At 46.5% G+C, this 1,153,433-nt stretch overlaps 1 protein-coding gene across 2 annotated transcripts; it reads left to right on the forward strand.

Moving 5' to 3' along the window:
• Nucleotides 1-6,605: 6,605 nt before the first annotated feature.
• Nucleotides 6,606-971,129, forward strand: SPTBN1 (spectrin beta, non-erythrocytic 1). 2 transcript variants are annotated; one of them, XM_069608234.1, is made up of 36 exons: nucleotides 6,606-6,772; nucleotides 182,629-182,819; nucleotides 381,491-381,642; nucleotides 471,371-471,544; nucleotides 487,749-487,840; nucleotides 488,887-488,967; nucleotides 489,857-489,972; nucleotides 515,213-515,325; nucleotides 536,918-537,105; nucleotides 546,135-546,252; nucleotides 551,795-551,953; nucleotides 552,268-552,570; nucleotides 557,889-558,042; nucleotides 619,037-619,907; nucleotides 620,636-620,773; nucleotides 621,796-622,552; nucleotides 643,791-643,993; nucleotides 645,951-646,041; nucleotides 669,444-669,590; nucleotides 692,595-692,858; nucleotides 704,866-705,090; nucleotides 705,445-705,534; nucleotides 718,432-718,710; nucleotides 719,001-719,131; nucleotides 739,771-739,975; nucleotides 751,001-751,375; nucleotides 763,737-763,981; nucleotides 791,607-791,745; nucleotides 832,025-832,109; nucleotides 855,077-855,273; nucleotides 881,553-881,665; nucleotides 902,011-902,077; nucleotides 910,029-910,264; nucleotides 911,224-911,397; nucleotides 968,797-968,839; nucleotides 969,818-971,129. In XM_069608234.1, exons 2-36 carry the CDS (start codon nucleotides 182,678-182,680, stop codon nucleotides 970,031-970,033), a joined length of 7,083 nt encoding a protein of 2,360 aa, XP_069464335.1. In that variant the 5' UTR covers nucleotides 6,606-6,772; nucleotides 182,629-182,677; the 3' UTR covers nucleotides 970,034-971,129. The 2 variants fall into 2 exon arrangements, with proteins under 2 accessions (XP_069464335.1, XP_069464336.1); XM_069608235.1 differs by lacking the exons at nucleotides 6,606-6,772; nucleotides 182,629-182,819 and adding an exon at nucleotides 259,001-259,417.
• The last annotated feature ends 182,304 nt before the right edge of the window (nucleotides 971,130-1,153,433 follow it).

The following is a 1,153,433-nucleotide window of genomic DNA, read 5'->3' on the forward strand; positions in this document are numbered from 1 at the left end:
GGTATACTCTGAATTTTATTCTCATGACCGTATGGCAAAAAAAGAGGTAATGTCCCTAACCCCCGAGATGCCATCTATTATGGGATGAGAAAGCAAGCAAGTAACCTCTGCAAAAACGAGCCTAAATCGCTCTGCAATGCTGAAGGCTTTCCAAGAAATCCCAGCTTTACGTACTATCAGAAGCAATGATATTGACTGGGTTCATTTGGCACACAATAATCCCACGCAGATGATATGCGGCTATCAGTCACATATCATCACAAGATTGATTTGGGCACAATGAGAAGATCTGGAATTATTGGGATTACATCCTTGTCTCTTTAATACCGGCGAACTTGCAGAAATTTTCATTGCGATTGTTCTGGAACCCGCGCAGATCTCTAACTTAGCAGGTACTCAACCTCTGATTAATGAGGAGGTTTTGAAGCAATTTATGAACTTGGCAGCCTCCCTAACAGGTATGATGGGTATGGGGGCGTTGATTCCATCTGCCCTGCATACAAAAATGGGAGGAAAATAGGATGAAAATCCGGGTAATTAATGTATTTTCTTGGAACTCATGTGGAAGCTCTAATTTGAGGTCATGGAATGCGTCATTAGTTAGCGACAGCCGCCCAGGGATCTGTTTGATACAGGAAACTATGATCATGGGCGATGTAGTCTTAGAAGGGTTCGATTCATATCACCAGCCCGTGGTAAGAGGAGATCAAGGCCGCCCTGCTGGAGGCCTTGCTATTTTGATTGATAAGCAGCTAAGATTAGAATCCTCTATTTTGTGGGCTGATGATGCTTTATTGGTGGTGGAAATTGTATGCAGAGATCTAGTGTGTCGAGATTTTTTGATCGTTAATCTATACTGGAATGAGGTCACAGTGTCTTTTGAAACAATTACCAATCGATTGAACCTTATCTTTGAACAGGTACTGATGCATAAATTAACTTTGAATGTAATAATTGGTGGTGATTTTAATTCCACATGTGTGGTGATAGATAAGAATGGGAAATATTCCACGCATGATCGGAAAAAAAAATCTCATGTTAATGGTTTAAAATGGTTGGAATTCCTTATCTCATGGGACATACAAAGTGTCCCTTTTGAAATGGGAACCTACAAGTATACTTGGGCAAGAGGGAACTGTTCGTCACTCATAGACTACATTTTTGTATCAACAGGGCTGTTACAACTAATTGATCCAATAGTAATTCACAATCTACGGAGGGAGGATCATTTAGCTTTGAATTCTAAGCTTAGATTGAACATCACAAATTTTGGTAGTATTCCTATGCTGACTGCTATTGAATTTGATTGCGTAGGAGCATCGATTAAGTGGACCTCTAGTAGGTGTAATGAAGTTACCACTAAAATTCAAAATGATACCTTGATTACTGTGAGTTATGTGTCTAGTGGAATCTCGTGTGTTATCGCTGAGATTCAGAACTCCATAAGAGTTGCACTCCATATGGCACTTTTGATGAAATCAAAGCCCGCTAAGCCTACGATCTCGCATCGCCATCAGTTTAATTCAAAAGTAGTACCATTAAGGAAAGAGAAACGCCAATTGCTCAGACAATTTAGCAAGGGTAATCCTACTACCATTGAATTTTATGAGAGCAAAGCTCATATCATCACGACCTACAAAAGACAACTACAATTGATGAGGCATGAACTGATTAATATGGATAATCAGAATTTAATCACTCTATTTTTAAAGAATAATACCAGACAGGTGTGGGCTACTAGGCGTACCCTGTTTGATAATGCTGAGTCGATTGGAGAATCGGCAATATCTGCAGTAGTCTGGACGGCGTACATCAGAGCTAAATTTACCAAGCCAATTGCTTTTGGTGTCTATGGGGATAGTTTAATATTTAGGCCTACTGTTTGGGGCTGTCCATGGACGATGGAATATATAACTACAATCATTAGGAAATGCAAAGAGTCTCGAGCACCAGGTCCTGATGGTATTCCTCCTTGCCTGATTAAACTTAACCCGGATTTGTGGGCAAGAATCTTCAAAATAAAATTTGATGCTATTTATTCCTTGGGCTACATTCCGAATTCTTGGTGTACGGCCAATATCATCCCAATTTATAAAAAGGGTCCAATGAATGAACCGGTGTCATGATGCCCACTCCCGGGGAGCCGGTTCAAGCCCTGCGTCCCCGAAAGCGGACATCCAGTCCCCAAGGAAGGACCCAGCAACCCCATATAGGGGCCCTTTGGACAGTGTCCTGGCGCCTATGGCGTCAGGCTCATAAAAGACATCAGTCCTGGCGCTATAGGCGCCAGGCTCATTATGGAAGAGCTTGGGTGCACTTACCTGATGCAGACCATGCTGCAGGATCCCGGCCTCCTTGAGGCCTGAAAGGAACTACTTTACCTGTGGGACTAATTTACCATCCGGGCCTGGTCGGGGAAGGATACATACCTGATTGGAGGAAGGATACATACCTGGAACTTCTTCCAAGGTTAAACCCCACCCGAACAGCCACACGTGCTTCGCGTTGTTCTGCATCTAGCAGCTGGACGCTCACCGTGTCTGCTCCTGCATCCTGACTTCTGCCACGCCAGCCAGCATCCTGGATCACCTGCAAAGGAAGAGAAGAAGAGAACAGAAGAAGGAAAAGTCCTTACCTGCTAAAACCGCATCCCGGAGACATCTCGCCGACAATCCTGAAAAGGAAGACTTTTATTTAAAAGCTCATCGCGTCGATCGCTGCAGCGCCGCATTCCACTCACCTTTACAAGGCGCCTCCATGTTCAGCAGCGATCATCCGGATTCGCAGTCACGCCCCAGCGCCTAGGGAGAAAAAGACCAGAACAAAAGGTGAGAGAGAGAAGGGAATAAGGAAAGCTAAATCTCCATGTTAAGACTTACCTGTTGATGCATTCCCTCTCCATTTCGGGTCCGCGCCGCATCCTGGCATTTCCGGACCCCGGCCCCTAAGGGGAAAAAGAGACATCAGCGTTAATGAGCGAATGAAAAGACATTACCAAAAAACGCTCATTAAAGGCTTACCTGATTTCTACAAGGATTTCACCTCTCATCTCGGGTCGGTGCCTGTTCCCCGGCATTCCGTACCCCGGCCCCTATGGGGAAAAAGACACTAGCATTAGTACATTAATGCATGGACACAAGGGGAACCTTTTATCAAAAAACTTACCTGGAAGCCAAGCAAGTTTGGTTCTCACCAATGCGAAAATCCAGTGAAGTAACTGGATACCAACTACCCCTGCATCAGAAGCAGGATGGAGAGCTTGTCCTTCCAGACCCTAAGGTGAGACGCTACTCGAGGAGAGTGAGAGGGGAAAGTGGGAGGCTGATTGCATTACCCCACAGACAGTTAATCCCCTATTTTCGCCTACAGAAGGATACTTCTGCGAGCCAGACAAGCCAGATTTGGGGGCCCGGTCCAGTCCATCTTCCGAACCCTGCGCATGACCTTAGAAGAGGTCAAAGCAGCGCAAACCAGGCCAGCGCCTCCGTGGGAGTCAGGTGAGCTTTACAACCGGCGAACTATAGGCCAATAGCGCTGATGGATGCTTCAGCTAAGATCTTTACTAGTCTACTACTCCAACATATCAATCAGCATATCATAAAGTTTAACCTTTTATCGAAATATCAGACTGGTTTTCGCCGTCATATGGGCTGTCAACTCAATGCAACTATCATTGCTCATGTATACCAGCAGACTAGATCTTATAAGGCAGGGCCGGTATATATGGCGACCCTGGATCTTACTGCTGCATTCGATTCTGTAATCAGACAATTACTATGGACAAAATTGATTAAATATGGTTTCCCGGTTCAGCTCATTTCAATCATTGCTGCTCTCCATAAACAAGCCACCTATCGAATTTGTTTGACAAAAAATGGGGCATTTACCGATATTATTCCCACCGAAATCGGCCTCAAACAGGGATGCAATCTTGCTGCGGTCCTATTTAATGTATACTTATTAGATTTGGACGAGCAATGGAATGATGCCATTATTTTTCCTGTCAAACAGGGGGCAATTGTGATTAATTGGCTGAGTTTTGCAGATGATTTGTTATTTTTTGATATGACCCCTTTTGGGTTACAGACTAAACTGCCATTGTTTCATTCTTTTGCCAGTAACCACAATCTAGAGATTAATCTCAAAAAATCCTTCATAGTCACGTTCATTGAAGGTCGAAAAAAAGCTATTAAATTCTCATGGGGTCTGAATGGTATTGCTATTCCTAGGTCCACTGCCATCCGCTATTTAGGCTATCATCTTGCAAGCTCATATTCCAGTGAGGGGTGGAAGACAATTTTGTCTAATAAAGCAAAAATGCTGACAATGCAGATGAAAATGATTTACCATCGATTGGGGAAATACTCAATGATTCCTACTATGAAATTTTACGCACAAAAGATCGAACCAATTCTATTGTATTCCCTAGATATATGCTTGTATGATGTGGAACAAACTCTTGACGTGATCCAAGGTAAAATGTTGAAAACTGTATTGGGCTTGGCTTATTCCACCCCGAATGCTATTGTGTGTCATGAGCTGGGCTTATTACCATTATCGGTGAAGTGGCATTGGCGACTACTTATGCATTATGGGAAAACGCTAGCTCCCCCTAACGATTCCCTTTATGAAGATCTTGCAAATATGATAAAGAAAGGAGACCCTCCCTCCTTTCTAAAATTTAGGAACAAGATGGAGGAGTTGTTATCTAGCGCTATGATCACTCAGTATGATCTGGTACTGGGTTTGCCTTCATGCAAACTTAAATATTGTAGATACCATTGGTGCCTGTTGATCGAGAAAATTAATGATGAATACCAATCCTTTCGTGAATTTGCTAAATTTACGAGGCAGTGGGACTATCGACCTAAGTACCAGGTCATCTTTCCTTGTGATCAAGCGAGGAAGACTTATTTGAGATTTAGCTTGAATCAGTTACTTAATAAAGAGAAATTGATGTCGTGGAAACGGTATAATAATAAACCAAATAATGGTCAATGCAGATTCTGTAATAGGAATAGCACCATTGAAACACTGAAACATCTCACAGTCTACTGTTCTTATTTTGAATCCACCAGAACTCATATATTTGGTAAACAGCTCTACACAGTATCTAGCCTAAGCAGAGAGTCTCTTTGGCAAAGATGTATGGCAGGTACAAATCAAAGCCTCATCATTTGTCTAACACATTTTTTACTAATTCTTGAAAGAAAATTGTCTGAAAAGCTACTAATTTTATCTGATGAAGAATCTAGATGTTCAGAGTAAGATCGATTCATATAAGAGTGTTGTGACCCATACAAACTTCATGCCAGCTTGGGTAGCGTTTCTCAAGGTTAGAATTCTTATATGATTTTTGGGCTTATGTTATTGGTTTTAGTAAAAGTGATTAGACTAAAGGAAATATGAAATGAACTGTCGATTTTATATGACTGTCAAGTTGCACGGATGGAATTTTAAGTGTTTTTTATTTATTTATGATATAGTGATTTGTAAGTATCGATTAAGATATGTTTTCTGTTATCTGTGATGTTGATGTTTAATTTATAGTTCTGTATTTTGAAAAACTATATTATGTTGAGATGTTATTTTGGCTTTACTATGTGCATATTGTTTTTGTTGATGATTTAAGTGTATTATGCGAGATATTGTTTTTGTTCTGTATGATTTGAAAGAATAATTGTAAAGGTTGTAAAACCATAAACAATAAAAAATTTAAAACATTAATAGGCATGATACTGAAAGCCAATGATGTCTGAAGGCCGGGCATGGGAGTGAGATCGATGTTACCAGGAGGGGGACCCCTAGGGTACTAATCTGTGCCACATCTCAACTGGGGAGGAACAGAATTGGCCAAGCTGGAACCTTTGCTGGTGGTTGTGAAGGAATGACCAAAACCACTGGAAAAACAAGGGATCCCCTCTATTCCGTCCACTGAGCTAAGGCGTTCAAGCAACACACCGTGGTCTGGGGTACGGCTGAGAGTTGGGTTGTCATCTGGGCAACTTAAGTCACACAGTATTAAGGGGGTGGACACTGTGTAGAGCAGAAATTAAGGTTAGACTTACATAGTATATGTAGGATTGTTTGGTGACTTAATTCAATGGTTTAGTGGAATGTTGGTTAATAGCCGGATTCAAGTGTTGGCGGGGTTGTGGTCTGCGGGTATATGCGTTTTTGTTCTGTATCTTGTGTTTACAGAGGGGGGTGCGCTGTAATCTAATGGATTGATGGTGGTCTGAAGTAATGTCTTGTGGAAATTACCTCAGGGAAGCTTTCTATGGGTGAGAATGCCTTATTGTGAGCTCGCACACAATGGTTTAGAAGTGAAGAGCAAGTATGTTACTTCATAACTGAGGCTCACTGGCAAGGAGAGGCTGTTGGGTGGGCTGCGTCTCTGTGGTGCATCCATGGGCTGGCCCAAAAACTGATAGGGTGTGTGCGTCGCTCTTATCTGTCCGGGGCTAAAGGAAACTGTACAGCCGCTGTCCCTCGGTGTGGGGGCTGCTCAGGTTCATGCCGTCTCTGGCACTAGGCGCAGCGACGCGCTCGGCCTGTAGGCGCCGCTGCGGAGCCTCCTCCGCCCTCCCCTGCCCTCCCCTCCTCCTGCAGGAATCAGTGCAGCTGTTGCTGGAGAGCGGGCGGCGGCAGGCTGCGGATTCCTCCTCCATCCAAGGCTCATTCTCATCTCTACCCGGAGCCGAGCGGCCGCCCTCCTGCGAGCTCCGGCAGCAATCCCTCCCTCCAGCCCGCACGGGGACCCACTGGCAAGGTAAGGGAAAGCGAAGAGGCCCGAAGAGCTGCTCTCCCCATCACGGCCATCCGTGGAGGAGGCCGCTCCCAACAACACGCTGGAGGAGGCCCCTTGGAATGGAGGGGTGGATGGGTCTCCTCTGTGGGGGTCGCTCCGTCCATAGGGCGGGTTGTGGTTTGGAGGAAGGACCCCCACATAGCGGGGGGATTGCTCGGGGTTATCACAGGGGGCTCCTGCACGCTCCTGTGTGGGAGGGGGCCTGGGGAGCTGGCTTCAGCAAGCAGGCAGGATGAGACTCACTCCCTCGTGCGCCCCCATGGATAGTGCTCTGCAGGGGGGGGGGGTATTTTTTCTGCTGTCCATCTGCATGCCTTTCTGCGCCTGGGTATAAAATGGGCGATACAGTCCGCAGATAGACCCACCCTGCCTCCCCCGCTCGGGTGAGTTGGCTGTGAGGAGGGTTAGTTGGGGTTTGCTGATGTGACGGGGTGAGATCACGGCCGTGGAATGGATGTAACGGTGCAGCAGAGATGCACACAGGCGTGGTCCTGCTGCATCCTCCCTCCTCCGCAGCCTGCTATTTTGCTGCCAATGCACTCCTGCATTGGTGCCCCCTCCCCCGCCTTTAGTAGCGCGCAGCCTACAAACGTGATTGTGCTGGTGGAGTGTTTTTGGCGAGGGTCTGAAAAGCGACCGCTCAACAGGTTTGTGTAGAAAAACACCATCGCGTCCTAGCGATAAACAGGTGCTGCTAGTGTGTGTGTCCCCGTTGCACGGCGGGGTAGGGAAGTACCTGGGCTCTTACACGGCCATGTCTGGCATTGAGGCGGAGTGCAGCCACTGTCGTATTAAATACGGATGCAGTACCAGGCACAATGCAGGGGACGATGCAGCAGCACAATGCACCAGCATGGCCTGCAGACCCCCAGCGCCCCCATTGGCTTACCCTCAGCCCAGGGCCTGCTGGGGAGAGTGCGGTGGGCGATGAGGGCTGGGCAGTGGGCACCGATGGCTCTATGTTTCAGTAATAAGGGGTGGGGTGGCAGTGGCTGAACGACGCCCTGTCTGTGCTGTTGTCAGTGTTGGTGGGCGGATGTGAGAGGGGCTCTGCTGCATGGCCGGGCAAACTACCTACCAGCGCAGCTGTAATTCACGGCACTGTCACAGTGGGCACGTTTCCAGTGATGGGGAGTGGGAACTGTGGTTGGCGCCCTGCCAACGATGCGCTGGGGGCTTAGTGTCTGGGTGCCATCCAACCTGTAATGCTGTGGAGCGATGCGATCAGGCAGTCCCGCACTCTTCTCATGCGGTGAGGGAGTGCAGCCTGCGGCGGTGCAATGCCCACCAGGGAGGGGCACGTAGTGAAGTGCATGGGCGTGGGTGGGGGGCGGCGCTTATTTGCATGCAGACACCCCAAATAACCCATTCTCCGCAGTCAGGTTTTACTGCATTTCATACGTGCAGTGTAGGCACATGACACGAACCACAATTTCCCGAACTTGTCTGCAGCATTTGAAGGTACAGTGTGCGGCACGGGTGCACCAAGCCTAACGTTTCGGGGGATGGGTGGAGGTTGGGAGTGCTAACGCTAACCCTTCAAATGCTGGGAGAGGCAATAAGGGAGGGGCACATTTGTGTGTGTGGGGGGCATCTAACTTCTTTACGCATTCTTTTGAAACATTTCTACTGCAGCTTCAATGTTACAAGCAGTTAACTCTCATGTCTGAAACCACACACTTAAGGACTGCTGTGAGAATGAGCTGTCTTCCCCACCCTTCTAATCACTCCCCTGACATGCAAGTGCTAAGCCCCATCACGATTTCAATTACCTAAAATGTGCATACGAATGCAGTTGCTAACAATTGCGTCTTTACGCTAGTAATTGCCAGGCCTCTGTTAACTGTACTGCCGTGGTTACGGGCCTGTAGGTCAGCCAGGTCAAGTCAACATAGACCAACATTTTGGGAGGAGGGAGGGGGGGGGGGGGGAGGGGGGGGGGGGGGGGGGGGGGCTTAAGACCGATCGGCCCTGTGGTCACCTTCAGGCGTTCGTTGAATGTATTGGGCCCTTGAAGCGTGTGGAGCCCGGCCGGCTGCAGTCTGCCCTTGCAATGTCAGCTGTGCCGAAGTGTCAGCCTCGGAACTGCCCGCCTTCCACCAGGTGCAGCACAGTTGTGTGAAGCGTCGTTGGGTCTGCAGTCCCCGCTATGCCATGGCAGGCCCTGAGAAAACGCACACACATCTCCACATTTTTTGTAGCAATGCAACTTCAAGGCCGAGACTCCAGGCGGGCATGTGCCTGCGACATGGAAGGGACCGGTCTAACTTTTTAGGGAATTAGAGAATGCACATAACGGAAAACTGGCGTCTCCAAATGTTGTTTAGGCATAGTAAATGCGTAACTTCTGTCAGCAGAGGGGTCACCTTTAACGCTGGGAGCCGAGTCCGACGGGTACTTGCAGCGTCAGCCTCGGTGATGCTATGCTAACTTTGTTCGAGCCGTCATTGCCTCCCAAGGAGGCACATGCCTGACTCTATCTTGCCAAAACTGCATTGAAATACAATGGTCAGAAGCTGTGAACTGCAACACTCTCCTCTTCTCGCGTGGTTGGAACAATCGGGGTATTGATTGCCAGCTGTGAGGCTTGGGGATATCGGTGTCCATTACATCTGCAGTGATTTTGCTCCCTGGCTGCCCAGTGCATTCTATGGCATAGTTGGAGTAAGGGCGGTGCTGTGCAGGTCTGTTTCGTCTCGCCCCTCGCGTGTCTTGTGTTGGATTAGCCGCTGCGCCATGCTTGCTGGTTGGTTTGTAAGTTCATCTCGCTGCCAAGTTCTGGCTGGAAGCCAGGGTACTAGTTCAGGAGCCACCCTCTCACATTCATACTGGTGATGTCTTAATAGGTTGTCCAGATGACTTCATGGACATCCTAGTGCTAGGCCTGGGCTTCCATCTAACAAATAACACACCCTGGGTTCAGATACATAGAACACATTGGACGTCTAATAATTTGCATTAATTCTATATCATATTCAGGGATGAATGAATGCTCTCTGAAAAATTGACACCAAGAAAGCATGGGACTGGAAACGTAGTGTTCCAGTAACACTGAGTCGTGTGTGGGTGTGGTTTCATTGAGTGGGTGGTCCTAGCGCTTGTGGGATGCTGTATGGGAAGTTCTTCATACACGTGTGTCCTTGTGTCTGCTGGCGAGTGGCAGCAGTAGTAGTGCAGCCATATCCCGACCAGTTCTTGAAGGACACGAGTTAAGGTGGTGAAGGCCAATGTTGTGGATCACGATGGTTGGATTTGAATAACATCTCAAACCTTTCTGATGGTTGACAAAATGTTTTCAAACTACAAGCACTTGTTCACCTGGTTATTTCCAGAATGCAACATTTTAAGGGCACACTTCACTCTTGGAATTGTATTGCGATCTTTTTGAAGCAAGTGCACCTCTCTAGTATGGAAACTAGAGGACTATGGAGTCAGAACTTATTTCAAGGACTTTTTGGAAGTTTTGTATGGTGCAAATGATGAACTTGGCTGAGACCAAAAACGGCATTTGAACGGGAAGTAACCGGCTCAGAGAAGGAAAACAGACAAGAGTTGACAAAAGGGTTGGGTTAAGGTTACATACCCAAATAGTCATCCTAGGCAAAACAAGGATGTGAGACAGTAAATACAATGCAAGGGGTCATGTTGGTTAAAATTAGAGGTTAAGAAAGGGTGATGAGACAAAAGTGTGCAGTGAATATGCTAAGTGATCACTTGTAATTGGGGAGTGTGCATAACTTAGGGGGGGTGGGTAGGTCGAAGGAGTTTCTGATGGTCGTGTAGATTTAAAAGGCCTGTGTCAGCGAGCCAAAGCTTCAGCCTTCAGTATCAGGTTGGTTGGGAGGCTGTTCTTGAGTATGGCTCCAAAGTTTGCGATGGATCTATATCAGTGCTTCAATCTGGGTGTTGAGAGGTTGTGGTTTAGAGAAGATCTTGAGCCTTTTTGGACAGTACTTGTTCTACTGGTGCATGGAGATAACTTGCTTTCCAACATGTCCTCCCAAGGCGCATCTTTCAGCAACTGATTCATAACGGATGAACCATCAGTGCTACCTCCTCTGAATGGATTGTTACAACTGGAGGTCCTCTTCCCGTTATTTGAAGCAAAGCTGGGTATTGGGAACACGATGGATATACATGGATACTCAATTTGTGGCCATCCAGATTTTTGGGGACTTCAATTTCCATTAGTCCATTGTGAGGGATGTTGTGTAAAATATATCAGGGTCACACATTGAGTACTCATGATCTGCAAGAATGTGCTGAATGTCAGTCGACACAATTCCAATTGTCAAACTGCAGTTCACCGGCCCATTGAGCCTTTACCGGGATGAAGGAATGTGGTGTCAAAGGGAAATGGGCCTCTTAAAAAATAGCTTGTCGATGTTGAGAATGCCCTTACCGTAATTTATCTGTACTTGGGGAAATGGAGGTGGTTTTTTAAAATGGCTGCAAAAGTGGATCAAGGTGGCTGGTACATGTAGACTATGCTAATGGAACTGTTGGCTAACTAACAAGTCTTACTACTTTTCATGGGGAAGGCAGAGTAAAAAAGAAAATTCTCTGTTGTGGTAACCAGCTTTAACATTTTGCAGTTATGAAGATTTGGAGCATAAAGGAGCACTGGGTGGTAAAAAAGCTCTTGTTTCTCTGAAACCTTTGCCAAAATGGCAGAATCCCCAAATGCCCGTTCATGTCGGGGTGCCTGGGCCACATTTACACATCGAAGTGGTCTTCTATAGGAAAGTGATGTTCCTGTGCCTCTCTACTGATACATGCCTGCTCTTTCGATCCTCTAACCTCCTCACATTTATTCTTTCAATCTAAAGCAGGATCAGGAGGATAGCTCAGGGCAACGCATTTTTCTTGGGAGCAAGCCAACACGAAGCAACACCGGTTCGAATCCCGTTTCCGGCCTTTGAGACTGGTCTTTGGTATTAAGTGCGTAATAATAGAGTAATTAATGAATAGATTTCTTTTTCTTTTTTTAACACCCGTTTTTGTGAGTCACTTGTTTGTGGCACTTAAGTGGATCAATTTAGAAATTGTACCCATGGTATTGGCTTATATTTGTGATTCCTTTTCTCAATGACGCCTTGTCCCTGTTACCTCGGTGATGATGCCCAGGCCTGTAGCAGCTCGTTCTGGATGCTTTTTCGATAATGAAAAATTGAGTGTCGATAAGCCCAGCAATGTTATCATTCCCCATGCGTTTTGTTCTATATCTATGAAAAGTTATGTTCTTGATCGTAGTCTGGAGGCCCATCGACCGGTGTCTGGAATGACGGCGCTGACTCACTTCTCAGAGAGCACTGAACATATCCAAGGGGACGGCTTTGATCACGTTATACCTTAGCTGAATGTGCATCAGGTTGAAGAGAGAACCCCCTTTTTGTCCCCATGAGTAATGTCTGCTGAATGACCTAATACTTGACATGTTTGCATCTTTTTATTTTTATCATTGGTCTCCGCCAGGAGTCTTAGATAATGGCCTCCCCAGGGACGTGGGATTTAATACTCCAGGGAGAGTATTTTGGCCAAAGGAGTAACTGGTGGTTGGCCTTTATTCCGGTTTCTTGCCGTGGATTGAAGCCTGTTAGTTTCTATACGTTGTCTATACTGCTGAACTGCCAGTGTGGCGGCTGGTGTCATTAGCCCACGTGCATTGGGCAGCGAGAGACCTATCAAGCCACCATCTTCGATTCCTTCACAAGAAGTGGCATCACACACTCTGGCCTTGGTGAAATTGCAGGAAACGACAGTAGTAGGATCACAATGGACCGGTAAATGGAATGCGTTTGGCATTACGAATAGTTCTGCACAACAATATTTCAGGTGCAGCGTTCTTCTCTTCTGCAAATACTGCTTTTATGAGCGTTTTTTTGGGGGGGGGGGGGTGTCTGGTGTCCTATGAAGAGGTGGTGTACACCACATTGTGTGAAAAGTAAGAAAAAGCCACACTTTATTTTAGAATGTAGCTACATTTTATGGCAAGCGCTGGAAATGTTTCATTTTTCTCTTAAAAAGTCAATACTGTTTATAAACATGCAAGCAGCCACGCCCATGGCAGGATTTTACGGCTTTATACAATCGCATATTGACTGCCACCAATTGTAGCTAGGGTGGGCAGCTACACAAATGTTATGGAGTAACCTTTTTCTCACTTTCCCTCAGAGGCTCAATGTGACTGAAGCCCTGGTTCCCTCTAGACTTGACTACTGTAACAGCCTCCTCCCGAATCTTCCTTCTTCCACTCTGCGACCCATCCAGCTTATTCAGAATAGGACAGTGAGACTTATCCTTGGCCTTGAGTCCAGGGACCGCATCTCTCCTGCACTAACACTGGCTCCCGGTTGCTGCACAGATTAAATTCAAATCCCTCTGCATCATCCACAAGGCTTTCTGGGCCTGGGGACCACACTATCTTCAACTTTATCCCACTAAATACTCTCCCTCTAGACCACTTCGCTCCTCTGGCACCAACTCTTTGTGTGTAAAGCATTTTGCTAAACAGAGGGCAGGGGGTCGCTCACTTTTCCCTGCAGGCGCACTCCCTTGGAATATCCTCCCCCTCCGCCTTGAGAAGGATCTTCTCAAATTCCAGAAGTTCCTTGAGACTTTCCTCTTTTTCTCCTCCTTCCCTCCTCTCTCCTCTGCTAATCCCACAGTTGCTGAACCGGTGTCCTTGGCTCTTATGCATACTCGGGGCCTTGACTTCCCATATCAATTCTTCCCTGCTCCTGTCTATCTTCAGCACTTTGCATTTGCACACTCTCCACTCTGGATGCTCGCACTTACACCTTCCATGTCCCAGGCTGTGTAGCACTCAACATTCCTAGCACTTCGTCTAGGGCTCACCCACAAGCTCGGACCCCCGCTCACTTCAGCACTTACCCTCTCTTCCTTTTCAGCACTTGCATGTTTGGAATACTCACAACGGATAGTAGGTCCGTCCCTCTCCCCGCACCCCCGCTCTTAAATATTGGGTTTTAATGTATTTCCCACCTTCGCTCCCTCCCTGCCCTGTGGGCGCTTTGAAACAGTATTTTCTTATTGTATAAGCGCCTAACAAGTAACCAATAAATAAATGATCCTGCACTGATTTTAGAGACCATCCTAGAAACCTGAGGACCATAGTGCTCGAAGGCTTGCCAATTGGCTTTGACGTGGTCCATGAAATGGTTCATGCTTGTTTTTGTTTAACCTTTCAATTCTGGCAATTCATTTTCTTTCTGGGGTTGTGTATTCTGTTTGACGGCCCCTGGTTCCAGCACATTTTCTAGCATTTGTGTTGAGCATTATGACTCTGTTAAGCAAATCCTTCTGAGCTTTTATGATTTTGGGAGAAGTAAGAATTTGGAGCTGAAGCAGCTGACCTAAGCATCAAATGAAGAACATGGGCAGCAGTCCCTACAAGAACTTCCCATACTTTACTCCACACCTGCTGTCCTGGAGAGCGAGATATACATCAAAGACAATCCAGGGAATTTAAGTAGAACAGCAGCTTAGTTTGATCATTTGTGAAAATGCAGCACATTGGGTTTTTCTCTTAATAGTGCATTCCTGCTGGCTTTAGTACTCCTAGAGCTAGGTCCTGCAGAGTTTTGATTGATATTTTATTTCTATTGCGCTCGTACACAAGTGTTTCAGAGCGCGACCAGCCAAGGGAGGGGAACAGGGGAGAACAAAACAGTGATCTTACTAGGCCCAGTGACATTGAGAACGCGCAAGTGCATGGGAGAGGGGGGAGCGGAAAAGTGCATGGAAGGGGGAGAGGTGGAAAGTGCGAAGCAGAGGAGAAACCGATAAATAACAATAAATAAATAAATAATAAAGGCAACAAACAGTGGTAATGCCGCCAGCAATTTGCAAGTGCTAGGTTTAAGGCAGCAGACAGGGTAGGTCTGATAAGTGCAGGAAGAAAAAGGGGGGGCTGTATGGGTACAGATACAAACCCCAGTGCAAGGGGTGGCCCGGAGGCAGTGCGGGAGGGTGGCAGTATGAGCAGGTACCTGGGCCCAAAGGACAGAGGGTGGCCAGGTGCATGGTGCCAAGAGAGAACAGATCCGCAGGGGAGAGGGGGAGCGAAGGCAGAAGAAAAGAGGAAGGTCTTGAGGTGCTTCCAGAACCGGAGATGGTTCTCCTCAAGTTTAAGAGTGGCAGGGAGGCTGTTCCAGAGGGAGGCCCCAGCCGAAGACTGAGATCTACCCCCAGCACGTTTCTTAGAAAAACGACTGACCCTGAGGGAGTTGGAGGTAGAGGAGCGAAGAGCTCGAGAGGGGAGGTATTTGCGGAGGGATAGCTGAAGGTATTTTGGACCCAGGCCCCAGAAAGCCTTGTGGACAATGCAGAGGGTTTTGAATTTAATCCGTGCATCCACTGGGAGCCAGTGGAGAGATTTCAGAGCTGGAGAGATACGATCCCAGGGCTTGAGGCCAAAGACAAGTCTCGCAGTCCTGTTCTGGATTAGTTGCAGAGGGCGGAGAGTAGAGGCAGATAGATTTAGAAAGAGTCTGTTACAATAGACCAAGCTAGAGAGAACCAGATCTTGGGATACCATGAGCTTCTGGGGGAAGGAGAGGAAAGGCAGAGTACCTCTGAGGAGGTGCAGTCGGAAATTTGACTTTTTAGAGACCTCAGAGATATGGGCAGAGAAGGAATGGGAGGAGTCAAATTTGACCCCGAGGTTCTTTTTCTCCATTTCCACTGCTGTATATCTTTGGACAGCTCTCCTGCAAAAGTTGCCACCCCCTCCTGTTGGCTTCAATCGTCTCTAGCAGAGTTGTGGTGCACTCTTCATTTACCCTGTCTGCCTCTCCCCTTATAAGGTAACCAATAAGTGTAATGAAAAGTAGTAGAACCTTAATGTCTGAAGGAGGTGCAGCAGGACAAGGAACGAACAGCACATGTTTTATGGGGCAGTGGGTGGGAAGGGCAAACAGGAATTGGCTCCCCTAGACCGTTTTTTAGCAAATTGTCGAAATTCTATAAAATGTGCAATGGAGGATGCCTTTTAGATGTTCCTTTCGTTGACTTGATATGTAGTTTTATATGTTGTACAACTGTTCCACCCTCGTTTAAATGATAGTGTTGAGAAAATTGGTGGTCAATTTGATCTGTTTTCCGAAATAGTTCAATGTAAAAGTTGGAGGAAATGACCTTACTTGTTAATGTAGCACAATCGCTTTGTAATGCCGGCCCCTATTCCTGTGTACAGACTCTGGAAGATGCTACTAATTGCCACACAGTGCTCGAGGGGGTACTTGAGGCACAGGGACGAATGGAGAAATGGGTGGCTGCATTAAGCAGCCCCTGCAGACTGGCAGAGCGTGTGGTAACACGCCCTCGGCCAGAACAATGTAGAAAGCCACAGGGGCCTCGGCAAAGGCTCTGTTAAAAAGGGCCAGGGGAGTGGGGAAAGAGCAGCAGCTCTTCCACTCTGCAATCATAACTCTGCCGAGGATCTCCAGGACCTTGTGCTCTGCCTGGCGCCACCGCCTGGGGAACCTCTGCCGCGCTCCTCTTCAAGTCCACCACTACGAATTTAACTACTAGACCAGGTGTCAGAGTGGGACAAAATGAGGCCGAATGGCCATGATGGGGGTCTGCAACCTTTTGGCTTTCCAACTAGTTTGGACAGCAAGTTCTATCAGCACTAGCTAGTGTAGTCAATGTTGAGATCTCATGGAACATGTAGTACAGAAGGAGAGTTGCAGGTTGAACACCCCTGCTCTAGACTTTGTGTCCCCTTCATGAATACAGGAGGCACATTGGAATGCCTAGAAATACCCTCTCACACCGCAGGAATTGTGCACATAGTTAACAAGGGAATTGAACTGGATAGAGACATAATGTGGCCCAAAGAAATAATACCATGACAATTTATTTGGTGGCAAACTTAAGGCAGGAGGCTTTATTGTTATTACAACATCCAAATTCAGATCGCAGGTGCTTTTGGGCACGCGTGGCCAGGAAGAGTAAGCCCACCAGCTGCTTATCATTTCAATACCCAGAGCTCTAATTCAGTCCATACCGGTATTTTCAAAACCGGTTGAAGCTCTGGTTAACTCGCCCATGCCCCCTTTAGCGTTCAGCAAGCGGGACCTGGTCTTCCATGAGTCTTATCATTTATTTCGTTCATGGCAGGCAATGCATTCTTCCCATGTGGGCTTCCTCTGCCCTGACCTGTGCCGCCACTCTTGGAACGCCTCTTGCCCGCGACAGTTCATTTCTTGCTCATTCTGTTCCTTTGATTTCTACTTCGAGCTGTTTGCTCTTCTGATCTTATCACGTCTACCTTACTATTGATGTAGTAACTCTTACGTTTTACAATTTCGCTTAACCGCCTCCTTCTGCTTAATTTTACTTAGTGCATAACCTGACCTCCGTGAGGATCACGGTTGCAGCTCACTTAGAGACGGTTCTTTATGGTCCTTTGCGCTCCCCCACACCCTGACTGTTGCTGCTGGAGTACAGGGTAGGGTGGGCGGGAAAAGAGCTTTGTGTGCAGCACAACTTCTTTCCCCGTGAGGGGCACAGTTGATCATTGACCAGTCGCGTATAGCTTGGCTGGCTTTTGAGCTCCACACCAACGCCTGAGCCAAAACCTTTTGGGTGCAAATGTCTCTTGGTGAGCACCAGCCCCCGACGTGCCGGCATTGCCCCCTACTGCATGCCAGCTTCCCACCCCAAGATGTCTCTTTCAATACCTTTTTGATCTGCCGTTTGCTGTCTGAATCCCTTTGAAGTGGTCCTGAGGTGCGGGGCCCGGTGCCCCACGGCTGTGACACCTTGATGTCACAACACATAAGCTGTAGAAACGCTAACATTAGGGAACCATGACATCATATATTCTATACAATAAACAATACCTGCATTCCTGTTTGTGTTGAGAATAAAAAGGCTGTGGCTTTTTATTAAACATAATACTAATAAACCAAAACCAGGGTATTGTGTTTATTTACCAACGAACGGGTGTGCAGTGTTATCATAGTTCTGTATTATTGGGCACTTGGGCCGGGAAATGAAAGTTGCCCTTCTTTGGTCACCGGGTGCCCCCACTGTGGGCTCCCAGGTCCGTGTGGACCTGTACATTGTCTGGTCAGCACTCCTGTGCCTGATGGCAGCTTCCTTCCGGGCCCATGCCGCTTTCCTGTTCTTCTGCGCCACGACTTTCCAACAACAACCGTTGTCTTTTGTTTGCCCAAATATACCTCCTTCTGGGGTGGGTGGTATCTGGGAAAACCAGAAGCTTGGTCTGCGAACACAGAGTCCAGTACACTCCGGCACAGTGCTTCATCTGAAGGACTGTTCCAGCAGCCCTGTTTATAGGGCAAGTATGCCCTTGGGCCATCACATGCCTGTGGCCCCTGTGCGCCAGGCAGGTCAGCATGCCGACAGCCACTTGGCCCCTAGGTGAGTGGCCCCAAGGTGCGTGGCCCTCTGCTTTCCCCTCACCGATTTTCTTATTGTTCTCTCACCCGTTGAAAACAAGGGGGGAGAGAACACTTGCTGCCAGGTTGCCGGCGCATGCTATTAACACTCTGGCTGTCTGGGTCCCTTCTATGTTGGGCTTCCTTTCAGGATGCCTTTCTGAGTGTCACTAAACACCTAGTGGGGGGGGGGAGAAAACCGAAGGGGAGGCGCGCCTTCTGGCTGCCTTTCATTCGCTTCTGTCTCCCCCTCCCCACTCCTTGTTCCCTGTGGCCGCTCCCAAGCTTAAGGGCTCGTGCCCTTTTGCTGTATGGGGGGGGTCGTGCCCTTTTGCTGTATGGGGGCCCACCCTCATTCCGTGGCACCAGACATTTGTTTGCTGGCATTCTACTGATAGTGGCCCTCCCTGTCTCACTCACTTCATGCCTTGGACCTCAACCTACATGGTCTCGTGCCATGCCGGGTTCAAGGACAAATGGAGTGTGCACATTCTGATGCCCTTTGTGAATAGTTCACAACTTTATTTTTCTCGCAAGTCAAACTGTTGCACTACCACATTGCTCAATTTGTGGATGAAAATCGTTTTTGGATGCCCTTCCCTCTACCCCACTCATAGTTTTGAGCTACCCATTAAGCGGTTGTAAAAGTGAGGAATTAATGGAGATTCTACCCAATAGTCACACTTCAAATTAGTAGGTACATTCTGCATATGCCCTTACCCGTTATGTTGAGTGCAAAGTACCAGATAACTCCTTAAAATCGTACCCATGCTCCCGTCGAAGACAAATGAAGAGTAATAGTCTGACCCTCTATGCCACGTGCAATGCTCAGGTGACTATGAGCAGCACCTTGCACACACAGGACCTTTGCAGGTGCTCAACCTTAAGTGGAGAAGGCCTATATGATGATAAAGCCTTTTTATTTATGGGTACTAACTTTTAGATTAAAAGATAAACAAACAAAACACATTTTGTAAAAAAACAACAACAAACATAAAATGCCTTTTCACTGGCCTAAAATACTCCAACCTTGAAAAAGAACAACGCTTTTACTCCCAATTTCTCCAAATAGTAAGTGATACTTTTCTCGACTCAAATTCATATCTAGAGTCCTGGGCGTGTACCAATAAAAGCATGAGTTAAAATATGTTGCATGATACAACCCAACTCCTATTGCAGCCCTTTGTAGAAAATGTCTTGTAAACCACAATAGACGGTAACAGCGTCTTTAACCTGGTAGTGTCAAAGACAAGATCAGGTTGAGGGCCAGTTAGCACACTATCCAATGTTCCATAACACCCCTCTTAGGTGTGCTAGCATACTTTGCAAGTTTCCATTCTGCACCAGCAAGCAAGTACACTTACCAAGTTTCCAAAAAATTACAGTTGGCTGTTTTTTTTTCCTTAAGTGTGCCACCTCAATTACCCTCTTAATCCCTGGGACATATAACCCACTCAATCCCTGGGATGAGTAATGGAATACTTTGAAGGGATCTGTTCTTGGTGCATTGCAGTGTCCCAAGGAAGCCGCAATGGCAGTCCCTTGAAGCCAGGTGTGACCGCTTGCCAGTGCCGTCTCAAAGCCTGACTTGTAGGTCCCGAGGAGTTCCACTCCGTGTGGACTCCAGTATTAAAAATGTCCTGTATCCTTCACTGTGGGGGAGCAGGTGGCTTCCCCCCTCCCCAAAGCCCCCTGTACATTTGCACTGCCAAATAGTAAATATAGTGTCTAGTTCAGAGCCCCTTCATGTCGTTATGTTAGATGGTCCATGTACACATGACCGGACGCGACGTGTGTAAGACAGGAAATAAGGTAGTAAGAAGTTACCTGCATTGTCCTTCAATTATTGCATGTGTGTTGTGGTGGAGGAGAACGCTAAAGAAAATATAGCCACTTCTTTCTTCTGCTGCTAGAGGCAGACCTTGTACCCCTGCCCGTTGTACCCATGTCATGTGCCTCTTTAAACTGAACCAAGCATTTTAGTGAATAGCCCCTTGGGTACTACAAGTTTCCTGTTAGCCTTCGCCAACTTAGACCTAAAGTGCCAGCATGCAAAGTGCCACTGACTGAAGTTGTCACGCATGACAAAGCCTAGCAGGCAACTCGTTGAAACCTCCCCCGCCTCCCTTTTGAGCAGCACCATCGTTAAGCAGCTGTTAGCATCCAGACCAAACTGTGAACCAAACGTGGCCCTGGAAAAAGTTTCGAGTTGCCCTGTATTACACTGCCCTGTATTACACTGTGTAAGTGAATGCAGTGTTAACACTGGGATCATGCCCTCTAATATAGGGCCGCAAAAGGAGGACGCAGAGACAGGTCTTCACACAAAAATCTGTATACCATTATTGCCTTGGCTGCTCCTCCTCCTCTTACATTGGGTCGACTCTTAAAGGGACCGTTACATTAATTTGCACATAACACATTCCCCCTCACATATCTCCTTACGTCCCTCTCACAGTTCCTCAATGAGTCTAATCGGTTTCTTAACGCTCCTTGACGGTCCTCCAATGTCCCTCCTTCGACTGCTCATGTTTTTTCCAGCCCATCTCATCCTTTCTTTACACCGGCTGCTCCCTGCATCCTTTTCTTCTTCCTCTGTCTCCTTTAACAAGGTGTTTGATAAAAGAGGCATCCCAGGCTACTACTTTCTTCTCATTCTGGGCAGTACTCATTGTCCCTTTAATCTCGGTTACTCATAGTGGGGTCTCCTCATACCAATAATCAGTTTTCCTCTGCACTCTGTTTTACCAGTACTTCATCCCCCTCATTGAACACTTTCAGTTTCGCCCCTCATTTCCAATCGGTCCACTTTTTGGCTCTTTCTTTTGCTCTAGCATCACATTCTCTAAGGCCAGACTCCTCTGAGTCCTGGACTTCTTCCCCTTGATGTAGTGCTACTCTCGTCTTGGCTTGATACGTCACCATAAGTTCCCCTGGAGCTTTCCCTATCGCACTGTGCGGCGTGTTTCTATAGTGCTGCAGCATCCTGCACAACGTGTGTGTCTATGGGCATCCTCTGAATCATGGCCTTTTGAGTCGTTTTCTTAAATGACGCCATGAACCGCTCAGCCATACCATTGGCCTGCGTCCATAAGGGGGTGACTTTCTGGTGACTGAGTCCCAAGTGGTTTGCGAATCGGTGATCTTGGCCATTAAATGGAGGTCCATTGTCTGTCTTCACCATGTGAGAAATGCCCCACTCACTGAAAACATCGTCAATCGCTCCTGCGACCTGGGCAAAAGCTGTGGTGTGTGTGTGTTCTCTTCAGTGTTGGAAATCTTGAAAACGCGCCCACTATCACCAGCAAATGGACACCTGTTTCCATCGATCCATAGACATACATGGCAACTCTGTGCTACACTTTTTAGGGGATCATCGTCTCCTGCAGTGGTAGGGGGGGTTCCCCTTGCCGTGCACTGACATGGGAAGCATCTCCTCACCAGCTCATCCATGAATGGGAATCTCACATTCTGTCGCTGTAATTTCTTCGTGGCATCCACCCTTCTATGCCCTTTATGGGCTGTTTGTACCAGGTTTCGCCTGAGCGCTGCTGGGATCACTAGTCGGCACCACTGTAGTAAGATCTGCTTGGTCGGACCCCAATTTTGGCGTGGCTGTCACTGCATCTCACCACCTCATTGTCTTGGTAGTGAACATCATTCAACCCCAGTTCCTTTGCAGTCTGGTAACTGAGCAGACATCTTCCGCTGACAGGGCTTCTGAGGATGTGTATGGTGATGGTTGTTGACCTTCCCCTGTGCGGCAACATGCGCTGGAACTGACCAATGTATGGTAACTGTGTGCTAGGGCCCCGTTGAAATATGCGCACTGTTGACTGTGACAAACTGCTTCTCACTCCTGTCTATAGCAATTCTTGCTCCCCCGTTATGTTGACGGCAGAGCCCGTGTCGATCAGGAAAAAGTGTGCTGCTCCTCCCATCTCGACCATGACATTTAGTGTTTCTACTGCCTCCTGGTCCCCATGGATTAGGTTTATAAACTCGTCTGTATATTCCGGGTATATTTCCTGTCCAACATCTTCGTATTCTTGGAAGAGAGCCAAAGGGTGTTCATGTTGCTTTGGATAGTACATGTGTTGTTTGGGCTTCATTGCATTTTTCCATATTCCAGGCTTTGTTCCATTCCCCTGACCATCCTTCGTGGCATCTGCGTATACATCTGTGGGGGTCTCCATGTCACCTGCAGTGGTTGTCCAGCTGGTGTTCTCCATGGTGGTTGCACGGGCAATCTTGTGGCCGGGAAGGGCCTCCCTTCTCTGAATATGGTGTGCTAGTGTCCTTCTTCCTCACACTTGGAGCACCTCTAGTTTATCGCGGGGCATAACCCTGAGTGGGGAAACGCTAAACCACATCTGAAACACATTCTTTGGGGCCTGGGTCCCGACCTCATCTGCTGGTACCCTTCTCTGAACGATCTTCTCGTCGTTACCAGGGGAGGGAGGCTCGGCAGTCCTCTCGTCATGTCACTGGTCGATGTGATGGCTGCCACAGTCTTCTTTTTCTACCTTCTTCTTTGGCGTTTCCACCAATGTTGCTTGATCTCCACTCTCTCGTGAACTCTCAGCAGCTCAATCACCTCAATCAGGAGTTGTCTTTTCAACATCCATTTACGAAAAGCAGAGAACGTGTACCCGGATGGCTTCATCATCTGAAAATTGCGCGAATTGGCAATGTACTAGGTTCTGTCTGAGCCTGGTGCCGCTTCATCGATAGTCTTGTGTGGCAGTTGTGAGCACTGCTTGAATGCATATTTCATAGTCTCTGTTGGGCTATCACCAGTGTCTTATTCAGTGTTTCAACAAGGTCCTCGGATGATGTCTTGTCCTCATCTGGGATTGTTTTAATGATCCCTTCAACTTCTTTTCCTGCCAGATTAGTAAAGATGTCGCTGATGGCAGGCGATTTATCCTCTCCGACGGCCCTGAATTCTTCCACGCACTGACCCACCAAAGTGCTTTGTCATGTTGGGGCTGCAGGGTGAATTTCTGAGGAATAAGGCCCTTGAACTCTTGTACCCAGGCATCTGCTGGTCTGTCACTTGATCCCTTGTTACAGCTTCCCAGGTGTGCTTGGCCCTGGGTCTGCTGGGTGCACCTCGGGCAAAACTCGTGTCACCAAACTCGCGTCTCTTTCTGACCCCTCTCCTCCCCGTAATGTGGGGCCTGGCCCTCAGCAAATGCAAGTCTGCCCAGGAGTGTGGCCGTACCAGGGTGTTGTCAGGACTTCTCTTGCCATGCCAAGCCTAACGTGTGGGCCCTGTAGTGTTAGGCCAACTTTGAAGCTTGCAGGTCAGCAAGGCATGGTGAGTAAGTGCCTTGGATTTCAGGCATCTGTCAGCGTAAAGATCGCAGGGATGATCCTTGTCGGGTCGCCTGTGTTCTACAGTATGGCTGGCTGAATTTGTAGGGGCACATGATGTAGCCCCTTGTGGCAGGCAAATAGTGTCACGGATTGTGGCGGGAAAGCGGGACGCTGCCCGTCGAAATGTGTAGATCTGGTTGCCTGCGGAGATCAGTGATCACGTTCACAGAGCGGGATGGGCACGCGAAGTGGCAATACCGTCCTCAGGATGTACTTGCATGCTGTGGAGGGCAGCAGGACCTTGGATGCTGTACTACCTGGTGGGAGGAGCGTGCTGCAGAGTGCAGCCACAGGAGACACTCGCGCTATGGAGTGCAGCGGTCCAGATGCTACAAATTGTAGGGGGACCCAGGACGCTGTACAACACGGTGGGGGATGAACGAGCTGCGGAGTGCAGCCAGCAACGGCAACCTCGCACTGCAGAATGCAGCGATCCGGACGCTATGGATTGTAGCGGGATGCAAGAACGCTGTAACAAAACAGCGGGCCTGCCCACAACGTGATCAGTTTCCCCTCATCGCATGACCAACCCCTCTAAATGGGATCTAGGAGGAGGGCTCCCCGCCACCCAAAAATAAATGTTTGGACAAATGGATCCAACTATTGAATTTCAAAGCACATTTGGCCCTGTATAAAGATCGAAAAGTACTTAAACTTAACAAAAAACGGGCTTATAAGGGGAATAACACACTGGAAGTTTTATAACTAATTCTTTCCTTCAAATGCTTTTTGGGGGAATCGAGAGATGAAGGAAGGGGCGGTAAGAAGAGCGGAACACCAGGGTGGCTAGGCCCATGGGGAACTCTTCAGGGATCCCTGTAGGCCAGTCCACACCTGATCCAGACTGGATGGCAACAGGAGGCCTGGCTGGTCTGCTCTTGAGAGGAGCTGGTCCGAGGACATCGTTTTGGAACCAAATGTGTTCACCGAGGAACGAACATTGCATGGTAATTAAATGTGGTATTTTTCCAGGGGCGCTGCGTTGGCACGGGTCGCTGTGTTCCTGAGGGGTCGGTGCCATTCACCTGTTAAAGGAAATATCCTAGAGCACCGCGAACATCTGGACAACACGAGGGCGGAAGAAAGATTCTCCCCGTGTTTTGTTCAGGGCTAGCAGACCTCACTTAAAATGAAGTGGGAGAGCATGGGGGCAATTTTGTCTGTCGAGAGACTATAGTTGTGGAATTCTCTCCAAATCCAGTTTCCCATGTGTCTGCTGTGGCTGACATGTGATCCGAAGGCCTGGCTGATTAGGCACGCTGTGTTGCTGCAGTCAAATAATTATAGGGTCTTTGTTTCTGGGATTATGCAGTCCTTTTCGTGTTAGATTTTGTTCCCTTTTCATCTTATTTAGGATGTTTCCGGGTAAAAGCAGTCTCCACAAATACAGGCCTGAAACCGTAAACATGCAGTCCATACCAGTCGTGCAAAAGCACGTTTTTTGGCTTAAAAATCAACATGCGCCTGCCTCCCTGCCCCACCCGCCACCCTCCACGCCACTGTCTCACAGTGCAGTGCTTAAGCCTATTTTGCAACCACGACCTCCCCAAGTATATGGTGTGTTGATTTCAAAATGTTGTAAGTGTGGCTCGAAACCCAAACATATTGTGCCACGTTTTGGAAAAGGTAGCCACTACATTTGCCTATTTTCATTGCTGGGGCTCTCATGGTGCCCCCCCCCCCTCGTTGGAACGGAGCTTTTAAAGATGGAGCATCTGCGGATAAAGGATGCTTTCGTCTTGATGACCTGACCCTGGTGCTGTGACCACCCTATATTGACCATGATGTCTCCCGTCTTTCATGTGAGTGGCAGATTTGTATAGTAAAACATTTTGCAATTTTATTATTGTTTTCATTTATAAACTATGTAAAGTTTGAATATGGTGTGTGTGATTTTTGCGAGTGCAACATTGCTATCTATATTCTAGTTCTCAGGGTGGTGAAATGCATGGGATAACGTAAAGTAATTGAATGCATTTCCCACTACATCATATTTGATGTACATGTAATTAATCGCAGATTAGCGTAAATGTAAGATCCAGTATAAATCTCTATATTTGTGTATAGATGGTGTACACCGTTTTTTATGTCTTCCAATGCAAGCTGGCAGTTTTTCTGCTCATGGATCCCCAGCATTGCACTGGCCCTGACCCTGGGAGCATGTTCCTTCCATGCTATGCAGTCCGCATTGCCAGAACCCTCTGGGCCAGTCATTTCCATGCTTCACTGGCTGCAGAGCTTGACCTCGTTGAATCGCTTCTCTGTTGCACTGGCTTCCGGGTCTGGGACACCTGGTTTTCATTTATTGAAGTGTATTTTTGGGGTATTTTCCTGGCGAAAACTGTCAGCAACGTTTTGAATGCGAAAATCAAAAAATAAATGTCCAAATGTATTCCAAAAATGTGCCTCATGGTAGTGGGGCAAGAAATTGGTGCAACGAGCCCCCATGGAATGGGGCCACATGCAGAGTTGTTGCATCTTTGGCTATGGTCCAAGCTATAAAGTTCCCACCTGATCACACTAGTGTAAGCAAATTCACACAGCTATGTACAGCAGAGAGAAGGTGTATTTTAATTTTGTATCTTGAGTATCAAGTAAAGAGCATAACTTGTTCCCAGAGGCGTAGCGTAGCCAGGATTGTTTAACAAGTGGGGCCTGAAGCTAATGTAGTTGGGCCCACCACAGTGAAAGTAATATTGGTAAACGCCCACAGAGTGCTGCCGAGTGGTCACTTTCAGATTTTGGGTGGGCCTTGCCCTTTCAGGCCCTACCCGGTCTTCGCCTCTGCTTGTGCCAAAGCCAGGCCCACTAACGAGGAGCAATCTCTGGATGGCTCAAAACCAAACGTTATTTAAAGAAGATAAGCTGAAGAATGACCATGCCAGACCAACAGAGGTTCGGATCATGGTACTGCGCCTAGAGACTGGTCTCTGGTATGAACCACGTTATAAAAGATTAATCAATCAGTTGGTGATGGGAGATTAGGCCTTCTTGGATGCTTTAGTTATCAGACAAAAATGGGCTTCACTAAAAAAAAAAAATGATGTTCTTTCTTCCATTGCATAACGGTGTTGCCTCGTAGAACATTCAGAACCCAGCAAAAAGAAAGCCAAGCCCCTCGCAAAGGAAAAACTTAGAATATTCAGAAAAGATATTGTTCAAACAATTATTCTTTAGGGTAAAATAAGGGGCTTATAGCCCAAGTGGTTATGGTCTCTTCAAATGTCTATAAGGCCCCCGTCTACTCATTCCTTACGCCTTGGGCAGGTGTGGCCCTCACTGGAATATGACCCTGTATTCTCGCCTTATATTAGTGTTGTGCCCCAGATATTTAGGGGCTTTAGTTGCCATCACAGAGAGATATTTTTTTCCAAATTAAAGTCCACACAGTCTAACAAAAATCTTACTTAACTAGGATTAAAGGCTGCATCCTTGCAACTCTTTAGACACCAATATTTTGTAACCGTTCCAAAGATGGAGAGGAGAGAAGAGTAAAACATGTCTTTTTTTTAATTTGAGCATTTTTTGGGTGTAGTCATTTTATTATTCTTTTTAATTCCCTTTTGCTCTGTGCGCATTTTTACTTTGGTGTCATCTAGGTAACCAAATGAAACCAACAAAACCACAAACAGATCGTAAAATAGGACTAAAGTATGTGCAGGCGTGGAATTATGTGGTAGCCAGTGATTTCCTCGCTGGAAACAAACATCGAGGGAGAAACAATATTTTGTTAAGCCACTTTCCAACACTTCTATTGTAGGACTGGAGTTTGTTTTTATATAATTGCACCACTTCTAAAATATGTTGGGAAGGGTGTTAAGTGGGTTAAAAAATATATCGTTTACCCCTCGATGTTTATTACCAGCGATGAAATCACATATAACCGAATATGTGTGTGAGGGTGGTAGCTGGAGATGTCCCCCAGTTTAAAAAACCAAACAAATAAAAGTCGAATCTGGACAGTTGAAAATCCATTGTGGGGAAGGGGCGAAGAGACCCAACGTTGACATATTGAAAAAGTGTCGAGGATAGGAACTTGGATTAACAGCAGATTTCTACCCCCAAAACGCAAGGCAGGGAAACCTCTAAAGCAACGTTTATCTTGTATTCATTGGTCTTCAAGAAGGAGGCCTGATTCGAGCAGATACGTATGTCATTATAGGTGCAACTGCAAATATGGCCGAATTCAATAAAGCATTGTCGCAAGTATTGCATCCTGGGCTAAAATGTGTTTTGAAATTGCAGAGACTAGTGCGCAGCTGTTGTTGGATACGGACATTAAAATGTGGCTCCAAGATTAAGGCAAACCTAACAAAAATACAACTTTGTTTCGTTTATAGTGTGTACACGTGTCAGATCCAATATTGTCAGCATGCACATACGTTTGATCTCCTATTAAAGACACCAATTTCGGGAAATCTTTCCATCGCTGTGACGCTTTGCTCAGTTGTTGCACAGGAGGAGACAAGCCAGTAAAAGTTGAATTCAGACGAGAGGAAAATGGTTATTGTGGTTCTGAAAGGCTTGCGAGTTTGGGGTCAAGGAGAGTGTGAGCTGTTGATCAGTGGCAGCATGCAACCAACGCACCCTTTTATCCAAGTGGGTAAGCGTCGTGTCCTGCTCGACTACATGTTATGAGTGCCGTTTGCCACCGTGGTTGTCTGGATAGCTCCATCTCTGCACAGTACGAGGTTTGCCTCCACTTGTGTTGTCCACAGTCCTAGAATTACTAATCCATGCTATTGTGCCGACACATTTTCAATAATGAAATGCAAAGGTGATGTGTCTAAAATGGAAACTACAGCTGATCCAGAACTCTGCTTAAATGTTGACACGTTTTTCGTACCAAACGCATTACTTACACTGTTTCGGCATACATGGTGGTCCTTTTAATGGCCTTCTGTGTTCCCCAGGGAGCTGGGCCTCTCAATATGCAGTTTTATTTGATACACTGGAGTGCTACTTTGCACAACAAAATGTCCATGAAGGAGATGCACCTCCTTGTGCAATGGATGTTTCAGCAATTGCTGGGCTGTTGCGTCTTCTCTTTCCCGGTTGCAGAAGTTCAGAATCCCATTCACACCATTCTTTCACTTACGGACTCTTTGCAAAGCCCATTTTTTTTCCATTTGGCTTTTTAAAAAGTTATTATTATAGTATTTATTGAGCGCAAACCTAGCTTAGAGAAGCAACGGAGCACTTTACAGAGGTATCCAACAATACAGATACACAACAGAGCGCTTTAGAGAGGTATCCAACAGTAAAGATGCATAACGGAGCGCTTTTCAAACGTAACCGAACAGATATACAGTGAAGGGAGAATAAGCGGAGAGCTACAGCTGTACGTGGTGGCATGGAGCAGAGGGGCATACGGCGTCTAGCGAGTTGGGTTGCGTGGGGGCGACGTGACAGCCTAGGTTTTCTCGGAGTGAATATTGTGTCCTAATGTTTTTAAACTATAGATATGTAGTGTTTCTCCCTTAAGTGTAGGTTGTATACCACTTAACATTCAAGGCAAACAACTTTTTTTGGTAGCCATTCTCTATGTAGTTTAATCCATGAATTCGAAGCTCCCATCCTAGTCTATTGAATATTATCCTGCTGGCTACCTAGTGAAGAGAAGGGTGAGTAGAGCTGGATACATTTTTCCATGCATATGTATTTTATATAGGTCGGTATGTTTTGGGACTTATTGTGAATTAGAGATCAACCCATTTAACAGGTGTGTTCTAAACATAACCTAATACAAACAGTCTCCCATTGGTTGTTTGAAACGCTCAAAAAGTCTTCTAGCACAGCCAAAGTCTGACACACGAGAGGATCAGCTGTTGAGAAATAAGTTGCATATATAGCGCATTACACTTGTTTGAGAACACAACACTTTCCTCGTATTTCCAACTTTTGGTAGTGTGTACTCAAAGCACCACTTGTTTTTAACCTGTTTGGAAGATGGTATGGGAAAATATTACTTGTATCTGAAATTGTAGTGTACTGCTTAGCTGGTCTGCCGTCCTTATGGACAGGCAATTATATAGTTCCGTTGGTCTTTCTGTGATATTCTGCTTGTTAAATGTACTGCTAGCCATTGTCATCAAAATGACAAATTTAAACTATTCAGACTACTCCTAATTGTAGATTCTGCTTTGAAATTGACTTAACTGTCACACTCGGAGATCCGTCTATGCAGTACTGAAAAACCAACACTTAACAATATCTGTAAATCGCTAGACAATGTTTTTGAGAAAGGGCACAAGATAAAAATGTTTTTAGAAAACTATTTTGGGAAACTTGACAGTGCCTTCTTTCTTTGCGTTAAGACTTCCTCTTCCACCACAGAAAAAGCCCATACACCCTGAGGCAGTTAAACTAGACTTTGTTTTATGAGGACATCTCCCTAGAAGGAAAGGGTGCTACCCAATTAGCTAAAATCTCTTAATCTATAATTCGACTTATAAGCACTCCAGCTTTTAAAACCAATCTTGAGCTGTCTATACAAGAAAGGGAGTCCTGGAAAGCCTTCTCACCTCTGGCACCCATTAATTGCAGAGTTCCTCGGGCCAGTTTGTCCCCCTAACTTTTCAATCTGTATCTTGGATCACTCTGCACAGCTCTTGATAACACTGAAGTATTCTTCACGATTACTCGGATGATACTCAGTTGGTGATGGAGCTGAGTGGTGGAGCTGAGTTGTAACTATGAGATATATGCTTGCAATCTGGAGACAGTTTATAACATCAGAGGCCTGGATGACAGCCAATTGGATGTGTCTCAATGGGAGTAAGACAGAGTTATTGATTTTTGGTTTGCGACCGGCTCGTGCCAAATTAGGCAAGGAATATAAGACCTTTCAGATCAGGAACTCTACCATGCAGGTCCAAGAAAAGGTGAAGACCCTGGGTATCTTTCTAGTGATGTCACTGAACGCTGAATCTCGGGTGAGCAACATGAACAGAAGTTGGTAATGCTATTTGTCTGCTTAAACACATTAGACCTTTTGTGAATGAAAAAAACAGTGCCACTATAGCCAGGGCCGCTATTCTAGCTAGGCTAGATTATAGAAATGCACTAATGTTAGGAGCAAACAAAGGGCGCGTTGCTAGATGTCAGATTATCCAGAATAGTGCAGTGAGAATTGACGGGAAGAAAACTAGAAGGGAACATAACACCTCGGGTAGAAAAGGCATGCACTTGCTGACATTTGAAGAAGGGATCACGTTCAAGGCCATGACCATAGTTCACCGATATCTCCATGGTCAGTCCCCTGCCTACCTGAGGGAACAGATATCTCGCTACACACCCAGCCGCCCGTTGAGATCTGAGTCTATTGGGCAGATTGCCTGCTCATCTTTTAAACGCTCAAACGGGCTAGGAGCATCCTCTCCAGTAAAAGCCGCCTAAACATGGAAAGGACTACCAAAGGCAATCAGACTAGAGAGCAACTATTTAGCCTTTAGGAAAGTCTTGAAGACAGCTATCTTTAGATAGTTATAGCAGGTCCTTAGGACAATCAAATAGCACCTAGCTGTCTCGTTTTTCGCTATGTCGTTCCCTGTCTAAATGTATGCGCCCCGATGCCTGCGGGCTTCAGGGCAATATACATTTTTTTAAAAAAGCATCTTGAGTTCTCAAACAAGCCTTGTGGTTGAATGACTGGGCTTTCCTTTTGAAAGATAGGCAATCTCTACTTGCAGAGTGTTCCACAAGATTGTTTAATCCTTTTTTTAGGGTGGCAAAGTCGCACCACAAATCTGTTATAACCTTTTGTGCCTCCAATTTGTCAATAACGCCACTCGGCTTTCTTTGCCGCTCATAACTGTTATATTCTGTTAAAAGTGCCATTGAGGTTCCCCCCCCAGTGCCAATGGCTTTTTTTTAAAATCGCGGTATTCACCGCCCAAACCCGCCAACATTTCCCCCCCTCATTAACCCCTTAAGTGCCACCAACGAGCCGGCTCGTCGGTGGCAACCTAGAGCGGCTTTTACCGACGAGCCGGCTCGTCGCTGGCATTTAAAGGGTTAATGTAAGAATTCAAATGTGTAACATTGGGAGGTGATTCCAACCCAACTGATGCCCGACTTTGCTTCTGAGGCAGTAAAAGCATTCGATCACGTAGATTGGGAACATGTGGGAAAGTGGTTTTGGTTTATTACCATGTAAACTATCACAGCGACACCGTTGCCATTGATGGCCACACTTTTATAAAGCAACTCTAAATTGCTACATTTGGACTGATTTAGCAAAATGGAAAGCTTACTTTGTTCATTGGCTTGCAAAGGGTGCTGGCTTAATAATAAACACCCAATTTAAGTTATTTTACATATTTCTGGTCCTCACAATCTGCCTTGATATTATTTAGTCCACGATTTATATCTTAATGTGGCTGAGTGAGATTCGGTAAAAAATTATCCATAGATTGATACAATATAGTTACCTGTGATACTGGTAACTGCAGCAGTATTGTAACTGTTAAGATGGATTTCTGAACTGTGACCTGGTGGGCAGAAGTTCAGAAGGCCAGCCTAGTTTCTTGGAACAGGGTAACCTTCTGGACAAGCCAGACCAATCAAGGTAGCATTGGCGGCGGTCAAGACTGGGTCTTAGGATGGGTGAGGGTGAGGGTGACTGAAAGACCTCAATGAGCACACAGAGTAAAGGACACTTACAAATCACACAGTCGGGTGTGTACATACATATATATGAAAAATACAAGGCCTTTGCAATTCAAACACACAGTAAGAAAATCACAGCAATACTATTAAACCAACACAATCCTATCTATACACATCTATACAAGACCAATGGGGTCTAAAGGATGAATGTACCAATGGGTTCACAACTTAAACAGGAAAAGAAGCAGGCAGTTCAAATAGCCTTTAGGCCCTTCTGCATCAAACAAAGTCCTAACTGAAAGGCAGTCCAATCCCTAAAATGAGGGGAGCCTAACGCTAAATAAGCCCATTTAAAAAGTGGGGAGTAACAGATGAGCAACTGTCGGACTGCTGTTGCATGTGCACGCACCGCTGTGCTGAGACCAGAAGCATCAGCAGTGCAAACCACACAGAGGAGCGCTACTTATCCGATCAGAAGAGGGACTATACGATTTTGTTTTTAAGTGAAACATTTATTGTATGGAATGAGCACAAAGAAAGTATATTTTACAACAAAATGCCAGTTTATTCCCTTTAAATTCAAAATGGTTTTACTTGCCTAACAAAAATCCTCTTTTACTCCCTGAAAAAATACTCTCCCTTCCAAAAGTAGTAAGTCAAATGCTCCCACCTCACAATCTTATCTGGATTTTACCTGATGCATGCGGTTATAGCGCTGCTGTGTCTTTTAAAAATGTTTTTATTATTTTAAACAACACACCAAACATTACAACTTTTAAGACGTTCATAATCGATGTCGGGCCAGCACATTATACATTTCCCATCCTCCCCCCCTCCCTCCCCACAAACTCAAGCTGTTTCATCAGTGTCATCTACTTGAGTATTTTTGGGAATCTCCGTGCTTATTGACTCATCTGAGTCTTCTGTTTCATGACTGACCGGGTGAGGGGCAGCCATTGAGGTCACCAGCTGCCTCCAAGCCATCAGGGGGCCCACCTCCTCTTCTCCCCCCCCCCCTGGTGGCAGCTTCAAACCAAACTGCAGTTTCTGCTTCTGCCCATCTCAGGAGGTCCGGCCACCATGTCTCCACTCTAGGCCTATGGGCCGCCTTCCAACACATAGCAATCCTGCGCTTGGCCAGGACATATACCAGGTCCTTCATTTTACTAATATGCTTTAAAGTACGTGGCCTGGGGAAATTCCCAAGCATGCATGCTCCAGCGGACCCCACATCCAGCGCCACACCCCCTTCAGCCATTTTCGTCTTTATTTCTTCCCAGAATTTATGCACCTCTGGGCAAGCCCAGAACATGTGTTGCAACCCTGCTGCCTCCTCTCCACACCTGGGGCATTTCTGTATGGCTGAGCCTCCAAACCTGGCAATTCTTCCAGGGGTCAGATAGGCTCTGTGGGTGACATGCAACTGGATCTGCTGGAGTCTCGCATTCCGAGACACCTTTTTGTGGTACCTCTGAGCCCTTTCCCATTGTCCATCTGTCATAGGTTCTCCAATCTCCTCCTTCCAGTCATGGCTCAGCTGGAGTGGCTCCCTCTCTGCCTTTGCTCTTAAGAGCTCATGTATCCTAGAAATTTCATGTCCACCCTCCGAGACATCATACGTCATTTCCAGGGTTGCGTCAGGTTCTTCCGCCAGTGCCGTCTCAGGCCACCTTCCCCTTAACCGTTTCAAGGGCCTGACTTATGTAATGTATTGGCCACTATGCACCCCTGTCTCCTCCTGCAACCTCTGGAATACCAGTACCTCCCCGTCTTGCCATATATCTCCGAGGGTGACTAGACTCACTGGTTCCCAGGGTCATCCCTGCATAGAGCCACCAGCGGGCCCTGCTGAGAGAGCGGGTCTGGGTCGCCCACCGTTTTCCATGCTCTGCGCCAAATTTCCCAGCCCAGCTCCAATAGTCTCCCCCTCCCCACCATCTTAGTTTTATGCATCCACACTGTCTCTCTTAGAAAGTATGGGGCTGAGTCACCCTGCAAAAGCCTGGCTTCCGCCGAGTCCTCCGCAGACAACCACCTGGCCACATACGTCAGCTGAGCCGCCAAGTAATACAGCTCAAAGTTTGGTAAGTTTATGCCCCCATTATCACAAGTATTCTGTAGCTTCCACAGGGCTACCCTATTCCTGGAGTTGCCCCATATGAAGCCCCTGCACATGCCATGGAGTCTCACAAAAAAGCGTCTGGGGAGCAGGTATGGGACATTCACAAAAAAATGCAAGAGTCTGGGCAGAACAACCATTTTGAGCAGAGCTCCTCTTCCCATCATGGCCAGGGGTAGCCTAGACCAGAACGCCATGCTATTCCTAATACCCTCAATCGCTTTCTCTGTATTATGTGTGTGCTCTGTCTCTATCTTATGGTAAATATTCACACCCAGCTACCTGAATGTCACGGTCTGCCAGGGTATCTGCAGGACGGGTAGCCTCGCCGATGGGGTGCTCCTATACCTACCCAGGGGGAACAAGCTAGACTTCCCGGGGTTCACCGATATGCCCGAGAGGGTGGCATAACGGTCCATCACCTCCAGCACATATTGCAGGTTTTCTTCCGGGTAGCGCAAGTAGAGAAGCACATCAACTGCATACAGTGATATCCGGTGTGTGCCCCCTGTCGTAAGAATCCCCACCTCCCTGTATTGTTGTCGTAGGCATATTGCTAGCGGCTCTAATGCCAGGATGAATAACATGGGTGACCAGGGGCAACCCTGCCTGGGCCCCCTGCTGAGTTGCCATTTATCTGAAATTGTGGGTGCAGTTTTAACTCTCGCGATCGGGGAGCTGTATAGCAACTGGACCCATCTAGTGTAACCTGGTCCCATTCTGTGTCTTTTCAGGGTCGCTTTTAGCCACGGCCACTGCACTGAATCAAAGGCTTTCACCGCGTTCAGCGACACGATAGCCATCTCGCCCGAGTCTTCCTCAGTTTGATCAATGATATAGTGCAGCCTCCTGCGGTTATCTGTGATATTTCTGCCGGGACATAACCCGTTTGGTCTAGGTGTATCAACTTGCCGATTACCCGCTTTAGCCTATTGACTAGCACTGCCCTAAGTATTTTGCTAACTTGGTTCAGCATGGACAAGGGCCTATTGGACCTGCATTCCACGTCGGGCTTGCCTGGTTTCAGGAGCGGGACGATCACTGCCTCGCGGAGGGACGCCGGCAGTTCCTGCTCATAGGCTTCGTTAAACATGGCCAGCAGCGGCTGGAGTAGCTCCTGCTTGTATGTTTTGTAAAATTCACTGGTTAACCCATCCGACCCAGGCGCTTTACATGTGGGGAGGTGTTGGATCACTGCCTCCAATTCGTCCATGGTAATGGGGGCATCTAAGTCGGCGTGTTCTAGGTCATCTAAGGTGGGCAGCCCCATGTCCTCTATTGTGTCCTGTATTTCCTGGCTCATATCCTCTCCTGTATCCTCATATAATCGTCTATAGTACTTGAGGAACTCCCCGTTTACCCCCTCCTGGGTGTTGTGAATTCGACCTTCCGCATCCCTGACCTCTCTGATCACCGAACATGGGGGGGGGGGTCTCATTTTTGTATAGCCAGGCCAATAGTCTGCCCGGCTTATCCCCCCCTGCATGTAACCTCTCCGTGTATTTCTTATAATTTAATTTACATATTCTGTCCCAGAGGTCGCTACAGGCTAACTGTAAGTCTTTTATCTTGACACTGTTTTCTCGGGCGGTCCCCTCGCTTTGAATAAGGCCCTCCAGCTGTTTTTCTGTTTCTAGCAGTTCCCGTTCAATGCCCCCTTGGAGCCCCTTAGATTTTGATATGGCTACCCCACGCATCACCACCTTAAACGCCTCCCATATTGTTCTCACGGAGCGTACACTGCCCATTTTAATTTCAAAGTATTCCTCGATGGCCTCCCTCAGATCCCCTCAAAATTCCGCGTCCTGTAGAGCCTCGGTTCTGAGCCTCCATGTCGGGATACGCGCTCTGGGGGGTTGATGTTGCCACCCTACAATCAAAGGCAAATGGTCGGATAATAGTCTGGCCTTGTATTCGGCCTCCACCATTTCTCCCGCTATCTCCACCGCTACAAACACGTAATCCAACCTTGTGTGCAGGTCATGTGGTGCTGCATAGTGTAAATACTGCCTATCCATCGGGTGTAGCCTTCTCCACACATCCTCCAGGCCGAGGTCTAACAGTGTCCTCAATGTTTTAGCCGCTGGCACCGGCTTACCTGAATTATCGTCTGACCTGTCTATCCTGGGGTTCAGGGTGCAATTGAAATCCCCTCCCCACACCACCGCGCCACCCACCAGGGGGCTGATTTTACTGTATAGGGACCTAAAGTACGTTGCTGTATCGTGGTTGGGGGCATACAGATTTATAAAATTCACCTCCCTATTTTCCAGGAGTCCCGCCACAACCACCATTCTTCCCTCTGGGTCTATTGTAGAGCTGAGCAATTGGAACGGCACGTGCAGTGCCACCCAAGTGATCACCCCCCTTGCGTATGCCATGTATGCGGCCTCTATGACATTACCTTCCATTTTCTTCTGACCACCTCCAACTTCTCCTTGGTGAGGTGGGTCTCCTGAAGCAAGGCTATGTCAATGCGCTTCCTCTTTAAATACATCATCACTTTGTTGCGTTTTAGATGGCTATTGAGGCCCCACACATTCCAGGTCACTATTCTGAGGTTACCCGATGCCATCTGCTTGAACTCCTCCTCCACCTTCCCTTCCGATATCTACCCTGATGACCTGTTGTCCGACTCTTACCCCAACTACAACAAACCACTGCATACAACCCCTTCCCACCCCCTCTCCACCCTACCCCAACCCCAACAAATGCCCAGCTCCATCCCTGGATCTCAGGCTCTCCCGCTTTTGGGTCTACCCCGGATTCCCAGGTTAAGACCCCAGCAGGGTGTCACCGCTGTAACGGCGACCTAAATAAACTCTAAATGGGGGTATGAAGATTAGCCCTGTAGGGCTCCCTAACAAAGCCATAGTCATAGCGCTCATGAATCATGTTTCCCCTCAACCTGGCAATACCAGTCAGTGAGCTGCTTCAGCTATTATAATCAAGTCCCACAGTTTTAAGTCCTGACGCCCCCCGTTGCCCGCCAATCTCGTTACTTATCTTCTCCACTTCCTTCTCCCTTCTGAAATTCCGACTCCTGGGGGCAGCCCTGCGTGTCGAGCCATCCCATAGCATCTTCCGGAGTTTAAAAAAACAAAGTTCTGTGTTTGTGGAAAACCTTTAGCTTTGGCGGATATAGCAACATGTATTTATGTCCCGCTTCTCGCAATCTTCTCTTGACGGCCCCAAAGTTCATTCGGCTCTGCTGCACCATCAGGGTATAATCCGGATAAACTGTTATGTTTGCCTTCCCTCTCTGTATCGTCCCACCTTTACGGAAGTGTTCCAGGATCCTTTCTTGGTCTCTGTAGTTAAGGATCTTGGCAATCACCGGCCTAGGTGGATTGCCTGGTGGTGGCTTCCTCATTAGGGCTCTATGCACCCTTTCCACCGCAAACCTCTGAGACAGCACTCCTCCGGTAATCTCCTTTAACAACGTATTTTCAACGTACTCCGTGGGGTTGTGGCCTTCTTCTCCTTCTGGCAGGCCAACAATGCGGATATTATTTCTCCGGGCTCGCCCTTCCGCCTCCTCCGCCCTGTTCTCTAAGTTACCCACACGATGTACCAAGGCATGAAGTTCCGACCTGTGGGAAGCACAATCCGCCGAGGGTTTCAGTGCGCTCCACCAGTAGCCTAACATCTTGCCGGAGTAGGTTCATGTCCTCTTGCACCGCCCCAACCTTGAGCTCCAGCGCTGTTTTCAGTTCGGTCACTGCCAGTTGAAGCTTGGTCTCCCAGGCCACCTTTAGATCAGCAATCGCTGCAAGGACCTCCTGATTCGTGCTCATGACGGCAACACTCCCACCGGGTGCCCTGTCTTTGCTCCTGGTCCCTTCCGGGCCGGGCGACGTCTTAGTATATTTGTCTAGTGTGGGCTGATTACCCTTCAGTCTCAGCGGTTTGTTGGACATGGCGCTATGACCCCAAGTCGCAGGTCAGCCCTGTCACCTCTAGGTTCCAGTCCCAGCGTGAACGGGTTCCTGCTGCCACCTAAGCCTCGGGGGGCAGAGGGGCTGCCCCAGGAGCGTCTCCAGGCTTTTAGTCACAGAAATGGAGTGTGCCCTCCCGGGTAGCCACGTGGATCCTCTCTCCAATTCGGCTATGCATCCAAGGGGGCGCCCTGGGATATGTGCCTGGTTTGCCTAGGCAATTGCTGCAATTTCAGGTCCCTGGTATATGATGTCCGACTGCATCCGTGGTCTCCTTAGCATGCCCCTCTGTCTAGACTCTGCCTCTCACAGGGCACTCACGCAGGTCAGCGCGCTTTTCTCCTCGCTCCTGGGTGGGGTAGCACACACTCAGTTCTGATGCCACCAGCGCCGCTCAGACACCGGGCCGCCGGCAGCTCACAGTCCTGTCTGGCCTCCCCTTAGTCTCATCAGGGGCTGTCTGTACCAGCCAGCTGGTCTGCTTTCTGTTTCTTCCTCGTCTTTTCAATTATTAGGGTAGTGCCAGGATGCCATAGCCATTTCTGGAATTTGCCAAAGCAGTGACATGTACTTCCATTATTGCGCCTTATGATGTGCCGTAGGGTACTGTAATGTTTTCATTCCAGGCCTTTTACCCACGTTGCCTGGTGTCTTTGTTGTGTACTAGCTCCCCTCTCCCCCGGAGCTTCTTTCCTCACTTTCGGGCTGCTCATCAGCTTCAACTTGGCCCTGTGCTTTTATTCAGCCGCTCCAGCCCCGCAGCTCGCGGCAACAATGTTAAGTGAAAAGCCTTGTTCGTGGGCTTTTTGATACTTTGTATCAGCGATCTCTCGCCGCCTCTGAAAGTCCTGCGCTCCCGTATTCAAACTAACGGGGCCGGCGACTTCAAGCCGAGATCTTTTCAAAGGTGCGCGGCCCCCCGCACAGCCCGCACCGTGGCCGCTCACCTCAGGGGCGCCTCTGCCACTCTCCGTACTCTTCCTCTCTTAGACGTTGCGGCCGCCATTTTTCCTCCTCGGATCCACGATCTCAGGATCTCCGCTTGCTTCAATCCACCGTTTCCAGTATCAGTAAGGTACCGGCTTGGCAGCAACTGCTCTGCCCTAGTTCATAACCAAGTGGCCATGTTTCTGGCATGAACAGGCCATTGCAACTGCACTATTTCACAGGATGTGTGCCGGATCACCAGGAGCTCCTCCAAGAGCACCTCCTCTCACATGGCCTCCACGCCACGCCCCCAGCGCTGCTGTGTCATTTCTGGGAACGCCATTAATTATTTTGGTATTAAGGTAACATGCCCAAGGTTCTAACGAGTCCAGTTATCTGAACTTGTTTTTGTCCACATTAGCTTGTTATTGCAGTCGTTATATTGTTTTCTCCCAAACGTTTTATGTATATATTGCATCAGAACTTTCATATGAAAACAGGTTTCTTTAAACAGCCTTTTGTATTTCATTACATCATTATAAGATCTGGTTGTTGGCCTGAGACTACAAAGATTGCACATAGTACACCAGCTTTAATGCGAAACAAAACAAATACCGTGTACGTCTGCGGTTGCCGCACAACTATCTATTGGGGTCTTGCATAGCTCTCAACTCACCCGCTTTTGGCGGGTGTCACCCGCCTTGTAAAAGGCTGACTCACCCGCCAAGCCTCCAGCACTCCCATTCATTTCAATGGGCGTCTCACCCGCCAAAAACAAAATCGGGTGATTTCACCCGCCTTTGCAACACAAATGGTTGAGAGCTATGGGTCTTGTTTGTTTCCCTCCCAGAGTCTTCAAAGGCTGGGCGAAAGTTCGCTGGGCCCAGAACAAGTATCGTCCATTTTCGCCTGCTAGTTTCACTAGTGCGCGTCACGTGCTGCTGCTCTGCGTGACGTGATTACCCGGCACGTTTCCCTGTGAAAGACCCACGTTCGCGAGCGCCCGGCTGTTGCGTGAATCTGCTTTACGCCAACAGGCGACTCGCACATGCCCGGCGGCCGTGATTTATGGTGGACGGATAATTCAGGGCTGTTACTACAGCTGTTGTGGAGGAGCCGAGCGACTGTGGTTCCCCACTTGAGGTGTGCGGTGTCGGCGCGCCCAGAGTTCAAGGAGTCAGTGGGTTATGCGAATTCCTAGCAAGACTCCGAGCTTGGAGGGCTCCAGTGCGATCAACGCTCGTGGTGTAAAGCTCGATAGATAGATGGATGACTCCGTACAGCTGTTTTCATTTCTAACTCCAAGCAAGGATGGACGTTCTGGCGAGAATAACCACGCGCATTACCATCAAAGATGTGTTTCGGCTAAATGCACCATTTTGAATCATTCTAGTAAGTGCTGAAATATGTTCAAGATGTTGGTGACCTGTTAAAGTTTTCAATGTGTTGGAACTGCATTGAAGAATTTCATTGCTTTTGTTTCGGTTCAGTGAACTGGTTTCATTTAGGTTGCAGATGTGACGCTCTGTCTGTGGATTGATGTGGAGCCGTGTGATTTCTTTTCTTTACCACTTGTCTAGTGCCAGATTTCCCGTTCCTTACCATTGATCTCACCTAACTTTGCACACCTTTTTTTGTTTGCAGGGACACTGATTTTGCAATGAACTTCCCTTAGAACAAGCGATGGGTCGGTCGTGTGCATGTAACAGTTGTCATAACCATGTTGTAGGTAGGCGGTTTCAGTTGTGGCGCCCGATGTCCCCAACCTCTCTGCAGTCTGGTAAACTGTGGCCCCCTGTAATGAATGGGACCAGTTAAGCAAACCTTAGAATGCAAATGCTTATTGTGACAAAATAACTGCTGCTCTGAAGGCATATAGGGATGAGTAGTAGCCGAAACACCTACTCTGCCCCACACTACTTATAAACCAGCAGCAATCCCAATCGTAAAGGTGAACAAGGCCCACCCTGAATGGTATACCTGCTTTGCCTCTTTGGTTAGCGTAGGCAGATGGCAGGCTGTATTTTTCAGAAGAGGATGTGAGACGGTAACGAAGACTAAACAATCGCATTTCTATAAATATAGGATGTTTAAACTAAAAGTGCACACAACTAATAAAAACACCAACACCCCATCCCTGTTTGAGAGAACACAGAGAATTCCGTCTTTTGCAGTGAATGGACACTGGATCTTGAAGATGGGAAACAAGCAATTGGTTCAGGCTGCGTCTGAATGAAGACTGTCTTTGGAAAAAGCTTGACAGCGGGGTCTTACAAGTCTCAAAACCCTTCAAAGGCTGCAGAGGGACCGGACCACTGCAGATTACGAGTGTCACGGTATTTGTTTTATGACGGTACGATAACCTTCTTGCCAAATGACGGTATATCATGGTTATCGCGGTATAGCAGGTGGAGTTGACTAATCTTAAGAAATATTTTCTAAAAGGTCATAAATTGTCAGATTTATCATCACAAACAAAACCAGACATCCAGGACCAGAATTGGGGTTTTCAACATACTTTCCACTGAAATGCCACCCCTTGCTTCCACCAAACAAACACACGTGTGGAGAGGAGGAGGGGGGGAGCCCTGCGGCGACTGGCAAAGCAAACTGAATAGCTTTTCTTAAGTGGTCATTTAGGCTTGGTCCAAAAGGTGTTAAGTAATCACGGACATGTTACCCTTTGGTATGGCAGCAGGGAATACCCACAGAGATTAGTGAATTTCGCAGTGTGACTTATTATATGTAAATTCAATGATCGAACCGGGGAAATCCCCCATTGTCATATGTTTAGAGAACATTATCCATTATAAATATATAAACCCCAAAGCCGCCAACCCAAAGTAAACCCTTTTGCTTCTTGACACTGTATCTATTTTTCCTATTGCTAACATATTGATTTTGTGTCAGGCACGTGTGGTTGATGGAATGGCACTAAAAACTGCTCCAACTGAAACTACTTGGCAGACGGCACATCCAACAGTGCAAGACCAAGACTGTGCAGCCTTGCGCACTGCAGCCTTTCCAAATCAGATTCAAAAGCACACTTAACGGTATAAACGGTATAACGGTATAAACAATGTGACGGTTATTATTGTTCAATTAAGTGGTTCACGCTATCTTTAACGGTATACCGTTACATCCCTACTGCAGATACCTTTTTAGTCTTGATCTTGTAGCGGAACAGCATCAGGCAAGCCTTAGAGGTGCATTCTGTGGTGATTGTGTATTAGGTTGGTGAGCTGGGCAACTGGGGTTTTACACAGTGTGGTTCACAAACTGCTAGGGCATCTGGCACTAAGCTTGAGATAGGCAGCTGATGTCTAGGTTGGTGTAGCTTTTAAGCGGTTCAATGCGAGAAGCTGGGCCCATAGCTGTTGCTTAGCTTCTGGGTTGCTGGGAGGCCCTGCACGGGGTCTCCAGGGACAAGAGTAGACCTTGTTCTTCACATCCATTCCAGGAAGGTTACCAGAGAGCACCTCCTTCCAGTGAGCAGGATCCTGGTTCCAGTGTTCAGGCGGCAGGCAAGGCCTTGATCTACACAGCAGATTCTTCCGCAAGAGCTTGCCGCTTGCTTGGAACTCGCTGGTCTTCACCTCTCTGGCAGAGCACTTAACATTGGGAGATGGTACTCCCATTCAAGTTCAAGATTCATTTTATTAATTGGGTATTTATAATGCAACTATACACAAGGTGTTTCAAGGCACAATAAATTAATCTTCTTCAGTAGTCCAAAGATTAATCCACCATGGGCGGGGAGGGTCCCCCTCTTATACAGGCAAAATGCCACAGCTGACTGGGCCCTTATAGAAGGCAATCAATCAGACCTACTTGGCTACATGCACTTTGCCCTGTGATGTCATTCCCAGAGTGTCTGCAGGAAGTTTAAGAATCCCCAGGAAGAACCAAGATGATGGAACCCTTTAGTGCATTGTATCTCTGTCCCAGGCTGCTCTAACTCCACCACCTCTACCTACTTCAAAAGGACTCCAGTAATCAACACTGTATTGTATGCTGTCAAGCAGGTCCTTGAAAACCTGTTCCCAGCATATACCCCCTGTGACAAATCAATTTCTGGGGCACAAGTGGTCATGGATGAATCTGTTTCTAAACCACCAATCAGCCCCGCACCTCGTACACCAGAAGGTATCCAAACGGATTGAAAACACAAGTACACTATCAACCTCCTTGTCCAATTTGGTAACATGGACGGAACGGCAGGCTTCTCTTCGCAAGGTCGTGGATCGTTGGTTAGTTGCAATACAGCAAAAAAGCAATTAATTTCAATAGTTCAAGGATATTTGGTTTCAGCACAAAGGGAGCAATGGGTCGTAGAAATGTCACTAGGGGCCTTCAGAGAAGGACCAGGGAGACAGAACCACCATGTACCTTGTTCTTGTAGAATTTCTTGGTGCTCGACAGGGTCGAGTCGGTTTCAGGGCAGTTTGCAGCTCCTGTGACAGAGTTCAAGATGGGAGACAGCTGCGTGTATCAGGCACTCCTCCTAGCTTCTTCACTGGCCCAACGCTGAGAAGAGTGTTGCAGGCCACAGCCTTTTCCTTGGTTTGGTTCAGGGGCTTTCTGGCATGTCCCAACTAGGAAGCTTGGTTGCAGAGCCTAGCAGGGCACGCTGTGGGCTGGCTGGGTGCCGGTTCTGGAGCTGCTGGAGGCTCCTCTGGATTCAGTATCTCCCTCAGCTCCCTGGGACATGTTTAGGGGAGGGGTTTTGCTTCCCTCCTGGAGGTCTTGGTCTTCCTTCGCTAGCGGAAGATGTAAGGCAGACTGTACCTTCAGCCAGGGTCCAATGCCGAGTTCTTGTTACTCCTTGCAAAGTCTTCAGATGATCTGCTGTCTACCCAGAGTTCACAGGTACATGTGTATGTCATGCAGTCAGCATAGTAAAATGTGTGCGGATTAGCTCCACTCATTTTCCAGAGGTTGATCTTAATAAAAAATAAAAAAATTAAAAAGGCCAGGCGACCGCACACCCATCATACGGATGGTCGAATTCCTCACACGCGCACAAGTCAAACCCTGACTTTTAGCATCCGTCAAACACATAACTTCCAATGCCCTGAAGAGGCTGTGAGCACACTCGTTTGGCCCTTAATTAAACCGTAAAATATGTGACACTGGGCTACAGAAGACGAACTGTGCGAACCAGAGACATTCTTCAGGTTAATACAAATACTTTGCAAGCCAATGCACCCTATTGAAAATCGAAAAACCCTGTTGGGTATTTTTTTGTTGATTTTAATTCCAAGGTAGCATTTCCTCCAACAGGCCAAGGACAGGCTTGTATGGTCTATTATTGGTACGTACCTTCTACTGCACTTAACAACAAATACATCGATCATAAAGAGGAAGAAACCAGGCGAGTTTAGATTGAAAAAATGGGTTTGAATGGCCTCTTTTTAATGTGATCTTGCGCAACCTGCTTCCGCTTTAAAGGGACACCTTCCACCTGCTGATGTGAACCATGTGTGTGCAACCACCCGCCACAATTCTGGCAGGCCAAACACATTCAATTTGCTTGAGGTGGTAAAGTACACGATTAGTCACTGAGCTGTGGTGTGTGAGGCTTTTTCTTCCACGTGTCCAGGTCTATTTTCATGACAGTTTTACAGCTCCAAAAGGCTGGGAATTTTATCATAACTGACAACTCTGCTGTGTTGGAATTCTCTTTGCTAGAAGAGGAGCAGAGAGGCTGCAGGCAGTGTGAGGAATCGTATCCTCAGGGAAAGGCATTCCCTCCTGCCTTCTACCCTGGCTCCAAAATGTTGTGGAAGGAATCCCTCTGGAACACTGTCCCGCAGATGATGAAGCCCATTGCATCAAAGGGAATAGCACATCAGGATTTGTTGCATTGGGGAAAAAACATAGAAAATGACTATTCATCTGCCTTTGCCTCAAAGAAGTCTGCACACATACTTTGTGGACTGTTTGTTTACATGCCTACGAGCGCAATTCCTTGCATGTTAACGTATATGAATTTATTTTCTCCAGACACTGGAAAAGAGCTACTACAGGGTGATGTTTAGAAAAATACATTCTCCAGTCCGACTACGTCATGGCAGTGAGACCACCACACTGTAGGAATCGGAGCTTCATTGCTTGATTATTTTTAAATGCACCTAAATTCCGAACTCTGCTTATGCTTTAGTGGTCAAGTTTGGCACACACACAGGGGTCATGTCCTACCTAAAAAGGAAACAAGTGGGGGGGACTCATTGACATAAGGGGATGTGACATCACCAGAAATTAGCATATGAAGGTGCAATATGCAAATGTTCTTCCATTGGCTTTGCAAACCCATACAAATTGCGCATGACGAATGGCATTTGCCTTTCATAAAATGGGTTTACACCAAAATAGAGGGAAAAAAGGTTGAATGCACACTTAGTGCGCAATCGGCCTGGTACCTGGGTATCACTGATCAGGCTCTGGCCTGGCTGACTTCCTTCCTCTGACTGACCCTCCCATGTCCAACTTGGGTCCTTCCTCTCCTCTAGCTCTCTCTCCACCTTTGATGTTCGCCAGGGGTCTAACCTTTCTCCCTGGTTGTTCAACCAATATATGGCACCTCTCGCCTAGCGCATTGCTGCTCTCTGCTTCAACTTCCAGTGTTATGCGGATGACACCCAGCTCACTTTCAGGCTCCCCTCTGCCGCCTCTTCTCCTTCTCTCATCCAGGAATGTCTGTCTGCGATCCAGGAGTGGTGTGCCGCCAATGATCTCTGCCTGAATCCCAGTAAGACAGAGATCCTCATCAGCACACCTGCACCCCTCTTTCCTGCCACTCTCTGGCTGGCCTCCCTTGCCCCTCTTCCTGCTCTCACCTGTGAGGCTAAGAACCTCAGGCTTATTTTCGACTCCACACTCTCCTTCGTTCCTCACATTTCCGACTTCTCTAAAAAGTCAAACTACCAACTGCACCTCATCAGCGGTATTCTTCCTTTCCTCTCCTTCCCCCAGAAGCTCTGTGTCTCTAGAGTTCTGGTTCTCTCTAGACTTGACTACTGTAACAGCTTCTTTTTAAATCTGCCTGCCTCTACTCTCCGTCCTCCAACTCGTCCAGAACGGGACTGCGAGATTTGTCCTTGGTCTCAAGCCCAGGGATCGTATCTTTCCAGCACAGGAATCTCTCAATTGGCTCCCAGTGGCTGCAAGGATCAAGTTCAAGACCCTTTGCATTGTCCACAGGGCCTTCTGGGGCCTGGGACCAAAATATCTCCAACTTTCTCTTCTGAGGTATCTTCCTACTCGAGCTCTTCGCTCCTCCAGCTCCTTGAGGGTCAGTCGCTTTTCCAAGTAACGAGTTGGGGACAGATCTCTCTTCTGCTGCCTCCCCCCGCCCCCCAGGACAGCCTCTCTGAAACCTGAGCAGAACAACCTCTGGTTCTGGAAGCAGCTCAAGACTTTCTCTCTTCCTATTCCCTGTGGATCTCTTGTCTGATACTGCACTGGTTACCTGGCTACCCTCTGAACCACGGGCCCAGGTACCTGTCCTCCTAGTTGCACACCTACACTGACTCCTGGCAACCCTGCACTTGGGGCTGTATATGCAACCCTACAGCCCCCCTACCTGCACTTATCTAACACTTGTTATCTGCACTGAACCCCTGCACTGCCACCTGCTGGCCGCACCTTTTGTTGTTCGATGTTTTGATCCTAAATCGTGCACTTGCTTCTCCTCCCCTTCCCCTGGCACTTCTCCCATTCCCTCTTCCCTGCACTTGCGCAATCTGAATGACACAAGGCCTAGTAAGATGTTATTTTGTCCTCCCTTGGTTTCCCCCTCCTTATCTTGTCATGCCTAGAAACACCTGTGTACAGATGTGTTATAAATGCCACATCATATATATCTTATCTCTTGTCCGAATCCTAACCAACTAACTGACCCTACCACTTTAGAAAATACCAAAATAAGAGGAAAGGAGGAGGCTAACGCAACAGCCTTGTTTTGAGCTTCTGCCTGGCCAACTTGTAATCACCTTGCATCTAGTCCCAAATCTTTGTATCGAGTTCTTTATGTAAAATTATAATTTCTGTATGGGTTTCCCCTCTCCTCCTGATAAAAGAAAACCAGTTTCTGATCTTTAAGTTATAATCCCTCCAGGATTACTTGAAAATACACTTATTTCTTTCTCACCTTGGTGGCATTGGGACTACAAAGGCCTGTGGTCTGTGGTAAATATTTATTTATTGCCTCGCCACTATTTCTCTTAAGGTCTGCCCACTTGAGTAACACAGCTTCCCGTGATTTCATGCAGCAGTTTGGTATCCGTGCTGTAAAGCCTTCACCTTTCTTTTGCTCGAGCACTGCGTAGGACTTGTATCTGTCCTTCTTTCACACTCTTGTTGGCTATTCCAGCCTTGATACACAATGTTTATATCTTTTCCTATTTGATTTAGTAGGTCTGTGTGCCAGTTACATTCTCTTAAGCTCATATCTTTTGCGGCTATTCCAGCCTTGAATTACAGTGTTCGTATTTAATTCATATTTAGTGGGGCTGTGTGCCCCTTACTCTCCCTTGAGTTCCCGTACCTTTTGGGGGCTATTACAGTGTTAGCATTTCTTTCATTCAGGTTTAGTGGGGCCATGCGCCGGTTACATTCTTCTTAAGTTCTCGTACCTGTGGCGGTTTCGGTATTCGTGGAAACCAGCAGTCTTAAAGACTTGTTCGCCTGTACAAGTTGGCAACGCCAGCTTCCCGATCGGTACCTCTCCTGGCAATAAAGGCAGTTGCTGAGTGGCGCTCGTGACCTCGGGTTCCATTCCTCTCTGGTCTTGGCGTTGTTGAGCCCCTGTCCCACCACTGCCTCTCAGTGGTTACACCAACCGAGAAGACGGTTCTCCTCTCTGCATCTTTGCTCCTGACCAGAGCCTCCATCTCGATCAAGGTACCTGCCATCCAGCCTCCAGCTAGCAAGGTCTTGCTTCTCTCAAGTCACGGCTGGCTCGATGTGTCTCCACCTCTCCAGGACGTCCGTGCTACAGAGGCTTGCCTCTGCATAGCACTTGCTTGCTCTCCTCCGTAGGAGTCTCTCTCCTTTATACACGTGAGTGGAACACCAGGGATTGTGTCCAGTCCAGTCCAGTCCTTGACCATGGCATCTATGCGTCGTTCAGCATTACCTTCAGCTAATAGAGAGACAGAAGGATCTTTATAGAATATAGTCACTCCAGGAGATGAGTATTTCCAACATCCACATAGGGAGAAAGGATGTTTTGGACATGGAGTTTCCTGGTGGAATGGGACTCGCTGTCCCCAAGAGGGGTGTCACTCCCAGTGAGATCCCACTTGCCGAGACCCCAAGGGAAGGTCTTGTGTAGTGGGATCACCTCTCTAGCATCAAAGGTGGTAGCTCCCCTCCTGGAGAGAAGAGACGAATTGTTCAGATTTGTTCACGTCCCATTACTTTTAAATAGTACTCCTCTTTAGTTTGAGGCACTTCTCCTTTAGGTTAATGTTACCTTTTTGTAAGTCACATGTTCTCTTATGTTTTTTTCTGTTTGTTTTGTCCCTGTGATATGTCATTTTTTTTTTACACCCTCATCACTGGTTTTTATCTTTGTGCTATTGTACATGCAGGATTTGTGTGAATGCCTCTGCCATCAGTACATTTGTTGTAAATAATTTCTGATCAAAATTGACATTCCTCGTATTCAGATAAATACAAATACTTCTCCGTTCCCTGACCTGTATTGTCACAACCAGCCTCTGGAGGAATGCAGTGCTCCTTGTAGCCACAAATAACGGGGAAACGAGAATGTAATTTTCAAAAGGGCAAAACCTGTTTATTTTTGTTCTCATGAAAAAGTTTTGTTTTGCTTGAACAACAAAAAAAGTACATTGCTTATTTTTAAGAAAGGGTCGTCACTGCGTCCTTTGGGGTTTCAGTTGTGTTTAGGAGTCGAGGCAAGCCTTAACTATTGTATTGTGCTATATGACTTTGTCCGGATCGGAAGCATTGCAGTTACTCAAAAGGTTTCGGCGTTGGCTAATTTACAATGGCGCTGGCAGTGCAAGCCTTCTGACTGTGAGCAGGTAATGTCCAGTCCTGAAAGTCCCCTGGCGTAGAAGGCTTCGACCCATGCCACATTCCAGCGCTGCTTTCCTGTTTAGTCTCTGTTGTTAAGGACTGGAATATGCTGGTATTTTAGTTCTGCTTCATCATTGGAATTCTGTCGGCAGTCAACCTGAAGGACACGCCACCCCTGGGGACAGGGTCACTGCAGCATTCTGGTAACGCAGGGCCTGCTCTGGGTGTGCTGCCCTCCAAAAGATGTGCCAGGAAAATAGAGAATCATGCCCGTAAAATGAGCAGCAGTGCTCACCCTGGCTTATAAGAGTCCCTGTTGATGCGTGATAATATGACCATACAAGGATAGCTGCTCCTTTTTAAAATTTCACGTAGAAAGCTTAAAAGCAGTTTACATTAAAAAAGAATCCTTTAACAATCAGTAATTTAGGTCGGCTATTTTATTCAGTAAACCGTTTGGCCCGTCTGTCATGTGTTTTTTTTTTTTTTTTTTTTTTTTTTTTTTTTTTATAAATGTTCTCTTCATTTTGAGATTTAAATGTTGCTGTTGCTTTAAAAAAAAACGTAAGTGTTTGGCATTTAACGCACATCAATCTGCCGTGTTAGTGTCTTATATAATGCTTATGGCACTGTGTGTCAAAGCAGTGTGGGAAATGATATAAAGGGATTGAGGTGGCTGGCAAGCAATGCAATAGGAGACTGGAAACGGGAAGACGCTATGAAATAAAGATTTGATGAGTGGGAGCTAAAAGCAGTGTCTGGGTATCGGGCAGCCGCTACAGCTCTAACTTCCACATGAGATGCAAACTATATGTTTATTTCGATTTGATATGTGACTGTTTATGATCACTTAAATGTCTTCTGGCAGCGTCATGGGTAGGAACAATGTCACAGAGGTACATTCTTCTATGGCCCAAGTCTGTCTGGGAACTAGCCCCTGGTAGCTATTGTGTCAAGCTAACTAGGATGTACTAAGCTAGAAGTTGGAGCTAAGTGGCTCTCGGCGGTTTCGATCCCTGCTGCCTCAAGGCCTCTTTGATGCACTGAGGAGGAACTGGACAGAAAGAAGAGGGTAGCAGCATTAGGAGAAGAAAGTATTGGATGTTCTTTTGGGGGCTTACAGGCAGGTTTTTAGGTAGGAATGTAATTATCTATTGAAGTGAGTTTAGGGACGGTGTGTGTGGGTCTGCTGGGGAGGTGCTTGGGTTGTGCTGGTGTGGCAGTGAGTGGGGGGTCTGCTGGGGCAGAAAGTGGGGTCTGGTCGAGTTGTGCCTTGGGATGGTGTGGCAATATCTGTGGCTGCTGGTGGGGCTGGTGTGTCAGAGTGGTTGGTAGGGTGGTGCATGGGGGATGTAAGTGGGGCAGGGACAGCGGCTAGATGGAGCTCTTTCTTGTTACGTGCTCATTATGAAATGCATCTTCTCTTGGTGTTGCCTTCAGGAGGAGGCGCAATGGGAGGAGGGTTATAGATCATGGGGGAGTTTTGAAGAACAAGGGGATTACCTTGAAGCTGCTTGCAGTACTTACAATGCAAGCTTTTTAACTGAGCTGGAACGAGATCAGACGTTACTATTTCCCTGATTTAGCAAGAACCCACAGAAAAGGTGAAATTCACTACTGCGTCTTCCATGGGGATTCATTTGAGTAGTTCAGCAAACTAATGTTATGGATAATTTAGAACCTTCTCTAACAGTATCACATTTTGTTTTAGCTTCAAATTAAAGTGAACATTCCAAGTACGCATGCCTTAATGAAACCTTCACAGTATAGGGTTTAAAGTTTTTTTGTGACAAAGCAATCCAGTCCCGTTTGTGCTTGGAATAATGTGAATTTTAGGTTTTATACATTTAAAATGAAAAACTACAAATCCCAAGACTCGAAGGAAAAAATACTGGACTGATGGCCTTGGCCATGGCAAATTTTAGAGCTCTGTACTGTATATCTGCTGATTAGTTGGATGCACACTTTTCATTACGTTTGTTTGATGAACTTAATACTATAAACTGCAAAAATATTTCAGAACTGTGACCTCGCTGAAAAAAGGGATATTCACAGCCCTGCAGCACTGTTACACCTGCATCCCGGGTGTACCACTAAGAACAGCCAACCCTTCTGGTTAGGCATTGCAACATTAGACACTACAACCCCCCCGCCCCACCCCGCTTCATCTGCAGGCGAAACTGGCATCTACTGAAGACTAAAAATAACAAATTCAACTATAGAAGGGAACGTTAATACACTGCCATGGTGCATTTAGAGAAGGTCCTCGCCGCTGCACCTTCCCATGTGCCACGTTGTTGAGGAGTCGTTCACAGCTAAACTGAGCTCCTCAGAAGACCACAGCGGCAGGTCCGGAGTTTGAAGAGGATGGATATGACCACTTAAGATCTTGGGGGCAGTGCTCGGGCCCTATCGGTGCAGCAGGGATCTCACCTTGTGGTAGAAGTGGCTTGAGGCTTTTTTCTTTTTTTTTGGACACGTTAAGTATACCTGCTTCCTCATCTGGTCTCTAGGAACACTTCTTGGGTCCACTTGGAAGGTCCACTCTCACAAAGCACGGTGGCCGTGAAGCAGATGTCTAGAATAGACTGTAATCTTGACCTTGTCTCTTGTGGATATGCACCCTCTCAAGTTGCAGACTGTTAAATTTTCCTAATGTATGGATCCCTGCCCAAACGATAGAGCATTTGAGAATTTGTAAAACCTTCTATTTTTATCCTCTGCTGCTCCTTGGTGCATGCTCCTTCAAACCAACCCACATGCCCTATGAAAGCCTCCTCCAACACGGTTGAATTTGGGGGCCCACCAATGGAGAAGGATGATCTGGGGAGGGCCAGAACCTTAGAGGAGGATGAGGTTTGTGTGGAGCCATTGTGATTGCCGAAATGAGATTTCCCTTGGAAAGTAGGGTCTTCGCGACCTTTCTGAAGCTTAGGTTAAAGGGCAAAAATCGTATTTGTGCTAGTAACATGTTCAAAAGACAGGGTGCTTAGCAGGCAAAGGCTAGTTGCCTAGTTTTTTTCATATTGCGCTTCTTGGTGCAAGAGTGAATGAAGAAAATCTCCAATACCGTACACAAAATGAGACTTCCAAGCCAATGATTAAGGAATGGTGGGGATAATGTATGTGTGTTTGAGTAACTTTAGCACAGGCATCTCGTGACGATTTTGTGCCATTATCCACCCACTATGGACGCACCAAGCCATCCCAGTGAAAACAATGTGCACTCGCTCAGCTGCAGCAAGAAGCTGAAGGAGCGCTCCTGGGCTGGCTTTAACTGTACAGGGAATCGAGGTTTCCCTTTTGATAATGAAGTGCTCCAGTATACAAGGCCAGGAGTGGTTTGCTTCCCCAGCCCCGCCTTCCGTTGCCCATTGGAGATGCAGGCTGGGGTACTGCAGGGTCGATTGTGGGTAGGAGAGCTCCTACACCTTCCACCTCCACGAGAAGCCCAGAGGCGTTGAACTGAAGGCCAGTCACCTAAGTTGCTTATCTGCAGGAACCAGGAAGCTCTCTTCACTCCCTGTTAAGTGCTGTGTGGGATCTATGAACCCTGTTGGTCCTCCATTTGCATCAAATGCTAAATTGCACAGGATATATAAACCGCAGTTCTGCCATTTACAAGGCCAGTTGACACTGAGAACTACATTGGTTGCCAACAAAAAGCTTTCTTCGATGTGAAACTGGTATAGGACTAGGTCTAGTGGCCTTCAACACCTTTGTGCACCAGATATTCAGGGTAGGGTCTTGCAATATACCCAAATTCTACATCTGTGCAGTGTCATTTGGCTGTGCTGGACTGGGAAAGACGGTTCATGAATTGGGAGCTGAGGGAGGAGATCCTTGCTGGCTCTTGTGGGTTGTGCTGGATTTCTGCATGGGGTGGCTGTGAGTGAGGTCTGGAAGAGTCCCTGCTGTCATTGAGTGTATTTGGTTGATTGTCTGTATGGTGTCCACGCAACCTTGTGCTTGCAACATGCTAGTACTGTCATAATCCGAGTCGTCGAATTTGTGACTCACCTGTTTGATTCTTGTGGATATCTTCCTGGAGTTCGCGGGTTTCTTTTTCCTGGACGAGCGTGCCTTGTAGAGGTAAGGTCTAGAATCCTCTGAATCCAGTCTGCTGGGCTTAAGAAGAGATCGCGCAGGTCTATGACTCACGGTCGCGGCGGTGTCAGGGCTCGGGAGATGTTCAATGTTCCAGGAAGGGTCCGGGACGGAACCAGGATAGGAAGGACAGGGTAACGAGGTTCCTAATTGAGGATGCAAAAGGGATGGGAAGGGAGACCAGTAAGAAAGGAAAGCTGAGCACCAGGATTCACGAAGAAAAGGGGCTAGAAACTAGAACACAACTTGCCGGGCGAGGCGCAGGCAAGCAAAGCGTTGAGACGCGCGGAAACGTGTCTGTTTTCAAGGAAGCATGTGATCAACATGGAAGACTAGACCGCGCTGAATCATGGCATCGGCCATGTTGAAAGTGAACGGAGTAGTGGTTATTGACTGAGGGACCAGGCAGAGCAGAAGGGTCGATATTACCGATTAATGACAGCTACTGTACCATAATTGCGATTTCAGAGGGTCATATTTTCTTGTGTGTGCATGGCGTTTGGGATGAGGTAATGCATGAAGGTCTGATGGTTGTTGTAGACCCTCTAATTACCCCGAAAGTTGCATCTTGTGCCCTTACCCTCTGCCCAGATGTGTAGAATAATATGTTTGCAGTTAGTGAAACATTCTTATTGCGTTGGAGAACTGGAGGTGTGTTTTTAAAAAAAGAAAATGCTGTCAGTGTTTGCTGTTCTCTGCATCTTGCTGCAAGGCATACAGGAAGACCGCTCTCAACGTTCCCAGCCCTTCAGGTGGGAGGAGGGATGCACGTGCATGGCCTTTCTGTAATAGCCGCCCCCTTCACTGGAGTCCTCATGGGTCGTTGTGTTGGGCTGCTTGCCATTTGGGGGAGGGGTAGGAAAAAACCTCACTTCTCTTTAGGGCTTTTACAATATTTGAAGCCTGGGGATTCCCAACCGTTGTTTGCTGATCCCATCTAGCACGAGACCAAGTGCACGGCAATATCCAATGAAATGCTCATCAAATGGGTAGTTTAACACAGGCGCAAAGGCGGGAGTGTCGATTCGGGCAGCGACCACTGCAGCTATAAACTGGAGGTGACAATTTGGAACCAGGCAACAAATGCAAATATCCACTAGCAAAGTGCAGAGAAATGCAGGAAAACTGGAAAAAATGTTTAGCCAAACATTTCACCAGCCCCTCTCAAAAGCAGGGTGGCAGAAGGTGGTGGCCTGCGGTCCAAGGAAAATACCACGAACGGCATGTAAAATGGCGCAATCATGCACCCCTTTTAAACACATGCCCCCTTTGGCGTCCTATAGGAAATGCAGCACATTGAATTACATTTTATGATATTGAATATGCCGATTTGGAGTTCCAGCGATGTTTTCCAGCGTTGAATTACACGTTTTCAATGTAAGGCTTAACCAGTGCAGCCATGAAGCCTTTAAAAGGAAATGACTTGGTGGGTTGCAGAGAGAGGTGTGGGCGTACAGATAAGCCTGGCTTCTATAGACATTCCAGAAGTAGGGGAAGCTTCGGGTTATCTTATCTCCCACATTACTGATAGCCGTTGTAGAATGTTCTAATCTTTGGGATGGAGTGCAGAAAGTGTTATTGGCTTCACAGGACCAAGAATTCCCTCAATGTCAACAAAAGCCCGGAGTTCGATGTTCAGCGCGCTGATCTGCATTTTAGAAAAGCTCCTACCGTTATGTCCCTGGAACTTAAGCGTGTACACATCTACAATTCAAGAAATAATGTGTTAACCACAAAGCACACGGGTCCTATCTATTCTTTATATTTCTGCTGTGTGATGAAATGACTACTGCTCTGCAGGAGCAAAAGGATGATCAATTGGTAAAAGTCCTACTTTGCCCCAAACTCCTACTAAACCAGCAGTGATCCCAGTCATTTGGGTGAAAGAGCCACAGCCCAACAGTTATACCTCCTTCGTGCCTCATGGTAACATGGGCCAAGGGTAGGCTATACGCTTCAGTTGTTTAGGAAGGATGTGAGATAGCATAGTAAACACAACGCCCTGCCCCCGTAATGGAGAACGTAGCATATGCAGTCTTTATAATGAAAAGTGGAACACTGGGTCTGGCACATGGGTGCACAGGGAATAATTTCCACAGCAAAGACAAATGTACTGAGAGTTTCTTTTAAAAAAGTAGAGGGTGGGTATTACCAGTCACTAAGGCCTTTTATGGCAGGTACCCTTTTCCCTAAATCCTTATGGCGGCGGGCATATTGTGTTTTTGTTTTTTCTCTTGGAGATTGGTGATGCTTTTGACAGCCAATGTTCGGAGGAAAAAAAAGGCCATTTGCACTCCGGATAAATCCCGGGCTGCGAATGGCTTTCACGCCCCGGCAGGGGCTGGTCGGTGAGGGAGAGCAGACATGACTTGTAACAGGCTACAGCCCTCGCCAAGGCCCTTGAGGCCATGGCTCAGCCCCACCCCCCTCTTTGCCGGGGAGTGACAGCCATATTCTTTGTGTTGTGATCCTTAGAAGTGACATGACCAACACTGACCGAGAACAATGAAGATTTGATTGGAGCTGGTGTTTCAGAACTGTACATTTTGTGGTTTAAATGGTTGGCAAATGTGTTTGAGGCAAGGACTGTCTGTGGGAATAACACTTCTTGGAAATAAGGACTTGGCAGCAATAAATGTTTGACTTGGACGACTGTACACCAATCGAGGTAGATCCAAGTACTAACGTGAATTGTATGGGTCTGTAAGCAGTTAGCGTTTGAGACCACAGTCATCAGAGGCCGGTATTGTGAACAGGCACAGGTGACCTGTGAGAAGGAGACAGACATGACCAGCCCATCAAAGCAAGTGCATCAGCGTCTTACATTGAAAGCAGGGTGCCTGGGAGGATTTTGGGAAATACTTTGTTTCAAGGATGAGCAAAAATCACGAGTCATAGGCTGCAAATCGAAGCCCTGATTTGGATAACATCATCCATGTAATATTAGTAGTCGGGGAGTCTAGGTAGGGGATTGAGTTACCAAGTGAGAGTTAATTAATGAAGTGTCATGTTAAGGTATTTATACTGCGCCAGTCACCACATTAGCGGTCCAAATGCACCAAGACTTGTCCGGAAAGTGGTGTATGGAGTCCTCTCGACCCACCCCTAGAATAATTCAGAACTTAGTATGTGGAGAAATGGAAAAGGGACTCAGTGTAGAGATAGAATGAAGGGGGGGAGCAGAATTAGACAAACACAGAAGATGTGTACAGGTAAGAGAGGGCAAGGACGATAAGTGTCCTTAAGTGTGTATATATTAGAGAGAGATAGTAAGGGGGGGGTCTCCTCGTGAAATAGAACCAGCGGTCGACATGAGGGTGTGCTCGATGGTGTTCTTCCTTATGTAAATCGTGTCTTACAGTTCCTGTGCTAGTCTATTTTTTGTTTTTCTGAAAACATATTTTTATTGCATAATTTTTCACAAGAGACAGTTTAAACCAACGTAAATTGTCAGAACCCGCCATAAGATTTTTCCATAAAAATATTAGCCAAGCATCCCAACAAAGCCTTGGCTTCTTTTATCCATGAATACATGCAGTTCCCTTTCTGGGCCTGAACCTTATCTCAATGTATTAACCATAAACCAACTCTGAATTCCCCTTCCCTCCTCCCTCCCGTCCTCTTTCCCCTCCACCCAAACCTCCCACCCCCTTTTAGAGAGTGCAGAGAAGCAATATTTCAGGAAATAAGTGTCTGCCGGTGTGGTCGTGGGAGTCGAGAGGCGGTCTGTCACTGGGTATGTCAAGACATCTTCTGTTCAAGGGCATTGTGGTGCAGATTGGGATTTAATATCAAAGGGCCACTATTTGGGTATCATTCTTCTTGCGTAGTCAGTAATATTCCAATAAAGGTGTCCATGCTATATCTATGTTGGCTTGAAATTCGTGCAAAGAGGCTGTGAGACTCTCCATGATGTATATTTTGTGCGCCCTGGACAGCCACTCCTGACGGAGCGAAGGGTTGCGTCTTTTCCAATAAAGGGTGACACATGCCTTAGCTGCTAATGGGAGATTTCCCTGGAGGTGTGATAGAAGCTTATATTCCCCCCTCGTTTCCTTCTATCCCAAATAGGACCAAAAGCAAGGTCGGCTCCCTAGTTATTCCATCTACTTCCCTGATCCACCCCAGCACTTCCTTCCAGAACTGCAATGTTATTGGGCATTCCCACCACATATGCCAGTATGTGCTTATAACGCTGCAGTTCCTCCAGCATTGGGGACTGCCGCTTTGGTACTTTTTGGAAAGCCTATATGGGGTTAGGTGCCATCTATGAAGGTGCCTGCCATTGTGCATTATGTATTGCATTGTGATGGTAGAAGGCCATAACGCTCTGTAAATGGTGACCATGTATCTGTATCTTCTGGTAGGGACAAGTCGGCAGACCAGAGCTTTTGTGTGTTTGGGGTGGGCAGGTGTCCTCTGGTCAGTGGAGACATATATATTGCAGAGATGAGGCCTTTTGTAATAGTAGATGAGTTAAGGATTTGCTCAAATGGAGTTAACGGACGACTTGGATTATTAGCTTGGTTCTGTTCTAGTAATACCCCTTTTAACTGGAGGAATATCAGGGGCCTGGGGTGGGGGGGCGGGAGCGGTCACAATGCCTGTGGCTTCTTCGAATTCTATCTTAATTAGGTAGATTTATTTTTTCCATAACTGGCCTGCTCTGATTAGTCTGGCCTCGTAGTATGCCTGAAACCTTAAGGGTTCCGCAATCTGATCTCTTATGGAGGGGGCGGCCCCATGCAACTAACTGGGGACGGCCATGACCTAACCCCTCTCATATGTTTGCTGGGTTTCCAGAGATGCCAAAGGACCAGAGGACTGGGTGTGGTCGAATTCTTGTCAGCAATTTCCTATATGATGCCCAAAGCCATTCCACCAGGGTTACTGGGGCAAATAGGTTGTTGTCCATTGCGATACACTTTTTGTCCCCATCTTCTTGCAGGTGGTCCACTACCACCGGAGCTAGGCTGCTCTATAGTACTCATAAACATCTGGAAAGCCTTTCCCTCCTTTCTCTTTGGGCAGGATCAGGGTACTGTAAGCGATATGAGATTTTTTTTTTCCCTGCCCACAAAAACGCCAAAGTTGCCAGTGCCAAGTTTTCCTGAAAGTTGAGATGTGTGTGCGACGCGAGAGTTTAAATCTGGTGCTCACAGCATTTTTCTGTTTGACTTAAAGGGCTTGGATGTTGACGGCTGTGGTACCAGTCAACAGACTATTACAGTAGTCCAGCCTGGAATTTATTAGTGCTGTCGACAGCAAGGCGCAGTTGTCATTGGTTATAAAAGGTTGAATGTATTCTATACGTTTGTTGATGAATCCACAGACTGACCGAATGTTGGATACATGGGGCCTCATTGTCAGTTCGTCATCCAGAATAACACCCAGTGTTTTCACTTTTTTTTTTAGACTGTTCTAATATGATCTGCAATCAAGAAGTTGGAGTAGTCTGGTGTGAGCTTGCTCCGAGTGTTCTTGGTAGTAACAATCGTAAGCTCTGTTTTTTGGTTATTTAGAGCTAATGAGTTACAGGCCATCCCGTTCTGGATGGCACTGTAGATGTTAAGGGTTGCAGAGTCTTTCTTATATTGACCACTAAGCTGAATGACAACCTGGGTGTCATCAGCGTAGTTTGTATATTGGACGCCCAGGCTGTTTAGTAGGTCTAATATTGGCCTAATAAATATGTTAAAAGAATCAGTTAGCTGTGAGAAAAGCACAACCATAAGAACCGTGTTCAACTTGCAGTATATAATGACTTTAAATGCAAGGCGATTGGCAGCTGAAATGACGCAGCAGCGAAGGTCCTCCTAAACCCTCCAGAAGGAAGGGGGTTCTACAGGGCCACTTTTATGCCGATGATCTCAAACGAAACTGTGGAAACTTCAACTGTGCCCTTCGACTTCTACCAAAAATAATGTTCCCCAGAGCGATAGGTTGTGGAGGGGAAATTGAGTGTCCCATTACGCCTATAGTACATTTGTCTTTCATGATGTAAGATTGCACAGCTAAGATGTTTGATTCTTGAGCTAATGATAGATTTTTAATGAGACCAGGTGGGTTTCATTTCTTTCAGACAGCACAGGCTAGGCCACTGAGCGCTATAACACTTAATGCTACTTTTGATGTGTTCTTGTCTGGGATCTGGTGTGAAGGATGTTGCTGCCACTGGGCTCTGCATCCCTGAAATGCACCATGCCGTTGTAGGATTGGAATAAATGCCTTTGTCAACCAATTGCGTAGCAAGTCAAGATGGTGGAGAGGGTAGGAGGTGAAGGAAGGAGCTCCTTGGCGAACCTCTCATTGAGCATAATTAAAACACAGTGCCGCACCCCTCTGCTGAGCAGGCCTGGAAGCGAAACGGACACAGTTTGACAATTATCATCAGAGTTGGATGTGAACTCTACATGGGAGGGATCCAGCTTGGGGAGAAAGGTGGAGCTAATTTGCTTATAGGCAGACAATGGACTCCCAACACCCACCCGCTGATGGACAACTCCCCAGCACGTGCTTAAGAACCCATTCATTATTGAGGCCATTTAAAGACAATCTTCAGCCCACCTACATCTATGTTGCTTGCACCACGTACCTTCCCACAGTCCCTAGCTGCCTTTGTAAAAGTAAAGTCTGAGTCCAGCACCCAATGCCACCACCAGACTGGTTAGCCAACATGCTTGCTCACGACCTGGCTTGCCTGCCTACATTACTCATGTGAATGACCAGTGTGGTGCTGGATAAGCACCCCCTGAGCCCTAGATTGCCCCTCTCTCTGGTCTTCAACAGCCAATTTAGCAGCCGGAGCCAGCAGTGTTTACTAGTGGTGCCTCCGACTGCTCTGGAACTCTGCTAGAAAACATAGTGGACATTGATCACAATTATCTGCCTCAGCAAGTTTTGCTCGGCAGTGGTGTAACACAAATTGAGGTGGCCCCCTGCTGAGGCATCCCTCCCAAGCTCTTTGTAAAGCGTATAACGCGCCACACACACTCGGGCCTGGCCATCACTATTATGCTGCCACAGCAGCGTGATGTGGGGTGCACCAGGTTGAAAGATCTCAGGTTTTGAATCACCTCTTCCATCTAACATAGAAACAAGGTGGGTGGCATCCAGCCCTTGGCACCCAAATGTTGCAGCCTCCATTGTGTGTGGCCAGCAACATTATTATGCAGTTGGCAGCGGCAGAGGCAGATTTGGAGACAGGAGTTTAGTCGGCTCCTCGGGGGTGGGGGGCATTGTAAACAATTCAAGGTCAGTGGTGGCAGGTGAATAACTTTAGTGCAGGGGCAATAACAGCTTCCACAAATTAGCACAAGCAAGCATCACAAAAGAGCCCTAAGTAATAAATGTAAAATCGGGTGTTTCTCAGGGGAACATTTTTAAAATAATGTGTTCAGGTGGTGCATTTCACGAGACTGAGGCTATAATAAATGCTAGCGTTCCGATTGTAAAGCACTTGGATTTCAAGGCCACAATCTTTGCCATTATGGTCAATGTAAATAACTTTCATGAAGCTGTGAAGACACGCCAGGCTTTTATGGTCACTGTATTCATGTTGATGAAGCTGCTGCTACAATCTATTCCAAAATCCTCTATATAGCAAATTCGGTGATGGGGACCATGCTGGCTTTAATGTTTGTGCAATATAAATAACTGCCCTAATGTAGACCCCTTCTGCCAAACACATGGATGCTTTTTTCACACCCACACGTCACCACTGCCACCCCCATACACAAAACGCTCCCACAATACATCTGAAGCATGAAGCAAGGACATGTGCAGACTTCAACTCCTTTGGCGCAGGAAAGAAAGTACCAGAAGACAGACCACCTTTGTCTATGCCCCCAGACTCTGAAACCTCCTCCCCTTCAACACCAAACATGCCCCCTCACTTTTACATTTCAGGATGTAGCTCAAAACCCCCCTCTTCAAGGAATGGCTTTACCCCAACGCTTGGGTTCGCACACCTTCCACTCTACCTAGCCTGGCACTGGCCGATCTACTCCCCCATGTTTCCTCCCTTGGTTACTTATAGATCCCTTGGTGCCAAATTGCCCACCATCCCTGGTAGCTCCCCTCTCCCTTGTAGTGATAACATGCAATCTGCTTTCCTCATTGTGTAGTTCCCCATATGACCTGTAAACGTCTGTTGTTTCCCCAATCTACATCGACACTCAATAAATACCCTCATAATAACAAATACTAAATGAAATCACAAGACACTGCAAACTTATTTTGGTTTACTCTGCATGATCTCTAATGGTCGTGTTTGCATCCAGCCTGCACAGTGCAAATATATTTCTCTGGCTCGGTTTGTAAATCACTGTTATTAAATTGTTTATATACAGGCTGAGATAATATTTTATTTATTAAGTGTGTAAATCTCCCTCCATCTGTAAATGACTCCAAGAGAAAGGGTATGGGGATGAATAAGTTCCCGGCTGCTTTGCATAAAATCAAAGTGCATTTTGGGAAGCTAAAAATGGGCATAGATTTTTATATTAACACATGTCTGTGATAATGATCTAAGCATGCAACTGTTTTGAGCACACAATGCACAGGCGGCGTGGTATTCATGTGTCGCAGTATTCGCCCTAACAGTAAAATGTCTGCAAAGTCAGAGTCCTATATTTCAAGTTGGACCTACTTTTGTTTGTGAGACTTGACTGAAAAATACTTCTTGCACAGAAATAATGTCTGATGACAATCATTTAGGGAAATCGGCTTGTGACTGTGGTCTATTTTAGCCCCCCATCCACACTATTTTAGGGTCCCCTGCTACTCCAGTACCTGTACGTAAACCAGAGTACTATCGCCACTTATCTTTTTCACTCGATCAGGACAACAATTTGGATGTAGCAATTAACTTCAAAGGTAGAACTTTCTAGTCGTGTGCCGCAAGATTTTGTGTGGTTCAACAGAAATGGAGGTAGAATTCACCAGATAATGAACTAGCATGTTTGTTCAGAACAAGGTGCACCCAGTTCTGAAAATTCACAGCAGCCATGTTGTTATAAGAAAATATTATTCTGTGGCCACACTGAGTGAAAGCAGAATATGGCGTCAATCCCCCGTTCCAATGACTGGAACGGGGGAAAACAACCTGGTAGGCCAAGTTATCGGCCTGAGCAAAGCAAGGGCATATAACGAGGGCTCCGGGTGGGGGAACATGGCGGCAGGGGGAGCCGGCTGCCAGGCGGCATAGAACTCGGGCTTCCACTGGCGGTTCAAGCCCAGGTTCCCAGACATCTGATTGGCTGGCTCTACCGCCAGGGTGCTAATTATCTTTAGCGCGTGCCTGTCGCATTCAATAAGGAAATACTGACAATATTGGATAACGTACCCTAAAAGCAGCTAGCTGCATTGAAATCAAAATTAATGTGATTTGAGTACATTGCCCAATCCAAACCTAACCACTGCATGACATAACTTGTTCTGTCTTCATATCCTGTACCATTAGCGGAACAGGACTCGTCCATACTAAAAACGTCAGCAAGCACACTGCAACTTAGAGATGGACCCAGGCCTTCTGCAAAACTATTGTGCAACTGTTCAACTTTTAAAATGCCTGTGCCCCTCGCTCAAGAAATTCCAAAAGAGCAGTCAGTGGATATTAAAGAACGAAAGAAGATGCATCAATACCAACCTCTTAATTCTCTGCTTGGGCACATTGTCGTGGAAGATGGGCCTTGCTCCTGATCGTAGTCTCTGCAGGAATTCACGATGGTCAGTGGACCCTAGCTAGGCATGTGGAAGTCATAACTCTCTTACAGTATGTACAATAATGTTAAACTGTTCTGTGGAAATCACAAAAATGTTTAAATCGCGCTTCGAAAAATGTCAATAGTTGCAAGTGGCCACAGACCACATCCAAAACAAATGCATATGTGCGTTGCTGCAAAGACTAACTCCCCTTGCCTCACACTGGCTGCACATCTCATTCCAACACTGGTTATTTAGTTTTCCTTGCATCAGGAATCTTGTTTTCTGTCTAATGACTCTTTAAACTCGCCTCCTTCATGCCTACTCACCTAATCGCCTTGCCTCTTCTAAGCTCGAGCAATAGCCACCCTTGTCATTCATGATCACTGCTCATGACGTTGTTAATTTGGGAAACTGCTCACTGACTCTGAGCTCAGCCTCTACTCCCAAGAGCACAGCCAATGAAGCCTAGCCCTCTAGTCCACATACAACCGATCAGTGAGAGAAAATCACTCCACAAACGTGCCTCTACCCCACAGCCCAGAACTGAAGAACCAATGGAATGGCTTTTCCCAGACAATTCCTGTGCATTGGTTTGGTAGGACTTTAATTTGTTTCCATTACTTTGACCGGATGCATCTCCAGCCCCTATACCTTAATTTGGTCCCTATTCTATAACTTTCTCTCCCAAAAATGATCTCACCAATACCATCTGATTTTATGAGCTCTATTCCACCGCTCCATTTCCAAAAGAATCCTCCTTCCGGATGACTTCAATTCATGTGCTCAAGATATCCCAGCAGAGATGAGTAATTTGGGTTACGACCAACAAGTTGAACAATCCTCAACTAATGGAAGGCACACCTTGGCCTTTAAGTCTCAGAAATTCCCACCCTTCATATCAGCAGTGTTGTCTTGTGTCTCCATTGGTCCGATCATGTCCTCCTTCCTCTCCACCCTGATAGCGAGTGCCGACTCAATCCAGCCGTGGCCTTACACGCTACATAAAGACTTTGAATTGTTCAACCCACATCCCATCAAGAACTACTCCAGTCCATCTTGGTCTCCCCATTCCTTCCAACCACAGCTTCACGCGGCCACACGAAAAAGCAGCATACCTTCCACTTTTACTCCCTAAAAGTAGACAAATACCCGCATCAGAGAGCATTAAACGCCCCAAACATAAAATGGGAAACCGACCGTGATTGCTGCCACTGCTTCCACTCACACAGGTGCACAGAAATATTTGGCTCCGTGGTACCAGCAGAACGGGGTCACAGGTAGGAGATCTGATGGTATTGAAGAGGAACACGGATGAAAAATTCATCTTTGAATTTGCATGAACTAGAAGATGTGATATCATTAATTCTTCCAAAATACAAATTAGTGATGTCCTATATAAAACATAATTTCACATAAGGCGCACACATTTTACAAATATAAAAAGATCAAAAAATATATATATATGTATATAATCGCTCCATATATACACAAAATGAAACTCCAAATAATTGTCAGCAGAACCAAATCATGTTCCTTAAATTGTATATCGATGTTCAACAAAACTGGTTTAATATTGGGATAAATCTAGACAATATGATCCAAATACTGGGCCACATTATATAGATGAAAACAAAAAAATGATGCTTAAATGAAAGTAAAGTCTGCCAACTGTTGGGTCATATTAGCTAAGCATCATTCAGTTCTTTTTTTTTAACTATATAATATGGCTGAGCATTTTATTTTAATATTGGGATAAATTAAACCAAACGCTGGGCTGACACTTCAGGCACTGTGGGTGGAGTTTGTTGCCAGTGGTCTCAAAGAGCTAAAGGGTTTTATCTTTACTGAGATGCACCGTATGTAGCAGAACCTCATGCATGCCCTCTTATCCTATTTTACCCTTTACCCGACATCCTAATATGGCATTAATTAAAATGGGGTTTCCTTGAAACCACTTGCACAGGCAGACATACAACCCCACAGGTGTCTTGTATGGGCAGGGTGCAATGGCTGTGCCGCCCGGTATCCGGTGAACTTGAACCAATTGCTGTGTGAAGTCGGTATGTTAAAAGTTCTTATACCGTGCACTTTTGCCACCTGCGTGGTTTCTTGGCGCTCTAGCGGGACTGTAAAGCAAGGTGGCAGGAGGGGAAGTTGGTAAGACTGAGTAGGGGAAAAGAGCAAGAGAACTCCAATTTGCTGTTGGCAGCTTCAGTTTGGTTGACTCTGTTCACTGAGCGTAGGTGTGGTTTTCGGTTGGTAGCTGCCATGTTCTGTTGGGCGAGGATATGTGTGGTTTGTTTCTTTGTTTTGATGTGGTGAAGTGTGTGTGTGGTTTGTTGTACTGTAGAGGTATGGGTGTGTTTAGTTCAGAGTTTGAGAGATGTATGCAGAATGGTGAGTTGTTAGTAGATTCTCCGCAGAAGTCTCTGTATTCAAAGCACAGCAGTGGTGATGAAGCACCCGAAATTGGAGCCCCATACTAGTGGGAAACCTAGTTGTGGAGCACTTTGACTTGGAGCACAGCTGTAATGCGAGAGACAGCCCGGAACCGAAACCCAGCAGTAGGGGGGAGCACTTAGAACTGGAACACTGTGCTAGAGGGGGGAAACGCCTTAAATCGAAAAAATAACAGCAACTGGAGAAACACCCAGAAGTGGAACAAAGCAGATAAGGGATGAACACCCATACTTGAAACACAGCAGCAGCATGAAAAGCACCTGCATTAAGACAAGGCAGCAAGTAGAAAACACCTAGTATTGAGGTACCTAGCAAGTGGGGGAAAAACACCTAAAAGCTGTTAGTAGTAAAGACTTAGAATTGAGATACCCAGTGAGCGCGAAATAACGCCCAAATGTGAGAGACAGCAGCGAGCAGAAAACACCCAGAATGGAGATACCTGGTGAGTGGGAAGAAACGCCCAAGTGTTTTCTATCCTCTGCTGCATCCCAAAGTCAAGCTCCCACTCGCATGGTATCTCAACTCCAAACTTTGAGATGCAGCAGTAAATGGAGAACCACCTACAATTGAGACAGAACCATCTACAATTGAGACCCACAGGTGAATGTAAAATTACTTGCTCGCCGGCTAACATCGGTGTGCTATGTTACATAAGGTAGTAAGAGTGATAGGGCTTTACTGGAATACAGTAATTGCTGTACTCCCCACCCAGACCACACTTCACTTATCATAGCAGTAAAAAGGATTTATTTGTTTAACGACCCCTTGTTATTGCATCAAAAGACTTTTTAGTGATATCAAAATAGATCACGATGGTTTTTCAGAAGTGAAGCCGCCATCTTGGTGCCTGCACAGTTGTGTGTCCTAGCATCATCAAATGTGTGGCACATTAAGTCACTTTTTGTTTTGAATGTAGTGGTTCTTCATTTTCAACAAGTTTGTGAAGAATAGTTTTAGCTGCCAGTCAGTGTTTTAAATCTCTGACAACCTCATACTAAGCAAGCATTGCCAACATTTGTGGCTTTTGTGTAGGCATGGGAAAGACATTTGCCAGGCACTGCCATAGTGGTATTAATTGGTAGTGGCTGCAAAATGTTGCGAGTACCTAGGCATACAATATCAGTGCCTGGCAAATGCCTAATATTTATAGACAAGCCAAAACTGTTGACTTTGCCAATGCTTGCTTTTAACAGGACTTCAGTGAAGTACACACACAGTGCTTATAAATAGTGGCTAAAGGCAGACCTGGTTGACATGTTCTTGCACCCATAGCTCGTCTACAGCTCCAATTAAGCCATCAACTATCAGAAGACTGCTTTGAAAAAACACTGGCAGTCACTTTGAACACAAAATACGATGGTATGGCTTGATGAAGCTAGCTCCGAGATCCCGTGAGGGTATGTTTTGGGCTGAGAGGGGCAGGAAGTGGGTGCGAATGGCCATAGGGGATCAGCATGGCCATGGGCAGGTAAATAAACAAACACTTGCAACCTTTGTGTCCCTACTCGTATGCCATTTCTCTCTAGCTGTACTCTAATGCAATAGTTTGGGCTTATAGGTGGTGCTTTAGTGCCACCTAATAGTCAAAACTAAAAATGGTTGACAAAATAATTGCAGTGTGCTCATGATTAAATATTCTTCTAAACTCTGCCCTTCCCTACGCAATCACAAATAAATGGTGCACAATGTCATGAGGCAGAGATGTGATCATTGTATGACTGTTCTGCAGATGTGTGGTTCAAAACCTAATCTTCTTGTCCTAATGCGTTTGTGAAAAGGGAAAGTTATTTTTGGCAGTGCTCGGTATGATCTTTGCATTTACTGTGAGACTAATGAACTGCATCCCTTACGATACACAGTTACTTTATTTGAAAAAAAGGACACTTAATAAAACCAAATTGATTTTTGTATTTGCTCACCACTTGCTAATATAATCATAAATCCAGCACCTGTTGGTATAAAGAGTGATCAATTTTCAAATTTGTGTTCAGCAAGGAAAGTAAACCATTTTGGACATGTCCTCTTTTTCCGCCCCCATCCAGTTACAGAATCTGATCATAGGCTCAATACATCTTAGAGGGAGACCAAGGGGCAGAGGCAGGCGTGGGAGAAACGCTCCCTGATAAAATGAGTGAGATTGAGCTACCTACTACTAAAAATGGAGAGACCACAGACTTTTGCAGGATCTTGCCTGAACCCCAAGTGTAAACATTTTTTAGCAGAGTGTTGCAGCTCTCTTGGATTTGCCTCTATCCCAGTGGGACAGAAAAGTACAGTACGGAAAGCCCCCAAGTTTATTTAAGTAATAAACCCTGAGCTGGGGAGAGGGAGGCATTTCCGCGTCGGGTAATGCCCCAGGCCCCCAGTTTTACTCTGGCCTTAACGTAGGACCTGGGGGCATTACCTGATTCAGTAATGGCTCGCAGCAAGGGGTTTATTGCTATTGGTATCCCGGGTGCATTTCCTGGGATACTAATGGGGACGGAGAGGCGGGCAGGCTCTGTCTCGATAAAGCATGGGAGGATGCTGACTTCGTCAGTAACATGGCCGCAGTGTGAAAAGACTGGACGGGTGATTTAATTTGAAGCGCAGCTAGTGTCTGACGGCCATGTTGGAATGGTGCGAGTAAACATTACTATATATTGGTTAGCAGCGGGCTGAAAGAAGTAAAACGGAAAGGGAAGGAACCCAGTTGTTCGAGGCACACAGGGGGAGGCGGGATTGTAGGGCTGGTAAAGCCTGCTACGCGATCAATCAGCGAACTACAGTAAGGGAATAAAATGGCGGCGGGGTACCAATATTCTTTCTTTACTGGGCATTTATAATGTGCATATACACAATGTGTTTCGAGGCACAACAAGACAAGAGGGGGGGACAGGGATGACAAAAATGGTCCTACTAGGCTTTGTGCCATTCAGATTGTGCAAGTACAGTAACAGGAAGTGCAGGGGGTGGGAGTGGGGGGGGGCGCGAGTGCCGGTCCGGGCGGAACGCCCTGTGAGAAAGCGATTGCCAGGGGAGGCCAGGTGGAAAGAGCCAGGGGAAAGCAGAGTGCAGGGGAAGGAAGGTCTAAGAGTAAAGTGCAAGATAAGGGTCTGGAAGGGCTCATGGGTGCAGGCGCAGTCAAGGTTACAAGGCTAGTGCGGGGGGGACTGGACCCAGAAAGGCAAGTGCAGGTTGAGGGACGGGGGAGGGGGGGTGTTAAGAGAGACCACGTGCAGGGGTCGACTGGACGAGGGGGGCGGAATTGGTACCCTGTAAGAATCTGAAGGAACCAGGCAGTCAGTCAAGCGGCAGAAAGGGACTTTAGCAGAGGGTTTTGGGGACTGAGAAGGAGGAAGGTCTTGGGGGAACTTCCGGAACGTAAGGAGATCTGCCTCAAGTCTGAGAGGGACAGGGAGGCCATTCCAGAAGGAAGCACCTGCGGATAAGAGAGATCTACCCCAACACTCTACTTGGAAAAGCATCTGAACTGCAGAGAGTTAGAGCTAGAAGACCGAAGGGTTCTAGCAGGAAGGTATTTAGGCAGAGAGAGTTGGATGTAGCAGGGTCCCAGTTCCGAGAAAGCCTTGTGGATGATGCACAGCATCTTGAACTTGATCCTCACAGCAGCTGGGAGCCAGTGGAGAGAATTTAGGGCTGGAGAGACGCGGTCCCTGGGCTTGAGGCCAAGGATCAGTCTTGCAGGCCTGTTCTGGATTAGGTAAAGGGGGCAGAGGTAGGAGATGGGCAGATTGAGGAAGCAGCAGCAGCAGTTGCAGTAATCCAGCCTCGTGAGGACCAGAGATCTGGAGATATTGAGTTTCTGGGGGAAGGTGAGGAAAGGGAGTATCCCTCTGAGAAGGTGCAGCTGAAAGTGGGCCTTCTTGGCAAGGTCTGTGATGTGAGGGGGGGGAGGAGTATGTTTTTTGCCTCACAGGAGGGTGAGGGGAGTGGGCCAATTGAGGGCGGCATGGCATGAGTGTGGGACGGAAAGAAGGGTATTCAACCCAGAACATAACCCAAAGGCCAGAGTGATGCTCCATGTGCCACTGGTGGCCTGAGGATCTGTTTGGTTGCCCATGGACAACCATCTAGGTCAATTTGGCCACTAGGCCTTTCCACAGGCCTCTGGGGTGGCCACTTGAAAGGCACTGGGTGTTGGCGAAATAGCCACTGGTCATAGCCGCAGACCAGGGCCAGTGGTGGTGTTTGGTAAAACGGAGTGCACCAGGGAAAGAAGAACTGGGGCAGGCCATGGTCCAGGCCCATTGGGCCTATTGGTTGGTTGATCAGTCTTGCCACAGTCAAAGTAGCCACTGGTCTGTCGGGTGGTTTGGGGTGGATCAACCAAACTGCCCAGTGGGAATTGTGCCTATGGCATTGGATGATGGTCTCCATTGTACATTAAAGATTGTGTACATGTCTTAGCGGACTACTAGGGTTTCTTATTCTATTTTTACAGTTTCACTTTAAGGATGTGTTGGTTTTCTATTTCTTAAGTGTGTGTGCTTAAAAGCAGACTTTGCAGTTTCCATGTCCGCGAAAGGGTTTAGTGCAGAATTGTTTTGAGCATTGTTTTCTACTATATTACAAACCGATTGTGCGCTGTGTCTCTCCTGTTTTTCTAACCGGAAACGCTTTGGTTTTGGCACTTTTACCTACACTTAAATAAGATGGCACACATTGTGCCATAAGTGCAGCAAATACTTTAGTTTTTCTGCAGTGTCTCAGATACCAAGATCTTTTTGTGGGTTTTTGTAATTATTTTTTACGTCCCTAGGTCTTGTGTGCAATTTCTGCCTTTTTGGTAGCCTTTAGTGTTCTGGACCTCCTGGTGCTGCTGCAGACGAAACGGATATAGGGCCATTGCTGGAGCAGGAGCGAGCACTGAACAGAGAAGAGAGGAGGGGCAAGATTGTGGGGTGACGGTGGGGACATCATTTTGGTGGGGGGTCGCAGCTGCAGTCTCCTGTAGTCTCCCTCGCTACCCTTGCAGTCTCCTATGATACTGCTATATTAAAAAATAAATCTATATTAAAAAATGTAATATATACATTTTTGTTTAAAAAAACAGATGCTCCTGGGCACTGAAGTAGCAGGGGTCCCTGCAGCCCTCACGGTATAGGAGGCCCTGCCACACCATGTCGGGGGGGGGGCTCTCACCAGACCTCTCCGATCAGGGTGAAGGCTGGGCCGGGGCTTCCCGCGCAAGAAAGAAGCGCTTTGTAGTGGTTGGAGCTGCCCATGGCATGTGACACGTCACATGCCACGTTCAGGTCCAACTCCCCTTCTCCTCCGACTCCCTCGCGGCTCATATACAGGAACCAGAAAGCTCTCCCAGTTTCCTGGTTCCTGTTTGTGAGCAGCATGGAGGAGCCGAGGGTGGCCTGGAGTGATGGACTGAAGCTGGAAAAACAGGTAAGAAGGCTTTATTTATTTGTGTGGTGATGTGATGTGTATTTGTGCATGTCAGATGTATGTTTGTGCCTATGGGTCATTGAGTGGTGGGTAAATGAGAAGAGAGAGAGAGAGAGAGGGGGGGGGGGGGGGGGGTGTGTGTGTGTGTGTGTGTGTGTGTGTGTGTGTGTGTGTGTGTGTGTGTTTTCTCCTATGTGGAGAATGCAGTGCAAGTGGAGGTTTGAGTGAGTGAAATGAGAGCGCATGGAAACACTGATGCAGACGCATCAGAAGGTTGTGTGCCATCACTTCCAGTGATGGGGTGGGGTTAAATGGCATCACTTCCTGTGATGTCATCAGAGGTCATGGGTTGTGTGTTGTCACTTCCACTACCCCTGGCATTTTGATGAAATGATGTCGCTGTGTGAGAGTCGGCTTCCTTTCTAGTTTTTTTACTTCTGATTGATGGAGAACGAATAATGTATTCGATTATCGTTTCTTTTTTTATGTAATCTTTTTTTTTTCTTCTTTCTGACTTTGCAGAAATGCATTTCCCTTGGTGTTCTCTTCAGTTCACACGACCCTGTTTAAAAACCCTGCATCTGTTTCCGTAACAGTGTTTTTTAAACCAAATCAGTATGTGCATTTATCAATGTTATACATATGGAAAATATTCTCAGAAACATGATGGGATGTGTTTTTTTATTATTGTTTTTTTGGGCTCGATTCAGGAGTCAGCAGAAGTGTCATTTTTGCATTCATTAAATGTTTTCATTGGGTTCAGGATATAACAATCCTTTGATTGGCGGGTCTTGCATTTAAAACTTGTGTTTTTGTATTCATTTTTCATTGTTCTGCCCTTTTCTACTGTAGCTGCCTTTAAATGGTCTTGATGGAAGGTGGTTGATGGGGTTGGGGTAGTTCCCTTTTTCACTTGTATTTGTAGTTTCCGATATAACATTTGGTAAACGTACATTGATCTGTCTCTTTATGAATGCGCTTTTTTTTTATTAACGGTATGTAGGCGAATATGATTGACTGTTGGGTCCATGTAGGATGCGACTTCCCCGAAAGGTGTGGGTGTGGCAAACAAGTATTATCTTCAGTGTGCCCCGGGGTCCCTATTTCTGAGCGCACACACTTCAATGCACAGAAGTGTACTCAGAAAAATTCCCAGGGGTCCCCATTGAATAGAAGAGGAAGCTACAGGATGCTTAGGTGGAATAAATGTACAAATTAGGACAGTTCTTCATCAGATATTTGACCCAGTAAGGAATATTTTTCACCCATAGTTAAGTCGGGGATCTGGAATCATTGGCTCTCCAGATGTTTGGGCCTACAAGTTCCACCAGCCCTAGCTAGTACAGTCACTGCTGAGGGATCAAGGGACCTGTAATCTAAAATATCTGGAGAACCGCAGGTTGCAGACTCCTGCACCAAGGTAGGCCTCTTGTGGTGGGTCGAAGTTATTCTTGTAGTCCAGGGCGCTTTGATGGAAAGTTTGTATTTATTTATTTATATAGCACACCAGGCCCGAGGGCATCCGGGCGCATCATCATTTAGGTTACAACATAGTATAGGCATAGCAGAGTAGGAAAGTAAGCAATACGAGAAACAAGAGAACATTGACAAAATGATATACAGATTCAAATTATAAGGACAGCTAATTACATATTTACACCCAGAGTTAGGCCGTGGGCAGGAGCATGAGAGGTATCTAGCGAGCGGTCTGATTCAGGGTCCAGTCTTGGGCAGACAGCCAGGGTTTGCCCTTACTCTTTAATGCCAGGAAGGAGGGTTCTGCTCTAAGAGGATTCGGTACGCGAGTTCCAGAGTTTTGCCGCCATGACTGGGAAACTGATCCCACCAGATCTCTGAAGGTAGAAGCGGGGTATGGATAGGCAATTAGTTTGGGTACTTCTGAGGGGTCTTTTGGTAGTATGGACAGTGAATCTACTGGCCAGATAGCCAGGCGCTTGGTTGGCGAGGCATTTATATGTTAGAGTGAGAGCTTTTAGAGAGACTCTTTGTGTTACTTAGAGCCATCAGATGCTCCGTCTAGTGTCAGAAATGTGATGGTTCCTGGGGATGTTTAGTGCAGCGCTAACGCCATTGTTTTGGATGACCTGTAACTTATTGATATTGCATTGGTTAATGCCAAGATAGAGGGTGTTGAAATAGTCAATTTTGGACATAACCAGGGTCCTAGCTAGTGTGGTGCAGTTGGCTGGGGATAGGAAAGAGCGACGAGCTGTAATGAGCTTACATGTATATGCTGCAGCGGAAGATACTGCGTTAGTTTGTCTGGCAAGAGAGAGGGTGGAGCCAATATAGATGCGTAACGTTTTAGTATCCTTAATGATGTTAACATCAATGACGAAGGATTTAAACAAAGGGTCTAGTTTATTGAGTCTTTGGTGAGAGCCTAGGATGAGAAGCTCTGTCTTTTCGTCATTCAAACAAAGTTCATGTTGCGCCATCCAGGAGTGGATGACTTGGTAGATGGAGTTGACGGCAAGAGTATCAGTTATGTGCTCACCTGGGTGTCATCCGAATAATTGGTGTAGGTGACACCCAGATAGTCCAGGATATCGAATAGTGGCTTCGTAAACACGTTGTAGAGTGCAGGGGAAACACACGATCCTTGTGTCGGTTCAACAGCCAGGGCACCCGCAGGTGTAATTTTGTACGGTCCCTTTCTTTTGTAAGAGAGAGCGTCACTTGTGATCTGTTTATTGGATTCAGAAACACAGAAAAAATGAAACTGAGCTTTTGAACCTCATAGTACATTTGTAATTGGTCTAGTTGCAGTCTGCTGGTATCTCTTTTTAGTGTTCAATGCAGAGCCTTTGCGTCTCCCATCGACATCCACATGAATAACCTGCTGCCGGTCACTAGCTGCTAAAGTGGAACTTGAATGGGAAATTGTTCTTCGATAACCTTCTAGTCTAAAAGTAAATCTTTATAGAGACCAACAAAGCTTTTCCCTTCCTGCAAAGGGACTCTGTTGAAGGAAGGAGCGCGCCATGAGGCAACATCCACATTATATAAACCATGCATCCAGTTGTAGCCCCTCCTCCCCCCAATCCCATCGCTTCTATTCGGTTAGTCCTGCTGAATCTGCTTTCCTGGTGCTTTGTCGAGTTTCAATGGCATCACCCAGTTTCTAAATGCTTTAGATGAGCTGGTAGATTTACATGCTTACAAGTGCTTGAGCAAGAGTAGACTGTTTTCATGCCTAGAAACCGAATCAATTTTTGAAGAAAGCTGTGTTTTTCTGAAGTTATTCAAATGATGTAGTGCCTTGCTCCTATCAAGACCCCCCCAAACTATTGCATGATAATTGCATTTCTGTGCTGATAATACTAAAAGGTCCGTCACTTTTCTCCAGCGTAGGAGGGGATATCCTTTATGAGGCCCTACATTTTGCAGAAAGTTAACCCAGGAAGGCCCTTCCACCTGATGGTGTACCCAAGTGTTCCTTCCCTCAATGTCCACCTTCGAAGACTTTATGTAACTTCAACAGTGGGAATCCATAATCAAAAACTTTCCCCACATTTTTAGGAATGTAGTTGGAATTGAGCATCTCCTCCTAGAGTGTATCGGGGGATAGAACTAACCACGCTCCAGCCTTTTTGATGTACTCTTTTCAGTTTAGAAACCTGTTTCAAATTCATTTGTTCGGTGGGTACGGAGTCACCTATTGGCACTAGTACGGGAATAGCCACTGTACTTTTATTTTCACTGAACGGCCATGTTTGTGCCATCTAAAGAAATATATTGATAAAATTTAGCATGTTTTGTACATGCTGATGGATGCTCAAAGTTTTCCACTGGGCCGTCTACTAACCTTCCCGCCGCACTAACATTCTAAACCACTACTCTCCAACCCATGAAATGTAGACCAGCTAAGCCACTCGTACACATCCAACATACAATCAACGTGCATATCTTGGTCCTGGCTAGCGCTGCCTAGCACCACAGTCTCACAAGGCTCCCTCTGCACACAAATTTGTCTCTGCTCTTGACATGACACGTGCTGATCTCGGAGTACATTCAGTCTGCATGCATCAACACAACAGCAAAGCTAGCTTTCATCTTATCTACATCCCTTTAACATCCACCGCAGCCAATTGAGACCATGCAGGTTTCAGCGGTGCACAGTACAAATCCCAATAACATAACCCGTATGTGCAAGGAGAGGGGTCTGGCTCAAGGGCCAGGTGAGTTCAAGGCCTCTGAAGTGCAGTCAGCAAAGTAAGCCTTACCAGCGCCTCCAAAATTGGTCTTACTGGGGTACTTGGGGTGTTGACACTCATGTACTCTGATAGCACTTCCTTCAGAACCAGGTCTTGAATAGTTCATAGTGCACGTGCAACAGCCCTGCCCTCCAATAGTGCGCGTGCAACAGCCCTGCCCTCCAAAGACAGAGAAATATTTTTTATTTACAAATTATATAAACAAAAGGTCAAATTCCTACAAAAAATCCACAGTGAAGCCACAAACAAGAGAAACAAAACATTGCATCAAGATATTTTAGGTTGAAAATCAAGTTGCTACTTTTTAAAGCTTTTTCAGACCACTAGTTAGTATTAGTATGATATAATATGTGTCATTTATAACGCACCTGTACACAAGTGTTTCTAGGCTTAACAAGAAAAGGTAGGGAGACACAGGGAGGACGAAACAAACGATTTTACTAGGCCTTGTGTCATTCAGATCATGGAAGTGCAGGGGGGATAGTAGATTTTCGACGAGAACCGAGAATTGAAATTAGGTGGTTTGTTGTAGGCCTGTACAGAGTTGCTGTGGTTCCTAAATACACGCTTCAATATCCTCCCTAGAAACACTTGTGTACAGGCGCGTTATAAATGCCATATCCTATCATATCCCTCGACCATACATTTCAAACATGCACTCTAAAGTGCTTTTTCCATATTTCTTTGCTGCATTTTCTAGTTTGGGTCAGAGGTGTCGACACAATTAATGGTATAGAAGAACTTTGTATAGTAGGGAGGCACTCTTTCAAGATCTTTGAGGCAGGGTGCAATGTTTATCCTTGTGTGTCCAGCCTATATTATGCCCTCACTTGTCTCGTTGTAATTGTGGTTATCTCCATGGCTTATTATAAAGGCTGAAAATGTTGAGTCATTTCTGCCTGCAAAACCATATGTCGAAAGGTAATGGGTTGATTGCACCTGCTCGTTTAATATAACTCGTGAGCAAGTGTCCCTTCAGCCCCTTGGTTGCTAAGCAATGTAGCATCCTAGTACACCTCCCTGAATTATAGGATCTCGCTTGACTCTTTAAAAAGAAAAACGATGTCATAGAAAATTTGGAGTCTGTTGGTAACTGGTATTGTTTTAGTTTTATAAAGACCAGTTGCAACTTGATTTTATTTGTATAATTTGTAGAAAATGGCTAAATATTAAAGTTTTGATAAACTGAATGGTTGGGTGGGGAGAAACAGGTCTGCTAGTGCCATTTGTGCATCAGTCGTTTTTTATAGGGATTCGTCACAGTGAACACTATTGTTTCTGTTCGGCTCCATGCTCCCGTTGCATTTCCTCAACTCTTGCTCAAAAAAGGATTTAAATCTGCAATTGCCGCCCTCCCCTGACCTTTCCACAGTAATGATTGGGGGTGAAGAGAGCATAAGACGTTGTGCCAAGACAAATAGCTGCACTATGTATGCACGGATGGACTAAATGCCCCTTTTGCATCATTGTGTAATACTAACTTGTGTGTAACGAGTTGCAGAATATTAAGGTGAGACTAGCAAGGGTAAAAAAAATCCCCTTGTTTCTGCAAATTGAAAAATGCACACAATGCACATTCTCACACCAACCAATATGAAGCGTGCCTCTCCCATCTTCATGTTCAAATATGTTTGCCATGCCAATTGTAAACAGAGTGATCATTAGGCCTTGCCCTTTTTAGAGATGTAGTAGATTATGGGCAGTCCAAAATCCATGCTTGCTACTTTAGAGACTAGAAGCGCCAATCTCGGTACACTAACATGAATATTTAGGTAGCAAGTCTGTAAAGGTTGTGGGTCACAGGCTCTATCGCCAAATGACTAGTTTTCTTCACAATTTGGTTCACACTGCGTGTGCCTAACAGTGAGCGCTGTGATTTCCTCTGTCATGCGTCGCAGTGCAATTGGTTTCCTACTCCAGGGCACCTGCCGTGTGTTGCTGCCACCCCAGCACAGTGTGACAATTTCCGCTGCTCCCAAGCATTTAACATGATTGGTTCTATTCGCCATTGCACTCTGGCTATGTTCACCAGAGCCCACTGAGTTACAAAGTTCCTAGTGTAATTCGTACCACTCTTCAAGACCCCACGTCATTGGGTCAGTTTACCCCTCCATATCAGGATGGACACGGTTTGCGCAGACATGGTGTGATGGGCCTCAATTAATCGAGGCACGTTTTGTAGCCTTGTCTATTCCGGTTACTTCTTGGTTGGCGTCTTCCGCTCCAAACAAGGGCAAAAAGCAGATGATTGTGTCCTACAAATGGGACTATTGCACTCTTGCTAAAGAATACATATACATGGTTGAAACGTATTAAGATATACGGCAGGGTAGACTAACGTAGCACTTATATGCAGCATTCTAGAGGTCTAGCACCAATTTACATAATGGCTTGTCTTGTGCACATAGAAGCTGTTCTGCTCATAGTTCAGGGATTTCCACGCTTCCACGTTTCCGCTTTTAACTTTTGCAGCTGTTTTAGCATGGGAGAAAGGGAGGGCAGTGTTGCGCCGTTTTTGTGGTCACAGAGGGCACGTGCAAGCAGCTGCACAGGTAGGGACGAGTGTGGGGTAAGGGCACATACAGAAGGTTCACAGTTATGGAGAAGGCTCTACGTCAGAGCGTAGTTCAGTACATTACAGGCATTTCATTTATTCATACTATCGCTTACTACTTGGAAATGCATGGGTGTGATTCAGTGCAACCTGTGTATAGAAGTTCATTTGTTCACAAACCTAGAATGCTAGTGTCTTATAAAGACCTCCAGGCGCATCTAGCCTGTCGGGTTGGCTGTCTGATCAGTGCCAAGGTTGGCTCAACTGTTTTTGTGACACTGCACAACTGAGGGGCTTGGCATGCATTCGCAAGTCCTGCTGCTCACAAAAATCCATTCTCCCCTGACCTCTAATCCTCCAATCTGGCTTCCACTGCAGTGGAGTCTATCCTTCATCCACCATTCAAGGACTTTGGAAAAACGGGGTAAGCAGATGGACAAGACGCCCTGTTGGTTCCAGAGCCAAGGTCATTTTGAGACAGGGCACCCAATCTCTTCACGCCAAGTACAGTTTAGCACTGGGGGTGTTGTGAAAATGTCTGCATGCCGACCTTGAGCTGCCCATAACTAGAATGAGAGAAGCAAAGTTGCACGGGTTAGCTGTTTAAGGCTGTGGAGAACACGCTGATCAGAGCTAGCCAACATTAAAATGAAGCTGGCTAGTTGTGTCGCTTGCATCTGATCTTTCCTAGAGCCATTTTCTAGCCTGATCTGACCACGGGCATTCAAAGAGGAAGTGGTTTGCCAAGAATCGTGCAGATTTGGCTTGCTGGTCAAGCTAGTGTTCGGCCTCCTGCTTCCACAGCTAACCACTTCTTTCCACGGGGAACTTGACGAGTTGTGCGTTGTTCCTGTGCTTGCGTGTGTATATTTGTGCTGCCAGCAGCTGAGGAATCGTAATGTGGCAGCTTGGGGATGATGAGTTGGCACAAGCGAACCTGGGAATCGCTCTGCAGTCTGACAGCGTTGCAGCAAACTTCGCTTTGAGGTAGACTGGTGAGGGCATTCGAATCCATTTTAAACTATGCTTCTCAGAAGCTGGTTTTAAGTGCATCAGAAAATCAATTGTTTATTCACTATTGGTCCCCAGTAGCCTTTCCATCGATTGCTGCTCACTCACCAATGGATAGTGCAGCGACCTGAGTGGCCGCCCATGGTTTCTTAGAGGGAAGGCCTTTTAGAGGCTCCTGTCTGTAACGTGTTTTCCCCTCAATATGAAACTGGCAGTTGAATGTTTGTGTAGGAAAGGGGATGGGTGACCAATGCTTACCGTCCCTCTTGCTCTAGAAGGCACCCCTCATCGGTTTGTAACTGAAAGTTTAGGAAAGAAAGAGGTCCAATAAACAGAAAAGGCTGCCCATCGTAGCGTCAGTAATCTCTGGCATCTGTAACGAATGGCTAGGCCGCGGTGGGTTTGCATTCCCCTTGGTTCTGTGTTAATAGTTCATAACACTAACACTTTGGATGAGCGCCAGTGCGAGTAAAGGTTTGGCAAGCACCATGCGTTTGAGGAAGAAAGGCGATGCAGCTGTTGGGCTGGCTGGGTACGTTTCCAAGCTCAGCCCGAGGGAGCCTAGCTGTAATGAGCAGGCCCGAGCCTGGCCACAGTTTCAGAACGGGCAGCCAGGTCCTCTGACGACGCAGAGAAGAAGCGTATGCGTGTTGCCTCCCTGCGGCCCGGCCCGGCCCCGCCCGCCCCGCCCCAAACACGAAGCCCACGCTTGTTCTGGGCCCTGCACTGGACGGTTTGACTGTACTGCCAGTGCTTTTCACGCGTTTCTCTGCAGTTTTTTAACCAAAGCTCTATTAGAAGGGCTAACCTTTGAGAAGCTAATAAAGTACAGCGTTGATTGAGTCCTGACAATGTTTTAATTACATTACTCGGCTTTAATGGCCAGTTTAACCTTTGGGCAGCGAACGGAAAGTGCTCTTTTTGCTTCCCCCAATCCCAAAGACTTTTTCTTATAGCTTGAACGTTGAGCGGAACCTCCTCCACCCTCACAAGTGCTTGGCTCCCTCCCTTGCTTCTAGGAACTGCAAGTGGACGCCGCAGCATCTTTCGCTGCATGCCACCATTGGAGGGGCCAGCTTCAGAGAGATCAGTGGTGTTGCATACCCCTTAGTATTGTGTTCTTCCATTTCATTCCCTTTTCATGTGAAGGTACAGGGTGGTGGAGATGTGAGCAGCAAAGGGCCTTCTACAGACCCCAAAGGCATGGGTAGGCTGTAGATGGTGTTTCTGGCAGGGTTTTCTTTCATAAAGATACATTTATGCTCCAGGAGGCAATACATGGGAAGATACTGGGCGTGCTTAGGTGCTTGAGGGGATAGCATCATTAGAGGTAAGTCCTTGCTTAAATAAGGAAGGCTATCCTCTCACCACCCATCCTGTCTGACTGTACTTCCAGCTGTGCTGTCCTCTAGTGTAAGTATTGCATGCAGCCATTTCCCACAGGCATCCTCGTTGCACCTTAAATGCAAATGATGCTCTGGACTCTGGGGGGGAAACCTTGGACATGCCTCTAAACCTGCCCTCATTTTGAGGGTGTCACCTGCCCCAGACTCAGTTCACCCTCTCTGCAATCCCCATATCTCTTCACGGGCTCCATTGTGCTCCCACCTGCCCAAAAGAAAAACATCTAATTTGATTGAGTTTTAACCCGCCTTTGCGACTGGGCAGTTTGAGAGGTGTGTCTTGCGGGGCCCAAGCTTGATTAAGTCTGGCCCAGTATGTCCGTTCTGATGCAGGGCATTAGTTTCCCTGATTTTAGATGAAGGTGCATGATGTGTATTTTTGTATCTGGGTTGTTGCATCTCCTCACAAGTTATGTCCATGCCTGGGACGCTTGGGCAGGTCTGCAAGATTTAGGCTGAGTGCTGGCCAGTAAAAGTCCTCGGAGCATTTTTTTTTTTGTTTGTTTGATCCTGTACAATTATCCCAGTAGTCCAAGAGCTGCAGCATGGTTCTCAGTTTACTTTACTTGAAATGCCCCCCTCTGATTACCCTCGCAACTCTCTTGGTTCCCGATGCATAATACCTTACATAACGATATGAAGAATACACCGGAAATGTCTGGAAATGAAAACAACTCAACTTGCCGCCTGTAACTTGTGGCCATCACATTTTTCTATAGTTTAATGTAGCCCACTTTGAACAAGTGTTTGTTTTTTAGTCTTCAGATTTTCTGCTGCCTTTATCCCCAGCCAACCATTAAATTAATGCAGGCTATCAATGTAACCTTATCAGACACTGGATGAAATGTCAGAGTAGGAACGTTCATATCCAAGGAATCGGAAAAAGATCTCTCATGTCAAAGGCGGTGATGGTTACTTTATTTACGGCAGACGTATATGACCCCCAGCAGAGCTGGTATGGCACAATCCTGCAGGATGCGTCTGGTGTCGCCTACAACCGGATACAAGTTCTAGATTTATGAAGTTCAGGATACATATTTAGAATTATAGTTGGCAAGGGGAATACAGGGTGTATATTTGCCAGGGTTCCCATTGTCTGATATCATTACGAATTCCCAGGTGCAAGGCGCTAATTGAAAGCTGTCTCTAATTGTACGTTTTCTGGATGGCCTGGGGGAAGGGGAGGGTCCAATTGCCACCACACCCAGCGCTGTCACCCAGCACGGTCACCGTAGACCATCATTACAAAGGGTAGACTTGAGGGGGGAACTATGTAAAAAAAAGTTTTAAAAAAAAGTTTCTCACCTCACTCCACTCCATAGCAACCCAAAGATGAAAAGAAACAAATAAGCGACAGAGAAAATACCGTATCCTCCTGCTTTGCTGTCATAGCAGTTAATGATGAATTCCACAATCTTCTGCTATAATGTCCCAGTAAGACGATGCCGCATTCAGAAAGGAAAATAATTTGCAATGTTTGCCATAAACTCCAATAAAATCCTACATTAATTTGTATACAGCGCCTCAGACCAATTTCTCCAGCATCTAAGCGCTGCACAAAAGATGACATTATTTCCCCACTCGCATGGTACTCCATTTATTGACTATGGAAGGATGATGGCTGCATACTCCCTGTTCTGACACCTTGATGGGCAGGCGAAAGGGGCATTTGCCCAGTGACTCGCATGGCTGACTGGTACAAAGAAGTAGTTTCTTACTTATATAAAATCATAAATAACACGTCGTGTTATTTTTGTAGTGCCTTGGTGAGGCTATAAACCTGCCACTTAGCTGTTGCTGGAAAGTACATTTCATTCAGATCAATTAATCGTGCAATGCTTCCTGTGCACACTATAGTACATTCAGATTGTGTTCACTATAGTACATCTCCTATAGCATTCACGTTTTTTAGTGTATTATTTTTTTTTGGGCACGTTGTTCATTTGCAAATCCAAAGTTAAAATGCATATGGATAATGTTGATGCGAGTTAAGCATTTGTTAGAGACCTTTGTTCATCTGTCCGATCACAGCACCAAATAGGGTGACTCTACCATTCCTGTGTCTGAGGTTGATACATGAAAGTGTATGTATACTTTGGAGATAGTAAGACCTGCTGTGTTAGAAAACAACATGCACGCCCACACTAGCTATAATGGTACACTCCTAGAGCTGTGTTCCTTATGAAGATGGCGACATACATTTGGCGGCAAACCCCAATGAAAAGCATAAAATGGTAGTGTGGGTGTGGGGGGGAGGGGAGGGGGGCCTGATTAGTATCCAAATTCACAAGTCTGTAACCAAAGTGTTGTCGCACTTTCCGGCTTTACCCGCAGACGATACAGTGATCCTGCACAAATCATCCTATCTCATTGTATAGCACTGTTGTCTTCTGTGAAAATGTTAGCGCTCTCACATTCTGGTGAAATTGTTTAGGCAATTGCCTGCTCTTTCCTTTTATGTAGGCCATTTGATTGGAAGGCGTCTTAAACCTAAAAGAGCTGACCCAATGTCAGAGGCCTGTGCCAAGCTTATTTTCAGGTCTGCTTATTTGTCACAAAAAGGTTTCGCTTTTTTGCACAATTTCAAATGTTGTGCACATCATGAATAACAATTCACATGCCTGTGCTTGCTGCCGTGAGCGCTTTACAATGTAATGTAAAAACAGATTTTTTTTGGTGTTTTTTTATTTTTTTTAGACTTGCATCAAGAATAATTCTGGCACTAAAATCATTCACCTTTAGCATAACATGCTTCTAAATTCTTTTTTTATTTTACATGTTTGGTTATGTGTTTTGCGCACTTATCAAGTCCGATCTACAAAATGGGTTATTTTCGTTCCTGGAAGTTAAACATTCATAAATATTTGCCCCTTGTTATGACAAGAACTGGAAAACCGTTTGGTCAAGTGCAGAAATTGCACACTGGCCCCAAAATACATGAACTCTTAAAGTGGGTGATCCGATGCAACTCAATTAAACTAATTGAGCAGTCCCTAAATATTTCAAAATTGACGGCCTCGAAGAGTGATTTAGTTCTCAGGGTACTCTTCGAAATACCTCACTACTTGTATAACTGGCTGTAGGGTTTCTTCATGTATAATCATAATGACCATTGATATGTCGCACACCAAAGTCATTTGTTTCTTTTCTCGCTAACAGCAGTACCACTTGAAGGTTCCATGTGTTAAAATCGCAGCAAATATGGCTGTGGACACACAATATTGTGGCAAAAAGGCTGTGGTTTAGCTGCCACAATCCATGTAAAGGATGCGGGTGACACCCCGCTCCCCTTAAATGGTATAATAGGGTACATCTTTACCGGGTCAAACCATTTTTTGTACAGGCAACATTTTTGCCGCGATTTTTATCACTGCATACCCTTGAAAACCATGGCCCTCTGCTAATCCCAACCTACACTCTGATCTGAGCACCTCTGTATCCAGCATCTATGCTGTGGTAGGTGAACCTTTCTCGTTGCTTCCGGTTTCCTGTATCCATGTTTTGGGCACTTTTATATGCTGGGAGGATGCTTATCCGAGTTCGTGGACTATGCTGGGACATGCCTTGCTTTTTCATATAGCTGCTGACCTGTGTCCTGCATGTGTAATACGGCGGTATACCTGCCTCGTGACTGTTATTGTTAAAAAGTGTCATGTTCCTGTGCTGGTCGTGAACTGCTGTGTCCCTTAAAAAGCCACTTGTTTATTATTCTTGTTTCACGAAGGATGGAGGGCAAGTACCCTTGTATATTGGTGACCAAAGCTTTGGAAGGAGGGCTAAAATGTCTGTACCCTGTGCCCAACATTCTTTAAAGTGCCTCTCTCTCACTGAGCCATAGTAACGACTTGGCTTGCTACATATGTACATTTTCTGTGTTTACCGCTGCTCACTTTTGAGTCGGTTCATTCAGTCTTCGTCGTCGTCACCCCCTGCCACCTCCCGTCGTCTTCATCCCCCTGCCTTCGTCGTCGTCACCCCCCTGCCACCTCCCGTCGTCTTCATCCCCCTGCCACCCCCACACTTAGATTTGGCAGCCCAATAACGGCAAATGCGGGGGTTAATAGAGGCTTGAACAAGCGGCCGAGGATTCTTCCTGGGAGCGCCCAGAATGCTACGGTCAGGCTGCCTTGGGCCCGGCAGGAATGCCGCGCATGCAAGCTTGCGCCAGCTGGTGTGAGGTGGGTATTGGGAGTATGGCAGGGCATGGCCCTCTGAGCCGTGGGTTTGATTTTCCCAGCTGATGGCCTCATTGGCACAACTGGCCTAGCATGGAGCTTGGATTCCTGCTTTCCATCTCTTCTGCCTCCAGTGAGCGAGACACTTGAATGCCTGATCCGTTCGTGTGGGAGGATGCTGGCAAGGAAAGGGCGTGGTTTTTGGGTGTGCACTAAATTGTTAAAATGCACATTCTCTTTTAAAGTCTGATCTGTGGATTCTGCTTAAGGGATGTGCTTAAAAGGAGGTACACGTAACTACACAAAATGAAGGCCTTTGAAGGGAATTGGCACGTTTCATATAGTGCTTTAATATGTGATTCTTCCCACTTAGGAGCGCTGCAATAACAGTGGTTGTTATGACCCAATTAATAATCCATGAGACAACATCATCAAAGCTTTTCGCTTCAGCTTCTATAGTGATTGCGTTCAAGAAATGAGCTGTTGGTAAGAATCTGCGTTTAACACAGAAGCGCTTTTATAACTAGACACACTTTTTATCATCGGAAGACCACTATCAAGTGGTTCCTGTGTTTAAACGTGCAGGCGGGACAAGTATTTATTATAATAATTATTTCACTTACATTTTTAAAGCGGTCACACAGCCCGCTGTTACAGGAATTTTGTTGTTTTTAGTTACTTAGTTGTTTTTGTCTTAGTTGCGTATTTATAACGTGCTTAAATACCCAGAGGTTTCTAAGCGCGGACCGGGGATCGAACCTGTGTTGCTTGTGTCGTCCTCCCGGGTACTATCCTCCCAGGCTACTATGACCAGTAGCCTGGTTTTAGAAAAAATTGAAAGCACGTGAAATACTGCAGCACGTTTGAGGTTGATTGTGATCACACATGGCTTGTCTTTAAAGATTTGCCATGGATCCACATTGTCCAAGTTCTCCTCACAGTTCCAGCCTTTTGTAGAAAGCCCTCCTTCTCTGGATACCTTTTAGTCTAGCTTCCGTTCGGACATGGCGCTGAAACTTCCTTGTTTCTATGTGTGGGATGATAGTTTGCAGAACACCGACAAGGTATCCTGTCATATTGAATATTCTTGATCTCTGTGTGGCATGCCACACTGTCGACCACAACATATTAGTAACCAGTTTAATCTCCACGAGTGGTGTCTCTGAACAACCTTCTACAGGGTTTCTATCTTTTTCTTAGGAAATTGTTTTCACAGGGTCAAACTGAGACCTGTTTTCCTCTCCTGTTCTCATCAGTTGTGGAGTGCCACATGCATCTCTACTTTAACCCTCGATTAGATGTATATATATTCATCCTTCATATTTGTATTAAATACGACCCTATTTGCCGCAACTTTTGCCTCTCCTGTTGTTTTGGACTACAAGGCCCAACAGCCATAGTCCATATACTCCATTGTGAGGGATCAGGGGGTCCAAAACATCTGGCAAGCCTCTGCAGACACCAGGACTCTGCCAGTGCCAGGCATGGACTTGCTGCCTACCAGCTTTAGTAGATACAATTGCTTCAGAATGCAGCAGTGTGGTTCATTTTTTCACAATAGAGAACCCGTAGCTCCCAGTGCTTCGCAGGGAGTGGGGGAGGTGGGGTGGTCTTTTAGTCTTTTAAGATAATTTTTGAGCTTCAAGTGTACATAGTCTTGAAAAAGCTGTTTCGCTGTATGGGTCAGACTGGAACATTAAATGAGCCTGGGCACTAATTAGAAAGTTGCTTACAGTTACAAATGTCCATTCCTTATTCTCGTGACAAAGTGTTGGAGTACTACCCAAAGAAGTGTTCATCTAATGTGTAGTGTATTTTAAAGGACACTTGGTCAGTAGCATTGATCAAAACTACCAGCTGCACAGTACATTAACTATCCAAATTGACCACTGTGACACCAAAAACAGCCCCCTAACCCCCCCTTCCCAAACGCTCTAGCATGTTGGGCTAGCCCTTTGGGCCCTGCTTTCTTACCTACTGCCTGCAGGCCAGTCCATACTTGTTCGCTATAAACCAACTTGATTTCTGTGCCCAGAGTATCACTTACTTCTGAATGTTCCCAAATTTCTTTCTAATTCCAAGGGTGACCGTAGATTCTCAGTGGTTGCATCAAAACTGTGGAATGCCTTATGCTTTGGGATCGCTAATGCCTTGAAGACCCATTTTTCTAAATTCTCGTCCCCCCCTTTATGGTTCCATTGTGCGTTAGCCTGACTGCGTTGGCACCTAGATGCAACATGGTCTGCCATTGCACGGTGTAAAATTGCAGCATGAATAATTAAACTGATGGTGCAGTGTTCAGGGAATGTGGGCTGTTAAAGTGCATCATACAGAATGGTGCTGATGTAGGTGCATTCGTTGCCTGTGGTGGTGAATCCAATATTTGCAATCGGGGTACCCTTGCCACGTATTACAGGCAAAGGACGGGACTTAAAGGGGTCGTGCAAAACGTATCCTCTTTATGGGCAGTGACGCCTCTCGTCTCCTCATCACAATGCACAGGGAGGTCACCCCTGCTGCCAATTCCTCCCCTTTGGCCAGTGCTTAATTTGTGGGGGTGTTTTCCAGGGCTCAGCCCTGGCACTCCTTTCACGCCTTGAAACACTTTCTGCTGTGTAGGCACCATAGAAATGCTCAATAAATAAAACTATTCACTTATTGTCTCAGACTCAGTTTGATTACGTGATGTTTTGTCAACTTTATTATTTTAACTGCCAGACTGTAAATGGTTGTGTTTAAAGACCCACTGGTCTTGATCAGCATTGATCAAAACTACCAGCTGCACAGTACATTAACTATCCAAATTGACCACTGTGACACCAAAAACAGCCCCCTAACCCCCCCCTCCCAAACGCTCTAGCATGTTGGGCTAGCCCTTTGGGCCCTGCTTTCTTACCTACTGCCTGCAGGCCAGTCCATACTTGTTCGCTATAAACCAACTTGATTTCTATGCACATTTGTCTCATGTACAGACATGACGAGCATGTTATTTTATATGTATGTTGATTAGTATTTGTAAATCACACATCTGCCATAGTGAGTACATCCGTCAACCACATTAAGTCGGTGGGAGTTCAGCTTTAACCCCATATAATTTGACAGCAAGGGGAGTGGCCATGTGTGGTGGCTACTGTGGGCAGAGCTGCCCATCCTACTAGTGTAATGGGAGTGTTAGAAAGTATTTGAGCACCAGGACTTTTTTTGTTTTACAATTTTAAACCCCGCCTTTGGCACCACCTTCATTTTCGAACAACCTCTGGCTTTACCAGTTATTTAAACCTGCAATATTTCGTCTTGCAAAATGTATTTTGTCTAGCATTCTTCTGTGCACATCCTCACTTTGGGACTGCTAGTCTCACGTTGGAGGGTCGAAACGGTCCCGAGACCCTAAAATGAATTAGCTTGGGAGGCAGAGGTAAAACTTGGTGTAGAATTCTGCTATTCCGTACACCGGGATCGGGTTGTTGCCTGGGGTAGGGTGTTCTAGCTCACACACGCAAGTGTGGTAGCACCTACTCTTGGTCCGAGATTGATGCTGCTTACTTGGCCCAATCCTGCTTTCTTTCCCTGTGGTTTGCATGGAAGTGGGCTCTGGGAGGAACATTTAGATAAAGCTGCGTGGCTGTTTTTTGTCTGGCTGAATCAAACGGTTGAGTATTGCCTGTCTCTTGCTTTTAACCCTCATGCAGATTATAGGGAGAAATACCATTTTGTGTGTTGAGCGAACGTCTTGTGATGCCAGAGCGAGAGTGAGGATCTCGCAGCAGGAGAGAAAGAGTGACTGATCTAAACTAGAATTGAACGGTCAAGTGCTTGTTAGTGCTGATTTCTTTGCTCATAGATCACACAGAGAAGAGAAACTCCCCAACACCAGTGTTTTCTGGATGGAGCGCTAGGGTGCCTCACTCCAAGCCCAGGTTGGGCCATGTCTGTTAATATATCTACAGGGAAGACACTAGTTTCTTCCTGAGGCACAGGATGGAGTAGAACCTGGAAGGGATGCTTAAATGATGCTGTGGGGTGGAGCAGAGCACGCACTAGAAGAGCATTGAGCACTGACAATCTGGACCAGTGGAGTGGGTCTATTGGAACACCTGATGAGGCCCAATGCTTGACCCTCCGGGAAAATATCCACCTTAGGCATGGGGCAAGAGCCTGCACAGCCCAGGGTTCTGGGCTACTAGGAGTCTAGATGTCCCTTTTTTCAAATCCTACAGCTATCAATCTTCCCCTTCAGGACGCCAGCATGTAGGGGGATTGCATAGGTGGTATGCCTGTTTAGGGACATTAGAGTTGAGCCCTGGGTTCAACACTGTGGCCTTTTGGCCTCAACGCAGAAGTAATTGAAGGGGGAAGGATAAGGGATTGAGTGCCCCTTTCCACAAGTTGACACCCACACAGAAAATGGTGAGCGCAGAGGTATGGCCTTGGGTAAACATGGTTATCCCAAAAATATCATCCTTAGGGATGGGGCTAGTGGACGGATAAGGTCCAGATCTACAATTAGGCTCCAGGCTTATCAGTACTGTTTAGTGCTTAACTTATTTGCAGCTGAGGTTGTTTGTATGCTAGGTTTCAGTTTTAATGTTTTTGCTACTCCAGAGTAACCAGAGCATTCTTCTTGGTTTCTCGGTTTCAAGAGAGGTTTTACAAGGGAATGGTGGAGGAGGACACACTTCCACGGTTACCCTATAGATAACTAAGACTGGCTAACTTGTATAGCCAACAAGAGCCATGGATAAAACCACATTGACTAAAGGTATAGCTCGAAGGTTGTTATGGGGCCTGACCATGAGTGGTTGATACACAGGGTAGAGGCCTACACATTTTTAGTGTAAAGCAACTGATGTTGGCTTTCTGTAAAAGCAAATGGATGGCCTCCCCCCAGTCACTGTGCTATTCGTAACTCTCCCATTCCCTACGGGTCTTCCTGGGGCAGTGGTTAGCTCTGCATCCTTTTGATATAACCTCCCAGTCTGTTCTCTGGTTTTAGCTTGTTCTGAAGTGCAGGATTGCGTCGGCTCCTAATGGGTTTAAACTAAACTCAAGGGGTGAGCTTAGTATAATGGCATTGGGATACTGGTAGCACACAATGGGTGCAAGGACCTACTCAAAAAGGACCTAATGTCCGATTGCCCACTCTACTATTCACAGTTCCAAGGATCTAGTTCCCTTCTGATTTCCTACAAAACTAGTGCATGCATATAGAACAGCAGGGCTTCTTGAGCCAATTGGTTTATGCTGTTCTTTCTGTTCCTGCCATTTTTGAACTTTGGTAGTTTGCCCGGTCTCCTCCCCTTAACAATTCCTTACCAGCAAGAGCGTACGATTCCCTCTGGCCTTGCAGGTTACTTTACAAGCCGGAAGGTTGATGCAGTTTACAACGTTACAACCTTGTATTTTACCAGCAATAATGTCTTTCCTCTTGCCAGGTGGAAGTTATCCTCATCTGCCAGCCAGGGATTGGCGATAACAGGCCCAATCTCCTCTCTCTCTCTGGCTCTCCCTGGGAACTGGGATATCGACCCCAGTAGTCTTGCAGCAATCGGAAACCCTTGCCCTGTGACATTGTTTATGGTCTGAGGTATACTCTTCAGCATGCACATGCCGTCTCCTCCTTATGATGTTGTTTTTCCACTGCATCTGGATGGCGCCCCTCAGTAGGTTTTCAAGTTTTTCTCGCCTCTCCTGTTCTCCCTGGAACTGGCTCGCTACAAATGTTCTCACTCTGAAAGGGATAAGGTGCCCTTCATATAAGATTAATGGTGCCCTGGTTTCTGCAGTCTCGTGAGGTCCCTGGCCCTTCGTATTCTTTCCAGCTCTGCCACCTGGATTTGCTCTCGCTGCTCTGCACAAGGCAGTGCTGCGCTCCTTTCTTCCCCTCACCCAGGCTGTCTTCTTGCTGATAGGTTTTATCCATCAGCTGTGATTTATTTTTTTTATTTGTATTTTTATTCTTTTTTTGGATACCGAGGCTTGAGCCTCATTACCCCATCTTCTCGGGTTGAGTATGTAGTCGTGGGTTAGGATTCTTCTTGGTCTGTGTGGACGTGTCACAGTAGGGCTGGTTTTACAGGGTCTTCACTGTACAGAGCAAATGGTGCCTTTTTAAGGACCGCATGGACCTGGCCTCTACTTCCTAATTGGCTGGGGTAGTCTGGTGGTTCTTTACAGGGATCTGATTGGAAGTGAGGCTTCGTAGTCGGTAAGCCACAAAGGGCAGGGTACATTGAAAGGGCTGATAGTCATTGAGAATCCATTCCATGTGCTTTTTAAGTGTGTCCGGTGAGCAGCACGTCACCTCCCCACCCCCCACTCCCTGGATTACTGCCCTCTTTGCAGGTAAAGGGGTTTAGGCCTGGAGAACTTTACATTTCTTGGGCCTGCTTGCTTCCCTTTTCCTAATGAGTATGAAATTCGTGATTTCGGTGTGGTTCAAAGTCTAGATCAGTATTTAACATGTTCAAGCCCTGCTGCTAAATAAGGTGGGGAGATTTTCCTCTCCTCTCCTCTGAACTGTTCTTAATTAGTGAGTTGGGGGTAAGGCCTGTGCATAATGGGTGAGTTTGGATGTATTTTTCTTCCCCCATGCCTGATGTTTTTAACTCGCCTCTGTTCTCTAGGGAGTGTGGCCAGCACTTCGGTTTAAAGCGACAGCATTGACCCCTGCTGAAATTTGAATTGTGTACAGGGGCCTACTCCTGCTCCCTGACTGGGTTTTGGGAAGTCTGGCAATGAGCCTGGTTGGTCCAAGGCAAAGGGGCCCTGGTTTAGTTGGGTGAAGGGAAATCCTTTGACGTTTTTCAGGTGAGTTGCAACCTACTACCCTGCTCCCTAAGGCATAATCGAGCAGGCCTTTGGGATAGGCTGTGGGGAATATCCCAAATACCTCCTCCGGCGTTCTCCTGGCTTAAAGAAGTTTCTCCAATCCCTCTTCCTTCCTCCTAGGTCCTAGCGAAGGGTTGTTGCTTAATGTGACTTCGTCGCAGGTCAAAAAAGCTGATCAGGTGCTACAATATAAGAGTTCAACTATCAGATTAACATTACTTGCTTCAGCCAAGAAAGTGTCAACGTCGAGAGCTTCTCAAATTGCCCTGCTTGTGCATGAAGAGTTTGATAAGGCCACAGCTCTTCCCTCTTTAACAAACCTTTACTAGCGCCTTTTTCTGTTGCTGTTGCCTGTTTCTAAGCTTTATTTTTTGTGTTGGGGGTTGTAGCTAATTTATAAATGCATTAGAATACAGAGGGCACAAATTCAAGTTGCAAGCTACTAGTCGCCCACAAAGTCACTTGCCACTTCATTTCTATACATAAACACAGCACAACATTTCTTACACGCAACTAATAAAATATTACTAGCTAGTGAACATTTTGCACCCTGCAAAACAGGTACTTTTCTATAGCAGACGCCACTTTCTAAATTGTATATTGCTGCTTGAATAAGTGTTCTCCTTTCCCAGTTAATTTCTGTCAGCAGTGTCGGCCTTGTTGGGAGTGTGTGCTTGTGAACTTGAGGCTACCTTGACTGGCTGAGGCTCCCGGCCCGACTATGTACTGTTCTGGAGAAGGCCACCAGTGATTCTGGTTTGTGGGCATCTCCAGTGCTGCAATGTTATCTTTTTGACACGCTGTCAGTGAATGGTTTTGTCTGCCCACTAATTCACCTGCAGAGAAACCAAGTCTACCAAGACTGCAGTACAAGACTTTAACGTACATCCTCCACCCCTTGTGCGCTCTTTTTGGCATTCTTTTGGATCCATATATACAGAGCATTGATGGAAGAACTTGTTTCAGGACAAGTGGATATGGTGCCATTGGACGTGGTTTAAAAGTTGAAATGTGACCCACGTAAAGTAGGAGACAGCTGACTGTATTGGCCTGTTAGTTCTTATTCACAGTCTAGTTCTTGTTGAAACATTAAAGTTGTAAGTCAAGCAAAATAATGTTTTATTTTATAGCTTTCTATAATCTGGTCAAGGCCCCAAACGGCAGAGACTGTTGCCCAAAAGATGCTGGAGCGAAATATTATTGACATAAAATGTCTAGAGGCATCCTGGCCAGAATGTTTGTGGATATCGGAGTAGGAGCAAGTCAAATACACATTTTCAGAGAATTGTTGCATATCTGTATTCTCGATTTACTCAAAAGAAGCCTCAAATGGAACCTTTTTTTTTTTTTTTTTAATTTTTTTAAAAAACTTTATTTTTGGTATTTAAATCACGATACAACTTCACACCCATATTAGGGTGGACTTACACTTTGCGCCTGGACCCAGAACCCTCCCATTGCCCCCCCCCCCACCCCCATTAGCTCCGTCCCCCTGAACCAGCGTCCTCTTTATTTGAGATAGTGCCCCCTCCAGCAGTCACTTCGAGTGTGTGGAAATAACCTGGGCCAGACTTCACCGGGGGGAGTCCTCCGAGTCTGAAGATGCAGCAGTGTGCTCAGCCGCTTCGGCCATCAAGAACAGGGTTAATGGCACCCAGATGTCTGGAGGTCGGGCGTGCAGAGGGAGTAATTTAATGAAATCCGTTTCCACATCCTGGTAATATAGCAAGTCTTTGCGCCAGGCGAGGGCCGACGGGGGGGGCCTCTGCCCCATGCCATGGCCACCCTCCTGCGGGCCAGAGTCAACATTACCCCCGCCAGTTTCCTTATTGGTGCGGAGAGCAGCCTAGTCATGCCCAACAGGGCCGCTGTATGGCTTGGTTGTATTGGTTCTCCCACAACAGCCGCTGTCGTCTGTAGAACCTGCTTCCAGAAAGGCGAGAGTTCGGGGCACTCCCAAGCTAGATGAGTAAAGTTTGCAGAGATTAACCCGCATCTGCTGCATTTCGCTTCTGTGTCTGGGTGGTACTTGTTTGTTTTCGCCGGTGTGTGATATGTTTGATGGAGAAAGTTGAAGTGGATGAGTTTAAGGCGTGAGTTTAGCGCCACTTTTTGAGTTTGTTTCAGGCTATAGAGCCAGTCTTCATCTGAAATCTTAATCTGTAATGACTTCTCCCATCTAGCCTTTGCACCTGATTTGGCGACGGATGTGTGGGGGGTGAGGGCCTTGTAGATCTGTGATACCAGCCTGCCCTCGCCTTGTGCTTTGGTGACGTTGTGTAGTAATTGCCACGTTGGTGGCTGACTAGGGAAGTCTGGCAGTAGAGTCTGCATGGCATAGCGAGTTCTGAAGTAGATGAATACGTCCAGGGCCGTGTTTCCTCCTTTACTTTTTGCCTGCTGTGGCGTTAGAAACCCCTCCTCTGTGAAGAGATCCCCCAGTGTTTGTATGTTCAATTTGTCGACCCACTTGTGAAACACCGTCTCCGAGGTCAGCGGGACTCCGGGAATAAACTTGATGGGTAGGAGTGGGGGGAGTACCGTGACTGCACCTCCAGTTTCTGGGCCAGCGTCTTCCAGACTTTGTACGTTATGAGCATCACATTCATCGTGGCGCTGGGAACAGGCAATTGACTAAGGACGATTGCAGTTAGGAAGTTAGGTGTTGCAAGGGCTCGCTCCACTTGTACATGAGGTCGGATCGCTGGGGAGGCGTACCAATGGCTGAGGAACTGTGCTTGGGCCGCCCAATAGTATCTTTCCAAGTCCGGCAGAGCCAATCCCCCCATGGTGACTGGAAGTGTTAGCGTGGAGTATGCCACTCTCGCTGGTTTACCCGCCCAGATTAATTCAAGGACCAGGCTTTTCAATTTTTTCCAGAAGGATTGTTGCAGCAACATTGGGATGTTGTTGAAGAGATATAATAGTTTGGGTAAAATCACCATCTTCACCAGGGAGATCCTGCCCCAGAGGGTCAACCGAAGAGATTTCCAACGAGAGATTTTGTCCTGAAGTGATTTGACCACCACTTCATAGTTATCCCGGAACACTTCCTGCCGTTTTAGAGATAGCTGTATCCCGAGGTACCTAACTCCGGAGCACTTCCATGTGAGGTTGAAGTCGTCTGGGGACTGTTTTGTGGCTGGTGTTAGGGGGAATACAATGGATTTTGAGTGGTTGATTTTCAATCCTGACGCTGCTCCGAATTTGATGACTTCCCTCATGACTGGGTTGAGATTTTCTTCCGGATTTCGGATGAATAGTGCTACGTCATCGGCGTAGAGCGAGATGATGAGCTTGTGAGGGCCTATAATGAGTCCCCTCTGCTGTCTCTGTTCCCGCAGGTTGGAGGCCAGAGGTTCCATCACCAGGGCGAACACCAGGGCCGACAGAGGGCAGCCTTGTCTCGTACCTCGTTGCAGAACTATTGGGGCTGACTTGGCTGTACCAACAATAATGTTGGCACAGGGCTTGGTATATAGGAGAGAGACCAGGTTAATAAATCGGGCACCCAGGCCCATTCTAGACAGCACCGTGAACAGAAAGGGCCACTCGACCGAGTCAAATGCCTTTTCGGCGTCGAGAAGCACCGCCACAGCTTGCAGTGACGGATCTAGAGCGGCCATGACTCCGAACATTCTCCTAAGGCCAACGTCGTGTTGCGGCCTGGAATGAAGCCGGCTTGGTCTGCCAGAACAAGGGCAGGCATTAATGGCATCAACCTCCTGGCCAGCACCTTGGCAAGTATTTTATTGTCTAGATTGAGGAGAGATATTGGTCGGTATGAAGAGCAGTCTTCTGGTGGTTTGCCAGGCTTGTGTAGTAAAATAACATTTGCTTCACAGGTGGTCGGGGGCAGATGTCCTTTTTCCAGCGCCTCCGCATATACTGCCTCTAGGAGGGGGGCCAAGGTTCCCGCGAAGGACTTGTAGAATTCACCCGTCAGTCCGTCGGGTCCTGGCGCTTTGGAGCTGGGGAGGGACTTTATGGCCTCTAAGATCTCTCCTTGCGTGATCATTTCGTTTAGAGGTTCTCGGAGGGAATGCTCGACCCAGTAGAGTTCCGTGTCCTCCAGGTACTCCAGTGGAACCGCCGAAGACTTGTCGAGTTTAGCACTATACAGTTCTTGATAGAAGACTCTGAACTCCTCCGCTATCTGTTCATCGGTATAGACTGTCTCGCCCGTAGCGGTCCGAATCGACTCAATGTGAGCAAGTCTGTTGTCGGCTCTGAGTAAGTTTGCTAGAAGGGCCCCGGGCTTTTGGCCTTCTCCGTACTGACGAGCTTGGCTATTACGATTCAGGAATTTGACCTCACGGTCAGCTGCGAGGTTGAATTTTGTCAGTTCCTCCTTCAGAGCTGCTGATATTTTGGGATCCGCCCCGTTAATGGCTTGGCGCTCAAGGTTCTTTAGTTGCCCTTCGCTGTTTGTGAGCTCGCGTTTGATGAGCTTGTGGATGCCATTTTCCTTGGCGTGGCAGACTCCTCTAACAAAGCATTTTAGTGACTCCCAGATTGTGCCTGCGGATGGGACTGAGCCAGCGTTGGCATCAAGAAACTCCATGATCTCGTCTCTTAGTTCGGAAGCAAACACTTCATCCCTTAGCGCGCCGTTCTTGAAGCGCCATCTCTGCAACGGTGGTGTCGGAGTGGATGGTTTTAAGTTGAGGACGATAGGGTAATGATCAGAGAGAGTTCTCGGATGTATACAGCATCGATCACCTGTCAGGGGGCCGTTTGCAGAGACGAAGAGATAGTCGATACGTGAGCTCGAGTTGTGTACAGGTGAATGAAATGTGAATTCCCGTGAGTCGCCATTGGAGACCCTCCAGATGTCTATCAGGCTGAAAGTGTTGCAGATCTCTTTTATTTGTAGGCCGGCTTTGGTGGGAGGCAGTGGTGAAGCTTTTGATCTGTCCTTTAGTGGGTCAAGTACAGTGTTCATGTCTCCCCCCCAGATTATGGTCGCAGGGTCCTGCTTGGAGAGTTGGGTGAGTACCCATCCAAAATTGTCAGGGCCGTCTGTGTTTGGAGCGTAGGAGTTGACAAAGGTCACCTTCTGTCCGGTTACGATCCCGCTCACCATGATGGCTCTTCCCTCCGTGTCTTTTGCCATGCGTATCAGGCGGAAGCTCATCCTTCTGTGTATAAGTATGGCGACTCCTCTGGAGTAGGTTGAATAAGAGGAGTAGTATCTGTGACAGCCCCAGCTTTTGGCCCACTGGTGCTCACTCTCCGGTAGAAGGTGGGTCTCTTGGATCATAGCCACGTCAATGTCGTGCCGCCTAAGGTATTGGAGAATTTTCCTGGTTTTGGCTGGAATATTGCCGCCTCTAATGTTCCATGTTAAAACGTTGAATGGTTCGGGTAAGGCATTCTAATTGTCTGCTTTTCGTTTACTGCAGTTGGTTGTGGAGAGGCACCGTGGAGAGGCTTGTTGGCTCTGTTGCTGATAGCATTGTAACTTGCTTGAATAGGCGACACTGGAATCTGCCCAGGAGACGGAGCGCGCGGGGGGGGTTGAGAGCTGGTGGCGCAGAACTTTCCTGATGAACCTTGAGGGTGCCGTCCGTGGACAGTCCCCCACACACCCCTGGTGTTTCCCTCTTTCGGGTGGGCAACCCCCAACTGGCCCACAGAGAGAACCCACCTAAACCCTTTAAACCCAACAGCGTAACATTTGGAAACCATTCCGCTGTATAAACTGTACCCCCGAGGGACTCAGCCTAGGGACCTACTGGTAGCTGAGTGCACCCTGGGGGGTAAACTGGAGCTGTGCTAGGGGCGCCTGGGGCCTACCAAGCCTCCCTGCCCCGCATTAAATCACTATGTGGAGAGCCTGTTTCCGACGTATCTACTTGCGAGTTTTCACTTCGCCCCCGGTCACTCCGAGTTACGGCGGATTCCTGTTGTTTCTGTCTCTTTGGGGCCTGGGACGGTTGGGATTCAGGTCCGGGCAGCCCATCTGATCTAGGAACAAGCGTGCCTCCTCGGGTGATTGGAAAAAGTGGACCCTCTCCCCATGCTGCACTCTGAGCCGTGCGGGAAAGAGCATCGAGTATGGTAATTGACTGGCCCGGAGCCTTTGTTTGATGGCGGTGAATGATTTCCTCTGGGTTTGTACCGTGGGCGAAAAATCTGGATAGACATGGATTTTGTCCCCATCATGAAGCAGCTCGCCTTTCTCCCTTGCCAGACGGAGGATAGTGTCTCGGTCTTTGTAATTGAGCAGCCTGGCAATAATAGGTCTAGGCGGTACACCGGGGGCCGGCCGGATCGATGGGATCCTGTGCGCTCTCTCTACTATGAACATTGGAGACAGTGCATCTCTACCGAAGAGTGATGAGCAGAGCGACTCCACGAACTCCTCCATTCTACCTTGCAGCTGTTGTTCCCTCACCCCGACGATTCTTATGTTATTCCTCCTTGAACGACCTTCAAGGTCCTCGCATTTAGCTATTGTTGCCTTCATTTGGGCTTCGAGTTGCGAAACTTTGGTTGAGAGGGATGATGTGCCATCATCTAGATTTGACACACTTTGCTCGACCTCGGTTAGACGTTCTGCGTGAGTATCGATGCAGTGTTGAAGTAGGTCTACCTTGGAGGCGAGACCATCCATTTTGTTGTTCAGGTTACCAATGCCTGCCTTCAGGTCTAAGAGGAGTTCTTTTATTTCACATGGATTACCCTCTGGCTCTGTCGGGGGAGAACCACTGGGAGCGGGCATTTGGTCTTCCCGTTGGACGTGGGATCTTGGAGTCGCGCCACCCTCAAAGGTTAATTTCCTCTGTGACTTGTCGCTTTTCCCCATTTCTGCTGTGGAGCCTGTGCACTTTAAGCGAGAGCCGCTGTATTTGTAATGTCTGGGGTGGGTAGGAGTGCTGCTTGGTGCTGGGCGGATTGTAATTCAAAAAACAAAAGGAGCCCCGCTTTTTGGATTGGGTTCTGTGAGCTCTCGGGGGCTGATCTGGTTTGATGTGGGTGAGGGGTTGGCGACTAGTTGTGGCGGCTGGTCCAGCCACTGGTGAACCCCCCCCCCCCCCGAGATAGTTCTGACACTGTGGTGGGGAGACAGAGGGTGAGGAGCCTTGTCAGGCTTGCTGTTGTAGCCTCCGTAGGTGGGTGAAATAACTCTCCCGACTGGCAGTATGGTGGTTGACTGGGTGCCGGGGTGCCGGAGGGGTGCAGGGAAGTAGCGCCACAGGAGTATTGGACAGTCCGCCAGAACTGCAGCACCGGATCGTGGCCTCCCGTGGCCGGGGCTAACTAGGCGAGGGGGTGGGACGGGCCGGCTCGGAGCCAACTTCAGCGCGGCGCGCGATCCCCCCCCTCATACCTGGTGTCTCTGCTGGTCTCCGGCCCCTCTCCTCCGAACTCCGGTGGAACGTCGGGGGGCTCCGCTGGGTGGTGGGCGGGTGCCGGTGTAGGCCACACGCCTGGAAGGCGGCTGATGGCCCGTTCCTCTGAGCCCCCGTCGCTCATCCCCGCGCGGGGGTGCCGCGCTCCGGACCCAGCCCTCCTGCAGGGCTCGGTCCGCGCTTGGATGTGGTCTGCGGCGTCGTCTGCCTCGGTGGTTCAGCTGTGTAGGGCTCCCCGCCTCGCACCCGGAGCCCCCGCTGGTCCTCCGGCCTCTCTTCCCCGAGCTCCGGCGGAACGCCGGGGGGTTCCTCCGGGTTGGGGGGCGGGCGCCGATGTAGGCCGCGTGCCTGGGAGGCGGCTGTCGGACCCGCTCCGTTGAGCCTCCGTTGCTCGCCGACGCCCGGGGGGCACCGCGCTGCGGATCCGCCTCTCCCACGGGGGCGCGGCGCAGGCACCCACGGGCCGCCGGCTGGACGTGGGCTGCGGCGTCTCCTGCTCCGGCGGGCTAGCTGTGTGGGGCACGGACCCAAGGCCCCATGGGTCCCGAACAGGTCCAGAGAGGCCGATTCTCGTCGGGAAACCACTGGCCGGCAGCTGGGTAGATCAGAGGGTCAGGCGACGAGGGGTTGGGGCTGTGCAGTGCAGGAAACAGCAGGATTGTTAAGGATTGATGCGGGACATATGCGGGAGCTCAGGCCATGGCGGCCATCTTGGATGGCCCTCTAGCGCCCTAAATGGAACCATTTTAATGGAGTAACTGCAGTTGGATCAAGGAGAAGATTGAGAGAGAAGCAGAGGATGTGGGACTGAACTCCAGGTAAAATAGGTTAGGAAAAGGTCTGAGCGAGAGTGGGAGGAGCAGTCGGATGAAGTGTTAGCAGGCAGGCTGAGCACATTTCATATGTAATATGGGTCACGTGGGATAGGGGACCATGGAATGGAGAGCAGAGACCATGAGATTTTAAATCCTAGGATGTGGTGTGGACATTCATGTCAACATGCCCCATTCCAAATCGGGAGATGGTTGTCCAATCATGATTTTAACTCTGCATTCTTGGGCCTCCGTCTTGGATAGTCCCATTATCAACCCAGGATTACAAGTACCAGAATGCAAAGTTATCCAGTACTGGATTTGATTGGATTCTCCCGACTGGGGCATATTGGCATGTATGCATGGATAAACTACAAAGTATAAATAAGCTTTAAAAATGTATTGGCAGAGTTTGCAAATTCAAGTTTCTTGATTATCAAACAAACTTGATTAGCAATTGTGTACTGATATTTTTAATGTCACCAGAAGTTATTTGTACCCAAGATATCATATGAGCAACAATACAGCATTTTTGTGTACCACTGAAATAAACCATTAGAGAGATGAGCATTTGTAAAATGTAAAGGTTAGCTGCATGAATGGACACAAATAGATAGGATAAAGCCTCTGAAAACAGTTTTCGGTGCAAGAGTCTGTGCTAACCCATACTTTTCTGTGTAAGGGGAAGTTCAGAAGTTTCACAACTCAAAATGTTAATGGCAAAACATAGCCTGAGACTAAGTGCGTAGTACAGAGTTGCGGCAGGCTGGATAATTGTCAATTTAAGGTGGACAAGATGGCCCTTGGTTTTCAATATAGCGCTAAATACCACTTTCAGGGCGGTTAACGATACTCCTGCCAGAGCCAGGTAGGCCCAAACGCAGCATTCCAGCCCTGCCCACCCATGAAAGAGCACCCATGAAAGCCGTCATTTATCGCTATTAGCACTCAGAGCTGCCATCTGGGGTTCTGATACTTTTGTTTTTAAGGGAACCAGTCTTTGCTCAATTCCTGCTTCCCTCTTAAAGAAATTACACACATGTCTGCCATCGGAACTATTTCCAGGAGGTGTAGGTTCACGGGGGGGGGGAGGAGGTGGGGTGTTGCGGTGTGCAAATCAAGTGGTGATTCAGCCTGGGGCCTCCAAGGATAGGGTGAAGGCTGGGCAGAGGTGCAGTGGTCCTGGCAGGAAATGTGGGTGGCTACTTGCAGATTCTGCTTGTGTGCCCGGCCTACGGCTTGGTTGGCTCTCTCCCGCAGGTGCTGATACATAATGCAATTATAAATCATAGAGCAAAGGGAGCTCTGGAGGCTAACTACAGAGTATGGCATTGCAGTAGATCTGTAGATGTACAGACAGATGGAACGATCAGTCATTACATTCTGCAGACATCTAGTTATCTTTGGGAATTCATTATGTAAGAGGAAAGAAAGTAAGAGACTAAGCTGAGTGGATGCCATAACAGGCAGAGAAATGGTCAAACGAGTTAGAATATTGCAATTTGTGTCAATCTCACTTTCAGGGTAGCTGGCATAAGGCAAAAGGGGATGTCCAGGAGTTTCGGATCAGCTCATGGATTGAGCACCAGTTGCACAGATGAATGCAACCAGTAAGTCACAGAAGTAGGTTTGCCATCAAAAGCATTTGGCTATGTGATCATTTACATTTTCAAAAGTGTTCACTCGTCAATGAACCTTCCACAATAAAATGAAAAATAGTTGACACTATAAGGTTTAGATACAATAAACTTTACTGAAAAACATGGAGAAGGCAGTGTTTTACAGTAGCAATACTGTAATTATGCATTATTTAACAACTTGCACATTTAGGAATGGTATTGCAGGACTGTCTTTAAAAAAAATAAAAATAAAAAAATACATTTTTAACACATATTGGTCTTTGCCAAACAGGACATAGTTGGCATAATAAAGGTATCATCCGGATTAATTTGCGTTTGCAATTATTTGAAAAAGAGAGACCTTTTCTTGCCTAGCACTCTCACACAGGCCTTTCACACAGAGTGGAGGAGATGGTTACTGCTGCACTCTATCTCCATTCGCCCCTTTGAACTTGCAGTGAACAGAGAAAAGAGGGTGGAGAGAGCCCTGAGGGCAAGAGAGGAGTGCACAGCGATACATGCTTTCATTGAAAAGGGTTCTTTAAATAGCGAGCTGTGCTAAACAAGTATCAAATTAGCAAACCTACAGAATTGCACAGGAAATTGCTATGCCACACTGCTTATTTTAGGCCTTGAACTACATCTCCTCATTGGCCACCTTCCTCTGAATTCCATTCTCCTTGAACATTTGTACTCTGACAAAAAATGCTGGATTTGCACAGACTCTTCACAACCGATGCACAGGACACCTACCCTTTCACGCTTAGCAAAGTGGTGCTTAAGGATTTCTAAATGGTGCATTGAAAGTTGTGCCATATCATAATGGCTACCGCATGTCGGTCCATCATGATCTGAATAGCTGTGTAGCCTGAAGTGCAGGCACCCTTTAACTGGAGCAATCCATTGTTCCAGAATCCCTGTAGGACGCCGCCATTTCCTGGCAAATGCGCCCATCAATGATCTTGCTATTTCCAACATCTTGTATACAATTCAACATGAAATCTTGCCGTTTAGCTCAGCAAAAGACAAAATCTGTGAATTTTAAAGGGCTATAAGTGTGTGTGCAAGGTTAAAATTAACTTGAACCGAGAAATACCCTTGGAGCGCTGATCTTTGTCCAGCCCCCACATGGAAATCGTTACTATAGTATGCAAGGTCCTGTACTTCGCAGGCTTTTGGACAAACAACGTGCAAAGATATTGGGTGTTTGGTTCTCTAAGGCGCAAAAGGTGGTGCGGGGAAATGGAAGAATCATCTCATAGCCCTTGAAAGCCAGAAATCAAAGGCCTGATTAGCATGTTAGCAGGTGAAAACACATCTAATTATTGTGTTTGGCATTTAGAACACTGCCAACTGTATCCTAGGGTAAAAGGCTAAAACAGAAAGAATACCTCACTTGGCTTGTCATTCTTTGCTCCTGATCAAAACATAATTATTTTACTGTTTTTTTTTTTCCCCCTATGAATCATTCCATGTCACCAGATGATTCGTACATGAGGTGTCCATCCAAGGAAACCTTCCCAATGTAGCTAGTCACCTTTTTTTGCTGCTATACCAGTGACTAAGGGCATTAGCAATGTAGCAATATTTCTGAGATTTAGCTGAATGCATGGATTGCTTCCAGGAAGCAAATGTTTATCCCCCTTTCAACAAAAGAAAGGGCAAGATTCTGTTGGACGTACCATTACATGGGAAGCGTACACTTACATTTTATTCTTACTAATAATGTTTTACCTTCTGTTCATTTCCTTCCCTAAACCTCCTTCAAACGAGCTTATTTATTTTGTTTACTTTTTGTACAAGGTTTTTCTTGCTTGGATCCAAAGTCTTGCAATCACATAGTGACATTTAGTTTCTGCAATGGGCATCTGGGTACGTTCCCAAGGGTGTGGACGATCCTACCCCGGTCTAATGCGTGACGACTTTCCTAGAATATTAGATGGCAAGTTCTGTTGGTGCTGCTGGTGTACTCACTTGGAATGCTCTCCCATTAAAATGGGAACATAGACAGAGAGCACTTGGGTCATAGTCTGGTCCAGTGTAACATCGGTTTCTGCTGGATGTGTGGATGGTGTCCTACTTAACTTGGCTGCGCCAGTCTGACTAAAGCTGTGATTCCATGTATGTGACTTATTCGAATGTAACTTTGCTGTTGCTCAAAGGGTGGCTGGCTGTTGATCAATTGCCTGGGTGGTGGAACATTCTTGGGTTGCTTCTCGATCTACTGGGAGATTTACTTGTGTACTCTGTCAATAAAATAATTTGCCTTAAGTCTTGCACACAGCTGGTCCTTGGATCTACTGTGTTACCTCGTTGTAACATCTTGCTTTTCTTTTCTCATACCTTGGTTGTCCGTCCATTTTGTAATTTGCCCTCAAACCCGTGCACCAGACGTGACAACAGAGGAGTAGATGGTGTTGTCTATAAAGGTCAAGAGATAAATCTGCTTCGATCAATTCGATCTCACTAACTGAGGTAGTACCGTATTTGGAAAAGAGCAATGCCTGCAAATGTTCTTCTGTTGCTTCATACATGTTCTGAATGTTTTTGCAAGAAGACCCACAGATCCTCTTATGTGCTTTATGTTCACAATTAAATGGCTGCACCTCAAACTTTGAGAAAAATCCTATGAGCCATGTACAGTTTGTTATGAGGTAAGCCGGAGTCCTTGTCGGGAACCAATACCGAGCCTTGTTCCATCCAATACTAACAGGACATTTGTATTCCTTTTTCTTGGGGAAGGAAGTCCTAAGGGTTTATTTGAAGGAACCCACTAACACCGGGAGCATTCAGTTCCATCTGGGTTGTAAGCTTTCACTTGGGAGGCGATCATTGCCTTTTGTGAAGTGATCGTAAAGTATGTGTGTAGGTAAGAGGGGGGGGCATAATCTGCCCAGCCCCGGTTTGTGAACCCATTTATTATCGGTGACCACATGCACCACTCGCAGACGCCGACGCAACACAGGTGTTCAAAGATTATCAAAGCATTGAGGCATGAATCCTTCTTCTTTTTTTTAATTTATTTTTTTAATCCTTGGGCACTTGTGGACAAATAAGTAATATCGGTCATGTGATGAGGCAGAAAGAAAACGCAAGTTCAGCCAATGAAGAACACTTGTGTCCAAGAGGGCCCTTAGTATGACCGTATAGTGAAGGAGGTGACATTTGGCCTGCAGTATGAATTGACTCAAATTGCATTTTATGATGTATAAAAAAGAACACATCGTAAAGTGCAGTCCGATTGCCTGCATACTCGAAAAAACAAGGGGTTCTGCTTTTCAGTGTTAACCTAACTCATAATTACAATTCACTCCATACAATGTGCCATCGGGCTGCTTCTGTGTATAATCTGTTTCAGTCGTTCTAAAACTGCTCGATAAAGGGACCTGTTTAGTCTCTCTAAACTAGCAGCCGTTCCTTTCCTCTGGCTGAGGTACCTTTACTCAGCACACAACTGTGGCAGTTTCCTGCATGTTTAGCCCTTCTAATTAAACGCTGCTGGGTTTGAGAAGAAATTCACACTTAATCTCTGCAAGTTCCCAGCAGAGGCAGAAACGCCCCCCCTGCGCTCCCCGCACCCCGTATGTTTTATTGTCTGGAGCGAAACGTGAAAGAACAGGCCTTGGGCGTTACTTGTATTCTTTTTTTTTTCTTACCTTCCATTCGCAGTGGGTTATTTGGACATTGGGAAGAAGGTGGACCTGTTGCCGCTGTGAGGTGGTCTTGTAGAGTCTGGGCATTCGTGTGAACGCATCGCTGGCCTTTAAGCAATCTCAGCAATGTTGTGAATGTGACCTATGTTGTTGGGTGCTAACTAGTGCCCTCCTGTCCCCGACAGCTGTGCCCCTCTGCTGACACGATGCCAGCGTTTCCATTGAGGGGGCAACATGCCTCCGCGCCATGCCTGTGATTGTGTTAGCACATGTTCGCATTCCATGACTTCACTTGGCATCTGGCCTTACTTTAGTTCTCCTTAAAGTTTCACGTTCGCCCTGGCCAGAATTGTAGATCAATTAAACTGTGGCCATATGCAGCTTTGCACCCCACGCCCCCCGCTGCTTGGAAATATGTCACTAAAACGCTATATCAAAGACAAGCTAAAATAGTTTCCCATTCGCCCATTAGGCCTCGAAGAAGCATCCAGTTTGAGTGAATGTGAAAGGCTGGTGGCTGATTGGATAGCCTCCCTCTGCTAATGCACAACTATTTGCTATGTTTTTGCATTGTCAATATGTAATGTACATTTTTTTTTAAAAGGGCAGAAGAGTGGGATGGTATGAATAACATTGAACATTTAGCCAAGAAAACGACTTCTACAAATATACAATGCAAGTATTTACAAAGGGTTCCCCTTTGGAATATATATATATATATATATATATATATATATATATATATACAAAGTTCGGAATAGTAAGGTAGAACGATTTCTTAGGAAATTACGTTTCGATCAGTTGCCCACTCTTGAAAGACTAGGTGCCTGGGCTAACATTCCACACGAGGACCGACCGTGTGAAATATGTAATAAGGTGGAATCTGCACAACGTTTACTTACAATGTGCCCACAACTAGGTGAGATATACCGAAAAGGGTATAGTGACCTTGTTCCAGATTTAGATAACATGATAACTGATCCGTTTTGACCACAATTGTTTTCAGCTACTAACTCAAAACTGAATCAGACAGCCTATTAAGTTTGCCAGCTGGTAACAGGAAAGTATCTTAAAATATCAGAGTCAACCCTTTATCAGAGAATGTTTGATTTTTATGGGCCTCATTAAGAGCATGGTGCCAATACCGCCAAACTAAATTACCATCAGGCACTGGCAATGGTAATTCACTGCCGGAGTGCTCCATTCTAAAGTCCCGAATAACTTAGTTGGTGAGTGGCGGTATTAGCACATGCAGTAATACCGCTTGGACCATTTCCGCCGTTGCGACTGGAGCGGCACCTCCACTCACAAGCAGACGTATTGTTTTGCTAGGGGTTTCAAAAGCCATAATGTGGAGTAGTAAAACTGACAATATTTTAAAATATCGCCAGGATAGTATTGAGGGCCTATGTGTTAATCCTTGAACAGGATAGCTTATCTTTATAAAAAGCTTCCATTCATGTCCTCCTAACACAGAATTCATGATAACTGTATCCCAACAGGAAGAGCATAGCAACATTGATATATGCATCCCCAAATTGGGCCTGGCTAGACGCGACTACATGCTTGGCCCCTAAGGGAAATATAGAAATAAAGACAGACACCAGGGTGTAGAAAATAAAGTATTTTATTTAGTGTTTGTGTTTCACTGTAGTTAATTATGCGGACTAAACCATTGAGCCCACCAGGGGGCTTGTTGGAATGTTGAATGAATAAAGAAAAAAAACAAAGGAAAGTGCTCCCCTTCCTGGGAATGGGCTGGGCAGGGGAGGCTAAACATTCCACAAGAAAAGGGGGGGGGAAATCGAAAAAACAGCAAGGATAGAAGAAAAAAAAAGGAGGAAAGAGCCCGAAGCTGACTGGGAACCCGTGGCCTTAAGCACCCCACCCCCACCCCCCCCCCCCTCGGATGGACTAAAGACTTCGGAAAATCCGGCCACATGTGGGGAATGAATTGCCTGGCATAATTACTGTGGGCTCAGCTGCGTGCCTGGAGCAGCCCTGGTACTTACATGGCTGTGATTGCTCTTGACCCAACCTGTGCCATACTAGAATGGGCCCATCCTTAAAGGCCCTGCACCATGTGCACAAGGTAGTCCAGGACGAACCAAGAACAGCTGCCCATTCCAGACCATGTGCGTGTGGTAGCCTGAACGGGGTGTCCCGGCCATGTCCCTTGCCAACCCAACCCCAAGGCCAGACAGGGTAGGCACTGAAGAGAGGTCCTCCTGGGCTACGTCTGCCTGGGTGGCTGAGGAGGTGAAGAGGAAGCGAGTGGAAGTCCACCTGGCCTTCAGCGGGCAGAGCAGTGAGGTCCCAGGCCGTCACGTTGTACCACCCATGTGAAGAGAGGAGCAGGAGCCCAAGTCCGCCTACCAAAGATCAAGTCCCAGGCAACACAGTAATCGTGACCTGGGTGAAGACAAGTCCCAGGGTGTCTATGTTGCCGACAGCTGGGGTGACGATCAGGGCTCCTGTGCACTGGCCGGACTCCTTGCGAGTACAACACCCACACCCTGCACCACACAGGCACAATAAAGACTGGGGTGAGCCTTGGGCCGCTACGGACCACACACTGGGGGCTCCGGCAGTGATGTGGGAAGCATGGGGCCACCCAACAAGTTGAGACAAGGTTGTGGCGGTGACAGCGGGTGGCTCCCATGAAGATAGTGCTGCAACTCTGTGGTGACAGTGGGTGGGCCCCAAGGTACAGGGGCTGATAAAGCTGTAGTGCTGTGACAGTGAATAAGTGAGTGAATAGGCGGCCATACCTGACTTGCAGGGCCACATGGAACCAATTTGAAGGGCACAGGGTTATTGGTAGCCCCATGTGTTGGACGGAGCCACCCAGAAGAGCATCAGACGCAACAGCCTGGTGGGGCAAGGGGACAGCTCCCATATTTCATCAGGGGGCAGACTCCAACGACCAACCAAATACATCATCCAAGGACAAGAGTACTGAAAAGGGGTGGCTGACTACAGCAGCCACCCCAGTGTTCCTATGTTGTTGTTGGTTTATGTTTATTTATATATGTTGTGGGGAATTATGGCACAGAGTGCCAGTCCCCTAAAATAAACAAACCGGAAAGCCTTTCTGAAAGAGCGAGAGAGAGGTGCGATTCAGAAAAGAAACCTTCTTATTGGATTATGCATCATACTCGCTGCCATGAGAAGAGGGTTCCTCTGTAACATGCAAAATGTTAATGCCTGGGTGTCCAAGTACATTTTTTAGCAGAGTAAAAGGGAATTTCAAAAGACTGCAACCATTGCTAAGGCTTTTAATTGAGTTTAGAGACTGGTTTATCGGTGCTGAAGTTGAGGCCCAGAACTTTGGAGTGCATTTACATCCAAAGGAATTCAGCAGGATCAGAAGGTTTTTGGAGAACATTACACACACATAAGTCTGGGATTTCATCACAATGATGTATTGGGTTCCAAGCACCTTAAAGAAATTGCTTTAAACAAAATAGTGTGAAATGTAATGTAAAAGAAATGGAACACTATTTGAATTCGGTTGCCAGGCTTGACTTCACTCTGAAGAACACTAGGTAGTATCTAAACTCAAAATGAACCTGCCCAAACATGTGACTGGATGTAGCTTTTAGTAACTTTAAAATTACTGAAAATGTACCTTCCTAAAAATCCAAACCCAGCTCAGGAACTTGCATCAAAGATTTGAAGCCACGCAGCACTATGAAGTTAATCGTGTTGAAACTGGTTCTGAAGATCAAACAAATAAAGCATTGCCATATGGCCACCGATTCAAAGAGACCTCTCACATATAATCAAACCCTAGACCTCTTGTAAAACCCATTGACCCAGGACACAAGAGTCAGTTTATTGATTTGTCAACAAAAGGAACCTTGCCTTGACATATTTTCATATCGGGAAGGAGAATGTTACATCTGCAGGCCATAATCTGCATTTCTTCACTTTCAAGCTGAATAGGAAAAAGTGGTGCTTTAAACCCAAAACTTTAATTTGAAAATCACAACTTTAGAATGAAAGTTTTTAAAAACATGGGACTTATTGTATATTGCAGATAGAAAATATATCCCCCTACCCATGTAACATTAGCCTGGGCGTAATGGAAACATGTTGCGTTAATTGAGGAAAATCTCAGGAAGTATTTAACACCCTGCGATCTTTCACACTTGTGCTTGTGCACACTGATCTACAATTACAGTAATATTGATTTTATTACATATACATCCAAAGATATGCGAAAGTTAGCTCATGGGACTGGGGAAGCCATACCTCTATCACAAGCACAGGGGAGAGGTCTGGTGTGTGTGTATATATAATAGCAGTCACACAGAAAAAAGGGAACATTGGGGAGAGCGATATGGAAGAATATTTTCTAGAAGGAGGTGGCCACAGAGTGCAGAACTTGAACCCATCTGGATGACTCCTCCCCCGTGGAAAGGGGGGGGTGACCAGCCCATGTTGGGAACTGGTTTCCAGACAGCCAGCTGAAAAGAGAGCTTGCTTTTTGAGTAATTCCAAACTGACTGGGCCCCTGCTGATTCTCCATAAAATGAGAAGCCACATTTGAAATGGAAGTGCAATTCCAAATTGCCTCTATACACTGTCCATGGTAAATCTGGGAAATGGAGGGTTGGCATCAAGGGAAATGCTAATTTGGCAAAGACTCTGGTCCAGTGTTATTTAAAATATCCTGTGTTTCCCATGTGATGTGAGTCCCGAGGAAATGTCATTTCCTTAACATCCAATGCATTTTTGTATTGAGAGCTGCAATTTTAAACATACAGCATTTTGGTGCAACTTAAATGCATAGCACTTTTGTACAATTAAGCACCAGTAGATGGAATCCTTGGCTTATGTCAACACAGATGTGATGTCATGCAAAAATTGAAGCCAGTGTGAGTCTAGACATAAATTAGATGTGGCGAAACTGAAATTAGCACAGGGAATTCATTCTATCCTTAGAAAATTGTGCTAAGTGTTAAACCTTTGCAGTCCCTGGTCTTGAAATGCACAGGCAGACCTATGTGTAACGTGAAAGTGCAGGGATGTTTTAACATGGTATTTCTTACTGGAGAATAGTAAATCTCCAGCTCAAAACACATGTAGACTGAAAACAAGCAATCCCATTGTAAGCTGTGTACGCATATGTGGATTGACAGTTTCACACACATATAGATTACAAGTGGCACCCACGTGTTTATTGAAAATTGCCCACACCTGTTCATTGGGAACTGCACATACATATTCCGAGGAGAGTGCACACATGTGCTCGGAGCAGAGTGAATAATCTCTGAACATTTTTCCATGCATACAATTGGAATGTTAGCAATATTAATGTGCATTTTCATTCAAAGCTCCATTTAGTTCGTTTTTGAATTAATTTGATATCTCGTGTCCATCAATTAGAAACATTTGCTAACAGGAGGTTATATGAGCAACTGTGTTAAAGAAGGATGAAATATATTGCAATCGGTGCTAGATTAGAATGTTCAAAATGTCCCCCAAGTTTAAAGGCCTTACCACAGTCACTTTAAATCATGTGCTCTTTATAAGGGAACAGGCAAACAAGGGTTATGTTTTCTATATAATATAGAGCCAAAATTACTATTGTGAACTAGCCTGATGAAGTCCTGTGTTGGGACCGAATGAGTGGTTTTTTAAAAAAAAACGATGTTCTTGTTTTTTTCTCTGTCCATGGCTGATTATGGACTGTGACATGAACAATCTTTTGAATTGATGGATTAATAAAATCTACACTTTTTGCAAACACTTTGTGAAACGAGTGCCAGGTGTTTTGCTTCAGCTGTCCATGGTGACATGGACCATGTACGCCATGTTACAACCAGAATGGTTTTCAAAGATTAAAGATTTGCTTTCAGCCTAGCCCTGCAGCATCAACTGTGGTTTAGGCAGTGTGCCACTGGAGGCATCTGTTGTCTGTAAATATATGGGATTGGAAATTAATGCTTTATTTAAATGTATTTCTTTAAATGCATTTTTCATTTTGAGCAATCACTATCTGTTTACTGGCCAGCATTGTGGGGTGGGATTGTACGTAGGGAACATTGCATTGGTTGTGCTGCACCTTCTGAACCTATAAACACACATATGTATAGTGTGTTTATGTAGTTCTTTATAATTCTAGTTGTTAACAGGATAGTGAATGTTAATGGTTAATTAGCGGGCTGTAAATAGTGTTGGGTAGTTTTGTAGATAAGGGGGAAGAGATAGGAAAAATAGTGTTATGCACTCTGGGGTGAGGTAGGTAAGAGATGTGGCGGCCTGGCAGAGGCTGGCTAGGAGTTTGGACCACCAACTTGGGCCATCTGCTGGCCCCCTCTACAGCGTGTGGTGCCAGGTAGAGGTTGGGGATATGTTCCATCCGGTCCACCCAATGTATCTGCCTCTGACCCTTCTAAAGGAGTGTGGGCTAACTGGGCAGATCCCTCCAGAAAGGAATCATCCCAAGGGAACAGACAATGGAGGTATGAATGGGAATGTTTAGGACAAGTTTGATAAGAAATGTTCTTTTTATAAATAAAAAGGGGTCCCCATTGGGATCCATAAACTTTTTTTAATTTTAAATCCAACTTGGTGTCTGTGTCCCATTGGCGTGGAATGAGATAAGGACTTGGTGCATTTCCCATATTCTGGTTAACAACTTTATTTGCAGGTTACAGTGCACACCTTCATTTTCAGCTGGTAGGAATGGGTTGCTCCTTTGGGGACTGCCCCTGGCCTGGGCTGAGGGAGAGGCACACCCTTACTCCAGACCAGGGCCAGAAATCAGGGGCTACGTGTGTGTTAATAAAGTGTGGATGCATGGGTGTAATGTCTGCCCAAATCTCCTACATCTGAGAGGTAGGAAAGGTTGAGACGGTAGTCGGAAGTACACCATCGACTAATTTGCTGCGCCACATGATTTTGAGTTCCAAAAGGTTCAGCTGTGCAACATTGCAGTTTGTTGAACCCATAAGCAAGGAAGGTACTTTTTCTGTAACTTTGTTAGAGGTCACAAGTCGGTGGAAAGATGCATAAAAATAGTGTCCTCAACTGAAAGTAACTTTTTTAGAATTCTTCTGTAAAAATGTTTTGCCTGTTTTAAAAATGGCTTGTGTATTGAGGGGGAATAGCGAGTGTATGCCAATTATGTTGCTTCTATTTCTTCCATTAATAAAAAACCAGGATATTACTCTTGCTAAAAACTGTTTTAAATGACGACGATCACTTGCTGTGACCTATTTCTGATTGGTTGGATATAATGTTAAGGTGATGTGTTTCCAGATCTTTCTATTGTGACAGGGCTTTTACACCTGTATATTGACCTCGTATCCTTTTGATTTGGGAATTGAATGTCTGCATTGGTGTATGGCACTCTTGCCGGGGAGTGTGTGTTGTGTGGGCACAAGTTCAAGAACAACCGCACTGCTAATGACTGGGCAACAGGGCATTAGGTGGGGTTCGGTGCTGGAATGCAGTACAGCTGGACGCGACCCGAGGAATGCTTTTCAGTTGTCCACTGTTGGAGTGAAGCAAGAAAGCCTCTTCCTTTTGGAGCCAGTCCCAGCCTATTGATGGGCAGGGGAAGGCCAGATGTACTCTCCGATCCAAATGAGACTACTGCAGAGCCCTCTCGAATTTTTCACAGTCCGATGGTCCCTGGTTTTAAATGTTTCTTCTTTTGTTACACAAACTTGCATCTGAGAGCACCCCAGCAGTTGAAGGGTGACGTGGCTTCGTTCATGTGACTCCGATATTGATCACAGCTCCCAGGGTGAAACTGCTTCTAGGGTGGAAACCAGAGAGGAGGTTCTTGGCATTTACCTGGAACATTTCTGGCCAGCGCAACGAGCCCCATCTTCTGAGCACTCTTAAGATTTCTAGGCCTGTTCCTGTCAGTGTACTAAATCTTCTGCCGCACCCTCTAAGGACGCCGTAGGGTAGGGTGGGGTTTGTTTGAGCGCAGTCTCCAGATCTGTTTTGCTCTCAGTTCACTCGCTTCTAATTTGGTGAATGCGATTCTCAATGAGCGGCTTTGCTGTATCTCACGAATCCTCCTCCGGTCCCAGACCCTACCCTTCCACCCCTTTGGTGCTTTTACCCCATACACCTGAGCAGCGATCACTTCAGAGTGTCAAGGTAATAGGGGATTAAAAGTAGGAGAGTGAGCAATATCTAGCCATCCTTTTAAAGCCCCATATTCAAAAGTAGGGTGAGTCTTTATTCTTGGAGGGACGTAATTCTATTGTACACTTGTGTGCCGTGGGCTCGCCCTTACGCTGTGCTTGTGCCGTGGACGGCTTACAGGTCACTTTCCAGTACCGGATAGGAAACCTCACCCAAGTGCTTCTTCATCTCCCTGGATATGATTCATTCAACATGAATTCCGGAGTTCTTCCCTTTATGCGTTGCCACTTTACACCGACTCACCAATGCACCATTTGCAAAGTCAACGTGCCTTTTAGCAGATGCACAGCTGTCATAACGGATCCTGATTTCCCCCAGCCAGATCCGTGTTTTGCATGTGCACAGGGCCACATACGGGAGCTGGTAACGATGAGCGTTGCCTTTTTCTCAGATGGTCACGGTCCTGTTATTGTAGACTAATGTTAAAAATAGTTCCTTATGACAGCTTGATTTAAGCGCTTTCATAAGCGCCTGCTTAATGCAGTCATCCTGCTTCTATATTCTGGAATGCTGTCGTAACAGCTGTGAAGTAACTTCCTGGGCTTTATCTTAGAAACAGACCCTAGTGTCCTTGTTTGATCCTCCATTCCTTATTATCATGTCATATTAAAAGTTTATATGGACTGCAAATAAAGCAATGAAGTGCATACCAATATAACTTTATAAAACCACCGGACTCCACGACTACCAAAGACATCAAGAGAAATAAACGCTGCTGTGCGGAATTAGACTGCACGTGAGTCCTCAAAAGTAAATTGTAGCACCAGATTAACTAAACCCTGTAGAAGAGTCATTGACGCACAACAACCAATCGAGAAGATAAACTGCTACTAACTTTACAGAGGAAACTGTCGCTTAATCCCTCTTAAAAGTCCTGTTCATTTTCACACTATAGCCAACCACCTATTGGAGTCGAGGTTTGTTAAATGATGTTCAGCGTCCATTGACTTAATTAGAATCCCATGTTATCCTGGAATCCTTTCTTGCGGGCGCACATTGTGCCTTCAGTATGCAGTTGGCACTCTCCTGCATTAAGATTAATGCACCCTTTATACTCTGGTGCAGCACACCAGTTGTTAAACTTCGCATCTTTTAGTTGGAGGCCAATTGATTGTGGTTTGTGTCAAGGGTTGACTCGAGCAGTGTGTGCTTTATTAAGATGGCGATTGAGCTAAAACACAAGACCAGGCTCTGTGCACTGGTACTCGCATATAGGTAATTTTCAGGATACAACGGGTATATTCGCCCCTGTTCTGGCACTACAAATGGCAAGAACTGATAGTACAACATTTTTAGTTGTGAGCTACTGTTCTTGAAAACTGTTTTGGCGCGGATCTAAACTGGGGTTTCCAAAATGGGATCCTATAGTACTTTCCCCAGTTGTGAGTGCCTTCTAGCCTTTGCTCCTTACTGTGTGTGATCATACCTTGTTTCTACTTGATCTCTGCTGGGGGAATTCGCCCTTTCGAAGGGCGCTTGTGATTCCTGAAAATTCTCCAAGAAGTCTCAGTGATTTTCTCTAAGAAGTCTCAGGGTGAGGTTGTGGCCAGGGAAGGCTGTTTTTTATCGATTTTGTATCAAAAAATAAAATCCATTTTAATGCTAGAGCTTTTCAATCAATGATCCTCTTTGTGTGTGTGTGTGTGTGTGTGTGTGTGTATATATATATGTGTATATATATATATATATATATTGGAATAGCATCAGAGAGGTGCATCGGTTGCAGATGTCCGTTCCGTACCCTATGCAGTTTTGGCTATCTAGACCCAGATGGGGATAAGGATATTGTAATAGTACTCCAGCATGGGGTCTGGCATGGATTCACATGCTCATGAATATTCCCTGTCATCAGGCTGGGAATCCTCGGTAAAAGAATAGTTTCACTTTCACTTGAAAACTGTATTCCTCCTCTAAACAAGTCACTGTCTTCTGGGGCCTACTGCCCCTATCCAATGACAGTCCTCTCCCTTAGCTCCACCCCTGGTGGTCGTCTTCAGATTTTTACCACACGCTTCAGTGTTGGGAGTCCTCAAGTTGCTCTGCAAGCTAATTTAGTTTCTTTTCATTTTTATCCGAAACAGTTCATTTTTGACTGATTTTTGCTTAATTATCTTCGATGAAGGACAGAGGCCGGCAGCGGGGACCCGCTACCGGCGAAGATCTTTATCCACCGTCAGATTGTCATCAAAGTTTCGAGAAGACCTGGCATTGGGCCTACTCCGTGCCTTTCAGCCATGAGTGAAGAGAAGGAGGAAAGTCAAGCCTCACTATATGCCTAAAGTGTGGATTAAGAAATGTCTATGTGGAAGATCGGCATAATAAATGCTTATATTGCCTACATCCGAACCACGATGAGGAGAGTTGCAAGGTGTGCCGTGGCTTCTTGAAGAAAGCCAAAAAAGACTGCTACAGCAGACCATCGGTGTGGCTCAAGTTGAGCAAGGCCTCTGACTCAGCCGCAGGGCAGAGTCGAGCATCATCTAGGACCAGCCGATCTGAGGTGTGAACTCCCTCCGGGAGGAGGTCAAGATCTGAGGCTGCCCCGCTCGTGGGGGTCCAAGAAAAGGCAAGCTCTGCACCGCTGGGTTTGCTGCTGATGCGGATACTGAGTCAGGCAAAGGTAATCGCCATCACCATCGGCCTCTACGGTGAGCCTGCCAACAAAAGGGTCCTCTTCAAAGAGGAAGTCCCCATTCCAGGGTCAGGGAAGGACCTGGTGACCGCACAGACCCAGCAGCCTCCGGAGAAGGGGGCGAGGGGGAGGGGGGGTAGAGGGAGGGAGGGAGAGGGAGAGGGAAAAGACCGACCTTCCAGTACGTGGACCAGCAGGCTGTTCCAGATAGGCCGGAGCAGATCTACTTGACAGTGATCTGCAGGAAGATTGCTGCATGGATCACGAGGGGTCTCCTGCTCACAAGAGGATGCGTGTCAGCCCAGACCCTACACCGCTGGCTCTGTTCACCCCTAGACCTTGGTAAGTGCCGCTGGATAGTTGAACGACCCTGCACACAATGGTCAAAGGAATCCAACAGAGGATGCCTCCAGGGCCTACACCTTCACGGGACACGCAGGAGCATCCGAGACTAAACTTGCCCTGCGAAAGAAGGGCCAAAGGGTGCGCTGGTCCTCGCCATCATCCGATGACTCCACCACCCACCCCTCGTGAAAAGATCCCATCCAGAGCCCTGAACCCGCACACGGGCACGGGTACGGACACCGCTGCCACAGCTACGGGCACCGACAAGGACGACTACTTCATTGCAGCTGACGGGGAGACGGTGCACTTGGATGAGCCCCATAGTGCCTCTCCACCCAACATGTACTGCTGTGTAATCGTTATTCATGAATATGTGAACCCATGCCAGACCCCATGTTAGAAGGTTAAGTTACCTACCTGTAACTATTGTTCTCCAGCATGGGTCTGGCATGGATTCACATATGAAACTGCTGCCTTCCTCTCTTTGGCGCTTCTTGGTTCTGCTTCTTTTCGTGCTTACCAAATCTGAAGATGGCCACCAGGGATGGAGCTAAGTGAGAGGACTGTCATTGGATGGGGGTAGTATCACCCAGAGGACAGGGATTGGTTTGGAGGAGAAATAGTTTTAAAGTGAATTTTACCGAGGATTCCCAGCATGACTGCAGGGAATATTCATGAGCATGTGAATCCATGCCAGACCCCATGCTGGAGAACAACAGTTACAAGTGGGTAACTTAACCATATCATGAGGCACCAAAGGCAGGTGGGGCAGTGGGGGAGAGGGAGTGTAGGGATGCTGTGCTCCAATCCTGCGGTGGTGATCTTTCAGCCATACAGGAGTGCTCTTCTTTGCTTTGTCTATGCTTAATTAATGTTGTGCAACTTGCCAGGCAATGCCCTGCGTTGAAGATCCGGATATTGTTCTCATTTTCAATATATTTTAAAACTGGAGAGCCACGATTGTTCTGATCTTCTTGGAAACGTCCCTTCCACCATCTATCCCGATGAGATATTTTACCCACGGCCATGCAGAGAATCCGCAAGTGGTCCAAAAATGGTCTGTCTTAGTCTATAGCCTCCTGCAAGCAGTGTTGGTGAGAGATATTCTACAACTGGATCGGAGCTAGATGCGCTTTTGTTCACTGTAAGCAGTGTGTGAGGTGAGCATTACCAACTCCATTCTGGCCATTTCTGGTACCCAGGCCAGGCCAGGAAGGGCGGCGTTGTGATTTCAGTGTTTGCGATATACCTATCAAACCAGGCTGCTGACATGTTTCTAGATGTTGGATTTATTATTATGGAAGGACAACATGGAACAGGTTATTTAATGTAACATTTTTCGGAGTTTGAAAGTCGGACACTGGTCGAAAATATGGAAACATGAAAAGTACCGCCCGAGACCACCCCCCTCCCCAACACCTCCCATCGCACTAACAAAATGTATGTGGTTCGAATGAGCCAAGTGTGTTTGCTGGTTCAGGAACTTTGCATGTCTGTCGTCCATCAAATAGGTTGTGCTGCAACCAACTCTTTTTTTTCCATTTGGTACTTAATCATTGTGACTAATTCATCATATTTGAATATGACCGGACCGTAAACTGGATCGCCTCACCTGCTGGGAGATCCAGAGTTGACTAGTGTAATCTCCTACCCGAGGCTGAGTTTCCTACACTTGCATCATGGAGACCTCCGACATGGCCCTAGAAGGGTCCGCCCCAATATTGAGTGTAGGACGCAGGGGAAACTTGCAGCGTTTTAAGTGGGGATTCCTCGAGTGACTTATGTTTGCACTTTAAGGGCGTGTTGATTCCTCCGCTGAGTCCACAGAAGACTTTCTAGAAGGGTTCAAGAGCAGCTGTCTGTTCCCTGTGGCACAGGCCTCCGCAATAGTGTCGCTGCCGCACAACATGGAGCCATTCAGCCAATCTGTCCTGACGCCTCCATCTCCTGTTCCCGGAAACCCATTTCCAAACAGCCCTAGGTACGAGCCTGTTTTGTGTACAACTTTGGAAAGTGTAAACCCCCGCCCAAGATGGTGTTTTTTAAAATGGGAAATCTCATTTCTTGTTCTACTTTCATCTTTGCTCCGTCTTCACTATGTTTTGTTAAATGCTATCCAGAAAATGAATAGGTATGTTCTACCCTTAACTACATGGGTTCCATGTAAATTATGCAATTTCTAGATATACTGATGACATGTTTGTATTGCCATTATTTTATTATAGGGCATCGCCTCAAAGCTCATTCTTCGGCTACCATTTCAGACGCAGTCAGATTCAAAGGAACAGTCTAGTCCTTCTGTCGCATTCTGCTAGTGTTTGGGTTGGGATACTTTGTTCAATAGGTTTCTTTTTATCATGGTGATCTTGCTAGGGGCCTGATTGAAACCTACGGGTTACCAAGGCCAATATGAACGCCTTGGTATGTCGCCAAGGACTGCCAGGCAGCACTTTCAATGCGTCTTCAAAGGATTGTTTTCAGGCGTTGCTCATTTCCTAACATACAGGAGTTCATTTTATATAAATCGCCACACCGCAACAACACAAGCCACACCAACAGCACGCACGGACTGACAGTGATCCAATGGTACTTGCACCAAAGCTCAGCACCCGGTGTCCACTGAGTTGAAGCTGCCAACAGTATACCACTCCTCTCACTATCCTACTCCCTCTTCACCTTACTAACCCATCCCACCTTCTCGTTTACAGATCCGCCAGAGTGCCTGGGGACCAATTCCGTTGGTGACGGTGCACTATATAAATACCATTAACATAACGTAACATAAACCGTAAACTGCCCGGATGGGACCAAATACATTTGCACTCGCGTTCAAATTGGTGCCTTCTGGCCAATTTTCATCACACCGCAGTACAAAAGGAAAGTGTAAAGTGACGCTGCAAGTGTCTTTAAGCCTCTCTTTTGCACTTCACAGTGCAAATGGAGTAAAGGCTACCTGTGATGTAACCATGGCAGGAGGTGTTTACAATGATTTCCTATGGAATCCGCCTAATGCAAAAAGCATGAAAATCTCATGCTGGCGTCAAAGCAAGTGGTTTTTATAGGTGGACTGTAAAAGGGAGTTGGAAACATAACCCCCCCCCCCCCGTCCTCCATTTTCAAGAAGAATGAAAATTCCCCAGAGCGTGAATGGAGACATTAAGACTGGCGTTGCACTTGTCTTTAACGTCTCAGTTTACATTCAATTGAACTCGAAAATTGAGTTCCTCAGTGTTGTGATATAGAAGAGGAGGTGACCTGGTGGAGCCGGTGAACCGCTAATGGAGGTACAGGGATCCCATCTGTGGCGACGCACAGTTTGGGTATTTATGGTGCCTTGAAGCACCCTCTGCATCTACACTGGCCACCAAGAGCACGGTGACCACTTTTGGCTATGTTCCAACATCTGGGACAGTGCCCTTCTCTCTCCCTAGAGACTGCAAAATAGATTCCCACGTCTTTGTCTCTGGACGTGCTAAATCTTCCAAGTAATATCCGTAGGAGTATTTTGACTTCCAAACAGCGGGACATTGTTTTGGTCCTAGCAGTCCGACCAGACATTGACTGGCAGCCATGCCCTAAAAAACGGAGGTTATTGGGTAATGGCTCCGCTTATTGGCTGTACATTCAGGCTAAAATGCTTCAATCATCTCCGCCTTTATTGGAGCATTGGGTTTGGGTTTTGGAGCCGGTGTTACAGATCCGTCCGTTTCTCGATGGCTTTTTGCTCTTAAATATTTTAGTGCTTCTGAATATCCTGCGAGTGATTGAAGATGTGAGCTGACTAATGTCTCACTCGCTTCCCGTTGTCCTGGTTACAAATGCTGCCATCGCATATTTCCGACCTGCGTATTGCCGGGAATGCATTAGGTCGGGTTTTAAAAGCCGGTCGATTCCTGTTCATTTGCCTGACCTTTAGTTTGCCATTAGAGGGTAATGGTGCTCGTCAAAGGCATGGCCGCTGACATTATTTTTAGTTTTGGCCCTTCGTTGGCAGATGCGGACTAGAGTAGAAAAATCGTTATGTTTGCATACACGGATTCCAGCAGGTGTGTGTAACGCAATTAAATCCAGCGAGGCTGTGGTAGGCCCAGGGCACAAGCCCACCCACTCCCCCTTCCACCCCCCCCCCCCCCCCCCACCCCCAAAGAGGTCAGACGCCGTTCCCCTTGCAGGTTTTGAGGCCAGGAATTAAAAAAAAACTGATTAGTAGTGTACCCTAATCAGTTGTTCCGCGGGAACTCGAACCGAAGTCGTCCATTTTCCAAGCCCGAAACTTTGCCAGGAGACCACATGAAGCAGCAGCAAAACCGTCCCTGAAATGTCTCATGTTGGGAGTTTGTTTTCAGAGTACATGCTTTCCCCATTTAGCCACTATACAGGACTATTACAAGACAAGAAACCGTTTGCATTTTAGAAAATGTCGACGTTTTCGTTGGCGTCGTTTTTCTTTCTAAAATGCAAATGGTTTCTGGTTTTGTGCACTTTATTCAGCTTGAAAAGGCCACTTGCATGTACTTCTCAAAGTTCACTTTAAAAACTTACTTTCCTGTGACGTTCTTTTTGAGTTTTGAGTACCTCCCACTAACTGTATTCTGGTTTTTAGGACTTGTGTGCGGGTAGCACAGCGATCCAGTGTCCGTCTAGCATGTTGGGTGTGGCATCCGTGAGGTACACCGCTCGTCCTCCTCGCTCCTCCGGCCTCTCTATTTCCTGTGGTGCCCCCTCGTCCTCGCCCTCCTCTTTCTGCGCTTTCTGTCCGACGCCAAGGGATGAAGATGTGGGTGGGGAAGGGGAGCACGCGTGTGCCGTACTCCAGCACCATTGCCGTGCAGGGGCGGGGGGTGGGGGGGGGGGGCAATATCCCGCTCAGTGGAAGTAGCTAACACGTGATGGATGATTACTGCATGGGCAGTAGTTACCCGACAAATGATATGGGTATCTATTGTATGTCACAGGTGTGAGTACCTGGGCATTTGTAGCGAAACCCTGCCTTTTAGCCCAAGTACGATGGCTTTTCAGGGAAGCACCTGGCAATGGTGTGGGTATGCCCCCTTGTCATGGCAATGTCTAGTAAACGATCCCAGTGCTTGCACATGATGCAAGTACCCGAGGATGCCACTCCCTGCCGAAGGATGGAAGCGCATAAAATGCCAATGCTGGTAAATGAGGTGAGTGCCTAGGCTTACGATAGCCGTGCCTAGAATGCCAAAATACAAAGCAAAACTATTGGCCTTGTCAGTGCTCGCTTCTAAGTGCTCACATGAATAGCTTTTTACGATTATCACGTGTTTAGTAGTGTGTGCTGCCGGAACGCTTTATTGTAGGTTTTCCCCCAACTGATCTCTCCTGTGACTTTCAAAAATCTATTGAGGAGATTTCATAATGTACTGCTTTCCATTTCAAGCTCCCACCTTCCATGTGCTTTAGAAGGGATGCAAAGTTGACCAAAAATTAAGCGAACAGCGGCGCCTGCTGTTAACAGGGGGAAGTGGTCCTGTGCGAGTCTGCCATACGTGCAGTTTTCAATGCAAGCCGAAGAACAAAGCCCGTGTGCATATTAATATTACCTCCATTTGGGCACCAGGGGCTCGGAGTGCCCAGAGGAGGCAAGCAACGGCAGAGTGCGGCCTACGTGCTGAAGGCCTGAAGCATGCATCAACACTGCTGCGTCCAGTGATGAGCAGCCTTTGACCCTCAAAGTGTAGGACTACAACTCCCTACACCTCTAGCCAGCTAAATCAACGGTGAAGGATTATGGGAGGAGTCATGGTTCAAAACATCTGGCTTGTCAATGGTTGCAGATTGTTGTTTCTAGTTATGGAATTTGCATCATGCCGGCCAGTGTACTGGGCTACAACCGCCCCGTCCTTACATTTGTAAACGAGTTAATTTCAGTATTTCTGGACAGCGTTTTCTTTTTTTGTTTTCACCCTGGCATGATTAGCGGTACACTTAATCTGAGTTCACTCTGCAACTTGTATGCGTGCAGTGGAAATGAGGTTGGTCATGTCTTGCTTCCACAGTTCAGCTTTTATTACGGCAAAGGGCCTGCCCCCCCCCCCCTCTTTCCCCCCTCGCCGTTAGCCGTTTGGGGAAAAGTTAGCACTTCACACAATAAAGAATAATCCGATGTGCACGCTCTACGCATATTTTCAGATTTTTTTTATTCTTATTTTTATTCGTTATTCCCTGGATGCTATATAAAGAAACTGATCAATTATTTCACTTCAATTTGCATAACGGAACCAAAGTAAGGCTAAATATGAAAATGGTCCACTCTTAACTAAATCTCACCAACCGCTTCATGGCACAAAGACAAGGGGAGGCAGGCAGCGGGGGCGGTCTTTGAATAATGTGGTTTGCTAACCTGCGCTACAGCTTGCTTTTTGCAGGGCATATATTTTCCTTGCATATTTGCTTGTTTCGCGGTCACCTAGCAAGTGCAGCCCTTCTTCCCATGGGTTAGTTATATCACCCACGTATACGCTGGTCTTCGCCTTGATGCCACCGGCCTGGGCTGCTTTCAGCAGCTACCTTTTGGGAAGCTGGCTCAAAATGACAAGGCACACGCCAGGTTATTGACAAAAGGTTGCTTTATTTAAGGTGGGGTTGTAGCATTTCAAATACTTAATTACACCATATTCCAATTTCCAAGCCCTGTAGATGCCCTATGTCTTTACGCACCCCCAAACGTAACTTTTCATGTTTTCCCTTTCTTTTTTCTTCCTTTTTCTCTACTCCACTCAGACTTTTCTGCCTGAACTTTATCTTCTTTCATACCCTCCCCTCCTTTTATTTTTCAAAGGAGGGACTTTTTCCCCCCACCTGCTTCTTGGCTTATCTGGTCCAAGAACAGGCAGGTAGACCTGCTACTCACTTTCGCCTTAACTTGGTAGCGTCTTGCTGTCTTACCTCGTTACTCAAAGGAGCCCTTCCCAGGTGGTGTTCCCCCCCACACCTCTTATGCACCTCGACCTTTTCGCACGAAAACGTCACCTCTTCCTTTACCCTCATGAGCTACGTTTCCGTCCATAGGAACGACTGGTAGCGCTGATGCACCCCATCCTACCTAAAATATGCCAGTCTCTTAAACAAAATACTTAGGGTTTCACTCGCCCATGTGTTCCATAACCCTGACACCTCCCAATGAACCTACTTCCTTGCCCTGTTCACTGCCACTGGATTCTTGGCCACCCCCTGACCCCAGAAACAGCTGTGCGCACACTACTCACATGGCTGGCCATATTCTTCAGGGCTTTCCTATTCCTATCTGCATGAGAGCACCCCACTGTCTTACATATGGCCTCTGCTCTGCCTGGTTCCTGGACTATTTGACAATCAAATATCTGCAAACCCAACCCTACTTCTCTTGCACCAAGTCCATTGGCATTGCTGACAATAGATGAACATAAACTCCACAATAACGGGCAATGACCTACATTGCACAACTGAATGGCCTAAACCACCTAGCCAATCTTTTCAGCACCTTGGATTCCACGGCCAACTGTGCTGCCTCGGACACTGCTCCTATGCAAACAGATTGTGTACCAAAATCTCGCAGTTTCGCCAACAACTTCAGTAGGTATTAACTCATAACAGCCAAATTTCGCCCGCCCAGCACCCTGTAACCATGCTCATGACAAAAATACTACCCCGCCACCAACTGAGACCTGAAGCCTTATACTAGGCAAATTTCCACCCAAGGACGGTCAGCGTCTGGGCTTTTGAAGTTATTCAGTTGAACAGGACCCCAGCTGCGCCCATGTTGGCAGTTTGCAGTCATATCAAACTGCAACATACTGCTTTAATTCGGGGCTTTAAAATGTGCACTTTGCAGTGAGCATGTTACAGACTGCATTTACTCTGGTTTCATCTCCATACTCTTACCTCCTGTCCCCTTTACTCCGCACTGCATGGGCGTCCCTTCCAAGGGACGGGAGACGGAACCCTTTTCACCAGAAAAAACCTTCCCCTTTAAATTTAGAGGTGCGCAGTGTTATGTCCCTGGGAGCATGCGCTGCCCTGACTCGGCCCTCTGGCGCCACACCTCAGTCCCCTTTTCCGCGCCGACTGGAATGGGCCAAATTCATCGGCGCTCCTGGGTTTGGCTTTGGCCATGTAATTCCAAGAGGGGATACTTCTCTTCTGTCTTTTTGCCTTTTTATCATTCAGGTACTCGGTCCTCGGGCATCACTCTCCTCCCGTTGCAGGTCGACTTCTACAGGTTCAGCAGGTGTCCATCCTGCGACAGACTCTTTCCAACTTCAGACCCCCACGCCCTCTGCCTACGTTGCCTCAGCCCAGACCACGGCTGGCAATTTTGTACAGCGTGCAACGCGCTGTCCTCGGTCTCTGAAGAACAGAATCGCAAGGTGGAGGGAGCTCTTCCAGAGATCGCCTTCAGAGGACCTGAAGGACTTTGTCAATCATCGATCCAGGCGCAAGGTATGGCCATTCATTTCCAGTGCACCCCGCAAGGGAGACTCTTTTCCAGGGACTCATACCAGCACGAGTACCGAGGCTACATCAGCAACCGGCTGGCAGAACGAGGGGTCAGTTGATCCTCCCGGTGACAGTGCTAAGGTACCGGAAGGTTCTTTTACCGGGTCTTCACCCGAGGGGCCACCCCCTAGTACCGGCAACATGTCAGAGGGGGTGCCTATATGCCATTCTACCAGGAGAATCTCCCGGGGGCGAAACGCCTACCAGGCCTCGGCATGAGGAACAGGGTAGGCCTCATGATCCACACTCAAGAGTCCTGGACGGGGCTGGGCCCAGTGAGCCAAGCAACACGACGTAGGCATGTGGAAGGCAGCTCGATAATATGGCTGCTGTGCCAGACATTTCTGACAACCGCCCGATACAGCACCAAGGTGGTACTCGTGTCAACTAGGTATGTGGCCTACAGCCTACCCTTCATTTGCGCAGGGCAGGTTTCCGCTACCTCTGTATGGGCAGAGTAGGCAACTGCTCCAGCAGCCGCCCGCTTTTATCACTTAACACCCCTCTGGCCTGTGAGAACAGATTTTTTTGAAAGATTCCTCGGGCTCATGAAATCTCCTTGGATGGGGTCATCCTCCGGGACGTGCAGTACAGGTGCTCCGGTTCAGTCTCTGTCATCCCCTACGGCCCCCCAACCGATAGTGCAGGCCGTTCTGTATCGGCCTCCGCTGCAACCTCCGGCTCCAGTCTCCACACCCCAGCCTTCGGCTCCCAGCACCTCTCCACCGATGCTGGGGCCAACCGGACCCTCATGTGGACACAGATGAGGAGGACCCTGACACACCGTCCTCAGCCAAGGCCGTCCATGAACGTCTTGCAGGGTTGGCAGAGTACTTGGGCCTTCCTCAACCCGAGGTCGAGCAGCATTGGCCAAAAAGGGCTAGCTCAAGCCCCACTTGGTCCAGATGGTCAATTGACGCCTGGACGCCAAGTGCAGGCAGATAGTGGATACACTCTTGCTATCGGCCCACCCTCAGCCGCACTCTTCAGTGATCGCTGCGGCATCACTATACTCCAAGCCATAGTCGTCCTCGGCCTCTTCCTTGGTGGTGCTGCTATGCAAGCAGGATAAGATCTGGAGGTGCACGGGAAGAAGCTGTATTCCAAGGCGTCCCTGCATCTTCGTCAAGCCAACGCTGATGCCATGCAGGCAGCTGTTAACCAGAGGCTTTGGCAGGAAATTGTCTCTGTGCCGGAAGCTCTGGGAAGAAATCGGCAATCGCGATTCAAGGCGGGACTGGCAGAGGCCAACATGGTGGCACAAGACATTATGGAGTCCACAGTGGCCTTGACACCTCTGGCTGGGCCATCTGCATTGCCACGGACATTTGAAGAACAGCCTGGCTCTGTGCTAGTAAAATCAACCTGGATATCCAGGAACGCATATTAGACCTTCCGTTCGAAGTGGGGTGACCTCTCCCACTCCACTACTGAGGAGCTGGACAACAAGAAAAACAGCTCCCAAATGGCCAAGTTTTATCCATCCTTACAAAGACCATGCCCAAAACGTACACCCAGTCACATCAGCGTTCGGACAAGGGCCGTACATACAGAGGGTTCCGCGGTTTCCAAGAGCGGAGGTCCAGGCAGCGTGACGTTTGCCGACCCAACATCGGCGCAAACAACAAAAGGGGGTGGCGGGGGAGGGAAGGGCTTTTTCCAGTCCCCCTCCTCCACAACAGTTTCAAAGGCACGACGCGCCCCTCCGGGTCCACGTGTTTCCAGTGGGGGGCAGGCTTGCTCTCCATGCACAGTTCTGGTGCCAGAATTTTGTGGACCCCTGGATCCTCTCTGTAGTATCCACGGGGTATTGCCTACCTATCCCAGCCTCTCCTCCTTCCCCTCCACTTCCACAGGTTGGGACAGCAACTCTTTTGGCGGAGATCCGGTCGCTCGTCGAGTCGGGCAGTGGAGGCAGTCCCAGCGAGGCTTGGGCTTCTACTCCCAGGATTTTCGCCATTCAGAAAAAGAACCAGGCTGGCCTGAGAGTTGTGCTGGACCTTTCCACTCTCAACCTCTCCCTACCTCTACAAAAATTCAAGATCGTTACGCCAGCTTTAATAGCGGAGACATTGTGCAGGGGAGACTGGATATGCTCCCTGGATCTGATGGACGCGTACTTACACGTCCCGATTTGGAAGCCTAATATTTCTTTTCTACGATTCAGGATCATGGGCTACCATTTCCAATCAAAAGATTCCTGAGGGCAGACCCATTGTGAGTGGCATCGGATGGGCCACAGAACCGATTGCATAGTATATAGACAATATACTCAAACCCAAGGTGATCCAGGTACAAACCTATCTAAAAGATACTACCTCAATTATTAATACGCTGACTCAAATCGACTGAAAAGATCATTTTTTACTGGCAACATGGGACATCAAAGCTTTATATACTTCAATTGGATATAACCTAGCATTGCAAACCATAGATTACACTTTCAAGGACAAATCTTCATCACATTTCAGTTATGTTTGCATGGTTAAAGAAATGTTAGTAACTACTTTAGAAAACAACATTTTTATTTTGGATCACAGCTTTTATAAACAGACATGTGGAGTTGCAATGGGCGCTAAATTTGCCCCTGCCCTTGCTAATTTAGTAATGGGCATGTTTGAAGACCTCTTTATCTATCAACTACCAGCATAAAAAAACAATATTGTCAAATGGACGCGCTATATAGATGATGTGTTTCTGATATGGAACGGAACTCAAACTGCTCTTATGGACTTTTTGGAACAAGCAAACAACACCACCTTTGGTTTACAATTCACAGGGATTTCCAGCAACTCTCAGATTAACTTTTTAGACTTAACAATTTTCGTTTCCGGAAATAAATTACTGACCAGAACCTATAGGAAAGAAACGGAGGTCAATTCAACTCTTTACGCTACCAGCTGCCAGTATAAACCAGTTATCAAAAACATTCTGAAAGGAGAATTCATCAGGGCAAAAAGAAATTGCACCAATACTTCATTTTTTCAATCCGAATGTGAACTTCTATCCAGGAGATTTCTCGCCAGGGGGTACCCCAAAAATGATATAAATGCCAGAACTAAGGCTAAAAAATGACCAGGACAACGACACTGACTCCGCAAACAAAGTTACAACATCAGCAAGAGGTGGTACAATTCATCACTACATACTGTGAAAATACAAAAGTAATCAGGAAAGTACTAAAGAAAAACTGGTATCTCATAAAACTAGATCCTCATATTTCCAAAAAATATCAAAGACACGCCAACTCTAGTTTTCAAAAAGGCCAAAACTCTTAAAATATGTATCAGCCCATCTTTCTTACCGGAACAAGAAGAAACTACAAAGGCAAATCGGCTCAAGCGACCAACAGGGTTCAGAAAATGTGGCTTCTGCAGTATGTGTAAACACGCTTTCTCACCGACAACCACATTCACAGACTCCAAAGGGATCAAAACCAAGACCAAACAACAAATTAACTGCTGTTCAAAATCTGCTGTTTATGCCATCCAATGCACATGTAAATTGATTTATATCGGATCCACCATACGTGAACTAAGAACTCGTATAAGGGAACACCTCTCAGTAATTGGCAGTCAGGACAGCAACTTGCCCCTCTCACAACATTGGCAACTGATTCATGAAATGGATATTAAATTTATTGGCTTGCAGAAAATTCAGACGAACATAAGAGGAGGCAACCAGGAACCTTTTCTTAGACAAGCGGAAGCAAGATTGATCTGGCATCACCGATCAGTAGATTGGGGTTTGAATTCTGATAATGAAATGGTCAATTTTCTTTAATTCATCCACGTTTTCTTTTCTCTAATTTTGCTGAATGTTTATTTATTTATTTGTAATGTGTTACAGTTTATATTTAAACTTTACACATGCTGATAAATTATATAAGTTCATCATATTACTTATTACATATTAGTTCTAGTCAGCTAGTCAACTGATCAATTATAAAAACAGAAATATAATATAATATAAAAAAAAAAAAAGAGAGAATATTTAAAATACCATTAAACACAAACATAGTTTGGACTTATTACACTTACAATTCTTCGGATCATTCAAACTTAATAATGATTGCACATACTAAGAATACTAAAACTCATATGACAGAGATCATGAACCCACTACCGTAATCATCAACCTGCTGTTTAGGTAATTCATATAGAGATCTTCAAGGTTCTTTCGATTTCTAACCATACTCTAAAGGTGGCGATCTGCAACTGCGTACTCTGAGTGTTCATGAGGCGTTGCCAAAACGCAGGATCCCTTATGTACTCCGTGTCATGTACAAAGTTGCTGCAATTTACTAAATAAGTATCCATCATATTTGCACATCTGGAGAGAACATGATAAGCTGTTTCTTTACATCCTTTATTCTTACAAAGTCTGCAGTATCTCTCTGTAGAGATTAAACCATTATATTTGCTTTTATTAGTCAGCAGCGGTAGATTATCAACCCTCAGTAAAAGTAGAAATCGTCTAAGTCTACTAGAGGGGGAGAGAGATAAATATGGCTGCATTTGTTTAAATGTTTATTTGGACAGTATTTCAAACACATGTCTGTTTTTTGTGTTGTTCTATCTCTATGTACCCGTGTAAGGCATTTTTTGTTGTTTCTAGGTACACCTGTTTTTTCTGCAAATGCGTGGAAAATACTCTTGCTCTTCCCATACACAATAGCTGTTTCATTTTAAGAAATGTGGAAACCAACATTTCACTAATTTTTTGTAAAGGGCCAAACTCTATTCTAAACTAATATGACCACCTTCATATTTTGCTTATTGCTATATTCTGCATAACCTATCATTCTCTAGGCTCATTTCCCATTTCTCCTCCTACCCAGGCGTCGGAGAAAAACTACATTACCCAGAATGCTGTGTTTCAGTCGCATTAAACCTTAATAGGATTAGCCGCCTATGCGCGCTAATATATTCACACTCAGACACTTTTCTGAGGTTGACAGTTCAGTAAACAATGACATGTGATAAGCCAAGTTAATTCATTAATCAATTAACTATCAAGCCTAATTCGGCTTCTCCTGTACTTTCGTTTTTTCCAACCCTGTGGACAGCACATGATGGGATAGGCATTCTGCTATTGTGTTTAGTCAATGTACGATTTCTTTTCCCAAAATATGGCCGCCAACAATTGCAACTAACAAGGGACTTATCTTTTTAACGTATTGCATCCACTGCCGTAAAAGTGGACAACCAGACACACGGAGGACTATTCTACACAAGGTTGGACCCTCTTATGCCTGCCGCCCACAACGGGGGGGATTCTCATCCACTCGGTGCTAACTAAGATCGTACACGTGTAAACGCTAGTAGCGCACGTGTACACTAACCATATTGAAAATTTGTGTTCGGGTGTCTGTTTCACTTTCACCCGGATAAATGGGCAGTTGCTTTCTCTAAAACAATAGTCTGACGGCTGACACCTTATTGACTTGTACTCGCATTTCATTTTATATCAACTCATACTTTAGCCATCACGCACGGCTTTCTCTTAGCACCATTGCCACTTTTTTCACAAGATTCATCAACCTTTGAAACACTGTCTTGAAAAATTAATCTCAAATGTCAATGATGTCAATTCATTTTCTTAAATACGTTTCACAAACTCGTTTTTCGCCTGACTAATCATAAATTTGCAACTCCTTACAAAACAAAACACAAGAAACCTATAGGTATATATCTTTATTCGCTTCATACAGGTGGGATTCAACCCCATGAACCACTGCACTTCTATGCATTATGCTGTTAATTGATCTGAAAGAATATAAGGGTAAGGACCTGAGCTTTTATCCATTTTGCCTCTGTCTCGACTTTTTTAGTCTGTTTTTACCTCACTTACCTTTTACTACATGGCAAAATTAGCAATCATTTCCCATATTACTCACTTCCGTTTTTCCGCACTTACCTCATCCCAATTTGCTTAGGCATCACATTTTGAAATAAATGTTATTCTATTATATTTATTTTTGTTCTTTTGCTTTGACACGCTTATTTTCACAAATCAAAGGATGTGTGTTCGTACAATATGCCAAAAATAATTATTTTTCATTCTGTTCTGTTTTTTGTTTATATGTATCAATATCTGAAAGCTATTTTCTTTTTCTTTTTTCTTTTCCATTATGTATTATTCAAATTAGCCTGGATTTGAAAAATGCAATCTCTGCCGAAACACGTGTCATCCTCAAAGGCTATGAATTAAACTTAAAATAAAAGGAACACACAACTCCTATTGAAACTACTTGTCCATCTTGTCATTTTCTGGCGCATTGTCAGGTGTAAGCTCACCCAAACCAGAACTAATTGTAACAAACGGAGTGGAGGGTCTCGATGTCTCCGTAGCAGCTCGCACAAATGCGACGCATGATCTAAATATCTATTCAACCCACAACCAATCACTACAATACTTTTTCAGTTTAATTTGTTATCAGGGCGCGAAGGTTCCATTGGAAAGGTGTCGTCCAAAAAAGTCCCTCACCAGCTATGCATCATTTCCAATACAAGGTACTTCCCTTTGGCCTCAACTCGGCCCCCAGGGTCTTTACCAGGCTGATGAATGCAGTTGCGGCCCTCCTCAGGGCCACCACATCTAATCCGGCTTAATCTCCGGAAGCTGTGCACTGCACCTCTCATGCCCTCATGAACACACTTCACGATTTGGGCTTTTCACTCGATCTTATGAAGTCGCAGCTGCAGCCTACGCGCAGACTCTGACCTTCTTGGGGCTCATCTGGTATACAGGCTCTGAGAGTTTTTCCCTTCGGAGGACAAGATCACGGCCATCAAGAGGGCCGCTGCGCACTTCCTCAGCAGAGAAGTGACATTGGCCTGTGGTACCAACACCTACTGGGTCTCATGGCAGCGGTCCTATTGGTCGTCCCCCAAACGAGACTCAGAATGAGGAGGATACAGCTGCATTCGGCGGCATCATGGAACCAGGAACGGGGCTCTCGGGCAAAGATGATCCTCGTTCCTGCTTCTCTTCACCCAGACCTCTCATGGTGGTCCAGGGACTGCAACCTGTGGACATCCAAGCCCTTCCCGGCAAGCTACTCCGCAGGTCACCATCTCTATGGACTCCTCTCTGAGGTATGGGGAGCCACTCTGGACAACCATTGCATCATGGCACCTGGACCCAGCAGGAGCAGGAGTACCACATCAATTGGCTGGAACTGAAGGCCATCTGGCTAGCGCTCAGAGCCTTCCTTACGGTTCTCAAGGGCAAAGTCGTGCTCATTCAGACTCACCACTTGACCAGCATGTTCTATGTCAACAAGCAGGGAGATACCAGGTCCCCTCCACTGTGCGCTGTGAGAATGGGCCCTGGATAACATCTACCTCACGGCCGTCCACCTTACGTGGGATGTCCAACCGGGAGGCGGACAGGCACAGCAGATTGGGAGTGGACAATTAGGATGGGCAGCTAAACAACCGCGTACTACAGGAGATCTTTCCCAGGCTAATCTAGAGATCATACAGGACGCTAGGAGCAAAGCTACCAGGGCCCAGTATAAGAGCAAGTGGACCAGGTTCTGCTACTGGGCAGACTCTAAGGATATAAACCCCCTTGCATGTACATTGGACGATGAGCTCTCCTTCTCAGCGCACCTTGCCCACTCGGTGTGCAGGTAGACACTTGCTGCACTTACTTGGCAGCAATTGGGGCCTACAGAAACGCAGAGGAGGAGGTCTTCTCCTTTTCCAACCCCATTGTCAAGAAGCATCCGACGGGACTCGCCAGACTCTACCTGCCCATCAAGAGGCCACACCCCATGTGGGACCTCAATATAGTGTTGGGTGCCCTGACGCACAAACCATTTGAGCCAATGGCGTCCGCAGACATCAGGCTGGTCACCATTAAGACGGCCTTGCTAGTCGGCCTCGGCTTGCAGGATAAGCGAAATTCAGGTGCTTGTCACCTCGGAGCCCTACACTATGTTTCACCGAGATAAAGTAGTCCTGCGGACACACCCAGCGTTCCTACCTAAGGTTCCTTCCGCATTCCATCTAAACGAAGAAATGGTGCTGCCTATGTTTTTTGCTGAGCCCAAAGACGAGGTACAGAGTTTTGTACTGCCTGGACGTCAGGCGTGCCCTGAAATTCTACTTGGACAGGACCAAGGGCTTCTGCAAGTCGGACGCACTTTTCGTCACCTTCGGCTGATCAAGACCGAGATATCAAACCTGCTAGGCCTCCGTAGTCCGTTGGATGGTCCAGGCCATCAAGGAAGCTTACAAGGGACAGCATAAGCCACTGCTGGCCAACCTGCACGCCCACGTGGTCCGAGCCAAGGCAACGATCATCGCTTTCCAGCGGCATGTTCCCTGGCAAGTCATAAGCAGGGCGGCCACATGGGCCACCCCTTCGGCTTTCTGCAAGAACTACTGTTTGGATGTTGGCTCTAGATCAGATGCGGCTTTCGGACAGGCAGTTCTTAGAAACCTGTTTGCTTAAGGAGGGTCTCCTCTCCACCCTGGGGCTACACTCAGTTGTAATCGCCTATGCAGTATGGAGGAAAGAGGACGGGACGTAAGAGAAGTTATTCACTGTAGTGAGTAACATACTCTTAATCCTTAGTGCCCTTTCCTCCATACGTCCCACTATTCCCCCCCCCCCTAATAAAACTGGTGTCATTAGGCAATGTTAATCCATTGTCGACGCGTCTATGGAGACTGAGGTGTGGCGCCGTAGCGCGGAGTCAGGGCAGTGCATGCTCCCAGGGCCGCACCCTGTGTGCCTCTAAATTTAAAGGAGAGGTTTTTTTCTGGTGAAAAAGGTTCTGTCTCCCGTCCCTTGGAAGGGACGCCCATGCAGTATGGAGGAAAAGGGACTAGTCACTATGGTGAGTAACTTATAATTTTGCCCCTTGCTGACAAAGGATGATTAAGCACTTTCTAAGACACTCAGCTCTGGCCCACTTCTAGCTCTGGCAATATCCCTCTCCCCACCATTGCAGTCCTCTGAAATGATTGAAAAACATGGTGGTGAAAATCCCCTGGAACAATCCATGTTAGCACGCATTGCACACTAAAGCTCCCAATTCCCTGCAGGATCAGCGCATACTGACCCCCTCCCATCAGGTACCACATCTCCACCACTCATGTGAAACTTGATCAAAAAGGTGATCAACTGAGTACCCAAATTGTTCATTAATGCCAGAGCCACCATACCAGCACCACGTAAATAAACTATGACCGAGCACTCTCCTACCAGAACTCGGAAGTTTCCCATGGCCATGCATGGGGGGAAGGCAATCCATGTCGTTTATTTTCCCATTTTTATTCTGGGACTTGTAATATTAGTACATTTGAAATCGGGAAGAAAAAACAGAGTCCCAGAATTCCTAGCAAAACAGGACTTGATTGTCTTCCCAAACATGGCTACTGTAAACTTGAGAGCTCTGTACTAAAGAATATAGGGTGAAATCAACAGCCCAGTGTAATTGATCCGCCTGGATCTAAGGACATTAATTGGCCACCTCGCCAGTCCTGTTTTTGCTTTGAATTCTTCTAAATGTCAATGGGAAATTAAGCCTTCTAATTGAGCCGGCTGCTCTTGACTGGTCTCTGGCTCTCCTCACCATCTACCTGAGCACGCTATGGAACAGGCCGTTTCTTTTCAGTAACCAACTTTCTGCAGGGAAGCCCGTGCAGGCATTATGTCTCACTGTGCTTCTGATTATGCCATCATCTACCTGAGCACGCTTTCGTCCTGGTGGGAGCATTCACCCACCTTCTGCAGAAAAGCCTATGCAGGCTGTTTGTTACAGCGTTTTTCAATCTCGGAGAAAATGGGAGCTGCCAGCTGCCTGAGCGTTGCCCTTGAGCCCGCCCAACATCGATCCTACTTGGGGCCAATCCAGGAGCCGGCCCCCAGCACAAAGGCACATGACTAAGGCCCCTGTCCAGCTGTGGTCTCCAGGCCACTCCGCCAATATGCTCCCCTGGCCCTAATTGCAGTCAAACACCTTGAGGCCTGCTGTTTTTCAAGTTCCAGTTTGAAGGTAAGCACTCTTTAAACAAGCGTACCTCACTCGGCACCACCGGCCTGCTAATGGAACCCGATCTGCCAGCGAGCAAGCAGTGCCCTGTCCTACCTGACTGCCCTTGAGCCTCCACGCTCTCTTACATTCAGCGATCACCCACCTCTTGCAATTTACTTACACTCAGTGTTCTTCAGCATGTTGGCCCCCATCAATTTGGTTCAGCCACCATCTAAAGGCTGATCTAATCTGCTGTCTACCTTTTGCTATTGGTGCATTATTTTTCAGGCGTAACATTTTAAATGCATTGCGGGCTGAGGAGCCTCTTCCCCAAGTGATTATCCTCACCAAATGCTCAACCTTTTTCCCCAAATTGTCTCTGGGTGCACCTGCTTTGCGCTGCTTTACACTGACCCACACTAGATTACCTCCTACCTCTACCAGGCCTGCTGATCATGACTTTTTCAGCCCACCTGTTTCTTTTTTACAATTCTATTTGCATTAACCTATTACCACATCAGCCTTACTCCTGCCTGTATCCTATTATTGTGTCTACTCTTACTTTACTGCGTTCAGTTGTGCATACAATAACTGCTTGCTCTAATGTTATGTTGCACATAACTTCTACTGCCCATAGTCATGATGGCTTACTCTAAATCCACCTGCTTTACTTCAAATGCGTGCTATTTTCCCAGTAATCCTGAAAATCGAATCAGGGTATTTTGGAATATGCTGTGCTCACTCCATCTTTAGGCATTTTATCTGTAATTTTGGAAACTGTGTCCTTCTGCCCTAAGCCCTCAAGCTGTGCCGTTTGCTCGCCTTTTCTTCTCCGATTTAGAAAATCTAATCACAGTTATCTGTAAATCGGCTATGCCATTTGCTATGCCCTATACCTTTACCCTGATGCATTTTTGGAGACTGCACCTCAGCATTTGAATGCTGAATTGTTCATGTTTGCCACTGCATCTTTTAACCTCAACCCTATCCCCGTTTACCATTTTCCGACTGTCTCATCTGCTGCATTAAGCCCTTCGTGACTTGACCTCCCACTAGGTTGCCTGGTGAGTTCCTCCGGTATTGTGCAGTCCCTTGTTCTGCTCCACCGCCACAGCCCTTGCAACTATGATACTCCATCTCCATCTCTCCTGTCTACTCTAATTGCTACTCTATACCTTTTCCTACACCTCTCTTGAAGCCTGAAAGGAAACAATTTAAAAAAACACTCCTTGCCTTCAATCCAGGATTGCCCATTGCTGACACCTACATCAATGCCCCAGGCAGACTATTACTGACATCTTCTTTACTGTCCACTCTCCTGACCTACGGACTCCCCATATGGTCTCTATCCTCTCCCCTTTTTCCTCCACGCCCATTAATGGTGGAACCAGGTGCAAAGTTCTCTTAGCGTACTTCCTATCTTCTAGGTGCATCATTAATGTTTAAGAAAATGGCACTATCGTGGTCCAGGGCTCTCAGCCCAACCTCCTCCTTCTTGACAGGTGTCTTCCGTCTCTCATTAACTTCCTCCCTTCTCTTGCCATTCCTCTGGCTGCCACCCCTCTGGCCCCACTGTCGGGTGCACCCTGGCTTGGAAAACCTTTATAGGTGGCATGCAGATTCACCTAGTTACCCTCAATTCGTTTTCTGCTGTCAAACATTCCTCTGATATGTCATCTCCTCGAAGACTTTGACATCCTCGTTCTCATTGCGACGTGGTTCAATGCCAGCTCTGTCACTGCTTTTCACACCCTCCTTTTTGAGGGTTACAAGATCCTTGCCAAACCCATATCTAACCGGTCTGGAGGCGAAGTAGGCCTTGTCTACCCCGAATGGGTCCCTGCTTCCATCATACCCACTCAATCATAGTCCTCCTTTGAATGTCTTGTCTGCAAGCTTTGCGTCTCTCCTACCCTCTCGCTCACTCTTGCTACAATCTACAGGCCCCATGGGCCGATCTCCCCCTTCCTTTGAGTGGGCTGACCTTGCCTCCTCACTTCTTCCTCCAAGCTTCTCTTGGAGACCTCAATATCCATCTGGATTCCCCCGATTCTGCCACTGTACTCTTTCGCAACCTTTGACTTTCTCTCTCACCATCATTCCATCTGGCCCAACCAACTCAGCTGGGCACACCATGGATGCACTAATCTCAGCTGATATCTCCCTCTCCAAACCTCTCACTACTCCCCTCTCCTGGTCTGACCATGCTCTCCTCTCCTCCCATCAGGAGCTCCTGGGCACCGCGGCTAAGCCTCTGCCCGCACTGCAAGTCTCATTCTGTCATTCTACCGATGAAGCGAGTGTCAGTTGCTGCTTCACTTTCACACTGACTCAGCTCTGGCTAGCCTTCACCTCCATCTCCACACCCTTGACATCCTTGCCCCTGCCATGAGGCTGTGTTTGAAGCCTGCTTCAAAGTGTGATCGTGTCACACACACACCTGTGAATCTGCAGGAGCGATGGATGCGCCTCCTTTGACCCAGAGTTCTCACTTCCCCTGTTTCACCCGGAGGAACACCTGTCACAAATAAGATGCACACTCGGACCTGGGTTCACCTGATTCCCCTGGGCCCCTTCCCTTCTCTCTACTATGTGCTGTGATGTCCCTTAAGGGCTTACCTTGGTTTCTAGTGAGGTGTGCAGTCGATCCTGCATTCGCAGGGGCGCAATTCTATGGGAGATTCACAGCCCTACACTCGTAGGGCTGATGCCAATGTCTGTTTGCCGAGTTCTGATGCCACACGCTGTTATATTCCTTCACAGCGAGGCATAGTGTTCAATGTGCTAGTGTCTTCACTAGCAAGAAAGTCCTTTCCCAAAAGGTGAACGTTGCGCGGTGGATTTTGAGAGTCCGGTATTGTCCGAATTGTCTTTATTTTGCCAAAGGTATCTTGGGTGAGTAGCGCTGCGTGTAGAACTTAGAACCGTGGGTAGGTATGCGCGGCGTTATAGGTTCAAGCGCACCTAGTAATTTCTCTCCTTTCCCTTGCAGGAGCGGATTTTGGAGTGCTTGCGCCACGAGTCTGGATTCAGCGCTGCTGGAGAGCCTCGGATGTCCGGTAAGTATGTACAGAGGCTTCGGTAAGTATGCATAGCGTTACTGGAGCGAGCGCAGTAAGTAATGTCTCTCCTTTCTTTTGCAGGAATTTCAGTAAGTATGCACAGCGTTACTGGAGCGAGCGCAGTAAGTAATGTCTCTCCTTTCTTTTGCAGGCATTTGGGTGCTCGGACTACGAACCTGGATTCCAGCGTAGCTGGAAGATTCAGTGAGTATGCGCAGCGTTAGTGGAGCGAGCGCACTGAGTTCTTCTTTGTGCTTACAGGTGCCGGTGTAGGTTTCCCCTCATGACCGGGGAAAGCTGCGGTGTGAAGAAAGCACAGAGGTTGATCCGGAGAAGGTAAGCTGAAGCAGTTTGATCCAGAGCAGGTAAGCAGGAGCACGGTGAGTGTGTTGCTGATGCAGCTTACAGAAAGCAACACGAAGCACTGGAAGATTCTTGGGTGTGGCTTATATAGCCAGCTACACGCGAACACTAGAGAGCTCATGGACTGTCATGCACTGTTTGCCAATAGGAAGTGGTAACCAGGAAGTTGCTACGAACACCAGGAAGGAATTAAAAGAAGGTATCTGCTATGGGTTTTTTTTTGTGTGCCTATGCCAGGCCTGCCAAGCCTCCACCCAGCTTGCCCCGACTACATGCCTGGTACCAATGACAGTCTTCCCACTCAAGACCACTCCCAATGGTGAGTGTGGGTTTTGGCTTATCAGGATTGTCCCGATGGAATCTTTGCACCAATCGGGGGGGGCATGCGCATGTGTGCTGGGTTCCCATGATCTTTCCTGGGGTCCGTACCCCTTCCAGTCAGTCAGGTAATACAGAGTCTTTCGTACTAGTTTGGAATCTAATATGTTCTTTACCTCATATTCTGGTGCTTCTTCACCCACTTGTATGGGTGCGGGAGGTGTGGAGGTTCGGGTTCCTGGGTGTACTGGTTTTAATAGCGACACCTGAAATACGGGATGTATACGCATATGTTGAGGTAACGCCAGTCTCTTGGCTGCTGGATTAATCACTGATTCAATCGTATATGGGCCAATGTATCTAGGCTGCAATTTTTTGGGACCTTTTAAAGCAATGTGTCTAGATGCCAGCCAGACAGAGTCTCCCACTTGATAATCTGGGGCTTTTCGTCAATGGCGATCAGTGTTTCTTTTTTTTGTTTCTTTGGATTTCTGTAGGTTCTTGCTGGCCTCTCTGGCTGCTTTAATGATGCTGGTGTGCAGATTCTTTACTGCGGGCATCTCAATGTTTTCTGGCGGATCGAAGACAGATGTTCTGGGGTTTCGACCATGTATAGTAAAACAAAAGGTGTTGCTTGGGTTGATGAGTGTGTTGAATTGTTGTAGGCACACTCTGCCATCCATAGTATTTCTGTCCAGCTTTGACTTGTTTGGTGTAATAGACAGTGCAAATACTGTTCCATGGTGTCGCGACCCGTGACCCAAAACCCCACTGGCATGGTCACATGCCAGTTAGGGTTAGGACTCAGGGTTCACTTGGGGTCCCTAGGGCCTTGCATTATCATAGACTCTCCTGGAGTCAGTCCTGGCGCCTTTGGCGCCAGGCTCATGTTCAGATTGGGACATTGTCTTGAAGGGACTACCTTTTCTGTGAAGGCCTGCAGCCAACATGGAGGCACCCACACAGTCTAGTTCCTAAGAACCATACTGTGCGGTGCAGTGTTTTAGGGTGTGGTAGCCCGGACTACTTTACCTGGACTACTTTACAGAGGGCTATATAAACCACACCCAAGCTACAGAACGTGCTTTGCGTTATTCTGCAGCCTGCAGCGTGACGCTCATCGTGTTCAGAGACCAGCACCCGGCAATACTTGAATAGTGGTCCTGCAGAGGAGACAAAAGAACATCATTAGCAGTCTCTACTTACCTGCAACCTTCCATCCGTCGATTCCTGCTGCTCGCGGTCTTCCATCCAGTCGGCAGCATCATCAGGACACCACGCACGCACCAGAAGGGAGAGAGAAAGAAGGACAACGTTAAAAACAGGTTACTCGCGGCATTCACGGCAGTAATCACAAAATCCTCACCTGGCTGGGCATTTCTTGACCCGGTCCGCTCCGGAAATCTTCACACGACCAGAAAGACCATTGCGATCTGAAAAGGAATAAAGAATACAGGTTAGCAAGAAAAGACATTACTGCGCCGCACTTCGCGCTTAACCTACCATCCATCATCCTGGCAGGAGCCTGATACAGGTAGCGCACCCACCGAACCTCCGTGCACCTAACGGGGAAACAAACAAAGAAAAGACATTAATAGCAAGAATGGAAAGTAAGGACATTTTAAGACTGCTATAACCAGACTTACCTCCTTAAAGACACTTGAATGGGTTAGCACCAGTGAAGTTAACTCGGTCACTTCAACCCGCAGAAATCTACGCGCCCCTGCACAGAAGGCAGGACGGAGAGCACGCCAGACATCATAACAAGGTGAGGAGTGGGCCATCGGGTCGACTCCGGGGGGCTGGTGGGAGGAAGCAAAATCTGTTTCCAAGTCCAGTCCTCCTGTGTTTTCAGGCCGAACCGCCATAGAAGGCATCGTCTAGAATCTGGAAGGTCCAGGGGGAATCCGCCAACCAGGGCATAAGGGCATCCCCGTGGATACCAGGTGAGCGTAACAGATGGTCTGGTTCGTGCGCTCGGTTTGACCGTCCGTTTGAGGATGATGACTAGAGGGCAGACGGATTTCTACTCTTGCCAGGGCACAACTTTTCTTCCAAAAATGAGATACAAATTGGCTGCCTCTGTCAGAAACGATTACGGTGGGGAATCCGTGTAACTTGACGATTCAGTCTAGAAAAACTTGCGCAAGAGTCAGAGCTGAAGGAATACCTTTCAGAGCTATGAAATGGGCCATTTTGGAGAAGAGGTCCACTACTACGAGGATGGTATTATAACCTGAGCTGGGAGGTAACTCAGTGACAAAGTCCATTGATACTGTGTGCCAAGGCGCTGGTGGAATGGTGATTGGCTGAAGGAGGCCGGCTGGTTTTTGCCTGGATGTCTTGTATTGTGCACACACCTCACAGGTGTCTATTTAGGTAGCAATATCATCTTGCCAAGTTGGCCACCAATAAGATTTGCTTGCTTACTTCATGGTTTTAGCTACACCTGGATGAGCTTCCAACAGCGAGTCATGGTAGTCGGACATAATTGCTTGTTGCAGATCCTTAGTTGGAACGTAGAGATACTTTTGGTAATATGGTAGTTTGTCTTGAATGGTGAACTGTTCTCCCTTCTTCTCCCATGCCAGTAGGTCTCTTTCAGACATACTTTTTTTGCATTGCTTCCTGCAGTGTGTTTAAAGGAGATGGGCCAATGCAGAAGCCGAGAATTTTATGGCTAGGTATGATCTCCACCAGGTTAGGGGCATTATAGACTTCGTCTCCTGTGCCAATGCGGGATAACGCATCCGCTTTCCCGTTCTTAACTCCGGGGCGGTAGGTGATCACAAAGTCATATTCCATTAAGGATGGGGCCCAACGGAGCTGTCTTGAAGACTGAGCTTTTGCTGAGCATAAGTATTGCAAGTTCCGATGATCTGTTATTATTGTGATGGTGTGTTTTGCTCCAAGTAAGTAATGTCGCTATTCGCACAGTGCGCTCTTGATTGCTAGGAGTTCTTTCTCAGAAATCGCATAATTCAATTCTGCTGGGAAAAATGTTCTCGACCAAAAGGCAATGGGAGGAAGGCATCCGGTTTTGGGATTCTGTTGGGACAATACGGCCCCCATGGCAATGCTTGAAGCGTCCGTTTCCACGATCTACAGTAAATCGGGCTGCGGGTGTTGTAGTATTGGGGCTGAGGTGAATTTTTCCTTGAGGGCTCGGAAGGCTTCTTCCGCCGCTGGTGTCCATTCGAATTTTCGCCGTTTAAGCAGCAAGGACGTAATTGGGTGTACTAAATGTGAGAATCCTGGTATAAAGCGTTGATAGAAATTTACAAAACCTAAAACTCTGTGCTCCTTTTACAGACGTGGGTGAGGACCAAGTGAGGATTGCCTCCACTTTTCTATTGTCCATCTTGATTCCCTGCGGTGTCAGTACATATCCCAGAAACTCCACCTCGGTGCCGTGGAAGGAACATTTTTCAAGTTTTGCATACAGTTGGTTTTCACGCAGTTTGCGGAGGACTGCTCGCACATGGGTTACGTGTTCCTGGGGAGTGGTGGAGTAAATCGGAATGTCATCGATGTAGACAACTGCGCAGACATCGAGGAGTTCCCGTAACACATTGTTCATAAATGTCAGGATCCCATGGCACATTTCCAGATTTTCAATGAGACATTACAGTAGAAAACATTTATTAAGAAGATTTAAGTAAAAATTAATTTTTAGTCTTCCCTATCATATAATAAGTAGGAGATTGGTTGCGTGATGTTTAGGTTTTGATTCAGTATTTTAACATGCCAATATCTTAATAAGTTTTCTTAATGATATATATATACAGGAAGTGCCAAGTTCCCCAAACCAAGTTGGAGGGTCAGTTCAACACTAATGATTGGAGGAGAAGTATTGTGAGGTAGTTTGGAACATTTACCAACATTCTAAACTGCCTTTCATTCCAGTTTCAATTGAGGAAGGGTGCAGTTTAAACGGCTCTGAGTAAATTTAGCATATGTAGTCTTAGAAATATATTTAAGAAGGAAAATCTACAGAGAAGAATATTTACAGAGAGATCCTGGAAGAAGTCCTCATCTTTAAATATAAGAACTTAAAACAGATGAAGCAAGCTAAGTTTTTTCATCTTTGTTCATTTGTCAAAGGAATTGAAATAATCTGCTAACTCCGACTTCAAGAAGTTTTTTTTTTTTAAAGAACAAAGAACTGTTTATTTTGTCTTTTTAAGGAACGTTATTTATGCCAAGTGCATTCTGACTAAAGGAAGTGAACGTTACATTTTCTTGTGGCTGTATGAACATTTTAATTCTGAAGAGTGTTACATTTGTACTTGGTTTCTCTTAACTGTCAGTTATTTAGCGTGTGGTAGTTTTCTTGATTTAGTATACGTCTCTCTAATATACTAACTTGGTTATATTTAATTCGTATTGTTTTAGCACGTGTGCCTCATCCGTTATTATTATTAAGTTAGAGAAATGGACCCGCGTGTGTGTTAGCGTGCGTTCAGTATTTAGCGTGCTTATTTCCGGGTTGTGTAGGGCTTAGCGCGAGTAGTATTCTTGTCAGCGCGTGTGGATCTTCGAGCGTCGTGATTACAATTCAAACATTTTTCGGTACGCACGGTTTGTTTTGGTGTGCATCGCGTCTTCAAGTCAGCTGTACCAGTGCGCGCGGTCCCGTCTTCAGTCGGAAGGCGTTTCATCTTCGAGTCAGCTGTTCCTGTGCGCACGCTCCCGTCTTATTTCGGTAAGCGTCGTCTCTTCAACTCCAATCTGACCGCGTGTGGAGGCGAACTCATAATCAGCTGTTATGCTGAAACATCAAGTACAGTTAAACTGTATAGTTCATTATTTTATGTTTCAGTAATCTTTTGAAAGTCATCTATATATTTATGCAGATTAATATTTTTTTTCTCCAAGAAGTTTTGTAGGAAGTATCCTATCGAAGAACTCAAAAAATATTTTTGTGATACTTCATATATTTTTATTTCTTTATTATTATTCATATTTTTAAAGCTGCAAGAGAAATAAAACGGTGAAAGACTTTAAAAGGACTATAATTTTATCTACAAGAATTTTCCTCAAAGTTTATGAATTTAGATCTACAAGCAAGTAAAATAAATTATACAACTTGAATACAGAATCAATTGAATTCAAAGAAGATTTCAAGAACATCTGAAAAGAAATGTTAAAGAAAAATAAGAAGATTACTCTTCAGTAAATTATACCTATCAGCAATCAAGCATAGGCAGCAGGTATGAGAACATTAGTGATAAAAGTTATCAACAATAAAAGTAGACATTTAGAGCAGAAATATATTAACTTAAGTATTCTTGTGCTTAGGTTTTCACAGACACATTACACAGATGAATCATCTATCAATCCAGTTCCAGAGAGTTAACCATCTTGCTGAGTCAACCTACCTTGAAAGTCTGAAGATCTGCTTTTGTTATTTTATCCTAAATTCCCCTTTCCCCTTGGGTTTGCCAGCTTGGTAGTTATATCTGCTAAGAAATTATTAGGCAGGCATACTTGGGGGGATGGGGGGAAGGAGCAGGTCTGGTGGGGCAGCATAACTCCTGCAAGAAGATTTTTCAAGACTGGACCTGACATAAAATGCTGGAATGCAGCCATGGCATTGCAAAGCCCAAAGGGCAAGACCTGGTATTCGTACAGACCATAGCGCGTACGGAACGCAGTCTTCCACTCGTCCCCTTTCTTCATGCGTACCAGGTGATATGCGCCACGTAAGTCTAGTTTTGTGAAAATCTTTGGTTGTCTCACCTGGTCTATGAGTACTGTTATCAGAGGTAATGGGTACTTGTTATTTAGGGTGACTTGATTTAGGGCCCGGTAATCAATACACGTTCTTAAATCCCCCTCTTTCTTAGGTACAAAGAAAAGTGGGGAGGCGGCTGGTGACTTAGATGGTGTAATTAAACCGTTGGCCAGGTATTGGTCTAATTAAGTCCGTAGATGAGTGTTTTCTTCCTCGGTTAACGCATAAATACGGCTGCACGGTACTTGTGCCCCTGGTAGCAGATCGATCTGGCAGTCATAAACTCGATGTGGTGGTAACGTAGTAGCTTGCTCCTTCGCGAACATGTCCTGGAACTCCTGGTATTCTGTTGGTAAGGTCCCCACCAAACCTAAACCTGCTATCTTTTCCTGTGAAGCTAACAATGGGCTTCTCTGGGTCCCTTTGTTGTCATAGCAAGAGACACATTCCATGAGAAAGAGTAAGGTTCTAGCTCGCCAATCTATCCTTGGGTTGTGCGTCTCTAGCCACAGTATCCCAAGAATCAGCTGGAATTGGGGTGCTGCGATAAGGTCGAATCTAACACCTTCCCTATGACCATCTTGGCAGATTAAGGTGAGATTGGAAGTACACTGTGTTACTGGTCCCGAAAGGAGTTGTGTGCCATCCACAGGTGTCATACTTTCAGCTGTGTCCTTACGGTGAAATGCCAATCCAAAGGCCTTAGCAGTGTTTACGTCCAAGTAGTTCCCGATAGCCCCACTGTCTATGAAAGCCTTGAGGGCATGGATTCGGGTGGGTTGTGAAGGATCTACCAGAACCACAGGAATATTGAAATGTGATATCTGAGTGCTTGGTTCTTGGCTCGACAGACCGACCTCTACATCTGCCGGGAGTTGGAGTTTTCTGCTTCTGTGTCTTCCCTTGTGTTATCCAGGACCCCCATTGTCTTCCGTGGGGGTTTAACCGTGCAGTTCCGGAGGAAGTGACCAGATTGGCCTCAATATAAACAAAGTTTTTCCTGACGCCTCTGTTCTTTCTCTGCTTTGGTGAGTGGTCCTCTGAGGACACCCAATTGCATGGGCTCTGAGTGTGCTTCAGAAGCCTGTCGATTGGACGCTTCTTTCGATCGGACATACACTGGTCTATGTTCTGATCTGGTTCGGTCGGCCTTGCGATCCTGTAACCGATGGTCTAGTTGCATAGTCAGGTCGATGTATTTGCTACAATCTTCAGGAGGATGAATTACTTGTGCCAAGACATCTTTTAATTCTCCTCTCAGTCCTCGATGAAATAATGTTATTTGTTTCTCCTCTGGCCAACCTGATTCGGCTATTAGACGATTGAATGTGGCGACATACGAAATAAGATCCTGACCACGCCGTCGCAGAGAGAGCAGCTCATCATCCAAGGCCTGACCACGAGTCCGATGGGCGAATAGTTTTTCCAGTTCACGTTGAAAACCTGGGTAATTTCTCGACAAGGGGTCGTCCCTAAGCACTAACGGGACAGACCAGTCCACTGCGTGTCCTCCCAAATAGGAGAGGACGAAGGCTACTTTAGCACGGTCATTCAGAAAAAAGTCTGGTTTGCATATGAAGTGTAGGCGGCATTGATTCATGAACGCTCCAAATTTCTTGGGATCCCCAGAGAAACGTTCTGGGGGTGCTAAAGGGATATTGCCTGGAAGCAATACCTGAACGGGTGTGACTACAGGTGCCGCGGTAGGCTGCCCCTGAGGGGCTCCATCTGGTAGGGGTGCTAGACTGGCTTGCGTCTGTAAGAGCTGTCTTGCCAAGTCTGTTTTGTCCCTGTCGACTACCAGTTCGTGCCTTTAAGGCATTAGTCTCTGAGCGGGCTGCATGCACCTTGGCCCGTAGTTCGCCTAACAATAGGAAAAGCTGGTCTACCTCAGAGGTTTCCATCGCTCGGGCAGAGTTACTGAGGATGGCTTCGTGTTCTGTCACACTCACCTGTGCCTCTGGAGGAGCGATGGATGCGCCTCCTTTGACCCAGAGTTCTCACTTCCCCTGTTTCACCCAGAGGAACACCTGTCAAATATAAGATGCGCACTAAGACCTGGGTTCACCTGATTCCCCTGGGCCCCTTCCCTCTACTGTGTGCTGTGATGTCCCCTAAGGGCTTACCTTGGTTTTTAGTGGGGTGTGCACTCCATCCTTCATTCGCAGGGGCACGATTCTATGGGAGATTCACAGCCCTACAACACTCGTAGGGCTGATGCCAATGTCTGTTTGCCGAGTTCTGATGCCACACAATGTTATATGCCTTCACAGCGAGGCATAGTGTTCAATGTGCTAGTTTCTTCACTCGCAAGAAAGTCCTTTCCACAAGGCAAACGTTGCGCGGTGGATTTTGAGAGTCCGGTATTGTCCAAATTGTCTTTTGTCAAAGGTATCTTGGGTGAGTAGCGCTGCGTGTAGAACTCAGAACCGCCGGTAGGTATGCGCGGCGTTATAGGTTCGAGCGCACCATGTGTCTCCTTTCCCTTGCAGGAGTGGATTATGGAATGCTTGCGCCACAAGTCTGGGTTCAGCACTGCTGGAGAGCCTCAGAGGTCCGGTAAGTATGCACAGAGGCTTCGGTAAGTATGCACAGCCTTACTGGAGCGAGCGCAGTAAGTAATGTCTCTCCTTTCTTTTGCAGGAATTTGGGCGCTCGGACTACGAACCTGGATTCTAGCGTAGCGGGAAGTTTCGGTGAGTATGCGCAGCGTTACTGGAGCGAGCGCACTAATGAAAGTTCTTCTTTTGTTCTTACAGGTGCCGGTGTAGGTTCCCCCTCGTGACCGGGGAAAGCTGTGGCATGGAGAAAGCACAGAGGTTGATCCAGAGCAGGTAAGCAGAAGCAGGTTGATCCGGAGCAGGTAAACTGAAGCAGGATGATCCAGAGCAGGTAAGCAGGAGCACGGTGAGTGTGTTGCTGATGTAGCTTACAGAAAGCCACACGAAGCACTGGAAGAATCTTGGGTGTGGCTTATATGGCCAGCCACACCGAACACTACAGAACTCATGGCCTGTCATGCACTGTCATGCACTTCCTGTTTGGCAACAGGAAGTGGTAATCAGGAAGTTACTACAAACACCAGGAAGGAATTAAAAGAAGGTATCTGCTATGGGTTTTTTTTGTGTGCCTATGCCAGGCCTGCCGAGCCTCCACCCAGCTTGCCCCGACTACATGCCTGGTACCCATGACAGATGGTTGGTCTAATTCCGACTTAACCTTTTTGAAACGCAAGTGCAAAGCTGTGGAATGGAAACAAACTGACAAATGGAAACCAACTGACAAACTGGCTTGTCGCCTGCTCCAAAGACAATATAGACTTTATCTGCTCCAAGAAACGGGCCCATATCCAATCCTGCATCTCTGGAGCCAAAAACAACACAGCTGAACTTTTCAAAATCTGCAAGGAACTTGCCAATCCTACTGCAGTCTACACTTCTCATCTTCCTTCTTAGGCCCTCTGCACAGCGTAGGCCACCCACTTCACAACCAAAACTCAGGACATCCTTCTATCTCTCTATCTCTCTATCTTTCTTTCTGTTTTTCTCTTTCTCTTTTTCAATGGCACTCCCTCCCCATTCCCCCCTCTCCCGTCCCCCTAATCATCCATAGCACCCGACAAGATTACCAAGACAGTCTGCTCTATGAAAGTCTCCTCCAAAATGGTGCTCCCCTGCTCCTTTAGAACCATCCAGGCCAACATTACCTCTCTCTCTTGTTTCCTCCTTGGTTGAGTTCAGTAACCACCCTTTTGCCTGGCTGCTTCCCTTCTTCCCTCAAGAACTCCCTTGTGTACCCCCTCCTTAAAAGGCTGTCTGCGGATCTTTCATGCCTGGCCAACTACCTATCTCCACTACCCTTTTCTTGGGCAAACTGATGGAGAAGCTGGTTATCTAATCCTTCATACCGAATCCGTTGGATGCCTTCACAACCACCAGTCTGGCTTCACAGCATTCAGAGGTACGGAAACTGCTCTCCTGAACACCTGTGATGACCTGCTCTCAAACCTTGATTCTAACTCTCCTGCCCTTCTTCTCGATCTGTACTCTACCTTTGACACAATAAATCATTCTATCCTTATAAATACCCTGAGCATCATGGACCGGGCGGTTAACCTCTTTCCTCTCGAATCGTACTCACAAGATCAACTGGCCTCCTTTCTCCTACTTCACTTTCGACTTGCGACATCCCTCAGGGCTCTAACATCTTGCTGTGGCTTTTCAACATTTACCTTGCCCACTTGATCTCCACCTTCTCTCCTCATTCCCAGTATTAGGCTGATGACAGACCACTTTCCTCTTTCTCCTCTCCTTTCTCTCTCATTCCCGACTGTCTGGATGCTATTCAGGCATGGTGTGCTGCTAATAATCTCTGCCTTAATTCCAGTAAGACTGCGATCCTTCTCATTGGGACGCCTGCTCCCTTGTTCCCGCTCTCTTTGGGTACCCTCCCTTCACCTTTGTGTGAAGCTAAAAACGTGGGTGTCATCTATGACTCCTCTCATTCCGTTTGACCTCATATCGCTGACCTAGCCAAGGAGGCCCACTATTGGCTTCATCTCCTCGGAGGTATTCTCCCTTTCCTCGCATTCTGCCAGAAACTCAACGTCTCCAGAGCTCTGGTTTTCTGAAGGCTTCATTATTGCAACAGCCTCTTCCTTAATCTGCCTCTTTCCTCACTGTGCCCTCTTCAAATAATCCAGAATCGGGCTGCAAGATTTATGCTTGATCTCAAGCCAAGAGACCGCAAATCTCCATCCCTAAAATCTCTCCACGTTGCAAGGATCAAATCCAAGACTCGCTGCATAATCCACAAGGCTTTCTGGGACCTGGGACCACGCCACATTCAACTCTCTCCCTAAACACCTCCCTGGTAGAATCCTTCGTCATCTAGCTCGAACTTTCTGCAGGTCCGACGTTTCTCCAAGCAGTGAGTGGGGGTAGACTTCTCTTCGGCTGGAGCCTCCCTCTGGAGCGGTCTCCCTGCCCCTCTCCGACTTGAGCCGGATCTCCTTAAGTTCCGGAAGCTTTTCTCCTCCTCCTCCTTCTCTCTCCTCCTCCCCTGCTAGTCTCCTCCCGCCACTACAACTGGATGCCTGGATCCCTTATGAGTCGTCTGGGGCCAGGTCCTCATCCATCCAGTCCCCCCCTCCCCCTCCCCCCTTCTCACTCCTTCCTACCAGCACTTGCCCTCGGGCACCCTTACCTGATCAGCCTTCCAAGGCTACAATTCCCCCCCCCCCCCCCATGCACGATTACCCTGTCCCTGGCTTCCCCTGGCTCTAGTCCTCCTGGGCACCCCTTAGCACTTGCCTAGCCACTTAGGCCCCCTCCTTACAGCACTGCTCCCTCTTCCCACTCCCCTTCTCATCCCTGGCCTGCCCCCTCCCCAAGCACTTCTTCATACTGCACTTGCACGATCCAAATGTCACACGGCCTAGTAGGACCATTATAGTTGTTTTCTCCTATATCCCCTTCCGCCCTCTGTCTTGTGGAGCCTGGAAACACTTTCTGCTGTGTAGACGACATTCACATGTCCAATAAATAAATAACAAATAGAAAATACAAGTCCCAGAATACAAAAGGGGGGGGCAGTACTGGATGGTCTTCTTCTCCATGGCCACAGTAAGCTTGAGAGCTTTGATAGCACATCACCTTGAGATTTAAGGGATCTCCTCCCCGCCCGACTGTCTCCTTGCATCTATTGAAGAAAACATGTATTTTCTTGTAGAAAATGTGCGCGCTGCTGGTGTGTATGCTTTGTGTCTGACGGGAAAGCTGCATTGTGTAGGAATGTTCTACTTCAGTTAGTTGAAATAAACCAGTGTGCCTTTTTTTCTATTAGTGCAAAGTATTGGCAGTTTGCTAATTACGTATGACATAACCGATTTCACATTCTCTCATGTGCTGGGTTTAAGACTGAAGTTCTCGTGATAAGCAAAATTGTTCTATAGTTTATAAGAGGGCGCCACCTGGAGGCTGTAGCGTCGAATGTCTTGCGGGTGTGGCAGACCGAGACGCCCTCTCGTGGTGTTCGGTGTTTGATGCAACAAAATGTGATCACAGAACACTTTGCTTTTTGCAATTTATGAAGCCCAGCCAATATCAACATGTTATTTTTTTTTTCGGAATGCGTTGAAAAATAATGCTGTTGAGAAATGTACTTAGACCTGTTTTCGAAAACCTGTCACCCGTTTCAGAGTAATTCCTTTTAAGAAAAAAGATACTTCACAGGGTTCGACTCTTCAATGTTGTTGTCGTGCTGGTTTTTAAAAAAAAATGTTTTTATTGTGTTCCAATGAAAAAACGGATGTACAGACTGCTGGAAAGTCACTGATTAGTTGAATTGGATTTAAACTATATTTTTCGTGCTTTATTGTACACCTGTTGTGTGATAGAAAGGCATATAACTATCAATGGGAAGCCAGCATTTCTGGGTTATTAATAGGCAGACTCCTTCTCCGATTTAGATATTTTCTTACATTACAAATATCGTTTCTTTAAATGCTCATTATTTCAACAAATGGTCAACTTATTGCTACTGGTCTTTACCATTTCTTTACAAAACACTAACCGGTTCAGATGAATTTTGAGGCAGCAGTGTTCTGGGAGTAAAAATATCACGTTGTCAGCTAGTTTTTAGGCAAGGATGAATACATTTTTATCAAACGAGTTTTGTCATGAAACTTTTTGCGACCAATATTTAACATTAATAAAAATGTCTTTTTAATTGTGTAGCTCCTTTGCGGATGACAACTCAAAAGCAGAGATTCTCTTTTTAGCATGCATTGCTGAGGCCGAGTGCACATCGATCACTCCAGCTCTGAAATCTCTCCCTTGGCTCCCAGTGGCTGCAAGGATTAAATTCAAAACCCTCTGCATTGTCCACTAGGCTTTCTGTGGCCTGGGTCCAAAATACCTTCAGCTATCCCTGCGCAAATACCTCCCCTCTCGAAGTCTTCGCTCCTCTACCTCTAACTCCCTCTGGGTCAATCGTTTTTCAAAGAAACAAGCTGGGGGTAGATCTCTATCTTCGACTGGGGCCTCCCTCTGCAACAGCCTCCCTGCCACTCTAAAACTTGAGGAGAACCATCTCCGGTTCCGGAAGCGCCTCAAGACCTTCCTCTTGGCTTCTGCCTTCGCTCCCCCTCTCCCCTGCTGATCTGCTCTCTCTTGGCACTGTGCACCTGGCCTCCCTCTGTCACCTGGGCCCAGGTACCTGCTCACCCTGGCACCCTCCTGTACTGCCTCCTGGCCACCCCTTGCACTGGGGACGGTATCTGTACCCATACAGCTCCCACCCCCATTTTCTCCTTTTTCTGCACTTATCAGACTTCCTCAGTCTGCTGCCTTAAACACAGCACTTGCCACTTGCTTGTCTGCACTACCACTGTTTATTGCCTTCATTTTCTTTTTATTTTATATTTATTATGTATCTGCTCTCCTCTGCTCTGCACTTTCCACCCTCCCCCTTCCATGCACTTTCCCACTTTTTTCCTTTCCCATGCACTTGCGCGTTCTCAATGTCACTGGGCCTAGTAAGATCATTTTTGTTCTCCCATGTTCCCCTCCTTTGCCTAGTCGCGCTCTGAAACACCTGTGTACGAGCGCGATACAAATAAAATATCATATATCATATCAGGTGCTCTGGGATTGCTTGTAAGCCCAGACACAGACAGCGGATTTGCATGCTTCCCTAAAACTCACATTGCACACCCTGGTTTTGCAATAAAGGCACTGCTCAGCATAGAAATCCGCCATAATCCATGTAATATGATGGACCATAACATACCTGCTGAATATAACATGGCACAATGAGGACAGAGCAGCCCATCATCAAATGCTTAACAGAATATATGTAGCATAACATACAAGCTTAGTACTACATGATCTAGTCTAGAATTGTAAACACAGTAGCATAACAAAATGAGCATAACGTAGCTTTAACAACATGCTTCAAAAATTGCCCAAGCCGATCACCCCCACAGCGGCGCAGAGTCTGCACTGTGGAAGACACCTGTAGGAATGCCAGCCCAGTGCTTCTTTGCACAAGAAGCAAGTCTTCAGTGTTTGGGGCCAACGGGCAAACAGCCAGCAAAATAAGCAGGGGCAGCCTCTCGGAGGTCGCTCTGGAAACTGCGCCTAGCTGCCTCTACCTCTCACTCCAGAGTGTGTGCAGGGCATGTGCGGTTTAGGTTCCACAGTGCCAGGCCCTCATGCGCAGGTGCAGCCCAGTTGCCCAGCCCTAAGTAATAGAATATGGCTGATTTCCCCAAAAAGAAGAGGAACGGCGTACCCATTAGTTCCCACCCACTTCGAACTTGGCATCCACACATCGGATCATAACATTTCTGCATATCAAGGGTATTGTTTATTCATGGCCTTGGAGGAGCATGCCATGGGCGTGAGCTCTCCATAGTGCGAACGCTTACGCTGAGGAATTGCTGCCAATTGCAGCCTCATTCAATACTTTGAATCATTCATTTGAGGTGCGTTCTCAGCCGTGCATGAAGGCATTAAGAAAAGAGACACAAAAATGTGCAAAGTACATAATTACAAAGATTGCAAGCAGCTATTATGTTAAAAAGTGCACTGGCACTCTGCTTTGTTGTCGAATGATGGTAAATTGTACACCAACAAACCTATTAACGTGGTGGGAAAAATGAAAGTACGTGCGTTATGTAGCACTATATTTACTACAGCACTCTTGGTTTTGCTGCTGCAGTGAATCTGCGTCACATTTGCCCGCATCGAAAGTAATTGGTGTATCCATCTAGACTCTTAATTTACCGAGGTATGAGGTTGTGAGTTGCAGTTTTCACCAGTTTCTGCAACAGGTGCATTAAGGGCCTTTTAAAGATGTTCGCATATTGGCTAATCATTTATCTGTCAATTGCTTCTGAGCTCAATGTTTTTTTTACATTCTGGAATGTAAAATTGGATGAAAATGTGCAACTCAGTCTACAAAACCGCCAATGAAGTAACCGTGGGGCCAGAGACTGCACATGTGAATTGCTTTGCTGCACAACTAGCAGAGCTCTCAGAGCTCAACTTACCGTCTCAAGCATTGGCAAGTGCGTGGAGGGTGGATCTCCGATCTGAGAATGCGTCCTTCAGGCTAGTGTGATGACTCGCACACGCGTTGCCTCTTCGCTCCTATCTCCGAACCTTTGCGGATCACTTTGACACAGACCTTCCTGGCTCTGGCTTCTTCCTTCCTGTATCTGTCTGCTCCCTGACTCCTTAATAAGTGCCATCTTCCTAAGGGTGGTTCCAGAACCTTCTATTTTGTCCAGCTTTCACATCTGCTCTGAAAATCGTACTCCCCACCCCAACTCTGCAGCAGAAAATATTTTAGTTCTCTATTCTGGTTGGCTTCGTTTCTCCCGCATCATATAATAACATATTAATCCACTTTTGATATTTATTAATTCTTTCTTTCTCTCGTTCTTTCTCTCTCCCTGTTCCCCTTAGCGTTGTCTTCCTGCAGTCGCTTTTTCATGTTTGGCCCGAGTTTCTTGCGCTCCGATGCCACTCGTCTTCTCAGAGTTTTATTGGCGTCACTTAGGCTGGTCACAGCAGACTTCCTCTGAAACCACTTCAGTGTTTACTTATTTGCCATGGACCCCAACTCATTAGCACGAATTGCAATGATTGGCCAGGCTGAGATGAACAGGATAAGCGACCAATTAACCAGTTCCTGTCCCTGCTGCCGCACAGAGTTCCTGGACGGCCTCGCCTTTGCATGCTACTTTTGAGGGACTCGCCCTTAAAACAAATGCGCAAGTAAACGTCAGGTCAGCGTACCATCAGTGCTGGCAGGCAGCCAATTTCAGCAAACCACCCAGGCTGATTGACGTGACGCATGTATCCCTCCGCAACAGAGGCCCTAGGCCCAGAGGCCTACCGAGGGATGTGTCGGTGGGCCAGTCCAGCCCTGCCCATGTCAAACTAGTTTGTTTGGTTGGTTTGGTTAAGTTTGCTCGATTTGTAGGTATTAAAACGAACCGATGCACAGCTGCTGGAGGGCTGGTTGCTACTGTTTTTTGTATATTTTTTTTTTCAAAAAGAAACAAAAATGGGAGCAGCTAAGTACTTTAATTTAGGTTTGTGTGTTTGGGTAATGTTTTGCTTGGAAATCAAGTGGGCCAAGGCACATTTTCTTAACTGTTATTAAACCAGAAGCTGCTTGATCGGTGCAATGAATCCATTTCCTTTCAGGCACCCCCCTTAGGAGGTAGAAATAGCTGTTTTAATCACTGGACTGTGACGAGAGCTGCGAGGGTCTGCTGTATGGCTACAACTAACAGTCATTTCTGCCTGCCAAAACAGTTGTTTTTGAAACGTTTTAAATCGCCTAAACGTGATATTTATCAACAATGTTCTCTTGGTCAGTGTACTGGTTTATAGGTATTTCTGTACAAATGCCATAAGTGACAAGCTCGCATGTACTATACTAATAGTTCTCTAACATTGCAATTTTTATAGAGTCACATTCGCAGAATATTTTCCAATTTTGAGGCTGGGAATCCTTTTTACAGCATAAATGCACAGCAGTAATATGATAACTTTAACTGTACAGACCATCAACTTCATTATGACCGCTTTCTCCCCCTGTGCCAATGAGGGCGAGAAGCTGAGGGTCCTCTGGTGTGTGACATTTTCAGATTCTTGCTGCACATCATCTGTAGGGGAGCCTTCGCTCTCGTCTCCTCTGTTTTACTAGACCTTGCTTTTATAGCTTTCATTTTTTTTCAAATAGAAACCGTTCTATCTCTATGTACACTCTGGTGTGTTTTGTTTGAGCAGCTCTTAGCAGTTTTTCACATCGGGCAGATAGATGAGGACTGACTTTACACAAAGGCATGACACTGAACCTCTGAAGACTGGAAAAAGACACTTTTCAAAGAGTTTTCCAATTGCCACAAAGTTCTTTTCCTAAAGGATTCCCATGACCGGTGTATACAATGTTTGCACCCAGGCCATGTCCCTGGGGAATGTGCTGTATGACAAAGCTTTTCTCAAAAACTCTGAAGACACCTGCTCCTATACTTGAGTGAAAATAATATCCTTTTCAAGCCATCAATCTAATCGTACATGATAGGTTACTATAACCCTGCCAGCAAACATCTAATGGAATGCTATACCCTACACTCGACTTATGTTCCCGGACAATGCATCCTAGCGCCATGGATGCACAAGGCCCCACTGCCCCCCAGACACACATGCCTCTATGCTCTTGTCACATGATACCCAGAAACATACCTGCAAGCAGAGCTCAGGGTACTTCTGATAATAAAACAGCAATCAAACTAAGATCGCTCATCATTACACACAAATGCCTCTCACTGACGGCACCCCGGTACTTATCTGACAAATTCTCCAGGCACACTTCTTCCAGGCCTACTAGAACCCCTTACATGCACCAACTGAAAAATCCCCAAATTCAATCTGAAAACGGCAGGTGGATCTAGTTTCCCTGTGCTAGCAGCGAAATGCTGGAACGCACTCCCCATGATAATCGGGGCCGAAGAATCATTCTGGTTATTCAGAGCTAAGGTGAAAACTTGGCTCTCATCGCAGTAAGAATAAAATTCCTACATACATGTAATGTATTGTGTACTGCACTCTGCAACCTTTGTCAAGGACCACACTGTAACCCAGCCCTCCTGCTACCTACTGTATTATCTTCCTTTGTATTTCGTATGTGCAACATTTCTGTAACTTTTGTTGTTCCACGAGACTAGTGCGCCCAGTTACCCTAGAGTTTGGCTGCGCTTTATAAATAAACTAAACCTATAGATAACTTGCATTTTCCTTCTCCCATTAACCTAACCCACACCTTTCTCCTTTAGATCCGACCAGCACCTGGAGACCATGCAAATAGCAGCAATGTGTGGTATAAATTATAATAACGTAACATACAGACAGTGGGGTGCTCTAGCACTTCCAATTCACTTCTAAAAACAGGGTCATTCAGAGAACCTATTTATTTAGGCGACAAGGGGTGAAAGGCTCGGCCCTGACAATGGAGTTCTAGTGGAACATCAAAGCCCTTCCTCACACATTCCAATGCTAAAACTGTTTGTGAGCCTGAGAAAGTGTCTCGAAACATGGATCTTCCTCTATTAAGAACATCCCATCCTCAGAGTAACGGTCAATAATAAAACTCCATTGCCTTCGGCGGACTCTGCTGAGATTGCAGTCATTGGGTTCTCTGTCAACCCACAAGCAGCTCCTATCCTCCATGATGTCCATTAGTGATCAGGCCTCTGTCAACTGTGCTCTCGGTTAAGGACTTTTCCATGGCTCCACTGTCTACAACAAAATCCCAGTTGACGGGAACTTTGGTACGTGGAGAGTTATCCGTCCGTGATGTCCCCATCTATGGCTGTGGACTCTGCATCTAGACTGATGATCACCCTCTCATCCATGGACCCACTTCACTATTCACACTCTTGCTTTAGCGATAGCATGGGCCTTACAGAGCTTATTCTCACCAGGGAACATGGCATACTCTCAGCTGAAGACTCGACCATGGAGGGAAACTGGGAGAATATCCTCCCCTTATACACATATGGCTTCTAATGTGGTGCCTGTAAATATCCTGATAATCAGCACCCTGGCCAGATCTTTCTTCATAGCACTGCAACACTGTGGAGATTTTTAACGAGTGCATTAATTAGCAATTGATTTCGTCACTCCGTAGGAGCAATCTACAATAACCTCTTTTTTGAGTGCAAGTTCACTTGGCTCTCATTTTATCAATTTCGTGGGAAAATGAAGAGTCTTGGGTTACAGGCAGTAGTACAACCAGGAATAAAGCTTGCCTGATCTGAAGGATACGTTTTTAGCATGTATATGTATATGTATTAAATAGTGTGACCGGAACCATTAATGTTGACTAGTTTATCAAGTTTTAAAGGCAAATTCATTAGGTCTCCCTTGTGGAATCTGGTGACCGTCCTGCTGTAAAGACTTTAATATTACCAACGGATAAGGGGCCTATAGGTCAAGGAAAAACGTACTGAAAGGTGCAAGAGCCTCTAGGCCCACCGGATCGCTGTATTTACCCCCAGCAGCTCTATCAATGGCAAGCTGAATCACAGTGTCATCAGTAAGGCTTTTCACTGCTTCCCACTCATATGACTACATAACTGATAACCAAAGCAATGACGTCTCATCTACAAAGGTTCTAGTGTACTCCTGAGGCAGTGGGTCTAGAAGAGCAAAGGGTCGTATAAAAGGAAAGGACCGCATATTCTGGCAGGAATATTCACTGCTTACATTTCTAAACCTTTGCATATCTGTCAGCTCACTGATGCTCTAGAGACCTCTATAAAATCCCGCAGCCTGACCAACCACCTTCCCATACCGTCTCGGTGGTTTTCCTGCTCAGAAAATCCTCTTCTTTTATCCACAATCCGAAAGTCCTCCAATAAGCTCTGACGGTTGCCGTACGCACCTTGGTCTTGAAATGACTCAAACAGTTCAAGCCCTTTAAAAGGCCATCTAATGTATCTTAAGGGAGTACAGAGCAATCATACTGACAAATAAGGGGAGGATTCACACGCATTAGGATGAAGATCTTGGTAAACATCCCATAAACCCAGCAACTCTAATAACCAAGCTGCATGCATTTGTGATGGATGTGAACTAAGACGAATTAAGGGGTCCATTAAAATCGCCTCCACAGATAATTTTGGGGACCAGAAAATTCAAGTGTGACTGACAACCTAGTCATAGAAATCCGAGACATCGAACTTGGAACTGTAGTATAATCTAACATCCCCAATGTACCAGCAACTATTAAACCTAAGAAAGTATGAGACCTTCCTGACTCTTGCCGTTCCATGAAAGAAGTTTGAGGGTTGATGTACCCAGACTGCCGCTCTGTGGTAATAAAGAAAGCGGCAATGGGAGAAAGCGCAACAATAAAGGAGTCAATTTATGGAACCACCGTACCTGGTATAAAAACAAAGCACATCCTCCCAACCAGTCCTAGCCACACCGACCCATAATCCAGACCGTGACCCATAGTTCACCCCAAACAATACTGCAAACCATTAAACGCCAATGCAGAACGTCAGAAATTAATGTATTACTGCACTAGCCCACACATCGAATCCAGCGCACGAAGAGTTGAAATAAACATTTGTTTTCCACTGTTTGAGACCGCGAAGGCAATGATGCAACGCCCAAGCCAGGCGGACTCGGGAGACCTAAGCTTTATTTTGGAGATGTCTAGTCAGGAAAACTGTTGCCTCTTTGGGAGTAGTAAACAAGTACAGTTTCCGTCAAATTGCCAGTGAAAGCTTGCCAGATAGAGCACGGAATACTGAAGCTTCACCCATGCAACAGGTTCCTCTCGCCATTGAAGGACCTGAGCGGCTTGGGCTGTAGCTGTAAAGTACAGATAAATGGCAGTCAGCACTCCCTCATATGGTAAGGTGCCCTTCCCCCTGGCTATCCGAAAAAATGTGTCCTTGTACGAAACGTAGGATTTTCATCATAATTGAGTACGCTGTTGTACCCATGACAAGCTTAGGACCAAGCAAGCAATTGCTCACTGTTTGAAGAGCGAGGAATTAGATGTTGATTACAGGTGTTTCAGGGTCAGTGACATGGAGTTCTGGTGGTCCTCAAGGTGTAATACTCTTCTCTCCACCCCCCCCATTCTCGGGCAGGAATTTCGTTTCTCGAGCCTTGACTGCAGCAAGTCATCCATACAAGTTAATGAGTCCAGCTTGGCTCTCAAGCCAAGCTGGCTCGCAGTCTCCCACTTTAGGAATGCCTGTGCCCAACTTTGAAAACATCTTACATTTAACAGTTATATGTGAAAGATTTGTCTTCTTAAAATACAACTCTCACCTAGAAATTTGAACTGTTTTAAACTGTTATTTGTGTTCCCTGCTTCCAGGAGTTTTTATGGTCTTTTAGATGAGTAATTCCATACCTGCTTTCAATGCATAATATACTGTTCCTTCACCCAATGACGTTTAAAATGCTTTTTTTCCCTTCAGCTTGAGAATGAGCTGTCCTGTAGGTTTTTGTTTACAAATCATCTGTCTGCGCCATCTGAAGTCTGTGGGACTTCGAGAGCTGGGGCATTGTTCCATGTCTGCATAGCATTTTAAGTTTGTCTAATAAAAGGTGTCAAAACATGCATCCTGGGTGTCGGAGAACTTAGCTTTGATCTCCTCTGTTGCTGCTGAGGGCAGTGCACCAGATGCTGATGGCAAAGTGGATGCAGGAGGATATTTGCATGTGTTCCCGTTATCAAAACTGAGGTGAACGTGTTTTATTCTGCTTCCCCATGGGGAGAGCTGGAGAAGTCACTCCCCACTCAGAAGTACACCATGTGCATTGTGCAGATGTTAATGTTAAAGGATATTTGTGCAGCGCACTATCCCCACCAGAATGGTCCCCTGGTTCTCTGGCGGCTCTGAAAAAAGGGAAGGGGGGCGGGGTGAGTTAGTGGGAATTAAGCTGGAAAAGTGCAAGAGAGCAGTGGTGTGCTGTTGGCAGCCTCAGCCCGGTGGGTCAGTTGGCTGGGCTTGGGGTCTTTTACGGTCGATAGCTGGCATATGTGTTGTGTCGAGTCTGTGTGGTTTGTTTTGTTGCTGCAGTGTAGTACAGTTTGTGCGGATTGTTGTGCTATAGCCTTGTGGTTGTGTTTGCTTAGTTTGAGAGGGGTATGTAGAGGGGTGAAATTGTTAGTGGATTGGTAATTGGCATTGCTGTCCTTGCAGTTATTTCTAGGTGTGATGTTATCATTCACTATTCCATCTGAGTGTGGCCCATGCTAACATTCATATTTCTATCTAGATGTGAGGCAGGTTAAGGTTAAGAATTCCATCTGATTGTGGCACATGCTAACTTTCACATTTCTATCTAGATGTGAGGCAGGCTAAAGTTAAGAATTCCATCTGACTGTGGCGCATGCTAACATTCGCATTTCTATCTAGATGGGATGCAGGCCAAAGTTAAGAGTTCCATCCAAGTGTGGCACATGTTAACATTCATATTTCTATCTAGATGCGGCTTTTAAAACAAAAACCATGGTTGGGCAGAGGGCCTGAAAATATGGTAGAGTGAGCGGAGCCTATTATCAAAGGACTAAGGCCCCGGGGGATTGGAAGCGAGGCACTTTTGCACCTAAACACTCTGCGATGGAATTAGCCTCCCTGTAGGTCTTATCTTATCGAAACTTATAAAGTGCAGTGTACGCCCGAAGGCAGCATGGCGCTGAAGAGATGAGGGCCTGTCAGGGTACCAGGAACTAGAAGATGTTTTCAGAGCCCGACAAAAAGGCAAATGATCCTCAATGATACGCAGAGGAAGAAGATTCCAAGCCTTAGCTGCTGCCACCGAGAAGGCACGGCCACCAAACCGAGCAAGTCTAGCCCTAGGCGGCTGAATGATTTTCGAGGATTGGGAGCGAAGTGACCTGCTGGGTATGTAGAGGCAGAACTTTGCTTGAAGTAATTCAGCTCCAATTTTATGAAAGGCTTTATGGACCAAACACAAAGACATCAATCGGACTTGGCGCAATAATGGTGTCATGTGGGGCATCAAACGGGGGGTGGAGTACGGCTCTAGCTGCCATGTTCTGCAATCACTGAAGACTCTGCAGCAAATGGCGGGCGGCTAAATAAAGGGCATTGCAGTAATCAATGTTGCTGATGACCAAGGAGGACGCCACCCGAGCATGAAATTTCAAGGGAATTCAACAAATCACTTTGCGAAGGGTCCACAACTTTAAAGTGAGCATTCTGGCAGACCAGGGAACCCCGATCAGCCATAGATAGTGAGGCAGAGATTTTAACGTTGCATTAAGCAACTAGGGCAGAGAGCTTCAAGTTCATGCCCCCTCCAACTCCCGCCTGGGGAAGCAGTTACCTGGCTGAGTAGGAAATGGGGGAGCCAGGTAGAGGGGCTGCAATGCCATCAGCCGGGCACTGATGGTCTGGGTGCGACTCATTAATCAACCTGCCACCATACGTGCCCCATGCTTCACCTGCAGATATGGCACAGAGGATGGTCCCAAGAGGACCATCTCCAGCACTGCTGCTACAGAGCACTGCCCAGGCAGCTCTGCAGGCTCACTGACAGCCCTTGGTGCTCAAGCTGACCATGCACCCACGCTTAGTAGGCCTCGTCCCTGCCCGCGCCATACAAGCGTAAGTCAGCAGTGCAGAGTATATTGAGTGCCCAAGACTATGGAAAAATTCAAGTGCTGGAACAGAATTCAAACAGTCAAGTACTGGGCCCAGTGGTGCTTGTTCAAATCCACCTGTTACAAGCATCATGGAGGTGGCCCTGTAGCGTCCTCCACCAATCCAAATGCCATTGATGCTGTCAGGTAAGATGTGCTTCTAAATACCCAATTTGTCGAATAAATTGGTGGTGAAACTGTTGAAATGGAAAACCGCTGTTCCAAATAATATACCGAACATTTTCCATTTGCCAAAATGTCTCTTAAAAATTCTTGCAGGGGAATCGCTAATCTCCCTGTAAAGTGCTTTTTGACTTTACTTTTCAGACAAATGTAAGTAGCCCAATATGGTTTGCAATTGAACATTTTAGTATGGTTCCAAAAAATTCTTGGGAGTCCCGTCAGGTCTTTAGCCAAAACCTCCATCTGAAACTGCTTCTGCCCTCCAGTAAATAGTTGCAGAATCCAAATTAATGTTAACCTGTGATTAAGGTCCACTGTGGCCGAAAAAGTTTCATTTTCAATGCATTTTGGTGGGTGGGTTCAAACCTACTCAACCACCTTATAAGGGTCTTTTAAATCCTATCCACGCGTGTACAATATTATTGGTGGTTTAAAATGCAACATTTGTCACAGCCCTTACTAAAATGTGTATATATAACCCAAGGGAAGCCCCAGTCTGATGTTATTGCCAAGGGTACTTTAAAATGGGATGCACATTGTGCATTTTAAAGCATATTTATCCAGCAACACTTGTCAAAACTACGAGCCACATAGTGAAGTAACTCCTCAAACTGGCCCACATTGGCCAGAAAACGTGGCCCACTTTGACCCAAAAAACTGGCCACACTAGCATTTTGCATTATTGGTTCGGGTATTGCCCTATAGGCCAGTCCGAGCCTGGCACGCACATTGGAGAATTAACTTTTTTGCCAGGAGCTTGGTATGTTTTACTGGCATTTTTGGACAAAGCAAAGCCAACTTTATCATGTGAAGGAGTGGTTGCAGTAGGGGAAGGGTACTGCAATGGGGCTGGCTGGGTCCTACTGTGGCATTGAATTTTGAACTCTTATTAAGGATGAAGCCAGCTTTGTGAGTGTTTCCTTGCTGTGGCATGGCATTGTTTTACTGGTGTTAAAGTCAACATAAGTGTTCTTACATCGCTTGGGGGGGGGGGACTTTGTACAGCCCGTAAAGCAATGGCTTCTTACTGTTGCATGACAATTTCTACTGGCATTAGGGGGCCAATATAACATAAGTGTTCTTATATGGGAGATTTGTGTAATGATGATTTGTTATTTTTATAGTGCTTCCGCCAAAGCACTGTACAGAGAACATATTTATATAAAACGATCACCCAACCGAAGTTGGTACTCATTGATCTCAGATGGATGAAAAGCTGAGTGAGCCTTCATGAGATTTGAACCTGTGTCCTGCAGATCACACTGATTGCAGCAGCAAGGGCTCAACCCGCTGAGCTATTGTACTAGCTAACCAGCAAAGGCATGGTTTCTAAATGTTACATTATTTCATTCAAGGGTTGCCCCACACTATGGTGATAATCCCTCCTACCAAGTGAGGATATAATGTATGTATTTCTAACTGTGGTATGGCTTTTTTTTTTACTGGCATGAAGGCAGAGCCAGCATGAACACGTTTTGTTATAGTATCCTGGGCAAAGCAAACGTGAGTATTTTTTCTGACGTGTGAATGCTGCCATATATAGGAGCACCAAAGTGGATGTGTTTGGGCACAATCAGTATGAAAATGTGTGTTTACACTTGCAGGGTTCTGGCATGCAGTGTGCAAAGGCATTGTGAAAATGTGTTTAAAAATGCTCCTGTGCATTGTTGATGGCTTGGCATCTAATGGACCTTTTTCATGTCCCTACAAAAAAACTATTGTAAACTGTGACATTTTACCTAATCTATCACCGAAAGTGTATTGTAAAATTCACCATTTCAACCTCTTATTTAAAATATTTTCTCTGGGAGAGAACCCACCTGAGTTGGTTCACTCTCCCTCACTACGCTTGCCAGCTCCTACAGATTTGGTTGGTGGCAGAACAACCCCAGTTCCCTCTTTGGGCTCCCCTTATGGTGAGCCCTAATAAGTTAGCTCAAGGCCCCACTTGTTAAACATTCTTGATACACCTCTGCTGATTTGGGGTGAGAGAGGCATCTAATGGGCCATATGAAAGCCTAATATCTATTCAACCTACTGGGCTCCAGGTGGGGATCAACAGCAAAATAGGTTTAATGACCTCACTCATCACCAGCTTTCAAAATTGCCATCCAGCCCCTCTCCCCCCCACCAAAATGTTGTGGCGGGCTGCAATGCCATCAGCCGGGCACTGATGGTCTGGGTGCGACTCATTAATCAACCTGCCACCACACGTGCCCCATGCTTCACCTGCAGATATGGCACAGAGGATGGTCCCAAGAGGACCATCTCCAGCACTGCTGCTACAGAGCATTGCCCAGGCAGCTCTGCAGGCTGTACCCAGGTGCATTTTATTATTATTTTCTTTATTTTCCCAGCCTTGATTTGCACGATTGATGGATATGGGTTTTGGACGAGAGTTCAGAACTGAGGGAAGGGCGTGCTGAGGGGAAGGGGTGAGTAAAGGCAGCAATGAAGTCACCACAGGGTGTTTTGGGGATTCATGGAGATGCCATGTGAGCTAGGTTGGTGGTGTGGTTTATGGGGGGGGGGAGGGTTAGGGGAATCAGGGCTTGGCTTTGGTTTTTTTTAAAATAGAGATTTAAACAATGAAGGAATTAAAAAGGCACCAAACCATTGCTCGTAGGCCAGTTGAGGTGTTTGGGTTCGGCACTGGGTGCCTCTGAATTGTAAAATCCAGTGAGCTTTGCGTTTCAGAATGACTACAAATATGGAGATGATCCTTGCTGAAATTAATTTATTACATATTTTTAAATTTATTCCAGCATATTCACTGTGGATTTCGTGAAAACAGGACTGGATTTTACTGTCTGTTCAGTTATCGGTCTTGGCTGAGCAGGAACTGAAACTCTCGCGGCTGGAACGGCTTTGGCAAGTTAAAGGTGTTGGTGGTCTTCCATAGCAGCTTGTTCTTTTGCTTTTTGCCTTACTGCTGTGGCCTAATGTAGCAGCTGTTCAGGAATGCTGTTGGGTTTAGCAGGTGAAGACTCCAGTGATGGACAAATGGAAGGCGTGCTTAAGTCAAATCGATACTTTCAGCCATCTCCGAGCAATGGGTCGGGTCACACTGGTTGTTGTGGGATTAAGCGATTGGGGATCATTCCTGTTTCATATAGAACGGAGATGGTCGCTAATGAAACATTTGCTTTGGCTTTTGGGGGCATTCATTTTAGTGGCCATTGGCCACTAGGTTATGTGGATGGTGGCTCCCAGCTGAGATGGACAACTTGCTTTATCGCCTACGGGAACGTGGGCCTAACTGTCTGGAATGACCACACTACCCGCCTTACGCGTCGCACCAGGGCTATAACTTTACTAGAAAGGACCTCCCTCCGCTCGCCCCCCTCCCCCTTCCCCCCTTGCTCATAACCATAGTGGCACAGCATAACTGGGAGGAATCCTCCTAACAGAATTTTCGAGGGAATGGTGTATCTCATGGTTATGCGACCTGTGTGCTGACCCACAGATCTTACAAAACGCTTCAATTTGCTACACTCGGGGATATTCTGGGACGGTTGTTGGCATGGTGGAATTCCCTACATCTGCGACCAAATTGGGGATGGATAACTTTCAGACAGCTGTGTCAATTGCATAATCTGAGAGACTACTCTTATTCTGAAAATAAACCTCTATGGGGATCTCCGGTGAGGTGCATGTGGGAAGAGGCCCTTTTATGCCTTAAACACGAAGCTTGGCTTCAAGTGAAGCAGACTGCTGCTTGCGCACAGGGGCATCCAGTATGTGTAGAGCTCTGCTGCGGTGAACGAGGAACTCCAGACTTGGCACAGAGGTGGACAAAGATGTGGGACGAGATGGAGCTTGGGAAAGGTACAAAAACACTATTCACATGACATCACTTGACTGGCGCGTGAGAGCTTGCCAGGTCAAGCCCCTGAACAGAGCCTATTGGGCTCCCGAATGAATGCACACGAGAAACCTGATCAACAGCGTTCCTTCTTGATAATGAAAAAACTCCAGTAATACCACTGGCTGCTGTATTTTTGTACTTCTCAGTGCTGGAAATGTAAACAATTTACTCTGGGAACCGTTTCCTCCTTTGGGTGTGGGGCTGAGGGGTATGGCTCCAGGCCAAGTGACAACACACAGTATCTCTTCATGGTAATTTGCATACAATCAAAGAGCGTTTTGGGAACATAAGAATGCCTACAATTTTAAATTTGAAACCTGATAGTGATACAGCGACATCGGGTGCCTCTCTTTCTTAGAGATGTACATCTGAACTTTGGTAATGGGCCACGCCTGGAAGCCCTGTATGTGGCTGGCATGTGGGTATGATCTCAACAAGACTCGGCACCACCTCTCTGTAGCATTCTCCCACCCTTCACTGCTCCTTCTCTTTGCCCCCCCTGAACCCTTAATCCCCTGCATTTCTTGCTCCATGTTATGGGGCAGTGGGTGGGGACCACTGATGTCTGGCTCTCCCTACTAGACTTGAGCCGCACTGACAACCCTGATTGGGATGACATGATGTGTCCGTGATTAGCAGCAACCTTCCCCTTTATATGACTTCAGTCTACTTATGAATATAGATGTTTCTATCTTTAAAATGCCTTCAGCAAATGTTTGAATGTACCTGTTGGCTGAACCTTGTTCTCGATAAACTGTAAAAATGGGTGTTTGGATAGCCCAGCAATCGTCTATCGTAAGCTTTATGCATCCGGCACTCGCGTTTGGATCCCAGAAGCACCGACTCGGAAATTCATACTTACAAAGTTGATCAGATCTGTGCCATTGAGATGGATATTGCCTGTTTAGTGTTAAAGGACATTTCGGGTTGTCTTGTGCGCGCTAGATAGTGTTAACTATCATGTTACTCATTTGGATACAGGTAGGTAGGTGCTCAGAGCTGTCAAAAAGTGCTATGCATTACATTACCACCTCAATTCAGCAGGGGGCACCAAATAGCTAAATGTGATTGTTGCAGATTTGGTTCTAAAGTTGAAGTATTTTCATTGCAGCGTTTTGAAATATGTTGAACACGTATGAATAAAACCGAACTGATGAAGGTTTTCTAAACTACCGGAGAGCGTGTCTTTTTTAATGTCAAATGTAAGTGAATGTTTGGCTCGGGGTTGTGGTGGTATTGAAAATGTTTCTGTACGGTAAGCCTGGAAGTGTTTTTGTGCTGGGGGAGTGGCAGGGGAGTTGCTAGGTCTGGAAAAGACCCGGGGCTAAGCTGATGTCATAACTGTTGGGACTGGGGGCTAGCTAGTCTTTTGGCTGTAGCTCCTGAGATTCTATCCGGGGCTACAACCAAAAGGTCAGGGGCTATAGCCCCCTTATCCCCCCCTAGCAACGCCCCTGGGGAGTGGCGTGCGGGTGACGGGTGTCATGGATGACAAGTAGGACATGACAGGAAAGACAGTAATGACAGTTGAAGGAATGAGGAGACTGAAACCAGGATATGAGGTGGAAACACTTTGGCCACAAGCTTTATTTTAGTACCAGCCATGGTGCAAAAGAAAAACCAACCATCATATAAGAAGGATAACAATAATATATTTTGTAGACGGAGGGATCAGGTGAGCAGGGGGCCCTACTCGCAATTAGGGCCCGCTTGAGGCTCATCCCCGCCGCCATTCATATGAAAGCTTGTGACAATTGTTTGGCCCCAGCGTGTGAGCTGTGACTTGTTCATAATTTGCTTGTCTTTTGGCGCAGTTTCTGGTTGCTCTCTTGTCCTTTCCATGTGAGGTGGGGAGGTATGCGCTTATGTGCCTTTTCATTGCTGTCCAACCTGACCAGGTTTAGCACTTGCACCCTCGCTTGCTCACAGGGTGATTTTCACTGAAGTTTTGGCTCTTGATCCGCTTTTCATGACAAAACAACCCCCCGTTGTGAAAACTTTCATTTGATACTCCTCGGAGTGGGTTTTTAGAGCCATTTGAGTTTTTGGTCATGTGTTTTGTAGTTTTCCATGGATGAAGGTGTTTTAGCCTTGTGGTGTAATCTTTGGAGATGAATTTGGCATTCTCTACTCGCATTATCCACTTGAATTTTTGAAGCCCCCACGCTCTGTCTGTGGGATAGTTATTTCTTCGGGGGTGGGTTCTAGGAGCCTTACTAGGGTCTTCCCTGCTCCTGATCCACTTGTGCTATGAGACCCCCTCTGCGCTTTAGGTTGTTTATTTTTCAGCCGGGGTGGGTTCAAAGAGCCTTACTAGGTTTTTTTACCCTGCTCCCGATCCACTTGTGTTGTGAGACCCCTTCAGCACTTGTGTTGTACTATTTCACCACTGGGGTGGGTTCTAAGGGCTTTACTGGGAACTTCCCCTGCCCACGATCCACTTGTGTACCCCAGTGCGCTTATCTTGGATATAAAATGCGAGGGGGGGGGGTCCAGAGCCTTGCAAGGAACTTGCCCTGCTCCTGATCCACTTGCGGTGAGACCTCCCTATGCATGCATGGAGGTGGGCACTTGAAGCTTACTCATACATGTTTCTGCTCAAGATCCTCCCTCCTTTTCTGTTTTGTAAGATCCTTAGAGCTCTAACCTGTATAGATTTTATCTAAAATGGGTTCTCGGAGACTTGATCAGGATCCTTCTGTCTCGTGATCCACTTTTGTTGGTGGATTCTGAGTGCCTGGGTCTTAATATCTGTATTTTATAGAAAAATGTAATCGATTAAAAAAAAAAAAAACGTGTCTTTTAAAGCCCTTCTTGGAGTTGAATTTTATTTTTAGAGTGAGGCGTTTTTAGCCTCCCCTTGTATTTGTGTATGTTCCATATTGTTGCAGCCGTCTTGCTGCTGTCACCGGGAAAGGCGGGGGAAAGAATGAGAGGGGCTACCTTGCCCCCGCCAGATATAGGTGGAATTCCACCTGGGGGCAAGGCGGCCCGGCCCCTCTTTGAACTTTAAAGGTCCCCACTCCGCATCCACCAGGATGGGAAGGGTGGACCTTTGAAGTTGGAGCGAGGTCACAGGGGGCAGGGACTACCTGTGGTCACCTGCCCCCCTCACCTCGCTTTCCTGCACTGGTGACGCGCAGACTGGGTCCCCTTTGTCTCGGGGAACCAGCTGCCCGCCCCTGCCGTGTGATTGCCAAGTGTGGCAGCACCTTGCACAAACCTCCCAGTTTACGGCCCCGGGCCTCCCATCAGGGGGGGACCCCGGGTGTATAAGCTTTGGGCCCTTTGACAAGGCGTTCATTTCTGTAGGTGCCCTCTTGTGAAAAGTTGGATATCTCTCGCGAAGACCTATTCCGCTAGCTCATAAAAGTTGGAAAACATGTACACTGCACATTTCAGGAAGGTATTGCCTGCAGTAGCTTTTTGTGCACGCGAATGAACAACAATGCTAGTTTGGGGGCAGTCAGTTGTGCTGCAGCAGCAGCGTGGGTGCAGTCATTCGGAGTAGAACGTAATCTAAAGAGCGACATGGCAGAGGCCACGCCTCTGCAGCGGCTGCACCACCGCAGACCCCGCATTTGCCCTCCAACGCAGCAGCCCCCTAAACCTGCTGGTAGTACTCCCAGGACAGAGCAAGTGCAATGCTGTCCTGCAGAGGGCTTGCCCTGCCTGGCCTCCAAACCAGAGGTCGCGTTTGTCAAGGGATTGTGGGGCGCTCTTGATCACTGTTAATAAGTAACATATTTGTAAAGTTGGAAAACCCAAGTGCAATGGCAACTGCCAGGGGGGCAGGTTATCTAACATTTCCACTGATGCAAAAAAAATGGGCAAATGCTTAGATAATACGGGATGGCGCACACGGCTAAACACGTTTGCTGAAGGGCACAAAAAGGTTGCACTGTTTTGTGTGCTACGTTTGCTACATTACATAAAAAGAAATGCGTTTAGCATACTTCAATTTTGCCATGTGTAAAACGTTTGTAAATACTGCAGATTCTAAACCGGTTTGTTCCATTCCAGCTGAAAAATTGTTGCAAATTCCATTGCACCATTTTTTTTTCTTGCAAAAGGGCCGAGTTTTGATAATCTGGTTAGGTGTCCAAGCTCTACCATGTTTTTGTTGAAGTGGGAGTGCAACACGTGCTATCCTTGATTTATGAGGAATGTGACCATGACGATATATTCTATGCAACACCAGCGTCTTATACGAGAGAGAGCGCAACAGCAGTAGTTGCTGAGCGATTATGTGAAGCCTGTTAGAATGTTCAGCTTCCTGTGAAGAATGTCTTGTGGCAATCTTAGGAGTGGTTTCAGTAATAACGCCTATTCATGGAACTTTATTGGTGGTTTGTATCACGCTATGTGCAGAGCAAAGCGCGTTAAAGAACTGGGTGAATGAACAAAGTGGGTGCGGGGGTGGTATTATAAAGGAGGGCCGAGGTCATATTGCAGTGTCGGCGTGTACGGTTGGGCAAGTAATTGCTGCCCTTAAAAGACTTTAGGGATCATTCCAGTCATCACAGTGGGGCCTAATATGGTTGCAGTGGTTGATCTACGGCCTAGCCGTCTTAGTTTCCCGATTCCTGGCTCCATGGTATGGGAAGGCTTACAGGAGTTAACAGAGTTTTAGTGCCTTTTTTAAGACCACAGTGGTTGTTTTTTTGCCTTGGGTTCTGAGGGAGTGTATTGCACATCCTGGGGTTTGGGTGGGCCATAGACCACCCTCAACGTTCGCTTTAAAAAACATTTTTTTTATAAGCTTTTATTTTAAAGTGCACCAATAATTTACCCCAACATGACATATTGGTGCCCAATATCTCCCCCACCTGCCCCCTCTCTCTCCCTCCCCGACCCTCCCAGCACCCAACCAAACTTTAACATTTGTGCTACGTTTACAAGCCATTTGTCCTAAATTCTCACATTGCGCTTTAGGGGTCCGGCATGGTCTATTGTTCATCCGTCCAAGGATTCTCACACTGATGTCGGATTCTGCCTTTTCCCAAATTCAGAGAACCAAGACTTTTCTTAGTATGACTGGTTTGTGAAATTGATTCTCTGTCTGCCACGAACTCATGAAATGGGAGCCATATTTTAACAATGGACTATTTGCCCATTGCCAACGTGCACATTTTTTCCATGGCCAAGAGCCCCCACATTCTCACCCACCACATTGCTAATATCGGTCCATGCTCCGATTTTCCAATTATGTGCTAATGTTATCCGTGCTGCTGCTAGCATATGGGTAATCAATGTGGCCCTTGCTCCACTTGCATCATACAGGCCCTCTGCCACTGCTCCCAGCAATATCACCTTTGGACACATTGGTAGCTGCATCTCCCTGATGTGACTCAAAATCTCTTTCCAAAAGGATTTTGCCTTTCGACATGTCCACCACATGTGCCCCATGTCCCCCACCTGCCTGCATCCCCTCCAGCAGTCTCTCGACATATGTAACTTCTGTGGGGTCATGTACCATCGCATGAATAACTTATATGCCGACTCCTTTATCATAGAGCATCTAGAGCTTTTCAGCGCCCGCCTCCAAATGTGTCCCCATTTCTCTTCCGAGATGGTTATTCCCAGATCCTGTTCCCATCTCCCCATGTACTGTAGTTTATCCTCTACCTCGGCCCTATCAAGGAGCCGGTACAGTCTTGAGATGCCCCTCGCTGGGACCCCCTCCTTCATTGTGAGTTCCAGACCCCCTGCGATTCTACTGGCTGCCTCTCTGCACTCTTTAGATGTCACCCAGTGCCTAATTTGCACATAATGGAATCTTTCACTTTCCTGGAGCGAAAATTTAGCTTGGCACGCTTCAAACCACAAAGGTGTCCCGCACTGAAAAAAATATTAAGGTCAGAGTAGTACCCCCCCTCCTAACTTGTCCAAAAGCCCGGAGCTGTTCCCATTGTGAACTCTTTATTATAGCTCATTGGAGCGAAGGGTCCTCCCCCTCCGTCTCGGGTGGATAGCTCAGGGGCAACGTGCTCGCCTTGGGTGCAAGACGACGCAGAGCAACACAGGTTCGATCCCCTGGTCCGCGCTTAGAAACCTCCGGGTATTAAGCGTGTTATAAATAACCTATCATATCGTATCACCGGACAAAGTTTTCTAACCCATAGCACTTTATGCCAGTAGCAGAGAGTGGTTCTTGTGGATTCTTGCAGACACCCCAGCCTCTCTTGATTTAGCTTTTAGAAACCCCAAACACTGCAGTGGAATGTCTGTGGCCTGTTTCACCCGCCCCTCTGTTCCTCAGTGTCCTGTGAGGACCAGTGTAGCATTGGTGCTAATTGATCTGCCGTCAGGTAGCGGGACATCTCCAGGACCTCCAGCCCCCCATTCTTGGACTCATAAACAAGATTATGTTAGCTACCTAGGGTATTTTAGCTGCCCAAGTAAACTGTGATTTCTCTTTCTGTAGTCGTGCCATCAGTTTGGAGGGGGGGGGTGCCCACCATATATCAAAATATAGGTAAAAGAGTAATTTTGACCGCCATAATTCTTGTGAACCAGGAGAACTCCTGCAGATCCCCTCTCTTTAAGTCTCCTCTGAGGCTTCCCAGGAGGCGTGGGACGTTGGCATTAAAGTTCCCTTTGTGCGTGGGGGTCAGTTGCACCCCCAGATATTCTAGATGATCTCGCTCCCAAATCAGTGGGTAGGACCCCTGCCACTTCAGCATCTGTTTGATCCTCTGTGACATTAACGGCCCGGACTTCGCAAAATTAACGAGGAACCCAGATATCTCTGCAAATTTCTCCATGAAGGCCAGCACCTTCGGTAGGGTATTCCCAGTCTCTCTCAGGAACATTAATATGTTGTTGGCATATGATTCCACTTTGTGTTCTCTCCCTTTCACCATTACTCCCTTTATTGTTGGGTCCTCCCTAATCGCCTGTACCAGAGGCTCCATAGCCATGGCGAAAACCAGGGGGGAGAGCGGGCACACCTGTCTGGTGCCCCTTCAAATAGGTATGGGTTCTGTGCTTCTCCCATTCACTTCGAATTTCATGGAGGGGGGGGGGGGTCTGAAAGTTGGCCAGAACCATCCGCATAAAGGTTTGCCAAACCCCAGCTGCGCCCAGCATGAGCTTAAGGTAATTCCTATTAATGCTGTCAAATGCTCTTGTAGCATACAGCACCAGGATTGAGAACTTCTGATCTGATCTCCTTCCCCATTGTACCACATTCACTGCCCTACGGTGTTTTGTGTCTGCCCATTATAAACCCCACCTGGGCTGGGTGGATGATTTTAGGAAGTATCCTCATCAATCGGAGGGAGATAGTTTTTGGATACAATTTAGCATCTCCATTCAGCAAAGAGATTGGGCGGTAACTGGTGCACAGAGTTGGATCCTTTCCTTGTTTTAGCAGTAATATTGTCGTGTAGGGGCCCATATACCCTGACACTCCCCCAGCGCCCCTTTATATGGTTAAACAGTCTTATGAAGGGCCCTGTTAGGATGGTCTGAAAAATGTTATAATATTAATTCCCAAACCCATCTAGATCCTGGGCCTTGTTTCTGACTAACAAGCTTATTGCTTTACTCATTTCCTCCACCATAAAGGGGGCCTCTAGTGACTATCTGTCTTCCTCCATCAGTTGCGGCAAATTGGGGCCCTCCAAAATTTCCCTCTGATTCACTTTCTGTAGTCCCTCCCCCGCTAAAGCCCTGAAATATCAGATGATTTCCAGCTTTTCCCCTTCCTCTCTAATCAATTTCTCTTCCTTGTTCGTCAACTGTAAGATGACATTTCTCACCTGTTGTTTCATGAGCTTTGCCGCCAAGAATCTGTTCGCTTTGTCCCCCTTTATATAGTATGCCGGTTTAGTCTGAATCATTAATTGCACTGATCTATCTGCCAAGTGCGCTTCTAATTTGGCTCTGACCTTCATCATGGACCTCCACGCCTCCTTCGACCCCTTAACCTTATGTAGTCCCTTCACCTCTTTGACCTACTTTTCAAGAGCCAGCCTCTCCTGTTCTTTCCCTCTCATGCATACCTCCGTCTGCGCAATAAATTCTCCCCTCATCGCGTCCCATAACATTCCCCAGTTCGCTCCCTCTGTATCATTTTCCCTAAAGTAATGTCTCGGGGTGTCCTTCATGTGAGCCCTCACCACTGGGTCTCTAAGTATGAGGGGATTTAACCGCCCCGGTTTCCTCCCTTCTGGTGCCTTGGGACAGAGGCTCCAGATGTAGAACCACCAGAGCATGACCGGAAAGGTACGCAATTCTAATCTCTGTCTGTCACCCGAGGAATTAGTGTTTCAGAAACCTGCATCATATCCATGCGGGAAAAACGCTTTTGAACTGCCGAATAATGTGTGTAAACCTTTGTTTGGGGTTGGAAGAATCGCTAGGTCTCGAGGTGTAGTTCTCGAAGAAATTGCACCAATGCCCGCCTGTCTGCCATCCGCTTGTGATGGAGGAAGGGTCTTATCCAGCTATGGGTCCATCACACAATTGATATCCCCGCCTACCAGTACCTTACCCACACACCACTCTGAGATCTTCTGCCACATTTGGGTCAGGAACTGATCTTGTTATTCATTAGGGCCATTGAGTTCTACCAGCGTTACTATTTGACCCCGTAATGATCCCCCACCATCAGGTATCTACCCTCTGGGTCTTTATGTAATAAATGTTTAGAGAAACCCACCTCTTTCACGATAAGAATCGCCTCCCCCCTCTTTTTAGCACCACTAGAGGTGGGAAAAATGTGTGTCTGAGACGTGCTTCATCCTTCTTCAATAAATGCATTTCCTGTAACCAGTCTACCATGGTGTGCAACTCTACCAACCGCCTCAGGATGGAACGCCGTTTAACCAGGGAATTTAGGCCTTGGACATTAAATGATATGATATATGTAAATCGGTCGCTATCCAATCCCCGTTAGTTTCCCTCCTTTGACTTCTTTCCTTACCCCTTTCCCCTGAGTACCTGCATGTGATTTTTGTACCACCATCCCCCCCAACATAACCAAGAAATCCCCCCCCCCATTCCCCTAAACTACCCCATACCCACCTAATCATCATCCGCTGGGATCTACCACCACCCAGGGTGATGAGGGCTTATCCCATTCTAAATTCCCATCCCCCCTTGGATTCCCCATTCTTCTACTTAACTTATAATAGTGACGCGCCCCTCCTTCATAGCGACACTCTTCACTTGGCCCATCTATTACCAGAGATTGCAGCACCTGTACAAGGTTCTAGTTCATGGTGGTCCCCCCACCCCCACCAACCCTTCTGCAGTTTTGTGTCTGTTTCTCCCTTTTGGCTGAGGTCAGGCTGATTTACAATGTTCTTTACTTCCATTCAGAGCAGTGTCCTCTTTGTCCTCCGGGCTTCTTTTCGGGTCCTTGGGCCTCCCTTCTTCCCCCTCTTCCATCATTGCGGCCATTTCCTCTTCCTTGGAAATCGAGGACTGTTGCCCTTGCCACTCAAAGCATAAGGCGCATGGAAACGACCAGCGATATCTGATTTTGTTTGTGCGAAGGCAGTTGGTTACCACTCGCAGCTGCTTTCGTTTGACCAATGACACCTGTGCCAAATCTTGAAACTGAACCAGTGGGGGGTGTCTCTAAACCTCACCGGTTCCTGTTTATGTGCCTCTTTCATTATTTCTTCTTACACTTGGTATAAGTGTACCATAGTCAGAACATCCGGTGTGAGGTTCCTACTCGTGAGTATACTCGATGGGTATGATACAACACTATTTCTCGGTCATCTTCTGTGCCAAGAATGACGAACAGACTTTGCACATGATATTGCCCTAGCAACCCCTCTAATTCTAATGTTGTTCCGTCTCTTGTTTATCCAGGATGACCTACATCTGACGCTCCATCCCCTCCAACCGTTGCCCCAGCACCTCGTGCTCTTGACCTTGTTCACATGTTACCGTCTCCATCTCGTCCACTCGCCTCTCCACCACCATAACGTTCTTATTAATGTCTGAGATAGCTTTTGTTAGGTCTACGGTGCTCTCTCTAATGTCCTTTTTCAACTCCTGCAGCATGGCTTGCAGGTCCTATCTCCTGAGCGGAGGATCCTCCCCTTCCTGATGGACAGTTTTGGGCGAGTGAATTTGCGCATTAGTCTGATGTTGGCCCCACTTCGGCGCCTCTGCGCCCATCATAAATTAAATGAGATTTTATTTATATCGTGCTTGTAGACAATTATTTCAGAGCGCGACCAGACAAAAGGGAAGGGAACAAGGGAGAACAAAAAAACTGTGATCTTACTAGGCCCAGTGACATTTTAAGAAAGCGCAAGTGCATGGAAAAGGGGGAAAGAGGCTGTTCCAGAGGGAGGCCCCAGCCGATGAAAGAGATCTACCCCAGCTCGTTTTTTTGCAAAACTACTAACCTTGAGGGAGTTAGAGGCAGAGGAGTGAAGGGTTGAGAGGGGAGATATTTACGGAGGGATAGTTGAAGGTATCTTGGACCCAGGCCCCAGAAATCCTTGTGGACAATGCAGAGGGTTTTAAATGTAATCCTTGCATCCACTGTGAGCCAGTGAAGGGATTTCAGGGCTGGAGAGATACGATCCCAGGGCTTGAGGCCAAGGCCAAGTCTCGCAGTCCTGTTCTAAATTAGTTGTAGAGGGCAGAGAGTGGAGGCAGGTAGATTCAGAAAGCGGCTGTTCCAGTAATCAAGTCTGGAAAGAACCAAAGGTTGGGAGACCGTCCGTTTTTGAGGAAGGAGAGGAAAGGCTCTGAGGCCGTGCATTAAGAAGTTTGACTTTTTGGAGATGTCAGAGATGTGTGAGGAGAAGGAAAGTGTGGAGTCAAATATAACCCTGAAGTACTTAGCCACGCAAGTGGGGGTAGGAGGAGGGCCAAGGAAGGCCGGCCAGAGAGTGAGAGCGAAGGATGGAGATGGTGTACCAATAAGGAGGATCTCGGTCTTGTTGGCATTTAGGCAAAGATTGTTGGCGGCACACCAATTTTGAATGGCGAGTAGACAATTGGAGATGAGGGAAGGAGAGGAGGAGGCTGAAGGAAGCCTGAAAATGAGTTGGGTGTCATCAGCATAGCACTGGAAAATTGAACAGACAATGGAGATGCAGTAGGCGAGAGTTGCCAGGTCTTGGTTGAAAAGCCAGGGCGAGAGGTTAGACCCCTGGGGTACGCCACAGCTGGAGAGGGAGATAGAAGATGGAAGGACCCAAGTTGTACCTGGGAGGGTTGATCTGAAAGAAAAGAGGCCAGCCAGGCCAGAGCCTGATCGGTGATACCCAGGTGGTCACAGAGGCGATTGAGCAGGGTGGTATGGTTGACCGTGTCGAAGGCAGAGGAGAGATTAAGTAGGATGAGGACAGAGGTAATGTTAGAGTTAAGATTGGAGAGCAGGTCTTCACGGATGTTCAGCAGAGCAGTTTTCGTGCTTCTGGCAGCTCTGAAGCCAGATTGGCGGTCATGGAGGGAGCCAACAGAGTTGGAATGAAGATTTAGCTGGGAGATGTCCAGCTTTTCTAGTAGCTTACCCAAAAAGGGAGTAATGGAAATTGGGCGATAGTTTGCCCGACATGAAGGCTCAGCAGTGGATTTCTTGAGGTGAAATCCACTGAGTGCTTAAGAGGGGAGGGGAAAGATCCAGAGGCAAAGGAGAAGTTACAGAAATCTGCAAGGGTGTCGATGTGGTCCTTGATAGTTTTGGAAGAACAGGGGTGGACCTGTTTTGATGAGGTTTTCATAGATCAGACTTGTCTAGCTACTTCTTCGGGGAGGAAAGGAGGAGAAAGGGGGACGGCGGGAGCTTGGGGGTGGGGGGGTTCAGCCAGCCGAGAAGGAGAGGAGGGGGGAGGAGAGAGAGGACAGGATGTCCTGGGTTTTAGAGATAAAGTGAGAGGCAAGGGCATTGCAAAGAGGCGAGAGGAGGGGTGGAGACTGCAGCAGGGTTGGCCACCTGCTTGCAGATTTTGGAGTTCAGCCGAATTGTTAGATGCTGCCGAGACGCGGGCTTGTATGTGGGCTCGCTTCTTAGTGCGGACAGCGAGTATCTATTGCCTTTGGAGCAGGCGGCAGGCCAGTTTGTCAGAGGATGAGCAAGAAGCCCTCATTTCTGCTCTGCCGCCCTACACTTAAGTTTAAGTGTAGCTAGGTTTGCACTTGGCTTTGGACTTCAAACGGATCCTCATGACAGGGGCCAGAGTGTCGAGAGTAGCAGAAAAAGAGGAGTAGAGCAGAGAGAAGGCTGTGTCAGGGTGTGCGTCAGCCAGGGGTGGAGGAGGGGGGGGGGAGGTTTCAGCGAAGGCCTCACTGGCACACGCTTCATTGTCCGGATATCCGAAAAGGTCGGTGACGGTCTTGGAGAGGGCTTGGCTTGGGGGAAGTAGATGGAGAGATGAGAGGAGAGGAGGCAGTGATCACTCGAGGATAGAAGAGTGGTAAAGGGTTAAGAGAGGGGGAGGCCTGAGGAGATCAAGACATCAAGTGTGTGTGACCAGCAGAGTGGGTCAGGCTGGAGGGAAGGATAGAGACGGAGAGTGAATCGCAGAGGTTGCGAAAGAGTGCAGATGAGGGACAGGTAGAATCAAGATGGATGTTGAGGTCACCTAGGAGGAGGAGTTGAGTGGTTGAGGCCAAAGGGGGGAGGAGGAGAGGTCAGCCCACTCAGAGGGAAAATAGGTGATTTTACCAGGAGGCCAGTAAAGAGTAGCTACAGTAAGAGAGTTGCTAGGGGAGAGAGAGCCTGCAGAGACTAGGCATTCAAAAGAGGAGTAAGGCTGAGTGGGGAATGAGAGAGGCAGGAATCCATTCCGGGGAACATCCGCCTACACCCTCTCAAGGTCGGTTTGATCTGGGGGCTGAGAGGATGTTGTAGCCGTCGGGGAGGAGAGTGTCAAGACTTGTGACAGAACTGCTCGTGAACCAGTCTTGGTGAGACCGAGGGCATCCAGGTCCAGTTCTTCAGACAGATGTCCGAGGAGTGTTTAACAGCTGAGCGAGAGTTGACAGTGGTAAAATGGAGAAGGTTGCCAGCCTTAAAGACCTTCCGGGGAGGGGTACAAAACGGAGGTACGCCCTGCGGAGATGTGGAAGGAGCTTGAGATGGGAAAGGCGGAAGTGGAGGAGGGCATGGTAGCCAGGGGAAGAGAGTAGGGGACAGATGGAGATAATAGGAAGTTGATGAGGCGAGGGAACCGCCTATCGAAGAGGAGATTGGACTGAGGTCCTTGCACCATGACCGTACCATTTAGATAGACATTAATGAAGACTCGGGAGGAGTCAGAGATCCATAAGGACTTCCGAACGGGTGCCACCATTTATGGGATAGGAGGAGACCGGACAGAGCAAAGAGATCATGAGGGGGGTCTAGAGATCTGGTGAGGGAACAAAAAAGAACATCATTGAGGGTTTGTCTGGCAGAGGCGCTGGAATAGGTATCCGCGATGGGAGACCTGGGTTGCAAAGAAAGATATCCTTTTTTAATTTCTTCTTACCAGACTTGGTGGGAAGGGAAGGGTAGTTGATAGAGAAACAGTTGGAGTAGATAAAAGAGACGGGTAACGCCATGGGCAAATAGAGCGAGGAGGCAGTAGGAGAAATATAAAGAACAAAGGTATGGAGCAGTCACTGGGCTAGCAAGTTACAATTGAGGGGCAAGTAAAATGGTAAAACACAGCCAAAAATGAATTGCATAGACTCACCCAAATGAGACTTCCAAAAACTCACCCAAATGTGCCTTTCCCCAACACATCCAAATAAGTGCCTTGATGTCGCCTGATTGTGGGCCATTCTGCTTTGACTGTTTAGCCGCCATTGTGCCTCGACGGGTGATAACTTGTCTTGGCCCTTCGTACCCAGTTCTTCTGTCTAGGTGCGGAAGGAATGGGAGGAGCCCCTTCCGCACATGCCGCGTCTTCGTCTCTGCTAATGCTTTTTTTCTTTTTCGCTGCACTGGGTTTACTGTTCCTCCCCTGCAATTTGAGGGGAGATTGTGCTTTATGGCAGCGCCAAAGGAGTTATCTGGCACAGGGTCAATATCACTACTGCATGCCTGCATGCCACATTCTTGGCCCACTTGGCACCTCAACCCAAGCTTGCCATATATGTCTTGCTGTGTTCCGATTATGCTTTGGGAGGCTTACCTCCACGTTTCTTGGTTACACATGAGGGGGGAGGTGGGTGGTCCGCCCCCATATGCCCCTCCTTTGTGTTTCACCTCTAAGGGCCCGGATCCTTCCTCCTTCACTCAGCACCTTTGGTTTCCACATCTATTTAGGGAGCCCCCTACCCCCTTGACTCTGCTGTCACGTTGGCGTCCGCTTCACTCCACCTGCCTTCTTATCTCCATGAACGTCTCCAGCAGGAACCTTTCTCTTCCTGGAGAAGCTGCTGTCCTGCCCGGGTCCACCGGCGCTTCCTGAACTGCAGCTCTTATTCTCGGTTGGCTGCCATCTGTGCCTCCGTTGCTGCCGCGGCGGACTCCCTCTTGGAGCCATGCCGCGGTACTCTTCGTCTTCGCCCCGTGCCTCTTGCCGATTTCACACGCTCACCGCTCACACAGCGAGGAGCCATCACTCTACCTGCATGGTTTGTTTGCTTCCTCACTCCCAGCAACCCCACTCGTGCCGCAGGGAGCAGGGGACCACCGCTCCACAGGCCAGACTCATACACAATCTCGCTCCCACTACGTTGCATGCACCACGAGGAGCCGGGGCCTGCCTCTCCTCGGGTCCGATCAGCACACCCATGGCGCCTTGCTGCTTGTTCTTTTTGGTCAGGGCTGTGCCGCCATCTGGCTTATGCTGCTGTGCCCACCATTTTGTCCTTTCTCCACCGGCTTCTAGATTTTGGAGCGCTTCTTTAGATACTCCGACTTCACAATGTCATGAAATTCCACCAGCTGTGCCCCCTAAGTTAAGGTTTCTTCATCTTCGTTTCCAGGGCTTTTGGTCGCCATATGGGGGTTAGAAATGGTTGGGAACGGGACCCGGGGATCAGGAGCTCAGCAGGGACTCATCCACTGGCATCCCCGGCTAGCCACGCCACCCCTCTCCCCCGCCCATGTTCACTTTTCTAAGGTTTGGCGGTATGAATGGGACCTATTGTCACTGACCCAATGTTTCTCTCCAGATTGTCATATTGGAGTAGGTCAGGCAGGTGTTTTCTCTTGTGTCCTAGTAGGGCTGGAGTATGATGCATGGAATTTTGATGGCCACTTGCTCTTCAAACTGGAGCCATTACAGGGATTTCTGTGCCAGTGTAATGTGTTGCAATGTCTCCAGGCCAGTGATTACCCCAGCTCTGCTGGTCTAGATTTGCTGAAGTCGATTTTTAGATTTTACAGATAGACGATCGCATAACCTGTTGCAGTTTTTTGAGACTGAGGAGTATCATGGCTCTGATCAACACCAGCCTTTTGTTGGAAGTCGAGCATAGGTAGTATTTTCCTCAAGCAACGGAGTTGATAATAGGCTGATACCTTCACAGCGTCTATCTGAGGGATGAAGGTCAGCTTAGCTTCCATGTTTAGACCCAAGTAGCCCCTGGCGCCCCAAGGACTGCCCTTCAAAACTGGATGTTATCTTAAGCTTGGCAATCCATAAACTACCTTACAAGAAAATATAAGTTGCTTTAATGGTCTTTCACAATGGGCTTGGATGAAAACAAACACATTAGTGCATTAGCTAATGTCTGATAAACCACCCCATTGCAGTTTAAGAGGTCTCTCCAAGTGCATCACTTTTGTCGTAGGCGTTGTGTGTTGGTCGCTGACTTCATTTTTGGAAATCATGAATGGAAGTCCATATCGTATGCACTGTGGCCTAAGCAAAGAGCACCTGGATCCTGTGAAAGCAGGCCTACTACTGGGGAGCCTTCCAAGAAAACACCTGCACAGTTGCTACATTGGAAAAGCCCATTCAACGCGCCCAGCTTCTTCAAGCTCCCTTTAGGTTGATTCCAAGGCATTTCAAGCAGTTTCTTAAAAGATCGCCCTTTGTCCCCAGGTCATGCAGTGATGGGGTAGTCTTCATATTCTTGTTTTTTACTGTTCCCGCTATAAATACAGGACGGGTGAACTGCTAGTGCCAGATGCCCTGGCCCAGACTCTGCCGCATCTGGTGCTTCATATGAAACATACAGACCCATCTACTCAACAACAATGGCGTCGGGCAGCAACCATGCTCCCTCTAAAATGCACAGATATAAAGACATGCCAGCTGATGGGTTCACTGCAAAGCCTGCAAATTGACATGTTGGCCTGTGCCCTGAGGGCAGTCTGCGACGTTACAGATCCAGAGTGAGACTGGGCAGAGAACAGAGGCGCGTGCACTCGCTGACCCTGCAGGACTACACTGTGCTTCTGCTGTGGAAGCAGAGGTGCAGTTCCTTCATGCATTGCTTCATATGGGAGAAGGGGGGGCACAAAATGTTGGGGCAAACCCTGTGACGTTATCTTTGGGGTGGGACCCTGTGACTGTGTTTTGGAAACCTGGCATGGCAGAGATTTCGTGGAGCAAGGCAAATAGTACCAGGATTGCTTCAGAGGGATATCCTGATTGTGTAGGCCATATGGTGGTTGTGATGAGATTCTCTGGCTTGCATGCCTCGCCCCAGTGTTTCTGATTCCTAGTGTTTGTAGCCTGTCTAGTAGGATGGTGTGATCGATGGTATCGAAGGCTGCGGAGAGGTCCAGCAGTATGAGTTCAGCGCAGCCTTCTGTGTCGGCTGTTCTTTTTAGGTCCTCCCAGATTACGACTAGGGAAGATTCTGTTCTCCTGAGTGGCCTGAAGCATGATTGTGCAGGGTCTAGGAGGTTGTTGGCTTTGGCAAAATTGCCAAGTTGTTTGTATGCCGTGCAGTCCATGAGTTTGGCGATGAAACGTGTGTTGGAGATAGGCCGGTAGTTCTAGGGGAAGGAGTGGGTTGAGTGTCCGTTTTTTGAGGATGGGTTTCGGGAAAGATCCTGATGTGAGTAGTTGAGGATTGTGCGTGCGACAATGCCTGCTCAGGTGGAGGCTAGGGTGTTTTTGAGGAGTGAGGGTGGACGGGGGTGGGGTCCTCTGGGGGAGCCTGAAAGGCGGCTGGCTATCTGCTACGAGTGAGAGGAACTCTAGGTGTGTAATGGATGGTTTTCCACAGCTCCGTAGTTTCTGCACTGCTAGGACTTGGTTTACAGTAAATCCATAATATTCTGAATAGGAGAGATTGTAATTGATGGACCCACTAGTGTAAATCCGGCCATCCTTTTCCCAGTTGCTTTGTGGCTTCTGGGTTATCTTGTGTTTTGGCTTTACTGGTCCTCAATGATTGGTGTTGGATTGTTTCGAATACTCGATTCATCAACCCCGAATCGTTTGAGGGTGCTGTAATGTGCTGGTGTGATCAAAAGTAGTCCAATGAACTTAAATTTTCAGCTGTATCGTTTCAGATTTGTCAATACTTTTCCATACTGTGCATTAAGAATAATTAATTACGCATTCGAGCAAAGAAACCCGCTCCATTTTGCTGCAAACATGAAATGTGTCCTTTGGCTCAGATTCATGTTTTTCCATCCTGGAAATGGTTTTGTGTGCTTAACCGAGCGATGAGTGTGCACATGCGGATCTGCTTTTTGCAGCCGCCATACATCTGAATCCATTTGCAACTGCTGTTTTTTTTTTTTTCTTCTTTTCTGAACAGATCTTTGGAAGAGTAAACTGATGACGAGAAGTGCTTAGAAGAGGCCAAGATGACGGCAGTCGCAACAGATTACGACCACATTGAAATCCAGCAACAGTACAGCGACGTGAACAACCGCTGGGATGAGGAGTGGGACAACGAGAACAGCTCTGCGCGCTTGTTTGAGCGATCACGCATTAAGGCCCTAGCAGGTAGGTGGCTCGTAACAGCTGGTTTTTGGTATAATCTATTCGAAGTAGAATTATGGCACAACTTGTCCTACTATTTATAATGTTTCCTAACAAAAACCCACATGCTGAAAGATATTTAAAAATGTTTAAGCCACAATTACCTGTGCAATTCAAGAGGAAGAAAACCCACAAAGAGTACTTGAAGATTTGACTCAACATGTACTTTCTCAAAGAGCAATCCAAATTAATTAGACACTCCTTCACATTCCTTCAAATCATTAGTCTCACAATCATACCATTTCAAATGTCATGCATTATAATCACAATGTATTTCTTGAATTGTGTAATATATATTACAAAAATGAAATCTATTAGTATACTGAAAAATATCCTCAGAATTGGCAAACAAATTTGCATTCAAAAGTGCAGGCTAATAATTTGATTTTTGTCAGTTCCCACTTCAATCCCCAACATCTAATTTCTTTCGGCTCTGTTTCATTAGTCTTCTTCAGGGTGAACGTCGATGAAAAGGAACTTCCGTCTTGTACAAGACAGTACAAAATCTGCTTGAAAAAACACAAAACGACATTACTCTAACTAGAATTGAAACATGGTTTGAAAAGAGGGACAAAAAGGTCCCGAATATCTGAGTTAGGTCCCTCGGAGAATGTTTTTGATGGCCATCCTGGAGTCCAGCTCACTTTTGTCCGTGTTTTTCTTGCTGCAAATGAATTCTCCCACACGTTTTAGAAATGCACACTATAACCCAATTGCAGCTGTATGTGAATCTAGAATGGCTGCCATATGAGACCTTATCAGTTTGAATTGTTTGTTCATATTTTTTGTAGGTCCTTCTTTTGCTTTATTACTAATACTGTGACCTTAACCCTCAATGTCAAATGGACAACCGATTTCTACTAGCGCATTCTCTGTAGTAAAGGCACTGTATTATGGCCCGCTGTACATTTCTGTTTATATGCACTCTTAAAAACACAATTCTTCAATGTTGAGCACTACACTAAACTTCGACTGGTTATAATGCAAGCTTTCTTCATGTTAAGGATGGTTCCAGTGTGTGAAATTAGCAACTGTTTGGGAGTTTGTGAGTGCCTGCAATTTGTTTCATTTCAAGCACTGCCTTGGAGGTACAACAATGCGTTAAAAGTTCATGCCAGTTTACCTCTACCTGGTGCAGTCCTTCCAAGCAATTTGTCAATTGTAAGGGGGTGCACGGGAATGGAGTTCTAATAAGAGGAACCGGAACTGAGCCCTTGGCATGCTGCTCCCAGTGGCAAATTACACATTAAATTAGCTGTATATTGTGATGGCCTGAGGATTTGCTGCAGGGGCACATCGAAGGTTAGAGCTTCTCCAAACCAAGCAAAGTATCTCATTGGAATAGTATGCATGCCCTCTGCAGTAATGCCTTGCATTGTCGTGTTTGGCGTCTGAACACTCGTTTTTCAAGACGAGTTTTTCCTTTGTGGAGGGCATTCCAGGCAAGCCAATACCCTTCTTGCCATGGGTCATTTATTGCACAGCTTTGTTGGCAGAGTGGATGTCTGCTGGCTGCCTGGCTCTCTGCTGCAGCTTCACTCGAAAGCCTTGTTCCTTTCAGTCTGTAACCATTTTCACAAAGTATGTTATATCTGAACAATGCGGCCCCCCTCGGAACCTCCGATATCTAACCCTACCTGGCAATTTCTGCTTAGCTCTTGGCTAGCCATTCACTCACGCGGGCTTGTACCTGAGGTGCAGTGGCTTAAAAGGCGCGAGCCTGAGAGATGGAGGAGAAAGGGCTCTGGTGCTCCTGGGGTATGGAATCCTGAATCTAGTTCTTGCTTCCCAGCAGAGTTTCACATGGATCTGGGAACCCAGGAATGCTGCATGTCGATGCAACCTATCACTCAGATAACCAAGCTGTGCCATAGTTTAATTGAACTTGGTGAATCTACATACACTAAGCTTTGCTTGTGTGCCATTAATAGTCACCCAGTACGTGTTTTGGAACGGCATGCTAATGGTGGGGCTGCCAACACCAAAATAACATAGATGCATGTAAAAACGAGCATTAGCAAAGCCAACCGTTTTGTTTTTTTAAGGCATGGGATGAAGCTAGACACAAGCCAACACTTTTTGTTTTATGAACACTTGTTTTAAACAGGACTTCAGTGCAACGAACATACAGAAATCAAGTGTCTGAAGATATTTTTCAAACAATAGTAGCATATTTACTGCTGTCATCAACTCTCACCAGACTTCATAAAAATAACACTGGCAGGCCAAAGTTTGATGCTAGCTCAGAGTTCCCAGGAGGGTCTGAGCATTGAAGGGCAAGTAGTGGGTGGGAATGGCCAAACACCTACAAGCTGTGTGCTTCTCCTCGCATGCCATCTCCCCCCTGGCTGTACTCCAATGTAATTGTTTTGGCAGATAGGTGGTGCTCAAACGTCACATAATAGCCAAAGCTAAATGATACGTAGAACAAAAAATAGAACATTCTCTGGTGGTGTGCTAACATGTTAATACAAAATTCCCAATTGGGTCTGGAATTATCCATATGAATGTTCCAAACTCACTATACCTGCCTATCGCATCCTCATGCCTGCTGTGCAGTCTCTCCTGGAACCCAATGCATCACACTCTTCCATGCACACTACCTACTTTTGAAGGTGCTTAGAGTACAATGTTCTTTATAAAATGCTCCAGTGCTCCATTAGGCTAGATGCCCGTTGTGTAAAATACCTTCAAAATACATGTTAAACACCAAACATGACGCAAGTTTTTCCTCCAAAACACCACCTGTATTGGGATCCTTATTAAATTTATGAAATTGTTTTGGATCCTATACTGGAATGCATATTACGTTATGTAGTTTGGGGCACTATATTGATATGCTTATTAAATCATTAGATGGATTGGGACCCCATCTTGGGCTCCTTATTATAGAATAGCGTTTGTGACGCTGTTTAGCACTACATTTCAGAATTAACTGATTTGGGACTCTATACTGGTCTGCTCATTAAATGAGCTTTTTTGCGGCACTGTTGGGATACTGAATAGAAAATCAGGTGGTTTGGAGCACAATATTGTTATCCACCTTCCATAATGAGATGACTTTGAATGCTGTATTGGGATCCACATTAAATCATTTGATGTTTTTTTTACTCTATATTGGCACCCTACATTAAATGTGATTGTTTGGGATACACTATGTTTCTCCTAATAAAAAAACAAGCTACATTTGGATATTATACTGGGCTCACTGTTAAATAGTTTGGCACACTACATTGGGATACTCCTTAACTGAGTTGGGTGAGGGACCCAATTGGATTCCTCATTAAATGATGGTTTGTGCTGCTACATTGGGCTTGTCATTAATTGATGACATGGTTTGAATCACCTGCTGAATAGATTTGGAAGGTTACGTTCCCAAATCATAGGGACCGTACAGTGGTCTTTACACTAAAACCAACGTATGAAGAAATGTCGAGGTAGGTGGCCAGACACCTGTCTGTCGGTCTGCAGGAGCCTACGAAACCTAGTGGACATGTGTGGTACTTTGTCACACCAACTATGAGCTCATCGAGTTTAGACCTGGGCATGGAAAATGTAACCTGCTGGTGCATGGAGAATGTGCTATTATATTCATGGCCTTGTGATCAATTATATTTTGAGTTTGACCCATCCACAAATACTAATGTCCATACAGGAAAACTGCACACCTTTCGTTGCAAGTAGTTTCTGGCCAGGACACTGCCTCGATTGTGAAGAGGTGTTTATGGGTAGATTGCTAGGGAACCCAATGGCAATTTTCATGTTTTCATGGGTGTTTGTTTCAGCCATTAGTTGATGGCACTGAGTGGTGAGGGAGGCCGATTGTGGCTTCACCGACCCACTTAATAGTCAGACCCGGCTGGCATTTACAATTACAATCTAACTGCACCCTTGTAGCCAGTCATATTGTCGGAGGACAGCGCTCCGAGAGGTGATTTCCTGCCTTCTTTTATTAGCTGAATGGTTCACAGGCCTAGTCCTAACTTGGAAATTGTTCAGAAGAGGACTTGTTGAAGAGGTTTAACCTTCTATGTGCAAGAGTAACTTAAAATGTGCCCCTTCAAAGGGTAATCTACTTTGTCGACCTTGATCCCTCATGTGGTCAAGCATGTATTTAATGGTGGTGTGGGGGGAAAGGGGACGTATGGTTGAAGGCTAAAACACAAAAGGTCCAAAACACTAATTTCCACAGCAATCACTTCAATATTGTGCTATCCTGGTCAATTTATTTCAAGCTTAAATCATTGATTTATCAGCACTTGAAAATTGTCCACCCTTTTTTTTATATTGGGATTTAAGAAGTTACGCTCCGGATATAAACCAATATATAAAAAAATCCTCATGTAGGAAAAAGAACACCTACCTGGATAATGGACTTCAGATTGTTTGACCCGTGGCAAAATCTAAACTTTGACAAATAACCGGATAGGCCATTGGATTGCCCAGTCAAGGCACAAGTCAGTAGCAGGACGCGCCTGACCGGTGGTGGGTTACCGAGAGTGAATCATAGTCCTGGAATAAGAGAATTGATTCCCATTGTGTCTGAGGTAATGCTACCTGATGATAAGACTATTACATCCTCTTTTTACAAAGTACAAATCCTGTGGAGCCAATAGCACTTCTCTAATTGTTCATGGTGGAGTCCCCGTGGTGTGCATTAGTGACTGAAAGACCTGTGTTGGCTCCAATTCTCCACATTGTACCAAGGGTGACCAAACATGGATCCCTCCATGGTATTTGCCCTCATGCCAGCCATAGATTTCTTACATCACAATACCTTTCAGGATGCCCCATCTGCATGGACTGTGTCCATTTTCAATCTGTTGGGCACATGCCAGCTTTCCAATGACTTTTGGAACAGGTATCCAGAAATTCATGCAGCGTGCTTGTTACATGTTGATCTATATATGACCCATAAGGAGTGTGGGCCCAAAAGCTGGCGGGTGGAAAGCAACTCGCTAGTGTGCCCCTGTGTGCCACGCAGTGGAGGGAGACACCACTGTTGGTGTAGCCCACGCTCCCAGAGTGTTGAAGGGGAGCCTACCAGGTTTTGTTCACAATCGCGTAATTATGTGGGGAGAAGGTGTTGGGTGGAAGGAAGGCTACGGCGGGGGCGGGGGGGGGGGGTGGATTGAAGGTTGAAAGGAAGCAGGGCATGCTTTATTGTGCCTGAATCTCGAAGTGTGGGTAAGAGATGCATTGATGGCTAACGTGGAAGCGGTTGGGAGAGGCTGTGCAATAGGAGTGAAGCTATATTTTATTTGGGGCGTGGAGGCAGTGGGCTGCAAAGTAGATTTTATGCACTCTGTCAATGATTGTGAGATTCCACTAGTCCCATGCCCACATTCCTGACCTCTGAGCTACATGCCTCAGCAGCGTGGCACATACTGTGCTGCTGCCAGCACTTGCCTATTGGTTTCAAAATGTCCTTCACATTGTCTGTGCTTTTTATGCTAGTTTATGTCTAGGCTTTGTTCTGACTTAAAACATGTAGAAACCTACAGTTTGAAGCCGAATCAGTACTCACAATGTGCCTTTAGCATTAGTTCCGCTTTAGAAAGTGCTCACTTTTTTCTTTCTTCAAGGCGTTACCTCTTGAGCAATAAATAATACAGACACAATAATCACTTGTAGGATATTTAATACTACCAATGTTTCTAAATTATTTACGTTGCTTAAAAATAAACTGGTGCCAGTTTCATGTGGAGGCTCGCGCAGCTATGTGTTTGAAGCAAGGCGATGATGGCCTTCACGCAGTATTTAAAACCTTTTTTTTTTTTTATTAAGGATTTCTTTTTTAAAATTCAACAAGCATTATTTTACGTATTCAGATGTTCTAGATGACGCCCTGTGCACGTTTATGTCAATTCCCGGGTTGAGGAGAGCCCATCTGGCAGTAGTACTGTAACCTATGCACGCGCCATACCTCGGTGCATATGATCCATTCCAGCTTGCGGTGTCACTGATATGCGCAGGCATGGTGGCTGCAGGGACGTCGGTGAAACCCTGGTCTTCAGCGCCTGGGAATCTGAGATGGAGTATAGTTGCATATGAGCCTCTTCAGCAACTTCCTGGAAAGGAGCGAGCATCTGCAGGCGTGCAAAGAGTGGCCACTGCACTAATGGGGGCGTGGTGGGGCAGAGGGCAGATTGGCAACCGGACAGCCAGGCGTAGGGCCATCATTCTTAAAAGATGGGAAAGGAAAATGGTTGCAAAAGCAATGGTTTCAGCAGTTATTGCAGCTATTTATTCTTTAAAATGCACAATTTGCATCCCATTTTATAATAAAAACTCCCCCTTGGGTACTATTCAAACAGGGTGATTTCTGTTTACCATAAGCAAAGTTTTCCGCTGTTAGGCAGAATTGCATGCAGTACCCTCTGGGCCACCACATACAATTAGGTCTACAGGTGTAAGCAAAAACCAACCTTTGGCATAAGTCTGTACTACACAGTTTGTGGTAGTGAGCTGAGCAGCCAGGCTCATCTCAAGAGGGAATGTGAGCAGTACAAGAGTTACACAGGGGTCTTACAATCACAGTGGTTCAAGTAGACACTTGCACTGAAGGTCTCTTGGTAAAACACTTTTAATTTATTACACAATCATTTAGAAAACATTCACTAGAAGGAGGCAACTTCATATTATACACAAGCACACTTCAAAATCAAACCAATATGTTTCTGAAAAAATGAGGCTCCCCTGAAATGGGAGCAAAATTGAATTTGTTACTTTCAATGGGAGTAAAAAGGCACAAGTTAGCAGAATAGATCACAAATACTTTCTTAGGCATTGCAAATAGTGTTAGTTCACTAGAGGACTCGATTCAGTTGAATAGGCCTAGGCCAAAGTCAATGGACTAGTGTCTTGGATAGGAAAGAGCAGTTCTTGAAGTAAACAGTAAAGTCTTTAGAAAAGTTCTCAGAAGTAGTTTGTACGAAAAAGAATCTTATGTTGGGGTCACAAGCTGATTAGGCCTGCAAGTTGGGAAAGTTCCACAAACTTTCACTGCGAGAGAGTCGTTCTCTCAATCGGGTTGGCACAGTACCTTAATATGAAGCAAAAGATGCAGCTGAAGACATTGGTTCCTGGCAGTTCTGCAGATCTCACTGTTCCTGAGCCTCAGTCGTGGGGACAAGAGGGAGGACGTCAGGGGACTCCTACACTGCACAGGATCGTCGGGAAACGTGACAAAGTGGAGTCACTTCAGTTTGAGTAGCTGTAATTCAAGCACACAAGCTGGTATCCTTCCCCCTTGTTAATCCTAACCAGCTCTAAGAATGGTATCCAGGTGGCTTACGAGTTGATTGGTCCCACCAACTCAAAGGAAGAAGTCGTCCTTGAAGGGGCTTCTCTGTCGAGATGAACGTGGCAATTCGGACCTGCAGCAGGGCTTCACCGGGCAAACCAATGGTCCAGGAGTTGCAGCAGCCGTCCTCTTCCAGCTCGTCTTCGATTCCTTTGTTCCAGTGGTCGACTCTGCTTTCCAGTCCAGGAGATTCACCTTTTAAACAGTTTTCTCCCATTCATTCCAGCCTAGCTGCCACTCACCCAGCAGGGTGGCTGTCCTTGCCGGACAGTCAGCCAGCCAATCAAGCCAGAGTGCATTTGGGTCTCCTAGGAGACCAAGCACTGGGAGTTTCGGGTACCTCCCTCACTTCCTGCCCAGCCCAGACACTCAGACGCCAGAGGCGGTCTTCAGTCCTGAAGCCCGCCAAAGGCATAGAAACAAAGGGACCAAACCTGGTTTGGCGCACATAGACAAACACTAGAAGGACCTTTCCAAAAAGAGATGGCAAAGAAAGAAGACGGGGACCTGTTTAAACAAAGGTGCTTAAGGCACCATCTTTAAAAACATGGCTCCCCCGATTTTTAGCAACCCATGTTCGCGGTCGGGAACAATCTTGGTAGTTCGTTGTAAAACCAGTGCCATCAGCCATTTTGATAGGAAAGGGTAGCATTTGACTCCTACATGAGTTTCTAGACATAGGGGATACTAGGTAACCCCTCCAGCACTCTATAGGAAGATAGTATGTGCTGGGTCTAGGAATTTAAAAAAACTAGTAAAGTCAATTTAACCTTAGATTTTCTGGGAAATAGTAGTTTATCCCAGAGAAGGTATTTAAACCTTTGGGAAGTCTAAAGACATCCCTGTGTCACTGCACTGAGGGTGCTAGGTGACGCACATAAAAAATGATGATGCCAATGGAGTTGTCTAAAACTCCATAACCAAAAGAAATAAACACAGAAAACAAACAGAATTAAAAAGTACAGAGCCCCAAAGTTCAGCAAAAGAGCCGGGGGTCTCTAAGGTAGAGAGCACATTTTGAGAATTCTCCCTAACATCCGCCATAAGCAACGTTTTCTTTTACTTGAACCACACCCGGCACAGCTCCTGTAGCTCCCCTCTGAAAGCAGTTGGGTGGCTGCATTGTGTGTGATAGTTTCAATGTTAATAGGGGTATTTATTTATTCATGTAATGTTTGTTGGATACCTGTATGTATATTTATTCAGGCAATGTTTGTGGGGTACATGTATCCGAAAAACATTGCATAAATAAATCCGGTTGTGGCTGAGGACTGTATCTTCCTCTGGTGACCCCTTGCACAGGGTCACCAGAGGAAGTTGGTTTGCTCCCGGGTGCTTTTTTTTTCTTTTCCCCCAGCACTGACTCTGGCCGGATCCCGAGATCCGGCTACACATCTGGTGCCAGATCTCGGATCCGGGGAGAGTCGGCTCAATCGCCAGCGCTGGAGATTAGAAGACAAAGTTGTGGCAGCCTAGTAGAATTGAAGCCGCTTTGCTTCATGACCAGGGAAATGGGTCCATGCCAGGAACTATAGCTCTCCCCAGATAGCCAGCGCTAGCTTAAAAAATGGGCCCCCATACACTGTTTCTGGATGATGTTGGTATTCGTAGTATCCACAGGAGTCTTGTGGTTTGATAACATGCTATCATGTCAGGTCATTCCAGGCACACGCTGGTCACAAGTCTAGCTCACGGAACACATTCTTCTCTTTTGTGATTAACCGGCAGGCTTCCGCTTCAGTGCCGGACAAATACACCTTGAACCACCAGGCCTCCAGATTGGAAAGCCTGCCTGCTTTATTTGGTTTTATGCCCTGAAATGTGGCAACTAGGCCCCAACATAAAGTGACACATAAGTAGGTGTCTCACCCGCACTGCTATGTTTTAACCAAAAGTATCAACTGCTCATGCTAGAAAGGCAGTTTTGATTTCAAAAGGACCAAAATATATTTTTTTTAAATACATGTTTTCATTTATGGTAATTTGTGGGTGCAAAGAAAGTACATGTTTACAACAAAATTACCTGTTTTTTTTTTTAATGAACTTTGTATTGTTACTTGCCTAGAAAGAACAGTCGACAATGAGAGCTACTTCTTTCCTCCCTGAAAAATTATTGTACTCCCTATCAAGCATAGAGTAAACTACTAGCTCTTCAAAGCCTGGTCTGTAGCTCTGTGTGCCACTGTTATTGGGCAACCTGTCCTGCAGCCCATATTTCCCTAGCCTCATTGACTGAAATGTAAGCCCAGACTTGAACTGTCTCTCCGATGGGCCTTCATGAAACTAATGATAGAAAATGTGGGGGAACAAACCCCTTTTCACCTGCATTTGCCAAAAATGCTTAATTTAAGCACATTATCCAGAAACAGGAGGCGAAACCCCTTTTCGTAGCTGCACCATCTCCTGGCAAGCACAAATTGATTAACCAAACGTGAGCTGTGGCATGCAAATGTGAACCATCTACTGATCTAATCAATGAAGTGCAGTCTGTGAACTGGGCCACTTGGCGCTTATGTTATCCAGTATTTATACTGTGTCCATCGCCACGGCACTGTTCTTACGGCACCTGGCCTTGTCCGAAAGGTGGCATAATGCGACCCTGCCAGGGTGTCGCCAGACCTCAGTCTTTGGAAACGAAGAGGAGGGTTGGGGAGCAGGTGATGGGAATAGAAAAACTAGAGAAGAGAATGACCAAAATCGGAGAGGAAAACCAATTGGGATGAGTGGGAGGGATGTTGTTAAAGTAATGTGTGTAGGACTCCGGATAGTACAGCTCCAGGAAGCATGGTAGTGCTGTAGCTTGATAGTGAGTGATGGCTTATGTGAATTTGTGTTTGTGAAATGCGAGTCAGGTGACCGCTAAAACCTTGCGTACACAGCTGGGTGGCACAGCAAAACCTTTACTGTCTTAGAGTTAACCTTCGTTGTTTGTGGACTACTTATCTTCTGAAGATTGTTGGGAAATTTCGTTTGAGATGATGAGTTTAGTTTTGATACTGGGGGCCGCTTAATGCAAAAGATTTTCTTTGCATACACCAGTTTCGGGAGGGTGCAGTTTTGTAAAACAAGGCTTTACATGCCACCTCGTTGAGCACGGCTCGGCGCATTTGTTATCTAGCATTTGTACTGCAGCCCTCACAATAGTAGTGGTCTTATAGCGCCTGGCCTTTTTGAAAAACGTGGCATATTGCGACCTTTTTCCCCGCTTCAGACCCTTTTCCTCAGTCTCTTTTAATCAAAGCGCTAGCGAGGCTACTTCCTCAGTGACCATCCTAAAATTGGAAGACTTCCCTTTGCACGTATTTCCCAGGCCTGGCTATGGGCCCTATCGGATAAACAGGAAGCCTGCATAGCCCCACCCGAGAGTGGACACTCGCAGCAAAACGTCCTTCCTATTGGCATACAAATGACCTTAAAATGGACTCCGGATATTTCCACAGCGAAAAATAGGGTCTTCAAATTACTTAGTGCAAAAACGAGTAGTCTCGGGTATTTTTGCCACTGGACTGCCAACGTGGTGGCAGTCCACGTCTTCGGTATGTCCTCTGTTGTATCCTTTGCACACGCTGCCTAACTGCTGGTGCAGCAACTTACGGGGTTAAGATCAGACAAAGTAAAGAAAATTGCGTCAAGTAGCACACTAAGCCGTTGCCAACACTACCTTTTTATGGTTGTGATCTTAGCCCAAGCAATTAGAGTGGTACATTTAATGGTGGACAAAACGCTGAAAAACATAGAATTTATTTGTTTTTTAATTTGCATCCCCCAATCCCCGTTTTTTTAAACATTTTAATGCCACCCTAACCCCATCCAGATCCCGTTTAACCCCTTAACCCACTACCCTTTATTTAATTAATGTTTGCACTGTTTTTCGGTGGTGGTGTCCGTTCTAAAATTGACCACTCTGTTTTGTATGCAGTAAAATGACTTGCCAACTTGCGCTATTTTTGCTTCTTGTTGTGGTGTGCAGATCATGGGTGCCTTATAAGCAGAGCATGAGATCTTTACTCTGGCCGTGACTGTGTCGATACTGGTCATGCAACGGGAAAACTGGCTCTTTTCGCTCTTCCCAAAATGTGTGGCCTCGCTGTACTCTCCTCTTTTGCTTAGTAACAACATGTTGCTGGGGTGCTAATAACCATCATTTAAGGGTGGACCATAATGCCACCGCAACCCTCTATCAATGGTCCTAGCTTCCTTTTGGCCATTACCTTGGGCTAGCAGGGCTTCACCAGCTAGAGCGGCCCCAGGTAATTTTTGCCTCAGTGGCACAATGATCCAGCAAAGTGAACTGTGCACTCGTGTTTGGAGTTTGCCTTTGACTTTTCAATGGAGGCCTATACGGCCTTCTCGAACTATTTTGGGGTAAGAGGAGCCCAGTTGCTTGTAGGGCGGGGGGTGGAAGGAAAAAATGGACAATAAGCAGGATCTTCCATTCAGCTTTGAGGGAAGAGTATTGCTCTGCCATCGTATCCCATAAGGCTATCCGGAGACTCCCATCCTTCATAAATGACATTTCTGCTGTTCGTACACTTAAGCGGGAGTCACTCTTCCTAATTACTCTTGCAGCTCGAATTACCCGTGGAGAATGTTCTCCACAGTGCCTATGGGATGTCTGGTTTCGGTTTTCTCTCTTCTGTAGCAAAGCTTTGCACTTGAGCCAGAGGAACTTTTAAGGAGCAACGTGAAACCAAAGTCCACTTGATGGTCTCTGCGCAATAAACATGAAGCAGTTTGGTGTGCTTGGCAAGTGCAGAGAAGCGGGCACACCGTGTCACCTAAAGATGCCCACGGTTTCACACCTTGAGTGTGCTCTGATTCAGCAGAAAAGCCTCCCAGAGAGGGAACTGAAGCTCGAGAGAGGTTTATGAATCATTTAGCAGAATCCAGGACTTCTGAGCACGCTCCTGAATGGAGGTCTGAGAGGAAGGACCGCCAAAGTGTTCACTTGATACACCGGAGAAACCTAAAACCAGTTGCACTACGTGAGCAGCAACTATTCCCTGGCTGGCGACCGCGCTATTTCATCTTTGAGATGTGTGCTAGTGAACCAATAAGGTGTCTGACACTTGCCCAACAATACATTTAGGCATGAAAATGGAAAAATGGAAAATGTTTAACTTGATGCGGACGTGTGGTTTTGGTTTTATTCCTTCCCTATTTGGAGCAATGCTTGCACACGGTAGAACCGAGGTTGGGCCCAGAGAGTGGAGTGACCTCTACCCCCAAGCCCTGGCACCTCCGGGGTCACAGTCCTTTTTGCACCTCTGCATCTGCTGGGGGGGGGGGAATAATCTGTGGACAGGGCATACTAAAGGTAGAGCTGTGCAGGGCTGCCTGCATGACCGAAAGGGCACTCTTTCAAACAATGCCTTCAAAGTTTAACTTGCCCAAGGCCCAAACATACTTTTTTGTTTTAGTTCATAAAGTTGGTGATGGCTAACCATTTTAACCCTTTAATTGCTGTCACCACTTTGCCCCCGAGCTGCCCTCGGTGACCAGACTACAGCAGTCAAACAATTCTGGACTGGGGAAGCAGACATATCTCCCACCCCCAGTTTAGGACATGTGTATGTACATTTTAAGGGCAAAGCTGGACTGTTTAATTCAGACAAGTTAATACACATCTTAATAGCAATCAAAGCTTGAAGACATTACATGTCCTACACTCTGGCAGGGCCAACTTAGGGTGGTTTCCTTTGAATTCTAATGTCTGGATCACTTCATCAAAAACGAAACCAAGTACAAATGCAGTGCTCCACTTGCATCTTTGGAGGGTAGCCAGGCCAAAATCTGGGCTGTCTCCTCTCAATAATCTATCATCAGGGTCTGCAAAGGGATGTAATATTCAGGGTGGCTGGTATTTGAAAGTGCCTGCGTTCTGTAGTGCTGGAAATGGATACAATGTATTCTGGGAACTCGCCCAGAATGCAGGGGAGAGGTGGTGGAGGTTGGGTAGAGTGTTATGCGGGCAGGGTTGGGGAGCAGAGCTCGAGCCAAGGTCGAGCAGTACCCAATCTCTTTAAGGAATCCATTCCTGGAGATTTACATAAAAGCAAAGAGCATTCTGGGAACATAGGAGTAATCGCATAATGTTCTATTTGAAATATGCCTCTACTAGTGATTTAGCAAGAAACTTCTGAGCAAGTTATGCAAGATGGGCTCTGCTCTACATTTGTCTCCAAACTCGGCCTAACAGAAAAATGTCTGTAAATTGCAAGACATATAAAGCTATTGGGACCGTATGTGCACAGCATGCGTGGCTTTGGTGTTTCTGCATGGAGCTCATACCTTAAACATTCACTTTAGCTAGTTTTCTGAAGTGCTGATGTGGCTGAGAGGCCCCGGCTTGGGAGGAGATCTTGGGGACTGCTGGGCTAACCTAGACCAGGGGTTTTGGGCCTTGGGGCGGAACGATGCTCTGGCAAAACCAGCTTTGCCAGCACACAGCTCTTTCTTGTTTCAGACCCTTCCCTCCCAGCTTTCTTTGGAATAGTTTGTCTTTTGTGGAAGATTTTGCTAAAATAGGTGCTATTGATCGACTGTAAGGGCTACTTTCCCGTGACAGCATATTAAAAAGGGGGGTCATCGGAGCAAACAATATTTTTTAGGGCCCAATTGTCATTCAAAGCAACATTTGTGCCATTGTTGAGCCGTTACCTTCCCCTCAAGTGTTTCAGAATGTTTTCGGCCCCTGAACCCACTTTCTGCATCTCCCTGTGTTTTCCACTTTGCTCTGCTAGCTATTATTTTTCTTTTCATCTGTCTTGAAGGCCTATCCCTTTGCTGCAGCTTTCCTGCGAACCTTCTGCTGATATTGACTCCCTCTCTGCTCCAGCACAAAGAAATCCATTGGTGAGTGAGTATGTGTGTACTCTATAAATCGTCCTAGCATAGCATAACCTATCCTCATCTACTGGTACCATCCTCGCAGTAGGTAGCCACAGATCTGAAGAGTCCAGCCTTCCATTGAGTTATTCTGTGGCTCAGTGCAACAAACTCTCTGTCCGCACGTGCATCTCCTAGAGCACTTTGCGAGCTCTGGGATTGCCCATACACACGATCACTGTGACGGTTTATGATTTGCACATCAATGCAGACGTTTTTGGTCTTTACTTCTTGGCCACGTTCAGCCATTTCTTTGCTTCTGCGCACCAGGAGCTCATCCTGTTTGAGATTGCCTCTTTTGGGGTGGATTTCCTGGTTGCACATCCCTCCTGTGCTTCTGCAGGTTGCTGTAAACTTGTTGTTGAAAGATCCAAGCTTGGATAGGCCTGCAGAGAGAAGAGCATGCTTTATCAGACCAGATAATGTTTGCAGTGTCTGGAAGGCCTGTACCCTTCAGGGAATTCGGCATGGTTTCATCCTGGCCTGCTCTTCATGTTGTGTGCAAATATTCCTCCAAAGTAAATGCCAGCTCTCCTGTGAAACCGGTTTCCTTGACGGTGTGCCCAGTCCCATGCTACATTCATCTCACAATGCTCGTGTGTTTGCAAATGCCGTCACGTTTTCTTGGTTATCTGAAGGAGTCTGGGTGAAGGAGATGCAGTAGCTACCAAGAGGCTGTTCTGTGTTCTCCCTCATTTCCAGTGCCCATGTGCCCATGCCCTGCTAATCTTTGGGACTGGTGGAGCCTACTTTGAGTTGCACCCAAGGTGATCACCTAGGTCTGCAATCGAGGACCTCCGAGGCACGCTAAACTTGTCCCAGTTTCATCAGCGATCACCACAAACCGTTGCAGTTCTCTCCTCTTGCATGGTTGCTGTTACCCTGGTCATTTGTGGTTGGATGAATTCAAACAGTGGAGAGGGAACTCGTTGGAAAACCGCCTAATGCGTCTTGTTTGGATGGCTGTTTAAAGTTTTCAGCAATTCATTGCTTTTCCACAAGCAAAATGGATGAAAACGGAAAGCGGTACAAGCAGGTTAGAGGCCACCGTGGAGGGATTCACAGTTCATGGTCGAGATAGGGGCGTGGAAAGACTGAGATCAGGTGAATGGTGAAGTGGGATGCTATTTAGGAAGTTTCTAATGAGTTCTGTAATGAGTTGTCTTTTAAATGCAAGACTGGGTTGCGCACGTTTTTAGAGTGAACTTGTTGGGGTGTTTGTAAGAGGTGAAGGAAGACACACTGACCCGAGTGGATTTCAGCATGTGTACACCTCGGCTCCCTGGCCCTTTTTCTCAGTCATGTCTATTAATAGGCGCGATAAAAATGGAATTGCTCTCATAGGCAAGGTCTTGGAAAGGGAACATTTACACAATAGGAGAGGCTGATAAAAAGTCGGATAAATCAATTCGCTGGCAGTGGGAGTCTGCAACATTCTATGCAGAGCCCTGAGAGGGCAGCCGCCCGTGTGAGGAACTAGCGTTGATGAGCGGTCAAAAAAGTAACTAATTGAAAGAATTGCTGCAAAGCCAGCAGAAGGCGCTTACAAAAAGATATATATTGGCTAATAAATAATCGTTCAAGCTGCATAAGCTAAAATAGAGTACCCGGGCCCTGGGTGTAATCAAGTGCTGGACGTCTAGTACACCTAAGCGTTGCATCGGTAGGCAAGAAATGTCTCGAACCACGGGATGGTGTGGCTTGGATGCTACCCGTCTCTAGCCTTCTGATCTTGGCCACTCTGCTGATATTGGCACAAAGGCTAGGCCGCCATTCTTATTGAGGGTGTGTTTAGCCCACCAATCAAAATGGATATGGATACAGAGACGCAATGTTGTGTGATTTGGGGAAGTGAGCATGTACATTGTACATTGGAATCTACATCCGTTGCTAAGGTAATTTGAAAATTGGCATTCGGGTTTAAGCACTGATCAAAAGTGAGGGAGCCAGGGACAGCTTGTATGTCTGCCTCTGCCCCGTGCGTTCTGCTGTAGGAATTATTATTTTTTTTTAAATGTTTGCCTGCATTGGGTGGTTGAGGGTAATGGTCTTGGACTTAATGGTGGTTTTATGCACACTGGAGAGGAATACCTGTTTGTATGTCATCTTTCTGGCTTTCTATATAGTCCGGTAAGACTTCTACATTGAGTAAAGAGGATGCCAGTTAGTAGCCTATCATGCCCTCCAACCAATACTAATTTTCCCCATAGTTATGTTATTTGGCATTTATATAGCACTCTATATATCAATGTTATAACCTCAAAGCGCTGGTAGGTTGACCGCCCTCGGGGACCGCAGTCTAGGTCAGTTGAAAGAGTAGGGTGTCGAAAGGTGCTTTGGTACACCGGTTAGGCATGCAGCTGATGTAGGTGCTTGATGGTAGCTGCATTCTGGCATTAGGTGTGGTGGTATTGGTATTGGTTCAATGTGTGCAGTCTGACGGGTGGACACCAAGACCGCGTTCTGGCTGCGTTGGGCCTGTGGGACGCTTAAGTGTGCAGCTAGGCCGGTTTTCCGTGGGATATATCTGCGTTTTATTAGAATTAGGAGGTGTCCCTGGGATAGTGTGGTCGTATGTGAGCAGCTAGGCTGAATTGATAGAGGGCTATAGCCGCACACGAATTGTGTGATGGTGTAGAGAGTAGGTATAGTGATATGATATATGATTCTTCATCCACACAGCGCCCACACATGATGCGCTTCAAAAGCACTTGACAACAAGGGAGGGAACAAGGGAAATGCAAAGACACTCCCACAGGCCATGAACAGGAAGAATGTGAGGACTAGCCAGTGCACTTGGCCTTTTGACACCCATACAGTGCAAGCGCCAAGACACAGAGAGGCGGGAACGGTACACGAGCACAGGAGGGGCTGGGCACACAGCGATATCGCAGGGTACTAGGGGGCTTGGGGGCATACAGAAACGGCATCGAAGGGCTAGAGGGTGCTGGGCACAGAGACCTCACAGGATCAGAGGGGGTGGGGGTACACAGCAACATCAAGGGGGACCGGAGGGGCTGGGGGCAGTGGTGTGCTGTCCTTAAAGTCCTGCATATCTAGGGTGAGGGGGACAGAATAAGAGGCTAGACCGATTTAGACTACCAATGCTTGGGTCAAATCATGGGCTCCACATCAAGGGGACACTGGTGTGTTTTTGATAACACCCCAGACAAAAAAGACCGTGAGTATCTGGATCAGGAGTCTTAACAGGAGAAATATAGTATTTTATTACACTGGTTTTAAAACTTAAAACGCTGAATTAAAACCACAAACACACATAACTTGTTAGGGGTGACTAGTTCTTAGTTAATCACCTCTCTAGTATCTGGTTGACCAGTTTCAGTGGCTAGGCTGGATGGTGCCACTTTCTTCAGGACCGTTTGTGGTTCTTACTGTTGAGAAGAGGCAAGTGTGAAACGGTTTCATGTATGGATACATACGACCGTGTCCACTGCTATCGCAAGGTTTTATGCGTCAGTGTCCCCTTAATGTGGAGCCCATGATTTGAGCTTAGCACTGGTAGCTTAAATAGGGCTAGCCTCTTATTCTGTTCTCTCACCCTAGATAGGTGGCACACCCCCACAATCTAGGACAGATCCCCACTACGGGGACAGTTAGTATTGGTTGGAGGGCATGATGGGCTACTGACCAGTATCCTCTTTACTCAATCTGGAAGTCTTAACTGTACTTTTTTGTGTGAATATATACTTGGGAGTACATACAGGGCTGAAGACCCTCTTTTTGTTCCTCTATTGTGTACCCTTCTCTTTATAGTCGCTCTGTTTTTCCTCTATTTCTTGGAGAGAGCAAGCAGACTTAATATCTGGTATGAAGCACATTGTAAGTCAGGCAGTTAGTGTGGCAATAACTGCGTCATGTGCTGGGGCTTGTGTGTAGCACCTGTTTCCCGGCCCTGGTCCATGCAAGGGTGTATTCTTGCCTTCCCCTAGAGCAGGGACAGTTCCCATGGATACCACCCGCCCTCTGGGTAGGGAGGGGGCGCTGCACCTGCAAATTAAATTGCAGACAACAGGAGATGGGCAACACCCCAAGTGCTTAGATCATTGATGGACACAGACACAAGAGTGAATTTTTAGGGATCCCAACAGGGACCCCTCTTTATAGAAAACACTTTTACTTTTATTTATCGTACCCTTTCGGTTTCCCTAGGATTCCCCTGGTGTGAGCTTTAACTAAATGGTGACCTGCTACGTCCGCTCACTCTTCCTCGGATGGGTCTTGGAGACCCTTAGGGAGAGTTTGACACAACGGACCCCTTATGTACACTCTTATCACCCACATGGAGTGCAAGGCCAGAGGATGGCATCTGTGGGTGGTCCCATCTCATTAGGCTGCCTCAGGCAGGCCGCCACACTATCCCGCTATCTCATGCAACGGTACCTACCCTCTACTCCCTTTTTTCGTAGCTAAAATCATTGCTCATCCTAAGCGTCCTACTGCCTTTTATACCACATATAAACATTGTTACAATGGGGTGACTGCTGCATCCAGTTCCTCCTTCACAGTCCATTCATGGGTCTGTCCTTGGTGTTGGTACACTGATCAGGTGGCTGAAAAGCTGGTGGATGGAGCTGGCTGTGCAGGGCTGGAGGATGAAGCTGGTGTCAAGCTGGTTGGGACTCCAGTGGGTAAATGATGGGGCCTTGCCCCTCTTCTTTCTTCAGGGTGGCCCCGTCCACCACATGGGGCTCACAGCACGCACAGCCTGTGCTCTTCTTAATTGGCCTGTCCAGCTCAACACGTTTCCATATACACCCTTCATCAGGAGCGGATACTGATGAACTTCTTATTGCTCTACGTAAGTAAATAAATGGAAAAATATGTATCCATTTTAGGGCAATCTAAATTTGCCTAAAGGCCATGCAAGCATAGAACCGTCTAAGCTAATGTCTTTAGGTATGCATTTATTTTCTTTTCCAAAATAATTGAGCTGAGTGAGTTTATTTAATAAAATGACAAGATGCATGTAACAATCGAAATTGCAAAAGCTACTGAAATGGAGTTCTTTATTACTTCGTTATCCTGGAATAGTTTCCTGGGTAAAACCAATATTAGGAGAACTCCAGTTCTGTCGTCTTTTTCCAATCATTATTTTTACATGACCTTTATGGAAATCTTCAGACCGAACCTGCGAGGTGAGTGCAAGTAGAGTTTTGCATGTATCGCGTATAAATTGATTGGAATGCATATTCATAATGGACCAATACACTATTTGCTTTTTACAAAAAAAGGGTATTTTTTGACACACGGGTACCAATTTGATGAAGGGGTTGGTACATCTTAATAACCCAACCCACAGAAGGTTTTTCCTCCACATTCTGAGGGATCAGTTAATTAATTATCAAGCTATATACTCCACACGTTTTCAAGAAAATCGAATCCTGTTTAACGACTTACTGAATCGGACTATACCGTCAATGATTGTTATTTTACAGACACAAAACTGGCAATGACAGGCTACTTAAGGGAAGATGCGCATTCTTGTAATAAGCACTAGACCCTAACATCGAATCCTGAAAGGCTATTAGGCGAGCATCTCATCTGATGTTTTATAGGTTACAGAATAAGAGTTTTAGGTAGGCCTAGGTATTTCGAATGGTGGGAGAAGTGTGGGAGAGGGGGAATGGTTTCGACCGGGTCTCTCCCAACCACATTTTTTGGAATAAAATGTGGTTTTAAAAAAGTTGACTAAATGGCCTTTGAGTAACTTGGTATGAGGAAACCTAGATCTGTGAGAATGCACAGAGCTGCATCCTCTGCCTTATATCATGGGCAAAGCAAAGTGGGCTTTCTGAGGGGACCACTTTCATAGGCAGTGCATATTTTCTGCAGTTCACTATTGTGCTGAAATAGTTGAAGTCACAAAATGATTAAATTACAAATCCGATTTTGAAATAGACGAGCAATGTCCCTCAACAAATGATACACCAGATCATTATGAATTTCTGCATGAATTCATTTGTGCAGCTTGGTAAACCTGCTCATGGCTGTTTTGTAGCGCATCACTCCATTTCTTGAGCATAGCAAGTTTCCATGCATCGCTCATAATGCAGCGCGTCCAATGCGGAATGCTCTATGCATCCCTGGAACTAGCTCACGCGGATTCTAACAGTCGAGCGCATGCAGTCATGAGGGCGATCTTCTTGAATGGTCTAAGCCTCAAATTCAACAAGGAATGCTGGGTCTGGCCAGTACGTGTTATTTAAAGACCACGTTAAACTAGGTTTGAAGCTAAAGCCTGCATGCAGTGAAGCGTGTAACTTGTAGCTGTTTATCATTCCCAGGTCGATTATGAGGAGAACCACAGAGTTGGAATTGAGAGGGAGAAAGAGAAAGGAGGGAGGGGTTAATAGGAGCGCCTGTTATCTACATAGCCATAAAAAAGAAAAACCGTAGTAGAATGCATACCATGAATGTCAATTTGCTAGTCATATATAATGTGAAAGGTTATTTATAACGCGCTTCATACCCAGAGGTTTTTAAGCGCGGACCGAACCTGTGTTACTCTGTGTTGTCTTGCTTCCAAGGCAAGCATGTTGCCGCTGGGCTATCCTCCCGAGACGTGTAAGTATATTGTAACTGGAAAGCTGGCCATTGGACTTACCTAAGGACCACACCAGTGTGTGATAGAATTTAAAATGGGCTGCCCAATGTTAAACACTGAATCATGTAACTTTACAGGGGGGGTCGATATATTGTCTCCTACCTGCCTCTGAGGCCCATTGTTAACGCCTGCTGTCCTTCTCCAACAGGGGTCAGCTAAGCAGGATCCCCCTACGGTTTGGGCTGAAGATTCTGTTCCCTTCATGTTTGCTTTTGAACAGTGTGCAGAGAAGAAGGCAATCCTGTTTATTGGTCACGTTTATCCAACTGAGAGTGAAAGGGTGTGTAGAAATTTGGGAATCAAAGTAGGAGGAGAAAGGGGAGAAGGAGCAACTGGGTGGGGTGATGTGGAATGACACCTGACAGAGGAGCAAGTGCAGTTTCGACGTGAGGAGACGTGGTACAAATCAGGAGGAGGGAGAACTAAAGGAGTAGTATAAGGTATGAGGAGCAAGGATTAAGGATGATGTATGAGTAGGATGAAGAATAATGTGATCAAATGTATATAGTGTGCGACAAGTGAGGAGGAGGGTTGAGGTGTGAGAATGACAAATGAGTAAGGCGTAGGAGTTAGCAGGAGAACATTAGAATGTCCTAAAATGGGTACTGTAACTCAGTCTCCAACACGTTATTCACTCCATCAAAAGGATGCTTGCCAAACTTTGAGGTTTAATTGTTAGGTGGCTTTTGTTTGGTTATTAATCACATTTTTCAGGTGTGTGCCTGACATTTTATTTGCACTCCTCCCCTTTTTGACCTAACCTTGCTCTCTACCTGTTTCTTTCCTATTTTGGCAAACGACAGTGAAAGACTTATATGGCCTACGTTCAGTACCTAACTTGAGTTCATTTATGATCAGTGTACAGTGGCGTGTTTGGGGAAAAGAGACAGGGTGGTGAACAGTGGAAGGGCAGGAAAATGATCTTTCCAGGAGCTTGATGGATATGTTGTTTTTCAGGATCGTTAGGTTTTAACTTATTTTTCCCAGTCAGGCAGGGGCTGTTGATGCATCATATGATGGTTTTCTAGGAAACACCACTGTTTGGTGCCCATGTTTGGATCATGGATGGATTGTTTGTATCCTTGATGCTACATGTGCTGTACCTTACCCTGGAAAGAGCCCACAGACCTTCCACACATCATTAAACCCCAAAACGGAACTATTCTTCAATGCCAAATATGCCCTGCTGACCAGACCGAAGGACCCACAACATCTTAGGTTGTGTTCCCCTTGATCTATATATACTAACACTGTCTGAATACATTCTGGCGAGAAACAGTCCAAACAAAACTTCTGAAGAGAGGCCAGGGCTTTTTAAAAGCCATTCTGGAGAAAGGTCTCTCCTTATAGCAATATTTTAGTTTACGCTATTAGTTGGCCCTCAAGTGCTAAGAAGATATGTGAGGAGGGGACACACAACCTTTGTGCGTTTTGGTTATTTACCCACCCATTGACTGCCCATGGCCATGCTCATCAGTATGGCCATTTCCACACACTGTCTGTCCCCCTCCACACCCACAGCACACCCTGCTGGAATCTCCTTGAGCCAGCTCTCTCAAGCAGCAACATCAAACGCTAGCCTGCAGCGTTATATATAAGCAATCTGCCGAATAAATGGCTTAATTGCAGCTGTACATTTTCTGCTGGTGTAATCAAATGTCTTAAACAGGGTTGCCTTCAGCCAACTTGCTTTATATCGGTTCCTTGCACTGAATTCCTATTACCAACGAGCATTGAAAAATCCAAACGTGTTGGCTTGTGTATAGGCATTAATTAGGAACGTTCCAGGCACTGCTATCATATGCCCAGGTAATCGTGCCATTTTCCGAATGTTGCCATCTTGGGACCACATTGGCAGTGACTGGCAAAGCCAATCACATGCTTACACAAAAGCCTAAACTCTTCTCTTCGACAATGCTTGTTTTCTAATGTAATGGCTTCAGTTTAAGCAGATGCATTTTGAAGGTGGTATGCAGCATGAACACAAACCACAATGGCGAATACAACATCTGGCTCCTAGAACTAAAATTCAATATGTATGCGACTTCGCATAATGCCACAGATCAGTGGGAGGCAATGTTGCTGCACTGGCGCTGGTTCATAAAACGCATTTGTTAAGGATTCTTTGCATCACATAGTCTGAACAGCTCTGAATTCATGCACTGTTCACAAATAGCTGAGGGCATTGCACATGGAAACCTTGTGATTAGTGGTAAGGCATAGCTTCTGCACATCACAGTCCTGTAAACAAAATACCGCAGCAATGTTGTCACTAGAAAGTACATTGGTTAGGGTTTCCTTGCAGAGATTTCAAAAAAGGAAACTGCAAGGATTGCCTCCGCCGAACGGCCGGTCAGATGAAAGTCTCGTGGGTAGGCAAGACTGGGGAAAACATGCTTTTGTCTTTATTCCAGTTTTTTTCTTCCAGTATCAAAAACAAGTACCATCCTTGGTATTCATGCTATTGTGAATGTTAAGGGCCAGTTTGAGGATGTATGCTGCCTCGGGCAGTTATTTTGCCCCTTCTGCTCCCCCACTCAGTTTTGTAATGAGGCCCCGATGAGGAATAATTCCCATCCACGGAGGTTATTGGTAATGGCAGGTTACTGTGCAGCAGATTTGCTCGAATGATATATACCTTTTCCCACAAATATATGTGGGAGGGGTAGGTTTAGGTTAATAATTAATCTGGGAGGGGGACTAAGCGGGTGACAGAGGCGGTCCTCCTCGCATATATTTGCAGCAAATGCAAAAAAAAGAAAATTCGATCGTTTCCTTCGAGTTTTTTTTGTTGCTTTTGCATGTCTTTTTTTCTAGTTTGGAATTGTATTAGTTTACATATTTCTCACAGAGCTCCTTTGGGCAGCGTGTCAGATTCTTATTCCACTTGACTTCAATCCTCATTCCCACGTTACTGTGTTGTTTCTTGGTAACATACTAATGCAGCCTGTTGCATTTCATGTAACCCAGACAGTTAAGTATCCTTCCTGATCATCTGATTGGTGTGTAATTGTCTTAAAGTGCATAGGCTGCCATGCACGTTGCATGGCAGCCTTCTGGTGTGTCGATGCTGGCCTGAATTCCTGGGCCTGTGCAGGGCACAATCTTCCCTTGGTATTCCAACACTTATGTGATACTGTTAATTGTATTTCAATATTGTGAGATTGTCTCTACTAGAGCTTACTTTTGAGAGTTTATTTTACAAGGGTGGCAGTCCAGAAGTAAAGGTGTGGGTAGCAACATACCAGCACTCTTTCCAGACCGCTAAACTATGAGTTTGCTGGTAGTGGCACGAAAGGTCGGGCCCCTACCGATAGGCTTTTCACTGAAGCACCGCCACTGTTACTAAAGGTGTCGCTGCTTCAGGTTTCCCATTTCCATTCAGTCCTATGGGACTCCATGGAATTTCGAAATACCCGCACCGCCGCCTGTGATATTCTGGGCTAGGCTAGGTAGCACTGGGATGTCAGGCGGCGGTAACAGTGTTATAGGATTGGCTACTGGTGGGTTTTACCGCCGACCCTGTAATGAGGGCCATTATCGCAACACAATATCCTGTACATGAACCCTGAGCTATGCAGCAACTGCACTTTCAGAAAGGGGGTCAGGGGTAGCGCTGTAAAGTCAAACCAATGACACCTGTGCACTATGCAAAATACCTTTGACACTGACTGTACATTTTTTGTTGCTCTGCTACTGCCGTCCCCTTCAGTCTTTTGAGACCGCCTCCAAGTCATGGGAGTGATACGCAAGTAACCAGCATAACAGTATGTTCCTCTATTACCCTGCTTTCTTTTTGCTTTTCTGTCATTCTTCTTTCTGTTTAGCATGTTCAACTGGCCGGCCGTGGGGCAAATTGACCGGCACCCTCGTGCATGTTACACTGCCAATACAAACTGACAGTGCAATATGTGCAGCCACAAAATTGATTGAATGGGGTCATGCTAATTTGCGACTGCCTCACTCTTCCAAACCACATAACCTGAATAGATGCAGTACACAGACCATCCTGACCAGGCACGTAATACATTGAATGTACTATCTCTGCCACCCAAGGATTGTTGCCTTTAATATCGGAAGAACTGGTCAGCCGTGCATTCCATGAAGTTGAATACATACAGTAAAATGTGGTGTGTGTGTGATCTTGCATAACTTGGCAAAAGTGGCTTAGGAACAGGGTGTGGAGCAGTGTATGAGTAACGAGAAAATATTATGATATGTGGTACCTTTTACCAGGGCGTTGCTGGGAAGGTTCTATGATGTTTGCTCGAGATAATTAGTTGTGTGTGTGTGTGTATATATAATGAGCCATTTGATGGTATTTTTACCATTGTTTTTGGGTGGGGCGGGGGTTCAACATCTGCTGCGACATGGCCCTTGTCGGCACATCTACTTCATCAGTTAGTCATGTTTAGTCATGGTTTTTGCACTCAAGATTCATCCTGGGTGTATACGTGTTTTTAAAATATTTGTGTTTTCTGTCTACCCACTAACTTGTCCCAAAGATGGCTTTTGGTACGTGAATTGTTTGATTCGTTTTTTTTCAGGGTCTTTTGTCCTGTGGTGAAAACCACCTCTCCTTTCCAGCTTCTCTCAAATGTCATGGTCTTGGAAAGCTTTTAAACATTTTTGAGATTTCACGGGCAACTCGCCATGTAGTCATGCCAGGGCCTAGCTTAACGCGATGCAGGTCTACGTCCCCCTTTGGTGTGGCCTGCTTTGCTGTTCTTGAACGAGCAGAACCCAACTACACAGGAATAGGTCATTGTTGTGAAGGACTTGCCATTCCCATGGCCCCACCTGGAGGTGTGTAAAGTCTGCAATGCACTGTTTTGCACGGGGATCAGCTGGGAGGTACAGATAAATCCGTTTTGGTTGACTGAAGAGTTAACGGAACATTGATTTTTCTCTGCATGTACCCTGCCTTTCCACAACGCACAACTTTATGGAATAAACTCTTAAGAAGTTGGAGCGTGTGTCTGTGCGGGGATCTTCTTAACGAATACAAGATTTGTCTGTGGATCTGCAGGACATCTGGATAAAAATGTTCTGAAGGCTCTGGAATATTATTTTCTTTTCCAAAACGTATGCAAAAAATGTTTAGTGGTAGTTCTTGGTTCCTTTTACACAGCAGTCCAGGGTTCAATTTAACAGGCCTCTTCCCTTACTGTCTAGCTGAGGAACTAAAAGCTACAGACTGTAACATTCAGATGGCCATGATTTAGCATTAGCATCATAAAAGAAATGGCACTTTGTCAACCAGGATTATTTAAGAAATGCTATTTCATCGATATGTAGGTTTACAGTCTGTGCTTTTCAAATGATAAAAATAGAGTTAAGAAAATAAAAGGTACACTATTTAAAAAATATATGGTTCTGTCTCATCGCTTTGTAGCAGTTTTAATTCTTGGGCTGTTTCTCACCTCTTCAATTTTGCTGGAAAATGTCCGGTTTGTGAATCCCTTTTTGTGAGCCTGACATGTTTGTGTCCTGTGTCTAATCTCATCTTTACCAGGGAGATATGAACCCCATCCACCCCCCCCCCTCTTCACAGCAACCTCACCACATCCCGTGCCCCTCAATACAGGATAATTTCAAAGAGAAAACTACAAGGAGGATGAACTGTAAGATCACCTGTGCTAGGTCTACTAGTATTCGTGTTTCATATGAGAAAGCCTCCCTCACCATCAGAGACGTCTTTATGGGAGGGCAAAAAGGGCACTTGCCCCGGGCCCCCACCTTGGAGGGGGCCCCACAAAGCTGACTACTTTAAATAAATCAGTTCACATTGTCTATACGACTTAAATAGAACATTTCAGGATATTTAAAGGCTTGCTGCTGAGACTCCAATCCTATTGCCTTATTGTTGTTGAAAATAGAATTCTGCTTTGATCCATTAATCATGTAATACTTTGTGTTTCCTTTGATATTCATAGTTTGAGTGTTCGCTAAGACACAATTCTTCTACCATTCTCACATTTCTCTTGTGATTATATTGATCATGTGCAATAGCCAAAGTTCAAATGCTTATTAATACATGTGAATGCTCCAATAGTTCAGAAATAGCCCAGTGTGTTAAGCATCCATTGCAGAGGTCTGTGTTCATATGCAAGATTACTGTAACAAATCCCAGCAAGGTCAACTCAGCATTTACTATATCTGAATCTGATAACATCTGTGTATATGTAGTTTGATTTTTAGCACAACAGGTGCTATTATTAGCAATGTACCTGCACCACGTAGTGGTTGCTGTAAAAGGAAACAAAGCATCAATATGGTGAAGGTCTAGAAATTGGTTTGTTCAGTTGGGCTTTTGTAAAACCTAGGCAGCCACCCCAAAAGATGAACATAAAGTGTTAGTTTCAAGAGGTGATAAGCTATCCATATTCAAAATTGTGGAACCAAATTGTGCATGCTTGTATCCTGGCTATTCCAGCAGACGTTAGTGATCCTGGACAAATCATTTATATCACTGACATTACTGTGGTGTCTTCTGTGAAAAGGAATGCCTTTTCAAGTGCTGGTGGCATTGTTTAGCCCATTACCTGATCATCATTCTTTTATGTAGGCCACTTGTGTGGAAGGGTTTCTACACACAAGTGAGAGGACCAGATATTGAAGGCTTCTGGCAAGCATATTTTAAAGTCTGCTTCTTTGACATAAAAACGGTTGGCTTTTTTGTACAACTCAAATGTGTGTCTGCTTATTTATGAATAACAATTTCACAAGCCTGTGTTTTGGGTGAATTTAAAGCTTTAAAATAGAAAGGAGAAACCCAGAAAAAAGTATTTTAAGATCATATCAATTACTTCCCTTGTTGATGGAGACAATGAAGCAACAATCATTACCCTTTAGCATAATACGCTTCTATATCATTTTGTTTTTCAAATTTGATGTGTTGGATTATACAGTTTGTCTACTTTCCAAGTCGGTTCTATACAATGTGATTATTTTAGTTCATTGTAAGTGCTAAAAAAGAAAGTGATGAAGTGCAGAGATTGCAGAGTGGGTAAAAATCACAGCTTCATATCTTAACCAATGTGTGATTCTAGGCATCCCATTCAATTTTGTATTGCCTAACTTATCAGAATTGCCCGTCTCTCGGCATCTAGAGTTATTTTGTTTCACTGGCTATAGTGCTGCTTACTCTATAAAAATAGTAGGCATTAATACTGCACACCAAATCCACGTGTTTCTTTGCTATACAATGGTAACTCTGCTTGAAAACCATGTCCCTCTTATAATCTGTCTGGATAAGGACACCTCTCTCTAGTAGCTTCTAATCTCCATCCATTATCTATTTGGTATGTGTAGCTTACTCCTTGCATCCAATGTGTCTCCTGTAGCCATGTCTGAGCACTTTAGCATTCTGTGAGGCAGCTAATCTGAGTCATCTGTCTATTCTGGATTATGTGCTCATTTTTCATATGATCTGTCTCGCATTTATACTATGGCAGGTATACCTTCCTCGTGGCAGCTATTGATGAAAAGTGTACTGTACTTATGATAGACCATAAGTACACTCATGATGGACAGCTAATGTTGGCCTTGAAATGCTACTTGTTCATCACTCTGATTACAGCAAGCATGACGAGGGTAAGAGGACTGAAAGGGTACCCTTGCTTATTTGGTCGCTGTGAGGCAGCATAGCAACCTATGTGTTGTGATTGCGATGTTGCGGGCACGACCAGGTACTCTGCACCCCTTAATTTCTTGGGTTCAGGGAGGGGGCCCCCAAAGGTGTCTGTGCCCCGGGCTCCAAAAGTGCTTAAGATGGCCCTGCATGTGTCTGGGTAAAGGACCTCCACACTAAGAGCCTAAAGCAAACGATGAAAAGTGAGAGCATTTGCTTGTGTGCCCCTATAGGCATCTTTTCGTGCCGTCCTCATTTTGCTTCGTGGATATGTGGGGCTTCTACTGTCAGTCAAGGTACCTGTGGCTTTTTCCTCTGGGCCCTGGCAGAAGTGTTTGTACAGTGGCATTCACTCTCCAGGCACACACTAGAGGACTAGAATTAGAAAGGAGTATTTCTATATTTGGAAATGGAAATTGGATTTGCTTCTGTATGATTTTGCCATTTCTTTTGTCTTGAACATTTTTTTTGAATTTTCGCAAGGCTTCTTTTTTCATTAAGGGTGATCTGCATGTTGTCTTCATCACAGTGAAGGAAGAAGAAAATAAAACAGCAAGTTATGTAACCTTATCAGATGATGACGGATTGAAAGACTGAATCTGCAATACAAATTTCTGTCTACTGAAAACATTTGTAAAACAAATTGTCGGAACCAAACATGTGGTATTTTGGACGGTTTTATCAAGAAAAGGGATTAGTGGGTTGATTAAGTCCATTGTGATTCCGGATCTGGGACTGTTCTGCATCTCTGAAAACATTGAGCAAATGTGACTTTCTTTTAGAAGGACTGAAGATGCACAAGAATCCGATAAATCATGGTTTACTCCAATTGAAAGGATTTTCGGGGGAGGTTTAAGATTGAACTAGGTTTTCGCTCCATATTTACCAGCACGCTGAATGAAGGCTCAGGCTAGAAAGTTTGGGTTCTGTGGAAGTGGGAGGCAGCCCAAAATGAGGGATGCCTTGAGGGAGACCCCAGACAGGGCCACAGTTTTGGACCAGGGAGTCAACAGATCCGGCGGGGGGGTGTTGTGTACGCAGACAGACTGGGTCTCTCCTCTCCCAATAACAGGCAGGCTGCACTGGCAGTAAATGGAAAGAGGAGAGGAGTTCAGGCCACAGAGCAGGGGTGAGCTTAGTTTGAGAAGGTGCAGAGTTTAAGGTGCTATTCAGGTGATCATGCCCCTAGACCTGGTTCTGGATACGAATCAGAGGCACCACAAAACTGTGGAAGTGGGAGGCAGGCCAAAATGGGGGAAGACCATGAGGGAGACCCCAGACAGTGGGTAGTGGAGGAGGGTCTCAGGAAAGGGGAGTAAAGATTCAGCCCTAGGCGGCAGATTACACAGAAGATGGTTACTGGCTCAAGGGGGGCTGAACAGGTTTTCTGACAAGGGGCGTTGGCCAGGCCTTTAGGAGGAATGTGATCCCAGTGTTACTGCCTGTAAGCTGGTTGCCTAGGCTGGGGACAGGTACAGCTGGTTTTCGTGGAGTCCCCACAGAGGGCAATGTCCACTGTGCCAGAAACAAGCAACTATAGGGATTATTAAGGTAGACAATATAGTGATCAAGCAATGTTGGGAACATGCAAGCACTTGACAGAAATAAACAGCGCAGAAACTGTAGTCCGGGGTAAATCTACAGTCCTATGCAGTGTGTTGGGATTGATTTTCTATACTCTGGTGGACAGATGTATAGATGGCCAACCTATATTGTCACAGGGACAACTCTGGGAGCTGTAGCCAAACCAGTTCAAGGGGTTATATGTGATCGTATTGCAAACAATTAGAGTGCTAAATTTCATTGTGACAAAACACTGAAAAACACCTAATGGTTTTTTGTTTTTTAATTTGAGGGTTCCCCACCAACCCCTCCTGTTTTTATTTTAACCTTTTAATGCCTCCCTAACCCCATCCTGACCCATTTTAACCCCTTACCCCACTACCCTTTATTTATTTTAATTTTTATTTTTAATTAATGTTTGCACTGTTTTTCTGTCTGTGTTATTGTCCGCTCTGAAACTTACCACTCTGTTTTGTTTGCAATAAAATGACTGGATACCGTTCAAGGTAGCAAGTCGAGTGGTCTAGGCTAAGTCTTAAGAGGTGGTAAGCTTGTAAGGGATCCACAATGAGCACACAGTGAAATAGTCAAGGAACACACTTCAACAAACGGGTACAAAAATACTTCTTTACTTATAGCCAAATAACACAGTGAAAAATGACTACTAACAGGTAATATATCACTCAAAAATTAGATACATATATACAATTAATGGAGTAGGGCAAAATACATATCAAACCCCTGAAAAGGGAGGTACAGATTAGTTTAGTATTATCACTACTAGTCCAGACATTCAATCCTAACTTCGGAAGTCCATCCCTAAAATGTATGGGCCCTTGTGCCCTAAAATTCAGCAAAGTTCTATACAGTTTTGTGAATCTGGAAAAATGAAGGTAGGGTCTCTGGGGTCCAGTGAACAGTTCCAAGTGTAAGGTGACAAGGTAAACTAGCAAATAAACATGTTCCCAACTTTCGGAGTGCTTGTGTGAGCAAGCAATGGCCAGGCCAAAGTAATCTAAAAGTTTCTAAAAGTTACCAAACGTTAAAAGGGAGTAAAGAGGTTCAGGCAAGTATTGCTACAACTCACCCACTGTACTCCAATTCTTCAAAGGACTTGGCAGGTTGATTGGAGAAGGTCCTAGGTTGCCTTTCCTGCTGTTAGCCTCAGCCCTTGATTCCCAGGACTTGCAGGTTCGAGCAATTCTCCAGTCATGGACCATTGCTGGTGCAAGGTCTTCCAGTGATGAAATGCAAAAGAACCCGATGTAGGGCCCCTCGTATGGCCAGGAATGGGTGCAGGTAAGCACGATGCCACTGATGCACAGAGGCGCAAAGGGATTCACTTGCCAAGGTCAGACTTTCCCTCCCTTCTTTGGTCCTCTGGATGCTGGTACCACGAACTTCCGCAGAGGTAAGTCTTGTTGCACAGGCTGAAGACCCCCCAAGTTCGGGCCACAACTCGCAACAGCAACGTCTTTGTAGGACTCAGAGCTGACATCAAGATTTTATGTTCCCTCCGCTCCAAGGGTTGCAGCTCCTTCCCAGGGCTGCTGGAGATCTTCCACAGGACAGGACTCTACCAGGGTAAGATCAGAAGTTGGTCACCAAACCTTATTCCGATGGGTCCACGGTCTCCTCGCAAGTCTTTTAGCTAGACCGGAGTCTTGGCTCCTTCAGTTTCTTCCAGGATCTCTATAGAGTGGGTGCAGGGGTCCTCTTCTTATCCTGAAAGCCAGAGCAGCAGCTCCCACTGGCCAATGATGGATTGGCCCCCCCCGCCCACACACACACCCCAGCAATGGTCCAATCGGGACCACTGGCGGCAGAACTCATGCATACCACTCACACACTGGCACCAGTTTGTGGATTTCGGCCAGACCGTCCTAGCCCACCTCCTGGCAGCAAACACACCAAGCCCCCCAGTAGCCTGCCAAACGCCTCTATTTTCCCGGTCACTGGAAGTCCACAGAAGAATTTTCCTGGCCTTGCAGGCCAGGAACAAGGCTAAAAGACAAGATGGCATTAGGACAAGCGAAAAGTCTTGTGGCATAGCCATGTTTGACCACTAGCCACACTTGCTAGCCAAATGGAATAAATGCTGTAAGGCTAACATGAAATGCACCAAAAACTGGTAAAGTCACTGCTAAAGTGGTAAATATGCATGGTACAATGATCAAGGTTACCACAAGTGATATGTTACTAGAAGTAATAACAAGACTAAGGGAAACAATGTTTCCCAGTATTGACAGCCTGGAGGACATGTCAGTTCCCCCATTACAGATTAGCAAAAGCCAGTGTAGTGAAGCTTCAGCCTTCACTGCACTGTAAAAAGGTCAAACAAAATTTAAAGCAAAAGGTTTGGGGGTCCATAGAAACGGAAAGAAAGGTGCAGTAAAGAGGAATCTTTCCTAACACAGTGCAAGATAGAAAATACATTTGGGAAACATGACCGTCGCACACAGCCATTCCCACAGTTCTGTCTTTTCAGAGGCACATCCCAGGCCTTGACAAACCATGCGCAGAAGAAGGAGAAAAGATGCACTTTGTATAAATCAGTCTCATAAATAAGTTACAATTATGGTTAAAATGGTAACAAAATGTTTGATTCTAGGTTTACTGCAATTGAACCTTGCAGGTTTTATTGTAACACAATCAAGTAAAATCAATGTTTGCCGGATTCATGTCCTCAAAAGTGCAGGCCAATTAAATTATCAGCATTTTTCTCATTGAGTGTATACAAATTTTCATTTTTTGAAAACGAAATACGTATATAAGAGTTTAAATATAACAAGCATTAGATGTCCCTTTTTTAGTTCATATGGTTATTTACACTGATTTAAATCTAAAGGGCTAAACAAGTAGTCTCTAAGTTGTTGCATAAATAGCCACCATCACAGAGCCTTTGTTTCTTTGCAGTGAACTTATCGATTTGGATAGAAGTTGAAATAGTGGGTAAGAACCAGGTGGGAGAAGCAATGGGGATGATCGAATTATATGGATAGGAGTCTGATTTGTGAATTGTACTCCACAATTGAAATGAACTGGAAGTAATACAATACCCTAAATAATTCTCCTGAACTCCTTTGCTTCTGATTGGAGCAGTGCTCCTGCAAGCACTTAGGAATGAAGTTACCCCTGTTAATTGCGCATGGAGTATTGATTCTATTAAAGACTAGGAGGCGAGCATTATGCTTCAACTTATTTATTACTCTTCAGCAGTTTCAACAAAGCATAAGAAAAACTGAAAAAGCTTCATTTTTTCTTGTTTAATTTTCTTATGAACTACAAGCCCCCTGTCTTTGTAATCCTATTGCAGTCAGCCCAGTCCATGACCCACTTCCTGTTCCTGAAGTCCTCCTCTCCTTGACTGCTCTGAACGGCTTATCTTGTAACTGTCCAACTTTGCCCAATCCAACCAGGCAAACTATTCCAACTGTCGCAGGCTTCCAACTTGCCTCGTTCCAACAGTCAACTTCTTCCTATTCAAGCTCCGCTGTCCATGACCCCTCGACCATCAGTTATTCTTCTGGTCTTCTACTAAGGGTCATACAAACAAATATTAGTGTAGGGTCTTCGTACTCTCACACCAATCGTCAAAAATGTACATCACATGATATACAGTACATGTAGACTGGGTGGGAAATTAATGCTTGCCTCCTAGTCTTTAATAGAATCAAGACTCCCTGCGCAATTCATAAGGGGTAATCTTCATTCTATGTCAAGACTGTAGGCGAGGATTATGCTTGTTCAAAGTTTCCCTAATACAGCTGTAGCCAAACCTTCAATGGGCTTAAAATAAAACTCCTTAAAAGTGGCATCACTCGCCCAATCAGCTGCTTGCATAATATCATGCAATGTTGCGCCTGCTGTGAATGCCCTGGATGCCATTGCTCCTCTCACAGAATGTGCTCCATACTCATTCAAGTCGATGCCTGCTAGTTGCATCACCTCTCGCACCCACCTGGCTATGGTGGCTGTTGCTAATGTTTGGAATGGTTTCCTGCGCGCTATCAACAATTGCGTAGCACCTGTTGGTCTACACACTGCCGTTCTAGTCTCGTATTCTTTAATACATCTAGCTACGCACCACTTCGTATTGTTAGGGAAGTAGGGATAATGCACTGAGGTGGACATGGTCTTTGTCGTCCTAACTATGGAAAAGGTCACTCCTTCAGGGGCGGAAGCATCTACTGTGCACATCTAGGCCATTGACATCTGCCACTCGCTTGCAGGACACTAAGCATAATAGCATGGCCAACTTGCCTGACAATTGCTTCAGCGACAGATATCTGTCTGCTGGCCAGCTTGCCAATAGTCTCAGCACCACTGTAACGTCCCACAATTGCTTGAATTACGGCTCCGGGGGTGCTTTATACCGAGCTACTTTTATGAGCCTGGCCACTGCTGGGTGTTCCCCTGCTGGCACTCCATCGATGAGCAGGTGTCCTGCAGAGATCGCTGACCTATTCACTCCTATGGTCCTGAATGCTTTCCCATTTTGCAAAAGGTGAGCCTGGAAATTCAATATTGTTACTATAGGGGTTGAAATGGGATGAAAATGTCTCCCTTTGAACCAGGTCGACCACCGGGCCTAAGCCGAGTCGTACCTCCTCTTTGTGGAAGGGTCCTATGACTCGGCGATGAGCTCTGCAGTTGGTTTCGAAATGCCTGGCAGCTGCCAGCGTCTCCTGATATCCTGCATGTGAGCAGTGGGAGAGTCCCTCTCACTCTCAGAGGGTGAAACGATCGAGCTGGGTCTGTGAGCAACTGCTCCCCTTCGGGGAGGACTCGCGGTAGGTCTATTGACCGTACCATCAGCGTCGGGAACCACACCTGCGATCTCCATATCAGAGCTATCCGAATCAACTCTGCCTTCTCCCATCGGCATTTCACCAGCATTCTGCTCAACATTATGAAGGGGAGGAAAGGCATAGTGCAGATCTCCTGACCATACCTGCAGAAAGGCGTCTGTGCCTCGGGTGGAATGGTCCAGCTTTCAGCTGAAATACGTGGGCGTCTGTGTTGAGACGAGACGCGAATAGCTTGGTGTTCACCGGACCCCACAGCTCATTTAGTCAATGAAATACTTCTACGTTCAGCCTGCAGTCTGTCAGATAACGGGAGTTTCAGTCGGCTACTACATTGAGTGTCCTTGGAAGGTACTCCGTCTCTGACCGAAGGCAAAAATGCCATAAATCCTTTGCTAGCTCTGCTAGCAATTTGGGCCTCGTTCCCCCTAGGTGATTTATGTATCTGACCGCTGATATGTTGTCCATTTTGAGACGGACACAGCAGCTCACTCTCCCTTTCGCTAGGAGTTTCCAGACAATATGTGGAGGCGAAGTTCTTTGCTCAATTTCCCTCCGGCCGCCTCGGCTGGTGTCCCATTTGATAATTCCAGTTGATCTCTGAATATGCCAAGTCCATTCCAGGCATCCATATTTTTTAACCACCATTCTAGCTCTGTGATGGATTCTTGATCTAAGGGAATTATCTGATATTTCAGAACTTACTGTAGGTGTCTGATCTTTAATCTGTGTAAGGCGCGGTAGTGTAGTGACCCTGGGAAGATCGCCTGGATCGATGCTGCTAGCAGCCCCATTATCCTGGCTAGGGTTCTGATAGATATTCTCTGCTGTTGAAGACAGTCTCTGATCTCTTTCTTGATATCCTTGCCGGGCTGGCAGCTCTAGTGTCGCTTTGCAGGTATATGGAACAAATCCCAAGAAGTGTAACCTCTGCGCTGGGTTAGTGTCTGACTTCTCTATATTCACTAGGAATCCCAGAGATGTCAGGAGATTTCGCACCAACTGGGCCTGGTATATAGTAGTGTGTTCCAATTGTCCGCTAGGAGTAGGTCATCCAGATATATAATCATTAGGATCCCCTTCTCCCAGATCGCTGCTGCTATCGGTCTCCTAAGCTTGTTAAAAGCCCAAGGCGCTGAGACTAGCCCAAAGGGCATTGTTTTGAATTGCCACAGTTGGCTGTTCCAGCCAAAAGCTAGGTAATACTTAAATTCTGCTTGCACTGGCACGGTGAGGTACGCATCTTTCAGATCAATCCTCTCTTAAGGTGTCCCTCAGTTGGTGTATCCCCTCCATCTCGAAGTGAGGGTATACGATCCAACCGTTCAGCTCCATCAGGTTTATAACTGGCCACACCTTATCTTTTCTGTGCACCAGAAACCTAGAACTGACGAACTTTGGGGTCGCTCTGCACCTTTCTATGGCTCGTTTTAGCTCTAGCTGGCAAAGCTTGTGATGTAAACTTTCTCGCTCCTCTTACGCTAACTGTAATTCCCTGGCCCAGTTGTCTTGCACTGGCTCCTGTATAAATTCCAGTTGCAGACTTCTGACAGTTTGCAAAACCCAAGCATCGTCGGAAAGCGTGCACCAGTTTCCACAGAAATGCTCCCCCCCCACTGTAGGATACTTTGGTGTTCTGACCTGGGGTAAAGTTTTGGCTGCTGTCAGATCCTCTTCCTCTGCACCCTCTTGGAAATAGTCCTCTGGCTGGGAAGGTGGAGTCCTGTTGCTTATTCTCCCAGTACTGGGCTCTATTGTGCTGGGGTCTTCTGGCTCTGTGAAATCGACCGGGTGCTTGACCCCGATAGCGGCCGGTTCCAGCAAAAACGCTGCTGGGGAAAATCGTACGTATCGACGCCTGGGCTTTCTCTAGTGAGGCGTAGGTACCGACAAATCTGCCCATCTCTTTTCCAAAGTTCTCTCCAAAGAGAAGGCCTTGGGCCGCTTCTCCAGCCTCATATGAGGCTAGGTCGCTCAGTTTGGCATAGATCTTGAGCAGTAGCCCTCTCCTCCTTTCCAGTTTGCATTACCTAAGAGGCATACTGCCCTCTGCGCCCAATTAGCTAGCGCGTCTGGGTCGATCTCCTCCCCGGTATCTCTGGCTCTCGGCTAAACCTATTGTCTTAGCCAGAGGTCCGGAAATATCTAGTACCTTCTTCTGGCAGCTCCTCCCGGATCTGTCGATCCCTTTTTGGGGATCTTTCTGGTCTTTGACACAAATGCTAGCATTTTTTGCATCCAGTTCCGGCGTTTCTGCCACTTTGCCTGGGAGATCTGGCTGGCTCTTAAGCACTGCCTCACCTCCTTGTCTAGTGCTTTTCTCAGCCTTAGGGCCACGTACTTTGTCACTCTGGGGGAGGGCTACCAATCCGAGGATCTCGGATTCCGAATACTGTCTGGATCAAACAGGTCTATCACTTCTTCCACCTCCTCTTCAGGTGTTTCTCTTTGCATGCTTCCTTTCCTCCGCTGGGTCTAGCCCATTTTTCTTCTCTTTTCCTCCTCCTGGGAGGACAGGTTACCTTCAGCTGCCTCCTCTTCCGAGCCCGAGTCATCCTTGCCCAAATTATCTTCCCTTTGGTAGGAGGTTGTGAGGCCTGGCACTACCGATCTTTACAAGAAGGCATCTCTCAGCTTGGCAAAAGCGTCAGCTGCTTCTGGGGTCTTCTCTTCCACCCCGCAGAGGCTTTCCTCTTGCGGGTCTGGTTACTCCCCTTCATGCCTCCGCGTGGAGGCTCTGTAGGTGTGCTGACTGGTTCTTCAGTGCTTTCTTGGGGCTGACTAAGGATGGACTCTAGGGTCACCAGCCTATCCTGTAGGGGCTTCACCCCTTGCGCCGCAACATCCACCAATGAGCTTCCCAGCACTACTTTGAAGCTGGAGCCTGGGTCTAGTGATTGTTCCTCATTTCACTCAAATTCTGACATGTCAATGGGTGCTGTGTAACAAATGAAAGTACAGCCTTAAATAACAACTGATGGCGAGTGTACTTAGTATTAAAAGTTGTAATGCCGAAATCCTGAGGAGCTGCATGCATTTATGTTTGTAGCTCTGAGGCTGCCCAGGGCTATAAATCAGAAGTTTACACAAAATACAAATGCCGTAATGCTTGCGCTCCAAAATTAAAGTTTTATTCTTATTAGCATCTTCTTTACTTTGCTTTAGTGCGCTTTAAATTTGAATACATTTGAAAATTATTGACCCCCGACACGCATTTCCCCATTAATCAAAATGGTTCATCAGGAGGGTGAAAGCATTATTGAGTGACCATTCTGTAAACCTAGTGGAACAAGAAATAAAATATATTTTAGTCATGCTGACTGAGTAACGTTCCAATTAGACAAAACAATTTGCTTTTTCGAATAGGTCATGTAATTTGTTTTCAAAGTAATATTCGCACTTACTTCGGGTTTCTTGTAATTATAATTAATGTGACAATAGGTATTCTCAAGATGCTTTAAAATAATTTGTGCTTTTTTTGCTAAGTTTGCCAAATCTTTCCGTGATTTTATTCTTTCGATTATTTAATGGGTGCTGTGTGCACGCCCACTGCTGCGTTGGATTTCGATGCTTAAGACTTCAATAAGAATTCTATTACATGACCGGAGGCGAGCATTATGCTCAACTCTTTATTGCTACTTCCAACAGCAGCCACCTTTTCTTCAAACTTATTAGTTTTATTTTTTTTATTTTTTTTCCAAAACATATGAAACCAAAAAACACCATTTAACTGTCCCCAAAACTACCTTGACCTGGGACTACCACTTCCCACAAGTCCCCAGTGTTCTGGTAGTTTCAAGCACAGTACTTCAAACCAATCCCTTGCAGGCAATGTCTATGCCTCACTTCCTGTCTGTTCCTCTTCCTCTTTTATTGCTGCTCCTTCAGCAGATAAGTCACCTTATTTGTTGGCTCCTATAGGGAATGTGTGTGAGTGGCGGCGCATGCACGAGGCGCTGGAATTATTTGGATACAAGTCGTTTATAGACATTACAGGTGTTTGGTGTGAATGAGCATATTGAAAAAAAAATTATAATAATAAATATAATTAAGGAGGAAAGCGCGCGCCGGTGTCAAGTTGCTGCGAGGGGGCCGTGGCGGTGTGTGGATCGCAGAAGAAGGTAGTGTAGGAGGAGCCCGGGGCCGCGAGTTATCTTGCTCGCATTAGGCGACCGGAGCTCTCCTACGCGGACGAGCCGCAGTTAGAGTAAAGTACCCATAATTGTTACGTGTCACGTGACGAGCGTGACGTTAGGCGCATGCGCAGTGCACTTTTTCGGTATTACGAGTTTGTTCTCATTGCCAAGCAGAGTTTTCAGTCCACGAGCCTCCTACAGGGGTTTTTACTGTGCATTGAACATCTCGCACAGCTTGCCCTCTGCTAGGCATTGGCAATTGAGGCACTACTGATATACTATACAAAAAAAATAAAAATAATATATACTAGGCCTGCAGTATTATCATTTGGCAGAGGGACCCCAGGACTGATTTTCTTCCCTAGCACAAATGGAGGAGGGAAGTACCACTCCCGAATACAGTGTGGAGGAGTGGGAAGGGGACAGAGACCTGTCCCTTAGTTTCAAAAGAGTTCTGGGGGATTCACTGACTGTCGCAGTGTCGCAAGGGGTTAAACCCATTGAAGAGCGTCTAAACGCACTGGAATTCCTCTTTGCAAAAAAGGCAGTTCATAAGAGGACAAGAGAGCTCAGCCCCGGAGAGGGCACATCTCAGGGCCCGCAAGGAAAGCGAGGACCAGCGCAGAAGGGGGTGGACAAGACTCAGAAGAGCCCCCACTCTTCTACCCCCCCCCCCAGGTCAAAAGTTAGGGGCCCAGACCAAGCCTGTGAGGTTTTAGGTCCTTTCGATAAACTGAAGGCAGCTTTTTTGGGAAGGACTGCAGTGCTGAACCTCGGACCCCCTGCCCTAGGGGAGTTAAATACAGGGGACGCCGAAGAAGGCGGGGAGTCTTCACCTGAAGACGAAGACGAGTTTGAGGAAGGCCTCATGGAGGAGGAGAGAGTGGATGAGGAATGCAAGGATCCGTCGGACGACTTGGGATGCATGTTTGATCCTGATAGTATCAGACACCCGAGATCTTCAGAGTGTCTGCCGTCACCCAGGGTAGCTCACTACATGACGCAAAGGATGCGTAAACCCCTGGAAAGAGAAGTAAGGTTTGGGATGAGGGCGGAGTGTCCCAGGCCAGAGCTGCCGGGGAAGGTGATGGAGACCCCGCAGCTGGACGCCAAAATGGTCACTTTCGTGACCAAGGCCACGAAGGACGTCCGAAGAGGGGTGGACAGAGCTTGGCCTGTCAAGATAAGGTATTGAATATGGCGGGTCCCCTTGCAAAAATAATGGACTTGGCGGAAAGAGCCAGGGATACCGGGGATACTTGCCGGCGGGGCACAGAGAGCGATTTGTTTCTTGGGGAATGCCAGCTGTGTACTGTCAGTGGAAAGACGACGCAGTTTACTGTTGAAGATTGACAGTAAATTAGGGGATTTAGCCAATTACGAAGCAGGAGGGGCATCTAGTGGAATGCTGTTCGGCGAAGCTTTCGCCAAAGAGATGTCCTGATTTGTGGGAACTTATGCAGCTTTGGAGAAGGTGCAATCTTCAATTCGTAAAATATTCCCAGGTCGGGTTTTTGCCCGGACCGGTCGCTAGAGAGGTCGAGCAACCGGTCGCACCTTTGCAAGGCGACCTCGGGGACCCAGAGCAGTGTACTGGGAGAATCGGCAGCAAGACTTTCTTCCCAGCCAGGGGGAGAGGATTCCGTGGCAGAAGAGGTCGAGGGCAGCAAAATGCCTCTGCCGGTAAGTGCACTGGGCGAGAGTTACCCCAGAGTTGGGGGGAGGACAGCGCTGTTTAAGTGCATGGCGCGCAATATCAGGCGATGCTTGGGTATTACAGGCGGTAGTAGGACTAGGTCTAGATTTCATAGATATTCCCCAACAGCGTCAGATGCCAGTAATGCTGAAGATGACGTCGGAAGAAGTTTCGCTCCTTGAGAAGGAGCTTCTGCGCTTGTGAGGAAAGGGGTGATAGAACAGTGTCCACAAGGAAGCACAGGTTTCTACAGCAATATGTTCCTGGTACACAGGAAAGGGAAATCAAGGCCAGTTATCAATTTGAAAGAATTGAACGGATGGTTGGTTTACAGGCATTTCAAGATGGAGGGCATCCATCTTCTGAGAGATTTGGTGCGCAAAGGAGATAGGCTAGCGAGGTTGGATTTAAAAGATGCTTACCTGACCATTCCAATAGCGCAGGAATTCAGAGATTATCTCAGGTTTTATTGGGAAGGACAGAGCTGGCGTTTTGCGTGTTGGACTTTCGGGCTAGCTTCAGCTCCCTGGGCGTTTACAAAAATGAGACCAGTAGCAGAGGCTATCAGGAGCAGGGGGATAAGGATTATCGTGTACTTGGACTACATATTAGTCCTGGCACAGTCCAAATTGGTTTTACAATCTCAAGTGGTCTGGGTGAGCAGTTTGATTTCTTCCCTCGGGTTACTGATCAATAGAGAGAAATCGGAATTCAGCCCGAGGCAGAGGATAGAGTTCCTGGGGTTTGTAGAAGACACCAGCAAGGCATCTCTAGAACTACCACAGCAGAAGGTGAAGAGTATAAAGAAGGAGTTGAGTTGTTGGGGGAAGTCTCATATTTCACTTCGGAATCTAGCGCGGATCGTAGGATTGTTAGCAGCGATTGTTAGCAGCATTCAGGCTATCTTCCCGGGGCCTTTGCACTACAGAGTGCTCCACAGATTGAAGATCAGACACCTGCAAGGCAGAGTGCGGTACAATCGGTTAGTACCGCTGGACGAGGAAGGGAGGTTGGAGTTGATCTGGTGGCTTCACAATATGGAACAAAGAGTGATTCTAGGGTAATTCTAGGGTGAGTCTAGGGTTATTTCATATCCGTATTTTCCAGGAGAGCCCAAATTGTGTTTGGCACGATGCATTAAAGGGAATGAGAGAGTGCCAGAGAGTGAGAGACCCCCAGGCATACATCAGTTGTTAATTGCACGCAGGAAGCCTTTTCATGCTATTTCAACAGCTACCATAGCTAGATGGGTTAGAGAAGTAATGAATTGGGCAGGTATAGATCTGAATAGTAATTTTGGAGCTCACTCAGTAAGAGGGGCAATGGCATCCAAAGCGTTTGCGGCTGGAGCTACATTGCAAGATATTCTAAAAGCCGAAGATTGGGCCTCAGAATCCACATTTAGGACTTTCTATTTTAAACCTGTGGTTTCTGTGGCTAACATGGTTTTAGAAAGCTTTGAACAAGCATAATGCTCGCCTCCTGTCTTGTCATAGATTGAAGATTATCCAGGCTATTTGCGCTGGTAGTCTTGATTCTATTAAAGACACGGAGGCGAGCATTATCCTGCCCTTGTATGCAAGGAAGAATTTAAATTGGATATTTAAATTGGACATTTAATGTTACTGTTTTATTTGTCTTGCTTTCTGTTGTCATAGTGATTTGCGTACTCCCTCCCTGATGCTATGTTTTCTCTCTGGTTTGGGTTGTAGGGGAAGAGCCTAAGAGCGTTGAGAAGGATAAGACCCAGTCCTGAGGAAGGCGACGATTAAGATTTGGTGGGGAGTTTTGTCCTTTTGGATTTGGGAATCTGCAGTTCCAGTTCGGAAATTACAAGGCTTTCGATTGTTTTGGTCATCTGAGCATCAAAGAAAAGAGGAAGAGGAAGAGGAACAGACAGGAAGTGAGGCATAGACATTGCCTGCAAGGGATGGGTTTGAAGTACTGTGCTTGAAACTACCAGAACACTGGGGACTTGTGGGAAGTGGTAGTCCCAGGTCAAGGTAGTTTTGTGGACTGTTAAATGGTGTTTTTTGGTTTCATATGTTTTGAAAACAAAAAAGAAAACGATGAATACGTTTGAAGAAAAGGTGGCTGCTATTGGGAGCAGCAATAAAGAGTTAAGCATAATGCTCGCCTCTCTCTGTGTCTTTAACAGAATCAAGACTACCAGCGCAAATAGCCTGGGTAATCTTCATTCTTGCCTTGTGTGTAGTAAGAGGCTCTTTTAATCGTTATATATATTTTCTTTTTACGTGGCTAGCACCTCTTTGCACATATGAGCCTCGTGGGCCCTTTCGTGTTTAACGGCCATGTAGGCTTCATAATGCTACTTGACGGTTTGATCCGACTTTTGTGTTTTCTACGAGCAGATGTGCGCTCGGCTGGGTCTGAAGACCTCGTGCTCCAAATCGCTTCTCGTGCTGAACATCTGCTTTGTAATGCGAGCTGTTAATGTATCTCTTTGAATTGGAGTGTTAGAATATTTTCGCCGCCGGCCCGGCTTCTTATTCCTTTGCTGTCTCACATGCAATGCAGCTATGCAACGCAGTGGGACTACACCTTTCCAAAGGAGGGGGTCGCTGTGTCCGCCCTCGCGAGGGTGGGGGCTACGGTACTCCTGCTGGCTGCAAGGGAGGGCGAGCCCCCGGGCGTGCCTGCAATATGACATGGGGCTCGGTTCCCTCTCGCCGGTGTTCCGCCCTTATGAATATGAACACTCTGTTCCTATTCTGTGCCGTAACTCGCGCTTCTATCGATCACAATCGTAATACGACCGATGTGGCTCGTGGCTTCCACCTAGTCTGCGCTTACCTCAGGATCATACTATCAAGTCCCTTCTCATTCTCGCAATAATTCTGCTTTCCTGGTTGACCGAAAACACTCAAACCAGTCACATTATTCGCCTAAGGAGCATTAAAACATGAATTTATTCGCATCATAAGGCATAGAGGACAAAGTGTACTTATCTGCTTGAAGAGCACGAAAAGAAGGGTAGTTGTTCAGGAAGTGGAATAAGAAGTTGAAGCATAATGCTTGCCTCCAGTCTTGACATAGAATGTATGAGGATTAGTTTGTTTTGTGTTGCAGGGAAACGTAGGGAGACATTTGAGGGACATGTGTACATCTAAATAATATTTATAAAACTAACGGAACGCCCCTGCCAAGATGTTTCTGTTTTCGAAAACATTCTTTTGGGAGTTGGCATTGCATGAATGATTAATTAAAGTAATTATTACTTTTATATTGTGAAATTGCCTTGCACTGGTTTGATTAAATTTGAGAACTACATAAACTTGAGGAGATATTTAATGGTGACATGTTCAGCGGTGCACACACCTTGGAGGATATTAAAGATGCCCTGTACTGTTGGATGTAGAGAAGGCCTCAAGACATTCTCAATTGGCTCTTTCTCATAAGTGCTCATTGAAATTGGATCTTAGCTTTGCTTTTGTGGACGTAATGAACACATTTTATAGAGGTGATCAAATAATAACTAATCGGTAAACCTATGGAAATATGGACTAGACGGGGATGTCCTTGGCCTATTAAGTTTATTTCGGGTAATTGAGTGTGAACCTTGATTTGGGAAGCAACAGCGTCCTGTGCATTATAATTATGGACTGCTAGCTATGGCAAATTCATGCAGATAATATTGCTAGAATCACTCGTGAGGGGAAAGAACTAACCTGATTTTATATGCAGGTGATCCACTGTTTAATCCAGATTTCTTTTTTGGACAGGTTTTGACTTTTCTTGAAAAATGTTGTATGGTTTCTCGACATGAGTTAAATACACAAACTGGATTACCTAATGCACAAACTTCTTTTGAAGCTAGCTTTAACAAAGCTGGGCATCAGCTGGTTTGTAACCGTGTTACGCATCAGTATGATGATGGGGTTAAGATAAACTTCAATTAACTACTTTCCAAAATTAAAGATTATTTTGTTAGATTCTGGTGTTACTCTGGACCTTGTGGGAACATGCTTATGATCAAAATGACCTCCCTGCCCAAAATCCTCTGTATATGTTTAAATATGCCAGATAAGATGGCCAAACTCTATTTGAAGCTTACAAACTCTCTTCCTTTGGGGAACTGGCAAAACCAACAGGTTTGAAGAGAAAATGCGGACAAGACAGGTTTAGTTTCCCTGATCTAGAAGCATATCGAAAAGTGTTTGCTCTAGTGCAATTGGGGCGATGGGCATGTGGATTGTGATTTTCCATTCTGGATGGGAATAGGAGATCAAGGACTAGGGCCCTTTCTGGGTTGCCTGGCTCCATCCATCTCCCAAAATGTGAGTCGGAAAAGGTTCTCAAAATCAATGCTTTATCTTTTTCATGCATTAGCAACTTTTGGGGAAAAACTAGACCTCAAAGATGAGCTATCTGAAACTTCCAAAGTACAGTACAACAAGTACCAAATTTTAAGTAATACATGCCTTTAAATTGAATGTCTGAAAAGAGTCAAATCTAGTGCATAAAACAGGGTGCATAATAGGCACTCGTCACTAGCTATTATCTAGTGATATTTGACTCTTGGCGAATAAAAAATGATGTGTTGTGTGGATGTGTAGAAAGAGGTGTCAAGTGTTTTTTTTTTTTTTTTTGTGATTGGCTAGTAGCTTGTAACTTGTTTTTTTGCCCCGTGCATAAAAAAAGTGTGGCTCTAGGATAAAATGAAATCTTTTTTGACAATTAAAGATTTTGTGATGAAAGAAAGGCAAAAGGATCTGAAATTGAAGGTTTTTGCTCATTGATGCTCTTCTAAGGAGTGTAATGTGTTTGTTTTTAGCCAGATTAGTGTACAGGTTTTCTCGCTACACTGACAGTTATTGATTTTTTTTTTTAAATGTGCATGCACCAGGGTTGTTTGGCAGGGGTGCAGCCCCTAGGTTAGCAAGCAAGTTTTGTGAGGGGTCTGGTAACGCCTGGCACGACATGCGTGTTAAGCTCTTTCGGGGTGCGCCAAAGCTGCTTGAACTGCTTCCTGCGACCTGCTTCCACCCATGCTCCCAGAAGACTTTAGAGAAGACCTGCAGGTACGTTATGTGTTTTTACTGAAGGCATGCATGTTTGAATGTAAACCATATTGTGTGTGTTTACAAGATTTGAGTGAGCCTGTGCTTGCAGTATGTCTGTCGAAGTGTGTGTGTGTGTGTGTGTTTGTGTGATTATCTGTCTGAGGTATGTGTGCCTGGCGTGAATGGATTATGTGCATGCGTTAGCTGCCTACGTCCCACCATACCTAAGTAGCAAATTCAGATAGAGGACTAGTTTGTTCAAGTCATTTACGTGACCATTACTAGATTGTGGCTGCAGCTTGAATCGGGCACCTCATTTACAAGTATGATACTGGCAAAGACTATTTTGTAGCTAATGAAAGTGATTGTTTCTAGTGAACATTACCGGCATAAAGAGTGTGTGCGCAGCATCATGAAGTGATTTACCGTGACCATTACTGGCATAGGGAGATTGTGGCCACAGCCTCCTGAAAGCGGTTTACAGTGATACTTACTGGTATAGATTGTGGCCGAAACCCCATGAACAGTTTGTTTTTTAATGCTGCTGTGTACTGTTGGTGACATTGCATTTACAGGATTTTGTCATGTTACCCCACAGAATGGATTATAAATTGTTGTTTTTTTTTATCAAAATGTTTTCAAACATTGTGAAAGCTAATTCCGGTCGTCCTAGCTAGTTTGGGAAAATATTTAGGGCCATCCACTGAAAATATTCTTCAGCCGTGACTGACACTGAATCATTTAGCATCTGTCCCTCTGAGAGCCACCTCTTTGTCCTCCCCACCAAAATGCCGCCTCTGCATGCAAAGGAACATGTGATGTCCTTTCATAGGGGTGTAGTTGCATGGAAGCAGCCAGGAATTCAGAAGGTTGTGGTATTTATTCCCTTGAAGTACAGACTAGGACAGACGCCGGATTACCAGTAGATGACACAAACTAAGGCCAGGAGAACCGGTGCCCCACCACCCAGGCTGCACCAAGGTCGGCTCTTCTCTAACTGACACTGGGCCCACTCCAAAGAGGCACAGTAACATTCCATGAATGACACAAGCATTAGACCATTGGCATTTAGTCCACCACATAATAGATTGATGCTGAATTAAAAACCATTCCTGAATGTTTTATTTTAAAATAAAATGTCGTCCCGTTCGTTCGTAAGCGAGGTTGGACTAGCCATCCACATAAAACGTCGAGTAAACCTTTTTTGGTGCTCATGTTTTCATGTTGGGTGAGGTTATGTTGTCCATTTTCAGCCGCTGGAGTTTTCGTTATGTCAGTGCTTTTTTTAAAATGCAAATTGGAAAAAGCTTTAAACTTTCTCTCATTAAAAGCACTATTTGTTTAACCTTCCTAAAACACATGCAATTAATGACGCGAGTTTTGACCCCAGCAAGCCTTTCTGATAAGGAGCACCAGTCCTCTCTCCTTATCGCTGGCTACACCGCGTGCGTGCTCGGCAGCCATAGTAACACCTGTTTGCGGAGGGCAGGGATTCTGTCTCATTGAGTTCATAAAGATGTGGGCGGAACTATGCACTTTTGTTATCGCGTTACAGATGAAGTGGTAGTTTTCCCCTTTTAGTAACTGCGTGAGGGGAGCTGCAGCTTGTAGCAAAAGTGAGAGGGCTCAGAATTGCAGCTTGCTGTTCGCACAATTGCATGCAACACGTACTGGAATGTGTGTGTTTATTGAGAAAGCCGGGCATGTCTCTTGCGTCTCGTGTACCCTGAACATATCCAACACTGGTGCGGTATTTGTGGACACTAGTAAAGATGCTGATTTACACACTGGAAAAACATGCGATGTTTATGTTTTTATATTACAAAAAAGACCAATTCCAAGCCTTGGCTAGATTGTTCGCTCTTGTTTCCGGTAATTGGAATGTATGCATACCATTTGGCACAGTTGGAAATGTCTTTAAACCCACCCCGTTGCGTCCAGTGTCTAAATTGCAGGGCATTGTATTGGTGCCCTAGATTTGAGTAATGATGGACCCTGTTATTTATTTTCCAGGTGACCGGTTTGAGGTGCTGTGGCCAATTATCCCATTGGTAGCAGCACATTTAGAAATTCATATAATAAAGCATTCCACTGTTCAGCACATGGCCCTGAATGCGCGTATTGTGCAATGGTACCCTTGCACTCCTAAACTTGAAAGGAGGCACATGGAAATAGCGACGTTTGCCCATCATGTGAAATGCTAAGGTACACTTGTTCTAGCCGCCAAGTGTCTTATCTAGTGTTATGCAATAATTGTTGGACTCTGGGAAAGGAAATATTTTCAATCTGTCCCTCTCCCCTGCTAATGATGATAAATAATATATTTTTGAAGATGCTGCTAAATGTTAGATTCCTCCGTTTCTAAGCGCTGTAATAACAGCTGTTATTACTCGTTTTATCAGACTCTGAATGATGATGGGCCAAATTGGGATTTCTACTTGTGAAGTACTGATTTTACCTGCATGCATGAGGCAAGCGCTTTAGCCGCCTGGAAACAGAGCCATGTTTGCTATGGGGATCAAGTTAATTTGATGCCACATCGTCATATCTGCCTATCACATCTGCCTTGTACGCACTGGATAAAGATCGATGCAGCCAGACAACATTGAAGCCTACGGTACATATACATTACACCACATCTGTGGACACGGGCACGGCCAAACATCCATGCACCATAGAATGTAGCTATGGCTATACTCTTCCTGTCTAGCAGCACATATAGCCGTACAAACTGAAACACCGGACATACCTCAACACCTCTGCCACTAGCATATAGAGTCTGCCAACGAAAAGAAATCCGGTATAGCTGGCCACACATGACTTCAACAATAGCACTCGATCGCAAACCTCTAACAGCCCCCACCCACGTACCTGACCTTTCTTGGGCTGCTTAGACGAGCCTAGCCAGCCACCTTTCTTAAACCGGTAAAAAATGCACACATGCATCACCTAATCTAAAATTCTTAACCTCCAGCACACTGACTACGGTCACCGAGGGAGTTCCAACTACAAAGCGTATTGAGGCCATACAAATGGGAAAGAGCGCCATATAAATAATCAGAATACAATATTTAGCGTCCTAAGCAAATGCTTTATATTGCCTTAACTACATCTGGCCCTGGCTTTTACCATCGGATCTCTTTCACTGTTTATCTTCTGTCCCTGTAGGTAATGCTACTTCTTATGACGATCACTTAAACTTAGTATGAACATATCTGGTCCAGCCTGCCACCTCCATTTTGCTTTACAATCCTCATCATTGTTGTTTTTTCTAATTGAAGAATAAGACCAAAGATGATGATGCAGGTGAAGCTCCTAAAAATAAATTGCTAATTGTTGTATTGTGTAACGAGCGTAGAGTTTGTTTTTTATTATTTATAATGCGCGAGCGTACCCGGGGGTATCAGGGCGCAGCATTTAAGAAATTTCAAAGCTTGGTTACAATACACAGAGAAAATACATGATACAAAAATAGGTACATAGTGTTATATACAAATCAGCAGTCCTATTATAGGACTGTAAAAACAAGTAAGCAAGAAAGGCACACATGGTTACAATGTGTGCGGGTAACGCCGGGCATTTCATTGTCTTAATGGACTCCAATTTCAGCCAGGAGACAACCTTGGATCGGAGAGTGCCATGATCCCTCCCGCACTTACTCCCTTCTGAGAAATATTGACATCTGTGTTCCTCAAGTGCTTGTCCCACCTCATATTCACATCTGTGTTCCTCAAGTGCTTGTCCCACCTCTCTATTCTCTCCTTGAGGTCTGTCCTCTTCATCATTGTGTTTTTAGACATCGTTTCAGCGATGTGTGCTGCTGAGGCTGCTTCACAGCACTGGAGTACATGAAAAGCAAACTAGAATGTGCATTTGCTACAAAAGGACAGGGCAGTAGCTTGAGAATTACAAAGCATGTCAGATGGAGTGAAAACTTGGACATATTGAAGTGACTTAGGAGAGGAGGGAGCAATGGCACTTAATATACAAATGGTGCATTTCTGGCTTGCCTTAAAGTGTCCGTGACGAGCATCAATAGTGGAAGCTTGCAGTGTGTACAGGCAATCTGTTTAAAAATCTTTTTCTGAATGAAGATTGACCTGCTCTAAGGGCAGCCCGAGGACGTGAGGTTTGTACAGAAGAGTCTTATAGATTGCACAGCTTTCCACCCAAATCTTTGAAGGTTTCTCTTGAGCGTTGAAAACTGCTTTGGTTCCAGGTCCATAGCGGGTGCAGAATATTTGGAGATGCTTTGGGTTGGTGCCCAATGATTCATGCGGCACTTTTTGTTCCCACTCGCATGGTTTGGTTTCTTTAGGTTCCAGACCAACTAAGGGCATGATTTTGTGAGGTTTGCAGCATTTGTTATTTTTGATGCTAGGCCTGTGTAAACAATGTTACAAGGGATATATGAGATTGAACTGTGGACAGGAGCATTTCATCCATGTGATGTTAGGATGTGGTATATCTTCCCGGGCATGTTTGGTTAGTTTATCCCATTCACTTCTGTTTTGGTTTACAATTTTCCCAGGATGAGCCTCTGTCTCAGCAGCAGGCTAGTTAGTGTGCGCAGAGTCTTGAAGCACCCAACAAATGAGCTGTGCCTTGTGGACATACAGCTCCTTGCCGTTGTACCACTGATTGGATATAAATTGGTAGGGAACCTTCTAGGTAGGCTTACATTTATTTTTTGCGATTTTCCTTATGTACTCTTTCAATAAGAAAAGGCCTATTCGAGATCCTGGTGCCTTTTTGGTGTTTCTAAAATGGGCGCGCCTACCACCCCTTTCACTGGTGAAAGAACGCTTGCATAACAAACCAAGGCACCTGTGATTTCTGCCGTGGCTGGTTGGAGTCTATCAGTGCAAACCCTAATCAGTTCTGATCTGCAGGAGGGGTCCAGGACTAGGACCAATTTATAAACGTTGTCAATGGTCGGTCCCGATAGGTACATTTTTAATGGCTGCTGAAATAAGGCGATGGATACCTCACAGGGAGTTTTTTTTTAAAGGAACTACTCGTAGCTGTCTTCAGATAGGTTGGACAGTTTCCTGGCATCAAGTCTTCCACTGTGGCATGGGGAGGCAAACTGCAGGTCCACAGTTATTTGGCCTGCAACTCCCATCAGCGCTAGCCAGTGCATTCAGTGTTGAGGGATCATGGACGTCCTAGTCCATAATATCTGGAGAGCCTCCGTTTACTTATGCCTGCCTTAAGGTTGTCTGTCCTTACCCGTTTGGGATACTGCCCTCGTTTCCACATTAGAGCTGTGTGTGGAATCTACTCCCTTGTTCTTGGCTTCTTTTTGTGGAATTATGTCTAGTCTATTGGCTGTGGATGCTTTCTCTAATGTCAGCCTTCCTTCCTGTGGGAACAGTAGAAGAAATGCTATCAAAATGATCTCTTCATCGCATTGAATCGTGTCTTTGGGTTTCTATAGGAAACGGGAGTGTAATCCTGAACTTGCCTTTCCTGTGTTGACACCTTTCCTTTTTTTAGTGTGTGCTAGTAACCCCCCACTTTACTGTGTCTCTTAATAGGTCCATGCCTCTAATGGATACCTCCCGATTTAATTTTTCGTAAAGGAACTTCAAAGAGCTGCTGACATCTTAGGTTCTTTCTTGGTACTGGTAAGTCAGTATGCAGGGTGTCTGGTAGGAGAATGCATCTTTATTCATGCATGAAACCATACAGGGAACATTTCACTAACATCTTCTGTCTCTGCACAGACTCTCAATAGTTAGGCCATTAGTGTGTTTTAGGTGCCTTTTTTGGGGGATGCACATGCAAAACAATGTCTGGAGTGACCCGTTGTCTGTGCTGGTTCTCCACCCACTTTGTCCATGATTGCAGCTCCATGATGCTGCTCCTCTTCAGTATTATGGTTCATTGTTCCAGTCTGTTATCCTGGAGCATGCCTCACCAGTGCCTTGGTTGCCCCCTTGGCTTTTCCCCCCAGTTTTTTGTCTTCATGCTGTAGTGCCCCAAAGCAGATCTGCTTGGCGGGGGTGTTAGAGCTCTAGACCCCACAACATTCCACCCACCTAACTGGTTTGGCTTGTGTTTAAAGCTCCAGGATGTTCATCCTGCATCAGGCAGATTTGGAGATTTGGCACACCATCCCTTTTGCAAGAAACGTTTTTGAACTAGGGATGCCACCTATGATCTGCTGCAAGTCCCCAAACATCTGCACACTATAAGTTCCTGATCAAAATCCTCCATGAAGGAACCTGTTGGACTACTGGTGTAAAAAATGTCTGCGATTGTTGGAGATTTCAGTTTGTTCACTTAGCCACACTCGAATAGATTTTCTGTTGGAGATTTACCTTCCCTACTAAAGTGCCCCAAGCAGGGAAGGGGCTTCAGTGAGAGGGATTGTGGGCATCTTGCCCATTAAAATTAGAGTTACTTATTGATAAAATCTGCATTGATCCTTCTCAAGGATGCACTTAGTTGCTCTTTCTACAGGGTTAACCATGATTTAATAATGTAGAATGTCTTGGCTTGATGCAGGGCCACGCGGCCCTCTGCGTAAAGGAGCGATGTGTGGGAGTTAGTCAAGGCTAGTGGCAATACATCCTTTGAAAAGGACATGGATTCCACCTGAACGCAGCTGTCCAAGAACGACACTCCCCTTTTGTTTGTGATGACATAAATAAAACCACAAGCATCTTTAAATGGAGGAGAGCGACTCCTACGCAGAGGTGAGCCTCTGATGAGACGACATTCTGGAAGGGTGGGGCCATGCTAGGCTGCAGATCCAGGAGTAGCGTGGAGAGCAAACAAATCGCTCGCAGGAATGCTGGTGTCCTGACGGAGAAGCCCTGGTCGGGAAAGAGACTGAGTCGAAAAAGCAACTGTATCGTCTGGTAGTGCGAACATACAGAGGTAGTGGTGGGCCTGGGGCCTGTAACCCAACACTGAGATCAGACTGCAGTGGAGAGCCTGGATCCCCGAGCTACACCTGAGAAGTGCATTAGCTGCCTAGCCAACCAGCGGGAAAGGAAGCGAACACTTCTGAGGGGTAAAGCCGTTGAGTGGGGTGAATGGTGACATTCGAGGCTGGGAAGGCCAAAGGGGCTACGGGAGTCTGATGAACTCTAGTGGGCAGACGCCCTATCTAAGTAGAGTTGAAACAAGCCTATTGGAGAGGCCTGAGAAACCGAGAGACATTCATCTTCAAGGCTGGAGAAGCCATAAGGTAACGGGGGCAAAGAAAACCTGAGTGGGCAGACTCCCTACTGGAGTCGAGTAAGAGAAAGTCTATTGGAGGGCCACATGTGGTTTGAGAGCCCTAATAAACCGAGAGACATTAACATTAGAGTCTGGTATACCCACAAGGGTTTGAATATATTTGAGAGACAGAGCTCAAAGACAGGTTGTACATCAAATTCGGGAAGTAAAAAGGCTTTTAAATCTTTAATTTAGTACACATAAAAAGGTTCTAAATCACTCGACTAATAACAAACACTGGTTCCTACATATAATGTCTAGTATAGAGCAACAACTAAAAAAATAAGGATTTCGTTGATTTCCATCAAATGGTCAGGTGGCACATGCATATACAGTACATTCAACAGACAAATGACAATGTACATCGGTTTCTGGTTAGTATTTGATAACATCGGTTATTCTAATCCTGTACACATCCAGGACATTGTCTCGACGTGTTTTTTTTGTTCTTGGAGGGTTTACTCGGAGAACTTTCATCAGGAGAGTTTATCAAGATTACGAAAATCCAACTTAAAATCATCAACTGTTATGTCGACAGAACAGTTTGACGTACATGTACAACCTGTAGATACAAAGGGAGAGGGGAACAGATGAGGAGCTATGTAATAGCTAAGATATATCTGTCTATACCCCTAAAAAACCAGAAACCGATGTACATTGTCATGTCTGTTGAATGTACTGTACATTTATGTGCCACCTGACAATTTGATGGAAATCAACAAAATCCTTATTTTTTAGTTGTTGTTCTATACTAGACATATGTAGGAACCAGTGTTTGTTATTAGTTGAGTGATTTAGAACCTTTTTATGTGTACTAAATTAAAGATTTAAAAGCCTTTTTACTCCTGAATTTGATGTACAACCTGTCTTTGAGCTCTGTCTCTTAAATATATTCACGCTCTTTCCTCCCGGGTATAGACAGAGTAGTTTGTAGGGTTCCACGCTAGCACTGGACCACTAACTACCGGGATTCCCTTTGAATTAATAATACCCATAAGGGTTACAGGAGCCAAGAAATTCTGATCGAGCAGACGCCTGACCGAGACCACAGATGGCCAGAGGAGTTTGGCAAGTCCAACAACCACACAATTTAATAAAGCGAGCTGGAGAGGGGGAGAGTGAGAGAACTGGGTCGGTTCAAGTCCGTAAGTGTAAAGCAAGAATAGTGTCAAAGTTGGAAATAGTGGAATTGTATTAGGAAAACCCTTTCTTCCCGGAGAGCGAAAATCGTAAAACCCTTTCTTCCCGGAGAGCGAAAATCGTATGGAATTGAGATTTGACAAACAGAACCTGCAGAGAGGCTGTGAACTGTGTTGTAGGACATTGACAAACGGTTTAAACCAATGGAAAAGAGATCCAAGTGATTGGGCCAGCCAAAAGCCGAAGAGCGAGGCTGTTGCTCTAGCCTTCTTCTTTTTGTTATACGTTTTTCTAAGTGGTAGTGCCAGTTAGCTGTTAGGATTTGGACTAAGGACATTTATTTTGAACTTTGACAAGCACCCTTCCTTTTGGTTGGTTAGGTAGGGTACCTCGCTCATAGCAGTAGAGCTAGCCAGGCGTTTTTATTTAAATAAACATCTAATTAATCTCAGACATATTAGTCTGAGTCCTTCTGGTTTGCCACACCCACCCGTCTCTCACTTTTTCTTGAAATATTGCAAACTGCTTTCTGAGTGCTGGATTGCCCATGTGGTTGGGACACAGACTGATATGCAAATGGATATTTCCCATCTGTGAAAGAACAGTGAGCAAAAAGCGTGTGCTGCAAACTCTCATCTCAGAACAGGTTATCATGCCATGTTCTTTCTGGAGAGGCGCGCCTGGTACCTTTTTTGAAATGCTTTGAGTAGCCATGAGCACTTTCGAAATAAAGCGCTCGCAACAAACAGCCGAAACTCTGCAGGCCCAAATCCTGGTAGGGCTGACTCAGCCCTTCAACCATCCGAGGTTGATAAAACGAGACCTATTACATTGGGTAAATGGGACACTTGTTGTTACAGCGCTTGGAAGTGATCCTTGGTATTGCAGTTGTTCAAAATGGGAAATGGTATTGAGCATGCATGCCATGAATATGGCGTGGTCACACTTGCCTCATCAATATAATTGGATAACAGTTGAAAAACATGTTTGGGCCCTTTACCTTTTTGGGCTGTTTACCCAGATTGGTTTGTTAGGGGGTGTTTTGGCAACTAACTCTATTAACACTGATTGTTTGCCCATATCTGTGCTATTCCAATTTCTAAGTGCCTTCGTTAAGGTGACTATGAAGTATCACCCCAAATTATGAATACTTGTTACACTCATGGTTTGATCTCCTTACTTTGATTCTTTTGAGGTTGTCCGGGCTGACTCAGACTTTTTTTGGATGATGGATTAACGCTTGTCAAACTCAATTAAAGGAACACCTGTAATAACAGTGCTATATAATGACACAAAATGTTTTTATGTATTGCCATGTATTTGGTGCTGGTCTTCATATAGACTAGGTCATTGATTGTTTTCTTTGTGATTTTCTTGATCCTCCATTAACAAACCATTTCAAGATTCGTTTCTTAAGGGGTGTTTTGGCATCCTATTTCATCTATTTACATTGATTTTACCCAAATATGCTTTATTCCAATTGTTAATTGCCAATTTTAATGAGACAAGGAAGTATCTCCTAAAATGCTGTATGCTCGTTCTGCACTTGGTTTTATCTCTGTACATTGATTCTTTTGAGGTTCCCGTTTGTTTAGTAAAAAAATTGTAAATGTCTTTTCTGAAGGAAGGGTAGTGTGATGAATCTGGACTATTCATTCCTTGTCCTCAGAGGGGGAGTACATTGTCTGCCTTCATGGGAATCCGAAGACTGTTGATAACCCGGTTTTGGATTCACCAAATAGTGCCATTTCTTCAATCTCTTTGGCTTCAGGTAATGCTGGATTCCACCTGCACTCCACAGTCGGAGAGGAAAGACGCACCCCTTTTGTTTGTGATGTACATAAAACCTCGAGGAAGTTTAAATCTGTGAGAGAATCCTACGCAGAGGAGAACCTCTGACTGGAGGACATCCTGGACCGAGCCACGCTAGACCGTGGAGACGAGCTGATCGCTAGCAAGATGCCAGAACGCTAGTATCCTGAGCGGCAAAGAAGTCCAAGCATAGAGAGAGAGACAGAGACCTAAAGAGACAGTTTCGTCTGATAGCATGACCACTCAGAATCTGTAGTGAGCCTGGGGCTTGTTAACCGACGCCAAGACCAAACAGCAGTGGAGAGGTCGCATCACAGATCTCTGCATGAGAAGTGCAACAACTGCCGGGGAGAATAAGGGAAGCAACTGCTCCCGAAGAGGTAACGCGGCTGAGGCAGGTGAACCATTGTGTATGAGGTTGGAGAAGCCTAGCAGAGGGCAAAAGGGCTTTGGAGAGCCCAGGAGATTCAAGAGACATTGTTAATGGAGGCCAGGAAACCCAAAAGGATTAAGGGGGGGGCTAAGAAAACTCGAATGCTGGATACGGCAGACGCCCAATTGAGGCCCCGCTAAAGCAAGCCTAGTCGAAGGCCAAAGGGCTTTGGAGAGCCCGGGAGAGTCGAGAGACATTGATGGTAGAAGCTGGGAAAGACAACAAGGTTATGTGAGGCAGAAAAACCGAACGCCAGACCCAAGCTAATGCCCCACCAAGGCCCCGCTGTAGTAAGCTGACCAGAGGGCAAAAGGGCTTTGGAGAGCCCTAGAAAAGCAAGAGACCATAATATCTTAGGCTGGCGAAGCTGGAGGGGTTACTAAGCCAGAGAAACCCGAATGCTGATGTGGGCAGGCGCCAAAGCAAGACCCTGCCCAAGTGTCTGTGTATACATTTTCTAAGGCTTGTGGATCTGCTTAGTCACGTGCTAAGCATAGGCTACAATCTAGTAGTTCCGAATATTGCATGGCTTGTTTTTGAAATTCGAACAGGGATGTCGACTGGACGTGTTTGTTATACTATCCCTTGTATGACGTGTACTGTACCCATGGTCCTTTGTGTCGAGGTCCCTCAGATTGTTTTTTTCTGCCATCGTAGTCGGTCACTATTTCTGGAGTTTCCTTGCTAGCGCCATTTATTATAAAAAGTTGTAAAATTATTTTGGCCGTTGGAGCCTTCGCTTGTCTCTTTTCGACCACTGTTCTTCAGCGGCTTTTCGACAGATGGCTCCAGTTCTGAACCTTCGGCGGGATATCATTGCCTCTCGACCGTTGGTTTCGGCCTACACCAGGCCCCAACCTGTTACAGGAGTGAGTTGGGATGGTCATTTACTCTTGCACACAGAGCATGTAGTTTCCTCTTTTTCCACTTTCCATTTATCGTTGTGCTGCCTTTTGCATTTATAATGGCAAACCCTCCATTTAAATTTTGCCCATCCTGCAATCGTAAATACCCCTAGAAGGACACTCGCTGAGTGTGCAATCGTTGCCTCCCTAAAGATCACTCTGAGAAACCCTGCAAATCATGTAAACTCTTTAAGCCTAAATCATTGAAGGCCCGGCATACTAAACCTTGGGCGGCCCATGCTATGCAGGCTGAGGCGTCCATTGATGTAGCAGGCGCTGAAGAGTCCGAAGACAAAGGCAGCTACGGCACACATAGTGCAGCCGAAGATGATATGGGTTAATCGGAATCCCAAGTGCCAGTCCCCGCCTCCGATAAGCAGGCAAGCGGTTCTGTGGTGGAGACCACACTCTGGTATAAAGGCATACATGCCTATCACACTAAACACACCACCCCTAGCCACTCGTTGACTAAATCGACGGACAAGCACGGCCATGTGGCGTCAAAAGAAAGCAGGGGGAAAACCCTTCCTGCTTCAAAGCGTCCTTTGTCCTCTGGGACCTCTCCTTTGCCGCATGACAAGTGATCTAAACAGATGCTGAGCATACCAAACTGACACTGCGCCTAAAATATATAATTTCTTTTGTGTGCCAAAAGAAAAGCGGTGAAATCTAAACACTCAAAACATATCCGCAGTATCACACAAATCTAACCACTAGGTTTAAAACATGTTTAAAAAGCAAAATCTGTAAATCTTTCCATGCCTGTTGGGTCACCTCAAAAGACGCTCATTATACAACTTCGACTTTAACAGAAGCTCTACACGCTCAGGGCAAGGATCCCACAGATCCTTTTCAGTTTCAAGATGTCCCCAGCTCTAGTTGGTGGACTAGAGAAGTTTGAAAGTACCATGAAGCGAGTTGCGTGCTTTGTGGACTTTATGGACAGGCACCCTGACCAATTTTCAGACCCATAGGGGCAGAGGGAACCTCCTGTTAAAATGCAAAGATAACACTCTACACTCCCCGGACACATCCTCATCTCAGTCTGCCCCTACACATGGTCAGGACACATCAGATGACTTGTACATCATTGATACACAAGGAGATCAATATTCCCAAGATGACCAATTCACCCAGGATCAATATTATGACTTTGACCCAGACATGGATGTCCTACCATTGCCAGAAGACCAACCCATTGCTGATTTCCCCTATAGATATACGGCAACAGTACAATAAGCTTCTTATTAAAGCAGCAGAGCATTTTAAAATTAACACTCAAGAAGCCCTGCAGGGCACAGACTTCGTGGATGACATTTTAGGGGATAAAAAATCAGTTAGTTTATATCCTTCCATCAATACAAATACTGATTCAACAATCTTTGCTCGCCCCATCATTAACAAGGGCTGTTAATCCTAGAATTGAAAAAACATTTAAGCCTGTTCCTACAATTCCCATATTACGGGACAACTCAAACTTTATTCCTTGGTGGTAACAACCACAAGAAAGAGGGCAGGTACCCAGCTAGCTACCGCAGAGGCAGCCCCCTGAAAAAGAAAGTAATACTTTTTAAACTTTAGGCAGAAAAGTAGCTACAAAAGCAGCGTACCAGTCATATATTGCAAATATACCACATTATTAGCAAGTTATAACTGCCACCAATGGGACACTATACAACAACTTGATGCAGTCCCTGAGCCCGTAAAATCACACATTTTAAAGTCTGTGTACACTTTCAAAATGTCACTCTTGGCTGCGTCAATTGGGGGTTCAAACTAGAGACTCAAGCCACAGTGTTATATATGCCCAATGTTCTCTTCAGAAAAGCCATTTATGATGAACCCAGGAGTTCAATGGAGGAACATGAGACCCTAAAGTCTTATGGTTACAAAAAAAAAACCTATACACAACAAGGAGTGTTTAATACATGCCGCTTCTTTCGTGGGCAGGGATACCCCTCTCACATGGTTGGAATTGGGCACAGTCCTCTTCTTGGCTCAGCCCTCAAAGCCAATCCATCCCTTACCAGTTGAACTTTCAAAAGGGTTATAGAAGGGCTCGAGGTAGAGCCACCACTGCTAGAGGCGCCTACGCCTCTAAGCAATGACATTCTAGACCAGGTTCCCTCCCATGCCTCTCCAGTAGGAGGTTGCATTTGACAATTCATCCACACATGTGAGGGTATTGCATTCGATCAGTGACTGCTATCTACAGGGGCTGGGGGGTTACTCAATCGAGTTTCTAGAGATACCCCAACATCCTCCACCAAGACATCAGAAGATGACTCCACACCATCAAAAAAATCCTACAAGAAGAATTCAAATCTCTTCTACAAAAAGGCACAATAGAGCTAGTTCAGCTCACCAGGTAAACCAGGGTATCTATTCATTGTACTTTATAGTGTCCAAGAAAGACTTGACTAATGCGCCCCAATTTAGACCTGCATCCAGCCAAAACGTCTGTGAAACCACAAATGTTTCAAATTACATCACGGCAAGAAGCAATCGCCTTCTTAAAAAAGGGTTCTTGTATGGCAACATTGGACATGAAATATGCATACTTTCATATTTCAATGCTGGCAGCGCACCAAAGGTACCTGTGCTTCCAGCTAGGGAAATACCCACTATCAGTTGAAGATGCTCCCCTTTGGCATTTCATCAGCACCAAGAGTGTTCACTAAGTACTAGCGGTTGTAGCTAAGGGAATCCACCTGCAAAGGGAATCCATCCGAGTGTACCCTTATTTAGATGATTGGCTCATAACAGGAGAAACGCCACAAACGTGTCAAAATAACACTCCAGCAACTATCAATCTATTTTTCCAGTTGGGGTTCTCATCAATGAGAAAGTCAATTTCATCCCTTGTCAAGTAAATCAATTAGTGGGAACAATAATAAAAAAATACAAAGGCTTATTATTTCCCTCAAACGAGAGTCCAGTACATGCTGTTGGTACATCATTATGTGGCCGGTTGTCAAATAACTGTGCATGGCAGTGCGCCTGCTCAGGATGATCTCTTGCATATATCTAGTGCCACACGCGCATTTGCCCATGCACCCCGGTGCAAGAGTGGCTAGGCAAACAATGGTCTCAGGCAAGCAGTCAGTTGGACGATCTAGTGATTGTTTTGCAAACCTTAGTACGGGGTCTACGCTGGTGGACCAAAGAGAATGTTAAAAGGGAAACCATTTAGCAACTCACCAGTGCAGTCCACTCTCATAACCGACGCCTCACTCTCAGGGTAGGGAGCACATTACCTTCAACACACAGTGCATGGACACAGTCAACGACAAGAAAACAGATCAACCTACTAGAATTGCTAGCGGTCCTCGAAGCCCTACAAGCATTTCAACAACACTTAGCGTGTCAAACAGATCTAGACCTCACAGATGGTACCACTGGCATGTTCTCTCTCTACAAACAGGGCGAAACACACTGTCCAGGTTAGCACTAAAGATTTGAAAATGATTTCTCAGACGCACCATTTTCCTATTGTTCCAAATTGTTCCAGGGGAACACAGTTCATTAGCAGACACTTTAAGCAGGAATCAGCACCTTCCCGCAGAACACGAGTAGGAAATGTATGCAAATATTTGGCACATTTTCGACCAATGCGGGCTTCCACATCTAGACCTGCTTGCAACAAGGCAAGACGCACAATGCCCAGACTTTGCATCCAGGTTTCCCCAAGTAGGGTCCAAGGGGAGCACCTTGTGGATGAGCTGGTGAGGGAAATTCGCTTGTGTATTTCCACTGACGGCCCCCCCTCAAGATACAAGCTAGTGCACAAGATGCACCAGGAACAAGTCGCTCGAATCCTAATAGCTCCAATGTTGGCTCGACAACCATGGTTTCCACGCCTACTCAGACTAGTGATGTGCAAATCAATCAACATTTTGTGTCCGTACAACACGCTGTCCCAGCACCAAGGGGTCAACATTTCATCCATACCCTCAAACTCTGCACTTGGCTCCTGAACTCCTGAAGTCAGATATTGAACATTTAAACCTTCCTCAACGGTGTATGGTCATCCTAAAAGAGGCACAGAAACCAAATACAAGACACTGTTATTTCAACAAATGGAAGAAAATTGGTAATTTGGTGCAAATCACGAAACATCAATCTAATTGGCGGTTCCCCTTCGCATATAGTACACTATATGCTTTACCTCCTAGACTCAGGTCTAGTCTTCAATTCCCTCAAAGTGCATTTAGCAGCACTCTCTGCTTACACTACATCACAAAACAAAGTGTCATGGTGGAATGTTCCATTAATCGACGCTTTCATGGAAAGAGTTAAAAGACTATAACCTCCAATTTCAAATCCACCTCCTGGGTGGGACCTAAATGATGTACTTGCAAGACTCATGGGTCCACCTTTTGAACCAATGCACAAAACTAGTTTTAAGCATCTGACTTAAACAGCTTTTCTTGTGGCATTCACTTCAATAAGAAGGGTTAGTCCTCTCAGTTCAAGATCCCTTCATTACAATTCACGAAGACAGAGTGGTTCTTAGAACCCGACCTCGTTTTTTACCTAAGATCATCTCCAATTTCCATGTTAATCAATCCATTGAACTTCCAACTTTTTTCCAGATCTCAACTAATTAAGCTGAAGTGTCTCCATACTCTAGATGTAAGGCGAACAGTCATGTACTACCTAAACGAGACTAAACCACTACGGAAAACAGATCAATTTTGTTTCCATAGCAGCTGATAGAGAAGGAGATCATGCCTCGAAGACCACTATCTCAAAATGGATAGTCTAATGCATCCAATTTGCTACTCGCTATCAAAAAGATCCTTACCTTTCACACACTGGGCCCACTCTACTTGTGACACAGGGGCTACTCTAGCCTTCATTGTATTATGGGGGTAGGAAATGTGTTGCTACTAACTAACCACAATAAAAATTCATCTGCATACTCACCCTCAAACTCTGAACTAAACGCAACCATACCTCTACCGCACCACAAACCGCACCCACTTCACAACACCCAACATGAAACCAAGCCATACACATTCTCACCTCAACACCACATGACGGCTACTGACTGAAAACGCACTAACGCTTATTGACCGGTGTCTCCAAACTGAAGCTACTAACAGCACATCAAAGTTCTCTTGCTCTTTTTCCCGCTCAATCCCACTAACAAAACCAACCACCCCCCTTGCATTGTAGGTCCGCAAGAGCGCCAAGAGACCACGCAGGTGGTAATGGTGCGCGGTACAAGAACCTTTAACATAACCTAAGATACCACACTTACCTTTGCTTTGTAAACTATTAACCTATGTTTAATTGAGCAATGGTTTGTTTGTCGCTAAACTTATGATTCCCTTTATGCATTTTCAACCCTGTCTTTTCAATAGCGACTCTGTGACGGAGCATCGCTAATTCATACCCTAAATAGTTGTAGTTTATATATTTTGCAAAAGCTCTTCCATCTGATTGAATGACGATCCCCACTTTGTGCCTTTTGTCCCATTCATAACGTTCGATTTCTGCGAGTTCGTGTTTAGACCTTGACTATTCATAGGTCTATAACAATTCATCCTTTTGTAATCCCAGGGAGGTACGCACGATCAACAGAGCGTCCTAAGCCTACAGGAGTGGTTGTCTTCTAGTACCAATCTGTTGAATATCAGGTGAAATGTTCTCAAGATATTTTGTTTTAGTGTTCTAATACAAACTAAAGAGAGGATGGGTGAGGTTGCGCTCTTGCTTGACCCCTGTCTCCATTCTAAAGGGGTCCCTCAGTTCCCTGATTTACCTTGATACAGACGGTTGAGTCTTCATATAACAGTCCGACCAACACAGATATAATCCATTATTCTGGATCCCTACCCCTCTAAAGGTAGCTCAAAGAAGACACCAATAATCCTGGTCAAAAGCCAAGGGCAGGTAGATAAAAGCAAAGTGAATCTGTTTTCTATGTCATAAGACAGATTTAATCATAACCATGTATACATTCAAACAGTGCCACTCACTACCAACTCCCTCCCTAAAACCCTACTAGACCTCCATTAGGATCCCTTTAGTTTCAAGCCAATCTATTAACCTAGCATGGACAATGTTGTGAATAAAAAGCTTCTAGCGGCTCATACCACTCTGTGAGGAAGTAACCCTCCCCTTCCTGCTAACTGCTATATTTTAAGCACCCAGGCAACACAACCTATAGGAGCTCACACCACACCATGAGCCTTCATACGTGTAGACAATAGCCTCCCATTCCCTATGGCACCCACACACATCCATACGTGTAGCCCTTAGGCCTCACCCACTCCCTTCCTAGAAACAAGAGACACCTGCAGGAAGTTCAAGGTCTAAGGCCACAGCCTGGGAAGACACCCACTAGCAAAACATAGGAGCAAAGTCTAGAACAAGATGATTAACCCTGGGCCAAAATCAGGGAAGGGACACCCACCAAGAATACAGCTACAGGGTCTATACAAGAATAAGGGTGGCTGGGCCCGCTAATGCTACAAAATAAGACGTGCAGCTCAATTGATAGACGGGAGCAAAAGCAGTGTCTAGAAAACGAACCACACATTTCACCCAAGTTGACTGAGGGGGGGGGGGTCGGTCTGGGAAAGTCTCCCTCATGGACATGCTGCTCTTCCCCGATGCCTGGGACATAGGCATCATGGAAGAGCAGCAGCTAATGATGGAAGATCAACAACACAAGAATTTAACTCCTAGTAATTTATTTTGAGGTGAGGGGTTTACATTTATAGCGGTGCACAAAGCCCTTGGGCATCTAGGCGCTAGTTACAATAAGAAAGTGGTTACAGGTCATAGTTACAATTACAAAGGTAATGTTAGGGAAACCTAAGTAGTTCACGCAGTTACGGTAAAGTGAATTTTGACATATGTTAGCTTTAGAGAAACATACCCCCTTGCTTGGTTCAAGTAGGCACTGTGCACATGCATGAGCACATCAGCCAAGATGGGGAGTGATTACAAGTTATAGTTACAGGTGATGTTAAAGACACATAGGTGGTTCATGCAACTATGGTAAAGTACGAGATTTGACAAAATGAGCTTTAAAGAAACATACCTCGCTCGCTGTATTCAGAGGCGTGGTGCGTGTGGGAACAGATTAGGCAGGATGTAGAACAGTAATGCACACCGGGAAAGCCTCAAGTTTTACAGCGGGCTACATCGGATGTGCAGGGCATTGGCGAACAGAGTCAGAGAGCTACAAATGTCAGGGTTGATGGCTATAACAAGGTCTGCCAATACAGCCATTTAGCAGGTACTCAAGGAACGTAGGAGTTTTGGACAATCCCTGTATGGGCCGTACGGGTATATGGGGCGTGTGGGTGTTCAAGCCAGAATATTTAGTTGGATGTTTGTGAACGGTATAAGGCAATGTAACCAAGGAAACTGGGGATGGTACGTGCCTAGGTGTATGGTCTGTCCGTCCGCTTGCCAGGCCGGACAGGGTCCAGCCTTTGCCAGCGGGCTTCCCCAGTGATGCAGGCTTCGTCTGGCGGCTTAGAGGAGGTTCAGGAAATGGGTTAAGAGCTGGCCAATGGAGGTGCTGGTCGGAGGGGGCACTCCTGAGCCCACGAGGCAGCACTGATTGTAGGAGATGGCGGTGGCCATCTTCGACGGGGTCTTCATCCTCCGGTCGGAATAGGTACAAGTGTCTTCAAGCTGTAGAATGCAGCCCCTTTCTTAACGGAGGAGAGGCTGCGGGGTGTGCCAGTATGCTGGGCAAAGACCGTCTCAAGCCTTTCCCGGCAGCCTTCCCTGGTGGTAAATTACTGAGACCAAACATGCTTCACTATACCAATGGGTACATGCCAGCAGTTTAAAATTAAAATATAATACCTTGAAGATGGGAATGCTTTAACCACCCCAGTACATGCAGGTAGGCTAGTATAAAATACTGGAAAGTTAACCAACCAGTCACAGCAAGGAAACTGAAAAAAACGATAAGTAAGTTCAACCCCAATGGTGGCCTTTCCAACTCTTAAACAGGGCCACAGTCAACAACTCCACCATGGCTGCAACAGACATGTCAACTGAGGTATCGATAAGCTCCACATCAGGTGAACATCGCCTCACCAGCACGCCCACCATCTGTGCTACAAACAAGCTTCAGATTCTCCCTCATCTCATCACTAAAACTTGATGCAGCTAATATATGTATCAGCTGAGGTACAATAAACCTAAGGTTGGGTGTAACGTCTCCACACTAGCACGCACAACGCCTGTGCCCTAATCCAGCTACAGAAAATACATAAAAATGATAATAAACACTTAACCTGCTAAAAACCAAGTGTTGTTGCCGATCTGCATGCACACCATTTGTGTAGCAATAGCCACATATTTCCATTTGTGAAGGATTCTAACCGGGCGTCGTACACCGGATCAGGACTCTTGCCCTTAGCCTAAAATGTAGCGCTCAATTAGAATACTTTCTCTTTATTTTCTATGAATTTTGAATTGAGCCGATACCCAACCCGTCTCACACCAACTTTTACAAATACCCTGGGTCACAATGGACCATGAACCAGGCCGGTTGGTGGTAATACAATATTTATTTTAGTTTCAAAGAAAATCGTACTTTTTATATGGGGCAGCAATTACCACTGGGGTGATAATTACAATAAAAAACACTGAAATACACTTGGTCAACCTTCTGGTCAAGGATAGATGGCACCCACGTTAAGGTTTCCCCTGCAGTGTTCCCTCAACCCACAATTACATCACAGGGACAATATGAATGTGACAAGTGACTATAGCTGGAGACTTGAAAGAGATTTTAAATGTGGAATGAGGTTAGTTTTTAGGAAAATAGAGCAGTTAAAAGCAGAAAATCGTTTTTTAAAAGGAAAGGCAAGTTTTACTTAAGATAGATTATCAATAAGGTAACGCTGCCCATGAAACGGGTTAAGCGGCCGCATTAACCCCCTCATGCCACGTGTCTCTTTGTGTGGAAATTAGTTAAATTATTCCAAATATGACTAAGTATCTATGCAAGACGAGAAGAACTGGAAGAATTGTGCAAATACTAGAAAATCAAGGACAGGGTGCACACATAATTCTAACAGTCTTAACAAGTTACCAAGGCAGGGATAGGATAGGAGTAGAACAAAGAAAAAGTATCAAGATTGGGTAGACTGCGTGGCTAAGGGATCGGGAAATACACACTCACAATCTGCTCTTGAGTTTGGGGATTTGGGCAGCAAACCGGATTCGGGACTCAAAGGTTCTAGTCACAGGAAGGCGGCTCTCCTAACAGCAAACAGCTGGGCAAGTCTGGTCACTGTATAAGGATAAAGCGGGCATGCAGGTAGTGGGCAAAAAGCCGGCTGGGCGCAGGATGCTCCACAAGGTACCAAGGTACCACAGCTTTTCCCCTTTGTTATTTGGGATTTTAGTGGGGTTTTCTGGAGAATTGGTCTTGCTGTGATAGGGTCAGCTATGCTTTGGCCTTGCAGTAGAGTCTGGAATCTTGCAAAGATGGATCTGGAATGTATGGATACGCAGGCGCTGGAAATTCAGGAGAGTGCCCCGTCCCTGTGAGCTCCCACCCCTTTTATAAAGCGGGTTACATCACCTGGTATATTGTTGGGCAGAACTAAGCTAGACCTACCCCCAAGAAACGGATACAGCAGCCCATGTTGGTTGCCTCCTCTACGAGGGGACTCAGTTTATGGGGTTGTGTTTTTATTAGGTGCAAAGCCTTCCCACAGTCCTTTTTGCCAAAAATCAATCTTAACATAAATTACACATTTGTACAGTTGTGGCACTTTATCAAATTACATAGGCTGATTACATATTTCACGCAGAACATGGCAGTCCAATTCTCACGTTTCTAGGACTTTGTTTCGTTCGTCTAATAATTTTTCGTCCTTTTCAGTGAGAAATGTCGTACCTAAAATTCTATAACTTTATACTTGTGTACATATTATCATAAGGCATGTAAGTGTTGAATTACAAAGTGGCATCATATACACTTTCCTCAGAATATTCCATTCTCTGCCATTTCTGTCCACAATATGCTAGTGAAGGCTACCACATCTTGTTTAAAAGCCACAAAAATTACATTTAAGCGGTTAACTTTTTACATTCCTGCGAAGTCCTGTTGCAGAGAAGTCTTAAAAGTCTATTAATAAAATGGTCTTTTCAGCCAAATGGGGCTGTCCTTTGTTCTTCAACTAGGCCCACTTTTTCCAGGCTACCACCAAATGTCAGTTCAGCCCAGGGTGTCCATGTGGTGTGCGAGTTTGATTGAATGTTTATTGCCACTTCCCCCACAGGTGTCCCAGATCCATCGTCTCAAGCTGAAGCCCAGACAAATGTCGGACAAACGTGTAATATCTCTTTCTCTGTGCCCCAGAACGTTATGGTAGCTCCTTTTGGGGGAAGGCCTCAGTTTAGCAAGCAGACAAACCTGTTCTGGATGCTCCACAATCGAGCCACTGCATTTAATTCTTTTATTTTGTTCTGAATCAGAATCAAGCCTATTGAAAGAAAACATCCCAAATATGTTTCCCAGCAAAACCCCCTTTACATTTCTAGGCCAAGACGGGGCCTTCTTTCAACATTACACTTTTTTAATGCAAGCATTTTTCCTTATGTGCAAAAGCACATTTTAACCCATGGTGAAGTCTGCTTGGCTGACTATTTCAAAAGGTTTTCTCTTCCTTCTGACTTTCAAACATTATTTTGCCCTGGTCAGTTTCACTTATACAGCAGTCTAAGACACAGGTCCACTGAAATTGACATATGCCCTTCCAGCTAGGGTTTCCTTTGAAGCAGTGATTTTTTGACATTTTGTAGCCCAAAAGTCAAGCGTTTTTCCGTGCAGCTGAAAGTAAATCTTCTGTTGCTTCCCAGATCAGGCCTGACACAGCCTGTCATTCAAGGATAATGCTTTCTCCTGCTGGGGCACAATCTGAATATGGATGGGTATGGCAGGGCCTCCCTGATCAGAGTACTGTAGAACAGATGAAGAGCATCAGAGCGGCATCATTTTAAATGTAAAATCTTTCTCTTTTTCACAGGGAAACTTTGGGCTAGCAGAAAAGCAGCGCAGCTTCTCATTTTGCTCCTTTAGTACACTCAAGAACACACCCTGGCAGCCTTTCTCGGGGTGCTCCCTGTTCCAACTTGCCCAATGGTGTTTGGCAAAACAGTGCAGCCATATTTTTGTAGCTGCAAAACAGTTTTGATGCGAGGCAGTGGTGCTCAAAGGAGCCAGCACAGCCATTTTGCTGGTTCTGCTGAAGTGCAGTTTGGTTATAGATGGGAATTCTGCTGAGTGGGTCAATGTATCCCACACATACAAGTTGGCACATAGCTTAATAATATTGGCACCATATGCATGGCAAAGTCTACCCAACCTCAAACATGAATCTACTAAAACAGATCACATTCATCAAAACGTATTAACTCTCGTAAATACACTTTGCCATCCTCATTAACACTACTCGAATGGTCTAGAAGCACCACATAATATAAATGATCATTAGGAACATGAACATAGTTGGGTGTGGGGGGTGGGTAGTAAAGTAGGACACTTTACATATTAGAACTTTCCAAGATAAAGTGAAAGTTATCAAGCATTGGAACATTGAACACACTACACACACAATACGAGAATTATCTTTACACTGGCACATGTAAATGCAGCAACTCGCTGCAACCATGACAGCTAAAAGGATATGCTATCGACACAGAACATGTGAAAGTCAAAAAGACTTTCCTTTCCGTTTGCTCGAAGCAAACCTATCTCGAACAGCAATGTCAGGAGGCCCGGCTCAAAGAGAGCAGACTGCGCTGCTTCCAGTTTCCCAAGCAACATAACACCACAAGTTGAACCCCTGCTTTTGGATTCATTCACAGTACTGCCAAGTTTGAATGCTTGTTATTCACATGTTCATCACACAACTCTTTTCTTAGAAGAATGGGGTTCAATTTCTTGCTCTGAGTGATTCCCTCCTGTAGCTTCTCCAGATCCAGAGGGCGTGCTATTTCGCAAGCCACTGTTATGCCCCGACCAGTTCACTGCCTCTGGTCCATATGCCAAAATCATGGTTCCCAGCTGGTACTGTCCAGGCTCCACCTCTCAATTTTTAGAAGTCTCTTCAGCACGTCACTCTCTGTGCTCCGAGTGCGCTGTTGATGCTCTGGCCTCTTGGAGCGTGTGGCGATTCCCCCACCATTGTAGAAAAGGAAACCTAGGCTAGCTAGCCTTCGGTGTGGGCCCAACAGCCATTACTTAATTATCACGTTTTTTCAAATACAAGTGTTCACGACTAATCTGAGGGATTGGCATATAGCGCACCCTACACTAGGTACCCTACTAGCACTACCATTATGCATCTTTTTATGTTGTGTGTTTCTCCCTTGTGGGTACCCTGTCAATATTTTGCAACGTTATAATGTTGACCAATGAAATACTAATTGTTACCATGTTGCATAATATGTACAGTGGAAAACGGGGATTAGACAAGGCCCTGACGAAGGATAACTATCCGAAATGCATTTGCCAATTAATCACAGGTTTGCTTCAAATAGCGTTGGCGCAAATTAGAACTTGGGTGAAAGCACCCAAGTTCAAAGATTAAAACTTTATGATCTAAAAACAGCATTAAAGGCTTGATTGATTTATTTAATGAACTTTAAGCAACTAAATAACCCTCAATGGGAATTAAGGGTGTGCGGCCCACACCGAAGGCTATCTAGCCTAGTTCTCCTTTTCTCCAATGTGGGGGAGGAGCCACATGCTCCAAGAGGACAGAGCGTCAACAGCGCACTCTCGAAGCACACAGTGATGTGCTGAAGAGACTTCTAAAAATTGAGCGGTGGAGCCTGCACAGTACCAGATGGGCACCATGATTTTGGCATATGGACCAGAGGGATTGAACTGGTCAGGGCATAAGTGGCTTGCAAAATAGCACGCCCTCTGGATCTGGAGAAGCTACAAGAGGGAATCACTCGGAGCAAGAAATTGAATCCCATTCGTCTAAGACAAGAGTTGCGAGATGAACATGTGAATAACGAGCATTCAAACTTTGGTTGTAGTGTGAATGAATCCAAAAGCAGGGGATCAACCTGTGGTGTTATGTTGCTTGAAGAACTGGAAGCAGCGCCCCACACAAAAGCTATCTAGCCTAAGTCTCCTTTTCTCCAGTTAGTTTGGGCCCGACATGGTGGAACACAACAGTGGGCTGCACCACATGAATTCTACCTAACTCGAAACTTATAGTTGTTTGGAACCAACACAAAATACTTTAACAAAGCAGTGCCCGCTCATCTTGCATTAACTCTGTACTTCCTCTCCCACCATTGACATCACTTCTCGTTGGCTGCTGCGGAGAGAGGCGCAGCGCTGGCTGTCACTGTTCTCTATCCATGGGGCTCTGGCCGCCGCCCCTTATGACGGCTCTGTCACTGCGCCTATGAGCTCAGAGGCCTGTCTGTTTTTCCACCACTGGGTTGCGCGTGCTGCTAGGCCTATCCAATTGGAACTTTGGGTCTGTATGGTGGACTGAGGCGGCCTGCAACTGCGCTCTACCAATGCGAATGGCAGGCTGGCTTTGCTCCACATCTGCTTCAGTTGCATATATTCCAAGTAGGGAGATTCCTTCTTGGGGACTGGTGGGTCATCTCTTCTATGCAGGCTGTCTTCGCCTCCTACTTTTTTTTAAAGGGGCTATTAAATGGGCAGAAATATTTTGAAAGGGAGTTGAGGTTACTTCGTAAAAGGTTATAGTATAATGCATCACAACATTTTAGATCTCTGGAAAAGATTTTTGAGACAAAGTGGGAAATGTACTTCGTCCATTGACTTGCATTGGGGAGAGGGCTACTGTACTACTTTATTTCTATAGTGCTGGAGACCAGGGCCATGAGGCATAGGAGCGATGCAACAAGACAGAAAACAAATAAAACGAAAACAAGAGCAGAGAATGACGGGGATAAACTAGGTGCAGCAGTGGGTCAAGCACCTCATGAATTATTGAAAAGGGATCGTTTTCAATTTTCGTTTAAAGATGGAGAGGTTCGGGCAGAGATGGAGGCCGGGCGGAAGGGTATTCCACAAATGCAAGGTAGAGAATGGGAAACAGCCATTTTGTACCAGTAACAGTTTGACTTTTGGGACCCATAGTAGCCCCAAGTTGTTTGACCTAAGACAGCGTCTGCCAGGGAGCCATTTCAGCGATCAGTGTGCTATACAGAATGTACGAAACTGGATTCTCTTGGCGTTGAGCAACCAGTGCAACTTCCTCCGTGCAGATGACACATGATCAAATCTGCATAGTCCCATTACCGCTCTTACTGCATTGTTTTGCACCACCTGCAGACGATTAAGTTTGCCTTTGCCCACACCCAACAAACTACTACCACAGTAGTCCAGAGGGCTACCAATAATGGCCCTGGCCAACGTGGCACATCTCGATGTGTCTAGGAAAGGCCTAATCTGTGTCAGGAGTTTGATGTAGTAAGAGCTGTTGGAGACCAGCCAGTCAATGTGATGTTTCATATAGAGCGCTTGGTCAAGAGTGACTTCTAGAGTTTTTACTTTGTCCTTTCCCCACCTTAAAAAAAAAAAATCTTCAATTTGGACATGTGCATAGGCTGTGTCTAAAAGACTTAGTTTGGGGCCTGTGCCCAGAATCATAATCTCAGTCTTGGCATTATTCAGGGCTAGCCCGTTCAGTGCCATCCAATGAAAAATTAGATAAAAAATGTAATTGATGGCTCCAGAGTCTTATATAGTCACCTGAAAGCAGGAACAAACACTGGGTGTCGTCAGCGTAGTTTGCGTAACAGCTACCCTCTGCGTCCAAGAGATCAAACTGGTTAGGCCAAAATGACCGATGTTAAAAGGTCCGAGCACCCCGTGTGTTCGCATAGATATATGTGGGAGGTGGGGGCGGGGGGGGTAAGGGTAATGGAAAATGTATAGGCGTAAGGCGGGGGCTTTGGGGTGTCTCCCCCACATATATGCGTACATAGGGGGGGGATTCGGACTTTTGGTGGTCGGACTTTTAAACGGTCATTTCACGCAGATCCAACAGGGAGAGCGTAGTTTAAGTTCTTTCTCATAGTCTAAAAAACGATCAATGGTATTGCTCCTCAGTACCTGTCTCAGTGTGTCTTAGTTTACTCCTCATCTATCTTGTTTCCTTTCTCTCAACCTAACCATCGCATACCCTTCCTGTGCCTCCGCTTGTGTCCGCTTTCTCTACCTACTCTCCCCGCTCCACTGGAACCCACTGCCCAAAACATTCAAATTCAGCCCAAATGTGGATCTCTTCAAAGCTCTGCTTAAACCTCTTACTTGCTAAAGAGGGAGCTCCCCATGCCCTCTTCCCCCATCCCTCCTACCGGACCCCACCACTGCCTCCAGTGACGGTTAAACATGTAATTTTGTACATTTAATTAGTACTTCTCCTAAGTTAGGAGCACTTACCTGCGGCCATTCAGATGTTTTGGACAAATTTATGAGCCCTCACAAGTGACTTTGCTGGCTAAGGCTGATGGGAGTTGTAGTCTAAAACATCTGAAGAGCCAAAGGTTGCAGAGCCCTGGCTTATTTATTCAGATTTGTAGAGTGCACGTCAGCCCGGGGGCATTGTGGCGCTTGTTGCAGACAATATCTTAGTTACGTAGGATACAATATTTACATACAAATAAAATATTTACAGAAGACATGTACACATTAGCAATGCAGTATATTTACAAGGATTCCTGATGGTTTCCTATTATTTTGCAAGGAATGAGGTTTTCAGTTTCCTGCGAAAAATAGGGAGTGATTTTTCCGCTCTAATGTCTGCAGGGAGAGCGTTCCAGGTCTTGGCTGCGATGTAGGGGAAACTTAGACCTCCGGCTTTGGCTTTTTTGATGCGTGAGATGCAGAGTAGGTTGAAGTATTGCGTCCTGGTGGGACGGGAGGAGGATGGTTTGAAGATGGTTTCTGATAGATAGGACGGGGCGGAGAGAGAGGCATTTTTGTGTGAGTGTGAGGATTTTGAGAGTGATCCGCTCTTTGACCGGGAGCCATTGGGCTGAGTGCCTGGCATGGGTGATAGGCTCTCTTCTTGAGATACTAAGAGCGGCCCGGAGAGCATTGTTCTGCGTAACTTGTAGTCTGTTTAGGTTTTTGGCTGATGTTCCTGCTAGGAGTGCATTACAGTAGTCCAGTTTGGCTCCAATGGTTGCTCTCGCTATAGAGAGGCAGTTAGGTTTGGAGAGATGAGGCTTGATGGCGTTTGAGTTTGGTGGTGTGCGCAGATGAGGAAGTGATTGCACTGACTTGTCTAGTCATAGATAGTGAGGAGTCAAAGTATACTCCCAGTGTCTTTACGGCAGTGGATACGGGGATGATGGAGTTGTCAATGGAGAAGTTTGTCTACGGTGTTCTGTTGACCTAATATCATAATTTCAGTCTTGTCTCCATTAAGGCAAAGGCCATTAACTGTCATCCATGCCTTGATGGTGGAGTAGATTGTGTGGAGAGCCGTGGCGTCTTCGTTGTATGATCCTGAAAGGGGTAGAAGTACTTGTGTGTCGTCTGCGTAGTTCGTGTATGTGATGCCGTATGATTCGAGTTTGTCAAAGAGGGGCTTGGTGAAGAAGTTGTAGAGTGTGGGTGCAGTGCATGATCCTTGAGGGACCCCGCAGTAGATTGTCGTGGGGGGGGCGTTGGCGATATCCGAGAAGACTTTCATGGCTCTTCCCTCTAGGAAAGAGGTGATCCAGAGAGCTGACTCTTTAGCGAAGTTGGCTGAGTGTGTGAGGTGTGAAGTGAGGGTCTTATGATCAACCAGATCGAAAGCGGCTGAGAGATCTAGAAGGAGCAGAAGAGCAGGCTTGCCTGTGTCCATGATTTGGGTGATCTGACTCTTCAGATCCACCAGGGCTGTTACTGTGCCATGTCCTTTCCGGAAGCCTGATTGCCTAGTCCCGAGGATGGAGTGGGTTGCCAGAAAGTGTTGGATTTGGCAATGTGCGGCTTTGTCCAGTAATTTCAGGAAGAATGGCACCGTGGTTATTGGTCTGTAGTTGTTTGGTTGTAAGGGGTCGAGAGTAGGTTTTTTTTAGGAGAGGCCGGACCCAGGCCTCTTTGAGGTTAGCTGGGATGATGCTGGTTTTAAAGGACGCATTGATGAATGCCGTAAAGAGCGGCGCAAAACAGTCTGCGCAGTCTTTGATGGGTTTTGGTGGGCAAATGTCGCCTTTACAGGGGGAAGGTTTGAGATTTTTCAGTAGCTTGATGACTTCTGATACAGTGACGTCTCTGAAGGAGAAGTCGGGTATGGTGGGCTTGGACGAGATGGGTGGGGTGTTGGTGGGTTTGGTTCTTGTCTGTTGAGGAAGTGCTTTGCAGTGGTCTTTGATTTTCTTTTGGAGAAGTTCAATTTTGTGTAGCATGGCAGCTTGAATGCTGGTACACCAAGCTTCATCTTTGGTTATTTCGTCTGGAGTATTGGGGGGGCGGGGTAGATAACATCATTAAAAATGGCGAAGATCTCTTTAGAGTGTGAATTGGCATTAGAGATTCGGGTGTTGAAAGCGTTGGCTTTGGCATCGGTGATAGCTGTCTTGTATTGGTGGGAGATTAGATTGAAATTGTTTTTGGTGCTGGTGCAGGGGTCAGATTGCCCGTTTTTTAGTGCTGCTCTTTTGTTGGATGGCATTGAGTGCAGTTCTTCAGTAAACCAAGAGTTGGCGTATAGAGATTTCTTCTCTTTTTTTCCATTCGAGTGGTGCTATTTCATTGATGGCTTTGGTGATGACATCTTTGTAGATGTCTGCTAGGACATTGGGGTCATTAGCGAATCGGGGAGCGCCTAGGTTAATGTAACCTTTGTATATCACCTTATACATTGTTTTTTCTCCCTGGTATGTTTTGAAATGTTTTAGTCATATACTGACACACTACTTGTTCTCATCTTTATGCTATTGCCCTGGAACCCTTTGTGTGAATGCTTCAGACATCAGTAAATGTTATTAGAAGTAATTTTTGCTCGAAATTGTCCTCCCTGTAATTCAAATAAATACAAATACCATAGGAAGGAGAACTTTCTTGTTTTAATTGGTTTAATTAGATCAACATTGTTGTCTTAAAAAATGAAGTCTCTCCCCAAAATAGGGATGCTTAACATGTAAAAAGTCTACAAATTTTAGGAATTCTAACGTTGATATCGTTTCTAAAAACTCACCCTGCCCGTACTAATTGCTGCATATAAACAAAGTTCGACGCACATGTAGATCTTGTTCTAGTCTCCTCAAGGCTGACTTTTCCGACGTTCGTAGACTACGATTGTTGAGGTAGAACTAAAGGTATGCCAGGGCTGGAGGGAGGAGGGGTGCTCCTCTCCCTGGCCCCAGAGACGTGTGGCCACCCTTCACTGGCATCGTACACCGGATTAAACATTTAAACGTCTAGTTTACATGCCGCCAACTGCGGCCAGCATGTTAAAATGATGAACGGCCCATCTACGCCCGTTCCTGCTCAAATGTAAATTTCTCTGAAAGGTAATTGAAGGAAAAAGTGTTCTCGTTTGGTGGTAATCGGAGTCTTTTCCGTTACATGAGGCTTTTAACAAAAGAGTGTAATTCCACCAGCTTCCCCCTGGAGCATACTACTTTACACCGTTAGCACACTGATGTGCGTTTTATTGGGCGTCAGGACAAGCATTACTATTGTTAAGTCTCATGGTTAAACGCTGAGAAATGGCAACCGCGTAAAAGTGCACGTTTAGCCGTTTGTCTTGAATCTCTGTTACTTGTGTGCCATCTCTTTCCCCCTTCTCGTTCTTCGACTTGGTACAGTCTGGGCTTCCTCTACAATGCCTTATGTTAATAGGAGTGACATCACCACTAAATACACAGCGAGTGGCTGCTGCTTGAGCTACACCCCAGCAGGAAGGGCTGGGGAGGTGTGCACTGGGAGCCTGAAAGGAGAGCGCCGGTCCCAGGCTGCAGTGCATCTCCACAGCATGCTCCAGGACATTTGTATATATTTATTTATTTTAGTAATTTTTTCTTTTTTTTGCAACTCCCTTCCCCCAACCTGGAGTATGAAGTGCATGCTGCTATCTCATTGATTTATTTGCACAAAGGTTGCCCCCCCAGTGTTCCATTTTTAACTGAGGACTGTTTGCTGGAGGCTGTGCTGAACGTTTTCCTTGGTGAAGGGGAGAGCGCTTGGGATCTGGAGTGCTGTGTGCAGGGAAAGCACCTTTTGTGTGCATGCCACCGCGGCGGCATCTGTCATAAATGGAATTACAACGGGCCACCAGCGTGCCCGGGCCCTTGTCCCCAGCCTACACCGCCCAGGTGCCGTACAACTACAACCAGCTGGAGGGGAGGTTCAAGCAGCTACAAGGTGAGTGTCGGCATTAGCTGCTTTGTTGGCGGGGTTGCCATGGCACAGACAGAGGTCGACTCTGCGTTTCCTTTCTTTGCAAGTGCATTAGCTGGGACTGCATTGCCTTGCATGTGATGGAAACTGCATAAACACGCATGTCAGGTTAACAATGCAAAAAAGTAAAGGATGCGTGCATGTCATAATGTGCGTGTGCTCATTGCATTCATTGGTATGTGTGTGTGTAACGTTGAAGATGGGCTTGGAATACATACTTGGCAAGCCTACACCGCTGCCCGCGAGTTGCCGCCAGCCCGCAAGCACAGAGCCAGGAATGGCTATTGCCGCCTGTAGGGGTGCGGCGAAGGAGGAGTGGTCCCTTACTGCAGTTGCCCCGACGTGATGTCCCGGGGCTGCAGCGGTGCATCTGCTTGCGGGCATTACATGCTTCCTCAAATGTCCTTTTGTAAAACGTGAGGCCGCAGGAGATGTTTTGCGGTGATGGAGCAGACCGGTTGCATTGGATAACCGTTCCTTCCGCTGCATAGATGGGTCGACTTGTATATTTGGGTGAGAGGACCACTCACTTGAACCCTCTCGTAGTCTCCAAAACATTAGTGTGGATGTTTCTGGAGGGGGTTTTAACACATTTATTGTCCTCTAAAGAAAGCCCCCTGACCTATAGCCATGTTTGGAGTAGTGTATTGCAGGAGGTGTCCGATACCTGTATGCTGTGCTTTTTAACACGTCATTGCCGTGTATGTAAATGTCTTATGTAAAGTGCTTTAGATTAAAGCGCTAGATAAAAAACTGCAGCAGGACGCAGTGTAGCAGTTGTTTATCCTTGGGGTTGAATGCAATGGTAAATCACTGGTATCTGGTAGTCCTTTTTTACTCCCACCACTATCGCCGCAAGCGCGCCCCGGTCCTGGGAGCAGGGTTAATGACATTGGAGAGGTTGTGCTTTCATGTTTTTAATTCTGCAAACTTCCTACTTATCCTGTCCAACGATAGCAAGCCTTTGTTTATGCATGGCTTGAGAAAATGCTGCTTGTGTTTTGACCAGGGTATTTTGCAATGGGGTTTTCCCTGGCAAACACTCAAATTGCCCACTCACAAAAGGGTTTGGCTTGATCCAGTTGCTGGCATATGGGATTTTGTTAATTTACTGTATTGTATGTATGGGACGTGTAAAGCACAGACCAAGCTGGGAAGCAATAGTGCTGTAGATGGGGGAGGGGGGCGCACGAAGTTACCGCAGGGTGTGGTGTAGTAGCAGAGGGTGGCTAGAGGCGCTCTAGAGCTGAAGAACTCGGGTTGAGTGAAGTGTTGTGGTCTTCTATTCTGCATGGGTGATATCAGTACGACAGAGAGAATGTTGTGGCAGGTTGAGAGTAAGCATTCTGTAGGGACAGTGAGATTCAGACCTAGAAGGCTTGAGGACCTGCCTGTGTGGTGGTGATGTTTGCCAATCTACTTACCAACCTAACCACATGCTTGCATGTCTACACAGCGAACTGTACCTACTACAATGAAGATGACTTGCCGTACCACTGTTGTCCCTCTTGGCACATCCTAACACTGGCGATGAGTTGGCGATGCGGTTTGAATGAGCAATCGCCATTGGGTGCATATTTTCTGCCACTGTAGTATGGTTATCAGTTGAGGAGCCGAGCAGTTGGTTGATGCATGTGTTGAAAGTTCAATTTGGCTTGCTAATGGAGTTGAGTTTTTAGTTTAAGGACAAATTTGGTATGTTATCTTTGCCATTTGTTTTTGTTGGCATTTTTAACTTGTGGCAGGGCTGATGCTTGGGGTGGCAGTCCCAGGTGGAAGGTGTGTAGTATGTCTGATGTGTAAGTTGCTTAATGGTGAGCTGGTTTGTGCCCGGTCGTTGCATGGCTGAGGCCTCGGGAGTGGCAGTCACAGGCAAAAGGCAATTTGTTTTCTGTGGTGGTTCGGGGCTGTTACTGTGTGCGTGTGTTCATCAGGGAGAGCTGGTTGTATGTTCGTGTAACAGCTGTTTGGGGGGGGTATGAACTGTATGCACCTCATGCATCCTTTCCTTTTAGGATGATTGTCCAGTATCCATGCCTGTGTTTTTTCTGCAAGTTCTGCAGTGGGTATAAAATATTTTGGTGGGGGGGGGGGGGGACTTCATCCTGTAGTGTAGTTGGTGGATGTCTTGAAGGATTTTCTGTTGGATACATCCTTTTCATTGCTTGTTGTGGAGTGTTGGATTTTGTCTCTTCTTGTGTTTGAGGTTGTGACAATAACAGATGGTCACACACTGTAGATCCCACAGGTGTGATGCGGTGTGTTGTGGAAGTGTTGTGTTCAGTATGTGTTTTCTCCGCTTGTGCTGTCATTGTACTTGTGTGCTCTCTTACAGGCCTTCGTATTAGCGGGCAGCGAGGCAGACTGTTCCTGCTGTTTGTCACTGTGGGAGGAGGCTCCCACACCTGCTGCTGCTTATATTCACTCCTTGAACGAGGCAGGCTGTTCCTGCTGTTCTCTGGGGCGGGGGGGTCCCAGAGAGTTTGATCTGGCTGAGTAAGCTGCAGTGAACTGCTGGGGGGCCGGGCCGCTGTGAGCCGCTCAGAACTGCCTGGGAGCCTTTGGTGCGTGGTTTGGGGGCAGTATCTACGAGTGAGCTATCGAGTGAACTATGGCGTGAACTGCCGCAATAGCTCAGAGGTGAGCCGCATGAGAGTCTGTGTATAGTAAGTGCTGTGCAGTGTTGTGAGTGAGTACAATGTCCCATGGTTTGCGTTTCCGCGTCATTCTTCCAGTGGCTGCAAGGATGAAGTTCAAGACCCTCTGCATAATCCACAAGGCTTTTTGGGGCATGGGGCAGCTCTACCTCCAACTTTCTCTTCCAAAACCTCTTCCTTCTCGAGCTCTGGCTTGAAGTCTGGGAGAAAAAAAAAGCTTTTGAGCCATTCAAACCAACTTTCAATTGATCTCCAAAACAAACGTTTCCAGAACTACCGTAGCCTGCAGCCTAGCTTATCAAAGTTGATCAGTGAATTGGATCTATTGGTTTACCAGGCTGCTATTTCAGCTTACGTTGTCCTTTTTTAACTGACCGACATTAACTGGCATTAAATTAGCTGGTATTTAACCATTGTTATTGGCTGTTCTTTGCCACAGACCCTGTAATTGACTGCTGTCCGTCACTACAAACTCCACTTCTTTCGGGATTCCCTCCGCTAGTGCCGCAACTTTGGTGCCAATATGAGGGGTCTGATTTGTGAAGTGGGGAAGATTAAGGAACTAGTGATCAAATTGATCAATGTAACTATCATTCAGGAGGAACAACTATCTAGGTTGCATAGTGTAAGTACCCCATATACCCCAAGCCTCCAAGTGCTTATCAGTTTGGTAGGTTGAGTTATGCATCCAGTAGGGGTTGTGAAAGCTCCCTCTCCCTGTCAACACAAGGTATCTGGCATTGTTGGAAGAGGAGTGCAGAGCGGGGTGGGGCCTAGGGAGGGGGGGGGATGCAGCTGATTGAGTTAAACCCATAATTGAAGTAATTCATTGGGATGAGTTTAATCACCCCCCCCTGTAAGTATAGGTAATGGTAGACAAAACTATCCCCACCAGTGACTGGACCTGCGGCAGCGACCGTGAGGTCCAGTTTGGGAAGAATGGACAGGGAGCCTCTAATTATATGTGCAATGTCCCAAAATTAAAGTCTTTGCTATATGAAACTAGGATGTTGATTAACAAGAGTATCCACTGGGTGCGCCACGTTAGAGGGTGCATCTCAGTGATAAGGGAGGAAATTGTCATGTGTAACAGAGGGTCCACGCCTTACGGCTTGAATGACTTCATCCAGTTGACATGTCTGGTTGAAGGCCTTCTGGCTATTGAAGCAAGATCTTATAACCCCTCTGGAACCACGATTTCCCTCTGGCCCCCTCCCAATATTGGAAGTTGCTCTGGACTCCATCAGCAACAGGAAAATAAGTTGGTGTGTAACTCCCTGCACAGGCGTGGTGAGATTGAGGAAGTTGACTGACATGTCACTTACCCTAGCCCTGTGACCCTGGTTCAACCTAAAGTAGCCAGGGTCCAGTCATGGAATGCTGCTGGGATTGACAGGCACATGAGGGATCAGGACTGGTTGGATTTTATATTCACCAGTACGATCGCCTGTATTCAGGAAACCTGGGCCCTATCAGAGATTGAGGTTCCAGGATTTAAGGCATTTAATACTGTGGCAAAACAGCGTGCTAGGGGAAGGCCATGGATGGGGATGGGGTGGGAGGGTTATTAACCCTAATTGCTAATGGTTCTGGTTGGGTGACTGAGTTGAGCGAGGAGAGCAGCCCAGACCTGAAATTGGTTTATTGGTAGACGTGAGCACGGGCGTGCTCTGCTCATGTTTAACCTATACAATAGGGCGTGTGGTTTTAATTTATTATGATTTTTTTCAATCGTTTTTTTTTTTTCAACCAAACATAAACATGAAAGGAGTCCAATTCCACGCGCCGCCCACCCAGCATAATATTGTACACATCAGCAATACATGAGACATTGGTTTGGCCACTGTTCCACCCAACGGTATCAGTAAGCTGTTGTAATCAAATCTTGAACGTATGGACCCCAAACCTCCGGCAGCCGGGCATGTAGTGGCAACGTTCGCATGAAAGCCGTCGCCACATCATGACAATATGCAACATCCACTAGCCCTCCTTTGTACACTGGGGGAGCGCACTTCCCCAGACCATGGCCACCCTCCTGCGAGCTACCAAAAGCAGCAGCCCCGCTAATCGCCTAATCCCTGGGAAGTTTTCTGACAGCAAGCGTTTCCTCATATGCCCGCAGGAGCAATCGAGCCAAGATGGTGGCATGCGCGTTATAAAATTCCCTGGGTAGACCGTCAGGCCCCGGAGCTTCTTGATCCGAGGAGCTCCTCGATTACTGTCAGGATCTCTTCCAATGAGCCCTCCCGATTGAGAGGCTCAGAGTTGCGACTCCACCCAATACAGCTCCACCTCCTCTAGAAAATGTTGCAGGGTATCGGAGTCCTGTAAGTACCTGGATCCGTACAGGTTCTTGTAGAATGCGCAAAATTCCACAGCAGTACCCTCTTCCGTTTGCACAGACCCACTCGGTGGTCTCTAATGCACTCCACCTGCGGAGGCTGCTTGTCAGCCGCTAATCACCGGGCCAACAAGGCGCCTGGTTTCTGCCCTTCCCCGTATTGATGTATCTGATGGCCTCGACCCAGAAACCGGATCTCCTGATCAGCATTTGTCTTGAACCTGTCGAGCTTCTCGCAGGGCTTTGCCAGGGTCTGAGGGTCTGCTGTGGCCTCATGGTATTCACCCCCTAAGAACCCTGACTCTCCAGCAGGATCTGATTTCTAGCCATGTACTTTCGGCCAATGTTCCACTGCATATTATTGTGGTGGGAGATTCTAACCTGCAGTTTGAACTTTTAAGGGAACTGAAAGGCCTGTGGGATGAAGTTAACAAGGCATGGGATATCCCGGATCTGGAGGCAGGTTACCTGTTAAGGGAACATAAATATACCCTAGACTCTGCACATATTTTGTCTGGGCTTAATCTCAGGACCTGTAATGGAAGATGTGGTGGGGATCGTCCGACCAGGAATACTTTTTTTGGCCCCACAAGCTCTTCGAGGATTGATTTTGTTCTTATAGCGGCTGGTGATTGGGAACTGGTAGAGAAGTTCTCTATCCTTGAAAGTAGAGACAGTGACCACAAACCACTTCTCTTGGAATTGAGATTAAGTGATGGACAAAACTGAGGAAGCTGGAATTAAGCCTGCAGTTTACTTTGGAGCATTGTCTGGTATTGAGAATATTTCGGGAGGGGTGGGAGGTGATGATCGAGTGTGATCGCCTGGCTACTATTGGCCTGAACCAGATGTTTTGTCATCTCTTTTGACCAAACTTTTTCAATCTATCGTCCAGCTAAATAAAGTCCACAATTCCTGGAGAACCGCTGAAATAGTGCCGGTATATAAGAAAGGGGGGCAGAGTTGGTCAGAATAATGAGAGAATTGTACACAAGTAACTGCGTTGTAAGATGGGGGCTTGGAGGAGAAACCACAAGTACATTTAGGGTGGACAGGGGTGTGAGACAGGGCTGTGTCCTTGCTCCACTCCTGTTCTGCCTGTATATTAATGAGGTTATCGTAGAGCTGCTGATGCAGTGTCGAGTTAAGTTTGATCCCCCCGAAATTGGCCTGCGTTGTGTACCTGGCATTGTTTTTTTTGCCTGTGATGCTGTTTTGCTAGCTACATCTCCCATGGGGATCAGATTCTATATGTGGCCTTTTTCTAATCGATGCACTGCTATTGGGTTGACCCTAAACAAAAGTAAGACAACAGTTCTAGTTTTAAGGCCGAGGCGATGGTTGACGGTTCATACCTTAAACAGGTTTATCATTTCGATTACCTCACTGTTCGATTCACTGACATCGGGACATGGCTTGCCCAGTTAGATAAAGCTCAGGTTATTCTGGGGAAAAATAGTGGTGGGTTGAGGAAGTTATTTCTGGATCACGGTGGAAGTTCTGTGTCCCCTGCGATCAAGATCTACAGAACACAGTCTGCTTCTGCAGCCCTCTATGGTGCAGAGTTGTTGGGGTATGTTAATTGCCAGAAATTGGGGGCCGTAGAGAACCCATTTTTGAAAATGCTTTTGAGGCTCCCGCAAGGTTTTCCAAATGCCCCTTTGTTTGTGGAATGTGACATAAGCCAATAAACTCACGGGTAGGTTGGAAACTGGTTCTTTATTGGATCAGGTTATGGGTGGTGCCAGTGCTTGTAAAGTTTTGTGAGGCTTTCATTATCTATTAAATTACCCTGGATGCCCTTAATTCCTCTGGGTGGTTTATGTAAAAGGGCAGTTGGAAGCATTGGGTTTTGGCAATATGTGTCAGAATCCTGCAGACTATTACCCTGCTCCAAGGAAAAGGTGAACTCCGCTGTTAAACAACTTTGGTATGAGTCACTTATTAGCAATTGTTTATGGTCCAAAAATGGGTCTGATTTTCCTGGATTTGAAATATGCTAGTACTCTCTTCATGGAGTTCAGAACCGGAACTCTCAGGACAGCGGAATGTACCCGTGTCTGGAAACCAGGGAATTCATAACTATGAATCCATCGAGCCTGGTTACGGAAGATTCTTTTTTTATTAAACACTTGCGCATTGTCTGACGTGCTAGGGTCTTCTTTTTTTATTCATCTTTTTTAAGTCTGTGTTTTGGTATTGTACTTTATATCCTGCGCTGATGGCATAATGCCGAATAAAGCATATGACTTAGTATTAGGGTGTGGGAAATATTTAGGTTCCCCATTTTGTTAAAGGGGGGCAAGCTTTTTTTTCCTTGTTACAATTCACTTTTCTGTGCAAGAGCGTGAGGTGGTGTAAAAGTTAAAATTTGGTTTGCAAAGGTAGCGGGCACCCCTCTCTCGATAGAACAAGGCTTGATAACCTGTTCAGTGGTTATTAACCACTTGAGAGTTCGCAGCCACTGCTTTTTCTCACTGTGCCTTTCACAGATGGGAAATAGCCATTTGCATATTAGTCTTTGTCCTGCCCAGGGGCAGTCCAGCACCGAAACGCAATGGCAATTCCAACCTGAACGAGAGTACCACCAGCAACCCCATACACGTGTTTCACCCTTGTTGGGGATCATCAGTGAGGTGAAGCTGATGCCTCTCTAAGCACAGTGAGAGGGAGGCCACGTCTGGTTGCCCCCAGGAGACCTAGGGTTACCAATCCCAGGTTCCTTGAAATTTGGTTTGCAAAGGTAGCGGGCGCCCCTCTCTCGAATAAAGCATATGACTTAGTATTAGGGTGTGGGAAATATTTAGGTTCCCCATTTTGTTAAAGGGGGGGCAAGCTTTTTTTTCCTTGTTACAATTCACTTTTCTGTGCAAGAGCGTGAGGTGGTGTAAAAGTTAAAAGCCTCACATATGTACATGATATATGGTTTTTATATTTAGGTTCTGTGTAAGATGGGTTGAATACCTGTCGGAGCTGGTATGCCTGCTTATGCCAATTGTGGTGCATTACGCACCAGTTCATCTTCCCTGTTGTTGCTAGTGGTATCCACCATTTAAATTTCCCTTTGTTTCATTTAGGGGGAAGGTGTGTTGTGGTATTCTATTCTGCATGTGTGATGTCATCAGTATGACAGAGAGAATATTGTGGCAGGTTAAGAGTAAGCATTCAGTAGGGATAGTTGGATTCAGACCGAGAAGGCTTGAAGCCTTGTGTGGATGACTAATGCTTACCTCTTGCCTACGCAGAGAACGGTACCTACTACAGTAAAGAAGAGTTACTGTACTATCCGTTTTTCTTGTCCATCGTGGCACATCCTAACATTTAGTAATCATACATTGGCAAGGCATTTTAAACGGGGCTCAAGTTGAGGGTACACCATACCTGCCTAACCTCTGGGTTTTCCCCAGAGACTCTGGGTTTTTAGCCTCTTCTCCGGGTCTCCGGGGAAGACCCTGGAGTCTCTGGGTTTTCACTGAAGTTTCCGGTCCCGTCCAATCCTCATCCGATTGGCTGCAAAAGACTGCTGCCGGTAGCCAAGGTGAAGGTGTGGGCGGGACCAAAAAGAATGCAGACTGGAGCAAAACAAAATGTAGAATACTGCTTTCAATCCGGTGTCATTAATGACACCGGATTGAAAGCAGTATTACAGCGTTTATTTTGCTTAAGCTTTCATTCTTTTTGGCCAGTTTGCCTTGTTTTAGTCGCCCTTCGATGCGAGTGCTAAATACTGCTTACAATTGGTGACACCAGATTGAAAGCAGTATTACTGCGTTTATTTTGCTTAAGCTTTCATTCTTTTTGGCCCGTTTGCCAGGGCTCAAGTCGAGAGTACACACGGGTGGACTGAGTCCACCCACTTTTTTCAGAGGGTGGACTCTGCCAACCCCCTGCTCCCGCACCCCCCAGCTAAAGTGAAAAACATTGAAGGTCTTCTTTGAATTCATGAACTAACGCCGACCTCAGGGATTGAACCACAGCCGTCAGGTTTGCAGGCTGGTCACCTCCCCAATGCCCTATATAACCTGATGAAAAACAACAAACAACTAAGATGAAATGTCCAACTGCAAGTTCCAGGGAAACGCTTTGTATTGCTTCTTGGAGTTTGAAACATGACACATTTTAAAGTTTTCAACCACTATTTGAAGAAAATATCCTCTCTGGGTTTTGTGTGTGTATTAATTTTATGGAAGGTGTATGCCATTCGTCCTATGCAATTTGGGTGGTTATGAATAGCCAATTTAATGTAATCTATTGCATTCCACTGCAAATTTTGGCATGTGCAAGGGAGTGGAATCTTGTGTGGCTGTGGGCAGGGCATACATCGCAGGGTTTTTGATTTTCAAATGTAGGCAGGTATGGGGTACACCCGGGTGGACAGCTTTTTTCAGAGGGCCGTCCCCTTGGGTATTTTAAAGGCCGTTGGTAGAGATATTTGCTCTGTGTTTAATTAACTTTAAGAACGTGTACAGGTTCAAACCGCACTCTGGAGTCGAGCCGCAGTCGCCAGAATTGGAACTTGACCACTACACCATACGACTAGAAACGAGTGAAGGAGAAATGTCACACATTGGAACTGTGCGCTCCATGGAAAACCTAGGCATCGATTCATGGGTTTTAAACGTGCATATCTTTTATAATTTCCCCACTATTCGAAGAAAATATCTTCTCTTTGATAATTTTTTTGTTGATTTTTTGAAATGCAAATGCCTGTTTGCCCTATGCACTTTGACCAGTTATGTAAAGCCATTTCAACAAAATGTGCATATTTCACTGATATGTCAATTTCCGGTGATGTCACAGTTACCCCACCTTTTTTTTTTTTTTAGTACTTGTGCCCAGGGAAAGATTTTCTTTGAGGTATAGGGTGAGGAGGTTCTTCCTGAAGTGTTAGTTGGTAGTGGAAATTCTGACCTCCGTTGGTGAATTGCTGTAGGAAATGGTGTGCATACCAGTGAAATGCATGTTTTCCAACTTCTGGCAATGTCATGACTCCTGATGGTGCTTCGGACCTGGTGGGCAGAAAGGCACCTGCGAGCACAGCATGTCGGTTGCACCGGCACAGTTATAAACTGTGCCGGTGCATCCGACCTCTCCATTCCCATTTAGCCCTATGGGGCCGAATGGGGAGCATCTTTTTTCTGGTGCCCGCAAATGGACAATTACCGGGTCCAGTAGGGCACGTGCGCCGGAAGAAAAATTACACTGGCGGCAGCCGTGCCTGTATTACAGGCACGGCTACCACCGATGTCGTCATTTATTTTATTGTTTACATTTGTATAGCGCACAGGCAGCCCAGGAGCATTGTGGCGCTGTTACTTGCAGCAGGCTTAGTTACTTTTTGCATAAGTTACAACATTGGGTACATAGATGTAACACATTATGCAAGAAGTGTACACAGTTCAAATATTCATATAGGGGATGAACATAAAGAACGGGGTAGAGAATCAGGCAAATAGGGTGGTTTTCAGGGTTTTGCGGAAGGTGGCGAGTGAGGGTTCAGCTCGCAGGGTAGTGGCCCAATAATGAGGCCCAATGTGTTCTTGAATTGGTGGCCAGCTCAGCTCCTTGAAGATGGTGGTGATATGGTTACATTTTCTTAGTCCTGTATTGAACCGTGCTGCAGCATGCTCAACTGCTCTCAAATGGGCCTCCTGTGTGTGGGGTGTGCCACCTTCCAGGTGGGAGATGACCATGACTTTGACCACTGTCCTGAAACTCAGAGCAGGAAGGAATGGTTTGACTTTGAGATGGAGCATGTGTTGGTGGCATGCTATTTAGGTCTTCTTGACAATGTGTTTTAATGAGATGTCCTCATTTGTGGTAAAACTGTACTCCACTGGTTCTGGGTGGTGTTTCTATTTAGAAGATTAGATTTGCAAAGTGGAACTGGTCCCTCCACTCATTTATTTTGTTGGTGTAAATGGGTGTCTGTTGGTTTTCAATTGGTATTTTTATTAAATAAGTAAAATGTCCATGTTTTCCAATGGATATATTTATTGCAGTTTCCAAAACCCTAACTCTTCCCAGTTTTAACCATTGCTTAAGGGGAATTTGCAAAAAGGTGTTGAATGCAGTTTTATTATATGGGAAATGATATAATTCATCCATTTTAGAAAATGTCCTCTGTTGGTGCCAAAAAAGTAATCTTGCTTTTTTTTCCCACAGGACCATAATCCTGTCTATATGTTGTCTACTGTGCTTCATTCTAAGTGTACAGAGTTACTTTCAGAAACCTATTTGAAAGTATGGGCCTCATTGCGAGTTTGTCGGTCTGGAAATGAGGGTGCCGGTAGCAATGTACTGGCACCCTTTCCGGACTGACAGACTACAATTCTGCTTTGCCGGTCCCTCTGTGCCTGGCAGGTCTGATCTGCTGGGCGCAATGGCCCTGGAAAGCAGAGTTGTCATGGAAGCACTGGCCCCATTAGCAACAGTGCAAGTGCATCAGAGTCCCATTCCCGTGGAGTCCTATGGGACTCCACGGGAATAGGGACTAACATTTTCCAGCACCTGATTTCCCAATCCGCCAGGACTTGTAATTTCCTGGTGCCACCAGGAAGTCAGGTGCCAGAAACTGTGTTACGGGCATACCTGCCTACATTTGTAAATCAGAAACCCGGGGGAATGATGTCACTGATGCCCCTGCTCCCACATTTGGGATTGGCGGCAACCCATTGGTTACTGCTAACCTCGTAATGAGGCCCTATGTTTTTGTGGACCAGAGCCAGAAAGATGATTTGAGAGATGGATTCTTCTGTTTTGTTTAGGAGTTTGCGGAGCGCCAAACATGTTGCCTCACTAACACAGGGCACTGTATTGCGCAATTTATTTATTTTTTTACATTTATAAAGTGCACAAAGCTGCCCTGGGGCATCGTAATTGGTTAACAAACTTCTATTATTTAAAATCCCTATGGTATTACAATTACAAATCAAGATATGGTTGGCTTTGCTGCCGTGCTACCACATCGTCCAGCCCCCGCCCATCCTCTTCGTCTGCGCGCTGACCAACCTGAACAAGACAGGTTTTGTCATGACGTGGGAGGTGTGTGGGCACGGGGTAAGGGGGGGGGGTCTCCCTAGCCAGGATTTCTGCTGTTTATTGGCAAGTGGTAAACTTGCGAGGTGTTGGTACACGGACTGCCGTTTGAAGCAGAAATGGGGGCTTTGCCGTATTTGTTTATTTTCCTGGAAGGCGGGGGAGTGGAGAAGTGAATTCGTGGATAACGGGCTCAGGGTAGCACTCGGCGTTTGACTCCCACGAGGGGGCTAATGAGAAGCAGTGGCGTTTGTGGGCAGTGTAGCCTTTCAGCCGTCCACCCATAACAAAAGGCCTCTTGTCTATGCTGCCGCGGAAGGCCGCTCGGGAGGGGGTGCTGACAGTGATCGGCTGCGGGGTGGGGCCAGATGACAGGAAATGTTTTCTATTAAGCCCCTCGGCCGCCTGCCGTTATGGTGACGGTGCACATCATTTTACACGCCCTGTTGCTACAGACACGCATTGGCTTAACCACCCCGCCGTAATGAGTTACTTTCTGGCTTGCTTGGTGCTAGTGGCCGACAACGCCCCCTCGCCCCAGTTAAACTTCCTCAAATTGGAGGTCAGCATCTTGTGGTTGCTGTGGTGCAAACCACAGCGCGATAGCGTGAACTTTCACCGCCATTTAGAGTCTTTGATCAATGCACAAAGTCGTCCTGGCCGTTTTCTCTTTGAGCTGTACTGGGTGCACACAGCAAGAGTACCTATATTTCTCGTGGGGGTAACGGTTTGGATATTTTCCTTAGTGTGGCAGTTTCAACATTTGGTGACCAATGGGCGCCCAGCCGTTTTTTTTTGTATCCATGTTGCCCAAGACAAACAAATAGTAATTGCCCCCCACGCACATGAATTGAAAGCATATTTCCGTTTCTCGTACAACCAATCCAGTGATCTGAAAATAAGCAATTTGGACAAAACTCAGAAAAGAGAACTACGGCCTTAATGAAAAACCCACTACTTTCCTTGTTTTTCTATTCTCAGCCTTCAGAACGGTAAGAAGCGTCCAGCAGCTGACATGATGGGCGCAGCCTGATTGCTCTATGATGGCGGCAGATGTTTTTGAACACCACTGCCCTTAGCGTGGGCACCCCAGTGCCTTGCCCTCCCCCCTCCTCCATGACTTCCCCCCCCTCCTCCATGACCTGGCCCCTCACTCCCCCCCCCCCCCTCCTTCCCTCACACCACCCGGCATATGTCCTACATCACATGTTGAAAAAACAACTCCGACACCTTTTAAAGTTGGAAGAGTAAAATGCCTCAGCAGCTTTATTTTGCATAAAGTCTTGGAGTTATCTTACAGGCGATCCGTAATTCACCACCACGGGTATACTACTCTGTGTGCGGCTACCTAGGCATCCCTTACCCCCCCCTCTCCCCCTTACCCTCCTCGTCCGGTGGACGCCTCAGGTTGAGCCCGGCCCTTGCTATTAACCTCTCTCTACCCCTGGCCGTTTGTAGATTTCCCATGAGCGACTTTTGACATAGGCCCCCCCTTTTTCTAGGTCTTTGTTGGGAATCCCCTGCCCCCCCTCCCCCGACACTTCACCGTGTCCTGTGTTTGGGTCTAGGTAAAACCGGCAGCCACGCGGTGCCTCGCTAGTGATCAGGTTCCTATACCGGCACCACCACAAGTGCCCCAACGTTACACATATCCCACATCCGTACGTTAAGGCCGACACCGCCCTCCGGTGCCGGCCCACAACTTTCTGCCTGCCTATATGGTCATCGCTTTGCGATGCCCGTCTAATTTTTGGCCTTTCTACTCTACTCTGTCCCCCCCCTCCGTCCCCCAAGTGCCGCTTGTACCGGAAGCCCTATCCTATCTATGCTGCCCCCCATGTCTCCCTTCCGTCTTGCCGAGCCCCTAAATCCTCCCAGTACCCTCTCCCCCAGGCCTCCCTGTGGAGTCTGGCCCAGTGCCCCCCCCTGCCAGCGTAATATCTCTTAGGTGTACCCTATCCCATCTCCTTCCTTCCTTTCCCTCGCTTGCTCCTCCACTCACCAGGTCCCCAGCTCACCAGTGGCTGCAACATTTAAACCTTTTTTCAGACCCTTGAAGGAAGTCTGCATGTTTTTTTAGTTATTTTTGTACTTTACATTTTTTTTTTTTTTAAACAAAAGCAAAACCTTTGGTGACTTTTTGTCTAAGAGTCCTCATATTAAGAGTACCTGGTCTGTTGATTTAGGACTCTGTATTACGCATAGACCGAAATCCAAGATGCGGTGTATGGTTGCACAAGCCCTTAATTGTTGCACTAAGGAATGCATTCCTCGTGCTTTTTTTGTAACACACGTTATTTGGAGGGTAGTAAAAACAAAAAAACAAAGGTAGCAGATATGGGTCGTTTCTTTTTGGGTAGGAAAAGTGCATTCTTGAAATGCTTCATTGTATTGCCTGTAGTGTCGATTTCTGGCTTTCACGTGATATCAGACGCTCGCTTATTAGTGCCATATGCTCGGCATATTAAGTACTAATAATAATAACAAGCTTTGCAAATCATGCCGTGGAAACCCCCACAGGGCCTGCTAATTAAAACCTCTTGCAGCGTCTTGAATGAAGGGACAGAAAGCAGAGGATAGGCACCTTCATGCTCCGTACACTCGCCTGGTGCACATCTGGAGCATGTTATCAAACCCAGCGCCACTTCTGCTTTTGAAAACATTAACAATGGGCAACGGGGTCTTTGCGGCAACCAGTGAGGGCTCGCTTTCTGTGTCCTGCAGAGTAACTTTGCTTTCGGCCCAAGACTTGGCTTTAAGTGAGCAAAGAGTGATGAATGAACGACGAGGGAGGGCACGCACTTTTCACCTCATTGAAGATGGGGCAGTGTTTCATTTCTGCTACATTAACTTGCATACCATTCTAGTTTGCTCATCTCCCCTTCAGGGCCATCTTAAGCACTTTTGGGGCCCTGGGCACGGACATCTTTGGGGCCCCCCTTCCACCAAACCAAAGGAATGAAGGGATCAGGAATACCGGTCGTGGCCCCCAGGCCCCTGCCGTCACGCTCACAACCTATAGTTTGATATGCTGTCTCGCAGCATAATAAGCACATTTACTCCCTTTAAGTCCCCTTAGCCTCTTCATTCTTGCTCTAATCAGAATGATAAACAAGTAGCATTTGAAGACTAACATTAGTCTACAAAGGGGTTACTGTTCTAGTACATACAGGATACTTTTAATCAATAACATCCACTTTCTTTTCCAGTTCTTACCAAGAACTAAAACAGTCTAATTTTATTTATAAAACGGACTTGGAAAGTACACAAATCACATTACCAAACATGACCATGTGTAAACAAAGTATTATAGAAGGGTGTTATGCAAAATGGGAATGATTCTAGCTTCATTCTCTCCATCATCAAGGGAAGTATATAAGAACCGGCATACCAATCGATGTGATTTAACAAATATAATCTGGGTTTGTCTTTTGTATTTTAATGCTTTAAATACTTCCAAAACAATGGCTTGAGACATTTTCATTTCTAAACGTGCATAAAAACCTTTGACTTTTACCAAAAAGCAAACTGTTTTTTGTGTCAAACAAGCAGACCCTAAAATATGCTTGCCTGAGGCCTGCAACATATGGTCCGCTCTCTTCTGTCTACCAACCCTTCCTCCCAAATGGCCTACATAAGAAGAAAGATCAAGTAATGATAGCAGCATGCAAGAAGGCAAACCTCACAGAAGACGGCACAGTAATGTAAGCTATATTAGATGATTTGACCAGGATCACTGTATCATCTGCTCGCAAATCCAGGATACAAACATGAACAATGTCATTCCATAGTCTTGAATTTGGATACTTATTCACCTCTTGGACTAACAGTTTATGCCATTGTTGGAGACGATTGCCTAGGTTTTGCAACACCCCATCTGAAAAAAACTATTTCTAGACCTTCACCATACGGATATGTTAGTTTTTATAGCACCCCCTATCTGGTACAGGTACATTGCTGATAATAGCAGATGTTCTGCAAAAACAAGTACATATGCAGGCAGGTTGATAAACTTCAGACATAGGAAAGGCTCAGCCAGCCTTGCTGGAATGTGATATTCTAATTTTGCGTATGAACACATATTCCTGCAATGGGTGCTTCACACACTGAGCTAACTTCTGAACCATTGTGGCACTCAATTTATCAATATGCATTTCACCATTGCCTATTGCACATGATCAACATAATTCCCACATTAAGGAAATAAAACTAGAAAGTTGTGTCATAAGGAACACACAAACTATGTATACCACAGTGAACACAGAAAGCAGTACATGATTAATTGATCTGGGCAGAATGCACTTGGCAAAACAGAAAGGTAATGGGTTTAGAGCCTCAGCAGCACTCCGTAAAATATCCTGACGTGTTATTTAAGACTGGTGAACAATGGAATCTTACTTCTTTAGAACAGCCAGTCTTGTGAGGCCCCCTCCAAGGTGGGGGCCCTGGGCAAGTGCCCCTTTTGCCCTCCCATAAAAACGTCTCTGCTCCCCTCCATGATGGCTGCTTGAGATGAGCACTATACAAGAACGAAGATTTTATGAACGTGCTCCAACCCCACCCGTTGTATAGTAAGAGCATGCAGACACGTGTGAGAGGGGTTTGCAAATAAGAATGCTTCTTTAAGGAAATGGTGAGGCAAGAGGTTTTCTTTCAAAACCTTTACTTTAACTTAGCAACGGTTTTCAGGATGGCCTACTGTATCCCAAAAGTCTCTTTGAGAGTTGGCTAGCGTACCAAGCCGGGGCAACATGGCTGTTCAAGCAGTGCTTCATCTTGAAGGCCATGGGGGTAGAAATGGTAGGAGAAAAGGTTTCCACGAGTTTCTTGAAATACCACCATGTCCATCTGGTGTACGGTTTACCTACTTTTTGTAGCACCTTGAGAACCTACTCCAGGTGTACCACAGTGCTATCTGATCTTAATTGCCAACTATCCCTATGCTAGTCTAGGGTTTTTAGCAAATCGTACTCTTTGCATTCTATTTTCAACTTTTCCGTTGTAACTATTGACCTGAACAATGTAGGAAAGCTCCCCCCCCCCCGAGACCCACACCAGAAAAAATGCAACCCACTAGGGAAAGAGGCCCAATACCCCTTGCAAGGATAACACGTTTTATTTCGATACAAAAGGAAACCAAACCAACAAAGAACTCTGTTGCCATGGAACGTTCTGCCAAAATCTGCATGAACACTATAAGGTCTACAGTGTCATCAGTGACATCATCACATACAGTAGGAACCTGCATCTGGTTGGCGAGGCCCTACACATAGGTCACCTGCTCCATAGGGGATGTCAGGCTATTGGTCCTAGCTCCGTCCGTCTTCCTCCACGTGGGCAATGTTGCAGTAGTCATTCATCCGTAGACGGCCAAGCAACAATTATATTACTAACCAAGAAAACCACATCTCTTATGTCACAGTGCACCTGGAGCAGACAGATTGGGGCCAGAGTGGGAAAGCCAAGGTCGTACTAACACACACACTTCACTCGCTCCCAGACAGGCTGACATTTCTCCAATGTCTCCCACTCTCATTCCATTCTGGGCTATCATTTCATCCCTCCCTGCAACTTGTAGCACAAATCACATGACCTAGAAGTGAAGGCAGGAAGGCCCAGCTTTCTGATCTTTTTGATGATGCAGGGTCCAGCAGGTTTATGGTTGGTGGTCTGGGGTTATCTGGTACACTTGAATTCAGGGGTCCTAAAGCCAGGGAATTGGAGCGCTGTAATTTAGGATTGGGACTGGGGGGGGGGGTTGGAGGACAATGCCCTCCTTCTCATGGGATCGCACTGTTCAGACATTCAGCCCTCCTCCCATGGCCTTGCAGGGCACATACTTCCCAGCGCACGAAGGTTGGTAACATTTTAGGACAATGAAAGGTTTTATGGATCTGTGCAGCTCTGGCCTTTCTCATCCATGTGTGGGACACAACCTATTCCCTTGCTCATTTTCGTGGTCTAGGCCTGGAGTTCTGACTGCCGCGCTACGATTAAGCTTTGTGCCACAATTTGGCTAGTCCCACATGTGCGTTACACCTACAAAACATGCAATGATATGATCATGCAGAGGACTGTAAGAGCAAGGTTCATTGCATTACTGATTGCAGCCTTTGTCTTATTCTAAAGCGCCTGGGCGTGCCGAAAGATCCTGTCCCCTTCCCAACAACATCCCAGTACACAAATCGTTGTTGATTCGATAGTTTGTTGTGGATAAATGTGCACCAAATAGCAATGGGCAAAGTCACGCTTCTTAAGCAGGATTCATGGCACAGGGCTTTCTTTACTTTTCCTGAATGCTCCCAGAAGTGGATGAGACCCTTCCAGGTTTCTGCTCTGTGTTCCACACTAGTTGACATGCTGCGCATGATAGGGTGAGGCTAGTGGAAGGTTTGGGTTCTGAAGATGTGGCAGCCAAGGCTTGTTTCTAGATCATCCGAGTCTCATTTCCATTTCACCAAGTCATCTGTGATGAATATGATGTCATCACTCCTTTCCCAGAGGTAGCCTCTCACCATGTGGCCAGAGGACAGCAGCCGCTACCTGATTCTGACCCTGGGGGCGGCTATATGAGGGAGGAACACATGGGGGGGGGTGACCCTCAAAGGCCTGATGTGGCATCATTAGACAAATGCACATAACCCCTTTCGCCTTTAAGGGCTGTTCCATCCATACCTCTAACTTTTATCACTTTTTGTAAAAGCTCTGCCAACTCTTTACCAGATCTACTAATAACCTCTTCCTGCATCATATAAAAAGAAAACCCAGAAAGGCTCAACCTTTTCACACCTATGAGAATACTGAGACAAGGAGGCTGAAGGGAACAATAAAGATCTGAGACTGGCATGCAGAACATGCTCTAGTGTTCACGAGCATATGACGGGTGCCGGGACATTTAAAAAGAGGAACTTGAATGGAGGAAGAGCGCTTCATGGGGAAGCAGTGTCTGCTCAATGCTGATCGAGGGACTACCGATCCGCTGGAGAGAAGTCTGTGGAGCCAATCAGCTCTAGGGGAATGCAGAAGGAGCAAGGCTGCAGGAAAAGGTTTGCTGCGCTGGTACCGCACCAGAAGAGAAAGGCAAGTCTGGTTGGCGGTGGCGGGAATCGGAGAGCAGGACTTCAGCCGCCTGAGCACAGAGAAAGCCTCAGCAACCAGGCAGGAACCGCAAAGGACATGGAGACTGGCAAGTGTAGGCGGTGAGCCTGCCAGTTGGAGGTGGAGCATTGAAACGTCACTCCCGTCTACCGCAAGAGAACCGAAGAGCGCTACAGGAAACTGGTGAGTCCTAAGAGGGAGATTGGGACACCGGTGCGCTTCAGCAACATTAGCAAAGAATGTTAAGACAGTGAATGAAACGTAAAAGAACAATGATTTTGCTGAAAAAAGAACTAATGGAAATGAGTATAAGAAGTACAAGTTTTACAAGCATGTGAAAGGGAAGCAAAGCCAGAGAATGCTCAAGGGGAAAGAAGGATAATCCCTCACCTCGTGAACCTTTTCAGAACCATAATGGCTACGAGTCTGACTCGCACCCAAGGGAAGTAAAGCCAAAAAGCGGTCAAGGGGAGACGAGGATAAACTCTCACCTCGTGAACTTTGTGAAACATTAACAGTTGCAAGTGGATAAAATATGCACATAAAAATCCTGGCAGGAGAGTACACCAGGCACAGCCAAAGTTTGTAAGTGTATAAAGCAGACCAGATAAAGAAGTCCTGGCAGCGGAATACGGCAGGCCAAAACAAGACTGTGAATAAAGTTAAGCTAAAGTGGAGACGAACCTGACAGGGGAGTACACCAGGTCTCTTGCATGGTTGGAATTCACATTTAAGTAGTTTTTTAATACAGTGTGTTTGTTGCTGACCAGAAGCCTTCAAGGAAGATTTGTACCCTCTCTTGAATCAAACCTGGGGAAGAGAGCCATGCTATTCAACAGTGAACCTTATCCCTTGGAAACTTTGTGTTGGAGTATCTATATATTTCGTTTGAACATGAACCTTTGTGCACCTTTCAAGACCAAAGACCATTTCCCTTAGCACCTTAGAGTTACTTTTAGAATGTGAGGGCAAGGATAGGATTTAGGACACAGGATAGTTTTGCTTTGGACATCTTGACATTGGATAGCTTTTGGTTTAGGTAGGGAAATACCTCTTAGAAAAGGGACAGTGAGGCCTTTTCCAACCCCTTTTTATTTTGAATAAAAGTTTTTGACAACAAACTTGAAGTCCTGTGTCCATGTCTGATTCCTGGTTCCTCTCTCTTACTACCAGAAATCCTAAGGGGTATGAGGTGGCCTTGGTATGTGGCTCCCAAAACCACCTCCCTGCCCAGTCTGTTTCACCACTGGAAGCATATTTCAGTGAAGGCCATTGGCATTAGGAGAGAGGCTTGGTTGCAATGGATCCTACTTCCTAGCACCTAACTAGACGTCTTTCTTAGCCTCCAAACTCTGCTAGGGCCAGCACAATCCCTACCATTTAATCCTATCTAGGTTCCTAGCCCAGTTAGGAATCATATTGTCCAGCCTTAAATTATTGTAGTTTGAATATGAAAGCTGGACTGATCCAAAAAGTGATTGTATTTATACCCCTAATCTCCTGCTTAAATCAACTGAGCAGGCCGCCTTAGTCATTTGGGATTCCCAGGGTGGTGGGTCTTGCAGGGGCAAGAATGGTGTTTTCATGTCCGTAAACCATATTTCTGATGTTTGTTAATCTGCTTAGAATCACATGCTGTGCATAGGTCCGACATCCTGGTAAATATGTTTATTTCAAATGTGTGTGAATGTCGGAGCTTTTGTTTGTGCAGTCAGTTTAAAAAAAAATCCTTCTACTCCTACGTCCCGTCCCCTTTCCACTATTCTTTTGGGACATTCTGTCCTTCCGGACGTGACGAACACTTTTTGAAGCTTCAAAAATATTGTCCTTATTTTTTTACATGGGGCCACCGCACATGGCTGTAGCCCCTCCTTCCTGAGCTCCAGCCAGCACATCAGTCCTTTTCTCCGGGGGTCGGACGTACTTGCATCGCTGGAATTTTTTCTTTTTCCCATCTTGTCCTTCAAACTTCCTGCTCCGGTTCCACTGTCATCTTCATCTCCGTTTATGCCAGAGTGACAGGTTTTCGTGTCCTGTTCTACTTGCGAGCGTCATTTCGCAAGGGCGGATCCTCATTCCCATTGAAGTGTTTAGGCCCTGAACATCGGTCGGATTCCTGTCTTTACTGTGATTTTCTATCCATTCGGGCATTTCAGCGTAGGCTCGTTGGGTGTGTTGCAGCAGTTATCTATACCTCGCCCTCAACCGTTTATCGACGAGAAGAGAAATCGTCCAGTAAGTTCTTTACTTTTTAGGGCAGCCCGGCCGGGTGACTCCTTCCTGGGGTCGTCTCGTGCTGGGATGGGCCTCAGCAGCTCTAGCCTTACCAGGGTTCACCCTGAGGTATCCCGAAAGGGGATCTAAGCTGAATACCGGAGTAATGACCAAGGTTCCCCTTCAAGGGGCTAAGTGTACCATGGTAGCGCCTGAGGTTTCCCAGTCAGGGGCTAAACGTACCAGGTAACTCCTGAGGATCCCCGGAAGTGGTCTAAAAGTACCGGGGTCATTCCTGTGGATCTCCAAATAGGGGCTAAAAAGAAAACCAGCAGGACTGAGGGCCCCCATCATGTGGGTCTTGACACTGGGTGTCAGCCTGAGGTCCCCCCCCCCCAATGGGGCTAAACTCCACATCAGTCCCACTGAGGGAGCAAAGACAGCAGGCAAAAGTCCAAAAACGTACATTACCGGCCTGGCCAAGATTCCCTCACAAAGGGTTAAAGTCGATTTTTAGGCTTCTATAAATCCTTTTGTAACAATGGCTTCAAATAAGCCTTTGACGCAGGTTTCTTCAGAGTGCAATTCAATGGCGGCTTAGTCTGCTCTGTCTGGGGCGCCCGTTTTGTCAGGCCCATCCAAAACAGTCAGCTCAACAAGTTCGTCTGGACGACTCTGAATGGTTGCTGGGCCTTGCTATTCGTTACCTGGATAACAGAAATCCATTTCAGCCACCAATTGACTAGGGCTTGAGATTTCCTCTTCTGGGCTTCCTCGGAGTATATTTTCTTTTGCAAATTTCAGGCCCTCATGCACTCTGACTCAATGAAGGCGTATTCTAAGGATCTCTTCAAGGATTTGTACCCTAAGCCTCAGAATGCCCTCATCTGCTTCCAACAGGGCCTCATCATCTGGTGCCTCCTCTGTCTCTGGTACAGCCACCTTCTGTTGTGCAGCCACCAGAACTAAAAGTGCCTGATACACACCCTGTTTCAGAGCAGCCTTCAGTTCGCGCCAAAAAGGACGAGGGGCACATGGATGAAGGCGACTAGGATCCGCCCTTTTCTGTCAGGGCTTTCCATGATAGTGCTGGATTTGATGGTCTTGTTAGACATTCCAACTCCAGACCCCCTGGCTTCGCAGGAGGGAGATCTCTCAGGGACCCTCAGGTTAAAATCACAAGACCGCTATAGTCCTTTTTCTACAAAAGAAAGTGCTCACGGAAGCCTGAACAACTTGGGAAAAGCCTCATATGGGGCATCACATTAACAGGACAATGGATGCTCATTTCAAACTCCAGTCATCTGAAGACATTCCCTTGGTTTCCTGTCCACTTCCTTCGTCTACAGTAGTGGCAACATCTATGCTTCGGTCTAAGCCTTTTTTCAACCTTTCCACCACTGATTAACAGGTATTGTCTAAAGACAAGATCCTCTATGGTGTTGGAAAGAAATGTTTCGCAGCTAACCTGACATTATGGAAGGAATTATCCAATTTCAGGACTGGGTTCCTCAGGACAAGCTGGAGCACTTTAAAGAAGGTCTTTATGATGCCAGGGTGTTGGCTCAGGACCCGTTGGAGGCGGCGGGCCATCATGTGGATACGTCAGCATGGGGCTTCATGATTGTAATTGATGTTTCCCATCAGGCGTGGCTCCATGCTACCAACTTTTCAAGGGAGGTCCAAGAAAAGGTGCTTGGCCTACCTTTTGAGGGCAAAGAAATGTTCCATTCCTCCACACATGAGCTCAACACAAAGACAAGTACGTTAATGGCTAAATCTCTGTCCGTTTTAGCAAGACCTGTTCCTTCCAAGTCCTATCAGATGCCAAATCTTTTTCAGGTGTCAGAGGTTTTCGTCCAGGCTTTCGGCTACCACTTCCAAACGCCCCACCTTCTCATCCGCCTTTACAGCAGATAGGTTCTCCCTCTCTCCGCGCCGAGGTGCAGCAGCTTCTGGACCTCAGGGCGGTGGAGCATGTCCCTCCATCGCAACAAAGGGGGGACAGCTTTTATTCTCATCTGTTCAGTGTCCAAACCCAGCCAGGCTGGCCTACAAACTAGACCTGTCCAAGTTCAACCTTTACCTTCCCCAGGAGAAATTCAAGATGATCACGCCCAACCAAATCGGAACCTCCCTTCTGAATGACGATTGGCTCAGCATAGTAGATCTCCAAGATGCTTACATGCATATTCCAGTATGGCCTCAACACCACAAATTCCTTCATTTCTCAGTAAGAACGGGACACTTTCAGTACCAAGTCCTCCCCTTTGGTCTCAGTTCAGCACCACAGGTCTTTATGTAAAATGATGGCGGTTATTGCTGCATTCCTCAGGCTTCGGGGAATCCACGTCTATCCATATTTGACGACTGGTTACTACGGAGTCACCGTCCGCAGACTGCAGCAAACAATATTCAGCTCCTTCTCCAACTACTGTACCAACTTGGACTGTTGGTGAACTGGCGAAAGTCGTCTGGCGGTTTCTCAGGACCTGCATTTCTTAGGTTTTCGCTGGGATACCATGGAAGCCAAGATTTTTCTAACCAAGGATATGATTACAGATTTGTCAGTCACTTGCCATCTGTTTCTCAATTCATCCCACAGGTCAGCCTGGTGGTTTAAAATACTTCTGGGTCTGATGACTAAAGATGAGACTCCTAATTTGATTGCAATTCCCTTGATTATGGTTGCAGATCTCCAGTGGTGGTCGGATCCTATCAACCTCTCCGTGGGAGCCTCCTTTCGGGAGCCCTCACCGCAAGTCACAATAATGACGGACTCTTCCCTTCTAGCCTGGGGGGCTACGTTGAATCATTTGGAGGTTTTTGAGCTATGGACATCCCAGAACAGGAGATCACATACCAATTTACTCGAGCTCTTGGAAATTGGCGTTGAAAGCTTTTCTGCCCTCCATCTTCAGCGAGGCTGTAAGAATACACACAGACAATTTGGTGGCCATATCCTGTTTGAACAAACAAGGAGGTACCAGGGCTCCGCCACTTGTGAACCTAGCCATTAAAATTTGGAAATCGGCGGTGCAGAACGATATCTGGCTGCAAGCAGTGCACATGTTCTGGGCTGGAACAATATTGCAGAAGATTCTGTCGTCAGTCTAGCGAACCACGAATGGGAAATAAACGTGCAAGTTCTTCTGCATCTTTTTTCGCAATGGGGCACTCCCAACAGTGGACCTGTTTGTGACATCAGCCAACAAGAAGCTTCTGCGCTATGCTTCCAGGGAGGGACTCGGTCCATCTTCCTTGGGGGATGCTCTCAGAATTTCGTGGGACAATATGCGGGCGTACGCCTTCGCTCCTCTGCCCTTGATTCATCCGATCTTCTTGAAACTCAGGCGTGCCAGCAATTGCACTCAGCTATTCATAGCTCCTTGGTGGCCATCCAGGTTCTGGTTCTGGGAACTACACATCTGTAAATACACAATCAGATCAAGTTGCAGCAGATTCCTAATCTGTGGCATCCCACCCCTCAATCCTTCATTTTAGCAGCCTGGTTCCTGATTTCCAATCCCTAGCGCAGTTTAGTCTCTCAGACAATATGCGTATAATTCAGGCGGTGCTCAAACCTTCAACATGAGCCCAATACAAAAGCAAATGGCTTAGATTCTGTCACTGGTGCCCTGACAAACAGCTTGACCCTCATCAAGCTTCTATTGACTGTGTCCTGTCATTATCTCACAATTTCCTTTCTTCTCCTGCTGTCCCTTCTCTCCTTTTTCCGGCTTCCTTGCCACCCCCTCTGCCTCCTCCTTGGCTACCTTGCCCTCTCCTCCTTCTTCTGCACCCAACCCTCCACTCGGGCTCTTTATACATCTCCTCAGGGCGTACCTCTGATTTGTACCCCTCCCTGAAAGTCTTTTGAGGTTGGTAACCTTCTCCATATTGCCACTCTCAATTCTCACTCAGCTGTCAAACACTCCTGACATCTGCCACCTCCTGGAAGAACTTGATCTCGATGTCCTCGGTCTCACTGAGACATGGTTCACAGTCCGCACTGTCACAAGCTTTGACACACTCCACTCTGATGGTTACAAGATCCTCTCCGCGCCCAGAGCCAACCCTTCTGGAAGGGGTGTAGCCTTGATCTTCCCGGCGTGGATTCAGGCCTACTCTTTGGAATGCCTTGTCTGCAGGCTCTCTCTGTTCTGGCCACTCTCTTACTTTGGCTACTATCTATTGGCCACCTGGTCAGATCACCTCCTTCCTCTCTGAGTGGGCAGACCTCTCCTCCTCCCTCCTGGCCTCAACCACTCAGCTCCTCCTTCTTGGAGATTTTAACATCCACCTGGATGCTTCCTGTCCCTCCTTTTGGACTCTTTTGTGACCTCTGCGACTCTCTCTCTCTCTCTCTCTCTCTCGCTCTTTCTATTCTCCCCTCTGGCCCGTCTCACTCTGCAGGGCACACTCTGAATGTTCTGATCTCCTCAGACCTCCTCCTCTCTATCCCCCTCACCACTCCTCTCTCCTGGAGTGATCACTTTCTCCTTTCCTCCCATCTCTCCCTCTCTACCGCCCGAGGCCAAGACAACTCTAGCACTGCCATCTACCTTCTTAGTCATCTGACCCATGAAGCGTGTCAGTTGAGGCTTTCGCCGGGACTTTTTCTCCCCCTCCTCCTCCTCTGGCTGACTCGCATCCTGACACAGCCCTTTCCATGCTCCACTCTTCTATCTATGATACTCTTGATGTTCTTGCACCTGACATGAGGATCCGCTTAAAGCCCAAAGCTAAGTGCAACTCCTGTTATGACTCTGACCTCGTCACCCTTAAACGCAAGTGCAGTGTGGCTGAGAGGAAATGGCTAGCTTCTTGCGCATCCTCTGACAAACTGGCCTGCCACCTGCTCCAAAGGCAATACTGGCTCTCTGTCCGCACTAAGAAGCGAACCCGCATCCAAGCCCGCGGCATCTAACAACTCGACCAAACTCTTTAAAAAACCGCAAGGAGCTGGCCAATCCTGCTGCAGTGTCTACCCCTCCTGTCCTCTCCCAGGCCCTCTGCATGGCCCTGGCTTCTCATTTCATCTCTAAAACCCAGGACTTCCTGTCCACCCTCTCGTCTCCTCCTCCCTCTACTCTATGCTCTACCTCTGGCCCCCTGTGACCACCTCTCCTCCCTCTTCCTTTCCTCTGTTCTCCCCTGATAAGGTTTCTAGAAGAGTCCAATCTATGAAAGTCTTGTCAAAACAGGTTCTTCCCTGTTCTTCCAAAACCATCAAGGACCACATTGACACCCTTGCTCCTGCCCTGGCTGAGTTCTGCAACCACTCCTTTGCCACTGGAGCCTGCCCTTCCCCCTGAAGCACTCTTGTGCACCCTCTTCTCAAGAAAACCTCAGCCAACCCCTCCTGCCCGGCTAACTATCGCCCAATCTCCATCACTCCTTTCCTGGGCAAACTCCTGGAAAAGCTGGCAATGTCCCAGCTTAATCTTAACACTGAATTGTTGGTTGTCTTCATGACCATCAGTCTGGCTTCAGAGCAGCCAGAAGCACGGAAACCGTTCTCCTGGACATCTGTGAAGATCTGCTCTCTAACCTAGATTCTAATCTCCCCTCTGTCCTCCTGTTACTCGATCACTCTTCTCCCTTTGACAGGGTCAACCATGCCACCCTGCTCAATCCTCTCTGTGATAACCTGGTTATGACCAATCAGGCCCTGGCCTGGCTTACCTCATTCCTCTGTGATCGACCCTCCCGGGTCCAACTTGGCTCCTTTCTTTCCTCTATCTCACTCTCTACCTGTGGTTTTCCCCAGGTGTCTAACCTCTCTCGCTGGTGGATGACACTCGGCTCGTTTTCAGGCTCCACTCTGCCACTTCTTCTCCTTCGCTCATCTTTGACTGTCTGCTATTCAGGAGTGGTGTGCCGCCAACGATCTCTGTCTTAATGCCAATAAGACAAAGATTTTCCTCATCGCCAACCCCTGCACCCTCCTTTCCTGTCACTCTCTGGCCGGCCTCCCTTGGCCCTCTTCCTGCTCCCATCTGTGAGGCTAAGTACCTCTGGGTCATCTTCAACTCCACACACCCCTTTTCTCCTCACATCTCTGTCTCTAAGAAGTCAAACTACCAACTGCACCTCCTCAGAGATATTCTCCTTTCCTCTCCTTTCCCCAGAAGCTCACTGTCTTTAGAGCTCTGGTTCTCTCTAGGCTGGACTACTGCAACAGCCTCTTTCTAAATCTGCTTACTTCTACTCTTCGCCCTCTGCAACTCATCCAGAACAGGACTGCAAGACTCGTCCTTGGCCTCAAGCCCAGGGATCGTATCTCTTCAGCACTGTAATCTCTGATTTGGCTCCCAGTTGCTGCAAGGAGTAAGTTCAAGACCCTCTGCATTGTCCACAGGGCCTTCATGGGCCTGGATCCTCAATACCTCCAACTCTTTCTTTGTAAATACCTTCCTACTCGAGCTCTTCGATCCTCCAACTCCCTCAGGGTCAGTCGCTTCTCCAAGCAACGATTTGATGGTAGAGCTTCTTCGGCTAGGGTTTACCTCTGGAACAGCGTCCCTGCATCTCTGAAACTTGAGGAGAATCCTCTCCGGTTCTGGAAGCATCTCAAGACCTTCCTCTTTGCTTCTGCCTTCTCTCTTCCTCTCCCATGCTGATTTCCTGTATGATACTGCACTGGTTACCTGGCTACACTCTTGATTTCAGGCCCAGGCCTCTGCCCACCCAGCTGCACACCCGCACTGCCTCCCGGCAACCCTTGCACTTGGGTCTGTATCTGTAACCCTATAGTCCCCCCACTTGCACTTTTGGACACATGCTGTCTGCACTTACCCTTGCACCTGCAACCTGCAGGCCACACTTCTTGTTTTTGTTTTGATCCCATGTACCGCATTGCTCCCTCCTCTTTCCCCTGGCACTTTTCCACTCCCCCCTCTCTTGCACTTGCGCGATTTCAACGTCACTTGTCTCTGTGCTCCCTCTGTTCCCCCTTCCTTGCCTCGACGCGCCTTGAAACACTTGTGTATAGACGCGTTACAAATGCCATATATCAGATCATATCCTATATCTAGCGGCCACAGGCATCCAGATTTTGTCGTGCAGAACTTATTTGTCTGCGATTGGAGCTTACCTTAGCACAAATGATTGCTCTTTCACTCTGACAAATCCAGTCATAAAGAGACATTTCGTTCTGCTTCATCTTTTCCCTCCGGTTAAGCCACCTCACCCTAAATGCGATCTCAATGTTGTCCTCCCTGCTCTTTGTCCCAAACCTGTTGAGCCACTGGCTACAGCAGAACTCCAGTTCCTCACCTGGAAAGTGGCCTTCTTAATGGTTGTTACTTGGGCCAGGAGAATAAGTGAATTACAAGCCCTTTCTGTTGAGCATCTGTTCTTGACTTTTCATAAGGATAAGGTGGTACTCCACACACATCCTTCTTTCCTTCCAATGATTGTTTCCGATTTTCACACTAACCAGTCTATCTCCTTGCCATTTGTTTTTCCAGACGCAAGCGTCGGATCCACTAACAGTTCTCCATAATTTGAATTTTAGTAGGGCACTAAAGTTTTACCTACAAAGAACAAACAACTGTAAAGGCTCTTCTCAACTCTGTTACCTTTGGAAATCCTAAAGTAACCTCTGCCTCCAAGGCTTCCATTTCACTTTGCATTTCTTTATCTATTTTGGAAGCTTATTCAGTACAAGGCCTTCAAGCTCCAAAAGGTATCCACGCACATTTAGTGCGAGGGAAAACAGCAGTTGTTGCTTTTCAGAAATATGTTTCATGGGATACCATTGCCAAAGCGGCTACATGGGCTTCACCTTCGGCTTTCTGTAAGCACTATTGCCTTGATCTCCGTTCCCGGGCTAATGCTCAGTTTGGGCTAGCAGTGCTTAAAAACCTTTTTATGGAAGTACATTTCCAGCCACCCGATTCATAAATCAATGCTTGGGAATCTTCCAAAAGTATGGAGGAAAGGGGATTTGGACGTAGGAGTATAACAAATGTACTCACCGTAGTGACCATTTTACTCCTAGTTCATGGTCCCCTTTTCCCCATACTCCCGCCTGCATTGTCCTTCGACTTTGGCGATAGGAAAGGACAGATGGTTGATGCGCTGGGCAGGGCTCAGGAAGGCGGGGATACAGCCACGTGCGGTGACCCCACGTAAAAATAAAAGGACAATATTTTTGATGCTTCAAAAAGTACTCCTTTCTTGTCCTGTAGGACTGAGTGTCCCAAACATGCAGGAAAGGTGATTTAGGAGTAAGATAGTTACTACAGTGAATAAGTTTGTCATTGTCTTAGTTCGTTTGTGATGTGGCCCATTTTATCTCCTGCATCCCAGTTGTCTTAGCTTCCATCCTAGCACCCACGTGAGTGCTCTGACTGTGGCACTGATCCAATCTGCAATTTCAAGGCAGGGCTCCATCACTGGATTTGTGGTATTGTTGCTCCTGGTCGCATTCATAAGCTGTGACTCTGCTACCATCGGCCATTGACAGATTCTGCTGCAGTTCACCTTTATTCATAATCTCTGCCAATTTTCCTTGCTACCATCCTCTGTACCCATAATCATGCATGAACATGTTAGCAAAACAATAGTCCAGCTAGAGATGGCTGCAAAAAATTGGTCTCCTTAAATATGTTCTGTAATTCTTTGAGAAGTACTACGGTTGCATAACTAAAAACGTTTCTCTGTTGGTGCAAACACGTTCCCATTACTTTTCTTTTTATGCTTCTTCATCATAATGCAATGTAACTGTTATGATGCAGCACTTCGTTGGTACACGGCACTGTGAACACCATCATTACATCATTACATCCTAGTACGAGACTAGACTTCTTGGAGTACCACTTGAATTATCCCAGACTCAGCGAAGAGAGGGAATGCTTTCCCCTGGACAATGAAATTTGGATGGTAATTGCTGGAGCTTGTGACATTGATTCCAATTTAAGGTCATACTGGTGGGAGCGAACTGGCTGAAACAAAGGCTCTCGTACAGTAGTCTCTGGAGCCCTGCTAGCCTGAAATGAGTGCCTCCATTGTGAGGAAGATCTTCTGTAGCCAAACTAATATTAACCAGTCTTCGTGCAGCTGCTGAATGGCCCTCTGTTCCACTACAAGATGAACAAAGTTAAATTAAAGGGCCTTTCAGCTTTCAGACGTGGCGGCACATTTCAAGATCATGGCCGAGTGGACACTCTGCCTGGATTTTTAAGGTCCTTTGAAACGCATTGCATTATCAAGAACTTTCTTTGTCCCTTGAAATATATAACTGGAAAATGTGGTAATTAGATTATTTGATATCCCGCGATGGCAGTCGCCTTCCCATAAAAGAGCCAGGTGAAGGCTTCCACCATCTGGTTTCTGGCTTATAGGTTCCCTTGGAGAGCATGGCTACGTTGCATTAAATGCTCTGGGGAATCTCGGAGGCTCCCGGTAACGTAAATTGTTTATATAATCAAAGCCAATTCAAGCTTCCATGTTCAACTGACTCACTGCAAGCTTCAGCTCCAGGAACAGAGACCCTCCAGTAGGTTGTGATGAGGATGGTGCTCGTAATTAGAGTGAACCTTAATTAGCAAATTACAATCGGTTCCGGCTAAGGAAGGTGCAACGCCAATTGGAACCTTCACCAACATTATGTTGCTATGAAAACGCATGTGTTAAAAAATTGTCGCACTCGATGATCAAAAACATTGCATACTTTGAAATGAGCCTTTTGCCCAATTTTGAAATGTAGTTGTAAACATGTGCATCATTTCCCAGTGATGGCTCAGGATTAGAAGGCGTTTTTCTTTTGTTTTTGAGGGCACTCAACCTGCTTTTTAATGTCTACCAGCAGAGGGCCTTCTATTATTTTTCTCCTATCAACAAATCACTGAACTTTATGCAGCAACTTCTCCAACATGGATCTGCAAACTTTAGCTGTACAGGTGTTTTGGACCACAACCCTCATCAGCCCTAGCAAGTATAGTCAATGACTCTATGGTAGGGGGCGGGGGGGATCATTGGAGATGAAGTACAAATCGTTGGAGAGCCACAGGTTGCATACGCCTGTTCTACAAGCTCCCTCAATACTTGCATGGGGTGTCTGAAGAAGAGTGAGAGGGCATTTCAGAGATCAACATAAAGATTTTATGAGCAGGTCCTATAAGCAATTTCTGGTAATCAGCATCATCCAGTAAGCAGGAGCGATCTGTGGGGAGATAGTATCTAGGCTACCACAAGTGTAACTTGGATATATATATGTGTGTGTGTGTGTGCGAGTGTACATATCATAAAGCTCCTTTTATACACATTCTGAAACTGTTAAGGGGGTTGGATGAAAAATCAAGTACAAGATGTTTGGAGTAAGAGTTGGCAAGAAGGTTGAGGGGGCAGTTTTCCGGGAAGTAGACAACACTAGGGGGAGCAAGTCCAAAAGTAAGGGGACAGCATGGTTTGCCAGCTCTTTAAGGAGCAGTTCTTGACATCAGTTAAGGTGCTTTATGAAGTGGGGCAGTTTCACCCCCACTCTGAAGTGCGTGAGAAAAGGGACAGTTCTCTAAAGGGTGGAATGGTGTTCTAGAGACTTGGTGTGATTCTGTTGAATGTTTTTGAAAAGTGCTTGTATTCTGCAGATACAAAGCATCTCTTTACCCGATGCATGCTTGCTACCACACTTTGAGACAGCAGCATGGTTAAACATTTCTGATTGTTGATGACGTTTTGGCGTTTTAAATGTTGAAGTATTGCAGAGGGAAGTGCTTTACACCTTTCAACCACTGAGTGCTGAGGGTTTAAAGCAACATAGTTATGGATTTTAATATTTTCAGAGCTTTTATTTGGAAGCAGCAAAGCTTTAAAAAAATGTGATTAATCTATGAATATGTACATCCCATAGCAACAGCTTGTGTTTAGTTCTGTGGTACCCCTCCCACCTCTGGGAAAGCAATTTGCTCTAAATATTATATATTTTCAATGGCATTTCAGTAAAATCTAGCCACTGGCATTCCCAGGGAAATTGATAAGTTGGCTCCCGGGTCAGCGCTTCACTGCGCCACACTGCTGAATGTTGGGAGCCATGTGAGATCAGAGCACCAGAACTGTAGTTGACTTTTTGCAGTTATTGGCATATTGAGTATGACATTCTGCTGTAACTGGATTAAGAATTCTTAGACAGATATTTGAATTAAACACAGGTTTGTTGTGGAGTGTTGAGTTGAGTGAGCGCCTTGCTGGGCGATGTCAATTGTGCTTCAAGGTCCGACATGTTTAAACTTGGCTGTTTCCAGGGCTGTAAGTGCGATGTGAAATCAAGGGTTTGGTGCTCTAACCAGAGTGTGGCCAAACTGCATGGCCTGCCTAAAGGAAGGGAAGGTTGCTCATGCAGGAGTCGTCTCTCCCTAACAATAAATCATGCGACCCTCCAAACATGTATTTTGGCCTACTCAGCATGATCTCAAGGGGTCTTTATTGCATCCAGTCTGGTACCTGTAAATCTATCTCTTTACTGCTCATGTTGTAAATAAATGACTTTCTCACTCGGTATATCAAAGGTTCAGTCGGTGAGTAAATCACCCTCGCTTGGCATTGGATTCAGTTTAATAGCACTTCCAAAGTGGTCATTTAGGGGTTCCGGTCCCTGCTGACTGCTTTCCTTGTTTTTCTACGCAGTGATCAATACACCTGTACCCTGATAATCCGCAGCCACTCGCCCCCCTCTCTTAATTGCTTTATCTAGGATTTTGCCACAGAATAGAGCCCAAAGGTGGGGCTGATGGTATGTGCACATTTTCTAAGCAGGCATCAGTCTTCACAAACGAAAGGCTGTGAAACTTTAAATAGGTATTTGCTGGACAAAGACTTCTTGATAAAGTATTCACATAGCGCAGACTTGTTTTACCATGCCTACAGCTCTTCTGTGCGTGGTAGGGAATATGCTTGGAGAACAATGTAGTATGTGGTGGGGTCTTATGTTTTACACCCTCCATGATGAAACCACCAGGGAAATCGACCATTGTAATATGCATCAGGAAGCATTTCCATTATAATTAATCCACCATACTGCTGCCTGGGGGGTGGGGGGGCAAGGGCAACCACAAAAATATTTTGAAAAGGGCCCCCAAGCATCTTCCGTCGGCGAGAAAGGAGAGGGGGGGACAAAGACTGCTTTGCATAAAATAAGAGCATTTTGGGAACATATTTTCTACTTGACAAATATATCTGCAACCCTTCTGAGCACATTTTAAACACTGTCTAAGTTGCATGTGTCTTAATTGGGAACACCCTAACAGTAAATGGTTGAAAGCCATTAATCAGATACTTATTTGGGCAGCTTCAACTTTTGAGCATGAGGCGTTGGCTGTTCTCGAGTGGTATACGAATTCCTTTTTCCACAGCACATATTCCTTAGGCGTGGTGGCCTTTACAGATTCTTGACTAAAAACTAGCGCAAGTCCCAGTGTGCTCTTTCAGGCCCATGCAGGGTTAGATATTAGGATTTAGTAAGTAGGAGCTAAAAGCAACTACTGGATATCCAGCATTAAACAGTGACCCGCAGCTACTGCTTGGGAACAAGTAGTACATAGTGTTCAACAAATCTAACTTCCACATAAGATGCAAAAATATAATATCCATTATTTATAACACCTTATGTTTTAAATGTATCCTAATATGTCATGTTTATTTATAGATTCAACTAAATGCTCAGTTAAATTTACCGACCTATCATTGCGGTTCCATTTCTACTCAAAATACTGGACAGAGCTGCCTATAATCAAATCCAAAAACATCTTGAACTACATAAACTCCTAGGTAATAGACAATCTGGCTTCCGCCCTTTACATGGAACGGAAACAGCCTTAATCGACCTAAAATCTCTAATAGACGAGTTGGGAGACAAAGGGAAGACAGTACTTCTGCTCCTACTTGTTCTCTCAGCCGCTTTTGACTTGGTTGATCATAAGGTCTTCTGTAGACACCTCGACTCTGCCGTACATTTCTCCCCAGAGGCTATTAGATGGATTGAATCCTTCCTGAGTGAGAGAACAGAGTTTTCTCCCCCTCGGCAGCCGCTGACCCGACCCTCCATTCTGTTCGGTGTACCGCAGGGCTGTGTTTCGCCAACCCTCTACAATATTTTCACCAAACCCCTGGTCAATGATCTGGACCTTCTGGGTGTCACCTACATGAACTATGCAGATGACGCAGAGATTCTCCTCCCGCTTTCTGGGAATCATTGTAAGGACACGGAGTTGGTGAACAAGGTATACCTGATCATTCAAGCATGGATGGCCACCCACCGTCTATGCTTGAACGATAAGACTGAGCTGTTAATTCTGGGTTCACAGGCCAACATTAAAAAAACTAGTACAGGAATTCTCTTCATTTAACATCGATGGGAATACCATTAAAGTCTCCAAGGAGGTAAAAACTCTGGGATTCTACCTGGATTCTACACTGTCCTTTGAGAAGCAGATACAAGTCCTAAACTCATCCACGGCATACACCTGCAAGCTACTAAGAGCAGGAAAACCTTCCCTCTCTGATGTTAGCTGCTTGATCCTGGCAAGAGCCCTAATACTCTCTAGAATTGACTATTGTAATGCCCTATACAGTGGGGCCAACTGTCATGATGCCTACCTCCAAGGAGCCAGGTCCGACCCAGCAACCTCAGAGGCAGGCATCATTTCCCCCAGGGGAGTGGCAGCGGGCCCAAGCTGGGGCCCTTTGGACGCAGTCCTGGCGCCTTAGGCGCCAGGCTCATGTTAGACCTCTGTCCTGGCGCCCGGCTCATAAAGCTAGACATGTGTTCAAGTGTTTTAATGTGCACTTACCTGATGCAGACCATGCTGCCACATCCAGGCCCTCTTGAGGCCTGAATGGAACTACTTTACCTGTGGGACTACTTTCCACCCGGGTGTGGTCGGGGAAGGATACATACCTGATCGGAGGAAGGATACACACTTGGGACTTCTTCCAAAGCTATTTAAACCACACCCGATCAGCAACTCACGCTTCGCGTTGTTCTGTTCCTCGCAGCTGGATGCTCACCGTGTCAGCTCCTGCATCTGGACTTCAGCCACGCCTGTCAGCATCCTGGGTCACCTGCAAAGGGAGACAAGAGACCTTACCAGCTAAATCTGCACCACAGAGACATCACCGACGATCCTGAAAGGAAAGACATTATTTTTAAAAGCATTTCGTTACGATAGCTGCAGCGCTGCATTTCACTCACCTTTCCTGGGTTCCTCCATCTTCAGCAGCGATCCGGATACACAGCCACTTCCCAGAGCCTAGAGATAAAGACAAGAATAAGAGGTGAGAGAAGGAAGGGAATAAGACTTACCTGTTGGGTCATTCTCATTTCATTTCGGGTCTTGCCGCTTCCAGGCATTTTCCGGACCACGGCCCCTGTGGGGGAAAAAAGACAAAGACATTGAATGAGCGTATGCAAAGACAGTTCCTGAGCGCTCATCCAGAACTAAACCTGCCGTTTACTGGAACTGGAACTGCACGTTTCACTTCGGGTCGGCGCCATAACACCGGCATTCCGAACCCCGGCCCCTAAGGGGAAAAAAGACATAAGCATTAGCGCTTGCTGCAAAAAGACAATGAACATTATTATTAAGCTTGGACTTTTGAACTTGCAACAGAACTTTTACAGAGCCTTACCTGAATAGTCAAGCTTACCTGAACGCCCATCAATCCTCAATCCAGTGAAGTAACTGGGTTTCAATGCGCCCCTGCATCAGAAGCAGGATGGAGAGCTCATCTTTCCTGACCCTAAGGTGAGCCTTCACGGGGAATCGTGGAAGGGTATCGAGGAGGGTTGGAAGAGAGTGGGAGGCTTGAGCATAACTCAGTCAGTAGGTAATACTCCCTTTTCACGCACAGGGGAATATTCCTGCGAGCCGGAGAAGCCAGAGTAGAGGGCCCTTCCTGTCCATCTTCAGAGTCCTCTGCTTCACCATTGAAGAAGCATCAGCACTCGAAGCCAGACCTGCGCCTCCGTGGGAATCAGGTGAGCGTTACACCAACAAAAATATCATCCGGAAACTACAGATATTACAAAATACTGCCTTAAGAGCTGCCCTAGGTATAAATAAAAAAATTCATATCTCATCCCTTAGACGCCAACATAAATGGCTTTCCATAAGTAATAAAATTCAGGTAAAGACACTGTCTCTGACCCATAAAGCTCTTAACAATGCCGCCCCTAGTTACCTTTCAGACAAATTCCAGAGAAAAATTCTTTCAAGACCAACCAGAGCGGGCAACACCAATTGCCTGGCTATACCGAGATATAGGCTCACTACTATCGGTGGCAATTGCTTCCCTGTAAAGGTGGCGAAATTATGGAACGCACTTCCACAAGATTTGCTAACGGACCAACCCTTCTTAGCCTTCAGGAAAAACGCCATTCGGCACATTACCTTAGCTGACCCATAGTTTCCTATCCATTCAGGTTGTGTGGAGATATAGCCCTACTTAACTCCATGCTACCCGGTTACATATGTGGAACCTATTCTACCTATGAGTCTAGTGTTACATGGGCGTGCAACCTGCTGTCATTTGTATATTTGAACACTGTATATTGTTGAAAACTCTATGTAATTACTCCAAGTCCCCCATGGAGTGAACTATCTGTAATCTGTATATTTGTACATTATATATTACTGTAACTACACAGCTATACAGCTGCCATAGTCGCACACCGAACTGTGCTTGGTATCTAAAGAAGCTTCTACTATATCTGTGTATATCTGTATATAATAACTATGTAACTTTGTATATTGTGTAACTATGTAAGCCTTGCATTTCCATACTGTCGCGCCCTATTACCTCCAGGTCCGGAGTGCGTAATAAGTGAATAAACAAACAAACCTAGTTGTGTTTGTTTGACATAAATTGGTCTGGTAGTCAAAAGTATCTCCTATTAGCAGTTGGTTTCAAGCTAACAAGGTATTTCTAGACTACAAGCAGGAGCTAAATAGCTCCCAGCTCCCCTCAATTTCAGACTCTGCCTGTGTCTTGTGCTTAGGAACAATGGTGCCAGATGAGTTTTGGAGACTGCCATGGCAGTGCCTCGGCTAGCACTGATATTCCCACTTCAAAATGTTATCTTGAGCACTGGTTCTGTCACAATAAAGCAACTTTCCTTGGAGGCCTTGCGTCCGTTAAATACTGGCACCGTGTATAAACGACGGGCTGGGCGCAGAATGAATGCAGGAGGCCATTAGACCCTAATTGTCAGAAAACGAATTCTTTCGCCCGAGGCTTGACGCCAGTATGTAGAATTCTGTTGTGCTCCGATACATTCCTTGTCAGTGCTCTCACCAAGATCACGAGTGTAAGGGGACAGCTCAGAGCCCATCCCCGAGCTTGCATAGGTTTTCCTCACGGCAGAGCAAGGAGCTTCATTAACGACGTTAATTATACTTTTCTTTTACAGTGTCTTGCAGAAATGCATACAAAATGTTTATGAAATACATTCTAAAAATCTATTTGCTCAAAACAGCAAACATTTGATAGTCTTATTTTCTGAGCACAAATACATTCAGGGATCGTAATAAAGATTAGGAGGGTAAGTTAAAAAGCAGATCCTAGGTATTGGGCGTCACCCAGAAAGCAGAAGCCACCACCGCTGGGGTAACAAGGAGCAGTTGTATAGCGAGTCACAAATCAAACCTATGCATGGTATGCACACTCTTAACTTTTGTTCATTATACTTTACGTGTCTTCTGCATATGTCCTAACGCAGCTTCATGTGTATTCCCAAACGCATTGAGTTAAGGACACAGGTGGAGCCTGCCCCATGGCAATACATCCGAAGGGCCATGGGTACAGTAAGGGAATTTGGGCCCCAGTTTCAGGATGGGTTATTTGGAATGGTGGGCCAGGTTGAGGAAGAAGGGCTGCTTGCTACAATGTTTATATGCATAGTGGCGCATAAGAGCATCGAGTATACCGTTCCCCCTAGATCACAAGGCTTCTCTACAATAATGAAATCACTTTCCAGTACTGATTGCTTGCACTCTTCTCCGTGGTTGCAGCACAAGCGCTCGGAATATACTGTTTGTCAAATAGCTCACAGCTGCACTCCATGGCCGATGAATTTGTCCACATGGAACACAAAACCTCACAATGTACTTCTTACCAAAAATCACAAGGATGGGTGTTGAGTGTCTGTATCTCAATATGGATTTCTTTTCCTTTTCCTTACTGCCTTATGAAGAGCAAAGTGTCTGTTTGCCACGGGATCACAGTCTTCTGCAATTAATTAATCAATTTCCAAGCGCTGATTGCGTCTCTTTCCTCCCCATGTCTACAAGAGCCCGGAATATACGATTTGCCCAAAATTCCAAGCCTCTACTTTCCTGCTAACACTGCACCCGCTTCAACACCATCTCGATGGAATGCCTCTCATGATGTGCTTTAAATGCAATACCAAATGTTCTATATTGTTGTAAAAATCAGTTGCGGAATCTGCGCAGTACTGTTCTGTTTAATTCAACTTTTACTAGAATTGATTATATTTTGGCAAAAATAATGAGTCAAGATAGCATTTCAGTTTAATTGAATCCATGGCATGTTCCAAGCCAACTGTCATGCAATTTCATAACCACATCAAAAGTAATTTTGAATTTGTGGACTGATCTTTGCATGTGGGAAAGTGGTTGGTGTTACTGCAGGTATCCGTAGAAATGTTCGGAAGAAAAATACCATATGGAAAAATGACTGCATCTTTTTAGCAAAATTTGGGGATTTAAAAAAAAATATATATAGGTCTGTGGTGAGGCAAGGGTAATATCTAAGGCGGGGGTGGAGAGCGGGGGGGACATTTGCCATTTGGTATTTTCATGGACATCCGTCACTGCATTCAGACACATTTGATTTTTATTGTAAATTTGAACAATGGGCGGCTTTGAAAGGAATGTTTTGTATCTTTTGGTTTAATGTTTTTGGTCCTCTTCCATTTATGAAAAGAAACCCACAGAGATTGAATGTGTCAACCCACTGTAATGGGAGTTTTGCTTTGTTTGCGGTCTAAAGTTTAGAAATCAACCAACCAGAAGCCGGGTACGCTTTGTTGTTAAACTCAATACATGTTACCATTAAGGGCTGCTTTAGACCCACCTGCTGTATGTTATCCACTATTAAATGTCCTCGTTCTTGCTAAAAAGGTATTCTGTATGCAAACATTTTCTGCAATACATTGTAAGAAATGGTTCACTACAATGTATTGTAAATTACAAGTGACGGCACAAAGTCATATTTTTCCAATATGCAGTGATTCACTCGACACCAAAGCTATGTAGAAGAACATTAATCCGAGATAGTGTTCTTAAAGTGAACTCGCAACAGAAAGTCTTACTGAAAGCAAGAGAGGTGCCATTCACAAAAGTATGCTTCCTGTTGGTTGCGCATCTTAGTTGCTGCCATGATTAAAAAGGGTGCCCCTGTGAAATGTGAGGTACGAAGGACTGTGTGCGAGAGGCAAATTGGTCGACACATTAGGGATGTCTGCTCCTTCATGTCGAAAGGTGCAGTACGATCTTATTAACGTCCTGGACGACGAGGGTCCTGAGACGTTGCTTTTTAATAAGGCAGTAAAGGGGGCAGTGGGTGGTATGGTGGGTCAAACCGGCATTGGTTCCCAAAGGTGGACCGCAACCATGCCAAGAAGCACAGGACGGAATCTTCTGATCCCATGTTTCTTTCTTCCCCTGCGTCCTCTTGACAGTTTGGTGTATGCCGCTACAGCTAACCGTAAGACCCTCTTTTCCATCATTACCCCATGACAGTGGGAGCAAGAGTGGACGAATGGGATAGGAAGATTTTTGGCTCTTTGAGCCTTGGTCTCCGGTGTGTTAATGCCTCTTACGCTCTGGCCAACATTTCCTTTGGCCTATGGTCTGGTATGAAAGAGGTGTCGGAGCACAATTCCGAAGGGCAGATTCGGGAAGGCTTTGAACTCATGAAGGGCAGAAAGGAAGCCTCAAGTCAGATTCTGGAATCTGGTCTGGACACCACAGACTGCATCGCAAGGGTGATGGCCTCCAGCACAGTCTTGCAAAGGTTTTCTTGGCTAAGGACGTCCAAAAGAAACTTCTGGACATGCCTTTTGATGGCATAAAGTTGTTCGGCACCAAGGCCGAAGAGTTGCTCCAGAAATTCCAAGCCTCAAAGGCTACCACCAAGTCAGTGGGGCTGGCAGTAACCGCGACCTGCAAGCTGGGCAGGCGGAGGAAGGGGTTTTCGCCCCTTCTGCCCAAAGAGGTAAGAGGCCAAGCCTCATCGGGCATGCAAGGGCAGTGTCGTCCATACAGGAGAGGGGCTGGAGTGCACCTAGGATGCGCTTCCACCTCCACTGTGCCCTCCTCCCCCAAAACACCTGGCACGAATCCTCACTGAAGTGGACATCTGCCATCTGTTCGATGTGGGAGGGAGAATAGCCATGATTGGAGAGAAATGGGGGAAAAATACCACCTCAGATCCTGCTCCTTAGAGATTATACAGCAAGATACTGCCCCCCCTTTTGCTAGATAATAGCATTCACTGTATATTGCAGGCAATCGGAAAATAATTTCTAAAGAAACGGATACAAAAGAATTAAATATCTATATTTTGATAGTTTTCAATCTGCTTTCATTCATTTTGTATAGTTTCTACCAACTCTCCGTTTTGGGGTGAATTGCCCCTTTTAAGTGTTCCTGCTCACATGGGCATGGATGAAACACAAAATGTATATATATATATTTTTTTGTGTGTGTGTGGCGGCTCTAATGATTTTTAACTGATTTTGTTCTGCTTTTGGCTCACTCAGGTTGGGGGAATAACACTGCTTCACTTTTCTTCCGCCCGACCCCTTGGCCACAGTAATCTTTGGGACCCAAATATTTTTCCACCACTGTTACTTCTACAGTGGCGCTTATTTTGTGCTGATCATCCACTGATTTTTATTTGTCCTCTGTTTCCGCTGTTGCAACTGCTCTTTATTGTACTGTCTCCAGCTTTCTTAAGGGGCCTGATCTAGCAGCAGGTCAGGCCTGCCAGGAGAGTTGTGTTTTTCCGGTCCGGAATAAATGCCAGTGCCAGAATTACTGGCATTTATTCCAGACAAACACGTAATGAGGGCCATAGACATTTGGATGAGCCCTCGTAATGTACACTGCAACCGAAAAAGAATCTGCCTCTACTTTTCTGTCATCTGAATCGGTTTGCCCTCATCGTCTTTATATCTTGTAACTACAGAGTTGTCAAATCCTTTAGGTGAGCAGCTGCCAGCCAACTGCTAACACGATGCATTTTTTTTTTACAGCCATTATTCGCCCTTTTATTTATACAGCCGTGATTCCTGCCTGAAGCAAAGAATAGTTAGATACCCCTATGTACTTCTTGCAGAAGCGTGAGCAATCCCAGTAATATCTGCTGCAATTACCTCAAGCTAATTAGATTTTTCGTGTTTCCAAGATAAACGGTGGTGACCCTGTCATTTCTTGATTGGCTGACTTTTCTCTGTCTTGTTAATATGATACTGTGTGAGGGTTCAATGTGAGGTGGACAACTGCTCGTGATTTTTGCAGAATTTAGCATTTTATTAAAAGACAAAGGTGCAAATAAATCCTCGGTAAGCCTACTTCCAGGGAGTTCCCTACCTGGTTTAAGAGCTATGGGGATCACACCTAACATAAACAAAACTGACCCTCGCACTAAAAATTCAAAGAAAATCATAATATAAATGACTGACTAATCAACAAGCAGTAATTCGGGTGACCATCACCTGTCCTGGGTAAATACCTTCCCTATGATTGTCCAAAGTCAACTTTCTCCAAATGTAAAAAAAAAAAAGTAAAGTCTTGAACCAGTTCTTGTATGTTTCAAATGAAAAAAAAGTTCACCAAACAAAAATCCCCTGGTAACAAACAGTTCTTCAGCTTTCTGTTGAAAAGTTCCCCTTCCAATTCCAGCCATGAAAACCGCACCAATGCTAATCCCGGATATGCAATTTCCAAGATTGTTTTGCCACAGTTCAAATAATAAATGAATAACTTCTTCAACACCTTTCTAAGTATTTATTACCTCTGTGGTCTCTTTGGTATAATTGTCAGGCTGATTCTTCATAGGGTGGTGCTTTCCTCTTGACAACCACCCCTCTACTACTGTAACCGTGGGAACAGATTCCTTTGTTCCACAGTATTGCACTACTTCAACCACTTTTAATGTAACATCCGCTGACCGAATTATACACAAGCACAGTCTTAGTATTTCTGCTTCAACTTTGTAATTTATAATTGTTGGGCATTTTACAGACAAGACTCTTTGACCTCCACAGGTAGGCAAGGCACTCTACCTATGATTGGTGAGCATCCTGTATCTTGGACTTTCTTGGAAAACGCCAGGCATTGATACTCCACAGCAGGTGTCTGTCATCAGAAAAGTGCTTCCTCAGTCCTAGATCGGAACCGTGACCCTACCATGTGCGAATAATCTAATTGCCAGTCTAACGAAGAAGCAGTGCAAAGTAGAGCAGATGGCTCTACTTTACACTTATGTCAGAAATCGAACCTGAAGTCCAAACTTATGTTAACGTCTCACTCTCACTCTTACTGGTGATGACAAATACCTCCATGAAGTAGGGTCAGGAAGTCAATCAGACCAATATTATGGACCGTCCAATTTCCTTCTGACATTATTAGCATTGCTGACTTTGCTTCAGCACAACAGTGACCTGATTTGGAGGGTCACCGCATTGCTGTTTCGTGCAAGCAAACTGCTGGTGTAGTAGTTCCTAGGATCTCCCAGGTACTGGGTCATTTTTCATGAGTGATGGTGGCTTTAGCGGGCAGTCTTTACCTGGGCAATTTGCTGGTCAAGAACTAGTGCAGGCGAGTAATGCACACTAGTCAGCCAATTATGGCTGTTTGTTTGGAATTTTCGCTACATGATTTGAGAAAATTGGAGTTTTTTTTACCTTTTTCTGCTCCAGAGTATAAGGTAGTCCCTGCAGACAGCATTCACTCCTTCCAGAGGGGCCTTCCACTATCGGGAAAAGCGTAGTTCCAGGAAGAATACTATCAGTTTGATGGCTACTGTGGGCAGATAACCTATCTCACTACTGCTACACGGTCGCCTCTTGTGTTCAATTTCTAAAAAATGATTTTTACTTGGGCAAGGTAGTTCCTTCTGCAAGTAGCCTCCTAAAAGTCTTTAGATCTGAGTAGGCTGCATTTATTGGATACGTTTAAGGCCTATTTCGGTGTGCGTTTGTACAGTGAGATTTTGTCACTGCCTTGGTGTTAAAAGACCATTAAGTAGCACAGTATGGAGCGGGCTAGCTGAAACATGGGTGATCATTGATTAAGCTGCATTGAAAGCAAAGTAGTCTCTTCTCCTTGCCCGCTGTGGGACCAGCCCCTCTGATTACCCTGGTGACTTCATGGAAGCCTTGTTGGATAATGGTCTGATTCCACTCTGTGTTCGATTTTAACATGGTCAGCTATGTTGTTTGTGCACAATCAAGAGTATTTTTAGTACAGTTTCAAGCGTTGCAAACAATAGATGGTTTGCAAATGTGAAGCAGTTGCGCTGCACTTTGTGGTGTGTTGGACAGCATAGTCTTAAATATTGCACCTGGTGAATTTGTGATCGTGTGTTAGCATAATTCCTAAGAATTCTTTTATGCTGGTGGATCACTTTCTTTTCAGCTCTTGAGCACCTGTAGCCCCATAAAGTTTGCACTGGTGCTAAAATGCGCAAAAATACTTTTGGCACCAGTGTTGCAGCTTGTGTTGTAGGGAATGAAGCAATAATGCTTTCCTTAAATCAATCGTAAATGAAAATGTTTGCCTAAAAATTATTTGAAAAGTGAGTTTTGTTTATGTTGCCTACTTGCCGTAAAGAATAGAACAAACAGGGGGGCGTGGCCAAGCAGCAACAGAGCGGGCCTCCTAGGTGAGGAGCTCCGAGAGCCGTGACTTTTTACACAAACATGAACGCTTAATTTGAATGTTATTCAATGACCTGCATTATATATAAACTGTACCTGTTGCGGAGCGGGATTTGTGGCGCCGACGTGCTGATTTCTTTGACTGAGGATGTGCTCCTCCTCCTGTCAGCTTTAATGGCTGCAACACTCGACAGTACCGTATTCCTGTAATGGCTGCGCCGCACGCGTTGGTAACTTAGTTTCTTCATGGGTATGTTGAGGAATAGCAGCAGCTGTCTTTAGACGCTTAATTCTTCTGCTCTTTTGGGTTCTTCCATAACACTGCGGTAAGTAAGCGGTCCGGTCTGCTCGGCAACAGTAAGGGGCACAGCCTTAAGCACCGCCGTAGCGTGAAGAGTGTAGCCGAATGTCTAGTCAGCTGATGCGGCCTACAAGTCGCTTCAATCCGCTCGCCTAAGGATATCAGAATTCTGCACAACAAAGCTCTGGATGATGGCATTTTCTACACACGCCAGCAGCTGAATAAGTGTAATGCCTCCATGTTTTACACCTGTAGAGCCTAATCCTTTGACTCCTCTACGTGGTAAATATAGAAAATCATTTTAGATACGGAATAGAGATACATTTACATACAGTCTTTGATTCAAATGCTCCGTATATGCTGGTAATTCCACTTTGAGACCTAAAGAACTACTGTTTTACACAAATCTTACTGAATACATTGGTCACAGAGAAATATCCAAAAAAAGGAATTTCCATTTCTCTTCTCATTACTATCACCTGACATTATATGGCTTTTGCTTTAAGGCACAAATGAAATGTCTGATACCACATCACAACTTATAGGATTACGTAAACCTATGTGAATTCTACTGCCTGACTACATCATCTAAAGCATACTCACGCTGTGCTCCATTTGCTGCGTGATTTGCCAATAATCTTGATATAATATTGCGGCCAATAATCACATATTCTCATAACTGGGTTTAGACTTTTGGTTAAAAGGGCAGATGCAATCAATGTGCCCTTATCATCTGACAACTCTCCTCTTAATGCGTGCATGGAAAGAATTCTAGAAGAATTAGGAAATATTTGTTCTTCTATTTCCTCACTTGATTCTTGTTCTTCCTCCATACAAGAAGAGATCAAAGACTTCAAGAATGATATTAAAACCTTTTCAAATAGAATTGATGAAGCTGAAGAAAGAATAGGTATTCTAGAGGATAGAGTGGAAGGCTTGGAGAGCATGCAAGTAGAACTAGTACATTTGGAAAAGGAAGTTTCAGAGTTGGAAGACAGAAACAGGAGAGACAATCTCTGCTTCTATGGAATTTCAGAAAAAATAGGAGATGACCCGATCAACTTTCTTGCAAATTGGATCCCCTCAATACTAGGAATAATTTTTACACCCCCTTTGGAACTGCAGCGTGCACAATCACCCACGTTCATCTAACAACAACTCACCAAGACCTTTTATTGCTTGCTTTCTTTGTCATCAACAAACTTGTCAAACTCTAAATACTGCTAAGAACTCCCCCCATAATTTTCCAGAACATAATCTTCATATCGCCGGATTTTTCTAAAAATACCCAAGCAAAAAGGAAGAGATTCTTGGATATGAGGCCCCTTCTAAAATCCCTCAACGTAAGATATGGCTTGTTAGAACCACCGAGGATGATTATCACCATCCCTGATGGCCCCACCAAAGAATTTACGGACCCAACCGAACTTCAAAGTCTAATCCAAGGGCATCAATCTTCCCCGATGGATGTGTCTGCCCCAAGCCATCGGGTCAACAATTCTAAAACAGATCTTCCATGCCACTCGCTTTCCTACAAAATACCCAGAAACCAGCATATCAAATATACTCCCAAACGTAGCAGATCAACGTCATCTATTCCACTGGAGATACTGTCCCACTCAACCCATTTGAGAGACAAATCAAGATCTCCTATAAATGTTATGGACCTCACTCTGTCAAACCCGCAAACTTGACTAATCCTCTAAATACAATAGCTACATATCCTTTTCTCCTGAAGTTCAACCTCATCTTCAGTACTTAATTCGACTTCATCATGTTACTATTCTTAATGACTTTCTACTGATGCCTTAACTTTCATTGTCAATTAACACTCTGGCTCTTGTCCTCCTTGCCTGTGCCCATTACATCTCCGTACTTTGGTATTCCTCATGTCTTTTTTGCTTGCTCACTTTCTAACTGTCTACATTTGCACCTCTTTCTTTTTACTTACTTTTACTTATTCTTTTATATCCTATGTTTTTGCATCTCCTTCTACTTTTGCTATATTGTTGTCTTCCCTCCCTGTTGTTCCTCCCTGCGTGTTCCAAGATTACTGTTAAATGTAGTAACTTTTACTTCATTGACAATGTTTTCTTATTTAGATTTTACTTATGGTTGCATGTTCATTTTTTCTCACACCTTACCACATATCATTCAGTTATTCATTTTTCTTCTCTAGTACTCCGATTCTGACAACCTTACCAAACGTACTAAGATTATTACGCAACTTGCCAAACAAAAAGCAGACATAATTTGCCTCCAGGAAACTCATTTAAGTTCTGACACTGAAAATTGCTAAATTAGAGCTCCCTGGATAAGCCACACTCTCTTTATTCTAATGCACTTGACAAGAAAGGAGGTGTTTCCATTGTAATAAATAAGATTGAAGTTCACCCTAATTAATGAAGAAAAGGACCCAGAAGCCGATTGATTATTATAGATGCTATTATAAACAACCTACCAGCCACCATTGTCAATGTTTATGGCCCAAATGCCCCTTAGCCAAGGTTCTGGTCCAATTGACTATTTAAACAACCTCACAAAAACCCTGATAAGCTTATCTTCTGTGGAGATATGAACCAGATTTTTTACTTTGCGCTTGATCGGAAATGCTCATCAAATGTCATCAATTCTAAATCTCGAAATAATTTCATAAACATGCTACAAAACCTTAACGTAATTGATTCTTGGCGCCTTTGTCACCCTGAGACTCAAAACTACACATTTTATTCCTCACCTCGTCAATCTTTCTCTAGATTGGATTAGATCTTTGCTAATTCTCCCTTAACCTCTTCTATCTTAAACTCTGAAATTTGCCAAATAACTATATCGGACCATTCACACGTTTCCACAGCTGTTAAATGGACCCCTTCCTCTATTCTCTCCCCTAGATGGAAATTTAATTTGTTTCTTCTTAAAGATCTATCATTTATTGACTAAACTAATTTGTTTATCAAACTATTCTTCAGTAATCGTCCCGAACACACCTCACATAATAACTGGGATGCCTTCAAAGCTTCCCTTTGGGGTTTTATAATTCAATTAGTTGCTGTTAAAAAAAGACCATCTGAATCCATACATAATGCACTTTTAACTTCTATCAAAAACCTTGAACAATCTTATTACCCTAATCCAGGTCCCAATATCTTAAAAGAGCTTCTAATTAAACAAATTGAATTTAATAAAATTTACACCGACAAAGGTGCTAACTCCATTCTTAGATCCCGAACCAAATTACACTATGGTTCCAACAAAGCAGGCAAAATGTTAGCTTCCTATGTGAAAAAAAGAGAGAAAAATCCCTTAACTCCTATTATTTCTCCTGAGGGCAACAGATTAACTAAGCCTAAAGACATCAATTATGCCTTTCTTGATTTCTATTGTAAATTATATTCCTCTGATCCCACAATTACTTGTGAAAATATCAATTCCTATTTCAATTCCAGTTAGTCAGATGTATCTCATTTTAATAATCCCATCATCCTTGATGAAATTAAACAAACTATATCGGACCTCAAACCCAATAAAGCTCTCGGCCCCGATGGATTCACTTCTGATTTCTATAAAACCTTTATGGAACCGTTAGCACCTAAACTTTTAGAAGTTTATGCCTATTTTAATTAAATTAAACAAAGCACTGGATCATTTAGTGAAGCTTTCTTAATTATATTTCCCAAGCCTGATAAAGATCCTTCCTTAATTAAAAATTACAGACCCGTTTCCCTCATTAATTCAGATTCCAAGATCCTAGCTAAAATACTTGCCAAACGATTAGAATTACTCTTACCCAAACTTATAAACCCAGATCAAACAGGATTTATCAAAGGTTGTTTTGCCTCGTCCAACTCTAGACTCCTTTTTAATATTTTAGCCCACTCTCAAAACCCACATGAACCTCTTGCCCTTGATGCCGAAAAGGCTTTTGGCCGGGTGTCATGGACATTTATGTTCCACTCTTTGGCTTGGCATGGTATCTCCCATCCTTTTTATTAATTTAATTAAAATTCTCTACTCTTCACCTAATACCCGTATCCTCATTAATAATTCTCTTTCCTCTTCTTTTCGTATAGAAAGAGATACCCGACAAGGATGCCCTCTATCTCCCTTACTATTCAATCTAGCCTTAGAGCCCCTTCTCCAAATTATTAGAATGAATGATATTAAAGGTATTTTTATAAATAATATTGAAATTAAGCTATCAGCATATGCAGATGCCATCCTAATATATCTTTCAGATCACACTATCAATTTGTCACTTACTGAACATAATAAATAATTTCTCTATGGTATCTGACTACAAATTAAATCTCGATAAATCAGAATTCATATCTTGGCAACCCTCGCACATTAAATATCTAGGTCTTTTCATAGCTAGACATTCATACCATTATCAATCTCAATACTAATTTTCTTATTGAGAAAGTTCTAGAAATGACCGAAAGATGGTCACCTTTTTCTTTCATGGTGGGGACGATTGGACACCATCAAAATGATGATCAGCCCCATGATTTATACTCTTTCCATGACTCCCGCCATGATTCATTCCTCTTTCTATATAAAAACTTGACTGACACCTTCTTAAATGTCTTTGGAACCAAAGAATCTCACGTATAGCCATTAACAAATTTAAGACTTCCCAAATCCTTAGGAGTTGTATGTTTCCTAACTTCCAGATATATCACAAAGCCTATATTCTAAAACAATGAATCTTATTCAAACAGTATGAACTCCGCCCTGATAATGCCCCTCTATGGCTAAAAATTGAATCTGGACATATTTATATTCTTTCCATTTCTCACTTTCTAACCACTTACTCCTGGCCTAATATCTCTTGTTTCCCCTCATTGCATTTCTTTAAAATTATATGGAACAAACTTCCAGCTAACTCTTTTTCTAAAACTGATCCTGAGAATATCTATATTTGGTTTAACAAGCAAAACTCTACCAAAAGCAATCGTCCTGCTATTCATAGATGATATTCTTCGGGCATTAAATTTGTCAAACAATTAATTCACAACTCCTCTATATTTCCTTCTACGGATATCTGCTCACATTATAACATCCCTATATCTGACCTCCCCTTCTACACTTATTTAATCAAAACAATTACTAAATCATTACGTACCTTTTATCATAAATCTCCTAGTCCTCTCCTTAATATACTAATTAAAAATTCATCCACTAAGGCTGCCAAATTCGGTTAGTTTATTATTGAATACTCATGGTCCAAACCTAAATGATATGAGACAATGGGAAATAGATTGGGACATGCAGATTTCCCCCCACACACCCCCCCGACCAAAAATGTGGATAGTAGTTATTCTAATAAATGTTGGTCTTGTGGTGAATCCAATGCAGATTTTATTCACTTAATATATAACTGTGCATTTGTTCATGTATTTTGGTGAAAGGTCTGGTCTCGCTTGCAATCAATTTTCCATCTAACAGAACCATTAACTTTGGCCAGCCTTAGGGCTGGCACTGTTGCTAGTCCAGTTATAAGAAAAATAGTTTCACCAAGTTTGTTTAGCCTGTTGATTAATATTGCCTTTCAAAACATTACTTTTAATTGGAAGAATACTACCAATTTATCACAAAATATTTGGTGGAATTCTGTCTTCTCAATACATCATATTGAAAAATGTCATGCTGTTACTTTTGATTGTTTACATGAATTTGATAAAAAAAATGGAATGTATTCTTGGAATATCTCAATGCTTAAGTATATCCGAATATAGTCCTTGCCGTTTACCCTTCCTTCCCTTTTGTTCTGTGTCCTGTCTGTCTTGTCTGTATACCCCTAATGTTGTGTTGATATATTGCTTCATTTTATTAGCCATCCACTTTGTCTTTTTGGATTATTTTATTGCTTTTCAATGCATTCTTAAATGTACTATATAGGATTTGGTACAAGAAACTGTTATAACATAAAATGAGCTACAATTAATTTGTTTGTATTATCTGCATCTTCAATACATTTATAAATCTTTAAACATAATAAAGAATAGAACAAACGGGCATCGCATTTAGCTGGGAGCATATTATACAACGTTTTGAACCAGGAGAAGCTTATTGATCATATAATGCTCCTACGTCCTGTCCCATTCACCCATAGTTGGGTGAACCCGTCAGTCTGGATGGAGACATTTTTTTTCAACGATCTATAAACACTCAAAATGAGTACATCATGTAGACGGACATGTGGCTGTGTCTCTTCAGGCACCACCCCTGTCCTCTCCCTCCCAGTTCTTTTCTCGTCATCGGAGAGACTGGTGCCCCAGCGCATGGCGTAACTTTCAAACATTTTTCTATATTTTTCTGATCTGTTCGCCCCTTCACCCCCCCACTAAATCCTTGTTGTGGTGGCACATCCATTCCCCAATAGATGGAAAAAATCAGATCCCAATCTTGCGTCCGCTGTAAATCTAAGGTCCATGTTGCAGACCTAAAGTCCCTGTGCTTGGAATGTCTGGACCCCAAGCACTGACATCCGGTGATCATCCTGTGATACCCTTTTGGTTTGCTTGCTTGGCAGGCTCTTCAGCACTGGGACTATCTTTACTCTCCGTCCTCCACCACAGTGTTTGAAGGACATCCAACATTCGAAGATGCATCAGCAGGCGACTCTTTCCATTTGGGCACCCTGGCCTGCAGACTTATTTCCGGTTACTCTTAATTGGTAGTCACCCAAAGTATGGTGGAAAGGAGACTGGACGTAGGAGTAATTTAAAGTTATTCTCATCTGAGACTACGGTACTACTAGCCCTCTATCTCCATGCACACCTTCCAGCTTCGTTACTAAAACTAGTCATCAAGTGGGTACAGCCTGGATGGATGGAAAAGGACTGACTGGGGAGGTGCCTGGAGAGGCGTGGTAGTGTCGATGTGACTACATTTGTCAATCATTTGGAGGGATTATTTCCTGCTGAAAAACATGGCTCTGGTCCACACCCAGGTGAGTGGTTCTCTTTCTTAGGAGTATGGAGGAAGGGGGAAGACTAGGTTAAGAGTACAGAGGTTACTACAGTGAGAAACTTCGACTTAACCAGCAAAATAAATCTAAATGCTAATTAATGTTAAATACTGCTTCACTCTTCATATATGCTTTGAGGTCAAAATGAGTTAAGTTTAATTCATTGCTAGAGTGCAACTATTCCCCTACGGGTACCTTGGTGCTAAAAGCACAGTGAATTATAAGGCGCAAGAATATATCTCAAGCTTCCAAAATATGAATTGACCTTCCTCCAATAAAGTAAAGAATGGGTCTGTTCATTTGATCTTCTCCCATGGTAATAGGTAAAAAAAGAAAAAAAAGTATTGAGTGTTTAACTGCAGGTTGATGTAAGAGAATATAATGTCAGCCTTCCAGTTTACAAACTTGGCAAAGTGGAGTAGGGCATGGTCTAGGGTCCGGGGCTGGGTAACTGTGATGCTGGGAATGCATCGGAGGGACAAGGCCTCCGTATCCTTGTCCTTTACTGCTTTTTATAATGTGTTCTGCCGTGTTTTCTGTGCAGGAGTTCATGTGGGACTCCAGGCGGTGCAGCTCTCTTTAGTTTGGTGTACAGACCCCTGGGATACCCTTATGGCACCTTATGGCACCCATGGGTGGGGGTACAAACCTGTGCCCCTAGTGTGTTTTTGGGCACCTGTCGGTTGCCCACAGAGCAGGGTACGGGCTGGTGGCAGCTCTGTGCTGAATTGACTGCGCCCTGAGCGTCCTCCATTTTGGGATGCCCAGTCCCTGTCATTGGAATCGGTAGATTCCTGATGGAGACAAGATGGCCCCCGTGGCCTCTTGCCCTCCATCGCCTGTTACCTTGATCTTCCCGAAATCCTGAGAAGCCCCGACGCTGTCCCTTCCCCCTGACTGGCTGTTGGGGTCGAAGTTCCATATATGGTTGTGTGGGGGAAGTGCTGGCTGGAGCCTTCCCAACGACCGTATGTTGTGGGTACACCTGTGGGTGGGACCTGGGTGAATGGAGTATGTGACGAATATGCACTTCTTGCTGTGGATGTCTAGTTTATGGTGTTTGACACAATGACTGAGACAGCCCTGCCCGAAACTGGTATGAATGCAGTGGGGATTGTTGAATGGCTGGGTACTTGTCCCAATACACATAACTTGTTGAGTGTCTGGAGAGAAGTGAATGACCTGAATGCACTATGCATCTGATTGGCTGCCTGCCTGCATGAATGCCCTTCTGACCGATTGGTTGCTTGAGTGTGACCCAGCAGAATGAATCGGAGATCAACTAGTATATCTGGGGGCCTCTCACTGCTAGAATTTGTGTTCAGGAGCTGAAGTCCACTATGGCGAGTAACTGGAGTAAACCTGAAGCTTAACCTTGAAGCCCTGCTGGAAGAGAACAACTGCTGTTGCTCTTAATCAATCTGAAAGCTGCTGTGTCTCCAAGGACTGACCCAGAGAGGACCTGTTAAGGCACCCTTTTCCCAAAATACGAGGGACCATCGTGCACCAGCTGATCTTTGCCAAAGCTCCCTGGTAGACAGACCTACGACAGGCTGCTGACAGGAGACGGGGACTGCCGCGGAATCCCAAAAAGGTGCCCAGATTGTTGTCCGCCACCGTCAACGACCGCCGTCGCCGACCGGAGCAGCTGTGCTCCCATTGCCTAAGAACATTTGATCCAAGGACGCTCTCGTTTGCACCGCCGCCCGCCTTATCCCGCCGGAGAAGGCCAGGCCGTCGACACGATGAGCATCCGCCAGTGGGTTTCCCGCCATCCAAAGACCGCAGACGACTTGACGCCATTGCTGCGCCACAGTTCTTCAAACCCTTTGCGGTCCAGAACTATCGACATTGAGGTACCCCGCATGCCTCTTCCTTGCAGGAAGTTTACGCTTCCCCATCGACGAGCACCGCTAGGAAAGAAGCTGCCACTTCACCGCCGTAGTTTACTCTGTTTTTCGCCGGACGTTCGACCCATGACTCCTGCCTTAAAGGGAGGGCACTCAAGAAGGGCTATCTATTTCCCGACGAGGAACACTACAACGCCAGGTACTTTGATGTGGCTGAACTATTGGAAAGATTCTGGTGAACAACATATGGACTGGGCTTGTGATATATCTTTATTCTACAGGTTGCCATGGTGGGGGGGGGGATCTCCACACAGAACTGTCTCTCGATAACCGGGCCAGTATTCTGCCAATTGTTCTAACCAACTGCTTTCCTCTTATATCTATTGTTTGCTTCCTTTGAAAAATGATTTGAGTGACATCTAACTGTACAGTTGATGCCCTTTAAAGAGATCTAATGGTAATTGTGGTACCACGTAGAACTGTATATTTGCCATTATAGATAACTGAGTACAAAGTGAGTTATCGTGATATTGTACATAACCTTGAATATTATATAAAGACTGTGTTTTAACTAATAGTGTGTGAACATTCCTTTGTGGGCGCTTGGGGACTACACTGTACTTAAGAACCAGCCCGCATCACCTCCTGAGAAGCTAGGCCTTGATTGCTCGATGACGTTATCAATAATGGAGAATCTTGACTGGGGTCCTCTGTGCCTCTCCTCTACCATATAGAGAGCAGGAATACAGACACCCCCTCCGGCCTTTACAGTAAGCAGCCACATTCATTCCCGAGATGTGGGCACTATCGAAGACTATGACCCTTGGCCTTGGTCATTTTGAATGTTAGCCGAATTGTATGCATCTACACTGTGCTCCTATGCATACATAGATGGAATTCTGAAGAGTTTGTACCAAGAATTACCTGCACTTTAATGACGATCTGGGTATCAGTAGCCTATGTGTTCCATTTCCTTTGGTGTGAGGAATCGCCAAGTGTGAAATAGCTTTGCTTTTTTTCCGCTAGCGCAATTTCAGGCTATTGGGTGGCACTTACGCCACTTATTAGCCGAAACTAATGCATTACAGTACAGATACTAGGTGAAATGGCATATGAGGAGTGACACAAAACTTGTAGCTGCTGTTTGGTTATTTAGCCACCCGTTGACTGCCCATGGTCAGGCTAATCCCTATGGCCATTCCTACCCGCTTCCTGCTCCTTCTTGCCTAAAAAACATCCTCCTAGAATCTCTTTGAGCTCAAAGTTGGATTTCAAAGGTTTGCCAGTGTTTTTTTAAAGTGGTCTTCTGAGAGGCAATTACTTAATTGGAGCTGTAAACGCACCCCTGGTGCAATAACAATGTCAACCAGGTCTGCCTTTTAGCCACTCCATGTATAAGCACTATGCGTTTCCTTCATTGAAGTGCTGTTAAGAGCATTGGCAAAGCCAACAGTTTTGGCTTGTGTATAAGTATTAGGCATTTGCCAGGCAGTGCTATTGGATGCCCAGGTATTTGCAACTGATACCATCAATGGCCAATTAATACCATAAAGCGGTGCCTGGCACGTGCCTTTCCCATGCCTACGCAAAAGCCCAAACTGCTGGCATTGCCAATGCTTGTTCTATATGGATTGGGGTTTGCCTCATTCTGTATTCTACGAATCACAAAACTGGTGCACACGTGTATTACATTATTTTGCACCAGTTATGCAATTTAGCCACTGGTGAGCTTTACTTTTTGATGTAACATATCTTCATGTCAAGCGATATAAAACACAGAACTGTGAAAAACAGTCAAAAGAATCCTAAAAGCAGCTAATTGATTGAAAGATCTAGACACCAGTTTTGTGTGCTTTAACAAAAATGTATATATATATTTCTGAGGCTTGTGGAATCTGCTTAGATCACATGCTGTGCATAGGCCGACATCTAGTGGAAGCTGCGGAGTATTACAGTTTGTTTTTCGAAAGTCGAAAATGGGCGTCGACACAGGCGTGCCAGTAATACTATCCCTAGTGTGACGTCCACTGTACCCAAGATCCCTCACGCGTGTAGGATCCTCAGATTGTTTTTTTCCGCCATACTGGTCGGAAGCATCTTGCGGAGTTCCCTGGCCTTAGCCATACTTTTGCTGTTATTATAATTTTAATTCTTATTCATTCCCTTCCCCACCCCAACGTCGACCCTCAACCTCGACGACGGCTGGAGAAGTCATCGACCGTCGACTGCTGCACGACGGATCTGGGCCTCGGTAGGCCGCTGGCCTCGGCCCGGGCCTAGTAGGCCGCTGGCCTCGGCCCTTACAAGTAGGGAGAGTGGGGGGTGGTACATACTCTTCACTCTTGATATATAGTTACATTTATATATATTCCTACACTTAGCAGCCCGCTGCCTTAAGGTGCGTATGGAGGGTACCCCTTTTCAATTCTGCCCCAAGTGCAATCGCAAATACCCTTGGGTCGACAGGCACGCCACGTGCAATCTCTGCTTGCCGAGGGATCACCCCGAAGCGAACTGCAGAGCGTGTAGTAGGTTTAAACCTAAAACACTTAAGGACCGTTCGACAAAGCGTTGGGCCCACCACGCCAGGCAGGAGGCCATGGCAGCGGAGGGCGCCTTCAGCGATGGCAGCGACGCCGTACTTTCGGACGGCGAGGGCATTACGGCGTCGAAAGACAGCCGACGAGCGCAGGTCCCCGACCTCGGAAGGTCGTCCGGCAAGGCGGCTATGGGGAAGACCCCCGGCGACGCAAGCGCTACACACCTAACACACACTAAACACACTAAGACCAACCGGACCTCGACGACGTCGACTTCCCGGAAAGAGGCACAAAAAGAACGGTCCGACTCGGTGTCCTCTGGGCGCTCTCGATCGAGATCGCCTCACGACGCAAGGCAATCATCCACTCTTGCCAAGAGTGCCTCGCTACACACACTAACGGAAGTTCGATCGTCGGGAGACGAAGACGACTTCCACCCCCAGGCCGCGCTCCAAGATACCGAGACCGCGGTTAACACAGATACCTTTCCAGACCCTCGACGCCAGGCGTCGAAAGTCTCTGGGGCCCCCAAGGGACAGGGAAAACATTTTTCCACGCACGGAGAAGGGGGGAAACAGCGGAAAGCACAGCCTTCCACCCCTGTAAAGCCTAAGCAGACAAGCAAACACAAGTCTACCCTTGAAAATAAATCACCTGCTAAAGTAATACCCTGTTCCAGGGAATGGTCCAGTGAAGACATAGACAGGGTTATGTCTAGGATGTCTTCCTTGGCTGATTTTTATGATAAGAACCCAGAACACTTTCTTTCATATAACCCTCAAGGGGCCACACCCTCAGGCTCCTCCGATCCTATCCCGCTAAGTAAAAAGCCCCGGGTCGAAAGACCTGAACCCTTCAAGGTTCAGCCTTACTCCACTCCATATTCTACTCCACTCCCCAGTTATCAGGGACAAGTTTTCCCTGAAGAGGACCAGGAGTTTGCAATTATGGAAGAACAAACCGGGACAGATTACTATGCAGAGGATGAGGACCTGGAGGAGGGAGAAGATGAGCAGGAAATTTACAGAGTAGATTCCCCAGTACAAAGCGAAGCCCCAGTTACTGACTCTCCAGTTGATAACCAGCCCCTCCTTAACGAGGTTCTCGCTCGAGCAGCGGAACACTTCCACATCGACACCCACGGTGTACAGGAGGAAAGGGACTTCGCGGAGGAGTTTGTAGGAGAGAGAAGACCGGTCGCTCAGACCATCCCTATCCTCAAATCCATCCAACGAAGAATAGACCCTTCCCTGGTGAATCCTAACCTCACCAGAGCTGTCAACCCCAGAATTGAAAAGATTTTCCGGGCAGCCCAGTCTGACCCTCTGTATATAAAGGGACATCTTAAACCAGATTCCCTAGTGGTGACCAACACTAGAAAGAGGGCTGGCACGCCCTTATCTTCATCAGAAGCTCCTCCCGACAAGGAGAGCAAAAAACTTTACGGGTTTGGCAGAAAGGTAGCCTCAACGTCCGCCTACCAAGCAAGGATTGCGAATTCCACCACCCTGTTGGCTAGTTACAATTGCCATCAATGGGAAGAAGTCGCGGCGCTCATTGCCTCTGCTCCAGAACCGTTAAAGGGCCAGCTGGCTCGGATCTCGGCAGAGGGGAGAGCCGTGTCTGGTTGCATTTTAAAAGCAACTTTCGACGCCGCTGACAACGCAGGGAGATTGATAGCAGAAGGTACGGTTATCAAGAGACATGCGTGGTTACGGCAGTCGGGATTCAAGACAGAAACCCAGGCTTCTTTAATAGACAAGCCAGTGGAACCCGACCTATTGTTTGGGAAAGCGGTCGAAGACGCACTTAAAAATGCCAAAGATGAATATGAGACTCTCAAATCCCTTGGCCAGCTTACCAACAAACCCCCTAACCAGAGGGGGAACAATAATTTTCGTCGCCCACGCGGCCAAAATTCACAAAGAGGCAACTATGCCCAGGGACAAGGTACACAATGGAATAACAACCAGCAGTCTACCCAGAGTTACGGCAGGGGTAACAAGAGAGGTCGTGGAAGAGGCAGAGGCAGCCCCAACAAGGGCGGTGGCACGCCTCCACCAAAACAGTGACGCTCAGTTCAGGGTCCCTTGCCACGCAACCCCAGTAGGGGGACGCATTTCCACCTTCACCCAGGCTTGGGAAGGGATCACCTCAGACAGATGGGTGCTGTCAACAGTATCCGCAGGATATTGTATAGAACTACTGCAGCGTCCCCGGAATCATCCTCCACGACAAAGAGTGCACTCCCTAGAGCATCAAAGGATCCTTCTCGAGGAGATCGCCATTCTGCTAGAAAAGGACGCGATAGAACTCGTCCCAGGACACCAGGTAAACAAGGGTATCTATTCAACTTACTTCCTTGTGCCAAAGAAAGATTTGACAATGCGCCCAGTATTGGACTTACGGCCTGCCAACAAATATGTCAAGCCCCAAAAATTCCGTATGACCACGCTACAAGAGGTAATCCCCCTCCTAAAAAAGGGGGATTACATGGCAACCTTGGATATGAAAGATGCTTATTTTCATATTTCCATGCTCCCAGCGCACAAAAAGTACTTGCGCTTCAAGGTGGACAGTCGCCACTACCAATTCAAGGTACTGCCCTTCGGGATAGCTTCAGCACCAAGGGTATTCACCAAGGTACTGGCGGTAGCGGCTGCACACCTACGCAGGGAAGCAATCCCGGTGTACCCTTATCTGGACGACTGGCTCATAACGGGGGAAACCCCAGGAATTTGCAGGTCAAACATTCAGAGGACTATCGACCTCCTCCACGAATTAGGCTTCTCCATCAACGAGAAAAAGTCAAGTCTGGTGCCAAGCACCTCAAAACAGTTTCTAGGAGCTATCCTAGATACTCAGAAAGGATTGACCTTCCCTTCGGAAGAGAGAATTCGGAATATACTTCTGCAAATTCCGCATTATCAGTCAGGTCAACAGATAACAGTACGCAAAGCTATGCGGTTACTGGGCATGATGGCGTCATGCATTTACCTGGTCCCCCACGCGCGTCTGCGCATGCGTCCCATGCAGGAATGGTTGGCGAAACAGTGGTCTCAGGCAAGTGGTCATTGGGACGATCTAGTGGTCGTTTCGCCAACACTCGTACAGAGCCTACACTGGTGGACAAGAGAGAATCTCGCAAAGGGGAAACCCTTTTACGATCCCGAAGTACAAGCCGTGGTGACTACAGATGCATGCCTGACTGGGTGGGGAGCTCACCATCTCCACCACACAGCTCAGGGTCTCTGGTCTCACTCAGTAGCCAAGAACCACATCAATCTGCTAGAGCTTCTGGCAGTATTCCGAGCGCTAAAGGCGTTCGAGCCCCATCTACTGAACTTGTCGGTGCAGATCAGGACGGACAGCACGACAGCCATGTTCTATCTGAACAAGCAAGGGGGGACTCGTTCGCCAAATCTGTCCAAGCTTGCCCAGAAAATATGGATATGGGCACTCAGACGGAACATCTTCCTGTCATCGCAACATGTTCCAGGGGAGCTCAATTCCCTAGCGGATGCTCTAAGCAGAAACTCCCTCCCAGAAGAACACGAATGGGTCCTTCACAGAGACGTAGTAGAAGATCTCTTCTCTCAGTGGGGTTTCCCCACTATAGACCTATTCGCCACAAGCGAAAACAAACAATGCCCAGGATTTGCATCCAGGTTCCCCCAGCCGGACTCCCAAGGGAATGCCCTGTGGATGAACTGGTCAGGGATGTTTGCGTACGCTTTTCCACCAACTCCTCTCATCAGGAAGGTGGTGTACAAGATGAACAAGGAATCTATGACGCTCATCCTAGTTGCTCCCATGTGGGCGAGACAACCATGGTTTCCACACCTACGCAGGATGGCGGTGTGCGAACCCATCAGACTCCCAGCCTGGTACAACCTACTGTCCCAGCAACAGGGTCAAACAGTGCATCAGGAACCCAACTCTATGAACCTAGCAGCATGGCTCCTGAAGTCATAGAGTTTGGACATCTCAAATTACCACAGAGGTGTATGGACATTCTAAAGGAGTCCAGGAAACCAAATACAAGGCACTGTTACTTTGATAAGTGGAAAAGATTCGTTATCTGGTGCCAGAATAAACAAATCAACCCGGTTGATTGCACTCCTTCCAACGTTGTGACATACATGCTCCACCTGCTGGATGCAGGGTTGGTTTTTAACTCGCTGAAAGTACACCTGGCAGCCCTCTCGGCTTACACCACATCCCATAACAAGGTCTCGTGGTGGAAAGTACCAGTGGTTAAAGCCTTCATGGAAGGAGTAAAGAGACTTCACCCTCCTATTTCGAACCCACCGCCAGGATGGGACCTCAACGTGGTGCTAGCTAAGCTCATGGGACCCCCATTCGAACCCATGCATAAAAGTAGTCTCAAACACCTGACTTATAAAACGGCCTTCTTAGTAGCCATTACCTCCATAAGAAGGGTCAGTGAAATTCAGGCTCTGTCAGTGCAGGATCCTTTCTTTACTATCCACAAGGACAAACTGGTTTTACGCACACACCCTAGATTCTCACCTAAATTCATATCCAAGTTCCATGTAAACCAGTCCATCGAGCTTCCGGCTTTCTTCCAGAACCCGCAAAGCTCGGCTGAGGTGAAACTACACACCCTAGATGTGCGTAGGGCGGTCCTATACTATGTAAATAAAACCAGACCGCTAAGGAAAACAGATCAACTGTTTGTCTCCGTAGCTACAGGCAGAGAGGGGGATCGCGTCTCTAAGGGCGCTATCTCGAAGTGGATTATCAACTGTATACAGCTGTGTTACTCTCTTTCTGACAAGACTCTGCCTTTTACGCCAAGGGCCCACTCTACTAGAGGCATTGGTGCCACTCTGGCTTTCATTGCAAATGTTCCCCTCGACACCATTTGCAAAGCGGCTACTTGGAGCTCTATTCACACTTTTACTCAGCATTACTGCATTGACACTCATTCCAAGACAGATACACAAGTGGGACAAGCGGTTCTAAGACACCTGTTTGCTCATGACCCTTCTCACATCCCACCTCCTTCTTCTGGTACTGCTCGCTAATCTATGCACAGCATGTGATCTAAGCAGATTCCACAAGCCTCAGAAGGGATACATTACTCACCGTAATCGTATTTCTGATGCTTGTATCTGCTTAGATTCACATGCGACCCACCCTTCCTCCCCTCCGAGAGAAGGCGCATGATTGCTTGTAGTCTTACCTTTTCTGTCTATCTGCTTGGATTATCTGTACTCACGCTACTCCTCATGCTTCCTCATGTCAGAAAAAATACAATCTGAGGATCCTACACGCGTGAGGGATCTTGGGTACAGTGGACGTCACACTAGGGATAGTATTACTGGCACGCCTGTGTCGACGCCCATTTTCGACTTTCGAAAAACAAACTGTAATACTCCGCAGCTTCCACTAGATGTCGGCCTATGCACAGCATGTGAATCTAAGCAGATACAAGCATCAGAAATACGATTACGGTGAGTAATGTATCCCATATATTATGCTGTTGAATTTGAAGAGAAATTGCACAGTGGACGCAGTGCACCATAAAAGTACGTGTGGAAAAAACTATATTTGGTAACATCCATTTTTTGAAGGTACATGTGGCCATGAAAAAATGAATGTATGCGCAACCGCGGTAGAATTGCGCATGTGGCGCAGTAAAACACTATATGCAAAAAAATCCCAAATTAGAATAAGGCCATAGCAGGGGTTTCCCGGCCACCAGTAACATGCCCAAGTCCTTCTCTCAGCACTCTGTGTTATGAGAAGGAAGTTGAAAAGGCCACATGTCTGCCTGTACCTCCAGGATCCGTTTGGCATTGTTATTTTACGTCCTTTGCATGCCGACCCGAGCGCGGCGCGGGAAATGACTAAATCTTCATCTTTTCTTTTTGGGAGGGGGGTGTGGGACGGGGGAGGGTGGCTAAAATGATTTTGCTTTTCATTGACTCATGCCCGCTAAACTTGCGAACCGCAAAGCTCAGCATTTGAAAACACTGCTGCCTCCTAGGGATGGGGTGAAAAGTGCTGGTGAAGAACGAGCTGTGTGTTTTTTCTTGAAGAACGCCATGGACATCATCAATCCGCATGCAGTGATTCCCGACATTTTTAATGCATACCCCCGACTCCAACAAAAAACACAGGAATGCGTATTTCTTGTTAACCCAATCAATGTCCTCTTATTTGAAAGTGTCCAGCACCAGTTCAAATCCCCCCTCTCCCACACCTCCGTCCTCACTCTCGAGGTACTCCGTGCCGCTGGGGGCAGGGGGACTCTTGAAGACCAAAGCTGTAAAGGCATCTTTTTGACCATTGCTAACTGTTCCATAATGAGGCTTGATTGCTAGGAGACTTGTACCATTTCATTATATACACATTTGATATGTTCTTGTCTTTACTTAGGCTGTTGCAAAGCGGCCCATTTGGGGCGCTACATCTGTGCATAGAACAGTACAATCCTTGGACATGGTGATGGAGTTGATTGTTTCTGTGCGGGATATAGTATAAACTCCTACATATAAGACACATATGCGCCCACTCATGCCCCCGGAGATCATTTCTACAGTATAGTTCATACATGAATTGGAATTCATGTAGAGGATCCATGGTGATTAATGCAGAGCTCCATGGCTGATGTACCTCCCATAACCTCTTTCCCATACCAGTGATTGTGGTAAGGATAAGACCTACTCCTCATCAATGCTTATTGTTTTTAGCGTTCATTGGGCCGGGAGTATAGGAGAAACACATTTGTCTTTGAAGCAAGACAACAAAGAGCAACACAGGTTGAAATCCTGGTCCTGCACTTAGAGAATGGTCTCCAGTATTAAGCGTGTAAAAAAGATGAATTTATTTAAAGTGGTGATGTTGATTGCCAACAACGGTTCTTTTGGTGGTTTGCAATTTTATCCCAGGAATACAACCATCACGGTCTCATAAAATATGAAGGCTCATTTATAGCTATTGTTCCTTTTAGGGGACTTTCACATTACACCTGAACTCTAATATATTATATATGATGCTGGGATATAGGTGCTCTGTGCTGTAGATCAACCAAAATGTGCATGGAATGATTAGACGTTGAGCATTTCAGCACGCATACTGAGCTAGAATGGTCATAGACACTTGGGAAGAATGATTGGCGTAGAAGGGGAGCATATTTTCTGTTGATCACCTACCCTTTCTTTGCAGAACTATTATTCAATTGTCTAATACAGGTTTTGGAGATTGGGCAGGAACTATAGGGTCCATATATATATATATATATATATATATATTTTTTTTTTTTTTTTTAAGCAGGTACGCGTCTTGCCATGGAGGATTCTGTGGAGTTTGCTGATGAGAAGGATAGATTAATTATGTTCAGCTAGAGAGAAGTGATGCTGCCGATCAAGCCTAACAGTGTACACTAGCCTTTGGCTAGTGATAGCTGACTCTTGACAAGTAAGGTGTGCTCTGTATTTGAACAGGACTATCAGGGCGAGTGCTTTTGTTGTTGTTGTACATAATGCCTGGCTAATCGCTTGCACCCTGAAATATTTACCCCTACTGCCATATATTCTTTTGACCATCGAGGCAAGTCCTGGGGTGCAAAGCAGCTGGTTAAACTTGGTGTTGCTGTTACTTTTTTACTGGTTCTGGATCCAAAGTAGGGTGACCACCCAGAAGCTTTGATGGGTGGAGTAGGGTAATGCATAACTGGTTGGGCTGATTTCTTTTCAGATGTTACATTTGTCAGATTGGTGGTGGTTCCTGTAAGAATAGGTTCGAGATTGTGTGTGTATTTTATAATTGTAAAAAGCTTCCGTGCACAATTGCTACAGTGATCTATTTGGATTTTGAAATACCAGTCCGTTGCCGAAATGATTTTACTTGTAGTCTTCTGCTGTTAGACCTGTGATAGTTTGTGGTTGGAAACTTGATGCCAAAGTTTTTTTTGGTTTGGGCAGACTTTGCTTTATTCCTACTATAGGTCAGGTGTATATGTAAGACAAAGTACCTGATTTGATCTTCTCTTGTAGGTGGAGGGGGGGGGGTGTTTCACGTGTCTTTTGCTTAAGACTCCCTCTGCATTTATAAGCAGGTTTTTTCATTCAGGAGATAGTCACCTGGTCCCGGTTTTCTCTTTTTGCATTTGAGACTTGTGGCCTGGATTTATATGGGGGACAAGGGAAACTAAAATTCCCAGAATGCAAAGAAAATAAACTGGGCTGGATAATCATCTCCTGAATTACATGGGTCATGTAGGCTTATATGTTGATGAAACGATTACAAGGTCTGTACTGGTTGGTACCAGCGTGCGCAAGAGTGTTCGGTTGTATTACTTTCTGGTCTCTAAATGCACAAGCAGCATAGTGATATTAACTCCTTAAGTGCCAGGCTATTATTGAAGTCTATAGAGTGGACATGCTCGTATGCCCATTATTAGGGTTTACCGTCGTGCACGTTTCCAAAAGTTAATATTGCAAAATCTAGAATGCGGTATTCACAAGTTGGCTTAAGGAAAATTGTGTAAGATGGCGAGTGGAGTGAAAACGAGTCAATGCCAGCTGTCCCCTGTCCAATCTTCGCATTTACATCCTCAGATTCAGCTCCCCAGCCATCATTCGCTTTGCCAGCGATGCTACTTGGTCAAAAAGAAGCCTTCATTCGGTGAACAGTAATTTGCGATGCATTTAACATTGTAGCTAAAATATTTACAAGTAATTTACGTACGGGTCTGCTAATTTACGAGCTAATATAAAGTAATTGCTGCAATTAGTTAAAAAAAAATAGAGCTAAACCTGAAATCCAGTCGGCGATGAAGAGGGTTATGGAAGCAGTACATAACCTAGCATGGAGCGTGAGTGGTGCAATTGTGGTGATGGTGCGCGCTCGGGACCTCCCACTCGTGTTCTGTGACTCGGTGGATTGGCACCGTGCACCGCTATGTGAAAGGGCGAATCACGTTTTCCTCAATTGCGCAAGCCTTTATCAGGGCAGGAATTCTCTCTCTCGAGAATGATTTACCCGGGGTGTTTGCCAGGCTAGGCTTGGCCCGCAATGGTTGCTAAGATATTATACAGCCCTCCTATTCAAAGTCACATTTTTCACATTGCAGGCCTGTTGAGTGGGCTGCATAACACGTCGATGGCCATTGAGCTTTATTGTATCACGCAGTTTGTCACGGGCGAATAAAGCAAATAAATGCACGCGCTGTGCTGAACACGAGAAGTGAAAGGCACTGGTGCAACGCCCATGGTCTTTCAGATTCGCCTTCTTCTTTTGTGAAGGCTGATCGTTCAATTTTCAAGGTGTTCTTTTCTCGAAGCTTTGATTTGTGGACTTTAGAAAGAAGCTCAGCACGCACGAAATAAAAAAGCTAGCATAGGATTTCATGTTCATATTCATGATCAGTACATTTTATGGTAGCAATCCAAGGCTGATGTTTCCAAAAAGGTTTTCTCTTATTCGTAGAAGAACGTTGTGGGGGGGAGAGGGGCATAGGTTTGCTGGTACAGAAACATATGTGTGAAAAACACATCATCTTTGGGTACGGTTCTGGGGACACACCCACTATGCCTTCGATTTCAAAGTAACCTTTCACCAGGATCCCTCTCTGCGGCTGGCATGAGAGGACCATAATGCGTGACATGCTGATGAGTGTCCATGCTCTACGACTGAGCGTGCAATGTGGGATACTAAAAGGTTGACCAGGGCACTAGCTGACATCTAGTCTGGCAAACATGGTTTGGAGAATTCATATGGAGGGAATATTGTATGCGAGAAGAGTAGACAATGGGAGTAAAATCGGAGTCGAGAAAGTAAGAAATGGCAAGTGTTGGAGAAAAGGACAGTTGCATGTGATTTCACCGAATTAAAAAAAATAACTAAACATTTTTACAGAAAAAATAACTTTTTATTTTTATTTGGGGAAGCTGTCTGTTTGCCTTTGTTTATGTCCCCACCCCATATAGATTTTAAAATATAAAATATTCGCAATTTTTTTCGTCAAAAGGTTTAGATAAAAATGTTCGTTATTTTTAATTAGATTAAAATAACTGCTTACCAAAAGGGAGCCACTTTGGAAAAGGTGTAAACTGAATGAAAGAAATCAATATGGACGCAAAAAGAGTCTTAAAATGAATGTATGGAAGGGAGAAGTTGTTGACAATCTCGGCAACCTCTTGGAGGGGCGCACACGGGGAAAGTGTCTAATTCGCGAGATAGAAGAGCAGCTGTGCTGGTAGATCCGAATTTTGTCAGAAAAAGCAGTCTGCTTTTGGAACAGTGTATTTAAATGGAAACTTGATTTTTTTTTTATCACTCGTCCCACACGCTTGTGGTTTGACCGGAGGCAGTACTTGCTCAGTCAAAAGGCACCCAGAGGCTTCCAGAAATCTTGTACTTGACCCACTGTGCTTCCGATGAATCTACAAGCAGCCTAGTGTGCTGCTACTTCTCATTGATCACTGTTTCAGACTGGTAAGGCCCAGTGTGCCCCCCCCCCACCCCCTTCTGCAGACCTGGATGTGCTAGACTTATTTCACATTGACCATGTGGTTATTTCCTGAGGGCGTGCAGTTGTTTGACGTGACACAGACTTGTCTTTGCAACGTTCAAGATTGAGGGTAGCTGGGAGCTATCTAGTGCCTGCTTGTAGCCCAGAAGAACCTGGTTAGCTAGACACAACAGCTACGAGGAGCTACGGTTGGCCCCCGAGGCAAACTGATGCTGAATAAACCTCTCTATGGGACACAAACCCTTCATTTGGGACAATCTATAAATGAGACATATCAAGCAAGTCATAAATAATGGCAAAATGTCAAGTCTGCATCTTATCTGGAAGTTAGATTTGCAGAACACTATGCACTAGCTCTTAGTTCCCCAGCTGTAGCTCCTGCTCACTGGTTAATGCAGGATACTTGGGAGCTGCTTTTAGCTCCCGCTTATCCAATCTTAATTTCGATTTCTGTCCTAATGATTTTTCCACTGGGCATCTTAAAGCATGACTACTCTGATCAGCAAATCTGGGTTTATCTGGCCTGTAAGGTGCACATATTCTCTCCAAAGTACACGCCTTTGTGTCTGTGGTTCACTAAATTACTTTCTCATTCAGGTCTTTAATGCTTTTAGCTGTGCTTTGATCCATCTGTGTGGCTGGGCCGGGTCAGCAGAGGCAGAGAAGGGACCCATGAAACACTTCAGCCTCCTACGAGTACATTAAAAGACGTTTTCATTGGTGTGGTGCATATGCAAATCAGCAAGCTGTCTTTGTCTTTTAGATAAGCTGTCCAAATTGATAGAAATGTCTTGTGATTTGCCTACTTTGTTTGAGTGAGTATTAAGACAAATGAAAAGAGCAGTGGTGCACATTTGCATTACTTGTTCAGAACAGTTTCATGCTAAATCACTATCACAGACCTATTTCAGATGTAAAATGTGGCCATTCCTCGGTCCCCAAAATGCTCTTAGCTTTTATGCAAATTGTCAGGATTGGGTTCAGCAAAGAGATGGGGTGCTCTTTGCCTTGTACTGGGGCTCTGCCCATCACCACCCACATAAGACCCAGAGTACATGTTTTCCATTTCCATCCACTGCCCTGTCCTCCATGTCCAAAATACCCCACTAGGAGCTCTGTGCTTTTAAGTGGATGCTATTTCTAAGCAGTCCTCAATGCTAGTTATAGAAATAGACTTTTGTAATGCGCACATCACATCTTGTAGGTTTTGTTTACCATGGGTGCGCATGCACCATTGATAAAAATGCATGAGGAACCAGGATAGGATTTTCATTTGTTAAATGAATTGATTTAAAATATACCTCCATTACAAATGGATACCACCCCTCCCCCTTTACTCAATAGGCATGTCAGAATTTCAACAGTATTCTAAAAGCTTAATTGCAACAAATAAATACTGGACCTTCTTGTACGTAATTTGCTTGTAGAAAGGACATTATATGTTAAACTTGTACGTAGGCTAGATTCCCTTCAGTGAGGTTTCCATTTAATTACTGTGTAATGGCACACCTTTCTCACTTTCAATGGGCAACTTAAAACGGGTAGCGAGGAATCACCCTTTCGAATGGATTGTGTTCTCCCACGTATTCCTCATTTTAGATGTATCCTTACCTTCAGCTTTGCTGCTTTGGAATTTTTTTTTCTCTTTCTCCACCAGAGGACGCTCCCCTCGAGGCTGCGGCGTCGATGTCCCTCGGCGGTATCCGTCGAGCACCGACGTCATCCACTGTATAAATGCCTCGAGTGCGCCCATTGGCCTCAGTTCTGTTTTTCCGTTAGCTTCGCTTCGGATCGTTACAAACGGCGCTTCCGTTTTTCATGAGAAAAATGTCTTCATCGAACCCTTCCACACCGAAGACGGGATTCAAGAAATGCCAGAAATGTGGAAAGAAAATGTCTTTGACTGATCCACACAAAAATTGCCTCTGGTGCCTCGGTTCCGACCACTGTATTGATGACTGCGGTTCTTGAACGTAGAGGTAAACTGGCGATTGGGGGAGGGTTCGAAGGAGAGAAAAGACTTGGCCGAGTCTTCGTTGAAACACCATAAAAAATGTAGGTCGAGGAGCAAATCCGGGAAGTCTTCTTCGTCCTCCAAAAAGACGGCACTGATCTCCCTCTTCCTCGACGTCATCTGAGGAAGTGATAACATGCCCATCAAAACTTGATGCCCCGAGGAAATGGGACGCATTTAGAGTTTCTATGTAAAACATTTTTGCGAATGCAGCCCAGACCCCCTCAAAGTTTAAAGAAGACCATGCCCCTGCTCACGAGAAACGTGACCGGGGAAGATCTAAAACTAGAAAGTTTGACAAAGTTGTCGGGGGTGTCATCCAGGGACTCTTACCGGACACCTCATGAAAAAAAACCTAACGGTGCATAAATCGGAGGTAGAAGGAAACAAGATGGCGTCGGGCTCTCATGCGTCATCAAGGTCGGCATCGAAAACGCCCTCGAAGTCATCGAAGGTAATCGAGTACAAGGCATCAACAACCCAATCTAAAAAGGTCACGTCGAGTATACAGTCGACATCTTCGAAGGCTCCTTTGACAGTGTCGATGGTCTCCACAATTCCCTCAACGATTCCTTAGAGGACATCGAAAGCCACCTCGACAATATCGAAGGTTGTTGCTACAGCATCAACGTTTTTGTCAACGCGCATGCCTATACTAATGGAAAAACCTGCACTACCTGAAAAGGTTTTTCATCCTGAAAGTAGAATTTTTTTTTTTTTTAGGACCATGTCATCAATATATGAGGGAGAGTCTTCAGCAGATGAAGAGGTTACTTCTGCTGGTGTTAAATTCGGCACAGGACCGGTCCCTGAGGAGTTAGTTGACCCTCAATCTAAGATACAAGATTTACATGAATGTTTGCAATCAGCAAGTGGTCTGGATACCTCTCCAGAATACGAATTTGATAAACCAGGCCCAGCAGAACATGCTGATGCGAGCTACAGAAAATTAATGAGTAGAGTCACTGAATTTATGGGATGGGGTAGAAATTCACCAGTCTCTCAAGATGATGACATGACTGATATTCTTTCAGGAGGACCTCAGCAAGACCCCATACTTCCCTTTCATATTGCCTTACAAAGGAGGGTTAATTCTGCATGGGAACATCCAAAAGCCATTACAGCAGTTAATAAAAAGTTTGCATCAAAATATAGACCCTGTAACTCTGACCCAGAGTACTTAAGCAAATGCCCTTCTCCAGTTCAAGCAGCTACCTCTACTAGAAATGCTGCATACCCCACAACTCCCCCGGATAGCGACGATAAAGTTGATGCATGGTCCAGGAAGATTTTTACGTCAGGGAGCATGGCTTTAAAATCCACGAATGTAACTTGCACCCTAGCACCCACCCTGTGGGACTGCATGTCAGCGGCAGCTGAACACATCCCAGAAGGTGAGGAACGTGATGGGTTTCTAGCCATAATAAGGGATTCTCTCTTCGGGAGAATGCCATCAATCAGGTTTGGACACAGCTGACAGTATCAGTAGGTCCATGGCATCTAGCACGGTGCTACGTAGATTTGTGTGGCTAAGAAAGTCGGGTTTTGTACCGGATGAGCAATCCAGGCTTCTTAATATGCCATTTGACGGCTTGAGGTTGTTTGGCAGCAAGGCGGATGAAAGTTTGGAGAAGCTGCAGACCTCCAAAGCGGCAGCAAAATCACTCAGTGCTGCTATAAAACAACCTCAACAACGCCCCTACACAGGCTCCTCTTCCTGGAGGGGTTGTCCTTTTATTCCTAAATTGGAAGAGGACAGGCTAGTCAGAGAGGCCAACGAAAATTTGCTCAGGGACGAGGAAAAAGTGCTAGACCTGCCCCAGCAGCGACATCTGTCCCTTCAGCCGCCGCTGCTGCAGCTGCTGCAAAACCACTCTGTGGTTTTGACCCACAAGACCCCAGTGGGAGGCGGGATCTCGCAGCATCTGGAAGAATGGCAGGGCATTACTTCAGATGCTTAGGCACTGGAAACAGTATCCCAAGGTTACTGCCTTCCTTTTCAAAAGAAACCTCAGAATCACCCACCGGGAAACAACTCTGTCAAACATCCAGATCCGTTCCTGTTGCACAAAATCTTAACCCTGCTACAGAAAGGTGCAATAGAACATGTACCTGTGTCAATCTGGAAAAGTGAACACCCTTCATTTGGATGATAGACGTATCTTGATGGCCGAAGGCCAACTGTCTTATGCACATAATTATAGAAATACAGACTGCTATGCTTGACCAACAAGCGGCCATTTTAAACTTAGCAAGAATCGCCATTTTTGCTTGTTAACCATTGCTCATTGCTTTCTGTCTAAACTGCTTTGCAGCTTGCAATTCTTGCGAATTCTGCTTACTCTGCTCAACTGTTAACATTGTTGTCTGAATATGAAAGGGCAAGGCCGCGGGAATGAGGAGTTTGTTGAAACTCCTCATGAGCAGCCCAGAAAGGAATGCCCACGCTCCCATTCTGTAGCCTTGAGGGAGAGCTGCAGGGCATTTAATCATTTCACAGCTGCCAGCCAGTCTCGTACTGTGGTAGAATATGTTAGAATAAAGCAGCTAAAGACTTGAATTATGCTCTTCTTACGGCCCCCCTTCACAAAACCCTTTAGAGCGTGTCGGCTCCCAGGACACGAATAGCACCTCATAGATAGCAAAGCTTGGAATGTGACTCTTCCCCCCCCCCCGTGTGCAGCTTGCTTCCAAGAACAGAAGCACCGTGTTCTGTTCAACAACTAGAAGATGCCTCCGCACTTTCTAAATTGCACATTGTTACTAGAATAGACATCGAAAGTGTTATAATTGTCATACTCGTCGGAAATGTCCATCATCCCGAGTTCAATAAAAAGGGGGTGTTAAACATGTCATAGCTGATTGTATGATATGCATTTTGTATATATGTAACTGATGTACGTAATTCGCCCTCTTGCGTCCCTCGAGGTCTAGAGAATACACGTCGCGGGCGTGAGACCATAGTTGGCCAATTGGGACTATTTTGCTTGCAATAAACCCTAGCATTGGGAATTTTAACCTCGTGTCTGGCGCATCCTTTCGTGTATGGTTATTGCCTTGTTTCCATATCGCGAGGGACCCCTAAGGGCCCCTTTCACCTGGAGCGGAGAGGAACAAGGGTTGGTATTCCCCATATTTCCTCATTCCAAAGAAAGACAGAGGACTGAGACCCATAAGTTCCTAATGAAGGAAAAGTTCAAGATGGTCACACTTTCTCAGATTCTTCAGGCTCCCCAACTCCAGGATTGGTTGGTATCATTAGACCTTCAGGATGCTTACTTTCATGTGCCAATCCATCTCGAGCACAGAAAGTACCTGAGGTTTGTGGTTGGCAATTCTCACTATCAGTTTTGAGTTCTGCCATTCGGGTTAACCTCCGCCCCTAGAGTTTTCACCAAGTTGATGGCGGTAGTGGCAGCGAGTCTCAGGAGAGGGGGGATTCATGTCTACCCCTATCTGGACGATTGGATGATCAGGGCAAGTTCTCCAGAACAAGCCCAGGATCATCTGTCCAAGACTTGTCACTTCCTTCACAAACTAGGGTTTTCTCTGAATTTAAAAAAGTCAAACATGATACCTTCACAGAAACTCCAATTTATTGGAGCAGTCCTGAATACTTGCTCGGGCAAAGCCCCGCCTCCCGAAGAGAGAGCTCACCACATTCTGCAGATGGTAACAACATTCCAGAATGCCCAGTATCTACCTGCCTTCGATTTTCTCAGGTTGCTCGACCTGATGGCATCCTGCATTTTTCTGCGGCCAGAAGCCAGATTGAGAAGGAGATCTCTTCAATGGACTCTCGGGACTCAATGGTCCCAATTCTCAGGGGAAATGTCCGATCTGTTTCAGGTTCCAGCCAAAGTAGCACAGGATCTATAATGGTGGGCTTGCAGACATCATATCCTCAGAGGAGAATCTTTTTGGCAACCATGGCCGGAGATAACAGTAGTAACGACGCCTCACTCACAGGGTGGGGAGCTCACACCAGCGGCTTGACAATCAGCGGTCGTTGGGCTCCATCAGAGTCCAAACTACACATCAACCTTTTGGAGCTAAGGGCGATCAGACTAGCGCTGAAGGCCTTCCTGCCCTCTGTACGGGGAAAGAATGTCCTGATAATGATAGACAACACGGTGGCCATGTACTATCTCAACAAGAGAGGAGGAGTGGGGTCACTGCCACTGTGCACATAGGCGATGCAGCTCTGGTTCTGGGCAATACAAGAAGAGATCTCTCTATCGGCAGTTCATCTAGCCGGAGAACAAAACACAGCGGCGGACGCTCTAAGCAGGCAGAGCACAGTCTTCCCACGAGTGGAAGATAGCTCAGGAAGTCATTCAAGAGATCTTCGCCCTTTGGGGAACTCCTCTCCCCCCCCCCCCCAAGTGGATCTGTTCGCGACCGGTACCAACCGGAAGTGCAAACTGTACTGCTCAAGGGAATTTCCCCCGAGAGGAGCTCTAGGGAACACGTTCGTGGTGGATTGGGAGTTTCCACTTCTGTACGCATTCCCTCCAGTCCCTGTGATCTCTCAAGTAATAAGGAGGTTGAGAAAGTTCAGGAAAACCATGATCCTAATTGCCCCAGATTGGGCCAGGAGAACGTGGTACCCGGACCTTCTGGACATGTCCATCTGCCCTCCAATACGTCTTCAAAAAAGAGAGGATCTTCTCTCGTGAGAGGAAGGTCATGTTCTCCATCCGGAGGTCAACACACTCAACCTTCACGCATGACTTCTGAGAGGTTGAGATAAAAGGATTGGGAACTTCCAGATGACGTGATAGAGATTTTGCTTTCGGCCAGAAGGCCAGCAACCAAATCTCTGTATCGGTGTCGTTAGAACAAGTGCAGTAACTGGTGCAGGGAAAAGAATGTGGACCCGTTTCAATGTAATATTCCCACAATATTATCTTTTCTATTACAATTAGCTAATCTGGGGCTCCAGGTTGGTACGATAAAGGGATACTTAGCAGCGCTGTCCATTTTCAAGCGCTCCTCAGAGGAAGAATCTTATTTTAAGATACCTTTTAATAATTCAATTCTTAAAAGGTCTAAATAATGTGTTTCCACCAATACCTTTTCAAGTTCCTGTGTGGGATTTAAACTTAGTTCTGAAATTCCTCACATGCATTCCATTTGAGCCTTTACACTCTTGTCCACTAAGGCTTCTTATTTTAAAAACAATACTTCTTGTAGCATTGACATCAGCCCGCAGGGTAAGTGAGTTACAGGCGCTTTCTAGCGTTCCTCCTCACACCATCTTTTATAAAGACAAAGTAGTCCTTAGAGTAAAACCATCTTTTTTGCCAAAAATTGTTTCAGATTTTCACCTGTCCTAAAAAATAACATTGCCTACTTTCTACCCTCCTCACACAAGTAAGGAAGAGGAACGACTACATAGACTAGATCCCAGAAGAGCTGTTAGCTTCTATATTTCAAGATTGGCAAAAATACGTCAGTGTGATCAACTTTTTGTGGGGTACACTGGCCGCAAATTGGGACTTGCTGTAACTAAACAAATATTATCTAGATGGATAATTTTGGCTATAACAGAATGTTCTAGATTGGCTGGGAAGTAACCACCAGATGGGCTGAGGGCTCATTCGAACAGGGGCATGGCAACTTCGACAGCACTAAAAAGGGGTGTCCCTGTACAAGATATTTGTGCAGCAGCCACATGGTCATCCATGCATACGTTTATAAAACATTATGCTCTAGACTCAATTTCTTCTCAAGGAGGTCTGTTTGCTAAATCTGTACTCCATTCTGTACATGACTAAAATAATTCTGTACTCCCACCTCCAATAAAAACTGCTTTGGGAGTCTCTAAGAGGAGGAATACGTGGGAGGACACAATCCATTCGAAGAACAAGCTACTTACCAACTGTAACGTTCTTTCGATTGGATGTCCCTCCCATGTATTCCTCACCGACCCTCCCAGCCAACCCCACAGTACAGTTTAGGTGATTTACACTCTAAATTCTTTTAAGACCTGAGTCAAAAGTGGCACGCCATTAACTACAATCCATTGGCTACAATATATGAAAACACAGGCCAACGGGTGCGCTCGAGGCATTTATACAGCAGATGACGTCTGTGCTCGACAGATGCCGCCGTGGGACATCGACGCCGTGGCCTCGAGGGGAGCGCCCTCTGGTGGAGAAAGAGAAAAAGAATTCCGAAGCAGCAAAGCTGAAGGTAAGCATATATCTAAGATGAGGAATATGTGGGAGGAACATCCAATCTAAAGAATGTTACTGTTGGTAAGTAACTTGTTCTTCTCTTTTGTCTGGAACAATTTAGCATTAACAACACTATTTTGCTTGATGGTATACCCAGGAATTACTTCAATTATATTATTTTTCTAGGTATGCACACAGTGACATGTCCATTTTACTCCCCTAATGATTCTTCAGTGCTAGATGTCATTACACATATATTGAGGGGATTTCAATGTATGCACACCATGGACCTAGTCTGTCTCATATATATTTTTTCCAGATGCACATACACTTCTGAAATGTTCCCTAACTTCTCGGGAATCACAGTCCATTTCTATATTCCCACCCCTCAGTGCTGACAAATAATGGAGACCATGATTTAATCTAGTTCCCTTTATAGTATTACTCTGCTCAAGATTATTTTCCCTTTATATTCTACTTGCATATGAATTTCTTTTCTGTGCCTCTCAGACAGGTGGGCACCCGCTTATGGACTTGTTCCCCTCCCTCTAGAAACAGGTGGGATCAGCCAGCAAGATGGGACCAGCTTTCCTCCACAGCCTGTCTGTTGTCTCTTCCTCTGAAGAAGGCCTGGGACTTTAACTCAAACTAGGCCTCACTTACAGGCATCTGGTAATAATCCAAAATGGATCAAAATGGAGCGCAATCTTTTCCTTCTACTTAATCAATTCTCCTTCTTTTCACCAGTGAGTGAGTGAGTGAATGAGTGTCTGTTTCCAATGTGTTGAAGCTTTTTTATAGATCAAAAACCGGACCTTTGTGAGGGGTGTATAATTTCCCCTATCTAATTGGTCAATATATGTGATTGGACAGTGCTCCAAAAGTGATATCACAGTAGACCTACCTCTCCACGGTCATTGGGTATATTAATGAAGGAGACAATCAGATGGGAGTAACTTCCATACACAGTTTCCTTCCCATTTGATGTGTTGTCATCGCAGAGAGTTCTTGCATTAAACATTGCAACATTCTGAAATAGTAAATTCCGCACACATGTCCACGTTACTAAGTGGCTCACCAGATTTCTCTCTGGAAAAAATTAAATGACACAATTTTGATCATAATAGCACAAATGGTTATTGATGTACATATTTTTCCTTTTAATTCACTTATACATCTATTTACACATTATTTTCCCATCTGAAAGGAGCAGGCTCGTCACTGCGGATTCTAGAGACATATGTACCACTGACGTGTGCTGTGCAATAAAATACAAATGTGCATAATAAAAATGACCTTACCCAGATTTCGTTTTCATACCACCTAATCGAGCATTTCAAGCTGAACATTTCGAAAAACAAAAAATTACTTTCTGCAGCATTCTGTTCTAGAATTATGAGTGAAATCATAAATCCCAATGTAACATTTAAAATACTTTTAAAAAAATGTTTCGAATACAAAATATTAGTCGGTAACGGAGCATCTGTTCTTTAGCTGTTAGTTTAGGGCTAAAGGTATTTATGGCTTCTTAGGCCTGGGAGTAGTAAGGTCTTTTGTAGTTTGAAGTGCCTTGGGGTTTATTCCTGCCCCTCTTGGAAAATTTCCCGGGTCCGGCAGCTTTTACGTAAAAACTTTGTTTTTCCTTCCTTCGGGAATGCCTGAGGGATTGAAATGGCAGATTGGGCAAAACGGAGCCATGCCATAAAAGAAGCCCCCTTCAAAATTGCAGATTCGGTCTCCCTGTGACCTAGTACTTGATACAGTCATTATCTTTATTGTTCAGTTTCAAACTAATTCCAACACCTTGATAGTGCAAGGCATATCTGTTCTTTTAGGTGGATTGCACAGAATACCAGTTGTCGGGTCCTGGTTCCATTTAATTTGGTACCATTCACACTTGCCGCTTTTAAATGTACATTTTCCATGAACACAGCAGTTTATCCATTGTATTGGCATTCCTATGAAGGGGCCACATTTTTCAAAATCTTTAGGTTTCCTAAGCCTGATTTAATTTCTGTAAAGTAAAATGGAACGAACAGCAGCAGAAAACGGAAATTCATTTTTCGTTTCTGTGACTATAGATTGCTATTCTTCGTTTATTTTTCTTCTCATATTAAGCAGTTTCCCATTTTAACAAAAGTTGCCGAATGCTTTCTGGTGCTTGGACATCTTTATCTCGTGCATCGTTAATTATGGTTATGAGTGACTGCTAAACATCGCACATTATTGCTTACACGTGTTTTCCAAATGCTGTGGATAGGCTGCAGTTTTCATATTTCTTTTTATGTTTTTAATTGCATTTATTCTTAGCCACATCAATAACGTTTATTATTCTGCAAATATCTTTGTGAACCTGAGCTCAAATAGTTTGATCAGGGTGCATTGGTACCAAGAGAGGCAGGCAAGAGAGGGACATATTAATTAAGTACTACTATTGGACAATAAGACTTGCAGAGCAACAGATCTTTAACTTGATTCAATAGTGAGATCATTGTCTCGGCCATGAAAGGGTAACAAGTTTTAGATTTGTTTTAAATATTTGTTTATTAGCATTTTGAAATAAGTAACAATAGAGCCCCCAACCCCCTCAAACTACCCCCCACCATACACTCGGCTGGCAAGTCCCCTTAAATCAAGGCCTAAGCGAACACCTCCTACAATGTCCAGAATGTGTATGTTTTGCGGGCATGTTGGTAGTCCTCCATCAGATATGCCAGCACTGTCCCCCAATTGTCCTGTAATTTCGTATAGTCGCCCTGGATATTGTACGTAAACCACTCCGTTGACAGGATGTGCCAGATCTTAAATAGCCACTCATGGAGTGAAGGGGGGGGGGGCTTCCTTGTTCTTCCATTTCCGAGCTACTATTAGCAGCGCGGCCAGTATCGGAACCATACATGCCTTAAATTGAGCCCTCGCCTGAAGAACCTTTTTCCCTTTCCCATAGTCCCAGAGTACACGTCTCCATCCCCAGTTGTAAGTCTTGAGTCAGCATTTCATTGATGGACATTAGCACTCGCTCCCAGAAAGGGAGTACAGCTGGACACGACCACCATATATGTGCCCAAACCCCAGCCTGTGCATCGTCTCCAGCAGTTTGACGGTGCCCCTGGGTACATTGATCTAAGCTTCTTCATAGTGTAGTGCCATTGTGTGAGGAGTGTGTACCACACCTCTCTTAATTGAATTGACCTGGCGGATTTGGGAATGTTGCCCCACAGGAAATTCCATTCCTCCTGAGATCCGCCTTCCCAATGTTCTCCCACTTCCCCATGTATGGCAATGCCCCCTGTGTAGCCTCATCTGCGATAGTGGAGTATAGTGCAGAAATAAGGTGCAGGTCCCCTGAGTGGAATGTGATCTACTTCTCGAACATGGTGAATTCTCTGCTTGCCGCTAGCTTAGTAACTGGATGCATCACCCATTGGCGGAGTTGGTAGTATCGAAGCCTGTCGCCCTACGATAAGCCAAAGGACTGTTTGCATTGCTCGAATGATTTGATGTCTTGTCCCTGAATAACATCCCTGAGTCGTGTGCACCCCACCGCTCCCCACTTCCCAAACACCCCCGCTTCAATCCTTGGCGTGAACTGTGGATTCCCAAACTGCAGTGTAAACGGTCCCGGTAAGGTCGATATCCCCCCCTCGTTTTAGTATGTCTTCCCACACCTCCCCTACCAATGCAGTGATCTGGGATGCCTGCTTACTAGCTAGCCGATCTGCCCTAGCCAGCCACAACACCTCCGCAGGAGGGGCCCCACCACCGTTCTTTTCATGTGCACCCAAAGTTTCCTGTCACTCCCTGTTAGCCACTGCTTTAATACCTGCAGCTGATAGTATTGTCTGAAATCTGGAACCGCCAGTCCCCCTTTTACTTCTCAGGGCCATACACACAGAGACACCCTCGTTTTTTTGTTTTGTTATTCCAGATAAAAGCAGATAGAAGCCTGTTAAGCAACTGAAATAACCTTTGGGGGAAGAGGCACCGAAAGGGCTAGAAAATAGTAGAGGAAACACTGAAGGGTACCCATCCTAATCGAGGCCATCTGCCCCATCCAGGATATATGAAGGGGGTTACATTGTGCCAGATCTGTTTTCAGAGCGCTAAGCAAGTGAGGATAGTTCACCTCATATAGGGCGTCCAGGGATTTTGTTATAGGGACGCCTACATATTTTATTCTCTCCGCCCATTGAAATGGGGAGCACCCCTGTGCTGCCCCCATGGCCTCCCTTTGCAGCGTGAGATTTAACACCTCCGACTTGTGTAGGTTTATTTCTAGCCGTGATACCTCCCTGAAGGAAACAATCCCCGAGGCTACCACCTCGAGGGGCGCTGCCGGGCCTGAGAGGGCCAGCATTATGTCGTCGGCTAATGCCATTGTAATGTGCTCCATCCCGCCAAACGGGACGCCCTGCACCGTGGGTGTTTCTCGTAGGTGCTGCAGGAAGGGTTGCAATAATATTTCATATAACAAGGGTGATGGTGGACAGTCCTGCTTAGTCACCCTCTCTAGATGGGTGCAAGGTAGGCGCTTGGTGTTTCGCTTGCACTCTGTAGAACCCTCTCTGTTAGGAAAGTTATTTTTACTGCACCTTTCCTTCCATTTTAATGGACCCCCACACTTTTAGCTTTTAATTTTGATCCTGACCTGTACTTAATACAGTGCAGTGAAGCCTTCAGCTTCACTACACTGTCTTTTGTGTCTTTTGGTCCTCTGTTATGGGGAAACTGACATGTCCTTCAGGCTGTCAGTACTGGGAACATTGTTTCCCTTACTATAGTTACTTTGTTGCTACTTTTAGTAGCTTGTTATCACTTGTGGTAACTTTAATCATTGTACAATGCATCTTACAACGCAGTACAATGTGGTACACTTTTGTTTTTGCCCTAGACTAGTATTTTTGGTTACTCTAGGTGTGTTGAATGGACAAGCTGGTGGAAGCAGTGACTTTTTACCATTTTATTGGTGCTTTTCGTTTTAACCTTTGGATACTAACTGGCTAGTGACCAAATATGGCCATGCCATGCAGTTTTTCGCCTGTCCTTTGGCCATCTTGTCTTTTAGCCTTCTTCCTGGCCTGTGTGGCCAAAAAAATCAATCCTTATGTGGTGGTCCAGTGCATGGGAAAGCAGAGGCTTTCGGCGAGATACTGGACGGCTATGTGTGTTTGCTAGCAGGATGTGGGCTGAGACTGTCTGGTCCCAATCCACAAACTGGTTTCAATGTGTTCAGTGTTATGCATGAGTGCCAGTGGTCCAGATTGGACCACTGCTGGGGGTCGGGGGGTGGGGGTCTGTGTTTGTGTGTGTGTGTGTCAGGGGGGGTGTGTGGGGCTAGTTCTGCAATTGGTTAGTCGGAGGAGTTTCCGCTCTTACCTGGGTTTTGGGATAAGCGGGCCTGTGCACCCACTCTGAAGAGATCTTGGAGAAACCTGAAGGAGCCAAGACTCCTGTCCAGCTATGAGACCCGTGAGGAGACCTGTAACCCATCTGAAGGAGGCCTGGCAACAAACCTCTGCTGCTGTCCTGGAAGAGCCCAGTCTTGCTGTCCATCTTCAGCAGTCCTGCGAGGGAGCTACGACCTGTAGACTGAAGCAACATCCATTCCTGACTTCTGCTCGGTATCCTGCGAAGATGACCCTTTGTAAGTGTCCCAGGACTGCCCTGTGGCTGACCAGCTCGGAGTTTGGGCTACCGTGCTGCAAACGCCACTGTTCCACATTGAGTCCTGGAATTTATGGGAGCCTCATCTTGTCCTACAAGGATTATCTCCCCTAGCTTCAAGGGGACCCGAGATAGGAGGGAAAGTCTGACCGCGGCAAGTGAATCCATTTGCGTCTCCTTGCTTTGGTGACCGCCGTCTGAAACAGCTTACCTGAGTCGAGTCCAGTCCTGAGAGGGGTCCTGCATCATATTTTGCTGCATTCTGCCACTGAGAGTCCTTGCACCAGCAAACGCACTGACCAGCGATCTGCTCAAACTTGCAACCCCTACGAATGAAGGACTCGGGCTGACGGCTAGAAAAGCGACCTGGCCTTCCTCCATTGACCTACCAAGTCATGTGAAGAATCTGAGTTCGCGGGAGGGGGTGAGTTACAGTGGTTCTTACCTGCCCCTAAACTCACTTTAAAAGTTTTGCTAACTTTTCTAAAACTTTTACAATACTTTGGCTTTGCCATTGCTTGCTCATGCAGGCCATCTGAAAGTTGGGGACACTTTGGTTAGTTAGAATAACTTGTCCTCTAACCATTGGAATCTTTCACTGGACCCCAGAGAACCTACCTTCGTTTTTTTCCAGCGTTATAAACTGTGTCAGAACTTTTCCTGAACTTTTTGGCATAAGGCCCCAGACATCATAGGGAAGGTCTTTTGAAGCAAGGGCTAATTCTCTGTGGACTTATAGTGCATAAACTAATCTACACTTTCCTTTGCAGGGGTTTGATCTGTATTGTGCCCTACTCTAGTAGCTGCATATATGTATTCTCTTATTAGTGTTGTATACTTCTTCGTGTCAGTAGTAATTTTTCATAGTGTTGTTGGCCATAAATAACTGTATTTTTTTACTTACTAAGTGTAATTTGTGATTCCCATTGTGTGTACTTATTGTGGACCCTTTACAAGCTCAATTCTTCTTGAGACCTAGCCTAGAACTCTCGTCACTGCTACCATGAACTGGTTTTGACTACAGCTCAGAGTTCGCCCTGTCACAAAATAGGTTCGCCTTCTATGGATCTGTCCCTCAGGCCAGAGTATAGAAAAATCACTCGTAACACTCTCCAAAACCCATGCGTGCCTTGTTGAGAAAAAGAAAAGATCACCCCACGCGGTCAAATGCTTTTTCTGCATCCAACATAAGCAGTACTGCCAGGATCCCCCGCTTTGTCACCTTTGCCACCAAGTGACATACCCGCCTGGTGTTGCTGAAAGTCTGACGTGATCTAATAAACCGTGACTGGTTGGGATGGATTAGGTCTGAAAGGAGGCCCTTGATTCTAGCTGCCAGAATTTTGGTACAGATCTTGGCGTCTGTTAACGCTATCAGGCGGTATGAGCCATATTTCGTCAGGTCTTTGCCTGGCTTCGGGAACACCACTAATTTAGCTTGGTCCATAGACTCTGTGATTCCCTCTCCCACTTTGAAAGATTTGTATAATTGCACTAGGTGTGGGGTAAGGATAGACCGGTACTTCCTGTTAAAAGCAAGGCGTACAGCCATCCAGCCCCGGGGCTTTGTGTGGGGGGGGGGGGGAGTTTACCAATGGTAATCGAACCACCTGCTCTGTAACATCTCCCTCTAGTGCCTCTCTGTCCACCGCCGACAACGTTGGCAACTCTATTGCGTGCAATTATGCTTTCTGTGGCAGCTGTGTACAACTTTCTTAGGGTCCTCATGGGGCCTGCCTGAGGCGTAGAGATTGCCGTAGAAGCGCTCAAAGCACCTGAGGATTCCCCTTTATCGACTGTTTTGTTCCTTCCTCCATCCTGAATTTTCAAGATTGTCTGGGCCGCTCCCCTCTGCCTAAGTTGCCTTGCTAGGAGCTTACCTGCTCGGTTCCCACTAATATAGAATTTCTGCTGCGCGTTAAGGAGGCTCCTCTCCGCCCTCTTAGCAGGTTCAGATGGCTCCTTATTGCCCTGTAGCATTTCTGCATAGCTTTCGCTGGACAGTTCCCCATTTTGGGCATAATGTCTTTCAGTTGTAACTCCAGACAGTCTTCGATTCTACTAATTTGTTTGACCCTGGAGGCCTTGCAAGCTATCAGCCCTCCCTTGAGTACTGCCTTGAAGGCACCCCACTAGCTCCATGGGGAGGTAACAGACATGGTGTTTTCTCAGAATTTTCTCCCCCACCGTTGCCGACAGAGCCGATTCCGTGAGGATCCATTCTGGCAATGACCATTGCAAGAGCCGCCTCCTGGACTTGAAGCATGTCAACCGACTCACCCAGCGGGGCATGGTCAGACAGTGCTGTTTCACCTAGGGAAATTTCCCGAATTCGTCCTGCTTAGTGAGCGGACACCTAGATATAGTCTATGTGGGATAGAGTTTTATGGACATCTGAGAAGTATGTGTAACCTGTTTCTGGGCCCCTGCATGTGCGCCAGGCATCTACCAACCCTAACCCTGTAAACTGCTTTGAGTTTCTGAGACGGTGTGCCCTGGGTTGCTTGTCACGCCCCACTGCGATCTTCTCCTGGCATCCACACCACATTCAGATCCCCAGTCAATATGACGTGTCCCTTGGCAAATCCTTCGTGCTCAGTCAGTGTCATTCTGAGAAACCCGTCTTGTCTGGAATTCGGCGCGTACACCGTTGCAAAGATGAATGTCAGTGTTGATGCAGAATTTAACCAAGAGAAATCACCCCTGTATATCCCCCTTTGAGTGTAAAACCCTTAGGTTGGGGATGTTCTTGAAGGATATCGGGACCCCTGGTGTTTTATTGGTTGCATTAGCCTGGAAGATATGTGGCTACATCGGAGGGCGGAGTCTTAACTTGTCGCTCTTCTGGACATGGGTCTCTTGGAGTGTGAGAAAGTCTGGTGTGTCGCGCCTCACGAAGTGGCCCACCTTTAGCTGTTTTATCAGGGAATTCAATCCCCTTATGTTGTGAGGACTTTGAACCTGTCGTTAATTCATCCCATCGCCTTCCATCACCCCCCCCCCTTCTGACCCTCTGTCTCCACTAGCCTCCTCTTACGCAGGGTGGTGTGTACCAGGTCTTGAAAGAGTTGGACTTCTGTTCCGTTGATTTTCAAAGAGGTGACCGCTCGGGGTGCTTTCAGAACGTCTTGTTTTTAGCCATAGGACGCAAACGCGGCCAGGACATCCCTTGGGCGGGCTCCAGCTCCCTTCTCGTTGGACCCACTCTTTGAATTCTATCTAGGCGGACCGCATTCAGAGGGACATCCAGGAGCAGCTCTGCAAGGAAAGATTGAACTGTCAATTTGAGGTCCTTATCCGTAACCTCTTAGAGCACATTCTTGAGGTGTATATTTCATTGCTGTGACTTGTTCTCGAGGTTCTCTCACTGGAATTCCAGGTTGTGTGACATCCTCGCTAGTTGTTCCAATGCTTCATCCGTTTTTCTTGTGTCCTCGGCCAGGTCTTGCAGTGCCTGTTTGTGTCTACGCGTTCTCCCAGCTTTGAGAGTTCCCCCTTGATCTCCTGCACGGCTCCTTTGGAATCAGCCTTCAAGGAGGAGAATTGTTCTTGGAAGGACCCTGTGATCCGGTTCTGGAGTTCCGCTAAGCACTGCACCAGATCCTCCTTGTTGACTGCCATGGGGCTCGCTCGAGGTGAGGGCTCATGTCTGCTTCTCGGGGGGGTGAAACTGGCTTCAGGGCCCACTGTTTGTCCAGTTGCCAGCACCTGTTTAGTAAGCACTCTGCTCCCTGGGAGGCCACAGTTTGGTGAGCTAGGGTCTCCTTCCTCTGCCCGTGTTTTTCGACATGTGCCCCTCTAGAAGCCCTCCTCCGTTCGTCGCTGCCCAGGCGCCGATCACCTCGATACCGGGAACCTCTCTTCCCCAGACTGTAGCAGCCTGCCCTTTGTGCCACTGCTCATCTTTCTAGGGCCAAGCCCGGGGCTCAATGCCCCTAAGCAATTGGAGCCTGTGTGCCCAGTGTCCAGTGGCTTCTCACGGGCTAGTAAAGAGTTCTTGAAATTTAGATTGCGTGCACTGCTCTACCCATCCCCCTGGTTTTTGTCCACCAGTGGGGCCAATAGCCTCTACTGCATTGAACCACATACCCCCTGGAGGGCTCTGCTTCGCCGGCGAGACTTGTCGCCTATATGGGCCCAGGCTCCTTCCTTCGTAATGCTGGAACCACGGAGCACCAGTGGGGCTGCTATGGGCCCCTCTCCAGACACCCCTTGTACGTGCCACCCCTGCAGCTGTTCCAGTATTCCGGGCCCCCGCCATTCCCTCGCCTTCCAGCGGCCGCCCCTCGAGGTTGCTGCCTTCTGTTCCCTCTGGGGGACGCCCTGGTGTTCTGTGCAGGATCTCCTCGCCTCAGAGAGCAGCACTGCTCCGGTGGGGGAGGCCAGCAACCCCTCCCTTCACAATTGACCTGGGAAACCACTGCCCGCCACCAAGCCTTTCTTGAGCCTGGAGCTGCTCCACGCCTTTCTCGAGCCCATAGCGGCACAGCTCCTCCAGCGGCTGCACTTCACCCTCAGCGCCCTCTCCAATTAGACGGCTCCTGCTGTCGGTAAGCCTCCCATGCAGTCACTGGCCCCCCGCCTGGTCCAACTCTGCAGCCAACCGCGGCACTGCGCTTCCCCTGCCAGCGGGGGTGGGGGACTGTGAGTCAGGACTCTAGGGCGGGCCGCAGCACGCCCCGCCCCGTCTCCAGCCACTCGTCTGAGCTGCTGCCCTGCCGCCATCAAGTATTGGTTCCCGTGGCGGTCTCCCAGAGTACCTGCTTGCAGGGCAGGGGGGAGGCAATCTGCTAAATCACTTTATTTCCACCTTTCATGCAGGCCGGGCACGAGCCATGTCTAGCACATCTCCCCCGGCAAGCGGCCATCTTGGAATTCCTACAGGTTTGTTTTTAACATGGCGCCTTGCTCTGCATCTTTTCTTTGAATTAGATTTCACTACAGCTTTTAGCCACTTAATTTATAAGCAATATGTGTCCTTGCATCAGCTACTTTCACTGAGTTCCTGTTCAAAATTAGCATTGGCGTGCTGCTGGATAGGCATTGGATACACATTTTGATGGAAATTTCTCAGAATTTGCAGGAATTGCACCCATGTCTGAGAAGGCAGCCTCAGATCTAGCTTAACGATTAAAGATCGGGGATACATAATAAGCTAGTCAAAAGATCCAAAAAGGGAGCACTTTACTATGACCGTGAGGCTTTGCTAGCACCGTCCCAGACTAATTCATCATGCCTGCACATTGTTTGTTGCTGAAGTGATTAAACGTGGATACACAAAGTGCAGGATAACATTAACAAAGCACAGGAGATGGTACAAACTAGATTCCCAAAATGGGAAAAACCTTTGTATTTAAGCGTAGCACCAACATCAGGGACAATTGTATCCACGCCCAAGGAGAGGTCCTATTCCCCCTACTAGTGTTACGGCATCATAGGTCATTAATCCAATTACTGGACATTTCCCTGTGGAAATTGTCTGTCATGTGAGTTCGCAAACAAACCCACTGAGGTCACTTTTGAAATCTTCACGTGGAAAATCAAATATTTCACCAAATGCCAGACCAGAAGTTGTATCTATATGATTACATGTACATGCAACGAGATACATCGGTATGACACGCTGTAAAGTTAAAATTGGAATTGGTGAGCATCGTTCAAGGATTTGTTTTAACACTTTAACACTTTAAACGCACCATTGGGTGCCCAATACATGGAATTGGTCCACTCTGATAAGGATATTATATGGGTTGTACTACAGTTGAGACAAATTTACGATGTAGCACTATTCAACACTATTTGTGTATACTTTAACAAAACTGAATTCTGAGGATCCAGAGCCATGTATCTGGACTCAATGATAACATTAACTGTGCATTACTACAGTAAATAATGTGACACTTACATTGATCATATCTCCATGAACCTCCGGGGTATGGTGCACTCTGTGGATTATTATCTAGCGAGTTTGGTCTGTCATTACACACGTGTGTATATATATTTCCGATACTCTGAAAACAATATACACGCATAGTCCATTCAGATCCATATTGTCGCATTGCTTCTTCCGTTTAGATTGATTTTTCAAACTGCATTTTCTCTTTTTTCAAACTGGTTTCTTATTTTAATTGGCTCTTCCGTGTATATGTGTGTATGTACAATATTTGTGTTGAGTTATCACTCCTTTCAGTCCAGGTATCTATGCAGTCCATACATTTACTCCTTATAATATTGAAACCATTGATCATGTACAGTGCTCCCTGGTCCACTTTATCCCATATCCTTACTTTCATTTATTTCTTAGCCCGCATTGCCACTTCAAGATGGCGCATGCTTGTTAGGCGCTTATACAATAAGACAATACTGTTTCAAAGTGCCCACAGGGCAGGGAGGGATCGAGGGTGGGGAAATACATTACAGCACAATATTTAAGAGCAGTGGGGGATGAGGGACAAAACTACTATGCCTTGAGTATTCAGAACGTGCAAGTGCAGAAAGGAGAGGGAAGAGGGGGTAAGTGCTGGGGAGTCTGCGCTCGTGGGTGAGCCATAGACTAAGTGCTAGCACTGTTGGGTGCATACTTAAGGCCCATAATGCAGTGAGAGAGGATTCCGCTGCTGCGTTAGGATCAGAGATTTCAGACTGATCCAGCCATATAAGTGCCATTGATTTTGACTGCGTACTATGGACCTGATATTGATATATATTTCTGAGGCTTGTGGAATCTACTTAGATCACATGCTGTGCATAGGCGGACATCTAGTGGAAGCTGCTGTCATGCACTCACCTGTGGGGCGAAATCCATACGCTTTTAGAACGGCAGCCAAACCGTTTCATAATAAATGGAGACTGTTATGGAGACTGTTCTCCAAACTTCCGGCCAAACGATACTGATTCTGTGTTGATCACGGGACCAGTCACGTGTCAGTGACACGTATTTGGGTCCTTTCCTCAGAACGCTCAGTGCTTCTGATTGAAGTTTACTTCGCGGGCAGTTCGGTCACGCTCAAACTGCTGTCCTTCTGTTTCAACCATAATGGATGCCTCGTTTCACTCTTGGATCTTCCTGAGGCTTTCCATCCGGCTTTCATCTACGAAGTACGCTGTTCCATGCTACGGCTTCCCTGCCGGCCACGTAGCTTCCAGGTTAATTCATAAGCGTTTTCACGTCTGCGACCTTCTTACGCGAGACGGCTTCAGCTTCACTGACTCAAGTTGACCTCCCAGCTGCAGGTCATTCTACGCAGAGGCTCCCATAGCCAGGGCTGGTTAATAATTCAGCTCCCCAGGGGCTGTTTCTACTGCGGCTCCCCAGGGGCTGTGTCTTTGCTGCTACGGACGAACACTGAATACAAAGGTACAAGACTGATACCATTTAAAGTATTTGAATCCACTATACTTCTGGAAGTACGTAAGTGCTATTAGTTGCTGTTTGTTTTCCAATTCAATTGTGTGATGTAACACTTCATCTCAGGCGGGGTGAGTTTTCCTTGATGGTGAATTCCTCATCAGAGAATATTCAGTTTTGGACTTGCTTAAGACTTTCAGGGTGAATAACGTACTGCACTTCAGTGAAAACCTTAAAAGCTCATCATGATGGAGAATTCAGGATTATGTTTTGTGCATTGAACTAACGAACGCTATCCAGAGTGCACCAACCCGATACTAGTACGGCCCTCGTTCCGTTCGGGTTTAGCTTCTTACTAACCTTCCCTTCCTTGCTGCTGTTTTCCTTTGTGGTTGGATTCATCTGGAACTTCACGGTTCTTCACATCACCAAGTCATCTAATCATTCAAGGTTAGTGCAAAACATAGTGGAGATTAAATGTAACAGATTGGAGGCTGTGCATAGTTATTCATCCTTTCAGTTGATTCTTCACTCTGGCTGTATATTACTTCAGGCAGTGAGTAGAATCAAGGGAAAGGATTCTTCCTTGAGGACTCTTCACTAAAGGTTAGAAGGAAGACGCGGATACTTTGTGTATCCTTTAAGTATTCTACTTGTATCCTTTTTTGGTAAAAGTTATCACAGCCATTGAGGCTGGCATGTCAGATGCAGAGTATTACAGTTTGTTTTTCGAAACTCGAAAAGGGGCGTCCAACGAAGGCTTGCCAGTAATACTATCCCTAGTGTGACATTCACTGTACCCAGGATCCCGCACGCGTGTAGGACCCTCAGATTGTTTTTTCCCCAATACTTGTCAGAAGCATACTTGTCGGAAGCATAGTTGCGGAGATCCCTGGCTTTCAGCCATTTATCATAAATTCCTGTTCCTCAAATCCCACGTCAAGACTGCGAAGATGGACGTCGGTACTGGAGAACGAACAGCCGTCGAGACTGCACGACTGACTTTGGCCCTCGGAAGGCCTCTGCCCTGCATGTAGGGAGAGTGGGGGGAGGACATACTCAGTCATTTATTTTCCTACATACACTCGCCCGCTGCCATATATTAACATATGGAGAGTACTCCATTTAAATACTGCCCCAAGTGAAACCGTAAGCTCCCTTGGGTAGATAAGCATAACACCTGTAATCTCCGTCTGCCTAGGGACCACCCCGAAGTAAATTGCAGAGCTTGTAAGCTCTTTAAAGCTAAAACACATAAGGACCGCTCCACCAAACGTTGGGCCCATTACGCCAGGCAACTCGAGGATTCCTTCAGTGATGGCAGCAACGCTGCCGTATCGGACGGCGACGGCACAGGAGTGTCGTTAGCCCCCGACCTCGGAGGACTGTCCAGCGGGGCAGTTATGGGGACCACACCCGACGGCATGAGCGCGACCCATACACCTACATCTAAACACACAAATCCTCCCGAGACTCGACACGTGTGTCGAGTGATCGGCAGAAAAAGGCACAAAGAGAGCGGTCCGCAGAATTGGTGTCCTCTGGGCGTTCCAGGTCACGGTCGCCTCATGACAAACGGAAACTGTCTACGGTTGCTAAGAGTGCCACGTTAAGTAAAGTCACAGAGGTATGGTCGTCAGAAGACGAATCCGACCTCCACCCCCAAGCAGCACGTTCAAAGTCTACTCTGGCAGTTCGTTCTACGTCTGCCTCCGAGTCTCGACGTCCCTCCTCTAAAACTACAGAACCTCCTAACCCCACCTCCGAATCTCGACGCCAGACGTCGAAAGATTCTGTGAAAGCCATAGAGTCATTGAAACATGCCTCTACACATGGGAAAGGGGGGAAACAACAGAAAAAATATTCTGTACACAAACATGAATCTTCTGAGAAGTCCAAGGCCCTGGACCCTGTCACTGGGCCTAAAGTTGTCCCTCCCACTCCACAGGATATGGGAATGGAAGAGGAACCACAGCAAGAAGTGGTCATTCCCAGTTCCAAAGAATGGAGCTCTGAAGACATTGACAGAGTGATGAGGAGGATGTCTTTTATGGCAAATTTTTATGAGCAAAATCCTGATTACTTCCTAAGCTATCAGAATACCCATGCTACCTCTACTCCTTCTGGATCCAAAGACCCTCAACCTCCTAGTAAAAAACCCTGTAATGAGACTCCAGTTCAGGGCCTGATTTAAGACCCACTCACTATTGAACCTTATCAGTATGATGAAGATCCAGACATCTAAACACTGGACGACCAGGATGGGTTGGAATATTATGGAGACGATGAGGACCAGGAGGAGGAGGAGGAAGACCAGGCAGAGGCCTATAGTCTCGACTCCCCTATTCCCAAGGACCCACCGGTGAACGACTCACCTGTGGATAATCGGCCATTACTGAAGAGTTGCAGACCACTTTCCGATAGACACTCAAGGGGCTCAAGAAGAGAGGGACTTTGCAGAGCAAATCATGGGGGATAGGAAATCCATTGCCCAAGCCATACCGATTCTGAAGTCTATTCAATGCAGAATTGACCCCTCTCTACTCGCCCCTAATCTTACCCGAGCAGTTAACCCAAGAATAGAAAAATTATTCAGGGCCGCCCCCTCCGACCCACTTTACATAAGGGGTCAGCTTAAACCCGACTCATTGGTGGTTACAACCACCAGGAAAAGGGCGGGGACACCTCTAGCATCCTCTAAAGCTCCCCCATACAAGGAGAGCAAAAAGATATATGGGCTAGGCAGGAAAGTAGTTTCCACTTCCGCTTACCAGGCAAGAATTGCTAATACCACCACTCTGCTGGCAAGTTACAACTGTCACCAATGGGAACAGGTAGCTGCCCTCATTGCCTTTGCACCTGACCCTCTAAAAGGGCCAGTTAGCCCAGATTGCGTCAGAAGGGAGATTGTGTCCGGATGCATCCTCAAAGTGACTTTTGACGCAGCAGACAATGCAGGCCGGCTCATCGCAGAGAGCAGTCATCAAGAGACACGCTTGGCTGAGGCAGTCGGGGTTTAAACCCGAGACCCAAGCCACACTCATTGACATGCCGGTGGAACCAAATGTCTTGTTTGGGAAAGCAGTGGAGGAGGCACTCAAAACAGCCAAGGACGAATATGATACCCTAAAGTCCCTTGGACAGTTAACTAATAAACCCACAAACCAACGAGGGAATGATCATTTTCGTCGCTCTCGCAGCCAAAATTCCCAGAGAGGGTCTAATTACTTTCAAGGGCAAGGACCATCGTGGGGAGGCAACCAACAGGCTTCACAAGGTTTCGCCAGAGGTCAAGAGGGGCTGTGGTAGGGGGAGAGGCAGCCCAGGTAGAGGCGCTACACCCCCCAACAAACAGTGACATTCTGCTCCGGGTCCCTTCCCATGCATCTCCAGTAGGGGGGCGCATTTCCACCTTCACCCACGCATGGGAAGGGATCACCTCGGACAGATGGGTGCCGTCCACAGTGCCCGCGGGATACTGTATCGAACTGTTGGAACGCCCCCAAAACCATCCTCCAAGACAGAAAATACGCTCCTTGGACCACCAAAGAATTCTCAAGGAGATCGTCATTCTTTTTGCAAAGGACGCGATAGAACTCGTCCCAGGCAACCAGGTAAACAAGGGTATTTATTCAACTTACTTCCTTGTGCCAAAAAAAGTTCTAACAATGCGCCCAGTATTAGACTTACGCCCTGCAAACAAGTATGTCAAGCCTCAAATATTTCACATGACTACACTCCAAGAGGTAATCCCCCTACTAAAAAGAGGAGATTACATGGCAACATTGGGCATGAAAGATGCCTATTTTCATATTTCCATGTTCCCAGCGCACAAAAGATTCTTGCGCTTCAAGGTGGACAGTCAGCACTACCAGTTCAAGGTGCTGCCCTTCGGTATAGCCTTGGTTCCAAGGGTATTCACCAAGGTACTGGCGGTGGTGGAGACCCTTACCTGGACGACTGGCTCATCACAGGGGAAACCCCTGTAATTTACAGATCCAACATTCAAAGAACGATGACCTCCTCTTCCAATTGGGCTTCTCAATCAATGAGAAAAAATCAAGCCTGGTGCCAAGCACCTCCAAACAGTTCCTAGGAGCTGTCCTAAACACCCAAGAGGGGTTGGCCTTTCCACCAGAGGCAAGAATTTGGAATCGTGTTACTGCAAATTCCTCAATATCAGTCCGGTCGCCAGATAAGGGTTCGCAAAGCGATGTTTGCCAGGCATGATGGCGTCTTGCATATACCTGGTTCCCCACGCGCACCTGTGACCTATGCAGGAATGGTTGGCGAAACAGTGGTCTCAGGCAAGTGGTCAGTGGGACGATCTAGTGGTCGTTTCGCCAACACTAGTACAGAGTCTTCGCTGGTGGACAAGAGAGAGCCTTTCAAAGGGGAAACCCTTCTGCGATCCAGAAATACAGGCCATAGTCACCATAGAGGGGTCCCTGTGAGGGTGGGGAGCACACCACCTTCACCACACAGCTCAGGGCCTCTGGTCTCAGACAGTGGCCAAGAATCACATTAACCTGCTAGAGCTTCTGGCAGTCTTCAGAGCGATTTGAGCGTTCAAGCCCCACCTGTCGAAGCTGTCAATGCAGATCCTAACCGACAGCACGACCGCAATGTTTTACATAAACAAACGGGGGGGCACTCGTTCGCCAAGTCTGTCCAGGCTTGCCCAGAAAATGGGCACTCAGACAGAACATTTACCTGTCGTCTCAACATGTTCCATGGGATCTCAATTCACTAGCGGACGCTTTGACCAGAGACACCCTCCCAGAGGAACACAAATGGTGTATACACAAAGAAGTCGTAGCAGACCTCTTCTCACAGTGGGGTTTCCCCACTATAGACCTATTTGCCACAAGCGAAAACGGACAATGCCCCGGATTCGCATCCAGGTTCCCCCAGCCAGGCTCAAAGGGGAACGCCCTATGGATGAACTGGTCAGGGATGTTTGCCTATGCTTTTACACCAACCCCTCTGATGAGGAAGGTGGTCAACAAGATACACAGGGAATCGATGACGCTCATCCTAGTTGCTCCCATGTGAGCGAAACTGTGGTTCCTGCACCTGCGCAGACTGGTGGTGTGCAAACCCATCAGACTCCCGTGCTGGTACAACCTACTCTCCCAGCACGGAGGACAAACAGTGCATCCTCAACCCAACTCCATGAACTTGGCAGCATGGCTGCTGAAGTCATAGAGTTTGGCCATTTCAATTTACCACAGAGATGCATGGATATCTTAAAAGAATCAAGGAAACCGAAAACAAGGTACTGTTACTTTGATAAGTGGAAAAGATTTGTTATTTGGTCCCAGAATAAACAAATCAACCCAGTTGATTGCACTCCTTCTAATATTGTCACCTACCTGCTCCACTTACTGGATGCAGGGTTGGTATTTAATTCACTCAAGGTACACCTGGCAGCGCTGTCAGCCTACACCACCTCCCATAACAAGGTGTCATGGTGGAAAGTGCCAGTTGTCAAAGCCTTTATGGAAGGGGTGAAGAGACTCCACCCTCCAATTTCTAACCCACCTCCAGTGTGGGACCTTAATGTGGTGCTTGGTAAACTCGTGGGACCCTCCTTTGAACCCATGCATACAGCTAGTCTCAAACACCTGACTTATAAGACTGCCTTCTTAGTAGCCATTACATCCATAAGAAGGGTCAATGAAATGCAGGCTCTGTCAATGCAGGATCCTTTCTTTTCTGTTCATAAGGATAAACTGGTTCTAGGAACTCACCCTAGGTTCTCACCTAAGTTCATTTCAAAATTCCATGTTAACCAGTCCATTGAGCTTCCGGCCTTTTTCCAAGAACCCAAAAGCTTTGCTGAGGTGAAACTACACACACTAGATGTGCGAAGAGTGGTCCTCTACTACGTAGACAAGACCAGACCGCTAAAGACAGAAACTTTTAATCTCCGTAGCTACAGGCAGAGAAGGAGATTGCGTCTCAAAAGGTGCCATCTCAAAATGGATAGTCAAATGTATCCAACTGTGTTACTCCCTTTCAGATAAAACTCTGCCTTTTACGCCAAGAGCCCGCTCTACAAGAGGCACCAGGGCCACGCTGGCTTTCATTGCACTTGACTCCATTTGCAAAGCAGCTACATGGAGCTCTATTCACGCTTTTACTCAGCACTACTGCATTGACACTCATTCCAAGACAGATACTCAAGTGGGACAAGCGGTTCTAAGACATTTGTTCGCTCATGACCCTTCTCACATCCCACCTCCTTCTTTTAACACTGCTCGGTAATCTATGCACAGCATGTGATCTAAGCAGATTCCACAAGCCTCAGAAGGGATACATTACTCACCGTAATCGTATTTCATGTTTGTATCTGCTTATATTCACATACGTCCACCCTTCCTCCCCTCTGAGAGAAGGCGCATGGATGCTTGTATTCTTATCCATCTATCTGCTTGGATACTCTGTACTTGCGCTACTCCTCATGCTACCTCATGTCAGAAAAAATACAATCTGAGGGTCCTACACATGTGAGGGATCATGGGTACAGTGGACGTCACACTAGGGATAGTATTACTGGCATGCCCTAGTTCTATGTCACTCTGCAGCTTCCACTAGGTCCCGGCCTATGCACAGCATGTGAATCTAAGCAGATACAAGCATCAGAAATACGATTACGGTGAGTATTGTATCATATATATATATATATATATATATATATATATATATATATATATATATATATATATATTCTATCTCTAACCAAGTAAGCATTTTCAGTTGGACATCTGCCTGCTGTGCCGCAGTGGCTAAGATTTCATTTCAGTCACGTCTGTTGATTACTATTCTCTATTCATGGTTCGGGTTGATGCATGTGTGCTTTTCATTGCAATCACTCTATCATGCCACCCGTAGATTGAAGGACCCTGGAGCCTTTACATACCAATAGGTACTCTGAATGATAATGTGCATGTGAGTACAGTTTGTATTATACCATAGAATGCGTAATTTGCACAAACTTCACGTTGAGGATTTGGTGCATATGTTTGGAACACACATTGTTCTGTTCAGATTTTAATTCTGTTACTGGCTATTATGAGTTTCACCAACAGAGGATGGTGTGATTAAGGGTTTGTAGGGGCTTGAGTTATTGTTTTTATATTTTGCAGAGACGCACTTGATCTGCTGAAAATCTTAACATGGTGAGCGTACGTTATTTCCAATTTATGCATGTTATTTTGAACAGGTACCATCCACGACTGATCCCGATGAAGGTGGCTATATATCGTGGGCAAAGTCAAAACTAGTTGGTTTCTTAAGTTGTCAAATCACATAAAAGCCTGAATGTGGACAGGCTGGATTCTTTTAACAGCTGTGCTTGTTTTAAAGGCCTTTTTTACTAATAGGCTTGTTTACATGCTTTTGTACCTGTGGTGGTTTTTGAAACTTCACATTGTGCAATCCATATAATTGTCAGTAGTGAGGGCTCTTTAGCCCCAAGACCATGAAATATGTATATTTCTTGATTGTTTTATATCTTTTGCATTAAACATGGCAGAATGAATCCGTATATATGACTAACACTGTTTAGACACAGACTGTAGGTCGCATAACATATAGAAAGATTGCTGTTTTTGTGCTATATACTTGATTTTATCATACATTCTTTTCTCAAGAGTATAATTTCTTTGTGTTGTTGGATACACATTTGCCAGGCACTGCCATAATCTGCTCGGTACTAGCACCATTTTGCTAATGTTGCATTAGCATCATGGCAGTGCCTGGTAAAGGAAGATCCCATGCCTTCAAAAAGCCAAACGGATTGACTTTGACAATGATAGTTGCTCCCCCTGCCAGCCCACAAGCTTTTTTGTATTTGTTTAGCTTTTGTGGAGCCTACACGGCCATCGGCAAAGTTGCCATGTGTGATGAATTGACTTCTGCCCTGCAAGAGTGCAAGGGTGAGTAGAGACTAAAAAGCTGAACCAGCCCTCGCAGTTCTACAATCCAAGAGCCAGCACAATCGTAAAGTAAGAACAAGCATGGTCCAGAGATAAACCTCCTTCACCGTTTGTGGTAATGTGGGCTAAGGGAAGGCTATACTCTTAAGAAGGGTGTGAATGTGGTTCAGTAACAACCCAAACAGCGAAGTTTAACAGTCCAAAATGAAGGACTGTCCAATCAAGGTTCTATAAAATATATATACTTTAATTAAACACACCATGTACAATAATAACTGACTAAAAAATAAAACTACACAAAACCCACCCCTGAGGAAAGAACACAGAATAAGCAAAGATAGTAGATGCATCACTCAGGAAATTAATCGGGGTAAAAGGCAAGCAAAAGTAACAATGTTCTTGAACAAGGATATGTACTTGTGAGCTAAAATGGTTAAAAGTGGCCTAACCAGTCTCTAAGGCCCACAAATGGACCAAGGAGGAAGTTGGCTGTGAATAGTACCTGCTTTACAGTTATTGGTGCTTTGGCAATGCCGAACCAGACTTCTTGGTGCTATGCGAAGATCAAAAGAGGGGAAAAAGGCAGCAACGGCCGGTCCTGCTGATTCAAACGTGCGAACAGCTCATGAAACATGCTCCATGCAATTCAACAGCAAAAAACACTGGGATACGGCTGGCTGTCTTGGTTCTCGGGGTGCTGTGAGTCCCAATACAGGAGCCTGGGACTAAATGAGTCCTTTTCTCATGCCTCCAAACACAGGGTAGGCTGGAACACAGTTGCAGGGGTCCTCCAACATGGCGGGGTCCTGGGTACTGCTGTGGCTGGCAGAGAGGCAGTCCTGTTGCAGCAGACGATCACCCCCAGTGGTCCCTGTTGATGGTTAGGGGACAGGCCTAGTCTCTGCTTGGAACACTTGACTTCATCTCACAACTGGAGGACTTTAGAAAGTACTGTTCACTCGGCAGGGTCCATTGAAATCTTCAGGATGGTTCAAGATGAGTTCAGATGATTCAAAGAAGTGGTGGGAGGTCCCTTTGTTTATAGGCAAAAGTCCCCAGGTGATTGGACTAAAGGTAAACTAAAGCTATCGTGCTTTAGGGGTCCAAACCCTGCCCTTATGATGTCACACCCAAAATGTTTTGCTCCAGAGGAAGTGTAAGGGACAGGAAAGAGAGAGAATCAAGATGGCAGAACCCTCAAAACCTCTTCAGACCCCTCTCCGACTCACCCCAACTCCGCCCCTACCCTCTCAGTAGGATGAATGACCGTTAGAAATGCAGTCCCCTGGTGTGAGGCTGGGCTCTCTTGGTTTCTATTCCCATGCCAGTATTCTGTGGAGAGGCTGGGGGGAAAGGGTGTTGCCAGCCCTTACAAAGGAACAAAGAGAAGCAATCCCCAAAGGCTACTCAGTCAGTGCAGTGGGATGGGCCTTGTCTGTGAGGAATACACATCCTTCCACAGCTGAACAGGGCCCACAGGGCTGACATGTGCGAAATCAATTTCATGGGGCTGGGATAACTCTGAAAGATGCTGGCCACCATATCTTAGCTCAGGTATTGCTTATATTTATAGTTTTATGTGCCACCAAGAAAACTTCTTCAGGGTTATGGTGTTTTGGAATGGAGGTGCATTTTTTAAATGCAGCCCCTGCGCTGCAGAGACTTGGGTGTCACTGCAGCTATCAAGAGGGCACCTGGGGCCTCTGAACTGGCTCTGTGCCACTGGTGTAGAGCAGGTGCTGCAAATCGGGATACTGATGCAGCAAGGCACAAGTACACGCTATGCTTATGTAATGGAGCTAATGAAAGGGGAATCTGATTGGCAGATTGCCCTTTCAAATATGGACTTCCCCACATCATTTTATTATTTAATACAAAAACATTTTTAAAGGGCTTTCACACCCTTACCAGTTGGCAATTCATCACACAGTGCCATTTACAGAGTGGCCTAGTGCTCAGGGGTCAGTGCTGGAGGGTTGCAGACAGGCCAGGTGGGAAAATGAGCCTAGAAATATACAAATCGAATACCCTTCAGGCTTTCCATATGACTTCAGATCAATGGATGTAAGTGCCTGAAGCCAAGCCCTGAAGTAAGTTTCCAATGTTTCAATTTTCAGGAATTCTAATGGAATACACGGGCTATTTTAATGCATTGCACAACATCCCATCATGTGTGGTCAGGGGCAAATACAGTAAATTAATTTAAACAAATCTGAGGCAGAATATGGGCAAATATTGTTGAGCAAAGAAAGGTAAAGCAGAAGACTCTTGAGTCCTTCAGGAAGGGATGGGCCTGGTAGTCGCTCGATATTTATTTTTGTGATGATTAAACTGTGACTGCAGTGGTTGATAAGTGGCATTTCAATCTGTGAACCGCTAGACAGGAGTCCTATGCATTATTTCTAGATTGCAGCCAACCAGACAATTGCCTTAACGAGTAAATATGACTTTTGCACAATTTCTAAACCAACTATGAATTTACCTTATTCTAGTGTCATTTGAGCCAATCAGGCTCTTGGAAAAGACGTATGTTTTCCAATGGTTACTCTTGAGCTGCAGTTGGACTGCCATGTGTCCAGCACAATGTGAAACATCCGAGAGTGTTTACAACACCTAGTTTACAGTGCGTGGTCGACCACAAAACCCTCGAATAGGGCAGCCAGCAAGTCCTCATTTTCATATAACCTATCCAGCGGAAGCTAACCGCAAGGAGCTGGCAGCTAGTCCAGGAAGTGACATCCGTTCCCACAGAACAACCCATGCACTGTAACGCTACTGCTCGCTCTCCAGCACAGGGCTTGTCACTGCCTATTTTATGACTTCCAACTGCCCACAGTCTGGACCATTAAGTGAGACGTCTGTATTTGAGGATGTTTCTTATTTGGGCTTCGAACTACCCGTTCTGATGGCACTCCCATGAAGTTTTGTTTTAGTGGGTACTGCTCTCACTGTTTCACCCATACATGGTAGTCTGCAAAGGGATGTCATTGCATGTATCTCAGACCTATTACAAGCGGGACACCATTCAGTCTGAAGAACTTATTCTTTCTTGTGATGGTGAGTAATACAGCCCATAATTTTTTAATTGTAGGGAACACAGTTCAGCTTGGAAACGAGCCTTGCCCATATGAAGGTATAGTGGGGACTCGCCACTTTAGTCTAGAATAAAGAAGTGGAGCTGTGGACACTGCTAGTCATTCATGAAACCTCGCAGAGTTCTCCCCACCTGTCAAGAGTGAAACACACTTGACAGATGACTTGTGATTTTAGGCACTGTTGCCTCATGAATGGAAGTCACATTAGTTTGCTGAGCTTGGACTGTTGAGGTGGTGAGTCTATATGCAACGAAGGGAAAGAAAGGGTTGGTGTGGCGATTACCTTCTACTGGTCTGATCATAAACTGTATGCCTTACTTCTATTTCTGCTCCTAAGCAGTGGTGGAGTAGCCGTCCAGCCTTTGCCATGGTGTCTCTTGTCTCAGTTTGGTGGAATAACTTCTGACTCTGACCCACTTCAGCTGTCTCTTACCCATTCCTGTCTTCATTGTGAGAGACTTGGATATCCAGACCAAATGCCCAGTGCTCCAACTGACATTTCAATGACCAACTTAATAATGTAGTTGTTTGGTCTCGCCAGAGCCAGAAGACTCGTATCTCAATTCATCATGAATTCATTGTTGCAGAAAAAGCAGTTGGAAAACGTTAATTAAAAACTTGCATGTGGGGGGGGGGGTCAGCAGGACTGTACTTGCTTATGACACACTATAGTTCAAGTCACTCAAAAGCAAATTCATTGAGTCCTCGTGTTTTATGAACCTGTGGACCACTGCTTCCTCACTCCTCTCTATGCTGCAACCCAGTGCCCTGACCTCTCAGAAAAGTAAAACCTTGAAGTAAATGGGCAAACTCCCATGGAGCGGAATGGGGTTTGGCTTTGCTCACTCTCAATCCTTTTGAACCAACAGGCCATTGAGCTTTGAAATTGTGGCAATGGGTTTTGTTTTTCTTAATGAGTATTGGCTTGGCAAGGAAGATTGGTGAGCTTCATGCTTGCTCGCTGAGTTTCTGAGATTAGAAATAGGATTGATCATAAAATATCAATACTCATGCTCCTTTTTGGTTGTGGTTGCAATTAATTCATTTGAACCAAGACCTTATGCGATCCTGATTATAGTCTCATTACTTCAGAGACACCTGTGGAAATTGAACTTCACAAGGTGACTTTTCTGTTTCAAATGGCCTGGCTAGTAGGTCCTGGCTTTCCTCTTCTCTGCAAATGGGAGTCGCATGACTTGCCATATCCAGTGCCTGGTCTAAAGGAGAAAAAGTGAGTCATGAATGTGCTGGTGCCCAGGTCTCTTGTCTCCTTGGTGGGGCTGTACCAAATGCAGAATGTTCTGCTAGTCCCTCCTTTCAAGTTCTGCAGATTAGGAGGTGCCTGTTCTTTCCTTGCACCCAATTTCTGAAACTTCCCTCCCCCTCATACAGGCTCACATTGCCTTCAGGACCTCCCCCAACCACTGACTTCCTGATCTCCCTGCGCCCACTCTCCGCCACTTGCACACACTTTTCATTCTGCAGCCCCACCGCCCAGCTCACACCCCCTCCCCTCTGCCAGTCCCTCCGTCAGCTGCTAGCCTCCTTTCCTTTCAACCGCTTTGCTATGCCACCCAACCTTCCTCATGGGACGCCAAGCACACAAGGACTCATGCAGTCACTCAAGTAACACACACCTGGAACGAATCTTGACAGTGGACCAGGTAATGCACTCCTGGGTGCTTAGAGGGTAGGTAATGCATTGCTCTTAAAATTCACCTTGGGGAAAATCAAGCGGATCATCCCGGAGAAGAACAATGGGGTACTTAGGCGGAACTCGATGCACACTAGAAGGAGCTAGGGATTGTAATCTCTCACTTTAGGAACCTCTCGGAGGGTGAGTATCATGCATTCTTTTGGCACTTAGTTCGTCTGTGAAACATAGCACTGCTCTTTGTACATAGAAGGAACCCAGGAAGTAGACATTGTTGTTAGTACAGCTAACCCATTTCTCCTCGCACATTTTGCACCTTCTCAATTTAGCGGAAGGCACAGGCTCCATCCACACACCCACATCAAAAATTCTAACTGTAGCATCCCACATAACTCTCTATCTCCTTAAACAAAATCCCTCCCTTTAGTTCATAGTATACCTCTGCTGCCCCAAACACACTCCATTTAGACATGGGTGACTAACAGGTTCTTGGCCACCCTCGCATAACTTTAATGGCTGAAATGCACACTCGCATAATAGCACCTCCCAAATTCTCCCACATGTTTGGAATCTGGTCCCTCCGAGGACTTTCAACCAAAAGAGCGTTGGGACCATAATTATGGTGAAAGGCGCTACAACAAATGACTGAATGAAAAATCATGGCGGCCAAACGTTCGAGCGTTCACCTTTTTAACTGTCCACCAGGAGGGCAAGTACTCGGAAGCGGCCACAAGGCACTAAGCAGTGCACCAGAAATGCCTAAGTAATTGCCTGGTGTTTGTATGTTGTTTCCTAACCCACAGTATCCTTTCTTGCATGATGTGCCAGGATGATAAACTGTTTTCTGAGAAGTGAGTAGGGCAGTACATTGTGACATGCATTCTAGCGAGCGCCAGGAAGCCATTGTGAAAGGCAACCTTTCATGAAGTAGCGGAAGCGTGGTGGAAAAATAAGCTCTAAAGAAAATGGTGCCATTTATAATATTAGCAAATGTCTTAATAGTTGTGATTCCACATGTCTTTACTAGCATTCGTGGCTTTGCTTTTTTATTGGAGAGAAAAGTTGTACACAGTCTAATCCTTTGACTCTTCTGGTGTTTTTGACTAGGACTCCCATGATCCCTTGCCATAGACTATGCTGTTTTGGGCTGATGAGAGTTGTAGTCCAAAACATCGGGAGAGCCAAATGTTGCAGATTGCGGATCTTGCACTTGAGTTCTCACAGACTGAGCGGAAGTCCGCACAGTGATAACGTTGACGGTCCTTAAGTATTAGTGCGTAAGACTGAAACGCCATGAATTTTCGAACAGTTACTTTTTTGAGTCATGCATGATATCTGGTGGACTCCCTGCTTTCTATTGCCTTTGAGCATGGCTGGAATTCATGAAGTGCTCTATTATTGGCCGTCTGTTTACATATCTGGACACCAGCGGAATAACTCCAGGCCCACGCCATATCCTGGAAGTCCGAGGAGAACGTGGCTATTAGACTCTGAGTAGTGCACCACTGCACTGCTGACCTACCTTCTTATGAACGAAGAATTCCAGGAAGCTTGGGAGATTAAATAACATAAGCAAAAACCATTAAGGAACGCAGATTCCACTGGATCTTCCGGCCTTTGTAGTCTAATGACGTCACGCGCATGTGTGCACTTGCTTGGGTAGATGAAAATGGACCTATTAGGGCTTTGGGGCAGTAGGACAGCCCTCTTGCAGATCATTGCGACTGCTGCAACAAAGTGGAAATGCTTAAATGACGCTTTTTGTTTTGTACAAACTAGCAGTGTGAAAATTTGCGAGATGAAGTAGAGGTGGTAAACTATTTTGAAAAACTAGTGGTGTATCATTAGATTGACGCAGTCGGTGGCTCTTTAGTGCTTCGATCATTAGTGGAGCTATTGAGAGAGGCGGATTTGCGGGTGCTAAGGAGGGCTCCGTGGGCTCATACTGCAGATAGAGTACAGAAAGCAGCCATGCTAGCAAGGGAGGTGGCTATGACAGTCAATTGAAACTTAAGCCATTTCATACCATCTGGATGCAGAAATCGGAGGTAGAATATGATGGCAGCAGACTTCGGCAGTACCCTAGCTGGACTGGGAAGGCTAGTGGGCAAGTTGCCAAAGAGCGGAATTGATGTGGCAGGGTCTTGGGTAGAGTAGGAGGAATGTTGGGCTCCTTTTAAGTGAGGTAGGAGACGCCCAAAAACGATGTTATTCGTTGCGCCCTGCAGCCGAGGATCATCTGATCACCCCCCTGGGCCCTGCACTGTGGAACAAGCTATTACCGTATTCTGTCACTGTGCTGCACTTAGAAAGCTTTTGGCGGCATTTGGGCTCCTACACAATGTGGCGGAGAAGTAGGGTTGTTGCCACCCTAAAGTAAATGTTCAAAGGGAAGCTGCTGGCAGCGTTTTGCCCAGGTGGCAGCGTTCTACATTGATTTTAAGTGTGTGTTGAAAAGGGCCATATAACAACGACGACGACCTCTTTTTTGGCTATGTCTTCAGAGGTGATTGCCTTGCATGCCTGTTGCCCAGTTGTCGAACTTGCCTTTTGTAGTATATGCTCTGTACATTTCCCTGCTCCTTGGGCTTTTGCAATGCAACTTAATTGTCTGCTTTTAATGGAACCCACACTTTTGCTTAACGTTTCTCACCACATCCCTTTCTTGGGGCTCTGACAAGCCCCTGAATGTCATGCACGTAGCTGTAGCATGTTACACGAACCCAAACAAACATGAAGTTGTGTAGTTGTGGATGCTGTATCTTCTGAGGGAAGAAAAACACACTTCAAAGTTTACAGAGATTGCTTACAAAATGGTGAATAGTTTGCACGACAAGCCCTACGAGAGGGCTTACGAAGTTAGACCATATATATTGTGGGGCAGATGGCATGAAGAGTAGTGGTGCAGGTGCAAGATGTGAGACTTTAAGGAGAAGGCTCAGCAGTAATAAGCAAAAATAGGAAATGCATTTTGAAAAACAAAATCGACAGCCCTAAGCGAGCAATGCTACTGTGATAGCATGCTCAACCTTACGTTCTGCTTCTTGGTAAGAATAGTGTAAGCACTGTATGCATTTTCAGCCAAGCAGAGAGAGAGAGAGAGTGCAAGCGACCACAGGAGAGCATAGTTATGATTATGGTAATACTAGAGACGGTCTTAAGTCTGTACTGATTAGGGAGTAAGATGAGCAGATCAAATGGGTCTGATGGGCCTCATCTGCTGTCCTATCCTTTTCTGTGAAGGAGGTTGGGCTGTGGTGAAATGCTATAGTTCTGGGAGTTGGTCAAAGGAGGAGTGGCACTGCCTACTCTCATTCTAGTGATTGTGTGCAAAGAGAAACGCAAAATAAATCCAGCAGTCGAGAAGCAAGTGTTCAGGCCAGAAGGAGGTGGTCTGGACCCTGGGGCATGCTCAATTTGCTTTGATTTTTAAGACGCTGTTGTGTTGTATGCCTTACTACTTAGGTGATGGATCTCGGATTTATTTTCCTGGCTGCCAGCCCTAGGACTCTCATTTCAGTTTGCTAGATAGATATCTGGTGATGGTGATAGTGAGCAGTGTGACGCTTAGGTAGCACCACTGCCCAACCTCCACAATGGCAAAGACATGACTAAGCTGCTGCCATTATTCACGCTTTAATAAATACTTAATCATAGTTCCATGTTGCAACCCAATAGAACAGGAGTTAATCGCCAGAAGCCAGGAACAACTTGTGTTACTGTAGTAAAAGCAAATCTCTGAGCCAGATGTGTGTGGCTTTTCTCTAGGTATAACAGTGACAAGTGGTTCTGCTATGAGTGGCAACTGCCCTTCCTCTGCTGTGTCTGTTCCAGAACTGGAGAGCGGGACTGAGCTGTAGAGTGTACTTGGCCAATGCTGCATTGTACCTCCCAAATTTATTACATGAATATTCAAGGCTAGGCAGAAGGGAAGGTGCCAGTGTTGGGGATGTGGGGGGGGCATTCACCGGATCCTAGCGCAGCAACGGAGCAAGGGAAAGGGCATGCCATTCACTATTTGAAACTTTCAAAAGCCTGGAAATAAACTTCTGGCGCATTCTTAACTTTCTGCTAGAGTAATACAAGGTCTTGATGACTGCTGGCGAGTAGCTCCTTGTTGCACTGGGTTTGCTTCATGTAACTATGGATGACCAACTACAAGCCCTTTTGAATATAATTAAAGTAGAGCCTTTAGTCCTGTCTTTGCTGTTTCTACAGGTGAAGTTTGAGTGGTTGCCTTACCGAAGTATGACCCGTAACAAGATTAATATTTGGTGAAAATCAGTGACTTCATAAGTGAACCATGTCATTGCTTAGGAAAGCAACCTGTGCAATGATCACACAGATAGCATCAGCCTGAGATCCATCATTCCAAGAAAGTTGGACAAAAGTTTTAAATAGTATCAATATCACTGATTTTTCGTAGGACCAGAAAGGGCCTCTAAGGGTGGTCTGCCCTATTCTCTAATCGGTGGGTGTGATTGCATTGTCTAATGTTCAGAACCAGGGTAGATTCCATTGACATCTGAACATACAGTAGAAAGGAGCTGCATTTCTTGCCAAAGAGCATCCAATCATGTTTTTTTTATCGCTTTAGATACTTCTATTTGTCCAGGAGTGATTTGGAATGTAATTTCGAGATATAAACTGGATACTCGTGGGAGGTGTTTATTGCAATGCACTGTACTTGCAACATGGCCACTCGTTTGCACATTTTGGGTGCCAATAGCAAGTGCCCCCTACAGAGTTATGCCTTTGCAGATCGATATAATCAATTGGTGAGCCTTAGATGGTAATGGGGGACAAAGGATAGGAGCCTGAATGCACCACAATTTGTAGCACAATTGAGGCAAACAATCTCGGGGTCATCTTTGACTCCACTCTCTCCTTTTCGTCTCCCATCGCGGACATCTCTAAAAAGTCCCTCTACCAACTGCACCATCTGAGGTATTCTACCATTTCTCACTTTCTCCCAGAGGCTCACCGTCTCCAGAGCCCTGGTCCTCTCTAGGCTGGACTACTGCAACAGCCTCTTTCTCAATCTTCCCTCTTCTACCCTCCATCCTCTTCAACTCATCCAGAACAGAAACGCAAGACTTCTCCTTGGCCTCAAGCCCGGGGACCGCATCTCTCCGGCACTGAAATCCCTTCACTGGCTCCCCGTGGCTGCAAGCATTAAGTTCAAGACCCTTTGCATTGTCCAGAAGGCTTTCCGAGGCCTAGGCCCACACTATCTGCAACATTCTCTTCCTAAATACTCTCATTCCCGAGCCCTCCGCGTCTTCCTCCAACTCTCTCCAGGTGAGTCGCTTCTCCAAACAGAGACTTGAGGAGATATTTATCCACTGCAGGTGCCTCCCTCTGGAACAGCCTCCATGCCTCTGTCTAGAGCCGGATCGCCTTCAGTTTGAGAAACTCCTCAAGACTTTCCTCTTTGCCTTTTCCTTCTCTCTCTCTCTCTCGCTAACCACCTCTTTCTGCTCTCTCTCTCTCCTATACTTCTGCTCAGTTTTGTCAACTGGGTGTCTGGTGTACCTTTAGAGCCTCACAGGTCCCAGGCTTTCCTCGCCAGTCTCCTGCACTTGCCGCAGCACTACTGCACTTAGGTTATGACCCATAAGAGTGGTATCCCTCTGCACTTAACCCATGTTCTGACGGGACTGGGCACACTTAGTCCCTATTGCCTGCCCCCTCGCCCCCATTTCCTGTTCTGTGCAACTGCATGATCTGAATGTACCATGCCTAGTCAGAATCGTTTGTCTTGTCTTCCTTATGTCTTCCACTCCCATGCATGCTTGCGCTTTGAAACACTTGTGTATAGCGCATAATGATCCATCACCCTCTGTGAATCCTGCTTGCACAAACATTGACAATAAGTGGGCAAACCAAGATTCAAACCTATAACTTAAGAGGCTTCTAACCCTGTCCACTCATGTTATGCCCCCAATGCTACTTGTCTTGTGTTTGATGTTAAAGGTATTTATATCGCGCACCGTTACCAATGGAATTGTTCCCCAGGCGCTGCGGCGGATCTGCAAACAAGAAGGCAGATTGGGTTTGTTGGGTTTGTCCGGTGAAGAGGGAATAGGAAAGTGAGAGAAGTGTTGTGCCTTTGGAGGCTTCAGTTCGGTTTTCACTGTGCACTGAGCTTTGGTGTGAATATCGAACCGATGCAAGACCTTGTGTGCTGTTGGTGTTGTTTGTTGCGGTGTGGTGAAATGCATACGGTTTGCTGGGGGCGAGAAGATGGTTGTGTGGAATTTCAGGTGAGTTAGGTATGCAGAGATTTGAGCATAGGGTTAGTGGGTTATATATCCTAGTCCTTGTTTGTTTATTCATTTGGTAATGCACACCAAACCCTTAGGTAGCTGGGCACAACAGTTACAAGGATACTTGAAGCTTAGTTACAGAATACAGAAAGGTACATACATCATAGAACAAATTGCATATTTACAGTTAGGATATTTACAGTTTGGTTGGGTATGGAAGATATATATATGACACGGGTTTATACAAGGGTCAGAAGTCCAGTGGTGTTTAGTTGTTAGTTCTCAGCCAGGTCTGCAGATTACGCCTGAAGCTAGAGTACGGTTGTTCGGTGGGCAGAGCATTCCAGGCAAGGGTGGCTTTGTTTACCGGGAAGCTAGTTCCACCTGCCTTGGAGAGTCTAAATCTTGGAATTTCTAGGCAGAGGTGTGTGGAAGCTCTGGTGTGGTGTACTGGGGTTTTTCTGGTCAGTCTGGCAGAGAGATAAGAGGGAGCGGCGTTATTAAGACATTTGAAGGAGAGGGATGCCATTTTGAGAAGTATCCTGTCGCTAATCTTTAACCGGTGCTGGTCTCTTCTATGGTTGGAAATGTGTTCTCGTCGTGGTATATCCAGGGCAGGTCTCAACGCATTATTTTGTAGTGTTTGGATTTTATTGATACTTTTATTAGCACCGGCATATAAAGCATTACAATAGTTTAGTTTAGACATTATTAATGCGTTGGCAAGTGTAATACAGCTGGATTTGGATAAAAAGGGGCTACAGGCCCTAATTAATTTACAAGTATAGGCTGTAGATGAGGCCATGGCGCTAACTTGTTTTTTTTAGTGAGGGTGTGGAATCCAAATAGAAACCTAGTGTTTTTACTTGAGTGACAACTTTGATAACGTTGCCATCGATAGTAAAAGCAGCGTAGTTGGGGCTTCGTTTTTTGAGGTTGGGATCAGAGCCCAGGATCAAGATCTCGGTTTTGTCATCATTCAGACAGTCCATGTGAGGCCATCCATGCCTGAATGATGAGGTATATCTTGTTTGCCAAAGATGAGTCTTTCAACAAAGTTGCCCGAGAGGGAAATGAGGATCTGTGTGTCGTCAGCATAGTTAGTATATGTGACGCCTAGTTGGTCAGGTTTATCAAAGAGAGGCTTGGTAAAAATGTTATACATTGTCGGTGAGACGCATGAGCCTTGTGGACCACCACAAGTAATATGGATTGGGTCTGCTGAGGCTGAATGGGAGAACACTCGAATTGTACGGTTGGCTAGGAAGGATTGAACCCAGGCTATGGCATCACTCGAGAAGTGTGCAGCTAATGATAGGTGTTTGCATAATACTGCATGATCCACCAAATCAAAGGCTGCCGAGAGGTCTAGGAGGAGTAGCATAGGTGTTTTCCCTTTATCCTTCAACTCGTCGATTTGTGTTTTAAGGTCAATTAATGCTGTTTCAGTCCCATGTTGTGGTCTTAATCCAGATTGGTGTGATCCTAGTAGGTGGTTTGCCTCCAAATAGGTTTGAATTTGGAGGTAGGCTACTCTGTCAATGATTTTAAGTAGGAAGGGAACCATTGTTATGGGTCTATAGTTGGTGGCAATGGAAGGGCCTAGTGTCTGTTTTTTAAGGAGTGGTAGTACCCACGATTCTTTAAAGTTGATTGGGACATTATTGGAGTTAAAGGAGGCGTTGATTAGTTTGGAGATAAAAGGTGCTAGCTCTCTAGCTGCATCCTTGATTATTTGAGCTCGGCAGCTGTCACCCTGGCAGTTGGAAGATTTCAGGGAAAGTATAACCTTTTCAGTGTCCAATATGGAGATATTATTAAATCTGAAGGGTACGTTCATGATTGAGGTGGTGACGGGAGGGATAGGGTGCGTTTCAGTGGAGCGCAAGGAAGCTTTTTTGACAGATATTTTAGCCTGCAGCATGGCCATTTTGTTAGATAAAGCATTTTGGACGCTGGTACACCATTGTTTATCTTTCGGGCTGTTATCTGTGGGTGGATTGGGAGTTTCCATTTCGCGGAGGACTGTAAAAAGCTCCTTAGTATTGGAGTTAGCTTTGGAGATTCTTTCATTAAATGTGTTTCTTTTGGTAAGGATGATTTATTTTTTATACATATTGGAGAAGTTGGTTTAATGTAGATTTATTTTCGACTGTGGGGGAGTGTCTCCGGATGGCTTGAAGTTTCCTCTCTTGGAGTCTCAGTTCTTTACGCTGGGGCGTGAACCATGTATTGAGGTGAGACTTTTGTTTACTTTTGCAGAGTTTGGTAGGCGCAATGGTGTCAAGGGCTTTTGTCATGGTATAGTTAAAGGTGGCGAATAAAGTATTGGGGTCAGTGTTGTTGAGGAGAGAAGAGTGAGACAGTATGAGGAGGGGAAGTAGTCTTTCTGCAGTGATGTCCGTTTTGCTTTTATTAGGGAGGGGTGGCACCATCTCGGTAATTTTCCGTTTTCGTGACTCTGTTAGTCGAGAAGTTGATTAAATAATGGTCGGTCCAGGATTGGGGGGGTTATTTTGGTGATGGTGATGGCGCAGTATAGATTGGCTACCCAGTCTAAGGTACGTCCTTTTATGTGAGTGGGGGAGAGGCTGTTTGGGTTAGATCGTGATCAGTCAAGATTGTTTCATTCGATTGCGCATGTTTGTCCTTGGGGTCGTTGAATCCCAGATTGAAATCTCCCATGAGTAGGAGTTGTGAGGTGTCCTTGATGTTGTTGGTAAGGAGGCTGCATAGGTCTTCTTCGAAGGAACCTATAGGACCAGGGGGTCGATATACAAGGAAGATGGTGAGCGTGCTGTTGTCAAAGCTAGGGATTTTGGCTGAAAGTATCTCGCAGGATTTGAGTTCACAAGGTGTGCTCAGCCTTAATGCTAGTTTGTTTTTGGCTATGATGGACAGGCCACCACCTCTAGCGTTAGGTATTTGGTATCCCTCTGGTATGCCTAGCATAAGGGCAGGGCCTGCTGCATCATAGAGCCAGGATTCAGTCACAGCTAAGATGTCTAGATCGTCCGTAGAGAGTATATCGGCTATTTCTGTAGTATGTGCCATGAGGGATCTGGCATTTATGATGGCTCCTGGGATAGTTGTTGCTTTGTGCTCCTTGTGAGTGGAGTGTGGTCTGTGTTTAGGGAGGTTAGTTTTGGCGTGGGTTTTGTGTGCAGTTTCTATAGGTGCTGAAGGTTGATAGACAGCAAAATACCAGAACCTCATTCTCCTATCAGAGTCTTGGAAGCTGAGGCTGTTAGCCTTAGATTCGTAGATCTGGGGCAGTCTTGCTCCAAGTCCGACATTGCTCTCCTGCAAAGTGCATGGTACAAGAGTAATATAGGCCATTGTTATGAGAGCGCAAAAGGGTATTCGTTTTATAAGCATAAGCTGCGTCTTAGTGGTGGGCATGGTTTGGTTAGGCAATAAGGCAAAATTGAGCCCCCAGGATAGTACACCCCGAAGGAGTCAAGGCAGTATCGGAGAGGCAGGTGCTAGAGACTATGCTAGTTGGTGAGGCAGGTCGTTTGGCTTGGCACAGTAGTCTGAGTAAGGTAGGTGGACTGGGTTAAGATAATGTCACTGGTCAGTGTGCACACAGCAGAAATGGGTGCAATGCAGAAATAGAGCCTAGGTTCTCAAGGTATCACTGGTCAAAATGTGCAAACAGCAGAAATGGGTGCAATGCAGAAACAGAGCCTAGGTTCACAAGATATCGCGGGTCAAAATATGCGAACAGCAAAGATGGGATCAGAGTCCGAGTTCAATAGGTAACAAAGGTTAGTATATGCGATAACCAAGATGGGAGCTAACCAATGGCAGGTTCAGTTTGTAAGCAAACGAAAGTACAGTGAATAATTGTTGTTAGTAGCGATCTATGCAGGTTTGGGTTAAAGGAGTGTGCTAGTACATTTGCAGTGCTGAGGGGCAGCAAGAGTGAACGTATGTCACACAGATAAATTAACATAGGGGGCAGTACCCATGGCAGATGACTAACAGCACAGGCATATTGCGTGGCGGTAACACCATTAGTAATGAGATCACAAGTGAAATTTAATCTAAGAGGACTAGGCAGTGAGTGGTAAGGCAGGGGGACGAACTACGTGCAATATATAATTGTGAGCTAATTAGACAGTGGACCACAATCCTATTATACATTCAGTTTGGCAAACTCGTGTGACGGTTGGTACAGTGCTGTTATGCTGAGTTATAGTTGGTGCCACAGTGCGCGTCAGGAAGATTTTTCCTGAGGATGTGACAATTGGGGAAAGCTTGCGTGTTCAGCAGGGAGAGATGAGATGTGTTTCTGCACCGGGTATGTCTGGTAGTTAGGGTATGACTCACCACGTATAGTCCAGGAGGTCTTGGAGCCTTTGCAGCTTGTGGTATTGCGTAACTGATGAGGCGCCGGAGGGGAGGCAAGTATTTTGAGGTGAGCTAGTCGAACAGCATGGCGTCGCTTAATGCTGGCCGCGCTCGGTCAGCTCAGTCAGGAGCCGAGCCTTTTCTGAGTGCCTTCTCTCACCTGCCGGCAACTCCATTGGCTTCTTACTGTGGTAGGGGGGCAATTCACGTCGGTCTGGCTCACGCCCAGAGGGGTGAGGAAGTGGTAGCCCAGGAGGCGGCCATTTTGGAGTGGATTGAAGCCTCGTGGCTTCCAATTGTGATAATAGCAGCAGATGGATGAAAGGGGGGTCGGATGATTCGTTCTGGTAGATGGCTGGGGAAATCTTTCGTGACTTCCCAGTTGCGGTGTAGGAATAATATTAATGCCGATTTTGGCGATTCTTTCTATGCACCCGCGAGGGGCTGAGGGCAAGTGGATTATGCAGCCCTCCCTTACCTTCACATCCAGGCAGGTTGAAGGTGGTTGGGGTTGCTCCTGAACACAAGGGAGCAGAGCCAGAGCTCCTGCTCTGGTGGCGACGTCCTGCAGCTGGAAGCTCAGTCAGGAGCCGAGCCTTTTCTGAGTGCCTTCTCTCGAGGGTCGGCTCTCGCCTGCCAGCAATCCCATTGGCTTCTTACTGTGGTAGGTAGATCTTGTTCAATTTACTCAGTTGTGTTGTATGTAGGCATAATATCCACTTTTCTTTCTTGTCCATCTCATTGTTAGGAGTGATTGTGTGGCGTGTTTCCGGCTGCGTTTTATTTGAACCCAGTGTAACGGGACTGGGTGTCTGTCTAGTCCCCACCTCTGGTACTGGTGCTGTAGATTAGCAGTCGCCTGCTCCCTCACTATCTATTTCCGTTGCTTGTCTATTGGGGCTTGTGTGTAATTTGTAAGCCAAGGTGCTATTCATAAATCATCCTTGTCCTTCCATCCCGATCTAGCTGTGTTTAATCCATGGTATTGTCCTATCATATCTATATCTCAGTTGATAAATCGGAATGCTGTAGATCCTCTTCCTTAGATCCTGCTTATCGACATGCAAATATGTGGCTTCTTTCATACAGTTGAACACAAATGTGCAGGGAACACACTAACCATCCAACATCCCCACACCTGCGGTCCTGCTAATCTGTTATTCGCCATCAAGCCAACATCCAATCTGTGTGTAAATCCTTCACGCGCCGCACCACCATCAGGAACCCCTCCCCCCAGAATTCCACCAGACTGTACGTCTACAACGAGCTCACCTCAATCAGTAAATTCTCTCTGTATGCCAATCACTGTGTTGCAGCATTAAGTGTACCCCTTCATATCTACTTCTGTGCACTGTTATCCGCCACTATTGCTGCACATAACGCCTCTGCAAGTTACATTGTTCAAGGTGCATGCTATGAATCCATCTAATAACTCCTGATCGCTGCTGTTTGCCTATTAGCCTATTAGGCTCACTTTGTAATTGTATCTCTTTCCATGCTACATACCTTTCTATGCATGTTCCACACTGTGTCATTGATGCCATGCCTATCCTTGCTGAACAATAGTATTGTCTTGCCATTATGACCTCTATTAAGAGGTTTGATTGTATGTTCTGTTCTGAGGTTCCACCTCTCAGTAGCCTCTTCTACTCTGTATCTCTGTATGAAATGCCATTGGACTATCTGTGCCTTACCCATTACAGTGCATAGGTGCATATCACTGCCTCACTGCTAATTATAGGTATTGTATACTCTGTAACGGTTGTCCAATCCAAACACTGACGCAGTATCAACCTGTCCCCTTACCACCACACCAATGTATACCATCACTGCCCAACAACCGTCTTACTTAGTGCCACTGCAAGGCTCACAACTCATCTCTCTTTCTTTGCCACGGTTTGATTCTACTACTCTGTATAGTGATCCAACCCAATACTACAGCACCACAAATACACACATCATGCATGACACCCGCCCCCCACCTTTCTTTACGGAACTGGGTCGTCACCACACACTGCTCGCTCGACATCCCCTCTCACATTGTTGCCTCTACCATGTGCATCTTAGCCATCACTTCCCCTGCCTACTTAGCACTGAGACTACTCAGATTTAGGTCTCGCACCAAACCTGATCAACACCCTGCTCACCTCCAGGCCTACAACCATTAGATATATTATTCTGGGCACACGCTCACCATTCTTCCAGGCCCCTACTCACACTAAAGACAGTTAAGTCATCTCCTCTCCTGTAACCTCTGCCAATATGCCCCTGTGCCCTCCAGGAATCCCCCCCTACCTTCCACTACACTGCCAGCCTCCCTCCCATCCAAAAATAACACTCCTCCCCTTTGCCTCAAATGCGTGCTTATAAACTCACGTTCTCTCCCCGCCCATGCCACAGAGGTCCATGACCTCCTCACTATCCATAACCTAGACTTGCTAACCATTACTGAGACCTAGCTTCATGAAGCAGCTGGCCCTGCAGTCTCTTGCACTTCCATTAGGATACTCCATTCTCTGACAAGACAGACAGCTCAAGAAAGGAGGAGGAGCAGCCATTATAACTAAAGAAGCTCTCTCCCTTAGAATAGTCAACTCCCCTTGAGCAGGCAATGCAGATATCATTTCTGCCAAACTTAACACCTCACCAAACTGTACCATCACAATACACTTTGTCTATAGGCCTCCAGTCCAGACTCCAGACTTTCAAGGACACTTACTCCACCTACTAGGAGATAACCTTAAGACTTCCACCAAAACGATTCTATTTGGCCATCTTAACCTGGGCCAAAATGACCCAAAAGATAAAGATGCCACTACAGCGCCCAAAGAACTAAACAACATGGGCTTTGTGCAAAGAGTCACAAACCCTACTCACTGCAAAGGTCGGACCTTGGACTGGATGGACCACAATTGCTCTGCTACAGTCAGCTCCAACCCCTCCTACCCATGGACTGACCATAACCTCATTCAATTCTTCATTCCAGAACTCCCACCACCAAAACACCTACCTATGCACCCCCAGTATGGGTTAGAAGTGCACGCAAACTATTTAAGGACAACCTCTTACCCTTTCTTGATACTCCCACGCTTAAGCCCCCTTTCTCCAATGACCCTAGCTTATTATCAGATACCTACAATGACATACTTGCAAAAGCGATTGATGCCATAGCCCTGTTAGAACTTAAAAAAGAAGAAAAATCCATGCACACCAACTCCTGGTTCACAGTTGAACTCCAGGCCCTATGCAGCCCTAAACGTAGTGTGCTTACCAAATGGCAGACAAACCCCAGTGACTCCAGTAAGGATGCCTTCAAAAAATTACCTGCACAGTACAAAGAAGCCATTATTTAAGCTAAGTCGACCTCCTTTAACACAAGGATTACTAATGCCAAGTCCCAGCCCAAGGAAATGTTTGCTGTATTCAAAGACCTGGTCACCCTCACCTTAAGCCAAGATGACTTCCCTAAAGATGAAGCCTGGTGCTTCAGTATACAAGTAGCATTACTCCAAAAAATAGAATGTCTCCCAAAAAAAAAATCCAAGCTCAACTTGAAGCCTTGCCCAACCTGGACCCCCTCACCCCATCCCCTCCCAGCCACATCCCCACTCATTCTGACAACAGCCTCTTCTTCTTCCGAGACGTCACTGAATCAGAAGTCAGACCTCCTCCAAAACCTAAAACCATCCATCTGCAAAGGAGACATCTGTCCAGCAAATCTCATTAAGGAATGCATGGACTCCCTCGCACCTTTCTTAACAGCCTTCATTAATGCCTCATTCACCTCTGGTATTGTCCCGCCTAGCCTCAAAGAAGCATGGGTGTTGCCCTCTTCTAAAAAAAACCAAACAAAATTAATAAAAATGTTTTTAAACTGCCTTGACCCAACATCCCCCAATAACTACCGACTCATCACTACAGTCCCCTTCCTCCTAAAAATCCTTGATAAAGCAGCTCACAACCAAATACAAAATTTCAAAGAGACCAATTGCATCCTCTGCAAGAGGCAGTCAGGGTTCCGCGGCACAGAATCCACCCTTCTTGATCTCAAAAACCAAATAACTTCCATCATGGACGAAGGTAAACCAGTTCTGCTCCTACTTCTAGACCTCTCGGCTGCTTTTGATCTCGTGGGCCACAAGACTCTCACGAGACATCTTACCCAAGCAGCCCAATTCTCCACAAAAGCCACCTCCTGGATTACCTCCTTCTTAGAAGGCAGAGCCATGAAGGTCTTTTCTAATAAGGCGAGCGCAGCACCGACTACAATCCACTGTGGAGTCCCTCAAGGCCCCTGCACGGCACCTACTCTCTACGATCTATTCACCAAACCATTTTTTGACAAACTGGACTCACTCGGCATAGCATATACAAACAATGCCGATGACACTCGGGTACTCCTACCACTCTCTGGCTCTTATGATCAAGATGCCCTAGCCCTCCACAAGGTATGTCACCATCCAAGCCTGGATGGCAGCAAATGGCCTATGGCTCAATGGAGACAAAACAGAGATCGTCCTAGTTGGCCCTAAAGAAACCCAAAGTAAACTGAGCAATCACTGTAACAACTTCACCATTGACAACATAGCTATTCCTGTCTCCCTGTCAGTAAAAACCCTAGGAGTCTATCTAGACTCAACACTCCATGTCTCGCCAAATAAGCTCAATTGCCTCCACTTCCGCACTCACCACCAAACTAATAAATCCAGTAAAACCTTACTTGTCTAAGGAAAACCGTGTTTCAATAGCTAGTCACCATTGAGGGCCAACCTAGACTATTACAATGTTCTCCTAGCAGATACCTCAGCCAAAAACTTGAATAGACTTCAAGTCATTAAAAACAACGCTCTCAGAGCAGCATTAAACATCCCCAAAAGAGATCACATCTCACATGCCAGGCGCGCAGCCGCACTACTGATGCTACCTGACCTCTCTGCAGCTTTCAATCTGGTTGATCATAGCTTACTAGTGACCAGGCTCAGAGAGGTTGCAAATTGCTCCATGATAGCATCTAAATGGATCGCCTCCTTCTTGGGCCCTCGCATGGTAAGGCCTTGCGTAGGTAGTAATCATTCCACTCCTATTTCTCAAACCTGTGGTGTCCCACAAGGTTCCTGCCTGTCGCCATTACTCTTTAATTTGTACATGCAACCTCTTCTTGATCTCTTAAACAAGCTAGGAGTTCAGTATACAAACTACGCGGACGACACTCAGGTAGTCATTCAGCTAAGCGGTCAGTATAGAAACTGTTGATTCCATCAATAACACCTACAAAGCCATCCAGGACTGGATGGCCTGTAACTCTCTAGCTCTGAACAACAACAAAACCGAGCTTATGATAGTATCCTCCAAGAATACACAGAGCAAACGTGATACTGACTACGCCAACTTCCCAATTACAGACAATATCATCTCTGTCCAAAGGAAAGTAAAAACTCTGAGTTGTTTTAAATGACGAGTTATCCATGAAGCCTCATGTCTCTAATATTAGGTCTAGCTGTGGATTGATTAACAAGTTAATCAATTATATCCACCCATTTATAACAGTTGAAAACTGTGCACTTCTATCTACAGTGCTGATAAACTCCAGACTAGACTATTGCAACAGCCTACTGTCTGGCACTACTGCTGCGAATATTCAATCCTTACAAGTTGCCCAGAATAATGCTGTGCGGACCATCTTTAATCAATCTCGTAGAGCCCATATCTCCATCTTCAGGAAGAAGCTTCACTGGCTTCCTGTAAAACATTGCATAACACACAAAATGCTAACGGCGACACATAAATGCCTTTCTTGCAGCAGTCCCACCTACTTGTCTGAACGTATCAACATTAAGACCAATGGAAGAAATCGTCGCTCTTCCTCTGCTACAGTCCTTGCTCCCCCCAGATTTAAGACAGCTAAATTTGGTGGCACCACTCTTGACATTCAGGGCCCCCTACTCTGGAATGCCCTGCCGGCTGGGTTACGAAAGATTCAAAATGATCTCCTATTCAAAAAAGCCATTCAAACTCACCTTCTTAACCTGGAGTAATCTTCTATGACCTCTCCCTCTCCTCCTTTTGTTGCCTGTCTTGTTTTTGTTTTTTGTGCGCCCTGAGGCCCATGGGCATGTGTCTCTTTATAAGAATTTAAATAAATTGGCTCACTATCGAGGAATGGATTAGCTTTTTAAGATGCTCAACCTCGCCCCCAAGTGCCTTGCACTCACAGCCCACCCCCTTACCTATCAGAGAAAATTGTTTGAGCTACCTCTTCGCTCCCCAAAAGAACTTGCCACAAAAACCAACGGGTCATCCCCCCGTATCAAGAGCACTAAAATAGGCCGCTTAGGCTTCCCCTTCGCCTCCAAATCATGCAATGCCTTACCAAACTCACTCAGAGCTGAGACATTTCGGAAAATGCTGAAAACTAGGCTCTTCAACAAATTACCTCCCCCTAGTCCATCCCTTCCCTGCCCCATTTTACGGTTTTCGTCCTCATTAGTCTGTTTTCTGTTTATATAACTGTATTCTGTCTACACTGACCACCTCATGTTCATGCTTTGTACTCCCTCATCTGTTTCCGTCCTTTCTTTTGTCATCCACATGTAACTAAGTTTGCCTTCTTTTAACAGCGCCTTGATGCCTTCGGGCTGTTGCATGCTTTATAAATGTTAATAAAATAAAAAATAGGGTGAAACGTAAGTGTATCACGCGCACCTCTTGATCTTGTATTTAGCAATCCAATTAAAGGGAATCAATGAAGATATGCACTACACAAGAACACCGCGGGGGCAAAGATCTCCCCGTGGCACACAGTGTCGAACAAAGAATTTGCCTCGATCCACTCCTGGTCTTGCAATGCTCATGCTTGTGTGGGCGCTGCTACACCCAGCACTGTGACTCGTGATGATGACTCACTGCCTGCCGCCGAAGCACACCTCATTCTATCCCAAAAGTGACATGCATGTGTTGCACGTGTGAAATTCTGAGCAAGGCTCACATAATGACAGTAATCTGGTTCCTTGGTGTGAGATTCTTGGTGTGCGAGCGGAGACTGGCTGCCCAGCTATCGCACAAGACTGAAATCCTCTCACTTCACTGGCAGGCTTTGGACTTGTGTTCACTGTAGATGGGGACTGTTGCTGTGTGATTTAAAGGGTAGGCGGTAGAAGGGAACACATGGCACACTAAAAAAAACGGTGCTCAATTAGCACCAATTATACAGATGCATGTCAACAAACTAACATGCCCTGCGGAACAGGATAATTGGCGTTTTAAAATATAAATGAGCACCGTTTATCGAACAATGCTTATTTTTAGGTATTGGACTGAAACCTACCAGCTCCCTCTGGACTGGTATTGTCATGAGGATTTCCGTCCAAGGAAGTGTCCTCCTGCCTGTTGGCTGCAGATAACGTTGGCTGTGCTTTATCGTTTGAGAGGCGGGGGGGGGGGGCTTCCGGTTTCCTGTCGCTAACCTTTTGCATGAAGCGCATTCGTTGTGGCCCCAGGGGGGAATGTTTGTACGAGCCTCCACAGCGGGAGGACTACACCCACATCCTCCCTTTATCGGTCACTATGTAATGATCTAAAACTGTTCCTTGGAGCAATACATTTCACAAAATAGGTTGTGCCCGTGTTCAGGCGGGACGAGTGATGCAAATACGCCGTCTCAGTTCCTCCCAGTCCAACTCTTCACCGTCGATGCAAAAGTTAATGGCACACCGTTTGTACATTTTAAACTGGAGGGACGTACCCACTGAGGTTCACCAGGCCCATGTCTTCGCACTCGTAACTGTTGAAAAAAATACTTTTGCAAACTCTGGGATTGACCATACACAGCGGGCGAACATACATGTGTGTCAAGCCTCATTGCACATGTAATTCCAAGCAGATTGTTGTTGGTCAGGGCGTGGGCTTGCATGCAGTGGCTGTTGTGAATGGCTTTTGTGTTGACTTGCATTAAGCGTGTGAAATTACACGCACAATACCAGCTTCTTGTTCTTGGTCATGGTGTATGCTTGAATGTATTGCCTGTTGTATATGGCTATTGTGTTGAACTTTATTTCCCGCTTGTAAAGGTGTGCGCTGATATACGCATGGATTATACGCGAAGGCGCGTAGTATTTCTTCTGTGCTTTTATTGCACTACAAATATATCAATACCGTTTCTTTGTCTTCTGTTTGCTTAATCCGATCTTTCGAAATGTTGGTGGCGTGCACCAATTCATGGCAAGGGCTAGAAGTGTGCCAAAAATCTTACATAGGCGCCGAAAATGCTGATCTATTTATCCCGAAAGAATGTTTTTTGTTGGTCCATTAAAACATCCTTTTTGTACGTTTAAAAGGTTTATTAAGCTTCACCAATTTTGTCATGAATGTTCTGAGTTGACTGGCAAATTTGGTGAAATTTCATGGATGTTAAGGTCAGTGTTAAAGGTATTTGTACCATGCACGGTCACCAATGGAATTGGTCCCCAGGCGCCCTAGTGGATCTGCAAACACAAGAGGGGTTGGGGGTTAGTAGGGTGCACTGGGAGTGGAAAATGAGAACAGTGGTGTCCTGTTGGCAGCTTCAGTTCAGTTTTCACCGTTGGCTGAGCTTGGGTGCGATTATCGGATCGATGTGGGTCCTCATGTGCTGTTGGTGCGAGTTATGTTTGTTGTTGCAATGACGTACGTGCAGGGGTGGACTGGCCTACAGGGTACTCTGGAGATTTCCCGGTGAGACTCTGAACCCTGGGCCTCTTTTGGATTTAATTTTTACATTCTCTCATAGGAAAAGGGTTGGGCTTGCTTAATATGTGTAATTTGGGGCCACTTTGAAAATCATTTCCAGGGCCTCTTCTGGTTTCCAGTCCACCCATGCGTACGTATGGTTTGCTGTGCAGAGCAGTGGTTGTGTGGGTTTTTTGTGTGTGAGATGTATGTGGAAAGTTAGGGTTATTGGGTTTTTTGCCTCTTAGTCTTTGCATTTCTTTGTTCCACGTCTGATTGTCCTATGGAATTGGTATTGTAGTTTGTCCGTCTAGTTGTTAGGTGTGATGGGGTGGCAAGTTTCCATCTGAGCTATTTCGTAGGTTTGTGCACCAGATTGAGGCACGCATTGTTCCCCGCTCTGAAATTGGTGCTGTATATTTTAGTCATCGGCTCCCTTCCTACCCATTTCCCATGGATGGGCAATGGCAAACTTGATTTCCCTGCGAAAAGTTAATTGAACCTTAATTGTAGAGTTGCGAGGTGAATGTATACTTTTTTCATTGTATTTTTGGTCTGTGTGCACCATATGTCATTACATGCCTCCTTTTTTTTTTAAACAATCATTCTTAGTATTATAAACTTGGTCTTGCACAGCATAACTCTGCCAGTTTAGTGTCCTTGTGCATGGCCCTACATGAAAAGGCGGGTTGGGGAGGAAGTTGGTTGTTATTGGGATAGAGGGTGAGGCAGATGAAAATCGTAAGGTGTTGATGCATGCTGGTCAGAGGTACCAGAGTCCTGGTTGCTGGGATGATGCTAGCTGTTTTGTGGCTTAACACTTGGTCTGCCCTTCTTTCAGAGGGGCGAGCCCAACATAATTTAAATTGAAATCTGCTCTGTTGAAACTGGGTAAGCCTCTGGCTTGTGGGTGTTAGAACTAGAGAAGAGAGCAATTGCATTGCTCTGACAATGGTATTTTGTAGGCAGATTGTGAGAGTTGATTGTAAGTAGTGCAATGTGTAAGTGATGGAGGTGTGAGTCAGTAAGCGGGGGTAAGAGAGGGGATTGCATTATCAAAATCTCCCATCATAGCACTTTTGTTTAGCTGCTGTTCATTGGGATGAAGAGTTCTTATTGTTCTGTTTATTGGGGAGGTGCAAGGAGACTGGCGGTGTAACCCCCTTTGTATGTATTGACCAATAACCTCTTTCTCTGCAAGCTTATAAAAGTAAAGTTCATTGATCACTGAAATGATTCACAATTGCATAGTAAAAAGGTCACATGATCTGCCCAAACTGTTTTTTCAGTGGCCTTCTCTTGACCAACTGACGAATTGAGCTTTGATTTTGTATTGGGTAGCAACATAGTTGACTTGTATGCTTTGTGTATGGTGCCTTTTCCAACATGGTTGCAGAAAATATGTCCCACAGTTTACATTGTTAATCTTATGTAAAATGTCCACAAAAGTATGAAAGATTGTGAGACATGTCATTTTGTAGCTTCCAGTTCTGTGAACATCTAGGTAGGTTTGACTAACAATCTTCATTTTGTTAAATGGTGATCGACTTATCTGACCTACCCCACTATAAAATCGGCTATGTATCTGCCATCTGTGGATATGTCCTTGAGTAGAAGGGACCTTGTTAAAAACGAAAAATATACTTTTTAATGCACATTCCTTCTCCAACACGGTTTCACAAATCATGTCAGAGGTAAACATCACAACTAAGTTCCATAATGTCCTCTATAATAGTCGCATTCTCAGGTGCCTGCTAACCCTTTTTCACTCTTTCATAAGGGCTTTTAGACCCCTTTTTTGTTCTTCTACTGAGTGGTTTCAACTAGAAGCAAGGCTCACCTAGTGACCGTAATCTCTAGATGATCCCAGACTGACCACAACCTGGATTCATCCTAGATATGAATCTGGTTCTGAGCACTTTGGTGTCGCTTGCTCTTTCTACAACCCCAGGCTGATTCTATAGGGCTAGTTGATTCCATAGCAAAGTAAACCTCAATAGAGCCATAGCACAGTGGGAAATAAGCAGTTGCCATCATGAGACCTGTCCCTGGGCCTGGGCTTCTCTAGCTTCGTCATGGAAGAAGTCTGGCAGTATTCTCGCCCCTCGTCGCCCACGACGGCACCGCATAAACCTGCAAGAGATGCCTTCCTTTGCCCTGGTGACCGTGCAAGATGGGGCATGCCTTATCTCATGTCTAGTCCCTGTGCTTACTGTTGAAAAAAAAAATGTATTTCGGGGCATGGGTTCTTTATTGATATGACTGTAATGGTAATAGTGAGTGTGGAAATGCACACTAAAAATCCCACTGGTGTGCTTTATTTTTAAATGTCACTTAATTTTCAAGTTTTAATGTACATATTTTCTTTTTTTAAACAGATGAACGTGAGGCGGTTCAAAAGAAGACCTTCACAAAATGGGTGAACTCGCATCTTGCGCGCGTGTCCTGCAGGATTACAGATTTGTACACAGACCTCCGTGATGGGCGCATGCTCATCAAGCTGCTGGAGGTGCTTTCAGGAGAGAGGCTGGTGAGTCTTTTGAGGGCAGAAGGTGGGATTTTGCCGCAGCTCGTGGCACATTTATAAGGCTGCGCAACCCCAAAGATGAAGCACAATAATTCGTTTTGGAATTGCATTACTTTTGCAAACTTGTTCTGAGGTCATGTTTCTCTTTGGGTGCTTAACAGGAAGTTTGTCATGACAAGGACTGTTAACAATTCCTTGTGGTGTTCGGTTTGTGTTACTTTACAAATGGCCATCCCTAAACTGTTGTCTGTGTAGGTATAGTGTTTTTTAAAGTGTTGTTGACTGCAGGCAAAAGTTCATATTCTACGTATTTAGGGAGAATGTGCGTTCTTGCTACCACTAGTGGATGTTAAAGGGTCGAAATGCAATAGCAAAGGTAATGGCAAAGGCTCCATTACGGGAGTTAGAGTATCACTAGGTTGCAATGCGGCGTAGGAGCAGTCTAGTATCCCAGACCCATTGATATGTTTACACAGCCTTTTAAACCAAAGGTATCTGCATGCTTCAAATTAATGCTCCATTAAATTTTGTTTCCAATCATTCTTCATTCCTCCTACCTGTGGTAGGAACATCACTAACCATGAAATACACGCAGCAAAAAGATATTTAGAATTGGACACCGTTTCTCTGCTATTTGAAATCGACAGACACTGACTTTACTGATGCTTAGACAGTATTAATGACATTAGACCAACCCATCGCTTCTGGGAGATTTTGTAATTGTCTAGGGGTGCCAGTAAAATGTATGGAAGTGTGTTGCAATTTTTGCAGTGTTATTCCAGAGAGAGAAAACCTTTGTATCCTGGCCCCACGTATAGTGAGTGATCTGTATCACCCCTTGCCAATTGTAATTGTAAAAACGTATCAGCAGCCAGTGACAGCTTGAACAACTCTTCCATCGTCTCCTTACAATCACTGACGCGGACTGCATGTAAAAGATGCTTTGCACTAGTGTTACCGTTCACACCGAATATGAGCTTTCCTATATCAAGGATTGCACAAGTTTACCCCGAGCCTCAATGGGTGGCCACTTGTTCACATTATTATTTCTTACTATACCATCATGCATATTGCCTACTACTATTGTATTGGGTTTATTCAACAAACTCATCAATTTTCTCTTGCACACAGATCACATTCCCTTTACCTATTCCGATTTAATTTGAATTATTCAACTCTGCTGGAATTTTGGAGTCCAATCTTTACCTCAGGCTAAATTTATTATTGCGCACATGTTTGTTTCTTTATTTATATAGCGCACCAAACCCGGAGGTATCTGGGCGCGTTACAATGTTGCAAAGGTTATATACAGAGCAGTTTAGTTTATTATTTATAAAGTGCACCTAACCCTGCAGTTTATGACAGTTACAGAAGCATACATATAGAGTACATGAGAGACATGCTTATACAGGTTAGTCGAGTTTTCAAATTGAAACAAATAAGAGCATACTGTTGTCGCCGGGGGTTACAGTATGGTCGACAGTGCAAGAAATACAATAATACATTGTAAACTGTGTTTAAGGGTGCAATGAATTCAGTAGCGGTAGGTCGTGATTAGCCTGGGCTAATTAAGGTATCTTTTCAGAAAGCCAGTTTTTCACTTTAGCCCTGAAAGACCAGAAGGATGTTTCAGCTCTGATGGTAAGAGGGATTGAGTTCCAGCATTTGGCGGCCAGGACTCGGAAACTAGCTCCTGCTGCCATTTTGAGATTGTACCTTGGGATAGTCAAGCAGTGTGAATAGAATGATCTTGTGGGTCCGTTCGGTATGTTTCTCGAGAATTTGTCAGCAAGGTATTTCGGTGCAGTATTTGACAAGCATTTATGTGTGATAACTAGAAAACGGAGCGAGATTCTGTTGCGCACTGGGAGCCAGTGGGAATCCCATCTGATGCTGAGATATGGTTAGATCTGGGGATGTTTAACGCCGATCTCAAGGCATTATTCTGTAGAACCTGCAGTCTATTAAGATTCTGTTCTGTGGAGCCTAAGAAGAGAGTATTACAGTAGTCCAACTTCGGTAGGACTAGTGCCCTGGCTAATATGATGCAGCTATTAGTGGACATGTAAGGTTTGCAGGCATTAATCAGTTTATTGGTATAAGCTGTTGTTGAGGCAGTGTCACTCACTTGTTTCTTAAGTGAAAGAGTAGAGTCCAGATAGACGCCTAGTGTTTTGACCTTCTTTGCAACTTTGATGCTGTTCCCGACAATGTTAAAGGGCAAGTACCATGAGTCAAGTTTATTTAGACGTGCTTGGGATCCAATGATTAGTAGCTCCATCTTGTCATCATTGAGGCACAGGCTGTGGGCAGCCATCCACGCCTGAATCTCGAGGTAGATTTCTTTTATCCGTATGGAGTCCCTTTCGTAGCAACCAGTCAACATAATGAGAATCTGGGTTTCGTCTGCATAATTCGTACAGGTGACACCCAAGTTATCAAGACGATCAAAGAGCTTTGTGAAAATGTTGTAGAGCGTCTGAGAGATGCACGAGCCCTGAGGCACTCTGCAGTAGATAGGGATTGGGTCGGCTGAGGGTTTGAAGACACTATTTGTTTTCGGTTTCAGAGAAATGATTGAATCCAATTGGAAGCGTTTGTGGAAAAGGCAGCGGCAGTGGTCAGATGTTCAGTGAGGATCTGGTGATCGACAAGATCAAACGCTGCAGATAGGTCCAATAGCAGAAGGATGGCCAGGTTGCCTTTATGTTTGGCTTCATCCATTTGGATTTTTAAATCCAAAAGGACAGTTTCTGTGGCGTGTCTCGGTCTAAAGCCAGATTGTCAGATTCAGTGATACGGCAATCAAAAGTATTAAAAAAATTGTTACACATAATAGCATATGATTACATACAGATATACAAGTAGCTTGAGTTGAAAGCAGATTTATACATCAAGGGACAGGAGCCAGGATTTTGTGTTCTTCCTGAAACTATAGTAGGAAGGTTCTTCTCTAAGGTTAACAGGTAATGATGTCCAAAGTTTAGCCGCCATCACTGGAAAGCTACTTCCGCCTGCTTTCTGAAGTTTATATCTAGGTATGTTCAGGCAGTGTGAGTGTACAGTTCTCATGGGGCGTTCTGAAGTTTTTTTGGGTAAATTTGTCGGGTAGATATTTGGGGGCGAAGTTGGCTTGACATTTATGCGTGAGAGTTATGGCTTTGAACTTAATTCTGTCTTTGACTGCAAGCCAGTTAGTGCTACGTCTGAGAATTGAGATGTGCTGCGCTCTAGGCATGTTGAACACTGATCTTGACATATTATTCTATAGGGTTTGAAGTTTGGTTATGTTGTAATTACTGGAACCTACATATAAGGTGTTACAATAATCTAATTTTGATAGAATTAGAGCTGTAGCCAGAGTGGTACAACTGACTGTGGAAAGGAAGGGCTTGCAGGCGTTAATTAACTTACATGTGTAAGCTGTGGCTGATGAAGTGGCATTGACCTGTCTCTTTAGGTTTTAATCCAGAGTCGAGGTAGAAGCCCAGGGTTTTCACCTCACTGGAAACTTCTATTGATGCCATTGATATTGAAAGATTTTAAGTGATTACTTAAGTTGATTAGTCTTACTGATGATCCGACAAGGAGAAGCTCTGGCTTGTCATTTAGGCAGAGGCCATGGGTGGCCATCCATGCTTGGATAATCAGATATATTTTATTGAGGAGGGTATAATCTGTTTCGTAATCGCCAGTGATGGGTATGAGAAGATCACCGAAGAGGGACTTAGTGAATATATTATAAAGAGTTGGCAAGACACAGGACCCTTGTGGAACTCGGCAAGTGGTAGGTATGGGTTTGGCTGCAACGTTAGGTAAAAAGTCTCTAATAGTACACTTATCCAGGAATGACTCAATCCAGGCCGTGGCTTCATTAGATAAATGTGCAGCAGAGATTAGGTGGTTACACAAGACCTTGTGATCAACTATTGTTGTTATTGTTATTGTTATTTTGCACTTATATAGCGCCTTATATACCATTGGTATGGTCTGAAGGCGCTGGTAGGTTGAACGCCCTTGGGAACCGAAGTTCAGATCAGTAGAGAGAGTAGGGAGAGTCAAAAGGTGCGTGTGTGCACCGGATATGTGTGCAGCTCGTGCGGTACACATGTAATAGCTGATTCTTATTGGTAGGTGTGGTGGTTGAGAGATCAGGAGAATGTGTTCGTTCTGGCAGGATTTATCCGGAACGGATGTGGCTGCGTTAGGCCTGAGGAAAACGCCTGGCTGGGGGTGTGAGACCAGCAGTGTTTACATAGAATGATGTGGAGTAAGCGGTGGATGTTCGTATGGGAACAGTTATACCGAATGGTGTCATAGTATCTCTGTGTTCTAGTTGAGTGGTGATGTAAAGGAGAGAGTAAGCGTGGGGTGTGGTAAGAATGGTTATATGCTCTTTCAATGTGCAAACTTCTAAAATCACTTTCCCAGAGAGGCTACCAGGCGAACTTCTAAGTACAATTTTCCATACAGAGGCTATTGGGAACATTTCTAAATTCAGTTTATCAGCGAGGCTATTAGGCACAATTCTAGGTGTAACATTCGCGGAGGCTATTGGGTACACTTCTAAATGCAAATTTTCACAGAGCGTCTACTGGGCTACATTTCTAAGTTCAATTTTCCAGAGAGGCTATTGGGCAAACTTCTAGGTCGAAAGCGGCCGAGATTTCTAGGAGGAGGAGGAGAGCCAGTTTTCCCTTGTCCTTGAGGTTGTCCATTTGATTTGTAAAAATCAGTTAAGGCCGATTATGTTCCGTGTTTTGGTCTGAAACCAGATTGGTGCAGACCAAGGAGATTACTAGATTCTAGGTAAGACTGTATGTGGAGGTAGGCAGATCTGTCTAGTATTTTAAGAATGAAGGAGACTGTAGTTATAGGTCTGTAATTGGTAGGTAAGTTGGGATCTAGATTGTTTTTTTTAAGAAGCGGGAATACCCACGTGTCTTTTAGGATAGTGGGAACAAAACAAGGGTCAAGTGAGGAATTCATGAGGGAAGTGATGAATGGCGCTAGATCTCTGGCGGCATCTTTGATAATGGGTGCTGGGCAGGGGTCACCCTGACATCTTGAAGGTTTATGAGAGGATATTATTTCTGTAACTTCTTTGATAGAGACAGGGGTGAACTTGAAGCGGTTGCAGGATTTTTTCAGGAGTGGAGTGATGATTAGCAAATCCTTGGCTATGTTAAGTTTTTTTTAATTTAAATTTTCTTTTGTAGAAGAGAGATTTTGTTAGCTAGAGCAGTTTGGATATTGGTGTACCAAGTCTTGTCCTTAATGCAGGTTTCTGATTGGCAAGTAGGTGATGCTAGTTCTTTTAGAGTAGTGGAACAGTTCTCTGGTGTTAGAACTTGCTTTGTTGATCCTGTCATTGAAGGTGTCTTTTTTTAGTTAGGAGTATCTCCTTCTTGAATTTTTTAAAGATTAGAGTCAGTTTTTCCTTATGAGCATCCAACGGGTTGGCCTTCCAAATGGTTTCTGACCTTCTTTTCTCATTACGTAGGGCTTTCAGATGGCAGGGGTCGGGGGGGGGGTGTACACAATGGTTGTTTTAATAGTAGTATTGTAGAGATCAACAAGCACTGTGGGGTCTGAGCTAGAGGGTATGAGGTTGGTAATAGGTAGGAGTAATGGTAGGCTATCCACGGTTATATTATGCTTGTTTCTAGTTAGAGGGGGCTATGGGCTTCATAGTAGTTTGAGGCTTGACAGGTAAGGTGAAAGAGATTACGTGATGGTCTGTCCATGCACATTGTTCATTGGCAATAATTTTGGTATCACAATTCAGGTCAGCAAGCCAGTCTAAGGTCCTTCTTTTGTTGTGGGTAGGGAGTATGATGCGGTGTGTGAAGCCCAGTTCTGTGATGGTATTGGCCAGGGTGAGGGCGTTGTTGTCATCGATACGTAGGTTGAAATCACCTAGTATTATGATCTGCAAATTGGGCTTGGTGTTGGAGGAGAGAAGGGAGGCGTTATCTTCCTCAAAGGACGAGATGGGGTCGGGCAGGCAATAGATGAGGTTTAAGGTTATGCTGCGTGAGGGTGAAAGTGTCAGTTTGACTTTGAGGAGTTCTCCGGAAGGGAAGGAAAGTAGAGGGCATGCTCTGAGTCCCAATGTATTTCTGGCAATAAAGGCTAGGCCTCCACCTCAGGAAGGTTCTCTGTCTGACCTTATTATAGTGTAGTTTATTAGGTAATGCTAATGACAAGGTAGGGCCTGATGCGGAATGCAGCCAGGTTCAGTTACAGCAAGGAAATCTAATTAGTTAGCCACAATAAGATCTGCAATGTCAAGAGCGGGGGCAGTTATAGACCTAGCATTCACAAGAGCCCCTTTGATGTGAGGTGGGTCAGGTTGGATAGGCAAAGGGGAGATAGAATTAAGACCGGAGTTGTTAGATGTGGAGATGACCATAAGATTTAGTTTGGTTCTCTTATTTGGTTCTGCATGAAGGTATGGGTTGTCTATGACATTGGTTGGTAGTTCGTAGGAAATGTGAAGTTTTCATCCAAGCCTGAGGTTTCTGAGGCTGGTGGAACAAGGTGGTTGGGTGTAGGTCTAGTAGCAAGAAGCTGAATCCATTGAGAGGGGGAGAGTGGGCAGTGGTAGTGGACAGGTGAATGAGATTTCTGTGTAGGGCAGGTATAGTCTAGTAGGCAAGGTGGTAAGAATGATGTAGGTTTGATAGACTGCCAGAGGTAATGCTGAGCTCATATAGAGCATGGTCCTAGACTTATGTAGGGGAGACCTGCTGATAGGGATGGTTGTGTTCTGTGGCATGGAGTTGGATAGGTCTGTGGGGGTTAGTGTGGCAATTAATGCTATTGTAAGTACAGTTCTGAGAATACAAGGGTTGGGCTGTCTAGTGGACAGAATGGGGTAGATGATGACTAACAAGAGCACTAAATAGCTTACCAGTACACACTAAGGACCAGCTGGCGCTGGCAGCAATATAGTATTGGATAGAAGCAGCATAGTGCAACTTGTCTAGGTTAACTAATGGTCAATTAGGACTAGCAGGATACAGAGGAGCAATACAGGGTACGTGCAGCGTAAAAGAAACTAGTCTACGTTAGCCGATGGCAAGTTAAAATTACAATGTGCCGTGTACAGCGGGCTGCAAATAGTGCACGGAAGATGCGACAAGGTACAAGTAGAGTACAGGTTAGACGGTTGTGGCGTCAGCCAGACACAGGTCGTTGCCGGGTAAGGCCGTTTTCCAGCTGGGGGAGAGTAAGGGAGGCAGAACGAAAAGTGTATTAGATGTGCGGCGAAGGAGTAGAGAATCGCACCCGCGGAACGTGCTCTCCACTCGTACGGCTCGGTCAGGCTCATTCTGGAGCCTTAGTGTGTGCCTTGGGTGTGTGCCGACTTCGCCTGCCGGTGTCCTCTGATAGGCTAATGAAGGTAGATAGTAGCCAGTGGGCTACCAGGAGGCCGACATGCGGCCTGAAGGTGTGGAAAAAGCGACGTCGGCCATCTTGTACTGGTCACCTCGCGGTAGCGATTTGCACATCAAGTTGAATTTGTAGGATAAAGCAGCTTCGTTGTGCCTAGTAAATCACTCAGGATGAGTGCAGAATAGATGTATAATCAGGCAACGTGGTCCGCGATGATGTGAATCCAGCATCCGCTGTAGATTCACAATAAATGGACACAAGCCCACAGGCTTACCTTGGACCTAGATAGGTCCAGAAATGAAGGGGCTGCTGCTCCTCTGCAGCGCAGGGTCGAGGGGGAACTCCTGCTCACTGGTCAGGGTTCAATGAAGAGGCTCAGTCAGGAGCCTTAGTGTATGCCTTGGGGGTGTGCCAGCTTCGCCTGCCGACGTCCTCTGATAGGCTAATGTAGGTAGAAGCCAATGGGCTACCAGGAGGCAAAGACCAGGCCTGAAGGTGTGGAAAAAGCGACACCGGCCATCTTGGACTGGTCACCTCACGGTAGCGATTTGCACATCAACTTGAATTTGTCGGATAAAGCATTCTTAAAATAAATATTTAATATTGATCCTAAATCCTTTAATCCAAATATAAACAGACTTTGTGAATTTTACCCCTGAAAAAAGGATTTGTCCCGAAACGCGTTGAGCCATGGATCTCAAGACTGTAATGAACTGGATACAAGATTGCTTAATTATATAATGTATTTTGTATTTGTATTTTGTTTATTTGTAACGCGCACCATCAGGTCCAAGGGCATCCGGGCGCAACTTAGGTATATATACATACAGGTAGTCAACATACATGGTTATATACAAGATATACAGACAAGATTATTATATACAAGTGAATGTGCATTATATACAACTAACAGTAGGAGTTAACAGATAGGCCTAGAGGCAGAGGTGCCTAGTTCTGATCAAAAAGCCAAAGTTTGGTTTTTAGCTTGAAAGTGTTCAGGGTGTTTTCAGATCTGATGGTGACAGGGAGGGTATTCCACAGCTTGGAGGCAAGGACAGGGAAGCTCGTACCCCCCGCTTTTTGCAGTTTGAACCTAGGGATAGAGAGGCTATGGAGCTGAGCAGTTCTTTGCGGTCGGGTGGAGGAGTGGACGGAGAGCCTGTTGCAAAGGTAGGGGGGGCCTTGTTGGCTAGGCATTTGTGCGTGAGGGCAAGTCTTTTCAGTGCTATTCTTTGTTTGACAGGTAGCCAGTGTAGGTTGGATCTAGTTTCGGAGATGTGGTGGTTTCTGGGAATGTTTAAGGCTGCCCTAATGGCATTGTTCTGGGTGACTTGGAGTTTATTTAGATTCCCTTGGCTGGTCCCTAGATATAGAGCGCTACAATAGTCAATCTTGGACATAATGAGCGTTCTAGCTAAGGTGACACTGTTCGGGGTGGTCAGGAATGGTCTGCAAGCTGCAATGAGTTTGCACGTGTATGCCGACGCTGATCTAACAGCATTAGTTTGTCGGGTCAAGGAGAGGGTGGCGTCCAAGTAAAAACCTAATGTTTTAGTGTCTTTGGCGACTTTGATAGTATTACCATCTATGATGAATGCCTGGTAGGAATGATCTAGCTTACCAAGACGTTGCGGTGAACCCAGGATGACAAGCTCCGTCTTGTCGTCATTGAGACATAATTCATGTTGGGCCATCCATGCCTGGATGACCAAATAAACGTCATTCAGGGCCTTAGTGTCAACTAGGTAGTCGCCTGTGATGGGAATGAGTAGCTGAGTGTCGTCAGCATAGTTGGTATATGAGACACCCAGATAATCAAGCACATCAAAGAGCGGCTTAGTGAAAACATTATAAAGTGTCGGTGACACACAAGATCCTTTTTACTATATTTATAACCTACCAAACTAATTATGTCCATTCCAAATTGTCAAAAAACCTTTCAATGTTTGACTGTTTAGAGTTAGATGGTGTGCAGGTGACAGGGTCCTGGGGGGGGTATCCTTACCTATAGGATTCTTATTTTGGAGTTGTTTTTTTTCTCAGTCTTTGACCGAGGTGAAATTGATCCACCACAAAATGGTTGATGACTCGCGTGTCAGAGGCACCTATTTAAGGTAATCCTCTGCCATTGCCTCTGGGTATATGACACGTTTGTCTAGGTTTCTATCTTCTCTAGCCAGCTCTCCTTTTGGAGGGGGGGGCCTTTCCCACTTGAAACGCATGGATTTCACTCCCACTGATATTTTAACTATAGTCTTCTTCCTCATCTTTGCGGTATTTGCCCCTGTGACTGGGGTGGCAGTTTTGGAAAATGGACTCATTGGACTCCTGGACCTACCTCCCCCCCCCCCTCCATTCAGGCAATCGGCGCAGAAAATAGTTTCTTCACAAGTTCCCAGTACCTGATGACGATGTGCCCCATGAATCAATATTTTAAAGACTTGATTAAGGAGGTGATGCCAGCACATGCTCTGCCAGTAGCTCCAGTTCTGCTGCCAGTCAGAGACTGTTCTTGTTGCTCCCCAACCAATCGCTTTCCCTCTGGAGGTCCCTTCTTTACCCCTCTGTCTGCATTGGTAGCGCCTGACATTTCCACTCCTCCCTAACGAGTTGATTCTGAAATGGATCAGCCTATTTACACTGGAGATGGGGATGATTACCAGAGAACATCCGTGTCATCCAGCTAATGCTTTTCACATGAGGGTGACCGGAACAATGGATTTGCTGGAAATACCCCTGACGGGCAGAGGGTTTGGGCTGGTGCATTGTCAACTAAGTCCTCAGAGTTATCTGGTACGCCTCTTCAGAGGGAGATCTGGTTGAAGCTCAAAAGATATGACCGAGCCTCGTTTCTCCCAGATAGTAAACGAAACTACCACTGGACCTGCTGCACCACTCCCTGTCTATAGAGCTGTGTCTCTTCTAATCCCCAACCACTGACATCGGTCGTTTCTGCAGTCACTTTATACTCTAGTCCTCCCCAGCCTCTTTCTACTGTCCTCCATAAAGTGGTCAAGGCATTTGAGGCAGTATTTTTAAAATGTAGCTCATATCGCCGGCATGCAGACTCTGCTGCTCTTCTCTCCCCTGTGAAATATAAACCGTGGAAGAAGCCGACTGATATTGATACATTTCTGTCGGGTGGCAAGCTTGATGGCAGGACTTGTGCTATAACTTGTGCGCCAACAAGACATTCTCGAATATGAGGCCCTTCACATGGATACTGTGGGTCAATCAGAACTCTACGGTAATGAGTTTAGCCAGGAGGTAGAGGACAAAGTACTTGACCTCACTTTGGATGGCATCAATCTATTTACAGCTCACCAGAAGAAAAAGAAAAAGCACCTTTACAGTGAGATCCTTGTCCATGCTGACAAAAGTTACATACAAGCCCTTTTTAAGAAGATTAGATCTTGCTCATTTTTCTGAGTTTCAAGACCATCAGGATCACAACACCAGACAGCCAGATAGGTTTCCAAGCCTCCAAAGGAAGACTCTGCATCAGGTAGGGGCAAGGATTTTTCTTCCAATAGGGTTGGGATTGATTCTCTGTCCTGGATTTGTCACCACCTCCTTTTTTGGGAGATGAGGGGGGGGGGTGCAGACAAATATGCAGGTCCTGCTGGAAAATCACCAGAGGAACCTGAGGGGGAAAAAATGCATTCAAGCTGAAATGTCTCCATTTGTTTTTGGATGATGGTGGAATATAGATCTTCCAATAAGTGGAGCAACCCTTAACGGAAATATGATGTATTCTGACCACGGGCCTCCCTACCAAAGAGATTTGAAAATCTTCTATTCTCATTAATCCGATTGCCTCCCAGGGAGGTGGAAAAAGACCTTGCTGAATCCAAACTCGAAATGATACACAAACTTACCCGAAGGGGTCTTGAATGTATTGCATCTTGTGCTACAATCCTGTTTTGAGTGTTGCTGTTGGCATCTGCTTCTTGGTAATACTCTGCTGCTTTCTCAAGAGTAAGTTATCTCTATATGTAAGAGACCTCCATACTTCAGCATTTACCTGTCAAAAATTGTGAGCGATGATCTAGTAGTTGTGTCTTGTGACCTGGATTTATGTGAAAGTAGCGTGAACGTCTTCCCTTTGATGCAATGCATCACTTGTGTTTTTAAGTTACTAGGATGAGATAACCAAGATCGTCGATATTGCAACCATGAGCGATCATCATTAACTGCTAATTCCCAGCCCTCAGCGTGTGAGGCACAACCTCTACTGCTATTCTTGCCATTTGAACATAGTTCTTATTGATTTTAAAAGTGAGTTCTTGTGTATACCGACATTGCCATAAGCTGTGTTTTACATCTGCAACCAAAAAGACAATTGCCCAACTTTCACTCAATACTAGGCAATTTGTGATCCTGGACAAGTAAGTTGGGACTAAAATAGAACTTTGGTTTGTCGGCCAACCAAATGATGTGTTTTCTGATCCTGTAAGTTATGCTGATTACTCAGACAACCTGGAAGAAAATAAGGAGCATAACATGGAGTATGTAGTGTGTCGCTGTACAGCTATTTCTAGCATCACAGTGCAACAACACGTGACCAAGGACTAATTCCAAAGGACGTACGTACATACCGACGCACAGACCTCACAGTACTGTGCTACTGCTAAAACATGGCAGCCCAAATGCCGGTTACTCAGACTCTGTACAGCACTCCACTGATCTCGAGCTAGCTCCGCGCTTAAAACAATCAAATAAAAAGAATGGGAAACTTGCCTGCTTGTGCAAGCATGGTTTTTTTGTATGTACACGCTCTTATATTTGTCATGAATTCTGTCGTGATTGTTTTTGCCTTAAATCAGCCGTGGACTTGTTACTCAGTTTTCTATTAACCCCAAACTCGATTTCACAACTTTTAATTTTAGATTGTGCAATTGTGTTTCAGGTTTACTTAGTTTATGGTGTATAATCTACAGATCTGCCCGTTTTTATGCATACCGCAAAGTATTCTTGTGATATGTAGAAGGCCCCTTACCATAATGTACTTGCTAAGTCTTGTTATCTACTTTAACTGCCCTTCTAGTGCTGTGGACTTTGCTGAGAGCATTGCAGGCTGGTGCTTGGGTGCATTGGTGAAGTGTATTATTGTCAGTGTCTATTGCCTGCCAGCAAAGGGTTTAGGCATTGGTTTTGTATCTTTGGGTGAAAGATGGCTTCTTGGTATTGCGATATGTTCGCCAAGGTTCTGATATATTTGTTGATCTGCAAGTGATGCTTTAGGTCTGGCTTTCTGTTTCACCTGTGCTGTAGAGTTGGCTCAAGGGCAAATACCCCATCTGTACAATGTTTAATATTGATGCCATTTTGCTAAAATAACCTTTTACAGAACACCATATATACCACTGTGTGGCTTGTTAAGACTACTGAAAGTCAAACTGATGGGTGACCTTCATGGCAGATATGTTTGAGAGATGAGTAGGGTGTGGTTGTGGTGGCCCTCTGTGCAGCCAGGGATTTCACGTTCTTCGATTGGAGTGCTCGCTGTGTCGCACATCTATCATTTGTGTGTGAGAACTAATGACCTGGTCTATTATGTCCTGTGAACTATACAAAGTGCTTTGAACTGTGCTCTTCGGCTAATCAGCAGCCAGAGTTTCGTTACTGGGGAAGATTTCCTTGCTCCCTGTAGTAGTTATGCTGCAGCATAATGTATATTGTTGCCCTTATACAAATATTGCGCAGTGCCCAGTGAGCGAACGGCACAATAGTTCAGCTTGGAAGGAACTCTATTACTGGTGTAACTTTTTCAATTTTGATTAGTATGTTTCAGTTTTAACAACTTTTCACACAATCTTAATAACATTCACATGACAACCATAGTAAAACATAAAAACACAATAAGCAGTACAAATCTAATCAACTGCAGTCAATACTGTTCAACCAATGCATCAGTTCTACATCTTAAAACCAATCCTCCTATTCAGTAGCATCGAACGCATCCGGCAGCTAAAATATGCCATCTGTACAGGTTTCCCTACTGACCTCGCATGTGGCTGCTTGTCTTAGCTTGTATCATGGCCTCAGTTTACAGAGATGGCTTCCTCTTTACCTTTCCCGCAGTGGCCACCTTTATTGAAACTGCGCCTTCCTCGCCCCCTATATTACAAGCCATTTCAATAAGCAATTTGTCGTTCGAGAGCCTGATTTTCGTAACCCAATTAATTTAGATTGGCATCAGTCACCCATTAAACTTGTGTAATGAAATCTGTGTTTTTCCATTCCTCCCCCGTTGAACTCTCTGGTTCGAGCATACATTATTGCAAAGTTGTTGACAGCGTTTTATTTTTGTGAAGCTATGTCTTTTATTGAAATCTGAGCGTAACTAAACAAAACCACTGTCCAGTTAATTGTTTACTTTGTAATCGGGCAGTCTACTGTAATTATATGGTAGTGAGGTCCTCGCTGAATACTCAGCACACCCTATCATGTGTTCTTTTTGGCCTCATTTTTTAGATCATGACAACATTACATTTCATGTAGAAGTTCCATAGATCTCTTCAAATATGACAAAAAACTAGCCTTATCGGCCGTGCCCCTGGAATTATGTGGTGGCTTTTGTAGTGAGGGACAATAATTAAGCATCACGTGAATGGCAAAGTATGCAGCACTCCTAGGTAATATATGTAGGTTTTGGGGGGTCTCACGTGTGCAATTCATGAGTCTCGTTCTGGAGTTATTTTTGTGAAAAAATGTTTGAAATTCATCCACTACATGCCTGGAACACTTTAATCCACTAACATGGCTCTAGTAACAATTCCATGATTTACGTGGGGACACCGAAGAGTATCTTCCTTCTTATTCCTGGCAACCAACCTGTCCTAAGGGTTTTTAGTGTTCCACCCAAAAGATGGAGCAGACTTTCCAAATTAGCAGCTATGGCAGAGCAGTCGGGATTTACTGAGGCGAGCTAAGAAGGCTGGTGGATAGTGGAGCTCCTAAACACCAAGTGAGTACACCACATAGATATACTGAAAAAGATCTACTCTGTAATAAAGGGTTGCAAATAAAACTCATAGTTATAAGTACTTGAGTTGTAAACAGAGGGGGGTGTGTGTGTGTGTGTGTGTGTGTGTGTGTGTGTGTGTCTGTGTGTATATAATATGTGTGTGTTTTTGTTACAGCAGTAAGGTAGGCCCAAACAGCCCCTTCCCAGTCCTAACCTAGATGTATGACTAAAAGCACCTTTCAAATGCTATGCATTGGGAGAAAAGGGCAATGTTTAGACGCCAGCAACATACATGATTGAGTCTGTCAAGATACTCCAAGGCCACCCACGGACAGTCGCAGTAATTCCCCACCCTTCACCCCTCCCAGCCTCTAGTACATTTTAAAACCATTGTACATGTTATACATGTAAACAATGTGCTCAATAGAAGGCTTAGTTAGAGAAGAGGAGATATCAGGACCCAGAGGACCAACCAAGATTCAGAATAGGTTTAGGCGTTCCACTACCAGCCCTGTTGGTCTCATTACACTCCTAGAAAGATTTCAGACATGATGTAACCACATCTATACATGGTATCCTTGTGCAGCTTAGTAGGCAGTATTGTAAATGTTTTGATTCAAAAGCCAATAGTAAATCAAGAACACACACTCAGATTCTGGTTCTTGAGTACTTTCAAGAGTTAACTTTGAGTAGGTGAAGAAATGTTTCTCATAGAAAGTAACGGGACGAATCCATTAGGTAGAACTGCACTTATGGAGTAAAGTTTGGTATATCTGTGTTCCACCCCACAGGCACAGAGAAAGGTGCAACCAAACCCCACAGACCTTCAATGTAGAACCCCACTAAGAGTTCCCTTTCCAGGTTTAAGGACAAGAAGACCCAAGCAAGAAGAATGCATGCAGGATTCATCCACATTGGAAGCCCATGGAGAAATGCGGTTTAGGATACCTACAGAACCAGCAGTCACAGACCAAGGGAACCCCATCGGATAAGGATCACAAATAACCCACCAGAGGTATGTAGTTATGAAGACAGTTCCCAAAAATGCAACTCAGTAATGGTTAAACAACCCAGTAAATACAGGACTTCCTTTGCGGGTGTGGTTTGCAGGAACTGGTCACACAATGAATTGAACCCTTGACCAATGGCGGCCCAGCCAACCCAAAGAACATCAATTGGCCTTCACAGGAACGGGACTTGCCAGCCAGGTGAAAAAGCAAATGCTGAGATTGTTCCCAGAAGGCATAGGAACATGGCAAAGGACTTCTGCAGTGGGGAAGGGAGACTCTGCGGGCAATCCGGGTCAGTCAGCCGAAGGGGGCAACTGTGGAGGAGACCCAGGCGGCCCAGATAAAAAGATGATGTGGGCTAGTGGTTTCCTACCACCCTTGAGGACAACCAAAGCTTCCCAACCCAAGGTGCACAACCAAGGTGGTAATTTGGGGAAGGGGCAGGAAAATGGCTCAGTTCCAGCACAGATTCCATCCCATCCAGTGAGGAGGGCGGCCAGGGCGAGTACGAGGGCAGCCCGGAAAGGATGTTCATCAGTGGAGTGAAAAAAAACGGAGCTAAGGTAAAAGACAGCAACCAGCCAGTATGACCCGACCTGGTCCTTAAATTGCAGCATCTTTATTGCAAAATCCTCCTGCAGGTAGGTAAATCTGCAGAAATCCCAAACACCAGCAGAATTGAGGAATGGTCTCCCCCAAATAAACCCATTCACTAGAGGCTGGCCTAAACCAGCCTTCCAGCCACACAAAGGGGTACTCAAAGGTTTTAGCAGCCAGACTATCAGATTGGCACCAAAAACCGGAAAACATCAAGGACATCCCCCACAGTTTGTGGATTGGCATGTTTGGGATTAAAGACCAGTCTAAGCCATTCGACACCACACCTGAGGGTGGAGGGCTGGGATTACAGTCAGCCCGTGTGAGCTCAAGTAGTTTTAGGCTCACCTCCAGGTTTCCAAAGACAAACAAAAGGCCCAGAAACAAAGTTGTGGAGAGCAGGACTTGGAAAAATACTTTACTATCACAATGTACTACAAATGTGCAATACGGACTACATCCCCAGTGAAGCCAAAACCAAATGACAGCTGTCACCAGCTTACTCCACAACGTTAGTGAAGAGTGCTATACTCTATATGTAGCCAAAATTGGGTGCTTAAGAGGCACCTGTGTCCTAGGTGCCACATCGGCTACTGTTAGGGCTGATTTCCTATACTCTGGCCTGGTGGATAGATGTATAGAAGGCCAACCTAGTTTAGTGACAGGGACCATTCTGGGAGCTGTAGCTAAGCTGGGTGGATGAGTGGTCTAGGCTAAGTCTAAAGAAGTGGTGAAATTGTAAGGGGTCCTCATTGAGCACACACGGTGAAAAGTCAGGGAAACCGCTTAGACAATCGGTTATAAAAACACATTTTTATTTATGGCCATATAACACAATGAAAAAGGACTACTAGCATTTAATATTATCACACAACACTAAATAAAAGATACATATATGCAATCACTGGAGTAGGGAAAAATACGTATACAATCCCTGTAAAGGAAGGTATTCGTATGCAGCACTACAAGTCAGAGATGCAACACAAACTTTACTAGTCCATCCCTAAGATGTCTGGGGCCTTGTGCCCAAAAGTTCACCAAAGTACCACACGGTTTCATGAGACGGCAAAAAATTAGTGTAGGGTCTCTGGGGTTTAATGAAGAGTTCCAAGTTGTAGAGGACACGTTATTCTAAATAAGTGTCCCCAACTTTCATAGTAGTTGTGCGAGCAAGCAATGGCAAAACCAAACTGTTGTAAATGTTTCTAAAAGTTATCAAACTTTTAAAAGGGAGTTAGGAGTTCAGGTAAGTATTGTTACATCTTACCCCCATAGTCCGATTCTTCTTAGTAGCGGCGCTACTATTAAGGGAGCGGGCGGAGGGGACAGCTAGATCCTCAAACGGCCTCGAATGGAAAAACGGGCACGTACCTCCTGAGGCTCAGGGTGTACAAGCATCCCGTCGGGTAAGATTACACGAGCCCAACCGGTTCAGTCCAGGATAGAGATAACTAACGAATACCATTAACAATTTCCTTCTCTGCATACACCTCTCAAACTCCAAACCAAACACAACCACAAACCTCTAGCGCAGCAAACCGCACGAACTTCACTACACTGCAACAACAAAACAAAAAAACACATAGACTCGCACATCAGCACACGACGACTACCGGCCGCATACACCCCAGGCCCAGCCGACGGAACCACCGGGCTGAGGCTGCCAACAGCACATCACTGCAATCTTGCACTTTTCCAGCCTCCACCCACTAACCCACCCTCCCCCCCTCTTTCAGAGCCTACCAGAGCGCCAGGGGACCACTCCGGTGGTGATAGTGCGCGGTACAAATGACCTTTAACATTAACATTAGTACTTGGCAGGTCTTCTGATGAGCGCCAAAGGTCGTTTTTCCCGCCTTCAGCTACAGTCACTGATGCCCAGGAGTTGCAGGTTTGAGAACTTTTCCAGTCAGCAACAAATGCTGGTGAAAGGTCTTCAGGTTTGAGAATGCAGAAGAATTCGATGCAGGGCTGCTCTCAGCACAGGATTGGTTGCAGGAAATCTATTTCGGACAAGAGCCACCGATGCACAGCGACGCAGGAGGACCCACTTGTCGCGGTCAGACGTCTCCTATCTTGGGTCACCTTGATGCTGGCACCATGTAATTTGGCAGAATAGAGTCTTGTAGCACAAGCTGGCCAACTGACTCCCCCAAAGGGCCATGCCTCAACGCGGAACAGCGACATCTGCAGCATGGTAGACCAACCTCTGAGCTGGTCAGCCACTGGGTGGTGTAGGGGCACTTCTCGAAGGCTCTTCTTTGCAGGACTCCTAGCAGAGGTCGAGAAGCTTTGTCCCCTCCACTCAAAGGGTCGCAGCTCCTTCGCATGACTGCTGGAGATCTTCAGCAAAATGGTACTCTTCCAGGACAGCAGCAGAAGTTGGTCGCCAGGCTTTCTTCCATTGGATCCACAGTTTCCTTGCAAATGTTGCAGCTGGACAGGATACTTGGCTCCTTTTGGTTTCTTCCAGGGTCTCTGAAAAATGAGTGCAGGGGTCCTCTTCTTATCCTAAAAGCCAGGTGAGACCCGAATCTCCCACTAGCCAATCAAAGAGCTCCCCCTGCCCCCCATCCATGGTCCAATCAGGACCACTGGTGGCGCAGGTCATGTATACCATTCAGACACACCGAAACCAGTTTTTGGATTGGGGTTAGACAGTCCCATACCCTCCCATCCCATGGCCCTACAGTACCCAGCAGATCACCGTGAGACCACCAGCGCACCAGAAACCCAACCAGGCACGGATGCAACCCAGCCGACCATTTTGAAACCACCCAGACAGAGACCCCACCCGGGATAACGAATTACCTAACCTTGCCTTGAGAAAAACCTTCGGTTGAAACAAGTGTCGGCACACAAATCTAAAGCATGCAGCTTATGACTGTAGTTTGAACCGTGTACACACCGGGATGTATGTCACACAAGTGACAACTATTGCTGAGTAAAGAGTGCAATTGACCAACTGGCACATTAAAAGCAACCTTTTCTCAAAGCCTAAATGGTGTCAAATATTATTGAAGAATGAATCAAAGTACTTCTATATGACAACAGGTCAAAACCTGATCCAGCGCCAGGGGACTACAGGGTTTCAATCCCCAAAAGTATATTCCCAGAACCTGGACTGCAGATGCTCTGTCCTTTTGGAAACCCACTTGGCAGGCAGCTGGAGGAATTTTGGCAACCATAAGTTATGAACAAACGAAACCACGCAAGCTAGCACAGAGATCCACAGTTCCAACAAGCTCCAAACCCATTTACCTAAATGTAGCCTGCGAAAAGCCTTTTTTTCCTGGGTACTGGAAGTCCATATAAGGATTTTCCTGGCCTCAGACCAGAAAGGGTTATTGACAAGATGGCCAAGGGACAAACAAATAAACTTTGTGGCATTGCCGTGTTTGGACAATAGCCACCGTAGGTAGCCAAACTGGGTAAGGCTAGAGTAAAATATACTAGAAAATAGAAAAAGTAACTACTGCCACCAGCTTGTCCCTTAGGCACTCCTAAAGTAACCAAAAATCCCTTTGAGTGTTATTCTAGGGTAAAACGAAAGGTGCACCCCTTTGTACTGCTGTAAGATGCACTGTACAATGATAGTTACCAAAAGTGATAACAAGACTATGGGAAACAATATTTTCCCAGTACTGACAGCCTGAAGGACATGTCAGTTTCCCCATGACAAATTAGCAAAAGCCAGTGTAGTGAAGCTAAATACATCACTGCACTGTAAAAAGAGCAGGTCAGATTAAAAAATAAAGCAAAACGTTTGGGGTCCATAAAAAAGGAAAGAAAGATGCTGTAAAGAGAAATCTTTCCTAGCAGTTACCACAGGGCAGCGAATAATGTGTCAAGAAGCCCTCAGTAGAAGTCCCTCTGACCTCAAAAAAAGGTCAAACAGTGAGGAAAACCAATTGGGAAAATCAAAATTAAAAAAGGAGGGTCCCGAACAAGGAATTCTGCCCTTACACTAGGCAACTGCTCATTTGTGAAGACTTTTAGGTCTCCAGAATATCACTCAAAATCTGATTGTTGTAAAGACCACAACTGCTCAATTAGCATGGACATGCACCCTCCAATAACTGGTCCCAATTGGGTCAGACAAACACTCTAGCTTTTATACTTCTATGACTTTTAAGACCCACCTGAGCACAGTGGCACAAATGTGTGCTTAGGACTTGACTCACAGGCCAACCTTGCCCATGCCTCGAACCATCTGAGCAGAACATTGCGAACAAGAACACCCTCGAGACTGGAATCGATTGTCAGCGTCACCAATGGGTCCTAATAGAAGACACCAGACATCACACAAACGCCCCTTACACAATGCACACTGGCTTCCACTTGTGCTGACCAAAACCATGCTGGCCAGTGTACCCTTTCCACTATGGATGCAGGGTTCTTTATGACCATCTGGTATTACTACTACCACCACCAATTGGTCAACAGGATTTCGACTAGTGATCCCACATCACAACTCTGCAAGGCTGGGTGGTTTCTCCTTCTCCACCCAAGAGCCAATCAAGTGGAACTCCCTACCGCTACACATTCACAACACTGAAAATCACCTGAAATTCAGGAAGGCCATTAAATCCTTGCTTTTCTGAATATTCTGCGGATTCCTGGTACCTCGAGACTACACCACCGAAACACCCCTGCACCAAATACAGCACAGGGGCCGGCAGTTTTCACAGCGGCTCACCTGACACAATATTACCCCAGGCACAACAACATTCACACCCAACAAGTACACCAGGTGTAAGCCAGCAGCCTTCGCTGTGGCACACCTGCAATAATCACACCAGCGCTCGCCTCCAGTTAGACCCCTACCAAGAAAGACCAAGAAAAATGAGTCAAATAGTCCAGGGTAGCCTGCTTCTCCCCCGACCAAGGAAGACTGCAATAAACCTACCCATCCTCAGACCCTTTTCACTTGTCATGATGCCTACCCCCGGGAACCCAGACCAAGTCCAGCAACCCCGGAAGCAGGCATCAAGTTATACTAAGCAAACCCAACAACCCCTGCTGGGGGCTATTTGGGTGCAGTCCTGGCGCCTATGGCGCCAGGCTCATATGGAGTCAGTCCTGGCGCCATAGGCGCCAGGCTCATAGATTTAAACCTATCTGATGCAGACCATGCTGCAAACTCACCTGATGCAGACCATGCTGCAAGAGCTCCAAGCCAAAGGAGGCTTGGAAGGGACTACTTTACCCAAGGGACTATTTTTTTACTCTGGTGGGGCTGGGGAGGAATACTTACCTGGGACTACTTTGGAGGCTATTTAAACCACGCCCGAAGAGCAGCATACGCTTCGCGTTGTTCTGCATCCAGCAGCGTAACGCTCACCGTGCCTGCAAGTCTGCATCCAGTCTTCTGCCACGCCCGCCTCGAGACCGGAGTTCCTAGAAAAAGGGGAGCGAAGGAGAAAAGGTTAGAACAAGAGCAATACCTTTGATCCTTACCTGAATTCCCGATCTATCGTGCCTTCGAGCTGGAAGAAAGAAGTTATCTTATGCGCGTCGCCTCGCCTGCAGCAGCGCTGCGCTGAACTCACCGGCCTTCGCAACATCTTCACATTCCACCGCATCCTTCTGCATGCTCCCGCCGCACTCCGGCACCCGAGGGTAAGACGAGAACAGCAAGGTGAGCAAAGGGAATACACAGAGGCAATATTAGTTACCCCCCATAGACTTACCTGATTTTACCACCGCGGGTACTATTCCTCTTCACGGGTCAGCGCAGCTTCCACTGCATCCTCGCCGAACCCTGGCCCCTAAGGGGAAACAAAAGGACAGCAAGGTGAAACAAAGGGACAAACAAGGGGAAACCCCCTCACCACAATAGACTTACCTGATTTTACCGCCGGAGGCATTATTCCCCGAGACTTCATATTTTCTCTCAGCGCCTGAATAAGGGAGAAAGCAACAGGTTACATATTGACATTATTTTAACGAACTATGTTGGATAATACAAATCCTTACCTGAATATTACCGGTTGCCACGAGGAACTCTTCGCTAGGGTCAAGCTGCAACCTGCAAGGAATCGGACAAGAGTGAAAGTCAGACATTTGAACTCTTACGAACTACATACTTACGGCGTCTTGCCGGGAATCTCCGAGTCAATATTGTTCTGGAACTCACCAATTCCTTCGAGCCAGTGAAGCAACTGTTCATCAACGCGCCCCTGCGCTCAATGCAGGATGGAGAGCTCATCTTTCCAAACCATCAGGTGAGACTATAAGAGGGGACATCAAAGCCGATCAGTGGGGAGAACAGCGGGGGTGGGGGAGGGTTAATGCTCCACTCCACGGGTGGTTAATTCTCCTTCTCCATTTGCAGAAGAATATTCCTACGGGCCAAGCAAATGAAGCTAGGTGGGCCAGTCCAGGTCGTCATCTCGGCACTGCGCGTCACATTGGTGGAGGCCGCAGCTGTCCAGTTCAGATCGACGCCCCTGTGGGAGCCAGGTGAGCGTAACATCACTAGAGAGGCCACGAATGACAAGACCACGCTGTCTGCTCTGAATGGGATTCGCACCAGCCGAACAACTCTGAAGACCACAGTATGTAGTACCCCTGAAGACTTTTGGTACATATACCTACAGCACAACTGTGGACACAGGCCGCCGCAGGCACGGCCAAGAACCAATGCACCATAGAATGCAGCTACGGCTATGCTTTCCGGTCTAGCAGCACAAATAGCCATCCACTCAAACACCCGACGTACCTCAACACCTCTCCCACTAGCATACATCGACTACCAACGAAAAGAAATTCAGTATCGACGGCCACACATCGATTCTCTCAACAATAGCACTCTATCGCAACCTACAACAGCGCCCTCCCACGTGCCTGTACCTCTCGGGCTGCTTAGTCGAGCCTAGCCAGCCACCCAAGACCTAGACCGGCAAAGATGCACACAAGCATCTCTTAACCTAAACTTTTAGAACTTTCCAGCACATTGACTACAGTCACTGAGGGCGTTCCAACCCGGAAAAAGCACATTGAGGCCATACAAATGGAGAAAGAGGGCTATATAAATAACCAAATCCAAAACAATAAATGTGGAACCAAGGACTGCTGTCCTGATTAATACCAACAGTACAGGAACTCACAATTTTGGCGTGCCTGCAGTGGAGATAACATGGGATCGGTTTATTCCTTCAAACATTGACACTAGGACTCCTCCAGAGCATCCGGTTACCTTGGCTGACTCCCAACTAACTTTCTCACATTGTCAATCTCTTAATACATACCATTAAATACACAAACCCACAGTGCAGTATAACACCTGCTAGTACCCATGCCATCAAGCCTAAGAGCAACTAGAGAGCGTTCTATGCACGGCCACCAACACCTCTACCCTACAACATAACGCATCCCTTAAACCCAGATTGGCGGTTGCCCCAGTATCCCAATGGCGGCAGTTAATCAATCTTGTGTAAGAGTTCATCCAGAGAGAAAGACCGAAGCGTCATTTCCACAAAACGATTAAAACCATAACCATAACCATGCCCATACCCATGACTCGGGTACTTCTGGCCTGCACTGATCAAAACTCAGGGTTTCACCTGCTTCTCCCTCCCTCATTCCATCCTCCACAACCATGTGCCATGAGGCAGCCAAATTGGTAGAAGTGCGCGATAAAAGACTTCTTTACATAATGCTGCTGAATAAGCTAGCTCAATATGTACGCTTAGCCAGTTTTGTGGCACGTGACCTGCCCTTTTGGGCGGCATACATCATGCCAATTCTCTCACGTGGCTGGATAGTTGTGCCACACTTGTCGGGCCAGATATGCCAAGCTGTGTCAGCCCTTTACATCGTACATGTATGGCCAATGATGCAGTGCTTTGGACCAATTAAAGTATATGGAATGCTCTTGTTTTGTGAAGACTGGATGAATTAACGATTTTAACATAGTGAGGTGATCAAAACATCAACCAATTGTAATTTCACAACCTTCTCTTTAATTACATGCTCTCAGAAGAGTAGCAATGTTTGATCTTTACCCTCCTACATAATTGTTTGTTTGAATGGCTTCCTGAAAGTTGTACAGTTGTGAATGTTTATTTACTTACTTTGGTCCCATATAAGAACATATAACATCAAATGCTATTCTTTTTATATAGACTATTTGTTCTGCATGATGGTTAGGATTGTCTGGCCAGGGCTTGAAAAATCTACTAGCCCACTAGCATTGGCAAGTAGTTTTTGTGATACTTGACCTTGCTGGTGAGTATGGGGATGTTAGAAACCTATTTTTCATTTACGTTAAAAACATTTGTGACCGCATTGCAGCAAATATGAAGTGTGCTTATGGCGACATGCACATTTTACAAAAAGCACTGGTAAATATTTGTCACCATGGGTCAAGTGCATTTCTCTTAGGTTGATTATGTAAACTAAGGAACTCGCCCCGCAGATTCAGTGGGATTTTGTTTTAGGAATTTGCAAGGTTCCTGTAAGGCCCAAATTAATATCCCCCTATGAAGCAAAGGCCGTTAAATAGCTATTGGCTGGGAATTCTGCCCCCTAAGGGTCCAAAGTTATGCCACCCGTGGGGGTTTGGAGGTACTTTGCAAATGAGTGAAAGTGAAGAAATCTGATCTGCAGCCAGTCATGGTACTGAAAGGAAGAGGGATGGGCGGACGAGGTGGCGGTATGGGCATCTGAAGACGTGGCTTGAGAGAGGGGGCAGCTGAGAGACATGCCAGCAGCAGAGACTGCGACCTGGGGAGGGGGCAGCCAGGAGGTGAAGATAACAGACCCTGGAGGAGCTTGTGATGTGAGGCAGCCAAGGTGGAAGCTGTAGGCAGTTGCGCTCTGTGGGCAGGACAGCAACCTGGGCCCTTGTGTGGAAGAAGCAGCAGCCGACGTGACCGGCACCGGACGGAAGACTGTGATGTAAAGCGCCAGCTTGAAAGCAAACTGGTGCCGTTTCCATGGGACTTCTGCTTAGCTCAGCCATGTAATAAAGAGAAACTGTGAGCGCCTGAAAGATGTCAAGCAGTTTATGGCACACCCACCAGGGCTTTAAGTGGGCCAGGGCTAGCCAAGACAGAGCCGTGGCAGTTGCCAGAAAGGACTCCCAAGGGGGCCCGCAAGGCCCCCCCCGCTTCCCCCTCCCTGCAACTGGCCCCAGATACGCCAACCAGCAGCAGACAGTTTAGTTAAAGGGATGCACATGGTTAAAGGGCTGCCTGCAGGTGTCGGCCCTTCTGATTAGGACAAGAGGCATTGGCCTATGCCTCTCCTTTTTCCTTATCAGAAGCGTTGACATCTGCAGGTAGCCCTTGTCGATGTGTGTTTATTTTGCTAAACATTCTGCCTGCTGGAGATGGGCTTTTCTTAAGAAAAAAAGAGGCTGGGCTCCCCAGCTCTCCTTCTGTTTCTTAGTGAGAGTCGCTAACCCCCAGCAGACAGCCATTTCACTGAAGAAGCAACGAGGTTAAAGGGTTGCCTGCGAGCGGGTGGTGTGGCGGAGGGGTCACAAACCTCTGCACCACTTTAACCAACGCGTCTCCTTGATTGAAAGGGCTGGCTGCTGGGGTTAGCTGCCCATTAAGAAACAAAAGGTGAGATGGGGCGCAATGGAATCATACCTTTAGTGCGCCCAGCCTCTCCTTTTGTTTCTTACAGGCTCCGAGCCACTCCCCTCCCCCGCCCCTCCCACCCAGGCAGCATGCCAGCGGGGCTTGGAGCCTGTGATTTAGGAACAAAAAGGGCACACCAAAGGTAGATCAGTGCAACCCAGCTCTCCTTTTGTTTCTTAATGATAGGAGCTAACCCCAGCAGACAGCCCTTTCATTCAAGGAGATGCGTTGGTTAAGGTGCTGCCTGCTTCAACTAACAAATTATGCTAGCGCAATCACTGCAAAATATTCTCAAAGATGATTAGCGCTCTGATGGTTTCAGTGAGTAGGTCAAAAATAACTCTAAAATCAATCGGATGTCTTCAAATTGCACATGGCATATGTTTCCCAATTAAGTAGTTTTCAACATTTTGATGAGATGATTGGGTTGGCAGAAGTAATTGTGCTAGCATTAGTAGTCATTGCTGAGAAGGTAAACCCAGGAAATCTCATAATAAATTCCACAATTAGACTAAATTGGGTTCCCCCAACCTCTTCTTTCTTGATGGGTAACTGGGATGATGCTCATACAATTACGTTCATAACTAGGGCAACAGTATTGAGACCAAAAGTCCTAAACTGCAACTCTGACAAGGGTCCCTGGTGAGTTTTATTTTCCCCTGACCGGCTACTGTTTTTCTTGTGACACCTAATCCAAGGCCTCATCAGGGACACAAATACGGATGTGCACCTTAGGGACCCAATGTCTCTCGGGGTCTGGATACACAAAGGTCTCTGTTTTGTCCAGCGAGTATTCTTGCACAGCCTATTGTGATTGCTCTATTGGTTGGTGGCAGATTGTAAAGGTGTAGTTCATGCATCAGGATTAGTACCACAGGAGTTGCTCTGAGTACCCTGTTAAATCCTGTACCGCATACTAATGCCAAATCCAGTTGCCCACACTCACACAGGTCACTGAAGCAAATGTAGGAGGCTTTCCTTACCCGCCACTATTACCATTGGTTATTCCAGGAACCCAGCCCTGCATTTACTAAATGAATGACAGATGTAGTCTTATTTGACCAATTCCTTGCTGAGCCATTGCAGATTATCCCAGGCTAAAAATATTGTGAAAAGTTATCTTGGGCTTTCATTTGGGATGCACAACCCAACGTTAAGCCCAGGAACAGACCCCTAAAGGTTGATTGCATCAGCCCAGTGATTGGGTGGTAAATGGATGCATCGCTAGGATTGGATCATTATGCCCCACCCCCCCTCAAATCCCCTCCCAGCTAGCTCTGAATCTCTCCTAAAGAGAGAGGGTCTGCACCGTTACTTTGTCGAATACTGGGATGAACCCCTGAAGCATGAAGTGTGCATCAACCGAAGGACTGTGCAGATTAGCATTTGTTGGCCATTCAAGATCATCCCCAATGTGGAAGCTCTGCCAGCACCTGCCTAAACTGGAGCCTCTGAACCAGGCAAGCTTCTGCTCTCACCCTGCAGCAACGCCTTTTTTCATGGATTCGTTTGGGTCAACTGAGTCAGAAGCTCTAACGATAATCTGGCCTCCAAGAGCCTGCAGTGTGTAACCCTGCATGGAAACCTAACCTGAGGTGATGAAGATACAAAATCGATGTTAACTTGACAAACTAAGATCTTGGGATTGTGACAAATTGCGAGTATTTACCTCTTCTCCCCCAGTGTGGAGCCAGCCTCTTTGAGGCTAGGGAGGTGAGCCTGCTTTGCAAGACCCTCTCTAGGTGTCTGGGTAAGTGGAACCTCACTGGGAGTGACTCCCCCTTAGGGCACAAGGACTCTTAATCCCACAAGGAACTCCCTATTCAAGCCACCTTATCTGCATATATTGGACTGCCTCCAGTAATGAATAATGTACCCTCCCTTTTGTTTGTCCCCAGGCAATGCTGGATCAACCATGACGCCTGTAGGAAAAGGTAATATCCCTTTGAGTGATCTTGTATGTTAGAGGGAGGAGTGTATCAGAGAAGAATAGAGCCATTCACTGGGGATGCCCTCCAACGTAGCTACGCCTTGGAGGGGCGGACAAAGTTAAGTCACAGAGCCTGTGGCAATCTGAGAAGCAGAGAACGTTGGCCACACGAACAGCGGAAAAGCTGCTGTCAGGACGGAGCTTGGAGGACAGCCTGACGTGGTGGCGTTGCCACGTAAGCACTTTGGTGGGCCTGGGGCACATCTAACGATGCTGACACCAGTGGAAGCCGGAGACCTGAAACCTACCATCGGCAGGTATTTGCTGAGCGCGGCACCAGACAGAGATGCTGAGAGCGGAACTGTCGAGAAGCCCGGAGTAGGGAGAAGATGAACCGAAGAAGCTGACCTGTGCGAGTGCCAAACCCCGAAATGCCACCCACGACAAGTACCGGGGTGTAATGGATATGGTCGCCGGGGGAATCGTACCGTAAGGGAAGGAAGTTGTGAAAACTACAATATTGATGTTGGCAGTGCTGCAGATAAGATTTTGAAGTGGGAGTAATTTACTTTAAATTTGGGAGCACAATTATTTTTCTGGGAGTAAAAGTCCTGTTCCCAATGGGACCATTGTATATGCGAGTTAACATATATTTGCGAAAAATACAAATATTTTTCTGAGCTATATTTCTTTGCACCATGTTATTTATTGATCCACATAAAAAGATACATTTGACCTCTTCCCTAATTATAGTATAGCTTTTACTTTGTGGTACAATGTTAATTACTGGTCAAAACATATCCATGGCTCTGTTTCGGTGGTAGCAGGGGCAGCAGCTCCTCAATTTGCCATGTTTCATTGGGAGTATTTTTACTCCCCATTTTCATTTTTAGGGAGTAAAAGTGGTTAATACAGTCATTATCTGTGGGGCTGTAAGGTGGGACATTTGAACAAGCATAAGTGGATATATTACAAGAAACCAAGGAAATTGAGTGGAGATATTAAGCAAAAGGCTTTCAGAAAGCTGGAAAGAGTATCCTATGAAAGATGGAAGAAGTTACCAAAGTAAACTGTTAAAGAGTGGGGGAATCCCTTAATGAGAGACTTTGAAAAGTACTTGGAGTCCAGATTACATGTTGCGCCAAGGACTCAGAGAAAGAGCCTAGTAGAGATACCCCAGGAGTGGTGATGAGATATAGCAAACCCCATAAGGGTTGAGTGGAAAGAGTGAAATCAGAGGTAAGGACTTTAAAGGAATATCTTAAGAAGACTGTTTAAGTATTGAGAGTACTGATGAGCATTACACTACCCGGAAGTCCAGACCTAGAAGACCAGACCTTTGAGTAGTTGCCAGGAGCTACAGGAGATCATACATAAATGTGGCGGGTCAGAAGGAGGACACAGACTGTCCGATGACATGAGACACTGTTTTTGATTAAAGAAACTTTAAAAGGCCTCTCTTTCCCCATCACTTTGGGTGTTCCCTGCCTATTTTACTAAGTTGTTTGTTCGCCAGTCATGAATGTCAAAATAAACGAGTGCTCTGTCCAAAACTATCCCATCTGACCCTGCCACTATGAGAAACTAAGTTAAATCGGAAGAACGTCTCCCTTCCTCTGTGGGCACTCCTAGTGTCAATCTATATGTTCATTATTAGTATTTTATTCACACAGTCTCTTGTGACTATATCTCCCGTTGTTGGTGTATCTTGTTAGTATTATTGTTCTGGTGTGTCTTCCCTCCTTGACAATTGTATATCCCGTTCACTTGGGGTATTTCTCTTGACATAGTCCATTGTCTAGTTCTCTCAAACTCTGGTTCAGTTTCTTCTCTCTCTCGAATTGCATTTTATGTGCTTTCCCCTTTTTCCAAGGTATATCACCCCGCTGCTTTTCTCTAGTATCAACAGGATTTACATCCGTTTCCATTTTAACTGTTTCATATTCTTAACTGGGATTAGTTCTTTGTGTGGTATAACAATCCCCTGGGTGCCTCTCGTCTTTCCCATTACCTTTGTTACTGAATGGGGATGTCCTTGGGAGTTTTCTTGGTCGAGCACCTCTCGTCAGATCACACACCACTGTTTGCTTTGTTTTGCTGGTGTCTACTTATCCGCCTTCACTTGCTTCTCCAGTGTCCCGGTATTTTTGTGTGTGACAGGACACCTAATGGCTCGCTTCTTGTGGAGGGATCTGGGATAGTTTGTGGATGGACTATCCACCATGGCTTAGCATTATTGAAATCGGCCCCACCCTCTCACAGGCTCCTGCCTTGATGCTTTCTCACCATTTACGTACGCAGTGTTGCGGGTGTGCCGCACTATGTTCTCAGAACTCGCAGGCTTTCAGGTTTTCGAATTCCCCAGGTATGACGTAGCATGGGGCTTACCCAAGCCTACAACTGTCCTTGTTGCCTTCTTGCAGAAGACTCATTAATTAACCCCCTCGTCCCAGTAGATTGGTCTTTTTTTTTTTAAACGCTATACTTGTTTCCCTTAAGATAATGGCATCAGTGTTGTGTTTCTTCGTCCGATTTTTGGCATTTGATATCTTCTGGTCCTTTTGAGTATCCCATGTAAACTACAATATGTCCAGCTTTAGGGAGTTCCTCATATGAAACGGGAATCCTTGTTGCCAAGTGGGATTCTCTCCCAGTGAGGTCCCACTTGCTTCTATCCCTAGGGAAGGTATTGCGGAGCAGGCTCACCTCCCTTGTCTCACAGGGGAGAAGGGGTGTGGGGGGGAGAGTTTGTGGCTGCCCCCCCCCCCCCTTATATCTGAAATATATAAAAACTTGAAGAACCCTGAAGTAAATCCTTGAGACAGACGGCTGAAGGGAAGCTGTCGGGAGAAACACATTCTTTTGCCAATCTTTAGTTATTAGTGGTAGGGTCAGGTACATTAGATTTTGAACAGAGGGCACTTCTGATTTGGACTTCCTGACGACAGACCAGTGCCTTTAGTTAAATTGGTAAGGTAGGGAACATCCCTGTAGCAATAGGATAAGAGGGGCCTTTTCTTTATTATTTGAATAAATACCTAAGAAATGTCCAATATGTGTCTGACTCCTTCTGACCCACCACAGTATACTATACTCTAGTTTATTAATTTATTACGACCATGTGATGAATCCCAGTATATTGTCACTGCTTCCATAGGGGGAGCCCCTTTCCATGAGCCCAGGAGAGTGAGGCCGCTACCCGATAGTCCCCTTGGGGGTGTTGCTCAGCAGGTGCATCTCATGGGAGGGTGTGGGACCAGTAACAACTATATCGGAAGAACATGGTATTCCCACCAGTCAAATTATCCTAGACCCCCTTCCCACAGTTACCCTACCGTTCCTTCACCTCCTTTCTCTGCAATACTACCCTCATACCCTACCCTATATACTTTTCTAAAGCAGTCCAGGTAGAGTGTGCCTAGACGAGGAAGACACTTAGTCAGCACTCACTACTGCTATGAGGTGCAATACCGAATACCATCAGAGCCACTTTTACCAGTCTAGTTGTTTGTGACAATTGATTGGAAGAAACAAGATAAAAACTGAAGAGAGACTTGACAGTTTGTCATGCACTCCCTAAAAGAACCGTGAGAGCCATTACGGGCCAAACGTGCAGGCGAGTGCTGAACGGGATCCTGAGAATTTGGAGAGAGTCCAAGGACGGTCCAGGATGTGAGGACTGCACGGCCCACAGGCAGACTGAGATTCTGTGTGCCCCAGAGACCCTGGAAGCGTGAGAGTGCTAGACCGCGCTGTCCCAGAAGGAAAGAAGACCGCTGAGCCGCCGGAGAGCAAGGGAAGCTCCAGGAACCCCACGAACGAGTCCAGCTACCTCAAGGGATCCGATACTGTGCAGACCATACCACAAGGTACGCAGGTAGCCGAGAAGGCGCTGACTGCTCAAGGAGGTGGTGGCACAAATCTGGTGAGAAGGAGCCATATCTGCCCACCAGGGTCAGAGACCCACTACAGCCTGGGGAGGGCATCCAGGCTGATTTTCATTGCAGTATACAGCGGGAGACAGCCAGAACTGCCAACCTGGGTCTGGGACGTTGTAAGCCTGGGGGAAGGGAGACATTCCCCCAACAGTTAAGGAGTGGCTGAAATCACATTGGGAAAATCCTACCAAGACCAGAACTGCCTTTTGCCCAAGGGAAGGAGTCCTTACTCTGGACCAAGAAGGCCTCTCCTTTTGATTTATTTAGCTTACTGTGTAAGTGGCAGAGTTAAAATTTTGACCCTTGACATTGGAACTTTTGATTTGGGCGTTCTGTCACATTTCAGTTGAGGCAGGGGAACCCCCTTTTAGAGTTAGGGCGAGATAGGGGTTTCTTTTCCTTTTTACCCTCAAAAGTTTATAGAAAACAATATGACCCCTCTGTGTCGGAGTATTAATTCTGCACCCTTACAACTAGTTCACTAGAAGGTTGGTTCTTCATCGCTTTACCTGTTGCCCATTGGATTCTCTGCGCAGGTGCCCAGGGAGAGGCCATCGCTCTTGGATCCCGACCCTGAGGGTGGAGAATCGAGGAAGGGTCACCTGGGTGGAGGGTCCTTGGGGACTGGGAGTTGGGTGCCCTTAGAGGAGACATGGTATTCCCCTTTCTCTATTGACGATCAACCCAGTACTTCCCCAAACCTTCATGGGCTGTTATAAGCCAGTTCCCCTAATTTCTCCACATGACACTTGACAGTATTGGGACGAAGAAGAGGCAACTGTCATAAATCACCAAGGTATCTTATGAAAAGGATACGGTAACCAAAAAGGATACAATTGGTAGGGCTCTTCCGGATCCTTGAATTCACACGGCTTGATAGTAGTGAAGGCAAATTAGACCTTCCAAATGATACAACTCTCTGACTAGTAAAACAGGCAGAGAGAGGGATCACTGGAAAGGGCATGGGAGCATTATAGGAAGTCAGCCTAGGATAAATAAAGCATCATGAGAAGTTGTCCATACTAAACTCTCACTGATAGCACAGCAATAGCACTAATTACAACACTAACCTGTAGGCTTAGAACTGGAATCTCCACCAACAAGTCTCAGAAGAAATCCAGGAATTGAAACAACGACAAAGGATGGGAGGTTAGTAAGGGAGACTTATCCCGAACGGCACGAGGCTCACGCTAGATACCGGGTTGGTGCACCACAGGATAGCGTCCAAAGTTCTGTGCACAATCACCTTCAAATAAACATTTGTTGATAATACTTCCTTTCCCACGTAGAACAGAAATGAATTGAGTCCACCTGTTATCTCCTCACAGGTGCCAGGTATGCGTGTGAAGTTACATGTTTCAAAGAGTTCAAAAAACCGCGTGCAGATTTACACGCGACAAGTTCTCGCAGCCTGAACAGCCGCGCTTGCAAGTATAGTTGAAAAGCGTGCTGATGTACACGCAACAAAAGTACACGCAACCAGGACCACAGCGTGTAAAGAGTAGAGTAAACCGCGTGTGATTTTACACGCAAACAGAAGTGCACGCAGCCAGACAGCCGTACCTGAAGAGTTCCAGAGTCCGCTTGGGTTTTTACCCGCGAACAAAGTACACACAGCCAGGACAGCCGCGCTTGGAGAGTTCCAGCGTCCGCCTGGGAATTAACACGCAGCAATTTATACGCAGTCAGGAAAGCAGTATGCAAAGATATCGGGAACCCGCGTGTGAGGATATACGCGACTGAAGTGCACGCAGACAGTGATGCCAAAACTCGCGTGTGAAGGAAAGCCAGCTCCAGGAGTTTGCGTGTGGAAGAAACACACCGAAGAAAGCCAAGAAAGTAACTGACAAGATGCGAGGACGCAGATCAAGGGTTCAGCTACCAAACGCCATATTGGTTCAATCAGAAGCAGCGAGCAATGTCTCCACTCTGCTTATGAACGTACTGCAGTAACACACGTGACTACCCTGAATCACGTGAATTCAACGACGTGAATAATGTAAACGTCCATTTAGAATCGAACGGTCTAGCAGTTCTATGAGCATAATCCGTTCTGCGTGAAGATGGTTTTCCAGGTCCTGAGGTAATATGTCCAGCATGCATGACGGCAACTAAAAGCAATGAAGACTACACTCTTTTACCCTGGTACTGGGACGAGGAAGATGCCTGCTAAGAGCTGTGATGGTCAGGCATGTCCCTTTGATTTTTTTCAGGCAGGGCTAATTGAACATTCACACCTGCAGCCTGTCAGTGGGCTGCAAGTGTATAAAAGGAGACCAGCCCAGCAGCAAAGAGCGGCAGGAGAAGCAGCAGGGAGGCCCATGCAAGCAGCAGGGGACCTTATTTGAGAAGCACGCCGAGACGCTGAGAGAGGCGGTCTATAGAAGAGTGGTGTGGGAGCAATATATGATATGGCGGGTGCACAGAAATGCAGACGAGTGTAATAAGTGCAGGAGAGGAGACTCTAGGGTTACAGATACAGACCACAAATGCAGGGGGTGCCAAAAGGCAGTGTGGGTTTGCAGTGGACAGGCAGGAACCTGGGTCCGAATTCAGAGGGTGGCCAGGTGACCAGTGCATGGATCAGACCGGAGATCAGCAGGGGAAAGGGAGAGAAGGCCGAAGCAAAGAGGAAGGTATTTAGGTGGTTCTGGAACCAGAGATGTTTCTGCTCAAGTTTCAGAGAGGCAGGGAGGCTGTTCCAGAAGGAGGCAACAGCTGAAGGAAAGGGATCTGCCCCCACCGTGTTGCTTGGAGAAGCGACTGACCCTCAAGTAGTTGGAGGTCGAGGAGCGGAGGGCCTTAGTAGGAAGATATCTTGGTAGAGCGAGTTGGTGCTATTGTGTTCCCCGGCCCCAGAAAGCCTTGTGGATGATGCAGAGGGTCTTGAACTTGATCCTTGTCGCCACTGGGAGCCAATGAAGAGATTTCAGTGCTAGAGAGATATGAACCCTAGGCTTGAGGCCAAGGACAAATCTCGCAGTCCTGTTCTGGATGAGTTGTAGAGGACGGAGAGTAGAGGCGGATAGATTTTGAAAGAGACTGTTGTAGTAGTCCATCCTAGAGAGGACCAGAGCTCTGGAGACCACCTCTGGGGTAAAGTGAGAAAAGGAAGAATACCTCTGAGGAGGTGTAGCTAGTAGTTTGACTTCTTAGAGATGTCAGAGATGTGAGGAGAGGAGAGTGTGGAGTTGAAGATGACACTGAGGTTCTTAGCCTCACAGGTAGGAGCAGGAACAGGGCCCAGGGTGGGCGGGCAGACATTGAGAGAAAAAGAGGGAGCTGGTGATCTGATGAGGAGGACCTCTGTCTTACTGGCATTAAGGCAGAGGTCATTGGCAGCACACCACTCCTGCATTGTGGACAGACAATCCGGGATGAGAGCGGGAGAAGAGGCCGCTGCAGGCAGCCTGAAAGCGCTCAGTATCATCTGCATAGCACTGGAAGTTGGAAGCAGAGAGCAGCTATGCAGTGGGTGAGAGGTGCCAGTTATTGGTTGAACAGCCCAGGAGAACAATTGGACCTCTGTGGAACACCACAGGTAGAGAGAGATCGAAGAGAGGAAGGACCCAAGTTGGACCTGGGAGGGTCAGTCGGAGAGAAGAGGTCAGCCAGGCCAGGGCTAATTAGTGATACCCTTGTTATCATGGAGCCGGTTGAGCAGGATGGCATGGTTGATAGTATCAAAAGCAGAAGCGTATAGAGGAGGATAAGTAAAGAAGGGTGGTTAGTGTCAAGGTTTGAGAGCAGGTCTTTGATGCTGGAAATGCATTGGAAGGACAGGGCCTCCATGTCCTTGTTCTGTGCTCCCTTATGTGTGTTCTGTTTTCTACACAGGAGTCCAGTGGGACAGTGTAGCAGTGTAGCTCTTCCTCTTTATGGTTATGGTGAACAGAGACCCTTGGGATACCCTTATAGCACCCATGGGTAGGAGTACCACCCTGTACCCCGAGTGTGTTTTTGGGCACCTGTGTGTGGCCCACAGACCATGGTATGGGCTGGTGGCAGCTCCATGCTGAATTTGAAAGGTGCTCAGAGTATCCTCCATTTTGGGATACCCAGGCCCTGCCATAGGAATCGGTGGATTCCTGATAGAAGGCAAGATGGTCCATATGGCCTCTTGGTTTCTATTGCCCGTTATCTTTTTCCCCCCAAAGTCCTGGGAAGCCCTGACTCTGTCCCTTCACCCAACTGGCTGTTGGGTGGAATAACCATATATGCTATTGTGGGGGAAGTCCAAACCAGACTGGCTGGATCCTTCCCAGTCACTGTGTGTTGTGGGCACACCCCTTGGTGTGTGACCTGTGTGAATAGAGTGTGTGACCAATATGCATTCTATGTTATGGGTGTCTGGTTTCTGTGTGTGACTCAAAGAATGAGACTGCCTTGCCTGAAACCTACATAATTGCAGTGTGGTGTGCTGAAAGGCTGGGTGCTTGCCCCAATCCGCATTCCTTGTTATGGGTTTCTGGGTGGAAGTGAATAGTCTGAATGCCTGTGAGCCTGATTGGCTGCCTGCGTGCATGAATGCCCTTCTGTCCGATTGGCTGACTGGGCCTGGTTCCGCAGAGTGAATGGGGGACATAGGTGAATATCTGGGTACCTCTCACTTCCCAGTTTGTTCAGAAGCTGAAGTTGAAACTTGAAGCTGCTTATCCTTGAAGCCCAGCTGGAAGAAGAATTGCTGCTGCCTTCCTTCGACCCAATCTAAAAGCTGTTGAGTCTGTCGAAGACTGATCCAAGAGGACCTGGCTAGAAGACCTCTCCCCGAGCTGCGAGGGAACATCGTGCAGAAGCTGAGGTACCCTGAAAGCCAGTCCTGAAAGGCTGTCGACTGGAGAAGGGGTTCACTGAGAATCTTGAAGTAAAGCGCCAGGACATCGAGGCCATCGAAGTCCATTGTCGTCGACCGGAGTTCAGAGGATTTCCGTAACCGCTGGAGGGAAGTAGAGTTGTGCTGCCCAGAAGCGGGGACAGTTTGACACCGTGCTTCTCGATGACCGGAGCTGCACACGCTCCACCTTGCCTAAGAACATTGAACGAAGGGCTCCCTTGCTATCATGGTAGACCGCTTTGTCATGCCGGAGAAAGTCTAGGTCGTCGACGATCGAGGAAAGTCCGCCGGTGGGTTTCCAAGCCACCAGATGTCAACAAAGATGCTGACGGAGTGAAGATCCGAAGTACAGCCCGTGGTTGAGTCCCGATTGCCGAAGCTATCCCAACACCCGCTGCTGGGCCTACATCCATCAGTCGTCTTTGCAGCACCAAACTCTTTGCATCCAGGTGGACCACACGCCTCATCTTCACAGGATTTCCATGACAATCGTTGAAAAGCAACATGAAGGTTGATGCTGCAGTCTCAACTCAAGTGTTCAACTTTCTTCGAGGAATCTCGACGCCCTGTTGCTCCTGCTTTAAAGGGAGTCCACCCTCGAGCAATCCGTCGACGAACTGTCAAAGAAACTCTTTTAGCCCAGGTACATTTGACCAGGAAACAAGACTGTTTAAACATTTATGGACGGGGCTTGCTAATACTTTTATTACAGGTTGCTCATGTGTGGGGGGCATCCTCATCCAGAACTGTGTCTTAGTAGCTAAAGAACCATTCTGCTATTTTTCTAACTTGCCCTTCTTCCAATGATCTATGCTGATACACATTGTACTCTTATGTCCCGCCCCCTTTCCTCTATACTCTCTATACTGCATGGGCGTCCCTTTCAAGGGACGAGAGACGGAACCTTTTTCACAAGAAAAAACCCACCTTTGCCTTTAAATTTAGAGGCGCGCGGGGGTGCGGCACAGAGAGCATGCGCTGCCCTGACTCCGCCCTCCGGCGCCATACCCCAGTCCCCTTTTTCGCATCGACAGGAACAAGCCAAATTCACCAGCACTCCTGGGTTTGGCTTCAGCCATGTAATTCCACGCATAGATACTTCTGTCTTTTTTTGTCTTTTTATCATTCAGGTCCTCGGTCCTCAGGCGTTGCGCTCCTCCCCGGCGCATGTCGACTTCCACAGGGTTCAGCAGGTGTCCATCCTGCAACAGGCTCTTCCCAACTTCAGACCCCCACGCCCTCTGCCTACATTGCCTTGGCCGAGACCACAGTTGGCAAGCTTGTACAGCGTGTGGCTCGCTGTCTTTGAAAGCGCTGAAGAACAGACTAGCCAGGTGGAAGGAGTTCTTCCAGAAGTCGACTCCAGAGGACCTCAAGAACTTTCTGAAACATCGAGCCAAGCCCAAGGTAGATCCAATATTCTCCATCGAACCCTGCAAAGTCTACTCCTTCCCAGGGACTCTCCCGCGCGGCAGGGCCTGGTTCAGGTCCTTGTATCAGCACATGCACCGAGGCTGCTGCAGCTTCGGGCCGAGGGATCCTTCGATCCTCCCGGTGGTAGTGTTGAGGGACCGGAAGGTTCTTGTACTGGATTGTCATCCGAGGGGCTCCGCCCTTGTACCAGCAATATGGGCGAGGGGCTATGCCCTAATACCGGCAACATGTCGGATGGTTCGCCTAAATGCAGCTCTAATGACCCTCATATCAAGGGTGTCACACATACCAGGCCTAGGCCCGAGGAGCAGGGTAGGCCTTGTGATCCACACGCCAAGAGTCTTTGGAGGAGGCCTGGCTCAGCGGGCCGAGCAACACGTCACAGGCATGTGGCAGGCAGCTCGACAAGATAGCCACCATGCCAGACAGAGGCACCCGTCCGACGCCATTCCAGGAATTTGGCAAAGAACGAGGGTCAAGGTGGGACTGGCCTCGTCCAGGCACGTGGCCTACAGCCTATCCCTCTTTTGTGCAGGGCAGCTTCCCACTGCGTCCATATGGGCGGGGTATGCAACGGCTCCAGCAGCTCCCAGCTACCCCGTCAGCACCCCCTGGCACCTCTTCGGCCAGTGAGGAGGGGTTCTTCGAGAGGTTCCTCGGCTTCATGAAGTCACCTTGGATGGGGGTTATCCTCAAGGACGCCATCAGGGAAGTCCTCCCCCCCGCAATGCTAACGGCACCACAAGCGTCTCTGCCGGCACCCCAGATCCCGGCACAGCCGCTGCCTCTGGCCCCCCAGCCGATGCCTCAGGCGGTTCCATACCAGCCTCCTTAGCCTCCAGCCGCGGTCCCTCTACCCCAGCCTCTGGCGCCAACTACTCCTCCTGATCCTCCTGACCCACAGGATATGGATGATAAGGAGGATCTGGATACGCCATCCTCGGCCAGAGCCTTCCACGAACGTCTTGCTGGGCAGGCAGAGTATCTGGGCCTACCCCAACCCAAGGTCGAGCAGCCGGCAGAGGGAGTTCTGGTTGAAGTCCTCACACAACGCCACTCTGCCAAAACGGGGATTCCCCTGCAGACCAATGTAGTATCCCTCTCCCACTCGGCCCAACCGGTCAATCGACGACGGGGCGCCAAGTACAGGCAGATGGAGGAGGGGGATACACTCTTGCTCTCGGCCCATCCTCAGCCACACTCCTCTGTGATCGTTGTGGCTTCACTATACTCCAAGCCTCAGTTGTCCTCAGCCGCCTCCTTTGCAGCGCTGCTAGGCAAGGAGGAGAAGATCTTGGAGGCGTACGGGTAAAAGCTCTATTCCAACGCGTCCTGGCATCTTCGTCAGGCCAACGCAGATGCCATGCTGGCTGCCGCCAACCAAAGGTTATGGCAGGAAATTGTGGACTTCCTCCCTTAACTCCCTACTCCTAGCAAATCACGCTTTAAGGCGGGGATGGCCGAGGCCAAGCTGGTGGCTCAATGACCTCATGGAATCCACAGTGGCCCATATCGACACCTCTGGCCGTGCCATCTGTATCGCCACGGACATGAGAAAGACAGCCTGGCTCCGGGCAGCAAAATTCAACACGGACGTCCAGGAACTCATATTAGATCTTCTGTTCAATGGGGGCGGGGGTTCCCTCTTCCACTCCTCCACGGACGAAGAGCTGGACAAAAAGAAAAACATTTCACAAACAGCCAAGTATTTTTCCATCCTAACAAAGACCACGCCCAAATCGTACACCCAATCTCAGCAGTACTCCGACAGGGGTCGTATGTACAGAGGGTTCCGCGGCTTCCAGGAACGGATATCCAGGCAGCCGGACCGCTTGCCGTCTCGGAACCAGCGCAATGAACAAAAAAGGGGATGGGGGAGTAAGGGCTGTTTCCAGACCCCCTCCTCTGCAACAGCCTCTGAGGGAAAGAAGGCATGACACGCCTCTTCAGGTCCATGTGTAGCCAGTGGGGGGGCAGGCTGGCTCTCAATGTACATTTCTGGCACCAGAATTTAACAGACCCCTGGATCCTCTCCGTAGTATCCAAGGGGTACTGCCTCCCTATCCCAGCCTCTCCTCCACTCCCAATGGTTGGGACAGCAACTCTTTTGGCGGCAATCCGGTTGCTCGTAGAGAGCCAGGCAGTGGAGGAAGTCCCAGCCTCCCTGCAAGGCTCTGGCTTCTACTCCAGTATTTTCACCATTCAGAAGACCCAGGTGGGCCTGAGAGTTGTGCTGGACCTTTCCACCCTCAACCTCTCCTTACCCCTGCAAAAATTCAAGATGGCTATGCCAGCTTTTATAGCAGAGACATTGTGCAAGGGAGACTGGATGTGCTCCCTGGATCTGAAGGACGCGTAACTACACGTCCCGATTTGGCAGCCCAATCGTTTTTTCCTACGGTTCAGAATCATGGGCTACCATTTTCAAATCAAGATCCTTCCTTTTGGCCTCAACTCGGCCCCCAGGGTCTTTATCAGGCTCATGAATACGGTGGCAGCCCTCCCCGGAGCGCACAGCCTCCACATCTACCCATACCTCGACTACTGGCGCATCAGGGCTACATCTCCGGAAGCGTTTCACCACTCTTCACACTGCACAATCTGGGCTTCTCGCTCAATCTCAAGAAGTCACAGCTGCAGCCCATGCAGACTGACATTCCTGGGCCTCATCTGGGACACGTGCTCCGAGAAGGCATTTCCGTCGGAAGACAAGATCTCGGCTGTCAAGAGGGCCACCAACCACTTCCTCAGCTGAGAGGTGACCTCGGCATGGCTGTACCAACATCTCCTGGGTCTATTGGCAGCGCTCCTATTAGCCGTCCCGCACACGAGACGGAGTAGGATTCAGCTGGACTTCGCGGCCTCATGGAACCAGGAGTGGGGATCTCAATCTGAGATTATCAACGTTCCTCCATCTCTCCACCCAGACTTAACATGGTGGTCGAGGGATTGCAACCTACTGACGGGCAAGACCTTCTAGCCACCCACAGGGGACCGTCCCCACGGATTACTCGCTAGAGGGCTGGGGTGCCACCTTTGACGATCTCTGTCCACGGCACCTGGACTCGACAGGAACAGGAATACTACATCAATTGGCAAGAAGCTGAACGCCATCTGGCTAGCGCTCAGGGTATTCCTACCACTTCTCAGGGGCAAGGTTGTCCTCATCCAGACAGACCACTCGACCAGCATGTACTATGTCAACAAGCAGTGAGGCACCAGATCCCCTCCTCTGTGCAGACTGGCAATCACCAATTGGGAGTGGGCCTTGGAAAACGACATCTACCTCACGGCAGTCCATCTCCTGGGGAATCCAACCTGGAGGAGGACAGGCTCAGCAGGCTGGGACCGGATATTTACGAGTGGCAGCTAACAACCTCGTTATTCAGGAGCTCTTCAACAGGTGGTGTCATCCCCAGGTGGATCTCTTTGCTACCTGGCACAACAAAAAGTGCCCTCAGTTTGTCTCCTGGCAGGGACAGGCCCCGGCTCCCTGGGTGATGCATTTCGGCTTCAGTGGAACGGCATGAGGGTTTACGCCTTACCGCTCACTCCGCTGATTCACAGAGTAATTTGCAAGATCAAGGAGTCTCGCCAACTCAAAATCAGTCTAATCGCTCCACTGTGGCCGGCCAGGCCATGGTTTTCGGAGCTGCTCAGCCTCTGAGATGCCCTAGATTCATCTCCTGATGGCTCTGCACATATTCTGGTGCAGCAGGGGGGCAAGGTCACCCACCCCGCGCCACGGAAACTAGCCCTCACAGCGTGGTTCCTGTGCAGGTAATGCTGCAGCACCTCAGCCTCTCGCAGGCTAATCTGGAAATCATACAGGGCGCAAGGAGCAAGGCTACAAGGGCCCAGTATAAAAGCATATGGACCAGATTCTGCAACTGGGTAGACTCCAAAGACATCAATCCCCTGGCATGTACTTTGGACGGCGTGCTCTCCTTCTCGGCGCACCTCGCCCACTTTGGCGTGCAGGTTGACACTTGCTGTACATATCTCGCAGCCATCAGAGCTTACAGGAACTTGGAGGAGGGGGATCTTCTCCAATCCTATCGTCAAACATTTGACGGGGCTTGCAAGGCTCTACTCTCCCGTCAAGAGGCTGCACCCGGTGTGGGACTACAACAGTCTTGGGCGCCCTGGCGCTCAAACCGTTCGAGTCAATGGCGTCCTCTGACAGCCAGCTGGTCACCATCAAGACTGCCTTACTAGTCGGACTCCCCTCGGCTTGTAGAGTCAGCGAAATCCAAGCGCTGGTCGCCTCGGGACCATATACTACCTTTCAAAAGGACAAAGTAGTCCTGCGGACACACCCAGCATTCCTGCCCAAGGTGCCGTCTGCTTTCCACTTGAACGAGGAACTAGTCCTTCCTACGTTTTTTGCCGATCCCAAGGACGAAGCACAGAGAGTGCTGCACTGACTGGATGTCATGCGTGCCCTGAAATTCTACTTGGACAAGACCAAGGACTTCTGCAAATCGGACACCCTGTTGGTCACTTTCGGAGGCGCAAGACCAGGCTATCAGGCCTCTAAGGCTTCCATATCCCATCGGATGGTCTCTGCCATCAAAGAGGCGTACAAGGGCCAGCACGAGCCTCTTCCAGCCAACATGTACACCCACGCAGTCGGGGCCAAGGCAATGGCCATAGCATTCCAGCACCATGTCCCTTGGCAAGTCATAAGCAGGGTGGCCACTTGGGCCACTCACTCGGCTTGCTGCAGGCATTACTGTTTGGATGCCAGCTCTAGATATGACGCGGCTTTCGGACGGGCGGTTCTCAGGAACCTGTTTGCTTAAGGAGGGTCTCCTCTCCACCCTGGGGCTACATTCAGTTGTAACAGTATGGAGGAAAGGGGACGGGACGTAAGAGTAATTAAAAGTTACTCACCGTAGTGACTAACATACTCTTGGTCCATAGTCCCCTTTCCTCCATACGTCCCACCAACCTCCCCCCTAATAATACTGGTGTCATTAGGCAATGTTAAATCTATTGTCGACGCGTCAATGGGGACTGAGGTGTGGCGCCGGAGGGCGGAGTCAGGGCAGCGCATGCTCCCTGGGCCGCACACGCACGCGCCCCTCTAAATTTAAAGGAGAAGGTTTTTTCTAGTGAAAAAGGTTCCGGCTCACGTCCTTGGCAGGTACGCCCATGCAGTATGGAGGAAAGGGGACTATGGACTAAGAGTACGTTAGTCACTACGGTGAGTAACTTATAATTTATATGATTTGTTTGCCATTATAACTGTCATTAGTTGATGCATTTTAAAGGAGTCAGTACTAAGTGTGGTTTCACATAGACCTTGTATTTCTCCAGCATGGGGTCTGGCATGGATTCACATGCTCATGAATATTCCCAGTCGTCAAGCTGGGAATCCTTGGTAAAGAAAAAATCAGTTTGTTTCATTTCTGAACTGTCTTTCTCCTAACAACCAATCACTGGTCTCTGGGTCATACTACCCCCAGCTAATGACTCCCCTCTACCTAAGCCCCTCCTCTGACAGTCATCTTCCAATTTTTACCGTACGTTCAAGTGTTGGGAGTCCTCGTGCTCCATCGATCTACTTTCCGATTAACAGGGCCCCTTTTTTTTCGGATTCTTCAGCGCACCTCAAGGGGGAATTTCATTGAGTTTCTTCGTGGAGGATTCCAGAAATTTCTTCCAGGACTATGCTGCGTGGACATGTCGGAGGAGAAGGAGGATTCGGCTCCCCTTTTCAAGATTTGTTCCGACTGCGGCTTGCGGAATGTCTCCTCGGACGACGAGACCAAGTGTCTCTACTGCCTGTACCCGAACCCAACATGCGTGGAAGAGGACTGTGCGTTTTGTCAGGAGATGGTGCCCCACACGCTGAAGGATCGGCATCAGCGACACAAGGAGTGGCTACGGGCCACGGCCTCTGCTCTGGGTGGGGCCCAGCAGCATGCCTCCCCTCCTACCAAGAAAACTGAGCGGTCTTCTAAGACCTTTGAAGGCGCCCTTCCTAGGGGGGGCCCAACAAAAGGCCAAGCACCACAAGTCCACTGTCACTGGGAGCACCGTTTGCGACAGGCTCCTCAGCGGCCAGGGCGAGTACAGTGTCTCCAGCGGCTTTGGTCACGAGCCAATGCTCGGAATTTTCCTTGAAGAGGTAGTCAGACTTTCTAGGCAAGCTCAATGAGAAGCCCAGGACCGGCCCGCTGGAGGACCCTCCCCCCCCCCCCCCCCCCCCCCAAGGATAAGGCCGCAGGTCCGACCCAAGGCCGTGAAGGCCCAGGTGCATACGACAAAGGACCAACCGTCCATTGAGGGGGTGGTGGCGTCCGTTGCGCAGGCCTCCGTGGCGGACCCGCAGGACGCACCTGCCAGGAGGGAGTCCTTTTTTCAGCCCATAGAGAAGACACTGGAGACGATGGCGGTCATTTCACCAAAACAGTCTCCCCTGGTCACAGAGAAGGGGGTTGGGGGCAGGTAGTCCTCCAGGGCATGATATCTTCTCAGAGGAGGAGTTTACCAGCCTCCAGACCATCCAGGAGGAGCGGCGCGTCGCGGACAGGCCCAAATGCCCGGATTCCGATGAGGGGATGACGAGGAACAGCAGGGCGTTGGGGGGGCCTGGGCGACAAGCCTAGACCAATGTCACTGGCTCCGCGTTCGACTCAGTCACCACATCTGGAGATATCTCGGCGGACATTCTCTCAGTCTTGCATATTCAGGTCTCGGAGATCCAGACAAGGATGTCCGCTGCAACTGCGGCCCCTCCTGCTGCACCGAGACAGACGGGGGAACCATCTACCAAGAAGAGGAATGTTCACCCTTCACCTCCCAGAGGGATGTGACCGATCCTGACACGGCGACGACTGGCACAGACGACGGCAGCGGGTTGGGGGACCTCCCATCTCCCCCTCCCAGATCTCCACCTCCCAGATCTTCACCTCCCGATGAGATAGGCTCATTTCACGCCACGATCTCCAGGGCTTCCGAGCTCTTCCAAAGGAGAAGAAGAAAGGTTTCCTATACCAGCGCTGCAAGGCCAAGAGTAAGACCATCCTGTCGGTCCCACTCCTGGATGACATTTGGGACAAGGGTGTGGCCCTCATGAAGAACCCTTTCACAGCCTCGGTGAAGAGGGACCGTTACGAGAAGAAGTAAAGGGTATTGGACTCTGCACCCAAGTGCTTGCAGACCGAACCGTCACCGGACTCTGTGGTTTCGGCAGCAGCCAAGAAGTCGTGTTTGGGCTCCTTCTCTTCTGCGGCCTCCACCCCCCTCTACAGTGAGGGGAAGAAGTTGGATGCCATGGGTTGGCGAGTTATTTCGTCGGTGGCGATGACCATCAACGCCGCCAATGCTCTCGCCATTGTGGCTCGCTACGACCGGGAACTGTGGTTCAAGATCGCTCCCCTCCTAGACTTCCTCCCCGACGACAAGAGGTCAGAAGCTGTGGAGATCTTGCAGGAAGGCGAGGTGGCGTCAGACCACGCCATCGCGGTAGCCACGGACATCGCCGACAGTGTTCTGCCAATTGGGCAACAGCATTTGCCTTAGTCGACGGGGCTGGCTGAAAGCAACACATTTTCATCAGGACGTTCAGTCGAGGGTGTTGGACATGCCCTTGGATGGGGACAGTTTGTTCGGGAAGGCTGTGGATGAGTCTCTTCAGGCCATCAAGACGGACACGGCTCGTGCCTTGGGCACGTGTCAGCAGCAACGTCCGTCCTTTCAGACCTCAGGCGGCAAATCCCATGGATCCTCCAAGGGTTTCAGTGGCGGTGCCTCGTCTTTCCGTCAACCCTCCCGCTCGTCGGCCCAGGAGAACAGAGGCCATTCCAAGGTCTTCGGAGGACGATGGTGTCATCGCCAGGGTCCCCAAGGTGGCCCTTTGACCTCCAAGCAGGACTGAACCGGCCGTAGCGTCGGGCCCCCACCCGTGCACCCCTGTGGGAGGCCGGCTGGGGAACTAAGTTAGCGTGTGGAAGACCATCTCCACCGACTGATGGGTGCTGGACACTCTCGCTCATGGACACACCGTGGAATTTCGTAAGAAGTGTCCCCATATACCACCGGTGGCTCGGCAGAAAACTACGTCTCCCAGCTGCTGCTGGAGGTGCGGCCCATGCTAAGGAAAGGAGTGATAGAGCTAGTCCCAAAGAGACTTCGGGGCTCGAGTGTATTCTCGTTACTTCCTCGTAAAGAAGACCGGGGGCTGGAGGCCCATTCTCAACCTTCGTCGACTTATCAAGTACATAATGTCCCAGAAATTCCGGATGGTTACTCTTCAGTACATGCTCGGACAGCTGGAAGAGGGGGACTGCCTGTCGTCGTTGGACTTGGAGGATGCATACTTTCACATCCCCATTCACAAAGGACACCGCAAGTTCCTGCGTTTCGTGGTGCAAGGGAAGCGCTACCAATTCAAGACCCTTCCCTTCGGATTGAAGTCAGCGCCAAGGGTCTTCAAGTGCCTGGCGCTAGTGGCGGCGCAGCTGCGACTATGGGGGATTCACATCAACCCATGTGGACGACTGGCTCAGCTCAAATGAAATTGATGGTGAAAATCGTGCGCCTGCTGACGGAGCTGGGGTTCCCGGTGAACTATGCTTGATTCCATCGCAGGACACATGGTTTCTGGGATCTTGACTCAACACAGTATTGTGCTTAGCGTTTCCGTCTGAGGAGAGGATAGCAGCCATCTTGGGCAAGGTACAACTGCTGTTGGCCCTGAAGATTGCAAGGGTGAGGTACATCAAGTCCCTGCTTGGCACGATGTCGTCGTGCATATACCTCATTCGGCTGTGCAGGCTACGGATGCGTCCACTACAGGAGTTCCTCGATGCCCGTTGGATACAAAGGTCTGGAAGCTTTGAGGGCAAGATCACATACAGTGGTGGGGAGTGCGCGCACATTTGCCCCCAGGCACGGATTTCCAGACGCCACCTCATCAGGAGACGGTCACGACGGATGCCTCCCTAGAAGGATAGGGAGCACACACCGGAAGTCTTCACTCAAGAGGCCTGTGGCTACCAGAGAAAATGTTGCACATCAACGTGTTGGAGCTGCGGGCAGTGTTTTGGGCCCTCAAGTCCTTTCATTCCGTCCCTCAAGTGCAAAGTGGTACAGGTCTTCATTGATAACACCACCACAATGTTTTACATCAGTAAGCAGAGGGGCACCAGATCCCTGGTGCTCTCCAAAGAGGCGCAGGACCTTTGGCACTGGGCCGTAGCCCAGGGGATGTTCCTCATCCAGTTTCATCTGGCAGGAGCAAAGAACACTGCCGCCGACTCTCTCTTGCCACGAGTGGGAATTTCGGCAGGGCCAAGTGGATCACCTGTTCCGCAGATGGGGCAATCCCCAGATCGATCTGTGCAGTAGGACCCCAGCCGGCCCATAGGACTGGGGGTTTCCCAAAAGCACTTTAAGATGAGCAGCAGCATCCTTGAGATGGATGGATGGGGATGCAGATTAACACACTTGCATCAAATCAATAATGACAACTCGATAGTTTGGCAAAGGGAGTCAGTTTAATGAAAAGTACAAAAAACGGGGAGTTCATGAATATCAGCAATCGCTCGATCTTCCTTCTCGCTTCAACTCCAATTAATTTCAGAAAAAACAGAATTTATAACAAAAAATCGTCATCACTGACATGTAACTCTCAAAAACCTTAGAATGCTACTTTATTGGTTCTAGGAAGGTAACTTTAATTTAGGCACTATATCTGTATATGGTAACGGGGAGTGGGGATTGGATAAACATTGTCAGGTGGGGCATCTAAGCCCTTTCTTCAAAATGGCTACTGTAAACATCACTAAAAGTACGATGTCTCATTGGGCTAGTAACTATAGGACCCTAGATTACTTGGTCCACTATGATTGGGTTGGCAACAACCCCACTCATACTTTTCCACTTGCTTAACAGCATGCAGAATAGCCGGCCAGGTTCAGGGAGTTTGTCTGCACCCCCAGCTTCCCTCCAGTTATTGCTACAATCACTCATCACCTCAGTGGTCATGTGTCAATTATTTCTTTGTGGTTGTCCTCGAGACTGCTTCTTGGTCTGGAAAAGTTAAGACATCTGTGCGTGGCACATGTCCATGCGTAGGTTCTGAAAGTTTCATCCCTTCTCGCCCATCTGGTCACGTGATTTCGACACCGTGAAATTGTCTTTATTCTTCATACAATTTGTGTATTTGATTTATTTCTGCCAGCCATCTGCCATCTGTGGCTTATCTTGACCTTTCTGAACAGGATACTCTGTTCTTCTTTTCATAAATTGTATCCACTGTTGGTCTATTTCAGCCGATACAACCTTGGCTCCTTGGCACGATTTGCCTTCGTCTGAGATTCTCTGTTTTTAATTCTCGATTTGTTTGCTGCGAAGCTCTTCTCTTGAGACCTTTAGCAACCTTTTGGTTGATTCTGCTCTTGTGCATAGTGGAAGTATACTTGTATGAAGTGCTCCTTTTTGAGGTAGATATGTATAGGTGGCGCTTGCCGCAATCTATTTTACTACTAAGCATAAGCAAGCCTCACGAATTCTTGCTTCTTGCGGTCCCTTGCATATGTACATGTTTAAACTAACTGAATATCTTCATCGTGCATGTGGCATAATTGCTGACATCTTTGACATCGATTATTTCACTTTAGGCTCAGGATGTCACTTGTCCGTGGTGTTTAGTCTCTTCATCATTCTCAGGTAGTTATATCTTCTATATGTGAGTGAGTCCGGGTTCTTGTGACGTCACCATTTGTCTTCAGTATCTTTTTAGCTTCTTCAGGGATTGCATTCTGACTTTCGTCATTCTGTCTCATTTGTCGATATGGTTTCCTCAATGGGTACCTTGCTGTCCAGGTTTTCTTAGGTGTCGGTACTTCAACAGGTGTTGTTCTTCGGTTGGGTAGTGGAGAGAGCCCAACTGCGGCTCTCTGCTGGTTTATTTGTTCATCATACGTCGCATATTTCGGCGTTAACGTTCCTTCTGCTTCAAAATGTGTGGTTGGAGTGTGAATCGGGCTTGGCACCTCCTCTACAGATCTGTTGGCTACGAACACCAAGTGCAGGGAGGTGGCCAGCGGGTTTCCCCAGCCGGGGAGCATGGGGGACGCATTCTCATTCCCCTGGGACGGCCTGTTTCTGTATGCATTCCCTCCGCTGCCGTTGCTTCTTCGACTCATCAATCAACTGAAATGGTCCCTGGGTAGGATGATGCTCGGCGCACCGGCGTGGCCGAGGCAGATATGGTACCCAGACCTTCTCAGCGTTCCCTCCAGTCAAGCTTCCAGTGGTCACGGATCTTCTCGTCAGGGAATGGAGGCGCTATTCTGCACCACGACCCAGGAGTGCTGAACCTGAAGGCTTGGCTCCTGCAGCTTTACAGTTCGGGGGCTACGATCTCCCAGCGGACTGCAAGGCGGTGTTTGCCAAGGCAAGGGCATAGTCTACTCTTAAATGCTATGGACACAAATGGAAGAGGCTCTCCGTGTGGTGCCGTACACGTAAGATCAGCCATATCTGCTGTAGTTGGCCAATGCTGGACTGGGGAATGCCTCCATCAAAGTTCATATGGCTGCTATCTCCCGCTACACCAGATCTCCGTGACGGTCGTCGTTATGGTCACACCGTCTGGTTAAGGAGTTTATCAAAGGACTGTTCCGTTCTTTCTCGCTGGTGAAGTTTCCAGCCCTGGCGTGGGAACTCAATGTTGTGCTGACAAGGCTCATGAGGCCTCCGTTCGAGCGCCACTTATGTTTTGGCATTTTTCTTGCATGTCAGGTGGAACTGCAAAAAGGGTTCCTAATACCGTCCCAAAATAATTTTTGTTTGATTGCTAATTTGCCCATGCAGACAGCCGGGCACCTCTGGAATGGCACACTTTTTTGCAAAGGTATATCAATTAGCTGCTGGCCCGTCCTATTAACTTTGTGTTTGCTTGCAAAATAAAAAATGGCAGCAATGAAAAACAGGACAATAAAACTCAGGACATGGTTCAAAGGTGGCAAACCTGGTTCTCTCTCCTGCTATTTTGAGAAAGCCAATGTCTTGGTGCAGTTAATGCCCTGAGAAATTAATGTTCAATTTGTTCCCTTGGCAGCTGAAAGATTATATGTACATGCATTATTTTGGAGGTCACCTGCATTTGACATCCTAAAGTGGTCCCTTACTTATGTGAGGCGTAGGCTCCCGAGACACTCTCCTTACTACCCTTTCCGAGCATTGGAAGAAACTACCTCAAATTGCAGGGAATCCTAGGTTTCAAAAATCCTTTTTTTCTAGTATGCGACCTTTAATATAGATCAACACCCACATCACTTCCTGTGATGGTCTTTCTCCATTGCAGCAGGCATTAGAAGTGGAAAGGGCTCCAATACTCTTAAGCGCAGCGCACAGGCACTTGTCAACAGGCAGATTCCTTATTCGTCAGAGACAACTAAGATGGGCCAGAAGCTTTCCCCTCCACCTTCCACAGATAATTTGGGTGGCAATTACCAGAGTGTGCACAATGTTTGGCATTCTTCCACTTGCTGTGATTCAAGGTCACAATGTGAGATGCTGCAAAAGGAATTTGGTGGCATGTCCATCCAGATTGGTTATGCTGCGAAATGGGCAGATCCAACATTTATTTGCCACTCCAAGCTGCTGGTGGGTAGCTCTCGCCATCAGAATTTGATGTGACCGACTGTCTCTGTAATTTGAGGTCCTATTTTTTAATGTTTGGAATTGGTAGTAGGTAGAGTGAGTCTTGGGAGCCTTTGCTTCATTAAAGTTAGGGTTGAAATAAGAATTTGATTGGCAGGAGCTAAAAGCAGCTCCTGGGTTTGCGGCAGGAGCTACCTCTGGGGCACCAGTAGCTATTATACAGCATGAGGCAAATTTAACTCCTGTATTAGATGGAAACTATAATGTTGTGCCCATCACATATAGCTGATTATGCTTGAAATGTCTTCTAGATGTGTCTTGATGTTCATTTAAATACTCCCCCACCAACTGGAGTTAATTTTACATAGGTATATTTGTATGGCGTTGGTTGGTCTGTGGAGCCAAATATAGCTTGGTGTCAGCCAAACCAGGCTCTCCTATGCTATAAACGGGAGCTAAAAAGTTCCCAGCAATTTGTAATCCTGGTGTTAGTAAGGCCTGTGAGAAGGAAGACTGACGAGGGGATAATGACTGCTTTGGTTTGGATAGTCTGCTATCGGTGTGGCTTTTTCAGTTGGTAAATATGAACATTTCCTCTTACTCGGAGGTAAGCTTTTGCAGGAATATTATCAGTAATTTCTTAGATGTAGAGTTGAACTACATTTCCATAAATCAAGATACTGTAGTTCATGATTGAATACCATTCCATATATATGAAGCTTTGTTTTGGCTTCAGCTGTGATGTCTGTGCAATTATTTCCATATGAATTTTCTTAAAGGTTCACGTATTGTAGATAAACATTTCTGTTGAAGGGTCGTGATGGATCACCACTGGATATCCCAAAGTTGCCAACAGAGCAGTAATTTGCAGGATGAGATATGCTGGTTCTGCTTCTCCTTGGAAAGAACCACACCTGAGGTTGCATGAAACTCTATATCAATCTCCTAACAGCAATGCCCCTACTGAAAAGGACCACAGTGTTCTATGGTAGCAATATACACCTTTTGCTTGGGTCTTGTGCCGAATGTACTCCGTCCGTGTTTTGAAAATTAATTGATGCAATTTGAAAAGAATAAAAAAGAAGAAATATAGATAAAAAGCTCTTTACCAAAGTCCTTTAAAATGTGGCTGTTTTCCAGTTGTTTGATGAGGCTCCTCATTACAGTCACATAATACTCCAAATGTCATAATGTAAAATCTATGATTTTAGCCATCACACACAGGAGGCACACTACAGCCCAAAGGCTCCTAGTCACCCAAGTATTGGCCTGTGCTCATCAGCTGCCTGCGGCAGTCAGTGTTTCTGTAACCATTAGGCGCTGCTCTTATTAGGACTCCTTCTCACCTGGCAGGAAGACCAGCCGCATGACATCTGAAACATTTAACGCCTAGTATGAAAGTCAAAATATAGCCCACAAATGGTGTAATTCTTTTAGACATCTTGCAAGATTACTTTGTCTGGCTAGAGGGAAGAAGTTGTGTGTACTTGCAGCATCCACAGCAGGTGCCACATGGTTCTTGAGTGTTTTGACATTGGAAGGGTTCGCTCCAGTGTCCATGCTGTTCAGTTTGCTAGTTGTCCTCAAGTGTTTAAGGGCTGGTTGTTGGTTGACGATTTTTATGTTTACTGCTTTATTTGAATAACTAGGTATTTATGAGGCTACATTCAGTATCTGCGCTTGGATACAAAGAATCTTGTGTGCCTGCTGCTTGGGATGGTATAATCTGGCCTGTCTCCGGCCAGCATTAATATATAATAAGGGAATATAAACCACTTTCCTTAGTGCATGGCAGGATGAGTATTGATATACTGTGCTCAATCGTTCTCGGCATCTGAAGCGGCCGGTCACTGGCGGTGCGGCTTGATGCAGACTATGTTCTTTCCTCTACTGAATTTGATCGAGTTTGTGTGAGTGCAAGTGTGGAGATGGTACAGCCTCAAGGTTTCACTACCTTCTGAGTTGAGCTGCTGTGCCTGATTCACCCTGCAGCAGGCAGCTGCGAGTGCCCAATTGGCGGAACGGAGAGGAATGGAGCAGCAGAGCTGCTGACGGCCATCCCGCCCCCCTGCTTGGTGCTGTGCCCGAACCCTGTTCTTTCCAGCCGCCACACTGGTTAAATTAGGTACATCATATTGAGGCTGGTGAGTGTAATGTCTGCTTTTTGTTGCGTCAGGCTGTTGGGAATAGGACTGTTCTCTCCCTTTTCAATCACTGCTGGGGGCTGAGATTCCATTAGATGTGGCGGCGACTTTTCCTGTGGAGAATCTTGTAGCTGCTCCTCTTATTGACGGACCTTGGATATGGTTTCACCAGACGGGGGACTGTGTGTGAAATTTCTACTCTACACAGTATTCGATAAACCGAGGTACGAGCTGCTAGTGCTCGTAGGAAAAAGCGTCTTCATAAGACCAAACTGAGCTTCCCTCAGGGTGCTACTTGCAGTGACACTTGAGGATGCTGGCAAGCTGGACAAAGAACCAGGGGTGTCTAGGCAAACGGGGATGGATTTTCTACGGTTTTGGCTACTAGCATCGAGTTCTTGTCCCTGCTCAATATGACCTCCCCCAGTCACATGTTGATAATAGAGAGACAAGTAATATGGCGCCTGTTGCAAGTCTTAAATCAAATAAAGATCATGTTGCAGAGTTGGACTTGCCTCCTGCCCAATGGCAGTTAGTAAAGGAAATAATTGCAGAAACGTTTTTTTAATATACAAACTATCACGATTTTGACGGCTAGTCAGACTGTAATATTTGGGTTCTCTGACACGGTCAATACTGGCTGCCCATCATCTGGGCGGGACTTTGACATCACAATGTCTAAGGATAATAGTAGCCAGACTGAGCCAGATCACTAGAAATAAGAAAAATATCTCAATAGAAAAAATCATCCCAGCTATCCTTCCAACCCTAAACGCATTGCCAGACAATCTAGACCCCAACACACTAGTTCACGAATATAATAAAATCATGTTAACTACCATGGATAAAATTGCCCCACTCAAACTTCGCTCCAGTAAGCCTAAAACCCATTTAAACAAATGGTACACACCCGAACTCAAAGTCCTCCGTCTAAAAAAGCGCAAATGTGAAGCTGATTGGAAATTATGCCCCTCCAGTGAAAAGAAAGCCATCCTGGACACGATTTCTCGTCAATACAAAGCTGAAATTTGCTTAGCTAAACGGAATTCCTATAACATCCGTATTGCCAACTCCAACTCAAGTATGAAGGAGCTCTTCTCCATACTAAAGGAACTTGAGTCACTCATAGCCACACCCGACACCTGTACCAAGAACCAGACCTGGTGCACAGACATCCAACAAGCACTAGCAAATAAAATAAACACCTTACAAAATAAAATTCATCTAAAAAAAGATTCCCTAAACCTCTCTAACCCTCCCACTTCTCCGCCCAAAGTCTCACCAAGTATACACACTAACTCATTCACCTTCTCTAAAACCACCACCCTTGAGGTTGAGAAAATCATCCTCTCTCTTAAACCATCAAACTGTAAAGGCGATATCTGCCCTGCACACATAATAAAGGACGCAGCCAGAGACCTGTCACCCTTTATCTCCAAACTTATAAACGCCTCCTTCTCCTCAGGCAGTATCCCCTCCAACTTAAAACAATCTTGGGTACTCCCCCTCCTCAAAAAACAGACGCTCGATCCCCTCATCCCCACCAACTACCGACCCATCACAACTGTACCCTTCCTACTGAAAATCTTGGACAAAGTTGCCTATGTCCAGATTCAAAAATACCTAGAACTACATAAGCTACTAGGCGCCAGACAATCAGGTTTCCGCCCACTACACGGCACGGAAACAGCCCTCATCGATCTGAAAACCCAAATTGATGACCTGAGGGATAAGGGCAAGACAGCACTGCTCCTCTTACTTGACCTCTCCGCGGCTTTCGACCTCGTCGACCACAAGGTCCTCTGCAGACACCTTGACTCAGCTGCTCATTTCTCCCCAGAAGCTATCAAATGGATTGAATCCTTTCTGAGTGAGAGAACTATGAGAGTCTTCTCCCCTTCAGCAGCAGCAGACCCCTCTCCTATCACTTGCGGAGTCCCGCAGGGCTCTTGCGTCTCCCCCACCCTATATAACATCTTCACCAAACCCCTGTTCGACGATCTGGACTATCTGGGTGTCACCTACACTAATTATGCTGATGACACTCAGATTCTCCTCCCACTTTCAGGGGATCACAGTAAGGACAGTGAGTTGGTGAATAGGGTATATCTCATCATTCAGGCATGGATGGCATCTCATGGTCTATGCTTGAACGATGACAAGACAGAGCTCATCATCTTAGGTACCCCTGCTAATATCAATAAACTAGGCCTTGAATATGCTGATTTCAACATAGATGGTAATCTCATCAGAGTATCCAGGGAAGTAAAAACCCTTGGCTTTTATCTGGATGCCACTATGTCATTCACTAAACAGGTTAACTCACTAGCATCTACCACTGCGTACACTTGCAAATTAATAAGGGCAGGTAGACCTTTCCTATCCAATGACAGCTGCCTGATCCTGGCAAGAGCACTCATACTATCTAGGCTTGATTATTGTAATGCCCTCTATAGCGGTGCCAACAAAGCCATTATCCACAGGCTCCAAATCCTATAAAACAATGCCTTGAGAGCTGCCCTCGGCATTAATAAGAGAGATCATATCTCAACCACTAGACGCCAACAGAAATGGCTCTCTACAGACAACAAAATCAAACTAAAGCTGGCCTCCCTAACCCATAAAGCCCTCAACAATGCCGCCCCCAGTTACCTGATGGACAAGGTAAAGAGAAAGTCCTCCATCCGACTAACAAGAACTATCAATTCCAACCGTCTGATAATCCCCAGATTCAAACTCTCCACCATTGGTGGGAACAGCTTCCCGGTGAAAGCTGCCACGCTCTGGAACTCTCTGCCTCACAACCTAAGAGCTGACCAACCATACTCGCACTTTAGAAGACACCTCATCAGTCACCTTAACTCCAATAACCCTTGTATCTAGCTGCACTTTCCTACACCTATGTATAGATAGCGATACTCTTGTTCGTATCTCTGCCTTCGCCTCTAACAGCCCCGCACACTTCTGTACACTTACCTCCTGTATAGATATTGACTTTTAATGTTTGAAGACTTGTATACCTCTTATTCCTTATTAACTCTGTAATCCTGAATATTCCTTTAGGTTTACCCGCCTCTAACAGCCCTGTACATATCTGTATATTTACCCCTGCATAGATATTGACTCTGTATATATGAAGATTTGTATATTTTTTTATTCCTGTAATTCTGATTATTTTTATGACTACCTCAAAGTGTATATTTCTGCAACATTGTAAGCCTCGAATTATCTTTTGCCTGCGCCCTGTTGCCCCTGGGTAAGGTGCGCTATACAAATAAATAAACAAACAAACAAGATGTCTTGAACATTTTTAAACCCCTGGTTCCAAAACCTGTGGTGTTGCACCCCTCTAGCCCCATATCTTTGCTTCCCTTTATAATGAACTACTGGAAATGCGCCTGATGGGCAGTACGTAGTGGATCTTTATGTGGGATCATTCTCCTCCTTCATGACCTTTTTAAAGCTTGCTCTAAACCTAAAACCTGTCCTTTTTGGACTGTTGGTCACATTAAACTTGTGATGCCACCTATTGATGATAAATCATTGAGAGAATTAGTCATGGACCCAAGGATTCTTATCTCCAATGTCTTGCCACCTCTAAGACCAGAACCTAAAGAGGCCCTTGGGAATAAGGTGATGGCCTGGCTTCGAGCGATAGAACTGGACCAGTTATCGTTGGGAGTCTAGATCTGAAGATTTTGTGTAGGATTAAGTTGGACAATTGGTGTTCGGAAGTTGATCGAGATTGTGTAGTCATTGGCTGTGGCCATAGTAATCCCCCCCTCTTCCTGGCAAACTGTAATCATTTTTCTAATCTGCCCTCTGCCTTGAACCAGATTGTGGATGATCATGTTTTTTTTTTTTAACTTTCATGATTTATTTTTTGTGGTATGTTTTATGTTTCTCTAGTGTGCACTGAGATTTTTTGTTGTACTCTTCAGTCCTTGTTTGTGGTGCCCTGATGGCTGCGGTCTTTGTCTCCTTATAAATGTACAAATACAGGGTTCACTACACACTAACATTACAGTGCAGATCCGTCTTGACAACTGTGGGAATCTGTCGAGACCATTACGTATTAACAGGGGGGTAAAGTGGGGTTGTATGCTGGCCCCCTGTTATTTAACATCTATATAGCGGAGCTGCTGGCCCGTCTGGCTAAAATTGTAAAATGCTCGCCCAAGATAGGTGACCTCTTGGTCCATGCAATGCTGTATGCGCACGAGTTGGTGGTATTTGACCATCTGCTAAGTGGAATGCAGGCGGTATTGAATGAACTTGGTCGGTACGCTGTGGAACATGATTTATCTGTAAACCCGGGCAAAACGAAAGCAATTTTGGTATCAAGGAAAAGAATATGAACTGATCACCGATTTGGGGATTGAGTACACACTCACTTAAAAATACCTAGGCCTGTAATTATCCTATAAGGGTGATTACAATGCCATCATTGAATCTAAATGCAGAAGAGCCAAACAAATCACTCATTTGACTCGCAAACATGTAAATGACCATGCAGGTTTCTCTCTTAAGGGTGCGCTTACCCTCTATAAACCATGGTTTAGTCCATCTATTCTGTATGGCCTTGAGGCACTGACACACAGTGATCTAAAATGGTTGGATCTAGTAGAAGGATACCTCTGGCGTTATGTTGTGTTTACCTTGGAACACCCTGGTCGAATATATCTGACTAGAGCTGGGTTTAACATCATTAAGAGCCTTATTGCTTAACGCGAAGCCGAATTATTCATCCAATCTTCAATGTCGCCCTCTTGCCCGCTACTGTCGATATTGGGTGAGAACAGCTAAATCTGGGAACAAATCTAGGACTGACCCATTTGTGGAGCAGGTAAATAACTTGTTTTCGTTGTTAAATCGGTATCCTGACTCGAAAATATGCTCCAAATTTGAACTTGTAAAAGGTGCATTGGGGTACAGAGTATTGCACTGGGACTGGTTACATAACTACAATCACCTGTCAGTTACACCTGTACCCTATGGGGGCTCAGGTGTCCCATAAATATCTGAGACCCCAACAATATTTGTTACTCTACCCTGATCCAGCTTTCCGCAGATTTTGTCTGAAGATGCGCACAAACCAGCTGCCTGTACGTGCAATTTACGGGGGGAGGTGGAACCTCAGAAGACAGATTGTCGTATCTGTACTATTCCAACTAATATGGAGTCGGTGAAGCACTTACTGAGTGAATGTCCACGGTTGGGCCCCGTTTATATGACCATGCTGGGCAAATTTGTTTATAACTTAATATGATTAAGTCTGATGATGTCTGGGTAATATGTCTAAACTCGGACATGGTCGCATTGCACTTAGCACTTTACAGAGTTTGGATGGAGGCCTCAAAATACCTCCAGGCTGCTGAATAGATGGACTCTATTGTGGGGCCGGGGACTCGAAATATGCTTTAGGTTTGGTTAAAGAAACTCTTTGTGAATGTTTAAAATTATTTTTATACTACTCTAATCTGTGAAATAAGTTATTTGTAAATTCACTTTTATTATGTATGCATATTCAATTAGATCATTAATTGTAACATTTTGGGTTAAATGGGCTATGTTGTGAATGAAAGATGATATGAATGTGTAAAAATGAGTTTTATAAATGATTTTGAATGTGTTAATTGTAAAGTTCTTGATAGAACTATATACAATAAATAAATAAAAATACAGGGTTCGAAATTGAGATTCGATGAGTAGGAGCTAAAACCACCTCCTGGGTGTCGAGCATCACCCTGTAGGCAGGAGCTACCACAGGGGAACCAGGAGCAACTAGAGATGTTCCTTTACATTTTTGCCCATTTTGTATGAACCATTGTGTTTAAAAGATGTGTTCTAATTCTTCTTTATTAACATTCTCAAATACTCAGTTAATGTCATCTACCCGTTTTGAAGGCACCAGTTGGCCCTAGGAGCCTAAAGTAGCTCCTGGTAGCTGTTGGTTTCAAGCTAATCAGGCTCTACTATGCTAGAAGTGGGCGCTAATTAGCTCCAAGCTCCCCTCAATTCCAAACCCTGCTAATAAATACGTGGAAGAATCTGTTTAGACCAAATATTAGTAAATGCTAGTAAGTAGCTTTTTATTTTGATATGATACTTTCTAGGTAAAGTCACTCACAATCAATATATTACATTGATAAGCACTCATTTGTAGTCCATCCTAGACAATCTATTCAGTGGTTATATAGATAATGTCACTTATCAATACATTGATGATAAACACACAATTGTTTCTTAAATAATAGCTGCTGCTCCACTAGTAAACCTGTACCCAGAGTAACAGCAGGTCAGTTAAATATTCTCTAACTCCTCGATGATTTTCAGTACACCTTTGAAACATTTTTACATTGGTGTTATCCTTGTACCAAAATAGTATATCATTCGCAAATAGATACACAACATGCTCCTCAGTGCATATCTGTGCATTTTAAAATCATCTCTACATTTCTATTGCCCCTGTACCAACACGTGTTTAGACGCTCTCTTTATCAAGGTTGGGCCAATAATCATGTGTGTCCTGTAATGTTTCTACCATCAGTAATAATTAACCATTCCCTGCAAAAAATATAGAAAATAAGCTGAGGTTAAAGGGAGGCTGACTAGCACATTTAGGAAGTAGCCTCAGTACTACTAGACCAAAAAGCTTTTCAGTGTTGTGGTTAGCCACACATAAATATCAGTGCTTGATAGCTTGTTGAAAAAGTCCCTTCACCCTGCATCTCCCTGTGTACCTGAATATAGCATTAAGTGTTAGGGCGCTGGGGCTGCACCGTACCACCACATCGTGCAATGCTGTGCTCCCTTTCATCTGTTAGTAGATTTAACTCAACTAAATTATAGCTAAATATTAAATCTACTGTTCTCGTTAAGATTGATGTAAGGTAAGTTGAGATATCAATAGTAGTCGTGTAAGACTAGATTTGAAAGTTCTGTTGAGTTAATAACAAAATAAATGGTGCATGGATATGTTTGAAAAGCCGACAATTCCATTGATGTTATTAGACTAGTCTGCCCGGACAGTTAGTATTCAGAAACTTGATAACGTTGTGATATCAATGCTCACCTGAGGAGGCTATTAGTGTTCTCTTATTCAAATTTAGTTCAATATGGTTGTAAGTGCTTCTTGGGATACTGGCCCACTTGGGCATATTAATTCTTCATTCAGTAATCCTCGATGGGCATCCTTAAATGTTTCTGTAAGTAAGTCCATATGATGGTAGTATTCTTTTATTCAAGGACTCCGTCGTGGGGACAGGGGCGAAGACCGCTGGGGACACCTGGACTGCAGTGGGGCGGTCACCGCTTGCAATCAGCAAGCTTTCAAACAAGTGGCTGTTTGGTGTTTAATCTTCTTGCGTCTCGGGTCCCACACTCTGTTGAGGAGGCTCGGGCTCGGTCAGTCCTGCTTTCTGGGAGGCCGGAGGATCTTCCTGGAGCTCTTGGCCAGCTTAAAAGCAACACACGCGAACTGGTGTTCATCTCCCTGGCTATCCGGTTCCAGCAGCGACTGCAGTGGATACTCGACCAGCTTTGAGAGGATGTCCAAGTCCCACCGGCTCAAGGGGAGAAGTTGTCTTTGCGGGAGCTTCGCTGTCGATGCGAATTTGGAGTTTCAGTGCGGCAGCGGAGCTTCGCCGGGCGGGCCATCGGTCCTGGAGTTGCAGCACACGTTTTCTTGGAGTTGTTCTTCGGATTCCTTTCTGGTGGTCGACTCTGCCTTCCGGGCCAAAGAGCCCCGCCTTTTGTGCGGTTTGCTGCTGTTCATTCCAGCCTGCGGGGTGGCTTTCTTTGCCGGGCAGCCAGCCAGCCGGTGACTTAGGAGTGCATTCCTGTCTCCTAGGGGACTGGGCAGAGGGGGTTTTGGGCACCTCCCTTGCTTCCTGCCCCTGCCGGACACCCTGGAGCCAGAGGCAGGTTTCACTCGTGAGGCCTGCCGGGGACCAGGCAAGCAAAGGGACCTGACCTGGTTTGGCACGCAGAGTGGACCTCGAGGGGCCTTTCCGCGGGGAGGTGGTGAAAGGGGAGGACCGGGCCATTTTGACAAAAATAGCACCCATGGGTGCTTTACAGTGGCTGCGAGCGTAGCCTGCTGTAAAAATCCATAATTGTAGTAAAAAGTAAACCACTGCTGCCAGCCGTTCGGTGTGGAAAGGGTGGCAGAAACATTTTGCATGAAGGGCTAGACAAGGGGGATGCTGGGTGACCCCTCCAGCGCCCTGTTGTGGGGTGGTGTGTGCTGGGTCTGGAAAGTTGTAGATGTGGGTGGGGTCGGTTTTGCTTTAATGCTCTGGGAGAGAATGGTTTATCCAGGAGAGGGTGTTTAAACCTTGGGGGATCAAGGGAGGCTAACCTGTGTCACTGCACTGAGGGTGCTGTGTTTCACAGTGTGAGGGAGGATGCCTGTGGAGTTTGTCAGACTCCACAAAGAGAAACAGTGTATGGAATCACATTAGGGTACGTGAGAGAGTGGGAGGAGGTGGTCTCACTCTCTCCGGGTTAGGGAAGTCAAGTCCTCGGGGGTCCAGCAGGGTTGCTGGGGGTCTCTGGGGTAGAGGGAGTTGGAGCCTTTTTGAAAATTCTCCCTAACAGGTGGCATAAGCAAATTGGCCATCCACATCTTGCAGGACGGCAGTAGTATACAAAAGCAAAGTCAAATTAGGGGGCACAAACATGTTGCCTAACCCCATGTTACCGGAAGGCAGCAGCATACAAATGCAGAGTAAGACAAATTAGGTAGCACAGACATGTTGGCCCACCACAGGGTTTAGGGCAGCAGCATGCAAATGCAGAGTCAAATTAGGTGGCACAAAAATGTTGCCTAACCCCATGAAGCAGGGCGGCAACAGCATACAAATGCAGAGGTCAGTAGGCGGGCATGGTTTTAAAGAGTGAAAATGGGAGGGGGGGCAACGCGAAGGAGGATGGTGGGCACAATATCACGGGTGACCATGGAGAGGGTGGGGAACACACAGCATCACAGGCGACCATGGGGAGGGTTGGGGGCACACATAGCATCACAGGCAGGTTGGGGGGGGGGCACACACAGCGACTCAGGCGACCATGGGGGGGGGGCAAACATTGCATCAGAGGCACCATGTGGAGGGTGGGGGCACACAGCGACTTAGGCGACCATGGGGATGGAGAGGGGCCATATACAACATAACAGGCGACCATGGGGAGGGAGGGGGGGTGCACATTAGATCACAGGTGACCTTGGGGAGTGTGTGGGGCACACACTACATCACAGGCGACATGGGGATAGTGGGGGGGCACACAGTACATCACGGGACCATGGGGAAGGAGGGGGCACACACTGCGACTCGGGTGACCATGGGGAGGGTTTGGGGCACATTACATCACGGCAACCATGGGGAGGGTGTGCGGAACACATTGCATCACAGGCAACCATGGGGCGCACACATTACATCTCGGGAAACCATGGGGGAGCATACATTACATAACAGGCGGTCCTGGGGATGGTGGGGGGCACACACGGCATCAATGAACAGGGATCGGTTGTTAAGAGTTGTCCGAATAGAACGGCCTGTGTAGATCAGTACGGTTAATTGCGATATATACAAAAGAGCAGAGAAAGCTTAGGGTTTTTGTACATGAAGACAAAGTCCGACATGCGCGTTTAAGTCAGTTATGAGACAAGAGCACTAACAGTTGATGCCTTGATTTCAAAGTAGAGTCTCGCGGCCAGTAGAGTGGATGATCGATGTGGTAAGGTCACGGTTTGGGAGGAGCAGGGGTCCTGGGCGCCAGCGACCAGGATCGGCCAGGACAGGCTGTTAGGCAAAGTTTGAATGCAGTACCCTCTGGGAACACTACAAACAATTATGAATAAAGATATAGGCAACCCAACCTTTGGTATAAGCTTGTACTACAGTTTTGGTAGCGTGTTGAGCAGCCAAGCTTATCTCAAGATGGGAAATGTGAGCAGTAGTGGAGTTGCACAGAGATTCACAGTTACAGGTATTCTTGCATAAACAATTATTAATTTATTTATCAGTCAGTTATAAAGCCTTCTTTAGAAGGGAGCAATATAATAGTAACACACAAGTACACTTCAATACTGTACACTCTTAGTTTCTAAATCAGTAAAGACCCTTTTGGGATGGCCCACAGACACAACCTACACCCACAGGTGACTTCAATAACTAGGGTGCTGGGGACATTAATATCTTACTGTTGGTATTCAGAACTCTCTTAAAAGTTGGTAAAAGGCAAGGTTATTAGAACACAAGAGATCACCAATATTCTTAAGCAGGGCAAATACTTTCAGATCCTCTTAGAAGAGTCATACAATTCAATAGGCTAAGCCAAAGTCAGTTGGGCAAAAGTCTTTGTGTAGGTTGCAGCGCTATAGGTAAGTAAATGGAAAAGTCTTTGCACAAGTTCTTGGGAGTCTTTGATAAAAAGAAGAATCAAATGTAGGGCCACAAGCTGATTAGACTTGAGTTGCAGATATTACAAGAACTCCACTCACCCCACCTAACTAGTTCTGCACCAGATACCTGCCACCCTATCTCTGTTCTACCGCTATCTGGCTGCCTCGTGACAGTCTCAACCTACGGTTCTACCACGCTTACTGTACCTTTTACCTACTGTACTCCTTAACTGTATTATGTAATATGTGACCTATTGTACCACGCCCTCACTGTAACCTGCAAGTGGTAGCAAGCTATATCTCTGTATGCCTGTACCCACTGCATTTGCTGTAACTAAGCTTTAAGTATACATGTCCCGTTGCGCACAGCTACCTAAGGGTTCGGTGCACATCACCAAATAAATAAACAAACAAACTTCTTGTACAAGATGGAACTTGAATGTTGGCATGTGCCACACTTAGAATTGAGAACATTAGCCTGCGCCGTATCTAGATAATATTGTGAATGATAGCAGGTGCTACACTTAGATGGAAGTATGAAGGCTAGCCAATGACACACTTTGATGGAATTGTCAATGTTAGCATGTGCCACACTTAGATGGAATTATGAAGATCACCAAGCGCAACACTTAAAAGGAATTGAGAATGTTAGCATGTCCCACACTTAAATAGAATTGTGAACATTAGCCTGCGCCACATCTAGATAGGATTGTGAATGTTAGCACACACTTAGATGGAACTTGAATGTTGGCATATGCCACACTTCGAATTGAGAACATTAGCCTACGCCGTATCTAGATAATATTGTGAAGGTTAGCGAGTGCCACACTAAGACAGAATTATGTAGGTCAGCAAGTGCTACACTTAGACGGAACTGTGAATGTTAGCATGTTAAATGTCATATAACCCGCTAACCAATATAAGCTCAAACTCTCTGCATACTTCACACTCCAAAAACTTGAACAACCATCTCTCGCACAACAAGCTGCACATACTTCCAACCCTTCAGAACTAAGGTCATCACTTGGTTACTCAACAAATAACCTACCAACTATGTATGCATGCATACCTAACGTTCAAATGTTTCCTATGTTGTTTGCCTATTATTATCTATGCACTAACTGCCTTCCTGTCAACCTTCTTATGCCTTACTACTACTGTACTATTGTCCCCTTCTGTTACCTGTAACCTGATGTTCAAAGCGCACATATACCCCTGGGTCAAGAGCGCTATACAAATAAATAAACAAACAAGCAAACAAAACTTCACCACACCGCAACACATAAACCATGCCAACAGCACATGTAGATTGACACTGATCCAATACTCGCACCAAAGCTCAGCACCTGGTGTTTTCCCGAGTTGAAGCTGCCAACAGTACACCACTCCTCTCACTATCCTACTCCCTCTTCACCTTACTAATCCATCCCACCTTCTCGTTTACAGATCCGCCAGAGCGCCTGGGGACCAGTTCCGTTGGTGACAGTGGGCGGTACAAATACCTTTAACCTAACAAGTTGACACCCAGTGCAATAGCATTTATAATTTGTCTCAGCATCCTTCTTAAGTTACAATTGTAGTATCATATTATGAACCATGAGGATATTGTAGAAAGCTTCCTCTCTGCAAATAATATATAAATAGTAATGAAGTATAGCACTTGAATGGTTCGAATCCCTAAAATAATAGAGTTCAACAGTTAGCCTTATCTTCCTGTCAGGAAAGGAGTGCAACACGTGTGGCAGCTGCTGCTCATCTCGCTGCCGCCATTTTAAAAATCCTACGTATATAGAGCACGGATGACGTCGTGCATCTGATGTCATCACGTGCCATGTAATTGTTTACTAACTATACTGTGTGTTCCTACTGACAGGGACTTGACCAGTTTCCATTATTGCTGTGCAACAAGCTGTTGCATGGCATTAAGAGGAATGCCTCTTATTGAGCAATCACATGCCTTCGGTTATTGCACATGTGATTTCCACATTGCTTGTTAACAATGTGACATAAACAATCCTTTTCGGTCTGTGTCTATTGTTTCTTGCTCCAGTCAAAACACTAGATTTTAAGAAAACTTCATAAATCATCAGTCTAAGACTGAAAGAGTAGTTTGCCACAAATTGGGTAATATACACTGCTTTTAGTGGCACATATATAGTATATGTTGTATAGTTCCAATAATTATACCCACGTTGGTCCTGACTAGCGGACAGTATAATTAGCCATTCTACGGTGCAACTTTATTTGCTCTCGTTATGGCTCTATAGATCTGATACTAAACAAATGAGTAATGGGATCACAATGGCCCGAAATGGTGAATGGTCCCTGTACCCACCCAGCACACAAACCATAAATAACAGCCTTTTCAGTACATTTCATTATAATTCGATGAACAGGGGAATACACCATCTTAATCCTGCACAGCTCCTTCATGTTTATATTATTTCTTATACATACAGTAAGTACTTTAATGTCTCAAATACCAATCCTGGTGTTGCGTTCTGCCATTTGGCAGCGCACTATTACCCCTTAAGACAAGGTTATTTGTATGTCATGGGATGTGTTTACCAGGTTCATACATCTTTGCAATGAATAAATACAGTTCATTCGTATCCATAATACATTCAACACATATAAGTTACAAGAAAACAGACATCTTGTGTTCCGAGTTGAGATCATGGAGTGTATTTTTGTACTGTGTAATTTGGCCTCCATCGTCCTTAATTGTTGCTCCAAATCTCCTTTTTTGCCAGTTTTATCTCTCAAAGTCCAATGAATCTGATTTGTAATGTATCTCCTCATTGGTGGTCCTGTTGCCAATGTAATGCAAATGAATACCTTGGGTCTTGACTCCCTAACGTTGCCAGGTGTTACCATATCCCAACTCGTAGTTGCCGTATGGTACTGCCCATGTAGATTTTCTTGCACAAATTATGATGTAAACCACATTTCGAGCGACAATTAATAAAATCTCTATTAATTTCAATCCCATTGTCATTCACTAATGTTTTACATTTGTTGTGGGCATGCTTACACACAGTGCAGGACCCACATTCGAAGAAACCAGAGGTCGGTGGTTGTAACAAAGTCTTCAGTTTTGGTCTGCAGTTGTGGTTTGTCCATGAAAGGACGCAGGTCATTCCTCAATGTAGTGGCTTTAGTGTAAATAATACCTGGCCTGGCATCAGTACATTTACCTAAATCTGCTAGTTTGAGCAGGTGCCTGTATTACTCCTACATCCGTCCCCTTTCCTCCATATTGCATGGGCGTCCCTCGCTAGGGACGGGAGACGAAACCTTTTTCACCAGAAAAAACCTTCTTCTCCTTTAAATTTAGAGGCGCGCGGAGGCCGCTCCCCAGTCCCCTTTTCCACATCGACGGGAACAGGCCGATTTCACCAGTGTTCCTGGGTTGGGCTTCGGCATTGTAATACCACATGCTGATACTTTTTTCTGTCTTTGTCTTTTTGTCTTCTTTTTATCAAATCAGTTACTTGGTCCTCTGGCGCCACGCTCCTCCCTGGCGCATGTCGGCGTGGGCAGGCTTCAGCAGGTTTCCAGCCTTCGAAGGGCTCTTCCCTACGTCCAATCGCTATGCTCTTTTCCTCCGCTGCCTTGGCCCTGACCGCGGCTGGGAGGGTTGTACCGCATGAGACAAGCTTGCACTGCATGCTCTGAAGAGCAGGCTAGCTCGGCGGAGGGAGCTCTGCGGTGTGTACCTCCCTCCCAAACACCATCTGTATGTTATGTTATTTGGCATTTAGATAGTGCTCGATATATCATTGGTATGACCTCAAAGGGCTGCTAGGTTGAACGCCCTTAGGGACTGCAGTCCAGGTCAGTAGAGAGAGTAAGTGTCGTAGGGTGCGTGGGTGCACCAGTTACCTGTGCAGCTGATGTAGTTGCCTGATGGTAGCTGTATCCTAGCGTTGGGTGTGGTGGTGATATCAGTTGAATGTGTGTAGTCTGGTGGGTGGATACCCAGACTGGGTTTTTGGCTGCGTTAGGCCTCTAGGACGCTTACGTGTGCAGCTAGGCCGGTTTGTCGTGGGATATAGCTGTGTTTTATTAGAGTGATGAGGTGTTCATGGGGTAGTGTTCGTATGTGAGCAGCTAGACTGAATTTGTCGAGTGGTATAGTTGTACTCTAATTTTGTGATGGTGTAGAGTAGAGGCGTAGTGATATGATAGGATGGTTCATCTACTGAGCGCCTATGCACAGTGTGCTTCGAAGGCGCTAGAAGACAAGGGAGGGAACGAGTGAGAATGCAGAGACACTCCCACAGGAGAGCATCCCGAATGTGAAGATTAGCTACTGTACTCGGTCAACAGACACCCAGACCGTGCAACTGCTAAGGCACAGACAGGAATGCATGTCTAGGAACGGTACATGAGGATCGGAGGGGCTGGGTACACAGCGACATCGTCGGGGGCCGGGTAGGGGCAAACGGCAAGCATGTAGGGGCTAGAGGTAAGGAGAGACATCACGGGACCAGAGGGGCTGCGGGTATACCGCGACATCAAGGGACCAGAGGGCCAGGCATACAGCAAGTACATGAGAGACTGGAGGGCACGTGGAGCCAAGGGGCTGAGTACACAGTGCGATTATAGTAGACAGGGGGTTTTGGGGGCGAAGTGACGAGATGGTTAGCGTGACAGTGAAACGTGGGGACCTAAGGGGTTGTGGGTACGCACGCCCTCGGGGACCGCAGTCCAGGTCAGTAGAGAGAGTAAGTGTTGTAAGGTGCGTGGGTGCACCAGTTATGTGTGCAGCTGATGTAATTGCCTGATGGTAGCTACATCCTAGCATTAGGTGTGGCGGTGATATTAGTTGAATGTGTGCAGTCTGGTGGGTGGACACCCAGACTGGGGTCTGGCTGCGTTGGGCCCATAGGACGCTTATGTGTGCAGGTAGGCCGGTTTGTCATGGGATATAGCTGCGTTTTGTTAGTGATGAGGTTTACATGGGGTAGTGTTTGTATGTGAGCAGCTAGGCCGAACCTATCGAGGGGTATAGCTGTACTATAATTTTGTGATGTTGTAGAGTAGAGAGTAAGTGTAATGATATGCTATGATATGATGGTTCATCCACAAAGCGCCCAAGCACAATGCACCTCAAAAGTGCTCGATGACCGGGGAGGGTACGAAGGAGAACGCAAGACACTCCACAGGCCATGAGCAGCACGAGTGTGAGGACTAGCTACTGCACTCGTTCTAGAGACACCCAGACTGCAAGTGCTATGGCACAGAGAGCAGGGCATGCCTGGGAACGGTACATGAAGACCGAAGGGGCTGTGTACACAGCGACATCACGGGGGACCGGAGTAAGGGTAAACGGCAAGCATGCAGGGGCCAGAGGTACAGAGGAATGTAATGGGACCAGAGGGCTGGGGGTATACAGCGACATCAAGGGGGAATCAGTGGGGCTGGGGCACACAGCGACTACGTGTGACACGAGAGGGGCATGGGTACACTGCTGTATTTTAAAGGACCAGGTGGGAAGTTGGGGGCGCAGAGCGACACCGTGGGAGCCATGGGACTGGGCACACAGTGGCATTGTAGTGGACCAGCGGTTTGGGGTTGCAGTGACTAGATGGTCTGGGCAACAGTGAAACTAGGGGACCTAAGGGATTGTGGGTGCACAGACATCTATGGGGGGGCACATAGGGACATCACAGGGACTAGCGGGCTGGGCATACAGCGACAGGGGCCAGCGGGGTACGTGGCGGGAGACCAGAGGGGGCAGGCGTATGCCGCGACACCACGAGAGCTGGAGGGGGTAGGGGCACTCAGGGATATCGGAGACTTGAGGGGGCTGGGCTTACAGCGACAGGATGGGGGGGCCAGGGGATACATACTGACATCGCAGGGAACAAGAGGGCAGGGGTACACAGTGACACACACAGGCACACAGTAACATCACAGGGACTAGAGGGGTGGGCATACAGAGGGATACAAAGCGAGATCACGGAGAGGAGGGCAGGGGTACACAGCGACACATGGGGCACAAAGGGGCACACAGCAACATCACAGGTACTAGAGGGGCAGGCGTACAACGATATTACAGGGGACCAGAGAGAAACACTGACAGCAGAGGGTGGGGGGAACACAGCATGGGGGACCAAACGTGTACACGATGAATACACGGGGAGCCAATACGGGGGACAAAAAGGGGTCAGGGGCACATGGAGACATCAAGGGGACTAGAGGGGCCTGGGCAAACAGTGATAGCACGGGGGAACACAGGGGTGCACAGTGATATCACCGGAGCCAGTGGGGGGTACGCAGCAACAACATGGTGGGCTAAAAGGGTGGGGGCACAGCGCTACACAGGGGACCAAGGGAGGTTTGGGGGGGTTTGCAGTGTTACATAGTGAACAGGAGGGGATGAGCATATAGTGAAGGCACGGGGACTAGAGAGTACACAGCGGTATCACAGGGAATCCGGGGGCGGGGGCACACAGCGACAACACAGATCAGACGAGCTGGGGGACACCAAGGTATCATGGGAATTGCGAGGAGTTATGACCCAAGGAGGTCATTATTCTGCTTTTCAGGCATACAGATGTTTATAGCCAAATGAATGGGCATATTCAATGATGACATGGTTGAGAGTTCCATTGTGTATTTAGTCATTGGTTGTTAAAAATCCTATCGCTTCGGAAGGTTGGGGTAAGTGTAATGGAACGAGCCACGTTTTTTTAGCTTTGCGGAATGTCATATAGTCTTTGGTGTTTCGAATATGTGGGGGGAGCGAGTTCCAGAGAGTCGGGCCAATGCTGAGAAGGCGGATCCTCCGATCCTGACAGTTAGTGGTGGGATCACTAAAAGAAGGGCAGAGCTTGATCTTGGGGTGCGGGTGGGAGGTATGGTTTTAACTTTTCTTGCAGGTATAATGGGCCGGTCTTGTGCACTGCACGGTGAGTGATGCACAGTGTCTTGAAAGTGGCCCTTCGTCCGACTGGGAGCCAGTGGAGGGTTCGGAGGGCTGGAGAGGTGTGGTCTCTAGGACCCAGGGTGAGGAGCAGTTTAGCAGTAGCGTTTTGTGCTCTTTAGAGTTTATTAAGATGGTATGCCAGGACTCCTAGGTATAGGGATTTGGCATAGTCCAATCTTGACATTACAATAGACATAACTGCGGCAAGTCTGTTTGGGAAGGAGAGATATGGAAAGATGCGTCTGAGAAGTTTGAGATGGTAGTGACAACATTTAGACATATTGTTGATCTGACGGAAGAGGGTTAGGCCACATTCCATGGTGCAGCCTAGGTTTTTTACTGTGTCGGAGGTTGGTCAAGGGAGTGGATTGGGTAGAAAAGCAGGTTTGACGAACACCATGATTTCGGTTTTAGTGGGGTTTAAGTGTAGGTGGTTTGTCATCCATCGGTCGATATCTTTGAGACCGGCTTTGAGGTCGGACTAGGGGTTGGTGCTTGAATTGTGGATTTTAAGGATGATTTGGGTATCGCCAGCATAGTTGTAGCACAAGATAGTGCAAGCGGATTATTCCAGGAAGTGTGGACACATAGAGGTTGAATAGGAGAGCAGATAGACATACGCCTTGCGGTACTCCGCTATTAACCGAGCGAGCAGCTGAGACAAAAGGGGAGAGGAGGGTTATTTGTTTCCTGTTGCTGAGGAAGGAGGCGATCCACTTGCGAGCAGTGCCACGGATTCCAAGGGAGTGGAGACTGTCAAGGAGGTTTGAGTGGTTAATCGTGTCAAAGGCTGCAGAGAGGTCGAGGAGAATTAGTGCAGCGCATCCTTCAGTCTGCAGTGACCTTAAAATCATCCCAGATAGAGGTCAGAGTGGTTTCGGTTCCATTTCGTGGTCTGACGCCTGATTGTGCGGGGTCGAGGGGGTTGCTGGCTTCAACAAAGGTGTTTAGCTGGGAGGAATCTGGTGTTCAAGATGGGTCGGTAGTTTTTGCGGTCAAGGGGGTAGAGGGATGGCTTTTTTAAGAAGAGGTTTGACATGTGCAATTATGAAGGCATATGGGAAGATGCCAGAGCGGAGGGAGTCTGGTTCTTGCATGTTCCCCTGCGCAGGTAGACAAGAATATTTATTTTAGGACAGAGGATCAAAGGGGGAGCCAGACGGTTTGCTGGCAGATAGGTCTAAAAACTAGTCTTTGGAGATAGGTCTGAAGGAGTCGAAGGTGGGGGATTTGGGGTTCGGGCGGAGGGGATTATTGGGTTGGTCAGCTGTTGGACGGGGAGAGGAGGGATAGTTTAAGGGAGGTTGTCCTGTCAAGAGTGGTGGTGTGGAAGTGTAGGGAGAGGGAGTTGCAGAGTGATTGAGATGGGGCTGAATGAGTAGAGGTGCAAGTGGGTTTGACGAATTAGGATATGATTCTATGGAGTTCTTTACTGCGGTTTCCACAGTTGACAATTTGTTTGTTGTGATAGGCTTTTTTTTGGCTTTCCGGATTTCAGCTTTGTTACGATGGTGCATGGTGAAAATGGATCTGCTGAGAGTTTTTTATGCTCGCCATTTGCATTCCAGTGTGTCATTTTGTTTTTTGGTGTTCCTCAGTTTGGGTGTGAACTATTTGGGGAATGGTCCATTGCGTGAGGGAGCGGGGCGCGAGGGGGTGAGAGGAATTGGTGATTAATTGAGCCAAGAGTCGAAAGAGTCGATGGTTAAGGATCTGTCTAGAGGGGGGGTGTTGTAGGGGATCTAAGAAGTAGGGCTTCGGCAAGGTCAGGAAGGATCTTTACTTTGTTCCAGCATTTGAGGTCTTGAGGGTGGGGTGTATGGGGAGGGGCAGTTGTGAGGACGGAGAAAGGGATGACAAAGTGGTCGGACCAGATGAGTGATTTTGGGAGGGGGGGTAGATGAATCTGGTCATGAGAGCTGAAGATTGCATTAAAGGTGTGCCCCCTTCAGTGGGTTGGAACGTTCATATGGGAGAGGTTGAGCGCATCAAGACTGTCGACCAGTGGATGGGTCATGGGGTTGTTGGGAATCTCCAACCAGATATTGAAGTCTCCTAGGAGAGTCCGAGAGGGGTGGTTTACTTGAATGGTGGCTACAGGATCAGAGGTTGTTTGAGAAATGTCTGTCGTACCCAGGGGGTCTGTAAATGAGTAGGAAGCTGTGGGGGAAAGTCGAAGGTAGCGAGAGTTTAACTAGAAGTGATTCACATGATGGAATGCATGTCTGAGATTCGACGCGTGAGACTGAGAATTGAAGAGGACTGCCACGCCGCCTCCTCTGGAAGGTCTATTGTGCGGGATGAGCGAGTAGACGATGGGGGTGGAGGGGGAATGCATCATGTGCAACAGGGGCATATAAGTCGGAGAACCAGGTTTTCAGTGATAAAGACGACGTCAGGTTGGTCAGAGGAGAGTAGGTCGAAGATGCTGCATCTGTTTTTCGCTGCAGAGCGGGCATTAAAAAGGATGTAGTTGACTTTGATGGGGGAGGTGGGGTGCGGCCTTGGGGGAGGTTATCTGGGTGGGAGCAAGGGGAGATTGGAGGGGAGGAGGGAGGGGCTGGGACAATCTGGCTTGTTGAGACAGGGAGAGGAGGAGTGGTGAGGGGGTAGGGTGCCAGCGGATTCTGAGTGACAGGAGATGGGGTTATGTCGGTGGAGGCTGGGAAGAGAAGGCGGGCGGAGGAGGATATGTGAGGGGTGTGGGTAGAGTCGAGGAGGGGCAAGCGAGAGGACAGGTGGTCAGAGGGTGTGAGCGGGTTTAGGGTGTTAGAAATTGGAGTGGGTCTCGAAGGGTTAGGGGGGCCCTGTGTGCAGGGTGAGAAGTCGAGAGAAAGGGGGTGGAAGCAGGGCAAGGGCAGGGGGGGAGTGTGGTGGGGTGGGGTAGGGGAGGGAGCGATTGGGAGGCTGGGTTGAGGTAGAAGTGGTGAGGAGCAGAATCGAGGAGGGGGACCAGACTTGTTTTCTACTTTCATGGGTTTTGGTGCAATAGGGGTTTCAGAGAGGGTAAGGGCGTTGGAGGGTGATGGAGATGAAGCTATCGTTCTTATATATACACCCTTCACGCCACACCCCTAAAGGAGGCCCGTGTGCAAAAACTGCAACACACTTCTGGGTCTTTGGGGGGACATCCGAGACAGAATGGTCAACCCACATTCCCATAACCTCAACGAGGTGAGTCTTTCAGGTGAAGCACACTAGGCCACTCCCGGAATAGGTCACCCATCATGTTTGGACTTCCGAAGGAACCCCAGTGGGGGCCCTAGGGACTCCAGGCTTTGTGGGGGCCTCGCAGCTAGCACCTATGATGTCACATCCAGGGTAACACCGCTGCTAGGACCTAAATTACAGTTAAAAATCACTACATTACTTCCGGGATAGGTTTTCCGCTAGGGCGGGACTTCCAGGTCACCCGCATTATGTCACTTCCGGACCGCGACCTCCGCTAGGGCGGGACTTCTGGGGTCACGGGGCGCACCCACCTGTCCAGCGTTAGTTAATTGTTGATGAAAGGTATCCTCTTATTCTACTATGGGATAAGGGCAGAGAGGTTCAGTGACTTGGGTTTATACTTGGGCCGAGATCTGAAGAGGGGGGGGGGATGGGCGGGGTGTCTTGGTGGAAGCGGTTTCCTCAAACAATGCTGATGGAGAATGCTGCCTTCTAGGGACTGCTTATCCGTTTGTGGGTCATACTGAAGGAACCTTAATTGGCTGCTGTGAATGACAACCAGCTCTACAAATGCATCAAGTTACTAGAAAGTGAAGTATACCTTTGTGCAAAGAGTGGTAGAACATGCTTGGCATGTACCCTCTCCACACCCACTCTGCCCAGTATGTTAAGTTGAGATCCGTTGGGCTCTTTACAAGTTTGTGCTGGTCGTTAAATCATTATACAGTAACACCCTCACTCCCATCAACATTTCAGTCGGGTTGTGGTTACTGTATGCCAACACGCTCAATTTGTAAAGGGACATTATTCAATGTTCCATTTGTGAGGCAGCATGCCCACCAAAATGTTGAATGTATGAAGGGCTACATTTTATACTTTGGTGGTCCATGCGATCTTGGCTAGATTTATTTGGCTGGGCCATTTGTTTCGCATATTGCTTGCTAGCTTAGACATTTTTTTATGTTTAAAATTAAAGGAGTAAGTGATCCCCCCCCCATCTCGAATTACTTTAATTACTACTGCCTGTCTGTCATCCCCTCCTGCGCTTCATTGCAATAAACCATCTATTTATCAGCAGAAATTATAATTTGGGTCTATAAACTACAATAGCACACACATTTCATTTACTGTTGGATGATCTTGGAGCTCCTAGATTCATTTGTTTAGACTTCTGCATGCTTAAATCATAGTCCAACAAGTAGAGTTTGCCAGATGTCTGCTAGGCCATATTCTTCACATGTGATTATCGGTTGTCCCTGCAGTGACACCTTTTCTATTCATCTACCCCACTGACCTGTTCTGTGCAAGGATGGTAAAATAGATGTCCACATTTTCAAAATGTTTTTGTCTTTTTTTGTATACGGAGGGGGGCTCATTAAAGGCTCTTGCTCATAGGAATGACTTAGCAAAATAACCTACATTTACTTTTACTATGTAACCATAACAATAAATTATGAACTGCAAAAATTGAAGGATATTAACATTGACTTCTTGAAGTAGGTATTTGTGTTTCACCTATTCTTATTAGGGGGTTTTTTGCACTATGTTTTACTTAAGATAATTTTTAGTGACTTTTTTTATTCTCTAGTTTTCTGTGGCCCTGTATTCTGAAAAATGTACATGAATATGTGAAATTATACACACATTGCTTTCCCTTTTGGAACAATACTTTCAGCATTTTTCATGACCTGGTTGCATGAGGGGTTGATATGCGCCCCCACACCCGTTTTATATTAATAGTTCTCTTGTGGTTTCCATCTGTCACATTAACAACCATTTCTTATTTTTACCCCTCCTAAGGGTATTTATATTGACTTTGAGATTGAAGTGCAAACACTTGCCCCTTACGTGCCCGAGTGTTTCACAAAAGAGCGGATTTGGAATGTAAAATTGCTCTTCTGGTCTTGAAATCCATATTCACTTTTATTTACTGTTCATTAACGCATAATAATGTAGACAGCACTTTATATAGGATGCCTGATACCTGCATATGCTAACAGATTGTCATGGGTCTCACTTTCTTACAAATGTAGCCTCAGTCCCCAGTAGATGGCAGGTGGTATTAATTAAGAATTGTTCAGCAATCGGGCCATCCCGGTTCAAGCATCAGATTTAAAACGCAATTTGAGTTTTAAAATGAGTCCACCAAAACCGATATTACATTTAAAAAAAAAACAGTATCGAGCCATTAAGGATTCTATTTTTGTAATTTATGTAGGTTTTGATTTTATTTTAAAACCCATACATGCGGAATGCAGGATAGCTTTGTCCCACCACGCAGTCTCCAACCACTACCACATGTCAGCAACTGTTGAATCTAAAATACCCAAACTTTGGTGTGTGATCATTCATTAGAACTCTGGGTTTTTTGCCCTGGCGCTGTTGGTCATCTTTGCAAGAAGCAGCAATGCAATTTTGGATTTCATCATAGGCATTAATCTATCAAGTGCACGTGGCGGCTTTCACAAGGCTGTGTCTATTGTTTTTATGTTATATTTTTACGCCGCCAGATTGTGAGGCCGGCTAATGCAAATATTTTTTGTACGTTACTTCGAGATTGAAAATTTGAAAGAAGCACCAACCAAACAAAAAATCCAAGGAATCTATTCCTCTAAGCTTGTACAAGTCCTTCCGCTTCAGGTCCTCACATAGCTGCTCTTTCATCAGAGTACCTGTTACTGTTTAATAAGTAGCAGGACTTTGCTGCTCATTTTCCCAAGGATTGTCTGACTGTCCAATCATCCTTCTTTGTACTGTATTTTCTCCCTGCCACAGAGGTCCTTAAAATAGTTTCAGACCTCAAAATGTTACTTTTCCTTCATACATTGTTTTGTTTATCTTGGGTCATAGATGAGAAGCCATTGTCTCTCTTGAGGAGTGTGAAGGACATTGTTGAAAGGGCCACTTAGTCCAGATTTGGAAATGTGTGCAGCCTTTTAATCATTTTCTTCACAGGGTCACAGTTTGAGCAGAGGTTGCATCTGTCAGCACAATTGAAAGTTTTTACTTTAATGTTTGCTTTCATATTGTTTAACCCTGTACTCGTTGCTACCTGTAAGTCAGCACGACTCTCTGTTAATGTTAAAGGACATTTGTACCGCGCACTATCACCACTGAAGAGGTCCCCTCGCGCCCTGGCGGCTCTGAAAAAGGGGAGGAGAGGGGGTGGGTTAGTGGGAATGAGCTGGAAAAGTGCAAGATAGCAGTGATGTGCTGTTGGCAGCCTCAGCCCGGTGGGTCTGTTGGTTGGGCTTGGGGTTTTTTACGGTCGGTAGGCGTCATGTGCTGTTGTGCAAGTCTGTGTGGTTTGTTTTGTTGCATTGTTGTGAAGTTTGTGCGGATTGCTGCGTTTTAGGCTTGTGGTTGTGTTTGGTTAGAGTTTGAGAACTGTATGAAGAGGGATGAAATTGTTGTTTGGTTAGTTGGCATTGCTGTCTTTGCAATTATGGGATTCCATCTAGGTGCGGTGCATGCTGACATTCACATGTCTATCTAAATGCAGCGCAAGCTAAAGTTCAGAATTCTAAGTTTGCTGCATGTTAAGAATCATTTCTATCTAGATGCGACGCAAACTAAAGTTAAGAATACTGAGTGTGGCACATGCTAACAATCACATTTCTATCTAGATGCGACGCAAGCTAAAGTTCAGAATTCTAAGTGTGGTGTATGTTGACAATCACATTTCTATCTAGATGCGGGGCAAGCTAAATTTAAGAATCCTGAGTGTGGCACATGCTAACAATCATATTTCTATCTAGATGCGATGCAAGCTAAAGTTCAGAATTCTAAGTGTGGTGTATGTTGACAATCACATTTCTATCTAGATGCGGGGCAAGCTAAATTTAAGAATCCTGAGTGTGGCACATGCTAACAATCATATTTCTATCTAGATGCGGCGCAAGCTAAAGTTCAGAATCCTGAGTGTGGCACATGCTAGCAATCACATTTCTATCTAGATGCGGCACAAGCTAAAGTTCAGAATCCTGAGTGTGGCACATGCTAGCAATCCCATTTCTATCTAGATGTGGCGCAAGCTAAAGTTCAGAATCCTGAGTGTGGCACATGCTAGCAATCCCATTTCTATCTAGATGTGGCGCAAGCTAAAGTTCAGAATCCTGAGTGTGGCACATGCTAGCAATCACATTTCTATCTAGATGTGGCGCAAGCTAAAGTTGAGTTCCCTACAGGTACGGCACTAGCAGAAATTGGCAAGTAAGTTAATATGCATCACAAGGCAACATTTACAATCCATTTACAGTGGTCACAAGTCTCCCTAAGTATGTATTGTCTAAGTCTATGGCAGTCTACGCTATGGAAGGTAAGTTAGAGTGACGGGGGTTTTCTCGAGTAGAGTAATTGCTCTACACCCCACACTCAGTTTTGTTGGTGTCTGCTGGCTTCCTTGGCTTCCCCTGCGGGACACCTGCTGACACTTCCTGGAGCCGCATCTGTTGGAGCCGCCCTTGGCCTTGGGGCCCTTAGCTGCTGGGGCTAGCGGCAGTGGGCTGCCCAGGGAGGAACAGTTAAGGCCGGGGAGCTAGCCAATCACAGGAGGGGGAGGGCTGGGAGGCGGGCTCTGTACTGAGCTAGCTGTAAAGAAGGCTCCCAGCAGTGTGTAATTGGAAACCAAACGGAAGGAGAAGAAATACTTGCCAACAGGGTCCATGCAAATGCCCTTCAGTTACACCTTTCCTCCAGAAATTAGGTTTTTATGAGAATGTCCCCAGAAATAGCACCTAACCCTTCCCTAGCCTCATAATAATTAGATCATTGCTCCCACCCCTGCACCCAGTCGCCAGTACTGCTAGCACAATGCAGTACAATCCAAGAGACATTACCTCATAAACGATATTTTTGGAGATTAGGATCTGAACCATCAAGGATTCAAATAGTCCTTGCTACCATGCATACTTCCGTATCACTTTTAAAGGAAATACCACCTTACAAACTAGTTGTCGACCAGCCAAACCAAAACTTTCAACTGTCACTGAGTGCTCAGGGAACATTCTATCCAGCACTGGTAAACAATCCTCCACAACCTTGCGAGTTTCTTCGAAATTACTATAAAACAACTTCATTTTCCACACCACAGATCTGTAATGCCCCGCTTTTAGTCCACTGTAGAAGAGAATTTCTCATGGTTTCTAGCTGTATTTGGGTCCGCTGGTGGTCTGGAAAGTTCTCTCCCAGTTACTGTCTCTGATAAAGGTCCAAAGGCTTCCCGTGGCGACCTTCCTTTGGTGTCTATTTTTCAATGTATGATTTTAATAAACAGAGTAAATATACGAACATTCGCACATCCATGATCTAGCTCAAAGAATGACCTGGTAACACAACCTGTATTAAAATACTCCTATTATCTTTAATTGTGATTTTGTAAAGTGCAAAACGGGCCCATTTACTCACTCCACTCTCGAAACTCCCCTTTAATTTTCTTTTTGTCACATCACAATAAAAATGTGCAGTTATCAAAATTAATACCATTTCATTCATTTCGAAGGCTTTATTCGTTTTAACCATTAGCACATACAATACACAAAATTAATATCCACTTCTCAGTAATCCAGAGGGTGGCGCTGTGAAGTATGCTAGAGAAGAAATAGTTAGTGCACTCAAAATCATAATACAAATGAGAATGGATCTAAACTCCCACAGCAGCTCTGCCTGCCCTCAACCGATCGAGATTTAATACCATTCATGTGAACATCATAAAGGCAAAAGACGAAAGAAAAAGAATCCTCCTTTGTCAGCCAATCTCGTCTACGTGACCAGACCTCTAGGAATTTGCTTTCTAAGGGAACGTTTCTACTGCTTGTGCCTGTGTAAATACCTGCACATTTCCTTTGTATTGCACACTCAACTTGGGAGGCTAAGACGAGGACATCTCCAAACCCAGTTTTGCAAAGTTCCTTATATACAGTAATTGCTTTTTCTTATAATTGAGTCTGAAAGAAACTGGCAATTTTAGGACTCCAGCTCATCAGACAACCTTTTTTTCAGTGTCACTTGGTGAAGTGCCAGCTCTGTCATGAATGTCAAAGGTCTTGCAAGAACTGAACCCATGCCCATCTTTTCGATCAGTGCCTCAGGATGAAAGCCGCACTGGCCTCAGGACTCCTACTGCCTCGTGTTGACTGTTCATTGGGTCTGCTGTCTCCAAAAATGACTGAATCGCTTATTAAAGGGTTCCTTCTCCTTGCAGTTGGAGGAATCCTAGAATCTTCCATGTGGTCGCTTTTCCAAGTTTCTCAAAGAATTCCACTGAAACCTCCACTCTTATTACTGGGGCCTCCCAGGCGCTGTTCTGGAATTCTTTTCCAGAGTCTACGTCTTTACCGTGGGATTTTCCGGCAAACTCCAATTGTTTCTCAGTTATCGGGCAACTTCCTCACTACAGGTCCTCTTTGCTGTACAGTCTCTAGTTTTGAGTCAGTTATTGATTCTTTCTCCACATTGTTGGAGGTTTTCTGGTGTTAATCTCTAATCTTAAGAAGGACTGTACTTTAGTCCTTTACTCGCGTCATTTGCATGCCCACCCTCATTCACACTGCAGTAATAATCCTTTACAAAATCTGTGGCGGATGTTTTCTGGAAATAGATTTTTTGGGGGGGGCTTTACACTTTTCCCCTTGGGTAGCATATTCTCATTATAGGAAGACTCCACAATGTATATATTGATATTGTGGTGGAGCATTCAGGCGAAGCAAGCCAGGGTATCCCTGGGATCCTTCTGACACAGGTATTGCATGTGATGTGTGAGTGAGCGCTCAAATGGTTATCATTAGATGGGCTGCATGTTCTCTTTAGAGCACTGTCATACTGCCCCACTCCTCTGATGGCTTGACCGCCTCCTTTTCCTCTCTGGCACCACTGCGCGTATGGTCAGGTGCTTTGCCATCCATCCCTCGTACACCTTCGCTAACTTGCATGCCTTTTTCCACTGGCCTGGCTGAGGTGCAATGTGTTGCTGCTCGCTCTGTGGATCGGCCTCTGACCATCCCCCTGCTCAGGTCTTGTAGAAAGGAGGTACAAAACACTCTGTTCCCCAGCTCTCACAGATTACCTCCCTCCCAGAAATGTTGGCTGGGAGCAAAACTTGTCCCACCTGGGAGACCACGCAGTAATGACACTGCACAGTAGCTTACATGGACTGCATCTTCCATGTTGCCTGAATGTGTTTGTACATACTACAGGACATGGATACCTTTGTAACCAAGTAAGTAGGGAGGTGGCACTTCTGTACCCATTGTTGATCTAGGTGCATCTACTCCAGCCCTATTCTGAGGCAGTTAATCCTGCTAGATATTTAGCTGTTAATGTATGCATGGGAATGAGCATGCTGCTACATGGAGGTGCTTCTCTGAACCAGTGGAAAAGCAATGAGCTGCACAAATGTAAGATTCTGAACCATGTATGAAAAAGAGAGAATCACTGCAGACTGGCCATAGCTACAACACAGCATACTTTGTCACACAATATATAGAAGAAGCCAGTCTACACCGATGATAACGCACCGACAAGAAACTAAGGGTAGCACCTCTGTCTGCATTGCTTCCTGCTACCCATCCCCTCTAGGGCCGGTGTGTATGGTCTGTCGTTTTGTACTCTAACTACCATTCTAACGTAACCTTTCGATTCAGTAGACAAGTGCTGCAACCCCTATGACAGGACGGTGTGCTTTGTCCATTTTCTTTGCCAGATAAAACTTGTGTGCCACAAGCATTAGGCATGCAGTTCTGAAAGAAGCCTCTAAAGCATTCCTCTTTGAGCTTGGTGATGAATCCCCTATCACATGCACTGCCATAATCTCCACAAGAGACTGATATTTCTAAAGTACTTGGTGCGGATTTTGGATGTGATGGAGAAATGTTAATGTGTTTCATATCCTGGTGTTCTTCTCTGATGCAAGAACATGTTTATTTCAGCCAAGACTTTATTCTTCATCACGAGGTATAAAGATCTTCTCGGCATCCTGCCCTATATGTCATTCCTTGTCACCATGGTGGGTGGTCCCCTTGCGCTAGAAAACAGAACTACCAGAACCAATGCACTTCTGCATGATGTTTTCAAGAAAACAGAACACAGAAAACAAGAAGAGATTTTTCCTAAATATCTGGGGTTATTGAGTTTTCCAGAGGTATGTCGTTGCAGTGTCTTGTTGCTTGATAAGTGAAGGGATGTCCACCTAACCTTGTTCTTTTAATGCTTAAAGATTTCAAGAAGTTTGAGATTTCCAATCTGTAAATAATGGGGTTGTCTGTATGGTCCCAGCTGTGTTCTTTTAATGTCACAAAATCTGAGATTCCCAGACTATAAGAACACTTTTGTCTGTATGGTCATGCATGCTATCCAGAAGTTTACAAAATAAGAAAGTCCCATTAGTTCTACAGCAGGCCTTCCAGATCACCAAGAAGAAACATAAATGAACTCTAAAGATACCAACAGAGGCTTTCCAGGCCTCAAGTTTCCTCAACTCCATAAAGGGATTGTCTCACCCGGAACAAACTATTTTTTAATGGAAATTACATCCTGGTGTGAAACACTTTCCTTGCTCAGCCTCCATTTGGTTATTCAAAAGGAAAAGCTATCAGTTGCCCTGATTTCCCAATGGTAGATTTTGTATAATGCCCCCCCCCCAAAAATCAGTGGATGTTGGCAGTTGCCAAAAATGCTAAGAGTGGACATTATCACACTCTGATCATGTATGCAGTAATATCTAAAGAATTCTGAAGACGAGACGTACTATTAGATAAGAATAGAAATGTCTTTTTCATCTTACTCCACACTGACTTTACTTTAAGATGTTATTTTTCCTCTCTCCAATAGAATTGTATTACATTTTACGCTGATGTCAACATATAAAAGCATTGAACTATTTAACTGTTCCTGACTTCCATTCCCCTTTTGCCACCCCTTCCCCGTGAACATTATTCCAACTTCACTTGGTATTGCTAGTTTCCCCACTGTGATGAATCCTGTGGAGTCCTCACTAATCCCCAGCTGAAAGTCTACTACCATGTGGCCAGGGGTGTCAGCCGCTTCCTGATCCTGACCCTGGGGGTGGTATTTGGGGGGGGGGGGTGGATCAGATGGGAAGCAATGGTTGTCGGCGAGAGGTGATGGCTCCAACAGGAGGGACGCAGTATTCTTCCCCTTTCTGTGAAGACCCTCCAATTCCAGAGTTTCCAATGGCATGTTGTCATTATTCAGAACCCTTTAATTGTAAGAACTTAAAACCTGCTTCTAATAAACATCTGAAATGGAACTTTTATTCCTCACATATACATAATACCTTTAAAACACATTTGATTTGACATCTGATGTTTACGATGATTGTTATGTAGACAGAAGTGTTCAACTATGTAACTTGAAACAGTGCGAAAATCCTTTGGACTCTGAGGACTGGGACGGTCCATTGTAATTTACACAGGCACTTAATTAAAAAAAAATCTAAACGCTGCTGTATTTAGTTTGGTTTTTCCGGGATCCCTATCAATAGTCAGTTGCATCTCCTCTTAATCATACAAAGATTCCTGGCAGGAGAGTATGCAGTTTTCTATGTTATCAAGTTTTAACAATAGCTCTTTTTTGCATTGCTTCTCTGAGTGGTCTAATCTTTTCTCATATTTTAACTTCAATACATCTGTTTAGTTGGTTATTTTCTAATGCTTCAATTCGCTCTTCCACTTAAATTATTTTTTCCCTTAGTTAGGATATTGTTTTAAGTAGTTCCACTCGTGTTGCTTTTAACTCACCCAATATGTCTCATCTTGTTTTGTGGTGGAGTTCCCCCCCCTTTCCAGCTTCTTCCAATGGAGTTATCATTTTGTCCTGTAACAATTTCTTCCACTCTTGCAAACTTATTCAGGTTCTCCCTCTAGCCTTTGGCTTCACTTCGCATTCAGAGGGAGAGGGGTCATTTTGTTTTGAATGCAGGGTAAGTGTTAAATGAGATGTAGCCCACTCCACTGTCAAACTGCTTATTTCTCAGGGGATCTCGAGGAACTATTCTCAGACCAATCTAACTGGATTCTTATCGGAGCCCATGTGTAGGCCGCAGGTGTCCTCACCTGCTGTCACAGACCTTCAAGTGGTGTGCCGCTCGAGCGCTTGTCTGGGCGCCTACCTTGCAAGCAGTCTTCCCTCAAGCTGTCGCTCTGTGTTCCCAGGCAGGGGAGCGATAATCTCGACTTGCACTAGATTACTCCCTTCTCTGGTTTGCTGCACCTGCCCATCACCAATGGGTAGTCTGCTTCTTCTTCTCCAATGGTCTCCCTCAACGTTAGAGTCAGCAAATTTGTGTGCCCTCGCTGGCCCGATCAGCCCAACATAATTTGGGTGGGTGGGTGGTACCGCTCTTTGTCGGCGATGGTCACTGCTCTGGTGTTAGGAAAGATTGATGTAGTAACCTAACACTGTGTGAGACTACGCAGCACTTGTCTAGTTGGTATTAGGTAACCCACCCTTTGGTATAGGGCTGTATTACACAAGTTGTTAGTGTGACTGACCAGCCAGGCCTATCTCTAAGAGGGATAAATGTGAGCTGTAGCAAAGAAATTTGCAAATACGAGTAGCCAAGTAACACTTACACTCAAGGTTTCAGTTATAAATAGTTATTTATTTAACATCAATTTTTAAATGAGCGTTCTTTCAAAAGGGCAAGATATGTAACAATCAAATATACTTTTCCAGAATCAGCATAAGTTTAGTCGATACTCTTTAGAGATGATTTTTACACACTTCCTACACCCGGAGGTGACTTCATTCACAAGGACAGTAATGGCATTTATACATCACTCGTACACTTTGCAGATTCAGAGGTTTCAGAAAAGAAAGGTTAAAAGGAAGGAAAAAGGTTAAAACAGGTTCTCTGTATAGGTGTGGACAATTAATCTTCCAATGAGATCTAGACCAGCCTTTCCCAGCAGTAACCGTTTAAAAACAAGTTGCCACCTCTGAGGGATAGAAATATCAAAGTCAATGGAGTAGAGAGTCTGCAGGGAGCCAGGACAGCCACACTCAATTGGAGCACAGTATCAGCCGAGGTACTTCTTAGATAGTAAAAGTCTTCCACAAAGTTGGAGAGTTTTGTAGAAATCACTTGTAGGGTCACAAGCTGTTACACTTGTGGAAAGCAGAGCTCAAATCAACTCTAATAAAAGTAGCCACTGCAAGTCTCAACTGAGAAGAGCAAAGCTAAAGACAGAGGTAAGTACCCCAAGTCTGAACAGTACCTCTGGTTTGAAGAAGTGGTCCGGCTGGATTCTGTCCTGTTGCAGCAATGCAGATCCTGGGTTCCTGAGCCTCAGTCGTGGGGACAAGAGGGAGGACATCTGGAGGACTCCTGCGGCAACAATTTGGAGATCGTCGGCAGCTATGGGCTCTTTTCGGATCAGCAGCACTTTGTGGTTTCAGCGCACTGTAAACGGCAGCACCGCAATTCTTGGATACCGGTTGGGCTTCCTTCACTCCTTGAATCCTACACTCTGGTGAGGGGACTCGAGCTCTGGTCGTCCTGCTTCTGGAGGTTCCATAGGAGACTCCTGGATCTTCTGTCCAGATTGATAATGTTGCACTCAACTACGGATTTCTTGACCCCCCTGGCACTCTGTTCCTGCAGCAGCAAATCAGTACAACCAGTCAGGGAAGATGGTCCAGTGTAGTTCGTCTCGGGGTTAGTTGGTCCCACTAACCAAAGGGAAGGAGTAGTCCCTGCCAGAGATTCTCATGTCGCTCAGAAAAAGGAATTTCAGCATAGCAGCAGGGCTTCACCGGGCAATTCAAAGGGCCAGGAGGATGCAGCAAGCTTTGTTCACGGTTTCTTCATCAGGGGTTCTTCCCAGTGGTCGACTCTGCCTCTAGTCCCAAAACCTTCACCTTCTAAGCAGGTTTCTCCCATTCATGCACAACCTAGGCTGTCTCTCAAACAGCAGGGGGGGCAGCCAGCTAGCCAATCAGAACGGGTTGTATTCAGGCACTCCTAGAGACAAAGGACAGAAGTTCGGGGACCTCCCACACTTCCTGCCTTTCCAGACACACTGGAGCCAGAGGCGAGTTACAGGACTGAAGCCCGCCAAAGGCAAAACGAACAAAGGGCTCAAACCTGGCTTGGCGTGCAGAGTAAAACCCAAGAAAGACCTCACAAACAGAAAATGGCAAAAAAAGAAGACCGGGGCCATTTTGACAAAATGGTCACCCATGGGTGCTATACTGCAGCTGAGGGTTCAGCCTGCGGTAGAAAAGCACAATGGTAGGAAAATTAAACCACAGCCACCAGCCGTTTAAAGTAGAGAGGGTAACATACATTTTTTTACATGAGAATGTAGGATAAGGGGCTACTAGGTAACCCCCTCCAGCACTCCACATATGGTAGGGTGTGCTGGGCCCACAAAGAGAGAAGATAAGTAAAGTCAATTTCACTTGACTATTCTTGGGAACAATAGTTCATACAAGAAAAGTCCTAAAGTCCAGCAAAAGAGCTGGGGTTCTCTAAGGTGGGAGGAATTCAGCACTAAAATGAAAATTCTCCCTAAGATCTGGTAAGCAACGTCTGTCACCCCTTTAGGCCACATCCTCCGGAGAATGGTTACAGACTGGATTATAGATCAAACAAACCTTCACCCTCTCGAGTGCTTACTTTATTAGCTTCTGAAAGACATGTCCTTTTGGCCATTTTGCCACTTTTCTGTGGGATAGGAGGGGTGGAAGGTGGGAGTACAGAATCCACTCTCTACATAGGTGGCCATTTTCGCTGTACCCCTGGTTAGTCTCCAAGATATTTATTTTATAAGGATTTGTACCGCGCATCTCTGCAATTTGCACGGTCCACAAGCGCTATGATGCATCTTGAAGGTAGAGTGGGGGAGGGTTTGGTTAGTTGGGAGGAAATGGAAAAGCAAGAAAGCAGTGCTTTGTGTTTAAGTTGCAGATCGGAAGTACCCCCAGGTCTACATGCTTGTACGTTTTCTAGGTGTAAAATGCAAGCGGCATTTAGGGCTTTGTGTCCAGTGGGGCACTGTGTACTTAGTAGGGGGGTGTGTTGGCCCGACTCAGTATTTCAATTGTAGTTCTAGGTGTATGTTTGTGATGTACGAAGTCTGGGGAGGGGGTCTTTTTTAAAAGCTGTGTGCAAGTGGCTGGTTTGTTTTTGTGTGTGGTGAGTGTAAAATGGAGAAAAATTGAGGATTAGTCAAAAGGAGGATTGTTTACGGTGCTGTAGTGATTTCAATGTATTGGTTTTGGTGCTGGTTGCATAATGGTGAGAAGTGTTTGGCTTCAGTGGTTCATGTGTCAAGATGCGCTCGGTTTAGATATTCCGTGAGACATGGAAGGCGTTCTTTTATGGTTTCGGCGTTTGCTTGATTTGAAGTCTTCTAGTTGCTAGTTTCCTTTTCCTGAGTGACATGCATTGTGTTCTCACCGATGGTCAGGAGCCAGTATGGCATTCCATATTGTAAATTAATCTTTCTGTTAAGCATTGAAGAGACAGGTTTTATGACTTTTCATACATTTCAGTTGGTCCTATACGTTGCTAATTCCCCTTGGTAGTGCATTCCAGTGTTTGGCCACCATAGTGGAAAAGGTAGAGTCTCTGCCTCTTTCTCTGCGAAATGTTCAGTTTTCTAACTGAGTTTCCTTTCTCGATGTTGGGTCTTCGTTTGTTGGTTGGTAGACCGAGATTTTCTTCGAGGGAAATTCTGCTCCTTTGCCTGCCAAGTGCTCTGGGGGTGATTCAGAGGGCCTTGACTGTATCCTTTTTTTGTTTGATAGCTAGTGATTGCTTTAAGAGCTGTTGTGTTCCGTCGTGTTGAACCAGAGTAGTATTCTATCTATGTATTGGATCAGCTCAATTATTTTTTGTGTGCGATAATCTGACATACCTAGGTACATTTTGTTTGCGTAGTCGATTGTTAAAGAATTTGGGAGATGGACAGCACTCTGTGTATGGGGGCGAAGTATGGCATACTCTGTTGGATAGAACGTAGATGGTAGAAGCCCTTTTTGACGGTGTCGTAGGCTTGGGGGGCCAGCTTCAGTCCATGATCTATTCAAATTACTAGATTTTTTATCAAATCAGCAGTTGCCCATTTCCAAATGCCATGATAGGTGTTCCACGTGCAGCGCAAGGTTATGGGCAAAGGGGGAGAGAATGGTGATGAGGGAGAAGGCTGAGAAAGGGTAATGCACAGAAGAAGGTGCCAGCTGTCCAGCGGGAACACAGGTTGACACTGGTAAATACAGTCTGTTTTAAGGCACCTGATTGACGGGTGCCTATCTCCAGGGTTCTAAAGAATGTATTGGTTGCATAAGTGAGTTGTTGTAAATGACTGGGGACTGTGCATATTGTACATTAACACGTTTAAAGAAATGCAAGATCAGAAAGAAAATGCATCTAACAAAATATATACCATTTTCAGGATGTTTTCTAAAAAGACAACCAACAAACTTGCATTGGGGCAGGCTTTGGGTGGGGACTTCATTGGGTGGGGTGGTGGTTTTCCAGAGTTCCCAAGCTCCGTCGATGGGAGAGGAAATAGAGATGCTCTGGTTGCCAGCTTAAAAAAAGTGAATGATCGCATGTGGGAGTGGCGCAGGAGGCAGGAATGGAGCGTGGATTTATATTGACAGATATAACCTGTGCTTCTTGTCTCCAGATTACATCGCGCTGCTCAACCCAGGTGATAATATAAATTGATCTAGTTAAATCCTTATTTCATATTAAGAGTGTATGCACATAACACGTGGAGCCGTGTACTTAAAACCAAGCCGAATATATCAACAAGTTAAGATTTACGCAATCTTCAGCTATCACCCAATACTTCCTTTGCCTAAGTGTGGTAGTAACGCATTGACAATTTAATGATATGTAAAAGAGGTCACCTATGCAATATGAATTTGGTGGCTTTGTTGCAAGGGACCCTGCCATACATGAGGCGGGTTGTTGGTGTGGTACCGGAGAGCGGGTGAAAAAAACGTAGGTGTTGATGAGTGTAGGCGTGACGTACACGTACAAGAGTCATGAGTACCAATATGGTTTTATGGGGTTCAGTGGTCAAACTGGGTATGTATTGGATCAAGAGGGTAGTGCCCGAGATCTGAAAAATCACACTGCTTGTTATAGGTAGGTGGCTTTATGTTCAGTGTAAAGAGGATGGAGATTTAGAGGCGAGTCTCTGAGTTAAGTAATCCTCATTTAATATGAAGTGGGCTGCTTAAATATAGTGTCTTAAGTTATGTTATTGTGCATTTGTTTAACTCCTTATATACCATTAGTTTGTTCTCAAAGCACTGCGGGTTCAACACCCTCGGGGACTGTAGTTCAGGTCACTGGAGAGAGTGGGGTAGAGTATAGTGCTTGGGTGCACTCGGTATGTGTGTAGCCAGTGTGGTTTGGGTGGTGAGTGGCTGCATTCTGAAGCTAGGTGCGGTGCGTTAGCAAGGCTTTTAAACTCAGGGCCTCATTACACAGCTATTAGCACATTGGTCCATTCCGGTAAAATACCGGCACCGCCTTGGTGGAAAGGGGAATTACCGCCCTATTCCAAGGTTGGTGGGGCGGTAATTCCCCCTTCCCCCATTGCCCTTCCCCATTCCCATTTTTGCACCATAGGGCATAATGGGAATGGGGAAGGTGCTAATTACGGCACCGGAAATTGCGGTACCGTAATTAGCTCCCTGGTCCCTTTACGGGTTGGTTTTTAACGCCTCCAAAAAGCAGGCGTTAAATTCTCCAACCCGCAAAGGGACCTCGTAGTAAGGCGGTAAGGGTTTACCGGTAAAATACTGGTAAACCCTTACTGCCTACTGTGTAATGAGGCCCTCAGTCTGCATTCTGGCAGTGGTGGGGCTTGTGCATGCTATTGTGTGCAACTAGGCCGATGTATTTATTTGTTGCGTATAGCTGCGTTCTAAAGACTGTTGAGGTGTACATGAAGGTGTGTAGGGATGTGTGCAGCTAGGCTGTGAAAGAACAAGAGAGCAGCTTTTTGCGATGCACCACATTTCAGACCCTTTGCAAACGTTTGTCCCTACATGTTCCTGCTAAAAACCTAATTCCTGTGTCCAGAAACTTCCATTGGTTGATTTAAGAGGTTAGGTTTTGAGATCAGTTACTATTTCTAACAAAATTATAGAAAGGCATGGCTGTAATCTGTAGCTACCATGCCCGCTGTTCTGGACAAAGCAAGTGGTACTTTTTTCAAATGTTTTAATTTGTAGCTTGGCAATATGAAAAGAACATTGCTCCTGTACACAAAGGGGCTCATTTTCGAAGTCCCAGGAATTTGCCAGCGGGACCAGTTACGTTCATGTACAGAAGTTTCTGCTGCTGAATTTTCCTTTCTGGTACGGCGATGTGCAAAAGGGAGGGGGAAAAAACACAGCATACAAGTTTGTACACTGCTCTTTTGCACTCCACCGTGCAAATTGAGTAAATGTGCGTGCCTTGTAGTGTACGCATGGCAGGCAATGTTTACAATGGATTCCTGTGGAGTCGGTGCCGGCGGACTTCATAGGAATCCACAGCATTTGCGCCAGCATGGAAATCCATGCCCACCAAATGCTACAGCATTTGTATGGCGCCGTAGAGGAAGGGTGTGGCAGAAGCATAAGGTCCTTCCACTCTACCGTCCAAATCAATGAAAATTACTTTTACGTGTTTGATTTCTGTTACAGCTCCAGTGTTCACGTCTTAAAAAGTAGCTTCTTCTAACCCCCTTTTTTCTGCTCTTCTGATTTCAACAGCCTAAACCCACCAAGGGGAGAATGCGCATCCACTGCCTTGAGAATGTGGACAAAGCCCTGCAGTTCCTCAAGGAGCAAAGAGTGCACTTGGAGAACATGGGGTCGCATGACATTGTGGATGGGAACCACAGGCTGATTCTGGGTCTCATCTGGACCATCATCCTCCGTTTCCAGGTAATTGGTGCACACCATTAAAACCTACCTCTACCCGCTATGCCGGCTTCTCCTTCAGTGCTGCTTTCAATGTTTAGGTCCCTTCATACTTCATAAAATGTAACTTGTCTAGTAAATTGTTTTGTTTTTACAGTCGTTTTTAAGAAATTATTTCAGTGCTGTATCCGCATCTTATGTTTCAGTGTTGTGTTTTTATTGAGTAAAGTGTTTTCTGCTGGGCTTTCACACAAAAGCCAAGTAGAAAATTGAATATAATAGACGGCTCTATATTCTAAATTGTTCACAGCCTTTTTCCAACACACTAAGAACTGTGCTCTCTGTCTCTCCCTCCTACGCCCCAAGAACAATGCTCCAGAATGAAGGACACCTCGAGCTTCGGCTAGGGGTGTCACGGTATTAGTTTTATGACGGTACGATAACCTTCTTGCCAAATGACGGTATATCGTGGTTATCGCGGTATAGCAGGTGGAGTTAACTAATCTTAACAAATATTTTCTAAAAGGTCATAAATTGTCAGATTTATCATCGCAAACAAAACCAGGCACCCAGGGCCAGAATTGGGCTTTTCAACATACTGTCCACTGAAATGCCATCCCTTGCTTCCACCAAACACAAGTGTGGAGGAAGCCCTGCTGCGACTGGCAAAGCAAACTGAATAGCTTTTCTTAAGTGGTCATTTAGGCTTTTAGCTCCCCCACTGGCTACTGGTGAAGATGAACATGTTGCCATCTTGATAACCTGCATGCCACAGATCAATGGAGGCTGATGGTAGTATACACTTGTGCGCATACACATATACACGCGCACACACACTCTCTTTATGTTACAGCCTTTAGTTTACTTACGGGCCAAAAGGTGTTCAGTAATCACGGACATGTTACCCTTTGGTATGGCAGCAGGGAATACCCACAGAGATGAGTGAATTTCGCAGTGTGACTTATTATATGTAAATTCAACGATAGAACCAGGGAAATCCTCCATTGTCATATCTTTAGCAAACATCCATTATAAATATATAAACCCCAAAGCCAACCCAAAGTAAACCCTTTTCCTTCTTGGCACTTTATGTATTCTTCCTATTCCTAACATATTGATATTGTGTCAGGCACGTGTGGTTTATGGAATGGCATTAAAAACTGCTCCAACTGAAACTACTTTGCAGACGGCACATCCAACAGTGCAAAGCCAAGACTGCGCAGCACTTGCTTACTGCAGCCTTTACAAATCAGATTGAAAAGCACACTTAACGATATAAACGGTATACCGGTATAAACAATGTGACGGTTATTATTGTTCAATTAAGTGGTTCACGGTATCTTTAACGGTATACCGTTATACCGTTACATCCCTAGCTTCGGCTACACATTAGAGGACAGCTGTTTTACACAATAGTCAACCCCATGTAGTGGTAGCTTTTGTGCATAGAATCGTGCAGGTTTTATCCATATGTGACTGACCTTTCTAATATTAAGAAGTATTCATTTAGGGCGGAGTGGCTGAAGAGTGGTGCAGTCTGTGGCAGTCCCTGGAAGCAGTCTGTCTGCAGTTACCATTGTTGAGCAAGGCAAAGATTTTTACAAAAGCTCACTTTCCCCACGGAGTGGCTGAAGAGTGGTGCATTCTGTGGCAGTCTATGGCGGAGAGGGCAGAGGGAAGGTCTGAGGCCTCCTCCCATGAAGGTTCCAACGCTGTAAGCAGGGAGGAGGACCGGCGCAGGCTTCGCAGCTTCTGCCCTGTACCCAAGGTCGCAGCAAGTGTCCCCTCACAACACTACCTTCATAATCATTAAAGGGACCAGCGGCTAAAGTGCAAACTTACTGTGCTCCGAGGGTAATCGCGACCAAGCAGCACGCAAGACTTTGGAGTCGTCGGACCTTCATCAACCCCGGACGCTGGCTGGTGTGCCGGGGGACCCCTGCGCAGAAGGTGGAGTGTCAGCTGCAGTTTCACCCCTGATCCGCCCTCAGATCTTTGCCTTCCAGCCGGGCCTCCTAGGCCACTCCCCCACATCCTTGAGTCCGGCCCCCGCACCATCAGTGGCCAGCGGGGCACTCCCTGCCCTTTGAGGAGGACCAGGGGACCCCATGGACGGAGAACTGGAGTCTAACGCAGAAGAATTCTGCAGAGGCGAAGTCCAATGCTCGGCGGAGGGCGCTCCGGATTCAGCTGTGCGTCTGAATGAGCTTGAGGACGAAACCCAGCGTAAAGCTCTATTATCTGGAACTTCTGAGGAAGCGTTAAATGAGCCGCCCCATGATCACGGGTGGGGGGGAGAAAACACAAAACTGTATGACCCAAATATGCCAAACGAGGGTGAGACGAGCACCTCGTGTAGAGAGGAGGCGTATTTGGAAGAGAGTAAATCCAAACGCTCTGAGGACGGTAAAAGTAATGATACACACACCAACACCTTTAAACACGCTCCCCCCCCCATTGTTCGGACCTTGACTCAACTCCCAAGGGGAATTCGCAAACAGACTTAAGTTTGGTACCCATAGAGTTGCCTCTACATCCTCTTCAACTTGGGACGAAGTCAAACACATTAAATCCACAATATTCAAAACAGCGCATTGGCTCTGGGCTAAAACCCCAAGGGCCTGCCTAATGCCACAATAAATCAAAGACCATTACTTCTCAAAACATAAGAACAAAACTGAAACGACCATCCAGGAGGGCGCTACAGATCACGTCGTCTACGTCCATCGCACTGGAAAATTCTTTGAACATTTTTTTCACAAAAAACACTAGGTGGAAACAGTGCAGCCTCGATGAGGTGATGCAGACTTACTGGAGGCTTTTCTGGATGCCCAGACCACCTCCAAAATCCCCCCAGTGGAAAACGAAACAAACAGGTTGGGGACCTTGACTCCCAGGAACCCAAGTAGGAATCTGGATAGCGACCGGATTGGTCAGGCTCCCCCTTATCCCCCTCAAAACCTGGAAGCCTCAGCACTATCGACCACCGGGGCTTCTATTCTAACGGCCGAGAGACCATCAGAGAAAACCACATGAACCTCCCCAGGTGGCTCAAGATCCGGCCCTACAAACGCCAATGAGCAAACCCCAAGGGCCATCTCCAAAAGATGATCTATCATCAGCACTTCTTCTCACCTCAACAATCCCTTTAAACCATATACCACAGGTGGAATTACCTACTTCGACTCCAGAGAGACCTCAGGATAAAACATCGGCAAAGGAGCCAAGTCCTACAACAGAACCAAATCTTCATCTTTATGAGGCTCTTGGCCGTCTAAAGTCAGAAGAAAAAGTGCATCAACAACCGGTTTCTCAAGTGAAAACCCCTGTGACCCCTTTGACTCCTCACCATTCTTCAAACAGAAGACAGAGTGATCTCTTCTACCCTACTCAAAGACTCAACGGCCAATAAACCTGACATTCTTGCAATTATGTCTTCGGTTACTGTAGCCTTAGCACCTTTTTGTAAATTATGAGTCTATCAACGACACCCTTTAGGACCATACATCAATTTCTGCAGTGATGCATTCACAGTTCATTTACTTGGAGGTCTACATAAATGCCCTGGAACGGCGACAAAATGGCTCTATTATCTCCGACTACACAAACCTCTTTCATTCAGTAACTGAACCTGTCCCACAGCTGCCACGTTCGGGTGCCAAGCAAACAGCGGACTTGATCACTCAAACAATCTTTGGCCTCTACCTTACCTCGGAAACAGGGTGAGAATCCCCCAGTGACATCTATGGGGCTTGTACCCTAGCAAATTGGGGATTCAACTTGTAAAATTACAAGCTCTGTGGATCTCTTAAGCATCTCGTTAGAAAATGAAGTAACTCTTGCATGGACGACTTGGCTCCAGAAACAACAAAAAGACCTCTGAAGCAGACTATCTCAAAAGAATTTTCTACGACACAGGGTCCCCAGATTCGTAGTGCTAGCATATTTTCACTACCTAAAATTACAGAAAGCGTTAAACCTGTCTTCGGCTCGCGGAGCCTTCAAAAACAGCTACGCAAAAACCTAGGAATCCAAACATAATAGACGTGGGCCTAGCTCAAGGAAAAGTTATCCAAACCACGACGAAACCATTGGAACTCGAAGATCCAAATTACCTCGTGTAGGGGGCCGCTGAAACTCAATCTTCCCCAAAAACAACAGAGGACTTTCTGAACCAGAAGGACTTGATGGACCCCACCATCCACCATGAGGTGCCGGATGGCAGTCCAGTGGAGGCTCACGCCCAACTGTCAAATCCAGTTGAATACAAGCTACAGACTGTTCAAGTCGACCCCCAAAGTCTTCTGTACTTGAGTGACCGATTCAAAAACATTTCCGATACCAAAAAGAAACCTACATCTGCAATTTACTCACGGGACAGTCCTTCAAACTTTGGAAGCAAACGAACAATCAGTCAAGCTCAAACTATTGTGCTAGAGAAGAAAGATCCCCGGGAGCGATCAAGCAACAAAACAATCTTCTTTGAATTAAGAAAAACACAAACGACCGAGAGAAACACAGAAGAGCCCTGCCAAAAGCCTGCTTCGTTTCGATGGCTTTAGAGACAAAGGAGATCCAACCTTCAAGTTACGTCAACGTTCAGGAAATACAAAATACATGGTACTGAACAGAAGTACTGGCACAGTCTTAAACTTGTTCCACAGTATATCTTCACTTAGATCAATAAAAACAGACGACTTTAAACTTGTGGAACCCACTCAAGAAGGCAAAAAAGCGATGTGTCACCTATACATGACTTCAAAAACGGCCGATAACCTACTAATTGGCGCCTCAGATACACTTTATAAACAAGGTTTTGATCTGACCCTTTTAAAAACTGGTGACAAATCTCAACATTTTACTGCTCAAAGCCAAAATCTACTGAACGGCCAGTGTAATTCAGACCAATTAGCTGGCCTGACGTTAAATCTTGGCAAAGAAATTCCATCTGGACCTCGCAACTTACCTTTACAACAAAAAAATCCTGCTCCAAATGCAACAAGCCAAGGTGGCTCAACATCAAGAATCATTGCTTTTTCTCCAACAAAACGTGACTTCTCTCGCTGCCCAAGTGGCCCGCTGACAAATGGTGGCCCGACTTCCTCTTTAGCCCTCGAAGTAAGGACACCGCCTCAACAAGAAGTGAACAGGCACGACCTAAAACAACAATCCTAGTCATGGCTCCCGAATATTCTCGCTGAAAGACTCAACACATAGCCATCATCTTCTCAGCAAATCGCTCAAGCCTCTTCATCACTTTCTTTGGGCTGCTGGGATACAAGGAGCTTTCACTATTTTACTATACCGGGTGCCATCGACCTTGATCGTTTTGACATTCTATGCCTTCAAGAACTTTGGCTCCAAGACAAACCGACTCTGGACGGCTTTGAATCAGCATTTTCACCAACGAAGGTTGGGGCAAGGGGTCGCCCATCTTCAGGATTGCTGATCGCCATGGCTTGCATATCAAGAAAATACTTTTGGTTAACCCGTTTATCCTAACAGCACTTCTCTCCTGGTTACGAGAAGACAGAACGATGGGCAAAATGCGCTCAACTGAGCTGGTGATCGCAAACTTCTATTGGAATCCGAAAGGGATCCCAACAGACACCCTTTTGGAGTTGGTCACAGCAACAATGGACTCAACCTTTACAGATTTTCAAGGCGCTGACTTATTGATCTGTGGCGACTTAAATATGACTTGCCCATCTGTGACCCCTGGCGCCTTAGTCGCAATCTGTACCCAGGAAAAAACTCAAGTCAAGGCATGGTGCGACCTAATGACATCAAGAAACCTCTTTTCTTTTTTTATTTTTTTTTTTTATTTTTTTTTATTTTTATACGGTTTATAATAAACCTTTAAAAACAGAAAAGGAAGATATAACCCATCAGACAAACACAAGCGAGTTACAAAGCTTCACACTCGATCGATCCCAACTTCATACATCAAATACGACCACAGGGACATGAACTTGGAGCAGTGATTAGACACGAGGCACGCTCGTAGTTTCTAAGTTGTATGTTCCCTCATCCTCAAGCTGTTCAAGTCGTGATGCCATAGCTTCCAAGAAAAAAGTTAACGCTAAAATTAGTCTTTGATCGGTTGCATCAAACATTAGTTGCCACCAGTCTTTTACACGATAGGTCGCTCTTTCCAACGCGATACTTCCAAATTGTCGAGTTCTATCCTCAGTGAGACCCACGCAAAATAGAACAAGATGTTTTAAAGTTTCTTTGGTTTCATTACACAATCGACAAAGATCAGAATGCAACTCATTTTTTGCCCAACAGTTAATTCTTTCGCGAGTTTTAAAAATATTGAAACGAAACATCATATAAAATCTTCTTTTCCTTTCATCAGGAAATTGTTTCCAAGGAATGTGTATCTCGTTTAACGCTCGTTTTTCACCAGGAGCAACCTCTTTTCTCCAGCATGGGGTCTGGCATGGATTCACATGCTCATGAATATTCCCCGTCGTCAGGCTGGGAATCCTCGGTAAAGAAAAAATCAGTATCAGTTTCGTTTCTGATCTGTCTTTCTTAGTAGTAACCAATCACTGATCTCTGGGTCATACTGCCCCCAGCCAATGATTGCCCTCTCCCTAAGCCCCGCCTCTGGCAGCCATCCTCAGATTTTTACTGCACGCTCAAGTGTTGGGAGTCCTCGTGCTTTAGCTCTCGAGTTTTTGCTGCATTTTTGCGCTTTTTCAGGAGATTTTCTCATTTTTTCGGTTTAATCGAGCCTCAAGCTCCACCGTTTCTACTTCCGATAACGGGGACCCGTTTCGGCATTCTTCTACACCCCTCAAGGGTGAAGTTTTCGTCGAGTTTACACTTCTTGGAGGATTCCGGAAGATCTGCGGCCTACCTCAACGGACATGGCCCAGGACAAGGGAAGCTCGACGCCCAGATCCAAGCTGTTCAGGTGCTGCCCTGGATGCGGATTACAAAACGTTTTCAAGGAGGACGAGCATTTGCAATGTCTCTACTGCCTTCATGAGGACAAGACGCACGTGGAGAAGGACTGTGCGTTCTGTAAGAACCTTTCCGAACAGACCAAACAAGATCGTCGTTCCTGCCTCGCCGCCTGGCTGGAGAAGGGCACAGCAGGTGAGAAGGCGAAGAAAAAGTCTGAGCGGGCTTCTAAGTACTGTGAGGGCGCCCCGGCGACGGGGGCTCAACAGAGGGCCAAGCACCGCGAGTCCGCGGGCACAGGGAGCGCCGAAAGGTCTGGTTCTTCGGCTGCCAGGCAGGGCGCGACTTCCCCGGCACATTCAACCACGAGCCAGCGTTCTGGTTCGGGGAAGAGGAAGTCCGAGAGCTGATTCGGGGAAGAGGAAGTCCGAAAAGCTGCTGGAGCGGCCCCGGTCGATCTCGAAGGGGGAGCGAGGCGTTGACCCTCCCCCCCAAGGCGAAGGCCCAGGACGCACCTAAGGTGGTGAGGGCTTTGATCCAGCCGGCAAAGGCCTCTATCGAAGTGGTCGCTGCGACCCTGGCGAAGCTGGCTGAGACTACGCCAGTGGAAACGGCCTTTGGGCCCAGAGTATCCCTGCCACCCCAGAGGGAATCCTCTTTCCAGCCCATCGTTAAGACCCCCGTGAAGTCCCCGGCGGAAAAAGAGGGGGGGGGGGCCGGTGGCCATTACAGACTCTGAATCAGCCTCTGAGGAGGAGCTGGTGGAAACCGAGAAGGGCTCAACGAGAGGTTCATAGGCCTCAACGAGAGGTTCGAGAAGGTTCGATCCCAGGGGGCGGTCCCCGCTGACATGATCGAATATAGCGACGAAGGCGACGAAGAGGGCCCAGTGGAGCGGCCATCCCGTCCGTCGCAGCCATTACCCGAGCCCCAGGATAGCTCAGCGGCCATTTTGTTGGCGATCCAATCCTTATGTACCGAGATAAGGACGAGATTACCACGGACCCCGACGGAGGATCCAGAACCAGGCCCGTCGGGAAACCCTGCGAACAAGCGGAGGAGAGTCCACCCCTCCCCGCCCTTCGTGCCCGCAAGGCCTGTGGACCACTCATCCCCCTTGCCAGACCCTAGAGAAGATACGGCGACGGATACGGGGACGAACAACGACGGCGGCGATGACGCAGCGGACACCCCGTCATCACCCCCCCGCCACCCACGGGCTGCTCCAGCCGACAAAATTGGCTCCTTTCACGCCATGATAACCAGGGCATCCGAGCTCTTCCAGCTCTGCCCTGAAGAACAAAAAAAGGAAGGGTTTCTTTACCAGCGACGAGAAGCCAAGAGGAAGATGGTCCTCGCGGTGCCTTTGCTCGACATCTGGAACAAGGGGCTTGCCGTCCTCAAGAACCCTTCCACGACGCCCGCCAAGAGGGACAGGTACGAGAAGAAGTACCGAGTCCCCAATGCTGCCCCCTTGTGCCTCAGGGCCCAGCCCACGCCGGACTCTGTCGTCTCGGCAGCGGCTAAGAAGAAAGCGGCGGGTGCAGCGGCTTCAACTTCCACTTCCCCGCCGGACAGCGAGGGCAAGAAGTTGGACTCCATGGGACGACAAGTCAACTCGTCGGCGGCAACGACGATTAAGGCGGCCAATGCCTTAGCGATCGTGGCCCGCTACGACAGGGAGCTCTGGTTCAAGATAGCTCCCCTGCTAGACTTCCTGCCTGACGACAAGAGGGCGGAGGCCCTAGAAATTCTGCAGGAAGGCGAGGTGGCATCGGATCACGCCATAACGGTGGCAACGGACATTGCCGATACCGGATTTCGCCAACTGGGCAACAGAGTTTGCCTCCGATGACGAGGATGGCTCAAGGCGACGGACTTTCGCCAGGACATCCAGACCAGAGTGTTGGACATGCCGTTCGACGGCAACAACCTTTTTGGTAAGGCGGTGGACGAGTCTCTACAGGCCATCAAGACCGACTCAGACGGCCCGGGCCCTATGGGTGCTTCAACAGCGACGGCCCTTTCGGAGCTCCGGAGGCAGACCGGGTGCCTCCAAAGGATCCAGCGGTGGCTCCTCCACTTACCGCCAGGCGGCCCACTCCTCTTCCCAGGAGGCCTACAGAGGTCGCGGCAAGCAAGGGGATCCCGCCATCGTCGCCAAGGCGGCAAGGCCGCCTCCAAGCAAGACTGACCCGGCTGTGTTGTCGGGGCCCCCACCGAAGTACCCCGGTGGGAGGCCGGCTGACGAAGTTCGTCAGCGTGTGGGAGTCCATCTCCACCAACCGTTGGGTGTTGGACACCCTGGCCAACGGGCACTCGCTGGAATTCCAAAAGAAGTGCCCTCGCATTCCTCCCGTGGCCAGGAAGGAGAATCCCGTCCCTCAACTGCTGTTGGAGGTAAGGGCGATGCTCAAGAAAGGTGCCATCGAGCTCGTCCCCAGGAGGCTCTGGTGCTCCGGAGTGTACTCAAGGTACTTCCTCGTTAAAAGAAGACAGGCGGTTGGCGCCCCATCCTGGACCTGCGTCGGTTAAACAAATACATCAAGGTACAGAAATTCAGGATGGTCACCCTCCAGCACGTGCTGGGACAGCTGGAGGAAGGCGACTTCCGATCGTCGTTGGACCTGGGGGATGCTTACTTCCACATCCTAAAAGGACACAGGAAGTTTCTCAGGTTTGTGGTTTAGGGACGCCACTACCAATTCAGAGCCCTACCGTTCGGATTAAAGTCGGCACCCAGGGTATTCACCAAGTGCCTGGCACCAGTGGCGGCGCGGCTGCGCCTGCAGGGGATCCACGTCTACCCCTACCTGGATGACTGGCTAATCCGGGCAAGGACAAGGGAACTCACCGTCGAACACACAGCGAGGACCGTCCGGTTGTTCACGGAACTGGGGTTCGCCATCAACTACCCCAAATCCCACCTGGTTCCATCGCAAGTAGCACTGTTTCTAGGAGCGAAGCTCGATACAGTGGAGCAACTCGCCTCCCCGTCAGAGAGGACCAAGACCATCCTGGGCAAGGTGCGGCGCCTGTTAGCCTTGGACGTGGCCAGGGTGAGGTCCATCAAGTCCCTTCTCGGGATGATGTCCTCATGCATCTATCTTGTACCCCTTTGCAGACTTCGGATGCGTCTGCTACAGGAGTTCCTTCACGCCTGCTGGTTTCAGGGGACGGGCTGCTTCGAGGACTGGTTCCCTCTCGACGAGGAGTTCCGTCGGGCGATCCTATGGTGGGGCACCCGTGCTCACCTCACTACAGGCACAGACTTTCAAACCCTGGCGTTTCAGGAGACGGTGACGACAGACGCCTCTCTGGAGGGTTGGGGGGCCCACACCGGAGATCTCCACGCAAGAGGCCTTTGGCTCCCGGAGGAGAGGTCCCTCCACATCAACATTCTGGAGCTCCGAGCAGTGTTCTGGGCACTCAAGTCATTCCTTCCGTCCCTCAAGGACAAAGTGGTGAGGATCTTCACCGACAACACCACCACGATGTTCTACATACGGAAGCAAGGGGGCACCAGATCCCCAGCCCTATCCAAGGAGGCCCAGGAACTGTGGCACTGGGCCGTCGCCCAGGGGATGTTTCTGTTTCCCTTCCACTTGGCAGGAATAGAAAACACCATCACCGACTCACTCAGCAGGGAGCTGCACTCGTGCCACGAGTGGGAACTACGCCAGGACCAGGTGGATCGTCTCTTCCAACGATGGGGCAAACCCCAGATCGACCTGTTTGCGACGGCGACGAACTCAAAGTGCCAGAGGTTTGCCAGCAGGTTCCCACAGCTGAGGAGCATGGGCGATGCTTTCTCGTTCCCCTGGGACGGCCTGTTTCTATACGCGTTCCCTCCGTTGCCGTTGCTGCTCCGCCTCATCAACCAGCTGAAGAAGTCCAGGTGCAGAATGATCCTTGTTGCACCGGCGTGGCCAAGGCAGATCTGGTTCCCGGACCTTCTGGACTTGTCAACGTCCCCGACAGTCAAGCTGCCGGCGGACGCGGATCTTCTCTCCAGAGAAGGAGGCGCCATTCTCCATCACGACCCGCAGTCGCTGAACTTGCAGGCCTGGCTCCTGCAGCGCTAGAGTTTGGAGGGTACAATATAACGGCTGCTTGCAGAGAGGTTCTTGCAAAAGCCAGGGCGTCCTCAACTCTCAAGTGTTACGGTCATAAATGGAAGAGGTTCTCTGTCTGGTGCCGTGCACAGAAGATTAACCCTCTGCGGATTACGGCCCCTCAAGTAGTGCCGTACCTGTGCCGTACCTACTGTCACTGGCCAAAGCTGGACTGGCTCACGCCTCCATCAAAATGCATCTGGCTGCATCTCCCGAAATACCAGGACTACGGGACGGGCGTCCTTGTGGTCTCATCGCCTGGTGAAGGAATTTATGAAGGGACTATTCCGATCATTCCCGCCAGTGAAGGCTCCTGCCCCGGCGTGGGAGCTTAATGTGGTGCTGACCAGGCTCATGGGGGCCCCATTCGAGCCTATGCATTCAACGCCTTTGAAGTTCCTGTCATGGAAGACAGCGTTCCTCGTGGCCATCACCTCCGCACGACGAGTGGGAGAGATCCAGGCCTTATCTTGCAAGCCTCCATACTTGACTTTTCATGACACGAGGGTGGTGCTGAGGACGCACCCCTCCTTCATGCCCAAGGTGCCGTCAGACTTCCACATCAACGAGCCCTTGGTGTTACCAGTTTTCTTCCCGTCGCCTTTGGCGCCGGCCGAGAGGACTTTGCACTCGCTGGATGTAGCTAGAGCGCTGAAGTTCTACGTGGACCGCACAAAGATTTTTCGGAAGACGTCACAACTGTTTGTGAACTTTGGGTCTGTGAATCAAGGGAAGGCTCTCTCGAAGACTTCCATTTCCAGATGGCTCTTTGGCTGCATCATGCACTGTCACCGGTTGGCAAACTGCCCGGCTGTCCGAGAGCCCATTCGACCAGAGCGATCGCTGCTACCACGGCGTTCCTGTCTGGTGTGCCCCTGCTGGACATCTGCAGGGCTGCTACGTTGAGGTCGACGCACACCTTCACAAGGTTCTACTGCGTCGATCGGGACTCCAGGGAGGTTTCCAGGGTCGGCCAAGCAGTGCTGCGCAACCTGTTCGCCTAAGGTGAGCCTGGTGAGGAGGTAAGAATTGCTTAATGTTGAGTTTTGGATGTAATGCTTAATGTTGAGCCTTTGCCACCTCCCGTGGTTGCATGTGTATACTGCTATGTATTCTTTTATTCATGAGCATGTGAATCCATGCCAGACCCCATGCTGGAGAAGGAACAAGTTACTTACCTGTAACTGTTGTTCTCCAGCATGGGTCTGGCATGGATTCACATGCGAACCCTCCCACCTACCCCTCTGCGGCTCTTCACTTGGTCATACTGCCACTTTGCGTGCTACCAAATTTTAGGATGGCTGCCAGAGGCGGGGCTTAGGGAGAGGGCAGTCATTGGCAGTATGACCCAGAGATCAGTGATTGGTTACTACTAAGAAAGACAGATCAGAAACGAAACTGATACTGATTTTTTCTTTACCGAGGATTCCCAGCCTGACGACGGGGAATATTCATGAGCATGTGAATCCATGCCAGACCCATGCTGGAGAACAGTTACAGGTAAGTAACTTGTTCCTAAGATGACCACAGTACTCTGGGGCACAAACTTTGCGTCGACATGGGAAAGGGGGCGCTCAAATTCTATTAATGATGACATCTTTGCTTCACAATCATTCCTACCAAACCTCTCTGAAGCAAACATGATAAAAACAATGCAAAGCGACCACATCCTCTTGTATATAAAGTGGGTCTCATCCACCACAACAAACTCTTACTTTGAGACAGCTGTAGAACCAACCGGAAATGGAAATCGCCTGCGTTTGTCTGCTAATAACATCAAGACGCTAACCGCAAAATATACAACCTCGGAAAACGATACGCAAGTCGACTGTAGACCTCTCCTCGAACCATTCAGAGGTATAACCACTAGGGCTAAGAAAACAGGCAAAGCCCAGAAACCTCACACTCTCACCTTTTGACCCCCCTTTTGGCATTAAACCGAAACAAAGTCTGTAAAGCCAAAAGGCTTGCTGCCCAAGTCAACACCGACCAGAACAGGGCTAGTGCAAAAGAAGCAGTGAGGAGCTATAAGTCCTGGCTGAGATTCTACCGCCTGGACCTTTACCAATAGGACTCTGCCGAAATGTTACAACGAATAACCGATGCAAACTCCCGAGACTTCTGGAAGTTAATCGGACCTTTGGCAACGTCTCAGATGAACTACTAACAAATGGAATCTCTGAAAAAGGTTGGGTAAGATTCTATTCAAAGCTGTGTGAAGCCCCCATGTTGGCCCTTGAAATAACATTACCTAACAATTCCTCGTCATGGGTGGAACTTCACGACATTCAAGATATTAGGCTATGTTTAGCTAAGCTGAAAAACTCAGAGCACCAGGGCCGGACGGCATTACAAATGTGGACCTAAAAAGTTCACCTGTCGAATGGTCCAATTTGCTGAGCCTAATATTCGAAAGATGTTCAAAATTAAGAAAACTTCCTGCATCATGGACGACGTTGGTGATCGTTCCGATCTACAAAAGGCTGTAAGAATGATCCCCGGAACTTTCGGCCAGTGGCACTTCTTGATGTAATCGAAAAGTCTACGGCGGCCTGCTATTAAAAAAATTATTCCAACTGTGGTCAAAAGATGCTCCCTGTGCAGATCCCCTTAAATCAGGATTTAAGAAAGTAACCGGCACAAGTATTAATATCATGCTCCTCAGCATCTCAAGGCCAAAATCTTCGAAGGTAGCCCAAAGGTCTTTTTGGCGTTCATAGACCTAACGCAGGCCTTTGACCTCGTCAACCGGTCCAAACTCTGGCTAAAGCTAGATTCCTGGAACTGTCCCGCGGAGATCGTGGGGCTGTTAAAAGCCCTTCACACTGATAACAGCATTCGTGTACGGTTGAGTAAATTCGGTTTACTTTCTTCGGCGATACCCACAACACGAGGAGTAAAGCAGGGCTGCCCTTTGGCTCCGGCCCTCTTCCTGGCTTAATTCAGAGATTATAAAGAAGCGAACGCCCAGACTAGATCTTTTCCTCCATCAATTGGCCACAAGGTGCCTTGTCTATTATATGCAGACGATTTGATCCAACTGGACCAGACAGCCATCGGTCTGCAACGTCAGTTGGACTCTCTGGTGAAGTATACGCGGGCCAACGACCTTGAAGTAAATAAATCCAAAATAAAGATCTTGGTCTTGGAAAAGACTCAAAAGAAAAAAAAAAGGAAACGAAAAATGGTATCTGGAAGGGGACAGAGTTGAACAAGTTTCAGAATTCAAATATCTCGGTGTTATGGTGGATAGTACAAAAAAAGAAAACTCAATGCAAATTCACCGCCACAAAAAAATGCGGAACCTAACCGCTCAAGCCAAAATCCTTGACAAGAAGTATGGCCGTTTCCCTTTGGTTCCGATAATAAAATTCTATCGTGGCAAAGTGATACCATCGATCAAACACAGGGCAGAGGCCCTGTTCCTTCCAAAACAGATCTGGTTTACATTAGAAAGTCTATTTTGGTGAACTGTATTAAATCTGCCTAAATCAACATCCATGGTTCTGATTAGGCGAGAATGGTCTCTAACCTCACTCGTGACAATCGTGGCCAGAAACGGCATCATGCTGTACCGGAAAACCATTGATTTACCAAGCCCTCTGATTTTTTCCCTGTTAAGGTCCGAGATGAGCGCTGGAAAATGTAAATTGCTGTCTCAATGGGAAAGGGACTGTAAAGAAAATTTGGACATGTGCAGCAGCTTGATTGAAGAGCTTATACAAAACCCTACAAAAACAAAAAAAAGACTTCATGAATTCGATTGGATTTCAACTTTAGAGAAAGCTCTCACTTACAAACTGACAGCACATTTACCGCCTACAGCACGAAAGCTAAATGTTATCCAGCCTTTCTTAAAAAGACATTCTACTAAAAATCTAATATCTACTCTAAGAGCACGACTAAACCTTTTGCCATCGAACGAGATATTGAAGATTAGAGGGGCTTCGACCACTAACAGCTGCTGCTTTTGTGAATCGACCTCCGATCCTGAATCAATACGCCATCTGTTATTGTCTTGTTCTGGAACCCATTGCTTTCGAACTCCTTACTTGTCGCACCATTTGGCCAAAGCACATGTCACTGAAGAAGATATATGGTGATCGCGTTTGATTGCAGGAGAAAGGACTTCTTGGGCAATTGCAACGGTAAATGTTTTAGACCAAATTTTCGCCAGTTTAGCACAGAAGCCCCCAGAATAACCTGCTTGATGGACCTAGGCGAACAACAGATGAAAGTATTGATCGTTCAGTTTAAATCCGAAACCCAATTTCTACACTTGCCACTCCCATGTTTTCTTGTGTTTGAAATCTTGTAAAAATCGCTTCGATGATCATAAACTCGTACTAAAAATAAAGTATTTATTTTCCAAAGCAACTTTATACAGAATGTATCATCACCTAGTTAAGGCACCCACGAGATCAACAATAACCATACTCGGTGTACACGAAAAGTAAACAGGAATGCATAACGGGACAACCGAATACTGGCTAGACAGGCAGAGGGGGAGTGAGGTGGGGAATTGCGGTGTGAACGGTGAGTGGAATGTACCATTTGTGTAGTGGAAAGGTCCACATCAGCATTAGCTTGGGGATAAAAGTCCACAAGCCGTGACCACGCTCTCATAGACGTCCATCTTGCCATTACTTATGAGCAGGGTTATGTCAGTTGCCGCTGAAGTTGACATGCCACGTTTTCATTGCTCTATAGGTTTCCTGTTCCCAATCTCCATGTTTTCGTTGTTTTGTGCATTGTAGTTCCCATTTGGTTTATCTTCATCTTACTGTGTTTTGGGCACCTTTGCCCGCCTTTCTTTCTGCTCTGTTTAGTTTGTCTTATGGTTGCACACTCTGTGCACTTTTGGGATATATTTGACTTGTAAACGTGTTTATACCCAAGACGTTTTCTGCAATCTTGAAGATGCTGGATGCAAAAGCAGTGCCTCCTAAAATGCCTTGTGGTGCCTGTATTTGTTGGTCAAATGCAGTTGCTTCCCTACTCTATCCTCCCCATCCCCTCGCACCTACTCTGCTCCTCTTCCCCACCCTCATACTCTGCTCCACTCCCCCGCACCTACTCTAGTCCCCCAAACCCCCTCGCACCAGCTCTAGCCCCCACACCTAATCTAGCTTCTACACCGACTATGCTGCCTGGTAGGCCTTAACCTGCTTTCACTAACCCCTAGCTCTGTGCCCTAGATCCAAGACATCAGCGTGGAAACGGAAGACAACAAGGAGAAGAAATCCGCAAAGGATGCCTTGCTGCTGTGGTGCCAGATGAAGACAGCTGGGTGAGTACGGCTTAAACGATTACAGAGAAAGCCCTTTTTACACCCTTTCAAGTTCTCTGGGCTGTGCTGTTGGGGCATGCAGACCTGTAACGAGGGCCATCAACAACCCGTATTATGGTTAAAGTATATATCTGACATGGGCGTTTCTGAACGACCCGCCTCCTTTCCAATAGGGTGAGTAGAAAGTGCAACTCTGTAAGAGGCTCTTGAAAATGAAAGGAACTTCACGACTATCAATCCATTGGTTTTGTAGCGGGTGTTTTTGCAGTTAAGTATATGTTGTTTTTGAATTAGATAAAGCAACAAGAGAAGTGACTGGCAGCAGGATTGCCGGGATTTTAAACCATTCCATTGTCTTTGAAAAGGAAATTGATTAGCTTAAATGTGATTTGTTTTCTCTCTTACGCCCAAAAGTATTGCAATTTTATTTGCTTCCTTGGAACCTGACTGTTGCTCAATAAGAAGAAAAAGGTCAATGTTTTTATTTTGTAGAACTCGACTTTTCCATTCATCCTTTTCCTAGCTTTTCCAAACTGTTCATTGCCCATTTTCTTTGCTTTGAATGACTTGTGCCACAGACTTTTTCTCTTCACCCGGCGAAGTCGGACCTACCGCTTTGTGTTTCAGAATCCCTGAGTGTTATTTGGTGAGGGGGGCTAAAGTCACAAGGAAACCGTTCAATTATGGGCGCAAAACGCTTTACGTAGCATGTTTTTTCAGATTTTACGTTGGCTGTCCTGTTCATTTCCCAGCAATAATTCTGCTTGTATTGCTGCACTTTACCTTTTCAGTCTATTGGACAAAGGACTTTACATGAGCTATGATGTACTCCGACAGCACTTATCTTGGTTGTCGATTATTTAAAGGCTGTTTCGAATATTCGACATTTCAGTTGTAGGTTACTGAAGGGGCCGCTTTTATGCAAACATGCGCCGCATTCCCCCATATGTGGGTACGGGGGGACGCAGAACTTTCCATTAAGATGGCTGCTCTGCGCATGCAGTTGGTTTTTGTTTTCTCATGTGTCTTTTGTTTGCTTTTGACAGTTATCCCAACGTTAACATTCACAACTTTACCACAAGCTGGAGGGACGGCATGGCCTTCAATGCTCTAATACACAAGCACAGGTATGTGGCCCTTGCGCGCCCTAGCGCTCTGAACCTGGCCTGCGCCATTTGCTTATTCGGCGTCTTCCTCTCCAAGATTTCCACACTCGTTTTCACCACGTTTCCTGGAGTTTGGGGATGAACAATGAATGCAGCCCGCAACACATCATGTTTCTTGCCCCAGCGGCAGTGTTTACAATGTATTACAGCTGGAAAATACATATTGTTTAAATGGTCATCAAAGGAATAGTTCTCTGCTCCTTTCATAGCAATCGCGCGTTTCATTGCATGTGACGGCAAGTTGAAGAACTGGCGGCAGTAAGGGGTCTTTCTTGCTGAGCCAAAAGCATCAAAACATTACCTGATGCTCAGGTGCAGCGTGACTCCGAGCTTAAGTCCACATTACTGGGTTGGAGTGGGAAATCATAGCCCCCTCGAGATATAAACAGAATCCCCAAACCAATCAAACCCCAAAAAGACGGTGGACACCTCCTGAATAAATCAATGACAACAAATGAAACCCGATGCCAGCATGACGCACTATGAGGGACTGCAATTCATAGAGCCCTTGTGGCCGTAGGTTTTTGCATGACAATATGTATACACGCTTAATAGCTTCCCATCTAAACTGGCACCCGGCCCCTCTGATGGGCGGGGGCTCCATTGCGGGATCTTTCGTCTGGGTTCACAGCATTTGCTCACATTTTACTGGTGCGCTTTCTAGCAGGCCTCAATAGGGTCTATTGTCAGGACTACTTTTCCTGCGATTTGCTGTAAGTCATGGAAAAAGGGCCGTCTCTGAATACACCCACATTAACATGCATTGTTGTGGTATTCCGTGAACATTTGCTACTCGCTCGCGACTCTGTCCCTAAGCCTCTTTCTTGTCTTTTCTCTTCTGTCCCAACAGGCCTGATTTAATTGATTTCGATAAACTGAAGAAATCGAATGCACACTACAATCTGCAAAATGCCTTCAACCTTGCAGAACAGCATCTCGGCCTGACCAAGCTCCTCGACCCTGAAGGTAAGAACTTTAATTCGTGGTCTCTTGGCAGCTCTGTGAGAAGGCAATGCCTTCTTTTTCATTTAGGAGTCGGACATTTAGCAGAACACTTTCTGCTCGACCCAACGCCCACCAAGGTGGTGATGATCAGTAAGGATTTTGATCTCTATGATGGAACAAAAACACATCTACTCGCTGCACTGCTAAAAATGTGGTATTCCATTTTGCGTGCTAAAACTGCCAGCTGCCAGTTTGATCTTGCAAAAATATAAATGTTTTGGGTCACTAAGTTTGCGAAATTCCTTAAAAGGGTTAATTAAACATTCACTGTCTATACAGGCTAACGGACAATGTTCCACTTTTGAAACATTCCTGAGTGTCCTATTAACCTTTGACAAATCACCATATCCTGTCAATTGGTGCGGTTCACCTTCCTGTTGCTCCGAAGGTTGATTCAGGCAGTGAGTGCGCTGACCTGTTCTACTAAGTCCTTTTGTAGAGCAGGCTAGAACCCGAGAGGAAGCTTTTGCAAGTGGTGTATTCTTTAATTGCAAGACATAGGAGCGATCTGTGCATTAGGAGCCAGTCAGTGAAGGTCTTTTCACACTATCTGCTTTCGGGCAAGCATGCCCCTTTCCATTCTAAGCCCTTTTAAGACAGTGTTTTCAAAGGCCAGAATAGAGCTTACTTTTATAATGTTCATGGAGCATCATCTGTATTAACCTTTAGTACCATTTTAAAGTTTCTACTGCATATTCGTGTACCACTCGTGGTTAATGGGTAATGTAATTAATATTGTACATTGATTGGACCGAAGAGCAGGCTACTTAAACTGTCGGTGTATCGGCAAATAAACTGCGGACCATGCTGCTTTTCACCGTCTTTCAAAGGCACCAAACAAACCCTGTGCAATGCAGTGGAATTTTCCATTGACCTGTTATTGGCCTTAACCCATTAATAATAATTATAATAATTAGGCATTTATATAGCGCTACGAACCCTCAGGTATCTGAGCGCTGCTTATTATTACCCACGGTGTGTGGTGCTCATTTATCAACCTCGGAAGGATGAAAGGCTGAGTTTGCCCCGCCGGGATTCAAACCTGCGTTAACAGGCTCTGCACGGATGTCAAAGCAAGCGCTCTACTCGCTGTGCCACTTGACCGGCATTGAATGCTTTCCCGATCTCTGTGATGCATGCACATTGTCTCTGCTTGAATCATTGAGAATTGCACTGCTATGGGTGTAACCCTTCCAATGCAGTTATGAGGGTGCTGATATTAGTGGTGAAGGGTCTTCTAGGCCGATGTGAGAGCATTAAGTTCACGGACATCAACATTCTTAACTTATTCCTGTGATTCTCCCACAGTCGTGGCTGAAGTTCCTCTGAGTGAATTGGATTTAGTTGGATTTAGTTGTGGCCATATATATGGTCATGGCTACTGCCTGCCTCAGAGCAAGACTGCAGTTACCAAACGCAGATATGACTTGTGAGTAACACCTCAGGTTCAAGAACAAGTCCATGCCCAAGAGAAAGACATGGAAGAATCCTTCGACAGTTAAATGTTGCGGATCCTAACCCACCCTAGTTGGGTGGATGCTGGAATGTTGCAATTTCTCCGCCTCAGTGATTGGGCCTCTTATTATTTTCCCCACCCCCCCAGACACTTAGTGGAATGTAGGTTTCCTTACCTTGCAGCACCTAAGGACGAGTCTCGAAGTATGTGCGATGATCCCAACTGAAGATGGATTGTGAGGAAGCTTTGCCCGTACGTGCAATTTCTCTCAACCGGATGTCCCGTTAAATTCCACTTTTGAATTTTGCCTCACAGCAATTTCAGTGGGCTCTGGAATTGATGACCTCCGGTGTTCATGTAGTCTCCCTCGCTAATCTCAGATCATGGTATTCACACTGCACCAGCCTTCACATCAGGCTGGTATCAGGAGAGTGATGTTCTGTCTTTCCTTGCCCCTTTTTGTAAGGGAAACTACAATGGATATTGAATGGTGGGTGGCTCTGAGAAAGCATAGCTCACATCTAGTGGATTGACATTGTTCTCAGAAAACATATGGGGCAGCCATGTCACATGCAGATCCATGACCTTTGATCTCCATAACACCAGCCCCTTAACATCAACATTGTGTTGACAGTTGTCATTTTGTCCCAGAAAGCCTTGCTACCCTTAGTACAAGGTTTAAGTGTCCTAATAGTAATGATGTGTTATTTACATAATGCTTTCGCCAAAGTGCTCTACATAGATCATAGTTACATACTTTATATACAGGAGGATCATACAGGAGGAACAATGCTCTTTTTCTTGTTTGTTTATTTATACTGCGCACCAGACCCGAAGGTATTAGGGCGCCAAGAGCAAAAAGAGGATTGTTCAGCTTAAGTTACATTGCTGCACGTTACAATACAGAACATTAAAAACAGTACAGGTAAATATCATACAAGTAGGCAACAACAGACAGCAAATATATACAATGCAATTATATACAGTGATAGTAGTAGGGGTTAGATGTCATGTTCCTTAATCCAAAGAATAAGGTTGGATCTAAAACGGGGGTAAGACATATCTTCCCTTAAATAGGGTGGGAGTGAATTCCAATTTTGGGCAGCTTTGACTTGGAAGCTATTACCCCCTGTCATAGAACGTTTGAATCTAGGCACTCGAAATAGGTTAGCAGTGGCTGTTCTAGAGGGGCAGTTGGTGGATTGTTGTAGGAATCTAGTAGTAACGTACTGTGGGGCGGCCATATGTAAGCATTTATGAGTCAGGGAGGTTCATTTGAGGAAGATTTTATCTTTGGTAGAGCGCCAACTGTTGACTCTTCTGAGGTCAGATATGTGGGCTTTCTTAGGGATGTTGACAGCTGCTCTTAAAGTATTATTTTGTAGGATCTGAATCTTGTTGGTAATGTATTTTTTGCACCCTACATATAGAGCATTACAATAATCCAGTTTGGATAATACCAGGGCTCTAGCTAGAGTAATGCAATTGTTGGGTGTGAGGAAAGGTCTAGCTGATTTGATTAGCTTACAAGTGTAAGCTGTAGCCGAGGCCATTACTTGTTTTTTGAGGTTGAGAGTAGAATCTAGGTAGAAACCAAGAGTTGTAACTTCCTTGGCCACTGTAATGTTATTGTTATCTATGATGACGTTAGAGTAGAGCTGGCTCAATTTATAGAGATTTGCCGGGGTGCCAACTATGACAAGTTCCGTTTTGTCATCATTCAGGCATAGTCCATGAGAGGCCATCCTTGCCTGGATGATGAGATGCACTCTGTTTACGAAGGCCAAATCCTTGTCATAATCTCCCGTCGGGATGAGGATCATCTGCATAGTTAGTGTAGGTAATACCCAGACCGTCTAGATCATTGAAAAGGGGCTTCATAAAAATGTTGTACAAAGTGGGTGAAACGCATGAGCCCTGAGGCACGCCGCAGGTAATGGGTATGGGGTCCGCAGCTGCTGATGGAGCGAAGACCCGCATAGTTCTATTATCTAAAGGATTGAATCCATCCCATGGCTTCTTGTGAGAAATGGGTAGCAGAGTCCAGGTGGTGGCAGAGAGTTTTATGGTCGACCAAGTCGAACGCCGCTGAGAGGCCGAGCAACAGTAGTAGTGCTGTATTGCCGTTGCCTCTCAAGGTATCTATTTGTGTCTTAAGGTCGATCAATGCAGTTTCCGTTCCGTGTTGCGGTCTGAAACCTGACTGGCGGACTCCTAAGAGGTGGTTACATTCCAAGTATTGTTGGATTTGTAGGTACGCCACCTTATCCAGGATTTTGAGCAGGAACGGTACTGTTGCAATGGGACGGTAGATCGTGGGAATGGATGGGTCAAGTGTTGGTTTTTTTAGGAGTGGGAGGACCCACGATTGTTTCAGGTTGTTAGGAATGGTGCCTGTGGAGAATGAGGCATTTATAAGCTTAGTTATGAATGGCAAGAGGTCCCGTGCGGCATCCTTTATAATTTGCGCTGGCAAGGGTCACCGTGACAGACGGTTTGAGAGTTCGGATAACTCTCAACTTCTAGAATGGATACTTTCTTGAAGTTGAAGATGGGTTTAGGCGGTTCAGTGGGGGCGAGAGGTGAAGTAATAGGAGGCGCAGGGGCCGTGATGTTGTTAGAGTTGGAGGTGAGTTGGAGGGACTCTTTTAGATTATTAATTTTAGCCTGCAGGATCGTTATTTTATTAGCTAGGGCGCTCTGAATGCTGGTGCACCATGTTTTGTCTTTAAGTGTCCGGGGCTTGGATAGGTGTTTCCATTTCTTTGAGAATTGTGAACAGTTCTTTGGTATTAGAGTTGGCTTAGGTAATGCATAAATTATATGATTCTTGTTTGGCAGAGATTATTTCTTTTTTGTACAAGGAAGCTAGTTTTGTGAGGTTATTTTTATTAATATCTGAAGGGTCTAGTCTCCATATTTGTTCACATTTCCGTTTCTCTAGTCTAATAGCTTTTAGGTGGGGAGAGAACCAAGTGTTAATGTGTTTTTTCTGTTTATTTTCTAGTTTTCAGGGGTGCTATAGTGTAGGGCAGAGAGCATTACTTTGTTGTACTCTTCGACCAAAGTACGTGGGTCTGTAGAGGCAGGAAGAGAGTTCAGAGTGGGAAGGATCAGAGGAATGAGTTTGTTGGCTGTAATGTTCTTTTTATTTCTAGTGGGAATAGCAGGGGCTATGCTAGCGACCTGAGGGGGGACTGTGGCTTTGAAGGAAAAGGCGATCAGGTGATGGTCAGACCAGGGCAAAGGAGTTATGGTTGTAATGGAAGTTTGGCAGTAGTGTTTCGCTATCCAGTCAAGGGTTCTACCTTTAGTATGAGTGGCGCCTGTAACCTTTTGGGTAAACCCTAGTTCCTCAATAGTCATTAATCTGTGTGGCATTGGGGTCTAAGGGATCTTTAGAACCGAGACTAAAGTCTCCAAGGAGCATGCATGGTGAAGCATTTTTAAGGTTATCCGATAGGATGTTAGTAAGAGGTTTTAATCACAAAAGAACGTACAATAGATACGAAATCGGATTTGACGGGAATCGGTGAGCTTCTTACAATGGGGTGAGTTTGAGGGACATTCTGACTAGGTTGTGGAGGGGAGTAAATAACTGTCACCAGAGACGATACATAAGTGGCTTGAAACACTTGTGTATATGCACGTTATAAATTCCCTATCCTATTTCATATACCATAGATACATCGAGGACAATGAACATTGGACATTTTTAAGTGCAGGTAGGCAGACCATGATGGCTGAAGTGCTAGAGTGGGGGCAGAGGACGCAAGGGACTCAGGCAGGTTAGAGGCAAGGAGAAAATGTTAGCTAGCAGGTAGATAACCGGTAAGTTAAGAGGGTAAATTGGAGGCAAAGAGGTAGGCTTTTAGTTTGGGTTTGAGAAAATCTGTTCCGACTATTTCTAGGATGTCTGGGGGAAGAGTGGAGCAAGTCGGGAGAGAGCGGAAGTGATAGGACGCACAGGGAGGGCGAGGAGCCACAAGAGTGGTCGAGGAGGCAGAGCAGAGTGTGTGGCAAGCTGCTGTTTCAGTTTTGGAGATGAAAGTAGAGAAGATTTATAGATGACAGAGGTTTCTAGCTGAAGAAGAGTAGGGGCGAGTGTCAAGTGGGAACTGGATAGGCAGAGGAAGAGATGAGCGAGCACTTTTGGCAGGGAAGGAAGTGCACCTCTGTTTTGGTAGAGTTTAACATCAGAGAGTGCAAAGCCGTCCAATATTTAATTAAAGCGATAGTTGGACATTTTGATAGAGGGATCAGGAGAAGAGGATTTGGGTGTCGTCCGGAAGAGTTGGCACGAGAACCAAAGTAGGGGATTAGTGTCCCAAGAGCAGAGGTATAGATTGTAAAGAGGAGCACACCCAAGACAGAGCCTTGTGGAACACCAACAGGTAGAGCATGTGTTGCTCCAAGAGAAAGAGAATTGGCGAGGTGGAAGGTAGGATTAAATCCAGGAAAGGGCTCGATCTCTAATCCCAAGAAGAAAGTGCATTAAGAAGGACATAGTGATCAACACTGTCAAAGGCAACAGACACAGGTCAAGGAGAATTCGGATAGAGGAAAGGTTGGAGTGCTTGACGGAGGTGATGAGGTTAGAAACATTCATGAGAGCAGTTTCTGTGGAGTGACAGGAGCAGAAACATGCTTGTAGCGGTTCTCGAAGGTTGTGGATGTTGAAGAAATTGGTAATGCGCGTCAACACAACCCTTCCACGCACTATAGAGTAGCGTGGAAGGAGAGACACAGGGCAAAAGTTAGGCGATTGGTTTGGGTCATCCCATTGCTATTTTAGGAGAGGGGTGCTGTGGCTGTTTTGAAAATGGAGGAAAGGAAGCAGAGTAAGGATAGGATGAAGAGTTCAGCGAGGTGAGAGGCCACTAAAGGGGCAATAGGCTTGACTAGCTCATGAACAAGAGGGTCTGATGGGGCACACAAGGGGTTAGCCTTCATCAGTCGAGATAGCACTTTGTCAGTATTAGTGTGACTAAATGGGGGATGGAGACAGGGGATGATGGTAGAGTAGGCAGAGTGTAAAATGTATGAAGAGGAAGTGTAAGGTCAGGAGAGAGTCTCAAATTTTGGGAATTTTTGCAGCGAGGAATTCAGCTAGGTCATTTGCTGTGAGAGCGGAGTTGATGGTCATAGACTTGGGAGGAGTGAGTTTAGGGTTCCCTGTAGCCTGCAAGAATGGTTAGAGTGAGGGTTGGGTAGAATTCCCTTTTCGCTCGATCAAGGGTGACCTGAGCGTGTTCAGGGCAGAGAGTTGCAGACCCTCATGCAAGAGGGTACGCCTCCTTTTGCGCTACAGCCGGCACATGTCTGCGGAGAGAGCGTATGAATGGGGTGACTAATTTCTGAGGATTCCTAGACTTGGGTGTGAAAGTAAGCAGTGGGAAGTGAGAGGAGAATGAGTCATATAGTATGGACTGGAAGCTGGAGAAGGCAGTGTTGGGGGAAGAGGCATCGGGTATGAAGGCGGAGAGTGAGAACTGTAGGTCGGAGAGAAAGGGGAAATGGCAGAAAGTTTCCATTTCCTTTTAGTAATAGGTGAAGCAAGTGGGGAGGAAAGGTCAGAGTAAAAAGGAGATAGTGGTGGAAACAATGAAGTGATCAGATAGGGATTGTGCGACTGTATTCGTGGCTGAAAGAGAGGTAGAGATGAGTAAGAGATCCAAAGAGTTACCCCTGTGTGGTAGGTTATGAATTGTGTGGAGAGCGTGGTCACTAAGAAAAGGCTAAAGTTCTGATTTCTGAGACGTGGCTGGAAAGGGAAGGTTAAAGTAACATGAGGTGATGTTTAGTGGAAAGAGAATCAAAGAGTTGCCCAGCATCATCAAAGAATGCTCGACTGGGACCAGGAAGAGGTCGAATGTAGATGATGTGAACTGAGTGAGGCATAGCAATAGCAGAGATGGTGAATTCAAGAAAGGCAGGAGAGGACGTGGCATTGGAGATTAGCGAGGCATTGAAGCGGGACGAAAGTAGGTGTCCAAAGCCTCCACTTCTGCCAGTAATTCGAGGAGAGTAAATGAAGGATAGTTTGGAGCTGTGCAGGGCTGCCAGAGTGGCTGTGCCAGATGGAGAAATCCAGGGTTGAGTGATAGCAAGAAAGTCTAGGGGAGGAGAGCTGGAGTGAAAGTATTCTATGATGACAGAAGTTTTGTTCTAAACAGACTGAGCATTCCATACAATATCAGACCTACCACCCAACCAAAGTTGGTACTCGTTTATTGACCTCGGAAGGATGAATGGCTGAGTTGGCCTTGCCCGGATTCAAACAGGCATCCTGCAGATTACACACAGATCACAGCAGCGAGCGCTCAACCCGCTGAACTATCTTACAGGCTAATGTTTTCTGACATCATTGCAATGTTTTACGTAAACTAGCATTCCGGTTTTTCATTTCGGACCTTATGCATGCTCGTTTAGATCTCTGTGCTTTTGCCTATGACTAGAATATCCTGTCCACCATCCATCTGAGTGGAGTTTAAAACCCAAGTTGGCAGGCTCTACAGACTGTTAAATGCCCCTCAAGAGTGATATGTCCGTCACGCTCACCTGGTCTCCACGGGGGCGTGCTTGTGTGCGAAGGATGATGTCTGCACTGGTGGTGTTCTGCTTAATGGGGGCCTGCTTGCGTCTTCCCTTCTGTCTTGCCTCAGGAGATGTTCGTCTGCAAGTTGAAACAAGATATTCGCCAACTGTGTGGAGCTGGTTTTGGTTTTCACCTCCTTCCGTGTTATCCTTCTCTTTCCCTGGCTCACCTTGTATATTATATGGATGAGCTCTCCGTCCTGCACACTCTCTGTGCAGGACGGAGAGCTCACCCGTATAATATACAGGCAGGGGCGCGGTTACTCAGTAGTTCCAGGATCGAGTTACTTCACTGATCCGATGAAGGTTGCTGAAGTAGATGGACCAGAGTAAGCAGGTAAGTCTCTATTCCAATAACTCCTTGAAATAGCTGCCTTAAGTCCTTACATGCAAGATATCTAATGTTGGTTTGTTTTGTCTTTCAGGTGCAGCACAAAAGAGGCTTTCGGATGATGGATGACTCTCCTGACAATGATGTGCAGGATTTTTGCCGGTAAGTAGAGCGCTGTGCGAGATGCGCTAATAGTTCGCTTTATTTTAGCCTTCTTGTGTGCGACTAACCTGCTTTGTCTTTTCTGTTCGGCAGGTGCAGTGCTTTTCCAGGAAGAAGATGGAAGGTCCGGCTGACGGTGTTGAGATGGTGGCGTGATGCAAAATGATGAACTGCTAGCTGGAGTTCCTGGAGGAGGCTGAGTCAGGTGCGTCGCTACCCGAGAGGGTAACTTCTGTTCTGATCTTCCTCAGATGCGGCGGTCCCTGGATAAGCCTGAAGGCGAGGTCCGGATGTTCTGCAGGTAAGGCCTTCAATGCGTGAATAACTCTTGTTGTTCTATTTTCACAGGTGCCGATGAATAGACTGTGGACTGGGCGTGGCAGAAAGGAAGCAAGAACTGACACGGTGAGCGTAACGCTGCAGGAGTGCAGATTAACGCGAAGCGTGTTCAGTTTGCAAGGTGTGGTTTAAATAGCCTTGCAAATAGTTCCATGAGAATAGTCCCCTTCATCGTATCCTGCCTCTCAGGAAAAGTAGTCCCAAGCCACACCCTGTACTGAATGGCTCAGCATCTCAGAGCCAAATAAATGGATCATGTATTTAACGCTTACCATGAGCCTGGCGCCAGCGGCGCCAGGACTGAGCCCAGGTGAGCCTAGCTGGTGCCTGGGAAGTCCCAAAGGAGGCCAGAGTCTGGGCTGGGCTCGCGGGTTTCAGGGTTTTGGGGGCATGCACCATGACAGCACTCCTCCCCCCCGCACCCCCTCCTGCCCACCCCATGGCAGACTCACCCATTGGTCCTGGTTTGTTTGGGTGATTGCGGTGGAACCTTTTTAATAACCGTGGAGCATGCACATTCTCGCTAGGTTCCCATGATCTTTCATGTGGTCCGTATCCTTTCCAATCTATCAAGTAAAATAGTTTTGACTTAGTGATTTTTGAGTCAAGAATTTCTTTCGCCTCGTACTCGGGTTCCTCGTTTACAGTGACTGGTTTCGGTGGTTTCACAACTCGTGTTCCAGGTTACACTGGTTTCAATAGTGAGACGTGGAACACAGGATGAATCTTCATGTGCGGAGTTAAGTCCAATTTCATAGCCACTGGATTGATAATGGCTTTAATGGTATATGGATCTAAATATCTGGGGTTGAAGGTACGAGGTCCCTTCACGGGTATGTGCTTAGACGCCAACCAGACTTCATCTCCAACCTGATATTTTGTAGCTTCACTTCTATGCACATCGGCTGATTTCTTGTACCTTTCCTTAGCTTGTTTTAGATGATCCGTCGCTTGTTTGAAGGCTTGGGAGATGGTAGAGTGCAAACGTTTCACAGCTGGCATTTCCAAAAGTTGTGGTGGGTCAAGATTGGAAGTTCGCGGATGTAACCCGTAGATTGTATAGAAGGGACTTTGACCTGTACTGGAGTGCAGGGAGTTGTTATAAGCATACTCAGTGATCCATAAAACATCCTTCCAGCTGCCTTCCGTTTGATGTAACATGCACCTGAGATATTGCTCTAAGGTCTGATTTGTTCTCTCTGTCTGACCATCAGTTTGGGGATGGTGACTGGGGGAAAGCCTTACGTCGATTTGAGCTAACTTGCAACATTTCTTCCAGAAGCGTGAGATAAACTGGCTGCCACGGTCTGATATTAGGATGGAAGGAAATCCGTGAATTCGAACAATCTGCTCTAGAAATTCTTTAGCCAGAATTGAAGCTGAGGGCAATCCTTTTAGTGGGATGAAATGGGCCATTTTCGAAAATAAATCCACCACTACTAAAATTGTGTTGAACCCGTCACAGGGAGGAAGGTCTGTTATAAAATCAAGGGATAGGGTGTGCCAAGGTGTAGGTGGGATGTCTAATGGCTGAAGCAGGCCCGGTGATTTCTTTTTCTGGGCCTTGTTTTGAGCGCAAACACCACAGGATAGTACAAACTGCTTGATGTCTTTACGCCATGTCGGCCACCAAAAATGTTGCTTGACCTTGGCCACAGTTTTTGCAATTCCGGGATGACCTTCTACTAATGAGTCATGGTAATGTGAGACAACCTTTTCCTGAAGTTCTTTGCTGGGTAAGTTGAGACTTCCTCGAAAATAGGGTCATTGGTTAGTGACTGAATGGTGAGGACTTTTGGTCGGCCAATTCTTTAGGGCGTTGGAATCCATGAGATGAGGGATTTCTTCTTGAACGTCTTCTAGCGTTAGAGACGTAGTAATTCCAAGAATCTTTTCACCAGTAATGATGGGCACAGGGTCGAGTTTGGCCTATTCCTCGTCTACTCCTATACGGGACAGTCCATCTGCCTTTCCATTTCGACAGCCAGGTCGGTAAGTAATTGCAAAGTCAAACTCCGCCAAAAATAATGGCAGTCGGAGTTGACGCAATGATTGAGCCTTTGCCACCTTCAGGTACTGTAAATTGCGATGGTCTGTAATTACTGTGATGGTATGCCTAGCTCCTAAGAGGTAATGCCGCCAGGCTTTGAAGGCCGCCTTGATGGCCAACAGTTACTTATCCGTAATAGCATAATTCAACTCAGGAGCTGTAAACCTCCGTGACCAAAAGGCTACTGGGTGTAGTTGACCAGTTTCGGGGTCCCTTTGGGAAAGGACCGCTCCCGTTGCCAGACTGGAAGCATCTGTTTCAACCACGTATGGAAGATCTGGACAAGGGTGTTTCAGGATCGGGCTGAGATGAATCTTTGTTTTAGCTCCTGGAAGGCTTTCTCAGCCTCTTCGGACCATTGAAATCGCTTGTTTTTGCGCAGCAGAGTGGTGATGTGGTGGACTAGTTGCGCAAATCCTGGAATGAAACGACGATGGAAGTTTGCAAATCCGAGCATGCTCTGAACTCCTTTAATCGAAGTTGGAGATGGCCATTTGAGAATGGCTTCAACCTTTCGTGAATCCATCCACACACCATGAGGGGTTAATACAAATCCAAGAAACTGGACCTCAGTGACATGTAAAAAACATTTTTCCAGCTTTGCAAACAGTTTGTGTTGTCGAAGTTTGTCCAAAACGGCCCGGACATGTTTCACGTGTTCTTGCTCTGAACGAGAGTATACCAGAATGTTGTCGATGTATACTACGACACACACATCAATCATTTCTCGCAAAACATCGTTCATGAAATACTGGAACGCCGCTGGGGCGTTGCAAAGGCCAAAAGGCATCACCTGGTATTCAAATAGCCCGTATTTGGTGCGGAAAGCGGTCTTCCATTCGTCCCCTTTCCTGATCCGTACCAGGTGGTATGCTCCGTGAAGGTCTAACTTGGTGTAGATTCGGGCATCTTCAACTTGATCCAATAGGTCAGGAATCAAAGACAAAGGGTAACGGTTTTTAACAGTGACCTGATTCAATGCGCGGTAGTCGATGCAAGTCCTAAGGTCACCGTGCCTAAAAAGGAAGAAGAACAAGGGGGATGCCGCCGGGAACTTGGATGGGCGAATGAAACCGTTAGCCAGGTACTGGTCTAAATATTTTCTCAAATGCAGATTTTCGGGCTCTGTGAGAGCATAGATTCGACCGCACGGAATCTGTGCTCCTGGTACAAGGTCGATCTGGCAGCCATACAACCTATGAGGGGGCAGTGTGTCGGCTTGATCCTTTTGGAATACGTCCTGTTAGTCTTGATATACCAGAGGGAGGGAATTGGTTGGTTTCATGATCGTCGTCTCTCCAGTGACTAAAGGTCCTTTAGTTGGATAACAAGTTTGAGCACAGTCGACTGAGAAGGTCAACCTCTTGGCACGCCAGTCTATGCAAGGATTATGTGATACGAACCATGGCATTCTCAGAATTATTTGAAATTGTGGAGCCTTGATTATATCAAACACTATGGTTTCCCGATGACTGTCTTGGCACAAAAGAGTCATCTCTATCGTAGAATGTGTTACTGGACCCGAAGCTATTTCAGTTCCGTCGACTGTGGTGACTAAGTCTGTTGCCTTTTCGCAAAGGGAAAGGTTCATCCTCAAAGCCAACTCTTGATCCATATAATTTCCAATGGCTCCACTGTCAATGGATGCTCTGACTGCATGCATTCGAGATGGCTGTTGGTGGTTTATAAGGGCCATAGGCAAAACTAGGTGCGAGGTCTGGGAGTCCTTCTTTTCGCTCGGCAAGCGGACCTCTACGCCTGCCGGGTGGAGAAGTTTTCCGGCTCAGACTCTGCTTCAACCTTACCAGCGACTCCCACTGCCTTTTTAGCTGGTTTTACTGGGCACTCTAGAAGAAAATGGCTGGCTGACCCGCAATACAAACACAGTTGTTGTCTTATCCTATCTCTTTCAGCCTTGGATAATGGCCCACGCACTCCTCCAATTTGCATGGGTTCTGACACGTCGGTGGTCTTGGAGGCGTTTTCCTTGGGGCGTACAAATACCCTTGAATCGATTCTAGCACGATCAGCCTTACGGTTCTGCAGTCTGTGATCAAGCTGGACCGCCAAGTCTATGTACTCAGTGCAGTCTCTGGGCGGGTTAACCACTTGAGCTAAAACGTTCTTTAGGCCGCGGTAAAACAGCGTTGTAAGTTTGTCGTCCAGCCAATCCGTTTCCACAACCAGTCTGTTGAAGGTCGCAATGTAAGTTAGCAGATCCTGGTTGCCTTGACGCAAAGACAAAAGCTCATTGTCCAATGCTTGACCTTGGCAGCGCCGGGCAAACAGCTTCTCCATATCCAATTGGAATCTTTGGAAGTCTCTCAAGATGGGATCATCCGACTGACCAGCGGTACCGACCAGTCAGCAGCACCGCCACTAAGATATGAAAGAACAAAGGCCACTTTGGACTGGCCATTTGGAAAGGCTCCTGGCCTGCATAAGAAGTGTAGACGGCACTGATTCATGAAAACCGCATACCTTTTTGGATCTCCAGCGAATCGTTCTGGGGGTGCCAAAGGTACAGCTCCTGGGAGCACCACCTGAACTGGGTTGCTTGATGCGGGGGGTACCGTTGACCCCACACCAGGTAGTGGCGTTTGCCTGTGACTGGAGCAACTGTCTGGCGAGATCATCGGTGCGGTCCTTTGCTACAATCAGTTCCCTTTGTAAGGCATTGGTTTCCTGCCTAGCAGAATGTACCTCGGCCCTGAGTTCCCCCAAAAGCTGAGCTAGCTGATCCGTTTCCGAGGTTTCCATGGCGCCCAGGTAGAGAATTTGTGTAAGGCTTCGCGTTCTGTCACGCTCACCTGGTCTCCTCGGGGGCGTGCTCGTGTGCGAAGGATGTCTGCACTGGTGGTGTTCTGCTTAATGGGGGCCTGCTTGCGTCTTCCCTTCTGTCTTGCCTCAGGAGATGTTCGTCTGCAAGTTGAAACAAGATATTAGCCAACTGTGTGGAGCTGGTTTTGGTTTTCACCTCCTTCCGTGTTATCCTTCTCTTTCCCTGGCTCACCTTGTATATTATATGGGTGATCTCTCCATCCTGCACACTCTCTGGCAGGGGCGCAGTTACTCAGTAGTTCCAGCATAGAGTTACTTCACTGATCCGATGGAGGTTGCTGAAGTGGATGGACCGGAGTAAGCAGGTAAGTCTCTATTCCAATAACTCCTTGAAATAGCTGCCTTAAGTCCTTGCATGCAAGATATCTAATGTTCGTTTTTTTTGTCTTTCAGGTGCAGCACAAAAGCTGCTTTCGGATGATGGATGTCTCTCCTGACGATGATGTGCAGGATTCTTGCCGGTAAGTAGAGCGCTGTTCGAGATGCACTAATAGTTCGCTTTATTTTAGCCTTCTTGTGTGCGACTAACCTGCTTTGTCTTTTCTGTTCAGCAGGTGCAGCGCTTTTCCAGGAAAAAGATGGAAGGTCCGACCGACTGTGTCAAGATGCGGCGCGATGCAGAATGATGGAGAACTGCTCACTGGAGTTCCTGGAGGAGGCAGAGTCAGGTGCGTCGCTACCCAAGAGGGTAACTTCTGTTCTGATCTTCCACAGATGCAGCAGTCCCTGGATAAGCCTGAAGGCAAGGTCTGGATGTTCTACAGGTAAGGCCTTCAATGCGTGAATAACTCTTGTTCTTCTATTTTCACAGGTGCCGATGGATAGAAGACTCTGGACGGGCGTGGCAGAAAGGAAGCAAGAACTGACACGATGAGCGTTACGCTGCAGGAGTGCAGATTAACGTGAAGCCTGTTCAGTTTGCAAGGTGCGGTTTAAATAGCCTTGCAAGTAGTTCCAGGAGAATAGTCCCCTTCATCGTATCCTGCCTCTTAGGAAAAGTAGTCCCAAGCCACACCCTGTACTGAATGGCTCTGCTTCTCAGAGCCAAATAAATGGATCATGTATTTAACGCTTACCATGAGCCTGGCGCCAGCCGCGCCAGGACTGAGCCCAGGTGAGCCTAGCTGGGGCCTGGGAAGTCCCAAAGAAAGCCGGAGTCTGGGCTGGGCTCGCAGGTTTCAGGGTTTTGGGGGCATGCACCATGACAGTCTGTTTGCCTTCAAGATCATATGCTAGACCAAACCTTTACTTCGTGATTGGCAATGTCTCCAACATCCTTTGCTCTCAGATCAGACTGGACCTGTATGTCTTTGCAGACTTATTCCTGATGAGCTGGGAAGTGAGACATTGTGTATACCTTCCTGCCAGTCACCCTTTCCCCTTTTGATGTGAGTACTTCAGAGAAGCCAGTGATACCAGATGTATTACTAGTTCCCGTCCCCTTTCCTCCACATTAATGGGAGTCTATCCCATGGGGACAGGACCAGAGCCTTTTTGCACCTGATTGGACTGACTCTGCCCACCAGTTCTTTTTGCTGCTCGACTAGACACGGGCAAACTGCAAAATCCCTTGCAGTATTGGCCCAAACCTGACCAGAAGCGCTTGCATCAGTCTGCTTTCTCCAGAGATCCAAGGCAGAGAGCGTTTGACAGGTTTCTTGGTTACCGGGACTGAAAGGAGTGGTCGAAGTGAGCGGGAGCGGTCGGGAGCGCTGCTACTATACTTTTTTAAATTACCTTGTACAGCTCCTATACTTAAAAAAAAAAAAAAAGAAACCGTTCCGGAATGGTTTTGTTTTAAAATAAGTGTAGGAAGAAGTTGAAACCTTAACTTTCAGTGCACTGCACTGAACGTTATCTTAAACAGCAGGTGCAAGTGTATTGTGTGTGGGAGGGGTTGTGGCAATGGGGTTTGTGGGGAGCAGGGGCAGGCTAGCAGGGAACATAGCTCCACTACTTCTTTTCGTACACTTCGCCCACTGCCCCCCCCCTCTAATTCCGTTATGCTCAATGCCTGTGCTAGAGGTGGTCGGATATAGAGCCAGTTCCCCAGGACCAAAGGTCAAGGATTTTACTCTACAATCTTCTCAGTGTCCAAGAAGAGGGCAATTCTGGACCTCTCGTACTTTAACCTCTTTCTTCCCAAAGAGAAGTTCAAGATAAGCACTCTTGGATTTGACCATAAGAACCACTGGTTTTGGGCTTTAGCTCTCCAAGATGGGGTACTGAGGCAGAACTCCTTGGATACTACAATGATCCTGAGAAATAGCTTGCTAGTTGTTTAGGTGGAGAATGAGTCTGCAGTTGACACAAGTCGGGTGGACCTGCATTACTCAGTTGTTGCTTCTTTGTGTCCTAACAAGTGGATGGAGTGAATGGCACCATTATCACTACCAGCCACTACTTTTCGGACTCCATGGTGCACCAAGGGTGTGGACCATGCTCATGAATGTGGTGGCCAATGCATTTCGTCTCGGAGGGGGGGGGGGTCCATGTATATCTCTACCTTGTCGTTTGGCTGGTAAGAGCAAGCTCTGCTTAGAAATCCAAAGTCTTGCCTTGTTCCAACTGTGAAACTAACCTTCCTGGAATTTGTGTGGGAATCCTGTGCAGCCAGACTATTTTTGTTGCCTCTATCATCTCGGGCATAAACCTCCCTCTGGTGCATTTTCAGAACAAACTAGCCACTTCGTCCTGGTAGCTCTAGAAGCTCCTGGGTTTTATGGCGTTATGCGTGCTGTGCGTTCCAGGCAATTGTGAATGCTCTCCAAGCATTTCTCCCAATTCTTCAAGGAAAATGTGTACTGATGGATGGACAGCTCAACTAATTGTGGCCCACATGGGGCCCGGCTAAAAGGGGCTACATGCTTGTCCCCATGGGAAAACCTAGAAATAAAGATCCAAACACCAGGGTTTAATAAAATACGTTATTAAAGTGTCTGTTCAACCCCCCCATCCTCCACCCATTCCACTATGGGGCTGGATGGAACGTTGAAAAGGAAACACATATGATAAGAGATGAAGGTACAGCACTCCCCTGCCCAAGGATGGACTGGGCAAGGAGAAAAAGGGACATTTGAAAAGAGCAGTTGAAAAAGAGAAAGGAAGAAATCGGTGTGGGGAAGGAAAAAAAGAAAAAGCATTTCATGGGCTGGGCGACCCAGTTTGATAACTGTGGGCCCAGGCTGCATGCCAGGGGTAGCACAGGACCCTCGAGGCTGTAGCGCCAGTTGGCATGCCTGGGGGCCTGATCCGATGGACCAAAGAAATTAAAGGGCCCTGGCAGAATGCGCAGGGCTACCTGGGCCAAAAGAAGAGCTGCCCAGTCAGGGCCACATGTCCGGGCAGCCCGATCCAGGCAACCCAGATGTACCTCCTCACCCCTCATGTTGGGCAGTCCTGTGTGCCAGGCAGTCCGGTAGTTGAAGAGCAGCTCAAGTGCACACCACCCTCGATGGGCAAGGTGGTGAAGGAAAGCCCTGGGCTGCCGGAGCAGCCCAGGTGAAGTGTAGTCCTGAGCCGCTCAGTCATCGCGGCCCAGCTGAAGATTATGTGACCTGCCCTTTTGTGCCTCTGACAAATAAGCAGAGGTGTCAGGGTCACAAGTAGCATTTGGCGCTGTGGGTGCAGCAGTGATAAACGTTGTTCCCATTGCAATCGGGATGCTAGCTGACTAGACATGGCACTGCGGGGCTCAGAGATGTGTGCAGCCTCCAGAAAACAGGTTCACCCAGGAGAAGAATACAGGGCTGCAGGTCATGGCAGTGAGTGCGTGTGCCAACCCCCACCCCACCACCCTTAAGATTTAGAAGTCTGCAGCAGTTATGTTGGGGCTGAAAGGGGGCTGAGAATTATTGATGGGCTGTGGGTGGTGACTCTGGGGGATCGCCCAGTGACTTTAATGGCGAAGGCTGTACATTGTGGCCCCACGTGGTGGATGGCATCACCCAAAAGAAATAACAGTGAGGCCAGGCCCCAGCACAATATTACCTTAAAAGAGCCGGTGGATCCAGCTTCCCAGTTCTAGCCACACAACTATGGAACACCATTCCACTGGATATCAAATCTACCCCCACCTTCCAACCTTTCAGAACTAAGGTCATCACCTGGTTACTCAATAGATAACCTACCCATGTATGTATGATTTCTCCAGCATTGGATCTTTCATGGATTCACATGCTTAGAATATTCCCCGTCGTCAGGCTGGGAATCCCCGGTACATTATATAGACCCTTTCCCGTAGGAAAACTTTTTCGACGCTTATGCGTCCTATCCACCTCGTTTTGTATCATGCGTGCCCGCAACGTCAGGACGTCATGATATAAATACAGGACCCGCCCCCGCGCTCCCTCAGATTTCAACCGTCTTTCAAAGTAGTGGGATCTTCGTGTTACTACTAGTGAAAACTAGGTTGTTTTTCCTGTTTCGCTTCGGCGAAGTTCAAATTCTGGAGAATTATGTCTGGAAAAGCGTTATTTCGCCCATGTGCAACATGTGGCCTCAAAAAAGTTTATGAAGGAGACTGCCACATGGACTGTATCTACTGTCTCCACCCGCACCACACGGCGGATACATGTGAGATATGCCAGGGTTTCTCCCAAAAAACCCTTAAGGACCGTAAAAGAAGGCTGGTCGACTGGCTCAATGACGGAGCGGGTGCCTACCCGGCTTCGGAAGTTGGCTCCACGGCCTCCAGGAGCAAGTCGGAGCCTCCATCAAAAAAGGTGCGGCCAGCGGAAATTCGCACTGAGGACGAGCATAAGGGGAAACATGCTGGATCTTCCTCGTCACATAAAAAGCCCTCCACCTCATCATCTAAGACGGAGAGGCTAGCGCTGTCAAAATCCTCCTCAGGGGACCGTCCCAGGTCTTCCATGAGTCGAGATGCTTCAGCCGGGAAGTCGGCATCGAAATCGACGACGAAGTCTAAGGGCTCGACGACGACGACGTGCTCGTCCACCTCGGTGTCATTGACGATAACCATTACCGTTCAGGCAGCAGCGGTTGGGATTCCTTCGTCGACGGAGACTCAGTCTATGGCTTGGCTGCCAGAGGTCTATGACCCGATCCCCCCGGAGGTCTTACTGCAGCTAGACACGGCCTGCTCGGCGGAAGGAGAAGGTGACACGGTTCTGCAGCCATCGGATTTAGGCTTACGGCCTTCCACGTCGACGACGATGAGTGCGAGCGGGGGTATGGTACCTATATCATCCACGTTACTGACCCCACAGACGGTTTTGTCTCTGGATGTGCTTAATACTCTTCAGAAGCTCCTGCAATGGCTGGATACGCAGTTCCCTCAACCTGGGACGTCATCGTCACTTTTTTCGGTACCTTCCATCGACGAGCAAACATGTACGGCTCGCTCGACGACTAAACACCCATCGGCTCCCCAGGTGGTAAAAGATCGTCCTCGAGCTCAGGAGGAGGGTGAGTTGTCGGAGTCCGACTCTATACTGGGTGACTCGGGTTCAGACATCTCCCTGTCACCGTCGAGGGACCCAACATGGAATTCGGATGTAGAGTTAGAGTCTACGAGGAGCCAGACACAGCCATCTCCCCCGGATGATGTCGGAGCCTTCCATGCAATGATGGGAAAAGCTTGTTCCGAATTCGGCTTGATTCCTGAGGAGCAGAAGAAAGACTGTTTCCTTTTTGACCACATGGGTCAAAGGAGAAAATCGGTATTTGCCATCCCAATCCTGGACCACGTGTGGCAAGAAGGTCTCAAGACGATGCGCCATCCGTTCTCGGAGCCAGCCATAAAAGGACGGATCGAGAAAAAGTTTAAAGCTCCGGAGTCCACTCCAAAATGTCTAACATCACAGCCTCTGTCTGACTCGGTGGTGTCGGCGGCAGCGGCTAGGAAGGCCAGGGTACAGCAAAAATGTTCTACGCCACCGGAAAGCGAGGCTAGGAGGCAGGACGCCTTTGGAAAAAAGGTGCTCTCGGTCGGAGCTACGACAGTAAGAGCAGCCAATTCCTTAGCGATCGTGTCACGATATGATAGAGAAATGTGGCACAAACTAGCCCCTATCCTAGAACACCTGCCAGACGAACACCGGAAAGCAGCTATGTTACTGGTGCGGGATGGTGAAGAGGCCTCCAACCACGCTATTAATATCGCAGTTGACCTAGCAGAGTCTGGCTTCAAACAAATCGACCACGGAGTAGTGCTTCGTCGACAAGCGTGGCTCAAATGTACTACTTTCCGTCCTGAAGTCCAGTACAAAGTCCTTGACATGCCATGCGAAGGGGAACACCTGTTTGGCGAAAAGGTGGATGAAGCGCTGAAAGGGATGAAAGAAGACACGGATACTGCTAGGTCCCTCGGCGCCCTTCAAACGGGTAGAAACTTTCGCTCTTTTCGCCCCTTCAGGGGTGCTTCTGGAAACTCCCGCTTTGGAGCCTCGAGGGACCGTGGATTTAACAGACCCTCGTACTCTTCACAAGGGTTCAGACGAGCGTCCCAGTCGGCACGTAGAGGCAGGGACTATCAAGCCTCCAGGCGGCGAGGCTCGGGTCCGTCGTCAACGAAGAACAAGCACAAACCAGCAACCAATGACGGCCTTCGGAACGTCCTGGGGGGTCGAGTCTCTCATCACTTCGACCGATGGAAATGCATCACCACAGATCGATGGGTTCTAGACACGATTCGCATGGGTCATGCGCTACAATTCAAAGACAAGCCTCCTCGTCTTCCCCCTTTATTCTCGACACAGCCCCACCTCCGAATCCTACGACAAGTGGCGGCGCTTATGTTGCGAAAAGGGGCGGTAGAGAGAGTTCCTGTGGCACAGGAAGGACAAGGAGTTTATTCCAGGTTCTTCGTAGTCAAGAAGCCAAACGGCAAATGGAGGCCCATTCTCGACCTCAGGGTACTCAACAAGTGGCTAAAGAGCCTAAAATTCAAAATGCTAAAGCTCCAAGAGGTTATCAGGTCGGTGCAACCCATGGATTATCTATCATCACTAGACCTTCAAGATGCTTATTTTCACATCCCAATATGCCCACGGCACAGGAGAAATTTAAGGTTCGTCGTCGGGAGAAAGCATTTTCAGTTCAAGGTCCTCCCATTCGGGCTCAAGTCCTCCCCCAGGACGTTCACCAACTGCTTGGCCCCTATAGCGGCCCATTTAAAAAAGGATGGTCACCATGTCTATCCATATCTAGACGACTGGCTGGTCAGAGGTTCGTCCAAGGAACAAACACGAGACAGTCTAAGGGCCACAATGTCCCTCTTACTGGAACTGGGCTTCGCAATAAACTTCAACAAGTCCTCCGTAGAGCCTTCGAGGACCTTGGTCTTTCTAGGAGCGGAGTTTCATACACACACAAGCCTGGTGAGACCATCCAGCGAAAGAATTCAGAAACTTCAAAGCAAGGCGTCGGAATGGAGAGGCGGTACCAAGGTTTCAGTGCGCAAGTACATGTCCCTGCTAGGGACCATGTCGTCCTGCATTCCGTTGAGAAGCAACTGCCGTCTGTTTGAGACCTTGCCAGGAATTTCTAGCGGACCGTTGGGCGCAGAGCCGAGGTCGCTGGTCCGACAGACTGGTCGTCGACGAACAACTAGTTCAAGCACTCTGCTGGTGGAGAGTGTCTACTCATCTAACAAAAGGAATGCCTCTACTGGAACCAGAGTTCCAAAAGACGGTGGTGACGGATGCATCGCTAAGCGGATGGGGAGCTCATCTGGATACGTTACAGGCACAGGGCCAGTGGTCGTTGCAGGAGTCCTCCCTGCATATCAACCTGCTAGAACTGAGGGCAGTGCGATGGGCTCTGAAATCTTTTCTTCCTCAACTGAGGGACTCGGTGGTGCGTGTCATGACGGACAACACCACTACGATGTTCTACTTGAGGAAACAAGGAGGGACACGTTCCAGGTCCCTATCGGCGGAGGCGCAGAAAATCTGGCATTGGGCCCTACAACACAACATACAAATCTTAGCGTTCCACCTACCAGGCGTGAGAAACGTGGAAGCCGATGCCCTCAGCAGAGAAATGAACGAAGTTCACGAATGGGTGCTGAACGACCAACAACTACAACAAGTATTCAAGAAATGGGGACACCCTTCCATAGACTTGTTTGCGACGAAGAACAACAGGAAATGCCATCAGTACGCAAGCAGATGGCCTCAGCAGGGCTCACTGGGGGATGCGTTCTCCTTCCCATGGAGGAACAAATTCCTGTACGCATTTCCCCTTGTACGGAGGACGTTGCAATGGATCCTCAGGTACCCATGTCGGGTAATTCTGGTGGCCCCGTACTGGGCCAGGCAGGTGTGGTTTTCAGACCTGCTACACTTAGCGGTGGCGGAACCGATGAGATTTCAGAAGACCCCCGACCTTCTGTCTCGACAGGAGGGGGTCGTTTGGCATCACGACCCGGACAGCCTCAAGTTGACGGCCTGGCTCCTGACTTCGCCGAATTTGGTCGGCTAACGATTCCGGAGGACTGTCGGCGTATCCTGCAAGCGGCAAGAGCACCTTCCACAAACGCCTCATACGCGTACAAATGGAGAAGTTTCTGTCAATGGTGTGAGGATCAACCAGGTTTGGCCCCGCAATCGATTAAGCCGGAACAGCTCCTTCCATACTTGCTGTTCTTAGCTCAAAAGGGCCTGTCGGTATCGTCAATAAAAGTACACCTAGCAGCCATTTCCAGGTTTACTCGTCAACGGCATTCGGCACCATTGTTCAGCGACCGCCTGATTAAGCATTTCCTTAAAGGCCTCTTTCGGAGTTTCCCTCCAGAGAAGAAATTTCCGCTGGAGTGGAGCCTCAATCTGGTCTTAACGTCTCTTATGAAGCCTCCTTTTGAGCCAATGTCATCATCGTCTCTAAAGTTTTTGTCGTGGAAAATGGCCTTCCTGGTGGCCATCACTTCAGCCAGACGTATTTCAGAAATTCAGGCTCTAATGGTAGACCCACCATACTTACGATTTTTCAAGAACAAGGTAGTCCTAGCCACTAACCCGCAGTTCATACCAAAAGCTCCTTCGGTGTTCCATAAACACTCCTCTATTGTGTTTCCTACGTTTTTTCCGGAGCCATGCTCGGGAGCGGAGCGCATGCTACACACATTGGATGTAAAAAGGGCTCTCAAGTTCTATCTTCATCGTACGCAACCGTTCAGACAAACGAGACAGCTGTTCGTGGCCTATGGTTTGGGGGCTAAAGGAAAAGCCATTTCGAAGCAAGGACTGTCAAGATGGGTGTCATCTACCATTTCGTACTGCCATTCCAGGGCAGGGAAGCCTCTTCGACGACGGCCAAGAGCTCATTCAACTAGAGCAGCGGCATCGTCAACGGCACTGTGGGCCGGAGTCCCTCTGGGGGACATCTGCATGGCGGCTACCTGGGCGGCTACACACACCTTTATCCGCCATTACTGCCTGTCGCAGCAACATGCCGAAGATACCCGGATGGGACAGGCGGTGCTTCGACACCTATTCCAATAAGGTAAGCCCCGGCTGAGGGGTTGCATCCTGTGGAAATTATGACTGTATGTGGTTCGTTTTTTCCTATGTTAACGATTACTGATGTATACATGATCATAGGGAACGACCTTGGCGAAGAAAATATATGGGTTTGCATGCACGCCTCCTCTTTGGGGGTGGTACTGCTATGTAATCTATTCTAAGCATGTGAATCCATGAAAGATCCAATGCTGGAGAAGGGAATAGTTTCTTACCTGTAACTCCATTTCTCCAGCATTGGTATCTTTCATGGATTCACATGCGCCCACCTGCCTCCCCTGAATATGCAAACCGGTTTCCCCACTACTTTGGGGGCCGAAATCTGAGGGAGCGCGGGGGCGGGTCCTGTATTTATATCATGACGTCCTGACGTTGCGGGCACGCATGATACAAAACGAGGTGGATAGGACACATAAGCGTCGAAAAAGTTTTCCTACGGGAAAGGGTCTATATAATGTACCGGGGATTCCCAGCCTGACGACGGGGAATATTCTAAGCATGTGAATCCATGAAAGATACCAATGCTGGAGAAATGGAGTTACAGGTAAGAAACTATTCCCTTATGTATGAATGTATCCTTTACCATGTCTGCTTGTTACGATCTCTTCACTAACTGCTTTCTTGTAACTATACAAATGTACAAATGTTCCTCACCTTTGCCTGTAACTTGATGTTTAAGCGCCCCCATATACCCCTGGGTCAGGAGCGCTATACAAATAAACAAACAAACAATCAGGGGACAGGACCCCACCCTGCCACAGCAGTCACCGGAAGGACAGACTCATGAAATTATTGTACGGGATGTCTGCAGCAGTCACCCCCATTGTGACATGATGTTCTATAGTATAGTAAATAGTAGGGAGGAATTTATGTAGGGTAGTGTACATATTTATAACTACTAGGAATGGTACGTAGAAGGGCTACATCCAGAAATGTTGGTTTGTCAGTATATATAAGGGAGTAAAAAGTCTACAAATCATAGGAATTTGTCCCTTATTCTCAACGAGGAGCCACCCCCTGTGGCTCTCGGTAGGTAAACCCACTACGCAACACACTCCATACCTGACCGGGCAAGCAGGATCTCGCTGGTGGTAACCACACCGCATCCCCCTTAGGGTACAAGAAATCCCCAAGCAGTGCTGCTATTACAGCTCTCTTTCATTCAGAGTCCCTTTGGGATATATGACTTTTGAACAATACCCTAATGTGGGCCCAGCAAACAGTAGATCTGGTCACAACAGTCCAGAACGCAAAATGTCCAAACTTTACATCCAGGTACCCAGAGAAGGGTTCACTCGGGAATGCCCTATGGCTCAGTTGGCCTGGGATTAAGTTCTATGGCTCATAAAGTTGTAAGGAAACCGAGTGTGGAGCAAAAAAAAGGGACGGGGGTTGCCAAGTGGCCCTGCGAAGGATGCACACTCACTCCTGCATTACATTTGGCTTCTGCATGTTTACTGTTACAATCCACGTTGTTGATCTTTTGCCACATAGTTCAAGGGAAGGAAGCGAATGAGTAAGAGACTATGGTTGCGGACAGTTTTACGAAAGGGATTGAGCCAAACGGGGAATGTGGAGCCCATGTGGGTGTGTGTGGATCCATAGGTTTTGTCAGTGCTCATTGTGTGTGGCAATGAATGTGTAATAATATTGCTGTACAATGGCAATTGCTCATTTTGAAAGTCTTTGTAAATAAACTGGACTTGGCTCATATCAGAGTAACATATGCCATTCCCCGGACATAATTTGAAAAGTCCCTGTAAATTGGAGGGGGGTGTCTAGACAAAGTTCCTTGTCGGTATATGTTCCAATTTGGAGCAGGTACAACTTACTGGTTATGTAATCAATTTTACAAAATGGTCTCTTCATTTTACATGGTAACTGAAACGTATTTTGTGTATGCTATTTTTGCCTTTAGTAATCCTGTCCCTTCTTTTCAGATATCAGCGTGGACCATCCCGATGAAAAGTCCATCATCACTTACGTGGTGACCTATTACCACTACTTCTCCAAGATGAAGGCCTTAGCAGTGGAAGGAAAACGAATTGGGAAGGTACGCAAAGCTTTAATTCATGTGGCATAACATTTACATGGCATTGCTCATTTTCTATTTTGGATATTTTGTAGAGACCAATCACATTAAATGCATGTCGCTGCAGACATTTGCCGAAAGTCTCCAATTCTATCCAAGAGTTATTCCAATATCACTGGAAATGCAATGCCAGGTACTGGTTATTGCACACATGCCCGTTTGTGTGAAGCAGTGAGGTGCAGGAAGTACTGTACTGGATTGTTGTGAATAAGGATGTTTCTTCAGTGTTTGGACTGCAGTGATTAAGCCACTTTGTTCTCAGGAAGCTCTTATTTTGGCACAATGGTTACTCCTTGTTTTTTCACTGTTATTGAGAAATCTGACTTGATGCTTGCATTATTGCACATTAGCGCATCGATATTGCACATCAGTATTCTTAGATTGGTTTTATGTTTCATTTTATGTGGGGAAGGTTTTTCCACAGCCTTTTGGTGAGGTGTGTGAAACAGTCTATCCTGACGGTAAGCCGGAGTTCCAGTGAAAAGTTACACCAAAATCACACTAACAGGTAGCAATGGCAGATTTGTCTTGGCTTCACTCGGGTGGGAAAGCAGAAAGATGGTGGATAGGTACAGTTAGTCCCAACAGATAACCCAATAATTACACTACATTTACTGAATTGCAGTTTTACACATCAAGCAAGTAAAAGTTGAAGTAAGTACTATTGAGTAGGGCACAACATGATCAAAACAATTTAAATGTAAACCAAGTTAAAGGGCTTTAGTCAGAACATTCAAACTAAATATAAGACCAATACCTAGTGGCAAACTCTATACATTATAATGCTAAACGGTAGGGTAAACGGATCCATAGACTGTGGTGTTCTGAATCCCCACAATCAATGAACTGAGACAGTAACCCCCAATCTCTACTACACAGCAAAATAGATAACCCCCAGGTACGTCCTATGCATAGGTTTAGTACCTGGAGAGAGTGAAGGGGTTAAATAATTTAAAAATGCCCAGAGGGCTACCAAATGTCAGATACAAATTAATACAAACAGTACTGGGCCTGAACATGACCTCCAGTTCACCTCTAAAATCAAATAGACACACTGTAACCACAAGTTTTTTCTGTTATGCCATTATAGCCTATTGAAATGGAGTGAAATGCAGTCGTTTATTACATTTAAATCCCTAGTAAATCACAGATAAATGCTAAAGAGCCAATTAGTAAGAAACTCAAGGGACCTGAAAAATGTCTAAAGCCAGGTAAGTACCTGGTAGGGAGATTTATCATTGTTATGCTTCATCCCCTCTTTCTATCCTGAATGAGGGGATCCTTTTCCCACCTCATTCATGTTTATTTATTTGACTTTTGGAACTCTTTTCTGTGTTTTATCCTTACTATGGAGTCTGCTTTCCTCCATAGCTTGTTAAAGGCATCTGTGTAACGTTTGCAGCACAAAACACCTTATGTGCAGTGTTGCCTGGAACCCTTTGGGTTCTCCATTGAGATTCTCTCCCTATCCTTAACAACTACTGTTCTTAAGGATAGAGGGATACTGAGAGATTAGCACACACCACCTTATGTGGAGCGTTAAGGGGATACCTAGTATCCCCCTCTGCCCCTTTCTAGTCACAGGGACAACCCTAAAGATATGGCTGGTGGCAGTGGACGTGTTATAGCTAACTATTGTGCTATTAGTTACCACAGACTGTATTCTCTCTGTTGTGCAGAATAAGGTTGTTAGGGAGAATTCTCATTTCTTTGCTAATTGCCTTCAACCTTAGAGACCCCCAGCTCTTTTGCTGGACTCTAGGACGTTTTAATTTTAACCCTGGAGTGAGTGAGCCCTTTTTCTCAATCACTCATGTGTTTTGGTCTGATTTGGATTTATATTTCCTTTGCTGTTAGAGTTCGACAAACTCCATAGGCAGCTACTTTATGTATGGTGACACACAGCACCTTCAGTGCAGTGTCACAGAGAAATCCTTTAGATATCTCTAAAGGTTTAAATACCTTTTCTTGGGTCAACTACCGTTCCCAAGAATAGTAAAGTTAAATTGACTTAACTTTACCTTTTCTCTCTGTACATCGCGCACACCGCATCTTATGTGGAGTGCTGGGGGCTTACTAAGTAGCCCCTTTTTCTACTTACTTGTGTATCATTTTTTATGTTACCCTCACTACTTTAAATGGCTGGTGGCAGTGTTTTAATTTTCCTACCATTGTGCTTTTCTTCCGCAGGCTGAATCCTCAGCTGCAGTGTAGCACCAATGGGTGACCATTTTGTTAAAATGGCCCATGTCTTCTTTTGCCATTTCTTGCTTGTGAGATCTTTGCAGGTTTAACCCTTTGGTTTAACCCTTTGGTTTGCTTTGGCTTTGGTGGGCTTCAGTGCTGAAACCTGCCTCCTGGCTCCAGCGCGTATGCCAGTGCAGGAAGTGAGGGAGGTGCCCGAAACTCCTGTCCTTAGTCTCCCTGGTAACATGAATGCACCCAGTCATGATTGGATGGCTGGCTGGCTGTCCTTGCAGGACAGCCACCCTGCTGTATGAGTGACAGCTAGGCTGTGCATGAATGGGAGAAACCTGCATAAAAGGTGAGGCTTCTCAAACTGAAGACAGTGTCGACCACTGCAAGAAACATCCGACAAAGGAATCCTGAAGAGAAGCTTGCTGCATCCTCTTGGACTGTTAAACTGCCCGGTGAAGCCCTGCTGCTGTGCTGAAACCGCTTTTCCTAATCGGAAAGAGAAGCTCCGGAAAGGACGACTTCTTCCCTTGGGTTGGTGGAACCAACTAACCCGAGACGAAATTTGCCAGAAGTCCTTCCCCAACTGGCTGTACTACTTTGCTGCTGCAGCAAGGGGTCGAGAAACCTGTAGTAGAGTGCTACGTCTTTGAGCCGGACCGCAGCTCCAGGAAGATCCTGAGGACCCTCCCGAAGCAGGGCGACCCAAGCTCGAGCCACCTCACCAGAGTACTGGACTCGAAGCGAATGACGCCCATCCAGTATCCAAGATCTGCAGTGGTGCTATTTGCCGGTAGCTGAAACCGCAAAGTGCAGCTGAACTGAAAAGAGCCTGTAGCTGCCGCCGACCTCCAAACTGTTGTGCAAGAGTCCTCCAGACATCCTCCCTCTTGTCCCCACGACTGAGGCCCAGAAACACAGGATCTGCAAGTCAGCAACCAGGATAGAAGCCAGCTGGATCCTCTTCTTCTAACCGAAGGTACTGTTCTGACTAAGGGGTACTTACCTCTTTGTCTGTAGCTCGCTTGTCTCAGTTGAGATTTGCAGTAGCTGCCTTTCTAGAGTTATTCTAGCTCTAACTTTGTGCAAGACATTTTGCGATCTACGAAGTGCTTCAGCTCCATAGACTTTGCTACAAATTGACTGACTGTCTTGGCTCCTTGCAGACTCTTCTGTCCAGTTGACTTTGATCCTAACTGTCCCTCATAGGTGATACATTGGCTGTTTAACTAATATTGCTGGGTAAAGTTGTTATCTAGATTTTATTGGGAGATTTAAAAGTGCTCACATGCTCTGAGAACCTGTTAACTGTTTTCCTTCCATTAACCTTGCCTTTTTCACAAACTCAGGATTTTACCAAGTACAAAAGTGATATATACATGCCAATACTGTCCTAGTAATTGAAGTCACTCCAGGGTTTAGGAAGTGTGTATGAAGCATCTTCAAGGAATATTTACTTGCTTTCCTTGATTCTGGGACCTTGCTATGAAGTATATTTTGATTGTTGCACATTGCCCTTTTTAAAGAATTCTTAATTAAAACTGACCTTTAAATAAATAATTAACTAGAAAACTTTGAGTGTAAGTGTTATTTGAATACTTGTATTTGTGGACTTCGATGCTACAGGTCTACAGCTCACATTTACCCCTCTTGAGATATGTCTGGCTGCTTAGTCACATTACCAACTTGTGTAGTACAGGCATATACCATTAGGTGGGTCACCTAATACCAAGAGGACAAGACTGGTGTAATCTCCCACAGGGTTACTGCATACAATCTTGCCTAACAAAAGTCACCTCTGTTCTAACATGGTTGCTCCTTTCTTTTTTAGCCATTTCTTGTGTACTTGTCCTTCAGTAGCTCTTCTTTTACCAGTCTGTGAGAGGGAGGTCGGTGTGTGTTTTGCCTTTGGTGGAACCCTTGGGTGTCTCTGCCTAGGCTCCAGTGTCTCTGCAAAGGCAGGAAGTGAGGAATGAGTTTTACACTCCCCTGCTCTTTGTCTGCCAAAGTGCCTGAATGTACCAGTTCCCACTGGGGGGCTGGCTGTCCTGATTAGACAGCCATTCACCCTTTTCTGTAAAATTTTGAGTGAGTTTGCAGAGGAGTGAGTGGGAAAACTGAATAAAAGGTGAGGTTCCTGAGGTGAAGGGCAAGTCGACCACTGGAACAGAAGATCCAAAGCTGAAGACGACCAGAGACGCCTGCAGACACTTCCAGTAACCGTGAAGCGACGACTGCTGTCCTGACCCAGTCATCTTATCGACAGAGGAGCTCTGAAGAGGACTACTTCCCTTTGGCTGGTGGGACCAACCAGCCCTGAGACGAACTACAAATCGAGCCATCTCCTGAGGTGCTGTCTTTCCATACCGCGAATACCAGGAGACCTCCGACCCATTTGCAGTGCATCGTCTTTGCAAAACCAAATTCGTCCAGAACTTTGGTGAGCTCCAGTTCGACCTCCAGAGGCACAATACCGCTCATCGAAGTCCACTCACCAGAATGCAGGACTTAAGAATTGAAGATCGACCGGGCGAATACCATTCTTTCTTGGAGCTGATAAAAAGGCCCCAAAACCGCAGACAGACCAAGGAGACGGAGGAAATCTGTGACAAGGGTTCGTTATCGTTCTCATCTCATTCAGATTCCTTCCTTCCTTTCATCAGGAGACCTGGTCCGTCGCTGCTGCACAGAGGAGGATCTAGCTTCTCCAGCATGGCATCTGGCATGGATTCACATGCTCATGAATATTCCCCGTCGTCAGGCTGGGAATCCTCGGAAAAGAAAAAATCAGTTTAATTTCTGAACTGTCTTTCTCCTAACAACCAATCACTGGTCTCTGGGTCATACTGCTCCTACCAAATGACTGCCCTCCACCTAAGCCCCTCCTCTGGCAGCCATTTTCAGAATTTTACTGCATGTTCAAGTGTTGGGAGTCCTTGTGCTATAGCTCTCGAGCTTTTAGTGCGTTTTGAGATTTTTTTCAATTTATTTTTTTGTAAGATTTTTTTCGGTCAATCGAGGCTCAAGCTCCACCAATTAACCTTCCGATTAAAGGGGACCCGTTTTCGGATTCTACAGCGCCCCTGAAGGGCGGATTTTTATTGAGTTTCTTCTTGGAGTATTCCAGAAGCTTCTTCGAGGCGTACATCGTGTGTCATGGCGGAGGAGAAGGACTCGGCCCCTCCCCAAGGTTTGCCCCGGCTGCAACCTACGGAACGTTTTTTCGGACGATGGACATTCCCTGTGTCTCTGCTGCCTGCATTCGGACCAGGCGCATGTGGAGGATGACTGTGTGGCTTGTCGGGAGATGGTGCCATGCCTGCGGGCCGACCGACAGCGCCTCAACGAGTGGCTGCAGGCCAAGACCCCTGCTCTGGGTGAGTCCCGGCAGCATACCTCCCCAGCCCAGAAGAAGAAAGCTGAGCGGTCTTCTAAGACCTTTGAGGGCGCCACTTCTGCAGGGGCCCAACATAAGGCTAAGCACTGATAGTTCACTGCCTCCGGGAGTGCCCTTGCAACGGGCTCCTCGGCGGCCAGGGCGAGTTCAGTGTCTCCAGCACCTTCAACCACGAGCCAACGCTCAAGTTCTTCAAAGAAGAGGAAGTCGGACCATCCGGGTAAGCTTTTGGAGAAGACCCAGCCCGGCCCGACGGAGAAGGACAAGGGGGAGCGGGGTTCCGACCCTCCCCCTAAGGTGGAGGCTGCGGACTCGGCCAGGACCACAAAGGCCCAGGTGCACCAACCGAAGGCTCACACTTCCATCAAAGTGGTAGCAGCGTCCCTCGCGAAGGCCGCCGGGGTGGATTCGCAGGGCACGTCCCCAAAGGCGATAGTATCCCTGCCTGCCAGGAGGGAGTCCTCCTTCCAGCCCATCGAGAAGACTCAGGAGAAGATGATGCCCATCATTTCGCCGAAACAGTCTCCCTTGGCCGCAGAGGGGTGGGGAGCACGCGTTAGTCCTGCCAGAGCACAGACATTTCCTCAGCTCACCAGCTTCCCGGTCCTCCAGGAGGGGAGATGCATCCAGAGCAGGTCCCATGGGAGGGATCCCGACGAGGGCAGTGAGGACGGAGCGGACCAGCCTAGGCCGTAAACACCCCAGTCCCCTTCAACTCCACCCCAGCAGGCCCTTGGGGATATCTCAGTGGACGGCTCTGCATACCCTGTGCTTGGAAATCTTGACAAGGATGCCCCTTGCGCCAGCAGCGCTGAGGCCGTCGGAGGAACCACCACCCAAGAGGAGGAGAGTTCATCCCCATCTTCCTTTTCACCTCTCGCCTCCCTCTCCCCCACGGAGGGATGACACAGAGGCGGACACGGCGGCGACGGCAGCCTGGGGAAAGGGGGGGGGGGGAAATCTCCCGTCTCCTCCCGACAAGATTGGCTTGTTCCATGCCATGATATCCAGGGCTTCAGAGCTGTTCCAGCTCGTCCCGGAGGAGAATAAAGAAGGCTTCCTTTACCAGCGTCGGGAGGCAAAGAGGAAGACGGTGCTGTAGGTCCCATTATTGGATGACATTTGGGACAAGGGGTTGTCCCTCATGAAGAACCCTTTGTCGGCTCTGGCGAAGAGGGATTGCTACGAGAAGAAATACAGAGTGCAGGACTCTGCGCCCAAATGCTTACGGTCCCAGCCGTCTCCAGAATCTGTGGTTTCGGCGGTGGCCAAGAAGAAGTATTCAAGATCATCCTCGTCGGCAGCCTCCTCCCCCACCCCCGCCACCCCAGACAGTGAGGGGAAGAAGTTGGATGCCATGGGCCGAAGAGTGATCACGTCGGTTGCGACGACCATAAAGCCCGCTAACGCCCTCGCCATTGTGGCGCATTACGACAGAACTTTGATTCAAGATAGCCCCCATCCTGGACTTCCTTCACGACGACAAGAGGGCTGAAGCGTTAGAGATTGTTCAGGAAGGCGAGGTGGCTTCGGACCACACCATTACAGTGGCCACGGACATTGCCGATACAGGCTTCTGCCAAATGGGCAACAGCGTTTGCCTTCGTCGGCGAGGCTGGCTGAGGGCCAACAACTTCCGCCAGGATGTTTAGTCGAGGGTGTTGGACATGCCCTTCGACAGGGATAATTTGTTTGGAAAGACTGTGGACGAGTCCCTCCAGGCCGTCAAAGCGGACACTGAGACGGCTCGTGCCTTGGGCACGCTTCAGCAGCCACAGCCGTCCTTTCAGACTTCTGGAGGGAAATCCCAAAGTTTCTCTAAAGGATTTGGACGAGGTGCCTCGTCCTACCGCCAGTCTTCCCGTTCTTTGGGCCAGCAGACATGCAGGGGCCGTGCCAGGTCTGGAGGTGGACGTCAACGTCGTTGTCGCCAAGGCCCCCAAGGTGGCGCTTCGATGTCGAAGCAAGATTGAACTGGCCGTGGAGTCGGGGACCCACCTGTGCACCCCGGTGAGAGGCCGGCTGGCGTACTTCGTCAGCGTGTGGAAGACCATCTCCACCGACCATTGGGTGGCACTCACCTACGGACACACCCTAGAGTTCCAACAGAAGTGTCCACGGATACCACCAGTGGCCCGTCAGGAAAACCACATCCCTCAGCTGCTGCTGGAGGCACAGGCCATGATCAGAAAAGGGGCGATCAAGCTCGTCCCGAAGAGGCTCCGGGTCTCCGGAGTGTACTCTCGTTATTTCTTTGTCAGAAAGAAGACTGCCGGTTGGAGGTCCATTCTGGACCTCCACTGTCTGAACAAGTACACCAAGTCCCAAACGTTTCAACAGTGTCGTGCCTGGCGTCTCCATCAGAGGAGAGGATCGTGGCCATCCTGGGCAAGGTACAACGGTTGTTGGCCCTGAAGGTCGCAGGGGTGAGGTCCATCAAGTCCCTACTCCTCATTTGGTTGTGCAGGCTACGGATGTGTCCGCTGCAGGAGTTCCTCGACGCCCGTTGGATACAAGTGTCTGGAAGCTTCGAGGACAAGATCACGCTCGACGGGAGTGTCCGTCGAGCGATACGGTGGTGCACCTGTCCGCAGGCACAGATTTCCAGACCCCACTGCATCAGGAGACTGTCACAACGGACGCCTCCCTGGAAGGATGGGGAGCGCACACTGGCGATCTTCATTCAAGAGGCCTGTGGCTACCGGAGAAGACCTTGCACATCAACGTGTTGGAGCTGCAGGCAGTGTTTTGGGGGTTAAGTCCTTTCCGTCCCTCAAGGGCAAGGTGGTACGGGTCTTCACGGACAACACCACCACGATGTTCTACATCAGGAAGCAAGGGGGAATCGGATCCCCGGCGCTCTCCAGAGAGGCGCAGGCTCTTTGGCACTGGGCGTAGCCCAGGGAATGTTCCTCTTCCCATTTCATCTGGCAGGAGTGAAGAACACTGCCGCCGACTCTATAAGCAGGGAGCTGTGCTCGTGCCACGAGTGGGAACTTCGGCAGGACCAAGTGGATCAACTGTTCTGCAGATGGGGCAACCCCCAGATCGATCTGTTTGTGATGGCAACGACCACCAAGTGCCAGAGGTTCGGCAGCAGGTTTCCCCAGCCGGGATCTACTAGTCCATCAACTCAGACGGTCCCGGTGCAGGATGATCCTCGTCGCACTGGCGTGGCCGAGACAGACATGGTACCCGAACCTTCTGGACATGTCCGCGTCCCCTCCAGTCAAACTTCCGGTGGTCGCAGATCTTCTCGCCAGGGAAGAAGGCGCAATTGTGCACCACAACCCAGGATCGCTGAACCTGAAGGCCTGGTTCCTGCAGCACTAGAGTTTGGGGGCTATGATCTCCCAGCGGATTGTAAGGAGGTGCTCGCCAAGGCCAGAGCTTCATCTACTCTCAAATGCTGCGGGCACAAGTGTAAGAGGTTCGCCATTTGGTGCCGTACTCAGAAGATCGACTCTCTACAAGTCACTGCTCCGCAGGTGCTTCCGTATTTGTGGTCATTGGCCAAGGCAGGACTGGCCCACGCTTCCATCAAGGTTCATCTGGTAGCTCTCCCGCTACACCAGATCTCCTGGACGATCATCCTTATGGTCGCATCGTTTGGTCAAGGAGTTTGTCAAAGGACTGTTTCGCTCGTTCCCGCCAGTGAAGGCTCCGGCCCCGGCGTGGGAGCTCAACGTGGTACTGACTAGGCTCATGGGTCCTCCGTTCGAGCCCATGCATTCGGTGCCACTGAAGTTTTTGTCGTGGAAGACAGCGTTTCTTGTGGCCATCACCTCTGCACGATGAGTAGGAGAGATTGCGGCCCTCTCTTGTAAACCACCTTATTTTACTTTCAACGAGACGAGAGTGGTGCAGCGGACGTACCCCTCCATGCCCAAGGTGACGTCTGACTTTCATCTAAATGAGCCCTTGGTGTTAGCGGTTTTCTTCCCGACCCCTAGTCGCCGGCTGAGAGGACTTTGCACTCGCTGGATGTGGCTATAGTGCTGAAGTTCTATGTGGACTGCACAAAGAGTTTCCGGAGGACATCAAACTTTGTGTGATCTTTGGCCTTGTGAACCATGGGAAGGCCCTCTCCAAGGCTTCCATTTCCAGGTGGCTCTCCGGCTGCATCACCCATTGTCACCGGTTGGCCAACCGACCATTGCCTGGCCGTCCGAGCCCACTCGACCAGAGCGATCACTGCAACTACGGTGTTCCTGTCTGGTGTGCCCCTGCTTGACATCTGTAGGGCTGCTACGTGGATGTCAATGCGCACCTTCACGAAGTTCTACTGCGTCGACAGGGATTCCAGGGAGGAGTCCAGAGTCGGCCAAGCAGTGCTGCGCAACCTGTTTGTTTGAGGTGAGCCTGGTGAGGAGGTAAGAGATGCTTAATGTTGAGCTTTGCCACCTCCCGTGTTTGTGCATGTGTGTACTGCTATGTATTCTTTATTCATGAGCATGTGAATCCATGCCAGACCCCACGCTGGAGAAGGAACAAGTTACTTACCTGTAATTGTTGTTCTCCAGCATGGGTCTGGCATGGATTCAAATGCGAACCCTCCCACCTACCCCTCTGCAGCTCTTCTTATTCCTACTGCCACTTTACGTGCTACCAAATCTGAAGATGGCTGCCAGAGGAGGGGTTTAGGTGGAGGGCAGTCATTGGCTGGGGGCAGTATGACAGAGACCAGTGATTGGTTGTTATGAGAAAGACATTTCAGAAGTGAAACTGAAACTGGATTTTTCTTTACCGCCAAAAACTTCTACTTTCCTGGTCACTGGAAGTCCTGATAAGGGTTTTCCTGGCCTTACAAGCCAGATAGAAGGCTAAAGAACAAGATGGCAAAAGGACAAGGGAAAAATCTCGTGGCACGGCCATGCTTGACTAGTAGCCACAGTTAGTAGCCAAATTTAAAGCTAAATTAAAAAGTCCCCAAAAGTGGGAAAAAGTCACTGCTGCCAAAAGCACACCTAGAGTAACCATAAATCCTCTGAGTGTTAGTCTAGGGCAAAACAAAATGTGTACCCCCTTATACTGCAGTGTAAGCTGCTTTGCACGATAAGTTACCACAAGTGATACAAAGTAACCAAAAGTAGTAACACGACGAAGGAAAACAATGTTTCCTAGTACTGACAGCCTGAAGGACATGACTGTTTCCCCATAACATATGAGCAAAAGCCAGTGTTCACTGCACTGCAAAAAGAGTAGGTCAGAATCAAAAATGAAAGCAAAATGTTTGTGGGTTCAATAAAGATGGAAGGTAAGGTGCAGTAAAGAGAAATTGTTCCTAAGAGTCTTCTACTGTTACTTCAGCTTCCAGTGGTCGACTTGCTTTTCACTCCAGTAGCCTCACCTTTTATATAGTTTGAGCAATCACTCCTCTTAAGTCTTCCTCAGCAGTTTACAAAAAAGGGCTTTTGGCTGTCCAATCAGTTGGTCACATTCAGGCACTCTGGCAGAGAAAGGACAGGGGTGGGGGGTGGAAAACTCCTCCCCCGCTTCCTGCCTGTGCAGATACTCTGGAGCCTAGGCGGAGACACCCAAGGGATCCTGCCGAAGGCAAAACACGCACACATCGCCCTCCCCCCTCACAGAATGGTAGAAGGGCTAATAAAACACAACCACGCTAGTAATGGCGAAAAACGAAGGGAGGCCCCAAGTTGGTACTTGGGTGTCGCTATTGTCTACTACCGAGGCTGTGGGCATAGCCTGCGGTATAGAAAATACACAATAGTTGGCAGGACACGTCCACTGCCACCAGCCATAACTATGAGATTGTCTGAGACTAAAAAGTCACAGGAGCAGAGGGAAGGGGGACACTAGGTATCCCCTTGGCACTCCACCTAAGGTGGTGTATGTCAATCTCTTAGACTATAAAGTTTTAGGAGAGATACTAAGTATCTCTCTATCTGAATAGAGTTCCAAAAGACAGAACCCATAAGAAAGAATGAGTGGACAAAGGCTCCACTCACTCATTATTCAGACAGAAAAAGGTCCGGAAGTCCGACAACAAGTGCTGTCGGTCTCCCTAGGAGAGGGGATAAAGGATAACAATAATAAATCTCCCCAACATCCAGTAACAGTCAGCAGGAGCCAGTTATGCTTTACAGATAGGGAAATGTAACCAGGGCCCTTGCCAGTTATTCCAGACGAGGAAAATCATGCTCAGCAGTCGTGGAACCCTAGGTCATCTGCACCCATTTTAGCCTCTGAAATGTTAAGTGCCACAAGGCACTTCCCTGTTGCCCCCACTTTACTAGCCATATGTACGCCGATTGGACACCTTGATTAGTCCCTTTTTTTTCTTTTTTTTTATTCAATGAACTATGCTGCCAAAATAGTCTGGTAATCTTCATGTAGGTTCAGGGAGTGCCTGTGATAAAGCACAAAGAATGTTATGAACAATCCCAGTACGATAGAGGTCCTCACTGTAAATGCTACGAACAGCCCTTAGGAACCACATGTTTGGAGCGGAATCTTTTGGAGCCTACCCCACTTCTGTACATATGGCATTTATAACGTGCCTATACACAAGTGTTTCAAGGCGCGACTAGGCCTGGGAGGCAAAACGGAGGGAAGACCAACATAACGATCCTACTAGGCCAGGTGTTATTGAGATTGCGCAAGTGCAGGGGACGGGGAAGGGGAAATGTGCGGCGTGAAAAGAGGGGGTGATAGTGCAGTACATAGGATAACAGTACGATAAAGACCATAAATAATAGACAATAAATAAATAAATAGAAGTGCGACCAGCATGTGGCAAGTGTAAAGGTAAGTACAGGCATCAGGTGTCAACTGCTAGTCAGGGCTGTAGGGATACATAACAGTCCTCGAGTGCAAGGATGTCCAGGGGGGCAGTGCAGGTGTGCAACTGGTGGGGAGGGGACCTGGGCCCAAGATCAGACGTAAGCCAGGTAACCAGTGCAGTTTCTGATTCAGGTGGGCGATCAGCAGGGGAGAGGAGGAGAGAAAGCAGAAGCAAAGAGCAAGGTCTTGAGTTGCTTCCGGAACCGGAGGTGGTTGTCAAGTTTCAGAGGGGCCGGGAAGCTGTTCCAGAGAGAGGCCCCATCCGAAGAAAGAAATCTACGGCCAACTTGCTGCTTAGACTAGCGACTGACCCTGAGGGAGTTGGAGGTTGATGAGCGAAGAGCTCGAGAGGGCAGATATTTAGGAAGAGCGAGTTGAAGGTATTGACCCCAGAAGGCCTTGTGGACAATGCAGAGGCTTTTGAACTTAATCCTCGCCGCCACAGGAGCCAATGCAGAGATTTCAGTCCTGGAGAGAGATGATCCCTGGGCTTGAGGCCAAGGACAAGTCTTGCAGTCATGTTTTGGATGAGTGTCGGAGAGTAGAGGCAGGCAAATTGAGAAAGAGGCTGTTGCAGTAGCCCAACCAAGAGGAGAACCAGAGCTCTGGAGACCCTGAGCTTCTGGGGGAAGGTGAGGAAAGGAAGAATACCTCCTGAGGAGGTGCAGCTGGTAGTGACTTCTTGGAGACTACAGAGATGTGTTTGGAGAGAAGGAAAGTGTGGAGTCGAAGATGACCCTGAGGTTTTTATCCTCTCCGGTGGGAGCGGGAAAAGGGCCAAGGGAGGCTGGCCAAAGAGTGACTGGAAAGGAGGGCGCAGGTGTGCCGATGAAGAAAATCTCGGTCTTAGTGGCATTAAGGCAGAGATCATTGGTGGCACACCACTCCTGGGTGGCAGAAAGGCCATCGGCGATGAGAGAAGGAGAAGAAGTGGTGGAATGGAGCCTGAAAATGAGCATGCAGATGGATGCTGATCTTACTATGCGGTCCACTATTTCAACTATAGTAAAATCCTTCCATTTGAACACTTGTCCCTGGCCTAGAGGTCATGTGACTAGTTGTGCATAACACAGTAGACCCCTTTGAAGTGCCTGGGCCTAGCACGCCAAGCCTTACATTCAAATAAACCGACGGCCATGTCCCATAGACTAAAAGTGTGTAACCCGCCCTCCTGGGTGACTTTGTTCCTCACCCTCCGTATTGTTTGTCGTGCCCAAATACAGGAAGGAATGAATTGGCAAAAGATTGCTCTCATTGCTAGCCTCTACACAATGAAATGTTCTCCCAGCCCCTCTCAGAGCCCAAAAAAACTATCTTACATTTATACCAAAACTAAAAACCCTTCTTGTCTCCTGGAACACTAGACCAGTCATCCTTTTCCTCCTGCTCCACTCTAGTAAGAAATTGTATTGATAGTGAAGGCTGTCACCTTAGCATGCACGTGTCCAAATAGACAGAATAAAGTACACATCCCACTAGGGAATAAGACCAGGAGAGTAATTGCAAGGAAACAAGCATTTATATAAGTAAATAAATGCAAGCAAAGAACTCTGCTGCCCGATAGCGCTCTGCCAACAGATACATGGGCACCACATTAAAAAGGCACCAATCATCATAGATGAGGTCATGTATAATGGACACTCTAGCAAACACGATTGGCTAAGCACATATACTACTCCCAGCTCCATAGGGGATGCCCGAGATCCATGGGTTTTGGTTGCTGTCTTCACCATCAATCAGAGTACAGGTGGTCAACTGGGCTCATCCTTGCAGGGTGAAAGTTGGGCGAGGTTGACAGCGATGATGTAGAGCTATCTGACTAAGCTAAATAACAGAATCTCGGCATGCACAAAATAATGACTGCCATGGATCCTCACTTCAAAAGAGGGCTATGGGGGTGAAATAGGGGCATTCTAACCTGTGTTTTTATGGGAGCATGGGTTATGGGTTGTTTCTTCAGGTGCCTTATCAGAAGGGGTAATCTTCGATTTATGGTCTCTGAGGCCTCAGGATTTCAAACACATTAGAGATAGCTGTTAATGTTACCAAGATATATGACACTCTGTGTTAGGTATATGGGGGTGATTTGAAGGTGGTGCGGGGAAGGATCTGGTGACCAGATGCATTCAAAGGGAATAAGGGGCATGGGTTCAGCCGATCACAGCTTGGCAGGGAAGGTGTGGAAAGGGCATGAGTCAGTCAGCAGAGATGGATGGGGTGTTGGGGCTGGAGCAGGCCTTGGTCTCTCATTCTAGGATGAGCACATTTTGCCAGTACTCGATAGTTGCTAATGGCAACAATGAAAGGCTGCGTTTCCATGAGAACAGGAATCTGGGTGATCTGCCACAGGGCGGAGGTGGCGGGGGCAGGCTGTGCGTGGCACTGAGAGAGTGGATATTTCAGCACAGGGCCTAGAAAAAGATGGCGTTACAAAAGGCACAAAATGGAGTTCATACTACAAGCATTAGCACAGCGTTTCTAAGCTTATATCACAAATGGGGAATGCAAATATGTACAGGAGGGGTGGGGATGTCTCCCCCTTTAGCTCACACAACATTTACCTGGTGCAGGCAGGATACACCACTTCTCCCCCGACATCCCCCCCTTTCGTTACTTCTAATGTAACAAATACTTAGTTCCATCCCTTCTAAGTTCCTCTGCCACTCTTGCAGCTTCGTCCCAAGCTGGGGTACCCTTTAGTGGTTTCCAGGATATGTAAACATTTCTTAAGTTCTCCCCACAACGAGCATACTCTTCAGGAATACAGGACATATATATACAATCCCCATCTAAATCCACCCACACCTCCCTGTGATTTTCCAAATCTTGTGGCTCTTTTGTGGTTGTATGGTAGAGGTTGTCGTTTATATCCCCAGTATTGTATATAGCCACCATATCAAATTTGGGTTCATTGTTCTCCCAGGTTGTACTTGTGCATCCTTAGTGTTATGAGGCCCTCTCAGTCCCTTTCTGGCTGCCAATAGTGACCATCATCGTTCAACTATTAGGAATTGTTTTGGCATAACACTGTATTCCTAGCTGGCACACACAAGATCAGCAAGAAGTAAACAATGATGGGGACCAGCATCTTCATCAGTCCCAAGCCAGGATGAAACCCAGTCAAACGCAGAGGAAAACGGGTCTGTTGGTTGCACGCCACCTTCCTTTTTCATCCTTTAGCCCAGCTCATGCACCGCTTTTATGACATGTGAAAGGGTCCCATTTTCTGCGTCAGATGAAGGTATAAATGTGCAACATGCGCTCCCGATTTTTCGGCAAACGCCGCCTTCCATTGCTGTGAGTAGGTTGAGCACATACCTGTCGTGCATGGTCATTAGTCTTAGTGCTTAGCTCCACCTTAATGATATTGAACCCCTCTTCAGTGTCGTTTGCCAGTTGTATGAGTTCCCAGCGCACAATTTGGAGCCATTTGGCATTGGCTCGGGCCTGGATTCTGGGGATCGGAGATGCAAAGAATGTCTCTGCTAAGTTAATAGTTTATACTCAGTGGGGATCTGTGCCAGGAGGTCAGAAGAGTCTTTAGAGATGTTATTTGGACATTGCTTTTTTCGTGACACTTGTTCTTGTAGTTTATTTTCTGTCGGCACGTTCACAAGAGTTGATATTTCTTCTTCCTGTTAGGTTGTTTTTGATAGTTTGTGTTACACTGTGTCCCCTACTATGTATTTCTCAGGTACCACCAGCAGTGCAGAATGCAGCGTAGCCAAGGCACAGTCGCCCTTCCATGAAGATGGGAGATTTTGGTATGCCTGGTTGCTGAATACCCAATATGCGTCCATTCGAGCTGCCGTTCCTTTTTTCTGATCGGCAATGGCTGTAGTTCTGTTGCAATGTGCGTTAGAGCCCACAGGTACATCTCCTTCTGCATAGAAGCAAAGGTCATATTTCTGATCGTGATGGATCTGTATTGGCTTTTCAAGGGCGGTGACCCAGGTTAGTTTAGTTACATGTTCAGTCCATATTTTTGCACACGTGTCATTCATCCATTGCAGTCTGTTGTCTGACAAGCCATGCAACCCTTCTGCCTTGCACATGAATGTTGACTGCTGCCATTTGTTCTCTGCAAATGTTGTTCCTTCTATTGCCAAGAAGGGTTTCTTGAAACATTTTGGAGGTGGAGTTCCCTTCTTACATATTCTGAAATCCAGTGGGAGGAGTTTCACACATATTGTGTGTGTCTGATAGGTGCCCTATATCCTACATATTGCAAGATGAATCAGACATTGTGCTTCCACAATGTGAGTTTCTTGAGATACTAAAACCTTAGGCATCCCTGACGCATGAGGTATCTGGGAGCAAACCTAACTCCCATTTGTTGCTTGTTGCCCAGTGGCACTCATGTCTGAGATTGTCCTGGATGGCAGAGGTATTTCATTTTAGCCAACCCATTGTATGCATCATATTTATACTGTTTTGTTTGCCTTTTGTTTCTTCTTTTTTTGTTGCCGGGTATTTTTCGAACCTAAAGACCTTTTACACAATTGGTTTGAAGTACACAATGTTTTTCATGCATTGAGCAACAAGGGGGATGGTACAGTGGGAATAATTTCGATTTTACCATTCCTCTAGGGTCAGTTGTTTGTTGCCAGTAAAGAGTATTCGACAGATTATGTGGAGTATCTGTGGGGAACATAGTATACATTTGGGCCAGCCATAAGGTAGTTACACTGTTCAGTTGTGAGGTAGGCTGTGATGACGTGACATCAGTTTCATAAAATACATTCATACTGTCATTGAACACATTACTGTCTGTGTCTGAGGTAATTTATGTGTTGTTTTTAGCAGCATGGGGGAGCATTGTTATTCCACATTAATTTGACTCCATCCCGTAACAGGTGTCCTCCTTCTTGAATTAGTTTTCCCATTCTCCCCCTCTTGGCTTTTATCTCCCACAATAAAAGATACTCCCTAAAATATCATTAGTCCTAACATCACATCACATTACTAAACACTATGGTAACGAAATAGAGCCCACAGTCATAACTGTAGGCCCTTGTTGCACTTATTCTACTCCCATTACTATCTATCTGAGGCATTCCGTTAAAAACATGGGAAGAGGCACATCAAGAAGGAAAAAATACGTTCACATTACATTCTTTTTTTAATTTTATTTTTATTTTACCCCTGCTATTCTTTCATATACATTTTCTAAAGATTACTCCTCAAACTGTTGTCTGGTAAGTTCATAGTTTTGCTATTTACTGCACTGCCACATCTTTCATTTTCCTGTAGTGTTTCTGCTGCTATGCTGTCGTGGGCCTTCCTGACGCCTGACCGGTGCACCGATATTTGAGCCCTTTCATTTTCACTGTTAATGGAGTACAGTAGATCACTACATAGGGTCCATGGAACCTGGGTGAGTTCCATCGTCTTACAAAACTGCGAATATACACTAGTTCCCCGGGCAAGAGTGGTTTGTGGGGCTATCAGGAGCTGCAGTTGTATCCATTTTTGTTTTCCCTTGTGAAAGGTGGTGCTATTTGTTTGGCAATGCATTGCACTGCCCTTGTCAATTGGGTGAGGTATTCTTTAAATTCCTCTTCCAGGACAGTTGTGTTCGATGGGCATCTGCAATCCTTCTTACTGGTGACAGTGGAGTTTGCATCCTCCTATCAGTCACGATTTCATGGGGGGACAAGTGGTGGTCTTTACTGGGCTGTGTGCGCAGCTGGAAGAGTGCCAGAGGGAAACAATAGACCCAATTCTTCTTCAATGTGTGACATAATTTTGACAATCTGCTTTTAAGAAGGCTGTTGATTTTTTCTACTCTCCTGTTCGCTTGCAGGTGGTAAATCAAGCACATTGTGTGTTTTATTCCTAATAATGCAGTCACTTCTTTTAAAAGGTCATTTACAAAATGTGTTCCGTTGTTGGATCTTATGACATCACATATTCTCCAACGCTGGAACACCTCTCACCAGGAATCTTGCTGTGCATTTCGCGTCTAGGTGGGCACATGGTCCTGCTTCCACACAGCGTGAAAAGGGACAAACCACCACGACCAAGTACCTTGCCCCATTACACCTTTCTCCCATGTCTGCATAATCTTTGTGCAGCTCATGAAATGGCCCCACTGGACGCGGCAAGGTGCCACGTATTGTTCCGAGCGTCATCCCTGAATTAAAATGTTGCCATGTTGTAGGTTCAATGGACATTTTAGTGAGATATTCCTGGAGGTTTGGTACAAACCAGTCTTCCTGGATATCCGCACCTATGTGGTGTTTGGCGGTGTGGGCAGGGAAATGCAATTCTTGAAATGCTATTGTTAATAATTCTACAGGCGTACCTACTTTTCCTGTGCTATCTTGTCTCCATAGGAGATCAGTAGGCGATTGGGTGCACCCTCTTTTTGCCCATAATTCTTGTTCTTGTGGCAGTGCCCTTTTTTGGATCACTCTGATTTCTGCTACCGGTAAAGCATTGTATCCTTCCTCTGTTGGATCTTGTACTTTCTCTTTTAAGACACATTCTGTCGTTTGTGGTGTTTGAAAATATGCTGCTTGTTTTGCTGCAGCGTCCGCCGCTGCGTTCCCAAGTGATATTTCGTCATTGTTATTTGTGTGTGCTTGGCACTTCACCAATGCTACTACCGATGGCTCTGCTAGCGCTTTAATCAATTCATTAAGCAATGCAGTATGTTGTACCGGGGTCCCATCTCATCTGCTCTCCTGAACCCTCTTCTCCTCCAACACGATAGACCAGCATGTACCTTGGTGGTTACATATGCTGAGTCTGGATATATTGTTACCGCACATCCTTTTGCTGCGTGTGGTGCTTCTATCAGGGCAATTAATTCTACTGCTTGGGCAGAGTAACGTTTTTGTACTAGTATCTCATATTCTCCTTCCTCCAATCGTACTACTGCAGCCCGACATGTTTTTCACCTGTCTCTGGGAATATTGATGCTGACCCATCCACAAAATATACTTTGCCCTCCTCCAGGGCATTTTCTCTGGCCTTAGAGATGTCATCACCTTCCCCCTCATATTTGGCACAATCATGTTCTTGCATGTCCTGTACTGTGCAAGGCTCTGTGATAAATGTTGCTGGGTTTACTGTCTTACAACGTTCCACATAGACATTTGGACTGGAGATGATTATTTCATATGCTGATGCTCTTTGGGTGGTAAGTGTGGACTTTGATCGTTCAAGAATGGCAAACAGAGTGTTCAACGTACAATGTGACAGAGCAGTCCATTACAATCGTCACACTTTTCTCTAATGCAAATGCGGCAATGATTGTTCGACACGCAAAATGGCCTTGCATTACTGAGTCGAGTGTGTTGCTTTAGTATGCTAGAGGTTTGTGTCCTCGTGATGTTTTTTGTGTCAGCACTGCGGTTATGAGTGTCCCATTAGAATGCGAAAACAAGTAGAATTCTCACTCATAATTAAGTGTTGCCAGGACGGGGCAATACTTATCAGTTCTTTAAATGTTGTAAAGGCTGTGTGAGTTTCAGGTGTCCATTTTATTGGAACTTTTCCTTTTTGCCCTTCTTTCAGGCTATTGAGCAGCAGCCTTGTGTACGCTGCATAATCCACAATCCAAGAACGGCAGTAGTTGCAGATGCCAAGATATTTTTGCATGTCTTACAGTATGTGGCGTACCCGCGGCACACGCTGCTGCTGCTGTCTGGCACTATCCTTTTACCATCCTTTAAGATGAGCTGACTCAAGTAAAGTACTTCTGCTAAACAGAGCTGCAATTTACTTTTATCTACCTTGTACCTCTTGTGGGCCAATAATGTCAACAAATTGATGGAATCTTTTCTGCATTTTTCCTCTCCTTTACTGCATACTAGGTCATCCACGTACTGTATAATGGTGTTCTGTACCAAGATCTTCATGGAATATTCTATTGAATATGCTTGGGCTCTCACAGTAGCCTTGGGGAAATCTGCAGTGTTCGTACCTCCTCCCCCTATGGTGAAGGCTCTGAGGCCTTGGTCTCACATTCTAGGATGAGCACATTTTGCCAGTGCTCGATACTTGATAATGGCAACAATGAAAGGCTGCGTTTCCGTGAGAACAGGAGTCTTGCTGAGCTGACAAAGGGCGGAGGTGGGGGCTGGCTGTGCGCGGCGCTGGGAGTGGGAGAGTGGACATTTCAGCAGAGGGCCTAGAAAAAGATGGAGTTGGAAAAGGTACAAAATGGAGTTCATACTACAAGCATTAGCACAGCGTTTATATGCTTAATATCACAAATGGGAGATGCAGATGTGTACAGGAGGGGTGGGGATGTCTCTCCCCCCCCCCTTAGCTCACACAACATTTACCTGCTGCGGGAATGGTGCAGGGGGCAGGATATACCACCTCTCCCCAACAATAGCTTCCCATGCACAGGGATCTCAGGATCTCACCTGCCCCTGATGCATCTCCACAGCGCCCTGTTGCCCTAGATACAAATTATCACGCCTTAAAACCACTACAAATTTATATTATTCTGCTACTTAATTCAGGTCAAATCCTGTTATAATTAAATGTTAGTCTTGTGTCCATGGTAACAGAATTGCAATGTTTTTAGACGGATGAGACATTTGTAAGTTAACTGGTGGGCGAACTGCTCCAGAGGTGGCTGACCATAGAGAGGAATTCCATGATGGATGATGAATGGTGGGTTCGGCTTACCTCTTGGAGGATTTGCGCTTGTCTTTTCATTTAAGTACTGCATTCATGTGCACATGTTTGAAGAAGAATCTTAACTGTAGAAGCATTGTAGTTGGGCTGGGCTTTTGGGAGAGTGGGTATTGGGTGGCATGAGAGCAGTGTAAGGTTATGTCATTGCATGTGTTAATGATATAGCCTTAAAAATGTGGACGTGATTTGCTAGCATGAAAGTTTCCCAAACAGGGAATTTTAGGATTGTCCAGTTATTGGAAATGACTATTCATTTCAACCACATGATTCATTGTTTTGGTTATTGCACAATGCACCTTTTGCCAGTTAATGGTCTCCTATTGCAGTGATTGTATTGTTTAAAAAGCGCTTATACACAAAACGAGTGCTTCAAAGTGCTCCAAGACGGGAGGGGAACATGGGATACAATAATTCATAAGGCCTTGGACATTTCATAATGATTAGCTTTATATTACAAGGCGTGCATGTTGCTTAACGTTTGCATGATCTCTTTTTTAGGTCCTCGATAATGCCATTGAAACTGAAAAAATGATTGAAAAGTATGAATCGTTAGCTTCTGACCTCCTGGAGTGGATTGAGCAAACCATTATCATTTTAAATAATCGCAAATTTGCCAATTCTTTGGTTGGTGTACAACAGCAGCTGCAGGCGTTCAACACTTACCGCACTGTGGAGAAACCTCCCAAGTACGTATTTGCTCTTTGATTATCTATATTGTATATCAGTCTGTTACTCTGTTAAGGGGGTGTCTGTGCACATGGGCAGCCTACTGAGTGTTTGTAATGCAGCCTATAACACAAAATATTGTATGTGTGGGCTACAAGTCACAGGTACCAGTGATAACAGGACAGGACTGCAGAAAGCTGAAGCATGAGCAAGAAATATTTTTTGTATATTTATTTATTTGTATTTGTAGAGCGCACAATACAGCCCACAGGCATCGCGGCACTTGCAAGTCAATGAAAGGAAGCTTAATTGTTAATACAGTGATACAGACTTAGTTACAGGCATGTTAAGTAGCAGGTGATAGGCTGAGGTTTAGGATTGGCAAATCAAACAAATAGTGTGGTTTAATAGCTTTACGGAATGCCAGATTGGAGTCAATAATCCTGAGGTGGGTGGGAAGGGAGTTCCGGAATGAGGCGGCCATGGAGGGGAAGCTGGTGCCACCTGCGTGCACTCTCCTGCTTTGGGGAGTGGAGATCATGTTGGTGTAAGCCATTCTAGTAGGCCTTTGCGAGGAGAGTTTCTGAATTCTGGAAGCCAGGTAGGGAGGTGCTAGGTCATGGCGGCACTTATGGGCGAGTGGGAGGGTTTTGAAGATTATTCTTTCTTTAACTGGCAGCCAGTGCACCTGCCTTCTTGTAGTGTAGATGTGGTACCTCCTGGAGATCCCAGTGGCGGCCCTGAGTGCGTTGTTCTGGACCACCTGTAGTTTGGCAATGTTTTTGCTGGAGGTCCCAGCCAGGAGGGCATTGCAATAGACAAGTCGTGAGCCGATGATTGCCCTGGCTATGGTGAGGCAATTGGGCAGCGAAAGGAAAGGTCTTGCTGCCTTAAGTAGTTTGGAGAAATAAGCAGATGAAGAAACAATGGCGCGGATTTGTCTATCCATGGTCCGGTCTGAGTCAAGGTAGACGCCAAATGTTTTGATTGTTTGGGAGACGGCAATAGGAATGTTGTTGACAGCAAAGGTGGAGAATTGATTGCCTAATTTGCTGAGGATGGATGGGGATCCAATCAGCAGAAGTTCTGTTTTTTCGCTGTTGAGGCATAGCCTGTTCTGGGCCATCCAAGATTGGATCTTCGCATCACCCTCAATTCTATCTACTCTATCGGCCTGGTAGTCACCCGAGAGGGGAATGAGTACCTGTGTATCATCTGCATAATTTGTATATGAGATGCCCAGGGCGTCCAGCAATTTGAATAGTGGCCTGGTAAACCGGTTGTACAAGGTGGGTGCTATGCAGGACCCCTGTGGAACTCAGCACTTGATGAGGCTCAGTGTGGCACAGGCTGAGTCGGAAAAGACTTTCATAGCCCTATCTTGCAAGAATGAGGTGATCCATTCACACGCTTCGGGGGAGAAGTTTGCGGATTTGGCAAGGTGGTGACAAAGTGTGTTGTGATCCACCAAGTCAAACGCCGCTGACAGATCGAGGAGAAGAAGCGCAGGTTTGCCAGCGTCTCTTAGGTCGTCCATTTGATTCTTAAGGTCAAGGAGAGCCGTTTCAGTGCCATGGCGAGGACGGAATCCAGACTGCCGAAGACCTAAAAGGCAGTTATCCTCAAGGTATTTCTGAACTTGCAGATAGGCTGTTTTGTCCAGAATATTTAGGAGGAACGGGACTGTGGTGATGGGCCTGTAGTTCCCTGGGACCACTGGGTCAAGGGATGGTTTTTTAAGGAGCGGGCGGACCCGGGCTTCCTTAAGGTCAGAAGGGACATGGCCGGATTGGAAGGAGGTGTTAATGAACGCTGTGATAAAGGGTACTAAGGTGGGGGCACAGTCTTTAATGAGCTGTGCTGGACACACATCACCTTTACAGTTAGAGGGTTTAATGGTTTTGAGGAGGGCAGCGACTTCAGTTTCACTCGTTTCCTTGAATTCAAAGAGAATTGGTGATTTGGTTTGCATGGTTTCAGGAGGGTCATTTTGAAGCTCAGTGAGAAGGTGAGAAAGTGCTTTTTGATGGGCAAGGATTTTTGATTGAAGGGTGTTAAGTTTGTCGAGCATGGCAGATTGGATGTTGTTGCACCATTTGTCATCTTTTAAGAATGTGAGGGGTGGGCATGACGGCTTTTCCAGCTCCCGAAAGATGCTGAAGATTTCTTTGGTCTCTGATTTAGCGTTGGATATCCTCGTATTGAAGGACGCTGCTTTGGCTTTGATGATGCTAGATTTGTATTCCCTAGATATGGCATCGAAAGCCTTTTTAGAGATCTCATTGGGGTTTGTTTTCCATGCAGAGAGTGCACATCTCTTCTTAGAGCGAAGTTCTAGCAGCTCTGGAGAGACCCAGGTATTGGAGTGTTTAACTTTCTTAGCTTTCCTCATGGTAAGAGGAGCGATGGCGTCTACGGCCTGGTCAACACCGGTTTTGAAGGCTGTGGCAAGGATATCAGGGTCCATTGAGAAGGGAGTCTGCAGTGTGGGCACTTCTAAGAGGTGAGATCTCTTAGACTTACTTAATCTTGCGTCCCGTCACCAAAAATAAACGGCCTCCCCTTTAAATTTGCGGTGTGTGGGAGTGCGGCCCTGGGAGCATGTGCTCCCCTGACTCCGCCCTCAGGTGCCGCACCTCGGTCCCCTTTTCCGCATCGACAGGAACAAGCCGATTTCACCAGCGCTCCTGGGTTTGGCTTCGGCCGTGTAATACCACACGCTCTTCCCCGGATACTTCTCTTTTTTTTGTCTTTTTCTCAAACGGGTACTTGGTGTTCTGGCGCCACACTCCTCCCTGGCGCATTTCGACTTCAGCGGGCTTCAGCAGGTGTCCAGCCTGCGAGGGGCTCTTCCCGACATCAGATCCCCACGCCCTTTGCCTCCGCTGCCTTGGCCCCGTGTGACGCACTTTCCTCGCACACCCTGAAGGATAGACTGGCTAGGTGAAGGGAGCTCTTTGAGAGGTCGCCCCCAGAGGACCTGAAGGACTTGGTCAAACATCGATCAAGGCCCAAGGTAGGCAGCTCTTCCTTTCCAAGGAAGCACCCGAGCGGGAGGAACCTTTCAGGTTCTTGTACAAGCACGAATACTGAGGCTAATTCAGCTACCGGTCGCCAGGCTGAGGGGTCTGTAGACTCTACCGAAGAGAGTGCTGAGGGACCGGAAGGTTCTTTTACCGGGTGTACACCCAAAGGGCTACACCCTTTTACCGGCATCATGACAGAGGGGGGTGCCTACACGCAGCACTACCAGCGACTTTGCCGAGGGCGATACGCCTACCAGGCCTCGGCCTGAAGTGCAGGGCAGGTCTCAAGGTCCACCGCCAAGGGTCCTGGAGGAGGCTGGGCCCAGTGAGCCAAGCACCACGACTTTGGCACGTGGCATGCAGCTCGACAAGATGGCAGACGTGCCAAACAAGATGGCCGCTCTTCAGATACCTCCCCAAGCAATGGCGCAGGTGGGGGGAACGAGTTACAAGGTTGTACTGTGGTCAGCCAGGTACATGGCCTACAGTTTATCCTTTCTCTGCAACCGAGACACTATACGCACCGGCCCCAGCAGCTGCCCGCAATCCCTGCAATATCACCTGCCATCACACAGGCCTGTGAGGACAGGTTCTTTGAAAAGGTCCTCACCCTCATGAAATCTCCTCAGATGGGGGGGCCATCCTCGCGGATGCCATCAAGGACATGCTCCCTGTGGCCCCGCCGCACACGCGCCCATAATCATTCCTCCTATGGCAGCCACCACTGCCCCATCCGGCTCCTTCGATTCCAGCTCACCTGCCTCCCACAGCTCAGGTGGTTTCATACCAGCCTCCGGCTCCGGTCTCCACACCCCAGCCCTCGGCGCCCAGCACACCTCCCGCGCTGGACCAACCGAACGCTGAGGTGGACACGGATGAGGAAGAAGACGCTGACGCACCATCTTCAGCCAAGGCCTTCCACGAACGACTTGCAGGTCTAGCTGAGTACCTGGGCCACCCTAACTTCTAGGGCAATGTGTGGTTCCTGAGGTCCTTGCTTTACGCCTCTCGGCTAGGACAGGGATCCCGATGCAAAAGGACGTTGGTGCCTTAGCCAAAAAGGGGTGGCTCAACCCCCTCTCGGTCCATCTGGTCAATCGACACCTGGATGTCAAGTACAGGCAAATGGAGGGAGATACGCTCTTGCTGTTGGCCCATCCTCAATCACACTCTCAGGTGATTGCTGCGGCGTCACTCTACTCAAAGCCTCAGTCGTCCTTGGCCACCTCTGCGCTGCTAGGCAATGAGAAGATCTTGGGAGGCTTATGGGAACAAGCTTTATATCAACACCTCGCTGCATCTTCAACAGGCCAACGCGGATGCCATGCTGGCAGCAGTTAACCAGAGGCTTTGTCAGGAAATAGCAGACTTCCTTCCAGAGCTTCCAGTGCAGAGCCAGTCAAGCTTCAAGGCGGCACTGACAGAGGCTAAAGTGGTGGCGCGGGACATCATGGAGTCCACCGTGACCCACATCGACACCTCTGGCCGGGCCATATGCATCGCCACGGACATGAGAAGGACGGCCTGGGTCCGGGCTACTAAGTTCAATCCAGACATCCAGGAATGCATATTGGACCTTCCGTTCAAGGGTGGAGACCTCTTCCACTCCACCACCGACGAGGAGCTAGATAAAAAGAAAAACCGCTTGCAAACTGTGAAGTCTTTATCCTTACGAAGGCCACACTCAAGGCGTACACCCAGTCACATCAACTCCGACAAGGGGCAGATGTTTTAGAGGGTCCCGCGGCTTTCAAGAACGGAGGTCCAGGCAGCCTGATCGTTCGCAGAGTCAAAACCGGCGCAAACAACAAAAATAGGTGGGGGAGTAAGTGCTTTTTCCCAGTCCCCCTCCTCAGCAACAGGGAAAGAAGGCATGACGCGCTCCTTCGGGTCCACGTGTCTCCGGTGGGGGACAGGCTTGCCCTTCACGCTCCGTTCTGGCATCAGAATTTCCCGGACCCCTGGATCCTCTCTGTAGTATCTATGGGGTACTACCTACCAATCCCTTCCTCTCCTCCTCCCTCCCCTCCACCCCCACAGATTGGTACAGCAACTCTGTTGGCGTAGATTCGGTCACTTGTGGAGAGCAAGGCAGTGGAAGAAGTCCCAGCCTCCCAGCGAGGATTGGGATTCTATTCCAGGATTTTCGCCATACAGAAGAACCACCAGGATGGCCTGAGAGTTGTTGGACCTTTCCACCCTCAACCTCTCCCTCCCTCTTCAAAAATTCAAGATGGTTACGCCAGCACTCATAGCGGAGACATCGTGCAAGGGAGGGCTGGATGTGCTCCATCTGAAGGACGCTTATCTACACGTCCCGATTTGGCAGCCACATCGATCCTTTCTGCGATTCAGGATCATGGGCTGCCACTTCCAATACAAGGTGCTACCCTTCGGCCTTATCTCGGCTCCCAGGGTGTTTACCAAACTCATGAAAGCAGTGGCAGCCCTTCCAAGGGCCACCACATCTACCCGTATCAGGGCGACATCACCAGAAGCGGTACACCACACTTCCTCTGCTCTTAAGAGCACACTCCACAACCTGGGGTTTTTGCTGAACCTCAAGAAGTCTCAGCTGCAGCTCACGCAGAGACTTTCTTTTATGTGCCTCATCTGGGACACGCACTCCGATAGAGTTTTCCCCTCGAAGGACAAGATCACAGCCATCAAGAGGGCCACGGCTCACTTCCTTATCCGAGAAGTGACATCTGCCTGGTGGAACCAACACCTATTGGGACTCATGGCGGTCCTTCTGGCTGTCCCCCCCCCCCGCCACGAGACTCAGGATGAGTAGAGTTCAGCTGCACTTCGCAGCTTCATGGAATCAAGAGCGGGGCTCCCAAGCGGTGCTTGTCAGCGTTCCGCATTCTCGCTACTCGGGCCTCACATGGTGGTCCAGGGACTGCAATCTGCGCACGGGCAAACCCTTCAGGCAGCCGGCCCCGCAAGTCACCATCACTACAGACTCCTCTCTCTCTCTCTCTCTCTCTCCCTCTCTCTCTCGGGCTGCGGGGCCGCTCTGGACAGTCACAGCGTCCATGGAGTCTGGGCCTGGCAGGAGCAGGAGTCTCATAACTGGCAGAAACTGAAGGCCACCTGGGTAGCACTCAAAGCTTTCCTTCCGGTCATTGGTGGCGGGGTCGTCCTCATCCAGACAGACATCTCCACCACCATGTACTATGTCAACAAATAGGGGGTCACCAGGTCTCCACCACTGTGCTTACTTGCCATCAGCATGTGGGAATGGGCCCTGGAGAACAACATCTACCTCATGGCCGTCCACCTTCCGGGGGAGTCCAACTTGGAGGCGGACAGGCTCAGCAGGCTGGGAGCAGACCATTAAGAGTGCCAATTGAACAACCAGATGCTGCAGGAGATCTTCCGCACATGGGGACACCTCAGGTGTATCTTTTTGCTTCTTTGGATAACAGGAAGTGCCAGCAGTTCGCATCCTGGCAGGGGCAGGGTCCAGGCTCCGTAGGCGACGCATTTCAGATTCAGTGGAACGGTATGACAGCATACACCTTCCTGCCCACACCACTGGTCCACAGGGTGATATGCAAAATAAAGGAATCTTGTCACCTCAGCATCATTCTGATCGCTCTGTGGTGGCCAGCGATACTGTGGTTCTCGGAGCTGCTCAGCCTCTCGGACAGACCCCCATTCACCTTCTGACGGGCCCAGCACACCTGTTGGCACAGCAGGTGGGCAGGGTCATCCACCCCGCGCCACAGAAATTATCCCTTGTAGCGTGGTTCCTAAGGAGTTCACACTAAGGCACCTCAAACTCTCGCAGACTAACCTAGACATCATTCAGGGTGCGAGGAGCAAGGCTACCAGGAGCCAGAGTAAGTGGACTAGGTTCTGTCACTGGGCAGCCTCGAAGGAGATCAACCCTCCCCCCGTTACGTGCAGGTTGGACGATGTGCACTCCTTCACAGCGCACCTTGCGCACTCGGGCGTGCAGGGGGATACATGCTGCACGTATTGCCATAGGGGCCTACAGAAACTCGGAGGAGAAGGTCTTCTCCTCTTCCAATCCGATAGTCAAGAGGCATTTGATGGGCCTCGCCAGACTTGGCGCACAAGCCGTTCGAGCCAATGGAGTCCGTGGACATCAGGCTGATCACTATTAAGACAGCCCTGCTAGTGGGCCTCACTTCGGTTCGCAGAGTCAACGAAATACAGGCTCTTGTGGCTTCAGAGCTTTATACTACTTTTCACAAGGATAAGGTAGTCCTGCAGGCACACCCGGTGTTCCTACCAAAGGTACCCTCCGCCTTCCATCTGAATCAGGAGATAATCCTACCCACGTTCTTTGGCGAGTCTTAGGACGAGGTTCAGAGGGTTATGCACTGTCTGGATGTCAGAAGCGCTTTGAAATTCTACTTGGACAGGACCAAGGGCTTCCGCAAGTCGGACGCACTGTTTGTGTGTTACCTTTGGCGGGGTCAAGGCCCGGGTATAGGGCATCCAAGGCCTCGATAGCACGGTGGATGGTTTCGGCCATCAAGGAGGCCTATGAGGAGCCGCACAAGCCACTTCCAGCTAACATGCATACCCAGGCGGTCAGAGCCAAGGCCACAGCCATTGCATTCCAACAGCAGGTTCTGTGGCAGGTCATAAGCAGGGCGGCCACCTGGGCCACCCCCTCTGCTTTCTGCAAATACTACTGTTTGGACACCTGCTCTATATCAGACGCAGTTTTCGGACAGTCAGTTCTAAGAAACCTATTTGCTAAAGGAGGGTCTCCTCTCCACCCTAGGGCTATATTCAGTTGTAATCGCCCATGCAGTATGGAGGAAAGGGGACTGGACGTAAGGGAAATTATAAGTTACTCACCGTAGCGACTAACATACTCTTCGTCCCCTTTCCTCCATAAATCCCACCATCCTCCACCCCCCTAATAAAACTGATGTCATTAGGCAATGTTAATCAATTGTCATTGCGTCTATGGGGACTGAGGTATGGCGCCGGAGGGCGGAGTCAGGGGGCCACATGCTCCCATGGCCGCACCACCGCGTGCCTCAAAATTTCCCTCTGAAAACAAAAATCAAACTCGGACCTTCCCCCTTCCAGAACAGCAGACGAAGGGCCAGAGAAGGACAAGCAGACGGAAAATGGTGAAAAAAGAATACAGCCACCAGTCTAGATGAATGGTGACCCTTCTGTACATTACCGCGGCTGGGTTGACAGCCTGTGAGTAAAAATCACCCATAAGTCGGTAGAACAAGTTCACTCGCACCAGCCATAAAGGTACACGCTAGTCACTGTAACAGAAATGTTACAGGAGTATTGAGAAAGGGGATACAGTGGATACCCTCAGTACTCCACATAAGGTGGGGTGTGCTGAGATCACAATGGGGTTTGTAGAAAGGATAAAAAGTATCTTTCAACCATTGGGAACATTAGTTCACACGAGGTACCCAACAGAAAATAAAAAGGGAAGCCCAAGGGGCTCCCCAGCAACACTGCACAGAAAGTGCTGCAGCCTGCAATAATAACATTTAGTGCCCAAAAAGTTATAGGAAGGAATGATTCCAAAAATAAAGTCTGAACAGTCACAAAAATGACTTCCATGGAAACAGTAAAAGAAAGAGTGAGTAGAGGACTCACTCAGGAACATAGAAAAAGAATCCTCAAGTCCAGCAAAAAGTGCTCAGGGTCTCGCAGGTGAGGGAGATTTTGCATAAATATGAAAATCTAACCTAACACCGGTCTATTTGGCGGGACAGCGCCTTGTGTACTACAGTAGGTTTTGGTTACTGTACATTGTGGAAAATGACACCTGGTGACTAGATTTCATCTGTGGGGCCCAATTATGAATACTTTGTTGGGTTTATCACAACTTTGCTGAATTCTGATTCATTTGGCACGTCATGTTTGGCTCAATTACTCTTATTTGTTTCTGTATCCAACAAAGAAAATATTAGCTTTTTAATTTCTGGTTTTAGAGAAATTGCGATTGCCTTGGAATGTGAATTTAATTTCAGTTCCAAATCTTGCTTGATTTATTTTCTTAGGTTTACAGAAAAAGGAAACTTGGAAGTGTTACTTTTCACGATTCAAAGTAAAATGAGGGCAAACAATCAAAAAGTGTATATGCCAAGAGAGGGCAAACTCATCTCAGACATAAACAAGGTAAGTCCTATTCTGCTACTCATCGTGATATTAAATGCCAGTTTCTTCTAGATGCTCAACAAGAGAACTGTCTGTGTCTACTCTTGAACTATTCCTAATGCTCTTTCTGTCCATACCGCCTGGCAGTTTAAAGCTTTCCACGCCCCTCTTCCTGCGTTTTTCTCAGCAATTACATGTTCTGGGCTGTTTTCCTTAATATCAGTTATTGGTGCACTATTGCCCCTCTTTACTCCACACTTGTTCTTCAGACAGGCGGAAGCACGGCAATGCAGGGCAACACTGGTTTGAATCCCGGTTCCGTGTTTAGATTATAGAGTGGTCTGCAGTATTAAGCACATAATGAAAGATTAATTATGAAATTGTTGGTCAAAAGTTTAGAAGCCTTATCAGAAACCCTTTACTCATAGCCTTCAGGGTGGATAGGCATACCGATTTTTCATTTTCTGCCAAATCTCCTTCAACCTGTGAGACCCCCAGCACTTTTTGCTGGACTTGTTTGTTTTTTTTCAAGTTTGCTGGGTGAGTGGGAACCTTTTCCCCCACTCACCCTTTCTTTTACTGTGGCTATGGGAGTCCTTTTTATGGAGTCATGTTTTCCTCCCAACTTTTATAGACATCTTTTGTGTTTGGCAAGATTGTATGCAGTACCCTGTGGGAAACTGCACCAGCCTTGTCCTTTTGGCAATAGTTAACTCAACCTGTGGTATAAATCTGTACTACACAAGTTGGTAGAGTGACTGAGCAGCCAGGCTGATCTCAAGAGGGGTCAATGTGAGCTGTAGGGTTGCAACATAGACTTTCACAGTGACACGTATCCAAATCACTTGCACTCAAGGTTTCTTGATGAAACTATCATTTATTAATTTAACATCCAGTTTGAATAAGACTTCTTTAGAAGGGAACAAATATTTAACACTTAGATATACTTAAAAAAATACACTCTGCGTTTCAATAAATCAGTACATACCCATTTGGGATGGCACACAGACAATACTCTCCCGTCCCCTTTCCTCCATACTGTACGGGCGTCCCCTCCAAGGATGGGAGACTGAACCTTTCACCAGAAAATACCTTCTTCCCCTTAAATTTAGAGGTGCGCTGGGGCGCGGCCCAAGGAGCATGCGCTGCCCTGACTCTGCCCTCCGGCGCCACACCTCAGTCCCCATTTGAGAGTCGACGGGAACGGGCCGAATTCACCAGCGCTCCTGGGTTTGGCTTCGGCCATGTAATTCCACGCGCGTATACTTCTTCATTCTTTGTCTTTTTTTGTCTTTTCTATCATTCAGGTACTCGGTCTTGAGGCGTCACGCTCCTCCCCGGCGCATGTCGACTTCTACAGGGTTCAGCAGGTGTCCATCCTGGAACGGGCTCTTCCCAACTTTAGATCCCCTCCTCTGTGCAGGCTGGCGATCAGCATGTGGGAAAGGGCCCTGGAAAATGACATTTACCTCTCGGCAGTCCACCTCCCGGGGGAATCCAACCTGGAGGCATGCAGGCTGGGGGCAGACAATTACGAGTAGTTCGACGACGTATTCCATATTGCTCCCTCCCTGCCTTCCCCGTTACAGAATTTCTTATGCGATTGCAGCTTACGTTTCCGCAAGGCTTTGTGTGGTCAGACTGGCAGAAGACTGGTGCCACACGTTATGGGAAAAAACTACAACTGAGGCTACGGGCGTTGTGCATCCTACTTCTAACATCCAGTGACGTCGGCCGTAGGAGGAGGTCCTCGTGGGCGGTGTATCGACGTCATCGACGCAGGACGCATAAGGATTTTCCGAAGCAGCACAGCTGTGGTGATTACTGTCATAGATATGGTATACGTCGTCGGACCATCCCATCGAAAAAATGTTACCAGGTAAGAGAGTAACTTGTTCTTCACAAGGACATGGTAGTCATGCGGACGCACCCAGCATTTCTGCCCAAGGTTCCATCTGCATTTCACTTGAACGAAGAAATAGTCCTTCCTACATTATTTCCCAATCCCAAGGACAAAGCACAGAGTGCTGCACTGTCTGGATGTCAGGTGTGCCCTAAGTCTCTACTTGGACAGGACCAAGGGCTTCCGCAAGTCTGACACTCTGTTTGTCACTTTCGGTGGCTCGAGGCCAGGCTATCGGGCCTCTAAGGCCTCCATATACTGCTGGATGGTCTTGGCCATTAAGGAAGCGTACGAGGGCCAGCAAAAGCCGCTCCCGGCCAACATGCATGCCCACGCAGCCAGGGCCAAGGCAAAGGCCATCGCATTCCAGCGCCGTGTCCCTTGGCAAGTCATAAGCAGGGCGGCCACTTGGGCCTCTCCCTCGGCCTTCTGCAAGCATTACTGTTTGGATGCCGGCTCTAGATCTGATGCGGCGTTCGGACAGGCGGTTCTCAGGAACCTATTTGCTTAAGGAGGGTCTCCTCTCCACCATGGGGCTACAATCAGTTTTAATCGCCCATGCAGTATGGAGCAAAGGGGATGGGACGTAAGAGTAATTATAAGTTACTCACCGTAGTGACTAACGTACTCTTGGTCCATAGTCCCCTTTCCTCCATACGTCCCACCAACCTCCCCCTAATAATAATGGTGTCAGTCGGCAATGTTAAATCTATTGTCGACGCGTCAATGGGGACTGAGGTGTGGTACCGGAGGGCGGAGTCAGGGCAGCGCATGCTCCCTGGGCTGCGCCCCCGCACGCCTCTAAATTTAAAGGGGAAGAGGGTTTTTTCTGGTAAAAAAAGGTACAGTCTCCCGTCCCATGGAAGGGACGCCCCATACAGTATGGAGGAAAGGGGACTATGGACTAGGAGTACGTTAGCCACTACGGTGAGTAACTTAAAATTTCTTTCCTACAGTTCAGGATCATGGTTCCCATTTCCAATACAAAGTCCTTCCATTTGGCCTCAACTCGGCTCCCAGGGTCTTTACCAGACTCTTGAACGCTGTGGCGGCTAACCCACTGCCAGGTTGGGACCTCAATGTGGTACTCGCTAAGCTCATGGGACCCCCATTCAAGCCTATGCACAAGTCTACTCTCAAACACCTGACTTATGAAACTGCCTTCTTAGTAGCTATCACTTCCATAAGAAGGGTTAGTGAAATCCAAGCATTGTCAGTGCAGGATCCTTTCTGTAGTATACATAAGGACAAGCTGGTTTTACATACTCACCCTAGGTTCTCACCTAAATTAATCTCCAAATTTCATGTAAACCAGTCTATTGAGCTACCAGCATTCTTCCAGGAGCCCAAAAGCTCTGCTGAGGTACAACTCCACACACTAGATGTGAGGAGAGTGGTCCTCTACTATGTAGACAAGACGAGACTGCTACGAAAGACAGATCAACTGGTTGTCTCCATAGCGCCAGGCAGAGAAGGTGACCGCATCTCTAAGAATGCCATCTCTAGGTGGATGGTCAGATGTATCCAACTGTGCTATTCCTTATCAGATAAAACACTACCTTTTACGCCAAGGGCCCACTGCACAAGAGGTACTGGAGCCACTCTGGCTTTCATTGCATATGTCCCCTTAGACAGTATTTGCAAAGCAGCTACATGGAGCTCAATACATACTTTCACTTAGCACTACTGCATTGACACTCATTCCAAGACCGATACACAAGTGGGACAAGCGGTTCTAAGACATTTATTCGCTCATGAACCTTCTCACATCCCAACTCCTTCCACTGCTTGCTAATCTATGTACAGCATTTGATCTAAGCAGATTCCACAAACCTCAGAATGGATATATTACTCACCGTAATCGTATTTTTGATGCTTGTATCTGCTTAGATTCACATGCGATCCACCCTTCCTCCCCTCGGAGAGAAGGCGCCTGGATTCTTATGAGCTTGTCTGATACGGATCTGCTTGGATACAACTGTACTCATGCTACACCTCATGCTACCTCATGTCAGAAAAATAACAATCTGAGGGACCTACACGCGTGAGGGATCATGGGTACAGGGGACGTCGCACTAGGGATAGTATTACTGGCATGCCCTGTCGACGTCCTTTTTTAGTGTTTCAAAAACAACTGTAATACTCTGCAGCTTTCACTAGATGTCGGCCTATGCACAGCATGTGAATCTAAGCAGATACAAGCATCAGAAATACAATTCCGGTGACTAATGTATCCCATACATTTGGACTGGATCGCCTGATCAGACATCTGTGGAAAGAGTATCTTAAAGTACTGCTTATCTCTGCACCTGCCACTTCTCTCAGAAGCCCCAAATAAAAATGTTTCCCCGGCTCCTATTTTTCAGTATTTTGAGGAAATGCACGATGCCTTCATTAGTTAATCGCATGTGCATTTGCTACGTAAAGATCACCCAAGTTTGTTAAGGTTGTTGGTTGCCTGAAATTTGTAATTTAAGTTGTATGTTCATTAATGGGAGTACATAACTTAAAATACTATTTTAGACAGACGAAAATAAGTCTCATCTTTAATTTGTATGTATTTTAAACTTAATGAAATTTTCAAAGTTGTGGTATATTTTGAAATATTGTAATATTGTTCGAATTACTTGTGAGCTAATCGTGCAATAGTCCATGTTTCCGGGTTATATTTAGTGTTGATGTAGCGGTCTGTTTTTACACCTCTTATTTATACTGCAGCATCCATAGAAGGTGCATGCATTTATCTATACAATAGATTGCACAGTTCTTTTTACCTGATCTCACTCCTACCCTCCTCAGTCTTAAGTCCCTGGAAATGTCATTTGAAATCCCAAGGGCGGGTGATAAAACCACATGCTGCTTTGGATTCATCTATGGTATAACTGCCTGCTAGAGTGTGGTAATAGTCTCCAGTGCAACTTCCCAGCTCAGATTAGATCAATTGATTCTAACACAGCCTTCCGCAAGGCCTTAAAAACCCAGCTTTTTGTATAAAGAGCCCTGCATTCCAGGTATGCACTACCACTATATCACCATGTATAGGACACTTTCTGTTATGCCACTTGCTACCTAGACAAGAATATGAGTAACCAAATGTAAAAATCTCTGTGTATCCTCTGTAACCATGTAACTGGATCTAATTGAATCTACTTAAGTATACCTTCTGGGGCCGTTTATTGTAACCCTCAAGCAAGCCTTCTTTAAATCTCCTTATAGCGCCTCGTTGCCTCTGGGCTGAAGTGCGCTCTACAAATACTAAAATAAAATAAATAAATGCAATGCTTGCAGAGTTGCCAGTAACAGAACAGTGAGTCGCTGGGATAGCTTCATCAAAATGCTCAAGAGGTAACACTATTACTCTCCATTCATTCAGTGAGAGGTTCTCACGTTTGTACTCAATAGAGCACAGAATAATGTTGTTAGTTAATGAAAAACAAACTCTGATTTTTATCATGTGCTCTTAGAACCTCTTCCATTAAAAAAAACTTGTAGTTATTGCTGATGTTTGTGTATTTAAAGCTTTAGTGCTTAATGAATACTAACAAACCGAGCAACCCGGTGGGGGGTGGTGGGTTAGACAAGTTTTACTTTGCATCTAGTAGAGCAAACGTGTTCACACTACTTCAAGTTCCTTTGTAAATGAAATAACTTTTTTCTCAGGCCTGGGAAAGACTGGAAAAAGCAGAACATGAACGAGAACTGGCACTGCGAAATGAGCTCATAAGACAAGAGAAACTGGAACAGCTGGCTCGCCGGTTTGATCGCAAGGCAGCTATGAGAGAAACGTGGCTCAGTGAAAATCAACGTCTCGTTTCTCAGGTTGTGATTTCAGAATTCCATTAATTCCTCTAGAAATATTGAAAAACAAAACAGATTTATCTGGGCAGTGGTTCCATTTCTCTTTTTTCTTTGTTTTTTTTTTCATTTTGTATAAATGCATTTGGTTTCTAAAAATCTGCTCTAACTAGTGATGTTTTTATTATGCTTGTTTATTGCATTTGTTTTTGTGTAGTCTCTGATCTGTGAAGTTTGAAAAGCTGTGACCTTGTTTTTTAAATTTAACTTTTTCTTTTACACTAGAAACAAATCAGTTGCATTTTCTTTATGTATCTTAACATTGTGTTGCTTTGCAGGACAATTTCGGTTTTGACCTACCAGCAGTGGAAGCTGCTACCAAAAAACATGAAGCGATTGAAACCGACATTGCAGCGTATGAGGAGCGTGTGCAAGCTGTGGTTGCTGTTGCCCGGGAACTGGAAGCAGAGAACTATCATGACATCAAACGCATCACTGCAAGAAAAGACAACGTCATCCGCCTCTGGGAGTACCTCCTGGAGCTGCTCAGGGCGCGCAGACAGCGGCTGGAAATGAACCTTGGCCTGCAGAGGGTGTTCCAGGAAATGCTGTACATTATGGACTGGATGGACGAAATGAAGGTGAGTTGAGGGCATATGTGTACAATGTTTTGCACATGTAAGTCTGCCAATGTTCTCCCATTAACTTGTTTTGCTTTCCACTTTCACGGCAAGGCTATATTCAAAAGCTCTCAAATCTCCAGTCATCTGTCGAAAAGTGGTCAGTTTTCTTTTTTTTTTTTTAATTGTTGAAAGATTTTCTCTTGCTAAAACTTCTTGCCGAAAATACAAATTTGCCCACCTAGTCATATTTTTATGGCCTTGTGTTTTTCCACTGGCCAGTGCGGCATCTTCACTGTACTGAAGTGATGGCACCATGCCATAAAGGCGCCTGAACATGAACCTGGAGATAAAATAGAACACAATGCATTGATTGAAAACTTTTTCATTACTGAAGTTATTCTTTTTATTATTTTGAGCAGTATTCTGTACCTTTTCCTTTTATGTTTTTGATTTTTTTTTTAAAGCTGGTCTCATAATGCAGACCAGTGGACCAAGAATATGTAAATCTGTTGAATATTGTAGTGCATTGGACCATGGGTTTGGGATTGTAACAGGCAAGTTGTTATAAGTGTATTTGTAAATCTTCCCTAAATCCACTGAGGTCCTGGACATATTCCTAAGATTATACTTTCAATTCTTATCTATTAACGAAACCTGGATTCTACCCCATAATAATACTGTTGCTGCTTCTCTTACCACATCTGTCCTCTTTTGCCCGTGTCCCCCAAGCCACTATTCGCGGGGGCTGAGGGTCACTGGCATACTCTTTCGTCCTTCTTTCTCTTCTATCCCTCCCCCTGTTGACATTCCCTCTTACTCTTCCATCGAATTCATATACAATATCTTTACTACATCTCACTTATTGTCTATTGTCCTCCTGGACCGGTTGGTTCTTTTTGTAATGATATTGATAATCTCCTATCCCATGTCTCCTATCTACGACTCCCTGTCTCTCTGTTCTCGACTCACATTTTCTTTCACCTCTTGTAACACCTCCTACGCACATCTCTGTTTCTTCTCTTGATCTAATTTTCCTCTGACCCTTTACTGCCTCCCCTGTATTTGCTCTACCGGTCTACTTATCAGATCACTATCTACTTTCAGTGTCAGTCCTGTCCTCAATTTCCCAGTGCTCCCTACTTCCCTCTCTTCCAAAAACATTTTGTTCTTTCACAACTGTTCTGCTAGACTTCCTTCTCTCTCATCTTTCTCCGGCCTCAGTGCTGATGAGGCAGCTTCTGCCATTTCCTCATCTCTTTCTCTCTTCCTAGATCGACTCTATCCTTAATCTGCTTTCCATCCTACTCGGAAAACCTCTCAATATTGGCTTCCCCCTTACCTTTGTTCTAGGCAACACTTTCTCCTCTGACTCGAAAGGCGGTGGCTCAAATCTAAATCTAGACCTGATCGTTCCTCTTACTTCTCCTATCACACTCACTGACTGTTTACTCTCTTCTAAGCGGGTCTACTTTTCTGATCTTCTTCACACTCAATCTGCCCACCCTATGTGTCTTTTTCATACTCTTAAACGCCTTCTCTCTCCTCCCACACCTGACCACTCTTAACGCCACTGTCTCTGCTCTTGACTTCGGCCATTTCTTCTCATTGAAGGTTTTCTCTCTTGGTCAAAATATTGAAGCCTCCTTTCCTCTAGGCTCATCACCTCCCTCTTTTGCTACCCCTTCTGCCTTTATCTCTCACTTTGCTCCCATTTCCAACACTAATCTTCTTCTTCTACTTAATAAAGCCCACCCTACTGCTACCTGTACCGATCCAATTCCCTCTGTTCTCATACCTAAGGTCTATCCTCTTCTAATACCCTATCTCGTCTCCTTCTTTAACGCCTGCCTCTTGACTTCTGTCTTTCCTGTCTCCTTTAAACATGTAAATATTATTCCCATTTTTTTAAAAATGCTGCTAATCCCCTTATTATCTCCAATTTCCGCCCTAGCTCACTTTTACCCTATCTCTCTGCTTCTTGTGTATTCGCAGATCTCATCTTTTGTCACTGATCTCTCTCTTCTTCCTCGAATTCAATCTGGCTTTCGTCCTCTCCACTCTACTGAAACTGCCCTGATTTCTCTCCTCAATTCCCTTCTCTCAGCTTGATATTCTAAACGCTCTTCCTTTCTCATTCTTCTTGATTTATCTGCTGCATTTGACACCGTGGATCACTCTTTGCTTCTGGCCTCCATTTCTCTTATGGTCTTCGGGGTCCTGTTCTATCTTGGTTTAGCTCTAAAATTTCTAATTCGACTTTCTCTGTCGCATGGCCAGGCAAAACCTCTACATCTTTCCCTCTTGACCATGGGGTACCCCAAGGGTCAGTCCTAGGCACCTTCCTTTATTCATTGTACACTTCACAACTCGTGGCGATTATCTCTTCCTTTGGTCGTTCCCATCACCTCTACGCGGATGATACTCAACTCTTTCTATCTTTCTCTTCCTTTACTCCTGAAATTCACCATACCCTCACAGCCTGTCTTACCGCTGTTAAATCCAGGCTGTCTTCTCACTGTTAATGCAGGGAAGTCGGAGGTTCTGTTCTTCCCTGCCAACACTCTTCCCTCCTCCCCCTCCTCTACCCCGCTCAAATCCTTCACTCTAATCTTCCAATTTCTACTACTGCTCATAATCCTGGTCTCCACTTTGATTCCAATCTTTCTTTCTCTCACCACATTTCTCTCACCTCCCGTTCATGTCGTTTCCGCCTTCATAATATCCGTAAAGCTCTCTCCTTCCTCATTTTCCAGGTATCCAAACTTCTAATTTCCTCACTGATCTTCTCCCGACTCATCTACGGTTCTATTACTCTCTTTGCTCTTCCCAGCTCGCTTCCTACCCCACTAAAGCCAGTCTTCTATTCTTTTACTTTGTCTTCTTCCCTATCAAGGCTCTATTTCCTCCTCTCTTGCTACACTTGATTGGCTTCCCTTCCATTCTCAAGTCAAATTTCTCTTTCTTTGCCTCGTCTTTAAATCCCTCTATGGATTTGTGCCTGTTGGGGAGAATTCTCAAAAATGTGCCAAGTTCTCCCACGTTCGAGCCCTCCAGCTCTTTTGCTAAACTTTGAGACTTTGAACTTTTAAATCCAATGTGGTTTCTGTGTTTGTTTCTGTTTGAACTCCATAGGCATCATCTTTTACAATTGTCACAAAGCACCTTCAGTGCAGTGACACTGTGAAGTCTTTCAGATTTCCCAAGGTTTAAATACCTTCTCTGGGATCAACTGTTTCCCAGAATAGTGGAGTGAAATTGACTTCACTTAGCCCTGTATATTTCTAGACCCAGCACACCCTATTTTACAAGAGGGCTGGAGGGGTTACTTAGTATCCCCTCTGTCTAGTTACTCATGTAACAGTCCAATGTTACCCTTTCCTCTCTGAATGGCTGGTGGCAGTGGTTTTACAATGAACTACCATGATTTTCCCCCGACCGCGAACTGTTCGCAGCTCCGATAACGTTAAATCATTGTAGCAATGTTTTTCAAGATAGCGTCTGAGCCTCCTTTATTAAAACGGGACCCAGTCTTCTTTTTTTGCAATTTCTTTGTGGAAAGGTCCTTCTCCAGTTTTTCTCTGCGCACCAAACCAGGTTTGGTCTTTGTTCATTCGCCTTTGGCGGGCTTCAGAAGTGAAACCCGCCTCTGGCTCCAGTGTGTCTGGGGTAGGCAGGAAGTGAGGGAGGTGCCTGAAACTCCCTGTGCTTAGTCTCCTAGGAGACCCAAATGCACTCTGTGGTGATTGGCTGGCTGACTGTCCGGCAAGGACAGCCACCCTGCTGGGTGAGTGGCAGGTAGGCTGGAATGAATGGGAGAGAACTGAATAGAAGGCAAGTCTCTTGGCTTGGAAGGCATTGTCGACCACTGGACGATGGAACCCAAGAAGAGCTTGAAGAGGACGGCTGCTGCAACTCCTGGACCGTTGGTTTGCCCTGTGAAGCCCTGCTGCAGGTCTGAATAGCCAAGTTACCATCGACAGAGAAGCCCTGCAAAGGACGCCTTCTCCCTTTGAGTTGGTAGAAACAATCAACTCCCAAGTAATTCACCTGGACACCCATCTCAGAGCTGGTTGAATTTCCTCAGAGCTGCTGCAGGAAACCGTAGAGCCAGGGAGAGGGACACCAGATTGTGTGTGTTGCTTGTAAGCTGGTTTAAAGCTTTTGGAAGATCCTCCGGACTCACGCGAAGCAAGACTGACCAAGCCTGACCCTCCCTCAGTAGTCCCCCGATGTCCTCCCTTTTGTCCCCACGATTGCGGCACAGGAACAGTGACTGTGGAAGTGCTTGTAACTTTTCCATTTACTTTCCTCAAGTGCTGCATCCTGTACAAAGACTTTGGCCTATTGACTTTGGCTTAGCCTATTGAATTGAATGACTCTTCTCATGCTATCTGAAAGTATTTGCCCTGCGTATGACCATTTGTATTTCTTGTGTTCTAATAACTTTTGTCTTTTACTTACTTTCTAAAGAGTATTCTGTATGCCAACAGTAAGGTATTAATGTCCACAGCACCCTTGTTACTAAAGTCACCTGTGGGTGTAGGCTGTCTGTGGGCCACCCCAAAAGGGCCTTCTCTGATCCAGAAACTCAGAGTGTACAGTATTGAAGTATATTTGTGCGTTATTATTCTATTGCTCCCTTCTGAAGAAGGCTTTATAACTGACTGATAAATAAATTAATTGTTTATGCAAGAAACCTTGAGTGTAAGAGTTTATATGAATACCTGTAACTGTGAATCTTTGTAACTCCACTACAGCTCACATTTCCCCTTTTGAGATAAGCCTGGCTGCTCAACACGCTACCAAAACTGTGTAGTACAAGCTTATACCAAAGGTTGGGTTGCCTATACCTGTAGTCATAGTTGTTTGTAGTGTTCCCAGAGGGTACTGCATACAAACTTTGCCTAACAGCGCCTAACTACCTCGCTGTGCTTTTATCTTTCTATACCCAGACCCGTTCTCTTTGGTCTTCCTCTCTCTTTAGACTTGTGGATCCTTGTCCTCCATGTGCCCAGTCTCGCTTCTGATCCTTTCAGCTTCTTGCTCCCCTCAACTGGAATGCTCTTCCACTCTCACTTCGATCTATCACTGTTACTCTTTCGTGCTTCCTTGAAAACCCACCTTCTTCAACAACTCTGAATGATTGCTATTTAGATTTGATTGTTAAACTGTTTAACCATTTTTTATTGTACCGTATTCTTTTGTAAAATGTTCAGCGCTTTGGGTTAAGGCGCTTTAATAAAACACAAATAAAATACGAATACGAAATAAAGTGAACTTGAATCCTGGATTATAAAACTAAGGCATCTGGTTTAATGTGCATCTCGTTCATTCAGGTGCTACTTCTGTCTCAGGATTACGGAAAGCATCTCTTGGGAGTGGAAGACCTGCTGCAAAAACATGCGTTGGTTGAGGCTGACATCGCCATTCAGGCAGAGCGAGTAAGGGGTGTTAATGCCTCTGCCCAGAAATTTGCCACCGAAGGAGAAGGTAAAGGGTGACTGGAAGTAATTGGCAGAAGTTGTAAGCTTTTGGTTATTTATCCACCAAATTTGATCCCAGTTAGGTTTGTCACAGCTTATGGCCACTGTTGAAATGGAGTCCGTGTTGATCCATTCACAGTTGAAGCAGGGGAGGGGGGCGTCTCATGTACGTTCACAGTAGAACTCTGCAGAGATCTTTGTTTATACAAATGTTTTACATATTCAAATCTGGATGCCTTACTGTACACATTGAAAAATGGGGAGCCAAAGAGGGACGGGGGTGTGGGGGGGGGGGGGGGGGAGTACAATGCTGCAACACATTACTCAAAGCAGAACTACCTTTCTAATGCAGTGAATTTAGGGTTAGCTTGGACTTCCTGAGCACATGCTCCAGCAAGAATTGAAAAAAGCATGCTACATGTGCGCAGTGTGTCCGTGACGTGTATTTTGGTGTCTTCTGCTTTAATGCAGAATACAATATAGGTAGGTCTGTGTTGGGGGATTTGCTCTGTGACAAGACTTTAGAAAGCCCACTTTGGATTAACATGGGGGGGCACCCCTTAGGTTTAGCCTGAACTACCCAAATGTTTGGTAGTAATGGCTGAACAGCCAGGCTTCGTCCTAGGAGGGATGCGGGCTGTAGTGAGGTACATAGTACTCAGTGCATGCACTTAGTTCAAGGAAACACACGCTAGAAGTTGCATAAAAATAAGCATTTATTTTATATACACAAAAGCTGATACATTTAAGTAATAAGTACTATCACACAGAATTATACATTATTTATAAGCAATATAAATATGTTAAGATACTTTAGAACACTTAGTAACACAAAAATAGTAGAAGCTTCTGAAACAAGTATGCAAGTTTTAGACCAACTTGTATAACTTTAGTTAACCCGTGCTTAACCCAATTTGGTAAGTCCAACCCTATTCTAGGGGAATCACAGATTCGGAGAGGGGAGGGGCTGGAGTGGAGTGGCTAATGGCTGAGGAAGGAAAGTCAGGTAAGTAGTGGACAAGGCAGAATCTCTGAAGATTTCTTTGAGTTTGCAGGTGAGCAGCAGTTACGTTTCTTTAGTAAAGGGCACAAAGGCTTGTCCACCCCAATGTAGCGCAGTGCAGTCTGTTAGGCAAGATTGTATGGAGTAACCCTGTGGGAGACTACACCAGCCTGGTCCTCTTGGCCATAGGTAACCCAACTATTGGTATAGGTCTGTACTACACAAGTTGCTAGAGGGACTGAGAAACCAGACTTATCTCAAGAGGGGTCAATGTGAGCTGTAGGGATGTAACAATGAGGTTCACAAATACAAGTATTCAAATAACACTTGTACTCAAGGTTTTCTAGTAAAAAAAAATATTTAACTGTCAGTTTTTAATAAGCCTTCTTTATACAGAGAAATATACTAAAATTCATATGGGGGGGGGGAGAAACCCAGAATAGCAAAGATTATGCTTTGTGGGAGGACCCTTGGGGGGGGACTGGGAGTCCCTGATGTGTCTAGGTACAAGCACGCAGCACAACTATCTCATGCGTTCACATGGGTACAGTCTGCACACCAGCCTCTCTGGAGGCAAATGGAGGTAGCGTGGTGCCCAACTCCCCTGGGTGATCTTCCACACATTCCAACTCTAAAAGCCCAGGCAAATCCAGGTCCCCTCAAAGCAGCGAAAAACGCTGCACTAAGTTGGAAAGCAGCAGCTCGGAAATGGGGTTGTAAAAGCACCCTAGGTCCACTCACGCCAATCTGGAATAATCCGGAAATTACCCACACAACTTTGCAACATGGAGGGAGGGAGGGAGGGAGGTTTGCAGAAGTTATCAGATTACCTAGACGAGGGCTCCCCTATAACATTCGAAAAATGTACAGAAAATGTAAGGTAGCAGAGACTGAACGGTTCCACTACGCCCAGTTACGACACTGGATTTCACACAAAATAGTCAGGAAAAAGGGGGAAAGGGGCCTGACAGCACTAGAAATTACCCTATTATCAGCAACTCCAAGGGGGGAAAATCGCCACGCTATATCGCCTCCTGGACAAAACAGACCCTGCCAAAAAAGAAAAGTACATGCTCAATTGGGAGAGGGACCTAGGCCATGCAATAGATATAAAAAATGGGGTAAGATCTGGGCTAGACTACATAAAGCACCCAGTGCATTACGAACCGAGAAGGGGGATATACATTCTGCTATAGATACTACGTTACCCCAGACCACTTTAACAAAACCAACCCGGACATTCCCTTAGACTGCTGGAGAGGGTGCGCAACCAGGGGTACCCTGTTGCACTTACTGTGGACTTTTCCAAAAGCAGAGGTGTACTGGAGGGGGGGTGATGGACCACATTAAATCAATCACTGTAATCCTGGAATAATACTCCTGGGAGAAAAGTGGGGAGGAGAATTCCCGCTTTCGGGGCAGATAGCGTGCCTATGCACTCACCTCCTAATAGCTGCTAAAATTGCAATGGCTCGGCTATGGAAGAATGCAGAAGGCCCCTCAATCCTGCTATGGTGGTCAAAATGTTGGGAAAGTGTAGTGGTAGAGGAAATAACTGCGATTCGCTCCGGGAATCTGAACACTTTGCTGAATACATGGGCACCCTTCTTGGACTACTCAGAAAGATATCCAGGAATCACCAGAAGGCCCCCACTGACGCGCTGGCTGCAGGGCAGTGTAGACTAAAGGATTGTGTAATCAAGGCTTGAGGCCCTCCGGGAGGATGACGGAATAATGCCCCCCTAATGATCCCTGCAGAAAGAAATTTTTTTATTGGCCCTGTGTGACGATTAATGTTACTTAAGAATGCTATTATGATGTCAATGTATATCCTATATTAAATTTGAAATGCCTAATAAAATGTTTGGTTGAAAAAAAAGACTTGTTTAGAAAGGGGCAATTGGGAACAATCAAAATACACTTAAACTCACTTCCTCAGATTTAAGTTGAGCAAATAGATTACCTTTTGGGATGTCACACACACACGTTCTACACCCTGAGGTGACTTCAATAGCTAGGACACTGTGGACATTGATATATCAGTTTAAACACTTAATGCAATACTGCGGTTGTGGAAAAGGAAAAAGGTAGGGAAAGAAAAAGGTTAACCAATTCTCAGAATATGTGAATACTTTGCAATCTTCCAATGCAGTGTAGGTTAACACTTTCCCAGCAATACAAGTAACGTATGCACCACCTATGAGGAACAGTTAAACACTGAGTCAATGGGTCAGAAGAGTCTGCAGTGAGCCAGGACAGCCAAAGTCAATTGGGAGAATGTCTAGGGAGCTGGGGCACTTCTTCAGAAAGCACAAAAGTCTTGCACAATGTTATTTAGAGGGTTTGTAGAAAATTTATCACTGTAGGCCCACAAGCTGTAAGACGTGTGAAGGCAAAGTTGCAAGCAACTCTGCAGCAAAACCAGCTACTGGAAGTCTCCAGTGAGACAAACCAGCTACAGACCAAAAAGGTAAGTACCCCTTTAGTCAAGACACTACCTTAGGTTGGAAGAAGTAGATTCAGCAGGCTTCTGTTCAGGTTACAGTCTTGCGGTTCCTGGGCCTCATTCATGGAGACGAGAGGGAGGATGTCTAGAGGACTCCTGCACTGCAGTTTGAAGGTCGGCGGTGGCAATGGGCTTTTTTTCAAATCAGCAGCACTTTGTGGTTTCATCAAACGGTCAATAGCAACACTGCGGTTCTTGGACACCTTGTGGGCTCCCCTTGCTTCTGGGGTCGAGCACTCTGTTGCAGTGGCTCAGGCTTGGGTCGTCCTGCTTCGAGAGGGTGCTTAGGATCTCTTCCTGGAGCTCAGGTCTGGCTTAACGACGATACACTTGTTTCTGGTGTTCCTGTCCCTTTTGCACTCGGTTCCAGCAGCAGCAAAGAAGTACTGCCAGCAGGTAGAGGGGTTCCAGCAAAGTTTGTCTTGGGGTCATTTGGTCCCACCAACCCAAGGGAAGAAGTCGTCTGTTCCGGGCTTCTTTAGTATATACGAAATTTGGAGCTTCAGCACTGCAGCAGGGCTTCTTTTTTTTAATTCTTTTTATTTGTATTAGCTGAATTTAATCAACCTTTCAAATACAAAAGTTTGTACAAATAAATAATCCTACACATAATATTTACATTTACATTCCATTCCACGAAAACCACAAACAAAAATTAAAAATCAAAAATAAAGATAAGCATAATCATATGATCGATATGCAATCACCAAATGCAAATGAACATTTTCTTTCTTATTTGTGTTTTCTTAGTATCATAGGTGAATACATTTTTTTACTTTTTAAAATCGTGGTACAATTGAAAAAAGAATTGACCAATGCATGATTAGTAATATTATTTTTTTTGTTCAGCAAGAGTCAGTTTTGTTTTTTTATAGTCTCCAAATCTAAGCATGTTAAGAAATTGACAGTTGCAATTTGTAAAGGTAAATAGCAGACACCCAAGATTAATGACCAACACAAATCCTGTTCCGTGCTGCACAAATATTTACAATGCCTTGTATAGTGTATTTCACGCAAGGGTCGTAGGGCACAGCATTCTGTGATGTGTGCTAATGTTTCACGAGTCTCATCATGCAAAAACAGTAGAAATTGGCATGTGTAAGTATTTGTTTCCACTTGGCTTGGAGATCTCTGGTATTCCACAAATTAAAGCGCAATCTTAGAATGCCATTACGGATTTTCAAAGAGGGGCACCGAACCAAATAGGGAGGCAAGGTTCGTAGTTTGTGGAAACCGGGCTCCCTCCATGTTATGGTATGAAAGACACAGGGTTCTGGTGTTTATCCAGTCAAGCTCAAACAGTTTTGATTTTGCTTGGTCAGGATTTTGTACTAAAAGGTCTAATGACACATCTGCCTCATTTAGAATTTGGTAGACCTTTGTGAGCCATTGTTTAATGAATGTGTGTTTAGTGGTGAATATATAATTTGTCAGAGTTTCAACAGGACATTTAGAGTAGTCGAAATCAAACATTTCCTAAATGTTTCAAGGCCATACAAAAGAGCTAGAATTGTTTTCATATTCCAAAAAAACAGGGCGGGTCTTATTGAAAATGTGCCATATTTAAACATTAAAATTTTAGCTTGTGAAAGTAATGATGTAAGCTTTACCTCTAATCGAGCTATATGGGCTTGTGCATAGTACTGGCCCAACAATATGCCAAGGTAGGTATACTGTGATACCATTTGTATGGGAGATTGATCAAAAGTCCAGACATGATAGCTGGCCTTGACACTTGGGAGAATAGGCAACAATTTGTGTTTTTACTTAAGTTGATTTTCAACTAATTTTTTTGTATATAGACATAGAATGCATCTAATAAACGCTGCAGTCCTAGTTGTGTTTTTGAGGTGAGAACTAGGTCATCAGCGTACATTAGTGTTTGAATGGGTTGATTATTGAGTTTTGGAGAAGGATCTAACATTGTGAATGAAATAGTTGAAAATGGCTGAAGCTAAAAGACATCCTTGCTTTAGACCTCGAAAAGTACTAATCTGATTCGATAACAATCAGTCTAAAGTTAGCCGGACTCTGATGGAAGTTTGTGAGTGCAAAGAGTGAATTACATCATACAATGTTACCGGACACTTATTTTTGCGAAGTTTAGAAAGCAAGAGCACCCGACTCACCAAGTCGAAGGCGGCATTGAGATAAACAAAAGCAAAAAAAACCTGTTTAACATGTGGCATTGCAATTTAACTGAATTAAGGGCAAACAAATTTATAGTAGTTCCCATGCCAGCTTCGAAACCTGTGTGGTGAGGATCTCTGAGCTGGGATTGTAGAGTCCAGGCATTAAATTCGCCAAGAATCAGTTTGGCAAATATTTTTCTTGGCGCATCCAGTAAGGCGATCGGCTGGTAATTAGCGGGAACAGTGCGATCTCCCTTCTTAAAAATAGGAACGATTATAGAAGTTTTCCACGAAAGGGGGATGGCACGAGATGTTAATATTTCCTCAAAGATTGAGTGGAGGATGTTGGCCGATTCATCAGGGTGGATTTTGAACATAAAATTCGACATCCCATCTGGACCCATCGCCCTGGAGGAACTTGCCTGCATGATAGTGGCACGAATGCTTTCTATGAAATCTGTAACTGCCACGGAGAGTTAGATGTGGGTGTATATATAGATTTTGAGAAAGCAGGGGCGGCATACAAGGATGAAAAATGGGAAATCCACGCTGATTCCTGGACGCTGTTGATTTGGGTGTCTGCCTGGAGATTACATCTACGATCGTTCAGTAATCGCCACATGGTGGCCGAGTTTTTGTTAGACCTGGCATTTTGCATTCTCACTATCCTGTTGGAATTGCGCTGCCTTTCTACTCTTTAACCAGTTTTTGTAACGGCATTTAGCTGTTTTAAGGTGCTGCCAGCGCAGCGGTTCTTGTGATGCTGCCAGTTTTCTCCTGAGATTTTTGAATTCTGCTTTAATGCGATGAGTCTCTACATGAAAGGTGTGTGGATGATGTATTTGATTAAACCAAGGAATGGTTATGGTTTTCATGAAAGGTTTTAGAAGGTCAGAGTATTGCTTAGTATTAGCTTGCAATCCATTATCATCCACTCTGTTTAAAGTTTGTTAGAGTATCTGAATTCCATCGGAGACAATTTCTAGAGGCATTGACTGTCACCTCTGCATGCAAAGTAGGCAGGTCTCTAATTATTGCAGGGTTCCAGGTGGAATGTACAAGCAACAATCTATGATCACTGTGCGATTGGTCACTAATGTACATTTTAATAACATTTTTGAAAAATCGAGCACTCGTATAGATATAATCGATTGTGCTTGTGCTAGGCCCCCGCTGCCGCATATGTTGGGGCGGTACATCTCCTTCAACAGCACCGTTAAGCATATACAAATTGCGGTCCTGCATGAAGTTGTGCCATCTCTGAGCGTCCTGCGGGCTGCCAGTGGGCTTCCAGCAGTCCAAATTAAGGTCACACGCGATGATGGTATCCGAGATGGTGTTATTCATTGTTATCATGTCTAAAATCTCAGTTAGACCATTATAAAAAATGTCATCGGACATGATGGCAGTATTCCTGTAAATATTCACAAATGCTATCACCTGCGTGTGTCTAACAATTTGCACTAGTTGAATTTGAGCCCCAATAGATGACCATGGCATAACACGCAGGCCACTAGAGATATGCACTGCTACAAAGAGACCGGAGGACGGTCTACCTCCACTGGGAAGTGCAGGTAGCAGGCTAATCTCATAGCCATCCCACAATGGGCAGGAGATGAGCCAAGTTTCTTGCAGTGCTATCACCTGGCAAAGATCTGAAAAGTTAGCAATCGAAGCTTGTAAATGAGTTGCCCCTGGTATTCCAACTTGCTATTTTAAAAGGGGCAAGCCATATTGATGGTTAATATTGTTGGGTGGAGACACTCTGAGCAGCTACATTGTCTCGATTTACTCCTTGATAGATGTTTGGTTTCACAAAAGAATTTTGAGTTTTGGGGTAGGCACGTGCGGGGTCCTCAGCTAAGAGGAAACCCATGTCAAACAATTGCATCTTACATCTCCAAATGGAATCCCATACTACTCCAGATGAAAGCCATAGTCTCACAATTGAGCGTGTTGAGTCCGAAATAAATTCTATTTGGTCAATGTCCTGTGTAGATACATTACATAACTCAGGAACATCTCCAAAAATGTTCAGAACACTCTACCGATTCAAGTCGTAGGATGGGAAATTTCCATCTCGGCATTTTAGAATGAAAGTGTGAAAATGAGCTCTACGTGGATGTAAGTGACGTGAACCTGATTGCAAGTTGGATATCTGTGGCATCCATTTTAATTTTGAGTTCTCAGTGCTTGTGCTGCATTGGACACCATACATTTCCTCCTGCATGTGTGGTTCTTCGTGTGAGGAAATTTGTGGGGTTTGACCATTCTCAGTAGTCACCACAGCAGGAGTGGTGTTTTGCATCCTCGCCATGTTAGTAGGCAGATATTCATCTACCTTCTGTTTGAAATTCTCAAACACATGTTGTGTCACTAAGGAATCTGCTGTAGGTGCGTTCACTTTAGGCAAAGAGGCACTGGCCTGTGTTGAAAAAGGTAAACTAGAAGGTTCACAGATTTGGTCACTCGAAAATTTAGTAGGCAAAGTTGGTAGATCATGAGCAGTGGGGACTGATAACTCTTCAATAGGCTTAATATGAGCTGAGCCAAACATAGTATTTTGTTGCTTCACTGCAGCGAGTTGATTCTCAGCCTCATTATTACGAGCTATCGATAATACAAGTTGTGAAAGGGGAGACAGAGCCACTCATACAATCTTTGTTACTTATTCCGATAGTAACTGAGGGCGCCAAAGGTAGAACTAGAGGCGCTATAGGTGTTGGTACTGAAGAAATAGTTGGATCAGTTGCCACAGGTACATTATTTAGTGAGGTGGTAGTTTTGCTCAAGGCTTTAAAAAAATAGTGTTTTTTTGGTATGTTTCATGTGTACCATATTTTTTGTTTTTTTAGGACATAAAGAGGTTTCTTTTGAACAACTCTAGGATTTCTGGCTTTGAGTGCCTCTAGATGGCTTAAACCTTGGCCTGCTAGATGCTCCGATGCTAGCACCGCATTCACCTGTTTTGCTCCAAAGGCGCATTCTTGAGGTGGCTGTACAGTCCTTGCCTCATCAATCGGGGCAGCGCACGGGCTTGTTATAGGCCGTATTATGCCAGAGATCGGGGGCAAAGCACAAGAATCTAATGCCACCTCCTGAAATGCCGAATTTATCTTTTCACTAGCTATGAACCATGCCAACAAGATCAGATTCGACACAATCTACTGAGTGATTTGTTACATACAACTCATGTGCAAGTATACTCTTGGACTGTTTAGTTGTAAAATGAGCCACTAACCACTTCGTTAGTTCATCAAATTGCTTTGACTGATGTGATACTTGTGTATCAAGTAATTCAAATAGTTTACACAAACTCGTAATAGTGGTGTTAATGGCAATGAGAGCAGGTTGAATCATGGTTGAATGCTGTAGAAATAACTCTGCTGGAACTGTTTTGATTACTCTGGGCGTGGGAAGAGTGAAGGACTCTAGCATAGGATTACGAAAATCTGCTCGAGAGTGTACTTGAGTTGAATTCTCCTCCCCAGCATTGAGGGCCTCACGCGGACAATTATTCTCCCTCCATAATATTGGGGAATCACATTGGCTTGCATGGATGGACAAGTACGTGTGTTCATTACACAAGGGAGGGAATTTTATTGGGGAGGTAGCAATGCGGGAGGAAGAGGGTCTCGGGATATGTTTGGTAGAAGCCAACATCGTATGATCAGAGAGAGGTTGAGTATTGACTCTCACACATGGTGTACTCAGACGAAATGGCAAATCATTAGTCTCTGACCCACCAGATTTGTTGTAATCAACCAGATGGGATGCTGACATAGATGAAATAGACACAATAGAGTCATTTATATAGTTATCAAAAGTAAATTTAAGTTTTGAGGTGGATGCCAGTCGTGTTGGCGTGATTGAAGTGGCAGAGTAAAATTTCTGCTGAGGAGCTTCACCGTCGCCCTGAGTTGATGGTCTTCTTACTAGTATTAAATGAGGCATGTTTGGCGGCATACTTGTTATTTTGTAAGCCATGACCAACTCAATTCACACAGGGGGAAAACCAAACCAAACTGTCCATGCATGCACCGTTTTTAAATTTCCAGTCAGAACGGTTTAGCTCGGCTGCTCAAAGGGTCTAGCCCCGCAGTCAGTCGAGCAAGTCAGTTAGTGGGAGATCAGATCAGAATTGGCCTCCTGGCATGCATGGACAGTTTGGGTTGGAGCAATGTATCAGTACACTCGACTGCTCAAAGGGTCTAGCCCTGCAGTCACAGTTGAGCAAGTCACAGCTGGTGGTAGATCAGATCATAATTGGCCTCCTGGCATGCATGGACAGTTTGGTTTGGAGATATATATCAGTACACTCGACTGCTCAAAGGGTCTAGCCCCGCAGTCACAATCGAGCAATTCAGAGACAAATAGGTCCAAAATTCCGCCGCTAGTTCACCACTGATACCCTTAAGATTTAATAAGTGGGCGTACAGTAAGTAATATGCAGGTGTCAGTGTTGGAATGCAGACCTCTGGCCAAGTGGCGCTCACCTTTAGTCTTAAGCCGTGTTGTTCGGTAGCCACAGTAGTAAATTTGTCTTCCTCTTTGCTCCACAGCTTGGCGCACCAGCCACCAAACTCCAATTTACACGGCTTCGCACACCGCGCTTAACGTAGATGGAGGAAGGAGATAACCTTCCACGACATCCAGGGAGCGCACAGCCGAGTTCACATAAGACTCGGATGCAGCGTCAGCACCACCAGAGCCAAACGGCAGCTAAACAGCTTGACTCTGCAAACGCCCTTTACACCACAGCCGGGCTCCACGCCGCGAGGGCTGGGTGTTCTGTGTTTTACTTCCTGGTTGCTCCTGGGGGCGGGGCTTCATTCCAGCGAGCGTTAAAAGAGTAGGCAGCTGAATGAATGAAACAAACCGAACAGAATGTTCGAAGTGGAGAAAGAATGCCGTTCACTACCATTCACTGTAGTACAATCGGCAGATGGGAAGCCAAAAATCCAAAGCTCAGGTACAGCAGACATAAAGACTGAAGCAAACAAAATGCCAGAGCCACAGCAGCTAAACAGCTAGACTCTGCAAACGCCCTTTACACCACAGCCGGGCTTCTCCAGGCAACCCAACGGTCCAGGAGGGTACAGCAAGCTTCTCTAACAGTTTCTTTCTTCTGATGGTTCTTCCAGTGGTCGACCTCGCCTTTTATGCAGGGTTCTTCCATTCATGTACAGCCTAGCTGTCACTCACACAGCAGGGTGATTGTCCCCCAAGGACAGCCAGCCAGCCAATCAGTAATGGGTGCATTCAGGTAACCAAGGAGACTAAGCACAGGGAGTTTCTGGCACCTCCCTCTCTTCCTGCCTGATACACTGGAACCCGGAGGCAGGCTTCAGCATTGAATCCTGCCAAAGGCAAAACAATGAAAGGGTTGAACCTGGTTTGGTGCGCAGAGTAAAACCCAAGAAAGACCTCACAAGCAAGAAATGTTGAAAAAAGAAGACTGGGCCATTTTGACAAAATGGGCACTCATGGGTGCTATACTGCAGCTGAGGATTCAGCCTCCGGTAATAAAACACAATGATTGGAAAATTAAACCACTTCCACCAGCCATTCAATGTAGGGAGGGTAACATAAAAAATGTTACATGACTAAGTAGGAAAAGGGGGCTACTAAGTAACCCCCTGGCACTTCCACATAGGATTGGGTGTACTGGACCTACATAGGAAAAACAGGTAAGTAAAGTAAATTTCACTTTACTACTCTTGGGAACAGTAGTTTACCCAAGAGAAGGTATTTAAACCTTAAGAGAAATCCAAAGGACTTCTCTGTGACACTCCACTGAAGGTGCTGTGTCACAATACAAAAGGTGATGCCTATGGAGTTTGTCAGACTCCCAAACCAAAAGAAATACAGAATCCAAATCAGATAAAAAAATACATGAGAGAGTGAGGAAAAAGGTCTTGCTCAGTCCAGGATAAAAATCAAAAGTCCTAAGGTCCAGCAAAAGAGCTGGGGGTCTCTTAGGTTGAAGGGAATTAGCAAAGAAATGATAATTCTCCCTAACACAAGGCCTAAGTAACAACGTAACTGCAACCCTTCGAAGCACAGGAACAACAAAGCAATCCCCGGGTAAGTACCAGGGGCTGGGCATTACCTCTGCATTGAAGAAGCTTGTGTTGCAGGACAGTCCTCAAGGAGAGGCAACAGCAGAACCTGGGTTTGGGCTTCTTGGTTTTGGAGACTGAAAAAAAGAGCTTGCAAATGATTTGGTGCTTGCTCTCAAGTAGTTGGATGCCCAGCAGAAGATCTTCACAGCACTGGATCGTCAGCGCCTTTTTCCAAGGTTCGATTTGAAGGACGGTTGTTGTGCGGTAGACTTTGCTTCGGTTCTCGGTCCTCGGTCCTCATCTTGGCTGAGGGGACTTTCAGGAGCGGGATCCAGCCTGAAGTGCCATGAGGATGCCTGCAACGATTCAGACGAAGCCACGCTTAGCTTGACGTTGAAACGCAAAATGGCACAGGACCCCGAGCATTGGTGAATTACGTGCCATGGAGATCGCAGCTCTTCCGGGGGTTAGGCCCGCTAGTCCAAGGGAGGAAGTATTCAGAAGTTGATGATGTTGGGAGACTGCTATGGCAGTTGCTGGAAGTGGCTGCAGACATACTTCTTCTGTGGAACATCAGTTCCAGTGCTTGACTTTGAGTTTCTGCTCCAAGACCTTTGTCTTTGATGCAGAACTGGCTGAGCCCACCAATCAGATTTAACAAGGGGGGTCCTGGGAGTCCCTCTGCCAGACATTAGTCCTGGTTACGAGAGACTTACCCAGAGTCTTTAGCTCACTATCTTTCACAGAGAAGAAATATCCCAAACATATCAGTCTTTGTCCTGCCCTGGGGCAGTCCAGCACCGAAATGCAAGGCAATTCTCCTCTGAACAAGAGTACCAACAGAAACCCCAGACACGTGTTTCGGTCTGGTTGGACCTCATCAGTAAGGTGGATCTGTGCCTCTCTAAGAATAGTGAGCAAGGGGTCCACGTCTGGATTCCCCTAGTAACTTAGGGTGAGACCCAAAGTTACTTAAATATGCAGATTTAACAAGGGGGGTCCTGGGAGTCCCTCTGCCAGACATTAGTCCTGGTTACGAGAGACTTACCCAGAGTCTTTAGCTCACTATCTTTCACAGAGAAGAAATATCCCAAACATATCAGTCTTTGTCCTGCCCTGGGGCAGTCCAGCACCGAAATGCAAGGCAATTCTCCTCTGAACAAGAGTACCAACAGAAACCCCAGACACGTGTTTCGGTCTGGTTGGACCTCATCAGTAGGGTGGATCTGTGCCTCTCTAAGAATAGTGAGCAAGGGGTCCACGTCTGGATTCCCCTAGTAACTTAGGGTGAGACCCAAAGTTACTTAAATATGCAGATTTAACAAGGGGGGTCCTGGGAGTCCCTCTGCCAGACATTAGTCCTGGTTACGAGAGACTTACCCAGAGTCTTTAGCTCACTATCTTTCACAGAGAAGAAATATCCCAAACATATCAGTCTTTGTCCTGCCCTGGGGCAGTCCAGCACCGAAATGCAAGGCAATTCTCCTCTGAACAAGAGTACCAACAGAAACCCCAGACACGTGTTTCGGTCTGGTTGGACCTCATAAGTAGGGTGGATCTGTGCCTCTCTAAGAATAGTGAGCAAGGGGTCCACGTCTGGATTCCCCTAGTAACTTAGGGTGAAACTGGTTGGACCTCATCACCAGACATGCATTCAATCAAACTTGGAGGGGGGGCGGTGGCTGTCCAATGGGGACCAGCCAGCCTCCCAGCAAAAACTGGCTCCAGGCAGGCACACTGGAGGACGAATACCAGGGGATTTTCGGTCACCTTCCCCATTTCCTGTCATTTCATGCACTCTGAGACCCTTGGCAGTCTTTCCAAGGGAAGCCTGCCAAAGATAAAAGACCCATCAATACCTCCCCCACCCAGGAGGTAGACGAAGGCTCAAGTAAGAACAAGTCAACAAGAACAGGGCTTAGAAATGTACAGCCACCATTTTAGGCAAAAGTCCACAAAAAGTAGTGCAAAAAAGGTGCACTACCACCAGCCTGTCAGATTAACTTGTAATAACTAAAAACTACTGGAACAGTAAGAAAAGGGAGACCATGTTTCCCCTCAGCACTCCACATAAGGTGGGGGTTTCATGATCTCATAAAATAAAATACACGAGGGACAAAAGGGTGTCCCCCCCCCCCCCCCCTCTGACCTGGTTACATGTGTTAACACAGGGAATGTAAAAAGGAAAGCTCAAGGAGCTTCCAGCAACACTGCACAGAAAGTGCTGTGTGATGCAATAATACAATATAGATGCCAGAAAAAGATGGAGGAAAGCAGAACTCCATTAAAAAGTACCCAGAGGAGGTGAAGGGGATTCACACATTTAGAGTAAAAAAGGTTTCCACTCAGGAGAATTAGTCAAAAAATGCAATAGTCCAGTAAAAATGCCAGGGGACTCAAAGTGGGGAGAATTTCACTCGAGAAGGAACCATGAGCAGGAAGACGTTTTAGGACTCCCCCGCCCCTCATTAACAATTATACTTCATATTTCAGGTCATGCACCCTTTTCAATCTCACTCTGCACCTTTAAGTCTTTGGAAATTTACTGGCCTAGAAAAACCACTGTTCTGTTAGATTTTCATTTTTATGCCATATCTCCATCACCCGTGAGACCCCTATCACTTTTTGCTGGACTTGTGGATTCTTTTTCTATGTTCCTGAGTGAGTGGGAATCTTTTTTCCCACTCACTGTCTTTCACTCTTTTTATGGGTGTCCTTTTTATGACTCCATTGGAATTATACTTTCATATAACTTTTTGGGCATCTGTATTTTCCTATTGCAGTGCACAGCACTTTCTGTGCATTGTGACTGGGGTGCCCCTTGGGATCTTTTTATTTTCTCTTGGGTTCTTTTTGTGAACTACTGTTCCCAAGGGTAGAAGGATACTTTTTGATCCTTTCTACAATCCCCATTACGAGATCAGAACACTCCACCTTAAATGCTGAGGAGATGCATAGTATCCTCTTTCTCACTGCTCCTGTAGCATTCCTGTTAGTGTCACGCTTGATATGATGGCTGGTGACCGTGGACGTGTTCTAACGACTTGTGTGATATTCTTTACTCGCAAGCTGCCAAACCAGCCGTGGTAATATACAGAAGGATCACCATTCATCTAGAATGGTGGCTTTTGTTTTTCACAATTTTGAGTGTGCTTGTCCTTTCTTGGTCCATTCTTCTGCCATCCTGGAAGGTAGAGGTCCTGGTTTGATTTTTGTTTTCGGCAGGAACCCTTTGTGTACCCTGCCGAGGCTCCAGAGTGTCTCTGAAGACAGGAAACGAGGAAGGAGTCTGAAACTCTGCAGCCCATTGTCTTCTGGCATGCCTGCCTGGAACCAGTCCTAACTGGGAGGCGGGCTGTCATGAAAGTTTAGCCACCCCCCAAAGTTTGAATGTAGCATGTGTGCCGATTAGCTGGATTCTGGGATAAAGGGCCTGGATCTGGAAGCTGAAGACAAGTCAACCACTGGAGTTGAATCTGATGAGGAAGAAGAGGTGACTGCTGTAGCTGATTCCAGTGACCGGAGATGCCTGCTGTGTAACTGCTCTCTCTGCTGCCCCCTTCTCCCATGCCAAGCAAACTGGTGTTAGGGGAGTTTTCCTAAAGTCCACTTTGGGTAGACTTCATAAAACTATCCCAATGGTTTGTAGATCCCCAACTCTTAGTTTAAGTCTGTACTACTCATGGAATCTTGGTAGAGTGGCTGAGCACTCAGGCTTATCATAAGAGGAATATGTGAGCTGTAGGTAAGTACACTGAACCTAGCTAGTAATGCAATTATAGGTCAGATGGACAAGTGCCAGGGAATGCCGGGAGTGAAGGGCCACATTCTAAGTGCGAGGACAGGGGTGGACTGGGAGAGGAGTGCCTGGTGCCCTGAAGGACTCGGAAGGAACCAGGCATCCAGTCAAATGAGACAAACGGGGGTATTAGCAGGTGAGGGGGAGAAGGAAGGAAGGAAGAAGAGAAAAGGAGGGTCTTAAGCTCCAGAACTTGAGGAGATCCGGCTCAAGCCTAAGAGGGGCAGGGAGGCCATTGCATAGGGAGGCTGGCGATCTACCCGCCACACTCTGCTTCTGCAGAGAGTTGGAACTAGAAGACTGAAGTGCTGTAGTAGGGAGTTATGTGAGGGGGAGAGAGTTGGATGTAGCGAGGTCCCAGGCCCCAGACAGTCTTGTGGATGATGCAGGGGGTCTTGGAATTGATCCTTGCAGCAACCGGGAGCCAGTGGAGAGATTTTAGGGCTGGAGAGATGCGGTCCCTGGGCTTGAGGCAAAGGATAAGTCTTGCAGTGCTATTCTGGATTAGTTGAAGGGTGCGAAGGGAGGATAAAGGCAGATTGAGGAAGAGGCTGTTGCAGTTGTCCAGTCTAGAGAGGACCAGAGCTCTGTGGACTTGCAAAATTATGTGTAAAAAGTCAAAGATAATGGCGCAGAGATGTACAGTGTTGTCGCTTTTCAGTTAAGAAAAATAATTGAAAAAATTCTGGATTCCATCATTACGTATTGGAATAATGAACAGCTTTGTGATTATATATAAACATATGTAAGGAGCTTATTTTTTTTCAGCACCACTATTTTAAGGGGTTTCTGCTTATCACAGGTTTTGCTTCTCTGAAGATTAGGGACCTATTCGACAACTTTGCATTATTGTATTACTGTGGCAAACATTTGCCCTGTCCAAAAATGCATTGCTGCTTGGTGCACTGAAAAAGGTATTTATGTTGGGTATAATGTTCATCTTGTGTATAATTTTCCCCACTTCGTGAGTACCCCAGCACTTTTTTCTGAACTATTGAATTTTTGTCTGATTCTCCCGAGTGAGTGGCCATCCTTTTTCCTCACTCTTTCTTTTCTGTGACTCTGTGAACCCTTTTTGGTTTCTCTTTATTGGGGCTGCTTTCCTCAATCTTGTTATGGCATCTGTATTTTCCTTTTGCAGCACACAGCACATTCTGCTCCTTAAGCTTCCCTCTTTGGTGTTTTTATTTTCCTGTGCTAACTTTAGGTTACCAGGATATGGGGATCTGTTTGATCCTACCTGTGCTTTTCATTTGTGAGATCAGCACACACCAACTTATGTGGAGTGCTGAGGGGACACATTGTATCCCTTTTTCTCTTATGCTGTAACTTTCTAGTTCCAGTGACAAGTCTGAGTAGCTGGTGCCAGTGGATGTTTTTCTATGGATTTGGTGAAACTTACATCGCAGGCTGTATTCGCAGCTGCGATAAGGGACACATGGGGCACCCGTGTTCAAAAATGTTCCCTGTCTTTTTTTTGCCAAATCCCAACGACTTGACCTTTCTTGAGCCGCCTTCTGCCGACGTGGGTAGAGTCCTGCTCATTCCTTTCTTTGCTGGCCTCCCTTTGATAAGCCTCCTCCCCCACCTCCCCTGAAGGCGCCAGTGTGTCGGGGAGGGCAGGAAACCTCCTCCAGTCTTAGTCCTCCAGTGTCAGTGCTTGGATCCAGTTCTGACATGGTACCTGGCTGTCCCCTTATCACCCAAAGTTTGAATGTAGCATGCATGTTGATTAGCTGGGTTTCTCCAGAAAAAGCAAGGGTCTTGATGCTGAAGCCAGAGTCGACCACGACCACTAGAAGATCCATTCCGAAGAAGAAAGGACACCTGCAGCCATCACCAGTGACCGCCAAAGCTAACTGAGTGACCGCTGTAGCTCCAGCCCTTTCTTCTATGCAACAGGGGAAGATCCAGACCGGGCGTCTTCCTCCCTTGGGCTGGTGGGCCTAACCAGTCACGAGACCAGCTACAGTTTGAGCCATCCCACGACGAGCTGCGACCTTCCAGGCCTGCAATATTCGAATACCCTGGGAACTCTGGCACTGCTATGGTGCGTCATCTCATCAAGCACGGTTCTGGCTCCAAACCTGTGGGCATCTGTCTGGGCCTACCGAGACTCCATCCTGCTCATAAAAGTCCCCTCAGCTGAGTTGTGGACCGAGAGATGGAAGAAAGTCTGCCGAGTGACAACCATCGCTGCTACAAAGCCTATGTCGAGCTTTCACAATCAAGTACCACTAAGATAGTCTGCTGGGCATTCCTTTGACCAAGTCTGACCACCTTCTCCCGACAAAGGTTCTTCCCCGAACCAGAGCTGCTGTCGTTTTACCTTGGGCACCCGCCGGTGACATCACTCTTCATCGAAGAAGGTACTGTCTCAGTCCTGGGTACGTACTTGGGCAATTTTTGTGTTGCTGTTCCCTCCTCCTGAGCTTTTTGAGTCACGTTGGTTTGGGCGAGAGACAAATCCTTTAGGTGGCCTACCTAGCCCCCTGAACCCATTGAATCCAATTTCGTTACTTGCTTTTTGTTGCAAGTATCGTCGGTGAATTTGACAACTTAACAGTGTCTGCCTTTCTTTGGTCTGCTGCCCCAGGGTCACTGGAGCGCCCCTCCCCTACCCCCAGCACCAGCGCACCTCATCTGACCTTTGAGACTCTCATTCCCCAGGCAGACTTCTTTTTTTGGTAATTTTCTTTTTACTTTCTTTATTGGCATTTTTCAACATAACAAACAGTGAGGCCATGCGCCGGCCGTAATTTGAGACCCACTCCCCCCCTCCAGCCACCCCCCGCCCATTTAAATAACATTGTCTTTATGCCAAGGCAATTATCCGCGAAGCGCCGCCCCTGAAGCTTCAGCAATGTATGACGAGCTGGTGCTAGGTTGTTGTGATGGAGATGGATGTTGCGAGTCTAAAACGTCTGTCGTTGAAAGCAAATATGTGATGTATGGGCTCCAGATGTCTGGGGGGCGTGAGTGGAGTGGCAAGGTCTTAATGAAGTCTGTCTCAACATCCTGGCAGTATGTAATGTCTTTTAGCCAGAGTTGTGAGCTTGGTGGGGGTCCTCTGCCCCAGTTGACTGCCACTCTCCTTCATGCAAGGACTAGTAGTACGTCTGCCAGTTTTCTGACTGTGCTCGGCAACGATTGGGTCAGTCCTAGCATTGCCGTTTTCGGGTCGGTGTCGAGGTCTGTTCCTATTATTGCTGCAGTTTTTTCAAAAACTGCATTCCAGAAGGTGGCCACGGGAAGGCAGGACCATGCCAGGTGAAGGAAGTCTGCTTCTGGTGCTCCGCATCTGACACACACTGCCGAAATTGTTTCTCTTTGAGCATGGAGTGTGCTGGTGTATGGTACGTTTGGTGGAGGAAATTGAAGTGTATCAGCTTAAATCTCGGGTTTATCGCGACCTTTTGTGTAAGGTTGAGTATGTAGGCCCATTCCTGATCTAGGATTATGGTGTCGAGTGTTTTTTCCCCCATCTTTTTTTTAGCTTTCGGGCAAGGTGAGTTCGGTCCACTAAGGAGGGCTTTGTAGATGTTTGTCACCAGGCGCCCTTCTTCTTGGGCTTGAATTGTATTATGGAGCAGTGGCCAATCTGGTGGTTGTTGCGAGAAGGACGGAATTGCCGTCTGTAGTGAGTGTCGTAGTCTGAAGTAGATGATGGTATCTAGGGCATTGTTTTTCCCCGTGTCTCGGGCTTGTTGCAAGGTCAGGTAGGATCCTTCTGGGAAGAGGTCGCTCATGGAATATAGCTGAAGTTTTGCTGCCCATAACAGGAATACTTTCTCAGACGTTACAGGGATTCCCGGGATGTGTTTGATTGGGAGAAGAGGGGAGAATCTGGATGTGACATCACTTTTCTTAGCAATCTTTCGCCAAATTGAGTACGTGGTAGCGACAGGGTTCATTGATGGTTGACTGACTGGGAATTGACCTAAGATTATGGCACGGAGGAGATGCGGGGTCGCGAGCGCCCTCTCTATCTGGACATGAGGTCTTATCAACTGCGTTGCGTACCAATGGCTGAGGACTTGTGCTTGGGCTGCCCAATAGTAATGTTTCATGTCTGGGAGGGCCAGACCTCCCTGTCGCGTTGGTAGAGTTAATGTGGTATGTGCAACTCTAGCCACTTTGCCAGCCTAGATGAGGTTGAGGACCATACTTTTAATGCGTTGAAGGAGCCTCTGTGGGAGTAGCAAAGGGATGTTTGAGAATAAGTGCAGTAGTTTTGGCAGAATGATCATTTTCACCAGTGATACTCTGCCCAAGAGGGTCAGTGGTAGGGACTTCCACCTGTCGATCCTGGATTGAATGGAGACCAGTGTAGCTTTGTAGTTGTCGCGTATGTCTTCTTTCAGTCTGAACATATAGATGCCAAGGTATCTCACATGCAAGTGTTGCCATTGGAAACCAAAGTCGTCGGTAAATTCGGCGGTGAGTGGGAAAATGACTGATTTGCTATTGTTAATTCTCAGTCCGGAGAAGTGCCCAAATTGGATTACTGCTCTTATCACAGGGTTCAAGTTCTCATCAGCGTTTCGGAGAAACAGGGCTGCATTGTCCGCGTACAAGGAGATGATCATCTTGTGGGGGCCAAATGAGAGGCCTCTGTGGAGATGATGCATGTGCAGGTCAGAGGCCAAGGGTTCCATTACAAGAGCGAATAATAGTGCAGAGAGAGGACAGCCTTGTCTGGTTCCTGTTTTTAGGTGAATGTCGGCTAATCGTAGACCTCCCAGTGTGATGTTAGATGTTGGCTTTTTGTAGAGCAGCGAGATCAAGTGTATAAAGCGTTTGCCCAGTCCCATCCTTTCCAGGACAGTGAAGAGAAAGGGCCATTCGACCGAGTCGAAGGCCTTTTCGGCATCTAATAGTACCGCAACCGCCTGACTCTCTGGGTCGAGGGCTTCCATTGCTCCAAACATTCTTCGTATCCCATATGATATGTTCCTCCCAGGTATGAAGCCAGCCTGGTCCGCCAGTACCATGGGTAGGATTTTTGCGTAGATTTTATTGTTGAGATTTATTAATGATATAGGTCTATATGAACCGCATTCGTTTGAATCTTTGCCGGACTTATGCAGGAGGATTATGTTGGCCATGTAAAGCGTTGGCGGCAGTTGGTCGTTGCTCAAGGCTTTGTCGTATACCTGCAGTAGTAGTGGGGCGAGGAGGTCTGCGTAGAGTTTATAGAATTCGCCGGACAGGCCATCAGGCCCGGGTGCTTTTGTGTGGGGTAGCTCTTTAATGACCTCAAGGATCTCTTCTATGGTGATGGGGGCGTTCAATGGTTCCCTGGACTCCGAATCGACCCAGTAGAGTTCCACTGTGTCTAGGTATTGCGCCAACTCTGCAGGGTTTACGGAGTAGCTTGAATCGTATAGGGCTTGGTAAAAACTGCGGAATGTTTCGACGATGTCGATTGCGGTGTGGACCGTGTTGCCGGAGTGATCCGTCACTGATTCAATCGATGTTCTGTCGGCTGCTATGAGCCTCGCAAGGAGAGCTCCGGGTTGTTGCCCTTCTCCGTATTGGCGGATTTTGCAGGGTCTGTGCAGGAATTTCACTTCTTTCAGCTGCGTTTCTGAAGGACTCCAATTCTTTCTTGATCTCCGCAAGGACCTGTGGGTTATTGCTCAATAGGAGAGAACTCTTGAGATCTTTGAGTTGGGCTTCACTGGCGTTCAGTTCTCTTCGTATTAGTTTTAGGATTCCGCATTCTTTCGCCATGCAGACACCTCTGGTGAAGCACTTCAGGGTCTCCCAAAGAGTCCCAGCAGAGGGCATCGACCCTTGGTTAATGTCCAAGAAGGATTCCATTTCCGTTAGAAGTTCTTCTGAAATGACGGCGTCTTGTAACGCTCTGGGTTTAAATCTCCAGTGGGGAGTAGTTTTGCTTGCGTAGTGATGCCTTCTAGGGACACCATGGAGTGATCTGACAGTGCTCACGGTTGAATGTGGCAGTCTCCCCATTGCAGGGGGCTGTGAGTGGACACAAGAAGATAGTCTATTCTTGAACTGGTTTTATGCACCCATGAGTGAAAGGTGAAGTCTCTGGTGTCAGGGTGTTTGTATCTCCAGATAGCAACAAGGTCGTAGGCGTTGCAGATTTCCCTGATTTGCAAGCTCACCTTAGATGGGGCTGATGTCATGTTATGCGATTTATCTTTGGATGGATTGAGTGTTGTGTTGAGGTCAACGCACCATATGATCGTGGACTGCCTGGTTGTGTTTAGATGGGTCATTACACATTCAAAGTTGCTGGGGCTGTCGCTGTTTGGCCCGTATGAGTTCACCAAAGTGATTTCCTCCCCATCGATTGTTCCATGTATCGGGAGCGATCTGCCCTCTGTGTCTTTTTTTCTTAGATCAGTTTGAAGTTTGTTTTGTTAATGAGGATGGCCACTCCTCTGGCGTACGACGAGATGCCAAGTAGCGTTGGCAGCCCCAGTCTTTTGCCCAAGGGTAGTTTGGCTGTCGGGCTTAGATGAGTTTCTTGGATAAAAGCTACATCGATTTTGTGTTGGCGTAGATATTGTCATTTTTCTCACTTTGGCTGGCTGGTTTCCCCCTTTAATGTTCCACGCGTGGCTACAGTGAAGGTGCCGTCGTTTTGCTTCTTTGTGCAAGCGGTTTTTTGTGATTAGCCGCTGGAAGGCGGGGCGGTGTGCATTGGCGTGGAGGTGCCTGTTGAAGCGTGGTCTCCTCGTGGGCGGCGCATGTGGGTGTCTTCGAATTCGGTGTAACTTGTTAACCCTCAACTTGTGTGAATTCTCCTCCCGTTTCTCACGAGCAACCCCCAGCTCGCTCATCGTTTTACCCCATTCTTGCAACGTGTAACTAGTAAACTTGAACATTGCTGTGCTAGGGGCGCTTGGATCTTCCCAAGTCGCACGGCCGTGGGGTGTTTTAACCCCCAAGTTATGTTCCAGTGGAGTATTCTTTCACTCAGTGCTGCGTTCTGTTGACTTAATTTGCCTATGGTGGGTTCCTCTGGGCCCGTTCTCTTTGCGCGCGTGCTTGGTTATTCTTGGGTGGACCACATCCTGCTTGGTCGAGATAGATGTTTGCTTCTTCGGGGGTCTGGAAGAACTGGGTCTTTCCCTGATGTTGTACTCTTATACGGGCGGGAAACAGCATCGAGTATGGGATCTAGTTGGATCGGAGCCTTTAGGGGTGGCCTTCTAAAGTTCAGACCTACACAAAGTATTGTTATTTAGTCAATGCTCGTTGATTAATGATTTGCTAACCTAAAGCTAGTCTTGATACCTGTTTCTCATCTAATGGTCTAATATTAAACTGAGAATTGCTACAGTAAATGTCCTACTGTATATATGTGTGAAACCTTCCTTCCTTATCTGAATTGCATTTTTAGTTTAACATTGTCCTAGTGTGGGGGCGCTGTTGCGCACGAGGAGACATGGACGCTTCTGTGTGAGCTCTGCGGGCATCCTGGGCCGTATTCGGATTAACTTTGCCAATAAAGGCCGAACCTGCACACACATCTGCATGAACGTTCCATCAAGACAATAAAACAATATCACAAAGTTTCAGCTGATTCGGTATCACGGTCTGCGAGATACACCGTGCCGAACATACCACTTTGCAGGTGGGGGAGCCAGCACAGAGGCGCAGCGACGCGGGAGGAGGAGCCCGGCAAGAGGAAACTTGAGGACCGGAGGTTCGATAAGACGGCCTGCTAAGCAGCTGTAAGGGTCGCAGGCGCTCTGAATTTCGTTGAGCGCCTGCTGACCGTCAATCCTCAACAACGATCAGATGCAGCAACACCCTTGAGGAACTAACAAACGGTAGGAGGGCAAAGGTGGGGGAATCCAGAATATCACTCAAGGCCACATAGCAGCAAGGCCCGCCGAGAACTGATCCCTGCCTGACACCACCCGCGCCCTCCCTCCCTGCCGTGCTTTGCCAACAACCTCGACAGGTGCCGCGAGCGGGTGGGGGACCCGACGGGACTTAACCCCCCAACCCCCTGCCAATAATAAAAAAACATTTTTAAAAAATTTAAAACCGCGCAGCTCCGCCGGACCCCGCACCAGAAAACGCACCACAAAGGAGCGGCACGACGTGGACCAGCTCCGGGCACTGAAGGAAACTGGCTCGGGACGGCAGGCAAGGCCTCAACATAACAGCAGTTTCATTATCAAAGCTGACAAACCCCACAGCAATTAGAAGGCGCTTCAATCCCCCTGGCCAGTAGTACTGAACTCGACAGTGGCAGCTACAGAGAGTGACATTAAAAGGGAAAGAAGCAATTTCACTCACCTCCGCATTACAGTGTGCCACGGGTATATCTGTGCATAACAGGCACTACACAGAGGAGCTCAATCAGCACTACAACAAATCAACAATAATTAACCCATCCAGCTACTGGCAGGCAGTGACTACAACTAAAACAACACGAAGACTCTCACGACTGGCAAATATAACATACCAACCCCCACCCCAAGCCTGGTGATTACATGCCCCCAGGGCGAATCGCAGCTAAAGAAATGGGTGGCAACTAAGGCATACCTTGCCCAGACTATAAAAGAGAGGTTTTGCCACATTGCAGAAGAAAAGCTCCCCTTACAACCACCTCGAAGAAATGCTAAGCAAAGTGCACACAGGACACAGACAAGTTGACATAAGGGCCCTGTGGGGCTCACCTAAAGTGCATGCCCACACCATAGAGCAAATAGTTACATCTTCAGGACAGGTCACGGAGGGGGACAGGGGGAATTACGTGGAGAATACCCCGCAATCGCCTATAACCACAGACCCCCAATAGTCCCACATCACAACCCAGACTATTGGAACTCGGATCCCTGCAGAAAGGAAGCTCCAAGAACATACGAAGAGCCCAACATTAATATAATACCACTGCACCCCTTTGCCAGCTGGCCACACAGAATCACGTGATCTATCTACATTGCGGAAGGCAGTAGAGGAGCAAGTACGATGCCCAAGGGCCTTGGTCCCAAAAAAGGGAAGGGAGCCATTGAGAAATACGACAGCAACAAGAAAAGATACAGTAGTCACAATGTCCTCGGAAAAAGCACCACAGGCACAACCGGCTGTACCTCCCCCAGCGATGGACCCACAGGCAGTTTTCTTGGCCATGCAGCAAGGATTTACCTCATTGAATGAGAAATTGGATGGGATAACGGCCAATGTTGCTTCTATAAAGAAACAATCGGACAAAACTACAACTCGAATCACAGAGGCTGAGACTAAAATATCCAATACCGAAGATGACCTTGAGGCGTTAAAAAACACAGTGACAACTATGGCAAAGGAATTAGGAACGGTTAAAATCAAGTGTGAGGACTTAGAAGCCAGGTCCCGACGAAATAATTTCCGGATAATTGGTGTACCAGAGGAAACCATGAAAGGGCCGATGGAACAAGCAGTGGAAAAGCTCTTACGAGACCTACTGGGGGACCCTAGATGGTCACCCATGTTTATTGTGGAGCGTGCGCACATATCCTTGGCACCACGACCCAAACCTGGGCCATACCCGAGGCCTATTATAGCGCGTTTGATGAACTACGGGGACAGAGACTTGGTGTTAAGAACTGCCAGGGACAAACAAGAACCGAGGTGGGAATCCAGTATTATTCGCATCTTCCCAGACTATACCCTGGCAGTACAGCATGAAAGACGTTTGTTCACGGGAGTCAAACTCCTACGCGAACGACAAGTTCCCTATGCCATGCTATACCCAGCCAGGCTTACAATACAACACCTGAACAAAACCTACTTCTTCACTTTCCTGGAGGAAGCAGTGAACTTTGTGGAAACGCACATCCGCATGCCTCCACCAATGGAGAAATTAAGATGACTCTTAAAGTTGAGCGTCCCTGAAACGAGGAACAAATATGGAGCAACATTAATGATGTGATAACTGAGACTCCCATCTCCCAGGGGAGCCCTATAAGGGAAAAGGGTAGAGCCACTTTAGTCCACCTAGGAGAGAGGAATGAGCACCCTTTTTTTCTACTCACGTGTTAGAGTAACTATACACAGAAACGGACGAAATATGAGGAAACATAAGAGCTAACGGCCTAGGATGTCGCCCCCCCCTGTAGCAAGTGCACAGCGACTTTATGGGAAGGGAAGGGGAGGGAAGGGAAGGGGAGGGGAAAGAGGACAGGAAGTTCGGGAAACTATGAGGGTGGGGGAGGGCATTTGGGAGAGGGAGTTGGGGCACAGTTTAAAAAGAAAGGAGGTTAAAAGAAAAAGCACACTGACCACCTGCACACACATTGGCATGACCATAATGTTACTGATATATACCAAACATGATCACACGAATATCCAAGTAAATGGCTGAACCACGAAAGGAAGATATTAAAATCTTAAGCTGGAATCTTAGGGGATTAGGCTCCCCGATTAAGAGGAGGAAGATATTAGCATACATTAACAGACTGGGTCCTAAGATAGTTTTCCTACAAGAAACACATCTGCTACATCAACAGGCTGGGAAACTAGCCCCCACTTGGGCAACCCATCAATATTATAAGTCATACTCTACCCGGGCGAGAGGTGTAGCGACCCTCATACATACATACAACCATACCATTCACACATCTCCACTCGGAATGTGGCGTAGAAGGCAGATATGTCCTGCTCCATGGCACTCTTCATGTCAGAGAGGTGTTACTACTTAATGTATATGACCCTAACATAGTCGACCCTGACTTCTATTCCTCATTATTTGGGAAACTGGCAAAGTTTCCAACGGCATACCGGATATGCGGCGGCGACATTAACACCATTCTAGATGTACACCTGGACCGCACGTCGGATCAAATAAGGGCATTGTCTAAATCTGCACACATGATCCTTACCCATATAGCAGATTTAAATCTAAGAGACGCATGGCGCTCCTTGCATCCCACCAAAAGGGCTTATATGTTTTACTCATCTGTGCACGACATGCGTGGCTAGTCGCCAACAACGTATTAAGCTGGGTTACTGATGCACATATATACCCTAGGACATTCTCCGACCATTCGCCTATACAGTTAACAATCCGCATCCCTGACCTACGAATAGCCAAGCCCCCCTGGAGGTTTAAAGCAGCTGCCGTCCAAGACATGGTCTATAAAACAGCATTAGCCCAACACATAAAGGAATACTTCGAAATAAACAAGGGTTCTGTGTCCAGTCAAGCGATACTATGGCAATCATTTAAAGTCTATATCAGAGGCACTGCAATGTCTACTGAATTCGGAATCCTCAAAGATATCCGCAGAGACTTGACCCGCCGGGAGGCAGACATTGCTGATAAACCCAGTACGTACAGACCCCATCCCCACAACTGGGACTAGAGATTAAAACTAAGTCGGATGAATTCAAAGAGGCGGCCGTTTGCGAAATTCGCTATTTTGACAGGCCAACAGCGGCATGCCGCTACGGGGAGAGAGAACGTCCAGGGAGACTGCTAGCCAAATTGGTATGAGGAGAGCGGGGCCCGACTACTATCCCCTGCATAAAGCAAATAGACGGCACTGTGACCACAGACAAAGTTATGGGGGCATTCTATGATTTCTATAAAAAGTTACATTCTCCTCAGAGCAACGCTAAGGATGAGGAGATAGACAAGTATCTCTCTTGCATACCCACAACATTACTAGCAGAAGCCACTAGAGAAGCCTTTGAAAGTCCAATAACAGAGGCCGAGATAGCTGAAGCAATAAAAATGTTACCTAATGGGAAAGCACCAGGCACCGATGGCCTCGGGGCAGAATTTTACAAAGAATTCAGCCTGCTGCTCGTGCCCAAGCTGTATGCAGTATGGTCGGAGGCTCTAGAAAAGGTGGAATTGCCTGAAACTACCAGAGAAGCGGTTATAACCTTATTGTTCAAACCAGGGAAACCACTGGAAGATTGTGGCTCTTATAGGCCATTATCACTAATAAACACTGATGCAAAAATGTTTGCAAAAATACTGCCCACCCGGCTGATTCCACTGATGCCCTATATGGTTCATGAAGACCAGGCTGGATTTGTTACCGGTAGGTCAACCGCTACGAATATCAGACACGGTTACAAGATTCTAGTGGCAATACCGGAAGAGGCGAGGGGGGTGGCGGTCTCCCTCGACATGCAAAGGCATTCTACACAGTATACTGGCCCTTTCTGTTCAGAGTATTACAAAATTATGGATTTGGCCCCCCTACGCCAGGATAAGCATCAGCGGCACCCTTTCAGAGGTTCTGGAACTCCAGGGAGGCACCAGGCAGGGATGCCCATTATCGCCCCTACTATTCGCACTAGTGATAGAACCCTTGGCGGATATACTCCGGTCCGATTACAGCGCTTACGTGTTATGGCTTGAAGGTAAATTGGAAATCATTACACTATATGCCGATGACATTTTATTATATCAAAAAAAAAAAACAGATCACACACTCGGGAAGGTCCTGGCAGAGGTAAACACATTCGGCGAATACTCTGGCTTAAGACTTGACACCAACAAATCCAAGATATTCCCACTCACAGATGCTATGGTTGTACCGCAGGAGCTACACTGACTCACCTGCAGCCCGATACACATTCAGTATTTAGGGGCACAGGTGGCTAGGACTGCTCAACTGACCCGCGCCCTGAACTGCAACACTCTGGTGGACGCACTATGCACGAAAATGACACGTTGGAGCACCCTCCCTATCTCAATGATGGGAAGGATCGCCCTTATCAAAATGATAATCCTTCACAAACTGTTTTATCTGTTCACCACTGTGCCGGTATGGCCTGGACGCCCACTGTTCACCAAAATGAGGAGCGCCTGCGCCGCATTCACATGGGGGGACATTCCAGACTGAGTTGGAGGGTGTTAACTGACCACAAGGAGGCCTAGCGGCACCAGATTTCGAACTCTATTACTTAGCAGCACAAGCACACTATGCCGCCCAATGGGCTACAGACTTCCTCAGCCCAAAGGCCACACTAAATGAGCTACACCCATCGAAACCAGCCTCATTGCTTCATATCATGACGAAATCTCGCCCCAAGCGATACAACACTATTGATCCAACGCAGGTCACTATCACAGCCTGGGCCAGAATTGCTGAGATACACAACACAGACCATTTATACCACCGAGCATGCCAATCTGGGACGATCCTCAAATACCACCCATTCAGGATAAGGAGGCTGCTACACATTGGGCCACCAAAGGTCTTGTTCAATGGGGGCAATTATTCCCAGACAAACGATTCGCAACCTGGGACAACCTTAAAGAAGTAGTAGGCGACGTGGCCAAACATAGATTGTATTACATGCGCATGAAATCATCCCTAGCCAACCTGTGGCCTGACTTCCCATTGGAACCACCGATAAACCTGGGTCTGGAATACATGTTCACTGCGGACAGTGGGAAAGTATCGGCGTCCATGCTGTACAAGAATATTATCCAAACTCGCCCACCAGAAACACGGAACACTAAAACTAAATGGGAACAAGATCTGGGACCCAAATAGAGGACTTTCAATGACAACAGATATGCACATTAACCAAAAACATATCATGAAACGCCAGATATAAGCTAATCCATTACAAAATTGTGCAAAGAATACATTATACCCTCGACAAACTGAAACGTATATATCCAACAACGGCAGGTACTTGCCCAAGATGTCATTCCGAAGAAGCAAACCTCTTCCATATGCTATGGGCGTGTATTAATCTGAAGGAATATTGGGCAGAGATATGCACAGCCTTAGACGAAATGGCAGACCATACTATCGAATGGTCACCAATGCTATGCTTACTGGGTGCCACAGGGAAAAAGAATCCAACTTGGAAAAAACTACTAAACTTAAGTTTATTGATAGCAAAGAGGGCCATACTGCTAAAATGGAAATGCAATAACTCCCCAACTCAACAAGACTGGGTTAAAGATATGATATGGACAAGTGACACCGAAGAACTATACATAGACTCCGTACAACCCACCTCGAGACCCAGAAACATATGGGCCAGATCTAGACAATACCTGGCCGACAAGGCTGAAACTGACAATCCAGAATGATACGAAATCTAAATGGTGTAATGTGCATGTCTCGTAAATAATGCAAGTTTTGTTCGAGTTTTATATGTGTGTAAATATAAATAAAGGTTTTAAAAAAAACATTGTCCTAGTGTATATAATAAATAACCCTATTTTCATATAACTATAGTGGTGTGTTTCCTTGACTATAAATGTACTCAAAGTTCTTTGTACTTGTTAGGCAAGATTTTATGCAGTACCCTTTGGGTGCACTACAACAACCCTGACCTCCTGGCAATAGGAACCCAACCTTTGGTATAAGCTTGTACTACACAGTACTACAAAGTCTTCTCGGATATAGCAAACGCTACACCTACTACAATCCACTGCGGAGTCCCTCAGGGATCCTGCACAGCACCCACATTATACAGCCTATTTACGAAGCCCCTCTTCAACAAGCTTGACTCACTTGGTATCACGTATACAAACTACGCTGACAATACACAAGTACTTCTACCCCTCTCAGGATCATACTACAACGACGCCAAAGCATTCCATACGATCTACTCCACCATCCAGGCCTGGATGGCGGTAAATGGCCTCTGCCTCAATGGGGACAAGACAGAAATTATGATACTAGGCCAAAAGAACACCCTAGCCAAGCTTGACACACTGTATGCCAACTTTACCATTGACAACTCCACCATCCCTGTATCTACAGCAGTCAAGACGCTGGGAGTATACCTAGACTCCTCACTAACTATGACTAGGCAGGTCAGCGCTATCCCCTCCTCCTCTGCACATACCACCAAACTAATAAACGCCATAAAACCATACCTATCCAAACCCAACTGCCTATCAATAGCTAGAGCAACCATTGGAGCAAAACTAGACTATTGCAATGCCCTTCTGGCAGGCACATCCGCTAAAGCCTTAACAGGCTTCAGGTCACGAAGAACAATGCTCTCCGGGCTGCCCTAAGCATCCCAAGAAGGTAACATATCTCCCAGGTTAGACAATAAGCTCATTGGCTCCCGGTCAAAGATCGCATCTCTTTCAAAATCCTCACCCTCACACATAAATGCCTCACCCTCTCTGCACCCTCATACCTATCTGAGACTGTCTCCAAATCCTCATCTACATGTCCCACCAGGACACAATACACGAACCAACTCCACATCCCACGTATCAATAGAGCCAAAGCCGGTGGTTTAGGCTTCCCTTGTATTGCTGCCAAAGCCTGGCACGCACTACCTACAGACATCAGAGCAGAAAGCTCACTCCCTGCATTTCGTAGGAAACTCAAGATCTTACTCCTTGTGCAGTAAAATGTAACCAACTCTGTAAATATGTAAAATATCACATTGCCTGTAACCTTTATGTATGATCATGTATATGTAACTAAGCTATGTATGTAACAAGCGCCACGATGCCCAAGGGCTGTTGTGCGCTTTACAAATCCGAATAAATAAATACACAGGTTGGTAGCGTGTGGAGCAGCCAGGCTTATCTCAAGTGGGGTCAATGTGAGTTGTAGGGGAGTTGCACAAAGATTCAGTTACAAGTATTCAAATAAACTTACACACAAGGTTTCTTGAATAAACAATTATGAATTTATTTATCTTTCAGTTGGAATAAGCCTTCTTCAGAAGGGAGCAATATAGAAGCAACACACAAATACACTCCAAAACTACACACTCTTGCTTTCTAGATCAGTAAAGACCCTTTTGGGCTGGCCCACATTTACACCCTCAGGTGACTTCAATAGTTAGGGTGCTGGGGACATTCATATCTTACTGTTGCATTTAGCATATTCTTAGGAATTGGTCAAAGGACAAGGTTATTCCAACAAAAAGAGATCACAGATATTCTTAAGCAGGCAAATACTTTTGGATCCTCCAAGCAGAGTCATTCAGTATAACACGTTAAGCCAATGTCAATGGGCAAAAAGTCTGAGCTGAAGCAATTCTGGTAGGTAAGTAAGAAAAGTCTTTGCACAATGTTTTAGAAGTCTTTGAAGAAAAGAAAAATCAATGTAGGGCCACAAGCTGTTTAGGCTTGTGTGTAGTAGAAGATGCAAGCAACTCTACGATAAGAAGTAAGTTCTCTCAGACATTACAGTACCTTTTAGATTGAAGAAAAAGTGCAGCAGATGACTTCTGTTCCTGGGCAGCTCTGCAGATCTCACTGTTCCTGGGCCTCAGTCGTGGGGACAAGAGGGAGGACTTCTGGGGACTCCTGCACTGCAATGGGACGGTCACCACTCGCAACCGGCAATCTTCAAACAAGTGGCACTTTTCAGCTCCTCGCTACTACCGCAAATAGCAACACTGCGGTTTCTGGCTGTTGAGATAGACTTTCCTTGCTTCTGTGGTCCCGCACTCTGTTGAGGGGGCTCAGGCTCGGTCAGTCCTGCTTCCTGGGAGTCCAGAGGATCTTCTTGGAGATCTTGGCCAACTTAAAAGCAACGCACACAATCTGGTGTTCCTCTCCCAGGCTGTTGGGGAGAATTCTCATAAAATTGATTTTATTTTTTACCTGTAGAGTGTGAGCCTTTTTTCCCCACTCTCGTGTTTTGATGTGTGTTTTACCCTTGTGTTCTTTGATTGTGGATTTTTAGACAACTCCATAGGCATCATCTTTTCATGTGTCGCACAGCACCCTCAGTGCAGTGACACAGGGAAGCCTTTTTAGGCTCGCCCAAGGTTTAAACACCTTCTCTGGGATAAACTACTGTTTCCCAGAGAAAGTAAAGTGAAATTGACTACTAGTCTTTTCAAATTCCTACAAACAGCACACACTATCTTAGGATAGAGTGCTGGAGGGGTTACCTAGTATCCCCTATGTCTAGAAACACATGTAGCAGTTAAATGCTACCCTTTCCTATCGAAATGGCTGGTGGCAGTGGTTTTACAACGAACTACCATGACCTTTCCCCACGGCAAACACTGGTAGCTATAAATCACAGGAGCCATGTTTTTCAAGATGGCATCTGAGCCCCCTTTGTTTAAACAGGTCCCGGTCTTCTTTTTTCACCATTTCTTTTTAGAAAGGTTCTTCTAGGGTTTGTCTCTACACGCCAAACCAGGTTTGGTCCCTTTATTCCTACGCCTTTGGCAGCCTTCAGGACTGAGGTGGGCAGGAAGTAAGGGAGGTGCCCGAAACCCCCTGTGCTTAGTCTCCTAGGAGACCCAAATGCAGTCTGGCGTGATTGGCTGGCTGACTGTCCGGCTGACTGTCCGGCAAGGACAGCCACCCTGCTGGGTGAGTGGCAGCTAGGCTGGAATGAATGGGAGAAAACTGTTTAAAAGGAGAGTCTCTTGGCTTGGAAGGCAGAGTTGACCACTGGAACGAAAGAACCGAAGACGAGCTGGAAGAGGATGGCTGCTGCAACTCCTGGACCATTGGTTTGCACAGTGAAGCCCTGCTGCAGGTTCGTATCGACAGAGAAGCCCTTCAAGGACGATTTATCCCTTTGAGTTGGTAGGACCAATCAACTTGTAAGCCACCTGGATACCATTCTCGGAGCTGGTTGTATGCAGAGTGTTGCAGGAAACCGAATAGCCAGGGAGAAGGACACCAGTTTGTGTGCTTGACTACAGCTACCTGAATTGAAGATTTGCTTTTGCCAGCTTTTTAACCAGTCCCAGTGCAGTGCAGGAGTCCTGTGACGTCCTCCCTGTTGTCCCCACGACTGAGGTTCAGGAACTGCGAGATCTGCAGGAACTGCCAGGAACAGAAGTCTTCAGCTGCATCTTTTTCTTCAAAATAAGGAAAAAGAAAATGACCGAGAGAACTTGCCTCTCACTGCGAAAGTGCTTGAAACTTTGCCAACTTGCAGGCCTAGTCAGCTTGTGACTTTCTTCTATGAACTACTTCTGAGAACCGTGGCAAAGACTTTTCCGTTTAACTACCAGAACTGTTTTTACCTATACGAGACTCTAGCCCATTGATGTTGGCCTACCTATTGCATTGAATCAACTCCCCTGGTGAACTCCAACTATTTGCACTGTTTAAGAGTAACTGTAATATTCGTTATATTAACTTCTGCCATTTTGCTCCTACTTCAAATGCTCTGAATGCCATTTTGCTCCTCCTTCAAAGTAGTTTAACTGTCACAGAACGGGATAGTGTGAAATATTGTAGTATATTTTTTGTGATATTATTTGCCTCCTTTTATTGAAGGTTTTCTAACTGACATTGTAATAAATTAATAAGTGTTTTACCTAGAAACCTTGAGTATAAGTGTCTATCTGAATACTTGTGATTGTAGACCTCTGAGTAACATCCTTACAGCTCACTTTCCCTCTTGAGATGAGCCTGGCTGCTCAGCTCTCTACCAAAAAAACGGTGTGGTACAGACTTACACCAAAGGTTGATTTTGCTATCACCTGTAGTCATAGTTGTGTGTAGTGGTCCCAGAGGGTACTGCATGCAAACTTTCCCTAACACTGGCTATTCGGTTTCCTGCAGCGACTCTGTGGAAATTCAGCCAGCTCTGAGATGTCGTCCAGGTGGCTTACTTTGGAGTTGATTGGTCCCACCAACTCAAGGGGAGAAGTCCTTGCAGGGGTTTCTCTGTCGATACGAATTTGGAGTTTCAGCACAGCCGCAGGGCTTCACCGGGCAAACCAACAGTCCAGGAGTTGTAGTAGGCGTCCTCTTAACGTTGTTCTTAGGTTCGTTCGTCCACTGGTCGACTCTGCCTTCCAAGCCAAAAAGCCCCGCCTTTTATGCAGATTTCTCCCATTCATTCCAGCCTAGCTGTCAGTCACCCAGCAGGGTGGCTGTCCTTGCCGGACAGTCAGCCGGCCAATCATCAGAGTGCATTTGGGTCTCCTAGGAGACTAAGCACAGGGAGTTTCGGACACCTCCCTCGCTTCCTGCCCCCTCCAGACAACCTGGAGCCAGTGGCAGCCTTCACTCGTGGATCCCGCCAGAGGAAAAGCAAACAAAGGGACCAAACCTGGTTTGGTGCTTACAGTAAATCTCAAGAAGGAACTTCTTGAGACGAAATGAGGAAAAAAGACCAGGGCCATTTTGACAAAAATGGCACCCTTGGGTGCTTTACTGCAGCTGCGAATAAAGCCTGCGGTAAATGCACACCACGGTAGTTGCAACAAAACCACAGCCACCAGCCATTCAGTGAGGAAAGGGAAACGCAAACATGTTACATGAGTAGCTAGACAAAGGGGATACTAAGTAACCCCTCTAGCACCCTATTGTAAGATAGTGCTGGGTCTAGAAAGTTACAATGGTAAGTAAAGTCAATTTCACTTTACTGTCTCAGGGAAACAGAAGTTTACCCCAGAGAAGGTATTTACACCTTTAGGAAATCTGAAAGATTTCCCTGTGTCACTGCACTAAAGGTGCTGTGTGCCACAATGTAAAAGATGATGCCTATGTAGTTTGTCAGACTACATAACCAAAAGATACAGAGTTCAAAAATCCCATTAAAATACACAATCATCAAGTCTCGTGTCAAGTCGAGTGCTGTTTGCTGGTAGGAGACAATACTGGAAGGAATATTCTCTGGACTTCATTTCCTATGATTGCATTGGAGTCAGCCCCACCCATTTACCCATAACTCCTTATATTGGGAGCCCGCGCGCACTTGCGCTCGCGCATCAAGTCTTGTGCCGAGTCGAGTGCTGTTTGATGTTCGGTGGCTCGCCTGGCTAACGGCTCGGCCCAGCAACAGCTACCTCTCCGTTCTTTTCCTTTCATTTATAGTACAAATTCTCAAGTGGTATTACTCTCGTGACACCGGGGGTGGACTAAAATCCAACCCGCCATATCACGCAGTCCCTTCCTGCTTTTGGACACTCCCACCTTCCTTTTGTCTAAACGTAAGGAAACTAGGTCTCTACAGCCACTCTGAACAGTGATAGTGATTTATTTACTGTTTCCGCACGGCGGTTCTAAGAAGCAGGGATTGCAGGTGATTAACTTGCCCTCCTATCACATCCTCGAGGGTATATTCCTAAAGTGATCTAGTGACAGTGTTATGGGAAGATAACTGAACTATAAGGTGAGACGGCGCTAGCCTTAATTTTACGGTTCGCGTCGCATTCTGTTCCAAGTAGCAGTGTCCGCGCTGCCGGCGAGAAAGTGCATTGATTCTTTTCTGTTACGTAGTGCATCCATTTGTTAGAAGACAAAAGACAGTGTGTTTGAGTTGATCCCTCTTAACTGCCAGTTGAGGTATAAATGACTTGTTTGTACCGCCGCCTGGGGGGGTGAGAATATGGATTTCATTTTTTCAATATATTCTGTGGAGTTCAATGGTAGTGCTCGCTTGTGAATGAATTAAACTGTAAGCACAGTTCTTCTGGTAGTGTTATTTAGTGATTGAAATAAGCTGCAATTGCCAAATGAATTAGGCAACATAAAGTGAGTTTGTGGTGTGATTAACAGGGGGGAGTCATTCAGCAGTCAGACAAAAATGGCTGGGCCCTTGAGTGGCAAACTGAGGTCTTCGACATTGGTGAAAAAAGAAATGCATAAAAATAACAATGAGGATGTTGGGATTGAAAGTTGCTCAGACAATTCCTGTGAAAACAGTATGGATTTTGATTGTGTGCAGCCTGAACTTGCACCTACCCCTTTAAATATTGAGCCAGCTCCAATCTATATTGAAAATGCATTTCTTGGAGGAGGGATGCCACCTAACTCCTTGCAATCTCTGAACCAATCCTCATCAGCAATACATGGTGGCTTGGGCACCCATAATGATGAAGAGACGCACAAGATTTTCCCCCTTGATATAGTTCTGGACCCGGATTTATCAGTACAACAGAGCTTTCTTAGCGTCCAGCCAGCCTGTCACCCCCAAAGGGACTCCACCAGATTCATTCTCCCCTTGACACTTCAATGATGGCCCCAGTCGTGAGTGCCGAACAAGATAAGCGGATTTGTTTCTGCTTGGGTCCATATACACCAATACAGCTTGGGGGTGGGGGTATAGATAATGTGCACTTTCATAAGCTGGAATATGAAATCTCCTCTGCCCCGAGAGGTGATTTTTCTCACCCAATTCGAGCGGGTAACCCTATAGCATGTGTGCAAAGAGCAATTTTTCCCCCTTGTTGGACTCAGAAGAACCACATTTTAGGAACAAAATGCAATCTTGTTTGAGCCCCCGCTGAACCTCTCCGCCTATAAACTTAAATTCTCCACCCAAGGTGGCTCCCCTTATAGACTTATCATTCTTTCAAGAACATCGGGAAGCTGAAATTTCATTCCCAGTGTTGACCAGGATATTAAGTCTTTTAGATAAGGGGCATGAACGTACTCATCAGGAAATTAAGGACCTGGACACTAGATTAGCAGAAGTTCTTGTAATAATGAGTAGTTTAGAGGGACTTAATTTCTCTCCGGAAATAATAAAGAACATGAACATGAAGATGAACTCATTTCTGCTCTGCCTTCCGCAGTCATGTGCTCAAAAGATATGCAAGCTAATGTGATTGTCAGCAACGTGTCTTCCGTGGATCTTAAGGATCAAAAGCTTGCTCTCGCTGTTCAACCTACCCGTTAATCAACCAATTGGGAAATCAGAAGAACTTGAATTAATGACAAAACTGGTGAGTCATAACTGTGCCCAGTCACTAATGCTAAACTCTATACATAAACAACTTGAGGTTTTGAGTCAAAGCTACTCTCTGGAGCTTCCTGCCACATCGATATCAGTAGGCATTGAAAAAACCGGATAGTCCAACCATGCTGACTGACATTATGGAGGTGGAAGCAAGAGAATCGGCTAGACAGAAAGAACTACAAGTAGACACTCAGGAGGTAAGAGAAGAAAGTATGCCTAGATACTTAATTTCACGTAAAGAGAAAAGACTGTACTAGAGGGCTCTAAAACGCAATTCACTGAAAGACTATGACGGAGAAGTATAGCTTTTTCCTGGTCAGGGGAAAAAAATTGGGAAAACCAAAGGTGTCCTCTCAACACAACCCTCAATTGACTACTTCCCGGGAGGAAGGTGTTAAGATGGATTTCTGAACTCTGTCCTGGAGGGGCAGAGGTTCAGAAGGCCAGTCTAGTTTCTTGGAACAGGGTAACCTCTGGACAAGCCACACCAAACAAGGTAGCGATTGCGGCCGTCAAGACTAGGTCTGAAGAGGGGTGAGGGTGACTGAAAGCCCGCAATGAGCACGCAGAGCAAGGACACTTACAAATTACTCCAAGCAGGTGTTATATTAAAAATATAGACACATTTATTACAAGGCCTTTGTAACATAGACCGTAGCAAGAAATCACAATAAAACTCAGGTAAACCACCACATCAAAATCCAATACAATATACATACAATTACCAACAAGCCTAACGAGTTAGACGCACGAAATGTGCAGACCACCTAGATGGGGAGGAAAACAGGCAGTGCGAATAATAGTTAGACCCGGTCCGCCTTCAGAGGCACCTAACTAAGAGGAAGTCCGAGCCCTACGAAGAGTGGAGCCTTGTGCTCAAAAGTACCTGCACACGCTGGTGCCAACGGACAAAGGGGAGTCTCTTCGAGTGACTCAGGCAGTTCAGTTCGGTGAACAAATGAAAGATGGACAGAGCTCTGCGACTCCTGCGCAGCCTCCACGGTAGGCAGAAGCAGGGCGCGAGTACGGAAAAGGTGTGCTGTTTGACGCAGCGGGGAAAAGCTACGAGCTACTGCAGGAGGGCGACCAGTTCCTAGCGATGCTACTCACCGGTCCCCGATGCAGGCAGACCCAGGCTTCTCCGCGTCAGATTCAGTGCTGGCAGGTTCGGATGCGAGCAGGGGACGTCTTGGCGTTGTGTAGATTCCGCGGCAGCAGAAGTTAGAGTTGAGGATGTCCCAAACGCAGTGAACCTGCACAGATTGTCACCACAGCAGGGCAACGGAGCGGCCGTGTGTATTTCAGCCCAATGTACACTTCTCACTTCAGACCTGGGAATGCCAAGTGTACAAATCGTGTGAGAGTGGCAAGGACTCATAATACAACACAACCTGACGGCGGTTACAGAGCAAGACTCCTGGGTAGGCTGGTCAGTCCACTGGATGGCCCAGAGACACTTCCGAAGGCTTACGTGCAGGAGATGGTGAAGATGCCGAGAATAGTTGTTCCCACTATTCCAAGGGGTCGAAGTACCAGTACAGGCCTTCTCGTTCGATCAGAGGTAGAAAGGGTTTCACAAAGCTACAGCAGTGCAGAGGAGCAGTCCTTCAGCGGGTCACCAGCGATTCCTCGGTTCAGCCTCGTAGTTGCAGGATACTTTGCTCCTGTATTCCTTCGTTCGTGAGAACTCAGGAGATCGACGTGGTAGTGGTGTTTCCAGCCTCCTCTTATCCACGGTTCCCTTCGCGCCAAAACGAAGGGGACCTAATAGGGGATCTGCTCACAAAACACTCACACCATACGTGGACCTATCACGGGCCACGGCGGTCCCAGGCATTCACGACACACTAGACTCTCTGGCACCCAGGATGTGTATTGGGACCAAACATCCCAGCCCACATCCTGGAGGCACACACAATGCCTGTAGAAGCCCACGAAAGCATCTGTGTTTCGCGGGAAAGTACATGCCCAAATAAGGAAGGCCCAGGGACGGCTCGACCTGGGGAAGGTGAAAGGGGCAAGACGGTCAGCGGGCAGGACAAAGAGCCTCGTGGTCTGGCCATTTTGGGAGCCAGGCAACCATTTTGGGCTAAGCGCGAGAAACGCACTTAAATGCCAAAAGGAGCTCAAAAACACAAAGAAACTATCGATGCCACCAGTCCCGTCCGTGATTCACTTGCACTGTTCATTAACAATCCAACGAGAGTGTCTAGGGCCCGTAGAAGACTAGAGACCCAAGAGAGCAGTAACTTAGCTTACAGTGCCCTCTTGTGTCATGTTGCGTGAAAGCTGCAACATGATAAAAGAACTACGGAAAATGTTTCCCGGTACTGACTGTCTTAAGGGCATGTCAGTTTCCCCGTAAGAATGGAGCGAAAGCCCAGAGGAGTGCGGCAGAAGGCTGCACTTCTCTGGCAAAGTCTAGATCACGGTGAAAACAGCAGCAAAAAGTTTAGGGGTTGCCACATGGAAGGAAAATTACCCACAATTAAGAAATCTTTCCTAACAGAAGGCACCCTAGATCTAAGCCAATTAAATGAGGCTAGTAAAAAAGCCATAGGGCTAATAGATAATTCTTCGAATCTGGCTCCCCTGCTCCCTTTGGCAATGAATAAGCTGAAGGAAAGGGGAACAGACATCAGCCTTTGCAAAAGGGAGGGTGGTGCCCTGGCTAGAGACACTTTATCTTCAGTCCTGAAGTCGAAGACTCAGCACAATAATTTTAAGGGGAAACAACAAACACTCTCAATTGAACAGATTTCAGTCAACTCCCAAAATAACCTTAACTTTTTCTTAAAAAAAGCATACGCAACTCTGTGTGGGAAAGATCAGTCGATCAAACTCATTCCCACGAGAGATGTCCCAGTTTTGGCCAGGGAAGGGGAAGCTCCTATTAGAGAGGTTCCACACAAATTCTTATACCAGCAAAGGCGGTTTTCCTTCCCTTGCCCGTGCATGCTTCAGATTTTATAACTCCCAAAATAGAAATCACGAGCACTGGCAAGGTTGCTCCTAAGAATTCAGGGAATCCCTTTCTTCAGTCGGAGGGTGATTCTTTAGTTGACCCCTCGCCCGAATTTCGGGAAGGGGTCGGACTAGCTCGTAAATTGAAAGAAGGCGAAATGGCAACTAAGAATACCTCTTATATAACTGAATGTGGGGGAAGGGCTTTAAAAGAACTGGTAGACACAGATAACGAAGCCACGGTCAGAATGATAGTGCAATCAATGTTCTTGGAACAGGCGGCAGCAATAAAAATCAAGGAAGGGGCCTTTCTGACCAAGCAAGAGAGGAGGACACAGTTCCCTTATCAAAACACTCTGTACAAAGTTTTGGAGGTGAAAAGCTTGTAAAGACCAAACCGTGCATGGCTGGAATTAAAGAATCTGCTATGAACGGAATGGGAGTGTCAAGGGCCTTAAAAGAACCGGCAGACACAGGTACTGAAGAGATGGTCAGAATGATAGTGCAATCAGTGTTCTTGGATCACTCTGCTGCACTAAAAGTCAATGAAGGGGCATCCCGTGATTTGAGTGTAGCAAGACAAGGCCTTCCTGAACAAGCAAGAGAAGGATTCAGCTCCTTTATTAAAACACATTGCACAAAACCAAGGTGCAAATTGGACAGATACGCCTAAAGGCAGGGAATCTGTATACTTGCAAAATCTGGATGCAAGTCAGCATTGTGAGGAGGACATGAGCAATCCCTCTAACACTCTGTCCAATTGTGATCTGGACCAGATTCACTGGAGAAAGTCTGCTTACCCAGATTATCCGAATGTAGTTTTATATTGCTTATTTGAGCATGATAGTCCTGTCTCATTAACAAGGGGTTGAGCCACCTTGTAACGAAATTAAAGCCTTAAGAACTGTCTCCTCAGCGGACATCAAATTGGTGGACTTTTTCCATCCGGAACGTTATGACTGTGTCCGCCTAGTTTTCTACACAAGGGCAATGTGCGAGACCTTGGCTGCAACCGAGGAGTTTAATAGGATGGGCTATGATATGTTCTCCCCTCCTAAGGATACTAGGTCTTCAGATGGGAGTAAACCAGAGGTAAATAAAAATGGTGGAATTGCCCAGACTGTAGGACAACCTAAGTCCGGTGATACAGCCGAGGAGAAAACAAGCTGGAGATGGCTGGCCTTGACTCTGAGAGATTCTATCACTCAGTTAAAGGACATGAAGGCCTCGCTTTAATGTGAGTAGCCTCTCGGCTCTCTCATGGAACTCTAGGGGCCACTCCCATCTGCTAAATCCCCCTGAAATATGTGGAAAACTGACTCAATATTATGTGGTTTGTTTGCAAGAAACATGGATGACTGGGACCTTTGTGCTGGAGGGATACTTATGTTTCCAGGAAAGGGCCACTCGGGGCCTCCTGGGTCGCCCGTCTGGGGGATTTCTACCAGCTGTTCAGATAAAGGGACCATTGAAAGTATGTAACCATAAGCTGACTGCTTCAGAGTTTTTTGTCAGTCTTCCTTGAAATGACCAGAAGGGGAAAATCACAATGTTGATTATTAATATTTATTGGTCTGTAAAATGCAATCTGGAGGAAGCGCTTTTGTTTCTGTAGAAATGTCCAATGACCCTGGCTTGCAAATCATGGTATTGGATGATTTAAATGCGGACCTTTCCTTTGATTCACATTCTGGGCTGGAACTAGACTCCGTCCATCATACTTTGATGAATGACTTTGTGTGAAAATCGAAAACTAAGGCAAGGGAAACTGTGGCTTACTTCTTTCTCGGACTGGGGATTATCCTCAACATGGTCGAACTGTGTTTATGCATCAACTATTGATTACATATTTGTGTCACAATTACTATTCAACGCAGTGTCTAGGTTTGAGATATGCAAGTCAGTGTATAGCGATCATAGTATGCTTATGGTTTCCTATTCTTTGGAGGGGCAGAAGTCCTTGCTATCGAGGCTCCCTGTTAACGTGGTCATACATTCCTTAAGATCAAGACTGAAATGGCACGAGGGGAATGTTAAGAAAGCTAATAGGCTTTTCCTAAAAGTCTTGGATGAAACCAGGTTCAAGGATAAGATGATTCTCTTATCCCATAATAACTTTACTGAATATGTGGAGTCCACCCTAGATTGAATCTCAATTAATAACCTCAAGAGCAGCCCCGGTAAGGTGGTTAAACATACTCATACCTACAATGGTATGGTGAGAACTAAGAAAGCGATCCTCCAAAAAGAAATCAGGCTTCTTAGGAGATATATCCCTGATTTGAAAAATCTGAAATTTAGTATTAAAAAATTGAAACAGAATAATAGAAACTGGTTGACTGGCTATAAACACATTCTTCATCAGGCAGACCATAAAGGGATGTTATCTGCCCTAAGGGATGGCACTTCCAGACAATTTTGGTTATTGGTAAATAATCTTGAATCCCATCGACCTACTGTACAAATAAATTCTATCTCAGAACAGGCATGTATTGGCCACTTTGGTCTACTATATAAACAATCATCCACAGGTAAAAACTGGACTAAGACGTTCATCTTGGTCACTAAATTTTAGTGTCTCAGGCATAGAGTCGCAAATAAAATTAGCTAGCTCCTCGAGAGCAGGAGGGCCCAATGGCCTTTCGAATGCGACATTCAAGGGTAACCCGGCAGGGTGAGCGAAAATTCTCTGCTTCTTGTTCAAAGATATCCTTGTAACAAAAATTATTTTGATTATCGGGGCATCTATCGTATATCATCCCTATTTTTAAAAGGGGGGACACGAGCGCTCCCAAAAATGATCGCCCAATTGCCATACTAGATTCAGAGATTTTTGCGGGACTTGTACTAAAGGAGATAAGCCTCTGGATGAAGCAAGAATCTATTTTGTGTCCACAGCAATATGGCTTTAGAAAAGATATAGGGACAGAAGCGGGTGGCCTGCTCCTGACTATTTTACAAAATAGGGCTTGGAAGACGGACACAACTCCTGTTTATCTTGCTGCTATAGACTTGAGCATGGCATTTGATAGTGTGGATAGAGACATACTCTGGGGGAAATTGAAACTACTGGGTATGCCTGATAATCTGCTATCCATTCTTATCCACTTAAATCGCCACTCTTGAGTCCAGATTAGGTTAAACATGGATGGTCTTGTGTCCAACCCAATGGAAATCATGAACGGTTTAAGACGGGGTGTCTTTTTGCCCCGACGCTCTCTGTGTCCGAAGTGGGTAACTGTTTAGAGAAAAGCTCCTTTATCCCACCAAAAATTGGTGGCATCTCTATAGCATGGATAGCCTATGCAGATGATTTCCTCCTAATAGATCAGTCCCCAAAAGGCCTACAACATATGATTACGGCCTTTCATACATACAAGGCCGCAAACCATCACAATTAATCCAAGTAAAACCGTTAATATGACTCTCTCAAATAAAAAAGGAAAATAAAAATGGGAAGGAGAAATCGTGGTTTCTGTATAATGAAAAGCTGCAGGTTCAGTCAGCAATATTTACCTGGGCTTCCCGATTTTTAATAAAAACAACCAAGGCATGTATCGAGAGCATCTTCAGTTGAAAGTGACTCCCTTAATAGCACAATTAAAAAAAATCGGCAACAAATTTGGGAAAATTTCAATAATCCCCCTGCTCCGCTACCTTAAGTTAAAAGTGACCCCGAAAATGGTTTATGGGGTAGAAATCTTTCCGGATGTTGCAATTGTTGAAATTTCAAAAATAGAATCTAACATATTAAAAGCTACTATGTACTGGCTTCCTAAATCTATTGAAGCTTTGCACTATGAGTTGGGACTGCTAACATGGAACTTCTGGGTACTGTGGCATAAGCTATCCCTTTATAGAAGATTAATTTATGATTCAGGGGGTAATTTATATAGAATTCCGGGACGAGGTCTTAAGAGTGGTAAGTCCGGACTTGACCATCTGTTAAAATTGGAGGTTCTGAGCAAGGAAAAGTTGTGGAAGTTGGGTGTTGGTACTGAGACCCTGTTTAATAACCCATTGCACGTAAAAAGATTATTACAATGTGTAGATTGGTCTAACGCCATTGCCAAGTTAGCTAACTCCAAGTTGCATTCTAATCTAATTACCTGCTAAAATATCTGAGTCGGGCCATCCGCAATGAGATTGAGATTTCGTTTTAATGTTTGCCCTTCAGGTGAAATTTTAGAAATTCGGTCTGGAACTGGACAGAGAGAAGCAACTAAAATTGAGTTTCTTTGTAGGTTTTTCCACCATTTGGAAGAAAAGGAAACATTACGCCATCTTTTGTTAGAGTGTAAGCCTTTAATGCCAGAACAAATTAAATATTTTGCAAAATTTGTAAACTCTATTGAGGGGGTCCTCACCGACATGCTATGGTGGGAAATGCTGCATGGTTCTGGGATATCGCTAAAGATAGTGGTTGTCCGATTTCTGAAAAATGTCTGCAATACCTTGTAATGATGCGGATTCTGTGCTTTAATAATAATTTAATGTTTTTCCTTGTTTTCAAACTTTTATAACTATGGACATTTATGATATAGAGGAAATTACATCTTTCTTTGCATTATTTGTTTGTGTTCAAACCAAACACACAAAAAAAATCAAATTTTATTTTTTTTAATACATGAGTGGGAAAAAGGGTCTCGCTCTCTACAGAATAAGTCCTCAGAATCCAGCAAAGGTGCTGGGGGTCTCTAAGGTAGAGGGAATTAGCACATTTCTGAGAATTCTCCGTAACAGTACTCAACTATAGCCCATCTGCCTCCTAAACTAAGCCTGGCTGTTCGATCATAGCTACCAAACCTTTTGGGTAGTTCAGGCCAAGACTAAGAGTCAAAGCCCTGTACATAGAAGATTGGATCTTCTACTGTCCTATCACAGGTTGAACGTTCGTAAAACTCCCTGACAATTTAATACAGGGTCGGGTCCTGAAATCTATTTTTGTCTTCAGGCTCAGCAAGTACATTCAAAATAGTGAATTAACAGTTTGACTATTAAAACAGCATTGGCACATTCTGAAACAAAGTGCCCATACACAGAATTATAAACCAACAATTTTAAGAATATCAAACTGCTTCAAACTTCCTTTCCTTCTGGTACAGTCATGTGAACAGGGGAATTAAAAGCTACATTTGGCTTTTTTCCTCTGGCCTAATTTTTCACATTGTGCTAGACTGAATTCCCCTCAGGCCAGCATTTTGTGCATCTGTGGAGGTTTTGGAGCCTCTCGTTAGTCGAACCACTGAAAATTTTATCTGAAGCATCAAGCGTGCCTGGACTGCTGTAATAGTCCTTTTCCAAGCCAAAAAATTCCTGGAAGATGAAGCTCTACCTATCTCGATCAGAGTTAAGCCTATAACATGTGTCTCCCTTGAGCCAGTGGGGTCAACTGTTTCTTCCTTCTGCTCTTCTTTTGGAAAGTTCATTTCTTTTGTAGGACCCACAGGTCTCCTTCAGTCTGGAAGGCCTGCACATCTTAGGAGGGGACCCATCTTGAACCTAGACACCAAGCTGTTGTACCTGCTACTCCCTGTGCTTTCCGACATCACAGAGGGACTGAATTGTCATGGGTCTGCTGCTGCACCCAGGCTGAGGTAGCTCACTGGTGCCAATTTCTTTGTCTTGTCTTCATTGCCAGCAGTTCATTGCTGGGTCAATTGAAGACTGCTTACTGCTGTTGCATTGTCTGCCATTCTCCAGCATCATGACTGGCATTCCTTTTTCAGGATCATGAAGTATAGCTTAAGACTCATTCCATGACAATGAGTTCTGAAATGGCAACCAAAACCACCACCATCCGACCCCGTTCAGGATTCAAACTTCACTGTGCTCCTGTGTCCCTTGGACCTTCTACACTGTGACCAATCCGCGTGAGTTGTCTTCTCCAGTTTTCTTACCTGAAATCCTGATCTTTCAACGGAATCTGCTGGGAATACTTGCATACCCTTTTCTAGACACCCCTTATGTACCGCCTAATTATTCATAGGACACAGTCCTTACTTTGGGACATAATTCAATTTCTAGGACTCTCTGAACCCACTTTGTTCTTCCCATAAACGTGTTGCTTTCGTTTCTGTTGGTATGATTTTAATTGTGTGGCCAGAGGTACTTCTATTGATGCTGCACTCTCTTGCCCCTGCAACTCTTTTTCTGATAAGGGCTACCAGGACGAAGGTCCCTCCATTTTTGATCCCACAGTGATTCAATCATCCTATAAGTTTGCTTTGGAGTAGGCTAGTGGCAGTTGCATTCAGTTTTGGCTTCACCAACGGTTGTATACTTTCCCCCCTGCTTTTGTAGCTGAGTGGGGCCTGCATGGTAGCCATTGGAGTACTAATGCATTCCTGAATTATTTTATTTTTGCATCCCAGACATTTGCTTTGTGGTCTTTCTTTGTGTGGACCACAAGGCATGTCTATAGTGGCTGCTGTGCAGACATTTGCTCACTCTGGGCCCAGCCCTGCACCTTCTAAAGTGGTTTAAACTGGGCAACTCTGGCAGACATGCTCGGTACGCATCCTGTGTTAGTGGACTATTCATTTAGCAGTTTTTAGTGCCAATCTGATTGGCTGCCCCTGAGAGATTTTTTTTTTTTTCTTTTTTTTTTCCTTAGTGGGAGACCATATTCATTCCTCATATTCTTACCTGCATTATTGGAGGACTACTGAGAAGATGGTCTTCTGTTTCTGAGAACCTTGTTTGTCCATTTTGTCTGTACCCTGGCTCCATGCTACTGGCTTATTCTAGGGCTGCTGGAAGCACACCCTATGCTTTTTCTCATCACTGACTCACCCTTTCTGATTGGAATAGTTTCCTGGCCAAGGCACTGCTGTCTCCCGTCATAATTTTCATGGACAAGCGCCTTTAACTGGGGACTGGCTTCCTAGCTCGGATTAGTGGTGGGTCGCTACAACGCCACCTCGGCTTTGTCTTGTTCGGTCCTGGGTCACCTTCATCCAATGCTTCCATTGTGGGGTGTTCTTTGCTGGTTGGCTACCCTCCCTTGCACTGACCGAATCCACTTGGTCTGGGTTCTCTATCGCTGCGGCCTCCTGCCTGATGGGTTGTTAGGGAGAATTCCCCTTTCTGTGCGCTAATTCCCTTCAAACTTAGAGACTCCCAGCTCTTTTGCTGGACTTTAGGACTTTTTAAATTTTTAACCCTGGAGTGAGTGAGCCCTTTTTCTCACTCCCGTATTTTGATCTGATTTGGATTTATATTTCCTTTGTTTTTGGAGTCTGACTCCCTAGGTATCTACTTTTTGTATGGTGACACACAGCACCTTCAGTGCAGTGTCACCGAGAGCTCCTTTAGATTTCTCGTAAGGTTTAAATACCTTTACTATTCCTGGGAACTAGTTCACCCAAGGAAAGTGAAATTGACAAAACTTACCTTTTTCTCTTTGTAGGTCCAGCACACCCCATTTTATGATTTTATGGGGAGTGCTGGGGGGTTACTTAGTAGCCCCATTTGCTACTTACTCATGTAACATTTTTTGTTACCCTCACGACTTTGAATGGCTGGTGGCAGTAGTTAAATGTTCCTTCCATTGTGCTTATCTTCCGCAGGCTGAATCCTCAGCTGCAGTGTATCACCCATAGGTGACCATTTTGTCAAAATGGCCCGGTCTTCTTTTTTCACCATTTCTTGTTTGTGAGGTCGGTCTTGGGTTTTACTCGCCAAACCAGTATTAAACCCTTTGTTAGTTTTGTCTTTGCGGGCTTCAGTGCTGAAACCCCCCTCTGGCTTCAGTGTGTCTGGAAGGGCAGGAAGTCGTGGAGGTGCCCGAAAACTCCCCTTTCCTTTGTCTCCTTGGTTACCTGAATGCACCCAGTCCTGATTGGCTGGCTCTGAGAGTGACCGCTAGGCTGTGCATGGATGTGGGAAACCTGCACAAAAGGCGAGGCTTCTGGAACTGAAGACAGAGTTGACCACTGGAAGAAACATCCGACGAAGGAATCGTGAAGAGAAGCTTGCTGCATCCTACTGGACCGTTGAACTGCCCGGTGAAGCCCTGCTGCTGTGCTGCAACTCCTTTTCCTAATCGACAAGAGAAGCTCCGGAAGGGACGGCTTCTTCCCTTGTGTTAGTGGGATCAACCAACTTCGAGACAAACTTTGCAGGAAGACCTTGCCGAACATGGCTGTAATTCTTTGCTGCTGCTGGAACCGAGTGCCAGGGGTTGAGAAATCTATAGTCTAGTGCAACGTCTGTAAGCCGACCAAAGCGCCAGGAAGATCTGGAGGACTCTCCCGAAGCAGGACGACCCAAGCTCGAGTCATCTCACCAGAGTGCTGGATTCAAGAAGTGAAGGAAGCCCAACCGGATATCCAAGAACCGTAGTGGTGCTGTTGACTGAGCGCTGAAACCGCGAAGTGCCGCTGATCTGAAAAGAGCCTGTAGCTGCCTCCGAACTGCTGTGCAGGAGTCCTCCAGACATCCTCCCTCTTGACCCCATGGCTGTGGCCCAGGAACACAGGATCTGCATCACTGCAACCAAGACAGAAGCCAGCTGGATCCTCTTTTTCTTAGCTAAGGTACTGTTCTTACTGAAGTGGTACTTACCTTTGTTGGTAGCTTGCTTTTCTCAGTTGAGACTTGCATTGGCTGCTTTTTAGAGTTGTTTAGAACTCTAACTTTCATAAGTGTAACATCTTGTGGCTCAACAGTGATTTTCTACAACAAACTCTCTAACTTTGTGCAAGACTTTTTGCTATGTAAGAAGTGCCTCGTCTCCATAGGCTTTGCTCCAAATTGACTTTGGTTGTCCTGGCTCCCTGCAGACTATTCTAACATATTGACTTTGATCCTTACTGTCCCTCATAGGCAATACATTGGTTTTTTTGGTTTTTTTAAATATGTTCTTATTTGCATTTTCAACTACAAGACAATTGCAATAATGGTTGCATCAACAAAGTTCCCTTGTATTATTTTTGTGTAACATTTATATAAGAAACATAGAGAAGGGAGAAGTGCAAAGCAATGATGAACTCTAGTCTTGTGTATCTAATTCCCCTCCCTCCCCCTCCCCAACCTCCCCCACCCCCCTCCACTCAACACGTTCGCTTGGTACACAACTCAGAACAAAAATTCAAAACAACTATAGGCATTTCAGTATTGCGTGTGCTCTGCAAGTTGCCACTGAAAGAAAGGAAAAAGCCCATTCAGAGCTTGGGGTAAGCAATCGTCCGGTGGCATGGGGCACTGCCCTAATTCCTTTGGTTGGCTAAGATGGTGAACAAGTGTCCTTAGTCTGTGGGCTCCCAGTATGCCGTATAATATTCTAGAAAGGGCAACCAAATAATTTCGATATTTCTGCGTGATTCATTTACCGCTGCCGTTAGGCTTTCCATCTCGTATATTGCGTGGGCCTTTATTAACCATTCTCTCTTTGAGGGTAAGACCATCGATTTCCATTTTATGGTTAGGCACACTCGGGCTGCTAATAGAAGATTGCGTGGTAGGTACATTAGTGATTCATATGTTTCGTCATCCTCCGACTCTACTCCAAACAAAACTAGTGTGGGCGTTGGGTTTCTGAGGACCCCATCTATTCCTCGAATCCAGCCCAGCACTTCCCGCCAGTACACCTGGACTCTGTCACATCCCCACCATTGGTGCCAGTAGTCACATTGCTCACTGCAACCCCTCCAGCAGTAGGGAGATGTCCCGGGGAACATTTTAGATAGGCGGAGGGGTGTGTAGTGCCATCTCATCAGTAACCGCACGTTGTGCATTTTGTATTGCATGGAGACCGATGATGACCATACCGCTCTATATATTCCTTTCCATACCTCCCCTTGGGTTCCTATGGATAGGTCGGTTTCCCATTTCACCTCTGAAGGTGGACGTGGACAATGACCCCTCGTGATTAGTGATCTATACAACTTTGATATGAGACCTTGATGCTTGGGGGGAGCTTAAGATTTGCTCGAATGGTGTCAAAGGGCGCTTTAACGAGTCACCCCACCTAGGGTCGTGCATGGCACTTCGCAACTGGAGGAAGGACAAAGGGGAGACATTCGTGCCCTGCAAGTCAGCCTGCAATTCTTCCCTGGTTGTAAACACTTCATTTTTCCACAGCTGTCCCGCCCGACTTAGACCCGCCTCGTACCATGACTGGGATTGCTGGATTGCTCTCAGTGAGTTTTGAATAGGTGGGGACCAGATGCAACTCAAAGGTGAGGGCCACGTTGTGATACCCTGCATGGCTCGGGATGGACGCCAGAGAGACCATAATACCTTCAGAATGGGGTGTTGCTTAATCCTTTGTGTCATGGCTGATCTCGGGACCCATAACCACTCTCCCAGGGTGACCGGAGTGAAGATGTCGTTCTCTATTGCCACCCACTGTTTCTCTGGGTTTTCCCACAGATGGTCCGGGAGTATGCGGAGTTGTGACGCTCTATAATATTCTCCCAGGTCTGGAAAGCTCATGCCACCCACCTCCTTAGGTTGGATCAGTGTGGAGTATGGGATCCTTGCTCGTTTATCAGCCCATAGAAATCTTAATAATGTGCGCTTTACTTCTTCTAAGAAGGATTCGGGAACAATGACCGGGAGGGACTGGAATAAAAATAGAAATCGTGGGAGAACATTCATTTTGATAGCAGTAAAGCGCGCCGCCCATGACATGGAGAGTTTGCGCCATCTGGAGATGTCATTTTGAATGGCTACCCACAGTGGTGTGTAGTTGGCTTCGAAAAGGTCGGACAGGGAGACTGTTATATTAACCCCTAGGTAGCGGACTAAGTCGGTTTGCACCTTGAAATTCCAATCTGCCTCTAATTGCAGCGCTAGGTCGGTATTGTCTTTTAAGGGGACAGCTATAGTTTTTTGTAGGTTGACCCGGAAGCCTGAAAGGGGTCCGTATCGCGACAACTCTTGGAAGAGAGCGGGGATAGAAGTAGAGGGTTCGGTCAGGTATAAAAGGATGTCGTCGGCAAACATTGCCAGCTTGTGCTCCCTGCCACCTCGCGGGATTCCTCTGATGCTCGGGTTGGACCTGATGGCTTGGGCGAAGGGTTCAATGACCAGTGCATAAATAAGAGGGGAGAGTGGACAGCCTTGTCTCGTACCTCGAGTAAGGTTGAAGGTTCGCGATGAAATTCCATTGATTGATACTTTGGCCCGGGCAGAGCGGTATAGTGCTTTCGCTCCTTGTGTCCACGCAGCTCCCAACCCCACCCACTCTAGAACAGCTCTCAAGAAGGACCATTCTACTCGATCAAAAGCCTTTTCGGCCTCTACTGATAATAAGAGGGGATCCTCACCGGCCTCTCGGAGTGTTGCCATGAGGTCTAGGGTTTTTCTAACATTATCTGCCCCCTTCCGGCCTCTTACGTACCCTACCTGGTCAGTGTGGATTTGTTGCGGGAGAATCTGGGCGAGGCGGGCGGCCAATATGCTGGAGTAAATTTTTGCATCTACATTTATGAGGGAGATTGGCCGGTATGATGCACACTCTGTGGGGTCCTTACCTTCTTTGGGGATTACGATGATGATAGATTCAGTGAAGGAGTCGGGAGCTCGTCCCGATTCTAAGATGGAAGTAAATAGTTTGGCGAGGAATGGCGCGAGTGTGCCAGAGTTTCTTTTGTAAAAGGCTGGCGTGAAACCATCCTGTCCCGGGGCTGAGCCTGCCTTAAGGGCTGAAATTGCTCCCTGCACCTCTGTTGCTGAGATTGGGGAGTTTAGCATTTCTAGGTGTTCTTCAGTGATGGGCAGGCGTGACATACTGGTTAGGTATTCTTTGATGTCAGGGGAGGTACCATCAGTCTCAGCAGTGTATAGGTCTGCATAAAAATTGGAGAAGCGAGACACTATGTCTTGGATTTGTGAGTGGGATACCTTGTTCATTTTTTACTTTGTGGACTGCTCTATCTGCCCTCTGTTTACGGAGTCTGTTCGCTAGCATGGTGTGCGCTTTATCTCCCTTTTCAAAGAACTTCTGTTTGAGGTACTTAATCTGGGTGAGGGCTTTGCCTTTCCATATATCTTTTAGTTCTTCTCTCATTTTCCTAATTCTCATTTCAGTATCATTATCGCTAGTGCGGAGCTCCTTAAGGGAGCGTTCCAGTCGAGTGATTTCTTCCTTAAGTTCTTTCTCCTTGAGTAGCCGGAGTCTTTTTTTGGCGGCTCCCTCAGATATAAGGATGCCCCTTAATGTAGCTTTACCTGCTTCCCACACTGTTCAGTGACATACCGTCAGTGTCGTTGATGTCAAAGTATTCTGTGATGGCTTCAGAAAGGAACTCCTTGAAAATTGGGTCTCTGCATAACAGGTCGTTACATCGCCACCGGCGGTCCAGGGCGGGGAGTGGGCCCAGGTCTAATTCTAGGGCGCACAGGTCATGGTCTGACCAGGCTACTATCTGGATGGATGTACTTAGGATGTCACCCTCGTTTTCCGCCCCCAGTAGTAGGTAATCGATCCTGGAGAAAGAGTGGTGTGGTGGAGAATAAAAAGTAAAGGCTTTTTCCCCTGGATGAGTTGCACGCCAGGTATCTATTAAGTGATGTTCCCTGAGCTGACTTGAGAATCTGTCGCCCTGAAGTGTGCTTGGGGGTAAGGAATTTGGTCGAGCTGGGTGCCAATCGCATTCTCGATCTATAACTACGTTGAAGTCTCCCCCACAGATTAGTGAACCCTCCCTCCATTCTTCAATAAAGTCGAACAGGGGGTCAGTGAAGCTCGATTGCCCCTGGTTGGGGGCATAGACTGCGCACAGTGTGACGGTACGTGTTCTCAGTGTCCCCTTAAGCGCGACGTATCTCCCGTGCGTGTCCCTGTGTATATGTACAACCTGCATTCCCAGGGACCTAAACAGCAGAATACCCACACCCCCCTTCTTCTCCGGGCCAGATGCCCAGATTGCTTCCCCTATGTCTCTCCCAAGGATCTTTCTTTCTCCACCCTTAATGTATTTCGTTTCCTGTATGAAGAGGACATCTAGTTTGGATTGTGCGAACTGTCTCGCTAGCATTGATCTCTTTTGCGGGGAATTTAAGCCCTTGACATTGAGGGAGCCGAAGACTATGCCCTGTGAGTTAGCCATATTCTAGGGTTTGGATAGCGTTTTTTGTATTGTGGCTTGCTTGACCCCTTTGTTCCATATTAGAGCTAGTAAAAAACTGCCTTGTATTGTGGTACGTTTGGGTTGGTTTTTTGTGCGCTACGAGCTTGCTGTGTTGAGTGGTTAAATGAATCCCCCCCGTCCCCTCCGCCCCTTCCCTCGTGTGGAACGCTATAAGGGGCATCCTCACCACAAAGAAAGGGAAAAGAGTAAAGAAAAAAAAAAAGAGACGCCCTCGTCCAAAGAGGGCCACTTTAGGAGAGCCCCTCTTCAAGCCCTGGTTATGACTTTGATCTTTGTGCAGGGACAGAGTACACAGGAGTCCGTAATAGTGGACAAGGACCTAGTGTGTCTCCAAGCCCCTAACCCAACCTAGGCAAACAAACATTAAAGAGAAAAAACTTCAATGGAGCTCCATGGCGACCGTTTCGGCCAGAGTTAGAGCACCAAAACAGTGTACAGACACGAGGTGCAGTGTAGGCAGTTCAAGGAGTGTTCAAACGTTTAAATTTCCATTTATGTTGCGCACAGCCTCTTCTCGAGGGCTTTTCAGCTGGATCTCGGCGCAGGCCCTTTGGTTCTCTTCGGCCCTCTACGTCTGAGTCCCTTGCTGGGCCTTGTAGGTGGCAGCGAGCTCGTTCCGCCTCTTCCACCGAGGTGAGCCTATATTCTTCGCTGTTGTACTCGAATGTGAGGGAGAATGGGTGGCCCCATCGGTACTTCACGCCTTTCTCTTGGAGCCAGATCGTGAGGGGACGACACCCTCTCCTTTTTGCGAGGGTCATCGCTGAGAGATCCTGGTATATCTTGACTGTAGAGCTGCGGAATTCGATTGTGTCCTTTATTCTTGCTTTTTGTAGAATGTCCTGCCTTTGCGTGTAGTAATGGCATTTGATTAGGACCGATCGAGGGCCTCTCGCTGAGCCCCCTGCCCTGTGCACTCTGTCGAACTCGAGGTTCGGGGGGTCGGTTTCTTCATAGAGAGACAAGATTAGGGATTTCACCATGCTCTCCAGGCCTGACTGTGTCTCGCCTCGCTCTTCTTCCAGACCGATTATGCGGATGTTGGAGCGTCGCTCCCGATTTTCAAGATCGTCTACTTTTGATTCCATGTCCCTTTCCTTCTGCTCGAGGTCTAGGAGCCTAGCCTCGTATTGCATGGTAGCGATGTCTCCTGATTGTTGGTTGTTTTCAACCGCTTCCAGGCGGTCCTCAACTTTGGCCACTTTCGTTTGTAGGTCTGATACTATTTCAGTTAGATTGTTTCTCATTGATCTGATCTCCCCAAGCAGCAGGCGGATATCTGACTTTGTTGCGCTGTCGCCGTCGTTGCCAGGAATATCTGAAGTGCTTTGGGCTTCTTCCGCTTCCATGGTTGCGTTAATACGTCTAAACTTTCTCAGGGTTGCTAAGGTTTGTGGATCCAGCTTTGTTACCTACGGAGGCCCCAGGCTATTGTTGCAGTGAGCAAGGACTGCTGTGCAAAGGTGTGCTCGTTCCCTCGATCGTGTTTCTGTGGTTGGTTTTTCGGCTGGAGTCTCTCTCAGCTCCATGGTGGGCTGCCCCGGACTTCGTGGCACGTTGCCAGCGTATTTGCCCTAAGTAACTTTGGTGCGGTCTCTGTTTCGCCCCCACCCCCTGAAGCACCACTCGGGTAAATCAGGTGCCCCGCTGCACGGCTGTCTCTGCGCACTGTGAGGTGCGTGGAGGACCCTTGATGGTCCTTAGGTTGGCTGCGAGGCTCCGCTAGTGGTGGCGAGCCTCCACAGGGTTAGGTGCTCGTAGGGATCCGTGGTGTGGGAGCGGCGGGTCAAAGCTGTTGGGGTGGACACCGTGGTCACTGTGCATTTAGGTTCGCGGGAATGGCCGCGCTGCGCCCTCGTTGCTTGGTGAGGAGGGGGGAGCCGCGGTTGGGCGAAAGAAGCACGGGCCTCATTCCGTGGGTGGCCGAGTGTTCGTGGCTGACTGCCGCGCACGGCTCGCCAGGAGAACGGTGGAGATGACGCCTGGCGGCCGTGTGCCAGGGCCCGCAAGGGTTTGCTGGGCGGAGGTACGGCGTGGCCAGAATAAGCTCGTAAGCGTTAAGGTGAGGCGTGGGTGGAGGGAGAAGGCCCTCGCATGCGGTTCGCACCGCGCAGCACGACTGCAGGATCCGAGGAGCGGGCTCCGATGGAGGGGGGGGGGGGCGGGCACCAAAGCGGAAAAGCCCGCGCGGGGCACTGCTTACTCTCACCGAGCCGCCCACTTCGGTCGCCGCCTGCCTGGCCGGTTGCCCAACGTCCTCCGGCAAGCCGGGCGCCGCGGTCCGCCGTGACTGTCCTCGTCGCCGCCGTACCTCGTTGAAGGGCAGGAATTCCCCCTGTCCGCTGGGCGCAGGACGTTATTGGCGGGCTGGTACCATTCCTTGTTAAGTTTCCTCTTACGCGCACGGCGCGTATTTCAGATGGCGGCGGCCATTTTTTCCCCTCTCCTCGCTTTTCTGGATACGGGCTTTCTGTGCTGCCCGGGGGTTCCCGATCGAGAGCTGTTTTCTGCCTCTCCACGCAGTTTCGTCTCCTGGGTCATGGCTGGGTGGGTGCTGAGTCGCTTTATCTACTCCGTCGGCTGGTTTTTCCTAACTTTGGTTGCCCCTGCACTGCTCGAAAAGATGACTTTAGCGGGCTTGAAGAGGGAGACGGTGGCTCAAGCGACCATCGCGTCTGCGCCCCCTGGTGGTCTCCGGATACATTGGTTTTTAACTAATATTGCTGGGGAAAGTTTTATCTAGGATTCATTGAGGGATTTAAAAGTGCTCGCGTTCTCTGAGAACCTGTTAACCTTTTTCCCTCCGTTAACCTTGCCTTGCCAGCCTCAGAATTTTACCAAGTACAAAAGTGATATATAAATGCCAATACTGTCCTAGTTAGCGAAGTCACCTCAGGGTGTTGGAAGTGTGTATGAAGCATCTCTAAAGAGTATCTACTTGCTTTGACTTGATTCTGAGAATGAATTTTGAAGTGTATTTTTATTGTTGCACATTACCCTTACTCTTACGTCCCTTCCCCTTTCCTCCATACTGTATGGGTGTCCCTTCCAAGGGACGGGAGACGGAACCTTTTTCACCAGAAAAAACCTTCTTCCCCTTTAAATTTAGAGGCCTGTGGGCGCGCTGCCCAGGGAACATGCGCTGCCCTGACTCCGCCCACCGGCACCACTCCCCAGCCCCCTTTTCTGCGTTGACGGGAACGGCCGAATTCACCAGCGCTCCTGAGTTTGGCTTCGGCCATGTAATTCCACGCGTGGATACTTATTCTCTGTCTGTTTGGTCATTCAGATACTCGGTCCTCAGGCGTCACGCTCCTCCCTGGCGCATGTCGACTTCTACAGGTTTCAGCAGGTGTCCATCCTGCAACAGGCTCTTCCCAACTTAAGACCCCCCCACGCCTTCTGCCTACATTGCCTTGACTCAAACCACCGTTGGCAGTTATGTTCGGTGTGTGACTCGCTGTCCTCGAAGGCGCTGAAGAACAGACTCGCCAGTTGGAGGGAGCTCTTCCAGAGGTCGCCTCCAGTGGATCTCAAGAACTTCGTGAAGCATCGAGCCAGGCCCAAGGTAGGCCCAATATTTTCCAGCGCCCCCGCAAGGGAGACGCCTTCCCAGTGACTCTCCCATGCGGGAGGGACCGGCCAGGTCCTTCTACTGGCACGCGCCCTGAGGCTGCTACAGCTACCAGCCTTCGGGTCAAGGGGTCCTCGGATCCTCCCGGGCGCAGTTTTGAGGGACGGGAAGGTTCTTGCACCGGGTCTACACCCGAAGGGCTACGTCTCTTTACTGGCACAATGGCTGAGGGGCTATGCCCTAATACCGGCAATATGTCCGAGGGGCTATGCCCTAATACCGGCAATATGTCTGAGGGGGCGCCTAAACGCAGCTCTACCGACCCCCGGCTCAAGGGTGTCGCACCTACCGGGCTGAGGCCCAAGGAGCAGGGTAGGCCTTGTGATCCTTACGCAAGAGTCTTGGACGAGGCCGGGCCCAGCGGGCTGAGCAACACGTGGCAGGCAGCTTGCCAAAATGGCTGCCGCGCCAGAAAGGAGCACACCGTCTGACACCATTCCACGAATTCGGCAAAGAACGAGTGTCAAGGTGGGACTAGCCTCAACCAGGTACGTGGCCTACAGTCTACCCTTCATTTGCGCAGGGCAACTTTCCTTTGCGTCCATATGGACAGGGTACGCAGTGGCTCCAGCAGCCCCCTGCTACCCTGTCGGTACCCCCTGCAACCTCTTTGGCCAGTGTGGATGTGCTCTTCGAGAAGTTTCTCGGTCTCCTCAGATGGGGGTTATCATCAAAGACACAGTCAGGGAAGCCCTCCCTGCCATGCTAACAGCACCACAGACACCGCCATCGGGCCCCCAGGCCCTGGTGCAGCAGCCTCATCCGGCTCTACAGCCAACTCCGCAACCTCTGCCACCTCCTCAGCCTCCGGCTGCGGTCCCTGTAACCCAGCCTCCGGCGCCATCTACCCCTCCTCCACAGTATCCTCCAGATCCACAGGATATGGACGACGATGAGGAGGAGGATCCGGACACGCTATCCTCAGCCAGGGCCTTCCATGAACGTCTTGCTGGCCTGGCGGAGTACCTGGGCCTCCCCGAAGTCGAACAGCCGGCAGAGGGGGTTCTGGCTGAAGTCCTCACAAGACGCCCCTCTGCCAACACAGGGATTCCACTGCAAACCGATGTAGTCTCCCTGGCCAAGAAGGGTTGGCTCAAGCCCCACTCAGTCCAGCCGGTCAACCGACGCCTTGACGCCAAGTACAGGCAGATGGAGGGTGGATACACTCTCGCTCTCGACCCATCCTCAGCCACACTCCTCAGTGATCGCTGTGGCATCACTTTACTCGAAGCCTCAGTCGTCCTCAGCCTCCTCCTCTGCGGTGCTGCTAGGCAAGGAGAAGATCTTGGAGGCGTACAGCGAGATGATCTACTCCAACACCTCCTTGCACCTGTGGCAGGCCAAAGCAGATGCCATGCTGGCTGCCGCCAACCAACGGTTATGGTGGGAAATTGCAGACTACCTCCCGGAACTCCCCACCCAATCTTTCTGTCCCTGTCTCTCCTATGTTCTCCTCTCTTTTGTTGCTCACTTCACTCATTACTCTCTCCCTCTACATCCTTCTCTCCTCTCCCTTCTTACCTGCAAATTGTTCTAAAAACTGAATGAACACAGACAGTTCTCAGTCTCACTGCGCTGAACAGTGCAATAGTGATAGGTGTTCCAAGTAATTCAAAGAAGGAGGGATTTCTCATGAGTCCAATGAGTTTAATAACGAAGTAGCCTGACACGTGTTTCGAGTCACCGGAGGGCAAAGTCAGGGCAGCGCATGCTCCTTGGGCCGCGCCCCCGCCTCTAAATTTAAAGGGGAAGAAGGTTTTTTCTGGTGAAAAATGTTCAGTCTCCCGTCCCTTCGAAGGGACGCCCATACAGTATGGAGGAAAGGGGATTATGGCCTAAGAGTATGTTAGCCACTACGGTGAGTAACTTATAATTTTTAAACAATGCTCATTTAAAACTGTCCGTTAAATAAATAATTATTTTACTAGAAACCCTTGAGTGCAAGTGTTATTTGGATACTTGTATTTGTGGATTTCGATTCTACAGCTCACATTTACCCCTCTTGAGACAAGTCTGGCTGCTCAGTCACACTGCCAATTTGTGTAGTACAGAGTTACCTAATACCAAGCAGACAAGACTGGTGTAGTCTCTCATAGGGTTAGTGCATCAATTCTTGCCTAACATGGGTCATTGTCCTTCTGCCTAGTAGGTTGTCCTCCTGGTTACCCGGTTTATCCTCCTTTTATACATGTGGGCCATCGCTTGTCAAGTGTTCAAGCCACTGGGTACAGGATCCATTTCCCAGACCTGTAAAGAGAGTCCTGCACCTGCTGGTTTCTCCTGCCATTTCCTGAGCTGCAACCACAGTGACTGACACTGTGAATACTTGTCCCCGGGTCCTGATATATTCCTTTGATCATCGACAGGGGTCCCCTGGGCCTTGGAGTATCTGGGTGTTTCAGCATCACCTCACCCTACCTCCCACCCCTCCCCACACACCCACTCCCAACCATGTATTACTCTTGGCTTGCATTGGTGTCCTTCCTGTTCTGCTTCTATTCCTCACCAGAGGCTGGTATCTCGAACCTGCAGCTGAAGCTGCTAGTAGGGAGTCCCTCTTGCGTTCCCTGCGGTTGTTTGCTTCTTTTTCCACACCTGTGAGTAGATCTGGTGCTTATCTTTACCTTATTACCGTGGCTGATCTGTGGACTTTGTCCTGTATTTTTCCTCGTGGGCAACCTTCTACACACTTAATTTAAACTCCTAAGTGACCAAAAAATTGAGCATGCCCAAACATCTTATTTTTGGGTGGTATTGTGTGGACTATGTTTTAACCCGATCGGTCCTTCTAAGTACTTCACTTATGTATACACTTTGCGCGAGTTGTCTGTTTTACAGTGTACTAGAGGTTGTGGGCGATCCTGTGTCAGTTCATCCCTTGGCATTGTGGATTCTGCCCATGACTGTGATGCATAATACTGGTGTCTAGGGTCCCCAAATCCCTCCCACCTCACCTTACCATCCCAAAGTTCTGAGTTTACCACCAGGTATAAATCATGCATTTGTTTAGGAGTGGGGAAAGATCTACCCTAGGGTCCTTTTTGCTCTCCTCGTACATGTACTATGTTTACTGTGTCTTGTCACTTATAGTACTTAGTTGAACATATTGTTCCTTATGGTGTTATTTTATAATAGTGTATATTTGCAGTATTCCAGAGTAGTGTACGTTCTTGCCTTCTCTTTTGGGACTAACTATACCTATCCACCAGCCTTCTTCCACCCCGTGGTCGAAGTCAAGATGTCTCTGCCATTCCTACCCCATTAAGTGATTTTGATCTATCTTGTGGTTTGGTTCGATCTTGTGGTTGGGTCCCTGTGTGTTCCAAGGTAAATATTCACACCCCTCACCAAAAGAGTTTGGAAAATCTCCCCAAGACCTTACCAGCAGCCATTCATGGCCACTTCTTTGTTGGTGGAAACTTGACATAGGAATCTGGTATGGGGTCCTTTGGCTTTCCCGTATTGGTGGCTGCTACATTTTTCCTCTAGAAACATGTAAGTGCCTATTTACCACTGCTTACTACCACTTATTGTCTACATTGGCATACAACAGTATTAATAGTTAACGCCCCCTCGAAGGGCAATAGGATATATTGTGGACTTTGCACTCCAAACCTAATTGTTTGGTCACAGCCTTGAAAAAGACCTGAAGTAAGGTTGAATCACATGTCGGCTGTTCGTTGTTAGGCAATTGTGGTCTTATGCAGAGAGCAACTGCATGGACGTTTATTGTGACTTTGATTTTTTTGTGACCTCATATTAAACACATTATTTAGTTTAATCACATACCTTCTCCACGCGCATGGTTGTCTTGGGTTACCATATTTTTGAGTGCTTCTACAGGTTGAAAGTCGGTAACAGCAATTTCAGAAGCCTACTGACATGTGGGGAGCCGGGATCCTGTCCGATTAACGTGTTATTTAAAAGTTTGTCTTGAATTTCCAATTGTTGACACCTCTGTTTAGGGTAGCGCTTCTTTGTGGGATATTGATATATGGGATATTGATCTGCCCTGAAACAGTTTGCGCAGTAAATATATATTTTTATTGAGTGTAGAACATATCCCGTCTTGATTTTTATTTGTTTTAGAAATATTCCTTTGCAAGTTTCAAACATTCTAATTAATTTGTAATTTCTTTAGAAATCTCATGAGGTCAGTTTCCTAACAATGCATCTTTTTTTCAACTTGTCAGGTTACAAACCATGTGACCCCCAAGTTATACGAGATCGTGTGGCTCACATGGAGTTCTGTTATCAAGAGCTATGTCAGCTGGCAGCCGAACGCCGAGCTCGTTTGGAAGAATCAAGACGCCTTTGGAAATTCTTCTGGGAAATGGCTGAGGAGGAGGGTTGGATACGTGAGAAGGAACAGATCCTTTCATCGGATGACTATGGCAGGGACTTAACCAGTGTGGTGCGTCTCCTCAGCAAGCATAATGCATTTGAAGATGAAATGAGTGGACGTAGTGGGCATTTCAGGCAGACAATAAGGGAAGGTGAAGAAATGATTCGAGATGAGCATTTTGGATCTGAGAAAATTAGAGAGAGGATTACGGACATTGAAGAACAGTGGGCCAACCTTGAGCACCTGTCTGCCATTAGGAAGAATCATCTGCAAGAAGCTTCCAGTCTTCACCAGTTCCAAGCAGATGCAGACGATATTGATGCTTGGATGCTGGATATCCTCAAAATTGTATCCAGCAATGATGTTGGCCATGATGAATACTCCACCCAGTCACTGGTCAAAAAACATAAAGATGTTGCGGAAGAGATTGCAAGCTACAGGGGAATGATTGACTCATTACATGAACAAGCACAGGCACTTCCAGCAGAGCATGTTGAGTCCCCAGACGTGCAGGGCAGGTTGTCTGGCATAGAAGAAAGGTTCAAGGAGGTGGCCGAACTTACACGTCTCCGTAAGCAAGCCCTGCAGGATGCACTTGCTTTGTATAAGATGTTCAGTGAAGCAGATGCTTGTGAGCTTTGGATTGACGAGAAGGAGCAATGGCTTAATAATATGCAAATTCCAGAGAAACTTGAAGATCTCGAAGTCATACAGCACAGGTAAGAGCATTTTGCATTCTGATAGATCATTTATAGAAGCCTCACAGAATCGTAACATGGATGATGCACTGACCCAGTTCTTGGGAGCTGAGAGGGCCTCACCGAGAGCAGCAGAATGTTACTGACACCTCCAGTTCCTGAATGAGGGGGTATTGTTAATCTAATAGCTTTTTTTGTTGGGGGTTAGGAGGAGTCTGTGTATTGTGTGTGCTCACATGCCCTAAAAAACTTAGAAACAAAGATGACTGCCATGGAAAATAAAAAAAGGAAGTAGGTCTCTTTTCTATTTAAATTGCGTTGGTGCGCATTGAGACAGCCCAGAAAAGGAGGTGCCAAAGGTAAATTGGGGGAGTGTCGGAATGGCTGGATTGAGAGGTTAGGTGCAAAGGGGTCTTGCAAGTGATGAAGGGGAAACGATGTAGTGGAGCGGCAAGTGAAGTAAAAAAACTGCAGACCTGGGGAAGTGACCTGGTGGTCAGTGGTCATGGTTTCAAGCCTGCATTCCTGGCCGCCTGGTTTTGTCTGTGCCTTCCCTGGTGAGCTGATAAGTAATTCCAAACTTAGAATTGTTGAAGTGGAGGCATGTGTGTTACTACACCGTTGAATTTCAGTTAGTAAAGTAAAGTAGGATTGGGGGGGTCAATGAAAACAGTGAGAAACTCTATATTTTCAGGTTTCATCACCTTTCAATCTAACATGATTTTTATTTCTTGTTATACTCTTTTCAGATTTGAAAGTTTAGAGCCTGAAATGAACAACCAGGCATCGCGCGTGGCTGTGGTAAACCAAATTTCTCGTCAGTTGATTCACAGTGGACATCCAAGTGAGAAAGAAATCAAAGTGCAGCAAGATAAGCTTAACACAAGGTACATGCAGTGGTTGCAGCAAAATGTAAAGAACACATTGGGAATTGTATTGTTAAAAACCATCAAACCAGATTGTTCACCTGTGTTATTTGAATCCGACAGACTGTTAGACCATTGATCAGGCTTTTTTTCTGACATGGTAGCCATAACCCAGGCCATCCGGCCTCCATTGCTTTCTAAGTTTCCTCATCCATTGTGGATTGTTTCACTGTTCGTTGTATCACACCATCCCTCACCCACACTCCCAAACAGCATAGTTGTATGAAATGCAGGTATGTAGAGTATTATACAGATTTTTGTGAATACTATGCCTAGGTTCCATAGCTGATGCTCACTTTGGCAAAGTCACACTTCAGACAATTTTTGGCTAGAGCAGTAGACTGTGTTGGCAGCTGCCCCCTACATTCCGGTTTTGATAAATGTAAAATCTTCCAATTAGGAGATGTATGGTGGGGGTATGGGAACAAGGTAGTGGCTAGAACGCCCTTTTATGTCCAGGCTTGCAGGCCCCTTTCTGTAGGTGAACCACCCACTACTGCACTATTGAGCTATACATCTTGTTTTTATGGTATTGATGACAAGGAAGGGCTCTAAAGCTAGAATTGGGTGGGGTAGATTTGAGGAGTTCAGACAAGTGCGTGGAGAGGGTCTGGCCATGCATGAACCCGGGCTTCCAAGGTAACAAAAATGATCCTAACCTACTCAACCCCTTCAAGGCTCCACCAGGACAACACCCTTCTTAGTGTGGAGGACAGGATGGTTTGTGATCTTGGCAGTACACAAACCCCCTGTGGTTAAGATTTACTATTCCATCCCCATGCTCCTCATTTAGCGGCCTCTGTTTCTTACTGTCCTGATGTGATTAACACAGCAATTAACTTGGTCCCCATTTCTTGTCTCACTCAATATTTTCTGCTTCTTCCGCCGCTACTCCCACAAAGCATCACCAATACCTATTAATTCTCATTTTGCCTGTGTCGATTACTTTATTGACTTGCATATCCTATGTCTGCATATTGTAGGTGGAGCCAATTCCGAGAACTGGTGGACCGAACCAAAGATGCTCTCAGTTCTGCTCTTAGTATCCAGAACTACCATCTTGAATGTAATGAAACTAAATCCTGGATTAGAGAGAAGACCAAAGTCATTGAATCAACACAAGAGCTCGGTAATGACCTTGCTGGAGTTATGGCTCTACAAAGGAAGTTAACTGGTATGGAGCGGGACTTGGCTGCCATTGAGGCAAAGTTAAGTGATCTGCAAAAGGAAGCAGAGAAACTTCAAAGTGAACATCCTGATCAAGCCCAGGCAATTAGTGAGCGGCTTGGTGAGATCAGTGATGTATGGGAAGAAATGAAAACGACTCTGAAGAACCGTGAAGAATCTCTTGGGGAGGCCAGCAAACTTCAACAGTTCTTGCGTGATTTAGATGACTTCCAGTCATGGCTTTCTAGAACACAGACAGCAATTGCCTCGGAGGACATGCCAAACACCTTGACTGAGGCTGAAAAGCTACTTACTCAGCATGAGAACATTAAGAACGAAATTCACAATTATGAGGAGGACTACCAGAAAATGAGGGACATGGGTGAGATGGTGACCCAGGGTCAAACAGACGCCCAGTACATGTTCTTGCGGCAGCGTCTCCAAGCTTTGGACACTGGATGGAATGAGCTCCATAAAATGTGGGAGAACCGGCAAAATCTTTTATCTCAGTCTCATGCATACCAGCAGTTGCTCAGAGATACCAAGCAGGCAGAAGCATTCCTTAACAACCAGGTACAATTATATATTTCAATCATTCCAGTTTTGTTTTAGCAATGTTTTCCCCTACATCACCACTACTAACATCCATTAGTGGAAGGACTTTGGAATGAATGAGAAATGTTGTAAACTTGACAGGAAGCTATGATGGTTGTTCCCCTGTGTTCAGCAGCACAGGCTCCAACAGTGTTCTGCCTGGTACTGCCACACTCCACTTTTGCAACCCCCCTGCCCAGTGGCTACTTGCGAATGGTTTGTGATTTGCTTTTGTTTTTTGTATCCGGTGCTTGGGGTCTTTCACCATACTGTTTCCTCTTTGAAATACGTTATGGGAAGCATCCTAAATCTGTACCTCTGTGGCTCCCACATATGAAAATTGGATCACTGCTGATAAATATATTCTCTGGTTATCTGGATTCAAACAGGTTCTTGTAACCAATTCCTCTTGAGGCACTTCAGAATCCTCGCATCAGACACATCACGTAACGTAATTTGCACTGAAAGGATTAAGGCTCCATTTCTCATTTGTATATGGCAGGTTATTTACTCATATGTAATCTTTCTGGTGGGTCTTTAGGCACACTGATCACACTCACATTGTTAATGTAGATAGTCCAACTTCTGGCAGTTCATTTCCTAGCTATATCAGAGTCGCTAGACCTGTTAGTGATTATCACGCAACTTCAGGGCTAAAAGACTTAGTTGTTTAGGCCTGTTCAGGGTGGACAGTGGCTGGCCAGAAGCACTGGTAGTTGCCTTAGGCATTTCTATTGGTTGTTGTGTGCCGGTAAGTTTTTCGTACTTTGTTAGTCTAATCTAAAAATTATATTTTTGACCTAAATGGAGATTTGGGCCCACCTCTTTAAGAGCCATGGATAAATTGTGAAATTTCTCACCAAGTAGTTACACTGGGGGTGCTAGCATCACTCAAAAACATACTCTGTGCAAGTTGTACCTTTCTCCCAGCTGTTAGAGCAGAATTTCATTTTTGGGATTCTCTCCACCACTATGTGTGTCCCCCGAATGTTTGCTTTTTTTGCTGCTGTCCTTGTTTTAGTAAATTAACTTTTGTGCTCTGAGGTACTTTTGCCGAAGTGCCCCTGCCTCTACAACCCTTTTTGAGATGTGCTGCTCCAGTAGCCCATATGGCTGACTGTTAGGACAGTTTTTCTAAAGTCCAACTAAAGGCTACATAAAACTATACAGCTTAGACAGTACATAAATCCACTCTTGGTGTAAGACTGTACCACCTGAGAACATTTGGTAGCGTAGACCGAGCAGCCAGGCTTACCTTAGGAGGGAGTGAGGGGATGTATCTTGGTACAAAGAAATTGCAGCATACATATGGTCCAAAGAAACAGTGAAAAACTATGTATTGTAAAAATAAAGGCTTTATTTAATTACAAGTACACCAAGACAAGATAAATCTGGAGTAACAACTATAACATCATATAAATGCAATTATAAAAAACAACTCAACACCTATGTTTATGCAAACCAAGGTATATCCTCATGTAGAGGAGCAAGAAGTAAATCAAGATGAGTCAAACCTAAGGGTATACCTAAGGATATACATTCAGGATAGTAATATACTGCTCTTGGGGAATAAGACCAGGTTAGATATACTTACAGAATACAATCAGTATTTCAGCGGTAGTTGACCCTGTCAGTCATGCAGTGACACTCCGTTATGAAATCACATAATAAACCAACCCTGTTACAAGTATACACCTTGCTATACTATATAAGAACTCATTTTCTATATTCTGGCCTGATGGACAGATGTATAGAAGGCCAATCTAGTATTGTTACAGGGACAACTCTGGGAGCTGTAGTCAAACCAGTTCATGGTAGCAAGGCGAGTGTCTAGGTTAAGTCTCAAAAGGTGGTGAGCTTTTAAGGGGTCCACAATTACCACACACAGTGAAGCAGTCAAGGAACACACTTGGACAAGATACAGTTCTGAAAACACGTCTTTGCTTATGGCCAATAGCGCAGTGAACAATGACTACAAACAGATAATCCTATCACACAACACTAAAAGTATGATACATATAGACAATCACCAGGGTAGGGCAAAATACACATTGAACCCCTGAAAAGGAAGGTACAGGTTATTATTGGCACTACAGGTTCACAGAGAATAGATCCTAACTTCAGAAGTCCATCCCTAAGATGTATGAGGCCTTGTGCCCAAATGTTCAGAAAAGTTCTATAAAGTTTTGTGAAGCTGGAGAAAATGAAGGTGGGGTCTCTGGGGGTCCAGTGAACAGTTCCCCAGGGAGTCTAACCTCTCTCCCTGGCTTTTCAACCAATACCTGGCAACTCTCGCCACTGCATTGCCATTTTCTGCTCAAATTTCCAGTGCTATGCTGACGACACTCGAATAATTTTCAGGCTGCCCTCAGCCACCTCCTCTTCCTCCCTCATCTCTGATTGCCTAACTGCCATTCAAGATTGGTGTGCTGCCAATGATCTTTGTCTGAATACCAGAAAGATGGAGATCTCCTCATCAGCATACCTTCACCAACCTTTCTCCTCACTCTCTGGCCGGCCTCCCTTGGCCCTCTTCTTACCCCCACCTGCGAGGCTAAGAACCTATTGTAACAGCCTCTTTCTAAATCTACCTGCCTCTACTCTCCACCCTATGCAACTGATCCAGAACAGGACTGCGAGACGTGTTCTTTGCCTCAAGCCCTGGGATCGTATCTCTCCAGCTCGGAAATCTCTCCATCCCAGTGGATGCAATGATTAAATTCAGAACCCTCTGTATTGTCCACAAGGCTTTCTGTGGCCTGGGTCCAAAATACCTTTAGCTATCCCTCTGCAAATACCTCCCCTCTCGAGCTCTTCCCTCCTCTACCTCTAACTCCTTAAGGATCAGTCGTTTTACAAAGAAACGAGCTGGAGGTAGATCTGTCTTCGGCTGGGGCCCCCCTTCTGGAACAGCCTCCATGCCACTCTAAAACTTGAGGAGAACTATCTCTGTTTCCGGAAGCACCTCAAGACCTTCCTCTTTGCTTTGCTTCTACTTTCGCTCACCCTCTCCCCTGCTGATCTGTTCTCTCTTGGCACCTGGCCACCCTCTGTCCTCTGGGCCCAGATACCTGCTCACCCTACAACCATCCCACAATGCTGTGCTGAATTCCCCAATTTCCTGGCTTTCAAGAACAGGTTGAGTGGAAAAGAAAAGCATTTATTTTGATGTGGTTATGAACAGTTTTGTGAGAGGTAGGCGATTTTGGCCTCTTTTTTTCCAATAGGACGTGTATGGACGGAATGGAAGAAAAGGGTAGGAAAGCTGAATGAGAGGACAGAAAGACATATATTTCTGAAAAGTAGACAAAATTCCAAGTTTAGGAAGGGGTGATTTGGCGAAGTCAGGCAACAACTATGTAGGAGAAATTCCATAGTTTGGAGAAAAAGCAGGAAAATGACAAAAAAAAAGTTATGTGGTGGACATGGTTGGGCTGGTACGGCAAAGGCTTGAATGCATTTTGAGCAAACAATGCTCCGCTACATTACCCCGATTATTGCAGTTAGGAAATCAAACATTTTTTGTAATGTTTCACGAAACCAGCATTACCACAAGCCAAAAACAGAGCCATGGTACACAGGAGTTTTATACTTATGGCCCGAACAGACGTACTTAACATGTGTAAATAAGGAAAACCAATGCGGTGAGGAAGGGCAAGCATACATTTTTTTGAAAGAGCACAGGCAGACCTTTTTGAAGGGTAGGTGACTTGTGCAGGTTACAAAAGTGTATAGGGCCTAACGCAGCGACTAAATTCAGGGCACATTTGGGAAATTAAAGGGTTGTGTGACAAAGGGCAGGAGCAAATGGGTTGAAATGTCATGTAAACCACGCAAACACAACAAATGTCGTACCTTCCCACGTTCCCACAGGTGTCCCGAGGAGAACGGTAGATCACATGTGTGGGTGCACCTACCTGGGCGCAAAGGGGAAAGCCAAACACTGGTAACCCCAAGTCTTTCGGCACACCATAATTTCACGAATTCTGCTCATGTGCACACCCTACAGATTTGAGCCTAGGGTGTCCAAGCCACCAAGGAAAACGGGTAACCCCATGCATTTCCGAAAAGACACCCGTGGGAATCCCCAGAGGTCTGATTTGCGCAAATCGGCCCAGAATTTATTACCCAGAAACCCCGGAAAAGTCCTAAATGTGGCGAAAGCAAACACAATTTCTGCACATTTCACTTGGCTCACCCACCGAAACACGCCGCCAACAACACATTGCCTACCTTCCCGCGTTTCCACAGGTGTCCCGACGAAAACGGTACCTCACATGTGTGGGTGCACATACCTGGGCACAAAGGGGAAAGCCGGAAACACGGGTAACTCCCAAGGGGTGTGGGTAGACGACCTACAGAATTGGGCCTAGGGTGTCAAAGCCACCAAGGTAAACAGGGAAGCCCATGCATTTCTGAAAAGAAGACACCTGTGGGAATCCAAATATGCCTGACTTGCGCAAATCTCCCCAGAATTGATTACCTACAAGCCCCGCCAAAGACCCACATGGAAGAAGGGTGCCCAAAGCTAGGGACATTACCGCCGACTTTGCTGGAGCTATGGCTGGCCTCCGTTACAGCTTCTCCTTCCGAGAAAGGACGGGGAATGTCCCGCCCCTCCCTGGCACCAACACTGGACATGGAGATGTTCAAACCAAATGGTAGTCACCCGCCCAAGGCCAAGAATTTCACCCCCTAAGACCCTGGAGCTCTGGCTGGCCTGCGTTAGAGCTTCTCCCTCTGGGAAAGATCAGGGACCCTGCTGTAGCTCCCTGAAACTGTTGCTGAGCTTCGGCCCAGTGAAACCACATTGGAGACTTCTCTCAAGGCCAGGGACATCAGCCCCCGCCATCGTGGAGCGCGGGCTGGGCTGCGATACAGAATTTCCCTTGGGGGAGGGAAGTGGCCCCTGCCGGGGCTCCTTGGAGCTGCCGCTGCGCTTGGGGACGGTACACCCACATGGTAAACTGATGTCCAAGGCCAGGGACATCTCCTCCAACCGTCCTGGAGTTGTGGCTGGGCTGCATTACAGCTTTGGGCACCCTGGGGGCAGATTGGCACACTACACACTAATGTGCCCATCTGCGCCAAGGGAAGTTTGGTAAACAGAGAAAAAGCGAAAATGGTAGGCTGCAATATAAAGGGGGGTGCACCTCCTCCCCGACCCCAAATGGAGGGAGGGGTCATCTCAGGTACCCCCTTCGGTGCAGGTAAGGGGGGGGCATGTCATGCACGCCTCCCTGGGGTCAGGTGTCCCTTCCTAGGAGCAGATGTCTGCCCCCAGGTAGGGCTGCATAAGATGGACCCCCACTCCATTTGGGTGGGGGGGAGGGCCACCAAAAAAAGTGGGACAGGCCCTCAGTGGATGAGGCAGTAGGGTTGCAATTGGCACACTAGTGTGCCCATCCGCGCCAAGGGAAGTTTGGTAAACAAAGAAAGAAATTGAAAATGGTAGGCTGCACTTTAGGGTGGGCTGAGGGACACACCCTAAACCGCCGGTGGAATTTTGTAACATAAAGGGGGGTGGCCCTCACCCCCTCCATTTGTGGTGGGTGGGGTTGGGGGGGGGGATCTCATGCAGCGCTCCCTAGGGGCAGATAAGGGGGGGCATCTCATGCAGCCCTCCCTGGGTTCAGGTGTCCCTTCCTAGGAGCAGATATCTGCCCCCAGGGAGGGCTGCATGAGATGGCCCCCACTCCTTTTTGGGGTGGGGGGGAGAGGGACACCCCCCTTTGCACTACAAAATTCCCAGCTGGTTTAGGGTGCCCCACAGCCCCCCTAAAATGCTATGTACCATTTTCAATTTTTCTTTGTTTACCCAACTTCCCTTGGTGCAGATGGGCACATTAGTGTGCCAATCTGCCCCCAGGGTGCCCAAAACCTACTGCCCCACCCATTGGGGGGCTTGTCCAACGTTTTTGGTGGCCCTCTTCCCTCCCACCCCCCACCCCGAGTGGATGTGGGGGCACCTCATGCAGCCCTCCCTGGGGTTCATACGAAGGGCTGCATGTGTTGCCCCTCACCAAATTGATAGCATCATCATTGCACTGTTAGGGATTATATGAACACATCAGAGACCAAATTGGCACGTACAGAACAGAACCAAGAAGAAAACGATCACAGGCACCAATAGTTTTACTGCTGCCCCCAGCCATGACGGGACCCAATCAAAGGCAATCGATAGCCAATCTGTGTTATGAACTCCACCTTCTTCATTTGAACACCTACATTGTGCACCGCCTTGATGATGTGGGATGGTGATCATTCTCAGCATCCTCCGGGGGTATAAAAGTAGACAGTTTGATCTCTTCTTTCTTCCCTGCCCTTGAAATCGTCCCTTTTCTGGCAGCACACCAAATTTTATGTGTGATCTGCAAGCTTCTTTCTGCTTCTTTAGGTGCTAGAGTGGCTGTTGGCACCTTGACAGGCATTTCCTCTCCCTTCAGGTGTTCTTCCAGGATTACTAGTAGCACTGAGTGCAGGGTGGCCAGTAAACACTTGCCCCTCCAAGATGGTAGGAGTTGCAGGTAAGCTTGTCGGCCACAAACCCAGTAGTAATCCATCATTGCTGCCGTACCTTTCGTCATACCAGGGGATCACAAGAGTGTGGTTGCACTGTGTGTTTGTGCCACCAGAAACTGTTCCTTCATTGCTAAAATAAAGTTCAAAGGTTTTGGTTCTATGTATTCACACTGGCTTCTTCATTATTGGAATCCGTGTCAGCCATGTGATGTGTTGGAACCATATTTGTACACATAGTCTCTATTTGGGATATTGCTTCTCTGCTGTACTCGATCAGCCCATCTGCCAGGCACATCACTGTGGTGCCCTGCCAGCTGTCATTGTCATTTGAGTAACCTCCCAAGGAAAGATATGGTCCTTGTAGACACTGGCGGTATTTTGTGTTGCCGTTGCATAAAGCGGGGTCTAGATCAATGCTCCTCAACTGCACACTATGTGCCTGGAATGTGCCCTTTATCCCTTATAGTACAAGATGTACCAAGCTTTGTGCCTCTGTACTTGGGAATGGATGTGGAACTAAAAACCCTAGGAGCCCCTGATTTGTGCGGGATAAGTGCACTCAGGTAACGGCTTTCATTGATTATATTCCTTCCTGTAATGCGCATATCGGAGTACCAGCTATTCAATGTTTCTACATTCTGGATGTCAGAAATACTATCAAAGCCTAACCTCTTATGTAAATCATACATCATTCATACTTCCCGTTTAATTAGTCTAAGAAAACCTGTAGGGGTGTTGGGCAGAATTGCTTGCAGTACCCTCTGGGACCACCACATACAATTAGGACTACAGGTGTAAGCAAAACCAACCTTTGGTATAAGTCTGTACTACACATTTTTTGGTAGCGAGCTGAGCAAGCCAGGCTCATCTCAAGAGGGAATGTGAGAAGTAAAAGCGGTTACACAGAGGTCTTACAATCACAGTGGTTCAAGTAGACACTTGCACTCAAGGGTTCTTGGTAAAACACTTACTAATTTATTACACAGTCATTTAGAAAACATTCACTAGAAGGAAGCAACTTAATATCATATTTAAAGGGAGGTTTTGTATGGTGTGTGCGCTGACATTTTATATATATTGGAGGCATTGTCAGAAAGGTTCTGTAAATAATACTTGCACTGGGTCAAATAAAGCCCCAAACATAAATACAGTCAAATGATCACAACCATATGCATCAGTTCATGCCCCTATCGGGCTGGTTATTTAATATGACATATGAAAATAAGGTGTGCGGCCCTCTCAGTAGCCAACACTTGTAGTGCAACTATTATTATTTACAGAACCTACTGACAATGCCTCCTATTTATAAAATTTCAGCGAAACACACCATAGAAAATCTCCCTTTAAGTATTGTGTCTCTTGCAGGTTGGGATTTTCCTGCTGCTGTGAGGGTGCAACAGACACATCTTGTTTGAATTCTTTCTGGACAGTTGAGTACTCTGTTCCGTAGCGCTCTTTACCTGGTAAATCCCAACTTAATATCATGCACAAATATACTTCACTACTTCAATACCAAACCAATAAGTTTCTGAGTAAATTGGGCTGCCCTGAAATAGGAGCAAAATGGCATTTCAGTTACTTTAAAAAGGAGGAAAAAAGGCACAAGTTAATAAAATAGATCACAAATACTTTCTTTGGCAGTGTAGATAGTTTTAGTTCACTAGAGGACTCGATTCAGTTCAATAGGCCTAGGCCAAAGTCAATGGACTAGTGTCTTGGATAGGAAAGAGCAGTTCTTGTCGTAAACAGTAAAGTCTTTGCCAACGTTCTCAGAAGTAGTTTGTACAAAAAAGAATCATTTGTTGGGTCACAAGCTGATTAGGCCTGCAAGTTGGGAAAGTTCCACAAACTTTCCCCGCCAGAGTTAAGTTCTCTCAATCAGGTAAGCACAGTACCTTAATATGAACAAAAGATGCAGCTGAAGACGTTGGTACCTGGCAGTTCCTGCACATCTTTGCTGTTCCTGAGCCTCAGTTGTGGGGACAACAGGGAGGACGTCTGGGGAACTCCTGCACTGCACAGGGACGGGTCAAACAAGCTGGCAAAATGGAAGAGCTTTGGTGTCCTTCCCCCTGGTTAATCCTAACCAGCTCTGAGAATGGTATCCAGGTGGCTTACGAGTTGATTGGTCCCACAAAACTCAAAGGAAGCCTTGAAGGGGCTTCTCTGTCGAGATGAACTTGTCAATTCGGACCTGCAGCAGGGCTTCACCGGGCAAACCAATGGTCCAGGAGTTGCAGCAGCCGTCCTCTTCCAGCTCGTCTTCAGTTCTTTCGTTCCAGTGTTCGACTCTGCTCTCCAGTCCAAGAGATTCGCCTTTTAAACAGTTTTCTCCCTTTCATTCCAGCCTAGCTGTCACTCACCCAGCAGGGTGGCTGTCCTTGCCAGGCAGTCAGCCAGCCAATCACGCCAGAGTGCATTTGGGTCTCCTAGGAGACAAAGCACAGGGAGTTTCGCGCACCTACCTCACTTCCTGCCCACCCCAGACACTCAGGCTTCAGAGGCGGTCTTTAGTCCTGAAGCCCGCCAAAGGCATACGAACAAACTGTAGAAGGACCTCTCCAATAAGAAATGGCCAAAAAAGACGACCAGGGACCTATTTAAACAAAGTGGCTTAAGGTGCATCTTGAAAAACATGGCTCCCGCGATTTTTAGCTACCAGTGTTCGCGGTCGGGAAAAATCATGGTAGTTAATTGTAAAACCACTGCCACCAGCCATTTCGATAGAAAAGGGTAGCATTTGACTGCTACATGAGTTTCTAGACATAGGGGATACTAGGTAACCCCCCGCCCCCCAGCACTCTATAGTAAGATAGTGTGTGCTGGGTCTAGGAATTTAAAAATACTAGTAAAGTCAATTTAACCTTACATTCTCTGGGAAACAGTAGTTTATCCCAGGGAAGGTATTAAAACCTTTTGGAAGTCTAAAAAGATATCCTTGTGTCACTGCACTGAAGGTGCTGTGTAATGCACATGAAAAGATGATGCCTATTGCGTTATCTAAAACTCCATAATCAAAGAATACAAGAGTAAAACACACATCAAAATTAATGAGTTGGGGGGGGGGGGGGGGGTTGCACTAGTTTCCAGGTTAAAAAAAAATCAAGTCCTCAAAATCCAGCAACGTTGCTGCCGGTCTCTGAAGTGAAGGGAATTGGTACATTTATGAGAATTCTCCCTAACAGGCTGGCCAGCAAAAAGTGAGACATTTTGTATTTCCCTTTTTTATAGCATTTATTTTCCAACTGTCCTTCCTCCCCTTTATATGGCCGCCCTATATAACAGACATCCCTCCATCCACTCCAACAACCAGTGTCATACAAAATAACAAAGTACTTTATATAATCTATAGTTGCTAGAATTACTTTTGTCTTAATCTATTTCCCACCATAACCGAGGTCGGTCAGCCATCTTTGCTTATTCCTGGAGAGGAGAATAAAGGTTAGCAAGAAAGAGAAAGACAAAGAGAAGGAAGGAGGGAGAGAGACGGAAAGAGGAAGACCCTTTTCCACCGGGGCTGACAGGGTCCTGGACCTTCAAAAAAAGGGGGGCCGTGCAAATAGCTTAGGTCCTCAAATTGTCCAGTCAATTTAAAATTTACTTTTAAGTCCTCTGTCCTTCCCTGAGACTGTCACAGTGGCCTTGTGTAGACTACGTAGTCTAGGATCCATGCCTTACAATAATTACATAAACCCAAAAAACTGCTACATTTCCTTCACAGTACTGGGCCTAGGGGCGGTGCGTAATGCCGCCGCCCTGTCTGATAATTTTTTCCCCTATTACAGAAATGAGTTGTCCCAAGTATAGTCCCTCCTGTTGGCAGTATTGTGGCTTCTTTTTATCTGCCTTGTACCCTTTGTGAGCCAGCAATTTCAATAATGCAACAGAACCCCTCCTGCACCTGATGGTCCTTTTCACTACATACCAACCGATCATCCACATACTGTGCTTTCCTTGTACTTTTGCCTTGCTTCAATGTAGTCTGTTCTGGGTTCACAATTCTCAGTAAATCAACATCATGTTGATTAACAGTCCATAATTATGCTGGCGCATATTGCATGTCCTCCTCAAAAAATAAAAAAGACTGGGTCACCACTGCCATCAGGGGACACTGTACCTCCTTATACTGCACCATGATATCACGGGCGATGCAGATTTCCAAAATCTTCCCATTTTTTTCACTGTCCTCAAATAACTCTTCCTCAGTCATTTTCTTTAAATACACTGTCGGGTCTATACATAATATTGTGCGCCACTCGCATCCAACATGGTCTGTTCCAATTAGGACTGCTCTTTTGTCCGATACTACTAGTCCTTATAAATCTAATGGTAATATTGTCCCTGCCCCCATCTCAAGTGGCACCATGAGTCAGAAAATAAAATCTGTAGGTACTTGCCAACACTTTCTCACAATTTGAGGCACTGCTTTCACTAATACCTTAATACCATTAAATCGGACCACAGGAACCCCATGGACTACTGACTTCCTTGCTATTGCATTGATTATTACCAGTGCTTAAATTGCACACATTCCTGGAGTGGAACACACTACCCCTTGATCTGTGAATAATACAATTATATTTATTGTACTGAGCAGCACCCTACCCAACAAGTTCACATGGGAACTCTCTGAATATAACAAGGGGGTTTGTACTACCTCCCCTCCCACTTTTATATCCAGCTCCTCAGTGTATGGAACTGTATAAATAGCCCCAGAGGATCCCTGCATGTAAAGAGTTTTACCCAATAATGGAAAGTTCCCCTCCATGATGCATGATTTGGTTGCACCTTAATCTACCATAAATATAAATTGCCTGTTTCCCATTTCCTCTTCCACCAAGGGCTCCTCTTCAGGGTGTGCAGTTATCAATAGGATTGGACATGCGAGTGCTTTCTGTGGGCTGCCCTAATCAGAATATGTATTTGTCCTGGTCGCCCCCGTCATTGTAACTCCTTGGAATGGGGCGCCTGTTCCCTCCTGCCATTCTGTTAAACTGTGTTCCCTCACCCTGCTGTAGTTGTTGCCCATGTTGCCCTTGCCTGTCGGCCCCATAAGGGAACTGATTTTGACCCCCTCGCAAAATTGCTGTTGTCTCCTTCCTTGAGACCCTTGGAATCCCTGCCCTGGAGATGATGGTCCATAATTAAATCTCATCCCCGGCCTGTTCCTGCATTCCCTTGCGAAATGCCCTCATTTCCTGCAATACCAGCGCTGTGATGTTCCCAATCCCCCTACCCGTGGCCTTATCCTCCCAAAGCCTCTTGCTCCTCAAAATCCTCCTTTTCCCCTTGTGCTCCTTCATACTGCCACTGTGGGTTGGGGTACTGGTGCCCCCCCCACTACCCCATTGTCCCTGTCCTCCTTTGCCCCATAGTGCTGCAATTTTGGCATTCCCAATTTGTTGAGTATCACCTGTCCTTACCCCCTGAGCCGGTGCCTTCACTGGTGCTTGAACGACAACCTTATTTAGTTTCTTATTTTGTTTCTTTTTCACTAGTTTTGCCTCGTTAGTTTGCCGCTTCTGGGCTTTCTCCCTGTTCTGCTCCTTGATTCTCTTACAATTGTGGACTATTATACTTTGTATCTCTGTCCACCCTTTGGCTTCAATTCCCACAATTTTATCTAGTGCCTTCTGGACCTCTTTCGGTAGTCCCCTCTTTACAATAAAATAGAAAAATGGTACTGTCTCAACTCTCCACATTTCCTGTAACTTGAGAATAAACCTAACTGGGTCCTCATCACTCATTGTGCACTGCATTAAATAATGTAAGTCAGGGGTATCTGGGTACATCCATCATAAGGGCAGCCCATACCCTTACCTCATCAAAGGCTGCTCCACCATGTTCATTATCTGCAAGACTTGCCCTTGCCCATATGTCCCCAGCTTGGTCCCCAGCTGTGTTGACCAGTAAACTCTTAGTCTCCTACTGCTAAGGCTACTCCTGCTTTTTGTTTTTCAAATTCATAGATCCATTTACTAGCTCCAGCTATAAGCTGAGGGAGCTTTAATCAAATTATTTTTGTCCATTAGAGGCCATGGTACATACTGCGTTATCCCTACTTCTTTATGCATTATAGGCATCTGCATATCTATTTCGTTTTCTACCCCTTTAGTATTCTTCTGATCTTGAACTATTAAATCTGGTACATTTCTTGGTCTGTCCCTTCTCACTGCTTCTTGTGGCAGGGACGGGTTTCTCACCACCTCCTCTCATTGATCTCCTTCTTGCCCTGCCTCTTCATTATTTCTACCACCTTGATCTTTCCCTCCATTTTCCCTTGCTTGTTCTACTTCTTGTCCCCGGACCGTCCATACCCTCTGCCCATCATTTTTTTCAAAATATACATTTCTTATTGCACCAGGGTTAAATCTAAACAAAAAATCTCCAGACTTCCAATCCCCTATTTTCTATACCAGTACCCTTATTTCTGGTGATACTGCTTCAGGTTCTGGTAACCTGACCAACCTTTCCTGCAATGCTCTTAACTCGTCTGTGTCTACCTGTGGACCCACTGGGTACACCACTGCTACGGGCATAGTAGAGCTTGTGGATGGGTTATATGGAGGTGCAAAAGCTCTGGAGTCCCCCCTCCCCCCAGCCCTACCGTAGTTGCTAATCCCTCTCTCTACCTCTGGAGGCTTATAGACTGGGTTTGTATACCCTACTGCAGGTTTAGGTGTTACAGGGTATATCTCCTTACATTGGATCTCTTTCACCTTCCTGATCTTCCATATCCTCAACTAATTGACAGATTTTTTTTTTTTTTTTGGACTTGTTCCCTTCATATTTTGCTGCTACACAGATGGACATTTCTTCTAGCATGTTTCTGTTATGGGAGCCCTGCTCTGGCCAGCAGAAGGACATCCCCCGCCCCCCTTCCTTTGTTTCTACTATCCATGGTTTATTTATTCTGTCACAATACAGTGGCAGAACCCTATGCGTGTATTTTATTGGAGTTTCTTCCTCCATAATGTTGCACGCGCCCTTAATGCTTCACTTAAACGCTACTGCTATGCTGCACGTGCTTCAAAAATACATATGAACCCACTATTTCCCCCACCCCCTTACTTTTTCTTACTTTCATTTCACCCATACACACCGTTACTAATCCACCTTCCTTCCTCCCCTCCCCCCCCACAAAAGACAGCAAGAGAAAATATACACAAAATAATTGACTACCATCCAGGCCCATTCCTTATACCGAACCACTACTGTTATAATACCACTTAATGCTTTTATCGCCATAAGAATAATAATGTGTGATACTACCTCTCAACCTGTTATGGCTGAGGATCCCTTACCTCCCAGTCCTTATACGCTGGGGATCCCTTTCATCTCAATATGCTGAGGTTCCCTTTCCATTACCAAAGTAGAAAAATAAAAATATGTGACAATTTCAATAGATAACCCACTTATACAAGCTACTCCTTTACACATTACCTGAAATCCAATCTATCCTATCCAATCTTAATCCTCATCACCAAAAGTCCTATTTTATACTGCATCACCAATACTACATCACCAAAAGTCCTATTCCATTGACCTTGTACAACATCCACATCACCATATCCTTCACATCACCAAATATTTTGTTCACATTACCATATCATACAAAACCCAAAGTGGGAACCTCAGCAGTCACTGGCACCTAGAGGTAGAAGCATACAATGAAATACAAAGTGATGCCAGGAGAGCGGGACTAATTAGGAGAAGGAGGGCAGAAAGCTAAACGAATCAAATCATTATTTCATTTTATTTTGATTTAAATACAAAAACATTACACATTTTAATCAATTGTTATAAAAGCATTCTATAAAACATGCATCCAAACATTCATTCATTCAATCTAAATAACACCCTAAAATTGTTTTCAATTATTTTAAGATACAACAGAGAAATGTACAATTCATTTCCAAATCTCTTCACATATACATCTAACAATAGTTCATTCCAAATAAAGTATCGACTATTGGTGCCCATAAATGCAGATCTTCTTTAGAACACAGGCTTTCCAGTTGGTAAATAGTTTCGACTTGACAAAATATATGTCTTCATCAGGATAGGATGAACATTAACAGATTCGACAAACCCCATTGGTTTCGCATAATAGCTTATGTTCCAATGGCTTGGTAACTTGAGCTCCATTCACATCTAGTATATGTCAAAGTTGTTCACTCTTCAGAAAAGTGGACTTTGTTTGTAACCACTGATTAGTCCACACGGTGAAACTCATCAGAAAAGAGTCTCTATTTTGTTAGGCACACTGCCTCCTGTGTAGGTATCTACAGACAGCGGAACTGTTCGTACCGAGCAGGACGGGAGCGCTGGGCTCTTCACGGGTCGTCGCGCATACACATTCTGTTCAGAATCTTTCGAACAACGTGCATAAATCGATCTGGAACTCGATCGTGGTGGCGTCGGCGTTCAGATATTGGCAGCCAACTCTGAAAAAGAGACTCTTTTCTGATGAGTTTCGCCTTGTGGACTAATCAGTGGTTATAAACGAAGTCCACTTTTCCGAAGAGTGAACAACTTTGACATATACTAGATGTGAATGGAGCTCAAGTTACCAAGCCATTGGAACATAAGCTATTATGCGAACCCAATGGGGTTTGTAGAATCTGTTAATGTTCATCCGATCCTGATGAAGACTTATATATTTTGTCAAGTCGAAACTATTTACCAACTGCAAAGCCCGTGTTCTAAAGAAGATCTGCATTTATGGGCACCAATAGTTCGATACTTTATTTGGAATGAACTATTGTTAGATGTATATGTGAAGAGATTTGGAAATGAATTGTACATTTCTCTGTTGTATCTTAAAATAATTGAAAAACATTTTAGGGATTTATTTAGATTGAATGAATGAATGAATGAATGAATGTTTGGATGCATGTTTTATAGAATGCTTTTATAACCAAATTGATTAAATGTGTAATGTTTTTGTATTTAAATCAAAATAAAATGAAATAATAATTTGATTCGTTTAGCTTTCTGCCCTCCTTCTCCTGGTTAGACCCGCTCTCCTGGCACCACTTTCTATTTAACATTACCATATCATACATGCATGTTCCCATTTTGTTATCACTTGCAAGAGTATACTCACGTGGGCCTTGTTCACTCGAGTTTCCTCCATTACGAAGCTGGCCTGTTGTTCTGGAGCGACGCCCTGCTTCAGAGAGCAGAGAGGATTTCTTTTAAAATGGCCCCTACTAAAGTTGTTCAATATACATGGGGTTTTTGATTAAGGGGGTTGATCAATATAGCTGGGTGTGGCTCTTTTCCTGGGCTTCGCAAAGTATGGTGGAAGATTGAGGTCACATAGGGGTCACCACTGAAAGGTAGGCCATACTTGTACCCCTTAAATACATTGGGGCACCCCCTGAAATACAGGGGACCCATAATCACGCTTGCACCAGATTAAATGCACCCCTCTACGAAATTGTGGCCATGAGTCTATCTTGCAAGAGATAACAAACTTTAATCTTTACAAAGATGAGGATTGGGGGGAATGGCAGAGCACTCTGCCATTCCGACCAGCATTCTGTCTTCCTCTGCTGACTCCCGGATCCTGAAGACTGGTGCTGGGCTTGGAGCTTAAATACTCTTGACTTGGTTACGGGATACCGGCATCGCTCATCCAAAACTGTTCTCCTTGCCATACAAGGGATGTTGTAGTCTCCAGTGTTGCATGGCCAGGTTTATATTTAGACCAATCCTACTTTAAAATACTGCTGCCTCTCCAGGAATACATTGTAGCTTTTGTTTAGCATTATTTGCTATGTTATAAACATTCATAAATAAACCCATCTTCCTGCCATTCTCTCAACACTACACTCAATAAAATTATATTTTATCTGATCCAGTAATTTCTACAAAACCCTTCATTTCACATATTGTTGCATTGTGTGCATGAGCACGTACATTCTCCTATTCTTAGTCTGCATGAGCTTTTGATGGACAGGAACAGCTGCTCTTCCACTTCGTGTGCTCAGCGAGAGCTAGCCTCTGTGATGCAATGCCTGTAGTCTACTTTTAGCAGAGGCTGCATTCCTTCTGGCAGAGAACCTGCTTTGAGATAAGCTAAGTACAATGTAACAGTATTACAAATATATTCAGCTAAATAATTAGTTGTGCCTTATATTTAAATCCTACCTATCTTTATTTAGTGACCCTCCTCCCCGTGGACTCTTGTAGTGCTTAGAAAACAGTTAACTGAAATCTTGCCTAATTCTAAAGCGCTTGGGAAACTTGAGAATGCAGGAATGCACTAGGCTCCTTACCCAACACTCCTCTTGACGGAAGCAATAGAACCGGTACTCAAACATGTAACCACTGGAATTTAGTTGGTTATTGTCTAGCACCCAAGAAGGACGAAACCAAAAGACCCGTTCTAGTCCTAAGGCCAGCAAACCAATATGTAAAACCCAAAAAATTCGGAATGACCACTTTGCTGGCTGTTATACCTCTCATAAAGAAAGCGGACTACGTAACCATATTCGATATGAAAGATCCACACTTAAATATTTCAATGTTCCCAGGTCATTGCAAGTATCTCTTCTTCAAAATGGAGAAAAAACATTTTCAATTCAGTGTGCTCCCTTTTGGATTTGCATCAGCACTGGGTGTATTCACCATGGTGCTTGCGGTTGTGGCTGCACATCTGTGCTGCAAAGCAGTCCCAGTCTACCCGCATCTAGACAGGATAAGGTGAAAATGTGCAAAAGAATGCCTTCATCATGCGCTAACGACCACAGACTTACTCTACAGGCTAGGATTCACAATCCGCTATAAAAATTCAAGCCTCATACCAATTCAAAAGAATACTTTGCTGGGGACAGTGCTAGACACTTGGAGCAGTAGCCTACCCTACTGTATAGAGTACAAGCACTGCATGCACTAATTCCATGGTATTCAATGGGTCGACTGCTAACCCATCGGAAAGGTCATGAAATTCTTAAGCATGATGGCGTCCTGCATTTTTATCATTCCGTAGGCCTCCGTATTAAGCAGATTTTGTATGCAGTACCCTTTCGGACCACTACACATAACTAGGACTGCAGGTGTAAGCAAAACCAACCTTTGGTGTAAGTCTGTACCACAGTTTTGGTAGCGGAGCTGAGCAGCCAGGCTTATCTCTAGAGGGGAATGTGAGCAGTAATGATGTTTACACAGAGGTCTACAATCACAAATGTTCAAGTAAACTCTTACACTCAAGGTTTCTTTGATAAATACTTATTAATGTATCTGTCAGTTATAAAACATTCATAAGAAGGAGGCAATATAATCACATACAAATATATTCCAATATATTTCAGAATACTTTTCAAGAGGAGTAAAACGCAAAGATTAGAACATGAAAGGTTACAATTATTCTTAGACAGTGCAAATACTTTGTGTTCACCAGAAGAGTCAATTCAATAGGCTAGGTCAAAGTCCATGGGCTAAAGTCTTGGATAGGATAAAGCGGTTCTGGTAAGTAAATGGTAAAGTCTCTGCACAAGTTCTTGGAAGTATTTTGTAAAAAGAAGAATCATATGTTGGTTCACAAGCTGATTAGGCCTGCGAGTTGCAAACGTTTCAAGCACTTTCACCGCGAGAGGTAAGTACTCCGTCTCATTTCACAGTACCTTTCAATGAAGAAAAAGATGCAGCTGATGACTTCTGTTCCTGACAGTTCCTGCAGATCTCGCTGTTCCTGTGCCTCAGTTGTGGGGACAAGAGGGAGGACATCAGGGGACTCCTGCAGTGCACGGCGACTGCTCAAAAAGCTGGCACTTGGCAAATCTTCAATTCCGGTGGCTGTAAGTAACGCACACAAACTGGTGTCCCTCTCCCTGGTTATAAGGTTTCCTGCAGCACTCTGAGGAAAATGCAACCAGCTCCGAGATTGGTATCCAAGTGGCCTACTGTCGAGTTGATTGGTCCACCAACTCAAAGGGAGAAATCGCCCTTGCAGGGCTTCTCTGTTGTGGCGTACTTGGCCATTCGGACCTGCAGCAGGGCTTCAACGAGCAAACCAACGGTCCAGGAGTTGCAGCAGCCGTCCTCTTCCAGCTTGTCTTCGGTTCTTTCGTTCCAGTGGTTGACTCTGCCTTCCAAGCTAAGCGACTTGCTTTTTATTCAATTCTCTCCCATTCATTCCAGCCTAGCTGTCACTCACCCAGCAGGGTGGCTGTCCTTGCTGGACAGTCAGCCAGCCAGCCAATCACCAGAGAGTGCATTTGGGTCTCCTAGGAGACTAAGCACAGGGAGTTTCGGGCACCTCCCTCACTTCCTGTCCACCCCAGACACTCGGGCGCCAGAGGCGGTCTTCACTCCTTAAGCTCGCCAAAGGCGAATGAAGAAAGAGACCAAACCTTGTTTGGCGCGCAGAGCAAAACTCTAGAAGGACCTTTCCACAAAGAAATGGCGAAAAAAGATCAGGACCTGTTTTTACAGAGGGGGCTCAGACGCCATCTTGAAAAACATGGCTCCTGCGATTTAACGCTACCGGCACTCGGGAAAATCATGGTAGTTCACCACCAGCCATTCTGGGGGAAAAGGGTAGCATTTGACTGCCACATGAGATTCTAGACACAGGGGATACTAGGTAACCCCTCCAGCAATCTATTGTAAGATAGTGTGTGCTGGGTCTAAGAATTTAAAAGGCTAGTGAAGTCAATTTCACTTCACTTTACTTACTCTGGGAAATAGTAGTTCATTCCAGAGAAGCTATTTAAACCTTGGGAAAGTCTGAAAAGGTTTCCCTGTGCCACTGCACTGAGGTTGCTGTGTGACACAAATGAAAAGATGGTGCCTATGGAGTTGGTTAGACTCCTTAACCTAAAGGAACACAAGAGTAAAACATTTCAAAATACATGAGAGAGGAGGGAAAAAGGGTCACACTCGCTCCAGGTAAAAAATAATCAAGTCCACATAATCCAGCAAAGTTGCTGGGGGTCTCTAAGGTGAAGGGAATTAGCACATTTATGAGAATTCTCCCCAACACTCTGCATGTATGTTAAATAGAAATAGCTTTGCTACCCCGCCAACACGAATTACATTCACAACTGATGCATCTCCAAAAGGTTGGTGTTGAGATGGATTTCCAAATTCAACCCTGGTTGGAGAGTTTTGGGGGGCACCCTGTTATGGTGAAAAGGGAAGACACAGAGAGGTTAGCCAAAGGTAGCAGAACAGCAAGGCTTAGTCTCCGGAGGAGTGAGAGTGGTCTAGGGCAGGGGTGCACAACTGGCTTTGCTGGTGAGGCAGATGTAATGTGCAAGCCAAGCCTTCTGTGGTGGGCTGAACAATCTAAGGGGATACTGCAGACTTTTTTTTAGATCCCAAAAAATGTCAAAATGAAGGGAGACAAAGGGCATTCTGAAATATACTTAACTATATTGTTTTATTTGTTTCTTTTCTGAGAAAATCCTGTGATATTTCATAAGAACATAATGAAAACAATATTTGTTAAAAGGAAAGTGCTTAAGACCTGCAGTTAACAGAACAAGGGTGCTGGCAAAATAAACCCCCAAGCCTCAGGTGTACTCTTCGCTTAACTGTTTCAAAAAATGACATTGTAGTTTCACTTATCCAATACCATGTTTCATGCGAACTATGTGGCGTGCTATATCAGAACTACAATACCAAAAATGAAACCTAATGGTCTGAGGAGTAATACTTTTATAAAGCCACTGCAATACAAGAAATTGTCAATTTATGTAAGTCAGTTGACACTCACTTGCCAGTCACCTTTTGTCTAAAATTCAAAGCCTAGTTTCTTTTTCATTATACAAATTAAGCAATGGCTGCAATGTTTTGTTTCAATTGGTTTGATAATTTTGTTATTACACCACCCTTGTTAGTATGAACAGGGAGCAACTTCTGGGCGTTTAGCCAAACCAACCAAGGTAGCATGGAGAGAGGCCAATGCTAAATCTCAAAAGAGCTGAGTGGGGTCAGGGGTCCACAATGAGTCCACACAGTGAAATGCCACGTATTACACTTAAACCGTTAGAAAAGTAACACATGCATTATAGTCACAGAAAACACATGCAAAATGGCTATTTGCAAGTGATATTATCACACAATCCTAAAATACTATACACCATAGATACAACTGTCCACAGGATTTAGAATCCTAACTTTATAAGTCTAACCCTAAATTGTATGGGACCTTGTGCCCAAAGTTCACAATAATAATTGTGGCTTCCTAAACATCTGTGCGCCAGGCCAGAGTTTAAAAATCCATTCCAACACCTCTCAAAGCAGAATCGTTGTGTATTCCACTGTGTGGACTAATTGTGGACACCGCTCCTGAGACTAAGCCTTGACCACTCTCCACGCTTACTTTGATTGGGTTTGGCTAACCTCAGAGTTCCCCTCTTCACTATAACTAGGGTGACCTCCTGAAATCTGTCTGCCAAGCCAAATTTTACAAGTCCATCTTAACCGTTTTCAATTAAGTATATATTTACTATGGTAAATCGCAATGGGGCTTTAAGGCCACCCATCCTGCTCCTGAAAGCTAGCTGTAATAATGCTTCAAATGTTGGCCAGCAGGGGTTTTTAATTATATTTCTTTTAAGTGTTGTCTTAAAGCCAGTTTATTGCACTTCGGCTTTTGTTGCCTCACAATAATGCATCCATTCGATCACTGGGATCTTGGAACATGATTTCTAAATCCCCTTCATTAATTGTTTTACAGGAATATGTCTTGGCACACACTGAGATGCCCACAACGTTGGAAGCAGCTGAAGCTGCAATTAAAAAGCAGGAAGATTTCATGACCACCATGGATGCCAGCGAAGAAAAAATAAATGCTGTCATTGATACGGGCAGGCGGCTGGTCAGCGATGGCAACATCAATTCAGACAAGATCCAGGAGAAAGTGGATTCGATTGACAGCAGGTACAGTGCTTAATTATAGAGCACTTGTTGGGTACTGTTAATGGGTCTTGAGAAGCAGCTTAGTAAGTGATGCAGCGGGGAACCAGGGTGGGCGGGGGAGGGCATTACACAATGGGTAGATGGAATGGCCACGGGTTTGTGTCGCGCATTGCAAAGTGTTTTAGAATTTCTTTAAGAACCACTGTTGATGACCACAATGCAAATTCGGAAGAATCTAGTAGCTGTGCCTGTGTTGTACATAAAAATATATATCCTAGATTCATCAGCCTGTATGATGGGGCTGCAAGACTGTCTCCTAATGACCCTCCCCCCTGTGTTTTCCCAAACATGCTTCAGGTCGTTCAGCTCTTATTCCTACTGTTAACGGACCATCTGGTCAAAGCCCTAATCCTGTGACTGCAGCGGTTGTTATTCCTAATGCTAATTGCCTTCCACGTTCGTATTTAATGTCAGGAAAACCTGCATCTGAGTCATCCAGTTAAGCTAAGTTATAATTGATCAAGTTAATAGTCTGCACTAAGCTATTTCTGAATGTACTACAAATCTGCCTAGGCATACTACTTAATATTTTCTGACAGAGGCCCAGGTATGTTCAGACTCAGCTGTATGTTCTTTATTCTAAACGCTAATGAAAGCTGTGGGTAGTGATCTTAATATAAACCCTGGTAACTGCACCCCCAATTGCTTAGCATGTGTATGTAATTACACATGCAGTTTCATCAAAGGAACTGTTGTCTGTTGTCGCACACATATATGTGTGTGTATGAATGGTTGATTGCAAAGTTGCTGAATTGGAAGTAATGTATATTTCATGGGCTTGCAAATTATTTGTGCATGTGACTAGGGACAACACAACAGATAACGAATGCAGCTAACCACTTTTGTAGTACTACCTGTCTTAGCCGCAGGCCTTTTCCCAATTGTTTTCCCCTCTGTAACAAGGCTTACATTTATTTGATGTTTGCAGTGGGTGCTGAATGAGCCCTCCTCTTATGCCCAAATGGTGCATTCCGGTAGGTGACATGTTTTCTAGGTGTTGCATGCACAGCACAAAAAGCATAAGAAATATATGACTGAATTGTGTGCAGTTTACCTTATTGTAGATTCACTTATCTTATGCCCTAGTCAGAGCTAATAAAATTGTAATTGTGTTCAAATCCATTCAAGGCAATGTGGATTTATGGCAGATGCTACAAACTCCAGCTGCTCTCTATCACAGAAAGTCTTTATCATCGCCGCAGTTACCCGTCATGTGGTCTACTTTAATGCCATCTATACAGTGCTCCCCAATGAAGTGACTTACCAGGTGCCGCCTGTTCAAGCACCTCTCACCCAATGCTCCTGTCTGGTGCAATGACTAAATCAGCCATTCATTTGTAGTAGACTAGTTCCTCCACCTTACAGCGCATGGTTAGCACACACTTCTGGTTGTGTTTTCGTGGGTGCTGCCTGTTGGAACAGGTGGTTCTCGCTCCAATGCTCTTAGAAGGGGCTTAAGACGTGATACAAATCAAAATAAAAAACCCTGCCATGCTCAGTTGTTTAATGTTGTGGTGCTTGCTGATGTCTGGATGTGCTCTGGATCACAGGAATGCAGGGTGTGTGGGGTCAAGTCCGTCCCTACATCAGTAAGCGCTTTAATGTTAGATCTTGTGCCTCACTTGGAGCTACAGTAAAAGGCTATTATTGTGTTGATGTAGGGTAGCGTGCATATTATGCTGTTGACTGTTCATGTGGGCCTCTTTTCCTGCTTCGCAGAACGTTGCCGCACGATCTCCTCCTCTGTCACTATTTCCCATTGTGCCTCCAGAGTACGCGTGAAACACTGGCAGATATTTTAGTTCTGTAACTGGGTGTTCACCTTTACCATGTTCCAGAGTAATATTGAGTATTGCATATCTTTGCCCCAAATGTTATGCTCTAGAGTTTGATCATTTTGCTGTGCTTTTTAAAACAGGCACAGAAAGAATCGGAAAGCAGCTAGTGAGCTTCTTACGAGGTTGAAAGACAACCGAGAAATGCAGAAATTTCTTCAGGATTGTCAAGAGGTATTGTTCTTCTAGCCATTATTATTTAAATATGCATTGTGTGTTTGTGTTTTGTAAAAATGAAGAATAATTCTTCTGTCTATTAATTTGTAAATAATGCTGCTTTCTGGTGAGCCATACCGAATGACAACGGCCTGTCACCTGAGTTAATAGGCTCAAGTCAAGTGCGGTCCTCCCCAACTCTGGCGAAAGGCCGTTACCACCCAACATGGCCAGCCATGAAAGGCATTCTTGTCATTAGACCCCTGTTAAGCAAAGTTTGTGTGCAGTACCCTTTGGGACCACTACACACAACTAGGACTTCAGGTGTAAGCAAAACCAACCTTTGGTATAAGTCTGTACGCGTTGCTGAGCAGCCAGGCTTATCTCAAGAGGGAATGTGAGCTGTAAGGATGTTACACAGAGGTCTTTAATTACAAGTATTCAAGTAGACTCTTATACTCAAGGTTTCTTGGTAAAACACTTCTTAATTTATTTCACAGTCAGTTATAAAACATTCACTAAAATGAGGCAATCTATATCACACAAATATATACTTCAGTACTTCACAATATCAGGTTCTGAGGCATTTAAACTACTTGGAAAGAGGAGCAAAATAGCATTCAGAGCATTTGAAGTAGGAGCAAAAAGGCATAAGTTAATAAAACAAATATTACAGTTACTCTAAAACAGTACGAATAGTGTGAGTTCCCCAGAGGAGTTGATTCAATGCAATAGGTTAAGCCAAAGTCAATGGGCTAAAGTCTTGTATAGAATGAAGCAGTTCTGGAAGTTAAACGGAAAAGTATTTGCCAAAGTTCTCAGAAGTAGTTCATTAAAAAGAAAAGATTCATATGTTGGGTCACAAGCTGACTAGGCCTGCAAGTTGCCAAAGTTTCAAGCACTTTCGCAGTTAGAGGTAAGTTCTCTCGGTCGAGTTTTCATAGTACCTTACAATGAAGAAAAAGATGCAGCGGAAGACGTCTGTTTCTGGCAGTTGCTGCAGGTCTCCCTGTTCCTGAGTCTTAGTTGTGAGGACAAGAGGGAAGACGTTGGGGGGGGGGGGGGACTCCTGCACTGGGACTGGTCAAAAAGCTGGCAAAGGCAAATCTTCAATTCCAGTAGCTGTAGTCAAGCACATAAACTGTTGTCGTTCTCCCTGGCTATTCGGTTTCCTGCAGCAGTCTGAGGAAAATACAACCAGCTCTGAGAATGGTATCCAGGTGGCTTACGAGTTGATTGGTCGCACCAACTCAAAGGGAGAAGTCGTCCTTGAAGGGCTTCTCTGTCGAGATGAACTTTGCCGATTCGGACCTGCAGCAGGGCTTCAGCAGCAAACCAACGGTCGAGGCGTTGCAGCAGCTGTCCTCTTCCAGCTAGTCTTTGGTTCCTTCGTTCCAGTAGTCGACTCTGCCTTGCAAGTCAAGAGACTCGCCTTTTATCCACTTTCCTCCCATTCATTCCAGCCTAGCTGCCACTCACCTAGCAGGGTGGCTGTCCTTGCCGGACAGTCAGCCAGCCAATCCCGCCAGAGTGCATTTGGGTCTCATAGGAGACTCAGCACAGGGAGTTTCCGGGCACCTCCCTCGCTTCCTGCCCACCCCAGACACTCAGACGCCAGAGGTAGTCTTCAGTCCTGAAGCCCACCAAAGGCGTAGGAACAAAGACACCAAACCTGGTTTGGCGCGCAGAGACAAACGCTAGAAGGACCTTTCCAAAAAGAAATGGCGAAAAAAGAAAACCGGGAGCTCTATAAACGAAGGGGGCTCAGACGACATCTTGAAAAACATGCCTCCCACGATTTAACGCTACCGGTGTTCACGGTCGGGGGGAAAAATCATGGCAGTTCGTTGTAAAACCACTGCCTCCAGCCATTTCGAGAGGAAAGGGTAGCATTTGACTGCTAAATGAGTTTCTAGACATAGGGGATACTAAGTAATCCCTCCAGCACTCTATTGTTAGATGGGGTGTGCTGTGTCAAGGAATTTGAAAAGACTAGTAAAGTCAATTTCACTTTACTTTCTCTGGGAAACAGTAGTTGATCCCAGAGAAGGTATTTAAACCTTGGGACAGTCTAAAAGGCTTCCCTGTGTCACTGCACTGAGGGTGCTTTGTGACACACATGAAAAGATGATGCCTATGGAGTTGTCTAAAACTCCATAACCAAAAGCAATGAACACAGAAAACAAATAGAATTAAAAAGTAGTCCCAAAGTTCAGCAAAAGAGCTGAGGGTTTTTAAGGTAGAGAGGAATTAGCACATTTTGAGAATTCTACCTAACAGTCGTTGACCTTAAAGTGCTACGGCCATAAGTGGAAGCATTTTGGTATGTGTGCCGGTTGCAGATTACTACCCCTCAGAGGGTCACAGCTCCACAGATCCTCCAATACTTGCTATTCTTGGCAAAGGCTAGTCTGGTGCACGCCTCCATCAAGGTGCATCTGGCGGCTATGTGCCGCTACACCAGATCCCCAGGAAGATCCTCACTTTGGTCCCACAGACTTGTCAAGGAATTTCTCAAAGGACTTTTCCGATCTTTCCCGCCGGCGAAGGCTCCTGCCCCAGCGTGGGAACTCAGCGTGGTTCTGACCAGGCTCATCGGGGGCTCCCTTCGAGCCTATGCGTCAGGCTCCACTGAAGTTTCTCTCATGGAAGACTGCTTTCCTTGTGGCCATCACCTCTGCCAGACGTGTAGGTGAGATCCAGGCCCTATCCTGCAAGCAGCCGTGCCTTACTTTCCACGAGTCAAGGGTGGTACTGCGTATGCACCCCTCTTTCATGCCGAAGGTTCTGTCGGAATGACACCTCAACGAGCCTTTGGTGTTACCTGTTTTATTTCCGAATCCTTTGTCGCTGGCGGGAAAGGGCCTTGTACTCTCCGGACCTTGCTCGTGCCCTGAATTTCTACGTGACACGCACAAAGATTTCCTGAACACTTCACAACTGTTCATGAACTTTGATCCTGTGAACCATGGTAATGCCGTGGGCTAGGCTTCCATTTCAAGGTGGCTCTCCGGCTGCATTACACACTGTTATGGCAAACCGACTGCTGCCTGGCCATCACAAATTTCTACTGCAATTACAGGGATTCCAGGGAGGAGTCCAGAGTTGGCCAAGCAGTGTTACGCGACCTGTTCATTGCTTCTGTTGAGCCTTGCCAACTCCTGTGGTTCTTTAATGTTGTACTGCTATGTATTTGTTATTCATGAGCATGTGAATCCATGCTAGAGAAGGTTTAAGTAACTTACCTGTAACTATTATTCTCCAGCTTGGGTCTGGCATGGATTCACATACGAACCGTCCCTCTGGCCCCTCTTGGTCATACTGCCACTTCACGTGCTTACCAAATCTGAAGAGGGCTGCCAGAGGCAGGGCTTGGGGAGAAGACGGTCATTGGATGGGGACAGTATGACCCGGAGTACCGTGATTGGTTTAGAGGAGAAATACAGTTTTTCAGTGAAAGTGAAACTGTTTTTTTCTTTACTGAGATTTCCCAGCCTGACAGGGACTATTCATGAGCATGTGAATCCAGGCCAGACCCATGCTGAAGAACAATAGTTACAGGTTAGTAACTTAAACCTGATTATATAGAACACAGATTTAAAAGTAATAGGACTGTAAAAGTTACAATACCGGTATAGTATAATGGAACCATATACTAGCATTACTCTTGCTATTCTCAAAGATGAAAAACTTAAAGATTGCCCTCCTCTGGTGTAAAAGCTGAACTTGTACAGCGACTGATGGAGAGTCTAGGATAACGTTACCTGTGGCTGGTGATTCATTTAATGCTGGGACAGGGCCTAGCAGTATTGTTAGGGAGTTGTCCTAAAACCTTACCAGTAGGATTTCATAAGACTCTCTCTACTTGACAGTATAGAATTCAAGGTAAGTAAAAACCACTTTATAGTAAACTTTGTAGAACATTCTGTTTCAGGAATAAAATGCAGTTGCAAGACCAACATAAGTGGTTCTACATGTTATTACCGCATTTTTAAAAACCGAACACAAAAAGACAGATTTGTTTTTCTGGACGTTTTTGTGTCCGCTTTAAAATGCGGCAATATCACTTTCTGCACTTCACCCCTGCCCCCTCCCTGCCTCTGACAAGGTGATCCCCACCCTCTCCTGCAGCTCATATTCTTAATCAGGGGGGGATTAACCCCCCTTGCTCACCCGCCATCGCTTCCCAGGACAACCAACTTACACACACAACACACTTACACACACACTACTCTTATGTCCCATCCCCTTTCCTCCATACTGTATGGGCGTCCCTTCCAAGGGACAGGAGACAGAACCTTTTTCACCAGAAAAAAACACCTTCCCCTTTAAATTTAGAGGCGCTGCCCTTACTCTGCCCTCTAGCGCCACACCTCAGTCCCCTTTTCCGCATTGACGGGAACGGGCCGAGTTCACCAACGCTACTGGTTTTGGCTTCGGCCATGTAATTGCACGTGCGGATACTTCTTCTTTGTCTTTTTTTGTCTTATCTATCATTCAGGTACCCGGCCCTCAGGCGTCACGCTCCTCCACGGGTTCAGCAGGTGTCCACCCTGCAACGGGCTCTTCCCAACTTCCGACCCCCACGCCCTCTGACTACGTTGCCGTGGCCCAGACCACGGTTGGCAATCATGTTCGGCGTGTGATTCGCTGTCCTCAAAGGCTCTGAAGAACAGTCTAGCCAGGTGGAAGGAGCTCTTCAAGAAGTTGCCTCCAGAGGATCTCAAGAACTTCGTGAAGCTTCATCCCAGGTCCAAGGTAGGGCTGATATTTTCCAGCACACCCCGCAAGGGAGCCTCCTTCCCAGGGGACTCTCCCCTGTGGGAGCGACCGGCCAGCTCCTTCTACCGGCACGTGCACCGAGGCTGCTACAGCTACCGGCCTTCGGTTCGAGTGGTCCTCGGATCCTCCTGGATGCAGTGTAGTGGGACCGGAAGGTTCTTGTACCGGGCTTACACCGAGGGACTATGTCCTAATACTGGCAATACGTCCGAGGGTGCACCTATGCGTAGCTCTACCGACCCCCGCGTTGAGGGTGTCGCACCTATCGGCCGAGAACCAAGGAGCAGGGTAGGCCCAGTGATCCACACGCTAGTGTCTTGGACGAGGCTGGACCCAGCGGGCTGGGCATCACATCGTTTGCACATGGCAGGCAGCTCGACAAAATGGCCACTGCGCCAATCGGGAACACCCGTCCGATGCCATTCCACGAATTCGTCGAAGAACGAGTGTCAAGGTGGGACTAGTCGCAACCAGGTACGTGGCCTACAGTCTACCCTTCATATGCGCACGGCAGCTTTCCCATGCGTCCATACGGACTGGGTACGCAGTGGCTCCAGCAGTCCCCTGCTAACCCGTCTGTACCACCTACCACCTCTTCGGCCAGTGAGGAGGTGCTCTTCGACAAATTCCTCAGCCTCATGAGGTCTCCGCAGATGGGGGGGCTATCATGAATGACGCATTCAGGGAAATCCTCCCCACCATGCTAACAGCACCACAGATGCCTCCATTGGGCCCCCAGGTCCCGGTGTAGCAGCCTCCTCTTGCTCCACAGCCAACTCCACAACCTCCGCTGTCTCCTCAGCCTCCGGCTGTGGTCTCCGTATCCCAGCCTCCGGCTCCATCTACCCCTCCTCCTCCTCCGCAAGATCCCCCGGATCTGCAGGACACGGACGAGGAGGAAGATCCGGACATGCCAACCTCAGCTAGGGCCTTACGTGAATGTCTTGCTGGCCTGGCGGAATACCTGGGCCTCCCCCAACCCGAGGTCGAACAGCCGGCAGAGGGGGTTCTGGCTGAAGTCCTCACAAGAAGCTCCTCTGCCAACACTGGGATTCCACTGCAAACCGATGTAGTCTCCCTGACCAAGAAGGGTTGGCTCAAGCCCCACTCGGTCCAGCCGGTCAACTGACGCCTGGACGCCAAGTACAAGCAGATGGAGGGGGATACATTCTTGCTCTCGACCCATCCTCAGCCACACACCTCGTGATTGCTGCGGCATCACTATACTCCAAGCCTCAGTCGTCCTCGGCCTCCCCCTCTGCGGCGCTGCTAGGCAAGGAGGAGAAGATCTTGGAGGCTTATGGCAAGAAGATCTACTCCAACGCCTCCTTGCACCTGCGTCAGGCCAACGCAGATGCCATGCTGGCTGTCGCCAACCAACGGTTATGGCAGGAAATTGCGGACTTCCTCCCGGAACTCCCCTCCCAATGCCAATCTTGCTTTAAGGTGGGGCTAGCAGAGGCCAAGCTCATGGCGCACGACCTCATGGAATCCACAGTAGCGCATATCGATACCTCGGGCCGTGCCATCTGCATTGCCACAGACATGAGGCGCACGGCCTGGCTCCGGGCGACAAAATTCAACCCGGATGTCCAGGAGCGCATCCTAGATCTGCCGTTCGAGCGGGATGGGGGGGACTCTCTTCCACTCCTCTACGGACGAAGAGCTGGACAAGAAGAATAGCTCACAAACGGCAAGTCCTTATCCGTTCTTACAAAGACTATGCCCAAATCTTACACCCAATTTCAGCAGCGCTCAGAAGGGTCGTACATATGGAGGGTTCCGTGGCTTCCAGGAATGCAGATCCAGGCAGCCGGACCGCTCGCCGTCCCAGAGCCGCCGCAAACAACATATGAGTGGGGGGAGTAAGGGCTTTTTCCAGTCCCCCTCCTCAACCTTCGAGGGAAAGAAGGCATGACATGTCTCCGGTGGGTGGCAGGCTTGCTCGCCACGCACATTTCTGGCAGCAGAATTTCTCGGACCCCTGGATCCTCTCCATAGTATCCACGGGGTACCGCCTACCCATCCCATCCCAGCCTCTCCTCCCTCCTCCCCTCCACTCCCACAGGTAGGGACAGCAACTCTTTTGGCGGAGATCCGGTCACTCGTAGAGAGCCAGGCAGTGGAGGAAGTTTCAACCTCCCAGCGAGGCTTTGTCTTCTACTCCAAGATTTTCACCATTCAGAAGAAGAACCAGGCAGGCCCGAGAGTTGTGCTGGACCTTTCCACCCTCAACCTCTCTCTACCCCTGCAAAAATTCAAGATGGTTACGCCATATTTTATAGTGGAGACATTGGACAAGGGAGACTGGATGTGCTCCCTGGACCTGAAAGACATGTACTTGCACATCCCAATTTGGTAGCCCCATCATTCTTTCCTCGGGTTCAGAATCATGGGTTGCCATTTCCAATACAAAGTCCTTCCGTTTGGCCTCGACTCGGCCCCCAGGTTTTTTTTTTCCCCCCAACATTGTTTTTATTATTTTGGTAACAAGTCATACAGATTCTTTGAGAATTACATACTTTGTTAAAACATTTAATGGAAAATAACTCCTCTTTCTATGGCTAAAACTAGGCAAACATGCGTTCACTTCAAAAATAAAACTTTCAAATCATAACTGAAGAGGGGGGGAAGGGGAATGGGGGGACAAGGAGCTGTGCACACATCAGAGGTAGAAGGCTGGCTGTATTCAACAAGGTAATGGTTCAAGGGTTCAGTGCGTCTCTTTGACTGGTTTTAGGATGCAGATCTCGGCGCAGGCCTTTCGAGGTTGGGGAACTTGGCCTGGAGGTTCCTAAGGTTGCGGGGGCACAAAGAAGTCCCGTCACTCTTCGACCTGGTTCGTGCTACGTTCTTTTCAGTTTTGAGTTTCCAACCAGCGAAGGGAAGGGGGCTGTCTCGCTAGTCTGGGGAATTGCTGCACAGAGTCCAGAAAGGGGGCCCATACGCGGTTGAATTTGGGTTTATTGCCTAGTCTGATGGCTGTAACTTTTTCGGCTGCAACAATGTCCCAGCATTTAGACCACCACATTTGCGTGGACGGACCCTCCGGGTTATTTTGGCGGCAGTAAGGAGATGGGAGCAGAGGTCCACCAGACAACCTGTTGGGGGGAATTGACCGTCTCCCGTCGCACCCAGCAGTGTGATACCTGGGTCCCAGGGGATGGTGAGTCCAGTGATTCCTTTGATTTGCTCCAGGATGGTCTTCCAGAATATGGAGGCTTTCGGGCAAGTCCAGAAGAGGTGGAACAGAGTTCCTTCGTCCGCGCACCCCCTCCAGCATTGAGCAGAGATCGCTGAATTACATTTGTTTAGGATTACCGCGGTCATATACCATCTGTAGCAAACTTTAAAGGCACTTTCTTTGTTTGTTACGCATGTTGAGCTTTTCTGGGTGTGGGACCAAATGTGCTGCCATTCCTCTGGGTCAAGCTGTCTTTCCGATGTATTCTTCCCATTTCAGCATATATGGTTCTTTTTGGGCGGGATCTGTTCTGTCCAGGATCTTGTACAGTGCAGAGATTTTCCCTCTCGGGGGATTTGCTGCGAGGGTAAGTTCTAACGCCGTTAGCGCTCTGCAGCCTTGTTTTCTGATCTGTGGGTTTGACAGCCAATGTCTCAATTGTGTATAGCGGAACCTTTCCATTTCAGGGATCTGGAATTTCGTTTTACACTCCTCGAAGTTTAAGGGGAGGCCGTTTTCAAAGAAGTCTGATATGGTTTCCAAGCCCCCGGCCCTCCACTCCCCGAACTGGTTTGGTGAGACTCCGGGGGAAAAGTCGGGATTGTCCCAGATTGGCGTGAGGGGTCCTGTTGTGCCCCTGCAATTCGACCGGCGGTCTGCCATTTTCCAGCTGGCGACCGTATTTCTTGTTGCAGGTTGGGGCCCCGGGTCCTGGGTTCTTTTGGGCTCTTTGGAATGGGACAAAGATTCAAGTGGGATCTTACTCCAATCTTCCTCCAGTTGTAGCCACCGGGGACGGTTGGCGCTAAGCTTCCAGGCGAAAGCTGGGGCGAGCTGGGCTGCGAGACAGTACCTTGCGACATCTGGGACCCCAAGGCCACCCAGGGCATTACTTCGGAGCATGATGCGTTTCGGGATATGGGACTTCTTTCCTTCCCAGATTAGGTTCAAGATCTCTCTTTGCAGCTTTCTTAAGGCTTTCTCCTGAATTGACACCGGTAGAGCTTGAGCGTAATATAGCAGCCGTGGAGTTAGATTCATCTTTATCGCCGTAATCCTGCCGAACCAGGAGATCTCCTGTTTTTTCCATCGGTTGATGTTGTTTTTCAGGTCTCTGAAGAGTGCCGGAAAGTTAGCCTTGTACAGTTTTCCAGTTTTGTTGGGTAACTGAACACCCAGATAGCTGATGTCGTTTTTTGCCCAGGGGATCCGGAACTCCGCTTCGAGGTTGGCTTGGGCTTTTCTTGGGATATTGATGCCCAGTGCTGCTGATTTGGAGATATTTATTGTGAAGCCTGAGGCTGCGCGGAATTCTTCTAGCGTTTGCCATAGTGCTCTTATTGATTCTGCTGGCCGGGTAAGTGTCAGCAGCACATCGTCCGCGTATAGGGTGATTTTGTAAGATGCTTTTTTGAGCGTGAGGCCGTGAATTGATGGATTTTGACGAATCCTGTCCGCAAATGGCTCCATTGATAGGGCGAAGATAAGCGGAGAGAGTGGACAGCCTTGCCTCGTGCCTCTAGTTATGTTTATCTTACTGGATTTGGCCCCATTGAGGCGTATTTTTGTGGAGGGGCTTTGGTAGATAACCAGGATCCATTTTACAAAATTTGGGCCGAAGCCAAAAAGCTTGAGGATGTCCTGCAAGTAGCCCCAGTCGAGCATGTCGAACGCCTTATGTGCATCTAGGGAGAGGACTGCTAGCCTTGAGCCCAACCTATTCGCTGACTCGATGATATTGATGGTTCTGCGGATGTTGTCTTGGGTGCTCCGTCCCGGTATGAAACCTGCTTGGTCTGGGTGAATGATCTCCGGGAGGGAAGGGGCCAGCCGATTTGCCAGGATTTTGGCGAATATTTTTGCATCAATGTTAAGGAGTGTAATGGGCCTGTATGATGCGCATTGCGTTCGGTCTTTCCCTGGTTTTGGGATCAGTACTGTAATCGACTCATTCATGGATGCGGTCGTGGAGCTAACAGTTTTGCCATTTGTGGTGATAGCAGGTGAGCAAACCTTTTGTAAAATTTTGCGGAGAACCAGTCTGGCCCGGGCGTTAAGTTTTTCAGGTGGCGGATCATTTCGCTGACTTCCTCCGCTGAGATAGGAGCCTCCAAGTCGGATAGTGATGGGTTTGACTTAGATTTTTGAATCGGGGCCAAGAATTGGGTGATAGCTGGATTTGACGTCGGGGTTCCCGACATGATTTCCTTGTGGTGCTGGACCATTATCTTGAGTTTTTCAGAGTCCAAATGGTGGAGGGAGCCTCTGTTGCCCGCTAGGACTTGGATGTGGTTCCTGGTTTGGAGCTAGGAGCCGGTTCGCTTTGTTGCTGTTAAGGTAGTAATACTGTTTGGTGAAAATTAGTGCTTTAGGGGCCCGGTCTGCTAGGTGGATCTCCAACTCTCTTTTAGCTCTTTTCAGTTCACGGTGGGTCGTTTTCGTGTAGCGTTGTTTGAGCTTATTTTCTAGTTCTGAGAGTCTTACCTCTCGCTTTTGTTGCTTCAGCAGATTTTGGCGCTTAAGTCTAGCCGTTGAGTCCATCGCCACCCCTCGAATCACAGGTTTCATTGCATCCCATATTGGTGCCATTGAGGAGTCTGGGGTTATGTTCTCCGTGAAGTAATTCTGAATCGCCTCCGTGATGTCAGAGCTGGCTACTAAGTCGGTAAGGATATAGTCTTGCAGCTTCCATTGCCTCTGGCTGGGTTCTGGAGCTCCATGGAAAAGCAGCGTCATCGTGACTGGCGCATGATCCGAGATTGCTATAGGTCCGATGTGGATGTTATCCACACAGGGGGCCCATTTGTTGGCGGTTAACAGGAGGTCGATACGCGAATAGCCTCGGTGAACATGTGAGAAGAATGTATAGTACCTTTCTCCCTGGTTGCATAATCTCCAAATGTCGATCGTCTCGGTTTCACGCAGGAATTCCGCCAGGGCCAGGGATTTGCCAAAGTCATCCCTCGAGGCGGGGAGCGACTTGTCCACCCTCGGATCTGGGGGGGTGTTGAAGTCTCCGCCGATTAGCACGTGGCCAACCGAGAAGGCCGTGATGGTCAGGAGGAGATTATGGAGGAATTGGTCTTGCTCTTTATTTGGTGCTTAGATAGCCACCAGTGTGATCGGTAGTTCGACAAGGAGGCCCCTCAGGAGTAGGAATCTGCCCTCCGGATCTTTTTTGGTGGTGATCTGCGTTAGTGGGAGGTCTTGACCTAGCAATAAAGCGACTCCTCTCTTTTTCTGTGTAGCGGAAGCAAAGTAGCATATCGGGTAGCGTCGGGACCGTAGACACTTTTCGTCTTCTGCGATCAAGTGTGTTTCCTGCATGAAGACAATGTCCGCGGCAAGCTGGTCCAGTTTGTGCTCCACTGACTTCCGCTTTCTTGGTGCGTTGAGCCCCTGCACGTTCCAGGTCGAAATAGTAAGGGTTTTGTCTATTGAACCCATCCTCTAAGATCTAAGTAAGTTGTATCGGCCTTGAAGATTTCTTGTTCCTTGTCTCCCAGTGCTGAGTTCATCAGTTCTCCCCTAATTGTGAGGATCTCCTCTCCTTTACATCCCCCCTTCCTCCCCTCCTCTCCCCCCAAACAACAACAAGGTTTCCGGACCAGCCCTCGACCAACGGGGCATCCGGCCGGACCGGTGTGTCAACTCTTCTTGGAGGCAAACATTGCCTCTGCTGTTGGCCAGTAAACTTTCAGGTTGAGGTTAGTGAGCCCCTTTGATAGGTACCATTTGAGACTGTGATGCCCCCACATGGGCTGAGGGCGGACGGGCTAGGAGGGGGCCAGGGGCACAAGTCACCCCTGCTCCGGAGGACCCAAGGATTGGGCCGGATCCTCAACGGTTGTTATCTCGTTTCGGCCTGCCCGGAGGGCCTCGGAGACTGCGGCACCCCGACATCTTGGTCCAGGCTTTGGTGGGGTCCCCTGGGGATCTCTCCGGGGCCCCCGAGCTTTCGGGGAAGGGCCCCTCCTCACGCCCCGGGTTCATGAATCGCTCGGCATCTCTGGGGGAAGATATAGTCCAGGACTTGCCCTCCCAGTTGAAGATTAGAGAGGTGGGGAAGCCCCAACGGTAAGTTGTTTTCCTCTGACGCAGCCATTCGGCGCACGGTTTAAGAGCTTTTCTTTTGACGAGGGTGGATGCCGCCAGATCCTGATACAGGGATATTTCGGCGTACCTGAAGCTAATACAGGCCGAACTTCTAGCTTCTTGCATTATTTCTTCCTTGACTTTGTAGAAGTGGATTCTTGCTAGAACATCCGGCGCAACTTTAGCGTTTTGCCTGGTTCTAACCCTGTGGACCCTGTCCAGTTCCAGGGGGGCTCCGTCTGGGAGCGTTAGAATGAAGCGGAACAGGTTGTTAACATAGGGGGTGAGTTCTTCATCGGAGACGGAACAGGGAATTCCTCTCAGGCGAATATTGTTGCGCCTGGACCTGTTTTCAGCTTCTTCTTGTTTGTTCTCGAGGGCTTCACACCTAGCCTCCAGCACCAAGATTCTGTCGGCGCCTTCTCCAATCTCGAAGCTCTGCTCGAACAGGGTGCTTTCTATTTCCTCTGTTCTGGTTTCGACTTCCCCCACCCTCTTGTCCAGGGAGGAGATTTTGCCCTTTAGCTCTTCAGTCCCTTTTTGGTACTCCTTGGTTATGGCCGAGAGGAGCTCTTGGAGATCAGCTTTGGTCACTGCTCGGGTTGGTACTTCAGTATTTGAGACCGGCGGGGTGCCCGGGGTATCGTTGCACTCCCCTTTCTTAGTTTTTTCTCCCATGTTGTTGGATAACAGGGTCGCAATGTCAGTTTGTTTGGCAGCTTTCGGTTGCCGGGACATTACGCTAGGAGCTTGGGCAGGAGCTAGTCAACCCCCCACCCGGAATGAGTTATTGTACGATGCCCGGGGACCTCTTACTGCACACGTTTCCCTGACTGGGCGGGTCCGTGCAGAGACTTTGCAATGGCTTGGATCCAATAGCCGCCTGCTGCGTTCTCCAGTATAATGGGGTTCCGGTGATGACTGCGGCAGAGGCAGTAGAAGTGGAGGACAAAAGGGCCACAGGCCACCCGCTGGAGGGCCCCCTCTTCCGAGGCCGAACGTTGCCTCTAGGGGGACCACCCCCGGGGTGCCGGGACTCAGTACAGAAGGAAAAATCCGGCCTCACTCCTCCCGCTGGTATCCCAATAGTCCACCCGGGGGCGACCTTGTCCGGGACCCGTACCGGGGAGGGCCAGCTATAGGCACAGGGAGCACTTATGAGACGCGGCAGGTGCCGCCCTACCTTCCGCCCCACCTTCCTCACGGCTTTTCAGGTGTAACTGATGGCGGTTTGCTGCAGAACGGGGCCCGCACTCCCAGCCCCAGCCGATGTGCTGGTTGCCCCAGGCTACACACTGCCTCCGTAGCTGCAGGGATTGAGAGCTGGTGGGGCCGGGTAAGGGGGAGGTGTGAGCCCTACTCCACGCTCCCTCGCCGGGGAGGGGGCAGGTCCCTGGACTCCGTCGTGTGCTTTACGGCGGCTCCGCTGATCTCCCACATGCAGCGGGAGGAATGCAAGTCTGTACGTCCGGGGCGGCGGACCTCCCTCTCCACTTGAGGCTGCACTCTGCCCTCCAAGTCGCCGCAGGCAGCCGGCAGAGACGGCGGGCCCCGATAAGGAGCAGGACCCGCTAGCTTCGGAGGCGGAAAGCGCTGCCGCCTGAGCCGCGGACTCTGCAGCTGATACTGGCGCTCCCGCAGGCTGCGGTAAGGAGGGCTTGAGCTCGATGAGGGCAGAGGGAGCACACTCACACTGCCGCTGCTGGGCTTCCGTCTAGATGCTTCCTCGCTGCCATCCCGGGCCTCCGTCTAGGAGAGGGGCTCCTTCCCTTCGAAATTGGACACCGATCCATCCGTGTCCCGAGTCAGGCATGCAGCACGGCTCCGGGGCCCAAGCCTCAAGCCATCCGATCGAGAGCGGCGCTGCGTAGCTTTCCAGAGTTCCCGCTCAGCTCAGACGCTGGAAAGGCGGACGGATCACTCCGAGCCGCAGACCGCCATCTTGGGTCGCTCCTCTCGCGCCGGGGGAATTACTGCTCAAACTTGGTCCCCCACAGGATCCGTGCGGTGACGACGTGCTGTAGCATCCCTCCTCAGATGGCAGGGCCTCCACATCTACCCATACCTCGACAACTGGCTTGTCAGGGCTACGTCTCCGGAGGCAGTTCACCACTCGTCCCATGCCCTTATGAACACACTACACGACCTGGGCTTCTTGCAGAACCTCAAGAAGTCACAGCTGCTCCCCATGCAGACTCTGACATTCCTGGGACTCATATGGGACATGTGCTCCAAGGGGGCTTTCCCGTCGGAAGACAAGATCTTGGCCATCAAGAGGGCCACTGCCCACTTCCTCAGCAGAGAGGTGACGTCAGCATGGTGGTACAAACATCTCCTGGGTCTACTAGCGGCGGTCCCGTTAGCCGTGCCGCACGCGAGACTAAGGATGAGAGGATTCATTTGCACTTCGCGGACTCATGGAATCCGGAGCGGGGCTCACAATCGGAGATGATCAACATTCCTCCATCTCTCCACCCGGACCTAACTTGGTGGTCAATGGATTGCAACCTACGGACGGGCAAGCCCTTTCGGCCACCCCATTCGCAGGCCACCATCACCAGACTCCTCGCTCGAGGGCTGGGGAGCAACCCTGGACGATCTCTCGGTCCACAGCACCTGCACTCAACAGGAGCAGGAATACCACATCAATTGGTTGGAGCTGAATGCCATCCGGCTAGTGCTCAGAGCATTCCTCCCACTCCTCAGGGGCAAGGTTGTCCTCATCCAGACAGACAACTCGACCAGCATGTACTACGTTAACAAGCAGGGAGGCACCAGACCCCCTCCTCTGTGCAGACTGGCGATCAGCATGTGGGAATGGGCCTTGGAAAACGGAATTTACCTCTCGGCAGTCCACCTCCCGGGGGAATCCAACTGGGAGCGGACAATTACGAGTGGCAGCTAAAGGTTTTCGTTACTCAGGAGATCTTCAGCAGGTGGGGGTCATCCCCATGTGGATCTCTTTGCCACCTGGCACAACAAGAAGTGCCCCCAGTTCGCATCATGGCAAGGGCAGGGCCCCGGCTCGCTGGATGACGCTTTTCACCTACAGTGGACCGACATGAAAGCCTATGCTTTTCTGCCCACTCCTCTGGTACACAGAGTAATTTGCAAGTTTAAGGAGTCTCACTGACCCCGCATCATTCTGATGGCTCCATGGTGGCCGGCCAGGCCATGGTTTCGGAGCTCATTGCATTCCAACGCCATGTCCCGTGGCAAGTCATGAGCAGGGCGGCCACATGGGCCTCCCCTTCGGCTTTCTGCAAGCATTACTGTTTGGATGCCGGCTCTAGATCTGATGCCGCTTTCGGACAAGCGGTTCTCCGGAACCTATTTCCTTAAGGAGGGTCTCCTCTCCACCATGCAGCTACAATCAGTTGTAATCGCCCATACAGTATGTAGGAAAGGGGACGGGACGTAAGAGTAATTATAAGTTACTCACCGTAGTGACTAACGTACTCTTGGTCCATAGTCCCCTTTCCTCCATACGTCCCACCAACCTCCCCCCTAATAATACTGGTGTCATTAGGCAATGTTAAATCTGAGGTGTGGCGCCGGGGGGCGGAGTCAGGGCAGCGCATGCTCCCTGGGCCGCTCCCCAGCGCGCGCCTCTAAATTTAAAGGGAAGAACATTTTTTCTGGTGAAAAAGGTTCCGTCTCCCGTCCCTTACAGTATGGAGGAAAGGGGAATATGGACTAAGAGTACATTAGTCACTACGGTGAGTAACTTATAATTTACACACACACACTTACACTACCGAGGTGGCTCTTTCATGTCCTGGTGAGCCTGTGCGCACTTGTGTGCATTGCAAGGGGCTGACAGTTCGATTTGAAATTCTAAATAGATCTTTTTTTGTTTCTTTTTTTTTTTTAAAAAGGTCTTTTGGCCTAGAAAGACCTAAACAAGTAAGCACTTTTCAACACTTGTAATACTTTTCTTTGAGCGACCTTAGGCTTTAGCAGTGCTTCCTTATCTAGGTATGAGTTCTCGGGGGACACTCTTGTCCAGTGGCCAGCTGTAGGCCGAACAGGATCAGGCACACATTGTGGAAAAGTCAAGAGTTCCAAAGGATTTCTTCTGTTACAAGTAAGTACAATGCTGATGTCTGTAAATTAGGTTCAGGGAGTCGTCTTGCTCTCCTTGGATGCACACAAGCGTTAAGCCATGGTGAATGTGTTTGGGCGAACACCCAAACATGTGAATCATCACCCCAGCAACATGGGTGTGGCAGAACGTCTCTGGGTAAGTATTACCTAGAGTCTCACAGTACCTCAGCAGTGAAGATGATGATGCAAGCGGATGCCCTCACGGTGCAGCAGCTGCAGGACCCACTCACCGAATTCTTGGGCTTCTAATGAAAAAAGTGACACTGGAAGGGATTTTGCAGCAGCAGTCGAGTGGAAAGGCTCCCAGCAAAGGATTATTCATAGCTTTTCATGGCTGTGTGGTTTTGGCACCCTTTTCAGAGGATACCAGTTGAAGAACGGTTATTGCCTGTTTCATTCAGGATGCTCTGTCCTGCACTTTGAGGAGGGGACTTCGGTGAGCGGAATATTTCCTCTGGAGATCCGGAAGGAGTCCACCAAAATTTCAGGAGGATTAGATCCTGGCAAGACGATGCACTGCACAAAGGTTCCATGGTATTTGTGGCTTGCAGCCAAGGAAGGTCGCACCTTGGCATGGGATGGCTCAAAAGGCAGTTCGTCTAAAGGCTGATTGTGCCCACCAGCCCAAAGGAAGGAGTCGTCCTCTTGAAAAACTCCTCATCACATGGAAGAAAGAATCAGCACAACAGCGGTCACTCAGCAGGCTTCTCTGGTCGCTGGAAGTAGCTGCAGATGTCTTCTCCTCTTCCTCTTTTGATTTAGTTCCTGCGGTCGACTCTGTGCACCAGGAATTCAGCCTCTTATCCGGTAACCTAGCCAATCAGCATTCATGCCACTTTCAAACTTTGGGTGGTGGCTGTCCTTTTGGGACATCCAACCTCCGAGTTGGAATTTATTCCAGGAGGGCATGTTAGAAGATGAAGACCAATGGAGTTTCGGGAACATCCCCTGCTTCCTGTCCTCACAGGCGCCTTGGCAGGATTCCCGCCAAAGACAAAAGTCTGAGAAGGACCTTGCTCTCCCTGCAAGGCAGAAGAAGGACCAAGAAAGGACAAGCAAACAAGAAATGGCAAAAAAGAAAACGTCACCATTTTGGGTAAATGGTGACCCTTCTGTGTATTACCAAAGCTGTGAGCAAAAATTACTTTTCACTCTAGCAGAGATGTCACAGGAGCAGTGAGAACAGGGATACTGTGCAACTCCTCAGTACTCCACATAAGGTGGTGTGTGCTGACCTCATAATATAAAATGTAGAAAATCAAAAATATCCCCAACCCCTTAGGAACATGTGTTCCCACAAATAAAATAAAAACGGAGGTCTAAGGGGCTCCCCAACAACACTGCACAGAAAATGCTGTGTGCTGCAAATGTCAATACACACTCTCATGAGCTCAGAATAGACAAATCCTACCACAGCTTTAGGCGTAACATTCTCAAATGGCTACGATCTAACAACCATTACGACTAACATACACGCAGCAAGGTACCAGCCTCTGAACTATGGCTCCTGTCTGATTCGGTACCTGATCCCCAGCTACTGTGTAGCCCTCCGTATGTACTCTGTACTGGATTCCAGCTGTATTGTACCCCGCCTTTATGTATGAATATATGCATGATTCGTAGATTGTGTCATTTATGTTTACATCTCACCTACATGTGTAACTTGGCTTTTAATTATCCTTTGTACTCTGCTGCGCCCAGTTACCTAAGGGTTCGGTGCGCCCTACAAATTAATAAACAAACAGATGCCTATGAAGTTTGAGGAAAGCATGACTCCAAAAATAAAGTATGGGCAGACATAAAAATCCCAAAGCCAGAGTAAAAGAATGGGTGAGTGGGGGGAAAGGTTCCCAATCAGGAACAGAGACAAAAAAAATCCACAAGTCCAGCAAAAAGTGCTGGGGATCTCACAGATGAAGGAGATTTGGCATTGTTGGGGAGATGTTTCAGTTTTATGCTTAATTCCCTCTCCTAGTGAGACCCCCAGCACTTTTTGCCGGACTTCTGGACCTTTTGTTCTCCTGAATGTGGGGAGTCCGTTTCCCCTCAGTCATTCTTACTTGCTCTAGAGTAGTATATCGCTGTTGCCATTGCTGAATAACCCACTTTCCTTCTAACAGATACTTGTCAGAGTGACTTTATAACTAAAGGTTACTGAAACAATTGCGGGTGCAAGCCACTACTATTTAAGCAGTCACCTGAAAAAGTGTTGCCAATTTTTTCTATTATTCGTTGGGTAGTCTGAAATAGTATTTACTTACCTTGCCTTGTCTATATAAAATAAATGTATATTTTACTTATAACTTCAAGTGTGTAAGAGATTATTTGGGCTAATGTTTTGACTGAGTTCATTGTACTTACCTACAGCTCACACCCTCCTCATAAAATGAGCCTGGATGCTCTGCCATTCTACCAAACCTTTGGGTAGTACAGACTTGTCCTAAGAGATTGGGCCTGTAAACCAAGGGATAGTTTTATAGAGGCTCGCCCTCGGGTAGACTTTAGCCAAACTCCCCTAACAACGAGAAATCTACCTAACGAGTAGCAAAGGTCTTGTAACTGATTCATCTGAGAACACAATTGAGTAAGAAGAGGGTATTTCTCTGCCTCTATCTCCACATCTGAGGCTATTTTTGAATTTAAGAAGGAAAAGCTGAGGATCAGAGAAAAAGAATGCAAGTATAATGTTGCCAAGTTGGAATTTAATAGAGTTGAGAAAGAGAAGGACTGAGCATTCCAGCCAGAGGTAGCCAGACTTTAAGGGTGTCCGTGCTTCTCCAAAGAGTCTGGAGGTCGTTCTGGGTCCTCTTCTGATCCAAGATTTCCAAATAATCTGTTGAAATTTGTATGATAAAAATAATTACATTATAGTTTGGTTATGCCTGTGATGTGCAAGAGGTGAATGAGTCATACAATTGCATGGTTGCTCAGCAGACTTGCCCAGACTGGCTGCAGTGCCATTATGTTGTTGTCAAAGCCTTAAAAGAAAGACTTTTATAAATTGAAGCAGGCTCTTCTTTTGAAAGGAAAACTCCTACCCAGTAGAGACAACAAACAGAAAGATGGTAATAGTTGGGTTACATTGTGGAATGACTCAGTGGCTAGACTGAAGGCCGTAAAGTAACCGCTTTTGAAGGCATGATCTATCTTTTTATGCTTGAAAATATTTTTGCCTCTTGTTCCCCTGAGCTGAAACATTAGGCAGATTCAAAGGAGTTACATCCTAAGAGATGGGCCATTGCTGCTGACCTTTGGGTATCTCAGAGTGCCCAATAAGGACAAACATGCTTCCGGTAAGCATAAGGAGGGGAAGAGGAAGGACTTTTGGATAAATATTCATCCCATAAGGACCACAAAATGTTTTACGGTTGATAAGTCACAAGGAGAACATGTTATGGGTAGTGGGACCTATCCTCCCAACCAAGACTTTGAACACCATAAGCCTCCCTATATACAAAGGTCCAGTGGATCTTGTTTAACCCGTGGAGCACCTGACCATGTGAAGGGGCACCCTAGATGTAAGGGTAAGACCTTCAGGTCCATTCTGTGAATCTGGCCCTTCCTTATGAATAGGAAGATATTCTCACAGAAGCATCCTTCTCCTCAGACTCCTTGTCCCACTTACTTTCCCTGGGTTTCTGGAAACCTTGAGTTTCTGAAGTTTCTGCTTCCATACCTGATAACACTTTAATAATATTTTTAAGGATGGTGTAGACACCTCTGCTATCAGGAACATCGGGGATAGTCGAACTGTGGTGGATTCCACTCTGGTAAACTCAGGCCAGAGCTCCTCTGATGCCCACCAAGTTGCAAATCAGTCTGGTGCTACCAACGGGAGCAGCCCTGTCACTCTTGGCATCAAGAGAACTAAGGTTATCCATACATTTGTACTGGCCTAAGAAGGGGGGTACACGTAGAAAACCACTGCAGGAGTTGCTTAACGTGTCTGGCAAAAGTGGAAAAATGATGCAGGCTCCACTAGTACTACTACCTGTAGTGAGGTGTACCATATGAGATGGTAGGGATTGATGTTGCTGGTCCCCTTAATCCTCCTACATCCGCAGACAGCAGGCTTATCTTAGTGGTTGTTGATCATGCCACTAGATATTCTGTGGCCATCTCACTGAAGACAGTAACTGCCATGTCAGTTTCCAAAAGCATTACTAGGCCTTTTTGCTAGGGTTGGCTTCCCTAAAGAAGTTATGTCTGATAGAGGCAGCAGCTGTATGTCTACGTATATGCAGGCCATGTGAAAGGAATGTGGGGTGTCTTACACATTTTCGTCCGCATATCCTCCAGCCAAGTGGTCTAGTTGAGAGATTTAATAGAAATTACAAAAACATGATTGGACCTTCTGATGCCTTGCTTCTTATTTGCCTACAGATAGGTACCTCAAAAAGGGGTTGGTTTTAGTCCCTTTGAACTCCTGTTTGGTCAACCTGTCAGGGGACCCTTAGCTATAGTTAAGGAACTCCTCCTGTCACTACCAATATAGTGGCCTGTGTGCTTGGATTAAAGAAGAGGATGGCCCTTCTGATTGCTCAGGCCAATGACAAGCTGAAGGCTAGACAAACATTGGTGAAACATTCGTATGACCAGAAAGCTTCACGTGTTCATTTTTCACCAGGACAAGAAATTCTGATCATGAACCCTATAAATCCTAGAGCTTTGCAGGATAAGTGGTCAGGTCCTTACCGTTTATTAGAAAGACTAGGTGAGATGAGCTATTTAGTGGATGTTGGAAGACATAATCGGGGTCCCAAAGTGTTCCACATGAATAGGTTGAAGGCTTCTACTGCATTCCGAGCCCTGGTTCTCTCTAGATTTCATTACTGCAGCAGCCTCTTTCAAAATCTACTTGCTTCTACTCTCTGCCCTTTGCAACTCATCCAGAACAGGACTGCAAGACTTGTCCTTGGCCTCAAGTCCTGGGATCATATCTCTCCAGCCCTGAAATCTCTTCATTGGCTCCCAGTGGCTGCAAGGATTAAATTCAAGACCCTTTGCATTGTCCACAAGGCTTTCTGGGGCATGGGTCCAAAATACCTTCAACTCGCACTCTGTAAATACCTTCCCACTCGAGCTCTTCGCTCCTCCACCTCCAACTCCCTCAGGGTTGGTTGTTTCTCAAAGAAACAAGCTGGGGTAGATGGCTGTCTTCGGCTGGGGCCTTCTTCTGGAACAGCCTCCCTGCCACTCTAGAATGATTTTAGAGAAACCTCTTAACAGTACCGACACAAGTTGTATTTATTACTTGGCAGTCTGAGCCGCCATCTGGAGTGCTGATACTTTTTATTTGTTTATGGGAACCAGGCTTTGCGCAATACATGCTTCACTTGTAAAGAAATTACACATATGCCCACGATAGGAAATAACTATTTGCAGGACCTGGAGGGGGGCCACGAGGTGGGTAGGGGGTTTGTCGGGGGAGTTTGGTGAGCTAGGTGGGGGGGTCTAGGTGAGGCGCTCCAGTGGAGCCTCGGCCTGTGGCACCACCTCCAAGGAAAAGGTGAAGGCTGGACAGAGGCGCAGCAGGCCGGCATGAAATGCGGACGGCTACTTGCGGATTCGACATGTGATCCCATCCACATGAACGGCTAGCTCTCTCCCCGGGTGCTAATATATAATGCAAAAATAATTGCAAAGCGAGCTCTGCAGACTAACTACTGTTTGTGGTATTGCAGTAGGTCTGTAGATGTACAGGCTAGATGGCACTATTGATCGGTACATTGCATAAACATCTAGTTAGCTTTGTGTATTCATTACGTAAGATGAAAGAAAGTAATAGATGGAGCAGAGTGGATGGTGTAGCAGGCAGAGAACTGGACAAACTCAGTGAAATATTGTAGTTTGCAGACATCTCTCTTTCATGGTAGCAGGTATAAAGCATCATGGTGATACGATAATAGGTCAAATAGTTTGAGATCAGCTGCACAGATTGATGCAATCAGCAGGTCACACAACTAGGTTTCCCACTCGAAGCATTTGACCATGTGATCATGTCCATTTTCAAAAGTGTTCACTAGCCTATATGATGCACACTCCCCCACAAACAAAATGTAGTTGACACTGAGATTTAGATACAATAGCCTAAACATTACTGAAAAAAATTGAGACAATGCAGTGTGTGTTTTCTCTAGAAATATTGTATAGTATGTAGCAACTTAGATTTTTAGAAATGCTATTGCAGGACTTAAAAAAAAAAAAAAAAAACACGGAATAGTCTTTGCTAAACAGAATATAGTACGCTTTAATTCTGCATTGCAATTATTTTTAAAAGAAAAAACGTTCTGCCTAGTTCTCCCACAAAGGGTCTTTTAAGAGTGGAGATGATTACTGCTCTGTCCCAATGGAAATCCAGAGGAATGCAGTGTGAGCTGTGTTTTCATTAAACAGGGTAATTTAAATCACCGGCTCGGATAGACAAGTGTCAATTTAATTAGCAAACCTACTGAATTTTATATAGCAAATTGCTATGCAACACTGCTTATTTTATGCCTTGAACATAATGTGTTTTTGCATAAAAGACATTTCTTTGGCAACCCTGTAATGTAAGAAAAGTGTAGTATGTTTTCTCACGATTTGGATAAAGACATCTCATCTAATTCTGTGGTTGTCCTAATTTCCCACAAGTAGATCTGTGCTACAGCTTTGTTGCTTGATGCATGTGTGGACACGGAAACACTCCTGGTAGATGTGTGCGTTTTACTTCTATGTTCACTGACTTCTACTGATCCTAAAAAATTGAGATTCTTTGAAAGTGATTTTTCTGCCCATGAATGATGAGTTTAATCTTGTGACTGTTGAGACTTGACCCTAAATGTAAAGACTTATAAAGCAAGTTCTAAGGATGGGGTCTAGTATATAGAATGTACCGCTTTGAACTTCAGGGATTATAATCAAATTGAATAATGATTTAAATGTAATCTAAAGTCCAGTGTAGACTGTACCTGTATCAGTGTGCTTTTTACATACATTGTAATTTGTGTGGGTATTGAGAGCTTCCATGTTCCAGCATAGATTGGCACTAAATGCTAATGTGCTCCCGTTTGCTAAAAGGCCACATGAAGACACACATGCTTGTTTAATACAGCTTACTAAAGCAATGTGCAAAGCTGAGCTTTTAACAACCATTTTGAGTTGATGATGGGCTGTGTGATCTCTGCACGCACTTCACGGTTCATGGAAATTATTTCTAATTTTAATGAAACACGTAACTCCCAAGCTAACAATGCTTTTCTACGTTCCCCAGCTTTCCCTCTGGATCAATGAGAAGATGCTCACAGCTCAAGATATGTCTTATGACGAAGCCCGAAACCTGCACAGTAAATGGCTGAAACACCAAGCCTTTATGGCTGAACTTGCGTCCAATAAAGAGTGGCTGGACAAAATAGAAAAGGTAATAAAAAATATCTTCAGGGTGCGGGAAGTTATCACATTTGTCAGGTGTATTTTGTTGCTGCTAGTCTCGCACTGTTGAGGAAATGTGTGTTTCTTCTACTTTGAGTTATTGGATGTCTTTTGCCACTACTGTTAGGCGCAATCGCATGAGATGATCGATATTTGTAATCTGGGACACTGACTGTTCTCATTGAAAGGTGGAAAATGGCATGCAGTATTGTCAATCATCTTATAAAGTTGTATCTTTTTTTTCTACCTCGGATGTGTTCCCCCTGTAGATACTTGTCAAAGTCGAATGGCATTGAACAATACTGTACTGTTTATAACCCCACCTTCTAAGTACAGAAAGCTTTTAAATTCCATTTACTGCAGAGCATTTACTGTACAAATGTTCACCGAAGTGCAACAGATTCCTTTGGTCCTTGGGCAGCTCCAAACCACTGAAACTCCATTTTGTTTGGTAGGTGTAGGCAAGTGTACTGGGTTACATCGGCTATACTGTGATGTTGTCAGGCTGAGATCCTGGTGTCTGCAGAAGCTGCTGAGCCCCCGACAATCCACCCAAAATGTGGCACTCTGAGCTGATACTATAAACTGCTCAGTTTACCTCACTTCCAGGGGAAAGGGGGAAGGGACAAATTAACAAACACCAGGCTGGAAGCTAAGACTAGCTGGTTCTTCACCTGTAGTAAAACATAAACATATAATACACCTTGTTATTCATGGGGTACTATACTAACCTTAAGTATCAATATCCTTTACCAAATAAAGTAAAAACCATACCTGGAACTTCTCTACAAAATGCCCAGAGAAGTGATAAGCTGACTAGACTTCCTTACTAGTTGACTTGAATCTCAACGATCATTCAGCCTTTTTAGTAGGTCCATGAATGTGAAATTAACTTTGCAGGTAATCTTCTTTAAACTCAAGAAGCTTGAACAAAGTCTTAAGTTCATTAAAAGTAAATGGAAGTTCTAGTGTTTCTGGAAAGTATTTATATTTCTTCTTTTTTTTTTATTTTAGAGAGTGTTTTTACTTAAATAAACAGTTCTTGAAACTTGCGTCAAAAATCTCACGTGGAAATCTCTTGAACTCGCATAGGGATCCAAACTGAGTGAAGATCGTTGAAGCGCTGAAGATTAAACCGCAGGAAAAACCACACGCGCTTATCCAAGGAGCGAGTAAACTCACACGCGCTGAAATCGAACCGCGAGAGAAAAAACCACACGCGCTTTGTCCAAAATGCGAAAACACTCACACGCGCTAAGTCGAAACCGCGGGAAAAAATCCACACGCGATTAAACGAAAACACGCACACGCGCTGAAGTTCAACCGCGGGAAATAGCCACACGCGCTTAGTCCAAGATGCGAGCACACGCACACGCGCTGACGACAAACCGCGGGTAAAAATCCACACGCGCTTAGTCCAAAATGCGATCACACGCACACGCGCTAAAGTCGAAACAGCGGGAAAAATCCACACGCGCTTAATACAAGATGCACACGCGCGGAAATCCAACCGCGGGTAGAAAAAACACACGCACAATAGTATCACGCGACACCAAAGAGCTCGCGCAAGATACTCAAGCGAAGACTCTCACGCGCAGGCTTCTGTTAACGGAAAAACCACGCGCTTGATGGAAAACGTAGCGTAGCAAAGCCAAACATACGACAGCAATATAGTTCTTAGTAAATATTTTTCATATGAACTTGAAAATCAGATTAAATCTTCTACAATGACATTATAGAAAGAGTCTTGAATTTTAAAAGGACTTATCTTGTGAAGAGTCTTTGAAACTTTTTTCTTTTTTGGATAACTCGAAAACTTCTTACTCCTGTTCAGTGCCAAAATGAATCTCCGCAAGATTCCTGTTTGCTTTTCCAAATAAGCCGCTCGACCGCTTGAAACTTGAAACCCCTGAACAAGTTAAGCAGGAGCAGCTTAATACACGACCTCTCAGCTGGGCAAAGACGATGAAAGGCAGTTTAGAATGTTCACTGTCTTCCCTATAAACAATCACCAGCCAATCAGAACTTAGACTGAGGACCTCCATCTTGGCTTGGGGCATTCTCCATAGACTGCAATGAATGTTAAGGGCAAAATTGGCTGTTTTAAAATTAAACTCATAATAACTTCCAAAAACCTTTCTATACTAATTTTCCCCAGACCTAATGTAATTCAGAATATGTCACTGTATCCTAACAGTACCTGACAGATGTAAAGTATTATAGTAGGATTTTCTACCCATCAGTTATTTAAAACCTTTAAAAATCATCTCTTATTGAGACCTAGGACACAACCGAAGTGAGAGGAACGGGTGTGATCTGACCAGCTAGCTAGGTGTATTTTGGTTGGGGGCTGAAGATGTGATCTGTTGTTACTTTATTTGTGTTTAAGAAGCAAATCTTTTTTTCTTGTAGAGCCTCTAGGCATAGAAGACTGGGGTGGGTACTGACTAAAAAAGCACCAAATTGCTGTGAAGCACAGACCTCTTGGATGAATAATAGTCAGGGAAAAGATGGGGGAATCTCTGATCTCATGTGGAACTAATTTCTTGAGAGCAGAATGTAATCCGCTTCTCATGTGAGTTACTCTCATATTAAATAGACTATCCTCTAGTTGTAGGCCTCTAAAACCATTGGAAAGAAATAGAGATCAATTTGTACCATGTTTTCCGTCTTACTGCCCAGCACATACATTATTTTGAGGGATACTTTCACAAGTCTGCTCCAGCTAATGAGAATCTCCAAAGCCAGCTTGTCACCTTTTCCTACGGGATGGTTGTTGATCAAAGGACCATTTATTTGGTCTTGTGGAGGTACTCTTCTGAAGGTCGCTTGTGATACAGAAGATATTGGATCTTGCTTAAGATGCTACAAGTACTCCTGTGCTGCAAAGCTGTATGGTGCCGTAAAATAATTCTTTCATTAAAAAAATGTGCACATTAATCAAATTAGACATGTACAGTTCTTCAGTTAAGCCCCTTGTTGATGTTTTAAGTCCAGAAGAAGCTTCCTAAAACTCGAGGCCAGAAAGTCCAACTGCATAGGGGGTTGAGGAGGACAAGCCCCACCCCCATGCCTTTTTGTCCCCCTCTCATCATTTGGAGGCAGGGCAGGGCCGCCACAACAATTAAGTAATTGGACAGTGTGTGCCTCGCTAGGGCGCTCAGTCAGGCTTGTGCTGTCTCATTACATAAAGCTACTAAACTGAAGTGGGTGGCGGGGTTGCCCTGCTCGGCTCAGTCCCTCACCCTGGCTGGCCTGACTCAGTCAGCAGCCACTTCCAAGGTTCTGGATTCAATATCTTGTGGTCACCAATCTCACAGCAAATATAGTAGCAAGATATGCATACGATTCTCCAGCACTGCCTCTTTCATAGATTCACATGCTGTGAATGTTCAACTTCAGGCTGGGAATCCTCAGTAACCTAGAGCAGTTTAAACTGAAAACTTTCAGTCACTTTTGTGCTGTATTAGTTATTTTGGGTCATACTGCCCACAGCCAATAGGAACACCTCCCATAACTTCTCCCCTGACTGAAGATTTGTTACCACACGTTACTGTAAGGAGTCCTCAAAAGTAATCTCTTCAAGAATTCTGCAAATGGTTTTCGAATATAACATAATTTCCATGAAACTCATATTTTTCGACATCAGTGCTAACTCCATAGACCGTTCCCGCTGCTGGTAATATTCGACAAAGCTTTGTCTGCGAAGTTGGCCTTCCTCATTGCTGAATCCACAAGGAAGAGCCTGTTCAAGGCCGGTGCCCACTGTGGACTGAAACATTTCTACATAGAGGATCACCACGATGACTGCCTCTACTGCCTTCATCCCCACCATGTCATCCAGGACTGCGAGATCTGTCAGTCGTTCTCCAACAAGATGCTGAGGGATCGTCATTGTCATCTTGTAGCGTGGCTCGGACGCCGGCAGGGCCTCTGACTCTGCGTCGGTACAGAGTCATGCCTCGTTGTGGCAGGGCAGGACTGCCCAGCGAACCACCTCTAGTAAGATGTCCAGGTCGCATGAAGTCCAAGCCACCAGCAAGAATAGGCGTAAAGACACCTCCAGCGATTATCCAAGATCCTCGCACAATTACCTGTCTGCACCAAAAGTCGGTGCCCAAGGGGTGTCGGCAGGGAAGGGGAGCCGAAGCCTTTTCCATCGCTCCAAGGAAGCAACGCCTCCCAAGTCCACTTCAAAATCTGGTGGCCACTCTTCGCCTTCGAAAGCTGGCTCGTCGTAATAAGCGGCAAGTATGTCATCGTCGACGACCAAGCCCCCATCCAGGTAGTCTAGCCCAAGGCCTTCAGCGCCGTCCACCTGCGCCCCGTCGACTAAGTAGTCAATGACCACAATGACTGGTGCGTCACCAACTAAACAGTCAACGACCACGACTACTGCGTCATCGAGTATCTCATTGACGGCATCTGCGTAGACGGCTGTGATACCCTCGTCGACGACCCCATTGACAGGAAAAAGTGGATCTTCCCATAGGATTGTTACCACTGCCATTGTCCCTGCCGTCACCGACACCCACACCAGCACAGTGTCTGTGTTGTCGGCCTCTCCACAGGCTCCATTCCCTGACCTTGGGGTAGCCTTGATATTGAGAGTTATTGTTGCATCAGTATCAAGTCATTGCCAATCGGAGGATGTAGAGGAAGCAGAGGAGGCCATTATGTCACTGCCGTCGTTGTCAGCACGCAGGCAATCCCCGCCCCCAAAGACAAGTCATTGGACATTTCATCTACTTGAACCACTCTAGTGACAACCTTGCAGCAACGGCTGCTTGTACCAGCTCCGGTTCCAGAGCCTTTTAAGTGCCCTCAGTTGTCCCCGGGCCCTCCAGGGAAGTGGATGACATCCCTCGCCCTTCCGACCCCCAAAGGGGTGAACACCTGTCAGTACCGCAAAGACTATCTGATACTGGGAGAGGCACAGATCCCGACCAGTTGCAGGGTGTGGTTTCCACACACACGTCCCACACTGACTAATTTGACGATTTTATCGGTGGTTATGGGGAATGAGATGAGATTCCAGTCAGTAACTCGCCCCCTGATGAGGAGCAGCATAGATGTTCGGCCTTGCACCGGAGGAGCAGCAAAATGAGTGTTGTACCAGTGCAGGAAGTCTGTCATGTCCACCCCACTGTTACAAGATGTCTGGGAGGATGTCCTGGTCACCCTGGCGCATCCCACAACTTCCCTTGCTAAAAAAGACTGGATCTGCAAAAGATACAGAGCCCCAGAGAGGGCGGCCTCCGCAACCAACCCACACCAGACTCTGTTGTCTCTGCTGCTGCCAAAAAAGGTCTGCTAACCCATTGACATCCAGCTCTGTCCCTCCGGACAAGGAAACAGACCACTCAACGCTTTTGGTAAGAAGGTCATTACCACCGTAGCCACGACTATCAAGGCGGCAAATGCAATAGCCATACTCGCACGTTATGATCGCGAGCTTGGTAGAAGTTGGGTCCCCTTCTAGAGTTCCTGCCAGAGGACAAGAAACAGGAGGCCGTGGACCTCTTCCATGAGGGCGAGTTAATGTTAGACCATGCCATCACGATCTCTGTGGACATCACCAATACTGGTTTTCGCTAGCTTGGAAATGAAGCGGTCCTACGCAGGCGGGGTTCGCTCTAGGCCACAGATTCTTGACCTGATGACCAGTCTAGGGTCGTTGATATGCCCTTTGACGCATCTGCCTTTTCTGGTAAGAAAGTGAATGAAGCCTTACAGTCCATAAAAACGGACACAGAAAACTTGCATGCTACAGCAAAAAGGCACCAACTACAACAAGGAGATTTCTTGGCGTCCCTCGACCTAGAGTACGCCTATTTTCACATGCCTATTCGCCGCTCACACCGGCGCTACCTACGGTTCGTGGTGGCAGGAGTACATTAGTTCAAGGCCCTTCAGTTGGCCTGTGGTCTGCTCCACGGGTGTTTATAAATGCCTTGTGCCAGTGGTGGCACACCTGTGGCGAAGGGGCGTTTACGCCTACCCGTATTTAGACGACTGGTTGGTGAGAGCCACCATCACCAACCAGTGTCTACAGCAGTTGAGTTTCTACATCAACTTCCCAAAGTCGTACATGTTCCCATTGCAACAGGCACTCTATCTCGGAGCAAGACTCAAAACTGCACCGCCAGGCCATCGGATGAAAGGTGGGGGGCAGCTCTTCTGGAAAAGGTGCGCAGTCTCCACAGCGCCCAGGTAACACCGGCCATCAACTATAAATCCCTTCTGGGGTTGTTGTCATGCATTCCGTAGATCACCAACTGCTAGTTATACACAACGCTGTGCAGGGATTCATGTATGCCTGATGGATCCAAGTCTCAGCATCCTGGGACGATCGCTTTGCCCTAACGCCGGTTTTCAGGCAGAGCCTTCGCTGGTGGTTGTTGGGTAAAAATTAGTGCAGTCTAACTGTTGTCGGACTACACAATACTTCTCTTGGTATTAGGTAACCTACCTTTTTAATATAGGCCTGCACTACATAAGTTGGTAGTGTGACTGAGCAACCAAGTTCATCTTAAGCAGGGTAGTGTGAGCTGTAGAGCTGTGCAATGAAATCAGTAAATAAAAGTATCCAAGTAAACACTTACACACTTAGTTATATTAATTTATTCATACACAAGGATATTTAAAGCATTCTTTAAAAGCTGTAATAAGCTGTAACATTAATCCCAAGGTAGGATTCAATTAAAAAAGTGAACAATAAAGCAGGCGAGTAATTCATTAATATGTTGCACATGTTCCAGCACCCGGAGGTGATGTCATTTGACGTCCGTATAGCATTTAAATAGTATCACCTTTAAGGAAAAAAAGGTTAGAATTGGATCAGAACAGATTGGTAGATTATAAGAACAGTTAGATTCTCCCGAAGGGATGCAGGCAGTCAATTATCCCAGCATTAAAGTGTTCAACATTTAAAACCTGTAAGGGAACAAGCACTGCCAGAGTTCCGGGCAGAGTTCCAGTCTGCTCCAGTCCCTGGCTACGAGAGGACGTGTGTGCTGCTTCCTCTGTTTTTCCCTGTTTTCGGCTGAGGCTGGGCTTTTGGAGAAAACAAGCCCAACCTCCATAAAAACCTCTCTGCCGCGCGGAGCGCGCGCGGAGTTCCGGGCAGAGTTCCAGTCTGCTCCAGTCCCTGGCTACGAGAGGACGTGTGTGCTGCTTCCTCTGTTTTTCCCTGTTTTCGGCTGAGGCTGGGCTTTTGGAGAAAACAAGCCCAACCTCCATAAAAACCTCTCTGCCGCGCGGAGCGCGCGCGGAGTTCCGGGCAGAGTTCCAGTCTGCTCCAGTCCGCTCCGGGAGCTGGGGCTGTGGGGGACGACTCCCTGATTCATCGCCTAAGAGAGACGTACGAGGACTGCACGAGAACTACCAGGACACAGAGGTAGGCGTTTAACCCCCTCTCTTCGCCCTCCGGTTCCTCCACTGCTCCTCTTTCTCAAGATTTGACTTGAAGTAATCTGTTCTGGATCTATTTTGAGCTATTTTGAGCGGATCTGTGCTCAACAGAAACTGAACCGTGCTTAATAGCCACAGAAAATAGAAACGAGTGCGGGTCGCTAACGCGAGGCCTGAACCTTCTCGGGGCCCACTTGGCCAATCCTTCTCTGCTGCCTGTTATCACTGCCACCACTGCCACCACATCCCCCCGCTCCCCACCCTATCTTCACCCCTTTCCGTCCCACCCTACCTGGCCTTCCCCTTCCCCTTCCTCTCCCTCTTCTTTCCCGTCCTGGTGTCTGCCCTCCATCCCGTTCCGTCCCACCCTTCCCACCCCTTCCCCTCCTTTCTCTGTCCTCCCCTTCCAGCAGCCTCCACTCAAGATGGACGAAGACTCCGATCAACGCTTACTAAGGAGCCACATGAAAAGGACTCCACTTACCTCAAGCCAGTCTCCTACAGTCTTAATGAATGGTCTCCCTCAAGACCTACGACAACGCTCATCAGCACCAACCGATGATGGCCGCCCCCTTACCGCTTCGGCGAGTGACCCAGGCTGTGTGGGGGCCGGAGGGCCCCTGCCGGGGGGTCTGAGGGTGGCCACATCGCTGACGATCCTCCCGCCCGGCGCTTGCCGCCAGACTTCTTCGACCACCACCTTAAAGCCAATGGCCACTTTTGAAGCACCCAGCACCCGGGACGCCATGGGTAGACAGGCACCAGCCCCACCCGGCACAGAAGTGCCGAACTCCACACTGCGGGCCACCAATTCTCCTGAGGTGGAGATTCTCCACAACCGGCAGAAGAGCCTGCTCCCCAGGACCACCACGGCCCAGGTCCACCTGGCCCAGGACGCCCAACCGGGTTCACTTGACGCGAGCAACGCCACTGTCTCACGGAGCCTACCAACATCAAAGGGTGATGAAGAGCCTGGCCTACATTTGTCTCCTGGTAGGTCTACCCCGCCTCTGAGGGCAATGACCTCTGCCCCCCCCGCTGACCCAACCGGTCCTCCGACAAATGGGGCAATCGACGTCCCGCCAGCCCTCTCTTATACTGACCCCCTACTTGGGAGTGCCTTCCATGAGGAGAATCTGGACTTAGACTCTGACCTCCCCAACGGCACACTGGTCAACTCCGGCTCCAAACCTCCAATAAACCAACCTGCAAAAAAACCAACGCATAGGAACAAAAGCAAACTGTCACATAAGCCTATGACGGCGGTAGTCACATCCGCCAAAACGATCTCGTCAAAGAAACATCAAAACCCAGCGTCTGGCTCTTACAAAATTAACAATCAGCACAAAAGGGGCATTTCACAGCAGACACAAAGAAAAAAGGGCCACGCAAAACTCGCTCTATCCACCCCGCGTCTGTCCAATGTTCTAATGAATTTTTTCAAAACACAAGGAAAAAGAAAACCGTCTGCTGACTCTGAACTATCAGACGCGGAACTCCTGGAAGCTTTTGACGAGACTTCTCCATTGCTCAAATCCATGGAAAGCCCAGCTCCCACTGTGCCTTACTCATTCTCAGTCGAGCAAACTCTGCCTCTAAGTCCTCCACTGCTTGGTCTCGCACTGGACGCACAGACTGTGCCTCATCCGGGCTCTGACGGCCCGTCTGCTGACACTCTGGTCGACCCTTCAGACCTGCTGGCGAGGTCTCAACCACCACCCTCCCCGGGGCGGTTGGTGTCCGCGAGCGCAGACCCCTTAAACACCACCAGATCGTCACTTAAGGGCTTCACGGACATTCTAGAGCTACTACAACCAATAGCAGGGTCACATAGAGAAGTGCTTCCCCACCTGCAGGCAAAGCCCGTTCTATCTCTTGCCTCGCCCAAGCCCAGCTATCCAGTCCCTGCATCCCAATCCTTCTGCCGGGATGTCCCCATCTTCGAACCAAGACTGCCAGCTGCAAGACCATCGTCTACGCAGGATGTCGGATCCACCAATTCCACTCGTAGACACTCTCTGGCGAACCCCATATCTTTGGGAATTAGAGACACACCACTGAGGACGGGAAGAAGACAGGACCTTCCTCCATCGCCCCATAAAGAGTCCCCTAACAATAGAAAGGATCTGACCACGATCATGTCAGCCATAACCATCGCCATGGCCCCGTTCTGCAAGCTGTACGAAACGCTAAGTGATGTTTCAAAAGACAACACGGCCATTTTGGCGAATATTCAGTCCAAACTTACCTTCTTAGAAGGATACATAACAGCTATCGATTTGAAGTACGACCTAACGCATTCAACAAGTCAGGAGGCAGGTTCTGGGCCGCCCATGACCACAGCCCCCTCATGTTTGAAAAAAGGTTTCGCCCAAAACATACGACCAGACAAATCAACTCAGACCTCTCCTCTGATAAACTTCAACGAATTGGTCACAAAACCTGTGAACAAGCGACAATCATCGTCAAGCTCAAATACGACCATACCTAAGAAAGTGCTAAAATTAGCCTCGTCGGATCAACCACTTGGCCTAGCCCACAAACGGACCCAACGAAAGGATGAGTTGGGAGTGTTGCCGATCAATCCCACTCCAGACGTGGGACCCTCTGTTTGCGGTTTCACTAGCGCGACCTGCGTAACGGCCCTACCCAAGGCCCTGGCCCCAACAGAAGACCCCTCAGACTCAAGTCTTATACTGATGGAATCATCTGACGACGTTCAAGCAGTGCCTGAGGCGGCCATCTCCAAAGGCATTCCACAATCATCACCGCTTGCCGCAACCCGTAAGCACTCAGAGGGCCTCCACCTCCAACCAGTGACGACTCAGAGTCCCATTAAGCCCACTCAGGGCGTCGACAATGTGGACCTCCCAAGACACTCGATTGTCACACAAAGAAGTCCAAGTTCAAGAACTAGATCAGCAAGTTCGCCTGTGTCAGGCACCTGCCCATCCCGACAGCAACCACCAAAACAAGCTGATAACACGAGGGCCAACTCCACCCGCATCTTCAAGCTAGAACAAATCTCTAGCAAAGACAAATACATCATCCTGAACAGAAGAACTGTACTAAGGATAATATCGTCTTTACCTTCCCTAAAGACTCTAAACTCGGCTGATTTCAAGTGGATTGAGCCCTACCACAGAGACAACAAGGCTAAAGCCTACCTCCACATTTATTCCTCCGCAATACAAGACATCTGTCGTCAAGCCGGGGAAGACCTAAAAGCCCAAGGCTTGTGGATTTCGGAACTACCAACTAGGGATCCCAAGCTCTTCAACAGAGAAACACATTATAACAAAGGAAGGTCAGGTGCCGTCACTCCATCTACTCGACACGACAACCGTAGAACTGAACTGAAATCTCACTTTATACTCTCACCCGGGCCATCGAAAACGTGCCTAGACCCACCTGCTCGCTCGACACGACCAGTCTCTGAACATCCCGAGCCAAACTGGTCACCACAGAAAAGTCAAGATACCAGAAAACAAGACTCCGCTAAAACGCGTCCGTCCTATTCTCAAGCCCTCAGACCACGCCGGGAGTACAGAAAGCCTAGCTGGAGAGACCAGTCCCCGCGAAGAGTCCGGCTCACTTACAGTCCCCGAGCCCAACGCAAACCCTCCTCGTCGACGGCTAGTGCAAACTCGACAACTGCACCTGGCCCATGGGAACGGATAAAAGAGGCCCTATCATTAAAACGTTCCAGATAGCAATCATCAAAAGAACCCGATACTCAACTCTACCAAAAGCCCTTATCTTTGGCCTCTTGGAACACCAGAGGGCACTCCCATCTAACCGATCACAACGCTGTAGACCTGGGTCAATTTGACATATTTTGCCTCCAAGAAACATGGCTCCAGGACAAACCATCTATGGACGGTTACGACATCGTGATTTCACCAGCCGTCAAAGGCCGACTAGGTCGTCCATCAGCAGGCCTCCTGATTGGGATTCGGTCAGATCATAATCTGAAACTCATTAAAACAACGGCAAGATCCTATGAGGTGTTGGCGGTCTTAATTGAATGGAACCCGGCATACGATTCCTTGACATCACAAGCTAAGCCGCCTTCATCCTTACAGCTCGCTCTGCTCACCACCTACTGGAATCCACAAAGGTCTTCGACATTGCCTTTTTGTCAAGCTATTGCTGAGGCAATTGATGAGATTCTTAACGAATGGAACACCCCCTATGTACTTATTTGCGGGGACCTTAATGCGAAATGCAGTCTACCACAAAACATTCCCCGAAACTCAACCACTGTTACAGCAGCGGAGCTCAGGGGCCAAGCCTGGATGACCCTGATGACATCAAGAAACCTGCACAACGCAGCTTGGATCTTAAAAGACCAACCACAGCTACCGACCTGGGAGAGAAATCGTTCTACAGCCACTTTAGACTACATCTTTGCCTCCCAAGCACTGTGTGCAATTATTCAAGATTTTCGTGTAGTCAAAACCCTACCAAGTGACCATAATATGCTAACAGTATCCTGGCCTTCTACTGGCCGCATTGCACAGAGTTACTTGGCACAGGTCGAAACGAATCCCCAACTAACGCGCCTCCGCTTGACATCGTCTAGCATCAAAATGATTACGCAACAGCTTGTCTCAGACATCTCGTCAGTAACAGATTGCGCTTCATCACCAAGGCCAAACTATTTACCTATGCTTCTCAAACACACGCATCAGATGAAACAACGGCCGGTGTCCGCTATAACCCACACCCATCACTATGACAAACAAATAGCATTCAGGAAAAAAGCACTGAGATTACTCAGAAGACGCGCCAAGGCGGACAACACCACCGCTGCATGGGCTCGATGGAAAGACGAAAATACAATCTACAAATCATGGATAAGAGCGCGTCGAGCGGCACTCTACCAGCACGACGCTGAATCCATGACGAGAGTTTTAATGTCGAAAAAAACCGCAGACTTCTGGTCCCTGGTAAACGCCTCCCATGGCAGTACAACCTCTACCTTGATCAACGCTGTCCCGGAACAAGTCTGGGTCACATTTTTCACCAACCTTTTTGCCAGCCCGCCCTCCGACATCAATACGTCTTTTGATACTACGGCCGCCCCTTGGATTGACCTGTCTATTCCAGCAGACATAAGTGCGGCCATTCTAAAATTAAAATCGTCACGAGCCCCGGGCCCAGACGGATTGACGAACGTAGACCTAAAGAAACACCATCTGGAATGGTCCAGCTTTATCAGTATTCTGTTTGACCACTGCCGATCCACTAGAAAGATTCCAGCATCGTGGTCCAAAGCAATCATCATCCCAATTTTTAAGCAAGGAAGCAGGGAAGCGCCTGAAAATTATCGTCCAATCGCCTTACTGGATATAATAGGCAAACTTTTTGCGTCTCTCCTCCTGATCCATTTCAACCGATGGGCGAAACAGGCCCCCTGCAGTGACCCGTTCCAACTAGGCTTTAAGAAAAACAGCGGTACAGCATTAAACATCCTTATACTCACCATTCTGAAAGCCAAAATAAAACAAGGGTCCCCCACAGTCTACGTGGCGTTCATTGACCTCTCTCAGGCATTCGACAAAGTGGAGAGATGCAGACTGTGGAGAAAGTTGGAAAACTGGAACTGCCCAAAAGATGTGCTACTACCAATAATAGCCCTTCATACCAACAACAGACTCAGCGTCCGATTGAACAGACAGGGAGCACTGTCTAAAGAAATCCCCGCTCATAGAGGAGTCAAACAAGGCTGTCCACTAGCCCCGGCCTTGTTTGTGGCTTTCCTGGGGGACTTTAAAGACGCGGAAGCTCACGTCCGAAGCTTCCCGCCAAAGTTTGGCAAAAGTTCACTTTCACGCCTTCTCTACGCGGACGACATGATTCTGTTCGACCAGACCCCGATCGGCCTCCAGCGTCAGTTGGACAATCTAGAAACCTACATGACCACCAATAATCTCCAGATTAATCAGTCGAAAACGAAAATTATGATCCTCTCCAGATCGGGCCGCTCCAAGAAAAAAACACATCCCTGGTCAATCTGCAAAACCAATATTGAAGTGGTCTCGCACTTCAAATATCTAGGAGTGACTTTCGATGGCTCCTCGCAGGAACTCACAATGCAACAGCGTCTGTGGTCTAAAACTAAACAACTTACATCACAACTAAGAGCGATTGACAGAAAATATGGCAAATTCTCGCTAGTACCGGCCATTAATTTCTACAAAGGTAAAATGGTACCAACCCTGACCTATGGCATGGACGCTATGTTCACTGTTCCACCCACACTGTGGCGGTCTTTGGAAGCCTATATTTGGAAATCACTCCTAGGCCTACCCACCGCCATTCCAATCGAAGCTATCAGACGGGACCTGGGTCTGGTATCACTAAGCGCCACCGTCAGTGGGTCCTCATTGGCCCTCTTCAGGAAGACTCTTATTAAGGACGACCTGCCTATCGTCAGCTTCATCGCCCAAGAACTTGAGTTATCGAACTGCAAGGCCGTCAAAAAATGGACCCTTCTTCAAAAAACCAAACTCGAAGATCTGCACTGCACTTTAGACGACCTGATTCTAAACCCGCAAAGAGTCAGTGAAAAATTGAAGCTACAAGACTGGATCAACACTTCTGATAAAGCGGCGGCAACTAAGTTTCTCAATCATCTTCCTCCGACCTTTAACAAACTGAAACTCCCAATGGCATACTGTTTGAGATTTCCGGACAAAAAGCTGCGCACTATATTTCTAAGAGCGCGCTTAAACCTGCTTCACACGCGGGAAATCTTAGCAATGAGAAGGTTGGCGTCCGAGACTACATGTAGACTGTGCAAACTTCCGGACTCTACTGAGACCGTGCGCCACCTGCTCCTAAATTGCTCTGCTTTATCCCAAATTCGCACAGCGTTTCTATCTCCCCTATGGCTTGACTCGATACTGATTGATGAGCAAACATGGTGGTATCGCTTGATATCTGGCGAAAAATCCCGCTGGGCGGTTGCGACAGCCAAAATATTGGAGGCTGCCTTCAACAAAATCAACGCGGCAATCTAAGCCGTTAAGACTAATACTGCACACGACACGCTCTGATCTCTTTGACGTTCTTGTAAAAATCTTTCTCTTTGATTACATACAAGTAAATAAAAAAAAAAAAAAAAAAAAAAAAACAAGCACTGCCAAAGCCAATAGGTTCAGAAGGAGGCCTTTAGGGAGCCAGGACAACCAAAGTCAATGGACAAAGCTAAAGTTCTGATGCTCTTCTTAGAAAAAATTGTTCTTAAATAGTCAGTGTTCAAAAGAGAAATCACAGCAACTCACCTTTGCAAAGCACAAGCTGTAAGGCCAATGCAGGTAAGTCGAGGTCAACTTGGTGTTGGGTTAAATCGCACTCCCAAAGATAGGAAGCACCCCAAATGGCAAAAGGATAACATACCCCAAGCCCCACAGTACCTTGACAATGAAGAAAGTGTTCCAGCTGGTTGCCTTCACAATGCAATTCAGTAGACGCTTGTTCTAGGTCTTTGGTCGTGGTGACGAAAGGGAGGACGTCTGCCGGGCTCCTGCAGCAGCACTTCAGAGAGGGTCTCGGCAGCAATTGATTTCTGTCGATTCAGCGGCTCTTTGTGGTTTTGCTTCTTTGGTGTGCCTGTCTAAGATTCAGAGTACTTGCCTACAGCTCACATCTTCCTTTTAAGATGAGCCTGACTGCTATGCCACACTACTAAGGTCCTGAGCTAGTACAGACTGATACTAAGAGTTGGGATCTGCAAACCACTGGGATAGCTTTCTAAAGTCTTACTACCAGCGTGACTTTAGGAGAAAAAAAATAGCTGAGGCCAAGAGTCTCTTTTTCCCTCATGACTGACTGCTGCAGTGAACCAACTCATAGAATTATTCAGGCTGGCTCAGTCTTTATCGTCCTCTTCAACGACCAGACCAGCTCCTAGGTCTGCTTCTAGGAGCTGTGTGACTGGGGCTGAGCGTTTTGTGGATAAAATCGCCACGATTCGGCAGAAAATTGCAGATTCAGGGTCCCAGTCATCCTCTACTGCTGGTCCCTTTTCAATCTGGCTTCCAACCCGGGCGCGGGACACAGTCTGTGCTGGTGTCTGTCGTGGACAACCTGTCCCGCATGGCAGAACAAGGTGATGTGGGGTGCTGATTCTCTTAGATCTTTCGGCAGCCTTCGACACCATCGATCATGCCATACTGTTGGACCGGCTCGCCTGGTTGGGTTCTTCCCTTTCAGGGTGTACTGTCTCTTCTCTCCACATTCTGCTCTGCCCTCTCACCTGTCTCTTGTGGGGTTCCACAGGGTTCTGCCCTCTCTCCTCTTCTATCCAACCTTTGGTTCTTCTCTTTCACTTGTTTCGGGTTTAGGTGTTCCATGTAAATAATGATGATGATGATGTATATTTTTTTTATGTACTAAATGTGTCGTAAAAGAGAATTTAAGGCTCAACAGTAGAAACATGGAAATGGGTGTAGCCAGTGAGATTTGAGATAATTATCGAAGGTTCAGCATCATCTGACAAGACCATTGCCTGGGGCCTGTGCCTACACTGAAGTAGACAGGCACCCTGTTAGGGAGAATTCTCAGAAATGTGCAAATTCCTCTCTAATTTAGAGACCCCCCAGCACCTTTGCTGGATTTTTAGGAGTTACATTTTTTACCTGGAGAGAGTGAGACACTTTTCCCCACTCTCTCGTGTATTTTTTCCATGATTGAACTGTTTCTTTTGGTTGTGGAGTCTGACAAACTGCATAGGCACCAGCTTTTTACATTGTGACACACAGTACCTTCAGTGCAGTGGCAGAGGGAAGTCTTTCAGATTTCCCAAAGGTTTAAATACCTTTATCTTGGATTACTACTGTTTCCAAGAGCAGTAAAGTGAAATTGACTTTACTTACATTTGTAACTTTCTAGACACAGCACACACTATCTTACAACAGGGTGCTGAAAGGGTTACTTAGTATCCCCTTTGTCTAGTTTCTCATGTAACATTTTTATGTGACCCTTTCCTCGATGAATGGTTGGTGACAGTGGTTTACTTTTAACTACCGTGGTGTGCTTTTACCACGGGCTGTGTTCGCAACTGCAGTAAAGCACCCAAGGGTGCCATTTTTGTCAAAATTGCCCCGGTTTAATTTTTTTGCCATTTCTTTGTGGAAAGGTCCTTATTGAGATTTACTCTGCGCGCCAAACCAGGTTTGGTCTCTCTTATTCGTTTTGTCTTTGGCGGGATTCACGGCTCCAGAATATCTGGCAGGGGCAGAGGGAGGTAGTGAGGGAGGTGCCCGAAACTCCCTGTGCTTAATCCCTTTGGTTACAGGAATGCACCCAGAGGTGATTGGCCGGCTGGCTGTCTGGCAAGGAGAGCCACCATGATTGGCAGGTAGGCTGGAATGAATAGGATAAACCTGCATAAAAGGCGAGGCTTTTTGGCTTGGAAGGCAGAGTCGACCACTGGACGAAGGAATCCGAAGAACTTGGAAGCGACGCCTGCCTCAACTCCTGGACTGTTGGTTTGCCCGGTGAAGCCCTGCTGCTGTGCTGAAGCTCTGAATTCGCCTCGAGTAGAGAAGCCCTGCAAGGATGACTTCTCCCCTTGAGTTGGTGGGACTCCAGCGTGAACTCGTCTGGACATCCTCTCGGAGCTGGCTGTACTTCCTTCCTTGTTTGCTGCTGCAGGAACCGAAGTGCCAGGGAGAGGAGCACCAGATTGGATTGAATCACTTTTGCGTTGGCCAAGAGCTCCAGCAGCATCCTCCGGACTCCCAAGAAGCAGAACTGACCAAGCCTGAGCCACCTCAACAGAGTGCTGGACCCCAGATGCAAGGAAAGCCCATCTCGACAACCAAGAACCACTGTGGTGCTTTTTGCTATAGACCTGAGGAGCTGAAACCGCAAAGTGTCACTGATTTAAAGTGTGCCTTTTGCTGCTGCTTACCATCCCATTGCAGTGCAGACGTCCTCCCTCTTGTCCCCACGACTGAGGCCGAGTAGCACAGGATCTGCAGAGCTGCACAGGAACAGAAGCCAGCTGGAACCATTTCTTCTAACCAAAGGTACTGTACAGTCTAAGAACTTACCTTTTTATTGTGTAGCCTTACTTGTTCTCAGTTGAGACTTGTCTTGGTTGCTTCTGTAGAGTTGCTAACAGCTTCTTTACCTCACAAGCCTAAACAGCTTGTGGCCCTACTTTAATTTTTTCTTTTCTACAAAGAGTTCTAAAACATTGTACAATACTTTTACCTACCTGTAAGAAGTGCTTCAGTTCACCTAGACTTCTGCCCAATTGACATTGGCCTGGCCTGGCTCCCTGAATGACTCTTTTTCCCTCTGACTTTTTGTTTGGTCTTCCTTCCAGCAAGGGGTTAACTAACTTTGCATTGGGGTGCCCAAAAGTATTTACCTGTTTCAGAATATTTGTGTGATCTCTTGTTGTGTTCTAATAACCCTTTTCTTTGACACTCATCCAAGTATTGCTCTAAATGTGCCAGTAATATATTAATGTCCACAGTATCCTAGCTATTTAAGTCACCTGAGGGTGTAGGAAGTGTCTGTGTGCCATCCCAAATGGGTATTTACTGATTTAGAGAATCTAAGAGTGTGTATTTTGGAGGTATTTGTGTTGCTATTCTATTGCTTCCTTCTGAAGAAGGCTTATTCAAACTGACTTAAATAAATTAATAATTGTTTAATCAAGAAACCTTGAGTATAAGTGTTTATTTGGATACTTGTCACTGTGAATCTCTAACTCCCCTACTGCTCACATTGATCCCTCTTGAGATAAGCCTGACTGCTCAATCACGCTACCAACCTGTTTAGTAGAGACTTATACGAAAGGTTGGGTTCCTATTGCCAGGAGGTCAAGGTTGTTGTAGTGCACCCAAAGGGTACTACTGCAAATCTTGCCTAACACACCCCAAAGGTGGCTTTGAAAGGCTGTATTCTAGATTGGGTGCCTCATTCGGGAGCGCAGGGCTTGACCTTGTTGGTAACGTGCAAACATGTCTTAAAAGAAATTCAAAGCAAGGCCTTATAGTGTACGGTGGATAACCTCACAAATTGAAATTGACACTTTTTCCATTAGAAAGCCAGTTTAGCCTCTTTAAATTCATGATAATATACCAACACTCCCTGCCCTTGTCTTGTTTCAACATTGTGCTGCTTTGTAGCCTATGTTGTTTTAGTTTTCACAATCCCTTGCATAGTTTGTTTGAGATTGGATAAGAGAACTGATGGCAGTGATCTTCTGGAGTAAAGCCAGGACAGCTAGAAAGTTTATAAAATGGTGCTGACCATGGCCTCTCCATGCTGATCCAAGGATAGATCACTGTCCCAGGGGAATTAGGCTCTCCATTATTCCACTAGAACATTTATTTCTGCCTGCAGGTCCAGTGCCTCTCAACCTCTCATAAGTCTAGCTGAAGAACTCTCCCTCTCTCTCTTTCACTCTCTCTCGCACTCTCCCTCTCTTTCACTCTCTCTCACACTCTCTCTCGCACTCTCTCTCACACTCTCTCTCGCACTCTCTCTCCCTCTCTTTCACTCTCTCTCGCACCCTCTCTCGCACTCTCCCTCTCTCGCACTCTCCCTCTCTCGCACTCTCCCTCTCTCGCACTCTCCCTCTCTCGCACTCTCCCTCTCTCGCACTCTCCCTCTCTCGCACTCTCCCTCTCTCGCACTCTCCCTCTCTCGCACTCTCCCTCTCTCGCACTCTCCCTCTCTCGCACTCTCTCTCGCACTCTCCCTCTCTCGCACTCTCTCTCGCACTCTCTCTCGCACTCTCCCTCTCTCGCACTCTCCCTCTCTCGCACTCTCCCTCTCTCGCACTCTCCCTCTCTCGCACTCTCCCTCTCTCGCACTCTCCCTCTCTCGCACTCTCCCTCTCTCGCACTCTCTCTCGCACTCTCTCTCGCACTCTCTCTCGCACTCTCTCTCGCACTCTCTCTCGCAAACGTCTGTCTGATAAGCATGGATCATATTCAATTGTAGTCCATTCTTGTAGAGGAACCGTGATCATTGCTCATTTCTGGACCACAGAGAAATTATCCTCTTTGTAAGAGGAGAAAACTGACATGCTTACCTTGTCTTGATTCAGCAGTGCTAACACCAGCAATACTGACTGGATATGAAATATATATGTATTTGTGAAGTACCAGTTGAACACTGAGCTCAAATTATGTCATCATTTGTTAACTGTTCCATTTGACCTAAGATTCAGACTCTATTTTTCTCAAGGTCATTTTGGCTTTGGCACTCAACATCGTTTTGGGAGTGTGCCAAATAATGATTCCTGGAGGACTGGTTACTAGGGCCGATATAGTGAAGGAGAGCAGCAGCGTTATGTAATTTAATGATTGGGCTGGTTAACTTTGGCATCTCCAACCGGCATAATTTATTTTTATTTTGTATTTTTGGATTTGTAGAGCACACTACAGCCCACAGGCATCGAGGTGCTATGAGGAAACGTAAGAAGGCTTCATTCAGGGTTACAAGAAAGCAACCCAACAGTATTGCTTAGTTGCATAATACATTTGATGGACGTTACTTAGATGCATACACAGAGATACATACAGGTGGTAAAAATACACTTTCAAACAAAGAACATGGTTTTGATGGCTTTCCAGAAGGCTGCATGAGAGTCAATCAACCTAATCTTGGACGGGAGGGTGTTCCAAAAGGTAGCGGCCATAGTTGGGAAGCTGGCACCACCGGCACGCACTCTGCAGGTAAGAGGAACAGTGATTTTATTAGAATGTGCCACTCTAGAAGGTCCAGATGGTGTGTGTCTGATGATCCTTTGAGCTAGGTAAAGGCTAGCCAATCCGTGGAGACATTTGTGTGTCAAGGCGAGGGTTTTGAAAACCATCCTTTCCTTGACGGGGAGCCAGTGTACCTGCCTTCTGACCTCCGAGATATGGTCCCTACGCGAGATGCCTGTTGCGGACCTCAAGGCATTGTTCTGAGCTAGTTGAAGTTTGACCCGATTCTTGTGGGAGGTTCTAACAAAGAGGGCATTACAGTAGTCCAACCTCGACCCAATAATCGCCCAGCAATGGTGAGGCATTGCTAGGGAGAAGAAGGGTCTGGTTGCGTTGAGCAAGCTGAGGATGCAATAGCATTAACCTGTCTATCCATGGTCCGGTTTGGTTCAAGATACACGGCCAGTGTTTTGATGACTTGTGAGACAGCGATGTGGATGTTATAAACGGTGAAGGAGCAGTATTGCTTGTCCAATTTACCCAAGTGGAGGGGGAACCAATTAGCAGAAGTTTGGTTTTCTCACTGTTGAGACATAACCAATTTTCTGCCATCCAGGATTGGATCGTTGAGTATAGATAATCACCCGAGAGGGGGATGAACACCTGGGTGTCATCTGCATAGTTTGTGTATGAGATGCCCAGGGCGTCCAAGATTCTGAACAGGGGCCTCAAGAAGAGGTTCTAGAGGGTGGGATCTATGCACGAACCCTGTGGGACCCCACATTTAATGAGACTAGGGATGGCACATGAGGATTCAGAGAAAACCTTCATCACTCTTTCCTGTAGGAACGAGGTTATCCATGCACAGGCCCTTGGGGAGAAGTTGGCTGCAGAGGAGAGATGATGGCAGAGGGTTTTGTGATCCACCATATCAAAGGCAGCGTAAACCTATAAGAGAAGGAGGAGGGCAAGTTTGCCTGCGTCTCTGAGATCATCCATTTGATTTTTTAGTTAAAACAGTGCCGTTTCGGTGTGTCATGTCGTGGCGTAGATCACAAAGGTGGTTGTCTTCAGGAAATTTTTGGACTTGCAGGTAGGCTGCTTTGTCCAAAGAATTTTTGCAAAAAGAGGACAGTAGTAATGGGCCTGTAGTTCCCTGGAACGATGGGTCAAGGGAGTTATTTTTTTTGTTTTGTTTTTTAGAACCGGTCGGACCCACGCTTCCTTAAGTCCAGTTGGGACATGGCCAGACTGGAAGGAGGAATTAATGAAGGCGGCGATAAATGGGCTGAGGGAGGAGGCACAATCTTTGATGACCTGAGCCGGGCAGGCGTCGCCTTTACAATTAGACAGCTTGATGGATTTGAGGAGGGCAATGACTTCGGGTTCACTCATGTCCATGAATTCAAACACCGGGGATTGCCTCGGATTAGTGACTGGGGCGGGGTATTATGACTATTAGCCAGTAGATTGGACAGGGCCTTTTGGTGGGCTAAGATTTTGGTGTGCAAGGTGTCCAGTTTCTCAAGCATGGTAGCTTTAATTTTGTTACACCAGGTCTCGTCCTTCTGGAGAGAAGGAGGCTGGGGTGAGGGAGTCCTTCAATTCTCTAAAGATGGCAAAGATTTCCTTTGTCCCAGATTTAGTATTTTCAATCCTGGAGTTGAATGAAGCGGCTTTAGCCCGAATGATGGCAATTTTATAGTCTTTAGAAATAGTCTTAAAGGCTGCTTTAGAGGTGTCATTAGGGCTGTTTTTCCAAGTAGCAAGCGCTGCTCTTTTTTAAGAACGAAATTCCAGGAGCTCCTGGGTGAACCTGGCATTAGAGTGCTTTGCTTTCTTGGCTTTTTTAAGGGTGAGCGGAGCGATAACATCTACCACTTGGGTAATGACCTTATTGAATGCTGTTGCCAAAAGCTCTGGGTCATTAGGGAAGGGGGGCAGGAGGACAGGTACCAGGAGGTAGGGGGATACATTCTCCTTGGTGAGCTTATGCAAACTTCTCGAATGCATCAGGTAGAGCGATATTAGCCTTCGTAGGCCCCTTGGAGGTAGTGATGTCTAATTTAATGCAGAAGTGGTCAGACCAAGGAATGGGAGAAATTTGAGACGAGGAGGGAACAGTTGTGATGCGATACCCAGTCAAGCGTGCGACCTTTAATGTGGGTCAGCTTAGAGATGGCTTGAGTAAACTCTAGGGTGGTTGGGGCTTTTTGCAGTGTGGAGGCGTTGGCATCATTAGGGTCATTAAGCCCTAGATTGAGGTCACCCAGGAGCAAGACTTTGCAAGATTTATTGAGGTTAGTGCGTGGATAAGGGCCTCATGGAAGTCGGAGGGGCCTGGCGGGCGGTAGAAAAGATGGAAGGCCATAGTACAGTTCGGGGAGAGCTTCAGTTTGAGTAAGTGGTAGTCTGAGTTCTGACCCAATTCCCCTTGAATCCTTCTGATGGTGAGTGTGTCCTTGGCAATGACAGTTACCCCACCGCCCCTTTGACCAGGGGTCAATATTTTAATAATTGTGTATTTTGTGTGTGTATATACAAAAATACTTTGTGCAGATTGTGCATCAAACCCCAGCATCACATATTCCAACTTTTATTCTTTGAGAGCTTTCACATATAGAACTAGTCCCTATTCCTGTGGTATCCAGGGCAGCTATAAAGCGCAACTCAAGTGCCCTTGACTACTATCCACCAGGATAAGTGTCATATTCACAATGTGTGTTTTATAAATTCATATTAGATTATTAGGGGAGTGCATGGGTGAAAATAGATTAAATTAAGAGTTGAGCAGTGTAAATCCTATTAATAAGTGATCGTAAATTCAAGGAGCTAACTTAACTGACCATTTAGGATTTATTTTACATGTTTTGAGTGTTTTATGTATTTTTCAGGAGGGCATGATGCTTGTTGCAGAGAAACCGGAGACCGAGGAAATAGTGAAAGAAAATCTGACGGCCCTGCATCAAATGTGGGAAGAGCTTGAATCCACCACCCAGACCAAGGCACAGCGTCTTTTTGATGCCAACAAAGCTGAGCTTCTTACCCAGAGCTGTGCTGACCTGGACAAATGGCTGCATGGCCTGGAAAGTCAGATTCAGTCTGACGACTATGGAAAGGATCTCACTAGTGTCAACATCCTCCTCAAGAAGCAGCAGGTACCAAAGCCTTCCTCCAATCAATGGTGTTATATAGTACCTTTTTTTTAAAACTTATTTTTTAATACTGTGTTCGTCTTAGTCCCAGCTTATTTCAGCAGTGTGTGTGCATCTATATTTATATTGTTGCAAGCTGGCTTGAGAAGTCCATTGCAAATCTGGGTTGGTTCTAATCTTTTGAAAAAAGAATGTAGCAAGTCCATTTGGGGATGTTTCATTCCTCCACGCCGGCAAAGTTGCCTTGGGGTCCCTGTTATATAGGTTCTCTTTAATATTTACCTATCGCCCCTGTTCAGAATTCTGATTGCGTAATCAGTAGCTATTCAGTCCTGTGTTAAGATGGCATGGGAGTAGGGGAATTTCAAGACCTCATAGATGGTCTTGATGCCATAGAGTCATACATGAAAGATAATTATATTCATTTGAATAATTCCAAGACTGAGTTCACTCTTTTGAGGTGCAAAATGAGGAAAGCTATGCCAGACTTGTTTGTTCCACATTTTGCTTGGTCAGTTTTTTTTTATTTTAAGCAGCAAAGTAAAAAATCACAACATCCTCTTTTAATGTTTTTTGTATATCTATAGCGCTTGACATCTAAGTGCTGAACAAAAGCAACCAGCAGTACAAATCACATGAGCAAATAATCGGCAACCAACAGATCAATGAGTAAGAACATACGTTTTAAGATGGGCCTTAAAGGGAGAAAAGGGAGAAATGGAGCGCAAGGAAAGATGAAGAGCGTTCCAAGTCTTGGGCGCCAAAAGAAAGAAAACGTGAAGGGGCACAAGGAACAGTTAGAAGAGAGATGTTAGGGAGAATGTTCAATGTCTGTGCTAATTCCCTTTCACCTGAGACCCGCAGCACTTTTGCTGGACTCTGGACTCTGATTTTAATCTCCTGACTGAGTGGAACCTTTTAGCACTCACCCATTATTTTTCTCTGACTGACATTTTTATCTTTAATGTTTTATGGAGTCTGGTAAACTCCATATGTTTAATACAGTGACCCGACATGTAAGCGCTCTTTCGTCGTCTACATCCTACACTTCCAAATTACTGAGTCGCCAGTACCTCACGCCCACAAACTGCATCGTTCTAGCCAGAGCCTTAATACTATCTAAGCTAGACTACTGTAACCTATTCCTACTAGGGACCTCCAACTCCAACCTAGGGAAACTACAATTAATGCAAAACAAAGCATTACGAGCAGGCTTAGGAATCAAGAAGTCCGACCGTATCTCCAACATCAGGAGGAACACTCATTGGCTACCCATTAAGGCATAATCATCTTTAAATCACTGTCTTACCCACAAATGCCTTACTAATAAAGCTCCCATCTATGTAAATAACTCAATAAGCAAAATAGATTCTAAAAGAACGCTCAGATCCAATACAAAGTCGCTCCTTGCTGTCCCCCGTTTCAAAAGCTCCAGAGCAGGAGACACAGCTTCCTAGTCATGGCCCTGAATTTCTGGAACAAGCTTCCACTAAACATTAAAAATGAAGACTCCTTCCATTGTTTCAAAAAACTATTAAAAACCTGGCTATTCAACCAATACTAGTTAAACCACACATAGTCTAAAATATGCATCCACCGTAGGCCCAGATAGATGCCTCCCTAGGGTAGACTGTTATATGAATCTGTGAATAGTGAAAGTGACCATGCAATGTATTAACCTATGTAATTTTTTGTACCAACATTTTTTATTGGATGTAATTGGAATATTGTTGAATTTTATTGTAAGGTGGCTGCAGCAACACCGTGATACCCGTGGGGTTGGGCGTTTAACAAATGTAATAAATAAACAGGCATATGCATTTTGCTTTGTGACTCCCAGCACCCTATGTGCAGGGTCACTGAGGAGTCCCTTGGACTTCTCTTAATGTTTCTTGTGAGAACTGCAGTTCCCGACAATAGTAAGATAACTTTTATCTTACTTTTTCTTTTGTGGGTCCAGCACACACCTCCTTATGTGGGGTGCTGGAGGGTTACATAGTAACTCCTTATCCCACTTCCCATGTAACATTTTGTCACACTGATTTCCTTAAATGGCTGGTGGCAGTGGTTACTTTTTACTGCCTTTTGTGCAGGTTACTAGCAGGCAGATTTCTCAGCTGCATTATAGCACCCATAGGTGACCATTTTCTCAAAATGGCCCCGCTCTTTCTACTTTATTTTTCCATAATGCGGGAAGGGGGGAGGCACAGCCTCCCTCACCCCTCCCTACCCTAACTTATACCCTTACCCCACATATAATGCACTATACATATACCACTTTACCTACCATTTTCAGTTAAATAAATTTGGTAAAATGGTATTCAATGAAATCTACGGTAGCGCTTCTTTTATCGCCATTTTTCGTTTGTCAGTTCCTTCTGGGCTTTTACTCTATCCTTTAGATTGGAGTCCTTTGTGAGTTTTGCCTTTGAGGGTGTTAGGACTGATTTTCTATACTCTGGTCTGATGGACAGATGTATAGAAGGACAACCAATATTGTGACGGGACAACTCTGGAGCTGTAGTCAAACCAGTTAAAGATAGTGTTGGGGAGAATTCTCAAACATGTGCTAATTCCCTTCACCTTAGAGACCCCAAGCAACTTCGCTGGATTTTGAGGACTTGATTTTTTTTTAACCTGGAGAGAGTGTGACCCTTTTTCCCACTCGTGTATTTTAATGTGAATTTTACCTCGGTTTCTTTTGGTTCTTGAGTCTGACAAACTACATATGTATCATCTTTTACATTGTGTCACACAGCACCTTCAGTGCAGTGACCCAGGGAAGTCTTCCAGATTGCCCAACGGTTTAACTACCTTCTCTGGGATAAACTGTTTCCCAGAGCAGTAAAGTGAAATTGACTTTACTTACCATTGTAATGTGCTAGACCCAGCACACACTATCTTACAATAGAGAGTGCTGGAGGGGTTACTTAGTATCCCCTTTGTCTAGCTTCTCATGTAACATTTTTATGTTGCCCTTTTCTCATTGAATGGCTGGTGGCAGTGGTTTACTTTAAACTACCATGGTTTGCATTTACCGCGGGCTATATTCGCAGCTGCTGTAAAGCAACCGCGGGAGCCATCTTGGCCAAAATGGCGCCCAGTCTTCTTTTTTCACCATATCAAAGGTCATTCCACAGATTTTCTCTGCGCGCCAAACCAGGTTTGGTCTCTGTTCATTTCTCCTTTGGCGGGATTCCAGAGTGAAGCCTGCCTTTGGCTCCAGAGTTTATGGATTAGGCATGAAGTGAGGGAGGTGCCCAAAACTCCCTGTGCTTAGTCTCCTAGGAGACCCAAAAGCACTCTGTGGTGATTGGCCGGCTGACTGTCCGGCGAGGACAGCCACCCTGCTGAGTGATTGACAACTGGGCTGGAATGAATGGGAGAGAACTGAATAAAAGGCAAGTCCTTTGGCTTGGAAGGCAGAGTCAACCACTGGACGAAGGAACCGAAGAAGAGCTTGAAGAGGACGCTGCTGCAACTGCTGGACCGTTGGTTTTCCCGGTGAAGCCCTAATGCAGTGCTGAAACGCCAGGTTTGCATCGACAGAAGCCCCTGCAAGGACGAATTCTCCCTTTGAGTTGGTGGGACCAATCAACTCCAAAGTAAGCCATCTGGATATCCATCTTGGCGCTGGTTGAATTTCCAGAGTTGCTGCTGGAAACCGTATAGCCAGGGAGAGGAAGACCAGATGGTGTGCGTTGCTTTTAAGCTGGCCTAGAGATTTTGGAAGATCCTCTGGACTCCCAAGAAGTCGGACTGAGCAAGCCTGAGCCCCCTCAACAGAGTGCGGAACACCGGAAGCAAGGAAAGACCATCTCAACAGCCAGGAACAGAGGTGTTGCTATTTGCGGTAGACGCGATGGAGCTGAAACACTGAACAGCCACTGAAAGTGAAGTTTGCCGATAGCAAGTGTTGACCGTCCCAGTGCATTGCAGGAGTCCCCCCCCGACGTCCTCCATCTTGTCACCACGACTGAGGCCCAGGAACAGTGAGATCTGCAGAGCTGCACAGGAACAGAAGTCATCAGCTGCATCTTTTCTTCATTTCTAAGGTACTGTAAAACAAGTCTGAGAACTTACCTCTTACTGTAGAATTGCTTGAAACTTCTACAACTCACAAGTCTGCTTGTGGCCCTACATTTGATTCTTTTCATCAAAGACTCCTAAGAACTTGTGCAAAGACTTTTCCACCAACTTTCGACAAGGGTCCTGGACATGCCTTTCGACTGAGACAACCTTTTCCGAAAAGCCGTTGATTAATCCCTTCAGGCCATCAAGACCACCACACAGACGGCCCGTGCCTTGGGCACTCTGCAACAACACCGGACGTCCTCGCATACCTCAGGAGGGAAGTCTGGCAGGTCTTCAAAGGGTTTCACCGGGGGCTCATTCTCTTACTGCCAACCCTCCCGTTCTTTGATCCAGGATATGATATGATATGATATGGTATTTGTAACGCGCCTATACACAAGTGTTTCAAGGCGCGACGAGGCAGGGAGGGAGGGAAACAAGGGGAAGACGGACAAGCGATCCTACTAGGCCAGGTGTCATTCAGATCGCGCAAGTGCAGAGGTAAGGGGAAAAGGAGAAAGTGCAGGGGGAGGAGGTGGGGGGAAAAGTGCAGTACAAGGTAAGTGGCGTAATAAAATAATAAATGATAAATAATAAATAAAAAGGGCCAGCTGGTGGCAAGTGCGAGGTAAGTGCAGAGCAAGTGCTGGGTAGGGGGCTGTAGGGATACAGTGACAGTCCCACAGTGCAGGGGGAGCCAGGGGGGCAGTGCAAGTGGAGAGTGGCTGGGCCCTGGACCGAGGTCGCTGAGAGTGGCCCAGATGCAGGTTAAGTGCAGAATTCAGTGGGGAGTTGAGCAGGTTTAGCAGGGGAGAGGGAGAGAGAAGGCAGAAGCGAAGAGGAAGGTTTTGAGGTGCTTCCGGAACCGGAGATGGTTCTCCTCAAGTTTCAGGGAGGCAGGCAGGCTGTTCCAGAGGGAGGCCCCTGCTGCGGAGAGAGATCTACCCCCAGCACGTTGCTTCGAGAAGCGGCTGACCATGAGGGAGTTAGAGATGGATGAGCGAAGGGCTCGTGAAGGAAGATATTTAGGAAGAGAGAGTTGAAGGTATTTAGGCCCCAGGCCCCAGAAGGCCTTGTGGACAATGCAGAGTGTTTTGAACTTAATCCTCGCAGCCACTGGGAGCCAGTGAAGAGATTTCAGTCCTGGAGAGATACGGTCCCTGGGCTTGAGGCCAAGGACAAGTCTCGCAGTTCTGTTCTGGATAAGTTGCAGAGGGCGGAGAGTGGAGGCAGGGAGATTAAGATAGAGGCTGTTACAGTAGTCCAGCCTTGAGAGAACCAGGGCTCGGGAGACAGTGAGCTTCTGGGGGAAGGAGAGGAAGGGAAGAATACCTCTGAGGAGGTGCAGCTGGTAGTGTGATTTCTTAGAGACATCAGATATATGAGGAGAGAAGGAGAGTGTGGAGTCGAAGATGACCCCGAGGTTTTTAGCCTTGCAGGTAGGGGCAGGAAGGGGGCCAAGGGAGGCCGGCCAGAGAGCTGCAGGAAGCCAACTGGGGTTGTTCCAAGGTCTTCGGAAGTGGTCGTCGTGAAGGTTCCCAGGGCGGCGCACCACTCTCCAAGCAGGACTGAACTAGCCAAGACGTCGTGCCCCCAACCCTGCACCCCGGTGGGAGGTCGGCTGGTGTACTTTGTCAGTGTGTGGGAGACCATCTCCACCGATTAATGGGTGCTGGACGCTCTCGCCCACGGACACACTTTGGAGTTTCAACTGAAGTGTCTGTAAATACCACCGGTGGCCCGAAAGGAACAACACATCCCTCAGCTGCTGGAAGTTCGGGCTATGTTAAGAAAATGGCGATGGAGCTGGTTCCAAAGCGGCTCCGGGGCTCTGGAGTTTACTCCAGATACTTCCTCGCAAGAAAGAAGACAGGGCACTGGAGAACCATTCTCGACCTACTACGACTCAACAAGTACATAAAGTCCCAAAACGTAAGGATGGTCACGCTGCAGCACATGCTCGGCTAGCTGGAGGAGGGAGACTTTCTGTCATTGTTGGATCTAGTGGACGCATACTTTCACGTCCCCATTCACGAAAAGCATTGCAAGTACCTGCGCTTCGTTGTACATGGGAAGCTTTACCAGTTCAAGGCTCTCTCCTTCGGACTGAAGTCGGTGCACAGAGACTTCACCAAGTGCCTGGCTGCGGTGGCGGCCCATCTATGACTGCAGGGGATTCATGTGTATCCGTACCTGGACGACTGGCTCTCCCAGGCCAAGTCAAGGGACATCACCGTCGATCACACGACGAAGACTGTCCAACTTCTGACGGACCTGGGGTTCTCGTGAACTATGTAAAGTCCTGCTTGACTCCATCGCAGGATGCTCTGTTCCCAGGATCCAGGCTTGACACAGTGTTGTGCCTGGCCTCACCGTCAGAGGAGAGGATAGTAGCCATCTTGGGCAATGGCTGTTAGTACTGAAGATCGCCACGGTGAGGACCATCAAGTTGCTGCCCGGCATGATGTCGTTATGCATATACCTGATTCGGCTCTGCAGATGCGTCCACTCCAGGAGTTCCTCGATGCCCATTGGGTCCAGTTGTCCGGAGGCTTCGAGGACAGGATCGCACTCGACGGAGTTCCGTCGAGCGATAAGGTGGTAGGGCGTTCACTCCAACATTGCCAGTGGTACAAACTTTCAGAGCCCACCCCGTACCAGGAGACAGTAACGATGGATGCTTCCCTGAAAGGGTGAGGAGCCCACAATGGAGGTCTTCACGCCAGAGGCCTGTGGCTGCAGGAAGAGAAGATGCTTCACATCAACATACTGGAACTACGGGCTGTTTTTTAGACCCTCAGGTCGTTTCTGCCATCCCTCAAGGGCAAAGTGGGGAGGGTCTTCACGGACAAAACTACCATGTTTTACATCCGAAAGTAGGGGAGCACCAGATCCCCAGCACTCTCCAAAGAGGTGCAGGACTTGTCGTATGGAGGAATAAAATTGTGGCAAAAATGTTGCCTTTACAAAATATTGCGGCAAAAATGCTGTAGTTTGACCTGGTAAAAGTGTACCCCGTTATACCATTTAAGGAGAGCGCGGTTTGCGGGGGTGTCCCCTGCTCCCCTTAAATGGTAGAATGGGTCTGGGGGTTGCGGTGGTGTCCCCCGCATCCTTAACATGGATGGCGGCGGCAAAATCGCTGCCTTCTTGCCACGATTCTTTCGTGTAAATTGCCATTTTTGCCTCGATTTTAACACATGGAACCGGACTTGTGGCACTGGGCAGTGGCTCAAGTGATGTTCCTCATTCCATTTCACCTGGCAGGAGTAAAGAACACCGTCAATGACTATCTCAGCAGGAGGCTGCGCTCTTGCCACGAGTGGCAGCTTCAGCAGAATCAAGTGGACAAACTTCATCAAATGGGGCAGTTCCCAGATTGATCTGTTTGCGACTACGACGAACAAGTGCCGAAGGTTCGCCAGCAGGTTCCCCCAGCCGGGGACCATGGGAACCCATTCTCCTTCCCTTGGGAAGGCCTGTTTCTGTATGCGTTCCCTTCGTTGACGCTGCTACGAGTCATCGGTCTACTCAGAAGGTACCGGTGCAAGATGAGCCTCGTCGCACCAGCGTGGCTGAGGCAAATCTGGTACCCGGACCTTCTCAGCATGTCTGCGTCCCCTCCAGTCAAGCTGCCAGTGGTTGCGGATCTTCTCGCCAGGGGATAAGGCGCAATCCTGCACCATGACCCAGGATAGATGAACCTGAAGGGCCTGGCTCCTGTAGCATTAGTTTGGTGGGTACGAACTGCCTGCGGACTGCTAGGAAGTCCTCGCCAAGGCCAGAACGTTGTCGACTCTGAAGTGTTACAGACACAATTGGAAGCATTTCTCGACTTGGTGCCGGTCGCAGAAGATTAACCCTCTAAGGGTCACGGCCCCCCAGGTCCTTCCATATTTGCTCTCGTTGGCTAGGTCGGGGCTGGCACATGCCTCCATCAAAGTGCATCTGTCGTCTTTCTAATGCTACACCAGATCTCCAGGACGGTATTCTCTTTGGTCGCACCATCTAGTGAAGGAATTCGTCAAAGGACTAGTCTGTTTGTTCCCGCCGGTGAAGGCTCCTACCCCGGTCTGGGAACTCAACGTGGGGCTGACTAGGCTCATGGGGGCCCCATTCGAGTCGATTCATCAGGCTGCGCTTAAGTTTCTGTGTTGGAAGACCGCTTTCCTCGTTGCCATCACTTCTGCTAGGAGAGTAGATGAGATCCAATCGCTGTCCTTCAAGCAGCCTTAATTGACTTTCCACCAGACGAGGGTGGTGCTGCGGATGCACCCCTCCTTCATGCCCAAGCTTCCGTTTAAGTTTCATCTCAACGAGCCCTTGGTTTTAACTGTGTTTTTGTTTGTTTTTCATCGCCGGCTAAAAAGACTTTGCACTTGCTGGATGCTGCTTGAGCGCTGTAGTTTGATGTGGCCTGCACAAAGAGTTTCCGGAAAACTTGTCAGCTTTTTGTGAACTTTATCCTGTGAACCATGGGAAGGCTTTGTCCAAGGCTTCCATTTCCAGGTGGCTCTCCGGCTCCATCACTCGCTGTCACCGGTTGGCAAACCAACCGCTGCCTGGCCGTCGGAGCCCATTCTACCAGAGCGATCGCTGCTACGATGGCGTGCCTGTCTGGTGTGCCCCTGCTGGACATTTGCAGGGCTGCTACGTTGAGGTCGACGCACACCTTCATGAAATTCTGCTGCGTCAACAGGGATTCCAGCGAGGAGTCAAGAGGTGGCCAAGCAGTGCTACGCAACATGTTCGCTTGAAGGTCAGCCTGGTGAGGAGGTAAGAGTAGTTGCTTATTTTGAGCCTTGCCACCTCCCGTGGTTGTGTAATTATGTACTGCTGTGTATTATTTATTCATGAGCATGTGAATTCATGCCAGAGCCCATGCTGGAGAAGGAACAAGTTGTTAGGCAAAGTTTGTGTGCAGTACCCATTGGGACCACTACACACAACTAGTACTACAGGTGTAAGCAAAACCAACCTTTGGTATAAGTCTGTACTACATAGTTTTGTGGTAGCTCTGCTGAGCAGTCAGGCTTATCTCAAGAGGGAATGTGAGCTGTGAGGGTGTTACACAGAGGTCTAGAATTACAAGTATTCAAATAGACTCTTATACTCAAGGTTCCTTGGTAAAACACTAGAGTCACTTAAAAAAAATTCACTAGAAGGAGGCAATCTATATCACACAAAAATATACTTCAGTACTTCACACAATCAGGTTCTGAGGCATTTAAACTACTTTGAAGGAGGACCAAAATGGCATTCATAGCATTTGAAGTAGGAGCAAAAAGGCATAAGTTAATAAAACAAACATTACAGTTACTCTAAAACAGTGCAAATAGTTTGAGTTCACCAGAGGAGTTGATTCAATGCAATAGCTAAGGCCAAAGTCAATGGGCTAAAGTCTTGTATAGGATAAAGCAGTTCTGGAAGTTAAACGGAAAAGTATTTGCCAAAGTTCTCAGAAGTAGTTTGTAAAAGAAAGATTCATATGTTAGGTCACAAGCTGACTAAGCCTGCAAGTTGCCAAAGTTTCACGCACTTTTGCAGTGAGAGGTAAGGTCTCTCGGTCGGGTTTTCACAGTACCTTACAATGAAGCAAAAGATGCAGCTAAAGACGTCTGTTCCTGGCAGTTCATGCAGATCTTGCTGTTCCTGACCCTCAGTCGTGGGGACAAGAGGGAGGTCGTCGGGGGGGGGGGGGGACTCCTGCACTGCACTGGGACTGGTCAAAAAGCTGGCAAATGCAAATCTTTGATTCCGGTAGCTGTCGTCAAGCACACAAACAGGTGTCCTTCTCCCTGGCTATTCGGTTTCCTGCAGCACTCTGAGGAAAATACAACCAGCTCCGAGAATGGTGTCCATTGGCCATCTGGCTTACGAGTTGATTGGTCCCACCAACTCAAAGGGAGAAGTCGTCCTTGAAGGGCTTCTCTGTCGAGATGAACTTGGCAATTCAGACCTGCAGCAGGGTTTCACCGGGCAAACCAACGGTCCAGGAGTTGCAGCAGATAAGCCTGGCTGCTCAGCTCGCTACCAAAAACTGTGTGGTACAGACTTGTACCATAGGTTGGTTTTGCTTACACCTGTAGTCCTAGTTGTGTGTAGTGGACCCAGAGGGTACTGCATGCAAACTTTGCCTAACTCCCTCCTAAGAAAAGCCTGATTGCTCAGCCTCTCTACCGACTTGTGTAGTACAAGCCTATATTAAGAGTAGGGTCCCTCATACCAAGAGATAAGCCTTATGAAATCCCACACCAGATGGACTTTAGAAAAACGTACCGAACAAGAGATTCAGAATGAAGTGAACGAGCAGGCGAGTAAAAAGAGATGAAAGAAGAAAAATGAGTAAAACCATAAAGACACTTTAACAATACAGAGAAAATTAAAGCGTAAACGTTTTTCAAAGGAAAGAGCAGAAGTGATACAATCCCAAAGGGCAAGGGTACAAAGAACACAAATTTAAGACTGGTAAATAAAACGAAGTGTGGCAAGGTAAGAAGCTGAAAGACCAAACAGAAGAGAAGAGCAATTAAACTGGTGAGAGAAGGCTATATGTTCAGCAGAAGGAAAGGTAAGAAACTGATGAGCTTTTGAATATTAAAAGTTGAAGTGACAGCAGGGAGAAATAGAAGAGATAAGAGTAGAAGAATGAGTCAAGAATGACGCCAAGATTATTGACAGAAGGAGAAATAAGAAGAGAAGGAGGAAAGGAAAGGGAGAGGAGGAGGAATAGTTGAGGCAGGAAAAGAACCTCAGTTTTAGAGAGATTAAGATGAAGATAGTGAGAAGACATCCAGGATTCGATAGCAAGAAGACAAAGAACAATGATTAGAATCGGTAAAGGAGGGAAAAGATCAAAGGACATGTGACTCATCGGCATAAAGGCGATCGGAAAAAAAAAAAGATTAAATGATAGAACCGAGAGAAGAGGTATAAACTGAACCTTTACCACTTTGTAAAAGAGGGAATGTAGGAGAAGAATGACCATCCCAGGAGACACAGAAGGTACAGCATGTGAGGTAGGAGTGAAACCAATTCAGCACTAAATCTCGAAAGCCGAAGTTTGAAAGAAAAGAATAGTATGATCAACTGTGAGGAAAGCTGTTGCACGATATGACATTGAAACATGAGAGAAATACAGTTGCAAACAGCTGTTTCTCTCACTTGAGAGCCTTTAAAAAACGTTCTGTTGACCAACTTACAACATGGCCCTATTTTGTGTGCAGCCTTTGAAGCTATTTTGGTGCAGTCTCTTTTTTGCAAAGATTGTAAATGCAGAATATAAATTCCAACAAGTCTGCTTTAGGGGACAATATGACTAAGGTTAGTGACCCAGTGTTAAAAAGCCACATTTTCAGCAAGGCAATTGGATCATCACATTTCAGATCAAGTTAGTGCATAGTCCAATCGTATAGGGCTTGATGTGATTACCAATCCCAGTGTTTAATGGTGATTGTGTGGCATTGTGCTCTGACCATTTAGATGGAAAAGGTATTCACCAGCAAGAGATTAGTTCTCACAGTAGAAGGCCGGTGACGTGGCACATTCCTAGGAATGGGGCAGAAAGCGGAGCATAAGTTGAATAGGTGAAAAGGCACACGTCCCAACTGCCTGCTGGCTCTGTCCAAGAAAAACGGTTTAAGTAGTGAATGTTTGGACAGATCTGTCAGTGCAAGACTCGCAAAGGCCAAGTAATGTCCTTTGGAGGAGTGTGGGTGCTTTGGTATTGAAATAGTGTGCAGATTATGCTACGTGGGGTTGGGCCCTGCCGATATTTGGGAACTAGGAAATGTTGAGATTGTTTTGATTACTCTACATTGAAGGTTACATACTCATGTATAGAAAGCTATTTTTGTGGGCAGTATATCCATTAATAAGTCTGATTCTGCTAAATGTGCTCTTCGGTTTTCCATTATTGACCGACGTCTCCTTTTAGATGCTGGAGAACCAGATGGGAGTGCGAAAGAAGGAGATAGAACAGTTGGAGAGCCAGGCGCAAGCCCTGAGTCAGGAAGGAAAGAGCACTGATGAGGTTGATGGCCAGCGTGTTATTGTAGAGAAAAGATTTGTGGAATTATTGGCTCCGTTGACCGAGAGGAAGAGTTATCTGCTGGCTTCCAAAGAGACCCATCAGTTCAACAGGGATGTAGAAGATGAAATTGTAAGTGCAGCATGTGTTGGTCACCATGTACATTTCATATGAATGTCTTACTGCATCTTTTTTCCTGCTTGATTTAAACTTCAGTCCATTATCATGTTGAACAAACTAATTGCACGAATATTACATGCCCACGTAGCCGCACATAGATGGCTATAGTCTAATTTTTTTTATGTGATTCCTGTGAGTTAGACTGTTATCACGTTTTTTAATTCCCCAAGTCTCCTGTTCCCACACCTCATTGAATGCGAGTTTTACAATTCTAAAGTATAATGTTTCACTGAATGTTGGAGATATTGGCCTCTGTGCGCACGGTGCGTATTCGGTTTCCTTACCATTCTTTCCTTCCCTTTTCAGCTGTGGGTTGAAGAACGAATGCCAATTGCAACATCAACTGATCACGGTAATAATCTCCAAACCGTGCAACTATTAATCAAGAAAAATCAGGTACGCCATAATTGTAATGGTATGAAAAGTACTTATTTTGCTGATGCTTTTCTAAATAAGAGTTGACCTTACAAGTGCCATAATACTGTGGCACAACTTTGCAACATTGTTGAAATATAAAGCAGTGTACTCTGATAATTTAATTTGGCAGTTCTTTCTCATTGCTAGATGAAGATAGTCTGTATCGAGGGATCTCGACCCTCCAGCATAATATCCTACAAAGCGTAGTTTTCAATGGCCTTCCTTTGTATCAAAGTCAACAAGGGTTAGGGAGAATTTTCATTTCATTGAAGTGCTAACATCCTCCCACCTTAGAGACCCCCAACTCTTTTGCTGGACTAGTGAGTGAGACCTTTTTCTCTCTCTCTCATGTGATTTGACTTGATGTGGAGTATGTGTTTTCACTGTTTTTGGAGTCTGACAAACTAAGCATCTACTTTTTGCATGGTGACACACAGCACCTTCAGTGCAGTGTCACAGATCAATCCTTCAGATTTCTCATAAGGTTTGAATACCTTTACTTGTGTCAACTACTGTTCCCAAGAATAGTCAAGTGAAATTGACTTTACTTACCTTTTCTCTTTGTAGGTCCAGCACACACCATCGTATGTGGAGTGCTGGGGATGTTACCTAGTACCGCTTACCCTACATTCTCATGTGACATTTTTTGTGTTACCCTCACTACTTTAAATGGCCGGTGGCAGTGGTTCCTACCCTTGTGCTTTTTTTAACTGCAGGCTGAATCATCAGCTGCAATACAGCAACCATGGGTGACCATATTATCAAAATGGCCCCGGTCGTCTTTTTTTTTTGCCATTTTCTGTTTGTGAGGTCTTTCTTGGGTTTTACTCTGTGCATTGAGCCAGGTTTCAGCCCTTTGTTCATTTTGTCTTTGGCAGGCTTAAGCTCTGTAGCCCGTCTCTGGCTCCAGTGTGTCTGGAAAGGCAGGATGTGAGGGAGGTTCCCGATACTCCCCTGTCCTTTATCTCTAGGAGTGCCTAAATGCAACCTGTCCTGTTTGGCTGGCTGGCTGTCCTTTTAGCAGCCACCCTGCTATGTGATTGACAGCTTAGGCTGTGCATGAATGGGAGAAACCTGCTTAAAAGGCGAGGGTTTTGGGACTAGAGGCAGTCGACCACTGGGAGAAAAAAACAGATGAACTAACGGTGAACGAAGCTTGCTGCATACTCCTGGACCTTTGAATTGCCTGGTGATGCCCTGCTGCTGTGCTGAAACATTTTTCAATTCGACAGAGAAGCTCTGGAAGGGACGACTTGTTCCCTTGGGTTAGTGGGACCAACTAACCCTCAGACGAACTCCACTGGACCATCTTCCTAGACTCGCTTTACTTCTTCGCTGCTGCAAGAACAGAGTGCCAGGGGTCGAGATATCTGTAGTCGAGTGCAAAGTCTGAAATCCGGCCAGAAGCTACAAGAATCTCCTAAGGACCCTCCACAAGCAGAACAACCAGCGGTTGAGTCCCCTAACCAGAGTGCAGGACCCAAAGAGTGAAGAAAGTCCAACTGGTATCCAAGATCCGCGACAGTGCTGTTTACGAAGCGCTGAAACCGCAACGTGCCGCTGAACCAAAAAGAGCCCTTAGCTGCTGACGACCTCCCAACTACTGCCGCAGGAGCCCTCCAGATGTCCTCCCTCATGTCCTCACGACTGAGGCTCAGGAACCCAGGGTCTTCACCGATGTAACCGGACAGAATCCAGCTGGACCACTCTTCTTCAAACCAGAGGTACTGTTTAGACTTAGGGTACTTAGCTCATTGTCTTTTTAGCTGTGCTCTTAGTTGGGTATTGCATCCGCTTAGTTTTAGAGTTGGTGTTCTACAAGCTCTCTAACTTTGTGCAAGACTGTTATCCAAGAAGTGCCTCAGCTCCGTAGACTGTGTTCCAATTGACTTTGGCTGTCCCAGCTCCCTGCAGACTCTTCTAGCCCATTTGATATCATCTGTCCTCAGCTTGTTTTAGACTGTTACTGCTGGGAAAGGCTTGTCTAAATGTCATTGGAAAATGTAAGTGTCCTCACATATACCGAGAACCTGCTTAACCTTTTTCCTTCCTTTAACCCTTTCCTTTCTGCAGCCTCAGAATCTGCAAATTAGTGTGATAGAAAAATGCCATTACTGTCCTTGTGATTGAAGTCAACTCGGGGTGTAGAAATTGTGTAAGAAGCATATCCAAAGATTATCCACTAACTTGTTCTGATTCTGAAAAGTATTATTAAAGTATATTTTCATTGTTACACGAATTGCCTTTTTAAAGAATGCTTATTTAAAATTTGATTTTAAATAATTATTTATAACTGAAATCTTGAGTGTAAAGTGTTACTTGGTTACTTGTATGGGTGAATTTTAATTGCTACAGCTCTACAGCGCACATTTACCTCTCTTGAGATAGGCATGGCTGCTTAGTCACACTACCAACTTGTGTAGTACAAACCTATACCAAAACTTGGGTTACCTAATACCAAGTAGATAAGTATTGTGTATTCTCACAGTGTGACTGCCCCAATTCTTACCCAACAGGCACAGAGAATGTGTATCTTCCAAAGATCTCTCTTGTACTGGGATTCTCCCACCCCTTTTGTAGTTCAGGGATAGGCTCTGTTCCACCCCATTTGTTTCCCATAAGTTCCATACATGAGATATGGGGTTTTGATTGGCTTAGGAATGAGCTCCACTGCGAGAAGACTTCCTCCACTCTCCTCTGTGGAGCTTTTTTGTTTGATGGGTGAGTTTTGCAAACACTGCAGGGTTGTGATCTCCGATCGGGCCATCTGTGTCTCTGCTGTTGTATGTCCAGATCCTTGAGTCGCAGCGTGTATCATCTGAGAGTGCAAGAATGGAATCCGTATCTTGGATCCTTTCCAAAGCCATACTTTGAGCCCAGAGTGGATATTGCAATGTTATCTGTATATGGATGTCATCTGTTCTCCAGAAGCTGACCTTTCCTTGAGGTGGTCGGGATGTACCCTCCTTTAGGAAAAGTAGCGGGTATTATGTTTAAGGATCTCCAGGACACAGATGAATTACTCTTAACAGTTTTATTTCACAGAGCCACAGCAGCTCCCTTCAAAACCTAACATTCCACCCAGAACCAGATGATGCACATGACAGTGCTCCATTATAGAATGCACATGCAGACATGTGAGCTGTGCCATTATCATTGCAGTAAAGTAACAGTGCTAACAACAACTATGTACGTTCCCGCTGCATAACTATGCATGCATCCCATCCTATTGATATGATTTTATTTGTATCACGCTTGTAAACAAGTGTTTCAGAGCACGACGAGGCAAAGTGACGAGGCAAGTGAGGGGAAACGAGGGAGAACAAAACAACGATCTTACTAGGCTCAGTGACATTGAGAATGCACAAGTGCATGGTAGAGGGAAAGGGGCAAGGGAGGGGGGAGAGGTGGAAAGTGCTGAGCAAGAATAAAAATAACGAAATCAAAATGTGAATAAATAACAAAGGAACAAATGGTCAACAGCCGGAAAGTGCTAGGAATAAGGCAACAGACAGGGTGTGTCTGAATAAGTGCAGAAAAGGAAAGGAGGGTTACAGATACAGACCCCAATGCAAGGGATTGCCCGTAGGCCGTGTTTGGAGGCAGGGTGAGCAGGTACCTGGGCCCTAAAGATGGAAGGAGACCAGGTGCATGATGCCGATACAGAACAGATCAACAGGGGTGATGAGAGAAGGCAGAAGCAAAGAGGAAGGACTTAAGGTGCTTCCACAACCAGAGGTGATTCTCCTCAAGTTTTTAGAGTGGCAGGGAGGCTGTTCCAGAGGGAGGCCCCAGCCAAAGATGGAGATCTACCCCCAGCTTGTTTCTTAGAAGAACGGCTGACCCTGAGGGAAATAGAGGTGGAGGAGCAGAGGGACAGCTGAAGGTATTTTGGACCCAGCCTTGTGGATAATGCAAAGGGTCTTGAATTTAGTCCTTGCAGCCACTGGGAGCCAGTGGAGAGATTTCAGGGTTGAAGAGATACGATCCTAAGGCTTGAGGCCAAGGACAAGTCTTGCAGTCCTTTTCTGGATGAGTTGCAGAGGGCGGAAGCAGGTAGTTTTAGAAAGAGGCTGTTAAAATAGTCCAACCTGGAGAGAACCAGGGCTCGAGGGACAGTGAGCTTCTTAGGGAAGGAGAGGAAAGGGAGCATACTGTCATGGTCATGAAGTCATGGGCACAGGCATGCAGGGGTTGCATGCACAGGAGACCTGGGTAGACACTGTACTGTCACCTTTGGCACCAGGCTCGTGAACAAAAGTAAACCAGAACATCCATTTAACACCAAAAAGCTTTTATTATGGACATATCACTTGCATTAACCTTGAACATTCCATCCATTAAGCAGGATGCATTAACCTCGAACACTCAGTCCATTAAGCAGCCCCAAGTGTATTCTTGGGTGTTGCTGCTAATTAATTGCCTTTGCACGTGATCACTCTCTAGGAGTGACAGGATGTGGCTGGTAAGCAGGCCCTAATGGGCATGCCATTAATCTCCGCTATGTAAGCTGCCCCGATCCTCAAGACTGACACTTTCCGTTATTCTGCACTTGCAAGCAGCGTACGTCACCTGAGGTCAGACTTACCTTTGAAGATCCTGCTTCCTGGACATCCTGCTTCCTGACACCATACTTACCAACTGGGGGAAGCTGTTCTTACCTGTACATCTCTTTGGTGAACCAAGTATTCATCTTTACACTTTCCGGGAAAGCCGAAATCTTCATCTTGGCACCGCAACACGACATGCTACATCGTCGACAGCAGCGTCTGCAAGGAAAAACAGAAGACAAGTTAGACATTGAAAAAAAAATCAGTTTAAGGCTGCGCTTCGTCATACTTCGCGCTTTCTTTAAAACATCAGTTACCTGTTGTCGAACATTGCGGTAGCATCCATCTTCCATCCTGCCGCGTCTCCCGTCTAACAGCTGCATTGATGCCGCATTTCCATCAAAGGGAAGAAAACTGAAGCGAGACATTATTGCGGGCATAAATAGGAGCAACATATGAAGACATTAAACAGAACGAACGGCATCACAAGAGCTCAAGAAAGACTTCCCAATCATAAGGAGAAGCATAGTCGCAGCTGGACTGGACTAATCCTTATCAGGGATCAGTTAAGGAACTATATCCCATTCAAAGCGCCCCTGCCAGAAGTAGCAGAACGGAGAGCTTATCGTCCGTAATTCACAGGTGAGCTTTATGGGCCGGCGTATGCCCACAGAAACCGTACTTTGGGGTGAAGGGTTCGAGAGGTACAACATTCACAGATTGGCCCACTCACACACACTTATCTCCACGCAGGAGCAGGATCACCATGTACCACTGCTCACAGCTTTTCTACTGAGGGAGAGGCCTGAAGGGGGTGATAGACGTTCAGGGAGGGTTGCAACCGTGTCCCAACGCCTCCACAGAGACCAGGTCAGCGTAACACATACCTCTGGGGAGGTGCAGTAGGAAGATTTGCTTTTTTGAGACATCAGAGATGTGGGCAGAGAAGGAAAGTGTGGAGTCAAAGATTACCTCGAGGTTCTTGGCCTTGCAGGTGGGGGAGAGTGACAGGAAAGGAAGGTGAGGGTCTGCCGATGTGGAGGATCTGTTTTGCTGGCATTCAGGCAGAGATCATTGGCGGCACACCAATCTTGAAAGGCAGATATGCCATTGGCGTTGAGGGAAGGAGGCTGAGGGAAGCCTTAAAATGAGTTGTCGCCAACACATCACTGGAAATTTGAGCAGAAAATGGCAATGCGGTGGGCGAGAGTTGCCAGGTATTGGTTGAATAGTCCTGGGGAACACCGCAGGTAGAGAGAGAGAGAGAGAGAGAGGGGAAAGCAAGCACCCAAGTTAAACCTGGGAGGGTAAATCAGAGAGGCAAAGAGGTCAGCCACCCCATAGCCTGATCGGTGATGCCCAGGTTGTCACGGATACGGATGAGCAGGATGTTATGGTTGACCGTGTCGAAGGCAGAAGAGATCGAATAGGATGTGGAAAGCGGGAATGTTAGAGTCCAGGTTGGAGAGCAAATCTTCACGGATGTTCAGGAGAGCAGTTTCCGTGCTTCTGTCAGCAGCTCTAAAGCCAGACTGATGGTTGTGGAGACAGTCAACAGAATCAGAGTGGAGGTTAAGCTTAGAGATGGACAGGTTTTCCAGGAGTTTGCCCAGAAAGGAGTAATGGAAATTGGGCGATAGTTAGCCGGGCAAGAAGTATCAGCTGTGGGTTTCTTGAGAAGAGGATGCACAAGAGAGTGCTTCAGAGGGGAGGGGAAGGCTCCTGAGGCAAAGAGGAGGTTGTGCAGAAATCAGCCAGGGCAGGAGCGAGGGTGTCAATGTGGTCCTTTATGGATTTAGAAGAACAGGGATGAACCTGCTTTGACAAGACTTTCATAGATCAGACTTGTTTAACGACCTCGTCGGTGGAGAAAAGAGAAAATGAGGAGAAAGAGGGTGGGGGTGGATGAAGGAGGGTAAGAGTTCACAGAAGAATGGAGGAGAGGAGGGGGATGGGAGGAGAGGGTGGACGGGATGTCCTGGGTTTTTGAGATGAAGTGAGGCAAGGGCCGCGCAAAGGGCCTGGGAGGTGACGGGAGGAGTTCAGACTGCAGCACGGTTGGCCAGCTCCTTGCAGATTTTAAAGAGTTTGGCTGAGTTGTTAGATGCCGCAGTGATTTGGGCTTGGATGTGGGCTCTCTTCTTAGTGTGACAGTCGGTATTGCCTTTGGAGCAGGCGACAGGCCAGTTCGTCAGAGGATGAGTAAGTAATTCTCCTACTCTTACGTCCCGTCCCCTTTCCTCCATACTGCATGGGCGTCCCTTCCTAGGGACCGGAGACGGAACCTTTTTCACCAGCAAAACCTTCTTTCTCTTTAAATTTAGAGGCGCGTGGAGGTGCGGCCGTGGGAGCATGCGCTACCCTGACTTCGCCCACCGTCGCCACTCCTTTTCCGCATCGACTGGAACGGGCCAATTTCACCAGTGCTTCTGGGTTTGGCTCCGCCATGTAATTCCACGCGCTCTTCCCCGGCGTCATTCCCCCTGCAACTGAAACAGAGCCAGCTCCCGCCTCAGCAGCCCCCAGCCACTCCGTCAATATCTCCTGCCACCTCTTCAGCCTCCGAAGACAGGTTCTTCGAAAGGTTCCTGGCGTTGATGCAAACCGCTCAGATGGGTACCATCCTGCGGGATGCAGTTGGGGACTTGCTCCCTCTGGTCACTCCACCGGTGCCCTTAGTCATTCCTCCCATGGCTCTGGCATCTCCGGCCCCAGCGCAGCCCCCATTGCCCCTGCCTCCCACAGCACAGGTGGTCCCACACCAGCCTCAGGCTCTGGTCTTCACAACTCAGCCCACGGCACCCAGCACTCCTCCACCCGCTCTGGACCAGCCAGACACGCTGGTTGACACGGACAAGGAGGAGGACCCTAACACGCGTCGTCGGCAAAGGCCTTCCACGACCGGCTTACAGATTTGGCAGAATATTTTGGCCTTCCTCAACCTGAGGTACAGCAGCCCGAGGAGGGGGTGTTGTAAGGGGGTCTTAGGTTGAGGACTTCTGCCAAGACGGGGGTCCCGATGTAGGACATCGTGGCACTGGCCAAGAAGGGGTGGCCTCCTTGGCCAGTGAAGAAGCTGTACTCCAACGCCTTCCTGCACCTGTGTCAGGCCAACGTGGATGCCGTGCGAGCAGCCACTAACTAGATGCTTTGGCGGGAAATAGCGGACTTCCTCGCAGCACTTCCGGTGCAGAGCCAGGCACGCTTCAAGGCAGGTCTAGTAGAAGCCAAGCTGGTAGCGCGGGTCATCATGGAGTCCTCTGTGTCCCACATCGATCACTCTGGCTGGTCCATCTGCATCGCCACGGACATGAGAAGGACAGCCTGGCTATGGGCTACTAAGTTTAACCCCGAAGTCCAGGATCGAATATTGGACCTTCCGTTCGAGGGAAGTGACCACGTTGACTCTACCACTGATGGAATTAGATAAAAAGAGCCGCTCGCAGACTGTGAAATCTTTATCTATCCTGACGAAGGCCACGCCCAAGGCGTACAACCAGTCGCATCAACGCTCTGACAGCAGGTGGGTTTTCGGTGGGTTCTAGGGATTTCAGGAACAGAGGTCTAACAACCTGACCACTCGCCGAGTCAGCACCGGCGCAAGCAACAAAAAGGGGGTGGTGAGCAAGGGCTTCTTTCAGTCCCCCACAGCGGCAGCCTCAGAAGCAAAAAAGGCATGACACGTTCCTTCGGGTCCACGTGTCTCCAGTGGGTGGCAGGCTTGCTGCTCACGTGCATTTCTGGTGCTAAAACTTTGCGGATCCCTGGATCCTTTCCATAGTATCCACCGGATACCACCTCTCCTCCACTCCCACAGATTGGGACAGCAACTCTGTTGGCGGAGATCCAGTCGCTCGTTGAGAGCCTGGCAGTGGAAGAAGTCCCAACCTCCCAGAGAGGCTTGGGCTTCTATTCCAGGATTTTCACAATACAAAAGAAGAACCAGGCTGGCCTGAGAGTTGTGTTGGACCTATCCACCCTCAACCTCTTCCTTCCTCTTCAGAAATTCAAGATGGTTATGCCAGCACTCATTGCAGAGACACTAGACAGGGGAGACTTGATGTGCTCCCTAGATCTGAAGGACGCCTACTTACACGTCACGATTTGGCAGCCACCTCGCTCCTTCCTACGCTTCAGGATCATGGGCTGTCATTTCCAGTACATGGTGCTACCCTTTGGCCTCAACTCAGCCCCCAGGGTATTCACCAGACTCAAAAGCGCAGTGGTAGCCCTTCCCCGGGCCCAGGGCCACCATTTATACCCGTACCTGGACGACTGGCTCGTCGGGGCGAGATCCCCGGAGGGAGTTACCCACACTACCTCTGTGCTGATGAACAAGCTCCACGACCTGGGGTTTACTATCAACCTCAAGAAGTCTCAACTGCAGCCCACGCAGAACCTCACATTCCTGGGCCTCATCTGGGACAAGTGCTCCGAGGAGGCGTTTCCCAGGGAGGACTAGATTACGGCCATCAAGAGGGCCACAACGCACTTCCTTACCAGGGCAGTGACATTGGCTTGGTGATACCAACATTTACTGGGTATTGTTAGGCAAAGTTTGTATGCAGTACCTTTTGGGTGCACTACACACACCTCTGACTACAGGTATAGGAAACCCAACCTTTGATCTAAGCTTGTACTACACAGTTTTGGTAGCGTGTTGAGCAGCCAGGTTTATCTCAAGAGGGGTGAATGTGAAGAGATTTGCAGTGACAAGTATTCAAATAAACTCTTACACACAAGGTTTCTTGAATAAACAATTCATTTATCAGAGTAAGCCTTCTTCAGAAGGGAGCAATATCACAGTAACACTCAAATGGTAGCTGGTCAATCCATCGAATACTAATACATCTAACACCATACCATCGAATTATAAGCAACGAAATGCCATTTCATCGAATGTCCATTCCGGTGAATATAATTCGATGGATCCATCGAAATGAGTAATATAAAACTGTGGGTTAGATTAGGGTTTGGGTTAGGGGTTAGTGTTGGGGCTAGGGTTAGATTAAGGGTGAGGTTAGGGTTTGGGCTAGGGTGAGGTTAGGGTTTGGGCTAGGGTTAGATTAAGGGTTACATTAGGGTTAGATTAAGGTTTACATTAGGGTTAGGGTTTGGGTTAGATTAAGGTTTACAATAGGTCTAGGGTAGGGGTTAGAGTTGGGGCTAGGGTTAGATTAAGGGTTAGGGTTTTGGTTTGAGGTTAGGGTTGGGGCTAGGGTTAGATTAAGGGTTGCATTAGGATTAGGGTTTGGGTTAGAGTAGGTTTAGATTGGGGTTTGGGTTAGGGTAAGGGGGTGGGTGTGGGGGTTCGTGGACTGGGGGGAACCCCCCTACTGTCACTCCTCCCCAATATACAAAAACACATTAAAATATTACACGAAGCTGGCCGGTGCCGAAATTGCAGCACCGGACAGCTCCATGTAATGTTTTAACGTTACAAATAAATGCTATCTTTTACATATAAAAGTGCACTTCCATTGAAACCAGTCCATTTATATTTTGATTTCGATGGAAAGGCAATTTTACTTGTAAAAGATGGCCTGTCGACGCATTTGTAGTCGATGCATCTTTTTCGATACATTGACTATAAACCCACTAAAATACACTTCAAAACACACACTCTTAATATTCTAAAATCAGTGAAGACCCTGTTGGGATGGCCCACAGACACAACCTACACCCTCGGGTGACTTCAATAGCTAGGGTGCTGGGGACATTAATATCTTACTGTTTGCATTTAGAATACTGTTGAATTTGGTAAAAGGAAAAAGTTATTTAGAACATACAAGAGACCACAAATATTCTTAAACAGGCAAATACTTTCAGGTCCTCCAAGAAGAGTATTCAGTGAAAAAGGCTAAGCCAAAGTCAATAGGCAAAAGGCTATCTGAGCTGAAGTACTTCTTTGCAGGTAAGTAGACAGTCTTTGCACAATGTTTTAGATGTCATTGAAGAAAGAAGAATCAAATGGACCACCAGCTATATACTGAAAGGTAGCAGATGGAAGCAACTCTACTACAAGAGGTAAGTTCTCTCAGACTTTACAGCACCTTTGTATTGAAGTAAAAGTGCAGCAGATGACTTTTGTTCCTGTGCAGCTCTGCAGATCTGAGTTCCTGGGCCTCGGTCGTGGTGACAATAGGGAGGACTTCTGGGGACTCCTCCACTGCAATGGGACAGTCACCGCTCGCAACCGGCAATCCTTCCAAAAAGTGGCACTTCAGTGTTTCAGCTCCTTGCGACTCCCGCAAATAGCAACACCGCGGTTCCTGGCTGTCGAGATGGACTTTCCTTGCTTCTGGGGTCCCGCTCTCTGAGTCCAGAGGATCTTCCTGGAGCTCTTGGCCAGCTTAAAAGCAATGCACACAAACTGGTGTTCCTCTCCCTGGCTATTCGGTTTCCAGCAGCAAATCTGTGGAAATTCAACCAGCTCCGAGAAGGATGTGCAGGTGGCTTACTTTGGAGTTGATTGGTCCCACCAACTCAAGGGGTGAAGTCGTCCTTGCATGGGCTTCTGTCGATACAAATTTAGAGTTTCAGCACAGCAACAGCGCTTCACAGGGCAAACCAATGGTCCAGGAGTTGCAGCAGGCGTCCTCTTAAAGTTGTTCTTCGGTTCCTTCATCCAGTGGTCGACTCTGCCTTCCAAGCCAAAAGCCTTGTCTTTTATTCAGTTCTCTCCCATTTATTCCAGCCTAGCTGTCAGTCACCCAGCAGGGTGGCTGTCCTTGCCGGACAGTCAGCCAGCCAATTATGCCAGAGTGCATTTGGGTCTCCTAGAAGACTAAGCACAGGGAGTTTCGGGCACCTCCCTCACTTCCTGCCCCTCCCCCCCAGACACCCTGGAGCCAGAGGCAAGCTTCACTCGTGAATCCAGCCAAAGACAAAATGAACAAAGGGACCAAACCTGGTTTGGCGCATTGAGTTAATCTCAAGAAGGACATTTCCACAAAGAAATGGCGAAAAAACAAGACCGGGCCATTTTGACTAAATGGTAACATAAAAATGTTACAAGAGAAGCAAGACAAAAGGGGATACTAAGTAACCCCTCCAGCACCCTATTGTAAGAAAATGTGTGCTGGCTCTACAAAGTTAAAATGTAAGTAAAAGTCAGTTTCACTTTACTGCTCTTGGAAACAGTAGTTTATCCAAAAGAAGGTATTTAAACCTTTGGGAAATCTGAAAGACTTCCCTCTGCCACTGCACTGAAGGTACTGTGTGTCACAATGTAAAAAGATGCTGCCTATGGCGTTTGTCAGACTCCACAACCAAAAGAAACTGAGTTTAAATCGCATACAAATAAATGAGAGAGTGGGGAAAAGCTCTCACTCTCTCCAGGTAAGAAATTAAAAAGTCCTAGAGACCAGCAAAAGGGCTGGGGGTCTCTATGGTAGAGAGGCATTAGCACAAGTCTGAGAATTCTAACAACCCCTTTTTTTAGACTTCTCAATTTCAGACTCTGAAGTCTGGTGGAAAAACAAAAATGTGTTAACTGTAGTGTTTGTCTTTTAGATTACTTAAGTACCATTCCTTGAGTTTTATTTTTATTTTTTAAATTATTTTTTTTTCTCGTCACTTGCACAGAGGACATTGAACAAGTTATTTTGGTATTGCTAAAAAATTGTTTCAATTTTAATGCAAATAAATAAAGGGAATTAGAACAGAAACTGAAAATTCTCACCAACAGTCCCTATATCCCTTATGGTATACATTGGAGGGTAGAATAAAGAGGCTTGTATCTCAATTTTTACAAAGTGACTTAAGCAGGAGTTTTCTTTTGCACCTAGTGCTCTACACACACTTGTTATTCTGCCGAATCTAGGTGACAACTATGGTTCCTGAGTGTCCCCAAACCCACACACATGGATGTTGGAAGTAGGCTATTGCTGCGTTGGGTATGTGCCCAATGCAGCTCTTACTCCCATTCCTTAATTCCACTGCACAATCTTACAAACACTTTTGCTGTCATTGTGCCTCATCTATTGCCAAAATGTGGACTCAATGGAATAGCTGCAGTCAGACCTTGTTCTCTGTGTCATGTCTGGATGTTGACAATAAAAGTTAAAGCTCAAGGGATTCCCTGTTACCTTGGTGCAAGGTATTTAAATCCCAGTGTGGGATAGGTTGCTAATAAAGCAACATTTTTAAAAGGCCTGTTGAAGTGGTGGAATGTGAGCGTGCATGCTATTGGTTTTAAAATAATTTAATAGAGCTGCACGTATGTTTTTTCCACACCTGAGATAGCTATAACATGAAGCATATTGACAAGCTCTTGTTGCTATTAAAAGCTTTTAACTATTGCCCCGTCTTATATTGCATCTAGACCCTTCAGAAGGAAATCCAGGGCCATCAGCACCGGAACGATGATATCTTCGAGAGGAGCCAGAAGATTCTTACGGACAGCAGCCTTAATGCAGAGGCCATCAAGCAACGGCTTGGTGATCTCCAGAGGCTCTGGAACCTTTTGATTGAGGAAACTGAAAAGCGTCACAGGAGACTGGAGGAATCGCACAAAGCTCAGCAATATTACTTTGATGCTGCCGAGGCCGAAGCTTGGATGAGCGAACAGGAACTGTATATGATGTCAGAGGAGAAAGCCAAGGTGAGTGGGTTACATGGCCAGGCTTCACTTCATAGTCCAGTAATAAAGAGACTCTACCGCAAGGGCCCAATTGAGTCTCCTTATGTTACAATGACCCAGAATGTGTGTGCAGAAGAGAACTTTCTTTAGTCCCATTTTTTACTCTTGCAATTAACTGTGGCAGCAATTGTTACCACCTTCTCACACATCTTACACATGTTTGCAATTTGTCTGATAAATAGCATTTTTCCATTTTACATTGTATGATTCTGGTAAACTAGAAAAAGGTTTTCATTTGTAACTTCTTTCAGGATGAACAGAGTGCAGTGTCCATGTTGAAGAAGCACCAGATTTTGGAACAGGCGGTAGAAGATTATGCAGAGACAGTCCATCAGCTCTCCAAGACCAGTAGAGCTTTAGTTGCAGACAACCATCCAGAGAGGTTTATATTTGGCGATCTTTTTTACCAACCTTCTTTTTTAATTCGCTAGGTTCTAAAATGAGCCAGTTCCCAGATTATTTTAGAAATTGTAGACCACGCTTGGGGCAGAACTTTTCACCTGCTTTCCCCCAACCCTATCATGAATTCCATCATATCACTTGTGGGCAGTACTCGAAACATACCTGCAATTCTTTTTTAAAGTCTGATCAGTAATTGTCCTGGGTAGCGGAGTAAAGCCCTGTTAGTACTGCTTTTTCCCTGCACTTTACTTTTTCCCTGGGATGCAGTTAGCAGGTGTGGGGAAGAGGAGAAAGGATAAGAACATGGCACCTCTTCTTTCAGAATCTGATTTCCTTTATTGAATGATTGTTTTTACCTTTTTGTTTTATTTAAATTTCAGAATGGAATTTAACAAAAACACCATGAGCTAGATCTCTTGTCTAGCACAATTTCATGTTATCTTTTACTGTTAACATTACAAGATAACATGAAATTGCCCAGCACTGTCATGCAGCTAGTTTCTTCTGTTGGGCTGTATTTTGTAGTGTATGTCTTGTGTTTGAAGCCATTGGCTTATACATTTCCAAATGCACTATCCTCCTATGACATACAGAATTGGTTGCTGAGATTTCATGGCAATGGAATTGTTAAGCACGATTTGGAGTAGTACCCTTTGGGTGCACTACAACAACCTTGACCGCCTGGCAATAGGAACCCAACCTTTGGTATAAGTCTGTACTACACATGTTTGTAGCATGATTGAGCACCCAGGCTTATCAAGAGGGGTGAATGTGAGCAGTAAGGAAGTTAGAGATTCACAGTGACAAGTATACAAATTAAACAATTATTTATTTAACAGTCAGTTTGAATAAGCCTTCTTCAGAAGGGACAATATAATACTAACACACCAATACACTCCAAATACACACTCCTAGTTTCTCTAAATCAGCAAATACCCATTTGGGATGGCACACAGACACTTCCTGGACCCTCGGGTGACTTAAATAGCTAAGACACTGTATACATTAATATATCACTTTTGTATTTAGAGCAATACTTAGAGATATGTCAAAAGGGTTATTGGTATAAAACAAGAGCTGACACAATTATTCTGAAGCAGGCAAGTACTTTTAAACCCCCCAATGCAGAGCAAGTTAACCCTTTCCTGGAAGGAAGGTAAAAACACAGAGGAGAGAAGAGTCATTCAGGGAGCCAGGCCAGGCTAGAGTCAATTGGGCAAAAGTCTACGTGAGCTGAAGAACTTCTTGTAGGCGGATAAGTCTTGCACAATGTTTTACAAGTCTTTGTAGAAAAAGTAGAATCATTGTAGGGCCACAAGTTGGTTAGGCTTGTGAGGTAAAGAAGCTATTGCAACTCTACAGAATTAACCAAGACAAACCTCAACTGAGATCAAGCAAGGCTACACAAGAGGTAAGTTCTCTTAGACGGTATAGGACCTTTGGTTATAAGAAATGGTTCCAGCAGGCGTCTGTTCCTGTGCGGGTCTGTAGATCCTGTTGTTCCTATGCCACAGTCGTGGGGACAAGAGGGAGGACTCCTGGGGACTCCTGCAGCACAACGGGTCAGATAGTGACAAAAAGGACAAACTTCTGTTCAATGGCACTTTGCCGTTTCCCGCTCCTCGCATCTCAGTAAACAGCACCACCCCGGACTCTCGGATACCACTTTGGACTTTGCTTGCATCTGGGGTCTAGCACTCTAAGGAGGCTCAGGCTTGGTCAGTCCTGCTTACTAGGAGTCCGGAGGATCTTCCAGCAGCTCGGGTCCAACTTAAAAGTGATGCACTCAAATCTGGTGTTCCTCTCCCTGGCACTTCGGTTCCTGCAGCAGCTCCGAGAGGCTGTCCAGACAAGTTCACATTGGAGTTGATTGGTCCCACCAACTCAAGGGGAGAAGTCGTCCTTGCATGGCTTCTCTTGTCAAGGTGAATTCGGAGCTTCAGCACAGCAGCAGGGCTTCACCTGGCAAACCAACGGTCCAGGAGTTGCAGCAGGCCTCTCTTCCAACTTCTTCTTTGGATTCCTTCGTCCAGTGGTCGACTCTGCCTTCCAAGCCAAAAAGCCTCACCTTTTATGCAGGTTTCTCCCATTCATTCCAGCCTAGCTGTCGATCACACAGCAGAGTGGCTGTCTTTGCCGAACAGCCAGCCGGCCAATCACTTTTGAGGGCATTCCTGTAACCAAGGGGTTTAAGCACAGGGAGTTTCGGGCACCTCCCTCACTTCCTGCTCCTGTCAGTCATACTGGAGCCAGAGGCGGCTTCACTCGTGAATCCCACCAAAGACAAAATGAACAAAGGGACCAAACCTGGTTTTGCGCCTAGAATAAATCTCAAGAAGAATCTTTCCACAAAGAAATGGCGAAAAAACAAGACCGGGGCCATTTTGACAAAATGGGCACCCATGGGTGCTTTAGTGCAGCTGCGAATGCAGCCTGCGGTAAAAACTCCAAATGGTAGTTAAAAGTAAACCACTGCCACCAGCCATTAATTGTAGAAAGGGTAACATAAAAACATCAATTGCTGCCGAGTCCCCCTCTCGAGTGCTGCCGCAGGAGCCCGCCAGACGTCCTCTCTTTTGTCACCACGACCAAGGACCAAGAACATGGGTCTGCTGCATTGCAACCAGAAGGTCTCCAGCTGGAACCAATTCTTCATTTGACAGGTACTGTGGGGCTTGGTGTAAATCAACCCATTGCCATTTGTGATGCTTCCTACCTTGGATTGCTATTTTAGCCTATTCTGAGTTTACCTCAATTCACTTGCACTGGCCATTCAGCTTGTGCTTCTTCAAGGTGACTCATTTTGAGTTGCTGTGATTTTCTATTTTGAACTACTGACTTATTTTAAAAATGTTACATGAGAAACTAGACAAAGGGGATACTAAGTAACCCCTCGACCACCCTATTGTAAGATAGTGTGTGCTGGGTCTAGAAAGTTACAAATGGAAGTAAAGTGAATTTCACTTCACTGCTCTTGGAAACAGTAGTTTAGCCAAATGAAGGTATTTAAACCTTTGGGAAATCTGAAAGACTTTACTGTGCCACTGCACTGAAGGTACTCTGTGTCACAGTGTAAAAAAGATGATGCCTGTGGAGTTTGTCAGACTCCACAACCAAAAGAGTCTAAATCGAAGAAAAATACATGAGCGAGTGGGGAATAAAGTCTTGCTCTCTCCAGGTTAAAAATTAGTCCTAAAATCCAGCAGAGTTGCTGGGGGTCTCTAAGGTAGAGAGGAATTGGCACATTTCTGAGAATTCTCCCTAACAGGAATGCTGCATTGTCTGCAACCCCGGGTCACCTTGGCCATTGTGTCCACACCTTGGTTTTCCAGACCGCAGTTTGTGAGGGAGTAGATTCATAGCTAAAAGGCGCAGGTGTTTGTTTAGGAAGGAAAGGAAATGAAAGTTGGTGTTTGTTTCAGCATGAGTGAGCGTTAAGCTGAAATACTCGATTTAAGTCAGAGGCAGGAAGCTGAGATTAGCCTAGTTATAGGGTGTTCAATTGGAAGGAGGCAGAGGGAGAGAGAGAGGGAGGGAGTGTGAGGGAGAGGGAGCGTGAATGAGTGGGAGAGCGCCCAAATGAGTGGGAGAGCGCGCGAATGAGTGAGAGAGCGCGAATGAGAGAATACTTTGGTGGGTGAGGTTGTGTGATGGACCTGAGATGTACTCAAGCAATCCTATGTGACGTGGAAAACTGAATAAATTGTGGATGCTTAGACTTTCCAGTTCGACCTCCAGCTGTCTTGCACATTTTAGTCTGTATGTGACTGTATAACAAAGGCAAATGCTGGGGGTGTTAAGGAAGATTTTCATAGCAATGATAAATCTTCTGATATTACGGAGAATTATCATTTCTATACCAATTCCCTTTGACCTTAAAGACCCTCTGGGCTTTTTAATTTTGACTCCTGAGTGAGTGGGTCTTTTTTTTTCACTCTCGTGTTTTTTCTGACTAGGATTTTTGTGTTTCTTACTCTATTGTGGAGTCTGGTAAACTCCATAGGCATCTGCTTTTTGCATTGTGACACACAGCACCATTTGTGCAGTGCCACTGAGAAGTACCTTAGGCTTCTATTTATGTTTAACTACCTTTTCTTGGGTGAACTACTGTTTCCAAGAATAGTAAGATGACCCCTGTCTTACTTAACTTTTCCTTTGTGTGTCCAGCACACACCACCCTATGTGGAGTGCTGGTGGTTACATAGTCTCCTCAAGTAACATTCTGTTAAACTAACTCACTTGAATGGCTGGTGGCAGTCTTTTCTTTTTTTACTACTTTGTGCCATGTATCTGCAGGCTGAATCCTCAGCTGCAGTACAGCACCCAAAGGTGAATATTTTTCCAAAATGGCTCTGGTCTTTTTTCACCATTTCTGGTCAGTTTTTCTTCTGGGCTTTTACTCTGTTTGAATCGGGTTTTAGTCCTTTGTGTGTTCTGCCTTAGGCGGGCTTCAGCCCTGAAGCCCACCCAAGCTCCAGTATGTCTGGAAAGGAAGGAAGTGAGGGAGGGTCCTGAAACGTCACTTTCCTTTGTCTCTAGGTGTGCCTGAGTGAATCCAGTTCTGATTGGCCAGCTGGCTGTCCTGGAGGACAGCCACCCTATTGGGTGATTGACAGCCTAGGGCTGTGAATGAATGGCAACTTGCTTAAAAAGGTGAGGTTTTTGGGACTAGAAGCAGAGTCGACCACTGGAGGGCAACATCCGATGAAGAAGACGTGAAGAGACGGGAGCAGCACCCTCCTAGACCGCAAAGTACCCGGTGAGGTCCTGCAGCTGTGCGGACCCCGTTTTTCATTTCAACTGGGAAGACCCGTATGGGACGACTTCCTGCGTTAGGCTGGTGGCACCAACTAGCCTCAAGACAAACTCTATTTTGGCACAACCCCTGACTTGCTGTGACTTTCCAAGGCTGCAGAATCCCAATACCCGGGACCCCTGACCATCTTACAGTGCGTTGTCTTCTGAAGTGCAAATCTTGCCAAAACCATTTGGGCATCCAGAGGACCCTACAGAAGCAGGAACTCTTCATCCGGAATCCCCTTGTCACAGTCCAGGACCTGAAGGATCAAGTAACTTCTAACCGGAGCTGTTCGTTCTTCTTTGGTGCTGAGAAAAAGGCGCTCACACCACAAAGAGCCGCTGATTCAAAGAGAATCAATTGCTGCCGAGTCCCCCTCTCGAGTGCTGCCGCAGGAGCCCGCCAGACGTCCTCCCTTTTGTCACCACGACCAAGGACCAGGAACATGGGTCTGCTGCATTGCAACCAGAAGGTCTCCAGCTGGAACCAATTCTTCATTTGACAGGTACTGTGGGGCTTGGTGTACATCAACCCATTGCCATTTGTGGTGCTTCCTACCTTGGATTGCTATTTTAGCCTATTCTGAGTTTACCTCAATTCACTTGCACTGGCCTTCAGCTTGTGCTTCTTCAAGGTGACTCATTTTGAGTTGCTGTGATTTTCTTTTTTGAACTACTGATTTATTTTAAAACATTTTCTAAGAAGAGAGCATCAGAACTTTGAACTGGCCCATTGATTTTGTCTGTCATAGCTCCCTAAAGGCCCCCTCCTGAACCTATTGACTTTGGCAGTGCGTGTTCCCTTACAGGTTTTAATTGTTGAACACTATTATTGCTGAGTGAAAAGACTGCCCACATCCCTTTGGGAGAATCAAACTGTTTTTGTAGAATACCAGTAGGCTCTGAACTAACTATAAGATTTCCCTCCCTTATAACTCAATACTGCCAAGGTGATGGCAAATAAGTGTTATTACTGACCTCAAATGACATCACCCTTGATGCTGAAAAATGTATAACATGAAAGAATTTCTCACCTGCGGTATTCACTTTTTTTAATTGAATCCTAGCTTGGGATTCGTGTTATTATTATATGCTAAATATATTTTGTTGGTATTTATGAAATGTAATATGAAATATTTGTACTGTATTGTACACATTTTTTTTTTTACTTTAATATCTTTTCTGTAGTGTTAAAAGGTGTATTTAACCATAACACAAATACATTTTTTTAAACTATTGCTGGTTTTTAAAGAACAGTTTAAATATCTTTATCTATAAATACATATTTATACTATAACTTGAAATGTCTAAGTGTTTACTTGGATAGCTGTATTTACTGATTTTATTGTACAGCTCACATTACCCCTCTTAAGATGAACCTTGCTATTCAGTCACACTACCAACTTGTGTAGCACAGGCCTATTTTAAAAGGTGGGTTACCGAATACCAAGTTTTGTGTAGTCCCACACCAGTTGCACTGCACCAATTATTACCCAACACCTGACCTATGTCAACCCCAGAACTGTTTGCTTTACTGGTGCATTATTTTTCCTTATACCTCAGTGAGTGGGAACCTTTTCCCACACACACATATTCTTTTACTCATTTTTAAGACTCTCCATAGTGTCTTTTTAATGTTCTCCTCTTTAACTTTTGGCATAAACTGCCTATTGTTGCTGGGTTGCCCTTTGGGCTCTGCTTTTTAACTTTCTCTGGCTAACCTTGTGAGAACTACAGTTCCTAAGGATAGAAAAAATATTTTGTCCTCTCTAAACTTTGTTTAGGCGAGACCAGCACACACCCCACCTTATGTGGAGTGCTGGGGAGATGCAATGTATCCCCGTTCTCATTTTAACTGTAACATTTCTGTTAGATGCAAGCTTACCTTTAATGGCTGGTGGCAGTGAACCTTTTTCCCAATTCGGTGCACCTTTACCGTGGGCTGTTTTTGCAGCTGCCCTTTTTACCAAAATGGCCCATGTCTTCTTTTTTTAAAATTTTAAAGTTCCTTATCCTTTACTTGACATCCAGGAAAATCATTTGTGTCAATTTTATCTTCGGGTGGAGACCTCGGTCAAGCCTGCCCAGGCACTAGAATGTCTGTGAGGACAGGAAACGAGGGAGGAGTCAAACTCTGCAGCCCTTTGCCTTCCAGCCTGCCTGCGAGAATCCAGTTCAAACTGGGCGGCTAGCTGTCCTGAAAGGACTTCCAACCCCCAAGGTTTAAAGGTTGCACGTCTATTTGATTGACTGGGTTCGTGCATAAAAGTCTGATCCTGGAAGCTGAAGTAGTCGACCACTTGACCTGAATCTGAAAAGTAAGATGAAGAAAAACACGGCTTAGATGATTTCCGGTGACCGGAGAGCCTGCTGTTTAACCAGAGCCTGCTGCTATGCTTCCTTCCAAGCGACCTGGGGTCTCTGAAAACGACGCCCCGACCCAAAGCATGGTGAGATCCACTAGACTCAAGAAGACCTGCATTTGGAGACATCCCATGTCGTGCTGCGACCTTGCTGGGCTGCAATGCTCCAATACCCTGGGACCGCAAACCATTGTACAGAGCATGGTCCTCCAAATCGAGCTGAAACTTTGGTGGCATCCTGCTGGACCTGTAGAGAAGTGAATCCAGTCCTTGAAGTCCCCTCACCAGAGTTCTGAACCAGATTAGCAACACAAATCCAATCGGCGATATTCTGTCTTCTGGCTCCTGAAAAGGGCGCCAAAACCACAGAGCCGCATCCAGCCACGAAGACACTCTTGCCTGCAGCCTTCCCTGTTGATCCCTGTTGCAAAATCTCTTCCAACATACTGTCTTCTGTCTTCATGACAAAGGAATCAATCCACAAGGTTTTTGGCTGCAGATCCTGAAGTCTCCCCTCCTGCAACTCTTCTTCTGTGCCCAGGTACTGTGCTGGCTGGGGTATTTACTTAACTTCTGTTTGATTTCTTTATAGCTTTGGGGTGTTTCTGTGATTGGGAGTCCTCTCATCCAGTTCACCCATGCCCACTGCTGGCATCCTCTTGGGGTGTCTTCTCGGAAGTCCCTGGACCCTTTCAACCTATCTAAAGTGTAATACTTACCTGTTTGAACAGTCTTCCTTAGGAACAACTCTGACTTTTGCTACTTATGTGCCTATCCTGAACTGGCTGTTGGACACTAGAGACCTAGTAACCCCCCCCCCCCCTTTCTTGGTGCCCTTCTGCCACTGAAAACACTCATGCTCCCAGTATAAGGGAAAGACATTCTAAGGATTGTTAAGGAGAATGCTCAAAAATGTGCTAATTCCCTCTACCTTAGAGACCCCCAGCAACTTTGCTGGATTTTGAGGACTTGTTTTTATTTTTTGGAGAGAGTAAGACTATTTTTCCCACTCATGTGTTTGGTTATGGAGTCTAACCAACTCCATAGGCATCATCCTTTACAACTGTCACAAAGCAACTTCAGTGCAGTGCCACAGGGAAGTCTTCCAGATTTCCCAAGTTTTAAATACCTTCTCTGGGATCAACTGTTTCCCAGAGCAGTAAAGTGAAATTGACTTTACTTGGCATTGTAACTTTCTAGACCCAGCACACACTATCTTACAATAGAGTGCTGGAGGGGTTACTTAGTATCCCCTTTGTCTAGCTTCTTTTGTAGCATATTACCCTTTCCTCAATTGACTGGCTGGTGGCAGTTGTTTTCGTTTTGAACTACCTTGGTTTACATTTACCGTGACCATTCGTGGCTCCGGTAAAGTAACCGCATGAGCCATCTTTTTCAAAATGGTGTACAGCCATCTTTGCTCAAATGGTGCCCGGTCTTTTTTCGGCAGGTCTTTGTGGGAATGTCCTTCTAGAGAGTTTCTCTGCGTGCCACACCACGTTTGGTCTCTTTGTTCATTTCGCCTATGGCAAGGTTTCTGAGAAAAACCCGCCTCTGGCGCCCGAGTGACTGGAGTGGGCAGGAAGTGAGGAAGGTGCTCGAAAACACCCTGTGCTTAATCTCGTAGGAGACCCAAATGCACACTGTGGTGATTGTCTGACTATCCGGTAAGGACAGCCACCCTGCTGGGTAAGTGGCAGCTAGGCTGGAATGAATGGGGGACAACTGAATAAAAGGCGACTTGGAAGGCAGAGTCAACCACTGGACGAAGGAACTGAAGAAGAGCTTGAAGAGGACGCCTGCTGCAACTCCTGGACCGGTGGTTTGCCTGGTGAAGCCCTGCTGCAGTTACTACTTACCAAGTTCTCATCGACAGAGAAGCCCCTGCAAGGACGACTTCTACGCTTGAGTTGGTAGGACCAATCAACTTCAAAGTAAGCCACCTGGAGACCCATCTCGGAGCTAGTTGAATTTCCTCAGAGTTGCTGCAGAAAACCGTATAGCCAGAGAGAGGACACCAGATTGTGTGCGTTACTTTTAAGCTGGCATAAAGCTTTTGGAAGATCCTCCGGACCCCCACCAAGCAGGACTGACCAAACCTGAGCCCCCTCAGCAGAGTGCTGGGCCCCAGAAGCAAGGAAGGTCCACATTGACAGCCAGGAACCACGCTTATTGCTATTTGCTGTACCGCAAGGAGCTGAAACGCGAAACAGCCACTGAAAGTAAAGTTTCCCGGTTGCCAGTTTTGACAGTCCTAGAGCAGGAGTCCCCCAACGTCTTCCCTCTTGTCCCCACGACTGAGGCCCAGGAACAGTGAGTTCTGCAGAGCTACCCAGGAACAGAAGACATCAGCCGCATCTTTTCTTCTTTACCAAGGTACTGTAAAGCAAATCTGAGAATTTACCTCTTACTGTAGAAGTGCTTGTAACTTCCACAACTCACAAGTCTAATCAGCTTGTGGCCCTACATCTGATTCTTCTTTTCATCAAAGACTCCTAAGAACTTGTGCAGACTTTTCCCTTTACTTACCTGAAGTGCAGAATCCTATACAAAGACTTTTGCCTACTGACTTTGGCTTATCCTATTGAATTGAATGACTCTTCTAATTTATATCTGAAAGTATTTGCCCTGCTTATGAATATTTGAAATTTCTTGTGTTCTAATAACCTTTGCCTTTTACCAACTTTTTAAAGAGTGTTCAGAATGCCAACAGTAAGATATTAATGTCCCCAGCACCCTTGTTACTGAAGTCACCTGTGGGTGTAGGTTGTGTCTGTGGACCATCCTAAAAGGGTCTTGTCTGATCCAGAAACTCAGTGTGTACAGTTTTGAAGTAGATTTGTGTTACTATTCTATTGCTCCTTTCTGAAGGTTTTATAACTGACTGATAAATAAATGAATTATTGTTTATGCAAGAGTTTATTTGAATACCTGTAACTGTGAATCTTTGTGCAACTCCACTACAGCTCACATTTCCCCTCTTGAGATGAGCCTGGCTGCTGAACACGCTACCAAAACTGTAGTACAAGCTCATACCAAGGTTGGGTTGCCCATACCTGTAGTCATAGTTGTTGGTAGTGTTCCCATAGGGTACTGCATTCAAACTTTGCCTAATAAGGATTTGGCCTGTTGCCTAGAAAGAGAACAATTGTTTAAAAGTGTACTTACTTGCAAAAGAGTTGGTTGGTAAATTTAACTCTGAGAGTGAGCAGTTACAAACGTTCTTACTTGCCTTGAATGTGTGTTGTGCCATTCTGAAAAGTATATGTAAGGTTATTTTATTCAACTGTGAATTGGTTGTCCCTCTTCCCAAAAGTAATGCTGTGACTAGTATGTAAGTTCACCAACTGGGTTTTGCTTTCCCTGGTCTGTTTTATACAGATTCTAAAACAGTCTTGGGTTCATACCTACCTTTAAGTTGCTGGTAGCTGCTTTCAAAAGTGGATGGGTTTTACTGACCTTGGTCTGGCTTGGGCCATCCTAAATTAAGTTAGAGATACTGCTTACCTTAGTCTGTGTTCCACAGACCTGAAAAGCCACTGTATTAGTATATTACAACATTAGGTTTTACCTGCCTAGAATAGCTTGGTGCCATTCTTAAAAAGTGTTCTGTGGGTGTAGCTGACCTTGGTCTGTCTGGTGCAATCCTAAATTAGTGTAAAGAGTTCTTGCTTACCATATTCTGTGTTCCACTGAGCTGAAAAGCAACTGTAGTTGTATATTGCACCAAAAGGCCTTACTCACCTAGTATAACTGTTATCCTGAATGTGGTTATAGGTTTCTGTTTCTTGAATTACTAAACCGAAAACTAGAATCTGAATGGAGGACCAACAACACCTCTGCAAACAAATTGAAATTCCTACAACAGATCCGCTCATATAAAAAGGAAATACAAAAAGCAAAGAGGAAACATTACGACAACTGAATCTTCAGAGCACCAAACGCTCAGAAAGAACTATTCAAAATCATAAACGAAATAAATAACCCACCGGGCTGCAACAACACGCAAACTCCATCGATGACTCTGCAAGGACCTCGGAGACCACTTCAAAAACAAAATAACCTCCATCCAACACACCATTCAAACAGACCAAGCGATCACAGCACAAACCCCACCGACACCGACGAGGAACACGCATACAAGCTACGAAATTCCCAGAAATATCAGTTGAGGCTTTCGTCAAACTGGTAAACCAAAGCAACAAATCGGGCTCTCCTGAAGACCCCTGCCCCCCGGACATGTACAAAACAATTCTCAAACAAGGAACCCCCATGGAATACCACAAGAACCTCCTCAACCTCTCGATCTCAACAGGTAGAGTACCACAGGCCTTCAAATCAGCCTACATCAAGCCGCTACTCAAAGACACAACAGGAAACGTAGAGGACTTATCTAACTATAGACCCATCTCCAACATACCGTACATAGCCAAACTGCTAGAAACGTACGTCTACCAAACAACCCAAGAATTCATAGAAGAGCATTGCCTACTAGACTAGGCACAAGTTGGTTTCAGACCTATGAGAGGAACAGAATCAGCTCTCCTCTCGATATGGGACGACCTAAAAACAAACGCAGACTCGGACAACAGTACCGCCCTGGTCCTCCTCGATCTGTCTGCAGCTTTCGGCACATTCAACCACACCATCCTCATAAAGAGATTAGAAGGACTAGGGATAACAGACACCGCCCTACTATGGATCAAATCCTTCCTAACGAACAGAAACAGTATGGATGAAACCTTTTAAATCAAAACCCACAGACTCCACGTGCGGAGTACCACAAGGTTCATCCTTCTCCCCGCTGCTATTCAACATCTACATGTACCTACTAAACAAACTCATCAAAAAACACGGTCTGACATGCTACAACTACGCCGACGATACTCAAACAATCTTCAACATACAAGATACCCGAGAAGAAAACACCACACTAGAGAATTGCCTTCGTGACATATTCAACTGGATGAACCTCAACCACCTCAAAATCAACCCAGGCAAAACAGAGATAATGATCGTATCATTCAAGGGAGGAGGCATAAACTACATCCCCTGGCCAAGAGAGCGCGGCACCACACCAGCACCATCATCAACTGTAAAAAACCTAGGGGTCCTGATAGATAACAATCTCACTCTAGAGCCACAAGTAAACTCTGTAATCAAGAAATGTTTCTTTCTCCTGCGAGCAGCAAAAAGGATCCTACCATTCCTGTCGTTCACCAACAAAACACTTACCAAAATCGCTCTGATCATATCCAGAGTAGACTATGCCAACAGCTTATACCTGGGCATGCCCGAACGACTTCTAGAAAAACTGCTACACATACAAAATGCAGCAGCCAGACTCCTCCTCAAGCTACCCCGAAGAGAACACATCACACCCGCGCTAAAAATACTACACTGGCTACCACTAAAACAGCAAATAAAGTTCAAGTCCATGTGCATCACGCACAGAGCAATACACAAACAAGGTGCAGAATTCCCAAGCGACAAACTACGCCTACATCAACCGACAAGAACACTAAGATCAAGCACCGACATATGCCTGGAACCAAAACCCTACAACAGAAAAAAACTCAGAGGATCGTCTTTTTCCCACCAGGCACCCAAAACCTGGAATTACCTACCTAAGAATATACGGAACACAACAAACCACCTAGCATTCAGGAAACTCCTCCAATCATGGCTCTTCACAGGGTAACCACAACGGAGACGCACCAGAATAATACACAGACATTAAAACAACGATGAAAATAACTCCAATCCCAGCTACTCTCAATCTGGACAAACACTCAAACCAAAGAACTAACTACTCGACAGAGCATAAGATACCATGGAAAATAGCCACAAAAGGAAGACTCCAGAGACTGCTCACATACTTAGACCCAGACGAAAGCCCTCAAGTGACTCACCTACTCGCACGTACCGGACGCACCATATCCAGACTGGCAGACGCATTTAGATAGAATTGAGAATATTAGCATGGCCACACTTGATGGAATTGTGGACATTGGCCTGCGTCGCATCTAGAGGGGACCTTAAATGCTAGCATGCCCTCCCTCAGATAGAATTATGAATGTTAGCATGCCTACATTTAGATAGAATTGAGAATATTAGCCTGCATCGCATCTAGATAGGACCATGAATGTTTGCATGCCCGCACCTAGGTGAACCCTGAATGCCAACATGCCCACAACTAGATGGATTTCTGAATATTGGCCTGCGTCGCACCTAGATAGGACTTCGAACGTTAGCTATGCGAAACCTGAAGACTAGCACAGGCCACACCTAGAGTTGTGGACATTGGCCTGCGTCGCATCTAGATGAGATTGATTGAAGGATAGCAAGCCCGCGCCCAGATGAAACTTGAATGTTGGCGTGTGCCACACTTGGAATTGTGAACACCAGCCTGCATAGCCATCCAGATAGGGTTGCTAGTGATAGCATGCCCACACCTGGACAGATTTCTGGACGCTAGCTTGCGCCGCATCTGGATGGGACTGTGAATGCTGGCTTGCCCACACCCAGATAGAATTCTAAACATTGGCCCGCGCCGCATCCAGATAGAGTTGTGGGGGGTCAACGGGTGCCACACTGGGACAGAACTGCAAATGCCAACATGCCAAAGGTCAGGTAACCCACTAACCAATATAAGCTCAAACTCTGCATACCTATCTCACTCAAAAACTCACACAACCATCTCTCGCACAACAAGCCGCGCACACTTCACAACACAGCAACAACACATTAGCCGGACCAACAGCACACGCGGCCTGTCACCGATCCAATACCCGCACCAAAGCTCAGAATCTGGTGTATACCGAGTTGAAGCTGCCAACAGAACACCACTCCTCACTATCCTACTCCCTCTTCACCTTACTAACCCACCCCACCTTACCTTATTTGCAGATCTGCCAGAGCACCTGTGGACCAATTCCGTTGGTGACGGTGCGCGGTACAAATACCTTTAACATTTAACTATTTCAGAAAACTATACGTGCAGGTTGGTTTACTACGTGATTCCTTAACTGAGTGTCACTGCACAACTGCTAGGGTCTGATTTACTGAAATTAATCAGAAAGTAACATATGGTTTTACTCCTCATGAATAGGTGTGTCCTATACTAAATGTGTTTGGTAAGGTCGGACATGCCTAGACATACTTAGTATTCTGAACAAGGTTCATGCTTTGGTCTGTGTCCCTTCAAGCATTGTCTTGTATTTTTCAATGCATTTATGATCGTTCCCAGTGAAAAGATCTTTTTCTAAAGATCTTGTCACTGAAAGGTTGCTTTAGAAACACTGATCCATGACCGCACAGTTTGGTCTTTCTAAAGCGAACTGTCACGCCCCTGCCACACATGAGTGCGCGCAATGGCTGACTGGCTCTGCGGGACCCGGAAGCGCAGGACCAGGAGAACGGTTTAGTGTGTGGGCGCATGTGTGTTGTATGTATGTGTTTTGGTTTGGGGTTTGGAGGGCTGAGAGATTTGGGGACGGGGGGGGTTGTTTGGGTGCGTGCGTGTGTTGTGTGTATGCGTTTTGGTTTAGGGGGTGGGGGACTGAAATCCAGAGGGTGGGGGCATTAACAATGGGGGATTTGGGGGTGAAACCCCCAAATATATAAAAAGGGGGGTGGACACATTTTAAAGGTCTCGGGAGAAAAAGAGCTTTACAGTGATGGCTTTCCGAATAAAAGAAAATCAGGCAAAGTAAATCGATCTTTTTCTCTTGAGATATTTAAAAAAAAAAGGTCAATTAACATTGAACCGTTTATGACTCTATGACAAAGTACTTTTCCCAATACCTAACTTGGCCTAACTGTTGCAAGTGCTTCTGTTGAACCCATGGTATTCTACAAGTTCTCTGTACCTTCCTACAGCCCTACACTCCCATATACTCCACTAGTACAGCCTTCTACTAAGAGTGGAGTCTTGTACTGTCTCAGTTAAATGGTTTTACTAAGCCCTTAGTTGGACTTAACTGTCCTATCATTACTGACTTAACTTAAATAGCTGGTGGCAGTGGTTACTTTTTACTAGCTTGTGTGCAGGCTATCCGGTCTGATTTCTCAGCTGCAGTACAGCACCGATAGGTGACCATTTTCTCAAAATGGCCCCTGTCTTCTTTTGTCACCCTTTTTTGTGTGTCCGTTCCTTCTGGGCTTTTCTTCTATCATTTAGAGTAGATTAGAGTTCTTTGCAAGTTTTGCCTTTGGGCTTCAGCCCTGAAGCCCACCCAGGTTTCAGTGTATCTGGGAAGGAAGAAAGTGAGGGAGAAGCCCGAAACACCACTGTCCTTTGTCTGTAGGTATGCCTGCCTTCCACCAGTTCTAACTGGGCGGCTGACTGTCCTCGAGGACAGCCAACCCCCAGGTGATTGACAGCTCGGAGTGTCAATGAATGGGTTCCAGCATGTAAGGCTAGGATTTTGGGACCACAGGCAGAGTCGACCACTGGAACAAGGAATCCAAAGCACAAGAAGAGCAGGGACGCCAGCAGCATCTTCCAGGACTGCAGAAGCACTGGTGAAGCCCTGCAGGTGGGCTGACCCTGTTTCAAAGCCAACAGTGGAAGACATGCCAAGGAAGACTTCCTCCCTTAGGCTGCTGGGACTAACTAGCCTCAAGACCTTCATTTTGGGGCCATCCCCCAACATCCTGCAACTTTCCTGAGCTGCAGAACACCAATACCGGGGTACCTGGACCATTATCGAGTGCTTCGTCTTCCGAAGATTGAATCCAGCTGAAACTTTGCAGGAATCCATGTGGACCTCAAGAGGCAGGAATTCTTCACCAAAAGTCCCCTCACCAGAGTTCAGGACTGAGTAATCTCAGAGAATCCAACCAGTGATATTGGTTTCTTCTTGGCGCTGAAAAAAAGGTGCCAAAACCACAAAGAGCTGCTGAAGTGAGCTCAATGCATTGCTGCCGACCCCTTCTCCCATATCCTGCAGCAGAAGGTCGCCAAAGGTCCCCCTTTCGTCACCACGACCAAGGAGCAGGAATCCAGGTGTAAGGGAGAATTCTCAGAAATGCGGTAATTCCCTCTACCTTGGAGACCCCTGCAACTCTGCTGGATTTTAAGGACTTGATTTTTTTAACCTGGAGAGAGTGAGACTCATTCCCCCCCCCCCCCATCATGTATTTTCATGTGATTTTGAACACTGTTTTTGTTTTGATTGTGGAGTCTGACAAACTGCATAGGCATCATATTTTACATTGTGTCACACAGCAGCTTCAGTGCAGTGACACAGGGAAATCTTTCAGATTTCCCAAAGATTTAAATACCTTCTCTTGACTTTACTTTTGTAACTTTCTAGACCCAGCACACACTATCTTACAATGGGGTGCTGGAGGGGTTACTTAGTATCCCCTTTGTCTAGCTTCTCATGTAACTTTTTTGTTACCCTTTCCTCGATGAATGGCTGGTGGCAGTGGTTTACTTTTAACTACTGTGGTGTGTATTTACCGGGGGCTGCGTTCACAGCTGCAGTAAAGCACCCAAGGGTGCCATTTTTGTCAAAATGGCCCCGGACGACTTTCTTTGCCATTTCTTTGTGGAAAGGTCCTTCTTGAGATTTACTCTGCGCGCCAAACCAGGTTTGGTCCCTTGGTTCATTTTGCCTTTGGCGGGGTTCACGAGTGAAGCCCGCCTCTAGCTCCAGGGTGTCTGGTGGGGGCAGGAAGTGAGGGTGGTGCCCAAAACTCCCTGTGCTTCGTCTCCTAGGAGACCGAAATGCACTCTGTGGTGATTGGCTGGCACTACTGTCCGGCACGGACCACCACCCTGCTGGGTGACTGACAGCTAGACTGGAATGAATGGGAGCAAGCTGCATAATGCCAAGGCTGTTTGGCTTGGAAGGCAGAGTCGACCACTGGACGAAGGAGTTCGAAGAGAACTTGAAGAGGACGCCTGCTGCATCTCCTGGACCGTTGGCTTGCCTGGTGAAGCCCTGCTGCTGTGCTGAAACTCCAAATTCGTATCGACAGAGAAGCCCCCCTGCAAGGACGACTTCTTCCTTTTGAGTTGGTGGGACCAATCGACTCCAAAGTAAGCCACCTGGACATCCTCTCGGAGCTGGTTGAATTTCCACAGGGTTGCTGCTGGAAACCAAAACGTCAGGGAGAGGAACACCAGATTGTGTGCATTGCTTTTAAGCTGGCCAAGAGCTCCAGGAAGATCCCCCGGACTCCCAGGAAGCAGGACTGACTGAGCCCCCTCAACAGAGTCCAGGACCCTAGATGCAAGGAAAGCCCATCTGGACAGCCAGGAATCGCGGTGTTGATATTTGCGGTAGACGCAAGGAGCTGAAACGCCAAAGTGATACTTATTTGAAGATTGCTGGTTGAGAGCAGTGACGGTCCCTTTGCCATGCAGGAGTCCTTCCTCTTGTCCCCACGACTAAGGCCCAGGAACAATGAGATCTGCAGAGCTGCACAGGAACAGACGTCATCTGCCGCACTTTTTCTACAACCTAGAGGTACTGTAAAGTCTAAAAACTTAGCTCTTGTTGTGTAGCCACTTGTCCTCGTTGGCGACTTATCTTGGTTGCATTTGTAGAGTTGCTCACAGCTTCTTTACCTCACAAGCCTAATCAGCTTGTGGCCCTACTTTGATTTCTTCTATTCTACCAAGACTTTTTAAACATTGGAAAAGACTTTCAACTTACCTGCAAGAAGTGCTTCAGTTCACCTTGACTTTTGATAACTTAACATTGGCTGGCCTGGCTCCCTGAATGACTCTTCTCTCTTCTGCTTATGTGTTTTGCCTTCCTTCCAGGAAAGGGTTAACTAACTTTGCATTGGGGGGGTTGTTTTGAAAATACTTACCTACTTAAGAATGTGTGAATACTTGCTTTATTCTGAACTCTCTTCTCTTTAACACTACTCCTAAGAATATTCTAAATGCAACAGTGGTATATTAATGCCAACAGCATCCTAGTTATTGAAGTCACCTGAGGATGTAGGTAGTGCCTGTGTGCCTCCCCAAAAGGGTCTTTACTGATTTAGAAACAAAGAGTATGTATTTGTGTGTTGCATTATATTGCTCCCTTCTGAAGAAGGCTTATTCTGACTGATAAATAATTGTTTAATCAAGAAACCTTGTGTGTAAGAGTTTATTTGAATACTTGTCACTATGAATCTCTGTGTAACTCCCGACAGCTCACATTGACCCTCTTGAGATAAGCCTGGCTGCTCAACACGCTACCAACCTGTGTAGTACAGACTTATACGAAAGGTTGGGTTCCTATTGCCAGGAAGTCAGGGTTGTTGTAGTGCACCCAAATTGTACTGCATACAATCTTGCATAACACCAGATCTGCAACGTTGCACCTGGAAGGAAGCAAGCTACAATTTCTTCTTCATTTTCAAAGTACTGAGGGGCTTAGGTTGAAATTACCATGTGCCATTTTCGATGCTTCCTGGATTGGAAAGTGCTGTTTTCTTCAAGTGAGAGTTGACCTCAACTCCTCTGTGCATCCTGTATGTGATCAGGCTCCCCTTGAGCTCCTGTGTTTTCTTCATGAATCACTGACTGCTTAACTAGCTTTTCCTCTGAATATCTTCATCAGAACTGGAACTGTCCATTTGACTTTGGCTGTACTGGTTTCTCAAAGGTCCATCTTCTTGCCCCTACTGGCTTTGGCAATGCTGGTTATCCATAGACTTTAATTGTGAACACTTTCCGAGTTAGGAAACAGACTGCCTATGTCCCCCCGGGAGAGTGTACTTGTTAGTAATAGTTGCTAGCTGTGTTCTGTCTAACCTTAAACCTTCCCTCCAACTCACTCTTGCAAAGGTGATCCATATAAGCCCTGTTACTGGCCTTAACTGACGTGACTCTCTGTGCTGGATACGTAAAGCATAGAAATGGTTACTCACCTGCATTATTCCTTTTATAGTTTGATTCCATTTCTAATTGAATGATATTGTTGCTGCATTTTAGATCTGCTTGTGTGCCTTGTGTATATATAAATAAATATATTTAACTAGAATTGTTTTCTTGGGTCTATGTATGTACTGATTTCTTTGTACTGCTCTACAGCTCAAATAACACCCTCCTAAAATGAGCCTGGCTGCTCAGCCGATCTACCGACTTGTGTAGTACAGTTTTATATTAAGAGTTGGGTCACTAATACCAAGATAAGTCTTATGAAGTCCCACACCAATTGGACTTTAGAAAAATGTCCCTAACAGATCGGCTTACTGTTTGTACGTTGCCAGCTTATTGCTGGCTAGTGTGCGTGCTCTTCTGGAAATGCACATAATGTCAGCTACATTTGAGGGATTCTATTTGTTTACTAAACCTACGTGCCTTCTTAGCCTAGCGCTGTGGTCCCTGGGAAACATCTGCATACACCATGTCTTTAAAATATTCCCTTATTAAGGTGCAATTGACTCCTTGTGTTTGGGTGCGCCCCGAATGTACACAAAGGAGCAATCCAGGAACGTGCAAGTGACATTAGAGGGCTGAAGAGGCTAAATGCCACATTGGGTAGGACACAGTTAGGAGCTGATCAAGACTTTGGGAAGTAAGGTGAGTGGTAGTGAGGGGAGACTAAAGCAGTATGAAAGTGATTTGTTCTTTCAGTTATTTATGACATAACTCTGTATTGGTAAAAAACCAAACTGCCACAAGTCTAGCCTCGTAGTGCCTAACTGGTTTTCCAGTCAAAGTCTGAACATAGCATACATTACATTCTCAGTGACATAGTAATTACAACATTAAGACACAGCCCAGTGACTGTCAGCCATATGGGGCAGAAGTTGTCGGGTTGCGGTGTACTTTGTGAGGCTAATGTTATGGCTTTGTTACGTGAGGTTTCAAAATGGAGAGTGATATGAGAAAGTTGTTAGCTGATGCTGCTGAACAGGTTTTCAGGTGGCGACCTTCTCTGGTTCTATTTTATTGGCATTTCTGGCTTTGCATTTCTTAAGCTGTTTTGCTCATTTTACTTCAGTGGAGAAATCTTTGTTTCCACAGCCAAAAGGGCATTACCTCAGATCTACATCTTAAATTACGTGTTAAATGTATTGTGTTGCCTGAAATTTAAGCAAATCTGCAGATTTTATTACCTTTAATAATAAGGCTAACTGCATGTGCAGCCTCTTTGAAATCCAATTGAGGGCTGTTGACTTCTCACATTACACACATGACTTTATTTTTTAAATCTTAGTTTAATACTCTTTGGCAATAGCATTTATCTGCTATTAATGACCATTCTGTTTAAGGTTTATTTGGACCCTATGCCTCTATGCCTTAACATAAACTAGTAGTGTGCCTTTTTTAAGATTTTTATTATTGTAGCCATAATGATGCTTTATTTGTGTGCAAAATGTGTCAAGCTGACTGCTACTCAGTTTTTATTTGTCTTGCAAATGTTAAGGAAAAACCTTTTGATTTAATTCTAGTCGAGAAGTGCCCTGAGTAAAAACTTTTATCTTTGGTTTGTTTCAGTGAGCGTATTAGCATGCGCCAATCTCAGGTTGATAAGCTTTATGCAGGGCTGAAGGATTTGTCAGAGGAGCGGCGAGGCAAACTGGATGAGCGGCATCGACTATTCCAACTGAACCGCGAGGTGGATGACCTAGAGCAGTGGATCGCTGAGAGGGAGGTGGTGGCAGGATCGCATGAGCTAGGACAGGACTATGAACATGTAACGGTGAGCACCTGTACCTTGTTACCTAAAAAGGAATTCCATGTGAACTTCCTTAAATGTGCGTGCATTTGCATTATAATCACTAAATGGTAACTTTCTATTCCATCATCACCTGAATGGAGAATTACAGTATCGGCTTCAAGTTTAAACCATCTCCTCAGAATAGAGGTCAGAATTAAAATCCTTTCACACAGTAAATATTTCCAAATACATTAGATGTGCCCTTTATTATACATAAAGTGCATATGTTTACTGCTATGTAGTCAGAAATTATGGATTTAAAGTAGTCCTTTTCTGACATATGGGTTTGCAGAGCGTGTTGTGAGAAGCTAAATATGGTTAGAATACACATTCTAAGACTCTCGGGAGTAATGGGAGTGCGCGTTGTCTTGACTTGTGTGCTACACACCTTATTGAAAAGAATTCTGATGTACAGGTAGCAAACAAAATAGAATGTTTAAATTACCCAAGTGGATATTTTGCACAAAAATGCAAAGCCCAACTACTAAGCCAACACCTGTTTGGAGCACTAAGCTCTTCTTCAGGGATTAATTTTATGATGTTCATATGAGGGAGTGCCACATATTTCAACTTTAACAAAAACACAAATGGCATACTCTTTCCATTAAATTGTGCTTGATGTGGAAAGTCAAATTCTTATTGTTGGAAATCCATACATTTCATTGAATTCTCTTAAATGGGACTTGCCCTTCATTGTATCAAGTTTTCTCCTGAAATTGAGGTATTATTTTCTTCATAAGCTATATTTTAATGCATTTTGACAAGTGTCTCTGGATTCCCTTTTATTGACTGTAACTTTAATGTTACTGGTGGCCTTTACCTCCTTCAGCACATCTCGTATAATAGTTCTGTTAAAAGGTTAATGCTTCCCTGTATAAGGGACATCTGTTTCCCACATGTTGAAATGTGACATTCACTGATACTAAGATTAATCGTGAGGAAGGGCTTAGTCCTCGAAACACATGTCGGCTTAGTACGGAGGAGCAGGGACATTTGAGCAGCAGGATCATGTCACTAGGGTTTAATCCAGTCAGTGTGGACTCCCACCACAGGTCTTGGGATTACCATGGGTCCAGCAAGGTTCATTGAAGCACCACAAGGCTACACTCAGACAGGCAAGTGAGAACGTGATGCAAGTTCCCACAGCACAGAGGCAGAATTGCACTGGCTGGAAGTTCTGGAATACTCTGGTCGAGCCCTTGTGGCCCGTATGGGACATCCCATATCTCTAATGCAGGGATCTGCAACCTTTGGCTCTCCAGATGATTCGGACTACACATTCCACCAGTACTAGCCAGTCTAGACAATAGTGTGGTATCATGGGAGTTGTAGTCTAAGACATCGGGAGAGCCAGACGTTGCAGACCCCTGCTCTGGCATATTACAGACAAGGTTATGGGTTTCAGAATGCAAATCTCTAGAACGTCCTGGGGTATTCCTAAATATTCACACAGGGGTAGGCTGTTAGCCCCACCAATCCACATCTGTACACCTTTCTTTCAAGGTCTTGGTGACTAGCCAATCAGACAAGCCAAGCTCACCTTATGGGTTACTGTTAGGTTTTGCTGACTTTCTCTGGGACCAATCTGCATTACTCTTACGTCCCGTCCCCTTTCCTCCATACTGTATGGGCGCCCCTCGCTAGGGACGGGAGACGGAACCTTTTTCACCAGAAAAACCTTTGTCCGCTTTAAATTTAGAGGTGCGCTGCCCTGGGAGCATGTGCTCGCCTGACTCCGCCCACCACTGCCACTTCCCAGTCCCCTTTTCTACGTTGACGGGAACAGCCTGATTTCACTAGCGCTCCTGGGATTGGCTTCGGCCATGTAATACCACACGCTCTTCCCCAGATACTTTCTTCTATTTCTTTTATCTTTTTCAATCAGGTACTTGGTCCTCCGATGCCGCGCTCCTCCCCGGCACATGACGACTTCTTTCGGGCTTTAGCAGGTGTCCAGCCTGCGAGGGACTCTTCCCTACATCCGATTCCCATGCTCTTTGCCTCTGCTTCCTTGGCCCCGACCACGGCTGGGAAGGTTGTATCACGTGCAATGCACTGACTCAACGCACACTGAAGAATAGGCTAGCCAGGTGGAGGGACCTCTTCGAAAAATAGTCTCCAGAGGACTTAAAGGACTTAGTCAAACATCGTTCAAGGCCCAAGGCATGGCCGCTGTTTACCATCGCACCCCGCAAGGGTGACTCCTTTTCAAAGAAGCGCCACAGTGGAAGGAACCTCTTGGGTTCTCACACAAGCACACGTACCGAGGCTAGTCCAGCTACGGGCCTCCCGGCTGATGTGTCTCCAGATCCTTCCGGTGTCAGTGCTGAGGGGCCGCAAGGTTCATTCCCCACGGTTACACCCGAGGGGCAACGCCCTAGTACCAGCATTATGTCAGAGGGGATGCCTTTACGCAGCACTACCAGCAACTCTGCCGAGGGCAATACGCCTTCCAGACCCCGACCTGAGGTGCAGGGTAGGCCTCATGTTCTAACACCAAGCGTCTAGGACGAGGCTGGGCCCGAAGAGCCAGGCACCACGACTTCGGCATGTGGCACGCATCTCAACAAAATGGCCACTGCGCCAAATAAAATGCCTGCTCGTCCGATACTTCCCATAGGAATGGAGCAGATAAGGGAACGAGTTACAAGGTGGGACTGGTGTCAACCAGGTACGTGGCCTACAGCTTATCCATCAGCAGCGCAGGGCAGGTTTCCCCTGCACTCGAGGCAGTGTGCGCCCTGGCCCCAGCAGCCCCCAGCCACTCCGTCAATATCACCTGCCAGCTCTTCAGCCTCCGAAGACCGGTTCTTCAAAAGGTTCCTAGCGCTGATGAAAACTCCCCAGATGGGGGCCATCCTTCGGGATACTATCAGGGACATGCTCCCTACGGTCACTGCACCGGCACCCATAGTCATTCCTCCTATGTCTCTGGGGCCTCAGGCGCCAGCACAGCCCCGCTGCCCCAGCCGGCTCCTCTGATTCTGGCTCCCCTGTCTCCCACAGTACAGGCGGTTCCACACCAGCCTCCACAGCAGCTATCGGCTCTGGTCTCCACACCACAGCCCACGGCACCCAGTACTCCACCACCCGTTCCAGACCCTCCGAGCACTCTGGTGGACACAGATGAGGAGGAGGACGACCCTGACATGCCGTCTTCAGCCAGGGCCTTCCACGAACGCATTGCAGGTCTGGCAGAATATTAGGGCCTTTCTCAGCCCGAGGTAGAGCAGCTCAAGGAGGGGGTCTTGGCAGACGTCCTCACCCTAAGACCCCCTACCAAAACGGGGATCCCGATGCAGAAGGATGTCGTTGCCCTGGCCAAGAAGGGGCACCTCAAGCCGCTCTGCCCAACCTGTCAATTGACGCCAAGTATAGGCAGATGGAGGTGGATACACTCTTGCTTTCGGCGCATTCCTCAACCGCACTCTTCCGTGATTGCTGCAGCGTTACTCTACTCTAAGCCTCAGTTGTCCTCGGCCACCTCGTCCTCGACGCTGCTAGGCAAGGAAGAGAAGATCTTGGAGGTGTACAGGAAAAAGCTGTACTCCAATGCCTCTTTGAACTTGCGTCTAGCCAACGTGGATGCCATGCTGGCAGCCGTTAACCAAAAGCTCTGGTGGGAAATTGCGGACTTCCTCCTGGAACTTCCGGAGCAGAGCCAAGCACGCTTCAAGGTGGGACTAGGAGAAACCAGGCTGGTAGTGCAGGACATCATGGAGTCCACCGTGACCCACATCGATACCTCTGGCTGGGCCATCTGCATCGCCACTTTCATGAGAAGGACTGCCTGGCTTTGGGCTACTAAGTTTAACCCCGACGTCCAGGAATGTAATTGGACCTTCCATTCGAGGGTAGTGACCTCTTTCACTCCACCATGGATGAGGAATTAGATAAAAAGAACAGCTCGCAAACCGCAAAGTCTTTATTCTTATGAAGGCCACACCCAAGGCGTACACCGAGTCACATCAACGCTCTGACAAGGGGCGGACGTTTGGCAGGTTCCGGGGCTTCCAAGAACAGAGGTCCAGACACGCTGACCGTTCTCCGAGTTAGCACTGGAGGAAACAACAAGGGGGGGAGGGGGGGTGCAAGGGCTTTTTCCAATCCCCCTCCTCTGGAACAGCCTCAGAGGAAAAGAAGGCATGACACATCCCTCCGGGTCCATGTGTCTCCGGTGGGGGGCAGGCTTGCCTTTCACTTGCAATTTTAGCGCCAGAACTTTTCGGACCCCTGGATCCTATCTGTAGTCTCCACAGGGTACCGCCTACTGGTCCCTTTCTCTCCTCCCTCCCCTCCCACAGATTGGGACAGCAACTCTGTTGGCAGAGATCCAGTCGCTCGTCGAGAGCCAGGCTGTGGAAGAACTCCCAATGAGGATGGGGGCTTTTATTCCAGGATTTTCGCCATACAGAAGAAGAACCAGGCTGGCGTGAGAGTTGTGTTGGGCCTTTCCACCCTCAATCTCTCCCCTTCCTCTGCAAAAATTCAAGATGGTTACGCTAGCAATCATTGCGAAAACACTGGACAGGGAAGACTGGATCTGCTCCCTGGATCTGAAAGATGTGTATCTACACGTCCCGATTTGGCAGCCGCATCGTTCCTACCATGCGGTTCAGGATCATGGGCTCCCATTTCCAATACAAGGTGCTACCCTTTGGCCTCAGCTCGGCTCCCAGGCTATTTACCAGGTTAATGAATGCAGTTGCAGCCCTCCTCAGGGCAACCATATCTACCCATACCTGGACGACTGGCTCGTCCGGGCCACATCTCCAGAAGCGGTACACCATACCTCCTCCGCACTGGTGAACACAATCCACGACCTGTGGTTCACTATCAATCTCAAGAAGTCTCAGCTGCAGCCCATGCAGACCCAGACCCCGACCTTACTGGGCTTCATCTGGGACACAAGCTCAGAGAAAGTATTTCCCTCGGAGGACAAGATCGCGGCCATCAAGAGAGCCACTTCTGACTTCCTCACCAGGGCAGTGACCTCGGCCTGGTGGTACCGATAGCTGTTTGGTATAATGGCAGCGGTCCTGTTGGCCGTGACGCACACAAGATTCGAGATGAGGTAGTTACTGCTGCACTTCGCAGCCTCATGCAATCAGAAGTGCTCCTAAGCGGAGCCAGTCGTCATTCCTCCCTCTCTCCACTCGGACCGCAAGTGCTGGTCCTCAGACTGCAACCTGCGGCAGTGCAAACCCTTCTGACAGCCAGCCCCTCAGGTCACCGTTATTACGAACTCCTCCCTAGAGGTCTGGGGAGCCACACTGGACAGCCACAGCATCCATGGGGTGTTCAGACTTGGAAGCAGCAAGAGTCCTACATCAATTGGCTAGAATTGAAGGCCATATGGCTGGCTCTCAAGGCCTTTCGCCATCTCATAGAGGGCAAGACAGTTCTTATCCAGACGGACAACTCCACCAGCATGTACTATGTCAACAAGCAGGGGGGTTACCATTTCCCCTCCACTGTGCAACCTAGCCATCAGCATGTGGGAATGGGCACTGGAGAACAACATCTACCTCACGTCCGTCCACCCCTTGGGGACTCCAACCTGGAGGCGGACAGGCTCAGCAGACTGGGGGCAGACCATTACGAGTGGCAATTGAACGACCTGGTACTGAAGGACATCTTCCTCAGGTGGGAGCATCCCCAAGTGGATCTGTTTGCCTCCCGGGACAACAGCAGTTCACCTCCTGGCAGGGCTCAGGCTCCTGCTCACTGGCCAAAGCATTCCAGATACGGTGGAACTACATGACTGCCTACGCCTTCCCTCCCACACCCCTGGTCCACAGGGTGATCTGCAAGATAAATGAATCTTGTCACCTCAGCATCATCATTCTGATAGCTCCATGGTGGCCGGCGAGACAGGCCACCCATTCACCTACCGATGGGCCCAGCTCCTCTCCTGGTACAGCAGGGAGGCAGGGTATTCCACCCCGCTCCCCACAAACTTGCCCTCAGAGTGGGGTTCCTGAGCAATTTATGCTGAAACACTTGAGCCTATTGCAGCATAACCTAGAAATCATCCAGGGCGCTAGAAGCAAGGCTACTAGGATCCAATATAAGAGTAAATGGTCTAGATTCTGTCACTGGGCCGACTCTAAGGAGATCGACCCCCCTCCCCCCTTAAATGAATTTGGACGACGTGCTCTCCTTCTCGGCATACCTCGGCCACTGCGGCGTACAGGTGGACACATGCCACACTTATCTAGCAGCCATAGGGGTTTACAGGAATTCGGAGGAGGGCCTCTGCTCCTGCTCCAACCCGGTGGTCAAGCGACATCTGCCGGGCCGTCACTGGCTCTACCCGTCGATAAAGAAACCACACCCTGCATGGGACCTCAATGTAGTGTTGGGCACCTTGGCACACAAACCATTCGAGCCAATGGCGTCTGCGGACATTAGGCTGGTCACCCTAAAGACAGCTCTGCTCGTGGTCCTCCCCTCTGCTCGCAGAGTCAGTGAGATCCAGGCTCTGATGGCATCAGACCCCTACACTACCTTCCTTCACCGACCCCAAGGATGAGCCTCATAGGGTCTTGCACTGTCTGGATGTCAGACGCGCTCTGAAATACTACCTGGACAGGTCCAAGGACTTCCGCAAGTCGGACGTCCTGTTTGTCACATTCGGTGGGTCAAGGCCTGGTTATCAGACCTCTATAGCAAGGTGGATGGTCGCGGCCATCAAGGAGGCCCACGAGGGGAAACGCAGGCCAGTGCCAGCTAGATTGCATGCCGTTTGTTCAGAGCCAAGGCCACGGCCATTGCGTTCCAACGACATGTGCCGTGTTAGGTCATCAGCAGGACGGCTACCTGGACCGCCCCTATGTCTTTATGCAAGCACTACTGTTTGGACGCTTCCTCTAAGTCAGATGCAGCGTTCGGGCAGGCGGTTCTATTGAATTTGTTTTCTTACGTAAGGTCTCCTCTTCACCGGGGACTACATTCAGTTGTAATCGCCCATACAGTATGGAGGTAAGGGGATGGGACGTAAGAGTAATTAAAAGTTACCGTAGTGACTAACCTACTCTTAGTCCATAGTCCCCTTTCCTCCATATGTCCCACCATCCTCCCCCCTAATAATACTGGTGTCATTAGGCAATGTTGAATATTGTCGACGCGTCAATGGGGACTGAGGAGTGGCGGCAGTGGGCGGAGTCAAGCGAGCGCATGCTCCCAGGGTCGCACCCCCGCACGCCTCTAAATTTAAAGGGGGAAAAAGGTTTATTTGGTGAAAAGGGTTCCGTCTCCCGTCCCTAGCGAGGGACGCCCATACAGTATGGAGGAAAGGGGACTATGGACTAAGAGTACGATAGTCACTACATTGAGTAACTATTAATTTATGTGTTATGCTTTCCAACAAGTTAATCCAAATGCTCACTTGTACATGCAAACTAATAGTCTGGCTTCACTCTTAGGAGTAAAAGGTGCTAGTGTAAGCTTCAGATCACACAAGCAGACTCACCAAGTAAACGACTCTCCAGCTCTCCTGCTATCAAATCGTTTGTGCAGCAAAGTTGTATATTCATAAGGTAATTAAAACACCACCTATATATATACAAACAGTAAAGATGTCCAAAGAGGGCACATATCACCATTTAAACCAACATAACAATGTTGCAAGTGTTGATACAATAGTAAGCACTTGGTCACACTTTAAAATGGAATGAAAATAGTGTCAAATGTATATCACAGACTTAAAAATGTCAGGCACAGAATGAAAATTCTAATGTGTGTTCAGGTCCATGATCTACATTAGTTCAGAAGTAATTGTTTGTATTACTTAGAGAGTCTCCCTAAAGGTTTCAATGTGACAAACACAATTGTCAAGGTTGCAGGTAGGGTCATAACTAATAATTGCTGGTCTCCGAACTGAAGACAAAGCAGCCACTCGGTTGTGGAATCAGAAGTACCGCATAGATGAGACTCAAGCAGGGGTTGTTCCACCAGAGACGAGATCAGAGATTGCTGCATTCAGGAGACACCGTCCCTATAGAAGAACGTTGTAATTGTTTATTTGTAAAGTGCTTAAACACAAGTGAAGTGCTTCAAAGCACTTCAAGGTGGGAAGGGAACAAGGAGATACAGTTGTCCTTCTTAGGCCTTGAAGATTCTGAATGATCTAACATTAGCTACCATACTAGGCCAGATGCATATCTACTAGTACGTGCTTAACAAAAAGGAGAAAAGGGAGGGGCGGAGAGGGGGAGGGCGGTGGATAAGTGTGCCCAGTCCACCAGGGGCCTGGGTTAAGTGCAGAGTCGTTGTTGCTCTCATGGGCATAATTCAGTAGTGCCGAGCAGAGGCCCGGAGGCAAGTGCAGGACTGGCGGGGGAGCCTGGGACCTGTGGGGCTCTGGAGGTGCACCAGACAACCAGTCAGCTAGCTATGCAGGTTGGGGCAGCAAAGGAAGGAGGGAAAGCAGCGAGGAGAAAGAGGAGTAGAGGGCGAGGGAAAGAGGAAGAGAAGAGGTAGGTCTTGAGGAGTTTCCGGAATTTGCAGAGGTCTGGCTCAAGACAGAGCGAGGTAGGTAGGCTGTTCCATAGGGATGCACCAGCAGAGGATAAGGATCTACCCCTAATCTCTTTTTGAAGAAACTGTTCACCCGCAGAGAATTGGAGGAGGCAGAGCAGAGGGCTCTGGAAGGAGAGTATTTGGGAAGAGAATGTTGTAGATAGTAAGGGCCACGTCCCCAGCAAGCTTTGTGGACTATGCATAGGGACTTGAACTTGATCCTAGCAGCCACAGGGAGCCATTGAAGTGATTTCAGCGCCGGTGAGATACGGTCCCTGGGTTTGAGGCCAAGGATAAGCCTTGCAGTTCTGTTCTGGACAAGTTGAAGAGGTCAGAGAGCAGAAGTAGGAAGATTGAGAAAGAGAGTGTTGCAGTAGTCCAGTCTGGAGAGAACCAGGGCTCTGGAGACAGTGAGCCTCTGGGGGAAGGTGAGAAAATGTAGAATACCTCTGAGGAGGTGCAGCTGGAAGAGACTTTTTGGACATGTCCGAGATGTGAGAAGAGAAGGAGAGAGTAGAGTCGAAGATGACCCCCTTGCAACCCCTTGCATGTTGTAGCCCATTCCTGGACAGCCAGTCAAACACCATTTGTGATATTCTGCTGCTATGTATGTGGATAAGGGTGTCTGGCAGACTTCTAACCAGCCTAAGCCATTTCAATTTCATTCAGACTACCTTTGTTTTCTGGCCAGAGCTTTCAAAAGACCATAACAAAATATGATTAATACCTGCAATAGGCGTGAAAAAGATGACCGCCAAACAGTGATTTGGGTAGCAGGGATTCACAGCAACGAAGTAGCCATGTTGGCTGCTGTCAGACGGAGGAGGCTACCCTGCGGTAAAAAAGATGATGCACAGTAGTGTCACTATTTAACAAATCAAACACTTCCACCAACCTGTACCAAACACAATGGCACAAAAAGGGGCTTCAAAGGTGTACCTGGCAGCCATAGGGATTGAGAGGCATTTCCATAGCTACCCAGAATAATAAAAGTTGTAGTGTTAAGCAAGTTTTAAAAATAACCTCATTTACTCAAAATTCAAAGACCACAAAATACAGCAGATAACTGGGATTCATAAAGGGAGGTTAAAAGGCAGCAAAAAGGAAAACCTTCCTTAAAAGGCGCACACACAGATATGGATTGGGGTCTCAAGAGGACCATCATCCAGTCTAAACTATATTGTATTCAAAAAGAATTGGCTTTGTGAGGTCTGCAAAAGGCCTACATTGGCAGAACAGCCATTTTTGCCACTCCTCGTGGCCCAAACAAAGAAAAACCAGAACGAAAATATCCAGGGTGTATGGCTTTAAAATAAAAATGCATTGGTAGTCACTTTGTTGCTGTTCAGGTTACCAATGCGGTAAAAAGGCTTCAGAGTGGTGGTGCCAAATGTGAATTATATAGCTGCAGTCCTCCTAGTCCCCAAAACACATTCTTGGTATGCAAAGTCACCTGGCGACAAAATGATGTGCTCCGAGAGCACCCCTACCCGGGTAACCTTATGGCCTACTAATGTCAGCACACCAAACATTAGTTGCAGTTGCAGGGACGCCTCTGTGTCAGTCTCTGACAACCAAAGGTCCTAGAAACCAACCAGCCAGTACAATGTTTAGGAGAATAGTCAAGTTGACAAAAGTAACCCTAAAAACAGAACTCCGAGCTAAGTTATATCATCCAACCATAGATAGATTGTGGGTCATGTCAGAGGCAGACCTATTGTTTCATTTCTCCCTTTAGATTGTAGCAATGTTTTCCCCCCATGTACTGCCAGCCTATGCATTCTACCAGATCGGTCTCCACTTCCATGAATCAGTTCTCTGCACTCATGGCAGATGGAGATGACGTTAAGGTACATTTCCCATGGGTTTGACAGTCGTCCGTTTCTGAAAGTGGTGGATTCAGTACTGAAATGTAGGTTGATATGGCATATTTAGAGTCAAGAGCACTTTGGTTAATGAACTCCAAAACAGATAGGAATAGGAAGCAAAGAAAACAAGTCTGAAAAAACAGGCAAGTTCAGAAATGCAAATGGTTGAATTGCACAAGGCTGATGGATAAGTGTGACCCCGATGCTCAACTTCTGTCCTCTGTGAGGAGAATCTGAAAATGCTTATTGAAATAGCTGCATTACTCAGGACTAGATTTCTGTGTTTAAAGACCATCCTGGTGGAACTGGATTTTCTTTGCATCTGTTTTCACTTCACAAATTCCATACATAGATACGAAGATAGCCAAATAGTGCAGAATGAATATAGTAGCTTGGGTTCTTCTAAGGGTCTCTTGCTTCAAGCATGTAACACTCCTCTTGCTTGATCGGTATGTGTACCTCAGACCTCATGGAAGTATGGAATTTATATCCTCCATACTTAAGATGCCCACTTAAGATGACATTTTTTATTTTGAAAGTAAAAAAAATAGTTGAATGTCCTGGTCTTGCACTAAAAATTACTTGATCTTTTGAAATAGTATTTCTTTCTTTTCAGATGTTGCAGGAAAGATTCCGTGAATTTGCCCGTGACACCGGAAACATTGGTCAGGAGCGGGTGGACACAGTCAACCACATGGCAGATGAACTCATCAACTCTGGACATTCCGATGCAGCCACAATCGCTGAATGGAAGGACGGACTAAATGAGGCTTGGGCAGACCTCCTTGAGCTAATTGATACAAGAACACAAATACTTGCTGCCTCTTATGAACTTCACAAGTTTTACCATGATGCAAAGGAGATCTTTGGACGCATTCAGGACAAACACAAGAAGCTTCCAGAAGAGCTTGGTAGAGATCAAAACACAGTGGAAACGCTACAGAGAATGCACACAACGTTTGAGCATGATATCCAAGCTTTAGGCACACAGGTGAGTGTACACAAACAGATATTGTACAGGTAGTGTACCTGAGAGATTTCTTAGCTTTCAGTGTGAATGCTATTTGGAAGTAATTGGAAATCTACCAGCTAGCACCATCAACCAGGTAAAAGTTGTGCCAACCATTATCAGTTTATTAACTCACTTGTTTTTAGTTGCATCCATATAACTATGCTGAAATGCTTTTACAATGAGCCAAAACTGTGCTAGGCCAACCATACAGAGTTAGGAAGGCACATTTTACTTTCAAAATCCTCCATCCAACATTCAGGGGGCTTCTTTATGGTGAGCAAGGCTGAGTTGCGCACTCTTACATTGGCAAGTGTGTATATGTTAGGGAGACTTCTCAGAAATGTGCTAATTCCTCTCTACCTTAGAGACCCCCAGCAACTTAACTAGATTTTGAGTACTTTAATTTTTAACCTGGAGAGTCATACTCTTTTTCCCACTCTCATGTATTTTTGGTATGATTTTTACACTTTTTCTTTTGGTTGTGGAGTCTGATAGGCAATACATAGGCATCATCTTTTACATTGTCACACAGCACCTTCAGTGCAGTGACGCAGGGAAGTATTCCAGATTTCCCAAAGGTTTAAATACCTTCTCTTGGATTAACTGTTTCCAAGAGCAGTAAAGTGAAATTGACTTTACTTACAATTGTAACTTTCTAGACCCAGCACACACTATCTTACAATAGGATGCTGGAGGGGTTACTTGGTATCCCCTATGTCTAACTTCTCATGTAACATTTTTATGTTACCCTTTCCTCGATGAATGGCTGGTGGCAGTGGTTTACGTTTAACTACCGTGGTGTGCATTTACCGCTGGCTGTGTTCGCAGCTGCAGTAAAGCACCCAACGGTGCCATTTTTGTAAAAAATGGCCCTCGTCTTCTTTGTTCACCATTTCTTTGTGGAAAAGTCCTTCTTGAGATTTACTCTGCGCTCCAAACCAGGTTTGGTCCCTTTGTTTGTTTTGTCTTTTGCGGGATTCACGAGTGAAGCCCGCCTCTGGCTCCAGGGTGTCTGGCAGGGGCAGGAAGCAAGGGAGGTGCCTGAAGCGCCCTGTGCTTAGTCTCCTAGGAGACAGGAATACACTCTTAGGTGATTGGCTGGCTGGCTGTCCGGCAAGGACAGCCATCCTGACGGGTGACTGACAGCTGAGCTGGAATGAACGGGAGAAACCTGCATAAAAGGTGAGACTTTTTGGCTTGGAAGGCAGAGTCAACCACTGGAAGAAGGAATCTGAAAAAGAACTTGAAGAGGACGCCTGCTGCAACTACGCCTGCTGCAACTCCTGGGCCACTGGTTTGCCCGGTGAAGCCCTGCTGCTATGCTGAAACTCCAAATTCGTATCGACGGAGAAGCCCCTGCAAGGACGACTTTTCCCTTTTGAGTTGGTGGGACAAATCAACTACAAAGTAAGCCACCTGGACATCCTCTCGGAGCTGGTTGAAATTCCACTGCAGTTTCTGCTGGAGCCGAATAGCCAGGGAGAGGAACACCAGATTGTGTGCGTTGTATTTAAACTGGCCAGGAGCTCCAGGAAGATCCTCCGGACTCCCAGGAAGCAGGACTGACCGAGCCTAAGCCACCTAAACACTGAAGTGCCACTTGTTTGAAGATTGGCGGTTTCGGTAGGTGACCGTCCCATTGCAGTGCAGGAGTCCCCAGACGTCCTCCCTCTTGTCCCCACAACTGAGGCCCAGGAACACCAGGATCGGCACAGCTGCACAGGAACTGAAGTCATCTGCTGCACTTTTTCTTCAACCTAAAGGTACTGTACAGTCTAAGAGAACTTACCTCTTATTGTTTAACTGCACTTGTTCTCTGTTGATAAGGCCTGTTGTGGTTGCTCTGTAGAGTTGCTGATGGCTTCTTTACTTCACAAGTCTAAACAGCTTGTGGCGCTGCTTTGAATTCTTCTTTTCTACAAAGACTTCTAAAACATTGTGCAAGACTTTTAATTACCTGCAAGAAGTGCTTCAGCTCACCTAGACTTTTGCCCAATTGACTTTGGCCTAGCCTGGTTTCCTGAATGACTGTTCCTCCCTCTGACATTGTGCTTCGCCCTCCTTCCAGGTGGGGGTTAACTAACTTTGCATTGGGGGTTACCAAAAGTACTTAACTGCTTCAGAATGTTTGTGTAATCTCTTGTTCTGTTCTAATAACCTTTTTCTTTGCCAAACTCTCAAGTCTGATTCTAAATGCAAACAGTGGTATATTAATGTCCACAGTGTCCTAGTTACTAAAGTCACCTGAGCGTTTAGGAAGTATCTGTGTGCCATCCCAAAAGGGTACTTACTGATTTAGAAATATTAAGAGTGTGGATTTTGGAGTGTATCTGTGTGTTACTACTATATTGCCCCTCTTCTGAAGAAGGCTTACTCTAACTGTTAAATTAATAATTGTTTAATCAAGAAACCTTGTGTGTAAGAATTTTAGGGAGAATTCTCAAAAATGTGTTAATTCCCTCCACCTTACAGATCCCCAGCAACTTTGCTGGATTTGGAGGACTTGATTGTTTTAAGCTGGAAAGAGTGAGACCCTTTTTTCCCACTATCCCGTGTATTTTAATGTGATTTTATACACTGTTTCTTTTTGGTTGTGGAGTCTAACCAACTCCATAGGCATCATCTTTTACAGTTGTCACAAAGCACCTTCAGTGCAGTGCGACAGGAAAGTCTTCCAGATTTCCCAGGGTTTAAATGCCTTCTCTGGGATCAACTACTGTTTCCCAGAGCAGTGAAGTGAAATTGACTTCACTTAGTCCTGTAAAATTCTAGACCCAGCACACGCTATCTTACAATAGCGTGCTGGAGGAGTTACTTAGTATCCACTGTGTCTAGTTACTCATTGTTAGGGAGAATTCTCATAAATGGCTAATTTCCCTTACCTAATGAGTCCCTCAGCAGCTTTGCTGGATTTCTAGGATTTATGTTTTTCACCTGGTGAGAGTGTGAGCCTTTTTCCCACTCTTACATGTGTTTTGCTGTGTGTGTTTTTACCATTTGTGTGATCTTGGGCTCTGGAGCCTCACCTGCTCCAAGAGCACCATTTTTGTGTGCGGTACACAGCACCTTCAGTGCAATGACACAGGGTTGTCTTTTAGACTTCCCTCTGACTCCATTTTTCTAGGGCTGACTTCTGTCTCCCAGAAACATGTAAAGTTGCTATTAACTTTATGTAGTCTCTTTAAACTACAGACCCAGTACACCCATCTTACATGGAGTATTGGAATAGGTTAATTCCTATCCCTTTTTGTCTGTGTCTCTTGGAGCACTGTTTTGCTCCCTTTACATCAAGACATGGCTGGCGGCAGTGGTAACTACTCTGCCGTGGTTATCTTATATAACCATGGTATTGTTTTAGGCCATCATATTAGCCTCAAACATAAACCTGCTTGACCAATTACATTTTATTTTGACTCTGGCTGGGTTTATTCGCCATTTCTTTTTGCTAAAGTATTTCTTGTGTTCTTCTCTGCGCGCCAAACCGGGGTTGATTCCTTTGTTCGCCGTCTTTTCGCGGGCTTCTGCACAGAAGCCCTCCTTAAGGCACCTGAAAGTCTGGGTAGGCAGGATGTGAGGGAGGGGTCTTAGGACCCCTGCCATGGTTTCCCTTGGTAACCCAAGTCGCACTCCTGTTTGATTGGCTGGGTGACTGTCCTTACCAGGAGAGCCACCCTGCTGTGTTATTGACAGCCAGGCTGTATGAATGGGGGAAAACTGCATAAAAAGCAGGTCTCTGGGACTGGAAAGGCAGAGTCGCCACTAGAACGAAAGAACCAATGAGGAGCTGTTGGAAGAGGAACCCTACAACGACTGAACTGCCCGGTGAAGCCCTGCTGCAGGTCTGAATCGTCAGAATCCGCCGACAGAGAAGATCCTCCAGGAAACTTCTTCCCTTGAGCTGGTGGGACAAACCAGTTCACCCAAACTGCAAGCCAGGACCCCTTCTCTGGTCGAATTCGCTGTACAGAGCTACAGTGGGCCGGATAGCCAGGAAGGTCGGACCCTGCTTGGGTTTTAAGGAGCGCACCTTTTATTTGTTGCTTTGCTCTGCTGCTGGTTTGTTCCCTGGGTAGTGCAGGAAACTCCAGTCTTCCTACTTCTTGTCAGTCCAACAGTCGCTTCAGGAACCGTGAGCCTGCAGGAACTACCAGGAACGTCCGCCTCAGCTACAGCTTCCTCTCTGTTTTAAGGTACTGTGCAAACCCGGTTGCTCGTTTCGTTCAGCGGCAGGGAAAGTGTGTGAAATCTTTCTCCAATCCGAGGGCTTGTCCTTCTCTTCTCTTTGAACTAACTTTTCTACCACCCAACCTCGTTCGAAATCCGTGGCACAAACTTTACCACAAACTACCCTGAGCCATGTGATCTTGAGCAAAAGACTTTTGTCTTATTGACTTTGGACCTTAGCCTTTTCTACCTGATCCTATCACTGCAGTTCCTCTTGCTCTATTGCCCGAGTAACTTACCTGTTGGTGTGGTTCAATTGCTATTAACTTTGTATTTCCCTCTCTTTTAAATTGCTGGAGTGCCATTTTGCTCCCACTTCATTTTGTGAGCTTAACTTGTCTGGAATTTGAGTGAAGTGGTGTAGTGTATTAAAAGTGTGATTTTTCAACTGCTTATAATGGTGTAATGTTATACAACTGAAGAGTGAAATACATGTATATTCTTTTACTTGAACACCTTGAATCAGTGTTTGCCTGAATCCTAGTAATTGCTGTCCTTTGTGTAACTATTTGATACTGCTCACTTACTCTTGAGATAAGTCTGGCTGCTCAGCCATCGCTACCACTTTAACTGTATAGTACAGGCTTGTACCAAAGGTGAATTTGTACTGTCACTTGTAGTCTTAATTGTGTGTGGTGTTCCCAAAGGGTACTGCATATAATTCTGCCTAACACTCATGTAGCATTTATATGCTACCCTTTCCTCTCAGAATGGCTGGTGGCAGTGGTTTTGGAATGAACTACCATGATTTACCCCGACTGCGAACTGTTCGCAACTCCGGTAACGTTAAATTGCGGGAACCATGTTTTTCAAAATGGCGTTGAGCCTCCTTTGTTAAAATGGTCCCCGATCATCTTTTTTCACCATTTCTTTGTGGAAAGGTCCTTCTTACGTTTTTCTCTGCACGCCAATCCAGGTTTGGTCTCTTTGTTGATTCACCTTTGGCAGGCTTCAGGAGTGAAACCCGCCTCTGGCTCCAGAGTGTCTTGGGTAGGCAGCAAGTGAGGGAGGTGCCCGAAACTCCCTGTGCTTTAATCTCCTAGGAGACCCAAATGCACTCTGTGGTGATTGGCTAGCTGACAGTCTGGCAGGGACAGCCACCCTGCTGGGTGAGTGACAACTAGGCTGGAATGAATGGGAGAGAACTGAATAAAAGGTGAGTCCTTTTGGCTTGGAAGGCAGAGTCGACCACTGAACAAAGGAAGCGAAGAAGAGCTTGAAGAGGACGCCTGCTGCAACTCCTGGACCGTTGGTTTGCCCAGTGAAGCCCTGCTGCAGTGACTTCTTGCCAAGTTTAAGTTTGCATCGACAGAGAAGCCCTGCAACGACAACTTCTCCCTTTGAGTGGGTGGGACCAATCGACTCCCAAGTACACCACCTGGACACCCATCTCGGAGCTAGTTGAATTTCCTCAGAGTTGCTGCAGGAAACCGTAGAGCCAGGGAGAGGGACACCAGATTGTGTGCATTGCTTGTAAGCTGGCCTAAAGCCTTTGGAAGATCCTCTGGACTCCCACGAAGCAGGGCCGACCAAGTCTGACCCCCCTCTGATGAGTGTGTAACCTCAAATGTGAGGAAAGTCCACCTTGACAGCCAGGAACCGTGCTTATTGCTATTTGCTGTACTGCAAGGAGCTGAACCGCGAAACAGCCACTGAAAGTAAAGTTTGCTGGTTGCCAGCTTTGACCGTGCCAGTGCAGTGCAGGAGTCCCTCGACGTCCTCCCTCTTGTCCCTACGAATGAGGCCCAGGAGCAGTGAGATCTGCAGAGCTGCCCAGGAACAGAAGTCTTCAGCTGCATGTTTTCTTCTTCACTAAGGTACTGTAAAACAAGTCTAAGAGAACTTACCTCTTGCTGTGGAAGTGCGTGTAACTTCTGCAACTCACAAGCTTAATCAGCTTGTGGCCTTACAATTTATTCTTCTTTTCTTCAAAGACTCCTAAGAACTTGTGCTAAGACTTTTCCATTATTTACCAGAAGCGCTTTATCCTATCCAAGACTTTTGCCCATTGACTTTGGCTTAGCCTATTGAATGATCTCTCTAGTGAACTCTAAAAGTAATTGCCCTTGCTATGGATATTTGTAATTTCTTGTGTTCTAATAACCTTTGCCTTTTACCAACTTTTTAAGAGTATTCTGAATGCCAACAGTAAGATACTAATGTCCCCAGCACCCTTGTTACTGAAGTCACCAGTGGGTGTAGGTTGTGTCTGTGGGCTATTCCAAAAGGGTCTTGTCTGATTCAGAAACTCAGAGTGTACAGTATTGAAGTAGATTTGTGTGTTGCTATTCTATTGCTCCCTTCTGAAGAAGTGTTTATAACTGTCTGATATATAATTGTTTATGCAAGAAACCTTGAGTGTAAGAGTTTATTTGAATACTTGTCACTGTGAATCTCTGTGTAACTCCCCTACAGCTCATATTGACCCCTCTTGAGATAAGCCTGGCTGGTCAACATGCTACCAACCTGTGTAGTACAGATTTATACCAAAGGTTGGGTTCCTATTGCCAGGAGGTCAGGGTTGTTGTAGTGCACCCAAAGAGTACTGCATACAATCTTTTTTTTGTTTAGATATTTTTATTGATTTTCAACATGAAAGGCATTACAAACAATTATACCAACAATTAATTTCATTATGTCCAAATCAGAACCCTCTTGCCCCTAACAATTCCTCAGTGTTTCACATATTTGGCGTTAAATAACACTGTTAAGTACAAATTATATAGTACAACATATGTCTTCAGTTGATTAATCGGGGGTAATGAGATAGAAGGGAAAAGAAAACAAATAAATAAAAAAGGGGGGTTTACAAAGTTAAATTCATTGGGTCAGTTACCTCCCCTTTAACCGATCATGAACATGAATACATTAAGCAATATTACATATCAAGAGTTTATAGACATGACTTCCATTGATGCGCATCCTCTATCAAAAGTGCATAAGTGCGGGGCTAACAAATCAACAATCGATTTAGGAATTCATGAAGTGCTTCAGAAGTTGTGGTTGGAAGAACATATGTTCTTTATCAGAAACAAAGTCCAGAAAAGGGCGCCAGGTTTTCCGGAATTTCGAGAGCTTTCCCTCCACCACGGCCGTAAGCTTTTCCAAGCCTAACAATTCCCACGTTTTTGTCCACCAGTAGGCTATCTGCGGGCCCTCTATTGTTTTCCAGAATCGGGCTCTGGTGATGCGGGCCACCACTAGTAAATGTGAGATCAAGATTGCCTTATGCCCTGACATGGGGGAAGGACCCATCTTCTGGGACATCCCCCAGCAGGAGTATCCTCGGGTCCATGGGGAGCAGGGATCTCGTGATTTCCTTAATTCTAGACCACACCTCCAGCCAATATGACTGGATAATCGGGCAATGCCACCACATGTGAGCCATATCCCCTCGCTCACCGCACCCATGCCAACATGTGTCCGGGTACTCTGGATTAATGGATTGGAGTCTGCTGGGGGGGTAACCACCTGAAACAAATTTTGAGGGCATTTTCTTTTACGAGAGCACAACGAGAACTGGTCTGAGTTTGATGCCAGACCCGCTGCAAAGATTCATCTGGAATTTCCAGGGTCAATTCTCGCTCCCAAGAATTGTGAGTTCAATCCCCAGAGGGACCCTTCCAGCTGCCCTGCGGATGTCCCTATTAGTAAGCCAGTGGCGTAGCCGTATGTATCGGAAGCGTTCCGTCTCTGGGATATCAAACCTTTCCTTGCATTCCTGGAAGGTCAAGGGTTCTTGGTCAACATATAAATCTCTCAGACGCAAGGGTTTATCTCGGCACCAAATTCAGAACGTTGTGGGTGAAAGCCGGGTTCTGAGCGATAGGGGACAATGGTCCCAGTGGGATACCCCTCTGCGAACGTGCTTTATCCCAACTCTGTAGAGTGGACAAGGTGGTTGCCAATATCCCACCCCTATAATTACGCACCTCTTTCTGGAGAAATGGGAGGTGAGCCAGAGGAAGTGAGGCAGCTGCCTTCTCGATCCTTAACCATTTAGGAGCATCCGGGGAATCGCCCCAAGAAAGCATTATAGCTACTTGCGCAGCCCTATAATAGCGTGGTATCGAGGGAAGGCCCAACCCCCCCAACATCTTTCCCCTTGTTAGGAGTTTACTAGAAATACGGGGTTTCCTCTTCTTCCAGATGAACTGGTATATCTCTTTTTGGAGGTTTATGAGTTCAAATTCAGGGATGGCAATTGGCAAAGAGTGGAATGCATATAATAACTTCGGGAGGAGTGTCATCTTGACCGCATTAATACGGCCTAACCATGACATTTCCTGGGAGTCCCACCGCTGTAGCCACTCCCTTAACTCTTTAAACAGAGGGGGAATGTTCGCTCTGTAAAGACCCGCGTATGTTGGAGTCAGTTTTACACCTAAATACGAAATCCCTGTTGGAGACCAGGGAAAGCTTGTTATGGTTGGTATTTCATCTAGTCTACCGGGGTCCTCAGACAGGGGCATTCCCACTGATTTAGCTGGGTTTACTTTGAAGCCAGATATCGCAGCAAACTTGTTTAGGAGGTCTAAGAGAGGAGGAAGCGTGCGGGGGCATCCCTCAGGAAACAAAGCAAATCATCCGCGTATAGCACAATTTTATGGGGTTGTCCCTCCACCTCAAAACCCAGGATATCCTGTTGCAGTCTAACGTGCTGAGCAAAAGGCTCCATTGCTAGGGCAAAAATTAACAGGGAGAAAGGACAGCCCTGTCTAGTACCTTTGCCTAACCTAATTAGCGGAGTCCAATTTTTATTGACCTTGATCTTGGTCGAGGGAATTTGAAAATTTGAGAGTATTAATCTAGAAAACGCCAGACCAAATCCAAACCCCTCTAGTACTATTTCCAGGTACCCCCAAGACATACTATCAAATGCTCTGTGGGCATCCAGGGACAGTAGGGACAAATTGCCTGGGATCTTCGGGGCGAGGGCAATTAGATTAATAGCACGGCGCACATTATCGTAGGTGGACCGATTGTGTATAAATCCTGTCTGATCATTATTTATCAGAGACGGAAGAATAGGACATAAGCGGCTCGCTATTATTTTCCCCAACAATTTAGCGTCTGTATTTATTAATGCAATTGGCCTGTAAGAGGCACAATCTGTAGGATCCTTCCCAGGTTTCAGCACCAATGTCGTAGCTGATTCCGCCATAGATGTTGTGGCCACTCCCGCCTTCCATACCGAGTTAAATAGTTTTGTTAAATAGGGGGTCAATTCCTCCCAGAAAGTCCTATAAAACTTGTTGGTGAAGCCATCTGGCCCCGGGGCCCTTACCCAGCGGGAGGGAGCGGATTGCTCTGTCTCCTCCGTAGTTATCGGAGCCTCCTGACGTTCACGGAACTCAGGGGATTTCTGTGGGAGAACAGCCCTCTGGATAAAGTCTCTGGCTATCTGTGGATCCGATATATGGTCGGAGGAACACACAACCCGAAGCTTCCCAGACTCGGTGAAAATTTGCCTTCCATCTGTTTCTTTTAGAGAATCTATGTGGTTGCGCTTTGCCTGCTGCCTGAGTTTACCCGCTAACAGACGATTCGCCTTGTTCCCCTTAGAGTAATAGTATTGTTTAGTGCGCATTATGCCGAGGGCTGCTCGGCTCATATGGTGGGCTTCAAGCGCTTTGTGTCATGCAAACCTCCTTAAATGCGCGTCTAGAGTGTTTTTTCCTATGCGCCTCTTCTGCCTCGCAAAGCCTAGATTCCAATTGGGCCTGGGTCTGTGTAAACTTTACTCCGCTCAATTGTTTGAGTTATAACCTGACCTCTAATGACAGTCTCCGCTGCATCCCACACTACCGCATACTCCAGCTCCCCAGTATCATTGTCTGCAAAGTATTGGTCTATGCAGTTAGCAATGCAGGAATGGGCCTGAGGGTCCAACAACATGAGTTAATTCAGCCGCCAAGTTCGGGGGGGTTCGGGGGTGTCGCTAAATGGAGACATGGGGACTAATACCGGAGCATGGTCACATAGGGCTTTCGGGAGGATCTCTACCTCTTTGGTGTGGGGGATAAGGGTATCTGAGAGAAGGAACAGGTCTAACCTAGAGAACCCCCTATGCACAGGAGAGTAAAAAGTATAATCCTGTTCTCCCTGGTGAAAAAAACGCCATCCCTCTATCAATGAGTGTTCCCGGAGAAGAGTGGTTAGAGCCACGAAGTTCTTATCAGCTAGCGTTGGGGGGAGAGATTTATCTTCCAACGGATTAATCACAGCATTAACATCTCCTCCAATTATAAGGTCTCTCTCAGCATGCTCACTCAGCATTCCAGATATGGAGGTACAAAAACTGGTGCTGATTAACATTAGGTGCATATATCGACAACAGGGTCACCCTCTTCCCATATAGCGTGGCCACCACCAGAACATATCTCCCCTCTGCATCTAACCGGGTTCTATGAACCTTCAATGGGGTCCCCTTCCGAACAAGAATAGCCACTCCACGCTTCTTCGTCCCCGAAGCACACATTTTGATTGGGTAGAGTTTGTCATTCAAGCGAAATTCATCAGTTCACTTTATGTGCTACCAAATCTGAAGATGGCTGCCAAAGGAGGGGCTTAGGTAGAGGGCAGTCATTGGCTGGGGGCAGTAAGTCCCAGAGACCAGTGATTGGCTTTTAGGAGAAAGATAGTTCAGAAATGAAACTGAAATTGATTTTTTTATTTAACGAGGATTCCCAGCCTGATGACAGGGAATATTCATGAGCATGTGAATCCATGCCAGACCCATGCTGGAGAACAACAGTTACAGGTAAGTAACATGTTCCCTCCTGAGCACTCCACTTAAGGTGGGGTGTGCTGGTTACACCAAATCAAATGTAAAAGGGAGCCAAAGATCCTTTCTACCCATTGGAACTGTAGTTCTATCAAGGTTAGCCAGAGAAAGTTAAAAGGGGAGCCCCTACGGTAACCCAGCAACAACAGGCCCTTATTGCCAAAAAGTTGTTAAAGAGGATAACTTTAAAAAGACACTATGGAGAGTCTAAAAATTGACACCCATAAAGAGTTAAATATTCTGTAGGTGTGGAAAAAGGTTCCCACTCAGAGGTATAAGGAGAACTAATCCACCAGTAAAGCTAAAAGTTCCCGGGTTGACACAAGTCAGGAAGATTTATCATTTCTATGAAAATCTTACCCAACAGCCATGATGTCTTCCTACTCTGCACTCTCTCCATCCTACATTCTAGTTTTGGAATGTGGCCTTTCATCTATCTAGCACCCTCTATCTTTCTTTCCCTCTGTGTCAGTTTCTCTCTCTCCCTCTATTCCCCCTCTCTATGCTTTAATGCAGCTTGTTTTCAATGTTGCATGTTCTAAAACGCCTATAAAAGAATGCCAATAAATGAATATATCCATGGATTGAATTTGAATTCACAAGCTTGATGTAAGTAGTGCTTTGAAACAGTTTGTCTAGGATTGTGAACACAAAGTGCTTGGTTTAGAAAGCATTTATTCACATTTTGGTGGCGACAATGCCACTAAAGTGGTATACTAAAGGACTGTTCCTTTTGTAGTGCTAGGCAGAGCTTCAACCCGGTCTTGACATACTTTCTACAAGCATTATCTTGACTCGTGCAAGTACAACTTGGCCAGGCTTGAACATTTAGCAGTGCTACCAATTAATCAGTATGATGGTTCTTTCCAAATGTGTGTATCTATTAATGGATCCCTGTTGTGTGTGTTCACCCTGGAATACAGCGATAAGATTAGTTTGTCATGTGGGAAAACTGTCAGTACTTGGTAAACCGTTTTGTGAGGACCACTCATCTGATTCAAAATGACGTAATCCTATTAAGACAACACAGATAGAAAGTATCAATCCATATGTATATGCTATTCTAAATGTACTATGTAGCAAACCATAAAAGGGTCTTGAGTGCCGTTACACACAGCCCAGATTAAGCATGTTGTAAGATGTAGCCATTATTTTCATTTGCCTGTTAGAAGATGTAGTGTACGGAAAGGCTTAATCCTTGTTAAGACTTAGATGCAGATTTAGCATTTCATGGGGTATAGTAATGCACACTTCCATGTGTATAGACAGCTGCTATGATCCCTAACTCGGGAATAGTTTTCATAGATGTTTCTTTGGTCTTCCCCCTAGGTGAGGCAGCTGCAAGAGGACGCTGCACGCCTTCAGGCTGCCTATGCTGGGGACAAGGCTGATGACATTCAGAGGAGGGAGAATGAGGTCCTCGAGGCCTGGAAGACATTGCTGGATGCCTGCGAGGGTCGTAGAGCTACACTGGTTGACACTGGGGACAAATTCCGTTTCTTCAGCTTGGTGCGTGACCTTATGCTCTGGATGGAAGACGTTATTCGCCAAATAGAGGCCCAAGAAAAGCCAAGGTAATGAAGTTGCTACATTAAGGTCACTTTGGTCTTGGAATGCGACAACAGTTGTTGATTTCTGCGTCTTTAGTGCAATGTAAATCCTTTCCTCTGCTGGATTTTGTAATATAAAATCAATATTGCATTGTTTGGACTTTATGGTGACGCAGTGAACAAACTGCTACCATTTCTTCAATTTTCTCAACTTTGATGTATCCCCATGCCATGTGGCTGTTGGGGTAAATCTGGGACTTTCATGCAAGCTTGATTGAGTTCAAGACCCAAAACCCTCAGCCCAGCATACGTTCTAGAAGTTGACCAGATAAGTTCCATATGAGCTTGGGCACTCGTTCTTAAAGACAAGTCCCATGTCAGGTTATGCCTGTGTTCTTCAGATATACTTAGTTGTTTACAGAGCCTTTTTCCTCTTGGGTATTAATCTGCCAAGCCATGTTATAAATCGACGCTTAACAAAGTTTTCAGTTATCCACAACGTATGTGCACATGAAATGTAAGAGGTCGGTTTAGTTTCCAGTCCCAGTTTCTAATTTCTGTCTAAGCACAGATAGCCTTGTGGGTTGAATTCCTCTTTTTATTTTCTTAGGTTGTATTCTGGGTTACTTCTGTTATTTAATATTCTAGGTGTTGTCTAGTGTTGGTAAATTGAAATTTAAGTCGACTGAGAAGGTTAATGAGCATTGGCAGGCAATGGACTGTTGTAGATTAAAGTATTCCCAGATCCCAGACATGCACAGCCTAGCTGTCACTCACACAGCAGGGTGGCTGTCCTGCAAGACAGCCAGCCACTCGCCACTGGGTGTATTCAGATAACCAAGGAGACGAAGGACAGGGAGTTTTGGGCACCTCCCTCACTGCCTGCCCTGCCAGACACACTAGAGCCAGAGGCGGGTTTCAGTATTTCTTCAGCCATCTCCTCCCATTATTGAAACCTAACACCCACTTTATAGTGCTGGGCGACTTCAATCACTGGCTGGGACATACTGATGATCACATTGCATCTGAACTAACTCAACCCTTTACAGGTCTGGGCTTTACACAAATGGTTCAAGCTCCTTCCCACAACCTGGGTCATACCCTGGATTGGGTATCTGCCATTAATAACCCATATCACGACGTGATGGTAGCACCCTGTCCTTTGTCAGATTATGCTTTTGTCCACTTCTTGACCACAGTACCCTACATCACTAAAGTCAAGTTGCTTCACTCCGAAGCGACTTCATATCGCAATACCAAATACTTGACTCGGGAAAGAATTGAAGCCCTGACATCACAGGCCCTGCCGATCCTGAAGACGGATGACACAGGCGCTATAGCCAAGAAAATCAAATCCACCCTGAACCTGGTGGTTAACTCCCTTGCGCCTCTCAAAAACAAAACAAAAAAACCTGCAGAAACTAAAATAACTAATTCATGGTTCTCCCCGGAACTCCAAACCTTTAAAGCTGCCTCCCTCAAGCTATTTTACGTTTGGAAAGCTAATCAATCTCAGTCAGCATTATCTGACTATAAAAAAGCATCAACACCTACAAAATAGCCATTATGGAAGCCAAGAAATTGCACCTGGATCCTAGATTTTCACATGCATCCTCTAATTCCAGGGAATTGTTTAAAATTCTTAAAGAACAAGAGGCTGTTCCAGAGCCTGTAGCTTCCACAATCATCAGAAATGATAATTGGTGCTCGGATATCCAGAATGCCATGTCAAAGAAACTAGACGGAATCCGGGAAGGCACAGCTATTAAAAAGAGTGCCTTCGATATTCATGGTACTCATAATGTTGGCAATACATTCATTAGGAATCCAGATATTCCCATTTTTGACTTTACTCCCATTTCAGAGGAGGAATTAGCATCCATTATTACCAAACTTAAAGCCACCAACTGCACAGGAGACCCCTGTGCTTCCACTATTATTAAAGCCTGCCCTACTTCACTGGTACAGGCCATATGTAAATTTGTCAACTCTTCAATTCTCAATGGCGTTGTTCCAGATGAGATGAAGCAAGCATTGGTCACACCACTCTTAAAAAAAAAAAAAGCCTAACCTGGATCGGACTGTCCCTACCAACTACAGACCGATAACCAACACCACCTTTCTGTTGAAAATACTGGACCGGTCACACATACTCAAATCGTTCAACATCTTAATTTGCAACCTATCTTCAACCCCTTTCAATCGGGTTTTAGACAAGGCTTTGGTAACAAGACCTCATTACTGGACCTTAAATCTCAACTCCTACAGAGATTGGATAGCTAGCAGATTTCACTTCTAATGTCTCTAGACCAATCTGCGGCGTTTGACCTTGTCGATCATTCCATCCTGGCGGACAGGCTCATGTCGGTAGCTTATTGCTCCCAGGCCACCACCAAATGGCTGCTCTCCTTATCAAATAGATTTAGTAGGGCGTGTGCCAATGAGGCGAAGGCACCGGCTATTCAGGTACTCTTTGGAGTTCCACAAGGAGCCAGCCTATCACCTTGTATCTATAATATCTTCATGGCTCCTTTCTTCGCTCATCTCGCACAAGAGGGTATACTTTTTTCTAACTTTGCAGACGACACACAATGTGTCATCCCTCTCACTGGTCAGCACGACCTGGATGAGAGTGAACTCTCCGTCGCCTGTTTGCAGCCTGTGATCCTTCTTACAGCCAGTCGCCTAGGAGCAGGAGCTCCCAGACGGGTTCCGCCACTGCAGGAGCAGCTGGTGGCTGACCCGAAGCACAGCTGATCCCTGCATGAATTTCGCCGCCGAATCTGCGCCCGCAGCCCCAAGAAGCTATCATATTTTATTGCTGATACGGTGGGACGAATATCCCTGCGGATGCCCATCACAGCTGACCCTGATGCCCCGGATCGGTGTGCACGCCATTAAGGTACACGAGGTACCTAGTTACTTAAAGATGGCCGCCCGACGAAATCTGGAGGCCTCCCATGCCTAGCCAGGCCCACAACAGCACCCTCCCTCTTCCGCATTGGCTGCCTGCACTTTCTTCAGCCGGATTGGTTGCCGGCAGGCACAGCCGGCCCATCTCGTACAAGGCCCATGAGAATAAGGCCGTTGCCTGTTTGCAGCCTGTTTCTGCCGAGGCTGCCGTTTGCCAGTCCCCCTGGCCCAGCACCAAGGTAACATACTAGCTCACTTAGAGTCTATACTGTAATTGCCCGTGGCATTCACCGACCTGTAGTGCACAACGAACGACCACTCAAGAGTATCTGATCGCCACCCGCGACACTGCACTAACGGCCCCAAGGCACTATTGCAAAGTAAACTTGCTACAGCTATCCATATACTATTTGTTACCCAGCTCGATCCATTAACTATTACCATACCGTTGCACTGGCAACATAGAGCCTTGTCATCGACTACTCCTGCCTGATCCGCCCATCCTTCGACAAACAGTGCTACTAGCCACTGTTGCCGTACCGTAAGCAGATTTGTATTAACCATACTAAATGCCTTAATTGGCCCTGCATGGCCTTACCTCGATCTTATTTATGCTGCATCTGATATTCTCATGCTGCAATCTATCTCTAAATGTGCCTGGTTTCTGCCTGCCTGACCTCTTTTCGATTCTAGCCATGCCTACAGCTCGCATTCCCTCACTGCAGCCAGACTACTAAATGTGTTTAATGCTTGCATGTTACTCTGCAACGGATCATGTGCGCTGTGCAATACCTAGCCTGTTGTGCCCCACCTTCCTGCACTGTGCCCTAATCATGTTGCCCTGCTCCCTTATGCTCTGCCTACACTGTATGTTTGAATAGCTTCAATGTTATGCCATATTATAACGCTGTATGAGGTGGCACTATATGCTTCCATATGTTCCTCTCTTCCAACTGCCAACGCTGATTGACCTATGGTGCTGAAAGACCCAAGCTACCACCTATCATTACACTCCCTACTCCCTGACTATTGCATTTAGCATACTTCGCCTAATATCTAGGTCAATGTATTTAGCCTATTTTGCCTAGTACTTTGATGGCTGCATTTAGCCTACTTCGCCCAATGCCGTGGTCACTGCATTTAGCCCATGTAGCCTAGTACTCTATTGCTGCTTTTAGCCTAGCCCATGTAGCCTAGTACTCTATTGCTGCTTTTAGCCTATTTCGTCTAGTATTTTGATTGCTGCAGTTAGCCTACTTCGTCTAACACTCTGGTCACTGCATTTAGCCTATTTCATCTAGTATTTTGATTGCTGCATTTAGCCCATTCCGCCCAATACTTTGGTCACTGCTTCTAGCCTATTTTGCCTAGTATTTGATTGCTGCACTTAGCCTACTCTGCCCAATATCTGACGGCTGTATTTAGCCCATTTTCCCTAATTCCTAGCTCACACTGCCGAACATTTACCCGTATGCTGGCTAATATTTGTTCAATGCAGAAAATAACTAGCCCGAGTTTGACTAGTAACAACATTATGTACTCCTACTTGCCAATCCTAGTCCTTCAAACATCTTTCACTAACCAGTTAGTTATATTCATATATTCATCACTACTGTCTACCTCACCATGCTAACAACTTTGCCCCTAGAGGGCGCAGGTGCCCACATACAATTTATCTCCAAATCCCCTTGCAACATAGCACAGAGAAACCACAGACTCCGGGCACGACTACTCAAAATATTCGAACCCATCAATAAATATAACATTAATTTGAGCCACCTTCGACCAAAACTTCTTCCACCTTTGGAAACCACCATTCCTCCCAGCCACAAACCTTATCCTAAAAGAAATAAGCCCTCTGCTAACCTGCCTTCCACGGTACAGCCAGAACCTGACCTAAAAGCTGCTTTAATCAATGCTAGATCTTTAATCGCTCATGCTACAGACATAGCAGACGTTATCCTGGAAAATGACCTAGACTTCCTCGCCATTACTGAATCATGGCTCCACGAGGCAGCAGGTCCCGCACTAACATTAGCAGTCCCAGACAATTATACTATTCTTAAGAGTTGATAGACCGGATGCACGAGGTGGAGGAATGGCGATTACCGCCAAAACCAATCTCTCCATGAGAATCGCCTCTACACCCAACCTTAAATCCTGTGAGTTTCTTTCCATCAAACTACCCACTGCCAACTCTCAAACTTTAAACATTCATCTCCTCTATAGACCTCCAGGCCCTATCAGCACCTTCAATGAAGATATTAATACTGTTATCTCTGAGAAGCTAAACTCCTCACAAACCCTAGTGCTAGGAGACTTTAACCTAGGGTGCAATGACATTAATGATCACCAGGCCACTGCCGTAGCCAATACCCTGACAGAACTAGGTTTCACGCAGAAAGTGAATAGATCCACCCAGACCAAAGGGAGAACTCTCGACTGGATTGCCAGTCTCAACTGCAATCTCTCCATAATAACCATTGCCCCCCAAATATGGACGGACCACCACTTAATCTCTTTTACTATCAACACTAACACCTCCCCCTCGCCACACCTACACTAACCAGAAATAAGAAAAATATCACGGCGGACAATATCCTGCCACATATCCTGACCATCGCTCGCGATAGCATTGCCCCGCTTAAACTTTAGACCAGTAAACCAAAAAAGCACCTGAACTCCTGGTTTACACCTCAACTAAAAAACCTAAGATTACAGAAAAGAAAATGCGAAACAGCTTGGAACCTACACCCCACTGCTGAAAATAAAACCAATCTAATAAACATCTCAATGCAATACAAAAAGGATATCATCCTGGCCAAACAAGAAACATATAATAACAGGATCACCCAAGCCAACTCCAGCATGAAGGAGCTCTTTTCCATCCTAAAAGAACTGGAAACTCCTATTGCAGTACAGGATGACTCCATTAAAGATGAAACCTGGTGAATAGACATACAGCTGGCACTGCCCAACAAAGTGTCCAACCTCCAAACCAAAATTGCTCTAAAGAAAGATTCACTATCTGCCCAAACCCAAACTCCCCTGATCAAAACTCCCATACCTAAACCTGAAGAATCTACCCAATTCAGTTTCTCCAAGATCTCAGTGATTGAGGTAGAGAAAACTATTCTGACTCTTAAACCATCTAATTGCAAAGGTGGCCAATGCCCAGCACAACTGATCAAGGACGCTGCTAGAGAGCTAGCTCCCTTTATCACCAAACTTATCAATGCCTCCTTTACACCATTCCGCGCAACTTAAGGGAATCCTGGGTACTCCCCCTTCTGAAAAAACAAACTTTGGACCCCAACATTCCCACTAATTACAGGCCCATCACTACGGTACCTTTCCTACTAAAAGTACTAGATAAGGTAGCCTACACCCAAATTCAGAACTTCCTGGAGGTGAACCAGCTCCTCGGCGTCTGCCAATCCGGTTTCCGACCGCAACGTGGCACAAAGACTGCCCTTATTGACTTAAAGGCCCAAATAGACTCACTCAGAGATGAGGGTAAATTGGCTCTCCTCCTCCTACTAGACCTCTCAGCCTCCTTTGACCTGGTGGACCATAGAGTCCTGTGCAATCACCTGGAATCTGCGGCCCTCTTCTCAGGGGAGGCCATAGTCTGGATTCACTCATTCCTTAGTGACAGAACCATGAGGGTGTTCTCCCCCTCGGCGGCAGCAGACGCAATACCCATCACCTGCGGAGTGCCCCAGGGATCCTGTGTCTCGCCAACACTCTACAATAACTTCACCAAGCCACTCTTTGACGATGTTGACAATCTGGGTATCACCTACACTAACTACACAGACGATACCCAGATTCTCCTACCACTTACCGGGGATTACGGAGAAGATTTGGCTTTGGTGAACAGAGTCTATAGCATCGTTCAGGCATGGATGGCCAACCACGGCCTATGCTTAAACGATGACAAAACAGAGCTCATCATCATGGGCACCACAGCTCGCATCTCGAAACTCAACCGAAACTACTCAGCATTTATCATCGATGGGAACACTATTCAGGTCGCCAAAGAAGTAAAAACACTAGGTTTTTACCTTGACTCGACCTTATCCCTTACCAAACAGGTGAATTAATTGGCTTCATCCTCGGCCCATACATGTAAATTAATACGAGCGGAGAAACCTTTCTTATCAGATGATAGTTGTCTTATCCTAGCCAGAGCCCTTATTTTATCAAAATTAGATTATTGTAACTCCCTCTACATAGGGGCAACCAAACAAATAATCAACAGAATACAAGTGCTCCAAAATAATGCACTTAGAGCGGCCCTAAGTATTCCCAGAAGAGCACATATCTCTGAAATAAGACGGGAATACAAATGGCTATCTACCCAAGAAAAAATCAATCTTAAAGCTGCATCCCTCATCCACAAATGCTTAAATAATAAAGCCCCCCGCTTTAACAGAACGATTTAATTAAAAAAAACCCTACTAGACTCACAAGAACAGTCAGCCCTAATTGCCTCTTAGTGCCCAGATTTAAACTAACCACCATTGGAGGATCCAGCTTTCCTGTCAAGGCAGCTCAATTGTGGAACTCCCTACCTCATGCACTTAGATCTGACCAAACTTTCAACAAATTTATAAAGAACACAATAAAATGGCTCACTGAGAATGCTATGTAACCTGCACACTCTCCACGCACCTACCTCTGCTTCTGATATAGACTGACTTGATATTATGTTAACGCTAGCTATATGATGACTGTTTGGCTGTGCATCTTCTGTACTTGTTCTTGCCTCACCCTGTGGTGCTAAGAAAATTTTGTTTTCCCATGTTCTGTATACTTGTAACTTCAGTAACCAAGCTGTAAACCTACTTGTTCTCATGCGCCCTGATACCTCGGGGTCCGTTGCGCACAATAAATAAATAAAAAAACAAAAACTTAATCGCATATTTTCCATCATTGAACAGTGGATGATGCTAAATAAACTTGCACTCAACCGTGGTAAGTCTGAACTCATGGTTGTGGGATCTGAGGGCATCTTAGCTAAACTTGATTTAGCCTATAAGCACTTCCAGCTGGGGGATGTTCAAATCCCCACTCTCCCCAAAATTAAAATCTTGGGAGTGGTTCTGGATCAGTCACTTAGCATGAAGCCCTACGTAGCCAGTACAGTCGCATCCGCCACCTACTATATTAAATTGTTGGCCCACCTGAGACCGTTTATTTCCAAACAGAATGCTGAGTCTATTGCCTGAGCTATTGTAGGAGCCAAACTTGATTATTGCTGCAGTCTGCTGGCAGGTTCCAGCAAATCTACCATTAATCGTTTTCAGGTGGTTCAGAACGGTGCGTTTAGAGTCGTAGCTGGCCTACCTTATAGGGCCCATGTTTCTGAAGCGCGTCAAGCCCTGCACTGGCTCCTTGTGGTGGCTCGGATATCCTTCAGACTTTTGGTCATTACCTTCAAATGCCTCATGGGTATGATGCCCCCTTATTTACAAAGGTACATAGGAAAAAAAACCTGAAAACCAAAAAAGCGCAATTGGGTGCCTTTGTGTTTATGGCCCCGACGCTCTGGAATGCTCTGCCCAGCCATCTGAGAAGTTCCTCAGTCTTGAGCAATTTCAAAAAGGGTCTTAAAACCTACCTCTTTAATTAGTACTCCATTTGAGTTCATCCTCTTGGGGAACTCTTTGTTCCCAGGACAATCTTTGCTTGTTTCTTGTCACGTTTGTTTATTGTCCGCGCCCTCACACCCATGGGTCTTTGGCTGCGCACTATAAATGTAATAAAAGTAATTTTAAAAAAAGTAAAAAATAAGTACTGAAGCTTGCCAAAGTCAAAATGAACAAAAGGGTTAAACCTGGTTTGGCGCGCAGAGTAAAACCCACAAAAGACCTCACAAACAAGAAATGCCGAAAAAAGACAACCAGGGCCATTTTGACACAATGGTCACCCATGGGTGCTATACTGCAGCTGAGGATTCAGCCTACAGTAGAAAAGCACAATGGTAGGAAAATTAAACCACTGCCAACAGCCATTTAAAGTAGTGAGGGTAACATACAAATGTTACATGAGTAAGTAGGAAAAGGGGCTGCAAGTAACCCCCCAGCACTCAACATAAGATGGGGTGTGCTGGATCTACATAGGAAAAAGGTAAGTGAAGTCAATTTCGCTTTACTAGTCTTGGGAACTGTAGTTCACCCAAGAAAAGGTGTTTAAACCTTAAGAGAAATGTAAAGGATTTCTATGTGACACTGCACTGTGGGTGTTTGCATCACCATACAAAAAGTAAATGCCTATGTAGTTTGTCAGACTCCATAAACAAAGGAAATGCATAATCAAAATCCGATCAAAACACATGAGGGTGAGAAAAAGGACTCACTTACTCCATGGTAGAAATGAAAAGTCCTAAAGTCCAGAAAAAGAGCCAGGGGTCTCTAAGGTTGAAGGGAATTAGCATAGAAATGAGAAAACAGTGACAGGGTTAGTTTACTAAGTGATTACTTAACTTAGTGTCACTGCATGACTGACCAGGTCTACTACCCTTGACTTACTGTCAAGCAATCTAAAAGTAACTGATAATTTTACTCCCCATGAATAGGTGACATATACTAGATGTGTTCGATAAGGTCCGACTTCCCTAGAAATACTGTTATTCTGAAAAAGGTTTATTCTTTGGTCTTTGTACCTCCGAACATTGTTTTGTGCTTTTACAATGTGACAATGTGCTTTTACTCTGACAAAGTACATACCCCTCAAGACTTAACTTGGCCTAATTGTATTTGTAATAAACCTTTATTTTTTATAATGCTTCTGGTTCTAAGTGTTTCTGTTGACCCCCTTGGTATACCACACATTCTTTGTTTCTCTCTCTCTCTCTCTCTCTCTCTCTCGCTCTCGCTCTCGCTCTCGCTCTCTCTCTCGCTCTCTCTCTCGCTCTCGCTCTCGCTCTCGCTCTCTCTCTCGCGCTCTCTCTCTCTCTCTCGCTCTCTCTCTCTCTCTCTCGCTCTCTCTCTCTCTCTCTCTCTCTCTCTCGCTCTCTCTCTCTCTCTCTCTCGCTCTCTCTCTCTCTCTCTCTCTCGCTCTCTCTCTCTCTCTCTCTCTTCCCCCCCCCTAAGACGAGCCTGGCAGCTCTGCCTATGCTACCAAACACTCAGGTGGTACAGCCTTCTACTAAGAGTGGAGCTGTATACAGTCTTCGCTGTATGGCTTTACTAAGCCCTTAGTTGGACTTAAGAAAAACTGTCCTAACCCCGTTAGTGAGAAGAATCCTAGTACCGGTCAAGGGGCCCAAGGCTTTAGTAGCTACCAGCCCTGAGACTGAGGGGGGTCACATGATCCTACCGGGTCCCAGACTGAGGGACCGCAAGGTTCTAATACGGGAATACTCCTGAGGGGCATTACCCTCACATCGGGCCCAGGCCAGAGGGGGCACCTTCACGCAAGTGCACTACCGGCACAAGACTGAGGGTGCGAAGCCTTCCAGTTCAGTACCTGAGGTGCGAGCAAATACTGAGCAGCAGCTTGAGGGCAATCTGATTCATTGCCGGACTTCAATTTCCCAGGTATTCCAGCTGGGACTGACAAAATGGGGGCTTCGGGAGACAAGATGGCACCGCATGAAGGAACGCGCCCATCCCAGCCTGAGGGACCACAGGGCTGTACACCCTCAGTGCCAAGGCAGGAATCCACACGCAGGGTGGAGTGGTCGCCTGTGTTTACACCGCAAATGCCATGGTGTATGGCATACCTGGTGCCTTCTGTATCAGTGAGGTGAGGTATACGGAGACAAGCTATGCAGCCCAAGCAAGAGCCTAGCAGACCCCAGTCCACTGCTAACACGGCCACGGCATGAGGTCACGATGCACCAGCGTGCAAGGAGACTTTTTTAATAGAAATGTATGACCCTTAATCAGTCACAGCAAATGGCCCGGATACTGAAGGCCCTCATAAAGGAGTGATCCCACCACCACTGGTACAGCCGGCAGCCCCGGTGTGAGTGCTGCCACAGCAGCCAACTCAGGCAGCCCCAGGCGCACAACCACAGCCGATCCCGCAGCAGCCGGACACAGTAAGCCAGGGACCTGAGCCCATAGCGGGAACTGTTGGGGAGAATTCCCCAAAAATGTGCCAATTCCTCCCACCTTAGAGCCCTCCAGCTCTTTTGCTACACTTTGGGACTTTGAACTTTTTAATTTTGGTTGTGTGTGGAGTCTAACCAACTCCTTAGGCGTCATATTTTACAATTGTGTCACAAAGCACCTTCAGTGCAGTGCCACAGGGAAGTCTTCCAGATTTCCCAAGGTTTAAATACTTTCTCTGGGATCAATTACTGTTTCCCAGAGCAGTGGCGTGAAATTGACTTCACTTAGTGCTGTAAAATGCTAGACCCAGCACACACTATCTTACAATAGAGTGCTGGAGGGGTTACTTAGTATCCCCTGTGTCTAGTTACGCTTGTAACATTTATATGTTACCCTTTCCTCTCAGAATGGCTGGTGGCAGTAGTTTTTGTATGAACTACCAAGATTTAGCCCGACCGTGAACTGTTCGCAGCTCCGATAATGTTAAATTGCAGGAGCCATCTTTTTCAAAATGGCACTGAGCCTCCTTTGTTAAAATGGTCCCCGGTCTTCTTTTTTCGCCATTTATTTGTGGAAAGGTCCTTCACGTGTTTTTCTCTGCGCGCCAAACCAGGTTTGGTCTTTGTTCATTCGCCTTTGGCAGGCTTCAGGAGTGAAACCCGCCTCTGGCTCTAGAGTGTCTGGGGTAGGCAGGAAGTGAGGGAGGTGCACGAAACTCCTGTGCTTAGTCTCCTAGGAGACCCAAATGCACTCTGTGACGATTGGCTGGCTGGCTGACTGTCCGTCAAGGACAGCCACCCTGCTGGGTGAGTGGCAGCTAGGCTGGAATGAATGGGAGAGAACTGAATAAAAGGAGAGTCTCTTGGCTTGGAAGGCAGAGTCGACCACTGAACAGAGGAACCAAAGAAGAGGACGGCTGCTGCAACTCCTGGACCATTGGTTTGCCCGGTGAAGCCCTGCTGCAGGTCCGAATCACCAAGTTCGCATCGACAGAGAAGCCCTGCAAGGACGACTTCTCCCTCTAAAGTTGGTGGGACCAATCAACTCCCAAGTAAGCCACCTGGACACCCATCTCGGAGCTGGTTGCATTTGCTCAGAGTGCTGCAGGAAACCGTAGAGCCAGGGAGAGGGACACAAGATTGTGTGTGTTGCTTGTAAGCTGGCCGAAAAGCTTTTGGAAGATCCTCCGGACTCCCACAAAGCAGGGCTAACCAAGCCTGACCCCCCCCCCTCAGTTCAGTGCAGGACCTCAGATGTGAGGAAAGTCCACCTTGACAGTCAGGAACTGCGCTTATTGCTATTTGCTGTACCGCAAGGAGCTGAAATGCGAAACAGCCACTGAAAGTAAAGTTTGCTGGTAGCCAGCTTTGACTGTGCCAATACAGTGCAGGAGTCCCCGACGTCCTCCCTCTTTTCCCCACGACTGAGGCACAGGAACAGTGAGATCTGCAGAGCTGCACAGGAACAGAAGTCTTCAGCTACATCTTTTTCTTCTTTACTAAGGTACTTTAAAACTAGCCTAAGAGAACTTAACTCTTACTGTGGAAGTGCTTGTAACTTCTGCAACTCAAGTCTAATAAGCTTGTGGCCCTACATTTGGTTCTTCTTTTTATCAAAGACTCCTAAAAACTTGTGCAAATACTTATCCATTTACCTACCTGAAGTGCTGCATCCTAGACAAAGACTTTTGCCCATTGACTTTGGCTTAGCCTATTGAATTGAATTACTCTTCTCTTGTTATCTGAAAGTATTTGCCCTGCTTAAGAATATTTGTAATTTCTTGTGTTCTAATTACCTTTGCCTTTTACAAACTATTGAGAGTATTCTGTATGCCAACAGTAAGGTATTAATGTCCCCAGCACCCTTGTTACTGAAGTCACTTGTGGGTGTAGATTGTGTCTGTAGGCCAGCCCAAAAGGGTCTGTACTGATTTAGAACTAAGCATGTACAGTATTGAAGTGTATTTGTGTTACTTTTTATAATGCTCCCTTCTAAAGAAGGCTTTATAACTGACTGATAAATTATTAATTGTTTATGCAAGAAACCTTGAGTGTAAGAGTGTATTTGAATACCTGCAACTGTGAATCTTTGTGTAACTCCACTACAGCTCACATTTACCCTCTTGAGATAAGCCTGGCTGCTCAACACGCTACCAAAACTGTGTAGTACAAGCTTATACCAAAGGTTGGGTTGCCTATACCTGTAGTCATAGTTGTTTGTAGTGTTCCCAGGGGGTACTGCATTCAAACTTTGCCTAACAGGAACACAGCAACAAGGTTCCGAACAGGCTGGCCGGACCCTCCAGATACTGACAAGGATGGCCTTTCATGACAGGCTGGCAGGATTGGCAAAGTTCTTGGGGATTCCTCAGCAGGAGCAACTGAAAGTGGGCGTCCTGGCAGATGAGCTGACATTGTCATCAACCAGGTCCGGCATACCCCTTCAAAAGGATGTGGATCTGGAAAAGGATCTGCCTATCACCTTTTTTCTGTATTTCCTAAACCTACACAAGTCTCCTCTGAAGTGATTTTTGTACGGATACTTACATGGATATCGACATTGTTCATGGGCTACCTTGCCCCTGTCTGATCACACCGCTTCTCTTACTATGGATCCTTTGTCATCTTCTACTGTCCTGGCTCCCTTGCCCTCACTCTCTGCACTGACAACCTTGTCAGCCTCTCCCACACCAGTGCCTTTGCCACCCACGTCTAACGCATCTGGGGCTCCCTTGCCCCCTGTGACCCTGCCTTCAATGGCTCCCTTGCCACCTACCATTGTCCCGACTCCCTTGCCTGTAATCCCTTCGGCCCCTCTGCTTTCTCCTGCCTCGATCTCTCAGGCACCTGAGCTGCTTACGCGGCACGTGGAGAGGAACCACTTTCCCTGCACCCCCCCCATGTAAGTCTTTCAAAAATGGCAATCTGCTACACGTTACCACACCTCATGCTCCGCATTAAAGCTCTTCTCCGACATGTGCCACCTCCTGGAACACCTGGACCTTGATGTTCTTGCTCTCACTGAGACCTGGTTTAAGGACAGCTCTGTCACGAGTTTTGACACTCTTCTCGCTGAAGGCTACAAGAACCTCTCTGAACCCAGGCTCAACAGGCCAGGAGGGGGAGTTGCTGTGATCCTTCCAGAGTGGATCCCCGTTTCCACCCTTCCCACTCAAGCCTGTTCCTCTTTCGAATGCCTGGTCTGCTGGTGCTCTCTCCTGTCTCCTCTCTTACTCTGGCCACCTTCTATTGGCTGCCGGGCCAGTCCACCCTCTTTCTCTTCTGAATGGGCTGACCTGGCATCTTCTCTCCTTTCCTCCTCCCAACTCCTCCTGCTGGGGGATCTCAACATCCATCTTGACTCTCCTGACTCTTCAGTAGCTTTCCGCAACCTATGCGACTCGCTCTTTATCTCCATTCTACCCTCTGATACGACACACACTGCTGGCCTGACCTTGGACGCTTTTATCTCCACAGACCTCCCTCTCTATCCCACTATCGTGAACTGATCACTCTCGCCTCTCAATTGCTTTCCTCTCCCTTAGCACTGGCACACCCTGCACTGCCCCCCACTTTCAAGGTCATCCGACCCATGAAAAACCTGTCAGTTGCTGCTTTTGCCGCCACCTACACTCTTCCTTCTACTCTTGCGGCTGACTCCCACCCAGACACAGCACGCTCTAACTTTCACCTTTCCATTTCCAATACTCTCGACACCCGTGCCCCTGTCAGGAGGGTCGGACTGAAGCTCAAAAAAATCGCAACTCCTAGTACAACTCTGACTTGGCTGACTTTAAACTCAAGTGCAGGGCAGCCGAACGGAAATGGGGATCTTCAGCTGCACCCTCTGACTAACTGGCCTGCTGCCTTCTGCAAAGGAAATATTGACTCTAGAACAAGTGCAAGAAAATAATCCATATTCAAGCCTGCATCTCTGCGGCATCCAAGAGCACGGTTGAACTTTTCAAAGTCTGTAAGGAACTGGCCAAACCTACTGCAGCCTCATCCTCTATTGCACCCACCCAGGCCCTTTGCTGGTCCCTGGGTGCACACTTCACCACCAAAACCCAGGACATGTTGTACTCGCTCTCCTTCGCACCCACTCATGCAGCGCCAACCCTTGGGCCGCCTGCCGCCTCTTCTCCCTTTGCCCTGTCACACATGAGGTCTCTAGACAAGTCCAGGTTATGAAAGCTTCTTCCAAACAGGTGGACCCTTTCCCCTCTAAAACCATCAAGGAAAACATTGACTATCTCCAGCCTTGCCAGACCTCTGCAACCTCTCCTTCGCCACTGGAGTTTTCCCCACTTCTCTTAAGCATTCTCTTGTGCACCCCCTGCTCAAAAAACCCTCAGCCGACCCTACTATTCCGGCAAACTATTGCCTGATCCGTCACTCCTTTCTTGGGCAAACGCCTGAAGAAGTTGGCTATCTCGCAGCTTACCCTCCACACTGAATCTGTTGGGGGTCTCCTTGACCATCAGTCTGGCTTTAGAGCATCCATAGGTACGGAAACTGCTCTTCTGAACACCCGTGAAGACCTGCTCTCAAACCTTGACTCCAACTCTACCTCTATCCTCATTCTCTTGACCTCTCCTCTGTGTTCGATACGGTAAACCACAACATCCTGATCTCCCTTCTCCGTGATTCTCTTGACATCACTGATCAGGCCCTGCCGTGGCTAGCATCCTTTCTCTCTGAACGTCCTTCCCATGTGGAACTTGCGTCCTTTCTCTCTGCTACCACTCTCTCTACTTGTGGTGTCCCCATGGATCTAATCTATCCCCGTGGTTCTTCAAAGTCTACACATGGCCCCTTTGGCCCACATCATCTCTGCCTTCACCTCCAACTTTCAGTGTTATGCGGATGACACACAGCTCTCCTTCAGGCTACCCCTCGCTTCTTCCTCCTCCTCGTTCATTCCTGACTGCCTGTCCGCAATCCAGTCTTGATGTGCTGCTAATGATCTCTGCCTTAATGCCGGTAAAACAGATCATCCTTATTGGGACCCCTGCTCCCGCTTTCCCACATTCACTTTGGCGAGCCACCCTTGGTCCTGTGCCCTCACCCACTAGTGAGGCAATAAATCTGGGAGTCGTCATCAACTCTATTCTCTCCTTCTCTTCTCGCATCTCGGACATCTCATCTCCAAAAGTCCCACTACCAGCTGCATCTGCTCAGAGGTATTCTACCTTTTCTCACCTTCCCCCAGAGACTCGCTGTCTCCAGAGCCCTGGTTCTCTCCAGACTGGACTACTGCAACAGTCTTTCTCAATCTTCCTACTTCTACCTTCCGACCTCTTCAACTTATCCAGAACAGAACTTGAAGACTTATCCTTGGCCTCAAGCCCAGGGAGTGCATCTCTCTGGCACTGAAGTCCCTCCACTGGCTCCCCGTGGCTGCAAGGATCAAGTTCAAGTCCTCTGCATAATCCACAAGGGACCCAGAAAGCCTGATCTTCAATGCGCTCATCCTAAATTCTCTCCTTCAAGAGCACTCCGCTCAGCCTCCTCCAACTCTCTGCGGGTGCGCTGTTTCTCCATTCAGAGATTTGGGAGTAGATCTTTATTCTCTGCAGGTGCCTCTCTGGAACAGCCTCCCTGCCTCTCTCCGTCTTCGGCCGGACCTCCTGAAGCCCTTCCTCATCTCTTCCTTTGTCTCCCTCTCTCTCCCCTGCTAACCTCCTTTCTCTTCTCTCATGCTTCCCTCCTTCGTTCTCTTCCCCAACCTGCTCAGTTGCTGACTGGTCGCCTGGTGCACCTCCATAGCCTCACAGGTCCCAGACTCCCCCACCCCCTTCTGGGCCTCCGCACTCTGTTTTGCACTACTGCACTCTGAATATGTTCCATGAGTGACAACCCAGGCCCCTGCTGGACTGGCACACTTGTCCCCCTCCCTTCCTGTCTACGCACTTGCACGAGACCTTGAATGTACTAGGCCTATAAGGTTCGTCTGTCCTGCCCTCCCTCTGTCTCCTCTCCTTAGCTTGGTTGGGTCTGAAATACTCATGCAGAGGCCCATTGATGACCAGCCTTTTTTGTCTCTAGGTCCTTCTCCGTCTCCCCCCCGCTTCCAACTCTGTCATGCACTTACACCAGTAGAAATGCCACTGGCCTAGTATGCTTATTACTTTAGTTAGATCATTCGGAATCTTCAAGGCCTAAGAATGACAACAATATCCCCTTGTTCCCTTCTGTTAGGCAAGAATTGATGTAGTAACCCTGTGGGAGACTACACAACACTTTAACTGACAATTTCATCTTTTGATTGCATGCGCTAAGAAAAAACAATGCAGTCAATTTTTCAGTGTTTGATTTCTTACATTTTCTGCTGATTTTGCAGTAGCTAGTATTTATTCTGTGGTCATCCAAAAATTTGAGTGTATTTTTCAACAGAGTTCTGTAAAAAACCTCTACACGTGTTTCACCACTTTAATTGTTTTTCCTGGCCCATGTGATCAAAGGATCAAATTGTCGGTTATATTGTTACTGTTGGGCAAACACAACAGTGAATCTTTTAAGCAAGCGACAAGGACACCAACATTTATTAACCGAATACTCGCCAAGAAACTGGGTGATTGTTTGCCAACACTGTTTGATACTAACGACACATGTCCTCTTGGTATTAGGTAACCCACCTTTTGGTATAGGCCTGTACTACACAAGTTGGTAGTGTGATTTAGCAGCCAGGCTTATCTCAAGAGGGGTAAATGTGAGCCGTATCAATGAAATTCACAAATACAAGTAGCCAAGTAAAACCTATACTCCAGGTTTGTTATAAATCGTTACTTATTTAACATCCGTTTTAAAATAAGCATTGTTTAAAAAGGGCAATATAGGTAACAATCAAATATACTTTTCCAGAATCAACACAAAGCTAGTAGATACTCTTTAGAGATACTTTTACACACTTCCTACATTCTGATGTGAGTTCACTAACTAGGACAGTAATGGCATTTATATATCATTAGTACACTTTGTAGATTCTGAGGTTTGTAGAGAGGATAGGTTAAAGGAAGGAAAACGGTTAAACAGTTTCTCAGAGCATGCGAGCACTTAAATCTTCCAATGAAGTCTAGACAAACTGTTAGGGAGAATTCTCAAAATGTGCTAATTCCTCTCTACCCTAGAGACCCCCAGCTATTTTGCTAAACTTTGGGGCTTTGAACTTGTTAATTCTGTTAGTTTTCTGTGTTCATTTTCTTTGGTTATGGAGTTTTAAACTCTGGTCCGGGTTCCTTGAATGAGGAATTACCAGGTCATTCCAACCTTGGGAGACCCGGTAATTCCTCATTCAAAAAACCCATTCCCATTTGAGCCCCCATAGGGCTCAATGGGAATGGGGAGTGAGCTAATAACTGGCCCGTTATTAGCTCCCTGGTCCCCTTGCGGGACCCGCAAAGGATGTCTGGTCTGACCAGATGTTCTGAGCGGGTCCCGCAAGGGAACCTCATAATAGGGCGGAATGGGTTTACCGGCACCATTACCGGCACCGTTAAACCCATTCCGCCCACCTCGTAATGAGGCCCACTATTTTACAATAGAGTGCTGGAGGGGTTACCGAGTATCCCCCCATCTCTAGAAACTCATGTAGCACTCAAATGCTACCCTTTCCAATCAAAATGGCTGGTGGCAGTGGTTTTACAATGAACTACCATGATTTTTCCCGACTGCTAACACTTGTAGCTAAAAATCGCAGGAGGCATGTTTTTCAAGAAGGCGTCTGAGCCCCCTTTGTTTAAACAGGTCTCGGTCTTCTTTTTTTGCCATTTCTTTTTGGAAAGGTCCTTCTAGAGTTTGTGTCTGTGCGCCAAACTAGGTTTGGTCCCTTTGTTTCTACGCCTTTGGCGGGCTTGAGGACTGAAGACCGATTCTGGCGCCAGATTGTCTGGGGTGGGCAGGAAGTGAGGGAGGTGCCTGAAACTCCCTGTGCTTTAGTCTCCTAGGAGACCCAAATGCACTCTGTAGTGATTGGCCGGCAGACTGTCCCACAAGGACAGCCACCCTGCTGGGTGACTGACAGCTAGGCTGGAATGAATGGGAGAAAACTGTTTAAAAGGCGAGTCTCTTGGCTTAGAAGGCAGAGTCGACCACTGGAACGAAAGAACCTAAGACGAGTTGGAAGAGGACAGCTGCTGCAACTCCTCGACCGTTGATTTGCCTGGTGAAGCCCTGCTGCAGGTCCGAATCGCCAAGTTCATCTCCACAGAGAAAGACCTTCAAGGATGACTTCTCCCTTTGAGTTGGTGGGACCAATCAACTTGTAAGCCACCTGGACACCATTCTCGGAGCGGGTTGTATTTTCCTTGGAGTGCTGCAGGAAACCGAATAGCCAGGGAGAAGGACACCAGTTTGTGTGCCTTAAGACAGCTACCGGAATTGAAGATTTGCCAGTTTGCCAGCTTTGTGACCAGTCCCCGTGCAGTGCAGGTGTCCTCCCACCCAGATCCCCCCTCCCCCAACGTCCTCCCGATTGTCCCCACGACTAAGGCACAGGAACAGCGAGATCTGCAAGAACTGCCAGGAACAGAGGTCTTCAGCTGCATCTTTTTCCTCAATACAAGGCACTGTGAAAACCCGACCAAGAGAATTTACCTCTCGCTGCGGAAGTGCGTACAGCTTTGGCAACTTGCAGGCCTCGTCAGCTTATGACCCGACCTATAAACCTTTCTTCTGTGAACTACTTCTGAGAACCGTGGCAAACACTTTTCCGTTTAAACTACCAGAACCTTTTTCCTTGTACAAGACTCTAGCCCATTGACTTTGCCCTACCTATTGCATTGCATTGCATCCTCTGGTGAACTCAAAGTATTTGCACTGTTTAAGAGGAACTCTATTATTCGTTTTATTAACTTATGCCATTTTGCTCCAACTTCAAAGTAGTTTAAATGTCTCAGAACCTGATAGTGTGAAGTACTGTAGTATATTTCTGTGTGATATTTATTGCCTCCTTTTAGTGAATGTTTTCAACTGACTGTGTAATAAATGAAGTGTTTTACCAAGAAAAAGAAACCTTGAGTATAAGTGTCTATCTGAATACTTGTAATTATAGATCTCTGTGTAACACCCTTACAAGCTCACATTCCCTCTTGAGATAAGCCTGGCTGTTCAGCTCGCTACCAAAAACTGTGTGGTACAGAATTCTACCAAAGGTTGGTTTTGCTTACACCTGTAGTGCTAGTTGTGTGTAGTGGTCCCAGAGGGTACTGCATACAAACTTTGCCTAACAACCTTTCCCAGCAATAATAGTTTAAAACCGTTATAACCTCTGAGGGACAGTAAATATCAGTCATGTGGACTAGAAGAATCTTGGGGGAGCCAGGGCAGCCAAAGTCAATTGGAGCACAGTCTATGGAGCTGAGGCACTTCTAAGTTTAACAAAGTCTTGCACAAAGTTGGAGAGTTTGTTGAAGAAAAATCACTGTAGGGTCACAAGCTGTTACACTTGTGAAGGGCAGAGCTGAAATCAACTCTAGCAAAGTAGCTGCTGCAAGTCTCAACTGAGAAGAGCAAAGATAAAGACACTGAGGTAAGTATCCCAAGTCAGAACAGCACCTTTGGTTAGAAGAGTGGTCCAGCTGGCTTCTGTCTGTTTGCAGTGATGCAGATCCTGGGTTCTTGAGCCTGTCATGGGGACAAGAGGGAAGACGTCTGGAGGACTCGTGCAGCAGCAATTCGGAGGTTGACGGCAGCTCTGGGTTCTTTTCAGATGAGCAGCACTTCTGAGTTTCAGCGCTCAGTAAACAGTTACAGTCGACTACGGATTTCTCAACCCCTGGCACTCGGTTCCTGCATCAGCAAAGAAGTACAGCCAGTCGGGGAAGATGGTTAGTGGAGTTAGTCTCAGGGTTAGTTGGTCCCACTAACCCAAGGGAAGAAGTCGTTCCTTCCAGAGCTTCTCTTGTCAGAAAAAGGAGTGTCAGCACTGCAGCTGGGCTTCACCGGGCAATTCAAAGGTCCAGGAGGATGCAGCAAGCTTTGTTCATGGATTCTTCTTCAGGTGTTCTTCTCAGTGGTCGACTCTCCTCTAGTCCCAAAACCTTCGCCTTTTATGCAGGTTTCTCCCATTCATGCACAGCCTAGGCTGTCACTCAAACAGCAGGGTGGCTGTCCTGAAAGGACAGCGAGCCAGCCAACCAGGACTGGGTGCATTCAGGCATTCCTAAAGACAAAGGACCGGGGAGTTTCGGGAACCTCCCTCACTTACTGCCCTAACAGACACACTGGAGCCATAGGCGGGTTTCAGTACTGACCCAGCACAGACTGTCTTACAATAGGGTGCTGGAGGGGTTACCTAGGATCCCCTTTGTCTAGCTTCTCATGTAACATTTTTAATGTTACTTTTCTCACTGAATGGCTGGTGGCAGTGGTTTCGTTTTAACTACCGTGGTGTTCATTTACTGCGGGCTGCGTTCTCAGCTGCAGTAAAGCACCCAAGGGTGCCATTTTTGTCAAAATGGCCCGGTATTCTTTTTTCACCATTTCTTTGTGGAAAGGTTCTTCTTGAGATTTACTCAACCAGGTTTGGTCCCATTGTTCGCTTTGTCTTTGGCGGGATTCACGAGTGAAGCCCGCCTCTGGCTCCAGGGTGTCTGGGGTAGGCAAGAAGTGAGGGAGGTACCCGAGACTCCCTGTGCTTAGTATCCTAGGAGACCCAAATGCGCTCTGTAGTGATTGGCCGGCTGACTGTCCCGCAAGGACAGCCACCCTGCTGGGTGACTGACCGGCTGGAATGAATGGGAGAGAACTGAATAAAAGGCAAGGCTTTTGGCTTGGAAGGCATAGTTGACCACTGGACGAAGGAAATGAAGAAGAACTTGGACGCCTGCTGCAACTCCTTGACCGTTGGTTTGCCCGGGTAAGCGTTGCTGCTTTGCTGAAACTCCAAATTTGTATCGACAGAAAAGCCCCTGCAAGGATGACTTCTCCCCTTGAGTTGGTGGGACCAATCAACTCCAAAGTAAGCCACCTGGACATCCTTCTCGGAACGGGTTGAATTTCCACATACCTTTTACTGGAAACCGGTTAGCCCTGGAGAGGAACACCAGATTGTGTGTGTTGCTTTTAAGCTGGTCAAGAGCTCCAGGAAGATCCTCTGGACTCCCAGGAAGCAGGACTGCCTGAGCCCCCTCAACCGAGTGCAGGACCCCAGAAGCAAGGAAAGTCCATCTCGACAGCCAGGAACCGCAGTGTTGCGATTTGCGGTAGTCCTGAGGAGCTGAAACACTGATGTGCCACTTGTTGGAAAGATTGCTGGTTACGGGCAGTGACCTTGGGACTCCTGCAATGCGACGAAGTCCTCCCTCTTTTCCCCACGACTGAGGCCCAGGAACAGAGATCTGCAGAGCTGCACAGGAACCAAAGTCCTCTGCTGCACTTTTTCTTCAATACAAAGGTTCTGTAATGTCTGAGAGAACTTACCTCTTGTTGTAGAGTTGCTTGCATCTTCTACCTTTCACAAGTCTAACAGCTTGTGGCCCATTTGATTCTTCTTTCTTCAAAGACTTCTAAAGACATTGCAAAAACGTTGTCTACTTGCCTGCAAAGAAGTATTTCAGCTCAAGATAGACTCTTGCCTATTGCCTTTGGCTTAGCCTTTTTTTTCACTGAATGGCTCTTTTAGAGGACCTGGAAGTATTTGCCTGTTTAAGAATATTTGTGGTCTCTTGTATGTTCTAAATAACCTTTTCCTTTTACCAAATTCAACAGTATTCTAAATGCCAACAGTAAGATATGAATGACCCCAGCACCCTAGCTATTGAAGTCACCTGAGGGTGTAGGTTGTCTGTAGGCCAGCCCAAAAGGGTCTGTACTGATTTAGAACTAAGCATGTACAGTATTGAAGTGTATTTGTGTTACTTTTTATAATGCTCCCTTCTGAAGAAGGCTTATTCTAACTGACTGATAAATGAATAATTGTTTATTCAAGAAACCTTGGGTGTAAGAATTTTTATTTGAATACTTGTCACTGTGAATCTCTGTGAAACTCCCCTACAGCTCACAATGACCCCTCTTGAGATAAGCCTGGCTGCTCAACACGCTACCAAAACTGTGTAGTACAAGCTTATACCAAAGGTTGGGTTTCCTATACCTGTAGTCAGAGTTGTGTGTAGTGAACCCAAAGGGTACTGCAAACAAACTTTGCCTAACAGACCTCACAAACAGAAAATGGTGAAAAAGACGACTGGGCCATTTTGACAAAATGATCACCGATGGGTGCTATACTGCAGCTGAGGTTACAGCCTGCGGTAGAAAAGCACAATGGTAGGAAAATTAAACCACTGCCACCAGCAATTTAAAATAATGAGGGTAACATAAACAATGTTACACGAATAGGTAGGCTAAGGGGCTACTAAATAACCCTCCAGCACTCCACGTAAGATGGTAAGGAGGCCTCACTATTCGAAATAACGGCCCCACTCATTCTAAAGGTTGCACACTGGACTGGGTCGCAGACATCAATTGCACCTCCCTCATAACGGCAATTGAACCCTGTATCTGGACTGATCACCATCTGATCTCCCTGAATATCTCGGACCTCCCACAACCTAAATCTACCAAACCTCATCTTCCATCTGGCCTCACCCGTTGCAAAAAATATATAACACTCGCTAACATTCTCCCCTTGCTCCAACCCATCACTAATCACTCCAGCCAGCTCTCTAACCCTAACGATCTAGTTGACCTGTACAATAACACCGTCAACTCAGCAATCGACGCCATTGCGCCGCTGAAACCCACTAAATCAAAACCCATTGCTCATCTGAACACGTGGTTCACACCCGCGCTAAAAGCCTTACGCAAAGAGAAACGACATGCAGAAGCCTGCTGGAGAAAAATCCCCTCCTCTCACAACAAAGACCTTCTCACTGCCCTCTCTAACAGCTACAAAAAACAAATCATTCAGGCAAAAAAAGAGACCTTCAATGACAGAATCAAAAAAGCCAATTCGAACACCAGGGAAATCTTCTCCATTCTGAGAGAATTAGAATCCCCAATTGCACCCATAGACTCTTGCATCAAAGACAAAGTCTGGTGCACTAACATTCAAAAAGCCCTATGCAACAAAATCACAATGCTACAAGACAAAATACGAGCTAAAAAATCTGCCCTCCACAACATCGCCCTCTCCACGCAAGAAACCATCCTCCAGGAACTTGCCACTAACCAAACCAAACCCCCTAACCAATTTAGCTTTAGAGCCATCTCCACTGCAAAAACTAAAAACATCATCTTGTCCTTGAAACCATCCCGATGCCTCAGGGATACCTGTCCAGCCCCAATTATCAAAGAGGCTGCTCATGAACTAGCCCCCTTCATCACATCATTCATTAACTCCTCATTTAAATCATGCTGTGTGCCAACAAACCTTAAAGACGCATGGATACTACCTCTACTAAAAAAAGCTAACCTGGACCCCAATGCCCCAACTAATTATAGGCCAATAACAACGGTCCCGTTCCTCCTTAAAATCTTAGACAAAGCCGCATACCTTCAGATCCAAGATTATCTGGAGAGCAACAATCTACTAGGGTCAAGCCAATCTGGATTTAGACCTAGACATGGAACCGAAACGGCCCTCCTTGATCTTAAAAACCAGCTAGACGAGCGTAAAGACAGAGGAGATGTCTATTCTCCTACTTCTAGACCTATCAGCTGCTTTCGACCTGGTAGATCACAAGGTACTGTGCAGGTACTGTGCAATCACCTCAAATCGGCAGCCAACTTCTCCACAAAAGCCACGGCTTGGATAAATTCATTCCTGGACCAGAGAACTATAAGAGTCTTCTCTCCTTCATCAGCAGCGGATCCAGTCCCCATCACTTGCGGAGTCCCTCAAGGGTCATGTGTTTCCCCCACACTATACAATATTTTCACAAAGCCTCTCTTTGATATATTGGATAAACTAGGGGTCTCATATACCAATTACGCAGATGATACCCAAATCCTCATCCCAATCCAAGGCGACTATGAAAAAGACACCAGACTCATAAACAAAATTTACCAAATCATCCAAACCTGGATGGCCACTCATGGTTTATGTCTTAACGACGATAAGACCGAGCTCCTAATCATTGGTTCTACCAATAAACTGAACAAACTACCTCAGCTTTACAATTCCATCACGATCGATGACATCAAAATAAAGGTAGCCAAAGAAGTAAAAACCTTAGGTTTCTACCTAGACTCGGCCCTCACCCTCGACAAGCAAGTAAATGCTAAGGCCTCAGCAACCAGCTATACCTGCAAACTTATCCATGCCTGCAAACCATACCTTTCGACAGCTAGCTGCACCACCATTGCGCGAGCCCTCATCCTCTCCAAATTAGATTACTGTAATGCACTGTACCTAGGCACCAGCAAACATAACACTAACAAACTCCAAACCCTGCAGAACAATGCCCTCAGAACAGCCCTAGGCATACCCAAAGGACAACACATATCTACCCACAGAAGAGCCGTCAACTGGCTGGCCATCAATGACCGTATCAAACTCAAAACCCTGAACATTACACATAACTGTCTGAACAATAAAGCTCCTGCATACCTGTCAGAAAAATTCACGAAGCACACATCTGAACGTCCCATCAGAAAGGCCCTCTCAAATAGCATCAAAGTCCCTAACTTTAAACTAAAAAGAACCGGTGGGTCCAGCTTCCCGGTTCAAGCAGCGCAGCTATGGAACTCCATCCCAGATACACTTAGAGCCACCCCCTCCTTCCATGTGTTCAAAGCTAACGCTAAACTCTGGCTTAAAAATAACGACCGCTAAACGCCCCAACTATACCAAAAACTTTGTATTCTCATTGCAAACATTGTAACTGTAATTTAGCTATACTGAAAGTCATCCGACAGTGCTACACAAAAGATTAAGATAAATGTAATATATCTCTCTTGTAAGTAAATATGCCTTGTAAGTAATGCTCGACATATGAGCCTGTAATATGATACTGTAACTCAAGAAATCTAATGGAACTGTAATATATGTATGTAACCTAAGAAATGTAACGGAGTCATGCACCTGTAACCTAAGATTTATTTCACTGCAAGCGCTCAGTTGCTCAACAGCCAGGCGCGCTTTATAAATACATAAACAATACAATACAATACAATGGTGTGTGCTGGACCCACAAATAGAAAGGTAAGTAAAGTCAATTTCTCTTTACTATTCTTGGGAACAGTAGTTCACACAAGAAAAGGTATTTAAACCTTGTGCGAAATCTAAAGGATTTCTCTGACACTATACTGAAGGTGCTCTGTGTCACCATACAAAAGGTAGATGCCTATGGAGTCTGTCAGACTCTAAAAACAAAGGAAACATATAATGCAAATCAGGTCAAGACACATGAGAGAGTGAGAAAAGGGCTCACTCACTCCATGGTTAAAATTAAAATGTTCTAAAGTCCAGCAAAAGAGCTGTGGGGTCTCTAAGGTTGAAGGAAATTAGTGCAGAAATGAGAATTCTCCCCAACACCTTCCCGCCTTGAAGCTCTTTCAAGCACTTCACTTGTGTATGAGCGCTTTACAAATAAACAGTTACAATTACCACCATTTTTACCTGGAGTTTTAGGCTCAGAGAATAGACTTTTAGCTGGTGCTCCTGATTTTCTTATTTATTAAGTCCTGTATTACACTCCTGCCTATGGAAATGCCTTGTTACATGGTTGCACTTGTGGTTATTTTGTATCTGTCTTTTTTAGGCGTGTACTAGATCCTTGTGGCTACTCGTGTAAGTGTGCATTTCTATGTAACCTGTTATTGCGTGTCGGAGGGATAGAAATACTGTGACTGGGTATCATCGTGGGTCCCTATAATGACTAAGCAAATGCAATTCAACTGTATCTGGGGCTCCCTAGTCTCTTCCCTCTCCCCCTTAGAGTTTATGTACAGTGCTTTGGACCAGATAGTGACAGTAGGGGTGGATTAGATATTAACTGATCCCTGCTGTTTTTATTCATACAATGGTTCCATCATGTGCTATGACTACCTGGAGTATTTTTTGGGTGCTGATAGAGATCATCTGTGTAACTTAAATAACGTGTTTCTTTTCAGTATACCAAACTGTGTGGACTAACTGAACTTAACTTAAGGGAGGAAGGAAGGATGGTAGTAAAGCCTTGACTGCTCTACCGTAGTTTGTTTAGGGAGGGTTGCCTTCCCTTATGGTGGGAATCACTGTTTCACCATTAGGTCAGATTGTTGCCCATCCCTCACCCCAGAGGGCTATATAAATACCTTCCCCTAACAGTGATATTAAAGGTACCAGTCTGTACAACTTACAAAACATCCAAATAAGCATCAAGAGGTCATTCCAACACCAGTTTGACACTTGTCAGTCTTGAATATCTTTGAGAAAGCAAGACCGAGCCCCTAGTGAGTGAGTGAGGAACATTTGCCCAAGTACACTGGTTGAACCAGTTCTGACACTTCTTTTGAAGTAGAAGTAGCGACTTTCTCCAGTTTTGTGAATGATCAGTATACATCTACGGTAAACCAGTCTTCATGCAAACCACGGAATTTCACAAATTACAAAGGGGTTCTTGTCAATGTGCTTTGAAAATTCTCCATTGGAATAGCATTCTACTCTTTTGGGTTACTTTAATGCATCGCCAATATCCAATTACTGTGTATAGAGCCTAATTTCTAAAGAAATGTGTTTTTATTTTTTAGGGATGTTTCGTCGGTCGAATTACTGATGAACAATCATCAGGGTATCAAAGCCGAAATTGATGCTCGTAATGACAGTTTCACCACCTGCATTGAACTTGGCAAGTCTCTTCTGGCCAGGAAACACTATGCATCGGATGAGGTAATATGCAGTCAACATCCATTTTTGCATTGTCTAATCACTTTACAAATGGTACATTTTTCTTGCTGTTGAGTTTTATAGTCTCTGACTGAGGGCCGTACAAGAGGTTATGGTTCCTGAAAAACGAAAGTCCCAAGCAGAGCAAGGGCGTTTAACATCATTTACAGACCCATAAAGCCAAGTACAGCCCATGAGTGGAGTCGATTTAGCTATTGTAACCCTCATCACTCTTAAAAGTATAAAATGTATACACTTATAATGCCCGCAGCCAATGCCCTGCAACCTCCCAGTTTGATTTAGTTCATTAATCGGTATGGGCGATCACAGGGAATTGGCTGCAGTTATGCCTGCGCTGCTGTCACCCTTAGAATGTAGTATTTTAAATGCTGAGAATGTTCATTGACCATTACAGGGGTTATAATTGGAAATATGCAACTTCTGGGCAAGGAGAATGGGGACTTCTACCCTGCCTATTGTATCACATTTGTAACCCAGTGTTAAATGTAGGACTTGTCATGTAACAAAGATGCATGTGCTACATTGTCCACTTGGTTTTATCTAGAGAAATTACAGAAAGCATACATTGAATGGAATATAGCAATTCACTGTGAATCCATGTCCAAGCCATAATTGGCAAACTAAACACAGCTCTGACCTACAACAGTCCATCAATTTTAAAATGCTTCCAAAGCAATCCTTTGCCTTTTGCAGTGTGGTATTTGATCCCAGGTGTTGAATTTATTGTTTGCGGCTTCTCACCCACTGACCTCTATGGGACAACCATTCTTTTTTCTTTGTTTTGACTCCTGGCCTGCCTTTTTGGAGGTAAGTAAAGCCTTCTGCTTTACTTCCTTGTCGTCTTGCTCAATCTTATGGGGAAACTGATCAGTCCACAACACTATCAGTAATGAGACTGTCTCTCTTAGTGAATTTATTTTATTGTTACAATTGCACATCCTAAAAGAAAGTGCAGTTAGGATATTTTGTATCCTTAAGACTTTTGTAGTGGCTTTTTGGTTACATTTACAATGTGCCTAGGATGAACTGGTGGAAGCAGATATTTTTCTGCCATGTTTTATCTGTGCACTTTTGTATTTACCGCCAATGGTTACTATAGGTGGCTAGCGCCGTAAGGTGGCCATGCCACAAGGTTATTGCTTGGCCTTTGGCCATATTCGTTAACCACCGCCTTACCCTCTCTGGTACGGAATTGCCATATATGTGAAACCCTTTCCCGGGACAAGCTGCTGCTTTCCTGAGCAAAGAGGAGGTTTCTGTGTGAGCCCTGGTATGGGGTCTGAGACTGTCTGTTCCCGGTACTGTGATGAATCGACAATGATTCCCCAGAAAACCTGGCCTGGGACCCTTCTCATGTGGCCAGGGAAGGCAGGCACTTTCTGATCCCGACCCTGGGGGTGGTGTTCTGCGTGAAGATTACATGAGGGGGGAAGCGGGTCAGGAGGAATGGGAAACACCCTTGTTCAACTTTCCCTGAATCCCCTCTCTTCGAATGGTTTATTGTAAAATAAATAGTGTTGGGTAAGATTTCCACAGAACTGGTAAATCTTCCTGACCTGGGTCAACCCCAAAACTTTTTGCTTCACTAGTGGGATAATTTCCCTTAATCCCTCAGTGAGTGGGAACCTTTTTCCACACTCACAGAATCTTTAACTCTTTTTATGGGTGTCATTTCATTGACTCTCCATTGTGTCTTTTTAAAGTTATACTCTTTAACAGCTTATTGGCAATAAATGCCTGTCGTTGCTGGGTTGCCGTAGGGGCTCCCCTTTTAACTTTCTTTTGCTAAACCTGAGAGAACTAGGGTTCACAAGGGTAGACGGGATCTTTGGATCCCTTTTACATTTTATTCTGTGAAGCCAGCACACCCCACCTTATGTGGAGTACTGGGGAGATGAAATGTATCCCCGTTCACACTAAAACTGTTACAGGGACAAGCTTGCCTTCAATGGCTGGTGGCAGTGATACCTTGTATTAATTTGGTGCACCTTTACCGCGGGCTGTGTTCACAGCTGCAGTAAAGGCACCTAAGGGTGCTCATTTTACCAAAATGGCCCCTGTCTTCTTTTTTTGCCATTTTAGTGTTTCTTGTCCATTTCCTCACATCCAGGGTGGAGAATTCCTTTGTGTGATTTTTATGTTTGGCGGTAGTCCCCTTGACTCCCCGCCCAGGCCCCAGTCTGTCTTTGAGGACAGGAAGCGAGGGAGGAGTCCAAAATTCCTTAGCCCTTTGTCTTCCTCCATGCCTGAATGGAGACCCACTGGGTGGCTGACTGTCCTGATTGGACAACCAGACTACCCCTTCTTGTAAAATGCAGGAAGAGAATGGAGAAGTTGTGTTGTAATTCCTGATAAATGCTGCGAGCCTGGAAGCTGAAGAGAAGTCGACCACTGGAACTGAAACCGAAGAGGATGATGAAGGAAAAGCAGCAGAGACGATTTCCAGTGACCAGAGGCCTGCTGTAGCCCTTCCTTCCAATAGACTTCGGGACTCAGAAAACGAGGACCCTGACCCAGAGCCTGGTGAGACCCACTTAACTCAAGAAGATCTGCATTTTGAGGCATCTCACGCGTTGCTGCGACCTTGCGTTGCTGCAATACCCTGGGACTGCAAGCCACTGTGCAGTGCATGGTCTTCCGAGATCCGAATCATCTCGCTGAAACTTCGTGGGCATCGTGGTGGATCTCCAGAGATACAAATCGAGACCAAAAAAGTCCCCTCAACAGAGTGCTGGACTTTTGAACCACGAGAATTCAACTGCGATTTTCTGTCTTCTGTGCTCCTTGAAAAGGCGCCAAATCCGCAGGACCACATTCAACTACAAGGAAAACCTTGCATAGAGCCTTCTTCATCGATTCCCTGTTGCAAAGTTCCTTCTGAGGTCGTGTTCTCAGTCACCACGACAAGGAATCCGCTGACAGGGTATTTGGCTGCAAACCCTGAAGTCCTGCTGTTGCAAAATCTTCTTCAATGCTGAGGTACTGTGTTGGCTTATGTATGTACTTACCTTAAGTCTTAGGATTTCTGTGTAGTTGTGGGGTGTTTTCTGTGATGGGGAGGCCTCTCATCCAGTGCACCCAGCCCCACTGCTAGAATCCTGCTAGGGTGTCTTCTGCGAAGCCCCTGTACCCTCTTCTAACTCTAAAGTAAAGTACTCGCATGTTTGCCCAGTTTTTGACTTTTGCTACTAAAGAACCTATTCTGACACTGCCTGTTGGTCACTAGTCCTAGTGACCGCCCTTCTACCACTGAGGACACTCATGATCCAAGAATAAGGGAAAGACTTTTAAGGGATTGGGACTTTTGCCTAGAAAAGAAACTAAGTGTTTAAAAGTTACTTACTTGTAAAGAGTTGGTTGATAACAATAATTCTGATGCTTGTTAATCTGCTTAGAATCACATGCTGTGCATATGGTCTGACATCCAGTGGTAACCGCAGAGTGTTGCATCTTGTCTTTCGGGGACCGTAAAGGGATGTCGGCATAGGTGTGTCTGTAACATTGTCCCTATTGTGACGTGTAGTGTACCGAAAATCCCTCACGCGCTGAGGTCCCTCAGATTGTTTTTTTCCGCCCAGATAACTGGTTGCCCCATTGCGGTGCTCTTCATAAGAGACATTGTTTATACTTAATTACCGACTTTGTTGGTAATTTCCCATAAAGTCACTTTGACGGTGCTTCAAATACTAAGACGAAGACTGCGGGAACTTTTGACAGCGGTGGACCTTGATGCCTTAGATCTGGCGGCAGAGCCATCCACGCGGCCGGGCCCTCTGGCCGGCCTACACAGTAGGGAGAGTGGGATCGGGGTGGCCATATCTTCCTCTGTGTCTCTCCTCTTTCCCCCTCTTTACCCTCTAGGTCTGGTCATCATTTTAATTACCTTTCGTTAGGGAAAGGACACCATTTAGGTTGTGCCCCTCTTGCAGGGTCAGATACCTGTGGAAAGACAAGCACGATAGGTGCAATCATTGTCTGTCCCTTGACCACAGCGGTGCGCGGCTTGTAGACTCCTCGACCTAAAACACTTAAGGAGCGCCGCGTTAAATGGTGGGCCACCTACGGCATGTCGCGGGCTGGATCTTCCCTCATCGCTGCACCGGCCGAGAGTGACGGGGGCACTAGTGATGACCAAGCATCCGTATCAGATGCATAGACCTTACATCGTACATTTCTAGGTCTACCATGCCCGTCCCCTCTGGGCCTGGCACGAGTCACGCTATTTGGGACAACACCCAGCGACTGGGGCATACAAAAAACCCACACTAAGCACACAACCCCATCCACGGTTTCATCGAAACAGGTGAAACCTCCAACAGGACCGCCGAAGATTCCGGCGGAATTCTCTCTTGAAGATCAACAGCCTTCCCCGCATCTGCAGCAGCGTCCTCAAAATCTACCTCAAAATCACATTTGGCCGGCGAAGCGCGCTCAGACGCCCCTAAGGCCCCGGTGGGACAAAAATCTACCGCTAGGCGAAAAATCTACCGCTAGGCCTCCTAGTCATATGGCACGCCCCGATTCACCGTACATCGGCGAAAGCATCGCAAGGATTAGTTCGGCAGTGGGGCTGATGCCTAAGGAGGCGACGAAACACAAGGAGCGTGCCACGGACATGTCTAACGACGCGCCACAGCACACCGATGCTCACGAAGACTGACGACAGTCAGTAGCCTTTGTCTAGCACTATTAGTAATAGATTTCGGCACCAAAGGCAACGAAAATGAAGATTATCCACGTTTTGCACCTTCTGGTTCATCTAAATGGACCAGGGAAAAATGTGAAGGGTGCATGGACCGCTTGGAAAGGATTGTCTCGCTTTCAGAGCACCCTACCTCCAAGAGACCTTGGGAGGACCCTCTCTCTGTGTCAACTCTAAGGTTTCCTGAACATTTTGAAACTTCTCAGGGACCTTTCACTTCTATCCAACCTGAGGATGAAATTCAGATGGACACAAATCATGACATATATGATGAGGAAGAAGACCCTACCTTCCTACAGGACTATACTGCAGATGACCAGGTGGATGCCACGGACAACTGGGAGGACACTCATCGGGCTGAGAGGGAGGCTCACTCCTCTCCCTCCACGTTTCACCAGTAGATGATCAGATAGCTTTTAATGCAATCTAAAGAAAGGCAGCTGATCATTTTCAGATCGCCACCCAAGAGGCCATACCTGAACAAGATTTCGTGGAGGACATTCTTGAAGAACCCCCCCACCCCCCCCCCCAGTCAAGCCATTCCTCTCCTAAACTCCATTAAAAGGAGATTGGCTCCTTCTCTTGCCACACCAGCCCAGACCTGGGCAGTAAATTCAAGGGTGGAGAAATTATTTTGGCCATCACCTACTGACCCTCAATATATTAAAGGCCACGCCACCCCAATTCCCTAGTGGTTACCACCACCCGGAAATGGGCGGGAGTATCAGTTGCTACAGGAGAGGCACCTCCTAATAAGGAGTCAAAAAGATTATATGCCTTGGCTAAGCATATTACCTTGGCAGCTGCTTTTACCACGCGCATAGCAAACAACACTAAATTGCTTGCCAGTTATGCAGATGCGCAATGGAACCTTATACAAGAAGGTCTCCAGGAGGTACTGGAACCCGCAAAGACCAAATTATTCACCATAATGGCCGAGGACAGGTAGGTCAACCAAAATGTATTAAAGAAACTCTGGACACTGCGGAAATGGTAGGAAGATCCCTGACTCAGGGCACACTGCTTAAACTGCACGCTTGGCTCCGAAACTCTGGCTTCAAGCCAGAGACCCAAGCAGCTCTTATAAACAAACATCGAAGAGTAGAATCTCTTTGGTAAAGCAGTCGATGATGCTCTGGAGACAGCCAAAGAAGAGCACAAGACCCTTAAATCCCTGCAACAAATCACACAAAGACCCGCCTTCTAGAGGGGAAGCGGTTCCCGCCGGTCCTTTCGAGGCCAATCCTGTTCCGCTCAAAACATGTACAACACGGGAAACAACTGGAACTCAGGACAAGCATCCAGCACCCCTGCCAACTATCCACCTAGGGGTCAGCGATGCGGAAAAGGCAGAAGCCCCAACTCTAGGGGTGCCACAGCCTCTTGGTCAGAAATGACCTACAGATCCAGGTTCACTCCCATGTCACCCCGGTCGGGGGGCGCTTAACATCTTTCCTTTCGGCATGGAATTGGATTACATCAGACCAGTGTGTTCTAAAAACGGTCACCCATGGGTACTGCGTGCTATTCGCACGACCACCACAGTTCAGACCGCCCAAGACAAGACGCCTGGTGCCAGACCAGCTGCGAATCCTGCAACAAGAGGTGGAAGCACTAATGCAAAACCGTTCCAATTCTTCAGGTATACAAGGGTATCTATTCAGTGTACTTCCTTGTACCCAAAAAGGACCTCACCATGCGCCCTGTACTAGACCTGCGCCCAGCGAACAAGTTTGTCAAACCGCAAAATGTTCGTATGGTGACTCTGCAGGAAGTAATCCCACTGTTGAAACAGGGAGATTACATGACAACATTGGACATGAAAGATGCATACCTTCATATTTGAATGTTGCCAGCGCACAGAAAATACCTAAGGTTCATGATAGACAGCAAACACTATCAATTAAAAGTACTCCCCTTCGGCATTGCCTTGCCGCCAAGGGTGTTTACGAAGGTCCTGGCAGTGGCAGCAGCACACATGCGCAGACTATCCGTCCCCGTTTACCCTTATCTCGACGACTGGCTCATAACAGGGGACTCTTACGAGACATGCCTAGTAAATACTCAAAAGACTATAGACCTACTATTCAGTCTGGGATTCTCCATCAACGAGAAGAAATCCAGCTTAGACCCAAGTCAAGCCAAGCCGTTCCTAGGGGCTCTGATTCAGACAAAGGAGGGTCTCGTCTTCCCCTCCAACGAGAGGGTGCAGAACATGCTGTCTCAGATCCCTCAATATGTAGCCAGTCGGGAAGTGACGGTACGCAAGGCAATGCGCTGGCTAGGTATGATGGTGTCATGCGTCCCATGCAAGTGGTGCCAGGCCAGCGCACAATGGGTAGATCTGGTTGTTGTTTCACCAGCCCTCGTTCTCTCTCTCTGCAGTGGTGGTCGAGGGAAAACCTCTTGAAGGGGAAAAACATTCACCACCCCCGCAGTAGAAGACACTCTCACGACAGATGCATCCCTCACGGGGGGGGTGGTGCTCACCTGCTTTAGCAGACAGCGCATGGAGTGTGGTCCCCTCGGGTAGCATCCAACCATATAAATCTGTTAGAGCTATTAGCAGTATTCAAAGCACTGAAGGCCTTTCAGGCTCGGCTACAGGGGAAATCAGTTCTGGTCCTGACAGACAGCACCTGTAACGCTCACCTGGTATCCACGGGGACGTCACTCAGCCTGTTCTGACCTCTTACGACCTCAGACCCTTGCCTGGAGTCTACTCTACTGGAGACTGGGCCTGAAACACAGGATTGGTAGAGTTTAACTCCCTATTGTCTGTGTGCTTGAACCCCTTCTTCCCCGGGGTCCAACCCTTCCCTTTGATCCACAGCTCACCTTGTTTTCTTGGAAAGTGTGCTCTCCGTCCTGCTTTCAGCGCAGGGGCGCGTTGATTGATGCAGGCTCGTTGCTGTCTAGTTACTTCACTGGCAAGAGTCTGACAGGTAAGTATAATGAGTCTTTTGAACAGTTTTCTAACTTCGTTCCCTTTCCTTCCTTAGATGATGGCCGGCGTCCGGGAATGGTGAGGTGCTGCTGAGATGAGTAGCGCTGAAGGTGAGTGAGAGCGCGATGCGACCCTTTCGTATTTGTATTGAACTGAGTTCTTTTTCTGTGTCTTTTAGGTGCCGCCACGTTTTCAGCGTGGATACCGGTTATGAAGAAGAAATGGGGTGAGAAAGCGTGGGATGCAGCGCCTCTAGATTTTTCCACGCTAACCTGGAGTGTCTTTTCCCTCTTGCAGATTGATGAGAAGTTCCGGAGACAGAGTTCCCCCAGAGCGGCTGGGATTCAGGTAAGCATTTGAAGCTCGTACAGTCTTTAAAAATAAGAGAAGATTTGCAGAATGCTTACTAATGCCTTTTTTTCTGTCCTTTTCCCTTTTCCCTAGGAAACGGCGTGCCGGGATCGGAATGACACCGCCGAAGATGCCCGCAGAACAGGAGGAGCGATGAATGATAGGCAGAAGCGCCGCAAGGTAAGGCTGTTCCTAACGGTGTTCTTGTTCTAGCAGGAGCTGAGCGCAGAAGAAAGATGCAGGCCTACTGGAGACCGATCCGAACACAGTGAGTGTCACGCTGCAGGTGCAGAAAACACAAAGCATGTTACTCAGCCTGGGCCTGGCTTAAATAGTCTCTAGGTATCCCAGGTGTCTCTGGGCTGAACCACACCCAAAAGACTAGACTGCACATGCAGTTCTGGGAACCGAAATATGTGGGGGCATCCATCTTGTCCCCATCAATGCACTACAAGTCCAATCCCCAATGTTATCCTATGGGAGTGAGTGAGTCTGGTGCCACAAGCGCCAAGTCTGACTCCAAGTGGGTCTTTGGAAGGATGGAGAGGCCCTTGAGGGCCATGTAGGTGATCGTGGCCTGGCTCCAACCTGACATCTTGGAGGGCTAGGGACATGAGGGGCAGGAATCATGACAGCACCACGCCACATGTTTTACCTAAACAAACAGGGGGGCACGCACTCTCCAGGGCTATCCAAGCTGTCCCAGAAATATTTGGATGTGGGCTTTCAAACACAACATGTTTCTACTGTCCCAACACGTTCCATGAGAACTCAATCTTCTAGCAGACGTGCTTATCAATGATTTCCCACTGCCTGTAGAATACGATTGGCGTCTACACGAAGACATCATCTCGAACGTCTTCGCAGAATGGGGCTTCCAAGAGATCGACCTGTTCGCAACTCAGGAGAACGCCCAATGCCGAGACTACGCCTCCAGGTACCCACAGAACCGCTCCAAGGGGAACAGACTCTGGATAACATGGTCGGGGAAATGTGTCTATGCCTTCCCCCCTAACTCCCCTACTCAACAAGATAGTGCACAAGATGCACCAGGAACCAGTCACAATGATATTGGTGGCCCCCCGAGTGGGCCTGCCAACCCTGGTTCGCTCATCTAATGGAAATGTCCCCCCCCACCCACCTGTGAGACTACCCTGCCCGTACAACATGTCTCAGGACGGGGGGGTGGGCAGATGCTACACCCATGCCCACAAACTCTGAACTCAGTGGCCTCGCTCCTGAGGTCATAGAGTTTGGACACCTTCAGCTCCCTCAGAGATGCATGGACATATTCAGGGAAGCTAGAAAACCTAACACTCGAGATTGCTATTCCAGTAAATGGAAACACTGTCATCTGGTGTAATACAAAGGGCGTCAATCCCATTGACTGTTCACCTGCACACATTGTGTTGTACCAAACCCATTTGTTAGACTCAGGACTGGTTTTTAATTCTCTAAAGGTCCATCTAGCTGCTCTCTCAGCCTACACTACGTCACAACATAAGGTGTTGTGGTGGAAGATACCTGTTATTAAGTCTTTTATGGAAGGGGTTAAGAGAATTCATCCCCCGATTTCGCACCCAGCTCCCAGATGGGACCTAAATCTGGTTTAACCAGGCTCATGGGATCTCCTTTTGAGCCAATTAATAAAGCAAGTCTAAAAGAATGTACTTCTAAAACGGCCTTCCCAGTGGCTATCATTTCTATTAGAAGGGTTAGCAAACCACAGGCCCTCTAAATCCTAGACCTGCGCACTCATACGAGGTTTGCGCCTAAATACATTTGAAAGTTCCATGTGAACCAATCAATTGAACTACCCACTTTCTTCCAGAATCCCACTAGCATGGCAGAGAGAATCCTGCACACACTATATGTGCGCAGGGCAGTCATGTTTTACCTGGAAAGAACGAAACCACTGAGGAAGACAACCAGTTTTTCGTTTCAATGGCTGCTGGTAGAGAAGGGAATCCTGTCTCTAAATCAGCTCAAGGTGGATTGTCAAATGCATCACACTTTGCTATACTCTTGCTAAGAAAGAACTGCCCTTCAAGCCTAGAGCACACTCTACTCAAGGCACTGAGGCTTCCATAGCTTTCATTGCAAATGTTCCCCTTGAGTCCATTTGCAAAGCGGCAACCTGGATTTCTGTACACACCTTAACAAAACACTATTGCCTAGACACACATTCTAGATCTGATTCTCAGGTGGGACATGCAGTATTAAGACATATTTTCACTACTGTTCCTTCTCACAACCCACCTCCAACTCCGGGTACTGCTCGCTACTCTATGCACAGCATGTGATTCTAAGCAGATTAACAAGCATCAGAAGACATGCATTACTCACCGTAAAAGCATTTCTGATGATTGTATCTGCTTAGATTCACATGCGCCCTCCCTACTTCCCCGCTCGGGGTGGAAGGAACATAGATGTCTTATTACTTTCTCTCTTCATGTACTCACTCATAATAGCCTTGGGCTCCCTCTTGGCAGAACAAATACAATCGGAGGGAGGTTGGTGCATGAGGGATTTTGGGTACACTACACATCACAATAGGGATAGTGTCACAGACACGCCAATGTCCCCTTTCGGTCCCCAAAAGACAAGATGCAATACTTTTCGGTTACCACTGGATGTCGGACAATATGCACAGCATGTGAATCTAAGCGGATACAATCATCAGAAATGCTATTACGTTGAGCAATGAATGTCCTCCAAGAGTGAACAGTTACAAAAGTTCTTACTTACCTTCGATGTGTGATGCACTATTCTCAAAAGTATGGTTAACATCTTTTCTTCCTCAGAAGCTGTTTTGCCAGTCTAATAGAAAGTAGATGTTAAGGTCTATTACTCTCCTGTGATTAGGTTGTGCCTCTTCCCAAAAGTAAAAGGTTGGTATCACCAGATTAGTCCTTTGAGGATAATTGTATGAGTCTCCCCCAACTTGGTCTTGCTTTCCCTGACTTGCTGCTAGCCTGTCCACAATAAGTCTGTATTAGGTTGTTGCCTACCTAGAGTAACCAAGTCATTCAGTAAAGTGTAACATTGGGTTTTACTTTCCCTGTGCTATCTAACCTAGAGTCTGTGGTTCTAACTGCCCCTGATGAGTCATACTTCAGTTGTCCTTATAGCTGGACTGCTTCTGAGATATAGAAAGTATATGGGTTTTACTTACCTTGAGTTAGCTGTGTGCCTTCCCAAAAATAAGTTACAAGTTACTGCTTATCTCTATCTGTGGTTCACTGATCTCAAGAGCACCTGTATTTGAATATTACATCGTTGGGTTTTCCTCACCTAGTATAACTGTTTTATCACCAAAGTAGTTATAGGTTTTTACTGTACCTAGAATAAGTGTTCCACTATTCACAAAAAGTATATTGTCCAGTTGAATGATTGTGATTTGTACAGTCACTGTACAACTGGTAGGGTCTACTGCCCTTGCATTACTGAATGTAATTGTGAAAGTAACCATTGATTTTTACTCCCCAAGAATAGGTGTGACCTATACTGAATGTGTATGAAAAGGTTTCGACTTCCCTAGAACTACTGTTGGGTATTTCAAATAAGGTTTATACTTGGGTCTGTGTACCTTCAAGTATAGTACTATTTTTTTTTATAATTGTGATTTCATATAATGTGTTAGTGCTTATTTACCCCTAGATTTATCTGGGCCTACCTGTATTTAAATAAATCCTTTATTTTCACAATACAAAGTGTTTCAGTGTTTCTTTGGCTCATTTGTATCACAATTTCCCCATCTGCTCTGCCCCTACCTACTCATCCTTCCGCCACTCCCTGAAAGCCCATCTTCTTGACTCCCCCCCCCTGACTTCCCTTCCCCTCCCCTCCTACCCTTGCCCCACCTCTGCTCCCCCCATCCTCTCCTTCCCCTCTGACCTTAAATTGGTAACATATACGACTTAGGGCAATGAGGACACAAGATCACTCCCCCCTTTCCCTTCCCCGACCCCCCTCCCTCACCCTCTCCTTACCTCAAACACTACACTGCTACTCCCTTCACCTACCCCCACCTCCCCCCCCCTTGTAAATAGTTCTATTTATTGTTTTAATGACCTGTTAATGTTTGTAAATATGCTTCTCTCACTTTTGTACCTGTATAGGCTTAAAGCACTATATGCATTCAATAAACATAAACAATTTCATTTGTACTGATTCTACAGCCCTCTCTCCCTCCGAAGATCGGCCTGGCTGCTCTGTCTATACTACCATGTACTCAGGTGGTACAGCCTTATACTAAGAGTGGAGTCTTGTACTGCCTCAGTTGAATGGTTTTGATGAAGTTGGTAGCACTTCAAGTCCCATAATTCCTTAAGTACTGGGACAGAGAAAAGGGGTGAAGATGCACAATGTTTCAGGAGTGGTCAGTTAATTACAGCAGATGACCCACACAAGGGAGACAGAGAGGCTTAAAAGTCCCCCTCCAGGTGCAGGCCATATAGTTGGCATTGTTGGTGGAGAGTAGAATTCGTCCGCAGCAGAAGCGGCGTGGTTCGTGGTGGCACCCCAGGCAGAAGCTGGATGAGTCAGAAGACGATGTAACAATTGCAGGGCCGATATAAACTGCCGGTCCTGAGGGTCTGTGCCCCTAAAAATCTGAAATGCAGAGGTCTCGCAGTGTAAGTCGTGTCAGGGGGGGAAAGCTTTTCCCCCTTGTGACCAGAGACGGCGCAGCGGGAAGTGTGCAGAAGGCTGTCATGTGGCTGGTGTGCAACAGAGAGCCTCAGGAGCAGGAGACGCTTGAATTAGAAGTGGCCTGGACGAAGGCAGACTTATCGAAGTGGTTTGCCGGTTCGAGTGAAGCATTATCAGCTGAAGTCTTGTCATCAGCGAGGGAGAACAGAGGCGTGCGTCTGATCTGGTGAGCTCACAGTTATAGTGATCTTGTAGCACTCTGTCCCCGCTCGCGTAGTGAAAGCAGTCACCGGACGAGTGAATTGCACATGTGTAAAAGCAGCATTGGTAGAAAGAAGCAGAAGCAGCACTCGTGTTAATCGCACGTTACTGATACATATCGAACTATTGTAAAACACAAGCGCCAGTATTCCTTTGTGAGTGGAAGTGATTACCAAGTTGGTTTCAAACATCAAACCAGGGAAAAGCAGCAAAACCATTGAAAATCAAAGCCAAAGGAGTGTGTTTTTGAAAGCGTGAGGCTGTGATGAACCCAACCAACGATGGGGGCGTCTTTAAGAGTTAAGAATTACCCAAGCCTAGAAAAACTGAAACACAGAAAGATTATATTTAACAAATATTGCCAAAGCAGAAGGGAGTTAAGGCCAAGCATACAAGCTCTAAACCTTGTTGGCCATATTGTATGCAACATCTGGTACATATTGGGATATAAGCACACATTGTCAAATCCAGAAGGAGAGGCAGAAAGAGACTCTATCCTTATTCATCTTTTGTTGCTTGTTCGGTGGAGGACCAAGAGAGGCAAAAAGGCTGCCCTTCTGGGATCAGTTAGCCAGAAGGAAAGGAGCATCATTTGCAGAAAGGTATTGAAGAGCATGAATGTGAATCTTGGTTTCCCTGAAAAGTCGGTTACAAGTTTTGAAGCTGCAATTTCTTGAATGCTGTGAGGCTGTTATGATCGCTGATCAGTGGACATTGACCACAAAAGCACTTGTAGTAGTGAAAAGTTGTTCGAGCAGGGGGAGTATACCTGGATCTTCAACATATAGGCCTGGCCAAGTGTGTGAGTGCTACAAGGACACTGTGTTTGTGGAGTCGAAGAAAGAGTCAAGATAGGCTGTTGCACAGAAATTGTATTTCTTAAGTTGTTAAAGTGGCAAATCTTCCTGACAGATACAATCATTGTTGCTATTGAGGAACAGAGAACCTATTTAAAGAAGAAGTAAAGATCTTCTGTGTTGGAACTTTGTTAACAAGTTGAATTAACATCGAACTAACTGTGTTTGAACTTTTGTTGCGAATCAGGATTAGCTTGTGTTTTTTCTTGAACTTTGAAGCTGAATCAAGTTTAAGGCTGGGGAAGGGGAGTCCGCCCAGTTTATGTAAAGAGACTGTGGTCAAATTTTGAATTCAATCATTGTTTTGAACTGCCATATATATTTCTTTATTTTTTTCTCCAGCATGGGGTCTGTCATGGATTCACATGCTCATGAATATTCCCCGTCGTCAGGCTGGGAATCCTCGGTACTGAAAAAATCAGTATCAGTTTCGTTTCTGATCTGTCTTTCTTAGTAGTAACCAATCGCTGATCTCTGGGTCATACTACCCCCAGCCAATGACTGCCTTTTTCCCTAAGCCCCTCCCCTGGCAGCCATCCTCAGATTTTTACCACACGTTCAAGTGTTGGGAGTCCTTGTGCTATAGCTCTCGAGCTTTTACTGCGTTTTGCGCTTTTTCAGAGATTTTCTCATTTTTCGGTTAAATCGAGCCTCAAGCTCCACCATTTCTACTTCCAATCAACGGGGACCCGTTTTGGAATTTTCTACGCCCCTCAAGGGTCAAGTTTTCATCGAGTTACGCTCCTTGGAGGATTCCAGAAGATCTGAGGCCTACCATGGACACGGCCCAGGACAAGGGAAGCTCGACGCCCGGATCCAAGCTGTTCAAGAACTGCCCTGGATGCGAGTTGCAGAATGTTTTCAAGGAGGACAAGCATTCGAGATGTCTCTACTGCCTTCATGACGACAAGATGCACGTGGAGAAAGACTGTGCGTTCTGCAAGAACCGAGTCGGAACGGACAATGAGGGATCGTCGTTCCCGCCTCGCCAACTGGCTGGAGAAGGGCCCAGCAGGTGAGAAGAAGAAAAGGTCCGAGCAGTCTTCGAAGTCCTGTGAGGGTGCCCCGGCGACGGGGGTCCAACAGAAGGCTAAGCACCGCGAGTCCGCGGGCACCGGGAGCACCGAACGGTCGGGCTCTTCGGCTGCCAGGCAGGGCGTGCCTTCCTCGGCACCATCAACCACGAGCCAACGCTCTGGTTCGGGGAAGAGGAAATCCGAGAACCCGGGAAAGCTTCTGGAGAGGCCCTGGTCGGTCTCGAAGGATTCAGCCGAGGGGGAGTGAGGCGGTGACCCTCCCCCCAAGGTGAAGGCCTCAAGCGCGCCCAAGGTGGTGAAGGCCTTGATTCACCCGGCTAAGGGCTCTATCGAGGGAGTCGCGGCGGCCCAGGTGAAGCCTGGGGAGGCTACACCAGTGGAGGTGACCTCTGGGCCCAGAGTTTCCCTGCCACCGCAGAGGGAATCCTCTTTCCAGCCCATCGACAAGACCCCCGTGAAGACCCCGGTGGAAAAAGAGGGGGGGTGGTGGCCATTACGGACACTGATTCAGCCTCGGAAGAGGAGCTGGTGGAAGCCGTGAAGAGCCTCAACGAGAGGTTCGAGAAGGTACGATCCCACGGGAGAGATCTCGAAAGGTGGTCGAAGAAAGCGACGGTGGCGCCGACGAGGCCCCAGTGGAGGGGCGGCCATCCCTCCTGTCGCAGCCATTGCCCGAGCCTCAGGACAACTCGGCGGCCATTTTGGTGGCAATCCAAACCTTATGCACGGAGATGAGGACGAGATTACCACGAATCCCGGCAGACGATCCAGAATGGGGCCCGTCAGGAAGCCGTCCGAGCAAGCGGGGGAGAGTTCACCCCCCCCCCCCCCACCCGCCCTTCATGCCCTCACGGCCCGTGGAGCCTTCATCCCCCTCTCTGGATCCCAGGGATAATGATGTGTTATTTATATAGCGCCTTAATCCAAAGCGCTTAGGGATGACACAGCGATGAATAAGACGACGGGGACGGATGACGACGACGGTGGTGACGACGGGACGGACCTTCCATCACCACCCCCTCAGTCTTCCCCGCCTGACGAAATTGGCTCCTTTCACGCCATGATTGCCAGGGCATCTGAGCTCTTCCAGCTCTGCCCCGAGGAACAGAAGAAGGAAAGTTTCCTCTATCAACGGCGAGAGGCCAAGAGGAAGACGGCCCTCGCGGTACTGTTATTCGACGATATTTGGGACGAGGGACTTGCGGTCCTGAAGAACCCATCCGCGACGCCTGCCAAGAGGGACCGGTACGTACGCCGCCCCCTTGTGCCTCAGGGCTCAGCCGACGCCAGATCCGGTCGTCTCATCGGCGGCCAAGAAGAAGGCGGCGGGGGCGACAGCTTCAACCTCTACTTCCCCACCTGACGGCGAGGGAAAGAAATTAGACGCCATGGGGCGACGGGTCATCTCGTCAGCGGCGACGACAATTAAGGCGACCAACGCCTTAGCGATTGTGGCCCGTTACGACAGGGAGCTATGGTACAAGATAGCTCCCCTACTGGACTTCCTACCAGACGACAAGAGGGCGGAGGCCCTGGAGATTCTGCAGGAAGGTGAGGTGGCGTCAGACCACACCATAACGGTGGCAACGGACATTGCCGACACCGGGTTTCGCCAATTAGGCAACAGTGTTTGCCTTCGACAATCAGGACGTGCAGACCAGGGTGTTGGACATGCCGTTCGGCAACAACCTGTTTGGGAAAACGGTGGATGAGTCGCTACAGGCCATCAAGGCCGACACAGAGACGGCCCGAGCCCTGGGAGTCCTTGAGCAACGACGGCCCTTTCGGAGCGCCAGAGGCAGACAGGGGACCTGCAAGGGTTCAGGCGGAGGCCCCTCTACGTACCGCCAGGCGGCTCGTTCCATGTCCAAGGAGGCCTACAGAGGTCGCGGCAAGCAAGGAGGATCTCGTCGTCGTCGTCGCCAAGGCCGCCTCCAAGCAAGATTGAACCGGCCGTAGCGTCGGGGCTCCACCGAAGCACCCCGGAGGGAGGCCGCCTGGCGAAGTTCGTCAGCATGTGGGAGTCCATCTCTACCGACCATTGGGCGCTGGATGCCCTGGCCCACGGGCACACCCTTGAATTCCAGAAGTGCCCCCGCATTCCACCCGTGGCCAGGAAGGAAAATCACATCCCTCAACTGCTGTTGGAGGTAAAGGCGATGCTCAAGAAAGGTGCCATCGAGCTCGTAAGAGGCTCCGGGGCTCCGGAGTATACTCGAGGTACTTCCTCGTCAGAAAGAAGACAGGCGGTTGGCGCCCCATCCTCGACCTACGTCGGTTGAACAAATACATCAAGGCACAGAAGTTCAGGATGGTCACCCTCCAGCACGTGCTGGGACAGCTGGAGGAGGGCGACTTCCTGTCATCGTTGGATTTGGAGGATGCTTACTTCCACATCACCATCCTAAAAGGACACCGAAAGTTCCTCATATTCGTAGTTCAAGGACGCCACTACCAATTCAGAGCTCTGCCATTCGGATTGAAGTCGGCACCCAGGGTGTTCACCAAGTGCCTAGCACCAGGGGCGGCGCGGCTGCGCCTAGAGGGGATCCACATCCACCCCTACCTGGACGACTGGCTCATCCGTGCAAGGACAAGAGAACTCGCTGTCGAGCACACGGTGGAGACCGTCCGCTTACCAGCGGAGCTGGGATTCTCCATCAACTACCCGAAATCCCATTTGGTTCTGTCACAGGTGGCACTGTTTCTGGGAGCGAAGCTCGATCCAGTGGAGCGTCTCCGTCGGAGGAAAGGACAAAGGCCATCTTAGGCAAGGTGCAGCGCCTGCTAGCCATGGACGTGGCCAGGGTGAGATCCATCAAGTCCCTCCTCGGAATGATGTCCTCATGCATCTACCTAGTGCGCCTGTGCAGACTACGGATGCGTCCTCTACAGGAGTTCCTCGACGCCCACTGGATGCAAGCGGCGGGCAGCTTCGGAGACAAAATCCCACTCAACAAGGTTTTCCGTCAGGCGATTCAGTGGTGGGGCACCCGTGCGCACCTCACGGCGGGCACAGATTTTCAGACCCCGGCACATCAGGAGACGGTGACGACGGACGCCTCCCTGGAGGAATGGGGCGCGCACACCGGAGATCTCCACGCAAGAGGCCTTTGGCTCCCGGAGGAGAGGTCTCTCCACATCAACATCTTGGAGCTCCAAGCCGTGTTCTGGGCGCTCAAGTCGTTCCTCCCGTCCCTTAAGGGCAAGGTCGTGAGGATCTTCACCGACAACACCACCACAATGTTTTACATCAGGAAGTAGGGAGGCGCCAGATCCACAGCCCTATCCAAGGAGACCCAGGATCTGTGGCACTGGGCCGTCGCCCAGGGGATGTTTCTTGTTCCCTTCCATCTGGCAGGAATAAAGAACACCATCGCAGACTCACTCAGCAGGGAGCTACGCTCGTGCCACGAGTGGGAACTACGCCAGGATCAAGTGGATCGGCTCTTCCGACGATGGGGCAAACCCCAGTTCGATCTGTTCGCGACGGCGACAAACTCCAAGTGCCAGATGTTCGCCAGCAGGTTTCCCAGCCGAGGAGCATGGTCGATGCTTTCTCGTTCCCCTGCGACAGCCTGTTCCTGTAGGTTTCCTCCGTTGCTGCTGCTTTGACTCATCAGCCAGCTCAAGAGGTCCCGGTGCAGGATGATCCTCGTCGCACCGGCGTGGCCGAGACAGATCTGGTTCCCGGACCTTCTGGACCTTTCAGCGTCCCCACCAGTCAAGCTGTCGACGGACGCAGATCTTCTCTCCAGAGAAGGAGGCGCCATTCTTCATCACGACCCGGAGTCGCTGATCTTGTAGGCCTGGCTCCTGCAGCGCTAGAGTTTGGAGGGTACGATATCCCGGCTGACTGCAGAGAGGTTCTTGCAAAGGCCAGGGCGTCCTCAACTCTTAAGTGCTACGGACATAAGTGGAAGAGGTTCTCTGTCTGGTGCCGCTCACAGAAGATCAACCCTCTACGGATTACGGCACCTCAAGTGCTACCATACCTACTGTCGCTGGCCAAGGCTGGACTAGCTCACGCTTCCATCAAGATACATCTGGCAGCGATTTCCTGATACACCAGGACTGCAGGACGGCTACCATACCTACTGTCGCTGGCCAAGGCTGGACTAGCTCACACTTCCATCAAGATACATCTGGCAGCGATTTCCTGATAGTACAGGACGGCCGTCCTTGTGGTCTCATCGACTGGTGAAGGAATTTATGAGCCTTTGCATTCGGCTCCGTTGAAGTTCCTGTCGTGGAAGACAGCATTCCTTGTGGCCATCACCTCCGCACGACGCGTGGGAGAGATTCAGGCCCTATCCTGCAAGCCCCCATACTTGACTTTTCACGATACGAGGGTGGTGCTGAGGACGCACCCCTCCTTCATGCCCAAGGTGCCGTCGGACTTCCATCTTAACGAGCCCTTGGTGTTACCAGTTTTCTTCCCTTCGCCACCGCCAAGAGGACTTTGCACTCGCTGGAAGTAGCTAGAGCGCTTAAGTTCTACGTGGACCGAACAAAGAGTTTGCGGAAGACATTACAGCTGTTTGTGAACTTTGGACCTGTGAACCAAGGGAAGACTTTCTCGAAGGCTTCCATTTCCAGATGGCTCTCCGGCTGCATCATGCACTGTCATCGTTTGGCTAACCGACCGTTGCCCGGCCGTCCGAGAGCCCATTCGACCAGAGCGATCGCTGCTACTACGGCGTTCTTGTCTGGTGTGCCCCTGCTGGACATCTGCAGGGCTGCTACGTGGAGGTCGACGCACACCTTCACGAGATTCTACTGCGTCGACCGGGATTTCAGGGAGGAGTCCAGAGTCGGCCAAGCAGTGCTGCGCAACCTGTTTGCCTGAAGGTGGGCCTGGTGAGGAGGTAAGAGTTGCTTAATGTTGAGTTTATGTAATGCTTAATGTTGAGCCTTGCCACCTCCCGTGGTTGTGCATGTGTGTACTGCTATGTATTTTATATTCATGAGCATGTGAATCCATGCCAGACCCCATGCTGGAGAAGGAACAAGTTACTTACCTGTAACTGTTGTTCTCCAGCATGGGTCTGGCATGGATTCACATGCGAACCCTCCCTCCTTCCCCTCTGCGGCTCTTCACTTGGTCATACTGCCACTTTATGTGCTACCAAATCTGAGGATGGCTGCCAGGGGAGGGGCTTAGGGAGAGGGCAGTCATTGGCTGGGGGCAGTATGACCCAGAGATCAGTGATTGGTTACTACTAAGAAAGACAGATGAGAAACAAAACTGATACTGGTTTTTTCTTTACCGTGGATTCCCAGCCTGACGACGGGGAATATTCATGAGCATGTGAATCTGTGCCAGACCCATGCTGGAGAACAACAGTTACAGGTAAGTAACTTGTTCCTTATATGTAGAGGTGTGAGGGACAGATATCCTTTGTTAGTGTTTCCTTTAGTTTATTTTAGGCAGGGACTGTTCGGCAAGATTTGATGTAGTAACCCTGTGGGAGACTACAACAACCTTGTCCTCTTGGTACTGGTAACCCATCTATTGATATAGGTCTGCACTACAGAAGTTGGTAGAGTGACTGAGCAGCCAGACTTATCTCAAGAGGGGTAAATGTGAGCTGTAGAGCTGTAACATTTAAATCCACAAATACAAGTATACAAATAACACTTACTCTCAAGGTTTTCGAGAAAAATAATTATGTATTCATTTAACGGTCCGTTTTAAATAAGTCTTCTTTAAAAAGGGCAATATGCAACAATAAAATTACACTTCACAACACTTGCTCAGATTTAAGATAAGCAAGTAGATACTCTTTAGAGATGCTTCATACACACTTTCTACACCCTGAGGTGACTTCAATTGCTAGGACAGTATTGGCATTTATATATCACTTTTTGTACTTTGTAAAATTATGAGGTTGTGGGAAAGGAAAAGGTTAGGGAAGGAAAAGGGTTAGCAGGTTATCAAAGCATGTGAGCCCTTTTCAACCCCCCACTGAAGTCTAGATTAGATTAAACCTTTCCCAGCAATGCAAGTTAAACTTATGTACCACCTATGAGGGACAGTTAGAACCAAAGTCAATGGGTTAGAAGAGTCTGCAGGGAGCCAGTACAGCCAAAGTCAATTTGAACAATGTCAATGGAGCGGAGGCCGCTCTTTAGATAGCACAAATGTCTTGCACAATGTTTTTAGAGAGTTTGTAGAAAAACAATCCCTGTTGGACCACAATCTGGGAGGCTTGTGAAAGTCACAGTTGAGATCAACTCTGCAAAAAAAAGCTACTACAAGTCTCCAGTGAGAACCTACAAGCTACAGACAACAAGAGGTAAGTACCCTTCGAGTCTGCACAGTACCTTAGGTGTGAAGAAGAGGATACAGCTAGGTTCTGTTCAGGTTGCAGTCCTGCAGGTCCTGGGTTCCTGGGCCTCAGCCGTGGGGATAAGAGGGGGGACATCTGGAGGACTCCTGCACTGCAGTTTGAAGGTAGTCTGTGGCTACAGGCTCTCTTAAGATCAGCAGCACTTTGCGGTTTCAGCAACCGGCAAATAGCACTACTGCAGTTCTTGGACACTGGATGGGCTTCCCTTGCTTCTGGAGTCCAGCCCTCTGGTGAGGTGACTCGAGCTTGGGTCGTCCTGCTTCAGGAGGTGTCTCTGGATCTTCCTGGAGCTCAGATCCAGCTTAAAGACGATGCACTCGATTCTGGGTTTCCTGACCCCTGGCACTCGGTTCCAGCAGCAGCAAAGAAGTACAGCCAGCAGGGAAAGGTCTTTCAGCAAAGATCATCTTGGGGTCAGTTGGTCCCACCAACCCAAGGGAAGAAGTTGTCCGTTCCAGGCTTCTCTAGTCGATTTGGAATGGGAGCTTCAGCAATGCAGCAGGGCTTCACCGGGCAGTTCAGCGGTCCAGGAGGGTGCATCAAGCTTCTCTTCCAGATTCCTTCATCGGATGTTTCGCCCAGTGGTCGACTCTGCCTTCTGTTCAAGAGACCTCACCTTTTATGCAGGTTTCTCTCATTCATGCACAGCCTAGCTGTCACTCGCACAGCAGTGTGGCTGTCCTTCAAGGACAGCCAGCCAGCCAATCGGCACTGGATGCTTTCAGGTAACCAAGGAGACTAAGGACAGGGAGGTTTGGGCACCTCCCTCTCTTCCTGCCCTGCCAGACACACTGGAGCCGGAGGCAGGTTTCAGCATTGAAGCTCGCCAAAGGCAAAACAAACACAAGAGTTAAACCTGGTTTGGAGTGCAGAGTAACACCCAAGAAAGACCTCACAATCAAGAAATGGCGAGAAAAGATGGCCAGGAAAACTTTGACGCAAGAGTCACCCATGGGCGCTCTACTGCAGCTGAGGATTCAGCCTGCAGTAAAAATGCACAATGGAAGGAAAATTAAACCAGTGCCACCAGCCGGTTGCCAGACATTTGGTCGAAAAAAATTGCTCGACCAGACAAATGGTCGAACCAATTTGGTCGAAAACCAAATAGTCGAATTTTTTTTTTATTATTTTCACCCCTTTTTTTTATTTTTCCCAACCTCCTTTTTTTTTCTCTAAAAACCCCTTTTTTTTAAAAAACGAAAACCCGAAAAATAAATATATAAATATAAAAAAAATTCGACCATTTGGTTTTCGACCAAATTGCGTCGACCAAATGTCATTCGACCAGTTTTCAGTCGACCAAATGACTGGACACCCCACCACCCATTACATGTAGTGAGGGTAACATCAAAAATGTTACATGAGTAAGTAGAAAAAGGGGCTTCCAAGTAACCCCCCAGTACTTCCACATAAGATGGGGTGTACTGGACCTACATAAGAAAAACAGGTAAGTAAAGTCAATTTCACTTTACTACTCTTGGGAACAGTAGTTCATCCAAGAGAAGGTATTCAAACCTTATGAGAAATCCAAAGGACTTCTCTGGGACACTGCACTGAAGGTGCTGTGTGTCACAATACAATAGGTGCGTATGGAGTTAGTCAGACTCCAAAAACAAAGAAAACAGAGTCCAAATCAGATCAAAAATACATGAGTGAGTGAGAAAGTCTCTCACTCCAGGATAGAAATTAAGTCCTAAAGTCCAGCAAAAGAGCTGGGGGTCTCTAGGGTTGAAGGGAATTAGCACAGAAATTAGAATTCTCCCGAACACTCGTTTCCCCCCCCGACCCGCGACTAAGGGACAGGAGGATTTAATCCACTCCTGGATGAATCTCCAAATCCACTCGGTCATACTTTCTGGAGAGACCATCAGCATTTTGGTGATTATACCCTGAACTGTCATCAAACCCATGTAGGCTGATTGACCACCTTAACAATTTAAGATTCTTCCCCTTAATCTGCATTAACCATCTCAGGGGTTGGTGGTCTGTCTGAATAACAAAAGTAGAACCATACAAGTATGGTTTAAACTTCTCCAGAAACCACACAATGGCAAAACACTCCTGTTCAATAGTTGCCCACCTTGTCTCACGGTCCTTCAGTTTCCTACCGATGAAGCAGGTACGGTGTTCCCTGCCTTTCTCATCCAGCTGACTCAAAGCTGCACCTATGCCTGTGTTAGAAGCATCTGTCTGTACAAATGAAAGATTGGTTGTAGTCGGGAGCTGTTAGGCAGAATCCTGTGCAGTTCCCTTGGGGACCACTGCAAAAAGATTAAGACTACAGGAGCAGCAGTAAACCCAATTGGTAGCAGCCCGCACCACCCAGATTTACCTGGTAGCTGTGGCTGAGCAGTCAGACGTCTCTCAAGAAGAGTAGGGCAGTATGTAGAGTATACACAATAGGGCCAAAACACAGTAGAGCAAACAAACACTGACCAGAGCTTTGTATAAAAAGTATATGGTTATTTATTTAAAAACACACTTAAAATAATATACCAACACTCAGAAGTAAAAGCAAGTTAAAACACAATCGGATGAAGTATACACACCTTCCTTAATAACTATCAGACAATTCAGGGTTAAAGCACACTATATGTTAAGACAGAAGTGAGTGCTCCAATAGTTTAGGTTAAAATGGGGGGAGAAAAGGCAGAGCATAAAATAAAACAGTTCCCAACACTTTTTAAGAAGCAGAGCAAAGGGAAGAAAGGCAGGTTATGCTGTAGAGCCAAAGTTCATAGGCCAGGCCCACTTTAAGTGGAGCAAGCGAAAATGTGCCCAGGATCACACGGTTTAAAGTGCACTAAGAGTCTTTGCAAAGTGTCAAAAAGGAGTTGGAATAGTTCAAGAAACAACGTTTAGCAGGTCTGGGGCCAACCCAGTATAGAAGTCAAGGATTTAGGGGACACCTTGAGCACTCTGTAGAAAAGGAGGCCAGGCAGGACACAGTACCTTAAATGGGAAGGAAGCTCCAGCGGGGGCAGTTGTTCCTGGCAGTGGTTGCAGTTTGTTGTTCCAGCCAGAGGAAGAGAGGATCTCGTCGTGGAGGAAGTCTGGAGTCGTTGCACTGCCCAGGTATGAAACCAGCCGCAGAGTTCCTGATTTAAAAGGTGCAGTCCTTTTATTCGCGGTCAAAAGTGGTGAGCTTGGCTATCCGGCCGCCGGGGTGCTTGGCACCGGCGATTCGACCAAGTAACGCTTCTGGGAGAGAAAGAGGGCGAACTGGTTGGTCCCACCAGCTCAAAGGGGAGAAGACTCTCCAGCAGAAGATCTTCCCTGTCGTCTGAAAAGTGGTGAGTTTGTTGCAGCAGGGCTTTACCGGTGATGTCATCGGGTTGCAGGTGGCTCAGCTTTTTCCTTGTCGGATTCTTAGGTCCTGTGGCGACTTCTGAAGTTCCAGTCCCAAGGCCCTGCTTTTATGCAGAAAAACCCCCATTCATCAGCCTAGCTGTCAATCACACATGCTAAGTGGTGAGCCGGGCGGCTCACCACTGGGCCAATCGGAGCAGAGTGCGACTTGGGTTGCTAAGGCAACGCAGTCCAGGGTGCCAATTCCCCCCTCCACCCTTCCTGTGGAACCCAGACAGAGTGACACCACTTGGAGGGCTTCTGTGGAGAAGCCCGACAAAATAGTGGAACAAAGGGCTTGACCTTGGTCAGAGTTACAGAGACGGACACAAACGCCATTTTAGAATCGAGTTCTGGCAAAAAGACCCAACCAGTGATTTAATATTAAATAAATAAACCGGCGGTATCTTTAACATTAAACCAAAAAGTGGTGCGTTTAAAATCCATGGGAAAATCCCATAGAGAATATTCCGGTATCATATTTTGCGTGATAACCACTGCCACCAGCCAGAAACTCGACGAGGGGGGACGGGACAGTGCCCCATCGAAAACAGACCCAGGGGCAATCGAATTACCCCTTACCAGAACTTCCACAATCTGATGGTTTGTACTGGTTCTGTTCACAATTTTGGACTAGTAAAGCCAATGGTGACTTGACATGCCCAGGGAGACAGTAGTCAGTCCCAGGGTATGGAGTCTGTTTGGGGGTCGCTGTGACCCCCCCCTGTGGTACTGCACTGAGGGTGCTGTGTACCACACATAAAGAAAGACAGATGATACCCTATGGAGTAAAAAGAAACCCCATAGCCCATAAGCACATAACAAGTCAAAGACATACCTCAAATCATGCATAGGAGTGGGAGTAAAATAGTCTCACTCTTAGCAGGTGAAAAAAACAAACCCCAAAAATCCAGCAAAGCTTCTGGGGGACTCACTAGGTTTGGGAAATTAGCCTTATAAGAGAATTCTCCCTAACAGGAGCTCTCAAAACTGGAGCTTGACAAAGGGCTTTCTTCAGTCCTTTAAAAGCCTTTGTGCACTCCTCATTCCACCGTCTTTCTTGTGGAATTTGGGTGAGGAGATCACATTCAAGGGAGATGCTATGGTCCCATAGTTCCCAATGAAGTTCCTATAGTACTCGGTGAGACCTAGGAAGGCTCTCATTTGGGTTTGAGTAGTAGGGGTGGCCCAGTCTTGTACAGCTTGTACTTTGCTAGGCAATGGCCTTATTTCACCTCCTCCTACCTCATGTCCAATGTAGACCACTTTGTTCTGACCAATTTGACATTTACTAACCTTTATGATCAGATGGCCCTGTTCAAGAGCCTGTAAAACATATCCAAGGTGGTAAATATGCTCTTCCCAAGTGGGGCTGAACACTGCAATGTCATCCAAGTATACCATGCAGAAGTCCTACATCCCATTCAGAACTTTATTCACCATCCTCTGGAATGTAGCAGGTGCATTCTGTAGTCCAAAAGGCATAACCTTAATCTGGTAGAGGCCTCCTGGGGTTGAAAATGCAGTTTTCTTCCTGGCATGGTCTGTCGGAGCGATTTGCCAATAGCCTGAGGTCAGGTCAAATGTACTTAGGAACTTGGCTGAACCAAGTTTGTCCACCAGTGCATCTGTCCTAGGTAAAGGATGGGCATCAGTTGTGGTGAGTGCATTATGAGCTCTATAGTCCAGTCCACACAGAATCTCAACTCTTTGGTTCCTGCTTTGGGCACTAGTACAACTGGACTAGCCCATGGACTGGTAGATGGCTCAGTTACCCCAAGATCAAGCATCTTCTTGACCTCTTCCTTTATGTGGGATCTTACATGGTCTGACATTCTGTAACCCCTGCTTTTGAGAGTGAGAATATCATGCTGGCCCCAAGGGGTCAAGCTTGGTGTTAGTGAAAACAGGAAGGCAAACTGATTTAACAGAGCCTTGCACTCCTCCTGTTGTTGCAGAGTCAGATCTGAAGGGGTTGTCCCCTGAGGAGATTATGGAGAGGTTCACTCTCCTCCACCTCTTGGTCAGAGGCTAGAAGCAAAGCTCCTTGCTCTGGTCTGGAAACCTAAGCCTTCAGACGGTTAGTGTGAGAGACTGTAGGGCTTCCTTGGGATTGCCCAAGTCAACTAAATAATTGACCTCTCCAAGTTTACCCACAACCTTGAAGGGTCCAATCCATTTGTCCTGTTAGGCCCTCTGCCTTGTAGGTACCATAACTAGAACATGCTGCTCTGGAGTGAACTCCGCCATGTTGGCCTTCTGAGAAGGCCATGCCAATGTTTGACCAGAGCCTGACCTGCTTTCAAGCCATCAGAAGCTTCTGTCATCTCCAGAGGCCTAGCACATAGTCAGTGATTCTCACTGGCTTGAGGGAGGGAGGGTGCACTCTCCAACCTTCCTTGATCAGGGCCAAAGGGCCTCTAACCGTATGACCATAGAGCAGTTCAAAGGGGCTGAAACCAACCACTGCTTGAGGGACTTCTCTATAAGCAAAGAGAAGGCATGGCAATAGAAGGTCACACTTCCTCCTAAGGGGTTCCTCTAAAGCACCTCTCATGCTATTCTTAGTTTTGTTAAACCTCTCCACCAATCCATTGGTTTGGGGATGGTAGGCTTTTGAGAACTTGTAGGTTTTTCCACATGGTTTGCATGTAGTGGGACATACAATTTGACCCCCTGTCTGAGATGGCCTCCTTAGGAAAACCTACCCTGGTAAATATACCAAGGTGGGCCTTAGCCACTGCCTGAGCAGTAACAGTTCTCATAGGTATAGCTTCAGGATACCTGGTAGCATGGTCTACCACAACCAATATAAATCGGTTGCCTGACGAAGTTGGACGGTCTAGGGGACCAACAATGTCAATCCCCACCCTCTCAAAAGGAACTCCCACCACTGGGAGGGGCACTAAAGGTGCCACATTCTTGGCTCCAGTCTTGCCAGAAGTCTGACAAGTGTGATGGCTCTTACAGAACTTTTCTACATCAGCCCCCATCTTGGTCTGGTAGAAATACAGAGATAACCTCATTGGTCCTCTTGAAACACAAGTGGCCAGCCAGAGGAATCTCATGGGCTAACTGTAAGAACTGTTGTCTCACCTCCTGGGGCACTACAAGTCTCCTGGGGTAGACACAGTAGGTTCACTGTAGAGGAGGTCATCCTCCCAGTACAGCCTATGCTTCCCTGGCTCTTGCCCTTTGAGCTGGAAAGCTGTTTGTTGACTATGACCTTCTAGAGTGGTACACTCTCTTTGACCTCTCCTGAAGTCTCCCCTACAGCGTCCACCTTCTGCAAGTAAAGTTTGCAGCTCAGGATGGTCTTTAGGATCCAGATCTCCAACATAGGGAAGGTTTCCTTCCAGCTCCGTTTTACCTGTAGCTAACTCTTATGAGTTTGGTTGTTCCTCCCACTCAGCCAGGGAAGGGGTCACTGGGGTGACCTTGGACTGTCCTCTCGGGGATGTCGTTGTCCTTTGAATGGGTTTAGGTGTTAAACCTTTCGTTTTCCCTGAGACCTTGGGTTTTTCCTTTGTCCCTTAGTTCTTCCCGGGAGTAGAAGGGTGGCCTTCATGTGGACTTGGAGGTAATAGCAATGTCCTCAACCTCCCATTGAGAATCATCCAAAGTTGTCTCTCTGTCCAATCTTGCTCCTGTTTTCTCTTACTGGAGGGCCTGGGGGTGCTAGATATAAGTTTTTAAATCATTACCCAGCAAGACTCTCCCATGCACCTCATTTGTACAAGGAGGGGTATTCTAATAGTCATACCCTTACGTCACGTCCCCTTTCCTCGATACTGTATGGGTGTCCTTCACTAGGGACAGAACCTTTTTGACCAGCAAAACCTTCTTCCCCTTTAAATTTAGAGGCGCGCGGGGGCGTGGCCCTGGAGCATGCACTCGCCTGACTCTGCACTCGCCTGACTCTGCCCACTGGGGCACCACTCCCTAGTTCCCTTTTCTGTGTCGACGTGAACGGTCCTATTTCACCAGCGCTCCTTGGTTTGGCATCAGCCATGTCATTCCACGCGCTCTTCCCTGGATACTTTCTTCTATCTTTTTTTGTCTTTTTCAATCGGGTACATGGTCCTCCGACGCCACAGTCCTCCCCGGCGCATGTCGACTTCATCAGGGTTTAGCAGGTGGCCAGCCTGCGAGGGGCTCGTCCCTACTTCTGACCCCCATGCTCTTTACCTCCACTGCCTTGGCCCTGACCACGGCTGGGAAGGTTGCACCATGTCCAACGCTTGGACTCCACGCGCACTGAAGAACAAGCTATCCAGGTGGAGGGAGTTCTTCGAAAGATCGCCTCCGGAGGACGTAAAGGACTTCGTCAAACATTGAGCAAGGGCCAAGACAAGGCCACTGTTAACCATCGCACCCCGCACGGGCGACTCCTTCTTCCCAAAGAAGCACCAGAGCAGGAGGAACCTCTCAGGTTCTCACACCAGCACACGTACCAAGGCTAGTCCAGCTACAGGCCTTACAGCCGAGGGGTCTCCGGATCCTTCCGGTGTCAGTGCTGAGGGACCGCAAGTTTTTTTTTACTGGGGCGACACCCGAGCGACAACGCCCTAGTACCGGCATTATGTCCGAGGGGGCGCCTTCACACAGCACTACCGGCATCTCTGCCGGGGGCAATACGCCTTCCAGGCCCTGTCCTGAGGTGTAGGGTAGGCCTCATGTTCTAACACCAAGCGTCTTGGAGGAGGCTAGGCCCAGTAAGCCAGGCACCACAACCTCGGCACGTGGCACACAGCTCGACAAAATGGCCACCACGCCAAACAAAAGGGCCACTTGTCCGGTACCTCCCCTAGGAATGGAGCGGGTAGAGGAATGAGTTACAAGGTGGAACTGGTGTCAACCAGGTATGTAGCCTACAGCTTATCCATCAGCAGCGCAGGGCAGGTTCCCCCTGCACCACATGCAGAGTGTGCCCCGACAGTCTCCAGTCACTCCATCAATATCACCTGCCAGCTCTTCATCCTCCGAAGACCGGTTCTTCGAAATGTTCCTAGCGCTGATGCGAACCCCTCAGATGGGGGGCATCCTTAGGGATACTATATTATGTTATTTGGAATTCATATAGCACTCTATATATCATTAGTATGAACTCAGTGCTTGTAGGTTGAATGCCCTCGGGGACCACTGTCCTGGTCAGTAGAGAGAGTGTTGTAGGGTGCATGGGTGCACCAGTTATGTGTGCAGCTAATGTAATTGCCTGATGGTGGCTGCATCCTAGCATTAGGTGTGATGGTGATATCAGTTGAATGTGTGCAGTTTATAGGGTGGAAACCCAGACTGGGTTCTGGCTGTGTTAGGCCTGTAGGACGCTTAAGTGTGCAGCTAGTCCGGTTTGTCATGGGGATGTAGCTGTTTTTTATTAGAGTGATGGGTGTTTATGGGGTGGTGTTCGTATGTGAGCAGCTAGGCCGAATTTATCGAGGGGTATAGCTGTATTACAATTGTGTGCTGGTGTAGAGTAGAGAGTAAGCGTAGTGATATGATGTGATGTTTCATCCACAAAGCGCCTAGGCACAGTGCGCTTTGAAGTCGCTAGATAAGCGAGGGAACGGGGAGAATGCAAAGACACACTTGCAGTCCTTGAGCAGCACGAATGTGAAGACTAGCTACTGTACGCAGTCTGGAGGACCCAGACCGTGCACGTGCTAAGACACAGACAGGAAGGCATGCCTGGGAACGGTACATAGGGGCCGTAGGGGTTGGGTACACACCGACATCATGGGACTATCAGGGACATGCTCCCACCAGTCACCCCACCAGCACCCATAGTCATTCCCCCTATGGCTCGGGTACCATAGGCCCAGCGCGCACCCCCACCACCCCATCTGGCTCCTTCGATTCCAGCTCCCCTGCCTCCCACAGTACAGGTGGTTCCACACCAGCCACAGGCTCCGGTCTCTACACCACAACCCACGGCGCCCAGTACTCCACCACCCACTTCGGACCCTCCGGTGGACACAGACGAGGAGGAGGAGGACCCCGACACGTAGTCTTCAGCCAGGGCCTTCCACGAACGTCTTGCTGATCTGGCTGAATATTTGGGCCTTCCTCAGCCCGAGGTAGAACAGCTCAAGGAGGGGGTCTTAGCAGAAGTCCTCACCCTAAGATCCCCCTGCCAAAATGAGGATACCGATGCAGAAGGATGTCATTGCCCTGGCAAAAAAGGAATGCTCAAGCCACACTCTGCCCAACCGGTCAGCCATCGCCTCAACGCCAAGTATAGGCAGATGGAGGGGGATACACTCTTGCTTTCGGCTCATCCTCAAACACACTCTTAATTGATAGCTGCAGCGTCACTCTACTCTAAGCCTCAGTCGCCCTCGGCCACCTCATCCTCGACGCTGCTATGCCAGGAGGAGATGATCTTGGAAGCATACGGGAAAAAGTTGAACTCCAATGTCTCCTTGGACCTGCGTCAAGCCAAGGCAGATGCCATGCTGGCAGCCGTTAACCAAAGGCTCTGGCGGGAAATTGCGGACTTCCTCCCATAACTTCCGGCGCAGAGCAAAGCGCGCTTCAAGGTGAGCCTAAGAGAAGCCAGGCTGGTAGCTCAGGGCATCATGGAGTCCACAGTGGCCCACATTGATGCCTCTGGCCGGGCCATCTGCATCGCTGCGGACATGAGAAGGACTGCCTGGCTCAGGGCTACTAAGTTTAACCCCGACGTCCAGGAACGCATATTGCACCTTCCATTAAAGCGTAGGGATCTCTTCCACTCCACCACGGATGAGGAATTAGATAAATACTTTGTGGTTTGCAAGCTGTTCTTTTTATCTATTCTTACGAAGGCCACGCACAAGGCGTACGCCCAGTTACATCAATGCTCCCACAAGCGGCGGGTGCTGGGGCTTCCAAGAACGGAGGTCCAGACAACCTGACCGTGTTCCGATTCAGCACCGGAGGAAACAACAAAAGGGGGTGGCGGCAAGAGTTTTTTCCTATCCCCTCCTCCGCAACAGCCTCAGAGGGAAAGAAGGCATGACATGTCCCTTCGGGTCCATGTGTCTCCAGTGGGGGGCAGGCTTGCCTTTCACGTGCAATTTTGGCGCCAGAACTTTTCTGACCTCTGGATCCTATCCGTAGTCTCCACGGGGTACCGCCTGCCAGTCCCTTCCTCTCCTCTCCTCCCCTCCTCTCCCTCAGATTGGGACAGCAACTCTGTTGGCGGAGATCTGGTCGCTCGTCGGGACCCAGGCTGTGGAAGTCCGAGCCTCCTAGCAAGGATTGGGCTTTTATTCCAGGATTTTCGCCACACAGAAGAACCACCAGGCTGGCCTGAGAGTTGTGTGGGACCTTTCCACCCTCAATCTCTAACTTCCTCTACAAAAATTCAAGATGGTTACGCCAGCACTTATTACGGAAACACTAAACAGGGGAGACTGGATGTGCTCCCTGGATCTGAAGGACGCGTATCTACACATCCCGATTTGGCAGCCGCATTTTCCTTACTGAAGTTCAGGATCATGGGCAGCCATTACCAATACAAGGTGCTACCCTTTGGCCTCAACTCGGCACCCAGGGTATTTACCAAGTTAATGAATGCAGTGGCAGCCCTCCTCAGGGCCCAGGGCCACCATGTCTACCCATACCTGGACTGGCTCGTCCGGGCCACATCTCCAGAGGAGGTTCACCTTACCTCCTCCGCACTGATGAACACACTCCACAACCTGGGGTTCACTATCAATCTCAAGAAGTCTCAGCTGCAACCCACGCAGACCCTGACCTTCCTGGGCCTCATCTGGGACACAGGCTCCGAGAGAGTCTGTCCCTCGGTGGACAAGATCGCGGCCATCAAGAGAGCCACAACTCAATTCCTCACCAGGGCAGTGACCTCGTCCTGGTGGTACCAACAACTGCTTGGTATTATGGCAGCGGTACTGCTGGGTGTACCCCACATAAGACTCAAGATGAGGATATTACAGTTACACTTTGCAGCCTTACGGAGTCAGGAGAAGTGCTCCCAAGCGGAACCTGTCAGCATGCCTCCCTTTCTACACTCAGACCTCGAGTGGTGGTCCGCGGACTGCAACCTGCGGCAAGCCGGCCCCTCAGGTCACTGTTACTACAGATTCCTCCCTAGAGGGCTGGGGAGCCACTCTGGACAACCACAGCGACCATGGTGTCTGGACTCGACAGGAGTCCCACATCAGTTGGCTAGAATTGAAGGCCATCTGGCTGGCTCTCAAGGCCTTTCTCCCTCTTATAGAGGGCAAGACAGTTTCTTATCCAGACTGACAACTCCACCAGCATGTGCTATGTCAACTAGCAGGGGGTACACGATCTGCCCCCACCCCCTCCTCCACCACTGGGCAACCTAGCTGTCAGCATGTGGGAATGGGCCCTAGAGAACAACATCTACCTCATGGCTGTCCACCTTGTTTGGGAGAATTCTCTGGAATGTGCTAATTCCCGCTACCTTGGAGACCCCCAGCAACTTTGCTGGATTTTGAGGACTTGGTTTTTTTAACCTGGAGAGAGTGAGACACTTTTTTTCTCTCCACTCTCTCATGTATTTTAATGTGATTTTGAACTGTTTCTTTTGTTTATGGAGTCTGACAAACTCCATAGGCATCATCTTTTACATTGTGTGTCACAGCATCTTCAGTACAGTGACACAGGGAAGTCTTTCAGATGTCCCAAAGGTTTAAATACCTTCTCTTGGATAAACTATTGTTTCCAAGAGCAGTGAAGTAAATTTGACTTTACATTGGTAACTTTCTAGACCCAGCACACACCATCAATAGGCTGCTGGACGGGATACTTAGTATCCCCTTTGTCTAGCTTCTCATGTAACATTTTTATGTTAGCCTTTCCTCGATAAATGGCTGGTGGCAGTGGTTTACTTTTAACTACCGTGGTGTGCATTTACTGTGGGCTGCGTTTGCAGCTGCAGTAAAACACCCAAGGGTGCAATTTTTGTCAAAATGGCCCCAGTCTTCTTTTTTTGCCATTTCTTCTTGGAAAGGTCCTTCTTGGGATTTACTCAACGGGCCAAACCAGGTTTGGTCCCTTTGTTTGCTTTGTCTTTGGCGGGATTCACAGGTGAATCCCGCCTCTCTCTCCCGAGTGTCTGGTGGGGGCAGGAAGTGAGGGAGGTGCCTGAAACACCCTGTGCTTAGCCTCCTAGGAGACCCCACTCTGTAGTGATTGGCCGGCTGACTGTCCAGAAAGGACAGCCACCCTGCTGAGTGACTGACAGCTTGGCTGGAATGAATGGGAGAAACCTTCATAAAAGGCGAGGCTTTTTGGCTTGGAAGTCAGTCGACCACTGGACGAAGGAACCGAAGAAGAACTTGAAGAGGACGCCTGCTGCAACTCCTAGACCGTTGGAGCCCTGCTGCTGTGCTGAAACTCCAAATTTATGTCGACAGAGAAACCCCTGCAAGGACGACTTCTCCCTTTGAGTTGGTGGGACCAATCAACTCCAAAGTAAGCCACCTGGACATTCTCTCGGAGCTGGTTGAATTTCCACAGAGTTGCTGCTGGAACCGAAACGCCAGGGAGAGGAAAAACAGATTGTGTGCGTTGCTTTTAAGTTGGCAAAGAGCACCAAGAAGATCCTCTGGACTGCCAGGAAGCAGGACTGACTGAGCCTGAGCCCCCTCAACAGAGTGCGGGACCCCAGAAGCAAGGAAAGTCCATCTCGACAGAGACCATGGTGTTACTATTTGCGGTAGTCGGGAAGAGCTGAAACGCCGAATTGCCACTTGTTTGAAGATTGCTGGTTGCGAGCGGTGACCGTCCCATTGCGGTGCAGAAGTCCCCAGAAATCCTCCCTCTTGTCCCCAGAGCTGAGACCCAGGAACAGTGAGATCTGCAGAGCTGCACAGGAACAGAAGTCATCTGCTGCATTTTTCTTCAATCTAAAGATACTGTCAAGTCTGAGAGAACTTACCCCTTGTTGTGTAACTACACTTGTTCTCGGTTGGTTAAACTTGTTGTGGTTGCTCTGTAGAGTTACTGACCGCTTCTTTACTTCACAAGCCTAAACAGCTTGTGGCCCTACTTTGCATTCTTCTTTCTACAAATACTTTTAAAACATTGTGCAAGACTTTTACCTACCTCTGAGGCGTGCTTCAGTTTCACCTAGACGTTTGCTCAAATTGACTTTGGCTTAGCCTGGCTCCCTAATTGACTCTTCTTCCCTCTGTGAATGTGTTTGGTCTTCCGTCCAGGAAAGGGTTAACTAACGTTGCATTGAAGTTTTATCAAAAGTACTTACCTGCTTTGAGAAATATTTGTGAGATCTCTTGTTGTGTCATAACCCTTCTCTTTGACAAACTCTTAAACCTGATTCTAAATGCAACTGTGATATATTAATGTCCTCAGCACTCTAACTATTGAAGTCACATGAGGGTGTAGGTAGTGCCTGTGGGCCATCCCAAAAGGGTACTTACTAATTTAGAAATATGAAGAGTGTGTGTTTTTAAGTGTATTTGAGTATTACTTTTATATTACCCCCTTCTGAAGAAGGCTTACTCTAACTGACTGACAAATAAATTAATTGTTTATTCAAGAAACCTTGTGTGTTTATTTGAATACTTGTCCCTGTGAATCTATGCATAACTCCCCTACAGCTCATATTGACCCCTCTTGAGATGGGCCTGGCTGCTCAACACGCTGCCAACCTGTGTAGTACAAGCTTATACCAAAGGTTGGGTTCCTATTGCTAGGAGGTCAGGGTTGTTGTAGTGCACCCAAAGGGTACTGCATACAATCGTGCCTAACACACCTCCTGGGGGAGTCCAACCTGGAGGCGGACAGGCTCAGTAGACTGGGGGTGGACAATTACGAGTGGCAATTGAACGACCTGGTACTGAAGGAGATCTTCCTCACCTATGGGCATCCCCAAGTGGATCTGTTTGCCTCCTGGGACAACAGGAAATGCCAGCAGTTTGCCTCCTGGCAGGGGCAAGGCTGCGGCTCCCTGGGCGACGCATTCCAGATATAGTGGAACGACATGGTGGCTTACGCCTTTCCGCCCACACCCCTGGTCCACAGGGTGATCTACCAAGATAAAGGAGTCGTGTCACCTCTGCATCATTCTGATAGCTCCATGGTGACCGGCAAGACCGTGGTCCTCCGAGCTGCTCAGCCTATCGGACAGGCCACCCATTCACCTACCACTGGGCCCAGCTCCTCTCCTAGCCCAGCAGGGGTGCAGAGTTCTCCACCCCGCTCCCCACAAACTAGCCCTTGCAGCGTGGTTCCTGAGCAGGTCACGCTAAAACACTTGAGCCTCTCGCAGGCCAACCTAGAGATCATCCAGGGCGCTAGAAGCAAGGCTACTAGGAGCCAATGTAAGAGTAAATGGTCTAGATTCTGTCATTGGGCCGACTCTAAGGAGATCGACCCCCTTAGGTGCACTTTGGATGACATGCTCTCCTTCTCAGCATACCTCTCCCACTCCGGCATACAGGTGGACACGTTGCACACCTATTTAGCAGCCATAGGGGCTTACAGGAATTCAGAGGAGGGCCTCTTCTCCTCCACCAACCCGGTGGTCAAGTGACATTTGGCTGGCCTCCACAGACTCTATCTGCCAATAAAATGAGCCGCACCCTGGGTGGGACCTCAATGTAGTGTTGGGTGCCTTAGCGCATGTTAGGACAGTTTTTCTGAAGTCCAACTAAGGGCTTAGTAAAACCATTCAACTGAGGCAGTACAAGACTCCATTCTTAGTATAAGGCTGTACCACCTGAGTTCATGGTAGCGTAGACAGAGTAGCCAGAGGGCTGTAGAATCAGTACAAGCGAAATTGTAATAGAAATGATCCAAAGAAACACTGAAACAATATGTATGTAAAAATAAAGAATTTATTTAAAAACAAGTAGGCGCAGATAAATCTAGGGGTAAGTAAGCACTAAAACATTATGACATCACAGTATAAAAACACACCACTACACTTGAAAGTACACAGGCCCAAGTATATACCTTATTTGAAGTGCCTAACAGTAGTTCTAGGGAAGTCAAAACCTTTTCATACGCATTCAGTATAGGTCAAGCCTATTCTTGGGGAGTAAAACCAATGGTTACTTTTTTACAATTACATTCAGTAATGCAAGGGCAGTATACCCTTCCAGTTGTATAATGATTCTCAGTACGAATCACTTAATCAGTCAACTGGACAATATACTTTTGGTGACTAGTGGAACACTTATCTAGGTGCAGTAAAAACCTATAACTACTTTTGTGATAACAGTTATACCTGGTGAATAAAACCTAAGGATGTAATATACAATTGCAGGTGCTTTTGAAATCGGGGAACCCCAGATTGAGGTAAGCAGTAACTCTTGTAACTTATTTTGGATGCCACACAGCTAACACAAGGTAAGTAAAACCAACATACTTTGTTTAACCTCACAATGAAGGGGAAAGAAAAACCCAATGGTACACTTTACTGAATTGTTATTCTAGGTAGGCAACAACAACTTATTCTGGACAGGCTAGCAGCAGGTCAGGGGAGGCGAGACCCAATTGGGGGGACACTCATACAATTATCCTCAAAGGACTAATCTGGTGATACCAACACTTTACTTTTGGGAAGTGGCACAACCTAATCACAGGAGAATAAAATGCCTTCACATCTACTTTCTATTAGACTGGCAAAACAGTAGCTAAGGAAGAAAAGATGTTAACCATACTTTCAATAACAGTGCATCACACATTCAAGATCAGTAAGAACTTTTGTAACTGTTCACTCTTAGAATTGCAGTTACCGAGCAACTCTTTAAAAGTAAGTAACTTGACACACTTATTTTCTTTTCTAAACGGAAGTCCCAATCCCTTAAAAGTCTTTCCCTTATTCTTGGAGCCTGAGTGTGTGTTAGGCAGAGTTTGCATGCAGTAACCTCTGGGACCACTACACACAACTTTGACTACAGGTGTAAGCCAAACCAACCTTTGGTATAAGTCTGTGCCACACAGTTATTGGTAGCGAGCTGAGCAGCCAGGCTTATCTCAAGAGGGAATGTGAGCTTGTAAGGGTGTTACACAAAGGTCTACAATGACAAGTATTCAGATAGACACTTATACTCAAGGTTTCTTGGTAAAACCACCTATTAATTTATTACACAATCATTTATAAAGCACTCACTAAATGAGGCAACCAATATCACACAAATATTATACTACAATACTGATTACTAAGCAGTTGTGCTCCCTTGAAGTAGGAGCCAAATAGCATTGAAGTAGGAGCAAAAAGGCATAAGTTAATGAAACGAATATTAGTTACTCTTAAACAGTGCAAATAGTTGGAGTTCACCAGAGGAGTTGATTCAATGCAATAGGTAGGCCAAAGTCAATGGTCTAGTGTCTTGTATAAGTAAAAACAGGGTGGTATTTAAAACAGAAAAGTCTTTGCCACGGTTCTTAGATGTAGTTCACAGAAGAAAGGTTCATATGTCGGATCACAAGGTGACTAGGCCTGCATGTTGCCAAAGTTCCACAAACTTTCGTGGGGAGTGGTAAGTTCTCTCGGTCGGGTTTTCACAGTACATTGTATTGAAGAAAAAGATGCAGCTGAAGACTTGTGTTTTTGGCAGTTCCTGCAGATCTCGCTGTTCCTGAGCCTCAGTCGTGGGGACAAGAGGGAGGACCTCGGGGCACTCCGGGATGGGTCACAAAGCTGGCAAATTGGCAAATCTTCAATTCCGGTTGCTGTTCTTCAAGCACACAAGCTGGTGTCCTTCCCCCTGGTTAATCCTAACCAGCTCTGGGAATAGTATCCAGGTGGCTTACGAGTTGATTGGTCCCACCAACTCAAAGGAAGAAGTCGTCCTTGAAGGGGATTCTCTGTCAAGATGAACTTGGCAATTCGGGCCTGCAGCAGGGCTCCACCGGGAAAACCAACGGTCCAGTAATTGCAGCAGCCATCCTCTTCCAGCTCGTCTTCGGTTCTTTTGTTCCAGTGGTCGACACTGCCTTTCATTCCAAGAGACTCTCCTTTTAAACAGTTCTCTCCCATTCATTCTATCCTAGCTGCCACTCACCCAGCAGGATGGTTGTCCTTGCCGGACAGTCAGCCAGCCAATCACGCCAGAGTGCATTTGGGTCTCCTAGAAGACTAAGCACAGGTAGTTTCGGGCACCTCCCTCACTTCCTGCCCACCAGACACTCGGGCACCAGAGGCGGTCTTCAGTCCTGAAGCCCGCCAAAGGTGTAGGAACAATGGGACCCAACCTAGTTTGGCGCGCAGAGACAAACTCTAGAAGGACCTTTCCAAAAAGAAATGGCGAAAAAAGGTGACTGGGACCTGTTTGAACAAAAGGGGCTTAAGGAGCCATCTTGAAAAACATGGCTCCCACGATTTTTAGCTACCTGTTTTCGCGGTCGGGAAAAATCAAGGTAGTTGTAAAATAACTGCCACCAGCCATTTTGATTGGAAAGGGTAGCATTTGACTGCAACATGAGTTTCTAGACATAGGTGATACTAGGTAACCCCTCCAGCACTCTATTGTAAGATAGCGTGTGCTGAGTCTAGGAATTTTAAGACTAGTAAAGTCAATTTAACCTTAAATTCTCTGGGAAACAGTAGTTTATCCCAGAGAAGTTATTTAAACTTTGGGACAGCCTAAAAAGCTTCCCTGTGTCACTGCACTGTGTCACATAACCTCAAACTTTCCTGCATACTTAACGCACTTACAAACTCAAACAACCACCTCTTGCACCGCAATCCGCATGCACTTCACCACACGGCAACAACACATAAGCTGCACCAATAGCACACGAGGCCTGGCATTGCTCCGACACTAGCACCAAAGGCTCAGCGCACGGTGTATACCGAGATGAAGCTGCCAACAGAACACCACCGCTTTAGCTATTCGAATCCCTATTCATCCCACTAACCGATCCCGCCTTCTAGTTTGTAAATCCGCCAGACCGCCCGGGGACCAACTCTGTTGGTGACGGTGCGCGGTACAAATACCTCCAACATTAACATGAAAAGATGATGCCTATGGAGTTGTCTAAAACTCCATGATCAAAGAACACAAAAGTAAAACACACATCAAAATACATGAAGGAAATTAGCATGTTTGAGAATTATCCCTAACAGTTACATATTTGCTCCCTTCTAAAGAAGGCTTATTCAAACTGACTGTTAAATTAATAAATAATTGTTTAATCAAGAAACCTTGAGTTATACGTTTTATTTGGATAATTGTCAATGTGAAACTCGATGTTGCAACCCTACAGCTCACATTGAACCCTATTGAAATAGGCCTGGCTGCTCAGTCACTCTACCAACTTGTGTAGTACATGCTTATACCAAAGGTTGGGTTGACTATTGCCAAGAGGACAAAGCTGGTGCAGTCTCCCACAGGGTACTGCATACAATCTTGCCTAACAGCTAGTCATCATATTCTCTGCTAGAATAGAGAGACGTGCCAAAGACAGGGTCTGATGGGCATTGGCATACTAATGGGGGCCAATTAAACCACAAGCATCAATTGCGTCAAGGGAACCTTAGGAGACTGGGGTCTCTTCTGCATGCTGCCACCACATTCCTGGAGTAGGTCTGGTTTGGACTATGCCTTGCTTGGCGACCTGTCATGCATTTGGACCAGACAACTGTGGTTGAAATACGCTTTCCCTAAAATGGGCATTTTCCTAAAGATGAATGATCCTACAATTTGTGTTTTTAGTAATGAATCACTTGATGATACGCATAACATTGTTTTCCAACTTTAGCCCTTCCATGTGTAATCTGGTTCAATTTGCTTCTTAAAATCTAGATCAAAGAGAAGCTATTGCAGCTGACGGAGAAGAGGAAAGAAATGATTGACAAGTGGGAAGATCGATGGGAGTGGCTCAGGCTGAGTAAGGACATTTCATTCCAGCTTTGCTGCATGCGTTGCATGCTCTACACAATATTTCACTTACTGTGCTCCTATGTCCATGCAGCTCGGTCCCAATGGATGACTTTTTTCCACAGATTCCTCATCTAATGAAATCTCCTCCAGGTGCAGACTCGTCCAGAATTTCTTTTTACAGCCACAAAGGGTTATTGCGCAGTTCCAATCGCGACTATCGGAGCATATCTGGCTCCCTCAGCACCATTATTTCCATACACTGTGTTTATATGCTGAGTGGTCTGCACCTCATTACCACCTCTGCTCTTTTCCACAGTGCAGACGCTAGAGTTACAGACCAGCCACTATTTTCTATGGATACTTTTCGAATCATGTTGTCTCACAAGTCATGCTTCAAGCCATCTAAGGAGGGTTCCTTGGCCTGAATCATTATTCAGAAGTTTGTTGTAAAGGCCAGTCCCTGGCCATGGAAAACCACATGGCAAAGGTGTTCATGTCCCAAAGCAACAATGGCAGAGACAGATGTTCACCTGCCAGAGGTGGTACTTTCAGAATCAGGCCGGCCCTTGTGGGGGAGGGAGGAAAGGTAGAGGAAGAAGTGATTCAGGTTATGCAGTGGGTCTTCCTCTTCCAAGCAAAGTCATCTTTAGCCCAACATCATTGCCACTGCCAAAGTCTCCAACAATGAGTTCCAGACGCGGCGTGTATACCTACGCTTTGCAGGTTAGTGGCATGCACAACCCCATGTTTTGCAGCAGCACACCACTCCTAGCCCTGATTCTGCCAATCAATGCAGCCTTCTTGGTGGTTTCACCCTTTCACTGAGTTTTTGAGGAGTGGGATGGAACAAGAAAGGTCGCCATGCCAAAAGGATTTTGATGCTGTACCTATTTTTGATTTCGACCTATTGGCCGTGTTTTGGAGTCTAAGTGAGTGGATTAGACACATCCCCCATTCCAACATTACGGGAATACCCCTACCTGCCAAAGATGGATTTTCATGTTATCATTGTGTGCTTTCACCATTTCCGGCCCTCTTGCCAGACAGGGTATCCAAAAAACTAGATGGATGTGGGAAGAAAGTTTTTGCCTTGTTTACCCTTGCTCTGAGGTGTGTGAAAGCAATGTGTACGCTAGATATGGAAGCAATATTTTGTAGGATGTGGTGGCAAACCCCTCCCTCATAATATGAAGTATCATTTCACCCAAATGATTATGAATGGCAAAGAGAGGTAAAATATATTTTAAGGATGGTGTTGGACACTATAGATTATGTGGAAACGTCCTCTACCCACAGGAGCAGAGTGCACGGGCGCTCCTACATGCAAACAGGGTTGACTTGCAGGTCAAATTGCTAGTCTTGTTGTTGGGGAGAATGTTCATTTTAGTGCTAAATTCCTCCCACCTTAGAGACCCCCAGCTCTTTTGCTGGACTTTAGGACTTTTTAATTTCAACCCTGGAGTGCGTGAGCCCTTTTTCTCACTCTCTCATGTATTTTGACCTGATTTGGATTATGTGTTTACTTAGTTTTTGGAGTCTGACAAACTGCATAGGTGTCTGCATTTTGTGTGGTGACACACAGCACCATCAATGCAGTGTCACAGAGAAATTCTTTAGATTTCTTATAAGGTTTAAATCCCTTTTCTTGTGTGAACTACTGTTCCCAAGAATAGTAAAGTGAAATTGACTTTACTTACCTTTTCTCTTGGTAGGTCCATCACACACCATCTTACGTGGAGTGCCGGGTGGTTACTTAGTAGCCCCTTATCCTACCTGCTCATGTAAAAAAAAATGTTTACCCTCACTACTTTAGATGGCTGGTGGCCGTGGTTTAATTGTCCTACCGTTGTGCTTTTCTACAGCAGGCTGAATCCTCTGCTGCAGTATAGCACCCTAGGCTGACCATTTTGTCAAAATGGCCCCGCTCTTCTTTTTTCACCATTTTCTGTGTGAGGTCTTTCTTGGGTTTTACTAAGCGTGCCAAACTAGGATTGAGCCCTTCGTTTTTTTTTTATTTGTATATGATTACATTGTAATCTTTACAAAAATATTTCCATAAAAGTCATACAACTAAAAAGGTTACATACATACATAATAAAAAGAAGCAGCTATCTCATACACAAATTTCTTATAAGAGAATCAAGTTGACATACTCTCTACCAATAGTTCAAGAGACAAAACATATACATATACATACTGACAACACGTATCTTATTTTTCTATCCTACAGAAATTCTTCAGGAATCTTAATACAGCCAGTTGTAATTTCACTCTTTTTGCCGTGTAACATATCCATCCATAAAAGATCTAAATCAACTCATTCCGTATTTGTACATATTGGCTAAAGCTGTCAATTCATTCCTTCCTTAGCCCATCACACTCTGTCAGGATGTGTACTAGTGTTTCACAAATTTCATTTTTTCTACAGAATCTACACAGGTAAGGGTTTTCAAAGTCACCAGTTCTTATGGCCATTATTTCCTCTGTTTTGAGCCCTTAGTTCGTTTTGCCTTTGGCAGGCTTCAGTACTGAAACATGCCTTTGGCTCCAGTGTGTCTGGAAGGGCAGGAAGTGAGGGAGGTTCACAAAACTCCCCCGTCCTTTGTCTTTAGGAATGCCTGAATGCACCCAGTCCTGATTGGCTGGCTGTCCTTTCAGGACAGCCCCCCTCCTGTTTGAGTGACAGCTAGGCTGCGCATGAATGGGAGAACCCTGCTTAAAAGGCGAGGGTTTAGGGACTGAGAAGCTCTGGAAGGGACGACTTCTTCCCTTGGGTTAGTGGGACCAACTAACCCTGAGACAAACTCCACTGGACCACCTTCCCCGACTGGCTGTACTTATTTGCTGCTGCAGGTACTGAGTGCCAGGGGTCGAGAAATCCGTAGTCGAGTGCAACGTCTGTGATCCGGCCAGAAGCTCCAGGAGTCTCCCCAGGACCCTCCAGAAGCAGGACGAACAGAGCTTGAGTCCCCACACCAGAGTGCAGGACCCAAGGAGTGAAAGAAGCCCAACCGGTATCCAAGATCCACAGTGGTGCTGTTTACCGAGCGCTGAAACCGTGAAGTGCCGCTGATCCGAAAAGAGCCCGTAGCTGCCGCCAACCTCTGAATTTCTGCCGCAGGAGTCCCCAGACGTCCTCCCTTTTGTCCCCATGACTGATGCCCAGGATCTGCATCGCTGCAACCAGACCGAAGCCAGCTGGACCACTCTTCTTCTAACCAAAGGTACTGTTCTGACTTGGGGTGCTTACCTCAGTGTCTGTATTTTGCTCTTCTCAGTTTAGACTTGCAGTAGCTACTTCGCTAGAGTTGATTTCAGCTCTACCCTCCGCAAGTGGAACAGCTTGTGACACTACAGTTATTTTTCTTCAACAAACTCTAACATTGTGCAAAACTTTTGCTATCTAAGAAGTGCCTCAGCTCCATAGACTTTGCTCCAATTTGACTTTGGCTGTCCTGGCTCCCTGCAGACTCTTCTTTTCCATTTGACTTGGATTCTTACTGTCCCTCATAGGTGATAAATTGCTGTTTAATTATTATTGCTGGGAAAGGTTTTTATCTATACTTCATTGGAAGATTGAAAGTGTTTACATACTCTCAGAACCTATTTAACCTTTTTCCTTCCTTTAACCTTTCCTTTCTGCAAACCTCAATCTACAAACTTTACTAACGTTATATGAATGCTATTACTGTCCTAGTTAGTGAAGTAACCTTTGGATATAGGAAGTGTGTAAAAATCATCTCTAAAGAGTATCTACTAGGTTTGTGTTGATTCTGGAAAAGTATTTTAAAGTGTATTTGATTGCTTCATATATTGCCCTTTTTAAAGAATGTTTTTTAAACAACTGTTAAATAATTATTTATAACATAAACCTTGAGTGTAAGGTTATTTGGCTGCTTGTATTTGTTGATTTCATTGCTACAGCTCGCATGCACCCCTCTTGAGATAGGCCTGGCTGCTAAGTCAATGTTGGGGAGAATTCTCATTTATGTGCTAATTCCCTTCTACCTTAGAGACCCTCAGCTCTTTTGCTGGACTTTTGGACTTTACATTTATTTTTATCCTGGAGTGAGTGAGACCTTTTTCTCACGCTTTCATGTATTTTTATCTGATTTGGACTCTCTTTTGGGTTTACCCTTTACCCTTTTTGTTTGTGAAACGCAGCACGCTCAGTGCAGTGTCACAGAGAAGTCATTTGGATTTCTCTTAAGGTTTAAATACCTTCTCTTGGATAAACTACTGTTTCCAAGAATAGTGAAGTGAAATTGACTTTACTTACCTTTTTCTCTCGCTAGACCCAGCACACACCATCTTAAGTGGAGTGCCGGGGGGTTACTTAGTATCCCCTTTTGTCTACTTTCTCCTGTAACAATTTTATGTTACCCTCATTACAGTTAATGGCTGGTGGCAGTGGTTTATTTTTCCTACCATTGTGCGTTTTTACTGCAGGCTGCATTCGCAACCTGCAGTATTGCAACCATGGGTGCCCATTTTGTCAAAATGGCCCAGGTCGTCTTTTTTTGCCATGTCTTGCTTGTGAGGCATTTCTTGGGTTTTTCTCTGCACACAAACCAGGTTTGGCCCCTTTGGTTGTTTTGTCTTTGGCGGGATTCACGGGTAAAGCCCACCTCTTGCTCCAGCGTTTCTGGAAGGGTAGGAAGCGAAGGAGGTTACTGAAACTCCCTGTGCTTAGTCTCCTTCGTTACAAGAATGCACCCAAAGGTGATTGGCTGGCTGTCCTTGGAGAACAGCCACCCTGCTGTGTGAGTGACAGCTAGGCTGCGAATGAATGGGAGAAACCTGCATAAAAGATTAGTTATTTTGCAAGGAAGGCAGTCGACCACTGGACGAAGGAACCGAAGAAAGAAACTGGAAGAGAAGCTTGCTGCACCTCCTGGACCTTTGGTTTGCCCGGTGAAGCCCTACTGCAGTGCTGAAGCTCCAATTTTTGTATCGACTAGAGAAGGCCGGAAAGGACGACTTCTTCTCTTGCTGGCTGTAGTTCTTTGCTGCTGCAGGAACTTTGTGCCAGGGGACAGGAACACCAGGAACGAGTGCATCGTCTTTAAGCCGGACCTGAGCTTCAGGAAGATCTTAAGAACTCCCTTGAAGCAGGACAACCCAAGCCTGATCCACCTCAAGAGTGCTGGACCCCAGAAGCAAGAGAAGCCCACAAGGTGTCCAAGAACCGTGGTGCTATTTGCGAGTAGCTGAAACCGCAAAGTGCCGCTGATCTGGAGGAAGCCCATTGCTGCTGCCGACCTTCAAAGCGTAGTGCAGGAGTCGCCAGAGGTCCTCCCTCTCGTCCCCTCGACTGAGGCCCAGGAACAGGATCTGCAGGACTACAACAGGATAAGAAGCCAGCTGGACGACCATTCTTCAAACCTAAGGCACTGTCTGACTAGGGGAAGTTGCCTCTAGTTGTATGTAGCTTGCTTGCTCTCACTGGAGACTTGCATTTGCTGCCCTTTGCAGAGTTTCCTGCATCTTTGCTCTTTCAGAACCCTCCCAGCTTGTGGCCCAACAGTGATTCTTTTTCTACAAACTCTCTATAACATTGTGCAAGACTTTTGTGCGATCTTCCAGAAGGGCCTCACCTCCCCTAGACTTTGTTCAATTAACATTGGCTGTCCTGGCTCCCTTCAGACTCTTCTGACCCTTTCATTTTGTGTTTATCCGTCCCTTCAAAAAGTCATACATAAGTTACTTGTATAGCTGGGAAAGGCTTAACCTATACATCATTGGGGTCATTGTAAAGTACTTGCCTGTTCAGAGAAACTTGTTAACCATTGTTTCCTTCCCTAACCTTCTCCCTTTTCCATAACTCCAGTATTGCATTTAAGTGTTAGTGATATATCAATGTCCACAGTGTCCTAGCGATTGAAGAGTGAGAGTGAGAGATCTCCCAAAAGGGTATATACTTAACTGAAGGAGTGTATATTATTGTTGCATATTGCCCTTTCTAGCAAAGACATGTTTTAAAATTGACTGTTAAATTAATAAATAATTACTTTAATAAGAAACCTTGAGTTTAAGTGTTGTTTGAATACCTGTCACTGTGAATCTCTGTTACACCTCTACATCTTGAGATACACATGGCTGCTCAGTCACTCTACCAACATGTGCAGTACAGGCCTAGACCAAAGGTTGGGTCACCTATTTCCAAGAGGTCAAGGCTGGTGTAGTCTACCACAGGGTTACTATATACAATCTTGCCAACACTCGCACTACCATCTTGTATAGTACAGACCTATACCAAAAGTTAGATTACCTAATACCAAGCAGATAAGTGTTGTGTATTCTCAAACACAGTGTTGCTACACCAATTCTAACCTAACAGACGGTTTGGGTGTCCAATAAGGACAGCCAATCCTCCAGTGGAAACTGGTACCTTTCAGGCAAGGTGAAAGACAAAGGGCTGCAGAGTATTGAACTCCTCCCTCGCTTTCTGCCTCCTCAGACACTCTGGAGCCTCTGCATGGAATACAAAGGTGTCCTGCCAAAGACAAAACTTCAACCAAGGTCATTCCCACCTTGAATGGCAGAAGACGACCTAGGAAACAACAAGCAAATGAGATATGGTGAAAAAAGGAGCCCACCATTCTAGTAGGATGGTGACTCTCCTGTGGATTACAAAAGCTGATTTGACAGCTTGCGAGTAATGACTAAAAGTCATAAAAGTAGTTTCACTGCCACCAGCCATTCAAATAAACTTGCAATTATAACATTTTTACCAGGTAAGAAAGCGCCTCGAAACACTTGTGTATGGGCGCGTTATAAATGCCATATCATACCATATCAAAGCAGATAAATTGTATGCCCCCTCCCCCACAGCACTCCACATAAGGTTGGGCGTGCTGGCTCACTAAAATAAATGTAAAGGGGATTAGAATACCACTTTACTGCTTGGGAACAGTAGTTCACCCACAAAATATTAAGAGAATATACAAAGGGAAGCCCAAAGGGGCAACCCAGCCTAAGCCCAAGAGTTATAGGCCTAGAGAGGGGTCCAATTTGTCTGTCCACCTCTTCCTCAGAAGCAGGAGGGTCAGAGACTTTACAATTGGATGGGCAATGATGGAGCTTGGTTGGGGCTCCCATTTCCCTACTATTCTGACCTTAGATTTGCCTTGGTTAGAGGTCCACTTACTAACACAAGGACTTACAGTGGGGGGTCTACGGTTCCTACAGGCTCAGAGTGGTCTCTTAAGGTTGCCTCTAGCCAATTTGGTTTGCTTCTGTTTCCTCTCACTGGGAGGCCTGGGGATACTGGACACTACTCCTAGAGTTTTTAAGTCATTCCCCAACAGGACTCTCCCAGGCACCTCACTTTGAATACTAACAGGAATCCTCACGGTCATATTGTTACACTGAATGAGAGCTGGTAGAATTGGAACCAGTTGGACAGGACCTCCAGCAAATCTAGTGGGACCTTTGGGTGCCTTAGCAACATACTCAGGCTTGAAAAAGCTTTCCTCCACAACTGTTCTGCTAGCCCCACTGTCTCTCATGGCATGGGTGTCCTGGCCATTGACAAGAACACTGTCCATATAATACCCTTTGGAGTTCTCTGGAATGGAGTATGAACATCCATTTTCTGTTTCTTACCCAGACCCAGGGGCTGTAAGAATACATTGGCTTGAACGCCCAAGGGTTCCTCAGCCAATAGTTGAACGTGAACACTAGCCATGTGTACTTCTTCCTCAGGGATGCAGGCTAAAGAGGCAGTGCTGACCCCTGCAGGTTTACCCTAGCAACTGGGATCTCCTTTCAGATGGTATACAGACCCACAGACATAGCATTTACCAAATGCTCTTTGCAATGGGAGTTTCTGCTGACCTCCCTCTGGTTGGATACCAGAGGATTCACTAGGCCTACCTACTTTCCCAGGGGATCTACCTTTATGTGGGATGGGGGCCTCTTCTGGTTGGTGGGAATTAGTATTATCCTTATTCTCATCTTTGTGCTGCTTCCCCTGATCCTTTTTATGAGTGGCCCCAGAATACTTATGAGTGGCGCTGTTGGCCACCCATGAGTCGGCTGCTCTTGCCAACTTTTTCGGTCAATCTCATTTGAGTCAGCCAAGTGCTGTCTCCGCTCAGGAGAACAGGCATCAAAAATAGATTCCAATAAAAAAAGATTTCTCATTCCTTCAGAATTGTTAACTCTGTAACCCTTTACCCAACCATCTAAGTTCTTCAAACATTCACGCACCCAAGTAGCCCGATGGGCACCATCATGCTTTTTGAGGGTCCTAAACCTCTTAAGGTATTGGGAAGGAGTTTTACCCAAATCTAGCTATCAAAGCTAGCTTCACATTTTCATACTCCAATCTTTCAAGTTCCCCCATCCCAATTAAAGCATCAATTGCAACCTGGGGGAGCCTAGACAAAAGCCAAGGAATCAACTGATTGCCTGTGAAACCCTGAATCCCATAGTTGTACTCAAAAGCATACAACCAATCCAAAATATCAAGTCTCACCTCATACATACTCGCAGCTTCTTTAGGCATGCAAGGTCTCTTGGGACTGGAAGACCTAGAAGACTCTGGGATAGAAGCATTTTCAAGAGAACATTTCTTCATTTCAAGAGCGTGATGCATTTCCATTTCTGAGTCTGATTTCTTGATGTTTACTTTCAGTTTACATTTGGATTATTTTGAACTCAAACTCGAGTCTTGTTTTTTCAAGAGAGACAAATTCTGGACTCAGTACTGGACCTGGTAGGGTCCCTGTGGCTAAAGGTTGAGGCCCAAGAGCAGGTAGAGGTGCAGTGGGGCTCACATCCTGGGAATCCTCTGACTTCTCTGGCTCCTCAATAACATTAGAGTTAGACTCTAGATCATCATCCTACTCAACTTTATCCACATTTTCTGAGAGATTAGAGGTTACAGCCCAATTTATCATTCTTTGATGTTCCAACAATCTTTCTACCAATTCATTTTGCTTTTCTTTAACAGAGAGGTCCCTATCTTTACACATTTCCTTCAGTTGATCTACTGTTAAAATGATCAGGGCCTCCTGTTTAGTTATCCATCTTAGGCATGATACAATTGCTTTTCTAGTGGTGCTTAGCCTTGTGAAGGTTACTATCTGAACAAATGTAAAGCAGAACTCTCAATGTAACAACTATACAATTTATCCTCAGCGCTTACCACCAGTGTTAGGCAGAGTTTGCATGCAGTACCCTCTGGGACCACTACCGACAACTATGACTAAGCAAAACCAACCTTTGGTATAAGTCTTTATCACACAGTTTTTGTTAGCGAGCTCAGCAGCCAGGCTTATCTCAAAAGGGAATGTGAGCTTGTAAGGGTGTCACACCAAGGTCTACAATGACAAGTATTCAGATAGACACTTATACTCCAGGTTTCTTGGTAAAACCACTTATTAATTTATTACACAATCATTTATAAAGCATTCACTAAATGAGGCAACCAATATCACACAAAAATTATACTAGAATACTGATTACTTATCAGTTGAGCTCCCTTGAAGTAGGTGCCAAATAGCATTGAAGTAGGAGCAACAAGGCATACGTTGATGAAATGAATATTAGTTACTCTAAAACAGTTCAAATAGTTTGAGTTCACCAGAGGAGTCCATTCAATGCAATAGGTAGGCCAAAATCAATGGGCTAGTGTCTTGTATAGGTAAAAACGGTTCTGGTATTTAAAATGGAAAAGTCTTTGCCACGGTTCTTAGAAGTAGTTCACGGAAGAAAGGTTCATATGTCGGGTCACAAGCTGACTAGGCCTGCAAGTTGCCAAAGTTCCAAGAACATTTGCGGTGAGAGGTAAGTTCTCTCGGTCAGGTTTTGACAGTACCTTGTATTGAAGAAAAAGATGCAGCTGCAGGCTTCTGTTCCTGCAGATCTCGCTGTTCCTGAGCCTCAGTCATGGGGACAAGAGGGAGGACGTCGGGGGACTCCTGCACTGCACAGGGACGGGTCACAAATCTGGCAAATTGGCAAATCTTCGATTCAGGTTGCTGTTCAAGCACACAAGCTGGTGTCCATCCCCCAGGTTAATCACAACCAGCTACGAGAATAGTATCCAGGTGGCTTACGAGTTGATTGGTCTCACCAACTCAAAGGAAGAAGTCGTCCTTGAAGGGCCTTCGATCTCGAGATGAACTTGGCAATTCGGGCCCTCAGCAGGGCTCCACCGGGCAAACCAACGGTCCAGTAGTTGCAGCAGCCATCCTCTTCCAGCTAGTCTTCGGTTCTTTCGTTCCAGTAGTCAACTCTGCCTTTCAGTCCAAGAGACTTGCCTTTTAAACAGTTCTCTCCCTTTCATTCCAGCCTAGCTGCCACTCACCCAGCAGGGTGGCTGTCCTTGCTGGACAGTCAGCCAGCCAATCACGCCAGAGTACATTTGGGTCTCCTAGGAGACTAAGCACAGGGGGTTTCGGGCACCTCCCTCACTTCCTGCCCACCCCAAACACTCAGGCGCCAGAGGCGTTCTTCAGTCCTGAAGCCCGCCAAAGTCGTAGGAATAAAGGGACCAAACCTAGTTTGGCGCGCAGAGACAAACTCTAGAAGGACCTTTCCAAAAAAATGTCAAAGAACACCGGGACCTGTTTAAACAAAAGGGAAGGGACTTAGGTGCCATCTTGAAAAACATGGCTCTCGCAATTTTTAGCTACCTGTGTTCACGGTCAGGAAAAATCATGGTAGTTCATTGTAAAACCACTGCCAGCAGCTATTTCGATCGGAAAGGGTCGCATTTGACTGCTACATGAGTTTCTAGACATAGGGGATACACTAGGTACCTCCTCCAGCACTCTATTGTAAGATAGTGTGTGCTGGGTCTAGGAATTTAAAAAGACTAGTAAAGTCAATTTAACTTTACATTCTCTGGGAAACAGTTTATCACAGAGAAGGTATTTAAACCTTGGGACAGCCTAAAAAGCTTCACTGTGTCACTGCACTGATGGTGCTGTGTGATGTACATGAAACGATGATGCCTATGGAGTTGTCTAAAACCCCATAATCAAAGAACACAAGAGTAAAACACACATCAAAATGAGAAAAGTGGGAAAAAAGGCTCACCCTTTCCAGGTAAAATAAATCAAGTCCTCAAAATTCAGTGAAAGCTAACCCCAACTTACAGGGACGCCCCTTAAATACAGGGGACCCATAATCGCGCTCAAACCAGAGTAAATGCACCCCTCTAGGGAATTAAAAGCCATGAGTCTATCTTGCAAGTGATACCAAAACTTTAATCTTTACAGATCATGAGGATTTGGGGAAAGGGCAGAGGACTCTGCCATTTCCAACCAGCATTCTGTCCTCCATGGCTGGCTCCCAAGTCCTGAAGACTGGTGCTGGGCCTGGGGCTTAAACACTCTTGACTTGGTCACTGGATACCAGCAGAGCTCCTTCAAAACTTATTGCCATACAAGGGATACTGCAAAGTCTCCAGTGTTGCATGGCCAGATTCCGTTTGAGACAAGCTACATAACAATATGCTGCATATGCAGGAATACTTTGTCGCTTTTGTTTAGCATAATTTACTATGTTATAAACATTCATACATAAACACATCTTCCTGCCATTATCTCAACACTTAACTCCATAAAATTACATATTATCTGGTCCATTATTTCTCATTAAAAAAAACCTTGTTTTCCTAGTACTCTTTGTAGTGCTGAATCTTTTTTTGGTCTCCATTGACTTGTGATTGACAGGAAAAGTGTTAGGCAGTATCCTATGCAGTTCCCTTAGGGAGCACTACAGAAGATTAGGACTACAGGTATATGCAATAAATCCCCTTTGGTATCAGTCTGTACCACACAGATTTAGTTGGTAGCTGTGGCTGAGCAGTCAGACTTATCCTGAGGGAGATGAGCAGTATTCAGGGTTTAAATAGGGCTACAATACTATGGAACAAGGAAACACTGACCAAAGCTTTATATCAAAAAGAATATATATTTATTTTACACACTCTTAGTTCTACACACAAATCACTATTGTTAAAGCAAGTTAAAACAGTCAAGAAAAGTATACACAACTCCCTAATTAAATTGTAGCCCAGTTTGAGCAAGTGAAAACTGAGCAAAACAACAGTGTAAACCAAGCAGAAATGGCACTCTTAACAAATTCTTCAGAGGGAGAGAAAGGACCAGTTATATAGGTTTAGTTTCCTAAACACACCAGCAACACTTCCCCATAAGATTGTGAACAAGTTAGGCAAGGTAGTACTTTAGCATAAGCAATACTGAGGTGAAAACCAAGCAAAATGGCACTTCAACAATATATAAAGGGGAAGGAAAGGTGGTTATAAGAGTTTAGGTGCATCAACACATTTCTTAGTAAAAAGCAATCGAGAGAAGGCAGTTGTAACTGAAATAGCCAGCGTCAATAGGCCTGTGCCAGAGTCAATGGTACAAGGCAAAGTGCCCAGGATCAAACGGTTCTAGTAGCTGCAGTCAAGTCTTTGTTTAACGGTTCAAAAAGGAGGGTGCAGAGAGTCAAAAGACAATGTTTGACGAAAGGGGTGGCCAGCCTAGAAGGTAAGTAAAGGATTTAAAACACCTTTAACAGGGTGGGGGGGGCGCTGTTGCGCACGGAACAAAATGGCGGCTTCCGTGTAGGCTCCGGCAGTACAGCATTTATACATTCCGGTTTGGCACGATTTTTAAGGGACATAAGCATCACTCGACTAAGAAAAGCCCACACGAAGTTTGGGCGTGAATGGAAAAGCGATTCCCGAGATACGAGCTTGGTATCAAACGAGGCAAGGCGAGGTATGCTCACCCGGGACTGAGAGGAGGAGCTTGGCGCTGGAGCGGCTGGACTTTAGGCGACGTCGGAAACACTGAAATCGTTCCAACAAAGGAGGGTGTGTCGCGGCCGCACCGATCCACGTGGGGCGCCCCGCTGACCCCCACCTTCCCCCCACCGCCTACACACAGACGACACCCCGCTGCGGGAAGACATCCGAACACTGCCAGACCCCCCGGAGGAGAAGAGAGGCCGCGCGGCCTGTGTGGCGTGTCTCCACTCCCGACGCTGGTGCCGCGGACAGAGCCGCGAGGCAGCTGAGAGGTGAGAAGGGCGGGCGGGTGATTGCCACTCAACCGGCGCACGCACCAGGGGTCTGTGAGGGGGAGTGGGCGGTCGCCTCCCGCCCTTTCAAGTGGCTTCATAAACGCTGATGCTGAGGCGCAAGTCTGAGACATAAATTAAACCTATATAAGTGAAGATCAGAACGCACCCAGTGAACATGGTGGTTGCGAAGGATCTCGTACGCAGCTAGTACACGGACTGCCACACAAGGGAAAATAATAAGGAGGCACATATAGCAGAGACTATGGACAACTTTGCTTGCAGTAAAGGCACAGGCAATCGCACGAAGCAGAAATAATGCATGTGAAACGCACATAACATTGCCTGCTCTACCACAGAAGGGATACTAAACAGTGGAGGACCCAACCAATGGCAACCCAAAGGGAGAACTATGGACGACATGGAATAATGCTACTGCACCAAGTATGAAGGGTGGATAGAGACTACCATAGTGAACTGTGAACAAGCAAAACCCCCGATCAACCATTAATACCCTGGCCCAACCGCGACACCACCCATGCAACATCGAGACCCCATACTAAGTGCACATAACAGCATGGTATACTGAGGAGACGCACCCCGCGATCACCATATAGAAGCTTCATCGGTGGAAGGCGCCGAAGTATTCCTTGGCCAAGAGACAATGCCCAAAGGCTTTGGCCCAAAAAGGAACAAAGGTACCATCGAAAAATTTACAACCACAATGCAGAAAGGCTCCGAGCCCCAAGGAGGGGAGACGATGCTAACGCAGGCTGAACAGACCCCCACAGCCTCCATGATGGACCCTCAAGCGGTGTTCCAAGCTATGCAACAGGGATTTGCGTCATTGACAGACAAGCTAGACGGAATCACGGTGAGTGTTGCAAATATCAAAACGCAGCTCGACAAGACAGCGGCTCGTATGACAGAGGCAGAAACCAGAATATCGGGGGTGGAGGACAATATGGAAACATTAAAAAACACAGTATCCATGACGGCCATTGAACTGGGAACAGTGAAAACTAAATGTGAAGATTTAGAAGCGAGATCTCGGAGAAATAACGGAAGGAGCAATTAAAGGTCGATGGAGAAAGCGGTGGAAGACCTTCTGCGAACCTTGCTGGGAGAACCAGGATGGTCAACCGGTCTTCATGGTGGAAAGGGCGCATAGATCCCTGGCCCCAAAACCGAAGCCCGGTGCGTACCGCAGGCCCATCATAGCTCGCATACTTAATTACAGAGATTTCTTCCTAAAAACTGCGAGAGAGAAAGAGCTGAAGTGGGAAACCAGCACAATACGTATCTTTCCAGACTTTACCCTGGCGGTTCAGCAGGAGAGAAAGCTTTTTCTGGGAGTCAAAAAGATGCTATGAGAACGGCAGGTGCAATACGCCATGCTCTACCCCGCCAGACTCAAGATTCAGCATCAAAATAAAGATTTTTTTCACATTCCCTGAGGAAGCTGCAAACTTCATAGAGACGCATATTCCCCTGAATAAAACTTAATTTCAGAATGAGAGTAAACCGTTAAGAGAAGCCTGAGGCAGCTTCGCAGACATTATGCCCAAATAGAAAACAGAACTGGCAAAAGAGCGAGCCCCAAGGTGGGATTCACATGCCACCATCGTCCGGGGGGGAGGGGGGGGGACATGCTCAAATAGGGGAAAACATGATGCAAATACTGACTCGGAGTGTCAAAATAAAGGAGAGTAACAAGCCAGAACTGGAAGCAACGAATATAATTAAGGAAGGCTTGTGCACGGGAAACGCCAGTCCCCCCTGTAGCAAGTGCTCGAGATGATGTTGGGAAGGGAGGTGGGAGTGAATCAAAGCACAGTTAAAGTTTGGGGAACTGTGAGGAAGGGGGGAGGGACATGTTCGGGAGAGTTTGGTTACTGTTTTATAAACCAGCTTGTAAACCCAAAAAGCACACAGGATCTAGGCACTGATATATTAACGCAGACAGTGCAGACGTACAAGATGCACAATATGGCAAATACCTTATAGATGATGGATAAACCCAACACCGAAAGTATCAATGTTCTGAGCTGGAATGTTAGAGGGTTGGGTTCTAAGATCAAGACCAGGAAAGTCATGGCATACCATAATAGACAAAAGGCTGGGATAATTTTCCTCCAGGAGACGCATATAGGCCCTCGACAGGGTGAACAACTGATTGCAAATTGGGGCACTCATCAATACTTTACAACCTACTCCACTAGAGCGAGATGGGCAGCAATATTAATACATAAAATGCTTCTGTTTCTTTGTAAAGCGTATGAATGCGATCATGAAGGGAGATATGTCATAGTACATGGTACACTCTATGATAAAGAAAGTGTGTTTCTAAACCTATATGGCCCAAATATTGATCAGCCGGAGTTCTACTCCAGTGTTTGAAAAACTAGCAAGATATCCCACCACCCGTGTGTTATGTGGGGGGGGGGGATTTCAACACAATTCTGGATGTGCAATTAGATTGCACATCAACACAAGCCAGAACACTTACTAAAGCAGCACAGACAATACTCGCACACATGTCAAATTTGCAATTAAGGGATGTATGGAGAACATTAAACCCAGGTGGAAGAGAATACACATACTACTCAACAGTCCATGATATGCATTCAAGGATTGACTTATGGTTAATAGACATGGAAAGCATGGCCTGGGTAAAGAAATCTCACATATACCCCAGAACTTACTCCGACCACTCCCCGATACAATTAACATTGCAAATCCCAGATAAGATCAGTCCGAGACCGCCATGGTGGTTTAAATCAGCGGCCCTAAGGGACATAGTATATAAAGAATCGATGACGCAATATATGCAGAACTACTTTGAGATCAATGAACACTTGGTCTCCACCCAGGCTATACTGTGGCAAGCATTCAAAGTCTGTATAAGGGGTCAATCGATATCCATCGAAGGGGGAATCCTCAAAGACATTAGGGCTAGGCTAGAGAGGCTTGAGACACAACTAACATCACTGCAAACCCAGTACGCCGCGGCCCCAACTCCCCAATTAGGTGCTGAAATTAAGACCAAGCTGGAGGAGTACCGAGAAGCGGCGGACCAAGAGATCAGATACTTTGATGGACCCATAGCAGCGTGCAGATATGGGGAGGGGGAACGTCCTGGGAAACCTTTGGCCAGTACATTGCGTGGCGAAAGGGGATTCACTAGTATACCCTATATACAATTAGAAGACGGTCCGATAACCACAAACCAGAATGAAGTGAAAGACACATTCTACAAGTTCTATAAAGAATTATACTCCCCCCCCCCCCCCCCCCCCCCCAGGGCAAAGTCACGGACATTGAGATAGAACAATACCTCTCCAAGATACCGACAACGCTTATTGCAGAATCGACTAGGGAGGTATTAGAGGAACCCATAGCTGAGGCTGAAATATATGAAGCAATAAAAGCTCTCCCCAATGGAAAGGCTCCAGGCACAGATGGGCTTGGAGCGGAATTCTATAAGGAGTTTAGTCAAATCCTAACTCCCAGACTACATGCTGTCTGGAAGGAAGCCCTGGAAATAGGAGAACTCCCCGAAACCACCAGGGAAGCAATAATTACACTCTTACTTAAGCCTGGCAAACCCCCCGGGGAATGCGGATCATATCGCCCATTATCATTAATAAACACGGACGCCAAGATCCTAGCCAAAATATTAGCAACAAGACTTATACCATACATGCCATATATGGTGCATGAAGATCAGGCCGGATTTGTAGTGGGTAGATCTACAGCCACAAACCTCAGACGATGCTATCATATAATGAACTCTATACCCACCACAACTCAAGGGATAGCGGTATCACTAGACATGAGAAAAGCGTTCGACACTGTCTCTTGGCCCTTTCTATTTGGAGTATTCCAAAACTATGGGTTTGGCCCTAAATTCATAAAGTGGATCCAGGTCCTATATACACGACCACATGCGAGAATCAGAGTGAACGGAACCCTCATGGACATACTCGAGCTGCTGGGAGGTACCAGACAAGGCTGCCCGCTCTCCCCCTTACTTTTTGCCTTAGTCATAGAACCATTGGCAGATATTCTAAGATCCCGTTACAGCTCGTTTGGGATATGGCTAGAGGGAAAGCTACAAATTATAACGCTATACGCGGACGACATACTATTATATTTAAAAAACCCAGACAGAACGCTCGGCAAGGTCCTGGCAGAAGTTAGGAAAGTTGGTGAATACTCGGGATTGTGCCTTAACCCCCATAAATCAGAAATATTCCCGCTTACAGACGCCACATTGCAACCCCGAAACCTTCATGGGCTTATATGGAGCCCGATACATATAGTGTACCTGGGCACACACATAGCCAGAACGGCTCAACTAGCCCGTGCTTTAAACTACACAACTCTTGGGGAAGCACTGTGTGCTAAAATGAAACGTTGGAATGCACTCCCAATATCACTGGCTGGGCGGATAGCCTTAATCAAAATGGTGATATTACCGAAACTCTTCTATCTCTTTAGCACGGTCCCGGTGTGGCCCGGCCGTGCTCTGTTCACCAAAATCAATAGCGCTTGCATAGCTTTCGTTTGGGGCGGGCACCCTAGATTAAGCTGGAAAATCTTGACAAACGCATATCCAAAAGGTGGACTGATGGCCCCAGACATAGAACTCTATTATTTGGTGGCGCAGGCACACCAAGCAGCCAAATGGGCCACAAGCTTTCTTAACCCTACTGACATATCCCTGCCACCACAAGAAAGAGAGGCGATAGGGGCGCTACAGAGGATGACCAGACCCACACCGAAGCAATACAAAATGACCAGCCCCTCCAAAGTTACAATCACGGCATGGTCCAGAATTACTGACATATTTTGTACCAGTAAACTATATCACCCGAGTATGCCAATATGGGGAGACCCACACACACACCATTCAGTATTGAATGTGAAACAGCGAGACACTGGATCACTAAGGGTATCACACAGTGGTGTCAATTGTTCTCAGATCAAAGCTTTGTACCGTGGGAAGACATCAAGGACACGCTGGGTGATGCACACACGCACAAACAGCAATACCACAAGGTTGCAGCACTAACACAACGTATCTACCCAACGTTTCCAGAGGAACCGGAAGTAAACATGGCACTAGGCTATATATTTGCAGGAGGAATTCAGACGATCACTGCCTCTACACTATACAAAACTATAATACAAACACGACCCATGGTAACCCACACTGCTAAAGGCAAATGGGAACAAGACCTAGGGCAGCTGATAGATGATCAGGAATGGTCACGAATTTGCGCACTGACTAAAGAGATGTCCTGCAACTCGAGGTTTAAACTGATACACTATAAAATAGGGCACAGGACGCACTACACGCCATCAAAGCTTAAGCAAATATATCCCACATTGAGCAGAGCCTGTCCAAGATGTAATTCTGAAAATGCGAATATATTTCATATGCTATTGGACTGTACCAAATTGAGAAACTATTGGTCGGAGGTATGTGAGGCTCTCGACAAGATGGCAGACCAACCAGTGGTGTGGTTGCCAAGGACCTGCATGCTGGGGGCAGAAGGGAAACTGAATCCGACATGGCGGAAACTATTAAAGCTGAGCCTACTTATAGCCAAGAGGGTCATATTAATGAGATGGAAGAATACACAGCCCCCCACAATAGAAGACTGGAACAGAGATATGGTGTGGATTAACGATACTGAAGAACTATATATTGATTCCGTAATTCCACAAAGCAGACCCAGAAACATATGGTCACGTTAAAAGCAATATCTGGCTGATCTAAGAGAACAAGAAAACCTGATTATAGAAGACAATTGAACTGTATATGTAATATGTCTGTATAACCGAAAGTTGTCAATGTATGTTCATAGCCTGTGAGCAATTTAAATAAAGTTTAAAAAAACAACAAAAAAAACACCTTTAACAGTACCCAACGCAACGGGAGGCCTGGCAGATGTACCTTAAAAGTGGATGAGGCTCCTGTGGTGGCGGTAGTTCCTGCAGTTCGGGAGATCTAGCAGAGGAAGAGAGGCTATCGTCGTGGAGGAAGGTTCAAGTTACTGCACTGCCCAGGGATGAAGCCAGCCGCGGTGATGCCAAAATGGAATAAAAGGTACGCTCCTTTAAATCGCGGTCGTGGTGGAGGGGTGCCTGGCTATCGGGTCTCCTAGTGCTTGGCACTGGCGATTCGACCAAGGCACGTCCTGGAAGGCGATTGGCGAACTGGTTGGCCCCCACCAGCTCAAGGCTCTTGCAGGTGAAGATCTTCTCTTGTCGTTGGAGAAAAGTGGTAAGGGTCTGCAGCAGGGCTTCACTGGTGGTTCAGTCGTTGCAGATGTCTTCGGCTTCTCTCCTCTTCGGATTTCTTAGGTCCAGTGGTGACGTCTTGTCCTCCAGTCCTCAGATTCCTGCTTTTATGCAGAAAAATCCCCGTTCATACAGCCTAGCTATCACTCACGCAGTGGGGTGGCTATCCTGGCGGGATAACCCCCCAGCCTATCAGGGCAGAGTGCGACTTGGGTAGCCTAGGTAACCCTGTCCAGGGTGCCTACTCCTCCCCTCCCACACATCCTGTCTACCCCAGACTCAGTGGCGCTGAAAGGAGGGCTTCTGTGCAGAAGCCTGCCAAAAGGACGAACAAAGGATCCCCGACCTGGGCTTGGATTACAGAGCGAGACACAAGAAAGAAATATTATTAAAGATCTGGCAAAAAAAAAAACACCCGATTAAAGTTAATATTAAAATAACCCGGCGGTACGTTAGAGGCTGTCAGTAAAAGTGGTAGCCTCGAACAATGGGAAAATCCCTTAGGAAAATATTTGCTGTTGAATATTTATGGTAGTAACCACTGCCACCAGTCAGAAACTTTGGAGAGAGGGACTGGACAGTACCCTCTCGAAAATGAACACCAGGGAAAAACTATTAACCCTTCCCAGTACCTCCATAGTAAGATGGTGTGTACTGGTTTTGTTCATAACTATTGACTAGCAAAGTCAATGGTAACTTTGCATGCCCTGGGAGACAGTATTCAGTCCCAGGATATGGAGTCTGTGTTTGGGGGTCACTATAACACCCCTGTGTTACTGCACTGAGGGTGCTGTGTAACACACATGTAAAAAGATGATACCTATGAGGGTGAGAAAAACCCCATACACCATAAGCACAAAAATAGCCTAAAACACACATCGGCAATATGTCTAAGAGTGGGGAAAAAGAGTCTCGCTCTTAGCAGGAGAAAAAAATTAACCCCTCAAATCCAGCAAAGCTGGGGGACTCTATAGGTAAGGGAAATTAGCCTTTTAAGAGAATTCTCCCTAACAAACAGCTGCTGAGTTACCTCGTGCTCTCTACCAGCCTGCCTGTAGTCTATATTTAGCACCGCCTGAATTTACTGTGTGCTTTAAGCAAAGCTAAATACAACAGTTTAACAAATATATATCTATCTAAACAATTGTTTGCACATTATATTTCAATCCTAAGCATCTTTATTTAGTGAACCTCCTCCCCCCTGGACTCTTGTAGTGCTTAGAAAACAGTTAACAGAAGTCTTGCCTAGTTCTAAAGCGCTTGGAAAGTTTGAAAATGAAGGAAAGCACTAGGCTCCTTTCCACCACCAGCAAAGTTGCTGGGGGTCTCTAAGGTGAAGGGAATTAGCACATTTATGAGAATTCTCCCGAACACGCCCCCTCTGACCTTGTCTGGCGGCCTGGCTCCTTCATGAGTCTTACAGGGCTCCAGCCCCCCTCCTCCATTGTCCATCTACCTTGCAATTCGTTTCCCGACTCCCCTCCCATCCTCATCCAACACTTGCTTTTACGTGTCCCCGCCTTCACTTGTTTGGGTGGTCTGCACCCCTGGAGCCAATCCATCCCCTTTCCTCGCACTTAGCTTGTGGACCCTCCGTCCCCTGTTCTCTCCTCTTCCCTCGCCCCGTCCACCTGGCCTCGACTGGCTCTCTCCCGCGATCCATCATCCCCTCCCCTACCCCCTTCCCTCCCCTCAGCTCTTCGTCACTGCACTTGCAGGACCTGAATGTCACAAGGCCAAGTATGATTGCTTCCCTTTTTGTCCTTTGTTTCCCCCTCGACCCTGCCTTGTTGTGCCTCGAAGCACTTGTGTATAGGCGCATCACAAATAACCAATACATAAAATAAACCTCACAAATACAATTTATCCTAGTGCCCTTGGTAAAATAGATGAAGATGGCATTCCCTTCTCAAGAGCGAGACTCTGAACAAACTGTCAACAGTTTTGTGTGCCGCGAAGCGAGCGGTCCCCAGGCTGAGTGTTCCTAAGACTCTTGGGTCCCATCACACTTTTTTTTATACATACGAGATTGTTTCAGGGAGCATTGGAGAGACAATATCCCAGTTCTGAGTCATCGTGAATGACATGCTTTGCATCAGTCCACACCCCACACAGACCTGCAAAGGGTTTCACTTCCATCCAATGTTGTTAGAAATGTTCAACGCACTGATCTTGGTGGTGACTGGTGCATCACTGCAGGGGTGGAAAGCACACGTTCAATGCATTTTAGTGAGCAGCCTTTGAGACACGAGATGGAGCTGCCTTCACGTCAGCCTCTTGGAGATGTGGCTGATCGGCTTGCCCGTGATATCCATTCTACCCAAGTTCAAGAAAAGTTGTGTAAATAGCTTAACGGACAACATGACTGCCATGATCTGTCTGAACAGAAGTGTGCTGTCTGTAGGGTCTATCGAATTGTGCAGGGAGCCCATGCCAGTTTAGTTCTGGGCCCTGGGCAATGGCATTTCTCTGACGGCAGCTTATCTAGCTGGATAGCAGAATGTGGTGGCTGATGCCATCAGTTTGTTTTTTGGAGTATCTCACAAATGGGAGCGTCTCTCTGAAACTAAGGTATCTATTCTCCATTTTGAGTGTCCCCTCGTCAATCTGTTTCTCTTTGGAGAACATGTAGTGCAATCTATTGTGCTCCAGTAAGTTCCTGGTGGGTAGTTTTTTGTGTGCGCGTGCTGCTGGTGCCTTGGGAATTTTTGGTCCGATTTATGCCTTCTTACCATTCCCCCTAGCTCCAGTTGAGGCTACAATGCTGCTGGACCCCAATGATTCCGGTTACCCAGAATAGGCCAGGAAGGCATGTTATTCAGGCTTGCTGATGATGCGATCACCCTTCCTGATGCAGGCATATTGGTAATGGGTCATTGCTGTCAGATAGATGCCCCTCCACCAGATCCATCTGTTCATACCTGTGGAAGTAATTTGCTCTGCTGCTGTGACAAGGGTTTGGACTCTTTGGCATGCCCTGTTTAAGATTGCCTGCTTTCGCTAACTAAAGCTGGTTTAAATGTTGGCACAGACAGGTTATTAGGCATCTTTATTTTCAGGCAAACCACTGAGAAAGGAAAGGATTTCATTTTTCTATTCCAGTAATGTTGCAGCTCCTCACAAGACTTGTTCATTCATGTTATCTGAATCGGTTTCTAATTTTCTTCATAGCGCCTCGGTTTGTGCCTCCCCACTCTTTGAAGGTAGCCTTTGGTTGCCTCACCTTGGCAGGAGCAGTGTTGGTGCTTCAGGTCCTTTGTGTCATCCACCTTTCCTTGTTTTCTCTAAAGTGGTGTGTCCAAGGAGGACCATATTTTTTCTGAATGTTGAAGATTTTCATTTGCAACAAGTCTCATCTAAACTCCGCCCCCAGGCCCCTCCTCACACATCCAAAGCAGAGGCGAGTGTTTTCATAGACTGGTTAACAAAAAGGCCTGTCGTTTTTATGTGGACAGAAATGAGGAGTGTACCAGGTTTTTGTATTCTTTTAGGAGGAATATATACTGCTTTAAAAAAATTAAGTGACTTGTTTATTTTTTTAATTGCTACTTTGTGTAAGGTATATTGTTCTAAAGGTTTCAGTTCTTAACTTTCTTTTCATTGTTTGACCAGTTTTGGAAGTACACCAGTTTTCGAGAGATGCCAGTGTTGCAGAGGCCTGGTTGCTGGGACAAGAACCCTACTTATCAAGTCGGGAGATAGGACAAAGTGTAGACGAAGTGGAAAAACTAATTAAGAGGCATGAAGCGTTTGAAAAATCTGTAGCAACGTGGGATGAGAGATTTTCAGCGCTGGAAAGGTTGACTACAGTGCGTACAATTGTCTTTATTTCTTTGTTGAAATTGTCACGTTGCCACTGTTTTCTTAGTTTTTAAACATTACATACTTTGTGCAAATTCTGACCACCTAAACCCTCATGTTGAGAGAACCACACTAGAACCAACGGAACCTTTAGTGGCATTATCCTGGAGTGTTTAAAAAGAATACAAATGTTTTCAGATTTAATCAAAATCCCTGGCATTGCTCTGGGCAACCCCCACAGACCCTCATTGTTCAGCCTGCCAGTTCGAGCTTGACTGCTCCTTATGGTGTGCAACCAAGCCTAATTTGTACATGGTCAGTTCCTTTCTTAAATGACATGATACACTAAAACAATTGTCTGGACACTTGCACAGAACAATGACGATGGTTCTGATTAATTCAAAACCTATCAACCTTCAGTTTTCCAACGGTCTGCGTAATTTGCAACTTTTATGAACATTTTCTTTCAACATCCATGCAAAGATGTTGATAATACTTTTTACACCTGCTACCGCAAAAGTAAGTAGACAAGAACATATTGCATCTTGGTCATTGTTGGGGGAGTTTTCCCAAAGTCCCACTTGGAAGTAAGACTTAGTAAGCTATCCCAGTGGTTTGTAGATCCCCCAACTCTTAGTATCAGTCTGTACTACTCAGAGACCTTGGTAGAGTGGCAGAGAAGTCAGGCTTATCTTAAGAGGAAGATGTGAGCTGTAGGTAAGTACACTGAACCCAGTTAGGAATGCACATCAAAGAAACGCGCAGACATTTATATTAAAATATAGAGTTATTATATTTGCACGAGTCATTGTAAAATACTTGGCACAATAAACCAACACACATAGTTATACTTTACAATACTTTCAAAAGGCCACTTCTTAGTTGGTAGTTGATAATGCGCTCAATTGTTAAAGGAGTTTGACTGGTCTACCGTATTATCGGTAAAGCGTACCCACAAACTAATACAGTTATTGCATTTAGTCAGCACACACATAAGAGAGGGATTTTTGGTAAGGAAAACAGTTGGTTACTGTTATCCTAGCAGAGCTTCAGGTTCTAGAGGCAATTTTGAGGCACAACAAGTCTTTTAAAGTTCAAAACGCACCCTGGCTAAAAGCTCGTTCAGAGAGGCTTAGTCTTGCAAAGCTACAGAAATCAAATGTTCCTGTGGATACTTTAGTCTCTTGGACGGAAGATGCAGGAAGACTTGACCAACGTCAGAGAACCTGTAAAAAAAGGACTTGCTAAAGGGACACAAGCAGCACCTTGAGTTCGAGCCAAAAGTGGGTTGCCCTGCACACCTATATGTGCACTCCAATGCTCTGGAGCGACTTTCTGGAATAAGGTAAGCAATACCTTTTCCCCACAGTACCTTTGGTTAGAAGAAAGTGTTCGTGGCTGGATGCTCTGCCATGTTGCAGCTCTGGACCCGCCCTCTGGATTCCTTGGTCTGATGGCGAAAGGCAGAACAATGGACGGGATCTGAGCAGCAGTCGCGAGGGAGGACCACTGGCATGGCTTTTATCAACTTCTCTGGTCACTCTGCGGTTTGGGGGCTTTTTCTGCAGCACCAACAAAGGATGCGATTTGCACGGTCAATCTTCGGTTCCTGCAGTCTCACACTCCGATTAGGGTGTCTGGACGAGTTGGATTGTGTATGTAAAGTGTCTCTGAGGGATCAACAAAAACTTGGACAGATTCAGCCGTTCCACGACGATGCACTCGAAATGGGCAGCAGGTCTCCTGGTATTGGGGTTCCGCAGCTCTGGAAATTCACAGGACCTCGGGAGATGGCTGAAATCAAAGTTTGTATTGGGACTGGTTGTTCCCACCAGTCAAAGGGAAGGAATCGTCACCTTAGGAGTTCCTCTATCGCATAGAAAACTGGGTCAGGACAGCATTTGTCACTTCAGTTTTGCAAAGGGTCTGGAGGGGTGTCTGGTCATCTTCGGTTACTTCAGCTTCCAGTGGTCGACTTGCTTTTCACTCCAGGAGCCTCATCTTTTATACAGTTCCAGCACTCGCTCCTCTGCAAACTCTCACCAATTTACTGAAAGGGCCGGTGCGGCTGTCCAGTCAGGACAGCCAGACCCCCACTGGGAGCTAGTTGTATTCAGGCACTCTGGCAGACAAAGGACAGGGGGGAGGGTAACTGCTCCCCCACACTGGAGCTTAGGCGGGACACCCAAGGGTTCCTGCCAAATCCAAAACACACACACAAACAGACCTCTACCTCCCAGAATGGTAGAAGAAGGGCTATCAAAGAACAGCAGTGCTGGAAATGGCAAAAAAGGTAGGAAGCCCCCAAGTAGTATTGCAGTAAAAAAATCACACAGTAGTTAGTAGAACACGTCCACTGCCACCAGCCATAACTAGAAGTCACAGGAGCAGAGAGAAGGGGAGAGAAGGGGATACTAAGCATCCCTTTGGTACTCCACATGAGGTGGTGTGTGCCAATATGTTTAATATAATGTTTTAGGAGTGATACTAAGTATCTAAATTAAAAAAAAAAAAATATTAATCTATCCTTCAGAAATGTAGTTCCTCTAGGATAAATAATCACTAAGGAGGACCCAAAGGTCCCCAACAACACTGCCCATAAGGAGCTGTGTGCTGCAATAGTAAAATACATGTGCCTTAAAGAGGTATGGAGCAACTTATACCCTGTTAGGCAAGATTTGGAGTAGTACCCTTTGGTTGCACTAAAACAGCCTTGACTTCCTGGCAATAGGAACCCAACCTTTGGTATCAGTCTGTACTACACAGGTTGGTAGCGTGATTGAGCAGCCAGGCTTATCTCAAGCGGGGTCAATGTGAGCAGTAGAGGGAGTTACACAGAGATTCACAGTGATCAGTATCCAAATAAACACTTATACTCAAGGTTTCTTGATTGAACAATTATTGCTTTAACAGTCAGTTTGAATAAGCCTTCTTCAGAAGGGAGCAATATAATAGTAACACACAAATACCTCCAAAATACACACTCTTAGTTTATCTAAATCGGCAAATACCCATTTGGGATGGCACACAGACACTTCCTACACCCTCAGGTGACTTAAATAGCTAGGACACTGTAGACATTAATATATCACTGGTACATTTAGAGCAATACTTAAATGAGTGTCAAAGAAATGGGTTATTAGAATAAAACAAGAGATCATACAAATATTCTGAAGCAGACAAGTACGTTTGGACACCCCCAATGCAAAGTAAGTTAACCCCTTCCTGGAAGGAAGACCAAACAAAGTCAGAGGGAAGAAGAGTCATTCAGGGCGCCAGGCCGGCCATTGTCAATTGGGCAAATGTCTAGGTGAGCTGAAGCACTTCTTACATGTAGGTAAAAGTCTTGCACAATGTTTTAGAAGTCTTTGTAGAAAAGAAGAAATCAAAGTAGGGCCATAAGCTGTTTAGACCTGCGAGGTAAAGGCAACTCTGCAGAAGCAATCAAGACAAGTCTCGACTGAGAACAAGTAAGATTACACAACAAGAGGTAAGTTCTTAGATTGTACAGTACCTTTGGTTAGAAGAAATGGTTCAAGCTGGCTTCTGTTCCTGTGCAGCTCTGCAGATCCTGTGTTACTGGGCCTCAGTCGTTGGGGCAAGAGGGAGGACATCTGCACTGCAATGGGATGGTCAGCAGCAGCAAAAGGCAAACTTCAAATCAGTGGCACTTTGCGGTTTAAGCTCCTCGCATCTATAGCAAATAGCACCACTGTGGTTCTTGGCTGTCGAGATGGGCTTTCCTTGCACCTGGGGTCCGGCACTCTGAGGTGGCTCAAGCTCGGTCAGTCCTGCTTCCTGTGAGTCTGGAGGATCTTCCTGGAGCTCTTGGCCAACTTAAAATCGATGCACTCCAATCTGGTGTTCCTCTCCCTGGCACTTCGGTACCTACAGCAGCAACGAAGTGCAGCCAGCTCCTAGAGGATGTCCAGACAAGTTCACTTTGGAGTTGATTGGTCCCACCTCCTCAAGGGGAGAAGTCGTCCTTGCAGGGCTTCATTGGGAAAACCGACGGTCCAGGAGTTGCAGCAGGCGTCTCTTCCAAGTTCTTCTTCGGATTCCATCGTCCAGTGGTCGATTCTGCTTTCCAAGCCAAAAAGCCTTGCCTTTTATGCTGGTTTCTCCCATTCATTCCAGCCTAGCTGCCAGTCAAACAGCAGGGTGGCTGTCCTTGCTGGGCAGCCAGCCGGCCATTCACCTTTGGGTGCATTCCTGTAGCCAAGGGGATTAAACACAGGGAGTTTTGGGCACTTCCCTCACTTCCGGCCCCTGCCAGACACTCTGGAGCCAGAGGCGGGCGTCACTCGTGAATCCCGCCAAAGAACAAATTAACAAAGGGACCAAACCTGGTTTGGCGCGCAGAGTAAATCTGAAGGACGTTTCTACAAAGAAATGGCGAAAAATGAAGACCGGGGCCATTTTGACAAAAGTGGCCTCCTTGGGTCTTTACTGCAGCTGCGAACGCAGCCCGCGGTATAAGCACATAGCTGTAGTTACAAAATAAACCGTTGCCACCAGCCATTCCTCGAGGAAAAGGTAACATAAAAATGTTACATGAGAAACTAGACAAAGGGGATACGGTATCAGGTAATATTTTCGCCAGCAAAAATATCGCCGTACATATGTCAGTCAGGAACGGCCATAGGCGATATTTTTGGTGGCGAAAATATTAGGTGCGGGGGTGTCCCCCGCACATAAAAAAATGATGCGGGGGTGTCCCCCGCAGGGTCCATGTGTTATTTTCGCCGCTGCATCGCAATATTTTTGCAGCGAAAATATCACATGGAACCGGGGATACTAAGTCGCCCCACAACATCCTATTGTAAGATAGTGTGTGCTCGGTCTAGAAAGTTAAAAGTGTAAGCAAAGTCAATTTTACTTCACTGCTTTTGAAAACAGTAGCTATCCAAGAGAAAGGTATTTAAACCTTTGGTAAATCTGAAAGACTTCCCTGTGCCACTGCACTGAAGGTGCTGTGTGTCACAATGTAAAAAGATACCTATGGAGTTTCAGACTCCACAACCAAAAGAAACACAGAAAACACATAGTTAAAAGTAAAAAGTCCCAAAGTTCAGCAAAAGAGCTGGAGGTCTCTAAGGTTGGAGTATTTTAGCAGTAAACTGAAAATTCTCCCTAACATACTCCATAGTACAGTTAAGATATAAAGAGTTCCAAAAGACTTAGCCCATAAGGAGGAATGAATGAGTGGAAAAAGGCTCCACTCAGTCAGGATTAAAGAAAAAGGGTCCAGAAGTCCAGCAAAAAGTGGTGGGGGTCTCGCTAGGAGAGGGGATGAAGTATAAAAAGGATAAATCTCCCTAACAGTCATGCATGTGTGGAACACCTACCCTGAAGCTCCATCGCTATATTGGATCTGGCTGTCCTGGTCACTATACTACACCACAGTACTGTACACCTCTGGTACTCCATCTTGAGCAGGATCACATACATCTATTATGGCTAATTTTGGTGAGGGGAATAAACTGCGGACTGTAGGTATCCCTGATGTAGTCACAATCTTTCACCATTCTGCTTTGCTCAACGTACACTTACAGGGTCTAATTTGCTAAAGTCAGGCTTCCTGCTTTAGGGGAAAGGGATTCCAGATGCAAGGGTAAATCTTCAGGGGTCCACACTGCCTCCTTAGCCTTCATCCCTGAGGGAGAAGTACATATGGCAAGTGGAAACTTTCAACTATTGGCTGAAGACCCCATTGGAGTCTGCCAGTGTTTCTTTAGTGTCCCTGGGTCTGTGGGAACAGCAGAAAGTAGATGTGTATAACTCTATACCAGATAACACAAACTACTACTACAAGGACAGTGTACTTGTAAATGGTCAGAAGACCCCTGCCATTAGAGATACTGGGGCCAGTATCACAGTGGTGGATGAAACCTTTTTCAAACCTGAGGATGTTGCTAAGGCACCCCAAGGTCCCACTGAGCTTGCTGGAGGCCCTATCCAGATGGTTCCAATACTACCAGCTCTCACCCAGTACAACAATATGACTGTAAGAATACCTGTCGGTGTACAAAGTGAGGTACCTGGGAGAGTCCTGCTGAGGAATGACTTAAAAAGTCTTGGAGTTGTATCAAGCACCCCCAGGCCCCCAGTAAAAGGAAGCAGGAGCAGACCAGGAAGGCCAGAGAGCTCACTTTAAATGACTCAGTGGGTTGTTATAGAAGAACCTATAACACCCAGTCCACAGGAGGAGCCAACTTCTATTTCCAGGGAGAAAGAGACAATAGGGAAACCCAAGGTCTCAGAAAACAAGAAATATAGCACTCCTGTACATCAAACCAGGACATCCCTGAGAGGACAGTCCAAAGTCACACCTGTGACTACTCAACCAGCTGAGGCTGAGTGCGAGATCCAACCAGAAGAGGTTGAATCAGCTACTGATGAGACAGAGCTGGAAGAAGACCTTCCCCCTGTTGGAGATCTGGATCCTAAAGACCGTCCTGAGATGCAAGTCTTTACTGGCAGAAGGTGGCCCCCTGTAGGGTACACTTCAGCAGAGGTCAAAGAGGGTGTCCTACTCTGGAAGGACTTCGCCAACAGGCAGCTTCCCGGCTGGAAGTGCAAGAGCCAGGGGAGCACTGGTTATACTGGGAGGATGGCCTCCTCTACAGTGAACCTATTGAGTCTACCCCAGGAGACTACAGAAGACTTGTATTGCCCCAGGAGGTGAGACCTCAGTTTCTACAGTTATACCATGAGATTCCTTTGGCTGGTCACTTAAGTTTTAAAAAGACCAAGGAAAGGATGTCTCTTTATTTCTACTGGCCCAACATGGGGTCTGATGCAGATAAATTCTGTAGAAGCTGCCACACTTTTCCGACTTCTGGCATGAGTGGAGCCAGAAAGGTGGCACCTTTGGTGCCTCTCCCAGTGGGAGTCCCTTTTTGAGAGGGTAGGAATCGACATTGTTGGTCCCTTAGACCCTCCAACATCTTCAGGCAACTGATTTATATTGGTTGTGGTAGACCATGCTACCAGGTATCATGAAGCAATACCTATGAGGACTTTTATTGCTCAGGCCCTACTTGGTATTTTTACCAGAGTAGGTTTTCCTAAGGAGGTTATCTCTGACAGGAGATCCAACTTTGTCCCACTACATGCAAGCCATGTGGAAAAACTGTGGCGTGACCTACAAGTTCTCAACAGCCTACCATCCCCAAACCAATGGGTTGGTGGAGAGGTTTAACAGAACTATGAAGAGCATGATAGGTGCTTTAGAAGAACCCCTTTGAAGAAAGTGGGACCATCTACTGCCATGCCTTCTCTTTGCTTATAGAGAAGTCCCTCAGGAAGGGGTTGTATTCAGTCCTTTTGAGCTTCTCTACGGTCACCCGGTTAGAAGGCCATTGGACCTAATCAGGAAGAGGTTGTAGAATGCTCCTTCCCACAAGCCAGTGGGAGTCATTGACTATGTTAGGTCTCCGGAGGAGAATGACACACATGATGACAGAAGCTTCAGATAACTTGAAAGCTTGTCAGGCTCTGGTGAAGCATTGGCGTGACCAAAAGGCCAACATGGTTGAGTTTACTCAAGACCAGCTAGTTCTAGTTATGGTACCTACAAGGCAGAGGGCCTTACAGGACAAATGGATTGGACCCTTCAAGGTTGTGGGAAAACTTGGAGAGGTCAATTATTTGGTGGACTTAGGAAATCCTAAGGAGGCCCCCAGGGTTTTTCATACCAACCGCCTAAAGGCCTATGTCTCTAGTCAAGAACTGGTAGCTCTGCTTCCAGCCTCTGCTAAAGAGGAGGAGGAGGAGGAGGAGAGTGAGCCTCTACATGACCTCCTCAGGGGACAACCTTTTAGATGGGAAGATGGGAGTTAACCTCTCCTGATCTGAAACTTGAACAACAGGAGTGCAAAACTCTGCTAAATCAGTTTACCCCCCTATTTTCACTATCACCAGGCATGACCCCTTGAGGCAAGCATGAGATCCTCACTGGTGACTGTTTACCTGTTAAAAGCAGAGGTTACAGAATGTCAGACCATATATGAACCCACATAAAGGAAGAGATCAACAAGATGCTTGATCTCGGAGTAATGGAGCCATCTACAAGACCATGATCTAGTCCACTGGTACTAGTACCAAAGGCAGGATCCAAGGAGTTGATATTCTGTGTGGACTATAGAACCCTTGATGCAGTCACCACGACTGATGCCCATCCTTTAAATAGGACAGATGAGCTGGTGGACAAACTTGGTTCAGCTAAGTACCTCAGTACATTTCACCTAACCTCAGGCTATTGGCAAATAGCTCTGACAGACCATGCCAAGGAGAAAACTGCATTTACAACCCCAGGGGGCCTCTGCCAGTTTAAGGTTATTCATTTTGGTCAAAAAAAGGCACCTGCTACATTCCAAAGCTTGGTGAAACATGTTCTCAATGGGATGGAGCACCTCTGCATGGCATACTTGGATGACTTTGCAGTGTTCAGCCCTACTTGGAAATAACATATTGACACCTTGGGATATGTATTGCAGGCTCTTGAGCAGGCCAATCTGACCATAAAGGCAAGTAAATGTCAAATTGGTCAGAGTAGTGTGGTCTACCTTGGACATGAGGTAGGAGGAGGAGAAATAAGGCCATTGCCTAGAAAAGTACAAGCTGTACAAGCATGGGCCACCCCTACTACTCAAACCCAAGTGAGAGCCTTTCTAGGTCTCACAGGTTACTATAGAAACCTCATTGAGAACTATGGGACCATAGCTTCTCCCTTGAATGTGATCTCCTCACCCAAATTCCCCAAGAAGGTCAGGTGGAATGAGGAGTGTACTAAGGCATTTGAAGGGCTTACACAAGCCCTTTGTCAAGCTCCAGTCCAGTCTCAAGAGCTCCTGATTACAACCAATACTTTATCATACAGACAGATGCTTCCAATACAGGTATAGGTGCAGTTCTGAATCAGCTGTATGAGAAAGGCAGGGAACACCCAATCTGCTTCATCAGTAGAAAACTTAAGGAACCTGAGACAAGGTGGGCAACCATAGAATGTGAATGTTTTGCCATTGTGTGGTCTTTGAGGAAGTTTAGACCATACTTGTATGGATCTACTTTTGTGATTCAGACAGACCACCAACCCTTGAGATGGTTAATGCAGATGAAGGGGGAAAATCCTAAAGTAAGATGGTCAATCAGCCTATAGAGGTTTGATTTTACCATTGAACACAGGTCAGGGTGTAATCACCAAAATACTGATGGTCTCTCCAGAAAGTATGACTGACTGGAGTAAGGAGATTCATCCAGGGGTGGATTAAATCCTCCTGTCCCTTCGTCTGGGGGGGATGAGTGTTAGGGTGAATTCTCAGAAATGTGCTAATTCCCTCCACCTTAGAGACCCCCAGCAACTTTGCTGGATTGTGAGGACTTGATTTTTTTTAACATGGAGAGAGTGAGACCCTTTTTCCCACTCTCTCATGTATTTTAATGTGATTTTATATTCGGTTTCCTTTGGTTGTGGAGTCTGACAAACTCCATAGTCATCATCTTTTACATTGTCACACAACACCTTCAGTGCAGTGGCACAGGGAAGTCTTTCAGATTTCCCAAAGGTTTAAATACCTTCTCTGGGATAAACTACGGTTTCCAAGCGCAGTAAAGTGAAATTGACTTTATTTACATTTGTAACTTTCTAGACCCAGCACACACTATCTTACAACAGGGTGCTTGAGGGGTTACCTAGTATCCTCTTTGTCTAGCTTCTCATGTAACACTTTTTATGTTACCCTTTTCTCACTGAATGGCTGGTGGCAGTGGTTTTGTTTTAACTATCGTGGTGTGCATTTACTGCAGGCTGTGTTCGCAGCTGCAGTAAAGCACCCAATTGTGCAATTTTTGTCAAAATGGCCCTGTCTTCTTTTTTGCCATTTCTTTGTGGAAAGGTCCTTCTTTAGATTTACTCTGCACGCCAAACCTGGTTTGGTCCCATTGTTCGCTTTGCCTTTGGCGGGATTCACAAGTGAAGCCCTCCTCTGGCTCCAGGGTGCATAAGGTAGTCAGGAAGTGCCTGAAAATCCCTGTGCTTAGTCTCCTAGGAGACCCAAATGCACTCTGGTGATTGGCCAGCTGACTGTCCGGCAAGGACAGCGACCCTGCTGGGTGACTGACAGCTGGGCTGGAATGAATGGGAGAGAACAGAATAAAAGACAAGTATTTTGGCTTGGAAGGCAGTATCGACCACTGGACGAAGGAACCCAAGAAGAACTTGAAGGGGACGCCTGCTGCAACTCCTGGATCTTTGGTTTGCTCGGTGAAGCCCTGCTGCTGTGCCGAAACTCCAAATTCCTTTCGACAGAGAAGCCCCTGCAAAGACTACTTCTCGCTTTAAGTTGGTGGGACCAATCAACTCCAAAGTAAGCCACCTGGACATCCTTCTCTGAGCTGGTTGAATTTCCACAGAGCAGCTGCTGGAAACCGAATAGCCAGGTAGATGAGCACCAGATTGTGTGCGTTGCTTTTAAGTTGGCCAAGAGCTCCAGGAAGATCCTCCGAACTCCCTGGAAGCAGGGCTGACTGAGCCTGAGCCCCCTCAACAGAGTGCAGGACCCCAGAAGCAAGGAAGGTCCATTTCGACATCCAGCAACCACAGTGTTGCTATTTGCGGTAGTCGCGAGGAGCTGAAACACCGAAGTGCCACTTGTTGGAAAGATTGCCGCTTGCGAGCAGTGTCCGTCCCATTGCAGTGTCGGAGTCCCCAGAAGTCCTCCCTCTTGTCCCCACAACTGAGGCACAGGAACAGAGAGATCTGCAGAGCTGCACAGGAACTGACGTCATCTGCTGCACTTTTTCTTCAATATAAAGGTACTGTACAGTCTGAGAGAACTTACCTCTCACTGTAGAGTTGCTTGCATCTTCTACTACACAAAAGTCTAATCAGCTTGTGGCCCTACCTTTGATTCTTCTTTTCTTCAAAGACTTCTAAGACAATGTGCAGACTTTTCTACTTACCTACCAGAAGTGCTTCATCCTATATAAGACTTTTGCCCATTGACTTTGGCTTAGCCTGTTGTACCGAATGACTCTTCTTGGGGATCCAAAGGTATTTGCCTGCTTAAGAATATTTGTGGTCTCTTGTTCTAATAACCTTTTCTTTTTACCAACTCCTAAGAGTATTCTAAATGCAAACAGTAAGATGTTAATGGCCCCAGCACCCTAGCTATTGAAGTCACCTGAGGGTGTAGGTTGCGTCGGTAAGCCATCCCAAAAGGGTCTTTACTGACAAGTGTGTACAGTATTGAAGTGTATTTGTGCGTTACTATTATATTGCTCCCTTCTGAAGAAGGCTTATTCTAACTGACTGATAAATAAATGAATAATTGTTTATTCAAGAAACCTTGTGTGTAAGAGTTTATTTGAATACTTGTCACTGTGAATCTGTGTGCAACTCCCCTACAGCTCAAATGGACCCGTCTTGAGATAAGCCTAGCTGCTCAACATGCTACCAAAACTGTGTAGTACAAGTTTATACCAAAGTTTGGGTTTCCTATACCTGTAGTCAGAGTTGTGTGTTGTGCACCCAAAGGGTACTGCATACAAACTTTGCCTAACACCTGTGGATAAATATTTGTTTCCACGTGGACCTCTAGTTATCTAGTTAGACTCTTAACAGTAAGGAGTGTAACAATATGCGCCATGTGTCATGCTTAGCTCTCTCAAGCCTGGACACCACTCTCTTGGCAGTCGCAGCTTTCCACCTCCCCGCCTTCCTTTATCCGGATCATTGCTTTTCACGGGCAACTTCCACCTCTAAAAGTAAAACATGTGTATATACGTTTTTGGGAGTTGCGATTGTGAATATGTTTTAGGTTCACATATCATGCATCGTCTGCCATCTAGGGGCTGGTCCTGAATATTACAACTTGATTACTTGTTTGAAAGGCATTGACAGGGCGTTACTGATACATAACCCCCATGTATTGTGTGTATAGCCTAACCATTATGATTCTTCGGGTTGACTCTCTTGTCAGATTTTTTTATTTTGTCCATCAATTTGATCACAGTGAAAAGACTGTTTTGTTGAGACCTTCAAAATTCCATTTGCTTGTGCTCCCATATGGAATATTTCGGTATTAGTCCTTGTCCTCGCTCTTCCCCGTAGCAAGACTCTGAACATTGTTTCACACATCAGTGTCTTTGCTGCAGGACTACGCACGCCACAGTGTCTTGCTGCTGGACTGCACAAGGACATGGGCTGAAACACTTGATGTAATCTGATGAAGGGTACACACCCAAAACATTATTTAATATGTGAGCACAAGCAAATGGGAATATAGCGGTTGAAAGGAAGCATGGGAATTTACTATTGGAATACATGGCTTAAGCTGTGAAAGCGGTATGTGCACGCACGCAGTGTTATCACTGCACTACAGTGACGATGCCACAGAGGGAAACTGGGCCCTCGGCTCAGAGGTGTTGCAGGAGGAATTCTTAGATGCTGGTTTAGTATCGGATCCGGCCCATGACTTTGAGTTCAAAAAGGCTACGAAGTGAGGTACAAGCCTACTGGTTCAGTACCATAAAGAGACCACGTGACTCCTTTAAGTCCCATCCCATCTGACCACTTAAGACCGGTTCTAAAAACTGCACCCAAAAAAAACATCGTTATCAAAGTCCCCAAAGTGTGCCACAGAACACTTTACTGGGAAGCATGGAGACGAAAATTGGAAATCAAAATGCTCAAAAATACAGGGTGATAAAAGGCCAGTGTGGACATCTTCGTAGTTGAAGATGCATAGGGGAGCTGAATAAGCGAATTGCCTATTCCACTGCCAAATCTAGCATTGCCTCAGAAAAGACATGCAAGCCATGGGGTAGAGTGATGACAGCATACTCACATTAACAAAGAATGTATTGTATGAGAGCAAGAGTTACTGCGCACCATACCCAGCAAACCAGTGAGAAAGGGCATGAGGCTATACACTGATGGCGTCGCATTCCCTTTTGACGCTGAAAGCCGGGCTGTAGATTGCACCAGGGCATATAAATAAGCACCAGTTTCCCAGACGCATCACTAATACTCCCACGTACATGGTTGTCTTCCAAGAATCTTACACTGTAACTTCTGTGAAGATAACAGCCTTTCATGCATGTTACAGGAAATAACTTTTATTTGGAATCACAATATCTGTCATAGATTCACATGCTTCTCCGGCATGGGATCTTTCATGGATTTACATGCTCATGAATATTCCCCATCGTCAGGTTGGGTATCCTCTGTAATATTAAAGCAATTTTTTATTTATTTGCATTTATAAAGTGCACATTGGCCCTGGGGCATCGTGGCACTGTTACAGTATACGTGACTGGGCATACAACATTTAACATGTGCGTTACAGTGGTGTGTCACTCATACAGTGCATTATACGGTTGTGAGATAGCTGAAGTCATGGCTTAATATCATGGTCACAGGTACATTCCATGCAGTTACAGGAGGCACGTACTGAGAGATGGGTGCGTTTAGCGGAAGAGCTGTATTTTTAGTTCCTTCCGGAACACTGAGGGATGTCTCTTTCCTGAGGGCGGGTGGGAATGCATTCCATTTCTTTGGGGCTAGGACGGCAAAGCCGGAGCCTCCTGCTTTGGATCTTCTAAAGATTGGCACTGCTAATTGGTTGCAATGTTGGGATCGCTTGGGTCTATTAGAAGTGACACAGTGAATAGTTTCTGCTAAGTATGGAGGTGCTGTTTGTGAGAGGCACGAATGTGTGATGGAGAGGGTTTTAAAGAGAATGCACTCTTTAACGGGGAGCCAGTGGGCATCCCGTCTGGCCTGAGAAAGAGCGGTCCTCCGCATCCCCAAGAGGGCTTGGGGATGCTGAGGACTGCTCTGAGGGCGTTGTTTTGTGTGGTTTGAAGTTTTTTCAGGTTTTTCGCTGATGTGCTGTGGAACAGGACGTTGCAGTAGTCGGGCCTTGCTCCCACAGTAGCTCTGGCTATGGATAAAGTGTTTTTGGAAGAGAGGTATGGTTTGACAGCATTTATGATCTTAGTGGTCTGTGCGGTCGATGTGGCAATGGCACTAACTTGCCGTGGCAGAGAGGGTGGAGTCTATATACATTCCTAGAGTTTTGATTGGGGCTGAGGCAGTGATAGTCGTGTTGTCAATGTTAAATGAGGTGTGTTTGCTGTTGAGTTTGTTGAGGACCTGTTTGGAACCTACCGGAAGTATTTCTGTCTTGTCTCCATTGAGACATAGGCCGTTGGCTGCCATCCAGGCCTGGATGAGGGCATACGTCTTGAGTGTGTCTGCGTTTTGTTCGTATGAGCCGATGAGAGAGAGTAAAACTCTGTATCATCGGCATAATTCATATAGGTTATTCTGTGATCGTCCATGATGTTGAAAAGAGGGAGGGTAAAGATGTTGTAGAGGGTGGGTGAGGTGCAGGATCCCTGAGTAACTCCACAGTGGATGGGGCTGGGTGTTGCGCACGCCTGATCAGAGAATACTCTCATGCGTCTGCCTTCAAGGAAGGATGTGATCCAGGACGTGGCTTGCTTTGAGAAGTGGGCCGCATCTTTGAGGTGTCTGCATAGGATCCTATGGTCTACAATATCGAAGGCTGCAGACAGATCTAGGAGCAGGAACAGCGCTGGTTTACCTTTTATCCATGGTTTGCTCTATCTGAATTTTTTGATCGAGTAGGGCAGTCTCGGTTCCGTGACGTGGCCGGAAGCTTGATTGTCACTTACCCAGGATGTGGTTGTCTTCCAGAAACTGTTGGATCTGGAGGTATGCGGCCTTGTCAAGTATCTTTAACAGAAATGGGACAGTGGTTATGGGTCTGTAGTTGTTTGGTAGGTCGGGGAAAAGGGATGTTTTTTTTAGCAGCGGTCAAACCCATGATTCCTTGAGGGAAGGGGGTGGGGACGGTGCCCGAGGAGAATGAGGCATTAATAAAGGCTGTCAGAAATGGGGTTAGGGGTTCTCCGCAGTCTTTGAGTGATGCAGGACAGATATCCCCCTTGCAAGAGGAGGGTTTCATGCGTTTCATGATGGCAAGGACTTTGGTTTCGGTGACTTATTTGAAGAAGAAGGATCTTTTTTTGTCTGTGGGGGGGGGCTGATGAGGGTGTTGTGTTGACCTTGGGCAGGGTGTTGAGGTGGGTTTTTGTTTTTTCCTGGGGGGTATTTATTTTTTGTAGCATGGCAGTTTGAATGTTGTTGTACCATGTGGCGTCTTTCACAATCTCTTAAGCGTTGGTTGATGGGGAAGCAAGTTCCTTGTATATTGCGAAGATTTCTTTAGACTCGGATTCCACTTTCATGATTCTGGAGTTGTAAGAAGAGGATTTGGCTCGAGTGATTTCTTTTTTGTAGCAGGAGTCGAGTGTTTTGTAGGCTTCTAGTGTGGTGTGTGATGGACAGGCTTTCCACTTAGTAAGCACTGATCATTTTCTGGATCTTAGGTCTCACAACTCTTGCGTGAACCGGAGTTGGCGTGTTTACTTGTTTTGGCTTTTTTCTTAGTGGTGCGATGGCATTTATGGCTGTTGTGAAAGCTTAAAAATCTGCATGTCTCTTTATATAGCCTATTGCTGTCACTTTGGGTCATACTGCCCCAGCCAATGCCACTAGACCACCTTAGCTCGACCCATGGCGGCTATCTTCAGATTTGTTTTTACCACACGTTTAGGTATTGGCAGTCCTCGTGTTTCGTTCCTCGAAATATCGACTTTTGTAATCTATTTTTGGTAGATCTCCAACTTTTGATTTTCTTTTTTCATCTTTTTTATATGGGACTGCCAGTAGCAGGGATCTATTGCCAGTGACGATCTGGACGTTGGAAGGCTTTCTAGCCATGAAAGATCCTCTACTCAACTCTGAGGACTCTTCCACACGGCCATGGCAAACACCAGCACGAAGAGCTGTTTCAGGTGCTGCTTGAGGTCCCACCTCAAGAACATGTTTGTGGACGATCGACACGGAAAATGTATATATTGCCTACACCCAGACCACAATGTGGATGCCTGCTTCATTTGCCAGTCCTTCTCCACAAAGACACGGAAGGATTGCCATAGAAAGTTGGTGATTGGCTGGAGGAGGGTGCCAGGGCTTCTGACTGGGTGCAAAGTTATGCCTCTGCCAAGATAAGCAGAACTACAGAAAAAAACTCTGTGTGAGGAGACGGAGGTCTCATGAAGACGTTTCCCTGGGGAAGAAACCTAAAAGGGGACATAGGCATAAGTCACACAACTCGACTGCTTTTCCTTCTCCGGCTGCCAGGACCCCGTCATTTATATCATTGACGGCTCCATCCTCGATAACAGCACTTGCAATCACCACAGCAACGAAAAGATCTTCCGGCAAACAACAGTTAGACTTGTGTTCGGGATAAAGAAGTCCACACCAACATCAGGTCTTTGCCGATCAATGCATTGGCTGGCGCTGGAATATCGGATCAAATTTAAAATCGGATGCATCATCTTTAAATGTCTTAATAATCTAGCCCCTATGTAGCTGGTGGAAAAGCTAAATTGTTATCGACCAACACTGGCCTTAAGGTCAAAGGGCAGGTATTTGCTGATTATCCCCGCAACACAATGTGTGACTAGAGGAGATTGTAGATTTTCAATTTTCGGAACAACATTTTGGAATAGCCTTCCCGAAAAGTAGAATCATTGCCATTATTTAGAAAACAACTAAAAATGTATCTGTTTAAATAGGCTGCAGCTACAGCTCTAGGGGGGTGGGGTGGAAAGCAATTCTCAATGATGTGATGATTCTATACAGAGTTATTGTTGCTATATTAACAGGCACGCCTTGATGCGATTCAGTTCGTCCTTGCATGCGCCATCCAAATACCTCAATCATTCAATCAAACAATGTCCGTTGACATCCACAACGACGAAGACTACGCAGTCAACGAGTCACCTGTCGGTGAGCCACAAGCACAAATCGTTGTCTACACCAGCCGTATGTCTGAATCTACCACAACTGCGCCGTCTGATTGAATCCTCGACCACCTCATCCACGGTTATGACCATTGAGTCCAGGGTTGCTCTTCCACCCAAGCCAGCACCCACAACAACACAAGCTCCTGTGATAGTTTCCTTTGCTGAAAGTGCTAATGTAAACTGGGACATCAAAGGCAAAACCAATGTTTTCTCTGGTGCCTGTGGCCACTACAACACCACCTGTCCAAATGCTACAGGAGGGTAGCATGTCGGAGAAAGAGCCTCTGGAGTCTTTATTTTTCGGATCAGGAGAAGATCGAAGAAGTGCCTCACCCTATTCTACCAGCACAATATCCACTAGTGCCTCCTCCGGCATGTCAGCAACCAGTGATTCCACCTCTTCCACCTTCTGCACCTGCTGCTGGGCCTAGGGTTCCTGTAGGGACTGTTAGGTACAATTTTAACTTTAGTGCTAAATCTACATCACTTTTGAGAAACCCAGATATGTTTGCTGGACTGGTAGATTATTTTTCCCTACCTTTTTGCACACTCACAGATCCTTTTCCTCTTTTTATGGGTGTCATTTATAAGACTCTCCATAGTGTCTTTTTAATTTTATCCTCTGACATCTTTTGGTATATACCTTTTTATTGTTAAAGGGTTGCCCTTTGGGCTTCCCTTTTACTTTCTCTGGCTAACCTTGTGAGAACTACAGTTCACAAGGACTGAAAGGATATGTCTATCCCTTCTTTATTTGTTTAGGTGAAACCAACACACCCCACCTTATGTGGTGTGCTGGGGAGATGGAATGTATCCCCTTACTCTTACGTCCCGTCCCCTTTCCTCCATACTGTAAGGGGGTCTCTCGCGAGGGATGGGAGACGGAACCCTTTTCACCAGAAAAAACATCGTCTCCCCCTTTAATTTTAGAGGCGATCGAGGCCACGGCCCTGGGAGCATGTGCTTGCCTGACTCCGCCCAACGGTGCCAGTCCTCTTTTCCGCATCAACGAGAACGGGCCGAATTCACCAGCGTTCCTGTGTTTGGCTTCGGCCATGTAATACCACGCGCTCTTCCCCGGATATTCTTCTATCTTAGTCTTTTTTCTTTTCAATAGGTATTTGGCGCATGTCGACTTCAGCGGGCTTCAGCAGGTGACCAGCCTGCGAGGGGCTCTTCCCTACGTCCAATCCCCACGCCCTTTGCCTCCACTGCCTTCGCCCTGACTCCACATGCACTGAAGAACAGGCTGGCTAGGTGGAGGGAGCTCTTCCAGAGTCACCTCTGGAGGACCTAAAGGACTTTGTGAAACATCGCTCGAGGCCTCAGGCAGGCCGCTGTTTAGCATCGCACCCCGGAAGGGCGACTCCTTTCTAAGGAAGCACCCAGCCGGGAGGAACCTTTTGGGTTCTCACACCAGCACTCATAGCAAGGCTTGTCCTTCTATCGGCCTTATGGCTGAGGGGTCTTCGGATCCTTCCGGTGATACTGCTGAGGGACTGCAAGGTTCATTTACAGGGGTTAATCCCGAGGGGTTACGCCCTACTACCAGCATCATGTCAGAGGGAGCGCCTTCATGCATCACTACCGGCAGTTCAGCCGAGGGCAACACACCTTCCAGGTCTTGGCCTGAGGTGCGGGATATGCCTTATGTTCCAACACCAATCGTCTTGGACGGGGCTGGGTCCAGTGAGCCAGGCACCACGACTTTGGCACGCAGCTTGAGAAAATGACTGCCGCGCCAGACAAGATGGCTGTTCATCCGATACCACCTCTAGCAGAGCTGGTGGAAGAACGAGTTACAAGGTGGAACTGTTGTCAACCAGGTACGTGGCCTACTGCTTATCCATCAGCCGCGCAGGGCAAGTTTCCCCTGCGCCCCATGCAGTGTGCGCCCTGGCCCCAGCAGCCGTTGGCCACTCCGTCAACATCTCCTGCCACCTCTACAGTCTCCGAAGACAGGTTCTTCGAAAGGTTCCTAGGGCTGATGCAAACTCCCCAGATGGGGAATCATCCTCCGGGATGCCATCCGTGACATGCTCCCCCAGGTCACCCCACCGGCGCCCATAGTCATTCCTCCTATGGCTCTGGCGCCACAGGCCCCAGTGCAGCCTCCACTGCCCCAGCCGGCTCCTCTGATTCCGGCTTCGCTGCCCCCCCCCCCCCCCCCGCAACACAGGTGGTTCCACACCACCTCAACAGCAGCCACTGGCTCCAGTCTCCACTTCGCAGCCCACAGCACCCAGAACTCCTCCACCAGTTCCGGACCCTCCGAGCACGCTGGTGGACACAGATGAGGAGGACCCCAACACGCCATCTTCAGCCAGGGCCTTGCACGAACGCCTTGCAGGTTTGGCAGAGCATTTGGGCCTATCTCAACCTGAGGTAGAGCAGCCCGAGGAGGATAGGGGGGGGGGGGGTTCTTGGCAGAAGTCCTCACCCTAAGACTCCCCCTCCAAAAAGGGGATCCTGATGCAGAAAGACTGTCACCTTGGCCAAGTATAGGCATTTAGAGGGGGATACACTCTTGCTGTCGGCGCATCCTCAACCGCACTGTTCAGTGATCACTGCGGTGTCACTCTATTCTAAGCCTCAGTCGTACTCGGCCACCTCGTCCTCGGTGCTGCTAGGCAAGGAGGAGAAGATCTTGGAGGCGTATGGGGAAAAAGCTGTACTCCAACGCCTCCTTGCACCTGCGTCAAACCAATGCTGATGCCATGCTGGCGGCCGTTAACCAAAGGCTATGGTGGGAAATTGCAGACATCCTCCCAGTGCTTCCGTCACACTGCCAAGCTCGTTTCCAGGTGGGATTAGGAGAAGCCAGGCTGGTACGGCAGGACATCATGGAGTCCTCGGTGACCTATATCGATACCTCTGGTCGGGCGATCTGCATTGCCACGGGCATGAGAAGGACGGCATGGCTCCATTTAACCCCGACATCCAGGAACGCATATTGGACCTTCCATTCGAGGGTAGTGACCACTTCCACTCCACCACGGATGAAGAATTGGATAAAAATAACAGCAGCTCTCAAACCGCAAAGTCTATCTATTCTTACGAAGGACACACCCAAGGTGTACACCTAGTCACATCAACGCTCCGACAAGGGGGGGATGTCTGGAGGGTTCTGGGGCTTCCAAGAATGGAGGTCCAGACAACCTGACCGTTCCCTGAGTCAGCATCAGAGGAAACAAAAGAGGGGGGGGGCAAGGCTTTTTGCCATACAGAATAAGAACCAGGCCTGCCTGACAGTTGTGTTGGACCTTTCCACCCTCAACCTTTCCCTGCCTCTCCAAAAATTCAAGATGGTTACGTCAGCTCTCATTGCGGAGACATTGAACAGGGGAGACTGGATGTGCTCCTTGGATCTGAATGGCACGTATCTACACGTCCCTATTTGGCAGCCACATTGGTCCTTTCTGCGGTTCATGATCATGGGTTGCCACTTCCAATACAAGGTTCTACCCCAGGCCTCAATTCAGCCCCCAGGGTATTTACCAGGTTGATGAACGCGGTGGCAGCCCTCCTCTGGGCCACCACGTCTACCCATACCTGGACGTCTGGCTCATCCGGGCTTCATCTCCGGAGGCGGTTCTCCGCAACTCCTCTAACACACTCCACGACCTGGGGTTTACCATCAATCTCAAGAAGTCTCACCTGCAACCCACGCAAAGCCAGACTTTCCTGAACCTCATCTGGGACACCGGATCAGAGAGTCTTTCCCTCGGAGGACAAGATCATGGCCATCAAGAGAACCACTACTCACTTTGTCTCCAGGACTGTGACCTCGGCCTGGTGGTACCAGCACCTGCAGGCTATTATGGCGGCGGTCCTTTTGGCCGTACCCCACACAAGACTCAAAATGACGAGATTACAGCTGAACTTCGCAGCCTCGTGGAATTGGGAGAAGGGCTCCCAAGCAGAGCCAGTAGACCTCCCTACATCTCTCCACCCAAACCTCAAGTGGTGGTCTGTGGATTACAACCTGCGGTAGTGCAGGCCCTTCCGGCAGCCTCTCCCTCAGTTTACTGTCACGACGGACTCCTCCCTGGAGGGCTGGGGAGCCACGCTGGACAACCACAGCGTCCATGGAGTCTTGGCCCGGCAGAAGCAGGAGTCCCACATCAACTGGCTACAGTTGAAGGCCATATGGGTGGCCCTCAGGGCCTTCCTCCCTCTCATAGAGGGCAAGACAGTACTTATCCAGGTGGACAACTCCACCAGCATGTACTATGTCAACAAGCAGGGGGGTACCAGGTCCCCTCCACTATGCACCCTAGCGGTCAGCTTGTGGGAAAGGGCTCTGGAGAACAACATTTACCTCACTAATGTCTACCTCCCGGGGGAGTCCAACCTGGAGGCGCACAGGCTCAGCAAACTGGGGGCCGACACTTAAGAGGGGCAATTGAATGACCTGGTCCTTACTGGAAGAGGTCTTCCTCCAGTGGGGGCAGCATGGTTTCTGAGCAGGTGACTCTGAAACACTCGAACCTATCTCACGCTAACCTGGAGATCATCCAGGGCGCCAGAAGCAAGGCTACCAGAAGCCAATATAAGAGCAAATGGTCTAGATTCTGCCATTGGGCCGACGCTAAGGATATCGACCCCCTCAAGTGCTCATTGGATGACGTGCTCTCCTTCTCGGCACACCTCGCACACTCTGGAGTACAGGTGGACACATGCCCCATGCAGCAATAGGCGCCTAATGGAATTCGGAGGGTCTCTTCTACTCCTCTTACCCAGTGGTCAAGCGGCATCTGGCTGGTCACCATAAAGACGGCTCTACTCGTGGGTCTCACCTCTGCTCGCAGAGTCAGCGAAATACAGGCTCTTGTGGCATCAGAGCCCTACACCACTTTTCACAATGATAAGGTGGTCCTCCGAATGCATCCTGCGTTTCTACCCAAGGTACCCTCCTCCTTACACCTAAAAAAGTGGATAATCCTACCCACCTTATTCGCCGACGCCAAGGATGAGCCTCAGAAGGTCTTGCACCGTCTGCACGTCAGACGCGCTCTGAAATACTACCTGTACAGGACCAAGGAATTCCGCAAGTTGGATGCTCCATTTGTCACCTTCGGTGGTTCACAGCCAGGTTATCAGGCTTCCAAGGACTCAATAGTAAGGTGGAGGGTCGCAGCCATCAAGGAGGCTTTTGAGAGGCAGCACAGGCCAGTCCCGGCTAATCTGCATGCCCATGCGGACGACACGCAAGTCATTAGCAGGGCAGCCACCTGGGCCACCCCCTCGGCTTTCTGCAAGCACTACTGTCTGGACACTGCCTCTAGGTCAGACGCGGCATTCAGGCAGGCGGTTCTAAGAAACTTGTTTGCTTAAGGAGGGTCTCCTCTCCACCCTGGGGGTACATTCAGTTGTAATTGCCAATACAGTATGGAGGAAAGGGGAAGGAAATGAGAGTAATAACTAGTTACTCACCTTAGTGACTAACATACTCTTAGTCCACAATCCCCTTTCCTCTATACGTCCCACCATCCTCCCCCCTAATAATACGAAATTTAAAGGGGAAGAAAATTTTTCTTGTGAAAATGGTTCCATCCCCGTCCCCCGGTAAAAAAAAAAGAAGAAAAAAAAAGGGACTATAGAAGCCGTGCCATCGCACCTCTGGGGGGGGCCTCAGGAATGTACTCCAGATATTTCTGGTGAGAAAGAAGTCTGGTGGGTGGAGACCCATCACCGACCTCAGGCAGCTCAGCAAGTTCCTAAAATGGCAGAAGTTCTGCATGGTCACACTACAACATGTTCTCGGCCAGCCAGAACAGGGAGACTTCCTTTCCTCTCTGGACTTGAGGTTGCCTACTTCCACATTCCCATACACCCCAAGCACAGATGACTCCTTCGTTTCGTGGTCTAATGCAAGCATTACCAGTTCAATGCTCTACCCTTTGGCCTAAAATATGCTCCAAGAGTCTGCACAAAATGCCTAGCTCTGGCCTGGCGGCTGCCCATCCCTCCTGCGCCGGCATTTACATCTACCCCTGCCAAGACGACTGGCTAATACATGCCCCCTTGCAGCCGCTGGCCCTGCAGCACACCTAAGGGACAATCCGATGTCTGACTTTCCTGGGATTCAAGTCATGCACATCGCTGTCTCAGAACGCTCTGTTCCTGGGCTCATGAATGGACACGCTGCAATGTCTGGCGATTCCCTTAGAGGAGAGAGTCCATGCAATACTCCACAGGGTCCAGCAGCTGTCTTCTCTCCAGCTAACGGTTCGCTCCATCATGTCGCTCCTGGGGATGATGTCTTCCTGCATTCGTCTGGTACCCCATTGCAGGTTGCATATGAGACCTCTTCAGGAGTTCCTAGACGCCAGGTGGAAAACATGCATCCAGCTTCTGGAACAATGAAATCAAGCTCAGCCTGGCGTTCTGGCATACTCTGCAGTCATCGACTAAACCTTTCACAGGGTGCCCCCCCTTTCACCCACCATCACATCACGCTGTGTTGACAACCAATACCTCCCTGGAAGGTTTGTGAGCGCACAGATGAAACTTCCACGCCAGAGGCCACTGGCAGCCGTAGGAGAAGTTGCTTCACATCTATGTGTTGGAGCTCTGAGTGGTGTTCTGGGCCCTCAAGTCATTTAGACCCCAGCTACAGGGCAAGGTTGTTCTCATCTTCACGGACAACATGACCACCATGTTCTACATCAGGAGGAAAGGAGGGGCCCACTCCCACGAAGAAATCGCAAATGTTGTGGATTGGGCGATCATGCAAAATATGTTAATTGTTCTGTTTAATCTGGCTGGGGTCCAAAACACCATCGCGGATTCCCTCCGCAGTGAGCTGCGAGCCTGCCATGAATGAAAACTCCACCAAGACCAAGTTCTTCGTCTTTTCTTGATTTCGGGCTGGCCACAGATGGACCTATTCCCAGCAGGTACCCTCAAGTGTCTGGGGGCACGCCTTCTGTATTCAATGGGTGGCCTTTTTGTCTATGCATTCCCTCCAAACCTGCTCTTCCTACGAGTAATTCGAACACTCCTAGACCCAGAGCAGGATGATCCTCATTGCTCCGGCGTGGCCACGTCAGGTTTGGTACTCCGTCCTTCACCTGTCAGTTGCGCCTTGCATCAACCTGCTTCCTCTTCCAGACCTGCTCTCCAGGGAAGAAGGGTCTTTGCTGCACCACGACCCAGCGTCCCTCAAATTGACGATTTGGCGCCTGCAGCCCTAGAGTTTGTACATTTTGCACTGCTTTTTAGAATGCTGTGCCATCCTGGTGAAGGCTAGGGCTCCATCTACTCTATCATGCTACAGGCACAAGTGGAAGCATTTTACTATACTGTGTAATTCGCAAGAGCTCGATCCTCTGCGAATCAAGCCTTCTCAGGTTCTGCCATATCTATTATCATTAGCAAAGGCAGGCTTATCCATTAAAGTCCACCTGGCTGCTAACTCTCGTTAGACTCTCAAGACGGGCAGGCCTTCTCTTTTGGGCTCATCGACTGGTTAAAGAATTCATCAAGGGCCTGTTTGGAGTTTTCCCTCCAGTAAATGTACCTGCCCCAGCTTGGGAGCTGAATGGGGTGATCTACAAATGAATGGGCGCACCTTTGAGCCTCTGCACTGGGCTCCTCTGAAATTCCTATCGTGGAAGACTGCTTTTCTAGTGCCTATTACTTCTGCCAGACTGTCGGAAAGTTATAGGCTCTCTCCTGCAAGCCACCGTATTTACCGTCCATCCATCCAGGGTGGTGCTGAGCACTCCTCCCTCATTTTTGTCTAAAGTACTGTCAACTTTTCATCTCAATGAACCTCTAGTCCTTCCTGTGTTCTTTGGCTCTCCCTCCTCTCCAGCAGAGAGAGCTTTGCATTCACTGGACATTACCTGTGTGTTTAAGTTCTATATCGAACGCACTAAAGATTTTTGCAAGAATTTGCAACTCTTTGCAAAGTTCAGATCTGTTGATAAAGGGAAAGCCCTGTCAAAGGCTTCCGTTTCCAGGTGGCTATCTGGCTGCTTTTCTCATTGTCATCGGCTTGCAAGCAGGCCGCTGCCAGGTAGACCTAAAGGACATTCCACTAGGGCCGTGGTCTCTACTACGGCATTCCTGTCTGGTGTTCGCTTGCTAGACATCTGCTAGGCTGCTATATGGAGGTCTACCCACACCTTCACGAGATTCTACTGCGTTGACAGGGATTCCAGGGAGGGAATCCCTTGTCGGACAAGCAGTACTTTGCAACCTATTTGCTTGAGGTGAGCGCCATTGCTTCTGTAGAGCTGTACCGCCTCCCATTGGTTGTGATATATGTACTACTGTGTATTCATATTCATGAGCATGTGAATCGATGAAAGATCCCATGCTGGAGAAGCAACAAGTTACATATCTGTAACTCCTGTTCTCCAACATGGGTATCTTTAATGGATTCACATGCAACCCTCTCTCCTACCCCACTATGGCTCTTCTTGGTTCCACCTGCCACATTACGTGTGCTTCCAAATCTGAAGATGGCCACCTGAAGTGGAGCTAAAGAGTTCTAGCGTCATTGGCTGGGGCGGTATGACCCAAAGTGACAGCAATAGGCTATATAAGTGACACGCAGTTGTTCAAACTGCTTTAATATTACAGAGGAGTCCCAGCCTGATGACAGGAATATGAATGAGCATTTGAATCTATGAAAGATACCCACGCTGGAGAACCGGAGTTACAGGTAAGCAACTTGTTCCATCCTACCCGGCCTACACAGTAAGCTTCAGAACGGTCAGTTGAAACAACGTGGCTTGGCATACAAAATAATTTGAAGATGTCTCGGAGGTGTTGGGCATTGTAGATATCTGGCTAACCTCCTAGGCAGATATGATTTAAAACCATTCCCAGGTTGTTACCTTCTACTTTGTTTTTAGTAATCCAGAACGTAACCAACTTAAATGCCAGGATGATAAACGGCATGTAACTGTCTAAGACGTATCTAGCTGTAAAACTATTGTGGTGCTCGCTTTTTGAACAGTGTGACTCCTGTTTGTGCTTACAGGGACCTTGCAGTTCAATGGGTTTCTGCAAATCCATGCAGTGTAGATTTGTAGACATTTTAGTAAATCTTCACTGTCTAATAAACAATTTGTTCTTAAGCTTTTCATTTTCTTATTTGATAGAACATGATTTGTCATTAATTTGTTACTCTTCAGCAAAGGCAACATAATGGACCAAAATCACCTTTTTGCACATCCAGTCCACTTTTCTAAAATATCCACTTTGTTTTTGCTTGCTCATCTGCTCCAAAGCAAAAACAAAATAATATAGGAATTCATAATGCTTCTGTTTTCGATATGCCCTTAATTTGAATTGTTCTAGAAGAAAGCCTGAAAGTGTACCTTGCCTGCTTCAGAAACATTTCTGTTTGGATTCACAGTTGGAGCTTTTGGAAGTGCGTAGACTGCAAGAGGAGGAAGAGAGGAAGAGGCAACCACCATCTCCGGAGCCAAGTCCAAAGGTTTCAGAGGAGTCTGAATCTCCACAGCAGTGGTAAGTTCTGTGATGCGGCTATAAACCAAGAAGGCGGGGGCTGTAGACTGACTTATTAGGCTGGTGAGGGGTGTGAAACCATCTATCTTGAGGATAGGACAGGGTTGCAAGGTTCCAACCAAAAGATAGACCAAACTCTTTGGAGTGGCTGTGGCAGAGCAGTCAGGATTCACTCAAGAGGGGAGAAGACTGATGGGCAGGTATAGTTAGCCCCAGTAGATAACCCAAGAGAATGCGCTACAAAGATATACAGGAAAATATACCCATTATTGCATAGTTACGCAAACATCAGAAGGTGAAAGCGGTACTATGAGAAACACACAGAAAAACAGTGTAGATAAAAATAGTATAAGGGCGTAGAGTAGACAATTGGCACTCTGAAAGCCAAATGTATGGTCTAGCCCTGGTAGCCAGCTCTTTACATGTCAATGCTAAGGAGTTAGAAGAAAGGGATATTTAAGCAGACAGGTGCATGCATACACAAATCCTGCAATCACCATGCCAGTACACAGTTTGAACAATTCTTCCCAACATCCCCTAATACATTACAGAACACTTGGACCTAAAGCATACAAATATTATGCTTTACAAAGAGGGAGTGAAAGGGTTCACCAATTTCAAAACTGGACCAAGGGGCCATCCAAAAATACTGTGAACTTGGAGAACATGTACAGGGCGTGTCCACATCCCAGTTCAATGCACAATGTATTCAGAAACACAGCAACTGTACTAAAGTGTCAAATATTTTCCTATGGTAAAAGAGTGATCATCACTGATTGCATACATTACATTTCCTTATAAATAACGGGTACATCCTACAGTCTTATTTTTGGCAGAGAACTCCAAGGACCAAAATACCAAAGTCCAGACAAGAACACGTTTTCAGTAGGTTTTAGGAGTTCTCCAGCATGGGGTCTTACATGGATTCACATGCTCATGAATATTCCCCCCGTTGTAAGGCTGGCAATCCCCTGGAATGTAAAGCACTTTAGCTTTAAGCTACAACTTGCATGACGCTTACGTTAGGTAAGATTTTCATAGTAATGGTAAATCTTCCTGACCTGTGTCAACCCAACATTTTGCTTTACTGGTGGATTATTTGTCCTTATACCTCTCTGTTGGGGAGACATCTCATTTCTCTGCGAATTCACTTCAACCATAGAGACCCCAGCTCTTTTGCTGGACTTTAGGAGTTTTTAATTTTAACCCTGGAGTGAGACCTTTTTCTCACACTCGCATATGTTGTGACCTGATTTGGATTATATGTTCTGTTTTTTGAGTCTGACAAACTCCATAGGCATCGACTTTTTTATGGTGACACACAGCGCATTCAGTGCAGTGTCACTGAGAAATCCTTTAGATTTCTCCTAATGTTTAAATACCTTTTCTTGTGTGAACTACTGTTCCCAAGAATAGAAGAATAGTTAAGTGAAATTGACTTTTACTTACCTTTTCTCTTTGTAGGTCCAGCACACACCATCTTATGTGGAGTTCTGGGGGGGGTGGGAGGGGGTTTCCTAGTAGCCCCTTATGCTACATACTCGTTTACCACTTTTTAATGTTACCCTCACTACTTTAAATGGCTGGTGGCAGTGGTTTAATTTTCCTACCTGTTAGGCAGAGTTTGCATGGTAAGCAAAACCAACCTTTGCTATAAATCTGTACCACACAGTTTTTGGTAGCGAGCTAGCCAGACTCATCTCAAGAGGAAATGTGAGCTTGTAAGGGTGTTACACAAAGGTCTTCAAGGACAAGTATTCCGATAGGAACTTATACTCAAGGTTTCTTGGTAAAAAAAAAGTGTTAATTTATTGACCAATCATTTATAAAGCATTCACTAAATGAGACAACCAATATCACACAGAAATTATACTACAATACTGATTACTAAGCAGTTGAGCTCCCTTTAAGTAGGAGCCAAATAGCATTGAAGTAGGAGCAAAAAGGCATGAGTTAATAAAACGAATATTACAGTTACTCTAAAACAGTGCAAATAGTTTGAGTTCACTAGAGGAGTTGATTCAATGCAATAGGTAGGCCAAAGTCAATGGGCTAGTGTCTTGTATAAGTAAAAACGGTTCTGGTATTTACAACTGAAAAGTCCTTGCCACGGTTCTTAGTAGTTCACGGAAGAAAGGTTCATATGTCGGGTCACAAGCTGACTAGGCCTGCAAGTTGCCAAAGTTCTACAAACCTTTGCAGTGACCGGTAAGTTCTCTTGGTCGGGTTTTCACAGTACCTTGTATTGAAGAAAAAGATGCAGCTGAAGACTTGTGTTTTTGGCAGTTCCTGCAGATCTCGCTGTCCTAAGCCTCAGTCGTGTGGACAAAAAGGACGTCGTCGGGGGACTCCTGCACGGGGACAGGTCAAAGCTGGCAAATAGGCAAATCTTCGATTTTCGGTTGCTGTTCTTCAAGCACACAAGCTGGTGTCCTTCCCCCTGGTTAATCCTAACCAGCTCCGAGAAAGGTATCCAGGTGGCTTACGAGTTGATTGGTCCCACCAACTCAAAGGAAGAAGTCGTCCTTGAAGGGTCTTCTCTGTCGAGATGAACTTGGCGATTCGGACCTGCAGCAGGGCTCCACCGGGCAAACCAACGGTCCAGTAGTTGCAGCAGCTGTCCTCTTCCAACTCGTCTTCGGTTCTTTCGTTCAAGTGGTCGACTCTGCCTTTCCGTACAAGAGACTCTCCTTTTAAACAGTTTTCTCCCATTCATTGCAGCCTAGCTGCCACTCACCCAGCAGGGTGGCTGTCCTTGCCGGACAGGCAGCCAATCACACCAGAGTGCATTTGGGTCTCCTAGGAGACTAAGCACAGGGAAATTCTGGCACCTCTCACTTCCTGCCCACCCCAGACACTCGGGCGCCAGAGGCAGTCTTCAGTCCTGAAGCCCGCCAAAGGCATAGAAACAAAGAGACCAAACCTGGTTTGGCGCGCAGAGACAAACTCTAGAAGGACCTTTCCAAAAGGAAATGATGAAAAAAGAAGACCGGGAAATGTTTAAACAAAGGGGGGTGCTCAGACGCCATCATGAAAACATGGCTCCCGTGATTTTTACCTACTGGTGTTCGTGGTCGGGGTAAAAATCATGGTAGTTTGTTGTAAAGCCACTGCCACCAGCCATTCTGATAAGAAAGGGTAGCATTTGACTGGTACATGAGTTTCTAGACATGGGGGGAGGGGGATACTAGGTAACCCCTCCACTACTCTATTGTAAGATAGTGTGTGCTGGGTCTAGGAATTTAAAAAGACTAGTAAAGTCAATTTAACCTTACATTCTCTGGGAAACAGTAGTTTATCCCAGAGAAGGTATTTAAACATTGGGACAGCCTAAAAAGCTTCCCTGTGTCACTGCACTGAGGGTGCTGTGTGACACGCATGAAAAGATGCCTATGGAGTTATCTAAAACCCCATAATCAAAGAACACAAGAGTAAAACACACCTCAAAATACATGAGTGGGGGAATAAGGCTCACACTCTCTCCAGGTAAAATAATCAAGTCCACAAAATCCAGCAAAGTTGCTGGGGGTCTCCAAGATGAAGGGAATTGGCACATTTATGAGAATTCTCCCTAACACTACCATTGTGCTTTTCTACTGCAGGCTGAACCCTCAGCTGCAATATAGCACCCATGGATGACCATTTTGTCAAAATGACCCCAGTCTTCTTTTTTGCCATTTTCTGTTTGAGGTCTTTCTTGGGTGTTACTCTGCGTGCCAAACTCGGTTTGAGCCCTTTGATCAGTCCTGAAACCCACCCCTGGCTCCACAGACTGGAAAGGCAGGATGTGAGGGAGGTTCCTGAAATTCCCCTGTCCTTTGTCTCTAGGAGTGCATGAATGCAACCAGTCCTGATTGGCTGGCTGTCCTTTTAGGACAGCCACCCTGCTGTTTGAGTGACAGCCTAGGCTGTGCATGAATGGGAGAAACCTGCTTAAAAGGCGAAGGTTTTGGGACTAGAGTCAGAATCGACCACTGGGAGAAACCCCCAGTGAAAAAACCGTGAACAAAGCTTGCTGTATCCTCCTGGACCTTTGAATTGCCTGGTGAAGCCCTGCTGCTGTGCTGAAACTCCTTTTTCTGATCGACCAGAGAAGCTCCGGAAGGGACAACATCTTCCCTTGGGTGAGTGGGACCAACTAACCCCAAGACAAACTCCACTGGACAACGTTCACTGATTGGCTGTACTACTTTGCTGCTACAAGAACCGGAGTGCCAGGGTGCGAGAAATCCATAGTCTAGTGCAACGCCTTCATTCTGGCCAGAAGCTCCTGGAGTCTCCTGAGGAACCTTCAGAAGCTGGTTGACCATAGCTCGAGTCCCCTCAGCAGAGTGCAGGGCTCATGGAGTGAAGGAAGCCCAAACGGTATCTGAGATCTGCAGTAGTGCTGTTTACCAAGCACTGAAACGGTAGAGTGCCGCTGATCCAAAAATAGCATTTAGCTGCCGACGAGCTCCAAATTGCTGCTGTAGGAGTCCTCCAGGCGTCCTCCCTCTTGGCCCCACGACCGAGGCTCAGGAACCCAGGATCTGCATCGCTGCAACAGGACAGACTCTAGCGACAGACTCTAGCTGGACCACTCTTCTTCAAACCAAAAGTACTGTTTAGACTTTGGGTACTTACCTCATTGTCTCAAGCTTTGCTTTACTCAGGTGAGACATGCAGTGGCTTGCCTTAGAGTGAATCCCAACTCTGCTTTTTCACAAGTGCAACAGCTTGTGACCCTGCACGTGATTTCTACAATACTCTCCAACTTTGTGCAAGACTTGTATTATCTAAGAAGTGACTGTGCTCCATAGACTGTGCTCCAATTGACTTTGGCTGTCCTGGCTCCCAGCAGACTCTTCAAGTCCATTGATTTTGATATTTCTTTCCCTCATAGGTGGTAACTTCTTTTAGACTGTTATTGCTGGGAAAGGCTTGTTTGAAGCCTTCATTGGAATATTTAAGTATACTCACTTGCCCTGAGAACCTGTTTAATCTTCTTTCCTTCCTTTAACCTTTCCTTTCTGCAACCTCAGAATCTGCAAAGTATAACTAGTTATATATAAATGCTGCTCAGTCACACTACCAACTTTGGTAGTATAGGCCTATACCAAAAAGTGGGTTACCTGATACCAAGCAGATAAGTGTTGTGTAGTCTCAGTGTTACTACACCAATTCCTACCAAGCACTCTGTGAGTGGGAACCTTTTTCCACACTCACAGAATCTTTTACTCTTTTTATGGGTGTCATTTTTTAGACTCTCCATAGTGTATTTTAAAAGTTATCCTCTTTGAAAACCTTTTGGCAATACGTGCCTGTTGTTGCTGGGTTGCCATAAGGACTCCCCTTTTAAGGTTCTCTGGCTAACACTGAGAGAACTACAGTTCCCAAGGGTAGCAAGGATCTTGGGATCCCTTTCACTTTTTATTTGGTGAAACCAGCACACCCCAGTTTATGTGGAGTACTGGGTTATACAATGTATCCCCTTTCACACTAGAACTGTAACAATTCTGTTACAGGAACAAGCATTTAATGGCTGGTGGCAGTGATACCTTTTACTAATTCGATGTACCTTTACCGCAGGCTATGTTCACAGCTGCAGTAGAGGCACCCAAGGGTGCTCATTTTACCAAAATGGCCCTGTCTCTTGTTTTCTCGCCATTTTAGTGTTCCTTGCCATTCCTTCTTCCTTCCCCTGACATCCAGAAAGTGAAATTCATTTGTGTGATTTTTATCTTCGACAGGAGTCCCCTGGACTCCCCACCCAGGCTCCAATCCGTCTGTGAAGGCAGGAAGAGAGGGAGGAGTCCAAATCTCCAAAGCCCTTTTGTCTTCCTCCTTGCCTGAAAGGGGAAACATCCGAGTGGGGGGAGGGGGGAACTGGCTGTCCTGATTGGACAACCAGACTGCCCCTTGTTGTAAAATGCAGGGAGAGAATGCAGAAGTTATGCTGTAATTTCTGTTAAATACTCCGAACCTGGAAGCTGAAGACAACTCGACCACTGGAACCAAAACCGAAGAGGAGGATGACGCAAAAGCGGAGAGACAGCTGTGTAACCTGAAGCCCTTTCTTCCAATCGACCTGGGGACTCCGAAACAACGACCCCGACCCAGAGCATCGCAAGACCCACTAGACTCAAGAAACATCCCATGCCATGCTGCAACCTTGCGGGGCTGCAATACCCTGGGTTCTTGAGCCATCTTCCGAATGTCTGAAACTTTGTGGGCATCCTGCTGGATCTCCAGAGACACAAATCAAGTCCGAAAAGTCCCTTCACCAGAGTGCTGGACCTATGTAACGAAGAGAATCCAACAGCAAAATTCTGTCTTCTTCTGTGCTTGTGAAAAAGGCGCCAAATCCACAGAGCCACATCCAGCCGTAAGGAAAACCTTGTCTAGAGCCTTTCCCGTTGATCCCTGTTGGGGAGAATTCTCATAAATGTGCTAATTCCCTTAACCTTAGAGGCCCCCAGCAACTTTGCTGGATTTTGAGGACTTGATTTTTTTTACCTGGAAAGAGTGTGAGCCTTTTTTTCCCCCCACTCTTTCATGTATTTTGATGTGTTTTACTCTTGTGTTCTTTGATTATGGAATTTTACGATAACTCCATAGGCATCTTTTATTGTGTGTTACACAGCATCCTCAGTGCAGTGACACAGGGATGTCTTTTTAGACTTCCAAAAGGTTTAAATGCCTTCTCTGGGATAAACTACTGTTTTCCAGAAAATGTAAGGTTAAATTGACTTTACTAGTCTTTTTTTAAATTCCTAGACCCAGCACACGCTAGCCTCCTATAGAGTGCTGGAGGGGTTACCTAGTATTCCCTGTGTCTAGAAACTCACGTAGCAGTCAAATGCTACCCTTTCCTATCGAAATGGCTGGTGGCAGTGGTTTTGCAATGAACTACCATGATTTTTCCCGACCGCGAACACCGATAGCTAAAAATCGCAGGAGCCATGTTTTTCAAGATGGCGCCTTAAGCCCCTTTGTTTAAACAGGTCCTAGTCTTCTTTTTTTTTTCTGTTTCTTTTTGGAAAGGTCCTTCTAGAGATTGTCTCTGTGCGCCAAACCAGGTTTGGTCCCTTTGTTCATACGCCTTTGGCGGGCTTCAGGACTGAAGACCGCCTCTGGCGCCCGAGTGTCTGGAGTGGAGTGGAGTGGGCCGAAAGTGAGGGAGGTGCCCGAAACTCCCTGTGCTTCAGTCTCCTTGGAGACCCAAATGCACTCTGGTGTGATTGGCTGGCTGGCTGACTGTCTGGCAAGGACAGCCACCCTGCTGGGTGAGTGACAGCTAGGCTGGAATGAAAGGGAGAAAACTGTTTGAAAGGCAAGTCTCTTGGACTGGAAAGCAGAGTCTACCACTGGAACGAAAGAACCGAAGGCGAGCTGGAAGAGGACAGCTGCTGCAACTCCTGGACCGTTGGTTTGCCCGGTGAAGCCCTGCTGCAGGTCCGAATCGCCAGGTTAATCTCGACAGAGAAGCCCCTTCAAGGACGACTTCTTCCTTTGAGTTGGTGGGACCAATCAACTCGTAAGCCACCTGGATACCATTCTCGGAGCAGGTTAGGTTTAACCCGGGTGAAGGACACCAGTTTGTGTGCTTGACGACAGCTACTCGAACCAAAGATCTTCCATTTTGCCACCCTGTTTGACCCGTCCCGTGCAGTGCAGAAGTCCCCTGATGTCCTCCCTCCTGTCCCCACGACGGAGGCTCAGGAACAGTGATATCTGCAGGAACTGCCAGGAACCAACGTCTTCAGCTGCATCTTTTTCTTCATACTAAGGTACTGTGCCAACCCAATTGAGAGAAATTATCTCTTGCGGTGAAAGTTTGTGAATCTTTCCCAACTTGCAGGCCTAATCCGCCTATGACCCAACATATGATTCTTTTTCATACAAACTACGTCTGAGAACTTTGGTAAAGACTTTACCATTTACTACAAAAAACCGCTCTTTCTTATCCAAGACACTAGCCCATTGACTTTGGCCTAGCCCTATTGAAATGAATCGAGTCCTCCTAGTGAACTAACACTATTTGCAGTGCCTAAGAAAGTATTGGTGATCTATTTTATTAACTTGTGCGGTTTTTCCTCCTATTTAAAGTAACTGAAATGCTGTTTTGCTCCTATTTCAGGGCAGCTTAATTTACTCAAACTTATTGGTTTGGAACTGAAGTAGATTTGTGTATGATATTAAGTTGCCTCCATCTAGTGAATGTTTTCTAAATGACTGTGTAATAAGTTGAGTGTTTTTCCAAGAAACCTCAAGTGTAAGTGTCATGCATGCTGGACACCGTACCTCTTGATCTGGAACTCCGTCTGTGCGTAGAACGGTTTATCCTCATAGAACAGCTAGACCGTTTTACTCAAAATGGAGGTTGTTTGTATTACCAGGAAAACGACGTCTGCATTATTCACGTCATTGAAATTCACGTGATTTCGGTTAGTCACGTGTTTTACGGCAGAAAGTTTATAAGCAGCGTGGAAACGCCACTCGCTGCTTCTGATTGCGTCTTGATAGCTGAACTTTTCATCTGCGTCCTCGCATCCAGTCAGTTGCTTCCTTGGCCTTCTTCGACGTGCTTCCTTCACACGCGATCTCCTGCATCTACAACTGACTTTGTTAGCGTGTCTTCTCACACTTAAGGCCCGGTTTCATTTGGATGCAGTTTTCCTGTTCACGTGAAAAAACCCACGCAGACTCTGAACTCTTCAAGCGCGGCTGTCCTGACTGTGTGTACTGGATTCGCGTGTAAAATCACACGCAAACGTTGGAACTCTTCAAGCGCGGCTGTCCTAGCTGCGTGAAATTGGATTGCGTGTAAATCGCACGCGGACGCTGTAACTCTTCAAGTGCGGCTGTCCTGGCTGTGTGTAGTTGATTCACGTGTATCCAGCACCTGGTTGATTAAAGCCTGTGAGGAAGTAACAGGTGGACTCATTTCGTTATAAGTTCTGTTCCTGGTGGGATAGGAAGGTGTATCTTCGACTACAACTTTAATTTGAAGGTGTCTGTGCACAGTACTATGAACGCTATCCTGTGGTGCACCAACCTGGTAACTAGCGAGAGCCTCGTGCCGTTCGGGATAAGTCTCCCTTACTAACCTTCCCTCGTTTGTCGTTTTTTATTTTCTTTCTGGATACTTCATGGACTTTGGTGAAGACTACAGTTCAAAGCCTACAGGTTAGTGTTGGAAACTGCATTATTACCATTCTTTCAGAAAGGCCAGTTGAGATAGATTCTCATTATGCTTTCTTTTCCCTAGGCTGCCTTCCTGTAACTCTCCCACGCCCTTTCCAGTGATCCTCCTCTCTGCCTGTTCCACCAGTCAGAGAGTTGTATCACTTGGAAGGTCTAAATTGACATCCCTTCTATCAAGTCGTGTGAATTAAAGGATCCGGAAGACCCTTATCAATTGTATCCTTTTTGGTTACCATATCCTTTTCATAAATAACTTTGGGGATTTATGACAGTAAGTGTCTACTTGAACCACTGTGATTGTAAGACTTCTGTGTAATATCCTTGCACTGATCACATTCCCTCTTGAGATGAGCCTGGCTGCTGAGCTCGCTACCAAAAATTGTATAGTACAGACTTATACCAAAGGTTGGTTTTGCTTACACCTGTAGTCCTAATTGTATGTGGTGGTCCCAGAAGGTACTGCATGCAATTCTGCCTAACAGTACCTGCTGCAAAGTCCCTTCGAAGGTCCTGTTTTCAGTCACCACAACAAGGAATCCACCGACCAGGTTTTTGGCTGCAGATCCTGAAGTAGTCCTACTGGAAAATCTTCTTCTGTGCTGAGGTACTGTGCTGGCTAGAACATTTACCTACATTAAGTCTCTTGTGATTCCTTTATAGTTTTAGGGTGTTTTCTGTGATTGGGACACCCCCCTGTCCAGTTCAGCCAGGCTCACTGCTGGAATCCTCCTAGGGTGTCTTCTGTGAAGCCCCTGGACCCTCAACTAACTCTAAAACAAACTCACCTGTTTGAACAGTCTTCCTTGGGACTTTTGCTACTTAAGAACCTATCCTGACACTGCCTGTTGGACACTAGACCCTAGTGACCCCCCTTCTGCCACTGAGAACACTCATGCTCCAAGAATAAGGGAAAGGCTTTAAAAGTATTGGGCCTTTTTCCTAGAAAAGAGAATACGTGTTTAAAAGTTACTTACTGGAAAAGAGTTGATTGGTAACTGTAACTCTGAGAGTGAACAGTTACAAAAGTCCTTACCTTGAATGTGTGTTGCACTATTCTGAAAAGTATATGTAACATCTTTCTTTCCTTAGAAACTGTTTTGCCATTCTAACAGAAAGTAGATGTAAGGGTATATTACTCACCTGTGATTTGGTTGTGCCTCTTCCCAAAAGTAATGCTGTTTGTTTCACTTTATTATTCCTGTTAGGATAATTGTAGGAGTGTTCCCCAACTGGGTCTTGCTTCCGCGGACTTGCTGTTAGCCTGTCCAGAATAAGTCTGCATTAGGTTTTACCTACCTAGAATAACTTTGAGTCATTCATAAAGTGTAATATTGGGTTCTCCAGCATGGGGTCTGGCATGAATTCACATGCTCATGAATTTTCCCTGTCAGGCCGGGAATCCTCGGGAAAAGAAAACCATTTCACTTTCACTTACAAACTGTCTTTCTCCTATAATCCAATCACTAAGCTCTGGGTCATACTGTCCGCAGCCATTGACTGCCCTCTCCCTAAGCCCCTCTTCTGGCAGCCATCTTCAGATTTTTACCGCAGGTTCAAATGTTGGGAGTCCCTCGTATTTTGCTCCGAGAGCTTTGCTGCGTTTTCATGCTTTTGCGTTAAAACATTCAAATGTCTGTCACATAGAGCCTGTGTGCTCTTTCATTCCTTTGAGCAGCAAGCAGGGATCCGTTTGTCGGTGTCTTTCATCGACCCTCAATGGCAAGAATTGTCCATTTTTCAACGAAGATTCCAGAAGGCCATCGGTCTCCCGCCCGACCATGCCGGAGGAGGCGGACGGAGGTTCTCTTCAAGCTCTGCTCCAGCTGCAGATTGTGGAAAGTGTTTGTGGAAGACACACTCCCAGTGACTCTACTGTCTCCATCCGGACCACAAGGAAGCAGATTGCTAGATTTGCTTTGGATTCACCAGAAGCACCATCAAGGATCGACACAGTAGACTGGCGGCGTGGCTCAATGCCAAGGCCTCTACCCCATGTGGCAAGCAGGTGTATGCCTCACCCAGGATCGGCTGGTCCAAGGAATGGGCTTCTAAGTCCTTTGGGGTCACCCAATCCGTGGGGGTTCAAGACAAGGCCAAGCACCGCAAGTCCGTTTCCGTCGGGGTAGCTGTGCAAGCGGGTCCCGCGACATGCAGGTCGTGCTCATCGCCATTCGCCTCCATCTCAAGCCATCGCTCCAGCTCCTCCTCGAAGAGTAAATCGGCTAACCCGGAAGCTGCAGGAGAAGCCGGAGAAGGCCAAGGCGCAGGGTAAAGTGTCCAACCTACCCCTGAAGGCCCAGGTGGTCCAGACTACATCATCCTCGACGATTGAGCTGGTGGCGGCCGCTCTCTCGAAGGCTAAAGGGGCTGACCTGCTCCAGTGGGCCTGAAGACGCCCAGAGTGCCCCTTCCTCCCATGCACCGGGGCACAGATTTTTCTTCTTTGGACGAAGAGGACATGGTGTCTGTTCACTCCGTCCAGGAGGATGTGGGGAATGACTGTGATGGAAATGCAGAGGACGACAGGATCGTCGAGGGGGGTGACGGCAGAGCCGATGACGTAGGCGATGGGCCCAGCAAGCCTACCTCCCAGGGACGTGTCGCTGGACATCCTGTCCACTCTCCACACGCTGGTGTCAGAGATGCAGAGGAGGATGCTGACGACACCCCCGGTGCTGGTGGCATCGGCCCCACCGCCGGCGAAGAGGAAGCAGCACCCCACGCCACCTCATCAACCGCCTTATATACCCTCCCACCTAGGTATACGGATGACAACGGCAGCGTTTCCCCGCCACCAAGAGTTGAGATCTTTCCACTTCATGGTCGCCTGCACGTCTGAGCTCTTTCAGCTAACGACAGAAGAGACCAAAACGGAAGGGTTCCTTTACCAGCACCGAGAGGCTAAAAGCAAGACCATTCTGGCACTGCCTCTCCTAGACGACGTTTGGGATGAGGGCCTGGCGCTGATGAAAAATCCTGCCTCAACCCCCAGCGAAAAGAGACCGGCTGGAGAAGTACCGGGTTCCTGCGGTCGCAGCCTTCCCCAGACTCAGTCGTCTCGGCAGCTGCGAGGAAGAAGTCCTCAAATCCATAGTCTTCAGCCTCAGTTCCCCCGGACAGTGAGGGGAAGAAGTTGGACACCATGGGGAGAAAGGTGATCTACTCAGCGGCAACAAAGGTCAAGGCAGCAAATGCGCTTGCAATCCTGGCCAGGTACGATAGGGAGTTGTGGTACAAGATGGCCCCATTGCTGGAATTTCTCCCCGACGACAAGCGAGTCGAGGTGCTGGAGATCCACCAGGAAGGCAAGGTGTCATCGGACCATGCCATCACTGTTGCCCTGGACATCGCAGACACGGGTTTCTGCTAGATGGGGAACAGTGTTTGCATCCATCGTCGTGGCTGGTTGAAAGCCAACAACTTTCGGCATGAAGTTCAGACGAGGGTCGTGGACATGCCGTTCGACGGGGACAATCTCTTTGGGAAGGCTGTCGATGAATCGTTGCAAGCCATCATGACTGTCATGAGATGGCCGAGATGGACTAGGCACGCTTCAGCAACATTGCCCTTCCTTTCGTTCCTCCGGAGGGAAATCCGGAAGATCATTGAAGGGTTTCAGTAGGTGATCGGCCTCATACCGTCAGCCCTCCAGTTCCACGACCCAGGAGGCCTACATGGGTCATTCTAAGGCTTTCACAGGTGGCCGCTGCCGCCGTCACTCCCAAGACGGCACGCAGGCCCCGACGCAGGACTAAACCGGCCAGGACATTGGGGCCCCCAACCAAGCAACCCGGTGGGAAGCTGACTGGTGGGCTTTGTCAGCGATTGGAAGATCATCTCCACTGACCGATGGATGCTAGATGCTCTCGCCCATGGACACACTCTGGAATTCCAGAAGAAGTGTCCATGGATACCACCGGTGACCCGACCGGAGCAGCACATTCCACAGCTCCTGCAGGAAGTACGGGCCATGCTCAGCACCGTCCGGCTGCTGACGGATCTGGGGGTTCTCTGTGAACTATCCTAAGTCCTGCTTGATTCCATCGCAGGACGCTCTGTTCCTGGAGTCCAGGCTCTACATGATGGTCTGCCTGGCAGCCCCCTCAGAAAAGAAGATTGCAGCCATTTTGGGCAAGGTGCAATGGCTTTTGGCACTGAAGATTGCCACGGTGCGGACCATCAGGCCGCTGCTCGGCATGATGTTGTTGTGCTTCTACCTAATCAGACTCTGCAGGTTGCGGATGTGACCCCTCCAGAAATTCCTGGACGCCCTGTGGGTCAAGGTGTCCGGAAGCTTCGCAGACAGGATTGTTCTCTAAAGGGAGTCCCGTGGGGGCGATAAGGTGGTGGGGCGTGCGCTCCAGCATCACCGGGGCACGGACCTCTAGAGCCCTCCATACCAGGAGACGATCACCACGGACGCTTCCCTGGAGGGCTGGGGAGACAACACCGGACGTCTCCACGCCAGAGGCCTGTGGCTACAGGAGGAGAGGATCTCAACATCAATGTCCTGGAACTGCGAGCAGTGTTCCGTGCCCTCAAGTCGTTCCTTCCGTCCCGCAAGAGCAAGGTGGTGAGGGTCTTCACAGACAATACCACCACGATGTACTCTTACGACCCGTCCCCTTTCCTCTATACTGTATGGGTGTCCCGCACGAGGGACGGGAGATGGAACCTTTTTCACCATAAAAATCTTCTTCCCCTTTAAATTTAGGGGGGTGCGGCCCTGGCAGCATGCGCTCGCCTGACTCCGTCCACCAGCGCCACTCCCCCAGGCCCCTTTTCCGTGTCGACAGGAATGAGCCAATTTCACCAGCGCTCCTGGGTTTGGCTTCTGCCATGTAATACCACGTGCTCTTCCACGGATATTCTTCTATCTTTCTCTTTTTTCTTTTAGGTACTTGGTCCTCCGACGCCACACTCCTCCCTGGCACATCATGTCAGCTGCGAGGGTCTCTTCCCCCACTTCCGACCCCCATAACCTTTGCCTCCAATACCTTAGTGCTGACCACGGCTGGGAAGGTTGTTCCGCATGCGACGCCTTGAAACCACGGGCACTAAAGACCAGACTAGCTAGGTGGAGGAAGATCCTCCAGAAGTCACCTCCGGAGGACCTAAAGGACTTCGTCAAACCGCTCGATGCCAAAGGCAAGGCCTCTATTCACCATCGCACCCTGCAAGGGTGACTCCTTCCCAAGGAAGCGCATGACTGGGAGGAACCTTCTGGGTTAAGAGACACCTGCAGCAGCTCCTGGAACGTTGGTTTGCCTGGTGAAGCCCTGCTGCTGTGCTCAAGCTCCGAATGTGCCTCAACTAGAGAAGCCCTGCAAGGACGACTTCTCCCCTTGATTTGGTGGGACCTATCAACTCCAAAGTGAACTCGTCTGGACATCCTCTCGGAGCTGACTGTACTTCCTTGCTGCTGCAGGAACCGAAGTGCCAGGGAAATGAACACCAGATTCGGAATGCATCACTTTTAAGTCAGACCCGAGCTGCTGGAAGATCCTCCAGACTCCTAGTAAGTAGGACTGAGCCGGTATCCGAGAGTCCATGGTGGTGCTATTTGCTGAGACGCGAGGAGCTGAAACCGCAAAGTGCCGCTGAATAGAAGTTTGTCCCTTTCTGTCGCCGACCGTCCCATTGTGTTGCAGGAGTCCTCAGAAGTCCTCCCTCTTGTCCTCACGACTGAGGCACAGGAACAGAAGCCAACAGGAACCATTACTTCTAACCAAAGGTACTGTACAGTCTAAGAGAACATACCTCTTGTTGTGGCAGCCTTACTTGATCTCAGTTGAGACTGGTCTTGGTTGCTCCTGTAGAGTTGCTCACAGCTTCTTTACTTCACAAGCCCAGGCAACTTTTGGCCCTACATTGATTCTAGTATTTTCTACAAAGACTTCTAAAACATTGTGCTAGACTTTTATTCACCTACAAGAAGTGCTTCAGCTCAGCTAGACTTGTACCCAATTGACATTGGCTGGCCTGGCTCCTGGAATAACTTCTGTCCTCTGACATTTGTGTTTTCCCTTTCCTTACAGCAAGGGGTTAACTTACTTTGCATTGGGGGATTCAAAAGTACTTACCTGCTTCAAAATATGTGTGATCTCTTGTTTTATTCTATAACCTTTTTCTTTGACATGCTTTTAAGTATTGCTCTAAATGCAACAGTGATATATTAATGTCCACAGTGTCCTAGCTATTTGTCACCTGAGGGTGTAGGAAGTCTGTGTGCCATCCCAAAGGGGCATTTGCTGATTTAGAGAAACTAATACTGTGTATTTTGGAGTGTATTTGTATGCTATTTGTACGCTATTTTGTATTTGTATGCTTGCTGCCCCTTCTGAAGAAGTCTTATTCAAACTGACTGTTAAATAAATTAAATAAATTAATAATTGTTTAATCAAGAAACCTTGTAAGTGTTTATTTGAATACTTGTCACTGTGAATCTCTGTGTAACTACCCTACTACCCACATTGACACATCTTGAGATACGCCTGACTGCTCAATCACGCTACCAACCTGTGTAGTACAGACAAAGATTGGGTTCCTATTGCCAGGCGGTCAAGGTTTTTTTAATTTTTTTATTTATTTATTTGCATTTGTTAAGCGCACTTGCAGCCCATGAGGCATCGAGGCGCTGTTACAGAGGAAACACAGATTTAAGATTACATTCGGAGGCTCTTAGTTACAAGTTAGCAGGCATAAAGGCAGAAACAGGTTAAAGTCACACAAAGAGTCTGGTTTTGATAGCCTTACGAAAGGCAAGGTGGGACTCGATGATTCTGAGGTGAGGTGGCAGGGCGTTCCAGTGCGTGGCTGCAAGGGTGGGGAAACTGGAGCCACCAGCACGCACTTTCCGAGAGGTAGGCCTGACAATGGTGTTGGCGTAGAAAGATCTAAGCGGTCTTGTGGCGGAGTGCCTGGTGATTCTGTTCGTCAGGTGGGGGGGGGGAAAGCTCGTGAATGCATTTGTGGGTAATGGCAAGAGTTTTAAAGACAATTCTTTCTTTAACAGGGAGCCAATGCACTTGCCTTCTGATTTCGGAGATGTGGTCTCTCCTTGCGGTGCCGGTGGCTGCCCTTAGAGCATTGTTCTGGGCTAGCTGAAGTTTGGCGATGTTTTTGTTGGAGGTCCCGACGAGAAGGGCATTACAGTAGTCAAGTCTTGACCCGATGATGGCCCTGGCAATCGTGAGGCTGCTTTGACGGGCCAGGAAGGGCCTTGTTGCGTTGATGACTTTGGTGTAGTAGGCTGAGGAGGCGGCGATGGCATTGACCTGTCTGTCCATCGACAGGTCGGAGTCAAGGTAGACTCCGAGTGTCTTAACATGGTTAGAGACTTTAATTGGAATATTATCAATGGTGAAGGAGGCGTACTGTTCTCCAAGATTGCCGAGGGTGAAAGGTGAGCCAATAAGGAGGAGTTCGGTTTTTTCACCATTGAGGCAAAGCCAATTCTCCGCCATCCAGGATTGGTTGTTGTAGTGCACCCAAAAGGTACTACTCCAAATCTTGCCTAACAGGGGGCTGTTCCATAGGAGGGAGCCTGCTGAGGAAACAGATTGCCCCCCAGCTCGCTGTTTAGTGAAGTGCCTTACACAGAGAGTTGGTGCTGGACTGTTGGGAAAGATTTCTCTTTACTGCACCTTTCCTTCCACCATTATGGAACCTCCAAACCTTTTGCTTTTATTTTTGATGCTGATCTGCTCTTTTTATTCGGTGCAGTGAAGCCTTAAGCTTCACTAAACTGGCTTTTGCTCAAATGTTATGGGGAAACTCCTTCAGGCTGTCTGTGCTGGGAAACATTGTTTCCCTTAGTCGTGTAACTGTGTTACTACTTTTGGTTACTTTATATCTCTTGTAACTTTTTATCATTGTACAATGCAGCTTACACTGCAGTACAATGGGGTACCTTTGTTTTGCCATAGACTTGCACTCAGAGGATTTTTGGTTACTCTAGGTGTGCTAAAAGTATAAACGGTTCCATGTAATAATGTCGCCATAACAATCTCGCCATGCAAAAATATCGCCGGAAAATTGTCGTTTTTTGTAGCGACATTATTGCATGGAACATGTGGGGGACACCCCCGGAACCCCCAAACTTTTTTTTAAAAAAAAATGTTTTGCCCCTGTCCCCATATAAATGGTCACCCAAATAATATCGGCACGACATTTTCCCGGCGATATTATTTACGGCAACCATATATATGGGGATATTATGACCTCACACCGTATAAACTGGTGGCAGCAGTGACTTTTTCCCACTTTTTGGGACTTTTCGTGTGTGTGTGTGTGTGTGTGTGTGTGTCTATTTCTGTCATTGGCTAGTTAGGGAAGCTGCTCTTACCTGGATTTTAGTATAAGAAGGGGAGCCCTGCACCAATTCTTCAGAGATCCGATCCTGGAGAAACCTGAAGGAGCCAAGACTTCTATCCAGCTGTGAGACCTGCGAAGAAACCGGAGACCCTTCGGAATGAGGCCTGCCTACCAACTTCTGCTGCTGTCCTGGAGGAGCCCTATCTTGCTGAAGATCTTTAGCAGACCTGCAAAGAATCTGCGACCCTGGGAGTGGAGGGAGCATCCATTCCTGACGTCTGTTTGGTACCCTGCAAAGAAGAGCCTTCAGAAGTGTCCCTGTACCACCCTGTGGCAGACCAGCTCCGAGTTTGGGCTACCGTGCTGCCGACGTCACCGTCCAGAGTTTTGACCTGCAACTTTGGGAATCCTCAGCTGCCCTGCAAGACTCACCTATGCACATTTTCGGCATCCTAGCATCAAGGGGCCCGGGATATGAGGGAACGTCTCACTTTTTGCTTACCTGACACGAGTCCAGTCATGAGAGGGGTCTTGCATAGAGTTTTGCTGCATTCTTCATTCGAGATTCCTTGCTCCAGCGAAAGACACCAACCGGAGATCCTCTAGAACCTGCAACCCCTTTGTATCGAGGACTACGGCTGACAGCGGGAGAGGTGATTTCGGACCATCTTCCATCATGGTCTGTTAATCTGTAACTCCTGCTCTAACCAGATTGGCTTTGCTATTGCTTGCTCACGCAAGACTTATGAAAGTTGGGGCTACCTCCGTTAGCTAGTTTAACTTATCTGACAATTAAAACCCTTCACTGGACCCCAGAGACCCTACCTGCATTTTTTTCTGCCTCTCAAAATCTGTGGAACTTTACCTAAACTATTGGGCAAAAGGCCCCAGACAACGTAGGGCTGGACTTTGTTTGCTAGGGATCATTCTCTGTGGACCTTAAGTGCATAATATAAACTTACCTTTCCTTTGCTGAAGTTTGTGATGTATGTTATGCCCTCGGATAAATGAATTTATATGTGATCTATTTTTGCTAGTGTTGTGTGATAACTCTACCTGCCAGTAGTCTTTTCTATAGTTTGTTTGGCCAATAAATGACAATTGTATTTTTATACATCCTGACTAAGTGTAATCTGTGATTCCCATTGTGTGAACTCATTGTGGACCCTTTACAAACTTAGCCTAGACCGCCTGTCACTGTTACCTGAACTGGTTTGGCTACAGCTCCCCAGAGGTGTCCCTGTCACAATATAGGTTGGCCTTCTATACATCTGTCCACCAGGCCAGAGTATAGAAAATCAGTCCTAACACGGAGGAACGTAAAGATCTGGAGGGAGAGTATTTAGTGAGAGCAAGTTGTAGATCGTGTGGTCCCGGCCCCAGACTTAGCCTTCTGTCCCAAAAGCCTTGCTGTTTATGCAGGAAACAATTCATTCAGTCCTATGGACCTGCCAATCACCTGGGGTGGCTGTGCCAGCTGCCCAGTTCTAACTGGTTCCAGCCAGGAATACCTTCATACAAAGGCCAAAGAGGTTTCGGTCTCCTCTCTCACTTCCTGCCGCAGCAGACACACTAGAGCCTTGGCGGGCTTTACAAAGGGATCCCGCCGAAGGCAAAACTCAGAGGACCCACCCCCACCTGGAATGGTAGCCAAAGGGCCGAGAAGGAACATACAAATGAAAAATTGCTACTCAAGAAGACTGGGCATTTTGGGAAAATGGTCCCCTGTGGGTGCTGTACTGCAGCTGTGAAGACAGCCTGCGAGTAACTAACCCAAAAATGGTAAAAATGTATCCACTGCCACCAGCCATTTAGGTTTGTCTTTTAGTGTAACTATAAAAGTTACAGGAGAAGTGGGAAAGGAGTTAGTGTAGCCCGTCAGCACTCCACATAAGGTGGTGTGTGCTGATCCCACAAAAAGAAAGTTAAGTAAGATAAAGTATCTTACTATTCATGAGAACAGTAGTTCTAAGGAAAAAGTAATAAAGAATAGGAATTAAGGCCCAATGGACTCCCCAGCAACACTGCACACAGGGTGCTGTGTGTTGCAAATATTTATTACAGATGCCTGTAGTGTGAAATACATGGAGCATGACTCCAGTAAAAGTAAAAAGAATAATGGTAGCGGAAAAATAGGATTCCCATCTCAGAGCAAAAAGAATGAGTGAGTGGTAAGAAGCCTCACTCACTCAAGACAGTTAAGCAAATAATCCCAGACGTCCAGCAGAGGTGCTGGTTGTCTCTCCGGTTGAGGGGAATTGGCACAATAAATTAAAATTCTCCCTAACAGGGATGGATTTCTGAAGGCCAAGGCCTCTGTGAATGTAATGCAAGTCTTACCTGCTCTGTGTTGGTTTCGATTAATTCATTCTTTCCTGATACCAGTGATTCCAAGTATTAATTGCCAAGTGCTTTACTTAACTTGAATAGCGTCCAACTATACTATTCTACAAGTGTGTAGAAAGTTCTTTTACTTACCAGTCTGTAATTGTCTTCTTGACCGTCAGTGTGCTCAAAGGTGCTCTACTACTGCCCTTCTCGCTCCTAAAATATGCCTGGCTACTCACCCATAGCTAACGAACCTCTTGGGTAGTTCAGGCCTATACTAAGAGTTGGATCCCTGTACACTAAACATAGTCTTCTATAGTCCTACCTTTTGGTGGACTTTAGTAAAACTCCCCAATAATATACCTTTTTTGATATTACCAAAATGCTTTCCTCTTGTGATGTAAATGTCACTGTTATCCCATAACATTTCTACAGACTACACTAAAATTAAATGGAGCCTAAATGTAAAAACTAAATTAAAGTCCGATTTTAATATATTCTTTGTTTTTTTACAGGGATGGGACAAAAGAAGGGGAACATATCTCGCAAAATGGACTGCCGTCAGACCAGGATTCTCCAAGGGTTAGTTACCGCTCCCAAGCCTACCAAAGCTACAAAAGTTTTAATAGCCGACGAGCAGCCAATGACCGATCCTGGTCTGGACTGTGAGAGATGGATTGTTTCCATGATGTGTTTCTGTTTTTGATTGCTCAACGTTTAAACAATCTTGCTTTTTTGTTTCATCCTACCAAATGTAATTGTTTTTATTGGGGAGGTGTGTGTGTCGGAGTAGGTAGTCCTCGTAATTCTGCGTAGTTTGACTCGACCTGTATGTTATCTTGGCAAAATGATTGAAGGGTGCCAAGTTGACTCATGTGACATATTTATTTCTCTATTTATTTGTGCGTCTTTCATTACAATTACAGCAAAAACAATATCCCAAATGGAGTTTCCACAATGTAATTGTATTGCCAGGCACCATATTTTTAAACAGAGATCTCAGTAATGGAGAATGCGTGCCGTTGCACATGGTACATTCGGGTCTTTCCATACACTGCACATTCTCTCACTGTATCCGATATGAATAGAACAATGTAGAAGATGATGCAAGAAATTACAGCTGTTGTAAGAAAAACACACCCAGATCTAAATATGTGCCCCTAGAAATATAATTCTTTTACCGTACATGCATCGTCATCCAAAAACACCCACCCACTGTGTTTAACCATGATGCCTTTATACATGTCTCTCCAGATAGGGAAGCAAGAATTGTAACATTGTGAAACCATCTCGCCATCTGGAATCTTTTCATACATTGAAATGAGAGATTCTCTTTCTGGTTTACATGATTTGTTATTTCCTTAATTTATATGCTTTTCATGTTTGTATATCCTTTTTACTTTTCCTTATGCATTTTTACACCTTTCAAATTGTGCATGCTTGATTTCTTATAATTTCAGAGCTCATTTACTATTCGTCTGTAACTCACCTATGCTTGTCATCTAGTATATAGCAAGCTGAATAATTCCATGCTCTTTACACACATCTGAGAATCACAGTAATACTTCATATCAGTGCACTTTTACAGGAATAACCTGAGTCGTATTGTTCAAAACATGTACTCTTGACGTTATATTTGCTTTTCATGTTCCATGTTGTCATTTCCTTTGTCAGGATTACAATGCATAGTTTATTTTGTAATGAAGCTATCAACAGACATATATAATTATATATGTGGACATAAATATTCACCTTCATGTAAACATCCTTTTTATTTCAGTAAAAAGCAGCAGTCTTTGGTCCCTATACCATGAGTATTACATTGATTTTGAAAACCACTGCTTTATCCAGAATTAATAGAGCACTTTATCTGTCTAGTACACTGAGCATCTACTCGGCACTATCTTCCACGCCTAGATTGTTATCTTTAAAAAAGAAAGTGGGAAAATTAATCTTTTGGTAAATTTGTAGCAAACAAAATGTATTTCCAGCTACTTAAAAAGAAAAAAAAACAACCTTTCACCCTCTTACTACCCACCTTTCTTCTGGCTTATCAAATATGAGTTTTACCAAACCAACTTTAATCCTAAAAAAATATCTAAGACCAAAGTCTACGTTTCAATCATGGCACAGAGACCAAAAATGTTGCATTGTATTAAATGTTGTGTGCACATTGATAACCAACAAGTTGTCAGACATTTGACCCACCGTTGTGTTGCACGTTCACAATATTGATTTATTTTTTTAATACCTCAAGCATAGCTAGTCACTGCAGCACTTGCAACTAACCCCATCCACTGTCGTAATGAAGAGACCATGTATTAATGTGTGTTGTAACTGTTTTTGTTGTATTGGTACTGTTTTGGTTTGATGTTTTGTCTTTTGTTGCGTTATTGTATGTCAGTTTTGCATGAGTAAAGCATGTTTTCATTAAAATATATTTTGCTCCTTTTTTCAGTTTCCCTGAGCATTGTTCATTTGCATTCCAGTATCTAGTAATTAATCATATGTTCCATTGCACTTTTCACGTTTGTTAATAACCCATCCAAGTTACCGTTGTGCTACAGAAACATTCAATCTTATGGATTAGAAAGCAGCCATTCGTTACTGGGACCGCTCGTTAGACTAAAGGCTTAATGTTCCTCTGCAGGTTTGTTGGAACCAGTTTTAAGTTGGTGGAATCCGACCTTCCAGCTGTCGCATCAGCTAGAAGGTATTTGTGCATTACCTAAAGCCCAGGAAGGTGGAGTAGGTGGTAGCGGAGGTCAACGTTGATCTGGGTAGATTATAGCTGTTGGTAGATGAACATGAATTTCCTTTACTCATTCTTGGAGATAACCTTTTGGTGGTCTACTGTTTCTGTTGTATCCTCCACATTTGAGTCATTCAGATATATTTCAGGCAGTGTCTGTGTTGGAAACCTCTGCAATTTGGCACTAGCGAAACTGGCTAATGTAAATCAGTTCGAAAATTGAGACAATATTGATCTTTCCCAATTACTAGGTCCACTCCATCTCTGGAGCATGCTACCCTTGTGGATGACAATTTCTTTCTCCAAGTAAACATTTTATTTGCCCTTACAAACCAGCATGTGAAGATTAAATGGTTCTTTAGATTTATTTGATTTGCAAATATGATTTATTATAGTTATTTAATAGATTTGTATTTATTCCAGTATACATCACTCAGATATCTGGCCTGTTGGTTCTAGTGGGCTGTTCAGGAAGGACCACATTGGGTAGGATGCTGCTTATTAGCTACAGATGGTGTTCTTCCATTGGATTCAGATATTGCCTCTGTAGGTTATTGGACTCGTGTGATATGAACCTTGACTGGCACTGGTACCAAAAGCACCTTGAAACTTATACCCTGGATTTGCTTGGTGTGGTCTTAAAGTAGCTACAGACCGCTTCACTCACTCGTCGTTCCTTTAGGAAACAAATTGTTTAATATTTAGGAAAGGGTTTGCACTATCAAAATACTATAATTTATAGATTAACAAGGTGATGCAACCCTGCCGATTCTGCAGATCATCACTTACACTGCAGGCTGTTTCTACAGCATAGCTCAGTATCCCCTCATACTGTGATTCTGTTAGAGATTCACTGTAAAATAAGATTTTATAGGTGCTAGTAAAAGGCAGAGGTTGGGGCTAGTTCCTGCTGCTAAGCAGGATCTTTTTGGGGCAACAGTATGAAACTGTCATGCTGCCCTCAATTCAACTAGAACAAGGTATACACCATAAAGGATACAGGTGGAGTTAACATTAAAGGATACAATATGGATCCAAATTCTTTCTTCTTAACCTTCACTGAAGAATCCTCAAGGAAGAATCCTTTCCCTTGATTACACCCACTGTCCGATACAAAACACGGCCAGAGCGAGGAATCAATTGAAAGGATGAATAACTATGCACATTCTCCAATCTGTGTACAAAGAAGCATACGGTAAGAAATAAGAATATTAGCTGTACTCCTTAAATCCCACTAATGCTACACTAACCTGTAGGAGTGGTTTGTCGAGGTGAGCTTCAATGTTCCAAATGAATCCAAAACACCAACGGAAAGGAAGGGGGGGAAGTTAGTAGGAAATGAATCCCGAAAGGAACGAGGGCCGAACTAGAGTCGGGTTGGTGCACTCTGGATAGCGTCCTTAGTTTGGTGCACTAAACATAATACAACATAAACCTGGTATCTCCAGCAGGGTCTAAATGGAAGAGTCTTTGGTTGGCAGAACGTAGATCACCTTGATTAATGTTGGAAAACAATTAATAGGCATCTCCAGCAAGTTCAAACAGAAAATCTTTCTCTATTCATTAGTGCATTATGCACCCTTGATGTCAAATTGGAAAATAAAGTAATCCCAACCGGGACACAGTACTTATATCTCAGTAAATGAATGTTCATGGACACGGGACTAAGAAAGATGCAGTAAATACTCCCGTAGCTCCGAGAGTAGCATTGAAGGTTATAAACAAATGATAACACACAGCAGTGGACATGTGCTAGAAGTATACCTTACGGCAAGTAAGGTAAAGACACCTCCATGGGAAACAGCAAACGGCTTCGGGAAGCCGCCACGAGGTGCAGCAATCGGCTTTGATGCTCAGGTCTCAGGAAATAGCGTGGAAAATGGTCCGGAATCCAGGAATGGAAACAGGAATGCTTTAAGAAGCGTAGAGCTGAAGGACGCGGTCCGCACGGAAACAAACCGCCAGCAGGAAACAAAGTTGCAACAATCAGAAGCGCGGGGCGCTTCGTGAACAGGACCTAAATGGGTACCAAAGGCATGTGACTGGTGAGCCAAAGGCGCGATCACGTGACTTTAGGAGCAGGAATGCAATGCCGTTTCGCGGGAGTTTGGAAAATAGCCTCCACCTGTTATAGAACAGTCTTGCTGCCGTTCTGAAAGCATATAGACTCCTGCTACCATATGCAACAGGTGAGTGAGGCATGACACAAACGTGTTGATGCCGAAATGATGTTTAGACCAAAATAATCATCACTGCTTTAGAAAAGAGAAGTACAAATTATCCTGGTTGCTTATGATCCCTTGATTGAAGAGGAGCATTCAAGAGGGGTGTGCTATGCCTGGCTGAAAATGTGTGTGGCTTTGCCAAGCAGGCAGGAAAGGCCTTTTATTTGACCACATGTCTTGGAAGATGTTCTGGGGATTTCCCTCATCCAAAGTGAGTGAAACCCTGAGGTGGTTCATCCTGAAGGATTCTGTGTGGCCCTGGAGCAGGAGCCCTTTCTGAATGGGGTGAACAAACATTGTCTTAAATTCAGATCCTTCCCTTTTTTGGCAATTGGGAAACTACCTAAAATATCGCCCGATTCACATCTATCCATGTAAACTTTGTTGAAGTAGCATGAAGACGAACTGGATAGTAGGATATCAGGTGGCACTGGACGTGTGAAAAAAACACTCCTTTCCAAATTAGTTTTTCTGAAAAATTGCATGAGGCATTGCCACCTTCCATGTATGGCGGCGATATAAGGACCGAAAGAAATCCTCTACCTAATAGGGACACCTCCGTACCCAGAGGGTTACTTTGTGAAGACGGAATTGTGCGTTTTCACGCCGTTTCACTCTTAACATGGTTAGTTCAAAGCCAGCTGTTTCACCTGGCTCAATGACGGTAAAGCAGCACATTCTGTTGGCACGTTTGACGTTTTTGCAAGAGCTACAGTGTGCAGGCTTTGAATTGGCTGTCACCCAACTCAGGCCTTTTAACCTTGACCGAACTGAGCAAACATTGAAAGGGTATAATATGAGCCAAACCTCCAATTTAAGGACCTGCACCAAACAACTAATTTGAGTTCAAGAGTGTTTCAGATAGCTCAAATGGTTCTTGCATTCTGGTTTTGAGATGCTGGCTTTTATGTCCTATGTAGATGGTCTGAGGTGGAATGAGGAAGATTTTGTTTTCCACAGTAGATTGAGTTTTTATTGTGAAGTATATGCAGATTTATCTAGAGTTTTCACACACCACTCCCCCCATCATGGCATCATGTTGAGCGTTGCAAACATTTCATGGACTCTTCACCCCGACTCTTACTCTGATGGCAAAGAAGGAAAGTGCAGACAGTGGTGTGAAGAAGCACACTGGCAAGTCTAAGCAAAATGAATATACAAGTAACCAAGAAGCATAGCGCATGTGTCAAGCGACATATTCAACTGTCTTCAGGACCAAGAAGCTTAATTTAAGGAGACCCAAAGTTGTAAAGTAGACTGATAGACTATAGGGCAGTTTTTACGAAGTCATTTCGCTTAAGCAGGTGCATTATGTGCTTACTTTTTAGGCTTTCTCACAGAATAGTCAAACTTCTTCCTTCATAGGTCAATGACAATATGATTGTAGACTTGCGATACACTCGAGTCAATTTGCTTAGTTAATGGAACTTTAGATAACTTAAGATGTGATTTGCACTTTTGCCTTTAATGTTCTCAATGATTATTTTGGACAGTGACTAAAACTTCACAATTTATCATCCCATGCCATAATTGGAGCTCAATTTCAATCACGCATCAACTACACAATGCTCTAAGTTGATCATTTATTCTTTGGCCAGCTTGTGTTGTACTTTTTTGGCAATCGATCGACCTATGTTTGTTTGACCTCAGGGGGAACAAGAGCAGAAAGATGAAAGTATGATGATTTCATAAAACGGCATATAAGATCACTGACCTGGTATTTATAGAATGATTGGCAGCACCATATGAAGTGGTGCTTATTTAGAGTGACACCACCAAGAAGAATCCCATCTAGATTGATGAATGTTTTGTACTGTTCCCTAGGCTCGCCCATTTCTTTTCTTTGAATCGAAAGCTGTGGGTACATGTGCCACCAGGCTGATGCAATGTGTGCTAACGCTCCATAATCTGGCTGCTTCTGTTTGATTGTCTAATATGATTTGATACTTGCAGAATCCAGCTGGAAACAATCAGTGTAGATTTTATTTACAACATGAATAAATATGGAATTTGTAGTACTAGATGACCTGATGTTTGCCTTTGCCTGTGTGTGTTAACTCCTGTATCCCTTCGTGGGCACTTAAGGCAAAGTAGAGGTCTCCCCTCTGAACACACTCGACAGAGATTAGCAGAGTATAGTTCTCAGTTCTGTGGGATGCAGCCTCAATACAACTGGAGCATACATTTCTAATTCTCCAACTTCAACAGGGTTTTAGTCTCAGATTTATTTGTGTCCATGTCCAATTACAAATTCACTTTCATTTTAACAATGCCAGTTACTGTTCATGGTGTAAGAGCTAGATGAAATCCTCCAAGACGGGTCCCTCCAGTATTTACGTGTAAGGCAAGTTTGTTTCTTTATTCCTTCATTGGGCTGCATTTGCAGTTGTCGAGACTCTATTCAGAGCTTACGGCAAAATAATCTTTTTCATGCCATTGACAAACTCTTGCTTGTCCACATACAAATGGTGCAAAATGTCTGTAACCTACTAAAGCGTAAAGCAGTGTTGAGCTTTAGTAACTGCCTAATCCCACACACTCGTTTTGTAACAAATTGGCTGCAAGCAATGACACTGAAATTAGAGTAATGACGCAGTGAATACGAACTGGTCTTGAGTTTCCTTTCAAAAGCTAAAGCCATTGGGATTCCAATTAAAACCATTTTTGGATTAATGGCTCCGAAGACGACGTCAGCTTGACCAGTCAGAGCTGCTGGAAACCTGGCTGCTCACTAAGCTATCTCGAGCACACCGCAAGCAACACGATCCACAAAGCAAGTGATGGGCACGGCCACTGCTCTCTTTGTTTGGGGGTAATTAGCAGTGTGGTGTTGCGTGACTGCGGTGGCTTTCCACTTCCTTTAACATAAATCGAATCCATGTAATTATGAAGCCTGGAGCAGACCTGTGTAATTTTTGTGTTTGACTTCTGTGGTTTCCCCGTCTTTTCACGCTCCAAGATCCAAAACCTAACTGGGAATGGTGGATGTGAAATGCATGATGTAATCTCGCTAATTACTGCATGTTCTGATTATCTGGTGTCTATCTTCAAGGGGAAAAAACATTTACAGAAAAAATGTGGAAAACATTTTTTTTCTTGGCTTTTTGCGTACTGCTAGTGCACAGTACTGAGAGTCCTCTATTGATCTGCTACACTCTTGACATTACCTTCTAGTTTGCTTACATCCTGTAAATGTTACATACAAAAGGGCTGTGGTATAACGATCAAAACTTGATACCCATTTCCAGAATTGAGTTATTATTTTTGGTCTAATAATCAAAATCAAACCATTATCGGACAATATCAATTTTATTATAGAGTGAAGTACAGTAAAGCATACATTGTTGCCCTTTGTCTATATCCTTTATTCCTATTCCTTGGGTACTAATCGAGCAATCTCTTAATTTCTTCTCCAAAATTCAAGCAATGTAGATAAGCTTTCAGTACTTCAGTCTCATATTTAAAACGTCTATACCCAGCCCAGTTGGTGAAGCCAGTAATCAAACACCCTTGTTTCTCTTCAGCAATGTTGAAGTCTTTGCTTTGCCATTTGCAGGTGTCTGAAAATATTGACGGAAATGAAATGGTCAATGGTGCATCAGAACAAAGATCAAGCTCGAAAGAGAACAGTCCTGTTCCGTCACCAACTTCAGATCGAAAATCCAAGACTATTCATGGTCAGACAGCTGCTACTCTCCCAGCAAAGACGCAGGACTCATCTCCTTCTCAAATGGAGGGCTTCCTTAATCGCAAACATGAATGGGAAACGCATAATAAGAAAGCCTCAAACAGGTATGGGGAGCTCCTGCTAAAGGAAAACAAGCATATTACTTTTACAACACTACTATGTACACATGTCTGCTGGGTAATAATGTGATCCACCAAATCAGAAAACGATATATTAATCACATGGGCTTTAAACCTTGAAGCAAGCCACAAATGAAAACTCTGACCTGTGGATTACATATTTTGGGATATTTCTCACCCATTCTACTCCTCATCTGCACCACCATGACAAGAATGTTGATATTTTATATGGCTTTTTATGAAAACTAGGGTACACTTTAAATGGTTATCACACAATTAGATAGTCACATGGTGTGTCTTGCATTGATGAGCCAGACACCCAAACGCAAGTCAAGGATTCGCAAAGAATTATAGTTGATGGGCGAGGTTTGCAGATTATCCTGGTCTCATGATTCTCTGTTGGTTTCTTTCTGAGAGTTTGAAAAAAAAGTGTGATGTGGGATTCCATCTAAAGAAGCTACAGAATGCCCATTTTCTTACGTGTATGTGACACAAAAGACCGTTTACTTGAACAAATTGAAGAGCTTATTCTCTGTAAACTTGTGTACTATTAACCTTTAGACAACCAATCTTCAAAGTAAGGTCTTAAAAATCCTACCTTTTACCACATATTCATTGCTGATCAGATAGCTCAATATGTTAAATACTTGTTGCTGAGATGTAGATTGTAATTTTAAAAGCCAAGTTCAAAGCATTGAATACAAGTACACTTGGCAATGGCAACACCTCTTATTTACAATGCTGCTAAACTGCAAAAACATAGGGTGCAGACAATCTATTCAAAAAAGGTTATAATGCACAATTTATCTAATAGGCTCTGTAGTGCAGGCATTAAGACAAAATGATATCCAGACGAAGTAATCCACAAGTGTACATTTATGATACTGAATGTAAATATAAGAAATGTGCAACATATACATTTGTTCTTGTTTTTACTAATATAGGTCCTGGCATAATGTGTACTGTGTGATAAACAATCAAGAAATGGGCTTCTACAAAGATTCCAAAAATGCTGCATCAGGTATTCCTTACCACAGTGAGATCCCAGTCAGCCTGAAAGATGGTTTCTGCGAAATAGCAATTGACTACAAAAAGAAGAAACATGTCTTCAAACTCAAGTAAGAGTCTCTTAAGTGATATTTAGCAGCAGCAAAGTCATTTGACCTGTTCGTTGTCTTAAACGATGTCAGAAATATACTGTGAATACATAGATTAGAAAGAAAAGTGCTGTGTCTTTGAAATGTGTTTAAATTCTTCAGACTTTGGAAATTATGAGCATTATGAACATATGTGACCTTAAAGAGCTCACACCTTTTTTTATTTGTAGAAGCTGTTTCTTACACCTTCATTTTGTATCATGTGCTGGATCTTTTTTTAAAGTGTTTTGCTTATTTTTGGCTATCCTCAATGTGAATTACCTTAAACCCGTGAAACAGGAGTTGGTTTGAAGGGATGAGCAGTCTGCTGATTCATTACAGCACCAATATGTTCACATACCTGTAAGCCCTGGTTCCCACACTCCCTTTAAACCTACAATCCTATCTCAGCTTGTAGCCTTATATAGTTGACAAACCTACTCCCATTCCCCAAAGCATGGGTCTGCAACCATCACCGTATGTTTTGGACTTCAACTCCCATGATCCCTCACTATTGACCTAGGGCTGAAAGGAGTTGAAGTCCAAAATATCTGGCGAGCCAAACGTTGCACACACCTGCCCTTTGCATACAGCATAATGCTGCCACATACTTCAAACCATAGGTGCATACATTTGGCAAGTCGTGGAGCCTTTAAATGGGAGAAGTGGCAAAAGGGATATCCTCTTACTTGACAAATCCCAAACCTTCTGCGGGTATACGCTAGCATTGTTTATGGAGTTGATTGTCTGGTGTTTTCATGCACCCCAATCTTCCAATGATCAGTCCGTTGCTTCAGGTTAGTAGAACGTAAAGAGACCAAGGGACCCTCATGACAATCTAGGTACAAGACAAGGGAGGTAGGTATCAATAATAACATAGCAGAAAAGTCGACCTCCCTAATCATAGGCATTGCAAGAAATGCTGCCCTTTGTTAAGGGGTTGGGATGAAAGTCCAAAACTATGACGTAGCATGTCAGTCCTTGGTCATTTTTGTTTATTTCCATCTGTTTCCAGAGCTCTTTCTCAGTCAGGCTCTCACTGGCGATGTAGCCCAGTTTGTGCTCATGTGAGTCCTCAGGACTTCCTGCCCTGGTCATGGTGTTGCAAAGACACCCTGTAGTCTGTTTCTCTGGGCTGCTGCCCTGTGTGAACTCAAACTGGTGGCGGCTCTGTTTTGTTCTTAAGAGTTGCACAGTGCTGCAGTCATCTGTGATCAGGGATCAAAGAGTCAGCATTAAAATGGGGACCTAGTTTTAGAAGGCAGTGAGAATCTGAGGCTATGTTTACATGGTAAGCACAGAAATGTTTATTTGCCATATATGGGTGTTTCCTCCCCGAAACATCACATTGGGGAGCCTGAGCAACCATGACCAGATCTGGCTGGATGTATGAATGGAGTGCCTGAATTTTACTCCTGAATCCACATCTGGTCTGTTTGCCTGGGAAGAAGCCTTGAAGGCTTGAATGCTGTGAACACCCCTGATTCGGTGACCATGAAATGTTTGAATAGCATAAGAATAGGATATGTGAATCATACCATAGTCGAAAGCTAGCACGTGTCCTGGCACAGCTGGAAGAAGGGCTCACCCAAGGAAGACAAAGCCTCTTTGCCTGCACTCTGCACTCCAGGTGGCATAGATGGGGTTGAACCTACACAATCCAGACCTCACTCCACGACCAGAGGCAACCACACCAGTGCTCCCTATCCTGGACTCATCGGGCAGTCAAGCTTCTAACGTCAGAACTCTGTCATTGAAATTGTACTTTCCAGTCACTTATTGGCTTACCTTGAGTGTTAGAGGGGTTTTATGAGTGGTGTCGGGAACCTGCACAGGTTTCCCATAAAAGTCTAACCAAACTCTCACTTGGTAACAACGCTGAGCAGAAGACTTAGACAAAGGAGCTTGAGGTTTGGTATAAAGTACAAATGACATACACAAGAGCTGGCCAATCAGTGGATTGGCCACACAAGTAAGTACATGAGACTCTATTCAGCAACACATATGCATTAAGTCAAGGATACTGAAAGGTAGGTAAAACAATATATACACACATACAATCAGTTTGTTGTCCAAAATGGGACATACCACGTTTTAAAATGTTCCGTTTTAATGCCAACCCTCTGAACAATGACCTAAAGTGGCGGGGGAAAGATGCTAGAAAAATATGATCAGCCTTACCATGCTGTAAGGCAGTACCAGTACACAGCAGCTAAATTTAATGAATCCAATTATTTACCTCCGCAAAGTTCAAGGTAGGTATTTTGATGAATTTACAAGATCAGTCCTATGGACGGATTCTGAGAGGCCACCCACTTCTGAGGAACAGGGGCAAAATCTAAGGTCTAGCTAAACTCTACCTGGGTAGTATGACTGAACAGCAAGGCATAGATGTAGGAGAGTGTGAAAGTGGTGAAAGGTTCAGTTAAGTACACATAGAACTTTCTTAATACAAGTTCGGCAGAATGTATACACAGGTAACATACTAAAACAATCGGTACTAGCATATTTATGTTCATCTTGGTGTGATCTGCTAAGAGCAGAACCACTTCACTTTTAAGTAGTCAGAATAACTTTCTGATGCTTGTTAATCAGCTTAGAATCACATGCTGTGCATATGGTCCGACATCCAGTGGTAACCGGAGAGTATTGCATCTTGTCTTTCGGGGACCGAAAGGGGACGTCGGCATAGGCATGTCTGTAACACTATCCCTATCGTGACGTGTGTAGTACCCAAAATCCCTCACGCGCCGAGGTCCCTCAGATAGTTTTTTTCCACCCAGATAACTGGTCGCCCTATAGCGGAGCTCTTACTAGAGAGATTGTTTATCTTACCGACTTGTCGGTTTATTCCCCGTTAATCACTTCGCCAATAAGAACATCTTCGACGAAGAATACGGGGGAATCGTCTACAGCTGTGGATTTCGGCGCCTAAGATCCGGCGGCCGGATTTTTCCACGTGGTCGGGCCATCTGGCCGACCTATACAGTAGGGAGAGTGGGGTTGGGGTGTGTATATTGTTTAGTATGTCTTTCCTCCTTTCCCCTCTTTTCCCTTTCGGTCTGGTCATCCTTCCCTTTTGCTATGGAAAGGACTCCTTTTAGATTCTGCCCTAAGTGTAGGGTCAGATATCCTTGGAAGGACGAACACAGGACGTGTAACGCCTGTCTCCGCCTAGAGCACGACGAGAAGTGGTGTGCGGCATGCAAACTCCTTCGGCCCAAGACCCTTAAGGAGCGCCGTGTAAAGCGGTGGGCGGCGTAAGGCTTGTCATGCGTGGAGCCTCCCTCCCCCACCGCCACGCCAGCCGAAAGTGACAGGGGTACTTCGGATGACCAAAATTCCAACGTGGATGTTATAGACCTTGAGGCGGACACTTCTAGGTCCCCCACGCCCGTCCCCGACCCTTCCAGGCTCGACTCTGGTCTTGCTACAGGGACTACACCCGGCGACAGGGGCTTACAAGCGCATCGCACTAAGCACACAACCCCTACGCCAATTTCGACGCCTTCGTCGAAGAAGGCGAAAGCGCCTGCGGGGCCGCTGGAAACTTCGCCGGTTCCCTCGGATCGTTCAGATCCAAAGCCTTCCCCGCATCCACAGCAGCGTATTGCGACTGGGCAATGAAAACAAACCAAGGGCCTAAATCTACACGTTTCGAAGTTCGGGAGCACGACGCTTTGACGATTTCCAAGGCCTCAGTAGGCCCGAAAACTAAGACTAGGCCTCTACCCGGAAAATGGACCGCTAGGCCTCCTGGTGCCACGGACGGTATTTCTACTGCCGACAAATCATCGGAGCCTTTGTCTCACGACGATTCGGTGACTATCCAAAGTAGCATCGGAAGAATCGCAGCTGCGGTGGGTCTTATTCCGGTTCCGCCTAAAGTGATGGGCCAAGCCGCGGAAAAGATTTCGGCGGATTTAGTCCCCGATTCCGATGACACTTATGTAGATAGCCAAGAGCCTCTCTCTGACACCCTGAGGTTCCTTATGATGCCACAGTGCGGAGAACGTCGTTTCTCCTCGCGTAGGCCCATTTGGGTCCTCTAAATGGACTACAGAAAAGTTTGAGGGTTATATGGATCGGCTGGAGCAGATTATGGGTTCTTCTGATCATCCTCCCCCGAAAAAGGGCTCGGGTAGACCCTAACCCCCAAATTCAAGAAGTCCAGTCTCATGTTTCCCAACAAGAAGACGTGGTCCATATGGACACATATAGACACATCTATAATGAAGAAGAAGCTTCTTTTCTCGAAAATTATGAGAAAGATCAACAGGATACGATGGACAACTGGGAGGAAACCCAGCAGGAAGGTCAAGACCCTTGGACACAGCAAGATCAGGACACTGATATTTTGTGCCTAGACTCTCCTCCGTCCACCCCAGCTCGCCGCCAGGCCTCCCCTGTGGATGACCAAATGGCTTTCAACTCCATGTTGAAAAAAGCAGCTGAATACTTCAAAATTGCCACTCAAGAGGCGCTACCTGAGCAGGATTTTGTGGAGGACATTATTAAGGAAAAACTCTGGCGAGTCAATCCATCCCCCTCCTTAACTCTGTTAAGAGATGGGTAGCTCCCTCATTGGTCACACCTGCTCAGACACGGGCTGTGAACCCGAGAGTCAAAAAAATGTTCGGCCTTCTCCCTCCGACCCTCTGTATATAAAAGGGCACGCCATCCCAGACTCACTGGTAGTGACTACCACTCGAAATAGGGCAGGGGTACCCCTTGCCACGGGAGAATCACCACCAGACAAGGAGTCTAAAAGGTTGTATGCCCTGGGCAAACATGTCACATCAGCAGCTGCAATACACCATTTGGGTTGCTAATAATACTACGCTGTTAGCAAGCTATGCTGATGCCCAATGGAGCTTGCTCCAAGAAGGCCTCCAGCAGGTTCCTGAACCCGCCAGGACAAAGCTTCTCGCCATTGTTGCAGAGGGAAGTATTGTTAACCATAATGTGGTGAAGAAAACCCTGGACACTGCAGACACAGCAGGCAGGTCTCTTGCACAAGGGACTCTTCTGAAAAGACACGCATGGCTGCGTACATCGGGATTTAGACCCGAGAATCGGGCCTCCCTCATTAATAAACCCATTGAGGAGACTAACCTCTTCGGGAAAGCAGTGGATGAAGCGTTGGAGAAAGCCAAAAAGGAACATGAGACTATAAGGTCTCTGCACCAAATTACACAGAAATCCTCATCCCAAAGGGGTAATAACTCTTGGCGGTCCTTTCGAGGACAGGCTCGTGCTGGTCAAAACAACTTTGGCATGGGTAACTTCAACAAAAATCAAACATCTGGAAGCCCCACTTACTACCCCTAAAGGGGTTATAAACGCGGTAAAGGTAGAGGCAGAGGCTCCAATTCCAGAGGAGCCACAGCCTCTGGTCAGAAATGACCACCAAGTCCAGGTCCCCTCCCATGTCTCCCTGGTCGGGGGGCGATTAACATCTTTCCTCAAGACATTGGAGGGGATAACTTCCGACCAGTGGGTCTTAAAGACGGTCGCCCACGGTTATTGCGTGTAATCGCCCGACCTTCACAGTTCAGACTGCCGTGCTCACAGCGCCTTTCACCAGACCATCTGGAGATCCTAATCCAAGAGGTGGAAGCACTGCTGGGAAAGGACGCCATAGAAGCCGTCCCTATTCTTCAGGTAAACAAGGGTATTTATTCAGTGTACTTCCTTGTACCCAAAAATTATCTCACCATGCGTCCTGTTCTAGATCTGCGCCCAGCGAACAAGTTTATAAACCCCAGAAGTTTTGCATGGTAACACTGCAGGAGGTGATCCCATTGCTGAAACACGGGGACTTCATGACAACATTGGACATGAAAGATGCATACTTTCATATTTCAATGTTGTTAGCGCTCAGGAAATACCTATGGTTCATTATCCAGGACAAACACTACCAATTCAAGGTACTCCCCTTCGGCACCTGCGCAGACTATCAGTCCCAGTTTACCCTTACCTCGACGACTGGCTCATTACAGGGGACTCGTTCGACGCTTGTTTTTCGAACACCCAAAAAGCAGTAAATCTCCTTCAGTCTGGGTTTTTCAATCAACGAAAAGAAATCCAGCTTAGTCCCCAGCCAAGTAAAACACGGTCTTGTCTTTCCCTCCAGCGAGAGGGTTCAGAACATGCTCTCTGATTGCTCAATATGTAGCCAGTCGGGAGGTGACGGTAACAAAGCCATGCGTTTGCTAGGGATGATGGCGTCATGTATATACTTGGTTCCCCACGCGCGGCTGCGCATGTGTCCCATGCAAGAGTGGCTCAACAGCCAGTGGTGTCAGGCCAGCGGACAATGGGAAGATCTGGTAGTTGTCTCGTCAGCCCTCGTTCTCTCTCTGCAGTGGTGGTCAACAGAAAACCTCTTGAAGGGGAAGACCTTCACCACCCCTGCAGTGGAAGCCACTCTCACGACAGACGCATCTCTCACGGGGTGGGGGGGCTCACCTGCTTCAGCAGACAGCACACAGAGTGTGGTCCCCTCAAGTAGTGGCCAACCATATAAACTTACTGGAGCTATTAGCAGTGTTCAAAGCATTGAAAGCCTTTCAGGTGCACCTGCAAGGGAAGACAGTGCTGATCCTAATCAACAGCACTACAGCAATGTATTACCTGAACAAACAGGGGAGCACTCACTCTCCAGGGCTATCTAAGCTGTCCCAAAACATTTGGATATGGGCTCTCAAACACAAGATGTTTTTGTTCTCCGAAAATGTTCCAGGGGAACTCAATCTTCTGTCAGACGTACTCAGTAGAGATTTTCCTCTGCCAGAAGAATACGAATGGCGACTGCACGAAGACATTGTGTCCAACGTCTTCGCAGAATGGGGTTTCCCAGAGATCAACCTATTCGCTAATCAGGAGAACGCCCAATGCCAAGACTACGCCTCCAGGTACTCCCAGAACCGATCCAAGGGGAACGGTCTCTGGATAACTTGGTCGGGGAGGTTTTTCTACGCTTCTCCCTCCCTCTCCCCCCCCCCCCCCCCCGACTCCCCTTCTCAACAAGATGCACCAGGGAGCAGTTACCATGATACTGGTGTCCCCCATGTGGGCCCGCCAACCCTGGTTCGCTCACCTAATGGAGATGTCCCTCTCCCCACCCATCAAGCTGCCCTGCCCGTACAACATGTTGTCTCAGGACAGGGGGGAGACCCTACACCCATGCCTACAAACTCTGAATTTAGCAGCCTGGCTCCTGAGTTCAGACCCTCAAAGATCCATGGACATACTCAGGGAAGCGAGGAAACCTAATACACGTTATTGCTATGCCAGCAAATGGAAACGTTTTGTCATCTGGTGCAATTCCAAGGGCGCAATCCCATCGATTGCTCACCCTCACACATTGTGTTGTATCTAACCCACCTGTTGGACTCTGGGTTAGTCTTCAATTCCCTAAAGGTTCATCTGGCTGCTCTGTCAGCCTACACCACATTGCAGCAAAAGGTATCGTGGTGGAATATACCAGTAATTGAAGCCTTCATGGAAGGGGTTAATGGCTCATGGGAGCACCTTTCGAGCCTATGCTTAAAGCAAGTTTGAAAGACCTGACTTATAAAACCGACTTCCTAGTGGCTATCACTTCTATCAGAAGGGTTAGCGGACTACAGGCTCTTTCTGTTTTAGACCCCTTTGTGACAGTCCACGAAGATAAGGTAGTTCTGTGCACACATCCCAGGTTTGCGTCTAAATTCATTTCGAAGTTCCATGTGAACCAGTCAATTGAACTACCCACTTTCTTCCAGAACCCTACTAACATGGCCGAAAGAAGCCTTCACACACTAGACGTGCGCAGGGCAGTCATGTTTTATCTGGAAAGAACTAAACCACTAAGGAAGACTAAACAATTCTTTGTTTCAGTGGTAGCTGGTAGAGAAGGGGATCCTCTCTCTAAGTCGGCTATCTCAAGGTGGATTGTCAAATGCATCACACTATGTTACACTCTTGCTAAGAGAGAACTGCCCTTCAAGCCTAGAGCACACTCTACTCTAGGTACTGGGGCATCCATAGCATTCATTGCAAATGTTCCTCTTGAGTCCATTTGCAAAGCAGCAACCTGGAGATCTGTACACACCTTTACAAAACACTATTGCCTAGACACTCATTCTAGGTCTGATTCTCAGGTGGGACAAGCAGTACTAAGACAACTTTTCTCTACTGTTCCTTCTCACGGCCCACCTCCAACTCCGGGTACTGCTCTCTAATCTATGCACAGCATGTGATTCTAAGCAGATTAACAAGCATCAGAAGACATGCTTTACTCACCGTAATAGCATTTCTGATGATTGTATCTGCTTAGATTCACATGCGCCCTCCCTACCTCCCCGCTCGAGGTGGAAGGAACATAGACGTCTTACTACTTTCTCTCTTTATGTACTCAATCACTATAGCCTTGTGCTCCCTTGTGGCAGAAAAAATACAATCGGAGGGACCTCGGCGCGTGAGGGATTTTGGGTACTAGACACGTCACGATAGGGATAGTGTTACAGACACGCCTATGCCGACGTCCCCTCGGTCCCCAAAAGACAAGATGCAATACTCTGCGGTTACCACTGGATGTCGGACCATATGCACAGCATGTGAATCTAAGAAGATACAATCATCAGAAATGCTATAAAGAAGTTGGAAAACCCCATCACAAACTTTAGAATAAAGGTTCTAGCCTTAAGAAGTCCTTCCCTAGCTAGAAAAGAAGGGGCATAGTGCCTTTAGAGGGTTTATAGTCATAATACCGAAGTTCGAAATCTCGAAAAAAAAAAATCTCGAAAAAAAAGGCCGAAAAAAAAATAGCCAATTTTTTTTTATGACGGTTTTTTTTTCGAAATGGGGGGGTTCCCCACCAACCTCCCTTTTTTTCTATTTTTTTTATTTTAACCCTTTTTTTTTTTACCCGACCCAAAAAATACATATATTATATTATGTTCTATTTTTTTCGCCCTTTTTTTTCGAGATTTTTGTTATTCGAGATTTTTTTTCGGCCTTTTGACCGACCACCCCTTTAGAGTTGCTGGCCTGAATACTGTTCTTTTCAGTAGGCTTAGCCTCTTTAGGAAGATTAAACAAGTGTTGGCTTTAGCCTACAAGTAGTAGTATGTGTTCCAACGTTTAGGAAAAATAAGAGAAGTCTTTTAAAAGTCCCTCTCCCAATCCAACCACCTTAGGGGGAAGATCTAGGGGTGGACACTAGGCCAGAACACCACCACCATGCAAGGGCGAGACAGAGCTAGGACTTTACACCCATAGAACTCTATGGAGACGGGGCAGAGGTCCAAAACCGGTATGTCACGCCCCTCTTTTACTCTGATTCACTCAAACTGCTGTAGGTGTTCCTGAAATCACTGGTCCATCTGGATTTTTTTTTATTCTTTTATTTGCATTTGGTTCATAATACACAACAATTCATGCAGAACCTTTACAAAATTTAAAATATTACAAATAATCATTTTACAATTACAAAAATAGCTCTAATTCATTCTCAATGTGTTTACAAAAACTTGCCAATTCATATATTAAGGGTTTGTGACATCCCTGCATCATTCTGGTCCACAAAACTTCAAGGCAGTCCTCAAATTCAATTTCCGCAAATTTCCTCAATTTGAGTGTCCTTGTATTCTTAAAATGCGGACAGTACAGTATAAAATGTTTCAACGTTTCGTACGATTCATTACATTCAACAAATCGACATCCCACGCGATCATTTAATTTATTCATTTCCCAGTTTTTAGTCCGTTCCCGTGTATGGTATAGATTTAATCTAAAGCGAATATATACCTTTCGGATATTTTCGCAAGGGAATAACAAAACATGGTCATAACGTGGAATGCGCTGTTTTACATGCATACTGTATTCCTTATACAACACATAGGTTTTAATTAAATCAATAGTAATACACCAATCCATTTCAAAAAGTTTTTTCTTAACAAAACCGGGACGATATTGCATGTCCTCAACGGTTGTATTTATATTATCTAAGATTTGTTGCATTTTCAATTGATAATTAAAAAGGGATTTTGGAGTTTGCAGGCCCAACATTTTATTTAAATCGATATACAATGAGTTAATAGGAGGATAATGAATTTTAACGTAATTGGACAATTGTCTCCATTTCCAACGAGTTGATAATGAAACCAGACCCAGTTCATGTCGAATAATGGCATTAGGAGTTGACATCGGGAGAAACATTGCAGATTTTAAAAGAGAACCCTGTATACTATCAAGCACGCTAGTCATGTCACACAGACAAATATCTAATGTGTACAATATGACACTTTCGACTTTTAATGTCATGAAGTCTATTAGCGGGATTAAAGAGAATTTGCAGTATTGGCTATAAATCCTTTTCATTTGGGACAACAGTGGTCGAGTTTTATTCCTAATAATATTTGACCATGCGTTAATAGAGTTAAGGGCTGATATATAATACCCTAAATAGATAGCATTGTTCACACGGCAAATTTGTGTATTCAATATTTGCCATCTAAAATTCGCGTTTTTTGATTTCACTCCAAAGGTCATAATGGCAGTTTTTGCTGGGTTAGGTGTCAAATTATGTGCTTTTGCAAAATTCTCAAATAATGAGAGTTTGGTTTGGAGCCCTACTGGAGTAGGGTCAAACAAAATAATATCATCAGCGAATGCAATCCATTTCAAATGAATACTCCCCACTTTAACAGAAAACAAATCGCCCTTTTCCCAATTTTCACCGAGATCGGATAGGTATAAATTAAATAAGGTAGCCGCGAGGTTACAGCCCTGTTTCACACCTATTGTTGTACGTATAGGGGCTGTGGTCCCACCTTCTGGGGAGATTCTTATTCTATACGAAGTGTTTGTGTGCAACTTAATAATCCAATACATCAACACAGCTGGAATCCCTAACTTCAACATTTTCTTCCACAGTAAGTTGCGGACCACCGTGTCGAAAGCAGAACTCATGTCAATCATTGCTATATATACAGGATTAGAGTTCCTTTCTTTTACTCCAGCAATAACATGCGACATGATAAAAGCATTTAGGGTTGTACTCATAGACTTCCTGAATCCAGTTTGATATTTCGAATACATGTCATTCGCCCTGATTACTTTCTCCAATTCATTTAAGAGAAGGATAGAAAAGATCTTAGCCTCAGAATCAATTAACGATATTGGACGATAATTTTCTGGGAGAGATGGATCACCCTTTTTAAAAATAGGTACTATATTGGCGGTTAGCCAAGAGGGTGGAACTTCCCCAGATTTAATAATAGAATCAAACTTAAGGTTTATGATGTCAGCCCACAACACGGGATCTGCCTTATAAAGACAGGGGGGGAAGGCCATCAGGTCCTGCGGCTTTTGAATAAGTCAACCTGGAGATTGCCCATATAATATCGTTGCAATCCCAGTTCAGCCTTGGGATATTAGAATATTCGAGAGAAACATCAGGGACAAAGTGAAATTTGCAAGGTAGTTGGTATTTAGCCTTTATGAAAGTTTGCCAAATGTGCTCAGGAATACAATTTAACGAAAACGTTGCCACGCGTCTATTATCAGCTTTCAGAGTGCGCCAGATTACTCGTGTGTCATGAGCTAAAATGGCACGAATTAATGTACAATTTGCATCGTTATAATTTGAAATACGAGCAGATCTCAAGTTATGTTTATAGGCTAATAGTATTCCATTCCTCCTTGTCTTACTAACTTCACTGCCCAAGTTGCCTCTCTTTAAATATCTCAATGCCCTGTTCTTCTCCCTTTTTAATAGTTTGCATGTATGATCATATGGATGTGGATGTTGCACATTGCTTTGTGTATTGCCGAATCGTTCAAGAGCTGTTGCAACTATATCTGGATAATGCATACACAATGTATAATCATAATTTCCCCCTGCACTTCTGATCCTCTCAATCTCTGAGGAGATTTGTGTAACAACAAGGTTACATATTCCTTGGTTCCATCTGATGGAATGGAAAGGACGATCTATTTCAACCACTGCCAGGGTTATATTAGGTATAAGCGAATTGCATTTTAGTTGAAAAAAGGTAGAAAGTTGTGCATGATCACCTATCTCAATCCGTCCTATTTCTAGGGGTGCCATGTGTATAAACAGATTATGAGATACAAATGTATAATCTATCATTGATTGCATTGTTCCTCTTGACCATGTATTACCAAGATTCATGTCGTTTCTGACCATTAAGTCCATGTCCCACTCTGTGAGGAGTTCTCTAAGTTTGCCTCCTCTACTACGTGAAAGAGTGGATGATTTAAATTTATGGATTATAGTCAAATCTCTACAATCACAATTAAAGTCACCGCCTATAATGATTTCACAAGTGCGGTATCTGGTAGATATATCTAATAAACATGCATCTAATTCGTCTAACATTTCATCAACTGAGAGGGCAGCTGGATTCCAATATAAGGAAATTATCATAAGAGATGAGTACCTAAATGAGGGTATTACAAGATGAATCGCCAATATACTGACAGATTCCCAAGCTAATTCTGATTGAGCCTGCAAGGAAATCTTGACTCCAACCAACAAACCCCCAGATGGACGACCTAACAAAGATCTCCTTGCAGGTGATGTAAAAGTTAAGTATCCAGGAATCACAAATGGGTCAGTTTTCATCGTTTCTTGTATGATTATTATAGTAGGTTGTTCTGAGTAGGTTAGAGCAGAGTGCCATTTCATCAGGTTTACAAACCCACAAGAATTCCAGGATATAATTTGCATGCGCGTATCAATGCATAGCTATTTCGCCGGGATCGGGGGATTCGGACATAAGATTGCCGAAAGCATAGGTTCCAACCATGGTAGACCTTTTGTATTGGCTGCAAGTTTCAAAATTTCCAGCATTCCTCCCTCCAACCCTGCTTCAGATTGCACGCAAGGACCACCTGCAGTTTGAATTTTTTCAATACCCTTGCCTGGTGTTTCTAGAAATATTAAAGCCTCCGACTCACAATCAAAAGTAAACAGCGTCAGACCCTCCTTTTTTATTTCCTCACGATTAAACCATATAAATTTCATTATAGCTTCAGAGGCAAGATAACAAATAGCCCTGTGATTATTTGTACTTGCCAGAGAAACCCTTGTAATATCCTCAGATTTGATTATTCTCAATTGAGGTATTTTTGAGAATACGGAGAATGTATAGGATCGATTAATGCGATTATCCGCCAATATCTTTGCATCCCCCTCAAATCCAATGATGCACTGAGTTGCCAGTTCACTTCGATGAGGCCTAGTAGCAGGTGTACTTTTTTCTGTGTTCATTAAAGATACAACCTGTGGAATTGTCGTAGAAACCGCACAGGGATTTGGCTCAGGTGAAAATGTACTCCCACTAACAGGTAAATCGTAATCCCTATTTGAGTTAGTCATGTTAATTTGATTCTCAGGTAGGGACTTACTCATTGCAGGACCATGGATGGAGATGTGGCTCGGGGCAAAAAGGGTACTGTCATGCATGCTGGACGCTACGCTCGTAGAACAGCTAGACCGTTCTACTCCAAATGGAGGCTATTCGATACGTTACCGGGAAAACGACGTTTACACTTTTCACGTCGCTAACTTCACGTGACTTTTGCTTCGTCACGTGAACTACGGTATCACGTATTTAAGCAGCGTAGAAACTTCACTCGCTGCTTCTGATCGTCTCTATTGACGTCGTGTAGCTGAACCTCTGATCTACATCCTAGTATATTCCTACAGCTACTTTTGGGCCTTCGATAGCGTGTGTTCCGCCACACGCTGATTCCTGGAGCTATCCCTTCGCGTGCTATTCCACACGCGCTCTTCGTCTGCAAGTGCGGCCGGCCCAGGCTGCGTGAATCCTGCCCGCGTGTAAAATCCACACGCGCTCTTTGTCTTCATACGCGGCTGGCCAAGGCTGCGTAAATCCTGCCCGCGTGTAACATCCACACGCGCTCTTCGTCTTCAAGTGCGGCCGGCCCAGGCTGCGTGAATCCTGCCCGCGTGTAAAGTCCACACGCGCTCTTTGTCTTCATACGCGGCTGGCCAAGGCTGCGTAAATCCTGCCCGCGTGTAACTTCCACACGCGCTCTTCGTCTTCAAGTGCGGCCGGCCCAGGCTGCGTGAATCCTGCCCGCGTGTAAAGTCCACACGCGTTCTTTGTCTTCATACGCGGCTGGCCAAGGCTGCGTAAATCCTGCCCGCGTGTAACATCCACACGCGCTCTTCGTCTTCAAGTGCGGCCGGCCCAGGCTGCGTGAATCCTGCCCGCGTGTAAAGTCCACACGCGTTCTTTGTCTTCATACGCGGCTGGCCAAGGCTGCGTAAATCCTGCCCGCGTGTAACATCCACACGCGCTCTTCGTCTGCAAGTGCGGCTGGCCCAGGCTGCGTGAATCCTGCCCGCGTGTAAAATCCACACGCGCTCTTCGTCTTCAAGTGCGGCTGGCCAAGGCTGCGCGAACCCTGCCCGCGTGTAAATCCACACGCTCACGTTGTCTTCACACGCGGCTGGTCCAGGCTGCGCGATTCCTGCCCGCGTGTACATCCACACGCTCACGTTGTCTTCAAACACTATTTCTTCTAACTCCTCATCTGTGGAATTAACAGAAGGATTGATCCCTAAGTGGGAAGGAAGTTTTCAAGGATTATTGGAAGTGACTTTGAACTGAACTTTGGACGCTATCCTGTGGTGAATTCAACCCGTATCTAGCGTGAGCCTCGTTCCGTCCGGGATAAGTCTCCCTTACTAATTTTCCCTTCCCTGTCGTTTTGTTCTTCATTTCAAATCCATCAAGAGACTTCTGGATTGTTCTACCCAGAGATACAGGTCAGTGTGATCATTCCTGTCATTTTCTAACTCATCATACTCAGGTTGGAGCAGTTATTCATGATACTTTAATTTGTCCTAGGCTGGATTACTATACCTTACCCACGCCCTTTCCAGTGATCCATCGCTCTGCCTGTTTTATCAGCCAGAGGGTTGTATCATTTGGAAGGTCTTTGTTGACTTCACGACTATCAAGTCGGGTGAACAGGGATCCGGAAGACCCTACCTCCTGTATCCTTTTGAATATTGTATCCTTTTCGGTTGATACTTTGGTGCATTCTGACAGGTACTCACGTTGTTTAGTTCATTTGTTGATAAATTCCCAAAATGCGTCGTAAAAGGTACTTCAGAGATCTCCACTTTTTTCCCCCGGCCATTTACCATCACTACATTTTCCTTTTTATCCGGTAAGCAATTATCCGACATTATTGCATCGGCACATCTTAACGTTCATTTTGTTACCATTTCCAATTCCTACTCCTGATTCTATTACATTACTCAGTCTATGTGCATTATTTACATGTGTTTGGATATTCAAGGCACTAATACATATCTCACTATATGATTTCCTCAGAGGTATTTTTAGGGGGACACTAATTCCTCCGTCCTGATACTTAATCTGATTTTTTAACGTGCAGCATCTACCTACTGAGGGGAAATATTCATTTAAGGTGATTTTTGGTGAGTTTTGAATGATGCAGTCCGAGTTAGGCTTTACATTTCCCTTTCCCTGTATTAAGTGGACCTTTGGAATAATCGTAACTGCATCTTGATGTATCACAGCTTTAGAAGTTAGGGTTTTCTGAGTGTTCAATTTTGCCAATTGTGTAGTATAGGTTTTGTTCTTTCCCATATTCGTATGCACATCCAACTTCAATAATTCAGAGGTGCCAAGGCTTTCACCCTCTTTTTCTACACTTGGTTCAGTAGCAGGAGTAAGGGCATCCTGACTCACTTTGAACAACTGATCCAATTGTGTAGTATAAGTTTTGTTCTTTCTCGTATTCTTATGCACATCTACCTTCAATAATGCAGATGTGCCAAGGCTTCCACCCTCTTTTTCTACACTTGGTTCAGTTGCAGGTGTGAGCGCATCCTGACTCTCTTTGGACAGCTGATCCAAGTCAATGATCTCCTCATCTGCAATTTCTAGGATAGAAGTAGATTTTATGCACTTCTCCTCCCTCCTTCTTTTCGCAAGTCTTTTCACAGCACGCATATGCATCCTTCTAGCCCGACGAGACATAAAAGTTGAGGTTACCTCAGTGTGCAAATTTTCAATTTCTGCCTCTTTTTGCTTCTCAATTTCATCCAACAAAACTGAAGGACTATCAGGCTGGTCTAATGTCAACACTTGGGGAATAGGACTACGCAGCATATCGCAAGGCTGTGGTTTATTAAGTAGTTGTGAAGCTATTGTATTATTTAATGCAATTATCGAAGCCTTAATCTCACTCAAATCGTTCTCACAAGAGCACTTCAATATCTCTGATGATACCCCATATATTTGCCCGGAGTTGTTACGTTCTGGGTGATCAGGGAGCGAACATTGCGTGCTTCTCTCATGACAATCATTTGTAACCACTCTAGGTCTTTGCCCACCTATTTCATATTGCAAATATCTCATGGTATCAATTGCAGTTATAAAGCCCTCAATTTTATCCATCTTGGAACAAAGAAAATGCATAGTTGCCTTTAATTCCTTTAGTTCCAAGTGGGTAAGTTCGTGGCCCTTATCCAGAAGATCTAATATTTTTGTGATCACAGGAAGGGGACTAGGAGATTGAAATTTGGCACTTCCCTTGTCGGATGTGCTACCCTCAGGATCGTCATTTATAGACCTACTATGGGCTTTGATTTGCTCAGGGGAATACGATAAAGCATGTGAAATCACTTCAGTGCCTCCGTCACCCATTATTTCATTATGAGTTTGCACAATACGATTTCTAGAGGTGGAGTTAAAAATCCCCTTATTAGAAGGCCTATAGACAAGTGGGGTCATCATATCAATAGATTGATTAACTTGTTCATCTAGTTCACCCATTTTCCTCATAATATTTCTAAACGGGTCTTCATTCAAAGTGCAAGGTAATATTGGGGTTATGCAGCTCGCCAAGCCCACCCTAGCAACATTATTAGCTTCCTCTTTTATAAAATTGCAGATATTAGCAGTTGGGTTAGCATGAATCTGAGCGAAGTAGGTAGTTTGTGCTGGAGTATCAATACTATTTAAGTTATCATCTTTAGCTTCCTCAGCTAAAGTATTGGTAACCAATAGTTCATTATCAGGAATACTGCTTTTATGGCCTAGGAAGTCATTGTTGGTTTCGGTACAAGCTTTTAGTATTGCTTCTGTACACCGCCCACTACGCAATCCATTAGCCATAGTTAATTTTAATATAAAAACAGAAATCACAACCTACTAAATAAAAGTTAGTATGGACCTGTAAAAGGTAGGGACTAATCCAACTTTACACCTACGATTAAAGAGAAATATGAATTAGAACATTAGATGATGACAAGCATCTAGCACTTTATATAAAAATGTCATCAATGTAACCACACTTTCGCTCCTCAGCGCATATAAAAGTTATAAAATCCTTGAATTCTGACAATATATCAATGGGTTCACTACTTTTCACATAGAATTGAGCATTAACACTTTTAAAAGTAGAACCTCCGCGGTTGACAGTAATTAATCTAGTCCCAGCGATCTACCTTCTATGAACGCCGCCAAACAGCCGCACAACAGCTAATGGCCTTTTCACCGTCGGGCTTAACGCTGCAAGGGTGGGTTGGGCGTAGTTTTCTGTTCGCGGCGAGTCACGTGATCACACACGTGGTCCGGATGACTCCGCCCCCTCCAGGAAGCAGTCCGGGCCAGGCAAGAGCAACGCTCGCAGTGCCTGGATCCTGGCAGATGCAATGCAGGTTTAGATGCAGTACTTCGCTGCTCACACGCTCCTTGGTCCAAAAGAAATGCGCCGCTCAGGCGGCTCGAGCGCAGTTTTCTGTTCGCGGCGAGTCACGTGATCACACATGTGGTCCGGATGACTCCGCCCCCTCCAGGAAGCAGTCCGGGCCAGGCAAGAGCAACGCTCGCAGTGCCTGGATCCTGGCAGATGCAATGCAGGTTTAGATGCAGTACTTCGCTGCTCACACGCTCCTTGGTCCAAAAGAAATGCGCCGCTCAGGCGGCTCGAGCGCAGTTTTCTGTTCGCGGCGAGTCACGTGATCACACACGTGGTCCGGATGACTCCGCCCCCTCCAGGAAGCAGTCCGGGCCAGGCAAGAGCAACGCTCGCAGTGCCTGGATCCTGGCAGATGCAATGCAGGTTTAGATGCAGTACTTCGCTGCTCACACGCTCCTTGGTCCAAAAGAAATGCCTGGATTCTGTTGGATGAAGTCCAGGATGAAGTCCAGGTGGCGCAGGTGCAGAGGTTATGTCGGGCGTCAGATTTTTGGGTCTGGCTAGCTCACGATACCGAACTCTGATGCACCGGATTCTGGACAGCTAACACCCAAGACACAAACTGCTAGGATCAATTTTTATTTTGCAGCTTTCCCTCCATACTTTTCTATGGACACCCATTCTCTTAGCTCTTTTTTTGATCCTGTCCTGACTGTTTGAAGGGAAGTGAAGCCCTCAGCTTCACATCTCTTGCCTTGTGCTCCTTTGTTATGGGGAAATGTATCAGTCCTTGTTAGGCAGGATTTGGAGCAATATCCTTGGGGTGCACTACAACAACCTTGACCTACTGGCAACAGGAACCCAACCTTTGGTATAAGTCTGTACTAAACAGGTTGGTAGTGTGGCTGAGGAGCCAGGCTTATCTCAAGAGGGGTCAATGTGAGCAGTAGGGGAGTTACATAGAGATTCAAAGTGACAAGTATCTAAATAAACACTTAAACTCAAGGTTTCTTGAATAAACAATTATTAATTTATTTAACAGTCAGTTTGAATAAGCCTTCTTTTGGAAGGGGCAGTATATTAGAAACACACAAATACACTTCAGAATACAAACTCGTAGTTTCTCTAAATCAGCAAGTACCCATTTGGGATGGCACACAGACACTTCCTACACCCTTAGGTGACTTAAATAGTTGGGACACTGTGGACATTAATATATCACTGTTGCATTTAGAGCAATACTTAGAAGTTGTCAAAGAAAAGGGTTATAAACTAAAACAAGAGATCACACAATTATTTTGAAGCAGGTAAATACTTTTGAACCCCTCCCCCTGGAAGGAAAGTCAAAACACAAGAAGAGTTATTCATGGAGCCAGGCCAGCCGATGTCAATTGGGCAAAAGTCTAGGTGAACTGAAGCACTTCTTGCAGGCAAGTAAAAAAGGCTTGCACAATGTTTTAGAAGTCTTTGTAGAAAAAGTAGAATCAATGTAGGGCCACAAGATGGGAGGCTTCTGAGAGGTAGAAGATGCAAGCAACTCTACAGAAGTAACCAAGACCAGTCTCAACTGAAATCAATTAAGGCTACAACAAGAGGTAAGTTCTTTTAGACTGTACAGTAGCTTTTGGTTAGAAGAAATGGTTTCAGCTGGCTTCTGTTCCTATGTGGCTCTGCAGATCCTTTTGTTCCTGTGCCTCTGTCGCGTTTCAGCGCCTCGCGTTTGACAGCAAATGGCAACACTGCGGTTCTCGGATACCACTTCAGAGTTTCCTTGATTCTGGGCTCCAGCACTCTGCTGAGGTGGCTCGGCTTGGTTAGTCCTGCATCGGGGAAGTCCGGAGGATCTTCCTAGCGCTCAGGTCCGACTTAAAAGCGATCCACTCAATTTGGTGTTCCTCTCACTCGCACTTCGGTTCCAGCAGCAGCAACAGTGGAAGTACAGCTGGCTTCAAGAGGATGTCCAAACAAGTTCACTTTGGAGTTGATTTGTCCCACCAACTCAAGGGGAGAAGTAGTCCTTGCAGGACTTCTCTAGTCAAGGAGAATTTGGAGCTTCAGCACAGCAGCAGGGCTTCACTGGGCAAATCAATGGTCCAGGAGTTGCAGCAGGCGTCTTTACCAAGTTCTTCGGATTCCTTCGTCCAGTGGTCGACTCCGCCTTCCAAGCCAAAAAGCCTCGCCTTTTATGCAGTTTTCTCCCATTCATTCCAGCCTAGCTGTCAATCACACAGCAGGGTGGCTGTCCTTGCCGGACAGCCAGCCGGTTAATCTCCTTTAGGAGCATTCCTGTAACCAACGTGATTAAGCACAGGGAGTTTTGGGCACCTCCCTTACTTCCTGCCCCTGCCAGACATACTGGAGCCAGAGGCGGGCTTCACTTGTGAATCCCGCCAAAGACAAAATGAACAAAGGGACCAAACCTGGTTTGGTGCACAGAGTAACTCTCAAGAAGGACCTTTCCAGCAAGAAATGGCGTAAAAAGGCCAGGGCCATTTTGACAAAAAGGGCACCCATGGGTGCTTTACCAAGGCTGCAATTGCAGCCTGCGGTAAAAACACACAATGGTAGTAAAAAGTAAACCACTGCCACCAGCCATTAATTGTAGAAAGCGTAACATAAAATTGTTACATGAGAAACTAGACAAAGGGGATACTAAGTAACCCCTTTAGCACCCTATTATAAGATAGTGTGTGCTCAAGTCTAAAAAGTTACAAATGTAAGTAAAGTCAATTTCACTTCACTGCTCTTGGAAACAGTAGTTTATCCAAGAGAAGGTATTTAAACCTTTGCGAAATCGGGAAGACTTCCCTGTGCCACTGCACTGAAGGTGCTGTGTGACAGAATGTAAAGATGATGCCTATGGAGTTTGTCAGACTCCAAAGTAACAAAGAACACAGAGCCCAAATCACAGAAAAATACATGTGTGGGAAAAAGGGTCTCACTCTCTCCAGGTTAAAAATCAAGTCCAGCAAAAGTGCTCAAGGCCTCTAAGGTAGAGGGGAATTGGCACATTTCTGAGAATTCTTACTCGGCCTGAATTTCTTTTAGTTTCCCTGGATAGATCTCGTTAAGATGGATTTTTAGGATCTGGCCTGGTGGACAGATTTAGGAGGCCACCTTATTTATTCTGCACAGGTAGCTCTGAGAGTCTAGCTAAAACCCAATTAAGGGAGCAATGGACCGAAGTCAAGACTTAGTCTCAGGAGAGTGAGTGGTCTCAGGGGCCCTCAAGAAGTCCACCCAGATCAGCAGAATAGTTCAATTTAGACAGGCAGTTATAAAACACACACTTTTAGGTTCACCTACTATACATGATCAAATAACATATTCAAGTAATGCAGTTAAGTAATGCAGATGCAGTAAAATGATGGGCACCAGTCACAAGCACAATATCCTAACTTTAGAAGTCTAAACCCTAAGATGCATGGGGCCTTGTGCCCAAAAGTCACAGGTTCCAACACAGTGTTTCTTACAGGGATGAGTTCTCTTTAAAAAGGATGCAAGGGGTTTGTGGTTGTCATTAGTTTCAAACTAATGAAAAGTTCAATAACAATGTACCAGAAGATAGTTCAGACCCTTGGCTAACCCAGAAAATACCAAAACCCAGGTTCGACAACCAAAGGTCAGTGGAAGGGAGATGGAGACAAAGGGACTTGCTCCCAAAGTTATCCTCTGGTGGACAAGGGGGGACTAGGCACAGGTATGCACGCTTACCACCCCTTACATTGATTTTCCCAGATGCTGTCATGGATCGTCTGCGGGTTGCTGGGGGTACACTTTTCTGCCCCATGTCCCTGTGAGAGGTGCTAAGGGGTTGCAGGTTCAAGCATACATCCAGTTGGGTGCAACTGCAAGATGCAATCCCGGTTAGTGAAGAAAGGCAGAGTCCAATGATCTATGTGAAAATATCCCGGCCCAAAATCCTGTGGCCAAAAAAGTCACCTTTAAAAAATGCACATTTGAAGGCATTTATATCTGGGGGATGGGGGCAAGGGGGCTAAGACCCCCCCCCCCCTGCAGACCCTCATACTCCCCCTTACCATAAAATATGACCCAGACCCACCCCCACATATAAATACGTTCAAATGTGCATTTTAAACTGCAGCTTTTTCTGACGCTGCTTTTTTGCCACAAGATTATCATTGGATACAGATGCAGACCTCGTCAGGACACTTCACAAAATGGAGAAAGGTAAGTTCCAGCACCAATCAATCACTTTTTGTAGGTGACGATAGGCGTCCTTCCAGTTGCGGCCACAGAAGCTGCCCCAGGATAAGTTCCCTTGACAAAAGGAGGCTGGAATTCGGGGAGAAGATGACCACCAAAGTTCCGGCCTTCAACTCAGAACAGCAACGGTTCTTGCGAGGCCCACAAGAGCGCTGCTCAGACAACTGGGCAGTCAAGGGATACTTTTGAAGGCTCTGAAGGACTGGATCCTCAAGAAGGCATTGAGACTTGCTGGTCCCATTAGCCAAAGTGCTGTAGCACTGCACAGTGTCTTCAGAAATCAGGGAGAGGAGCCGGCCGGACACTGGAGGGAATGCTGTGCCACTTCAGGAGTTGTCTTCTGGTCATCAATGGGCTGCTCTTCGAGGGATTCTTTGCTCCAACATAGATCTGAAGAATAGCTGCAGGAGGAGTCCACTTATCCAAAAACCGAGCAGGAAGCATGTCCAAGACCACCAATGGTAAGGATCTGCTCCATTCAAACAGCCAGTATTGTCCAATCAACTACTGGTTTCACATCTGCCCCAGTAGCAGACTTTCTGGTACCAGTGATGTGGACTGCAACTAGACAGTTCCAGCCCCATTTCTGCCCTTCCCTCCCCCCACACAAACACATAGGCCCACTAGCCCACAAAAGCAGCAGCTTTATCGGGCAAGTGCATGACCTTACAAGGGCTTTCCTAACCCGAGAGTGCAGAAAGAAGGCCAAACTATAATATGGGCAAAGAACAAGCGAAAATACCATTGCACTGGCATTTTAAGGCACTAGCCAGGTTTAGTACCCATACGAGGTAAATGCGAATGGGCACACCAAAAATAAAGTAAAAACTGTAGAAATGTTTCGAGGGGATTGGGTCCTCAGACGTATTCCATATCTATGACAGTAATCACCACAGCTGTGCTGCTTCGGAAAATCTTCGGCGTCTGCGTCCTGCCTCGATGACGTCAATACGCCAGCCTCGAGGACCTCCTCCGATGGCCGACGTCACTGGATGTTATAAGTAGGACGCACGACGCCCGTAGCCTCAGTTCCGTTTTTTTCTGCGAACGTGTTCGCTTCGTGAATCTCGGTACGCCTCGACTCTTTGGAGTTTCTGTTGTTCATCTCGGTTCTTCGAACCTGTTAGTTTGTGAAGTTATTCTTCGTGAAGATGTCTACCTCGTCTTCCACACCGGGTCAAGGCTTTAAGAAGTGCGGGGACTGTGGATCCAAGATGTCGGTCACGGACTCGCACAACGCCTGCCTCTAGTGCCTCGGGGAGGCCCATGACACGGATGACTGTCGACTGCCAGTCGCTCACGTCCAAAGCCTTGCGGGAGCGCAAGAAGTTATCGGTAGGTAAGGTGTCCAAGCCCCGGAAGTCGAGGTGTGCGGGGTTTTCGAAGGGCGACTCTTCGCGTCGTCGTCGGAAGTCCGGTGGGTCTCGGTCCCGGAGTCGGTCTCGACACTCCTCTGCCTCTTTGAGGCACTCCCGGAAGCGCTGTCATCAGTCGCCTTCCCCGTCCTCACTTACCCCACCAAGCATGCGACACCGGAGGAATGGGCTTCCTTCGGGAAGAAAATGTTTGCGATTCTCGAATCGCAGGGCACTGGTCCGTCCGCGCCTCCGAGTGGGGTCGGTCGTGATCAGCCGAGAGACGCCGCTCGCACGCCTTCACGCTCGGGTGGTCGTCACGATTCGCGGGAAAGGTCCCGCTCGGACAAGGTCATCGACGGACTCTCTCGAGGCTCCGCCTCCGAAGAAGTCGTCGACGCCTTTGGCGCCCATGATGTCGGGGGACACACTCGGGGCTCCGCCTTCGAGGCCTGTGTTGACGCCGTCGATGCTGTCGGTGCCGCGTCTCATCGACGCCGGCACCGATTCACTCGACACCCTCGACGCCTTTCGGGGCTCTGTCGACGGGGGTACCCCGTGGCTCGGGGGAACCACCTAGAAAGGCTCTGGCCAAGGTCAAGCATGGCTTTGGTTCCAGTTCTGTGCCTTCTTACCGCCATCTGGAGTTCATTTCAGAGGTGGATGAGGGCTCTGATGATGGCATGGTGCCCGACACGGTTCATGACGAGATTCTCTTGGGTCATAGCCAGTTTGAGGACCTGAGGCAGTCCCTGCATGATGCTAGTGAGCTGGACACCTCTCCGGAGGTGGTGTTTTGTAGGCCTGAGCCTGGCACTCATTCTTCGTACCGGTGCCTTATGTCACGGGTCACCGAGTACTTAGGATAGTCTGCTCCCCCAGGGGATTGTTCAGGATGACCTTACGGTTATCCTCGACATTGGTCCACCAACTGAGCCGGTACTGCCATTCCATATGGCTCTGCAAAGAAGGATGGCAGCGGCTTGGACTGCTCCGGAGAGTCTCCCGGCAGTGAGCAAGTCTTTGCTGGAAAATACTGCCCAGCCAGTAGTGACCCCTGCTACTTATCCAAGCACCCTACTCCGGAGAGTTCGGAGGTGCAAGCGACTACGGCCCCATCAAAGCAGCCGTCGTACCCTACCATCCCTCATGATAGGGACGACAAGCATTTTGACGGCTGGGCAAAGAAAGTGTTTTCTGCAGGGGGTATGGCGCTTCTGGCGGCCAACTCCATTTGTGCCTTGTCTCATTTCACGCACACTCTGTGGAACTGTTTCCTTGGCGGCTGAACTTATTCCCAAAGGGGACGAACGGGATGGTTTCCTTGCCATGGTTCAGGATGGCAAGGATGCTATGTGTGAGGCCGTTCAGTCGGGTTTGGGCATGGCAGATTGCGTCAGCTGGTCCATGCCGGCAAGCACCGTGATACACAGGTTTGCGTGGTTGCGGAAGTCGGGGTTTGCTCCTGATGTGCAGGCCCGGCTCCTCAACATGCCCTTTGACGGTGAACATCTTTTTGCAGCAAGGCTGACGAGAGCCTTGAGAGGTTGCAGACCTCAAAAGCTGCAGCGAAGTCGTTGGGCGCTGCAGTTCGACAACCTCCGCCTTTTCGTCCTAGGGGACAGCAATGGAGGGGAGGTTCCTTTCGTTATTTCTCATCCTTTGGTAAAGCGAGAGGAGCTGCCAGTCAAAGGGGCCACCGTAAGAGTGCCAGAGGTGGAAAACAAGGTACTCGAGGTGCCAAGGCCGCTCGGGCTGTTGCCTCTTTGCCCTCAGGCAACGCCGCAGCTGCTTCAGCTCAGTCATGAGGCCATGTCCCATGGTTCGCCGGTTGGGGGAAGGCTGGCGCAGCATCTTGCAGAGTGGGCGCGCCATTACTTCAGATGTGTGGGTTCTGGAGATCATAACCCACGGCTACTGTCTTGCTTTCCGGCAGAGGCCTCAAGACAATCCACCGGGGAATCTCTCTTTGAAGAGTCCGGATCCGCTCCTTGCGCAGGAAATTCAATCCCTGCTGGAGAAAGGCGCCATAGAACTGGTGCCTGTAGCGGAGAGGAACAAGGGATGGTATTCCCCTTATTTTTTGATTTCCAAGAAAGACAGGGGATTGAGACCCATCATGGACTTGCACGGTTTGAACAAACTGCTCAGGAAGGACAAGTTCAAGATGGTTACTCTTTCTCAAGTCCTCCAGGCCCTTCAACTTCAGGACTGGTTGGTGTCTCTCGACCTCAAGGACGCTTATTTTCATGTGCCGATCTGGAAGTACCTGAGGTTTGCGGTTGGCGACTCGCACTTTCAGTTTCGGGTCCTGCTGTTCGGATTGACCTCCGCCCCAAGGGTCTTCACCAAGCTCATGGTAGTGGTGGCAGCGCACCTCAGGAAAGGGGGATTCACATCTACCCCTAACTGGATGATTGGTTTATCAGGGCGCGCTCTCCCGAGCAAGTGCTGGATCATCTGTCCGTCACCTGCCACTCCCTCCACAAGCTGGGCTTCTCCCTCAATTTAAAGAAGTCCCATTTGACACCAACTCAGAGGCTCCAGTACATCGGAGCAGTGGTCGACACGTCCCTGGGGCAGTGTTTTCCTCCCCACGTGAGGGCTCATCACATTCAGGAGATGGTGCACAAGTTTCAACTTGCCCAGACTCTCCCAGCATTCGAGTTCTTGAGACTGCTCGGCCTCATGGCATCCTGCATTCTTCTGGTGCCAGAGGCCAGGTTGTGGATGAGATCTTTGCAGTGGGCACTCAAGCTCCAGTGGTCTGTCCTCCGGCAGGATGTCGGATCCTGTTCAGGTGCCGTCTTCGGTCGCCCGGGACCTTCTGTGGTGGGCCGACGAAGGCAATCTGATGAGGGGAGGCTCCATTTTGGCTGCCCTGGCAGGAGGTGACGATTGTGTCGGATGCATCCCTCACGCGATGGGGAGCTCATGCCAACGAGTTGACAGCGGTCGTTGGTCTCCGTTGGAGTCCAGACTCCATATCAATCTGTTGGAGCTGAGGGCCGTCAGGCTAGCCCTGAAGGCTTTTCTGCCGACTGTGCGAGGAAAGAATCTCCTGATCCTGACGGGCAACACGGTGGCCATGCACTACCTCAACAAAAAGGGGTGGGGGGGGCAGGGTCACTTCCTCTGTGCAGGGAGGCGATGCAGCTCTGGTTCTGGGCAATCCAGCAGGAAGTTTCGATCTCGACAGTTCATCTGGCAGGAGACGAAAACGAGACGGCAGACGCTCTGAGCAGGCAGAGCGCGATCTCTCACGAGTGGGAGTTGGCTCAGGAGATTCTCCTGGAGATCTTCGCCCTTTGGGGGACCCCTCAAGTGGATCTCTTCGCTTCCAGTGTCAACCGGAAGTACGAGAGGTTCTGCTCGTGGGAATTTCCTCCAAACAGAGCCTTAGGAGACGCGTTTGTGGTGGAGTGGTCATTCCCACTGCTGTACGCGTTTCCTCCAGTACCCGTCATCCCGCAAGTACTGCGGAGGTTACGGAGGTTCGGTTCCCGGATGATCCTCATTGCTCCGGCGTGGGCCCGGAGGACGTGGTACCCAGACCTTCTCGACTTGTCCATCTGCCCTCCACGTCGTCTTCCCTACCGAGACGATCTGCTCTCACGAGAGGGGGGGTCAGGTTCTCCATCCAGAGGTCAGGTCCCTCAACCTTCACGCTTAGTTTCTGAAAGGTTGAGGTATAAGGATTGAGACCTCCCTGAAGACGTGATGGGGGTGTTGCTTTCGGCCCGAAGACCAGCAACAAAGTCCCTGTACCGTTGCCGTTGGAGGAAGTTCTGCGACTGGTGCAGGGTTAAGAATGTGGATCCTTTTGCATGTGAAATTCCCATGGTTCTGTCTTTTTTGCTTTCTTTGGCCCACAGGGGCCTTCAAGTGGGTACCATTAAACGTTACCTGGCGGCGCTGTCCATATTTAAGCGCTCGTCTGAAGAGTGTTCCTATTTTAAAATTCCTTTCATTTCTCAGTTTCTGCTCATTAATGTGTTCCCTCAGTCACCTTTCCAGGTGCCCGGTTGGGATTTGAACCTTGTTCTCAAGTTTCTGATGGGTGCTCCGTTTGAGCCTTTGCATTCATGCCCTTTGAGACTGTTAACTCTGAAAACTGTATTTTTAGTTGCGGTCACTTCCGCTCGCAGAGTGAGTGAGTTACAGGCACTTTCAGTTAAGCCACCCTTCACTGTGTGTCATGAGGACAGGGTTGTCCTTGGAGTTCGTCCTTCTTTTCTTCCGAAGGTGGTGTCGGAATTTCATTTAGGCCAGAAGGTTGTTCTTCCGGCATTTTATCCTCCGCCACTTCCTGGTAAGGAAGAGGAAAGGCTCCATAGGCTTGATCCTAGGAGAGCGTTAAGCTTTTATATTTCACACATGTCCAGGGTTAGAGTTGACGATCAGCTCTTTATTGGTTACGCTGGAAAGCGTTTGGGACAGGCTGTGACGAAACAGACTTTGTCTTGCTGGATTATTTTGGCTATCTGAGTGTTACCACTTGGCGGGTAAGGACCCACTGGTCGGCTTACGGGCCCATTCTACCCAGGGGTATGGCTGCCTCTACTGCCCTGCAGAGGGGTGTTCCTATTCGCAACATCTGTGATGCTGCCACGGTACATACTTTTGTACGTCACTATTCCCTCGATTCCATCCGGGGCAGGATCTGGCCTTTGGCAAGGCGGTCCTTTACTCCGCAATTTGATTGGGCATGCTAAATTTCTGTTTTCTAAATTCTTTTCCCAGCTCCTTGTATTGGTACTGCTTTGGGAGCCTGTCATAGATATGGAATACGTCGGAGGACCCAATCCCCTCAAAGAACATGTTGCTCTCTTACCTGGTAATGTTCTTTTGATGGGATGGTCCGACGACGTATTCCATATCGCTCCCTCCCTCCCTTCCCCGCTACAGAATTTCTTATGCGATTGCAGCTTACGTTTCCGCAAGGCTTATTGTGTCAGACTGGCAGAAGACTGGTGGCACACATTCTGGGGAAAAAACTACAACTGAGGCTATGGGTGTCGTGCGTCCTACTTATAACATCCAGTGACGTCGGCCGTCGGAGGAGGTCCTCGAGGACGGCGTATCGACGTCATCGACGCAGGACGCAGACGCCGAAGATTTTCCGAAGCAGCACAGCTGTGGTGATTACTGTCCTAGATAAGGTATACGTCGTCGGACCATCCCATCGAAAGAACGTTACCAGGTAAGAGAGTAACTTGTTCAACTGTTGCCACCAGCTTTTCTTCAGGTACATATAAAAGTAACCAACAATACCATGTGTAGAAAGCTAGGGTGATACAAATGTATCCCCATTGCACTGCATTGTAAGATGATTTGTGCAATATAAAAACACAAGAATTCCAAAGGGAAACTAAGTTTTCTCGTACTAATAGTCTGAAGGGCTGTTAGGGAGAATTCTCAGAAATGTGCTAATTCCCCTCTACTTTAGAGACCCCGAGCACTTTTGCTGGACTTGATTTTTAACCTGGAGAGAGTGAGACCCTTTTTCCCACGCATGTATTTTTCTGTGATTTGGGCTGTGTGTTCTTTGTGACTTTGGAGTCTGACAAACTCCATAGGCATCATCTTTACATTCTGTCACACAGGGCCTTCAGTGCAGTGGCACAGGGACGTCTTCCAGATTTCCCAAAGGTTTAAATACCTTCTCTTGGATAAACTACTGTTTCCAAGAGCAGTGAAGTGAAATTGACTTTACTTACATTTGTAACTTTCTAGACTCGGGCACCCACTATCTTACAATAGGGTGCTGAAGCGGTTACTTAGTATCCCCTTTGTCTAGTTTCTCTTGTAACAGTTTTATGTTACCCGTTCTACAATTAATGGCTGGTGGATTCGTCATTGATGAATCAATAAGTGATTTCTGCCAAACATGGTTCAATATGCCATGAACAAAACAAGGGACTGAAGCATACAAACTTAAATGTGCTTCCCTAAGATATAGTAGCAAAATGGTTTCTTCTATCGTACACCTTATGTACATCAAGGGTTGAGCACTCGTAGTTGAGGATATTTGTTGTCTTGACTTTTGCACTGGAAATGCAATCCAAAAGGTTAGTGCATGCACATCATAAATATTAGCACAAGAAGGTAGATCCCCTGTCACTTTAGGATGTTCTTCTTTTTAGCCTTGCTTCGAGCACCTAAACTATAGCTGCAGGTGAAATTTCAGACCCTGATGTCTCGCATACAGTAGAATACACCCCTTTACTGAACTGGCAAACAAAACAAGCCTGAGTCCTACTAGATTGAAGAATTAGGCATTTGCAAAAGTAAGCCAGGTAAAGATTCTTCTTTGAGTATTGAAATTGAGATGAAATGTTGGAGGTACATTTTCCTCCTAAGATAAATGTTTGGAGGATGTTGAGGAGATTTATTGGTATTTATGCCAAATCCCCTCTACCTGTGAGACCCCCAGCACTTAGAGCATGCCAAATCCGTAGGTATCTGGGCACTGGACAGGCATGAAATAAGACATTTTCTTAGGGTACATAATAAAGACAATAGAATGTGGTAGCCCGTGGACTACAATTATACATAATTTACCATATTTACAGTATGTACAGATGGAACATGGATACACCATACATAATGGTTCAGCAGGACTGGGCATGCCTAGGACCTTTCTACTGATTGTGAGTTAGGAACCATGTTTTGAGTTTTCTAGAGAAGGATGTGTGGGAGGGGTCGGATCTGATGTCTAGAGGGAGGGCATTCCATTGTTTGGCATCCACAACAGGGAAGCTACGGCCCCCAGCCTTAGCTCTCTTGAATTTGGGCACAATGGGGAGATGAGAAGTGGAGGCACGAGTAGGTTTGTTTGTTTGGGATGATGAGAGTATGTTCGAGAGGATTTTCAGGGCCATATTAGTCAGGCATTTGTGAGTAATTGACATAGTTTTATATCTAATCCTGTCCTGGGCCGGTAGCCAAAGTGCTTTGCGTCTCGTTTCAAAGAAGTGCTCTCTTGGGGATATTTAGGGCTGATCATAGGGTGTTGTTTTGTGTGACTTGAAGTTTTTTGAAGTTGCTGGTCGAGGCTCCAGCGAGGAGGACATTGCAGTAGTTGAGTTTAGACAGGATGAGGGATATGGCTAGAGTCATGCACCTGTCTGGTGTGACGTAAGGTATGCATGCATTAATGAGCATAGTTGTGTATGCTGCAGATGATCTAGTTGGGTTGACTTGTCTTGAGAGCGATAGTGAGGAGTCAAGGTTTTTACTTCCTTCAGGAAAGTAATGGTATTACCGTCTATTGTGAAGGTTTTGTATTTTGAGTCAAGTTTTTTGAGATGTGATTGGGTGCCTACCAGTAACAGTTAGATTTTGTCATCATTGAGACATGGTTCATGACGAGCCATCCAGGATTGGATGATCTGGTAGATGTTCAGTATGGTGGAGTCCTTTTTGCAGTTGCCTGTGATGTGCAGTAGGATCTGCGCTTCATCCGCATAGTGCAGAGAACTGGGGCCGGAGCGGCGTTGGCTGTGTTGAAAAAATCTCTCATTGTTCGTTCTGAAAGGAATGATGCAATCCATGTTACGGCTTTCGAGGAGACGTGGGCTGCACTAGATAGGTGATGGCACAAGATTTCATGGTTCACTAAGTCAAAGGCTGCAAAGAGGTCCAGGAGCAGTAAGAGAGCTAGGTTTACGTTGTCAATGATGGCGTCCATTTGATCTTTAAGATCAAAGAGGGCCGTTTCTGTGCCAACGCTAGGTCGGAAGCCCGATTGGCGTCGGCCCAGGAGGTTGTTTGTTTTAAGATGGTCTTGTATTTGTAGATGGGCGGCACAGTTGAGGATTTTCAGGAGGAAGGGGATGGTGGTGATAGGGCGGTAGTTGGGTGAGATGTTGGGGTCTAACAATGGTTTCTTTAAGAGTGGGGCCCCAAGCGTCTTTCAGATTTCTGGGAATGGTGCTTTGTGCAAAGGAGTTGTTGATGAGGTTGGTGATGAATGGGGCAAGCTCGGTGGCAGTCTTTGATGAATGGAGCGGGGCAGAAACCGCCTTGTCATCTCGAAAGTTTAAGATTGGAGAGGATTTTAGTAACCTCTGTTGTGGAGGAAGTCCTAAATTCAAACGGTTGATAGGCATTGCCGGTGTTATTGTTATCAGAGAGGGTATCTGAGACGAGTATATTGTCTTTTTTTATTTGCGATTTTAGTCTGGAGCATGGACATTTTCTCTAGGAGTGCTTTTTGGATGTTGATGCACCAGATTTCGTCTTTGAGACAGGTTTCTGGCAGGTTGGCCGGGGACTCAGGTTCCTGCAGGATAGTGAAAAGTTATTTCTGATGTTTGTTAATCTGCTTAGAATTACATGCTGTGCATATAGTCCGACATCCAGTGGTCACCGCGGAGTATTGCATCTTGTCTTTCGAGAGTCAAAAGGGGACGTCGGCATAGGCGTGTCTGTAACACTATTCCTATAGTGACGTGTAGTGTACCCAAATTCCCTCACGTGCCGAGGTCCCTCAGATTGTTTTTTTCCACCCAGAATACTGGTCGCCTTAAGCGGAGCTCATGAAGAGACATTGCCATTGTCCCCTCGACCCATGGTCGATTTGTTTAATTGTTGTTAATTAAGATCACCTCCAGCCCTTTTTCGACGGCCGTTCCACATCTCCGCCGAGACCAGACCTTTGATGGACGGTGATCTTATGGGCGCTGATGACCACGTGGCCCGGCCTTCGCCAGCCTACACAGTAGGGAGAGTGGGGTCTGGGTGGACATTTCTGTTTCATACTAGAATGCCTTTCCCTTTTTTCCACCTTTCCTTTTGGGTCATTGTCACTTGTTACGTCCTCAGCTATGGAGAGGACTCCATTTAGATTTTGCCCCATTTGTAAAGGCAACGACCTGTGGGAGGACAAGCACAGGCGGTGTAACCGCTGCTTGCCCCTCGAGCACGACAAAGGTGGTTGCGCAGCCTGCAAGCTCCTTCGTCCTAAAACTGAAGGAGCGCAGGGTCAAAAGGTGGGCAGCCTACGGGATGTCGAAGGCTGATTCCTCGGCCGCCGCCGTGGCCGCTGAATGTGACAAGGGTGATAGTGACCCTCCCCTAGGTCGAAGGAGAGACTCAAAGACATTCCTCCACCATCTGGCCCACGGGGCGGCTTCTCGGAGGGCGACGGGGGGATTTCCTCCACTTTGTGGGAGAAATCTCGATGCCTGGAGGCGGAGGAACAAGCCTTTCCGGCCCTAGACCGTTCTGGGTCTTCCCATTGGACCAGGGAGAGATTTGAGACCTGTATGGACAGGTTGGATAGGTTTTTTCCTTTTCTGAGCAGACTACACCTAAAAGGCCAAGGGATGAAAGCCCTCGGGACCCTCCAGCCAAGGTTCCAAGACTTTTTGACCCCCAGGAAGAGGAACTGTACACATGATCCCACTGAAGATGACCTTCATGTTGACACTCAGGACGATGATCAATTCATGGATCCTCAGGACCTGCAAGATCCTGTAGGGGGCTTTGGGGTAGACCCCGACATGTGACCCACAGCCATGGTAGTCCCCTGGGGTGTCACCTGACCCTGATGCTTTGGATGTGGCCTCTCCACAGACCACTCCCATTAGGGAGCCTTCGCCTGTGGACGATCAGCCCACACTTAATGCCATGTTACGCAAAGCGGCAGCACACTTTGAGATCGATACGGGGGAGACTGTCCCCGTGGTTGATTTTGTGGAGATAATCATCAAGGAAAAGCCACCCGCTAGCCAGGCCATTCCTCTCCTTGCCTCCATCAAAAGGCGCCTTGCTCCCTCTTTGTCTGCACCAGCCTTAGTCAGGGGTGTTAACCCACGGATTAAGAAGCTCTTTAGCCCTTCCCCCTCGGATCCTCTATATATTTGAGGTCATTCCATCCCAGACTCTCTGGTGACCACCACGAGGAAGAGGGTGGGGGTTCCTCTGTCCACCGGTGAAGCACCCCCTGATAAGGAGGGGAAGAGGCTCTATGCACTCGGCGGCTTTCGCTACGCGTATTGACAACAATACCACCCTGTTGGCTAGTTACGCTGATGCTCAGTGGGCCCTGTTGCGTGAAGGCCTACAGGAGGTTCCTGAGCCTCTTTGCACCGTCTCTTGGCCCAGGTTACAGAGGGCACTGAAGTGAACCAGAACATCATTAAAAATACTTTGATGCTGTGGAAACGGCTGGGCGTTCCTTAGTCCAGGGTGTACTCCTCAAAAGGCATGCATGGCTTAGGAATTCGGGATTCAAGCCAGAGACTCGGGCATCCCTCATTAACAAGCCCCTGGAGGATTGCAACTTGTTTGGAAAGGCGGTTGATGACGCCCTGGAAACAGCGAAAAAGGAGCATGACACCCTGAAGACCCTTGACCAGATCACAAAACCCCCCAACAGGCGCAGATCTGGCAATAGGTGCCTTTTTCGTGGACGTTTCCCTCAGCAGCAGTATGCCTCAGGCAGCAACTGGTCCTCCCCTCAAGGAACCAGTGGTTACAACACGCCGTATCCCCCGAGAGGCCAGCATCGTGGCAAAGGAAGGGGTTGGGCCCTACTCCTAGAGGCTCCCCAGCCGCCGCCGCTAAATGACCCGAAGTTTCGGGTCCCCTCCCATGTCTCCCCGGTCGGGGGCTGGTTAACAACTTTTCTCCCGGCATGGGAGGGGATTACCACAGACGTTGGGTACTGTCAACAATAGCCCACGGTTACTGTATCGAGTTCATCTGGTCGCCGACATTCAGACCTCCAAAGGGAAGACGTCTCACATCAGATCATCTTCTCATCCTTCATCAGGAAGTAGAATCGCTACTGGAAAAAGGAGCCATAGAGGTCGTGCCTCTGTCATAGGTAAAGGAGGGTATTTATTCAGTGTATTTCCTTGTACCCAAAAAGGGTCTAACCATGCGCCCTGTTTTAGATCTGCCCCCAGCAAACAAATTTGTAAAACCTCAAATTCCGTATGGTGACTTTGCAGGAAATAATCCCCCCCCTGCTCACACAGGAGGATTACATGGCAACACTGGACATGAAAGATGCATACTTTCATTTTTCAATGTTGCCAGCGCACAGGAAATACCTGAGGTTCATGATAGAAGGCAAACACTATCAGTTCAAAGTACTACCAATCGGCATAGCCTCAGTGCCAAGGGTATTCACGAAGGTACTGACAGTGGCAGCAGCACATCTGCGCAGGTTGTCCATTCGGGTTTATCCTTACCTCAACGACTGGCTCATAACATGGGATTCTCATGAAACATGCTTCTCAAATACCCAAAAGACTATAGACCTCTTGTTCCAGTCTGGGCCCCAGCCAGGTCAAGCAATTCCTAGGGGCTCTCATTTGAACAAGGGACGGCCTCGTCTTCCCCTCCAATGAGAGGGTTCAAAACATGCTGTTTCAGATCCCTCGGTATGTAGCCAGTCGAGAGGTGATGGTAAGCAAGGCCATGCGGTTGCTAGGTATGATGGCGTCATGTATTTGCTTGCTTCCTCGTGCGTGCCTGCGCCCAATGCAAGAGTGGCTCAACAGCCAGTGGTGTCAGGCCAGCGGACAGTGGGACGATCTAGTGGTTGTCTCGCAAGCCCTGGTTCTCTCGCTGCTGTGGTGGTCGAGGGAGAACCTCGTAAAGGGAAAATCCTTCACCACCCCCGCTGTGGAGGCCACTCTAACCACAGACGCATCCTTCACAGGATGTGGGGCTCACCTTTCCTTTCAGACTGCACACAGAGTTTCGTCTTTAAGTGTGGCGTCCAACCATATAAACTTGCTGGAATTGTTAGCGGTGTTCAAAGCACTAAAGGCCTTCCAAACACATCTACAAGGAAAGACGGTGCTAATCCTCACGGACAGCACCACGGCCATGTACTACCTGAACAAGCAGGGGGGCACTCACTCTCCAGGACTGTCCAAGCTGTCCCAAAACATTTGGAAGTGGGCTCTCAAACACATGTTCCTGTTATCACAACATGCTCCAGGGGAACTCAATCTTCTGGGAGACGGACTCAGCAGAGACTTCCCTCTACCCACAGAGTACGAATGGTGATTACACGGAGACATTTTCTCCAACGTTTTCGCAGAATGGGGTTTCCCAGGGATCGACTTGTCCACAACTCTGGAGAACGCCCAATGCCAAAATTACGCCTCCAGGTACCCCCAGAACCGCTCGAAGGGAAACGTACTCTGGATAACATGGTCAGGGAAATTTGTCTACGCTTGTCCCCGGACTCCTCTTCTCAACAAGATAGTGCACAAGATGCACCAGGAACCAGTTACAATGATACTGGTGGCCTCCATGTGGGCCCGCCAACCCTGGTTTGCTCATCTAATGGAGATGTCTCTACTCCTCCTGTGAAACTTCCATGCCCGTACAACATGTTGTCGCAGGACAGGAGCCTGACGCTGCAACCATGCCCGCAGACCCTGAACTTTGTGGCCTGGCTCCTGAGGTCATAGAATTTGGACATTTGCAGCTCCCTCAGAGATGCATGGACATTCTTACGGAGGCAAGGAAATCAAACACTTGTTACTGCTACTCCAGTAAGCGGAAACAGTTTGTCACCTGGTGCAACTCAAAGCGCATCAACCCTGTTGACTGCTCTCCCACACATATTATTTTATACTTGACTCACTAACTTAACTCAGGTTTAGTCTTTAATTCCATTAAACTTCACCTAGCTGCACTATCTGCCTATACTACGTCACAACATAAGGTGTCATGGTGGAAGGTTCCAGTTATTAAAGCCTTCATGGAGGGAGTGAAAATAATTCACCCGCCTATATCTAACCCAGCTCCAGGATGGGACCTGAACGTCATGTTAACCAGACTAATGGGCCCCTCCTTCGAGCCCATGCATAGAGCGAGCCTTAAGGATCTCACTCTTAAGACTGCTTTCTTAATAGCCATCACCTCCATCAGGAGAGTGAGTGAACTACAAGCTCTCTCTCTCTTAGACCCCTTTGTAACAGTTTACAAAGATAAGGTGGTTCTATGCAGACACCCTAGGTTTGCACCTACATTAATTTCAAAGTTCCATGTCAACCAGTCTATAGAACTTTCAGAAACCATCAAACTTGGGAGAGAAGAGCCTGCACACATTTGATGTACGCAGGGCGGTCATGTTTTATATGGAAAGAACTCGCCCACTAGGAAAGACTAATCAGTTCTTTGTCTCGGTGAGGAGATGCAGTTTCCAAATCCAATATCTCTAGATAGATTGTCCAGTGCATCACTCTGTTTCTCTCTTGCTAAGAGAGAACTGCCCTTCAAGCCTAGAGCACATTCTACTCGAGGCACTGGGGCATCCATAGCATTCATCGCAAATGGTTCCCTTGAGTCCATTTGCAAAGCGGCAACCTGGAGTTCTGTACACACCTTTACAAAACACTATTGTCTAGATGCTCATTCTAGATCTGATTCTCAGGTGGGACAAGCAGTACTAAGACATATTTTCTCTACTGTTCCTTCTCACAACCCACCTCCAACTCTGGGTACTGCTCGCTAGTCTATGCACAGCATGTGATTCTAAGCAGATTAACAAGCATCAGAAGACATGCATTACTTACTCAGAAGATATGCATTACTTACCGTAAAAGCATTTCTGATGATTTTATCTGCTTAGATTCACATGCGCCCACCCTTCCTACCCGCTCGGATGGAAGGAACATAGACGTCCTATTACTTTTCTCTCTTTTCTGTACTCGCGTTAGTCATAAGGATCCCTCATGGCAGAAAAAATACAATCAGAGGAACCTCGGCACGTGAGGGATTTTTGGTACATTACACGTCACTATAGGGATAGTGTTAGACACACCTATGCCGACGTCCCCTTTCGACTCTCGAAAGACAAGATGCAATACTCTGCGGTGACCACTGGATGTCAGATTATATGCACAGCATGTGAATCTAATCAGATACAACCATCAGAACTGCTTTTACGGTAAGTAATGCATGTCTTACTGCCTGATTTGGCGTTTCGCGCATAGTACTTAAGGCTCTTCACATGGAGTACAGCTTGCTTGTATTTTCTAGCTGATGTGAGGAAGAGCTCTCTGTTAGCTTTGGTAGGGGAGACTTTCCAAGCAGACTCAGCGGCCCGCTTGCTGGATCTTAGGTTTTTGAGGTTGGGGGTGTACCAGGAGTTTAGATGCGCTGCTGGTTTGGGTTTGCAGAGTCTCAAAGGTGCTATTTTGTTGAGGGCCTGTTGGAGGGTGGAGTGGTATAGCTCAACCGTGGATGCCAGGTTAGCATTTGAGTGGGTGTGATCTGTGATTGGTAGCAACAAGGAAGCATGTTCGTGCGGTTGATGTTACAAGTGTTTCTCACAAGTGACTCTGGGATAAGTTGAGGAGAGGTTCTGATTAGGGTTTATTTGGGAACAGAGAAGGTAATGACATTATGGTCGGGGCAAGGGGTGTTAGCTGTGATACTGGTCGACCCATTCAGGTCAGTGAGCCAGTCTAGGCTTCAGCCTTCGTCCTGGGTGGCAAGATCAATGCGCTGGGTGAATCCTAAAGGAGCTATTGTGTTGTGTATGGCACCGGCATTGATGTCTGAACTGTCATTGAGGTCTAAGTTGAAGTCACCTAGAATGATAATTCTTGGAGGTCTTAGTGCTGTTGGAGAGGAGTAGGGCTATATCCTCATCGAAGGAATGGATAGGGCATGGGGGTCTGTATATAATCTGGGGGGTGATTGAGGCAATATTAGGGAGTGTGAGTTTGAGTGAGAGTAATTCTCCTGATGGGAAATATGTGCCTGGTAATTCTCTGATGGGCAGATTAGATTTTGCGATAAGGACAACCCTGCCTCCTTTGACTAGTGGCCTGTGTTTCCTGTAGATTGTGTACCCCTTCGGAGTAGCGAAGGAAAAGGAAGGACCAGCTGCTGCGTGCAGCCATCTTTCAGGGACGGCAAGTATGTCGAGTTGTTTAGTGGTGATGAGGTCAGAGGTGTCGAGGGTGTGGGCTAATAGAGATCTGGCGTTGATGAGTCCACCCTTGATGTAGGCTAAGTTTGGTCTGTTTGTGGATTTGGGTAGGGTAGTGCTAAGGTCATCTGGTCCGTTTTTGGGGGTGTGATTAATTTCGCATGTGGCAACAAAAGGTGTGCAGGGTTCACTCTTGTGAGAATGGTTGAGTTTGCATGTGATGGCATCAGGGGCATGTGCTGGAGAAGCAGGTGACTCATGGGGAAACACAATGGTAGGTGCGAGCGCAGAGTTAATGTTCGTGAGGGCCTCAGTTGACTCGTGTGGTGGCGCAGGAGTTTAGGGGAGGAGAGGGCTCATTAGAGGCAGCATCAATATTCACGGTAGTATCGACAGCTGGTTCAGCAACACAGGGTTCAACTAGGTCATTGAGGCCACAAGGTTCAGGGCACTTGGGATGTGTGATGCAATGACATCTATGTGCTGAGCACAGCACTCCAGGGTAGATGTGGGCTCAGTTATAGTGTTAATATTAGATGATCATAGCTGATTTGCAGAGCTGTCATCAAGTAATGGGTTAGCAGTATACTGATGGCATCTTATTCGCCTACGGGCGGTGATGTATGCTCGAGAGCCGAGGTGATTATAGACTCTCATAAATTCAGCAGTGTGGCATTGTGCCGTGGGGAAGGAGGAACTTTGAGGTTGCCGCGCTGTGTGCGACAAACGTGCAGTTTAGATTAACGGCTGTGGTCAGCTCGTTCAAGGTGTCGTGAGGAGGGGGAGAGCATTGAAAGGGGTGCTTTGTAAGCCTACTACAGCCTGAAAGGCGGTTAGGACGTACAGAGTAACGGTAAGGAGGCGAGACACTTACTGTTCTGAGCATTGAGCGTTAGTTTCGTTGCAACGTAATCCGCTGAGTGAGAGCTGGAACAGCGAGTTTGGGACCCAATGTTGTTTTTTTATTTGGGGTAGTGTCGCAGTGCACAAAGGCTGTCTGCGAATGTGGGTTCCAGGATCGTTGTAGGCAGACTTGCGGGAGACATGTTTTGCGGGCTGCCCACGGCCCGACCGGGCCAGACAGGAAGCAGCTTTGTGAGTGGGCCTTTGGAGGGGGCCAGCTTCGCCTGCCGGCGCTCCTCCATAGGTCCACTTGCAGGCTAAGGGGACAATGGCAGATGATGAAGGCAGGCAGCCTTGGGTGCAGGCGTGTGCATGCTGCAAAAGCAGCCATTTTCGGGCCTCGGTGAGGGCGCATTCAGGCGTCTCGGTGTCGTCATAGCCAGCCTGTCTAGCACAGAGGAGTTTCCATCATGTGCTGGCCAGATTTTCATTCCATTGTCCACTGATGTCATAGCTCCACACTGAGTCCTAGAATTCGCTGCTAGGGGTACTGTATGGTGAAATGGCTGACGCGGCCAGACAGGAAGCAGCCTTTTGATTGTATTGGGAGGATGAAAGCTCATTCAATGAAGTAAGCTATTCCTGTCAGTAGGTTTCTGGAATAAGCATATTAGTGTTGCCCCCACTTTTCCTTTGTTATTACCTAATTGAGTGTGTTTTTGACTGGTTATTAACTTTGGCAAAAGCAACTTGAAGTTCGAGCAGCAAACTTGGTGTATTGCTGGATCTGTGATGGTTACAGTATACAAAAAAGTGGGCCACTCGTTTGGCTGTTACAGGGATCGAAATTAAGATTGGATAAGCAGGAGCTAAAAGCAGCTGCTGAGTATCCTGCATTCACATGGGACCAGGAACTACCACTGGGGATTGAGTAGCTAGTACACAGCGTTCTGCAAATCTAACTTCCACATAAGATGCAAACCTATCTTTTTGACCCCTTATGTTTTAAACGTCTTATAATGGTGTCCTAATGTTTATTTTTAGATTGTCCCAAATACATAGTTCAATTCGCATAGGTGTTTGGTGTTTGGTTTTGTATCACTTAGCCTGGAGAGCCAAAAGTAGGTCCTCATAGCTGTTGGTGTCTGTTAGGTAAGATTTTAACTTTATAGCTAAATCTACCTCAATTGTGAGAACCCCAGAACTTTTTGCTGGACTGGTAGATTATTTTTCCCTATACCTCAGTGAGTGGGAACCTTTTTCCACACTCACTGATCCTTTTACTCTTTTTATGGGTGTCATTTTTAAGACTCTCCATAGTGTCCTTTTAATGTTATCGTCTTTGACAACTTTTGGAATATACCTTTTTATTGCTACAGGATTGCCCTGTGTGGTTCCCCTTTTACTTTCTCTGGCTAATCTTGTGAGAACCACAGTTCCCAAGAGTAGAAAGGATATTTCTATCCCTTCTACATTTTTTTAAGTGAATACCAGCATACCCCACCTTATGTGGAGTGCTGGGTAGATTCAATGTATCCCCTTTCTCACTCACACTGTAACAGTTCTGTTACAGGGACAAGCTTACCTTAAATGGCTGGTGGCAGTGAACCTTTTTACAAATTCAGTGCACCTTAACCGCGGGCTGTTTTCACAGCTGTGGTAAAGGCACCCATGGGTGCACATTTGGCCAAAATTGCCTCCGTCTTATTTTTTTGCCATGTTCACGCTCCTTGTCCCTTCTTGGTCTTTCCCCTGCCCTCCAGGGTAGGGAATTCCTTTGTGTGATTTTTTTTTTTTTATCTTCGGCAGAAGAACTCGGGTCAAGCCCGCCCAGGCTCCCGAGTGTCTGTGAAGGCAGGAACTGAATGAGGAGTTTAAAACTCTGCAGCCCTGTCTTCCAGCCTGCCTGTGAGAATCCAGTTCAACCTGGGAGTCTGGCTGTCCTGAAAGGACTGCCAACCCCCCATGTTTGAATGTTGCATGTCTCTTTGATTGGCTGGGTTCCTGCAAAAAATTCCGATACTGAAAGCTGAAGAGGTAGTCGACCAATAGACCTGAATCCAAAGAGGAAGATTAAGAAACCACGGCTGAGAGGATTTCTAGCGGCCAGGTAGCCTACTGTGTAACCAGAGCCTGCTGTTACCCTGGGGGCTCCTAAAATGACAAACCGACCCAGAGCCTGGAGAGATCCACTGGGCTCACGAAGCCCTGCATTTTGAGCCATCCCACGTCGTGCTGCGACCTTGCAGGGCTGCAATACCCAATACTCTGGTACCTCGAGCCAGTGTCACCGCACCGTCTTCCGAATTTAACTGAAACTTTGGTGGCATCCTGCAGGACCTCCAGAGGCGACCTTGCAGGGCTGCAATACCCAATACTCTGGTACCTCAAGCCAGTGTCACCGCACCGTCTTCCGAATTTAACAAACTTTGGTGGCATCCTGCAGGACCTCCAGAGGCGTAAATCGAGTCCAAAAGGTCCCATTAGAGTGCTGGACATTGCAAGTGATGAGAATCCAACCAGAGATATTCAGTTCACCCAGGCCCACTGCTGGAATCCCCCTACGGTGTCTTCTTCGAAGTCCCTGGATCCTAACTACCTCTAAAGTGAACTACTAACTTGTTTGAACAGTCTCCAACTGAGCCCTTTCTCACCATGCCTACAGCTGGCACCTAGACCACTAGGCTCCCTCTTCTGCCTCTGAGAGAACTCATGCAATCGAAATAGGGAAGTACTGGATATGAAATGGCTTCTGCCTCAAATAATATAACAAGTGTTTCAAAGTGTACTTACTTCTGAAAGAGTTAGTTCGTAACTGTAATTCTGATGCTTGTTAATCTGCTTAGAATCACATGCTGTGCATATGGTCCGACATCCAGTGGTAACTGCGGAGAATTGCATCTAGTCTTTTGGGGACCGAAAGGGGATGTCGGCTTATGGCGTGTCTGTAACACTATCCCTAGCGTGACGTGTAGTGTACCCAAAATCCCTCATGTGCCGAGGTCCGTCTGATTGTTTTTTTCCGCCCGGATAACTGGTCACCCTATTGCGCCGCTCTTCATAGGAGACCTTGTTAATCCTTGTTACCGACTTTGTCGGTTATTCCCCCTAAAGTCACTTCGACGGTGTTCAGATACTACGACGAAGACTGCAGGAACCCTTGACGGCGGTGAACTTCAACGCCTAAGATCCGGCGGCGGAGCCATCCACGTGGCTGGGCCCTCTGGCCAGCCTACACAGTAGGGAGAGTGGGGTCGGGGTGGTCCTATCTTCCGCTATGTCTCTCCTCTTTATCCTCTAGGTCTGGTCCTCACCTTCATTACCTTTCGCTATGGAAAGGACACCATTTAGGTTTTGCCCCTCTTGCAGGGGCAGATACCCATAGAAGAACAAGCACGATGAGTGCAATACCTCTCTGCCCCTTCACCACGACGAAGCGTGGTGCGCGGCCTGTAGACTCCTTCGACCTAAAACACTTAAGGAGCGCTGCGTTAAGCATGTCGCGGACTGGATGTTCTTCCCCAATCGCTGCACCTGCCGAAAGTGACGGGGGCACTAGTGTTTACCAAGCATCCGTACCGGATGCCATCAACCCCAGCGATCGGGGCGTACAAAAAAACCACACTAAACACACAACCCCAACCCCGGTTTCGACAGGACCGCTGAAGATTTTGACAGATTCCTCTGATCTTGAAGATCAATAGCCTTCCCAGCATACGCAGCAGCGTCTTGCGACTGGGCCTTGGAAAATTAAGGGCGCTACCTCAAAAACACATTTGGCAGACGAAGCGCGCTCAGCTGATGCTCCTTCGCCCCCTAATGCCCCGGTAGGAGGAAAATCTACTGCTAGGCCTCCTAGTCATATGGCACGACCCGCTTCGCGGGACATCGCCGAAAGCATCGCGAGAATTACTTCGGCAGTAGGGCCGAAGCGCAAAGAGTGCCGCAGACACATCGAAAGACACGCCACAGCACCCCGATGTTCACGAGGTCTATGAAGACAGTCATGAGCCTTTGTCTAGCGCTATTAGTAACACATTTCAGCGCCATAGGGAGGAAAGTGAAGATTTTCCACCCATTGACCTTTCTGGTTCGTCTAAAAGGACCAGGGAAAAATTTGAAGGGCGCATGGAACGTTCGTAAAAGTTTGTCTCGCTTTCAGAGCACCCTACCCCCAAGAGGCCTCCGGAGGACCCTCCTTCTGTGTCAACTTTGAATTTCCTGGAAATTTAGGACCTTCTCAAGAACATTTCATTTCCACCCAACCTGAAGATTAAATCCAGATGGACCCATATCAAGACATTTACGATGAGGAAGAGGATACTGCCTTCCTACAGGACTACACTGCGGATGACCAGGCGGACACCACGGAAAACTGGGAGGACACTCATCCGGTTGAGACAGAGTCATGGGCGCTCCCTACTCGCGATCAGGACACACATGTCCTATGTTTGGATTCCCCAACTTCCACTCCGGCCCGCCAGACTTCACCAGTAGACGATCAGATGGCTTTCAATGCCATTTTAGGGAAGGCAGCCAATCATTTTCAGATCGCCACCCAGGAGGCCATACCTGAACAAGATTATGTGGAGGGCATTTTTAAAGAGAAATCCCCCTCCAGCCAAGCCATTCCTTTCCTAAATTCCATTAAAAGGAGATTGGCTCCTTCCTTTCGGTCATCGCCTACTGACCCTCAATATATTAAAAGCCACGCCACCCCCGATTCCGTAGTGGTTACCACCACCTGGAAACGGGCTGGAGTACCCCTTGTTATGGGAGAGTCACCTCCCGATAAGGAGTTGAAAAGACTGTATGCCTTGGGTAAGCGAATTACCACGACAGCTGCTTTTACCACGCACATAGCAAACAACACTACGTTGCTTGCTAGTTCTGGTGATGCACAGTGGAACCTGATGCAAGAAGGTGTCCAGGAAGTGCCCGAACCCGCAAGAAACAAATTACTCGCTATCGTAGCTGAGGGCAGGCAGGTCAATCAAAATTTATTTAAAAAACACCCTGGATACTGCAGAGACGGCAGGAAGGTCCCTAGCTCAGGGCACCCTGCTCAAACAGCATGCTTGGCTCCGAAACCTGGGCTTCAAGCCGGAGACCCAGGCAGCCCTTCTAAATAAACCTATTGAGGAATCAAACCTCTTTGGTAAAGCAGTCTACAAGGCTCTAGAGACTGCCAAAAAAGAGCATGAGACTCTTAAGTCTCCAACAAATCACTCAAAAGCCCTCCCCCGAGATGGGAAGCAGTTTCCGCCGGTCCTTTCGAGGCCAATCCCATTCCTCACAGAACATGTACCCTACGGGAAACAACTGGAACTCGGGGCAAGCATCCAGCACCCCTGCCAACTATCCACCTTGGGGTTAGCGGCGCGGGAAGGGTAGAGGCAGAGGCACCAACTCCAGGGTAGCCACAGCTTCTGGTCAGAAATGACCTACGGATTCAGGTCCCCTCCCATGTCACCCCGGTCGGGGGGGCGCTTAACATCTTTCCTTTTGACATGGGTGGGAATTACATCAGACCAGTGGGTTCTAAAGACGGTCGCCCACGGGTACTGTGTGGAATTCTTAACATTAGAGGAAAACTCCAGGACTCTGTGCCATTAGGTATTGATTGTGCTTTAATTTTTTTGTAACGCTTGATTTGATTCATTTATCCTCCTTGATCATTTGTACTCCTACTGTCCAATTCTTGATTCTTTTGTTCCGAGTCAGCATCCGAGCTGGCCAATGGTGTATTCGGTGTCGAGTTCTTGGAAGAAGGTTTCATACTCCTATCATATTTAGTTTGAAAGGTATATACCCTGTCTTCTTTGTAATCACGTTCATCACAATAGCATTTCCTTAGTTTCCTTATCTTCACTTCATCCTGGTATACTTGTAATAGTTCATACATTTTCTCATAATTTTTAGTCGCTTCATTCGCTTGCATTGCCGTCATTTCTTTTTTGATTGCTTCAATTCCTTCCACTGCTCTCTTGTGTGTTCTTGTTGCGTGTTCTATCAGTAAGTTCATCATTTTCATTGAACTGTTGCTCAAATTAGCCTCGCAGGCCTCAGCTAAATCTTTATCTTGATCATTGCTGAAATTGGGAAATATAAGTATCCTCAAACCTCTCGGTACCCGGTCATTCTGGACATAATACTCTAGTGTCATATGCCTTCTCGAATTTAGCAACTAAGAGAAGATTTACGTTACAAATTCATCAAATTAGAGAGAATTTTTAAAAAAGAAATAGATAAATATTGGGAGAAGGTGTCACTAGAGAATTATGGGGTTTCCATAGCATTCATTGCAAATGTTCCCCTTGAGTCCATTTGCAAAGCGGCAACTTGAAGTTCTGTACACACCTTTACAAAACACTATTGCCTAGACACTCATTCTAGATCGAATTCTGAGGTGGGACAAGCAGTATTAAGACATCTTTTCACTACTGTTCCTTCTCATAACCCACCTCCAACTCGGGGTACTGCTCGCTAGTCTATGCACAGCATGCGATTCTAAGCAGATTAACAAGCATCAGAAGGCATGCATTACTCACCGTAATAGCATTTCTGATTATTCTATCTGTTTAGAATCACATGCGCCCACCCTGCCCACTGTATTTATATTAAACCTTAATTTTTTATAAAAACATCTGGTTGTAAGTGTTTCTGTTGAACCCTTGGTATACTAAAAGTTATTTGTATCTTCCTTCAGCCCGCTCTCCCTCCTATGATAAGCCTGGCTGCTCTGTCAACGCTACCATATGCTCATGTGGTAAAGCCTTGTACTAAGAGTGGAGTCTTGTACTGTCTCTGTTGAATGGTTTGTGACTTCAGAAAAACTGTCCTAACACTGTCAAGCTAACATGCTTTTCTAGGCTACAAACAGGAGCTAAATAACTCCCAGCTCCACTCAAATTCTAACCCTCGATTTCGGTTTTACAGTCCGATTCTGAGATGAAATGTGTAGTGTTTGTTAGGAAAGATTTCTCTTTACTGCAGCTTTCCTTCAATTTTTATGGACCCCCAAACTTGTTTTTATTTTTTATCCCTACCTGTACATTTTACAGTGCAGTGAAGCCTTAAGCTTCACTATACTGGCTTTTGCTCATCTGTTTTGGAAAAAGGACATGTCCTTCGGGCTTTCAGTACTGGGAAACATTGTTTCCCTTAGTCTTGTTACTTAGTTACTACTTTTAGGAACGTGTTATCACTTGTGGTAACTTTTATCATTGTGCAATGCATCTTACAATGCAATACAATGGGGTACACTTTTGTTTTTGCCCTAGACTAACACTATGGGGATATTTTGTTACTCTAGTTGTGCTAAATGGACAAGCTGGTGGCAGCAGTGACTTTTTCAAATGTGTTGGTGCTTTTCATTTTTAGCCTTACTGCGTTTACAGCGTTTGGTTACTAACTGTGGCTTGACCAAACATGGCCCGTCACTCAAATTAACTCAGCAACTCAATTTGCTCCAAGACCCAAACACTGCCACTTTGGTAATGGGAGATTTTAATCGATGAAGAGGGAACGCAAAAGATAAGGAAGCTATAAGTCTTGAGAAAGCACTAAATAACATTCATTTCCAGGTCACGAATTCTGACCTGACCATGACCAATGGGCACTAGCTAGACTGGGTAGGTACCCATAACTTGGAAACAAGTAACTATAGCACAGTACCTTGTATTTGAACAGACCATTTTAATTTGACTCCTCTGCACCCCAATCAGGATAGCCCCAATGAGCCTAAGAGGATTTCAAGCCGCAACTACAAGAAAATATAAAGGGCACATCTTGAAATGTGTATCAATGAAATGTTGGCTGAACACAAGGAAGATGACACGTGATGAAGATGACACATGCGAGGCCTTACCGTAACATTTATCTCACCATCTGAAGGTGGTAGTTGACACTAAAGCACCTTTAACATCTGCAATTATTAGAACCAAAAATAAGCACAAAAAATGGTTCAATTCGGATTTAGTAATGCTAAAAAAAAGAAAGGGAAAGGAGTTGGCTGAAAGAACCTTAACAAATAAAGATAGATGGAAAGAATCCGAAAAAGCCTATAGGGAAGGCATTCTTCTCGCATTGAAAAATGTTATTAATTATCAAATTCAATCAGCAACTAATGCGACTAGTAAACTTGTCGATATATTAAAATCACTCGAAAAGCCTACCTCCATAAATACTACTTTTACACCTTCTCAGGAAGACTGTAACAAAGCCCAGGCAGCATTTTTTAACAAGATTGGAAAAGCTCGCGAACAGATCTCAAGTGCCCAAATATCTGAGCCGATATTCGCTCAGCCACCTGCTACAGTAACATCTAACCATTCTAAAATCTTTCATTTTCAAGATATTTCTGTGGAAGATAGTCTGAAAATCCTTGCCACAATGAAACCATCAGCTTGTGCAGAGAATATTCTGCCGCCAAAAATGATTTTGGACAACCCGGATATTTTCGCTGCATTGCTTACAAGGATAATAAATGCTTCATTCCGGGACAATGAAGTCCCATCTAGCATTAAGACCGTCGCCCCCTTGGTGAAGAAATCTAACTTGGACCACAGAGACCCGAGCAACTTAAGACCTATAACTAACTGCAACTTTGTCCTCAATGTGATGGACAAGGTGGCCACCCGCCAACTGCAGGCTCATGTAGAGGAAAACGAGATTCTGCACCACCAGCAATCTGGATTCCGTGTAGCACATAGCACATAGCACGGAGACCGCTGTGCTAGATCTGCAGACACACATGCTGAACATAGTAGACAAAGGAAAGACTGGCCACCTCATTCTTATCGGCTTAAGCGCAGCATTCGACCTCATCGATCGCGGCAATGACACTGGTCCACACGTGTATTCATGGGCAAGCCCCAGTCTACCTTAAATCCAAAATTTTCCGATACATGTCAGGCCGAACTCTCGGATTGGAAACAACGGGCCAAATAGTAGCCACTGGCAAATGGAACAATCTTCCTCTAAATCTGAGATTAGATTCCAACCTCTCAAGCTTTTTGAAAAAAACTGAAAACTCATCTTTACAAATAAATAGGATACTGAAACCACCTAATTTAATTGCTCTGTTCACTTGGTTTGCCAGTTGCCCTGTCATTTTATGTCTATACTGTTTAGTGTTTCTGTGTGGCGCCCTGATGCCTGTGGGCGACCGGTGTGATACAATCAGATCAATAAATAAATGCATGAGTGTTCCCGCCAGTGGTCCTGATTTGACCACTGCTGGGGTGTGTGTGAGGCTAGTTCTGCTGGGAGTTTCTGCTCTTGCCTTGCTTTTGAGATAAGAGGAGGACCCCTGAACCCACTCGAGACAGATCATGGAGTAACCTGAAGGAGCCAAGACTCCTGTCCAGCTGTGAGACCCGTGAGGAGACCAGAGACCCATCTGAAGGAGGCCTGGCGACCAACTTCTGCTGCTGTCCTGGAAGAGCCCTGTCTTGCTGTCAATCTTCAGCAGTCCTGCGAGGGAGCTGCGACCCTTGGAGTGGATGGAACATCCATTATTGACGTCTGCTCGGTCCCCTGCGAGGAAGAGCCTTCGGAAGTGCCCCTGGACTGCCCTGTGACTGATCGGCTCTGAGTTTGGCTACCGTGATGCTGATGTCGCCGTTCTGCATTGAGGCCTGGAACTTGGGGGAGTGGGGGGCAGGGGTGTCCTCAGCTTGTCCAACAAGATTTACCTCAGCGAGATTTCAGAGTCTTAGCATCAAGGGGACCCGAGATAGGAGAGAAATTCCGACCACGACAAGTGAGACCCTTTGTGTCGCAGTGCTGCAGTGCCAGTTGTCCAAAACAGCTTACCTGACTCGAGTCCAGTCCTAAGAGGGGTCTTGCATCAAGTTTTTCTGCCACCAAGAGTCCTAGCACCAGCCAAAGACACTGACTGTAGATCTGCTTGAATCTGCAACCCCTGCAAATCAAGGACTGAGCCTGACTGGGGGGAAAAGGGACCTCTGACCTTCTTCCATTAACCAGCCAAGTCCTGTGAATAATCAGAGTACGAGGGGGCGAGTTACAGTGGTTCTTACCTGCCCATAAACTCCCTTTAAAAGTTTTGCTAACTTTTATAAAACTTTTCCAATACTTTGGCTTTTCCATTGCTTGCTCACGCAAGCCTTACGAAAGTTGGGGACACTTTGGTTAGTTAGAATAACTTGTCCTTTAACCCTTGGAATCGTTCATTGGTCCGCAATGAGCCTACCTTCAGTTTTTCCAGCGTTACAAACTGTGTCAGAACTTTTCCTGAACTTTTGGCATAAGGCCCCAGACAGGGGAAGGACCTTTGAAGTTAGGGTTAATTCTCTATGGACCTGTAGTGCATAAACTAATCTACACTTTCCTTTACAGGGGTTTGATCTGTATTATGCCTTACTCTAGTGACTGTATATATGTTTCTGATGTTTGTTAATCTGCTTAGAATCACATGCTGTGCATAGGTCCGACATCCAGTGGTCACTGCGGAGTATTGCATTTTGTTTTTCGTAGTCGAAAAGGGGACGTCGACAAGGCGTGTCTGAAACACTATCCCTATAGTGACGTGCGTTGTACCCACAATCCCTCACGCGTCGAGGTCCCTCAGATTGTTTTTTTCCGCCCAGCTACTGGTCGCCTTTACGCGGAGCTCCTCGAGAGACATTGCAGATTTCATCTCCTAGACCTTTGGTCGCTTTCCTATTCATATATAACACATAGATCCCTCCCTCGACGCAGTTGTGAAGCTGTTTCTCCGCCGAGCAAGATCATCGACGGAGGGGACGAGCGGAGGAGATCCTTCGGCGTCGCCGAACACGTGGCTTGGCCTCGCAGACCAAATACAGTAGGGAGAGTGGGGTCGGGGGACATCCGTTTCCTTTCTGAGAATGCCTTTCCTTTTCCCCTTCCTTTCCCTTGGGGTCGTTATCACGATTTACTGCCTCAGCTATGGAGAGGACACCCTTTAGGTTTTGCCCGCGTTGCAAGGGCAAGTTCACTTGGAAGGACAAGCATTCACGGTGTAACCGCTGCTTGCCCCTCAATCACAAGGAGGAGGGTTGCACGGCTTGTCGGCTTCTTAAGCCAAAGACTCTAAAAGACCGTAGGGTCAAGAGGTGGGCGGCCTACGCTATGTCGAAGGCCGATTCCTCACCCGCCGCTGCTACCACCGACAGTGACGAGGAACGTGATAACACGACCTCCGCTACGGAAGTCGTAGACCCCTCTAAAGAGCGCTCGCGCTCTTCGTAGTCTGTCCCCGGCCCCGACGGGCTCGGCTCACGCCCTGCTTATGGGGAAGAACACCCCGGTGACACTGACGCACACGATACCACACATAAGCACACAACCCACTGCTCTTCTTCGTCGAAGACGAAGAAAGCATCAGCGCCCAAGGAGACGCAGGTTCCACCGGCGGCCTCCTCGGACCGTTCAGGTTCGAAGCCCCTCTCGCAGCCGCGACCAGCGACTGGGCTTTCGGCAAATAAGGGCGCCGCCCCCAAACCATCGGCCGGCGCGCACCAGCAGAGAGCGCACGCCGCCGTAGAACGATCGACACCCGTAACGTCGAAACCACAGCCCTCCTCTGACAAACGAGTCGCAGAGAGCTTGGCGAGGATCGTTGTAGCCGACGCCCAGAAGCGTACGCCGAAAGACACGTCGAGCGCTACGCAAAGGTCGAAAGACACGCCGAAAAAGCCCGAAGAAAGACGGGGACTACCCCCTTCAGTCGGGGGGGACCCCCAGCACACCGGAAGGCTTTTCTGAAGGCGACGGGACACTTTCCTCGACGTTATGGGAGAGGTCGAGCCGTTTTCAGGCGGAAGACACTAATTTTCCCCCGCTAGACCGCTCAGGGGTACCCCATGAGACCATGGAAAGGCTCCATCTCTGCATGGAGAGAATGGAGAGGTTTATGAAGACCCAGAACCCTCCCACTCCCAAGAGAACAAGAGAAGGGCCTCAGGAGGACCCCAGGGCTAAATATCCGAGACTATTCAATCCCTCCCAGCAGGACACAGCCTCAGATTTCCATAATGTGTATGACCTCACTGGTGAGGAACAATACTTGGAGGAGGAGGATGAATTTGTGGATGATGAAGAGGGACAGAACCAGGAGGAAGGTCTGGAAGACAGCCCAGACATGGTAGGAGAAGGCTTCGGAGAAAATCCTGAAGAAGGGCCTTCACATCCCTGGCAAATCCCCATCAGTATATTCGGACACTGATGTCCTGAACCTAAATCCTCCTGACAATTCACCTGTTAGGAACACGTCTCCCATAGACGATCAGCCCACATTCAATGCCCTGTTGCGCAGCGCAGCAGCACATTTCGAACTGGACACTGGGGAGATCTCTCCTGAAATAGACTTTGTGGAAAGAGTAATTAAGGAGAAACCCCCGGTCAGCCAGACCATTCCCCTCCTCGCTTCAGTGAAGAGAAGAATCATCCCTTCGCTATCCACGCCCGCACTAATCAGAGGAGTTAATCCAAGAATTGAAAAACTTTTCACTCCTTCGCCCTCAGACCGGCTGTACATCAGGTGACATTCTATCCCTGACTCCCTTGTAGTAACCAATACAAGGAAGAGGGCAGGGGTGCCGCTGTCCACCAGCGAGGCACCACCTGACAAGGAGGGCAAGAGATTATATGCCCTTGGAAAGAGAGTCACATCCTCGGCTGCCTTTTCTGCAAGAATTGCGAACAACAATTCCTTGCTAGCTAGCTACGCGGACGCGCAGTGGGCCAAACTGCGCAAAGACGCTGAAGAAGCGCCGGAACCGCTACGGACACACCTGCTATCAACTATTGTCGAAGGAACCCAGGTCAACCAGAGCATTGTGAAGAACTCTCTGGATGCTGCAGAGACAGCGGGACGTTCCCTGGTTCAGGGAATACTCCTAAAACGCCATGTATGGCTGCGTAACTCAGGGTTCAAACCGGAGACACAGGCGTCTTTAATAAATAAACCTATTGAAGACTCAAACCTCTTCGGGAAAGCGGTGGATGAGGCTCTGGAGATGGCTAAAAAAGAGTTTGATACTATCAAAACTCTTGACCAGATCTCTAAGCCCACTACCAGACGCGGCTATGGCAACAAACGCTTTTTTCGTGGTCAACGCCAACAACAGAATCAGCAGCAACAGTACCCTGCCACCAATTACCAGACCAATAGTGGGCAGTACAGCCAAAGAGGCCAGCGCCGTGGCAAAGGGAGAGGTCGGGGGTCCACCCCCAGAGGCTCCCAAGCCCCCAACAACACCAAGTGATGCGAAGATTCGCGTCCCCTCCCATGCAACACCGGTCGGGGCCGGCTAACATCCTTTCTTCCAGCATGGGAGGGAATAACGTCAGACCGCTGGGTACTTTCCACCGTAGCCCACGGATACTGCATCGAATTCAACGGTTGCCCAACATACAGACCCCCGAGAGGACGACGCATGACACCAGAACACCTGCCATCCTTCTCCAAGAAGTAGAACAACTCCTGGAAAAAGGAGCCATAGAGGTCGTGCCTCTATCTCAGGTAACGGAAGGTATTTATTCAGTGTACTTCCTTGTACCCAAAAAGGATCTAACCATGCGCCCTGTATTAGATCTGCGCCCAGCGAACAAGTTTGTCAAACCCCAGAAGTTTCGTATGGTGACCTTACAGGAAGTGATCAACCTGCTATCACAAGGAGATTACTTAGAGATGACAACACTAGACATGAAAGATGCATACTTTCATATTTTAATGTTGCCAGCGCACAGAAAATACCTCAGGTTCATGATAGAGGGCAAACACTACCAGTTCAGAGTGCTACCCTTCGGCATAGCATCTGCACCAAGGGTATTCACGAAGGTACTGGCAGTGGCCCACCTGCGCAGGTTGTCCATCCCAGTTTACCCTTACCTCGACGACTGGCTCATAACAGGGGATTCTTACGAAACATGCTTCTCCAATACCCAAAAGACTGTAGACCTTTTGTTCCAGCTGGGCTTCTCCATCAACGAAAAGAAGTCCAGCCTAGACCCCAGCCAGATCAAACAATTCCTAGGGGCTCTAATTCAAACAAAGGACGGCCTCGTCTTCCCCTCCAACGAGAGGGTCCAAAACATGCTGTTTCAGATCCCTCAATATGTGGCCGGTCGAGAGGTGACGGTACGCAAAGCAATGCGCTTGCTAGGAATGATGGCGTTGTGTATTTATTTGGTACCTCACGCGCGCCTGCGCATGCGCCCAATGCAAGAGTGGCTCAACAGCCAGTGGTGTCAAGCCAGCTTACTATGGGACGATCTAGTGGTGGTCTCGCAGGCCTTGGTTCTCTCGCTACGGTGGTGGACAAAGGAAAACCTGGTAAGAGGGAAACCCTTTGCCACACCCGCGGCGGAAGCCACTCTTAACCACAGACGCATCCCTCACAGGATGAGGGGCTCACCTATCCCATCAGACTGCTCACGGAGTGTGGACTCCGAACGTAGCATCCAAACACATAAATCTACTGGAGCTACTAGCTGTGTTCAAGGCGCTAAAAGCCTTCCAGGAGCACCTACAAGGCAAGACAGTGATGGTCCTTACAGACAGCACCACAGCCATGTACTACATCAACAAGCAGGGGGGCACCCACTCTCCAGGACTCTCCAAACTGGCCCAAAATATATGGAAGTGGGCTCTCAAACTAAACATGTTCCCACTGTCACAACATGTACCAGGGGAACTCAATCTGCTGGCAGACAAACTCAGCAGAGATTTCCCCCTGCCCGAAGAGTACGAATGGCGACTGCACGAAGACATCGTCTTCGACGACTTCACGCAATGGGGATTCCCAGAAATAGACCTGTTCGCAACCCTGGAGAACTCACAATGCCAAAGTTACGCCTCCAGGTACCCCCAGAACCAATCCAAGGGGAACGGTCTGTCGATTCAATGGTCAGGGAAATTTGTTTACGCTTTTCCCCCGACTCCCCTTCTCAACAAGGTGGTGCACAAGATGCACCAGGAACAAGTGACAATGATACTGGTGGCCCCAATGTGGGCCCGACAGCCATGGTTCGCTCACTTGATGGAGATGTCTCTAGCCCCCCCAGTGAAACTCCCCTGCCCGTACAACATGCTGTCACAAGACAAGGGCAGGACTCTGCATCCATGCCCCCAGAACATGAACTTAGCAGCCTGGCTCCTGAGATCATAGAATTTGGACATCTACAGCTCCCACAGAGATGCATGGACATCCTCAGGGAAGCCATAAAACCTAACACTCGCCACTGCTATTCTAGCAAGTGGAAGAGATTTGTCATCTGGTGCAGAGGAAAGAGCATCAACCCGATTGACTGCTCTCCCACACATATTGTTCTATACCTGACCCATTTATTGGACTCGGGTCTAGTGTTCAATTCCATTAAAGTCCACCTAGCGGCACTTTCTGCATACACCACTTCCCAACTCAAAGTGTCGTGATGGAAGATCCCTGTTATAAAGGCCTTCATGGAGGGAGTAAAGAGAATACACCCCCCGATAGCTGACCCAGCTCCCGGATGGGACCTTAACGTGGTACTTACCAGACTCATGGGCTCACCATTTGAACCCATGCACAAAGCATCTCTTAAACACCTCACTCTTAAGACTGCTTTTCTAATAGCTATCACCTCCATTAGGAGAGTAAGTGAACTACAGGCTCTTTCTGTTCTAGACCCCTTCGTTACAGTTCAGAGATAAGGTGGTTCTACGCACGCACCCAAGGTTTGCTCCGAAATTCATCTCGAAATTCCACGTAAACCAGTCTATAGAACTACCAACGTTCTTTCAAAATCCTTCCAACTTGGGAGAAAAAAGCCTGCACACACTAGATGTGCGCAGAGCGGTCATGTTCTACATGGAAAGAACCAGACCACTGAGGAAGACTAATCAGTTCTTCGTCTCGGTGGCAGCAGGAAGAGAAGGGGATGCAGTTTCAAAGTCCACTATTTCTAGATGGATTGTTCAATGCATCACTCTCTGCTATACTCTTGCTAAGAGAGAACTGCCCTTTAAGCCAAGAGCACACTCTACTCGAGGTACGGGGGCGTCCATAGCATTCATTGCAAATGTTCCCCTTGAGTCCATATGCAAAGCGGCTACCTGGAGTTCTGTGCACACCTTTACAAAACACTACTGTCTAGATGCACACTCAAGATCTGACTCACAGGTGGGACAGGCAGTATTAAGACATCTTTTCTCTACTGTTCCTTCTCATAACCCACCGCCAACTCCGGGTACTGCTCGCTAGTCTATGCACAGCATGTGATTCTAAGCAGATTAACAAACATCAGAAGACAATGCATTACTTACCGTAAAAGCATTTCTGATGGTTGTATCTGCTTTGTCATTCCAGTAATGCATTGTCATTCCATTCTTAGTGTTGTGTGATACTTCTACCTGTTAGTAGTCATTTTTCATAGTGATATTGGGCCATAAATAAATAACTATTTTTATACATACTGTCTAAGTGTAATTTGTGACTCCCATTGTGTGTACTCATTGTGGATGCTTTTAGAAGCTCACCACCTCTTGAGATTTAGCCTAGACCTCTTGTCACTGCTACCTTGAACTGGTTTGGCTACAGCTCCCAGAGTTGTCCCTGTCACAATATAGGTTGGCCTTCTATACATCTGTCCCCCAGGTTAGAGTATAGAAAATCAGTCCTAACGGTGTTTAAGGCATGGTAGTAAACACCAAAGCTACGTGGCCAGTCTATGTAGATTGGGGCTCATGGGATGTCGCCATCCCCAGCCGAAAAAAAAGCATATATAAGTAAAAAAGTGCCACCAGCTTTGTGAACGATGCCAGTTAACATATTGAAAAGCGTATTGTGATTGGCAGGAGACTAGGAGTTTAGAAATTGTCAAGCGCAATACATGTCGTCCTGCTGATGACCCACTGATAATACATGTGTATTTTCTGCAAAGAAGGGATTGGTACAGCGAAGTGTAAGATGAGAATTGGACATAAAGAAGAGATGAGTTGGTGTTCCTGGGGGACTGTTAAGAGGCTCTGCGGAGTAGAGCTATTTTTTTTTGTTTCCAAATCTCAAATTACCATAGCTTTCTCCCTATAAGAGAAACATTTAACATTAAAGAAACATGCCTACTGATAATAGGCGTGTAGTTGTCCCGCAGAGATGATTCTGTCACAACTATGATCGTCAAAGAACTGCACTAGTGTAGAGCCTATTGGCTAGTTAGGTGTGTTGATGAATGTTACTAGATGGCACGTAAACTGCCTCTGAAGGTGCTTGGTCTTCTGTTTGGTGGAAGACCAGCACTACTTGTATCATTAGATTTGTGCCTATTGTAGAGTTTTGTACTTTTTATTGGCTTTAACAATAAAGATCACACAATTCCAAACATGATATCTTCAACAACTATCTTCCAGAACATTAATCCTACGTTTAGGTGAACACAGGCACAGTGCCAGATGAACGGAGCTGTCCGACTAAACTAAATCCGTGGAACAGGGCAACACACAGAATGATCAGACCAGGCATTAGACAAAATAATTCCACCCAGCCACTCCGTTTGGATTTCATGTCTTTAGCACTGTGAACTTCTCCAGACTTCACACTGTCTTCGTTTCTATAATCACTTCTGTGTTGCTTCGGCTCCAGGGCAGATTCTTTTCATGCCTAAGCTGATTTTTAGGACTACTTTAGTCACTGGCCCCCCCAATCTCCCTCTCCCAGTCAACCACCATCCCCCCCCCCCCGAGATACTGCTTAGCATTCTGCTATAGTGTGCATTCATAGAAGAGAACGGGGGGGGGATACAACAGCCAGGGTATTTGCTCCATAAAAAGGTTCTTACACCATCAGATACAATCTCCCACCTATGCACTTTGCCTTAGACTACTATACTTATGCGCAGAAAAGTCTTAAACTTATTGGGGGCTGGGACACAGCATCAAAGGCATTCTGATTCATGAGGTATATGTACAGATGTGCACTCATGGAGTATTCCTTGAAAAGCAACATCATGTTTTTAATGCACCCAGTTGCACAAGCTCTTAAAAAATTCACTTTCCTGCAGAACAAGCATATCTGTTCACAGAAAGTCTGGGTTAGTAGGTGAATTGGTGGAGTTACAATGCATGAGTTATTTAGGGTGGGTAATGTTTGCAGTCACTTATTTTGATAGATATTAACAATGATAATGCTAAAATAAAATATTGTAAGCATAAATATTGAATGTAATGTGCACGTTAGCTGGTTTTGTAAAGTGTACATATATACAAAAACACATATTTCTCATGAGACTGTTCTGCTATATAGCCGCAAAAATGTTTTGTTCCAACTGTTTTTCTTTTTGCAGATTGTTGGATGGCAATGAGTACCTTTTCCAAGCCAAAGACGATGTAAGTATCCTGCCCCATGTTAACAGCACTGTTGACCTTCAGGGATAGCATACACCATGTGTCCCATCAAGTGAAGCAAAAGGGTTATGGCATCTCTATCCACTTAACAGTTAATAGTGAATCTTTCCACTAGATAAGGTGACATCGAGCACAGTGCTTGCCAAATGCAGGATCCACCATCCTACTTCCTGCATTGCTATCTGGCTCTGTTCATTCATGGGGAAAGTGGAATAGGGCATTTCAGCTACAAAGTGCCCCATAGTAACCATCCCTGGAAATGTCACCTTCAAATCTGAGCCACACAGCAGTGCACTATGGGTATGCAAATTACCAGGACAACTTTTTTCTATGCTCCATATGAGAAAATTGTCTTATAGAGCACTGCTATTTCATACATAGCTTTATCAACCCAAGACTGGCATCTCCCAGATACAACCAACCACAGATGCATTTGTATCATTATTGGGGATTGTGAGTGGCATAGGTCGAGATCCTTGTGATTGGAGCATGTTCACAAATTAATCCATCACCATGGTGAGGTTTGAAATAGCAAGAAGAAACCTTTCTACCTGCAATGTTTAGAGTAGAATTGGCCATTTCCGCCCAAAGGCCCATGTATGCAGAGCACCACCTAGTAGCCATCAGATTCAGAATGAATAAAATACAACTAAAGATGTCTGCTTGCATTTTATGGACTTTAGTGTTAAACACAACCAACTTGTACTTACTAGTTACCTAACTTATTCTGTATGAGTCAACAATACAACTTCAGGGTTCACACCCATAAGTAGATTATCAGAACTAGCAAGAGATGTGCATTTTCCCTGGGTTCATGTTCTGATTTCTCTTCCATTCATGGTCTTGTGCCTTCTTACTCATTGACTACATTGTTTAAAAATAATTTAAAATATTGGCCAACTTAGTGGTATCTGTTTTTTTTCTTTAACAAAATGTTTCACTTTTACTGCTCTTTGGCAGGAGGAAATGAATTCCTGGATTCAGGCAATCACAACAGCAATCACGTCGGACAAAACAGAAGTGTCCACAAGCACACAGAGCACTCCAGCCACCAGCCGTGCACAGACAATGCCAGCCAGTGTGACAGTAACCACAGAGTCCAGCCCGGGCAAGCGGGAGAAAGACAAAGAAAAAGACAAAGAAAAGAGGTTCAGCCTTTTCGGCAAAAAGAAGTGATCCACGTCTCGAAACACACATTGCACTTCTCTTACCTTTTTTCAGTAAAATTCCAGCATGCCAGCTCAGAACCAATACATTACTCTCTGTGCCTAATGTTCCTCAGTGTGATTTAAGCCTTTTATTTATAAGAGTGTTTCCAAGAAAGAGTCTGCGAATAGAAAGGTGTGAGGTGCATTGGGCAGCTTCTGTGTGAGAGGGAGCACCACCAGATTTTTTTTTTTTAAAAAAAGACAAAAGTTTAATGTAGACTAGAACTTAATATTTAAACTATCCTCAATTTTGTGAGGCTGTCTTGGAAGCAACCCACACATAGCGTGCATTTGGTATGCAAGGCAGCAATTTACTGTGCACATTACCGACAAATGTATAAAGTTTCAGACCTGTTCACCTTTAGCTTGTTTACGGTTGTTAAGCTAAACATCAACTCGTAGACTTTGCTGCCACAGACGTAACCTTTTATTAAAATGATCGTGTTTTACCTTTCCTGTAACAGAGTGCACTGCCATGTTAATTTTACAGGCCACTCATCTGTACACTGGCACCATTACTAACACACCGTGTAGAGCTTTGTATGCACCATACGTGGCAATGCCGAGCCTTGGTGCACACGAAGGATTTACATATGGATAACGATTTTAAATTTGTAATTTTAAACTTTTTTTGCTGAAATACATTATATTGTACGTAAGTTTACGATAATTCTAGTACAAACTATAATACAACTAGATGTATAATAAACCCTTAAAATCGTTGATGTTAAATGTAAAAGTGGGAACAAAGCATTTACTGGAAAAAAAAGTAATGTTACGCAAATGGTTACTTGCTTGTCAGCTACAGCACTGTGTTATAATTTTGCTACATTACCTTGCTTATTTGATACATAGTGAGCATTTCTGTTACTGTAACGATTGCAATGATTTTCATTTTACTGCACAATCAAAAATTACATTTATTAGGAATGAAATCCTCTCGGAGACTGGGCCAGTAGTCGGAGCAGTTCTGGAACTGGCTCCAGTTGTATGGAAGTGTACCTCTAGACTTCTACCCTGTCTGTTAAATATATGCTATGTCATTAAATGCTTTTAAAACTAAATACATTGGTACGTTTTCTGTGTGGCTCTATGAAGGCTATATATAATACTGTGAATTAAGTACTTATAAAGAACAGAAAGGCTGTGTTGTTTCGTAATGTAACTTTAAAAGGCTGCCCTCAATAACAGCATTTGGCAGGAAAGAAAGTGTGGCCTAGTAGGAAGCATTTCGTGGAAAAACGTAATAAGAAAAAAAGAATTGCAATGAAGTAACGTCACTAGAAAGGCTTTGCACCAGTCTTCATATCAGAAACCATTTTTTAAAATGGCTAACTTTTCTTAATAAGTGATTGTTATGGTCCAGTTGTTAATCGGAACATTGCCTAAACAAAGTTGAAAAAAAGTTATACAGGCAAAATCATCAAATCCTAGGAAATGGACAGACCTCATACTCTGTGGCAATGAGATCAAGAGACCGAATAGACCGACCTCTTTAGTTGGGGGACACCATCTAGATATGTTAAGACCTACTCATCCTCCACAATGGGGGTAAAACACTCTACTCCGCCTGCATTTGGTGTCAGCTCAGTTAGGCAATGGATGGAGAATACAATTATTTATGAAATGAAATAGGCCACCCAACAGTGACCTTAATCCTCTGATGCCTTTTCTCTAATTAGGTTTTAAATCTGGAGCCTTTGCACGCTTTCTATAATCTTCTCTTAACGTCTGTCTTTATAGGTCATGCGTTTTGCACGCTTCATGAAATGGATGGCTTTTTGCCACATTAAGCGATGGTGGATTCTCATCTTTCCACTTTGAGTATATTGCTGTATCATGTGGGCGAATATTAACCTCTGGATAGGTTGCAAGATCTCCACGAATTTCACCTTGAACCTAAATACTGGAATTGAGGGCCACATCGATTTGGAGGAACTTATCATTTGAAAGGTTTTTGACAGAGGATGTTGGCTTTTAGGCCATCTCTCTAACCTGTTTCTCTGGAATCTTGTCTCTGTTGACAAACATCTTGTCCAGCATCATCATACCTGCTGTAGGTGACTCATTTATTGCAAAAGAAGCTGTAGTGGAGATTGCTCCACAGTCCTCGGCTGAGGGGTGTGAAACCATCTATCCTAAGGGTAAACAATGTTCCAACCAAAAGGTAGACCAAAATCACTCCATTGGTAGCTTTGGCAGGGAACTCTGTCTTCACTTGTGAGGGGGCGGGGGCTGGTGGATAGGTACAGATAGTCCCAAACAGATGTTCCAAAAGAATACACTACCCAGTTATACTGAATGATATACACTCTTTAGAATTACACATAGAGCAACAATGAGTGCAAATAAGTACTTTAGGCTAGACCTCATACACAGTACAACATAGTTTATGTATAAAAACAATGAAAGACCTAGACAGGCCTTTCCCACTCCTAATCTAAATGTATGGCCTATAATTGTTGGTAAATGTGTGCATATTGGCCGTAAGGGAACCCTAGACAACAGTGAAGTACATGTACACAGTCGCAATCGGGACCAAAGATGCTGCAAATATAAGTCACAGCAATTCCCACAACCTCTAGTACGTTGTAAACTTAATACTAAATATGTAAACCATATACTCAATATAGTGCCTAGAGGGAGAAGAAAAGGTTTAACACTACTACCCATGCCCTACAGGACCACCACAATTCAGGGCAAGGTTAGACTATCATTGCCTGATCGACATGGTCGCGTCACACTCCTAGAAAATGTTACACGCTGTAACCACAGTTAGAAACCATTTTCTAGTGCATTTCTATAGCAAGAGTGCAGGGCGGTCATTTAATACATTTAAATCTGCAGTACATTTGGGGTTATTGCTAATATTTCAGTCTTTGGTACTAGGGACCCATGACAGTTGTGAACATTCAGGTAAGTATCCTTCGAAGTCAGTTTAAGGGGAGTTTTGAAGTTGTAGAATTGTCCCCTTAGGATTAAACCAGACAAATCCGGACAGGACTGTTATAGACTAAAGTTAGGTAAGTCCTTGTTCTGCCTAGAGGATGCTGGAGGAGGCTCCCTTGAAGAGTGTTAGGTCCAGGTTCAAGACCAAACCAACCAGAGAGGGAAAGAAGATAGTAGGATTCAGCCCACTGGATTCCAATAGCAAATGTCCGTGAAGGAAGGCCTGTAACTGACCACCAGGGGATACCTTATGAGAAATGTGACTAAGAAATGGCAAAAGAAAATCTGGTGATTACTAGGCTTATTTCACAGCGCAAGAGTCCGCATCCAGTAACATGGCATTGCATCTCAGCTCAGTAATGACCCAGAAGAAACAAAAGAAGAAGAATCCACCTTTCTAGGAGGTTGACAAGCCAGAAGTAGAAGCAACAGTATGTAAGGCACATGGATGGAAGACCCATCCAAGTGGATCTTGACAGCTCGAGGGGCAAAACGATACTTCCAGCCATCAGAGAATTGTCCCATTGAGGTTTTCGACGGTGGAGGTGTAACCCAGTATGGCCCAGGAAGAAGCACTCCTGCATGGGTGCAATTTTAGGGGGCGCAGGGGTGTTTGTCCCCCCCCCCCAACTTTCATGGCACACCATTTTGGCCCCATTCATTTGGCTTGGGCACCTTTTCTTCAGATGTCATGCCCCCCCCCCCCAACATTTTCAGCAAAGTTACTCCACTGCATTGGTGGAGTATTTGCAACCCACCACTCTTCTGAATGGTAAAGGGTCTCTACCTCGAGGGTAACACACAGAGGCAACACAAGCATGGTCCAGAAACCATCCCAGCATGGGAAATCCAGTCCAGCTAGCAAGGAGGGCCTAGAGGAGGATGAGCAGTAGCCCCGGAAAGTTGTCCTGCAGCCAAAGAAGACTCCAGAGCCAAGGCACAGGAACCGGTTCCCAGCCAGTATGGCCAAACATGGATTTAAAAAATCAGCCAATCTTCTAGGCACTCCACCAGCAATTCAAGTTAGAATCAGCTGAGATCATGAATGCACAGGGTATATCATGGATGCCAGTCCTTTCTGCACACTTGCCTCAGGGCCCTGCACCACCCTGCCCCTACTGCACTTGTAATAAAACCTTGAACTTCTCTCTCTATTTATCTATTTGGTTATTTATTACGCGCACCAGGCAGAATAAACTGCATTCGGGTGCAGCTGTTAACTAAAAGTCGAGTACTAGCTGTGATGGACTGTATACGCCCTTGATACTTGGAATTATTTAAATAAGAAGGTTTTAAGTTCTTTCTTGAAGCCTTCCAATGAAGTGCATGATCGTATACCTATAGGTAGCTGGTTCCACAACTTTGGTCCAAACACAGAAAACCTCCTGTCGCCCTTTGAGGTACGTTTAGTCCGAGGGACGTCCACCAAGAGTTTATCTCCTGACCGAAGGTCTCTAGTTGGCTGGTAATGGTGGATTCTGGTATTCAGATATCGGTGCGAGTTTGTAAAAACATTTGTACATAAGACACACCACCATAAGCCAATGGAGTGCTCTCCAAGATGTAGAAACGTGTTCCCTTTTTCCTAGGTGGGCAATTAGCCTGACTGCCACATTGTGGGCCCTCTGGAGACTCGTCATCTGTTTAACTGGGATCCCTGTCATCAGACTATTGCAATAGTCGAGATAGGAATTTACCAAAGCTCCTACAACCATAGAATGATCTTGAGGTGCTAAAAAAGGGAGTACATTCCTAAGCATACGTAAGGAGTAGTACACTGCTTTTACTTTGCCCCCTACCTGGGCTTTGCTGGCCAGATTCTCTTGCCAGATACACCCAAGGTTTTTCACTTTATTTGAAAATGGAATGTCTTCACCCAGAATCTGCGGTGTTATATTTATTTCTTCATTACTGTTTTTTTTCTCTGATCTAAATAATATTACTTCTGTTTTAGCTGCGTTAAGCTGCAGCTAATTGCATGCCATCCATTTTTTATGTCTTGCATGCATCGATCCCTTCAAATGCCTCAGACAAATTATCCGTCTCCACGTAGATCTGTGGATGTGATACACAGTCTCTTCCGACTGGGTGCACTTTCTCCCCTGCCCCTCCCTTGCCCTTCCTGCACTTGCACAATCTGTGTACAGCCCTGCCTGAAGATCGTTCTGTCTGTTCTCCCTAGTCTTCACCACTTAATGTGCACTTGGAAAAACAGCAGAATCGCCATCAGGCCTATTTGCTGTATCTAAACTGTTGAATGTATCATATTCACTTAATCTGCCTGTGCAGACCATTATCGTCTCAGAAATTCAAGGGCTCCAAGCGACTGTTGTTTTTCCCTGTGTTCCTCGAGCGCTTTGAAACACTTGCCTGTGTATAGGCGCTATATAAATAAACCGTACCATACCACATTCACTCTTGGGCTTGCCTGAGCCATCCATCCGAATAACCACCAGGCCAGAGGCACAAGGAATTTGGTGGCCAGCCCATCAGATATTCTGGTCCACTCACACTGGAGGAGTACGGGGCAGGAAACCAGCCTAGGTTATATTAAGCCAAATTAGACAGTGCTGGGATCATAATAGGCCCATGTTTGCACAATGGTTATTTTTGGTCTGCTTCATGGTCTCCACAGTTAAAAGGATGGAGTAGGGCTTACAAATGCATTAGTATCCCAGTCGCCACCATACTGGACCCCTAGTGAAGCCAAAACTAAATTATAGCTGCCACCAGCCAACTCCACAACACAAGTGTAGGGTGGTGTAATCACCCTGGATCAAAATGGGGTGCTTGAAAAGCTCCCCTGTCCGAGGAGCCATTGGTGCTACCATAATCAAAAGGATTGAAGGGGTACTTCAGTAGAGTGGATCTGACCACGAAAATAAGGTCAAAGGGCCATTAAAACCAACAGGAAAAATCAGAGTGAATGTTGTGGCCCTACAAAACTGGGTAGCGTGCAAGTGGGGCACATAGGATCCCATTGCTTTTTCAGGGGCTGCAATACCTGACTTCTAACTAGATGCAGGTTATTTTGTGAAGGTAATTGAAACCAAATAAGGGAAGGAAACTGTTTTTTGTGCCCTAATTAGTGTGCTCAAAGTTGGTCTATGCTACTTTCTTTGACCAGCAGATATTTTCCCATTACTGGTTTCTCTACTTTATCAGGTGCCTGTAGACTGGGGACACCTAGACCATCTTTAAACCCCTGTGTGCTGTAGTAACACTTCCCTCAGGGATGTCCTCTATGTACGATCTAAACCAAACTTGTGGGCAGGGGAGGGAGACTAGAGTAAACGTTGTGGTGTTTGATATTTGTATAGCACCTACTGCCTTAGGATGACCATAGTCTGTGCAAACATGTAAATAAAGGAGTGATGCGAGTGAACAGTAATTCACATTCTTTGATTAGCAGAGATGAGTAGGTTGAAGAATTTAAAATCGTGCAGGGCATTTTGCAAAGGCATAAGGAAGGCTGCTATGCCAGTGGCTATGTGACAACTGGACCAAACTTGTTATGGGACTCTGCTGTATTCTGTGGGTTGCAGTGCAAGAGGGGGCAAGTTTATTGTAAATAGTCTATCAATCCCTACAGCAACTCTACAGTTGAGGGCTCTGCTATACTTTACATGCAGAACACATGCATAAATGGCTAACATGCAGTCAACAAGCATATTACATGCACAATTGAAAGCGAAGACGATACCACCAGTGCAGGTTCTCTTGTCTGTCCCATCTTGATATTGAAATAAAAATATAGCATAATGGAAAACCTCACAGTAGCAAAATTCAGAGTGGTGAAACCTCACAGTAGGAAATAATCAAGTGGTGGAACCTCAAAGTAGCAAAACTTAAATGTGGCAAAACCTCACAGCGGCAGCATTCAGAGTGTCAAATTCAAAGGAAGCAGAAATCAAAATGGCGAATCCTGCTTTGAGACATCAGGGTTCTGGTCTGGCAGGGATACTGATATCCTACTTCCCCATCTGGTTTCTGTGCCACAGTCACAGGGTTATAGTGCCTGCCCTTGTTATTCAAACCGTTTCAAAGACATTGCACCCAACATGCCTCTTTATAACCCCCTTTAAACACACACTGGGAATTAGTGCACAGCAACTGGTCTTTTGGGTCGCTGTGGCTTCTCTACTCTCTTAGGCCCTAAATCTCCATCAAACCCCTCTGCTCTTCCTTTCTGGGCCCCTCTGCTCTTCCGTACTGGACCCCTCTGCAATGTTTAGCCTCCTTTGGGTTCCCCTGCCCCACTATGTGTTGTGCTTTCTACACAACCTCCTGGCATCAATCGCCGTCCCCAACAGCAACTACTCTGAAACTGTAGATTCAGCTCTTATTTAGGGATCAGGGTGGTCCTGTCCCTCTACCAAGGCTTGGTATTGGTTAAGTTATAACTCCTTTGCAATATTTGCATTTCTTTATTGCCCTTATTCGGTAACTAATTAAACCTGTGTTTTGCCATGTGTTGTCAATCCTTCATCTGGCCCGTTCATTTTAAAGTAAGCGTAAATCCTGCTTCCCGTGCACAGCTCTGAAGTTATCCTCTGACATGCACCAGTAGCTCTGATGATTGGCACTCTGCTGAGCACCATAGTGAAAAATGTCTCCAATCATCTCCCGACTCCAAACGGAATGCGTACTACAAGGGAAAGATGCAGCAAAGTCTTGTTATTCATGGACCGTGTAGCTAAAATGATCTTACTAGAGAATACACAACTTTTTCAATATTCATAACAAACATCTTAAATATATTACATCCTCGGAGCAAAAAATAGCATGGCCCTCTAGCACACAGGCCATAAATTATGGTTAAACAATTAAGTCTTCAAGCAATAATGTTCTTCAATGGTAATTCGATGTTAACGCCTATCAAATGTTCTACATTACCTTTGTGAAGGCATCATGAAACAAGACAAGCAACAGATTCAATTTTTTAAATAAAAAATATATATTTTATTAAATGTCAGGATGGAGTAAGGCCTAACTTGCCCTATGCTAAGGTGGGATTTCCCTACCTAAGGAAATTAAGGATAGTCTGTTCTCATAAATTCAACTGAATTCTGTCTGCATCCAAAACCTACACTGGCCATCGCAACCGGAGCTAAACTGTGTAGGGATGTCAAAGAAATAGGGCCTCATTATAAGTATGGCCCTGGAGTGGAGGATTTACCTCCAGCATCGTGCCGAACCCAGGTTATGGCATCACTTGGGGAAATTGGCAGCTGACCTGAGGTGGTTGCATAACACTGCATGATCCACCAGGTCAAAGGCTGCAGATAGATCAAGGGGGAGTAGCATAGCTGATTTCCTGTTGTCCTTCAACTCGTCAATTTGGGTCTTGAGGCAGTTTCCGTGCCATGGAGAGGGCGGAAGCCAGATTGGCGTGATCCTAATAGGTGATTAACTTCCACGTAGTCCTGTATTTGAAGGTAAGCTACTCTATTGATAATTTTAAGTAAAAACGGGACTGTGGTGATGGGTCTATAGTTGGTCGGGATAGAGGGATGTAATGTTTATTTTTTGAGCAGTGGGAGCACCCATGATTCTTTGAGATTATTAGGCACTGAATTGGTCTTGAAGGAGGCATTAATGAGCTTCGAGATGAAAGGGGCTAAGTCTCTAGCTGCATCCTTTATAATTTGGGCTGTACAATTGTCTCCTTTGCAGTTTGAAGGTTTTAGAGAGAGTATAACTATTTCTGTTTCGGAGATAGATATTTTCTTAAAACTAAAAGGTAGGTTGGTACTGTCCGGCGGGGTGACTGGTGGGGGTTGCTGCTTAGGTAGGAGCCAAGGAGGCTTTCTTGTTGGCTATTTTGAGTTGAAGGGAAGCAATTTTATTCGACAGGGCATTTTGTATGTCAGTACACCAGGGCTTATCCTTAGGAATATTGTCAACCTGTGGTATCAGTGATTCCATTTCCCGGAGGATAGAGAATAGTTCCTTAGTGTCTGATTTCACCTTTGAGATTCTGTCATTAGATATGTTCTTTTTAGTGCTGATTATTATCCTTCTTGTAGAGTTTGGAGAGGTTCGTTAACTTGGCTTTATTCTCGTCAGTGGGAGTGTCGCCAGGTTGATTGGAGCTTTCTTTTTTGGATTCTTAATTCTTTAAATTGGGGCGTGGTATTAAGATGAGATTTCTGTCTTCCGTTGCAAAGTTTGACAGGTGCAATGAAGTCCAGTGCCTTGGTCATAGCGCTGTTGAAGGCTTCCACTAGTAAGGTGGGGTCTGTATTGCTGGGTAAGTTGTTAATGGCAGGGAGGCGGTGTGGGAGTAACTTTTCCTCTGTTATATCCTTTTTACTTCTAGTGGGGAGTGGAGGTGCCATAACAATATTTCGAAGGGATTGTGTCCTCCGACGTATTCCTCATCTTAGATATATCCTTCCAGCTCTGCTGGCCTCGGAAACATTTTTCTCCAGAGGGCGCTGCGCGTCGACGTCCCTCGAGTCGATGACCCTCGACAGCCGCTGTATCGGCGCTCGACGTCATCCTGCCTATAAAGGCCGCGCGCAGCGTCCGTTGCTCAGTTCCGTTTTTCCGCGCTACTCGGTGCCTCGGAATACCGTTGCTCAGTTCTTAGTACTATTTACCTCGAATTATTCGATACCGTACTCGATGGCTTCCTCGTCGGAACCGACAACTCCTCGATCCGGCTTCAAAAAATGTCGAGATTGTGGGAAAAAGATGTCGTTGACCGATCCTCACAGAAATTGTCTGTGGTGCTTGGGAGCCGAACACCATTGTTCGGAGTGCGAGGACTGTATGTCCATGACGGCTAAGGCCCTGAAGGAGTGTAGGGGGAAGCTGGAGAAAGGTAAGACTTTTAAAGCTTCTTCCTCTTCGACGAAGTCGAGACATTCGTCTCCTCGTCACCATTCACGCTCCAGGTCTCGGAGTGGGTCTCATCACTCCTCGAGATCGAAACACTCGAAGAGGAGACGTCGAAGATCCCCTTCTCCGTCTTCCTCTTCCTCTGTTTCGCCAAAAAGAATCCCTTGCCCCACGAAACATAGTTCCCGGGCTGAATGGGAGGAATTCAGAAAAAATATGATGAGCGTCTTCGAGAAAGCGGCCTCGACCCCCTCGAAGATTGCCGAGAGCGATGCTCTGGTCGAAAGACCTGAAGGTCAAAAACGCCGCGAGTCGCAGTACCCGGCGAAAGAAACCTCTCGAGTGCGTCTCGAACCCTCGAGTAGGACTATGACCTCCAAACCTTCCTCGAAGGTTCCGTCGATGCCGTCGACGAAGGTTCCGTCGAGGTCTTCGACGCCGTTGTCGAAGGGACCTTCGACACACAGGTCTGTCGACTCGACGCCGGCCTCGACACCGGCGTCGACGCCGCGAAAAGTCACGGTGACCACACATCCAGTGACGATTCCCAGGCCCTCGACGTCGATGGCGTCGATATTGTCGAGTAAAATTCCAATTCTGTCGAGGTCCTCGAGGCCTCCACCTCTGTTTTCGACGCCACGCTCGAAGCCTTCGACGTCGACGACATCGACGTTTTCGAGGCCAAAAATGACAAGTTCAGCACCCTCTGCCTTGGAAATGGGATTTACTCCCTTTATTAGTTCAGAACAATTGAGAACTATATCCTCAATTTTAGAAGAGGGTGATTTGTCCGAACAAGACACATTTGAGTTACAGGGACCTGTAACCCCAGTTAGAGAGGAATTTTCCTCTGAAGAGCGCAGATTAAAGGATCTTCATGATTCTTTACATGAAGCAAGTGGGTTAGACACTTCCCCTGAGGTGGATTTTGCTAAGCCAGACCCGGGGGAGCATGCTGAAACCCCCTACAGAGCCTTAATGGCCAGGATTACAGAGTTCATGGGGTGGTCTACACCTTCACAATCTTTCCAGCAAGATGACCTCACGGATATTCTTGACAAAGGCCCACAAGAGGATCCAGTGGTGCCCTTTCATAAAGCTCTTCAGAGAAAGATCATGACAAACTGGGAAACCCCAGATGTAATACCAGCAGTTAATAAAAAACTGTCTGCAAAGTACAGGGTATCTTCCACAGACCCAGAGTTCTTGTCTAAACATCCATCCCCAGAAAGTCTGGTGGTACAAGCAGCATCCTCTACCGACGTCAAGACAGCTTATCCTACTGTCCCACAGGACAGGGACGATAAAAAATATGATGCTATGGCAAAGAAAGTGTTTTCAGCATGTAGCATGGCGTTAAAGTCTGTTAATGCTACTTGCACCCTTGCTAGGTTCAGCCATACACTTTGGGAGTGTGCTTCTACAGCGGCTGACTGCATCCCGGAGGGAGAAGAAAGGGATGCGTTCCTGAATATTATACAGGACGGTAAAGACGCTATGTGCGAATCCCTCCAGACGGGCATTGATTCGGCTGACAGTATCAGCAGAGCAATGGCGGCAAGTACATCAACCAGGCGGTTCGCTTGGTTGAGAAAGTCGGGTTTTGCCCCAGATGTGCAAGCCAGGCTCTTGAACATGCCATTTGATGGCTCTTCTTTGTTCGGGAAAAAGGCGGATGACAGTTTAGAGAAACTGCAAACTTCAAAAGCAGCAGCAAAATCCCTAGGAGCTGCAATCCGTCAGACTCCTTTTCGTCCCACAGGAACCTCTGCGAGGGGCAAGTCCTTTCGCTTCTACTCCTCATTCGGAAGAGGTAGAGGACGACCGGCTCAAAGGGGTCAAAGAAGAACTACCCGAGGTGGACGGGGTAGATATTCTAAAGCCGCAGCAACAGCAGGTGCCTCTTTACCATCGGCATCTGCATCAGCCGCCCCAAAACCACTCTGAGGACTTCCCTCACAGGACACCTGTAGGAGGCAGGTTGACTCAACATCTGGCGGAATGGCAGGCTATCACGTCAGATGCTTGGGCATTGGAAACAGTTGCCCAAGGTTACTGCCTACCTTTCCTACGTATACCTCAGTCATCCACCGGGGATCAGCTCTCAGAAAGCTCCAGATCCGCTCCTCTTGCAGGAAATTATAGACCTGCTAGAGAAAGGTGCCATAGAACCGGTACCTGTAGCGGAGAGGAACAAGGGCTGGTACTCCCCTTACTTTCTCATTCCAAAGAAAGACGGAGGACTGAGACCCATCTTGGACTTGCGAGAATTGAACAAATTCCTCAGGAAAGACAAATTCAAGATGGTCACTCTTTCTCAGATCCTCCAGGCCCTTCAGTTTCAGGACTGGTTGGTATCTCTGGACCTTCAGGACGCTTATTTCCATGTGCCTATCCATCTCAAACACAGGAAATACCTGAGGTTCGCAATTGGCAACTCTCACTATCAATTTCGAGTACTGCCTTTTGGGCTGACCTCCGCCCCGAGGGTCTTCACCAAGTTAATGTCGGTAGTAGCTGCAAGTCTAAGGAGGGAAGGGATTCACGTCTACCCCTACCTGGACGATTGGCTGATCAGGGCTGTTTCTCCGGAGCAAGCTCAGATCCAGCTAAATCACGTGTGCTACTCCCTTCACAAGCTGGGCTTCTCCCTCAATTTAAAGAAGTCTCAAATGATACCATCGCAGAGACTCCAGTTCATAGGAGCGATCCTGGATACTTCCCTGGGAAAAGCCTCGCCACCAGAGGTGAGGGCTCAAGATATTCTACAGATGGTTACCAAGTTCCAACATGCCCAACATCTCCCAGCTTTCGACTTTTTGAGGTTGCTAGGCCTCATGGCATCCTGCATTTTCCTTGTGCCAGAGGCTCGCCTGAGAATGAGATCCCTCCAGTGGGCACTGAGGACTCAGTGGTCACAATTCTCAGGGAGAATGACAGATCTTCTTCAGGTTCCCGGCAGGGTGGCTCGAGACCTTCAGTGGTGGGCCTGTCAGGAGAACATTCTGAAAGGAGAACAGTTTTGGCAACCCTGGCCGGAGATAACAGTAGTCACGGATGCCTCACTCACGGGGTGGGGAGCCCACGCCAACGACTTGACCATCAGCGGTCGTTGGTCTCCATCGGAGTCCAGACTACACATCAACCTGTTAGAGCTGAGAGCCATCAGACTTGCGTTGAAGGCTTTCCTGCCAGCTGTACAAGGGAAGAACGTCCTGATAATGACGGACAACACGGTGGCCATGCATTACCTCAACAAAAGAGGAGGCGTAGGATCACTACCCCTGTGCAGAGAGGCGATGCAGCTCTGGTTTTGGGCAATCCAAGAAGGAATCTCTCTATCGGCAGTTCACCTAGCCGGAGAGAAGAACTTGACAGCGGACGCTCTGAGCAGGCAGAGCACAGTCTCCCACGAGTGGGAGCTAGCTCAGGAAGTCCTTCAAGAGATCTTCGCCCTTTGGGGAACCCCTCAGGTAGATCTGTTCGCCACCAGCCTAAACAGGAAATGCGACCTGTTCTGCTCAAGGGAATTTCCTCCGAGAGGAGCTCTGGGAGACGCGTTCATAGTGGACTGGGAGTTTCCGCTTCTGTACGCGTTCCCACCGGTCCCTGTCATTCCTCAAATGATCAGGAGGTTGAGAAGATTCCGGCGAACCATGATCCTAATTGCCCCGGATTGGGCCAGGAGAACGTGGTACCCGGACCTTCTAGACTTGTCCATCTGCCCTCCAATTCGACTTCCTCTCAGAGAGAACCTACTCTCACAGAAGGGAGGTCAGGTTCTCCATCCAGACATCAAAACACTCAACCTTCACGCTTGGCTTCTGAACGGCTGAGGTACAAGGATTGGGACCTCCCTGATGATGTTATGGAGGTGTTGCTTTCGGCAAGGAGGCCAGCAACAAAGTCTTTATACCGCTGCCGTTGGAACAGATTTTGCAGCTGGTGTAGAGAACAGAATATCGACCCATTTTCATGTGGTACACCAATGGTTTTGTCCTTCCTACTATATTTGGCAAATTCAGGCCTTCAAGTTGGCACCATTAAGGGCTATCTCGCAGCGCTATCTATCTTTAAGCGTACTGCGGAGGAACCATCCTATTTCAAATTACCCTTGGTAATACAGTTTCTAAAGGGGTTAACCAATGTTTATCCCCCAAGACCATTCCAAGTTCCCCTTTGGGATTTAAACTTAGTATTAACTTTCCTGATGGGTACACCTTTCGAACCTCTCCATTCTTGTTCGTTAAGATTCCTTACCCTTAAGACTGTTTTATTAATAGCACTTACATCTGCTAGAAGGGTGAGCGAATTACAAGCTCTTTCTTGTAAACCCCCTCATACAATCTTTCACAAAGACAAAGTTGTCCTGCAAGTGAAGCCTAATTTCCTCCCAAAGGTAGTCTCTGAATTCCATATCTCTCAGAAGATTACCCTACCATCTTTCTATCCTCCTCCTCACCCGGGGAAAGAGGAAGAGAGGTTACACAGACTAGACCCTAGGAGGGTTTTAAGTTTTTACATTAGTAGACTAGCCAGGATAAGACAGGCAGACCAGCTGTTTGTAGGCTACGCAGGTCACAAGCTGGGGTTACCAATAACTAAGCAGACCATTTCCAGATGGATCATTCTAGCCATTCTGGAATGTTATAAACTGGCAGGGAAAGAGCCCCCTCAAAACCTTAGGGCTCATTCGACCAGAGGTATTGCAGCTTCATCGGCCCTCAAAAGAGGCGTGCCGATTAAAGGCATATGTGCGGCCGCTACATGGTCGTCTGTCCATACCTTTACACGTTTTTACAATCTGGATTCCTCCTCTAGTCAAGAGACTAGGTTTGGAAGGGCTGTACTGCATTCTATTCACCAATAGAAGACAGCGTGAAGTCCGTACTCCCTCCTCCGAATATAGAATACTGCTATGGGAGCCTATCTAAGATGAGGAATACGTCGGAGGACACAATCCCTTCGAAGAACAAGTTACTTCTTACCTTGTAACGTTCTTTCGACGGGGATGTTCCTCCGACGTATTCCTCATCGACCCTCCCATCCATCCCCGCAGTTTTACTTCCCTTGTTGTTGCAGCTTACGCTCCTTCAGGGTGATTAGTCTAGTCCAGACAGTAATACTGTGGGCTACAAAACGGAACTGAGTAACGGACGCTGCGCGCGGCCTTTATAGGCAGGATGACGTCGAGCGTCGATACGGCGGCTGTCGAGGGTCATCGACTCGAGGGACGTCGACGCGCAGCGCCCTCTGGAGAAAAAAATTTCCGAGGCCAGCAGAGCTGGAAGGATATATCTAAGATGAGGAATACGTCGGAGGAACATCCCGTCGAAAGAACGTTACAAGGTAAGAAGTAACTTGTTCTTTTAGGGCAGAGGAGGCCTAGTGTGGCGGAGAAGGTGATTAATGGTAATATTACAGTTCAGGTTGGCAACCCAGTCAAGGGTCCTTCCTTTGGTGTGGGTAGGGGTAACAGCTTTTTGTGTCAGTCCATGGTCCTTCAGAGGGGCTGCTACAGATTGGCCATGTTTATCCTCAATGTCATTAAAGCCAAGATTGAAGTCGTCCAACAGCAAGATTTGTGCATGGTCTTTGGTGGTGTTGGTTAGGAGACAAGTTAGGTCTTCCTCGAAGGTTCATAGTGGGCCTGGCGGTCTGTACACCAGGTGAATGGTGAGTGTGCGGCTATTAGATAGGGGAAGTTTACCTGTGAGTATCTCACATGATTGGTCGGATGGAGGGGTGGCGAGTCTAATGGATAAGTTAGTTTTGGAAATAATGGCTAGACCGCCGCCTCTGGCGTTTGGTCTATCAACTCCTAAGTACCTGGTAGCTATCAGGTACGGCTACCATAAGGGCGGGTCCTGCTGCATCGTGAAGCCAGGTCTCATTTATGGCAAGCAGGTCTAGGTTCTCATTAGTAAGGGTATCCGCAATATCAGTGGCGTGGGCCACCAAAGCTCTGGCATTGATAAGAGATCCTTATAGGGATAGGGTGCTTTTGGTTTTGGTGGCAGGGGGTTGTTTAGTTCTTGGTATCTTACTTCTCAAGGGCGTCTTCAGGTTAGTGGAGACATGTGCAGAGGTCAGGTTGTTGGACCCATTTAGCTGTGCACGTCTTGGTAATTCTGAGTTTTGGGCGGCATTATGTATGGGTAGTCTTTTAGTACAGTTTATTTTAGATTCATAGAGGCAGGGCAATCTTGATCTAAGTTTCATATTTCTGTCTTTAGGAGGTCATGTTGCCCAACAGAGCAAAGGTCATTATGGCGAGGAAGTAGGGTTGTCTGGAGCTTCAGGGTTATACTCATGTTCTTGGACTTGGCTGGGACAAGGTATCGTAAGGTAGACTGTTTGGAGGGCGCAGGGAGGTCAGTTTCTAGTAATTGCACAATAGGCTAATGCAGTGGGCTACTAACACTTTCAGGAATAAGTTAAGCTCACCTGCGCAAGGTTGGGCTAGTATTCATTCGCACAATAGTAGGATGAAATTCCTTTGCAGGCGTAGGCTAAAATTGCTTTGCAGGCTTAGGCTAAAATTGCTTTGCAGGCTTAGGCTAAAATTGCTTTGCAGGCTTAGGCTAAAATTGCTTTGCAGGCGTAGGCTAAAATTGCTTTGCAGGCGTAGGCTAAAATTGCTTTGCAGGCATAGGCTGGGATTACTTTTAGTCGACTAAATAGGCTGCTTTCAACTTGTCATACAGATCAACAGTCTAGAATTATGGTAGTGGGGAACATACATCCCCAGGAGTCAGTGGTGTTGATATAACAATTTGAAATCATATGAAAGTACATGGTTACTATTTATGAATTGGCAGGCTCATTTCAGCAGTGATCTGGGCGTAGTTATTTTCCAAAGTGCAGGCTAGACATTAAGCTGAGGTAAGGGGCTTCATGGGAGTCAGCGGGTAAAACCGCGCCCTCGAAAGGTTCTGTACATGCTACTAGCATTCGTAGCAGTCGGCAAACAGTTTGTGACAATAAGCGGTGTAGGGTTCAGCGAGACACCAGAAGGGGGATAGTAGATAATATTTCCGTTGGGTATTGCCCTACACGGTCACACCCCTGGTAAAGCCTAGGGCTTTTCAGACAAGTCAACAAATGTTTAATTTGTATGGCTATAGCTTACTGTGAGACGGCCAGAGCGGGGGGTTTGCACCTTGCGTTCCGCAACACTACCAGGGCAGAGATCAGTACATAGGACTCGCGGCAGCATGGCGGGTAATGCGACGGTGAGAGTCACATGGCAAGTTATTTCGGTAGATGTATTAATGAGTGTCTATTCCTGAACATTGCGGTAGATACTCGACTGATGGTAGGCTGTAGTAATGTAGAAGTCTATGCATTACATGCAGGAGAGCACGAAGCAACGTGGGAATCTATTTGCGGGCAAGGCTTCTGGCACCCTGTGGCGAAAAAGGGCAAACAGGCCTTTGTCTAGGCCTTCGTTGCTGGCCGGCGTGTCTGCCTACCGGCGGAAGTCAGGTCATAGATCAGACGGTTCGGTTGCTTAGCAACAAGGGCTAGCCTCACTTTGGGGCCGCATTTCGCCCGCCATTATTGGAACAGGCAGAGGCTTGGGACAGATTCTGGAATCACGCAATCAGTAATGCTCATAAAAGGGTCTGGGAGTGCCTGAGAGCACATAGGAGCAGATTGGGCAAAAGGTGTTGTTCAAATGTGGGGTGGGCACAAATTAAGGGCTGATTTCCTCACCCTTTTGTGGGATGGATCGTAGAAGCACGATGAACGCTGTGGGACCGTGTGATGCAGCGGATTTCTTTCTGCTGCACGGCGTTGGTCCTGGAGTGGAGGGATAGGCTCCTGCCCTCTCCCTTCAGAGGTTCCTGTTGCACTGAGGACGCAGGGGCAAACAGGCCTTTTGTAAGATAGTGTGTGCTGGGTCTAGGAATTTGAAAAGCCTAGTAAAGTCAATTTCACTTTACTTTCTCTGGTAAACTGTAGGTGCATGCGCAGGCATGCGTGAGGTACCAAATAAATACATGACGCCATCATTCCTAGCAATCGCATGGCCTTGCGTACCGTCACCTCCTGACTGGCTACATATTGAGGGGTCTGAAACAGCATGTTTTGGACCCTCTTGTTGGAGGGGAAGACGAGGCCGTCCTTTGTTCGAATTGGAGCCCCTAGGAATTGCTTGACTTGGCTGGGGTCTAGAATGGACTTCTTGTCGTTGATGGACAAGCCCAGGTGGAACAAAAGGTCTACAGTCTTTTGGGTATTTGAGAAGCATGTTTTGTAAGAATCCCCTGTTATGAGCAAGTCGTCGAGGTAAGGGTAGACTGGAATGGACAATCTGCGCAGGTGTGCAACTGCCAGTACCTTCGTGAATACCCTTGGTGCTGAAGCTATGCCGAAGGGTAGCATTTCGAACGGATAGTGTTTGCCTTCTATCATGAAACTGAGGTATTTCCTGTGCGCTGGCAACATTGAAATATGAAAGTATGCATCTTTCATGTCCATTGTTGCCATGTAATCCCCCCTGTGTGAGCAGGGGGATTACCTCCTGCAAAGTCACCATACGAAATTTCTGAGGTTTTACAAATTTGCTTGCTGGGCACAGATCTAGTAAAGGGCGCATGGTTAAATCCTTTTTGGGTACAAGGAAGTACACTGATTAAATACCCTCCTTTACCTGTGATAGAGGAACGACCTCTATTGCTCCTTTTTCCAGCAGTAGTTCGACTTCCTGAAGAAGGATGGAGAGGTGTTCCGGTGATAGTCGTCTTCCCCTTGGGGGTCTGAATGTAAGGGACCGACTGAATTCGATGCAGTATCCGTGGGCTATTGTTGACAGTACCCAGCGGTCTGTGGTAATTCCCTCCCATGCTTGTAGGAATTATGTTAACCGGCCCCTGACCGGAGATGCATGGGAGGGGACCCGAACTTTCGGGTCATTTGGTGTTGGGAGCCGGGGAGCCGCGTTGTACTCTCTGAGCATACTGTCCACTGGTTCCCTGAGTGGAGGACCAGTTGCCGGCTGAGGAGTATTGTTGTTGTTGATTTTGTCATTGGCCACGAAAAAAGCGCCTGTTGCCGTAACCTCGCTTATTAGAATGTCCTGTGATTTGGGCCAGAGTTTTTAGAGTTTCGTGTTCCTTCTTAGCTGTTGCCAGTGTGTTATCAGCCGCCTTGCCAAACAAGTTTGCATCTTCAAGGGGTTTGTTGATGAGGGAAGCCTGTGTTTCTGGCTTGAAACCTGAGTTTCTGAGCCAAGCATGACGCTTCAGAAGTACACCCTGGACTAGTGACTGGCCAGCCGTTTCCGCAGCATCTAAGGTGTTCTTGATGATGCTTTGGTTTACCTGAGTACCTTCTGTCACAATGGTTAACAAGCGGGTTCACAAGGGCTCAGAGGCTTCTTGTAGGCCTTCGCGCAACAATCCCCATTGGGCATCAGCGTAGCTTGCCAACAAAGTATTGTTGGCAATCCACGTGGAAAAAGCTGCCGAGGATGTAATCCTTTTTCCCAAGGCATAAAGCTTCTTCCCCTCCTTGCCTGGGGGTGCTTCGCTAGTCGATACCGGAACCCCCGTCCCTTTCCTCGTGATGGTTACTACCAGGGAATCGGGTATGGAGTGACCCCTAATAAATGAGGGATCCGAAGGTGAGGGGCTAAAAAGCTTCTCTATTTGGGTTGACCCCTCTAACCAATGCAGGTGTGGATAAAGAGGGAACGAGGCGTCTCATGACTGAGGCAAGAAGGGGTATGGCTTGGCTAGTAGGCAGCTTTTCCTTAATTATTTTCTCCACAAAATCTACTTCTGGGGTAATTTCCCGTGTCAATTTCAAAATGTGCTGCCGCCTTGCGTAGCATTGCATTGAAAGTGGGTCGATCATCCACAGGTGACGGGTCTCTGACCGATGTGTTGTGAGGAGAGGGCAGATCTAAAACATCAGGGCCTGTAGACGCCCCTGGTGACTGCCAGGGCTGTGGTTCACATATGTCTGGCTCTTTCTCAAAGTCCCCTACAGGGTCTTGTAGATCCTCAGTATTTAGGAATTCTTCATCTTCCTGAAAATGTGGATCCTCTTCAGTGAGGTCATATGTATCAATTGCTTCCTCAAGTGGGTCAAAGAGTCTTGGATATTTGGCCCTAGAGTCTTCATGGAGTACCTCTCTTGGCCTTTTGGGTGTAACGTGTTCAGAGGTGGACACAAACCTATCTAGTCTGTCGATACACTATTCAAATCTTTCCCTAGTCCACTGGGATAACCCTGAACGGTCTAGTGGCGGAAAGGCCTGCTCCTCCGCCTCTAGGCGTCGAGATCTCTCCCCTAGCGTGGAGGATATACCCCTGTTGCCCTCTGAGTACCCTTCTCGTGGGCCCGGCACTGGGGACGTATCTCTAGGTTTTCCCTTTGACGTGGGGGGAGGTTCCGGTGTACCCTCCGTAGCGTCTCTCTGACCTTGTGAGCGGGTCTCGGTGACTCTTTCGCTGCCCGTTTCTGAGTGTCCCTGGAGACTATTCTAGCTAAGCTTTCCACAACTAGTTTGTCCGTCGAGGACTGGTCCTGAATGGTTTTCGGCGGTGCCGGAACCTTATCGTCGACGGACGATCTCTTACAAGGCGTTTTGACAGATGTTTTGGTGGTAGAGCCCTTAGTTGCGGACGGCCCATTCGCTAGGCGCGTATGCAGCTGCAGGGAGGGCTGGCGACCCTTACGGTCGGCGGAGGCTGCCTGTAGGTTCGTCTCTGTTGGCGCTGGGGCCTTCTTCGACTTACTCAAGGAATGGCCGTGGGTTGTGTTTAGATTTGCCTTTTTCGTGTGCGTCGGCAGGGTGTACATCCCCATAAGTAGGGCCGGAGCCAAACTTTTCGGGGCCGGGGACAGACGCGGAGGAGCGGGAGCGCTCCATAGAGAGGTCGACAACCTCCATTATGGTATCCCCCTCCTCACATTCGGCGGACGCGGGTGAGGAATCAGCCTTCAGCATGCCGTAGGCTGCCCACCTCTTGACCCTGCGGTCCTTCAAAGTCTTTGGACGAAGGAGTTTACAGGCCGCACAGCTGGCCTCGTTGTGGTCGAGGGGTAAGCAGCGGTTACACCGCTTATGCTTATCCTTCCACAGGAATTTGCCGTTACAACGAGGGCAAAATCTAAAAGGAGTCCTCTCCATAGCTGAGGATGTAATGAGTGATAATGACCCCGAAGGAAAGGGGGGAGAAAAGGAAAGGCATTCTAGAAGAAACAGAAATGTCCACAACAACCCCCACTCTCCCTACTGTGTAGGCTGGCGAGGCCGGGCCACGTGTTCGGCAGCGCGATAGGATCGCCTCCGTCGAAACCATCGCTGTCGAAGATCTTGACTCACCGGTGAAGTTGATTGGCCGTCGAAAGAGGGCTGGAGGCGGTTGGATTAAACAATAACTGATAAATCAACCAAGGGTCGAATAAATGGTAATGGCAATGTCTCTTACGAGCTCTGCATAAGGCGACCAGTATTCTGGGTGGAAAAACACAATCTGAGTGACCTCGACGCGTGAGGGATTTTGGGTACACTACATGTCAATATAGGGATAGTATTACAAACACGCCTATGTCGACGTCCCCTTTTGCGACTTTTGAAAAACAAGATGCAATACTATGCAGTGACCACTGGATGTCGGACTATGCACAGCATGTGAATCTAAGCAGATACAACCATCAGAAAAACTTTTATGGTAAGTAATACATGGCTTATCCCAGAGAAGGTATTTAAACCATGGGACAGCCTAAAAGGCTTCTCTTGTGTCACTGCACTGAGGGTGCTGTGTGACACAAATGAAAAGATGATGCGTATGGAGTTGTCTAAAACTCCATAATCAAAAAACACAAGAGTAAAACACACATCAAAATACATGAGAGAGTGGGGGAGAAAGGCTGACACTCTCTCCAGGTAAATAAAATCAAGTCCTCAAAATCCAGCAAAGTTGCTGGGGGTCTCTAAGGTGAAGGGAATTGGCACATTTATGAGAATGCTCCCTAACAGATATCTGCATATGTAAACATGCAAAGGTAGCACCAGCCCTCCTCCCAGACTAATTTTCCCATTTCCACTGTAGCTATGTTTAATTTAAAGAGTTCTACCATTTTCGCATGATTCTGCTGACTCAACAAATCCAACCAAACCATATTGGTTTCGGTGTTCTGACCTGTTGAGCTGTTCAATCCATCTGGCATATAGCTTATTGGGGATGATTCCCCCCTCCAGGGCAAGGGTTCGTTCTCGTCCCCTGCACTCCGATTGTGTCCAGAGGTTCTAGTCCATGGCCTCTCAGAAGCGTTTCTAAAAAGTCTCTCTGCAAAATAAGCTGAGCAGCAAGTAGCTCCGGTTTTGTAACTAATGTCGTCTCCAAGCAAATAAATCCTCTAAAAGGTTGCTTGGAATATGATGGTTGCTCATTTCAAATTCACTTTCACCTGTAACTGCAGCAATTCTACAAATTGTATCTGTCCGTTGTAGGTGCTACGAATTATCATTTTTCTTTAAAGATCCTTGGTGTGAAGACTTGTTTTGAAAAAATTCTGCATTTGTTTCACCCTAATAGGAATCCTCCTCCACCCCTGGTGCTATCTGAATTGTGTTCTGCTTGGCACACAAGACTACTGAACTCCTAGCTACTACTGAAGATAAGTGGCTGGCTGGTTAGCAAATTGTAAATCGCAGGCACCTGTGAGCCTCATAAAATGGTTAAGGAACAGGTTATTTTTGGAAATCATCCTTGCATTTTGCCTGAGGTATTGTCTGGTTTCAATCTAAGCCTGTTTTTTGCCTTCCTCCTTTCCGAAGTCTTCCTCTAAAGTAAGTAACCTTGGCATTTGCCGGGATCTGTCATTCTACTTTCAATGCACAAAGTAGAACTGCTCTTCAGGTAGGTTGTTGTGACTGATAATGGTTCTTCCAACAGCAGGCAAGTGCCCAGGGACCGCATTGCACACTGCATGGTATTGAGGTAGGGTTTCTTCTCCGAGAGGGATCCATGCTTGTGTGACTGGCCAAGAGTCGGGACATACTTTTCCAGCTGCAAGGCACTCTGGTAGTCCTATGTGAGGCGACCACGCGGGCCAAAACTTGTTCTCTTTATAATATATAGTGAGGACTACAATAGTCTCATTAGCATCATTACACAATATTCTCAGGATTGCAAGATACTGTATAGCATTATGAGAAAGCACTGGTATTTATTACAGATGTACAAGGACATCTCACCTTATATTGATAAGGGACCACAATTCATATACACTAGAGCACCAACGATAAGGAACAAACTGCCCCTCTTTTTTGGACACACAGCATGTAGTGTCTGGCACAGACTGGCTGACGAAAACCCAAGGGATCCACAAATGTGGAACTTGTAATATGTGTAGATTTGCTCATACTAACTGTCAAAACTTTAAATACAAGGACGGAATAGAAATCCAAATTAATGATTTTATTAATTGCAAGACCACTTATGGTGTATGCAATTATTTGTGTGTGCCACAAGATATACATTGGAAGTGCAATCGGACAATGTACTCTCATTCGGGAACACTTGGCTAACCTTGGTAGCCAGGACCCCAAGCTACCTTAAGCACTTCATTGGCAAAACAAGCATCAAATGGATAACAGGCAAGACATTAGATTTATTGGGTTGATGAAAGCCAGATGTAATAAACTGGGAAGTGATCTCACATTGAAATTGTGCAGAATGGAAACCTATGTTTCTTCAGGTGCACAACAGAGAGCCTCAATAAAGAACATGAGATGCATGTTTTTTGTGATAGCACACCAAGAGTCCATTATGTCATGTATTGTAATAAAGGTTATATATGTACATGTATTGATGCCAATTATATTCTGTACAGGCTCTCTAAGAGACACAAACTACATAGAGACGTATTGTTACAAGGTTTTTATTTGAATAGACTTTGCGATTAACACCACTTAATTACCAATTCTGGACAAATGACACAGGTCTGCCATGCACAGGCTTTGTAGCTGATATAAACTGTGGAGAGACTTCGCTGTATTGCCTCTTTGGTAGGTTGTGCGTGCTAAACAGCATGGTGCAAATATTGATAATGGAACTAAACAGCACGATATCCAGTACCTACATATATTCTTGTAGGGTTGTGTGACATCGAATTGGACGCCCCTTTGTGTTACCTCTTATTTTCACATTACACGCTAGTGAATATACTTACATTTGCCAAAGTAGTGTTGTGCTGATACCTGCAGATTTTCTTAAATAACTATTCATGTTAGTTACTCTTACGTCCTGTACCCTTTCCTCCATACCTCATGGGCGTCCCTCGTGAGGGACGGGAGACGGAACCTTTTTCACCAGAAAAATCTACTTCCCTCTAAATTTAGAGGCGCGCAGAGGCGCAGCCCTGGGAGCATGCGCTGCCCTGACTCCGCCCTCTGGCGCCACAACTCAGTCCCCTTTTCCGCGCCGACAGGAACGGGCTGAATTCACCAGCGCTCCTGGGTTTGGCTTGGGCCATGTAATTCCACGCGCGGATTCTTCCTCTATATATTCTTTTGTCTTTTTATTGAATAGGTACTTGGTCCTCAGACGCCACAGCTCCTTCCCGGCGCATGTCGACTTCCACAGGGTTCGTTCAGCAGGTGCACATCCTGCAATTGGCCTTTTCCAACTTCAAACCCCCACGCCCTCTGCCTACGTTGCCTTGGTCCAGAACACGGTTGGCAAGCCTGTTCGGCGTGCGGCTCGCTGTCCTCGAAAGCGCTGAAGAACAGACTAGCCAGGTGGAGGTAGCTCTTTCAGTGGTCTCCTTCTGAGGACCTCAAGAGTTTCGTGAGATGTTCCAGGCCAGATGTAGGGCCTATATTTTAATCCGCACCTCGCAAGGGAGACTCCTTCCCAGGGACTCTCATATGCGGGAGGGACAGGTCGGGTCCTTTTACCAACTTGCGCACCGAGGCTGTCACAGCTACCGGCCTTCGGGCTGAGGGGTCCTCGGATCCTCCCGGTGCCAGGGTTAAGGGGCCACTAGGATCCATTAGCGGGCTTGCGCCCGAGGGGCTCCGCCCTTGTACCGGCATCATGGCCGAGGGACTATGTCCTGTTACCGGCAGTACGTCCGAGGGGCATCTGAACGCAGCTCTAATGGCCTCCGGGTTGAGGTTGGTACACCTACCGGGCACGTGCCTGAGGAGCGGGGCAAGTTGCGCGCCTCACACATGAAACTTGGCAGAGGCTGGCCCAAGCGAGCCGAGCAACACGTCACAGCCACGTGGTAGGCAGCTCAACAAAATGACACCCGTTCGACGCCTCTGCATGACTTAGGCGAAGAACGCGTATTAAGGTGGGACTGGCGTCAACCAAGTACGTGGCCTACGGCCTACCCTTCTTATGCGCAAGGCTGTTTTCCTTTGTGTACGTATGTACAGGGTCGGCAGCAGCCTCAGTTGCCTCTAGTAATCCCCCCAGTGCCCTCCTCCTCCTCTTTGGCCAGCGAGGACCGGATCTTTGAGCGGTTCCTCGACCTCATGAAGTCTCCAAATATGGGGGCTATCGTCAAGGACGCAGTCAGGGAAGTCCTTCCCGCTATGCTAGCGGCACCACAGACGCCGACGCCTCTGGCCCCGGCGCAGCCGCCTCCTCAGCCTACTCCACAGGCGGCTCCATACCAGCCTCTGCCTCTTCCTCAGTCTCCGGCGGTGGTCCCCATGCCCCAGCCTCCGGCTCCGGATACTCCTCCTCCTTCTCCACAGGATCCCCCAGAGACTCAGGATACTGATGAGGAGGAGGATCCTAACACCATCATCGGCCAGAGCCTTCCACAAACGTATCGCGGGCCTGGCGGAATACCTGGGCCTCCCACAGCCCCAGGTCAAACAGCCAGCAGAGGGCATCCTCGCTGAAGTCCTCACGAGCGCCCTTCTGCCAGAACGGGAATTCCACTGCAAACCGATGTAGTCTCCCTCGCCAAGAAGGGTTGGCTCAAACCATACTCTGTCCAGCCAGTCAACCGCCGCCTGGACGCCAAGTACAGGCAGATGGAGGGGGATACACTCTTGCTCTCCTCCCATCCTCGGCCGCACTCCTCAGTGATCGCTGTGGCATCACTGTACTCCAAACCTCAGTCGTCTTCATCGACGGTGCTGTTAGGCAAGGAGAAAAACTTGGAGGCATACGGTAAGAAGCTGTATTCCAATGCTTTCTTGCACCTGCGACAGGCCAACGCAGATGCCATGCTGACAGCCGCTAACCAGAGATTATAACGGGAAATTGCTGACTTCCTCCCGGAACTCTCCAGCCACAGCCAATCACGTTTCAAGGCGGGTCTAGCCGAGGCCAAGCTCATGGCGCAGGATATCATGGAGTCCACGCTGGCACACATCGATACCTCTGGACATGCCATCTGTATTGCCATGGACATGAGAAGGATGGCCTGGCCCCAGGCAACCAAGTTCAACCCGGATGTCCAGGAACGTATTCTAGATCTGCCCTTCGGGGGCAGTGACCTCTTCCACTCCAGCACAGACGAAAAGCTGGACAAGAAGAATAGCTCTCAGACGGCTAAGTCTTTATCCATTCTGACAAAGGCCACGCCCAAAGCATACTCCCAGTCTCTGCAACGCTCGGATAAGGGTCGCTCATCTGAAGGCTTCCGCGGGTTCCAGGAACGGAGGTCTAGGCAGCCGGAACGCTTGCCGACCCCTAGTCGGCACAAACATCAAAGGGGTGGGGCAAGGGCTTTTTCCAGTCCCCCCCCCTCCACCCCTGCCCCAGAGGGTAAAAAGTCATGACAGACCCACTCGGGTCCATGTGTCGCCAGTGGGGGGGCAGGCTTGCTCTTCACGCACACTTCTGGCGACAGAACTTTGCGGACCCCTGGATCCTGTCAGTAGTATCCTCAGGGTACCACCTACCTATTCCTGCCTCTCCTCCCTCCTCTCCCCCTCTTCCGCAAGTTGGGACAGCAACTCTTTTGGCAGAGATTCGGTCGCTCGTCCTGAGCCAGGCCGTAGAGGAAGTCCCAGCTTCCGAGCGGGGATCGGGCTTCTACTCCAGGATCTTTGCCATTCAGAAAAAGAACCTGGCTGGCCTAAGAGTTGTACTGGACCTTTCCACCCTCAACCTCTCCTTACCTCTCCAGAGGTTCAATATGGTGACGCCGGCTTTTATTGCGTAGACACTATGCAGGGGAGACTGGATGTGCTCCCTGGATTTGAAGGATGCCTATCTGACGTCCTGATCTGGCAACCCCATCGGTCTTTCCTCCGGTTCAGGATCATGGGATGCCATTTTCAGTACAAGGTCCTCCCTTTTGGCCTCAACTCGGCCCCCAGGGTCTTAACCAGACTCATGAATGCGGTGGCAGCCCTCCTCCGGGCTCAAGGACTCCATATATACCCCTACCTAGACGACTGGCTCGTCAGGCTACATCTCAGGAAACAGTTCACCACTCCTCCCATGCATTGATGAACACGCTACATGACCTGGGCTTTTCGCTCAATCTCAAGAAGTCACAACTGCAACCCACACCGTCGTTGACCTTCCTGGGCCTCATCTGGGACATGCGCTCCGAGAGGGTCTTCCCCTCGGAGGACAAGATCTCGGCCATCAGGCGGGCCACGTCCCACTTCCTCAGCCGGGGCTCAACTTTGGCTTGGTGGTACCAGCATCTGCTGGGCCTCTTTGCAGCGGTACTGTTGGCCATCCCCCACACAAAACTCATGATGAGGAGGATTCATGGACTAAGAGTACGTTAGTCACTACGGTGAGTAATTTATAATATATTCATTATGGCCTGAGATTGAACATGCTTATTACACGATATGGCCCGAGATTGTACTAACTTACCTTAACTATGGTCCAGGGCACTGCAACAAGCAGGGGGCACCTAGGACCACATCTCCCAGCCAGCCGCGCGCAGCAGAACTTGATGTTATCTCGCCCGCGCGCCGTGGCTGCAAAACGAAACCTGTAGAAGGCTCCCGCGTAAGAAGCACACGCGGAGCAGATCTAAGGTGAATTCTTACAGGACACCTATTCTTATATTCTAGTAAGTATATTGAGCAAGGCCATTGCCCACTTTGAGGAGGTTAGCTCCCACACTTCTAATGGGCGCTTACTAATATTATGCATAATTACAGTTTCCCAAGAGGGAGACCAATTGAATTTCCGGAACTTAACTTACCGGAGCTGTTTCTAACAGAAGGCTTTAACTGATATCTCTGTGAGTACACAATAGAACTCATGGCTAGCATAGTTCATTTGTTTATTATTATTTGGATTGAGTAATTTAAATCGGTCATGATGATAATCCGACAATTTCTGTCCTTTTGACCCACAGGACAATTTAATAATAAGAATCTATTGGGTGAGTTCCTATTTGGGTGAATATATTATACCTCACTCACATTTTCAGCATAATGGCACTTTCCTAGACTAATGACTCAGCCTAGGTTAAGGTTACCCGTTATTTAGGCAGCACCTTTTAATATCAAGAGGTGGAAGCACAACTCGTAGCAATTCCAAAGAATAATAGTGTTATGACTTGTATTTAGCAACACCAATGGTTAGTCTTGAAGGGATATCACACTGGGCATTTGTGCTGCATGTGGCTTTCAATAGTTTGAGTGTAGCCACATCTCTCCGATTTATGCATCGTGTATACCTAAAAGGGTACCGAAAGATATGACAAATAACTGTTTTTGCATGCATATTTTTCTCTTCTCTTTGCTCTTTTCGGAATCCTGTTTTCTGGGGGTATGTACCAACAATTCATTTACATTGGATATTTTGTCACGTCAACAATCCAATGGCATACAAACACTACTATGGCAATTATTTCTGTTTAATTTGTTTACGAAATATGAATGCACAGCATTGAGAAAGACATCTAGTCGAAACACGTGTTGTCTGTTTTTGCACTAGTTACTACCCGAAAATAAACGGAACCAGCAAATCTACTCAAGACTTTCGGATACTATGGACACATTTTTCCAAAAAAAGACATTGCAATACTATATTGGCAAGGCGTGAAGTGTGAGGGTTACTTTACTTTAGTCATAAATTAATCTGTGGTTGGCTGCCCCCGATCAGATGCTCCGTAAAGGCCCCCTTGTCTGACCCCTCAAGTATACGCTATTGACTGTAACAAACTTTGCTTCTCCAACAAGCCAGACGGCCCATGGAAAGGATCCCAAGTCTGCCAGTCAGGAGGATGGAGCAAAAACAATGACATAAACCAGCCACCATCATGCCTGTGGAAAAAGGAACTTTCCATACAGAAGGGGCTTCCTCCACCATGTACTCTGGCTTCAAGCTTGTAAGCTGAATTGGGCTTTGGAGCCAAGAGCCGAATGATCTGCAGTCAGCTGCCAACCACCAGGTTGCCCGTGAGGTAGTCCTTGGCAGACCAGAAGGGCATATATAATATATAGGTACTTCCCGTTTTTTGGTTCTCGGGGACCTGTTTCAAGAAGAGAAGATCTAAATGACATAATACATGGTTTCCCCTCCCTTTCGAACTAACACTAATTTTGCTTCACAGGTCATCAGCATTGACATCAGAGCCCTTTTCATTATCAAAAATATATTTTTTCTGTTTAATAAAAATCTTGTGACAATTTATAACATACACCGCTCCTGTATCAATCTAAATAACACCTTTAGACATAAATAGGACAAACCTATAAGGGAAACCACAAAATGTGTGCCCAGGGGTTAGTACACTGTGATATATGTTTGTGTTGCTACAAATCCACTGAATCAAGAAAAACAATTTGACACAAATTATAATTGTCAATACCACACTTAGCACACCCAGTACATGAGGCAGTGGGTGTTTGTAATTCTTACAGCTTGCTTGGGCCCTTCTCATGGGCTTCGAGTGGATCTATAATGTACAGATGTGGTGTGTTGTTGGAAGGAAATCTATTGTGCTTTATGGATGTGGGACTAGTCAGCCGATGGTGTCTAGTAAGGTTTTGGTCGACACGTGTTTTGGCCCTTCTGTTAAGATACGCTTATCCTGAGCATTCCAACATGATCTTATATTGGGCCTTCATCAGGACAAAAAATAACTTGCTGGTTTTGTGATTGAATCTGGTGAGCCCCAGGTTCTTTAAGCAAAACGTCTTGGTCTTGTTGCAATATGTGCAGGGCAGACTTCTGATTTCAGCCTTCTGTGTCCATACAGGGTGTGACACTGTTCCAATTAGAGCGGAGATAACAGTTGTGTATCACTGAATGGTTACTCCAAATTTATTTTCCAATTATTTGTCATATACTTTCTTGTGATTCATGGAAAGCTTGACTTTGTTCTATGCTGTTCATCGTGCTGCAATGTATTTCACATCCCAGTAACGGGAATGCTGCGCACAGTACTCAAAACCAGAAGGGCGGCAAATGTGGATCAAGCCCAGTGAATGCTGGACAGTAGAGCATCAAGGCTCATGGCAAGAAGGCTGCTCATTATCTGGTGAGTGATCTGTGTAGATTCCGATACCCATGTGTATCAGAATGAGTCCTCAACATTGTGTGGCCTTTGGGTCCACGACCGGGTTTGTGTTTGTTTTATCGCTGTTGCCTTTCTCTCATACACAGTATTGGTTGACAAATAAAAATTAGACTCTCGCTGTATGGAGGTGGGTTGCAGCATTTAGCAATTGGATGTGCTGTTATCCAAGAGGGAAAGCTGCTTGAATTAAAACGCTGAGTAACCCTAATGGTCAGCATGTCTCAAAACCTCATGCTCCATGATACATCGGCCCTCCATGTTGCTACCCAAGAACACTGGGAACTTCCAGCTTACCAGTACCATCTACAACAGGATGCAGAATGGGCCCCAAATGACTACAAGGCTACCTCTCTTCAGTGAATTTATGTACATGGCGCAACTGTTTCTCCGGTCTACTATTACTAAACCATCATGACATTGTGCTGTGTTGTGGGTATCTGAATAATTAACCAAACTGCATAAATGAATGCATTTTTAATTTCTTGAATTTTTAGAAGCTTTGAGACTCCACCAAACATCCTCCCTCCCGCCCCTCCACCCTCATAAATGATAGATGGAAAACACCCCACAAAAAACTTCCGGGAAGATTGCAGGTCTGTACCCACTCTTGAAGTCAAGGTCCATGCCTATCCGGAGTAAAGTCAACATCTACAAGATGATAATTAGACCCACCCTGATTTACGCCTCTATGGCATGGAGCACCTGCGCAGAAACCCACAAGAGGACTCTTCAAAAGGTGCAGAACAAAGCCCGGAGGATTGCAGCCGGAGCCCCACTTTCTACAAGAACAGCCGAACTGCACAGCGATCTGGGAATCAAGATGTTGGGTGAACATCTAGTAAAGCTAAACAGGAATTTCTGCCAAGGACTGGATCAGAAAGCAAACTCTCTGATCAAGAAACTTGCTACGATTACTGCAAATCCTTTTGCCCGCGGCCCGTCACAGAGCCGACCCTGTGAAACCATCTCTACTGTGACAAGACCACAGATCAAGAAGCATTTCAAACCGTGACTGCACTCTCAACCAGAGAAATCAGAGTAATGAGGCACAGCCTCGGTATCCAACATCCCCCACTTACAGATCAAAACTGTCAGCAAGATGAAGTTCTCGCGCTAGTCGTTAACGTGATCGTCTGGGCTAAAGACGAGAACACAGTCTGTGTCCTTATCTGTACAACGTGTAGGACGCACCAGGGTCTGGCCAGCCCCAGTGTGACAGTCTCGGGCCCCAAATGGTTTTAGCTGAGCGGGCTAGGGTTTTAGCTATCTGCAGAGGGAGCCGGGCGGTCCTTTTGGGCTGCATACATCTAAGGTATGAGGGGGGCGGATGGATGGAAATTTGTGTCTTCCGATGAGGAGCGGACACTGGTAGGAAAGGAGCAGGGTCAATGCAATGGGTGTGCTCAGCCACCCCAGGGGAGTGCAGAAGGAGATTAGGAAGTGGAAGGGAGGGGTTATGTAAGCAAAGTGTGGCCCCTTGTAGCACACTCCCCCATTGTCGGCAGCTTCGACAGGGGATGCCTGGGAATTGCGGCTGGGCCCTGCACCCATGGGTGTCTTGCGGGGGCCTTAGGGGTGAGGTTCAGGGTTACGTGGATCTGGCGACAGTGTGCCCCAGGGGTTTGGGGTGCACAGGTGGTTGCAGAGAGTGTCAGCCACTCTGTTTTGCCTGAGGGTGCTACGAAGACACAGAGGAATGTGATGTGCTCCGGCTGACAGTAGGGGGCAGTGCGGCGGGTCAAGCTTCCAGCTAGCGCTTTCAGGCTTTGGGCCATAATAAGATATAGGGGGAGCTGCTCCACTGAAAAAAATAATATAGATGGTGAAAGAAAGCTGTAGCGTTAATTTTAGCATTATTTGTTGGGGCCAGGGGAGCATCCTCGGGGCCTGTTGGTCGGTTCAGTTTTGGATGATCAGCTTGGGACCAGCAGTAGGAGGTCATTGGGTGCAGGGGGTTTGCACAGGGACTCAGTGGCGCCCTTAGCTTCATAAGAATGGCAGGGTAAGGCTCAGGTGGCAGAAGCGGTTGCAGACATCTCAGAAAGAGGAGTGGAGAAGACTGGAGGGGAGGCTTCGAGGCCAGGCTGCCTTGGTTGGGACCTCTGCTGCTGTTGTGGCATGCAACCCCAAGGCGGGAAGAGAGCAGGAGAAAGGAGCAGTGGGGAGGGCAGAAGACGCGGGATATGCCTCGGAGGGCAGTTGCGGATTGGGGGCTGGGGGAGGGTGCTGTGAGCAGAAGTGGAAGGCAAGGAGAGGTTGGGGAAAGGGGTAGGCATGGAGGAGTGGGGGAAAAAGGAGTTTGCAGGTGAACATGGAAGCAAAGAGATGGGGTTTAGGTCATGTCAACTTTCAGCAAAAAGGAAGTCGCAGGGGAAAAAGGTATTGCAGAAGAGTTCCAGACGGAGAGGTGTGATAGTTGGGGATGCCACCCTCCTCAAGCTGCAGCATGGCAGGAACTGGAGAGACTCCTCTGCGGGAAGCTGATGTTCGGCAGAGAGGGATCAGTACAGCCCCTGAACCAGCAGCAAGGATGAGGGGGGTGGGCGGGAAACCCTTACCATCATCTAGCAATATGGAGGTAGCTTGGACGGCTCCCCCTGACAGACGACTCGGGAGCATCAGGATGGATGCCCCAAGCTTGGTCAAAGAGCAACAACCAAGTCAAGTGTTTTTGGGCAAGCAAGACTGGTATAGGTCAAGGGGGTGGAGGAATTGATGATGTGGGGAGAGATCGGGATGAGAGTGGGAGGAAGAAGAGCCCATCAAAGTGGCAGAAATAGTGGAACAAGAGTATACAGAAAAAATGACAGGAGCTGGGTTGAGGTCAGAAAGAGAGTGGGAGAGGACAGCACTAAGGCACAAACTAACAAGCAGATGGTCTGCAGATGTGCTTTCTTCCTGCAGGAGGAGTCTTCTAACAGGAAGAGAAAGGAGTCAAGAAGGTATTGTATTGTATTCATTTATGTAGCGCCACTGCCCCATTTGTATGGCCCCAATGCGCTTTGTGGTTGGAACGCCCTCGGGGGCCGAAGTCCATGCATGGGAGATTCTAAGAGTTACCTTAAAGATGTGTGTGTGCATTCTACCATGTTAGGGTTAGATGGGCTGGCTAGGCTCCAGTAAGCAGCCTGGAGGTCAGGCACATGGCCGGGTGCTGTTGGTGGTTTAGGATAGAGTGTTAGTGCTGGAGACTTGATGTAAACCCAGCTAGACCGACATTTTTTGTAGGTTGTCTCTGTATACTATTAGGAGAGGTGTTCGGCATGTTGGGTATTTCAGTGAAGACGGCTATGCGAGCTGCTACACCGGATTTGCATAGTCATAGCTGCATTCTATAGTGCATGGATGGTTGGCCATGCCTGCAGCATGTGTCCACAGACATGGTGCAAATTATACATACCTAAAACTAGGATGGAGTTCATCGTTCATTTTTCTTCATAACTCCAAAGCGATTGGCTGGTCTCGCCAGCTGAGGTCTCCTTAGATTGAGAGCCTGAGCAGTGGGAGGAAGCTTGGAGGGACAGGGGAGTGATGCATGATTGTCTGGGGTTGGGAGGAGGGACTGTGTTTATCATGGTGTGCTGCTGCAAATGCTGCAGGCATCCATAGTGAGTTGTGGGGATAGGAGTGGTGTTGGGTTTGGGCCAGTTCTTATGTGTGAGGGTCAATAACTACCTAGAGTTTGAGAAGATTTCAAGAGGAGGAAGGAAAGAGCCAGGTTATGAGAGCCTTTCTGTATGCAAGGTGACGGTCAATGTTGCGGATGTGGAGGGGCAGAGAGTTCCAGATGGTTTGAGCTTGGACAGAGAAGGAGGATCTGCCCAGTCTGGTTCAGTTGTAATGGGGGACAACTAGAAGGGATGCTGTGCCAGATCGGAGTGTCCTGGAAGGGTGATAGCAAGTGAGTTTGTTTTGTAGGATTTCCAACCCAATGTTGTGGATGGCACGGTGAGTGATGCATGCACATGGCTTTAAAGGTAGTTTGTCGATGGATGGGGAGCCAGTGGAGGACTCTTCGTGTAGGGCTGATGTGTTCTATGGGAGGGAGGGCAATGAGCAGGCGTGCTACAGCATTTTGAATTCTTTGTAATTTCCTTTGCTGGAACGTCGGTGCACCTAAGTAATGGCAGTTTGCATTTTCTAAGCGGGAGAGGATCATGGAATGATGGTAGAGAATCAGTGAGGATAGGTGAGGTATGGGAAGATACACCTGAGGTTGCGTAGGTGAAAGAAACAGGTTGTGGATACAGAAATGATGTGTTGTGAGAGGGATAACTCAGTGTCCAGCATGCATCCAAGATTTTTCACCGAGGTGGAAGTTGCCAGTGGGGGGTCCTAGAGAGTGAGGCCAGGGATAGGTTGGGAAAGGAGCGCAGCTTTCCCACAGACTAGTATTCCTGTTGTCTCAGGGTTGAGGATGAGGTGGTTGGTCCTCATCCATTGGTCAGTATCCGTGAGGCATGATAACAGATCTGCACGGGTGGAGCCCCGTGATTTGAGGATTTTAAGGATGATCTGGGTATCGTCTGCGTAGTTGCAGCAGGTGAGATTGGGGGAGCGGATCAGTACGGGGTGCGGGTTCAAAATTGAAGAGGAGGGGGTATAGGGATGCTCCATGTGGTACCCCTTTCAGTACTAGGCGGGATGCAGAGGTGAAAGGGTGGAGGAGCATGATTTGCGAGCGATTAGAGATGGAGGAGATCCAAGTGAGGGCAGTGCCTTTGATTCCTAAACAATGTAGCCTCTCTAGGATAATGGTGTGGTCAATGGTATCGGAGGCAGCAGAGAGGTCAAGGAGAAGGATTAGAGGGCATCCTTCAGCATCTGCTGTTCTTTGTAGGTCGTCCCAAACGGACACTGCGGAGGACTCCGTTCTTCGGAGGGGTCTGAAGCCAGATTGGTCAAGGAGGTGGTTGGCTTCAGTGAAGTGGCTGAGCGGTCCATGGGTTTGGCCATGAAGTAGGTGTTGGAAATGGGCGGTATTTCTGGGGAAGGAGTGGGTCGAGCGTATGTTTATTGGGGAGGGCTTTGATGTAAAAGGGTTTTAAGGCTTCCGGGAAGTATCCTGATGTTAGGGTGTGATTAAGGATTGAGCGTGCAATACCGCCTGCACAGGTTTTGGTTAGGATGTTTTTGAGGAGTGCAGGTGGGCAAAGGTCCTCAGGGCATCTTGACGGGCAGCTTTGTGCTAGGAACGAGAGGAACTCCTGGTGTGAGATCGTAGAGAAAGAGGTGAAGGTTTGCATCTAGAGGGAGTTTGGACGGGAAGTGGGAGGTGGCCGGGGAACGGGCAGGGGCATTATTTCTATTTTTGAGATGATGGCAGAATGTCTGTCGATAGTGATGTTGTGAAAATGTTCTGATAAGGCATTGCATAGGTATTGGGAGTTGGGTGGAGGGTTATTGAGCCACCTGAAAATTTGAATTCAGAGATGATTCTTTGTGGTTCCTTGCTTGGGTTGTGAGAAAAGATTCTGTTCCCATACAATGCTTTTTTGGTTTTTATGATTTCCGATCTGTAGGCCTTTGTTAGTCTTGCTAGGGTGGTTTTGTTTTGAGCATTAGAGTTTGTTCTCCAGGCCATGCTTGAGGGTTTTTATAGATTTTAGGTTGGTGGTGTGCCACCTGGGTGTGGGGCCTGATCGCTAAGAGTTCTGTTTTGTTGGGGTGAGGGGAGTGAGGGTGCTGGAGAGCCAGGGATCGAAGAGTTTGATGGGGGGGGCAGTGCTGGGAGGGACTCGAGCGAATTTGCTAGATTAGGGGTGATAATGACTTTGTTCCAGAGTGGGGTGAGATGGGTGGAGGTAGGTGGAGGCCGGCCGTGGCCTTGGATCTTGTGAGGGGGCAGGGGGGTTCCGGTTGAAAGTGGTACGGAGAAGATTGCTGAGTGATGTGTCCATGTTAGTGGGCATGGAGGTAATATGGATATGCTGTCTGTGGCGCTAAAAACCGCTTCAAAGGTGTGTGGCCTGCAGTGTGTGTGTGAGAAGAGAAATGCGCTGTCAGGTTGCAGGCTTCTAGGTTGTCTGTTAGAGAGTGGGTAATGGGGTTTGACGGGGAGTCAAACCAGATGTTGAAGGTGTGTCCAGGATGGTATGGATGAAAGGGATGTCCCACTTACAAAGAGGTGAGCTGCTGGGAAGAGTATGGGTGGCAGCGTGGCAGAGGATGAGAGCGAGATGGGGGACGCAAGGGAGAATAGGGAGAGGAGCGGGGGATGGGAAAGGAGATCTGCAGGGGGAGAATGAGCACTGTTGTGGGTCAGGATGGAGGTGCAGACAGGGGGTTCAAGAGTCGGACTAGCAAAAGAGGGGGAGTAACTCAGAGGTTAAGAAAAAGTAATCTCCCTTATATGGGCATAACTAAACTGCTAGGCATACATCTAATGGCATCAACGAAAGATAACATATGGAACAGGGAGTTTGTGGATGTCTTCAAGCTGCTGCATAGAGAGGTGGGCTAAAGACTGGTCGGAGGAGGAGGAGGAGGAGAAGAGCGATTGCTTCAGGAACCAAGGTACCAGTGACTATAGAGAATTGGTCCTCAGCATTTATTATATATGCAAGTGTATACTGGGAAAAGTACCAGGAGAGGAGTGTAGCTCTTTAAATACATGGATGTAATTAGGAAGGCATTTGTGAGTTTCAGGGACTTTGCTTGGGTGAGAGAAGATGAACAGTTTAGAGCAAGATTAGAAGACCAAAGCTCTGTTTGGAGTTGAGATAGATGAGGACTTATGGTTGCAATGGATGGCTTTGACTCACCCAGCACCGTGCTGCATTCAGCTAGTGGATTGCCTTTGTTTTCGCGTCACTGTCTTGGTCTCCTCACCCCAGACGGGATTCAATAAAGAGGCTTGTTTCAGGGCAGTTTGCAAATTTCGGCATGCAAGTCATGTTTTGCGGCCGACAACAGAGGAATGGGAAGAGGTTATGGGAAAGGGCTGTATGCCAATTATGCTTGACCCATTAGTGGAACAGCTATCCGGACAGCAAAGGTGTGCACGCTCTGGGGGCGGTTTTCGGGAGGAGTTTAGGCTACGGTATTGGGGTCCAACGGTGTCCAGGTGGGCAGAGAACTTGAGGTTGACAAAGGAAAACCTGAGATAGTCGAGAGGAAGTTGGCCAAGGAAGTTGCAGTGGGGAGAGTGCCAGGCCCATTTACAAGATTGGGGGGGATGATTTGGTAATGTCTCCAATGGTAGTCCCCCAGAAAGTAGAAGGGGAGTTTAGATTAGTACATCTGTCTTGGACTGAGGGCACGTTGGTCAGGGACTTCATTGTGGAAGAAGACCGTACAATGTCATATACCAGTGATGATCAGGCTGTTGAGCTGGTTAGGAAGTTTGGCCCTGGGGATTTCATGGCAAAAAGCAACATTAAATCTGCCTTTAGGTTATTGCTGGTGCACCCAGACAATTATTGGCTACTGGGTGTGCTGTTTCAAGATCAGATATTTGTGGACAAGGCATTACCCATGGGATGTGCAATACCATATGCACTATTTGAGCGTGTCCGCTCCTTTTTGCAATGGTGTTTTCGTTGCTGCCTGGATCACAGCAGGGTTTGCACTACTTAAGTGGTTTTCTTTTAATGGGAGGAGCAGGGCAGGAAAAGAAGTGCAGGAGTATGTTGAAGGTATTTGAACAGCTGGGAGTTTCCCTAGTGGAGGAGAAGACTGAAAGACCAGCTACGCCAATAACATTTTCGGTATTGTGCTCAATTTGGTAAATGGGTCATCCATATTGCCGGGGGACAAGGTTAAAAAAAAGTGGGGGATGCTCAAGGGCACGATAAGGGCTTGAAAGATGGAATTAAAGGAAATGCAGAAGTTGCTAGGACATCTGTAGTTTGCATGCAAGTGATAACCCCTGGGCACACTTTCTGCAACATTATGGCTTGGTCCATGTCGTGGCAGGCTGCCCCACCACAGAATAAGGGTGTCTGGCGCCCTTAGGGAGGATTCTAAGGTCTGGTTGTGTATCTTAGAAAGGTACAATGGGACTGTGTGGCTTCCAGGTGACGCGCTGTTGGGCAATTCACATATTTTTGGACACATCAGGTACGGTAGGGTTTGGAATGTTCTGTGGAGGAAATTGTGCGCAGAGAAATGGCCATACCATTGGAAAAAAGGCGGGGAGGAGTATAGCCTTCTGGGAAATGTTCCCACTGTCGCTGAGGGGGAGTGAGCTAGCAAATAAGTAGGTGAATTTTAATGTGGACAACAAAGCAGTGGTGGAGGTGGTAAAGAGGCAGTTTGCAAGGGATAAGCTGTTAAGAGTGTTTGTGCTGCACTGCCTTGATAACATTATTCTGTTTAGAGTGTGGCACGTCCAGGGCAGGATAATGGCATTTCCGATGCCTTGTCTCGTTCAGTGGAGAAGGTTCCGTGGATTGGCACAAGGAGCAGACCTTGAAGGGCAGCAGATTCCAATGGACCTGAGAAGCTAGGAAATTGAGAGCACTGGAACTAGTGGAGGAGTTTGACGGAGGCTTACAGGAGAGCATGGTTGGAATTTGTTGAGAGGTCACAGAGTTGGGCGGGGAAGGAAGATGCAGGGTAAGGGAGCAAGGGAGGAAGGATGTTGTTGGTTATATCATGAGGTTGATCGAAAAGTATTTGTCACGGTTAACGATAGTGGGCAAATTATCAGGCATTGCGTTTTACAGTAAGTGGTTTGGGGGCCTTGAGCCAAACCCGGTGAGATGGCTTGGAGGATACTAGAGGGGTGTCATAGAGAGAAGGGGGCAGAGGGTTGTCAAGAGGTTAGCAGTTACAACTGGGTTACTGGTTAGACTATGCAAGGTATTGGAGGAGGTATGTTGATCAGCATGGGAAGTGGGAATGTTCAGGGTATGTTTCACGTGGCTGTTCTTTGGGGCTTTTTAGATTATGGGAACTGGTGGTGGTGAAGGGTGTTGGGGCTGGTGTGGGAAGATGTGTGATTATCGGAGACAGGGCTGGATATCAGGATTAAGGGGTCAAAAACAGATCAGCAGAGCAGAGGGTTATGGGTTCTGTTGGGTATGGGAAGCAGAATTATGCACAGTTACGGTAGGGAGAGCATGACGTGAGCCGTGCGGCCAGAGGTCAAGTCTGGGAGGAGGGGGGGTGACGGCAGACCAGGTATTGGGAGTATTGCATAGAGCTTTGGCAGCGCTGTACGAGGATGAGAGCATTTGGCACCCATTGATTTAGAACAGTGGCGGCATCTGAAGGGAAGAGAATTGAGATGGGCGAGGAAGATATTAGGAGACTGGGGTGATCGAAATCCGGGAGGTACAAGGACTGCATTAGGGAGTTAGGGGAGGGGACGAGGAAAGGCAAAGAAAAGTAAGAGGGTGAAGGGGTGGAACAATGCATGTGTCTCATGGTTTATTTCTTTCGCAGAGATGGTGCAAGTAAAAGGTGTGCTCCAGATATGGATATGGAATCACTTGTTGTTGAAGTGGCCAGGAAAACAAGCAGGGGGAGAGTTTGAGACACAGTTGGGCTGCAGCTACAGGAGGTTTTGGTGAGATGTTCAGGTGGAGGGGAGCTCAGGTGGGATCAATTGTTGCCAATGCTGGTTGGGCTGCAGGTGAGAAATGGCATTCAACTGCAACAGTGATAGATGTATCTAACAGAGTTGCTTCTGAAAAGGGTGTGGAGGGAAGCGATCAAGGAAGGGGCTGTGGAAAGAGCGAGGAGGAAAATCAATAATGAGATGGAAACGTTTTGCGCGGGTGCACATGCTGAGGCACCCGGACATTAGCTACTAAGCTATTTGTTTAGGGAGGATGGAGTTCACCTGTCTATGATGGTGGAGTAATATACTCTGGACCTTAGCATGGCAGCAGAGGAGGTAGTGAAAGGATTGAGGTGAAATGATGAGGCAGGGGTAGAAATAACACCTGGGGAATGTTTTTCTGTACGTCAGGATACAGTAGTTTAAAGGATCATGGACCCTAGCCTGAGGAGTTTTGTTTTGGATTACAGAAACATCATCATTTCTAATGTTGCCAACCCGAGTCATCCTGAATCAAGGGAGGCACTGAATTATAACATTTTAGCTTGGTTCAACCAATAGGTGGGTCCCAATTGTGTTTGAACTGGCGGAGTTCTGCTGTCAGAAGCGGCTGATTTGGAAAAGTGCAAACCTTCTGGTCCATGCAGCTTGACGGCTCAAGCTCGAGCATTTTTTTTGTGAGGTCCTTTCCTTGAACCTGGAAAAGGCAGATCTCGGTGAACTTGGCGAAGCTGTGAGTCGAGAAGTGTTTGCGGGCCTGGCCGGTGGCAGCTCAGTAGCACCATAGCCAACCTTAGAGCTCTGTGAGGCAGGAGAGGTGAGAAAGTGCGAGAGGTGGGAGGTGCGAGGCTGCTGTGGCCCAGATTGCTCACTGGATATTGACGGACAAGTTTTCCCTGTTTGCGTGGGAACCGTCAATATCTGAAATATCCCCGCTCTCCCTGCCTTTCTTTTATCCCGCAATGTATGCTGCACCATGAGTTATTCTATGTGTTATACACTTTGAAGCGGAAGGTGAGGTAGTGGGCTTTTTAGAGAAATCGAGAGAAATTGAGAAAATGTGTCTGTTAGCGATACAGCTTTTTTCTCTTTCTCTGCTCCGGAGACTGTTGGAGGCTCTTACCCCTTTGATCCTGAGTCACAAACCATTACCTTAAAACACCTCAAGTTAAACGTAAGTTTACTCAAGTAACTTATATATTTAGGAGTTGCAGTCGAGTTGCCTACAGTCTTGGCAGTCTTGCCAGGCGGGGCAGCTGGGGGCCTGATCACGCAGGAACCCAAGCAAGAAAGTCGGTTACGGAGCGGCCGCCCAAGAAGAGCGGATTTTGTCCACAAAACCGTCACCCAGTCACCGTCTGCTGAATTGGAAAAAGCAACAACAACGCTGCAGGATGAGACAGGCAAGACGATGGAATTAAACGCGCTGCCGTCTCCGCCTTTATCGTCGCAGCTCCATCTGGAAAGCAGATGTTTGGCAAGGCCTGTAAAGATTTTGTTGCTGAGAAAAATTTGGAAATGCGCCCCGTCCCTGGAGCAAGTTTTGCTAAATCCCCGTTCACAACCCCCAGAGACCTTAAGTGGTTTGGCTGAAGACTGCGCGCAACTGTCCAGCATACGCCGCTTGGACTGCAGATGCAGCTAGACCAGCGTGATCAGTGGGGAGAGTGGAGGGGGTGTTGGCGGGGGGGCGGCTGTGGAAGAATCACAAACTGGGCAAATCATGCTCAAAGACTTAATGGCGGACTCAAACCCAAAATTAAGGCAGCTACTAGCCTCAAGAATTTCGCCACACAGAACGGAGGTCAGCGCGACGGATTCAGAACAGCTATGGAGTCGGGCCCGAGTCCGTGAAATGAAAATGCGCTCTGGGCCGCCTCACAAAACCCAAGGTTAAACGCTAGCTCTCTCCCGGAAACTCATATAAATGAGGCTAAGCATGACTTGGGTACCCAACAGAAAGTACAACTACAAATTCTGATTGAAATCCACCATTTTAACGGAGAGGGAAGACTTGGTAAGCTCTCGGGACATGAACCCAATCTTCTATAGTCCGATGGAAGAAATTACGGGAATCTGGTCTGAAAAGGGGTGCGAATTCACGGACCCTCAAAGGACCCATTGAGCAAGGACTTTCTGCAAGAGAACTTACCCGATTATGAAACTGTGATTTCTGAAGGTTGCCTTATGATACCAACACAGCAAACTGAAAAGAAAAATATTGGAAAGCAGAGCATCAAACTAAAACCATCTTCAGCGATGAAAGCGCAGAGACTTAAGAACAGCCGGGATATAAGAAAAGCATTTGCAAATCGGAGAAACGCAAAGATGCTTGGATCATTAAAGGCTTCAAAAGGTCCAGGGCCAAACCTCCTCATGAGCTTTTTTAAGAAAAGGCATGATGACCTAGAGTGAACACAAGAAGTGCCGTTGGACGCTGAATTATTGGAAAGCTTGGAGACTTTACTACAAGAAAACGAACCTTTGAACATGGATGAAAAAGGGAAAAGTACTAAAGATACAAGGAAATTGATTGACCACGAGATGGGAAACCCACAAATGCCTATTATATGGCACTTTGGAAAGCTACCGGTAGTCCCCTCAAAAAACAAAGTAGCAGGAGAAACATCTAAACTAGTGAAATCAAATACCTGCCCAGTTGAAGTACATCGAAAAGATGGGAAATGAGGAACTCTGCCTCCTGAAGACAGTCAAAATAATAAATTAAATGAATTCCCTAAAAACCTTCTTGAAGAAGAAACTGTTTAGCCAGTTGCAGGTATAAATGAGACCGAACTAACTGCGAGAACTCCAACTGAGGGGTCTAGAGAGTCGAGCGCTGGCAACACTGTCAATAATAAAGTCCCCTCTCCGATTAGAAAAGAGCTGTGAGGAGATAAATCTACACAAAGATACTCCTATATATATATATATATATATATATATATATATATATAAAGTCAGTGGTCATACCCCTACTCCAAATTGGAGGTTAAGCGAAATCACAAAAAACATACCCAAAGAAACACCACAAAAGAAAGTAGACCTGTTGACGATCATGTCGACAGTGACCATCACGCTAGCACCTTTTTCTAAGCTGTATGAGGCCCTAAACGACTTTAAGGACCAGACAACTCTAATTGCCTTAATGCATAAAACGTTGACCTACCTGGAGGCCTACGTGATGGCTAAAGAAACTGAACTTCCACAAAGAGCGAGCACCCAAACTATGGGCGACCAGGGCATAGACTTTGCATCGTTAGAGACACAGAAGTCATTAGACAGGGTCTCAAAACAAAATGGCAATGCTATAACCCAGATCTCAAGTCCGAACGAAATTGAGAAGGATGATCAACGCATTAGTAACAAAGGATCTTCAACGAAGGAAAGAAAAGGTACAAATACTGAAAGGACAAAGGAATAATGGCTGCATAGCTATTAACGCCTCAGAAAAATGTAATTCTTTGACAACTGAGAAAAAACAACATAGTAAGGCAATTGCTACATGTGGAACCAGCCCCAAAAAATTTAAACAATATGGAATATTTACTCGCACAAAGCAACCAGATCAAGGAAGCAAACACTTGCAGGATTATCTAACTAAGCTCACTGACCAGCACAGAGAGGAATCATTTAAAAACATGAAGAAAACTCCAATAGAAAAAAGACACAGTACTAGCAATTTGGGAACATCCTCAATGAAGCACAACTCTGATACTCTGGAGACAAATAAAGAAAGAGCTAGAGCAGCCAGTCCTCAGGAATCCCAAAAAGATGGCTCTCAGGACTTAATGGACGTAAGCTTGTATACCATAGAGGACTCGGAATTTAAGCTACAAGATCTCCAGAGACAAAAGAGAAAAACAACTGAGCTCTTATCAAACACAGAGCTACTAGAACCTAAAATGAAAGTGATAATAATCGACCCAGTTTCACCGATTTTTCTTACACTAGATGAGAAAAGACAAAATCAATGTAGGAACCAACGTGACTACTCCTTGGATAACAATAATACTAGTTAAAGTAGGGGTAAGGCCTCAAATAGACCCATGTACACTAAAAAGCATCAGAATTAAATCAACAAACTTGGAGAGAAATGATCTATTGGTACCAAAAAATAGACCCAAGAAAACACCCTTTCTATATACTCTGAGATATTCAGGACAGAGGCACCGTGTGACAAGGTTAATCAAAAAGAAATGGCGACTCATAGAACTGGACCCACAGCTACATCAGCTGTTTCCAAAATCACCAATAATAGCCTATAAATGAGGACGTAATTTGAAGAATCAGCTGGTGAAGGCCGAAAGACAACCAAGGGATAAACAAATGACTTTGAAAACAAAGAAGGCTGCGACATACCCATGCCTAAGTTGTAATAACTGTTACAATGTGATGAAAGGAGGGATATGTGAGAAACCCCAGAAGGGGCAACAAAGTTAAGCTTAAAGAGTTTACGACATGTGACACCAAATCAGTGATATACGACCTCAGCTGCCCGTGTGGCATCTTCTATGTAGGCCAAACCACCAGAAAGGCCAAAGAAAGGTGGAATGAGCACAAGAGTGCAATCAGAACCAACAACGTAAGATCTCCAGTTGCACATCACTTTAACTCGAATAAGCATACCATTGCACAACTGAAAGTAATTATATTGGAGGTTGTAAAAAAGGCCCCCAGAGGAGGAAATCATGATGTTGTACAGTCTAACACCTGATGGGATGAATGAGGAGTTTAGCCTTAGCCCATTCATCTGAAAATACTATATACGGAAACTACTATTTGCAGAATCAACTAAGTTCTCATGTACGTTAGTCAACACCGACATTGAACTACTCTAGGGATGATGGTTGTGAGTATCACAGAGAATGTATGAACATAAACATACCTGGGATTGGGCAAAATAATGATATTTGAGTATCTTTGAGAACAAGGGGGTAGGTGGCCACCTCCCAGATGAACAGTATAGGTACTGTAAGTTTGAAATGCACATTGGAAAATGATGAACGATCTGAAATATCATGACATAGATGATTCTATGATGTCTAAATAAGAACTGGAACAAATAATACAAATATAAAAATGTGGCAGCATTGTATACATTCTAAGAGTACCACACATCAGACTGTGGGCATGTCCTGGGATTGGTATTTACTTAGACGATGCATTCAGATATATATATATGTGATACAAGATAAATGGGATAATGGTGATATTTATAAATTGAGTAATGGATACTTGACATCACTTTAAGAACTGATCCGATTGATGAGAGACATTTGTATGCAAATTAACAGAGAATGTCTTTTTTTCAAAAACCATGGACTAAAGAAAAACCAAAAAAAGTAATCACTGACGATAACGACACATATTAACCTTCCTGTTGACAGCACAGTATCAATAATGCATTAAATGAATGTAAAACGGTCCACCAACGCCACTTATTGACGTATGTAAACATTGCTGATGACATCGCGCATCAGCGTCACTACGTAACGTTGTTAATTGACGATTACATCATCACGCATTTGCCTAATGACGCGGCCTTATAGAGCGGCCATTTGAATTCTGCAAATTGGTGCAGTTTTGTAGCAGTTACTGGAACACGGCACAAACTCTCAGGAAGAGGTAAATATATAAGGAACTATGAAATTGGAGTAGGACAATGCCACCATGAGATGTCGCTCTGACATAGTACGTTTAATTTAACTCTAGGAAACCCTTGAAGGCATCACCTGAACACCAGTGTGGTGTCACCATCAAAGGCTCTTGCACTGAAGTTAAAGATATAACCGCATACTAACATATGAGGTAAGAATAGAAATACATTCATACCATTGTCATGATGCCTACCTCCAAGGAGCCAGGTCCGACCCAGCAACCCCAGAGGCAGGCATCATTCCCCCCAGGAAAGTGCCAGCGGGCCCAAGCTGGGGCCCTTTGGACACAGTCCTGGCGCCTTAGGCGCCAGGCTCATGTTGGACCCCTGTCCTGGCGCCTTAGGCGCCAGGCTCAGAAAGCTAGACATGTCTTCAAGTGTTTTAATGTGCACTTACCTGATGCAGACCATGCTGCTACATCCAGGCCCTCTTGAGGCCTGAATGGAACTACTTTACCTGTGGGACTACTTTCCACCTGGGTGTGGTCGGGGAAGGATACATACCTGATCGGTGGAAGGATACATACCTGGAACTTCTCCCGAAGCTATTTAAACCACGCCCGATCAGCAACTCACGCTTCGCGTTGTTCTGCTCCTCGCAGCTGGACGCTCACCGTGTCAGCTCCTGCATCTGGACTTCAGCCACGCCTGTCAGCATCCCGGGTCGCCTGCAAAGGGAGATAAGAGAGAATTGGTGAGAAAGAAGACCTTACCTGCTAAAGCTGCATCACGGAGACATCACACCGACGATCCTGAAAGGGAAGACATAATTTTACAAGCATTTCGCTTCGATCGCTGCAGCGCTGCATTTCACTCACCTTTCCTGGGCGCCTCCATCTTCAGCAGCAATCATCCGGATCCGCACCCACTTCCCTGAGCCTAGAGAGAAAAAGACAAGAAAACAAGGTGAGAAGGAAGGGAATAGGAAAGGCTCAGTTTCCTTCTAAGACTTACCTGTTGGGTCATTCCCATTTCATTTCGGGTCCTGCCGCTTCCTGGCATTCCGGACCCCGGCACCTATGGGGAAAAAAGACAAGGACATTGAATGAGCGAATGCAAAGACATTACCTGAACGCTCAGCCAGAACTTACCTGTCATTTATTGGAACTGCACGTTTCACTTCGGGTCGGCGCCATATCTCCGGCATTCCGAACCCCGGCCCCTAAGGGGAAAAAGACATTAGCATTAGCGCTTGCTGCAATAAGACAAAGAACATTATTATTAAGCTTGAACTTTTGAACTTGCAACAGAACTCTTACAACGCCTCACCTGAATAGTCAAGCTTATTTTGAACTCCCATCAAACCTCAATCCAGTGAAGTAACTGGGTTTCAACGCGCCCCTGCATCAGAAGCAGGATGGAGAACTCATCCTTCCAGACCCTAAGGTGAGACTTCACGGGGAATCGTGGAAGGGTATCGTGGAGGGTTGGAAGGGAATGGGAGGCTTGAGCATTATTCCGTCAGTAGGTAATACTCCCTTTTCACGCACAGGGGAATATTCCTGCGAGCAGAAAAGCCAGAGTAGAGGGGCCCTTCCTGTCCATCTTCAGAGTCCTGCGCTTCACCATTGAAGAAGCACCAGCACTCGAAGCCAGACCTGCGCCTCCGTGGGAATCAGGTGAGCGTGACAACTATAACCAGCAAGGCATTTTAAATAGCGAGTGATACCATGTTTGTCCATTGTTTAGGAAAGACATGACTACATCAGTCAAAGGATGCCCCACTACCAGTGTAAACTGAAGAAAGTGGAACCGATTGTGGAAAAGGATCACATATGGATCTACTCATGATAGGTATTTAAGAATACTCCCTGAAATTTCTAGTGTAGCTTATTTTAATTGCAATATATTATTTTACCTACAGGTTGAGATATAACGATTTGGCCCAGACCAAAACTGCATGGAACAGTATTTTACTCTTGACTGAGACCTTCATTTATGGAACATCATCCAGGTGATTACTAACCTCAGATTAACACATGACTGATATATTGATGATTTTGAAATATATGAATTCAGTCACTAAAATATTATTTTGATTTACCTAACTATAGAAATGAAGGAAGCACAATAGAAAAGGATCTAGCAGCCCCTGAAGAAGGGAAAGAGTTCCCGAAACACGCTGAGCAGAATTAATACATGTCACCTATTGTTGATACTGAATAGAAGTTACACAATGAAGTGAATTGTTTATAGCTTATGAAATATTTTCAGACATTTTTTACTTTTAGAAGGACATTTTCAAAATTGCATACTGTATTGTTTACATACCTCGTTCTTGATGAATTTCTGTTTGAACATTTATATAAAAAGCAATACTACACAGGTAATGAGATGTGTATCAAGAACTTTTATTGAATATTTTAAACATTTGGTTGTTTATTCAACACCTATAGGGTGTGCGAGGGACGCGAGTGTTCCTCAAGATTGTGGACATCTGTTGTTCTTTACAACAATAAAATATTGGCCAAGATATTAGCAGGGAGGCTTTCTGGGTGATCGCTAAATTGGTGCACAAAAACCATGCAGGATTTGTGCCTCAAAGGAATACAATATCTAACATTAGAAGATCGTTTTCTAATTATGGAAAACGTGAAGACAATGTCGCAACAATGGGATTATAAGCACTTTAGATGCCTATAAAGCATTTGATTGTGTAGACTCTCAATTTGAGTGATAAAGAAATGTTGCATCAGAGCTGGTTTTATAAAATGGGTCTCGCTACTCTATAAAGGCCTGTTTACCGGAATTAAGAGGAATAACATAATTTCACCAAGAGGGCAGATCAGCAGAAGCACTCAGCAAGTGTAACCACGGCTGCCTCTGTAGTTCACATTAGTTTTGGAAACGCCAGCGTGTTTGATGAGAGAGACATTTACGGCATCTGGTTTCAGCATCTTGGGTCGGACTCATGTGATCTCACTGTATGCAGTCGACGTACTGATCTCACTGTATGCAGACGACATACTGTTTTATTTGTATGACCCTTGCCCAACCTTTGCTCCCATGCTGGTCAGATTAAGGAATTTGGGATTGCAAATGAATTGGGACAAGTCTCTCCTGTATCCTTTTCCAGGTACAGTGATTGTCATGCTGCACCTTCTGCCCTGAGGGGAAATTTATGATAGCCATGTTCTTCAGTTGCAGGAAATCTTGGAAAAATCGGTGGGCTATTGGCTTATATTGCAGTTGTCTCTAATGGCCATAGTATAACTGGCAAAAATGATTGTTCTGCCTAGAGTACTGTATCGTTTACAGGGAATGCCAGTGTTTATCCTGCAGAAGGTGTTTACAAGTTTAGATCAACTTCTGTTGCACTTGTTTTGAAATGATCAGGTGGCTAGGATTGGCCTGGGCCCTTTAAAGTTACCGTATAAGCATGGTGAAGGTAGTGCCTCAAGGTAGTGCCTCAGGTTTCCACACGTGGTCTGCAGTGTGTGGTTCCTTGGCTCACTGCTGATGCTGGAGACTTATAGACGCACTGATTGCATCTAGACGTTTGTGGAACATCTCCTTGTAGTCCAAAGCAGAGACATCTATGACCCCCAAACATTTACAAGTGATACCACATGGTTTGGTGCGAGTATCTGAAAACGCATGGACATATGTTTATGTAGATCGCCGTACTCCCTATATTATGGTCAATGTCATATGTCCTAAAGTGTTTTAGAAGCTGGGTGGGCAGGATCAAATATCAGGATTTGGGGACACGTATTTAACATAAGCAGATTTCGGGGATTTTATGAAATCTGGTTAGAATTGGGGGGCAGATCAAACCCTTTTCTGGCTTATGATAGTTTAGTGTCCCAAAGTAGAAGGAATTAGCCAGGGTTTCCAGAGAAACCCCGAATACATAGGTTACACAGTATTAACGTGACAGTTCCAGAGGTGGTAACGTATGTTACGTAGGGCTCTTACTTGGGGCAGGCGAAGCAGGCTATGGCCCGGAGTGCAGGTGGGGAGGGGGCCACAACAGTGGCAGCCTGTTAAATCACTCACTTAGAAGAAAGCGTACTTTGCATTCTGGCAATCCTAATCAGTAATCAGAAACACATTAACAGAGGCGGGGGCTGCCCCGCCCACATCAATGTAGCACTTGTGATGCAGTCAAAGGCTTGACAGTTCTCCTCAGCGGTTTCTAGAAGGATCTCACCTCCTGAAATGTAGCACATCTTTGTGAAAATAAACACTGCGAGAACATTTCTACAAAGACACTGTGGCATGCCAGAATGAAGCGTTGGGTTAAAAAATACCATGTGTTGCTGGCCAGCCCAAAGGGCCAGAACTTGCTTGGCAGTGTAGGAAGCTGTGGGGTCAGTGGCAGAAGTAGTACATGGACAAAGGAAAGTATAATCCTTTAGGGAGGGGGGAACTGGCACGGATTAATGGGCGTGTGGCAGAGCACTAGGGTTATTTTCCTGCGCGTATGCTGCTTTGAGGTCAAATGAGTCACTTTGTGTCATCTGGCACCCCTTGGGTTTCTTTTCAAAATAATTATTTCTGGCATGTTAACCCAAATAGATTACAGTTCCCAGAATGCATTGATGTTACATGAAAGCCCACGGTTAGAACATATGTCCTGGGACATGGAGCCCCCTAGCCAACCTGAGCCACCTCCTACTGAAACGCGAACAAAAATGGGTCTTCCGTTTAAAAACTGATAAGGTTGGTCTTAATGAAAGTATACCTTGCCACTCTTTGGCTATGATCACCTTAGCCATTCTTTCAGTGTCATCAGTAGTACTTGTCCTGATCAATTGACGGCCACAGAGATTTCAACTAGATTTCTTATATCCCTGGACCCATCCGGATTCCATTTTAGATAGACCAGATGTAAACACATTAGCCCACACAATCAGGCTGTTGTGTGCCATTTGTTATACCTGTTTTTAAGCCAGGATGCGCTCTAATTAATGAGCCTCTGTGTGTCTTACACAATATACCTGTTCAATAGCCAGCAATACTTATTGGCCGGTTGTTTGATGGACCTCACCCGCATTTTGCCTCCTCCTTAAATGCAAGCTTTCCCGTCTCTATAATAATTACACCCTGATGCATTATTAGCATCTAGATCCATCTACATATTACTGGTGACTGCGCCGGTGCATTTTATAACGTGCAGCACCCGGCGAGGCTTGGTGTTGCCTAACCCTTGCGTTGGCAAGGACGTGCACACGTCACAGTGTGTCACGTGACGGGGGGGCGTGTCGGCGGTGACCGACGTGGAGCCCTCGAGTTTGCTTCCCTCTGGGACAGAATGCGCGTATGGTGAAACGCGTCCACGTGACTTGTTTGGACTTGTCACAAGACGCGGAAGAGTGGATCACTCCACCCCGTCTCTCCTTCATAACACCGAGAGCATTACACGGCCGCGGACGCGCTTGTGTCGGGCGTTTTTGTTGTAATCCAGGAGATGTCTTTGGAGCGTGTCAACAAGTGAGTGCTGGGGAACCACAACTCCTAAATTCAGTAGTGGCACTATGATCAGTGTCTGACACACACTGGCACACTTGAGAAATTAGTGCCCTTAATCTGATCATAACTCTGTATTTATCTACAGATGAACACCACGTGGACTGGTCAGCTAAGTCGTGCCACACTTTGAGGCATACTCTGCTTTGAACCTGAGGGGAAGGAAAACTGAGGGCGAGTCCGTTCTCTGAGAACCGTAAATGAGTATCTTGCATGGATGAATAGAACATTTTTAATCCAACACCCTACTTCTAACATACGGTATGGTGTATATTGAATACAGGTGTTATGCTATTTATCAAGGAGATGAGAATTAGATATTAAGATTAAAAGATGAAGTGGTGTCTAGAGACAACCTCTGACTGTATTACATGGATGACACGTATTATAGTGTCAATTCATAATCCACCATGGAATCGAGCAGCCGTCTAGTGACTGTGGTTTACTTTGTTTTGACCCCACAGGCTCCTTTCCAGACTGTTCCAGTCCTATGACACCAACAGCAAGGTGGTAACGTACTACTCCATCTACCGTTTTTTATTTCTCACAAACTGGTCTCCGACTTGCGCAATATACCAGATGTTGAGGAAGCTTAGACTGTCCTGATGAATGTGGCTTTATCAAAGTTAGGCTACTGAAACCGGTCGACGGTGTTTGTTACATCTAAAAAGGCACCAAATTGCCTATTTTTTAGCTTGAACAAACCGTTTTATACTGTCCTACTTCCCGTTAGTAAAAATAAGCCTTGCATGGGAAGCGGTGACTGTATTGTCTTTGTGTTGTTGGAATAGGAATTTTTCCTCTTCCGGTATGTTTGTGTCATTTTAACCCTAGCAACCCAGGGTCAGTGTGACAATCAATGGGTTATTAAAGGATTGTCTATCCCATTAGATGCCACACGAGTTTTCTGTAAAGGAAGAAATGTATCCTTTTTACCTTCCCTGGTGTGCTTCTTCTTTTACTCGTAGTCTCTTCCGATCTCAATTAATCTGGAGAGTGGTATTGGACATACAAGGCTGAATGTATTACACATCATAGAAGTTGGTAATTTCACTCTTATTCTGTCACTATTAGACAGGCGTTTTAACACCGCAACCCAGTTGAGAGTGCACAGTAGGCAGGGATAACACCTCTTTTTTCGCTCTATCCTTCTGTCTTCCGCCACAGCCTTGTTTCTCACTTTATTAATAATCAGAGTCCACACCACAGATACTTTTGGGTTTGGTTTCACCAACTGGACCTCTCTTGGGTCTTTCTCGGCTGCTTATAACCTATAACACAGATGTGTGTTGCCCACTCTTTTTGTGTGAACGTCATCTACTAAGGGCAATACCCTGTTGTTAACTTTGTAGATTTTGCCCTATTGTTTGGAAAACATAAATAAAACAACTAACAAAGCCAGCCGTTTTAGATTGTCCCCAAATGATTTACCTACTGTTACAATTCCATTTCCATGTTACCGTCATGTGTAGGAGATGTTCACATACTCATCAAATTACTGGTATTGGCATCATATAGTAAGGTATTTGCATCGTTTCCAGGTAGACAAATTACCAGCAGTCAACAGCAACTCGCACAATGTACGAGGCATTTTAATAATGTGAAATCTGTACTTAAATGTAGCAGCATCAGAAGAATTAAGGGGCTAGTTTATTTTTTATTTGTGTGTTTAGTTTATTTACAAAAACGTTTTAAGCACATTTATAGAAAACAGAATTTAAGAACGATAATCCAGTACTCTTCAGTTTCACAATTGTCTCCTTTGTGATAGAATAAAATATATAAATCCTTAAAATGTTGATAGTTAAAATAAAGAAATCAGCCTGTAGGTTCTATGCATTTGAAAGTTTCTTCTCTGCTTCCTTCATATATAACAAGCAGCTGCTACTATTACAATCGAATTTGCCCCAAACAAAGTGGACCAAAATTGGTCCTTGGCAATGGTTTCGATATTTTGCACAAAATTGACATAGGTCTTCTTATGCCATTCTTTCATTGACGCACAATTAGTGAAGATGTGACTAGTCTCAGTCACCTTGTGGCACAATCTACAAAGGCGTGCTTCAGCAGGAATGTTTTGCCAGGAGCCAATATAGTCCATGGCAGGTAATATGTTTAGACGCAGGCATAATACGAAGCAAGCGTTTTAATTCCATCGTGCATCGTTTAGTCAGATAGCCACATGGCCTATACCATTCAAAACTTTGTCGTGAATATTCGTTGTACCTTACTTTATCAGAAAGCTTATCCACGTTCATCGCCCTGCCCCAGCATCTAGATTTGTTTTTTATCCTAATTTCGTAGTTGGGATCTGTGCTTAAGATTTCTGGCTCCAAATCTAATGCTTCTATGAGCCTATCCACTGTCTTTTTTAGTTTGTTAAAAAAAGTATTTTTCTCTAGGGTATGATCACTGCTTCCCATCAACAAGAATAACTCATTTGAGTTTTGACTAGTCTTCAGAAATTTTGCATATGACAAAGTTCTTTGAACCCGCCAAGTTCTCATTAGTGAGGTTGTCCCAAATTCCAATCTCAAGGCCTCAACCAGCACAGAGTTTGGGACATTGATCGCAGTTTGCAGTAGTTTGCCCTCAAATTTCTCCACACAGAGTACTTGTTTATCTTTTAAAGCTACCAGTCTATACAGGATGCTTGAGACCATACTTGAGTGATAAATCTCGGAAAGGCCCTCGATATTGTGTCCACCACAGAGCGCTATATAGTGCTTAATGGTCAGCCATTTTCTCCAAGTTTTGGAAATAACCGTTGCACCATAATAAGTCAATCTAGGTTTCATTTTCATAGGGAATCCCAGATATATATTCAGTTACTCTTTCCATAGGGACATTTTTTATATACCACACATGTTTGCACTTCGTCAGTGTCTGTTTGCCCAAGGACATGATTTTCGACTTATCTACATTTATATCCATAGCATTGTTAGCAGCATATTTTTTTTAAAATGTATTAATTATTTTATTCATATAGCGCACAAACAGCCCGCAGGCATTGTGGAGCTGTTACAGCGGTAAGTAAGCTCTTACATACAAATAGTATTAAAGATAAAAAAAGCGGTAGGTGAATTGGTTACAGTGGTACATGACATAACATATGAAGTGTACACAATTCATTTGGTTACAGGTCACAAGAGTACGCAGGTGTGAGGCACAAAAGCGGTGCTGCAAAGGTTAGTTAAACAACCAGGTTTTGAGTGCTTTGTGGGAATGCGGGGTGGAAGGGTTCGTTTCTGAGGGTGAGTGGCAGGGAATTCCATTGTCTGGCAGCAATTAAAGGAAAGCTAGTAGCACCTGCTTTGGCTCGTTTGACTCTGGGGATTATGACTCAGTTCGAGTATGGTGTTCTAGTGGGTCTGGAAGAGGCAGTTCTCAGTACTTTCGAGGAAAGGTAGGGGGGTGCGTGTGAGTGATGCACTTGTGAGTGATGGCGAGAGTTTTATATAGGGCGCGTTCTTTGATGGGGAGCCAGTGGGCTTCACATTGGGCGGCAGATAGATGTTCTCTTTTGGGAATGTTGAGAGCAGCTCGAAGTGCGTTCTTTTGGATTATTTGGAGTTTCTTTAGGTATTTTGATGTAGTGCCAGCAAAGAGGACGTTGCAGTAATCGAGTCTTGAGCCTATTATGGCTCTGCGATGGAGAGGCAGTTCTGAGTGGATAAAAATGGTTTGGCTGTGTTAATCAATTTAGTGTAGTAGGCCGCTAAGGAGGCGATGGCGCTGACTTGACGTGACATGGAGCGGTGGCATCAAGGTAAACTCCTAGGGTTTTGATCAAGTGGGAGACAGGGATTTGTATGTTGTCAATTGTGAAAATGGTGTATTGGCTAGTACGTTTATTTAGGGTTTCCTTGGAACCTACTAGGAGAATTTCAGTCTTATCGCCGTTGAGGCTGAGACGGTTGGCTGACATCTGTTGTGTACGTAGTACACAGTATGCGCATGCGCGGCGTGTACGCCGCGCATGCGTAGTTGATAATAAAGGCGGCGCCCGGCAGTTGGGGCCGGAGCGCCGGGACGAGCAGTCGCCTCCGTGTCTGTTCCTGCGCGGCGTTGCTGCGCGCAGGGCCTGTACGCCATAGGGGCCCGCATGACACCGGCGGCCCCCCCGATCATCACACTGGCGACGAGGAGGAGCCACGGCCCACTCCCGTGCCCGGCTGCAACGCTGTGTTAAGCCCGCCGCGTCACGGACTAACGACGCACCGGCGGCCATTTTTTTTTCTTCGATCCGCTCCCCGTCACGTGCGGCGACCGTGGTTGCGGCCCAACAGGGTGCTCGTGCGCCACTCGCCGACGGCGCTAGCAGAGAGGGAAAAAAAAAAAAAAAAACAATTTTTGGAACACCCACAGTCTTGCTGGTGCAAGGCTGTGGCACACAAGAAGAAAGAAGAGGATTTCGCTCCCACCACTACCACAAGGCCACATCTACCACCTGTGAGTACCTAGCAAAAGAAAATGGGTGACAGCGCAGACGATGAGGGTGCCGCAGCCCCGATTCCCCGCAGAGCCCGCAGCTCCCTAGCCCCCATGCCAGAGTTTGATGCCACTGGACCCCCTTCCAAGCTAGGACCGAGGTGGCTGCTGTGGGTTAAAAGACTGGACATGTTCTTCAGGGCAGCAGGGGTTAACGACGATGATGAAAAGGTTGCGACCATGATCTATTCAGCAGGCGCAGAAGTCCACAAGATCTATGACTCCCTGACCATCCCCGTGGTCACTTATGACGCCGTCAAGCAGGCACTTAAAGACCATTTCTTACCCATGGCCAATGTGGATTTTGACAGGTTCGTCATGGGCGCTGAGAAACAGACGATGAACCCCTGGACAAATTCTGCGCCCGCCTGAGACACCTGGCGACCTCTTGCAGATGGGCCGACGAAGAGGAGATGGTCCGCAACCAATTACTACAGGGGTGCAGCTCCAGTAAACTTCGGAGGCAAGTGTTGAGGGAGCCTGGCCTAACCCTCCAGCAGATCCTGGACCTGGGCAGAGCACACGAACTAGCAGAGGCCAGAGGCGCGAAAATGGACGCTGCCTCGCGACCAGGGCACAACGAAGACGCATTTGCAGTAGGATGGCTGCGAACAGGTCAAGGTGGGCGCCGAGAAAGCCCGACACCGCGTCCGCTCCAAGCACCGCCCCATCGTGCTCGAACTGTGGGTATGACCTCCCCCACAGCGGTGACTGCCCAGCCAAGTCAAGGACATGCGCCCGGTGCGGTATACCGGGTCACTTTGCCAGAACGTGCCGTGCGGCTGCCCCTGTCACAACGACGAGAGGACCGGAGAGAGTGGGGCGAAGCAGTTCCCGCAGAGTGAGAGGCATCTCCTCCATTGATCAAGGCCTGCAAGACCTAGATCTCGCAGAAGAAGAAGAGGAGGAAGAGGAAGAAGTCTTCTTCATCTCCAGCATCGCGAGATGTTCCAGCACAAAACGCCAACCCAAATGCACCGTCGACATCAAGGGCACTCCCACCCCCATCCTCATCGACACCGGGGCTTCAGTCTGCGTGCTAGCCACCAAACACTACGTAGCCCTGCCAGGCCCACCAGAACTGTCGACATCAACAGCGAGGATATATGCATTCGGTGGCGACACCCCCTTACCCATCCAAGGTGCATTTATTGCCCCAGTATCGCATGGACAGAACTCCATCAAGGCAAGATTCTTCGTCACCAACGTCAGCCCCCATTCGCTGCTAAGCTGTGCGGCGTCAGAAGCGCTCGACATCGTGCATTTCACATTTGGGGTATACCATGCAGATCTTAAGAGCATGCTACACAAGTTCGCGAGTCTCTTCAAGGGTATCGGCAAGCTGAACGCAGACCCCATTCGCTTGCACATCGACAAATCCGTAAGGCCGACAGCCCTCAAGCACCGCCGAATTCCATTTCACCTGAGGGCACAAGTGGAGGCGGAACTGCAACAGCTAATGGACCGAGACATCATCGAACGGGTAGAAGGGCCCACCCTGTGGGTTTCACCCATCGTAGTGGCCCCGAAGCCGAAGCAACCAGGGGCTGTACGCATCTGCGTAGACATGAGGCTACCCAATGCTGCCATCAAAAGAGAGCGCCACCTCACGCCCACCCTGGACGATATCGTTGGAGAACTCCAAGGCGCCAAGGTCTTCTCCAAACTAGACCTCAGATCCGGCTACCATCAACTGGAACTGCACCCCGAGTCGAGGTACATCACTACGTTCACAACGCACGAAGGATTGTACCAATACAAGAGACTCAACTTCGGGATCTCATCCGCGGCTGAGGTCTTCCAGAACGCAATAAGAGGAGCGTTCTCCGGCCTGAGGGGTGTCATTAACATGTCCGACGACATTCTGGTCTTCGCCAAGTCAGAGAGCGAACACCTTAAAAGGCTGGAACGCACGTTTGAGAGACTCCAGGCGGTAGGTCTTACGCTACACCAAGAAAAGTGCGAATTCCTGAAAGATCGGCTGGAATTCTTTGGGTTCACCTTCCATGCGAACGGCATTTCACCTGACCCCGGCAAGGTAAAAGACATAAGAGATGCGCCTCCGCCCACATCTCCTGCAGAAGTTCGGAGCTTCCTGGGGATGGTCAATTACTGTGGCAGATTCATCAAAGACCTAGCCTCCCTATCAGAACCATTGAGAGCACTCACCAGGAATGACGTACCGTGGCAATGGACAGCGGCAGAACAAAGATCATTCAATGCCATCAAAGAGGCCCTGTCAGAGCAGGAGACGATGGCCTACTTCCACCCCAGCCGGGAATCAGAGATCGTGGTTGACGCCAGCCCCGTAGGTCTAGGGGCAGTCCTCATGCAGGCCGACGAACTGGGAGCGATGAGACCCATTGCCTACGCTAGCAAGGCCCTCACCGACACGGAAAGGCGCTACTCGCAAATCGAGAGAGAGGCCCTTGCCATCCTGTGGGGATGCAAACACTTCAGGATATATATCCTCGGCAAACCCGTCGTCGTGGTCACTGACCATAAACCCCTGATTCCCATCCTGTCAGGCACCTCCTCAAAGCCGCCTCCCCGGATCGAAAGATGGATGCTATCGCTCATCGAATACAGCGTCAAGCTGGTGTACCGCCCGGGCACCCACAACCCCGCAGACTACCTGTCCCGCCACCCCGGTACGAGGGACGCCCAGAATCCGGTAGAGCTCTCTGACGCGGCGGACGCCGTGCATCTCATCGTCGAGTCAGCCCTGCCAGTGGCCCTGTCGAGGGAGAACATTGCAGATGACTCGAACTCTGACGAAGCATTCTTGCGAGTGAAAAGAGCGGTTGCCACAGGGGAATGGCGAGACGTCCTCCTGAACAACGCCAGAAGACACCCAGAGACGCAGAGGGACCTGCAACTGTTGTGGAAGGCTCGACATGAGCTCTCAGTGTCCACGGATGGCCTACTGCTACGAGGTGACCAGATCGTGATCCCCAGATCCCTGGTCACAAGGGTTCTCCAGCTAGCCCACACAGGACATCAAGGCATGGCCAAGATGAAGGCGCGCCTGAGGCTGAAAGTCTGGTTCCCCGACCTGGAACACCGAGTGACCGAGTTCGTAAAGGCATGCATCCCTTGCCAAGCCGCGAGTCCGGCTGAAAAGAGCCCGCCCATCCAAGCCATGCCACGGAGCGACGTGCCGTGGGGTACTGTCCACGCAGACTTCGGCTCGACCGGCAGAGGCCTACACTTCGTAGTGGTAACAGACCAGTGGTCAAGGTACCCGGAGGTGGAGCTAGTAAAATCCACCGCCAGCGATCACACCATCCTGGCCATGGACAAAATCTTCGCCACCCACGGCTTCCCGCTCGAGATCTGTTCAGACAACGGCGCTACATTCCAAGGGCAGCGTTTCGCCAGATACTGCGCAGAACGAGGCATCAAACACCGTAAAGTGACCCCACTGTGGCCAAGAGCCAATGGAGAGGTTGAACGGTTCATGCGGACCCTTAACAAAATTTTTCGCATCTCCGTCAATGGAGGGGAAGACCTGCGCCATAATCTGATCAAATTCCTCCGTGAGTACCGGTCCACCCCACATCAGTCCACCGGAATCGCGCCCGCCGAAGCACTATTCAAGCGCATACCCAGAGGGCTGATACCGGAAGCGGGAGAGCGACGCCCGGGGGTGATTGATGACACACAGGTGGCAGCGGACAGGGCCGCGAGGAACGAAAAGGAGACAGTGAGGCGGAGGCTGCCGGAAAAAGAAATAGCGGTAGGAGACACCGTCCTGGTCCGAAACAGGAGGCCAGAGGGGAAACTCTCAATGACATATGAAACACACCCGATGGGTGTTACCCACGTCAAGGGATCCATGGTCACAGCGGCGAACGCGCGTGGGACAGTGACCAGAAATGTGTCCTTCTTCAAACGCATAGGACCAGTAACCTCTGAAGAAGAACTGGACCCTGGCCAAAGGCAGGCGGCAGAAGCACCACCAGAGGACGTCGACACGCCCGGAGACCCTGCGGAGCCAGAGAATGTCGAACGGGGACCGCCCAGGTACCCCCGCAGAGAGGGGCGCCGCCCTCCACAAAGGTTCCAAGACTTTATTATGGACTCAGCGACCTGAGCAACAAAAGTCTGTTAAGTATACAATGTTTGAGCCACGTTGGCCCCATGTTTGATGGTTTGTTGTTTGGGGGGAAAAGGAGGGATGTTGTGTACGTAGTACACAGTATGCGCATGCGCGGCGTGTACACCGCGCATGCGTAGTTGATAATAAAGGCGGCGCCCGGCAGTTGGGGCCGGAGCGCCGGGACGAGCAGTCGTCTCCGTGTCTGTTCCTGCGCGGCGTTGCTGCGCGCAGGGCCTGTACGCCATAGGGGCCCGCATGACACCGGCGGCCCCCCCGATCATCACAACATCCAGGCCTGAAGAGTGGACTAGGCTGTGTTAAGGGTCTTGGTGTAAGTTTCGTAGTTACCAGAGAGTGGGAGTAGGACTTGGGCGTCATCAGCATATTTCGTGTAACCTATGCCAATGGAGTCTAGGATGTCAAATAGAGGCTTAGTGAAAATGTTGTAGAGAGTGCAAGAGATACAGGATCCCTGAGGTACTCCGCAGTGGATGCTGACGGCAGCTGTACAGACCTTATCTGAGAACACGCTCATGGCTCTTCTTTGCAAGAACTAGGGGATCCACGCTGTGACATTGGGTGAGAAGTGGGCTGAGGAAATGAGGTGATGACACAGAATGTTGTGGTCCACTAGGGCAAATGCAGCTGATAAGTTCAAGAGGAGGAGTATGGCAGACTTGCCTGCATCCTTTTTAGGGATAATTCTCATAAATGTGCTAATTCCCTCTGCCTTTGAGCCCAACAGCTCTTTTGCTAAACTTTGGGGCTTTGAACGTTTTAATTCTGTTTGTTTTCTGTGTTGATTTCTAGGGTTATGGAGTTTTAGACAACTCCATATGCATCATCTTTTCACTTGTCACACAGCACCCTCAGTGCAGTGACAAAGGGGAGCCTTTTAGGCTGTCCCAAGGTTTAAATACCTTCTCTGGGATAAACTACTGTTTCCCAGAGAAAGTAAAGTGAAATTGACTGACTTTTCAAATTCCTAGACCCTGCACACCCTATCTTACAATAGAGTACTGGAGGGGTTACCTAGTATCCCCTATGTCTAGAAACTCATGTAGCAGTCAAATGCTACCCTTTCTTCTTGAAATGGCTGGTGGCAGTGGTTTTACAACGAACTACCATGATTTTTCCCGACCTCGAACACTGGTAAAGAAAAATCGCGGGAGCATGTTTTTCAAGATGCCGTCTGAGCCCCCTTTGTTTAAACAAGTCCCGGTCTTCTTTCTTCGCCGTTTGATTTTAGAAAGGTCCTTCCAGAGTTTGTCTCTGCGTGCCAAACCAGGTTTGGTCCCTTTGTTCCTACGCCTTTGGCGGGCTTCAGAACTGAAGACCGCCTCTGGTGCCCGAGTGTCTGGGGTGGGCAGGAAGTGAGGGAGGTGCCCAAAACTCTGTGTGCTTAGTCTCCTAGGAGACCCAAATGCACTCTGGCATGATTGGCTAGCTGACTGTATGGCAAGGACAGCCACCCTGCTGGGTGAGTGGCAGCTAGGCTGGAATGAATGGAGAGAACTGAATAAAAGGCAAGTCTCCTGGCTTGGAAGGCAGAGTCGACCACTGGAACGAAAGAACCGAAGATGAGCTGGAAGAGGACAGCTGCTTGAACTACTGGACCATTGGTATGCCCGGTGAAACCCTGCTGCAGGTCCGAATCGCCATGTTCATCTCGACAGAGAAGCCCCCACAAGGACGACTTCTCCCTTTGAGTGGGTGGGGCCAATCAACTCGACACTAGGCAACCAGGATACCATTCTCGGAGCTGGTTGTATTTTCCTCAGTGCTGCGGAAACCGAATAACCAGGGAGAGGGACACCAGTTTGTGTGCTTGACTACAGCTACCAAAATTGAAGAATTGCCATTTTGCCAGCTCTGTGACCAGTCCCTGTGCAGTACAGGAGTCCCCCGACGTCCTCCCTCTTGTCCCCACGACTGAGGCTCAGGAACAGCGAGATCTGCAGGAACTGCCAGGAACAGAAGTCTTAAGCTGCATCTTTTTGTTCATCATAAGGTACTGTGAAAACCCGACCGAGAGAACTACCTCTCACTGTGAAAATGCTTGAAACTTTGGCAACTTGCAGGCCTAGTCAGCTTGTGACCCAACAAATGAATCTTTCTTTTCTGAACTGCTTCTGAAAACTTTGGCAAAGACTTTTCTGTTTAACTATCAGAACTGCTTTATCCTATACAAGACTTTAGCCCATTGACTTTTGCCTAACCTATTGCATTGAATCGACTCCTCTTGTGAACTCAAACTATTTACACTGTCTAAGAGTAACTGTAACCATCTTTTTATTTGACCAAATTGTATGGCTATCATATGATTTCATCCATCCAAACAAGAGGAGCCAATTTGAATTTTTGGTTGAGTACTTATGATGTTTTCACCAGTTATTATATTTAGGGGCCACATTTCTAATGCAACTCTGCTTTTCATCCCAGTTCAATTTTGAGTTTACTTTTAATTGCAACTCTAGCTTTCCGATAATTTTTCTTTTTGTCAACTATCAAATGATGAAATGTTTTTTTTAACTTTAGTATAGTGATGTATAATGTTGTCACCACTTAGAGCAATTGATCAAGGCTAAGGACAGCCTTATCTGCAGGCAAATTCCCAGTTAGCTTTTTGTAATGCCTTTTGTACGTGGTGACGCTTATCCCATAACGCATCGTTTATTTCCCTACTGTCCAACGTAGACCATTTCCCTAAGAATTTGAAGCAACCCGGCAACTCATATACTCGGTCATATATATATATATTTATATATATATATGTCCATGTTTAGCTCCCATCTCAAGGTTGCGTGCTCACTCAGCTATTAAATTGTAATACTACAGGACTGCACCTCCTTCGTGTGGAGGAGTCACTTAAGATGTAGTCTATATGTGTACTGACCTTCCCGTTGGACCATGTGTATGTCAAAGGTCCACCATGTGCTGCATCTAGAGGCAAACAAAGCAAAACATGGCTTCCTAAGAAGCATAACCAAACACAATCATTATTGAGTGAAGTGGAGGCTAACATATGCAGATTTCTGACATTTAAATCGCCAGCTATAACAATATGGCCCCTTGGTGATGTCCCGTGCCACTGCACAATGGCGTCGTCAATAGTGGACATTATGGCTTTGGTTTGTGTACCCCCCGCACAACCCCCCCCCCCCGTGGATCGCATACATTGATGATCAAGATCACATTCGTTTTGTCTTTAGTTATGTGTAATACAGCTGGTAATACATAAGGGGATCTCTTAATATGAGGAAGGGCAGTAAGAGTGTGCTCCAGCCTGGCTCCTATCCCGAGCCCGACACTTGCACAATCCCTAATCGAGGGAACAGCATGGTTTTGTACTATCTGGAAAGCATCTTTAAAAAAAAGATTGGGTACACCAAGCCTCCTGTAGCAGGAAGATGTCACTTGAAATTATTTGTGCTAAGCCTGCAGACTGAAATAAGAAGGAGCGATCGATAGCCGCGTGTGTTCCAGGATATCCATCTCAATGTTTTTCTAGTAGCACGATGTCAGTTGGCTCCATTTAGGATTCTTTCAGGAAACCTGGATTCGTGTTCCAGATTACTATTTACAGACTTGTCCTTCTTAGTTGGGAGAGCGTGTAAGACTCTTCTCTCTGATGTTCGTTCGGCCAGCAGCCATGTTTCTTGCGTAGATTCATATTTTGACACTTCGTCAGGGATGGGCTCCTTACTTTTCCGACAAAGGATGAGTGATCATCCCATTTGTGTGTAAGTAGCTGCATATATTTTGAGAAGTGGTAGTGCTTCCCATGATGGATAATTAAACTTGTTTTATATCCGAAGACCTGATCTGATTTAATCGCGGTATCTGTTGAAAAATCGCCAGGAGCTGAGTCCGGTTCAGAAAGGGGCTTTTATTTGTGGGATCGATTTCCCCCAATATGGCCCATGTGCCAAGGTCTTTTAATGCGCTCATGTCCAAAGGGAATTTTTCATCTGCTATGATATATCCTGTTCGGTTTTCTGTTCCAATCATGAAGGTTTGATAACCGTTCTTATTATCTCAGAATTATTTTTCTGTTTAGTAATTTTTGGGACAGTTTTTGGCTTCAGTTTAACAGTTTGCTGTGTGAGCCCGTTTAGTACTACCTTTCGAACCGACCCATTCGGAGAGGTATTAGTCACCCTTTGTCTACCCTGGGTGACCTCCTTAATGCTGCAGGTGCCTGTTTTCCCTCTGTTGTTTAATTATCATCGGGCACTCGTTTTTGACCTTTTTTGGGGGCCTTGGAGGTATGCACAATTTGAACAGCTTTGATTACTGTTACTGACTGCAAATGTCTTTGTGTTGACGGGTCATGCTGAGCTGCCGGTGGCACAAACATCTCCTCATAGTCCCAATTGTCTTCCAGATCCTCCGGTTGCAATGATTGGATACATGGACATGGGGCAAAGGAAGGGAGAGGCTGGGCCATCACGTACCAACACAGACATGGCCGTGGTTGTTGTAGTTGGTGTATTTTTTAGAATACTTTGTGATTGTATGGGGGCAAAGATTGATTTTTCAGACAATTCTGTCACCTTTGCAAGAGTTTTTTCTCTCATCTTGGCCCTTTGCCAATGCAGCTATCAGCATGGAGAGTGCTTCAACCTTTGCCATTATTGTATTTATGCCATTTAGTATTTGCCTCTCTGGGGGTGACCGGCTCACTCTCCTCTTCATCTCCCTCACTGCTGGTCTCAAAAATGTCAGAAGTGATCGAGAGCGATGTTCGGACAGTTAGATCTGGTAAGTTTGATACATCAATGTTAATATTTGGGCAGGACAGCCCTTTTCTCCACCCAAAGAGGCACACCTCCGTCCCACGCACTTTTTTAATAGTGAGTTGTCTATAGTGTCCGAGTGTGAAAGCTCTGCCGTATCGTCAACCAAAATCCGAGATGTTTGATCATCGCCTTCTGTTCTCCTTACATGGAAGAAATCTGTAATATCAGCTTTCATCTGATTGATTTTGTGGGGTTGTGATGTTTCCTCTGTAGCACACATTTTTCCCACCGCCCAGATCAAGCTTTTTTTTTTTTGGGTTTGCGCTATAAAGCAGTCGCGCTGCGTAATGTAGTTCTGTGATTAGGTGCAGATTTCATTTGTAGAGCGGACCTGTGTTGCATAATCAAAGAACAGGAAGTCTTACCTAAAAGCCGGTGTAACATCAATTCGGACTGTGGCAGTGCAAGGGTACAAGGCACAGGGCAATTCTAAGTACTCCATCTGCTTGACACCAAGACAAGTAACCGCTGTGGCCGGGCTAAAGGAGAAACACACTTTGGGCTCAAAGGGGCAAGCCCATGCAATCACCCTGTGGAAATTCTGATGAAGGGTCCAATACCAAGGCAAGGTGAGGATTGTGCTGAAACGAGAAACGTGCTCAGCGCAAACATTGAGTTGATATGTTTCAAATTGGACGTAACACAGTTCGCCACAATTTAAATGTGTTTTCACAACCCCCAAAGCAGGCAAACAAAAGACTTGGGGCCTCCGTACTCACGATGATGTCAATCCACAGCTGGTCAGTGATAGTCATAAGATGGCAGCCAACCAGCCCAGCAGCCTGCTGACTGCACACTTAGAAGCCACACTTCCTAGAAGGGCCGAGTTGGTCCTGCCAGGAGTTTGAACCCATATCACACGGCATCGTCCAATTCCTGAAGCGAGCGAGGTGTGCATCCGGGTGCCACCTTCAGCCAGATGCTGGCTTCATATGCCCAGGCACTCACTCCATTATTCAGCTATTGGCATCATATGCCGAAGTACTATATTCAGGTACTCTCATCATAGTCCAGGTTTGGCCATGAAAGGCTCATGCACTGACACCGGACACTGGACAGATATGGTCATGTACTCACGTCACATGCAACATAACCATACTACTGTCCTCTCATCCCCTATACTGTGCTGATGTAGATTCAAAGCATTCTTTGGCACCAGCATGTAACGTAACCTACCATAGGTATCCAGTTAATATGTCGAAAAAATCATTTCGAATGACAAGTGTCGACAAAATTATACCTAAAAAAAATGTACAAAAAATCGAATGTCTTATTTTTTTATTTACATGTTTGTTTTCGACATTTTGGCATTCGAAATGATGTAATTCGAAATTGTCACTATAAACCCCTACCATAGCATACCCTAGAACGTCGCTTTTCTTTCCCTCCTTCCAAACTCGTGTTTGGAATGGGCTCCGAGAGGCGCGTTCACTAACGGAAGAGCGCCAGCTACACGTACACGTTCATATGAGAGCAAAATTGTTGACAAAATCGATTATGCAGCAGAAATTATTTTGTGACAGCAACATCTAGGAGAGTGTCCTTCATTTGACATAAACATTAAATAATGAAAATTAATTCCTGTCTGCCACATGATCTAGGCTGCTGTCTGCTTTTACTTTTCAGTACAAGTCACTAAAACGTTACTTAAATTGCAATGGTGCATTGGTGTTGGAGTGGCGGGAATGCAGCGCATGGTTCAAGAAATGGGAGTAACGTGGGCCAGGCAGGCTTGAGTCCAGTGGTTGACCCTGTGCGCAATGTTGTCCAGAAGGTGCCCTGCTGTTAGCGCATGAAGAACTACTGGCGTGTGACTGCCTCATTCCGAGAAAACTGAGCGGTCCACAGGTAAAGGATGCAGATTCTGAAATGCCACATTTCCGAAGGACTGTGTTTCAGCCCAGAAGCAAACCACAAGAAAAAGTTGGATCTCTATATTTCCAGCTACCGTGATCCCGACCAAGAACTCTAGATGATGATTGAATTTGTAGTATAAATATCATAAATGGCCACCAGAGGCCAGCGTTGTCAAGCTTATTTTTACATGCTAATGCAGCACCACATTAACATCTGAATCTGACGCTGACCTTGCACAGTGTTGACAATGCTCTTGGTACATACCCCGATTTAAATCAGAGTACATCCGAAGTAAGTAAAATTCAACGAAGCTACATTTTGTCGAGCTTTCCCCAAAATTTGATGTCATGGTATGTCCTATTTCAACTTTTTCTATGCTCGATTTAAATTAAATTACGAGGAAACTGACGCATTACGCCTAAATGTTTTAATACTGAGGGCCCGATTCTCATGCGGGTGTTAAGTAACGAAAAGGTCGGGAAAAGCATTAACAACCTTTTCGGTACTTAAAACCTATTATGAAGGTGGTGCATTCTTCGGAGGTCGGTATGAATGCGCCATATTCGGCAGTGTCAGATTGGCCTTCGGCCCGTGGCCGGGCCAAAATTGTCCCTGGGGAGTGGGCCGGTTTCTCGCCATGCCTGGGCCGGTTTGGAAGAAAAAATAAATTGTACATTTATATTTTTCAATTTTTTTTTCTTTTTTTCAAAAAGCCTTTCATCCTTCGTAGGTCGATAAATGAGTACCAACGCAAGTTGGGTGATATTGTATGCATATTTGTTCTATAAAAAAGAGCTTAAGCGTAAGTGCTATACAATAACATATTATCATTTGGCCTTGGACGTCTGCTTGGATTCACAGTAATTTAGTGTACTTGGGGACAATGCTATTTGATGCCACTTCCTGTTTTGTCAAGGGCTGAAAGGTCGTGTTTCATTGCTTCCCGGGATGTCACTTTGGGTGGGGTCAAATGACATCACTTCCGGTGATGTCATGAGAGGTCAAGAGGCGAGGGTTGGACCACTTTTTTGAGGTGAGGGGTGGGCCACTTTTTTTTGGGTGACCGGGCCTATTTCTTGTCCCAGTCCGACCTTGATTTTCAGAATATTTGTGGCGCTTGCTAGGATGGATTGGAAACCAACCTAGCAACCGCTACATGCGTTGCCTGCCATTTAAGACGGGTATTCTTGTGGCACTCCTCCACTTTTTAATGTGCATTAAAGTGGGGCACATATATGGTGCCATTTCGGTGCCGGTATTGTGGAGGAGTGCCACAGTAAGCTGGTCGCAGTGCAGGTGGGTGGGCAATGATTAATGGTTGGGGGGAGGGATGGGTGGGTGGTTAATTTGTAATGTAATATTTTGGTATTTGTGAATATTGGCATACAGCTGGCACACTGTTTTAAAGCATGTGGATAACAAATATATCGTTATTTAAAGGCATGGTCTAGTAAAATTTTTTATTGTCCCAACGGGTCGGCCATGTTTTTGTAAGCCTAAGTGGCTCGATTTTAGAAAACTTTCCTATGGACCTTACCCGAGTTTTCGTCCATTAAACGCATGCGAAAACAAGCACCAGGGAGCGGCCATTTTCTGATAATCCTATCTTTTCCCCGATCGCCCTGGCGGACCTGCTTTTGCGGCACTAAATCAATTCCCCCGCCCCTGAGCCTGACATTATCAAAACATTCATATTCCCCGCCTCTCCCCGTGACGTTACTGTGCTGCGTAGGCAAACGCGCCCAGTCTTCTTCTGCGCGACTCCACACAGAACCCGGAAACCAACACAGATCAACTCACAACACAGCGCGCCACAATTCGGAATATGAAACTGTACTTTACAATGAAACAGCAACACGGTACATTTGGTAAAGTACATTTATTTGACATTAAATGTTTAGAGAATATTCAGCAATTGCCATATGAACTCCGGAAGCCATTTATTTTCTTTTATCTGTATCCGCAATAACTGTTCCGTTTCATCTTGAGTCACGCGGTGTTCCTTTATGGTACACAGGGTGTTCATTTTCGTAAAAAGAATCACTTTGGAAGCGCGGTGAACCGCAAGGCTGTTCCATCAACTAGGCACTAGTCCAGCCTAAAGGTTGTTATGTTGCTTCTAGCCACTAGTACAGCGTAAGGGCATGTGGGCCCTTGGCGATCGTCCCATAATATGGTGATCGTGCTCCAGTTGTTGACACGAAGCTGCAGGTGCCTGCTGAAGAATCCATCCGCCGGTGTCTCAAACAGATGGCAGTGGCAGTAAGGGATCAAATACCTGTTATGAAAACAAAAAAATGATAATTAGCCTCGCTAGCCGAACTTCATTAATATTACTCATTTTATTTATTACGGCCGATCAGAAACTATTTGCTTGCAAGGGTAGTTCAATGGAGTATGTTCGTCTCTAAAATCAATGCGAAAAGTAACGAGATAAATCGAGGCCAACACACAATGATAAACGACAGTCTACATGCGTGAGGAATGATATGATATATGATATGGCATTTGTAACGCGCCTATACTCAAGTGTTACTAGGCGTGACGAGGCAGGTGGGGAACAAGGGCATACAGACAACGATCCTACTAGGCCAGGTGTCTTTCCAATTGCGCATGGGGATGGGCTGTACAAGGTTAGTTGAATACAAATTAAATAATAGGGCCAGCTGGTGGCAAGTGCAAGGTAAATGCCGGGAGAAGGGGCTGAAGGATACAGAGACAGTCCCGTAGTGCAGGGAAAAGTGGCTGGGCCATGGAGCGAGATCGGTGAGACCAGAGGACCTGCATGCCCATGTGCCCACTACGAACAGTTTTACTTGCTTTTCCTAGCTCTTCATTCATTCATTTATTCATGCATCCATTCATTAAATCTTCATTCCGGTATAAAAGCGTGTAAAGATTTACTTACATTATATTTGAAATTTCCATTGTGTCTCTTCGTAATGCAGTCTGTAAAACGGACCGTGCTCTTAACAATGATTTTTCGTATACTGACCTAAAACTGAAACTCGATCTAGTTTCTGAATTTTCTGCCTTATCGTCTCTTACGTTATTGCGCACTCCCTTCAAATGTAGTTCTTTCGGCATGGTCCCTGTCTCAAGGTCAAAAAACAATAGACCCTTATACTTCCAGTGCGACTTGTGGGCCTCATCTGGGCGCTGTCATTCGCATTCTTTATTTGCAACATCACCTAGTATAGGCATCTATGAGAACTTGAAGTTTGGAATCCGTCTATGTAGTGCGCCTCAATGTGCAAATGGGAACTGGTTTCTCTCCCAAATGCCACGGCCCGCTTGGCTGGCGCGTTCTAAGTGCCCCGATTTTGTCACCGTTGTCTGCGAGCTTTGCAGCCCAAATTGAGACATTTAATTTTTGGCGGAAGGTCAGGGAAAGTATAAAGTACCACAGGAGTTGAGTTAAAAGTGAGATTTATTGTTTGTTTGTTTTATTATTTGCAATACGCAAGCCTCCCCTCCGTTAACAGTGCGCAGCATTTACATTTACATGAGATGAGACATGAGAAAAATATATACATACACATATGTGAGGTGAATAGAGAGAATTCAAAGATGACACCCAGCTTGTTCGCCACCCATGATGGTGAAGTTAGGGGTTAGGTTTACAGGTACACTGTACAATAACATTTATTTACAAAAAGACAATCGTATTGCAATTATTTAAACCGGGATTTGTACTTCACAATCAGCTGTGCATCGGGTGGGCATGGCACAGTCGCAATGTTCGGTGGCAATGGATCACTGCTCTGTACAGAAACTTCTAAAATTCCATATCTGTGCTTCTCTAACATAGCAACAATAAGGCCTTTCACAAAGTCGAACTGCATTTCATCATAGACTGGTTTGATCACCCATTGCTTACTTCGTTTTGAAAACACCTTAGTGTAGCGAGGCATCCTTACTTTACCCCTAGTCCTAGATTGTTCACGTCCGACATTGCTGTTATGGGCCAAGACCGCTAGTAGAGTGCGATGTTTCATGCCCCGAAAGCTAAAATGCAAGCGCTTTGGCCTGTACTTTAGGCACATATTGTGGAACACCTCCAAATCTCCTGTGTGACAGAATTCTGTCAGTCCTCTCAAATCTCTTGATAGAGTTTTGTCGAAAACAATCTTCTCAATGGCTTTGTGTGTCGGTGAAGATGGAATCAACCACTGCTTCTTCCGTGCCTCCTCTGGGGACAAAGGGCCATGTTCACATTGGTGGAAATCTTCATTTGCTGTCCAGCGGTGAACGTTGGTACAGTGGTGCATCAGTGACCGCCATTTTTCAAGTAGTATTTCCACTGACCCCTCACAAGTTTTTGAGCTCCACCAAAGATGGTTGGTGATAGAATGTGACCACTGCAAAATACTTTCAAAACCTTTTTTTTTTCCTGCAGCCGAGATTTTCTTATTGATTGATTTAGCAAGATGCCATACGTCAAATTGATGTTTAATATGTGGGAACTGCTCTCTCATTGTCTTGGCAATTGAAACGTGTCTATCCGTGGCTATGAGGTCGATGTGCATCCCCCTCGATTGTAGATGTTCCACTGATTTTATAAATCCTAGTTTCTCCATGGCCACTGACGATGTACATTGTGTTACCTGCACGACCACCGAACTCACAATTTTCTTACTATCCATGTCCTGAAAGTGGTAGGTGCAATACTTGGCAGAAAATCCAGGGCTATCGCACTGTCCATCGCCGGCTAGCCTGAATCGTTTGCCTTCGAATGTACTTGCTAGAGACAATTGTTCAATTTTCCAAGCATCACTAATGGCCGGAAACAGATAATCACGTTGATATGTGTAGTACAGCGCTTTAGAAATGAAATGGAGTCCCACAAACTGAAAGAAAGCCTCTAACTTTCTAAAACTGGAGCCACTAAAAAGTGATGCAGCTGCACACAGTAGATTGCCTGCTGGCATTTTCCCCAGCATTGGTTGTGCAGACCATGAGAACCTATGATTTAATCTACAGGCGGCATTTATTTTGACGTTACTGCCTTTTATTTGACGAGTCACATTAATCAATGGCTTCCCACATACATTCCCTCTAATGGAACGCACACATTTCAGCATACTTATAATTTCCATCAAACAACTGTCGAATACAATGTATTTGCTCTCTTTCATTAGACTGTCATCCTGCGTCAACGTTGTTTCGGCCTTTGACGTTGTGGTGATTTCAACACATTGGAAAGTAATATCGCTGTTATCAAGTTCTGATGCGTCTATGGATGCTGCGGCTGGTTCATTCACTGTCATTTCAACATCTATTACTTCAACATTGATGGGAGAACACAACAATGTCGACAGGTTTTTTGGTGGCAAATATTTGGCGGGTGTAGATTGTGTAAATTGATCTGCAACTACTTCAGAGCTATCTTCAATACATTCAATAACATCTTCTTGTGGTGGTCCGGTCGCACTGTAGCTATGGTCCAATGCAACTTTGCTGTAGTCTCCAAACACAGTTAATTCATGTTCTGGCCATTGGACATGAGCACCTCGAGCCTGAACACGCCTCGCCTCAATTAATAGTTCCTCCATAGTGTACACGGTCTGGCAAGCCACATCTCTCATTCGCTTCACTGTCTGTGTGTGTGTATAGTTCTGACACCCACGGGTAACTGGAGGAGATATTGGAAATGGGATATTCAGTTTAAACACAAGATGGAGTGTAGTAGAATTGACTGGAAAAAAACATAAAATAGTCCCCACCACAAACATTTTTTTAAAGTTATGAACTGTTTGTAACTAACCTTTTTTTGTTTTTTTTCTTTGCAACTTTTTTGACTCGACCTTCAACATCTGCACGCTGTAGCTCCGATTCGTTTCCGCATGTCCTCCCTTCCTCTTGCGCTGCAAGGACTATATTTTCTGTATCCGCATAGACAGCACGGAATGAGGCTCCATCGTCTCCCTGAAACATAGTACTTTCATTACTATGTATCAAAATATTGTTAGCATAAAACACACGTGAGGACGAACACACAGGTACATCTCAATAGCCAAATAAGATTTAAACATTGTGTGCAACAATCAAAGGACAAGTATTCGACCAGTGATGATCTATTTCGATGGAACTGTCAGTATCCATACCTCTGGCTCTGCATGGACTGCCATGAATGGTTGTATTGGAGAGGAGGCATCCGCATCTCCCTGAAACACAGTACTTGCATTAGTATGCTTTTCAATATTGGAAACACAACACACACTTGGGGTCGACGGCACAGGTACATATAAAGAGATAACCGCAAATGATGCATTGTCCAAAAGAATCAAGGAAAATCCAAATATGATCACATTTCATCGACTTATTTCAACGATTCCTTTACATCTGCATCATCTAAATGAGATGTTGTGATTGTGGTGGAAGCCCTGTCGTCTCCCTGAAACACAGCACTTGGATTAGTATGGTTTTCAATATTGGAAACATAACACACACTTGGGGTCGAACGCACAGGTACATATAAAGAGATAACCGCGAAAGATGCATTGTCCAAAAGAATCAAGGAAAATCCAAATATGATCACATTTCATCGATTTATTTCAACGATTCCTTTACATCTGCATCATCTAAATGAGATGTTGTGATTGTGGTGGAAGCTCTGTCTCCCTGAAACACAGCACTTGCGTTAATAGGGAAGAAAGTATAGCAAATGGAATCACGTTATATGATCACGCATGATGGAGCTGTCATTATCCATACCTCGTGCTGCTGAAGAATATCTATGGATGTTGCAAATGTAGTGCGCACTTCCGAAAGCTGTTGCGCCGATTCGTATACTTGAATGTCAGGCTCTGCATCAAGTGCAGGGGTTGACGCTCCATCAACTGCCTGAAACATAGTACTTGCATTAGTGAGGATTACAATTGCGAAAACATAAAATACACCTGGGGTCGACAGCACAGGTACATATCAACGGCTAACCACGAATGAAACATTGTGTAGAACAATCAAACAACAAGAATTCCAGCTCTGATGATGACGCTCGATGGAGCTGTCAGTATCCATACCTCCTGCTGGTTAGGAACATCTAGAAACGTTGTAGATGTGGCAGACGCTTCAGCATCTCCCTGAAAGACAGTACTTGCATTAGTATGGATAACACTAATTATAACTGAAAACAAACACCAGGGGACGACAACTAAGGTGTATATTAATTGGAAAGCAGTAACCAAACATTCTGTAAAATAATTACACGATAGAATAAAACTATTACTTGACATGCATAAAACAAGTCTGTAGCGGATTAGCCTAGTAAGATTACCTGATACGCGCTATAAGTGGTTGATAACTGCGACCACGTCAAGGATATACAATGTTCTTGCTTCAGATTCAAGGGATAGTCAAGAAGTTGTAAAGGTCAATTAATGATTGATAATGAAATGCCAATATTAAAAATAGCCATGTAAGCCGACAGAATACTTGAAAAATGCTCAATACAGCACAGTTCCCTGTCCCCATATATATATACATTGCGTTTGTGGGTTATGAAATCGAAAAAGAATATATTGATAAATGTCATTATTCAAAAAAGTATACACTCATATCAATATCGACATTATTACAAGGGATAGAACACCTACAATATCTATTAATCCATTCGGCTACACACTACCGCAAGGCCTAAAGCTAAATCCGGACACTTGACTCACCGGTGGCGGAATGTGAACGAATAGAGTGGGAATAGCGTTTTCGCGCAATTTCCGTGTCGTTCGCCGTTTATTCTTCTTTGTTACCCAAGAAGTTGTGTACATGTCCAAGGAAAAGTGCCGGCTGCAGATGCGGTATCGATCACCCCTCTTGTCCTCTAAGACTTGTTGGACTCTACTTTCCAGCTCATACAGTGGATATCCGCAATGTCTGACCCATTCTCTTATTCGATCAACAGTTTTCGGGAATACATGCATTGTAGTTCCTTCAGATTTCGCATGGGTCTTCGAAGGGCAACCGCTAATCGAACAGGCAGGCATTGTTGATGAATCTGAAAAGTAAATATCGACATTATTATACAATCTTCAAGAGTAAAGATTTGATACAAAAGTAAATGAATCATACAATGATCAATGCAAGGTTTGTTTTGGTCGCAGGAACTATACCAGTTCATTATGTGCTGCTTAGTATTTGCATAAGTTGCAGAAATGTATAATTGATGTGACTGAAATCTGAACATGTGACTCGTCCCTTGGATGTTCTGTCTTGCACGAGAAGGAAACATGCTAACATTATTGACTGGACCCCCGAAGGATGCAATTCAATCACAATAGTCACAGATGAAAATAAATAGATCTATTGATGGCATAGCAATGGAAACTCAAGTCAATACCAATGAGACCAATGAACATAGCACTATTTTGTACTGCGAAATATAACCAGGATACATGGCCTTACCTTGACCAACAAACAGTTGGGTTCAGCAAGCAGAGCAGTATGTTGCGGGAGAATAGGTGGATGGCCACAGGTAGCGCACTGATGGGTATGCTCGAAGCGGTCGGTCACAGAGTTCACGGATAGCACGACGACAAGCAGATTAGCATAGATCTCAGTGGTTCCCAGGTAGCACGTTCAAGAGTTGACTTGCAAAGCACAAAGATGTTCTCATGAGACATATCGAGTGGTTTTTAAAGTATTAGAAACTGGGGTGTGTTTGTGAATGAATGACGTATGTATGTCATGGTATTAGGGGGGCGGCCTGCCTCAGGGGAGGCCTGCCTGGAGACACGGGGTCTGAGGAGGCCATGTGACCGATGGCCCCTTGGCGTGGGACACCTTTTGAAGTGTACATGTAGTTTGGCACCTTGGCCTTTCGCGCCCCGGACAGCCCCCCATGCCAGCGCTCATCCCCGGGTGTGAACCGCCTTTGATAGAGGGGGGTGGGATGGATGGCCCTGGGGCGTGCAGATAAGGCACAGGAAGACTGCTGAATGGAGACACACTTATGTGGATTGCAGGGGGGCGGCCTGCCTCAGGGGAGCCCTGCCTGGAGACACGGGGTCTGAAGAGGCCATGTGACCGATGGCCCCTTGGCGTGGGACACCTTTTGAAGTGTACATGTAGTTTGGCACCTTGGCCTTTAGCGCCCCGGACAGCCCCCCATGCCAGCGCTCATCCCCAGGTGTGAACCGCCTTTGATAGAGGGGGGTGGGATGGATGGCCCTGGGGCGTGCAGATAAGGCACAGGAAGACTGCTGAATGGAGACACACTTTTGTGGATTGCAGGTGGGCGGCCTGCCTCAGGGGAGGCCTGCCTGGAGACACGGGGTCTGAGGAGGCCATGTGACCGATGGCCCCTTGGCGTGGGACACCTTTTGAAGTGTACATGTAGTTTGGCACCTTGGCCGTTTGCGCCCGTCACAGCCCCCCATGCCAGCGCGCATCCACCAGCGCGAACCGCCTTTATATCAATATACAGTATATCGCCTTTATATCAATAATAGTATATCGTTGCTTATCAATAACAAATGCCACATACCGGAGATTCTTGTGAGCACAGACCTACACTTCAACCGGTGTATTATAGTGGCCAAGACCCTAGGGCCTGTATAATCCAATGGTAATTGTTAGTATAGATATATGTGTGACTTTTATAGAGACATAACCTACTGAAAGACTTTGAACAAGTGTTATTTAGTGCATGCATTATCGAGAATATGTTATGTTAGCTTAGATAGATAGTGACCACCCTGCTTCACAGCGACCAAACCTTCACCCATTCGGAGCACAGGTGTCTGACGTCCATCCTTGAATGGAGACACACTTGATTCATTTAAAAAATCGAGACAAACGTTAAAATATATGTGGTGTTTTATTTTGTATCTTATTTTCATGACACAAAAATACAAGACTTTAAAGATTATACAGGTCAGGTTGCAGCACAGTGAGAGAAAATCCCCTGTACTGACCGCTGTCACTCGGGAACGTTTCTCTAATGGCACGAACGGCACAGGCGGGTATCACTCTTCGAACGCGGTGTCCAAGCCTCCCGTGAAGCCACCATGTAAAGGAACGATAGGCCACCAGCCTGTACCACCTGTGAAAAGGAATGAAACAAACTGTTTTTAAATGACCCAGATAAGTTTAATAAACGTTTGTTGTCAATGACAATTCTTGTAACTAATGGCATTTTACACGGACAAATGCTATCTAGACAATGCACACTATTGAATGACTTACATGCGTTACAATGATATGTAGATGTAATTTTGGATATAGTAGAAGAACATGAAATAGGAGTGGCATGACAAGCAGAGTATACTTACTCGTTACTCGGATTACGAGGACAAACAGTTGCTCGAAGTTCGTGCATAAGCACCATCATTATTCTCAACACGGCCCGTGTGAGGCAGGCTGCCCTGAAGTCTGGCAGCTCGGTGATGCATTGCGGTCGTGGCTCGCCTTCCGAAATGTAGGCCAGGCATCCCGAGTTTTCTCGGCAGCAGCAGTTCTCGTCCTCAGTTGGCATTAGCTCGCACCGATTGCATGTGCACAAGGTGGAGACGCCGTCCATTCGACTAGGCCCAGGCTCTTCATCTGTTGATTCGTCCTGCCAACTGCCGTCCGAATCCCCATCGTTTTCGCGTGCTTCCCTTTCCAGTAGTTCCTCCTCGGTATACTCGGGCTCGTACATGTAGGGCATTATTGTAGCCATTGTGTGTTAAACAAACTAAAATAATTTATAGCGGTGGTACTGATATCTGTTCACACGGGCTACAAGCGGCGAAGGTAGCTGACCAGAGCACTGAAACGAGCCCAGAATACTCAAAGTAACACAGAGATAGGAATGGAATCGAAAATCTGCTGATGTGTGTTGTGAAACGTTCTGTTTATACTTATTGAGGAGAGAGGCGTCCTGCCATTTCCATGGCGACACGTCATTAGCTGAAGCGCAGCGAATGTTGACACAAGACGTGCTTTGGCGTTGGGAAATGGGCGGTACGAGTCTGCTGATGACAGGCTCAGGGGCGGGGGAATTGATTTAGTGCCGCAAAAGCAGGTCCGCCAGGGCGATCGGGGAAAAGATAGGATTATCAGAAAATGGCGGCTCCCTGGTGCTTATTTTCGCGTGCGTTTAATGGACGAAAACTCGGGTAAGGTCCATAGGAAAGTTTTCTAAAATCGAGCCACTTAGGCTTAAAAAAACGTGGCCGACCCGTTGGGACAATAAACATTTTTACTAGACCATGCCTTTAAGGTGTTCTCTCTGCAGCACTTTAGTAAAATATCTATTATGTCATTATTTAAGGAAAGTGCTGCCGAGAATTTCCATTGTGGCCAATAACAGACGCAATGAAGGCGGTGCACTCTTGTGTACTACAAGGACGCCCAGGACCACTTGAGAATAGTGGTGGAGCCTTGGCGTCCAGGCTTGGCACAGTGATTCATGCTCTTTAGCATGCTCACTGTGCCAACATCAGAATCAGGCCGTAGGGCCTGATTCTTAAATGGGTGCTAATTACCGAAAAAGTGGTAACAACATTTTCGGTAACTGACACCTGTTCTGAAGGTGGCGCATTCTTCCGAAGTCAGAATGAATGCGGCACTTTCGGAATATGGGTGGCGGTTGCTAGGAAGGACTGAAAACCGACCTAGCAACCGGCACTTTAGATATCTGTCATTTTGCATGGGTATTCTTGTCGCACTCCTCCAACTTCATAAGTGCGTAAAATTGGCGCCAAAGTACGGTACCAAACTGGTGTCGTACAGGAGGAGTTCCACAAGAAGAGACTGCTCATGGTGACGGGGTAGTAATTTTAAGTGCTGTCTATTTTATTTTCTACAGCGAAATAGAAGTGTGGCCAACCCATAATGGTGGGATGGTGGTAGGTAGCCCCAGGATATGTGCGGAGAGCGGACACCGCAGGGGATCTTGCCACGCCCAAAAAACTGGCCCATTTAAGGTATTACCCACTTTATAATTACCCCACAATGCCAGGACTTTACAGCTTTCCCCACCCTCTTGCCAGGCCGATTGCGCACGTGCAATTGTTATGCTCTCGGCAACAGTTTTGTTAATAACGAATCCCTCGTTATTTAACAAAAGTGCTGCTGAGATTTGCCAATCCACCCGTTACCACTAGAAACAGGTGGATTGGCAGCAGAGCAATATCGTGCTCAGGCCCACATAAGAATAGCATTGGTTCCTGGGTTTCAAGAAATGGCACAGCGAGTCGTGCTATTTAGCACGCTCACTGCGCCTGTATAAGAATCGGGCCTTGAAGGCTTGATTCTCATCAAGGTATTAAGTAGCGAAAAGGTCACAAAGTGTTAGCAACCTTTTCATTACTTAACACCTATTTTGAAAGGTGGCACATTCTTCCAAAGTCGGAATGAAAGTGCCACTTTTGGAATATGTGTGCCGGTTGCTAGGAAGGGCAGAAAACCAACCTAGCAACCTGCACTTTCGGAATGTTTCATTTTTGAAGGCCGTTCTCGTGGAACTCCTCCACTTTTGCAAAAGCAAAAAAGTGGCAGCCATATACAGTACCAAAATGGTATTGTTCGGGTCGCTGCTGTTGGGGAGTGCCATGGTTGGTAGTACGACAAGCCCCCAACCTCGCTGAGGGACCACTCAGCAAAGCTGGGGGCTTTGAACAAACGTGCTCTGCGCTCCTTTCCCCACCATTGTGCAGGTGCATGGTGTTTGTAGCACACATCTATATATCACATGAGATATACATATGTATATATGTATATCACATTTGATATATATATATATATATATATATATATATATTTTACTGTTGCATATATATATATATATATATCTATATAACTATATCAATATATTACATGGCCTGTGGTAGCGGCCATGTAGTTATGGTAAAGTTGCTAAACCCATAGGAAGAGCACTTTTTGGGCTGCTTATAACTTCGCTCCCCCTGGACGAATCCTCACCAAACTTTGCAAAGAGAGTATGTGGCCCACTCTGCAAAGTTTAGTGAGGTTTGGTCAAGGGGGGGCAAAGTTATAGGGGGGGGGGTCCCAAATTTTTTTTTCCCCCATAGACATAATGGGAAAAAACTTTGCTCACGCCTACAGCCCAAACTGCTGGACGGATTTTCACCAAATCTGCGGCATGTGCTGCGGCTTGGTCCCTAAAGTGTGATTTTGTTAATTTGTTGTAAATCCGTCCAGTAGTTTATTTTTAAACGACCAAAACATAAGGCAAAAGAATTAGTGAAATCTATGTCCGGTCCGCGGACTCACTTTCCTGTTCGGTCCGCAGACCGGCCTCTGATTGGCCCAGAAATATTCGCTGACTTTTGCGTGGTCCGCGGACATCGGGACGCAGCCAGTGCTTAATTTGTAAAATAATAAGTGCCAGTGCCCAAAAAATCTTGGCCCCCTAATGCCGGCCCCGTAGCTGGCGGGCACCGCCTGCATTGCGGGCGGCCCATCCAATTCAGTGCTAGGCCTACATCGGCCCACCACCAGCCCATCACACTGCTGCTGCTGTTTCCTAATGCTATGGGATATGCAAGAAAAGTGGGTTGGGTTTGGTTAGTGGGATAGAGGGAAAATGCAAGATAGCTTTGCTGTTGTGTTAGTGTATGCAGATTATTAGTAGTACCGGGACTCTGTGTGCAGGCATCTTTCTAGGTGATTTGTGTCAGAAAGTCTTGTTGAGATATCTGTACCCAGAAGGGGGATTCTCAGTTGCACTGTGTGGGGACCCTAGTTGATGTGCATAGTGTATGGTGCAAAGTGGGAGTTGGAGCAGTTTAGAAAGGGAGCAGACAGTTGAGACGCCCAGCATGCACTCTACGTATCGCGACAATCAACAGCCTTCACTTGTCAATAAGTACGTCAACCGGACCTCTTGAGAGCCACATCAACAATATCTCCCCAGACGTAAACTCCATGAATAACACAGCCTTTGAGCAAGCACCAGAGGACAGATGCAGTTGCCACATTGTGACCCCACAGAGGTGGACATCCGCGTGAGCATATAGAGTAGCACAATCCCTCGCAGCCGCCCTGGACTGAGTGCGCGGGGAAGGCATTGATTAAAACAAATCAAGTGTTTCGTTTTGTGGCAGGGAATGGAGCGGTTTCACTACATTCTTGGGTTAACCAAACAGCATCTGGGGAGCGGGAGCTGGCCTGGGGAGCTGGTTGTGAATCCTGATTATCAGCGTGGCACACATTGTGACTGTGGGATTACACATAGTTCCTAAGGAAACCATATTAGAATTATACTGAATTATACTGATCTAAGAAACCTGTAATCCTACAACGAAAGGAGTTTTTAAAAAAAGTTGTGATGTGTGAGGAGCAATCATTTTTTCCCACCAATAATTATTCCTATTCCTTATTATATATTGCATGATCAGAAAAATGCTTCACGGATGCACAAGCACAACAGCACCAATTGATCATCCTATAGGCTGGTTTTCCACTGCCCTTTTCCACTGAAAACCTTAGGCTACACCCCATCAATGAGCATTTCTGGTTTACATATTTAGGTGGGAAATGGGCCCCCGTACAGCTGGGCCTGGCATCACCTACGTTATTGCAGATGCCCGAGAGATTATATTTTGCAGCTCAGCAAGTGCATGCGGATGTGGTGCTCTTTTATAGCCACATATTCCTGTCACTACATCCAGAGTCTCTGGCTGCTCTGAGTCATTCCTCCCAGCCACTGGGGCTGGCACACTGCTGATGACTGTCCTATTGTCCTGGGAGGGAACAAGGGCCCCTTTGCACATCAGAACGCAGATTGTGAAATCTGGAAGCCTCAGTGAGTTTAGGGGCAGAATTTGTCTTCAAAGCCAGTCCTCCCTCTCTACTCTGCAGATCAGCAGGTTTGAGGGTGAGAGGGTGGCTGGTTGAGTGCTGTGCGTCCCATTTCTCAGAACAATGCTTTGGAAACTCTCCCTTAATAACATAGGGATGGTGAAAAGAAGGCCTGAATAGCTATGGATAGGCGGGTGTGTGCGTCTAGCAGCAGAGAGGAGCAGGCGGAGCTGAGGTAAGCAAACAAGAAATATGCAACGACCACTGCACGACCTCTTTAGTGCATGGGTGAACGGCATGCACTCTGCACCGACAGACTCGCTCCAGCTCCCGGAGCCTCCACTAGCTCGGGGTCAGCTCCCGCCGCAGGGCTCCTGGACTGACCTCAGTGCATTCCTTTCCAATAATCACCGAGCCCTGCCTGCGCAGCCCGGACGGATATATAAAGCAGGGAACATGTTTTTTTTTTAGGATTATACTTCGTCGCATTGTTTCAGGAAATGCAAAATCAGAGCCAGGAACAATAGTGCAATATCAAAGCAGCAGCAAGGTCGTTAAGTTTGCATTCGACTAAGTAGTTGTGTTTTCACATCAAGACCTGTTCTCCAGCTTGCAATACTTTGCAGGCGGTGCGCTTCGTATGTGGCTGAATTGTGTACACTATTTTACCGTTCTGAAGTGCTTTGCAGAGGAGTTGCAGCATGCAAGAGTTCATACGAGCAGACATTTGCATGCAAACTCAAAAGGCAGTGCAACCCTCTGATGTTTTAGAAAAATATTTTAGAAATGTACACCATCCTTTACAAAATAGGCTGACTCTTGTAAGCTGCTGCTCAGTCTGCTTGTGCATGCAGAGGAAACACTTACACTTTTTTACAAAATAGCTTACACTTGCAAGAGTGTTAGAGTCAATACGTTTGGCTTGTAAATTGGGTTTATTGCCAGATGCTTCACTAAAGAGTTGGGGGTTGCACGAGTTTGCAGGAGCTGGACCTTGAACCTAGGGTTGTTTACGTACCAGTTGTGCGTTTTTGCCAAGCTCTTAACTAAACCTTACACGATGTGTGCATTGGGCCCCTGGCGGTGTGTTTGCAATCCTTGCAAAATTTCACGGAAAAGAAGTGTGCTGCTTAGCAAAGCAGCAGCCGTTCACAACATGGAGCAATTATATCGATGTTAACTTTCATGCAAAATAAAGCAGTGAGCTTTATTTTGTATCACTTTACTGTGGTGCCTTACTTTGCATGATCTAGCGATTACATGTGTCTTTCTATTAAAAGCATGGAAGCGTATTGTATTGTTTTTCCAAGTCCTTTGAACAAAAATGCTGTGTGCACGATTCTATATGTTAGCCATTGCCTCTATGTCTATATTTCCATGCAAATACCACCTTACAAAGCACTTTACCACGTTTGTCCATTTTAGTTGGTTTATTATATTTGGTGCTTTGACAAGCACTGAACGCGCAGCTTGCGTTTGAATCCATATGTACAATGGCAATTTTCTGTGCATGCAAAGTAGATCCCCACGTGGGCAGGCAGGCTCTCTCACAACACAAAGCCATGCCTCAGTATCTTGTGAAGTGAAGATGGCGCTGTGCTGCCTATGTCCACAACAACACCCACGTGACCCACTCCCACATTTCACTGGCTCAGAAGAACAGCCAATGAAAACTCTACATTCTGTGTTACTATACAGAATGCTAGTTTTCATTGGCTGTTTGTTGTTTCATTGCTATTGCTGTTGTAATCCCAGGGCCAGTCAGCAATGGCCTGCAACCTGCAACTGAGAGCAGAGTGCGATAAAGATCACAAATCACAATGATTTATGATCGAAGTGTGGAACTCAAACAAAACAATTACACGTGCGCCAGCAGCCCACTGCATCAATCAGTTCCGGTGCCCAAAATAGGGTGCCGGTGTTGGCCACCGGCAAACACCGTCACAAATTAAGCACTGGACGCAGCCGCTGATTGGGTGGTGAGAAAACGTGAAATGCGTCTGTTTCCGCGAAACGCCTGCCATGTTGGATTCACAGACTTTTTTGCAATCCCGCGGACAGCGCAACGGAAACATTATAAAAATAAGCAACATTGCACTTGTCAAACTCAACAACCAATCTCTGGGAGGTGGGGTGGGGATGAGGATGGGATGGGATATGGCCTTAAGAAGCCAAAAAACTGGTTGTTTCATCCCTGACAGTCCGCGAACACTCCAGATGTCCTTGGGCAGTCCTGTAGTGTCCGCGGACACTTCAGATGTTCTAGGACATCTGTACCTATTTCTGCCTTACAGGGTTGAGGAAAAGCAGTTTTTGGATGGCTTATAACTTTAGCGCCGCTCAATGAAACTGCATGTCATTTTGCAATTTTGTTCTAGACCAAATCCTGAATGGTTTTGCAAGGTTTTGTGGTGGGAATCTGTCAAGAGGGGGCAAAATTAGAGGTGGGGGTCCCAAAATATTGTAAAGGCATATAAATGTGGTGTCATTTGACAAATCTGCACATTTGGCAAAACGATTTTTGGTCTAGATATAAATGGTTTTCTAAAGTTTGGTGGGATTTTGTCAAGAGGGGGCGAAATTAGAGGGGGATCTCAACATTTTTAGATGGTTTATAACTTTGCTATTTGATGAATGTGGACAAACGTTTTGAGAAAGATTATATACCCAACCTTCAATGTTTGTGTAAAGACTTAATGGATTGTGTAAAGTGGGGGCTAAGTTATATGACTATTGTATGTACATACATTTTGACACTTTTGAAAAAATAAAACATGGGTGGATTTCGAGCAAACTCGTGAGGAGCATTAGCAAGGACATTAAAGAATGGTTTTGCAAATGTGCCAGTGTTATTTTTTGACCAGTGTCATAATGTAGGTACAAAAAATAGTCCTATACCTTTGATGACTGAGGTATAGCCTGTGGCCGTGGGCAGTAGCTAGATTGTCTGGGTCATGGCATAAGGTCATGACGCAGATAATCTGGCGTCTGGACATGACCGCGAGGGACGTAAAATGGTGTTAAAGTGGCCATGTCAACCTGGGACCGGCTGTGTGTTAAAGTTATTCGAAAGTAGGATATGTTTGAAAGGGAAGAAAATGTGCTTGTGGTAATATGGTCATAGGGTTCTGCAGGCTGCCATAGAAAGGGAACAGGGTCTCTGTATGGAGCTCCGCCTTATCTTTCCATGGTGGCCATCTTGGAAAAGGATTGTCCTTCCTGCAGCGGGACACCGCAGGCGTCCCGCTGTAGGAAGGAAAATCTGTTTTTTAGCACCCCAGCTTCCTGCTTTGGGAACCAGGGTTGCTAATGGCCTTTATCCCCCCATTGCAGGGGCTGCAATGGTAGATAATGGTCCGGAGTCCTCATTTATTTATAACATGCTAAAGCCCGCAGACGACAGGACGCACACAGACACACTTTGCTTGGGCCGATAACTTGGGCTGCCGGGCTGTTATCCCCTGTTGCGGACGTAAAATGGTGTTAAAGTGGCCATGTCCACCTCATTTATCGACCTCGAAAGGAGTTTGGCCCCGCCAGGATTCTAACCTGCGTTAGCAGGCTCTGCACGGATGTCAAAGCGAGCGCTCTACTCGCTGTGTCACTTGACCGGCGCTGAGGAAAATGGCTGAGGAGGTAGCATTCATTATTGTACTTTCCAAAATTACAAGATTATAAATCTTGTACTTCTATGATGCATGCTGCAGCCATTGCCTATGTTTATATATGATTAGGTTCCTGTATTAACAACACTCAAGTACAATGTTGTATAGATGAGTACATTCTTTAGTCAATTAAGTAGTTCATGATAGGTCTCCCGATCACCCCTGACATCTTGTTACCAACATAATAAACACAACCCCTTGTAGGGACTTTTCATCAAAATTAATTTCACATGTGATGTCATCAGTGACATTTGTGATGTCATCTTTGATGTCCGTGGTGTTAGTCTTAGCAGTGCACAGTGGTGGCGTGCGTTATGGTTGATTAGCTTACCATAACTCGCACATTTTTGAGGTTTTTCGGTTTTATTTGTAACCATAACGTCCCTTTTAACAAAGTTTTTTTCATTGAATATATATATATATATGTATAGTACTCAGCAGCACTTTCGTTAAATTTGCGATTACCTCACTATTTACCGAAACTGCTGCTGAGATTGCAATCCACCCGTTTTCTACAAAAACAGGCATATGGCAGACACTTCATGACACTTCTGTGTCGTGCGCTGCGCTGACATCCAGGCCCACTTGAGAATAAGCGTGGTGCCTGGGTGTCAGGAAAAGGTGCAGTGAAGCAGCTGTTTAGCATGCTCACTGCACCTTGTTAAAAATCGGGCACTGAGGGTTCGATTCTGAAGTGGGTTTTAAGTACCGAAAAGGTTGGAGAAGTACTTAAGACCTATTTTGAAGGGGGCCCATTCTTCTGAAGTCTGAATGAATGCGTCACTTACGGAATATATGTGGCGGTTGCTACGATGGCCGGGAAACCAACCTAGCAACCGCCACATTCGGTAACTCCCATTTAACATGGCTATTCTTGTGGCACTCCTCTACTTTAGAATGTGCCTTAAAGGGGCACACATATATGGTACCACTTTTGTGCCTGTTTTGTGGAGGAGTGCCACAGGAAGCCGCTCGTTCCAGGCAGGTAGGTGGGTGGGTAAATAGCGCGGACAAAAGAATGGACTCAGATCGAAGAATGTTCTTACCACATGAATAGTTAACAGTGAGATCTTTCTTTACATCTGGAAGACATGGATTTCCAAAGTGCCATAACACTTCCTCGACAGAACCTCTAAGGCAGAATGGGACCAGCAGTCTGTAAGGAAAGAAACACGGACATGGTCTTGAGGTAGCCTAACCTGGCAAGAGGCATATGTCAATGAAAGAAGGCAATAAGAAATAGTTTAATTAAGTAGCATTTCATAGCTATATGTGATGAAGGGAACAAGAGAACACACAAGTAGTCACTATCGTTCAATAGATTTACCATGCACAATAGGAATGATGGGAATAACATGACAGGATATATTGGGTTTCCCAATAAAGAAAAAAAGGATACAAATACTAAAGTTGTCCGTGCTTCCGATGCAGGTGCCGCCGTGATGTCGGCAGCACTTTTGTAAAATAACGATTTTTCTTGTTATTCAATTAAAGTGTTTCCGAGATTTTCTATTCCGCCCGTTCTCTCCACAAACAGGCGGAATGCGGGTGGTGCACTGTTGTGCGCTCCGAGGATTCCCGGACCCACTTAGAACAGTGGTGGGGCCAGGGCATCCAGATTTGGCGCAGTAAAGTGTGCTGTTTAGCACGCTCACTGCACCAACATAAGAATCGGGTGCCGAGTGATTAGAGATCTGGGCCTTTTATACAAGGGTGCAACCTCAGCTCAAACTGTTCAATCTCTTTGCAAATTACCTCCTTACGTAGAGGTGCATTCCAGGCGCCGGTTCTGAGAAAGAATAGGTCCGAAATAAAATGCCTGCCATATGCAAATGACCCAGCAATACTGACACCCAGAAAATAAAGACTTCAATACAATCTTAACTTCCCGGAAGATAATGCAATACTTGAGAGCTAGAGGTGAACCTAAAAAAGACCAAAATCATAGCATTCCACAATAAAGCAAAGAACAGCAGTAACAAACTATTCCTTAATGGCACAGAAGAACAGACCACACTTACCCCGCTCTCAGGATAAGTGTGACTGGAAGTTATAAACTGGCAATGAAAACACTTACAGAAAAAGCCCCCAGCGCATTCTACGCCATCAAAAAGCAACTATCATACTCCAAATAAAATGAATGGGAAAGGTTTTTGACAGCACCATCAACCAAATCCTACTTGACGGGAGTGAGGAGTCGGGTGCAACACTAGCTAAAGGCCACAAAGCTCCCACAGAAATTCTGCAGCTCCAGATCTGCAAAGTAACTGCCCAACCCAAGAGCGCAGAGCAGACCCGGGGAGACTCCCCCTGCTGCTCTACATCCAAAAGTGCATTTTTTGATTTTGGGGACATATTTAGAGCAGTAACCCAAACTCCCTCCACTACAAGGCACTGCATGACCAAAAGCAAAATCCTTGAAACCATCCATTGACCAATACATCACAGAACTGTGGCCATTTTGCAGCAGTGTCCCACAATTCGACAGCCTAGGAAACCAAAGATAGGAGGGGAAACTGCCTAAGGAATTAGAACAGAAGCAATACACAATGTACTTGGGAGCAGAACTACGACTGCACAATGAGCTAGAATGCTACAGGCAGTGCTTCATTTGTAAGACATTAAGTGCCAGGTCCAAATATGTTCTAGAACACTTGTGACACTGCAGGCGGGCAGTTCCCCACCAGGCGGGCAGTTCCCCACCATTGCTGCCACTACCCACAGCTGCTCGCCAAGATGTCCACACATTTGTGGTTAAACTACAGCTTGAGGTTTATGGATGCTCTGGCTATCATCACTTTATTTTATTTATTTTTATTTGTTTGCTCGTTAGGGACTTATACAATAAGAATATACAGTTACAAAGTGCCTCATATAATCAATATGAGTCTGAGACAATACGTGCTGGGGCTCAAAAATAAGTGCCAGGGCTGAGCCCTCGCAAACACCCCCACAAATTAAGCATTGGCTACGGGTCATTGGAGTAAAGTTTCAGATTACCGATTATTTTATTTATTAAATCAAGAGTGCAGGCAAACACTCACTAAATACAGACTGAGTGGCCACAGTCTGGAAATAGAGGCTGGCTGACATAGATCAAACAAGAAGCTCTGGGGCAACAGAATCTGTCAGCAATGTGAATGAGGAAAAGTAGAAAATTAGACACTTTCTCCTAGACTGTTCTGCATACAAAGACATTTGAGAAACTTATTTCCTCACATTTTGCGAGAATCAGGAAGTCTTTGCAAGCAAAACTGGACGTGAGTAGCCTTGCTTCACCCTTGGACATATGCCAGAATTATCAGAGAACAGCACACTATGTGCACGCATGCCATCAGAGACGACTGGGAGCATAAAGCAATATGGACTTCAGAGAAAAACTGAAAACCAAAATGATCACAACTGAAGAGAATGCAACATCTATGTGTCTCATGTATTTACTTGGGCACTATTTAACTTGTCATGCCAACAAATATGTTGTATTGCAGGGCTCAAAATGTGCACGTGCCACTAGCTAGTGATAATTGATTCCTGGCGAGTAAACAATGGTATGCTGTGTGCATGGGAAGAATTGATGTTGCAAGCGGATTTGAATGGCTAGGCATTAGCGTGCACTGTTTAATTTCTCCAATAAGATGGGCCAGAGAGAGAATACAATGGAAATGCCTTGTGCAACATTCTGTTCCCAACTTCTAAACAACATGAGCGCCATTTTTCTAAAATGCAGCAACTAGTGGGGCAAACTAAACACTAAGACATTAAAACCCTCTTTCACTATGTGACTTCAAAATGTAAACATTGAGTCATGTTTCAGTGTATACACTTAGCATGCAAACGCCCAACCAGGCCAAATGTGTAAATGGAAATGAAACAAAAGGATTGTGCTGTTTCAACTTGTAAATATGAGAACCTGATGGTTTGCTATTGGACTGTTAAAGATAACAAGCAAAGTGACAGCATCCTAACATTATTGTACAGTGGCAGTGCTGGCAGACACATGCATAATGAACATGTGCTTGGTAGTGCTGGTATAGACTGTGGCCACAGGTGGCATGAAGTGTGTTTTATAGTGACAATGTAGGCTTCGGGTGTGGGCATAGGCATCATGAAAATGCATTGCAAAATGCTCCTGTGTTCCCTGGGTTTTGTTCATGTGGTAACCTATTAGTTGTATTCTTTTATTTTGTGTTTGTTACAAACCTTTATACACATACCTTCATATATACATCATATTAAAACGATAGCCTCGAAACGAACAATTTCAATGCACCGATTCATTTCGATCTCACGTAACATCGCAGATACCCAATTCTTATATTAAAATTGTTCAACAAATTTGATCCACGATCCAAAACAATCCCTATTTTACAAATCAACCAGTTTTCCCCTAATAGTCGATAGCAAGTTTTGATAAGGTGCACTTGTGCAGATGTTATTTTTGCTTGGTAGTCATTTAACAATCAACACCAAAAATCCTCTGTTTATAATTGTAAGATCGGACCCAAATGGCCTAAATCGTCGGTAGCGCAATTCCTTCACTTTGTCACATTCTTGCACCGAATGTTTCCAATTCTGTTTTTATTTCTCGTCATTGCCGAACCGGCATATTCTTTTTAGCTTTTCAGTTCTCATCCCCGGATCCCAGACATCCAAGGTGCCTAATTGATTCAATCTAAATCTTGTAAAGACTGTACGACAAAGGTGGTCAGGGAAACTGTCTAGGTACCTAGTCGGGCTATTACAAGATCTAATAGTTTTAGTATATTCGCTTATAATACATACTTATTTACGTTTTCCACTTGCCTCACCCAGTCATACTCTGGTTTTCTTAGTTTGGTTTTTGCTGGGTTAGATACCAGTAACTCCAATTCAGAACCTATTTCCCATGTGTAATCCCTGCACTACTTATGAAATTCATGGAGGACAAGTGAGGAATCTACAACCAGTACGTCTCCCAACGTCTCATACAGCAGGTTACGTAGAATAATCTAGAATTTTATGCAGTAGCATACGTTTGTAACCCAAATTCAAGTATTATAGCGACCTTGGTTACGCTTAATGGTAGATAGAGTTTTTATTCTCCATAGGAGCCCTTCCATCGTAGTTGTATCCTTCTCACACAATCAATTACCTACTTATAGTCCATAAATTATAGAAGGGACAGCTTTCTGTACATAGAAATTTCGAAGAGGAAGCAATGAGAATCCACAAAATGTTGCCTTACTTTTTTTCATTCGTGCTTGAAGTGGGGTGAGTCCCTTCTTTAAAACAAGGGGGTTCTTCCTGCTCAAGATATTAGGCCCAGATATTAAATTTGGCTTTATATCTGCAGGTTTACCTGCTTGACAAGTCAGGAAATTGTGTACATTTTCCTTGTAGGATTTAAAGACAAAATGTCAATTTCTGTCGCTTGTAATATCAAATTGTTTGCTAGATAATTTACAATGCAGCCAAGCAGCCTTTGTAAGTCAATGTGAGTGTAGTCTTACAATATTATGTCATCAGTAAAGACCATGAACTGTAGGTGCATATGACCTATCTTGGGTGGAAAGGCGCAGATTCTTTTTAGATCCTCTTCCAAATCTCTCCAGTACAGGTTAAAAAGCTTTTTATCCCCATACAGAATAGTCAGGGTTATTTTCAATGGCTCTGTGATCACTCGGGGAGGTAGGATTAATCCTAAACTTAGTACATTTGTCTTTAGTTTTCCTGTCAGTGAAGATGTAGTCAAGACATGACCTGCTGGTTCCATTTCTCAATGTATTTAGTACAGTGCCTTCTCCCTGCGCAGTCCTGTTGAGGCAACAAAGGTCATTCACGTAGAACACCCTGACCCAGAGCCCTCCCTCCCAGACCAGGAGGAGGGGGCAGGGGGTGCTCACTGCTTCCTCATTAATGAACAGACATTCATCGATTAATCGCGGGGAGTTTAGATCACCAGCTACTATTACTCTGCCAGACGGGTAGTTCTCTTACCAAGTATTTAATAAGCATTGCACTATAAAAATGTCATCTTTATAACCCTCTGTCTCTGTGGTCAAGAAAATATTAACAATCAGTAACAGTAGGTTGGAAGAGCTTAGTCCCACCGTTGCGGTCGCCACTGAATGGGACGTGATCTCGGGCATAAAATGCGTCAGGTTCATATAACTCTGTGCCCCAATACACATCCCACATGAAGGACGCCCTTGCTTTCCTCCTACTGCATGTGACTATAGGATTGAGTATCTATCCATTAAGAGGTCCTCGAGCAACCAGGACTCTTGCAAAAGGAATAAATCGGAAATGCGAATAATTTCAATATCCCAAGGTTGGGCGAAGGAGGACCTATATTGCAGCATGCCATTACAATCCACTTCATTGTACACATGTATCAATCATATTCCATGGAAACCTCCTGAGCCCCACTAGAACCACACAGCTCATTGACTTTATGCCCTTGTGCTTTTTGACGGGGCTGGACAGATCTCAGACCATCATTCGTTTCAGAGCTCAGACAAACTGTTAGGTTCAAATCTATATCGGCCAGGGCTTTAGAACACATGTGAAGTAATTATGCTATCGCTGGTGAATTAAATTTTATAACCCAATTGGCCAAACTGCCCCACCTTGGAAGTTCAAGGCCACAAATGCCTTTCGCTGTGATGGATGCCAGACCAGGAATTTTTCCCTATAAGTCCAGTAAGCATGTCCTCTTCAAAAAAGGGTTGTCCGGCCTAGGATGGAGTTCTTCGATCTTAACCATCGGACCCAAGCTGGCAGAGGAAGACCTCCTTGCTTTGCTTGTGTACACCCTCTTAGTGGTAGAACTCACTCTGCAGGCCGGGCACCAAGATTTCTCCCTGCTTGCCGCGGATGTATGGTCAAGCGGCAGCTTGCTTGCTTTTGTCCTCTGAGGGAAATGCCCTCTGATGTCACCGCACTTGCATTGCACTCCAACTGCGGCAGAAGGGTGCTCCCTTTGAGGCCTATTTTTAGTTTGGGTCACCTCTACCGTGTAGCATTCGATGTATGACTGATTTAGGTGCTTAGGGACGTGCTGGAAAAGGACCCAATTGTCTTGAGGGGGCCTCAGATCCACCTTTCTATGCGTACCATCCCTCAAGGTATTTGAAAAGGTAACTGTGTGTGGCCCCTTAAGTCTGCGTAAGCTGTTCCTAGTATCAGGTCTCATTTTATCCATCGGGCTCCTAATGGTTTCCACCCGGCGCAAAAGGAGGTGTAGGGAATTTTGTCAGGGAGCGCCTTCTGCCAGACGTAGAGTTCTTAGGGGAGCTGTTCAGTAAAGGCATTTCATTACAGCGTGCCTCTAATGCACCTTCCTCGTTTTCAGCAGTTATACGCCATGAATCGTTATTTTGCAGAATCAATTGATGCTGCTTTGTGCATCGAGGAATGATCTTCTTCAGTGACCACCATGCCTAGGTCCCTATTTGTGGCATACAAGGTTGGAAGCGACTTTTCCCCACCATGGGCAGCCACCTTCCCTGGCATGTCGTGGACCTGGGTAGCTCTACTTGGGGCTTTTAACAGAGTTTCCACAATAACGTCTGCTACTTTGGAAACTAAATCCTTGATGGCCGATTGATCCCGTGACATTTTGGTACACAGTGCCGTGATAGTGTCCACTCGAATTATCAGAGAGGGCAGGAGAGATGATATGTCGCTCCTACTCATTAACGATGCCTGTGATGTGTGGCATGGATCGTCAACTATCCCCTTCTCAGACACTGTTGTGTTCTCCGAACTGGATACCGAAGCCTCCAAGTTGGGCGTAGCAGAGAGGTTTTGACCCTTTTCTATGTTGGCCGTGGTGAATACGGGACAAATTGAATTCCTTTTTAACTGATGGCAAAGTTTCAGCAGCAATCTATTGTTATCCAATGCTCCAAAGTTGTCAATATTAGAAAGGTCGAAGTTGTAGACTTGTTCGACATTTGCGCATGCAGACATTGGTAAGTCTATAACATTTGGTGCCATTGCTACTTCTTCCACAGGAATTGGGGGTTACAGGGGGGCATTTAAGAAGCAAGAGATTTTGGGTTGAGTCATGCCGTTCACAAGGACATTGGTGTCTCTTGCCCCCTTTTTCGCCGTGGTGCTCCCTTAATTGTACCTTTCCTCTCCTCTCCACCAGGCTGTGAGCCCTTTTTCTAGCCACCATGGCATTACAACAGGACCATTTAACCTGGGTCTGTGTCTTCATGATCACCATGGAGCACGGCAGGAAGACCGGGTTTGTTAGCTTCACGGGATCGGGGATTTGAGTTTAGTATTCAGGCAACTGGTCACTTCCTCAGCGGGGGCTTTCTTTAAATTGAAGTTGGGGGTGCTCTTGATTCTGCTCCCCTACACTGGCCTACTCCCAATGAGTAGTAGCAGGAGGTAGCCACAGGAAGTAGCTGCAGGGGGGAGCCACAGGAAGTAACCGCTTCTGACAAAAAAGCTGTATAGAAAGGGGTATAACCATCCTCTTCACCTAATTGACGAAATGCGAGTGCACTCTCAATTGCTGGTGATATAGTGATCGATCCCAACATTTCCAAGTGTCCACAGCTGGAAAAAAAGAAAAGCAAGAGTCTTTTCACTAAATGCCTGCTCCCACCTTGCCACAACGCGGGGTGCCATTTGCACTCGCTGCACTGGCACAGTAGGTATTGGGTCTAGTGAGTCTGAGGGGAGCAGTGTCGCCAGAGGTCCCCCCGGCAGGGATCACTGTGCCTGCTGACCTATTGGCACGGCATTTACCCCTCTGCTTATTGTCCGTGCTTACTGACTGCTTACCACCTGTATGAGAGTTTACCTTCTCCACCCAATCCACTTCAGGGTGGCAAGCAGCTCAGTAAGTGGCTCGGCGACCAGCACGAACCTCGGCTATCGGGCTGACAAGTTTTTAGCCCCACTGTTCACCTACAGCACTCCGACAAGCTTCAGATCAACTTCCTCTTACAGCGTTAGAGGAAAGCACCAGGTGCACAGACTCAACAGCGTCCGTGTCAAGCCGCACTGCATAGAGCTCTCAGTACGCTAACAGCTGCTTCCATTCACCTGGGTCAATGGTCAAATCATGTAATTTCTGTCTATCGCTTCCTGTGTTATCACTACGTATGCGGCCATCTTGGGGTTAAAGGCTGTGTGTGGTCACTACCCCTATACCTATGGTTTTTGTGAATCTGCACAACCATCAGTGTAAGCACAAGTTTGTTGTTTGTTTCACCAAATCACATTCTCGTAAATGACCATATATTTAAATGTAAATAGCAAGGGAGAGACGGTGGGGTGTGGGGAAGTGATACCGTAGTCAACAAGGCCTCCAGACCTGTGGTCACCTGCTTTGTGCTTGTCCCTCCACTCTTCAGCAGCAATATCAGCATCCATGCAAGCTCATTGATTGACAGACCAAACCACACAGCTCCATTGTGGCCATGGAATTAACAGGTGGCAAGACTGGGCGGAGCTGTATGTGGCACTTAGTCATTTCATCACAGCTGACCTAGAATGGGATCCAGAAGGATCCGCCTCATTACACGTTCTGATCGTGCTGCTCCTGTATCCTGCTTCTCACCTGCATCCAGGCAAGAATGCTGATTCTCTACCAAATCGCATGCTACTTCAGTGCCCCTACAAAGAAAGTGGTAGAACGAGTGGGTAGGGCTATGGCTGGCACGAAGGCCGTCCATGGCAGCTCAACTAGAATGCTAAAAACATACTTAAGCTCTACACAGGCGCTGAGTGTATACATGTGACTTGTACCTCTTAGTAACAAATGTGCCTGTGGTAACAATATGCCATGTGCTATATCCTGGTTTGAACTTAACACGTTTGGTAGTTGTTGCTTGATATGGTTATTACCTTATATAACCAATATGCAGTTATAAGGAATGCTCATGTTACACTAACTTTTGGTACAGTAGATTTTGAGAAAACACATATAAATGGTGTCATTCCCAGCATCCCGAATCAGAATCTCTGCAAGTGCCACTAGCTTTTATAAGAAGCATTGGCAAAGCCAATATATTTTGACTTTGCAGGTGTCCGTTAATAATGACGTTGAATTTTATGGTTTTAGGCAGAAATTTGTGTTGGCCCCATTAAGAAAAGGCCCCTCTCAAAGAACATGCAAGATGAAGTGCCATTCATCACGTGACTATTACATGAGATGGGAGCCTAAACTGGCTGATTAAATACGTCTAACATTTTAAATCGGCAGTTCAGCCATGAAGCCTGTAGCATACACACCCTGCTGAGGAGGCCCGTAAAATGGCTTTGATCTCTATTACCCAGCATGGCACCACCAATCAGGGACATCATTTAGGGGTCGCCGGAGGTCGCCTCTGGTTGCGACCTCTATGGACTCCCTTGCGACCTCCTAAAAAAAAAAATATATATATATTATTTTTTGTAATGCAAGCTCCTGGGCTGTGGCCAGCACCACGTGGTTCTTTAATTCTGGAGTGGCAGTCTTTTTTTTTTAGGCTTAAAAAAGAAAAATAACAGGAGTGCCACAAGTCTAACACTTTCAGCACTGACCCTAAATAAGAAAGAATAAAGAATAGGAATACCAAATAATGTGTCTTTCTGGAATTCTATACTATAATTGTTAGATTCATTAAAGGTTTATTTCAGGCACACTCCAGGGGGGGTGAGTCACTGATTTAGTCTGTTCTTAAATGCCTCAACTCAGCCTTTTATCCTTCTGAGGTCTATAAATGAGTAACAACACAGGTTGGGTGATATTGGGTGTATATGTTTTCTATATAAAGCGCTTAAGTGTAAGTGCTATATAATAACACATCATTATCATTTGGTCATCGACGTCTGCTTGCATTCACAGTAATTTGGTAATATGGGCCTATACACACTGATCTTAACGATACATATGGCGATCCATTCTTGTATAAAATGTACATCACATTATAGTGATATCGTAACCATATTTCTCATAGTGTACAATGCTATGCGATGCCACTTCCTGTTTTTTCAACGGGTGAAAGGTTGTGTTAAATCGCTTCCCGCGATATCACTTTGGGGTGGGGTCAAATGACATCACTTCCTGTGATGTCATCAGGGGTCAAGGGTCGCGTGATGTCACTTCGCTACCCCTGCAATTTTGGTGACATTACATCCCTGCCACCAATATTGTTAAAATGCACCTTTAAGCCCCTATTACCCACCCAAGACCATAACAACAAGAACATGGTGTAAACCCAAACAATCCCTTCACTACAGGGCCAAAACGTAGCACTGGGCCACTCTAAGATAGAATACAGACCTACCTGATATGAGTTTTCAGCAAGATGAGAATATTGTGCTGGACCAAGATACAGAATCAGTTTACCCATACCCATGCAAGAGTGCGCCAACCTTCACATAAACATGCTAGTTATATATTATATAAGTGGTGCAAAGAAGAATTGATAGGAGAAGGAGAAGTATTAGTACAAAGGACTATTACAATGCAGAAGGGCTAGAATGAAGGAGAAAAACTCGATTGAAGGACTATGAAGAAACAGAAAGGGGGAAAGGGGTGTGATGAAGGATAGGGATACAGGATCCCAACGGGAGTGTGCTAGCCTGCTCTGCCCCCCCCCCCAGTAGGGGCTGTGGTAGGGATAGAGGTAGAGAAAAGCATATACCTGTCCCTATGTATCAACCCCTGCAGTGGGTTAGCCACGCTCACTCATCGACGCAGGACTGATTTTCTAATGTAATGTATTTTATTGTGGATCTACTGTTCAACCATCTACCAACCCCTTCCTTAAGTGAAACCTGCACCATATACAGTAAGACTATATACAGGGCTTCAATACAAGTATGGCGGTAAGTGGTCAAAGTGGCGGTAATTCCGTTACCGCCAACTTTCCCACTATGCCAAATTGTGACTACCTCAATAATCAGAGTACTTAGCACCGGAGCTAATTCCACCCACGGACTTACCTCCAAAAAAGAAAACCTAATTCCGCCAAAAACACAGCACAGTTATCTCCACCAAAAAGGTGGAGGTAAATGCATACAGGTGTTACAAATCAAGGCACAGGTGCACCAGAACCACTCAGGAGGAAAATAAAAGGGCCACACATACCCCAAACACACAGCCAAGTAACGTGCAGACACAAGCAGATGTCTAACATGGGCTCCACAACCTGCTACCCTACATCCAGCTACAGCAGCATGCTGGACCACAGCAGGTAAGGAGACAGGCACACCAAATGCACCAGAGACATATGCTGCAGAGTGCACCCATACCACGTGTCCGCCCAATCCCCATGGACACTGATGGACAGCTAATCAATGACCCTGTAACGATTGGACCGTCCCACCATCACCAAACTGCTCCCCCTGACAGGCAGAACTGCAGAGTGCCATTGCCATCAGAACTGCCATCCCCCCCTGCTGAAGCTTGTGGCAGTCCCTCACTTCTGTGGCACGGATGGATACAAATACTCAGTTGGGACACTGCATGGTATGTCACAGACCACCTTCTCCAAAGTGCAGGACCAAGTCCTGGATGCGCCCATGAGGCATGCCCATCTGCACATCCCCATGCAAACCACCCAAGCGCAGGTGCATGCATCAAAGGGACATCTTAACAACATTGCCCGTTACCCCAATAGTATAGCGGAATTGGATTGCACACATGTGCCATTGGTACCTGCCACATGCAACAGAACAGGCATACCGGAACAGGAAACGGTACCATTCCATGAATGTGCAAAGGCCTGCGATGCTGACCACACAATCAGCCACTGGTAAGCCTGATACCCTGGGGCCACACATGACTCGATGATACTGGGGAAAAGCACCCTACCTGGTACATGGAGAGGCACAGAGGACAGCGCACCTGGCTTGTGGGTAAGTGGCCCTCAGACCTGATCACAGAAATCACTGACACACACCTGGGGTACGTAAGCATTAGGAGATTAAAACAACTACAGGTCCCATGATGCATGAACAGAAATGCACAGAACAGGCCCAGAACCCTGACTGACCCACCCCAGGACACAGACATTAACCATGTGATGACACAGGGCATCCTGCCATGCAATGCAGCACAACTTGTGCAAACATAGGAACATTGAAATGCCTGCAGATGAGGACCCCTAGCTCAGATGAGGAAGACTATGAAGGTGTGAACAGGGCACCACAGGGCACACGTGGAGATGTGAGGAAAGGATGAATGGTCTGCCAGAACCTCAAAGGACAATTTCACATGACTTGGGACGCATGCAGCCCATACATGCAATGAATGCATAAGTCCCAAATTGCATTGAATAAAAATATACTGGTTGATCAGGTTTAAACAGTCTTTATTTTTGTGAACAAGGAACTCCCAGCCCCAACACCAACTCCCAACACCCACTCCCCACCTCCAGCCCGAACACCAACTCCCACCCCTGTTTCCTCTTGTCCCCTTTGTCTTTGGGATGGGGAGCATGAGACGTGAGGCACTGCGAATGCCTGGCGAGTGGAGTGTCTGCCGCTGACCCCTCAGTAGGGGTGGTGGACACAGAACTCCCTGAACACTGCTCCTGAGGTGTTCCATAGTGAGGCTGATGGCTTGGGACATTGTCACGTTAAAGGCCGATAGCTGCTCAGCCAACTCCATCACCCCCTGGCTCACAAGGATTTGGCTCGCATTAGTGTTCGCGGTGCTCCTACACAGTCGGTCCATGACCCGAGACACCCATCTTGCCGACCCCTGAATCACATCCCACAATGCCTCTGAATGCGCTAATTGTTCTTGAGCAATTGCGCGCATCTGTGCCTGCCCCTGCTCAATGCAGTTCAGTTGGTCCCAGGTGGCCTGCATTGTGGGGGCTGGAACAGGCTCCGGGGAATGTGCATGGCCATGTAGTAAATCCCATGCTGGAAGAAGGATTAGATTGTCCTGTTCGTCTGAGGACGTGTCCTGTTGGTACACCAGTGCATGGCGGGATGAGCGTGGTGAAGGAGTTGTGTGGAGTGCCAAGGGGTAAGAACTCAGGTGAGAACTGACAGACCGGTGAATGAGCCTGGACTGATGGTTTGGCTGTTGACTCTATCTGCGCTTCTGATGCGGCAGCCATGGACAGTTGGTCTTGCAGGCTGTCGTCCGCACTCATGCCTATGTGTGGGTCGGCAGACTCCATAGCTGTGGTGGTTTGCCCTGTTGCCAGTGTGTCTGCCTGCACATTTGTGGCCTGCTGAGGCCTTTTGCCTGTGTCCTTTGCTGCAGCTGACGTAGCTGTAGGTGGCGCAATGGCAGGGAGCCTTTTTTGGGTGGCATGCTGCTGCTCCATGCCCTATCCTGTCCAGCTGGTCCAGGTGCACCTGATGGTGTTGGTGTGGTGGATGGTCCGGGCTGAACGGATGCCTCTTGGGTGTCCTGAGTGCCTGTTGGGATACACTGAAATGTGCATGAGTTCATTGGTTTAGTTGTGCATGGCAAGTGAACATTCACTGTCAGTTGTACTTTGCCTGCACGGTGTATTGCGCCAGCCGGGGATGATGACTCATTTGACTGGCAGAGTTTGGGTAGCACGAGTTCTATCAAGTTGTCCACGTGGTTGGTGTGGGGAGAGGAGCCCACTACCAGAGCCATTGCAGTCACGGTGCCATGGAGGATTAGTTGCAGGGTTAGTTAAGAGCAGGCCCGGCTCCAGGAATTTTCATCTGGGTGGGCCAGGGTTGTAATTAGGGGGGGCACACATTCCATTGGGTGTGGGTCTAGGAGTACCCTAAACAAAGTGCTGGCGTTGATCCAGATTTCCTAGATCCGTCATCAAGCAAACAATGTCATCACAGATATGCAAAAATACATTTGCACCCCTCTATGAAAAACAGTACATAGCAAAAGAGAAGCAAGGGAAATAGTGTTGCAACATCAATCTACCTTTCTTCCCTTCCCATCTGTTCTCCTCTTTCTGTTATATCTGATCCTCCTTCACCTTTCACCGTCCAGTAAGCTTCCTTCTGCTGCCCTAACCACCGTTCCTATTTACTTGCCCTCCCACCTATTCACACCAGCACACAGCATGCCTTGCCTGGCCTGGCTTGGGAGAATTGAGGGTGATGCCTCCTCCTCCGAGTATGTTGAGCAGTGAGGCCCCCAGTCTTTGTACCATCTCAGATGGTGTCCGCCCAACAATACCTTCCTGAGCACTGTGGCTACTCCCAGCAGGCCCCGGAGGAGATGTTTGTGCTCCCTCCATCTTGTTTTGAAAGATAAACCCAGGGTTGGACTGGCCTACAGGGAACTCAGGAGATTTCTTGGTGGGCCTCTGCACCTTAGGCCTCTTTTGTATTTTATTTTCACATTTTCTCATAGGAAAAGGGTAAGGATTTCTCAAAATGTGTAATATGGGGCCACTTGGAAAATTATTTTCAGGACCTCTTTTGGTTCCCAGTCCACCCCTGGATGTACCCCCACCCCAGAATACTGAAGCAAGGAATAGGAGATTTTTTTGCCTACAAAGTTGCATTTTTTTCAAACTTTTTATTTTCAAGAACAGAACATACCATGTCCAATCAATACAGGTGGTCTTGTTGATCTTACATACAACATATACTCACAACAACATATACTCCAATAACATAAACATGCATACAATCCTCCCTTCACACACCCATTCCAAACTCCCCCTCCTTTCCAACTGAACCTCCACAGTCTCCCATCAATGGTTCATGTCCAAAATGACATTTTAAACACAAAAAGTTATTTTTTGTTGAATATTTGCAGCACATTTTAATTGAGTTGAGTGCTAGGGCTGTAAGGGCTGCATCAGGAGACAGACCGTGCTAGTTGAGGGGGTTGAAGCCTCCTGGTATCGCTCCTGGTGGGGCGTGCCCCTGTACATCATTGTCTGGTACATACTGTTTATGTACTGATTATAATATGCAATTATCCATGATCACTATTTGTTTCATATGTTTACTTTAATTTGCTATTGAATAACACCATTTTTTTCAATAAATGTGGCCCGGATATTTTCAAAATGAGGTGTGTGTGTGTCCTAATGCCTGTGCTGCTCAAACCATGAGTGAGGCTTTTCAGAAATGCTTATGATGCAAACTTACTCACTTCCTGGGGCACCTAATTTTAACAGGTAAGGCATAGTGAAATAAAAAATGATTCCCTGGATCACACACTTTGGTCAAGTGGTAAAGCCATCATTTGAGCCTAGCCTGAAATCTAGATACTTGACCACACATATTCCGAGCTCAAGTTGGTACACATGTGTTGAAGTTTGGCTTTGAATATCTAAAATAATACTACATTTTATACAGATTACTTTAAAAATGCACAAATCACATGATTAACCAACCTGACAATGTATTCATGAGAAACATGTTGATGAAAAGAAAGATTAAGGGGGGCATTTTGTTTTGATTCCTAAATTGCACAGAGTGGAATTTTCCTGTTTGCACTTTTTTGCAAAAGGGGACATTCATTCATTTTAATTGTTTCCACTAAGTACTGGAAAACACAGGAGAAAATTGCCTGTGCTATTTACTTTAGCACAACATGTCTGGAATAGTGTAAATCACTTCCACAATTAATGATTGTGGGAACCATCCACAATGGATTCCTTTGGACTCTGCCCACTTTTACCAGGTGTAAATGTCAGGCAGATCCCATAGGAATCCATTGGTTTTCCGCAAATGTAAAAATACATGCTGGTGGAATACCAATCGGATTTGGCAGGGGTCCTGTTTAAGTCCGATCTGCTCTCCAGCTTCGCCTGTCAAATCATATAGAATCCTGCAGCTCATAAAAAATTGAGCTAAACGCATTAATTAGTGCCATTTCTTCCACTCCGCTTGATTTGGAAAATGATCCCCTATGACTGTCACTTTATTTTCCCCATCCTGATTGGAAGACTGCAAGCTCCATCATAGCAATTAATGAGAACTTGCAAATAAATCTCATACAGACACAAATTAAATGAAATGCATGACAAGGTTGTTTCACACAGCTTGTTCTGAATCGCTTAAATGACTACCCAACAAGAAAAGTGCCACAGCAATGGTCACTGCCTTTTTAGTTTTTCTCATCTATAATCACTTCCTCTAATCACTTCCTCTTGTAAATAATCTGCCTCTGAGACACGCTAAAAAGGTAAGACCTCACTGGTAGGGCCTGTTCAGCCCTGGCTGTTTGTATTTGAGGGGAGAGAATACAGCAGGGGGGCATTGGCATTTGTCCCTTGTCCAAATGTTAAATCCACCTCCGATTGCATGCTTTAGAAAATATTGAAATACTGCTTACTAGTTAAAAAAAAAAGATGTACACCTTTTATTCTTTGCCCGCAACATTATAGAAAACACTCTTCTTTTTTGTTATTTTACGGGTGTTCATGTTTCATTTCCGGCACTGCCTAAACACCCATCATTTACATCATACTTTCCAAACATATCCCACAACACAAATGACATATTCTGCTTGCATGCAAACTCTGTAAAGTTAATCAACCAGAATGAGGTTATCAAGTCAGCACTTAGTATGAATCATGAAACGTTCTGGAAGAGTAGACTGGGCTTACAAACAAAGATGCATTCTATTTATGTCGGAGCCCCACTGGTAAGTGTGCATGAGAAGATCTGAAACCGGTCAATACTTGCCAACCTAGCCTTATCATTTTCAGGTAGGACCTTCTTGGACCAGCTCAGTGAGGTGCAGCTTGTTTCCCTAGGCGTAGCAAGCAAGACACCCACATCTGGGCATATACACATTCACTTAGGGAGACAAATGGAAGCATGCCTTGGCAAAGACAACAGCTTGGGCTTTTGATTAGGCATGGATAGGCATTTGCTAGGCACTGCTATAAGGGTACCACCTGGCAATAAGATCGGCACAGCTGGAAAATGGTGCCAGTAACTGGGCATATGCTGGCATTGTCTGGCAAATGTCTGCCAATACCTTTATGCAAGTCAACACTGCTGGCTTTGTGATTGCTTGTTTAAGACAGGACTCCAGTGCAGGTCACAGGGTCATTGACAAATATATTGCTTATAAAATCAACTGGCTGAAGACGCACATTAAAAGAATGTTACTACACCAGGAGCTCATTTACAGAGGCAATTAAATAATTAAACACTCAAAAGAATGCTTAGATACAACACTGGCAGGCCCTATACAGCATTAAACCAAATCAAAAGGAGGACTATTTTTAGGGTAATACACCTGTGTGTTGCCCAGTTTCGTTTTCACACTAATAATAACAACACAGTCCTAACGATTGTAGAGGGTTTGACAAAGAAAAGCCAATATGCCTAATTGCGCTTTCCGAATAGTCTCTTGACGCACTAGTGTTGTGCTAAAAGGCACATGCTCCACCACTTTGGCTTTGGCATGTGTTGGCTGCCCCCCAGATGAAGATAAACATTAATTTTATTGGATTTTCTCTGGGTAGGCAGGTGCAGATACAAGTTGGTTAAAATTGTGAAGAGTTTTCTTCAACGACAGTCTCTCTTGAGGTAGGTCACCTCGGATTGAGAAGGGGTCCCTGAATGCTTTTAGCAGGGTAGCCTCAGATTGAACGAACTAGACCTGCGCGATACGTGTTATGCACTAGGTTAGAGTCGTTCTCTTAGCCCGCTAAGGCTAAGAGAACGACTCTAACCTAGTGCATAACACGTATCGCGCAGGTCTAGTTCGTTCAATCTGAGGCTACCCTGCTAAAAGCATTCAGGGACCCCTTCTCAATCCGAGGTGACCTACCTCAAGAGAGACTGTCGTTGAAGAAAACTCTTCACAATTTTAACCAACTTGTATCTGCACCTGCCTACCCAGAGAAAATCCAATAAAATTAATGTTTATCTTCATCTGGGGGGCAGCCAACACATGCCAAAGCCAAAGTGGTGGAGCATGTGCCTTTTAGCACAACACTAGTGCGTCAAGAGACTATTCGGAAAGCGCAATTAGGCATATTGGCTTTTCTTTGTTAGGCCCTATACAGCAACACGTTTGGTGTTACTTTGTGATAGAGCTTGCTCAAAGAGTTCTAGAAAGGTTAGGTTTTGGTGGTGTGGCATTAACATAGCCATGGCTAGTCATTAGGTGGTAAATGACCAGACACACCCATAGGATGTGTGTTTCTTTTCACATTTTATTGCCATCCTATCTGTGTTCCACATCATGTTTTCTAGTTGTACCTAATAGGTAAAAAGTCTCTTAACAATTAGAACCACTGTCATTGCTCTGGCCAGCCTTCCATACCAGTGTTTGCATATCAGCCTTGGCCCTTTCACTAATGTCAGAAGCCCTTCCCAAACTGCTAACCCACAGGCCCTAAAAAGCCATGTTGCTTGTGTTCCAGTGCAAATGGAACATGGCCTAGCAACTGAGATTGAACTGCACCTTTTGGTGGCAGCACCAAAAGTAATTTGCTTATAGCTTGTCCTCTTCTCTAATTGCACAGACATACTACTGAATTGTGTTATGGAATGTTGCACAGAGCAACAGTAGTGGTAATGTTTAACTCATTGCCTTGCATCTATCGTGTTTTGATTTTACTACACTCTCCCCTCCAGAATTAAATTTTTGTTACTACCAACCTCATCTTTTCACTTATTCTCAAGTAGGTAGTGCAGCAGAATACATACTTTGAATGTAATTTGTAAGGGCCCCCAGTCAGTTGACGCACATTCTGCAGAAATCTATGTTCAAGCAACTTTACCTGTCATTTATTGTCCGATATAGTTAACCATTTTATTAAGCTTGATGTGAAAAACCATTATATTCCCACAAATAACAAACATACTTTAAATTTCAGAAACCGAAATTGTGATTTTAGGTTTGAGAAAATAGCTGTAGGCAGCCTACTTGAACAAGTGTGCTACCTCACTTAGAGGTGTGAATGGCCCATCATCTCCCTGGTCATTTGTACTTTCATGGCTGTGGGGCATAAATCATTGTCCAGGGCAAGAAAACAAATCCTGGCTGGGCCTCCTGCAAATCAGCCTCTCAGAATGATGTCTCTGAGGTTGCTGCTGAATGTCTAGAGTGACATCCACCCACTCCCTCAGTTACCAGTGGTGTATAACACCACTGACATGACCTCCTTTCTAGGGGGGGGCCTGAGCCTCCTGCTGGAGCCGGGCCTGGTTAAGAGGATTGGTGGGGTGCCAGGGACCGTCAGTCCAGTAGTTGCCACTTAAACGAAAAGCAGTTCAAATATTGCCAGCTGTTCAAGGTGTTCAAAATGTTAAAGTACTCAAATATGCCCCTTTTACCCCATCACAAATCGACCTTTTTCTTCTGGGTCCTATCCCTGCTCTTATCGGGTGGATTAAAAGTTGGCAGAAATGGACAGCACCCTCCACATGCGGGCGCCTAACGCCCCAGAGAGAGCACAACACCCTGCGCACTTGACCCGCAGGCTTCACTCTGCGGGTAGCCCCAGGTAGCCCCGGGTCCTCTGAACGCATTGTGAGTGTGCTGGGCATGGCCAGCAGAATCAGTAAGTGGCTTGCAAAAGCCCCAGCAGGTGTGCAACACCCTTCGCCCTTGACCCGTGGGCAGCCCTGGGTCCTCTTTAGGTGTTGTGAGCATGGTGGGCATGGACAGCAGTATCAGGAAGTGCCTCGCAAAAGCCTCAGCGGCAGCACAACACCACATGCACTTGGCCCATGGGCAGCCCTGGGTCCTCTTCAGGCATGGTGGGCATGGCCAGCAGGATCAGGAAATGCCTCACAAAAGCCTCAGTGGGAGCACAACACCCCGCGTCCTTGACCTGCGGGCTTCACCCTAAGGGTAGCCCCATGTCCTCTTCAGGTGTTGTGAGCATGGTGGCGTGGCTCACAGTTGCACAATCCAAACAAAAATCCCAAAATATCAAATCCAATGGGAAAAACCACCTATCAAAATCATAATGGTCTCTTAGCAAACAGGAAAAAAGGAAACAAAAACCCTTAAAAGATCCAGTGTCAATTGAAATTTACCATAATGCAAGCATAAGTCAAATCTGAATGAAATGGTTCCCTGGGTATGACCTTTATAGGTAGGAATGCTTCCCTATTCAGCTTAATCAAAAAGAGTAGTTCTCCCAAAAACAAAAAGCATCCTGAGCCTCTTGAGTACAAAAATGCCATTCCAAAGCTTTAAAATCCAAGCAGAAAAAAGGAGCAAGAATCAGCCCCACCTTCTCAATAGGTAATAATCGAGAGAGTATTTCCCACCTGCTTCTGGCCCTCCAGCTCAGCTCTCCAGCCTGACAGCGTTTCTCCAGCATCAGTGACCAGTATTGACTTCCCCTACCAAAAACATGCTTGTTATAGCTTCTAGCTCATTTGTTTACCAGAATCCATACGATTCTGGTAAACTATGACAATGGGCCTCATTACAAGTCTGGCGGTAACAGTGCCGGTAAAACATTTTACCGGCACCTGGCTTTCCGGTAACACTGGAGGATTCCAACCCCTCCGGTCCGGGAAGTCAGGCGCTGGTAACATGTTGTGCTCCATTCCCATAGCATTGTATAGGACTCTATGGGAGTGGGGACAACAGAAGCACCGTTGATAATGGTTCTGGTGCTTCCATGAAAGGTAGACTTGTACTATGCCAGTCCAGAAACAATGCTGCTGGTAAGCTTACCGGCACTGTCGTTTCTGGACCAGCAATGTTGTAATAAGGCCCAATGTTTTTTTCTACATTCGTTGGAGAATTCTGGCTTCATAGGCTCTGAAGGATTATTTATCTTGGAAGTGCTCCAGGCTCATCAGTTAACAGTCTTCCTTGCATCCAGCCTAGCCTGGAAACCATGTCATTCTTCCCTTGTGGCCCATTGTGGTCCATTAGGGCTTAGTTATTGTTTACTAGAACACTGAGTTCTATTTGCATGAACAAAACAGCCATTAGAACGCAGCCCGCACCTTTGGATTACAGCCCAGAAGCTACACCACTCACAATGTCCCTGTGTTCCAAAACAACTGATAAGCTTGGCTCGAAGCCCAGACTTGCACAGTATATGGTAAAGACTTTTCATAATTGTTGATATGTGCTCAATGCATTAGTGCATTTCAAATGCATTTTACTACTTACATACTATTGTGCAAAAATGACAACTGTTTGACTAGACTACACAACAGAAAGGCTACAATAAAAGACCATCATGCAGGATTGTGATTGAGAATGGCTAGGATGAAGTGTTATGATGAAGGAGGGCTTGGCTGAATAACTATGGTGAAAAAAGGACTATGAATAAGGAAAATGGTTATGATGAAGGATTATGATGAAGGCAAAGGACTAGGACAAAAGATTATGTTATAAGAGAATGACTGATGAAGAATTACGAAGAAGTATATGGACTACAATGAAGGATTATGATGAAGGATGACAGAAAGAGAAGGAGTAGGACGAAGTACTGTGAGAAAGGAAAAGGATTACGAGAAAGAGAAACATTGAACAAAGGGCTAAACTTTCAGTGGCACTCATCTGAAGAGTACCATCTGAAGAGAGAGCCATCTCTAATTATTCACTGAATAAATAATAGCACACTTTCCAGAAGTGCCATTATTTAAGGCAGTGAATAAGTGAAAAGAGTTTATATGTAAAAAAAAAATGCACACATATGAAGGGTGTGTTTAATATTCAGGAATGTTATGTTTCTGTCTGCACTAGTGTGAAGAACTCATTTTTTATTCAGAATTGATTTCCCATGTTTGTTGTATAATACTGTTTTCTCTACACCTCTAATAAAGTTTGATGAATTGAATATATTTAATGGTTAACTAGAGATTGGCCACTTTTAATCATTTGTAAACATTTATTTCTACTGTGCTTTGGATAATACATTTTGGTATGATTTTATTATTGATAGATCAGAGTGATCCTATTTATTATGCTCGATTTACTCCCTTCCCATATTATATTTGTATGGTTAAATACAGAACACAAGGAAGACTATCCTGGTTGTTCCTTCATAGTTGTACTGCCTTTATTGTAAGCCTGCCTTTTTTGGGCAGCTGAGAGTGCTGAAGCCGCAGCCCAGTGCGCTACTGTGAAAAAGGAAAGGGGATGACTTAAACCTGAAATCTATAATATACTGCCACTAATGTCCCCTTGGCATATGTTTGTTTATTTATTTTATTCATATATATATATGTCATGTCTCTTGCATTTAGATGGGGAGAACAGTGAATTTGTTGGCTTATGTGGATGATGTTGTGCTTATTGTAAATAATCCTGAAATTGAGGACGTCATCTTGAAGAATATGATTGATGAGGTGGGTAAACTCTCGGGTTACAAAATTAATTGGGAAAAATCAGTTTTGTTCCCAGCTCGGGATACCCCGCTGTGTAGGCGATTTTTGTGTTGGAATTGAGATGTGAAAGAAATGGTTGAGCTTAATATTGTTAAAGTTATAGAGGCTTTGAAGAATAATATTAGTAAATGGAGTAAATAGAGCAGATTGTCATTAACTATTTGGGCTAAAGTTAACGCTATTAAGATGGTACTCTTACCCAAAGTTTTGTACATACCTCAGTCAATTCCTTTGAAAATCACAAGAAAAGCTTTGGGTCAGGTTGACCGTGTCTTTCAGGATTTCTTATGGGGTCCATGGAAAAGGCCTAGAATTCCTCTGTATTTAATGACTCGGAGTGTGAGCGATAGGGGTTTTGGTTATCTTATTCTTGGAAACTACTATGAGTTTTTTTTAATTAAAAAATCAGTTCTTTATTCTTCTATGGATGATCAAAGGTCTCCACTATGGGCCCAGATAGAAGACTATAAAATTAGACCATTTAGAATTAAACACCTATACTCATTGGGTAAACTACCTAGATCAGTATCTAAATTGAAAACAGTGCTTGCCACCAAGGATACAATCTCTTCACTGGTAGTGGGGTGTGGACAGGAAATTTGTTTGTATGAGAAGGCTTCCATCTGGCAGAATCCAGGATTGCAGATAGATAATATGTTATGCTGGAAAAGTTGGATCAATAAAGGTATACTACTATTGAGAGATGTCTGGTGTGAGGAGGGAATGTTACCTTTTGAGTTTTTAAAAAGGAAATATACCCTGAACAATCGTGAGCTGAGGAGATATAATTTATTGAAGGATTTAATTGAGGAGCGGCTAATGATGATTGCTCAACCTTTGTCGGGGAGACCGGAGTGGTTTAATTTCCTCTCATCTGCTCAAGTGGTGTCAAGTTATTTGAAACTCTTCCCAATAGTAGAAAACGTTAAAGCTTCAAGGGATGGTTTACAGATGGCGTGGTCTGAGGAATTAGGTGTGGAGATTACGATGAAAAGTTGTGAATGTTTATGGAGGGTTCCGGTTAGGATGAAAATTGATTTGAACCTGCGTTATGTTCAGCAGCGGATCTTGGGTCGTTCTTTTTTAACCCCAGATAAGATGCATAGATTAGGGTTGAAGAACGATGATATATGTTGGAGTTGCTCTAAGGAGAAGGGAACTATGCTTTATATGTTGGATTGTGTAAGGGTTAAGAGTTTCTGGAGTGATGTTTTGGATAGGGTTGACTTGGTTTGGAATATAGTTTTCCCAAGAACATCATTGGCTGTGATTTTGAAATCTTCGATTGGTACACGTCATCTGAGTTTTGTGATGTTATGCTGGGTTAATAAAGTCCTCTTGGTGGCGACACGGCAAATTCTGCGCCTTTGGAAGACTAGAAAAAAAAACATGTGTTGAGAAATGGATAGTTCAGTTACAGTTACTTTAAAGTTTTGAAAGGGTCAAGCTTGATGTTTTAAATAGGAAGGATCTTTATGAAGAACAATGGGGCATATTCAATGAGTTTTATACATGACTTGTCATAATAGGTTTTCTTTTGCTTTGATTCGGTATTGGAGCAGTTCATTTATGGGTGGGATTAAATGTTTGTCTTGGTTTTTTGTATATAATGTGTTGCTTCTATTGATTTTTTGTTATTTCACAGTAAATTGGTTAGGATATTGTTTGCATGTTGATGAATTTTATATTGTCTCTATGTTTGACTATGCTAATTCATTGCTATTTTGATATTTGCTTTTACAGATGCTCTCTGTGTTGATCTGTTATTGTTGTTTGAAAAATATAAATAAAGTTAAAAAAAAAGAAACTTCCAATCACCTTTGTATCTAATAGGCCAGAATGAATGGACAGATACAACAAGTAAAAACCCACCTCACTGCAGTCTCAAGCTATTGGAGATAGTTTCCCCATCTAATACACCAAAGAACCTTAAGCAAAATTCTTACTTTCAATTATTACCTCAAACTCACTTTTTTAATTCATATCCTGTGGTCGTTTCCTCACACAATTCATAGCCCTCAAGATGAATCATTCACTGGCACACTTTATGTGACAGTACATTACTGGTTAACTGTAAAGGGCCTGCCAACTGCATACAGTTCCATGAATTCATATTGTGGCTTGTTACATTTATTAATGGGTGACATTACAGAAACCTTGCATGGGTGTAGTCAAGCTAGAATTCCTATTTTGGGGTTTCTTTACTTTTCCCCCTCTCTTTCTTTCCGTCCCTGATCTCTTGGCACAGAGGAAGCTGAGCAAATTAGAGGTCTACTACAATTACAAACTGGGCAGAGTGGGAAGAATCTAAGCTAATGAGAGGCCTACTACAGTCCAGTCAGAGACTTTACAGGGTCAGAGGAGTCTGTGTTAATGAGGGCTCTATACTGCAGTCCCATGCTTTGCAGTGTCAGTCCAAGCCCAGGCTTGGGAGTACCCTGCTACCGTCATTGCTCCAATCTTTCAGCAAACTCAAGCCAATGTTGATAGAACACAAAGGATTGATATAGCAGTAGGGGGATGTGCCCGGATATTGACCAAGAGAAGACTCACATTTTACTCTATACCCCAATAAATTGTGTTCCCATTTTGCCATATTCCCCAAGCCATTGTTTGTGCGCTTGACAGCTATGCCAAGCTGCAAGCACAGGCTGAAAACATGGCGGTGATTTTTTCAAATAAAAACACATCACAGTAAATCGCCCTATATTTTAGGCTCATTGATGGGACTAGGCTGATCATGGAGGCTGTGTTACACCTCACACTGTTAAGTAGGGCCTCCACGAGATAGTGCAGGCCAAGATCCTCTGTCTTTCTACGACATACCCAGATCCACCCCCACTTCTACCTACTGACACCATGCTGGTTGGCTCGCCGTGCACAACAGCTCCCTTTTCAAGTTCCTTCTCCTAGTCTACAAAACGATCAATGTCTTGCTCCTTAGTATCTGGTTGATTTATCTGCTCACCATTGTGATCCCTCTGCTCATCCTCTGTACTCAACCTCACTTGTTCCATGCTACCCCTGTGCCTCGTCTCTATTCCAGTCTTCCTCCCTTTTCACCCCAGTCTATTGGAAACTACTGCCTATCATGTTCAAAGCCAGTCCCTCTGTAGAGATCCTTAAAGCTTGACTTAATACTACACTGGTTAAGAGGTTACTACCGCCATTTCACGTATATTTGTAATAAACACCAGTTTATGCTGAGTTTGCGACATTGAGTCTCCAAATTAATGATAGTCCAATACATTTTTTTAAAAATCAGCATATTTCCAGGTCCTAGGATTCATTTTATTTGTGCTAGTTCCCTTTACAGCCCGGCATCTCATTTCCCTGGCATCCCTCTCCCCTTTCACAATTCCCATCTTCAGCAATCATATCCCTGAAAGCGCCATGCCAATACTCCTCTCCTTCACAGCGACTGCCCTCACGTGTTCCAGTACCCCTCCTGCTCGCCATTCAGTCACTCTTGTAGCCAGACTTAACTTCACATTGACTCTCTGCGCCATCCCTCACAAAGCCCCTTTTTTTGTAACCCTCCATCACAGCGTGCTTCTGATTCCCCAACCTCCTCCTTCAGAATGTTCATGAAGGCTGCAGCAGACCCCTCCATAACAATACAGCCCTAGCTTCGCTGCCATAGAGCATGGCTGGAAGGGCAGTGAGCCGGGAGTCGAGGGGTAGGCTCTTCGCAGTTCTACTCTTGCAGTCACCCAGCCGAAGCTTGATACCCCCTTGTCATCCATACACTTACTCCGCTTTCCTGCCTAAACCCCTCACCCCCACCAGTACTTGTCCCTGGTACTGCCAGATCCAGGGTCCTCAAGTAAACCCAGATGTTCCAGCCCCATTAGCAGCACCAGCCAGGCAGTGGAGCCCCAAATCCTCAGGACCACCACACTTCCTGGCAGAAATACCAAATACTTAAATAATGGCTTTGAGATCATGAAAAATGTGACTCATGAGTTACAGACCTTGTCATCCATACACTTACTCCGCCTTCCTGCCTAAATCCCTCACCCTCACCAGTACTTGTCCCTGGTACTGCCAGACCCACGGTCCTCAAGTAAACCCAGATGTTACAGCCCCATTAGCAGCACCACCCAGGCAGTGGAGCCCCAAATCCTCAGGACCACCGCACTTCCTGGCAGAAATACCAAATACTTCAAAAATGGCTTCGAGATCATGAAAAATGTGATTCATGAGTTACAGACCTTGTCATCCATACACTTACTCCGCCTTCCTGCCTAAATCCCTCACCCTCACCAGTACTTGTCCCTGGTACTGCCAGACCCACGGTCCTCAAGTAAACCCAGATGTTACAGCCCCATTAGCAGCACCACCCAGGCAGTGGAGCCCCAAATCCTCAGGACCACCGCACTTCCTGGCAGAAATACCAAATACTTCAAAAATGGCTTCGAGATCATGAAAAATGTGATTCATGAGTTAGACTCCAATCGACTCTGTTCTTCCTCCTGTCTATAGTAAGAGTGTCAGATAAGCTATAGTGGACATTGCAGGATGAGGCCACCCTTAAGGACACCATCAGGGAAAAGTCAGTGCATGCTTGGTTCTTACCAGATGGAAGGTGCACTGAAGACTACCCCAAGTGTTCATAGTCACACAATGTAAGAGACTGGTGCTAGTGACCTTAAGTCACTGAGTACTCTTTCCGTCTGCTCTTTCATCTTCTTTCTTCCTCACTTGACAATCTTATCCGGCTTCTGCTTTTCAGACCTCCCCTAAACATCTGCAATCTTGGTTTCCCTCTCTTCTTTGTGCCATGCGTCGTGCTCTCCGTCGCCTTGAGTGGGGTTGGCTCAAGTCTAAGACTGAGGGGAATTATAATTTATACTCTTCTTATCGTGCTCTTCATGATGATTCCCTTCTTTCTACTAAGTATTCTTACTTTTCTGATCTGCTGTTTACACAATCAACTCATTCTAGGCATCTTTTCCAAACTTTCTCTCGCCTTCTCTCTCCCCCTAATCACTCAATTCTACACTATCAGCTACTGATTTTGCACTATTCTTTTCTTCAAAGGTGGCCTCTCTCCACTCAGTCATTTAGTCCTCTTCTCCCTAGCCACCTAAAGAAACTATTTCCTGTTTTATTTCGATTATCAACGAGGACACTTCTCTTCTGTTGGCCCGAGCCCGTCCTACTTCTTCCCCTTCTGATCTTATTCCCTCAGCACTTATTCCTAAAATCTATTCCTCTCTTGTCTCTTATTTTAGAATTTTCCTTAATATCTGTCTTCAATCCTCTACTTTTTCATCCTCATTTAAGCATGCCTCAGTCATTCCCATCTTGAAGATACGTTCTGCTGACCCTTCTTTGACCTCTAATTTTCGGCCTATTTCTTTATTTCCTTATCTATCTAAAATACTTGAGCATATTGTTTACCCTCAAGTTTCTTTCGTTTATGACAACGCTGTTCTTCCCTACTTTCAGTCTGGATTTCGCCCTTTTCATTCTACTGAAACTGACCACCTTTCCATTCTAGATTCTTTTATCTTCTCACTACTGTAAACACTCATCTCTTCTTGATTTTCTCAATTTATCTGCTGCTTTCCACACTGTTGACCACTCTCTGCTGCTATCTTCCCTTTCTTCCTTTGGTTTCACTGGGTCGGTTCTTTCCTGGTTTAAATCATACCAAACATTGGAACTCCCTTCCCAATAGCATTAAAGACGAGGGTTCCCTTTCAGGCTTCAAAAAATCACTCAAAACATGGCTTTTCAAATAATATGAAGACCAATAACCCTGAGTGACTGTAAATATAACTGCAACCTTCTCTCATGTATAATTTTGTAATTATGCTTGTTGTGCTAGCCATACTATGTGAAAGAATGCCTAGAAAAAATTAGCTCAAGCCTTCTGTGTAGCCATGTTATTATTATGTATGCACTCGTAAACAATGTTTTATGTAATCTTGCCGTGATACCTGAGGGTCTGGGCGTGTAACAAATGCAATAAATAAATAAATACCTATCCCAAAGGACATTTTCATTTTCTTGGTCGGGGTCTTCCTCTGATACGTTCCGACTTATTTACGGTGTCCCTCAAGGCTCAGTCCTTGGCCCCTTCCCTTTCTCTCTCTAGACTTCCCACTTGGCTTCAGTTATTTCCTCTTCTGGTCTCTCCCACCACTCTTACGCTGATGACACCCAGCTCTTTATTTCCTTTTCTTCTTCTCTATTGATATTCACACTAAACTTTCCACGGGTATCCTGGCCATCCAATCTTGGATGTCGGCTCATTTTCTGGCTCTTAATGCCGCCAAAACAGAGGTACTTTTCCTCCCTGTTAACACTATTCAGTCTCCTCTCACTCCTTCCTTTGTTTCATTTCCTCTTTTCCAATTATCTATTTCTCTTACAGCTCGCAACCTAAGACTTCATTTCGACTCTGAGCTGTCCTTTAAGCATCACATTTCTCTATATGCACATGCTTGACATTTTCATCTATATAATATCCGAAAGGCTTGTCTATTTCTAACTTTTGATATCCACTGATTTCTTCACACGTTCTTTAATCTTTCATCGCCTTTTTTACCTGTTCCTCTGCTCTTTTTGGCCTCCCTCTTACCCATCTTGCATCTCTTAAATCTTTTTTCAATGCCTCTATTGGCTTATTTTTATTCTATCCCCCCGCAACTCTATTTCTTCTTCACTTCCTACACTTAGCTGGCTTTCTTTCAAGTCTGTCTCAAATGTTACTTTTTATGTCTAGTTTTTAAATCTCTTTGGCCTCGTGTCAGGTTCTCTCTCTTCTCTGGTTTCATTCTACACACCCACTGACACACTTCGTTCTTGCTCTCAATTTCGCCTTGTCACCTTCCGTCACCTCTGCGCGCAATCACGTTTCCGTTCTTTTTCTTTGTTGGCCCCCCTGTATTGGGATGCTCTTCCCCTTTCCCTTCGCTCTATCACAGTGCCTTCTTTGTTCCGTGACACTCTCAAGTCCTACTTACTTCACTCTGGTTAATATGGCAGTTTATTTTTTGTTATTTCTCATTTATTGTACCGCTTGATTCTATGTACAGCACTTTGGTGTAAAGCAATTTATAAAACTCAAAATACAAAATACTATCAGTCTGGTGGTCCTCAGCAACACTTCTGTGTAACATGTGAACCAAGCTCTCAAATTCGTCCTGCCTCATGTTATTTGGGAATGGTGATTGGCATATTTATTTATTTTATTACATTTATTTTATTTTAATTTTTTTAATTTGTAAAGAGAATCTTCTATATTTAATTTGTCATGAGAATCTGGAGGCACACCTGCATTGCACAAGGCACTTGAGGAGCATCACTCAACTTCCTAATACATTTGATCTTGATGTTAAGGCGACTCCATTCCTACGCAGCCTGCATAATAAGTCACGCAAGGGCCTCTGGGCATTCTATAAACCAGCCTCCAGAGCTGCAGCACCCGCTGTACCTATACAAGCTTCACCCATGTCTCTTGACATCTCCTCTGCAGTCCCGCTTCTCTTGGATCTAGGTCTGCTTTCAGTGGGTTTCTGTATTCATTTATATGCCAGATGCACAATCGTTCTTTTATACATGAGCCTCCACAACAAGATGCTCCACAAGAGTTAGTCACATGGACCTGACAATTTAGAGAAGAGATTAGGGTTACTTCAAGTTGGCTGACAAATATTGTCTCTACTGTTGCTCGGTTTACTGCAGTCCTATTTGTTGTAACTACAACATGAAACTGTAGAAGTCCCCAGTGAAGCTTGCAACCTATGTTCTACTGTACTTGAGATTAACTTTTGGACATATGCCTCTATTTGATTGCCCAAATGGCCATTTCATGGACATATCTCTCCAGCGTTTTGCCCCAAGATATATCTGATACATAGCTGATTCTGCTGTGCGAAACATGTATCATTTTGCCACAAAGTGTCTCTTTGTCATTCAAAAGTGTCCAAAGCACCTGCGCGTGCATTCCCTTGCCACGATGCAAACGTGCACACATGCTCAGGTACATATGCATTCTGGAGCAAGTCATAGTCCGCGCATTGGTAGTTTAAAGTTTAAAACGCTTGTTCGGGGGTAAACAAGGAGCCAAGATGGATGTGTTTGAGCCTAATCACTGATGCTCTCGTTTTATTTGTTTATTTAAATCTGCATGTCAGCCATTTAACAAAAGGACATTAACTTTATTCTAAAAAAAATATGTGCACACAGATTTATTTTATGGTGCACTCAACTCCTGCAATGTTACTGTATGTAAGTACTCTCCCTTAATGTGTAACTAGCCGCTGCTCATCTGTCGGTAACCCCACTCTGTATCTCTTGCATTCCCAGACATCACAAAAAATATACAAATTGCTTTATAGAAATGTATCTTCTACTGTGCATCAGACATTTTACGAGGTTCATACAGTAAGTGTTGCAGGTTACAGACACCTGATCTAGGGCATCTTAGGTCCTAAGTGTTCACCTAAAAAAGCATTGATCCATCTACAGTAGTAACTCCACCAAAACACTTGATTGGATCTTTGGTGTTTTCTGCAGAGCACAGGCAGAAAAGTGTCATCTGGACATGCTACTGGCAGGTCACACTGTCGGGTCATATAATGATCCTTGATGTGTTTTTTATTTTTCAGGTCCTGATACAATGCTTCCACTGTGTCACCTGCAAGTGTATTTCAAGTAGGAGGTTATATACACGAAAAAGCCAGCGGGATCAAGGGTGCGGGAGTTCTGCATCAAGCCACTGATGTCTTCTGGCCCAGGAGGGCCTCCGTTCCCTCTACTGTGACAAGCCATGCCAACCGCACTGCATGTCTCCCGGCCCTAACCCGCAGGGTAAAAGCCAGCGGGATCAAGTGCACAGGTGTTTTGCTCCCACCGGGTGTTCCGCTCCTGGAAGCAGCGGACACCCATAGATGCACAGACTGTGCTAGTCCAGGGAGCTGCGGCATCGCCCGGGAAACGTTAAAAGAACTAGGCAGGGAATTCTGGAAGATTGCATGGTGGAATGGTGGATACATAGTAACCAAGGCTAGCGGAGACTGCGCCTACCCACTGAGCAACTGAGCAGGTGAGAGCGGGAAGGTGCTACAACCCCTAATTTCCTAATTGTTTAAGCCCATTGCCACCCTAGTGGGCATGCTAAAACTGAACTAACTAAACAACTGGAAAAAAAACTGAATTGAACTGATTCAGTGGCTTCTAAGCATGAAGGAGCATTTATGCATCCTCCCTTGCAATCAGAATAGCTGCTATGCCAATGCCTGCCCCCCACCAAAAAGGAAAATACTTGCTGTAAAAAGGGAAATGCCACCAGCACCCCAGCAACAGCCACTTACACTCCGTCAACCTTATTAACACTGTAAGACCTCTGGGGGAGGCACATATCTTTATTAGTGAAATTAATCAAAGTGTGGACCCCTGGGGGAGTAAAAAGAACATGCAAGAGGCAAAGGACCCTGTTACGGTGCATGGTGTTTTTAAGAAAGGTGTGAGGACTGGTCACATGGTCGTGATGTAGGAGCACGGAGTAAAGGGGAGTGGGCGAGACTCCGTGTTAAGTTTCAAATAAAGAAAGACGTATTTCCCATACTCGGCTGGTGTGTCCTTATTCAAGTAGGCCACAATGGTCTAACATTTGGCGATGAGGACTATACAAGGACACCAGCATCCTCCTCCTTCAACGCGGGCAATCCCGCCACGCCATACTGGTCAAGAAGGCTCCTCCAAGCGAGCTCCGGCATCCTCCCTCCAAGCGGGCAGTCCTGCCGCACTTCCACGGCGCAGGCATCGGCTTACTGCAAGCGGACCCAATCCCGGGCATTCAACTGCCTACCCACGACCCTGATCCCAGGCCCCACCTGCACACTGCGAGCCTGATCCCAGGCCCCACCTCCACCCGTTGATGACATTCCTCCCAGCGGGAGCTAGACGAGCTGCAACGTGATGAGGCGCACAACATTACACACCGCAAAAGCAATTCTACCCTCACGCTGTGCCAACCTCCATCAATCCAAGGAGATTAACAAAGAAAACGCTGCCGCATTGCAAGTAGGTGCACACCCAACTTCCAAACAAACACCTGCACTGCCTGCACATGCAATTGGGCCATCCACAAACACTGGCACAATGTTTAAACCACACACCAGCGTTTGATCATACCACCCTACAGGGGCCCGAGTGACTTTACACAAAAGACCTGCATAGTGGTCAACAAGCTCCACACCTGATCAGGAGCTGGCCCCACAACGTCCACATACCACGTGCAGCATCACCCAAAGCTGGAAAGGCACTAAGCCCTTTCCCCTTGGCAAACAACCCCTTTCCCCTTGGCAAACAACCCAGGCACTGCTGCCCAGAGGTTCCACATAATGCCTGTCTCTCCTTCGAGACCTTCACATTGCCATGAGCTCATTGCCAGATCAGGGTGCTCAAGCTCCCCCACCACCCGTTCTAGTGGCCAGGTCAACGGCCACAGCATGGTGCATGCCTCTGCCATTTTTGATGACCCCTCAAGCAGATAAAGGGCCCATGTGGGTAGAATGGCTTGAAGATTTCAACAATTTTATCGCAGCGGGCGAGGAAGCGTCACCAAGATTGCACAGCATGTTCATAAATACAGCTGACACAGAGGTCAAAACACTGATGAAAACCATCCCAGCAGCAGAACACACAGACTTCCTGTCGTTAATTACAGCTCTCAACAAACGTCTAGTAATAGAACCCAATAGGGACTATGAGAGATACATGTTTAACCAATGCACCCAGAGGATTGATAACTGTAGATGAGTTCATAACCAGACTGCAAATAAAAGGGGCACACTGCCAGTTCCACGCATTCTCCCTCGAGCAGGCCATCCGCCTACGTGTCATTGAAGGGTGCCTCTCACCAACACTGAAGAAACAACTCCTCAAAAAGCCCTGTATCATCGAAGAAGTTAGCGAAATGGCCAGGATCCTCAAAAGGGTGGACAGACAAGCAATGCAAATGACCAGCACCTCTGCACCCAAACAGGACAGAAGTGAATCGATTGCGGCAGTTCAAACAGGCACAACACACGGAAATGAAAGAAACACAGGACCCAACTTTGCACAGAATCCCAAAATGCAACATCAATGCTAGAGATGCAGAATGGCTTTCCCACACGCAGGCACATACCCCGCTCTCACTCAAAAATGTGCAAATTGTGGAAGGGATGGACATTTCCAGTCGGTTTGCAGAGAGGGCAGACCGTTCCCCACTCCGCGGCCACCCTCAACGCCACAATACAGGCCCTACCAGAGGACACCACAGAATCCAACTTACCAAATGCGCCCCCACCAACAAGGGCCCAGGAGATACGTGAGGGTGGTGGAATATCTATATCCTGAAGATGACCTGCAGGAACACGAGTCACAGGACACTCGTATTCGCAATGAATACGACGGACCACCAAGCACTCGCCAGAATCACTACATCCTGCAGCCCTACACCCCAGAATATGAAAATGACCAATATGACCTATACTCACAGGACGGATTCGTGAACCTCATCATGGATGATGCTGAGGCACAAGAAGCACCCTGAATTTCAGTGGAGATTTGAGACAAAAGGTTTTGTTTCCTAATCGACTCGGGGGCCACCGTGAACATCATGGGGGAGAAAGAATATCTACAACTCCAGATCAAACCGGCCCTCACACAGACGCTTTCCAGAATCTTCCAGTGCGGCGCTGCCGTACCACTACAGTGTGGGATCATTCAAAAGGAAAAAGGAGACTCACTCACCAAAATCAAGCCACGACGACAATGTTTCATGTAATCAGGAGTCCCACAAAAGGCAAGTGCCTTTTGAGCTACAAGACGGCATCTTGCTTTGGCCTTATCGACGTCCACGTCCAAGAAGGCAACATGATACGCTCCGCAGCCCCTGCACCGACATCGCAGGGACACGTCTGCAATGTGAGGCACACTGCCATGCCAAATTGAAACATCACAAAAGACTCAATCCTAGAAGAATTTCCACTCATATGTCGGGGACTAGGCAAAATGAAGGGCCCTCCCGTCAAACTCCATATCGACACATCCATCCGCCCGGTACCACAACATCCACGCATGGTTGGCTTTCACCTTCAAGCAGCCGTGTCCCATGAACTTAACCAACTCCTGAAAGATGACATCATTGAGACAGCCACGGGCCCAACCCCTTGGGTTTCCCCGTTAGTTATAGTACCAAAAGACGGCAAACTACTAAGGTAATGTTTCGACATGCGAGTGGCCAATACTGCTATCCAGTGGGAGCAACATCCAGGCCCCAAAATAGAAGACATGATTGTACAACTCAATAAAGCTGTCCTATTCTCAAAACTTGATCTTAATCAAGGATACCATCAAATGGTACTCCACCCCGACTCCAGAGGAATTACATTTGCCACGCATGACGAACTCTTCCGTTATAAACGTTTACATTTCGGAATCTCCTCTGCTGCTGAGATTTTCCATGAGGCCATCCGGCAGGTCCTTCGGCCCATTAATGGAACACTAAATTACAGCGATGATATCCTCGTTTTCGGAAAGTCACGTGAGGAACATGACATCGCCCTCTGCGCTACCTGCGCTGCTATACAAGAAGCAAGTCTAACCCTCAACTTGCACAAGTGCCGATTCAGCAAGTCCAAGCTCAAGTTCTTCGGGTACATCTCGGCCGACGGGATGACACCCGATCAGGACAAAGTCTCTACGATATTCAAACTGCAGGAACCCAGTCAAGTAGCAGATGTAAGGTCATTTCTTGGCATGGCTGGCTATTGTGCAAGATACATACCACATTTCGCCACGATCACAACACCGTTGAGGAAACTACTGCAGAAAGATGTCCCTTTCACATGGTCTGAGGAGTGCCAGTCCGCTTTCGATACCATCAAGCAAGCACTTGCGGAAGCCAGGTGCCTCGCCTACTTTGACCCACACTGGCACACCGAGGTCGTAGTCGATACGAGCCCGGTGGGGCTAGTTGCCATATTGGCACAAACAAACGGAACAGACACTAACCCGAGACATAGAGGCATACGCAAGCAGAGCACTTGCCCCACCTGAGTCTGCATACTCGCAAGCGGAAAAGGAGAGCCTAGCAGCCGTCTGGGCCTGTGAACATTTCCACAACTTTATAATAGGGAAAAGGTTCACCCTTATCACGGACCACTAGGCTCTGTTGTCGCTCTTCAGGAACCCAAGGACGAAGATGCCCCCAAGGATAGAATGCTGGGGTATCCGCCTCCAAGAATACAATTTACAAATCATCCATTGCCCAACTGGGGAGAACAACCCGGGGGACTACCTGTCGAGACATCCATCTGGTGAGCCAGACCCCAGACCAGGAGACACTAAATACATTAACTATGTCACATCCAACTCACTGCCCCCTGCCATTTTCCTTGGGATGGTAGCGTCTGCGTCAGCTGCCGACCCCTCGATGGCCCTAGCCATTAGCCTCACAAAAAACAACAAATGGAGAGACTTCCGTTGTGCCGTGCTCAACCACCCTGGCGCCAGCAAAGACGAATTGGAAAGGCTCGCCAAAATACATACGGAGCTGGCTGTGCAAGGCAACACAATACTACTGCAAGGGTGCCGATTAGTAATTCCGGCAGCACTCAGTTCTGAAGTCATCAAAATGGCTCACGAAGGCCACAGAGGAGCTGAGAACACCAAACGCCAACTGAGGTGTCATGTCTGGTTCCCCTTCCTGGATGACATGGTAGATCGGTGGGGCAAACAATGTGTAGCATGCCAGTGCATAGCGCGAGCTGGGCATCCGATACCACTCGGACGCACGCAGATACCAGAACACCTGTTGGAGAAGGTTGCAGTAGACTTCTATGGGCCCCTCGAGACAGGGGAATATATGTTGCTTTTCATAGACGAACATTCCAGGTTTCCGATTGTAAAGAAGGTAAAGTCCACAGCATTTGTACATGTAGCAGCGGTCTTTGATGAGGTCATCAGTGAATGGGGGATTCCAGATACCATCAAGTCCGTCAATGGTCCACCATTCAGCAGTCAGGAATTTGGTGTGTTTGCAAGACACATGGGGTTCAATCATCAAGATTACTTCACAAAAGGTAGCAGGCGCTCCTCTCCAGAGAGAACATGGCATGATAACCTGTTCTGAGGTGAGAGTTTGCAGCACACGCTTTTTGCTCACTGTACCTTTCACAGATGGGAAATATCCATTTGCCTATCAGTCTTTGTCCCGCCCACATGGGCAGTCCAGCACCGAAATGCTATGGCAATTCCTCTCTGAACAAGAGTACCGACAGCAACCCCATACACGTGTTTCAGCCTTGTTGGGCCTCATCAGTGAGGTGAAGCTGTGCCTCTCTGAGCACAGTGAGCAAGGAGACCACGTCTGGTTGCCCCCCAACAAGGCTGAAACACATGTATGCGGTTGCTGTTGTTACTCTTGTTCAGAGAGGAATTGCCATAGCATTTCATTGCTGGACTGCCCATGTGGGCGGGACAAAGACTTATATGCAAATGGTTATTTCCCATCTGTGAAAGGTACAGTGAGCAAATAGCGTGTGCTGCAAACTCTCATCTCAGAACAGGTTATCATTGCATGTTCATTCTGGAGAGGAGCGCCTGCTACCTTTTTTTAAAATATTTGTAAGGAACTTGGGGTTGGTCACCCTGAGTTACCTGGGGGCAACCAGACATGGACTCCCTGCTCACTGTGCTTAGAGAGGCGCGGCTTCACCTCACTGATGAGGTCCAACAAGGCTGAAACACGTGTATGGGGTTGCTGTTGCTACTCTTGTTCAGAGAGGAATTGCCATAGCATTTCAGTGCTGGACTACCCATGTGGGCGGGACAAAGACTGATATGCAAATGGATATTTCCCATCTGTGAAAGGTACAGTGAGCAAAAAGTGTGTGCTGCAAACTCTCATCTCAGAACAGGTTATCATGCCATGTTCATTCTGGAGAGGAGCGCCTGCTAACTTTTTTTTAATCATCAAAAGATTACACCGCGCTGGCCTCAAGCAAATGGGATGGCTGAAAGATTCATGGCCTCAATTGAAAAAGACACTGCAAAGAGCCCGAGTTGAGGCAACAGATCCACAACAAGCACTTTGCTGCATGCTAAGGGACTACCGGAACACACCACATGAAATCACAAACAAAACCCCAGCAGAGTTGATGGTGAAATATGGAGTCCACACAAGAGTCGTGAGAAACACAGCAAACCGGCCCGAGGCAGACCAAGACGTCATAAGGAGAGACGGAGAACGGAAAGAGAAGACGAGAGTGGAAATGGATGAAAGAAGAGGAGCGCGTCCAAAAGAACTCCAGAAAGGAGATGAAGTGCGGGTCCAACAAAAGGTAACCAAGAAAACAGACTCACAGTTCGCCCCAAAGCCTCTAAGTAGTTGCCATAAAAGGGTCAAAGATAACATGCCAATGAGGAAAAAGAGGTTACGAGAAATAGCTCTCTGTTTAAACTCACCAACAGAAGAGAAAATGAGAGGCCAGCACTCCTAGAACCGGACCCTGAATATTATAATGAACAAGATGAGGTGTGGATTCCCCCAGAGCCATTGGCTCTGCATGAAGCGGAGAGATCTGACATACTTGATAGCAACTCTTCCCAAGAGTCACAGGGACATCCCCAACGAACTATTAGAAGGCCGCCAAAACTTGTTGAAGAATGTTGAGACTACAAGTTAGTTCCAGTTCCTATTAAGCCCAAGTAAGGACATTTGTCCAGGGGTGGTGTTACGGTGCATGGTGCCTTTTAAGAAAGGCACGAGGACAGGTCACGTGGTCGTGAAATAGGAGGGAGGAGTAAAGGGGAGTGGGCGAGACTTTGTGTTAAGTTTCAAATAAAGAAAGATGTATTTCCCCATACTCGGCTGGTGTGTCCTTATTCAAGTAGGATACAACTGTCTACCAGACCCCATGGCTGATAGTGGTGACATCAGGCCCTTATGTCCACCGCACAAAGGTACTGGTGCGGTAAGCATTCCGGCATCCTGGGCACCTGATGACTGGAGCAAGATTTCCGTCAACCCATTAATTCCTGGAGGGGCCGATAACACCTTGCCACAGAACATTTTTGGGATTTCTACGTGTGCGGCTACTGGGAGCCCGAAGAACCATGAAAATGAAACAACCGCAGTCATCTCTGTCCGTTTGGTAGCTTTGACTGCCCCACCTCCCAGAGCTTTCTTGTGGGACCATTCTCATTTCCACAATAACTGAGACTGTGCCCCTAAGTAAGGGAATGAGTATAACTGAACTAAGGACAGCTTCCATTGCCGATACTTTCCAGGTCATCAAGCTAATTCCCACACAGCAGGGTCATGATGTAATACAGATGGGATAGGGCCATTGCCATATGGAAATCCGGGGAAAGGCGTCTTTGTGAACGGAGGACATACCAACAGGGTCAATCAGTAGTCCACGGCGGGGTAGCAAACCCTGCTTGTCACTTCACCCAAGTAAGATGCCAAGTCAATATCCGACGAGATCGGGGAGGGGGCCCAGTGACCATGGAATGTAGATATGGATGTAGCACTAGTCTATCTGAAATCCTGATGCTTAAGAACTTGGTTTTATCCCTGCCTGAAGTAATCGGGAAGCGAGTTGTTAAGGGGGAACCACCAATCAACTTAGTTGACGAAAAGAGGGCCTTAAATTCAACAGTGACAGCTGCACCCATTATTCCAAGACCCATACAGGGCAGGAGGGGGCACATTGGCGTAAATGGAGTAAGTACTCAAATCACACAAGCCCCGGCTGGCAAAGGGATAACGCCTCAAAGAGATGTAAATGGCCGTAAATCTATCTTGAGTAACCAACTCCCAGTCCCCTCCGCACCATTGCAGTCCTGCCGCCTGAGGGCAGAGGGTGCATCCAGGGTACCAGCGTTAACTGGTAGGGTGGCAAGTGGGACCGACGTTGATCCACTCACACCCACTGCCAAAAGAAGTAAGGTGCCAGGGGCCCATGCAGGGGGTCATTATACTTACTCAAAGTCTCACAACTGGCCCCTAATCAGCAGGAACCTAGAGATGCACTCTTAAACAAATGCACACACTGGCTCCGGGGAGCAAGGGGATGTTTATTTGTCACCCAGGAACCTATTGTAAGCTGTATTAGAATATGCTACCAGGCTGGCTATCTATATGACTCTGTTAGGATTTGCCAGGTGTGGCAAAGGGCACACTGAAGTGTCACGCCTAGAAACACTTGTATACATTGTATACAAGCCCGTTATAAATTACATATATCATATCATCCAGTGAATAGTGTAATCTAACTCAGCGCTCACCTCCTGGGCAAACATCGACAAAACCCGGGAAACCCTGCACAGTGGCCTCTGCTCTTAGTAGCAAATGCAGTCCCCTTGGGCAAAAGGACACTGAATTACTTTACCTGTACAAAACCCCTGTAGTAAATTATGTCTTGACGGACAAGCGCTTTGCTCTATCCTAGGTTGTGAAGCTCTATGGCATCGACTGAGCATTGCCTGGGATAGCACAAGGTCCCAAGGATTTTGCATTTAAATCAACTTAAATGTAACTTTATTATGGAGAGAATGTGTAATGATTAAGGTATTTTTTTTTATTATAAAACTTCAGGTCAACGTGCCCTGAAATCGAATTGTCAGGACACCGAACATTTGTTACAACAAAACCATTAATAATTTTCCAATTTTCCCGATCAATCAATAAAGAAACCCAAGGTAGCACAGGCCTCCGCTGTAATGGTTACAACAACATTTCCTTCATAAAAGAATAAAAAGAGAAATTCATTATGATGCAGCATTCTCGTTTTAACTGTAATGAGTCCATAAAGTCCACGACAGCACAGCTCAGTTTGACGTTATGACCCGCAGAGGCATATGACCACCAATTTTGATTGTCCGTTTCAGCAGGTAGGAATCCCCGTAAGTGGCGCATCCGCTGTGTAGTTATCACAGAGCATCCAGTAAGTAAATGTTCAGATATTTCGATTTCGAAATGACAGAATCGACAAAGATTGCCATTCGCTTCATTGATATGACGAAGCAGTTGCATCTCCCTAGTCTTCAATGCATTTAGACATAGCCTAAAAAATTGCACACAATGGTGTTGTGATGGGCAGTTTGTTAAATAGCGACACTGAACATTCAATTCATGAGCTCCGAAGCCTGATTTCAGGGTCGTTGCCATCATTTATCCCAGATCATCATTCTGAATCCAACACCAGGACTCGAACTTCCTTTTTACACGTTGGGGTTGTGATATCAGGTCGACTAGGTTTAAGTCAGCATTAGCTAAAGATGCTTCCAGCAGCTGTCGCCATTCATCCAAGAGACCTGACCTCCCGCAACCTGGGCTATGTGCAAAAATGTGATATGCCGGAGTCAGAGGATTCAGCTTGATTTTACGCATCGCCATTAAGGTATTTATGATGTTTTATTTGCCGTTGTGAGGAAAGATTTCTCTTTACTGCACCTTTCCTTCCATGTTTCTGGAACCCCCATACTTGTTGCTTTTATTTTTGAATCTGACCTGCACTTTTTGCAGTGAAGCCTTAAGCTTCACTGCATTGACCTTTGCTCATATGTTATGGGGAAACTGATATTTTCTTCAGGCTGTCAGTACTGAGAAACATTGTTTCCCTTAGTCGTGTTACTATGTTACTACTTTTGGTTAATTTTGTATTTATTTAGCAATTTATATAGCCCGTCTAAACCCAGAGGCATCTGGGCGCTAAGCTTTACAGAGGAAGGCAGTACATTAAACAAATTGACAGAGTAACATGTATACATTACAGATATATGACATCACTTCTATGTATCACTTGTGGTTACCTTTTATCATTGTGCATAGGAGCTTACATTGCAGTACAATAGGGTGCATTTTTGGTTTGCCCTAGACTAACACTCAGAGGATTTATTGTTACTCTTGCTGTGTTAAAAGTATAGGCTGGTGGCAGCAGTGACTTTTCACCACTTTGGGGGTGTTTTCGTTTTGGCTTTACTGCATTTACCACGTTTGGCTACTGTGACTACTTGTCAAACATGGCCAGGCCACGAGATTTTTCATCTGTTCTTTTGCCATCTTGTTCTTTAGCCTTCTTCCTGGCCTTTAACGGCCAGGAAAATCCTTATAAGGACTTCCAGTGCCCGGGAAAGCAGAAGCTTTTAGCGGGCTACTGGAGGGCTGTGTTTGTTTGCTGGCAGGATGTGGGCTGGGTCTGTCTGACCCCAATCCACAAACTGGTTTTGGTGTGTCTGAGTGGTATGCATGAATGTTCCTGGCAGTGGTTCTGATTGGACCACTGCTGGGGTGTGTCTGTGTGTGTGGGGGTTAGTCCTGCTATAGGCTAGAGAGGGCAGTAGCTCTTACCTGGCTTTTAGGATAAGAAGAGGACCCCTGCACCCATTCTTCAGAGAGCCTGGAGAAACCTGAAGGAGCCAAGTATACTGTCCAGATGTGAGACCCGCAATGAAACCTGAGACCTGACGGAAGGAAGCCTGGAAACCAACTTCTGCTGCTGACCTGGAGGAGCCATGTCTTGCTTGTGATGTTTAGTAGTCCTGCAAAGGAGCTATGACCCTTAGAGTGGAGGGACCATCCAATCTCAATGTCTGCTCGGTGCCCTGTCAAAGGAAGCCTTCGGAAGTGCCCTGGAACTGTCCTGTGACTGACCAGCTTTGTTTTTGGGCTATTGTGCTGCCAGTGTCACCGTATCGGGTTTTGGCCTGGAACTTGGTGGATCCTCAGCTGGCCCTACAAGACTCCCTCCTGCGAAATTACAGCATGCTAGCATCAAGGGGAACTGGGATAGGATAGGAGGGAAAGTCCGATATTAGCTATTGAGTCCTTTTGCGTTGCCCTGCTGTGGAAATAGCTTACCTGATCTGAGTCCAGTCCTGAGAGGGGTGCTGCATTGAGTTTTTCTGCATTCTTCGATCGAGAGTCCTTGCAGCAGTAAAAACACCAACCGGAGATCAGCTCGAACTTGCAACCCCTGTGAATGGAGGACTGTGATTTTTTATGGGAAAAGCAACGTCGGACACTCTTCCTTTGTTTTGGCAAGTCTGGGGAAGAATCAGAGTAAGGGGGTTAAATTACAGAGCTTCTAACCCACCCCTATACTCACATTACAAGTCAAACAACCCTAAGAATCCTTCACTGGACTCCAGAGACCCTACCTGCATTTCTTTCCTGCATCCTAACCTCTGTGGAACTGTAACCTGAACAATTGGGCAAAAGGCCCCAGGCAATTTAGGGCTGGACAATTTTAGTTAGGGATCATCTCTGTGGACCCTAAGTACATAATACCTGTCTAACCTTTCCTTTGCAGGAGTTTCTGAAGTGCATTATGCCCTAAACCAAAGTGAATGTATATATGTATTTAGTTTGATAGTGTTTTGTGATAAGTCTACCTGCGAGTAGTCATTTTTCTATAGTGTGTTTTGGCCATCAATAATTAACTTTATTTTTATACATCCTGTCTAAGCGTATCTATGAATCACATTGTGTGACTTCATTGTGGACCCCTTACAAGCTCAACACCTCTAAAGAACTTAGCCTAGACCGCCTGTCACTGCTACCTAAGCTGGTTTGGCTACAGCTTCAGAGTTGTCCCTGTCACAATATAGGTTGGCCTTCTATACATCTGTCCACCAGGACAGGGTATACAAAATCAGTCCTAACAGCCATGATGTACTTGATTGCCTAAATAAAGTTACTGATGATGACAAAAAACAATTTTGCACTAACTTCTCCAGCAGATGGCGACAATATTTAATGGTTCACCGAAATCCCAAAACGTTCTCATGTGTGAGCAGTCCCACTTAATGTGTGGCTAGCTGATCATCTGTCCTCTCTCCAAGGCCATGTTCTCTGCATTTGCATTTAAATTTGGAATATGTTGCTAATTAGCAACCTTAAAACCTACAGTGAAAGCCCTGAAATTCTCTTAGCATCTGCAAGTGAGGGCAGTCCTAACCTGAGGATGAATCGGGCATATAACTGTTCAGGCACGCATCATTGCCAGTGCATTGGTGGACCAGAATTTAGAGGCCCATCTAGGAAATCAACAGGTGCTGTGGGTTCGATCCTCTCTCCACAAACGCTTTTTCTCAGTACAAACACTACTTTACGTATATAGGCAGTCGAACGTTGTTTCTCAGTATAACCTTTACAGACAGGATATTTATTTTTATTTATGACATAAATAAACAACCAGACATATTTTTTCTGGTCAACTTACCAGTTCTGCCTCAAAAATGCATGTCAATTAGTTGTTCACTGTGGTCAGCTGAGTCTGTATAAACAAATAGTTTGCAAGTAGACCGGTGTGGCTAGCTACTGCCAATTTCACCACACAAGTTGTACCGTAGTCTGGGCTTTCATTTCCCCACCAAATGCATTCTGGGACCTATAGTCGTGAGTCTGTGAGTAATATCCACCCCAACAATGAGTTTTAATTACTATTGTAACCGAAACAAAACTCCCATAGGGAACAATCACAATAAACAGGAAACAAATAAAACAAAATTGAATGGTTGAAATGAAAACATTCAGGTATTTAACAGCTTCTCTACTGCACTCTGCCAACCTCTTCATTTTATTTCTGATTTCATTCCTGCCACCTGTTTTGCAGGGCGCTCGCTCCTCTGGGAGGAGGTGATACACACCTTCAAGGTGAAATCCCACAGCATGACACTGTTGGATGGCGATCTTGCTTAATCACTGCTCAAAGCAGAGGCTTTTTTTTTCTTAATTCTTAATTTCAAGGGCATTTTAATTGTGGATCAGTTGCTGTGGGAGAGGGGCAGATGTTGAACAATAGGTGTCCTCTGTAAAAATCAATGCTCGCCAGCCATGAGGCAGTGGGGCAGTGATGATCAAAACACTGGTCCCCACATTTTTTTTTACTCCACTGTAGAATCTGCCTGCTATGGTAAAATAGTACCCGGCGAGGGACAATCAGATTGTAACATGCAACATGCAATCTGATTGGCCCTCGCCGGGGCTTTACCCGACTGGGAATCCCTCTCCCAATGTTCTTTTCCTTTGTCCCTGGGGTGCGGGGGGCGGTGGGTGTGGCAGCCCCTCAGCCAATGAGGAGGCTTGGAATGGGGTAATCCCTGCTCCGAGCCACCACACGGATGGAGGCTGCCATCCTCCCCCGACGGGGAGCCAGGTAAGTGTTTTCCCTCCCCCTACCTCCAGCCTCCAATCCAAACAATCCCTTCCCTGCCCTCCCAACCCCACTTACCTTCTTTTTGGTCCTTTTCAGGAGTGGACGAGCTGGGAACACGCGTCCACTCCCGATCCGTGACAGGTCGTCATGGAAATGAAGAAGGGACTATACGTAGTCCCTTCTCTCCTTTCCATAGCGGCCATTTTTTGTTAACTTTTTTCTATTGTTTTCGACTACTTGTAGTCTCTTCTCCCTTTCCATGGCGGTCATTTTATTTGTTTACCTTTTTCAATACACTTTAAATGGCCGCCATGGAAAGGGAAAATAGACTCTGTTTTCCCTTCCCCGGTGGCCATTTGTTTAAACTTTTTTTTTTGTTTTTCAGTTCTGAAATGCTGGAGCATTTCGGAACATAAAAACAATGCTATTAGTACCCCCGTCTTGCAAGGCCTGTAACTATGGGCCCAGGGGTTTTACCGCACTCTGTAATGCCCCTGCAGCGAGGGGCTTATTGCTTAATTATGTGTTTTGATTTATTTTGTACTCAGCCAACTTGTTTACAAACAGTAGTGCACATTTCGATCTAGCATTTTTTTTTTTTACTTTAGGCCATTGTAGAGCGTCAGTACAAAATTTTACAAAATTAATAGTTGAGCATTCCTATATTAGGAAGTAAAATACTTATTTTCACAAATGTCATTACTATATTGTTGTAATTGTAGGCCTTTATAGGCTGATTTAGACCATAACGTTTCCCAATTAAAAAAAGTATTGACCTATACGTTCGTACTCAAAACCTATTCCTGCCCCCTTTTACAACTATTCAAACCTCTGAACAACCAATGCTGTGCTTATGAAGTACGTGCAAGCATATCTAAGCTAAATCTCAGCATGGTACATCACTATGTACTTCATGCCTTCTTAGGGATGGCGGTGCCCACACTGCAGGGCAGCAGGAAATGCGACTTTGTGGATAGGGTTAAAACCTTAAACATGGGCAGGGCTGTTAGCATCTAGTATCACACTGTGTCGAGACTAGAGCAGAGCAGTTAGTTTGCTTTAAGGCCTATCAGCAATGGGGAAAAAAAATGTTATAGAAAGTTTCTCGTTGAGATGCAGCAAAGGGTGCATGGAGTGTCAGTAAATATGTAGTAGGGGGGTGGATCTAATGTTCTTGGAGGGAGACCAGTTTAGGCGGGCACAACAATACACTTTTCCCTACTTATTAAATATTAAATCTGCCTCTTACCTGTCTCCGTCATCGCTTCTTAACTGTTTGTCTGGATCACCCTGGAGTGTGCCACTGTAGGAAAGGGATGTGGGCAGGAAAGGTTCCAGGATTCCCCAAATCCCCTAGGCAGAAACATGAGGTTGTGATAAATATAGAAAATATACCAAAATTTCGCCTCGAAAATTCCGACTGCTGAAAATTCTGACTTTATTTTTTTACCCTCCCTTACACCACATTATATTTGGGGGGTATGGGATATAATACAAGTATGTGGGATACGGGGGTCTCCCCCGCATACGTATGTGGTGTAAAGGGGGTTGCAAAATAAATGAGGAGGAAAGAATTTTTCAGCCGTCGGACTTCTGTGGGTCGCAGTAACCACATAGATCCTAAATATATACCAAAAAAATAAATATCTTAAAACATGGCTCTTTCAACAACACCTGACCAAGGACTAATTCCAATGGACGCACATACCGAGGCACAGACCTCACAGTGCTGCGCTACTGTTAAAAGATGCCAGCCCAAATGCTGGCTGCGCACACTCTGTACAGCGCTCCGCTGCTCTCAAGATAGGTACGCGCTTTAAGCAATAAAATAAAAAATACCCCAGAAGGAAAGTCAGACATAAGAAAATCCCTGTAAAGTGCACTTTATATTCTCAAACTATGTAAAAGAAAATCCTTACTAGGTAGAAGGCCTGACCAGGGCTGTCCCAAGGTCTTTTCTGCTGCTGCAGGTGCCTTTCTGCAGCTCCTTGGCCTTATTGCGGGCAGGCAGGGCAGCAAATAGTGTGTAGGTGCCCCAAAGTTCCTTTAAACAGGGCTATGTATGCCTGGGGCAGCCTGGCATACTAGTAGTAGTAGTAGTAGCAGCAGCAAGAGGGGTCCCTTTAAGATGTCCGGGGCAGGCTGCGTATGCCAAGGACTGACCAGCGTTAATCCCAGCAGCATGGGTCCCTAGTCCTGTCTGTCTATCACTGCCATCAGTAGTCCGGGAAGACTTTGAGGGCCTGCCTTGGCAGGGGCCAGCCAAGCACCAATCACATAGTGCCCCCCTCCTTCTCTAGAGGAGCGATGCGTATGTCAGGAGCAGCCAGAGGGCCACCAAGGGGAGCACCAATCAATAAGCTGGGCTGTGGCAGTGAACTTCACAGCGGCCCCCCTCCAGTCAATGGGGTTCCGTAGAATGAAGCACGGACTGCAGCAGTGAAGGAAGGCACAGGGCCCGTCCTGGCAACAGGGGCACCTTGACAATTAACAGGGCAGGATCAACCAGGTATTTATTTGGCAGTGAGCCGAATACTGGCTCAACATTCCATTGTGACCGTCGGGCAAACGGTCACGCACTCAATGGTGCTCTGCTCACGCCACCTTCATGACACACACACAGGGGGACTCTTCCATTTTTTCAGTTCCTACCGCTCTTCTGCTGTCTCCTGGGGTGGTCGTACCTCCTCTACTCTCCCCTTCGACTACAGTGTACCCCAAGGCTCTGTTCTTGGCCCTTTCCTATTCTCTCTTTACACCTCCCTTCTCGCCCCCATTATCTCTTCCTTTGGAATCTCTCACCATTTCTATGCCGATGACACCCAGCTTTTCCTTTCCTTCTCTTACTTCACTCCTGATCTCCACCTTAATCTCTCTTCCTGCCTTACTGCTATTAAAGACTAGATGTCATCCCGCTTTCTCTCTCTCAACACTGATAAGACTGAAGTCCTATTCTTTCCCTCCAACACTCTTCCCCCTCACTTTCCCCCTCCTTTTATTTACTTACCCCCTTGAATCTTCCTTTTTCTGCCCATACTCGTAACCTAGGTATTTACTTTGACTCCTCTACCCACCATATTTATATTACCTCTCACGCATGTCACCACCACCTTTTCAATATCCGTAAAGTCTGCTCCTCCCTCACCTTCCACGCTACTAAACTTTTAATCTCCTCCCTCATCTTCTTTCGTCTTTTCTACAGTTCTTCCCTTTGGACTCCCTGCTTCCCATCTTGCCCTCTCAAATCCCTCTACCACTCTGCCATCCGTACCCTCCGCCTTCTCTCTCCTCACAACTCCATCTCCTCCTCGCTTTCTTACCTTGGTTGGCTCTCCTTTCACTCCCAACTTATTTCTTTAAATCTCTTCATGACCTTGCTCCCCCTTATCTCTCCTCTCTCCTTGCATTCTACACTCCCACCTGCTCTCTCCGATCTGCCGCTCTCTTCCTACTCTGTTCGTGTTAGGCAGAATCCGGTGCAGTGCCCTTAGGGACCACTACACACAATTAAGACTACAGGTGGCAATACAAGTTTTACCTTTGGTACAAGCCTGTACTACTATGTCAGAGTGGTAGCAGTGGCGGACCAGCCAGGCTTATCTCACAAGTATATGAGCAGTAGCAGAGATTACACAAAGGGACGACAATTACTGTGACTTAAGCAAACACTGACTCAAGGTTTCAGGTAGAAAAATATAAGTACATTTATTTTTAAACCATTTGTTATAAATACAACAATTCTATTAAACTTAAACAAAAACCACACATTATATATACTACAACTAACCAATTCACTTTGTACAGTATGTCTCAAGGTAAGTACGCTGTGTTTGAATGAACCAGTGTTATGAACAAACATGTTACCGCGAATACGATTGCAATCACTTTTTGACAGTTCGGTCTACTAAATAAACGCGTATCCGTGACATGAAATGCTACCGGGGCAAAAACACACTTAGCACCTGAGATACCCAGAGGGAGTTGGAGGCAAAAATCACAGGCAATATTTTGGTCAGGCAGACAGAATCGAGAAACACTCAGAAACAGGAGTTCAAAAGTCAAAGGGCCGGAGCCAGTGTCAAGTGCACCGGGGGCCTGTTGCCGAAGATCACACAGTCAGACAGTTCACGATTCAACGTAGCCAAAAGTACTTCGAAATTGTCAATGTTCGGAAGCAAAAGTTATAAGAAGGAGGGAAGACGAGGGCAAGCCTTGAAGATGAAGAAAAGGGGTTCACCCAGTTTCCTCAAGCAGAACACAGTACCTTCTTCCAATAGTGCGGCTGGTGCCCTGGCAGTTGTTCCTGATGGTTTCCCGCAGACCCACGATTCCTGGAGCTTCGTTTTGAAAGAGGACGTCTGAAGGGGGTCTGCACCAAACAGGGATGAAGCCGGCAGCAGCGACAAGGAATAAAAGGTGCGCTCCTTAAAAACAGGAGAGGCTCTTCAGGTGGCTATTCGGAGCACTACAGCAGCGTGCAGTGATTTCAACCACAAAAGTGACCTCTGGCTGTGTCATGAACCGTCGGATTCATCCCTTTTGGACTTCATGGTCCCTGACACATCGAGGCCTGCACTCAGCAGTACTACCATCATGGCCGACAGACACGGAACGTTGTTTACCAGCTTCCGCGTCAGACGTAGCACACTCTATAAAGAAGCCACGCCCCCGCGGCTCAATGCTACCGCTTGCCATGGCTAGACGTGCGTTGCCGTAGTTCGCTCTCGCTGACTACCTGTTCCCGGTTCCTGGACCCTTTGTTCTTCCTCCTTCAGTCCCTTCCTTTCCTTACCTCCTGTATCCTGGACCCCCGTGTACCCGTCTCGAGTACACATCATCATTTCCTGGATTTCCCGGACATACTGAACGTTGCAGGAGTCGAAGCGCCGATCACACGCTGGAACCCGAAGAAGCCCGCACGGGGCTGTACAAGACCCAGACTGTACGCAAGAAAACTCCTTCAAGGAGCTCCAGTAAACAACAGCAACAGGTGAGAAGGGGGGAAACCTGTGACAGATTGAGACGCCAACGAACCAAAATAGACACAGACATGGAGGCGGCGCTTCAAGATCTTACGCGCGGCATGCAGGAGTTAACAACGGAAGTGCAGAATCTTAAGGCTGAGAACGCCGCGCTAAAACAATTAGTCTTGTCCCGGGATTCCACGACCAAGGAAAGTGTATTGTTGGGCGGAGTAGTTGATAAATACGACGGTTCTTCAAAAACCCTTCGCGGATTCCTTGACTAGTGTTTAGTCCATTTCACCTTCAAGCCCTACTACTTCTCCACCCCCAGGGCAAAGGTGGGCTTCATGATTTCGCATCTCTCTGGGAATGCTTTGACTTGGGCCACGCCCTTAGTTAATTCTGGGGATGCCCTCCTGGATGACTACGATGGATTCGTACAGTCTCTAAAGACCATGTTTGACCACCCAGAACAGGTCTATAGTGCCCAGGAGCGCCTACTAGATTTCCAACAAGGTTCTCAAGAAATGCTGACATATGTGACACGCTTTAAGCAATTGGCCAAAGAAGCGGATTTGTCCTCAGAAACCTGCTTTACCCTTTTTCGAAGAGGACTAAATGAAGAGGTAAAAGATGAGCTAGCCAGAGTGGCTCGTCCAGGCACATTCCAGGCTCTCATGGATCTCTCTTAACAGATAGACTTCCGTATCCAGGAATGGAAGGCAGAGAAGAAGAAGACCAGAATGTCCTTCCAAAAGACCTCCATGGAAACTTCCTCGAAGGCTAAGCACGCTCCTACCCCTGCTAATGAACCTCAACCCATGCAACTCGGAGCCTTTCGCTGACCCATATCGCCGCAAGAAAGAATGCGACGGATTCATACCGGGCTTTGTATGTATTGTGCCTCAGATAAACACCTAGTGAGAGAGTGTCCATCAGCCCCTCCACGGCGTTCGGGAAATGCCAGCTCCTGATCCTAGATGGAGCGCAGCTTCGGGAGAGAGATGTTTTCTCCACATCTATTCCATCCTTGAACTCTCCTGGACAAAATAATCTTGTGGTTTTACAGGCCTTTCTATCGCCATCCAAGAACGAAACCTACCCCATTTTGGCATTGGTGGATTGTGGAGCCATGGGGATATTTATAGATCAAGATTGGGTCACTGCCCACCACATTCCTTATGAAACTCGACGCATAACGCAACCTGAAGAGGCGATTGACGGAAGACCCCTTTCTTCTGGACCCATAACTCTACAAACCCAGGAGTTGCAACTCTCGATAAATCACCATCGAGAGTCGATCAAGTTTGACATCATTCAGTCTGCTCACTACCCAATGGTGCTGGGTATGCCCTGGTAACAAAATCACAACCCATACATCAACTGGGCAGCAGGTTCCTTGTTCCTGGGTTCAGAGCATTGTATGTCTCATTGTCTATCCCTGGATTCCTCGCCGACATCTTCTGGAGGTACACCGTCAGACCAGCAAGGGGGTTGCCAGACATTTGGTCGAAAAAAATTGGTCGACCAGACAAATGGTCGAACCAATTTGGTCGAAAACCAAATGGTCGATTTTTTTTAATTTATTTTTTATTTTCACCCTTTATTTTCACCCTTTTTTGGGGGGTGTCCCCCTAAACCCCTTTTTTTTCTAAAAAAAACCTTTTTTTTAAAAAAAATGAAAACCCGAAAAAAAAATATATAATTAAAACAAAAATTCGACCATTTGGTTTTCGACGAAATTGAGTCGACCAAATGTCTTTCGACCAGTTTTCGGTCGACCAAATGTCTGGACACCCAGCAAGGGCCATTCACGGTCTCCAATATCATCCAGGTTCCTAGGGCCTATCAGGACTACACCAATGTGTTTTCAACTGCTATAGTTCAGGCCCTACCACCTCACAGACCTGAAGATTGTGCTATTGACACAGAACCCTCCGCCGTTATTCCTTTTGGAAGAATGTTCATTTTATCCGAACCGGAAAAGAGGGTCCTCCGTGAATACTTGGATACCAACCTTGAAAATGGCACTATACAACCCTCCAAATCACCAGCAGGAGCTTCGTTGTTTTTCGTTCCTAAAAAAGACACCAAGCAGTTTAGGCCTTGTCTCGATTATCACGAGTTAAATCAGTGCACCCTGAAGGACCGCTACCCTTTGCCCTTAATCTCAGACATCCTGGAAGCAGTGAGAGGAGCTGTAGTCTTTACGAAACTGGATCTCTGAGGTGCCTATCATCTGATCCGTATTAGGAAGGAGATGAATGGAAAACAGCCTTTAGAACGCCCTTTGGTCACTTTGAGTACCTGGTCATGCCCTTTGGGCTCGTCAATGCTCCAGCGGTCTTCCAACGTTTCATGGATCGGGTGTACTCTGATATGCTGTTCATCTTCATTATAGTGTACCTGAACGATATCCTAATATTTTCTAAGGACCATCTTCAGCATGAAGGGCATGTTAAGGCAGTATTACAGCAGTTACGTGAACACAAGCTCCTGGCTAAACCCGAGAAATGACTTTTTCACGTCTCTACTGTTCACTATCTAGGATTCGTCCTTAGCCCAGAAGGAATCAGAATGGACCAATCAAAGGTAAAGGCTATACTGTCCTGGCCTGTTCCGACTACTGTGAAGCAGATCCAATTCTTCCTGGGGCTTGCCAATTTCTACCGGAAATTCATGCCCTCCTTTTTTCCGAGATAGTCCAACCGATCATTACATTGTTGAAGAAAGATACTCCTTTTCGCTGGACCACATCCCAAGAGGAGGCATTCCAACGGTTAAAGACAGAGTTTACACAAGCCCCCATCCTGGCTCAACCTGACAGCAATTGACCATTCCTAGTGGAAACGGATGCCTCTAACTACGCCACTGGAGCTGTTCTAAAGCAGGAATTCGAGTATAAATTAGAACATCCCATTGCTTACCTTTCACGAACTCTAACTCCCAGCGAAACCCACTATTCCGTTTTGGAAATGGAATTGTTAGCCATCCGTCAAGCCTTCACAGAGTGGCGTCATCTACTTCTAGGAGCAAAACATCCTGTACAAGTCCGTACGGACAATTGGAATCTTCAAGTTTTACAGTCACTGGAATGTAGAAACGGCCGTCAGGTTCGCTGGGCCTTCGTCTTTGCCCAGTATCAGTTCCAGATCCACCATGTCCCTAGAACACACAACATAATTGCTGACGCCTTATCCCGGCATCCCGACTATGAAACTCTTGAGGGTCGGTCCTTCCCAAAGATGTTTCCCAACACAATTTTTGTAGCCCAAGCAATCGGCCTCCTGGAAGATGTTCGGATACAAACCCAGTCCTCTGACTTCTGGAAGGAATTTACAGGGAAGAATCGCTGGAGTGTAAAAACTAAGGACAGGTATCTGTTTAAGGATAACAACCTGGTCATCCCCACACACAAACTACAACAAAGGATCATAAATCTCTGCCACGATACCCTTCACTCAGGACATCGCGGCGTCACCAAAACCCTCCGTCTGATACAGAGACAATTCTGGTGGCCAAGAATGAAGACTGATGTTCAGCTGTATATCCAAGCCTGTGCAGTCTGCAATCAATATAAACATGATAAGAAGCCGGCGGGTCTCCAACTTCAACCTTCGTTACCGACAAGACCTTGGGAAGTCATTGCTATGGATTTCATAGTAGAATTACCCCCTTCCAGGGGATACACGACTATCATGGTCACCATTGATTTATTCACTCACATGGCCCATTTTACTCCACTGTTAAACTACCATCTTCATCAGAACTTGCTGGAATCTTCCTGAAACACATATTCCGACTTCATGGACTCCCCTCCAAGATTATTTCAGAGGGCCCCAATACATTTCTCTCCTCTGGTTATCATCCACAGACCAACGGAGCTACGGAACAGGTGAACCAAACTCTAGAACAGTATCTCCGTTGCTTCAGTACTAAGGTACATGACGATTGGTCACTCCTAATACCCTTGGCTGAATTCGCCTACAACAATTCGGACCACTCAGCTGTCAAGACCAGCCCTTTTTTCTGCAGCCAAGGATTCCATCCTTCAGTCCTACCTTCCGTTCTTCCACATCCTACACCAGTACCCACACTCGACACCTGGATCGAAACTCTCATCAATGTACACAAGGAGGCCAAGGAACACCTAGAAAAGGCCCGAAATCACACAAAGCAGTATGCGGATTCCAAAAGAAGACCCAGGACCATCCTACGCAGTGGGTGATAAGGTTTGGCTATCCTCAAAACTACTGCCTCGCCATCTACGACCTAATAAACTGGCTCCCCGGTACTATGGCCCTTTTTCATAAAGGAAATCATTAATCCAGTGGCCTTCCGGCTCAAACTACCAGACTCTTGGAAGAAGATCCACCCAGTGTTCCATACGTCTTTAATGAAGCCATACATTCAATCCTCCCGGACTGCCCCCAGGCCTAATCCTGTAATCATCAATGACCAGCTGGAATACGAAGTGTCCAGGATATGTGACTCCAGGTACAAACGTGGTCAGCTGCAATACCTGGTTGAGTGGAAAGGGTACCCTCCTAGTGAACGCACCTGGGAACCAATCTCAAATTTAAATGCTCCCAGATTACTCAGAAGGTATCATCTCATACATCCAGGCAAGCCCGGAGGGACAGGTCTTCGGAGGAGGCATGCTGTCATGAACCGTCGGATGTGTCCCTTTTGGACTTCCTGGTCCCTGACACATCGAGGCCTGCACTCAGCAGTACTACCATCATGGCTGGCAGACAGGGAACGTTATTTACCAGCTTCCACATTGGACATAGCACACTCTATAAAGAAGCCACGCCCCCGCGGGCCTGCGCGTCTTAACGCTACCCCTTGACGTGGCTAGACGTGCGTTGCCGTAGTTCGCTCTCGCTGACTACCTGTTCCGGGCTCCTGGAACCTTTGTTCTTCCTCCTTCAGTCCCTTCCTTTCCTTACCTCCTGTATCCTGGACCCCCGTGTACCTGTCTCGAGTACACATAATCATTTCCTGGATTTCCCGGACATACTGAACGTTCCAGGAGTCGAAGCGCGATTACACGCTGGAACCCGAAGAAGCCTGCACGGGGCTGTACAAGACCCAGACTGTACGCAAGAAAACTCCTTCAAGGAGCTCCAGTAAACAACAGCAAAAGGTGAGAAGGGGGGAAACCTGTGACAGGCTGAATAAGATGAGCTGGTTATCCCCACCAGGCTCAAGGGAAGAAGACTCCGGACTGGATCTTCTCTTAGTCGCCGAAGGGTAGATAGCTCAGGACTGCAGCAAGGCTTCACCGGGACGGGGTAGTTGCAGCAGCCATCGTTCTCTCCGCTTGTCTTCGGTTCCTTGTAGTTCCAGTGGCGAATAAACCCAACCCGAGCCAAAAGAAAGACGATTTGGTCAAGCGGGTTTATGTTCGAGGCTAATATAATAGCCAAGAACAATACCACGTTTATCTAATATAATCGTGGTAGAAAGGTTAGGGTAGATACCACTGCCACCAGCCAAGTCTAAATGTTAAAAGAGCGAAACAATGCTCTAGGAGGTACAGATAAAAAGGGATATGAATTAACCCTTTCCAGTACTCCATCGAAGATGGGGTATACTGGATCTGTGGTAGATTGACTAAGTAAAGTTAATGGCAACTTTACCCTTTTCTGGGGGACTGTACTCAGCCTCAGAGATGGAGTCGGGGAAAGCCTCGAAGACAACCCTGTGCCACGGCACTGAGGGTGCTGTGTGACATACAAAAAGAAGGGGGCTACTGAAGTGGTATACTTCAGAGTCCACAATCACAAAAACGTAGAAATACACATGGCAAAACACAGGTAAGAGTGAGGGAAAAGCTCACACTCTTACCAAGTGGAAAAAAATAAACTCCAGAAGTCCAGCAAAGCTGCTGGGGGACTCACTTGTTGAGGGAAATTAGCCATAAATGAGAATTCTCCCTAACACTTGTCCCCCCCTCCCCAGACTAAGGGACAGGAGGATTTAATCCACTCCTGGATGGACCTCATACCTCTAGTCGGTTACAAACATCCTAGAGAGACCATCAGCATTTTGGTGGTGACTTCCTGCTCTGTGCTCAATGGAGAAATCAAATCCTTGCAGGCAGATTGACCATCTGAGTAACTTAGGGATTTCCCCTTTCATTTGCATCAGCCATCTCAACGGTTGGTCGTCAGTATGAATGCTGAACGTAGATCCATATAAGTATGGTCTAAACCTCTTCAGTGCCCACACAATAGCAAAGCATTCTCTTTCTATTGTTGCCCACCTTGTTTTAGGATCCTTTAACTTCCTGCTGATGAAACAAATGGGGTGCTCCCTACCTTTCTCATCCAGTTGACTAAGGACTGCACCTATACCTACATTAGAAGCATCAGTTTGTACAATTAAGGGTTGGTGATGGTCAGGAGCTCTTAGGACTGGAGCTTGAAAAAGGGCTTTCTTTAGACCTGCAAAGGCTTGATTGCACTCCTCATTCCACCTGACCTTTTTAGGAAATTTGGGAGAGGAGATGACATTTAAGGGAGAGGCTATGGTCCCATAGTTCTCTATGAAGTTCCTATAGTACTCAGTGAGACCTAGGAAGGCTCTCACTTGGGTTTGAGTAGTAGGGGTGGCCCAGTTTTGTACAGTTTGTACTTTGCTAGGCAATGGCCTTATTTCACCTCCTCCTACCTCATGCCCAAGGTAGACCACTGAACTCTGACCAATTTGACATTTGCTTGCCTTTATGGTCGGATGGGCCTGTTCAAGAGCCTGCAATACTTATCCTAGGTTTTCAACATGGTCTTTCCATGTAGGGCTGAACACTGCAATGTCATCCAAGTATGCCATGCAGAAGTCCTCCATCCCATTCAGAACTTGATTGACCATCCTCTGAAATGTAGCAGGTGCATTCTTTAATCCAAAAGGCATTACCTTGAATTGGTAGAGGCCAGCCGGGGTGGAGAATGCAGTTTTCTTCTTGACAATGTCTGTCAGGGCTATTTGCCAATAGCCTGACGTTAGGTCAAATGTGCTGAGGTACTTGGCTGCACCAAGTTTGTCCACCAGCTCATCTGTCCTAGGCAAAGGATGGGCATCAGTCGTCGTGACTGTATTTAGAGCTCTATAGTCCACGCAGAATCTCAACTCTTTGGATCCTGCCTTTGGTACAAGCACAACTGGGCTAGACCATGGGCTAGTAGAGGGCTCTTTAACCCCGAGTTCAAGCATCTTGTTGACCTCATTCCTTATGTGGGATCTGACATTGTCTGACATTCTGTACCCCCTGCTTTTGACAGGCAAACAGTCACCAGTGTGTATGTAATGCTGGCCCCAAGGGGTCAATGATACACAAAAACTAGTACTGCTACTTGGAAGGCTTCATCTCGATTATGTGTCATTTAATAAAGCATGACTTAGTTTAAGAAATCAAGGAGCCTTCTCTGGTTTTTTTTACTAATGGAATGGATCATAATTGAAGTATTTGGCCCAGAAAAAGGATAAGTCCAGAAGAAAAAACACCATATACTCACTAGGGGTTTGTGTAAATATATAGGTTGTATTAAATACACGTATTTACAGTTTTGTGTGGAACATAAAACATTAATTGTGAAAAAGACTGAACCATAGTGTTTTTTCAAATAAAGAAAAAATATACAACTTGAACATAGTGTGCTGAAAAGAAAACAGTAAATTGTAAGACATAAAACAGAAAAATTGTTGTTGCTTAATCAGCAATTTGAACTCTTCATGAGTTTTCACATTGTAACAGATTTATAGGTTGATCCAGTGGTCTAAGCGTTGTCCATCTGGGTGGATTGCGTATAACTCGCAGTGATTGAAAGTTAATATTGGGACACGTTTGTCCCGGCTGATTGAATCTCAGACAGTTCCAACTGGATGTATGCCAACGTTGCAGGGGGTATTGTAAGTGGGAATCCCACTTTCTGTAGTGTTGCAATCTGACTACAGTATTGTATCACTTGACCAAATTGAGTTGGTGCAAAGGACCCCCTTGCTTGCAAAATGACGTTTCGGCGGCCTTGGCGTCCATCTTGTATCTAAGGTTAGAGGCACGTGAAAGCTGCCTTCTTCAGGGCGGTTGGGTGACCCCTATGGAGGAGAGACCAAAAGAGAAAAAACATTGTTCAATTTTTCTCATGGTACATTGGTGTTTCTCTGCTGGACTTACAAGGGCGGATTAGTAAAAAGTTGGCTGGATCAGAACTGAAAGGGAAATAAATCCCCACATATTTAAGGGGTCAAGCCTGGTGAAAGTGAGAACAGGGAGGCAAACTGATTTAACAGTAACTTGCACTCTTCCTGTTGATCAGATGTGAGAGTGGAAGAGAGATGGACTCCTTCCACTTGCTCATCTAAAGGTAAGCATCTGAAGAGGTCAGGCAGAGGTTCACTCTCCTCCTCCTGAGGTGAAGCTAGAAGCAGAGCTCCTATGACAGGTCTAGAGACATAAGCCTTTAAACGGTTGGTGTGAAAGACTCTGGGAGCCTCCTTAGGATTGCCTAAGTCCACCAGATAGTTCACCTCTCCAAGTTTACCCACAACCTTGAAGGGTCCTATCCATTTGTCCTGCAAGGCCCTCTGCCTTGTTGGGACCACAACGAGAACAAGCTGGTCTTGAGTAAACTCAACCATGTTAGCCTTCTGGTCATGCCAATGTTTGACCAGAGCTTGACCAGCCCTCAAGTTATCACTTGCCTCTGCCATCATATGTGACATTCTCCTCCGGAGACCTATCACATAGTCAGTCACTCTGACTGGCTTGGGGGAAGGAGCTCCCTCCAACCACTCCTTAATCAGGGCCAATCGACCTCTAACTGGATGGCCATAGAGAAGTTCGAAGGGACTGAATCCTACTCCCTCCTGAGGGACTTCTCTATATGCAAAGAGAAGGCATGGCAGTAGAAGGTCGCACTTTTTTTTAAGGGGTTCTTCTAAAGCACCTATCATGCTCTTCATAGTTCTGTTAAACCTTTCTACCAGTCCATTGGTTTGGGGGTGATAGGCAGTTGAGAACTTGTAGGTGACTCCACAGGTTTTCCACATGGTTTGCATGTAGTGGGACATACAATTTGATCCCCTGTCAGATATCACCTCCTTAGGAAAACCTACCCTGGTAAAAATACCAAGTAGGGTATTAGCCACAGCCGGTGCCGTAACAGTCCTTGTATGTATGGCTTCAGGAAATCTAGTGGCATGGTCCACTACAACCAGGATGAACCTGTTGCCTGAAGATGTGGGAAGGTCAAGAGGACCAACAATGTCAATCCCAACCCTCTCAAAAAGGATTCCCAACACTGGGAGAGGCACCAAGGGTGCCACATTCTTGGATCCACTCTTGCCAGAGGTTTGGCAAGTGTGGCAGCTTCTGCAGAATTTGTCTACTTCTGTTCTGTACCCATCTTAGGCCAGTAGAAGTGCAGAGATAACCTTTCCTTGGTCTTCTTAAAGCTTAAGTGACCAGCCAAAGGTACCTCATTGGCTAACTGCAGAAACTGGAGTTGGTTCACTAGAGGTACTACAAGTCTTTTGTAGTCTCTAGGGGTTCACTCAGTTGGTTCACTGTAGAAGAGGCCATCCTCCCAGTGCAACCTATACTTCCCAGGCTCAGTCCCACTGAGCTGAGAAGCTGCCTGTTGGTGAAGACCTTCCAAGGTAGGACACTCTCTTTGTCCCTTACTGAAATCTTCCCTGTTGGGTCCACCTTCTGCCAGTAAAGACTGCAGCTCAGGATGGTCAGCAGGGTCAAGATCTCCTACCAAGGTAAGATCCTCTTCTAGATTGGATTCATCAGTATCTAGGTTGACCATACAGGGTTGAACCTCTCACTCAGCCTCAGAAGGTGTGGGAGTCACAGGTGTGACTTTGGACAGTCTCGGAGATGTCCTTCTGGGCACAGGAGTGCTTGCTGGTTTCTTGCTGGCAGACTTAGGTTTCCCCTTTGTCTTTTCTTGTCCTGCAATGGCAGAAAGTAGGTCCTGTGGACTTGGGGTGATAATTTCCTCTATCATGTCCCCAGGAGAGCCTCTTAAGGTTCTCTCCCTTGCAGAGCTTGTGAGCTCCTGCTTCCTTCTGCTGGGGGAACTGGGGGTACTAGACACAACTCCAAGAGTTTTAAGGTCATTACCCAACAGGACCCTCCCATGTACGTTATTTTGCACACTTACAGGTATCCTGACAGTCATGTCATTACACTGGATGAGAGCTGGTAACTGGGGAACCATTTGCACAGGGCCTCCAGCTAACTTGGCTAGGTGTTTGGGTGCCTTAGCAACATCCTCCACCTTGAAAAAACATTAATCAACCACAGTTATGCTGGCTCCAGTGTCTCTGATGGCAGGGGTCTCCTGACCATTCACAACAACACTATCTTTGCTATCTTTGTAATACCCTTTAGTATTATCTGGGATTGAGTTATAGACATCTAAGTTCTGTTGTTCCCAACGACCCAAGGACACTAAAGAAACACTAGCTGTGACTCTCATGGGCTCAACAGCTAGTAACTGAAAGTTTCCACTGGTCATAGGTACTTCATCCACCTGGGAGAAGGCTAAGGAGACAGTGTTTATCAATGAAGGTTTACCCTTACACTTGGGATCTCCTTTCACATGGCCAGGTAACCCACAAAGCATTTCCCAAATGCTCGCTGGAATGGGGGTTTGCTCTGACCTCCATCTGGTGTGGAACCAGGTGGTACACTAGCCTGATTCGGTTTACCTTGTGGCTTACCCTGGTTATGTTTGGGGCCCTCTTTTGGATTGGAATTATTGGAATTCTCTTTGTTGTCTTTCTTTGGCTGCTTCCCCTCATCCTTCTTCTGAGCAGCCCCAGAATCCTTGTGAGTAACCCTGTTGGCAACCCACAACTCAGCAGCCTTAGATAGCGTCTTAGGATCTATCTCCTTTGAATCAGCCAAGTGCTGTCTAAGCTCAGGAGAGCAGGCATCAAAAATAGACTCCAATATTACAAGATTCCCCAAACCTTCATAAGTGTTCACTTTGTAACCCTTAACCCAACCATCTACGTTTTCAAACATTCACACACCCAGGTAGCCCAAGGGGTACCATCATGCTTTTTGAGGGTTCTAAACCTCTTAAAATACTGCGAAGGGGTCTTCCCAAATCTAGCTATTAATGCTAGTTTCACACACTCATAATCCTGTTTATCCTCCTCCCCCAACTCCATTACAGCATCACTTGCAACAGGGGGGAGCCTAGAGAAAAGCCAAGGAATCAACTGATTCCCTGAGATACCTTGAATCCCATGATTGTACTCAAACATTGCTAACCAATCCGAAATATCAAGTTTAGTCTCATACATACCAATCATTTCCTTTGACATACGGGGTCTCTTAGGGAAGCATTTTCTAGAGACAGTTTCTTCATTTCTAGTTCATGGTTCAGCTCCATTTCTCTGGGCCTTAACTCTTGATGTTTCATGGCAGTTTGTGCATCAATACGTTTCACTTCTAATTCAAGTCTCATTTTCTCAAGTGCAATAAACTCAGGAGTAAGTGTAGGACCTGTGGGGGTCCCTGTGGACAGAGGTTGTGCATTCTGAGCAGGCAAAGGAGTTGTAGGGTTTCCTAGCAAGGACTCATCTATTTCTTCACAATTAACACTCTCAGAATCAGAAACATCAAAATCCACATTTGCTGGAGTGGTAGGCCCTTCTGACCCACTCTCCAGACTTTTTCTCATTAACTTTGCAACCAGTTCAGATTTCTTTCCTTTACCAGAGAGATTCTTATCCCTACACATGGTTCTCAGAACCTCAGCAGTATAGAGTAAAAGACTCTCTTCAGTGTAGCTTTCCGTATTAGACAGGATTTCTTAGTTAAATAGAATTGGTGGTGTTAGCCCTGTGGTTAGTTGAACCCAAGCAATAGCAGTACTCTGAGTGTAATCACTCTACTTCCAAATCCTCACCGCTGTACACCAGTGTTAGGCAGAATCCGGTGCAGTGCCATTGGGGACCACTACACACAATTAAGACTGCAGGTGGCAATACAAGTTTTACCTTTGGTACAAACCTGTACTACTATGTCAGAGTGGTAGCAGTGGCGGAGCAGCCAGGCTTATATCAAGAGTATATAAGCAGTTGCAGAGATTACACAAAGGGACCACAATTACTGTTACTCAAGCAAACACTGACTCAAGGTTTCAGGTAGAAATGTATAAGTACATTTATTTTTAAACCATTTGTTATAAACACAACACTTCTATTAAACTTAAACAAAAACCACACGTCAAATATACTACAATTAACCAATTCACTTTGTACAGTATGTCTTAAGGTAAGTACCCTGTGTTTGAATGAACCGGTGTTATGAACAAAACACGTTACCACGAATACGATTGCAATCACTTTTTGACAGTTTGGTCTACTAAATAAACGCGTATCCGTGACATGAAATGCTACCGGGGCAAAAACACACTTAGCACCTGAGATACCCAGAGGGAGTTGGAGGCAAAAATCACAGGCAATGTTTTGGTCAGGCAGACAGAATCGAGAAACACTCAGAAACAGGAGTTCAAAAGTCAAAGGGCCGGAGCCAGGGTCAAGTGGCACCGGGGGCCTGTTGTCGAAGATCACACAGTCAGACAGTTCACGATTCAACGTAGCCAAAAGTACTTCGATATTGTCAATGTTCGGAAGCAAAAGTTATAAGAAGGAGGGAAGACATGGGCAAGCCTTGAAGACGAAGAAAAGGGGTTCACCCAGTTTCCTCAAGCAGAACACAGTACCTTCTTCCAATGGTGCAGTTGGTCCCGTTCCTGATGGTTTCCCTCAGACCCATGATTCCTGGAGCTTCGTTGTGAAGGAGGACGTCTGAAGGGGGTCTGCACCACACAGGGATGAAGCCGGCAGCAGCGACAAGGAATAAAAGGTGTGCTCCTTAAAAACAGGAGAGGCTCTTCAGGTGGCTATCCGGACCACTACAGCAGCGCACAGCGATTTCAACCACGAAGGCGACCTCTGGCTGAAGAAGATGAGCTGGTTATCCCCACCAGGCTCAAGGGAAGAAGACTCCGGACTGGATCTTCTCTTAGTCGTCGAAGGGTAGATAGCTCAGGACTGCAGCAGGGCTTTACCGGGACGGGGTAGTTGCAGCAGCCGTCGTTCTCTCCGCTTCTCTTCGGTTCCTTGTAGTTCCAGTGGCGACTCTCTGACTTCTACCCCAAGAGACCTGCTTTTTATGCGCAAAACCCCCATTCAAACAGCCTGGCTGTCAATCACCCAGCAGGGGGGTTGTCCAGCCTGGACAACCACCTCCGCCAATCATGGCAAAGTGCGACTTGGGTTTCCTAGGATACCCTGTGCAGGGGGTGACTACATCCCTCCCTCACATTCAGCCCACCTAGACACCCAGGCGCCTGGTGGAGGGCTTCTGAGCAGAAGCCCGCCAAAAGACGGTGAACAAAGAAGGCGAACCTAGATTGCAGCGCAAAGTAAAACACAAGAAGGACTTTAACAAAAAGAAATGGCAAATAAACCCAACCGGAGCCAAAAGAAAGACGATTTGGTCAAGCGGGTTTATGTTCGAGGCTAATATAATAGCCAAGAACAAGACCACGTTTATCTAATATAATCACGGTAGAAATGTTAGGGTAGATACCACTGCCACCAGCCAAGTCTAAATGTTAAAAGAGCGAAAAAATGCTCTAGGAGGTACAGATAAAAAGGGATACGAATTAACCCTTTCCAGTACTCCATGGAAGATGGGGTGTACTGGATCTGTGGTAGATTGACTAAGTAAAGTTAATGGCAACTTTACCCTTTTCTGGGGGACTGTAGTCAACCTCAGAGATGGAGTCGGAGGAAGTCTTGAAGACAACCCTGTGCCACGGCACTGAGGGTGCTGTGTGACGCACAAAAAGAAGGGGGCTACTGAAGTGGTGTACTTCAGAGTCCACAATCACAAAAACATAGAAATACACATGGCAAATACACCTCTCTATCTGCTCCATCCCTACCTGTTGCTCCTTCCGTACTTCCTTGAAATCCCTTCTTCTCCACTCCCCACCCTGACACTCCTATCCCCTCCATCACCTTCCTCTCTCTTCCCTCATGCCCTCCCCTCCTTACCTTTATCTTCCTGCTCCGTCTCCTCTAAGGTTTGCTCCCCTCATCTCACAGCTTCGATTCCTCTTCTTTCTCTCTCTTCTTTCCCCTTCTTCACCCCTCCTTTCTCGTTTTTTCCTCATTGGCAAATTGTTCCACTCACTGTTTTACTGGTTTGATTCATGTTTTGTAATTTGCTTCTACTGTTTTTATTTTCAATGTATTCTTGTTGTTATAATGCAAAGTGCTTTGGTGTAAAGTGCTATATAAACATAATAAACATATTACAAATGTCGACGACTATAAGTTTGAAAACATAATGGGTGGTGGCACATTCTTTCACCTAGTCTGGATGTGGACATACTGCAAGGCGTTCCTGCTAGACTTTCTTCTGCCACAATCATATAAAGGCAGGTGACCTTCACAGTGAGGCAGTGCAACATGACTGGGGGGGAGGTGGGGGAGTCGCTCTTCATGCAGAAGAGACACAGATACTCGCGGAAAGAGAGGGAACACGCACACCTGCACTTGCTGTGGTGTTTAGGGATATCGAGCACCCCAAAACCACAGGGGGATCAGCAAAAGCAAACCAAATACACTCGGGCCCAGAACAATCGGTGCAAACCTGGTGTTATGCTTCCTAGGAGACGGGCAGCAGGCACTCGGCCAGAAAACAATGCACGTGATGCGCCGCACTGCTGACTCGGCCTTCCCTTCAATCTAATTTGTATTGATGTCAATTTAATTTTGCATGTGCCTAATCCCTTTGCACATCTCTTTTAACAAACAATCCCATAACGTCGTGCAGTAATTGGAATGAGGAACGAGGGCACTAAAGGGCCGCTCATCTCCATTGCACCGCAACAGGCGTCTACAGTCAGAGCATGTTCTGGGTTCTGTGAAATGACTTTACGCTCTAATGTTGTTGAAATGTAAATGATCCTTAAAACGCCACTCTTGTTTCAAAGCCACTTACCTTCTAAAAGACTTCTGGGATGCTGCGACTGCACTCGAGACTACCATGACACCACCTTTATTTAAAAAAAAAACAAAAAAAACACTGTCGTGAGATTTGTACACATACTCTGCTGTATTCAATTTAAATACTTTAAAACTGATTTGGCCTGAATTGATGGCGCCAAAGAAACAGTGAAAATATTTAAGATATTTTCAATAAAAAACACTACAGCCCCCATGAATGTATGCCGTTGAATGTTTTAATACGATTATTGCAAAGAGCTCTTGGTTGCCAAGGTGACCCGGCTGTATATTAGCAATTGGCTTTCCTTAGGGTTATTGGGTATTGTCTCTCTGGGGATTACGCGGCTTATGTATTGAATTAAATTGTGCATGCATATCAAATGTACTTGTGCCGCTGTGTTGTCAAGGGTGCTTCCTGACCCCTTTGATTAAAACGGTCTTCTTTAAGCAACAAATCTTTTCCCAAACATTTCGATCACGCAGCCAATTTATTTGGCTCTGGGGTCTCTTGTCATGATGGCAATGAAGATGAAAAGTCACATGGTTGCAACAATTATAACATTTTTGGGGGCGAGGGGGATGGCTGTATGGCACAGCTGGTCTAATGGAATAATATTTGTACCCATTCTCCAGAAAGAACAAAATACATTTGGGTTGCTGCCACATCCAGGTGAGAAGTCATTATTTTATAGGAAGACAATTTGAATGAAAAAGAGTCATAAAGCAAACTTGAAAACGCAATAAGGCAATTTCATTCGACATGGACACTGATATGTCCGTGTTCGCTGCACGTGTACAGCCCTTATAATTTCATTGCGGCAATCAATAACATCGGTCCTGAAAGAAGACGCCAAAATTGATGTTTGGGTTTATTGGTTTCATGTTAAAATCCATGTCACCTGTGGATCCCACTTGCCAATGTAACACATATATTAAATCAGCTGGTGGTTGGCAAGTGTTTTCTCTGCCCCTTGAGCTGTGAAGAACATTGTGCAGCACGAATTCAGTACCAGGGGTCTGCTGTCTGCTCAAACGTTAACTCTCCAAGCTGCAGTAAGCAGGTCCTGCCTGAAGGTGGCCTGTACTCCAGGCCCTCACAGTGAGAGCACAAAGTGGCAGGCCTGTGGGACCTTGGCAGCGTGGCGCTGGTTGTCCTGGGAAATGAGTTACCTCATGTGGAAAGAGGGAGGAGGTCAAATGTACCAGCCCAGCCGAAGGTTTGAGACGTTGGGCGTTTAGTTCTAGTAAGCGTGCAGAGGTACTGCAGATTTTCCTCATGGTGGCAGCAGAGAGGGACAATGCACATCAACCTAGAGAGGGGCTCCCCCCTTGAGGACTCCCTCTAGGGTTCCATTCACCTGTCCGCACGCCAGAAAGCTGAGGACAGGATTGCCTTGACTATATGTGCATGCCTCCGAAGAAACAGACTGAGCCTCTAGCGGGGAGGTCAGAGGCTCAGGCATAATGTGGGCTCTCCCTCGGCAGCGGCGAGGAACAATGCAAATCAACCTAGAGAGGGGCTCCCCCCTTGAGGACTCCCTCTAGGGTTCCATTCACCTGTCCGCACGCCAAAAAGCTGAGGACAGGATTGCCTTGACTATATGTGCATGCCTCCGAAGAAACAGACTGAGGGCCTCATTACACGGTAGGCGGAGGACCAAGGTGCTATTAGCACCTTGGTCCATGCCGGTAAAATACCGGCACTGCCTTGGTGGAAAGGGGAATTACCGCCCTATTCCAAGGTTGGCGGGGCGGTAATTCCCCCTTCCCCCATTGCCCTTCCCCATTCCCATTTTTGCCCCATAGGGCATAATGGGAATGGGGAAGGCGCTAATTACGGTGCCGCAAATTGCGGTACCGTAATTAGCTCCCTGGTCCCTTTGCGGGTTGGTTTTTAACGCCTGCTAAACAGCAGGCGTTAAAGTACCTACCCGCAAACGGACCTCGTAGTAAGGCGGTAAGGGTTTACCGGTACCGGTGCCCTTACCAGTACCGGTAAACCCTTACCGCCGTCCGTGTAATGAGGCCCTGAGCCTCTAGCGGGGAGATCAGAGGCTCTGGCATATTGTGGGCTCTCCCTCGGCAGCGGCGAGGGACAATGCACATCAACCTAGAGAGGGGCTCCCCCCTTGAGGACTCCCTCTAGGGTTCCATTCACCTGTCCGCATGCCAGAAAGCTGAGGACAGGATTGCCTTGACTATATGTGCATGTCTCCGAAGAAACCGACTGAGCCTCTAGCGGGGAGATCAGAGGCTCAGGCATAATGTGGGCTCTCCCTCCCAAAGGGGCGGACAGAAACCGAATTAGGGATGACAGAATGATTCCCTAAGGAGGGAACATGAAAACATGTAAGCCACACCCACAGTGCCACTAGTGCAGATAGGATTAAACACCCCAGAGATCTCTGAGCTTTAAGCTCAGATGATTGAGGTGTGAAATAAAGATTCTGATAATTACCTCTCTTCACGAGGGTCGCAGATACTGCGATTTCACAAACGGGATCTAAAGCTGTGCTGTTTGTTTGCTTCACAGGTGAGTAACCTAGACCCTCAAATTAATACAAAACCAAAAAAGCAGAGTCCTTTGTCGCAAAATACAGTCATGCTTTATTTGGTTATTCTAGAGCCATTTGCCATCAATTTCACTCCTAGGCAATCAAAATGATCTACCTGGCGAGCTTTCTCACCCATGAATTCAAATAAATCTTTCTTATTATATCTGGGGCCCCTCACACATTTACCATCACTCGTTGCCATGGCCCGTGCATAACACATACAAGGTTAATGTCCAACATTATATTAGAAATGGGCGGTTTGTGAAATCAAGGCCTATTTCACGACAATATGCCGCCATAGAAGAAAAGTGTATTGTGTGAAAGATGCAGAAGGTTCAGATGAAGAGCATGTCCTGTTGAGGCAAAGCAATGCAAGGAGTCAGCATGACCTGAAAAGCCCCAGTTGCACTGTAGGAGTGGAAGGAACAGCCGCAAAAAGTGAAGGTGGACAGTTGTTCACCATACTCCATCAGGTGTCCAGTCAATTCGTCGAAAAAAAACTGGTCGACTGCAATTTGGTCGACGCAATTTGGTTGAAAACCAAATGGTCAATTTTTTTTTTTTTATTTATATATTTATTTTTCGGGTTTTCGTTTAGTTAAAAAAGGGGTTTTTAGAGAAAAAAAGGGGGTTGGGGGGGGGACCCCCCCAAAAAAATAAAAAAAAAGGGTTAAAATAAAAAATAAAAAAATTTCGACCATTTGGTTTTCGACCAAATTGGTTCGACCATTTGTCTGGTCGACCAATTTTTTTCGACCAAATGTCTGGCAACCCTCCATCATATTGAAAAGTAGATGGGACACGATGGTGAATATAATGGTATGTTATTTAATTTGTAAAGCGTGCCAGGTACCCTAGGGCTTAAGGGCGCTGAAACAAAAAAGAGACAAACACATTCAAAGACACGACAGGGAAGATGATGGCACAGATCCGGAGGAGACAGGAGGCCAGGAAGTAAGGAAGGTGACAATGTAAAATTAAGAGAACAGGGCCGTTTTTAGTCCCTTCTTAAAAACTTCAGTCGAAATTGTGGCTCCTAGCATGGGAGTAAGAGAGTTCCGAGACTGAGGTGCTGCAGATACAAATGCAGCATCTCTTGATTTCTTCAGCTTAAGACGAGGAACCAGAAGGGTATAGGACTCATTGGATCTAAGATTTCGGATGTTTTGCTTGGGGATAATGAGATCTTTCAGGTAGGCCGGCATGGTGCCATGCACACATTTATGAGTGATGAGAAGCAGTCTGAAAGAAACCCTTGCTTGAAAAGGGAGCCAATGCAGGCTTCTACGCGCCTCTGAAACATGGTCTCGTTTAGCAAGGCATTAACACTCGAACTGCCCCATTATGGATCCCCTGGAGACGATGGAAATCATATAGGGGTAAACCCACCAGGAGACTACAACAGTAGTCGATCTTGCCATGGTTTCAGAATTCTTTTCCGACACAAATGGTCTAAGGCAACGGAAGAGCTTAATGTAATAAGAGGCCGAGGAGACTAAACTATTGACCTGAGCCTTCATACTAAGATTTTTGTCCAAATAGATCCCCAACGGTTTTACTTTACTCAGAATTTCTATTGTACAATTGTCGATAATGAAGTTCTTATAGCCGGAACCCAGCTTCGCAAGTTTGTTTTCTGACCCCACTAGTAAGAGCTCAGTTTTAGCACAATTAATCGCAAGGCCATTCGTCACCATCCAATCTTGGATTTTTTGATATATGGAATTAATTAATAACTCATCCTCCGCATGGACCCCTGTTATCGGTATAACCCACTGTGTGTCATCTGCATAGTTTGCAAAAATTATCCCTTCCTCTGCCAACATCTGGAAGAAAGGAATCATGAAGATGTTATAAAAACAGGGAGACACACAGGCCCCCTGTGGGACACCAATTGTAGGTGAAAAAGGTTTAGCTTCAGCACTATCGCTGGCCTCTCTGACTTGTCTACCCTTCAAAAAGAAAGTGGTCCAATCCACAGCCGCTTGAGAGATATTAGCATTGTTCTTTAACCTGGTGGACAAGATGGAATGATCCACCAGGTCGAAAGCTGCTGACAAATCGAGGATCATAAGGAGCGAGAAATGACCACTGCCCATCCTATGATGGAGATGGGACTTGAGAGCCAAGAGGGCAGTCTCAGTTCCGTGATTTATACAGCAACCTGACTGAAAATCATGATAGATTTGATTTTGCTCCACAAAGGAGGAGATCTGGTTATATGCCACTCTATCCAAGATCTTAAGTAAAAAGGTGGTGTTAATAATGGGTCGATAATTCGAGGCGGTCAGAGGGCAGAGATTAGGTTTTGTCAGTAGGGGGGTGATCCAGGCATTCTTAATGTTATCTGGCACACTGTTCGTAGCGAAGGATGAATTGACAAATTTCGTCAGGGCCGGGATGAGAGTTGGCGAGCATTCTTTGATTATGACTGAAGAACAAGGATCTCCTTTGCAACCAGTGCTTTTTAGTTGTGAAATGACCTTAGACAGTTCTTGTTCCGATACAGGCTGGAAACAAAAAATAGGTTGGTTGTCAACATTATTATTAGCAGTAGGTGAATTAGCAGATGGGGCTTGTTCTGTCATAGCAAGCTTTTTTACTTCTATTCCTTCTCTAATTTTGATAAGCTTATTAAACATTGCATCTTGAATTTTTTCGCACCTTAATTCATCTTTAAGGAAAGGGTCTTGTGAAGGACTCGGGGCCTGTGATTGCTCCTTCAGTATTTTAAAGAGTTCTTTGGTATTCGACTGAGCATTCAGAATTCTCGTATTAAAAGATTCTTTTTTAGCAGAGTATATGGCTGATTTGTAGTCAGAGGCGATTTTCTTATAGCTGTCAAGACTAAGTGAGTCTTTAGAATGACGCCATGCGTAGAAAGATTTATTCTTCTCAGATTTGAGAGCTTTAAGATCATCATTAAACCAGGGGTTACGTGTCGCTGGTGGAAGAGTTTTATTTTTAATAGGAGCAAGTTTCTCAGTGACGGAATCCAAGGACTTCATAAGTACATTAGAAATGTCTTCCACATTGGCAATATTGCATATCTTATTATTGAGGGGGATAGCCCACTCAGCTAGGTGTGTAGAGGTCAACATTTTACGATTTCTCACTTTTATGGTAAACCTCGGCGGCGCTACTTTTTTGGGAAAATAGATGGTCTGAATAAGAAAACGTATAAAGAAATGGTCAGACCAAGGACAGGCATTAACTTCTAGATTCGAAAGAATCATATTCAAAGAAGAGACCCAATCCAAGGTATGTCCCTTGATATGAGTTGGGACTCTAACATGATGCGAGAAGCCTAAAGAGTCTAATGTATTCTCCAAGGCTTTAGCTGAAGCATCTGTAGCACACCCAAGCCACAAATTAAGATCATCCAAAATAATAATTTTGGTATTTGGGTTTTAAAATAGATAAAAGAAGGCCATTCAGAGTGGCTGGGAAGGTGGTATCTGCTGTAGGGGCTCTGTATAATAGAAGAAAATTAAGAGTGGTTTCTGCACTAACCACAAGTTTAATGAGAAGTGATTCAGTACCTTGAATGGTATCAATCTTGGCATCCCAGGTTTTAAAGTGGGATTTTATAATAAGGGCAACACCCCCCACCCCCATTAGTGATTCTGTCCTGTCTTATAATGTAATAGCCCTCTCAAATAGCTAACTCCAACACTGGATCTGCTGCCTCATGGGCCCAGGTCTCAATGATAGCATATAAATCCAGCTCTTGCTCCTGGATAGTAGATGCAACCTTGGTTGCATGTTTAAGCAGCGATCTGGTGTTCAGCAACATGCATTTCAAAGTACATACTGACTGATTAGCTGTGACAGTGTTTGGCACAGCCTGATGGGAAGGTACCATAATGCATGCTGTAGGCTTCCCAACAATGTATGTGGAGTAACTATACCTGACCTGGATCCCTTTAAAGCTTCTACATTGGTAATCGGAGGTACTTCAGGGGCACTTGTCCCTGAATCAGTAATGCCCTCCAGCACCAGTGTCCTGCTACTCAGCAATGGGGAATTGGATGATATGGAAAGGGCTCTGCTTCTGGGAGCAGGGACAGTGGCCGAGATCAAATCAGATGCGATATCTGATGAGATGGGAACATAATCCCTCAACCCCTTATGAGCGGGTTGCTACGTTAGGACATCAAGCCTTTCTCTGGCCAATTGAATAGCCTGCATGAACTCTTTTTTTTAACTGTATTTTTATTATTTTCTTACACAGAAATAAAACATCAACACATATATTCATCCCAACTCTCCCCTCTCCCTCTCCCCCCCGGAAGAATTTGAATCTTCATCAGTTTTCCACTGCGGGAGCGTTTACGTGCTGTATAAGTCTGAGATTTTGATGTTGTGCGGGCACCATTGTTCCATGTAGTCCGATTTCAAATATTCCAACACCATGCCCCATTCCTTCATGAAAGAGTTTTTTTGGTCTTGAAGCTAGTGCGTTATCTTTTCCATGATAATTAGGGACCACACCTTTTGCAGCCAGTTGAATACCAGTGGTGGGTCTCGTTTTTTCCAATTTCGAGCTATCGTTGCCCATGCCGCAATGACTAAGCCCATAAAGCTCCTCCATTGTGCTTTGTGGAGTCTTTTGGCCTGTGGGTCTTTAAATCCGCACAACCACACCCTCACCCCCATTTGGTCTTCCTCAGGGAATATTATTGTCATTTCCGTTTGCACTTCTCTCCAGAAGCCCTTCACTCCCTGACAGTCCCACCAGATATGCCTCCAAGTACCTGAGTCAGGGCATCCCCTCCAGCAACGATCCGACGAACCCTGATACATTGATTTAAGCCTCTCTGGGGTATAGTGCCATTGAGTGATTATTTTCAGCCACATTTCTCTGGTTTGGACTGCTCTGGTGAGTTTAGGGATGACTGCCCACAGTTCCTCCCATTGCTGCCTGGTTATTTCTTCCCTCAGCGTGCTTTCCCATCTCCTCATGTATGTCCATTTGATATCTTCTTCTTGTGTACTAATGAAGTTATATAGCGTTGACACCAGTTTCTTGTCGCCTGGGTTGGTTATTATGTAATTTTCAAATGGTGTGAGGTCCCTCGTGGCCGCCTGGAAGACCTCTGGTGTATTAAGGCAATGTTTTATTTGCTCGTATTTATATCTATCCACTTCTGTTAGATTCCACATTTTATAACAGTCCGTGAAAGTTCTTTTCTTTGTTCTGAATCATTTCCCCGTTTTCCTGCATCCCGCTGCTTCCCATTTTTCAAAGCCACCTGTTTCCAGTCCCGGATGGAACTGTGGGTTCCGGCAAATAGGCGTGAAGGGGGCCAGTGGGGTGGTCATGATTCCCCTCCTGGTTTGGTCGTCCCAGGCGTTGAGAGTGGTTCTCATGACCTCACTAACCCAAAGGTTCAGGTGTCTGTTGTTTGTGTTTCCACAGGAGGTCCTCCAGGGGGGTCCTGGCGACCGCCCTATCTTGTGTTACCCAAGTTGTCTGTTGGTCGTCCCCCAACCATTCCTTCAGGACCCAGAGTTGTGCTGCCTGGTAATATTTCCTAAAGGGTGGGAGGGACATTCCACCTGCCTTAATTGGTGCCAGGAGGACGGCTCTGGCAACCCTCGGGGGTTTCCTGTTCCACACGAACTGTGATATTGCTTTGGACAATGCTTTAAAAAAGGAGTTAGGGACTGTTACTGGGAGGGCGTAAAAGTAGTAGAGCACCTTAGGGAGTATGTTCATTTTTACTGATTGAATTCTGCCCCACCATGAAAGCCTAAGCGGGCACCATCTTTCAAGGTCCTTCTTCACTCTAGCCAGGAGGTGTGTGTATTTACTCTTGTAGATCTCATCCACCCTGTGGGTAAGTGTCACCTCCACGTATTTGATGCCCTCCTCTACTATTTTTAGACGCGGCGTGTCTGCCACTGTTTCTAGTGATTCCTTGTCTCTCGTTAGAAGCATGATCTCTGATTTTTTCTTATTGATCTTTAGGCCTGAAATCCCCCCAAATCCCTCCAGTTTTTCTATGGATCGTGGTAGTGCATTCCCAGGATCCTCCAAGGCCAAGTGCATATCGTCTGCGTAGGCAATAACTTTATGTTGCCTGCCCACCATCTCGATCCCCCTTACCCCCTCTGATTCCCTTAACTTAATTAGAAGGGGCTCCAGGAAAACGGCGTATATCAGAGGGGAGAGGGGGCATCCCTGCTTCGTGCCCCTAGAGATTTCCACCCTGTCTATGACTTCCCAGTTTATTGCTATTCTTATAGAAGGGGAGTTGTAATTGGCTTTAACCATGTTCATAAATTGTTCTCCAAATCCCATGTGCTTTAGCGTTTTGAAAAGAATGGACCATTCTACACGGTCAAAGGCCTTTTTGGCGTCTAGTGAGAGTAATATTGCTGGTGTGTGGGTAATGCCTATTTTTTCTATCAAATGGGTTACTCTTCTTAAGTTGTCATGAGTTTGTCTGCCGGGGATAAAGCCTGATTGATCAGTGTTTATTAGTGTCAGGAGGAGGGGCGATAGCCTGGAGGCCAGTACCTTGGTGTAGATTTTGGCATCCAAGTTTATTAGGGCTATTGGGCGATATGAGCTCGGGAGAGTGGGATCTTTGTCTATTTTGTGGAACACCAGGACTTTTGCCTCGTTTATGGATGGAGTTACGTTTCCAGTGTCTTTGAATGTGTTTAATAGCCTTGTCAGGACTGGAGCTAGTGTATCCGCATATTTTTTGTAAAACAGGGCCGTAAAGCCATCTGGGCCTGGTGCCTTTGATATGGGGAGGCCCGCTATTGCCTTGCGGACCTCTTCTTCTGAAATCCAAGATTCCAAGACCAGTTTATCCTCCTCGGATATTGTCGGTATGCAGATGGATTGTACGAACCTGTCTTGTTTCTCTGTCTTGTTTCTCTTCGTCCGGATGCTCAGTCGCATAGAGATCCAGATAGAAAGCCTTGAAGGCCTCCCCTATGTCCATTGTGTTTGTTTGTGACTTCCCGTGAGCGTCCTTGACATTCAAGATCGTCATTGATTTCTGTTTTTCTCGGAGTTGTCTCACTAGATACCTGTCAGCCTTGTTGGCCCTAATGTAGTAGCGTTGTTTTAGGTAGAGGAGGGATTTCTCTGCTTTATTTCTTAGCATTTCTAGTTGTCCATGCACGTGTTTCAATGCCTTCTGGAGGCTTCTTGTGATGTACTGCTAGTTCCCCATGGATATCTGATAGTTTCTTCTCTAGCATCCTTTCCCATTCATACCGCTGCTCGTTTTTGAAGGCTTCCTATACTGTCCCCAGTGGAACCTCTCAATTGTTATTTAGTTCAAAGAATTCTTTAATTTTGTCCCCTACTTCCTCCCCCATCACTGGGTCCGTTAAGATGTCGGGTGGTCTGTATATCGAGCCAGAGCGGGGCATGATCTGATAACGCTATCGCTCCCTTTTCAATATCCTTGATCCTTCCAACCAGTCCCACCGATACCCAAAAATAGTCTATCCTCGACATTGTGTTATGCACATGCGAGTAGTAAGTGAACCCGCTATCCTGTCCCTTTATTTCCCTCCAAACATCTCGTAATGCCAACTGCTCCATCCTTTGCCTAAGTTGTTTGTATGGGGTCCCATGATCATGCGTTCCCCCCGCACTCCTATCCAGTCGTGGCTGCCATGCCAAGTTCAGATCTACTCCCAGAATTCTCTCTCCCTTTGCAAATTCCTCTAGTTTCCCCAAGGTGTCTCGGAGGAATCTATCCTGCCCCGAGTTCGGTGAGTGTGAGTATTGCCGCTAGGGTAAGCCTGTATCCCTCTATTGAGAAATTAGCAAATGCGAACCTCCCCTCCTTGTCTACCCGAGTGTCTAAGAGGTTTGCCCCCAGTCCCACTTTTACTGCAATCATCACTCCTGCTCTTTTTTCCCCTGCATTCCCCTGCGCCCATATCGTATACCCTCTAAGGTGTACTTATTTTCTGTCCTGTGCCTTAATATGTGTCTTCTGGAGGAGCAGTATGTCTGCCTTTTCCCTTCTAACCAGAGCCTCTATTTTCTTCCTTTTCACCAGCGAATTCAGCCCCCTTACATTCAGTGAAAAAATTCTGAGCTTCACCATCCCGTTTATTCTGCTACTTTAGCCATTGGACCCGCTTGCAGTGATCCCATCATTCTTCTGGAGTATCCCCCACCCTGCTTCCCCCCCCAAACTTGCCAACTCCCCCCACTGTGAATAAAAAATCAACTTTGATCCCGTGGAGGGCCCAGGCACCTATGGTTGCTACGGCGTTGCGCCTATCGCTCCTTGCCCTCATGTGACACGGGATTAACTGTGCGGGGAGTCCTAAGCCCTGCTTCATCCTCAGACCTGGGCAGTGTCCCTTCCGGATCCCCCGCCGGGCCTCATGCTACGTGATATTCCGAGGTTCATCTGGTTATTCTTCCTCCGCCCTCTCCATTCAGGGGGATGAGCTGTCTGACCTGATTGTATTCCTTTATTGGTCCCCTGCTGGCTTCCCTGCTTTCCCCCAGCCATTTGGTTTCTTCTTTTGTCGTACTACTTCCCATCCTCTGGGCCTTTTGTGCAGGTCCCCTTTCGTCCTGAGATCTCTCACGTCTGTCTCATCCATTTGCCTGCCCATTATTTGGAGGCCTTCCTCACTGGAGGTCACTCTTCTGTGCTTGCCCTCCCACTCGAAAAGTAAGCCGAATGGGAACGTCCATTTGTATCTGATTTCCTTCACAACCAATTCCCTCACCAGTGGGGCCATCTCCCTTCTTTTTAGGAGTGTCGCCGAAGCCAGATCTTGGTACAGCTGTATTTCCACTCCATTCATCCATATGTGGTCAAGCTGCCTCGCTTTCCTTAGGATCATTTCCTTTTGTGGGTAAGATGTGAGTACCGCTATTATGTCCCTTGGTCTTTCCCCTGGGGCGCCAGTTCTTTTCGGACCCACCCTATGGACTCGGTCCATCCCTATGTTCTCTTTTTCTTGTGCCTCAATTATATCTCTGAATACTTCTTGTACCGCGCTCTTGAGGTCTTTGTCCGTCACCGATTCGGGCATGTACTTGATGCAGATATTAGATCTGCGGGAGCGGTTCTCCAGATCTTCACATTGAATTTCTAGATTGTGGGTTAGCCGGACCAGATGTTCTTGTGTTTCACTGTACTGTTTAGTTTCCTCTTCTATATTTTGTATGATTCTCTCTACGGTGTCTGTCCTTTCCTCCAGCTTGGCCACATCTATTTTCAGCTCTTGTACCGCCTGCTTCATCTCGGTCCTCATTGAGGTCCTGCACCGTGGACATGAATTTGTCCTGGAGCTCCGTGAACCAGGCCCGCATATCGTCCCTAGTCGTGGAAGAGTGCTCTGGTTTGGTGGGTTAGTGTCCATTGTGGGTTCTTCACCTGCCCTGTCTTTTGAAATCACTGGTGCGTCTGAGGACCACATTTGCAGTAGATTTGTGTCCTGCCTTCGGACTGCGGTGCAGGTTGTGAGGGGCCCCCTTTCCCCTTCGCCCGTGACATCTTCCTTGTTTGAGGGGGTCCTGTGCCTTCCTGTATGTCTCTCGGGGTGGCTATGGTCTATGGTGGGGCGGCTTAGATTGGTCCCCGATGCACCGGCTGAAGTTACACCTTCTCATTGTGCACCTGCCCCCGTGGCCATCTTGCCCCTGGACTGAGCGTGGGTCTGTTTGGTTCTTAGGAAGAGCGTTGAGGGTTCCACTGAGTCCACCCTGGGTATGATGGATGCCCAACGTTGTGGTGGGATCTTGTTCCCTCACCCTTGTGGCCACAGCCCCCCTCAATCTTGTTTGTTTTATATTGATATGTAGATATGGGAGGGGGGGTGGGGGCGCTCCTCTAATTCTGGATCCGCGCCGTACTCAAGTGATTATGTATGCCCATCTTGGGCCCCGAGTACTGGGGAGACACGGGGGGGGTCGTCAGCGGTCTCACCTCAGAATCCTTGCCTCCCCTCCTCCACAGTCTGCTCTCGCCGTGTCGATTCCGCGGGTGGAGCCTCCTCCCAGCGTATGCCTCCCCTGATGATACGGGGCCTTACATGCCTCGCTGATGCAGCCTGCACTGCTTCGGCCTCGACCGCCGGTCTTCCTGCTCTTGCCGGTGTCCTCGAGCTGCGAGTCCCGGTGGGGATCTGCACGGGCCCGCTTGACCCCTTGCCCCTCTCTGCTTTGCTTCCTCTCAGCCAGGCCGTGGTGGGAGGGACGCCCTCACTCCGCCCGGGCGATGCCCCTCCGCTCCTGCAGCAGTCCCCACACTGCGCACCCCATGCGGTGCGCGTCCTCCCCGGCACCGGAGCGGCTTCAGCCTCTCTAATGTCGGCTGCATGTAGCTCTCCCCCCGAGTCTCCGAGCGCTCTTTATTCCGGGCTCCATCTCGGCACTGGCGCAATCTCCTCCAGAGGGCTAGCGAGGTCTCCCTCGGTGGGGGAGGGGCAGACGCTCCTCTCGGTGGGTTAACTCCCGCGGGGGGTGTTGCTGGGGCAGACTCTGGTCGATACCGTGTCCGCTGCTGCTAGGAAGTTGCGGGTATGAGTCTGGTGCAGGAACGCTCGGTTTTTGTGCAGAAAAAGTGCTTTATTGTTGTCGGCCTGGCGGCAGCGTGGTTTACACACGACTTCCACTGCCGGTGGCCATCTTGGAACCCCTGCATGACCTCTTTTAAGCACATATTATGTGCTTACCCGAGGATGTAGATAATCTCGGCTACCTGCTGCCTCCCGCAACGAACAGGAACAAACCGGCCCCTATGCGCCGGCGCTTTCGCGCCTGCCGTGATGTTAAATGGAGCCTAGGACTACAAACCTGCTGGGATTTGTAGTTTTCTAAAAGTCTCTAACTCTGACGAGGGCCTTGGAGCAAGCGTATAAGCAAGAGACCACGTGGAGCAGTTTAACAGCAAAAACAAATTAAGACACACAGGCTAAAATATTCTGCGCTGAATTTCGATTACAAGTTCAGTTAATTAAAAGTTCAGTTAATTAAAATATTATTACTAAAGCTAAAATACATTGTGAGCAGCGTTAAGGAAACTACAATATTCATTAACAGCGAGCTATACTATTAAAATGGTGGCACAAATAAACAATCAATCTATGAATGAAGGTCAAATAGAAATGTAAAGAAAATCAAACATAAGGGACCCTGGCAGTTATGAAGGATCAGGCATCACCATGCTTGGAATGTTTAGAGTAGTTGTGGTCAAAATATACATAGCAAAAAAGGTTGTGCAAGTATTGCGATGGAAGGATCAAGCAGCATTAGGAATCAAACTGAACCCAAACAAAACTAATCCTGCAGGGCAGATATTAAGAGAAGATGATTCCTGAACCGAAGTGTTTAACAAGAAAATCAGCTGTTTGAGGGGATACACACAAGATTGTGATGAAGCATGGAGTTGAAAATATCAGGCTTAAAAGGAGTGCAATTTCGATACGTTTGAGAGAATGATGCAGATTTGTTTACTATACTGGACCTTTGTACAAATCACCAAATTCGATGAACAGAGAATAGTAAGCAAATCACTGTGTTTATTATGCGATTTGAATTATATCAATACTGCTATCTAAAAACCTGAACGCAGTGAAACGCAAACTATGGAGACTAGACTGGAATAGAACTTCTGAGCGAAGACAGAATCATAGAAGCATGATCCTAGTACCACCGGAAGCCAGGGCTTATATCGAACTGCCTAAATACCTCGAAAAGTTCCCTTCAAAAGGAATAAAACATCAGTTTCTAAAGTTCAGACTAAACTTATTCGAGACAAAAGAGATTGAAACACAAAGAAAAGGGAAACACACAATAGATGAGAGGTGCCGACTGTGTGAAAAAGAAGTAGAACATCTGAAGCACTTGGTGATATATTGCCCTGGTTTACAAATAGAAAGAACAAAATACTTTGGGACAGAGATTGAGAAAAGACTAACTTGGAATGGTGAAGACTGGTGGTGCACGATTTTTGAAGGACGGAACAACAAGTTGACATTTGCTCTCACCCATTTCTTGGAACAGATGACCAAAAAGTTTGAAAAATGAATAAAAAGAGCAAAAGAAAACGTGACTATATTAGAACTGAGAATAAGAGGAAGGAAAATTTGAATGTACTAAAAAGTTGTAATATTTTAAAAGTTTGTAACAAACTAAAAAAAATTATATCTATACTGTAGGATGCTTTTTGGTTTAGCATGCACCACTTTGGTGCTCCTGTGGGGAGATTCAAAGGCAAATGAACACTGCATAAATTCTGTGCCTTTTACTGCTTCACTTGTATCATGTTTCTTCTATTGCTATGAATCAGGTGAACCTGGGGGTGTATGTGCACCTGAGAGACAGCACTCAGCACATCGTATGGAGAGAGACACAAACTAAACACTCATGAGCAATATTGGGTCTTAAGTATATTTTGCCCAAAGACTGAGTTTGAATAACCTTAAATTGACAGGCCGAAATGCTGGAAAGCTCCATGGTAAAACCACGCTCTGTATTCATGGAGAACTGTGACTGCCGCAATGGAACATGACATGTGTTACAGAAATCTTCATTCTGAAGTGAAGTGTCCCTGCTATTCCTGAAAAATGAAGCTAAAATGAATTTATTTTGACTGTATTTATTTTCTCTAATAGTTTAAGTTGTAATGTGATTGCATTCACTTCATGCTGAGCGCAAAAATAATGAAAGCATTGAAAATTGTTTGGTGGGAATGGTTAAAATTTTAAAACAGGAAACAAGAGAAGGTGGGCAACAATAGCTAGTCGAGCAATTTATTAAAAAACTTGACAAAGTATTAAGTGCAGTACAGTAAAACTCTAGGCACGTAAGGTAATTAATGCCAAGTCAATATCCTAGAAACCTAATTCCAGAAAACCACGTGCTCCTTCAGTGCGCTCAGTGAGGTTTGGGCATTCTAGTACTATAAATGATCTCGCAACATGCAAAAATGTATTTCAATACAGTTTCACAGACATCATTCGTGAATAGCATACGTGGTCACATCTTTTATCTCCTAGAAGGAGGGCAGAAGTAGAATATTACAGGCCTGCCAATGCATTTTGCACCCAGTGTGTCATCAGGGCATGATGAAAATAGCATGAAAATAAGGATAAACATATAAATTAAACATGTCCACATTGTGAAGTATACCTAGGGTTTCCTGTTTTCAGTGGGTTTTTTTTTTTTTACTTACAGTGGTGTTTTTCCTGTGTTTTCACAACTTCAGTATCTATGCTTATCTGTGTTTTCCAATTTGGCACCTTCAAAACAAAAGAAATGACACATAACAGTTTAAATATTCAAATATTAATTTATCGATTCATTGCTTACATAAGTAGGGTAATATCTCTCACAGCAAGATGTTATGAACACTTTCCGGAGAACAATGATGAATGTGTTCGTCAAAATTGTTGTAGTAAATCATTAAATACTTTTTCAGGGATGCTTTGCCCATCCTTGCCCTTTCTTTTCTTCCCATGAAGACTTTGATTTGCGAAAACAACCTTTCCACATTATAGAGACTTCTAATTTTAGAAGCTAGGGCATAGTGTGATAAAAGGATTTCCCCACAAGCACTCACTTTGGTTGAGATGAGGATTATTTTGACTGTTAAAAGAAATAAACTTCAAGCAGATAATAACTATGTTTATCAAGTGCTGCTTACTACAAAATGAGAAGGGTGTCTCATTAATGTACCCCCAGAGCCTTGATTGTAAGGGGTTGGGCAGTCCAAAACTGTTTGCCGGGTGCAGGGATATCGGGGGATCCTATAGCAGAATGTTGCAAAGGCAAATCAGCAGGTTAGGTGATTGTTCCTGAGATGTTATATGTTTATACCTTCCTGTAAATGATGTGGCTTTTTCCTACTCCCGCTGCAACATGTGCTGTAAAATGTGTTGTTTTGACTGGGGGAGGAGCACAGCTCTTTCGCTTCATTCTGTGAGGGAAAAGTTGTCACCATAGCGAAAATCAAAAGCTGGCACCCATGAATATACGCACAGTAAGTGAATATATCTTCAAGTGAAATATCCAAATGTAGTTCAATTGACCTTCTCCTTAGAAGAAAGTGTGCAAGACAAAAGAGCATCAGACTTTTAAAAAAGTAATGAACACCATAAAAATAACCTGAGAGAAGAAATGTTCCAATAAATATGCTGGCAAAGTATAAGAGGTCTACACGAAAATTCCAGGGTTGCCTATGGAATAAGCATGTGCTCTTTCTTGTCTTTATAATAGTTTATACCAATTTTCGTTGAATTTATATTTAGTTTGTTTCAATTAACATGTGTCTTCAATTACTTGAGTGAAGACAAATCAATTCAAGAACAACACTACGCATCACATTTTTGTAACCCTTTTTCTGAGGCAGTGTTCATAAAGACTTTCTGTTTAGCCAAAGCATTTCAGACTAGATCCTCAGGGCTGAACACTATTATTATCTTCGGTATAAACAAGTGCAGTGTCATCATAAAGTAAAATGCAATTAAATAATAAACAATCAAAATAAGGACAAAAGAATCAACACACAAGCATATATTAATGTCATGCTCAAATGTAATTAGTTTGCATACCTTCCGCTTCTGTGACGGTACCCTATTACCTGTGTATACACACTCTCCATATAAAACTAAGGATGCAAAAAACACATGAAAAGTTGTGTAAGAATATACGTGGAACAAGCAGATTTCATCAAAATTGCTCATTAGAAAAAAAGCAAAAAATGTGTGGTTCGAGTAATTGTGTATTACCTGTGCTGCTTTTGTCCAGGCATCTGTAAAATAAACATGCTTCTCTGCAGCGGTTTTTTTATTTAAAGGAAGAAAGAAATAGATATGTGTATGCAGGGATATTGATTCTACACAAGGCCCTTCATAACTTTAACATAAATGGTGCTGTGCCCAATAGTATAATCTAATCTCCACTACCTTAGGGTTTCACAAAGACTCCAAAAAACACACAATCCCAGAACGCGAGGCCGTGCATAAAGTGTGGCCTCTGCAGTAATGTAATGTCGCATTTGCCGTGATGTCACGAGCACATGCGCGCGGTGACGTCACGGTCGCGCTGCATATATTGCACGTGTTTGTTTACACTTGAATGGTGTAATAAGTGCTAAGGTCGATTTTGCTCGTCCTTTTTCCATATACCTGTTTAAAGCTCAGCAGTTCAGGGGTTAAAGACTATAAGCAGCACATATCATTTCATATTAGGCAGTTGCATGCCACATGAACCGCGTTTAAAAGAGGCCATCAAAAGGGTTTAACACCATCATTTCTTGTGCATTATGATGTGTCACTTGCCCAACGCGTTCTCATTGTCTTAAATCAAGGGAGAATCATCCAAGATTCACAATATATACAATAATTCAAGTGATGCTGTACATTCAAATCAATGTATATTACTGTCCACTCAGTGCGCTATAAGTATCATAGTGTGCACTGGTTTCAATGTAATCTAGCCACATCATTCTTATTCCCGTGAGGCCATGCAATGGTTTTGCACCATCATTCCTTGTACATCTTCTGTAAATACAAATATTTGTCAATGTTCATGGTCTATTTTGGGGAATTTTAACCCATTTTAGACATCAATCAGCAACCACAAAAATGGCTAAAATTAGTCTACAATTCCTCAAAATAGTTCTGACCACTGACGAATATATCTATATATGTTTATTTTTTACAAAGAAAACCTTGAATGTGCAGTGTTTTTCAATAAGGTCAGGCGACAGGAGCGAAAGCAATGGAAGAAAGCAAACAGGCATGTATGGGGCGAGTAGGGCACCTTTACTATTGTCTGCCAAGCCCCCTCTCCGGCCACTCCTTCAGCCCCCAAACCTCCTCCCACCCCTGCTCATACTAAGGCACCACTGTGATAGGGGAAACAGTGATTTTCAGTTTAAACCCAGCAGGCCCTTTTTCTCCTGGAGGTGTTTTTCTGATGTTTATCAGATTTCACTGAAAACAGGGAAGCCTACGTACACCCAAGTGAAACAAACAGCATCATAAGTACTCAAAGTGAAAGAACAATAAAGAAAGAGGAAAAGAAAAAGGAAAATACAAGATATGGTTTCTTACAGGATCAGATACCAGCATGTCATTACTTTGTAAGCTGTTTCTTTCATTTGCATTGATGTACCCAATTAGGTTAATTCTTTCCCTGGATTAGGATTGTATGCTACACCACACCACCACTTCCCATTTCATCATGTATTTTATTTATTTGTTTATTTATGACGCGCCCGAGCCGGAGGGCATAAAGGTGCACAAATACACGCAAGATAACAGCAGGCACAGGACGATAGGGGGAAGGGGAAGATGAGGATCAGGTCAGATCTACTCGAAGAGGAACGTTTTCAATGTTTTTTTGAAAATTCTCATGTTCGCGCCCAATCACAAGGATGTAGGGAGGCCATTCCAGATTCTGGATGAGCAATTTGCAAAAGATCTGCCCAGCCCCTTTGATTTCTTAAAGGGGGGGCGAGCAACACGTTTGGTGTTTGTAGATCTTAAAGATGGTAAAGATTCATACCATGAAGTAGTTGACTTCAGGTAACTAGGGGATTTCCTGTAGAGGCACTTATAAAGTAAGGTTGGCGCTTTGAATTGACACCTGGCCGTGACAGGCAGTCAATGTAGGCCCTGTTGGTGAGTCGAGATGTGACATTTTCTTGCGATTTTTTTTGCGATCTGGACTGCGTCATTCTTGACAGTTTGTAGACGCTAGATACTTTTTTTTATCGGCAGCCACCAAGGCGCACTACAATAATCTATTCTTGATAGGATCATTGCCCTGCCGACTGAGGCAGAGTTGTCTTCATTAAGATATGGGCGAATATTCCTAAGCATTTTCTGGTGGTCCGAACAGTTTTTGACAACCAAGTTCACATGGGACTCTGCGCTTACGGCACAGTCGGTTTGCACACTGAGTGTTTTAATTTTCTTCTTTAATTGAATGCTACAGTCCTGGATGGAGAAGGATTGGTAGCAATTAGGCACTTTAGCCCTATTGTGGGGGGAGCCAAAAACAAGGAGCTCAGTTTTGCCCTTGTTGAGGCACATCCAGTTGTCCACCCTCCAGACATCCACTTGATTGTAGATGTTTCGGAGGAGCAGGCTATCAGCTGGGTAATCCCCCGAGATCTCTAGGACCAGTTAAGTATCATCTAATAATAATAAATTAATTGGTCCAAAATACTCCAGATTCCTCTAAAAGGCTGCATAGAGATAGAATGTATAGGTTGAACAATATCGGGGATATGCATGCTCTTTGCGGCACCCCGCAGGAGGAAGGAGTGGGGTCCGCAGTGGCATACCCCTAGCAGACTCTAGACAGCCTGCCGGTCAGGAAGGAGTGTATCAATTTGCAAGTTATTTCAGAGCAATGGCAAGTGTCCTATAAGATGTGTAGGAATCACTCATGGTCTAGTAAATCGAACGCGGCCGATACATCTAGTAAAACTAGAAGGCCAGACTTTCCTCTGTCCATAATGCTCAGCATGTGGCTCTGGAGATCAATAAGGGCCATCTCTGTACTATGAGCAGGGCGGAAACCGGATTATCTTGGATGTAGCATATTAATGGATTCGATATGTGTCTGAATCTGACGAGTAGCTTCTTTATCTAAGACCTTCAAGAAAAAGTTGCAGTTCGTGATAAGTCTTAGGTTTGCTGTGTCGTTGGGGTCCAGTCCTGTTTTTCTAGGAGGGGAGTATCAGTAACATTTGTAATGCAGTCAGGGACTGAATGCGTACGGAAGGAGGCATTGATAAATCTTGCCAGAAATGGGGAGAAGATATCCTTATTGTCTAGGATCATTTTTGGGGGGATTTCATTATCTGGCCCGGTCGACGGGACAACGGTTCTAGCATAGAGTGGACAACAGCTCTAGGCTAGACACTTGGGCAAAGCTAAAAGGATGTGCAATCTTCCAAGAGCGCCAGGGATAAAGGGGAAGGGGCAGGAATAGTCTGAGGGGGTATACTGGGTGAGTTCAGGCGTGTAATAATCTGGTTTTGAATTTTGTCCCTCGCCGTAAGAATTTTTTCTTGGAAGGCACTCTGTATTCTAGTACAGTCTTCATTGGACGGTGTGAATGGCGTCAATTGGGCTTTGGGGTTTTCGAGAAGCTTTAATATATTTAACCGAGAGGCTGTCTGGGAGAGTCTTATTGGAGCTTCTTCCCTTTCCTCCCATGTTTCTCGCCCATACAGTAACTCGAAGGGTGAGAAACCAGTGGAGGCTTGAGGTGTTTTTTTAATGGGAAACAAGGCCCACAGAATCATCTGATCCCAGTTGGTTCCGTCCTTATCAACTAGTTTCCTAAGAATGGTCTTAAGGGTATTGTTAAACCGTCCAACTAACGCGTCCGTTTGGGGATGGTAAACCGACGTCCTAAAGGTGGTTATACAAAGTAGCTCTTTTACCTCCCCAATGAGCTTACTCATAAAGGTGGTACCCTGGTCTGTTAGGATTTCTTTAGGGGGAATCCCACCCGAGAGAAGATGGGAAGTAAATGTTTTAGTATCTGCTGGGTGATATTTCTGTGCAGGCGGAATGCTCGGGTACCGGGTGGAATAGTAAAGTATTACTAGCACGTATTTGTTCCCTAACGTAGATTTTTCAAGGGGTCCAATAATATCCATCCCAATCCTCGAGAATGGTACTTCAGTGATGGGTAATGGATTTAAAGGGGTTGGTGGTGGTAAGTGAGTGCTGGTATGCTGGCATATTTCACAAATCTGGATGAAATTGTTTGTGTCGGCATGTATCCCTGGCCAGTAGAATTTGCTGGCTAGGTGAGCCTGAGTTTTGGCCTGGCCCGGATGTCCTCCTGTAAGATGTGAGTGTGCAATATCAAGCACTATCTGTTTGTGAATTTGGGGAACCAAACTAGCTGGGTTTTTGGTATCCCTTCCGAAGTAATAGCCCCTCTGTACAGGAGTCATTTCTTAAAAAATAAAAATGGCCCCCCTCCTTTTTGGCCCACAGACTCTGGTACAACTTGTGGGAGGGCTTCTGCGAGGAAGGGATCATTTCACTGAGCAAATGCCAAATTGGGAAGTATGTCAGAGCTATCGTAACCAATGGGTGGAGGTTGGATAGAACTAGGTTGAGAAGCAGCTTTGCCAAAGCCTAAAGCATCTCTCTGTGGTCTCTTTCTCAGCCTCTTCTTCGAGGACAGGTAGCATCATCCTCTCAAGTATCCCCTGAGCTATTTGATCCCCTACAACAAACACACTACGGGACTACTAGAGGGCAAAGGACCTGCTGGTATACCCTAACATTTTTCACACACACAACCGGTCTGTGGTTACATTCAGTCACATATTTTAATGTTGCCCTTTGTGCAACCTAACAACTTGCCGTCCAACCATTCTATCTAGTCCCTCGTATTGTATATAGCCCTAGCTCACACTAGCATGCCACTTATCTAGGGTTAGGGGACAGGTAAAAGAGGCTTGCCCTAATATATACAGGCAACAAGATGGTTTATCAAATACCAATATTATAAAATATATGCACTCCTATGGGCATTGAGAAATCAACCATATGGTGTTCATACGAGGCCATACAGGTAAATAGTCTCTCTTTTAATTGTCCCTGTTTGGCGACCCCACATTAAGTCTAGAAACACTACTTTGAACTTTTCCACATCTAAGGTATGAAAAACAGCTTGAGTATAGCAATTCCAAAGTATCTCTTATACAAATAGTGCTAATCCACTTGATTTCCTCTGGGCAGAGGTACTCCACCCTTGATGTGAGGAAACAAACAGGCAAGTTGTTGGGTTGCACAAAGGGCAACATTAAAATATGTGACTGAATGTAACCACAGACCTATTTGATCCCCGGCTTGGATCTGAACGGCATCTTACCCATGATTGTGGAGTAATACTTTCACATCCCACCTAAAATCGGGGTCGATTACACCTGCCAGGACATCGATGCCAAACTTCCAAGCAAATCCTGATTCGGGTGCCAACCTGATGTAGGTTTCCGGGAGGTGAAATAAGGACAAGATCAGTAGGGATGAGATGTTTTTCTTTTGGCAGGATGTTTTCTGACCTGCTACTACAAAGATCAAACCCAATGGAACCTTTAGTGGCCATTGTGGGTTTGGAGGCTCTACTACATAACTTCTCATATTTTAGGGTCTGCCAACCTGTTTCATTTGAGTTGCATCCCACCCCTAACACCATATGTGAGGCAGGCATGGTATCAAGAGAGACACAGACTCAAAAGTAACAGTTTGAAAACCTTTATTATCAAACTTTGTAGGTTTGGTGCGAAGCCTATCTGGCCCTAACTCTAAGGGGGTTGTTCCATAAACTGATGTTTCTAAGGGAAGTCGATGTCCGTAAGTCCAAAATCAAAGTTCATCTGTGTCCAAACCTATGCTTGTCCTCACTCTTAAACCACATGTGATATGGGGTCTTCCTAAAGGAAAAATTGTGATTCAAAAGAAAATGTAAGCCACAGTTGGTTTCAGGTAGTCTTACCAATAGGTGTAGTTCTACCAGTTCAAAATAGCTCAAATCAAAAGGGTTGCCGGTGGAGCCTTCCACGTAGGGCTATTGCTGCAAATCAATAACGTTCACAAGGTCTCTGGGTCTCTTGGGGTTTCCTTCCCCACACTTCGATCCTTCCAGTTCCAAACAAACAAAAGGCACAGTTCCTGTTAGGCCTCTCGGGGCTCCCTTCACCAAGTCTAGGCCTCTCATCACAGCCTATTGGGGTTGCCTTCCCCAAGCCTAGGCCCCTAAGGTTTCACACAAACAAAAAGTACCTCTTGTAAGGATGTACCTTTCACCGCACAGTTCTTTCATGGGGGTAGTATCAGAGACTTCCGAGAATGCTGGGTTCTTGGCTCCTCCCAAGCATGACCACTCTGACCTCTAACACCTCTACTTATTCTCTGGCACCTTTTCTTCTTCTGTTCATCTTTCACTCTGTCCTTTCTTTACTTTGTTGTGCGCCCTGCACACCTTCTTTTCCTGTCATGCACACTTACACCTTCTTTCCACCTTTCAGTGCCTCTTGCACACTTCTCCTTACTTTTCACTGTGCTCTCTTGCACCTTATTTTTTCTCACTGTGCTCTCTTGCACCCTCTATGTTTCCTGTGGCTCACTGGCACCCTTTTCCCATGTTCGGTTTACTTTGACCCTCTCTTTCTCTTTGCCGTCTCTCTCAGTTTTGGGTCGCTTTAGCCCCTCTGAATATTTTTGGGTCACTTGCACCCCCACTTAGCTGCTTTCCTGCCACCAGCACACTTGCTCTGTTTTTTTTTTACTTCTGTGTCTCGAGCACACCTTTTCTAACATTCTCCTTTCGTTATCTCTTGTCCCTTTCCAGCTTTTGCTTTGCCTTGATCTTTTTTTGCTCTACTTTGGTTTCTTCCCGCTTTTGCTCATCGGGCTCTTCCGTTCACAGCACACCTGCTCCCGCTCCAGCCACCTGCACGCTACTGAGTTTCTCCCTGCTTCACGAAACTCATCAACAGTAGCGCAGCGTGGCTAGAAAAGGTAAAATCAGTTCAAATGGGTTTGGGTTAAGGTGAGGGTCTCACCACTTGCCCCTCAGACACTACTGTGACCCGCACACATCCCAGGCGGACGAGCACTGGCCTAATCAAGACCAATAAACTGCCTTCCGTCCCGGCTCCCTGGAGACACGGCTCCCTCACCACGCTGCAGTCCTTCACATGCACCAGGCCAGCGTCTCAGCGTCTCGTGCTCCACTGGTCCTTTTGGGCTCCTCGCCTTGCAGCCTTCTGCTCCTTGGCTTCCTGGTTCAATCCAGCAATGCCAGCTCAATGACCCTGGCAGAATCATCCTTTATATACTGCAGGTGAGAGTCAATTGGAGTCAGGTGTGCACAGTTGGAGAAAAGTGCCTGACCTTGCCTGACTCTATTAGTGGGACAATTCAAAGGTGTTAGATGATAGGTCTCAATTTGTATCACTATGTTGTTGCTATGGGTAATCTTCATTATTCTCAGTCTCCTCTTCCTCTTCCCAGTACCTGTTGGAAATGGGGCGGGGGAGATGCAGTGTGATTGAAAATACCCCATTAGGGCTGAGGGAGAGTGGGTTGATGTATAATTGGGAAAGGGGGAATACCATGTCTCACGCTTGGGTATTCGTCTCCCAATCCCCAGTGACCCTCCAGTTAGGTGATCCTCCCTCGCTTGTCCACCACCAGGGTCGGGATCCAAAAGCGATGGCCCTTCCCAAGCCAGCTGAATGGAAGATCCCAGGGAGTAGGTGGGAGAATACCATCAGGTTTCTCACAGGTCTCATACAGAAGGTTTCAGTCTACTCTATCAAAGACCTTTCCGGCATCGAGTGGCATCAAAACTGCTGGGATCTTTCTATGTTGTGCCTTTTTGAGAAAAGTGTAGAATCCTTCTGTTGTTATCAAAGATTTTTCTATCTCTGATAAATGTGCTTGGTCTGTGTCCCCCAAATATGGCAGGTGCCTTTCAAGTGGTTGGCCAGTATTTTCAAATATATTTTAGCATCTAGGTTCATCAGGGTTATTGAGCAGTATGATCCACAGTCAGTCAGATCTTTGCCTTGTTTTGGTAGGACCACAATTTTATCCTCGTTCATAGACGGTGTGATGGACCCGGTGTTTAAAAACGAGTTTAAGAGCATAGTCCGCTCCGGGGTTAGGAGCATGCAGGACGTTTTGTAAAATGCTCCCATCAAGCCATAAGGTCCTGGGGCCATGTGAGACTTTATTGATTATATGGCTGCCTCTACTTCTGGGATTGTGATTTCAGCTTCCAACTCAATGGCCTGGGATCTTGTCAGTGTTTGAAGGAAGGCACCCATTATGTATTCATCCTGCTCTTTTTGCAATTTCAGTCAGAGTTGTAGTGTGTTTCATAGTGAAAGTGTAAATGCTTCCAATTTCTAGTGCCTCTGAGGTGCAGGCCTGGCCCAGGGGGTAGTTTAATTGTCCTACATATTGTGATGATTGTTTGTAATGGGGTTGAGCTGATAGTAATTTACTGGCTTTATTTGACTGCTCATAGTATTTTTGTCTAAGTTCTTTGAGTAATTTCTATGCCTTTTTAATATGCAGGGAGTTTAATTGGCACTTTACTGGCCTTACGTTGTGTTAAGTTTTCTGAGGGGTGTTGCTTTTGTGAAGGTCCCCTAGAGTCTTTATTTCAGCTTTCTTAGTCTCCTCTGATCACCCCATTACATTTTTCCTCTTACCTAGAAAGGAAATAACTTCACCACGTATTACCACTTTCAAAGCATCCCAATTATTAGCCTCAGATGTTTCTTGTGGGCGGCTGTCTTGGAAGAACCCCTTGATGAGTTCCATTAACTCTTATTTCAAAAGAGGGTCCCTTATAAGTTTGGGGCTGAAATACCAGTTTAGGGGGTGATGAGGCCTATTTTATTGGCATATGGCGACAGTTACTGCTGTATGGTTTGAGACGCTGATATATGTCAGTGGAGTAGACACAAACATCATGTCTGTTCTTGTATAAGAATGATGAACATTGGAGTAAGATCTATCATTATGTTGCAGTCTCCATATGTCATCTAATCCTTATTGTATAAACTTGGCTTTAAGTCTTTTGGCTATGAACCCCCACCTACATGGGGTTTAGATGATCTGTCTTTAGAGGAGACCAGAATGGGTTGAAGTCTCTATGATGAATCCCGCAGAGTCATCACAGAATCCCAGCCTAAAGTCTCCTCCCATATGGCCAGAGAAAGGCAGCCACTACCTGACCCTATGCGTGAGGATCATGTGGCAGGCGAAGGCTTACAAGGGAATGTGGTGACTCTGTCAGGAGGGATGCAGTATGAGGTTTGCCTAATGCCCGACTGTTTAATGGCATGCTATTACAGTAGGGCCTCCCCTCCCAGACTTACCCAAAATATCAAGTATGAGATTCCTTTTGTGAAACTGAAAATTATTATTATAAGGGACAAGGAGTTAACATAACTACTTCTAGTCATTATGATTCTACAGTGGGTTTGGGTTACAAATGCAAAAGAAAACTATTACTTCCATTAAAACCTTCCCTTAGAAGTACATCCTATCAATCGTTCAAACAGAGTGGATTAACTAAAGAAAAAATTACTAAGACCATTGTGCACTTCAAGCCCCATAATGCTCTTAGTACTGAAATGAGGAAGAGGAGCACAGAGTTACTAAACAAGCATGAGCGGTCTAGTGGTTGTAATGACCCACACCTGAGCGGGACCTTTAAACATTTAAGGGCCGTTCAGGTGCGGGCCATTAGAGAGCAGCAGAAGCAGCAGGAGGATGCAGAAGCCGGTGCCCCCTATGAAAAACCTGAAGGTGTCTCACCCACTAGTCCCCAGGGATCTGTCATCCAGGTGGCCAGGACACGGCCATGACTTTTGGATCCAGTTCCTGGGAGTGGGCCAGTGAGGGAGGATCAATTGGATGAGGGGTCTGCAGGGAGTGGAAGTGGGGCACCGGATGGTGAGATGCAGTATCCCATTCCCTGTAACACATTTGCCCCTTCGTACCAGGTAGGATACCTAGGAACACAACCCCTCCACCCCCATTCCTGACACAAACACTTTCTTACGGACAGTACACCGGGAGCGACAAGGTCAGGCAATTGCTGATCATTACACACACCGGACTCCCATCACACTTCCCCACATGGATAAAAGGCGGAACATAAAAGCACACTCTGAATGAGGAAAAGTACAAAAGGAAACAGCAGTTCCAAGATGGCAATTTAATACAAGGAGAAAGACTGCAAGACCAGAGAGGGCTGCAAGGAGGAAAGTGCCCTTGGTCTTTAAAGACTATGGGGGTCATTCCGAGTAGGGCGGTAAGGGTTAATGGTCACCGGTAACGGGACCGGTGCCGTTAAACCCTTACCGCCCTATTCCGAGTTCCCTTTGCGGGTTGGTACTTAACGCCTGCTTTTTGCAGGCGTTAAAAAACGAACCCGCAAAGGGACCTTGGAGGTAATTACGGTACCGCAATTTACGGTACCGTAATTACCTCCTTCCCCATTCCCATTGAGCCCTATGGGGGCAAAAATGGGAATGGGGAAGGGCCCATGGTGAATGGGGAATTACCGTCCCGCCAACCTTGGAATGGGGCGGTAATTCCGCCATTCACCATGGCGGAGTTGGAAAAATACCGGCGTCAACCATGGCGCTAATAGCGCCATGGTTAACGCAAGGGTCCGAATGAGGCCCTATTACTTTTGTGAACCGTGGAAAGTAAGAAGCCTGAGACTGGGAACTAAAGCTGAACAAACCTACACTGTGCACCGAAGGTACCCGCGGCTTTCCCGTGTTGATAACCAAGGCAGGATTCGCAGTGTCGATTGTACAATAACAGGGATCTGAACCCGGCTGAGGGGGATCTGGGCTGAAACACCCGAGTTGAATACTTTTAAGAAGAAAAGAACTGTGTATATTATTTTTTTGTACGTCAGGCCCTCTGAATCAAGAGACTTTGATGTGAAAAGAGACTTGGGCACAGAAGGCCCTGATGCTGAAATAGAACTGTATCCTTGTGTCAAAGAAGCCAGAGTGTGTGCTTTGGTCGAGTGATCCACCTTGCGCTGTGCTGAAAACACAGGGAAGGGAGGCCAATGGCCCGAACATCCTGACATATCATTTTGTGAACACTTCTTTCTTTTACATGAGCATTACCCTACACTATTTGTAAATTAGCTGTAAGGATTGGCAATAGTTTTTTTTTAGTATAGGCCCTTTTATTTTGACAAGCCTCCACTAGGACTGGATTAATATAATTTGATGGTCATAGCTTGCTCCCATCTGTAGATTTAGGTTTAGAGGGGCGTTTATCACTCCCTTGTGAAAGTTCAATAAACACCCTTGAACTGTGGTTACTTGTGTCTGTCTTACTGTTGATATCATGCCTTCCTTACATATGGTGTCAGATGTGGGATCTGATTCAATTAATAACAATTGAAAATCCATGCTGATAATTGTCGTACAACCAGAAGGGGAAAATACACTTGTTGAACTCCTTGACTTTGACTGTGTTTACACTCAGAAAGAGGTTTTGCTCTCTCAACTACATATCCCAACTGGTCAACAAGACCTGTTTTTTAAAACTCAAATACTATTAGATAACCTCCCACTCTGTCATTATAATATCCCACAGTGGGATCGAATAATATTTAAAATCTGACCAGCCTTTACTTTAATTAGACCTAAAGCCCTAAACCCCCCCTCCAATTGCCTCCCCTGCTCATGAACCTTGTTTTATTTGGTACTCAATTACCGGCAGTTGCAGGGCCATCAAGGTTGGAGACCAACCTACCAAAATCATTCCCTTCGGCGTATTTAGACTCAGAAGGATCAGATGACTTTGAAACTTTATCCGTAGGCGTCGAAACCTGCTTTTTTACCAATTAAAAAAAAAACAGAAGGAACCCTTACCCCATCACAAGAAATGGCCGACCTAGTAGCTGTCATAGCCCAGTTGGCAGCCCATCAAATGCAGGCCGAAGCTAGGCTTCAAGAAAACTTGTCAAAATTGGTTGAGTTGCAAGCCAGACCCCTACTACCACAGGGGGTACTTCAACCATACCTAGAATGTGGAGATCTAGAGAACCTCTTTCTGCATTTTTTATGGTTAGCCGAACAGTTAGGATGGGAAGAAAACCTAAAAAGATGCTCTTTGGGGCCCCTATTGAAAGGTAAACTACAGAACGCCTACCAACTACTCAATCCTGCCCATGGAGCCACCTTTGTATCCATCAAAGAGGGGCTATTGAAGAGAGTGGGTCAAACTTGTAATTTCTATCAGCAGAAATTGAGGGCTATTAGATTAAATCTTGGAGAAACCCCCCTTGAAATGGGTGAACGTATCAGAAACACTGTAGCCCTTTGGATCCATAACAAATCCCTAGAAGAATTAATAGAAATTATTACATTAGAACAATTCAGCAATTCCTTTCACCCTTTTTTGCAAAAGGAAGGCTGTATTACAATTAAGTCAACCTACCGTAGCCATGGCCATTGAAACTGCACAAAACTACTCAGATGCAGCCACACACTTCCACTCGGTCCATCGAGGTGAGAAATGGAAAGATTACAAACCTACCCACCGGCCTCAACCTTAGGGAGTAGACAAACAAGGAAGGCCATATAAAAGCAAGGAATGGATACCAAAAGGAAAGAATAGAAACCAAAAGATCTGACCCTAAAAGTAAAGACGAAAGTAAAAGGGAGGAACCTAAAGAAGCAGACCACCCCCCCCCCCCCTTTATCTGCTTTCATGTAGGGAAACTGGACATTTGGCCAGGCACTGTCCGCAAAATTTAAAAGACGAGCCTACGAAAATAGGCTGTTTAAAGGGAGAAGAGTGGGAAGAACCCAAAGAAGATCTAGAGACTTTCAGCATATGTTTATGTCAGTCCTATGCTGACTTCACATTTAAAAAGGCTTGGTGAATGGGAAGCAAGTGAAGGCGTCAATTGACTCAGACAGCAATCAAAACGCCATAAGAGCTGACTTGGTAACAACAATGGACCTCGAGAATTCTACCCTAGTCAGAGTAACCTGTGAACACGGGGACAATGAAGTATACCCCAAAATACCTATGTACATTAACATCAAGGATAGTCTTGTTTAATATCTTCAGCCGTCATTCCTGGACTCCATGAGGAAGCATTGTCGGTCGGGATTCCCCTACATTTTCCACTCTTTTGCAGGATCCCCCACCGCCATATAGAGAGTTTTCACACCAGGACTGCTGCCACTCTAATTTCCATTCCCAAAACTCTCCAAAATAGGACCTGGAAAAGACGGAATCCCATGAACCCCCCCCCCACACAAGATATATAGAACCCATAAAACTAGAGTCAAACCGTAGAGACCAGTTTGTTGGTTATTTTCAAGAGACCGATAAAACCACCTCACCTCTACCTCTACAGTCAAAAATAAATCCGTGGAATATGTGAAAGTCCCTGGATATATCTCATCCCTGTTCTTTTCAAGGTCTTAACAATAAAGAACCTGGACAAAGACCAGTCATATCCACCTCGCATAGGGGAAGAGTATGTGAGAAACCTGAAGGTGTCTCACCTGGGATCTGTCATCCAGGTGGCCAGGACACGGCCATCGCTTTTGGGTCCAGTTCCTGGGGGTGGACCAGTGTGGGAGGATCACCTGGATGAGGGGTCTTTGGGCGGTGGAAGTGGGGCCCTGGATGGTGGGATGTGGTATCCTCTTCCCTCGAACACCTTTTCCCCATCCTACCAGGTAGGATACCTAGGAACTCAACCCCCCCCCTTTCCTGACATGAACACTTTCTCACAGACAGTTCACCATGAGCGACAATGGACTAACAACAGAGCCGTATACCTGACGTTCCAATACATTGGTCAGGCAAGGTCAGTCAATTACTGATCATTACACACACCTGACTCACATCACACTTCCCCACACGGATAAAAGGCGGAGCATAAAAAACAGCAGTTCCAAGATTGCAGTTTAATACAAGGAGATAGACGGCGAGACCAGAGAGGGTTGCAAGGAAGGAAGTGCCCTTGACCTTTAAAGACTGTTACTTTCGCAAACCTTGGAAAGTAAGAAGCCTAAAACCAGGAACTAAAGCTGAACAAACCTACAATGTGCATCGAAGGTACCCGGGGCTCTCCTGAGTCGATACCAAGGCAGGGACGAGCGATTTCTGCCGTGGTACTGTCCTTGGCTCCTACAACAAAGCAGTGCCATTAAAAACAGCACAGCCAGTGAGTCAGAGAGACTGATACCAAACCTGCTTGTGTTTGAACCAAGGTTGCAAGCGGCAACATTGTATGAAGGAATCCAAAGAGAACAGTGTGTGAAAAGGATTTGATGAGTGACATGAAAATAATTGGAAACCAAAGGAGTGAATGAACTTCGGGAGGCCAAGTAAGATACCGTATACAGAGGGGTCTGGCGCAACGTGGGTGCTCATTCGAATGTCTCTGTTAAGTATCCAACTGAGTGGCAACTGTATTGTAAAACAGAAGTTTGTATCAAAGTGGTCCTGCAACAAGACAAGCTAAGTCCTGTGCACATTTGAAATTCTTCGATAAACCAAGGTGAACTACAATTGGTCCGAGCCTGGCTGAGGGAGACTTATTGGAAAAGGGGAAAGGATCTGAGCCCGGCTGAGGGGCATCTGTATTGCTCTTCCCCCGAAAAGTGCACGGAACAACCATAAATCACCAATGCAATTATAGAGCAAATACTTTGAACCATAAACTGTAACGCTCACCTGATTCCCGCAGAGGCGCCGGTCTTGACTGGGTGAATGCCGTATCTTCAAAGGTGATGTGTAACACACGGTTGGCTCTTTGGGCTGGACCTCTGTGCACTGTATGTCTGACTCGAAGAGTAAGATGTCTGCAGATAGAAAATATGGGATTAATGAACTGGGGTTATTGGGTGCCTCTCTCCTCTTCCCTTTCTCTTCTCCTGTAGAACCCCAAAGGTTAACGCCCTCACCTTAGGTAAGTGAACGCCGAGCTCTCCATCTGCCTCGGGGCAGGGTGCCGTAACCAGTTTTTTCACTGGATAAGGGTGCAGGCCTCTTGACCTCAGAGGACTGCTGTCCGTCGTTAACTGCACGAACGGTAAGTTCTGGGCACTTCAAATGTCTTAAAAGTCTTTTGTAATGATATCTCTTGTTTTGCAGGGTTCCGGCGATGGCGGATGGCGGGCTGATGAGAGTTGAGGATCGAACCCGCGTGAGGAATAGAAGCGCCTGGAAGCACGTAAGTAAGCGCTTGTAGCCTGCTTCACGATGCGCACTAACTGTCCCTTTTATCTTGCAGGTACAAGTTCGGAGCTTTAGAGAAGCTGAAGGGTGCTGGAATACCCACTGGATTCGGCGTGGGAAGGAGTAATGGCACGTGAGTAATAAAGTTTCCCAATGTCTTTAAACGCACCTTCTTTTGTCTTTCAGATGTGGGATGCAGCGCCGAAGGCCTCCGGAGCGTGCGAAGAGCTGGTAAGCGTTTGTTTTTCAGATGCCGGAATGCAGTGCGAAGACCTCCGGAGCATGCGAAGAGTAGGTAAGCCTTTGTCTTTCAGATGCCAGAATGCAGCGCGAGGCGTTGGTGACAGCCGATGGACCAGGTAAGAGATGCGCTGCCACTGAAGACCGTAGTGCTAACCTGTTCTTTCTTTGTCTTTACAGGTGCTGCTGAAGACTGGATTCCAGGATGGTAAGCCTTTGTTCCCTTAGGCCCAGGATCAGAAGCAGAAGACACGATGAGCGTTCTGCTGCAGAGAATGCAGAATAACACAAAGCAAGATTCATCCATCGGGTGTGGTTTAAATAGCCTCCTGTAGTGCTTAGGTGTCTCCTTCCACAGCCACGCCTAGGTAAGAAAAGAGTTCCTGCTTTCCAGAAGAGTTCCAGTGTTCTGAACCTAGGGAGTGGCTCCTGTCCCACCCAACAGGAAACGTAGTCCCAAACAGAAGAGGATCAGGGGTTCAACTGGCAGGTAAGTAAGCAGCATGGTCTGCTGCAGGTAAGTCCACCCAAGCATTATGAGCCCGGCGCTTCCAGCGCTGGGACTGGGCATCTTTATGAGCCTGGTGCCACTGGCACCAGGACAGGGTCCAAAAGGTCCCAATTGGGACTGGCTGGCACTCGGAACCGGGGTTATGGGTCTGCTTCCAAGGGAGTCGGGCAAGTCCTGATCTTTTGGAAGCAGAGATCATGACATAAACAGACAGACACAATGACTCACAGCCACGCACTCTTTAGAAGATAATCAGCTCTTTACGGCTATTTATTC

Source organism: Ambystoma mexicanum, chromosome 4q (assembly GCF_040938575.1).
Source record: "Ambystoma mexicanum isolate Mex_15411 chromosome 4q, UKY_AmexF1_1, whole genome shotgun sequence".
NCBI lineage: Eukaryota > Metazoa > Chordata > Amphibia > Caudata > Ambystomatidae > Ambystoma > Ambystoma mexicanum.

What these genes read in the sequence shown, in the direction of transcription:
- SPTBN1 (XM_069608234.1), top strand. Translation starts at nt 182,678, where the DNA reads ATGACGGCAGTCGCAACAGATTACGACCACATTGAAATCCAGCAACAG. An exon ending in CCATCATCCTCCGTTTCCAG is followed by an intron (nt 471,545 to 487,748) that starts GTAATTGGTGCA and finishes TCTGTGCCCTAG; the next exon opens with ATCCAAGACATCAGCGTGGA. An exon ending in ACTGTGGAGAAACCTCCCAA is followed by an intron (nt 537,106 to 546,134) that starts GTACGTATTTGC and finishes TTATTTTCTTAG; the next exon opens with GTTTACAGAAAAAGGAAACT.